The sequence below is a fragment of the Hyperolius riggenbachi genome, chromosome 7 (assembly GCF_040937935.1).
Source record: "Hyperolius riggenbachi isolate aHypRig1 chromosome 7, aHypRig1.pri, whole genome shotgun sequence".
In the NCBI taxonomy this organism is placed as follows: domain Eukaryota; kingdom Metazoa; phylum Chordata; class Amphibia; order Anura; family Hyperoliidae; genus Hyperolius; species Hyperolius riggenbachi.
Window position 1 is genome coordinate 258,376,517 of NC_090652.1, and position 1,153,433 is coordinate 259,529,949.

The window sequence follows — 1,153,433 nt, forward strand, 5'->3', positions numbered from 1 at the left end:
GGATGGGAAACAATGTGTTAACGATCACTGCTATTCTAATCATCTATAGAAGTGATTATTATCAGCATAGGACCAATAAAGAGCTAATACTGTGGTTGAGGGTGGGCCCCTCGGGGCCCTTCTAGCCCAAGGGCCCCGATGCTGTCGCTACCTCTGCACCCCTATTGCTATGCCCCTGAGTAGTATACGTATATATACACGGGGTGTACATATATTTCTCCTATATACTAAAATCCCTGTACCTGCATCCTCCTGTGTCCAGTCCTGACAGTTTGCTGTCTGCCAACCTCATTGCATTGTGAGAAATAACAGTTCTTTCCAACTGCCAAGCAAGCAATATCTCCCTCTGTTCATACAACTCTCAGTAACGAACATTCCATACAGATCACCTGTCAGAACTAAAGATGTCACCGCCAGTGATACATTTCAGAATGTAAATCAGGGAGAGGAAAGTTTTTACAAAGGGGAAACAGTGACTAAATAATTTGTAAGTGAATACTGTAAAAAGTAATAAATTTTATTCATTATGTTATTTTCACTACAGTTCCTTCCTCTTTCAGCCTCTTACCCTAAAGGGACATTCCACACTCACCGCGGTCTGTTCCATCACAACGCAAAAAAAACAAAAAAAAAACAAAACAAAAAAAACCGCAGCATCCCATCGCAGTGCGGCAATGCAAGTCTCACTGTATGGTCACACATTGTTTTTACAGTCACCTCTGTACAAAATCGATCTAAAAAATGATTGGGAATAGGGTCAGACCTGTTGAAAATTATTGATTCAACCCTTCTGACGTGAAATTGCATGGTGTGTACCAGGATCTATCTGAAAATGGCACCTGCGATAAATGGCGCACGGTGTTGCCGCTAATCTGTTTGTCGCTTATCGCTATTTAACGTTAAAGCCTTATCGTTATTTAGCGTTATCACACAGAACCCTCTCTGTACCTATCCCTAGACCCCCTGTATCTAACCCCTAGACCCCCCCTGGTGGTGCCTAACCCTAACCACCCCCCTGGTGGTGCCTAACCCTAACCACCCCCCTGGTGGTGCCTAACCCTTACCACCCCCCTGGTGGTGCCTAACCCTAACCACCCCCCTGGTGGTGCCTAACCCTAACCACCCCCCTGGTGGTGCCTAACCCTAACCACCCCCTGGTGGTGCCTAACCCTAACCACCCCCCTGGTGGTGCCTAACCCTAACCACCCCCCTGGTGGTGCCTAACCCTAACCTTTGCTGTGTTAGGGCTCGTTTCCACTAGGGCGAATCCGCATGCGGGCACTGCATGCGGATTCGCATAGCTAATGTTAGTGGATGGGGCTGTTTCCACCTGTGCGGCGTGCGGGAGCGATTTGGCAGCGGGCCAAATCTGCACGGCGGGACCCACAGTTTTCGCCTGCGTCGGGAATCCGTGCGAATCGCCGCTAATGTATTTAATAGTAAAAACGCATGCGTTTGGTACATGCGTTTTTACCCGCGATTTCGCGTGCGATTTCGCACCCTTCCCAATGTTATTTTGTCCTGGCAGTGTCATGGTTAATTTCGCATGGCACCCTGCCATGCGAAATCGCACGCGAAATCGCGGGTAAAACGCATGCGGAAACGCACCCGCATGCGTTTTTACAAGCGTCGGAATGCCGGCGAAATCGCGTCGCACTAGTGGAAACGGGCCCTTACATTAAATCCATTCACCGTTTTGCAGTTAAGTAACTTCTGCAGTTTGGCTTATGTAGGTTAGCTATTGATAAATAACGTTACTGTGTGCCGTTTTTCTTCTTTTTCCCTGTGCGCCATTATTATGCTGTACTAACGATAAATAGCGATAAGCGTATCTTGTTAATGCGGCGCCATTTTTATGCATAGGCGCTGTCGCCATTATTCACTGATCCTGTGTACCAGGCGTAAGTGGTTATACTGTACGTTATGGCGCCGAGGCCGGGAGTCAGGTGCCAGATAGTTGCAGATCAGCTAATACTAGGCTAGCGGTTCCGCAACCATGAACTGCACAGTAGAGTGTGTGTGTGTGTGTGTGTGTGTGTGTGTGTGTGTGTGTGTGTGTGTGTGTGTGTGTGTGTGTGTGTGTGTGTGTGTGTGTGTGTGTGTGTGTGTGTGTGTGTGTGTGTGTGTGTGTGTGTGTGTGTGTGTGTGTGTGTGTGTGTGTGTGTGTGTGTGTGTGTGTGTGTGTGTGTGTGTGTGTGTGTGTGTGTGTGTGTGTGTGTGTGTGTGTGTGTGTGTGTGTGTGTGTGTGTGTGTGTGTGTGTGTGTGTGTGTGTCACACATATACTACTGTGCAGTTCATGGTTGCGGAATATATATATACATACACATACATACATGCCGTCTGTGTATACATGGTGAGCTCTATAGCTCTAAAATCATGGGCACTATGGGACAATGCCAACATCTGGAAGGAGGGGGGGGGGGGGGGGGTGCCACATAGCACAGGGCACTTTCGGAAGTGTTCTGGCACCCATAACCCAATGGGTCAGAGATATTCAGTTAGCACAAAGGGGACCCGACCTGCATCCTATTAGGCAGGTGGTTTGAATGTTTTGGCTGATCAGTGTACACTGGCCAGCTGTGATGTAAAGGGGTGTGAGTGAGGAACAGCCCCCCCAGCCTAGAGGGGCAGTGGGAGTATCACTGCTCTGCCCAGGCACCTGTAGGGGCTCTCCTCCTGCCACAGGTTGCCTGGCCGGGGGCGCATCAGCTGGGAGGCTGCTCAGCAAGCACCACCTCTCTCTCCTCGGCTGCTGTCACACAGGAGGAAGCGCTGGCTGTACCTCCCCCCGCCTCTCCTCCGCCTGCCTGTCACTGTCCCCGGCTGCCAGTGCCAGCAGAGGTGCCCGCTCAGCATCCGCCAGCAGCATGGCAGAGCCGCAGCAGCCGGAGTCCCCGGTGCACAGCCAGCCTCAGGCACCGCAGCAGCCGCAGCCGCAGGTCGGGTGGCCCATCTGCAGGGAGAGCTACGAGCTCCAGGAGGTGATCGGTCAGTGCGCTAATCTTCTCTCTTGCAGGGTTGTGTAATGCGGGCAGGTAGCGGGGCATGGGGCCTACCGGCATCCTCCAGCAGCCCCCTGGCACTGCCATGATGCTGCACATCCCCATCCCCTCTGACCGCAGCCAGCCAGGGAAAGTTCCCCGGGCATTGCATCACCTTGCAGCAGCTGCTGTCACTGGGTTGCCTTTAAGGTCACACCTACTACACCCAATTCTCTCCTTCCTTCCTCCCCTGTGCAGCAATGTCACTCCATCCCGGATCCATAGCCCTCTCCTGATCCTGGCCGGGGGCAATCCCAGCCATAGAGGGCATGGATAGCCCGTCCCAAGGGCAGGAGTACTTCCATCACTGCTCATGTTTCTCTACAGTTATTAGCAACTCTCAAAATATTTCTCAATGTTTTGAGCCAAGTCCAGGTCATTTTTATAATTAGGGATCCTTGCACACAATGCACAATGCGATTCAGTGCAATCGCAACTCACCGTAGCCAAAAACACGCATAGCGCATTATCGCTACGCAGTAGTAGTAAGGACAATTCATGGTCCCCCCAACAAAACTTTGACAGGGTCCCCAGTGTTCATTCCCCTTCCCTTGCCTCTCCTTGGTGCTGGGCTTGCAGTAAATGTAGAGGGATGTACATGGAAACAGGAAATAGTGTCAGTTATGAGAAATTTTTGATGGAATTCAGGATTTGGAAAGTTGTGATGATGTTCAAGAATGTGATGACATGACTTTATAGGGATACATATTTTTTGGGTTGAAGAATAAATGTTGATTGTTTTTCATAAAAAATAAGATATTTCTTGAAAAGAAGTCGTAGAGATAGGGGCCGCTACAACCTCCCTAGGACTGCCCAGTTAAGACAACAATGGTAGTAGAGATAGGGGCCGCAACAACCACCCTAGGACTGCTTCCAGTTAAGACAACAATGGTAGTAGAGATAGGGGCCGCTACAACCACCCTAGGACTGCGCAGTTAAGACAACAATGGTAGTAGAGATAGGGGCCGCTACAACCACCCTAGGACTGCGCAGTTAAGACAACAATGGCAGTAGAGATAGGGCCCGCTACAACCACCCTAGGACTGCCCAGTTATGACAACAATGGTAGTAGAGATAGGGGCCGCTACAACCTCCCTAGGACTGCTTCCAGTTAAGACAACAATGGTAGTAGAGATAGGGGCCGCTACAACCACCCTAGGACTGCTTCCAGTTAAGACAACAATGGTAGTAGAGATAGGGGCCGCTACAACCACCCTAGGACTGCCCAGTTAAGACAACAATGGCAGTAGAGATAGGGGCCGCAACAACCACCCTAGGACTGCCCAGTTAAGACAACAATGGTAGTAGAGATAGGGGCCGCTACAACCACCCTAGGACTGCCCAGTTAGGACAACAATGGCAGTAGAGATAGGGGCCGCTACAACCACCCTAGGACTGCGCAGTTAAGACAACAATGGCAGTAGAGATAGGGGCCGCTACAACCACCCTAGGACTGCTTCCAGTTAAGACAACAATGGTAGTAGAGATAGGGGCCGCTACAACCACCCTAGGACTGCGCAGTTAAGACAACAATGGTAGTAGAGATAGGGGCCGCTACAACCACCCTAGGACTGCCCAGTTAAGACAACAATGGCAGTAGAGATAGGGGCCGCTACAACCTCCCTAGGACTGCCCAGTTAGGACAACAATGGTAGTAGAGATAGGGGCTGCTACAAAAACGCCGAGGATTGTGAACAGCCCAGCGCTTTTGGGGCGATTTTGAAGCGCTCCTATCTTTAACATTGAATCGCTAATTGCTCAAAATCGCTCAGAAATGGTGCAGGCTACAAGTTTGCGTTTCAGCAAATCGCTGAAAACACAAAATGCTTAAATGAGAACAGCCACATAGACTTTACATTGCACAAGCGCTTTTCAAAACGCTAGCGATTTCCAGCGATGCAGAAATCGCCTGAAAAGCGCTCTAGTGTAAATGGGCCCTAAATGCATCTTTAGGAGCAATAATGAACATGAGACCCGTCTTATTTTAAGCTTTATAGCACCCAAATTATTGGAACTATGGGACAATGCCAACATCTGGAATGATGGAAAAGGGCGTAAATGGCAGCTTGGTCACTCCTTTTCCTTTCAGGATGGGGAATGGGAGGCGTGGGTGAGCAGCCCCCCAATCAGGGCATGGGAGGGAGCATGACTAAACTGCCACGAAACCACCTTCTCATAGGGGTCAAAGGTGGGGGTGGTACTACCAACTGGGGAAGAGGAGAATTATGGATAGCGTGGCTCTGTGCACTGTGCCAAAAAATGAAGACCGTAACATGCTCTTACTGCCAGTCTACAGCAAGGGCAAGGAGACCATAGAGTTAATAAAAAATCTTTGACTAATAAAAGAATTGTAATCAAATCATTCCTTTTTAGTTGAAGTATTTTAACAGGTTGTGTAACACAGACAAAGCTATTATCATCCCGGTGTTCAACTGTTCATTGCTTTGAAGCTATGCAAGTTTCACTGTAAAGGCTGCATTGGGTGGCCATGTCAGCTTGTAGTGAGATTGGAGTGATCACTCTAAATATTGTATACGCAGAGCCAGCATCCCTGTAGATGTGAGGATTCATCTGCTTTGTGGAATTAATGTGTTATTGCAGTAAGATGTAGAAAAAAAACCTGGAACACAATACATTTCACTTCTGCTTTGTGCACACCGGTGAACTAGAAAAGTAATCAAAGAGTGATAGTGTTACTATGGCTTCCAGTAAGTTTTCCTGTAAGTTTTCTTTAAAAAAAAATGTTCTGCAAAACTAAGGATAGAAAGACATTATTTAATGGAATTCAGTTACAATTTGTTTTGTATTGTGTTGACATATGCAGAGGTGTATCTATAGGGGAAGGAGTCTCTGCAGTTGCTAGAGGCCCAGGGCTGTGGGGTCCCACCCTACTTAGACATGGATGATCCTCTGCAGCAGATATGGCCACTCTAGGTATGGATGGCATGGGGTGGGGGATCATGGTGTCTGCAATGCTATACAATTCTTGACAAATGTGCCCCGGCCAGTGGTTCGTTGCCTATTGGGTAAGAAGTCCTTAGGCAAGATTCTCTAACACTGCAAGGTGGCCTCTTGATCGCGCCCTTAGCAGCTGCAGCTCTCGAGCGCTTTGAGTCCAACAAGAGAAAAGTGCTATACAAATGTTAGGATTATTATTATTACTAGCTAAAAGGCCCGCCCATTAAAAAAATAGGTGCTAGGCCTCGGCCACGAATCTCCCCCTCCCCCCGCACAAACACACTTCTGCATGTGCACAGCTGCACGATTGCTCACACGCTCGCCCCCTTGCGTCTCCTCCTCCTCTGGTCTCTGAAGTCTGTCCGCATGCCAGGTGCAACACACTGGCACAGGAGGATGCAGGACAGGAAGATAATTATATGGGATTATTATTATTATTATTACGACCACACAGGAAGGGGTTGTAAATATCGAAAGGGGGAGGGGCTGGGAGGGTCATCAGAGATTTATTGGGACAGAGCTTGATTTATAGGTACATCTCTGGACGTTTGTTATATAATCGTTTGAAATGAAAAGCCCCTTTTAGAAAATCTTTTTTTGAGCCTTTAAAAAGTGTATGGATGACTTCCTCTGTGCTACTACCTAAGACAAATATTGCTATTTCTATTCTTTATATATAAAGTATACTTCAGCTTTCAGTTCAGTTTTAGGCACAGTAGTTAAAGAGCACCACCAGCTAAATAGTAAATTTACTGTGTACCTAGTTTAACTTTAATGGACAACTGTTGTCTGAAGAATATGGGGGCTTCCATATTTATTACTTTTGAAACAATGCCTGTTGCCTGGCAGCCCTGCTGATCTATTTGGCTGCAGTAGTGTTTGAATCATACCAGAAACAAGCATGCAGCTAATCTTGTCAGTTCTGACAATGATGTCAGAAATACCTGATCTGCTGCATGCTTGTTCAGGGGCTATGGCTAAGTATTAGAGGGATAGGATCAGCAGGGCAGCCAGGCAACTGGTATTGCTTAAAAGGAAATAAATATGGAAGCTCCATTAAGTTTTAATATGGTTCACAGTAAATTGACCATTTAGCACACTGGAGGTGCTCTTTAACTGCTGTGCCCAGCCTCCATATCTCTCTTGTTACAGTTGTCCTATAAGGTACAATCAGCTTTTGCCGCAAGCCTCTCTGAAGAGAAGTCCGTAGACCTGTAGCCACACCCACCTGTGTTGCCATGGTTCGCCTCCAGCAGCCTATCAGCAACACAGGTGGAGGTGGCTACCAAGCTCTAAGTTTCTACAGAGAGTCTTCGGGCAAAATCGGGTGAGTTAGGCCCCTTTTACAAGTAATCAATTGTTCTCAGTTGTAACTGAAAGAAAACTGATTTTCAAAGTAATGTCCATATTTTCCTATGGCTCAGTTCCCACTATATGCATTTTAACTGAAAGATGTTTCACAATGCACTGCTATGGAGGGAAAAAAAAGCACACCAACGCATACTAACACATAAGGTGTAAAAGGACCCTAAATGTAATTTTTAACCTCTTGACGACCAGTTAACGCCGATTGGCGTAAACTGGTCGTCTGCGGGTTACCATGGATACGGCCGCTCGATAGAGCGGCCTTTCCATGTCAGTTCACGGAGGGTGTTTCCGTGAACAGCCGGAGAGCCGCCGATCGCGGCTCGCCGGCAAAATGTAAACAGGCGGGGAAGAAATCCCCGCTGTTTACATCATACGGCGCTGCTGGGCAGCAGCGCCGTAAGGCAGATCGGCGATCCCCGGCCTCTGATTGGCCGGGGATCGCCGGCATATGATAGGCTGAAGCCTATCCTTCAATGTGCAGGACGGAAATCCGTACTGCGCAGCTCACAGGGGGAGGGAGAGGGAGGGAGCGGGCGAGACGTCGGAGAACGCGGCGGAGGGGGGCTTTGAAGAGCCCCCCCCGCTAAGCAAATACAGCGGGTGGCGATCAGACCCCCCCCAGCAGGACATCCCCCTAGTGGGGAAAAAAAGGGGGGTAGTCTGATCGCCCTGCTGCACTCCTGATCGGTGCTGCGGGCTGTAGAGACCCTGGTCGGCAAGTGGTTAATAGCTGATTGTATTTAAAGTGTACCTGAGATGAGGACTTAATAACATACATGGGGCTTCCTCCAGTCCTCTTCAGGCCATCCTCCGCCTCGTTCTTCTGCAAGTGGCACCAGAAAATCCTCCTGTTGGGGCCAGTCGGTGCAGATGCAGTCAGTCCAGCCACATGCACAGTTGGCCCTGGCCCGGAGGACTTTCCGGGGCCAATTGCACAAGAGCAAAGAGGCGGAAGGGGGCTGGAGGAAGCTCCAAGTATGTATATATCCTCAACTCAGTCCTCAACTCAGGTTTCCTTTAACCACTTGAGGACCATAGGCTTACACCCCTCTAGGGACCAGGCTATGTTTTACAGTTCAGGTCACTGCAGCTTTAAGGGCTCGCTGCAGGGCCGTACAACTTAGCACACAAGTGATTCCCCCCCTCCCCTTCTCTGCCCACCTACAGACCTTTCTGTTGGTGGGCTGTGATCGCTCCTGGAATGTTTATTTATTATTGTATAAATATTCGTTCAATTTTTAAATACATTTTGCTATTTCTTTTAGATTTTTTTTAATCCATCCTCCCTCCCACAGCCAGCCTATGACAGGCAGCGGATCGGTTCTTTGCCTCCAGAGGGGACAGTCGTGTCACACGGCTGTCCCCAGTACTGTGCTGCCGTAGATCGCAGCGCTGTACAGTGTAAATAGACAGTAAAACCGCCGTCTAACAGTCTCCTAGTCTCCTGCAAAACAAGCCCCCAGAACTCGACGCCAATCAATGTTAGGTGGTCCTGGGGGAGCCACCGTGTTCAGGCCCATCGGCGTGATGCGGTCGCTAGGTAGTTAAATAAGGTCCTTCGTAAATTGACTATTGACCACACTGGAAGTGCTCATTAATGCTAGGTACACACGATACAATTTTCTGCCAGATCAATATTTTCCAACATGTCTGATCTGAATTTCGATCGATTTTCCGATCGATTTTGTGATCGATTGCCATAAAAGTGAACGGAAATCGATCAGAAAATTATTTGGGGAAAATCGATTGAAATTCAGATCGGACATGTTGTAAAAATCGATCTGGCAGGTAAATCTGCCAGAAAATTGTATCGTGTGTAACTAGCATTAGACAGACCGCGCTGAGATGACCCTAACAGACCCTAGCTGTACCTTTCTAAAGGAACAAATACAGAAACTTGTGTCAGGCAGGGGGAGTGGAGCCCTCATGCATCAATTCGAGGATCTGAATTTCAGGATGTAATAATAATAATTAATAATAATTGCAGTATTTGTATAGCGCCTTTCTCCCGTCGGACTCAAAGCGCTTGCGAGGCAGCCACTAGAACGCACTCAGTGGGCAGTAGCAGTGTTATGGAGACTTGCCCAAGAAACTCCTTACTGAAATAGGTGCTGGCTTACTGAACAGGCAGAGCCGAGATTTGAACCCAGGTCTCCTGTGTCAGAGCCCTTAACCATTACACTTTCCAGCCACTAATAGAGATTACAGTGCCTCATAATATCACATGCAAAAAAAATTACTGCACTGTGTCACAATACAATTTCTGAGCTTTCATTATTATCATTGTCAGCACTGCCCTATTGTCTACAGTGCTGTATAAAGTACACTGAGCACATGTCATATTTCTAGTTGTCCCTCTGCAGGTCTCTCTGTGCCTGCGATACTGACAGGCCAGTACTGTACCTAACTGTATGTTTTTGGGTGATGGGAGTAAACTGCAGCACTACCTGGAAGACACCCAAGCAAACAGAGGGAGAGGAGATAAACTTCATGCAAACAGTGTCCTGGCCAATATTATCAGCCTGAGAATTCACACTAAACTCCTGCCTTTTGGGTGAAGTGAATTCACTTCTTAGGAGATTTTGTTCTCAGCAATCTTCCCTTGTTTCACCTGCCGGTCTCAGGGCTGGCTCACACCAAGAGCGCGTGTGACTGCTTTTTAAAACGCTTGCGTTTCAAAAAGCGCTTGGCTAATGTATTTGAATGGGATGGCTCACACTAGAGCGATGTGCTTTTTTCCCCAAACGCGGGTCCTGCAGCATTTTTGCTGATTTCTGAGGCGATTCAGTCTCAATGTTAAGTATAGGAAAGTGGAAAATCGCTCTGAAAAATGCTAGATCAGAGCGATTTTCCAAATGTTTTTGTTACAGAAGCTGTTCAGTTACAACTACTGTAACAAAATATAAAAAATGCTATAACAAAACGCTCCAAAAATCGCTAGACATGATTAGAAAATCGCTCGGCACATGTCTAGAATCGCATTAACAAAATCATTTCAAAAGCGCAGAGCGTTTGCTTTTACACTACTGCTTTTTGGTGTGCACTGGCCCGAACTTACGAACACTGTGGAAGTACTGTGTTTGGTAGGTATATAAAACATTCTAAGTAAGCTGAATTAACCACTTGACGACCACAGTGCTAACCCCCCCTAAAGACCAGGCCATTTTTTGCAGTACTGGGCTATGCAGGCTTTTCAGCCTCCTGTACAGCCCAGCTATAGAGCCCAGCGATTGGACTCATGTCCTTTTTTTTGTCCCTAAGGGGACATGCCGCCGGAGGGGTCCGATCGCTGCAGCACTTTATATTTTTTTTTTCCTAACCCTCTATGAGGCTCTCTCTCCATCCCTCCCTCCTCCCCTCCATGAACAGACTTGAACAGGATGGCGATCCGTCCTGTTCCGCCTCTCATAGGCATCAGCCTATGAGAGGACGGCGCTCCCCAGCCAATCAGAGGCCAATCTCGTACAGCGCTGCCGGAGACGGCAGCGCTGTACGCATGTAAACAAAGGGGATTTCTTTCCCCTTTCATTTACAAACAGCCTGCTAGCCGCAATCGGCGGCTAGCAGGCTAATCGCGGAACTCTGTTCCATGAAGTGGCAGGGAACGATCGCGCATGCGCGCGGCCGTTACCTGGGAAACTGCAGCCCCAGGAATTGACGCCAATCGGCGTTAGGCGGTCCTGGGGCTGCCGCCGTGGCCACACCCATCGGTGTTAGGCGGTCCCCAGAAGGTTAATGTCATTAAAAATCACAATGCATTCAAATGAAGGGTTTTTTTTTTTTTTTAACTATTTCATGTAAAAAAACGTAAACTGTGTAAATCGTTCTCTAGCACAATCACACAAGGCGACAGTAATTGTGTGTTGGAGAATTATCAACACTGGGGACAGGTATGCAGTGTGATCTGAGGGATAACTTACTGTGAGGCACCCCGGGGCAAGACAGAGGGGGACTATAGGGGCGTGCAAGGGACGCAGGACCCTAATCTACTCTAATCTATCATCTGCCACCGTATATCATATGACCCTGCTATGGATACGCACCAGTTCAGTATCATCCACAAGGCAATCTAGGCAGGTGCCTGGGGCAGGGTGGATGTCAGGGGGCCCAATTGCCACTACAGCCAACTGGTCAGATATCTATTATCTAAAGCTAGGCATACATTGTGAAATCTGCAGTACAACAGGTATACAATCCACATCTACCTGGTATGAGTTGTAACCTGTTGCATCTGTAGATATTAGATGATATTTCAGTAACAATCTTGTCTAATATTAATCACTGTGCTCCATCTGTACAGCACAATACAGCACAGCACTATGGGAAGCTTGTTTATGTAGTGTGGCACTTGCGGCCGTGCACCTTCACCTCCCTGCTCTCCTGCCTGGCTCCGTTCCCACTTAAAGGACAACTGTAGGGAGAGGTATATGGAGGCTGCCATATTTATTCCCCCTTAAGCAATACCAGTTACTTTGCAGTCCTGCTGATACATTTGGATGCAGCAGTGTCTGAATAACACCAGAAACAAGCATGCAGCTTGTTGTCAGTTCTGACATTAATGCCGGAAACACCTGATATGCTGCATGCTTGTTCAGGGTCTATGGCTAAAAGTATTAGAGACACAGGATCAGCAGGACGGCCAGGCAACTGGTATTGCACAAAAGGAAAAAAAAACATGGCAGCCTCACTACAGTTGTCCTTTAAAGTAGAACTAAACTCAAAGTTTCCTCTTTGCTCTTTAAGATCAGCAAGAGCGTGACAAAAATAATTTCTTCATTACAATTAATGAAAATCCTAAAATAACCATTTATTACAATTTAGTTTCACTTTGCAGAAGGCACTGAAAGGGTTAAGTCTCAGTGTTTACGGTACGGGGACAGCTGCCTCAGCAGATCTCCTGCAGTCTATTCACAGCAGCTTATAAGAACTACCGTATATACTCAACTATACGTCTTGAAATTTAGGTCTGACGCACTAAATAAAAGTATAGGGGTCGACTTCTACACGAGTCACTTGCAACACTGAGCACACTGAGTAATGAGTTTACTAATAGCGACATTCCCATTTGCAATAATTTACCCTGTGGTAAGTGACACATTCTAGATAATGGAAATGCCAAAAAAGCAAAGGTCTGTAAATCCTGGTCACAACAATTAGCAAGGAAAGGAGTGTGTGTGTGTGTGTGTGTGTGTGTGTGTGGGGAGGGGGGGGGGGGGAGGGCAGAATACTGGGCTGCAGGAAGGGGAGTGAATAATTGCTGCACTTGAGGGCCTGGAGGAGGTATTGGCTGCACATAAGGGACAGGAGGGGTTAATGGCTGCAATACTATATGCAGTGCAGTCAAAAGCCCATCCCGGTCCCCAAGTTCAGCTGTTAATTCTTCCTAGGCCCCAAGTGCAGCCTTTAACTTTGCTTGGTAGACTTATACTTGAGTCAATACAAAATTCCAGCTTGAGAGGGTCAAATATTGGAGTTGACTTGTCGACAAGGTTGACTTGTTTTAGAGTATATACGGGAATTAGACACTTTGATCTGGATAATAACCAAAGAACACAGGGCAGTGAAATAAAAACTTTACATTGTGTGCTGTGCAAGAGTTAAATTCTGCTTTAACAATAAAAAGATCTGATTTGAAGGCAATTTGACAAAAATGTCCAGTGTACAGAAAAATCTCTCTTTTCTTTTTAACTCAAGTGAGAAATCTGATCGAATTTTCCATTTTTATCTATAGAAGTTGATCGGAAGTGGCTTATTTTTCTGATCAGTTTTTTTAGAGACTGTAATGGTGTAGATTAGACTGTCTATTTCGTCATTTTTGTAATAAATGGGAAAAAGATTGATTACAGTAATAAAGTGGTCAGAGTTTTTATGCTACAATCAGGAAAATTGATTGTAATTCTCAAATTGAAAATAAAAATAAAAACTTTTTTGGTGTAATAATAATATGCATTGCTGATTGACCAAGAGTGCCTTACAGGGGTTCTGTTGACGTTTTTAAAAACAAAAACTGCCACTTACCTGGGGCTTCTATCAGCCCCCTGCAGCTGGAATGTCCCGCGCCTTCCTCCTCCGATGCACCGTTCCCCGGCGCCGGCATTGGTGTAATTATTCATCTAACTAGATGAATAGAAGTACGGCGTGCGTTCTGGCTCCCGCAGGCGCAGTACAGGAAACCTTTGTACTGCTCCTGCGGAGTTAGCTCCTGCTAGCCATGCAGCCGCACTTCTATTCGTCTAGTTTTTGTTTTAAAAAACGTCAAAAGAACCCCATTTAAGGGACATCCGAGGTGAAAATAAAAACTGAACTAAATAATTGCATCTGTCCTTCTCTTAAAATGACTTTTTTTTTAGATATTTCACAGTTTTATTTTATATTTCAATCTAGTTGTTCCGTTTTTACTGTTTCATTGTCTCTGCTCAATGACACTTTCACTGAAGTATGCAAGAGCACAAACCTATAAATTATTGACCCTTTTTATCTGTTTCCTGCTCTCAGAAGCCGTTTACTGTTAGGAAAGTGTTTTATGGTTGTAATTACTTATCAGTGAGGGTTATGCTATAGTCTGACCCAGTCCGACCCGGTCCCGACCCAGACAGAAACTTTTTCTTGCATACCTGATGTTTAATTCTTTCAGGCAGAGAAAGAAAAAAAAAAAGAACACAGCCAGGTTATTTGTGTGCTTGGCACTGTACGTACATGTGTCTATCTCATCATGTCACATGTCACCTCGGTTGGCCTTTAAGGTGGCCATACACTTATAGCTGGCCGCCAGATTCTACCATCAGATAGATCCCTGCCAGATCACATCTGATCTGTGCCACACACTAAGGCCTAGTGCACACCGGAGCGTTTCCGTTGCTGTTTGCGATCTGCTTGCGGGTGCGGATCCGCTAGGGTAATGTATTTCAATGGGCTGGTGCACACCAGAGCGGGAGGCGTTTTGCAGAAACGCATACTCCCGGGCTGCTGCAGATTTTGGATTGCGGATGCGTTTCTGCCTCAATGTTAAGTATAGGAAAACCGCAAACCGCTCTGAAAAACGGCACTTCAGAGCGGTTTGCCCAAGCGTTTTTTGTTACAGTAGCTGTTCAGTAACAGCTTTACTGTAACAATACATGAAATCTACTACACCAAAACCGCTACACAAAACCGCAAAACGCTAGCTGAAACGCTGCAGAAAAATAAGAAAAAGCGTTTCAAAATCTGCTAGCATTTTGCGGATCTGCTAGCGGTTTTTGGTGTGCACCAGGCCAGATAACACATTTTTAATAGATTTCAGCATAAAATCTATTAATAAATCTATTGAATCGCAGCGTTGCATTGATCGATCCGGTTCAATGCTATGGGCCGTTGATCTGCCGCCACTCTCAACCCACCGCTGATCAATATCTTCTGTCCAAACCGAAAGAGCGGTTTCAGCTGGTCGATCGGGTTGCCTTCTTCAGCAGATTTTATCAGAGTGATGTGATATGAATTGGCTTGATATGAAAAATTGATAAGTGTATGGCCACCTGGAGTTTTTCATAGATTTTGATTAAATATTTTTATGAAATCGAAAGCCTTGTACACACATTAGATGTTTCTCGGCTGAGGCAGAATGCTAGATCTAGGAGCTCAGGATCATGTCAGCCGAGCGCAGGCCGAGGGCATGGTTTACTCCTCCTCCATGTGTCACGTGCCATTCCTCCTCCCTGATCTGTAACAAGAGTACGTGTCACTAGCCTGTGGGCTAGCATGGCATCTGTCCACCACTCAGCCCCGAGCTGTTGCCTGAGGTAATGGCGTCCTGATCCCTTCGGGTGATAGTACGTCTTACTGTGTAATTGTACAGTGTATGCCTAGATTTAGAGCGGACCCAAACCAAACATTTTTTTAATTCAAAATACTTAGTTGCACCACTCTGACACTCAGGGCTGATGCACACCGAGTGGGTTTCCAGGCGTTTTTGCAGCCGCTTGCGGCTGCGGATACGCTAGGGTAATGTATTTCATTGGGGTCGGTCACACCAGAGCGGGAGGCGTTTTACTTAAAAGCATACTCCTGGGGTAAGGCATTTTTTTGGATTGCGGAGGCGTTTCTGCCTCCAATGTAAAGTATAGGAAATACGCAAACCGCTCTGAAAAACGCCAGTTCAGAGCAGTTTTGCAGTCGTTTTTGTTACAGAAGCTGTTCAATAACAGCTTTACTGTAACAATATCGGAATTCTGCTACACAAAAACCGCTACCCAAAAGCGCAAAATGCTAGCTGAAATGCTTCAGAAAAATAAGAAAAAGCGTTTCAAAATCTGCTAGCATTTTGCGGATCTGCTAGCGGGTTTTGGTGTGCACCAGGCCATACAAAGATAAATAAACACTCCTTCAAGCCTATGAGCATTTCAGTGCATGCTTTTCACCCTCCTCTTTGCATAACTAGGGTTATACAGGTGGCAGCCATTAGCAATTCCTCCTTTGCCAGACACCTCCTACTCCACCAGTCTGCCGGATTCTGTCCCGGCAATATGAAAGGAAGGGAGGGGTTCCTTCAATAAATGTAAAATATTTTATATTTGTCATCATGCAGCTGAAAAAAAGGCTGCTATTTATTATTACAATTTAGAAAATAGATTTTATTTCTGAAATCTTGTATTTTTAATTTGGGTCCACTTTATCTGGTTACCTTGGGATTGGTGGAAGAAACTGGATCACCCAGAGGGGATGCATGAAAACATGAAGACTTGCATGCACATAGTGTCCCTTGTGAATTATGAAGCCAGGATTCCAGGACAATAGTGCTCCAACACATGGCAGACAGGCTGTGATACCCCCATCATGTAATAGGCAGCTTTGATGGCTAGCTATATTCAGAGATCAGTCTGGGACTTTATACCAGAGCTGTTACTTGTGATTCCTCTGCAGTTGTCCTAACTTCACCATAGCTCTCAACTGTCCCTTATTTGGCGGGACAGTCCCTCTTTGGGAACCTATTCCCTCTGTCCCTTTCTGTTCCTCATGTGTCCCTCTTTCAGGACTGATGTACAGATCTGTGTAAATATATGTATTTTTCTACTGAAAATGTGTTTAACTAACTATAAACTTTATGCCCATCGTTTAAATTGATATATATCATATTTTCAAATGTTAAAATGAAAGAATGTAAGAAAGGACCAGTGCGGTTGTAATGATTAAACTACATCTTTTGATTCTGAACTCTTTATGAAATGCATGAGGAGGGGTGTGGTGGGGCGTGGCTAGAGGTGTGGCGGGAAGGGGGGGGTGTTAAAGTGTCCCACTTTCTTCTCAAAATGTTGGGAGGTATGACTCCACCAATCTTGCTCAGCTACTACTAGAGAAACGTGCTGCTGTAAACTGTTCATTTATACTGTATTATAGATTATAGCAGGGGGCGTGAGTGAGTGACACAGCTGCCTTTTGGCATATTAACTTTGTTCTAGTGCAGGGGTCAGGAACCTTTTTTGCTGAAAGAGCCATAAACACCACATATTTTAAAATGTAATTCTGTGAAAGCCGTACATTATGTTCCAAGCTGGAACAGTGCGCATGCGCAGCAGAGGGCTCACGTCCCTGTTGCCATGGTGATGTGCACACAGTTGATCCTTCGGGCAGCAGAAGTGTCTTTAGCTTCTCTTCGGTTTCAGCAACATCAGCAATTTCCCAGAGAGCCAGACAGGAGAAATACCGACTAACAGCTTGTATGATTAGCTAGCTAACTTGGCGGATGATTCACTTTGTAGGGCGAGATTCCTGCACTTTGGCCCAAAAGGCTACCTGTCAAGTGACAGGCAGCCTATTGGGCCAATCAAAGTGCAGAGATCTAGTCCTACAAAGTCACTGGACCTGACAGGATCCAGAGTGGGACAATTGGATTGGCCGTCAGTTTTGGGAGAACGTGTGTAAGGCCCAGTGCACACCGAGCGGTTTTTGGAGCGATCCGCCGGCCGCATCCGCCTCTAAAAACGCTTGTCTAATGTATTGCAATGGCATGGTGCACACCGGCGGTTTGCGGTTTTTGCCAAGCCGCAAACGCGCCTCCTGCTGCGCATTTGCGGTTTTCGGAAGCGTTTCGTCCTCAATGTAAAGTATAGGAAAAACGCAAACCGCTCTGAAAAAAGCTAGTTCAGAGCGGTTTGCCAGGCATTTTTGTTACAGTAGCTGTTCAGTAACAGCTTTTACCAGGGCCGGTTTAAGCAACAATGGGGCCCCAGGGCAAAATAAACCTGGGGGGCCCCCCAACATATACCCCAGAAAAATCGGCATTAGGGGACCTTTTTTGCAGCTGGTATAACAGGGTGTGAAGTCCCAATCGGTCGGAGCTCCACATTCTGGCTATCCCAGCCTGCATGGGGGACAAGGGGTTAAAAAGTTTCAGGAGGGGGGACCCCACATAATAAAAAAAAAAAAAAAATTCCCACACTCTAAACATAAAAAAAAAAATTGGGAAAATAGGAAAAAATGCCAGGGATCTTCATACAGCCATATTGCGGCTGTATAGCGATCCCTGGCCAAAGTGCTGCGGCTGCGTATGGACCCCTGGAAACCCCGTCAGGAAATGTATTGCTCTTTCTTTTGATGCATGTAAAATTACACTACCATTAGGTTTGCTACTAAAAGTGACATTTACCACATTTAAAAGTATACTTTTTTCCTTCGAAACTTTAAAATCGATTTTCTCAAAAACTATAAGGTCTTTTTGAAAAATTGTTTTTTCCTCTTATTCCTAATGATCTCCTTAACATATCCTGCAAATTTAGGGTTTCTAGCATTTAAGGTGGATTTGCTATTAACCATTAAAGTCGGCAGGTTTTTAAATGTGTATTTTTTTTTTCCTTTGAAACTTTAAAAGCGATTTTCTCAAAAACTATAAGGCCGATTTGAAATTTTTTTTTCCTCTTGTAGCCACTGGGGGCCCCTACGCGCTCTGGGGCCCTGGGGCAGCTGCCTCCTTTGCCTTAAGGGCTCGTTTCCACTAGTGCGGCGTGCGTCTCGTAGACGCACGCCGGCACTGAGCGGGTGGGCGGGATCGCAGGCGATTCCCATCAGCCGTGCCATGCACGGCTATGGGAATCGCAGCCTCCGCCGCGAATTCTGTGGGGGTTTCCGGCCGAATCGCTACTGCAAGCGATTCGGCCGGCGGCGCCGTTGTCCCCTATGGCAGAGTTTCCCCGCGCGATTTGCCTGCGGGGAAACTCTGCGGATTCGCGGCCGTTTCCGCGAGAGTGGAAACGGGCCCTAATGGTAGCGCCGGCCCTGGCTTTTAACTGTAACAATATGTGTAATCTGCTACACAAAAACGCACGCAAAACCGCTAGGTATGTTTAGAAAACCTCTCTAAACATACCTAGAATCGCTCTGGAATCTGCTCCCAAAACCGCTAGCGTATTGCGGATCTGCTAGCGGTTTTGGTGTGCACTGGGCCTAAGGGCTGGTGCACACCAAAACCCGCTAGCAGATCCGCAAAATGCTAGCAGATTTTGAAACGGTTTTTCTTCTTTTTCTGTAGCGTTTCAGCTAGCGTTTTGCGGTTTTGTCTAGCGGTTTTGGTGTAGTAGATTTCCTGTATTGTTACAGTAAAGCTGTTACTGAACAGCTACTGTAACAAAAACCGCCTGGCAAACCGCTCTGAAGTGCCGTTTTTCAGAGCGGTTTGCGTTTTTCCTATACTTAACATTGAGGCAGAAACGCATCCGCAATCCAAAAAATGCCTCACCCAGGCATTTTTCGTTTCTGCAAAACGCCTCCCGCTCTGGTGTGCACCACCCCATTGAGATACATTGACCAAGCAGATCCGCAGCCGCAAGCGGATCTGAAAACGCCCAAAAAGCCGCTCGGTGTGCACCAGCCCTATGGCCTGGTGCACACCAGAGGAGTTTTTCTGAGCGTTTTGAGTTTTTAAATCTGCTGCTAATGTTATCCTATGTGTCTGTGCACACTGGAGCAATGAGGTTTTGTAAAAAAAAACATAGCATTACATTGGGAAGAGCTTTTGAAACCTCTAAAGGCTCTTCCCAATGTAATGCTATGGTTTTTTTTTTACAAAACCTCATTGCTCCAGTGTGCATAGACACATAGGATAACATTAGCAGCAAATTTAAAAACTCAAAACGTTTAGAAAAACTCCTCTGGTGTGCACCAGGCCTAAGTTAGTAATGCACGCTACAGCAGTAGTGTGTCTGCTCTGAAAATTTGACTTGCTCTGCCACACTAAGCTACGCTGCTTGAGCAGTGTAGCTTAGTGAATCAACCTCTACTGATTTGTCTGTGAGCCAGATGTAGCCATCAAAAGAGCCACATCTGGCTCCTGAGCCATAGGTTCCCTACCTCTGTTCTAGTGGATGCTAATACACAGCTTTGTTTGTATTATTCTGGATACTCAGAGACACAACAGGAAGTTGGGGGAAGGCTTGGGATGCAATGTTTTCATAAACAAAAGCTGTAGGAAGAATATACAATTTTTCATTGGCCCCTCCCTCTTTCTATGCCTTATCAGCGGCCTAGGAAGTGTGTGAGAGTTCTGCATACAGGATTATGGGACATCATGTCCCGGACGTGTATAGAAAGGTATGTGACATTTGCGGACCTTGTCCAATCCTCCCTAGTTTCTGCAGTAATGGTGATGTTTGGACTAGGAGTCTGATACGTATTATAAATACATGTCACGTGGGACATGTATGGCTGATATTGAGGTGAAACCGATCCCACAGTGTGATGTCATGACTAGGGAGGATCAATGAGATGCAAATTCTTCTGAAATTATGCAAATTTTTATGCAAATATATGCAGTTTGAAAATTGACCAACCAATTTAAACTGATTGGTCCATTTTCAAGCTGCATACATTTGCATACAAATTTGCAGCAACTCAGAGGAATTTGCATATCTGCGATCATCCCTAGTCTTGACCATGGTCCTGACAGTTAGCTGTCTGTCAACCTCATTGCATTGTGGGAACTAACAGCTTTTTCCAACTTCCAAGCAAATAGTATCTCTCAATAACATTCCATACAGATCACCTGGCAGGACTAAAGATGTCACCAACAGTGACACATTTCAGAATGCAAATCAGGGAGAGGAAAGATTCTACAATGGGCAAACACTGACTCAATAATCTAAGAATGAATAATTAATTACCGGTATGTTATTTTTACTACAGTTCCTCTTTATGTTCAGAAAAGCTTCAAATAAAACAGTGTGCTTTGACTTTATATAGATCATTTTGCATACGATTAGGAATAAAATCAAAAAGAGAATTCCCCACATTTCATAGTTACAGATTGCCCAGCAAGCTCATGGTGAACCAGAACTCCTAGTAGTGTGTAAGGGACTAAAAAGGACCAAAAAGCCTCCCTACTAAAAAAAAAAAAAAAAAAAAAAAAAAAATTAGCCACACTAACCTCATCCCACTCATAGCCTGATTAGTGGTTGTTTTTTTGTATTTGGGCTTTGCATAGTGGGCTGTTGTAGACTATGCAGCACCGTGTGGTAATTTCATTTTTTTGTTGTTGTTTTCGCTCTCTCTATGTACCTTTCTTTCCAACCTCACTGCACTCCGCGTTTGGAAACTTTCTGCTAATTGGCTGCTGACTGTAAATTTAACCTCATCACAGTCAAAACAAAAGAGATTATTTCTGTCCGATAAAAAGCTGGTGTGTACATATAGGAGCGCAATATTTCAGTGTCAGATATTGGTAATGTGCAGTTCTACTGATAATCATTTTTGGGTTCCTGCAAGGTGTCCTAGGTGACCTAACCCTAGTTTCTGTCCTTCTATGCCCAAGTCCCTTATTGCCACTAACCCCATTTCCCAGTAGCCGTATTATAACTCCTGACAGCAAGAAGGAAATAAATTCAATAGGTCATCATTATTGTGTATGGGGGCTGAATAAACATTATGGGCCAATTTCCACTAAGCCCAAATCTGAACCAAATCTGCAGCGTTTCCCCACATTTGAGTTGCACGAGCACACTTCAATGTGAATCTGGAAGACATGCTGCAGATTTCTGCAGCACACAGCGCAGCAATTTGGGTTGCAGCTACGCAGCAGAACAGAAGCCACAGCCGAATTGGAAATGGCCGCAGCTCCCAGTGGAAATAAGCCCTAAAGGCCCGTAAACACGCCTGACTAAAGCCGATAACAGCTGCCTCAGCTGATAGTTAGGCTTTTGTACAGCAGCCACTGACCCCCAACCCGTTAGTGACCTGCCTAGCGGACCTGGTCCCCTTGGGTGACATTGCTGGTTCGGCATGTACAGACGCGTGTCAGCTGTGTCTGTCTGTTGCTATGCTGGGGGCGGAGGGATGACAGAGCAGCGCATAGGTGACATCATGCGGTGGGCGGGGTAGCGGCGTCTTCAAAGCAGTTGGCCGCCCGTCAGGTGAGGTGATTTGCCGGGCGGATCGCTTCCGCTTGCGCAGTAGGTGGTTGGGGTTATGTACACACGCCTGAATACTACAAATACCCATATACAAAAGAAATGTGCACTGTCTGACCAAAATCTTTGCTGATTTATTAGCAAGGTAACATGGGTACATCTAGGAAAAAATGTCCAACACTGCAGTCATTTGTTATGGAAAAAGGAGGCCTTAGGGCCCATTCTCACTACGGTGATTAGAGGGAGATTCCCGCTAATCGCCTGTTTAAAGCACTAGTGCTATTCTAACCTTATGGCAGTTAACTCAATGCTGCGATTGGCGCCGATTCCGGCCGATTAGTGCCAATTGCAAAACGTGTTACCTGCAGCATTTTGCTGCGATTCTGGAGTGATCGCGGTCCAGTGCTTAATAAAGCGCTGATTGTGATCACTCCAAATCGCGGAAATGTACAGTGATTTTCCTGTGCTAATCGCTGTAAAATCACTTGCGCAAAACCGCACTGCTAAGCGCTACCGTTTTGCACTTTTAAGTGTGAATGGGCCCTAAGAACTTATTCATACCTAGGGTGTATTTGCTCTTTTTTAAGCACCAGCGATTTTGAAAATCGCCTTAAGGGCTGGAACCCACAGGAGCGCTTTTGGCAGCGTTTTGGCAGCACTGCGATACGCTAGCAGTTTGCCAAAACGCTGGGCTAATGTTAATGGATGGGGCAACTTCCACAGGAGCGTTTGCGTTTCTCAGAAACGCAAACGCAGGACATGCAGCATTTTGGGAGCGTTAGCGCTTCAATGCAAAGTATTGAAACGCTAGCAGAAACGCTCAGCAAAACCTAAACTGAGCGGTTCTGCTAGCGTTTTGCGGTTCAGCACACTGTAACAAAATTAAAAATTATTCACAGGACCAATCAGGATAAAAACGCGAAACGCAAAACGCTACACAACCGCTGAGGAAAAAAATACACTGTTGCAAAACGCGACCGAAAACTCGCATGAATCAGCTTGCAAACCGCTCAGGCAAAACGCTAGCGGTTGCGTTTAGCGTTTGCGGTTTGCAGTGGGTTCCAGGCCTAAAAGTGCTTCTGCAATGAATCCTGATGGGACTGTTCATATCTACGCGTTTCGTTAGCTTTCCGCTGACCAAAGCTCTGCCTGCACTATTGTTTGGGCGATTTTGCTGCAATGGAAGGTATAGGAAAAACGCAAAACGCTAACTAAATCGCTTTTGCTGCAATTGCATTTGCCCTTTTAAGAATAAATACATTGTATTTGTTAAGGAAAGGTGGGGGGGGGGAAAGGCTGCGCATCCTTAAACACATGTTGCAATTGAATGGTTAATCGCACAGGCATACACCGCCTCTGCCAGTCTGAAAAATGCATGCCCTGCATCCAAGACCGAGGGGGGGGAAGGGGGATGAATCACTCTCAATGGGCTCTATTCTCAAAGACCAAACTTTTCCGCAAAATTTTACCGCTATATTTCCACCAGCGGTAAACTCCGCATTTTTTCCACATTCACTAATATTTTCCACATGTTTTCCGCATGCGGGAAAAAAAGATGCGGAAACAGCCATTATTCATGCAGGAATCATGTGGTAAAAAGGTCGCATGAAAAAGTGTTTAAAAAAAAATGTTAAAGTCCAGCAAGCACAGCCCTTAAGCCTCCAGACTTCATTAAAGTCAATAGGATGCGGAATATATCACCTACTACTTGTAGGTGATAAAAAAATCGGTAATTAACGATGAAATGATGCGCCTGAACATTTTTGAGAATTGATCTTTTATTGCGGAAAATACCGACTTTTGCGGAAATTTTTCCGCATGAATCCCGCACTTTTACCACACTTTTTCCGCATGCGGAAAAAACATGCGGAACATTTTGAGAATTTCAATGTGGCTGTGTTTTGGTCGGTAACTTCCCGCATGCACTTTACCGCATGCGGGAAGTCTTTGAGAATAGAGCCCAAAATCGCAAACCTAAACTCCACCCACATCCCACTACTACGGATCGTCAATGAGATGCAAATCATTTTGAGCTGATACAGTATTATGCAAATTTTGTATGCAAATATATGCAGCTTAAAAGGGTTCTGTGACATTCTAAAAAGCAAACAAGCTAACACTTACCTGGGGCTTCTATTGGCCCCCTGCAGCTGTCATGTCCTGCGTGGTCCTCCTACGATGCTCCGTTCCATGCCTCTGGTCCCGGTCTAATATTCACGTGCGTCATCGGGAGCTTACTGCCCAGGCGCAGTATGAAGTTTTCTTGTACTGTGACTGTGCAGTAAGCTCCCAAAGACGCGCACAGGAGCGAGCATGTGTGCGGCCATAATGTAATTACTGGCGTGATTAGACAGGGACTGGCATCTGGGAACGGAGCATTGGAGGAGTGCGGCGCGGGACATTACAGCTGCAGGGGGCCGATAGAAGCCCCAGGTAAGGGTACATACACACATCAGACTAAAATGAGAGATCACAGACCAATCGTTCCACCCTTCATGTAGTATGAGAGACATACTCTACACAGTCTTTTCTATGGAGCTGAACTCAACATCAGAAAAACATCTTTGCAAGATGCTGCACACACAGATGCTGTACAGACACAAAAGATCAGTATCTGCAAAAGATCTGTTCCTGCCAAAAATCCATTCCTACAAAGTGCAATGATAGTCTATGAGATCTGCAGATCATCATACACACATGATTTAACTGACATTCATCTGCAGATCAGATCCAGCAGGATGGATTTTCAGATTGCTTGATCTGCAGATGAATGTCAGTTAAATCATGTATGTATGATGATCTGCAGATCTCATAGACTATCATTGCAATTTGCAGGAATGGATTTTTGGCAGGAACAGATCTTTTGCAGATACTGATCTTTTGTGTCTGTACAGCATCTGTGTGTGCAGCATCTTGCAAAGATTTTTTTTCTGATGTTGAGTTCAGCTCCATAGAAAAGACTGAGTAGAGTATGGCTCTCATACTACATGAAGGGTGGTAAGATTGGTCTGTGATCTTTCATTTTAGTCTGATGTGTGTATGTACCCTAAGGCCACATACACACATCAGACCATAGTCTTTGGAAAATGAAAGATCACAGACCAATCTTACCACCCTTCCTGTAGTATAAGAGCCATACTCTACACAGTCTTTTCTATGGAGCTGAACTCCACATCAGGAAAAAATCTTGGCAAGATGCTGCACACACAGATGCTGTACAGACACAAAAGATCAGTATCTGCAAAAGATCTGTTCCTGCCAAAAATCCATTCCTGCAAATTGCAATGATAGTCTATGAGATCTGCAGATCATCATACACACATGATTTAACTGACATTCATCTGCAGATCTGAAAATCCATCCTGGTGGATCTGATCTGCAGATGAATGTCAGTTAAATCATGTGTGTATGATGATCTGCAGATCTCATAGACTATCATTGCAATTTGCAGGAATGGATTTTTGGCAGGAACAGATCTTTTGCAGCTACTGATCTTTTGTGTCTGCACAGCATCTGTGTGTGCAGCATCTTGCAAAGGTTTTTTCTGATGGGGAGTTCAGCTCCATAGAAAAGACTGGGAAGGTATGGCTCTCATACTACATGAAGGGTGGTAAGATTGGTCTGTGATCTTTCATTTTCAAAAGACTATGGTCTGATGTGTGTATGTGGCCTAAGTGTCAGCTTGATTATTTTTTAGAATGCCAAAGAACTTTTTAAACATGAACCGATCAAATCCTGCTGAGGTAAAATGTATTTAGTGCATTTTCAAACTGCAAACATTTTTACTCAAAATCTCATTGACCATCCCTACCCCCCACCTCTTACATACCCAGAGATCCTCACTCTTATCCCTTCTGCTCCCCCCAAACTCTCAAACCTTGTAAAACGTTTGATGATTTCCCGTGTGAACTGTTTAACTTGGAGATTGATTTCTATATCTCCCTGTCTTGCGTTACGAAGATTCATTACTTGTTACGTCATAATCGCCGTCGCTTGGCACAGCCTGCACTCTATATTGCTAAATAATGAGGAAGACAATAAGATTAAGTCATTCCTTCAGCAACCTGTAGCGACATTAAAGACTGCTTTGTGTAATAAATTACATTACTGTGTGCAAAGGGCAGTGCTAATGCGCAATTAGTTGTAAAGTGTAATAAGCCCTGCAAGACAGTTGGCATCACTCTTCTGTCTCACCGATCATATGAAATCTTATTGCTATGGGTTACCGCCCTTGTGGTTCACTCACGGCTGCTGTTCTTTCCTGATTTAATATGTTCACTTGACGATGAAGGGCCTTTTCGAGGCTTAAATTAACATGTAAAAATCCTGTCAGAGAAAGCCTTGCAGGTCTTTCACTCAGTAAACAGGTTCATTAGCATTTTTGTGGAACATTACAAGCATTTATTTTGAAATATGGCTGTTTGCGTTCCTGGTTAAATCCCCTGAAGAGTTATAGGCCAGATGCAGAGGAGGCTATATTTAGCCGGTTAGCCATATACGCTGTAGAGGTATAGACTTTATTGCTCTGCTCTGGTTATGCAATTTGCTACTTCATGCTCTTTTTACTCAAAATCTAGAAAGCAGAAATCTGTTTTTGTTTTTTTTAGCAGCATGCTTCAATGCCGAGCATAACAATCAGAATAATGTTGTGCTGTCATTAGTTTCTTTAAATTACCTTGGCATGCTGAGCTCTTTCTCCCGTTCTGTGGAGTTCATTGAGGGCTGGGGCACAATAGAGCGATTTTGGGTGCGTTTTTTGAAGCTCTCACAATCGCCTGCGCTTTCAAAAATGCTTTGCTAATTTACTCTGCATCATTTAGGCCCCATTCACACTAGAGCATTTTGCCGCGATTTCGGCAAAACGCTCAAACGCTAGCGCTTTTTAAAAGCGCTAGCGTAATAAAACCCTATGGGCCCATTCTTACAAAAACGGGCAAAAACGTGAAACGCAATTGCGTCGCCTGCACCATTTTCAGGCGATTTCCAGGCGATCGCGTTTCAGTGCTATAGAAGCACTAAACGCGATCGTGGCAAAATTGCCGCAGTGTTCAGTGATTTTTCCGCATGAAATCGCAGAAAAATCACTCCTGCAAAACGCCGGCAAAAATCGCCGGCGTTTTGCATTTTGTAAGTGTGAATGGGGCCTCAATGTTCTCACATGACATGCTGCAGCTCAACACAATAGCACACTAGCTGGCTGTGAGTCTGTGAGAAACAAACTGCTCACCCTCGGTCACTCCATTCCTCCTTAGTCAGGACACCAGTGCCACCTCCTTCCTTCTCCTGTGCAAGTCAAATGAAACACCTCTGCTCTCCTGCCTCTCCCCTCCTCACTTACTGTCAGACTCCTCACACAGCACAACAAGCTGCTTTTCCCCAATGATCGTTCTCCTCTCGCTTCTCCTCCTACTCTGACTGCATGTTGTTAGTGTAAACAAAGTACAAAGACGCTGCCCCTGTAATCTCTGAGCCTGATGTAATGTTTCACCTTGCTTCATGAGAGAACTGGCCCCGAGTATATGACTTAAATGAATCACCGGAAAATGCAGCACAATTCTCTACCAAAACGCTGACACAAAGCGCCAGCGATTGCGATAGCGTTTTGAGATTTCTAGTGTGTCTCAGACCTAAGGGCTGACACTGAGTGTTCTGAGCTTTTTACTGTACTGTAAAAGTGCCTTATAATGGTATCCTATGTGAGTGTTCTCACATGAACGATGAACTTTCTTTTCAATCACAAGCGCTGGTCCTGCACAATTTTCTGGGCGAAATCACAAATCAATTTAAAAGCTCTTTGAACAGCAATTTTGTGAGCGTTTTTCAGTCACATTTGCTTTAAAAGACTTTCACTTCAGGGTCAAAAAGTGCACTACCTGTTCGCACACACAAAATCCCAAAACAAACAAAAAAAACCATACAAAATCGCTTGCAAAAAACGCAAGTTGCAAAAACCACCGGTAAACGATTCACAAAATCGCTCACAAAAAGCGTTTAGCGCGTGCGATTTGTAGTGTTAACTAGGCCTCAGGCCTGGAACCCACTTCAAGTCACAAGCGTTTTTAATTAGCGTTTTGTAATCGACTTCATGAGCATTTTCCCGTGATTTGGTAGCGATTTGTAGTGTAAGCTTTTTGCAAGCAATTGTGATTGCGATTAGCGATTTTAATTCTGAGTGGTTGTTTCAAATTATTATTTTTTTTAACAGTTTGCAGTAATTTAAAATCACACACAAATCGCTATTTAGGTAGCGAGTGATGAGCGATTTACCAGCGCTTCAATACTTTACATTTAGGCTGGTTTCACACCAGGACGTTGCGTTTTAGGGGACGTTAAGGTCGCATAACGTGCCCCTAACGCCTGGTGCTCTCTGATGTGGACGTCAGAGTGAGCCGCGTTGTGCAGCTCACTCTGGCGTCCGTGATGCCGTGATGCGTACTCTTGGACGCATGCGGCATCACGTGGTCCCGCCCGGCCAATCGCCACACAGAGCGGCCGCTCAAGGAAGTAAACACTGCACGTCACTGAGTGCAGTGAATATTAATTAGCCATGTGCCCGGCCGCTCTCCGCTCCTCCCCAACTTTACTGAGCATGTGCAAGTAGTAAAGTACTGCATGCAGTATGTTGTCTTATGGCGCAGCGTTACAATGTAACGCAACGTGGGCACTGTGAACAGCCCATTGATTTTTCATTGCTGTGAGTTGGGCTGCATTACAGGCTGCACTAACGTGCGCCTGTAACGTCCCACTGTGAAACCAGCCGGAAGCACCAACGCTTCCAAAATGCTGCGTGTCCTGCGATTGCGATTTTGGTAATCGCAATCGCTACTGTGGAATTTATTACATTTATTTACATTGGCAGAGCATTTAGGGAAATCGCTAGCGATTTTAAAGCGACCCCTAAAGGCTGAAAAAAGTGCTCTAGTGGGTTTCAGCCCTAAGGGCTCTTTCACACCAAGACGTTGCGTTAGAAGCAGCGTTAAGGTTGCCCCTAACACAACGCATGTTAGCTTTGAAGTTGGACGTTACATTGAATTGCGTTATTCGTCTCTTGATGCGTACTTTGACGCATACGGATCGAACGAAAACGGCGCATGCGGCAATTAAAAAAAAAAAAACATTACTGAGCATGTGCAAACATTCTAACGCAGCAAAATACGAGTATATCGCACAGCATGCTGCACTTTCATTTAACGTGCTGTGTTATACTCCAACGCAACGTGGGCACTGTGAACAGCTCATTGATTTTTCATTGCTGTGAGTTGGGCTGCGTTACAGGCTGCTGTAACCTCCCACTGTGAAAGCAGCCTTAGGGGTAGAGAACACTGGAGCACAGAAAAAGTCTAGCCAAAAGGAAGTTTGCAACTCTTGTTTGGGACATATCAGGACACGGTAAGGGCTGGCAGGTCATTTCGGCAGACTCAAACGCTTTTCTGCTACTAAGCAAAAAATGTTTGACAGTGTTTCTGGTCTGATTATTGTCCCCTCACATTTTGAACCCCTAGGGCAGGCATGTCCAAAGTCCAGCCCGGGGACCAAAAGCGACCCGCTGACCCTTTTCTGGTGGCTCTCAAAGCTCTCTACAGTTGTTAATTCCATGTGGCCCAGCAGGCCATAGCTGCAGTGCTGCATGCAGGGGCCACCTTATGTTGCCATATCAGCCACCACTGTAGCAGTAGCAGCCACTGATTAGCAGCTGCCACTATGCCAGCAGCAGTAATAGCCACTGATTAGCAGCTGCCACTATGCCAGCAGCAGTAATAGCCACTGATTAGCAGCTGCCACTATGCCAGCAGCAGTAACAGCCACTGATTAACAGCCTCCTCTATGCTAGCAGCAGTAATAGCCACTTATTAGCAGCAGCTACTGTGCCAGCAGCAGTAACAGCCACTGATTAGCAGCAGCTACTGTGCCAGCAGCAGTAACAGCCACTGGTTAGCAGCTGCCACAGTGCCAGCAGCATAGTCATCGGGGGAAACCGACCCGTGAACTCTGCTGATGCTAGAAGCTACATGCAGCATCTTAGAAAATATGATCAACTAAAGTGCTTGTGTAATCAATAGCAAGAAGAGTCAGGCCTCAAACCCACTAGAGCGCTTTAAATCACTAGCGATTTCCCAAAACGCTCTGCCAATGTAAATAAATGTAACAAATTCCACAGTCGCTATTGTGATTAGCAAAATCGCAATCACAGGATATGCAGAATTTGGGGAGTGTTTGGGCTTTAATGAAAGGTATTAAAGCGCTGGAAAATCGCTCATGAATCGCTGCACAAAGCAATTTGTGTGCGGTTTTAAATTACTGCAAACTGTAAAAAAAATTATAGTTTATTGAAAGGACCAATCAGAATTAAAATCGCTAATTGCAAAAATCGCTATCACAATCACTGGCAAAAAGCTTACACTTTTTAAAATCGCTACCAAAACCGCCAGAAAATGCTCATGAAATCGCTTACAAAATGCAAATTAAAAACGCTAGCGATTAGCAACTTGTAGTGGGTTCCAGGCCTAATTGAGGGACTGATTTAAAAACAGCGATATATCGTCCGTTTATACCTTGCCCCATGTTACTGTTCATCGTAAAACATCAACATGTTTCAGGTGGGAGCTAGATATCATGGGGCCCCATAGCAAAGGTTTGGTTACCCCCCTTAAAGAAACATCCTAAAGGCCCGTTCTCACTTAAAATCGCAAAACCTTGCGCAGGGATTTTACCGCGAATAGTGCGGTAAAACCCCCGTTCACACTTCCGCAATCGCGGTCAGTGCTTTAATATATTATATTTATTATAGTTATTTATGTACTGTTGGAACCACTGATATTGTTATTTACGTACTGTTGGAGTGCTTTAATAGCACTGTACCGCGATCGCTCCCGAATCGCAAAAAAAAATGCTGCATGCTACATGTTTGCGATTGGCGTTAGTCGTGGAACACCCGTGATTGGCGCCAATCGCGGCAGTGGGAACACTGCCATAGAGTAATTAAGCGCTATACAGTGTATATATATATATTTATATCTTGTCACTAACTGTCCCTCAAAGGAGCTCACAATTTAATCCCTACCATTGCCATATATCTATATTATGTAGTGTAAGTACTGTAGTCTAGGGCCAATTTTTAGGGGGAGCCAATTAACTTATCTGTATGCTTTTGGAATGTTGGAGGAAACCAGAGTGCCCGGAGGAAACCCACACAGACACAGGGAGAACATACAAACTCTTTGCGGATAGTGCCCTGGCTGGGATTCGAACCAGGGACCCAGCGCTGCAAGGCGAGAGAGCTAACCACTACGCCACCGTGCTGCCCATGTGGGAAGATGTGGGAAGCTCTGATTTGCTGTGATCACATCCTGCTTTAGCACATGCTCATGACTGGCAAATCAAAGACTTACATATCCATCACCTGATCAAACTGATCACATGCTTCTCCATGAGTTCTCCTAGACATGACCATCACTATTTGTAGCTGTACTGGCAATGGAAAAAGTACCTAACTCTGGTCGTCATATCAAAAATGGGAAGAGCAGACATTTTTATTTTTTTATGATCTACAGTACTGCTCACAAATGATCGACGTGACAAAGGAACAAAAGTACAGCAATTTCTTACATTAACTTTACACATATCCAGAGACAACATGTCTTTTCCCAGAGTTCCTCTTAAATAATGGGGACCAAGGGGGGCAGGTGAGTGAACAGCCAACTGGAAAAGTGGAGGAGGCAATGGAGATGTTTAAATTGGCTCAGCTGATATTATTTTTGTGCATAATTAATTCATAGCAAAGTTATATGAAACGCATGAAAAAAAAAACATTCAGAGAACTTGGCCTTTAAATTACTGTACATTGTTGTAGCATGTTGAGAGATTAAATAATTCTTCTAGCTGGAGGGTTCTGTGTAATTTAAAGGGTGCGGCTTGAAGCTAGCGGTATCTGATTAATGTAATGGGTGCGGCTTGCAGCAAGCGTTATCTGATATCTGTAATGTAAGGAGTGCAGCTAGCGGTATCTGATTACTGTAATGTAGTGGGTGTGGCTTGCAGCTAGCGGTATCTGATTACTGTAATGTAGTGGGTGTGGCTTGCAGCTAGCGGTATCTGATTACTGTAATGTAGTGGGTGTGGCTTGCAGCTAGCGGTATCTGATTACTGTAATGTAGTGGATGTGGCTTGCAGCTAGCGGTATCTGATTACTGTAATGTAGTGGATGTGGCTTGCAGCTAGCGGTATCTGATTACTGTAATGTAGTGGGTGCAGTTTGCAATTAGCGGTACCATATTATTGTAATGTAACAGGTGCAGCTAGCAGTGTCTGATTACTGTAATGTAAGAGGTGTGGCTTGCAGCTAGCGGTATGTGATTACTGTAATGAAAGGGGTGTGGCTTGCAGCAATCGGTATCTGATCACTGTAATGTAATGGGTGCAGCTCGCAGCTACTGGTATCTGATCACTGTAATGTATGGGGTGTGGCTTGCAGCTAGCGGCATCTGATTACTGTAATGTAGTGGGTGCGGTTTGCAATTAGCGGTACCATATTATTGTAATGTAACAGGTGCAGCTAGCAGTGTCTGATTACTGTAAGGTAAAGTTTGTGGCTTGCAGCTAGTGGTATCAGATAACTGTAAAGTAGTGGGTACAGCTTAAAGCTAGCAGTGTCCGACTTGTGGCATCTACCTCAAAAGTTGGGAAATTTCATTCAGTCTTAAGGTGGGTACACACATCAAAGTCTTTGGAAAATGAAAGATCACAGGCCAATTTTACCCCCTTCCTTATAGTATGAGAGCCATATGGAGCTGAACTCCCCATCAGATAAAAATCTTTGCAAGATAATGTACACAAAGATGCTGTACACATGGAACAGATCAGTATCTGCAAAAGATCAGCTCCTGCAAAAGATCCGTTCCTGCAAATTGCATTCGTAGTCTGTGATATCTGCAGATCTCATACACACCTTGTTTAACAGACATTCATCTGCAGATCAGATCCACCAGGATGGATCTTCAGATCTGCAGATAATTGTTTGCTCAATAGAATAGACTGTGGAGGTATGGCTCTCATATTACATGGAAGGGGGTAAAATTGGTCTGTGATCTTTCATTTTCCAAAGACTTTTATCTGATGTGTGTACCCACCTTTAGGCTGCTTTCACAGTGGGACGTTAAAGTCACACGTTATAATAAGGAATAACGCAGACTAACGCACAGCAAAAGTAAGTCTGTGCAATTTTCACAGTGCACACGTTGCGTTGTTTGTAACGTGTAGCAACATTTAGAAAGTGCTGCATGCTGTGCGTTATAAGCGTTATTAGCTACGTTGGACTGTTTGCACATGCTCAATAATGTTTTAGATTTTAAAAAAAAAGTGACGCATGCGCTGTTTTCATTCTATCAGTATGCGATGAAAACGGCGCACCAAGAGACGCATAACGCAGTTCAATTTTGAACCCTGCCATTAACAGTGTAAGAATGGCTGCAGTTTATATTTTCCCAGTGAAATTTGTTTTTTGCTCCTCCCACTTTTTGTAACCTTGACACACAGTCACTCAATGACCAAGTTTGTGAGCTTTCAGGTTGCTGGCATAAAAAAATGTGTGAATAGAAGCAGTTTATCACCCAAGGAAATCTGATTGGCTGTTTGTGGCCCCCCAATGACTGTAGAAAGTTTGAAGCCTCTGCAATTAACAGTGTAAGAATGCCAGCAATTTAATCAATAGGTGAATTTTGATTGGCTGTTGTAGGCTCCACCCAATTTTTAGAATCTTAATCTCATTCACCCTGTGTGAGGAAACGCGGAAAGCCGCCGCGTGTGCCAAGAGCTAGGCGGCTGACTCCGCGTCCTACGCGGCAGTTTGCTCGCGTCTGGGTGTGTGGTGGAACGCAGAAAAGCCGCCGCATGTCCTGACAGCAAAGCGGCTGTTTGCATGCAGCAGCGTGTGCTTGGTGTGGCTGGGTCTGTTAGTGCACTTAGGCAGATGGAGAGCTATGCACGCGCGGGCCTGAATCCAGGACCTTTATACTAGCAGGGGAAGTGTCAGCTGATCAGGAAGGTCAGCTGATTCCTGCAGGACTCATGATTGGCTGAATGGTTCAGGCGGGGCGGCAGTGTCCAGCAACTATATATTCTGCTGCTTGGTCAGTTGCTGGTTGCCTGTCGTTGCAATCACAATGTGGGAGCACGCAGATCCTTAGTCAGATCCTTAAGTGTGCCGGGACCAGCTGGAGCTGTAATCCTACACTTAGCTAGATTCTGTTGATAGCTTAAAGTACTAGTTTGATTGTGATTATCTGTTATGACTTCCTGCCTGCCTGACTACTCTCCTGATATCTGACCCTGTACCTTGCCTTTCTGATACTCCGTTGCCAACCTCCGCTTGCCCCTGATTCTGCCTCTGTCTTCTGATCCTGTACTTTGTTTGTCTGTGAGTTGCCGACCTGGCCTTCCCGACCCTGAGAACTATCTCTATCACTAGGAGATAGTTCATGCCTTGTATGTGCTGGGCACCTGCTTCACAGGGCCAGCTCTGTATTCGCTGGGCACCTGCTTCACAGGGCCAGCTCTGTATGTGCTGGGCACCTGCTTCACAGGGCCAGCTCTGTATTCGCTGGGCACCTGCTTCACAGGGCCAGCTCTGTATGTGCTGGGCACCTGCTTCACAGGGCCAGCTCTGTATTCGCTGGGCACCTGCGCCCCAGGGCCTTCCCGACCCTGAGAACTATCTCTATCACTAGGAGATAGTTCATGCTTTGTATGTTCTGGGCACCTGCTCCACAGGGCCAGCTTTGTATGTTCTGGGCACCTGCTCCACAGGGCCAGTTCTGTATGTACTGGGCACCTGCTTCACAGGGCCAGCTCTGTATTCGCTGGGCACCTGCTTCACAGGGCCAGCTCTGTATTTGCTGGGCACCTGCCCCATAGGGCCAGCTCTGTATTTGTTGGGCACCTGCTCCACAGGACCAGCTCTGTATTTGCTGCCTCGGGGCCCATCCTGTATTCATTGGGAACTTGTTCCTCAGGTTCCCCATGCTTGTTACTATTCTTCTGTATTCTGATCTTGTACCCCGATATTTCTGATACCCTGTTGCCGAACCCTGCCTGTTTATTAGACTCCGCCTCTGCTTTCTGTATCTGTACTGTATCTGTCCGTGTGTTACGACCTGGCTTGCCCGACTTCGAGAACTGACCTTGCTGTTAGAGGCAGTTCCCAGATCTGTTAGTGACGCCCTCTCCTAGGTGTCACTCACGTTCTGTCCTTCCTACGCTCCGCCTGACTCCTCCCCCGGGAGAGTCCAGGCCTTCGGAAGGAATCTGTATTGCTGCAGTACTTCATACAGTACGGCACTTGTTTCTGAGGCTTAGTCCTCACGGTATTACTGTTGCACCAAGCACTCACACTACTCAGGTGTTCAGAGGTTAGCGTTATATCGGATTATCGGTGATACTGCAGATCATCAATAATCGGATATATATCTGTATTCCCAGTGATACTGCAGATCACCGAGAATCAGACCCTCTCTGCTACACCGATCGTGACACCCTGTGACCAAGTGTGCCAAGTTTGAGAACCCTGCCATTAACAGTGTAAGAATGGCTGCAGTTTACATTTTCTCATTTAAAATTAATGGCTGAAATTTGATTGGCTGTCTTATGCTCCGCCGACTTTTCCTGGATTTGTCACCTCTGTCACCAAGTGACCAACTGTGCCAAGTGTGGGGACTCTTTCTTGAGTTTTGTGAGAATGGCAGCCTTTTACATTTTTTCTATTGACATGAATGGGTGAAATCTGATTAGCTGTTTGTAGCTCCACCCAGGTGTGCAGGGGGGCCGCGAGACCCCCAGAATCTATCATCCCAGGTAGTAAGGGATCTGTATACCAAGTTTCGTTCAAATCGGTCAAGCCGTTTCGAGTGATCGCGGCACATACACACATACATACATACAAAACGATTTTATATATATATAGATATATAAGAGATTCCTGTGTACACATCATATATACAGTCACAATCATTATATATATATATATATATATATATATATATATATATATCTTTAAAGAAAACCTGAACTGAAAATTAAAAGTCAAAATAAGCATACACAAGTCATACTTACCTCCCGTGTAGTCTACTCCTCAATCTCTTTTTTCCTCTCCCGCGTCCTGTACGTCCACTGTGATCAAGGGAATTCTCCGTCCTCAATTTTGAAAATGGCCATTACCCCATAACAGCTTTCTGGTCAGCACACTCTTAAACTGTAACATCGTCCACTTGAGCCATAGGGAAACATGGACATTACCGGTCATATCAGTTGTCCACTCAGCTATAACTGACAGCTGCTGATATATAACTGACAGCAACTGATATATTTCAGTTCTGACAAAATGTTGTCAGAACTGGAAGGGATCATTGTCAGAAGAAAATGGCGAGCTTCTGAGAGGAACTGATGGCAAGGTAACTACAAGGGGTGCAGAATTATTAGGCAAGTTGTATTTTTGAGGAATAATTTTATTATTGAACACCAACCATGTTCTCAATGAACCCAAAAAACTCATTAATATCAAAGCTGAATATTTTTGAAAGTAGTTTTTAGTTTTAGCTATTTTAGGGGAATATCTATTTTGACCACATCATCCTCTTTATGCTTGTTGTCGAAGGCCTGGAACCCATTAAAATCAGCAAACGCGAAACGCTACCGCTAGCGTTTTGTCTGAGCGGTTTGCAAGCGGATTCATGCGCGTTTTCGGTCGCGTTTTGCAACATTGTATTTGTTTGCTCAGCGGTTGCGTAGCATTTTGCGTTTTTATCCTGATTGGTCCTGTGAATTATTTTTCATTTTGTTACAGTGTGCTGAACCGCAAAACGCTAGCAAAACCGCTTAGTTTAGGTTTTGCTGAGCGTTTCCGCTAGCGTTTCAATACTTTACATTGAAGCGCTAACGCTCCCAAAATGCTGCAGGTCCTGCGTTTGCGTTTCTGGGAAACGAAAACGCTCCTGTGGAAGTTGCCCCATCCATTAACATTAGCCCAGCGTTTTGGCAAAGTGCTAGCGTATCGCAGCGCTGCCAAAGCGCTGCCAAAAGCGCTCCTGTGGGTTCCAGCCCTTACTCCAAGCTGTATAGGCTTGAAAGCCTACTACCAATTAAGCATAATAGGTGATGTACATCTCTGTAATGAGAAGGGGTGTGGTCTAATGACATCAACACCCTATATCAGGTGTGCATAATTATTAGGCAACTTCCTTTCCTTTGGCAAAATGGGTCAAAAGAAGGACTTGACAGGCTCAGAAAAGTCAAAAATAGTGAGATATCTTGCAGAGGGAAGCAGCACTCTTAAAATTGCAAAGCTTCTGAAGCGTGATCATCGAACAATCAAGAGTTTCATTCAAAATAGTGAAAAAGAAGCGTGTGGAAAAACCAAGGCGCAAAATAACTGCCCATGAACTGAGAAAAGTCAAGCGTGCAGCTGCCAAGATGCCACTTGCCACCAGTTTGGCCATATTTCAGAGCTGCAACATCACTGGAGTGCCCAAAAGCACAAGGTGTGCAATACTCAGAGACATGGCCAAGGTAAGAAAGGCTGAAAGACGACCACCACTGAACAAGACACACAAGCTGAAACGTCAAGACTGGGCCAAGACATATCTCAAGACTGATTTTTCTAAGGTTTTATGGACTGATGAAATGAGAGTGAGTCTTGATGGGCCAGAGGGATGGGCCCGTGGCTGGATTGGTAAAGGGCAGAGAGCTCCAGTCCGACTCAGACGCCAGCAAGGTGGAGGTGGAGTACTGGTTTGGGCTGGTATCATCAAAGATGAGCTTGTGGGGCCTTTTCGGGTTGAGGATGGAGTCAAGCTCAACTCCCAGTCCTACTGCCAGTTTCTGGAAGACACCTTCTTCAAGCAGTGGTACAGGAAGAAGTCTGCATCCTTCAAGAAAAACATGATTTTCATGTTTAACACTCTCATTGGTTAACACTCGAGAGTGGCGGTGGGTGTGGCTAAAAAATATATATAGGGGAGAAATCACCCATATTCTCCTCAATTAAAACCAAATTAACACCTATGAGAAGGATACAAACAGCGCTTTGATGGAAGAGCATGATTAGTTATGATTAGTTATGAAAACACACCAATCAATTAAGAATGTTGGTAATAAGCAGAAACAAAAACAAAACAAAAGAAAGGAATTCAAGTAATGAAATGTTTAATCCCATCTAGTATTGAGTCCATGTGGTGAACGTGTCCCTAATTGGAATATCCAAAAGGCTTCCTTAATAAGTAGCAATTTCTTCCACTCGCCACCTCTCAGTGGTCTCGGGATTCGTTCGATCCCTTGGAAGGAAAAAGAGGACATGTCCCCCGCATGGACCAATTTAAAATGGCGTGCCACGTTAGAAATACTAGTTGTGAGCCACCCTGACCCTCTATAATGTTCGGAAATACGTTCCCTTAAATGACGGGTGGTACACCCTACATATTGAACATGGCAGGATACTAGATACACCACATGTGTGGTGTGACAATTAATATATTGTCTCAAGGGAAAACTCTTATCATTATGAAAGGAAACAATAGTTTCTGCTTATTACCAACATTCTTAATTGATTGGTGTGTTTTCATAACTAATCATGCTCTTCCATCAATGCGCTATTTGTATCCTTCTCATAGGTTTTAATTTGGTTTTAATTGAGGAGAATATGGGTGATTTCTCCCCTATATACATTTTTTAGCCACACCCACCGCCACTTTCGAGTGTGAACCAATGAGAGTGTTAAATTAGATTCACCTGTGTTGGGGGTGGGTTTTAGATTTTATATTCACTGTGTTTTTTCAACATGAACTTGTGCTATGATTAAGGACCTGCGAGTCCGAAACATGTCAGCTCCTTGACTGTATGGCTTTTTACCTGCATTAATAAAATTGGGACTCGATTGTACACAGGAGTTTGTGCAGAACTTTTTCCTTCCTTGTTACCTCGTGTTTTTTTTTTTTTTAAATAATTTTACTCAGTACAGGTTCTCTTTAAAAATACGGGGACTGCTTTATTGAAGCAGCACAAGTAACATTTTTTTGATTGGTTTATTTCATTTTTGTGCACTAAGCACAGCTGTTACTGTATATGTACATTATGATGACTATTATCTGAGAAATAGAACATTTTACATTTGCTATTTTAATTACAGTTTAAATTCATTAGGAATCGGTGCATTTTTTCTCAACTCCGACTCTAGGTACCCAAAATTGCTTCGACTCCGACTATGACTCCACAGCCCTGGTTCTTAAGGGGCATACAGACATGCGACTAAAGTCGTTGGTAACGAACGACTAACGATCGTTTATAACGACGATCGTTACAAAATAACCGCTAACGATCGTTAAGGGTAACGATCAGCGACTGAAGTCGTTGCAAACTGGAAATCCGTCCTGGCGGATTTTTTGTAACGACGATCGTTAGCAAAAGTACGTGTGTATGCTGATCGTTACAAAAACGATCGTTCGTTAAGTACCGTACATGCGCAGACAGAGAGAGAGAGACAGAGAGATGTATATAGATATATGTATATAGATATATGTATATAGATATATATATATATGTATATATAGATGTAGATAGATGTATAGAGATATATAGATATATGTTGACATAGATAGAGATATATCTATCTATATCTCTCTCTCCCTGTGTGTGTATATATATATATATATATATATATATATATATATATATATATATATATATATATCTCTGTACGCAACTTCCTCTTTCCTACTGGCCATTAACAATGACGTTCGTTCCGGGTTCATTGATCTGAATAACGTTTAGCATACTAGATGCGCTGCATCATACGTTCGTCACTTCCGCATCGTTCGTTCGGAAACGATCTGATCGTTTCCCACTTTCAACACCTCTTTACTAACGACCTTTTCATTTCTCTCCTTAATTGATCGTTCGTCGTTGCTTACGAACGATCGTTATCGCATGTCTGTACGTAGCTCTAGCCTCACAATACACAATAGACTCCTTGGACTTTCAGTACATCAGTTCATTGAAGTCTACACTCACATAAAGAATTATTAGGAACACCTGTTCAATTTCTCATTAATGCAATTACCGTATCTAATCAACCAATCACATGGCAGTTGCGTCAATGCATTTAGGGGTGTGGTCCTGGTCAAGACAATGGGCTCTATTCTCAATGACTTCCCGCATGCGGTAAAGTCAGTGCGAGAAATTTGCGACCAAAACATCGCCATGTTGAGATGTTGTTTCCGCATGCGGTAGTAATGCGGAAAAAGTTCCGCAAAAGTCTGTATTTTCTGCCAAAAAATCCACATTCACAAAACATTTCAGACGCATTATTTCAGCGTTAATTACTGATTTTTTTTATCACCTGCAAATAGTAGGTGATATATTTCACATCCCATTGATTTTAATGATGTCTGGAGGCTTAAAGAGAATCTGTATTGTTAAAATCACACAAAAGTAAACATACCAGTGCGTTAGGGGACATCTCCTATTACCCTCTGTCACAATTTCGCCGCTCCCCGCCGCATTAAAAGTGGTTAAAAACAGTTTTAAAAAGTTTGTTTATAAACAAACAAAATGGCCACCAAAACAGGAAGTAGGTTGATGTACAGTATGTCCACACATAGAAAATACATCCATACACAAGCAGGCTGTATACAGCCTTCCTTTTGAATCTCAAGAGATCATTGTGTGTTTCTTTCCCCCTTCTGCTCTCATGCACTGAAGTTTCAGGCTGCTCTTTTCTTCCTGCAAACAGCTTTGCCCTTGTCTGAATTTCCTCAGTATGTGAAAGCCCAGCCAGCTCAGAGGACACTTTATCCAGCTTGTAAAAGATACGAGAGCAGAGAGAAGCTGCACTAATCTAAATATCACACAGGCAGTGTGCAGAGAGGGGCCTGAAAGGGGGAGTTCATAGCAGAACCACAACACTGAAGAACTTGGCACCACAACACTGAAGAACTTGGCAGCCTTCCAGACACAGGCCGACAAGTCTGACAGGGGAAAGATACATTGATTTATTACAGAGACTGTGATAGCAGAAAGTGTTGCAGTAAGACAGAACACATTAGAATAGCTTTTGGAACTTGTAGGATGATAAAAAACAGGATGCAATTTTTGTTACGGAGTCTCTTTAAGGGCTGTGCTTGTTGGACTTTGATTTTTTGTATTTTAACTATTTTAATGCAACCTTTTTACTGCATGTTTACCGCACGTTTAATGGCTGTTTCCGCACTCTTTTTACCGCATGCGGAAAACATGCGGAAAATATTAGTGAATGCGGAAAAAATGTGGAGATTACCGCTGGCAGAAATTTTGCGGTAATTTTGCCTCTTTGAGAATAGAGCCCAATCTCCTGAACTCCAAACTGAATGTCAGAATGGGAAAGAAAGGTGATTTAAGCAATTTTGAGCGTGACATGGTTGTTGGTGCCAGACGGCCCGGTCTGAGTATTTCACAATCTACTCAGTTACTGGGATTTTCACACACAACCATTTCTAGGGTTTACAAAGAATGATGTGAAAAGGGAAAAACATCCAGTATGCGGCAGTCCTGTGGGCGAAAATGCCTTGTTAAAGCTAGAGGTCAGAGTAGAATGGGCTGACTGATTCAAGCTGATAGAAGAGCAACATTGACTGAAATAACCACTCGTTACAACTGAGGTATGCAGCAAAGCATTTGTGAAGCCACTACACGCACAACCTTGAGGCGGATGGGCTACAGCAGCAGAAGACCTCACTGGGTACCACTCATCTCCACTACAAATAGGAAAAAGAGGCTACAATCTGCACAAGCTCACCAAAATTGGACAGTTGAAGACTGGAAAAATGTTGCCTGGTCTGATGAGTCTCGATAGTCAGAATTTGGCGTGAACAGAATGAGAACATGGATCCATCATGCCTTGTTACCACTGTGCAGGCTGGTGGTGGTGGTGTAATGGTGTGGGGGATGTTTTCTTGGCACACTTTAGGCCCCTTAGCATTGTTTATGATGCATTGTTTATGACGATGTCCATCTCTTCATGACCACCATGTACCCATCCTCTGATGGCTACTTCCAGCAGGATAATGCACCATTTCCAAAAGCTTGAATCATTTCAAATTGGTTTGTTGAACATGACAATGAGTTTACTGTAATAAAATGGCCCCCACAGTCACCAGATCTCAACCCAATAGAGCATCTTTGGGATGTGATGGAACGGGAGCTTTGTGCCCTGGATGTGCATCCCACAAATATCCATCAACTGCAAGATTCTATCCTATCAATATGGGCCAACATTTCTTAGGGCCCATTTCCACTATTGCGTGGCGAAATCGCTGCGGCAAAATTCGCATGCGGATGTGAATTTCGCATGCGTGCGCATGCGAATTTTCGTGCGAATTCGCATGGAAATTCGCATGGATGACGATGTATGCGAATTTAACCATGGCAATGCCGGTGTGCTTTTCCATTGATTTCATGCGAATTCGCATGAAAATTCGCATACCAAAACAGCATGTGAATTCCCTATTAAATACATTAGCGGCGATTTGCATGCATTCCACTCCCAGGCGAATTCTGCGGCTCTTTTGTGCGTTTTTTCACCGCTGAAAAAAACGCACCTCAACAACGCTACAGTGGAAACAGGCCCATCCACTTGCATTACATCTGCGAATCCGCATGCGTCCAACGCATGCGGATTCGCGATAGTGGAAACGAGCCCTAAAGAATGTTTTCAGTACCTTGTTGAATCAATGCCACGTAGAATTAAGGCAGTTCTGAAGTCGAAAGGGGGTCAAACACTGTATTAGTATGGTGTTCCTAATAATTCCTTAGGTGAGTATCTCCTTGCTCAGATCTATTTAGATCGTATGGTGGCATAAAGCCAACGTGACTTTTGTGGCCCAAAAAATAAGTCCGTTACTTACCTCAGTAAAGCACATTTAGGCCTGGAACCCACTAGGTCGGTTTGGCAGCGTTTTGTGATCGCCGGCGATTCCCAAAAACGCTCTGCTATTAAGTAGGTGAGGGGTAACTCATTAGTGCGATTGCGATTAGGGGTAATCGCAATTGCACTTCCTCCTTCCGCTGGAAGGAGGACGGGGACGTGCGGTAGTGAGTGGTGGAACACTCCCATAGGTTGCGTATTTCAGCGGTGACACGCATTGGATCCCTGAATTTCTGGGTAAGTTAATCCCCCATCCCACAGTCACAGGTCACAGGTGCAGTAATTAATCTTCATTAGAATTCCGAATTCGAGTACTTCAGCACTCGAAAGCCCATCCCTGCTTGCGAATGTTATCCTATGATATCCTAGCACACTGAAGCGATGTGATTTAGTAAAAATCCCCCATAGCATTGCATTAGCAAGAGCTTTTCAAGATCACTAGCGCTTAAAAAGCTCTTGTAGTGTGAACAAGCCCTCACTCCGCATTTTTAACAAACATTTAGGGCTGGTGCACACCAAGAGCGCTCCTAAACGCTTTTTAGAACGCTTGGGCTTCAAAAAGCACTTGGCTAATGTATTTCAATGGAATAGATCACACCAGAGAGATTTTTTTTTTTTCACAAACGCGGGTCCTGCAGCATTTTTGCTGATTTCTGAGGCGATTCAGCCTCAATGTTTAAGTATAGGAAAGTGGAAAACTGCTCTGAAAAGCGCTAGATCAGAGCGATTTTCCAGGTGTTTTTGTTACTGAAGCTGTTCAGTTATAGTTCAACTATTACAAAAAATAAAAAACGCTTCACCAAAACGCTCCAGATAAAAAATCGCTAGGCATGCTTAGAAAATCGCTAGGCACGTGCCTAGAATCGCCTAGAAAAATCACTTCAAAAAGCGTTAAGCGTTTGCGATTATGCTAGCGGTTTTTGTTGTGCACTGGCCCGACAATGACTTTTTTTTTCACTATTACCGCCATGTTGCTGCACCATTTTACCGACCTTTACTTGTACCTGGAAAAAAAATGTGAATGTGGAAAAAAAAGTAATTACTGCTGTCTGTAATTTTTCGCTACAAATTTCTTTATCGCACATGGTAGGCCTAGTGCACACCAGAGCTTTTTGGCTGCGGTTTGCGATCCGCTTGCGGGTGCGGATCCGCTTGGGTAAAGTATTTCAATGGGCTGGTGCAAACCAGAGCGGGAGGCGTTTTGCAGAATCGCATACTCCCGGGCTGCTGCAGATTTTGGATTGCGGATGCGTTTCTGCCTCAATGTTAAGTATAAGAAAAACGCAAACCGCTCTGAAAAACGCCACTTCAGAGCGGTTTGCCAGGCGTTTTTTGTTACAGTAGCTGTTCAGTAACAGCTTTACTGTAACAATACATGAAATCTACTACACCAAAAACCCTTCACAAAACCGCAAAATGCTAGCTGAAACGCTACAGAAAAATAAGAAAAAGCGTTTCAAAATCTGCTAGCATTTTGCGGATCTGCTAGCGGTTTTTGGTGTGCACCAGGCCGTATTGTGGATGGAGGCCATTGTGATTAGCATTGGAGAGGATGTTGCATTCTCCAGTGCGTCTGTGTCATTTCTCTGCACTCCGCCACACCTCCCACCTGCTCCGCAATGCATCTGCATACTGATAAGGTTAGGTCACACAGCCTGCAGGGATGAATGAGAGCCATGCATACTAGCAAAGCCTTCCTTTATAAAGTAGAATCCATACTGTACACAGTCTGGCCCTGAGAACATCTCTTTTAAACAAGCCTGGAGACATTAAAAGTGGACCTAAACTCAGAACTTCCTCTCTGCTTTAGAGGGACACTTAAGTCATCCCCCAAAAAATGAGTTTTACTCACCTGGGGCTTCCAATAGCCCCCTGCAGCTGTCCGGTGCCCACGCAGCCTCGCTCCGATCCTCCTGTCCCCGCCGGCAGCCACTTCCGGTTTCAGCGACAGGAGCCGACAGGCTGGGAACGAGAGCGATTCTTCGCGTTCCCAGCCGCAATAGCGCCCTCTATGCTGCTATATGGTATATGATATATGCTATAGCAGCATACAGGGCGCTATTGTGGCCAGGAACACGAAGAATCACTCGCGTTCCCAGCCTGTCGGCTCCTGTCGTCGAAACCGGAAGTGGCTGCCGGCGGGGACAGGTGGATCGGAGGGAGACGGCGTGGGCACCGGACAGCTGCAGGGGGCTATTGGAAGCCCCAGGTGAGTAAAACTCATTTTTTGGGGATGACTTAAGTGTCCCTTTAAAAAGATATGCAACAGCATAATAACTTTTAAAGAAAAATATTTCTTTGCTACAGCTGCTAAAAATCCTGTAATAAATGTGCAGCGTGTCTACTTCTTGCTTTCATGGAAGCAGACATATTGTTACCATTCTGTGTTTACAAATTAGCTGCTCTGCCATGGTGGAGGAGATTCCTGAGCTGACACAGCTGGGAGATCAAATTACAGTGGTGGTTAGGCCCAGATGAGGTGGAATTAGACAGGCTAAACTCTCCAAATACATTCAGGGTGCATTTCTCAATGTCTTCCTTCTGTCCGGTGCAAGAGTTCACTTAAAGCCCTAATTTACCTCCGATTTTAATGCATTCATTGATAAGTGCATTGTAAAAACTTGCAGCTACAATAAAGTTGCAGAATGTTTTTGTTTTTCCGCTGTAAAATGTAAAACTACCTCCTGGAGCGGTTCACAGGTTACCAGTAGGGGGATCACTGAGATGCAAATACACACATTCAAACAAGGTTATGTAAATTTTGTGTGCAAATGTATGCTGCTTGAAAACTGACCAATCAAGTCCCACCAAGGTTTAAATTGATTGGTCCATTTTCAAGCTGCAAACATTTGCAGAAAATATTACATAATCTTGCATGAACTAGGAAATATTTTCATCTCACTGATCATCCTTAAAGAGACTCTGTAACATGAAAAACATCCCCTGGGGGGTACTCACCTCGGGTGGGGGAAGCCTCGGGATCCTAATGAGGCTTCCCACGCCGTCCTCTGTCCCACGGGGGTCTCGCTGCAGCCCTCCGAACAGCCGGCGACTGTGCCGACTGTCAGTTCAATATTTACCTTTGCTGGCTCCAGCGGGGGCGCTGTGGCGACTTTCGGCACGGAAATAGACGGAAATACCCGATCTCCGTCGGGTCCGCTCTACTGCGCAGGCGCCGGAAACTTGCGCCTGCGCAGTAGAGCAGACCCGACGACGATCGGGTATTTCCGCCTACTTCGGCGCCGACAGCCATCAGAGCGCCTGCGCAGGAGCCAGGAAGGTAAATATTGCGTCACCGCTGTACGGAGGGCTACAGCGAGACCCCTGAGGGACGCAGGACGGCGTGGGAAGCCTCATTAGGATCCTGAGGCTTCCCCCACCCGAGGTGAGTACCCCCCAGGGGCCGTTTTGTCGTTACAGTTCCTCTTTAAGCTACGTACACACATGCGACAACGATCGTTCGTTGTCAACGACGACGAATGAACTTTTAATTGATGAAAGAACAACCTAAGTAAAGTTAGTTTTAAAAGGTGTGTAACGATCAGATCGTTAGAACGAACGTTACATCACGTAAAAGCAACTATTGCGCTTGCGCATAAAAATGAAAAGTTCCATGGAGAAATAGTGAAATACGCATGTCAAGCCTAGTACGAACGATCGTTTCCAACGATGTACTACTTTTGCAAACGATCGTCGTTGGGAAAAATCCGCCAAGCTAGATCATTCGTTTTGAACGATCTAGCTCTTCCGTCGTTTGACTTCATGGTCGTTGGCTGCTTTTTTCAAACGATCGTCATTTGAAAGGATCGGGGAACGATCATTTCAAACGACTATAGTCGCATGTGTGTACGCACCTTTAGTTCCTACAACTTGATGCCTCTTTGCATAAGCCCATCCTTTCCTAGACAACTAAAACTTGACTCTGCAGAATTCTCATGATGGCTACACTGAAATTGTTGACTGTGACTTCTGTTGCAGTCTCTTTAACGACTAGCATAGGCTGCCAGTTACCAGCAAGATGTAAACCCGTTGGGAAGAGATGGACCTATTCTCCATGATGGCATGCTAGGTTTCCAATAGGTTGTAGTAAAATACGCCCACGCAATTTGGCAAATCACAACGATTTGTGCTGTAGAGGATGCTGTGATTGAAGAACTGTTCCCTATGAGCTTTCCTGCTGGGTCCCCTAAATAAAACTAGTGCCAAAGTTTGCATACCAAATGTGTATAATCCTGCATCAACTCAGAACTATTTGCATATCATTGACCATCTCTATTCATTGTCAGAACTGTGGGCAGCCACAAGCACACTGGAAGGTTGGTGCATTCAATTGGTCAATTTTTTTTAAGCTGCATATACTTTCATAAAATTTACATTCGCCTTATTCTCATTGCGTTGCGCTCTCACCCGTGTTGGGCGATTATTTTTTGTTTTTTCTAATCGCTCTGCGTGTTATAAACGTTTTTTTGTACGTGCTTTAGCAGAGCAATTATTTAAAGGGACACTGAGCTCAACTTAAAAATAGTACTCACCCGGGGCTTTCTCCAGCCCAGTGCTGGTCGGAGGTCCCACGACGGCGTCCTGGCTCTTCTACTAGTCCCCGCTCCGGAATGGCTGCCCGGCGGTAGCCCGGCGACACTCGGCCGAGTCGGGCTCCTTCTTCCGCGTATGACGTGGCTGACGTCACCACGCCGGCTGCCTCGCGTCATCACGGCGGCCGGCGTGAAAGTACTGTGCATACGCGATTAAAGCGCGCATGCGCCGTACTTTCACGCCGGCCGCTGTGATTATGCGAGGCGGCCGGCGTGATGACGTCAGCCGCGTCATACGCGGCAGCAGGAGCCTGACACTCGGCCGAGTGTCGCCGGGCTACCGCCGGGCAGCCATTCCGGAGCGGGGACTAGGAGAGGAGCCAGGACGCCGTCGTGGGACCTCCCGACCAGCACTGGGCTGGAGAAAGCCCCGGGTGAGTACTATTTTCATTTTTAAGTTGAGCTCGGAGTCCCTTTTAAAGGGGAACTGAAGAGAGAGGTATATGGAGGCTGCCATATTTATTTCCTTTTAAGCAATACCAGTTGCCTGGCAGCCCTGCTGATCCTCTGCCTCTTATACTATTAGCCATAGCCCCTGAACAAGCATGCTGCAGATTAGGTGTTTCAGACTTTAAAGTCAGATCTGACAAGACTAGCTGCATGCTTGTTTTTGGTTTTATTCAGATACTACTGCAGAGAAATAGACCAGCAGGGCTGCCAGGCAACTGGTATTGATTAAAAGGAAATAAATATGGCAGCCTCCGTATACCTCTTACTTCAGTTCCCTTTTAAATCACTTCCTGACGTCAGTCAGGAAGTGATTACTTTGCACCCGGAAACGAATAAATACAATGTATTTATTCATTAAAGCGCTGGGGAAATCGCTATACAAAGCACTTTTTCAAGCGCTTTGTGAATACCCTATACCTTCCATTCAAGGCAAATCACCCTGAAAATAGTCCATGCAGCGCTTTTGTCAGCGGCAAGCAAACAGAACTATCTCATTGGAAAGCATAATGTAAGCGCTTTTAGGGCGATTTGTGCAAATCGCCTGCGCTTAAAAATTCCAAAAAATGACTCTAGTGTGAACGAGCCCTAAGGGCCTGTTCACACTATGAGCGTTTCTGCATTTTTTTTAAAGCGCTGGTGATTTTAGAAATAGCCCTAAAAGTGCTTGTGCAATGATTTCCTATGAAAGTGTTCACAGCGTTTCAATTTTCAGCAAATCACAAATGCACTACATGTACCATGTTCTGATTTTTTTTTTCCCCTTCAGATTCTGAAATCTGATGTGTGCCAAATATATTAAAAATCTGTTCAACCGTATGGGCCATTGACCTGCCACTGCTCTTGACAAGCCGATCCACCCACCATAGATTTTCTGTCCATAACAATCTAGCTATTCAACCAATTTTGGCATAAATCTATCAGTTGATCGATCAGGCTGCCTGCTGCATTGATTTCTAGTGATCAAATCGGGCGGATATCGACGGGAGAAACTAAACTGATGAGTGTATGGCCACCTTTAGAAATATTTCACTATCCCTATTGGATAGCTTAAGTTTCCAAATCATAATACTTAAATAGGAACTCTACTTTCTTATAAAATGTCAATAAACATAGATTGGTGTTGCACATAGGCTTTTTTAATTTCATGTTTTTAACCTCCCTGGCGATATCCCTGAGTGAGACTTGGGGTGGAAAAAAGCAGCCAGGAGCAGTAATCCCAAGCCTGACTCTGGGTAGGCGCCAGCCCAGGAGGTTTGTGCAGAGTGCTATACGCAGCAGGCGTTTTACCTCACCTCCCCTGGAATCCAGATGCTGGCAGCCATTCTCCTTCCTGTCTTTGGAGGCTCTGCATCTCTGTGGTGAGATTGCCGTCTGTCGTCATGACAGGCAGTGATCTCACTATAGGGTTACAGCACGGCCTGGAGGACGGAGGGAAAATTGCAGCGCTGGATCCCAGGGAGGTGAGTAAATGCTGGGCTGCTGCAGATTCATTTGCGGTATGATTTTTTTCTTGATTTTAGCACCTAAAAGCATATTGAAATATTGCACCGCTTTTAGGCCCTAAAATCTGGAAATAATCAAACCACCAGGGAGGTTAAAACAATAGTTTTTATTTTGGCCTGCAGTTAAATGACAGAGTACTGTTGCTTAGGCTACAAAGAAGATCAATATGAATGTACTGTCAGTTTTAGAAATGATTGAAGCACTAGTGTGGTTGAGCTGACCCAGCAAGAAATCTCATAGGAAAGTTCTGCTAATGCAAATGGTTGCTGTTTCAACTGTTCTCCAATGATAACTGCACCCACTCTATTCCTCTAATTAGAACACATTCAAGCAAAAAAAATAAAATAAAAAGGTCCTACCTTAATAAGTAGTCCCTCAATTTGATAAAAAGAAAAACCTTTATATATGAATGCGTTTTGCGGCGTGAGCTGCTTCCTCAGGCACACTATTCGACCTGAGGAAGCGGCTCTCGCTGTGAAACACGTCATATGCAGAGCTGTGGAGTAGGTACAAAATTCATCCAACTCCTCAGTTTATGAAACCTCCGACTCCAGGTACCAAAAATTACTCCGACGTCTAATTTTTACAAAGGCTATGGATTTGGTTCAAAAATCATCCGACTCCGACTCCTCAGTTTATTGAAACCACAGACTCCGACTCCAGGTACCCAAAATTGCTCCAACTCCTTGACTCCGACTCCACAGCCCTGGTCACATATAAATTGCCCAATAAAGGTTTTCTTTTTATCAAATTGTGGGACTACTTACCCTCCTGACGGTCTATTAGAAACCGCCAGGGGGCAGCGCAGTAGCTTTTTTTAAAATTTTTTTTTTGTTAAATCATGTAGCGAGCCTAGGGCTCGCTACATGATAGCCGCTGTACCTCCGGCAATCTTTGATCAGGAAATCCCGTTCAAAGAACGGGACTTCCTGAAGGGCTTCCCCGTCGCGGGTAGACGTCATCGACATCGTGACATCAAAGGGAGTCCCGATCCACCCCTCAGCGCTGCCTGGCATTGATTGGCCAGGCAGCGCACGGGGTCTGGGGGGGGGGGGGGGGCGGCACGGCGAATCAGCGCGGAGCTGCGCAGATCAGAATGCACACGCTGCTAGCAAAGTGCTAGCTGCGTGTTACAAAAAAAAATTATGTGAATCGTCCCAGCAGGGCCTGAGAAATCCTCCTGCGTGGCATAGCTCGAGCTCAGCTCAGGCTTACCGCCAGGAAGGTTAATGTAGGACCATTTTTTTTTGCTACTACCATAGAATGAATATACTAGGACAGCTACATACTGTGGGTACTTACCCTTACTTAACACTTTGGACCATCCTGAGCACCTCCTACCCTACCCTATTGTGATTGGAGAGCTGTTCCTTATACTGTAAGTTTTCCTGTTGGGTCTCCTCAACCATACTAGTGCCTCAATAATTGATAAAACTAACAGTACATGTATATTGATTTTTTTTTCTGTAATCTAAACAGTACTTTTTATGCTTTGTTTGGAGTACAGTTGCTATGAGCAAGTCCAGAAATTCCCACTGGAATTTTGTAACAGTTAGATGGCAGGAGCCTTTGTTACTCATCCTTGGACTGGCAGGAAAATGTGGCACTCCTGTCAGCCAGTATCTGTTGGGCCCATATCACAGGCTTGTACATACTTTCAATTATGATTTGTCAATTGCTGACTAGTTTTACCATCTCCATGTAATATGAGGGTCAACAGACTGTGAATACTATGACCAGATTGTGTAGGTAAACCCTCATGCTAAAAGTAGGTGGTAAAATTGGTCAGTGATTGGCCAATCCAAATTAAAGATGTGTACCAGGCTTCATATTTGTGCTTTAACATTGCAGATTGATATCTGACAGTAAGGGCCCTTTTCCACCAGCGCAAACTGGCTGAATCGCAAAGACGCAAACCGCTAGCGATTTTACAATCGCTACGGTTTGCTTTTTAACATAGGAATCGCGGTAGGTCATTTCCACTACCGCGATTCGTTTTTTACGGGAACGCGAATGCGATATTTGCCGCGATTTTGCTATGCAGTGCATAGCATAGCAAAATCGCGCCCGCAAACGTCGGGGAATCGCCGGTAATTGCGATTCAGCAATCGCTAGCGTTCAGCGTGAACGCTAGCGACTGCTAGTGGAAAAGGGCCCTGAAGCCTGGTATATACTTTCAATTATTATTGGCCAATCGCTGACCAATTTTACCACCTCTTTGTAGTATTAGGCTTTACCTACACAATCTGATCATAATCCATTTCTGTTGACTTTCATACTACATGGAGGAGGTAAAATTGGTCAGTGATTGGCCAATCATAATTGAAAGTGAGTAACAGACTTAACAGTCAAAAAAAAGCTTGTGGAGTAAAAGTCAACTTTATTTATGGTTTCCTGCACAGATTATAGAAGGGGAAGCTACAGCATTGCATGTGCTACATAAAGGTTCAGGTTAGGTTTGTGGCGTTCCGTTTATAGTCAAATAAGTAGGAAGTAGTGGTGTTACTGAGGTCTGCAGCATCATTTCCTTGTTAGGTCTGCTTCTCTACACACGGCTGCATGGGCGTCCTGCTGACACTCAGGCCACTGGGGGCTATTTCTCAGGCAGGTTAAAGAAAACCTGGCTCAGTCATCGGCCTCTTACCTCACCTTAACCCATTTTGGACCAATGCGGTTTAGAGGCTTTTTTTTTTCCAGTTTTTCTTTTCCTGATCACTGAGACGGGCTCACAGTGATCAGGCAGTCAGGAGGCAACTCAATCTGTGCAGGCATGGATGCACTATTGTGTCCCGTGCTCGGGAGCCGACAACATGAAAACCATGCCAAATCAAGCATGATGTGAGAGAGAGCCAGAGGTGGGCTCAAAAAAAAAAAAAAAGTAGGCTAGAATTCAGGGGTCCTCAATCCCCGGTCCGCGGCCCACTGCCAGTCCGTGGGGCGTTTGCAGCTGGGCCGCAGGTCTGTCCTCTTGCCCCCCCCCCCCTCGCATCTCCTGGATGCTGTAATGAGGCAGAAGCAGGAGAGCGGCTTCCTGTAGCGGCGATCGCCGTTACCAGTGGAACCGCTTCCCTGGTACCGCTGTTGTGAAGCACAATAACACACGCATGAGAGGGGAATATAAGAGAAGAAGTGTCCGCCAGCTAAGGTAACAGTAGCGGCGTCCGCGGAGGGCGGGGGAGCGTATGCTGGGTAGCTAAACTGGGGCACTACCTACCCATACTGGGCACTATACTAGCTATACTGGAGCACTACCTACCCATACTGGGCACTATACTAGCTATACTGGGCACTACCTACCCATACTGGGCACTATACTAGCTATACTGGAGCACTACCTACCCATACTAGGCACTATACTAGCTAAACTGGGGCACTACCTACCCATACTGGGCACTATACTAGCTATACTGGAGCACTACCTACCCATACTGGGCACTATATTAGCTATACTGGGCACTACCTACCCATACTGGACACTACCTACCCATACTGGGCACTATACTAGCTATACTGGGGCACTATACTAGCTATACTGGGGCCGCCTGCCAAGCAAGAAGTGATGTGCCCTTGCCGTCACTTCCTGCTTTGGGTATGTGGAAGTGCATGGATGCGTACTGTTAAAATACACTTCCACGTATGGGTGCCGCAACGGTGTTTTTTTTTTTTAAAGATCTACGCGTCTTCAGAAACATTTAATCGAAAGAATCACACACCTATAGTAAAGCGTTGCTGGAACCCGTAGCAGCGATAATCCAACAGTCAAAAGAGGGATCCGCACACAGTCTTCAAGGAATGACATGATTTTATTGTTCCTTACAATGCACACATATAATACACACCAAATCGTCTCACCCGACGATCGTTTTGAGGCCAATCAGGTTCCCTTTATCAAGGCATAAACAAAGGACCTGATTGGCCCCGAAACAGTCGTCGGCTGAGACGATTTGGTGTGTATTATATGTTACATTGGAACAATAAAAGCGTGTTGTTCCTTGAAGACTGTGTGCGGATCTTTCTTTTGACTGCCATAAACTAACATGACTTCCGGGCCGACACACCTCGCCGCAGAATCCGCGCTGTAACGTACTTCTGGCCCTGCGTCGAGGATGCGGCGAAAATGTCACTTGTGCTGCACCTTAACGTAGCAGTATGAAAGTCTCCATAGACTTTTATTGTAAGGCTTTGGGGTGCGGTACCGCACCGCCTCGGTGTGAAAGGGCCCTTAGGGTTAGGCATAGGTAGAGGGAGGGTAGGTGTAAGGTGTACATTACCTGGTTCCGGACAATTGCATCTCCATTTTCTAGTTAATTTGCAGCTGTCCTGCAGCCAGCCAATCACCATGCGGCTTCAGTCCCCTCCTAGTGATTGGCTGGCTGCCGGACTCCTACAAACAAACCAGGAAGTGGAGGAGACGCGATTACCGGAACCAGGTAATGTATGATAGATGTTGGTAATGACATCTTGTTACTAAGGTTACTTAATGTCTTAGAACCTTTCTAAAACGTTAAACAACCCTAGTAGCAAGATTATCGGCATCGCCCCAGGGCCAACTGTATCCTGTGCACCCCTCTGATGTTTGGAAAATAAGTATAGCATACCTGCCAGCTAATTGGCCACAAAAGATTTCCAGAGTAATTGAAAAGCAGGATGTTGTTTTATAATGAGAAGCTATTGAATTGAATTCTCTCTTAATTAAACCACAGCCGATGTGATGACATATTTCCTATTGCTGTATGGGGAAGAGACAGGGAGCAGATTACCGTTGTCCTTGCAGTGTGTACAGCTGTAGGGCTCGTCCCTCTCACCCACCGTACAGCATGTTAGCATTCTACTCCACCCACTGCGCGCCCTCATTACTGAGATTATTGTGTACTTATTGTGTCCCTCCCTGGGCATCCTTTCTTCTGTGGAGCTTGTATGGTTTAGGTGACCCAGTGAGAAAGCCCACAGGGAACAGTTATCCAATCACAGCACACTCTCCAGCTTGAAGCATTCTATTTGGCCGAATAGTGTGGGCATAGTATTACTACAGCCTATCGGAAACCTAGAAGTAAGAGAGGATACTGTTCATCCAATTACAATAGCAGAATTACCAAATGGACTTTCACGCTGGGTAACCTAAACAGGTGTTCTGCTTCCTCCCATATACATAGCTCCCAACAGTCCCTCTTTCGGAGGGACAGTCCCTTTTTGACTATAAACTTTATTCCCATCCAATAAATTGATGTATTTCTTATCTTCAAATGTTAATATGAAGGAAAATGAACCAGGATAGAAAGGACCAGTGTGGTTTGACTAGGGGTGTGGCAGGGGCGTGATCAGGGGTGTGGCTTAAGTGTCCCTCTTTCTCATCTCAAAAAGTTAAGAGATATCCATGTATGTGTGGTAGCCCCCCTACCCCCCCCCCCCCCCCCCTGTGCTGTTGCGTGCCTGTGCTGTAGAGAAAAATATATATACCCGTATATACTCGAATACAAGTCGACCTCGTGTACAAGTCGATTCCAGTATTCAACCCTCTTAAGCTGGATTTTTTAAATTGACTCAAGTATAAGTCTACTCAGCAAAGTTAATGGTTGCACTTGGGGCCCAGGAGGGTTAATGACATCACTGCATACAGTATTGCAGCCATTGACCCATCCTGTCCCTTAAGTGCAGCCAATACCTCCTCCAGGCCCCCAAGTGCAGTAATGATTCACTCCCCTTCCTGCAGCCCAATATTTGCCCTCTGCCCCTTTCCTTGTTAATTGTTGTGGCCAAGACTTTCAGACCTGTGTTTTCTTGGCATTTCCATTATCAAGAAAGTATCACTTACCACAGGGTAAATTGCTGCAAATGTGAATGTCACTATTAGTATACACATTACTCAGTGTTGCCCGTGACTCGTGTATAAGCCGACCTCTATATTATTATGAAGTGAATCAGACCTAAATTTCTAGACTTATAGTCGAGTATATACAGTACCTCAAATAGAAATGTTTGACGCTAAAGTGACCACTACAGTGGATACAGTAAAGTGAACTATTTTACGGCAGTTCAATAAAAAGTACGGTTATACAGAGCAATGTAAGGCATATGTTTTTTTTATTCGTTTGAGAAATCGAATTTCTTGTTTTTTTTGTTTTTTCTCCCAGCTTAAAGAAAATTTGAATGCTGTATTTCTCTGATCATTTTTAATGAAAATTGAATGGTGTAGGGCTGGGCAAACTTTGTGCAGCTCGGGGCTCCTCCCGCCCTCCCTGCAGAGTCGCGAGTGGAAGAAAATGGAGGGTTAACACTCATCTACTCGCCCCTTCCTGCCTCGAGTTTCCTTGGCCACCGGGCATCACGTGACAAGTCACATGACATGCCACCAGGACGTGCCATTGTGTATTACACTGGCACGCCCTGACAGCGTTTCCTGTAATGCCCTGTGGCCATGGAGACCCGACATAGGAAGCGGCGAGTAGGTAAGTGTTAACCCTCCGTGTTGGGCCGTAGTTTGCCCAGTGCTGGTTTAGGGCCTGTTTCTTAATTTATAGACCCAAGCTATTTTTTCTTTTCTTTTTTTTTTCCATAAATAGGAAACATTTAATGTGTGTGTGTATGTGTGTGTGTGTGTGTGTTTTACATTGATTAGATTCTCTGAAGTGTTACAATCAGTCAGAAAAATTGATTATAATTGAATTGAATTAAAAAGAACTTAAAAAAGTGTTTGGTGTGGGGCCAATTTTAGGTAGGTGAGCTGTCTGGATGTCAGAAACAATGTGCCCTGTTTGCTGGACAAATCAGTATAGTAAGTATATGACTAGTGTTCTGAAGATTTCACTGCTGGGGTTTTGGCTGTGCATGCACGTTCCATCTAGTCTTAAATATTGTACACATGGCAATAAACTATAGACAGTTAGACACCAGTCAGTAATCCTGTTTTATTGCCCAGTGCAAAGAGCAATAAGTTGGTATAAAGTACAGGTCCATACCATTCAGATTGCATTCTACAAGAGTCGGATATTAATGCAGTCTCTTTCTGGTTGTCTTTATTAAAGCCCATGCTTTTTTTTTAAAAGAAGAAAAATAACTCCTGTATCTGCATTCGCCTATCCGATGAACACCCCAGTAGAGATTAAAAATATCATTATGGTTCGGTACTTGAATTGTAATGTAGCACCCATAGTGGAGTGACAGTGGGCTGTGGTCCGACTTCTTTCCCCCCCTCTGTGGGGCATCGCATCTTGTTGCCCTCGCTGTGCTTGGTGGGAGTGGCATGGCCGACAATGCAGCTCATCCTTAAAGGGAATGTGAACTGAGTAACATTATTTAAAATAAACACGTGACGTAGCTGCAAATGAATATTACATACTTACCTTCTTACAGTGATCCCTTCCAGTTCTGACAAGATTTTGTCAGAACTGAAATATACCAGTTGCTGTCAGTTATAAATCAGCTGCTGTCAGTTACAACTGAATGTGCAAGGTAATGTCCATGTTTCCCTTAATCACAGTGGACAAACAGAACCCAGGAGAGGAGAAAGAGATGACGAGCAGACTACATGGGAGGTGAGTATGACCTGTGTATGGTTATTTTGAAATTTTATTTTCAGTTCAGGTTCTCTTTAAGCCTGGTACACACCTTCAATTTTGGCCAGCTTTAACATCTCTGTGTAGTATGAGGGTCAACAGATTTTGAATACTATGAACAGATTGTGTAGTTAAACTCTCATACTATAAGGAGGTGGTACAATCAGTTAGCGATTGCCCAATCCGTATTAATGGTGTGTACCACTCTGTAGAGCCATCAATTTGTGGTCTGAGGGGCTCACAACCCTTTTACTGGTCATTCAACCCAGTGTTTGACTTGATGAAGTGAAGCAGGTTTCACGAAATGCATGATCTATTTTTGTGCTTTTTCTTAGTGCATTTTTACAATTATTATACCTGTTCTCCCCAGAATTTTTTTTCCTAGCCGGGTGGCATGACAAAATAGCCGGGTGGGGACTGACGGGGGAATGCAGGGCTGGTGCAACTCTACTTACAGCATAGAAGGAGGATAAGGAGGCGAGCCGATAACAGCAGGGTGCTCAGCAAAATAAGCTGGGTGGAGTACCCGGCTAAAAGAGCCTGGGGAGAACACTGCTCCTAAATATCATTTTCTTTGGACTGCGATTCCAGAGGGTGATTCCTCCTACCCAAGTAGAGGGAAGGTTTTCCCCAAGTTGATGGAGCATTTTCCCCAAGTGGAGGGAGGGTTTTCCTCACCTGTGCTATCGGTAGTTGCATTTTGTGGCAACCAGGGTTTGTAAGTAAGTACCCCCAACCATTACTCTTGCGTTCGTTATTGTAATTCGAAAAACCAGGTCAGGCACCATGATTGTCAGGGCTAATTTTCAGTAATCAAGTGCCCTGCTGGACATTTGGGCGCTCGATGCGGCTAGTAGCTCATTGGCTACTACATAGTATTGTAAATGATCGGTCGTTTGGGCGCTCGAGGGTTAAGGCTATTAATTCGGTGGAGGGTTAAGGTTAGGCACCTACAGGGCGGGTTAGGGTTAGGCAGTAGGTGGGGGTAGTGCATAAAAACAAAAACAAAAAAAGAGTAATTTAAATTACCAAAATCTTACTGTTTAGCAGCAGGTGGCTGGAAGGATTCAGTACTACAGTATACTTTATGTGCTTGAATATGACAATTATACTTCTGATATAATAACTACTTTGCCCAATCCCTTGGCGTTTACTGTAAAGGGATTCTGCTGTAATAACTTCATATAGTTCTATCATTTCCAAAAGAGTAATTCTTCCATTGTGTATTTGTAACCAACAAGAAAAGCTCAAAATTGCAGCACATAAGTATAAAAGGCCCAGAGATAGAATTTTCAGTATATTGAAGACTCATAGCGCCAATTTGTCATTGCACTTCACCCAGTACTATTACATGGTTTATGTCGTCAATGGGAGGCGTTTGGGAAATACTGTATAACCAGCACAATGTATGTGATGCACTAGAAGCATGTGATTGTCTCACACACTGTACCCTTGATGAAAGTTTGTCCTCAATTTTGCCCTGCAGGGGAGCATTACTCAGAGCATCCCCTTTTAAAGGGAATCTGAAGTGAAAATAAAGTTATGATAAAATGAATTGTATGTGTAGTACAGCTAAGAAATACAACATTTAGTAGCAGCACAGATATGAGTCTCAAATTGTTTCCAGTACAGGAAGAGTTAAGAAACTTCACTTGTTATGTAGGCAAAAGAGCTTCCCTGAGCTCTCCGACAAATTTAGTCAGAGAGCAATGCTATTTTCCGAAACACTTATCTCAACCTGTCTCTCCCTGTGTCTTGTTTGTTTAAGGTTTTTCTGCCAGGAAGTTCAAAGGGTCATTTGGTCTGCTCTGTTTCAGCATTTAAAATACAGAGTGTAATTTGTAAAACTGCAAATATTACAAAATGATGTAATGTGATAGAAAAACAGCTATATAACTGAAAATAAAAATGAGACACTTTTCTTTGCTACTAATATTCTATTCATTATCCGTACTACACATACAATTCTTTATATCATAAGTTTTTCTTTTTCGCTGCAGTGTCACTTTAAATAAATAGTTGACAGTTGAAGAATACATCCTTTGGATGATATAAAACTATCTGGGGCGATTATAAGTATAGTTGGACTTTGTTTCTATCATCTTCCACTGTGAGTAATATGTTTTTATTAAAATGTGATATATATATATATATATATATATATATATATATACGGTGCCTTGCAAAAGTATTCGGCCCCCTTGAAGTTTTCCACATTTTGTCACATTACTGCCACAAACATGAATCGATTTTATTGGAATTCCACGTGAAAGACCAATACAAAGTGGTGTACACGTGAGAAGTGCAACGAAAATCATACATGATTCCAAACACTTTTTACAAATAAATAACTGCAAAGTGGGGTGTGCGTAATTATTCAGCCCCCTGAGTCCTTTGTAGAACCACCTTTTGCTGCAATTACAGCTACCATGTATGTCTCTACCAGCTTTGCACATCTAGGGCTTGATTCACAAAAGAGTGCTAACTGTTAGCACGTCTGTTTTCGCGCAAATTTTCGCAAACTTGAATTTTTGCGCAAAATCGATATCGTTTTTGCATGTAAATTCGCATTTGCACGTGAAAACGTTATCGTTTTGCGTGAACAATGTGAAAATCCGCGTGAAAACGGCCGTGCTAACAGTTAGCACTCTTTTGTGAATCAAGCCCCTAGAGACTGAAATCCTTGCCCATTCTTCTTTGCAAAACAGCTCCAGCTCAGTCAGATTAGATGGACAGAATTCGTGAACAGCAGTTTTCAGATCTTGCCACAGAGTCTCAATTGGATTTAGATCTGGACTTTGACTGGGACATTCTAACACATGGATATGTTTTGTTTTAAACCATTCCATTGTTGCCCTAGCTTTATGTTTAGGGTCGTTGTCCTGCTGGAAGGTGAACCTCTGATCCAGTCTCAAGTCTTTTGCAAACTTCAAGAGGTTTTCTTCTAAGATTGCCCTGTATTTGGCTCCATCCATCTTCCCATCAACTCTGACCAGCTTCCCTGTCCCTGCTGAAGAGAAGCACCCCCACAGCATGATGCTGCCACCACCATATTTGACAGTGGGAATGGTGTGTTCAGAGTGATGTTCAGTGTTAGTTTTCCGCCACACATAGCGTTTTGCATTTTGGCCAAAAAGTTCCATTTTGGTCTCATCTGACCAGAGCACCTTCTTCTACATGTTTGCTGTGTCCCCCACATGGCTTGTGGCAAACTGCAAATGGGACTTCTTATGCTTTTCTGTTAACAATGGCTTTCTTTTTGGCACTCTTCCATAAAGGCCAACTTTGTGCAGTGCACGACTAATAGTTATCCTATGGACAGATTCCCCCACCTGAGCTGTAGATCTCTGCAGCTCGTCCAGAGTCACCATGGGCCTCTTGACTGAATTTCTGATCAGTGCTCTCCTAGTTCGGCCTGTGAGTTTAGGTGGATGGCCTTGTCTTGGTAGGTTTACAGTTGTGCCATACTCTTTCCATTTCTGAATGATCGCTTGAACTGTGCTCCGTGGGATGTTCAAGGCTTTGGAAATCTTTTTGTAGCCTAGGCCTGCTTTTAAATTTCTCAGTAACCTTATCCTTAACCTGTCTGGTGTGTTATTTGGACTTCATGATGTTGATGCTCCCAATATTCTCTCAGGCCTAGTGCACACCAGAGCGGTTCGGCTGCGTTTTGCGATCCGCTTGCGGCTGCGGATACGCTTGGGTAATGTATTTCAATGGGCTGGTGCACACCAGAGCGGGAGGCGTTTTGCAGAAACGCATGCTTGCGGGCTGCTGCAGATTTTGGATTGCGGAGGAGTTTCTGCCTCAATGTTAAGTATAGGAAAAACGCAAACCGCTCTGAAAAACGGCACTTCAGAGCGGTTTGCCAGGCATTTTTTGTTACAGTAGCTCCTCAGTAACAGCTTTACTGTAACAATACATGAAATCTACTACACCAAAACCGCTACACAAAACCGCAAAATGCTAGCTGAAACGCTGCAGAAAAATAAGAAAAAGCGTTTCAAAATCCGCTAGCATTTTGCGGATCTGCTAGCGGTTTTTGGTGTGCACACACCAAAAACCGCTAGCAGATCCGCAAAATGCTAGCAGATTTTGAAACGCTTTTTCTTATTTTTCTGTAGCGTTTCAGCTAGCGTTTTGTGTAGCGGTTTTGGTGTAGTAGATTTCATATATTGTTACAGTGAAGCTGTTACTGAACAGCTTCTGTAACTAAAACGCAGGCAAAACCGCTCTGAACAGGCGTTTTTCAGAGCGGTTTGCGTTTTTCCTATACTTAACATTGAGGCAGAAATGCATCCACAATCCAAAAAATGCCTCACCCCGGGAGTTTGCGTTTCTGCAAAACGCCTCCCGCTCTGGTGTGCACCAGCCCATTGAAATACATTACCCAAGCGTATCCGCAGCCGCAAGCGGATCGCAAAACGCAGCCGAACCGCTCTGGTGTGCACTAGGCCTAAGACAACCTCTGAGGCCGTCACAGAGCAGCTATATTTGTACTGACATTAGATTACACACAGGGGGAATGTATTTAGTCATTAGCACTCATCAGGCAATGTCTATGGGCAACTGACTGCACTCAGACTGAAGGGGGCTGAATAATTACGCAAACCCCACTTTGCAGTTATTTATTTGTAAAAAATGTTTGAAATCATGTATGATTTTCGTTCCACTTCTCACGTGTACACCACTTTGTGTTGGTCTTTCACGATATATATATATATATATATTATAAAAATTGTTTTTATTTTTTTTCTTTATTTATTTTTTCCCTTCTAACTTTTTACGTACAGCCAGAAGTGGACTACTGAGATATCACCACTATAAAAATAAGTGAAGGGAGTCCATAAATGACAATGGGAGTCCATAAATGCCAATGGGCTGAGTACAAAGGTGCATCAAGTTGATGAGGCGATATATAGCAATGTATCTATGGCGATGTATTTGTAGGAAACTCGAGTAGACTCAAGAGAATTCTTCTTTTTCTATATAACAAAGTATGATGAAACTGAAAAATAAAGCAAGAGAACCAGAGAGAAAGGCCATAGAAAGATGAGAAGCTAGTAACATATCAGAGGATTTGGGAAGATAATAGGGGAGGTGAAAAGTCTCTCACAAATCTCTCATTTTTAATGAGAAAACCCCTCAAAGCTCTCCCAATTCCCCAAATGCCTTGAGCCAAGGCTCCATCCCGCAGGAATATATGAGACAGCGTTCCTGACCCACATCCCAAGCCACGTGCCCTCCATAGTAATAAATTGTAGGGGATATTAGTGGCTTTTGAACAAAGGAAGGTGAGCTCTGTTAAAACAGCGCAGGAGATTTGGGTGCAGCCGGTGCCACCATAGGCCGTAATAGGAATTACGGCTATAGCTGCGCCCAGTGAGTGATTTAGGCGCCGTCAAAACACGAAGCTCACATTACTTTTAAAACACTGTAATAGGCCTCCGAGTGTCTGCTATACTTCCGTATTGGTGCCACACGTGGCTGCCTGCGTTACAGCACATGGGTCATGTTTGCAGCTTCAGACACGCGCCCTACGTGCTAAATGCCGATAGTCACGAGAGACGTGAATGGGGAAGTACAGCCAACACTTGGCGGTAGCTGGCAGATGAAGTATTTAATGCACAGGCTCCGGGGGAGGGAGGGGGGCAAATATAACATAATTTATGAGGGGGTGTTCCTTCACGTTCTTCGGTCGCAATTTTTCATGCCGATACCGCCGCACACCCGATCGACCATGCCAGCCTGAGATTTTTTAGCTTGTCCGATTGATACAGTTGACCATTTTCGGCTTGTTGAGGCACCAATTTGTCTGATTTGATAATAATCATTGAATCGGGTGGTCGATCAGCCACAAAATGCACAGATGCCAGCAATCGGTATCCTCAGCAACGTCAGCCATCACAGCCGGACTCCTTCATGAAGAACTGGGCCATCACCGCCTTCCTCTGTTCCCCTCCCCACCTTCCCCCACGATGTCTCCTAAGGGATAACAAATGATTACCGAGTGCAACTCGTTGCGCCGTAGTATGGCAGCCTCGGCTCTTGGCTTTCGGACATTCTTCCCACTAACTCTCGCCATCCACCCCCCTCCCCTTTCAGAACCTGTATGACCCAAAACCAATTCCAGGTACAACTCCTTTGTACTTGGCAAAATAAATGTATTCCGATCTGAATATTGTCAGATGTATGGCCTTCTTTACAGGGAAATAAGTAATGTGATCATAAATGCCAGACTATACAGGTGGTTTTTCAGTTTTGTTGTTAACGTCTTCAGGGTTGGAGCTTTCTTGATTGGGTTGTGGCAAGGCATTCCAAAGGATAGGGCAGCATGACAGAAGGCTGTGGCTTTAAAGGTTTCTAGTTGGGCTTTGTGGGTGGTCAAGTTATTAGATCATGTTGATCTGAGGTTTTCGCGTGTAGGAAGGTATTTTTTAGAGGAGAGGGTGTGTTTGGGATCTTAGGAGGAATCCCTGAGAAGATCCTTGCAGACCAAACCCTCATCATTAGTGTAAATTATCAACCGTATACATTTTTTTTACATTTAATACAATGCCATTGCTTCCCTGGCTGGTCCTAATAGATTACAGCCGCATTGTCTTTGTTCAGCCATTCAGAGAGGGTTTACTGTTCATTAATTTTTAATTGTTAAATATTGCTGTACTGAGTTAAAGCTGAGCTCATGCAAGGAATGCTTGGGGGATTAATGAGCTCCCTTGTCTTTAGCTTTGATCTTCCTGAATTCCATTTCTGGAATCTTCCATGGAAAAGTCATTCCTATTTTTTTCACTGTATTAATTACTTGGCGGTCTTATGTTTTTAGAACTATAGCCAGCAGCAAACCTATTGATATAATAGTGGCGCTGGGCAGAGCTAATGTAATGTCACTGTGACCTTGACCAACATGTGATAATCAGAGCGTTATCACATTAAGCAGCTGTTCAGCCACATTGTCTGAAGATGTGTCTATCATGGAGACAGTGGAAGGAGGAGACAGGAAGCTTCATCTGTGGTCAACCTTGATTTTACAGCTGTCTGAGCATTCTGAAAGCAGCAGGTACAGCCATACTATCCCCCCAAAAAAAGCAAATACATACATAAATATTTATACTTGCATAACATATGTGTTATACTGCCCATGTATTGATTTAAGTGAATTTTGCATAGTAAATAAAGAGAAAACTGTTTCCAGGCATGTTCCATCTTTACTGTCTCTGACTGAAGCCAATTCTGATGTCATTTCCAAAATTACTTTTTTTCTCCTGGAAACTGCACTGTCATATCTATTGTGCCTTAACACATGTAAGCACAGCATAGATTGTATTTCAGTAGATTCTTCAGACTGGTGAGGTGCATTTCTCTTCTCAGCGTCATGTCACACTGAACTGCCAATCAGTGAGGAGCAGGAATGTGGGAGGAGAGATAACCAACTTCCTCCTTCCCGGCAGTGTACCAGAATAGAGTCAGGCTGACTGAGATAAGATCGGTTACAGCAGAAACATTTTGGAATGTTTGCAATGCAGGGTCAGGATGTAGACTGCATAATAAACACAGAGCAGTGAATAAATGACATTTGATTGTGTGGCTGTCGATCCCACTTTAAAGGGGCACTATAGTGAAGAACTGTGCGATTTTGAATTTACATGTACACATACATATGAGATGGACAGTTGTTCCAGAGTAAATGCACAATTAATGTCTATTTCCTGTGTAGCTCTCACTTTCTGTACTTATTACTGTATAATCTGCCAACTCTGACCCTCTCACTGACAGGTTTTAGATTAGTCCACCTCCTCCTGGGGAAGTCTCAGGATTTCTTTTAGTTTCAAAGGCACTCCTTAAAGTGTATAAAGCAGAGGGACACCAAGAGCCCCAATAGTGTAATTTGTCTTGGGGACAACAGAATAAATGAGAAGTTAAAATTATACTCACAAACCAGGGTTACCAATAGGCAACCACTGTATAGGCAGGTGGGGAGATCAATCCTGACCCCACTCAGGAATAAAAAGTCGCTCTCTGTAGACAGGAAAATAGGGTAACAACCCTCCACCCAGGCAGGGCTGTGGAGTCGGAGTCGTGGAGTCGGAGTCGTGGAGTCGGGCAATTTTGGGTGCCTGGAGTCGGAGTCGGAGTCGGGAAAAAATGCACCGACTCCGACTCCTAATGAATTTGTAACTGTAATTAAAATAGAAAATATGATAAAATGTTCTATTTCTCAGATAATAGTCATTAAAAATAATGTATATATACAGTATATATACAGTAAAAGCTGTGCTTTGTCTACAAAAATGAAATGAACCAATCAAAATTAGTTACTTGTGCTGCTTCAATAAAGCAGTCCCCGTATTTTTAAGGTCAGATATACATATCTGATTGTGACTGTATATATGATGTGCACACAGGAATCTCTTATATATACTAAATAACATCTATGCTGTAAGAATAAAGCCTGATGTGTAGCCATGTCACTAATAGAGATGGTCAACGAGATGGAAATAATTCCGCATTGATGCTGATTTATGCAAATGTACGCACTCCCTTTGCTGATGAAATCAAATAATTTGATATGTTATTAAAATTTGGTTTAGTGACTACAAATTAAAGGGTAACTGAGACGGATGAAAAGTAAAGTTTTATACATACCTGGGGCTTCCTCCAGCCCCCTTCAGGCTAATCAGTCCCTCGCTGTCCTCCACCACCCGAATCTTCTGCTATGAGTCCTGGTAATTCAGCCAGTCAGCGCAGTCCAGCCGCATGCCGCTCCCACAGCCAGGAACATTCTGCACCTGCGCAATAGTGCTGCACAGGTGTAGCATGCTCCTGGCGGCGGAGTGTGTACATGCGCACTACGCCTGACTGGCTCAAGTACCTGGACTCATAGCAGAAGATCCAGGTGGTGGAGGAGTACAACGAGGGACTGATTATCCTGAAGGCGGCTGGAGGAAGCCCCAGGTATATATAAAACTTTAATTTCATCTGTCTCAGGTTTACTTTGTTACACAGTAGTACTATACTCTACATATGCACTCCCCACAGAGCTGCAGGGAATCCACTGAGAATGCTGTGCACATTGAACACAGAGGTGTTGTCTTGTTTACAATCTCCTCATTCCCCTGCAGAGTACCTGCACATCATTCTTACATGTACCCACACTTACATTGCCTAGGGCCTGATAGATGTTCTTTGTTCCGGTTTGTACCTTTTACAAGTACTCTTACCAAGTACTAGTTTTAGTCTAAAGGGAATAAATATAGTAGTCTACATATCCTTCTCACTTCAGTTGTCTTGTAAAATTCCTAAGCGTTGGCAGTTAAGAGACGAATTTCATGTTACATACTTTTAATCAACAAAATTGTAATATGCAAATTAGAGGAGTCGGAGTCGTGGAGTCGGAGTCGGAGTCGGTGGAATCCTAAACTGAGGAGTCGGAGTCGGAGTCGGTGGATTTTTGGACCGACTCCACAGCCCTGTGACCCAGGGTGGACTCAATGTAGTGTACAAGATACAGAGGCGCCAAAAGAATAAAAGGTAATTAAATGAACTTAAAAAACCAACTGGTTAAACAGAGGAGGCAGCGGTGGTCTTACCCCCTCCAAACAGACACAGGCAAGGACTGCGATTCAGACAGTCAACAATTTATTCGGAACTCCCAAAAACAATGCAACCAGAGGCGCCGAGCTCGCTGATATAATACAGATGCTGTGACTCCTACTGTATTTTGCCTGAGGAAGCGGGATGTATGGCCCGTGAAACGCGTTGCATTGTTTTTTGGAGTTCCGAATAAATTGTTGACTGTCTGAATTGCAGTCCTTGCCTGTGTCTGTTTGGAGGGGGTAAGACCACCGCTGCCTCCTCTGTTTAAAGAGGAACTGTAACGCCAAAACGGCCCCTGGGGGGTACTCACCTCGGGTGGGGGACGCCTCAGGATCCTAATGAGGCTTCCCACGCCGTCCTGCGTCCCTCGGGGGTCTCGCTGTAGCCCTCCGTGCAGTCCGGGCAGCGGTGACGTCATTATTTACCTTCCTGGCTCCTGCGCAGGCGCTCTGATGCCTCTCGGCGCCGAAGTAGGCGGAAATACCCGATCGCCGTCGGGTCTGCTCTACTGCGCAGGTGCAAGTTTCCGGCGCCTGCGCAGTAGAGCGGACCCGACGGAGATCGGGTATTTCCGTTTATTTCCGTGCCGAAAGTCGCCACAGCGCCCCCGCTGGAGCCAGCAAAGGTAAATATTGAACTGACAGTCGGCACAGTCGCCGGCTGTTCGGAGGGCTGCGGCGAGACCCCCGTGGGACAGAGGACGGCGTGGGAAGCCTCATTAGGATCCGGAGGCTTCCCCCACCCGAGGTGAGTACCCCCCAGGGGAGGTTTTTGTTGTTACAGAGTCTCTTTAACCAGTTGGTTTTTTAAGTTCATTTAATTACCTTTTATTCTTTTGGCGCCTCTGTATCTTGTACACTCCTTAAAGTGTAACTGTCGGCATAAAATCAAAAATCAATTCTGTATTTTTATCTGATAAACAAGTAATAAGGATGCTAACTAGGCAATCCAAAAGCTAAAATTCACTCTTACGTTTCTTATCCATGAAACAACATTCTCCAATTTCCCTGGCTCTTATTTGGTACTTCTGCTGCACAAAGGAAGTTGCAGGGCATGCTGGGTTATCTTTTTTTTTGCTTCGTTACTTTCCCCTCTGACTTAACAAAAGCAGCCTGATTGGCTGAAGCCTCTTTTCCTCCTTTCTTCCCCTCCCACACCTCTGTTCCTATCTGATTGGCCAATATTTCACATGCTGGGAAAATGCACTTTCTATTGCAGAGCTGGGTGGGAGTGTCTGAAGACTGGGAGGAAGGTGGGCAATGCATACACAATCAGGCAGAGGAAAGTAAGGGAGGAAATTACATCAGGATTGGCTTCAAGATAGACACAGTTAAAATGGAGAATCCTAAGAAGGATTTTCTCTTTTTTTAACTATAGAAAAATCACTAAAATCAAAACGTGAACAGTTAAATACATATGTTATGTAAGTAGAGCAAGTATTTATCTACTAATATGTGTTTTTTTTTTCTGAGATAGTATGGCTGACAGCTCCTCCTTTAAATTACAGTGGCACAGTCCAGCTGACAGAATACAGTAGTAGCACGTCAGTCGGCTGCATTTTAAAGAATAAAAGGAAACTTTAAGAATCCCCTCATGAGGTTATAGACTAGTCTAAAACTGTGGGTAAGAGGTTAGAGCTCTCAGATTACTCCTCATCTGCTTGTCCCTCCACAGGCTCCTCATCTGCTTGTTCTCCCACACGCTCCTCCATTCAAATCTCCTGCCAAGGGAGACTTTGGAAGTGTTCGCGAACCCGAGTGCTCCCAAAGACGGGCGGCTCCGTAGTGCGCATGCATGAGTGCGCGAGGAGGGCGCAGGCGGAACGATCCATCTTCGGGAGCCCAAGTGCTCCTGAAGACTTCCAAAGCCCATTCGAAGCAGAAGAGGGCAGTCTCCAACTGATCGATCGGAAAATGCTAACGGGGGAGCAGGGAGAATGTGGCGACTAGAAGAGGATCAGGAAGGACCTTAGGTAAGTATCTGTTGTTTTTTTTTTTAAATATCGCTTCAGACTCCCTTTAAGTGACAGCTACACAAGAAGAAAAAATATATGGTGTATTTATTCTAGTATATGTATGTGTGCATATGTTTTCTATATTTTCCAATTTTTTTGCCATAGTACTCTTTTAACCCCCCTGGCGGTATTCCTGAGCTGAGCTCGGGCTGGGTTTCACTTACCCAGAGTGGTAAGCCTGAGCTCAGCTCGGGCTGGCCCGAATCCTCCACACGCTGCCACTTCCTGGGTCCCGCGCACGATCAGCGCTGCCAGCGGGACCCAGACATCTCCCCCAGCCGCCAGGATCCCCTCCTGCTCCACTCTTCTTCCCGGGATCCCCAGCGGCCGAACGGAGGTTTGCAGCGGTGTGGCCTGATGTCGGGCGGCGTGACGTCATCGGGGGTGGGAAAAAATTAAAGTGATGCTCTTTTTTTTTTCCACTGATCGCCCATGTGTATACGTATATATGTATATACAGTTCATACATGTTTATAGTGTGTGTGTGTGTGTGTATATATGTATATACGTGTGTGTGTGTGTGTGTGTGTGTGTGTGTGTGTGTGTGTGTGTGTGTGTGTGTGTGTGTGTGTGTGTGTGTGTATATACACATAGACACACACACATAGAGATACACACACGTACCGACCGACGTCTGTCTGGGCTTTGATTACTCGCTGCCTGCCACCTGCACTGACCTTTGCTTGGATTTTGACTACTCTCTGCCTGCCGCCTGCACTGACCTCTGCCTGGATTTTGACTACGCTCTGCCTGCTGCCTGCACTGACCTCTGCCTGGATTTTGACTACTCTCTGCCTGCTGCCTGCACTGCCTGCCTTATTTGTACAGTTTCACGATTTAAGTTTATTCATAAATTTAATTAATTCAACAATGTTGTGTTTCAGTCTTTTATTTATATGTAGAACGTCTACTAGCCTTTTATGTTGATATATTTTGGTAAGAATTTTGGAGAATTGGAGGCCTAAAATTCTTTAAAAAAATGTACCGCTTTTGACTCCTAATTCCAGACAGAAATACACTCGCTCAGCAAAAGCGCTTAGAAAAGCTCTTACAAAAGTGCTTTTTTTTTTAAGCGCATAGCGCAGGGGAAAACGCTTTATAAAAAGCTCAATAAATTGCTCAGCGCTTGCGATAGCGCTGGCGATTTATAATGTGAACAAGGCCTAGCAAATGGTTTGATTTTACCTGGAGGAACATTATTATTATTTAGTATTTTATAAAGCTATGAAAGCCCATTTTCACAATAATTTCCTCTCACTGTCCTTTGCACAAACTCTACAATCTGTGTGTCTGTGCCCCCCCCCCCCCCCCATCCCGGTGCCCCCAAACAGGTAGATTGTTAGCTGAGCAGCCGAGAAGGGGAGGAAGGTGCTGTACACACACTGGAATCTTGGCAGAGGCACTCGTTATCATTTGTCTCAGCTAGTGATGCTCTCACGAGTAATAACGACTTGAAGGAGGAAGTGTGCCTTGATGAGGCTTGCAATGCGACCAATAGGACGCGTGCAAGCTGTTGGAACTCAGGGTGGAGGGCGGAATTATGGGTAAATAACCCATTCTCATCCAGCTGCTCAGCTGCAGCAATTAAAGCTCATTTGATTCACGAGTAAGCACTCATGATTACTCGTGAGAGCATCACTAGTCTCAGCTGAGTTTTATCTAGCACGTGTGCAGGGCTTTAGTGTAGCTAATCATTTGGAGCCGAGTGGAACTTTTGACAACATGAGAATTAATTCAGTGAGGCTAAATTTACAGTGGGACGTTGCATTGTATTGCGATGTAAAGGACACCCGAGGTGACGTGACATGATGAGACAGACGTGTATGTACAGTACATAGCACACAAATAACTACAGGCTATGTTCCTTTTTTACTTTCTCGGCCTGAAAGAGTTAAAAATCAGGTATGCAAGTGACAGTTTTTGTCTTAGTCGGGACCGGGTCAGACAATAGCGTAACCCTTACTGATAAGGAATTACAGTCACAAAACACTTTCCTGGCAGAAAATGGCACCTGAGAGCAGAAAAATAGAGCCAAAGGGGCAATAGTACATAGATTTTAGCACTTGCATGCTTCAATTAATGTGTCCATGAGAAGAGGCCATGAAACAAAAAACGTACAAATTAGATTTAAATATACAATACAAAGCTGTGGGATAACTAAAAACGTCATTTTTAGGAGAAGGATAGATACAATTGTTTATCTCATAAATAATTTTTTTTTTCACCTCGGATGTCCTTTAAAGTCGCAACTCAGCATTACAATGCAAAGCAAAAAAAAAAGGTGGTAACGCAGATTACCGCATACAGTAGATACAGTAAGGGTCGGTTCACACTGATTAACGTATCAGTGGCTCTGCTTTTTGGCCCGGGTGCAAAAGCTGAAGCCACAGATGCCAATGTTTAAAATAGCGGCTGTCTTCACACACCGCCGCGGGATCAGTTTTGAAAACTGAACGGAAAGTCTGCATTTGCAGGTTTTTCATGGATCCCGGGTGCATGGAGGGGTAGTGAAAGGCTACACAAAAACAGATCTCCCTCTACACGAGAGAACTTTTGCACATAAAACAGAGGCAAAGACAGATTGCCTACCGCCTGCTCCTCCCCTCAACATCATCTCTTACCCAATACAAACACACATGAAGAAAGGACATACAATTAAATGGACTGGAAACATATGCTACAAAAGGACAACATTTTGAAAAACTGATCTGTTTTGCATCAGTTTTTAGAAAAACTGATTTACTTGAAACAGATCCGATCTGCAACTGGACACGTGTAGGCCGAGCCTAAAGCATACAGGCAATGAAATGTATGCTTTCCTGTACCTGCTAACGTGTGCGTTTAGAGGTAATGCACTGCAGCGGTGTGTTGCCATAACACTACACGTTACAATGCAACACCAACGTCGCACTGTGAACGTCCCGTAGGCTTATCATTGCAGTGCGGCAGGGTCGGATTTACAATAAGGCACTTTAGGCACGTGCCTACAGGCGCCTGATCATGGAAAGGCTCCCCTCCCTGAGTGTCCCTCCCTCCTTCCCTATGCAGAGTCCTGATGAGAGTGTAAGTAAGAGGTTACTTACCCTGCTTTCTGCATTCCACTGACGAGATCTAGCTACCTAATATTGAGAGTACGTCTGGCTATTTAATACTAAGGGGCATCTGTAGCTACCTATGATGGGCAAGGGAAGTAAGGGAAAAGTGACAGCTGGGCCAGCCAACGCACTTGCTGTGCAGTTTGATGGGCGTTTGTAGGTTCAGGGAGAGCGAAGTCTAAGGTGCCAGGACATCTGCCTATAGGCTCCTGTGAGATAAATCCGGGCCTGCAGTGCGGTAAGTGGCTTTATAAGACTTTATAATGCAGCTCTACAACGTCTCACTGTGAATAAGCCCCCCAAAAGACTTACTTCATATTTTTTCTCTGAGTTCCAGATTACTGTATGCTGACCACAACCTTGGGGGCCTATCCCACTGACCGCATTTTGATCTGGAAATCGCACACAATTTGCCTGTACTTTGCCCATCCCAAGGCTACAGTGATTATCATTGTCATCGCAGTGCCCTCTCTCACTCATGCAACTCAATTTTTACACAAACATGAAATCGCAACGCACAAAAAAAACAAAAAAGAAAACAGGGAAATCACACTGAAACGCAGGGGGAAGTGCTTCGTTAACATTGCAAGAAAAATGATAGTTGTAGAGGATTTGAGATCGCATTTTTCAGTTGACAGGGGCTCTTACTCCATTGCCTTCTTTTGTGCTCTCAGCGTTCATTGGCAAGCATTATAAAGAGCGAACAATGCTCTCAAATGCAGACACACAGGGGCGTAACTAAAAATCATGGACCCCCAAGCAAAACTTAGATGGGGCCCCTAATGGTCACTCTCCTTCCTTTTCCTCCTCTTGGTGACCCTCACAGCCTGGGGGCACAGCTTTGAAGGTCATAAAACAAATGTGGCCATCATGATCTTCACGCCCATAACAAGTGTAGCCATAAAACACCTGATCTGGAGGATGGTCCCCTGTATCGAAGGCAATGAAGAATAGCATTTGGGGCCCCCTTACTACTCTGAGCCCCCCTATGATCGCAAGCTTTTCTCCTTTATAGTTACACCCCTGGACAGACAGCAGGCTGGATAAGACAAAACAGGGATGCTCTCAGTGGAATTAAAAAGTGTACCCAATGTGGTACTAAATAGTGCTGCTCAAATCCGGAACAGGGAGACATCCGGATAGTTACTATTCGGATATCTCCCAGTAAACATGGGCGGGGGGATCAATCTTACCTGTCTGACGTCTTCTTCGGTCGTCCCTCGGCGCCTCCCACGATGCGCTCCACGCGCGTCACGTGATTACAAACACTTCCTCCTTCATCCCGGAAGTAGGAAATGTTTGTAATCATGTGACCGCCGCTTGGAGCGCATCATGGGAGGTGCCGAGGGACGGACCGAAGAAGACGTCAGACAGGTAAGATTGACCCCTCACCCACCCCGCACAGGTTTACTGGGAGATATCCGGATAGAACTATCCGGATGTCTACCGGTTCCGGATTTGAGCAGCCCTGGTACTAAATACTAACCAGGTTTACTTCCCCTGAGGACAGTGACATCCGAAACTAGTCGGGACAGGCGCGGGCAGCACGTACCGAGGTTGTTGTGTAAGGGAACTTATTACCACATTGGGTGGGAAGCGTGATACACCGAAGGGGGTCCGAAGTGGATTAGGACCCTCACGAAGTAAGTGTAACCTCCTGTACCTTGGTCTGCCTTTTTATCCAGAAATAAAAAGAACACTTTTTAATTCCACTGAGAGAATCCCTGTTTTGTCTTTTCTGCACCTTGAGTGCACATACAGGTGGTGGCCAAGTGGACAACTGCATAACATTAGAAGAACTTATCTGCGCTGTGCTTCACTACAAAAATCTATCATTTGGATAAAAGGATTCATCCTTGCATGACTGCAATAATACTCTTCTTGTGGTGTGGCAATACCGACTGGGGTGCCTCTGATATAATACCTTAGCAGGCTGGATAAATCAGATCACTTGGAAATAGACTTCTGTATTTCCACTGCTTTTGTTTATTTTCCACAGCACATTTCAGTATCGCGTCATTTATCTGTGGTTTCGTATTTTGTGGCCTAGTTGGCATGCACTTCAATTAAACAAATGAAAAGATAATGGGTTTCAGTAATGATAGTCACACAATTAGGGTGCTGGAACGGGGAGCGCGCGGCGTCGGGTGAGCTGCGCAGGAAGGCAGCTGTGCTTGCAGCACCTGTGAGTGGATTTGATGGGCTTGGGCTAATTGCACCTGATTGCCTCGTAGCTTTCATATTAAATAACAGAAAGCAGACGAGCAGTAAGAGATGGAAATGAATACTCTTTATTATCCATGTTAATGAATAAATCTTTGTATGTCATAAATATATTTTATGGAATAGAAGCGTTGATTAGTCTTGTTTGATATAATTGTGCCATATGGTATTGTGCTTGTGGTGACACAACCAAATTGGTTCGATTAGATTCAGTATTTGCATGGCACTAAACACGAGCTTAGGCTCGGTCCACACTAGTGCGGTTGTAGAACACAGTCCAGGCTCCGGTTTTCACAAGCCAGAACGTAAACGGCTCAAAAATAAAAATTTTTTAAAAATCTATCCGTGTCCGATAGCCGTGGGTGGTAATGCTGGAGTGGGTAGCAGCCAGGAAGGGGGGCAGACAGCACAGCGGCGGGGAGGGGGGGTCGGACCCCCCCTCACCTGGGTCCACCCTTCTGTGCTCCCCCTCCAGCTAGTTTCCTTAAAATCAAGCCTGCAGCGAGCGGGAAAGTCATTCACTTCCTTGTTCCACCACTCGCCACGTGACTTCCTGGCATTCCTTGTAACGCAAGGAAGTGAGTGAGTTCCCCGCTCGCTTGATTTTAACAAAACTAGCTGGAGGGGGAGCGCGGAAGGGGGGACCTTCCTGCAACATGGCTGCCAGGGGCTTTCTACAGCCCCTGGCAGCCGTCTTGTGCCCTTCTGGTGCAAGAGGCTTACTTTGCCTGCGCGAATGGCTCTGGGAGTCGCGGTGACGTCATCCGGACTGGCACTGCGCAGGCACAATAGTTCTGTGCCTGCGCAGTACAGTACAGATGACGTCAGCGCAACTCCGAGAGCCGCTTACTGAGGCACAGTAGATACCGACCTGGGGAGGTCGGCATCTTACACCGGAGGGGATCGGAAGCCACCGGAGCTGCGGTGAGGGCAACAGGACAGCTGCTAGGGGCTGGAGGAAGCTCCAGATGAGTAGACTTTTTTTTTTTCCTCTGACCTTCCATTTAAATCCTATGTAATAGCGGCAGTTTAACGTGAATTTCTAGAGCTGTACTACAGTTAAAGCGGGTCCAAAATGAAGAACGAACGATAACAAGTAACTTGTCTATATATCTTATCTAAAGTTTACACATCAAATCTAGCTGCAAACAGCTTCAACAGTTTATGATTATTTATTTCTGTAATACAATGAGAGCGGCCATGTTCTGTGTCACATTACACACAGGCAAGCTGATAGCATCAACAGCCTTCAGCCTGTGAAAACTTCACTCCCTTCTCCTCCACCCTCCTCCCCTCTGCCTCTGAAATCTCTGGCTAGTAACCTCCTACACCTTCTGCACAGACTGAGCTTCCATGAGCCCTTGCTACTAAGGCTTAGAGTGCCAAGGTACTCTGGAGAAGCTGTGGGCGAGACTTGTTTCGTTTATAGGGAATTAGAGTGTTAAAACAAACAAACCCAAAAAAAAGTATTTGGCTTGAGGAATGCCCTATAAACTATATGAAAGGAACACCATTATGCAATGAGTAAAAGTTTATCTCGGATCCACTTGCAAATCCATTCTTAAGCTGCCTCAGACGTACGCCCCGTTCACACTTGAAATTGCAAAACACTAGCTAGGACGCTGGAGTGATTTTTCTGCGATTAACGCGGAAAAATCACTGGACAAAGTATGGAGTTTTGGGAGTGATCGCAATTAGTGGTTCTATACATGCTACTCGTGATCGTTCCAGAATGCTGCAGGTAATGCGTTTGCGATAACCGCTAATCGGAAAATGCTAATCACAAAACGATTGCGGCAGTGAGAACACTGCCATAGAGTACAATAGGACTAGCGGTTTACAGTCATGTGATTCTCGCTTAGATGTGAACGAGCCCTAAAGGTCTGAGGCGGATTTAAGTTTGGAATTTTTTCACCAAATGTGATCTTTCAAAGTGATTTTTACAATCTAATTGTATAGAAAATATGCCATTTATGAAGGCAACCGATAGTGAACAATTCTTTGGTCGATTGCTTTATACAGGATAAAATCGATCCAAACGTTGGAAAATATGATCGCATTTGAAGAAAGAATCGTTAAGTAAATGTGAACATTCGATAATTGACTTTAGATTACTTACGATCATTCAAATCGCAAGATCGCATTTAGTGAAAAAGGGGAACCGTTAAATAGTGTAACAGTGTAGGCTAGACATGATTTGTGAATGGCTCCTCCCCCCTGCTGAATTCCTCACTTCAGAGCCTGTTGGTATTAATACAGCAGATGTATTGGTTACCTTGGTTACCTCAGCAACAGCAATTTCCCTCACCCACTACTCTTGTCTGAGAGACCTTCCTAGCTCCTCCTATTATACATCTGTTTTAGAAGGAATCTGCCATGTCTAGTTATTTCTTAAGATGCCTGCACGGATTTCTAAAAACCTACCAATATCTTGTCTCAGACACTCTTGATAAATGTCCCCCAATGACCTGTCTGAATAAAGCAGTCACTGCACAGATGAAAGCGGACACAAAACTGAGTATATAGAGCTGGCTGCAAGAAAGCATAATTCAGAAGGTCACACAAATATAGTCGGCTGCAGACTGAGCTGGAAAGGTAATTATACTAACAGTTAAAGGGACATCGAGCTCAAAATAAAAACAAAATCGGTACTCACCTGGGGCTTTCTGCAGCCCAGTGTAGGTCGGGAGGTCCCACGGCATCCATCTGGCGCTTCTCCCAGGGCCTGGCCAGAAATGGTGTGATGACGCGGGCGGCCGGCGTGGTGACGACAGAAGTGACATTTCAGGAAGAAGGATCCCGACACTCGGGCCCAGTGTTGCCGGGAGCCACCGGGGAGCCATTTCTGACAAGGCCCTGGGTGAAGGGCCAAATGGACGCCGTGGGACCACCCGACCTACACTGGGCTGCAGAAAGCCCCAGGTGAGTACCGATTTCGTTTTTATTTTGAGCTCGGAGTCCCTTTAATTACAAAACAGATTATTAATTCATTATGCAATAACTTTTTGGAATGAAAGTGCAGCTACATGTTAATAATGGCTCTCGGTGACAAATCCCCTCATTTGGGGCTGAAGGATGTATAAACCATATACAGTGGAGTCTCGATTATCTGGCACGGAGGGGGGGGGTCGTCTGATGAAGTGGTTGCTTGAGACTCAATGTTAAAAATAGGCCTTGCTAATCCAGTACTATACCCATATTGGGAGCTCTCTATTAATTGGTAAAATACAGTAATAGACCTAAAGTATATTAACCTTGGGGGAGCAGCAAAACCCAGTCTTTAAAGGGAACCTAAAGCAAACCAAAAAAAACAAACAAACAAAAAAGACAAACAGTTTAAAGAGAACCTGAGAAAGGCAGATGGGACACAGAGGCATGTCATAAGGCAGTGAAAATGCCTCTGTGTCCCCACACCGCCGCTCTCTGCCACCCCACCGCTGCGCTATAGCACCCCCCCCCCCGAGATTAGCGACAATATTTGACACTATCTCGGTGGTAAACACAGGAAGAGGGATTCCATGTTCAAAACACCTGCAGGGGCATTCCTGCAGGGTTTACCTCTCCCTGGCCGCGCCCCCTGCCACTCCCCCGCCTCCCTGCACGCTGGATCAGAGAATTAATCTCTCATTTCAGCGTCGTGACCTATAGGTTACGGAAGTGAAAGTGGGCCAGTGCAGCCCACAGAAGCGGTGGGGAGCGGCGTTCTTTTCAGCTACCTGATTCGCTTAGCCCCCCCCCTGGTCAGATAGCCTACTTTTGTTTGTTTGATGGACCTGAACTCTTGCACCGGACAGAAGGAAAGCAGAGAGAAATGCACCCTGTATGTAGTTTAGCCTGTCTAATTCCCCATCATCTGTGACTAATCACAAATTGTAATTTGATCCCTCAGCTGGTCAGCTGACTGCCATAGTGGAAAGGCTAATTTGGAAGCACAGGATGTTAACAATATGTCTGCTTCCATGAAAGCAGGAAATAGATGCAAATCTTGTAAAAAATCTGCAGTGTATCAGCTGTAACAAAGAAATGTTTTTTCTTTAAAGGTTATTATGCTGTTGTGTATCTTTTAGAGCAGTTCAGAAGTTCTGAGTTCAGGTCCACTTTAACTTACCTGTGGCTTCTACCAACCTCTTGCAGCTGCCTGTGCCCGCGCCATCACTGAGCGACGCTCCAGTCCCCCGCCGCACCTCTCTTTCAGCTGGGCGACTTGGTGAGTTGACATCCACTGCACATGTGCGGGCGCATGCATCCTCTATGATGCTCCAGTTGCTGGGAGCCTTCTGCGCATGCGCAGCAAAGATTTCCCCATTCTGCGCATGCGCAGAGTGATCCCGTGCACAGGAGCGTGACCAGGAGATGCGCAGACCGGGGCCACACTTCTACATGAAAGAGGGGTGTTGCAGGTGACCACAACGTCTTGGAGTGATGACACGGGCACAGGACGGCTGCAGGGGGCTGGTAGAAGCCCGAGGTGAGTTAAACAGTTTTTTTGTTTGCTTCTTGTTCCCTTTAAGCACAGCAGAGCCCACAAACAGCCTAAGAAGTTGGCCTTCACCACTGTGAGTACTGCCGGTGATTTGTGCTGGTTGGTTGAGACTGCTGGTTAGTAGAGTTTCGCATAACTGAAACTCTACTGTATATATCTAATGCTTTGTCTGTTTTTTTAACGTATGTACAGCCCCTGTTTCAGGCTATTAAAGCCTGATTTAGATAAGCCATAAATCAGACATTAGCTAACGTGTTCCATTGCTGGATTTATCCAGAAGAGATGTGATCATGTGAGACATAAAGAAGGAAGAACCATAGGTGCCCGACTACATTTCTCAGGGTTCCTGCATTATAGTAGAAATTTGTCTATATGTAGAAGTGGGATTTTGTCTTTCACATGAAGCAGCATTTCTCCTGAAAGTAAGTACAGTATAATCCCTTTTTTACTAAAATGAGATTATAGTGTGACTTGACAGGTTTTAAAGTGGATATAAACTTAGAACTTTCTCTCTGCTCTAAGGCATTGTTCACATTGCGTTCGGCTCGCGTGTCCGTCTGCGGTGGGCTTTTTTTCGCCGCATTTTTTAAAGCGTTTTTCTGTGTGTTCGCTCACTTTTGTGGGCGTTTTTGTAAGTGATTTTGCAGAGCGCTTCCGTCTTTTGATCTGGAAAAAAATTCGGAAAAAATAAATACAATTAAAAAAAAAAAAACGCTCACACAATCGCTTGCCAAAGTGATTTTGTAAACGTTTTGCTTTTTTCCTACACCTTCCATTGAGGTAAATCGCCTCAAAATTGGCCCAAGCACCGCTTTTCAAAGCAGATTGCAAACGAACCCTCTGATATGAACTCTCTCATAGAGAATCATTGTACAAGCGCTTTCAGGGCGATTTTAAAAATCGCCCGTGCTTAAAATTTTACAAAAACGCCTATAATGTGAACAAGGCCTTATAGATTAGCCAAAGCATGATAACCTTTATGGGAAAAAAATCTTCATTACAGTTTATGGAAATCCTAAAAAAAACATTTTTAACTAGGATTAACTTTCCAGGGAGCACAGAAAGGGCCAGTTTCCAGGACCTGCAAATACGCAGCGTTTCCCCGCATCCAAAAAAAGAACACTACTGTATATCAGAGTGACAGAAAAATTAAAAATTGCCCTCAAAATATCACAGGGACAAGTCCTGCCTTAGGCCCAGTGCACACCAAAAACCTCTAGCAGATCCGCAAAACACTAGAGGTTTTTGAAGCAGTTTTCCAGAGCGATTCTAGGCATGTTTAGAGAGGTTTTCTAAACATGCCTAGCGTTTTTGGGAGCGTTTTTGTGTAGCAGATTACATATATTGGCCTCAATTCACTAAGCGTATCTCTTGTCTTTAATAACGTTTCTAGAGCTGTTAACATGGTGATAAGGCATGTAGTATTCAGGAAACATTTTACCTCAGGCAAACCTAAAGTCAGGCTGTTAATTAACTGCTTGTAAAAAATAACTACTGAGGAGGTAAAATAACTACAGAGGAGGCAAATTAACTACAGAGGAGGTAACTTAAAGAGAAACTCCGACCAAGAATTGAACTTTATCCCAATCAGTAGCTGATACCCACTTTTACATGAAAAATATAATGATTTTCACAAACAGACCATCAGGGGGCGCTGTATGACTGATTTTGTGCTGAAACCCCTCCCACAAGAGGCTCTGGTACCGTACGGTACTCTGGGCAAACTGCCACAATGTAACAATGACACACACAGGAAATGGCTGTTTATAGCTGTCTGTTAAAGCCAGAACAGCTACATAATCTGCCCACAGTAACAATGTTACCATGTAATACATGTCAGAATGTGAATCTGGGAGAGGAAAGATTTTACAATGAGCAAACGCTGACTAAATCATGTATACATAATTATTGTAAAAATTAAGCACCTTTTTATATTAAATTATTTTCACTGGAGTTCCTCTTTAAGGAATGAAGAGATAAGCTAACTCTCTCTGCACACCAAAAACCGCTAGCAGATACGCAAAATGCTAGCAGATTTTGAAACGCTTCTTCTTTTCTGTAGCGTTTCAGCTAGCATTTTGCGGTTTTGGGAAGCGTTTTTGGTGTAGTAGATTTCATATATTGTTACAGTAAAGCTGTTACTGAACAGCTTCTGTAACAAAAACGCCAGGAAAACCGCTCTGAACTGCCGTTTTTCAGAGCAGTTTGCGGTTTTCCTATACTTTACATTGGAGGCAGAAACGCCTCCGCAATCCAAAATCTGCAGCAGCCCGGGAGTATGCATTTCTGCAAAACGCCTCCCGCTCTGGTGCGCACCACCCCATTGAAATACATTACCCGAGCGTATCCACATCCGCAATCGGATCTGAAAACGCTGCCGAACCACTCTGGTGTGCACTAGGCCTTACTTTGTTGAGGTAAGTTTTCTCTTGCCTTATTATCTCCAGCATGATCTTAGTGAATTGAGGCCATTGTTACAGTAAAAGCTGTTACTGAACAGCTTCTGTAACAAAAACGCCTGGAAAACCGCTCTGATCTAGCGTTTTTTAGAGTGGTTTGAGCTTTTCCTATACTTTACATTGAGGCAGAAACGCATCTGCAAACCGAAAAAATGCTACAGGAGCCACGTTTGCATTTTGCTAAAAACCTCAAACGGCTGCTGTGCACCATCCCATAGAGATACATTAGCCAAGCGTTTTCACAGGTGGCAGCAGTTTTGAAAACGCTACCAAAAACGCTTGGTGTGCACCAGGCCTTAGAGAAGATATTGTGCTGCTGTGATGTGAGTCTGATAATACACTTTAATCCACAATTACTTAGAGCTTTCTGCAGTATATGAAACTGAGAAGAAAAGATGTGAAGAACTTCTAACACTTTTAACATTAACAGTGAAAATAGAATTCCAGTAATCTGAGGTTATTTAAGTCGCTGTGTCGTGCTCTATTGTGGGGTGTAGATTTAAATGAGCGTCTATTTCCAGAGGCTGTGTCTAAATCATTATCGATGATACAAGGTCGTCCTCATGTTACCGTGCAGAAAAGCTGCACTACCAACTATTGGCTGATTTTTTTTGCACACAAAATATTCTTTATGAATGTTAGGGCCGGTCCACACTTTTTACAAGAACACACGGCGCCTGCATTGCTGGCTGTTGCGGTGCTGATCCCATTCAGTTGCATTGAACGGGATTGCACTGCTCAGTGCACTAAAATGCATGTAATATGACTGGAAAATCTGGGAAATTCCAGTGACGTACTTCCTGTCCAGCAGAGAGTCTATCACTGGGGGAGAGGCATGCGGGGGGCAGCTCTATACATATGACTGTCGCCTCAGGTGTAAAATCGGCTTTAGGCTTCTTGCACACCAAGACGTTGTGTTAGGTGGCACGTTAAGGTCGCATAACGTGCACCTAACACAACGTATGGTGCTGCAAAAGCCGACGGTAGAGTGAGCCGCGTTAGGCTGCTCGATGCCCATAATATCTCCCAGAGTGGCGCTGATTGGCCAGCGGGACCACGTGATGCGGAGCGAGACACTCCGCATCACGTGGTCCCGCCGGCCAATCAGCGCCCGCCAGTGCAGTGAATATTAAGTAGCCATGTGCGCGGCTACTGTAGCTGGCTCTCCCCGCCTCCTCCGCCCCCCACTGCGCATGTGCAAACAGTCTAACGCGGCTATAGCCGCTCCAACGCCGTAGCATGCTGCACTTTGCACAGGACGTGCAGCGTTACATGTAACGCAACGTGGGCTGTGTGAACAGCCCACTTGTGTTACATTGCTGTGCGTTGGGGGAGCGTTACAGGCGCACTAACGTGCGCCTGTAACGTCTTGGTGTGCAAGCAGCCTTAGGGGTTCTTGAAATCTCACTAATATTATACATGGGAAAGTTTGGATGTTTGTTACTCAATCACGCAAAAGTAGCTGAATGGATTTGAATGAAATTTGGCACACACATAGTGCATTACCTGGAATAACCTATAGGATACTTTGTATCCCCATAACCAAAAAGTGGGCGGAGACAAATACACATTTCACTAGGAAAATGTAAACTGCAGCCATTCTTATACTCTTAATGGCAGGGTCTCAAACTTTGCACAGTTGGTCACTTCTTAATAATAAGAAAAGTGGGTGGAGCCTACAAAAGCCAATCAAAATTCACAAATTGATTTTCAAGAGGGATATTTAATTGCTGCCATTCTTGCACTGTTAATCGCACAAGCCTCAAACCTGGTACAGTTGGTTATTGGGTGACTGGGGTTCAAATTTAGAAAAGGGGGTGGAGCCACAAACAGCCAATCAGATTTGTTTCATTTCAATGAAAATTATTGATACCAAAGACTGCAAAGCTCACAAGCTAGGTCATTGAGTAATTGTGTGTTAGGGTTAGAAAAAGTGGGTGGAGCCAACACCAGCCAAATACATACCTGGGCAACGCCGGGCCATCAGCTAGTAGATAATACATTGTAGTAAGTTTTGAAATTAAAAAGTGATAGATCATACATACACACACCTGAATAAACATTTATAGTTAATTAAAGGATTAAAGGCCTCAAGGAATGTTTGAAGAACACTTCTATACAATTGTGCAGCTTTCCTAACAAATATACATGCATCAATGTCCAGCACAGTCATTAAAGAGCACCTGAAGCGTGCGCACTAATAATAGTAAAGGATTTACTCAGCAACTTTACTGTGTTGAGGGCGAGTGGCTGAGTAAAATAATTGTCTTACTTTCTTATTAAATGTTAATCCTTTACCATTATTGGTGCACACGCTGCAGGTGCTCTTTAATGACTGTGTTGGCCGAGTACTCCTTACTGTTGGTAACATTATTTCAAGTACCCATTGACGCATGTATATTTGTTATGAAAGCTCCACAATTGCATATAAGTGCTCTTCAAACATACCTTGATTCCTTTAACTAACTATAAATGTTTACTCAGGTGTGTGTATTTATAATTTATCACTTAATCTCAAAATTTATATAATGCATTGTCTATGACCATTTCAAGAACCCTCTAAGCACTAGTAAAGTTGCCCCTGGGGTAGGATCATCAAGTGTTGAGAACCTAGGCTCTAAGGCCTTGTTCACACTCAAAGGGGTGTCAAACTCACATACAAAGTGGGCCGAAATTGAACACTGGGACCAAGTCGCGGGCCATTCTCAATATCTAGTGGCCACCTCCACCCCTTATAAAGTTCCCTACTGTCTAGTGATCCCCCTATCCTATATAGTTCCCTGGTGACTAATGGTCCCTCTCCCTCCCCTATACAATTCCCGGGTGTCTAGTGGCCCCCCTCCCCTATACAGTTCCCTGGTGTCTAGTGGCCCCATCCTCCTCCTATGAATACCCTGGAGTCTAGAGGCCTCCCTCCCCTATGCAGTACCCTGGTGTCTACTGGTCCACTTTCCCTCTCCTGTACAATTCCTTGGTGCCTAGTGGCCACCCTCCCTGCCCTATACAGTTCCGTGGTGTCCAGTAGTCTAACCCCGCACGCATAAACATTTCCCTGGTGTCTAATGGCCTCCCTTCCACCCATAAACACTACCCTGGGTGTCTAGTGGTCCCCCTCCCACCCCTAAACAGTTAACAGGAGTCTAGTGCTTTCCCCCTCCATCCCCATATGGCTTCCCTGATCATCTATGGCTTTACCCCAATACCCTGACTTTACCCTGATGCATTACAGAGAGAGTGCCGTATAGTCTCAGCCCAGAACACTGTTTTCCTGCAACCCCCATTTATAGCAACAGAACACATTGCAAAGCTTTATCTTTGTGATGCTTTTGCACAGCACTAGGTTCTGAACTGTTGCCCGAGGTGTGTTTGAAGAATGTTATCTGCATACAGAGGCTGGATCTGCCTATACAGCCCAACCTCTGTTGCTATCCCAAACCCCCCTAAGGTCCCCCTGCACTCTGCAATCCCTCATAAATCACAGCCGCGCTGTGCGGGCTGTGTTTACATCTGTAGTGTAAGTCTCGGCTGCTCCCCCGCCTCCTGCATAGCTCCGGGCCCTGCCCCCGTCCCTTCCCTCCAATCAGCGGGGAGGGAAGGGACGCAGGCGGGGACCGGAGTTCTGCAGGAGGTGGGGAGAGCAGCAGACTGACACTATAGAGATAAACACAACCCTCTGCATCACGCTGTGTGTCAACAGCGAGGCTGTGATTTATGAGGGATTGCAGAGTGCAGGGGGACCTTAGGGGGGTTTGGTATAGCAACAGAGGCTGGGCTGTATAGGCAGATCCAGCCTCTGTATGCAGATAATATTCTTCAAACACACCTCGGGTTCTCTTTAATTCACTTCTTTATATGCAAAAAACAGGCGCACATTTAGGTATAAAGATGCATACATCTTACATGGGTTCATTGTTTTTTAGCAAGTTGACTCACTTTTGATCTAATGTACTAGTGATTTATTCTTTTTAACCTTGCTAATCGATAAACTTCAGTTCTGAATAGTTTATTACCCTTTATTACAGTGTAACTTTATTACAGTGATTGGATAGCTGGATAGTGTACTGGGTAAAGTGAAATCAAGGTGAGAGTGACATGGAGGCTGCCATATTTATTTCCTTTACACAATACCATTTCCTGGCAGTCCTGCTGATCTATTAGGCTGCAGTAGTGTCCAAATTACACCAGAAACAAGCATGCAGCTAATCTTGTCAGATAGTGTCAGAAACACCTGATCTGCTGCATGCTTGTTTAGGGTCTCTGGCTAAAAGTATCAGAGGCAGAGCATCAGCATAATAGCCAGGCAACTGGTATTGCTTAAAGAGAATCTGTAACCTAAAAACCTCATATAAATTAACATACCAGGTTTTCATCTCCTGCCCCCCTCTGACACATTTTCGCTGCTCCCCACCAGGATCCTGGCCCCCAAAAAAGCAGTTTTATAAACTGTTTTTGTAAACAAAAAATATGGCTGCCAAATAGGAAGTTCATCATAATATTGCATGTTCCTGTAAACTGCATTACAGTTTCCATGAAAGGTTATATTATTGAACAATCAATTCAGCCTTTAAAGTGTATTTCATAGTTTAGAAGAAGTTTTACCTTGTAAAGAATGCTGCAATATTTAGTAGTGATTACTGATAGCAGGTCCGTGTCTGCAGTCTGCAATAGTCTATGAGCTATGCTTCTCACAATTATCAGCTTTTATCAGTAGATGATACTGAGTGAGGGCTGGTGCACACCAAAACCCGCTAGCAGATCCGCAAAATGCTAGCAGATTTTTAAACGCTTTTTTTTATTTTTATGAGGCGTTTTGCTAGCGTTTTGCGGATTGCTGCTGCGGTTTTCAGTATAGTAGATTTCATATATTGTTACAGTAAAGCTGTTACTGAACAGCTTCTGTAACAAAAACGCCTGCAAAACCGCTCTGAAGTGCCGTTTTTCAGAGCGGTTTGCGTTTTTCCTATACTTAACATTGAGGCAGAAACGCACCCGCAATCCAAAAAATGCCTCACCCAGGCATTTTTCGTTTCTGCAAAACGCCCCCCGCTCTGGTGTGCACCACCCCATTGAGATACATTGACCAAGCAGATCCGCAGCCGCAAGCGGATCTGAAAACGCCCAAAAAGCCGCTCGGTGTGCACCAGCCCTTACTGAGAGCAGGGAATGTGTGAGCTCTGCTTTTCACAGTTTTCAGTGTGTGAAAGACTCGAAGAGACTCAGAGCAGGGCTATCAGTGTAACCTCCTCCTGTCTGTAAACAATTACAGCCACTTCCTCTTTGGGCTGACAAGCCTGACAAAGGAGAATACATTTGATTTATTACAGCAATGGAGCAACTAAAAAAGGCTGCAGTTAGCCTTTAGAATAGATATAGGAACTTGTAGGATAGTATAAAAAAAGGCTGAAAATTTTGTTAGTCTCTTTAACCACTTAATGACAAGCTGACTTATAAAAACGTCCTGCTAGAGCCTCTTAATGGCTCCAGGACGTGTTTATAAGTCAAAGTGGCCACTAATGGTCCAATTTCTAGCGAAAAATCATTTGAGCGATCCGAAATTCTGATTGGATTGGGTGAAAACAATCTCAGTTGATGGGCACAATCAATTATGAACGATTATAAAAAAAATTGTCTGACTGGAGTTTTGTCAAACCAAAATATGGATTTTCTTGATTGGTTGTGATAGATAGGAAGCAAAGATTGGTTCGCTGATGTTGTAGTGAACGATTTTTCTTCCGATCAGAATATCTGATTGCTTGAACGATTTTTCACTAGAAATTGGACCATTAGTGGCCACCTTTAGAACAGTGTTGCTGCCACTGTGTACTTGCATGCGCGCGCTCCCACACGTGCATTCCCGCGAGCGTGCACGTGAAAATAGTGCACCATAGAAAAAATACACCTTTATTTCCAAATACTATATTGTCACCATACTTTGTAATAGGAACATAATTAAAATCTTGTGATAACCAGGACAAATAGGCAGATAAAATCTGAACGTTTTATGCACAGTGGCAGTGTTTGTATTACAACTATAGGGGAGGAAATTGGAGAAATAGTGTATTTTTTTTATTTTTTCCTTGTTTTTCCCTTTAAAATGCATAGAAAATAAAGTAATAACTGAAAACAAATATCAACCCCAAAAAGCCTAATTGGTGATGAAAAAAACAAGATATAGATCATTTCATTGTGATTAGTAGTGATTAAGCTATTGGCAAATTAGGGTAAAAACCGCTTTGGGGTGAAGTGGTTAAGGGCTCGTTCCCACTATCGCGAATCTGCATGCGTCCAACGCATGCAGATCCGCACATGTAATGCAAGTGGATGGGCCTGTTTCCACTGTAGCGTTGTTGAGGTGCGTTTTTTTCAGCGTGAAAAAAACGCACAAAAGAGCCAACGATTTCGCCTGCGTCGGGAATCCGTGCGAATCGCCGCTAATGTATTTAATAGTAAAAACGCATGCGTTTGTTACATGCGTTTTTACCCGCGATTTCGCGTGCGATTTCGCACCTTTTTCAATTTTATTTAGCCCTGGCAGTGTCATGGTTAATTTACGTTTTTACCCGCGATTTCGCGTGCGATTTCGCACCTTTTTCAATTTTATTTAGCCCTGGCAGTGTCATGGTTAATTTGCCATGCGAAATCGCATGCGAAATCGCGGGTAAAAACGCATGCGGAAACTCATCCGCATGCGTTTTTACAAGCGTCGGAATGCGGCCGAAATCGCGTCGCAACAGTGGGAACGAGCCCTAAAAGGAAATAAATATGGCAGCCTTTATATCCCTCTCACCTTGGGTTCACATTTAAAGAGAACCAGAGAGGAAGAACCCTCATGTATTTTACCATATATATCAGTGGGAACATTAGATAAAACACCTACCCTGCTCTCTGTTTCATTCTGCACTGCACAGCCTGCTTCTAATCAGCCCTGATAAAATCCCCGACTGAGCATTCAGTCTGCCTTTGCTATAATGACTCAGAGCAGCTATAATAATTCCTGAGCAGAGCCAGCAGGGGGCAGGCTTGGGCTTGAAAAGACACCAGAAAACAAAGACTCAGCTATAAAGAATACTGAGCAAAGCCAGACTGAATGCTCAGTCGGTGGATTTAATCAGGGTTGATAAGAAGCAAGCTGTGCAATGCAGAATGAAACAGAGAGCAGGGTAGGTGTTTTCTCTAATGTTCCCACTGATATATATGGCAAAATACATGAGGGTGCTTCATCTCTGGTTCCCTTTAAGAGCTCTGCCTCTGACACAGGAGAGCATGGATTGAATATTGGCTCTCCTGTTCAATAAGCTAGCACCTATACAGTAAGGAGACCTTGGGCAAGACTCCACAACACTGCTACTGCCTTCTTAGCGCACCCTAGTGGCTGCAGCTCTGGGGCTTTGAGTCTGCCAGGAGAAAACGCAATATAAATGTTCTGTCTTGTCTTGCCTACTCAGACGTCCCCAAAGTGGACCGACAGCTGCATGGAGCAGTGCTTCATTTTTTATCAGATTTGTATTGATCTGATTGAGATGGATCAACACAACATGGTCATTTGTTTATGGAATGGGGCTGCTCTGCCCTCATGTATGCTTGCCTATAAACAAAGAAAGAAGTAAAATCTATTCAGATTTCCTGTTCATTCTTGCATAGTAAAATATCTGATAGGTCATCTAATATGTTTTCTGTAAGAAATAAAAAGTGAAATTGAATGAATTTGTTACGTCACGCCTGGCGTTGCGAACGTGTCTTCCGTCTTCTTATCTTAGGAAAGCCCTGGAAATGTTAGCTCTGTGTGCTACAAATTGCATACTCATTGTAATTATAAATAGACAAGCAATTAGACAGCAGGAATGTCTCACATAACTATTAATTATCCATGGTCGCCATAGTGATGGGACATCCAAATAGATCGAGAGCGTGTTGTCTAAACAAAGGGGTTGTGATAGAAGTAGCTGCATCACTTGTGTGTATTTACTGGATCATCTGACCTGCATTTTTATATGAACTGATGGTGACTTGTACATGAATTTGGTACGCTTTCCTCTGGGCAACCTTGTCTTCAGCTCTAAAGCTGCCCAGATGTGGGCAAAAAATTGACATGCCCCCCCCCCCCCAAATCTTTTCAGATTAAAAGCGGCTCCTGACCTGCTTACAGAGCTCTGCAATCTTATAGATGACAGAGCGAGCAAATTGCGGTGGGGGCAGAGCGGCGGTAACGCTTCATTCATTAGGACGTTGAATTTACGTCCAGTCAGAGCTGCAGCACCACCTGCTGGACGTAGATTTTTTTTTACATGTAACGCATGCGTCGTTTTCGTTCCAAACGGCGCACCAAACACAGGGCTAAAGAATGTACTATAACGTCCAAGTTATAGTCTTTCAATGCATTGCAGTAGAGGCACGTTATGAGACCTTAATGTCGCATCAAACGCATCGTCACTCTGTGAAAGAGGCCTTAACCCGCAACTACACGTGTAGATGCAGCTGCGATGTTCCTTATCAATCGAGCCGCTGATGCGGCTCGATTGATAAGATCCGACAGGACGGATCTCCCCACCGCCGATTCCCTGCTCGCTCCCTGCGAGGGGACAATGGCAGGGAATCAAGCGGAAGATAAGCGGCGCGGCGCGAGGACGAGCGGGAATCGAGCGGGTATTGATTCCTGCGCACGCGCGGCGAGCGGGGTCGCAGCGGGGACGCGGAAAAGGCGATCCGGCGGCTAATCGAGCCTCCGGATCCCCGCCTCATCTACACTTGTAGATGAGGCTTAAAGCCCAATCTACACGATACGACTCTTTGTGCGATTCGATTACGATTCTATTTACGATCCGATTTAATCCGACATGTCCGAATGGGATTCGATTCAATTTCATTCGATTTGCCATTGCAAAACAATGGCAAATCGAATTGAATGGAATCGAATCCCGATCGGACATGTCGGATTAAATCGGATCGTAAATAGAATCGATAATCGAGTCGCACAAAGAATCGTATCATGTAGATGGGGCTTTAGAGCAGTGGGATTTGAGGACAGGGCAGTTTAGTGTCAGTCTGGTGAGATCTCAGCCCTCCTGGTAGAGGCACACACTGTAAACCTAGCAGTAGCTTTATGAATGATGTAGTTTGGCATGCTGAGAGAAATAAGTGAAGGAAATGTTGTGATCTCTCCCCTCAAGGTAATTCCATCTCATCACGCTGCTGCTCCGTAGCCTAATCCCTGGCAGAGACTCTGTTTACATTGCGCACACCTTTTGTTCTTGGCCCGGATGCTGTATTAATATAGTAGAAATTTTGCTTTTGTTTCGCTAAGGAGCATTAGCAGAGCTGGAACTGCAACAAGCAGCCATTTGAAGCCGATCTTATTGCTGTCAGGGGATCTGCAATAATAAAAGGTTGACTTCATGCCTCTGTTTATTTTTATTTGACATCTAACATTTCCTATGATAACATTAGTGTAATCGATTCCATAAAGAGAAAACCGCTCTGGGTAGGACTTGGGAAATAGGAGTTTTATAAAAATCCCAAGTAAGTCTCGGTGGACCAGGACTGATTAAAAGGAACTTTAAAATGGACCTAAACTCTTGCACAGGATACAAGGAAAACAGAGGGGAATACACCCTGTGTGTTTTTAGTGAGAATAGTTTGTCTAATTTACCCTCATCTTCAAGTAATCACAGGTGTAATTTGATCTCTCAGCTGTGTCAGTACAAAAAGTCAACAGCCCTCGGCAGACAAAGCTAATATGTAAAAACAGTACGTTAACCCTTTGTCTGCTTCCATAAAAGGAGGAAGTAGGCACATTGTAGATTTATTGCAGGAGTTCTCTAAGCTGTAACAAATGTTTTTCTTTAAAGGTTATTATGCTGTTGCTTATTTTTTTAGAGAAAATAGGAAGTTCTGAGTTCAGGTATGCTTTAAGGAATGGTTTGCATTTAATCTCCCTGAGCAGAAATGATGCATCATAGAAGTTCCTTCTTATTCATATAAAGATGAATAATTGCAAATGCCCTCTGTTTTGTTTTTAATACATTTTATTGAATGCCCTTATATTTTTCTTGATACATTTCAATATACAGAGCTGAACTGAAAACATGAGTTTTTCTCAAAAAGTGCAATTTTCCCTTCCGGAGGTGACATGAGACATGATGAGATAGATGTGTATGTACAGTGCCAAGCATACAAATAACTAGGCTGTCCGGACCTAGTCAGACTATACCGTAATCTTCACTAGTAAGGAATTACAGGCATAAAACTCTTTCCCAGAAGAAAATAGTTTGTACGTGCAGGGGATAGATAAAATAGGTCAAAGACTGTCATTGAGCAGAGACAATAAGGCCTTGTTCACATTGCATTCCGTTCGCGTGTCTGTCCGCGTTGTTTTTTTTCCTTTTAAGCGTATTCTTTTTCCCGATTCCAAGCACTTGGGTGGACGATTTGCTTTTGTGCTTAGCGGTTTTCTAAGTGTTTTTTCCGAGCGGTTTTGTAATTCACTCCCTGCACGCAAGTCAGGAAGTGAACTCTTTGACCCGCAAAATAATAAATACAATGTATTTATTCCTAAAAATGCGAACGCAATCGCCTTAATGTGCGTTTTTGTACGTGTTCGCCGATGTACCTATACCTTCCATTGAGGCGGAATCGCCCTAAAAATGCACCGCTTTCCTAGCCGCACCGCGCACGACCCGCGCTGGTATGAACCTTCTTATTGACATTCATTGGCCACGCTGTCGGGGGGCGTTTTGAAAAACCGCAGGCGGCTGAAAAAAACCCGAAAACGCCTGCAGTGTGAACAAGCCCTAAAAGTCATTTTTAGAAGTAGGAGGATAGATACAGACATTTATCTTTTATTAGTTTATTTTCACTTCGGGTTTTCTTCAAAGAGACTCCGTAACAAAAATTGCATCCTGTTTTTTATCATCCTACAAGTTCCAAAAGCTATTCTAATGTGTTCTGGCTAACTGCAGCACTTTCTGCTATCACTATCTCTGTAATAAATCAATGTATCTTTCCCCTGTCAGACTTGTCGGCCAGTGTCTGGAAGGCTGCCAAGTTCTTCAGTGTTGTGGTTCTGTGATGCATCTCCCCCCTCCAGGCCCCTCTCTGCACACTGCTTGTGTATTATTTAGATTAGGGCAGCTTCTCTCTTCTCTCTTATCTTTTACAAGCTGGATAAATCATCCTCTGAGCTGGCTGGGCTTTCACATACTGAAGAATTACAGACAAGGGCAAAGCTGTTTGCAGGAAGAAAAGAGCAGCCTGAAACTTCAGTGCATGGGGGAAAGAAACACACAAATGATCTCTTGAGATTCAAAAGGAATGCTGTATACAGCCTGCTTGTGTATGGATGTATTTTTCTATGTGTGGACATACTGTACATCAACCTACTTCCTGTTTTGGTGGCCATTTTGTTTGTTCACAAACAAACTTTTTAAAACTGTTTTTAACCACTTTTAATGCGGCGAGGAGCGGCGAAATTGTGACAGAGGGTAATAGGAGATGTCCCCTAACGCACTGGTATGTTAACTTTTGAGCGATTTTAACAATACAGATTCTCTTTAAAGCCTGCCTGGAGTGACGTGACATGAAAAGATAAACTTAGGTATATATAGTACTAATCCTGCTAAGAAATTCTCTGAAGTCTCTTTCTGTTTTCCTGTACAGTAAGTGTTAAAAAAAACCCAAAAAACAAAACTAGGGCTGACTAGGGCTGTTATCTATGTAAATGAACTTGATAAACAGCTTCTGAAATTCAGCCAATTTCCTGAAAAGTGAGGGCCCGTTTCCACTAAAACGAATCTGCATGCGTTTCCTGCATGCAGATTTGCATAACCAATACAAGTGGATGGGACTGTTTCCACTTGTCAGGATTTCTGAGCGGTTTTCTGTGCAGAAAAAATCTGCACGGCAGAGCCATCACAATTCGCATACCGCTATGCGATTCGCATACAATGTATTTAATAGGAAATTCACATGCGGTTTTGGTATGTGAATTTTCATGCGAATTCGCATACGATTTCGCATAGAAACAATGCAAAAGAAAACAGGCACTGCCATGGTTAAATTCGCATACATAGTCATCCATGCGAAATCGCATCTGCATGCAAATTTTTTCCACGGCGATTCCCACCGCACAAGTGGAAACGGGCCCTGAATAGAGGGCACAACCACTTTATCTGGCCGAGAAACCAGGGAAAGCCAGCAAGCTAGAATTTTTTATAGTAGTGTGACAATTGGCCTCAATTCACTAAGATCATGCTGGAGATAATAAAGCAAGAGAAAATGTACCACCACACAGTAAGAGAGTTATCTTATCTCTTCATTCCTTAACCAGTTCACCCCCAAGGGTTTTTATCCTAACGGACCAGAGCAATTTTCAGTTGTCAGTGCTCCTCCCATTTATTCCCTAATAACTTTATTACTACTTATCACAAGAAAATGATCTATACCTCGTTTTTTTCGCCACCAATTAGGCTTTCTGTGGATAGTACATTTTGCTAAGAATTTTTTTATTCTAAATGCGTTTTAATGAGAAAAACAGAAAAAAAAGAAAAAAAATCATTATATCTCAGTTTTCAACCATTAAATTAAACATTCTCCTGTGGATAAAACAAACACGTTTTATTTGCCCAGTTGTCTAAATGATGTCCCTATCACAATGTATGGCGACAGTATATTATTTTGAAATATAAGTGTTATTTTTCTGTTGTTGTTTTTTTATTCTGGCCATAATTACAAGCCCCTATGTAATAAATTAAAATTAATTTCCCCCCATAAAATCTAAATTAACAAAGCTGAGTCCCTAAGGCAACTATTTATTTCTTTTTTTTAGCTGATTTTTTTTTTTACAAGTATTTTTTTTTTTTGGGGGGGAGGGGGGGGGGAGGGTTGGAAGTGTAATTTTATTAAGATCTGTATGTACTTGAAAATGAATGTATTTTGTAGGTGTAATATACTTTTTGGCCACAAGATGGCGCTAGTGAACACTCATAGGAAATGTTCACTTTTTTTTTTTCTTCACTTTATTTAATTGTTACATTTCCTGTTATTGTGAATGGACGTAGCCGCTGTTCGCGGTCACGTCCATTCACTCCAGGCACTGCGATTGGGTAGAGGACCGTTCGGTCTTCTTCCCCAATCACCCAGCACGGAAGCCCGACGGAAATAGCGGCGGTAGCGGCGCACACACGGCGGTAGCAGCGGCGGGAACGCGGGACGTATTAAAACGTCATGTTGCTGTTAATAGCGGTAAGCATGACGTTTTAATACGTTAGGCTGTCAGTAAATGGTTAAGTTACCTCCTCTGTAGTTAATTTATCTCCTCTGTAGTTATTTTCACATGCAGTTAATAAACAGCCTGTCTTTAACTCTGGAGTTATTTTAAGGATTGACGAGTTAACTTAAAGACAGAAGAGTTAACTTTAGGTTTGCCTGAGGTAAAATGTTTCCTGAATACTACATGCCTCATCACCATGGTGATAACTCTAGAAATGTTATTAAAGACAGGAGATAAGCTTAGTGAATTGAGACCAATGGCAGCTTCCCCAGTTCTCTCATGAAAGTGGTGAAAAGACTGAAGTTGTTGATAGAAATAACCTACGTGTTAATCTTTAGCTGGCTGGTTGATGGTAAAACTGTGACTATCTGATTATGTGACTATTATAGTGACAGCTCCCCTTTCATCTTCTTCACTCTTCATTAATTTGTTTCAGGAAGTGGCGCCACAGCGGTGGTCCAGGCAGCACTATGCAAACCCAGACAAGAGCGAGTGGCCATAAAGAGGATAAACTTAGAGAAGTGCCAGACCAGCATGGATGAGTTGCTGGTAAGTACAGCGTGTTGCTTTTGGAAGTATCAGCGTTATCACAGCAGCTATCTCCACTTGCTGTCAGCAGAAAATATTTTAAGTAACATTTAAACTCGTGCAGGCTGCTCTGATGCAGAATTATTAGTAATAAATTAGCTTTCAATCCTTTTTCTCCTTCTCCAGGCATTGCTGTGTTGTATGGTTTACAGGCTGCTAAGCCAGGCTCACTGGTGTAATCTTCTGCTGCTTTGCAATTAAAGGGGAACTCTAATAAAATGTTTCTGTTTGACTTGAATGAAGAAAGGTTACAACATCTTCTAGGTTGTACTTGTTGTTTGTGTCCCTGTTGGAATATTTCCAAATCCCAACCTACACGCGATCTCTGCTATTCTAACCATATTCTCCTTTCTTCTTCCCTGGTCACCACTTCTCACTCCCGCTTACAAGACTTCTCTCGATCCTCTCTCCTCCTCTGGAACACCCTCCCTCAGCACTCCCGCAGCTCACCCACACTTGCCCTTTTTAGGCAAAATCTGAAAACTCACCTCTTCAGGCAAGCATACTCTCCTACCTAGGGCACTTCAGCCACTGACCACCATTACTACCAAATTATACACCACTTCTCTTTACCTACTGTCCTATCCCTTAAAGAGAAACTCCAACCTAGAATTGAACTTTATCCCAATCAGTAGCTGATACCCCCTTTTACATGAGAAATATAATGCTTTTTACAAACAGACCATCAGGGGGCGCTGTATGCCTGTTTTTGTGCTGAAACCCCTCCCACAAGAAGCTCTGAGTACCGCGGTACTCTGGGCAAACTGCCACAATGTAACAATGTTCACAGACAGGAATTAGCTGTTTACAGCTGTCTCTAACAGCCAAAACAGCTAGCAGCAGCTACATAACCTGCCCACAGTAAAAATGTCACCATGTAATAAATGTCAGAATGTAAATCGGGGAGAGGAAAGATTTTACAACGAGCAAACACTGACTAAATAATTTATACATAATTATGGTAAAAAATGAAGCACTTTTTTTACTACATTATTTTCACTGAAGTTCCTCTTTAAATCTAAAGGGTCGGTACACACTAGACCCGGCTGTAGAACGCAATCTGCGGTCTGGGCTCCCGTTTAAAGAAACCAGTATGCAAATGGATCTGTGCTGCCCTTTTGCAGCCAATTTTTTTTTATCCGATTGTGTTCTTTTTTATTTTTTTCCCCCCTCCCCCAAAAAACAGATGGCTGAGGGGGTAGCAGCCAGGACCCCAATAGGTGTTCCACAGGTAGTCTATAGGGGTAGCAGCCAGGACAGGAGGGTGGGCAGCGGGAGGCGGGGAGGAAGGTCGCCCCCCCCCCCCTCACCTGGGTCCCCCATCCCCACTCCCTTCCACCTATGTGCAGAGTGAGCGAGGAAGCACCTTACTTCCTCTGGTCACCGTGACTTCCTGCAATGCTGCCCTCTAGTGGGTGGCATTGGCGAAAGTCACGTGGCAGGCAGAAGAGGTAAGGTAAACTTCCCCTTTTGCTCGCTCTAAACTTTTGCTTCACATAGCCGTAGGGGAGCGGGGATCCAGGTGAGGGAGGGGGGGGGGCGACCCCCCTCCCCGCCGCTATGCCCAACCACAGTCCTTGTTGCTACCCCCTCAGGCTACCTGGGGGACACCTGTTGGATTGACATCAGGGGGAGGAGCAGGCAGTTGGCAATGTGGATCTCCCTCCGTTTTGTGTGCAAGAATAGCTTGTGTAGATGGAGATCCGTTTTTGCACTGCCTTTCACTACCCCTCCGTGTATCCGGGAGGGATCAGGTTCCCGGGAAAATCCTGCAAATCTGGACCCTGTGTTAAGTTTTTTAGCACGCATTCCCCGGATCGCCCGCGGATTCATTTTTTAACAGGGTGAAGACGGCCTCTATTTTTAACCATTGTATCCGGTTTTGATCCGGACTCAAAATGGGGCCACGGATACGTTTTTAAAACAAGTGTAAAACGGCCCTAAGATCTTAAGATCCTAAGGCCTTTTGGCCAGGGCTTTCTTCCCCTCTTGTCTCACAATGATGAGTAATGTGTGTGCATACCTCCCACCCCTGTGTAAAATTATGTAGTTCAGTGTTTTCCCCAGGAATATTTTCCAACTGGGTGGCATTAAAGTAGCCAGGTGGGGGTGCGAGGGGGGAATGCAGGGCCGGTGCAACTATGCTTACAGAGGAGAATGAGGAGGCGAACTGATGACAGCCGGGTGCTCACCAAAATTAGCCGGGTGGAGCACCCGGCTAAAAGAGCCTGGGGAGAACACTGTAGTTGATTTGTTCACTGCACTAGCGATACTCCACCATTGGGCATGATTCACAAAGGTTTTTCACCTGTTTTTCACCTTATTTAGGTTACCTTTTTAAGCTCTCAAGGAGCAAACATATTATATAATTAAGGTAAGAAAAGTAATATCGAAATGAAGTTAATCAGGAACAACCTCCTTTGAGTGAGATGGTGCTGATTGGTTCCAGCATCTTTGTTACCATCTTTCAGATGCATCTTTGAAAAAATTGTTTGTATGTGTTTCTTTCCCCCCTATATTATTAATTATTGACCATTTGCCAACTAGTTTGGTGTTTTTTTTTCAATTCAGTATGTCCCCCACTTGCGCTGACTGGACGCTGTAGATGAATTAGTGAGGATAGGACAGCGCAGATCTGTACTTGCGTAATCACACAGGGCAGACGGCGCTCGGGGTGTGGCCACGCCCATCTCATTCAGTGGGGAGTTTAGTGAGATTATAAGGACCTCCAGAACCGTGATTTAGAAGCTCCGAAGAAGCACACTAGCGTGTGATACGCGTGAGTAAGAGCCCAGTGTTTTTTTTCATCTGAGTGCGGGCCAGGCATCTGGTAAGTGGCGGTCTCATTTCACGGGTGCATTCACTGCACTAGAAGCATCTGCTATCTATTTGCCATCCAGTGAGCATTTTTTTATTCAGTATTGGTGCAGGACATTGTGTAATACATTAAGGTGCCCATACACTCGTCAGATTGGCAGCAGATAGATAAGAAATGCATCTGATGATCTATCTGATGCGTTTTTAGAACATTTTTTACCAGGATAGAATTCCAATAGATTTCAGTTTGAAATCTATTGAAATTCGATCTGATGGCATTTTTTTGCCATCAGATTTCCATTAAGGCCAATGCAAACTGATAAGCAATCTCATCAGATCGACCTAAATTTTCCACCCTGCAAGTTCGATGGAAATCCATCGAAATCGATCGAAATCGGCCGTCGATCGGTCGATTGGCCAACCGATTTGCAATCGATTGATCGATCGATCGATCGGGATCGATCGGTCGGCCAGAAAATCGGCTGAGTGTATGGGCTGCTTTACTGCTAAAGCACTACCAGGTACTGTTAATTGTAATGTATTGCTTAATATATAACTATTTGACCGTACCATTTGTTTAACCACTGCAGCAGGTTTTAATTGTTTTTAAAGGGACACGTACCTAATAAACTTACCTATATCTTTATACACTATTTTATGTGTATTTGGTGCTTTTTTTCAGGAGTCATGGATGCCTGTATTTGTTAAGTCATTCATGAGAAGTTTTGTGAATAGAGCCCATTGTCTTGTATTAACCTTCCTGGCGGTATGATTCTTTCCTAATTTTTTTTTTTTTGGTCTAAAAGCGGTACAATTTTTTAATGTGCTTTTAGACCCTAAAAGCAGGAAAAAGACATACCACAGAGAGTCCTGCAGCAGCCCCTGCACTGACTCGCCTACCTGGGATTATCGCTCCCTGCAACTTTTTTCTTTTACTCCGAGCCTGACTTGGGGTTACCGCTAAGGAGGTTAACTGTTGTAATGTTTATTTTGTATTGGTATACCCTGTATGCTGTTGTACAGTGCCATGGAAGATACTGGTGTATAAATCAATAATAATAATATTTCCCCCGCAACAGGTAAAATGTTCTTGAGGTGCACTTGGTGATTTGGGCATTGCATTGTAGCTTATGGTGCCGGGCCCACCACACAACTCTTATGTGATGGGCCCCATAGAACAATTATTGCTGGGGCCCCTAACTTGTAATACTCCACGTCCAAGACAATCCCTCTAAAAACTCCCATGCAGTTCAAAACCAGTGACTAACTGCAGCACTTCATAGTAACTGTATACAGCTTAACAAAGTATGTTTGCTTCACGTTGGCTGTTGTAGACATAACTTTACAGCCTGGCATGGCTGGGGGAGTACACTCTCAAAAGGGGCGCCTGGTAAAATGGGTGTAAAGGAGTTCCGATATTGGCCTCGATTCATGAAGCATTACCGAATACGGTAATGCAGAAACAGCTGACTTTACCGAGCCCTTAGGAGAATGTCAATTGATAAAGGCTGTACCTGCATGAAAAGATGAAATTACCGAGCAGTGAGATAAATTACCGGCTTGTGTGTTACTATTATAATGCCCTCACTGCACGGAACAGCTTGTAACAACACAGACAGCTCCACACCGCTCTGCTCTTACCAAACAAGTTTTTGTCTATTGAAGACGGTAAATTATTGAACTTCTACCTCACCTGTGAACACTTTTATGAATTGGCACACAAAAGTCTAAAATGCTGAATATGGTATTTTAACAAACAGATTGCATCACACAGCCTTTTATGAATCAAGACCACTGTCCCTGGTGTAAAATCGATCTGCAGCTGTATGCCTGCCGATATCAGGCACTTGGCGCCAAAATTACCATCCTGGGGCCGCCATATCAGATCACATTGTGGGCCTTGGGGAGGGGGGGGTGGTTGTGACGAATCCTTATGTATGCTGCAGGAGGGAGGTAGATCTTGTGAATTCTGCAGGTTGAAAAATAGCCTGCGAGTCGAAAAAGTGTGGGCACCCCTGGTCTCCTGCATACTGCATATCTTTGTAGCAACTCCTTGCTGTCCAGGTGGCACAGGTATTAACAGTTGCATTGAATAAGATTTTCTGCATCTGCAGTTGCTACGTTGTTTTTCTTCTTGTCATCCTTAGTTTCATTAACTCCAGCAGGATGAAGCTTTTGTCTTTCTTTGGCACTGCGGTCTTTGGAGCTAGTCTAGTTGAGGACGGTAACCTCATAGACCAAGGATGACTACCTGCTCGTGGCAAATTCACTAATTTGGTTGCAACCACTAATTTGTAAGAAATAGGGGACCTAGTGGGAAACACTATTCAGGCCACCAACCAAATACATTTAGTAACGTTGCCATGCCTGAAGGCATGGGCTCCCTATTTCATACCTGTCATTACGGCCTATGGCGGTGCATAGTGCGTCCAAATTTTCTGGTGCTGTTTTGCGCTGTTACGGAGTTAACCCCCCAGGTTGTGGTCCGCTGTGCTTAAAATTTGTGTGTTGTTCTGATTCATTTAGAGCAGTGTTTGGATTCCTAGCTAGGGCTATCAGGGGTAGTAGCAAGGGTACTGTCAGAGCACTTTATGTTGTTGACCCGTGCCAAGAAGAAACAGTTCCATCACCAACATTGCAAGAGATACACAAAGTGCAGCAGGATGAGCACTAGCTGGAGACATGTGACCGCACAAAGCGGCCTTGGGAAAAGCTGCATATTGCAGAAGAATGAGCACTAGCTGGAGTCATGTGACCGCACATAGCGGGCTTGGGCAAAGCTGCATATTGCAGAATGAGCACTAGCTGGAGTCATGTGACCGCACATAGCGGGCTTGGGCAAAGCTGCATATTGCAGAATGAGCACTAGCTGGAGTCATGTGACTGCACATAGCGGGCTTGGGAAAAGCTGCATATTGCAGAAGAATGAGCACTAGCTGGAGTCATGTGACTGCACATAGCGGGCTTGGGCAAAGCTGCATATTGCAGAAGAATGAGTACTAGCTGGAGTCATGTGACCGCACATAGCGGGCTTGGGCAAAGCTGCATATTGCAGAATGAGCACTAGCTGGAGTCATGTGACTGCACATAGCGGGCTTGGGAAAAGCTGCATATTGCAGAAGAATGAGCACTAGCTGGAGTCATGTGACTGCACATAGCGGCCTTGGGAAAAGCTGCATATTGCAGAAGAATGAGCACTAGCTGGAGTCATGTGACCGCACATAGCGGGCTTGGGCAAAGCTGCATATTGCAGAATGAGCACTAGCTGGAGTCATGTGACCGCACATAGCGGGCTTGGGCAAAGCTGCATATTGCAGAATGAGCACTAGCTGGAGTCATGTGACTGCACATAGCGGGCTTTGGCAAAGCTTCATATACAGGCAGAGGGGTTTTCCAGGAAATATAAACCCACGGGAGTTGGCTCCGGCCCACCGGAATACACTTGTAATCCAAATATCAGTTGCGGGAAACCTGTCCCTCATTTCACTCTGACATTTCATTGAATTTACTGTCACAGAGCCAGACAAGGTTGGAGATGTTGACAGCAATGTTTAGATTGCGTAGCTTCCCTCGGTAAAACGTTGTTAAATAAGTAATAATGTACTTTATAGGTTTGAAAGGCAGGTCCCCCGCTCCTGATTCAGTTACACAGCAAGAGGCAATCCGCAGGTGGCGGCATGATGCAAAGGACACTATACCGGAGGAGATTAATCATTCATTACTCCCAATTCCTTTCACTGAAACAAGTTTAGTCTTGCACTGTTGACTGGGGGCCAACAGATTTCACTCACTCTCAGGGAAATGATTTTTGCTGAGCAGGACTGACTGCCGAGGGAGATTAACTCAATGGTGTACGGCGAAAACTAACAAGGCATTATTCATTATTTTTTGTAAGGACCTTAAAGACTATATCCGTCAAAAAAAAAAAAATTGAATGGCAATACATTAATGTAGTCTTATAGTTAAATGAACACACAGAGTTTACATCTGGTACATCATAGCCTCTAGGACACACATTTATATCTGTAGTAGCATCTCCATCTTGCTTCTCACGCTGATGCCTTGCAAGTACACCCTCAGCATTTTGTCCTCCCCTCCAGCATTTGGCGCCATTCAACCCCCCCCACCTCCCCCCCTCCAGCCTGGATCCCTCCCCGTTATGCAAATATGCCTGTGAAATCCCGCACATGCTCTGTACAGATTATGGGCTGTACTGATGACATTATAACAGCCAGCCTTGTTTTGCTACAGCACTTGGGAAAGCAGTGAGAAACAGAGCAGAAGCAGGCCAGAGGGATTATAAAGATAAGAAATCTGAGACAGCATGTATAATTAAGGCCCATACCAACATCTCAATTGTCCTGACGATTTTTCTGACAAATTGCTATTTTTTGAGCAATGAGCTAGCATTTCCGTGATCTCGCAACATGGGTACAGGGTAACGACCATCATGGTGGATTGAATTTGTAAGATCCCCGACGACTCAGCGCAAAGTAATGTGATCACTTGACTTCTTGTTCAGACCTGTTGTGTACGTCCAGTCGGCCGGAAGATGGATTGCGGAACGTGCGTCGTTGGGGGATTGTTGCTGGATCCATCTTCCTCCATCGGGTGGTGAGTATTAAGATTTAGGTGTCTGCCTGCCTGCCTGAATCGGATTACATCTCTTTTCACAGTGGGTGTGGGCTGGGAGCAGTACATGGGATGGTGAAGCCATGATATCAATCCCCAGCATCCTTTGCCCCATGGCTGGGACAGTAAAAAAAATTGCCAAGGCCTGATTCCAGGCAGGGGGCGGGATTTGAAGCCCATATGTGGAATACAGACCTTGGGAGGAGAAAATCATGCTTTATTATGCGTGATTTAATATATCTTGGCAATTTATGAGGTTTAAAGCAAACTGTAATTTATAATTTAGGTACTTGTTAACCACTTCACTACTGAGGGGTTTTTTCCCTTCTGTACCAGAGCAATTTTCACCTTTCAGTGCTCCTTCCATTCATTTGCCTATAACTTTATTACTACTTAACGCAACAAAAAAGATCTATATCTTGCTTTTTCGCCACAAATTAGGCTTTCTTTGGATGGTACATTTTGGTAATAATTATTTTATTCTAAATGCATTTTAATGTACAGTGACCAGATTTTTCTGGGTCCAACCTGGGACGGACGGGGGATCGGGGGGGGGGGGGTGTTTGCGGCGCGCGTAGCAAAAATGGGTGTGGCCGTGACATTGTATGGGCGGAACGTAACCGTAACCCCAAAGCAGCAAATATAGCCAACTAGGACCATTTTAATAAATGCAGCAACAGTTACCCCAGACACCAGAAAATGAATGCAATGTGGGCAACATTTCAGCAAAAAATAAACGCAATTTGGGCAACATTTCAGCATACAACAAACGCAATTCGGGCAACTTTTCAGCAGAAAACAAACGCAATTTGGGCAACTTTTCAGCAGAAAATAAATGCAATTTGGGCAACATTTCAGCAGACAACAAACGCAATTTGGGCAACATATCAGCAGAAAACAAACGCAATTTGGGCACCATTTCAGCAGAAAACAAACGCAATATGGGCAACATTTCACCCAAAAATAAACGCAATGTGGGCAGCATTTCAGCTGAAAACGAACCCAATTTGGGCAACATTTCAGCAGAAAACAAATGCAATATGGGCAACGTTTCACCAGAAAATAAACGCAATGTGGGCAGCATTTCAGCAGAAAACAAACGCAATTTGGGCAACATTTCACCAGAAAAAAACGCAATGTGGGCAACATTTCAGCAGAAAATAACGCAGTGGGCAACATTTCAGCAGAAAATAAACGCAATTTGGGCAACATTTCAGCAGAAAATAATGCAGTGGGCAACATTTCAGCAGAAAACGCAGTGGGCAACATTTTGGCAGAAAATGACGCAGTGGGCAACATTTCAGCAAAAAATAACGCAGTGGGCAACATTTCAGCAGAAAATAACGCAGTGGGCAACATTTCAGCAGAAAATAACGCAGTGGGCAACATTTTAGCAGAAAATAACGCAGTGGGCAACATTTCACCTACAAAAAAAGGAAATTACTCACCTGACAGAAGTCTCCTCTCCCGGCCGGCCTCTGGTGCGCAGCTTCCTGGAGATCTTGCTCCTGCATCTCTCCCGCGCTAAATGCAATAGCAGGGCTACGGGAAGATGGCGCCCAAAGCCCTGTACTAGAGACACAAATAGTCTCCAATACAGGGCTTCGGACGTCATCTTCCCGTAGCCCTGCTCTGCCTGCCGGAAGACTATGCAGGCTGGAGCGAGGCTGCGGGCTATAAACTGGCGCGGCGTCTATTAGACGTCGCGGCCAGTTCATGTAATGGACGGTGGCCAGAGTCCCGCGGCTAAAAGCGGGACGTTTCCCGGGACCTCATGCAGCCTGGGACAGGGGACCCCAAATCCGGCACCTGTCCCGGGTAAAGCAGGACGTATGGCCAGCGAATTTAATGGGAATAAAAATAATAACCTAAGCTCCTCGGACGGAGTGTGCAGGATGCTGGCAGCCACCCGGGAACTTTACATGCGCATATGATCTTATTGAATGAGTCCACTTTTATAACTTTTTTATATCTAATAAATGGAGTTAAGCTATGTAAGGATGTGTTTGAGCCTAAAGATTGAGAACTGATTCCTGTGAGAAGACAGAGGAGAGACAGCTGATCTGCAGTGAATTCTCTATTGCTGGTCTGTGTTCGGTCAGCCAGTTTATCTGGTGAATGGTTTATTTGTATATTGGTGATTGGGATCACAAGTGGTGAATAGTAGTGCATGGTGAGGTAACAACTGAAAGTCACTAATACTGCACCATAAGCGATTCTTGTTTGGATTTTCCGAGGACTTTTCAGGACAAGGAGCTGAGATGGTGAGGAGATCGGTGGAAGTTTTAAGAGCTGATTACTGGTCTGTTATTGGTCAGCCTTGAGATCTGTTGAGCAATTATTTCACATGTTAAGTGTATCATCAATCTAAGTCGTTCTGTGTGGAGGAGGACTTATGAAAATGATTGGAACTTTGTCTGCCGTTTTATTATGTGGGAGCGCCTACACACCATGCAATTTACTTGCCTTTTTTTTGTCCTGTAAAAGAGTTCAGGTCCACCTTAAATTGTGAGCCATTGTAGAGCCTGATCACCATTTTTTATTTGGCTGTACAGGAAGTTATCTGTATTCTTGGACCATCCTCCTAGAGACCTGTGCCTGTTCAGAGCAGGAAGAGTATTTTATAACTCTATCCAGGCGTCACACAGTGTGACAAGGCAGCCCAGGAATGTTTATCAATCGTATAAACATGTGTTCCTGCAGGATCACCCCGTCTGCAGTACATACTGAGCTGCACTTCAAAATATTCACTTACCTGACATTACACAGAACACAGTGACATCATGCTGCTGCTGAGGCAGAAGGATTCTCACAGCTTGACATTAAAGTGGAACTCCAACCCCAAAAATGCTAGCAAGCTGCAAAAATTTTGATTTAAAGCTACTTTTATTCAACCAGCAAGTAATTTTCTGAAATGACATAGATGCCAAAAAATAATAAGACGATATACAAGAGGCATTATTGTGGAAACAAACATTTCTCAGCTTTTATTTCCATTTGAGCAAAAGTGTCCAGTCCAAAATTATTCATACCCTTCTCAATAATCAATAGAAAAGCCTTTATTGGCCATTAATGCAATCAAACGCTTCCTATAATTGTTGTAAGTGGACGGCATAGCAGGAAGTGACGACAGTGGAATGCAGGCTGGAACGCGGAAGAGGTGAGTCATCCCCGCCAGCTGCCTCTAACTAATAGCGGCGGCAGCTGCTCAACTTAAGCTAAAGGGGGAGCGCAGCTGGGGGACCTAGGTGAGGGAGGGGGGGTCCGACCCCCTACCCCACCGCTGTGCTCAATACCCCCTTCCTGCCCGCTACCCCCTCCAGTTCGGCGAACACCCTCCAGCTCGGCGGCAAGTCTAGAACCGCCTATGGGGGAAGGGCGCTACTTCTTCTTCTCGATTGGACCGGCCCCTTCTTCTGCTTGGACCGACCCTGGGGGCAGGGCGATACTTCTTCATCTTCTTGCTCGAAGGTTGAGGCATGTAGCCTAATGTGTGTGTATATATATATATATATATATATATATATATATATATATATATATATATATATATATATATAATTTTTTATTGCTGTCTTTTGAGTGATGTGACAAGATTGTCCCAAATGGGACAGAGAATAGTAGTAAAAAAAAATCTGATGCACACTATACGTTACACGCTTCTCCACTCACTAAAATTGTTTATGTGCCTGCTCTGGACAGGTTACTTTAGTGGGTTTAATTCATTTTTGGCATTGGTCCCCTTAACCCTTTTGCAGGCAATTTATTTAGGGGTTGGCAGGTGCTTCAGGCCAATTAATTTTAGCACATTTTTTATTTCTTATTTGTTACATTTCTTTGCTTCTAATTAGTACTGCTGTAATGTGTATTTATAGCTAATTGTCACTAGGGGGCAGTGTGAGACAATAGCACAGGACTTCTGCTTTCAGTTTCTATATTTTCTGCTAGTAGAGAGAAATCAAAGCATTCCAAGAATTTACAGCACCGAAAGTTCTACTGACTGAGATCAAAAGCAGTGCGCTTATCTCAAAATCTATTGAAGCTGCTAATGTGTTAAGGACCAGGTTTTTTTTTTTCACTTACCAATCACAATGATCAGGTCAGGAGTCAATGAAAACGGGTCCTGACTGATGCTACGTACACACATGCGACAACGATCGTTCGTTAAGAACGACGAACGAACTTTTAATTGATGAAAGAACGACCTAAGTAAAGGTAGTTTTAAAAGGTGTGTAACGATCTGATCGTTAGAACGAACGTTACATCATGTAAAAGCAACTATTGCGCCTGCGCATAAAAATGAGAAGTTCCATGGAGAAATAGTGAAATGCGCATGTCAAGCCTAGTACGAACGATCGTTTCCAACGATGTACTACTTTTGCAAACGATCGTCGTTGGTTAAAATCCGCCGAGACAGAACTTTCTTTTGTAGCGATTTGGCTCGTTCGTCGTTTGCCTTAATAGTCGGTGGTTCGTTTTTTGTAACGATCGTCGTTGGTAAAGATCGGGGAACGATCGTTACAAACGACTATAGTCGCATGTGTGTACGCACCTTGAGTCAGGGAGACAGCTGAGTTCTGAGACTGCGGGGATGGCCCATTTTGCCCAGTGTTCGGGATTGGGTAGCGTTAAAACAATAATTTAAAGTGTATGGAGGCTGCCATAATTAATTTCCTTTTAATACAATACTCATTGCCTGGCAGCTCTGCTGTTGTATTGCTGCAGTAATGTCTGAATAACACCAGATACAAGAATGTAGCTAATCTTGCCAGATCTGTCATTAATGTTAAACACCTGATCTGCTGCATACTTGTTTAGGGTCTATGGCTAAAGGCATTAGAGGCAGAGGAGCAGCTGGATAGCCAGACAACTGCTATTGCTTAAAAGAAAATAAATATGGCAGCCTCCATATACCTCTCACTTCAGGTTCCCTTTAAAGGAAATTTAAACTCATTAAAAAAAATCCAGCTTTAACTTACCTGGGGCTTCTACTGGCCGCCTGAAGCTGCCATGTGCCCGTGCCGTGACAACCCGATCCTGCAGTCTCCCGTAGCGACCCACTTAGGTCTCTGGCGACTCAGCGGGTCGATGGCCACTGCAGGGGCCGGTAGAAGCCCCAAGTAAGCTAAACTGGATACTTTTCAATGATTTTGGGTTTCCTTTAAAGTACACCTGATTTGAAAGACAAGACAAATAACATTTATATCGCGCTTTTCTCCTGGCGGACTCAAAGCGCCAGAGCTGCAGCCACTAGGACGCGCTCTATAGGCAGTAGCAGTGTTAGGGAGACTTGCCAAAGGTCTCCTACTGAATAGGTGCTGGCTTACTGAACAGGCAGAGCCGAGATTCGAACCCTGGTCTCCTGTGTCAGAGGCAGAGCCCTTAACCATTACACCATCCAGGTGTATGAAGGCTGCCATACTTATTTCCTTTTAAACAATACCAGTTGCTGTGCAGTCCTGCTGATCTATTTGGCTTCAGGGTCTGTGGATAAATGTATTATGCTGGGAATACACCATGAGTTTTTTTTTTGGCAGATAGATGGCTTGATGGATCATTTCCAACAGGTCTGATCTGATTTTGATTTGCTCATAAAAGGGAATGGAAATCGATAAAAAAAAGATTGGAAAATCGATCAGAAAATAGATCAGACAGTAACTCTGCTGAAAATATTAATTGTGTACTCCCAGCATTGGATGTTGAAGATCAGCAGAACAGCCAGGCAATTTGCATTGTTTATAAGGAAATAAATGTCAGCTTCAATATACCTCTTAAGGTAGCCATACACTGGTCGATTTGCCATCAGATCGACCAACAGATAGATCCCTCTCTGATCGAATCTGATCAGAGAGGGATCGTATGGCTGCCTTTACTGCATACAGATTGTGAATCGATTTCAGCATGAAACCGATCACAATCTGTGAAGCTGAAGCTGCCCCCCCCCCCCCCGCATACATTACCTGCTTTGACCGGTGCGACTCCCCCGGTCTCTGCTGTCTTCTTCTCCGTGCTGGTCTCCGGGTCCAGCTGGCTTCACTGAACTTCCTGCCGGGGGAAGTTTAAACAGTAGAGGGCGCTCTACTGTTTAAACTTCCTGCCGGGACAGGAAGTTCAGTGAAGCCAAGCCAGCCGGAGCCGGAGCCCAGCATGGAGAAGAAGACAGCGGAGACCGGGGGAGTCGCTCCGGCTGGAGCAAGTAATGTATTGCCGCTATCATCGGTCATTCGAACGCCACTATCGACGCACTCCCGACCCGCCGGCGATCGAGCAAAATCTTCCGCACGGACGAATCGACGGGAGCGATTGATTTCGGATGGAAATCGATTCTTTTGTCAGTGTTTGCGCAACGATTTCACAGCAGATTCGATCACAGTGATCAAATCTGCTTTATATCGGCGGGAAAATTGTTAGGTGTATGGGCCCCTTAACTTCAGGTATGCTTTAAGTAATAGTGCTATTTTCTATTAGCAGCGTTTTGCGGTGTGATTACAATCGCTGTGGATTCGCAGGGCGCCAGGTACTGTTAAACTAATGAAAACCATGTTTCCATTAGTTCTCTGCCTTTGTGATGCGATTTTCCCCAACCGCAATCATCATGCCTGCTGCATTTTTAGTGCCATTGGCCTTCCATACAAAGTGTAAGATCACAGAAAAATTGCATAGCAATCATGCCGCTGTGTGATTTTTCTGCAATTTAGCAGTTCAAAGATTTTTCCTTGCCATTTTTTTCCTCCTGTCGTAAATTGCAAACGCACTGCAATCGCTGTTGTGCACCTGTTGTATCACGGTGCAATAGCAGCGCAGTGCTGCAGTAGGAAATGTGAGAAACTTGCTCGAATCGCAGCGCGATCGCGGTTAAGATAGTTTCTCAGTGGAAATCAGGCCATCAGTATAATTACCAAATAAAAAAAAACAAGTAGATTTTTATTAGATAACTCCACCATCGACCTTCCTGCAGTATATTAAGAATAATGATTGTAATATTAAATTAACATGTTTACATAGATCAGATGTTTTGTTAATACAGAAGTGCACTGAAGTATTCCTAATGAGCTGATATTTATTATCATTAATTTAACCTAATTAGGAAGAGATTTACACCAGTAAACATTTGATCATGATGTCTGAGAAGTCTTTCAGCAACAGGCAAGCATGTTGGAGCAGTTGTTATAGGGACACCTAGAGGTAATGAGAGGGTACTGCGTACACAGCTAGTGAAGTATGGTGCAGTGTTAGTGGACCTGAATTCTTGCACAGGACAGAAGGAAAACATAGAGAAATGCACCCTGTATGTATTTAGAGAGTTTAGCCTGTTTAATTCCCCCTCATTTACTAATAACAAGTTGTAATATTATCTCTCCCTTGTGTCACCTGACTGCCATGGCAGATAATGTCATTTGTAGGCACATGATGTTAACCCTATGTCTGCTTCCAGGAAAGCAGGAAGTAGAAATAGTGCACATTTATTTTAGGATTTGTATCAGCTGTTACAAAGAAATGTTTTTTTGTTTAAGGCTGCTTTCACAGTAAGACGTTACCGGCGCACGTTAGTGCAGCCTGTAACGCAGCCTAACTCACAGCAATGAAAACTAAATGGGCTGTTCACAGTGCCCACGTTGCGTTACATAGTAACGCAGCACGTTTAAACAAAGTGCTGCATGCTGTACGTTATACGCGGCTAAGCCATGTTAGACTGTTTGCACATGCTCAGTAATGTTGGAGGAGGAGGTTTCCCCTCCTCCTCCGCGGCCAGTCACATGGCTATTTAATATTCACTGCACTGTGTGACGTGCAGTGTTTACTTCCTGGAGTGGCCGCTTTGTGCGGCGATTGGCTGGCGGGACCACGTGATGCTGCATGCGTCCAAAAGTACGCATCACGGCATCACGGACGCATGAAGAGCCGCATAACGCGGCTCAATCTGACGTCCAACTTCAACCCCACTATGCGTTGCGTTAGGGGCACATTATGCGGCCTTAACGTGGCATCTAACGCAACGTCTTAGTAGGAAAGAAGCCTAAAGGTTATATTATGCTGTTGCATATCTTTTACAGCAGAGAGGAAGTTCTAAGTTCAGGTACGCTTTAAAGTAGGAAGTAGACAAACTGCAGATGTATTGCAGGACTTATATCAGCTGTAGCAAAGAAAGCGATAGTGTACCATCTCTGTATGTTACATTCACTTTTGTACGGTTCTGATCTAGTTCAGGAGCTTGCAATAAACTATGTACAGTTAGCCACTGAAGATATTACCAGGATCAACATTTGTGGGTTTGATGTCAGCCTATCTGCTTCGTGATTGAAGCGGACCTGAACTCAGAACTTCCTCTCTGCTCTAAAAGATAAGCAACAGCATAATAACCTTTACAGAAAAGCATTTATTTGTTACAGCCCACATAACGTCCACTGAGATTCTTCAGAGTGGGTACTTACTGGTGTCATGGAAGCACAGAAAGAGTTAACCCCCTGTTTATATACAGTGTGTCTGAATGACACAACCCTCCACACAGATCAGACAGAATGGACAGCTCAAATTACACTAGACAGGCTGTTATCTCTAAACACACACAGGGTGGGTTTCTCTGTTTTTTTTCTTCTCTCCTGTGGAAGAGTGTAGGTCCTCTTTAATGTTTCAAAAGCTTGAAATGAACCACGAACAGTTAGTCGTTAAAGGTATGAGCGGAATCAGCGTTTGTTGGTGTGATGTCGGCATACCTACACAGCGTGATTTTTAGAGAATGACGAACGTATGTAATCTATATTAGCCAGTTTCCTCTGATTCTGAATCATTTTGATAAAGTTAGAATTAAGTGTACCTGTCGTGACAACAAAGTGCCCCTAAGGGGTACTTACCTCAGAATGGGGAAGCCTCTGAATCCTAAAGAGGTGTCCCTCGTCCTCCTCCCCAAGCCCGTTCTAGTGATGGGACCATTGAAAAAGAACTTGGGGACAGCTTGCTCAGGCACACTAGCGCCGTGCCACTTGGCTTTGTTTGGAAAAAGCTGAGCCGGTTCACGGCCGCGCCACAACGCAGGCGTGAGCTGTAGTAGCATGGACCCAATCGGACTTGGCTATTTCAGTCAGTGGGCAGGGAGGCCACTCTTCTGTTTCCTAGAGCCGATAGGCGGCAGCTGGTCATTTGTGGGTTTCCATGGAAACGAACGAGCGGCCGTTCCATGTCTGTTCACGGAGGGTGTCTCGCAAGGCGAAATGTAAACACGCGGGAAAGAAATCCCTTGTGTTTACATCCTACGGCACTGCTGCGACAGTTTGGCGATCCCCGGCCTCTGATTGGCCGGGGATCGCCGGCATCTGTTAGGCTGAAGCCTATCAGAGTCGGTACAGGACGGATTGCCGTCCTGTACCGCCCATAGTGAGCAGGAGAGGGAGGGAAGGAGAGGAAGGGGGAATAGCGTTGTGGAGGGGGGCTTTGAGGAGCCCACCCCCCGCTCGGCCACACAGAGCGGCGGTGATCAGACCCCCTCAGCAGGACATCCCCCTAGTGGGGAAAAAGGGGGGGGGGGGGAAGTCTGATTGCCCTGCCTCAAACCTGATCTGTGCTGCGGGCTGGAGAGCCCACGCAGCACAGATCAGTAAAATTGCCCTGGTCCTTAAAGAGACACTGAAGCGAAAAAAAAATTATGATATTATGATTTGTATGTGTAGTACAGCTAAGAAATAAAACATTAAGATCAGATACATCAGTCTAATTGTTTCCAGTACAGGAAGAGTTGAGAAACTCCAGTTGTTATCTCTATGCAAACAAGCCATTAAGCTCTCCGACTAAGTTAGTCGTGGAGAGGGCTGTTATCTGACTTTTATAATCTCAACTGTTACTAAACAAATTACTTTTCCTCTGCTAGAGGAGAGGTCATTACTTCACAGACTGCTCTGAAAGACTTATTTTGAATGCAGAGTGTTGTGTAATCTGCACATATTAGAGAATCATGCAATGTTAGAAAAAAACACTATATACTTGAAAATAAAAGTATGAGAATATTTTCTTTGCTGCTAATCTTCTAGTAATTATTCATAGTACACAACCACTTCATTATATCATATATTTTTTTCGCTTCAGTGTCTCTTTAAGTGGTTAAACACTTTGGTTTACAGATTATTTGGGAAGGGTTGTGAGGGGAGTAAGCAGCCAGGAAGCATACATTCCTGGAGAGTGGTAATTTTCTCATTTGCAGTCAGTTTTGTACCATATGACATGAAACAAGAACCTGGCCACCTTTCATTTGGGATATAGCCGCAATAAATTGTCAGTGAGAATTTCCAACCTCCACACATGAATGTGATGGGAAATAGGAAGTTGAGCGGCAGCCAAGAGACGTTCCCTTGTTCTGTCACAGCAGTCGCTGGGCTGCCAAAACAAACTCTGGAGGCAGACACAGCGTGGACCTTGATTTGGAGTCTAGTTTTGAAGGACCACGATAAAACCTTGAATGGAGTCCAGAAACCTGGATTTGTGTGTGAAATGATTGTTGCACACACTAGAAATAGCCTGTCTCAGAGATAGGTCACTGCAAGGAAGATGTGAGGGAACTGTGCTGTGCGTTAAGCTTTCTTCATTACTCACAACAATGGGCCTTGTGTGTAGGAGTGATGAGAGAACAGTTCATATTGTCCTTTGCTGCTAACCGGACTGGGCAGGAATCGTGTAGCTCGCTCCTGTACATCTATCTCAGGGATTTCTCACCGCTGGATTCTACAGAAATCTGTCACGTGATTTAACCCAGAAGTGTCATCTGAAAACTGTAGGAGAAAGATGAGCAGCACCCTCAGTTTGTAGTTAGCGATGTGAGTGGGGGAAGGTCACAGCAGTGGCGGAGCTAAGGAGCTGTGGGCCTCAGTGATTGCACTTCAACAAGGTATAGGATTGCAGAAACATTGCTTTGTAATCGCTATACAAAGCTATTTTTTTGAGCTTTTACTACCAAACCTATGGAAACCCCAAATCATTATGGTGATTGCAACTGCTGTACAAATCACTTTAAGAGAACCCGAGGTGTGTTTAAAGAATGTTATCTGCATACAGAGGCTGAATCTGCCTATACAGCCCAGCCTCTGTTGCTATCCCAAACCCCACTAAGGTCCCCCTGCACTCTGCAATCCCTCATAAATCACAGCCGTGCTGTGAGGCTGTGTTTACATCTGTCGTGTCAGTCTCAGCTGCTCCCCCGCCTCCTGCATAGCTCCGGTCCCTGCCCCCGTCCATTCCCTCCAATCAGCAGGGAGGGAAGGGATGCAGGCGGGGACTGGAGTTCTGCAGGAGGCGGGGAGAGCAGCAGACTGACACTATAGAGATAAACACAGCCAGCTCTGACAAGCTGTTTGTCAGCAGCGTGGCTGTGATTTATGAGGGATTGCAGAGTGCAGGGGGACCTTAGAGGGGTTTGGGATAGCAACCGAGGCTGGGCTGTATAGGCAGATCCAGCCTCTGTATGCAGATAATATTCTTCAAACCCACCTCGGGTTCTCTTTAAAGGGAGTCTGAAGAGAAATGTAAAACAAAAAACAGATACTTACCTATGGAGAGGGAAGGCTCTGGGTCCTATCGAGCTTTCCCGTTCCTTTACCGGTCCCCGCGTTCCCTCGCAGGCTTCCCCATTAACAGACCATGACCCATGGGTGCTAGACTGCTCTCTTCTGCTTTGTTGCAGCTTCAGCAGTCTTCGGAAGCATTCAGGCTTCTGGAGACGGGCTGTGACGTGAGCACGCGAGTTCCCCCTCTTTTGCACTCGCACGTGCGCAGCACAGAGCCGCCCGTCTTCGGTAACCCAGGTGCCTCTGAAGACTGCCGAAGTTTCCCGCGGCGGGAGATTTAAACTGAGAAGCCTGCGGAAGAATGAGGAGACAGGGGGGACAACGGGAAGGCTCTATAGGATCCAGAGTATTCTCTCTCCTTAGGTAAGTATCTGTGTTTTCTTTTAAATTTCCCTTTAGATTCACTTTAAATTCAAAAGAGCTTCAAAAACACCAAAAATCGCTCCAAAAACACTGCAAAAATCACTACCAAAAGTAGTCAGGGAGAAAGTGTAAAAGAGCCCTCACACCTAAAAACGTTTTGCGATTAGTGATTCTGGAGTGAGTGGCTTTTGGCAATTTTTTATGGGCTCTTTTACACTACATGCGACTCCAATTTCTGGTTTTGATACGATTTTACATGTGATTCCAATATTTGATGCCATTTAAAAGTCCTACATGCTGCATTTTTCTTCTTGTGTTGCCGGTGAAATTTGGAATCACAAACCTGAATTGAGATTTGCAGTGTAAGAGAAGCCTTAAAGGGAACCAGAGACGTAGCACCCTTGTGTATTTTACCATATATATCAGTAAGAACATTAGAGAAAACACTTACCATGCTCTCTGTTTCATCCTCACTGCTAAAAGTGTCTGTTAGCAGCTGTGATAAGAATCCTGGACTGAGCATTCAGTCTGGCTTTGCAGGGAATAATTAGAGCTGAGTCATTATAGCAGAGCCACAAGGGGGCAGGCTTGGGCTTGAAAAGACACCAGAGAAGACAGACTCAGCTATAATCTTTCCGTAGCAAAGCTAGACTGAGTGCTCAGTTGGGGATTCTTATCAAAGGTGATAACAGTCAGATTAAACAGAGAACAATGAAACAAAGAGCAGATTAGGTGTTTACTGTCATGTTCCCACTGATTTATAAGGTAAAATACAAGAGGGTGCTTCATCTCTGGTTCTCTTTAAATACATTTTGAAGTGTTTTTGCTTTTTTTATACGTTCTACAGAATTACCCATGTGATTTCATGAACCACCTGCTTTTCTAAACACTAGTGATTGGAAAATTGCTGAAAAGCGCTTTTGGTGTGAAACAGCCCAGATGGGTATTGTTTATGGTCTCGTGTAGCCACTGGTGAATGCAATGAAAAAAAAGTGCTAAGTGGGACTAATATAATCCATGACTATTCTGCTTAAAGTGACACACATTGCCTCCTCAGCTTCTGTGTAGTACTGGTGATTAAAGAACAACTGTAGCAAGAAGTACGTGGAGGTTGCCATATTAATTTCCTTTTAAACAATACCAGTTGCCTGGCAGCCTTGCTGATTTATTTCGCTGCAGAAGTGGCTGAATCACACCAGAAACAAGCATGCAGCTAATCTTCACCCGAAGAAGGCGTGGCTAAGCGCCGAAACGCGTTGTGACGTCAGACGGCTTGCCGAGAGGATTGTTAGCCGGCGGTTGTCCTCCTCTCTACCTGCTCACCATCCGCACGGACCCTGATAGCCCTGGCCAGGCACAGGACGCTGAGGGGACTCGCTGGTGGCCTCTTGAATGTGCAATCCTTGCACATACACTGTAAGTGTATTGATTTTAAAGCGTGTGAATCGATTAAAAGTGGTAACGCACCATCGGAGCGCTCTGTTTTTTCCTTTGTATCTCCCATATTAGCATACTGGCACCACCCAGTGTAAGGAGCAGCACCGAGGTGAAATCCATCTAAAGGGCCATAACCATCTCCAGCTAGCGCCGGTACTAACACTTTGCATGCAGCTAATCTTGCCAGATCTGACAGTATTGTCAGAAACACCTGATTTGCTGCATGCTTGTTCAGGGTCTAAAGGCTCATACACACATCAAACCATAGTCTTTTGAAAATGAAAGATCACAGACCAATGTTACCCCATTCCATGTAGTATGAGAGCCATACCTACACAGTCCATTCTATGGAGCTGAACTCCCCATCAGATAGAAATCTTTGCAAGATGCTGCACACAAAGATGCTGTAGACATTCAAAAGATCAGTATCTGCAAAAGATTTGTTCCTGGAAAAGATCCGTTCCTGCAAAATGCATTCATAGTCTATGATATCTGCAGATCCTCATATACACCTTGCTTAACAGACATTCATCTGCAGATCAGATCCACCAGGATGGATTTTCAGATCTGCAGATGATTGTCAGATCTGCAGATGAATGTCTGTTAAACAAGGTGTGTATGATGATCTGCAGATCTCATAGACTATGAATGTAATTTGCAGGAACGGATCTTTGGCAGGAACTGATCTTTTGCAGATACTGGTCTGTACAGCATCTGTGTGTGCAGCATCTTGCAAAGATTTTTTTCTGATGGGGAGTTCAGCTCCATAGAATAGACTGTGTAGGTATGGCTCTCATACTACATGAAAGGGGGTAAAATTGGTCTGTGATCTTTCATTTTCAAAAGACTATGGTCTGATGTGTGTATGTGGCCTAAGGCTAAAAGTATTATAGGCAGAGAAGCTGGTATTGCTTAAAAGGAAATCCAATATGCCGGCCTCCATATTCCTCTTGCTTCAGTTGTCCTTTAAAGGGACACTGTAGGGGGATCGGGGGAAAATAAGTTGAAGTTACCCGGGGCTTCTAATGGTCCCCCGCAGACAACCTGTGCACCGTACAGCCACTCCCCAATGCTCTGGCCCCGCCTCCAGTTCACTTCTGGAATTTCAGACTTTAAAGTCTGAAAACCACTGCGCCTGCGTTGTCGTGTCCTTGCTTCCCCTGATGTCACTAGGAGCGCACGGTGCAGGCACAGGCTATACTGGGAATGCGCAGTACGCTCCTGATGCTATCAGCGGGAGCGAGGACACGGCAATGCAGGCGCAGTGGTTTTCAGACTTTAAAGTCTGAAATTCCAGAAGTGATCCAGAGGCGGGCCGGAGCATTGGGGAGTGGCTGCGCGGGCACAGGATGTCTGTGGGGGACCATTGGAAGCCCCGGGTAACTTCAACTCATTTTCCCCTGACCCCCCCCCTTACAGTGTCCCTTTAACCACTTGAGGACCACAGTCTTTCTACCTTAAGGACCAGAGCCTTTTTCTCCATTCAGAGCACTGCAGCTTTCACGGTTTATTGCTCGGTCATACAACCTACCACCTAAATGAATTTTACCTCCTTTTCTTGTCACTAATACAGCTTTCTTTTGGTGCTATTTGATTGCTGCTGCGAGTTTTAGTTTTTATTATATTCATCAAAAAAGACATGAATTTTGTCAAAAAATGATTTTTTTTTTACTTTCTGTGCTGACATTTTTCAAATAAAGTAAAATTTCTGTATACATTTTTGTCCAAATTTATTCTGCTACATGTCTTTGATAAAAAAAAATCCATTCAGTGTATATTTATTGGTTTGGGTAAAAGTTATAGCGTTTACAAGCTATGGTGCCAAAAGTGAATTTTCCCATTTTGAAGCATCTCTGACTTTTCTGACCACCTGTCATGTTTCATAAGGTGCTAAAATTCCAGGATAGTATAAATACCCCCCAAATGACCCCATTTTGGAAAGAAGACATCCCAAAGTATTCACTGAGAGGCATGGTGAGTTCATAGAAGATTTTATTTTTTGTCACAAGTTAGCGGAAAATGACACTTTGTGACAATAAATAAATAAATAAATAAAGTTTCCATTTCTTCTAACTTGCGACAAAAAAAAATGAAATATGCCACGGACTCACCATGCCCCTCTTTGAATACCTTGAAGTGTCTACTTTCAAAAATTGGGTCATTTGTGGGGTGTGTTCACTGTCCTGGCATTTTGGGGGGTGCCTAATTGTAAGCACCCCTGTAAAGCCTAAAGGTGCTCATTGGACTTTGGGCCCCTTAGCACAGTTAGGCTGCAAAAAAGTGCCACACGTGTGGTATTGCCGTACTCAGGAGAAGTAGTATAATGTGTTTTGGGGTGTATTTTTACACATACCCATGCTGGGTGGGAGAAATATCTCTGTAAATGACATTTTTTTTTTATTTTTTTTACGCACAATTGTCCATTTACAGAAATATTTCTCCCACTCAGCATGGGTATGTGTAAAAATACACCCCAAAACACATTATACTACTTCTCCTGAGTACGGCAATACCACATGTGTGGCACTTTTTTGCACCTAAGGGGCCCAACGTCCAATGAGTACCTTTAGGATTTCACAGGTCATTTTGGGACATTTGTTTTCAAGACTACTCCTCACGGTTTAGGGCCCCTAAAATGCCAGGGCAGTATAGGAACCCCACAAATGACCCCATTTTAGAAAGACGCCACCCCAAGGTATACCGTTAGGAGTATGGTGAGTTCATAGAAGATTTTATTCTTTGTCACAAGTACCGTATATACTCGCATATAAGCCGACTCGCATATAAGCCAACCCCCCAACTTTTCCCTGAAAAACCAGGGAAAAATGATTGACCCCCATATAAGCCCGGGGTAGGAAATGCTGGATTGGTGCAGCCCCCCAGTGTGTTCCAGTATAGCTAGTATAGTGCCCAGTATGGGTAGGTAGTGCCTCAGTATAGCTAGTATAGTGCCCAGTTTAGCAAGTATAGTTCCCAGTATAGCTAGTAAAGTGCCCAGTTTAGCTAGTATAGTGCCCAGTATAGCCAGTATAGTGCCCAGTATAGGTAGGTAGTGTCCAGTATAGCTAGTAAAGTGCCCAGTTTAGCTAGTATAGTGCCCAGTTTAGCTAGTATAGTGCCCAGTTAAGCTAGTATAGTGCCCAGTTTAGCTAGTATAGTACCCCAGTATAGCTAGTATAGTGCCCCAGTATGGCTAGTATAGATCCCAGTTTAGCCAGTATAGTGTCCAGTATAGGTAGGTAGTGTCCAGTATAGCTAGTATAGTGCCCAGTATAGCTAGTATAGTGCCCAGTACAGCCAGTATAGTGCCCAGTATAGCTAGTAAAATGCTCAGTATAGCTAGTTTAGTGCCCAGTATAGCTAGTAAAATGCCCAGTATGCAGGGGGCAGGAAAGAGCGCGGCTCCCTGTAGCGGCGATCTGTATCGCCGTTACCAGGGGAACCGCCCTTTCCTGCCCCTTGCATCGTCACAGCAGCAGCGCCGGGTGCGCTGCTGTGATACACTCTGCAACTGAACATGAGAAGGGGAACGTGGATTAGGAAGCGGCCGCTGCCTAAGCAGGTAATAGCAGCGGCGGCCGCGGGGGGAGCGGGGCGCGGACCACCCGACCACTAGACCACCAGGAAAGACTCGCATACAAGCCGACCCCCCAACTTTTGACCCCCTTTTTGGGGGTCAAAAATTCGGCTTGTATGCGAGTATATACGGTAAGCGGAAATTGATTTTAATTGTTTTTTTTTCACAAAGTGTCATTTTCTGCTAACTTGTGACAAAAAATAAAATCTTCTATGAACTCACCATACTCCTAATGGAATACCTTTGGGTGTCTTCTTTCTAAAATATGGTCATTTGTGGGGTTCCTATACTGCCCTGGCATTTTAGGGGCCCTAAACCGTGAGGAGTAGTCTTGAAACCAAATGCCGCAAAATGACCTGTGAAATCCTAAAGGTACTCATTGGACTTTAGGGTGCACAAAAGTGCCACACATGTGGTACCGCTGTACTCAGGAGAAGTAGTATAATGTGTTTTGGGGTGTATTTTTACACATACCCATGTTGGGTGGGAGAAATATCTCTGTAAATGACAATTTTTTAATTTTTTTTTTACGCACAATTGTCTATTTACAGAAATATTTCTCCCACCCAGCATGGGTATGTGTAAAAATACACCCCAAAACACATTATACTACTTCTTCTGAGTACGGCGATACCACATGTGTGACACTTTTTTGCAACCTAGGTGCGCTAAGGGGCCTAACGTCCTATTCACAGGTCATTTTGAGGCATTTGGATTCTAGACTACTCCTCACGGTTTAGGGCCCCTAAAATGCCAGGGCAGTATAGGAACCCCACAAGTGACCCCATTTTAGAAAGAAGACACCCCAAGGTATTCTGTTAGGAGTATGGTGAGTTCATAAAAGATTTTTTTTTTGTCACAAGTTAGCGGAAATTGACACTTTGTGAGAAAAAAAACAATACAAATCAATTTCCGCTAACTTGTGACAAAAAATTAAATCTTCTATGAACTCGTCATACACCTAACGGAATACCTTGGGGTGTCTTCTTTCTAAAATGGGGTCACTTGTGGGGTTCCTATACTGCCCTGGCATTTTAGGGGCCCTAAACCGTGAGGAGTAGTCTAGAATCCAAATGCCTCAAAATGACCTGTGAAATCCTAAAGGTACTCATTGGACTTTGGGCCCCTTAGCGCAGTTAGGCTGCAAAAAAGTGCCACACATGTGGTACTGCCGTGCTCAGAAGAAGTAGTATAATGTGTTTTGTGGTGTATTTTTACATATACCCATGCTGGGTGGGTGAAATATCTCTGTAAATGACAAATGTTTGATTTTTTTTACACACAATTGTCTATTTACAGAGAGATTTCTCCCACCCAGCATGGGTATGTGTAAAAATACACCCCAAAACACATTATACTACTTCTCCTGAGTACAGCGATACGACATGTGTGACACTTTTTTGCAGCCTAGGTGCGCTAAGGGGCCCAACGTCCTATTCACAGGTCATTTTGAGGCATTTGTTTTCTAGACTACTCCTCACGGTTTAGGGCCCCTAAAATGCCAGGGCAGTATAGGAACCCCACAAGTGACCCCATTTTAGAAAGAAGTCACCCCAAGGTATTCCGTTAGGTGTATGGTGAGTTCATAGATTTTATTTTTTGTCACAAGTTAGTGAAAAATGACACTTTGTGAAAAAACAATAAAAATCAATTTCTGCTAACTTTTGGCAAAATATCTTCTATGAACTCGTGATACACCTAACAGAATACCTTGGGGTGTCTTTTGTCTAAAAAGGGGTCACTTGTGGGGTTCCTATACTGCCCTGGCATTTTACGGGCCCAAAACTGTGAGTAATCTGGAAACCAAATGTCTCATAATGACTGTTCAGGGGTATAAGCATCTGCAAATTTTGATGACAGGTGGTCTATGAGGGGGCGAATTTTGTGGAACCGGTCATAAGCAGGGTGGCCTTTTAGATGACGGGCTGTATTAGGCCTGATCTGATGGATAGGAGTGCTAGGGGGGTGACAGGAGGTGATTGATGGGTGTCTCAGGGGGTGGTTAGAGGGGAAAATAGATGCAATCAATGCACTGGGGAGGTGATCGGAAGGGGGTCTGAGGGCGATCTGAGGGTTTGGCCGAGTGATCAGGAGCTTACACGGGGCAAATTAGGGCCTGATCTGATGGGTAGGTGTGCTAGGGGGTGACAGGAGGTGATTGCTGGGTGTCTCAAGGTGTGATTAGTGGGGGGAATAGCTGCAAGCAATGCACTGGCGAGGTGATCAGGGCTGGGGTCTGAGGGTGTTCTGAGGGTGTGGGCGGGTGATTGGGTGCCCTAGGAGCAGATAGGGGTCTAATCTGATGGGTAGCAGTGACAGGTGGTGACAGGGGGTGATTGATGGGTAATTAGTGGGTGTTTAGAGGAGAGAACAGATGTAAACAATGCACTTGGGAGGTGATCTGACGGCGGGTCTGCACGCGATCTGATGGTGTGGGTGGGTGATCAGATTGCCCGCAAGGGGCTGGTTAGGGGCTGATTGATGGGTGGCAGTGACAGGGGGTGATTGATGGGTGGCAGTGACAGGGAGTGATTGATGGGTGATTGACAGGTGATTGACAGGTGATTAGTGGGTTATTACAGGGAAGAACAGATGTAAATAATGCACTGGCGAATTGATAAAGGGGGGTCTGAGGGCAATCTGAGCGTGTGGGCGGGTGATTGGGTGCCCTAGGGAAAGAAAGGGGTCTAATCTGATGGGTAGCAGTGACAGGTGGTGACAGGTGGTGATTGATGGGTAATTAGTGAGTGTTTAGAGGAGAGAGCAGATGTAAACAGTGCACTTGGGAGGTGATCTGACGTCGGGTCTGCAGGCGATCTGAGGGTGTGGGTGGGTGATCAGATTGCCCGCAAGGGGCAGGTTAGGGGCTGATTGATGGGTGGCAGTGACAGGGGGTGATTGATGGGTAGCAGTGACAGGACGTGATTGATGGGTGATTGATGGGTGATTGATAGGTGATTGACAGGTGATCAGTGGGTTATTACAGGGAAGAACAGATGTAAATAATGTACTGGCAAATTGATAAGGGGGGGTCTGAGGACAATCTGAGTGTGTGGGCGGGTGATTGGGTGCCCGCAAGGGGCAGATTAGGGTCTAATCTGATGGGTAACAGTGACAGGTTGATGGGTGGCAGTGACAGGAGGTGATTGACGGGTGATTGACAGGTGATTGACAAGTGATTGACAGGTGATCAGGGGGGTAGATGCATACAGTACACGGGGGGGGGGGACTGGGGAGAATCTGAGGGGTGGGGGGTGATCAGGAGTCCCCAGGGGGCAGTTTAGGGAATAAAAAAATAGCGTTGACAGATAGTGACAGGTAGTGATTAATGGGTGATTAGGGGGGTGATTGGGTGCAAACAGTGGTCTGGGGGGTGGGCAGGGGGGGTCTGAGGGGTGCTGTGGGCGATCAGGGGGCAGGGGGGGGGGGCAGATCAGTGTGTTTGGTCGCAGACTAGGGTAGCTGCAGCCTGCCCTGGTGTTCCCTCGGACACTGGGACCACCAGGGCAGGAGGCAGCCTGTATAATACAGTTTGTATACATTACAAAGTGTAGTATACACTTTGTAGCGGCGATCGTGGGGTTAACAACCCGCCGTCGCTTCCGAACGGCCGGCGGGTTGTCGCCGCGGGTGGGTGGAGCCAGTTGCCGGGGGAAGCGCGCGTCACCAGTGACGCGATCGCTCCTCCGGCATGCCGAAAGGACGCAACGCCCATGGGCGTATTGCGGTCCTTTTGGCGTCCACTTTGCCGCCGCCCATCGGCTGTGGGCGGTCGGCAAGTGGTTAAAGAGGAACTCCAGTGAACATAGTGTAATAAAAAAGTGCTTAATTTTTATAATAATTATGTATAAATGATTTAGTCAGTGTTTGCCCATTGTAAAATCTTTTAAATCCCTGATTTACATTTTGACATTACATGGTGACATTTTTACTGTTGGGAGGTGATGTAGCTGCTGCATGTTTTTTTGGCAGTTGGAAAGGTTCACAGACAGGAAACTGCCAAGAGTACGTACTTTTCTTGTTTCTTGTGGGAGGGCTTTCACCACAATATCGGCCATACAGTGCCCCCTGATGGTCTGTTTGTGAAAAGGAATGGATTTCTCATGTAAAAGCAGTATCAGCTACTGATTGGGATAAAGTTCAATTCTTGTTTGGAGTTTTCCTTTAAATTGATGTAGAGATGATATTTTAATGATTCTGTCATAATGCTTATCTCTCATGACTTACCCTTATGAATGTATTTTTTTCCAGAAAGAAATACAAGCTATGAGCCAATGCAGTCACCCCAATGTTGTGACCTACTATACCTCATTTGTGGTGAAGGAAGAGTTATGGCTGGTCATGAAGTTACTAAGCGGAGGTAACGTAAATATAATGTCATAAAACACATGAGTTTCTAACTATAAAGGGCCTCAAGTAAACAACGGATGCATCACCATTCAATAGCCTGTAGTCATTAAAGAGTACCTGTAACGTTCTTAGATATTTATCACAGTAGGAGGGAGCCTCTGGATGATCTAGAGGCTTCCCCAAACCTCCACGACCTCTCTGCTGACGCTCAGGATGCCCCTCCTTATCGTTGCGGCCGAGATCCCCTCCGTGTACAAGTGTGTTCCTGCGGCACAAGAGCCAATGGGTTTACGCTTGCGTAGTAGCACGGAACTGCTCATGCACAGAAAAAAGCCATGCATGAGCAGCCCTGTGCTACTGCGCATGCGCGGGCCGTACTTATGCGCTTGTGCAGTGTGGTCACACCCTTAGACGGAGGGGAGGCTGCAAACAGTCTTTCACTTGTGTGGAAGATTGTTCAGAGGGTGCCAGCACAGCACAGGAGGGGCGTAGGAGGACCAGGAAAGGTTCTGGACCATCCAAAGGCTTTCCCCTACTAAAGTAAGATTGTAACGTAAAAAAAATATAGAAAAAAAACCTAAAACTTACAGGTATGCTTTAAACATTATTTAGAGAACCTCTGTCGTGAAAATCTTAAAATTTTAAATACATGTTAACATATACAAATAAGAAGTACGTTTCTTCCGGAGTTAAATGAGCCAAAAATTACTTTTCTCCTATATTGCTGTCTCTTATAGTAAGTAGTAGAAATCTGAGATTACAGACAGATTTTGGACTAGCCCATCTTCTCATAGGGGGTTCTTAGAGTTTTCTTTATTTTTGAAAGCACTTAGTGAATGGCAGTTGCTTCGTCCAACTGCCAGAAAAGTGTACGGTGAGCAAGAAGGCATTGTATAAATCTTTTTCAGTGAATGTCTTTATAAAGAATAAAGGCCATGCTGAAAATCCCCCATGAAAAGATGGACTAACCCAAAACCTGTCGGTAATGTCAGATTTGTACTACCTACTGTAAGTGACAGCAACATAGGAGAAAAGTCATTTATGGCTCATTTTACTCTGGAAGAAATGTACCATATTTTTCGGACTATAAAACGCTCCAGACCATAAGACGCACCTATGTTTAGAGGATAAAGTCCAGGGGAAAAAAAGATACTAAACCTGGTTACATCTGTGCTGCAGGGGCATCTTGTGAAGCTTACCCTCCAAGCTGTCAATTTAAGGTACACTGCTCAGTAACACTAACTCCTGCTGCCCCCACCAGCAACACTAATCCCTGAAAAAGTAATCCCTGCAGGACTGCAACACTAGCTACAAGTGCAGATGTAAAGGGAATAACAATTCAGGAATGAGGGAGACCTAAATAGACAGGCTTGGGGATTATTTCTGTGCCTCTGAGCAAAGTACAAACAGGGGTAATGAGGTGCTTAGTGTGGAGTAGATCTGCCCAGGATGATGCAGCAGAAGCTTCACCCTGTATTTTATGCACAGCTGCCCTTACTCCTGTTTCCTCCTAAGGCATGACCGTACCCTGCAAACAACAGTCTAAGGATGCTGACAATCAACAGATGACAACCAATACCTGGCACAATCCATGTGGCAGCGATCTATAATTCAGCCACCGCAAGTCCAAGTTCAAAGTTAAAGCTGACAACTGGTCCCCGGCACAATCCCCGCAGCCAGCGCGAGTCATTGTTCAAAGTTAATGCTGACAACTGGTCCTGGTGGAGGACGAACCGTCTAGATGGGTAATTATGCTTCTGCTGCGCTCTGCGTTAGGTGTTGCTGCCACGGGGATTGAGTGGGGTTGTATATTAACGGCCATTATCCGTATTCTAATCTCACGCTGGCTTTGCACGGATCGCTGCCGCTGAGATTTTACGGGGACCAGTTGTCAGCATTAACTTTGAACAATGACTCGCGCTGGCTGCGAGGATTGTGCCGGGGACAAGTTGTCAACTTTAACATTGACCAATGACTCGTGCTGGCTGCGGGGATTGTGCCGGGGACCACTTGTCAGCATTAACTTTAATTGAAGATGGACTCGCGCTGGCTCTGCTGTGGTCCAAATTCTGTACATTCGGACCATAAGACGCACTGACTTTTTCCCCCCACTTGTTGGGAAGAAAAAGTGCGTCTTATAGTCTGCAAAATACGGTACTTCTTATTGGTATGTGTTTTAAATTTTAAGATTTTTGTGGCGGTTCTTCTTTAAAAGCATGAACCCTCTATTAATCAGTGGCTAGTGCCATCAGAGGTTGCCTCCTTTGTGACAGATGGGTGTTTATTTTTTGTGCAGCCTACATTCAGCCCTGCTATATAATGGCAGGGAAAGGCCTGGGCCTTGGGCAGCTGTAGCCTGAGGGGGTGGCTGGACATGAAGAGTGCACATGAAGTGGGGAGGCTGCACATGGCATGCAGAGGGGGGCGCTGCTGCACAAAGAAGGGGAGTAAACAGGAAGTTGGCATAGGGGCACTTAAAGTATAAACCCGGGCTGCATGTATGCCAAAAGTAACCAGTGTCCCCACAGCTAATTTTAAGATCCTTAAATGATAGCAACCCCATGCATGTTTCTCCCCTCCTAACCCCCTCCCCCGACAGCCACTCCAACATGCGTTACATCATCGCTATTCCTCCCCACCCCCTAGCAACTGCACTCGTCTCTCTGGGATAACAAAGCCCTGCATCTGTACAGTGCTCATTTCCTGCAGTGCCTCCCACAGGTTAGAGTGCGATTCTGATGGGTGACACTAATAGCGAGCCAATGACAAGTAGGCAATTGAAATAGTCTGAATATCCATCCAGAGTCTTCCCTGTCTAGATTATCTATTGGTCCTGCTTTTAAATAGTAGTTAACTATTCTGCTGTCATCACAAATGATAGTGAGGCAGATTCATTACAACCAGTGCAAGGAAATCTACAGCAAAACTGGTGCAAAAATTGTGCAGATGTCCAAATTAAAATTTCTAATTGCTCGATTTGAGCAGCTGTTCTAAAGGTAGCCATACATCTAGTGATTCTGATTTAAAGGATACCCGAAGTGACATGTGACATGATGAAATAGACAGGCGTATGTACAGTACCTAGCACGCAAATAACTATGCATGTGTATGTACAGTGCCTAGCACACAAATAACTATGCTGTGTTCCTTCTTTTCTTTCTCTGCCTGAAAGAGTTAAATATCAGGTATGTAAGTGGCTGACTCAGTCCAGACAGGAAGTGACTAAAGTGTGACCCTCACTGCTAAGAAATTCCCCTTTTTACCTCTACCTTGCTCTCAGAAGCCATTTTCTGCTAGGACAGTGTTTTACAGTTGGAATTTCTTATCAGTGAGGGTCACACTGTACTCACTTCCTGTCTGAGTCAGGACTGAGTCAGCCACTTACATACAGGATATTTAACTATTTCAGGCAGAGAAAGAAAAAAAGGAACACAGCACAGTTATTTGTGTGCTAGGCACTGTACATACACATGTCTATCTCATCATGTGACATGTCACTTCGGGTATCCTTTAATCGACAAAGCATTCAACTTTATTAAGGAATCGACTTCAGTATGGTTGATCAAAAGTTGATTGACTAGTGACCTATACACTACAAACGATATCCTTTGCGATTCACCTTCACATTCATGCTGATCGATGTTGTGTCTCCATGCTCTGAATGCCAAAGTCATTTCAGAGGAGATCGAATGACATGGGAACAGTAGCTGATTCCTGTGCGACGGACGGATATCTTGCATCCTGCTCGATCGACTAAGCTGGTCGATTTCACACGAAATATGACACTTTTCATCAATTGGGAATTCAGGAACACACTCGATTCCCTCTCGATTCCATAACATGATCAAATCGATCGTACAGCCAATTCGCTAGATGTATGTATGTCTTAACTCTACACCTGTTTTGTACCAGATTTGCTCCAGTTCTCCTTGATCTATTTTTTTTTCTGCCCCATTGTATTTTACAGCCATCACACAGTGTGAAAAAAACATACATTTTTGAATTGGGAAGGGGAACATTTAAGTAATTTTAATATATTGCAGATTCTCAGTGAACATCGAATGCTTAACAATCACATATGTTGTTTATAAGGTATTTCCATACCTTGGTCAACCTGAAGACTTCTCAGCTATGCCCAAGGGTTGCTAACATATTCTCTGTTCCTCTGATAACTAGGCATGTGATCCTGACAGCATCTTTGATACATGCATATTTTATAAGCATATATGCAGTATATATTATCAGTAAACAGATAAGGTATGTTGACACTGAAGCCCCTTGCCCACTAGGGCGTTTTCATTGCGTTGAACCACCCTATTTTACCGCAGGGTGGCGCTAAAGCAATGAAAACCTATGAGACATTTCTTACCGGCCGTGGTGCAAAGCACCATTCGCCGCTACTTGCGATGACCGGAAATCATATAATGAGTGGCGACACAGATATTTTAACATTTTTGTGTTTTCGGTGCACCTGCAAGAAAACTTATTTTTTCAATACACTACCGTGAAATTTGTTTTTCAGCCACAGGAAGTTTTGTGTTCGCGGTGTGCATACGCGGAAATGTATTTTTTCAATACACTATCATGCAATTTGTTTTTCGGCCACTGGAAGTGAGCGGTAGAGAGCATCACTTATAGCTTGGCTTGCATTCAGAAGTAAGATTACCACACGTTGCCGCGGTAATCTCTGAAGCCTCCGAAGCCCAACGCACCTATAACGCTGATTGCTGGTGTGAAACCGGCCTGAATGTTGGCACTTAGCCACCGTAGTAATTTAAAGGTAGGGATTCATATTAACTTATTACGAGTCTCCATTCATGACGGTTTGCTTTTATTGTCTCTACACCATGGACATAAATTGTATAGTAATTCAGTTGTTTTCAGTGAGATTGGAACATGATTGTTTACATTGATGACTTGAGGCCCTGCGAATATGATCCTTCCAAGTTTCTACATAGTTGGTACTTTGGTAAAATGCAAATTACTGTTGCATTTGTGCGTTACCAAAAATGTGCTATATCACCACATTTGGTGCAGTATTTTTTTGCGCTCCAATTGACTTAAAGTGAACAGTAGGATAAACAATTGTATTTATCCTCCTACTCCTAAAATGAATTTTTTTTAAAGAGTAACTGTCAGGCTGCAGAAGCTAATTTAAACCTCTATTCTCCTGTGTTAAACAGTTTAGACAGAAGCCAAAAAGACATTACTAAAGATAAAAATCTCTCTTACATTTAATGTGTGCTTATCAGCACAGCTAAGCTCCTAAGGAGGACGCAAGCCGCATTCCATACTGCAAAGCATTCTGGGGCCCTCCCCTCGGCTGCTAAGGAGAAGACGAGATCAAGTTTCAGCAGCTTCTAACTCAGTCCAGCCACAGCACAGATAAATCTCCGCGGGCAGAGTACACTGCAGGAGTCAGCTATTGTTCCTAGCCACATGGCTCATTAATATTCACTGCACACTGTGTTATTCTGTACGAGCTGTTCTGTGATCAGAAGCAGGCAGGACATGACGACACATTTGGCTTCACAAACATGGAACCTGCCATGGGCTGTCAGGAGCATCATTCTCTGCATATACTATATAAAAATTCTGTGAAATCCAAACGTGGACAGTGAAATGCATATGTAATGTAAGTACAGCCAATCTTTAGCTACTGATATATGTGTTTATTTTCTCTGAGACCTTATACCTAACAGCTCCTCTTTAAGATATGGCATGGTTTTAAACATTTAAAAAGTAGATTGAATGTTTCGTTGTTTCTACTCAGTGGCAGCCTATTAAGTGCCCTAAATAAAAATAAGTGATCTTTTGACCTTTTCTATCTCCCTCTGCTCTTAGAAGTTGTATTCTGCCAGGGAATTTGTAAATTACTTATCAGTGATGTTTACTATATTCCTGACAAGTACCAGCAATACAGAAGCTGTCACTTGCATGCCTCAAAATTAACGCTTTCAGGCAGCAAAGTAAACCAGCCTGGTTATTAATATGTTTTGCACTGTACATACATACGTTTATCTCATCATGCCACATGTTGCCTCAGGTACACTTTAACCACTTCACAACTGAGGGGTCTTTCAGCGCTCCTTACATTAATTCGCCTATAACTTTATCATTACTTATTACAATGAAGTTAACTATATCTTGTTTTTTTCGCCACCAATTAGGTTTTCTTTAGGTGGGACATTATGCCAAGAATTATTTTATTCTAAATGTGTTTTAATGGGAAAATAGGAAAACATTTGGAAAAAAAATCATTATTTTTCAGTTTTCGGCCATTATAGTTTTTAAATAATGCATGCTACTGTAATTAAAATCCATGTAACTTATTTGCCCATTTGTCCTGGTTATAAAACCGTTTAAATTATGTCCCTATCACAATGTTTGGCGCCAATATTTTATTTGCAAATAAAGGTGCATTTTTTCATTTTTGCATCCATCCCTGATTACAAGTTCATAATTTATAAAGTAACAGTGTTATACCATCTTGATATAAATATTTAAAGGGTTCAGTCCCTAAGGAAACTATTTGTTTTTATTTTTTATTGTAATTTTTTTTTTAATTTTTTCTATTACGAAAAAAAAAAATTGGTAACAATTGGGGAGTGTGGGAGTTAATGAGTTAATTAATAATGTAAAAGCAGCCGATCATTGCTGGGGGGCTTAGATCAACGAACCGGAATGGTTTTTCCCATTCATTGATCTCCAGGCGAGCGTGCGGCGCAGTGCACGAGCGGGAGCGCTGACAGCGGTGTTAGCGGCAGGGGTGCGTATATTTACGCCCTGGGCGGGAAAATTAAATTAAAAGGGGCGTAGATTTACTGTACCTGGGCGACGAAGTGGTTAATCCCAATGCCATGGCAGACAGAAAAATGCAGCAAGCACTGTGTTTGGGGGAAAATGAAATTGCACAACAGCGATGGCAGCGGAAAGGGTGCACTGCTATTTCTATCACTGTCGCCTTTTTTTCCCCTGGCGTTCCTTAAAAATGTCAATTCTTTACTTCCATGCATATGATTCATAGTTGTAGATGACATGGTCTAGTTCCTCCCCTACTCACATATTCTATTACTTGTAAATAGAGCTGCATTTCATCTGTGGACTGCCTGAGAGGTAGACTTTGAGGCAAGGCTTTTTATTTCCCAACCATGGAGCATGCCATGCGTAATGTAGGAAGCTCAACTGTCTGGTCTACCTGGTAGCGCCTATCAGTCGGGAGATGTTATTCAGCATTGTGTACAAGTTGTGAGGTGGATTGGGAGGGCTGGAGACCATTGCAACAACAAATGTATGAAGCCTTCTTTGTTTCTTACCCTGCACACAGCCACGGAAGATGATGGCGCTATATAAATCATTTAGTAATAATAATATCCAGGGTTGTGAAGTCGGTACAAAAATTATCCGAATCCGACTCCTAAGTTTATGGAGACTCCAGCCCCAGGTATCCAAAATGTCTCCGACTATGACTCCTCGACTTTGACACACTCCTATGAGTTCTGGTTCACCCTGAGCTTGTTGGGTAATCTGTAACTCTGGGTCCTACCCCATAGAGCAGTGTTCCCCAACCCTTCCTGAAGGCCCACCAACAGTGAATGTTTTGTGAAATTCCACAGAGGTAGTTAGTCAGCTCTGCTGAGACTCTAATTACCTCACCTGTGAATGTTTGTGGTTTTCTACAAAACAATGTACTGTTGGTGGACCTTGAGGACAGGGTTAGGGAACTGTGCCATAGAGCCACTTTAATCCATGCCATGCGCTGATGAGGCTCAAGCAATCCTAAACAGTCTGTATGCATGTTGGATTATTGGAGCTCTGCACAATAAACTACCTGACACATCATTGCAGTCCAATGGAGCTGGAGGTGTGGTTAGCTTACAGGGGTAACAAAGGATGATTTGCATATTCAGCAGTGATTCATTGTGGGAGACCTCAGAGCTCACACCAACCAGAATAATCGCAAATACCTTCTGTTTTAAGAAGGCAAACTTTTGTTCCACTTTATACCCAAAACCCAGTTTCCCGTTTCCTCAATTCTGTGCTCTGGTGATTTCAGAAACTAAGAAAAAATTGAAAATCTTGAATACATCTTTGAATTTTCAAACAACTTTAATGAATAGTAATAATAATAATAATAACATAAAATGATAGGGTGATGATGTCCTCTCTGTCACCATAAAGAGAGCTTTTACAGATTCTCCTGATACAGTAGAGTCCCATTAACATAGATTCTGAGCAGTCCCTCTTCACTCATTAGAAACTGAAATACTGGGTCTTCATCCAGGATTTCTGCGGGGCCGTGGATAGTTACTTCCCCAATATCTTCCACAACCATCGAGATCACCCTTTCATCATCATCACCAGCCTGAGGGGAGAAAATTGACATTTAGTATTCGTTAAAGAAACATATTGCTTATCTAAATAATCAAACTCAAACCCTAGGTTGTAAAACCAACCATCGGTTTATAAAAAGCCTATAATTGCTGATACTTGCCATTAGGTTCAGTACCCACTTATAACAGGTCAGTTTGGCAAAGAGCGGGGTGGACAGATCAGCCTTTTTATCTCTTTCCTGCTCTCAGAAGCCATTTTCTGCTAGGAAAGTGTTTTATAAATAATAAGTAATTTCTTATCAGTGAGGGTCACACTGCAGTCTGACCCAATCCTGACTAAGACAGGAACTGCTACTTACATTCCTGATGTTTAGCTCTTTCAGGCAGACAAAAAAAAAAAAAAGGAACACGCATAGTTATTTGTGTGCTAGGCACTGTACATACACGTACAAAGAAAGGTATCTTGCGCTCCTGATCCTGGGTAACCAATCAGAGATGTACTCCTCTTATGATGTCATGCACTGCGACGCTCCGTAATAGGGTAACTTGGTAAAACAATCAAAGAGAAATGGAGCGCGCCATAGCGCATTAATCGTAAAAGGTTTGTTTATTAAAAATTAAAAGTTATACTCACAAACACAATTTGTGTAATTCGCTTGTCAGCGGACAGTAATTCGCTTGTCTCCGTCCGACTGAGCCCAGACGATCGGGACTCGCGCTGCTGGCCACAGCGCGGCATCCTCCACTGTTGAGATAAGCGGTTGGCTGTCCGCTGACAAGCGAATTACACAAATTGTGTTTGTGAGTATAACTTTTAATTTTTAATAAACAAACCTTTTACGATTAATGCACTATGGCGCGCTCCATTTCTCTTTGATTACTGTACATACACATGTCTATCTCATCATGTCACATGTCACCTCGGGTATCCTTTAACAAGTGAAAGCGGAAGCTATTCCTTCGCTGAACGGAGATTCAAAAAACGTACCTGATCGTGATCGGTAAATTTTTTCAATAAGTGGGAACCGAGCCTTAGTAACGGCCCTTTCATATCAGTTTGTGCTGAGCTGAATTGAACTTTCTGCACATTGCAATGACATGCAGGATCCAAGTGATCATGGTTCCCCTGCACAGCATCATTGCTCTTCCTCTATGTTGTTGCATCCTTACAATTCTGTATTTACTGAGGGAGCCTGAGAACATCATAGAACAGTGCCGGAAGTGCCGGAAGTGCATATTACAGATGGTCAATGAAATTCAAATACATTTGAGTTGCAGGATTATGCAAATGTTGTATGTAAATTTATGTAGCTGGTGTATGGACTAATCAAATTTTACCTCGGCAGGATTTGATTGGTTAATTTTTAAGCTGCATAAATTTGCATACAAAATTTGCATAATGCTGCATCCACTTGAAATTATTTGCATCTCATTGACCATCCCTAGTACTTATACATAGTAGCTGAATTTTGTGTAGAGAAAGCTTCTGGACATGCCACTTACCTGATTTGGCTGAGGGATGATTGCACGGCACAGAGGACAGGTGTTTCTTTCCTCCAGCCACCTATTAATGCAGTCTGGGTGGAACTGGTGGGAGCAGGGAAGGGTGGTATTCTCCCCTCCTTCCAGAAGATCATCCAGGCAGATGCTGCATTGCGGTGGCTCCTCCTCCCTCGGAGGGGTAATGGCTGGGGGACTTCGGGCGTTCCCACGGTCAATGGGGGAACGGCTTCTGTCCCTCAGGCTGGAATCCGCATTCTGACCTCTTTGGCGTCTCCTGGCCCTGGTCCTGTAGGCAATAGGAGTATCTCGCCCTGCAACAACAAGAAAGCCATGTTAAAATGTTAATACTTATATACTTGTGTGTGGATTTCTGCAAAAAAAAAAAAATCACATAGGCCGTGGCCATTTGGAACTACTGTTCTTAAAGAGACACTGAAGCGGAAAAAAAATTATGATATTATGATTTGTATGTGTAGTACAGCTAAGAAATAAAACATTAAGATCAGATACATCAGTCTAATTGTTTCCAGTATAGGAAGAGTTGAGAAACTCCAGTTGTTATCTCTATGCAAACAAGCCATTAAGCTCTCTGACTAAGTTAGTCTTGGAGAGGGCTGTTATCTGACTTTTATTATCTCAACTTAAAGTGAACTATTTACTTTTCCTCTGGCAGAGGAGAGGTCATTACTTCACAGACTGCTCTGAAAGAATCATTTTGAATGCTGAGTGTTGTGTAATCTGCACATATTATAGAATAATGCAATGTTAGAAAAAACACTATATACCTGAAAATAAAAGTATGAGAATATTTTCTTTGCTGCTAATCTTCTAGTAATTATTCATAGTACACAACCAATTCATTATATCATATTTTTTTTTTCGCTTCAGTGTCTCTTTAAATTATTCACAATTCTACTTTTGTTGCTGTAAAGTAAATACAAATGCAAGGAAGAGGATGGGCCATCCATACAATGTTATTGAGAGACATAAACTTAAGAGGCCGTTACACCATTTTTTTTCCTGCCAAAAATTAAACTATTTCCGTAGTTTTCGCACCATAAAACGAACCTGACCATGAAATGCATCTAGGAGTGGACACCTTTTATGTGTGAACACACCCGTAGAAACACTTACAAAACTGACAGGACTGGACCGCAAATGTACAGAATTATGAGTGAACACAGACATAGAAACACATTTAAAACTGATGCCAACTTTCAAAAACATGACAGGCCTGGTCACCTTTTCATGTGTGAACCAAGCCTAGTACAGTAGAATCTGGTTATAGTAAACTATGATAGAGTAAAGCTCTGGATATAGTAAACTCAGTCCTCAGGTCCCAGCAAATGCGTCTGTACAAATATGCAACGTACAGTATGACCAATTCTGATATAGTAAACATCTGATAGAGTAAACTACTTTTCCTGGCCCCTTGGTGTTTACTATAAGGTGCCCATTCCCAGTACAATAACGATCATAACTAATTGGAAGGCAATTATTGATTGTTCCCATTAACGGAACGATTTAAGAAGGTTTTACATTCCGATTCGATCATAAAATCCAATTTTCTAATCAATAATTTTTCCTTTTCCGATCAACCAAGGAATTGTATCACATTGATTTGTTTCACAAAGGGAACAGTTTTTTATACAATTTGATCGTAAAAATTGTGTCTCAAAATCCAATGTGAAGGAAAATTTTTACCGTTAAAGGTGCCCATTAATGGTACAATTTTTCAAGAAATGCGATCTTTCAATGAGATTTGAATGATCGTAACTAATTGGAAGGCAATTATTTATTCACATTTACTGAACAATTTTTTTCTTCATATTTAATCATAAAATCCAACTTTTGAATCGATTTTATCCTATTTAGCAATCAACCAAAGAATTATTCCTTCTCAATTGCCTTCGTAAATGGCAAATTTTCTATACAATTCAATCGTAAAAATCGCATCTAAAGATTGCTTTTGGTGAAAAAAATGGTACTATTAATGGGCACCTTTAAAGAGGAACTCCAGTGAAAATAATGTAGTAAAAAAAGTGCTTCATTTTTTACCATAATTATGTATAAATGATTTAGTCAGTGTTTGCTCATTGTAAAATCTTTCCTCTCCCAGATTCACATTCTGACATGTATTACATGGTGACATTGTTACTGTGGGCAGGTTATTTAGCTGTTTCTAGCTGCTCTGTCTGTTAGACAGCTAATAACAGCTATTTCCTGTCTCTGAACATTGTTACATTGTGGCAGTTTGCCAGCAGTACCGCGGTATTCAGAGCCTCTTGTGGGAGGGGTTTCAGCACAAAATCAGTCACACAGCGCCCCCTGATGGTCTGTTTGTGAAAATCATTGTCTTTCTCATGTAAAATGGGGTATCAGCTACTGATTGGGAAAAAGTTCAATTCTTGGTTGGAGTTTCTCTTTAAAGGGATTGTACTGTATATAGGAATCCTGGCAGATTGGCTGTTAAATAAGCAGTTGCTGCTTGCTAACTGTGCAGGATAACTGTCACCTGGCCTCAGTGTGTCCACGCCGTGCAGCACAACTGTCTTTTAGGTATATAGATGTGCTACATAATATACCCAAGACATGGCAAATACTTTCAGAAAAATAAACAGGGTTGTTTGTTCTCATACATAATAAATGACTGTAAGCTCTCTGATTTTTGGATGGGTGCTTGGGACATGAATACATCAATGATGATTATTTAAATTGACTATACTAGCAAGAAATGCCAGTTATTAGTTTACAGCCTCTTTGGCTCACCTGAGGTTGAAGGGATTCCGTCGTTGTCCAGTGGCTCCTCACGGGTGTTACGCCGTGATCGGCCAGGTCTATTAGGTCTTGGCATCCTGATCAATGGATGTTACTCACTGATCAGTTTCACCAGAAAAAAACAGCAATTCGCTATAAAAAATAGCAAGTCGCAAGAAGCAAGCTCAGGAGATGCTATCAGTATAGCTCCTCCTTGGCAAGTGCCGGGCATCCTTCCTGTAGGGCCTTATATTCACCTTACCCATTGTGATGTCACGGCTACTGAGCATTGTGATGTCACCAATCACTGGCCTCCTGCACAGCTGAGGATCTCTAATCTGTGTGACTAAAAATGATCTTTTTTTTCCCTTTGTTTTGAATACATTTTAAACCTGTATACCAATATAATTTATATTTCCATGGTGATTTTTGAGAATTGTGTGAAATAGGGCAACTGTTGAGTGGATCAGTGGATCTGCTACTGGTTATACCACTAGGGCCATAATCCAATAAAACTCCTTTCCATATTGTCTTTCCTTGCTGTAATATTGTCATGCTGATGTGTCAGTTTGAAAATGTAAATTTTATTAGACCACAGCAACCAATCAGATTCAGCTTTCCGTTTCCCAACAGTCATTTACCAGAGCAGCTTAGTACTGGACAGATTACTGTTGGCCAACATTGACTTCCAGCAGAAATTATTCTTTCCCTCCTTCTTTTGTAGCTGCTGCTGTTTCACGTGCGATGTCTAAATGCATGTATTTTGGTTCTAAAATGATTATCAGCTATGGTCAAAAATGACAATATTCTTTTTGCATTCATTTTCACAAAAATAATGTTAAAATCTATTTTCAAGTGAAAGTGCCATCGAAAATAAGTGTTTTGTTATTTTTTGGGTTAGTCATTAAAGATATCACCGGCATCAACATTTGTTGGTTTGATGTCTGCATTTCTGCTCCTCTACTGACACCGGACCACACTTCACTTGTATAAATTATACAATGCATGACCAATTCTGATATAGTAAACAACTGATATAGTAAATTACTTTTCCTGGTCCCTTGACGTTTACTATAAGGGGCCTATTGACTGTAGAATTTTTTTCATCATGCGATGTGATTTTTTGACGCAATTTAAACGATCATAACTAAACGGAAGGCAATTATCAATTGTTCCCATTAACAGAACGATTTAAAAAACTTTTACATTCCGGTTCGATCATAAAATCCAATTTTTGAATCGGTCATTTTTCCTTTTCCGATCGACCAAAGAATTGTATTACATTGATTTGCGCAACAAAGGGAACAGTTTTTTATACAATTTTGTCATAAAAAATGCACCGAAAGATCAAATCTGAAAGAAAAATTGTACTATTTAAGGTGCCCATTTACGGTAGAATTTTTCAAGAAATGCGATCTTTCGATTCGATTTGAACGATCGTAACTATTTTGAAGGCAATTATTGATTGTTCACATTTACTGAACTGATTTTTTCTTCATATTTGATCATGAAATCCAACTTTCAAATCAATTTTATCCTATTTAGCAATCAACCAAACAATTATTTATCGATTGCCTTCATAAACAGCAAATTTTCTATACAATTCGATTGTAAAAAATAGCATCAAACGATCAGATTTGGTGAAAAAAAAACTGAACTGATTTTTTCTTCATATTTGATCATGAAATCCAACTTTCAAATCAATTTTATCCTATTTAGCAATCAACCAAACAATTATTTATCGATTGCCTTCATAAACAGCAAATTTTCTATACAATTCGATTGTAAAAATAGCATCAAACGATCAGATTTGGTGAAAAAATTGTACTATTAAAGGAAAACTTAAGGCAACTGTAAAAAATGAGATTTACTCACCTGGGGCTTCCCTCAGCCCCCAGCAGCCGATCGGTGCCCTCGCAACCCCGCTCAGATGCTCCTGCACCCGCCGGCGAACACTTCCGGTTTGGCCGTCACCGGCCGACAGGCATGGGAACGCGAGTGATTCTTCGTGTTCCCAGCCTGTATATCGCCCCCTATGCTGCTATTGCGACCAGCTGGCCGCAATAGCAGCATAGGGGGCGATATACAGGCTGGGAACGCGAAGAATCACTCGCGTTCCCATACCTGTCGGCCGGTGACGGCCAAACCGGAAGTGTTCGCCGGCGGGTGCAGGAGCATCTGAGCGGGGCTGCGAGGGCACCGATCGGCTGCTGGGGGCTGAGGGGAGCCCCAGGTGAGTAAATCTCATTTTTTATAGTTGCCTTAAGTTTTCCTTTAATGGGCACCTTTTAAGAGATTGTACTGTATATAGGAATCCTGGCAGATTGGCTGTTGAATAAGCAGGTGCTGCTTGCTAACCTTGCAGGATAACTGTCAACTGACCTCAGTGTGTCCATGCCATGCATCACAACTGTCTTTTAGGTATATAGATGTGCTACATAATATACCCAAGACATGGCAACTACTTAAAAAAAATGTTTAGAATGTTTCAATAAACAGGGTTGTTTGTGTCTTATACTTTATAAATGACTGTAAGCTCTATGATTTTTGGATGGGTGCTTGGGACATGAATACTTCAATGATGATCATTTAAATTGACTATACTAGCAAGAAATGCCAGTTATTAGTATACATCCACTTTGGCTCACCTGAGGTTGAAGGGATTCTGTCGTTGTCCAGTGGCTCCTCACGGGTGTTACGCCGTGATCGGCCAGGTCTATTAGGTCTTGGCATCCTGATCAATGGATGTTACTCACTGATCAGTTTCACCAGAAAAAAACAGCAATTCGCTATGAAAAATAGCAAGTCGCTAGAAGCAAGCTCAGGAGATGCTATCAGTATAGCTCCTCCTTGGCAAGTGCCGGGCATCCTTCCCGTAGGGCCTTATATTCACCTTACCCATTGTGATGTCACGGCTACTGAGCATTGTGATGTTACCAATCACTGACCTCCTGCACAGCTGATGATCTCTAATCTGTGTGACTAAAAATGATCTTTTTTTTCCCCTTGTTTTGAATACATTTGAAACCTGTATACCAATATAATTTATATTTCCATGATGATTTTTGAGAATTGTGTGAAATAAGGCAACTATTGAGTGGATTCGTGGATCTGCTACTTGTTATACCATTAGGGCCATGATCCAATAAAACGCCTTTCCTTTTCGTCTTTCCTTGCAGTAATATTGTCATGCTGATGTGTCTGTTTGAGAATGTAAATTTTATTAGTCCACAGCAACCAATCAGATTCAGCTTTCCGTTTCCCAACAGTCCTTTCCCAGAGCAGCCTAGTACCGGACAGATTACCGTTAGCCAACATTGACTTCCAGCAGAAATTATTCTTCCCCTCCTTCTTTTGTAGCTGTTGCTGTTTCACGTGCGATGTCTAAATGCATGTATTTTGGTTCTAAAATGATTATCAGTTATGATCGAAAAATGCCAATAATCTTTTTTGCATTAATTTTCACAAAAATAATGTTAAAATTGATTTTTAAGTGAAATTGCCATCGAAAATACCGTAAGTGTTTTGTTATTTTTTGGTTAGTCATTAAAGGTACCAAAAATTATAATTTTTTTCCTTGTTTTTAAATACATTTGAAACCTGTAAACCAATATCATTTATATTTCTATGATGATTTTTGAGAATTGTGGGAAATAGGGCAACTATTGAGTGGATCAGTGGATCTGCTACTGGTTATACCACTAGGGCCATGATCCAATAAAACTCTTTTCCTTATTGCCTTTCCTTGCTGTAATATAATTACGTTGATGTGTCTTTTTGAGAATGAAAATTTTATCAGTCATCTCCCAGAGACGCTTAGACCCGGGCTGTTTACCATTGGCCAACATTGACTTCCAGCGGAAATAATTCTGTCCCTCCTTCATTGTACCTATTGCTGTCTCACTTGTGATGTCTAAATCTATGGATTTTGGTACTAAAATGATTATCAGCGGTGAGCGAGAATACGAATATTGTTTAATCGAGTTAAATTATATTTTCAAACAAAAATGCCATTGAAAGTAAGTTTAGTTATTTTTCAAGTTTTTTGCACTTTTCTCTAATTATTTACTGTAAAAATATTGATTTTTACATTTTGTAGTAAAAGTTGTCACAGTAAAACTGATTTTTCCCCATTTTTGCAGTAAAAATATAGATGTTTTGTAAAAACGCCAAAAAACAAAGTTTTTTTAAATGAAAATCGAAAATTCACAAGCAACACTGATGAATATTTGTGCTGTGCTAAACGTTGTCCATTTTCTGATTCAAGGGTGTAAATTGCAATCTTATAAGATGACAAAATCTAAAACATAGTCCAAGTTGCGGGTAAAATTGTATTATTAAGAGTAAACATTTATTTTATTTTTTTTCTCCAATAATTTTTTTTTTATTTAGAAAGTCTCGCAGCAAATAGCATGTGTGAAATAGGAAATTTAATATTAGGATTTATGCTATCTAAGGTTAGGGCCGGATCGAGCGAAACCGGGTGACCGGATATGGAGGTAAAGAGAGCAAACGGTTGTTTCCATAGATTCTTAATGTGGGGGCAGAACCATAACAGATGTGAAAGGGTTAGAAGTTCTCCACATTGTCTCCAGCAGAGGGGGGATTGGGTGCTAATAGATGTAGATAAATTGCATGGAGTTAGATACCAATTGTATAGTATTCTTAGCCAAGTTTCCAGGTGGGTCATACAGTGGGAATATTTTTTCATATTTTTTATAGCTATTTTTTATAGCTTTAATTGGATCGGGATGGTTTTTTTTCTCAATGTTCAGGGGGAATGTAAGTAATTTGTAAAGTGTTGAAATTAACTATGTGATGGGGTGGACGAGATTTCTAATTGAGTTAGATGCCAATGTGATAGGCCACCTTTTAGGGTATTAGGGCATTTGATGTAAGCTAAAAGATGGTTAGGAAGGTATGTTCTATTACATTTTTTAGAGGAAATAAAATGTTTGCTTTGGCAATATGAAAGGAATTCGAAGATTAAACATTTATTGAACAGTGTCAAACTAAATAGCATAACCATAGTGGTCTGAGGGCTATAATGGCCCGCTCCACCCTTTCTGCAGAGTAGCGCAGTGAAGCAGTTTAATATTTACTTGCTGCATCTGGTCTTTTCTTTTTTTCCTGATAGCCACACGTTCTATGCTGCATAGCATACCTTTGGCTCTGAATGCATGTCACGTGATCGGGAGCTGGAGGTATGCAAGCATGGAGCGTGCAGCTGCCAGGAAGAACAGAAGAGATCTGATGCAGTGCTGGAGCAGACAATTCTATGCTGTAATGCTGCGCTACTCTGAAATATGGAGAGAGGGTTCCGGGTTGGAAAGGTGTGTAGGTGTGGTTGCTTTTACCAGCCACACAGGTACCTTAGTTCTAAGGAGGGTGCCTTGTGCTAATTTTGCTGGGAGGTACCGTGGGTTGCTGCTTCACCCAGACTCAAACTGAGTGTGCTTCAAATAGAAACAGTGTTGCTGGTGTGCTTTGTTTGATGGGAAGGCAGTGTGCTGTTGTTCCTTTACTGCTTACGATGATGCACATTTGAAGCTCTCAGGGGCCATATAAAATGGTGAGGAGGGCTGGGTTCGGCCTGTGGGCCTTGAGTTTGACACTGTGTTCTAAATGAAGATTTAGGATGACTCCTGGTGGTTTAGCTTCCAACTGCCAAGATTCTGTAATGAGAGAGACCAGGAGCCCAATGGTGTAGTATTGTTAGGTATATGTGATGATTTGCTCAGCTGCCTGTGCAGGCAGGCAGCCTTTTGACCATTGTGTAGGTTTGCATGCTGCAGGACTCTGGAAAGAAGAGCTTCTGTCAGTTTTGCAGCTTGTGCTTGCAGAGGAATTTGCATACGTTGTCATGCAAATTGCCTGGCCACATTCATTGGAGGCGTGTACTATAAGTACTATGTCTTTCCTACAATGCTCGGCTGGTCATAAGGATTTCGCCCTATGTAACACTCCTGGTGGGGTGTCAGCCTTGCTCTCTGTTTGAAGATCAGCTTAGAGTAATTCCTGGAAACTGTGCTAGGCAGATTTCCCTAGTGCAGTTAGGATTGTTTATCTGTTTTGTTTGTCTGTTGCGATTGTCCTGTCCCAGCGGTGGTCGATAGGAAGTCGTTCTGATCTCTGTTCTTGGAGCATAGCTGGTGCAGCGGTTGCTACCAGCTATCTCTTCTGTTCTGCCTCTCTGGATCGCGCTAGCCACTTTTCGCTAGCGCTGGGGATCCTTCTGTTCTGTCTCCTGGGATCGCACTAACCACTTTTCGCTAGTGCTGTGGATCCTTCTGTTCTGCTACTCTGTACCTGGGTCGCGCTAGCCACTTTCGCTAGTGCTGTGGATCCTATCTCTCGCTTGTCCCTGTTTTCGTATGTCTGTCTTGTCTGCTACGGCCGCTTGCTGGAGGCTCGGTGAGGTAACTGTTAAGCAAGCGTTCGCGTCCTCTGTTTCATGTTTGTCTGTCGATGGTTAGTTAGGCGTGCTTGTCTCTATTGTGCTTATCACGTGGAGACCGCACATAACCGCGTGCACTGTTGCGAATGAGTGCGGTGTTCGCGGTTAGCTAGCGTTTGTTATTTTCCGCATCTTCTCATTGTATTATTTGCTGTGCCTTTGCTACCCTCGTATTCTATTCTGATCTGCCTTGTGTCACGTCTGGCGATCGCACCTCTCGCGATCGCGTTCCTATTTCATATCTGCTGTTGTGTGTGCGCGGTCGCGGGGTGACGACTGGATTGGCGCACACACATACAACCTGTCCTTTTGCTCGTTCTCATTCGCAATCGCCTCTCTTGCGATTGCGTTCTGTGCTTCGTACAATTCCTGTCTGGCATTTGTGGAGGTACAGAGGATTGGTTCCTCTGCACTCCCCAGCGCCATCTGCCGACAGGAATTTCCCTCTACAGGTGCGTAGCACCTTTTGCTGGGTGCCTGCAATTACACGCTTGTGGAGGATTTCCGCCGTGTCAGCGCACGCGTTGTGCGCTGATCACGGATAAAGTTCCACAATCGTTACAGTATGACCAGCCCAACCCAAAACCCCAGTGTAGACGGAATTTCTGATTTGTACGATTTTGTCGAGTTTGGGTCCTGTGTCTTTAAGAGCTTTAAAAGGCTAAATTCAGAGACCAAGGCGGAATTTCTTTCTGAATGTGTGAGGTTTTGCCTGAATTCCACCTTTCAGATTTCTGATCTGTCCACGTCGGCTCTTCTGTTTTCCTATGTGCTCTTAAAAGACGATTTGTTCACCTGGGCATATGATGTGCTAAAAACCAATTCTTGGAATAATAATCTGTATCAGTTTCTTGCAGTGATATTCTCTCACTGGTTTAAACTGCCTGGCTTACCACATGCTCTGATTGATTGTGTAGCTGCTAAGTCAGCTGATCTTTCCCTTCCATGCAAAACCTTTCAGTATGACAATCAGTTCAATGTCTGAGAAAACAATGGTCCACCGGCCTCAGAACGTAGTTCAAATTTTTCGGGGAGTCCTACTAAGGTGAGAGGTCCATCACACCTCTCAAAAGCAGTCCCAAAAGCAAAACACGTTCCATGCAGGACTCAACCCTCCAAGGATGTAATATCCAATATTAAGTTTATTCCATTATTGCGGATATAAAAAGTATACAAAGATAGCACGACGTTTCGGGCAGTGGCCCTTTCTCAAGTGCTTAACTTCTGACATGATTTTACAACATATATAGACCTGGACAACACACCACACCCAAAGCATTGGGGGGCGGGCGCATACTTAAAACATTTTTAACCCTTTCAGGGGAAAAGGGTGGCTATACCTGTCAAAGGAAACATCTGAGACTATAGTCTTCATTAAGGCCATTAGGTGATTGGGTCCCCAGTTGCTCCATCCAAAAAGTTTCACGTCTAAGGAGGGTGTTCCTATGAGGCCTACCCTCCTGAAATCTGACCACCTCCAATATCTGCCACCTGAGCTGACTGACATTGTGTCTATGTTCAAAAAAATGCCGTGCTAAAGGGGAAACTTTATTGCTGTCTGAATCCCTATCTCCAACTTTCCTGAGTACCTGTATATTGCTCTTGTGCTCATTGAGCCTGGTTTTGACCTCCCTTGTAGATTGCCCCACATAACCTAGGCCGCACGGGCACTTGATGTAGTATACCACCCCCTTAGTGTCACATGTGGCATAATCTTTTAATGTGATGGGGGCCCCTGTGCGTGGATGACATACTACAGTACCTTTAATAATGTTGTTACAGTGTTGGCAATGTAAACACGGGAACGTCCCTACCTTGGGAGGCCCTAAAAATCGTTGGGTCAACCCCACCGATTTACCAATATCGGATCTCACCAGATGGTCCCTGAGGGATTTACCTTTCCTGTAAACAAATCTGGGTGGTGTTCTACATATTGAAGCGACTTGGGGGTCCGTCTCAATCACAGGCCAAAACTTCAACATTACGTCTCTTAGCAGTGCCGATTCTCTACAATAAGTCGTAATGAAACACACCTCATCAATTTGATCCTGTTCTGACATCCTATACTCTCTCAATGTTTCCCTATCCATTTGGGATACCTCTGTTGCTAACTCCTCACACCTCTTCCTACTATAACCCCTTTTCACAAAATCATCTGTGAGGAGCAGTGCCTGCCTCTGATACAACTCATCAGTGGAGGTAATCCTCCTAGCTCTCACATATTGACTTTTTGGTAATCCGTTCAATAATGGTCTAGGGTGACAGCTGCTGGCTAAAAGAAAGCCGTTTTTATCAGTATCTTTTCTATACAGATCGGTATCAAAACCGTGTTCACCTTTTCTAATTTCAACATCTAAAAAATGAATGCTGCGGTCACCATATTCCATTTTGAACTTAAGGGTACTATGTACCTGATTGAGAGCATCAAAAAACAAACACAGCTCACTTTCAGTGCCTGCCCAACCAAAAAATAGATCGTCAATAAATCTACAGTATCCCCGGATGCCGGTGGGGGCCCCCGCACCCAAAAAATGTACGGACTCAAAATCAGACATGACAATGTTAGCTACAGTGGGGGCATAACCAGGCTCAATGAGCACAAGAGCAATATACAGGTACTCAGGAAAGTTGGAGATAGGGATTCAGACAGCAATAAAGTTTCCCCTTTAGCACGGCATTTTTTTGAACATAGACACAATGTCAGTCAGCTCAGGTGGCAGATATTGGAGGTGGTCAGATTTCAGGAGGGTAGGCCTCATAGGAACACCCTCCTTAGACGTGAAACTTTTTGGATGGAGCAACTGGGGACCCAATCACCTAATGGCCTTAATGAAGACTATAGTCTCAGATGTTTCCTTTGACAGGTATAGCCACCCTTTTCCCCTGAAAGGGTTAAAAATGTTTTAAGTATGCGCCCGCCCCCCAATGCTTTGGGTGTGGTGTGTTGTCCAGGTCTATATATGTTGTATAATCATGTCAGAAGTTAAGCACTTGAGAAAGGGCCACTGCCCGAAACGTCGTGCTATCTTTGTATACTTTTTATATCCGCAATAATGGAATAAACTTAATATTGGATATTACATCCTTGGAGGGTTGAGTCCTGCATGGAACGTGTTTTGCTTTTGAATCAGTTCAATGTGTCAGTTGCCACTTCAGGTTTTAAAAAGCAGCCATCCAAAGCCTCTAAGTCTAATCGTAAAAGATCTAGGAAGGCTTCCCAGCGGAAAGATCCATTGCCCATAGCAACCACAAATAAAGAAGTTATTTCTGTCAAGTCTGAAATGGGCAAAACCATGCAGTATGATAATGATGTTTATAATGCATCTGCTGATCAGTTTCCAGGTTTTTTGCCCCAATCCAAAGCTTATGTGGATCCTGCTATAGGTAGGATCGCACACTACATTAAAGCAGTTAAAAAAATCTGTTCTTGTTCCTGAACTCCACCCCTATGGAGATTATCTGGATACTGGCCTGTTTGAACCCCCATTTGCTTCCTGGGATGTTGGGGCCTTGCTGGAGGAATTCGATTTTGATTGGAAAACCTTTTGCGATTTTTACATCGCAAAAAGCGAAGATGTCTTGAATGCTTGTCTTGATTCTATGTACCTTCTGATTGATTCCGATGAATGTGACAAGGATGACGTGGATCTGGTGATCTATGTATGGCAAACGATTTTGGATGAGTTGCACACACACCAACCAATTGATTCCAATAAAAAGACATCGTTGTCAGATGATTGTTCCTGCCTTTCTGGGGTAAAGCATGAGAGTCTTGACTTTGTGCAATCTGAAATGAATGAGTATGCCGCTGTGGTTGATTCCTGTGCGAATCCTGAAGGATTCTCTCCTGACAGTGTGCAGTTTGAATCTGTGCGATCTGATGCCTGTTTCTCGGATGTTCCTGCAGATTGTGATCGGCATGAGTCTGCCGGTTTGCTCAAGGATGTGTGGGATCCTTTGTCATTTAGAAACAGATCTTTGAGATCTTCCATCTGTGACCCTGCTATGGGGAAAATTTCTCGACTATGCAGCGTCAAAAGTAAAATTAATATGCCTAATAAAGTTTATCCTGTTGATGTCGCTATTTCTTCTGCTAATGAGTCTCTGTCTCACCCTGTTCACACCTGTAAGGGCCCGTTGCCTGGTGACAGTTGCTCCAGTGTTTCGGTCCTAGATGCCTTGCAGTCTGCTCCGCAGATCGCGGAGGTTTGCGCTATGGAAGCATCAGTTTCACAACCTAAAGTGAATTTTGATTCGCAGGTTTTGCGTTCTGATTCCTCGGATTCAACATTGTTAGCCGAATCTAAGAGTGAGACAGCGCTTCGGTTTTGCGAATCTGATGCTGAACCTTCTTTGCCTTATTCAGAGACGCTTTCTCTGAGCCTGCCCTGTACCATGAATAACAAAACGATGTCCAATCACACTGACATTTGGGAGTCCCTTTCTTGCTTTGAAGAAAGTTCTGACTCTCCACCCTGTACTCTGGATGAGTCAATATTGCCTTGTACAATATCTCCTGCCCTGCCCCTAGAGGCTCGTCTAGGTATTGCTGCTATTTTTACCTGTCTTTCTGCAGTTTTGGAGTTGCAAGCTAGTTTGACTGCTACGCAGAATTCTGGGTGCAGCGAGATTAAAGTTACGGAGTCAGTGTGTGGTCCAGTGAATATTCCTGTACGTTCCACTCATGATGATGAAATTCAGTCTCAGTTTATGGTGGAACCTTCCCTGGGACATCCAGCAGTGTAATGGTTAAGGGCTCTGCCTCTGACACAGGAGACCTGGGTTCAAATCTAGGCTCTGCCTGTTCAGTAAGCCAGCACCTATTTCAGTAAGGAGTTTCTTGGATAAGTCTCCTTAACACTGCTACTGCTTACTGAGTGCGCTCTAGTGGCTGCCTCGCAAGCGCTTTGAGTCCGACAGGAGAAAGGCGCTATACAAATACTGCCATTATCTGCCCTGTTCTCAAAATAAAGTTCCAGTTTTGCCCTGTAACATGGATAGTACAGAATCCTTCTTAGAAAACTTGAAAAATGATGTTCCTGAGGTCTTGTTTGATGTTCTGGAGGTCTCCGAGTTCCTCCCAAAGGGTTCAGAACTTGTAGGAGATGTCTCCTGCCCCCCAAGTCCTTCTGAGGTGTTACCCTCTTCCGTAGGCATTGCTGCCTTGCTGGCTACCTTTTCAGCTCTGATGGAGCTTCACTCATATGTAGTCAATGATGATATTATTGTCACAGAAATTTCTGAATTTGTATTCGAGTCTTCTTTTGAAAGTCCAGTGCCTGTGACCTCCACTCATGATGATTCTCTGTCCGGTACTGGTTTTGGTCTTGTCGTGCCGGACTCTGAGGTTGGCAGTTCCCCGACATGTCCTGAGGTTTCTCCTGTGCTGGTGTACCCCAGTGTGCTCTGTGACCCAGAAAGCCCAAGTGTGCCTCGGTTACCAGCATACTCAGATGCTTCCTCGGTGGAGACATGCTCTGATATGGCCTGCCTGCTTGCATGCCCAGAAGTGGTCCCTGAAAGTCTTGATCTTGATGGGTGTCCTCGTAATGCTGAATCCGGAATTGTCATTGGTTCCATGGGGGTTCTTGGTAATTCTCCATGTGAGCCTGGTGATTGTTCTGCCCTCTTGGGATCTCTGTGGAGCTTCAAAAGGTTCTGGGAGATTCCGGGAGAAATTTTGCTTGGTACCCTGGATAAGATCAACTGTGGCTTTTGTGTTGTAAGGGACACTTCGAACAGGTATTGTGGCAGGTTTGGTATTTTCGGACGCTCCTTGGAAGGTGGTGGGTATTGTCTGGAGGGTGTTGATGGCTTCTTCTCTGGCGTTCACAGTCCTGATGGGTGTTATACTGAGACTGGTAGTACTGATGGGCATGTTTCGGTGGCTTCTGTTTCCGATGAGGTCGGTTTCGGGTGGACTGACTCTGGAATTGGACCTTGTCGGGCTGCCCCGACCTTCATGAGTCTTCAGTTTGAGTCTGTTGCTAATAGCAGTTTTGAGGGTCGTCTGGAATTCGACCCTGAAAGGGGGGGGGGGGGTACTGTGATGATTTGCTCAGCTGCCTGTGCAGGCAGGCAGCCTTTTGACCATTGTGTAGGTTTGCATGCTGCAGGACTCTGGAAAGAAGAGCTTCTGTCTGTTTTGCAGCTTGTGCTTGCAGAGGAATTTGCATACGTTGTCATGCAAATTGCCTGGCCACATTCATTGGAGGCGTGTACTATAAGTACTATGTCTTTCCCACAATGCTTGGCTGGTCATAAGGATTTCGTCCTATGTAACACTCCTGGTGGGGTGTCAGCCTTGCTCTCTGTTTGAAGATCAGCTTAGAGTAATTCCTGGAAACTGTGCTAGGCAGATTTCCCTAGTGCAGTTAGGATTGTTTATCTGTTTTGTTTGTCTGTTACGATTGTCCTGTCCCAGCGGTGGTCGATAGGAAGTCGTTCTGATCTCTGTTCTTGGAGCATAGCTGGTGCAGCGGTTGCTACCAGCTATCTCTCCTGTTCTGCCTCTCTGGATCACGCTAGCCACTTTTCGCTAGCGCTGGGGATCCTTCTGTTCTGTCTCCTGGGATCGCGCTAGCCACTTTTCGCTAGTGCTGTGGATCCTTCTGTTCTGCTACTCTGTACCTGGGTCGCGTTAGCCACTTTTGCTAGTGCTGTGGATCCTATCTCTCGCTTGTCCCTGTTTTCGTATGTCTGTCTTGTCTGCTACGACCGCTTGCTGGAGGCTCGGTGAGGTAACCGTTAAGCAAGCGTTCGCGTCCTCTGTTTCATGTTTGTCTGTCGATGGTTAGTTAGGCGTGCTTGTCTCTATTGTGCTTATCACGTGGAGACCGCGCATAACCGCGTGCACTGTTGCGAATGAGTGCGGTGTTCGCGGTTAGCTAGCGTTTGTTATTTTCCGCATCTTCTCATTGTATTATTTGCTGTGCCTTTGCTACCCTCGTATTCTATTCTGATCTGCCTTGTGTCACGTCTGGCGATCGCACCTCTCGCGATCGCGTTCCTATTTCATATCTGCTGTTGTGTGTGCGCGGTCGCGGGGTGGCGACTGGATTGGCGCACACACATACAACCTGTCCCTTTGCTCGTTCTCATTCGCAATCGCCTCTCTTGCGATTGCGTTCTGTGCTTCGTACAATTCCTGTCTGGCATTTGTGGAGGTACAGAGGATTGGTTCCTCTGCACTCCCCAGCGCCATCTGCCGACAGGAATTTCCCTCTACAGGTGCGTAGCACCTTTTGCTGGGTGCCTGCAATTACACGCTTGTGGAGGATTTCCGCCGTGTCAGCGCACGCGTTGTGCGCTGATCACGGAGAAAGTTCCACAATCGTTACAGTATATGGATAAGAACAGAGTAATAAAATATACTCACAAAGGTCAAAATGAACTGTTGCCATTCGGAATCCCAAGTCTTCTGACCAGGTACTGGCTGGTCGATTACCTTGGTTAATGGAAACATGTGGTGTCCAATAATTTACCCAAAGGGGTTGAACTATTGGTGAAAGGAACTGTAGGAAGCGCCCAGAGATATTCTATTCTCTAAGTCATAAAATATAGGCGTGGATTTGGTCTTACCTCCATAAAAGAACAAACCAATTGGGTAGATAAATGTTAATGATGCACAAAAGACAACACGTTTCGTGGATACTGGCCCGCTTCCTCAGGTGAATACCGTTAAGTCATCCTGACTGACTGAATGTTGTGGTAATCGTAAAAGGCTAATTACGATTACATGAAAGTTCCCCTAATCTTTCTCAATTATGCTCATACATAATTACGATTTGTAAAGGCAATTGATCTCGTGTAATAATTTGTAATTTTCAGGTAATTTCGTGGCGACTTTAGCGGTTAATAGCAAAGCCCCCATACATACTATTGTCACCAAAATTACTACAAAAGTTAAGAAGAATAGTGGATACAACAAGTCAGAAAAAAAGCTTTTGAGAAAATCTATTTTTACAATGCAGAGGAAAAATGTTTTTTAAAATATCATTTTTCTGAGTTAAAAAAAAAAAACTTTTTTCCTTTGCATTTTTTAAATAGATTTTTTCAAAAACTTCAGGGTCTTTTTGAAAAATTATTTTTTGACTTGTACCTGCTATTCTCCTTCACATATGTAGTAATTTTGGCAATAGCATGTATAGGGACTTTGCTATTAACTGCTAAAGTCGACACATGATTACGAAAGGTTATAATTACAGACGATTTATCACAAAATTTCACATTACGATTTTGGACTGCATTTGCAGTTTCAATGCCAAATTTCATGTGTGCAAAATTTGTGCTCATCACTAATTAAAAGCACAGTAAGATTGCTACTGTCTGAGCAGCCTTACTGTTCACAAATTGCGGACCCTCCACCATATTGCTGACTCTCCACCATACACTGGCAGGTACCATGGCCCAGAGATGTTCTTCCATTCAGTCCTTTAGGTGAGATAATAAATGATTACTGAGAAAACTGGAAGTTTCTCACTCTTCTATATTGATGAATGTATTTTCCCCATTGGGTAAGTTGCTGGACAGGAGGTGACAGAAGTGTAGCTAAGGTGGTGTGGGCCCCAGTGCAGGTCCTACATTGGACCCTCTTTAGCACTCTATAAATACCAACTGATATAGAGCACCAAACCCTTCCACTGACAGCTGCGGTGTCAGAGAGGTGCAAGTAGGGCAAATGGACAGTTTGCTAATAAATAGCACCATTTACATCTCATTTAAAGGTAAATATTATCATTACAGCAGCAATAAAGCGCTAATAGAATGGGTGAGTAAGGGTCGCTAGTGAGGTGTGCGATATGTAGGAGAATGAGTCATTTGAAATAATGAGATGTAGATGTACGAGATATGTAACTGTATGGGATATTTGGGACATTTATTTAAGTATTTATATTGGGCCGAAATATTACGCAGCGCTGTACAGAGTACAATTGGGGGAAAGAGGCGCCATGGTTGGATAAGTGTCTAAAAACAGCTTAAAAACGACAAACAATATGAGGTAGCTTACCTCAATGACGAAATCTCTGTAATTATACAAAAGAGGCTCCCTCTGCCATACGCATTTCTTTCATTTGGCACTGCTATTGGCCTGAGGAAGTTGGCTCAGACCCTTGAAACGCTTTGCCTGTGCTAAATAAAAAATCTTTTGTATAATTACAGAGATTTCGTCATTGAGGTAAGCTACCTCATATTGTTTGTCGTTTTTAAGCTTTTTTTTTTAGACTCTTTTATCCAACCAGGGTGCCTCTTTCCCCCAATTGTGCTTAGTGTACCTCGCACTTTTGTAGTATGAAGGGTGGTGACAGACTACAGTTGGTCTCCACCACGGTGGCACCTGTTTCCTGTTTCCTTAAGAGAGCGACCGCATCCAGGTCCCAGTTGGGACCACCCCATGTGCAGTCGGGTTTGTTGTCTCCACCTGCTTCCTGTGGTCGGTTGCCCCTTGCAACCTTCCTTTGTGAGTAGCATTTCTATTTATTGTTTCACTTTTTGAATCATTTACATATTGCACTACTGGGATCCCGTTTTTATGTCTCCTGTGTCTTTCCTACAGGGTGCTGAGCCACCCTGACCACAGTTTCTTCTGTACAGAGTATATTGTCTTGTCACTAGCTGTCTCTCAGAGGGGCTCACAATCTAGTCCCTACCATAGTCATATGTCTATATATGTATTGTGTAGTGTATGTATCTTAGTCTAGGGCCAATTTAGGGGAAGCCAATTAACTTATATGTATGTTTTTGGAATGTGGGAGGAAACCAGAGTGCCCGGAGGAAACCCAAATAGACCCAGGAGAACATACAAACTCTTTGCAAATGTTCACCTTGCTGGGATTCGAACCCGGGACCCAGAGCTGCAACGGCAGAGCGCTAACCACTACGCAACCGTGCTGCCCAATGTAGGAATATGTAGAAGAATGGGAAATGTAGAGATATGTGATGCGTAGGGGTATTAAATATGTAGGAGTATAGGGTATGTAGGAGTAGGGGATATTAACTAGTATTAGTATTGTTAACACATCAGCACTCCCACATGCAATAGGCGTGCAGTAATACAGGGCAATTGTAGTCAATATAACCAAGAAGAAAAGAACCTGTACATAAACACTGCACCACCAATTAAAGCTCAAGTTAAAAAGGAAAATAGTACTCACCCGGGGCTTTCTGCAGCCCAGTGTTGGTCAGGAGGTCCCACGACGGCATCCTGGCCGCCTTGCGTCATCACGGCGGCCGGCGTGAAAGTACTGCGCATGCGCGATTAAAGCACGCAGGCACTGTGCTGCCACGCCGGCCGCCGTGAAGACGCGAGGCGGCCGGCGTGGTGACGTCAGCCGCGTCATATGCGGAAGAAGGAGCCCTACACTCGGCCAAGTGTCGCCGGGCTGCCGCCGGGCAGCCATTCCGGAGCGGGGCCTAGGAGAGGAGCTAGGACGCCGTCGTGGGACCTCCCGATCAGCACTGGGCTGCAGAAAGCCCTGGGTGAGTACTATTTTCCTTTTTAACTTGAGCTCGGAGTCCCTTTAAGTATATAGTGGTTCAATATTACTGCTGCGCTCTCCAGAACCTGTAACACACATAGACGATCCACATAGGGTAATAACCTTCAATAATGTCTTCTTACGAAAGTACACCACTTAAGTGCCTGTGTGCCTCGTAACTCCCCAAAAGCCAGTGTACACCCGCCCTCTTGCCTATGCTAGAGATTTTTTACTGGATTAAAAAGAAACCTCAAGAGGTCTATTTGACAAGTTCCGTGGCTTTGATTTGGAGATCTCACATACGCATGATCCACCTGTAGATATAGGTGGGCCATATCTGGTGAGCAGTTTTGCATGTAGTGTTTTGGGATTGGCACAAGGACAGAGTGAGATCACGAGAGCATGGAGGTCTTTAATGCACAGGTTTTGCTGAAGTCTGGACAATATTACCCTATGTGGAGATTATTTTTTGTTGCAGAACCAGGAATATCAGTAAGCTGTTCATGAGCAATGCTAAAGATCTGTAATGTCCGCTGAAGAGGCAGCTGCGGGCACACAGTGTACTTCCACAGCTGCCTCGGTTTCCTGGTCGGGCAGTTCACCTGCTCCTCCGGCGTCTAGCACGCCGAGGATGGGATTGTCACTTGCGCATAGGGTTGCTGTATCGCGCGGGTGCGCGCACAGACAGGACCTTTATGCTGGGAGGAGGCGCGTCAGCTGACCTGCCGGTCGGCTGACCTCAAAGGAAGCTCACGGCGCTCCTGGTTGGCTGATTGGAGGGGGCGCGGCCGTTTGGTCTCCTCTGCTTCATAAGCCTCCGGGAATCACTCGCAACCTGTCTGCTGTTGCGAATACTCAGTGTTAGCGCTCAGACCTTAGGCAGTATCCGGTGTGCTTTGATCCGGGAGGAAACCGGGGATTTCACACAAGACTAGGATTACTGTATTATTGTTATTACTTGATATTCTGTGTATGACTCTGGCTCACCTCTGACCTTGCTCTTGCTTATCTATTCTGTACTTCTGCCCATCTGACTCTGTTGCTGACTCTGCCTGATTTATCACTATTCTCTTGCCTGCCGATTTTGTACTGTACCTGCCTGCCTGTTGCTGATCCTAGCCTGTCTGACCACTCTACTCATCAGTGAGCCCTTGTCACTGGTGAGGTGCTCACTGATAGTACCCACTAGCTCCTCTGGTGAGGTCTTGTCAAACTAATCAGTTACTGTTGCATCAAGCACTAAACACTCTGTATTTCTGCTAGCTACACTTGCATTATTGGTGATTCTGCAGATCACCACATAATCAGGTATACTGTAGTGTCTGCATTATTGGTGATACTGCAGATCACGCAATAATCAGACGTCTGTGTTGCTACACCAATCGTTACAGAACAGCAGACCAAAAATGTCAATGGAGACACTGTGCAACCGGGTCGAACAGCAGACACAGATTGATCAACTGTCTGAGATAGTTAACCGTCTTAAAGGTCCTAATGCACAAGTGTCATCCCCTCTTGTTAATGAGCCCAGAATGCCTCCTCCCTCCTCCTTCTGAAATTTTAAGCACCGTAGCTTGTCCTATTTTGAGTTACGGCCGGTGTCTTCAGGTACAGAGAGTCAGAGAGTCACCTTAATAAAGACCTTATTATCTGGTGATTCGCAATCTTGGGCCTACAGTCTCCCTGATGGTCATGAGGCTTTAGCCTCTGTTCAAGAATTTTTTAAAGCTATGGCAGTTATATATGATGATCCCAATTAGGCTATGACATCAGAGAGGAAACTTAACACTCTCAGACAAGGGCATAACTCAGTTGAAATTTACGCTGCAGAGTTTAGAAGGTGGGCGGTGTCAGCCAGATGGGGGCAGTATGCTCTTCTAGACTGTTTCTTATCGGGACTATCTGAGGCTGTAGCAGACTTGATGTTAGGGCACCCTGAACCTAAGTCTCTTGATGAGGCAATATCCTTGGCAATTAAAATTGATCGTCGAGTGCGATATCAAAAGCAGACTCGAGGTAGAGTCTCAGGGAGACTTGCTCCCAGTATTTTCTCTACTCCTGTCTCTTCCCCTCCTCCTCTGGATGAGCAGATGCAAATTGGACAGTCCAAACTCACTGAGGTTGAAAAGAGCAGGAGACGTTTTGAGAAACTCTGCCTATACTGCGCAGAGAAGGGGCACATAGTACAAAATTGTCCCAAGAAGGCGGAAAACTTTGTCGCCTAGGAGTAGCTGGAGGTACTACCCTAGGCAATTCAGTCTTACCTCTAAAAAGCAATTGCTTGCTCCTCCCGTGTTCTATTACCTGGGAAGGTCAAGTCCACTCTACCCAGGCATTTATAGACTCGGGTTCTGCAGTAAATGTTATGGCTTATGATTTTGCTGTTAAGTTTGGTTTTCCCCTTCTTTCTGTGGGACGTCAGGATGCAGTTACTGCAATGGATGATTCACCATTGCAGGGGAAACAACCGCTCACTCAGACTCCTGTATTGTTATGTCAGCTAGGGGTGTTGCATAAGGAACAAATACAATTCTTGGTACTCAAAATGTCTACTTCCACTGTGATCCTTGGTATGCCGTGGCTTAAAAAACACTCCCCTCAGATTGACTGGAGTTCCAGACAATTGTTAATCTGGTCCTCCTACTGCCATCATCATTGTATGGAGAAAGTCACAATAGGCGCTACCGAGATTCAGGGCTGTGGAGTCGGAGTCGTGGAGTCGGGCAATTTTGGGTACCTGGAGCCGGAGTCGGGAAAAAATGCACCGACTCCGACTCCTAATGAATTTGTAACTGTAATTAAAATAGAAAATATGATAAAATGTTCTATTTCTCAGATAATAGTCATTAAAAATAATGTATATATACAGTAATAGCTGTGCTTAGTCCACAAAAATGAAATAAACCAATCAAAATTAGTTACTTGTGCTGCTTCAATAAAGAAGTCCCCGTATTTTTAAGGTCAGATATACATATCTGATTGTGACTGTATATATGATGTGTACACAGGAATCTCTTATATATACTAAATAACATCTATGCTGTAAGAATAAAGCCTGATGTGTAGCTGTGTCACTAATAGAGATGGTCAATGAGATGGAAATAATTCTGCACTGATGCTGATTTATGCAAATGTATGCACTCCCTTTGCTAATGAAATCAAATAATTTGATATGTTGTTAAAATTTGGTTTGGTGACTACAAATTAAAGGGTACCTGAGACGGATGAAAAGTAAAGTTTTATACATACCTGGGGCTTCCTCCAGCCCCCTTCAGGGTAATCAGTCCCTCGCTGTCCTCCACCACCCGAATCTTCTGCTATGAGTCCTGGTAATTCAGCCAGTCAGCGCTGTCCGGCCACATGCCGCTCCCACAGCCAGGAACATTCTGCACCTGCGCAATAGTGCTGCACAGGTGTAGTATGCTCCTGGCGGCGGAGTGTGTGCATGCGCACTACACCCGACTGGCTCAAGTACCTGGACTCATAGCAGAAGATCGAGGTGGTGGAGGAGGACAACGAGGGACTGATTATCCTGAAGGCGGCTGGAGGAAGCCCCAGGTATGTATAAAACTTTAATTTCATCTGTCTCAGGTTTACTTTGTTACACAGTAGTACTATACTCTACATATGCACTCCCCACAGAGCTGCAGGGAATCCACTGAGAATGCTGTGCACATTGAACACAGAGGTGTTGTCTGTCACCCATAAACCTTGTTCAGATTGTGCATGAAGAATGTGTAATAGAGGAAGAATCTCCTCATTCCCCTGCAGAGTACCTGCACATCATTCTTACATGTACCCACACTTACATTGCCTAGGGCCTGATAGATGTTCTTTGTTCCAGTGTGTACCTTTTACAAGTACTCTTACCAAGGACTAGTTTTAGTCTAAAGGGAATAAATATAGTAGTCTACATATCCTTCTCACTTCAGTTGACTTGTAAAATTCCTAAGCGTTGGCAGTTAAGAGACGAATTTCATGTTACATACTTTTAATCAACAAAATTGTAATATGCAAATTAGAGGAGTCGGAGTCGGTGGAATCCTAAACTGAGAAGTCGGAGTCGGTGGATTTTTGGACCGACTCCACAGCCCTGCCGAGATTCAAGTGGAGGGGTCGCCTAATCAGTCCGCTGACCCCACTGATACTGACATCTGGAAGGATTGGGCATCTATTCTGAGCCCATTTCAGCAGAATGTGAAGACAAAAGACAGAAACGAGAGCCCCAATGGTGTGATATTGTTAAAAACCTTGTGTGACAATTGTTTATGAGGAATAATACTCACAAATATAGGTTACCAATGCCAGGCAACCACTAATCGTGCAGGCAGGGAGTTTAGGCCTGTCCCTGCTCAGGCCTAAAAGGTCGCTCTCCGTAGATAGAAAAAGGTGTTCACACCCATCCAGCCAGTGGATACAGATATACTCAAAGTAATTACAGAGGCGCCCGAAGATTAAAAGCACTATACATTAAAATCCTAAAATGGCGGGTACTGGATGACTTACCTCCCCAATGAAGACAATTCGCACTTGTTCAAAAAAATACAATTTATTCTTACTCCACAAGTAACTGCAACGCGTTTCACGGGTCTAACGCCCGCTTCCTCAGGCAACGTAAAAAAAAGGGGGAGTACTAAAAATGAAATAAAAATATATACATACATAATTCATAAAAACCATCCATTTCCTCAAATTAGAACATAATATTACAATGTAAAAATGTCTCTATACACTTCACTCTGTAATCTGGATATTGGGTACTCAATAATCAGATGCAATCATTAATGTCATTAAATGAATCATATAATACATCACGCCACATATTTCATGTCACTCTAGAGGTGTGTATATACTCCCATAAAGTTACCATGCTTATAATACATTTTAATCCCTTGCTGAACCTCCACAATACTTCATTGCTGGGCTATTCTTATCTCCCATACTCTACATCATATCTGTATAGTGCCTAACTGCCATTTAATGCCCATACATAAATTGATGAAGTGTTTGGATTGTGGCTTACCTCAAAAAGTGCAGGAGCGGGTTTAGCGCCTCTGTAGCCTGTCTGCGCACAACCTCGCTCCTTAAATTCATTATAGGACTGCGGGGATGATCCATAGAACGCTTGCATTCACGAGCCGAACAATCCCTTCCGGCGGATATGACACATGCGCCTCAAGCGCGTCATCACCTGTTAACCTGGCGCCACCCGTCATAACCATATGTTGCGCTGCAGTACCCGGAAATACTTGCTGGAGCGCAGCTGTACACCAGCCCTATGTAGTGGGAGTTGCCTCTGCGTCAAATGACGCGTATGTCACGATCGTGCCGTCCTGCGTTCCCAGGGTAACACTTCCTCATACTTATTCTCTGCGCTCCAGAATCCAAAAATAGTCACCTGGAGCGCTGGATTACGGTGACCCTATGCGGTGAGTTGCTTAACATTAAATAATTCTATCTGTTCTCTCCCTTCCTATATTAAATTAGATTTATAAAATCTGGATAGAGAGTGAACCTAAAACATTATAGTAATGATCATAATAGAGATGATCCTAATAAAAATGATCCTCAAGCGGACCTACATATTTATATTAATATTAAGACCTGTATAATAAGAGGCATAATTTCACCTCATTGTTTTTTGTTGTTGTTGTACCTCTCAGTACAGTCTGATGACAATGTCATCCCTCAAACAAAGTGTATCTTTTATCTATATTGTGCGTATATGCACCATCGCATAGATACAAACCATAATTCAGCAATTGTATATACTTATACAACTAATCCACAATACAAACATATCTATATCTACTCATCTATTAATTTTGACAATTTCTGCATATTCCTTTTAACATTCATCTACGTAGATGTATCTGAGGAAAAGGGGGGGGGGGGGCGGGGGGGTCAGGGGAGGGGTCAGGGGTGGGTTGTTCCAAGTGGAAAAACTAGAGGGTGAAGGGGAGGGGGGCAAAAGTCAATGTGGGAAGGGCCAGGGAAAATAATAAAGTGGACTAAACCCTGGGATTAATCCTCATATTTATAAAACTGTAATAAAAAATCAATAAAAAGTTTGTAAAAAAGAGCGACTTGAGCATGTTCCTCCCTCAAGGGATGATGCAGAGGACCAGCGGCATTTAATACGGTTCCTCCAGCACCTCATTTAAACCATTAGGTATTAGAGTTTTTTAGAGTCTGGATCCAAAATATTTCTCTATTTTTTAAATTGGTTCACTGCATTGTGTCCCATTGGGTTAATTGTTTCTAGGGCTTGAAATGATACTAATGTCGGGTCACTATTGTGAGTTTGTAAAAAATGTCTGGATAAACCATGTGTGAGTAAACCCTTAATAATATTTCGCTTATGCTGGCCTATTCTTTCGCGGAACATCTGGGTAGTACGTCCCACATATTGCATCCCACATGGACAGGAGGCTACATAAATTACAAATCTAGACTCGCAGCTAATGTGTCATGTTATAGGATATTTAACGTTGTTAATGTGTGATGTGACCTGGTTAGTGTCTACTAGAAACTTGCAGGCTAGACAGCGTTTCTTGTGACACCTATAAACCCCTGCGGGTTGTGTGGATCTGTTAGACATGGAAATGTTTTTAAATTTGCTGGGGGCCAAAAAATTCTTCAGATTCGGCGCTCTCCTGAAGGTGACCATAGGTCTTTCTGGAATATTCCCTTTTAAATGTGGGTCCTGTTTCAAAATGTCCCATCTATTGTTCATGATATTTTTGATGTTTTTATGCTGTACACTATATTTGGTTATAAATCTTACTGTATTCCCTGAGTTTTTGGGTGTTTCTCTGACTTTGGCTCTTGCGTCCTCTATCAAGGTTTTGGGGTATTTCCTTTCACGGAACTTGTTTGTTAAGGTTTTAGCCTGTATATCGTAATCCCCTACATTCATGCAATTTTTGAAGATACGCTTAAACTGATTGTATGGTGTGTTGAGTGTCCATGGCTTATGGTAAAAACTTTTAAAATGTATGTATCCATTGGCGTCCACTGATTTAAAGAATGTTTTAGTTTTTATACCCCCACTCACATGAGACAGTAAAAGATCCAGAAACTCGATTGATTCTTTATCATATTTATATGTAAAGGATAAGCCTGCTGTGTTAGCATTTAGATGTTTTATGAAAAGGGGAATGGTGTCTACATCCCCCTTCCATATAAAAATTAAATCATCTATATATATTTGATACATGATAATATTGTTCCTATATGGGTTATTTTGGTAAATATATGTAGATTCGAGCAGACCCATCGCCAGGTTCGCGTAGCTGGGGGCAAAGCTACTACCCATTGCCGTCCCCCCTACTTGTTGATAGAAATTGTCCATAAATGAGAAATAATTATGTGAGAGTATAAATTTCACACACTCTAGCAGAAAATTCTTCTGCCCTACTGGCATAAGATCATCTGTATGTAAATAATGGGCCACTGCTTCTAATCCAAAATTGTGTGTAATACTGGTGTATAATGCTGTAATATCACATGATACCCAGGCAAATTCAGGATCCCAAGTTTGATCCTTGAGTATACTGATTAAATGTTGCGAATCTCTTGTATAAGAGTCCAATTTGTGGACGTATTTTTGGAGATGTTGATCTACATATTTGGAAAGATGACTTGTTACTGAGTCTATCCCAGAGATGATGGGGCGTCCTGGGGGGTTCGACAGGCTTTTATGAATTTTTGGCAAGTGATAAAAGAAAGGGGTATTGGGGTTCTCTATGATGATGAAGTTTTTTTCCTGTTTAGTAAGGAATCCCTCAAGGAAACCTTTATGGATGAGCTGTCTTAGCTCCTTCTTATATTCATTTGTGGGGTCCTGCATGATAGTTTGATAGTGCATAGGATCTTGTAACAGGCGTAATGCTTCTCTCACATAGTCTTCTCTATCCTGTATAACAATGCCACCCCCCTTATCCGCTGATTTGATAACTAATTGGGAGTTGTTCCTTAATTGTTTGAGGGCTACTTTTTCTGCTTGATTTAAGTTAGAGGGATAGGAGATGTATTCTTGGCTCAGACTTTGTAAATCCTCCAGCACTAGGGCATAGAAAGTTTCTATAAAGTGTCCCTTAGATGCTGTCGGATAAAATCGTGACCGACCTTTAAGGTAGCCCCTAGCTACGCGAACCTGGCGATGGGTCTGCTCGAATCTACATATATTTACCAAAATAACCCATATAGGAACAATATTATCATGTATTAAAGATATATAGATGATTTAATTTTTATATGGAAGGGGGATGTAGACACCATTCCCCTTTTCATAAAACATCTAAATGGTAACACAGCAGACTTATCCTTTACATATAAATATGATAAAGAATCAATCGAGTTTCTGGATCTTTTACTGTCTCATGTGGATGGGAGTATAAAAACTAAAACATTCTTTAAAGAGACTCCGTAACAAAAATTGCATCCTGTTTTTTATCATCCTACAAGTTCCAAAAGCTATTCTAAGGTGTTCTGGCTTACTGCAGCACGTTCTACTATCACCATCTCTGTAATAAATCAACTTATCTCTCTCTTGTCAGACTTGTCAGCCTGTGTCTGGAAGGCTGCCAAGTTCTTCAGTGTTGTGGTTCTGTGATGCATCTCCCTCCTCCAGGCCCCTCTCTGCACACTGCCTGTGTATTATTTAGATTAGAGCAGCTTCTCTCTTCTCTCTTATATTTTATAAGCTGGATAAATCCTCCTCTGAGCTGGCTGGGCTTTCACATACTGAGGAATTACATACAGTCAGAGCTGTCTGCACTCTGCAGGAAGAAACAGCCTGACACTTCAGTGGAAGATAGCTGCAGGGGGAAAGAAACACACAAATGATCTCTTGAGATTCAAAAGGAAGGGTGTATACAGCCTGCTTGTGTATGAATGTACTTTTTATGTGTGGACATACTGTACATCAACCTACTTCCTGTTTTGGTGGCCATTTTGTTTGTTTATAAACAAACTTTTTAAAACTGTTTTTAACCACTTTTAATGCGGCGAGGAGCGGCGAAATTGTGACAGAGGGTAATAGGAGATGTCCCCTAACGCACTGGTATGTTTACTTTTGTGCGATTTTAACAATACAGATTCTCTTTAAATCAGTGGACGACAATGGATACATACATTTTAAAAGTTTTCACCATAAGCCATGGACACTCAACACACCATACAATCAGTTTAAAGAGAACCTGTACTGATTAAAAATATTTACAATAAACACATGAGGTAACTTCAAATGAACATTACATAGTTACCTTGCCATCAGTTCCTCTCAGAAGCTCACCATTTTCTTCTGACAATTATCCCTTTCAGTTCTGACAATATTTTGTCAGATCTGAAATATATCAGTTGCTGTCAGTAAAATATCAGTTGATGTCCGTTATAGCTGAGAGGAAAACTGATGTAACAGGTAATGTCCATGTTTCCCTATGGCTCAAGTGGGTGATGTTACAGTTTAACTGTGTGCTGACCAGAAAGCTGTTATGGGTAATGGCCATTTTCAAAATGGAGGACGGAAAATCCCCTTGATTACAGTGAACAAACAGGACGCGGGACAGGAGAAAGACACTGAGGAGTAGACTACATGGAAGGTAAGTATGACTTGTGTATGCTTATTTTTACTTTTAATTTTCAGTTCAGGTTTTCTTTAAGCGTATCTTCAAAAATTGCACGAATGTAGGGGATTACGATATACAGGCTAAAATCTTAACAAACAAGTTCCGTGAAAGGAAATACCCCAAAACCTTGATAGAGGACGCAAGAGCCAAAGCCAGAGTTGAAAAAAACAAGCAAGAGACCCATATAGAAACACCCGAAAACTCAGGGAATACAGTAAGATGTATAACCAAATATAGTGTACAGGATAAAAACATCAAAAACATCTTGAACAATAGATGGGAGATTTTGAAACAGGACCCATATTTAAAAGGGAATATTCCAGAAAGACCTATGGTCACCTTCAGGAGAGCGCCGAATCTGAAGAATTTTTTGGCCCCCAGCAAATTAAAAAACATCTCCATGTCTAACAGATCCACACAACCCGCAGGGGTTTATAGGTGTCACAAGAAACGCTGTCTAGCCTGCAAGCTTCCAGTAGAAACTAACCAGGTCACATAACACATTAACAATGTTAAATATCCTATAACAGGACACATTAGCTGCGAGTCTAGATTTGTAATTTATGTAGCCTCCTGTCCATGTGGGATGCAATATGTGGGACGTACTACCCAGATGTTCCGCGAAAGAATAGGCCAGCATAAGCGAAATATTATTAAGGGTTTACTCACACATGGTTTATCCAGACATTTTTTACAAACTCACAATAGTGACCCGACATTAGTATCATTTCAAGCCCTAGAAACAATTAACCCAATGGGACACAATGCAGTGAACCAATTTAAACAATAGAGAAATATTTTGGATCCAGACTCTGAAAACTCTAATACCTAATGGTTTAAATGAGGTGCTGGAGGAACCGTATTAAATGCCGCTGGTCCTCTGCATCATCCCTTGAGGGAGGAACATGCTCAAGTCGCTCTTTTTTGCAAACCTTTTATTGATTTTTTATTACAGTTTTATAAATATGAGGATTAATCCCAGGGTTTAGTCCCCTTTATTATTTTCCCTGGCCCGTCCCACATCAACCTTTGCCCCCCCCCCCCCTCCAGTTTTTCCACTTGGAACAAACCCCCCCCCCCCTTTTTTTCCTCAGATACATCTATGTAGATGAATGTTAAAAGGAATATGAAGACATGGTAAAAAATAATAGATGAGTAGATATAGATATGTTTGTATTGTGGATTAGTTGTATAAGTATATACAATTGCTGAATTATGGTTTGTCTCTATGCGATGGTGCATATACGCACAATCAGGGTCGTGCAGAGGGTCCTTAAGTGGGGGGTGCTCAAATTTAAAAAAAGGGGCCTGGCAATGCCTTCTCCCGCATGACCCCCCCCCCCCCCTCCTCGTTTCTGGCTAGGGGGGTATTGATTGTCATGCTGCTGAATGCAGATGATGGGTGCTATGTGGGTTCTGGGTGTAAGTACTGAGTGTCATGTGGGTTCTGGCTATGGTTGGGTATCGAGTGTCATGCGGGTGTTGATTGCAAGAACTTAGTGCCATGTAAGATCTGGGTGCATGTACTGGATGCCATGTGGGTGCTGGGTGCAGGTACCGGGTGTGACATGGGTGCGAATACTTTGCGCCATGCCTGTACTGGGTGCTGGCTATGGGTGGGCTTTGGGCATCACATGGGTTTTGAATGCAGGTACTTTGGGTGCGGTTACGGGTTAAGTGGATACTTGGTGCAGATAGTGGGTGCCATGTGGAAGCTGTGTGCAGGTGTGAGTACTGGGTGCAATTTTAGGCCTGGGTGCAGATACTTGGTGTCATGTGAGTGTGAGTACTGGGTGCCAGCTATGAGGGGAAGTGGTGGCTGATGGGAAAAGTAGAGGTCAGTGTGGGTGCTGCAGGAAGGGGCAGGGTCATGTAGAGAATCCTCAAGGGTGTGGTGCTCAAATTTGAAATCGATAAATCGTGCTAAATAGTGTATGTAATACCCCCTCTCCATAAAGCATAAGGCAATCTTATCCCCCTCCCCCCCCCCAACACACACACACAAACACCTTTATAGCAGTATCAGGCAGACTGGGTGTCTCTTTCCAACTCTTTTGGCACAGTGGAGCCCACTGTAGGCACAGACTCCAGGCACAGACTCACCTTTCATTACTGGGACCTCTGTCCCTCTTGATCAGCACCCAAGCCTCTTTTTAGGCAAAGAAGTGGTTACCAATATGCAGTGGTTGCTAAGCATTAGTAGATGCAAAACTGCAGTAAGTGCCAAGGTGCAGTGGGTGCCCAGATGCAGTGGGTGGTAAGATGCAAAGGTTCACTTTGTGCTAAGTTGCAGTGGGTGCCGAGATGCCAACGTAAAGTCTGTGTCAAGCTGCTTTGGGTACCAAGGTCCAGTTTGTATTGGGTGTTTATTTGCAGTGGGTGCTATGCATTATTGGGTGCTGAGTGAGTAGCAGATGGTGATAAACAATAGTGGGTGCCATGTGAGTGCTAATTGGTACAGGGAGCCTTGTTAGTGTTGGACATGAGTGAGTAGGGAGTGCCATGCGTGGTCTGGATGTGTGCCATGGGAGAGTACTGTGTCTCATATGGGTTCGGACCAAGGATGGGTACTGGGTGCTATTTGGGTGCTGGCCATAGACGGGTACTAGGTGCATATAATGACTTTGGAACTTGGTGACGCGTGAGTACTGTGCCATGTGGGTGTTGATTATGAGGGTATGTGGGTCTTTGGTGCAAATACTGAGTGCCAAGTGGGTACTGGGAGTGAGTACATGGTGACATATGGGTGATGGGTGCTGGCTAGTGGGATATTTGTTGTCATGTGGGTGCTAAAGGCAGATGCTGGGTGCCATGTGGGTTCTGGGTGCTGGCACAGGGTGTCATGTGGATTCTGGCTGTATGGGTGTGTATCAACCATCATGTACGTGTTGATTGCAGGTACTCAGTCCCTTTTGAGTTCTGGGTGCAAGTACTGGATGTCATATGTGAGTGCTTGTTGTGGGTGCTGGGCACCAAGTGGAGGCTTAGTGCAACTGGAACTACTGCAGATGAAACATGTGGGTGTTGGGTGCAGGTAGTGGGTATCACATAGGTGCAAATACTTGGTGCCATGCCGGCACTGGGTGCTAGCTCTGGGTGGGTGTTGTGTGTCACGTGGGTTCGGAGTGCAGGTACATCGGGTGCTAGTACTGGTTATGTGAGTGGGTGCCATGTGGAGGCTGTGTGCAGGTGTGAGTAGTGAGTGATATTTTAGAGCTGGGTGCAAGTACTGTGCCATGTAGGTGTGAGTACTGGGTGCCGGCTATAGGGTGAAGGGGTGCAGGTATTGGGTGTCATGTGGCTGTTTGATGCAAGTACTAAGTGCCATATTGAGGCCAGATGTGAGTATTGGGTGCAGGGTGCTTGGTGCAAGTACTGGGTGCTTGCTATAGTGGGGGTTACTGGTTGAGTGTAATGTGGATGCTGAATATCGGCGGGATTGCTGTGGGTCCAGGGGGTGGGAGGTCACTGTGGGTACTGCTATGAATGGCATAGTTGCTGCTAGGGGAGGTCGAGGTCAGTGTGGTTGATGGGGGAAGGGTAGGTCACTGTGGGTGCTGGGGGGAGAAGTAACTGTGGTTGCTGTGGAAAGTATAGGTCAGTATGAGTGCTGGAGGAAAGTGAGGTCACTGTGGGTCCTTTGGGGGAGATCACTGTGGGTCTCAGGAGGTAGAGGTCATTTTGGGTGCTGCTATGAATGGCATAATTGCTGCTAAGGGAGGTAGAGGTCAGTGTGGGTGCTGGGGGAAGGGTAGGCCACTGTGGGTGCTGGAAGAAGTCAGTGTGGTTACTGGAGTAGGAAGTGGATGCTGGGTGTTGGTAGAAGCAACTGTGGGCGCTGGCAATGGGAGAGGTCACTGTAGGTGGTGCTTTTGGGATGGGAGGTCCCTGTGGGTGCTTCAGGGGACAGGAGGGTAGCCACTGGGGGAGGGAAAAATCACTGGGGCTGCTGGGGGAGGGAGAGGTCAGTGTGGGTGCTGGGGGAGACAGGATCTCTGCTAGTGCAGGGGAGGGAGAGGTCACAGTGTTTGCTAGGTGGAGGGAGAGGTCACTGTGGGTGCTGGGGGAGGGAGAGGTCACTATGGGTCCTAGGTGGAGGGAGAGATCACTGTGGGTGCTAGATGGAGGGAGAGGTCACTGTGGGTGCTGGGTAAGAGAGCGGTCACTGTGGGAGCTAGGTGGAGGGAGAGGTCTCTGTGGGTGCTAGGTGGAGGGAGAGGTCACTGTGGGTGCTGGGGGAGGGAGAGGTCCCTGTGGGTACTGGGTAGGGAGAGGTCAGTATGGGTCCTAGGTGGAGGAAGAGGTCACTGTGAGTGCTAGGGGAGGGAGTGGTCACTGGGTACTAGGTGGAGGGAGAGGTCACTATGGGTGCTGGGGGAGGTAGAGGTCAGTATGCCACACTAGGATTCCTGTCGGGGCTTCTTCACTTGAAAGTGTCCCTGGCGGGGGCGGAGCTTCCCGCGGGTGGGCGGGGCATATCACGGTCGGGGGTGGGGCTTATTTTGCACGCGAGAGGGGCCTTTTTTTGAAGATTTTAAAAAGGGGGGTGCCTGGGCACCCAGAGAACCCCTCTGTGCACGTGCCTGCGCACAATATAGATAAAAGATACACTTTGTTTGAGGGATGACATTGTCATCAGACTGTACTGAGAGGTACAACAACAACAAAAAAGAATGAGGTGAAATTATGCCTCCTATTATACAGGTCTTAATATTAATATAAATATGTAGGTCCGCTTGAGGATCATTTTTATTAGGATCATCTCTATTATGATCATTACTATAATGTTTTAGGTTCACTCCCTATACAGATTTTATAAATCTAATTTAATATAGGAAGGGAGAGAACAGATAGAATTATTTAATGTTAAGCAACTCCCCGCATAGGGTCACCGTCATCCAGCGCTCCAGGTGACTATTTTTGGATTCTGGAGCGCAGAGAATAAGTAAGAGGAAGTGTTACCCTGGGAACACAGGACGGCACGATCGTGACATATGCGTCATTTGACGCAGAGGCAACTCCCACTACATAGGGCTGGTGTACAGCTGCGCTCCAGCAAGTATTTCCGGGTACTGGAGCGCAACATATGGTTATGACGGGTGGCGCCAGGTTAACAGGTGATGACGCGCTTGAGACGCACGCGTCATATCCACCGGAAGGGATTGTTCGGCTCGTGAATGCGAGCGTTCTATGGATCATCCCCGCAGTCCTATAATGAATTTAAGGAGCGAGGTTGTGCGCAGACAGGCTACAGAGGCGCTAAACCCGCTCCTGCACTTTTTGAGGTAAGCCACAATACAAACAATTCATCAATTTATGTATGGGCATTAAATGGCAGTTAGGCACTATGCAGATATGATGTAGAGTATGGGAGATAAGAATAGCCCAGCAATGAAGTATTGTGGAGGTTCAGCAAGGGATTAAAATGTGTTATAAGCATGGTAACTTTATGGGAGTATATACACACCTCTAGAGTGACATGAAAAATGTGGCGTGATGTATTATATGATTCATTTAATGACATTGATGATTGCATCTGATTATTGAGTACCCAATATCCAGATTACAGAGTGAAGTGTATATAGACATTTTTACATTGTAATATTATGTTCTAATTTGAGGAAATGGATGGTTTTTCTGAATTATGAATGTATATATTTTTATTTAATTTTTAGTACTCCCCCTTTTTTTACGTTGCCTGAGGAAGCGGGCGTTAGACCCGTGAAACGCGTTGCAGTTACTTGTGGAGTAAGAATAAATTGTACTTTTTTGAACAAGTGCGAATTGTCTTCATTGGGGAGGTAAGTCATCCAGTACCCCCCATTTTAGGATTGTAATGTATAGTACTTTCAATCTTCCGGCGCCTCTGTAATTACTTTGACCATTTTAGCAGAAGGTTCTGGAAGGGAAACCAGATGGAGTTGTGTTTGTGCCACTTCAGTTCCGATTTAAGATTCTTCATGTTTTCCATTCCCATAAGAATGCAGGTCACCCTGGGGTTGCTCGAACGCAGGAGTTACTGGACAGATGTGTCTGGTGGCCCTCTATGGTTTCTGACTGTAGGGATTTTGTTGCTAATTGTTCTGTTTGTGCCAGGAGTAAGCCGTCCAGACGGGCTCCTGTGGGTACCTTACAGTCATTGCCGGTACCTGATCAGCCATGGACTCACCTGTCCATGAACTTTGTGTGTGAACTGCCCAGATCTGATGGGAAAACAGTCATATGGGTGGTAGTCGATAGGTTCAGCAAAATGACCCATTTCATTCCCTTGGACAGACTCCCCTCTGCTCAAGAACTGGCTGAACTCTTTATTCACCACATTTTCCGATTGCACGGTATCCCCGAGAATGTGGTGTCAGATAGGGGAGTCCAGTTCGTCTCCACATTTTGGAGGGCCTTTTGTCATCATCTGGGTATGAATTTATCGTTTTCCTCCGGCTACCACCCACAGACAAATGGGCAGACTGAAAGGGTTAACCAGTCCCTGGAGCAGTTTTTAAGGTGCTATGTGGCAGATGCCCAGATGGATTGGGTAAAATTCCTACCTTTTGCAGAATTTGCCCATAATAATTTGAAGAGTACCTCCTCAGGTTTCTCCCCGTTTCAAGTTGTAACGGGGAGATCACCTAAATTCTCTCCACTGCCCGTGGTGTCATCCCCTTTCCCGGCTCTGGAAGAGTGGTAGGGAACTTTGAAGGAAATCTGGGGTATGGTCAAAAGGAATCTAAAAAAGGCCTTTTGGACCCAGAAAAAGCAGGCAGATAAGAGACGGTCTGTGGAGTGGGAGTTTGCACCTGGTGACATGGTGTGGGTGTCTACTCGGCATTTGGCTTTAAAGCAGCCCTCTGCAAAACTGGGCCCCAGATTTATAGGTCCATACCCTGTGTCCAAAAAGATCAATAGTGTCACATATGTCGTTTCACTTCCGTCCAGCATGAGGGGAGTTAAGTTATTTCATGTGTCTCTGTTGAAGCCTGCAGTACATGTGTATTCCTCTCCCCCCATCCCCCCCGCCCCGTGGTGATTGATGGAGAACCCGAGTATGAGATAGAGCAGATTTTGGATTCTCGGGTGGTGCGCAACTCTATACAGTACCTGGTTCACTGAAGGGGTATGGGCCTGAAGAGAGATCTTCATCGCATGCATGCAGAGGAACTTAAGGAAGAGTTTCATAAGTTGCATCCTGAGAGACCAGGTGGACCGTGTCCGGAGTCCACGCCTCAAGGGGGGGGGGGGGGGGTACTGTAATGTCCGCTGAAGAGGCAGCTGCGGGCAAGCAGGGTACTTCCACAGCTGCCTCGGTTTCCTGGTCGGGCAGTTCACCCGCTCCTCCGGCGTCTAGCGCGCCGAGGACAGGATTGTCACTTGCGCATAGGGTTGCTGTATCGCGTGGGTGTGCGCACAGACAGGACCTTTATGCTGGGAGGAGGCACGTCAGCTGACCTGCCTCTCTGCTGACGTCAGAGGAAACTCACGGCGCTTCTGATTGGCTGATTGGAGGGGGCGTGGCCGTGGGGTCTCCTCTGCTTCATAAGTCTCCGGGAATCACTCGCAACCTGTCTGCTGTTGCGAATACTCAGTGTTAGCGCTCAGACCTTAGGCAGTATCCGGTGTGCTTTGATCCGGGAGGAAACCGGGGATTTCACACAAGACTAGGATTATTGTATTATTGTTATTACTTGATATTCTGTGTATGACTCTGGCTCACCTGTGACCTTGCTCTTGCTTATCGATTCTGTACTTCTGCTGACTCTGCCTGATTTATCACTATTCTCTTGCCTGACGATTTTGTACTGTACCTGCCTGCCTGTTGCCGATCCTAGCCTGTCTGACCACTCTACTCACCAGTGAGCCCTTGTCACTGGTGAGGTGCTCACTGATAGTACCCACCAGCTCTTGTCAAACTAATCAGTTACTGTTGCACCAAGCACTAAACACTCTGTATTTCTGCTAGCTATATTTGCATTATTGCAAATATTGCATTATTGGTGATTCTGAAGATCACCACATAATCAGGTATAGTGTCTGCATTATTGGTGATACTGCAGATCACGCAATAATCAGACATCTGTGTTGCTACACCAATCGTTACAAGATCCACCTGGAAGCTGAGGTGGCTCATATCTGGTGAGCATTTAGTGAGGGGAACGAGGGTGCACACAGGAGAGTGGCTTTTGGGGAGTCACAAGGCACACAGGCACTTAAGTGGTGTACTTTCGTAAGAAGACATTATTGAACGTTATTACGCTATGTGGAGCTTCTATGTGTGTTACAGGTTCTGGAGAGCGCAGCAGTGATATTGAACTACTACATTGATTATTGGATTCCCTGCAGTGATCCCAGTAACGGGTGAAATTTGACATTTACAGGACTTTGTGGACTGTGGCGCAGTATTTTGCATTTATTAGTATCAATTAAGTATATAGGATAACAACTTTTATTGAACAATAGAGCTCCTGACGAAGTGGTCACGTGGACCACGCCATGCGTGGAGCGCTTCTGTGCCTCCCTCTGCCTGCAACTATTGCTGCCATACTCCTACCCTGTTGTGACCCTAGGCTGGTATAGTATGCTACCATTATTATTATTTTTACCTGTCACCAGTTACTATGTGCTTGCCTATCATGAAACATTTATCACCCCATATTTATACATGATCTGTTTTTGAGCATATTCTTTCACTTTCCTTCGGGCCTTCACTTATTCCTTGAGCACTAACACTGGTTGATTACCTAATTTGTCCGACCCGGGTCGTGTGCTCAAATTTGGGGCTTATTCTTTGAACCTCGATTTGGGCCTTTTCACAGCACAGGTATTCATTATTGATCAGAGGTGAGGTTATATTTATGGCAGTATTATGTGTCTATATAGGTGTTTTCTATTGGTTTTTACCTCTTTTTAGATGTTTTTTATAGAATGGATTTTTCTATTGTTCAATAAAAGTTGTTATCCTATATACTTAATTGGTGGTGCAGTGTTTATGTACAAGTTCTTTTCTTCTTGGTTATATTGGATATGAACTAGTATGGCATATGTAGTGGTATGGAATACTGAGGGGTTTGGATATTTCTCGGCAAGGGATATGTAGAGGTTACATACACTCACCTAAAGGATTATTCAGAACACCATACTAATACGGTGTTTGACCTCCTTTCGCCTTCAGAACTGCCTTAATTCTACGTGGCATTGATTCAAAAAGGTGCTGAAAGCATTCTTTAGAAATATTGGCCTATATTGATAGGATAGCATCTTGCAGTTGATGGAGATTTGTGGGATGCACATCCAGGGCACGAAGCTCCCGTTCCATCACATCCTAAAGATGCTCTGTTGGGTTAAGATCTGGTGATTGTGACCAGATCTTACTGGGCAACATTCATCCGAATCCGACTCCTACGTTTATGGAGACTCCAACCCCAGGTATCCAAAATTTCTCCGACTATGACACACTCCTAGAAGTTCAGGTTCACCATGAGCTTGTTTGGTAATCTGTAACTCTGGGTGTTTCAAGTCCTACCCCATAGAGCAGTGTTCCCCAACCCTTCCTGAAAGCCCACCAACTATGAATGTTTTGTGAAATTCAACAGAGGTAGTTAATCAGCTCTGCTGAAACTCTAATTACCTCACCTGTGAATGTTTGTGGTTTTCTGCAAAACAATGTACTGTTGGTGGACCTTGAGGACAGGGTTGGGGAACTGTGCCATAGAGCCACTTTAATCCATGCCATGCACTGATGAGGCTCAAGCAACCCGAAACAGTCTGTATGCATGTTGGATTATTGGAGCTCTGTACAATAAACTAGCTGACACATCATTGCAGTCCAATGGATCTGGAGGTGTTGTTAGCTTACAGGGGTAACAAAGGATGAATTGCATATTCAGCAGTGATGCATTGTGGGAGACCTCAGAGCTCACACCAACCAGAATAATCGCAAATACCTTCTGTTTTAAGAAGGCAAACTTTTGTTCCACTTTATACCCAAAACCCAGTTTCCCGTTTCCTCAATTCTGTGCTCTGGTGATTTCAGAAACTAAGAAAAAATTGAAAATCTTGAATACATCTTTGAATTTTCAAACAACTGTAATGAATAGTAATAATAATAATAATAATAACATAAAATGATAGGGTGATGATGTCCTCTCTGTCACCATAAAGAGAGCTTTTACAGATTCTCCTGATACAGTAGAGTCCCATTAACATAGATTCTGAGCAGTCCCTCTTCACTCATAAGAAACTGAAATACTGGGTCTTCATCCAGGATTTCTGCGGGGCCGTGGATAGTTACTTCCCCAATATCTTCCACAACCATCGAGATCACCCTTTCATCATCATCACCAGCCTGAGGGGAGAAAATTGACATTTAGTATTCGTTAAAGAAACATATTGCATATCTAAATAATCAAACTCAAACCCTAGGTTGTAAAACCAACCATCGGTTTCTAAAAAGCCTATAATTACTGATACTTGCCATTAGGTTCAGTACCCACTTATAACAGGTCAGTTTGGCACAGAGCGAGGTGGACAGTTCAGCCTTTTTATCTCTTTCCTGCTCTCAGAAGCCATTTTCTGCTAGGAAAGTGTTTTATAGTTGTAATTTCTTATCAGTGAGGGTCACATGGTAGTCTGACCCAATCCTGACTCAGACAGGAACTGCTACTTACATTCCTGATGTTTAGCTCTTTCAGGCAGACAAAAAAAAAAAGGAACACGCATAGTTATTTGTGTGCTAGGCACTGTACATACACGTACAAAGAAAGGTATCTTGCGCTCCTGATCCTGGGTAACCAATCAGAGATGTTCTCCTCTTATGATGTCATGCACTGCGACACTCCGTAATAGGGTAACTTGGTAAAACAATCAAAGAGAAATGGAGCGCGCCATAGCGCATTAATCGTAAAAGGTTTGTTTATTAAAAATTAAAAGTTATACTCACAAACTCAATTTGTGTAATTCGCTTGTCAGCGGACAGTAATTCGCTTGTCTCCGTCCGACTGAGCCCAGACGATCGGGACTCGTGCTGCTGGCCACAGCGCGGCATCTCCACTGTTGAGATAAGCGGTTGGCTGTCCGCTGACAAGCGAATTACACAAATTGTGTTTGTGAGTATAACTTTTAATTTTGAATAAACAAACCTTTTACGATTAATGCACTATGGCGCGCTCCATTTCTCTTTGATTACTGTACATACACATGTCTATCTCATCATGTCACATGTCACCTCGGGTATCCTTTAACAAGTGAAAGCGGATGCTATTCCTTCGCTGAACGGAGATTCAAAAAACGTATCTGATCGTGATCGGTAAATTTTTTCAATAAGTGGGAACCGAGCCTTAGTAACGGCCCTTTCATATTAGTTTGTACTGAGCTGAATTGAACTTTCTGCACATTGCAATGACATGCAGGATCCAAGTGATCATGGTTCCCCTGCACAGCATCATTGCTCTTCCTCTATGTTGTTGCATCCTTACAATTCTGTATTTACTGAGGGAGCCTGAGAACATCATAGAACAGTGGCGGAAGTGCCGGAAGTGCATATTACAGATGGTCAATGAAATTCAAATACATTTGAGTTGCAGGATTATGCAAATGTTGTATGTAAATTTATGTAGCTTGTGTATGGACTAATCAAATTTTACCTCGGCAGGATTTGATTGGTTAATTTTTAAGCTGCATAAATTTGCATACAAAATTTGCATAATGCTGCATCCACTTGAAATTATTTGCATCTCATTGACCATCCCTAGTACTTATACATAGTAGCTGAATTTTGCCTAGAGAAAGCTTCTGGACATGCCACTTACCTGATTTGGCTGAGGGATGATTGCACGGCACAGAGGACAGGTGTTTCTTTCCTCCAGCCACCTATTAATGCAGTCTGGGTGGAACTGGTGGGAGCAGGGAAGGGTGGTATTCTCCCCTCCTTCCAGAAGATCATCCAGGCAGATGCTGCATTGCGGTGGCTCCTCCTCCCTCGGAGGGGTAATGGCTGGGGGACTTCGGGCGTTCCCACGGTCAATGGGGGAACGGCTTCTGTCCCTCAGGCTGGAATCCGCATTCTGACCTCTTTGGCGTCTCCTGGCCCTGGTCCTGTAGGCAATAGGAGTATCTCGCCCTGCAACAACAAGAAACCCATGTTAAAATGTTAATACTTATATACTTGTGTGTGGATTTCTGCAAAAAAAAAAAATCACATAGGCCGTGGCCATTTGGAACTACTGTTCTTAAAGAGACACTGAAGCGAAAAAAAAATTATGATATTATGATTTGTATGTGTAGTACAGCTAAGAAATAAAACATTAAGATCAGATACATCAGTTTAATTGTTTCCAGTACAGGAAGAGTTGAGAAACTCCAGTTGTTATCTCTATGCAAACAAGCCATTAACCTCCCTGGCGGTAAGCCCGTGCTGAGCACGGGCTATGCCGCGCAGGGGGATTTCTCAGGCCCTGCTGGGCCGATTTGGATACTTTTTGGTTTGCAACACGCAGCTAGCACTTTGCTAGCTGCGTGTGCAGTCTGATCGCCGCCGCTCTGCGGCGATTATTTGCCTCCGCTCACCGCGCCGGCTCCCCCCCCCCAGACCCCGTACGCTGCCTGGCCAATCAGTGCCAGGCAGCGCTAAGGGGTAGGCCTGGACTCCCAATGACGTCACGACGTCGATGACGTCGGTGACGTCATGCCGCCCGTCGCCATGGCGACGGGGAAGCCCTCCAGGAGATCCCGTTCTTTGAACGGGATCTCCTGATCTCCGATCGCCGGAGGCGATCGGAGGTGCTGGGGGGATGCCGCTGAGCAGCGGCTATCATGTAGCGAGACTTTGTCTCGCTACATGAAAAGAAAAAAAAAATGTAAAAAAAAGATTTGCTGCCCCCTGGTGGATTTTTTGCAAACCGCCAGGGGGGTTAAGCTCTCCGACTAAGTTAGTCTTGGAGAGGGCTGTTATCTGACTTTTATTATCTCAACTGTAAGTGAACTATTTACTTTTCCTCTGGCAGAGGAGAGGTCATTACTTCACAGACTGCTCTGAAAGAATCATTTTGAATGCTGAGTGTTGTGTAATCTGCACATATTATAGAATAATGCAATGTTAGAAAAAACACTATATACCTGAAAATAAAAGTATGAGAATATTTTCTTTGCTGCTAATCTTCTAGTAATTATTCATAGTACACAACCAATTCATTATATCATATTTTTTTTTTCGCTTCAGTGTCTCTTTAAATTATTCACAATTCTACTTTTGTTGCTGTAAAGTAAATACAAATGCAAGGAAGAGGATGGGCCATCCATACAATGTTATTGAGAGACATAAACTTAAGAGGCCGTTACACCATTTTTTTTCCTGCCAAAAATTAAACTATTTCCGTAGTTTTCGCACCATAAAACGAACCTGACCATGAAATGCATCTAGGAGTGGACACCTTTTATGTGTGAACACACCCGTAGAAACACTTACAAAACTGACAGGACTGGACCGCAAATGTACAGAATTATGAGTGAACACAGACATAGAAACACATTTAAAACTGATGCCAACTTTCAAAAACATGACAGGCCTGGTCATCTTTTCATGTGTGAACCAAGCCTAGTACAGTAGAATCTGGTTATAGTAAACTATGATAGAGTAAAGCTCTGGATATAGTAAACTCAGTCCTCAGGTCCCAGCAAATGCGTCTGTACAAATATGCAACGTACAGTATGACCAATTCTGATATAGTAAACATCTGATAGAGTAAACTACTTTTCCTGGCCCCTTGGTGTTTACTATAAGGTGCCCATTCCCAGTACAATAACGATCATAACTAATTGGAAGGCAATTATTGATTGTTCCCATTAACGGAACGATTTAAGAAGGTTTTACATTCCGATTCGATCATAAAATCCAATTTTCTAATCAATAATTTTTCCTTTTCCGATCAACCAAGGAATTGTATCACATTGATTTGTTTCACAAAGGGAACAGTTTTTTATACAATTTGATCGTAAAAATTGTGTCTCAAAATCCAATGTGAAGGAAAATTTTTACCGTTAAAGGTGCCCATTAATGGTACAATTTTTCAAGAAATGCGATCTTTCAATGAGATTTGAACGATCGTAACTAATTGGAAGGCAATTATTTATTCACATTTACTGAACAATTTTTTCTTCATATTTAATCATAAAATCCAACTTTTGAATCGATTTTATCCTATTTAGCAATCAACCAAAGAATTATTCCTTCTCAATTGCCTTCGCAAATGGCAAATTTTCTATACAATTCAATCGTAAAAATCGCATCTAAAGATTGCTTTTGGTGAAAAAAATGGTACTATTAATGGGCACCTTTAAAGGGATTGTACTGTATATAGGAATCCTGGCAGATTGGCTGTTAAATAAGCAGTTGCTGCTTGCTAACTGTGCAGGATAACTGTCACCTGGCCTCAGTGTGTCCATGCCGTGCAGCACAACTGTCTTTTAGGTATATAGATGTGCTACATAATATACCCAAGACATGGCAAATACTTTCAGAAAAATAAACAGGGTTGTTTGTTCTCATACATAATAAATGACTGTAAGCTCTCTGATTTTTGGATGGGTGCTTGGGACATGAATACATCAATGATGATTATTTAAATTGACTATACTAGCAAGAAATGCCAGTTATTAGTTTACAGCCACTTTGGCTCACCTGAGGTTGAAGGGATTCCGTCGTTGTCCAGTGGCTCCTCACGGGTGTTACGCCGTGATCGGCCAGGTCTATTAGGTCTTGGCATCCTGATCAATGGATGTTACTCACTGATCAGTTTCACCAGAAAAAAACAGCAATTCGCTATAAAAAATAGCAAGTCGCAAGAAGCAAGCTCAGGAGATGCTATCAGTATAGCTCCTCCTTGGCAAGTGCCGGGCATCCTTCCTGTAGGGCCTTATATTCACCTTACCCATTGTGATGTCACGGCTACTGAGCATTGTGATGTCACCAATCACTGGCCTCCTGCACAGCTGAGGATCTCTAATCTGTGTGACTAAAAATGATCTTTTTTTTCCCTTTGTTTTGAATACATTTTAAACCTGTATACCAATATAATTTATATTTCCATGGTGATTTTTGAGAATTGTGTGAAATAGGGCAACTGTTGAGTGGATCAGTGGATCTGCTACTGGTTATACCACTAGGGCCATAATCCAATAAAACTCCTTTCCATATTGTGTTTCCTTGCTGTAATATTGTCATGCTGATGTGTCAGTTTGAAAATGTAAATTTTATTAGACCACAGCAACCAATCAGATTCAGCTTTCCGTTTCCCAACAGTCATTTACCAGAGCAGCTTAGTACTGGACAGATTACTGTTGGCCAACATTGACTTCCAGCAGAAATTATTCTTTCCCTCCTTCTTTTGTAGCTGCTGCTGTTTCACGTGCGATGTCTAAATGCATGTATTTTGGTTCTAAAATGATTATCAGCTATGGTCAAAAATGACAATATTCTTTTTGCATTAATTTTCACAAAAATAATGTTAAAATCTATTTTCAAGTGAAAGTGCCATCGAAAATAAGTGTTTTGTTATTTTTTGGGTTAGTCATTAAAGATATCACCGGCATCAACATTTGTTGGTTTGATGTCTGCATTTCTGCTCCTCTACTGACACCGGACCACACTTCACTTGTATAAATTATACAATGCATGACCAATTCTGATATAGTAAACAACTGATATAGTAAATTACTTTTCCTGGTCCCTTGACGTTTACTATAAGGGGCCTATTGACTGTAGAATTTTTTTCATCATGCGATGTGATTTTTTGACGCAATTTGAACGATCATAACTAAACGGAAGGCAATTATCAATTGTTCCCATTAACAGAACGATTTAAAAAACTTTTACATTCCGGTTCGATCATAAAATCCAATTTTTGAATCGGTCATTTTTCCTTTTCCGATCGACCAAAGAATTGTATTACATTGATTTGCGCAACAAAGGGAACAGTTTTTTATACAATTTTGTCATAAAAAATGCACCGAAAGATCAAATCTGAAAGAAAAATTGTACTATTTAAGGTGCCCATTTACGGTAGAATTTTTCAAGAAATGCGATCTTTCGATTCGATTTGAACGATCGTAACTATTTAGAAGGCAATTATTGATTGTTCACATTTACTGAACTGATTTTTTCTTCATATTTGATCATGAAATCCAACTTTCAAATCAATTTTATCCTATTTAGCAATCAACCAAACAATTATTTATCGATTGCCTTCATAAACAGCAAATTTTCTATACAATTCGATTGTAAAAATAGCATCAAACGATCAGATTTGGTGAAAAAAAAACGGAACTGATTTTTTTCTTCATATTTGATCATGAAATCCAACTTTCAAATCAATTTTATCCTATTTAGCAATCAACCAAACAATTATTTATCGATTGCCTTCATAAACAGCAAATTTTCTATACAATTCGATTGTAAAAATAGCATCAAACGATCAGATTTGGTGAAAAAATTGTACTATTAAAGGAAAACTTAAGGCAACTATAAAAAATGAGATTTACTCACCTGGGGCTCCCCTCAGCCCCCAGCAGCCGATCGGTGCCCTCGCAACCCCGCTCAGATGCTCCTGCACCCGCCGGCGAACACTTCCGGTTTGGCCGTCACCGGCCGACAGGCATGGGAACGCGAGTGATTCTTCGTGTTCCCAGCCTGTATATCGCCCCCTATGCTGCTATTGCGACCAGCTGGCCGCAATAGCAGCATAGGGGGCGATATACAGGCTGGGAACGCGAAGAATCACTCGCGTTCCCATGCCTGTCGGCCGGTGACGGCCAAACCGGAAGTGTTCGCCGGCGGGTGCAGGAGCATCTGAGCGGGGCTGCGAGGGCACCGATCGGCTGCTGGGGGCTGAGGGGAGCCCCAGGTGAGTAAATCTCATTTTTTATAGTTGCCTTAAGTTTTCCTTTAATGGGCACCTTTTAAGAGATTGTACTGTATATAGGAATCCTGGCAGATTGGCTGTTGAATAAGCAGGTGCTGCTTGCTAACCTTGCAGGATAACTGTCAACTGACCTCAGTGTGTCCATGCCGTGCATCACAACTGTCTTTTAGGTATATAGATGTGCTACATAATATACCCAAGACATGGCAACTACTTAAAAAAAATGTTTAGAATTTTTCAATAAACAGGGTTGTTTGTGTCTTATACTTTATAAATGACTGTAAGCTCTCTGATTTTTGGATGGGTGCTTGGGACATGAATACTTCAATGATGATCATTTAAATTGACTATACTAGCAAGAAATGCCAGTTATTAGTATACATCCACTTTGGCTCACCTGAGGTTGAAGGGATTCTGTCGTTGTCCAGTGGCTCCTCACGGGTGTTACGCCGTGATCGGCCAGGTCTATTAGGTCTTGGCATCCTGATCAATGGATGTTACTCACTGATCAGTTTCACCAGAAAAAAACAGCAATTCGCTATGAAAAATAGCAAGTCGCTAGAAGCAAGCTCAGGAGATGCTATCAGTATAGCTCCTCCTTGGCAAGTGCCGGGCATCCTTCCCGTAGGGCCTTATATTCACCTTACCCATTGTGATGTCACGGCTACTGAGCATTGTGATGTTACCAATCACTGACCTCCTGCACAGCTGATGATCTCTAATCTGTGTGACTAAAAATGATCTTTTTTTTCCCCTTTTTTTGAATACATTTGAAACCTGTATACCAATATAATTTATATTTCCATGATGATTTTTGAGAATTGTGTGAAATAAGGCAACTATTGAGTGGATTCGTGGATCTGCTACTTGTTATACCATTAGGGCCATGATCCAATAAAACGCCTTTCCTTTTCGTCTTTCCTTGCAGTAATATTGTCATGCTGATGTGTCTGTTTGAGAATGTAAATTTTATTAGTCCACAGCAACCAATCAGATTCAGCTTTCCGTTTCCCAACAGTCCTTCCCAGAGCAGCCTAGTACCGGACAGTTTACCGTTAGCCAACATTGACTTCCAGCAGAAATTATTCTTCCCATCCTTCTTTTGTAGCTATTGCTGTTTCACGTGCGATGTCTAAATGCATGTATTTTGGTTCTAAAATGATTATCAGTTATGATCGAAAAATGCCAATAATCTTTTTTGCATTAATTTTCACAAAAATAATGTTAAAATTGATTTTTAAGTGAAATTGCCATCGAAAATACCGTAAGTGTTTTGTTATTTTTTGGTTAGTCATTAAAGGTACCAAAAATTATAATTTTTTTCCTTGTTTTTAAATACATTTGAAACCTGTAAACCAATATCATTTATATTTCTATGATGATTTTTGAGAATTGTGGGAAATAGGGCAACTATTGAGTGGATCAGTGGATCTGCTACTGGTTATACCACTAGGGCCATGATCCAATAAAACTCTTTTCCTTATTGCCTTTCCTTGCTGTAATATAATTACGTTGATCTGTCTTTTTGAGAATGAAAATTTTATCAGTCATCTCCCAGAGACGCTTAGACCCGGGCTGTTTACCATTGGCCAACATTGACTTCCAGCGGAAATAATTCTGTCCCTCCTTCATTGTACCTATTGCTGTCTCACTTGTGATGTCTAAATCTATGGATTTTGGTACTAAAATGATTATCAGCGGTGAGCGAGAATACGAATATTGTTTAATCGAGTTAAATTATATTTTCAAACAAAAATGCCATTGAAAGTAAGTTTAGTTATTTTTCAAGTTTTTTGCACTTTTCTCTAATTATTTACTGTAAAAATATTGATTTTTACATTTTGTAGTAAAAGTTGTCACAGTAAAACTGATTTTTCCCCATTTTTGCAGTAAAAATATAGATGTTTTGTAAAAACGCCAAAAAACAAAGTTTTTTTTAATGAAAATCGAAAATTCACAAGCAACACTGATGAATATTTGTGCTGTGCTAAACGTTGTCCATTTTCTGATTCAAGGGTGTAAATTGCAATCTTATAAGATGACAAAATCTAAAACATAGTCCAAGTTGCGGGTAAAATTGTATTATTAAGAGTAAACATTTATTTTATTTTTTTTCTCCAATAATTTTTTTTTTATTTAGAAAGTCTCACAGCAAATAGCATGTGTGAAATAGGAAATTTAATATTAGGATTTATGCTATCTAAGGTTAGGGCCGGATCGAGCGAAACCGGGTGACCGGATATGGAGGTAAAGAGAGCAAACGGTTGTTTCCATAGATTCTTAATGTGGGGGCAGAACCATAACAGATGTGAAAGGGTTAGAAGTTCTCCACATTGTCTCCAGCAGAGGGGGGATTGGGTGCTAATAGATGTAGATAAATTGCATGGAGTTAGATACCAATTGTATAGTATTCTTAGCCAAGTTTCCAGGTGGGTCATACAGTGGGAATATTTTTTCATAATTTTTATAGCTATTTTTTATAGCTTTAATTGGATCGGGATGGTTTTTTTCTCAATGTTCAGGGGGAATGTAAGTAATTTGTAAAGTGTTGAAATTAACTATGTGATGGGGTGGACGAGATTTCTAATTGAGTTAGATGCCAATGTGATAGGCCACCTTTTAGGGTATTAGGGCATTTGATGTAAGCTAAAAGATGGTTAGGAAGGTATGTTCTATTACATTTTTTAGAGGAAATAAAATGTTTGCTTTGGCAATATGAAAGGAATTCGAAGATTAAACATTTATTGAACAGTGTCAAACTAAATAGCATAACCATAGTGGTCTGAGGGCTATAATGGCCCGCTCCACCCTTTCTGCAGAGTAGCGCAGTGAAGCAGTTTAATATTTACTTGCTGCATCTGGTCTTTTCTTTTTTTCCTGATAGCCACACGTTCTATGCTGCATAGCATACCTTTGGCTCTGAATGCATGTCACGTGATCGGGAGCTGGAGGTATGCAAGCATGGAGCGTGCAGCTGCCAGGAAGAACAGAAGAGATCTGATGCAGTGCTGGAGCAGACAATTCTATGCTGTAATGCTGCGCTACTCTGAAATATGGAGAGAGGGTTCCGGGTTGGAAAGGTGTGTAGGTGTGGTTGCTTTTACCAGCCACACAGGTACCTTAGTTCTAAGGAGGGTGCCTTGTGCTAATTTTGCTGGGAGGTACCGTGGGTTGCTGCTTCACCCAGACTCAAACTGAGTGTGCTTCAAATAGAAACAGTGTTGCTGGTGTGCTTTGTTTGATGGGAAGGCAGTGTGCTGTTGTTCCTTTACTGCTTACGATGATGCACATTTGAAGCTCTCAGGGGCCATATAAAATGGTGAGGAGGGCTGGGTTCGGCCTGTGGGCCTTGAGTTTGACACTGTGTTCTAAATGAAGATTTAGGATGACTCCTTGTGGTTTAGCTTCCAACTGCCAAGATTCTGTAATGAGAGAGACCAGGAGCCCAATGGTGTAGTATTGTTAGGTATATGTGATGATTTGCTCAGCTGCCTGTGCAGGCAGGCAGCCTTTTGACCATTGTGTAGGTTTGCATGCTGCAGGACTCTGGAAAGAAGAGCTTCTGTCAGTTTTGCAGCTTGTGCTTGCAGAGGAATTTGCATACGTTGTCATGCAAATTGCCTGGCCACATTCATTGGAGGCGTGTACTATAAGTACTATGTCTTTCCCACAATGCTCGGCTGGTCATAAGGATTTCGTCCTATGTAACACTCCTGGTGGGGTGTCAGCCTTGCTCTCTGTTTGAAGATCAGCTTAGAGTAATTCCTGGAAACTGTGCTAGGCAGATTTCCCTAGTGCAGTTAGGATTGTTTATCTGTTTTGTTTGTCTGTTGTGATTGTCCTGTCCCAGCGGTGGTCGATAGGAAGTCGTTCTGATCTCTGTTCTTGGAGCATAGCTGGTGCAGCGGTTGCTACCAGCTATCTCTTCTGTTCTGCCTCTCTGGATCGCGCTAGCCACTTTTCGCTAGCGCTGGGGATCCTTCTGTTCTGTCTCCTGGGATCGCACTAACCACTTTTCGCTAGTGCTGTGGATCCTTCTGTTCTGCTACTCTGTACCTGGGTCGCGCTAGCCACTTTCGCTAGTGCTGTGGATCCTATCTCTCGCTTGTCCCTGTTTTCGTATGTCTGTCTTGTCTGCTACGACCGCTTGCTGGAGGCTCGGTGAGGTAACCGTTAAGCAAGCGTTCGCGTCCTCTGTTTCATGTTTGTCTGTCGATGGTTAGTTAGGCGTGCTTGTCTCTATTGTGCTTATCACGTGGAGACCGCACATAACCGCGTGCACTGTTGCGAATGAGTGCGGTGTTCGCGGTTAGCTAGCGTTTGTTATTTTCCGCATCTTCTCATTGTATTATTTGCTGTGCCTTTGCTACCCTCGTATTCTATTCTGATCTGCCTTGTGTCACGTCTGGCGATCGCACCTCTCGCGATCGCGTTCCTATTTCATATCTGCTGTTGTGTGTGCGCGGTCGCGGGGTGGCGACTGGATTGGCGCACACACATACAACCTGTCCTTTTGCTCGTTCTCATTCGCAATCGCCTCTCTTGCGATTGCGTTCTGTGCTTCGTACAATTCCTGTCTGGCATTTGTGGAGGTACAGAGGATTGGTTCCTCTGCACTCCCCAGCGCCATCTGCCGACAGGAATTTCCCTCTACAGGTGCGTAGCACCTTTTGCTGGGTGCCTGCAATTACACGCTTGTGGAGGATTTCCGCCGTGTCAGCGCACGCGTTGTGCGCTGATCACGGATAAAGTTCCACAATCGTTACAGTATGACCAGCCCAACCCAAAACCCCAGTGTAGACGGAATTTCTGATTTGTACGATTTTGTCGAGTTTGGGTCCTGTGTCTTTAAAGGGGAACTGAAGAGAGAGGTATATGGAGTCTGTCATGTTTATTTCCTTTTAGACAATACCAGTTGCCTGGCAGCCCTGCTGATCCTCTGCCTCTAATACTATTAGCCATAGCCCCTGAACAAGCATGCAGCAGATCAGGTGTTTCAGTGGTTCAGACTTATAAGTCTGATCTGACAAGACTAGCTGCATGCTTGTTTCTGGTTTTAATCAGATACTACTGCAGAGAAATAGACCAGCAGGGCTGCCAGGCAACTGGTATTGATTAAAAGGAAATAAACATGACAGACTCTCTCTTCAGTTCCCCTTTAAGAGCTTTAAAAGGCTAAATTCAGAGACCAAGGCGGAATTTCTTTCTGAATGTGTGAGGTTTTGCCTGAATCCCACCTTTTAGATTTCTGATCTGTCCACGTCGGCTCTTCTGTTTTCCTATGTGCTCTTAAAAGACGATTTGTTCACCTGGGCATATGATGTGCTAAAAACCAATTCTTGGAATAATAATCTGTATCAGTTTCTTGCAGTGATATTCTCTCACTGGTTTAAACTGCCTGGCTTACCACCTGCTCTGATTGATTGTGTAGCTGCTAAGTCAGCTGATCTTTCCCTTCCATGCAAAACCTTTCAGTATGACAATCAGTTCAATGTGTCAGTTGCCACTTCAGGTTTTAAAAAGCAGCCATCCAAAGCCTCTAAGTCTAATCGTAAAAGATCTAGGAAGGCTTCCCAGCGGAAAGATCCATTGCCCATAGCAACCACAAATAAAGAGGTTATTTCTGTCAAGTCTGAAATGGGCAAAACCATGCAGTATGATAATGATGTTTATAATGCATCTGCTGATCAGTTTCCAGGTTTTTTGCCCCAATCCAAAGCTTATGTGGATCCTGCTATAGGTAGGATCGCACACTACATTAAAGCAGTTAAAAAAATCTGTTCTTGTTCCTGAACTCCACCCCTATGGAGATTATCTGGATACTGGCCTGTTTGAACCCCCATTTGCTTCCTGGGATGTTGGGGCCTTGCTGGAGGAATTCGATTTTGATTGGAAAACCTTTTGCGATTTTTACATCGCAAAAAGCGAAGATGTCTTGAATGCTTGTCTTGATTCTATGTACCTTCTGATTGATTCCGATGAATGTGACAAGGATGACGTGGATCTGGTGATCTATGTATGGCAAACGATTTTGGATGAGTTGCACACACACCAACCAATTGATTCCAATAAAAAGACATCGTTGTCAGATGATTGTTCCTGCCTTTCTGGGGTAAAGCATGAGAGTCTTGACTTTGTGCAATCTGAAATGAATGAGTATGCCGCTGTGGTTGATTCCTGTGCGAATCCTGAAGGATTCTCTCCTGACAGTGTGCAGTTTGAATCTGTGCGATCTGATGCCTGTTTCTCGGATGCTCCTGCAGATTGTGATCGGCATGAGTCTGCCGGTTTGCTCAAGGATGTGTGGGATCCTTTGTCATTTAGAAACAGATCTTTGAGATCTTCCATCTGTGACCCTGCTATGGGGAACATTTCTCGACTATGCAGCGTCAAAAGTAAAATTAATATGCCTAATAAAGTTTATCCTGTTGATGTCGCTATTTCTTCTGCTAATGAGTCTCTGTCTCACCCTGTTCACACCTGTAAGGGCCCGTTGCCTGGTAACAGTTGCTCCAGTGTTTCGGTCCTAGATGCCTTGCAGTCTGCTCCGCAGATCGCGGAGGTTTGCGCTATGGAAGCATCAGTTTCACAACTTAAAGTGAATTTTGATTCGCAGGTTTTGCGTTCTGATTCCTCGGATTCGACATTGTTAGCCGAATCTAAGAGTGAGACAGCGCTTCGGTTTTGCGAATCTGATGCTGAACCTTCTTTGCCTTATTCAGAGACGCTTTCTCTGAGCCTGCCCTGTACCATGAATAACAAAACGATGTCCAATCACACTGACATTTGGGAGTCCCTTTCTTGCTTTGAAGAAAGTTCTGACTCTCCACCCTGTACTCTGGATGAGTCAATATTGCCTTGTACAATATCTCCTGCCCTGCCCCTAGAGGCTCGTCTAGGTATTGCTGCTATTTTTACCTGTCTTTCTGCAGTTTTGGAGTTGCAAGCTAGTTTGACTGCTACGCAGAATTCTGGGTGCAGCGAGATTAAAGTTACGGAGTCAGTGTGTGGTCCAGTGAATATTCCTGTACGTTCCACTCATGATGATGAAATTCAGTCTCAGTTTATGGTGGAACCTTCCCTGGGACATCCAGCAGTGGCTGGATAGTGTAATGGTTAAGGGCTCTGCCTCTGACACAGGAGACCTGGGTTCAAATCTAGGCTCTGCCTGTTCAGTAAGCCAGCACCTATTTCAGTAAGGAGTTTCTTGGATAAGTCTCCTTAACACTGCTACTGCTTACTGAGTGCGCTCTAGTGGCTGCCTCGCAAGCGCTTTGAGTCCGACAGGAGAAAGGCGCTATACAAATACTGCCATTATCTGCCCTGTTCTCAAAATAAAGTTCCAGTTTTGCCCTGTAACATGGATAGTACAGAATCCTTCTTAGAAAACTTGAAAAATGATGTTCCTGAGGTCTTGTTTGATGTTCTGGAGGTCTCCGAGTTCCTCCCAAAGGGTTCAGAACTTGTAGGAGATGTCTCCTGCCCCCCAAGTCCTTCTAAGGTGTTACCCTCTTCCGTAGGCATTGCTGCCTTGCTGGCTACCTGTTCAGCTCTGATGGAGCTTCACTCATATGTAGTCAATGATGATATTATTGTCACAGAAATTTCTGAATTTGTATTCGAGTCTTCTTTTGAAAGTCCAGTGCCTGTGACCTCCACTCATGATGATTCTCTGTCCGGTACTGGTTTTGGTCTTGTCGTGCCGGACTCTGAGGTTGGCAGTTCCCCGACATGTCCTGAGGTTTCTCCTGTGCTGGTGTACCCCAGTGTGCTCTGTGACCCAGAAAGCCCAAGTGTGCCTCGGTTACCAGCATACTCAGATGCTTCCTCGGTGGAGACATGCTCTGATATGGCCTGCCTGCTTGCATGCCCAGAAGTGGTCCCTGAAAGTCTTGATCTTGATGGGTGTCCTCGTAATGCTGAATCCGGAATTGTCATTGGTTCCATGGGGGTTCTTGGTAATTCTCCATGTGAGCCTGGTGATTGTTCTGCCCTCTTGGGATCTCTGTGGAGCTTCAAAAGGTTCTGGGAGATTCCGGGAGAAATTTTGCTTGGTACCCTGGATAAGATCAACGGTGGCTTTTGTGTTGTAAGGGACACTTCGAACAGGTATTGTGGCAGGTTTGGTATTTTCGGACGCTCCTTGGAAGGTGGTGGGTATTGTCTGGAGGGTGTTGATGGCTTCTTCTCTGGCGTTCACAGTCCTGATGGGTGTTATACTGAGACTGGTAGTACTGATGGGCATGTTTCGGTGGCTTCTGTTTCCGATGAGGTCGGTTTCGGGTGGACTGACTCTGGAATTGGACCTTGTCGGGCTGCCCCGACCTTCATGAGTCTTCAGTTTGAGTCTGTTGCTAATAGCAGTTTTGAGGGTCGTCTGGAATTCGACCCTGAAGGGGGGGGGGGGTACTGTGATGATTTGCTCAGCTGCCTGTGCAGGCAGGCAGCCTTTTGACCATTGTGTAGGTTTGCATGCTGCAGGACTCTGGAAAGAAGAGCTTCTGTCTGTTTTGCAGCTTGTGCTTGCAGAGGAATTTGCATACGTTGTCATGCAAATTGCCTGGCCACATTCATTGGAGGCGTGTACTATAAGTACTATGTCTTTCCCACAATGCTTGGCTGGTCATAAGGATTTCGTCCTATGTAACACTCCTGGTGGGGTGTCAGCCTTGCTCTCTGTTTGAAGATCAGCTTAGAGTAATTCCTGGAAACTGTGCTAGGCAGATTTCCCTAGTGCAGTTAGGATTGTTTATCTGTTTTGTTTGTCTGTTGCGATTGTCCTGTCCCAGCGGTGGTCGATAGGAAGTCGTTCTGATCTCTGTTCTTGGAGCATAGCTGGTGCAGCGGTTGCTACCAGCTATCTCTTCTGTTCTGCCTCTCTGGATCACGCTAGCCACTTTTCGCTAGCGCTGGGGATCCTTCTGTTCTGTCTCCTGGGATCGCGCTAGCCACTTTTCGCTAGTGCTGTGGATCCTTCTGTTCTGCTACTCTGTACCTGGGTCGCGCTAGCCACTTTTGCTAGTGCTGTGGATCCTATCTCTCGCTTATCCCTGTTTTCGTATGTCTGTCTTGTCTGCTACGACCGCTTGCTGGAGGCTCGGTGAGGTAACCGTTAAGCAAGCGTTCGCGTCCTCTGTTTCATGTTTGTCTGTCGATGGTTAGTTAGGCGTGCTTGTCTCTATTGTGCTTATCACGTGGAGACCGCGCATAACCGCGTGCAGTGTTGCGAATGAGTGCGGTGTTCGCGGTTAGCTAGCGTTTGTTATTTTCCGCATCTTCTCATTGTATTATTTGCTGTGCCTTTGCTACCCTCGTATTCTATTCTGATCTGCCTTGTGTCACGTCTGGCGATCGCACCTCTCGCGATCGCGTTCCTATTTCATATCTGCTGTTGTGTGTGCGCGGTCGCGGGGTGGCGACTGGATTGGCGCACACACATACAGTGGTGTGAAAAACTATTTGCCCCCTTCCTGATTTCTTATTCTTTTGCATGTTTGTCACACTTAAATGTTTCTGCTCATCAAAAACCGTTAACTATTAGTCAAAGATAACATAATTGAACACAAAATGCAGTTTTAAATGATGTTTTTATTATTTAGTGAGAAAAAAACCTCAAAACCTACATGGCCCTGTGTGAAAAAGAAATTGCCCCCTGAACCTAATAACCGGTTGGGCCACCCTTACCAGCAATAACTGCAATCAAGCATTTGCGATAACTTGCAACGAGTCTTTTACAGCGCTCTGGAGGAATTTTGGCCAACTCATCTTTGCAGAATCGTTGTAATTCAGCTTTATTTGAGGGTTTTCTAGCATGAACCGCCTTTTTAAGGTCATGCCACAACATCTCAATAGGATTCAGGTCAGGACTTTGACTAGGCCTCTCCAAAGTCTTCATTTTGTTTTTCTTCAGCCATTCAGAGGTGAATTTGCTGGTGTGTTTTGGGTCATTGTCCTGCTGCAGCACCCAAGATCGCTTCAGCTTGAGTTGACGAACAGATGGCCGGACATTCTCCTTCAGGATTTTTTGGCAGACAGTAGAATTCATGGTTCCATCTATCACAGCATGCCTTCCAGGTCCCGAAGCAGCAAAACAACCCCAGACCATCACACTACCACCAGCATATTTTACTGTTGGTATGATGTTCTTCTGCTGAAATGCTGTGTTACTTCTACACCAGATGTAACGGGACACGCACCTTCCAAAAAGTTCAACTTTTGTCTCGTCGGTCCACAAGGTATTTTCCCAAAAGTCTTGGCAATCATTGAGATTTTTTTTAGCAAAATTGAGACGAGCCTTAATGTTCTTTTTGCTTAAAAGTGGTTTGCGCCTTGGATATTTTCCATGCAGGCCGTTTTTGCCCAGTCTCTTTCTTATGGTGGAGTCGTGAACACTGACCTTAATTGAGGCAAGTGAGGCCTGCAGTTCTTTAGATGTTGTCCTGGGGTCTTTTGTGGCCTCTTGGATGAGTTTTCTCTGTGCTCTTGGGGTAATTTTGGTCGGCCGGCCACTCCTGGGAAGGTTCATCACTGTTCCATGTGTTTGCCATTTGTGGATAATGGCTCTCACTGTGGTTTGCTGGAGTCCCAAAGCTTTAGAAATGGCTTTATAACCTTTACCAGACTGATAGATTTCAATTACAGTACTTTTGTTCTCATTTGTTCCTGAATTTCTTTGGATCTTGGCATGATGTGCTTTTGGTCTACTTCTCTGTGTCAGATAGCTCCTATTTAAGTGATTTCTTGCTTGAAACAGGTGTGGCAGTAATCAGGCCTGGGGGTGACTACAGAAATTGAACTCAGGTGTAATAAACCACCTTTAAGTTATTTTTTAACAAGGGGGGCAATCACTTTTTCACACAGGGCCATGTAGATTTGGAGTTTTTTTTCCTTACTAAATAATAAAAACCATCATTTAAAACTGCATTTTGTGTTCAATTATGTTATCTTTGACTAATAGTTAACAGTTTTTGATGAGCAGAAACATTTAAGTGTGACAAACGTGCAAAAGAATAAGAAATCAGGAAGGGGGCAAATAGTTTTTCACACCACTGTACAACCTGTCCATTTGCTCGTTCTCATTCGCAATCGCCTCTCTTGCGATTGCGTTCTGTGCTTCGTACAATTCCTGTCTGGCATTTGTGGAGGTACAGAGGATTGGTTCCTCTGCACTCCCCAGCGCCATCTGCCGACAGGAATTTCCCTCTACAGGTGCGTAGCACCTTTTGCTGGGTGCCTGCAATTACACGCTTGTGGAGGATTTCCGCCGTGTCAGCGCACGTGTTGTGCGCTGATCACGGAGAAAGTTCCACAATCGTTACAGTATATGGATAAGAACAGAGTAATAAAATATACTCACAAAGGTCAAAATGAACTGTTGCCATTCGGAATCCCAAGTCTTCTGAGCAGGTACTGGCTGGTCGATTACCTTGGTTAATGGAAACATGTGGTGTCCAATAATTTACCCAAAGGGGTTGAACTATTGGTGAAAGGAACTGTAGGAAGCGCCCAGAGATATTCTATTCTCTAAGTCATAAAATATAGGCGTGGATTTGGTCTTACCTCCATAAAAGAACAAACCAATTGGGTAGATAAATGTTAATGATGCACAAAAGACAACACGTTTCGTGGATACTGGCCCGCTTCCTCAGGTGAATACCGTTAAGTCATCCTGACTGACTGAATGTTGTGGTGATCGTAAAAGGCTAATTACGATTACATGAAAGTTCCCCTAATCTCTCTCAATTATGCTCATACATAATTACGATTTGTAAAGGCAATTGATCTCGTGTAATAATTTGTAATTTTCAGGTAATTTTGTGGCGACTTTAGCGGTTAATAGCAAAGCCCCCATACATACTATTGTCACCAAAATTACTACAAAAGTTAAGAAGAATAGTGGATACAACAAGTCAGAAAAAGAAGTTTTCAAAAAAGACCTTGCAGCTTTTGAGAAAATCTATTTTTACAATGCAGAGGAAAAATGTTTTTTAAAATATCATTTTTCTGAGTTAAAAAAAAACAAAACTTTTTTCCTTTGCATTTTTTAAATAGATTTTTTCAAAAACTTCAGGGTCTTTTTGAAAAATTATTTTTTGACTTGTACCTGCTATTCTCCTTCACATATGTAGTAATTTTGGCAATAGCATGTATAGGGACTTTGCTATTAACTGCTAAAGTCGACACATGATTACGAAAGGTTATAATTACAGACGATTAATCACAAAATTTCACATTACGATTTTGGACCGCATTTGCAGTTTCAATGCCAAATTTCATGTGTGCAAAATTTGTGCTCATCACTAATTAAAAGCACAGTAAGATTGCTACTGTCTGAGCAGCCTTACTGTTCACAAATTGCGGACCCTCCACCATATTGCTGACTCTCCACCATACACTGGCAGGTACCATGGCCCAGAGATGTTCTTCCATTCAGTCCTTTAGGTGAGATAATACATGATTACTGAAAAAACTGGAAGTTTCTCACGCTTCTATATTGATGAATGTATTTTCCCCATTGGGTAAGTTGCTGGACAGGAGGTGACAGAAGTGTAGCTAAGGTGGTGTGGGCACCAGTGCAGGTCCTACATTGGACCCCCTTTAGCACTCTGTAAATACCAACTGATATAGAGCACCAAACCCTTCCAGTGACAGCTGCGGTGTCAGAGAGGTGCAAGTAGGGCAAATGGACAGTTTGCTAATAAATAGCACCATTTACATCTCATTTAAAGGTAAATATTATCATTACAGCAGCAATAAAGCGCTAATAGAATGGGTGAGTAAGGGTCGCTAGTGAGGTGTGCGATATGTAGGAGAATGAGTCATTTGAAATAATGAGATGTAGATGTACGAGATATGTAACCGTATGGGATATTTGGGACATTTATTTAAGTATTTATATTGGGCCGAAATATTACGCAGCGCTGTACAGAGTACATTTGGGGGAAAGAGGCACCCTGGTTGGATAAGCTATACGCATTTCTTTCATTTGGCACTGCTATTGGCCTGAGGAAGTGGGCTCAGACCCTTGAAACGCTTTGCCTGTGCTAAATAAAAAATCTTTTGTATAATTACAGAGATTTCGTCATTGAGGTAAGCTACCTCATATTGTTTGTCGTTTTTAAGCTTTTTTTTTAGACTCTTTTATCCAACCAGGGTGCCTCTTTCCCCCAATTGTGCTTAGTGTACCTCGCACTTTTGTAGTCCGAAGGGTGGTGACAGACTACAGTTGGTCTCCACCACGGTGGCACCTGTTTCCTGTTTCCTTAAGAGAGCGACCGCATCCAGGTCCCAGTTGGGACCACCCCAAGTGCAGTCGGGTTTGTTGTCTCCACCTGCTTCCTGTGGTCAGTTGCCCCTTGCAACCCTCCTTTGTGAGTAGCATTTCTATTTATTGTTTCACTTTGTGAATCATTTACATATTGCACTACTGGGATCCCGTTTTTATGTCTCCTGTGTCTTTCCTACAGGGTGCTGAGCCACCCTGACCACAGTTTCTTCTGTACAGAGTATATTGTCTTGTCACTAGCTGTCTCTCAGAGGGGCTCACAATCTAGTCCCTACCATAGTCATATGTCTATATATGTATTGTGTAGTGTATGTATCTTAGTCTAGGGCCAATTTAGGGGAAGCCAATTAACTTATATGTATGTTTTTGGAATGTGGGAGGAAACCAGAGTGCCCGGAGGAAACCCAAATAGACCCAGGAGAACATACAAACTCTTTGCAAATGTTCACCTTGCTGGGATTCGAACCCGGGACCCAGAGCTGCAAGGGCAGAGCGCTAACCACTACGCAACCGTGCTGCCCAATGTAGGAATATGTAGAAGAATGGGAAATGTAGAGATATGTGATGCATAGGGGTATTAAATATGTAGGAGTATAGGGTATGTAGGAGTAGGGGATATTAACTAGTATTAGTATTGTTAACACATCAGCACTCCCACATGCAATAGGCGTGCAGTAATACAGGGCAATTGTAGTCAATATAACCAAGAAGAAAAGAACCTGTACATAAACACTGCACCACCAATTAAAGCTCAAGTTAAAAAGGAAAATAGTACTCACCCGGGGCTTTCTGCAGCCCAGTGTTGGTCAGGAGGTCCCACGACGGCATCCTGGCCGCTTTGCGTCATCACGGCGGCCGGCGTGAAAGTACTGCGCATGCGCGATTAAAGCACGCAGGCACTGTGCTGCCACGCCGGCCGCCGTGAAGACGCGAGGCGGCCGGCGTGGTGACGTCAGCCGCGTCATATGCGGAAGAAGGTGCCCTACACTCGGCCAAGTGTCGCCGGGCTGCCGCCGGGCAGCCATTCCGGAGCGGGGCCTAGGAGAGGAGCCAGGACGCCGTCGTGGGACCTCCCGATCAGCACTGGGCTGCAGAAAGCCCTGGGTGAGTACTATTTTCCTTTTTAACTTGAGCTCGGAGTCCCTTTAAGTATATAGTGGTTCAATATTACTGCTGCGCTCTCCAGAACCTGTAACACACATAGACGATCCACATAGGGTAATAACCTTCAATAATGTCTTCTTACGAAAGTACACCACTTAAGTGCCTGTGTGCCTCGTAACTCCCCAAAAGCCAGTGTACACCCGCCCTCTTCCCTATGCTAGAGATTTTTTACTGGATTAAAAAGAAACCTCAAGAGGTCTATTTGACAAGTTCCGTGGCTTTGATTTGGAGATCTCACATACGCATGATCCACCTGTAGATATAGGTGGGCCATATCTGGTGAGCAGTTTTGCATGTAGTGTTTTGGGATTGGCACAAGGACAGAGTGAGATCACGAGAGCATGGAGGTCTTTAATGCACAGGTTTTGCTGAAGTCTGGACAATATTACCCTATGTGGAGATTATTTTTTGTTGCAGAACCAGGAATATCAGTGAGCTGTTCATGAGCAATGCTAAAGATCTGTAATGTCCGCTGAAGAGGCAGCTGCGGGCACACAGTGTACTTCCACAGCTGCCTCGGTTTCCTGGTCGGGCAGTTCACCTGCTCCTCCGGCGTCTAGCACGCCGAGGATGGGATTGTCACTTGCGCATAGGGTTGCTGTATCGCGCGGGTGCGCGCACAGACAGGACCTTTATGCTGGGAGGAGGCGCGTCAGCTGACCTGCCGGTCGGCTGACCTCAAAGGAAGCTCACGGCGCTCCTGATTGGCTGATTGGAGGGGGCGCGGCCGTTTGGTCTCCTCTGCTTCATAAGCCTCCGGGAATCACTCGCAACCTGTCTGCTGTTGCGAATACTCAGTGTTAGCGCTCAGACCTTAGGCAGTATCCGGTGTGCTTTGATCCGGGAGGAAACCGGGGATTTCACACAAGACTAGGATTACTGTATTATTGTTATTACTTGATATTCTGTGTATGACTCTGGCTCACCTCTGACCTTGCTTTTGCTTATCTATTCTGTACTTCTGCCCATCTGACTCTGTTGCTGACTCTGCCTGATTTATCACTATTCTCTTGCCTGCCGATTTTGTACTGTACCTGCCTGCCTGTTGCTGATCCTAGCCTGTCTGACCACTCTACTCATCAGTGAGCCCTTGTCACTGGTGAGGTGCTCACTGATAGTACCCACTAGCTCCTCTGGTGAGGTCTTGTCAAACTAATCAGTTACTGTTGCATCAAGCACTAAACACTCTGTATTTCTGCTAGCTACACTTGCATTATTGGTGATTCTGCAGATCACCACATAATCAGGTATACTGTAGTGTCTGCATTATTGGTGATACTGCAGATCACGCAATAATCAGACGTCTGTGTTGCTACACCAATCGTTACAGAACAGCAGACCAAAAATGTCAATGGAGACACTGTGCAACCGGGTCGAACAGCAGACACAGATTGATCAACTGTCTGAGACAGTTAACCGTCTTAAAGGTCCTAATGCACAAGTGTCATCCCCTCTTGTTAATGAGCCCAGAATGCCTCCTCCCTCCTCCTTCTGAAATTTTAAGCACCGTAGCTTGTCCTATTTTGAGTTACGGCCGGTGTCTTCAGGTACAGAGAGTCAGAGAGTCACCTTAATAAAGACCTTATTATCTGGTGATTCGCAATCTTGGGCCTACAGTCTCCCTGATGGTCATGAGGCTTTAGCCTCTGTTCAAGAATTTTTTAAAGCTATGGCAGTTATATATGATGATCCCGATTAGGCTATGACATCAGAGAGGAAACTTAACACTCTCAGACAAGGGCATAACTCAGTTGAAATTTACGCTGCAGAGTTTAGAAGGTGGGCGGTGTCAGCCAGATGGGGGCAGTATGCTCTTCTAGACTGTTTCTTATCGGGACTATCTGAGGCTGTAGCAGACTTGATGTTAGGGCACCCTGAACCTAAGTCTCTTGATGAGGCAATATCCTTGGCAATTAAAATTGATCGTCGAGTGCGATATCAAAAGCAGACTCGAGGTAGAGTCTCAGGGAGACTTGCTCCCAGTATTTTCTCTACTCCTGTCTCTTCCCCTCCTCCTCTGGATGAGCAGATGCAAATTGGACAGTCCAAACTCACTGAGGTTGAAAAGAGCAGGAGACGTTTTGAGAAACTCTGCCTATACTGCGCAGAGAAAGGGCACATAGTACAAAATTGTCCCAAGAAGGCGGAAAACTTTGTCGCCTAGGAGTAGCTGGAGGTACTACCCTAGGCAATTCAGTCTTACCTCTAAAAAGCAATTGCTTGCTCCTCCCGTGTTCTATTACCTGGGAAGGTCAAGTCCACTCTACCCAGGCATTTATAGACTCGGGTTCTGCAGTAAATGTTATGGCTTATGATTTTGCTGTTAAGTTTGGTTTTCCCCTTCTTTCTGTGGGACGTCAGGATGCAGTTACTGCAATGGATGATTCACCATTGCAGGGGAAACAACCGCTCACTCAGACTCCTGTATTGTTATGTCAGCTAGGGGTGTTGCATAAGGAACAAATACAATTCTTGGTACTCAAAATGTCTACTTCCACTGTGATCCTTGGTATGCCGTGGCTTAAAAAACACTCCCCTCAGATTGACTGGAGTTCCAGACAATTGTTAATCTGGTCCTCCTACTGCCATCATCATTGTATGGAGAAAGTCACAATAGGCGCTACCGAGATTCAGGGCTGTGGAGTCGGAGTCGTGGAGTCGGGCAATTTTGGGTACCTGGAGCCGGAGTCGGGAAAAAATGCACCGACTCCGACTCCTAATGAATTTGTAACTGTAATTAAAATAGAAAATATGATAAAATGTTCTATTTCTCAGATAATAGTCATTAAAAATAATGTATATATACAGTAATAGCTGTGCTTAGTCCACAAAAATGAAATAAACCAATCAAAATTAGTTACTTGTGCTGCTTCAATAAAGAAGTCCCCGTATTTTTAAGGTCAGATATACATATCTGATTGTGACTGTATATATGATGTGTACACAGGAATCTCTTATATATACTAAATAACATCTATGCTGTAAGAATAAAGCCTGATGTGTAGCTGTGTCACTAATAGAGATGGTCAATGAGATGGAAATAATTCTGCACTGATGCTGATTTATGCAAATGTATGCACTCCCTTTGCTAATGAAATCAAATAATTTGATATGTTGTTAAAATTTGGTTTGGTGACTACAAATTAAAGGGTACCTGAGACGGATGAAAAGTAAAGTTTTATACATACCTGGGGCTTCCTCCAGCCCCCTTCAGGCTAATCAGTCCCTCGCTGTCCTCCACCACCCGGATCTTCTGCTATGAGTCCTGGTAATTCAGCCAGTCAGCGCTGTCCGGCCACATGCCGCTCCCACAGCCAGGAACATTCTGCACCTGCGCAATAGTGCTGCACAGGTGTAGTATGCTCCTGGCGGCGGAGTGTGTGCATGCGCACTACACCCGACTGGCTCAAGTACCTGGACTCATAGCAGAAGATCGAGGTGGTGGAGGAGGACAACGAGGGACTGATTATCCTGAAGGCGGCTGGAGGAAGCCCCAGGTATGTATAAAACTTTAATTTCATCTGTCTCAGGTTTACTTTGTTACACAGTAGTACTATACTCTACATATGCACTCCCCACAGAGCTGCAGGGAATCCACTGAGAATGCTGTGCACATTGAACACAGAGGTGTTGTCTGTCACCCATAAACCTTGTTCAGATTGTGCATGAAGAATGTGTAATAGAGGAAGAATCTCCTCATTCCCCTGCAGAGTACCTGCACATCATTCTTACATGTACCCACACTTACATTGCCTAGGGCCTGATAGATGTTCTTTGTTCCGGTGTGTACCTTTTACAAGTACTCTTACCAAGGACTAGTTTTAGTCTAAAGGGAATAAATATAGTAGTCTACATATCCTTCTCACTTCAGTTGACTTGTAAAATTCCTAAGCGTTGGCAGTTAAGAGACGAATTTCATGTTACATACTTTTAATCAACAAAATTGTAATATGCAAATTAGAGGAGTCGGAGTCGGTGGAATCCTAAACTGAGAAGTCGGAGTCGGTGGATTTTTGGACCGACTCCACAGCCCTGCCGAGATTCAAGTGGAGGGGTCGCCTAATCAGTCCGCTGACCCCACTGATACTGACATCTGGAAGGATTGGGCATCTATTCTGAGCCCATTTCAGCAGAATGTGAAGACAAAAGACAGAAACGAGAGCCCCAATGGTGTGATATTGTTAAAAACCTTGTGTGACAATTGTTTATGAGGAATAATACTCACAAATATAGGTTACCAATGCCAGGCAGCCACTAATCGTGCAGGCAGGGAGTTTAGGCCTGTCCCTGCTCAGGCCTAAAAGGTCGCTCTCCGTAGATAGAAAAAGGTGTTCACACCCATCCAGCCAGTGGATACAGATATACTCAAAGTAATTACAGAGGCGCCCGAAGATTAAAAGCACTATACATTAAAATCCTAAAATGGCGGGTACTGGATGACTTACCTCCCCAATGAAGACAATTCGCACTTGTTCAAAAAAATACAATTTATTCTTACTCCACAAGTAACTGCAACGCGTTTCACGGGTCTAACGCCCGCTTCCTCAGGCAACGTAAAAAAAAGGGGGAGTACTAAAAATGAAATAAAAATATATACATACATAATTCATAAAAACCATCCATTTCCTCAAATTAGAACATAATATTACAATGTAAAAATGTCTCTATACACTTCACTCTGTAATCTGGATATTGGGTACTCAATAATCAGATGCAATCATTAATGTCATTAAATGAATCATATAATACATCACGCCACATATTTCATGTCACTCTAGAGGTGTGTATATACTCCCATAAAGTTACCATGCTTATAATACATTTTAATCCCTTGCTGAACCTCCACAATACTTCATTGCTGGGCTATTCTTATCTCCCATACTCTACATCATATCTGTATAGTGCCTAACTGCCATTTAATGCCCATACATAAATTGATGAAGTGTTTGGATTGTGGCTTACCTCAAAAAGTGCAGGAGCGGGTTTAGCGCCTCTGTAGCCTGTCTGTGCACAACCTTGCTCCTTAAATTCATTATAGGACTGCGGGGATGATCCATAGAACGCTTGCATTCACGAGCCGAACAATCCCTTCCGGCGGATATGACACATGCGCCTCAAGCGCGTCATCACCTGTTAACCTGGCGCCACCCGTCATAACCATATGTTGCGCTCCAGTACCCGGAAATACTTGCTGGAGCGCAGACGTACACCAGCCCTATGTAGTGGGAGTTGCCTCTGCGTCAAATGACGCGTATGTCACGATCGTGCCGTCCTGCGTTCCCAGGGTAACACTTCCTCTTACTTATTCTCTGCGCTCCAGAATCCAAAAATAGTCACCTGGAGCGCTGGATTACGGTGACCCTATGCGGGGAGTTGCTTAACATTAAATAATTCTATCTGTTCTCTCCCTTCCTATATTAACCATCCTGGCGGTATGGACGAGCTCAGCTCGTCCATCACCGCCGGAGGCTGCCGCTCAGGCCCTGCTGGGCCGATTTGTACCAAATAAAGAGCAGCACACGCAGCCGGCACTTTGCCAGCCGCGTGTGCTGCCCGATCGCCGCTGCTCTGCGGCGATCCGCCGCGAGCAGCGGCGAAAGAGGGTCCCCCCAGCCGCCTGAGCCCAGCGTAGCCGGAACAAAAAGTTCCGGCCAGCGCTAAGGGCTGGATCGGAGGCGGCTGACGTCAGGACGTCGGCTGACGTCCATGACGTCACTCCGCTCGTCGCTATGGTGACGGTGTAAGCAAAACAAGGAAGGCCGCTCATTGCGGCCTTCCTTGTTTATTCTGGGCGCCGGAGGCGATCGGAAGAACGCCTCCGGAGCGCCCTCTAGTGGGCTTTCATGCAGCCAACTTTCAGTTGGCTGCATGAAATAGTTTTTTTTTAATTTAAAAAAAACCCTCCCGCAGCCTCCCTGGCGATCTTATCAGAACGCCAGGGTGGTTAAATTAGATTTATAAAATCTGGATAGAGAGTGAACCTAAAACATTATAGTAATGATCATAATAGAGATGATCCTAATAAAAATGATCCTCAAGCGGACCTACATATTTATATTAATATTAAGACCTGTATAATAAGAGGCATAATTTCACCTCATTGTTTTTTGTTGTTGTTGTACCTCTCAGTACAGTCTGATGACAATGTCATCCCTCAAACAAAGTGTATCTTTTATCTATATTGTGCGTATATGCACCATCGCATAGATACAAACCATAATTCAGCAATTGTATATACTTATACAACTAATCCACAATACAAACATATCTATATCTACTCATCTATTAATTTTGACAATTTCTGCATATTCCTTTTAACATTCATCTACATAGATGTATCTGAGGAAAAGGGGGGGGGGTCAGGGGAGGGGTCAGGGGTGGGTTGTTCCAAGTGGAAAAACTGGAGGGTGAAGGGGGGGGGGGCAAAAGTCAATGTGGGAAGGGCCAGGGAAAATAATAAAGTGGACTAAACCCTGGGATTAATCCTCATATTTATAAAACTGTAATAAAAAATCAATAAAAAGTTTGTAAAAAAGAGCGACTTGAGCATGTTCCTCCCTCAAGGGATGATGCAGAGGACCAGCGGCATTTAATACGGTTTCTCCAGCACCTCATTTAAACCATTAGGTATTAGAGTTTTCAGAGTCTGGATCCAAAATATTTCTCTATTTTTTAAATTGGTTCACTGCATTGTGTCCCATTGGGTTAATTGTTTCTAGGGCTTGAAATGATACTAATGTCGGGTCACTATTGTGAGTTTGTAAAAAATGTCTGGATAAACCATGTGTGAGTAAACCCTTAATAATATTTCGCTTATGCTGGCCTATTCTTTCGCGGAACATCTGGGTAGTACGTCCCACATATTGCATCCCACATGGACAGGAGGCTACATACCGTATTTTTCGGACTATAAGACGCTCCGGACTATAAGACGCACCTAGGTTTAGAGGTGAAAAATCAGGGAAAAAAAAAAAATACTAAACCTGGTGGTCTATGGTGCAGGGGTGTCTTATGGACCTTTTCCCCCAAACTGTCACTACCCAGAATGACCCCCATTGGTGACAAGGACACCATTAACAAGCAAGAAATTCACTTTTGAGGTCAGAGGAACACTCCTAATCTATTTAGCATTGGTTTACTGTACTTAATCCTCCTGTGAAGGGGGGACTGAGCCAAACATCTTTAGACCCACACATGCTGCAGCCCCCACGCTCCTCTCCTCTGCCTACCTCTGCAGACGTTTTCAAGTAGGCACCCCTAGAACTGGAGGCAGGTGATACATCAGTGATGTCCTGCATGTTCAGTAGCGAGGCAGGCGGCCATCCATGTGCGGGCATACTGTGCGTATGACAGTGAACTGGCGGCAGGTGGCAGATCGGCCATGTCCCAAGTGTTCAGCCATCCATGTGCGGGCATACTGTGCGTGCAGTGAACTGGCGGTGGGTGGCAGATCGGCAATATCCCAAGTGTTCAGCCATCCATCCATATGCGGGCATACTGTGCGTATGACAGTGAACTGGCGGCTGGTGGCAGATCGGCCATATCCCAAGTGTTCAGCCATCCATCCATCCATGTGCGGGCATACTGTGCGTAGTGAACTGGCGGCGGGTGGCAGATCGGCCATGTCTCAAGTGTTCAGCCGTGAGGCAGCCATCCATCCGCGGGCATGACACATGCTGCACACTAGTCTGCAGCCTGCACGCTCCTCTCCTGTCCCTCAGTATGCAGCCTGTTTCAAAAATCCCGCAGCGTTACCGGCTTCCCGTACTTCCTGGTTTGTGACGTCCTATCACCGCGTGACTTGAAAGAGCATGTGACTCTTTCAGGTCACGCGGTGATAGGACGTCACAAACCAGGAAGTACGGGAAGCCGGTAACGCTGCGGGATTTTTGAAACAGGCTGCATACTGAGGGACAGGAGAGGAGCGTGCAGGCTGCAGACTAGTGTGCAGCATGTGTCATGCCCGCGGATGGATGGCTGCCTCACGGCTGAACACTTGAGACATGGCCGATCTGCCACCCGCCGCCAGTTCACTACGCACAGTATGCCCGCACATGGATGGATGGATGGCTGAACACTTGGGATATGGCAGATCTGCCACCCGCCGCCATGTTCACTGTCATACGCACAGTATGCCCGCACATGGATGGATGGCTGAATACTTGGGATATTGCCGATCTCCCACCCGCCGCCAGTTCACTGCACGTACAGTATGCCCGCAAATTAATGGCCGCCCGCTCTGCTACTGAACACTAGGAATGCCTGCAGATGGAGGGACAAGGAGAAGCGAAAGCCGGCTGGTAATTGCTCTGCTGAAATTGTACATTCGGACTATAAGACGCACTGACTTTTCCCCCCCAGTTTTGGGGAGGAAAAAGTGCATCTTATAGTCCGAAAAATACGGTAAATTACAAATCTAGACTCACAGCTAATGTGTCATGTTATAGGATATTTAACGTTATTAATGTGTGATGTGACCTGGTTAGTGTCTACTAGAAGCTTGCAGGCTAGACAGCGTTTCTTGTGACACCTATAAACCCCTGCGGGTTGTGTGGATCTGTTAGACATGGAAATGTTTTTAAATTTGCTGGGGGCCAAAAAATTCTTCAGATTCGGCGCTCTCCTGAAGGTGACCATAGGTCTTTCTGGAATATTCCCTTTTAAATGTGGGTCCTGTTTCAAAATGTCCCATCTATTGTTCATGATATTTTTGATGTTTTTATGCTGTACACTATATTTGGTTATAAATCTTACTGTATTCCCTGAGTTTTTGGGTGTTTCTCTGACTTTGGCTCTTGCGTCCTCTATCAAGGTTTTGGGGTATTTCCTTTCACGGAACTTGTTTGTTAAGGTTTTAGCCTGTATATCGTAATCCCCTACATTCATGCAATTTTTGAAGATACGCTTAAACTGATTGTATGGTGTGTTGAGTGTCCATGGCTTATGGTAAAAACTTTTAAAATGTATGTATCCATTGGCGTCCACTGATTTAAAGAATGTTTTAGTTTTTATACCCCCACTCACATGAGACAGTAAAAGATCCAGAAACTCGATTGATTCTTTATCATATTTATATGTAAAGGATAAGCCTGCTGTGTTAGCATTTAGATGTTTTATGAAAAGGGGAATGGTGTCTACATCCCCCTTCCATATAAAAATTAAATCATCTATATATATTTGATACATGATAATATTGTTCCTATATGGGTTATTTTGGTAAATATATGTAGATTCGAGCAGACCCATCGCCAGGTTCGCGTAGCTGGGGGCAAAGCTACTACCCATTGCCGTCCCCCCTACTTGTTGATAGAAATTGTCCATAAATGAGAAATAATTATGTGAGAGTATAAATTTCACACACTCTAGCAGAAAATTCTTCTGCCCTACTGGCATAAGATCATCTGTATGTAAATAATGGGCCACTGCTTCTAATCCAAAATTGTGTGTAATACTGGTGTATAATGCTGTAATATCACATGATACCCAGGCAAATTCAGGATCCCAAGTTTGATCCTTGAGTATACTGATTAAATGTTGCGAATCTCTTGTATAAGAGTCCAATTTGTGGACGTATTTTTGGAGATGTTGATCTACATATTTGGAAAGATGACTTGTTACTGAGTCTATCCCAGAGATGATGGGGCGTCCTGGGGGGTTCGACAGGCTTTTATGAATTTTTGGCAAGTGATAAAAGAAAGGGGTATTGGGGTTCTCTATGATGATGAAGTTTTTCTCCTGTTTAGTAAGGAATCCCTCAAGGAAACCTTTATGGATGAGCTGTCTTAGCTCCTTCTTATATTCATTTGTGGGGTCCTGCATGATAGTTTGATAGTGCATAGGATCTTGTAACAGGCGTAATGCTTCTCTCACATAGTCTTCTCTATCCTGTATAACAATGCCACCCCCCTTATCCGCTGATTTGATAACTAATTGGGAGTTGTTCCTTAATTGTTTGAGGGCTACTTTTTCTGCTTGATTTAAGTTAGAGGGATAGGAGATGTATTCTTGGCTCAGACTTTGTAAATCCTCCAGCACTAGGGCATAGAAAGTTTCTATAAAGTGTCCCTTAGACGCTGTCGGATAAAATCGTGACCGACCTTTAAGGTAGCCCCTAGCTACGCGAACCTGGCGATGGGTCTGCTCGAATCTACATATATTTACCAAAATAACCCATATAGGAACAATATTATCATGTATTAAAGATATATAGATGATTTAATTTTTATATGGAAGGGGGATGTAGACACCATTCCCCTTTTCATAAAACATCTAAATGGTAACACAGCAGACTTATCCTTTACATATAAATATGATAAAGAATCAATCGAGTTTCTGGATCTTTTACTGTCTCATGTGGATGGGAGTATAAAAACTAAAACATTCTTTAAAGAGACTCCGTAACAAAAATTGCATCCTGTTTTTTATCATCCTACAAGTTCCAAAAGCTATTCTAAGGTGTTCTGGCTTACTGCAGCACGTTCTACTATCACCATCTCTGTAATAAATCAACTTATCTCTCTCTTGTCAGACTTGTCAGCCTGTGTCTGGAAGGCTGCCAAGTTCTTCAGTGTTGTGGTTCTGTGATGCATCTCCCTCCTCCAGGCCCCTCTCTGCACACTGCCTGTGTATTATTTAGATTAGAGCAGCTTCTCTCTTCTCTCTTATATTTTATAAGCTGGATAAATCCTCCTCTGAGCTGGCTGGGCTTTCACATACTGAGGAATTACATACAGTCAGAGCTGTCTGCACTCTGCAGGAAGAAACAGCCTGACACTTCAGTGGAAGATAGCTGCAGGGGGAAAGAAACACACAAATGATCTCTTGAGATTCAAAAGGAAGGGTGTATACAGCCTGCTTGTGTATGAATGTACTTTTTATGTGTGGACATACTGTACATCAACCTACTTCCTGTTTTGGTGGCCATTTTGTTTGTTTATAAACAAACTTTTTAAAACTGTTTTTAACCACTTTTAATGCGGCGAGGAGCGGCGAAATTGTGACAGAGGGTAATAGGAGATGTCCCCTAACGCACTGGTATGTTTACTTTTGTGCGATTTTAACAATACAGATTCTCTTTAAATCAGTGGACGACAATGGATACATACATTTTAAAAGTTTTCACCATAAGCCATGGACACTCAACACACCATACAATCAGTTTAAAGAGAACCTGTACTGATTAAAAATATTTACAATAAACACATGAGGTAACTTCAAATGAACATTACATAGTTACCTTGCCATCAGTTCCTCTCAGAAGCTCACCATTTTCTTCTGACAATTATCCCTTCCAGTTCTGACAATATTTTGTCAGATCTGAAATATATCAGTTGCTGTCAGTAAAATATCAGTTGATGTCCGTTATAGCTGAGAGGAAAACTGATGTAACAGGTAATGTCCATGTTTCCCTATGGCTCAAGTGGGTGATGTTACAGTTTAACTGTGTGCTGACCAGAAAGCTGTTATGGGTAATGGCCATTTTCAAAATGGAGGACGGAAAATCCCCTTGATTACAGTGAACAAACAGGACGCGGGACAGGAGAAAGACACTGAGGAGTAGACTACATGGAAGGTAAGTATGACTTGTGTATGCTTATTTTTACTTTTAATTTTCAGTTCAGGTTTTCTTTAAGCGTATCTTCAAAAATTGCACGAATGTAGGGGATTACGATATACAGGCTAAAATCTTAACAAACAAGTTCCGTGAAAGGAAATACCCCAAAACCTTGATAGAGGACGCAAGAGCCAAAGCCAGAGTTGAAAAAAACCAAGCAAGAGACCCATATAGAAACACCCGAAAACTCAGGGAATACAGTAAGATGTATAACCAAATATAGTGTACAGGATAAAAACATCAAAAACATCTTGAACAATAGATGGGAGATTTTGAAACAGGACCCATATTTAAAAGGGAATATTCCAGAAAGACCTATGGTCACCTTCAGGAGAGCGCCGAATCTGAAGAATTTTTTGGCCCCCAGCAAATTAAAAAACATCTCCATGTCTAACAGATCCACACAACCCGCAGGGGTTTATAGGTGTCACAAGAAACGCTGTCTAGCCTGCAAGCTTCCAGTAGAAACTAACCAGGTCACATCACACATTAACAACGTTAAATATTCTATAACATGACACATTAGCTGCGAGTCTAGATTTGTAATTTATGTAGCCTCCTGTCCATGTGGGATGCAATATGTGGGACGTACTACCCAGATGTTCCGCGAAAGAATAGGCCAGCATAAGCGAAATATTATTAAGGGTTTACTCACACATGGTTTATCCAGACATTTTTTACAAACTCACAATAGTGACCCGACATTAGTATCATTTCAAGCCCTAGAAACAATTAACCCAATGGGACACAATGCAGTGAACCAATTTAAAAAATAGAGAAATATTTTGGATCCAGACTCTGAAAACTCTAATACCTAATGGTTTAAATGAGGTGCTGGAGAAACCGTATTAAATGCCGCTGGTCCTCTGCATCATCCCTTGAGGGAGGAACATGCTCAAGTCGCTCTTTTTTGCAAACCTTTTATTGATTTTTTATTACAGTTTTATAAATATGAGGATTAATCCCAGGGTTTAGTCCACTTTATTATTTTCCCTGGCCCTTCCCACATCAACCTTTGCCCCCCTCCCCCCCCCTCCAGTTTTTCCACTTGGAACAACCCACCCCTGACCCCTCCCCTGACCCCCCCCGCCCCCCCCCCCCCCTTTTCCTCAGATACATCTATGTAGATGAATGTTAAAAGGAATATGAAGACATGGTAAAAAATAATAGATGAGTAGATATAGATATGTTTGTATTGTGGATTAGTTGTATAAGTATATACAATTGCTGAATTATGGTTTGTCTCTATGCGATGGTGCATATACGCACAATATAGATACAAGATACACTTTGTTTGAGGGATGACATTGTCATCAGACTGTACTGAGAGGTACAACAACAACAAAAAGAATGAGGTGAAATTATGCCTCCTATTATACAGGTCTTAATATTAATATAAATATGTAGGTCCGCTTGAGGATCATTTTTATTAGGATCATCTCTATTATGATCATTACTATAATGTTTTAGGTTCACTCCCTATACAGATTTTATAAATCTAATTTAATATAGGAAGGGAGAGAACAGATAGAATTATTTAATGTTAAGCAACTCCCCGCATAGGGTCACCGTAATCCAGCGCTCCAGGTGACTATTTTTGGATTCTGGAGCGCAGAGAATAAGTAAGAGGAAGTGTTACCCTGGGAACGCAGGACGGCACGATCGTGACATATGCGTCATTTGACGCAGAGGCAACTCCCACTACATAGGGCTGGTGTACAGCTGCGCTCCAGCAAGTATTTCCGGGTACTGGAGCGCAACATATGGTTATGACGGGTGGCGCCAGGTTAACAGGTGATGACGCGCTTGAGGCGCACGCGTCATATCCACCGGAAGGGATTGTTCGGCTCGTGAATGCGAGCGTTCTATGGATCATCCCCGCAGTCCTATAATGAATTTAAGGAGCGAGGTTGTGCGCAGACAGGCTACAGAGGCGCTAAACCCGCTCCTGCACTTTTTGAGGTAAGCCACAATCCAAACACTTCATCAATTTATGTATGGGCATTAAATGGCAGTTAGGCACTATACAGATATGATGTAGAGTATGGGAGATAAGTATAGCCCAGCAATGAAGTATTGTGGAGGTTCAGCAAGGGATTAAAATGTGTTATAAGCATGGTAACTTTATGGGAGTATATACACACCTCTAGAGTGACATGAAAAATGTGGCGTGATGTATTATATGATTCATTTAATGACATTGATGATTGCATCTGATTATTGAGTACCCAATATCCAGATTACAGAGTGAAGTGTATAGAGACATTTTTACATTGTAATATTATGTTCTAATTTGAGGAAATGGATGGTTTTTCTGAATTATGTATGTATATATTTTTATTTAATTTTTAGTACTCCCCCTTTTTTTACGTTGCCTGAGGAAGCGGGCGTTAGACCCGTGAAACGCGTTGCAGTTACTTGTGGAGTAAGAATAAATTGTACTTTTTTGAACAAGTGCGAATTGTCTTCATTCCCATAAGAATGCAGGTCACCCTGGGGTTGCTGGAACGCAGGAGTTACTGGACAGATGTGTCTGGTGGCCCTCTATGGTTTCTGACTGTAGGGATTTTGTTGGTAATTGTTCTGTTTGTGCCAGGAGTAAGCCGTCCAGACGGGCTCCTGTGGGTACCTTACTGTCATTGCCGGTACCTGATCAGCCATGGACTCACCTGTCCATGAACTTTGTGTGTGAACTGCCCAGATCTGATGGGAAAACAGTCATATGGGTGGTAGTCGATAGGTTCAGCAAAATAACCCATTTCATTCCCTTGGACAGACTCCCCTCTGCTCAAGAACTGGCTGAACTCTTTATTCACCACATTTTCCGATTGCACGGTATCCCCGAGAATGTGGTGTCAGATAGGGGAGACCAGTTCGTCTCCACATTTTGGAGGGCCTTTTGTCATCATCTGGGTATGAATTTATCGTTTTCCTCCGGCTACCACCCACAGACAAATGGGCAGACTGAAAGGGTTAACCAGTCCCTGGAGCAGTTTTTAAGGTGCTATGTGGCAGATGCCCAGATGGATTGGGTAAAATTTCTACCTTTTGCAGAATTTGCCCATAATAATTTGAAGAGTACCTCCTCAGGTTTCTCCCCGTTTCAAGTTGTAACGGGGAGATCACCTAAATTCTCTCCACTGCCCGTGGTGTCATCCCCTTTCCCGGCTCTGGAAGAGTGGTAGGGAACTTTGAAGGAAATCTGGGGTATGGTCAAAAGGAATCTAAAAAAGGCCTTTTGGACCCAGAAAAAGCAGGCAGATAAGAGACGGTCTGTGGAGTGGGAGTTTGCACCTGGTGACATGGTGTGGGTGTCTACTCGGCATTTGGCTTTAAAGCAGCCCTCTGCAAAACTGGGCCCCAGATTTATAGGTCCATACCCTGTGTCCAAAAAGATCAATAGTGTCACATATGTCGTTTCACTTCCGTCCAGCATGAGGGAAGTTAAGTTATTTCATGTGTCTCTGTTGAAGCCTGCAGTACATGTGTATTCCTCTCCCCCCATCCCCCCCCCCCCGCCCCGTGGTGATTGATGGAGAACCCGAGTATGAGATAGAGCAGATTTTGGATTCTCGGGTGGTGCGCAACTCTATACAGTACCTGGTTCACTGGAGGGGGTATGGGCCTGAAGAGAGATCTTCATCGCATGCATGCAGAGAAACTTAAGGAAGAGTTTCATAAGTTGCATCCTCAGAGACCTGGTGGACCGTGTCCGGAGTCCACGCCTCAAGGGGGGGGGGGGGGAGCACTGTAATGTCCGCTGAAGAGGCAGCTGCGGGCAAGCAGGGTACTTCCACAGCTGCCTCGGTTTCCTGGTCGGGCAGTTCACCCGCTCCTCCGGCGTCTAGCACGCCGAGGACAGGATTGTCACTTGCGCATAGGGTTGCTGTGTCGCGTGGGCGTGCGCACAGACAGGACCTTTATGCTGGGAGGAGGCACGTCAGCTGACCTGCCGCTCTGCTGACGTCAGAGGAAACTCATGGCGCTTCTGATTGGCTGATTGGAGGGGGCGTGGCCGTGGGGTCTCCTCTGCTTCATAAGTCTCCGGGAATCACTCGCAACCTGTCTGCTGTTGCGAATACTCAGTGTTAGCGCTCAGACCTTAGGCAGTATCCGGTGTGCTTTGATCCGGGAGGAAACCGGGGATTTCACACAAGACTAGGATTATTGTATTATTGTTATTACTTGATATTCTGTGTATGACTCTGGCTCACCTGTGACCTTGCTCTTGCTTATCGATTCTGTACTTCTGCTGACTCTGCCTGATTTATCACTATTCTCTTGCCTGACGATTTTGTACTGTACCTGCCTGCCTGTTGCCGATCCTAGCCTGTCTGACCACTCTACTCACCAGTGAGCCCTTGTCACTGGTGAGGTGCTCACTGATAGTACCCACCAGCTCCTCTGGTGAGGTCTTGTCAAACTAATCAGTTACTGTTGCACCAAGCACTAAACCCTCTGTATTTCTGCTAGCTATATTTGCATTATTGCAAATATTGCATTATTGGTGATTCTGAATATCACCACATAATCAGGTATAGTGTCTGCATTATTGGTGATACTGCAGATCACGCAATAATCAGACATCTGTGTTGCTACACCAATCGTTACAAGATCCACCTGGAAGCTGAGGTGGCTCATATCTGGTGAGCATTTAGTGAGGGGAACGAGGGTGCACACAGGAGAGTGGCTTTTGGGGAGTCACAAGGCACACAGGCACTTAAGTGGTGTACTTTCGTAAGAAGACATTATTGAACGTTATTACGCTATGTGGAGCTTCTATGTGTGTTACAGGTTCTGGAGAGCGCAGCAGTGATATTGAACTACTACATTGATTATTGGATTCCCTGCAGTGATCCCAGTAACGGGTGAAATTTGACATTTACAGGACTTTGTGGACTGTGGCGCAGTATTTTGCATTTATTAGTATCAATTAAGTATATAGGATAACAACTTTTATTGAACAATAGAGCTCCTGACGAAGTGGTCACGTGGACCACGCCATGCGTGGAGCGCTTCTGTGCCTCCCTCTGCCTGCAACTATTGCTGCCATACTCCTACCCTGTTGTGACCCTAGGCTGGTATAGTATGCTACCATTATTTTTATTTTTACCTGCCACCAGTTACTGTGTGCTTGCCTATCATGAAACATTTATCACCCCATATTTATACATGATCTGTTTTTGAGCATATTCTTTCACTTTCCTTCGGGCCTTCACTTATTCCTTGAGCACTAACACTGGTTGATTACCTAATTTGTCCGACCCGGGCCGTGTGCTCAAATTTGGGGCTTATTCTTTGAACCTCGATTTGGGCCTTTTCACAACGCAGGTATTCATTATTGATCAGAGGTGAGGTTATATTTATGGCAGTATCATGTGTCTATATAGGTGTTTTCTATTGGTTTTTACCTCTTTTTAGATGTTTTTTATAGAATGGATTTTTCTATTGTTCAATAAAAGTTGTTATCCTATATACTTAATTGGTGGTGCAGTGTTTATGTACAAGTTCTTTTCTTCTTGGTTATATTGGATATGAACTAGTATGGCATATGTAGTGGTATGGAATACTGAGGGATTTGGATATTTCTCGGCAAGGGATATGTAGAGGTTACATACACTCACCTAAAGGATTATTCAGAACACCATACTAATACGGTGTTTGACCTCCTTTCGCCTTCAGAACTGCCTTAATTCTACGTGGCATTGATTCAAAAAGGTGCTGAAAGCATTCTTTAGAAATATTGGCCTATATTGATAGGATAGCATCTTGCAGTTGATGGAGATTTGTGGGATGCACATCCAGGGCACGAAGCTCCCATTCCATCACATCCTAAAGATGCTCTGTTGGGTTAAGATCTGGTGATTGTGACCAGATCTTACTGGGCAACATTCATCCGAATCCGACTCCTACGTTTATGGAGACTCCAACCCCAGGTATCCAAAATTTCTCCGACTATGACACACTCCTAGAAGTTCAGGTTCACCATGAGCTTGTTTGGTAATCTGTAACTCTGGGTGTTTCAAGTCCTACCCCATAGAGCAGTGTTCCCCAACCCTTCCTGAAAGCCCACCAACTATGAATGTTTTGTGAAATTCCACAGAGGTAGTTAAAGAGACACTGAAGCGAAAAAAAAATGATGATATTATGATTTGTATGTGTAGTACAGCTAAGACATAAAACATTAAGATCAGATATATCAGTCTAATTGTTTCCAGTACAGGAAGAGTTAAGAAACTCTAGTTGTTATCTCTATGCAAAAAAGCCATTAATCTCAACGACTTTCAAAGTCGTGGAGAGGGCTGTTATCTGACTTTTATTATCTCAACTGTAAGTGAACTAATTACTTTTTCTCTGCCAGAGGAGAGGTCATTAGTTCACAGACTGCTCTGAAAGAATCATTTTGAATGCTGAGTGTTGTGTAATCTGCACATATTAGAGAATGATGCAATGTTAGAAAAAACACTGTATACCTGAAAATAAAAATATGAGGATATTTTCTTTGCTGCTAATCTTCTAGTAATTATTCATAGTACACAACCAATTCACTATATCATATATTTTTTTTCGCTTCAGTGTCTCTTTAATCAGCTCTGCTGAAACTCTAATTACCTCACCTGTGAATGTTTGTGGTTTTCTGCAAAACAATGTACTGTTGGTGGACCTTGAGGACAGGGTTGGGGAACTGTGCCATAGAGCCACTTTAATCCATGCCATGCACTGATGAGGCTCAAGCAACCCGAAACAGTCTGTATGCATGTTGGATTATTGGAGCTCTGTACAATAAACTAGCTGACACATCATTGCAGTCCAATGGATCTGGAGGTGTTGTTAGCTTACAGGGGTAACAAAGGATGAATTGCATATTCAGCAGTGATGCATTGTGGGAGACCTCAGAGCTCACACCAACCAGAATAATCGCAAATACCTTCTGTTTTAAGAAGGCAAACTTTTGTTCCACTTTATACCCAAAACCCAGTTTCCCGTTTCCTCAATTCTGTGCTCTGGTGATTTCAGAAACTAAGAAAAAATTGAAAATCTTGAATACATCTTTGAATTTTCAAACAACTGTAATGAATAGTAATAATAATAATAATAACATAAAATGATAGGGTGATGATGTCCTCTCTGTCACCATAAAGAGAGCTTTTACAGATTCTCCTGATACAGTAGAGTCCCATTAACATAGATTCTGAGCAGTCCCTCTTCACTCATTAGAAACTGAAATACTGGGTCTTCATCCAGGATTTCTGCGGGGCCGTGGATAGTTACTTCCCCAATATCTTCCACAACCATCGAGATCACCCTTTCATCATCATCACCAGCCTGAGGGGAGAAAATTGACATTTAGTATTCGTTAAAGAAACATATTGCATATCTAAATAATCAAACTCAAACCCTAGGTTGTAAAACCAACTATCGGTTTCTAAAAAGCCTATAATTACTGATACTTGCCATTAGGTTCAGTACCCACTTATAACAGGTCAGTTTGGCACAGAGCGAGGTGGACAGTTCAGCCTTTTTATCTCTTTCCTGCTCTCAGAAGCCATTTTCTGCTAGGAAAGTGTTTTATAGTTGTAATTTCTTATCAGTGAGGGTCACATGGTAGTCTGACCCAATCCTGACTCAGACAGGAACTGCTACTTACATTCCTGATGTTTAGCTCTTTCAGGCAGACAAAAAAAAAAAAAGGAACACGCATAGTTATTTGTGTGCTAGGCACTGTACATACACGTACAAAGAAAGGTATCTTGCGCTCCTGATCCTGGGTAACCAATCAGAGATGTTCTCCTCTTATGATGTCATGCACTGCGACACTCCGTAATAGGGTAACTTGGTAAAACAATCAAAGAGAAATGGAACGCGCCATAGCGCATTAATCGTAAAAGGTTTGTTTATTAAAAATTAAAAGTTATACTCACAAACTCAATTTGTGTAATTCGCTTGTCAGCGGACAGTAATTCGCTTGTCTCCGTCCGACTGAGCCCAGACGATCGGGACTCGCGCTGCTGGCCACAGCGCGGCATCCTCCACTGTTGAGATAAGCGGTTGGCTGTCCGCTGACAAGCGAATTACACAAATTGTGTTTGTGAGTATAACTTTTAATTTTTAATAAACAAACCTTTTACGATTAATGCACTATGGCGCGCTCCATTTCTCTTTGATTACTGTACATACACATGTCTATCTCATCATGTCACATGTCACCTCGGGTATCCTTTAACAAGTGATAGCGGAAGCTATTCCTTCGCTGAACGGAGATTCAAAAAACGTACCTGATCGTGATCGGTAAATTTTTTCAATAAGTGGGAACCGAGCCTTAGTAACGGCCCTTTCATATTAGTTTGTACTGAGCTGAATTGAACTTTCTGCACATTGCAATGACATGCAGGATCCAAGTGATCATGGTTCCCCTGCACAGCATCATTGCTCTTCCTCTATGTTGTTGCATCCTTACAATTCTGTATTTACTGAGGGAGCCTGAGAACATCATAGAACAGTGCCAGAAGTGCCGGAAGTGCATATTACAGATGGTCAATGAAATTCAAATACATTTGAGTTGCAGGATTATGCAAATGTTGTATGTAAATTTATGTAGCTTGTGTATGGACTAATCAAATTTTACCTCGGCAGGATTTGATTGGTTAATTTTTAAGCTGCATAAATTTGCATACAAAATTTGCATAATGCTGCATTCACTTGAAATTATTTGCATCTCATTGACCATCCCTAGTACTTATACATAGTAGCTGAATTTTGTGTAGAGAAAGCTTCTGGACATGCCACTTACCTGATTTGGCTGAGGGATGATTGCACGGCACAGAGGACAGGTGTTTCTTTCCTCCAGCCACCTATTAATGCAGTCTGGGTGGAACTGGTGGGAGCAGGGAAGGGTGGTATTCTCCCCTCCTTCCAGAAGATCATCCAGGCAGATGCTGCATTGCGGTGGCTCCTCCTCCCTCGGAGGGGTAATGGCTGGGGGACTTCGGGCGTTCCCACGGTCAATGGGGGAACGGCTTCTGTCCCTCAGGCTGGAATCCGCGTTCTGACCTCTTTGGCGTCTCCTGGCCCTGGTCCTGTAGGCAATAGGAGTATCTCGCCCTGCAACAACAAGAAACCCATGTTAAAATGTTAATACTTATATACTTGTGTGTGGATTTCTGCAAAAAAAAAAAATCACATAGGCCGTGGCCATTTGGAACTACTGTTCTTAAAGAGACACTGAAGCGAAAAAAAAATTATGATATTATGATTTGTATGTGTAGTACAGCTAAGAAATAAAACATTAAGATCAGATACATCAGTCTAATTGTTTCCAGTACAGGAAGAGTTGAGAAACTCCAGTTGTTATCTCTATGCAAACAAGCCTTTAACCTCCCTGGCGGTAAGCCCGTGCTGAGCACGGGCTATGCCGCGCAGGGGGATTTCTCAGGCCCTGCTGGGCCGATTTGGATACTTTTTGGTTTGCAACACGCAGCTAGCACTTTGCTAGCTGCGTGTGCAGTCTGATCGCCGCCGCTCTGCGGCGATTATTTGCCTCCGCTCGCCGCGCCGGCTCCCCCCCCCCCAGACCCCGTACGCTGCCTGGCCAATCAGTGCCAGGCAGCGCTAAGGGGTAGGCCTGGACTCCCAATGACGTCACGACGTCGATGACGTCGGTGACGTCATGCCGCCCGTCGCCATGGCGACGGGGGAAGCCCTCCAGGAGATCCCGTTCTTTGAACGGGATCTCCTGATCTCCGATCGCCGGAGGCGATCGGAGGGGCTGGGGGGATGCCGCTGAGCAGCGGCTATTATGTAGCGAGACTTTGTCTCGCTACATGAAAAGAAAAAAAAATTAAAAAAAAAGATTTGCTGCCCCCTGGTGGATTTTTTGCAAACCGCCAGGGGGGTTAAGCTCTCCGACTAAGTTAGTCTTGGAGAGGGCTGTTATCTGACTTTTATTATCTCAACTGTAAGTGAACTATTTACTTTTCCTCTGGCAGAGGAGAGGTCATTACTTCACAGACTGCTCTGAAAGAATCATTTTGAATGCTGAGTGTTGTGTAATCTGCACATATTATAGAATAATGCAATGTTAGAAAAAACACTATATACCTGAAAATAAAAGTATGAGAATATTTTCTTTGCTGCTAATCTTCTAGTAATTATTCATAGTACACAACCAATTCATTATATCATATTTTTTTTTTCGCTTCAGTGTCTCTTTAAATTATTCACAATTCTACTTTTGTTGCTGTAAAGTAAATACAAATGCAAGGAAGAGGATGGGCCATCCATACAATGTTATTGAGAGACATAAACTTAAGAGGCCGTTACACCATTTTTTTTCCTGCCAAAAATTAAACTATTTCCGTACTTTTCGCACCATAAAACGAACCTGACCATGAAATGCATCTAGGAGTGGACACCTTTTATGTGTGAACACACCCGTAGAAACACTTACAAAACTGACAGGACTGGACCGCAAATGTACATAATTATGAGTGAACACAGACATAGAAACACATTTAAAACTGATGCCAACTTTCAAAAACATGACAGGCCTGGTCACATTTTCATGTGTGAACCAAGCCTAGTACAGTAGAATCTGGTTATAGTAAACTATGATAGAGTAAAGCTCTGGATATAGTAAACTCAGTCCTCAGGTCCCAGCAAATGCGTCTGTACAAATATGCAACGTACAGTATGACCAATTCTGATATAGTAAACATCTGATAGAGTAAACTACTTTTCCTGGCCCCTTGGTGTTTACTATAAGGTGCCCATTCCCAGTACAATAACGATCATAACTAATTGGAAGGCAATTATTGATTGTTCCCATTAACGGAACGATTTAAGAAGGTTTTACATTCCGATTCGATCATAAAATCCAATTTTCTAATCAATAATTTTTCCTTTTTCGATCAACCAAGGAATTGTATCACATTGATTTGTTTCACAAAGGGAACAGTTTTTTATACAATTTGATCGTAAAAATTGTGTCTCAAAATCCAATGTGAAGGAAATTTTTTACCGTTAAAGGTGCCCATTAATGGTACAATTTTTCAAGAAATGCGATCTTTCAATGAGATTTGAACGATCGTAACTAATTGGAAGGCAATTATTTATTCACATTTACTGAACAATTTTTTCTTCATATTTAATCATAAAATCCAACTTTTGAATCGATTTTATCCTATTTAGCAATCAACCAAAGAATTATTCCTTCTCAATTGCCTTCGTAAATGGCAAATTTTCTATACAATTCAATCGTAAAAATCGCATCTAAAGATTGCTTTTGGTGAAAAAAATGGTACTATTAATGTGCACCTTTAAAGGGATTGTACTGTATATAGGAATCCTGGCAGATTGGCTGTTAAATAAGCAGTTGCTGCTTGCTAACTGTGCAGGATAACTGTCACCTGGCCTCAGTGTGTCCACGCCGTGCAGCACAACTGTCTTTTAGGTATATAGATGTGCTACATAATATACCCAAGACATGGCAAATACTTTCAGAAAAATAAACAGGGTTGTTTGTTCTCATACATAATAAATGACTGTAAGCTCTCTGATTTTTGGATGGGTGCTTGGGACATGAATACATCAATGATGATTATTTAAATTGACTATACTAGCAAGAAATGCCAGTTATTAGTTTACAGCCACTTTGGCTCACCTGAGGTTGAAGGGATTCCGTCGTTGTCCAGTGGCTCCTCACGGGTGTTACGCCGTGATCGGCCAGGTCTATTAGGTCTTGGCATCCTGATCAATGGATGTTACTCACTGATCAGTTTCACCAGAAAAAAACAGCAATTCGCTATAAAAAATAGCAAGTCGCAAGAAGCAAGCTCAGGAGATGCTATCAGTATAGCTCCTCCTTGGCAAGTGCCGGGCATCCTTCCTGTAGGGCCTTATATTCACCTTACCCATTGTGATGTCACGGCTACTGAGCATTGTGATGTCACCAATCACTGGCCTCCTGCACAGCTGAGGATCTCTAATCTGTGTGACTAAAAATGATCTTTTTTTTCCCTTTGTTTTGAATACATTTTAAACCTGTATACCAATATAATTTATATTTCCATGGTGATTTTTGAGAATTGTGTGAAATAGGGCAACTGTTGAGTGGATCAGTGGATCTGCTACTGGTTATACCACTAGGGCCATAATCCAATAAAACTCCTTTCCATATTGTCTTTCCTTGCTGTAATATTGTCATGCTGATGTGTCAGTTTGAAAATGTAAATTTTATTAGACCACAGCAACCAATCAGATTCAGCTTTCCGTTTCCCAACAGTCATTTACCAGAGCAGCTTAGTACTGGACAGATTACTGTTGGCCAACATTGACTTCCAGCAGAAATTATTCTTTCCCTCCTTCTTTTGTAGCTGTTGCTGTTTCACGTGCGATGTCTAAATGCATGTATTTTGGTTCTAAAATGATTATCAGCTATGGTCAAAAATGACAATATTCTTTTTGCATTAATTTTCACAAAAATAATGTTAAAATCTATTTTCAAGTGAAAGTGCCATCGAAAATAAGTGTTTTGTTATTTTTTGGGTTAGTCATTAAAGATATCACCGGCATCAACATTTGTTGGTTTGATGTCTGCATTTCTGCTCCTCTACTGACACCGGACCACACTTCACTTGTATAAATTATACAATGCATGACCAATTCTGATATAGTAAACAACTGATATAGTAAATTACTTTTCCTGGTCCCTTGACGTTTACTATAAGGGGCCTATTGACTGTAGAATTTTTTTCATCATGCGATGTGATTTTTTGACGCAATTTGAACGATCATAACTAAACGGAAGGCAATTATCAATTGTTCCCATTAACAGAACGATTTAAAAAACTTTTACATTCCGGTTCGATCATAAAATCCAATTTTTGAATCGGTCATTTTTCCTTTTCCGATCGACCAAAGAATTGTATTACATTGATTTGCGCAGCAAAGGGAACAGTTTTTTATACAATTTTGTCATAAAAAATGCACCGAAAGATCAAATCTGAAAGAAAAATTGTACTATTTAAGGTGCCCATTTACGGTAGAATTTTTCAAGAAATGCGATCTTTCGATTCGATTTGAACGATCGTAACTATTTAGAAGGCAATTATTGATTGTTCACATTTACTGAACTGATTTTTTCTTCATATTTGATCATGAAATCCAACTTTCAAATCAATTTTATCCTATTTAGCAATCAACCAAACAATTATTTATCGATTGCCTTCATAAACAGCAAATTTTCTATACAATTCGATTGTAAAAATAGCATCAAACGATCAGATTTGGTGAAAAAAAAAGTGAACTGATTTTTTCTTCATATTTGATCATGAAATCCAACTTTCAAATCAATTTTATCCTATTTAGCAATCAACCAAACAATTATTTATCGATTGCCTTCATAAACAGCAAATTTTCTATACAATTCGATTGTAAAAATAGCATCAAACGATCAGATTTGGTGAAAAAATTGTACTATTAAAGGAAAACTTAAGGCAACTATAAAAAATGAGATTTACTCACCTGGGGCTCCCCTCAGCCCCCAGCAGCCGATCGGTGCCCTCGCAACCCCGCTCAGATGCTCCTGCACCCGCCGGCGAACACTTCCGGTTTGGCCGTCACCGGCCGACAGGCATGGGAACGCGAGTGATTCTTCGTGTTCCCAGCCTGCATATCGCCCCCTATGCTGCTATTGTGACCAGCTGGCCGCAATAGCAGCATAGGGGGCGATATACAGGCTGGGAACGCGAAGAATCACTCGCGTTCCCATACCTGTCGGCCGGTGACGGCCAAACCGGAAGTGTTCGCCGGCGGGTGCAGGAGCATCTGAGCGGGGCTGCGAGGGCACCGATCGGCTGCTGGGGGCTGAGGGGAGCCCCAGGTGAGTAAATCTCATTTTTTATAGTTGCCTTAAGTTTTCCTTTAATGGGCACCTTTTAAGAGATTGTACTGTATATAGGAATCCTGGCAGATTGGCTGTTGAATAAGCAGGTGCTGCTTGCTAACCTTGCAGGATAACTGTCAACTGACCTCAGTGTGTCCATGCCGTGCATCACAACTGTCTTTTAGGTATATAGATGTGCTACATAATATACCCAAGACATGCCAACTACTTAAAAAAAATGTTTAGAATTTTTCAATAAACAGGGTTGTTTGTGTCTTATACTTTATAAATGACTGTAAGCTCTCTGATTTTTGGATGGGTGCTTGGGACATGAATACTTCAATGATGATCATTTAAATTGACTATACTAGCAAGAAATGCCAGTTATTAGTATACATCCACTTTGGCTCACCTGAGGTTGAAGGGATTCTGTCGTTGTCCAGTGGCTCTTCACGGGTGTTACGCCGTGATCGGCCAGGTCTATTAGGTCTTGGCATCCTGATCAATGGATGTTACTCACTGATCAGTTTCACCAGAAAAAAACAGCAATTCGCTATGAAAAATAGCAAGTCGCTAGAAGCAAGCTCAGGAGATGCTATCAGTATAGCTCCTCCTTGGCAAGTGCCGGGCATCCTTCCCGTAGGGCCTTATATTCACCTTACCCATTGTGATGTCACGGCTACTGAGCATTGTGATGTTACCAATCACTGACCTCGTGCACAGCTGATGATCTCTAATCTGTGTGACTAAAAATGATCTTTTTTTTCCCCTTGTTTTGAATACATTTGAAACCTGTATACCAATATAATTTATATTTCCAGGATGATTTTTGAGAATTGTGTGAAATAAGGCAACTATTGAGTGGATTCGTGGATCTGCTACTTGTTATACCATTAGGGCCATGATCCAATAAAACGCCTTTCCTTTTCGTCTTTCCTTGCAGTAATATTGTCATGCTGATGTGTCTGTTTGAGAATGTAAATTTTATTAGTCCACAGCAACCAATCAGATTCAGCTTTCCGTTTCCCAACAGTCCTTTCCCAGAGCAGCCTAGTACCGGACAGTTTACCGTTAGCCAACATTGACTTCCAGCAGAAATTATTCTTCCCATCCTTCTTTTGTAGCTATTGCTGTTTCACGTGCGATGTCTAAATGCATGTATTTTGGTTCTAAAATGATTATCAGTTATGATCGAAAAATGCCAATAATCTTTTTTGCATTCATTTTCACAAAAATAATGTTAAAATTGATTTTTAAGTAAAATTGCCATCGAAAATACCGTAAGTGTTTTGTTATTTTTTGGTTAGTCATTAAAGGTACCAAAAATTATCATTTTTTTCCTTGTTTTTAAATACATTTGAAACCTGTAAACCAATATCATTTATATTTCTATGATGATTTTTGAGAATTGTGGGAAATAGGGCAACTATTGAGTGGATCAGTGGATCTGCTACTGGTTATACCACTAGGGCCATGATCCAATAAAACTCTTTTCCTTATTGCCTTTCCTTGCTGTAATATAATTACGTTGATGTGTCTTTTTGAGAATGAAAATTTTATCAGTCATCTCCCAGAGACGCTTAGACCCGGGCTGTTTACCATTGGCCAACATTGACTTCCAGCGGAAATAATTCTGTCCCTCCTTCATTGTACCTATTGCTGTCTCACTTGTGATGTCTAAATCTATGGATTTTGGTACTAAAATGATTATCAGCGGTGAGCGAGAATACGAATATTGTTTAATCGAGTTAAATTATATTTTCAAACAAAAATGCCATTGAAAGTAAGTTTAGTTATTTTTCAAGTTTTTTGCACTTTTCTCTAATTATTTACTGTAAAAATATTGATTTTTACATTTTGTAGTAAAAGTTGTCACAGTAAAACTGATTTTTCCCCATTTTTGCAGTAAAAATATAGATGTTTTGTAAAAACGCCAAAAAACAAAGTTTTTTTTAATGAAAATCGAAAATTCACAAGCAACACTGATGAATATTTGTGCTGTGCTAAACGTTGTCCATTTTCTGATTCAAGGGTGTAAATTGCAATCTTATAAGATGACAAAATCTAAAACATAGTCCAAGTTGCGGGTAAAATTGTATTATTAAGAGTAAACATTTATTTTATTTTTTTTCTCCAATAATTTTTTTTTTTATTTAGAAAGTCTCGCAGCAAATAGCATGTGTGAAATAGGAAATTTAATATTAGGATTTATGCTATCTAAGGTTAGGGCCGGATCGAGCAAAACCGGGTGACCGGATATGGAGGTAAAGAGAGCAAACGGTTGTTTCCATAGATTCTTAATGTGGGGGCAGAACCATAACAGATGTGAAAGGGTTAGAAGTTCTCCACATTGTCTCCAGCAGAGGGGGGATTGGGTGCTAATAGATGTAGATAAATTGCATGGAGTTAGATACCAATTGTATAGTATTCTTAGCCAAGTTTCCAGGTGGGTCATACAGTGGGAATATTTTTTCATATTTTTTATAGCTATTTTTTATAGCTTTAATTGGATCGGGATGGTTTTTTTCTCAATGTTCAGGGGGAATGTAAGTAATTTGTAAAGTGTTGAAATTAACTATGTGATGGGGTGGACGAGATTTCTAATTGAGTTAGATGCCAATGTGATAGGCCACCTTTTAGGGTATTAGGGCATTTGATGTAAGCTAAAAGATGGTTAGGAAGGTATGTTCTATTACATTTTTTAGAGGAAATAAAATGTTTGCTTTGGCAATATGAAAGGAATTCGAAGATTAAACATTTATTGAACAGTGTCAAACTAAATAGCATAACCATAGTGGTCTGAGGGCTATAATGGCCCGCTCCACCCTTTCTGCAGAGTAGCGCAGTGAAGCAGTTTAATATTTACTTGCTGCATCTGGTCTTTTCTTTTTTTCCTGATAGCCACACGTTCTATGCTGCATAGCATACCTTTGGCTCTGAATGCATGTCACGTGATCGGGAGCTGGAGGTATGCAAGCATGGAGCATGCAGCTGCCAGGAAGAACAGAAGAGATCTGATGCAGTGCTGGAGCAGACAATTCTATGCTGTAATGCTGCGCTACTCTGAAATATGGAGAGAGGGTTCCGGGTTGGAAAGGTGTGTAGGTGTGGTTGCTTTTACCAGCCACACAGGTACCTTAGTTCTAAGGAGGGTGCCTTGTGCTAATTTTGCTGGGAGGTACCGTGGGTTGCTGCTTCACCCAGACTCAAACTGAGTGTGCTTCAAATAGAAACAGTGTTGCTGGTGTGCTTTGTTTGATGGGAAGGCAGTGTGCTGTTGTTCCTTTACTGCTTACGAGGATGCACATTTGAAGCTCTCAGGGGCCATATAAAATGGTGAGGAGGGCTGGGTTCGGCCTGTGGGCCTTGAGTTTGACACTGTGTTCTAAATGAAGATTTAGGATGACTCCTGGTGGTTTAGCTTCCAACTGCCAAGATTCTGTAATGAGAGAGACCAGGAGCCCAATGGTGTAGTATTGTTAGGTATATGTGATGATTTGCTCAGCTGCCTGTGCAGGCAGGCAGCCTTTTGACCATTGTGTAGGTTTGCATGCTGCAGGACTCTGGAAAGAAGAGCTTCTGTCAGTTTTGCAGCTTGTGCTTGCAGAGGAATTTGCATACGTTGTCATGCAAATTGCCTGGCCACATTCATTGGAGGCGTGTACTATAAGTACTATGTCTTTCCCACAATGCTCGGCTGGTCATAAGGATTTCGTCCTATGTAACACTCCTGGTGGGGTGTCAGCCTTGCTCTCTGTTTGAAGATCAGCTTAGAGTAATTCCTGGAAACTGTGCTAGGCAGATTTCCCTAGTGCAGTTAGGATTGTTTATCTGTTTTGTTTGTCTGTTGCGATTGTCCTGTCCCAGCGGTGGTCGATAGGAAGTCGTTCTGATCTCTGTTCTTGGAGCATAGCTGGTGCAGCGGTTGCTACCAGCTATCTCTTCTGTTCTGCCTCTCTGGATCGCGCTAGCCACTTTTCGCTAGCGCTGGGGATCCTTCTGTTCTGTCTCCTGGGATCGCACTAACCACTTTTTGCTAGTGCTGTGGATCCTTCTGTTCTGCTACTCTGTACCTGGGTCGCGCTAGCCACTTTCGCTAGTGCTGTGGATCCTATCTCTCGCTTGTCCCTGTTTTCGTATGTCTGTCTTGTCTGCTACGACCGCTTGCTGGAGGCTCGGTGAGGTAACCGTTAAGCAAGCGTTCGCGTCCTCTGTTTCACGTTTGTCTGTCGATGGTTAGTTAGGCGTGCTTGTCTCTATTGTGCTTATCACGTGGAGACCGCACATAACCGCGTGCACTGTTGCGAATGAGTGCGGTGTTCGCGGTTAGCTAGCGTTTGTTATTTTCCGCATCTTCTCATTGTATTATTTGCTGTGCCTTTGCTTCCCTCGTATTCTATTCTGATCTGCCTTGTGTCACGTCTGGCGATCGCACCTCTCGCGATCGCGTTCCTATTTCATATCTGCTGTTGTGTGTGCGCGGTCGCGGGGTGGCGACTGGATTGGCGCACACACATACAACCTGTCCTTTTGCTCGTTCTCATTCGCAATCGCCTCTCTTGCGATTGCGTTCTGTGCTTCGTACAATTCCTGTCTGGCATTTGTGGAGGTACAGAGGATTGGTTCCTCTGCACTCCCCAGCGCCATCTGCCGACAGGAATTTCCCTCTACAGGTGCGTAGCACCTTTTGCTGGGTGCCTGCAATTACACGCTTGTGGAGGATTTCCGCCGTGTCAGCGCACGCGTTGTGCGCTGATCACGGATAAAGTTCCACAATCGTTACAGTATGACCAGCCCAACCCAAAACCCCAGTGTAGACGGAATTTCTGATTTGTACGATTTTGTCGAGTTTGGGTCCTGTGTCTTTAAGAGCTTTAAAAGGCTAAATTCAGAGACCAAGGCGGAATTTCTTTCTGAATGTGTGAGGTTTTGCCTGAATCCCACCTTTCAGATTTCTGATCTGTCCACGTCGGCTCTTCTGTTTTCCTATGTGCTCTTAAAAGACGATTTGTTCACCTGGGCATATGATGTGCTAAAAACCAATTCTTGGAATAATAATCTGTATCAGTTTCTTGCAGTGATATTCTCTCACTGGTTTAAACTGCCTGGCTTACCACCTGCTCTGATTGATTGTGTAGCTGCTAAGTCAGCTGATCTTTCCCTTCCATGCAAAACCTTTCAGTATGACAATCAGTTCAATGTGTCAGTTGCCACTTCAGGTTTTAAAAAGCAACCATCCAAAGCCTCTAAGTCTAATCGTAAAAGATCTAGGAAGGCTTCCCAGCGGAAAGATCCATTGCCCATAGCAACCACAAATAAAGAGGTTATTTCTGTCAAGTCTGAAATGGGCAAAACCATGCAGTATGATAATGATGTTTATAATGCATCTGCTGATCAGTTTCCAGGTTTTTTGCCCCAATCCAAAGCTTATGTGGATCCTGCTATAGGTAGGATCGCACACTACATTAAAGCAGTTCAAAAAATCTGTTCTTGTTCCTGAACTCCACCCCTATGGAGATTATCTGGATACTGGCCTGTTTGAACCCCCATTTGCTTCCTGGGATGTTGGGGCCTTGCTGGAGGAATTCGATTTTGATTGGAAAACCTTTTGCGATTTTTACATCGCAAAAAGCGAAGATGTCTTGAATGCTTGTCTTGATTCTATGTACCTTCTGATTGATTCCGATGAATGTGACAAGGATGACGTGGATCTGGTGATCTATGTATGGCAAACGATTTTGGATGAGTTGCACACACACCAACCAATTGATTCCAATAAAAAGACATCGTTGTCGGATGATTGTTCCTGCCTTTCTGGGGTAAAGCATGAGAGTCTTGACTTTGTGCAATCTGAAATGAATGAGTATGCCGCTGTGGTTGATTCCTGTGCGAATCCTGAAGGATTCTCTCCTGACAGTGTGCAGTTTGAATCTGTGCGATCTGATGCCTGTTTCTCGGATGCTCCTGCAGATTGTGATCGGCATGAGTCTGCCAGTTTGCTCAAGGATGTGTGGGATCCTTTGTCATTTAGAAACAGATCTTTGAGATCTTCCATCTGTGACCCTGCTATGGGGAAAATTTCTCGACTATGCAGCGTCAAAAGTAAAATTAATATGCCTAATAAAGTTTATCCTGTTGATGTCGCTATTTCTTCTGCTAATGAGTCTCTGTCTCACCCTGTTCACACCTGTAAGGGCCCGTTGCCTGGTGACAGTTGCTCCAGTGTTTCGGTCCTAGATGCCTTGCAGTCTGCTCCGCAGATCGCGGAGGTTTGCGCTATGGAAGCATCAGTTTCACAACCTAAAGTGAATTTTGATTCGCAGGTTTTGCGTTCTGATTCCTCGGATTCGACATTGTTAGCCGAATCTAAGAGTGAGACAGCGCTTCGGTTTTGCGAATCTGATGCTGAACCTTCTTTGCCTTATTCAGAGACGCTTTCTCTGAGCCTGCCCTGTACCATGAATAACAAAACGATGTCCAATCACACTGACATTTGGGAGTCCCTTTCTTGCTTTGAAGAAAGTTCTGACTCTCCACCCTGTACTCTGGATGAGTCAATATTGCCTTGTACAATATCTCCTGCCCTGCCCCTAGAGGCTCGTCTAGGTATTGCTGCTATTTTTACCTGTCTTTCTGCAGTTTTGGAGTTGCAAGCTAGTTTGACTGCTACGCAGAATTCTGGGTGCAGCGAGATTAAAGTTACGGAGTCAGTGTGTGGTCCAGTGAATATTCCTGTACGTTCCACTCATGATGATGAAATTCAGTCTCAGTTTATGGTGGAACCTTCCCTGGGACATCCAGCAGTGGCTGGATAGTGTAATGGTTAAGGGCTCTGCCTCTGACACAGGAGACCTGGGTTCAAATCTAGGCTCTGCCTGTTCAGTAAGCCAGCACCTATTTCAGTAAGGAGTTTCTTGGATAAGTCTCCTTAACACTGCTACTGCTTACTGAGTGCGCTCTAGTGGCTGCCTCGCAAGCGCTTTGAGTCCGACAGGAGAAAGGCGCTATACAAATACTGCCATTATCTGCCCTGTTCTCAAAATAAAGTTCCAGTTTTGCCCTGTAACATGGATAGTACAGAATCCTTCTTAGAAAACTTGAAAAATGATGTTCCTGAGGTCTTGTTTGATGTTCTGGAGGTCTCCGAGTTCCTCCCAAAGGGTTCAGAACTTGTAGGAGATGTCTCCTGCCCCCCAAGTCCTTCTGAGGTGTTACCCTCTTCCGTAGGCATTGCTGCCTTGCTGGCTACCTTTTCAGCTCTGATGGAGCTTCACTCATATGTAGTCAATGATGATATTATTGTCACAGAAATTTCTGAATTTGTATTCGAGTCTTCTTTTGAAAGTCCAGTGCCTGTGACCTCCACTCATGATGATTCTCTGTCCGGTACTGGTTTTGGTCTTGTCGTGCCGGACTCTGAGGTTGGCAGTTCCCCGACATGTCCTGAGGTTTCTCCTGTGCTGGTGTATCCCAGTGTGCTCTGTGACCCAGAAAGCCCAAGTGTGCCTCGGTTACCAGCATACTCAGATGCTTCCTCGGTGGAGACATGCTCTGATATGGCCTGCCTGCTTGCATGCCCAGAAGTGGTCCCTGAAAGTCTTGATCTTGATGGGTGTCCTCGTAATGCTGAATCCGGAATTGTCATTGGTTCCATGGGGGTTCTTGGTAATTCTCCATGTGAGCCTGGTGATTGTTCTGCCCTCTTGGGATCTCTGTGGAGCTTCAAAAGGTTCTGGGAGATTCCGGGAGAAATTTTGCTTGGTACCCTGGATAAGATCAACGGTGGCTTTTGTGTTGTAAGGGACACTTCGAACAGGTATTGTGGCAGGTTTGGTATTTTCGGACGCTCCTTGGAAGGTGGTGGGTATTGTCTGGAGGGTGTTGATGGCTTCTTCTCTGGCGTTCACAGTCCTGATGGGTGTTATACTGAGACTGGTAGTACTGATGGGCATGTTTCGGTGGCTTCTGTTTCCGATGAGGTCGGTTTCGGGTGGACTGACTCTGGAATTGGACCTTGTCGGGCTGCCCCGACCTTCATGAGTCTTCAGTTTGAGTCTGTTGCTAATAGCAGTTTTGAGGGTCGTCTGGAATTCGACCCTGAAGGGGGGGGGGGGGGGGGGTACTGTGATGATTTGCTCAGCTGCCTGTGCAGGCAGGCAGCCTTTTGACCATTGTGTAGGTTTGCATGCTGCAGGACTCTGGAAAGAAGAGCTTCTGTGTGTTTTGCAGCTTGTGCTTGCAGAGGAATTTGCATACGTTGTCATGCAAATTGCCTGGCCACATTCATTGGAGGCGTGTACTATAAGTACTATGTCTTTCCCACAATGCTTGGCTGGTCATAAGGATTTCGTCCTATGTAACACTCCTGGTGGGGTGTCAGCCTTGCTCTCTGTTTGAAGATCAGCTTAGAGTAATTCCTGGAAACTGTGCTAGGCAGATTTCCCTAGTGCAGTTAGGATTGTTTATCTGTTTTGTTTGTCTGTTGCGATTGTCCTGTCCCAGCGGTGGTCGATAGGAAGTCGTTCTGATCTCTGTTCTTGGAGCATAGCTGGTGCAGCGGTTGCTACCAGCTATCTCTTCTGTTCTGCCTCTCTGGATCACGCTAGCCACTTTTCGCTAGCGCTGGGGATCCTTCTGTTCTGTCTCCTGGGATCGCGCTAGCCACTTTTCGCTAGTGCTGTGGATCCTTCTGTTCTGCTACTCTGTACCTGGGTCGCGCTAGCCACTTTTGCTAGTGCTGTGGATCCTATCTCTCGCTTGTCCCTGTTTTCGTATGTCTGTCTTGTCTGCTACGACCGCTTGCTGGAGGCTCGGTGAGGTAACCGTTAAGCAAGCGTTCGCGTCCTCTGTTTCATGTTTGTCTGTCGATGGTTAGTTAGGCGTGCTTGTCTCTATTGTGCTTATCACGTGGAGACCGCGCATAACCGCGTGCACTGTTGCGAATGAGTGCGGTGTTCGCGGTTAGCTAGCGTTTGTTATTTTCCGCATCTTCTCATTGTATTATTTGCTGTGCCTTTGCTACCCTCGTATTCTATTCTGATCTGCCTTGTGTCACGTCTGGCGATCGCACCTCTCGCGATCGCGTTCCTATTTCATATCTGCTGTTGTGTGTGCGCGGTCGCGGGGTGGCGACTGGATTGGCGCACACACATACAGTGGTGTGAAAAACAAATTTGCCCCCTTCCTGATTTCTTATTCTTTTGCATGTTTGTCACACTTAAATGTTTCTGCTCATCAAAAACCGTTAACTATTAGTCAAAGATAACATAATTGAACACAAAATGCAGTTTTAAATGATGTTTTTTATTATTTAGTGAGAAAAAAACCTCAAAACCTACATGGCCCTGTGTGAAAAAGAAATTGCCCCCTGAACCTAATAACCGGTTGGGCCACCCTTAGCAGCAATAACTGCAATCAAGCATTTGCGATAACTTGCAACGAGTCTTTTACAGCGCTCTGGAGGAATTTTGGCCAACTCATCTTTGCAGAATCGTTGTAATTCAGCTTTATTTGAGGGTTTTCTAGCATGAACCGCCTTTTTAAGGTCATGCCACAACATCTCAATAGGATTCAGGTCAGGACTTTGACTAGGCCTCTCCAAAGTCTTCATTTTGTTTTTCTTCAGCCATTCAGAGGTGAATTTGCTGGTGTGTTTTGGGTCATTGTCCTGCTGCAGCACCCAAGATCGCTTCAGCTTGAGTTGACGAACAGATGACCGGACATTCTCCTTCAGGATTTTTTGGCAGACAGTAGAATTCATGGTTCCATCTATCACAGCATGCCTTCCAGGTCCCGAAGCAGCAAAACAACCCCAGACCATCACACTACCACCAGCATATTTTACTGTTGGTATGATGTTCTTCTGCTGAAATGCTGTGTTACTTCTACACCAGATGTAACGGGACACGCACCTTCCAAAAAGTTCAACTTTTGTCTCGTCGGTCCACAAGGTATTTTCCCAAAAGTCTTGGCAATCATTGAGATTTTTTTTAGCAAAATTGAGACGAGCCTTAATGTTCTTTTTGCTTAAAAGTGGTTTGCGCCTTGGATATTTTCCATGCAGGCCGTTTTTGCCCAGTCTCTTTCTTATGGTGGAGTCGTGAACACTGACCTTAATTGAGGCAAGTGAGGCCTGCAGTTCTTTAGATGTTGTCCTGGGGTCTTTTGTGGCCTCTTGGATGAGTTTTCTCTGCGCTCTTGGGGTAATTTTGGTCGGCCGGCCACTCCTGGGAAGGTTCATCACTGTTCCATGTGTTTGCCATTTGTGGATAATGGCTCTCTCTGTGGTTTGCTGGAGTCCCAAAGCTTTAGAAATGGCTTTATAACCTTTACCAGACTGATAGATTTCAATTACAGTACTTTTGTTCTCATTTGTTCCTGAATTTCTTTGGATCTTGGCATGATGTCTAGCTTTTGAGGTGCTTTTGGTCTACTTCTCTGTGTCAGATAGCTCCTATTTAAGTGATTTCTTGCTTGAAACAGGTGTGGCAGTAATCAGGCCTGGGGGTGACTACAGAAATTGAACTCAGGTGTAATAAACCACCTTTAAGTTATTTTTTAACAAGGGGGGCAATCACTTTTTCACACAGGGCCATGTAGATTTGGAGTTTTTTTTCCTTACTAAATAATAAAAACCATCATTTAAAACTGCATTTTGTGTTCAATTATGTTATCTTTGACTAATAGTTAACAGTTTTTGATGAGCAGAAACATTTAAGTGTGACAAACGTGCAAAAGAATAAGAAATCAGGAAGGGGGCAAATAGTTTTTCACACCACTGTACAACCTGTCCCTTTGCTCGTTCTCATTCGCAATCGCCTCTCTTGCGATTGCGTTCTGTGCTTCGTACAATTCCTGTCTGGCATTTGTGGAGGTACAGAGGATTGGTTCCTCTGCACTCCCCAGCGCCATCTGCCGACAGGAATTTCCCTCTACAGGTGCGTAGCACCTTTTGCTGGGTGCCTGCAATTACACGCTTGTGGAGGATTTCCGCCGTGTCAGCGCACGCGTTGTGCGCTGATCACGGAGAAAGTTCCACAATCGTTACAGTATATGGATAAGAACAGAGTAATAAAATATACTCACAAAGGTCAAAATGAACTGTTGCCATTCGGAATCCCAAGTCTTCTGAGCAGGTACTGGCTGGTCGATTACCTTGGTTAATGGAAACATGTGGTGTCCAATAATTTACCCAAAGGGGTTGAACTATTGGTGAAAGGAACTGTAGGAAGCGCCCAGAGATATTCTATTCTCTAAGTCATAAAATATAGGCGTGGATTTGGTCTTACCTCCATAAAAGAACAAACCAATTGGGTAGATAAATGTTAATGATGCACAAAAGACAACACGTTTCGTGGATACTGGCCCGCTTCCTCAGGTGAATACCGTTAAGTCATCCTGACTGACTGAATGTTGTGGTGATCGTAAAAGGCAATTACGATTACATGAAAGTTCCCCTAATCTCTCTCAATTATGCTCATACATAATTACGATTTGTAAAGGCAATTGATCTCGTGTAATAATTTGTAATTTTCAGGTAATTTTGTGGCGACTTTAGCGGTTAATAGCAAAGCCCCCATACATACTATTGTCACCAAAATTACTACAAAAGTTAAGAAGAATAGTGGATACAACAAGTCAGAAAAAGAAGTTTTCAAAAAAGACCTTGCAGCTTTTGAGAAAATCTATTTTTACAATGCAGAGGAAAAATGTTTTTTAAAATATCATTTTTCTGAGTTAAAAAAAAAACAAAACTTTTTTCCTTTGCATTTTTTAAATAGATTTTTTTCAAAAACTTCAGGGTCTTTTTGAAAAATTATTTTTTGACTTGTACCTGCTATTCTCCTTCACATATGTAGTAATTTTGGCAATAGCATGTATAGGGACTTTGCTATTAACTGCTAAAGTCGACACATGATTACGAAAGGTTATAATTACAGACGATTTATCACAAAATTTCACATTACGATTTTGGACCGCATTTGCAGTTTCAATGCCAAATTTCATGTGTGCAAAATTTGTGCTCATCACTAATTAAAAGCACAGTAAGATTGCTACTGTCTGAGCAGCCTTACTGTTCACAAATTGCGGACCCTCCACCATATTGCTGACTCTCCACCATACACTGGCAGGTACCATGGCCCAGAGATGTTCTTCCATTCAGTCCTTTAGGTGAGATAATAAATGATTACTGAGAAAACTGGAAGTTTCTCACTCTTCTATATTGATGAATGTATTTTCCACATTGGGTAAGTTGCTGGACAGGAGGTGACAGAAGTGTAGCTAAGGTGGTGTGGGCACCAGTGCAGGTCCTACATTGGACCCTCTTTAGCACTCTGTAAATACCAACTGATATTGAGCACCAAACCCTTCCACTGACAGCTGCGGTGTCAGAGAGGTGCAAGTAGGGCAAATGGACAGTTTGCTAATAAATAGCACCATTTACATCTCATTTAAAGGTAAATATTATCATTACAGCAGCAATAAAGCGCTAATAGAATGGGTGAGTAAGGGTCGCTAGTGAGGTGTGCGATATGTAGGAGAATGAGTCATTTGAAATAATGAGATGTAGATGTACGAGATATGTAACTGTATGGGATATTTGGGACATTTATTTAAGTATTTATATTGGGCCGAAATATTACGCAGCGCTGTACAGAGTACAATTGGGGGAAAGAGGCACCATGGTTGGATAAGTGGCTAAAAACAGCTTAAAAACGACAAACAATATGAGGTAGCTTACCTCAATGACGAAATCTCTGTAATTATACAAAAGAGGCTCCCTCTGCCATACGCATTTCTTTCATTTGGCACTGCTATTGGCCTGAGGAAGTGGGCTCAGACCCTTGAAACGCTTTGCCTGTGCTAAATAAAAAATATTTTGTATAATTACAGAGATTTCGTCATTGAGGTAAGCTACCTCATATTGTTTGTCGTTTTTAAGCTTTTTTTTTTAGACTCTTTTATCCAACCAGGGTGCCTCTTTCCCCCAATTGTGCTTAGTGTACCTCGCACTTTTGTAGTCCGAAGGGTGGTGACAGACTACAGTTGGTCTCCACCACGGTGGCACCTGTTTCCTGTTTCCTTAAGAGAGCGACCGCATCCAGGTCCCAGTTGGGACCACCCCAAGTGCAGTCGGGTTTGTTGTCTCCACCTGCTTCCTGTGGTCGGTTGCCCCTTGCAACCCTCCTTTGTGAGTAGCATTTCTATTTATTGTTTCACTTTGTGAATCATTTACATATTGCACTACTGGGATCCCGTTTTTATGTCTCCTGTGTCTTTCCTACAGGGTGCTGAGCCACCCTGACCACAGTTTCTTCTGTACAGAGTATATTGTCTTGTCACTAGCTGTCTCTCAGAGGGGCTCACAATCTAGTCCCTACCATAGTCATATGTCTATATATGTATTGTGTAGTGTATGTATCTTAGTCTAGGGCCAATTTAGGGGAAGCCAATTAACTTATATGTATGTTTTTGGAATGTGGGAGGAAACCAGAGTGCCCGGAGGAAACCCAAATAGACCCAGGAGAACATACAAACTCTTTGCAAATGTTCACCTTGCTGGGATTCGAACCCGGGACCCAGAGCTGCAACGGCAGAGCGCTAACCACTACGCAACCGTGCTGCCCAATGTAGGAATATGTAGAAGAATGGGAAATGTAGAGATATGTGATGCGTAGGGGTATTAAATATGTAGGAGTATAGGGTATGTAGGAGTAGGGGATATTAACTAGTATTAGTATTGTTAACACATCAGCACTCCCACATGCAATAGGCGTGCAGTAATACAGGGCAATTGTAGTCAATATAACCAAGAAGAAAAGAACCTGTACATAAACACTGCACCACCAATTAAAGCTCCAGTTAAAAAGGAAAATAGTACTCACCCGGGGCTTTCTGCAGCCCAGTGGTGGTCAGGAGGTCCCACGACGGCATCCTGGCCGCCTTGCGTCATCACGGCGGCCGGCGTGAAAGTACTGCGCATGCGCGATTAAAGCACGCAGGCACTGTGCTGCCACGCCGGCCGCCGTGAAGACGCGAGGCGGCCGGCGTGGTGACGTCAGCCGCGTCATATGCGGAAGAAGGAGCCCTACACTCGGCCAAGTGTCGCCGGGCTGCCGCCGGGCAGCCATTCCGGAGCGGGGCCTAGGAGAGGAGCCAGGACGCCGTCGTGGGACCTCCCGATCAGCACTGGGCTGCAGAAAGCCCTGGGTGAGTACTATTTTCCTTTTTAACTTGAGCTCAGAGTCCCTTTAAGTATATAGTGGTTCAATATTACTGCTGCGCTCTCCAGAACCTGTAACACACATAGACGATCCACATAGGGTAATAACCTTCAATAATGTCTTCTTACGAAAGTACACCACTTAAGTGCCTGTGTGCCTCGTAACTCCCCAAAAGCCAGTGTACACCCGCCCTCTTCCCTATGCTAGAGATTTTTTACTGGATTAAAAAGAAACCTCAAGAGGTCTATTTGACAAGTTCCGTGGCTTTGATTTGGAGATCTCACATACGCATGATCCACCTGTAGATATAGGTGGGCCATATCTGGTGAGCAGTTTTGCATGTAGTGTTTTGGGATTGGCACAAGGACAGAGTGAGATCACGAGAGCATGGAGGTCTTTAATGCACAGGTTTTGCTGAAGTCTGGACAATATTACCGTATGTGGAGATTATTTTTTGTTGCAGAACCAGGAATATCAGTGAGCTGTTCATGAGCAATGCTAAAGATCTGTAATGTCCGCTGAAGAGGCAGCTGCGGGCACACAGTGTACTTCCACAGCTGCCTCGGTTTCCTGGTCGGGCAGTTCACCTGCTCCTCCGGCGTCTAGCACGCCGAGGATGGGATTGTCACTTGCGCATAGGGTTGCTGTATCGCGCGGGTGCGCGCACAGACAGGACCTTTATGCTGGGAGGAGGCGCGTCAGCTGACCTGCCGGTCGGCTGACCTCAAAGGAAGCTCACGGCGCTCCTGATTGGCTGATTGGATGGGGCGCGGCCGTTTGGTCTCCTCTGCTTCATAAGCCTCCGGGAATCACTCGCAACCTGTCTGCTGTTGCGAATACTCAGTGTTAGCGCTCAGACCTTAGGCAGTATCCGGTGTGCTTTGATCCGGGAGGAAACCGGGGATTTCACACAAGACTAGGATTACTGTATTATTGTTATTACTTGATATTCTGTGTATGACTCTGGCTCACCTCTGACCTTGCTCTTGCTTATCTATTCTGTACTTCTGCCCATCTGACTCTGTTGCTGACTCTGCCTGATTTATCACTATTCTCTTGCCTGCCGATTTTGTACTGTACCTGCCTGCCTGTTGCTGATCCTAGCCTGTCTGACCACTCTACTCATCAGTGAGCCCTTGTCACTGGTGAGGTTACACAGTTACTGCACAGTTACTGCAATGGATGATTCACCATTGCAGGGGAAACAACCGCTCACTCAGAATCCCGTATTGTTATGTCAGCTAGGGGTGTTGCATAAGAAACACATACAATTCTTGGTACTCAAAATGTCTACTTCCACTGTGATCCTTGGTATGCCGTGGCTTAAAAAACACTCCCCTCAGATTGACTGGAGTTCCAGACAATTGTTAATCTGGTCCTCCTACTGCCATCATCATTGTATGGAGAAAGTCACAATAGCTCGCTACCGAGATTCAGGGCTGTGGAGTCGGAGTCGTGGAGTCGGGCAATTTTGGGTGCCTGGAGTCGGAGTCGGGAAAAAATGCACCGACTCCGACTCCGACTCCTAATGAATTTGTAACTGTAATTAAAATAGAAAATATGATAAAATGTTCTATTTCTCAGATAATAGTCATTAAAAATAATGTATATATACAGTAATAGCTGTGCTTAGTCCACAAAAATGAAATAAACCAATTAAAATTAGTTACTTGTGCTGCTTCAATAAAGAAGTCCCCGTATTTTTAAGGTCAGATATACATATCTGATTGTGACTGTATATATGATGTGTACACAGGAATCTCTTATATATACTAAATAACATCTATGCTGTAAGAATAAAGCCTGATGTGTAGCTGTGTCACTAATAGAGATGGTCAATGAGATGGAAATAATTCTGCACTGATGCTGATTTATGCAAATGTATGCACTCCCTTTGCTAATGAAATCAAATAATTTGATATGTTGTTAAAATTTGGTTTGGTGACTACAAATTAAAGGGTACCTGAGACGGATGAAAAGTAAAGTTTTATACATACCTGGGGCTTCCTCCAGCCCCCTTCAGGCTAATCAGTCCCTCGCTGTCCTCCACCACCCGGATCTTCTGCTATGAGTCCTGGTAATTCAGCCAGTCAGCGCTGTCCGGCCTCATGCCGCTCCCACAGCCAGGAACATTCTGCACCTGCGCAATAGTGCTGCACAGGTGTAGTATGCTCCTGGCGGCGGAGTGTGTGCATGCGCACTACACCCGACTGGCTCAAGTACCTGGACTCATAGCAGAAGATCGAGGTGGTGGAGGAGGACAACGAGGGACTGATTATCCTGAAGGTGGCTGGAGGAAGCCCCAGGTATGTATAAAACTTTAATTTCATCTGTCTCAGGTTTACTTTGTTACACAGTAGTACTATACTCTACATATGCACTCCCCACAGAGCTGCAGGGAATCCACTGAGAATGCTGTGCACATTGAACACAGAGGTGTTGTCTGTCACCCATAAACCTTGTTCAGATTGTACATGAAGAATGTGTAATAGAGGAAGAATCTCCTCATTCCCCTGCAGAGTACCTGCACATCATTCTTACATGTACCCACACTTACATTGCCTAGGGCCTGATAGATGTTCTTTGTTCCGGTTTGTACCTTTTACAAGTACTCTTACCAAGGACTAGTTTTAGTCTAAAGGGAATAAATATAGTAGTCTACATATCCTTCTCACTTCAGTTGTCTTGTAAAATTCCTAAGCGTTGGCAGTTAAGAGACGAATTTCATGTTACATACTTTTAATCAACAAAATTGTAATATGCAAATTAGAAAAGTCGGAGTCGGTGGAATCCTAAACTGAGAAGTCGGAGTCGGTGGATTTTTGGACCGACTCCACAGCCCTGCCGAGATTCAAGTGGAGGGGTCGCCTAATCAGTCCGCTGACCCCACTGATACTGACATCTGGAAGGATTGGGCATCTATTCTGAGCCCATTTCAGCAGAATGTGAAGACAAAAGACAGAAACGAGAGCCCCAATGGTGTGATATTGTTAAAAACCTTGTGTGACAATTGTTTATGAGGAATAATACTCACAAATATAGGTTACCAATGCCAGGCAACCACTAATCGTGCAGGCAGGGAGTTTAGGCCTGTCCCTGCTCAGGCCTAAAAGGTCGCTCTCCGTAGATAGAAAAAGGTGTTCACACCCATCCAGCCAGTGGATACAGATATACTCAAAGTAATTACAGAGGCGCCCGAAGATTAAAAGCACTATACATTAAAATCCTAAAATGGCGGGTACTGGATGACTTACCTCCCCAATGAAGACAATTCGCACTTGTTCCAAAAAATACAATTTATTCTTACTCCACAAGTAACTGCAACGCGTTTCACGGGTCTAACGCCCGCTTCCTCAGGCAACGTAAAAAAAAGGGGGAGTACTAAAAATGAAATAAAAATATATACATACATAATTCATAAAAACCATCCATTTCCTCAAATTAGAACATAATATTACAATGTAAAAATGTCTCTATACACTTCACTCTGTAATCTGGATATTGGGTACTCAATAATCAGATGCAATCATTAATGTCATTAAATGAATCATATAATACATCACGCCACATATTTCATGTCACTCTAGAGGTGTGTATATACTCCAATAAAGTTACCATGCTTATAATACATTTTAATCCCTTGCTGAACCTCCACAATACTTCATTGCTGGGCTATTCTTATCTCCCATACTCTACATCATATCTGTATAGTGCCTAACTGCCATTTAATGCCCATACATAAATTGATGAAGTGTTTGGATTGTGGCTTACCTCAAAAAGTGCAGGAGCGGGTTTAGCGCCTCTGTAGCCTGTCTGCGCACAACCTCGCTCCTTAAATTCATTATAGGACTGCGGGGATGATCCATAGAACGCTTGCATTCACGAGCCGAACAATCCCTTCCGGCGGATATGACACATGCGCCTCAAGCGCGTCATCACCTGTTAACCTGGCGCCACCCGTCATAACCATATGTTGCGCTCCAGTACCCGGAAATACTTGCTGGAGCGCAGACGTACACCAGCCCTATGTAGTGGGAGTTGCCTCTGCGTCAAATGACGCGTATGTCACGATCGTGCCGTCCTGCGTTCCCAGGGTAACACTTCCTCATACTTATTCTCTGCGCTCCAGAATCCAAAAATAGTCACCTGGAGCGCTGGATTACGGTGACCCTATGCGGGGAGTTGCTTAACATTAAATAATTCTATCTGTTCTCTCCCTTCCTATATTAAATTAGATTTATAAAATCTGTATAGGGAGTGAACCTAAAACATTATAGTAATGATCATAATAGAGATGATCCTAATAAAAATGATCCTCAAGCGGACCTACATATTTATATTAATATTAAGACCTGTATAATAAGAGGCATAATTTCACCTCATTGTTTTTTGTTGTTGTTGTACCTCTCAGTACAGTCTGATGACAATGTCATCCCTCAAACAAAGTGTATCTTTTATCTATATTGTGCGTATATGCACCATCGCATAGATACAAACCATAATTCAGCAATTGTATATACAGTGGTGTGAAAAACTATTTGCCCCCTTCCTGATTTCTTATTCTTTTGCATGTTTGTCACACTTAAATGTTTCTGCTCATCAAAAAATGTTAACTATTAGTCAAAGATCACATAATTGAACACAAAATGCAGTTTTAAATGATGGTTTTTATTATTTAGTGAGAAAAAAAACTCCAAATCTACATGGCCCTGTGTGAAAAAGTGATTGCCCCCCTTATTAAAAAATAACTTAACTGTGGTTTATCACACCTGAGTTCAATTTCTGTAGTCGCTCCCAGGCCTGTTTACTGCCACACCTTTTTCAATCAAGAAATCACTTAAATAGGAGCTATCTGACACAGAGAAGTAGACCAAAAGCACGTCAAAAGCTAGACATCATGCCAAGAGCCAAAGAAATTCAGAAACAAATGAGAACAAAAGTAATTGAGATCTATCAGTCTGGTAAAGGTTATAAAGCCATTTCTAAAGCTATGGGACTCCAGCGAACCACAGTGAGAGCCATTATCCACAAATGGCAAAAACATGGAACAGTGAAGAACCTTCCCAGGAGTGGCCAGCCGACCAAAATTACCCCAAGAGCGCAGAGAAAACTCATCCGAGAGGCCGCAAAAGACCCCAGGACAACATCTAAAGAGCTGCAGGCCTCACATGCCTCAATTAAGGTCAGTGTTCACGACTCCACCATAAGAAAGAGACTGGGCAAAAACGGCCTGCATGGCAGATATCCAAGGCGCAAACCACTTTTAAGCAAAAAGAGCATTAAGGCTCGTCTCAATTTTGCTAAAAAACATCTCAATGATTGCCAAGACTTTTAGGAAAATACCGACAAGACAAAATTTGAACTTTTTGGAAGGTGCTTGTCCCGTTACATCCGGCGTAGAAGTAACACAGCATTTCAGCAAAAGAACATCATACCAACAGTAAAATATGGTGGTGGTAGTGTGATGGTCTGGGGTTGTTTTGCTGCTTCAGGACCTGGAAGGCTTGCTATGATAGATGGAACCATGAATTCTACCCTCTACCAAAAAATCCTGAAGGAGAATGTCCGGCCATCTGTTCGTCAACTCAAGCTGAAGCGATCTTGGGTGCTGCAGCAGGACAATGACCCAAAACACACCAGCAAAACCACTTCTGAATGGCTGTAGTAAAACAAAATGAAGACTTTGGAGTGGCCTAGCCAAAGTCCTGACCTGAATCCTATTGAGATGTTGTGGCATGACCTTAAAAAGGCAGTTCATGCTAGAAAACCCTCAAATAAAGCTGAATTACAACAATTCTGCAAAGATGAGTGGGCCAAAATTCCTCCAGAGCGCTGTAAAAGACTTGTTGCAAGTTATCACAAATGCTTGATTGCAGTTATTGCTGCTAAGGGTGGCCCAACTAGTTATTAGGTTCAGGGGGCAATTTCTTTTTCACACAGGGCCATGTAGGTTTTGAGTTTTTTTTCTCACTAAATAATAAAAACCATCATTTGAAACTGCATCTTGTGTTCAATTTTGTTATCTTTGACTAATAGTTAACGGTTTTTGGTGAGCAGAAACATTTAAGTGTGACAAACATGCAAAAGAATAAGAAATCAGGAAGGGGGCAAATAGTTTTTCACACCACTGTACTTATACAACTAATCCACAATACAAACATATCTATATCTACTCATCTATTAATTTTGACAATTTCTGCATATTCCTTTTAACATTCATCTACATAGATGTATCTGAGGAAAAGGGGGGGGGGTCAGGGGAGGGGTCAGGGGTGGGTTGTTCCAAGTGGAAAAACTGGAGGGGCAAAAGTCAATGTGGGAAGGGCCAGGGAAAATAATAAAGTGGACTAAACCCTGGGATTAATCCTCATATTTATAAAACTGTAATAAAAAATCAATAAAAAGTTTGTAAAAAAGAGCGACTTGAGCATGTTCCTCCCTCAAGGGATGATGCAGAGGACCAGCGGCATTTAATACGGTTTCTCCAGCACCTCATTTAAACCATTAGGTATTAGAGTTTTCAGAGTCTGGATCCAAAATATTTTTCTATTTTTTAAATTGGTTCACTGCATTGTGTCCCATTGGGTTAATTGTTTCTAGGGCTTGAAATGATACTAATGTCGGGTCACTATTGTGAGTTTGTAAAAAATGTCTGGATAAACCATGTGTGAGTAAACCCTTAATAATATTTCGCTTATGCTGGCCTATTCTTTCGCGGAACATCTGGGTAGTACGTCCCACATATTGCATCCCACATGGACAGGAGGCTACATAAATTACAAATCTAGACTCGCAGCTAATGTGTCGTGTTATAGGATATTTAACGTTGTTAATGTGTGATGTGACCTGGTTAGTTTCTACTGGAAGCTTGCAGGCTAGACAGCGTTTCTTGTGACACCTATAACCCCCTGCGGGTTGTGTGGATCTGTTAGACATGGAGATGTTTTTTAATTTGCTGGGGGCCAAAAAATTCTTCAGATTCGGCGCTCTCCTGAAGGTGACCATAGGTCTTTCTGGAATATTCCCTTTTAAATATGGGTCCTGTTTCAAAATGTCCCATCTATTGTTCATGATATTTTTGATGTTTTTATGCTGTACACTATATTTGGTTATAAATCTTACTGTATTCCCTGAGTTTTTGGGTGTTTCTCTGACTTTGGCTCTTGCGTCCTCTATCAAGGTTTTGGGGTATTTCCTTTCACGGAACTTGTTTGTTAAGGTTTTAGCCTGTATATCGTAATCCCCTACATTCATGCAATTTTTGAAGATACGCTTAAACTGATTGTATGGTGTGTTGAGTGTCCATGGCTTATGGTAAAAACTTTTAAAATGTATGTATCCATTGGCGTCCACTGATTTAAAGAATGTTTTAGTTTTTATACCCCCACTCACATGAGACAGTAAAAGATCCAGAAACTCGATTGATTCTTTATCATATTTATGCTGTGTTAGCATTTAGATGTTTTATGAAAAGGGGAATGGTGTCTACATCCCCCTTCCATATAAAAATTAAATCATCTATATATATTTGATACATGATAATATTGTTCCTATATGGGTTATTTTGGTAAATATATGTAGATTCGAGCAGACCCATCGCCAGGTTCGCGTAGCTGGGGTCAAAGCAGTCCCCACTACTTGTTGATAGAAATTGTCCATAAATGAGAAATAATTATGTGAGAGTATAAATTTCACACACTCTAGCAGAAAATTCTTCTGCCCTACTGGCATAAGATCATCTGTATGTAAATAATGGGCCACTGCTTCTAATCCAAAATTGTGTGTAATACTGGTGTATAATGCTGTAATATCACATGATACCCAGGCAAATTCAGGATCCCAAGTTTGATCCTTGAGTATACTGATTAAATGTTGCGAATCTCTTGTATAAGAGTCCAATTTGTGGACGTATTTTTGGAGATGTTGATCTACATATTTGGAAAGATGACTTGTTACTGAGTCTATCCCAGAGATGATGGGGCGTCCTGGGGGGTTCGACAGGCTTTTATGAATTTTTGGCAAGTGATAAAAGAAAGGGGTATTGGGGTTCTCTATGATGATGAAGTTTTTCTCCTGTTTAGTAAGGAATCCCTCAAGGAAACCTTTATGGATGAGCTGTCTTAGCTCCTTCTTATATTCATTTGTGGGGTCCTGCATGATAGTTTGATAGTGCATAGGATCTTGTAACAGGCGTAATGCTTCTCTCACATAGTCTTCTCTATCCTGTATAACAATGCCACCCCCCTTATCCGCTGATTTGATAACTAATTGGGAGTTGTTCCTTAATTGTTTGAGGGCTACTTTTTTTGCTTGATTTAAGTTAGAGGGATAGGAGATGTATTCTTGGCTCAGACTTTGTAAATCCTCCAGCACTAGGGCATAGAAAGTTTCTATAAAGTGTCCCTTAGACGCTGTCGGGTAAAATCGTGACCGACCTTTAAGGTAGCCCCTAGCTACGCGAACCTGGCGATGGGTCTGCTCGAATCTACATATATTTACCAAAATAACCCATATAGGAACAATATTATCATGTATTAAAGATATATAGATGATTTAATTTTTATATGGAAGGGGGATGTAGACACCATTCCCCTTTTCATAAAACATCTAAATGGTAACACAGCAGACTTATCCTTTACATATAAATATGATAAAGAATCAATCGAGTTTCTGGATCTTTTACTGTCTCATGTGGATGGGAGTATAAAAACTAAAACATTCTTTAAAGAGACTCTGTAACAAAAATTGCATCCTGTTTTTTATCATCCTACAAGTTCCAAAAGCTATTCTAAGGTGTTCTGGCTTACTGCAGCACGTTCTACTATCACCATCTCTGTAATAAATCAACTTATCTCTCTCTTGTCAGACTTGTCAGCCTGTGTCTGGAAGGCTGCCAAGTTCTTCAGTGTTGTGGTTCTGTGATGCATCTCCCTCCTCCAGGCCCCTCTCTGCACACTGCCTGTGTATTATTTAGATAAGAGCAGCTTCTCTCTTCTCTCTTATATTTTATAAGCTGGATAAATCCTCCTCTGAGCTGGCTGGGCTTTCACATACTGAGGAATTACATACAGTCAGAGCTGTCTGCACTCTGCAGGAAGAAACAGCCTGACACTTCAGTGGAAGATAGCTGCAGGGGGAAAGAAACACACAAATGATCTCTTGAGATTCAAAAGGAAGGGTGTATACAGCCTGCTTGTGTATGAATGTACTTTCTATGTGTGGACATACTGTACATCAACCTACTTCCTGTTTTGGTGGCCATTTTGTTTGTTTATAAACAAACTTTTTAAAACTGTTTTTAACCACTTTTAATGCGGCGAGGAGCGGCGAAATTGTGACAGAGGGTAATAGGAGATGTCCCCTAACGCACTGGTATGTTTACTTTTGTGCGATTTTAACAATACAGATTCTCTTTAAATCAGTGGACGACAATGGATACATACATTTTAAAAGTTTTCACCATAAGCCATGGACACTCAACACACCATACAATCAGTTTAACGAGAACCTGTACTGATTAAAAATATTTAAAATAAACACATGAGGTAACTTCAAATGAACATTACATAGTTACCTTGCCATCAGTTCCTCTCAGAAGCTCACCATTTTCTTCTGACAATTATCCCTTCCAGTTCTGACAATATTTTGTCAGATCTGAAATATATCAGTTGCTGTCAGTAAAATATCAGTTGATGTCCGTTATAGCTGAGAGGAAAACTGATGTAACAGGTAATGTCCATGTTTCCCTATGGCTCAAGTGGGTGATGTTACAGTTTAACTGTGTGCTGACCAGAAAGCTGTTATGGGTAATGGCCATTTTCAAAATGGAGGACGGAAAATCCCCTTGATTACAGTGAACAAACAGGACGCGGGACAGGAGAAAGACACTGAGGAGTAGACTACATGGAAGGTAAGTATGACTTGTGTATGCTTATTTTTACTTTTAATTTTCAGTTCAGGTTTTCTTTAAGCGTATCTTGAAAAATTGCACGAATGTAGGGGATTACGATATACAGGCTAAAATCTTAACAAACAAGTTCCGTGAAAGGAAATACCCCAAAACCTTGATAGAGGACGCAAGAGCCAAAGCCAGAGTTGAAAAAAAACCAAGCAAGAGACCCATATAGAAACACCCGAAAACTCAGGGAATACAGTAAGATGTATAACCAAATATAGTGTACAGGATAAAAACATCAAAAACATCTTGAACAATAGATGGGAGATTTTGAAACAGGACCCATATTTAAAAGGGAATATTCCAGAAAGACCTATGGTCACCTTCAGGAGAGCGCCGAATCTGAAGAATTTTTTGGCCCCCAGCAAATTAAAAAACATCTCCATGTCTAACAGATCCACACAACCCGCAGGGGGTTATAGGTGTCACAAGAAACGCTGTCTAGCCTGCAAGCTTCCAGTAGAAACTAACCAGGTCACATCACACATTAACAACGTTAAATATCCTATAACACGACACATTAGCTGCGAGTCTAGATTTGTAATTTATGTAGCCTCCTGTCCATGTGGGATGCAATATGTGGGACGTACTACCCAGATGTTCCGCGAAAGAATAGGCCAGCATAAGCGAAATATTATTAAGGGTTTACTCACACATGGTTTATCCAGACATTTTTTACAAACTCACAATAGTGACCCGACATTAGTATCATTTCAAGCCCTAGAAACAATTAACCCAATGGGACACAATGCAGTGAACCAATTTAAAAAATAGAAAAATATTTTGGATCCAGACTCTGAAAACTCTAATACCTAATGGTTTAAATGAGGTGCTGGAGAAACCGTATTAAATGCCGCTGGTCCTCTGCATCATCCCTTGAGGGAGGAACATGCTCAAGTCGCTCTTTTTTACAAACTTTTTATTGATTTTTTATTACAGTTTTATAAATATGAGGATTAATCCCAGGGTTTAGTCCACTTTATTATTTTCCCTGGCCCTTCCCACATCAACCTTTGCCCCCCTCCCCCCCCCTTCCAGTTTTTCCACTTGGAACAACCCCCCCCCCCTTTTTTTTCTCAGATACATCTATGTAGATGAATGTTAAAAGGAATATGAAGACATGGTAAAAAATAATAGATGAGTAGATATAGATATGTTTGTATTGTGGATTAGTTGTATAAGTATATACAATTGCTGAATTATGGTTTGTATCTATGCGATGGTGCATATACGCACAATATAGATACAAGATACACTTTGTTTGAGGGATGACATTGTCATCAGACTGTACTGAGAGGTACAACAACAACAAAAAGAATGAGGTGAAATTATGCCTCCTATTATACAGGTCTTAATATTAATATAAATATGTAGGTCCGCTTGAGGATCATTTTTATTAGGATCATCTCTATTATGATCATTACTATAATGTTTTAGGTTCACTCCCTATACAGATTTTATAAATCTAATTTAATATAGTAAGGGAGAGAACAGATAGAATTATTTAATGTTAAGCAACTCCCCGCATAGGGTCACCGTAATCCAGCGCTCCAGGTGACTATTTTTGGATTCTGGAGCGCAGAGAATAAGTAAGAGGAAGTGTTACCCTGGGAACGCAGGACGGCACGATCGTGACATACGCGTCATTTGACGCAGAGGCAACTCCCACTACATAGGGCTGGTGTACAGCTGCGCTCCAGCAAGTATTTCCGGGTACTGGAGCGCAACATATGGTTATGACGGGTGGCGCCAGGTTAACAGGTGATGACGCGCTTGAGGCGCACGCGTCATATCCACCGGAAGGGATTGTTCGGCTCGTGAATGCGAGCGTTCTATGGTTCATCCCCGCAGTCCTATAATGAATTTAAGGAGCGAGGTTGTGCGCAGACAGGCTACAGAGGCGCTAAACCCGCTCCTGCACTTTTTGAGGTAAGCCACAATACAAACAATTCATCAATTTATGTATGGGCATTAAATGGCAGTTAGGCACTATGCAGATATGATGTAGAGTATGGGAGATAAGTATAGCCCAGCAATGAAGTATTGTGGAGGTTCAGCAAGGGATTAAAATGTGTTATAAGCATGGTAACTTTATGGGAGTATATACACACCTCTAGAGTGACATGAAAAATGTGACGTGATGTATTATATGATTCATTTAATGACATTGATGATTGCATCTGATTATTGAGTACCCAATATCCAGATTACAGAGTGAAGTGTATAGAGACATTTTTACATTGTAATATTATGTTCTAATTTGAGGAAATGGATGGTTTTTCTGAATTATGTATGTATATATTTTTATTTAATTTTTAGTACTCCCCCTTTTTTTACGTTGCCTGAGGAAGCGGGCGTTAGACCCGTGAAACGCGTTGCAGTTACTTGTGGAGTAAGAATAAATTGTACTTTTTTGAACAAGTGCGAATTGTCTTCATTCCCATAAGAATGCAGGTCACCCTGGGGTTGCTGGAACACAGGAGTTACTGGACAGATGTGTCTGGTGGCCCTCTATGGTTTCTGACTGTAGGGATTTTGTTGGTAATTGTTCTGTTTGTGCCAGGAGTAAGCCGTCCAGACGGGCTTCTGTGGGTACCTTACTGTCATTGCCGGTACCTGATCAGCCATGGACTCACCTGTCCATGAACTTTGTGTGTGAACTGCCCAGATCTGATGGGAAAACAGTCATATGGGTGGTAGTTGATAGGTTCAGCAAAATAACCCATTTCATTCCCTTGGACAGACTCCCCTCTGCTCAAGAACTGGCTGAACTCTTTATTCACCACATTTTCCGATTGCACGGTATCCCCGAGAATGTGGTGTCAGATAGGGGAGACCAGTTCGTCTCCACATTTTGGAGGGCCTTTTGTCGTCATCTGGGTATGAATTTATCGTTTTCCTCCGGCTACCACCCACAGACAAATGGGCAGACTGAAAGGGTTAACCAGTCCCTGGAGCAGTTTTTAAGGTGCTATGTGGCAGATGCCCAGATGGATTGGGTAAAATTGCTACCTTTTGCAGAATTTGCCCATAATAATTTGAAGAGTACCTCCTCAGGTTTCTCCCCGTTTCAAGTTGTAACGGGGAGATCACCTAAATTCTCTCCACTGCCTGTGGTGTCATCCCCTTTCCCGGCTCTGGAAGAGTGGTAGGGAACTTTGAAGGAAATCTGGGGTATGGTCAAAAGGAATCTAAAAAAGGCCTTTTGGACCCAGAAAAAGCAGGCAGATAAGAGACGGTCTGTGGAGTGGGAGTTTGCACCTGGTGACATGGTGTGGGTGTCTACTCGGCATTTGGCTTTAAAGCAGCCCTCTGCAAAACTGGGCCCCAGATTGATAGGTCCATACCCTGTGTCCAAAAAGATCAATAGTGTCACATATGTCGTTTCACTTCCGTCCAGCATGAGGGGAGTTAAGTTATTTCATGTGTCTCTGTTGAAGCCTGCAGTACATGTGTATTCCTCTCCCCCCATCCCCCCCCCCCCCCCGCCCCGTGGTGATTGATGGAGAACCCGAGTATGAGATAGAGCAGATTTTGGATTCTCGGGTGGTGCGCAACTCTATACAGTACCTGGTTCACTGGAGGGGGTATGGGCCTGAAGAGAGATCTTCATCGCATGCATGCAGAGAAACTTAAGGAAGAGTTTCATAAGTTGCATCCTGAGAGACCAGGTGGACCGTGTCCGGAGTCCACGCCTCAAGGGGGGGGGGGGTACTGTAATGTCCGCTGAAGAGGCAGCTGCGGGCAAGCAGGGTACTTCCACAGCTGCCTCGGTTTCCTGGTCGGGCAGTTCACCCGCTCCTCCGGCGTCTAGCACGCCGAGGACAGGATTGTCACTTGCGCATAGGGTTGCTGTGTCGCGTGGGCGTGCGCACAGACAGGACCTTTATGCTGGGAGGAGGCACGTCAGCTGACCTGCCGCTCTGCTGACGTCAGAGGAAACTCATGGCGCTTCTGATTGGCTGATTGGAGGGGGCGTGGCCGTGGGGTCTCCTCTGCTTCATAAGTCTCCGGGAATCACTCGCAACCTGTCTGCTGTTGCGAATACTCAGTGTTAGCGCTCAGACCTTAGGCAGTATCCGGTGTGCTTTGATCCGTGAGGAAACCGGGGATTTCACACAAGACTAGGATTATTGTATTATTGTTATTACTTGATATTCTGTGTATGACTCTGGCTCACCTGTGACCTTGCTCTTGCTTATCGATTCTGTACTTCTGCTGACTCTGCCTGATTTATCACTATTCTCTTGCCTGACGATTTTGTACTGTACCTGCCTGCCTGTTGCCGATCCTAGCCTGTCTGACCACTCTACTCACCAGTGAGCCCTTGTCACTGGTGAGGTGCTCACTGATAGTACCCACCAGCTCCTCTGGTGAGGTCTTGTCAAACTAATCAGTTACTGTTGCACCAAGCACTAAACACTCTGTATTTCTGCTAGCTATATTTGCATTATTGCAAATATTGCATTATTGGTGATTCTGAAGATCACCACATAATCAGGTATAGTGTCTGCATTATTGGTGATACTGCAGATCACGCAATAATCAGACATCTGTGTTGCTACACCAATCGTTACAAGATCCACCTGGAAGCTGAGGTGGCTCATATCTGGTGAGCATTTAGTGAGGGGAACGAGGGTGCACACAGGAGAGTGGCTTTTGGGGAGTCACAAGGCACACAGGCACTTAAGTGGTGTACTTTCGTAAGAAGACATTATTGAACGTTATTACGCTATGTGGAGCTTCTATGTGTGTTACAGGTTCTGGAGAGCGCAGCAGTGATATTGAACTACTACATTGATTATTGGATTCCCTGCAGTGATCCCAGTAACGGGTGAAATTTGACATTTACAGGACTTTGTGGACTGTGGCGCAGTATTTTGCATTTATTAGTATCAATTAAGTATATAGGATAACAACTTTTATTGAACAATAGAGCTCCTGACGAAGTGGTCACGTGGACCACGCCATGCGTGGAGCGCTTCTGTGCCTCCCTCTGCCTGCAACTATTGCTGCCATACTCCTACCCTGTTGTGACCCTAGGCTGGTATAGTATGCTACCATTATTTTTATTTTTACCTGCCACCAGTTACTGTGTGCTTGCCTATCATGAAACATTTATCACCCCATATTTATACATGATCTGTTTTTGAGCATATTCTTTCACTTTCCTTCGGGCCTTCACTTATTCCTTGAGCACTAACACTGGTTGATTACCTAATTTGTCCGACCCGGGCCGTGTGCTCAAATTTGGGGCTTATTCTTTGAACCTCGATTTGGGCCTTTTCACAACGCAGGTATTCATTATTGATCAGAGGTGAGGTTATATTTATGGCAGTATCATGTGTCTATATAGGTGTTTTCTATTGGTTTTTACCTCTTTTTAGATGTTTTTTATAGAATGGATTTTTCTATTGTTCAATAAAAGTTGTTATCCTATATACTTAATTGGTGGTGCAGTGTTTATGTACAAGTTCTTTTCTTCTTGGTTATATTGGATATGAACTAGTATGGCATATGTAGTGGTATGGAATACTGAGGGGTTTGGATATTTCTCGGCAAGGGATATGTAGAGGTTACATACACTCACCTAAAGGATTATTCAGAACACCATACTAATACGGTGTTTGACCTCCTTTCGCCTTCAGAACTGCCTTAATTCTACGTGGCATTGATTCAAAAAGGTGCTGAAAGCATTCTTTAGAAATATTGGCCTATATTGATAGGATAGCATCTTGCAGTTGATGGAGATTTGTGGGATGCACATCCAGGGCACGAAGCTCCCGTTCCATCACATCCTAAAGATGCTCTGTTGGGTTAAGATCTGGTGATTGTGACCAGATCTTACTGGGCAACATTCATCCGAATCCGACTCCTACGTTTATGGAGACTCCAACCCCAGGTATCCAAAATTTCTCCGACTATGACACACTCCTAGAAGTTCAGGTTCACCATGAGCTTGTTTGGTAATCTGTAACTCTGGGTGTTTCAAGTCCTACCCCATAGAGCAGTGTTCCCCAACCCTTCCTGAAAGCCCACCAACTATGAATGTTTTGTGAAATTCCACAGAGGTAGTTAAAGAGACACTGAAGCGAAAAAAAAATGATGATATTATGATTTGTATGTGTAGTACAGCTAAGACATAAAACATTAAGATCAGATATATCAGTCTAATTGTTTCCAGTACAGGAAGAGTTAAGAAACTCTAGTTGTTATCTCTATGCAAAAAAGCCATTAATCTCAACGACTTTCAAAGTCGTGGAGAGGGCTGTTATCTGACTTTTATTATCTCAACTGTAAGTGAACTAATTACTTTTTCTCTGCCAGAGGAGAGGTCATTAGTTCACAGACTGCTCTGAAAGAATCATTTTGAATGCTGAGTGTTGTGTAATCTGCACATATTAGAGAATGATGCAATGTTAGAAAAAACACTGTATACCTGAAAATAAAAATATGAGGATATTTTCTTTGCTGCTAATCTTCTAGTAATTATTCATAGTACACAACCAATTCACTATATCATATATTTTTTTTCGCTTCAGTGTCTCTTTAATCAGCTCTGCTGAAACTCTAATTACCTCACCTGTGAATGTTTGTGGTTTTCTGCAAAACAATGTACTGTTGGTGGACCTTGAGGACAGGGTTGGGGAACTGTGCCATAGAGCCACTTTAATCCATGCCATGCACTGATGAGGCTCAAGCAACCCGAAACAGTCTGTATGCATGTTGGATTATTGGAGCTCTGTACAATAAACTAGCTGACACATCATTGCAGTCCAATGGATCTGGAGGTGTTGTTAGCTTACAGGGGTAACAAAGGATGAATTGCATATTCAGCAGTGATGCATTGTGGGAGACCTCAGAGCTCACACCAACCAGAATAATCGCAAATACCTTCTGTTTTAAGAAGGCAAACTTTTGTTCCACTTTATACCCAAAACCCAGTTTCCCGTTTCCTCAATTCTGTGCTCTGGTGATTTCAGAAACTAAGAAAAAATTGAAAATCTTGAATACATCTTTGAATTTTCAAACAACTGTAATGAATAGTAATAATAATAATAATAACATAAAATGATAGGGTGATGATGTCCTCTCTGTCACCATAAAGAGAGCTTTTACAGATTCTCCTGATACAGTAGAGTCCCATTAACATAGATTCTGAGCAGTCCCTCTTCACTCATTAGAAACTGAAATACTGGGTCTTCATCCAGGATTTCTGCGGGGCCGTGGATAGTTACTTCCCCAATATCTTCCACAACCATCGAGATCACCCTTTCATCATCATCACCAGCCTGAGGGGAGAAAATTGACATTTAGTATTCGTTAAAGAAACATATTGCATATCTAAATAATCAAACTCAAACCCTAGGTTGTAAAACCAACCATCGGTTTCTAAAAAGCCTATAATTACTGATACTTGCCATTAGGTTCAGTACCCACTTATAACAGGTCAGTTTGGCACAGAGCGAGGTGGACAGTTCAGCCTTTTTATCTCTTTCCTGCTCTCAGAAGCCATTTTCTGCTAGGAAAGTGTTTTATAGTTGTAATTTCTTATCAGTGAGGGTCACATGGTAGTCTGACCCAATCCTGACTCAGACAGGAACTGCTACTTACATTCCTGATGTTTAGCTCTTTCAGGCAGACAAAAAAAAAAAAAGGAACACGCATAGTTATTTGTGTGCTAGGCACTGTACATACACGTACAAAGAAAGGTATCTTGCGCTCCTGATCCTGGGTAACCAATCAGAGATTTTCTCCTCTTATGATGTCATGCACTGCGACACTCCGTAATAGGGTAACTTGGTAAAACAATCAAAGAGAAATGGAACGCGCCATAGCGCATTAATCGTAAAAGGTTTGTTTATTAAAAATTAAAAGTTATACTCACAAACTCAATTTGTGTAATTCGCTTGTCAGCGGACAGTAATTCGCTTGTCTCCGTCCGACTGAGCCCAGACGATCGGGACTCGCGCTGCTGGCCACAGCGCGGCATCCTCCACTGTTGAGATAAGCGGTTGGCTGTCCGCTGACAAGCGAATTACACAAATTGTGTTTGTGAGTATAACTTTTAATTTTTAATAAACAAACCTTTTACGATTAATGCACTATGGCGCGCTCCATTTCTCTTTGATTACTGTACATACACATGTCTATCTCATCATGTCACATGTCACCTCGGGTATCCTTTAACAAGTGAAAGCGGATGCTATTCCTTCGCTGAACGGAGATTCAAAAAACGTACCTGATCGTGATCGGTAAATTTTTTCAATAAGTGGGAACCGAGCCTTAGTAACGGCCCTTTCATATTAGTTTGTACTGAGCTGAATTGAACTTTCTGCACATTGCAATGACATGCAGGATCCAAGTGATCATGGTTCCCCTGCACAGCATCATTGCTCTTCCTCTATGTTGTTGCATCCTTACAATTCTGTATTTACTGAGGGAGCCTGAGAACATCATAGAACAGTGGCGGAAGTGCCGGAAGTGCATATTACAGATGGTCAATGAAATTCAAATACATTTGAGTTGCAGGATTATGCAAATGTTGTATGTAAATTTATGTAGCTTGTGTATGGACTAATCAAATTTTACCTCGGCAGGATTTGATTGGTTAATTTTTAAGCTGCATCAATTTGCATACAAAATTTGCATAATGCTGCATCCACTTGAAATTATTTGCATCTCATTGACCATCCCTAGTACTTATACATAGTAGCTGAATTTTGTGTAGAGAAAGCTTCTGGACATGCCACTTACCTGATTTGGCTGAGGGATGATTGCACGGCACAGAGGACAGGTGTTTCTTTCCTCCAGCCACCTATTAATGCAGTCTGGGTGGAACTGGTGGGAGCAGGGAAGGGTGGTATTCTCCCCTCCTTCCAGAAGATCATCCAGGCAGATGCTGCATTGCGGTGGCTCCTCCTCCCTCGGAGGGGTAATGGCTGGGGGACTTCGGGCGTTCCCACGGTCAATGGGGGAACGGCTTCTGTCCCTCAGGCTGGAATCCGCGTTCTGACCTCTTTGGCGTCTCCTGGCCCTGGTCCTGTAGGCAATAGGAGTATCTCGCCCTGCAACAACAAGAAACCCATGTTAAAATGTTAATACTTATATACTTGTGTGTGGATTTCTGCAAAAAAAAAAAATCACATAGGCCGTGGCCATTTGGAACTACTGTTCTTAAAGAGACACTGAAGCGAAAAAAAAATTATGATATTATGATTTGTATGTGTAGTACAGCTAAGAAATAAAACATTAAGATCAGATACATCAGTCTAATTGTTTCCAGTACAGGAAGAGTTGAGAAACTCCAGTTGTTATCTCTATGCAAACAAGCCTTTAACCTCCCTGGCGGTAAGCCCGTGCTGAGCACGGGCTATGCCGCGCAGGGGGATTTCTCAGGCCCTACTGGGCCGATTTGGATACTTTTTGGTTTGCAACACGCAGCTAGCACTTTGCTAGCTGCGTGTGCAGTCTGATCGCCGCCGCTCTGCGGCGATTATTTGCCTCCGCTCGCCGCGCCGGCTCCCCCCCACCAGACCCCGTACGCTGCCTGGCCAATCAGTGCCAGGCAGCGCTAAGGGGTAGGCCTGGACTCCCAATGACGTCACGACGTCGATGACGTCGGTGACGTCATGCCGCCCGTCGCCATGGCGACGGGGGAAGCCCTCCAGGAGATCCCGTTCTTTGAACGGGATCTCCTGATCTCCGATCGCCGGAGGCGATCGGAGGGGCTGGGGGGATGCCGCTGAGCAGCGGCTATCATGTAGCGAGACTTTGTCTCGCTACATGAAAAGAAAAAAAAAATTAAAAAAAAAGATTTGCTGCCCCCTGGTGGATTTTTTGCAAACCGCCAGGGGGGTTAAGCTCTCCGACTAAGTTAGTCTTGGAGAGGGCTGTTATCTGACTTTTATTATCTCAACTGTAAGTGAACTATTTACTTTTCCTCTGGCAGAGGAGAGGTCATTACTTCACAGACTGCTCTGAAAGAATCATTTTGAATGCTGAGTGTTGTGTAATCTGCACATATTATAGAATAATGCAATGTTAGAAAAAACACTATATACCTGAAAATAAAAGTATGAGAATATTTTCTTTGCTGCTAATCTTCTAGTAATTATTCATAGTACACAACCAATTCATTATATCATATTTTTTTTTTCGCTTCAGTGTCTCTTTAAATTATTCACAATTCTACTTTTGTTGCTGTAAAGTAAATACAAATGCAAGGAAGAGGATGGGCCATCCATACAATGTTATTGAGAGACATAAACTTAAGAGGCCGTTACACCATTTTTTTTCCTGCCAAAAATTAAACTATTTCCGTAGTTTTCGCACCATAAAACGAACCTGACCATGAAATGCATCTAGGAGTGGACACCTTTTATGTGTGAACACACCCGTAGAAACACTTACAAAACTGACAGGACTGGACCGCAAATGTACAGAATTATGAGTGAACACAGACATAGAAACACATTTAAAACTGATGCCAACTTTCAAAAACATGACAGGCCTGGTCACATTTTCATGTGTGAACCAAGCCTAGTACAGTAGAATCTGGTTATAGTAAACTATGATAGAGTAAAGCTCTGGATATAGTAAACTCAGTCCTCAGGTCCCAGCAAATGCGTCTGTACAAATATGCAACGTACAGTATGACCAATTCTGATATAGTAAACATCTGATAGAGTAAACTACTTTTCCTGGCCCCTTGGTGTTTACTATAAGGTGCCCATTCCCAGTACAATAACGATCATAACTAATTGGAAGGCAATTATTGATTGTTCCCATTAACGGAACGATTTAAGAAGGTTTTACATTCCGATTCGATCATAAAATCCAATTTTCTAATCAATAATTTTTCCTTTTCCGATCAACCAAGGAATTGTATCACATTGATTTGTTTCACAAAGGGAACAGTTTTTTATACAATTTGATCGTAAAAATTGTGTCTCAAAATCCAATGTGAAGGAAAATTTTTACCGTTAAAGGTGCCCATTAATGGTACAATTTTTCAAGAAATGCGATCTTTCAATGAGATTTGAACGATCGTAACTAATTGGAAGGCAATTATTTATTCACATTTACTGAACAATTTTTTCTTCATATTTAATCATAAAATCCAACTTTTGAATCGATTTTATCCTATTTAGCAATCAACCAAAGAATTATTCCTTCTCAATTGCCTTCGTAAATGGCAAATTTTCTATACAATTCAATCGTAAAAATCGCATCTAAAGATTGCTTTTGGTGAAAAAAATGGTACTATTAATGGGCACCTTTAAAGGGATTGTACTGTATATAGGAATCCTGGCAGATTGGCTGTTAAATAAGCAGTTGCTGCTTGCTAACTGTGCAGGATAACTGTCACCTGGCCTCAGTGTGTCCATGCCGTGCAGCACAACTGTCTTTTAGGTATATAGATGTGCTACATAATATACCCAAGACATGGCAAATACTTTCAGAAAAATAAACAGGGTTGTTTGTTCTCATACATAATAAATGACTGTAAGCTCTCTGATTTTTGGATGGGTGCTTGGGACATGAATACATCAATGATGATTATTTAAATTGACTATACTAGCAAGAAATGCCAGTTATTAGTTTACAGCCACTTTGGCTCACCTGAGGTTGAAGGGATTCCGTCGTTGTCCAGTGGCTCCTCACGGGTGTTACGCCGTGATCGGCCAGGTCTATTAGGTCTTGGCATCCTGATCAATGGATGTTACTCACTGATCAGTTTCACCAGAAAAAAACAGCAATTCGCTATAAAAAATAGCAAGTCGCAAGAAGCAAGCTCAGGAGATGCTATCAGTATAGCTCCTCCTTGGCAAGTGCCGGGCATCCTTCCTGTAGGGCCTTATATTCACCTTACCCATTGTGATGTCACGGCTACTGAGCATTGTGATGTCACCAATCACTGGCCTCCTGCACAGCTGAGGATCTCTAATCTGTGTGACTAAAAATGATCTTTTTTTTCCCTTTGTTTTGAATACATTTTAAACCTGTATACCAATATAATTTATATTTCCATGGTGATTTTTGAGAATTGTGTGAAATAGGGCAACTGTTGAGTGGATCAGTGGATCTGCTACTGGTTATACCACTAGGGCCATAATCCAATAAAACTCCTTTCCATATTGTCTTTCCTTGCTGTAATATTGTCATGCTGATGTGTCAGTTTGAAAATGTAAATTTTATTAGACCACAGCAACCAATCAGATTCAGCTTTCCGTTTCCCAACAGTCATTTACCAGAGCAGCTTAGTACTGGACAGATTACTGTTGGCCAACATTGACTTCCAGCAGAAATTATTCTTTCCCTCCTTCTTTTGTAGCTGCTGCTGTTTCACGTGCGATGTCTAAATGCATGTATTTTGGTTCTAAAATGATTATCAGCTATGGTCAAAAATGACAATATTCTTTTTGCATTAATTTTCACAAAAATAATGTTAAAATCTATTTTCAAGTGAAAGTGCCATCGAAAATAAGTGTTTTGTTATTTTTTGGGTTAGTCATTAAAGATATCACCGGCATCAACATTTGTTGGTTTGATGTCTGCATTTCTGCTCCTCTACTGACACCGGACCACACTTCACTTGTATAAATTATACAATGCATGACCAATTCTGATATAGTAAACAACTGATATAGTAAATTACTTTTCCTGGTCCCTTGACGTTTACTATAAGGGGCCTATTGACTGTAGAATTTTTTTCATCATGCGATGTGATTTTTTGACGCAATTTGAACGATCATAACTAAACGGAAGGCAATTATCAATTGTTCCCATTAACAGAACGATTTAAAAAACTTTTACATTCCGGTTCGATCATAAAATCCAATTTTTGAATCGGTCATTTTTCCTTTTCCGATCGACCAAAGAATTGTATTACATTGATTTGCGCAACAAAGGGAACAGTTTTTTATACAATTTTGTCATAAAAAATGCACCGAAAGATCAAATCTGAAAGAAAAATTGTACTATTTAAGGTGCCCATTTACGGTAGAATTTTTCAAGAAATGCGATCTTTCGATTCGATTTGAACGATCGTAACTATTTAGAAGGCAATTATTGATTGTTCACATTTACTGAACTGATTTTTTCTTCATATTTGATCATGAAATCCAACTTTCAAATCAATTTTATCCTATTTAGCAATCAACCAAACAATTATTTATCGATTGCCTTCATAAACAGCAAATTTTCTATACAATTCGATTGTAAAAATAGCATCAAACGATCAGATTTGGTGAAAAAAAAAGTGAACTGATTTTTTCTTCATATTTGATCATGAAATCCAACTTTCAAATCAATTTTATCCTATTTAGCAATCAACCAAACAATTATTTATCGATTGCCTTCATAAACAGCAAATTTTCTATACAATTCGATTGTAAAAATAGCATCAAACGATCAGATTTGGTGAAAAAATTGTACTATTAAAGGAAAACTTAAGGCAACTATAAAAAATGAGATTTACTCACCTGGGGCTCCCCTCAGCCCCCAGCAGCCGATCGGTGCCCTCGCAACCCCGCTCAGATGCTCCTGCACCCGCCGGCGAACACTTCCGGTTTGGCCGTCACCGGCCGACAGGCATGGGAACGCGAGTGATTCTTCGTGTTCCCAGCCTGTATATCGCCCCCTATGCTGCTATTGCGACCAGCTGGCCGCAATAGCAGCATAGGGGGCGATATACAGGCTGGGAACGCGAAGAATCACTCGCGTTCCCATGCCTGTCGGCCGGTGACGGCCAAACCGGAAGTGTTCGCCGGCGGGTGCAGGAGCATCTGAGCGGGGCTGCGAGGGCACCGATCGGCTGCTGGGGGCTGAGGGGAGCCCCAGGTGAGTAAATCTAATTTTTTATAGTTGCCTTAAGTTTTCCTTTAATGGGCACCTTTTAAGAGATTGTACTGTATATAGGAATCCTGGCAGATTGGCTGTTGAATAAGCAGGTGCTGCTTGCTAACCTTGCAGGATAACTGTCAACTGACCTCAGTGTGTCCATGCCGTGCATCACAACTGTCTTTTAGGTATATAGATGTGCTACATAATATACCCAAGACATGGCAACTACTTAAAAAAAATGTTTAGAATTTTTCAATAAACAGGGTTGTTTGTGTCTTATACTTTATAAATGACTGTAAGCTCTCTGATTTTTGGATGGGTGCTTGGGACATGAATACTTCAATGATGATCATTTAAATTGACTATACTAGCAAGAAATGCCAGTTATTAGTATACATCCACTTTGGCTCACCTGAGGTTGAAGGGATTCTGTCGTTGTCCAGTGGCTCTTCACGGGTGTTACGCCGTGATCGGCCAGGTCTATTAGGTCTTGGCATCCTGATCAATGGATGTTACTCACTGATCAGTTTCACCAGAAAAAAACAGCAATTCGCTATGAAAAATAGCAAGTCACTAGAAGCAAGCTCAGGAGATGCTATCAGTATAGCTCCTCCTTGGCAAGTGCCGGGCATCCTTCCCGTAGGGCCTTATATTCACCTTACCCATTGTGATGTCACGGCTACTGAGCATTGTGATGTTACCAATCACTGACCTCCTGCACAGCTGATGATCTCTAATCTGTGTGACTAAAAATGATCTTTTTTTTCCCCTTGTTTTGAATACATTTGAAACCTGTATACCAATATAATTTATATTTCCAGGATGATTTTTGAGAATTGTGTGAAATAAGGCAACTATTGAGTGGATTCGTGGATCTGCTACTTGTTATACCATTAGGGCCATGATCCAATAAAACGCCTTTCCTTTTCGTCTTTCCTTGCAGTAATATTGTCATGCTGATGTGTCTGTTTGAGAATGTAAATTTTATTAGTCCACAGCAACCAATCAGATTCAGCTTTCCGTTTCCCAACAGTCCTTTCCCAGAGCAGCCTAGTACCGGACAGTTTACCGTTAGCCAACATTGACTTCCAGCAGAAATTATTCTTCCCATCCTTCTTTTGTAGCTATTGCTGTTTCACGTGCGATGTCTAAATGCATGTATTTTGGTTCTAAAATGATTATCAGTTATGATCGAAAAATGCCAATAATCTTTTTTGCATTCATTTTCACAAAAATAATGTTAAAATTGATTTTTAAGTAAAATTGCCATCGAAAATACCGTAAGTGTTTTGTTATTTTTTGGTTAGTCATTAAAGGTACCAAAAATTATCATTTTTTTCCTTGTTTTTAAATACATTTGAAACCTGTAAACCAATATCATTTATATTTCTATGATGATTTTTGAGAATTGTGTGAAATAGGGCAACTATTGAGTGGATCAGTGGATCTGCTACTGGTTATACCACTAGGGCCATGATCCAATAAAACTCTTTTCCTTATTGCCTTTCCTTGCTGTAATATAATTACGTTGATCTGTCTTTTTGAGAATGAAAATTTTATCAGTCATCTCCCAGAGACGCTTAGACCCGGGCTGTTTACCATTGGCCAACATTGACTTCCAGCGGAAATAATTCTGTCCCTCCTTCATTGTACCTATTGCTGTCTCACTTGTGATGTCTAAATCTATGGATTTTGGTACTAAAATGATTATCAGCGGTGAGCGAGAATACGAATATTGTTTAATCGAGTTAAATTATATTTTCAAACAAAAATGCCATTGAAAGTAAGTTTAGTTATTTTTCAAGTTTTTTGCACTTTTCTCTAATTATTTACTGTAAAAATATTGATTTTTACATTTTGTAGTAAAAGTTGTCACAGTAAAACTGATTTTTCCCCATTTTTGCAGTAAAAATATAGATGTTTTGTAAAAACGCCCAAAAACAAAGTTTTTTTTAATGAAAATCGAAAATTCACAAGCAACACTGATGAATATTTGTGCTGTGCTAAACGTTGTCCATTTTCTGATTCAAGGGTGTAAATTGCAATCTTATAAGATGACAAAATCTAAAACATAGTCCAAGTTGCGGGTAAAATTGTATTATTAAGAGTAAACATTTATTTTATTTTTTTTCTCCAATAATTTTTTTTTTTATTTAGAAAGTCTCGCAGCAAATAGCATGTGTGAAATAGGAAATTTAATATTAGGATTTATGCTATCTAAGGTTAGGGCCGGATCGAGCAAAACCGGGTGACCGGATATGGAGGTAAAGAGAGCAAACGGTTGTTTCCATAGATTCTTAATGTGGGGGCAGAACCATAACAGATGTGAAAGGGTTAGAAGTTCTCCACATTGTCTCCAGCAGAGGGGGGATTGGGTGCTAATAGATGTAGATAAATTGCATGGAGTTAGATACCAATTGTATAGTATTCTTAGCCAAGTTTCCAGGTGGGTCATACAGTGGGAATATTTTTTCATATTTTTTATAGCTATTTTTTATAGCTTTAATTGGATCGGGATGGTTTTTTTCTCAATGTTCAGGGGGAATGTAAGTAATTTGTAAAGTGTTGAAATTAACTATGTGATGGGGTGGACGAGATTTCTAATTGAGTTAGATGCCAATGTGATAGGCCACCTTTTAGGGTATTAGGGCATTTGATGTAAGCTAAAAGATGGTTAGGAAGGTATGTTCTATTACATTTTTTAGAGGAAATAAAATGTTTGCTTTGGCAATATGAAAGGAATTCGAAGATTAAACATTTATTGAACAGTGTCAAACTAAATAGCATAACCATAGTGGTCTGAGGGCTATAATGGCCCGCTCCACCCTTTCTGCAGAGTAGCGCAGTGAAGCAGTTTAATATTTACTTGCTGCATCTGGTCTTTTCTTTTTTTCCTGATAGCCACACGTTCTATGCTGCATAGCATACCTTTGGCTCTGAATGCATGTCACGTGATCGGGAGCTGGAGGTATGCAAGCATGGAGCGTGCAGCTGCCAGGAAGAACAGAAGAGATCTGATGCAGTGCTGGAGCAGACAATTCTATGCTGTAATGCTGCGCTACTCTGAAATATGGAGAGAGGGTTCCGGGTTGGAAAGGTGTGTAGGTGTGGTTGCTTTTACCAGCCACACAGGTACCTTAGTTCTAAGGAGGGTGCCTTGTGCTAATTTTGCTGGGAGGTACCGTGGGTTGCTGCTTCACCCAGACTCAAACTGAGTGTGCTTCAAATAGAAACAGTGTTGCTGGTGTGCTTTGTTTGATGGGAAGGCAGTGTGCTGTTGTTCCTTTACTGCTTACGATGATGCACATTTGAAGCTCTCAGGGGCCATATAAAATGGTGAGGAGGGCTGGGTTCGGCCTGTGGGCCTTGAGTTTGACACTGTGTTCTAAATGAAGATTTAGGATGACTCCTGGTGGTTTAGCTTCCAACTGCCAAGATTCTGTAATGAGAGAGACCAGGAGCCCAATGGTGTAGTATTGTTAGGTATATGTGATGATTTGCTCAGCTGCCTGTGCAGGCAGGCAGCCTTTTGACCATTGTGTAGGTTTGCATGCTGCAGGACTCTGGAAAGAAGAGCTTCTGTCAGTTTTGCAGCTTGTGCTTGCAGAGGAATTTGCATACGTTGTCATGCAAATTGCCTGGCCACATTCATTGGAGGCGTGTACTATAAGTACTATGTCTTTCCCACAATGCTCGGCTGGTCATAAGGATTTCGTCCTATGTAACACTCCTGGTGGGGTGTCAGCCTTGCTCTCTGTTTGAAGATCAGCTTAGAGTAATTCCTGGAAACTGTGCTAGGCAGATTTCCCTAGTGCAGTTAGGATTGTTTATCTGTTTTGTTTGTCTGTTGCGATTGTCCTGTCCCAGCGGTGGTCGATAGGAAGTCGTTCTGATCTCTGTTCTTGGAGCATAGCTGGTGCAGCGGTTGCTACCAGCTATCTCTTCTGTTCTGCCTCTCTGGATCGCGCTAGCCACTTTTCGCTAGCGCTGGGGATCCTTCTGTTCTGTCTCCTGGGATCGCACTAACCACTTTTCGCTAGTGCTGTGGATCCTTCTGTTCTGCTACTCTGTACCTGGGTCGCGCTAGCCACTTTCGCTAGTGCTGTGGATCCTATCTCTCGCTTGTCCCTGTTTTCGTATGTCTGTCTTGTCTGCTACGACCGCTTGCTGGAGGCTCGGTGAGGTAACCGTTAAGCAAGCGTTCGCGTCCTCTGTTTCACGTTTGTCTGTCGATGGTTAGTTAGGCGTGCTTGTCTCTATTGTGCTTATCACGTGGAGACCGCACATAACCGCGTGCACTGTTGCGAATGAGTGCGGTGTTCGCGGTTAGCTAGCGTTTGTTATTTTCCGCATCTTCTCATTGTATTATTTGCTGTGCCTTTGCTACCCTCGTATTCTATTCTGATCTGCCTTGTGTCACGTCTGGCGATCGCACCTCTCGCGATCGCGTTCCTATTTCATATCTGCTGTTGTGTGTGCGCGGTCGCGGGGTGGCGACTGGATTGGCGCACACACATACAACCTGTCCTTTTGCTCGTTCTCATTCGCAATCGCCTCTCTTGCGATTGCGTTCTGTGCTTCGTACAATTCCTGTCTGGCATTTGTGGAGGTACAGAGGATTGGTTCCTCTGCACTCCCCAGCGCCATCTGCCGACAGGAATTTCCCTCTACAGGTGCGTAGCACCTTTTGCTGGGTGCCTGCAATTACACGCTTGTGGAGGATTTCCGCCGTGTCAGCGCACGCGTTGTGCGCTGATCACGGATAAAGTTCCACAATCGTTACAGTATGACCAGCCCAACCCAAAACCCCAGTGTAGACGGAATTTCTGATTTGTACGATTTTGTCGAGTTTGGGTCCTGTGTCTTTAAGAGCTTTAAAAGGCTAAATTCAGAGACCAAGGCGGAATTTCTTTCTGAATGTGTGAGGTTTTGCCTGAATCCCACCTTTCAGATTTCTGATCTGTCCACGTCGGCTCTTCTGTTTTCCTATGTGCTCTTAAAAGACGATTTGTTCACCTGGGCATATGATGTGCTAAAAACCAATTCTTGGAATAATAATCTGTATCAGTTTCTTGCAGTGATATTCTCTCACTGGTTTAAACTGCCTGGCTTACCACCTGCTCTGATTGATTGTGTAGCTGCTAAGTCAGCTGATCTTTCCCTTCCATGCAAAACCTTTCAGTATGACAATCAGTTCAATGTGTCAGTTGCCACTTCAGGTTTTAAAAAGCAGCCATCCAAAGCCTCTAAGTCTAATCGTAAAAGATCTAGGAAGGCTTCCCAGCGGAAAGATCCATTGCCCATAGCAACCACAAATAAAGAGGTTATTTCTGTCAAGTCTGAAATGGGCAAAACCATGCAGTATGATAATGATGTTTATAATGCATCTGCTGATCAGTTTCCAGGTTTTTTGCCCCAATCCAAAGCTTATGTGGATCCTGCTATAGGTAGGATCGCACACTACATTAAAGCAGTTAAAAAAATCTGTTCTTGTTCCTGAACTCCACCCCTATGGAGATTATCTGGATACTGGCCTGTTTGAACCCCCATTTGCTTCCTGGGATGTTGGGGCCTTGCTGGAGGAATTCGATTTTGATTGGAAAACCTTTTGCGATTTTTACATCGCAAAAAGCGAAGATGTCTTGAATGCTTGTCTTGATTCTATGTACCTTCTGATTGATTCCGATGAATGTGACAAGGATGACGTGGATCTGGTGATCTATGTATGGCAAACGATTTTGGATGAGTTGCACACACACCAACCAATTGATTCCAATAAAAAGACATCGTTGTCGGATGATTGTTCCTGCCTTTCTGGGGTAAAGCATGAGAGTCTTGACTTTGTGCAATCTGAAATGAATGAGTATGCCGCTGTGGTTGATTCCTGTGCGAATCCTGAAGGATTCTCTCCTGACAGTGTGCAGTTTGAATCTGTGCGATCTGATGCCTGTTTCTCGGATGCTCCTGCAGATTGTGATCGGCATGAGTCTGCCAGTTTGCTCAAGGATGTGTGGGATCCTTTGTCATTTAGAAACAGATCTTTGAGATCTTCCATCTGTGACCCTGCTATGGGGAAAATTTCTCGACTATGCAGCGTCAAAAGTAAAATTAATATGCCTAATAAAGTTTATCCTGTTGATGTCGCTATTTCTTCTGCTAATGAGTCTCTGTCTCACCCTGTTCACACCTGTAAGGGCCCGTTGCCTGGTGACAGTTGCTCCAGTGTTTCGGTCCTAGATGCCTTGCAGTCTGCTCCGCAGATCGCGGAGGTTTGCGCTATGGAAGCATCAGTTTCACAACCTAAAGTGAATTTTGATTCGCAGGTTTTGCGTTCTGATTCCTCGGATTCGACATTGTTAGCCAAATCTAAGAGTGAGACAGCGCTTCGGTTTTGCGAATCTGATGCTGAACCTTCTTTGCCTTATTCAGAGACGCTTTCTCTGAGCCTGCCCTGTACCATGAATAACAAAACGATGTCCAATCACACTGACATTTGGGAGTCCCTTTCTTGCTTTGAAGAAAGTTCTGACTCTCCACCCTGTACTCTGGATGAGTCAATATTGCCTTGTACAATATCTCCTGCCCTGCCCCTAGAGGCTCGTCTAGGTATTGCTGCTATTTTTACCTGTCTTTCTGCAGTTTTGGAGTTGCAAGCTAGTTTGACTGCTACGCAGAATTCTGGGTGCAGCGAGATTAAAGTTACGGAGTCAGTGTGTGGTCCAGTGAATATTCCTGTACGTTCCACTCATGATGATGAAATTCAGTCTCAGTTTATGGTGGAACCTTCCCTGGGACATCCAGCAGTGGCTGGATAGTGTAATGGTTAACCTCCCTGGCGTTCTATTAAAATCGCCAGGGAGGCTGCGGGAGGGTTTTTTTTAAATTAAAAAAAAACTATTTCATGCAGCCAACTGAAAGTTGGCTGCATGAAAGCCCACTAGAGGGCGCTCCGGATCCGCACTTTCGATCGCCTCCGGCGATCAAAAGTAACAAGGAAGGCCGCAATGAGCGGCCTTCCTTGTTTCGCTTTCCTCGTCGCCATGGCGACGAGCGGAGTGACGTCATGGACGTCAGCCGACGTCCTGACGTCTGCCGCCTCCGATCCAGCCCTTAGCGCTGGCCGGAACTGTTTGTTCCGGCTGCGCTGGGCTCGGGCGGCTGGGGGGACCCTCTTTCGCCGCTGCTCGCGGCGGATCGCCGCAGAGCGGCGGCGATCAGGCAGCACACGCGGCTGGCAAAGTGCCGGCTGCGTGTGCTGCTTTTTATTTGATACAAATCGGCCCAGCGGGGCCTGAGGAATCCTCCTGCGCAGGTTACCCCGAGCTGAGCTCGGGGTAACCGGCAAGGGGGTTAAGGGCTCTGCCTCTGACACAGGAGACCTGGGTTCAAATCTAGGCTCTGCCTGTTCAGTAAGCCAGCACCTATTTCAGTAAGGAGTTTCTTGGATAAGTCTCCTTAACACTGCTACTGCTTACTGAGTGCGCTCTAGTGGCTGCCTCGCAAGCGCTTTGAGTCCGACAGTAGAAAGGCGATATACAAATACTGCCATTATCTGCCCTGTTCTCAAAATAAAGTTCCAGTTTTGCCCTGTAACATGGATAGTACAGAATCCTTCTTAGAAAACTTGAAAAATGATGTTCCTGAGGTCTTGTTTGATGTTCTGGAGGTCTCCGAGTTCCTCCCAAAGGGTTCAGAACTTGTAGGAGATGTCTCCTGCCCCCCAAGTCCTTCTGAGGTGTTACCCTCTTCCGTAGGCATTGCTGCCTTGCTGGCTACCTTTTCAGCTCTGATGGAGCTTCACTCATATGTAGTCAATGATGATATTATTGTCACAGAAATTTCTGAATTTGTATTCGAGTCTTCTTTTGAAAGTCCAGTGCCTGTGACCTCCACTCATGATGATTCTCTGTCCGGTACTGGTTTTGGTCTTGTCGTGCTGGACTCTGAGGTTGGCAGTTCCCCGACATGTCCTGAGGTTTCTCCTGTGCTGGTGTACCCCAGTGTGCTCTGTGACTCAGAAAGCCCAAGTGTGCCTCGGTTACCAGCATACTCAGATGCTTCCTCGGTGGAGACATGCTCTGATATGGCCTGCCTGCTTGCATGCCCAGAAGTGGTCCCTGAAAGTCTTGATCTTGATGGGTGTCCTCGTAATGCTGAATCCGGAATTGTCATTGGTTCCATGGGGGTTCTTGGTAATTCTCCATGTGAGCCTGGTGTTTGTTCTGCCCTCTTGGGATCTCTGTGGAGCTTCAAAAGGTTCTGGGAGATTCCGGGAGAAATTTTGCTTGGTACCCTGGATAAGATCAACGGTGGCTTTTGTGTTGTAAGGGACACTTCGAACATGTATTGTGGCAGGTTTGGTATTTTCGGACGCTCCTTGGAAGGTGGTGGGTATTGTCTGGAGGGTGTTGATGGCTTCTTCTCTGGCGTTCACAGTCCTGATGGGTGTTATACTGAGACTGGTAGTACTGATGGGCATGTTTCGGTGGCTTCTGTTTCCGATGAGGTCGGTTTCGGGTGGACTGACTCTGGAATTGGACCTTGTCGGGCTGCCCCGACCTTCATGAGTCTTCAGTTTGAGTCTGTTGCTAATAGCAGTTTTGAGGGTCGTCTGGAATTCGACCCTGAAGGGGGGGGGGGGGTACTGTGATGATTTGCTCAGCTGCCTGTGCAGGCAGGCAGCCTTTTGACCATTGTGTAGGTTTGCATGCTGCAGGACTCTGGAAAGAAGAGCTTCTGTCTGTTTTGCAGCTTGTGCTTGCAGAGGAATTTGCATACGTTGTCATGCAAATTGCCTGGCCACATTCATTGGAGGCGTGTACTATAAGTACTATGTCTTTCCCACAATGCTTGGCTGGTCATAAGGATTTCGTCCTATGTAACACTCCTGGTGGGGTGTCAGCCTTGCTCTCTGTTTGAAGATCAGCTTAGAGTAATTCCTGGAAACTGTGCTAGGCAGATTTCCCTAGTGCAGTTAGGATTGTTTATCTGTTTTGTTTGTCTGTTGCGATTGTCCTGTCCCAGCGGTGGTCGATAGGAAGTCGTTCTGATCTCTGTTCTTGGAGCATAGCTGGTGCAGCGGTTGCTACCAGCTATCTCTTCTGTTCTGCCTCTCTGGATCACGCTAGCCACTTTTCGCTAGCGCTGGGGATCCTTCTGTTCTGTCTCCTGGGATCGCGCTAGCCACTTTTCGCTAGTGCTGTGGATCCTTCTGTTCTGCTACTCTGTACCTGGGTCGCGCTAGCCACTTTTGCTAGTGCTGTGGATCCTATCTCTCGCTTGTCCCTGTTTTCGTATGTCTGTCTTGTCTGCTACGACCGCTTGCTGGAGGCTCGGTGAGGTAACCGTTAAGCAAGCGTTCGCGTCCTCTGTTTCATGTTTGTCTGTCGATGGTTAGTTAGGCGTGCTTGTCTCTATTGTGCTTATCACGTGGAGACCGCGCATAACCGCGTGCACTGTTGCGAATGAGTGCGGTGTTTGCGGTTAGCTAGCGTTTGTTATTTTCCGCATCTTCTCATTGTATTATTTGCTGTGCCTTTGCTACCCTCGTATTCTATTCTGTTCTGCCTTGTGTCACGTCTGGCGATCGCACCTCTCGCGATCACGTTCCTATTTCATATCTGCTGTTGTGTGTGCGCGGTCGCGGGGTGGCGACTGGATTGGCGCACACACATACAACCTGTCCCTTTGCTCGTTCTCATTCGCAATCGCCTCTCTTGCGATTGCGTTCTGTGCTTCGTACAATTCCTGTCTGGCATTTGTGGAGGTACAGAGGATTGGTTCCTCTGCACTCCCCAGCGCCATCTGCCGACAGGAATTTCCCTCTACAGGTGCGTAGCACCTTTTGCTGGGTGCCTGCAATTACACGCTTGTGGAGGATTTCCGCCGTGTCAGCGCACGCGTTGTGCGCTGATCACGGAGAAAGTTCCACAATCGTTACAGTATATGGATAAGAACAGAGTAATAAAATATACTCACAAAGGTCAAAATGAACTGTTGCCATTCGGAATCCCAAGTCTTCTGAGCAGGTACTGGCTGGTCGATTACCTTGGTTAATGGAAACATGTGGTGTCCAATAATTTACCCAAAGGGGTTAAACTATTGGTGAAAGGAACTGTAGGAAGCGCCCAGAGATATTCTATTCTCTAAGTCATAAAATATAGGCGTGGATTTGGTCTTACCTCCATAAAAGAACAAACCAATTGGGTAGATAAATGTTAATGATGCACAAAAGACAACACGTTTCGTGGATACTGGCCCGCTTCCTCAGGTGAATACCGTTAAGTCATTCTGACTGACTGAATGTTGTGGTGATCGTAAAAGGCTAATTACGATTACATGAAAGTTCCCCTAATCTTTCTCAATTATGCTCATACATAATTACGATTTGTAAAGGCAATTGATCTCGTGTAATAATTTGTAATTTTCAGGTAATTTCGTGGCGACTTTAGCGGTTAATAGCAAAGCCCCCATACATACTATTGTCACCAAAATTACTACAAAAGTTAAGAAGAATAGTGGATACAACAAGTCAGAAAAAGAAGTTTTCAAAAAAGACCTTGCAGCTTTTGAGAAAATCTATTTTTACAATGCAGAGGAAAAATGTTTTTTAAAATATCATTTTTCTGAGTTAAAAAAAAAAAAACTTTTTTCCTTTGCATTTTTTAAATAGATTTTTTTAAAAACTTCAGGGTCTTTTTGAAAAATTATTTTTTGACTTGTACCTGCTATTCTCCTTCACATATGTAGTAATTTTGGCAAAAGCATGTATAGGGACTTTGCTATTAACTGCTAAAGTCGACACATGATTACGAAAGGTTATAATTACAGACGATTTATCACAAAATTTCACATTACGATTTTGGACCGCATTTGCAGTTTCAATGCCAAATTTCATGTGTGCAAAATTTGTGCTCATCACTAATTAAAAGCACAGTAAGATTGCTACTGTCTGAGCAGCCTTACTGTTCACAAATTGCGGACCCTCCACCATATTGCTGACTCTCCACCATACACTGGCAGGTACCATGGCCCAGAGATGTTCTTCCATTCAGTCCTTTAGGTGAGATAATAAATGATTACTGAGAAAACTGGAAGTTTCTCACTCTTCTATATTGATGAATGTATTTTCCCCATTGGGTAAGTTGCTGGACAGGAGGTGACAGAAGTGTAGCTAAGGTGGTGTGGGCACCAGTGCAGGTCCTACATTGGACCCCCTTTAGCACTCTGTACATACCAACTGATATAGAGCACCAAACCCTTCCAGTGACAGCTGCGGTGTCAGAGAGGTGCAAGTAGGGCAAATGGACAGTTTGCTAATAAATAGCACCATTTACATCTCATTTAAAGGTAAATATTATCATTACAGCAGCAATAAAGCGCTAATAGAATGGGTGAGTAAGGGTTGCTAGTAAGGTGTAAGATATGTAGGAGAATGAGTCATTTGAAATAATGAGATGTAGATGTACGAGATATGTAACTGTATGGGATATTTGGGACATTTATTTAAGTATTTATATTGGGCCGAAATATTACGCAGCGCTGTACAGAGTACAATTGGGGGAAAGAGGCGCCATGGTTGGATAAGTGTCTAAAAACAGCTTAAAAACGACAAACAATATGAGGTAGCTTACCTCAATGACGAAATCTCTGTAATTATACAAAAGAGGCTCCCTCTGCCATACGCATTTCTTTCATTTGGCACTGCTATTGGCCTGAGGAAGTGGGCTCAGACCCTTGAAACGCTTTGCCTGTGCTAAATAAAAAATCTTTTGTATAATTACAGAGATTTCGTCATTGAGGTAAGCTACCTCATATTGTTTGTCGTTTTTAAGCTTTTTTTTTTAGACTCTTTTATCCAACCAGGGTGCCTCTTTCCCCCAATTGTGCTTAGTGTACCTCGCAGTTTTGTAGTCCGAAGGGTGGTGACAGACTACAGTTGGTCTCCACCACGGTGGCACCTGTTTCCTGTTTCCTTAAGAGAGCGACCGCATCCAGGTCCCAGTTGGTACCACCCCAAGTGCAGTCGGGTTTGTTGTCTCCACCTGCTTCCTGTGGTCGGTTGCCCCTTGCAACCCTCCTTTGTGAGTAGCATTTCTATTTATTGTTTCACTTTGTGAATCATTTACATATTGCACTACTGGGATCCCGTTTTTATGTCTCCTGTGTCTTTCCTACAGGGTGCTGAGCCACCCTGACCACAGTTTCTTCTGTACAGAGTATATTGTCTTGTCACTAGCTGTCTCTCAGAGGGGCTCACAATCTAGTCCCTACCATAGTCATATGTCTATATATGTATTGTGTAGTGTATGTATCTTAGTCTAGGGCCAATTTAGGGGAAGCCAATTAACTTATATGTATGTTTTTGGAATGTGGGAGGAAACCAGAGTGCCCGGAGGAAACCCAAATAGACCCAGGAGAACATACAAACTCTTTGCAAATGTTCACCTTGCTGGGATTCGAACCCGGGACCCAGAGCTGCAAGGGCAGAGCGCTAACCACTACGCAACCGTGCTGCCCAATGTAGGAATATGTAGAAGAATGGGAAATGTAGAGATATGTGATGCGTAGGGGTATTAAATATGTAGGAGTATAGGGTATGTAGGAGTAGGGGATATTAACTAGTATTAGTATTGTTAACACATCAGCACTCCCACATGCAATAGGCGTGCAGTAATACATGGCAATTGTAGTCAATATAACCAAGAAGAAAAGAACCTGTACATAAACACTGCACCACCAATTAAAGCTCAAGTTAAAAAGGAAAATAGTACTCACCCGGGGCTTTCTGCAGCCCAGTGTTGGTCAGGAGGTCCCACGACGGCATCCTGGCCGCCTTGCGTCATCACGGCGGCCGGCGTGAAAGTACTGCGCATGCGCGATTAAAGCACGCAGGCACTGTGCTGCCACACCGGCCGCCGTGAAGACACGAGGCGGCCGGCGTGGTGACGTCAGCCGCGTCATATGCGGAAGAAGGAGCCCTACACTCGGCCAAGTGTCGCCGGGCTGCCGCCGGGCAGCCATTCCGGAGCGGGGCCTAGGAGAGGAGCCAGGACGCCGTCGTGGGACCTCCCGATCAGCACTGGGCTGCAGAAAGCCCTGGGTGAGTACTATTTTCCTTTTTAACTTGAGCTCAGAGTCCCTTTAAGTATATAGTGGTTCAATATTACTGCTGCGCTCTCCAGAACCTGTAACACACATAGACGATCCACATAGGGTAATAACCTTCAATAATGTCTTCTTACGAAAGTACACCACTTAAGTGCCTGTGTGCCTCGTAACTCCCCAAAAGCCAGTGTACACCCGCCCTCTTCCCTATGCTAGAGATTTTTTACTGGATTAAAAAGAAACCTCAAGAGGTCTATTTGACAAGTTCCGTGGCTTTGATTTGGAGATCTCACATACGCATGATCCACCTGTAGATATAGGTGGGCCATATCTGGTGAGCAGTTTTGCATGTAGTGTTTTGGGATTGGCACAAGGACAGAGTGAGATCACGAGAGCATGGAGGTCTTTAATGCACAGGTTTTGCTGAAGTCTGGACAATATTACCCTATGTGGAGATAATTTTTTGTTGCAGAACCAGGAATATCAGTGAGCTGTTCATGAGCAATGCTAAAGATCTGTAATGTCCGCTGAAGAGGCAGCTGCGGGCACACAGTGTACTTCCACAGCTGCCTCGGTTTCCTGGTCGGGCAGTTCACCTGCTCCTCCGGCGTCTAGCACGCCGAGGATGGGATTGTCACTTGCGCATAGGGTTGCTGTATCGCGCAGGTGCGCGCACAGACAGGACCTTTATGCTGGGAGGAGGTGCGTCAGCTGACCTGCCGGTCGGCTGACGTCAAAGGAAACTCACGGCGCTCCTGATTGGCTGATTGGAGGGGGCGCGGCCGTTTGGTCTCCTCTGCTTCATAAGCCTCCGGGAATCACTCGCAACCTGTCTGCTGTTGCGAATACTCAGTGTTAGCGCTCAGACCTTAGGCAGTATCCGGTGTGCTTTGATCCGGGAGGAAACCGGGGATTTCACACAAGACTAGGATTACTGTATTATTGTTATTACTTGATATTCTGTGTATGACTCTGGCTCACCTCTGACCTTGCTCTTGCTTATCTATTCTGTACTTCTGCCCATCTGACTCTGTTGCTGACTCTGCCTGATTTATCACTATTCTCTTGCCTGCCGATTTTGTACTGTACCTGCCTGCCTGTTGCTGATCCTAGCCTGTCTGACCACTCTACTCATCAGTGAGCCCTTGTCACTGGTGAGGTGCTCACTGATAGTACCCACTAGCTCCTCTGGTGAGGTCTTGTCAAACTAATCAGTTACTGTTGCTTCAAGCACTAAACACTCTGTATTTCTGCTAGCTACACTTGCATTATTGGTGATTCTGCAGATCACCACATAATCAGGTATACTGTAGTGTCTGCATTATTGGTGATACTGCAGATCACGCAATAATCAGACGTCTGTGTTGCTACACCAATCGTTACAGAACAGCAGACCAAAAATGTCAATGGAGACACTGTGCAACCGGGTCGAACAGCAGACACAGATTGATCAACTGTCTGAGACAGTTAACCGTCTTAAAGGTCCTAATGCACAAGTGTCATCCCCTCTTGTTAATGAGCCCAGAATGCCTCCTCCCTCCTCCTTCTGAAATTTTAAGCACCGTTGCTTGTCCTATTTTGAGTTACGGCCGGTGTCTTCAGGTACAGAGAGTCAGAGAGTCACCTTAATAAAGACCTTATTATCTGGTGATTCGCAATCTTGGGCCTACAGTCTCCCTGATGGTCATGAGGCTTTAGCCTCTGTTCAAGAATTTTTTAAAGCTATGGCAGTTATATATGATGATCCCGATTAGGCTATGACATCAGAGAGGAAACTTAACACTCTCAGACAAGGGCATAACTCAGTTGAAATTTACGCTGCAGAGTTTAGAAGGTGGGCGGTGTCAGCCAGATGGGGGCAGTATGCTCTTCTAGACTGTTTCTTATCGGGACTATCTGAGGCTGTAGCAGACTTGATGTTAGGGCACCCTGAACCTAAGTCTCTTGATGAGGCAATATCCTTGGCAATTAAAATTGATCGTCGAGTGTAGAGTCTCAGGGAGACTTGCTCCCAGTATTTTCTCTACTCCTGTCTCTTCCCCTCCTCCTCTGGATGAGCAGATGCAAATTGGACAGTCCAAACTCACTGAGGTTGAAAAGAGCAGGAGACGTTTTGAGAAACTCTGCCTAAACTGCGCAGAGAAGGGGCACATAGTACAAAATTGTCCCAAGAAGGCGGAAAACTTTGTCGCCTAGGAGTAGCTGGAGGTACTACCCTAGGCGATTCAGTCTTACCTCTAAAAAGCAATTGCTTGCTCCTCCCGTGTTCTATTACCTGGGAAGGTCAAGTCCACTCTACCCAGGCATTTATAGACTCGGGTTCTGCAGTAAATGTTATGGCTTATGATTTTGCTGTTAAGTTTGGTTTTCCCCTTCTTTCTGTGGGACGTCAGGATGCAGTTACTGCAATGGATGATTCACCATTGCAGGGGAAACAACCGCTCACTCAGAATCCCGTATTGTTATGTCAGCTAGGGGTGTTGCATAAGGAACAAATACAATTCTTGGTACTCAAAATGTCTACTTCCACTGTGATCCTCGGTTTGCAGTGGCTTAAAAAACACTCCCCTCAGATTGACTGGAGTTCCAGACAATTGTTAATCTGGTCCTCCTACTGCCATCATCATTGTATGGAGAAAGTCACAATAGGCGCTACCGAGATTCAGGGCTGTGGAGTCGGAGTCGTGGAGTCGGGCAATTTTGGGTGCCTGGAGTCGGAGTCGGGAAAAAATGCACCGACTCCGACTCCTAATGAATTTGTAACTGTAATTAAAATAGAAAATATGATAAAATGTTCTATTTCTCAGATAATAGTCATTAAAAATAATGTATATATACAGTAATAGCTTTGCTTAGTCCACAAAAATGAAATAAACCAATCAAAATTAGTTACTTGTGCTGCTTCAATAAAGAAGTCCCCGTATTTTTAAGGTCAGATATACATATCTGATTGTGACTGTATATATGATGTGTACACAGGAATCTCTTATATATACTAAATAACATCTATGCTGTAAGAATAAAGCCTGATGTGTAGCTGTGTCACTAATAGAGATGGTCAATGAGATGGAAATAATTCTGCACTGATGCTGATTTATGCAAATGTATGCACTCCCTTTGCTAATGAAATCAAATAATTTGATATGTTGTTAAAATTTGGTTTGGTGACTACAAATTAAAGGGTACCTGAGACGGATGAAAAGTAAAGTTTTATACATACCTGGGGCTTCCTCCAGCCCCCTTCAGGCTAATCAGTCCCTCGCTGTCCTCCACCACCCGGATCTTCTGCTATGAGTCCTGGTAATTCAGCCAGTCAGCGCTGTCCGGCCACATGCCGCTCCCACAGCCAGGAACATTCTGCACCTGCACAATAGTGCTGCACAGGTGTAGTATGCTCCTGGCGGCGGAGTGTGTGCATGCGCACTACACCCGACTGGCTCAAGTACCTGGACTCATAGCAGAAGATCGAGGTGGTGGAGGAGGACAACGAGGGACTGATTATCCTGAAGGCGGCTGGAGGAAGCCCCAGGTATGTATAAAACTTTAATTTCATCTGTCTCAGGTTTACTTTGTTACACAGTAGTACTATACTCTACATATGCACTCCCCACAGAGCTGCAGGGAATCCACTGAGAATGCTGTGCACATTGAACACAGAGGTGTTGTCTGTCACCCATAAACCTTGTTCAGATTGTGCATGAAGAATGTGTAATAGAGGAAGAATCTCCTCATTCCCCTGCAGAGTACCTGCACATCATTCTTACATGTACCCACACTTACATTGCCTAGGGCCTGATAGATGTTCTCTGTTCCGGTTTGTACCTTTTACAAGTACTCTTACCAAGGACTAGTTTTAGTCTAAAGGGAATAAATATAGTAGTCTACATATCCTTCTCACTTCAGTTGTCTTGTAAAATTCCTAAGCGTTGGCAGTTAAGAGAAGAATTTCATGTTACATACTTTTAATCAACAAAATTGTAATATGCAAATTAGAGGAGTCGGAGTCGGTGGAATCCTAAACTGAGAAGTCGGAGTCGGTGGATTTTTGGACCGACTCCACAGCCCTGCCGAGATTCAAGTGGAGGGGTCGCCTAATCAGTCCGCTGACCCCACTGATACTGACATCTGGAAGGATTGGGCATCTATTCTGAGCCCATTTCAGCAGAATGTGAAGACAAAAGACAGAAACGAGAGCCCCAATGGTGTGATATTGTTAAAAACCTTGTGTGACAATTGTTTATGAGGAATAATACTCACAAATATAGGTTACCAATGCCAGGCAACCACTAATCGTGCAGGCAGGGAGTTTAGGCCTGTCCCTGCTCAGGCCTAAAAGGTCGCTCTCCGTAGATAGAAAAAGGTGTTCACACCCATCCAGCCAGTGGATACAGATATACTCAAAGTAATTACAGAGGCGCCCGAAGATTAAAAGCACTATACATTAAAATCCTAAAATGGCGGGTACTGGATGACTTACCTCCCCAATGAAGACAATTCGCACTTGTTCCAAAAAATACAATTTATTCTTACTCCACAAGTAACTGCAACGCGTTTCACGGGTCTAACGCCCGCTTCCTCAGGCAACGTAAAAAAAAGGGGGAGTACTAAAAATGAAATAAAAATATATACATACATAATTCATAAAAACCATCCATTTCCTCAAATTAGAACATAATATTACAATGTAAAAATGTCTCTATACACTTCACTCTGTAATCTGGATATTGGGTACTCAATAATCAGATGCAATCATTAATGTCATTAAATGAATCATATAATACATCACGCCACATATTTCATGTCACTCTAGAGGTGTGTATATACTCCAATAAAGTTACCATGCTTATAATACATTTTAATCCCTTGCTGAACCTCCACAATACTTCATTGCTGGGCTATTCTTATCTCCCATACTCTACATCATATCTGTATAGTGCCTAACTGCCATTTAATGCCCATACATAAATTGATGAAGTGTTTGGATTGTGGCTTACCTCAAAAAGTGCAGGAGCGGGTTTAGCGCCTCTGTAGCCTGTCTGCGCACAACCTCGCTCCTTAAATTCATTATAGGACTGCGGGGATGATCCATAGAACGCTTGCATTCACGAGCCGAACAATCCCTTCCGGCGGATATGACACATGCGCCTCAAGCGCGTCATCACCTGTTAACCTGGCGCCACCCGTCATAACCATATGTTGCGCTCCAGTACCCGGAAATACTTGCTGGAGCGCAGACGTACACCAGCCCTATGTAGTGGGAGTTGCCTCTGCGTCAAATGACGCGTATGTCACGATCGTGCCGTCCTGCGTTCCCAGGGTAACACTTCCTCATACTTATTCTCTGCGCTCCAGAATCCAAAAATAGTCACCTGGAGCGCTGGATTACGGTGACCCTATGCGGGGAGTTGCTTAACATTAAATAATTCTATCTGTTCTCTCCCTTCCTATATTAAATTAGATTTATAAAATCTGTATAGGGAGTGAACCTAAAACATTATAGTAATGATCATAATAGAGATGATCCTAATAAAAATGATCCTCAAGCGGACCTACATATTTATATTAATATTAAGACCTGTATAATAAGAGGCATAATTTCACCTCATTGTTTTTTGTTGTTGTTGTACCTCTCAGTACAGTCTGATGACAATGTCATCCCTCAAACAAAGTGTATCTTTTATCTATATTGTGCGTATATGCACCATCGCATAGATACAAACCATAATTCAGCAATTGTATATACAGTGGTGTGAAAAACTATTTGCCCCCTTCCTGATTTCTTATTCTTTTGCATGTTTGTCACACTTAAATGTTTCTGCTCATCAAAAAATGTTAACTATTAGTCAAAGATCACATAATTGAACACAAAATGCAGTTTTAAATGATGGTTTTTATTATTTAGTGAGAAAAAAAACTCCAAATCTACATGGCCCTGTGTGAAAAAGTGATTGCCCCCCTTATTAAAAAATAACTTAACTGTGGTTTATCACACCTGAGTTCAATTTCTGTAGTCGCTCCCAGGCCTGTTTACTGCCACACCTTTTTCAATCAAGAAATCACTTAAATAGGAGCTATCTGACACAGAGAAGTAGACCAAAAGCACGTCAAAAGCTAGACATCATGCCAAGAGCCAAAGAAATTCAGAAACAAATGAGAACAAAAGTAATTGAGATCTATCAGTCTGGTAAAGGTTATAAAGCCATTTCTAAAGCTATGGGACTCCAGCGAACCACAGTGAGAGCCATTATCCACAAATGGCAAAAACATGGAACAGTGAAGAACCTTCCCAGGAGTGGCCAGCCGACCAAAATTACCCCAAGAGCGCGGAGAAAACTCATCCGAGAGGCCGCAAAAGACCCCAGGACAACATCTAAAGAGCTGCAGGCCTCACATGCCTCAATTAAGGTCAGTGTTCACGACTCCACCATAAGAAAGAGACTGGGCAAAAACGGCCTGCATGGCAGATATCCAAGGCGCAAACCACTTTTAAGCAAAAAGAGCATTAAGGCTCGTCTCAATTTTGCTAAAAAACATCTCAATGATTGCCAAGACTTTTAGGAAAATACCGACAAGACAAAAGTTGAACTTTTTGGAAGGTGCTTGTCCCGTTACATCCGGCGTAGAAGTAACACAGCATTTCAGCAAAAGAACATCATACCAACAGTAAAATATGGTGGTGGTAGTGTGATGGTCTGGGGTTGTTTTGCTGCTTCAGGACCTGGAAGGCTTGCTATGATAGATGGAACCATGAATTCTACCCTCTACCAAAAAATCCTGAAGGAGAATGTCCGGCCATCTGTTCGTCAACTCAAGCTGAAGCGATCTTGGGTGCTGCAGCAGGACAATGACCCAAAACACACCAGCAAAACCACTTCTGAATGGCTGTAGTAAAACAAAATGAAGACTTTGGAGTGGCCTAGCCAAAGTCCTGACCTGAATCCTATTGAGATGTTGTGGCATGACCTTAAAAAGGCAGTTCATGCTAGAAAACCCTCAAATAAAGCTGAATTACAACAATTCTGCAAAGATGAGTGGGCCAAAATTCCTCCAGAGCGCTGTAAAAGACTTGTTGCAAGTTATCACAAATGCTTGATTGCAGTTATTGCTGCTAAGGGTGGCCCAACTAGTTATTAGGTTCAGGGGGCAATTTCTTTTTCACACAGGGCCATGTAGGTTTTGAGTTTTTTTTCTCACTAAATAATAAAAACCATCATTTGAAACTGCATCTTGTGTTCAATTTTGTTATCTTTGACTAATAGTTAACGGTTTTTGGTGAGCAGAAACATTTAAGTGTGACAAACATGCAAAAGAATAAGAAATCAGGAAGGGGGCAAATAGTTTTTCACACCACTGTACTTATACAACTAATCCACAATACAAACATATCTATATCTACTCATCTATTAATTTTGACAATTTCTGCATATTCCTTTTAACATTCATCTACATAGATGTATCTGAGGAAAAGGGGGGGGGGGGGGGGGGCGGGGGGTCAGGGGAGGGGTCAGGGGTGGGTTGTTCCAAGTGGAAAAACTGGAGGGGGAAGGGGAGGGGCAAAAGTCAATGTGGGAAGGGCCAGGGAAAATAATAAAGTGGACTAAACCCTGGGATTAATCCTCATATTTATAAAACTGTAATAAAAAATCAATAAAAAGTTTGTAAAAAAGAGCGACTTGAGCATGTTCCTCCCTCAAGGGATGATGCAGAGGACCAGCGGCATTTAATACGGTTTCTCCAGCACCTCATTTAAACCATTAGGTATTAGAGTTTTCAGAGTCTGGATCCAAAATATTTTTCTATTTTTTAAATTGGTTCACTGCATTGTGTCCCATTGGGTTAATTGTTTCTAGGGCTTGAAATGATACTAATGTCGGGTCACTATTGTGAGTTTGTAAAAAATGTCTGGATAAACCATGTGTGAGTAAACCCTTAATAATATTTCGCTTATGCTGGCCTATTCTTTCGCGGAACATCTGGGTAGTACGTCCCACATATTGCACCCCACATGGACAGGAGGCTACATAAATTACAAATCTAGACTCGCAGCTAATGTGTCGTGTTATAGGATATTTAACGTTGTTAATGTGTGATGTGACCTGGTTAGTTTCTACTAGAAGCTTGCAGGCTAGACAGCGTTTCTTGTGACACCTATAACCCCTGCGGGTTGTTTGGATCTGTTAGACATGGAGATGTTTATTAATTTGCTGGGGGCCAAAAAATTCTTCAGATTCGGCGCTCTCCTGAAGGTGACCATAGGTCTTTCTGGAATATTCCCTTTTAAATATGGGTCCTGTTTCAAAATGTCCCATCTATTGTTCATGATATTTTTGATGTTTTTATGCTGTACACTATATTTGGTTATAAATCTTACTGTATTCCCTGAGTTTTTGGGTGTTTCTCTGACTTTGGCTCTTGCGTCCTCTATCAAGGTTTTGGGGTATTTCCTTTCACGGAACTTGTTTGTTAAGGTTTTAGCCTGTATATCGTAATCCCCTACATTCATGCAATTTTTGAAGATACGCTTAAACTGATTGTATGGTGTGTTGAGTGTCCATGGCTTATGGTAAAAACTTTTAAAATGTATGTATCCATTGGCGTCCACTGATTTAAAGAATGTTTTAGTTTTTATACCCCCATTCACATGAGACAGTAAAAGATCCAGAAACTCGATTGATTCTTTATCATATTTATATGTAAAGGATAAGCCTGCTGTGTTAGCATTTAGATGTTTTATGAAAAGGGGAATGGTGTCTACATCCCCCTTCCATATAAAAATTAAATCATCTATATATATTTGATACATGATAATATTGTTCCTATATGGGTTATTTTGGTAAATATATGTAGCTTCGAGCAGACCCATCGCCAGGTTCGCGTAGCTGGGGGCAAAGCTACTACCCATTGCCGTCCCCCCTACTTGTTGATAGTAATTGTCCATAAATGAGAAATAATTATGTGAGAGTATAAATTTCACACACTCTAGCAGAAAATTCTTCTGCCCTACTGGCATAAGATCATCTGTATGTAAATAATGGGCCACTGCTTCTAATCCAAAATTGTGTGTAATACTGGTGTATAATGCTGTAATATCACATGATACCCAGGCAAATTCAGGATCCCAAGTTTGATCCTTGAGTATACTGATTAAATGTTGCGAATCTCTTGTATAAGAGTCCAATTTGTGGACGTATTTTTGGAGATGTTGATCTACATATTTGGAAAGATGACTTGTTACTGAGTCTATCCCAGAGATGATGGGGCGTCCTGGGGGGTTCGACAGGCTTTTATGAATTTTTGGCAAGTGATAAAAGAAAGGGGTATTGGGGTTCTCTATGATGATGAAGTTTTTCTCCTGTTTAGTAAGGAATCCCTCAAGGAAACCTTTATGGATGAGCTGTCTTAGCTCCTTCTTATATTCATTTGTGGGGTCCTGCATGATAGTTTGATAGTGCATAGGATCTTGTAACAGGCGTAATGCTTCTCTCACATAGTCTTCTCTATCCTGTATAACAATGCCACCCCCCTTATCCGCTGATTTGATAACTAATTGGGAGTTGTTCCTTAATTGTTTGAGGGCTACTTTTTCTGCTTGATTTAAGTTAGAGGGATAGGAGATGTATTCTTGGCTCAGACTTTGTAAATCCTCCAGCACTAGGGCATAGAAAGTTTCTATAAAGTGTCCCTTAGACGCTGTCGGATAAAATCGTGACCGACCTTTAAGGTAGCCCCTAGCTACGCGAACCTGGCGATGGGTCTGCTCGAATCTACATATATTTACCAAAATAACCCATATAGGAACAATATTATCATGTATTAAAGATATATAGATGATTTAATTTTTATATGGAAGGGGGATGTAGACACCATTCCCCTTTTCATAAAACATCTAAATGGTAACACAGCAGACTTATCCTTTACATATAAATATGATAAAGAATCAATCGAGTTTCTGGATCTTTTACTGTCTCATGTGGATGGGAGTATAAAAACTAAAACATTCTTTAAAGAGACTCTGTAACAAAAATTGCATCCTGTTTTTTATCATCCTACAAGTTCCAAAAGCTATTCTAAGGTGTTCTGGCTTACTGCAGCACGTTCTACTATCACCATCTCTGTAATAAATCAACTTATCTCTCTCTTGTCAGACTTGTCAGCCTGTGTCTGGAAGGCTGCCAAGTTCTTCAGTGTTGTGGTTCTGTGATGCATCTCCCTCCTCCAGGCCCCTCTCTGCACACTGCCTGTGTATTATTTAGATTAGAGCAGCTTCTCTCTTCTCTCTTATATTTTATAAGCTGGATAAATCCTCCTCTGAGCTGGCTGGGCTTTCACATACTGAGGAATTACATACAGTCAGAGCTGTCTGCACTCTGCAGAAAGAAACAGCCTGACACTTCAGTGGAAGATAGCTGCAGGGGGAAAGAAACACACAAATGATCTCTTGAGATTCAAAAGGAAGGGTGTATACAGCCTGCTTGTGTATGAATGTACTTTCTATGTGTGGACATACTGTACATCAACCTACTTCCTGTTTTGGTGGCCATTTTGTTTGTTTATAAACAAACTTTTTAAAACTGTTTTTAACCACTTTTAATGCGGCGAGGAGCGGCGAAATTGTGACAGAGGGTAATAGGAGATGTCCCCTAACGCACTGGTATGTTTACTTTTGTGCGATTTTAACAATACAGATTCTCTTTAAATCAGTGGACGACAATGGATACATACATTTTAAAAGTTTTCACCATAAGCCATGGACACTCAACACACCATACAATCAGTTTAACGAGAACCTGTACTGATTAAAAATATTTAAAATAAACACATGAGGTAACTTCAAATGAACATTACATAGTTACCTTGCCATCAGTTCCTCTCAGAAGCTCACCATTTTCTTCTGACAATTATCCCTTCCAGTTCTGACAATATTTTGTCAGATCTGAAATATATCAGTTGCTGTCAGTAAAATATCAGTTGATGTCCGTTATAGCTGAGAGGAAAACTGATGTAACAGGTAATGTCCATGTTTCCCTATGGCTCAAGTGGGTGATGTTACAGTTTAACTGTGTGCTGACCAGAAAGCTGTTATGGGTAATGGCCATTTTCAAAATGGAGGACGGAAAATCCCCTTGATTACAGTGAACAAACAGGACGCGGGACAGGAGAAAGACACTGAGGAGTAGACTACATGGAAGGTAAGTATGACTTGTGTATGCTTATTTTTACTTTTAATTTTCAGTTCAGGTTTTCTTTAAGCGTATCTTCAAAAATTGCACGAATGTAGGGGATTACGATATACAGGCTAAAATCTTAACAAACAAGTTCCGTGAAAGGAAATACCCCAAAACCTTGATAGAGGACGCAAGAGCCAAAGCCAGAGTTGAAAAAACCAAGCAAGAGACCCATATAGAAACACCCGAAAACTCAGGGAATACAGTAAGATGTATAACCAAATATAGTGTACAGGATAAAAACATCAAAAACATCTTGAACAATAGATGGGAGATTTTGAAACAGGACCCATATTTAAAAGGGAATATTCCAGAAAGACCTATGGTCACCTTCAGGAGAGCGCCGAATCTGAAGAATTTTTTGGCCCCCAGCAAATTAAAAAACATCTCCATGTCTAACAGATCCACACAACCCGCAGGGGTTTATAGGTGTCACAAGAAACGCTGTCTAGCCTGCAAGCTTCCAGTAGAAACTAACCAGGTCACATCACACATTAACAACGTTAAATATTCTATAACACGACACATTAGCTGCGAGTCTAGATTTGTAATTTATGTAGCCTCCTGTCCATGTGGGGTGCAATATGTGGGACGTACTACCCAGATGTTCCGCGAAAGAATAGGCCAGCATAAGCGAAATATTATTAAGGGTTTACTCACACATGGTTTATCCAGACATTTTTTACAAACTCACAATAGTGACCCGACATTAGTATCATTTCAAGCCCTAGAAACAATTAACCCAATGGGACACAATGCAGTGAACCAATTTAAAAAATAGAGAAATATTTTGGATCCAGACTCTGAAAACTCTAATACCTAATGGTTTAAATGAGGTGCTGGAGAAACCGTATTAAATGCCGCTGGTCCTCTGCATCATCCCTTGAGGGAGGAACATGCTCAAGTCGCTCTTTTTTGCAAACCTTTTATTGATTTTTTATTACAGTTTTATAAATATGAGGATTAATCCCAGGGTTTAGTCCACTTTATTATTTTCCCTGGCCCTTCCCACATCAACCTTTGCCCCCCTCCCCCCCCCTCCAGTTTTTCCACTTGGAACAAACCCCCCCCCCCCCCCCCCTTTTTTTTCTCAGATACATCTATGTAGATGAATGTTAAAAGGAATATGCAGACATGGTAAAAAATAATAGATGAGTAGATATAGATATGTTTGTATTGTGGATTAGTTGTATAAGTATATACAATTGCTGAATTATGGTTTGTCTCTATGCGATGGTGCATATACGCACAATATAGATACAAGATACACTTTGTTTGAGGGATGACATTGTCATCAGACTGTACTGAGAGGTACAACAACAACAAAAAACAATGAGGTGAAATTATGCCTCCTGTTATACAGGTCTTAATATTAATATAAATATGTAGGTCCGCTTGAGGATCATTTTTATTAGGATCATCTCTATTATGATCATTACTATAATGTTTTAGGTTCACTCCCTATACAGATTTTATAAATCTAATTTAATATAGGAAGGGAGAGAACAGATAGAATTATTTAATGTTAAGCAACTCCCCGCATAGGGTCACCGTAATCCAGCGCTCCAGGTGACTATTTTTGGATTCTGGAGCGCAGAGAATATGTAAGAGGAAGTGTTACCCTGGGAACACAGGACGGCACGATCGTGACATATGCGTCATTTGACGCAGAGGCAACTCCCACTACATAGGGCTGGTGTACAGCTGCGCTCCAGCAAGTATTTCCGGGTACTGGAGCGCAACATATGGTTATGACGGGTGGCGCCAGGTTAACAGGTGATGACGCGCTTGAGGCGCACGCGTCATATCCACCGGAAGGGATTGTTCGGCTCGTGAATGCGAGCGTTCTATGGATCATCCCCGCAGTCCTATAATGAATTTAAGGAGCGAGGTTGTGCGCAGACAGGCTACAGAGGCGCTAAACCCGCTCCTGCACTTTTTGAGGTAAGCCACAATCCAAACACTTCATCAATTTATGTATGGGCATTAAATGGCAGTTAGGCACTATGCAGATATGATGTAGAGTATGGGAGATAAGTATAGCCCAGCAATGAAGTATTGTGGAGGTTCAGCAAGGGATTAAAATGTGTTATAAGCATGGTAACTTTATGGGAGTATATACACACCTCTAGAGTGACATGAAAAATGTGGCGTGATGTATTATATGATTCATTTAATGACATTGATGATTGCATCTGATTATTGAGTACCCAATATCCAGATTACAGAGTGAAGTGTATAGAGACATTTTTACATTGTAATATTATGTTCTAATTTGAGGAAATGGATGGTTTTTCTGAATTATGTATGTATATATTTTTATTTAATTTTTAGTACTCCCCCTTTTTTTACGTTGCCTGAGGAAGCGGGCGTTAGACCCGTGAAACGCGTTGCAGTTACTTGTGGAGTAAGAATAAATTGTACTTTTTTGAACAAGTGCGAATTGTCTTCATTCCCATAAGAATGCAGGTCACCCTGGGGTTGCTGGAACGCAGGAGTTACTGGACAGATGTGTCTGGTGGCCCTCTATGGTTTCTGACTGTAGGGATTTTGTTGGTAATTGTTCTGTTTGTGCCAGGAGTAAGCCGTCCAGACGGGCTCCTGTGGGTACCTTACTGTCATTGCCGGTACCTGATCAGCCATGGACTCACCTGTCCATGAACTTTGTGTGTGAACTGCCCAGATCTGATGGGAAAACAGTCATATGGGTGGTAGTCGATAGGTTCAGCAAAATAACCCATTTCATTCCCTTGGACAGACTCCCCTCTGCTCAAGAACTGGCTGAACTCTTTATTCACCACATTTTCCGATTGCACGGTATCCCCGAGAATGTGGTGTCAGATAGGGGAGACCAGTTCGTCTCCACATTTTGGAGGGCCTTTTGTCATCATCTGGGTATGAATTTATCGTTTTCCTCCGGCTACCACCCACAGACAAATGGGCAGACTGAAAGGGTTAACCAGTCCCTGGAGCAGTTTTTAAGGTGCTATGTGGGAGATGCCCAGATGGATTGGGTAAAATTGCTACCTTTTGCAGAATTTGCCCATAATAATTTGAAGAGTACCTCCTCAGGTTTCTCCCCGTTTCAAGTTGTAACGGGGAGATCACCTAAATTCTCTCCACTGCCTGTGGTGTCATCCCCTTTCCCGGCTCTGGAAGAGTGGTAGGGAACTTTGAAGGAAATCTGGGGTATGGTCAAAAGGAATCTAAAAAAGGCCTTTTGGACCCAGAAAAAGCAGGCAGATAAGAGACGGTCTGTGGAGTGGGAGTTTGCACCTGGTGACATGGTGTGGGTGTCTACTCGGCATTTGGCTTTAAAGCAGCCCTCTGCAAAACTGGGACCCAGATTTATAGGTCCATACCCTGTGTCCAAAAAGATCAATAGTGTCACATATGTCGTTTCACTTCCGTCCAGCATGAGGGGAGTTAAGTTATTTCATGTGTCTCTGTTGAAGCCTGCAGTACATGTGTATTCCTCTCCCCCCATCCCCCCCCCCCCCCCCGCCCCGTGGTGATTGATGGAGAACCCGAGTATGAGATAGAGCAGATTTTGGATTCTCGGGTGGTGCGCAACTCTATACAGTACCTGGTTCACTGGAGGGGGTATGGGCCTGAAGAGAGATCTTCATCGCATGCATGCAGAGAAACTTAAGGAAGAGTTTCATAAGTTGCATCCTGAGAGACCAGGTGGACCGTGTCCGGAGTCCACGCCTCAAGGGGGGGGGGGGGTACTGTAATGTCCGCTGAAGAGGCAGCTGCGGGCAAGCAGGGTACTTCCACAGCTGCCTCGGTTTCCTGGTCGGGCAGTTCACCCGCTCCTCCGGCGTCTAGCACGCCGAGGACAGGATTGTCACTTGCGCATAGGGTTGCTGTGTCACGTGGGCGTGCGCACAGACAGGACCTTTATGCTGGGAGGAGGCACGTCAGCTGACCTGCCGCTCTGCTGACGTCAGAGGAAACTCATGGCGCTTCTGATTGGCTGATTGGAGGGGGCGTGGCCGTGGGGTCTCCTCTGCTTCATAAGTCTCCGGGAATCACTCGCAACCTGTCTGCTGTTGCGAATACTCAGTGTTAGCGCTCAGACCTTAGGCAGTATCCGGTGTGCTTTGATCCGTGAGGAAACCGGGGATTTCACACAAGACTAGGATTATTGTATTATTGTTATTACTTGATATTCTGTGTATGACTCTGGCTCACCTGTGACCTTGCTCTTGCTTATCGATTCTGTACTTCTGCTGACTCTGCCTGATTTATCACTATTCTCTTGCCTGACGATTTTGTACTGTACCTGCCTGCCTGTTGCCGATCCTAGCCTGTCTGACCACTCTACTCACCAGTGAGCCCTTGTCACTGGTGAGGTGCTCACTGATAGTACCCACCAGCTCCTCTGGTGAGGTCTTGTCAAACTAATCAGTTACTGTTGCACCAAGCACTAAACACTCTGTATTTCTGCTAGCTATATTTGCATTATTGCAAATATTGCATTATTGGTGATTCTGAAGATCACCACATAATCAGGTATAGTGTCTGCATTATTGGTGATACTGCAGATCACGCAATAATCAGACATCTGTGTTGCTACACCAATCGTTACAAGATCCACCTGGAAGCTGAGGTGGCTCATATCTGGTGAGCATTTAGTGAGGGGAACGAGGGTGCACACAGGAGAGTGGCTTTTGGGGAGTCACAAGGCACACAGGCACTTAAGTGGTGTACTTTCGTAAGAAGACATTATTGAACGTTATTACGCTATGTGGAGCTTCTATGTGTGTTACAGGTTCTGGAGAGCGCAGCAGTGATATTGAACTACTACATTGATTATTGGATTCCCTGCAGTGATCCCAGTAACGGGTGAAATTTGACATTTACAGGACTTTGTGGACTGTGGCGCAGTATTTTGCATTTATTAGTATCAATTAAGTATATAGGATAACAACTTTTATTGAACAATAGAGCTCCTGACGAAGTGGTCACGTGGACCACGCCATGCGTGGAGCGCTTCTGTGCCTCCCTCTGCCTGCAACTATTGCTGCCATACTCCTACCCTGTTGTGACCCTAGGCTGGTATAGTATGCTACCATTATTTTTATTTTTACCTGCCACCAGTTACTGTGTGCTTGCCTATCATGAAACATTTATCACCCCATATTTATACATGATCTGTTTTTGAGCATATTCTTTCACTTTCCTTCGGGCCTTCACTTATTCCTTGAGCACTAACACTGGTTGATTACCTAATTTGTCCGACCCGGGCCGTGTGCTCAAATTTGGGGCTTATTCTTTGAACCTCGATTTGGGCCTTTTCACAACGCAGGTATTCATTATTGATCAGAGGTGAGGTTATATTTATGGCAGTATCATGTGTCTATATAGGTGTTTTCTATTGGTTTTTACCTCTTTTTAGATGTTTTTTATAGAATGGATTTTTCTATTGTTCAATAAAAGTTGTTATCCTATATACTTAATTGGTGGTGCAGTGTTTATGTACAAGTTCTTTTCTTCTTGGTTATATTGGATATGAACTAGTATGGCATATGTAGTGGTATGGAATACTGAGGGGTTTGGATATTTCTCGGCAAGGGATATGTAGAGGTTACATACACTCACCTAAAGGATTATTCAGAACACCATACTAATACGGTGTTTGACCTCCTTTCGCCTTCAGAACTGCCTTAATTCTACGTGGCATTGATTCAAAAAGGTGCTGAAAGCATTCTTTAGAAATATTGGCCTATATTGATAGGATAGCATCTTGCAGTTGATGGAGATTTGTGGGATGCACATCCAGGGCACGAAGCTCCCGTTCCATCACATCCTAAAGATGCTCTGTTGGGTTAAGATCTGGTGATTGTGACCAGATCTTACTGGGCAACATTCATCCGAATCCGACTCCTACGTTTATGGAGACTCCAACCCCAGGTATCCAAAATTTCTCCGACTATGACACACTCCTAGAAGTTCAGGTTCACCATGAGCTTGTTTGGCAATCTGTAACTCTGGGTGTTTCAAGTCCTACCCCATAGAGCAGTGTTCCCCAACCCTTCCTGAAAGCCCACCAACTATGAATGTTTTGTGAAATTCCACAGAGGTAGTTAAAGAGACACTGAAGCGAAAAAAAATGATGATATTATGATTTGTATGTGTAGTACAGCTAAGACATAAAACATTAAGATCAGATATATCAGTCTAATTGTTTCCAGTACAGGAAGAGTTAAGAAACTCTAGTTGTTATCTCTATGCAAAAAAGCCATTAATCTCAACGACTTTCAAAGTCGTGGAGAGGGCTGTTATCTGACTTTTATTATCTCAACTGTGAGTGAACTAATTACTTTTTCTCTGCCAGAGGAGAGGTCATTAGTTCACAGACTGCTCTGAAAGAATCATTTTGAATGCTGAGTGTTGTGTAATCTGCACATATTAGAGAATGATGCAATGTTAGAAAAAACACTGTATACCTGAAAATAAAAATATGAGGATATTTTCTTTGCTGCTAATCTTCTAGTAATTATTCATAGTACACAACCAATTCACTATATCATATATTTTTTTTCGCTTCAGTGTCTCTTTAATCAGCTCTGCTGAAACTCTAATTACCTCACCTGTGAATGTTTGTGGTTTTCTGCAAAACAATGTACTGTTGGTGGACCTTGAGGACAGGGTTGGGGAACTGTGCCATAGAGCCACTTTAATCCATGCCATGCACTGATGAGGCTCAAGCAACCCGAAACAGTCTGTATGCATGTTGGATTATTGGAGCTCTGTACAATAAACTAGCTGACACATCATTGCAGTCCAATGGATCTGGAGGTGTTGTTAGCTTACAGGGGTAACAAAGGATGAATTGCATATTCAGCAGTGATGCATTGTGGGAGACCTCAGAGCTCACACCAACCAGAATAATCGCAAATACCTTCTGTTTTAAGAAGGCAAACTTTTGTTCCACTTTATACCCAAAACCCAGTTTCCCGTTTCCTCAATTCTGTGCTCTGGTGATTTCAGAAACTAAGAAAAAATTGAAAATCTTGAATACATCTTTGAATTTTCAAACAACTGTAATGAATAGTAATAATAATAATAATAATAACATAAAATGATAGGGTGATGATGTCCTCTCTGTCACCATAAAGAGAGCTTTTACAGATTCTCCTGATACAGTAGAGTCCCATTAACATAGATTCTGAGCAGTCCCTCTTCACTCATTAGAAACTGAAATACTGGGTCTTCATCCATGATTTCTGCGGGGCCGTGGATAGTTACTTCCCCAATATCTTCCACAACCATCGAGATCACCCTTTCATCATCATCACCAGCCTGAGGGGAGAAAATTGACATTTAGTATTCGTTAAAGAAACATATTGCATATCTAAATAATCAAACTCAAACCCTAGGTTGTAAAACCAACCATCGGTTTCTAAAAAGCCTATAATTACTGATACTTGCCATTAGGTTCAGTACCCACTTATAACAGGTCAGTTTGGCACAGAGCGAGGTGGACAGTTCAGCCTTTTTATCTCTTTCCTGCTCTCAGAAGCCATTTTCTGCTAGGAAAGTGTTTTATAGTTGTAATTTCTTATCAGTGAGGGTCACATGGTAGTCTGACCCAATCCTGACTCAGACAGGAACTGCTACTTACATTCCTGATGTTTAGCTCTTTCAGGCAGACAAAAAAAAAAAAAGGAACACGCATAGTTATTTGTGTGCTAGGCACTGTACATACACGTACAAAGAAAGGTATCTTGCGCTCCTGATCCTGGGTAACCAATCAGAGATGTACTCCTCTTATGATGTCATGCACTGCGACACTCCGTAATAGGGTAACTTGGTAAAACAATCAAAGAGAAATGGAACGCGCCATAGCGCATTAATCGTAAAAGGTTTGTTTATTAAAAATTAAAAGTTATACTCACAAACTCAATTTGTGTAATTCGCTTGTCAGCGGACAGTAATTCGCTTGTCTCCGTCCGACTGAGCCCAGACGATCGGGACTCGCGCTGCTGGCCACAGCGCGGCATCCTCCACTGTTGAGATAAGCGGTTGGCTGTCCGCTGACAAGCGAATTACACAAATTGTGTTTGTGAGTATAACTTTTAATTTTTAATAAACAAACCTTTTACGATTAATGCACTATGGCGCGCTCCATTTCTCTTTGATTACTGTACATACACATGTCTATCTCATCATGTCACATGTCACCTCGGGTATCCTTTAACAAGTGAAAGCGGATGCTATTCCTTCGCTGAACGGAGATTCAAAAAACGTACCTGATCGTGATCGGTAAATTTTTTCAATAAGTGGGAACCGAGCCTTAGTAACGGCCCTTTCATATTAGTTTGTACTGAGCTGAATTGAACTTTCTGCACATTGCAATGACATGCAGGATCCAAGTGATCATGGTTCCCCTGCACAGCATCATTGCTCTTCCTCTATGTTGTTGCATCCTTACAATTCTGTATTTACTGAGGGAGCCTGAGAACATCATAGAACAGTGGCGGAAGTGCCGGAAGTGCATATTACAGATGGTCAATGAAATTCAAATACATTTGAGTTGCAGGATTATGCAAATGTTGTATGTAAATTTATGTAGCTTGTGTATGGACTAATCAAATTTTACCTCGGCAGGATTTGATTGGTTAATTTTTAAGCTGCATAAATTTGCATACAAAATTTGCATAATGCTGCATCCACTTGAAATTATTTGCATCTCATTGACCATCCCTAGTACTTATACATAGTAGCTGAATTTTGTGTAGAGAAAGCTTCTGGACATGCCACTTACCTGATTTGGCTGAGGGATGATTGCACGGCACAGAGGACAGGTGTTTCTTTCCTCCAGCCACCTATTAATGCAGTCTGGGTGGAACTGGTGGGAGCAGGGAAGGGTGGTATTCTCCCCTCCTTCCAGAAGATCATCCAGGCAGATGCTGCATTGCGGTGGCTCCTCCTCCCTCGGAGGGGTAATGGCTGGGGGACTTCGGGCGTTCCCACGGTCAATGGGGGAACGGCTTCTGTCCCTCAGGCTGGAATCCGCGTTCTGACCTCTTTGGCGTCTCCTGGCCCTGGTCCTGTAGGCAATAGGAGTATCTCGCCCTGCAACAACAAGAAACCCATGTTAAAATGTTAATACTTATATACTTGTGTGTGGATTTCTGCAAAAAAAAAAAATCACATAGGCCGTGGCCATTTGGAACTACTGTTCTTAAAGAGACACTGAAGCGAAAAAAAAATTATGATATTATGATTTGTATGTGTAGTACAGCTAAGAAATAAAACATTAAGATCAGATACATCAGTCTAATTGTTTCCAGTACAGGAAGAGTTGAGAAACTCCAGTTGTTATCTCTATGCAAACAAGCCATTAAGCTCTCCGACTAAGTTAGTCTTGGAGAGGGCTGTTATCTGACTTTTATTATCTCAACTGTAAGTGAACTATTTACTTTTCATCTGGTAGAGGAGAGGTCATTACTTCACAGACTGCTCTGAAATAATCATTTTGAATGCTGAGTGTTGTGTAATCTGCACATATTATAGAATAATGCAATGTTAGAAAAAACACTATATACCTGAAAATAAAAGTATGAGAATATTTTCTTTGCTGCTAATCTTCTAGTAATTATTCATAGTACACAACCAATTCATTATATCATATATTTTTTTCGCTTCAGTGTCTCTTTAAATTATTCACAATTCTACTTTTGTTGCTGTAAAGTAAATACAAATGCAAGGAAGAGGATGGGCCATCCATACAATGTTATTGAGAGACATAAACTTAAGAGGCCGTTACACCATTTTTTTTCCTGCCAAAAATTAAACTATTTCCGTACTTTTCGCACCATAAAACGAACCTGACCATGAAATGCATCTAGGAGTGGACACCTTTTATGTGTGAACACACCCGTAGAAACACTTACAAAACTGACAGGACTGGACCGCAAATGTACAGAATTATGAGTGAACACAGACATAGAAACACATTTAAAACTGATGCCAACTTTCAAAAACATGACAGGCCTGGTCACCTTTTCATGTGTGAACCAAGCCTAGTACAGTAGAATCTGGTTATAGTAAACTATGATAGAGTAAAGCTCTGGATATAGTAAACTCAGTCCTCAGGTCCCAGCAAATGCGTCTGTACAAATATGCAACGTACAGTATGACCAATTCTGATATAGTAAACATCTGATAGAGTAAACTACTTTTCCTGGCCCCTTGGTGTTTACTATAAGGTGCCCATTCCCAGTACAATAACGATCATAACTAATTGGAAGGCAATTATTGATTGTTCCCATTAACGGAACGATTTAAGAAGGTTTTACATTCCGATTCGATCATAAAATCCAATTTTCTAATCAATAATTTTTCCTTTTCCGATCAACCAAGGAATTGTATCACATTGATTTGTTTCACAAAGGGAACAGTTTTTTATACAATTTGATCGTAAAAATTGTGTCTCAAAATCCAATGTGAAGGAAAATTTTTACCGTTAAAGGTGCCCATTAATGGTACAATTTTTCAAGAAATGCGATCTTTCAATGAGATTTGAACGATCGTAACTAATTGGAAGGCAATTATTTATTCACATTTACTGAACAATTTTTTCTTCATATTTAATCATAAAATCCAACTTTTGAATCGATTTTATCCTATTTAGCAATCAACCAAAGAATTATTCCTTCTCAATTGCCTTCGTAAATGGCAAATTTTCTATACAATTCAATCGTAAAAATCGCATCTAAAGATTGCTTTTGGTGAAAAAAATGGTACTATTAATGGGCACCTTTAAAGGGATTGTACTGTATATAGGAATCCTGGCAGATTGGCTGTTAAATAAGCAGTTGCTGCTTGCTAACTGTGCAGGATAACTGTCACCTGGCCTCAGTGTGTCCATGCCGTGCAGCACAACTGTCTTTTAGGTATATAGATGTGCTACATAATATACCCAAGACATGGCAAATACTTTCAGAAAAATAAACAGGGTTGTTTGTTTCTTATACATAATAAATGACTGTAAGCTCTCTGATTTTTGGATGGGTGCTTGGGACATGAATACATCAATGATGATTATTTAAATTGACTATACTAGCAAGAAATGCCAGTTATTAGTTTACAGCCACTTTGGCTCACCTGAGGTTGAAGGGATTCCGTCGTCGTCCAGTGGCTCCTCACGGGTGTTACGCCGTGATCGGCCAGGTCTATTAGGTCTTGGCATCCTGATCAATGGATGTTACTCACTGATCAGTTTCACCAGAAAAAAACAGCAATTCGCTATAAAAAATAGCAAGTCGCAAGAAGCAAGCTCAGGAGATGCTATCAGTATAGCTCCTCCTTGGCAAGTGTCGGGCATCCTTCCTGTAGAGCCTTATATTCACCTTACCCATTGTGATGTCACGGCTACTGAGCATTGTGATGTCACCAATCACTGGCCTCCTGCACAGCTGAGGATCTCTAATCTGTGTGACTAAAAATGATCTTTTTTTCCCTTTGTTTTGAATACATTTTAAACCTGTATACCAATATAATTTATATTTCCATGGTGATTTTTGAGAATTGTGTGAAATAGGGCAACTGTTGAGTGGATCAGTGGATCTGCTACTGGTTATACCACTAGGGCCATGATCCAATAAAACTCCTTTCCATATTGTCTTTCCTTGCTGTAATATTGTCATGCTGATGTGTCAGTTTGAAAATGTAAATGTTATTAGACCACAGCAACCAATCAGATTCAGCTTTCCGTTTCCCAACAGTCATTTACCAGAGCAGCTTAATACTGGACAGATTACCGTTGGCCAACATTGACTTCCAGCAGAAATTATTCTTTCCCTCCTTCTTTTGTAGCTGTTGCTGTTTCACGTGCGATGTCTAAATGCATGTATTTTGGTTCTAAAATGATTATCAGCTATGGTCAAAAATGACAATATTCTTTTTGCATTAATTTTCACAAAAATAATGTTAAAATCTATTTTCAAGTGAAAGTGCCATCGAAAATAAGTGTTTTGTTATTTTTTGGGTTAGTCATTAAAGATATCACCGGCATCAACATTTGTTGGTTTGATGTCTGCATTTCTGCTCCTCTACTGACACCGGACCACACTTCACTTGTATAAATTATACAATGCATGACCAATTCTGATATAGTAAACAACTGATATAGTAAATTACTTTTCCTGGTCCCTTGACGTTTACTATAAGGGGCCTATTGACTGTAGAATTTTTTTCATCATGCGATGTGATATTTTGACGCAAATTGAACGATCATAACTAAACGGAAGGCAATTATCAATTGTTCCCATTAACAGAACGATTTAAAAAACTTTTACATTCCGGTTCGATCATAAAATCCAATTTTTGAATCGGTCATTTTTCCTTTTCCGATCGACCAAAGAATTGTATTACATTGATTTGCGCAACAAAGGGAACAGTTTTTTATACAATTTTGTCATAAAAAATGCACCGAAAGATCAAATCTGAAAGAAAAATTGTACTATTTAAGGTGCCCATTTACGGTAGAATTTTTCAATAAATGCGATCTTTCGATTCGATTTGAGCGATCGTAACTATTTAGAAGGCAATTATTGATTGTTCACATTTACTGAACTGATTTTTTCTTCATATTTGATCATGAAATCCAACTTTCAAATCAATTTTATCCTATTTAGCAATCAACCAAACAATTATTTATCGATTGCCTTCATAAACAGCACTTTTTCTATACAATTCGATTGTAAAAATAGCATCAAACGATCAGATTTGGTGAAAAAATTGTACTATTAACCACTTAAGGACCGCCCCCAGCCGATGGGCGGCGGCAAAGTCCGGGCCCAAACGACCGCAATACGCCCATCGGCGGGGGCGGCTGCGGGAGTGGTTATGCGGCGATCGCGTCATTCGTGATGCGATCAGCCGCCGGGGACTGGCTCCGCCCACCGCTCGTAGTAACCCGCTGGCCGTTCGGAAGCGCCGGCGGGTTACTAGCACCCGGATCGCCGCACTTACATTGTATAATAGGCTTTGTAATGTATACAAAGCCTATTATACTGGCTGCCTCCTGCCCTGGTGGTCCCAGTGTCCGAGGGACCACCAGGGCAGGCTGCAGCCACCCTAGTCTGCACCCAAGCACACTGATTTCCCTCCCCCTGCCCCCTGATCGCCCACAGCACCCCTCAGACCCCCCCCCTGCCCACCCCCCAGACCACTGTTTGCACCCAGTCACCCCCCTAATCACCCATCAATCACTCCCTGTCACTATCTGTCAACGCTATTTTTTTTTTATCCCCCCCCTGCCCACTGCCCCCTCCTGATCACCCCCCCCACCCCTCAGATTCTCCCCAGACCCCCCCCCCCAGACCCCTCCCCCGTGTACTGTATGCATCTATCCCCCCTGATCACCTGTCAATCACCCGTCAATCACCAGTCAATCACCCCCTGTCTCTGCTACCCATCAATCAGCCCCTAACCTGCCCCTTGCGGGCAATCTGATCACCCACCCACACCAATAGATCGCCCGCAGATCCGACATCAGATCACCTCCCAAATCCATTGTTTACATCTATTCTCTCCTCTAAACACCCACTAATTACCCATCAATCACCTATCAATCACCCCCTATCACCACCTGTCACTGTTACCCATCAGATTAGACCCTAATCTACCCCTTGCGGGCACCCAATCACCCGCCCACACGCTCAGATTGCCCTCAGACCCCCCTTTATCAATTCGCCAGTGCAATATTTACATCTGTTATTCCCTGTAATAACCCACTGATCACCTGTCAATCACCTATCAATCACCCCCTGTCACTGCCACCCATCAATCACCCCCTGTCACTGCCACCCATCAATCAGCCCCTAACCTGCCCCTTGCGGGCAATCTGATCACCCACCCACACCAATAGATCGCCCGCAGATCCGACATCAGATCACCTCCCAAGTGCAGTGTTTACATCTCTTCTCTCCTCTAAACACCCACTAATTACCCATCAATCACCCCCTATCACCACCTGTCACGGTTACCCATCAGATTAGACCCTAATCTGCCCCTTGCGGGCACCCAATCACCCGCCCACACCTCAGAACGTCCTCAGACCCCAGCCCTGATCACCTCGCTAGTGCATTGCTTGCATCTATTTCCCCCCTCTAATCACACCTTGAGACACCCATCAATCACCTCCTGTCACCCCCTAGCACACCTACCCATCAGATCAGGCCCTAATTTGCCCCGTGTGGGCTCCTGATCACTCGGCCAAACCCTCAGGTCCCCCTCAGACCCCCTTCCGATCACCTCCCCAGTGCATTGATTGCATCTATTTTCCCCTCTAACCGCCCCCTGAGACACCCATCAATCACCTCCTGTCACCCCCTAGCACTCCTATCCATCAGATCAGGCCCAAAACATCCTGTCATCTAAGAGGCCACCCTGCTTATGACCGGTTCCACAAAATTTGCCCCCTCATAGACCACCTGTCATCAAAATTTGCAGATACTTATACCCCTGATCAGTCATTTTGAGAAATTTGGTTTCCAGACTACTCACAGTTTTGGGCCCGTAAAATGCCAGGGCAGTATAGGAACCCCACAAGTGACCCCATTTTAGAAAGAAGACACCCCAAGGTATTCTGTTAGGTGTATGATGAGTTCATAGAAGATTTTATTTTTTGTCACAAGTTAGCGGAAATTGATATGTATTGTTTTTTTTTTCACAAAGTGTCATTTTCCGCTAACTTGTGACAAAAAAAAAATCTTCTATGAACTCACCATACTCCTAACAGAATACCTTGGGGTGTCTTCTTTCTAAAATGGGGTCACTTGTGGGGTTCCTATACTGCCCTGGCATTTAAGGGGCCCTAAACCGTGAGCAGTAGTCTAGAATCCAAAGGCCTCAAAATGACCTGTGAATAGGACGTTAGGCCCCTTAGCGCACCTAGGTTGCAAAAAAGTGTCACACATGTGGTATCGCCGTACTCAGAAGAAGTAGTATATTGTGTTTTGGGGTGTATTTTTACACATTTACACATACCCATGCTGGGTGGGAGAAATCTCTCTGTAAAAGGACAATTGTGTGTAAAAAAAAATCAAACAATTGTCATTTACAGAGATATTTCTCCCACCCAGCATGGGTATGTGTAAAAATACACCCCAAAACACATTATACTACTTCTCCTGAGTACGGCGGTACCACATGTGTGGCACTTTTTTGCACCCTAAGTGCGCTAAGAGGCCCAAAGTCCAATGAGTACCTTTAGGATTTCACAGGTCATTTTGCGACATTTGGTTTCAAGACTACTCCTCACGGTTTAGGGCCCCTAAAATGCCAGGACAGTATAGGAACCCCACAAATGACCCCATTTTAGAAAGAAGACACCCCAAGGTATTCCGTTAGGAGTATGGTGAGTTCATAGAAGATTTTATTTTTTGTCACAAGTTAGCGGAAAATGACACTTTGTGAAAAAAAACAATTAAAATCAATTTCCGCTAACTTGTGACAAAAAAAAAAATCTTCTATGAACTCACCATCCTCCTAACGGAATACCTTGGGGTGTCTTCTTTCTAAAATGGGGTAATTTGTGGGGTTCCTACACTGTCCTGGCATTTTAGGGGCCCTAAACCGTGAGGAGTAGTCTTGAAACGAAATTTCTCAAAATGACCTGTGAAATCCTAAAGGTACTCATTGAACTTTGGGCCCCTTAGCGCAGTTAGGGTGCAAAAAAGTGCCACACATGTGGTATCGCCATACTCAGGAGAAGTAGTATAATGTGTTTTGGGGTGTATTTTTCCACATACCCATGCTGAGTGGCAGAAATATCTCTATAAATAGACAATTGTGTGTAAAAAAAATAAAACAATTGTCATTTATGGAGATATTTCTCCCACCCAGCATGGGTATGTGTAAAAATACACCCCAAAACACATTATACTACTTCTCCTGAGTACGGCAATACCACATGTGTGGCACTTTTTTGCAGCCTAACTGCGCTAAGGGGCCAAAAGTCCAATGAGCATCTTTAGGCTTTACAGGGGTGCTTACAATTAGGCACCCCCCAAAATGCCAGGACAGTGAACACACCCCACAAATGACCCCATTTTGGAAAGTAGACACTTCAAGGTATTCAGAGAGGAGCATAGTGAGTCCGTGGCAGATTTCATTTTTTTTTGTTGCAAGTTAGAAGAAATGGAAACTTTTTTTTTCTTTTTTTTGTCAGAAAGTGTCATTTTCCGCCAACTTGTGACAAAAAATAAAATCTTCTATGAACTCACCATGCCTCTCACTGAATACTTTGGGATGTCTTCTTTCCAAAATGGGGTCATTTGGGGGGTATTTGTACTATCCTGGAATTTTAGCCCCTCATGAAACCTGACAGGTGCGCAGAAAAGTCAGAGATGCTTGAAAATGGGAAAATTCACTTTTGGCACCATAGTTTGTAAACGCTATAACTTTTACCCAAACCAATAAATATACACTGAATGGGTTTTTTTTTATCAAAAACATGTTTGTCCACATTTTTCGCGCTGCATGTATACAGAAATTTTACTTTATTTGAAAAATGTCAGCACAGAAAGTTAAAAAAATCATTTTTTTTGCCAAAATTCATGTCTTTTTTGATGAATATAATAAAAAGTAAAAATCGCAGGAGCAATCAAATAGCATCAAAAGAAAGCTTTATTAGTGACAAGAAAAGGAGGTAAAATTCATTTAGGTGGTAGGTTGTATGACCGAGCAATAAACCGTGAAAGCTGCAGTGGTCTGAATGGAAAAAAAGTGCCTGGTCCTTAAGGGGTAGAAAGACTGTGGTCCTGAAGTGGTTAAAGGAAAACTTAAGGCAACTATAAAAAATGAGATTTACTCACCTGGGGCTCCCCTCAGCCCCCAGCAGCCGATCGGTGCCCTCGCAGCCCCGCTCAGATGCTCCTGCACCCACCGGCGAACACTTCCAGTTTGGCCGTCACCGGCCGACAGGCATGGGAACGCGAGTGATTCTTCGTGTTCCCAGCCTGTATATCGCCCCCTATGCTGCTATTGCGACCAGCTGGCCGCAATAGCAGCATAGGGGGCGATATACAGGCTGGGAACGCGAAGAATCACTCGCGTTCCCATGCCTGTCGGCCGGTGACGGCCAAACCGGAAGTGTTCACCGGCGGGTGCAGGAGCATCTGAGCGGGGCTGCGAGGGCACCGATCGGCTGCTGGGGGCTGAGGGGAGCCCCAGGTGAGTAAATCTCATTTTTTATAGTTGCCTTAAGTTTTCCTTTAATGGGCACCTTTTAAGAGATTGTACTGTATATAGGAATCCTGGCAGATTGGCTGTTGAATAAGCAGGTGCTGCTTGCTAACCTTGCAGGATAACTGTCAACTGACCTCAGTGTGTCCATGCCGTGCATCACAACTGTCTTTTAGGTATATAGATGTGCTACATAATATACCCAAGACATGGCAACTACTTAAAAAAAATGTTTAGAATTTTTCAATAAACAGGGTTGTTTGTTTCTTATACTTTATAAATGACTGTAAGCTCTCTGATTTTTGGATGGGTGCTTGGGACATGAATACTTCAATGATGATCATTTAAATTGACTATACTAGCAAGAAATGCCAGTTATTAGTATACATCCACTTTGGCTCACCTGAGGTTGAAGGGATTCTGTCGTCGTCCAGTGGCTCCTCACGGGTGTTACGCCGTGATCGGCCAGGTCTATTAGGTCTTGGCATCCTGATCAATGGATGTTACTCACTGATCAGTTTCACCAGAAAAAAACAGCAATTCGCTATGAAAAATAGCAAGTCGCTAGAAGCAAGCTCAGGAGATGCTATCAGTATAGCTCCTCCTTGGCAAGTGCCGGGCATCCTTCCTGTAGGGCCTTATATTCACCTTACCCATTGTGATGTCACGGCTGCTGAGCACTGTGATGTCACCAATCACTGACCTACTGCACAGCTGATGATCTCTAATCTGTGTGACTAAAAATGATCTTTTTTTCCCCTTGTTTTGAATACATTTGAAATTTGTATACCAATATAATTTATATTTCCATGATGATTTTTGAGAATTGTGTGAAATAGGGCAACTATTGAGTGGATCAGTGGATCTGCTACTGGTTATACCATTAAGGCCATGATCCAATAAAACGCCTTTCCTTTTTGTCTTTCCTTGCAGCAATATTGTCATGCTGATGTGTCTGTTTGAGAATGTAAATTTTATTAGTCCACAGCAACCAATCCGATTCAGCTTTCCGTTTCCCAACAGTCCTTTCCCAGAGCAGCCTAATACCGGACAGATTACCGTTAGCCAACATTGACTTCCAGCAGAAATTATTCTTCCCCTCCTTCTTTTGTAGCTGTTGCTGTTTCACGTGCGATGTCTAAATGCATGTATTTTGGTTCTAAAATGATTATCAGTTATGATCGAAAAATGCCAATAATCTTTTTTGCATTAATTTTCACAAAAATAATGTTAAAATTGATTTTTAAGTGAAATTGCCATCGAAAATACCGTAAGTGTTTTGTTATTTTTTGGTTAGTCATTAAAGGTACCAAAAATTATCATTTTTTTTCCTTGTTTTTAAATACATTTGAAACCTGTAAACCAATATCATTTATATTTCTATGATGATTTTTGAGAATTGTGGGAAATAGGTCAACTATTGAGTGGATCAGTGGATCTGCTACTGGTTTTACCACTAGGGCCATGATCCAATAAAACTCTTTTCCTTATTGCCTTTCCTTGCTGTAATATAATTACGTTGATGTGTCTTTTTGAGAATGAAAATTTTATCAGTCATCTCCCAGAGACGCTTAGACCCGGGCTGTTTACCATTGGCCAACATTGACTTCCAGCGGAAATAATTCTGTCCCTCCTTCATTGTACCTATTGCTGTCTCACTTGTGATGTCTAAATCTATGGATTTTGGTACTAAAATGATTATCAGTGGTGAGCGAGAATACGAATATTGTTTAATCGAGTTAAATTATATTTTCAAACAAAAATGCCATTGAAAGTAAGTTTAGTTATTTTTCAAGTTTTTTGCACTTTTCTCCAATTATTTACTGTAAAAATATTGATTTTTACATTTTGTAGTAAAAGTTGTCACAGTAAAACTGATTTTTCCCCATTTTTGCAGTAAAAATATCGATTTTTTGTAAAAACGCTAAAAAGCAAAGTTTTTTTTTGTAATGAAAATCGAAAATTCACAAGCAGCACTGATGAATACTTGTGCTGTGCTAAACGTTGTCCATTTTCTGATTCAAGGGTGTAAATTGCAATCTTATAAGATGACAAAATCTAAAACATAGTCCAAGTTGCGGGTAAAATTGTATTATTAAGATTAAACATTTTTTTTTTTTCTCCAATAATTTTTTTTTTTAATTTAGAAAGTCTCGCAGCAAATAGAATGTGTGAAATAGGAAATTTAATATTATGATTTATGCTATCTAAGGTTAGGGCCGGATCGAGCGACACCGGGTGACCGGATATGGAGGTAAAGAGAGCAAATGGTTGTTTCCATAGATTCTTAATGTGGGGGCAGAACCATAACAGATGTGAAAGGGTTAGAAGTTCTCCACATTGTCTCCAGCAGAGGGGGGATTGGGTGCTAATAGATGTAGATAAATTGCATGGAGTTAGATACCAATTGTATCGTATTTTTAGCCAAGTTTCCAGTTGGGTCATACAGTGGGAATATTTTTTCATATTTTTTATATTTATTTTTTATAGCTTTAATTGGATCGGGATGTTTTTTTCTCAATGTTCAGGGGGAATGTAAGTAATTTGTAAAGTGTTGAAATTGACTTTGTGATGGGGTGGACAAGATTTCTAATTGAGTTAGATGCCAATGTGATAGGCCACCTTTTAGGGTATTAGGGCATTTGATGTAAGCTAAAAGATGGTTAGGAAGGTATATTCTATTACATTTTTTAGAGGAAATAAAATGTTTGCTTTGGCAATATGAAAGGAATTCGAAGATTAAACATTGATTGAACAGTGTCAAACTGAATAGCATAACCATAGTGGTCTGAGGGCTATAATGGCCCGCTCCACCCTTTCTGCAGAGTAGCGCAGTGAAGCAGTTTAATATTTACTTGCTGCATCTGGTCTTTTCTTTTCTTCCTGATAGCCACACGTTCTATGCTGCATAGCATACCTTTGGCTTTGAATGCATGTCATGTTATCGGGAGCTGGAGGTATGCAAGCATGGAGCGTGCAGCTGCCAGGAAGAACAGAAGAGATCTGATGCAGTGCTGGAGCAGACAATTCTATGCTGTAATGCTGCGCTAATCTGAAATATGGAGAGAGGGTTCCGGGTAGGAAAGGTGTGTAGGTGTGGTTGCTTTTACCAGCCACACAGGTACCTTAGTTCTAAGGAGGGTGCCTTGTGCTAATTTTGCTGGGGGGTACCGTGGGTTGCTGCTTCACCCAGACTCAAACTGAGTGTGCTTCAAATAGAAACAGTGTTGCTGGTGTGCTTTGTTTGATGGGAAGGCAGAGTGCTGTTGTTCTTTTACTGCTTACGATGATGCACATTTGAAGCTCTCAGGGGCCATATAAAATGGTGAGGAGGGCTGGGTTCGGCCTGTGGGCCTTGAGTTTGACACTGTGTTCTAAATGAAGATTTAGGATGACTCCTGGTGGTTTAGCTTCCAACTGCCAAGATTCTGTAATGAGAGAGACCAGGAGCCCAATGGTGTAGTATTGTTAGGTATATGGATAAGAACAGAGTAATAAAATATACTCACAAAGATCAAAATGAACTGTTGCCATTCGGAATCCCAGGTCTTCTGAGCAGGTACTGGCTGGTCGATCACCTTGGTTAATGAAAACATGTGGTGTCCAATAATTTACCCAAAGGGGTTGAACTATTGGTGAAAGGAACTGTAGGAAGCGCCCAGAGATATTCTATTCTCTAAGTCATAAAATATAGGCGTGGATTTGGTCTTACCTCCATAAAAGAACAAACCAATTGGGCAGATAAATGTTAATGATGCACAAAAGACAACACGTTTCGTGGATACTGGCCCGCTTCCTCAGGTGAATACCGTTAAGTCATCCTGACTGACTGAATGTTGTGGTGATCGTAAAAGGCTAATTACGATTACATGAAAGTTCCCCTAATCTTTCTCAATTATGCTCATACATAATTACGATTTGCAAAGGCAATTGATCTCGTGTAATAATTTGTAATTTTCAGGTAATTTCATGGCGACTTTAGCGGTTAATAGCAAAGACCCCATACATAATATTGTCACCAAAATTACTACAAAAGTTAAGAAGAATAGTGGATACAGCAAGTCAGAAAAGGAAGTTTTCAAAAAGACCTTGCAGCTTTTGAGAAAATCTATTTTTACAATGCAGAGGAAAAATGTTTTTTAAAATATCATTTTTCTGAGTTTAAAAAAAACCAAACTTTTTTCCTTTGCATTTTTTAAATAGATTTTTTTTTTTAAAAACTTCAGGGTCTTTTTGAAAAATTATTTTTTGACTTGTACCTGCTATTCTCCTGAACATATGTAGTCATTTTGACAATAGCATGTATAGGGGCTTTGCTATTAACTGCTAAAGTCGACACATGATTACGAAAGGTTATAATTACAGACGATTTTTCACAAAGTTTCACATTACGATTTTGCATCCCATTTGCAGTTTCAATGCCAAATTACATGTGTGCAAACTTTGTGCTCATCACTAATTAAAAGCATAGTAAGATTGCTACTGTCTGTGCAGCCTTACTGTTTACAAATTGCGGCCCCTCCACCATATTGCTGACTCTCCACCATACACTGGCAGGTACCATGGCCCAGAGATGTTCTTCCATTCAGTCCTTTAGGTGAGATAATAAATGATTACTGAGAAAACTGGAAGTTTCTCACTCTTCTATATCGATGAATGTATTTTCCCCATTGGGTAAGTTGCTGGACAGGAGGTGACAGAAGTGTAGCTAAGGTGGTGTGGGCCCCAGTGCAGGTCCTACATTGGACCCTCTTTAGCACTCTGTAAATACCAACTGATATTGAGCACCAAACCCTTCCACTGACAGCTGCGGTGTCAGAGAGGTGCAAGTAGGGCAAATGGACAGTTTGCTAATAAATAGCACTATTTACAGCTCATATAAAGGTAAATATTATTGTAGCAGCAATAAAGCGCTAATAGAATGGGTGAGTAAGGGTCGCTAGTAAGGTGTAAGATATGTAGGAGAATGAGTCATTTGAAATAATGAGATGTAGATGTACGAGATATGTAACTGTATGGGATATTTGGGACATTTATTTAAGTATTTATATAGGGCCGAAATATTACGCAGCGCTGTACAGAGTACATTTGGGGGAAAGAGGCGCCATGGTTGGATAAGTGTCTAAAAACAGCTTAAAAACGACAAAAAATATGAGGTAGCTTACCTCAATGACGAAATCTCTGTAATTATACAAAAGAGGCTCCCTCTGCTATACGCATTTCTTTCATTTGGCACTGCTATTGGCCTGAGCAAGTGGGCTCAGACCCGTGAAACGCTTTGCTGGTGCTAAATAAAACATCTTTTGTATAATTACAGAAATTTCGTCATTGAGGTAAGCTACCTCATATTGTTTGTCGTTTTTAAGCTTTTTTTTTTTTAGACGCTTTTATCCAACCAAAGCAAAAATTTGCTTTCCTTAAACAGAAAGAATTTGCGATAATTCAGGTTGGAGTGAGCTTTAGATGTCTCCCAGAGCACCACTGCTGAATATATGCAAATTAACCATTGTACCTTTAGAAGCTAAACACACCTCCAGAACCGCTGGAATGCAATGATGCGTCAGCTTGTTAAATTGTACAGAGCCATAATAATCCAACATGCATACAGACTGTTTCGGATTGTTTGATCCGAAAAAGGGTGCCTCTTTCCCCCAATTGTGCTTAGTGTACCTCACACTTTTGTAGTCCGAAGGGTGGTGACAGACTACCGTTGGTCTCCACCACGGTGGCACCTGTTTCCTGTTTCCTTAAGAGAGCGACCGCATCCAGGTCCCAGTTGGGACCACCCCAAGTGCAGTCGGGTTTGTTGTCTCCACCTGCTTCCTGTGGTCAGTTGCCCCTTGCAACCCTCCTTTGTGAGTAGCATTTCTATTTATTATTTCACTTTGTGAATCATTTACATATTGCACTACTGGGATCCCGTTTTTATGTCTCCTGTGTCTTTCCTACAGGGTGCTGAGCCACCCTGACCACAGTTTCTTCTGTACAGAGTATATTGTCTTGTCACTAGCTGTCTCTCAGAGGGGCTCACAATCTAGTCCCTACCATAGTCATATGTCTATATATGTATTGTGTAGTGTATGTATCTTAGTCTAGGGCCAATTTAGGGGAAGCCAATTAACTTATCTGTATGTTTTTGGAATGTGGGAGGAAACCAGAGTGCCCGGAGGAAACCCAAATAGACCCAGGAGAACATACAAACTCTTTGCAAATGTTCACCTTGCTGGGATTCGAACCCGGGACCCAGAGCTGCAAGGGCAGAGCGCTAACCACTACGCAACCGTGCTGCCCAATGTAGGAATATGTAGAAGAATGGGAAATGTAGAGATATGTGATGCGTAGGGGTATTAAATATGTAGGAGTATAGGGTACGTAGGAGTAGGGGATATTAACTAGTATTAGTATTGTTAACACATCAGCACTCCCACATGCAATAGGCGTGCAGTAATACAGGGCAATTGTAGTCAATATAACCAAGAAGAAAAGAACCTGTACATAAACACTGCACCACCAATTAAAGCTCAAGTTAAAAAGGAAAATAGTACTCACCCGGGGCTTTTTGCAGCCCAGTGTTGGTCAGGAGGTCCCACGACGGCATCCTGGCCGCCTTGCGTCATCACGGCGGCCGGCGTGAAAGTACTGCGCATGCGCGATTAAAGCACGCAGGCACTGTGCTGCCACGCCGGCCGCCGTGAAGACGCGAGGCGGCCGGCGTGGTGACGTCAGCCGCGTCATATGCGGAAGAAGGAGCCCTACACTCGGCCAAGTGTCGCCGGGCTGCCGCCAGGCAGCCGTTCCGGAGCGGGGCCTAGGAGAGGAGCCAGGACGCCGTTGTGGGACCTCCCGATCAGCACTGGGCTGCAGAAAGCCCTGGGTGAGTACTATTTTCCTTTTTAACTTGATCTCAGAGTCCCTTTAAGTATATAGTGGTTCAATATTACTGCTGCGCTCTCCAGAACCTGTAACACACATAGACGATCCACATAGGGTAATAACCTTCAATAATGTCTTCTTACGAAAGTACACCACTTAAGTGCCTGTGTGCCTCGTAACTCCCCAAAAGCCAGTGTACACCCGCCCTCTTCCCTATGCTAGAGATTTTTTACTGGATTAAAAAGAAACCTCAAGAGGTCTATTTGACAAGTTCCGTGGCTTTGATTTGGAGATCTCACATACGCATGATCCACCTGTAGATATAGGTGGGCCATATCTGGTGAGCAGTTTTGCATGTAGTGTTTTGGGATTGGCACAAGGACAGAGTGAGATCACGAGAGCATGGAGGTCTTTAATGCACAGGTTTTGCTGAAGTCTGGACAATATTACCCTATGTGGAGATTATTTTTTGTTGCAGAACCAGGAATATCAGTGAGCTGTTCATGAGCAATGCTAAAGATCTGTAATGTCCGCTGAAGAGGCAGCTGCGGGCACACAGTGTACTTCCACAGCTGCCTCGGTTTCCTGGTCGGGCAGTTCACCTGCTCCTCCGGCGTCTAGCACGCCGAGGATGGGATTGTCACTTGCGCATAGGGTTGCTGTATCGCGCGGGCGCGCGCACAGACAGGACCTTTATGCTGGGAGGAGGCGTGTCAGCTGACCTGCCGGTCGGCTGACGTCAAAGGAAACTCACGGCGCTCCTGATTGGCTGATTGGAGGGGGCGCGGCCGTTTGGTCTTGTCTGCTTCATAAGCCTCTGGGAATCACTCGCAACCTGTCTGCTGTTGCGAATACTCAGTGTTAGCGCTCAGACCTTAGGCAGTATCCGGTGTGCTTTGATCCGGGAGGAAACCGGGGATTTCACACAAGACTAGGATTACTGTATTATTGTTATTACTTGATATTCTGTGTATGACTCTGGCTCACCTCTGACCTTGCTCTTGCTTATCTATTCTGTACTTCTGCCCATCTGACTCTGTTGCTGACTCTGCCTGATTTATCACTATTCTCTTGCCTGCCGATTTTGTACTGTACCTGCCTGCCTGTTGCTGATCCTAGCCTGTCTGACCACTCTACTCATCAGTGAGCCCTTGTCACTGGTGAGGTGCTCACTGATAGTACCCACTAGCTCCTCTGGTGAGGTCTTGTCAAACTAATCAGTTACTGTTGCATCAAGCACTAAACACTCTGTATTTCTGCTAGCTACACTTGCATTATTGGTGATTCTGCAGATCACCACATAATCAGGTATACTGTAGTGTCTGCATTATTGGTGATACTGCAGATCACGCAATAATCAGACGTCTGTGTTGCTACACCAATCGTTACAGAACAGCAGACCAAAAATGTCAATGGAGACACTGTGCAACCGGGTCGAACAGCAGACACAGATTGATCAACTGTCTGAGACAGTTAACCGTCTTAAAGGTCCTAATGCACAAGTGTCATCCCCTCTTGTTAATGAGCCCAGAATGCCTTCTTCCTCCTCCTTCTGAAATTTTAAGCACCGTTGCTTGTCCTATTTTGAGTTACGGCCGGTGTCTTCAGGTACAGAGAGTCAGAGAGTCACCTTAATAAAGACATTATTATCTGGTGATTCGCAATCTTGGGCCTACAGTCTCCCTGATGGTCATGAGGCTTTAGCCTCTGTTCAAGAATTTTTTAAAGCTATGGCAGTTATATATGATGATCCCGATTAGGCTATGACATCAGAGAGGAAACTTAACACTCTCAGACAAGGGCATAACTCAGTTGAAATTTACGCTGCAGAGTTTAGAAGGTGGGCGGTGTCAGCCAGATGGGGGCAGTATGCTCTTCTAGACTGTTTCTTATCGGGACTATCTGAGGCTGTAGCAGACTTGATGTTAGGGCACCCTGAACCTAAGTCTCTTGATGAGGCAATATCCTTGACAATTAAAATTGATCGTCGAGTGCGATATCAAAAGCAGACTCGAGGTAGAGTCTCAGGGAGACTTGCTCCCAGTATTTTCTCTACTCCTGTCTCTTCCCCTCCTCCTCTGGATGAGCAGATGCAAATTGGACAGTCCAAACTCACTGAGGTTGAAAAGAGCAGGAGACGTTTTGAGAAACTCTGCCTATACTGCGCAGAGAAGGGGCACATAGTACAAAATTGTCCCAAGAAGGCGGAAAACTTTGTCGCCTAGGAGTAGCTGGAGGTACTACCCTAGGCGATTCAGTCTTACCTCTAAAAAGCAATTGCTTGCTCCTCCCGTGTTCTATTACCAGGGAAGGTCAAGTCCACTCTACCCAGGCATTTATAGACTCGGGTTCTGCAGTAAATGTTATGGCTTATGATTTTGCTGTTAAGTTTGGTTTTCCCCTTCTTTCTGTGGGACGTCAGGATGCAGTTACTGCAATGGATGATTCACCATTGCAGGGGAAACAACCGCTCACTCAGACTCCTGTATTGTTATGTCAGCTAGGGGTGTTGCATAAGGAACAAATACAATTCTTGGTACTCAAAATGTCTACTTCCACTGTGATCCTTGGTATGCCGTGGCTTAAAAAACACTCCCCTCAGATTGACTGGAGTTCCAGACAATTGTTAATCTGGTCCTCCTACTGCCATCATCATTGTATGGAGAAAGTCACAATAGGCGCTACCGAGATTCAGGGCTGTGGAGTCGGAGTCGTGGAGTCGGGCAATTTTGGGTACCTGGAGCCGGAGTCGGAGTCGGGAAAAAATGCACCGACTCCGACTCCTAATGAATTTGTAACTGTAATTAAAATAGAAAATATGATAAAATGTTCTATTTCTCAGATAATAGTCATTAAAAATAATGTATATATACAGTAATAGCTGTGCTTAGTCCACAAAAATGAAATAAACCAATCAAAATTAGTTACTTGTGCTGCTTCAATAAAGAAGTCCCCGTATTTTTAAGGTCAGATATACATATCTGATTGTGACTGTATATATGATGTGTACACAGGAATCTCTTATATATACTAAATAACATCTATGCTGTAAGAATAAAGCCTGATGTGTACCTGAGACGGATGAAAAGTAAAGTTTTATACATACCTGGGGCTTCCTCCAGCCCCCTTCAGGCTAATCAGTCCCTCGCTGTCCTCCACCACCCGGATCTTCTGCTATGAGTCCTGGTAATTCAGCCAGTCAGCGCTGTCCGGCCACATGCCGCTCCCACAGCCAGGAACATTCTGCACCTGCGCAATAGTGCTGCACAGGTGTAGTATGCTCCTGGCGGCGGAGTGTGTGCATGCGCACTACACCCGACTGGCTCAAGTACCTGGACTCATAGCAGAAGATCGAGGTGGTGGAGGAGGACAACGAGGGACTGATTATCCTGAAGGCGGCTGGAGGAAGCCCCAGGTATGTATAAAACTTTAATTTCATCTGTCTCAGGTTTACTTTGTTACACAGTAGTACTATACTCTACATATGCACTCCCCACAGAGCTGCAGGGAATCCACTGAGAATGCTGTGCACATTGAACACAGAGGTGTTGTCTGTCACCCATAAACCTTGTTCAGATTGTGCATGAAGAATGTGTAATAGAGGAAGAATCTCCTCATTCCCCTGCAGAGTACCTGCACATCATTCTTACATGTACCCACACTTACATTGCCTAGGGCCTGATAGATGTTCTTTGTTCCGGTTTGTACCTTTTACAAGTACTCTTACCAAGGACTAGTTTTAGTCTAAAGGGAATAAATATAGTAGTCTACATATCCTTCTCACTTCAGTTGTCTTGTAAAATTCCTAAGCGTTGGCAGTTAAGAGAAGAATTTCATGTTACATACTTTTAATCAACAAAATTGTAATATGCAAATTAGAGGAGTCTGAGTCGGTGGAATCCTAAACTGAGAAGTCGGAGTCGGTGGATTTTTGGACCGACTCCACAGCCCTGCCGAGATTCAAGTGGAGGGGTCGCCTAATCAGTCCGCTGACCCCACTGATACTGACATCTGGAAGGATTGGGCATCTATTCTGAGCCCATTTCAGCAGAATGTGAAGACAAAAGACAGAAACGAGAGCCCCAATGGTGTGATATTGTTAAAAACCTTGTGTGACAATTGTTTATGAGGAATAATACTCACAAATATAGGTTACCAATGCCAGGCAACCACTAATCGTGCAGGCAGGGAGTTTAGGCCTGTCCCTGCTCAGGCCTAAAAGGTCGCTCTCCGTAGATAGAAAAAGGTGTTCACACCCATCCAGCCAGTGGATACAGATATACTCAAAGTAATTACAGAGGCGCCTGAAGATTAAAAGCACTATACATTAAAATCCTAAAATGGCGGGTACTGGATGACTTACCTCCCCAATGAAGACAATTCGCACTTGTTCAAAAAAATACAATTTATTCTTACTCCACAAGTAACTGCAACGCGTTTCACGGGTCTAACGCCCGCTTCCTCAGGCAACGTAAAAAAAGGGGGAGTACTAAAAATGAAATAAAAATATATACATACATAATTCATAAAAACCATCCATTTCCTCAAATTAGAACATAATATTACAATGTAAAAATGTCTCTATACACTTCACTCTGTAATCTGGATATTGGGTACTCAATAATCAGATGCAATCATTAATGTCATTAAATGAATCATATAATACATCACGCCACATATTTCATGTCACTCTAGAGGTGTGTATATACTCCCATAAAGTTACCATGCTTATAATACATTTTAATCCCTTGCTGAACCTCCACAATACTTCATTGCTGGGCTATTCTTATCTCCCATACTCTACATCATATCTGTATAGTGCCTAACTGCCATTTAATGCCCATACATAAATTGATGAAGTGTTTGGATTGTGGCTTACCTCAAAAAGTGCAGGAGCGGGTTTAGCGCCTCTGTAGCCTGTCTGCGCACAATCTCGCTCCTTAAATTCATTATAGGACTGCGGGGATGATCCATAGAACGCTCGCATTCACGAGCCGAACAATCCCTTCCGGCGGATATGACGCATGCGCCTCAAGCGCGTCATCACCTGTTAACCTGGCGCCACCCGTCATAACCATATGTTGCGCTCCAGTACCCGGAAATACTTGCTGGAGCGCAGACGTACACCAGCCCTATGTAGTGGGAGTTGCCTCTGCGTCAAATGACGCGTATGTCACGATCGTGCCGTCCTGCCTTCCCAGGGTAACACTTCCTCATACTTATTCTCTGCGCTCCAGAATCCAAAAATAGTCACCTGGAGCGCTGGATTACGGTGACCCTATGCGGGGAGTTGCTTAACATTAAATAATTCTATCTGTTCTCTCCCTTCCTATATTAAATTAGATTTATAAAATCTGGATAGAGAGTGAACCTAAAACATTATAGTAATGATCATAATAGAGATGATCCTAATAAAAATGATCCTCAAGCGGACCTACATATTTATATTAATATTAAGACCTGTATAATAAGAGGCATAATTTCACCTCATTGTTTTTTGTTGTTGTTGTACCTCTCAGTACAGTCTGATGACAATGTCATCCCTCAAACAAAGTGTATCTTTTATCTATATTGTGCGTATATGCACCATCGCATAGAGACAAACCATAATTCAGCAATTGTATATACTTATACAACTAATCCACAATACAAACATATCTATATCTACTCATCTATTAATTTTGACAATTTCTGCATATTCCTTTTAACATTCATCTACATAGATGTATCTGAGGAAAAGGGGGGGGGGGGGGGGTCAGGGGAGGGGTCAGGGGTGGGTTGTTCCAAGTGGAAAAACTGGAAGGGGAAGGGGGGGGGGGGCAAAAGTCAATGTGGGAAGGGCCAGGGAAAATAATAAAGTGGACTAAACCCTGGGATTAATCCTCATATTTATAAAACTGTAATAAAAAATCAATAAAAAGTTTGTAAAAAAGAGCGACTTGAGCATGTTCCTCCCTCAAGGGATGATGCAGAGGACCAGCGGCATTTAATACGGTTTCTCCAGCACCTCATTTAAACCATTAGGTATTAGAGTTTTCAGAGTCTGGATCCAAAATATTTCTCTATTTTTTAAATTGGTTCACTGCATTGTGTCCCATTGGGTTAATTGTTTCTAGGGCTTGAAATGATACTAATGTCGGGTCACTATTGTGAGTTTGTAAAAAATGTCTGGATAAACCATGTGTGAGTAAACCCTTAATAATATTTCGCTTATGCTGGCCTATTCTTTCGCGGAACATCTGGGTAGTACGTCCCACATATTGCATCCCACATGGACAGGAGGCTACATAAATTACAAATCTAGACTCGCAGCTAATGTGTCGTGTTATAGGATATTTAACGTTATTAATGTGTGATGTGACCTGGTTAGTGTCTACTAGAAGCTTGCAGGCTAGACAGCATTTCTTGTGACACCTATAAACCCCTGCGGGTTGTGTGGATCTGTTAGACATGGAGATGTTTTTTAATTTGCTGGGGGCCAAAAAATTCTTCAGATTCGGCGCTCTCCTGAAGGTGACCATAGGTCTTTCTGGAATATTCCCTTTTAAATATGGGTCCTGTTTCAAAATGTCCCATCTATTGTTCATGATATTTTTGATGTTTTTATGCTGTACACTATATTTGGTTATAAATCTTACTGTATTCCCTGAGTTTTTGGGTGTTTCTCTGACTTTGGCTCTTGCGTCCTCTATCAAGGTTTTGGGGTATTTCCTTTCACGGAACTTGTTTGTTAAGGTTTTAGCCTGTATATCGTAATCCCCTACATTCATGCAATTTTTGAAGATACGCTTAAACTGATTGTATGGTGTGTTGAGTGTCCATGGCTTATGGTAAAAACTTTTAAAATGTATGTATCCATTGGCGTCCACTGATTTAAAGAATGTTTTAGTTTTTATACCCCCACTCACATGAGACAGTAAAATATCCAGAAACTCGATTGATTCTTTATCATATTTATATGTAAAGGATAAGCCTGCTGTGTTAGCATTTAGATGTTTTATGAAAAGGGGAATGGTGTCTACATCCCCCTTCCATATAAAAATTAAATCATCTATATATATTTGATACATGATAATATTGTTCCTATATGGGTTATTTTGGTAAATATATGTAGATTCGAGCAGACCCATCGCCAGGTTCGCGTAGCTGGGGGCAAAGCTACTACCCATTGCCGTCCCCCCTACTTGTTGATAAAAATTGTCCATAAATGAGAAATAATTATGTGAGAGTATAAATTTCACACACTCTAGCAGAAAATTCTTCTGCCCTACTGGCATAAGATCATCTGTATGTAAATAATGGGCCACTGCTTCTAATCCAAAATTGTGTGTAATACTGGTGTATAATGCTGTAATATCACATGATACCCAGGCAAATTCAGGATCCCATGTTTGATCCTTGAGTATCCTGATTAAATGTTGCGAATCTCTTGTATAAGAGTCCAATTTGTGGACGTATTTTTGGAGATGTTGATCTACATATTTGGAAAGATGACTTGTTACTGAGTCTATCCCAGAGATGATGGGGCGTCCTGGGGGGTTCGACAGGCTTTTATGAATTTTTGGCAAGTGATAAAAGAAAGGGGTATTGGGGTTCTCTATGATGATGAAGTTTTTCTCCTGTTTAGTAAGGAATCCCTCAAGGAAACCTTTATGGATGAGCTGTCTTAGCTCCTTCTTATATTCATTTGTGGGGTCCTGCATGATAGTTTGATAGTGCATAGGATCTTGTAACAGGCGTAATGCTTCTCTCACATAGTCTTCTCTATCCTGTATAACAATGCCACCCCCCTTATCCGCTGATTTGATAACTAATTGGGAGTTGTTCCTTAATTGTTTGAGGGCTACTTTTTCTGCTTGATTTAAGTTAGAGGGATAGGAGATGTATTCTTGGCTCAGACTTTGTAAATCCTCCAGCACTAGGGCATAGAAAGTTTCTATAAAGTGTCCCTTAGACGCTGTCGGATAAAATCGTGACCGACCTTTAAGGTAGCCCCTAGCTACGCGAACCTGGCGATGGGTCTGCTCGAATCTACATATATTTACCAAAATAACCCATATAGGAACAATATTATCATGTATTAAAGATATATAGATGATTTAATTTTTATATGGAAGGGGGATGTAGACACCATTCCCCTTTTCATAAAACATCTAAATGGTAACACAGCAGACTTATCCTTTACATATAAATATGATAAAGAATCAATCGAGTTTCTGGATCTTTTACTGTCTCATGTGGATGGGAGTATAAAAACTAAATACAATACAATAATACAATACAATAACATTTCTATAGCGCTTTTCTCCCATAGGACTCAAAGCGCTTAGGCTCTCTCAAATTCAGTAGTTAGTAGGATGAAGTATTCACACAACAAAAGTTATATTTCTGCAAATGCCAGACTGAACAGGTGGGTTTTCAGTCTGGATTTAAACACATCCAGGGATGGGGCTGTCCTGATCTGTTGAGGTAAGGAGTTCCAAAACATAGGGGCAGCATGACAGAAGGCTCTGGGACCAAAAGTTTCCAAGTGGACTCTGGGTATGACTAGATTATTAGAACCTGTGGATCTAAGAATGCGGGGATTGCTACGCAGCTGTAACATATCTTTCAAGTATCCAGGGCCTAGATTATTCAGGGATTTAAATGTCAGTAGGCCGATCTTGAATAGGACCCTCCATTCTATAGGTAGCCAGTGAAGGGAATGCAGGACTGGCATTATGTGGCAGTGACGGGGTTGGTTGGTTAGCAGTCTGGCAGCAGTATTCTGTATCAGCTGTAGGCGGTACAAGACCTTTTTTGGAAGGCCAGTGTAGAGAGCATTGCAGTAGTCCAGTCGGGATGTGATGAAGGCGTGGACTAAGGTTGGCAGATCTTCTGGGGGTATGAGGTGCTTGATTTTTGCAATGTTCTTCAGGTGAAAATAGGATGATTTCACCACCGCAGAGATTTGAGTTCTGAAGTTTAAATCCCCATCAATTAGAACTCCCAGGCTACGCACATGATCAGAGCTGCGTAGATCCGTGCCTCCTATTCCCAGTGGTGAAGACTGCAAGTTAAGTTGTTTTGTTATCATGCTCTGCCCTCCAATCAGAAGGACTTCAGTTTTGTCTGCATTTAGTTTCAGCCAGTTGTCATTCATCCATTGCTGTAGTTCACGTAAGCAGGCGTTTATAGTTAGAGTTGGGTCTGTCACACCAGGCTTGAAGGAAAGATATAGTTGGGTGTCGTCTGCGTAGCAGTGGTATGTCAGGGCATGTTTTTGGATTAGTTTTCCCAACGGTAGCATGTAAATCGTGAAAAGCAGGGGAGAGAGGATTGAGCCCTGGGGCACCCCATACTTAAGTGTTACAGGGGTGGACAGGAAGGGCCCCATAGACACTTTGTGGGTTCTGCCACTCAAGAAGGATTGGAACCACTGAAGTACTATGCCATCAATGCCGCAGTATTCCTGTAGCCTGTTTATCAAGATGTCATGGTCAACTGTGTCAAAGGCTGCAGAAAGGTCTAGCAGTATGAGGATCGAGCACTCTCCTCTGTCTCTTGCCATGAGCAGGTGGTTGCATATTTGGATGAGGGCAGTTTCAGTGCTGTTGTGTTTCCTGAAGCCAGACTGGAATGGGTCATAACTGTTATTTTGTAGGATTCTGGCTTCTAGCTGGAGGTATACAGCTTTTTCAATTAGCTTGCCCAGAAAGGGGAGGTTAGAGACAGGTCTGTAGCTGGTCATTGCATCTGGGTCCAGGGAGGGTTTTTTGAGGAGAGGCCTGATGATTGCTTCCTTCAGTAAAGCAGGAAATATCCCTGATTGTAAGGAACAGTTAACAATTTTGAAGAATACCGGTACGAACAGGTCAGGGCAGTTCAACATGAACTGTGTTGGGCCAGGATCCAGGTCACAGGTAGTTAGGCGGACGTGAAGGAGGATGCTTGATGTGACTTCTTCATCAATTTCTTTGAAGTTTGACCAAGGTGTTACGTTGTCTCTGCTAATGGTCTTCGGCGCTATATTAGGCTCAGATGCTGTAAGTTGGATGGCGGACCTTATAGCGGAGACTTTGTCTGTGAAGAAATGGGCAAATTGGTCACAGAGGTCCTTCGAAGACTCGATATTAAGTTTTTGACATGCTGGGTTGCAGAGTTTTTCCACTGTGCGGAACAGTTGGGCTGGTTTGTTAACTGCATTTGCAATCTCTTGTGATAGAAAGGATGATTTTTTTCCCGTGATTACCTTTTGGTAGCTCTTCAAGTGGAAGATTAAGGCATGTTTGTCTTCTGGGGACTGAGATTTGCGCCACAGCCTCTCAAGTTTTCGGCCTTGTCTTTTCAGCTCTTTTATAGCGTTATCAAACCACTGTGCATGATGGTGTGGAGTAAGATATTTGGTGCGCAGAGGAGCAATGGTCTCAAAGGTGGAGGACACACATTTGTTGTATTTAAAAACCAGAGTATCAGGGTCCAAGCTGGAGTCAGTCAATTCATCAAAGCTAAGGTTATCTCGGATATGTTGAGGTGTTAGCCCTTTTAACCACCCTGGCGTTCTGATAAGATCGCCAGGGAGGCTGCGGGAGGGTTTTTTTTAAATAAAAAAAAAACTATTTCATGCAGCCAACTGAAAGTTGGCTGCATGAAAGCCCACTAGAGGGCGCTCCGGAGGCGTTCTTCCGATCGCCTCCGGCGCCCAGAATAAACAAGGAAGGCCGCAATGAGCGGCCTTCCTTGTTTTGCTTACACCGTCGCCATAGCGACGAGCGGAGTGACGTCATGGACGTCAGCCGACGTCCTGACGTCAGACGCCTCCGATCCAGCCCTTAGCGCTGGCCGGAACTTTTTGTTCCGGCTGCGCAGGGCTCAGGCGGCTAGGGGGGCCCTCTTTCGCCGCTGCTCGCGGCGAATCGCCGCAGAGCGGCGGCGATCAGGCAGCACACGTGGCTGGCAAAGTGCCGGCTGCGTGTGCTGCACTTTATTTGGTGCAAATCGGCCCAGCAGGGCCTGAGCGGCAGCCTCCGGCGGTGATGGACGAGCTGAGCTCGTCCATACCGCTCAGGAGGTTAAGCGGCGATATTTTATTTGATTCTTGACCTGGTGTTTGACGGCTGGTATTGAGAGGGAGAAGTGGATAGTGTGATGGTCTGACCAGGCAACAGGATTAATTTCCACATTGGCTATTGACAGCCCAGTATGGAATATAAGGTCCAGAGTGTGACCTTTCCTGTGAGTAGCAGAGCTGATTGATTGGAGGAAGCCCAGTTCATGTAAGGCACGAGGTAGCTCTTTTCCAAATTGTGAAGAGGAGTCGTCCACCCATGTATTGAAATCTCCAAGAACAATCCATCTGGGGTGTTCCAGTGTTAGGTTGCACAGGAGGTCTACAAGTTCCTCAAGGAAGTCTGAGTATTTTTCTGGTGGGCGGTAGATCAGCAATATGTTAATGTTTTCCTCAGCTGAAAGTTGCACCCCCAAGCATTCAAACGAGTTGGTAGGACCTACAGTAAGTGGTCTGATTTTCAAAGCTGATCTAAAGCAAAGTGCAACCCCTCCTCCCCTGCGTTCTTTCCTGTTGCAGTATATCACAGAATAGTTTGTTGGCACAGCTGCCTCCAGGGTGGGGCCAACAGGTTCAGAAAGCCAGGTTTCAGTCAGGCAGGCCAGATCAGAAGACTCTATTAGATCATGTATGATTGCTGTTTTGTTGTTTATTGATCTGACGTTGCAGAGGACAGCCTTGATGGGGCTACCCTGGGAGCTGAGGTCTGAGTTTGAGGACTCCAGGAGGGAACAGTCTCCAGATGTGTGGCTGTCATCTCTGCTGGATTGTGCTGGAGCTATTAGGGTTGTTGGCTGGGTGTACTCTGTCACAGAGTTATTTTGGTTCTGCAGTGAATAACGTCTTTTCCCACGTCCCCTGGATCCTCTCTTTGTCTTTCTGTAGATTCCAACAGACTTAAGTAGAATTATTGTTGATTTGTCAATTGGATATATATTTCTTGGTTGGTATACAGCTAGAAGTGTCTGTGCTGAATATTGATGTTTACACATTAGGATGGACAAGAGACAGCTCAGGGCTCCTGCTAAGAAAGGCCCTATTTAAAGTCAAGGTGTGAACTTTCACAGCTGTGGCTGGTATCCTGCAGAGATCAAAGGGCCTGTATAGACTGAATTGTCCTTACACAGAGATGTATGGATGGACAGCATGGATTTGGAAACACAGTCCTTTGTTTAGGAGTTTGAAGATATAATATATAATATATGTAGAAAAATATAGTCTATTGAGCATAGATGCTGTAGATAATCGATGAAAGAGACTCCGTAACAAAAATTGCATCCTGTTTTTTATCATCCTACAAGTTCCAAAAGCTATTCTAAGGTGTTCTGGCTTACTGCAGCACGTTCTACTATCACCATCTCTGTAATAAATCAACTTATCTCTCTCTTGTCAGACTTGTCAGCCTGTGTCTGGAAGGCTGCCAAGTTCTTCAGTGTTGTGGTTCTGTGATGCATCTCCCTCCTCCAGGCCCCTCTCTGCACACTGCCTGTGTATTATTTAGATTAGAGCAGCTTCTCTCTTCTCTCTTATATTTTATAAGCTGGATAAATCCTCCTCTGAGCTGGCTGGGCTTTCACATACTGAGGAATTACATACAGTCAGAGCTGTCTGCACTCTGCAGGAAGAAACAGCCTGACACTTCAGTGGAAGATAGCTGCAGGGGGAAAGAAACACACAAATGATCTCTTGAGATTCAAAAGGAAGGGTGTATACAGCCTGCTTGTGTATGAATGTACTTTCTATGTGTGGACATACTGTACATCAACCTACTTCCTGTTTTGGTGGCCATTTTGTTTGTTTATAAACAAACTTTTTAAAACTGTTTTTAACCATGCGGCGAGGAGCGGCGAAATTGTGACAGAGGGTAATAGGAGATGTCCCCTAACGCACTGGTATGTTTACTTTTGTGCGATTTTAACAATACAGATTCTCTTTAAATCAGTGGACGACAATGGATACATACATTTTAAAAGTTTTCACCATAAGCCATAGACACTCAACACACCATACAATCAGTTTAAAGGGAACCTGTACTGATTAAAAATATTTAAAATAAACACATGAGGTAACTTCAAATGAACATTACATAGTTACCTTGCCATCAGTTCCTCTCAGAAGCTCACCATTTTCTTCTGACAATTATCCCTTCCAGTTCTGACAATATTTTGTCAGATCTGAAATATATCAGTTGCTGTCAGTAAAATATCAGTTGATGTCCGTTATAGCTGAGAGGAAAACTGATGTAACAGGTAATGTCCATGTTTCCCTATGGCTCAAGTGGGTGATGTTACAGTTTAACTGTGTGCTGACCAGAAAGCTGTTATGGGTAATGGCCATTTTCAAAATGGAGGACGGAAAATCCCCTTGATTACAGTGAACAAACAGGACGCGGGACAGGAGAAAGACACTGAGGAGTAGACTACATGGAAGGTAAGTATGACTTGTGTATGCTTATTTTTACTTTTAATTTTCAGTTCAGGTTTTCTTTAACCTCCTGAGCGGTATGGACGAGCTCAGCTCGTCCATCACCGCCGGAGGCTGCCGCTCAGGCACTGCTGGGCCGATTTTCTTCAAATAAAAAGCAGCACACGCAGCCGGCACTTTGCGAGCAGCGGCGAAGGAGGGTCCCCCCAGCCGCCTGAGCCCAGCGTAGTCGGAACAAAAAGTTCCGGCCAGCGCTAAGGGCTGGATCGGAGGCGGCTGACGTCAGGACGTCGGCTGACGTCCATGACGTCACTCCGCTCGTCGCTATGGCGACGATCTAAGCAAAACAAGGAAGGCCGCTCATTGCGGCCTTCCTTGTTTATTCTGGGCGCCGGAGGCGATCGAAAGAACGCCTCCGGAGCGCCCTCTAGTGGGCTTTCATGCAGCCAACTTTCAGTTGGCTGCATGAAATAGTTTTTTTTTAATAAAAAAAAACCCCTCCCGCAGCCTCCCTGGCGATCTCAATAGAACGCTGGGGAGGTTAAGCGTATCTTCAAAAATTGCACGAATGTAGGGGATTACGATATACAGGCTAAAATCTTAACAAACAAGTTCCGTAAAAGGAAATACCCCAAAACCTTGATAGAGGACGCAAGAGCCAAAGCCAGAGTTGAAAAAACCAAGCAAGAGACCCATATAGAAACACCCGAAAACTCAGGGAATACAGTAAGATGTATAACCAAATATAGTGTACAGGATAAAAACATCAAAAACATCTTGAACAATAGATGGGAGATTTTGAAACAGGACCCATATTTAAAAGGGAATATTCCAGAAAGACCTATGGTCACCTTCAGGAGAGAGCCGAATCTGAAGAATTTTTTGGCCCCCAGCAAATTAAAAAACATCTCCATGTCTAACAGATCCACACAACCCGCAGGGGTTTATAGGTGTCACAAGAAACGCTGTCTAGCCTGCAAGCTTCCAGTAGAAACTAACCAGGTCACATCACACATTAACAACGTTAAATATCCTATAACATGACACATTAGCTGCGAGTCTAGATTTGTAATTTATGTAGCCTCCTGTCCATGTGGGATGCAATATGTGGGACGTACTACCCAGAGGTTCCGCGAAAGAATAGGCCAGCATAAGCGAAATATTATTAAGGGTTTACTCACACATGGTTTATCCAGACATTTTTTACAAACTCACAATAGTGACCCGACATTAGTATCATTTCAAGCCCTAGAAACAATTAACCCAATGGGACACAATGCAGTGAACCAATTTAAAAAATAGAGAAATATTTTGGATCCAGACTCTGAAAACTCTAATACCTAATGGTTTAAATGAGGTGCTGGAGGAACCGTATTAAATGCCGCTGGTCCTCTGCATCATCCCTTGAGGGAGGAACATGCTCAAGTCGCTCTTTTTTGCAAACCTTTTATTGATTTTTTATTACAGTTTTATAAATATGAGGATTAATCCCAGGGTTTAGTCCCCTTTATTATTCTCCCTGGCCCGTCCCACATCAACCTTTGCCCCCCCCCCCTCCAGTTTTTCCACTTGGAACAACCCCCCCCCCCCCTTTTTTTCCTCAGATACATCTATGTAGATGAATGTTAAAAGGAATATGAAGACATGGTAAAAAATAATAGATGAGTAGATATAGATATGTTTGTATTGTGGATTAGTTGTATAAGTATATACAATTGCTGAATTATGGTTTGTCTCTATGCGATGGTGCATATACGCACAATCAGGGTCGTGCAGAGGGTCCTTAAGTGGGGGGTGCTCAAATTTAAAAAAAAGGGGCCTGGCAATGCCTTCTCCCGCATGACCCCCCCCCCCCCCCTCCTCGTTTCTGGCTAGGGGGGTATTGATTGTCATGCTGCTGAATGCAGATGATGGGTGCTATGTGGGTTCTGGGTGTAAGTACTGAGTGTCATGTGGGTTCTGGCTATGGTTGGGTATCGAGTGTCATGCGGGTGTTGATTGCAAGAACTTAGTGCCATGTAAGATCTGGGTGCATGTACTGGATGCCATGTGGGTGCTGGGTGCAGGTACCGGGTGTGACATGGGTGCGAATACTTTGCGCCATGCCTGTACTGGGTGCTGGCTATGGGTGGGCTTTGAGCATCACATGGGTTTTGAATGCAGGTACTTTGGGTGTGGTTACGGGTTAAGTGGATACTTGGTGCAGATAGTGGGTGCCATGTGGAAGCTGTGTGCAGGTGTGAGTACTGGGTGCAATTTTAGGCCTGGGTGCAGATACTTGGTGTCATGTGAGTGTGAGTACTGGGTGCCAGCTATGAGGGGAAGTGGTGGCTGATGGGAAAAGTAGAGGTCAGTGTGGGTGCTGCAGGAAGGGGCAGGGTCATGTAGAGAATCCTCAAGGGTGTGGTGCTCAAATTTGAAATCGATAAATCGTGCTAAATAGTGTATGTAATACCCCCTCTCCATAAAGCATAAGGCAATCTTATCCCCCCCCCCCCCACACACACAAACACCTTTATAGCAGTATCAGGCAGACTGGGTGTCTCCTTCCAACTTTTTTGGCACAGTGGAGCCCACTGTAGGCACAGACTCCAGGCACAGACTCACCTTTCATTACTGGGACCTCTGTCCCTCTTGATCAGCACCCAAGCCTCTTTTTAGGCAAAGAAGTGGTTACCAATATGCAGTGGTTGCTAAGCATTAGTAGATGCAAAACTGCAGTAAGTGCCAAGGTGCAGTGGGTGCCCAGATGCAGTGGGTGGTAAGATGCAAAGGTTCACTTTGTGCTAAGTTGCAGTGGGTGCCGAGATGCCAACGTAAAGTCTGTGTCAAGCTGCTTTGGGTACCAAGGTCCAGTTTGTATTGGGTGTTTATTTGCAGTGGGTGCTATGCATTATTGGGTGCTGAGTGAGTAGCAGATGGTGATAAACAATAGTGGGTGCCATGTGAGTGCTAATTGGTACAGGGAGCCTTGTTAGTGTTGGACATGAGTGAGTAGGGAGTGCCATGCGTGGTCTGGATGTGTGCCATGGGAGAGTACTGTGTCTCATATGGGTTCGGACCAAGGATGGGTACTGGGTGCTATTTGGGTGCTGGCCATAGACGGGTACTAGGTGCATATAATGACTTTGGAACTTGGTGACGCGTGAGTAATGTGCCATGTGGGTGTTGATTATGAGGGTATGTGGGTCTTTGGTGCAAATACTGAGTGCCAAGTGGGTACTGGGAGTGAGTACATAGTGACATATGGGTGATGGGTGCTGGCTAATGGGATATTTGTTGTCATGTGGGCGCTAAAGGCAGATGCTGGGTGCCATGTGGGTTCTGGGTGCTGGCACAGGGTGCCATGTGGATTCTGGCTGTATGGGTGTGTATCAACCATCATGTACGTGTTGATTGCAGGTACTCAGTCCCTTTTGAGTTCTGGGTGCAAGTACTGGATGTCATATGTGAGTGCTTGTTGTGGGTGCTGGGCACCAAGTGGAGGCTTAGTGCAACTGGAACTACTGCAGATGAAACATGTGGGTGTTGGGTGCAGGTAGTGGGTATCACATAGGTGCAAATACTTGGTGCCATGCCGGCACTGGGTGCTAGCTCTGGGTGGGTGTTGTGTGTCACGTGGGTTCGGAGTGCAGGTACATCGGGTGCTAGTACTGGTTATGTGAGTGGGTGCCATGTGGAGGCTGTGTGCAGGTGTGAGTAGTGAGTGATATTTTAGAGCTGGGTGCAAGTACTGTGCCATGTAGGTGTGAGTACTGGGTGCCGGCTATAGGGTGAAGGGGTGCAGGTATTGGGTGTCATGTGGCTGTTTGATGCAAGTACTAAGTGCCATATTGAGGCCAGATGTGAGTATTGGGTGCAGGGTGCTTGGTGCAAGTACTGGGTGCTTGCTATAGTGGGGGTTACTGGTTGAGTGTAATGTGGATGCTGAATATCGGTGGGATTGCTGTGGGTCCAGGGGGTGGGAGGTCACTGTGAGCACTGCTATGAATGGCATAGTTGCTGCTAGGGGAGGTCGAGGTCAGTGTGGTTGATGGGGGAAGGGTAGGTCACTGTGGGTGCTGGGGGGAGAAGTAACTGTGGTTGCTGTGGAAAGTATAGGTCAGTATGGGTGCTGGAGGAAAGTGAGGTCACTGTGGGTCCTTTGGGGGAGATCACTGTGGGTCTCAGGAGGTAGAGGTCATTTTGGGTGCTGCTATGAATGGCATAATTGCTGCTAAGGGAGGTAGAGGTCAGTGTGGGTGCTGGGGGAAGGGTAGGCCACTGTGGGTGCTGGAAGAAGTCAGTGTGGTTACTGGAGGAGGAAGTGGATGCTGGGTGTTGGTAGAAGCAACTGTGGGCGCTGGCAATGGGAGAGGTCACTGTAGGTGGTGCTTTTGGGATGGGAGGTCCCTGTGGGTGCTTCAGGGGACAGGAGGGTAGCCACTGGGGGAGGGAAAAATCACTGGGGCTGCTGGGGGAGGGAGAGGTCAGTGTGGGTGCTGGGGGAGACAGGATCTCTGCTAGTGCAGGGGAGGGAGAGGTCACAGTGTTTGCTAGGTGGAGGGAGAGGTCACTGTGGGTGCTGGGGGAGGGAGAGGTCACTATGGGTCCTAGGTGGAGGGAGAGATCACTGTGGGTGCTAGATGGAGGGAGAGGTCACTGTGGGTGCTAGATGGAGGGAGAGGTCACTGTGGGTGCTGGGTAAGAGAGCGGTCACTGTGGGAGCTAGGTGGAGGGAGAGGTCTCTGTGGGTGCTAGGTGGAGGGAGAGGTCACTGTGGGTGCTGGGGGAGGGAGAGGTCCCTGTGGGTACTGGGTAGGGAGAGGTCAGTATGGGTCCTAGGTGGAGGAAGAGGTCACTGTGAGTGCTAGGGGAGGGAGTGGTCACTGGGTACTAGGTGGAGGGAGAGGTCACTATGGGTGCTGGGGGAGGTAGAGGTCAGTATGCCACACTAGGATTCCTGTCGGGGCTTCTTCACTTGAAAGTGTCCCTGGCGGGGGCGGAGCTTCCCGTGGGTGGGCGGGGCATATCACGGTCGAAGATTTTAAAAAGGGGGGTGCCTGGGCACCCAGAGCACCCCCCTGTGCACATGCCTGCGCACAATATAGATAAAAGATACACTTTGTTTGAGGGATGACATTGTCATCAGACTGTACTGAGAGGTACAACAACAACAAAAAACAATGAGGTGAAATTATGCCTCCTATTATACAGGTCTTAATATTAATATAAATATGTAGGTCCGCTTGAGGATCATTTTTATTAGGATCATCTCTATTATGATCATTACTATAATGTTTTAGGTTCACTCCCTATACAGATTTTATAAATCTAATTTAATATAGGAAGGGAGAGAACAGATAGAATTATTTAATGTTAAGCAACTCCCCGCATAGGGTCACCGTAATCCAGCGCTCCAGGTGACTATTTTTGGATTCTGGAGCGCAGAGAATAAGTATGAGGAAGTGTTACCCTGGGAACGCAGGACGGCACGATCGTGACATACGCGTCATTTGACGCAGAGGCAACTCCCACTACATAGGGCTGGTGTACAGCTGCGCTCCAGCAAGTATTTCCGGGTACTGGAGCGCAACATATGGTTATGACGGGTGGCGCCAGGTTAACAGGTGATGACGCGCTTGAGGCGCACGCGTCATATCCACCGGAAGGGATTGTTCGGCTCGTGAATGCGAGCGTTCTATGGATCATCCCCGCAGTCCTATAATGAATTTAAGGAGCGAGGTTGTGCGCAGACAGGTTACAGAGGCGCTAAACCCGCTCCTGCACTTTTTGAGGTAAGCCACAATACAAACAATTCATCAATTTATGTATGGGCATTAAATGGCAGTTAGGCACTATACAGATATGATGTAGAGTATGGGAGATAAGTATAGCCCAGCAATGAAGTATTGTGGAGGTTCAGCAAGGGATTAAAATGTGTTATAAGCATGGTAACTTTATGGGAGTATATACACACCTCTAGAGTGACATGAAAAATGTGGCGTGATGTATTATATGATTCATTTAATGACATTGATGATTGCACCTGATTATTGAGTACCCAATATCCAGATTACAGAGTGAAGTGTATAGAGACATTTTTATATTGTAATATTATGTTCTAATTTGAGGAAATGGATGGTTTTTCTGAATTATGTATGTATATATTTTTATTTAATTTTTAGTACTCCCCCTTTTTTTACGTTGCCTGAGGAAGCGGGCGTTAGACCCGTGAAACGCGTTGCAGTTACTTGTGGAGTAAGAATAAATTGTACTTTTTTGAACAAGTGCGAATTGTCTTCATTGGGGAGGTAAGTCATCCAGTACCCCCCATTTTAGGATTGTAATGTATAGTGCTTTCAATCTTCCGGCGCCTCTGTAATTACTTTGACCATTTCAGCAGAAGGTTCTGGAAGGGAAACCAGATGGAGTTGTGTTTGTGCCACTTCAGTTCCGATTTAAGATTCTTCATGTTTTCCATTCCCATAAGAATGCAGGTCACCCTGGGGTTGCTTGAACGCAGGAGTTACTGGACAGATGTGTCTGGTGGCCCTCTATGGTTTCTGACTGTAGGGATTTTGTTGCTAATTGTTCTGTTTGTGCCAGGAGTAAGCCGTCCAGACGGGCTCCTGTGAGTACCTTACAGTCATTGCCGGTACCTGATCAGCCATGGACTCACCTGTCCATGAACTTTGTGTGTGAACTGCCCAGATCTGATGGGAAAACAGTCATATGGGTGGTAGTCGATAGGTTCAGCAAAATGACCCATTTTATTCCCTTGGACAGACTCCCCTCTGCTCAAGAACTGGCTGAACTCTTTATTCACCACATTTTCCGATTGCACGGTATCCCCGAGAATGTGGTGTCAGATAGGGGAGTCCAGTTCGTCTCCACATTTTGGAGGGCCTTTTGTCATCATCTGGGTATGAATTTATCGTTTTCTTCCGTCTACCACCCACAGACAAATGGGCAGACTGAAAGGGTTAACCAGTCCCTGGAGCAGTTTTTAAGGTGCTATGTGGCAGATGCCCAGATGGATTGGGTAAAATTCCTACCTTTTGCAGAATTTGCCCATAATAATTTGAAGAGTACCTCCTCAGGTTTCTCCCCGTTTCAAGTTGTAACGGGGAGATCACCTAAATTCTCTCCACTGCCCGTGGTGTCATTCCCTTTCCCGGCTCTGGAAGAGTGGTAGGGAACTTTGAAGGAAATCTGGGGTATGGTCAAAAGGAATCTAAAAAAGGCCTTTTGGACCCAGAAAAAGCAGGCAGATAAGAGACGGTCTGTGGAGTGGGAGTTTGCACCTGGTGACATGGTGTGGGTGTCTACTCGGCATTTGGCTTTAAAGCAGCCCTCTGCAAAACTGGGCCCCAGATTTATAGGTCCATACCCTGTGTCCAAAAAGATCAATAGTGTCACATATGTCGTTTCACTTCTGTCCAGCATGAGGGGAGTTAAGTTATTTCATGTGTCTCTGTTGAAGCCTGCAGTACATGTGTATTCCTCTCCCCCCATCCCCCCCCCCCCCGCCCCGTGGTGATTGATGGAGAACCCGAGTATGAGATAGAGCAGATTTTGGATTCTCGGGTGGTGCGCAACTCTATACAGTACCTGGTTCACTGGAGGGGGTATGGGCCTGAAGAGAGATCTTCAACGCATGCATGCAGAGGAACTTAAGGAAGAGTTTCATAAGTTGCATCCTGAGAGACCAGGTGGACCGTGTCCGGAGTCCACGCCTCAAGGGGGGGGGGTACTGTAATGTCCGCTGAAGAGGCAGCTGCGGGCAAGCAGGGTACTTCCACAGCTGCCTCGGTTTCCTGGTCGGGCAGTTCACCCGCTCCTCCGGCGTCTAGCGCGCCGAGGACAGGATTGTCACTTGCGCATAGGGTTGCTGTATCGCGTGGGCGTGCGCACAGACAGGACCTTTATGCTGGGAGGAGGCACGTCAGCTGACCTGCCGCTCTGCTGACGTCAGAGGAAACTCACGGCGCTTCTGATTGGCTGATTGGAGGGGGCGTGGCCGTGGGGTCTCCTCTGCTTCATAAGTCTCCGGGAATCACTCGCAAACTGTCTGCTGTTGCGAATACTCAGTGTTAGCGCTCAGACCTTAGGCAGTATCCGGTGTGCTTTGATCCGGGAGGAAACCGGGGATTTCACACAAGACTAGGATTATTGTATTATTGTTATTACTTGATATTCTGTGTATGACTCTGGCTCACCTGTGACCTTGCTCTTGCTTATCTATTCTGTACAGAGTCTGCTGACTGCCTGATTTATCACTATTCTCTTGCCTGACGATTTTGTACTGTACCTGCCTGCCTGTTGCCGATCCTAGCCTGTCTGACCACTCTACTCACCAGTGAGCCCTTGTCACTGGTGAGGTGCTCACTGATAGTACCCACCAGCTCCTCTGGTGAGGTCTTGTCAAACTAATCAGTTACTGTTGCACCAAGCACTAAACACTCTGTATTTCTGCTAGCTATATTTGCATTATTGCAAATATTGCATTATTGGTGATTCTGAAGATCACCACATAATCAGGTATAGTGTCTGCATTATTGGTGATACTGCAGATCACGCAATAATCAGACATTTGTGTTGCTACACCAATCGTTACAAGATCCACCTGGAAGCTGAGGTGGCTCATATCTGGTGAGCATTTAGTGAGGGGAACGAGGGTGCACACAGGAGAGTGGCTTTTGGGGAGTCACAAGGCACACAGGCACTTAAGTGGTGTACTTTCGTAAGAAGACATTATTGAACGTTATTACGCTATGTGGAGCTTCTATGTGTGTTACAGGTTCTGGAGAGCGCAGCAGTGATATGGAACTACTACATTGATTATTGGATTCCCTGCAGTGATCCCAGTAACGGGTGAAATTTGACATTTACAGGACTTTGTGGACTGTGGTGCAGTATTTTGCATTTATTAGAATCAATTAAGTATATAGGATAACAACTTTTATTGAACAATAGAGCTCTTGACGAAGTGGTCACGTGGACCACGCCATGCGTGGAGCGCTTCTGTGCCTCCCTCTGCCTGCAACTATTGCTGCCATACTCCTACCCTGTTGTGACCCTAGGCTGGTATAGTATGCTACCATTATTATTATTTTTACCTGTCACCAGTTACCGTGTGCTTGCCTATCATGAAACATTTATCACCCCATATTTATACATGATCTGTTTTTGAGCATATTCTTTCACTTTCCTTCGGGCCTTCACTTATTCCTTGAGCACTAACACTGGTTGATTACCTAATTTGTCCGACCCGGGTCGTGTGCTCAAATTTGGGGCTTATTCTTTGAACCTCGATTTGGGCCTTTTCACAGCGCAGGTATTCATTATTGATCAGAGGTGAGGTTATATTTATGGCAGTATCATGTGTCTATATAGGTGTTTTCTATTGGTTTTTACCTCTTTTTAGATGTTTTTTATAGAATGGATTTTTCTATTGTTCAATAAAAGTTGTTATCCTATATACTTAATTGGTGGTGCAGTGTTTATGTACAAGTTCTTTTCTTCTTGGTTATATTGGATATGAACTAGTATGGCATATGTAGTGGTATGGAATACTGAGGGGTTTGGATATTTCTCGGCAAGGGATATGTAGAGGTTACATACACTCACCTAAAGGATTATTCAGAACACCATACTAATACGGTGTTTGACCTCCTTTCGCCTTCAGAACTGCCTTAATTCTACGTGGCATTGATTCAAAAAGGTGCTGAAAGCATTCTTTAGAAATATTGGCCTATATTGATAGGATAGCATCTTGCAGTTGATGGAGATTTGTGGGATGCACATCCAGGGCACGAAGCTCCCGTTCCATCACATCCTAAAGATGCTCTGTTGGGTTAAGATCTGGTGATTGTGACCAGATCTTACTGGGCAACATTCATCCGAATCCGATTCCTACGTTTATGGAGACTCCAACCCCAGGTATCCAAAATTTCTCCGACTATGACACACTCCTAGAAGTTCAGGTTCACCATGAGCTTGTTTGGTAATCTGTAACTCTGGGTGTTTCAAGTCCTACCCCATAGAGCAGTGTTCCCCAACCCTTCCTGAAAGCCCACCAACTATGAATGTTTTGTGAAATTCCACAGAGGTAGTTAAAGAGACACTGAAGCGAAAAAAAATGATGATATTATGATTTGTATGTGTAGTACAGCTAAGACATAAAACATTAAGATCAGATATATCAGTCTAATTGTTTCCAGTACAGGAAGAGTTAAGAAACTCTAGTTGTTATCTCTATGCAAAAAAGCCATTAATCTCAACGACTTTCAAAGTCGTGGAGAGGGCTGTTATCTGACTTTTATTATCTCAACTGTAAGTGAACTAATTACTTTTTCTCTGCCAGAGGAGAGGTCATTAGTTCACAGACTGCTCTGAAAGAATCATTTTGAATGCTGAGTGTTGTGTAATCTGCACATATTAGAGAATGATGCAATGTTAGAAAAAACACTGTATACCTGAAAATAAAAATATGAGGATATTTTCTTTGCTGCTAATCTTCTAGTAATTATTCATAGTACACAACCAATTCACTATATCATATATTTTTTTTCGCTTCAGTGTCTCTTTAATCAGCTCTGCTGAAACTCTAATTACCTCACCTGTGAATGTTTGTGGTTTTCTGCAAAACAATGTACTGTTGGTGGACCTTGAGGACAGGGTTGGGGAACTGTGCCATAGAGCCACTTTAATCCATGCCATGCACTGATGAGGCTTAAGCAACCCGAAACAGTCTGTATGCATGTTGGATTATTGGAGCTCTGTACAATAAACTAGCTGACACATCATTGCAGTCCAATGGATCTGGAGGTGTTGTTAGCTTACACGGGTAAGAAAGGATGAATTGCATATTCAGCAGTGAGCTCACACCAACCAGAATAATCGCAAATACCTTCTGTTTTAAGAAGGCAAACTTTTGTTCCACTTTATACCCAAAACCCAGTTTCCCGTTTCCTCAATTCTGTGCTCTGGTGATTTCAGAAACTAAGAAAAAATTGAAAATCTTGAATACATCTTTGAATTTTCAAACAACTGTAATGAATAGTAATAATAATAATAATAACATAAAATGATAGGGTGATGATGTCCTCTCTGTCACCATAAAGAGAGCTTTTACAGATTCTCCTGATACAGTAGAGTCCCATTAACATAGATTCTGAGCAGTCCCTCTTCACTCATTAGAAACTGAAATACTGGGTCTTCATCCAGGATTTCTGCGGGGCCGTGGATAGTTACTTCCCCAATATCTTCCACAACCATCGAGATCACCCTTTCATCATCATCACCAGCCTGAGGGGAGAAAATTGACATTTAGTATTCGTTAAAGAAACATATTGCATATCTAAATAATCAAACTCAAACCCTAGGTTGTAAAACCAACCATCGGTTTCTAAAAAGCCTATAATTACTGATACTTGCCATTAGGTTCAGTACCCACTTATAACAGGTCAGTTTGGCACAGAGCGAGGTGGACAGTTCAGCCTTTTTACTCTTTCCTGCTCTCAGAAGCCATTTTCTGCTAGGAAAGTGTTTTATAGTTGTAATTTCTTATCAGTGAGGGTCACATGGTAGTCTGACCCAATCCTGACACAGACAGGAACTGCTACTTACATTCCTGATGTTTAGCTCTTTCAGGCAGACAAAAAAAAAAAAAAGAACACGCATAGTTATTTGTGTGCTAGGCACTGTACATACACGTACAAAGAAAGGTATCTTGCGCTCCTGATCCTGGGTAACCAATCAGAGATGTACTCCTCTTATGATGTCATGCACTGCGACACTCCGTAATAGGGTAACTTGGTAAAACAATCAAAGAGAAATGGAACGCGCCATAGCGCATTAATCGTAAAAGGTTTGTTTATTAAAAATTAAAAGTTATACTCACAAACTCAATTTGTGTAATTCGCTTGTCAGCGGACAGTAATTCGCTTGTCTCCGTCCGACTGAGCCCAGACGATCGGGACTCGCGCTGCTGGCCACAGCGCGGCATCCTCCACTGTTGAGATAAGCGGTTGGCTGTCCGCTGACAAGCGAATTACACAAATTGTGTTTGTGAGTATAACTTTTAATTTTTAATAAACAAACCTTTTACGATTAATGCACTATGGCGCGCTCCATTTCTCTTTGATTACTGTACATACACATGTCTATCTCATCATGTCACATGTCACCTCGGGTATCCTTTAACAAGTGAAAGCGGATGCTATTCCTTCGCTGAACGGAGATTCAAAAAACGTACCTGATCGTGATCGGTAAATTTTTTCAATAAGTGGGAACCGAGCCTTAGTAACGGCCCTTTCATATTAGTTTGTACTGAGCTGAATTGAACTTTCTGCACATTGCAATGACATGCAGGATCCAAGTGATCATGGTTCCCCTGCACAGCATCATTGCTCTTCCTCTATGTTGTTGCATCCTTACAATTCTGTATTTACTGAGGGAGCCTGAGAACATCATAGAACAGTGGCGGAAGTGCCGGAAGTGCATATTACAGATGGTCAATGAAATTCAAATACATTTGAGTTGCAGGATTATGCAAATGTTGTATGTAAATTTATGTAGCTTGTGTATGGACTAATCAAATTTTACCTCGGCAGGATTTGATTGGTTAATTTTTAAGCTGCATAAATTTGCATACAAAATTTGCATAATGCTGCATCCACTTGAAATTATTTGCATCTCATTGACCATCCCTAGTACTTATACATAGTAGCTGAATTTTGTGTAGAGAAAGCTTCTGGACATGCCACTTACCTGATTTGGCTGAGGGATGATTGCACGGCACAGAGGACAGGTGTTTCTTTCCTCCAGCCACCTATTAATGCAGTCTGGGTGGAACTGGTGGGAGCAGGGAAGGGTGGTATTCTCCCCTCCTTCCAGAAGATCATCCAGGCAGATGCTGCATTGCGGTGGCTCCTCCTCCCTCGGAGGGGTAATGGCTGGGGGACTTCGGGCGTTCCCACGGTCAATGGGGGAACGGCTTCTGTCCCTCAGGCTGGAATCCGCGTTCTGACCTCTTTGGCGTCTCCTGGCCCTGGTCCTGTAGGCAATAGGAGTATCTCGCCCTGCAACAACAAGAAACCCATGTTAAAATGTTAATACTTATATACTTGTGTGTGGATTTCTGCAAAAAAAAAAAATCACATAGGCCGTGGCCATTTGGAACTACTGTTCTTAAAGAGACACTGAAGCGAAAAAAAAATTATGATATTATGATTTGTATGTGTAGTACAGCTAAGAAATAAAACATTAAGATCAGATACATCAGTCTAATTGTTTCCAGTACAGGAAGAGTTGAGAAACTCCAGTTGTTATCTCTATGCAAACAAGCCATTAAGCTCTCCGACTAAGTTAGTCTTGGAGAGGGCTGTTATCTGACTTTTATTATCTCAACTGTAAGTGAACTATTTACTTTTCATCTGGTAGAGGAGAGGTCATTACTTCACAGACTGCTCTGAAATAATCATTTTGAATGCTGAGTGTTGTGTAATCTGCACATATTATAGAATAATGCAATGTTAGAAAAAACACTATATACCTGAAAATAAAAGTATGAGAATATTTTCTTTGCTGCTAATCTTCTAGTAATTATTCATAGTACACAACCAATTCATTATATCATATATTTTTTTCGCTTCAGTGTCTCTTTAAATTATTCACAATTCTACTTTTGTTGCTGTAAAGTAAATACAAATGCAAGGAAGAGGATGGGCCATCCATACAATGTTATTGAGAGACATAAACTTAAGAGGCCGTTACACCATTTTTTTTCCTGCCAAAAATTAAACTATTTCCGTACTTTTCGCACCATAAAACGAACCTGACCATGAAATGCATCTAGGAGTGGACACCTTTTATGTGTGAACACACCCGTAGAAACACTTACAAAACTGACAGGACTGGACCGCAAATGTACAGAATTATGAGTGAACACAGACATAGAAACACATTTAAAACTGATGCCAACTTTCAAAAACATGACAGGCCTGGTCACCTTTTCATGTGTGAACCAAGCCTAGTACAGTAGAATCTGGTTATAGTAAACTATGATAGAGTAAAGCTCTGGATATAGTAAACTCAGTCCTCAGGTCCCAGCAAATGCGTCTGTACAAATATGCAACGTACAGTATGACCAATTCTGATATAGTAAACATCTGATAGAGTAAACTACTTTTCCTGGCCCCTTGGTGTTTACTATAAGGTGCCCATTCCCAGTACAATAACGATCATAACTAATTGGAAGGCAATTATTGATTGTTCCCATTAACGGAACGATTTAAGAAGGTTTTACATTCCGATTCGATCATAAAATCCAATTTTCTAATCAATAATTTTTCCTTTTCCGATCAACCAAGGAATTGTATCACATTGATTTGTTTCACAAAGGGAACAGTTTTTTATACAATTTGATCGTAAAAATTGTGTCTCAAAATCCAATGTGAAGGAAAATTTTTACCGTTAAAGGTGCCCATTAATGGTACAATTTTTCAAGAAATGCGATCTTTCAATGAGATTTGAACGATCGTAACTAATTGGAAGGCAATTATTTATTCACATTTACTGAACAATTTTTTCTTCATATTTAATCATAAAATCCAACTTTTGAATCGATTTTATCCTATTTAGCAATCAACCAAAGAATTATTCCTTCTCAATTGCCTTCGTAAATGGCAAATTTTCTATACAATTCAATCGTAAAAATCGCATCTAAAGATTGCTTTTGGTGAAAAAAATGGTACTATTAATGGGCACCTTTAAAGGGATTGTACTGTATATAGGAATCCTGGCAGATTGGCTGTTAAATAAGCAGTTGCTGCTTGCTAACTGTGCAGGATAACTGTCACCTGGCCTCAGTGTGTCCATGCCGTGCAGCACAACTGTCTTTTAGGTATATAGATGTGCTACATAATATACCCAAGACATGGCAAATACTTTCAGAAAAATAAACAGGGTTGTTTGTTTCTTATACATAATAAATGACTGTAAGCTCTCTGATTTTTGGATGGGTGCTTGGGACATGAATACATCAATGATGATTATTTAAATTGACTATACTAGCAAGAAATGCCAGTTATTAGTTTACAGCCACTTTGGCTCACCTGAGGTTGAAGGGATTCCGTCGTCGTCCAGTGGCTCCTCACGGGTGTTACGCCGTGATCGGCCAGGTCTATTAGGTCTTGGCATCCTGATCAATGGATGTTACTCACTGATCAGTTTCACCAGAAAAAAACAGCAATTCGCTATAAAAAATAGCAAGTCGCAAGAAGCAAGCTCAGGAGATGCTATCAGTATAGCTCCTCCTTGGCAAGTGTCGGGCATCCTTCCTGTAGAGCCTTATATTCACCTTACCCATTGTGATGTCACGGCTACTGAGCATTGTGATGTCACCAATCACTGGCCTCCTGCACAGCTGAGGATCTCTAATCTGTGTGACTAAAAATGATCTTTTTTCCCTTTGTTTTGAATACATTTTAAACCTGTATACCAATATAATTTATATTTCCATGGTGATTTTTGAGAATTGTGTGAAATAGGGCAACTGTTGAGTGGATCAGTGGATCTGCTACTGGTTATACCACTAGGGCCATGATCCAATAAAACTCCTTTCCATATTGTCTTTCCTTGCTGTAATATTGTCATGCTGATGTGTCAGTTTGAAAATGTAAATGTTATTAGACCACAGCAACCAATCAGATTCAGCTTTCCGTTTCCCAACAGTCATTTACCAGAGCAGCTTAATACTGGACAGATTACCGTTGGCCAACATTGACTTCCAGCAGAAATTATTCTTTCCCTCCTTCTTTTGTAGCTGTTGCTGTTTCACGTGCGATGTCTAAATGCATGTATTTTGGTTCTAAAATGATTATCAGCTATGGTCAAAAATGACAATATTCTTTTTGCATTAATTTTCACAAAAATAATGTTAAAATCTATTTTCAAGTGAAAGTGCCATCGAAAATAAGTGTTTTGTTATTTTTTGGGTTAGTCATTAAAGATATCACCGGCATCAACATTTGTTGGTTTGATGTCTGCATTTCTGCTCCTCTACTGACACCGGACCACACTTCACTTGTATAAATTATACAATGCATGACCAATTCTGATATAGTAAACAACTGATATAGTAAATTACTTTTCCTGGTCCCTTGACGTTTACTATAAGGGGCCTATTGACTGTAGAATTTTTTTCATCATGCGATGTGATTTTTTGACGCAAATTGAACGATCATAACTAAACGGAAGGCAATTATCAATTGTTCCCATTAACAGAACGATTTAAAAAACTTTTACATTCCGGTTCGATCATAAAATCCAATTTTTGAATCGGTCATTTTTCCTTTTCCGATCGACCAAAGAATTGTATTACATTGATTTGCGCAACAAAGGGAACAGTTTTTTATACAATTTTGTCATAAAAAATGCACCGAAAGATCAAATCTGAAAGAAAAATTGTACTATTTAAGGTGCCCATTTACGGTAGAATTTTTCAATAAATGCGATCTTTCGATTCGATTTGAACGATCGTAACTATTTAGAAGGCAATTATTGATTGTTCACATTTACTGAACTGATTTTTTCTTCATATTTGATCATGAAATCCAACTTTCAAATCAATTTTATCCTATTTAGCAATCAACCAAACAATTATTTATCGATTGCCTTCATAAACAGCACTTTTTCTATACAATTCGATTGTAAAAATAGCATCAAACGATCAGATTTGGTGAAAAAATTGTACTATTAACCACTTAAGGACCGCCCCCAGCCGATGGGCGGCGGCAAAGTCCGGGCCCAAACGACCGCAATACGCCCATCGGCGGGGGCGGCTGCGGGAGTGGTTATGCGGCGATCGCGTCATTCGTGATGCGATCAGCCGCCGGGGACTGGCTCCGCCCACCGCTCGTAGTAACCTGCCGGCCGTTCGGAAGCGCCGGCGGGTTACTAGCACCCGGATCGCCGCACTTACATTGTATAATAGGCTTTGTAATGTATACAAAGCCTATTATACTGGCTGCCTCCTGCCCTGGTGGTCCCAGTGTCCGAGGGACCACCAGGGCAGGCTGCAGCCACCCTAGTCTGCACCCAAGCACACTGATTTCCCTCCCCCTGCCCCCTGATCGCCCACAGCACCCCTCAGACCCCCCCCCCTGCCCACCCCCCAGACCACTGTTTGCACCCAGTCACCCCCCTAATCACCCATCAATCACTCCCTGTCACTATCTGTCAACGCTATTTTTTTTTTATCCCCCCCCCTGCCCACTGCCCCCTCCTGATCACCCCCCCACCCCTCAGATTCTCCCCAGACCCCCCCCCCCCCCAGACCCCTCCCCCGTGTACTGTATGCATCTATCCCCCCTGATCACCTGTCAATCACCCGTCAATCACCAGTCAATCACCCCCTGTCTCTGCTACCCATCAATCAGCCCCTAACCTGCCCCTTGCGGGCAATCTGATCACCCACCCACACCAATAGATCGCCCGCAGATCCGACATCAGATCACCTCCCAAATCCATTGTTTACATCTATTCTCTCCTCTAGACACCCACTAATTACCCATCAATCACCTATCAATCACCCCCTATCACCACCTGTCACTGTTACCCATCAGATTAGACCCTAATCTACCCCTTGCGGGCACCCAATCACCCGCCCACACGCTCAGATTGCCCTCAGACCCCCCTTTATCAATTCGCCAGTGCAATATTTACATCTGTTATTCCCTGTAATAACCCACTGATCACCTGTCAATCACCTATCAATCACCCCCTGTCACTGCCACCCATCAATCACCCCCTGTCACTGCCACCCATCAATCAGCCCCTAACCTGCCCCTTGTGGGCAATCTGATCACCCACCCACACCAATAGATCGCCCGCAGATCCGACATCAGATCACCTCCCAAGTGCAGTGTTTACATCTCTTCTCTCCTCTAAACACCCACTAATTACCCATCAATCACCCCCTATCACCACCTGTCACGGTTACCCATCAGATTAGACCCTAATCTGCCCCTTGCGGGCACCCAATCACCCGCCCACACCTCAGAACGTCCTCAGACCCCAGCCCTGATCACCTCGCTAGTGCATTGCTTGCATCTATTTCCCCCCTCTAATCACACCTTGAGACACCCATCAATCACCTCCTGTCACCCCCTAGCACACCTACCCATCAGATCAGGCCCTAATTTGCCCCGTGTGGGCTCCTGATCACTCGGCCAAACCCTCAGGTCCCCCTCAGACCCCCTTCCGATCACCTCCCCAGTGCATTGATTGCATCTATTTTCCCCTCTAACCGCCCCCTGAGACACCCATCAATCACCTCCTGTCACCCCCTAGCACTCCTATCCATCAGATCAGGCCCAAAACATCCTGTCATCTAAGAGGCCACCCTGCTTATGACCGGTTCCACAAAATTTGCCCCCTCATAGACCACCTGTCATCAAAATTTGCAGATACTTATACCCCTGATCAGTCATTTTGAGAAATTTGGTTTCCAGACTACTCACAGTTTTGGGCCCGTAAAATGCCAGGGCAGTATAGGAACCCCACAAGTGACCCCATTTTAGAAAGAAGACACCCCAAGGTATTCTGTTAGGTGTATGATGAGTTCATAGAAGATTTTATTTTTTGTCACAAGTTAGCGGAAATTGATATGTATTGTTTTTTTTTTCACAAAGTGTCATTTTCCGCTAACTTGTGACAAAAAAAAAATCTTCTATGAACTCACCATACTCCTAACAGAATACCTTGGGGTGTCTTCTTTCTAAAATGGGGTCACTTGTGGGGTTCCTATACTGCCCTGGCATTTAAGGGGCCCTAAACCGTGAGCAGTAGTCTAGAATCCAAAGGCCTCAAAATGACCTGTGAATAGGACGTTAGGCCTCTTAGCGCACCTAGGTTGCAAAAAAGTGTCACACATGTGGTATCGCCGTACTCAGAAGAAGTAGTATATTGTGTTTTGGGGTGTATTTTTACACATACCCATGCTGGGTGGGAGAAATCTCTCTGTAAAAGGACAATTGTGTGTAAAAAAAAATCAAACAATTGTCATTTACAGAGATATTTCCCCCACCCAGCATGGGTATGTGTAAAAATACACCCCAAAACACATTATACTACTTCTCCTGAGTACGGCGGTACCACATGTGTGGCACTTTTTTGCACCCTAAGTGCGCTAAGAGGCCCAAAGTCCAATGAGTACCTTTAGGATTTCACAGGTCATTTTGCGACATTTGGTTTCAAGACTACTCCTCACGGTTTAGGGCCCCTAAAATGCCAGGACAGTATAGGAACCCCACAAATGACCCCATTTTAGAAAGAAGACACCCCAAGGTATTCCGTTAGGAGTATGGTGAGTTCATAGAAGATTTTATATTTTGTCACAAGTTAGCGGAAAATGACACTTTGTGAAAAAAAACAATTAAAATCAATTTCCGCTAACTTGTGACAAAAAAAAAAAAATCTTCTATGAACTCACCATCCTCCTAACGGAATACCTTGGGGTGTCTTCTTTCTAAAATGGGGTAATTTGTGGGGTTCCTACACTGTCCTGGCATTTTAGGGGCCCTAAACCGTGAGGAGTAGTCTTGAAATGAAATTTCTCAAAATGACCTGTGAAATCCTAAAGGTACTCATTGAACTTTGGGCCCCTTAGCGCAGTTAGGGTGCAAAAAAGTGCCACACATGTGGTATCGCCATACTCAGGAGAAGTAGTATAATGTGTTTTGGGGTGTATTTTTCCACATACCCATGCTGAGTGGCAGAAATATCTCTATAAATAGACAATTGTGTGTAAAAAAAATAAAACAATTGTCATTTATGGAGATATTTCTCCCACCCAGCATGGGTATGTGTAAAAATACACCCCAAAACACATTATACTACTTCTCCTGAGTACGGCAATACCACATGTGTGGCACTTTTTTGCAGCCTAACTGCGCTAAGGGGCCAAAAGTCCAATGAGCATCTTTAGGCTTTACAGGGGTGCTTACAATTAGGCACCCCCCAAAATGCCAGGACAGTGAACACACCCCACAAATGACCCCATTTTGGAAAGTAGACACTTCAAGGTATTCAGAGAGGAGCATAGTGAGTCCGTGGCAGATTTCATTTTTTTTTTGTTGCAAGTTAGAAGAAATGGAAACTTTTTTTTTTCTTTTTTTTGTCAGAAAGTGTCATTTTCCGCCAACTTGTGACAAAAAATAAAATCTTCTATGAACTCACCATGCCTCTCACTGAATACTTTGGGATGTCTTCTTTCCAAAATGGGGTCATTTGGGGGGTATTTGTACTATCCTGGAATTTTAGCCCCTCATGAAACCTGACAGGTGCGCAGAAAAGTCAGAGATGCTTGAAAATGGGAAAATTCACTTTTGGCACCATAGTTTGTAAACGCTATAACTTTTACCCAAACCAATAAATATACACTGAATGGGTTTTTTTTAATCAAAAACATGTTTGTCCACATTTTTCGCGCTGCATGTATACAGAAATTTTACTTTATTTGAAAAATGTCAGCACAGAAAGTTAAAAAAATCATTTTTTTGCCAAAATTCATGTCTTTTTTGATGAATATAATAAAAAGTAAAAATCGCAGGAGCAATCAAATAGCATCAAAAGAAAGCTTTATTAGTGACAAGAAAAGGAGGTAAAATTCATTTAGGTGGTAGGTTGTATGACCGAGCAATAAACCGTGAAAGCTGCAGTGGTCTGAATGGAAAAAAAGTGCCTGGTCCTTAAGGGGTAGAAAGACTGTGGTCCTGAAGTGGTTAAAGGAAAACTTAAGGCAACTATAAAAAATGAGATTTACTCACCTGGGGCTCCCCTCAGCCCCCAGCAGCCGATCGGTGCCCTCGCAGCCCCGCTCAGATGCTCCTGCACCCGCCGGCGAACACTTCCAGTTTGGCCGTCACCGGCCGACAGGCATGGGAACGCGAGTGATTCTTCGTGTTCCCAGCCTGTATATCGCCCCCTATGCTGCTATTGCGACCAGCTGATGATCATTTAAATTGACTATACTAGCAAGAAATGCCAGTTATTAGTATACATCCACTTTGGCTCACCTGAGGTTGAAGGGATTCTGTCGTCGTCCAGTGGCTTCTCACGGGTGTTACGCCGTGATCGGCCAGGTCTATTAGGTCTTGGCATCCTGATCAATGGATGTTACTCACTGATCAGTTTCACCAGAAAAAAACAGCAATTCGCTATGAAAAATAGCAAGTCGCTAGAAGCAAGCTCAGGAGATGCTATCAGTATAGCTCCTCCTTGGCAAGTGCCGGGCATCCTTCCTGTAGGGCCTTATATTCACCTTATAATGGTGGAGAGAAGAAATACGTGCACCTTCCGTCTTGGATAATCCGTGTTTTATTGCAGCAGTGAAGATAAAATCACATTGGACACTGTATTGTAGTCAAAAATTAGTTAACATACCATATTGTGGAGCGATGAAGGTGAAGGAGGTGGGCGGCGGGTGTAGAGGCGGAGAGCTCTCCGCCTCTACACCCGCCGCCCACCTCCTTCACCTTCATCGCTCCACAATATGGTATGTTAACTAATTTTTGACTACAATACAGTGTCCAATGTGATTTTATCTTCACTGCTGCAATAAAACACGGATTATCCAAGACGGAAGGTGCACGTATTTCTTCTCTCCACCATTATGAATTGATTCTCTATCCCTGTAACACAGCGGAGCACACGTCTAACAAGTGGCTAGCAGCAAGGACCTGACTGGAGACGGTGAGAGTGATTTTGCTTATTTTACCCTTCCACTGGACACATGAATAGGAGTGCCGCACCATATTTCCTCTACTTTAGTGAACCTTATATTCACCTTACCCATTGTGATGTCACGGCTGCTGAGCACTGTGATGTCACCAATCACTGACCTACTGCACAGCTGATGATCTCTAATCTGTGTGACTAAAAATGATCTTTTTTTCCCCTTGTTTTGAATACATTTGAAATTTGTATACCAATATAATTTATATTTCCATGATGATTTTTGAGAATTGTGTGAAATAGGGCAACTATTGAGTGGATCAGTGGATCTGCTACTGGTTATACCATTAGGGCCAGGATCCAATAAAACGCCTTTCCTTTTTGTCTTTCCTTGCAGCAATATTGTCATGCTGATGTGTCTGTTTGAGAATGTAAATTTTATTAGTCCACAGCAACCAATTCGATTCAGCTTTCCGTTTCCCAACAGTCCTTTCCCAGAGCAGCCTAATACCGGACAGATTACCGTTAGCCAACATTGACTTCCAGCAGAAATTATTCTTCCCCTCCTTCTTTTGTAGCTGTTGCTGTTTCACGTGCGATGTCTAAATGCATGTATTTTGGTTCTAAAATGATTATCAGTTATGATCGAAAAATGCCAATAATCTTTTTTGCATTAATTTTCACAAAAATAATGTTAAAATTGATTTTTAAGTGAAATTGCCATCGAAAATACCGTAAGTGTTTTGTTATTTTTTGGTTAGTCATTAAAGGTACCAAAAATTATCATTTTTTTTCCTTGTTTTTAAATACATTTGAAACCTGTAAACCAATATCATTTATATTTCTATGATGATTTTTGAGAATTGTGGGAAATAGGTCAACTATTGAGTGGATCAGTGGATCTGCTACTGGTTTTACCACTAGGGCCATGATCCAATAAAACTCTTTTCCTTATTGCCTTTCCTTGCTGTAATATAATTACGTTGATGTGTCTTTTTGAGAATGAAAATTTTATCAGTCATCTCCCAGAGACGCTTAGACCCGGGCTGTTTACCATTGGCCAACATTGACTTCCAGCGGAAATAATTCTGTCCCTCCTTCATTGTACCTATTGCTGTCTCACTTGTGATGTCTAAATCTATGGATTTTGGTACTAAAATGATTATCAGTGGTGAGCGAGAATACGAATATTGTTTAATCGAGTTAAATTATATTTTCAAACAAAAATGCCATTGAAAGTAAGTTTAGTTATTTTTCAAGTTTTTTGCACTTTTCTCCAATTATTTACTGTAAAAATATTGATTTTTACATTTTGTAGTAAAAGTTGTCACAGTAAAACTGATTTTTCCCCATTTTTGCAGTAAAAATATCGATTTTTTGTAAAAACGCTAAAAAACAAAGTTTTTTTTTGTAATGAAAATCGAAAATTCACAAGCAGCACTGATGAATACTTGTGCTGTGCTAAACGTTGTCCATTTTCTGATTCAAGGGTGTAAATTGCAATCTTATAAGATGACAAAATCTAAAACATAGTCCAAGTTGCGGGTAAAATTGTATTATTAAGATTAAACATTTTTTTTTTTTTCTCCAATAATTTTTTTTTTTAATTTAGAAAGTCTCGCAGCAAATAGAATGTGTGAAATAGGAAATTTAATATTATGATTTATGCTATCTAAGGTTAGGGCCGGATCGAGCGACACCGGGTGACCGGATATGGAGGTAAAGAGAGCAAATGGTTGTTTCCATAGATTCTTAATGTGGGGGCAGAACCATAACAGATGTGAAAGGGTTAGAAGTTCTCCACATTGTCTCCAGCAGAGGGGGGATTGGGTGCTAATAGATGTAGATAAATTGCATGGAGTTAGATACCAATTGTATCGTATTTTTAGCCAAGTTTCCAGTTGGGTCATACAGTGGGAATATTTTTTCATATTTTTTATATTTATTTTTTATAGCTTTAATTGGATCGGGATGTTTTTTTCTCAATGTTCAGGGGGAATGTAAGTAATTTGTAAAGTGTTGAAATTGACTTTGTGATGGGGTGGACAAGATTTCTAATTGAGTTAGATGCCAATGTGATAGGCCACCTTTTAGGGTATTAGGGCATTTGATGTAAGCTAAAAGATGGTTAGGAAGGTATATTCTATTACATTTTTTAGAGGAAATAAAATGTTTGCTTTGGCAATATGAAAGGAATTCGAAGATTAAACATTGATTGAACAGTGTCAAACTAAATAGCATAACCATAGTGGTCTGAGGGCTATAATGGCCCACTCCACCCTTTCTGCAGAGTAGCGCAGTGAAGCAGTTTAATATTTACTTGCTGCATCTGGTCTTTTCTTTTCTTCCTGATAGCCACACGTTCTATGCTGCATAGCATACCTTTGGCTTTGAATGCATGTCATGTTATCGGGAGCTGGAGGTATGCAAGCATGGAGCGTGCAGCTGCCAGGAAGAACAGAAGAGATCTGATGCAGTGCTGGAGCAGACAATTCTATGCTGTAATGCTGCGCTAATCTGAAATATGGAGAGAGGGTTCCGGGTAGGAAAGGTGTGTAGGTGTGGTTGCTTTTACCAGCCACACAGGTACCTTAGTTCTAAGGAGGGTGCCTTGTGCTAATTTTGCTGGGGGGTACCGTGGGTTGCTGCTTCACCCAGACTCAAACTGAGTGTGCTTCAAATAGAAACAGTGTTGCTGGTGTGCTTTGTTTGATGGGAAGGCAGAGTGCTGTTGTTCTTTTACTGCTTACGATGATGCACATTTGAAGCTCTCAGGGGCCATATAAAATGGTGAGGAGGGCTGGGTTCGGCCTGTGGGCCTTGAGTTTGACACTGTGTTCTAAATGAAGATTTAGGATGACTCCTGGTGGTTTAGCTTCCAACTGCCAAGATTCTGTAATGAGAGAGACCAGGAGCCCAATGGTGTAGTATTGTTAGGTATATGGATAAGAACAGAGTAATAAAATATACTCACAAAGATCAAAATGAACTGTTGCCATTCGGAATCCCAGGTCTTCTGAGCAGGTACTGGCTGGTCGATCACCTTGGTTAATGAAAACATGTGGTGTCCAATAATTTACCCAAAGGGGTTGAACTATTGGTGAAAGGAACTGTAGGAAGCGCCCAGAGATATTCTATTCTCTAAGTCATAAAATATAGGCGTGGATTTGGTCTTACCTCCATAAAAGAACAAACCAATTGGGCAGATAAATGTTAATGATGCACAAAAGACAACACGTTTCGTGGATACTGGCCCGCTTCCTCAGGTGAATACCGTTAAGTCATCCTGACTGACTGAATGTTGTGGTGATCGTAAAAGGCTAATTACGGTTACATGAAAGTTCCCCTAATCTTTCTTAATTATGCTCATACATAATTACGATTTGCAAAGGCAATTGATCTCGTGTAATAATTTGTAATTTTCAGGTAATTTCATGGCGACTTTAGCGGTTAATAGCAAAGACCCCATACATAATATTGTCACCAAAATTACTACAAAAGTTAAGAAGAATAGTGGATACAGCAAGTCAGAAAAGGAAGTTTTCAAAAAGACCTTGCAGCTTTTGAGAAAATCTATTTTTACAATGCAGAGGAAAAATGTTTTTTAAAATATCATTTTTCTGAGTTTAAAAAAAACCAAACTTTTTTCCTTTGCATTTTTTAAATAGATTTTTTTTTAAAAAAACTTCAGGGTCTTTTTGAAAAATTATTTTTTGACTTGTACCTGCTATTCTCCTGAACATATGTAGTCATTTTGACAATAGCATGTATAGGGGCTTTGCTATTAACTGCTAAAGTCGACACATGATTACGAAAGGTTATAATTACAGACGATTTTTCACAAAGTTTCACATTACGATTTTGCATCCCATTTGCAGTTTCAATGCCAAATTACATGTGTGCAAACTTTGTGCTCATCACTAATTAAAGAGAACCCGAGGTGGCTTTGTATAACGTTAGTGGGGCACAGAGGCTGGTTGGGCACACTAACACCAGCCTCTGTTGCCCCATGGTGTGTGTCAAAGACCCCCCTGCTCGCCGCTATACCCCCGCAATGCTGGCGACACGCAGCGTGTCGCCAGCACAATGTTTACCCTAGCGCTGTCTGTCAGCGCCGCTCCGCCGCCTCCTCCGCATCGCCGCTACCCGCCCTCGTCCCTTCCCTCACGCTGATTGGAGGGAAGGGACGAGGGCGGGTAGCGGCGATGCGGAGGAGGCGGGGGAGCGGCGCTGACAGACAGCGCTAAAGTAAACATTGTGCTGGCGACGCGCTGCGTGTCGCCAGCACTGCGGGAAGGATAGCGGCGAGCAGGGGGGTCTTTGACACACACCATGGGGCAACAGAGGCTGGTGTTAGTGTGCCCAACCAGCCTCTGTGCCCCACTAACGTTATACAAAGCCACCTCGGGTTCTCTTTAAAAGCATAGTAAGATTGCTACTGTCTGTGCAGCCTTACTGTTTACAAATTGCGGCCCCTCCACCATATTGCTGACTCTCCACCATACACTGGCAGGTACCATGGCCCAGAGATGTTCTTCCATTCAGTCTTTTAGGTGAGATAATAAATGATTACTGAGAAAACTGGAAGTTTCTCACTCTTCTATATCGATGAATGTATTTTCCCCATTGGGTAAGTTGCTGGACAGGAGGTGACAGAAGTGTAGCTAAGGTGGTGTGGGCCCCAGTGCAGGTCCTACATTGGACCCTCTTTAGCACTCTGTAAATACCAACTGATATTGAGCACCAAACCCTTCCACTGACAGCTGCGGTGTCAGAGAGGTGCAAGTAGGGCAAATGGACAGTTTGCTAATAAATAGCACTATTTACAGCTCATATAAAGGTAAATATTATTGTAGCAGCAATAAAGCGCTAATAGAATGGGTGAGTAAGGGTTGCTAGTGAGGTGTAAGATATGTAGGAGAATGAGTCATTTGAAATAATGAGATGTAGATGTACGAGATATGTAACTGTATGGGATATTTGGGACATTTATTTAAGTATTTATATAGGGCCGAAATATTACGCAGCGCTGTACAGAGTACATTTGGGGGAAAGAGGCGCCATGGTTGGATAAGTGTCTAAAAACAGCTTAAAAACGACAAAAAATATGAGGTAGCTTACCTCAATGACGAAATCTCTGTAATTATACAAAAGAGGCTCCCTCTGCTATACGCATTTCTTTCATTTGGCACTGCTATTGGCCTGAGCAAGTGGGCTCAGACCCGTGAAACGCTTTGCTGGTGCTAAATAAAACATCTTTTGTATAATTACAGAAATTTCGTCATTGAGGTAAGCTACCTCATATTGTTTGTCGTTTTTAAGCTTTTTTTTTTTAGACGCTTTTATCCAACCAAAACAAAAATTTGCTTTCCTTAAACAGAAAGAATTTGCGATAATTCAGGTTGGAGTGAGCTTTAGATGTCTCCCAGAGCACCACTGCTGAATATATGCAAATTAACCATTGTACCCTTAGAAGCTAAACACACCTCCAGAACCGCTGGAATGCAATGATGCGTCAGCTTGTTAAATTGTACAGAGCCATAATAATCCAACATGCATACAGACTGTTTCGGATTGTTTGATCCTCATCAGTGCATGGCATGGATTAATTTGGCTCTATGGAGTAGGGCTTGTAAACCGAGAGGTACAGACTAACCAGCAAGCTCATGGTGACCCAGAACTCATTGGAGTGTGTAAGGGACTACAATGGTCCTAAAAGCCCCCTTACTAACATGTTAAGAAAAACAAAAATTTGCTTTCCTAAAACAGAAAGAATTTGCGATAATTCAGGTTGGAGTGAGCTCGAGATGTCTCCCAGAGCACCACTGCTGAATATATGCAAATTAACCATTGTACCTTTAGAAGCTAAACACACCTCCAGAACCGCTGGAATGCAATGATGCGTCAGCTTGTTAAATTGTACAGAGCCATAATAATCCAACATGCATACAGACTGTTTCGGATTGTTTGATCCGAAAAAGGGTGCCTCTTTCCCCCAATTGTGCTTAGTGTACCTCGCACTTTTGTAGTCCGAAGGGTGGTGACAGACTACCGTTGGTCTCCACCACGGTGGCACCTGTTTCCTGTTTCCTTAAGAGAGCGACCGCATCCAGGTCCCAGTTGGGACCACCCCAAGTGCAGTCGGGTTTGTTGTCTCCACCTGCTTCCTGTGGTCAGTTGCCCCTTGCAACCCTCCTTTGTGAGTAGCATTTCTATTTATTATTTCACTTTGTGAATCATTTACATATTGCACTACTGGGATCCCGTTTTTATGTCTCCTGTGTCTTTCCTACAGGGTGCTGAGCCACCCTGACCACAGTTTCTTCTGTACAGAGTATATTGTCTTGTCACTAGCTGTCTCTCAGAGGGGCTCACAATCTAGTTCCTACCATAGTCATATGTCTATATATGTATTGTGTAGTGTATGTATCTTAGTCTAGGGCCAATTTAGGGGAAGCCAATTAACTTATCTGTATGTTTTTGGAATGTGGGAGGAAACAGAGTGCCCGGAGGAAACCCAAATAGACCCAGGAGAACATACAAACTCTTTGCAAATGTTCACCTTGCTGTGATTCGAACCCGGGACCCAGAGCTGCAAGGGCAGAGCGCTAACCACTACGCAACCGTGCTGCCCAATGTAGAAATATGTAGAAGAATGGGAAATGTAGAGATATGTGATGCGTAGGGGTATTAAATATGTAGGAGTATAGGGTACGTAGGAGTAGGGGATATTAACTAGTATTAGTATTGTTAACACATCAGCACTCCCACATGCAATAGGCGTGCAGTTATACAGGGCAATTGTAGTCAATATAACCAAGAAGAAAAGAACCTGTACATAAACACTGCACCACCAATTAAAGCTCAAGTTAAAAAGGAAAATAGTACTCACCCGGGGCTTTTTGCAGCCCAGTGTTGGTCAGGAGGTCCCACGACGGCATCCTGGCCGCCTTGCGTCATCACGGCGGCCGGCGTGAAAGTACTGCGCATGCGCGATTAAAGCACGCAGGCACTGTGCTGCCACGCCGGCCGCCGTGAAGACGCGAGGCGGCCGGCGTGGTGACGTCAGCCGCGTCATATGCGGAAGAAGGAGCCCTACACTCGGCCAAGTGTCGCCGGGCTGCCGCCGGGCAGCCGTTCCGGAGCGGGGCCTAGGAGAGGAGCCAGGACGCCGTCGTGGGACCTCCCGATCAGCACTGGGCTGCAGAAAGCCCTGGGTGAGTACTATTTTCCTTTTTAACTTGATCTCAGAGTCCCTTTAAGTATATAGTGGTTCAATATTACTGCTGCGCTCTCCAGAACCTGTAACACACATAGACGATCCACATAGGGTAATAACCTTCAATAATGTCTTCTTACGAAAGTACACCACTTAAGTGCCTGTGTGCCTCGTAACTCCCCAAAAGCCAGTGTACACCCGCCCTCTTCCCTATGCTAGAGATTTTTTACTGGATTAAAAAGAAACCTCAAGAGGTCTATTTGACAAGTTCCGTGGCTTTGATTTGGAGATCTCACATACGCATGATCCACCTGTAGATATAGGTGGGCCATATCTGGTGAGCAGTTTTGCATGTAGTGTTTTGGGATTGGCACAAGGACAGAGTGAGATCACGAGAGCATGGAGGTCTTTAATGCACAGGTTTTGCTGAAGTCTGGACAATATTACCCTATGTGGAGATTATTTTTTGTTGCAGAACCAGGAATATCAGTGAGCTGTTCATGAGCAATGCTAAAGATCTGTAATGTCCGCTGAAGAGGCAGCTGCGGGCACACAGTGTACTTCCACAGCTGCCTCGGTTTCCTGGTCGGGCAGTTCACCTGCTCCTCCGGCGTCTAGCACGCCGAGGATGGGATTGTCACTTGCGCATAGGGTTGCTGTATCGCGCGGGCGCGCGCACAGACAGGACCTTTATGCTGGGAGGAGGCGTGTCAGCTGACCTGCCGGTCGGCTGACGTCAAAGGAAACTCACGGCGCTCCTGATTGGCTGATTGGAGGGGGCGCGGCCGTTTGGTCTTGTCTGCTTCATAAGCCTCTGGGAATCACTCGCAACCTGTCTGCTGTTGCGAATACTCAGTGTTAGCGCTCAGACCTTAGGCAGTATCCGGTGTGCTTTGATCCGGGAGGAAACCGGGGATTTCACACAAGACTAGGATTACTGTATTATTGTTATTACTTGATATTCTGTGTATGACTCTGGCTCACCTCTGACCTTGCTCTTGCTTATCTATTCTGTACTTCTGCCCATCTGACTCTGTTGCTGACTCTGCCTGATTTATCACTATTCTCTTGCCTGCCGATTTTGTACTGTACCTGCCTGCCTGTTGCTGATCCTAGCCTGTCTGACCACTCTACTCATCAGTGAGCCCTTGTCACTGGTGAGGTGCTCACTGATAGTACCCACTAGCTCCTCTGGTGAGGTCTTGTCAAACTAATCAGTTACTGTTGCATCAAGCACTAAACACTCTGTATTTCTGCTAGCTACACTTGCATTATTGGTGATTCTGCAGATCACCACATAATCAGGTATACTGTAGTGTCTGCATTATTGGTGATACTGCAGATCACGCAATAATCAGACGTCTGTGTTGCTACACCAATCGTTACAGAACAGCAGACCAAAAATGTCAATGGAGACACTGTGCAACCGGGTCGAACAGCAGACACAGATTGATCAACTGTCTGAGACAGTTAACCGTCTTAAAGGTCCTAATGCACAAGTGTCATCCCCTCTTATTAATGAGCCCAGAATGCCTTCTTCCTCCTCCTTCTGAAATTTTAAGCACCGTTGCTTGTCCTATTTTGAGTTACGGCCGGTGTCTTCAGGTACAGAGAGTCAGAGAGTCACCTTAATAAAGACATTATTATCTGGTGATTCGCAATCTTGGGCCTACAGTCTCCCTGATGGTCATGAGGCTTTAGCCTCTGTTCAAGAATTTTTTAAAGCTATGGCAGTTATATATGATGATCCCGATTAGGCTATGACATCAGAGAGGAAACTTAACACTCTCAGACAAGGGCATAACTCAGTTGAAATTTACGCTGCAGAGTTTAGAAGGTGGGCGGTGTCAGCCAGATGGGGGCAGTATGCTCTTCTAGACTGTTTCTTATCGGGACTATCTGAGGCTGTAGCAGACTTGATGTTAGCGCACCCTGAACCTAAGTCTCTTGATGAGGCAATATCCTTGACAATTAAAATTGATCGTCGAGTGCGATATCAAAAGCAGACTCGAGGTAGAGTCTCAGGGAGACTTGCTCCCAGTATTTTCTCTACTCCTGTCTCTTCCCCTCCTCCTCTGGATGAGCAGATGCAAATTGGACAGTCCAAACTCACTGAGGTTGAAAAGAGCAGGAGACGTTTTGAGAAACTCTGCCTATACTGCGCAGAGAAGGGGCACATAGTACAAAATTGTCCCAAGAAGGCGGAAAACTTTGTCGCCTAGGAGTAGCTGGAGGTACTACCCTAGGCGATTCAGTCTTACCTCTAAAAAGCAATTGCTTGCTCCTCCCGTGTTCTATTACCAGGGAAGGTCAAGTCCACTCTACCCAGGCATTTATAGACTCGGGTTCTGCAGTAAATGTTATGGCTTATGATTTTGCTGTTAAGTTTGGTTTTCCCCTTCTTTCTGTGGGACGTCAGGATGCAGTTACTGCAATGGATGATTCACCATTGCAGGGGAAACAACCGCTCACTCAGACTCCTGTATTGTTATGTCAGCTAGGGGTGTTGCATAAGGAACAAATACAATTCTTGGTACTCAAAATGTCTACTTCCACTGTGATCCTTGGTATGCCGTGGCTTAAAAAACACTCCCCTCAGATTGACTGGAGTTCCAGACAATTGTTAATCTGGTCCTCCTACTGCCATCATCATTGTATGGAGAAAGTCACAATAGGCGCTACCGAGATTCAGGGCTGTGGAGTCTGAGTCGTGGAGTCGGGCAATTTTGGGTACCTGGAGCCGGAGTCGGAGTCGGGAAAAAATGCACCGACTCCGACTCCTAATGAATTTGTAACTGTAATTAAAATAGAAAATATGATAAAATGTTCTATTTCTCAGATAATAGTCATTAAAAACAATGTATATATACAGTAATAGCTGTGCTTAGTCCACAAAAATGAAATAAACCAATCAAAATTAGTTACTTGTGCTGCTTCAATAAAGAAGTCCCCGTATTTTTAAGGTCAGATATACATATCTGATTGTGACTGTATATATGATGTGTACACAGGAATCTCTTATATATACTAAATAACATCTATGCTGTAAGAATAAAGCCTGATGTGTACCTGAGACGGATGAAAAGTAAAGTTTTATACATACCTGGGGCTTCCTCCAGCCCCCTTCAGGCTAATCAGTCCCTCGCTGTCCTCCACCACCCGGATCTTCTGCTATGAGTCCTGGTAATTCAGCCAGTCAGCGCTGTCCGGCCACATGCCGCTCCCACAGCCAGGAACATTCTGCACCTGCGCAATAGTGCTGCACAGGTGTAGTATGCTCCTGGCGGCGGAGTGTGTGCATGCGCACTACACCCGACTGGCTCAAGTACCTGGACTCATAGCAGAAGATCGAGGTGGTGGAGGAGGACAACGAGGGACTGATTATCCTGAAGGCGGCTGGAGGAAGCCCCAGGTATGTATAAAACTTTCATTTCATCTGTCTCAGGTTTACTTTGTTACACAGTAGTACTATACTCTACATATGCACTCCCCACAGAGCTGCAGGGAATCCACTGAGAATGCTGTGCACATTGAACACAGAGGTGTTGTCTGTCACCCATAAACCTTGTTCAGATTGTGCATGAAGAATGTGTAATAGAGGAAGAATCTCCTCATTCCCCTGCAGAGTACCTGCACATCATTCTTACATGTACCCACACTTACATTGCCTAGGGCCTGATAGATGTTCTTTGTTCCGGTTTGTACCTTTTACAAATACTCTTACCAAGGACTAGTTTTAGTCTAAAGGGAATAAATATAGTAGTCTACATATCCTTCTCACTTCAGTTGTCTTGTAAAATTCCTAAGCGTTGGCAGTTAAGAGAAGAATTTCATGTTACATACTTTTAATCAACAAAATTGTAATATGCAAATTAGAGGAGTCTGAGTCGGTGGAATCCTAAACTGAGAAGTCGGAGTCGGTGGATTTTTGGACCGACTCCACAGCCCTGCCGAGATTCAAGTGGAGGGGTCGCCTAATCAGTCCGCTGACCCCACTGATACTGACATCTGGAAGGATTGGGCATCTATTCTGAGCCCATTTCAGCAGAATGTGAAGACAAAAGACAGAAACGAGAGCCCCAATGGTGTGATATTGTTAAAAACCTTGTGTGACAATTGTTTATGAGGAATAATACTCACAAATATAGGTTACCAATGCCAGGCAACCACTAATCGTGCAGGCAGGGAGTTTAGGCCTGTCCCTGCTCAGGCCTAAAAGGTCGCTCTCCGTAGATAGAAAAAGGTGTTCACACCCATCCAGCCAGTGGATACAGATATACTCAAAGTAATTACAGAGGCGCCCGAAGATTAAAAGCACTATACATTAAAATCCTAAAATGGCGGGTACTGGATGACTTACCTCCCCAATGAAGACAATTCGCACTTGTTCAAAAAAATACAATTTATTCTTACTCCACAAGTAACTGCAACGCGTTTCACGGGTCTAACGCCCGCTTCCTCAGGCAACGTAAAAAAAAGGGGGAGTACTAAAAATGAAATAAAAATATATACATACATAATTCATAAAAACCATCCATTTCCTCAAATTAGAACATAATATTACAATGTAAAAATGTCTCTATACACTTCACTCTGTAATCTGGATATTGGGTACTCAATAATCAGATGCAATCATTAATGTCATTAAATGAATCATATAATACATCACGCCACATATTTCATGTCACTCTAGAGGTGTGTATATACTCCCATAAAGTTACCATGCTTATAATACATTTTAATCCCTTGCTGAACCTCCACAATACTTCATTGCTGGGCTATTCTTATCTCCCATACTCTACATCATATCTGCATAGTGCCTAACTGCCATTTAATGCCCATACATAAATTGATGAAGTGTTTGGATTGTGGCTTACCTCAAAAAGTGCAGGAGCGGGTTTAGCGCCTCTGTAGCCTGTCTGCGCACAATCTCGCTCCTTAAATTCATTATAGGACTGCGGGGATGATCCATAGAACGCTCGCATTCACGAGCCGAACAATCCCTTCCGGCGGATATGACGCATGCGCCTCAAGCGCGTCATCACCTGTTAACCTGGCGCCACCCGTCATAACCATATGTTGCGCTCCAGTACCCGGAAATACTTGCTGGAGCGCAGCTGTACACCAGCCCTATGTAGTGGGAGTTGCCTCTGCGTCAAATGACGCGTATGTCACGATCGTGCCGTCCTGCGTTCCCAGGGTAACACTTCCTCATACTTATTCTCTGCGCTCCAGAATCCAAAAATAGTCACCTGGAGCGCTGGATTACGGTGACCCTATGCGGGGAGTTGCTTAACATTAAATAATTCTATCTGTTCTCTCCCTTCCTATATTAAATTAGATTTATAAAATCTGGATAGAGAGTGAACCTAAAACATTATAGTAATGATCATAATAGAGATGATCCTAATAAAAATGATCCTCAAGCGGACCTACATATTTATATTAATATTAAGACCTGTATAATAAGAGGCATAATTTCACCTCATTGTTTTTTGTTGTTGTTGTACCTCTCAGTACAGTCTGATGACAATGTCATCCCTCAAACAAAGTGTATCTTTTATCTATATTGTGCGTATATGCACCATCGCATAGATACAAACCATAATTCAGCAATTGTATATACTTATACAACTAATCCACAATACAAACATATCTATATCTACTCATCTATTAATTTTGACAATTTCTGCATATTCCTTTTAACATTCATCTACATAGATGTATCTGAGGAAAAGGGGGGGGGGGGGCGGGGGGTCAGGGGAGGGGTCAGGGATGGGTTGTTCCAAGTGGAAAAACTGGAAGGGGAAGGGGGGGGGGCAAAAGTCAATGTGGGAAGGGCCAGGGAAAATAATAAAGTGGACTAAACCCTGGGATTAATCCTCATATTTATAAAACTGTAATAAAAAATCAATAAAAAGTTTGTAAAAAAGAGCGACTTGAGCATGTTCCTCCCTCAAGGGATGATGCAGAGGACCAGCGGCATTTAATACGGTTTCTCCAGCACCTCATTTAAACCATTAGGTATTAGAGTTTTCAGAGTCTGGATCCAAAATATTTCCCTATTTTTTAAATTGGTTCACTGCATTGTGTCCCATTTGGTTAATTGTTTCTAGGGCTTGAAATGATACTAATGTCGGGTCACTATTGTGAGTTTGTAAAAAATGTCTGGATAAACCATGTGTGAGTAAACCCTTAATAATATTTCGCTTATGCTGGCCTATTCTTTCGCGGAACATCTGGGTAGTACGTCCCACATATTGCATCCCACATGGACAGGAGGCTACATAAATTACAAATCTAGACTCGCAGCTAATGTGTCGTGTTATAGGATATTTAACGTTATTAATGTGTGATGTGACCTGGTTAGTGTCTACTAGAAGCTTGCAGGCTAGACAGCATTTCTTGTGACACCTATAAACCCCTGCGGGTTGTGTGGATCTGTTAGACATGGAGATGTTTTTTAATTTGCTGGGGGCCAAAAAATTCTTCAGATTCGGCGCTCTCCTGAAGGTGACCATAGGTCTTTCTGGAATATTCCCTTTTAAATATGGGTCCTGTTTCAAAATGTCCCATCTATTGTTCATGATATTTTTGATGTTTTTATGCTGTACACTATATTTGGTTATAAATCTTACTGTATTCCCTGAGTTTTTGGGTGTTTCTCTGACTTTGGCTCTTGCGTCCTCTATCAAGGTTTTGGGGTATTTCCTTTCACGGAACTTGTTTGTTAAGGTTTTAGCCTGTATATCGTAATCCCCTACATTCATGCAATTTTTGAAGATACGCTTAAACTGATTGTATGGTGTGTTGAGTGTCCATGGCTTATGGTAAAAACTTTTAAAATGTATGTATCCATTGGCGTCCACTGATTTAAAGAATGTTTTAGTTTTTATACCCCCACTCACATGAGACAGTAAAATATCCAGAAACTCGATTGATTCTTTATCATATTTATATGTAAAGGATAAGCCTGCTGTGTTAGCATTTAGATGTTTTATGAAAAGGGGAATGGTGTCTACATCCCCCTTCCATATAAAAATTAAATCATCTATATATATTTGATACATGATAATATTGTTCCTATATGGGTTATTTTGGTAAATATATGTAGATTCGAGCAGACCCATCGCCAGGTTCGCGTAGCTGGGGGCAAAGCTACTACCCATTGCCGTCCCCCCTACTTGTTGATAAAAATTGTCCATAAATGAGAAATAATTATGTGAGAGTATAAATTTCACACACTCTAGCAGAAAATTCTTCTGCCCTACTGGCATAAGATCATCTGTATGTAAATAATGGGCCACTGCTTCTAATCCAAAATTGTGTGTAATACTGGTGTATAATGCTGTAATATCACATGATACCCAGGCAAATTCAGGATCCCATGTTTGATCCTTGAGTATACTGATTAAATGTTGCGAATCTCTTGTATAAGAGTCCAATTTGTGGACGTATTTTTGGAGATGTTGATCTACATATTTGGAAAGATGACTTGTTACTGAGTCTATCCCAGAGATGATGGGGCGTCCTGGGGGGTTCGACAGGCTTTTATGAATTTTTGGCAAGTGATAAAAGAAAGGGGTATTGGGGTTCTCTATGATGATGAAGTTTTTCTCCTGTTTAGTAAGGAATCCCTCAAGGAAACCTTTATGGATGAGCTGTCTTAGCTCCTTCTTATATTCATTTGCGGGGTCCTGCATGATAGTTTGATAGTGCATAGGATCTTGTAACAGGCGTAATGCTTCTCTCACATAGTCTTCTCTATCCTGTATAACAATGCCACCCCCCTTATCCGCTGATTTGATAACTAATTGGGAGTTGTTCCTTAATTGTTTGAGGGCTACTTTTTCTGCTTGATTTAAGTTAGAGGGATAGGAGATGTATTCTTGGCTCAGACTTTGTAAATCCTCCAGCACTAGGGCATAGAAAGTTTCTATAAAGTGTCCCTTAGACGCTGTCGGATAAAATCGTGACCGACCTTTAAGGTAGCCCCTAGCTACGCGAACTTGGCGATGGGTCTGCTCGAATCTACATATATTTACCAAAATAACCCATATAGGAACAATATTATCATGTATTAAAGATATATAGATGATTTAATTTTTATATGGAAGGGGGATGTAGACACCATTCCCCTTTTCATAAAACATCTAAATGCTAACACAGCATAAATATGATAAAGAATCAATCGAGTTTCTGGATCTTTTACTGTCTCATGTGGATGGGAGTATAAAAACTAAATACAATACAATAATACAATACAATAACATTTCTATAGCGCTTTTCTCCCATAGGACTCAAAGCGCTTAGGCTCTCTCAAATTCAGTAGTTAGTAGGATGAAGTATTCACACAACAAAAGTTATATTTCTGCAAATGCCAGACTGAACAGGTGGGTTTTCAGTCTGGATTTAAACACATCCAGGGATGGGGCTGTCCTGATCTGTTGAGGTAAGGAGTTCCAAAACATAGGGGCAGCATGACAGAAGGCTCTGGGACCAAAAGTTTCCAAGTGGACTCTGGGTATGACTAGATTATTAGAACCTGTGGATCTGAGAATGCGGGGATTGCTACGCAGCTGTAACATATCTTTCAAGTATCCAGGGCCTAGATTATTCAGGGATTTAAATGTCAGTAGGCCGATCTTGAATAGGACCCTCCATTCTATAGGTAGCCAGTGAAGGGAATGCAGGACTGGCATTATGTGGCAGTGACGGGGTTGGTTGGTTAGCAGTCTGGCAGCAGTATTCTGTATCAGCTGTAGGCGGTACAAGACCTTTTTTGGAAGGCCAGTGTAGAGAGCATTGCAGTAGTCCAGTCGGGATGTGATGAAGGCGTGGACTAAGGTTGGCAGATCTTCTGGGGGTATGAGGTGCTTGATTTTTGCAATGTTCTTCAGGTGAAAATAGGATGATTTCACCACCGCAGAGATTTGAGTTCTGAAGTTTAAATCCCCATCAATTAGAACTCCCAGGCTACGCACATGATCAGAGCTGCGTAGATCCGTGCCTCCTATTCCCAGTGGTGAAGACTGCAAGTTAAGTTGTTTTGTTATCATGCTCTGCCCTCCAATCAGAAGGACTTCAGTTTTGTCTGCATTTAGTTTCAGCCAGTTGTCATTCATCCATTGCTGTAGTTCACGTAAGCAGGCGTTTATAGTTAGAGTTGGGTCTGTCACACCAGGCTTGAAGGAAAGATATAGTTGGGTGTCGTCTGCGTAGCAGTGGTATGTCAGGGCATGTTTTTGGATTAGTTTTCCCAACGGTAGCATGTAAATCGTGAAAAGCAGGGGAGAGAGGATTGAGCCCTGGGGCACCCCATACTTAAGTGTTACAGGGGTGGACAGGAAGGGCCCCATAGACACTTTGTGGGTTCTGCCACTCAAGAAGGATTGGAACCACTGAAGTACTATGCCATCAATGCCGCAGTATTCCTGTAGCCTGTTTATCAAGATGTCATGGTCAACTGTGTCAAAGGCTGCAGAAAGGTCTAGCAGTATGAGGATCGAGCACTCTCCTCTGTCTCTTGCCATGAGCAGGTGGTTGCATATTTGGATGAGGGCAGTTTCAGTGCTGTGGTGTTTCCTGAAGCCAGACTGGAATGGGTCATAACTGTTATTTTGTAGGATTCTGGCTTCTAGCTGGAGGTATACAGCTTTTTCAATTAGCTTGCCCAGAAAGGGGAGGTTAGAGACAGGTCTGTAGCTGGTCATTGCATCTGGGTCCAGGGAGGGTTTTTTGAGGAGAGGCCTGATGATTGCTTCCTTCAGTAAAGCAGGAAATATCCCTGATTGTAAGGAACAGTTAACAATTTTGAAGAATACCGGTACGAACAGGTCAGGGCAGTTCAACATGAACTGTGTTGGGCCAGGATCCAGGTCACAGGTAGTTAGGCGGACGTGAAGGAGGATGCTTGATGTGACTTCTTCATCAATTTCTTTGAAGTTTGACCAAGGTGTTACGTTGTCTCTGCTAATGGTCTTCGGCGCTATATTAGGCTCAGATGCTGTAAGTTGGATGGCGGACCTTATAGCGGAGACTTTGTCTGTGAAGAAATGGGCAAATTGGTCACAGAGGTCCTTCGAAGACTCGATATTAAGTTTTTGACATGCTGGGTTGCAGAGTTTTTCCACTGTGCGGAACAGTTGGGCTGGTTTGTTAACTGCATTTGCAATCTCTTGTGATAGAAAGGATGATTTTTTTCCCGTGATTACCTTTTGGTAGCTCTTCAAGTGGAAGATTAAGGCATGTTTGTCTTCTGGGGACTGAGATTTGCGCCACAGCCTCTCAAGTTTTCGGCCTTGTCTTTTCAGCTCTTTTATAGCGTTATCAAACCACTGTGCATGATGGTGTGGAGTAAGATATTTGGTGCGCAGAGGAGCAATGGTCTCAAAGGTGGAGGACACACATTTGTTGTATTTAAAAACCAGAGTATCAGGGTCCAAGCTGGAGTCAGTCAATTCATCAAAGCTAAGGTTATCTCGGATATGTTGAGGTGTTAGCCCTTTTAAGCGGCGATATTTTATTTGATTCTTGACCTGGTGTTTGACGGCTGGTATTGAGAGGGAGAAGTGGATAGTGTGATGGTCTGACCAGGCAACAGGATTAATTTCCACATTGGCTATTGACAGCCCTGTATGGAATATAAGGTCCAGAGTGTGACCTTTCCTGTGAGTAGCAGAGCTGATTGATTGGGGGAAGCCCAGTTCATGTAAGGCACGAGGTAGCTCTTTTCCAAATTGTGAAGAGGAGTCGTCCACCCATGTATTGAAATCTCCAAGAACAATCCATCTGGGGTGTTCCAGTGTTAGGTTGCACAGGAGGTCTACAAGTTCCTCAAGGAAGTCTGAGTATTTTTCTGGTGGGCGGTAGATCAGCAATATGTTAATGTTTTCCTCAGCTGAAAGTTGCACCCCCAAGCATTCAAACGAGTTGGTAGGACCTACAGTAAGTGGTCTGATTTTCAAAGCTGATCTAAAGCAAAGTGCAACCCCTCCTCCCCTGCGTTCTTTCCTGTTGCAGTATATCACAGAATAGTTTGTTGGCACAGCTGCCTCCAGGGTGGGGCCAACAGGTTCAGAAAGCCAGGTTTCAGTCAGGCAGGCCAGATCAGAAGACTCTATTAGATCATGTATGATTGCTGTTTTGTTGTTTATTGATCTGACGTTGCAGAGGACAGCCTTGATGGGGCTACCCTGGGAGCTGAGGTCTGAGTTTGAGGACTCCAGGAGGGAACAGTCTCCAGATGTGTGGCTGTCATCTCTGCTGGATTGTGCTGGAGCTATTAGGGTTGTTGGCTGGGTGTACTCTGTCACAGAGTTATTTTGGTTCTGCAGTGAATAACGTCTTTTCCCACGTCCCCTGGATCCTCTCTTTGTCTTTCTGTAGATTCCAACAGACTTAAGTAGAATTATTGTTGATTTGTCAATTGGATATATATTTCTTGGTTGGTATACAGCTAGAAGTGTCTGTGCTGAATATTGATGTTTACACATTAGGATGGACAAGAGACAGCTCAGGGCTCCTGCTAAGAAAGGCCCTATTTAAAGTCAAGGTGTGAACTTTCACAGCTGTGGCTGGTATCCTGCAGAGATCAAAGGGCCTGTATAGACTGAATTGTCCTTACACAGAGATGTATGGATGGACAGCATGGATTTGGAAACACAGTCCTTTGTTTAGGAGTTTGAAGATATAATATATAATATATGTAGAAAAATATAGTCTATTGAGCATAGATGCTGTAGATAATCGATGAAAGAGACTCCGTAACAAAAATTGCATCCTGTTTTTTATCATCCTACAAGTTCCAAAAGCTATTCTAAGGTGTTCTGGCTTACTGCAGCACGTTCTACTATCACCATCTCTGTAATAAATCAACTTATCTCTCTCTTGTCAGACTTGTCAGCCTGTGTCTGGAAGGCTGCCAAGTTCTTCAGTGTTGTGGTTCTGTGATGCATCTCCCTCCTCCAGGCCCCTCTCTGCACACTGCCTGTGTATTATTTAGATTAGAGCAGCTTCTCTCTTCTCTCTTATATTTTATAAGCTGGATAAATCCTCCTCTGAGCTGGCTGGGCTTTCACATACTGAGGAATTACATACAGTCAGAGCTGTCTGCACTCTGCAGGAAGAAACAGCCTGACACTTCAGTGGAAGATAGCTGCAGGGGGAAAGAAACACACAAATGATCTCTTGAGATTCAAAAGGAAGGGTGTATACAGCCTGCTTGTGTATGAATGTACTTTCTATGTGTGGACATACTGTACATCAACCTACTTCCTGTTTTGGTGGCCATTTTGTTTGTTTATAAACAAACTTTTTAAAACTGTTTTTAACCATGCGGCGAGGAGCGGCGAAATTGTGACAGAGGGTAATAGGAGATGTCCCCTAACGCACTGGTATGTTTACTTTTGTGCGATTTTAACAATACAGATTCTCTTTAAATCAGTGGACGACAATGGATACATACATTTTAAAAGTTTTCACCATAAGCCATAGACACTCAACACACCATACAATCAGTTTAAAGAGAACCTGTACTGATTAAAAATATTTAAAATAAACACATGAGGTAACTTCAAATGAACATTACATAGTTACCTTGCCATCAGTTCCTCTCAGAAGCTCACCATTTTCTTCTGACAATTATCCCTTCCAGTTCTGACAATATTTTGTCAGATCTGAAATATATCAGTTGCTGTCAGTAAAATATCAGTTGATGTCCGTTATAGCTGAGAGGAAAACTGATGTAACAGGTAATGTCCATGTTTCCCTATGGCTCAAGTGGGTGATGTTACAGTTTAACTGTGTGCTGACCAGAAAGCTGTTATGGGTAATGGCCATTTTCAAAATGGAGGACGGAAAATCCCCTTGATTACAGTGAACAAACAGGACGCGGGACAGGAGAAAGACACTGAGGAGTAGACTACATGGAAGGTAAGTATGACTTGTGTATGCTTATTTTTACTTTTAATTTTCAGTTCAGGTTTTCTTTAACCTCCTGAGCGGTATGGACGAGCTCAGCTCGTCCATCACCGCCGGAGGCTGCCGCTCAGGCACTGCTGGGCCGATTTTCTTCAAATAAAAAGCAGCACACGCAGCCGGCACTTTGCGAGCAGCGGCGAAGGAGGGTCCCCCCAGCCGCCTGAGCCCAGCGTAGCCGGAACAAAAAGTTCCGGCCAGCGCTAAGGGCTGGATCGGAGGCGGCTGACGTCAGGACGTCGGCTGACGTCCATGACGTCACTCCGCTCGTCGCTATGGCGACGATCTAAGCAAAACAAGGAAGGCCGCTCATTGCGGCCTTCCTTGTTTATTCTGGGCGCCGGAGGCGATCGGAAGAACGCCTCCGGAGCGCCCTCTAGTGGGCTTTCATGCAGCCAACTTTCAGTTGGCTGCATGAAATAGTTTTTTTTTAATAAAAAAAAAACCCTCCCGCAGCCTCCCTGGCGATCTCAATAGAACGCTGGGGAGGTTAAGCGTATCTTCAAAAATTGCACGAATGTAGGGGATTACGATATACAGGCTAAAATCTTAACAAACAAGTTCCGTAAAAGGAAATACCCCAAAACCTTGATAGAGGACGCAAGAGCCAAAGCCAGAGTTGAAAAAACCAAGCAAGAGACCCATATAGAAACACCCGAAAACTCAGGGAATACAGTAAGATGTATAACCAAATATAGTGTACAGGATAAAAACATCAAAAACATCTTGAACAATAGATGGGAGATTTTGAAACAGGACCCATATTTAAAAGGGAATATTCCAGAAAGACCTATGGTCACCTTCAGGAGAGAGCCGAATCTGAAGAATTTTTTGGCCCCCAGCAAATTAAAAAACATCTCCATGTCTAACAGATCCACACAACCCGCAGGGGTTTATAGGTGTCACAAGAAACGCTGTCTAGCCTGCAAGCTTCCAGTAGAAACTAACCAGGTCACATCACACATTAACAACGTTAAATATCCTATAACATGACACATTAGCTGCGAGTCTAGATTTGTAATTTATGTAGCCTCCTGTCCATGTGGGATGCAATATGTGGGACGTACTACCCAGAGGTTCCGCGAAAGAATAGGCCAGCATAAGCGAAATATTATTAAGGGTTTACTCACACATGGTTTATCCAGACATTTTTTACAAACTCACAATAGTGACCCGATATTAGTATCATTTCAAGCCCTAGAAACAATTAACCCAATGGGACACAATGCAGTGAACCAATTTAAAAAATAGAGAAATATTTTGGATCCAGACTCTGAAAACTCTAATACCTAATGGTTTAAATGAGGTGCTGGAGGAACCGTATTAAATGCCGCTGGTCCTCTGCATCATCCCTTGAGGGAGGAACATGCTCAAGTCGCTCTTTTTTGCAAACCTTTTATTGATTTTTTATTACAGTTTTATAAATATGAGGATTAATCCCAGGGTTTAGTCCACTTTATTATTTTCCCTGGCCCTTCCCACATCAACCTTTGCCCCCCCTCCCCCCCCTCCAGTTTTTCCACTTGGAACAACCCCCCCCCCTTTTTTTCCTCAGATACATCTATGTAGATGAATGTTAAAAGGAATATGTAGACATGGTAAAAAATAATAGATGAGTAGATATAGATATGTTTGTATTGTGGATTAGTTGTATAAGTATATACAATTGCTGAATTATGGTTTGTCTCTATGCGATGGTGCATATACGCACAATCAGGGTCGTGCAGAGGGTCCTTAAGTGGGGGGTGCTCAAATTTAAAAAAAAGGGGCCTGGCAATGCCTTCTCCCGCATGACCCCCCCCCCCCCCCCTCCTCGTTTCTGGCTAGGGGGGTATTGATTGTCATGCTGCTGAATGCAGATGATGGGTGCTATGTGGGTTCTGGGTGTAAGTACTGAGTGTCATGTGGGTTCTGGCTATGGTTGGGTATCGAGTGTCATGCGGGTGTTGATTGCAAGAACTTAGTGCCATGTAAGATCTGGGTGCATGTACTGGATGCCATGTGGGTGCTGGGTGCAGGTACCGGGTGTGACATGGGTGCGAATACTTTGCGCCATGCCTGTACTGGGTGCTGGCTATGGGTGGGCTTTGAGCATCACATGGGTTTTGAATGCAGGTACTTTGGGTGTGGTTACGGGTTAAGTGGATACTTGGTGCAGATAGTGGGTGCCATGTGGAAGCTGTGTGCAGGTGTGAGTACTGGGTGCAATTTTAGGCCTGGGTGCAGATACTTGGTGTCATGTGAGTGTGAGTACTGGGTGCCAGCTATGAGGGGAAGTGGTGGCTGATGGGAAAAGTAGAGGTCAGTGTGGGTGCTGCAGGAAGGGGCAGGGTCATGTAGAGAATCCTCAAGGGTGTGGTTCTCAAATTTGAAATCGATAAATTGTGCTAAATAGTGTATGTAATACCCCCTCTCCATAAAGCATAAGGCAATCTTATCCCCCTCCCCCCCCCCCCCCCCCACACACACACACACAAACACCTTTATAGCAGTATCAGGCAGACTGGGTGTCTCCTTCCAACTTTTTGGGCACAGTGGAGCCCACTGTAGGCACAGACTCCAGGCACAGACTCACCTTTCATTACTGGGACCTCTGTCCCTCTTGATCAGCACCCAAGCCTCTTTTTAGGCAAAGAAGTGGTTACCAATATGCAGTGGTTGCTAAGCATTAGTAGATGCAAAACTGCAGTAAGTGCCAAGGTGCAGTGGGTGCCCAGATGCAGTGGGTGGTAAGATGCAAAGGTTCACTTTGTGCTAAGTTGCAGTGGGTGCCGAGATGCCAACGTAAAGTCTGTGTCAAGCTGCTTTGGGTACCAAGGTCCAGTTTGTATTGGGTGTTTATTTGCAGTGGGTGCTATGCATTATTGGGTGCTGAGTGAGTAGCAGATGGTGATAAACAATAGTGGGTGCCATGTGAGTGCTAATTGGTACAGGGAGCCTTGTTAGTGTTGGACATGAGTGAGTAGGGAGTGCCATGCGTGGTCTGGATGTGTGCCATGGGAGAGTACTGTGTCTCATATGGGTTCGGACCAAGGATGGGTACTGGGTGCTATTTGGGTGCTGGCCATAGACGGGTACTAGGTGCATATAATGACTTTGGAACTTGGTGACGCGTGAGTACTGTGCCATGTGGGTGTTGATTATGAGGGTATGTGGGTCTTTGGTGCAAATACTGAGTGCCAAGTGGGTACTGGGAGTGAGTACATAGTGACATATGGGTGATGGGTGCTGGCTAATGGGATATTTGTTGTCATGTGGGCGCTAAAGGCAGATGCTGGGTGCCATGTGGGTTCTGGGTGCTGGCACAGGGTGCCATGTGGATTCTGGCTGTATGGGTGTGTATCAACCATCATGTACGTGTTGATTGCAGGTACTCAGTCCCTTTTGAGTTCTGGGTGCAAGTACTGGATGTCATATGTGAGTGCTTGTTGTGGGTGCTGGGCACCAAGTGGAGGCTTAGTGCAACTGGAACTACTGCAGATGAAACATGTGGGTGTTGGGTGCAGGTAGTGGGTATCACATAGGTGCAAATACTTGGTGCCATGCCGGCACTGGGTGCTAGCTCTGGGTGGGTGTTGTGTGTCACGTGGGTTCGGAGTGCAGGTACATCGGGTGCTAGTACTGGTTATGTGAGTGGGTGCCATGTGGAGGCTGTGTGCAGGTGTGAGTAGTGAGTGATATTTTAGAGCTGGGTGCAAGTACTGTGCCATGTAGGTGTGAGTACTGGGTGCCGGCTATAGGGTGAAGGGGTGCAGGTATTGGGTGTCATGTGGCTGTTTGATGCAAGTACTAAGTGCCATATTGAGGCCAGATGTGAGTATTGGGTGCAGGGTGCTTGGTGCAAGTACTGGGTGCTTGCTATAGTGGGGGTTACTGGTTGAGTGTAATGTGGATGCTGAATATCGGTGGGATTGCTGTGGGTCCAGGGGGTGGGAGGTCACTGTGAGTACTGCTATGAATGGCATAGTTGCTGCTAGGGGAGGTCGAGGTCAGTGTGGTTGATGGGGGAAGGGTAGGTCACTGTGGGTGCTGGGGGGAGAAGTAACTGTGGTTGCTGTGGAAAGTATAGGTCAGTATGGGTGCTGGAGGAAAGTGAGGTCACTGTGGGTCCTTTGGGGGAGATCACTGTGGGTCTCAGGAGGTAGAGGTCATTTTGGGTGCTGCTATGAATGGCATAATTGCTGCTAAGGGAGGTAGAGGTCAGTGTGGGTGCTGGGGGAAGGGTAGGCCACTGTGGGTGCTGGAAGAAGTCAGTGTGGTTACTGGAGGAGGAAGTGGATGCTGGGTGTTGGTAGAAGCAACTGTGGGCGCTGGCAATGGGAGAGGTCACTGTAGGTGGTGCTTTTGGGATGGGAGGTCCCTGTGGGTGCTTCAGGGGACAGGAGGGTAGCCACTGGGGGAGGGAAAAATCACTGGGGCTGCTGGGGGAGGGAGAGGTCAGTGTGGGTGCTGGGGGAGACAGGATCTCTGCTAGTGCAGGGGAGGGAGAGGTCACAGTGTTTGCTAGGTGGAGGGAGAGGTCACTGTGGGTGCTGGGGGAGGGAGAGGTCACTATGGGTCCTAGGTGGAGGGAGAGATCACTGTGGGTGCTAGATGGAGGGAGAGGTCACTGTGGGTGCTAGATGGAGGGAGAGGTCACTGTGGGTGCTGGGTAAGAGAGCGGTCACTGTGGGAGCTAGGTGGAGGGAGAGGTCTCTGTGGGTGCTAGGTGGAGGGAGAGGTCACTGTGGGTGCTGGGGGAGGGAGAGGTCCCTGTGGGTACTGGGTAGGGAGAGGTCAGTATGGGTCCTAGGTGGAGGAAGAGGTCACTGTGAGTGCTAGGGGAGGGAGTGGTCACTGGGTACTAGGTGGAGGGAGAGGTCACTATGGGTGCTGGGGGAGGTAGAGGTCAGTATGCCACACTAGGATTCCTGTCGGGGCTTCTTCACTTGAAAGTGTCCCTGGCGGGGGCGGAGCTTCCCGTGGGTGGGCGGGGCATATCACGGTCGAAGATTTTAAAAAGGGGGGTGCCTGGGCACCCAGAGCACCCCCCTGTGCACATGCCTGCGCACAATATAGATAAAAGATACACTTTGTTTGAGGGATGACATTGTCATCAGACTGTACTGAGAGGTACAACAACAACAAAAAACAATGAGGTGAAATTATGCCTCCTATTATACAGGTCTTAATATTAATATAAATATGTAGGTCCGCTTGAGGATCATTTTTATTAAGATCATCTCTATTATGATCATTACTATAATGTTTTAGGTTCACTCCCTATACAGATTTTATAAATCTAATTTAATATAGGAAGGGAGAGAACAGATAGAATTATTTAATGTTAAGCAACTCCCCGCATAGGGTCACCGTAATCCAGCGCTCCAGGTGACTATTTTTGGATTCTGGAGCGCAGAGAATAAGTAAGAGGAAGTGTTACCCTGGGAACACAGGACGGCACGATCGTGACATATGCGTCATTTGACGCAGAGGCAACTCCCACTACATAGGGCTGGTGTACAGCTGCGCTCCAGCAAGTATTTCCGGGTACTGGAGCGCAACATATGGTTATGACGGGTGGCGCCAGGTTAACAGGTGATGACGCGCTTGAGGCGCACGCGTCATATCCACCGGAAGGGATTGTTCGGCTCGTGAATGCGAGCGTTCTATGGATCATCCCCGCAGTCCTATAATGAATTTAAGGAGCGAGGTTGTGCGCAGACAGGCTACAGAGGCGCTAAACCCGCTCCTGCACTTTTTGAGGTAAGCCACAATACAAACAATTCATCAATTTATGTATGGGCATTAAATGGCAGTTAGGCACTATGCAGATATGATGTAGAGTATGGGAGATAAGTATAGCCCAGCAATGAAGTATTGTGGAGGTTCAGCAAGGGATTAAAATGTGTTATAAGCATGGTAACTTTATGGGAGTATATACACACCTCTAGAGTGACATGAAAAATGTGGCGTGATGTATTATATGATTCATTTAATGACATTGATGATTGCATCTGATTATTGAGTACCCAATATCCAGATTACAGAGTGAAGTGTATAGAGACATTTTTATATTGTAATATTATGTTCTAATTTGAGGAAATGGATGGTTTTTCTGAATTATGTATGTATATATTTTTATTTAATTTTTAGTACTCCCCCTTTTTTTACGTTGCCTGAGGAAGCGGGCGTTAGACCCGTGAAACGCGTTGCAGTTACTTGTGGAGTAAGAATAAATTGTACTTTTTTGAACAAGTGCGAATTGTCTTCATTGGGGAGGTAAGTCATCCAGTACCCCCCATTTTAGGATTGTAATGTATAGTGCTTTCAATCTTCCGGCGCCTCTGTAATTACTTTGACCATTTCAGCAGAAGGTTCTGGAAGGGAAACCAGATGGAGTTGTGTTTGTGCCACTTCAGTTCCGATTTAAGATTCTTCATGTTTTCCATTCCCATAAGAATGCAGGTCACCCTGGGGTTGCTTGAACGCAGGAGTTACTGGACAGATGTGTCTGGTGGCCCTCTATGGTTTCTGACTGTAGGGATTTTGTTGCTAATTGTTCTGTTTGTGCCAGGAGTAAGCCGTCCAGACGGGCTCCTGTGAGTACCTTACAGTCATTGCCGGTACCTGATCAGCCATGGACTCACCTGTCCATGAACTTTGTGTGTGAACTGCCCAGATCTGATGGGAAAACAGTCATATGGGTGGTAGTCGATAGGTTCAGCAAAATGACCCATTTCATTCCCTTGGACAGACTCCCCTCTGCTCAAGAACTGGCTGAACTCTTTATTCACCACATTTTACGATTGCACGGTATCCCCGAGAATGTGGTGTCAGATAGGGGAGTCCAGTTCGTCTCCACATTTTGGAGGGCCTTTTGTCATCATCTGGGTATGAATTTATCGTTTTCTTCCGTCTACCACCCACAGACAAATGGGCAGACTGAAAGGGTTAACCAGTCCCTGGAGCAGTTTTTAAGGTGCTATGTGGCAGATGCCCAGATGGATTGGGTAAAATTCCTACCTTTTGCAGAATTTGCCCATAATAATTTGAAGAGTACCTCCTCAGGTTTCTCCCCGTTTCAAGTTGTAACGGGGAGATCACCTAAATTCTCTCCACTGCCCGTGGTGTCATTCCCTTTCCCGGCTCTGGAAGAGTGGTAGGGAACTTTGAAGGAAATCTGGGGTATGGTCAAAAGGAATCTAAAAAAGGCCTTTTGGACCCAGAAAAAGCAGGCAGATAAGAGACGGTCTGTGGAGTGGGAGTTTGCACCTGGTGACATGGTGTGGGTGTCTACTCGGCATTTGGCTTTAAAGCAGCCCTCTGCAAAACTGGGCCCCAGATTTATAGGTCCATACCCTGTGTCCAAAAAGATCAATAGTGTCACATATGTCGTTTCACTTCTGTCCAGCATGAGGGGAGTTAAGTTATTTCATGTGTCTCTGTTGAAGCCTGCAGTACATGTGTATTCCTCTCCCCCCATCCCCCCCCCCCCCCCCGCCCCGTGGTGATTGATGGAGAACCCGAGTATGAGATAGAGCAGATTTTGGATTCTCGGGTGGTGCGCAACTCTATACAGTACCTGGTTCACTGGAGGGGGTATGGGCCTGAAGAGAGATCTTCATCGCATGCATGCAGAGGAACTTAAGGAAGAGTTTCATAAGTTGCATCCTGAGAGACCAGGTGGACCGTGTCCGGAGTCCACGCCTCAAGGGGGGGGGGTACTGTAATGTCCGCTGAAGAGGCAGCTGCGGGCAAGCAGGGTACTTCCACAGCTGCCTCGGTTTCCTGGTCGGGCAGTTCACCCGCTCCTCCGGCGTCTAGCGCGCCGAGGACAGGATTGTCACTTGCGCATAGGGTTGCTGTATCGCGTGGGCGTGCGCACAGACAGGACCTTTATGCTGGGAGGAGGCACGTCAGCTGACCTGCCGCTCTGCTGACGTCAGAGGAAACTCACGGCGCTTCTGATTGGCTGATTGGAGGGGGCGTGGCCGTGGGGTCTCCTCTGCTTCATACGTCTCCGGGAATCACTCGCAACCTGTCTGCTGTTGCGAATACTCAGTGTTAGCGCTCAGACCTTAGGCAGTATCCGGTGTGCTTTGATCCGGGAGGAAACCGGGGATTTCACACAAGACTAGGATTATTGTATTATTGTTATTACTTGATATTCTGTGTATGACTCTGGCTCACCTGTGACCTTGCTCTTGCTTATCTATTCTGTACAGAGTCTGCTGACTGCCTGATTTATCACTATTCTCTTGCCTGACGATTTTGTACTGTACCTGCCTGCCTGTTGCCGATCCTAGCCTGTCTGACCACTCTACTCACCAGTGAGCCCTTGTCACTGGTGAGGTGCTCACTGATAGTACCCACCAGCTCCTCTGGTGAGGTCTTGTCAAACTAATCAGTTACTGTTGCACCAAGCACTAAACACTCTGTATTTCTGCTAGCTATATTTGCATTATTGCAAATATTGCATTATTGGTGATTCTGAAGATCACCACATAATCAGGTATAGTGTCTGCATTATTGGTGATACTGCAGATCACGCAATAATCAGACATCTGTGTTGCTACACCAATCGTTACAAGATCCACCTGGAAGCTGAGGTGGCTCATATCTGGTGAGCATTTAGTGAGGGGAACGAGGGTGCACACTGGAGAGTGGCTTTTGGGGAGTCACAAGGCACACAGGCACTTAAGTGGTGTACTTTCGTAAGAAGACATTATTGAACGTTATTACGCTATGTGGAGCTTCTATGTGTGTTACAGGTTCTGGAGAGCGCAGCAGTGATATGGAACTACTACATTGATTATTGGATTCCCTGCAGTGATCCCAGTAACGGGTGAAATTTGACATTTACAGGACTTTGTGGACTGTGGCGCAGTATTTTGCATTTATTAGAATCAATTAAGTATATAGGATAACAACTTTTATTGAACAATAGAGCTCTTGACGAAGTGGTCACGTGGACCACGCCATGCGTGGAGCGCTTCTGTGCCTCCCTCTGCCTGCAACTATTGCTGCCATACTCCTACCCTGTTGTGACCCTAGGCTGGTATAGTATGCTACCATTATTATTATTTTTACCTGTCACCAGTTACCGTGTGCTTGCCTATCATGAAACATTTATCACCCCATATTTATACATGATCTGTTTTTGAGCATATTCTTTCACTTTCCTTCGGGCCTTCACTTATTCCTTGAGCACTAACACTGGTTGATTACCTAATTTGTCCGACCCGGGTCGTGTGCTCAAATTTGGGGCTTATTCTTTGAACCTCGATTTGGGCCTTTTCACAGCGCAGGTATTCATTATTGATCAGAGGTGAGGTTATATTTATGGCAGTATCATGTGTCTATATAGGTGTTTTCTATTGGTTTTTACCTCTTTTTAGATGTTTTTTATAGAATGGATTTTTCTATTGTTCAATAAAAGTTGTTATCCTATATACTTAATTGGTGGTGCAGTGTTTATGTACAAGTTCTTTTCTTCTTGGTTATATTGGATATGAACTAGTATGGCATATGTAGTGGTATGGAATACTGAGGGGTTTGGATATTTCTCGGCAAGGGATATGTAGAGGTTACATACACTCACCTAAAGGATTATTCAGAACACCATACTAATACGGTGTTTGACCTCCTTTCGCCTTCAGAACTGCCTTAATTCTACGTGGCATTGATTCAAAAAGGTGCTGAAAGCATTCTTTAGAAATATTGGCCTATATTGATAGGATAGCATCTTGCAGTTGATGGAGATTTGTGGGATGCACATCCAGGGCACGAAGCTCCCGTTCCATCACATCCTAAAGATGCTCTGTTGGGTTAAGATCTGGTGATTGTGACCAGATCTTACTGGGCAACATTCATCCGAATCCGATTCCTACGTTTATGGAGACTCCAACCCCAGGTATCCAAAATTTCTCCGACTATGACACACTCCTAGAAGTTCAGGTTCACCATGAGCTTGTTTGGTAATCTGTAACTCTGGGTGTTTCAAGTCCTACCCCATAGAGCAGTGTTCCCCAACCCTTCCTGAAAGCCCACCAACTATGAATGTTTTGTGAAATTCCACAGAGGTAGTTAAAGAGACACTGAAGCGAAAAAAAATGATGATATTATGATTTGTATGTGTAGTACAGCTAAGACATAAAACATTAAGATCAGATATATCAGTCTAATTGTTTCCAGTACAGGAAGAGTTAAGAAACTCTAGTTGTTATCTCTATGCAAAAAAGCCATTAATCTCAACGACTTTCAAAGTCGTGGAGAGGGCTGTTATCTGACTTTTATTATCTCAACTGTAAGTGAACTAATTACTTTTTCTCTGCCAGAGGAGAGGTCATTAGTTCACAGACTGCTCTGAAAGAATCATTTTGAATGCTGAGTGTTGTGTAATCTGCACATATTAGAGAATGATGCAATGTTAGAAAAAACACTGTATACCTGAAAATAAAAATATGAGGATATTTTCTTTGCTGCTAATCTTCTAGTAATTATTCATAGTACACAACCAATTCACTATATCATATATTTTTTTTCGCTTCAGTGTCTCTTTAATCAGCTCTGCTGAAACTCTAATTACCTCACCTGTGAATGTTTGTGGTTTTCTGCAAAACAATGTACTGTTGGTGGACCTTGAGGACAGGGTTGGGGAACTGTGCCATAGAGCCACTTTAATCCATGCCATGCACTGATGAGGCTTAAGCAACCCGAAACAGTCTGTATGCATGTTGGATTATTGGAGCTCTGTACAATAAACTAGCTGACACATCATTGCAGTCCAATGGATCTGGAGGTGTTGTTAGCTTACACGGGTAAGAAAGGATGAATTGCATATTCAGCAGTGAGCTCACACCAACCAGAATAATCGCAAATACCTTCTGTTTTAAGAAGGCAAACTTTTGTTCCACTTTATACCCAAAACCCAGTTTCCCGTTTCCTCAATTCTGTGCTCTGGTGATTTCAGAAACTAAGAAAAAATTGAAAATCTTGAATACATCTTTGAATTTTCAAACAACTGTAATGAATAGTAATAATAATAATAATAACATAAAATGATAGGGTGATGATGTCCTCTCTGTCACCATAAAGAGAGCTTTTACAGATTCTCCTGATACAGTAGAGTCCCATTAACATAGATTCTGAGCAGTCCCTCTTCACTCATTAGAAACTGAAATACTGGGTCTTCATCCAGGATTTCTGCGGGGCCGTGGATAGTTACTTCCCCAATATCTTCCACAACCATCGAGATCACCCTTTCATCATCATCACCAGCCTGAGGGGAGAAAATTGACATTTAGTATTCGTTAAAGAAACATATTGCATATCTAAATAATCAAACTCAAACCCTAGGTTGTAAAACCAACCATCGGTTTCTAAAAAGCCTATAATTACTGATACTTGCCATTAGGTTCAGTACCCACTTATAACAGGTCAGTTTGGCACAGAGCGAGGTGGACAGTTCAGCCTTTTTACTCTTTCCTGCTCTCAGAAGCCATTTTCTGCTAGGAAAGTGTTTTATAGTTGTAATTTCTTATCAGTGAGGGTCACATGGTAGTCTGACCCAATCCTGACACAGACAGGAACTGCTACTTACATTCCTGATGTTTAGCTCTTTCAGGCAGACAAAAAAAAAAAAAAGAACACGCATAGTTATTTGTGTGCTAGGCACTGTACATACACGTACAAAGAAAGGTATCTTGCGCTCCTGATCCTGGGTAACCAATCAGAGATGTACTCCTCTTATGATGTCATGCACTGCGACACTCCGTAATAGGGTAACTTGGTAAAACAATCAAAGAGAAATGGAACGCGCCATAGCGCATTAATCGTAAAAGGTTTGTTTATTAAAAATTAAAAGTTATACTCACAAACTCAATTTGTGTAATTCGCTTGTCAGCGGACAGTAATTCGCTTGTCTCCGTCCGACTGAGCCCAGACGATCGGGACTCGCGCTGCTGGCCACAGCGCGGCATCCTCCACTGTTGAGATAAGCGGTTGGCTGTCCGCTGACAAGCGAATTACACAAATTGTGTTTGTGAGTATAACTTTTAATTTTTAATAAACAAACCTTTTACGATTAATGCACTATGGCGCGCTCCATTTCTCTTTGATTACTGTACATACACATGTCTATCTCATCATGTCACATGTCACCTCGGGTATCCTTTAACAAGTGAAAGCGGATGCTATTCCTTCGCTGAACGGAGATTCAAAAAACGTACCTGATCGTGATCGGTAAATTTTTTCAATAAGTGGGAACCGAGCCTTAGTAACGGCCCTTTCATATTAGTTTGTACTGAGCTGAATTGAACTTTCTGCACATTGCAATGACATGCAGGATCCAAGTGATCATGGTTCCCCTGCACAGCATCATTGCTCTTCCTCTATGTTGTTGCATCCTTACAATTCTGTATTTACTGAGGGAGCCTGAGAACATCATAGAACAGTGCCAGAAGTGCCGGAAGTGCATATTACAGATGGTCAATGAAATTCAAATACATTTGAGTTGCAGGATTATGCAAATGTTGTATGTAAATTTATGTAGCTTGTGTATGGACTAATCAAATTTTACCTCGGCAGGATTTGATTGGTTAATTTTTAAGCTGCATAAATTTGCATACAAAATTTGCATAATGCTGCATCCACTTGAAATTATTTGCATCTCATTGACCATCCCTAGTACTTATACATAGTAGCTGAATTTTGTGTAGAGAAAGCTTCTGGACATGCCACTTACCTGATTTGGCTGAGGGATGATTGCACGGCACAGAGGACAGGTGTTTCTTTCCTCCAGCCACCTATTAATGCAGTCTGGGTGGAACTGGTGGGAGCAGGGAAGGGTGGTATTCTCCCCTCCTTCCAGAAGATCATCCAGGCAGATGCTGCATTGCGGTGGCTCCTCCTCCCTCGGAGGGGTAATGGCTGGGGGACTTCGGGCGTTCCCACGGTCAATGGGGGAACGGCTTCTGTCCCTCAGGCTGGAATCCGCGTTCTGACCTCTTTGGCGTCTCCTGGCCCTGGTCCTGTAGGCAATAGGAGTATCTCGCCCTGCAACAACAAGAAACCCATGTTAAAATGTTAATACTTATATACTTGTGTGTGGATTTCTGCAAAAAAAAAAAATCACATAGGCCGTGGCCATTTGGAACTACTGTTCTTAAAGAGACACTGAAGCGAAAAAAAAATTATGATATTATGATTTGTATGTGTAGTACAGCTAAGAAATAAAACATTAAGATCAGATACATCAGTCTAATTGTTTCCAGTACAGGTAGAGTTGAGAAACTCCAGTTGTTATCTCTATGCAAACAAGCCATTAAGCTCTCCGACTAAGTTAGTCTTGGAGAGGGCTGTTATCTGACTTTTATTATCTCAACTGTAAGTGAACTATTTACTTTTCATCTGGTAGAGGAGAGGTCATTACTTCACAGACTGCTCTGAAATAATCATTTTGAATGCTGAGTGTTGTGTAATCTGCACATATTATAGAATAATGCAATGTTAGAAAAAACACTATATACCTGAAAATAAAAGTATGAGAATATTTTCTTTGCTGCTAATCTTCTAGTAATTATTCATAGTACACAACCAATTCATTATATCATATTTTTTTTTTCGCTTCAGTGTCTCTTTAAATTATTCACAATTCTACTTTTGTTGCTGTAAAGTAAATACAAATGCAAGGAAGAGGATGGGCCATCCATACAATGTTATTGAGAGACATAAACTTAAGAGGCCGTTACACCATTTTTTTTCCTGCCAAAAATTAAACTATTTCCGTACTTTTCGCACCATAAAACGAACCTGACCATGAAATGCATCTAGGAGTGGACACCTTTTATGTGTGAACACACCCGTAGAAACACTTACAAAACTGACAGGACTGGACCGCAAATGTACAGAATTATGAGTGAACACAGACATAGAAACACATTTAAAACTGATGCCAACTTTCAAAAACATGACAGGCCTGGTCACCTTTTCATGTGTGAACCAAGCCTAGTACAGTAGAATCTGGTTATAGTAAACTATGATAGAGTAAAGCTCTGGATATAGTAAACTCAGTCCTCAGGTCCCAGCAAATGCGTCTGTACAAATATGCAACGTACAGTATGACCAATTCTGATATAGTAAACATCTGATAGAGTAAACTACTTTTCCTGGCCCCTTGGTGTTTACTATAAGGTGCCCATTCCCAGTACAATAACGATCATAACTAATTGGAAGGCAATTATTGATTGTTCCCATTAACGGAACGATTTAAGAAGGTTTTACATTCCGATTCGATCATAAAATCCAATTTTCTAATCAATAATTTTTCCTTTTCCGATCAACCAAGGAATTGTATCACATTGATTTGTTTCACAAAGGGAACAGTTTTTTATACAATTTGATCGTAAAAATTGTGTCTCAAAATCCAATGTGAAGGAAAATTTTTACCGTTAAAGGTGCCCATTAATGGTACAATTTTTCAAGAAATGCGATCTTTCAATGAGATTTGAACGATCGTAACTAATTGGAAGGCAATTATTTATTCACATTTACTGAACAATTTTTTCTTCATATTTAATCATAAAATCCAACTTTTGAATCGATTTTATCCTATTTAGCAATCAACCAAATAATTATTCCTTCTCAATTGCCTTCGTAAATGGCAAATTTTCTATACAATTCAATCGTAAAAATCGCATCTAAAGATTGCTTTTGGTGAAAAAAATGGTACTATTAATGGGCACCTTTAAAGGGATTGTACTGTATATAGGAATCCTGGCAGATTGGCTGTTAAATAAGCAGGTGCTGCTTGCTAACTGTGCAGGATAACTGTCACCTGGCCTCAGTGTGTCCATGCCGTGCAGCACAACTGTCTTTTAGGTATATAGATGTGCTACATAATATACCCAAGACATGGCAAATACTTTCAGAAAAATAAACAGGGTTGTTTGTTTCTTATACATAATAAATGACTGTAAGCTCTCTGATTTTTGGATGGGTGCTTGGGACATGAATACTTCAATGATGATTATTTAAATTGACTATACTAGCAAGAAATGCCAGTTATTAGTTTACAGCCACTTTGGCTCACCTGAGGTTGAAGGGATTCCGTCGTTGTCCAGTGGCTCCTCACGGGTGTTACGCCGTGATCGGCCAGGTCTATTAGGTCTTGGCATCCTGATCAATGGATGTTACTCACTGATCAGTTTCACCAGAAAAAAACAGCAATTCGCTATAAAAAATAGCAAGTCGCAAGAAGCAAGCTCAGGAGATGCTATCAGTATAGCTCCTCCTTGGCAAGTGCCGGGCATCCTTCCTGTAGAGCCTTATATTCACCTTACCCATTGTGATGTCACGGCTACTGAGCATTGTGATGTCACCAATCACTGGCCTCCTGCACAGCTGAGGATCTCTAATCTGTGTGACTAAAAATGATCTTTTTTTCCCTTTGTTTTGAATACATTTTAAACCTGTATACCAATATAATTTATATTTCCATGGTGATTTTTGAGAATTGTGTGAAATAGGGCAACTGTTGAGTGGATCAGTGGATCTGCTACTGGTTATACCATTAGGGCCATGATCCAATAAAACGCCTTTCCTTTTTGTCTTTCCTTGCAGTAATATTGTCATGCTGATGTGTCTGTTTGAGAATGTAAAATTTATTAGTCCACAGCAACCAATCAGATTCAGCTTTCCGTTTCCCAACAGTCCTTTCCCAGAGCAGCCTAGTACCGGACAGATTACCGTTAGCCAACATTGACTTCCAGCAGAAATTATTCTTCCCCTCCTTCTTTTGTAGCTGTTGCTGTTTCACGTGCGATGTCTAAATGCATGTATTTTGGTTCTAAAATGATTATCAGTTATGATCGAAAAATGCCAATAATCTTTTTTGCATTAATTTTCACAAAAATAATGTTAAAATTGATTTTTAAGTGAAATTGCCATCGAAAATACCGTAAGTGTTTTGTTATTTTTTGGTTAGTCATTAAAGGTACCAAAAATTATCATTTTTTTCCTTGTTTTTAAATACATTTGAAACTTGTAAACCAATATCATTTATATTTCTATGATGATTTTTGAGAATTGTGGGAAATAGGGCAACTATTGAGTGGATCAGTGGATCTGCTACTGGTTATACCACTAGGGCCATGATCCAATAAAACTCTTTTCCTTATTGCCTTTCCTTGCTGTAATATAATTACGTTGATGTGTCTTTTTGAGAATGAAAATTTTATCAGTCATCTCCCAGAGACGCTTAGACCCGGGCTGTTTACCATTGGCCAACATTGACTTCCAGCGGAATTAATTCTGTCCCTCCTTCATTGTACCTATTGCTGTCTCACTTGTGATGTCTAAATCTATGGATTTTGGTACTAAAATGATTATCAGTGGTGAGCGAGAATACGAATATTGTTTAATCGAGTTAAATTATATTTTCAAACAAAAATGCCATTGAAAGTAAGTTTAGTTATTTTTCAAGTTTTTTGCACTTTTCTCCAATTATTTACTGTAAAAATATTGATTTTTACATTTTGTAGTAAAAGTTGTCACAGTAAAACTGATTTTTCCCCATTTTTTCAGTAAAGATATCCATTTTTTGTAAAAACGACAAAAAAATGAAGTTTTTTTTTAATGAAAATCGAAAATTCACAAGCAACACTGATGAATACTTGTGCTGTGCTAAACGTTGTCCATTTTCTGATTCAAGGGTGTAAATTGCAATCTTATAAGATGACAAAATCTAAAACATAGTCCAAGTTGCGGGTAAAATTGTATTATTAAGATTAAACATTTTTTTTTTTTTCTCCAATAATTTTTTTTTTTAAATTTAGAAAGTCTCGCAGCAAATAGAATGTGTGAAATAGGAAATTTAATATTATGATTTATGCTATCTAAGGTTAGGGCCGGATCGAGCGAAACCGGGTGACCGCATATGGAGGTAAAGAGAGCTAACGGTTGTTTCCATAGATTCTTAATGTGGGGGCAGAACCATAGCAGATGTGAAAGGGTTAGAAGTTCTCCACATTGTCTCCAGCAGAGGGGGGATTGGGTGCTAATAGATGTAGATAAATTGCATGGAGTTAGATACCAATTGTATCGTATTTTTAGCCAAGTTTCCAGTTGGGTCATACAGTGGGAATATTTTTTCATATTTTTTATAGCTTTAATTGGATCGGGATGTTTTTTTCTCAATGTTCAGGGGGAATGTAAGTAATTTGTAAAGTGTTGAAATTGACTTTGTGATGGGGTGGACGAGATTTCTAATTGAGTTAGATGCCAATGTGATAGGCCACCTTTTAGGGTATTAGGGCATTTGATGTAAGCTAAAAGATGGTTAGGAAGGTATATTCTATTACATTTTTTAGAGGAAATAAAATGTTTGCTTTGGCAATATGAAAGGAATTCGAAGATTAAACATTGATTGAACAGTGTCAAACTAAATACCATAACCATAGTGGTCTGAGGGCTATAATGGCCCGCTCCACCCTTTCTGCAGAGTAGCGCAGTGAAGCAGTTTAATATTTACTTGCTGCATCTGGTCTTTTCTTTTCTTCCTGATAGCCACACGTTCTATGCTGCATAGCATACCTTTGGCTTTGAATGCATGTCATGTTATCGGGAGCTGGAGGTATGCAAGCATGGAGCGTGCAGCTGCCAGGAAGAACAGAAGAGATCTGATGCAGTGCTGGAGCAGACAATTCTATGCTGTAATGCTGCGCAACTCTGAAATATGGAGAGAGGGTTCCGGGTAGGAAAGGTGTGTAGGTGTGGTTGCTTTTACCAGCCACACAGGTACCTTAGTTCTAAGGAGGGTGCCTTGTGCTAATTTTGCTGGGGGGTACCGTGGGTTGCTGCTTCACCCAGACTCAAACTGAGTGTGCTTCAAATAGAAACAGTGTTGCTGGTGTGCTTTGTTTGATGGGAAGGCAGTGTGCTGTTGTTCCTTTACTGCTTACGATGATGCACATTTGAAGCTCTCAGGGGGCATATAAAATGGTGAGGAGGGCTGGGTTCGGCCTGTGGGCCTTGAGTTTGACACTGTGTTCTAAATGAAGATTTAGGATGACTCCTGGTGGTTTAGCTTCCAACTGCCAAGATTCTGTAATGAGAGAGACCAGGAGCCCAATGGTGTAGTATTGTTAGGTATATGGATAAGAACAGAGTAATAAAATATACTCACAAAGATCAAAATGAACTGTTGCCATTCGGAATCCCAGGTCTTCTGAGCAGGTACTGGCTGGTCGATCACTTTGGTTAATGAAAACATGTGGTGTCCAATAATTTACCCAAAGGGGTTGAACTATTGGTGAAAGGAACTGTAGGAAGCGCCCAGAGATATTCTATTCTCTAAGTCATAAAATATAGGCGTGGATTTGGTCTTACCTCCATAAAAGAACAAACCAATTGGGTAGATAAATGTTAATGATGCACAAAAGACAACACGTTTCGTGGATACTGGCCCGCTTCCTCAGGTGAATACCGTTAAGTCATCCTGACTGACTGAATGTTGTGGTGATCGTAAAAGGCTAATTACGATTACATGAAAGTTCCCCTAATCTTTCTCAATTATGCTCATACATAATTACGATTTGTAAAGGCAATTGATCTCGTGTAATAATTTGTAATTTTCAGGTAATTTCGTGGCGACTTTAGCGGTTAATAGCAAAGCCCCCATACATAATATTGTCACCAAAATTACTACAAAAGTTAAGAAGAATAGTGGATACAACAAGTCAGAAAAGGAAGTTTTCAAAAAGACCTTGCAGCTTTTGAGAAAATCTATTTTTACAATGCAGAGGAAAAATGTTTTTTAAAATATCATTTTTCTGAGTTTAAAAAAAACAAACTTTTTTCCTTTGCATTTTTTAAATAGATTTTTTTTAAAAAAAACTTCAGGGTCTTTTTGAAAAATTATTTTTTGACTTGTACCTGCTATTCTCCTGAACATATGTAGTCATTTTGACAATAGCATGTATAGGGGCTTTGCTATTAACTGCTAAAGTCGACACATGATTACGAAAGGTTATAATTACAGACGATTTTTCACAAAGTTTCACATTACGATTTTGCATCCCATTTGCAGTTTCAATGCCAAATTACATGTGAATTTGTGCTCATCACTAATTAAAAGCATAGTAAGATTGCTACTGTCTGTGCAGCCTTACTGTTTACAAATTGCGGCCCCTCCACCATATTGCTGACTCTCCACCATACACTGGCAGGTACCATGGCCCAGAGATGTTCTTCCATTCAGTCTTTTAGGTGAGATAATAAATGATTACTGAGAAAACTGGAAGTTTCTCACTCTTCTATATCGATGAATGTATTTTCCCCATTGGGTAAGTTGCTGGACAGGAGGTGACAGAAGTGTAGCTAAGGTGGTGTGGGCCCCAGTGCAGGTCCTACATTGGACCCTCTTTAGCACTCTGTAAATACCAACTGATATTGAGCACCAAACCCTTCCACTGACAGCTGCGGTGTCAGAGAGGTGCAAGTAGGGCAAATGGACAGTTTGCTAATAAATAGCACTATTTACAGCTCATTTAAAGGTAAATATTATTGTAGCAGCAATAAAGCGCTAATAGAATGGGTGAGTAAGGGTCGCTAGTAAGGTGTAAGATATGTAGGAGAATGAGTCATTTGAAATAATGAGATGTAGATGTACGAGATATGTAACCGTATGGGATATTTGGGACATTTATTTAAGTATTTATATAGGGCCGAAATATTACGCAGCGCTGTACAGAGTACATTTGGGGGAAAGAGGCACCCTGGTTGGATTAGTGTCTAAAAACAGCTTAAAAACGACAAACAATATGAGGTAGCTTACCTCAATGACGAAATCTCTGTAATTATACAAAAGAGGCTCCCTCTGCCATACGCATTTCTTTCATTTGGCACTGCTATTGGCCTGAGGAAGTGGGCTCAGACCCGTGAAACGCTTTGCTGGTGCTAAATAAAAATCTTTTGTATAATTACAGAGATTTCGTCATTGAGGTAAGCTACCTCATATTGTTTGTCGTTTTTAAGCTTTTTTTTTTAGACGCTTTTATCCAACCAGGGTGCCTCTTTCCCCCAATTGTGCTTAGTGTACCTCGCACTTTTCTAGTCCGAAGGGTGGTGACAGACTACCGTTGGTCTCCACCACGGTGGCACCTGTTTCCTGTTTCCTTAAGAGAGCGACCGCATCCAGGTCCCAGTTGGGACCACCCCAAGTGCAGTCGGGTTTGTTGTCTCCACCTGCTTCCTGTGGTCAGTTGCCCCTTGCAACCTTCCTTTGTGAGTAGCATTTCTATTTATTATTTTACTTTGTGAATCATTTACATATTGCACTACTGGGATCCCGTTTTTATGTCTCCTGTGTCTTTCCTACAGGGTGCTGAGCCACCCTGACCACAGTTTCTTCTGTACAGAGTATATTGTCTTGTCACTAGCTGTCTCTCAGAGGGGCTCACAATCTAGTCCCTACCATAGTCATATGTCTATATATGTATTGTGTAGTGTATGTATATGTATCTTAGTCTAGGGCCAATTTAGGGGAAGCCAATTAACTTATCTGTATGTTTTTGGAATGTGGGAGGAAACCAGAGTGCCCGGAGGAAACCCAAATAGACCCAGGAGAACATACAAACTCTTTGCAAATGTTCACCTTGCTGGGATTCGAACCCAGGACCCAGAGCTGCAAGGGCAGAGCGCTAACGCTAACCGTGCTGCCCAATGTAGGAATATGTAGAAGAATGGTAAATGTAGGGATATGTGATGTGTAGGGGTATTAAATATGTAGGAGTATGGGGTATGTAGGAATAGGGGATATGAACTAGTATTAGTATTGTTAACACATCAGCACTCCCACATGCAATAGGCGTGCAGTAATACAGGGCAATTGTAGTCAATATAACCAAGAAGAAAAGAACCTGTACATAAACACTGCACCACCAATTAAAGGGACTCCGAGCTCAAGTTAAAAAGGAAAATAGTACTCACCCGGGGCTTTCTGCAGCCCAGTGTTGGTCAGGAGGTCCCACGACGGCATCCTGGCCGCCTTGCGTCATCACGGCGTCCGGCGTGAAAGTACTGCGTATGAGCGATTAAAGCGCGCATGCACCGTGCGAGGCGGCTGGCGTGGTGACGTCAGCCGCGTCATACGCGGAAGAAGGAGCCCTACACTTGGCCGCCGGGCAGCCATTCCGGAGCGGGGCCTAGGAGAGGAGCCAGGACGCCGTCGTGGGACCTCCCGATCAGCACTGGGCTGCAGAAAGCCCTGGGTGAGTACTATTTTCCTTTTTAACTTGAGCTCGGAGTCCCTTTAAGTATATAGTGGTTCAATATTACTGCTGCGCTCTCCAGAACCTGTAACACACATAGACGCTCCACATAGGGTAATAACCTTCAATAATGTCTTCTTACGAAAGTACACCACTTAAGTGCCTGTGTGCCTCGTAACTCCCCAAAAGCCAGTGTACACCCGCCCTTTTCCCTATGCTAGAGATTTTTTACTGGATTAAAAAGAAACCTCAAGAGGTCTATTTGACAAGTTCCGTGGCTTTGATTTGGAGATCTCACATACGCATGATCCACCTGTAGATATAGGTGGGCCATATCTGGTGAGCAGTTTTGCATGTAGTGTTTTGGGATTGGCACAAGGGCAGAGTGAGATCACGAGAGCATGGAGGTCTTTAATGCACAGGTTTTGCTGAAGTTTGGACAATATTACCCTATGTGGAGATTATTTTTTGTTGCAGAACCAGGAATATCAGTGAGCTGTTCATGAGCAATGCTAAAAATATGTAATGTCCGCTGAAGAGGCAGCTGCGGGCACGCAGTGTACTTCCACAGCTGCCCCGGTTTCCTGGTCGGGCAGTTCACCCGCTCCTCCGGCGTCTAGCACGCCGAGGATGGGATTGTCACTTGCGCATAGGGTTGCTGTATCACGCGGGCACGCGCACAGACAGGACCTTTATACTGGGAGGAGGCGCGTCAGCTGACCTGCCGGTCGGCTGACGTCAAAGGAAACTCACGGCGCTCCTGATTGGCTGATTGGAGGGGGCGCGGCCGTGGGGTCTCCTCTGCTTCATAAGCCTCCGGGAATCACTCGCAACCTGTCTGCTGTTGCGAATACTCAGTGTTAGCGCTCAGACCTTAGGCAGTATCCGGTGTGCTTTGATCCGGGAGGAAACCGGGGATTTCACACAAGACTAGGATTACTGTATTATTGTTATTACTTGATATTCTGTGTATGACTCTGGCTCACCTCTGACCTTGCTCTTGCTTATCGATTCTGTACTTCTGCCCATCTGACTCTGTTGCTGACTCTGCCTGATTTATCACTATTCTCTTGCCTGACGATTTTGTACTGTACCTGCCTGCCTGTTGCCGATCCTAGCCTGTCTGACCACTCTACTCATCAGTGAGCCCTTGTCACTGTTGAGGTGCTCACTGATGGTACCCACTAGCTCCTCTGGTGAGGTCTTGTCAAACTAATCAGTTACTGTTGCACCAAGCACTAAACACTCTGTATTTCTGCTAGCTACACTTGCATTATTGGTGATTCTGCAGATCACCACATAATCAGGTATGCTGTAGTGTCTGCATTATTGGTGATACTGCAGATCACGCAATAATCAGACGTCTGTGTTGCTACACCAATCGTTACAGAACAGCAGACCAAAAATGTCAATGGAGACACTGTGCAACCGGGTCGAACTTCTGACCACGACCGTTAACGATCTCATCAGAATGGTTAACACACAGCAGACACAGATTGATCAACTGTCTGAGACAGTTAACCGTCTTAAAGGTCCTAATGCACAAGTGTCATCCCCTCTTGTTAATGAGCCCAGAATGCCTCCTCCCTCCTCCTTCCGAAATTCTAAGCACCGTTGCTTGTCATATTTTGAGTTACAGCCGGTGTCTTCAGGTACAGAGAGTCAGAGAGTCACCTTAATAAAGACCTTATTATCTGGCGATTCGCAATCTTGGGCCTACAGTCTCCCTGATGGTCATGAGGCTTTAGCCTCTGTTCAAGAATTTTTTAAAGCTATGGCAGTTATATATGATGATCCCAATTAGGCTATGACATCGGAGAGGAAACTTAAGACTTTCAGACAAGGGCATAACTCAGTTGAAACTTACGCTACAGAGTTTAGAAGGTTGGCAGTGTCAGCCAGATGGGGGCATTATGCTCTTCTAGACTGTTTCTTATCGGGACTATCTGAGGCTGTAGCAGACTTGATGTTAGGGCACCCTGAACCTAAGTCTCTTGATGAGGCAATATCCTTGGCAATTAAAATTGATCGTCGAGTGCGATATCAAAATCAGACCCGAGGTAGAGTCTCAGGGAGACTTGCTCCCAGTATTTTCTCTACTCCTGTCTCTTCCCCTCCTCCTCTGGATGAGCCGATGCAAATTGCACAGTCCAAACTCACTGAGGTTGAAAAGAGCAGGAGACGTTTTGAGAAACTCTGCCTATACTGCGCAGAGAAAGGGCACATAGTACAAAATTGTCCCAAGAAGGCGGAAAACTTTGTCGCCTAGGAGTAGCTGGAGGTACTACCCTAGGCGATTCAGTCTTACCTCTAAAAAGCAATTGCTTGCTCCTCCCGTGTTCTATTACCTGGGAAGGTCAAGTCCACTCTACCCAGGCATTTATAGACTCGGGTTCTGCAGTTAATGTTATGGCTTATGATTTTGCTGTTAAGTTTGGTTTTCCCCTTCTTTCTGTGGGACGTCAGGATGCAGTTACTGCAATGGATGATTCACCATTGCAGGGGAAACAACCGCTCACTCAGACTCCTGTATTGTTATGTCAGCTAGGGGTGTTGCATAAGGAACACATACAATTCTTGGTACTCAAAATGTCTACTTCCACTGTGATCCTCGGTATGCAGTGGCTTAAAAAACACTCCCCTCAGATTGACTGGAGTTCCAGACAATTGTTAATCTGGTCCTCCTACTGTCATCATCATTGTATGGAGAAAGTCACAATAAGCGCTACCGAGATTCAAGTGGAGGGGTCGCCTAATCAGTCCGCTGACCCCACTGATACTGACATCTGGAAGGATTGGGCATCTATTCTGAGCCCATTTCAGCAGAATGTGAAGACAAAAGACAGAAACGAGAGCCCCAATGGTGTGATATTGTTAAAAACCTTATATGACAAATGTTTATGAGGAATATTACTCACAAATATAGGTTGCCAATGCCAGGCAACCACTAATCGTGCAGGCAGGGAGTTTAGGCCTGTCCCTGCTCAGGCCTAAAAGGTCGCTCTGTGTAGATAGAAAAAGGTGTTCACACCCATCCAGCCAGTGGATACAGATATACTCAAAGTAATTACAGAGGCGCCCGAAGATTAAAAGCACTATACATTAAAATCCTAAAATGGGAGGTACTGGATGACTTACCTCCCCAATGAAGACAATTCGCACTTGTTCAAAAAAATACAATTTATTCTTACTCCACAAGTAACTGCAACGCGTTTCACGGTCTAACGCCCGCTTCCTCAGGCAACGTAAAAAAAGGGGGAGTACTAAAAATGAAATAAAAATATATACATACATAATTCATAAAAAACATCCATTTCCTCAAATTAGAACATACTATTACAATGTAAAAATGTCTCTATACACTTCACTCTGTAATCTGGATATTGGGTACTCAATAATCAGATGCAATCATTAATGTCATTAAATGAATCATATAATACATCACGCCACATTTTTCATGTCACTCTAGAGGTGTGTATATACTCCCATAAAGTTACCATGCTTATAATCCATTTTAATCCCTTGCTGAACCTCCACAATACTTCATTGCTGGGCTATACTTATCTCCCATACTCTACACATCATATCTGCATAGTGCCTAACTGCCATTTAATGCCCATACATAAATTGATGAAGTGTTTGGATTGTGGCTTACCTCAAAAAGTGCAGGAGCGGGTTTAGCGCCTCTGTAGCCTGTCTGCGCACAACCTCACTCCTTAAATTCATTATAGGACTGCGGGGATGATCCATAGAACGCTCGCATTCACGAGGCGAACAATCCCTTCCGGCGGATATGACACGTGCGCCTCAAGCGCGTCATCACCTGTTAACCTGGCGCCACCCGTCATAACCATGTGTTGCGCTCCAGTACCCGGAAATACTTGCTGGAGCGCAGACGTACACCAGCCCTATGTAGTGGGAGTTGCCTCTGCGTCAAATGACGCGTATGTCACGATCGTGCCGTCCTGCGTTCCCAGGGTAACACTTCCTCATACTTATTCTCTGCGCCCCAGAATCCAAAAATAGTCACCTGGAGCGCTGGATTACGGTGACCCTATGCGGGGAGTTGCTTAACATTAAATAATTCTATCTGTTCTCTCCCTTCCTATATTAAATTAGATTTATAAAATCTGGATAGGGAGTGAACCTAAAACATTATAGTAATGATCATAATAGAGATGATCCTAATAAAAATGATCCTCAAGCGGACCTACATATTTATATTAATATTAAGACCTGTATAATAAGAGGCATCATTTCACCTCATTGTTTTTTGTTGTTGTTGTACCTCTCAGTACAGTCTGATGACAATGTCATCCCTCAAACAAAGTGTATCTTTTATCTATATTGTGCGTATATGCACCATCGCATAGATACAAACCATAATTCAGCAACTTATACAACTAATCCACAATACAAACATATCTATATCTACTCATCTATTAATTTTGACCATTTCTGCATATTCCTTTTAACATTCATCTACATAGATGTATCTGAGGAAAGGGGGGTGGGGTGTCAAGGGGGGGGGGGGGGGGTAAAGGGTGGGTTGTTCCAAGTGGAAAAACTGGAGGGGGAAGGGGGGGAGCAAAGGTCAATGTGGGAAGGGCCAGGGAAAATAATAAAGTGGACTAAACCCTGGGATTAATCCTCATATTTATAAAACTGTAATAAAAAATCAATAAAAGGTTTGCAAAAAAGAGCGACTTGAGCATGTTCCTCCCTCAAGGGATGATGCAGAGGACCAGCGGCATTTAATATGGTTTCTCCAGCACCTCATTTAAACAATTAGGTATTAGAGTTTTCAGAGTCTGGATCCAAAATATTTCTCTATTTTTTAATTGGTTCACTGCATTGTGTCCCATTGGGTTAATTGTTTCTAGGGCTTGAAATGATACTAATGTCGGGTCACTATTGTGAGTTTGTAAAAAATGTCTGGATAAACCATGTGTGAGTAAACCCTTAATAATATTTCACTTATGCTGGCCTATTCTTTCGCGGGACATCTGGGTAGTACGTCCCACATATTGCACCCCACATGGACAGGAGGCTACATAAATTACAAATCTAGACTCACAGCTAATGTGTCGTGTTATAGGATATTTAACGTTATTAATGTGTGATGTGACCTGGTTAGTGTCTACTAGAAGCTTGCAGGCTAGACAGCGTTTCTTGTGACACCTATAAACCCCTGCGGGTTGTGTGGATCTGTTAGACATGGAGATGTTTTTTAATTTGCTGGGGGCCAAAAAATTCTTCAGATTCGGCGCTCTCCTGAAGGTGACCATAGGTCTTTCTGGAATATTCACTTTTAAATATGGGTCCTGTTTCAAAATCTCCCATCTATTGTTCAAGATGTTTTTGATGTTTTTATGCTGTACACTATATTTGGTTATAAATCTTACTGTATTCCCTGAGTTTTCGGGTGTTTCTATATGGGTCTCTTGCTTGTTTTTTTTCAACTCTGGCTTTGGCTCTTGCGTCCTCTATCAAGGTTTTGAGGTATTTCCTTTCACGGAACTTGTTTGTTAAGGTTTTAGCCTGTATATCGTAATCCCCTACATTCGTGCAATTTTTGAAGATACGCTTAAACTGATTGTATGGTGTGTTGAGTGTCCATGGCTTATGGTGAAAACGTTTAAAATGTATGTATCCATTGGCGTCCACTGATTTAAAGAATGTTTTAGTTTTTATACCCCCATCCACATGAGACAGTAAAAGATCCAGAAACTCGATTGATTCTTTATCATATTTATATGTAATGGATAAGCCTGCTGTGTTAGCATTTAGATGTTTTATGCAAAGGGGAATGGTGTCTACATCCCCCTTCCATATAAAAATTAAATCATCTATATATCTTTGATACATGATAATATTGTTCCTATATGGGTTCTTTTGGTAAATATATGTAGATTCGAGCAGACCCATCGCCAGGTTTGCGTACCTGGGGGCAAAGCTACTACCCATTGCCGTCCCCCCTACTTGTTGATAGAAATTGTCCATAAATGAGAAATAATTATGTGAGAGTATAAATTTCACACACTCTAGCAGAAAATTCTTCTGCCCTACTGGCATAAGATCATCTGTATGTAAATAATGGGCCACTGCTTCTAATCCAAAATTGTGTGTAATATTGGTGTATAATGCTGTAATATCACATGATACCCAGGCAAATTCAGGATCCCAAGTTTGATCCTTGAGTATACTGATTAAATGTTGCGAATCTCTTGTATAAGAGTCCAATTTGTGGACGTATTTTTGGAGATGTTGATCTACATATTTGGAAAGATGACTTGTTACTGAGTCTATCCCAGAGATGATGGGGCGTCCTGGGGGGTTCGACAGGCTTTTATGAATTTTTGGCAAGTGATAAAAGAAAGGGGTATTGGGGTTCTCTATGATGATGAAGTTTTTCTCCTGTTTAGTAAGGAATCCCTCAAGGAAACCTTTATGGATGAGCTGTCTTAGTTTCTTCTTATATTCATTTGTGGGGTCCTGCATGATAGTTTGATAGTGCATAGGATCTTGTAACAGGCGTAATGCTTCTCTCACATAGTCTTCTCTATCCTGTATAACAATGCCACCCCCCTTATCCGCTGATTTGATAACTAATTGGGAGTTGTTCCTTAATTGTTTGAGGGCTACTTTTTCTGTTTGATTTAAGTTAGAGGGATAGGAGATGTATTCTTGGCTCAGACTTTGTAAATCCTCCAGCACTAGGGCATAGAAAGTTTCTATAAAGTGTCCCTTAGACGCTGTTGGATAAAATCGTGACCGACCTTTAAGGTAGCCCCTAGCTACGCGAACCTGGCGATGGGTCTGCTCGAATCTACATATATTTACCAAAATAACCCATATAGGAACAATATTATCATGTATCAAAGATATATAGATGATTTAATTTTTATATGGAAGGGGGATGTAGACACCATTCCCCTTTTCATAAAACATCTAAATGGTAACACAGCAGACTTATCCTTTACCTATAAATATGATAAAGAATCAATCGAGTTTCTGGATCTTTTACTGTCTCATGTGGATCGGGGTATAAAAACATTCTTTAAATCAGTGGACGCCAATGGATACATACATTTTAAAAGTTTTCACCATAAGCCATGGACACTCAACACACCGTACAATCAGTTTAAGCGTATCTTCAACAATTGCACGTAGGGGATTACGATATACAGGCAAAAATCATAACAAACAAGTTCCGTGAAAGGAAATACCCCAAAACCTTGATAGAGGACGCAAGAGCCAAAGCCAGAGTTGAAAAAACCAAGCAAGAGACCCATATAGAAACACTCGAAAACTCATTTCAATTATGCCTCTTATTATTAGGTCTTAATATTAATATAAATATGTAGGTCCGCTTGAGGATCATTTTTATTAGGATCATCTCTATTATGATCATTACTATAATGTTTTAGGTTCACTCCCTATCCAGATTTTATGAATCTAATTTAATATAGGAAGGGAGAGAACAGATAGAATTATTTAATGTTAAGCAACTCCCCGCATAGGGTCACCGTAATCCAGCGCTCCAGGTGACTATTTTTGGATTCTGGGGCGCAGAGAATAAGTATGAGGAAGTGTTACCCTGGGAACGCAGGACGGCACGATCGTGACATACGCGTCATTTGATGCAGAGGCAACTCCCACTACATAGGGCTGGTGTACGTCTGCGCTCCAGCAAGTATTTCCGTGTACTGGAGCGCAACATATGGTTATGACGGGTGGTGCCAGGTTAACAGGTGATGACGCGCTTGAGGCGCACGCGTCATATCCGTCGGAAGGAATTGTTCGGCTCGTGAATGCGAACGTTCTATGGATCATCCCCGCAGTCCTATAATGAATTTAAGGAGCGAGGTTGTGCGCAGACAGGCTACAGAGGCGCTAAACCCGCTCCTGCACTTTTTGAGGTAAGCCACAATCCAAACACTTCATCAATTTATGTATGGGCATTAAATGGCAGTTAGGCACTATGCAGATATGATGTAGAGTATGGGAGATAAGAATAGCCCAGCAATGAAGTATTGTGGAGGTTCAGCAAGGGATTAAAATGTATTATAAGCATGGTAACTTTATGGGAGTATATACACACCTCTAGAGTGACATGAAATATGTGGCGTGATGTATTATATGATTCATTTAATGACATTAATGATTGCATCTGATTATTGAGTACCCAATATCCAGATTACAGAGTGAAGTGTATAGAGACATTTTTACATTGTAATATTATGTTCTAATTTGAGGAAATGGATGGTTTTTATGATTTATGTATGTATATATTTTTATTTCATTTTTAGTACTCCCCCTTTTTTTACGTTGCCTGAGGAAGCGGGCGTTAGACCCGTGAAATGCGTTGCAGTTACTTGTGGAGTAAGAATAAATTGTATTTTTTTGAACAAGTGCGAGAATTGTCTTCATTGGGGAGGTAAGTCATCCAGTACCCCCTATTTTAGGATTTTAATGTATAGTGCTTTTAATCTTCGGGCGCCTCTGTAATTACTTTGACCATTTCAGCAGAAGGTTCTGGAAGGGAAACCAGATGGAGTTTTGTTTGTGCCACTTCAGTTCCGATTTAAGATTCTTCATGTTTTTCATTCCCATAAGAATGCAGATCACCCTGGGGTTGCTCGAACGCAGGAGTTACTGGACAGATGTGTCTGGTGGCCCTCTATGGTTTCTGACTGTAGGGATTTTGTTGGTAATTGTTCTGTTTGTGCCAGGAGTAAGCCGTCCAGACGGGCTCCTGTGGGTACCTTACAGTCATTGCCGGTACCTGATCAGCCATGGACTCACCTGTCCATGGACTTTGTGTGTGAACTGCCCAGATCTGATGGGAAAACAGTCATATGGGTGGTAGTCGATAGGTTCAGCAAAATGGCCCATTTAATTCCCTTGGACAGACTCCCCTCTGCTCAAGAACTGGCTGAACTCTTCATTCACCACATTTTCCGATTGCACGGTATCCCCGAGAATGTGGTGTCAGATAGGGGAGTCCAGTTCGTCTCCACATTTTGGAGGGCCTTTTGTCATCATCTGGGTATGAATCTATCGTTTTACTCCGGCTACCACCCACAGACAAATGGGCAGACTGAAAGGGTTAACCAGTCCCTGGAGCAGTTTTTAAGGTGCTATGTGGCAGATGCCCAGATGGATTATTAAACTAAACACAATACGTGGAGCACCATCCATAAACAATAATACAGTCCTATCTGTAATGGGTAAGAAGCCCTGACATGTGCAGAATCGCCAATGAAATACAATGCTAAACAAAAAGAAACCAGCTATGGCCTCAAAGAACCGCACCACATCGGACCATCAATGATATTGAAAAAAGTACATCCTGTATTGATATATCCACAAACAATTAAAAAACAATTATAATTCAATTAAAAAGAGGTGGGGAAACCCAAATTGTCGGAGAACCGGCAGGGACATAAAGGGCTTGATTCACAAAGCGGTGCTAACTGTTAGCACTCCTGTGAAAACCCCCTTAGCACGTCTAAACAAGCTTTTCGCGCATAAAACTTTACGCGCGCAAAACTTTATGCGCGTAAAACTTTACGCGCGTACTGCACAGAGCACAGGGTGCACCGCGCGAAGTGTCCATTAAAGCCTATGGGACTTAGCGCGCGTAAAACTTTGTGCGCGTAAAACTTTACGCGCGCAAAGTTAGCGCACGGTCTGATTGAGAAATCCGGTGCTAACCGACTTAGCACCCTGGTTAGCGCGTCTAAAGACTTTAGACATGCTAAGTAGGTTAGCACCGCTTTGTGAATCAAGCCCAAAGTGCTGATAATTAAAACGACACACCACTAGGGGTGTGAAACATGGCTAGTAGTGCAAAAAATATATAAATATTGAACAATGGAAATACATTGTACACAAGGGAAATGGGAAGACCGGGGGTCAAAAGTGCAAGGTGCATGAATAAATATAACTCACTTTGTGATTGTGAAGATATATACTGTACAAGCACTAGAGGTGATAACATTATATCAACAATTGATAACAGTAAAAAATCTCAAACAGCAATAAATCAGAGTCAAGAGAGTGATGCAATAAGTATAGCAGAAGAATCACCTGAGGATCAATAGTAAGTAAAAATGGTAGTGATAAGAAAAAGGTGAAAATTGAACCATAGACCAATATAGTGAAGAGTCCTACCGGTGATATAGTAACTCCACGGGTACCCCACCGCTGCTATCGCGATTCGCCACCGTCATGTGGCTTTCTCAAAGCAATTTTTTTGTATTATAATTGTTTTTTAATCGTTTGTGGATATATCAATAAAGGATGTACTTTTTTCAATATCATTGATGGTCCGATGTGGTGCGGTTCTTTGAGGCCATAGCTGGTTTCTTTTTGTTTAGCCCAGATGGATTGGGTAAAATTCCTACCTTTTGCAGAATTTGCCCATAATAATTTGAAGAGTACCTCCTCAGGTTTCTCCCCGTTTCAAGTTGTAACGGGGAGATCACCTAAATTCTCTCCACTGCTCGTGATGTCATCCCCTTTCCCGGCTCTGGAAGAGTGGCAGGGAACTTTGAAGGAGATCTGGGGTATGGTCAAAAGGAATCTAAAAAAGGCCTTTTGGACCCAGAAAAAGCAGGCAGATAAGAGACGGTCTGTGGAGTGGGAGTTTGCACCAGGTGACATGGTGTGGGTGTCTACTCGGCATTTGGCTTTAAAGCAGCCCTCTGCAAAACTGGGCCCCAGATTTATAGGTCCATACCCTGTGTCCAAAAAGATCAATAGTGTCACATATGTCGTTTCACTTCCGTCCAGCATGAGGGGAGTTAAGTTATTTCATGCGTCTCTGTTGAAGCCTGCAGTACACGTGGATTCCTCTCCCCCCCCCACCCCACCCCCCTACCCCCGTGGTGATTGATGGAGAACCCGAGTATGAGATAGAGCAGATTTTGGATTCTCGGGTGGTGTGCAACTTTATACAGTACCTGGTTCACTGGAGGGGGTATGGGCCTGAAGAGAGATCTTGGGTACCGGGTCATCGCATGCATGCAGAGGAACTTAAGGAAGAGTTTCATAAGTTGCATCCTGAGAGACCAGGTGGACCGTGTCCGGAGTCCACGCCTCAAGGGGGGGGGGGGGGTACTGTAATGTCTGCTGAAGAGGCAGCTGCGGGCATGCAGGGTACTTCCACAGCTGCCTCGGTTTCCTGGTCGGGCAGTTCACCCGCTCCTCCGGCGTCTAGCACGCCGAGGACGGGATTGTCACTTGCGCATAGGGTTGCTGTATCGCGCGGGCGCGCACACAGACAGGACCTTTATGCTGGGAGGAGGCACGTCAGCTGACCTGCCGGTCGGCTGACGTCAGAGGAAACTCATGGCGCTCCTGATTGGCTGATTGGAGGGGGCGTGGCCGTGGGGTCTCCTCTTCTTCACTCGCAACCTGTCTGCTGTTGCGAATACTCAGTGTTAGCGCTCAGACCTTAGGCAGTATCCGGTGTGCTTTGATCCGGGAGGAAACCGGGGATTTCACACAAGACTAGGATTATTGTATTATTGTTATTACTTGATATTCTGTGTATGACTCTGGCTCACCTCTAACCTTGCTCTTGCTTATCGATTCTGTACTTCTGTCCATCTGACTCTGTTGCTGACTCTGCCTGATTTATCACTATTCTCTTGCCTGCCGATTTTGTACTGTACCTGCCTGCCTGTTGCCGATCCTAGCCTGTCTGACCACTCTACTCACCAGTGAGCCCTTGTCACTGGTGAGGTGCTCACTGATAGTACCCACCAGCTCCTCTGGTGAGCATGGGCGTCCCTACATATGGCAAAATAGGGCAGTTGCCTCTCCCTGGCCGCCAGCTGCCCCCCCCCCTGGCCGTCCACTACTAACATTTGTTAAAGTTCCCCATCGTTCATTCATTCTCCCCACCGCGCTCTTACTACAGTCTCCTTCTGCCCCCTGGCCAATAGAGACACAGCTCTTCCCCACCTCTCCGCCCCTTCCTTATAGCATAGTATCCTATCCACAGAGCTTGTGGATCTGCCACTGGCCCACCTTTGCCCCGCCCCCACCGGCCAGACGTTCGAGGTCTCTAGAGTGCTGCTACAATGCATCCCCCTTAATGTGATAACATGGCAGAGGTGAGGGCGAGCTGCGGGGGTGGGAGACTGGAATCAGCGTAGAGGAGAGAGGACAAGTCTCCTGACAGGCAGCTGTTCCCTGTGTGAGCCCAGAGCTGTGTATATCGGCATGTAGCATATGAACAGTAGGATGCTGATATACACAGCTCTGAGCGGCTCACAGTGCATAGCTGCCTCTCAGGAGACTCACACATCCCCTGCTCTAATCAGCGCTGCTGCCAGGAGATCAGGAGATTGTCACTCCTGATAAAAACAGAGACTGACCACCTGCTGGGGAGAAAGAGCAGCAATAAATACATACATGCTGACAGTGTGGGGGGAAGGGTGGGGGAGATAAACAAGGGCACACTAAGTTAGAACAATTATCTAGGACTTTGCTCAGGGACCAGGGTGCCCATAGATCTAACGATTGTGGGCAGATCCACTAAGAGACAGATCTCTCTCTGACTAATCTGATCAGAGAGAGATCTGTCAGCTGCCCATACACCACAAGCTGATTCTCGATTGATTTCAGCATGAACTCTGTCGAGAATCAGCCTTGTGACCCCACATCCACCCCTGCACTGACCCCATAATGTAAAGTGTGTCCCTGGGTTCCCTGTGCAGTGTATGTTACCTGTCAGTGTCCGTCTCTGCACTGCTTTACATACATATGCTCTACGTAGTTGCCGGGGTATGCGTATACATCAACATGCACCCACGTATATGGCAGTAGCCACCCAGGGTGTGTGTATGTGAAGCAGTGCTGAGACATTGGTGGACACAGACAGGTAATGTACACGCACAGGGCACCTGGGCGCACACTTTACATTGGGGGACAGCACAGGGGGTTCTGTAGCGTTCGTGGGGGTCCCTTTCACTACCTGAACTGGGGGTCCCTGTCACTACCTGAACTGGGGGTCCATTTCACTACCTGAACTGGGGGCCCATTTCACTACCTGAACTGGGGGTCCCTTTCACTACCTGAACTGAACTGGGGGTCCCGGTCATTACCTGAACTGAACTGGGGGTCCCTGTCACTACCTGAACTGGGGGTCCCTGTCATTACCTGAACTGAACTGGGGGTCCCTGTCATTACCTGAACTGAACTGGGGGTCCCTGTCACTACCTGAACTGTGGGTCCATTTCAGTACCTGTACTGAACTGGGGGTCCCTGTCACTAGCTGAACTGGGGGTCCCTGTCACTACCTGAACTGAACTGGGGGTCCCTGTCACTACCTGAACTGAACTGGGGGTCCCTGTCACTACCTGAACTGGGGGTCCCTGTCACTACCTGAACTGGGGGTCCCTGTCACTACCTGAACTGGGGGTCCCTGTCACTACCTGAACTGAAGGTCCCTTTCACTACCTGAACTGGTGGTCCCTTTCACTACCTGAACTGAACTGGGGGTCCCTGTCATTACCTGAACTTAACTGGGGGTCCCTGTCACTACCTGAACTGAACTGGGTGTCCCTGTCACTACCTGAACTGGGGGTCCATGTCACTACCTGAACTGGGGGTCCCTGTCACTACCTGAACTGAACTGGGGGTTCCTTTCACTACCTGAACTGAACTGGGGGTCCATTTCACTACCTGAACTGTGGGTCTCCGTCACTACCTGAACTGAACTGGGGTCCCTGTCACTACCTGAACTGAAGGTCCCTGTCATTACCTGAACTGGCGGTCCATTTCAGTACCTGAACTGAACTGGGGGTCCCTGTCACTACCTGAACTGGGGGTCCCTGCCACTACCTAAACTGTGGGTCTCTGTCACTACCTGCACTGGGGGTCCCTGTCACTACCTAAGCTGTGGGTCTCTGTCACTACCTGAACTGGGGGGCTCCTTTCACTACCTAAACTGTGGGTCTCTGTCACTACCTGAACTGGGGGGCTCCTGTCACTACCTAAACTGTGGGTCTCTGTCACTACCTGCACTGGGGGTCCCTGTCACTACCTAAGCTGTGGGTCTCTGTCACTACCTGAACTGGGGGGCTCCTTTCACTACCTAAACTGTGGGTCTCTGTCACTACCTGAACTCGGGGGCTCCTGTCACTACCCACACTGGAGGGCTCCTGGCGCTACCTAAACTATCCAGGCCAGCCAGCCCAGCATCACCACCAGTCAACCAGCCCAGAATCACTGCCAAAAAGGCCACAGCATCACTGCCAGGCAGGCCAGCCCAGCATCACCGCCAGCCAGGCCAGCCCAGCATCACCGCCAGTAGAGGAGAATTCAGAAGCCAGGTGAGAGGTGTCTACCATATTAAGGGGCATTCTGTCTATTTATGTGAAATGCTGTCTATTTATGTGCCTCATGACTGCTATATTTGTCTTGTTGGGAGCCTCATGATTGCTGAATTAGTCTTGTTGGGGGCCTCATGACTGCTGAATTTGTCTTGTTGGGGGCCTCATGATTGCTAAATTTGTCTTGTTGGGGGCCTCACGGTGTGTTGGGAGCCTCATGATTGCTGAAGTTGTCTTGTTGGGGGCCTCATGATTTGTTGGAGGCCTCATGATTGCTGAATTTGTCTTGTTGGGGGCCTCATGATTGCTGAATTTGTCTTGATGGGGGCCTCATGATTGCTGAATTTCTGTTGTTGAGGGTCACATGATTGCTAACTGCAAGACTATGGGAAAAGCTGAATCATCATCATATGAGACAATAGCATTAAACCTACTTTTTTAGTTTTTTAAAACAGAAAATGAAAACTGGGACGTTCTAAAAAGATGAATACATTTTTCAGGAGTAGGATGGATGAAATTGTTTATCTTCACAGTTTATTTTCAACTTGGATTTTCCATAATGTTCATGTACGAGTTAAAACGTTTGTATTTAGTTTAAATTGCCATGTTGGTACTTTGCGATAGATAAGTGACTTTTGGGTTGCAGTTTGGACACTCGGCCTCCAAAAGGTTTGCCACCACTGTCCTAGTCTAATGTCCCACCATTGCTTAATTCATGTAAATTTGGCTCCACCCGTGACCACACCCGCATTCTGGTCCTTGGCCACACCCATTATTTGGCGCGGCGCGCTAAGCGCGCCGCACAACTTACCGCGCTTAGCGCGCCGCACAGCTTACCGCCCCTCCTTTTTGCCCCCCGCCTGGAAAATTTTCTGCGGACGCCCATGCTGGTGAGGTCTTGTCAAACTAATCAGTTACTGTTGCACCAAGCACTAAACACTCTGTATTTCTGCTAGCTATATTTGCATTATTGCAAATATTGCATTATTGGTGATTCTGAAGATCACCACATAATCAGGTATAGTGTCTGCATTATTGGTGATACTGCAGATCACGCAATAATCAGACATCTGTGTTGCTACACCAATCGTTACAAGATCCACCTGGAAGCTGAGGTGGCTCATATCTGGTGAGCATTTAGTGAGGGGGACGAGGGTGCACACAGGAGAGTGGCTTTTGGGGAGTCACGAGGCACACGGGCACTTAAGTGGTGTACTTTCGTAAGAAGACATTATTGAACGTTATTACTCTATGTGGAGCTTCTATGTGTGTTACAGGTTCTGGAGAGCGCAGCAGTGATATTGAACTACTACATTGATTATTGGATTCCCTGCAGCGATCCCAGTAACGGGTGAAATTTGACATTTACAGGACTTTGTGGACTGTAGCGCAGTATTTTGTATTTATTAGTATCAATTACGTATATAGGATAACAACTTTTATTGAATAATAGAGCTCCTGACGAAGTGGTCACGTGGACCACGCCATGCGTGGAGCGCTTCTGTGCCTCCCTCTGCCTGCAACTATTGCTGCCATACTCCTACCCTGTTGTGACCCTAGGCTTGTATAGTATGCTACCATTATTATTATTTTTACCTGTCACCAGTTACTGTGTGCTTGCCTATCATGAAACATTTATCACCCCATATTTATACATGATCTGTTTTTGAGCATATTCTTTCACTTTCCTTCGGGCCTTCACTTATTCCTTGAGCACTAGCACTGGTTGATTACCTTATTTGTCCGACCCGGGTCGTGTGCTGAAATTTGGGGCTTATTCTTTGAACCTCGATTTGGGCCTTTTCACAGCACAGGTATTCATTATTGATCAGAGGTGAGGTTATATTTATAGAAGAAAAAAAGAGGGGCGCTCTGAGTCCGTTGCACCGCTGTACTGTGCACCAATAGGACAGGTCTCACCTGTTTACGGTGGGGCTGGCACAGCGTACACAGCCCGGATCCGCCTTGTCCCTCTTAGCCAAGCCAGGGACTGAGCTCTGACGCGGGGCGGATGTGACGTCACTCGCTCCAGGAAGTAGTAGACCGTTTGCCGGGTAACACCAGACAGCTCTGTACGGAGCTTCTGGCCCTGCACAACGTATATTCCTGAGCTGGAAACTGTTCTGGCTGATGCACTCCTTCTTCAGTTCCCATTCTCATCCTCAAAGAGACACATCTTCTCGGTAAGATTGTCTGTCCACTGCCCATCTGAAAGAGGATTTTGCAGAGGGGACAGACACCCAATACAGCTGTTCAATAATATTCCACCCCTGTAATTATCCTGGTCTCAATCCAATGCTCCTCCGGGCTGTGTACGCTGTGCCAGCCCCACCGTAAACAGGTGAGACCTGTCCTATTGGTGCACAGTACAGCGGTGCAACGGACTCAGAGCGCCCCTCTTTTTTTCTTCTTTTTACTACAGTGTTTTCAACGGGAGCAGCCGAGCATAGATCGTAGGGGCCAGATCGCATTTAAGGGGCACACACTAGCTCCATACTACTTTTAGGTTATATTTATGGCAGTATCATGTGTCTATATAGGTGTTTTCTATTGGTTTTTACCAGGGGTCTAGTCCTGGAAAAAGAAGTGAGTGGACTCACCCTAAAAACCTCTGTGCCGCGCATAGCGCGGCGCGCCCTAAAATGGGCGTGGTTAAGCATAGCGTGGGTGTGGTCATGGGTGGGGCCAAATATACATGGCCTTAGCAGTGGTATAAAAGGTCTGCCAGGGGAAGTTTGAGCTCTGTCGTAGAGTATCCCCAAAAAGTAGATGTAATCTGACAGCATTTCACCAAAAATACACAATCTGACAGAGGTTCCTCCAAAATACAGATAATATGGCAGTTGTTCCCCCAAAATAGACAATCTGGCATCAGCGGTTCCCCAAAAATACAGATCTGACAGCAGTTCTCCCAAAATAGGTACCCCCAGTATAGCTAGCCAGGTCTATATGTGTCCCCAGTATAAGTAGCCATGTGTATAGTTGTCCCCAGAATAGGTGGCCAGATGTAGAGATGTCACCAGAATAGGTAGCCAGGTGTATAGATGTCCTTAGAATAGGTGGTCAGGTGTAAAGATATTCCCAGAATAGGTGGCCAAGTGTATAGATGTCCCCAGAATAGGTAGCCAGGTCTATAGGTGTCCCCAGTATAGCCAGGTGTCCCCAGTATATCTAACCAGGTGTTCAGGTGTCCCCAGTATAGCCAGGTGTATAGGTGCCCCCAGTATAGCCAGGTGTATAGGTGTCCCCAGTATAGCCAGGTGTGTAGGTGTCCACAGTGTATGTAGCCAGGTGTATAGGTGTCCCCAGTATATGTAGCCAGGTGTATATGTGCCCAGTATATGTAGCCAGGGGTATATGTGCCCACTATATGTAGCCAGGTGTATAGTGGCCCCAGTATATGTAGCCAGGTGTTTAGTGGCCACCAGTATATGTAGCCAGGCGTATAGTGGCCCCCAGTATATGTAGCCAGGTGTATAGTGGCCCCCAGTATATGTAGCCAGGTGTATAGTGGCCCCCAGTATATGTAGCCAGGTGTTTAGTGGCCCCCAGTATATGTAGCCAGGTGTATAGTGGCCCCCAGTATATGTAGCCAGGTGTATAGTGGCCCCCAGTATATGTAGCCAGGTGTATATTGGCCCCCAGTATATGTAGCCAGGTATATAGTGGCCCCCAGTATATGTAGCCAGGTATATAGTGGCCCCCAGTATATGTAGCCAGGTATATAGTGGCCCCCAGTATATATAGCCAGGTGTTTAGTGGCCCCCAGTATATGTAGCCAGGTGTATAGTGGCCCCCAGTATATGTAGCCAGGTGTTTAGTAGCCCCCAGTATATGTAGCCAGGTGTATAGTGGCCCCCAGTATATGTAGCCAGGTGTATAGTGGCCCCCAGTATATGTAGCCAGGTATATAGTGGCCCCCAGTATATGTAGCCAGGTATATAGTGGCCCCCAGTATATGTAGCCAGGTGTTTAGTGGCCCCCAGTATATGTAGCCAGGTGTATAGTGGCCCCCAGTATATGTAGCCAGGTATATAGTGCCCCCCAGTATATGTAGCCAGGTGTTTAGTGGCCCCCAGTATATGTAGCCAGGTGTTTAGTGGCCCCCAGTATATGTAGCCAGGTGTTTAGTGGCCCCCAGTATATGTAGCCAGGTGTTTAGTGGCCCCCAGTATATGTAGCCAGGTGTATAGTGGCCCCCAGTATATGTAGCCAGGTGTGTAGTGGCCCCCAGTATATGTGGCCAGGTGTTTAGTGGCCCCCAGTATATGTAGCCAGGTGTATAGTGGCCCCCAGTATATGTAGCCAGGTGTATAGTGGCCCCCAGTATATGTAGCCAGGTGTTTAGTGGCCCCCAGTATATGTAGCCAGGTGTATAGTGGCCCCCAGTATATGTAGCCAGGTGTATAGTGGCCCCCAGTATATGTAGCCAGGTGTATAGTGGCCCCCAGTATATGTAGCCAGGTATATAGTGCCCCCCAGTATATGTAGCCAGGTATATAGTGGCCCCCAGTATATGTAGCCAGGTGTTTAGTGGCCCCCAACATATGTAGCCAGGTGTATAGTGGCCCCCAGTATATGTAGCCAGGTGTATAGTAGCCCCCAGTATATGTAGCCAGGTGTATAGTGGCCCCCAGTATATGTAGCCAGGTGTATAGTGGCCCCCACTATATGTAGCCAGGTATATAGTGGCCCCCAGTATATGTAGCCAGTTGTGTCCCCCCCCCCCCCCCCTGGAGGGGAGCAGCGCAGCAGAGAGGAGCATTGTGCGCAGCGTGGGGAAGGGCGGACGTTTCCCCCCCCCCCCCCTCCCTCACCTTGGGGCTCCTCTCCCTGGCTCTCCCCTCCATAAAGATGCGGCGGCGGTGACTGGCAGCGGCATCGGTGGGCGGGACTTACCTCCTCCAGTGTTCCGGGTGGCCTCTGTGCGTGCAGCTACTCTGGTCTAGTGAAGACCAGAGCAGCGGCACGCACAGCGTCCACCCGGAACACTGGAGTAGGTAAGTCCCGCCCACCGATGCCGCTGCCAGTCACCGCCGCCAGCCACCGCCGCATCTTTATGGAGGGGAGAGCCAGGGAGAGGAGCCCCAAGGTGAGGGGGGGGGAAACGTCCGCCCTTCCCCACGCTGCGCACAATGCTCCTCTCTGCTGCGCTGCTCCCCTCCAGGGTGCTAGGGGGACGGCGTCCGCTGTCCAAAAAAAGTAAGTGGACGCCGTCCCCCCGCGTTAACGCAGGACTCGACCCCTGGTTTCTACCTCTTTTTAGATGGTTTTTATAGAATGGATTTTTCTATTGTTCAATAAAAGTTGTTTTCCTATATACTTAATTGGTGGTGCAGTGTTTATGTACAAGTTATTTTCTTTTTGGTTATATTGGATATGATCTAGTATGGCATATGTAGTGGTATGGAATACTGAGGGGTTTGGATATTTCTCGGCAAGGGATATGTAGAGGTTACATACACTCACCTAAAGGATTATTCAGAACACCATACTACACCATATGGTGTTTGAGCTCCTTTCGCCTTCAGAACTGCCTTAATTCTACATGGCATTGATTCAAAAAGGTGCTGAAAGCATTCTTTAGAAATGTTGGCCTATATTGATAGGATAGCATGTTGCAGTTGATGGAGATTTGTGGGATGCACATCCAGGGCATGAAGCCCCCGTTCCATCACATCCTAAAGATGCTCTGTTGGGTTAAGATCTGGTGATTGTGACCAGATCTTACTGGGCAACATTCATCCAAATCCGACTCCTATGTTTATGGAGACTTCAACCCCAGGTATCCAAAATTTCTCCGACTATGACTCCTCGACTTTGACACACTCCTAGAAGTTCTGGTTCACCATGAGCTTGTTGGGTAACCTGTAACTCTGGGTGTTTCAAGTCCTACCCCATAGAGCAGTGTTCCCCAGCCCTTCCTGAAAGCCCACCAACTATAAATGTTTGGTGAAATTCCACGGAGGTAGTTAATCAGCTCTGCTGAGACTCTAATTACCTCACCTGTGAATGTTTGTGGTTTTCTACAAAACAATGTACTGTTGGTGGACCTTGAGGACAGGGTTAGGGAACTGTGCCAAAGAGCCACTTTAATCCATGCCATGCACTGATGAGGCTCAAGCAACCCTAAACAGTCTGTATGCATGTTGGATTATTGGAGCTCTGCACAATAAACTAGTTGACACATCATTGCAGTCCAATGGATCTGGAGGTGTGGTTAGAATAATCGCAAATACCTTCTGTTTTAAGACGGCAAACTTTTGTTCCACTTTATACCCAAAACCCAGTTTCCCGTTTCCTCAATTGTGTGCTCTGGTGATTTCAGAAACTAAGAAAAAATTGAAAATCTTGAATAAATCTTTGAATTTTCAAACAACTTTATTGAATAGTAATAATAACATAAAATGATAGGGTGATGATGTCCTCTGTGTCACCATAAAGAGAGCTTTTACAGTTGCTCCTCATGCATTAGAACTCCATTAATATAGACTCTGAGCAGTCCGTCTTCAGTCTGTATAAATTCATATTCTGGGTCATTATCCAGGATTTCTGCGGGGCCGATGATAGTTACTTCCCCAATATCTTCCACATCAATCGTGATCATCCTTAGTTCATCATCATCAACAGCCTGAGGGGAGAGAATTGACATTTATTTAGTATTCGTTAAAGAAACATATTGCTTATCTAAATAATCAAACTCAAACCCTAGGTTGTAAAACCAACCATCGGTTTATAAAAAGCCTATAATTACTGATACTTGCCATTAGGTTCAGTACCCACTTATAACAGGTCAGTTTGGCAAAGAGCGAGGGGGACAGTTCAGCCTTTTTATCTCTTTCCTGCTCTCAGAAGCCATTTTCTGCTAGGAAAGTGTTTTATAGCTGTAATTTCTTATCAGTGAGGGTCACATGGTAGTCTGACCCAATCCTGACTCAGACAGGAACTGCTACTTGCATTCCTGATGTTTAGCTCTTTCAGGCAGACAAAGAAAAAAAAGGAACACGCATAGTTATGTGTGTGCTAGGCACTGTACATACACATGTCTGTCTCATCATGTCACATGTCACCTCGGGTAGCCTTTTAACAAGTGAATGCTATTCCTTCGCTGAACGGAGATTCGAAAAACGTACCTGATGGGTACATTTTTTCAATAAGTGGGAACTGAGCCATAGGCTACATACACACATCAGACCATAGTCTTTTGAAAATGAAAGATCACAGACCAATTTTACCGCCTTCCATGTAGTATGAGAGCCATACCTTCACAGTCTTTTCTAAGGAGCTGAACTCCCCATCAGAAAAAAATCTTTGCAAGATGCTGCACACACAGATGCTGTAGACATTCAAAAGATCAGTATCTGCAAAAGATCTGTTCCTGCCAAAGATTTGTTACTGCAAATTGCATTCATAGTCTATGAGATCTGCAGATCATCATACATACCTTGTTTAACTGACATTTATCTGCAGATCAGACAATCATCTGCAGATCTGAAAATCCATCCTGGTGGATCTGATCTGCAGATGAATGTCTGTTAAACAAGGTCTGTACGAGGATCTGCAGATCTCATTTTGCAGGAACAGATCTTTTGCAGGAACAGATCTTTTGCAGATACTGATCTGTTGCATGTGCACAGCATCTGTGTGTGCAGCATCTTGCAAAGATTTCTGTCTGATGGGGAGTTCAGCTCCATAGAATAGACTGTGAAGGTATGGCTCTCATACTACATGGAAGGGGGTAAAGTTGGTCTGTGATCTTTCATTTTCCAAAGACTATGGTCTGATGTGTGTATGAGCCTTTAGGCTACATACACACTTGAGATAAAAGTCTTTGGAAAAGGCAAGATCACAGACCAATTTTACCCCATTCCATGTAGTATGAGAGCCATACCTTCACAGTCTATTCTATGGAGCTGAACTCCCCATCAGATAAAAACCTTTGCAAGATGCTGGACACACAGATGCTGTACACATTCAACAGATCAGTATCTGCATAAGATCTGTTCCTGCAAAAGATCCGTTCCTGCAAAATACATTTATAGTCTATGAGATCTGCAGATCCTCGTACACATCTTGTTTAACAGACATTCATCTGCAGATCAGATCCACCAGGATGGATTTTCAGATCTGCAGATGATTGTCCGATCTGCAGATGAATGTCTGTTAAACAAGGTGCGTATTAGGATCTGCAGATATCATAGACTATGAATGTATTTTGCAGGAACTGATCTTTTGCAGGAACAGATCTTTTGCAGATACTGATCTGTTGCATGTGTACAGCATCTGTGTGTGCAGCATCTTGCCAAGGTTTTTATCTGATGGGGAGTTCAGCTCAATAGAATAGACTGTGTAGGCATGGCTCTCATACTACATGGAAGGGGGTAAAATTGGTCTGTGATTTTGCCTTTTCCAAAGACTTTTATCTCAAGTTTGTATGTAGCCTAAGTAATGGCCCTTTCATATTAGTTTGTGCTGAGCTGAATTGAACTTTTTGCACATTGCAATGACATGCAGGATCCAAGTGATTATGGTTCCCCTGCACAGCATCACTGCTCTTCCTCTATGTTGTTGCATCCTTACAATTTTGTATTTACTGAGGGAGCCGGGGAACATCATAGAACAGTGCCGGAAGTACATATTACAGATGGTCAATGAAAGTCAAATCCATTTGAGTTGGAGGTTTATGCAAATTTTGTATGCAAATTTATGTAGCTTGTGTATGGACTAATCAAAATTTCCCTCGGCAGGATTTGATTGGCTCATTTTTAAGCTGCATAAATTTGCATACAAAATGTGCATAATGCTGCATCAACTTGAAATTAGTTGCATCTCATTAGCCATCCCTAGTACTTATACATAGTAGCTGAATTTTGTGTAGAGAAAGCTTCTGGACATGCCACTTACCTGATTTGGCTGAGGGATGATTTCACGGCACAGAGGACAGGTGTTATTTTCCTCCAGCCACCTATTAATGCAGTCTGGGTGGAACTGGTGGGAGCAGGGAAGGGTGGTATTCTCCCCTCCTTCCAGAAGATCATTCAGGCAGATGCTGCATTGCGGTGGTGGATCCTCCTCCCTCGGAAGGGTAAAGAGTGGGTGACTTCGGACGTTCCCACGGTCAATGGGGGAACGGCTTCTGTCCCTCAGGCTGGAATCCACATTCGGACCTCTTTGGCGTCTCCTGGCCCTGGTCCTGTAGGCAATAGGAGTATCTCGCCCTGCAACAACAAGAAACCCATGTTAAAATGTTAATACTTATATACTTGTGTGTGGATTTCAGTAAAAAAATCACATAGGCCGTGGCCATTTGGAACTACTGTTCTTAAATTATTCACAATTCTACTTTTGTTGCTGTAAAGTAAATACAAATGCAAGGAAGAGGATGGGCCTTCCATACAATGTTATTGAGACATAAACCTAAGAGGCCGTTACACCATTTTTTTCCTGGCAAAAATTAAACTATTACCGTCGTTTTCGCACCATAAGACGAACCTGACCATAAGATGCATCTAGGTTTAGAGGACAAAAACCAGGTAAAGAAATATCCTCAGCCTGGTGTGTCCATGTTACAGGTACGTCTTGTGGTGAGTCTCTCCCCCCAGGGCCCCAATATAGTAGCTGCAGCCGCCGCCAGGTGATCCCCTACTGAGCTGCTTCCACCCATCAAAGCTAAAGACTAGCAGCAGGCGGCTCCAGTTGTCCCTCACTCCATTTAAGCTAAAGAATAGCCGCAGCTACCGCCAGGTGTCTCCCACCCACACACTCTTTTTTCCCTCCAATCCCCCCCCCCCACACACACACACGCTGTGTCTCTCTCTTCTCCCCAGGACAGGAGTGGACACCTTTTATGTGTGAACACACCCGTAGAAACACTTACAAAACTGACAGGACTGGACCGCAAATGTACAGAATTATGATTGTACGCAGACATAGAGACACATTTAAAACTGATGCCAACTTTCAAAAACATGACAGGCCTGGACACCTTTTTATGTGTGAACCAAGCCTAGTACAGTAGAATCTGGTTATAGTAAACTCTGATAGAGGAAAGCTCTGGATATAGTAAACTCAGTCCTCAAGTCCCAGCAAATGCGTCTGTACAAATGTGCAACGTACAGTATGACCAATTCTGATAGAGTAAGCATCTGATAGAGTAAACTACTTTTCCTGGCCCCTTGGAGTTAACTATAAGGTGCCCATTCCCGGTACAATAACGATCATAACTAAACGGAAGGCAATTATTGATTGTTCCCATTAGCGGAACGATTTAAGAAGGTTTTACATTCCGATTCGATCATAAAATCCAATTTTCTAATCAATAATTTTTCTTTTTCTGATCAACCAAGGAATTGTATCACATTGATTTGTTTCACAAAGGGAACAGTTTTTTTTATACAATTCGATCATAAAAATTGCGTCCAAAAATCGAATCTGAAGGAACATTTGTACTGTTAAAGGTGCCCATTAATGGTACAATTTTTCGAAAATGCGATCTTTCAATGAGATTTAAACGATCGTAACTAATTGGAAGGCAATTATTTATTCACATTTACTGAACAACTTTTTCTTCATATTTAATCATAAAATTCAACTTTTGAATTGATTTTATCCTATTTAGCAATCGACCAAAGAATTATTCCTTATCGATTGCCTTCATAAATGGCAAATTTTCTATACATTTCGATCGTAAAAATCGCATCTAAAGATCGCTTTTGGTGAAAAAAATGGTACTATTAATGGGGACCTTTAAATGGATTGTACTGTATATAGGAATCCTGGCAGATTGGCTGTTAAATAAGCAGGTGCTGCTTGCTAACTGTGCAGGATAACTGTCACCTGGCCTCAGTGTGTCCACGCCGTGCAGCACAACTGTCTTTTAGGTATATAGATGTGCTACATAATATACCCAACACATGGCAAATACTTTCAGAAAAATATTTAGAATTTTTCAATAAACAGGGTTGTTTGTTTCTTATACATAATAAATGACTGTAAGCTCTCTGATTTTTGGATGGGTGCTTGGGACATGAATACTTCAATGATGATTATTTAAATTGACTATACTAGCAAGAAATGCCAGTTATTAGTTTACAGCCACTTTGGCTCACCTGAGGTTGAAGGGATTCCGTCGTTGTCCAGTGGCTCCTCACGGGTGTTACGCCGTGATCGGCCACGTCTATTAGGTCTTGGCATCCTGATCAATGGATGTTACTCACTGATCAGTTTCACCAGAAAAAAAACAGCAATTCGCTATAAAAAATAGCAAGTCGCAAGAAGCAAGCTCAGGAGATGCTATCAGTATAGCTCCTCCTTGGCAAGTGCCGGGCATCCTTCCTGTAGAGCCTTATATTCACCTTACCTATTGTGATGTCACGGCTGCTGAGCATTGTGATGTCACCAATCACTGACCTCCTGCACAGCTGAGGATCTCTAATATGTGTGACTAAAAATGATTTTTTATCACTTGTTTTGAATGCATTTGAAACCTGTAAACTGATATAATTTATATTTCCATGATGATTTTTGAGAATTGTGTGACATAGGGCAACTATTGAGTGGATCAGTGGATCTGCTACTGATTATACCACTAGGGCCATGATCCAATAAAACTCCTTTCCATATTGTCTTTCCTTGCAGTAATATTGTCATGCTGATGTGTCTGTTTGAGAATGTAAATTGTATTAGTCCACAGCAACCAATCAGATTCAGCTTTCCGTTTCCCAACAGTCATTCCCAGAGCAGCCTAGTACCTGACAGTTTACCGGTGGCCAACATTGACTTGCAGCAGAAATTATTCTATCCCTGCTTCTTTTGTAGCTGTTGCTGTTTCACGTGCGATGTCTACATGCATGTATTTTGGTTCTAAAATGATTATCAGCTATGGTCAAAAATGACAATATTCTTTTTTGCATTAATTTTCACAAAAATAATGTTAAAATCGATTTTCAAGTGAAAGTGCCATCGAAAATAAGTGGTTTTTTTAATTACTTTTGTTAGTCATTAAAGGTATCACCGGCATCAACATTTGTTGGTTTGATGTCTGCATTTCTGCTCCTCTGCTGACACCGGACCACACTTCACTTGTATAAATTATACAATGCATGACCAATTCTGATATAGTAAACAACTAATATAGTAGATTACTTTTCCTGGTCACTTGGAGTTTATTATAAGGTGCCCATTGACGGTACAATTTTTTCATCATGCGATGTGATTTTTTCGACACGATTTGAACGATTGTAACTAAACGGAAGGCAATTATCAATTGTTCCCATTAACAGAACGATTTAAGAAGCTTTTACATTCCGGTTCGATCATAAAATCCAAGTTTCGAATCAATAATTTTTTCTTTTCCGATCGACCAAAGAATTGTATTACGTTGATTTGCGCCACAAAGGGAACAGTTTTGTATACAATTCGATCATAAAAAATGCATCGAAAGATCGAATCTGAAAGAAAAATTGTACCATTAAAGGTGCCCAATAACGGTAGAATTTTTCAATACATGCGATCTTTCAATTCGATTTGAACGATCGTAACTATTTAGAAGGCAATTATTGATTGTTCACCTTTACTGAACGATTTTTTTCTTCATATTTGATCATGAAATCCAACTTTTGAATCGATTTTATCCTATTTAGCAATTAACCAAATAATTATTCCTTATCGATTGCCTTCATAAACAGCACATTTTCTATACAATTTGATCGTAAAAATCACATCGAAAGATCACATTTGGTGAAAAAATTGTACCATGAATCGGCACTTTTAAGAGATTTTACTGTATGTAGGAATCCTGGCAGACTGGCTGTTAAATAAGCAGGTGCTGCTTGCTAACTGTGCAGGATAACTGTCACCTGGCCTCAGTGTGTCCATGCCGTGCAGCACAACTGTCTTTTAGGTATATAGATGTGCTACATAATATACCCAACACATGGCAACTACTTAAAAAAAATATTTAGAATTTTTCAATAAACAGGGTTGTTTGTTTCTTATACATAATAAATGACTGTAAGCTCTCTGATTTTTGGATGGGTGCTTGAGACATGAATACTTCAATGATGATTATTTAAAATGACTATACTAGCAAGAAATGCCAGTTATTAGTTTACAGCCACTTTGGCTCACCTGAGGTTGAAGGGATTTCGTCGTCATCCAGTGGCTCCTCACGGGTGTTACGCCGTGATCGGCCACGTCTATTAGGTCTTGGCATCCTGATCAATGGATGTTACTCACTGATCAGTTTCACCAGAAAAAAACAGCAATTCGCTATAAAAAATAGCAAGTCGCAAGAAGCAAGCTCAGGAGATGCTATCAGTATAGCTCCTCCTTGGCAAGTGCCGGGCATCCTTCCTGTAGAGCCTTATATTCACCTTACCCATTGTGATGTCACGGCTGCTGAGCATTGTGATGTCACCAATCACTGACCTCCTGCACAGCTGAGGATCTCTAATATGTGTGACTAAAAATGATCTTTTTTTTTCCCTTGTTTTGAATACACTTATTATTACCAATATTATTTTAACATACATTTTCCCGAAAATCAAGTTAAATTATGTTTTTAAGCAGAAATGCCATTTAAAATTAGGTTGTTTTTTGTTATTTTTCACTTTTTTTACGCTTTCCTTTATTTACTGCAAAAATATTGATTTTTCAAATTTTTGTACTAAAATGTGTCACAGTAACAGAATGTTTTTGTTGCATTTTTTTACATTAAAAATATTTTTTTTTCCGCGAAAACGCCAGAAATCAAAGTTTTTTTTCTTGAAAATACGGAAGCATTTTGAAATGCGAAAATGACTTTGCAGAAAATTTGCAAGGAACACTGTTGAATATTTGTGCTGTGCTAAACTTTGTCCATTTTCTAATTCAAGGGTGTGAATTGCAATCGCAGAAGGTGCCACAATCTAAAACATAGCCTTAAGTCGTGGGTCAAATTGTCTTATTAAGATTTAACATTTACTAAACAGTCTCAAGCTAAATAGCATAACCATAGTGACCATATGGGGGGGGGGGGGGGTGTCATTTGGGCAATAAGGGTCTGCTGCACCCTTTCTGCATAGGACTGCAGTTCAATATTTACTTACTGCTCCTCTGTTCTTGCTTGCTACACAGCCATAGCAGTTAAGGCACCTTTTTTTTCACTAACCTGAGGAAGCAGGCAGGCACCCGCAAAACGCGTTTTCAATTTTATGTGCTCAAATTAAAGACCTTGTTTCCATAAACTGGTCCACATTCTTCAAGAGAGGGAAGATTAAGTCTGTAAGGTAAGATTAAATCTGTTTATAAGTTTAACCGCTTACTAGCCTATCTTTGTGCATTGGGTGTCTCCACACCTGTTTTAAGTGTCTCTGATCTTCCTGTTAGCCACACGTTCTATGCTGCATAGCAAAGCTCTGGCTCTGAATGCATGTCACGTGATCGGGACCTGGAAGTATGCAAGCACGGAGCGTGCAGCTGCCAGGAAGAAAAGAAGAGATCTGATGCAGCGTAGGAACGCAGGAGGCTGACATTATTTTTCTTTTAAACATTTCCAGTTGCCTGACAACACTGCTGATCTTCTGGTATATGTAGTGTCGGAGTCAAAACCCTGCAGCAAGCATATGACTAATCCAGTAAGATCTGAGTCAGCTGAGTCAAAGTACCTGATCTGCTGCATGCTTGTACAGGGTCCATGGCTAGAAGTATTAAAGACACAGGATCAGGAGGACTGCCATGCAACTGGAATTGTTAAAAAGGAAATAAATATGGCAGCCCTCATATCACTTTCACCTAGAAATCCCTTTAATATCATCGCACTACAATTCACAAACATGCAATAATCTCACATTACAGCATAAGAGTCTTTCTCCATGTTGTTCTAATTATTCAGGTTATGAATGGTTTGAACACGTCAACTTTCATATTCATAAGTGCAGAAAAAGAATGGCATTAGTGTTTAGTTGAATGTTTAGTGTAGGAAATTGCAAGATTTCCAGACCAATGACTGCTATACATGAACACATACCAGCAATAAGATAACATCCTGCTCAAAACGTATAGCAAGTCCTTTTCAAGAATGATGGCAAGCTGGATTTGGAATGGAAAAGAAGATGAATTTTCCTCAGAACACAGAGACTCACTCCTGTTACAGGCAGTGGCGTAGCTAAGGAGCTGTGGTCCCTGATGCAAGTTTTACATTGGGGTCTTCCACGCACTCTAATACATAACAATTGATACGGCACACCAAAACCTGCCAATGGCAACTACAGTGTCAAAGATGCAAGTAAGGGATGGTGAACGATTTGGTAATGATTACCACAATGGAAAGTATCTATATAAGTGATTATTATGAGCACAGGACCAATAGAGAGCTAATACTGTAGTTAAGGAAAAGCACTTTGGGGCCTCTCTGGCCCAAGGACCCCGATGTGGTCACAACCTCTACATCCCCTATTGCTATGCCCCTGGATACAGGGGTCCAGCCTTCAGATCAGGTGTTTGGTGGCTACACTTGTTATGGGTGTGAAGATTATCATGTCCACACTTGTTGTAAGACCCTTGTAAGATGGACCCCCAGACTGTGAGGGTCACCTGAGATAGGCAAGGGAAAGGGTGTGGCCTATCAAAGTTTTGCTGGGAGGCCCCATAATTAGTGTTGGGCGAACAGTGTTCGCCACTGTTCGGGTTCTGCAGAACATCACCCTGTTCGGGTGATGTTCGAGTTCGGCCGAACACCTGACGGTGCTCGGCCAAACCGTTCGGCCATATGGCCGAACTAAGAGCGCATGGCCGAACGTTCCCCGAACGTTCGGCTAGCGCTGTGATTGGCCGAACGGGTCACGTGGTTCGGACCCGAACGCGCTCTGATTGGCCGAACTGTCACGTGGTTCGGGTAAATAAATACCCGAACCACGTCATATCTCCGCCATTTGTCTGTGGGTTTAGCTTTGGGTAGGCAGGCAGGGTAGTTCGCGCTCCAGCCACGCTAGCCAGGGTCCCCCCCAGTCATTGTGTGTCGCTGCTGGGAACAGTAGTACACCGCTCGTTCAGCCACACTATATAGCATTCTGTGTACTGTTCTGTGTCTGCTGGGAACAGTAGTACACCGCTCGTTCAGCCACACTATATAGCATTCTGTGTACTGTTCTGTGTCTGCTGGGAACAGTAGTACACCGCTCGTTCAGCCACACTATATAGCATTCTGTGTACTGTTCTGTGTCTGCTGGGAACAGTAGTACACCGCTCGTTCAGCCACACTATATAGCATTCTGTGTACTGTTCTGTGTCTGCTGGGAACAGTAGTACACCGCTCGTTCAGCCACACTATATAGCATTCTGTGTACTGTTCTGTGTCTACTGGGAACAGTAGTACACCGCTCGTTCAGCCACACTATATAGCATTCTGTGTACTGTTCTGTGTCTGCTGGGAACAGTAGTACACCGCTCGTTCAGCCACACTATATAGCATTCTGTGTACTGTTCTGTGTCTGCTGGGAACAGTAGTACACCGCTCGTTCAGCCACACTATATAGCATTCTGTGTACTGTTCTGTGTCTGCTGGGAACAGTAGTACACCGCTCGTTCAGCCACACTATATAGCATTCTGTGTACTGTTCTGTGTCTGCTGGGAACAGTGGTACACCGCTCGTTCAGCCACACTATATAGCATTCTGTGTACTGTTCTGTGTCTGCTGGGAACAGTAGTACACCGCTCGTTCAGCCACACTATATAGCATTCTGTGTACTGTTCTGTGTCTGCTGGGAACAGTGGTACACCGCTCGTTCAGCCACACTATATAGCATTCTGTGTACTGTTCTGTGTCTGCTGGGAACAGTAGTACACCGCTCGTTCAGCCACACTATATAGCATTCTGTGTACTGTTCTGTGTCTGCTGGGAACAGTGGTACACCGCTCGTTCAGCCACACTATATAGCATTCTGTGTACTGTTCTGTGTCTGCTGGGAACAGTAGTACACCGCTCGTTCAGCCACACTATATAGCATTCTGTGTACTGTTCTGTGTCTGCTGAGAATAGTGGTACACCGCTCGTTCAGCCACACTATATAGCATTCTGTGTACTGTTCTGTGTCTGCTGGGAACAGTAGTACACCGCTCGTTCAGCCACACTATATAGCATTCTGTGTACTGTTCTGTGTCTGCTGGGAATAGTGGTACACCGCTCGTTCAGCCACACTATATAGCATTCTGTGTACTGTTCTGTGTCTGCTGGGAATAGTGGTACACCGCTCACCCGTCACTGTATAGCATTGTGCTCTGTGTCGCTGCTGGGAATAGTGGTACTGTATAGCATTTCTGTACTGCCACTGTACTGCTGCCAGTCAGCGTGTACTGTAAGGATAAGTGAAATGAGGAAGAAATCCGGTGAAAGAGGGAGGGGCAAGGGAAGAGGTGTTTCCCCTGACGGTTCACGTACAGGCCACAGGGGAGCACCCAAGAAAACCCACTCAATACCGCCCATGTTGTCCAGGACAACAACCCTCACAAATCCAAAAGAACAGGACCAGATAATTACTTGGATGACCTCTCAAGTGTCCAGCAGTGGGTTAAGCAGCACCAGCACATCACGCACGAGGTCCGAGTCCTCAGCCAGTTACAAGGAGCCAGTGGGCACAAAGCTGACACAACCGGCAGCGACACCACGCACACAACTGCCAGATAACCAGTCCGATGAATTACCTCAGGACACAATGGGGTATTCGCAGGAGCTATTCCCAGCCCAACAAACTTCCACCTTTCAAAGGTCAATGGAGGAACAGCCAGAAATGTTGTGCCTGGATTCACAACCGTTAACTGTGGGAAATGCACCGCGCACTGAAATACAAGGCGAGTCCGAAGAGGACTCGGAAACCCAAATCCCAGAGCAATTTGGGCAGGAGGGGTTGCAATTGCAGGAGGTCGGCCGACAAGATCTGGAAGACGACGTCGGAGTGTGCTGCGCAGAGGTTGTTGTGGGGAGCTCTACTCCACGGCGGTGGCCCACAATGACATATGACGAGTTTGAGGAGATGGAAGAGGAGGGTATGGACAATGTGGACAGAGACCCAGATTTTGTTTGTGAACGAGAACATCGCCGTCGTAGCAGCAGCACAGATGAGTCTGTTGAAGAACACACTGCTGCACGAGTTCGCCTTGTGCCACAAGGTAGGCGGCGCGCAATTTCAGGCACCACAAGCGTGGAAGTTCAAGTGAGAGGCAAAAGAGGAGCAAACAGAAATCGCCAGCAAGGAGGCAGGTGCTCCAAAGTCTGGGCTTTCTTTGAAGACTGCACTGAGGATGTTACCATGGCGATTTGCAAGGTGTGCAAGACCCGCCTGAGCAGGGGGAAAAATATTAACAACCTCTCCACCACCAGCATGAGCCGTCACATGCTATCCAAACATCCCACTCTTTGGGCAAACGCGTCAGGACAGGGTACCAGAAACAACACTGCCTCCCTTGGGTTCACCAGACCCGCCTCAGCAGCAGCAGTAGCCCAGCCATTGCGTGGTTCACAACATTCACAAACATCAGACGACGCTGACACTGTCACTTTCCGGAGTAGTGCTCTTGAGGTCTCCCAGTGTTCATCAAACACAACAACCAACAGCCCTTCCGTGTGCAGCGCTACGGTTCAGTTGTCTGTGTCGGAGATGTTTGAGCGCAAGAGGAAATTGCCAGCAAATGACCCCCGGGCCGTGGCAGTAACAGCCAGCATAGCCAAGCTTCTGGCCTGCGAAATGCTGCCATATCGATTGGTGGAGACAAACAGCTTCAAGGGCATGATGTCAGTGGCCATCCCACGTTACGTGGTTCCCAGCCGCTACCACTTTGCACGCTCTGCAGTGCCTGAGTTGCATGAGCACGTGGTCAGCAAAATAACCCGAAGCTTGAAGAATGCCATTGCCTGCAAGGTTCACCTCACCACTGACACCTGGACGAGTGCGTTCGGCCAGGGTCGATACATCTCCCTTACCGCGCACTGGGTGAACCTTGTGGAGCCTGGCAGCGATTCCTCACCTGCTACGGCACGGGTGTTGCCCACGCCACAAACAGCTGCACCGCCGTCCCTCCCACTGGATAACAGCAGCACCTACCTCTCTGACTCCTTCTCCTCCAACGCATCTCAAAGCTGTACCTCATCCGGAAACGCTAACCCAGCAGCAGTAGGATCGTGGAAGCAGTGCAGCACAGCTGTTGGCATGCGTCAGCAAGCGTTGCTGAAGCTAATCTGCCTTGGGGATAAGCAGCACACAGGGGAGGAAATTTGGAGGGGAATAAAGGAACAGACGGATTTGTGGCTGGCACCGCTGGACCTGAAACCGGGCATGGTTGTGTGTGATAATGGGAGTAATCTCATTCGCGCTTTAAGGTTGGCTAAGCTGACACACATCCCTTGCCTGGCGCACGTGATGAACCTAGTAGTTCAGCGGTTCCTGAGGACATACCCAGGCGTGCCCGATCTGCTGTTGAAGGTGCGTCGAGTGTCCAAACATTGTAGAAATTCCAGTACTGCTTCGGGGGCACTCGCCAAGATGCAGGAGCGCTTCAATCTCCCCCACCATCGCTTGCTGTGTGATGTCCCTACGCGCTGGAATTCTACGCTGCACATGCTAGCCCGCTTTTGCGAGCAGAAGAGTGCAGTGGTCCAGTACATGACGGTGCAGTACCGAGGCGCATCCGGCCAGCTGCCAAGCTTCTGTGGATCCGATTGGGCCAACATGTTGGACCTCTGCCAAGTCCTCCAAAATTTTGAGCAATCCACGTTGCTTGTGAGCAGTGACAACTCTTCAGTCAGCATTACCATACCACTGCTGTGTTTACTGAAGAGGTCGATGTTAAAAATCAAGGAAACAGCTGTCATGATGCAACTGGGGGAATCTGAAGGAGAAAACGATCAGCGTGATGGTACCAACATCAGGCCATCCGCCTCAGGGAACGCTGGCCCCAGCAGCTATGACGAAGAAGAGGAGGAGGAACAGCTGGAGTTGGAGCAGGAATTTCATGCCACCACTGACGAGGGCCAGAGCGGTGCACGTTGGACTTCCACAATTCAACGCGAATGGTCAGCAGAAGCAGACCAGGAGGAAGGTGACGACTATGATGCATCACAACAACTATCACAACGCTCACAAGAGGATGATGAGGATTCTGGTAGGACTCTGGCACACATGGCTCAATTCATGCTAGACTGCATTGAACGTGACCCACGCATTGTGCGCATTCTGGACAACACCAATTACTGGGTTTATACCCTTCTGGATCCACGGTACAAACACAATGTTCCAAAACTGCTTGAAGAAAGAGTCAGACAGGTCAAAATGGAAGAATACCAGCAGGCCCTTGTGGAGACTTTAGAGAGGAGATTGACATCCTCCCCCTCCTCTAGCCAGTTGTACGCAGACAGACTGACTTCCGCAAACCCAGGACGACCAGGAGGGCAGCAAACAACGCAAGCCGCAGCTAGTACCCAAAAGGGAATGGTATCGGCAGTGTCCTTGGAGTGGGAAAATTTTCTGACACCCATGCAGCCGCAGCCCACTGAACAGCAAGCGTGCAGATCCACCTCCAACACCGATCGCCTGGAGAAGATGGTCAAGGACTACATGTCAGATGGCGTATCTGTGTCGAACCATCCATCTGCACCCTTCAACTATTGGGTATCGAAGCTAGACACCTGGCACGAACTGGCAATGTACGCAATAGAGGTGCTGGCTTGCCCGGCAGCCAGCGTTATGTCGGAACGCTGTTTCAGTGCTGCCGGAGGCATCGTCACAGATCGGCGTATCCGCCTCTCTACAGAAAATGCAGACCGTCTGACTCAAATTAAAATGAATCAATCCTGGATTGGAAATGACTACGCAACACTCCAGGACCCCAACCAAGTAACATGACCAATGAACATCTGGGATGGTGTTGCGTTTCCGGGCCCTGTTTATTGAACCTCTCATCTGTATTACATTTATGACTGCATGGCGGCAAAAAGCATTGCTGCTATATCCGCACGCTTTTTGTCCACATGCAAGGCCTGGGTTGTTGTGTCTCACAAAGCGTGGCCTTCTCCTCCTGCGCCTGCTCCTGTTCCATCACGTCTGCTGCTGCTGGGTTAGCGTTGCCGCGTGGTCCCTGTTTATTGAACCACTTATCTTTATTACATTTATGACTGCATGGCGGTACAAAGCATGCTATCCGCACGCTTCTTGCCCTCATGCAAGGCCTGGGTTGTTGTGTCTCACAAAGCGTGGCCTTCTCCTCCTGCGCCTGCTCCTGTTCCATCACGTCTGCTGCTGCTGGGTTAGCGTTGCCGCGTGGTCCCTGTTTATTGAACCACTTATCTTTATTACATTTATGACTGCATGGCGGTACAAAGCATGCTATCCGCACGCTTCTTGCCCTCATGCAAGGCCTGGGTTGTTGTGTCTCACAAAGCGTGGCCTTCTCCTCCTGCGCCTCCTCCTGTTCCATCACGTCTGCTGCTGCTGGGTTAGCGTTGCCGCGTGGTCCCTGTTTATTGAACCACTTATCTTTATTACATTTATGACTGCATGGCGGTACAAAGCCTGCTATCCGCACGCTTCTTGCCCTCATGCAAGGCCTGGGTTGTTGTGTCTCACAAAGCGTGGCCTTCTCCTCCTGCGCCTGCTCCTGTTCCATCACGTCTGCTGCTGCTGGGTTAGCGTTGCTGCGTGGTCCCTGTTTATTGAACCACTTATCTTTATTACATTTATGACTGCATGGCGGTACAAAGCCTGCTATCCGCACGCTTCTTGCCCTCATGCAAGGCCTGGGTTGTTGTGTCTCACAAAGCGTGGCCTTCTCCTCCTGCGCCTCCTCCTGTTCCATCACGTCTGCTGCTGCTGGGTTAGCGTTGCCGCGTGGTCCCTGTTCATTGAACCACTTATCTTTATTACATTTATGACTGCATGGCGGTACAAAGCATGCTATCCGCACGCTTCTTGCCCTCATGCAAGGCCTGGGTTGTTGTGTCTCACAAAGCGTGGCCTTCTCCTCCTGCGCCTGCTCCTGTTCCATCACGTCTGCTGCTGCTGGGTTAGCGTTGCCGCGTGGTCCCTGTTTATTGAACCACTTATCTTTATTACATTTATGACTGCATGGCGGTACAAAGCCTGCTATCCGCACGCTTCTTGCCCTCATGCAAGGCCGGGGTTGTTGTGTCTCACAAAGCGTGGCCTTCTTCTCCTCCTGCGCCACCCTCCTCCTGTTCCATCACGTGTGCTGCTGCTGGGTTAGCGTTACCGGTCCCTTTTCCTGGAACCTCTTATATGTATTACATTTATGACTGCATGCCGACAAAAAACATGTTACCTGTGCAAAGAAAACAGACATTTCCCGCATTTAAAAGACAGTTTTCCCTTTGAAACTTTAAAATCGATTTTCTCAAAAACTATAAGCTCTTTTTGCTAATTTTTTTTTCCTCTTGTACCCACTCCCAAGGTGCACATACCCTGCAAATTTGGGGTATGTAGCATGTAAGGAGGCTTTACAAACCACAAAAGTTCGGGTCCCCATTGACTTCCATTATGTTCGGAGTTCGGGTCGAACACCCGAACATCGCGGCCATGTTCGGCCTGTTCGGCCCGAACCCGAACATCTAGATGTTCGCCCAACACTACCCATAATTCATAGTTACACTCCTGCTGGTTACAATCATGTTATCATGTGTTAACTTTAGCTTCTTATATAGTAATTCATCAGATAAGGGGGTTGACTAACTTCACGATTTTCACTAGTTTATGAGCACGCATTTTGCCGTGATTATGGGTGTGATCGGCGGGCGTAACTACGATTCCTGACTAGAGAAAAATAAACAACGATGGAAGGTTTTTGAGGCAGGTGATCGCAAAGAAAATCACATACCAGTAGCACCGCTTGCTAGGCGATTTGCATGCGCTCTCATTAATTTAGTTTTCAAAATCTCTTTAAAGATACTCTGTAAGTTAAAAAGAAAAAAAAAACCCTCTGGGTGATATTTACCTCAGGAGGGAGAAGCCTCAGGGTCTCAATGAGGCTTCTCTGACCTCTGAAGACAGCAGAAATCCAGCGCTGGCTCCCCTGAATCCTCCCCGACAAGCTTAGATTTATTTACCTCTTCGGGTTCCTGCGCAGTAGCGGTTCTTCCTTCGGGTAAAGCGTTAACAGCCGAATTGGATCGTATCCGCTCTAAGGACTTATGCCTGCGCAGAAGAGCGGATCCGATCAGGTTCGGCTATTTCTGCCTTAATCAGAATAGAGAGCCGCTTGTGCGCCAGCACAGAATCACGGTAGGTAAATGTTTACCTCGCCGCACTTCGGTGAGACCCATGCAATTAAACGGAGGGATGCAGAAGGGCGGGGGAAGCCTCATTAGGATCCAGAGGCTTCCCCCTCCTGAGGTAAGTATCCCTCAAAGTTGTTTTTTCTTCCATTACAGATCCTCTTTAAAGTACAAATTAAGTGAGAAGTATATGGAGGCTGCCATATTTATTTCCTTTTTAGCAATACCATTTGCCTTGCTATCCCGCTGGTCCTCTGCCTCTAAGACTTTTAGCCATAGACCCTGAACAAGCATGCAGCAGATCAGGTGTTTCTGGCATTATTGTCAGATCTGACAAGATTAGCTGCATGCTTGTTTCTGGTGTTATTCAGACACTACTGCAGCCAAATAGATGGGCAGAACTGCCAGGCAACTGGTATTGTTTAAAAGGAAATAGATATGGCAACCTCTGTAATTTTCTCACTTCAGTTGTCCTTTAAAACCACTTAAGGACCAGGGGATTTTCCTATGATCGGTGCTACGTGCAGCACCGATCAGGATTGAGCTAGGGCGATCAGACTTCCCCCCTTTTTTCCCCACTAGGGGGATGTCCTGCTGGGTGGGTGGGGGGGGGTCTGATCGTCGCCAGCTATTTCTGCTTAGCGGGGGGGGGGGGGGGGGGCATATCTGCAGCAGCGCCATATGATGTAAACAGCAGGGGTTTCTTCCCCGCGTGTTTACATTTAGCCTGCGAGCCGCGATCGGCGGACACCCTCCGTGAACTGACCTGGAACGGCCGCTTCCATGGTAACGCCACTTCTACCTTCCGACGCCTATCGGCGTTAGGCGGTCGTTTAGTGGTTAATGATGCAAAAAGGACTAGAGTAAATTTAAACATAGCAGCACCCAAGATACAATTTGAGATTAAAAATCTCTTTGTTGTTTTTATTAAATCTTTCAGTTACCACAACCACAATGCCAAGCGCATGCCCCATGCTGTCATTTATGACTTGCATTATTTTATGTATTATCTTTAAATGCATCAGGTCTGAGGAGCACGTCTGTTACCTTGAGTGAGAGCTCATCTCAGTTGGGGTTACTTATTGCTCTTTGTGATGTGGATTGAGCTTGAGACACCTCCTTCTGCTCTGACCTGCCCAGTAACATCTACACAGTTCAGTGCTGTGTTACGTACGCATGTGGCAGTACATTTAAATGCAGAGAGGATCCAACAACAATTCAAACTCCACTTTAGAACACTGGGCATTGGTCACATGGTCAATTGTCACAGGTGTACTACAGGTCCTTCTCAAAAAATGTGCATATTGTGATAAAGTTCATTATTTTCTGTAATGTAATGATAAACATTAGACTTTCATATATTTTAGATTCATTACACACAACTGAAGTAGTTCAAGCCTTTTATTGTTTTAATATTGATGATTTTGGCATACAGCTCATAAAAACCCAAAATTCCTATCTCAAAAATGTAGCATATCATGAAAAGGTTCTCTAAACGCGCTATTAACCTTATCTGAATCAACTACTTAACTCTAAACACCTGCAAAAGATTTCTGAGGCTTTTAAAAACTCCCAGCCTGGTTCATTACTCAAAACCGCAATCATGGGTAAGACTGCCGACCTGACTGCTGTCCAGAAGGCCATCATTGACACCCTCAAGCAAGAGGGTAAGACACAGAAAGAAATTTCCGAACGAATAGGCTGTTCCCAGAGTGCTGTATCAAGGCACCTCAGTGGGAAGTCTGTGGGAAGGAAAAAGTGTGGCAGAAAACGCTGCACAACGAGAAGAGGTGACCGGACCCTGAGGAAGATTGTGGAAGGACCGATTCCAGACCTTGGGGGACCTGCGGAAGCAGTGGACTGAGTCTGGAGTAGAAACACCCAGAGCCACCGTGTAGAGGCGTGTGCAGGAAATGGGCTACAGGCGCCGCATTCCCCAGGTCAAGCCACTTTTGAACGAGAAACAGTGGCAGAAGCGCCTGATCTGGGCTACAGAGAAGCAGCACTGGACTGTTGCTCAGTGGTCCAAAGTACTTTTTTCGAAAGAAAGCAACTTTTGCATGTCATTCAAGTCAAGGTGCATGTCGAGGTGCCAGAGTCTGGAGGAAGACTGGGGAGAGGGAAAGGCCAAAATGCCTGAAGTCCAGTGTCAAGTACCCACAGTCAGTGATGGTCTGGGGTGCCATGTCAGCTGCTGGTGTTGGTCCACTGTGTTTTATCAAGGGCAGTGTCAATGCAGCTAGCTATCAGGAGATTTTGGAGCACTTTATGCTTCCATCTGCTGAAAAGCTTTATGGAGATGAAGATTTCATTTTTCAGTACGACCTGGCACCTGCTCACAGTGCCAAAGACACTGGTAAATGGTTTACTGACCATGGTATTACTGTGCTCAGTTTGCCTGCCAACTCTCCTGACCTGAACCCCATAGAGAATCTGTGGGATATTGTGAAGAGAAAGTTGAGAGAGGCAAGACCCAACACTCTGGATGAGCTTAAGGCCGGTATCGAAGCATCCTGGGCCTCCATAACACCTGAGCAGTGCCACAGGCTGATTGCCTCCGTGCCACGCCACATTGAAGTAGTCATTTCTGCAAAAGGATTCCCGGCCAAGTATTGAGTGCATAACTGAACATAATTATTTGAAGGTTGACTTTTTAAAAAAAAAAAAAACACTTTTCTTTTATTGGTCGGATGAAATATGCTAATTTTTTGAGATAGGAATTTTGGGTTTTCATGAGCTGTATGCCAAAATCATCAATATTAAAACAATAAAAGGCTTGAACTACTTCAGTTGCGTGTAATGAATCTAAAATATATGAAAGTCTAATGTTTATCTGTACATTACAGAACATAATGAACTTTATCACAATATGCTAATTTTTTCAGAAGGACCTGTAATTTCCTTCATGTTGAAAACACTTTTGAAAACTATACAGACTTTGTAAAAGATGCCCGAGCTCTAGTGCTCTGTTAAAATGGTGGCTTCTGTGATGCGTGGGCAAGAGTCTTGATACAGGTCCTCCTGATCACTCCCCAAAGGGCCCCATTAGTAGCTTTGACTTAGCCAAGTTGCCGACCTTTTACCTAGAGGTACTAGGCTTCATATGTCCAATCCGCTTCTCTTGTGACCGCACCACCCAAGCTCCACCTTCCCGGAGTGTATGCGCTCCCTTCCAGACAAAGGGCGTGTATCGGACATACTGTGCAATGTGCAGCTGAGTAACTCTGGTCTAAAGGTCAGCGACTCAACCAAGTTGCCACCGCTGACAGGGCCTTTTGCAACTGAATGGAGCATTGAGGGAATAATCAGGAGGAGAGGTAAGCTTCTGGACTCATCCCACATCACAGAAGCCATCATTTTAACAGACCACTTCGGTTCGGTATTCTTTAAATTAGTTAAGAACTTTATGGTACATATGTATTAGTCCATTGACCGCAGGGGGAGTAATGGTTAGGCTCCACCATGAGGGTTTAAGGTGGTGGTGGTGGGGGTTAGGCACCACTATGGGGGGTTAAGGTTAGGTGCCAGAGGAAATTAACGTTAAGGTTATATTATAATTACAGCTACAACTGGTGACTTTTGTAAATGGAATCACACTCATTGTCAACAAACAGGTGCCATTTTATAAACAAAATCATGTTTATTGGCTATATCCAGACCCCTTGGTATAAGCAAAATTACGTTTATCGGCTACATCCGATGCCCTTCATAAAATGAAAGCAGGTTTCTTAGCTACACCCTGCGCCCTTTATAAACTAAGTCACGTTTATTGGCTACATCTGTCGCCCTTGGACGGATCAGCTGTTTTTGCCGATTCTGTTGTCAGCGGGCTAATACATAAGTACCAACTTTCTATAGTTAGGCATTTTGTATTGCATACAAACAACAAGGTAGCATTTCTGACTCATCATTAACTTTTTGTATTTTTTATTTTAGGATCAATGCTAGATATAATAAAGCATGTGGTTAACAGAGGGGAACACAAGTGTGGGGTACTAGAAGAACCAATCATTGCAACAATACTCAAAGAAGTCTTAGAAGGGTTAGATTATCTTCACAGAAATGGACAAATCCACAGGTAGGTCATAATCTCATGTTTTTTTGTGTTGAGTAGAGATTAGCTCATGAGCTAGTACAGGTAGTATTGTATTTTGTAGTCTTCATGTCTTCTGTCATTTTAAAAGAAGGTTTCTCTGCCTCTTCAAGTTCTTCAACTCAATGAACAGTTTGCCCCTTGCTCTTCTTCCAGTTTTACACCTCACTTTTACCTGCAGAGACAGACAAGTGCATACTTCAGCTCTCCTTGTCAGCACAATTAGGTATTCCTTGTGCCAATTTTCTGACTAGTGTAGCTGATACTTTTTTGGGACTATAAGGCTTCCTGCTTTGTGCAGCTGATTAGAGGAGAGTAATTATGGGGGTAACTGAGCAGGTAGTACTTCACTAAAGCTGTACTGCTTTCTTTTGTGGAAAATAGGCCCTGTAAGAGAAGCACAGCAGACTGCAGCATGATACGGGATGATCATTTTAATAACTGGGAAGCCCAATGCAAGGGGAAAAAAATGTCAGTTTTGGATTGTTTGGAAAGACTGTTTCACATCCTTTAATGATTCCTCAGGTGGCCAGGCTGGATTTACCATAAGGCACTGTAGGCACGTGCCTACAGGCGCCTGATGATGTAAAGGCGCCACACTCCCCTCCCCGAGTGCTTACCTCCCTCTTTCCCTATGCAGCGTTCTGATGAGAGTGTAAATGAGAGGTTAGGGGCACCTCTAGCTACTTGATACTGAGGGTTCCTCTAGGTACCTAATACTTAATACTAACTTAACTGCTACCAATAATGGGCAAGGGAAGTAAGGGAGAAGTGACAGCTGGGACAGCCAGCACACTTGCGCTGCAGTTTGGTGGGGGTTTGTTGGTTCATGGAGGGCGAAGTCTAGGGTGCCAGGATATCTGTGCCTATTGGCTCCTCTGAGGTAAATCCGGGCCTGTCATGTGGGGTATGGGACAGGGGAGTGCTTCAGAAGCCAGGTTATATAGGTAATATGGATATGACCAGCTAATAGCCCCCTGCCCCCCACTACTGTGGAAACAGCACAGTTGCAGAGAGCTGCTGCTATGCCCTATCTAACACAGTGTATGAAGGAGAGCTAAATTGTCATCCGACAGGTGGAAAACATTCTCAGTCTCCTATACTAAGTGAATAGAGACGGGTGATGAGGAGGCAGGAAAAACGAACATAATGAAATAACCCCTAAAATGTAGGTTAAACCCTCAAACTAGGCAGAGGGAAACAGGAATAAACAAGCTACAGACGTACTTACTCTGAGCAACCAGGAGTGTATGTACGTATGTGTAATATATGAGGAAACAGAAGTAATACGTGAGAACGTCCAGTAAATGAAAGGGAACCTGAAGAGAGAGGTGTGTGGAGGCTGCCACATTTATTTCCTTTTGAAACCATACCATTTTTCTGGCATCCTGCTGATGCTTCTGGTCAGTTGTGTCTGAATCACATACCTGAAGCAAAGCATGCAGCTAATCTTTTCAGATTGTTGTCCGTAATGCCTGATTTGCATGCTTGTTCTGGGTCTGTGACAGAGGCGTAGCTAGGGTTTTCAGCACCCGGGGACAAAGACTATTAATGCGCCCCCTAAGGTGAAGGGGTGTGGCCAAATGTGGGCGTGGTTGTGGGTGGAGCCAAATGTACATGGAGGTTAGCAGGCTCACGCTCACCCACCCTCCCTCAGTATGTACCTTCCAGCATGTTCCAAGACAAATTCAGCAATCATGAGCCCCCCCCCCATCAAAACAAATTCCGCAATCATGAGCAAACATGAGGCCCCCAACATGACCAACTCAGCAATCATGAGGCCCCCAACAAGACAAATTTAGCAATCATGAGGCCCCCAACAAGACAAATTTAGCAATCATGATGCCCCCAACAAGACAAATTCAGCAATCATGAGGCCCCTAACAAGACAAATTCAGCAATCTTGAGGCCCCCAACAAATCATAAGGCCCCCAACAAGACAAATTCAGTAACCATGAGGCCCCCAACAAGATAAATTCAGCAGTCATGAGGCACATAAATAGACAGCATTTCACATAAATAGGCAGAATGCCCCCTTAATATGGTAGACACCTCTCACCTAGCAGCAGTTCCCCAAAATACACTCAATCTGACAGCAGTGGTTCCCCAAAAATAGGTAGCCCCAGGTCTATAGGTGTCCCCAGAATAGGTATATATGCCCAGTATATGTAGCCAGGGGTATAATATATGCCCAGTATATATAGTCAGGGGTATATGTGCCCAGTATATATAGTCAGGGGTATATGTGCCCAGTATATGTAGCCAGGGGTATATGTGCCCAGTCTATGTAGTCAGGGTTATATGTGCCCAGTATATGTAGCCAGGGGTATAATATGTGCCCAGTATATATAGTTAGGGGTATATGTGCCCAGTATATGTAGCCAGGGGTATATAGGCCCAGTATATATAGTCGGGTATATGTTCCCAGTATATGTAGCCAGGGGTATATATGCCCAGTATATGTAGCCAGGGGTATATGTGCCCAGTATATGTAGCCAGGGGTATATATGCCCAGTATATGTAGCCAGGGGTATAATATGTGCCCAGTATATATAGTCAGGGGTATATGTAGCCAGGGATATATGCAACCAGTATAAGTAGCCAAGGGTATATGTGCCCAGTATATGTAGCCAGGGGTATAATATGTGCCCAGTATATATAGCCAGGGGTATATGTGCCCAGTATATGTAGCCAGGGGTATATGTGCCCAGTATATGTAGCCAGGGGTATAATATGTGCCCAGTATATATAGTCAGGGGTATATGTGCCCAGTATATATAGTCAGGGGTATATGTAGCCAGGGGTATATGCACCCAGTATATGTAGTTAGGGGTATATGTGCCCAGTATATGTAGTTAGGGGTATCTGTGCCCAGTATATGTAGGCAGGGGTATATGTGCCCAGAGTAGGTAGCCAGGTGTATATGTGCCCAGTATATGTAGGCAGGGGTATATGTGCCCAGAGTAGGTAGCCAGGGGTATATGTGCCCAGTATATGTAGTTAGGGGTATATGTGCCCAATATATGTAGGCAGGGGTATATGTGCCCAGAGTAGGTAGCCAGGGGTATATGTGCCCAGTATATGTAGTTAGGGGTATATGTGCCCACTATATGTAGGCAGGGGTATATGTGCCCAGAGTAGGTAGCCAGGGGTATATGTGCCCAGTATATGTAGTTAGGGGTATATGTGCCCAGAGTAGGTAGCCAGGGGTATATGTGCTCAGTATATGTAGTTAGGGGTATATGTGCCCAGTATATGTAGGCAGTGGTATAGGTGCCCAGAGTAGGTAGCCAGGTGTCCCCCTCCCCAGCAGGAGGGGAGCAGCGCAGAGAAGAGGGAGAGCTGTGAGCAGCGGTAGGGAAGGGGGACAATCTCCCCCCGCCTCCTTCCCTCACCTTAGGTGCTCTCCCTCCCTCGCTCTCCCCTCCATTACTGTCCGGGTGGCTGGCAGCGGCGGGCGGAACTTACCTCCGTCTCGTCGCAGCGCGGATGGATCTGCCGCTACTCTGGTCTGGTCCAGAGCAGCGGCTGCGGAACCCGAACTTCCGGCCAGCGCTGGAGCGGGATGGAGGTGAGTTCCGCCCGCCGCTGCCAGCCACGAGCCACCCGGACAGTAATGGAGGGGAGAGCGAGGGAGGGAGAGCACCTAAGTTGAGGGAAGGAGGGGGGTGATTGCCCCCCTTCCCCGCCATCCGCACAGCTCTCCCTCTTCTCTGCGCTGCTCCCCCCCCCCCCCCCCCAAAAAAAGAAAAAAAAAACCTGCAGCTCAGCTAGGCGGAGGGCGCCCTTGGGGACCCGGCGCCCCGGGGCACTTGTCCTACCCCGACCCCCCCAAGCTCCGCGCCTGGTCTGTGACTAAAATTATTAGAGTCAAAAGATAAGCAAGACAGCCAGGCATTGATTAAAAAAAAATGTCAGCATGCATATCCCTCTCACTTCAGGTTTCCTTTAAATACCTGGAAATCTATCCAATCAAACCAATCAGGCAATCCTCTATAAGTTCTACCACAGGCGAGCAATTCTAATGCTCTGCTTGTAAATGCTGAACCCTGTGTGGGCTCCCTACAGATAGTCTCTGTTATTGATCTCTTAACAGTAATAGTTTGGCTGACAGCATTATTTTTCCACAGTTTAACCATTTAAGGACCGCAGTGATTGAAATCTACGCCCTGTTTTGGTGGGCTTTTGGCTGGCAGGGCATAGATTTCAATCACTGTCCGCAGCATGCATCCGCCGTCTCTGCGGCTACCCGCCGATCGCGCCGCTCAAACCTGACGATTCTCACCGCATCTCACAGGCTCTGCAGGTCTCTATGACGGCAGAGTCATGTGAGCCGGTCAGGAGCCGATTTCATTGGCTCCTGTCCCTGTCTTTCAATGTAAGCCGTTCCCATTGGCTTACATTGAAAAACAGGGTCAGGAGCCAATGAAAGCGGCTCCTGACCGGCTCACATGACTCTGCCGTAATAGAGACAGGCAGAGTCTATGTCCTGGGGGTCTCGGCGAGCGGCGATGACGGCGGTTGCGACGGGTATGTGCTGCGATTCGTCGGGATTCTGTCGGGATTGGACCAGCGGTCTCTGGTCCTTAAGTGCCCAGAGACCACTGGTCCTTAAGTGGTTAATAAAAATAAGATAACACTAGACACTGCATTTATTCTGCAGCAACTGAGTCAGTATTTTGGGCTTGTTTTATTCAGTTACGATTGATCTGTTATGATTTTTTTCACAGTAATAGAATGACGTAGATCACAATTAAAGCAAGAATTCTGATTCTTTTTCTTGTTAGTTCTCTTCAAAAACGTAGGCCTTGTTCACATTATACGTGTTGCCGTGCGCATTTCAGATGTGCTGACACACTAGAACATCAGAAGTGCATGGACTGCACTGTCTGATGTTCACACTATGGGCTTGATTCACTAAACCGTGATAACTCAAATATCACACCTTATCAAATATATCACACCTTATCAAAGTTAACGCGCCTTATCAGAGTAACATAACAAGCGCTACGAACCCGCAGGGGCTCAGGGCAGGACGAGTGCCATTGCCAATTAGCAGACATAAGTTCATAGCGCTCACTATGCTACTCTGATAAGGCATGTTAACCTCTTGACGACCAGCTAACGTCGATTGGCGTAAACTGGTTGTCTGAGGGCTTCCATGGAAACGGCCGCTCGTTCGAGCGGCCTTTCCATGTCAGTTAACGGAGGGTGTCTCCGTGAACACCCAGAGAGCCGCCGATCGCGGCTAGCCGCCAAAATGTAAACTGGAGGGGAAGAAATCAGCAGCGCCGTGACGTAGATCGGCGATCCCCAGCCTCTGATTGGCCGGGGATCGCCGGCATCTGATAGGCAGAAGCCTATCCTATCAGGCGCAGGACGGTTATCCGTCCTGCGCCGCTCAGAGGGGAAGGGAGAGGGAGGGAACAGACGAGAGGGCGGAGAACGCTGCGGAGGGGGGCTTTGAAGAGCCCCCCCGCTAAGCAAATGCAGCCGGCGGCGATCAGACCCCCCCAGCAGGACATCCCCCTACTGGGGGAAAAAGGGGGGTAGTCTGATCGCCCTGCTGCTCTCCTGATCGGTGCTGCGAGCTGTAGAGCCCACGCAGTACCGATCACTGAAAAAATCCCTGGTCGTCAAGTGGTTAACGTTGATAAGGTGTGATATCTAGTTGTTTTATAAAATGACTACTTTTTGTCTTTCAGGGATTTAAAGGCTGGTAATATTCTTCTGGGAGAAGATGGATCAGTACAGATAGCAGGTAACATAAACCGCTTTTCTAGGCAACGTGTGTAATCAGTCATGTTTATACTGCTCCTATGTTTATACTGCTCTTACTGCTATTACGGAATTATTGATAGATTGTTCACTCATTTGAGTTGTATATTAGCCACTGCACCCGGATTGCAGTTAAAGTATACCCAAGCCAAAGCTCGGATACAAAATGAGATACCTAAAGAGAGGGATGCCTCAGCATCCTATTGAGGCTTCACTCGGTATTCTGATGTCTCCCGTTGTTGAGTGCGGCGGCCCAGGGCAGTATCTAGGCTAAATTGCACCCAGGGCGAGGGTGTAAAAATTGCACCCCTTCCCTCCCACCAACGTGGATTTGCGAACCCTTACTCTTTAGGGACAGTCACACAGCACAGGTCACAAGTAGATCTGCCTACTTACTAGCGGCCAGCTGCTCCTCCAGGAGGAAGCAGGAACCAGGAAAATACACAGGTAAAGAGAGCCTGGAAAGCTGACTCCTCCATGGGCGCCGCGCACTGACAGCCTGCAGTACTTCTACAGTACATCAGGTGTCATCACGCAGTGGTGACATGATGATGACTTGAAGTCTGATGCAGGCGGCCCAGGAGGAGTCAAGGAAAGTGATCGAGCTGGTAGTATCTATTCTTCTTTAATTTTGCTGTTCCGCATGTCACCTGCTCTCTAGCGGTTGTGTCCTTCTGCCTGCTCTCCTCTTCTTCTACTTACCGGTCTGCGCCCAGGGCGGTCGCCCTGCCCAAGAAACAGCCTTGGTGCGGCCCCCTGGAAGGTAAGCAACAATGCATTGTCACTAATATTGGGGCCGCGCAGCTCCTCTTCCTGCAGCATGGGCATGCAGTAGCCGTGCGAGCCCACCTGTGCATGTGCAGTAAGCTGTAGCCACTCTTGTATGAGCAGCTCAGTGCTACTGCGCATGCGTGGCTGTGTTTATGCAGCTCGGCTGTGCTCGTAAAAGAGGAGGAGATGAGCACGTATTTAATGATGGTTTAGAATAAAAAAATAAAGGAAATACTGAGACTTCCCTATGAACAGATAGACTAGCCAAAAACTCATCAGATCTGTCAGATTTCTACTGCCTACTGTGAGTGACAGAAGCATAGGAGAAAAGTAATTTATAATTTATATTTACTCTAAGAGAAATGTTCTTCTAATAAGTATGTGTACACACAGGGCCGGATTTGTACTCTTTACTGCCCAAGGCCACTGTCAGCAGCCGCCCCCCCCCCCCCTTCAGTATAGGTAGCCAGATGACTCCCCCCTAGTATAGATTGACAGATGATCCTTCCCCCTATCTCCATTATCGCTAGCCTGTTGACCCTTCCCTCCAGTATAGGTAGCCAGATGACCCTTCCCTCCCTTACACCATTTTAGATACACTGATGACCCTCCCCCTTTCCTCCAGAATAGGTATCCTGATGATTCCCCTGTGTCTGATCGTGCTGCCCGGAAGCTCCCCTCCACACTAAGTAGCACACATGCGCAGTGTGAAGTTAATTATGCTGCTGATGGTAACATAATAAATATCTCCGCTTCCAAACATCCTACACTCCCCAAATTTTCAGGGTAGAGAGGGGATCCCCCGAACTACCTCTATACCAAATTGCAGTTCCCGAGCCCCGCTGGATCAGGAGATAGATTAGAGAAACCTACCTCCTGAACCAGTGGGTCTCGGGTGCTGCAATTTGGCATAGAGGTAGTTCGGGGGGTTTGGAAGCAGAGATATTTATTATGTTACCATCAGCAGCATCATTCAATAGGAAATGTGACTGCACAGTCTCCTACTGCGCATGCGGGGCAGCGCAAATCCACAGGCAGCGTAATCAGACACAACACCCCCCTTCCCCTAGTATAAAAAGCCAGATGACCCTCCCCCCTTCTGTATAGATAGCTTGATGACCCTTCTGCCTCCAGTATAGATAGCCAGATGACCCTTCCCCTAGTATAGCTTGCTGCCCACCCGCCCTTCATTCTGTTGTGCCCTAGGCCATGGCCTAGACGGCCTTGACTTAAATCCGACCCTGTGTACACATACTGTATATTTCAATTTTACAATTTTTCACGACAGTGATTCTTTAATAAGCTGATCCTCTTGTCGTAGGGCGGACGCATGGAAGTCTGTAATAAATGCGATTGAGGAGAATTGACAGAAAGGAGGGGTAATTGAAGGCATGAAATTAGTTTTCATGCTGTCTTCAAGAGAAGTACAATGTATAGAGGAGACGGCTGTCTAGAATATCATTCTCGAAGACTTTATTGAGGAAGAGCGACTGGGAGACCACAAAGTAATTAATTCCTTGGGGACGCTTGCTGAGCTGCAGTGAAGACAGGAGAAATATTATATAATAAGAATAATGGACAAAAATGTCTTTTTAATGTATTATAGAGTTATGCAATTAGGAAAAGACTAAATGAACAGTAATGTATCAAAGCCTCATTTATTTATTTATTTTTTTTGTGTGTGGATTTTTAAGGCCCCTTTCACACTGTCGCGTTGCGTTACCCTGTTTTGCCGCAGGGTAACCCTACGCCAATGAAAATCTATGAGGGGTTTCATACCTGCGCGGTGCAATGCGATGGAAGCCTCCAAATTCGAGTGCGGGCTATGCCAGGAGCAACAGCTGTCAGGCAGCATGTGGCATGTGGCGAACTGCAAGTCATGTTAGTCTACGGCGGTGCATCTTTTAAAAAGTTTTTGCGCATTCGCGTTGTGATGCGCATGCGTGGAAGCTTATTTGTTCAATACACTTCCTTGCAATTTGAATTTCAGCCACAGGAAGAGAGCACTATAGGGCCTCACTTCCTACTTGGCCTGAATGGAGATTACCGCGCACTGCCACAGTAATCTCCAAAGGCTTCTTTTAGTGGTGCGATCAGCCATTCGCACCACACTTAAACCGGAAGTCGGCACTGTGGAACTTTCCTTGTGCTTTACGTCCCTGTAACAATTCAAAGATAAAAGAAGTTACTGGAGATAAATGTTACAAAAAGGAAAATGTCGTTGCTACTCCTAGATACTGAAATCCAGGAGTATTCTGTAGTGGTTTTCAATACAATTTGCTTTAATTAATGTAATTCTTATTGTACCTGAAGGCAGCTTCAGTGATTGAGCAGGTATATAACTCACCCATTCACCAGGAAATGGTTCTTATGGTTAAATCCCGCCCCTGCAGAAAAACCACCACATTTGGCCCAAGCCTTTCCGAAGGAATCCGGATCTCTGTGGCCATCCCTACCTGTGTTGCGGTGGCCTAGCTTGGCAGCCGCCTATCAGGCCGCTGTTTCTGATTGAGTTTTATCGAAAAAAGTAGGAGAAGGGCCCGTTTCCGCTTGTGCGGTGGGAATCGCCGCGGAAAATATTTGCATGCGGAGGCGAATTCGCATGCGGTTGTATGCGAATTTTCATGCAAATTCACGTACGATTTTGCATGGATGACTATAGGCTTGATTCACAAAGCGGTGCTAACAGTTAGCACGCTGGTGAAAAGCCCATTATCATGCCTAAACTCAGTTTAGGTGTGATAAGTTTAGGCGTGATACGTTTAGGCGTGATAAGTTTAGGCATCATAAGTTTAGGCGTCATAAGTTTAGGTGTGATAAGTTTAGGCGTGATACGTTTAAGCACCAACTGGGTTAGCACCGCAGTGCACAGCTGATCAAAAGTTTTCTTCGCATAGAGTTTAATGGCGCTGCTTTGCGCGCAGGACTTTGCGCGATCTAAACTTATCTAAACGTATCACGCCTAAACTTATCACACCTAAACTTATCACGCCTAAACTTATCATGCCTAAACTTATCATGCCTAAACTGGCATTTCACCAGCGTGGTGCAATGGTTATCACGCCTAAAGTCTTTTACTGGGTTAGCACTGCTTTGTGAATCGAGCCCCATGTATGCGAATTTAACCATGGCAGTGCCTGTGTGCTTTTCCATTGTTTCTATGCGAAATCGTATGCGAATTCGCATGAAAATTGCATACCAAAACCGCATGCGACTTTCCTATAAAATACATAGTATGTGAATCGCAAAGTGGTATGCGGTATGCGAATTCTGATGGCTCTGCCGTGCAGATTTTTCCTGCACAGAAAAACACTCAGAAATCCTGACAAGTGGAAACAGTCCCATCCACTTGTATTGTCTATGCAAATCTGCATGCAGGAAACGCATGCAGATCCGCTCTAGTGGAAACGGGCCGAAGAGTTCAATTTATCTGTACAACCAATCGTCTTTATTAAATTACTATAAAATAAGATATTTTTATAGTATCACTTGAGGCCAGTCTTAAGTGTGATCAGTTAACCAAAGGATAGAATGGGGAAAGGTTTGAACTAGAGATGGTCAATGAATTGCTAAAAATTCTTGCTTGCATTATTAGCATCTCAGTGATTATTTATGTGTTCTGTTTGGTAGTTTTTACTATAAGAAGACTTATCGTTTTATATGAAATGGCAACTTTTTTGGCCTTCCATCTTGCACAACAGGCATGCAAATAAATCTCTTACTATATAGGGCGAGTCCATGATATTGTGCTAACCTTTCTGTTGAACAGTTTCAGTACTGCCTACCTGCCTGAAAGTGCCCCAAGTAAGCCAGATGTGTCTGTCTAGTTTACTCTGCTAAGAGGGTGGATAAGATGGTGATCTCATCAGTATTGCTTGATTTCCTCATCAGTCAGTATAACCCGATTTCCTAAGTTTGCGCTTAAGTAACTGAAATTAGCAGTAACGTTTTTTGGGGTAGTGGATAGCCCTCACATCTTGCAGCGCTCGGATAATGGTTTGAGCCTAGCCCAGCATGGTATCTCTGTGGATTTTGCATTTTCTCCCCATGTATGGCAGGGTTTTCTCCAGGCACTCTGCATTTCTCGAACATCTGAAAAACATAAATAGAATTGGCCTCCTTAGACTTTGATGGACGTTGACCATAGTAGCAGTGAGATTTCGAACCCCTCAGAGGGACAGCTAACGGCAGGACTTTGTACTTTGTATAGTGTTGCAGAAGATGGTAATTTATATAAATTCAAAATAAATGAGTCACAAGATAATAAGGGGTTTCTAAAAAAAACCCTGTGCTGCTGAATATAATATTAACTGAGTTCCTTCCTATGGCCAGAAAATAAGGGCTCGTCTCCACTAGTGTGGGGTGCGTCTCGCAGACGCACACCGTACTGAGCCGGTGGGCGGGATCGCAGGCGAATCCCATGAGCCGTGCCATGCACGGCTATGGGATTCGCAGCCTCCATGGCGAAATCTGCGGGGGGTTCCGGGCGAATCGATCCCGCAAGCGATTCCGCCGCGGCGCCGTCATCCCCTATGGCAGAGTTTCCCGTGCGAATGATGTGCGGGGAAACTCTGCAGAATTGCCGGCGAAACCGCCCTAGTGGAAACGGGCCCTAAAAGAAAACCTGTAATGAGAAAAAGTTCCCCTGGGGTGTACTCACCTCGTGTGAGGGAAGCCTCGGGATCCTATTGAAGCTTCCACCGTCTTCCTGTGTCCAACGGTGGCCGCAAAAAAGCTCCCGGCGGGGATGTAAATATTTACCTTCCCAGCTCCAGCGCAGTATCAGCCCTCCGCTCGAAGGTAGGCGGAAATAGCCGATCGCTGTTGGGCCACTCTACTGCGCAGGCGCAAGTCTCCTGTGCCTGCGTAGTAGAGCAGACCCGACAGAGATCGGCTATTTCCGCCTATCTCCATGCTGAGTGCCTGAACAGCGCCGCCACTGGAGCCAGGGAAGGTAAATATATTAGCCTTGTCGAGCCCGGATTGCGAGACACTTCGGGGGAGCCAGCACTGGATTGCCTGCAGCTACAGCGGAGGGGGATCAAATTACAACTTGTGATTAGTCACAGATGAGGGGGAATTAGACATGCTAAACTCTCTAAATATATACAGGGTGCATTTATCTATGTCTTCTGTTCTGTGCAAGAGTTCAGGTCCACTTTAAATTCTTGGTATTTGCTCATCTCTCTCTCTCCTCTCTCTTCCCAGCTACTACATCAGCCTCTCATCTGGTATTCCACTAACTAGTCTCATGTCTATGTGTTATCATGAAAGCAGCAGCTAGTCTTATATGGATTCTTCTCACTACACTTCATCTGCTTCTCTCTGCAGATTTCTAAACTAGCTTTCAGTTCATCTCAGAATCATATTCAAGATCCTGTGCATTGCCTATTAATCACTTCCCAGCTCCTGTTTCACTTACATTTCAGACTCTATATACAAATAGACCCCTAACGCCTTTCTCCTCTCTCTAAAGATCTTCTTAAGGCTTCCTCACTAGCATCCTTTTCTTATGCACGGCTCCAAAGGTTCTGTAGGGTTGCTTCAACACTCTGGAGCTCTTTTCTTCTTCCTAATAAACTTTGGGCAATATATAGAAAATGAGATCTGCTTAAAGCCCTGGTAGCCGATATGTCCCTCGCTGCAGCTCCAGTATCCCAGGATCCCCTCGCTGGAGATGCCGACCTCGCCATGTCGGCATCTACTGCGCCTGTGTGAGAGCCGCTTATGGTCACGCTGACTTGGTTCAGAGCTTACTGCACACCGGAGCAAGTGACATATCGGCTGCTGGGGGCTGGCGGTAGCCCCGGGTAAGTAGATCTTATTTTCTATATATTGCCTGATGCTTCTTTTAACAGCACACCTGAAGTGACATGTGACACAGGTGCATGTAATACTAGACCTACTGTAAAAATTGTCTGAAGTCCCTTTCTGTTTCCAGTATAAGACATGTTTAACCACTTCAGCCCGCAGGTGTTTACACCTTCAGGACGAAGGCAATTTTCCCCTGTCAGCGCTCCTTCCATTCATTCACCAATAATTGTATCACTACTTATATCACACCTATATCATTTATATCTTGTTTGTTTTTTTGCCACCAATTAAGCTTTCTTTGGGTGGTACATTTTGCTAAGAATTATTTTATTCTAAATGCATTTTAACAGGAATATTAAGAAACAAAATCATTATTTCTCAGTTTTCGGCCATTATAGTTTTAAAATAAAACATTCTGCTGTGCATAAAATCCACACATTTCATTTGCCCATTTGTCCCGATTATTGCAACGTTCAAAATATTTCCCTAGTACAATGTATGACTCAAATATTTTATTTAGAAACAACACAACACAACATACATATTAAAAAGTTTTAGGCTCTAAGGTAATGGTTTATGTATTTTTTTTTTTAAACTGTAATTTTTTTTATTAAACGTGTATTTTTATTTTTTTTAAACGTGTGTTTTTATAATTTTTTTTAGTAAATGGGCAGGGGGGAGGGTAGATCAGTTTTATTTAGTGTGTATTGTTTTTTTTTCCATTTCTACTTTAATTTTACTTTTTGGCCACTAGGTGGCGCTAAGCACTCTCCTGGAATATACCAGGGAGTGCAATATCTTTTTTTTTACATTTTGGTTCATGAATCAAATACCTTTTTGTTTGGAGGCATTTTGATTAATTTGCAGGGAATCGTTTGCCTCGGGGAACACTGGTTCCTCTTCAGCAATCAATCCCCTGTAATAGCTGCAGGGAACAGCCGCCTGCACACAGATATGTGTGCACAAGGCCAGCGACACTGCTGGAGGGATATATTTGTCCAGATTGCCTTTGAGTGGCGATTTTTGGACAAATATATCCGTCCAGATTGGCTTAAGTGGTAAAAAACTGGGGTCGTTATCTACGCAAGTTAGCTTGTTAAACAGCTTCTTGAACTGAGTCCTGAAAAATAAATAGAAGCCAAAAGAGTGTTATTTGAGGCAGAAAAGGCCTTGTGCTATAAAGTTCAAAGAGTCATTATTTTACAGTTTGTTTGTTTTTTTCAGCTCAGCAAGGCAGCTTTGTCACCAATGCTTTTTAGAATTCAGTCTTAAAATGAAGTCCGTAAAGTGAACCTCCGGACTGAAAATCTACTCAGCAGAACTGAAAAGGCTTGGTGTTTCTTTAACAGTTTCACAGCATCAGAACTTTGTTTTTCTTACCAAAGCATCATTTTTAGCTGCATTTTTAGCTAAGCTCCACCCATCAAAGAAAACTTCCCGGGTTTTTTTCCCTGATGCTGGGCAAAGCATGATGGGATTTCCTATGTTGTTATTCATTTTGCCTAGCAACTGGGAGGGGTGATCAGCACACAGGACAGATGGAACTGTGTCTCAGCTCCCTGTCACCTCCTTTCAACCAAAAAGATGGCTGCCCTCATGAAATCAAACATTTGTCTGTTCTTTTAAAACAGGATGGGTAAGAGATTATATTACCTATCTATTTTAATTAACATAACTAATGTAACTTAATGACAGTATGTTTGTTTAGGCTGTTTAACAGATTTGGGACTGCCGCATGTTAAAACTATGCCGCACTTGTGGCTGCCTAAGCATGTCATGCAATTGTGCGCCCCACCGTCACCGCTCTGTAGATCAGTCAGGAGACCTTTTTATTGGCTCCTGACCGCCTGATCACTGTGACCGAATCAAAGTGATCAAAAAGTAGTGGAATGGAAAAAGGCTATGGCCCTTAAAGGGGCCAGATCCTGCAGTACTAAAGTAGTTAAACTGAACATAAAAATATGAGACTCAGTTCTATGTTATATTTACCTTTAGTAAAACACATACAATTAATCATCTCAAAAACAGAGGTGCCTGGCTCTTCTACTGACCACATATGCTATTGTTCCGTTGTTATTGCCTGATGAAGCGGGATCAAACCTGCGAAACGCGTTGCATATTTGGAGTTCATAAATAAAATATATTGACTGTGTTTACTACAGTCGTTGTGTGTCTACTTGGAGGAGGTAAGTCCACCACTACCTCCTCTATTTACCAAGAATTTGTTTTTTTACGCTCATTTAGCTCCCTTTTATCCTTTTGGCGCCTCTGTTCTCCTGCATAATTAATAATGTCACTTGCTTTAACACTGTTAACCTAGGCCCTTCAAATTTGCATTCTCATCTCCCTCTCTCACTTGCATTCCCTCAGTGTTGATAACCCACAGTCCCATTTTTTTACAGTATCTGTTGTATATTTTCCCCTGCCACCTCCTGTTTTATAATTTGTAGTTGTTATTTATGCAGGTCTGTAACTTATAACCCCAATTTATTGTACAGCTCTGCATAATGTATTGTTGCTTTGTAAATTATAATGACTCTAAAATAATAATAGCAATAATTGTAAAACATGTTTATTATGTAAAGCACAGCAAAAAAGGTCACAGCTATGCATAATAATAATCTGAGTCATAGGAATGTTTCCTTCTTTCTTGGAAACCTATAAACAGTTATAATGAAGATGATAAAGTAACCTTTATTATTCGTTTTACTGTTGTTGCCAGTGTTACAATTTAAATGGTTTTAAGCTGAAGTATGTTTCTCTTTTGTTTATTGTGTATTGTTTCCTTTTGTCTCAGATTTTGGAGTTAGTTCATTTCTAGCCACTGGCGGTGATGTCACCAGAAATAAAGTTAGAAAGACGTTTGTTGGCACCCCCTGCTGGATGGCCCCAGAAGTAATGGAACAGGTGAGATTAGATTTACATAAAAGTAAACCTTAGGTGAAAATAAATGTAAAATGAATAGCTAATAACGTTCTGCTGTTCCACTAAATTTATTTGTGCAAAATTGACAGTGAACTTATACTTAAATGGGCTGATATGGTTCATCTTAGTACAGAAAGGGGGCCCATAGTGTCAGATGACAAATGCAAATATAAGTGCAACAATGGATGCCAGGTATAACAGGTGTAAGAGAGCTGTGTAGTTGCCGGTGCCTAGTCTAAATGCAAATATAATGCTGCTGCACGGGTATATACACATATTTTAAAGGCTTCTCATCCACTAATGCTGCCTATTGAGAACGTCCAGCCAAACTGGGGGCTTTCTTCTCTCTCTCCAGTTGTCAGGTGTCTTTGAGACCACAGTATGATGTATTTATCTGCTTTTATTGTATTTAGATCCTAAAATTAATAGCTATCTGGCCATTCTTTAGGTTATTAACACACTCGGTGGCCTCTTCTTGAGGTTGGCCTCCCCTCTGTGCTGTCGCCACCAGCATACTGGACAACCTCGGTTACTACTGTTCTCAAACCGCGCTCGTTCCCAGGACTCTCTGTGTCGTGGTTGCTCTGCACAGCTGTTCAGAAGGGCGATTGACGAGTGTGGGTGGAGTGGATAGCGCATGCAGCTTGCTCCCATTTGAACCAGTCGGAGATGTAAACCGTGGCCACAACAGCAGCACTGGGGGGAGGCCGTGCACGAGAGTGGGCCATGGAATGTCTGAAGTCCTAAAACTTCAGCAGATAGTTATGTTTTTACATCTATTTTCCCCTTAGGCTTACTTTAAAGTTGGCCTCTAGACAATTTCTGTCTTTGAATCATATTTTTCGAGTCCCATTCAGATCAAACGATACAAGTGTACATTTGCCATAAAGGCAAGGTTCATAACCTACACAAATAACAATTGAACAGTCTACATGTGATTAAAGAAGACATGTATGAAGAACGGATTTACTGCGCATCTTATTATTGAGCTAGGTCCCAAGCAGCCATGGCAACTTATTTTTTTGCATGTGCTATGAATATATATACGACTTAAACACTCAAACTAGAGACAGTATATATACTTCGAAGAGATTCTACAGCCTACTGGGCGAAGAGGAGACAATGGTTGGAATAGCTGCCCGATATGTCACTGCCTGCCACCAACTGAGAGAAACATGATACCCCATGGACTGCAGAAGGAACGTGACCCCTATACCCCTCATACTGTCCCCTATACACTCTCAACCTCCTTGATAACACAACCACCCCCTTCCATGAATTACCTTGTTTAGCTTTGGCAATGCTAAATGTATTTGGCCCTGCCGATAAAGCTTTTTTTGAATTTGAATTTGACTCGTCACTCCTCTCTAAAGACATGACAGGAAATAAGAGGAAATCTCATTCTTGGAAGAGGAAGCCCCACCTCTGAGGAACACAAATTCCTTTAGGTGATATTTCACCATTCCAGTGGCACTGGCAGCTATAACATTCTGAAATCCAGTTTATTTTCTCTTTTTGTCTCAACTGTCCCCAAAAGAAGAACTTATGTGAAATATTTCAATAGAGACACAGATATTTATAAAAATGGCCAAGGAATAAACCCTCTACACTATCTAAAACATAAAAAATGATTACTCTAGTCTAAATAGCACACAGCTTTAGTTTCAGTCACATGTATTATTATTAGTATTCTTGTGTCGTTTTTGTCTTTATCCCTGCAGGTACGAGGATATGACTTCAAAGCTGATATATGGAGTTTCGGAATAACTGCCATTGAATTAGCAACAGGTTCTGCTCCCTATCACAAGTATCCTCCAATGAAGGTGAGAGAGTGATATGAAGCACACACAGGGTGGAGATCTATGTACAGTGGGATGTAAAAGTTTGGGCAACCTTGTTAATCGTCATGATTTTCCTGTATAAATCGGTTGTTAAGATAAAAAATGTCAGTTAAATAAATCATATAGGAGACACACACAGTGATATTTGAGAAGTGAAATTAGGTTTAATGCATTTGCAGAAAGTGTGCAATAATTTTTTAAACAAAATTAGGCAGGTGCATACATTTGGACACCACAAAAAATAAATGAAATCAATATTTAGTAGATCCTCCTTTTGCAGAAATTACGGCCTCTAAACGCTTCCTGTAGGTTCCAATGAGAGTCTGGATTCTGGTTGAAGGTATTTTGGACCATTCCTCTATCCTTTTTACATCTCTAGTTCATTCAGGTTTGATGGCTTCCATGCATGGACAGCTCTCTTTAAAGGGGTTCTGTGGGGGTTTCTGAGGCGAAAAACTGCCACTTACCTGGGGCTTTTATCAGCCCCCTGCAGCGGTAATGTCCCACGCTGTCCTGCTCCCATCCGCCGTTCCCCGCAACCGGCACCGGGCTATTATTCGGCTGTCACACAGACGAATAATGCGCGTTGCCGCGCCTCCGCTCGCGTCATCTGAGGCTTACTGCGCAGGCGCAGTACAACGGGTTCTTGTACTGCGCTTGCGCAGTAAGCTTCCGATGACGCAGGTGGAAGCGAGCGGGTGCGCGGCCACTCTAGCGCAGCCGCAGTTGGATCCCATGCCACTTAGACCAGGGCCGGCGGCGGAGAACGGCAGATGGGAGGAGGACGGCGTGGGACATTACCGCTGCACGGGGCTGATAGAAGCCCAAGGTAAGTGTCTGTTTTTCTCCTCCGCAACCCCCCACAGAACCCCTTTAACTCACACCACAGATTTTCAATTATATTCAGGTCTGGGGACTGAGATGGTCATTCCAGAACGTTGAACTTGTTCGTCTGCATGAATGCCTTAGTGGATTTTAAGCATTGTTTAGGGTCGTTGTCTTGTTGAAAGATCCATCCCCGGCGCAGCTTCAGCTTTGTCACTGATTCCTGGACATTGGTCTCCAGAATCTGCTGTTACTGAGTGGAATCCATGTGTCCCTCAACTTTTACAAAATTCCCAGTCCCTGCACTGGCCACACAGCCCCACAGCATGATGGAACCACCACCATATTTTACTATACTTGTTTTTATTGGAATGCTGTGTTGTTTTTCCTCCTTGCATAACGCCCCTTGTTATGCCCAAATAACTCAATTTTAGTTTCATCAGTCCACAGCACCTTATTCCAAAATGAAGCTGGCTTGTTCAAATGTGCTTTAGTATACCTCAAGTGGCTCTGTTTGTGTTGTGGGTGGATAAAAGGCTTCCTCTGCATCACTCTCTGCATGTCCTTGTGTAAAGTGTGCTGAATGGTTGAAGATGCACAGTGACTCCATCTGCAGCAAGATGATGTTGTAGGTCTTTGTTGCTGGTCTGCGGGTTGACTTTGACTGTTCTCACCATTCGTCGCTTCTGTCTATCCGAGATTTTTCTTGGTCTGCCACTTAGAGCCTTAAGTTGAACTGAGCCTGTTGTCCTACATTTCCTCAGTATGTTCCTAACTGTGGAAACAAACAGCTGAAGTCTCAGAGACAGCTTTCTGTATCCTTCCCCTCAACCATGATGGTGAACAATCTTTGTCTTCAGGTCATTTAAGAGTTGTTTTGAGACCCCCATGTTGCTACTCTTCAGAAAAAAATAAAAGAGGAGGGAAACTTATAATTGACCCCTTAAATACTCTTTTTCATATTCGGCTTCACCTGTGTATGTAGGTCAGTGGTCACTGAGCTTACCAAGCCAATTTGAGTCCCAATAATTAGTTTTAAAGGTTTTGGAATCAATAACATGACAAATGCATGCACCTGCCTAATTTTATTTAAACAATTATTGGGAACATTATGTAAATCCAATAAACTACATTTCACTTCTCAAATAGCACTGTGTGTTGTGTCTCCTATATATTTAACTGACTTTATCGTAACAACCAATGATTTGTACAGGAAAATCATGACTATTAACAAGGTTGCCCAAACTTTTGCATCCCACTGTAAAGGGCTCGAGCCACACAGCTTTTCATGAAGGTGTTGGGTGATAAAAAAACCCTTATTGTTTGGAGCACAATCTCAAAGCAAACCTGTAACTTTAACCACTTGAGGACTGCAGTGTTAAACCCCCCTAAAGACCAGGCCATTTTTAGCTTAATTGGCCACTGCAGCTTTGAGGCTTCGCTGCAGGGCCGCACAACACAGCACACAAGTGATCCCCCCCCCTTTTCTCCCCACCAACAGAGCTCTCTGTTGGTGGGGTCTAATCGCTCCCTCAGTGATTTTTGTTTTATAAATATTTGTTGTTGTTTTTTTTAAATAAATGTTACTATTTATTTGTTATTTTTTTAAATCCCTCCCTCCCCCCAGCCAGCCAATCACGGTGATCGGCTGTCATAGTGTCATAGGCTTCAGCCTATAAGAGCCGATCTCTCTCCTGTGTCCCAGGGGGAGAGCCGTGTCACATGGCTGTCCCCAGTACAGCGCTGCGTTAGATCGCAGCGCTGTACAGGTATATTAGATGGCGAAACAGTCGTCTAACAGTCTCTGAGCGGCGATCGTCACTAGGAGGCTGAAGGCAGAGCGGAGATCTCCTGCAAAACAAGCCCCAAGGACTTTACGCCAATCGGCGTTAGGCGGTCCTATCGGCGTGACGCGGATGGCAGCCAGTTAAAGGATCGTTTTTAAAGGACAACTGAGGTGATATGTGACATGATGAGATAGACGTGTATGTACGGTGCCTAGCATACTAATAACTAGGGTGTGTTCCTTTTTTTATTTCTCTGCCTGAAAGAGTTAAACATCAGGTATGCAAGTAACAGTTTCTGCCCGTGTCGGGACAGGGTCAGACTGCGCCAGATTATAGCATAACCCTCAATGATAGGTAATTACAGCTATAAAACCCTTTCCTGTCAGTCAATGGCTTCCTGGAGCAGAAAAGAGATAAATCGGGTCAATAATTCATAAATTTGAACTCTAGCATACTTCAATGAAGGTGTCATTGAGCAGAGACAATGAAACAGTAAAAACTGAAAAATTAGATTTACGTATAAAATAAAACTGTGGGATATCTAAAAAAAAAGTCATTTTTAGGAGAAGGAGGATAGATACAATTGTTTTTCTCATCAGCTAATTTTCACTTCGGATGTCCTTTAAGGAGAAAAAGTCACACAGGCCTGGTGCAAACCGCTTCCGCCTGTGAAAACGCTTGGCTAATGTTTTTCAATGGGATGGTGCACACCGGCGGTTTGCGGTTTTTAGAAAACCGCAAACATGGGTCCTGCAGCACTTTTGCGGTTTGCAGAAGCGTTTCTACCTCAATGTGAAGTATAGGAAAGTGGAAAACCACTCTGAAAAGCGCTAGATCAGAGCGGTTTTCCAGGCGTTTTTTGTTACAGAAGCTGTTCAGTAACAGCTTTTACTGTAACAATATATGAACTCTGCTACACAAAACGCTCCCAAAAACGCTAGGCATGTTTACAAACCTCTCTAAACATGCCTAGAATCGCTCTGAAATCTGCTCCAAAAACCTCTAGCGTTTTGAGGATCTGCTAGCGGTTTTGGTGTGCACTGGGCCACACTTACCACGGTAGAGGGAAGCTTCTGGATCCTTCAGATGCTTCCCACGTCCTTCTTGAGACCACCGATTCAGTGCTGGGGCTCTTTAGAAGTTTGCGGCTGTGCTCCCATCTATGAATAAATGCAGCCGCACTGCACAGCTGCAGGACTCCTCATGCCTGCACAGTAGCATGGAGCAAATACAGTTTGCTGGTTGCCAGCAAGGACATACACACAGATTGATAGTCAGCATTTCCATCTATATTTCCTAGCATATCTAATCAGCAAGCTTACAATTGATCTGTTATGCAATTGGAAGCTGATCAGGTATGCTAGGAAATATAGATGGAAATACTGACTATCAATTTGTGTATTTGTCCTTGTTCCTCAATATTCAATCGGAAACCTGATCGGAATTTGTATAATCTATTCTGTATAAGCTAGAAGATGTAACCCGTTAATACTTTAAGTGAACCTGTAAATCCCTCTGGATCGTAACGAGGGGCATATCCTATTAACCTTTCTCCTGAGTTTACTTCAAGGAGATCATTTTTCTTAATATCTAAAATGTCATTTTCCAGGACTTAGCAATGGAAAAAGTAGTAAAAAGTAGGTAAAAAGTAATATCAAACTCATTTTGAGAAATTTCTTACATGGTAGGAGCTTTAAAAATATTTTATTGATAAGGTATAAAATTATCTATCTGGAGAAAACTCCGGAAAAATGTTAATAGGATATAGCTCATCATGAGAAGGCCAGATTCTTTGGGGAAATCCTTAATGCTAGGGGGGAAAAAGGACAAAAGGAGAGGACAGCAGAGGTTAAGATGGATTGACAGCATATTTGAAGCTATGAACATGCCTATGCAACAGCTGAAATAACCAGTGATTGAGAAACACATCTGGCATGCAAAAGTTCATATCGTCATGAATCAGAGTCGACTAAATGAATGAGGAGAAGAGGACAGATATAGGTAATGCCTCGGTGTCCTTTGTCAGGACCCAAAATGCAGGCCATATGTTTCCCTTCTGATCAGCTTACTGGGATTATCCTTGATTACCTTCCCAGATTTGTGGGCTTCCCTTTCCAAGTGGACTCTGGGTATGACTAAATTATTAGAACCTGTGGATCTGAGATTGGTACGCAGCTGTAACATTTCTTTCATGTATCCTGGGCCCAGATTATTTAGTGATTTAAATGTCAGTAGGCCGATCTTAAATAGGACCCTCCATTTTATAGGTAGCCAGTGAAGGGAGTGCAGGACTGACGTTATGTGGCAGTGACGGGGTTGGTTGGTTAACAGCCTGGGAGCAGAATTCTGTATCAGCTCTAGGCGGGACAAGCCCTTTTTTGGAAGGCCAGTGTAGAGAGCATTGCAGCAGTCCAGTTGGGATGTAATGAAGGCGTGGACTAAGGTTGGTAGATCTTCTGGGGGGATGAGGTGGTTGATTTTTGCGATGATGATAAATCTAGAGAGCAGTGGCAGTAGAGGAGGGAAGGGAGCGGATTCCCGAACATGTTCTTCAATTAAGTTGGCGTGTGCCGAGAGCGCACAGCATTTTAACCGTTACTTACTCTGATAAGGTTGCACATGTTACGCAATTAGCGTGACCTGTGTTACCTTGGTAAAGCGAGCAATGTTAGAGTAACAAGTGTAATGTGGGTCACGTTAATTGCGCCATGAACGACACTTTGTTGGCCTAAGCAATAGTAAAATTGCTGTGTGCTGTAGCAGTTTTACCAAAGTTTTGCACATACAGTATGTCCCATTGACTCCTAGCTGAGATATCTTACATGTTGGCTTATACTAGAAATGCTACAATATCGCCCCCTTCTGGATGTATAGTGGGTAGCCAGTTGATACAAATCTTGAAATAACAGAGAAGTTGCTTTTTACTGTCTGTAAACTGTATATATAAGACCTACCCCCCAAATACACCATAGCATCATTTTTTTTCGTTTTTTTTTTTAGGGTGCTCAAAATATAATCATAAGTAGAAGAGCAGGAATTTTGTTGGCTTTTTTGCTCCCGACTGTACACTTCCTGTTAGAGAAAATTTTCCTTAGTCCCTGTTGAAACAGAAAGTACACAAAATATTTTTCACAGGAACAAACACAGCATTTAGCTTTTAAATCAATTTTTTTTTAAGTGTAAGTGAGGGAGTTCCAGCAAGCATTTCATGTTGTATTTACTGTTTGTTATTTGTTTTCCTATATTCATTTAGAGGTATTTTAGAACCTCTGGTGTTATCATGACAGGAAGTAACTTACAGCAGTAGGGCTGAGTTTCATTATAGGCCATGTCCTGGGGGAAAGCGCTTGCATGCGTGTGTATGTGTGTGATGGGGGTGGACTGTACATGGAGGGGGGAAACCTCTGCTGCAGAAAAGCAGGAACTGGAAATATAATACTATGGCTATGAGAGAATAGGACAGTTGCACACAGAGATCTCCACAGCAAAAAGGGAGCTGTTGGATATTAAAGGGGCTGTTGCTGAGCATGTGACAAAGAGAGCAACTTTGAAACTTAAGAGGACTCCTATACAGTTCATGGGAAAAGATGCTGGTGCAGCTCATGGGAAGGACTCTGTACATAAGAGAAGGGATAGCTACGGTACATAGGAGGGACAGCGGGACATGGCAGAAATAGGCTGCAACTGCTGTACATAGGGTGGCTTCTGTACATGGCAGTGAACTGCTGCTGCAGCACATGGGAGGGGCTCCTCTGGTGGAAGGGAAAGACTGCTGTTGCACATGGAGGTTGCTCTATGTGGAGTTTCAGCACTACTACTGTGCTTGTATGTCACTCAGGGCCAGTTCTAGACAGGCACATATGAGGGGGCAGTCGGAAATATGAAGGGGGCATCATGTTCAAGCAAATTTTAGTTCAGCAACGCTAGGCGAAAAATGGGTGTGGTCATGACATCATGTGGGCGGGGCTAACTGTAATGTAACGCGCAACAGTGAGGCGGCAATGCAACAACCCATTATCTCCGACACATAAAATGCAACAACCCGTTATCTCCGACACATAAAATGCAACAACCCGTTATCTCCGACACATAAAATGCAACAACCCGTTATCTCCGACACATAAAATGCAACAACCCGTTCTCTCTGACACGTGAAATGCAACAACCGTTCTCTCCGACACGTGAAATGCAACAACCGTTCTCTCCGACACGTGTAATGCAACAACCGTTCTCTCCGACACGTGAAATGCAACAACCGTTCTCTCCGACACGTGAAATGCAACAACCGTTCTCTCCGACACGTGTAATGCAACAACCGTTCTCTCCGACACGTGTAATGCAACAACTGTTATCTCCGACACGTGTAATGCAACAACCGTTATCTCCGACACATAAAATGCATCAACCGTTATCTCCGACACATGAAATGCAAGAACTATTACTTCCGACACATGAATGCAAGAACCATTACCTCTGACACATAAAATGCAACAACCGTTATCTCCGACACATGAAGTGCAAGAACAATTACCTCTGACACATGAAATGCAAGCAGTGGAGCAGTGTTTTACCATAAAATAATCATAATGTGGCCAGCGTTTCACCACAAAATAATCGTACTGCAGCAATGTTTCACTAGAAATTAATGAATCTACATGAAATTTAATAGAAAAAAAAAAAGAAAAATAGTGGGTTAGCAAAGTCTCCAGGCAAGAAAAAGTGTAGATGTGAGATAGGAGAACAGACCTGTCAGCTTCTGCTGGGAGATAGGAGAGTGTTTGCATGGAGGGGACAGCGAGGGGAGGGGGAAGGGTAACATCTGCAGATGGGCTGACAGAGGAAGAAGGGACAGAGCATTGAGGGAGGGAGACAGCACAGCAGAATACCCTCCTGGCAGCAGTGTAGAGATGAACCTGGAGGCTGGAGCTGAGAAACACGGCTGCAAAACTGATTCAAACCACCACGTGCTGGAGCAGCTCTCTCCTCCCTGCTGTGCACATGGGATCCAAGTCCCATCATCTCTAGCTACAGGCAAACTTACTGTTTCTCTGGAGGCTCTGCATCAGAAGCAGCTCTGCCTCCTTCTTTCTCCAGCCTCATCATAACCAAGCTGTCCGTGTCCGGCTCCCGCTCTTTCTTTCAATCTGTGTCGGCACAGTAGAGCAGAATGGGGCAGAGCAAAACAGCCTCTCTGATCTGCATAATCAGAGGAACAGTCATGTGACTGCTGTGCTGCCTGTCAGCTGACACCCAGGCTGACATCTCTCTCTCTGCGTGCCTGGGCTGCCGTTTTTGCGCAGCAAAAGAAAACTGGTGGCAGAGGGAGAGTGAGAGATCGGGTCTCATTGCGTGCGCCGGGCGCCCAGATATTTGAGGGGTCACAACACTTATTTAAGAGGGCTCTGCCCCCTCTCGCCCCTGCCTAGAGCCGGCCCTGATGTCACTCATACACGAAAGAGGGTGCTGCTGCTGCACATAGGATGGCACATAGGATGGCATCTGTACATGGGGGGTAATGACTGCTGCTGCATAAGGGGGCTACTTCTGTACACTTGTTGCTGCACAAGGGGATTGGGGAGTGATCATATATATAGCAATGGGGTTGCTGCTGTTGCACATGTGGGGTTGTGTACATACAAGAGGGGGCTACTGCTGTGCATGGGGGGGGGGGGGTTGTATATGGAAGTGGGGAGCTGCCTAAGCACAAGGGGAAGAGGGACTTGAATATGTGGAAGAGGAGGGCTTCTGCTTGACATGAGGTGCACTTGCTTTAAAGGACACCCAAATCCAGAGGTATATGGAGGCCACATTTATTTTGTTTTAAACAATTCAGATTGCCTGGCTCTCCTGCTGATTAGGGATGGTCAGAAATGCCTTTGTCCAATTCCGCAGATTTCCAACCTCCGATTTTCAGTTTTCTCTATAAACATTATAGTCAAAGGAAACGTCTGCTTTTTAAGGCATGAAATGACTGTGGAATTTTGCCCGTGGTTTCCCATCACTCGTACGTTGTGTTCTGCAGGTCTTAATGCTGACCTTACAAAATGATCCCCCATCACTAGAAACTGGAGTGGAAGATAAAGAAATGACCCGAAGATATGGAAAATCATTTAGGAAGCTAATTTCACTCTGTCTCCAGAAGGACCCATCAAAGAGGTAGGATATTATAATTCTTATAATTGCATTATTATTTTTTATTTTATTATTATGTATTTATATAGCACCATCATCTATAGCACTGTACACAGTACAAAACAAATATTGGGGAAGATATATGCATGAGACGTTCAGGACATTGCAAGCTTACAATCTAGGGGAAAGTGGGGTGAAAACAATAGCGAAGAAGATATAGGCATTAGCAGATGAGGCTGTGAGCCATTGTGACCTATAGCAAATTGTAGGCTTGTCTGTAAAGGTGTGTTTTGAGAGTACTGTTCCAGGTAACTAATAACTCTAGTGCTGCCCAGTAATTTTCCATCATATGCACTCTAAGATGATCAGCAAGAAATGGGACATTAGGATGAGCTCGCAGCTTGAAAAAAGCCCTGATTGTGGAGTAGGTGACATCTGTAGTGTAGTTCCAGCACTGTGAGCTCACATCATTGTGGCTGCTCTAATAATGTGTGTTTACAGGAGACTTGTGCTTTTATCCCCATAGCTTCACAAGCTGTCTGACTGTAACTTTTCATCATTCCTGAGGTGACTAAAGACGCTTTCTTGTGTGACTTCTGTTATGTGTAGTAAGAACAGATTTCTGACTGAAACATTTCCCACACTCTGAACACAAATGAAGACGCTCTCCTTTGTGTGACTAGGTGGCTGATCTCTCTGCAGTACAGTATTTTATTGAACAGTATAAACAGACAATATTAGACGTGACTAAGGACACTTTCTTGAGTGACTTCTCCTATGTGTGGTAAGAACAGATTTCTGACTGAAACATTTCCCACACTCTGAACACAAATGAAGACGCTCTCCTTTGTGTGACTAGGTGGCTGATCTCTCTGCAGTACAGTATTTTATTAAACAGTATAAACAGACAATATTAGATGTGACTAAGGATGCTTTCTTGAGTGACTTCTCTTATGTGTAGTAAAAACAGATTTCTGACTAAAACATTTCCCACACTCTGAACACAAAAAATGAGGACGCTCTCCTGTGTGTGACTAGGTGGCTGATCTCTCTGCAGTAAAGTATTTTATTGAACAGTATAAACAGACAATTTTAGATGTGACTAAGGATGCTTTCTTGTGTGACTTCTCCTATGTGTAGTAAGAACAGATTTCTGACTGAAACATTTCCCACACTCTGAACACAAATGAGGATGCTCTCCTGTGGGTGACTAGGTGGCTGATCTCTCTGCAGTACAGTATTTTATTGAACAGTATAAACAGACACTATTAGACGTGACTAAGGACACTTTCTTGTGTGACTTCTCCTATGTGTAGTAAGAACAGATTTCTGACTGAAACATTTCCCACACTCTGAGCACAAATGAGGACGCTCTCCTGTGTGTGACTAGGTGGCTGATGTCACCGGCACAGGCAATGGCACAGGCAAATCAATTCAAAAATAATAGTGGGGTGAGTGAGCGGCACCATTCTGCACAGGCTGAATTTCCAATTCATACCGTATGACATGAGGACAGATAACATGTCCTGGCTGATTGCAGCAGAGGATACCAGTGAAGACATGGATCATATGAGACCTTTGGGAGGCAGCCTGTCCTGGCTGATTGCAGCAGAGGATACCAGTGAAGACATGGATCATATGACACCTTTGGGAGGCAGCCTGTCCTGGCTGATTGCAGCAGAGGATACCAGTGAAGACATGGACCATATGACACCTTTGGGAAGCAGCCTGTCCTGGCTGATTGCAGCAGAGTATACCAGTGAAGACATGGAACATATGACACCTTTGGGAGGCAGCCTGTCCTGGCTGATTGCAGCAGAGGGTACCAGTGAAGACATGGACCATATTACACCTTTGGGAGGCAGCCTGTCCTGGCTGATTGCAGCAGAGGATACCAGTGAAGATATGGATCATATGACACCTTTGGGAGACACCTTTGGGAGGCAGCCTGTCCTGGCTGATTGCAGCAGAGGATACCAGTGAAGACATGGACCATATTACACCTTTGGGAGGCAGCCTGTCCTGGCTGATTGCAGCAGAGGGTACCAGTGAAGACATGGACCATATTACACCTTTGGGAGGCAGCCTGTCCTGGCTGATTGCAGCAGAGGATACCAGTGAAGACATGGATCATATGACACCTTTGGGAGGCAGCCTCTCCTGGCTGATTGCAGCAGAGGATACCAGTGAAGACATGGACCATATGACACCTTTGGGAGGCAGCCTGTTCTGGCTGATTGCAGCAGAGGATACCAGTAAATATGGGGACACCTATACACACTTTAGACTTCTCACCAAGACAATCACAATTTCTTGATCTTACCATATGGAAGGTCTCAATCAAATGGATGCAAGATGGGAGCAGCAGTGGATAGTTGCACTTCATTGAGCAATGCAATGATGAGGTTCAATAGATATTCAATAGTTTTCACAGGCAGTGTGTGGGAGGAATAGATCCATCAGTGTTTAGAATCTTATCAGAGAGGAATATTTTTGGGGGCTCGTCGGTTGGCCATCTGACAGTATATGACCACGTTTACTTTAGAAAATTCTATTTATCTGACCGATGTTTGCAAGAATTTTTTTTTTAAGTATTTGTATAGCGCCGACATATTAAGCAGTGCTGTACAGAGTATATATTGTCTTGACACTAGCTGTCTCTCAGAGGGGCTCACAATCTAGTCCCTACCATAGTCATATGTCTATATTGTGTAGTGTATGTATTGTAGTCTCGGGACAATTTCGGGGGGAAGCCAATTAACTTATCTTTATGTTTTTGGGATGTGAGAGGAAACCCACACAGACACGGGGAGAACATACAAACTCCTTGCAGATGTTGACCTGGCTGAGATTCGAAGCGCTAACCACTACGTTCTGCCCTTAAGATTGACTTGACAGTGTATGATTGGCATTAGTAAAGCAGACGTAATGCATGTGAACATTGGCAAACAGATTAGCATGGGGAAGGTTTTACACAGTATTAGTGTTGGGCGAACATCTAGATGTTCGGGTTCGGGCCGAACAGGCCGAACATGGCCGCGATGTTCGGGTGTTCGACCCGAACTCCGAACATAATGGAAGTCAATGGGGACCCGAACTTTTGTGGTTTGTAAAGCCTCCTTACATGCTACATACCCCAAATTTACAGGGTATGTGCACCTTGGGAGTGGGTACAAGAGGGAAAAAAAATTTAGCAAAAAGAGCTTATAGTTTTTGAGAAAATCGATTTTAAAGTTTCAAAGGGAAAACTGTCTTTTAAATGCGGGAAATGTCTGTTTTCTTTGCACAGGTAACATGCTTTTTGTCGGCATGCAGTCATAAATGTAATACATATAAGAGGTTCCAGGAAAAGGGACCGGTAATGCTAACCCAGCAGCAGCACACGTGATGGAACAGGAGGAGGGTGGCGCAGGAGGAGAAGGCCACGCTTTGAGACACAACAACCCAGGCCTTGCATGAGGACAAGAAGCGTGCGGATAGCATGCTTTGTACCACCATGCAGTCATAAATGTAATAAAGATAAGTGGTTCAATAAACAGGGACCACGCGGCAACGCTAACCCAGCAGCAGCACACGTGATGGAACAGGAGGAGGCGCAGGAGGAGAAGGCCACGCTTTGTGAGACACAACAACCCAGGCCTTGCATGAGGACAAAAAGCGTGCGGATATAGCAGCAATGCTTTTTGCCGCCATGCAGTCATAAATGTAATACAGATGAGAGGTTCAATAAACAGGGACCGGAAACGCTAAACCATCCCAGATGTTCATCGGTCATGTTACTTGGTTGGGGTCCAGGAGTGTTGCGTAGTCGTTTCCAATCCAGGATTGATTCATTTTAATTTGAGTCAGACGGTCTGCATTTTCTGTGGAGAGGCGGATACGCCGATCTGTGATGATGCCTCCGGCAGCACTGAAACAGCGTTCCGACATAACGCTGGCTGCCGGGCAAGCCAGCACCTCTATTGCGTACATTGCCAGTTCGTGCCAGGTGTCTAGCTTCATGCCCGGTTTCAGGTCCAGCGGTGCCAGCCACAAATCCGTCTGTTCCTTTATTCCCCTCCAAATTTCCTCCCCTGTGTGCTGCTTATCCCCAAGGCAGATCAGCTTCAGCAACGCTTGCTGACGCATGCCAACAGCTGTGCTGCACTGCTTCCACGATCCTACTGCTGCTGGTGCTGGGTTAGCGTTTCCGGATGAGGTACAGCTTTGAGATGCGTTGGAGGAGAAGGAGTCAGAGAGGTAGGTGCTGCTGTTGTTATCCAGTGGGAGGGACGGCGGTGCAGCTGTTTGCGGCGTGGGCAACACCCGCGCCGTAGCAGGTGAGGAATCGCTGCCAGGCTCCACAAGGTTCACCCAGTGCGCGGTAAGGGAGATGTATCGACCCTGGCCGAACGCACTCGTCCAGGTGTCAGTGGTGAGGTGAACCTTGCAGGCAACGGCATTCTTCAAGCTTCGGGTTATTTAGCTGACCACGTGCTCATGCAACTCAGGCACTGCAGAGCGCGCAAAGTGGTAGCGGCTGGGAACCACGTAACGTGGGATGGCCACTGACATCATGCCCTTGAAGCTGTTTGTCTCCACCACTCGATATGGCAGCATTTCGCAGGCCAGAAGCTTGGCTATGCTGGCTGGCTGTTACTGCCACGGCCCGGGGGTCATTTGCTGGCAATTTCCTCTTGTGCTCAAACATCTCAGAGACAGACAACTCAACCGTAGCGCTGCACACCGAAGGGCTGTTGGTTGTTGTGTTTGATGAACACTGGGAGACCTCAAGAGCACTAGTCCGGAAAGTGACAGTGTCAGCATCGTCTGATGTTTGTGAATGTTGTGAACCACGCAATGGCTGGGCTACTGCTGCTGCTGAGGCGGGTCTGGTGGTGAGTCTGGTGAACCCAAGGGAGGCAGTGTTGCTGGTGGTACGGTGGTACCCTGTCCTGCCGCGTTTGCCCACAGAGTGGGATGTTTGGATAGAATGTGGCGGCTCATGCTGGTGGTGGAGAGGTTGTTAATACTTTTCCCCCTGCTCAGGCGGGTCTTGCACACCTTGCAAATCGCCATGGTAACATCCTCAGTGCAGTCTTCAAAGAAAGCCCAGACTTTAACTGGCTGAGGACTCGGACCTCGTGCGTGATGTGCTGGTGCTGCTTAACCCACTGCTGGACGCTTGAGAGGTCATCCAAGTAATTATCTGGTCCTGTTCTTTTGGATCTGTGAGGGTTGTTGTCCTGGACAACATGGGCAGTATTGAGTGGGTTTTCTTGGGTGCTCCCCTGTGGCCTGTACGTGAACCGTCAGGGGAAACACCTCTTCCCTTGCCCCTCCCTCTTTCACCGGATTTCTTCCTCATTTCACTTATCCTTAAAGTACACGCTGACTGGCAGCAGTACAGTGGCAGTACAGAAATGCTATACAGTGGTGGGTGAGCGGTGTACCACTATTGTCAGCAGTGACACAGAGCACAATGCTATACAGTGGCGGGTGAGCGGTGTACTACTGTTCCCAGCAGACACAGAGTGGAAGTAAACACAATGCTATATAGTGTGGCTGAGCCGTGTACACAGAGTGGCATTAAACACAATGCTATATAGTCTGCTATATAGTCACCCCGAACAGGGTGATGTTCTGCAGAACCCGAACAGTGGCAAACACTGTTCGCCCAACACTACTGGGAGGGATCGCAGATTTTAGTACCTAAACACACGATACAACATGTTTTCCGGGGTCGGACTCTGAGGCACATACAGATGGTCCCGATCATCATCCTCATCATACAACTCTTCTCCTGAGTCTGACCCACCCACCACCTCTGCCACCCCAACATCCCCAGACACAGACCCCTCATCGTCCTCAACATTAACTTGGGATGCTGGCCTGAGCCAGACCTCCTCCTCCACATCAGGCCCCATCATCTCCTCAATGGCAGCCCTCATTAATCGCTCTGGCGACGGACTGATGGACACAACGTTCTCCTCCGGGGAGGGCTGCTGCTGACCACTGGCTGCTGGGGTGGATGTTATAGCTTGCGTGGGGCGTTGGCTGTTGCTGTTGTTGGGAGTGCTGCTCACAGCGGAGGTCTCTGGGGAACTCATGTTGAGCTCATATAGTGGTTGACGGTGAGTGGAGTATTACTGATCCCAGCAATATACACACTGACTGGCAGAGTACGCAATGCTATAAAGTGTGGCTGAGCGGTGTACACAGAGTGGCAGTAAACACAATGCTATATAGTCTGGCTGAGCGAGCGGTGTACTACTGTTCCCAGCAGAATCAGAGTGGCAGTAAACAATGGTATATAGTCTGGCTGAGCGGTGTACACAGAGTGTCAGTAAACAATGGTATATAGTCTGGCTGAGCGAGCGGTGTACTACTGTTCCCAGCAGAATCAGAGTGGCAGTAAACAATGGTATATAGTCTGGCTGAGCGGTGTACACAGAGTGTCAGTAAACAATGGTATATAGTCTGGCTGAGCGGTGTACACACAATGCTATATAGTCTGCTATATAGTGTCAGTAAACAATGGTATATAGTCTGGCTGAGCGAGCGGTGTACTACTGTTCCCAGCAGAATCAGAGTGGCAGTAAACAATGGTATATAGTCTGGCTGAGCGGTGTACACAGAGTGTCAGTAAACAATGGTATATAGTCTGGCTGAGCGGTGTACACACAATGCTATATAGTCTGCTATATAGTGTCAGTAAACAATGGTATATAGTCTGGCTGAGCGAGCGGTGTACTACTGTTCCCAGCAGAATCAGAGTGGCAGTAAACAATGGTATATAGTCTGGCTGAGCGGTGTACACAGAGTGTCAGTAAACAATGGTATATAGTCTGGCTGAGCGGTGTACACACAATGCTATATAGTCTGCTATATAGTGTCAGTAAACAATGGTATATAGTCTGGCTGAACGAGCGGTGTACTACTGTTCCCAGCAGACACAGAACAGTACACAGAATGCTATATAGTGTGGCTGAACGAGCGGTGTACCACTGTTCCCAGCAGACACAGAACAGTACACAGAATGCTATATAGTGTGGCTGAACGAGCGGTGTACCACTGTTCCCAGCAGACACAGAACAGTACACAGAATGCTATATAGTGTGGCTGAACGAGCGGTGTACTACTGTTCCCAGCAGACACAGAACAGTACACAGAATGCTATATAGTGTGGCTGAACGAGCGGTGTACTACTGTTCCCAGCAGACACAGAACAGTACACAGAATGCTATATAGTGTGGCTGAACAAGCGGTGTACTACTGTTCCCAGCAGACACAGAACAGTACACAGAATGCTATATAGTGTGGCTGAACGAGCGGTGTACTACTGTTCCCAGCAGACACAGAACAGTACACAGAATGCTATATAGTGTGGCTGAACGAGCGGTGTACTACTGTTCCCAGCAGACACAGAACAGTACACAGAATGCTATATAGTGTGGCTGAACGAGCGGTGTACTACTGTTCCCAGCAGACACAGAACAGTACACAGAATGCTATATAGTGTGGCTGAACGAGCGGTGTACTACTGTTCCCAGCAGCGACACACAATGACTGGGGGGGACCCTGGCTAGCGTGGCTGGAGCGCGAACTACCCTGCCTGCCTACCCAAAGCTAAACCCACAGACAAATGGCGGAGATATGACGTGGTTCGTGTATTTATTTACCCGAACCACGTGACAGTTCGGCCAATCAGAGCGCGTTCGGGTCCGAACCACGTGACCCGTTCGGCCAATCACAGCGCTAGCCGAACGTTCGGGGAACGTTCGGCCATGCGCTCTTAGTTCGGCCATATGGCCGAACGGTTTGGCCGAGCACCGTCAGGAGTTCGGCCGAACTCGAACATCACCCGAACAGGGTGATGTTCTGCAGAACCCGAACAGTGGCGAACACTGTTCGCCCAACACTACACAGTATTAGCTAAGTAGTGTCTGCATGCCCAGTAAAGGTGCCCATACACCCTACGATTTTTCCCCACCAGATTTGATCACTGCCGAAGATCAATGCCCCAACATGGCTGTCTGATTATAGTTTTGAAGGAAATCATAATATAATGATGGTCTTTTTTTGTGGTCAAAAAGGTGTGTCACGCAGCAGTAAGTTTGGCCAAGGGCATGTATGCACTAGAGCCAGTGACCGCACCCCCACCCCACCCCCCCGCAGGTCTACCCCAAGCTAATACTGTGCAGTGGAGCACACTTTCACTCTCCTATACAGCCAGCTCGCTCCTTCGTGTGCTTCTGTGATCTCCCTCTGCCTGTACCCATGACCCGGCGGCATGTACAGTATGTACTCACATAGCACCACTGGGTCACTGTGTATATATAGGCACATGGAGAAGACAATAGCACACAAAAGGGAACACACAGGCTGCATAGATAAGTGAGAGTGAGCTCTGCTGCGCTAATACTCTGCAGGGGCGACAGGGAGCACTATAGCTTGGGGGAGACCTAGGGGTGGGCCTGTCACTGGCTCAAGAGCAGTGGCGGTGCTATTAACTTACATGCTGAAGTCTATTCAAAATTAAAGATCAATTTCAGATGTCAATTTTCCTGCCCCCAAACACACAGTCAAATTTTGTGATGACTTTGACTTTATCAGATCACTATATGACAAATGGGCCTATTGTGCTCTTACTCATTCAGTTACTGGAAGCCTCTCCCTCGTCCCGCACCCTGTTGTCCTCTTCACTTCTCAACTGACAGTTTTTCCACACTGCACTCATTCCACTTAATGTCACTGCAATGATTAATAATATTTGAGGTTTACAGTAAACCTGCGCAGAGCCAGATTACCATAAGGCACTGTAGACATGTGGCTACAGACGCCTGCTGATAGAAAGGCGGCTTACTCCTTTCCGCGAGCACCTTCCTCCCTCCTTCCCTATGCAGTGTTCTGAGCGGAGTGTAAATGAGAGATTACTCACCCGGCTCTCTGCATTCCACTGATGAGATCTCCCTTTAGCCGAGACAACTTAATAGGGAGGGTACCTCTGGCTACTTAATGCTAAGGGGCATCTGTAGCTATTTGCAGTGCAGTTTGGGGGGGGGGGGGGGGGGTATTTGTAGGGTTATGAAGGGTGAAGTCTAGGGTGCCAGGACATCTCTGCCTATAGGCTCTGGTGATGTAAATCCGGGCCTGAACCTGCGTGTGCATTAGGTTTAACAGGGATAGGATATTCGGCACTAGACCTGTTACTATCATTTGACAATTGCACATAGGTAATGTGTAATGCTTGCTGAAGACAGTTGCAGGTAGAAACTTTTTAGTTGTTGAAATATATTTATTTATTTATTGTATTTATAAAGGGCCAACCTATTACGCAGCACTCTTTAAGACTGTATGTTTTTTTTGTTACTTTGTCACTCCAGGCCAACAGCAGCTGAACTCCTGAAATGCAAATTCTTCCAAAAAGCAAAGGTAAGAGTCCTTTTTTATATTTTCTGCCCATCGAAAAGCTGTATATTTTTCTAGCATTTAAAGTGAACCCTAACTTTGTAACTAACCTCCCCAGCCCTCAGATGCTGGCAGCCATTCTTCTTCTGGTCCTCGGAGGCTCAGGGTCCCTCTGGGGAGATTGCCATCTGTTGTGATGATGACAACTGGCGATCTCACTATAGGGGTACAGCGGACAGAGGAAAAACTGCAGCACTGGATCCAGGGGGCTGCCGCAGATCTCTCTAGCAGTATGATTTTTTCCTGCTTTTAGGATCTAAAAGAGTGTGAAAAAATTGCACCACTTTTAGACCCTAAAATCCGGAAGTAATCATAACGCAAGGGTACCATGAAAGAGGTTTTTTTTCTCATCTAGGAGACTATATAATAGCTTATTTAGCAATGTATATATGTAAATAATGCATACATTATTATTTTAATTGTTTCTGTTAACTTTAAAGAGAACTCGAGGTGGGATTTAATGATGTTAGTGGGGCACAGAGGCTGGTTGTGCACACTATCACCAGCCTCTGTTGCCCTATGGTGTGCCCCCAGGACCCCCCTGTGCTCTGCTATCCCCAGCGCCGTGCTAGTGACACACAGCGTGTCGCCAGCAGGCTGTTTACCTGTGACTGTCTGTCAGCGCCGCTCCTCCGCCTCCTCTGTATCGGCGCTACCCGCCCGCGTCCCTTCCCTTCCCTCCCGCTGATTGGAGGGAAGGGACGCAGGCGGGTAGCACCGATACGGAGGAGGCGGGGGAGCTTCGCTGACAGACAGTCACAGGTAAACAGCCTGCTGGCGACACGTTGTGTGTCACTAGCACGGCGCTGGGGATAGCAGAGCGCAGGGGGGTCCTGGGGGCACACCATAGGGCAACAGAGGCTGGTGATAGTGTGCACAACCAGCCTCTGTGCCCCACTAACATCATTAAATCCCACCTCGGGTTCTCTTTAAAGGGAAGGGTCAGGCAGATAGTAAAAAAAATAAAAATCCATATCCGCTTACCTGGGGCTCCCTCCAGCCCGTAGCAGGCAGGAGGTGCCCTCGCCAGGCCGGCTGCCAGGTCGGGCTCTTCTGCGCTCCAACGACGGGCTCTTCTGCATTCCACGTGGGCGCGCTGACATCATCGGACGTTCTCCGGGCTGTAATGCGCAGGCGCAGAACAACTGCGCCGCCGCTGTACAGCCTGGAGGACGTCCGATGACGTCAGCGCAACCCCGTGAGGCGCAGATTGGAGCGCAGAAGAGCCCGACCTGGCAGCCGGGCCTGGCCAGGTCGGGTCGGCCACCGGAGACGACCGGGAGCCTCCGGAGCGGTGGCGAGGGCACCTCCTGCCTGCCACGGGCTGGAGAAAGCCCCAGGTAAGTGGATATGGATTTTTATTTTTTTTACTATCTGCCTGAACCTTCCCTTTAAGGCTTTTAAGCAAGGTGCCATAGTTATTGTCATTTAAAACCAGACCAGTTGTCAGGCTGATCCTTTGCCTTTAGCAGAATCCTAAAAGTAGCAACCTATGGAATGAGCCTGTGGGGTCTTCAGCTTCAAAGCTCATGTGTTCACCTGTCTGTATGACCCTGTCAGGGCCTCCTTACACTTAATTGTAACTGAAAATTTGGGTTACAGCCCTCTCACATGGGTCACATCTCCTTTTTATGACTGAACTCTAAAGAGAGGAGTAGTAGTTGGACAGCAGCACTCCCTCATACAGTCCAGTAGTCTGCATTCCAGGAACCATTGTGTGAGAGAGGGTGAGTGGCAGCTGTAGCCACACCCCCGTTCCATGGGCCACACCTCCTTTTTGTGGCTGAACTCTAGAGAGAAGAGGAATTGATGAGCAGCAACAGTCTGTTGTACAGTCCAGTATCCTGCATTCCATGAGACACTGTGTGAGCTATGGTGAGCAGCAGCTGTAGCCACACCCCTCTCCCATGGGCCACACCTCCTTTCTATAACAAAACTTTTGAGAGGAGGAATCATTAGACAGCAGCACTCCCTCATACAGTCTAATATCCTGCATCCTGGGAGGCTTTGCGCGAAGGGAGGGTGAGCAGCAGCTGAAGCTACACTCCTCTACTACGGGCCACACAAAACTTTATATAACTGAACTCCAGAGTGAGGAAATATAACTGGACAGTGGCACTAATACAGCCCGGTATTATGCATTCCAAGAGGCACTGGGGTTAGGGAGGGTGCTTGGCAACTGTAGCCACACTCACCTTCCATGGTCCACATCTCCTTTTTATGCCTGAACTCTAGAGAGAGGAAGAATAGCTGGACAGCAAAAGACTGTCATATTGTCCAGTATCCTTCATTCCTGGAGGCACCGCGTGAAGGAGGGTGAGTGGCAGCTGTAGCCACACCCCTCACCCATGGGCCATATCTCCTTTCTATAACTTACCTCTAGAGAGAACTGGTCAGCCACTCCCCCCCCCCCCATACAGTCCAGTATCCTGCATTCCAAGAGGCAAGGGAGGGTGAGTAGCAGCTGTAGCGACAGCTCTCTCCCATGGAAAAAATTGGGAGAACAGGAGTGTGACACTCCAAGCCATGCCCCCTCCCAAATCGGAGCCAGTCTGTCTACCCATAATGCATTGTGACTGACACAGCTTTATAAACAGAAATTCTTGGCTCTCCTGAGTGTGCTAGTCTGTATTCTATAGAGAGCAGTAGGCCATGTATACCTATTGTACATACAGACATCACATGTTCCCAGATCCAGTCAAAATATGGCCAGATAGGATGGCCAACATCTCATATCTATAGGAAACCTTTGGCCTGAAGTTTTTTATAACACGGTGAAAAGTAACCTGGTTTGACATAAAATTTTGTTTGACATTCCTTTTCTTTTCTTTTTTTTTTCTTTTCCAGAATAGGGAATATCTAATAGAAAAACTTCTTACCAACACACCAAATATTTCCCTGCGGGGGAAGAAGGTAAGCGGCTCTCTCCCTGTCCTGCTCTCTCCTTCAGCTGTACATCTTGCTCACTAGCCTCCATAGATGCACAGCCATGCCACTACTGAGTTCCTAAAGGTCACCCACCTAATTAGGTAAAGAGAAGATAAACAAATATCCTATAAATCAGAAAACAGTGGAGATCACTCTGTGCTCATTGTGTCAGCTGCTGAATTTTATGAGCTATGGATCAATGAGTTGCTTTACATTCTGTGGAGTGTCTATAAACGGAGGGGATGATGGGAAATGTGAGGCCTTGAATACATTGTTATGCCGCCTGCCTGCTGTGTGTTAGCTTAGGAAGTGACTGTGCGCACAGCAACACGGCGCACTGACTTCTTATAGCACAGAGAACTGACTTCTTATATGGAACAGAGAAGTCTCACCTTTATAAATGACATTGCTTTGAAGCCTGTTCCCTGAGAAATGATGATCGTTAGCAGTTCATTGATTTTCTTAAAACTCGGTATAGGGAGGGGAATGAGAATCATACTACAAGACAACCGTCTTAAAGTGAACTCGAGGTGAGTCTATGGAGGCTGCCATATTTATTTCCTTTTAAAGGATACCCGAACTGACATGTGACATGATGAGATAGACATGTGTATGTACAGTGCCTAGCACACAAATAACTATGCTGTGTTCCTTTTTTTCTTTCTCTGTCTGAAAGCGTTAAATATCAGGTATGCAAGTGGCTGACTCAGTCCTGACTCAGACAGGAAGTGACTACATTGTGGCCTTCACTGATAAGAAATTCCAACTATAGCACACTTTCCTAGCAGAAAATGGCTTCTGAGAGCAAGAAAGAGGTAAAAAAAAGGGGAATTTCTTATCAGGGAGGGTCACACTGTTGTCACTTCCTGACTGAGTCAGCCACTTGCATACCTGATATTTAACTCTTTCAGGCAGAGAAAGCAAAAAAGTTACACAGCATATTTATTTGTGTGCTAAGCACTGTACATACCCATGTCTATCTCATTATGTCACGTCAGTTCAGGTATCCTTTAAGCTATGCCAGTTGACTGGCTGTCCTGCTGATCCACTGCCTCTAATACTTTTATCCATAGACCCTGAACAAACATGCAGCAGATCAGGTGTTTCAGACATTACTGTCAGATCTGACAACATTAGCTGCATGCTTGTTTCTGGTGTTATTCAGACACTACTGCAGCCAAATAGATCAGCAGGGCTGCCAGGAAACTGGTATTGTTTAAAGGGAAACAAATATTGCAGCCTCTATATCACTGTCACCTTGGGTTCCCTTCAAGCTTAATTCTCACTTGAGGACGCAGGAAGATGGATGTCAGCGATGTCCCCCGGCTACAATTCCCAAGTCCATCTTCCTGTCAGTGGGTACATGCGACAGCACAGCGGGCACAAACGAGAGTTCAAACGATTGCTGCACTTGTTGCAGGAGTTGTTGGGGATCTGAAAGATCCAGTCTGCCGTGACGGTCTTTATCGCTGCTTGTCACCCAACGCTGTTCATGTAATCGCACCTGTAACCACCTAAGAAGATCGCCAAAACGATCGCTCGTCGCTTGTAACAATTTTATTTAAGTGTTAGTGATTGCAAAATAGATTGCGATTAGTGATTGCGATGAGTGAGTTAAGTTTTCAAGTTTTGCATGGGATTTTAGGTAAGCTGGTGGATTCTGGGTAGCACAAGAGCTGCTAAATCACTTTATCTCTATGAATAGCAATTGAAAAGAGATTTTGCGGCGAGCCTATACTTAAAATTGTATCGTGATTGCTAGCGATATGGTGCAGGCAGAGTGTTTTGGCCAAAGAATAGTCGCTCTAGTGGGCTCACCTCCATCTTCTTTCACTGGCATTGTCCATCTCAAAAACACTGCTGAAAGCCCTCTAGTCAGTTTCTAGGCCTAAGGGTCAGGTCACACTAGGTTCTCTGCCAGGACATTTTCCACAGCTATCAGCAGCAGCATACATGCAGAACAGAGCCATGCTTTCCTACAAGCCGATCCCACAGTATATATGCAGTGGATATGGGATGTCAGTTACGGTATCATAAACAACATTCCAGACCTGCACGATAGTTAGTGGGTAGCAAATGTGTTACCTTATCTCAGGACATTGCATGCTTCTGCTTGGCATCACCAGAACCGTATATCCGTGGCTATAAGGCTGCTGGGAGAACTTAATCCATTTTGTCCTTTACTTTAATTTGTATGGCTTTATGGAGTGAGTATGGGATGTGTATTTTGGGGGGCGCAACCAGTTGGTACATGCAGGTGCAGAACATGCTGGGATGCTGTGCTGAGCATTGCATCAGTTCTCCTGGCCCTGAATATAACTGCATAACATGGAGTTCCTTACTCAGAGGAAGTGTCATTCCTGGTTAGGAGACCAAACGGTAGAGATGATGTTTCTAACTGTACTTTGGAGATCTGCTGTCCATCATTGCGCACAGCATCTGTGCTACTACTCAGGATAGAGGTCAAGCTATACATCAGTTTCCATTCACTGTATGCACTGCACATTGTTTGTGACTGTCTGTTGCTGTGTCTACTTCAATCCTTGTGGAAGAGATGATGCTGAAGCTTACAAATGTCTAGTTCCAGTTCCCTAACAAAATATTGCCTCTGCTTTTACTGACTACATATTCAAAATGCTATCCTAGTTAAAGCAGGGTTGGATTTCTGGAAAGGCCACAGAGGCCCGGGCCTTGGGTGGCCGGAGATGGAAAAGAAGCCTGCAAATAGAAAAGGGAAGCTGCAAATGAGGGGGAGCAACATACGGATACGGAGGGATGCTGTACATAAACGAGAGAGAAGCTTCTGTAAGTGGATGTTACACATGTTAAAGGGGGCTGTACATGGGATGGGAGGGGGGCTAGTTCACATCGATGGAGAGCAAAGGGAAAGTTAGCTAGGGGAGAAAAAAGTATATATTCAGTCTTGAGTAAAAGAATAGCACTGCTTCTATTATGACACTGCTTCTTTGTTTACTTGGCATTAGTTCTGCATTTAGTTACATACAGACCTATAATAGTTGTCTGATGCACAGAGCAGGCCGCAAACATTTCCCATAGCAGCAGTCTGCTCACTTGTCCTCCACTCCCCTCTCCATAATAAAGCAGAATACACTGCTCTACTGGAAGCCAGGCAACTTATCTGTATTAAACAAAAGAAAAGGGTGCCCTCCAATGGTGCATTACCTTTTTAATGTAAAAGACACTTGTAAAGTTACACTTACGTAAGTGTGGTAGTAAAAAGCATGTCCAAGGCCGCCAGCGAGTCCAGAGCTCTAAGATGCGATGTCACGCCGGGAGGGGCAGTCTTCGGGCGGGAGCTCGTCATGTGATGCCGTCTGACGTCACTACGCATTTCGGCGCTTAACCACGCCTTCTTCTGGTCAGGAAACGCGTAGTGATGTCAGACAGCATCACGTGACGAGCTTCCGCCCCAAGACTGCCCCTCCCGGTGTGACATCGCATCTTAGAGCTCTGGCCAAGCTCAGATGCTGTGAGAGGACTCGCTGGCGGCCTTGGACACGTTTTTTTTTACTACCACACTTATGTAAGTGCAACTTTACAAGCGCCTTTTACATTAAAAAGGTAATGCACCATTGGAGAGCACCCTTTTCTTTTGTTGCCTTTGTTGAAGTTGCCTGGCTTCCAGTAGAGCAGTGTATTCTGCTTTATGGAGAGGGGAGTGAAGGACAAGTGAGCAGACTGCTGCTATGGAAAATGTTTGCGGCCTGCTCTGTGCATCAGACAACTACATTACCCAATTACGAAACAGCTCTTGGAGCAAAAGACTTCTTTAACATAAAAGGGCCATAACAGTGGTTACTAAGCACAAGGTTATTGTTCTCCAGCTTTTCTGTATAACATTCCTTCCTACTGCTCCCTAAATTGAGCCTTAATGAACATTTCAGATGACATTAAAAGAAAGTGTGTACACAGCCTTAGCAACGCTTATTATTTGCCACTGCATGGCACCACAGTAGACCTACAATCCTTAGTTTTACCTGAGCTGTGCCGGCAGGTGCTGGAAGCTATCTTGGGTCTGTAGTCATTTGGCTTAATCTTGTGAGAATGCTGCAGATAGAAGGTTAGTTATTGATGGCATTGCATTACAAGCACGTGCATCTAAACTGATTGGAAACGGTGCTCTCACATTGTTGTCCTGATTTATTAACCATTTACTGACATCCTAACGTATTAAAACGTCATGCTTACCGCTATTAACAGCAACATGACGTTTTAATATGTCGCGCGTTCCCGTCGCTGCTACCGCCGTGTGTGCGCCGCTACCGCCGCTGTTTCCGTCGGGCTTCCGTGCTGGGTGATTGGGGAGAAGACCAAACGGTCCTCTACCCAATCGCAGTGCCTGGAGTGAATGGACGTGACTGCGAACAGCGGCTACGTCCATTCACAATAACAGGAAATGTAACAATTAAATAAAGTGAAGAAAAAAAAAAGTGAACACTTCCTATAACGAGTGTTCACTAGCGCCATCTTGTGGCCAAAAAGTATATTACACCTACAAAATACATTCATTTTCAAGTACATACAGATCTTAATAAAATTACACTTCCAACCCTCCCCCCCCCCCCCCAAAAAAAAGACACTTGTAAAAAAAAATCAGCTTAAAAAAATAAATAAATAGTTGCCTTAGGGACTCAGCTTTGTTAATTTATATTTTATGGGGGGAAATTAATTTTCATTTATTACATAGGGGCTTGTAATTATGGCCAGAATAAAAAAAAACACAACAGAAAAATAACACTTATATTTCAAAATAATATACTGTCGCCATACATTGTGATAGGAACATAATTTAAACGGTTTAATAATCGGGACAACTGGGCAAATAAAACGTGTTTGTTTTATCCACAGGAGAATGTTTAATTTTAAAACTATAATGGTTGAAAACTAAGAAATAATGATTTTTTTTCTTTTTTTTTTCTGTTTTTCTCATTAAAACGCATTTAGAATAAAAAAATTCTTAGCAAAATGTACTATCTACAGAAAGCCTAATTGGTGGCGAAAAAAACGAGGTATAGATCATTTTCTTGTGATAAGTAGTAATAAAGTTATTAGGGAATAAAAGGGAGGAGCACTGACAACTGAAAATTGCTCTGGTCCGTTAGGATAAAAAACCCTTGGTGGTGAACTGGTTAAGGTTAGGCAGCAAACCTCTTGTGAGTCATATCAGACCATAGTACAGATAACAAGTGAGTGAAATGGTGGTCATCCAGTAGCAGTAGCACATGCACCTGCAGCAAAAACATTTTACTGTGAGTAATTTGCACCGAGGGCTCTGACCATGACTGCTGTTGTATGAAGTCTATTTCACTGTACTTTCAGCAGTGCTAACTATGATCTTATATGACACACGTAATGGCTAAAAACCTAATATCAGATGATTGAAAATAAAAATGGTGGATCGCACGGGATCTTCAGCTTTTCGAAATCAGGACCATTGGCTTTTTCCATTTTCTGTTGCTTCATAGTATCATGTTAAACTAATATTGAACAGCACTGCTTAAAGGACACCTGAAGTGAGAAAAATATGGAGGCTGCCATATTCATTTTATTGTAAACCAGTTGCGTGGCAGTCCTGCTGATCTTTCTGGCATCAGCAGTGTCCGTAGTCAGAAACACCTGATCTACTGCATGCTTGTTCAGGGTCTATGGTTAAAGTATTAGTGGCAGAGGATCAGCAGGACAGCCAGGCACTCTGCATTGTTTAACAGGAAATTAATATGGTGTCCTCCATATCCCTCTCACTTTAGGTTCCCTTTAATGCCGGCTCGCCGCCCACCTCTGCCAGGACATCACTCTGCCTCATGGCCCCCAGTGGCCCACGCCTTATCACTTGCTTCGAATTAGGGTGACCCAGATCCGGCGCATCCAGGCAGCTAATCATCTCTCAGGCGTCCTGGCAGACTGGCGGGGATGCTCAGATATTATTTCCAACCGCTTAATATCCATTTCTGCTAAGCCATAGAAAAAAAGAATGGATCCGGTTTCCCAATCTGCTGTGTGTGATGTAGGTTAATGTTTTCCATAGCCCAGAGCCATGTGTCTCCGCTCAAAACTCATTATCATCATTGTCGCCACAGCGCTTTGTCTGAGTGCCGTCCAATATGTAAATCTCATACTTTCTACCCAGAGGATTCTGAGTACCTTCCCAGACATCGCTGGTGATTGCGGCTTTTTATTAGATGTTAAAATGTTTGTGTTTTGAAAGTGTACCTGAAGTTTAAAACAACACTAACTTTAAGCAGATCTCAACTCTGGAAATGGCAAGAAACTATTTTCTTTTAAAAAAGCATCACTTCCTCAAGTTTCCAATGCATGCAGGAGAAAGCCCCTGTCATTTTCTATATGCAACTTCAGATTGGATGCTGTTCCTGTGCTTACGTTGACAACTACTTCTTGTCCAGGTACTGGCCTCCTGAACAGGTGGGGGCAGTAATCAGTCCGTTTATAGTTCATGTTAAAAATGCATGCTGCAGGTAGTTGCAGAGTGCTGCTGCAAGAAGGTTGTAGTGAACTCCCCCTGACCCCATCCACTTGTTCGGTACTGAAATGGTGCTGAAGTGTGGTGTTTGAGTATTGAAGCGTGACTGCATAGTTTAGAGTACAACTGTATTTTGGCTATGCAGGTGGGGCGTTGCCCTTGCTTAAAAGACAGATACAAGCTGTGAATTAAAAGAAAAACTGCTTACCTGGGGCTTCCTCCTGCCCCTAGCAGCCGTCCTGTGCCCTCGCCGCAGCTCCGTTCCCAACCAGTGGCCCAGGTGCCCTCCGGTGCAGATGGGCATCTACTGTGTCTGTGCAAGAGCCACTTGCAGTCACGCTCACGTGGTCTGGAGTATTCTGCGCAGTACACTACAGACCTCGGGAGCGTGACTGAAAGCGGCTCACGTGCAAGCGCAGTAGATGCCGACCTGGCGAGGTCTACCTGGGCTACCAGCTGAAAGCGGACCTGCGGCGAGGGCATACGATGGCTGCCAGGGGCTGGAGAAAACCCCAGGCAAGTAGATCTTTTTTTTTTATTTGCTTGGACCTTCCCTTTATGTAGTTTAGTTCTTGAAGGTGTCCCACTTTTCCATCCGAAAAAGTCTTAAAGCGGACCCAAACCAAACATTTTTTTAATTAAAAATATTTAGTTGCAGCACTCTGACACATACAAAGATAAATAAACACTCCTTCAAGCCTATGATCATTTCAGTGCATGCTTTTCACCCTTCTCTTTTCATAGCTAGGGTTATACTGGGGGCAGCCATTAGCAATTCCTCCATTGCCGGACACCATCTACTCCACCAGTTTGCAGGAAAAATCCCGGCAATTTGAAAGGAAGGGAGGGGTTCCTCCAATAAATGTAAAATATTTTTTATTTTTCATCAGGCAGCTGAAAAAAAAGCTGCTATTTATTATTATAATTTAGAAAATAGATTTTATTTCTGAAATCTTGTATTTTTAATGTGGGTCCACTTTAAGGTAGGTAACTGTAAAGCCAGTGGGGCATTGCTGTCATCTGGCAAAAGCTTTGACCAGTTCATGTTGGCCGATCCACACATAACACAGCAAAAGGTTTTGTAGTCCATATCCAGATCTTGAGCTGCACAACAATGATAGTAAATTACTTACATGTTAAAAGTGTTTGTTTTCCTACATGAGCTGCTTTCATTACAGACAAGAAGTATGTAAACAAAGTGGGTGGAGTCAATTTCAGCTAAAATGTAGTGAATAAGCTGCATTCTGTAGAAACAGAATCCGGTATCTTTAAACATTATTGTATTTATTTTAAAGTATGCTTTAATATCCTGAAACCGAGCCCTAATCAATATTTGCAGCGTACTGTACGGACATTATTGATTTTAGCTTCATCTTTAAGATATTATCACGTCATCTCCAGAAGATGCAGAAAAATATGTTAACTCTTGTTTATACTCATAGAAAATAAGCTATGATGTCTTCTTATACCTTATAGAAATATAATTATAAATATTCCCACGACTTATAAAGTGCTCTCCCCCCTTCTCCCTTATAAATTGTCTTTGCTGAAATGTTTATTATTTTTTTTATAATAAACTGAGTATAGGCCAATCAGGATTCAGTTAAACCGTAAACAGCATGAGTAGCAGTCTTAAATCTTAACCACTTCACCTCTAATGGTTTTTCCGCTTAAAGTGTACCCGAGGCGTTATGTGATATGATGAGATAAACATGTGTATGCACAGTGCAAAACATATTAATAACCAGGATGTTTTACTTGCTGTATTTTGGTGCCTGAAATAGTTAATTTCTAGGCATGGAAGTGACAGCTTCTGTCTTGTGCGCACCTTGTCATGAATATAGTAAACATCACTGATAAGCAAATTACAGCCATACAAGTTTTCCTGTTAGAATACAACTTCTGTATGCAGAGGGAGATAAAATACATGAACTATTTACCTATTTCTAACTCTGGGACACTTATTAGGCTGCCACTGATTAGAGACAGTAAAACAGTCAACCTACGCTGGAAATGGTTAAATAGAAAATAAAACCATTGGATATCTAAAAAAAAGTCATTTTTAGGAGTAGGAAGATAAATACAGTTGTTTATCTCATCAGTTTATTTTCACCTTTGGTTCACTTTAAAAAGCAGAGCAATTTTCAAGTTTCAGCGCTGCCTCCATTTATTCAATGCAATGGAAACATATTTGCACTCCAATAATAATGAATTGTATCCACAAATGGTATGCAAGCTGCAAGACAATTGTATAGCTGAGAAAACAGAGAAAGAAAGAGTCCTGCCAAAATGAGCTGGACCACCAGTAATTCACAATAATCCAATGTATTATTTCAATACAATACAAAAGTTCAAATATTAAAACCAATTAAAATACTGTACACACAACAAATAATCGGTCTCCTCTACGACCTGTGAGACAAAAAAAGGTTGACAGGTAGAAGCCACCTAACTCTCTGTGTATGCCTATTAAGTATGGTGACATCCAATAAAGAGAAACTAATGTGTCACAGAGGAAAGTGCCAGTGCACAAATATGCTCATAAGGTAGCTGGATCGTGTACTGGTTAACCACCCTGGCGTTCTATTAAGATCGCCAGGGTGGCTGCGCAGCAGTTTTTTTTTAGTTTTTTTTTTTAATTATGTAGCTAGTCTAGCGCTAGCTACATGATTTCCCCCTCCCTGCTGAATCCCTCCCACCCTTCCGATCGCCGCCGGCAATCAAACCCACCAGGAAATCCCGTTCTGAACGAGATTTCCTTTAGGGCTTACCCTGCCACCATGGCGATGAACAGAATGACGTCATCGACGTCGTGACGTGTCAGGGCGTCTCGATCCACCCCTCAGCACTGCCTGGCACTGATTGGCCAGGCTGCGCACGGGGTCTCGGGGGGGGGGGGGGCCCTGTTATGCGGCGGCTAGTGGCGCATTGGCGGCGAGCGGCGGCGATCGTCCCCAACACACAGCTAGCAAAGTGCTAGCTGCGTGTTTTAAAAAAAAATTAAGAAAATTGGCCCACCATGGCCTGAACGGTGCCCTGCGGTGGTTATGGACGAGCTGAGCTCGTCCATACCGCTAAGAAGGTTAAGGGCTCTGCCTTTGACATGGTAAACCAGTGTTTGAATCCTGGCTAGTAAGTAGTCCTTGGGTAGGACTTCCTGACACTGCAGGGTGGCCCCTTGAGCCCTTAGTGGTTGCAGCTCTTGAGCGCTTTTAGTCCAATAGGAAAAAAGTGCCATACAAAATGTTAGGCTATAGGATCAACATATAAAGTCAGAGAATCAATGTTGCTGTATAGCACATATCAAAATGTAATTGACCAGTAAATAGATTGGTGTCAGAGTAATGGCACCTATGATGGATAATAACGGCACATACACGGGTCCGGGAAGGAAGGTCATCACAAATTATTATTCAGGCCGGGAGAGGGAGGCTGAATGCACTGGGCATGGAGGATCTCCGTGAGAGTACGGCAGAGGTGTGTGAATTAATTTTGTTTGAAAGTGTACCTGAAGGGAAAAAAGTACTTACCTCTGGAAGGGGAAGCCTCTGGATCCTAAATAGGCTTCCCTCATACTCCTCAGCAGAGGGGATCCAGCACTTGCTCCCCCGAAAGTCCACTTGTCGGCTCTCCTACACAGGCACAGTAGCAGCCCTCCCTTGGTCTCCGGCGGAAATAGCCAAGCCTGAACGGGTCACCTGTGCAGAAGAGCAGACTCTATCCAGCTCGGCTATTTCCGCTGGACCCCAAGCGGAAAGCTGCTACTGCGCATGCACAGGCCACAGATATTGTTTTTAATTGTTCCGGGCTGCGAGTGCTGGAGTGAGATGGCTCAGGAGGACGGGGGAGGCCTCATTAGGATCCTGAGGTAAGTATCTGATTTTCTTTATATTTAGTAACTCGCAAACGTTTTCTTTAAACTTTGGAAAAAAATAACAAAACTCTTGAAATGTTACAACAAAGATAGCATAAGAATTGCCTTTGACCTTTGAATTGTGCTCTTGTACCTGCCACGACCACGTCTATGAAGTGCCTCCACTCGCATAGTTAGAACGTTGTAGAATACGGCAGCTCATCTGCAAGTTCTGACATGTCAGTGTATGAAGTTCAGAAACACCAGCACAGCATTCCCATATCTACTTCCCTGAAATAGAAACCGGGACACTCGTTACTTTTTAATTAGCTCTTATGTATAAGCGCAGTAGCACTTTTCTTATAAAGCACTGGATGTGGGAAATACTTTTTTGGTTGTTGCAGACTTCGTCTATGTTTTTCTGATTTCTGTTTCATCTAGCAAACATTATCTTTGAAATGAAAAACAAGCACAAGCTTGTATACATCATATCTGGAGTCTCCCCAGGAAGCACTATTTAATCAGTTCTGAAGAAAGAGAGAGAGAGAGAGAGTGTGTGTGTGTGTGGTGTGTGTGTGTGTGGTGTGTGTGTGTGTGTGTGTGTGTGTGTGTCTGTGTATGGTGTGTGTGTGTGTGTGTGGTGTGGTGTGTGTGTGTGTGGTGTGGTGTGTGTGTGTATGTGTGTGTCTGTTTATGGTGTGTGTGTGTGTGTGTGTGTGTGTGGTGTGGTGTGTGTGTGTGGTGTGTGTGTGTGTGTGTGTCTGTGTATGGTGTGTGTGGTGTGGTGTGGTGTGTGTGTGTGTGTGTGTGTGTGTGTGTGTGTGTCTGTGTGTGTCTGTGTCTGTGTATGGTGTGTGTGTGTGTGTGTGGTGTGGTGTGTGTGTGTGTGTGTGTGTCTGTGTATGGTGTGTGTGTGTGTGTGTGGTGTGGTGTGTGTGTGTGTGTGTGTATGTGTGTGTGTGTGTCTGTGTCTGTGTATGGTGTGTGTGTGTGTGTGTGTGTGTGTGGTGGGTGTGGGTGTGGTGTGTGTGTGTGTGTATGTGTGTGTGTGTATGTGTGTGTGTGTGTCTGTGTATGGTGTGTGTGTGTGGTGTGTGTGTGGTGTGTGTGTGTGTGTGTGTGTGTGTGTGTGTGTGTGTGTGTGTGTGTGTGTGTGTGTGTGTGTGTGTGTGTGTGTGGTGTGTGTGTGTGTATACACTGTTGTGTTTGAAAGTTTGTGAACTCTTGAATTTTCAAAATTTTTATCTGAGTGTGACCTAAAACATCTTATGATTTTCAGACTTAGTAGTTCAGTAGATTAAGAAAACTTAGTTAAATTAAGGAAACAGAGTAATCGCTATAAAATGCAATAAGGGCCTGGACACAGACACAATGAGAAAGCAGAGCAGAGCGGACACGAAACTGCTGGTCCACTCTGTGCCGTAATGGACCTGTCTTGAGTGGGAATCGAGCCTAAGGTCCCCCCTTCTCCATTTTTGTGCTGTGCTTTCTACGTAAGTGGCCGTTACAATGCTCTTGGTTGGGATTTGCGCAGAATTGTCTGCAACCAGGCACTGCATTACTGTGTTGAATCTCAGCACCATCAGATAAGTAAATATATGCTCTTTATTGTAGATGGACAGCTGTCATAATGCGACGTTTCAGGGTAACCACCCCTTTATCAAGCTTAGCTGTCTGTTGTCAATGAAAACTAGTATACAGCAGGTTTATATACACAACATGTGTCAAAAACAACCAATCACTACATATCTCCATTACCACCAATCATATGGTCCATCCTCTGAGTGGACCTGATGGGAAACTATCATGGTTGTTTGTAATAGGTCCATTTAAATGTGTCTACTCCCAATCCCCCCACTCACCAATGCCAGCAGTGCGGAGGGACGCCCCTTGGTCCTGGCACGTCATGCTGTACCTCCCAGCAGGCCGCCGCTCCGGCGGACCTGATGGGGAACATGCCGACGTAACGCGCACTGGGCGGAGCTTAGCTCCGCTATGCGCGTTGCCAGGACAACAGCAAGCAGAAGCGGCGACGTATCGCCGTTCTGCTCTGCAGATGATACAGGGGGCGTATCTCCCGCATCACCGCCAATGGGAGAAGGCATCACTCGTGTCTCCTCAACAAGTAAACATAACATTAAAACCTAATTGGTGGATATTGCGGAGGAGGAATCCCGCACAGCATAGGGCTGTGTAGTAGTATTAGACATATTTATGCCGTCATAGCATACGCTATATTATAGCCAACATCATAGTGGCAACAAGAGACAGGGAACACAGAGGAACCACAGGAATATTTGTGAGACCAATGTAGAGAAAAAAAGTACCAAAATCAACTAAACATAAATCAAGAACCTTCAACATAGATTGCTGCAGTGGGAGACATCAAAGGACCAAGAGAGAAACATTCATATCTATATAAAAGGTATCAAATCTAATTCGCGGTTCAATCCGCGAGGTTCCATAGTATCCAGGAAATACATGAGGAGTGCTTCACCATTTCTACAAATCAATTGACTGGACTACACATAGTGAAGGCACCCTTATCTTGGCAACATGGAGGACATCGATGTGGACTCTCCCACCTTCTCCTACACTCCTGAGGAGACTTCACGGATCATGTCTCAAGTATCCACTGAAGTGTCGTTCTTGACAGTGGCAGATGAAAAAAATATCCGCAAGAATATTATTAAAGTGGCAAAGATGCATACCACATTGGAACTACATGCCAAAACTCTTGCACAGTACCATCGTGTAAAACGTATCCCACGAGGAATGAGATCGAATGTTGCTCCCATAATGTTCCCAACAGATAAACCATTTTGTCACAAATGGTCTCTCATCTGGAATAAGGCGTCATTTGATGCTATGACACTTACCATTGAGAAAATTCAGGAGGAACTTCCGAGACTAACCACTCAACGTATAGAGCTAAAGGAAAAACTTAAAACCTTGGTTTCTGTGGAAACATATGACCAGTTCTCTTCCCAGTTGATGACGATTATTGATGAACATCAGAAACAGATTGAATCCATTAAACGGGAGAAATTTATACGTGATGAGCATGACTACAACATGGGATACGTATACTCTTGGCAAAGGCCTATACAACGACCAAGGCCACCTCGCAAACCCAGACAGGGGGAACCAGTAGATAAAAAACCACGAGGGGATCCGGTACCTGATTCCTCAGATCCTTATACTAGCTCCTCCCAGGAGGGTTTTTCGGATCAGGCCACAAGTCAGGAAGGACACGGAGGGGGGGTAGGAAGAGGAGAAGAAGGAGGGGGGATCAGAGAACGCCTACGATCCCGACAACCGAGACAGCCCAGAAAGTGACCGTCGTTAACATCTCCTCTGTCACCTTGACACCACCACAGCTGTCAGCACTCAATTATGGTTTATCATTCTCTCCTACCAATTTCCCTGATCCACTGGAAGTCGATATAGAACTACAGCGATTTTTTCGGACAATCAAATTAAAACACTTTTTTTCTGTGCCACGACCTTTTGGAGATAGACAAACCGTAGATACAGAGGCTCTTACATTAAAAGATACTGGGTTACGATTGAAAAGTAGGTTCCAACCAGCATCGTGTCAGATTATTGACACCTTTATCAAAAAAGTCCAAAATGAGGTGGACTCACTGATTCGCAAATCAAATCTTACAGGCTGGAAGATACGCCCTAACATCAGTAAAGCAGAAAGAACGGCAATTAAGGAATTATCATCTAATCCTATGATCACAATTAAACCAGCCGATAAAGGCGGAGCAGTAGTCATTATGGACACTGAGAAATATCGCAATGAGATCCTACGCCAATTATCGGATACATCGACTTATCTACTCATTCCCTCCGATCCAGTTGGCAATATACAGATTAAAATCGAACAGATCTTATCAGAGGCCAGATCAAATGATTTGATTGATGACAAACTTGCAGAATATTTAGTTCAACCATTTCCCATGACTCCGGTCATATATGTTTGCCCCAAGATACACAAGAGTTTAAGTGACCCACCGGGCCGGCCGATCGTGGCAGGCATGGATTCTGTACTGGCCCCTATAGCCAAATACTTAGATCAGGTTCTCAGACCTTATGTAGTTTCGCTCAAATCATACTTGAGGGATACACAAATGTTCCTCAGTATTTTGCAGAATATGCCTCCGATTACTAGTGAATGTCTGCTTGTGACAATGGATGTTGAGAGTTTATACACCTCCATCCCACATGAGGGTGGGATGGAGGCTGTACGGTATATGCTGGAAACAGCGTCTGACATGTCTAGACAGCAGGTTAAGTTTATATGTCAATTGTTAGAGGTGGTGTTGAAGAGCAATTATTTTAGATTTGAGGACCTGTTTTATTTACAGATACGGGGTACAGCTATGGGGTCGAATGTGGCCCCGTCCTACGCAAATATTTATATGGGTGTCTATGAAGAGATGTTTGTATATTCTAGCCCTTTGTTTAGACAATATGCCCAACAATGGTTTCGATATATTGATGATATTTTTTGTGTGTGGGCGGGGCCACACTCGACCCTTATCAAATTTACTGACGAATTGATGACTAGATGTACGGATATTAAGCTCACAGTTCATGCCTCCACGGAACAGGTCAGCTTTCTAGACACACTCGTTAAACTTCAGGATGACAAGCTGGTGACTGATCTCTATGTTAAGCCCACGGATGTGAACTCCCTTTTACATTTTGGGAGTTTCCATCCGTGGGCTACTAGGAGGTCCGTGCCAGTGGGACAATTTCAGAGGGTGCACAGAATAGTTGGTGATGGTGAGATCAGGACACAGAGGTTAGATGAGATGCAGAATAAATTTATCGACAGAGGCTATCCGGATGATATAGTTATGGCCGCAAGAGCCAGGGTTCAATGTGGTGACAACAGGAATGTGAGACGTAGAGATATTAGTCAGAGATTGCCCTTTGTCACTAGGTACAATACACAAAGTGACAATATAGCTAAAATCATTAAACGACACTGGTATTTACTTGCTAATAGCTTTCCAGAGATAGAGCAGTTTAAAAACCCTCCAATTTTTTCCTATAAAAGGGCGCCTAATTTGAGAGACCGGTTGGTCCGCGCTGATAGGGAAGTTGGCTCGGTTAGTCGGTCAAGGTCTGGTCGCAGAGGAACATTTCCGTGCATGAACTGCGTACATTGCAGTTCTGTTATTAAGGGTGATTATGTTACACATCCATATAAGGGTACTAAATTTCAGATACATGACTGTTTCACATGTGATTCAGCATATGTGGTATATGCATTGAAGTGCCCGTGTGGCTTACTATATATTGGACAGACCACACAGAAAATAAAAAAACGTCTTTCTTCGCACAAACATGCGATTAGAGAAAGCTTGACCGACCAAGCCGTGGCCTTTCATTTCAAAGAGGCTAACCATCAGGCTAATCAGCTTAGATATTTGATTATTGAACAAGTGGGTGTGCATAGGAGAGGAGGTGATAGGGTGAAAAGATTGCTGTATAGGGAAGCATATTGGATCAAGAGACTGGATACTATGGAACCTCGCGGATTGAACCGCGAATTAGATTTGATACCTTTTATATAGATATGAATGTTTCTCTCTTGGTCCTTTGATGTCTCCCACTGCAGCAATCTATGTTGAAGGTTCTTGATTTATGTTTAGTTGATTTTGGTACTTTTTTTCTCTACATTGGTCTCACAAATATTCCTGTGGTTCCTCTGTGTTCCCTGTCTCTTGTTGCCACTATGATGTTGGCTATAATATAGCGTATGCTATGACGGCATAAATATGTCTAATACTACTACACAGCCCTATGCTGTGCGGGATTCCTCCTCCGCAATATCCACCAATTAGGTTTTAATGTTATGTTTACTTGTTGAGGAGACACGAGTGATGCCTTCTCCCATTGGCGGTGATGCGGGAGATACGCCCCCTGTATCATCTGCAGAGCAGAACGGCGATACGTCGCCGCTTCTGCTTGCTGTTGTCCTGGCAACGCGCATAGCGGAGCTAAGCTCCGCCCAGTGCGCGTTACGTCGGCATGTTCCCCATCAGGTCTGCCGGAGCGGCGGCCTGCTGGGAGGTACAGCATGACGTGCCAGGACCAAGGGGCGTCCCTCCGCACTGCTGGCATTGGTGAGTGGGGGGATTGGGAGTAGACACATTTAAATGGACCTATTACAAACAACCATGATAGTTTCCCATCAGGTCCACTCAGAGGATGGACCATATGATTGGTGGTAATGGAGATATGTAGTGATTGGTTGTTTTTGACACATGTTGTGTATATAAACCTGCTGTATACTAGTTTTCATTGACAACAGACAGCTAAGCTTGATAAAGGGGTGGTTACCCTGAAACGTCGCATTATGACAGCTGTCCATCTACAATAAAGAGCATATATTTACTTATCTGATGGTGCCGGTACGTTCTTTCCAATACGTATGAAGAACCAGAGTGTGGCTGGCTCTACCGTGGCACATCAAAGGAAATACATGAGGAGTGCTTCACCATTTCTACAAATCAATGTGTTGAATCTCAGTGCATGGTTGGAAACCTCAGACAGGGCAGTCTACTCACTTTCAATATCTTGTTTACCACACACACTGCGTGTTGCTGAAAATGCGACCAGCAATGCACAAGTAGGATGGGGCCTAACACACTTCTGGGCGGGAACCACTAGGCACGTTGTGGCAGTGTTTGCCGATCACCGGCAATCGGCAAAGCGCTTTGCCAGTGGATTTCAATGGGGGTGGTCCCACTAGCAGCGTTGTGATTCCAGAGCAGTTTGGCAGTGATCCCAAATGATCGCTTCAGGGGCTACAGTAGCCAAATCGCAATTGTGTTAAATTGCGGTTCTTCCGCAAGGGTGGAAATCCCGGGCGTAGCGGGTCCCAGCTGTAAGTCTGCTTTTCAGCGACGCATCAATGTTACAGAGTAGCCAAGCAGCTCGGGGTGACCCAAACCACTAGGAAAGTATAGGGGACTAAAAAAGACAGAAAAGCCCTCCTACGAAAAAGCAATGTTTGATGTGATTTGCCTTCTTAAAACAGAAGGTACTTGCTATAATTCAGCTTTAAGTGAACATCTGTGGTTACCTACAATGCACTGCTACTGAATATGCAAATTATCTCTTTATGCCCCTGAAGCCAGGCTAGCATCCAGAACTGCTGGTGTATAGCACGCCTATACAAAAGCATCAATGTTACAGACTGATTTACTTTACAGGAAAGTGGACAAAAGCGTGTTGATTAGTGCCGCACTTCTACTCAGAGTGGCCAATATGCAATTCACATTTTCTCCTGAGTTTTCTCCTTGGTGATATTTTCACAATGTGTCATAAAATGCCTTTTAAGCCCCCAGCAAGCAAGAAAATACTGTTACCAATGCAAGAGATGCCGCTGGGAGGCCTCCTTTACAGTTTCCCCGAGTTACCAATCAGCTTTCAGCAGTTTACTGAAATGACTATTATGATTGGTTGACCTCTGTCTCTTTTCCTTCTTTCCTGTGCAAGAGTTCAGGTCCACTTTAAGATGAGTAGAGACTTGGCAGTTTTTAAGCAGTTTTTCCAACATTCAAGTTAGAAATAGAAAACCAATCTGATGTAATTTACAGCCTTACAGAGCCTTCTACAGTACAAAATGATTGTTGAACGACCATCTTGCCTTGATTGCACTTTTGACAGAGAAGAATCTCAAAATTGCTCAGAATTTAATTCTTTTCAAGTATACCAGACGATTTTGGGCAAAGCAGTCCATTTACTCAAACAGTGTCTGAGCTAAAAATCCACCGAGAATCAACAGAGAATATTTACACCAGTGTGCAGAATGAGAACATGAGGTGGTGATGCTGGATACAGGCCTCACACTTTCATGCTATGTTGATGTGTAATAAAATCTCTCATACCTGTGAACCACGTTCTAAATAGCATTCCAGTGTGACCTTATTATTCGCTTGCATGCACTCAAACTCTGTGCATGATTTTTACTTGCTCAGTGGCTGAGCAAGACCGAATGGGCATTCCACAACAGGCAGATTGTTTGTAAACTTGGTTGTACAGGTTTCACAAAACTATAGGCCTTCCACCACTGGGAAACCAGCAGAAAGTCTACTAAGAAATGTTAGATTAACTGGATGCTTAGCTTAGAAAAGAGATGACCAGGTGTATTTATACACTTGAGTTAGACAGACACTAGGTCAGCGAGTGCTAACCTTGGCACTCCAGCTGTGACAAAACTACAAATCCCATCATGCCTTTGCCCCCCCCCCAAGTTATGCATAGAGCTGTCAGAGTATTGGAATGCCTCATGGGACTTGTAGTTCCGCCACAGCTGGAGTGCCAAGGTTAGCACTCACTGACCTAGTGTCTGTCTAACTCAAGTGTATAAATACACCCAAAGGCAGTATAAAAGCTTGACAAATTAGCTTTTGGTCTGTACAAAAAAAACAAGCGTGACATAAACTGTATATGGAGGAAAGAAGATTCTACCTCCTTTGTATAAAGGTTTTCTTCCTGGTTAGGCCTCTTGCACAGGAGGCTGAACTGCATGCTTGTTGGTTAGTTTAGCCTCCTCTTTACCACCCACAATGCCCTTTCTGGCTGAAATGAGATGCAACCAAATTGACCCCAAGCATTTTGGCATGTAACGCGTGGTGTGGTTATCCAGCAGCAAGAAAACGCCATTTCTGAGTGCAGCGACTCCATGCGCCACAGATGCCTCTCCGCTGTCTGTGCTGAGCACTAGCAAGTTCCAAGCAGATGCATGAAAGCAGCTAACAGGCAGTGAATGCAAAGTCATTGGTCCCAGCCTTATTCCACACTACTCAATTCCTAAGCTGCCCCCCTCTGAACACTGCATGCATGAAATGCATGTGCCTCCCTCCTCCATCCCGTTCCCGTGGAACATTCTGTGCTTTTGCAGTAAATAAAAGTTGCTGCTGTGCATGCGGAATGACCGACGAGGCACCCCGCATGCGCAGTGTACAACAATTCCCCACGTTGCCCAGCTTATGGAGGATGATACGGAGGAGAATGGAGTACAGCAAAATGATGGAAAGGGATCAGGAGGTCTTCAGGGGGCTGGAAGAAACCCCAGGTAAGTAACTGGCCAATTTAAATATCACAGTCCCTTTAAAGAGGAACTTCAGCCTAAACAAACATACTGTCATGAAGTTACATTAGTTATGTTAATTAAAATAGATAGGTAATATAATCTCTTACCCACCCTATTTTAAAAGAACAGGCAAATGTTTGTGATTTCATTAAGGGCAGCCATCTTTTTGGTTGAAAGGAGGTGACAGGGAGCCCAACTGTCCTGTGTGCTGATCACCCTTCCCAGTTGCTAGGCAACGTGAACAACATCAGAAATCCCATCATGCTTTGCACAGCATCAGGGAAAAAATGCCCGGGCAGTTTTCTTTGATGGGTGGAGCTTGGCTAAAAATGATGCTTTGGTAAGAAAAACAAAGCTCTGATGCTGTGAAACTGTTAAAGAAACACCAAGCCTTTTCAGTGCTGCTGAGTAGATTTTTAGTCTGGAGGTTCACTTTAAGAAGGGCTTGGATGCTTTCATGCATTGCAAGGCCTTCAGAGCTATGAGTGGGAAGCTGATATCTTGATCCAGCCAGAGAGGAAGTTGTAATCCTTGTGGCTTTTCCTACCCCTGGATTAAGGTACAGAGGAGCTCACTTGATGGACACCTGTCTTTTTTCCAACGTAAGTAACACAAACACGGTGAATCAGACTCCAGAGACGAATCAGGCTGCGGCGTGCCCATCCTTACTTATTAGTATGGCCGATGGCCTCTGACTGTATTGATCTAAACACAGCCTGTAACAAAGCAAATGGTTTACAGAGATTAGGTTTGTGCTTTATATATTTTTCAGTTAAAGCGGGACCTGAACTCAGTACTCCCTCTCTGCTCTAAAAGATCAGCAACAACATAATAAGCTTTAAAGAAAAACATTTCTTTGCTACAGCTAATACAAATCCTGAATTAAATCTGTAGCGTGTCAACTTCCTGCTTTCATGGAAGCAGGCAATGGGTTAACATCCTGTGTTTACAAATTAGCTGCTCTGCTGAGGCAGCAAGCTGACACAGCTGAGAGATCAAATTACAGTTGTGATTATTCACAGATTAGGGGGAATTTAACGAGCTAAACTCTCTAAATACAAACAGGATGCATTTCTCTGTTTTCTTTCAGTCCTTTGCAAGAGTTCAGGTCCATTTTAAGCCTCCCTCAACAAATACGTACTGATCTTAGCATTGAAATCTTCACTCAGATATTTAATTTCTTTTCTCTCTATATTCGTAGCACCGCAATTTAATTTACACAGTCATAGCTCAGTGTGGTGAGGCCCTCTGGGATGCAGCGTACTCCTCTGCAAGGTTTATACATCTATGAATGAGTTTTCTAATGCTGAGTAGCAGTATTTATTCATGGAGTTATTAAGGTATGCATTATGAATGTGAGGTTATTAGTGGCTGTTGTGCTCTTGCCGGAGCCTCCTAAGCTATTTTGTGCACTATATGTTCTCTGTTCAATATTTTAGTTCAGGTCTGTGTATTGCGTGTTGGAATCCTGGATGCCGGAATCTGCTGGTTTCTCACACCGATCTGAGCAGTTTAAACCGGCCAGCAGAGGATAAACATAAACTTTTCCTCTTTCATAGATACAGGTGAAACTCGAGAACTTAGAATATCTTGCAAAAGTCCATTTATTTCAGTAATTCAACTAAAAAGGTTAACCTAATATATGAAATAGACTCATTACATGCAAAGCAAGATATTTCAAGCCTTTATTTATTATAATTGTGATGATTATGGCTTAGTTACAGCTCATGAGAACCCCAAAACCAAAATCTCAGGTTATTAGAATATTGTGAAATGTTCAATATTCTAGGCTCAACGTGTCAGACTCTGACCGGCTGATCAACCTCCCTGGCCTCCAACTCTTAAGTCATAACTCACCAAAATATGACAGAATAAAGCCTGGTAGACATTCTGCATATAAATAAAAGACTAGAACACAAATTTGGTGAATTAATTACATTTATAAATAAACTTAAAATATTGTGAAACTACAAATAAGGCAGGCAGAGAGGAGTCAAAATCCAGGCAGTGGTCGGTGCAGGCAGCAGGTAGAGAGTAGTCAAAAGCCAGGCAGAGGTCGGTGCAGGCAGCAGGTAGAGAGTAGTCAAAATCCAGGCAGAGGTCGGTGCAGGCGGCAGGTAGTGAGTAGTCAAAATCCAGGCAGTGGTCGGTACAGGCAGCAGGTAGAGAGTAGTCAAAATCCAGGCAGAGGTCGGTGCAGGCGGCAGGTAGTGAGTAGTCAAAATCCAGGCAGAGGTTGGTGCAGGCGGCAGGCAGAGAGTAGTCAAAATCTAGGCAGAGGTCGGTGCAGGCAGCAGGTAGAGAGTAGTCAGAATCCAGGCAGAGGTCGGTGCAGGCGGCAGGTAGAGAGTAGACAAAATCCAGGCAGAGGTCGGTGCAGGCGGCAGGTAGAGAGTAGTCAATATCCATGCAGAGGTCGGTGCAGGCGGCAGGTAGAGAGTAGTCAAAATCCAGGCAGAGGTTGGTGCAGGCGGCAGGCAGAGAGTAGTCAAAATCCAGGCAGAGGTCGGTGCAGGCGGCAGGTAGAGAGTAGTCAAAATCCAGGCAGAGGTTGGTGCAGACGGCAGGCAGAGAGTAGTCAAAATCCAGGCAGAGGTCGGTGCAGGCGGCAGGTAGAGAGCAGTCAAAATCCAGGTAGACGTCGATGCAGGCAGCAATATATATTCCTATATACATCTATACATGTTTATACATGTATATACATGTATATACATGTGTGTATGCATATATATATATATATATATATATATATATATACACACACACGTCACATTTGTATAAAAAAAAGCCTCAGATCCGCCCCTCAAACAACCCTCCCCCCCTGCTGACGCCACGCCTCCACCGCTGCACTGACTGGCCGCCAGGTCCCCGGAAGAATAGCGTAGGGGATCCAGGCGGCCTAAGAAGAATCATACAGTCGGGGCACAGGTAGGGATGCGAGGGGGGGGGGGGATGCCTGGGTTCCACTCAGCAGCGCTGATTGCGAGCTGGAACCAGGAACTCTGCACACGCAGCTGGATTTGCCAGCCCGACCTGAGTACGGGCTTACCGCTCCTAGCACACAAAGTGGAGCCCGTGCTCAGGTCAGGATTACCGCCAGGGGGGTTAATCCAAAAAACCTGCAAAGGGTTCCTATTCCATATATTAGTCCCACGTTTTAAGTTGAATTACTGAAATAAATGGATATTTGCAAGATATTCAAATTTTTTCTACTTCGCCTTCTACCATTCCAGTTGAATTGACTTTTTACAGATGGCAATTTTGTCATCAGATTGCTGGTAGAGTACGTAAAGAGACACTGAAGTGTCAGAAAAATCATCTTTTTATTTAAAAAATGTGTTTAACATGCTAGCCCGACCTAAACCGCCTCATCTCCGCTGCTGAAATCTAACTAAATGCCCCCTAACTCCCCCCTCCCTCTCCCCCGCAAAATCTACGACTTTCTTGGTTGTGGATTTTGCTGCTATAGGAGGCAGAGCTATGAGCTGCAGCTCTGCCTCTTTACGCGTCAATCAGCCGCGTATCTCCACCTCTCTCCCGCCCCTCTCAGTTAATGAAGACAGAGGGGCGGGGAGAGGCGGCAATCTGGGCTGACAGACGCGATGAGAGGCAGAGCTGCGGCTCATAGCTCTGCCTCTCACGGAAGCGCTCTCCGGATTTCCCTCCGGGAGTTAGGGGGGATTTAGTTAGATTACAGCCGCGGGAATGTGGTGGTTTAGGTAGGGTTAGCATATTACAGTGTCCAAAAGAAAAAATCAGTGTGGCACTCCCAGTGGAATATGGAGGATCTGTGGGTAGGTACTCGTACTGGCCTTACTTCCCCGCATGTGCCGTTCCCCTAAACTTTTGTTTTCCCAGTAGCTGCTGACGTGTGCTCCGTACATAAATGAAGGAAGAATGTCATGAAATCTTGATATAAATAAGCAGCAACGTGCACCTCTGTCAGTTCAGCTTCATTTATTGTGCCTGGTATAAAACGTGTACATCATCGGGGTAACCTCAATCAAACGTACCTTGTCTTGCTGTTGTGGCTTAGGCGGGGGTGGAAGTGGGTGTCAGGGCTGCAAAGGGTTGGTGACGGCCGTTTCACGTTACACACCACGCAGCATGACCAAGCGTCCTGGTGGACACGTAACGGCCGTCGCCGACCCCTTTGCAGCCCTGACACCCACTTCCAGCCCCGCCTAAGCCACAGCAGCAAGACAAGGTACATGTTTGATTGATGTTACCCCGATGATGTACACGTTTTATACCAGGCACAATAAATGAAGCTGAACTGACGGATGGTGCACGTTGCTGCTTCTTTATATCAAGGGCTAGCGTATTAAACACATGTTTTAAATAAAAAGATGATTTTCTTGAGACTTCAGAGTCTCTTTAAACGTAAAGCAAGCCCAATATGATATATAGGTAAAAAAACAGATACCTACTTGCCTAAGAAGCAGGAAGCCTTTGAATTCCGCAGATGCTTCCTGTGTCCTCCTCACCCTCACCCCCGGTTGCTTGCGCCCTTTTTAGTCAAAGTGCATGCTCCCCTTCTTGCACGAGCTTGGCAGTACTGCGCCTGCACCAGAAAAGGATTAAGATGTAATGGGGCCCTAGGCAAGGTAACACTTTTTGCCCACTGCTGATGGTCACCTGGCTTTTTAGCTAGTTTTAGTGGTGGATAGCAGCCGCCAGGCAATAGGCAGCTGCATAGTTTTGCCTTGTGGATGATACAGCTCTGGCCTGCAGGGGTACGGCTGCGCCTGCGCAGTAACATAGATCCGCTCATGGACGAGTGACTTCAGCTTACTGCACAGGCGTGGCCCTATTCACAGGTGCAGTATGGCTGTGCTCGTGCAAGAAGGGGAGCGTGGCCACAACAACATATCCAACAAGATTTTTTCAGTTATGTTCTTGGGGTCTGTGCTTGGCAACAGTGAGGGTGAAGAAGATATGGGAAGCCTCTGGACTAACCAGATTCTTCACTCCACCTAGGTAGGTATCTGTTTTTTCATTGAAAAAAAAAAACTTATTTCAGGTTCGCTTTAAAGGACAACTGTAACAAGAGGGATATGGAGGCTGCCATATTTATTTATTTCCTTTTAAAAAAGACTAGTTGCCTGGCAGACCTGCTGATCTATTTGGCTGCAGTAGTGTCTGAATAACACCAGAAACAAGCGTGCAGCTAATCTCGTCAGATCTGACAATGTCAGAAACATTTGATCTGAGCATTTCTGGAGCAATTCAAAATGCAAGCGTTTTGCCAAAATGCTCAGCTAATGTTAATGGATGGGGCAACTTCCACTGGAGCGTTTGCGATTCATCAAATCGCAAACGCAGGACATGCAGCATTTTGGGAGCGTTAGCACTTCAATGTAAAGTATATAAACGCTGGCTTAATCGCTCATTAAAACCTGCATGGAGCGATTTTTCTAGCGTTTTAACCTTACAACACACTGTAACAAAATTAAAATTAATTGAAAGGACCAATCAGACTTTAAAATGCTAATCGCTAATCGCTACACAATTGCTGGCAAATTAATACACTTTGTAAAATCACTTCCTAAAACGCTCATGAAACCGCTGACAAACTGCTCATACAAAATGCTAGCGCTTGCGATTAGCGATAGCGTTTTGCAGTGGGTTCGAGGCCTTAGAGGCAGAGGGTCAGCAGGATAGCCATGCAACTGGCATTGCCTATAAAGAGATAAATATGGCAGCCTCCATATCTCTCTCGCTACAGTTCTATCTATCAAATCTATCTGATCTATCTATCTAACCTGATCAATCATATAATTGCTAATCCATGAATGCCCGTACAATAAATTGTCCACTGCTAATAATAGCATTATTTTTCTTTAATTAAACTTCCTTATGTAAGACAGCACCCATGATACTACATTAGAAGTTGGTTAAAGTGACACTGAAGTGAAAAATAAACGTATGATATAATGAAAAGTATATATGGCATTGATAATTAATAGAATATTAGTAGCAAATAAAATAGCCTCATGTTTTAAATTTTAGATATTTACTGTAGCTTTTTTTTTTTTTTTTTAATTTATAACATTGCATAATTCTGTCATATTTGCAATTACAAGCCACACACTGTATTGTGAACTATAAAACAAGCAGAGCTAATGACCCTTGGAACTTCCCTGCAGTAAAAATCTTATCTACATCTGTATCTGACTGTTTCTTTGATGTATAATTGCTCCAGAAAACAGCAACCCAAATTGGGTCAGAGAGCTCAGAGTGGCTCTTTACGTAGCTAACTGAAGTTTCTTAACTCTTCTTGTGCTGGGGAAACAATATTAGACTCATATTTGTGCTACTAATGTATTTCTTTGCTGTACCACACATACAATTCATTATATCATAAGTTTATTTTCAATTCAGAATACCTTTAAAAGTTGAGTTAGCAGTTAGATTTGTAATCATGCACATTTACAACCAGCAGAGGGCAGTGTTGTATTTCTTCAGACTTGGTAAATCAGACTTGGTCTGATTTTTCCCCTGGACAGACAGCAAATACTGTATACTTTTCTTGTTATCTCTACAGTGTTTTCATATCAGGATTTTGTATTTGTATTTATTGAATTTTATCAGAAAAGCAACAAGTGACTATTTCCCGCTCCTCCACACTTTCTCTCTGTGTCATGCACACACATATGCATACATCACACACATATCATGCACACATACACGCCCCCACTACACACACACACACTACACACAAAACAAACCTACACATATACAAACACCCAACACAGCCACCCACTACACACACACACCCACTACACACACACACACACACACACACACACACACACACACACACACACACACACACACATACACACACACACACACACACACACACACACACACACACATACACACACACACTTACATATCATGCACACACACATGCCTCCACTACACACACGCTACACACACTACACACACACACACACACACACACACACACACACACACTACACACACACACACACACATACACTACACACACACACACACACTACACACACACACATACACACACACACACACACACACACAGTTACATATCATGCACACACACATGCCCCCACTACACACACACTACACACAAAACAAACCTACACATATACAAACACCCAACACAGCCACCCACTACACACACACACACACACACACACACACACACACACACACACACACACACTACACACACACACACTACACACACACACATACACACACAGTTACATATCATGCACACACACATGCCCCCACTACACACACACTACACACAAAACAAACCTACACATATACAAACACCCAACACAGCCACCCACTACACACACACACACACACACACACACACACACACACACACACACACACACACTACACACACACACTACACACACACACTACACACACCACACACACACACCACACACACACACACACACACACACACACACTACACACACACACATACACACACACACACACACACACAGTTACATATCATGCACACACACATGCCCCCACTACACACACACTACACACAAAACAAACCTACACATATACAAACACCCAACACAGCCACCCACTACACACACACACACACACACACACACACACACACACACACACACACACACACACACACACACACACACACACACACACACACACACACTACACACACACACACTACACACACACACATACACACACAGTTACATATCATGCACACACACATGCCCCCACTACACACACACTACACACAAAACAAACCTACACATATACAAACACCCAACACAGCCACCCACTACACACACACACACACACACACACACACACACACACACACACACACACACACTACACACACACACTACACACACACACTACACACACCACACACACACACACACACACACACACACACACAGTTACATATCATACACACACAGTTACATATCATGCACACACACATGCCCCCACTACACACACATTACACACAAAGCAAACCTACACGTATGCAAACACCCAACTAAGCCACCCACTACACACACACACACACACACACACACACACACACACACACACACACACACACACACACACACAGTTACATACAAAACACACACACATATATACACACCCACCACCCAGGCAGTTTACCCCAGGTGGTAGATGTCAACATGAGATCCACATTATCCAAAAGAAAACTTAATTCGTCCGTCAGGTCACTTTCTTCCAGTGCTCCAAGTGAAAGAGATTTATAGCTATGATTACTTATCCATGAAGGTTACTCTTTAGTCCGACCCAGTCCCGATTTGGACAGAAACTATGACTTGCATATCTGATGTTTAGCTCTTTCAGGCAGGGGTAGAAAAAAAGAACACCGCATAGTTATTTGCGTGCTGGGCACTGTGCATGCACGTCTATCTCATCATGTCTCATGTCACCTCGGGTATCCTTTAGATAATCCTTCCATATAGTACCAAGGGTATACACTATTCAAGACTTTTCTTATTATAACTTAATGAATAAAATTGCTTATTACTTCATAAATAATTTGGACAGTATCTGCCCATTGCAAAATCTTTCTATACCCTGATTGATTCTTAGATTTATTACAGATAGTGGCATCTTTACTGCTGGCAAGGTGCATCACTGCGGAATGTTTCTTTGTTTGTTTTAAGTGAGCAGAAACACTTACATGGTCTCCCAGAGTCCTCTGGGGTAGAATGCTGTGACATCACTACCTAGGCTAGGCATCACTGGGAGGGCGGGGTTACATACCAATACACAGCAATATAAACACATAGGAAGTGTTTCTGATGCTGAAACCAAGATAATTAACTAACAATTGGGTGTCCAGGATAAAGTGTTATGTTCTACAATATGTCGTTACAGGGCCTCTTAAATTATCTGTGGACAGGCTTCTCATTACTGCTTATAATGATGTACAGGGACGTCTGCTTAGTTATTTCAGCACATCTTTGCTATATCAGTTGTAACAGTGAAAAGTAATATGAAATGTTCCAGATCTCTTGCAGTGGCTACCGGTATGTCGATGTACGCTGCTATCTTAGCCACACACATTGCCGTCGTATTAGTAAGGGTGAAATGGCCATGGTTTGATTGCACAAGTCGTCATGCGGTGTCTCCACACATTAATAGGAATTCAGCCAGTCATTTCTGAATCTTAACTAAATGTTAATGAACACATCTTTTACAAAGAAGAGCGTTCACTAAATGGGAAACCACTGTTTAAACTCTCTAATTATAACAGAGGCACATACTGTAATGTGTCTATATTGCAGCATGCTGATAAAGAGAACCAGTCACCAAAGGGCAAATATAGTAATTTTGTGTGCTCTTTTAAATCAAACCTGAAGCAAAACAAACTTATAATGAATTGTATGTGTAGGACAGATAAGGAATAGAACATAAGTAGCAAAGAGAAAAATCTCATATTTTTATTTTCAGTTATATTGCTTTTTTAAAACATTGCATCATATTTGCAGTTTAGAAACCACACTCTGTCTTTTACGCTATAAAACAGAGCAGAGAAAATGATTGTTTAAACTTTCCTGCAGTAAAACCTTACCACAAACTGGGCCATATGCAATTCGAGGAGATAAGAAGCTTAAAACATGCAAGCTTCTTATCTCCTCACATCGCTCAGGATTTACCGGCAAATTCAATTGCCAGTTTCACCTGAGCGATGTCCTTGCGTAAAGGAGCATAACTCAGGCGAATGCTAGGTATTCACTGAGCGATGCTCCTGTGTAGTGAGCGATGAGGAGCGAGGCATTAGTGCAGGGGAGCTGTCCTTTAGCACCACGGCACTGCAGCCCCGCTCCCCTGGAAAATGCGTGCGCATCGTCGCAAGAGCCAGACTTTGCTCTTACCCAGCGCCCGTCGCCTCCTGCCACTTGTCGCTACCGCTGGACCCGGTAAAAAACATACCTCCATCGTTCCCGTCTCGCTGCATGTCCCACGCCGCTCCTCCGCTCATTCTTCCTCTGTCTGTTTTATTCTCAAATCCGGCAAAGCATCTTTGAGTCTCCCGCCGGGGCTCCCCATTCATCCACTAGGTGGCCCCATGAGAATCATCCTGATTCTCATTGGCCCAATTAGTCAGGATGATTCTCATTGGGCCATCTAGTGGACAAATGGGGAGCCCCGACGGGAGACTCAAAGATGCTTTGCCGGCTCCGAGAATAGAGATGGAGGAAGAATGAGCGGAGGAGCGGCGTGGGACATGTGGCGAGACGGGAACGATGGAGGTATGTTTTTTTTGTTACAGTTTAAATAGGTAAGGAGTCAAAACTGACTCCTTTACCTATTTAAATCGCTGGCATCTGGGGTGTCCTTAGTAAAGGAGGCTCCCAGATGCCTAAAACAGCTTGCCGACACCGGCGATAGGTCTTTTCGCCTGCTCAGAGCAGGTGAAAAGTTAACAACAATGTTTGGCAGGAAGAATCGCTTTCCGGGGGGTGCAAAATGCAATTGCATAGGGGGAAAGGAACCTGCTGGGCGATTACATCGCCCAAGCGATTTCTTTTCCGCCCCGGGTGGTGTTAAATGCAATTGCATTAGGCGACCTTGCTGATGCCTAATTTAAGAACTCGCCAGCACTTATCACTGGCGAGTTTGGTAATTGTATAGGTCCCAGTGTCTCTCACTGTTTCTCAGATGTTTTAAGTGCTTCAGAAAACAGGACTGTATTTGAGCCTGTGGATCATATAGCTAAGCGAAGCTATTTTTGCGTAGATAACAACTTAAGTTTTTTAACATTTCCAGTACTGGAAAACAATGGGGTTGATTCACAAAGGTTACTTGTTTTTCACCTTAACTGTAAGGAGTGCTTATGCATGAGATAAACAAATATGGAGAGATAATTCCTGAGATAAGTAGATAAGGAGAGCTAAACCATGAGCTATGTCAAATAAGGAGAGCTAAACCATGAGTTATGTCAAATAAGGAGAGCTAAACCATGAGTTATGTCAAATAAGGAGAGCTAAACCATGAGTTATGTCAAATAAGGAGAGCTAAACCATGAGTTATGTCAAATAAGGAGAGCTAAACCATGAGCTAAGTTAGATAAGGAGAGGTAAATCATGAGTTAAGTCATTTAAGGAGAGATAAATTGTGAGTTAATAAATAAGGTGAGATAATTTAACAGAAAAGCTTTGTGAATCAGGCCCAATATGAGACTTTTTTTCTTTTCTACTACTGTAATTTTCTATTTCTAATGTTCTATTTCTTAGCTGTACTACACATACAATGCATTATCTCATAAGTTAATTTTCCCTTCAGGTTTGACTGTATCGGACTGTATACTGTAACAGACTGCAGTTATTTTGCTGCCTTTTTATTGCTGTCCATGGTGCTGCTCATGCCAGTCACTGACAGTGAATGGCTCAGCTCTGTGTTTTGGCCACAAGTGCATGCAGCAGTGTGTTATCTCTGTGCAGCACATAAGTGAGAATGCCAGAAAGTGGCGTCTACGCACTTCTGATGGGCATGTGTATCCCACACTATGTGCATTGCAGAAATGCGCACAGCAATGCGTATAGTGTTACCGATGCCTAACTTGTTCCACTAAGACAGGAGTCTCATTTGCAAACATTCGCATATGTTTCCCGCGATATGAAAATGCACATAATGCTTTCCTATGTAGGATCGCAGGGAAGTAGGGGTAGTGTGTTTTCTTCAACTGCGGGGGAAAAAATTCAAGAGTGCAGAATTGTCCACAGAAAACTTGCAGCTGTTTTTTGTGGACTTAAGTTTGACCCCCCCCCCTGCCTAAAAGTTTTTGTTTTGCAGTGTGGTTGATAATAATGTTCATACAGAATTAGGCTGCTTTCACAGTGGGACGTTACAGGCGCACGTTAGAGCAGCCTGTAACGCAGCCCAACTAACAGTAATGAAAAATCAATGGGCTGTTCACAGTGCCCACGTTGCATTACAGTGTAACACTGGACGTTCAAAGAAAGTGCAGCATGCTGTGTGTTATATGGGGTTTTAGCCATGTTAGACACATGCTCAGTAAGGGGAGAGTCCGCTATTGTTCCTAGCCACATGGCTAATTAATATGTAGTGTTGTCCAGATCATGAACGATTCGGATCTTTGATCCGGATCTTTTTTGTGAGTCGAATCATCCTGATCATCACAATGAACGATTCGGTTCACAGTGGATGTCTGGAAGAAACAGGAACTGCAGCTTCTGTGCACAAGCACAATCTTCCTGCTGCATCTCTCCCTTCCCCATTAGCACCTTCAATGTGCCTTCAGTCTCCTGCACCACTCACTCTGCTGCACTCCTGCTTCCCTAGTAAAATGATTCAAAGATTCGGTTCAAAGATCCGGATCTTTTCAATGATCCGATTCGAATCATCCGAATCATTGAAAAGATCCGGACTTCCCAGGATAGAACGTAAACGGCGCACCAAGAGCCGCATAACACGGCTCAATCTCACGTCCAACTTCAACACCACCATGCGTTGCGTTAGGGGCACGTTATGCGACCTTAACGTCCCCTAAAACGCAATGTCTTGGTTTAAATATAAGTCTTATCAGCCCCTCTATTGCTGTAGCTAGGGTGACTCATTAGCATAATGTGATGATTTGTATCTGCATCATAACTGGGCAGTTTTCCTCCGCCAAACTCCTGTCATCCTCAAGTGGCCGTGTTTATGCTCACATTTGGCCACATGCACCTGGCAGCTGTTGTTCACTGAAATAGCCAATAAATAAACACACAATTCAACTGTCTGTATGGATAAGCCTATAAAACAGACTTAAAGTGTGCCATAAAGTAAAACAAAAAAACCTGTGTTCCAGCGCCTTATTGAACATGTAGTTATCCTACCTGTCTAGCCCAGTGTAACGTAATGTAAAAAAAAAAAAACACCCAAAAAACAAAACACTCAATTTCTCTTGTTTCAATGTACAGTTAGCGCTAGCAGCAGCCATTTGCATATTTGTCATCTTTTGGGGTGCAGCTGAAAGCGGACCTACGCTGAAAACGTTCTCTCTGTTCTAAAAGATACGCAACAGCATAATAACCTTTAAAAAGAACCATTTCTTTGTTACAGCTGATACACATCCTGCAATACATCTGCAGGGTGTCTACTTCCTGCTTTCATGGAAGCAGGCATGATGTTTTAATCCTGTGTTTACAAATTAGCTGATTGCCATAGCAGAGGATATTCCTAGGCTGGCACAGCGGAGAGATGAAATTACAGTGGTGATTAGACACAGATGAGTTTAATTAGACAGGCGAAACTCTCTAGGGGCTTAGCTACACTATAAGCGCTTCTCTGAGCGCTTGTGATTGATTAGCACTTTCGGAGTGCTTTTTAAAAATCGCTCCCATACACTTTCATAAAAATCACCACCATTTTAAAATACACAATCGCTGTAATTTTTACGTGATTTTTACTGTGATTTTAATGAAAGTGAATGGGAACGATTTTTAAAAAAGCGCTCAGAAAGCTAATCAATGACAAGCGCTCAGAAAAGCGCCTATAGTGTGGCTGAGCCTTAAAGAGGAACGCCGGTGAAAATAATGTAATAAAAAAGTGCTGCATTTTTACAATATTTATGTATAAATGATTTAGTCAGTGTTTGCCCATTGTAAAATCTTTCCTCTCCCTGATTTACATTCTGACATTTATCACATGGTGACATTTTTACTGCTGGCAGGTGATATAGCTGCTGCTTGCTTTTTTGGCGGTTGGAAACAGCTGTAAACAGCTATTTCCCACAATGCAACAAGTTTCACAGACAGGAAACTGCCAGGACCATGGTCCTCAGAGTTTCTTGTGGGAGGGGTTTCCCCACAATATCAGCCATACAGAGCCCCCTGATGGTGCATTTGTGAAAAGGAATAGATTTCTCACATAAAAGGGGGTATCAGCTACTGATTAGGATGAAGTTCAATTCTTGGTCACGTTTTCTCTCTAACTACATACAGGGTGCATTTCCCTGTTTTCCTTCCGTCCTGTGCAAGAGTTCAGGTCCACTTTCAGGCTCATAAAGTGCTACTTTTCCGCCCAACTATAGTCTAAACTTGGTCTGTTGGAGGATAGGTGGCGAGGTGCATGACAAGACAACCAACTGATATCAAGTTGTTTGCCAGAACGAACAGGTAGAATCAGCCTGCCAACCTATTGTGCAGGTTGGCTGTGTGTGTACAAGTCGTTTAAATGACTTGTTTTGAACGCAGACTTTTGCTTCCGTGCACAGTATTTAAATGAGCTGGTTCAAGCACTTTATTGTCATTGTGTAACGCAACAAAATTACTTTTCATGATAGCCCCACGGTGCATATAGGGAACATAGTGATAGTAACAAAGGTAGACATAGAGGAATTGCACAAGTATGCCAGGTATTTCTAATATTTAAACAATTTGTAGGGTACGGTATGTGTGATGCATAATCACCTATGACCAGTAGTATTGCATTACTGCTATAATGTAAGTAAGCTTCAATTACAAATGCTTATTTCGAGAGGTTATTTTTAGTTTCAAATAGTTTAAATGAGAAAAAGTCAGGATATATAAGTACAAACAGCAAAAATAAGTCCCAGTGGGACGTTATCCAATAAATCTGACAACAGATTAATACATATACATAAAACGCAACGGACAAACATTTCTATTGAATAGTACATCATCAGATTAGGATAGCATAGATCACAGAATACTAAAATGATTTAGTAAGTACCTCTGCCTACAAATATAGTTCAATTCAGAAGTAGTCATGATAGGGTCTTGTGCAGGGGAGGGGCTAGATCGAAAGGGTCATATCCTGTAGGCCCCCCCTCTACATGTATAGTAAGCCAAGGCTGCCAGGTTTTGGTGAAAGTTTCAAAAGTATCAATGGAGATGGCTAGAAGTCTCTCTTTATAATATATCTGTAATGATCGATTTGGTCAGATGAATGGATAGGGTGGGCTGCCTCTATTGTCTTGCTATGTGCAGCCTGGCAGCCTTGGCTAGATGCTGGGTTAGGCGATGTTGCAGGAACTTCCAGCCTAAAGGCTTATCTCCCAAGAGGAGCATTACTGGATCAGGAGGAATAGATTTGTCTAAAGCAGTGCTGTCCAACTGGCGGACCGCATCCGGCCCGCCAGGCCACCTGCTGCGGCCCGCTCGTCTCCCTGGGATGCAGGCATGGCTTGCGCTATGGGCGCCATGCCTGCTCCCTCTTATTGTGTCCCCGCTGGCCTCTCCGGTGTCCCCGCTGGCCTCTCCTATGTCCCCCTGCTGCCGCTGCCTCTCCTATGTCCCCCCGCTGCCGCTGCCTCACAGATCAGACCTCACAGATCGCGGCGACTGATGTAAACAGAGGGCGCATGGTACCCGCACGGAGTACGTCACATGCGGAAGTGAATCATTAGTCACTTCCGCATGTGACGTTCTGCCGCGCGGGTGTCATGCGCGCGCTCTGCTTGCTTCAGTCGCCGCGATCTGTGAGGTCTGATCTGTGAGGCAGCAGCGGCATCGTCAGCGGGGACACCGGAGAGGCCAGCGGGGACACCGGAGAGGCCAGCGGGGACACAGGAGAGGCCAGCCCCAGAGGTAACGGGCTCGCTACTGGTGGGGGCACCTGTCACTAGCTGGGGGGGCTCCTGTCACTATCTAACTGGGGGGGCTCCTGTCACTATCTAACTGGGGGGCACCTGTCACTATCTAACTGGGGGGGCACCTGTCACTATCTAACTGGGGGGGCTCCTGTCACTATCTAACTGGGGGGGCTCCTGTCACTATCTAACTGGGGGGGGACCTGTCACTATCTAACTGGGGGGGCTCCTGTCACTATCTAACTGGGGGGGCACCTGTCACTATCTAACTGGGGGGGGGGGACACCTGTCACTATCTAGCTGGGGGGGGACACCTGTCACTATCTAGCTGGGGGGCACCTGTCACTATCTAAGTGGGGGGCACCTGTCACTATCTAAGTGGGGGGCACCTGTCACTATCTAAGTGGGGGGCACCTGTCACTAAAGGGGCATTCTGCTTATTTATGTGAAATGCTGTCTATTTATGTGCCTCATGACTGCTGAATTTGTCTTGTTGGGGGCCTCATGATTTGTTGGGGGCATCACGATTGCTAAATTTGTCTTGTTGGGGGCCTCAAGATTGCTGAATGTGTCTTGTTGGGGGCCTCATGATTTTTTGGGGGCCTCATGATTGCTAAATTTGTCTTGTTGGGGGCATCATGATTGCTGAATTTGTCTTGTTGGGGGCCTCATGATTTGTTGGGGGCCTCATGATTGCTGAATTTGTCTTGTTGGGGGTCACATGATTGCGAACTGTGAGACTATGGAAAAGCTGAATCGTCATCATGAGACAATAGCATTAAACCTACTTTTTTAGCTTTTTAAAACGGAAAATAAAACTGGGAGGTTCTAAAAAAACCCCCACATTTTTCAGGAGTAGGATGGATGAAATTGTTTATCTTCACAGTTTATTTTCAACTTGGATTTTCCATAATGTTCATGTATGAGTTAAAACGTTTGTATGTAGTTTAAATTGCTGTTGCCACTTTGCGATAAGTGACTTTTGGGTTGCAGTTTGGACACTCGGCCTCCAAAAGGTTCACCACCACTATCCTAATCTAATGTCCCACATTGCTAAGTTCATGTAAATTTGTCTCCACCCGTGGCCACACCCGCATTCTGGTCCATGGCCACACCCATTTTTCGCCAGGAGCATCCTAGGCATGCACAATTTCTTAAACCCCCGGGTGCCTCCATTCCTGTTTTGATACATTTACATGGTTAATAGAGTGCTCAAAAGAGGAGATTTTCCTCAAGCAACCACAAACACAGTGTGATTATGTAAAGAAGACAGGTCCTTGCTTGGGGGAGGATAGGTGAAGGTCTCACTCTACGGAATGGTTGTCCATCCTAACACATAATTGTGATTTATAAAAAAAAACAAACAAACAAAAATGCCTTAAGAAGGTAATGTGAAAGGGTTTGGAGATTGAGCTGCCCAAGTAGTCATAAAAAAAAAGAAAACCTAAAAAGAAATGTAAGCAGAGACTGAAAGCACATGGTCACACAGGTCACGGTGGGGCTCTGGTCTACGGTGTTCTCCTTTTTCCTCTTTGGCAACTTCTCTTCAGCGCTTCAGTCATCCATTATTATTTCATCTGCACACGGTTCCTTCCTTCTATGCACTCTGTTTCTCTTTCTCATTTTAGTTTGGCTGTACACACTTTGATGCCCTCTTGTGGTCACTATACGCTCAGGAAGGATTTCTGCTTAATACACTATCGCTATCTCTTATTACACTACTTTCATGGTTGCATTGTGGTGCACACACTAGTACTTATGCAATCTTTTGACTCGCACTGGTTTTCTCCCTTCTTACTACTTTGTGCTGTTGCCATTTTTTTCTTGCACCATGCACTTTATTGTATCTATCTCAGGATGTTATTTATATCGAAACTTCCCAGTTTTGATGAACATATTTTTGACATATTATCTGGTCTACCACACACGAATTACTCTATTGACTGGTTACAATGTGTTATGTATTGAATATCCCACGTAGTGGGTTCTTGTATATGTTTTCAATGTTTAGATGGATTAATAAAAGGGAATAAAAGGGAATTGTATTTGTATATCTCCTGGTTTGGTGCGGTAATTAGACCCCATGTTCTTTTGTTGAAACTGAAAACACTTGGACAAGTTAATAGGTCGGACATTCTTAGAGCAAACAATGGTTTCTACTATTCTATAACCACGATCTTTATAACTGTGGAAATGGGTTAGTTTACTTAAAGCAGCAGGGATAGAAAAAACTCCACAGATATAAGTAGATGAATACTTGTTCTACTTACATTTATTTATTTCTTGTATTTATAAAGCGCCAACATATTACGCAGTGCTGATACATAGCATATGTATTGTGCTGTCCACATTTTGATTTCAGTGAATTTTATATAGTGAATAAAGAGAAAGCGTTGAAGCCAATCCTGATGTCATTTCCTCCCTTATAGTAAATCTGCCAGAAAATCTCAGTTTGCGTACCTAGCATTACTATTCCCCCCCCCCCAAAAGCTGCACTGTCATATCTAGCTTGCTAGACACACATATGAGCACAGCATAGATCATATTACAGCAGCTTCTGCAGAGGGGTGAGACTCTGTCTCACTGAACTGGCCTCAGCCACTCAGTGAGGAGCAGGAATGTGGGAATTACCAAGCTTCCCTCTCCTCAGCAATGTGCTAAATTCCTCTGACTGAAGCCAATCCTGATGTTCTTTTCTCTTTTACTTCTTTTTCTCCTACAATCTGCACTGTCATATCTAGCTTGGTTTGAAAACACGTGAGCACAGCATGGATCAGATTCCAGCAGCTTCACGTTGAACTGCCCTCAGCCAATCAGTCAGCAGAAATGTGGGAAGGGTGATGACAAGCTTCCTTCTCATTAGCTATGGCAAAAATAGAGTCAAGCTTGATTGAGAAAAGATTTATTACAGCAGAAACGTTTATGATTATATTGGAATGCTTGCAAAGCAGGGTCAGGTTGTAGACTGTGTACTAATCACAGAGCAGTGGGTAAATGGAATTGGTTTTCATGGCTGACAATCCCGCTTTATAAAGAAAAAAACAACAACATAAAATCTGCTTCATCACAGCACAAATAAACTCAAAATAAATATGTTGCAGGTTAAAAAAGTGCATTAAATCATTAAATGATTATAATTAATCTGTTAATCCTTTGATTAAAAAATGACATATTATTCCAGACAAATGTTCTTGCGGCAGATATAAACACTTTCATGTTAGAATCTGCGGTTCCTGAAGTGGTAAGTCTGCTGTCACTTCATAGAAAGGTAATTTATTACTGTTTACAATGAATTATAGTAATTGATAGCTGAAGAGTCAGACCGTGCAGCTTTGATTACCTGCTTATTAACTATTTACTCATCAGCTATATAGTATTAGCTTAATTATGTTTGCCTGATGGAAATGTGCACCTTTTTATTGGCATTTACAACATAGTATATTCTAATAGGGGAATCAAATGTAATTAATTTTGTTGGAATGTAAATTGTATTACTATTTGTCATATGGCAACATCTGTTAGCCGCTTATAGCAAAGGAATGAATGGAATACTTTCTTGAACGGATGGTATATTAACCGTTTCAGAAACTAATATGGAAGTATTATGTATGTCTGTTGCACGCCTATCTATATCTGTCTGGATATATTATGTTGTTTAAAATAACAGAGATTTTTTTATTGACTAATTTTTTATTGTTAAGTATAAACTTAAAGGACCACTGTCACAACAAATTATAACATTTAAAGGGGAACTGAAGAGAGAGGTATATGGAGGCGAACATGTTTATTTCCTTTTAGGCTACTTTTCCACCAGGACGTAGCGTTTTAGGGGACGTTATTGTCGCATAACATGCCCCTAACGCAACGCCTGGTGGTGTTGGATGTGGACGTCAGACTGAGCCGCGTTGTGCAGCTCACTTTAGGGTCCGTGATGCGTACTCTTGGACGCATACGGCATCACGTGGTCCCGCCAGCCAATCGCTGCAGAGAGCGGCCGCTCCAGGAAGTAAACACTGCACGTCACACCGTGCAGTGAATATTAATTAGCCATGTGGCTGGCCGAGGGGAGACCTCCTCCTCCAACACTACTGAGCACAGTCTAACGCGGCTTAGCCGCTTATAACGTACAGCACGCAGCACTTGAACTTGACATGCTGCGTTACAATGTAACGCAACGTGGGCACTGTGAACAGCCCATTGACTTTTCATTACTGTGCGGTGGGCTGCGTTACAGGCTGCACTAACGTGCGCCTGTAACGTCTAACTGTGAAAGCAGCCTTAAGCAAAACCAGTTGCCTGGCAGCCCTGCTGATCCTCTGCCTCTAATACTATTAGCCATAGCCCCTGAACAAGCATGCAGCAGATCAGGTGTTTCAGACTTTAAAGTCAGATCTGACAAGACTAGCTGCAAGCTTGTTTCTGGTGTTATTCAGATACTACTGCAGAGAAAAGGACCAGCAGGGCTGCCAGGCAACTGGTATTGATTAAAAGGAAATAAATATGGCATCCTCCGTATACCTCTTACTTCAGTTCCCCTTTAAAATGCGTTTGTACACATATTTAGAAGTAAGAAGTATATTTCTCCCAGATGCAAATGCACTATGAAGTACTTTTCTCAGATGTCCCTACCGCTTACAGCAGGCAGTAAAAGTCTGACAGGCTTTAGACTAGTCTATCTTCTCATGGGAGAGTCTCAGGAATTGATTTATTTTCAAAAGCATTTACTGTACAGCAGTTACCCTGTCCAACTGCCAATATAGTGTACAAATGAAAATGACCAACATGTATACATTACTTGCAGCATGTAGCATTATTTGCAGCATGTCCAACCCATCAATGTGACCAATTTCGGCCTGAAATTGGTTGAATTGTCAGTCGGGCATGCACTTGGCGGCACCGATTTTCAGCCGATTATAATAATAGGAATTGGATGGTCGTTTGATGAATGCCCACATTAAGAATCCCCCATGAAGAGAGAGACTGATAGACAAGTTATGCTACTCATGGAATTAATTTTTATTTATTTTTTTAGCATTACTTAAACATTTCAGAACAGATGAAAATAATAATGGTCATATTTTTTTGATACAAAAAACAAGCTGAACATAAAATATCCTTACAAAGACTCCGGGGTCGAGGAACAGATTCAGAATAAGATAATAGTAATAAAGGAAAATACCGCACACTGTTGTTGTGAGACCTTTTTTGCTACAAGCAATACATTCTCTTCAGCAAATCTTCCTCAAATGTCAGATTTATGTCTCACAAGTTGTTCATAAGACAATCTTACAGCAATTTCTTCTGAGAGTAACCCAAGCCCCATATTGCAAATCAACTGAAGTGAAGAAGCAATCCAGAGTGAAACTGACCCACAGAAAGGGCCCTCTTCCACTGGCTGTGATCCACCTCAAAAAGTGAGTAGCAGCCATTTTGCCGATCGCTAGAGCACTGCGATTAACATGTAAATCGCGGTGCTCATTTCCCACTACTGCGCGTCGCTTTCTCCCCGCACGCAAACTTCGGGTGGCGCAATTCTCTACGCAATTTCGCTTGGTTCCCGACAGGTAAACGCCGCAGTTGGGGCTAGTGGAAAATGCTGTTTGCTTGTACACACTGCAGCACAATTGTGGGCAGAAGCACAAGCAGCAGTTGAAAAGGGCCCAAAAAAATGTGGGCTTAGCGAAGTGAAGTTAGATAAACTGGGTTTATTTAGTCTAGAGAAAAGACGCCTTAGAGGGGATCTAATTAACATGTATAAATACATCAGAGGGCAATATAATAGCTTGGCGGATGAGCTTTTTGTCCCTAGGCCTTCTCAAAGGACTAGAGGACATGATCTGCGCATGGAGGAAAAACGTTTTAGCCATTTATTTAGGAAAGGGTTATTTACGGTAAGAGTGATTAAGATGTGGAATGCATTGCCACAGGAAGTAGTTATGGCAAACTCTATACCTGCATTTAAAGGGGGCTTAGATGCTTTCCTTGCGTTGAAAGACATCCATGGCTACAATTACTAGGTTATGCCTAATGATGTTGATCCAGGGATTTTATCTGATTGCCATCTGGAGTCAGGAAGGAATTTTTCCCTTTTGGGGCTAATTGGACCATGCCTTGTGGTTTTTTTTTTGCCTTCCTCTGGATCAACAGGAGTATGTGGGGGACGGGCTGGAGTTGTACTTTGTACTGGTTGAACTCGATGGATGTATGTCTTTTTTCTACCAAAATAACTATGTAACTATGTAACTATGTTATTTATAGTATGATATATGAGTAATTAATATGAAACCGATTCAGTTACTTTTCATCCTGAGATTTCTCACAGGAGATGTTTTCCTGCCTGGTTTAACTTGTGTCTGATATTGCTTTTCATGCCTATTTATATATAGGAGTGTTAAGCCTGGTACACAATTTCAATTATGACTAACGAATTACACACCAATTTTACCATCTCCATGTATAATGAGGGACAGGGCCATTTCTAGGCAACCCAGTTGACTGGATGAGGCACATTCTGGGGGGAGGGGGAAGGGGAGCAGTTACGCTGCCTGCAATGTACTACAGCGGTTCCCCCAACTTCCAACAAGGGGAGGCTGGCCTGATAAAATGTGTGACAGCGAGCATAGTAGCACAGTGAATGTAGCTAGGATGGGAGGAACATACAAGGGCCTGTTACTCCAATATAATCCTAATATGCAATGTTTCCCCACATGCGAGCTGGACAGGGAAACGCTGCCTATTCAGACACAGCATGCCACCTGAATCACTTTCCATTGCGACCCTGGACCGAATGCTGCAGTTTTCTGTAGCATGTATCTGAATCCCTGTGGCATGGCTATACGATTAGGCTGCAGCTTCACTGCACCACGGGGGTCATGTCTGAATCAGAAGCAGATGTGGCAACCTGGGTCCGCTCTGCTGCGCAGACATCTCGCACCTGTGCAGTAGAGCGGACCCAATTGGGCTTGGCTATTTCCGCTGGAGCTTGAGGGGGAACCCAGTACTTCATCTGCCCTGGATCATAAAGGTAAATATCCCCGCGTGTTGCAGGTGCTACTGCGCCTGTGCGCATCTGCCGACAAGCTTATCAGTGGATTTTCAGGGGGAGTTAGCGCTATATCGGGGCTACTGTGGAGGACTAGGGAATCCTCATTAGGATCCAGAGGCTTCTCCGTCCCAAGGTAAGTACCCCGTAAGGGCACTTTTTTCCCCTACAGATTCTCTTTAAAATTGTATGCGTGTGCGCACCCTTAGTTTTGTCCAATTTCACCCACTTGGTAATGTCTACTCCAATCCTCTAGAAGTTACAAATATCATGGAATAAAGTATACTGTACATGTCCGAAATCTCCAAAACAGCCTTCACTTCCAGATCTATTATTAAAGTGCGCACTTGCTTTAAAAATTATCTAAAGAGCCTTAGGGGAATTGCCTGGAATAAAAATAAGAGCTGAGGCAGTATATTCATTGTGATAATCGCTGCATGGTCGAACCAGGAAAAAGTAAATTGATTCCACCTTTTTAAGTGTCCTTTCAAAGCATGTAAAATTGCAGAAAATTGAGTGATTAGTTCCTCCGGAGTCATTGGTAGATTAATGACCAAATGCTTTAGAGCCTTTGTCCCCCAGACAAATTGTTAAGCGTTCCACATTTGAGCTGTACATTCTGTTCCCTTAGATTTAAAATAGAGGAATTTGTGAAGTTTATTTAAAGGTTCAAATTCATTCCTTAAAGAGAACCAGAGATCAATGAAAAAAAGATTTTATACATACCTGGGGCTTCCTCCAGCCCCATCAGCATGGATCGCTCCGCTGCCTCTATCCCCCGGTACTGGGTCCCGACTCTTCAGCCAGTCGACACATGCGCAGTGCGCTCCCTCCGTACTGCGCAGGCACATGCGTAAAGCAGACGCTGGCGAGACGGAGGGAGCCCCTGTGGGTGCGTACAACTGTCTGCATCCGGTTTACCGGCGATAGAGGCGGAGGGCGGCGGGGTGGGAGCGATCCGTGCTGATGGGGCTGGAGGAAGCCCCAGGTATGTAAAATCTTTTTTCATTTTTCAAGTTCCTTCATCTCTGGTTCCCTTTAACCACTTTACCCCCACGCGTACGCATTTCTCCGTCCCTTTTTCCATCCTTTCACCTCCAGGGTCGGAGAAATGCGTACTTTCCGCGCTCCCGCCGCTGCCCCCGCTCGCTCTAGCGCGCACTCCCGCTAGTAAACACGCCGCCAGCCGCTTGCCCGAAGATCAATGAATGGAAAAATCCATTCCCGTTCGTTGATCTAAGCCCCGCAATGATCCGCTGCTTATCCGATAAGCAGCGCGATCATTGTGAAAAAAAAAAACGTTCTGAGCCTCCTAGTACTTCCTGCAAGCGTCCGGAAGGACGCTTGCAGGTCGCATTAAACAAAAAGTTACTGTACCCTAAAGCATTTTTCACATACAAATAAATGAGTTTTACACTAAAAATTAACTCCTTACCTCCCACACTCCCCAATTTTTTATTTTTTTTTTGTCATTATAAAAAAAAAAAAAATTACAATGAAAAAAAAAATACATAAATAGTTACCTTAGGAACTGAACTTTTTAAATATTTATGTCAAGAGGGTTTAACACTGTTACTTTATAAACTATGGGCTTGTAATTAGGGATGGACGCAAAACTGAAAAAAAAGCACCTTTATTTCAAGTGAAAATATTGACGCCAAACATTGTGATAGGGACATAATTTAAACAGTTTTATAACCAGGACAAAAGGGCAAATACATTTCATGGGTTTTAATTACAGTAGCATGCATTATTTAAAACCTATAAAAGCCAAAAACTGAAAAATAATATTTTTTTCCCCCACATTTTTTCCTATTTTCCCATTAAAACACATTTAGAATAAAATAATTCTTGGCATAATGTCCCACCCAAAGAAAGCCTAATTGGTGGCGAAAAAAACAAGGTATAGTTCATTTCATTGTGATAAGTAATAATAAAGTTATAGACGAATGAATGGAAGGAGCGCTGAAAGGTGAAAATTGCTCTGGTAGTCAAGGAGTAAACCCCTCAGTTGTTAAGTGGTTAAAGAGGAACTGTAACCAAGGATTTGAGTATACAGAGGTGCCAAAAAGTATAAAATATATTAAAAACAGTTTAAAATGTAGGACTTGCTGTGAGGAATAGCGGAGACGCCGCCGCCGCGCGGGGCAGCATGGCGGTGGTCTTCGCTTCCCAGCCGGCGGTTTCCGACACACATACGGAGCCGCCGGCGCAGAGCAGGGGGGACACCGCCGCGGCTGGCGATATGGCGGCGGGTCCCGCAATCCAGCCGGCGGACTTCGGTGCGCGTTCGTGCGCTGACCTGGGACCTGGCCTCTCTGGTGTTCAGAGGCAGAGGGTCATGCGGACTTTTACCTCCTACGAAGGAGGGTCAGCTGACTCTCCAGTCAGCTGATCTCAGGAGGCCTCCGGATTGGCTGGGCTTCTCAGCATATAAGGAGCTGGATGTCAGTTGCTCCTTGTCTGCTGTCGTAAATACACATTGTGTTAGCGCTCAGACCTTAGTCCAGTTTCCCAGGTGTTGTCACCAAGGACGTCACACCTCAGATTAGGATTGTATTTGCATATTTACCTGTGTTTTGACCTCGGCTTTCCCTGACTTCTCTTTACTCTTGCCGCTCTTGTACTTCTATCTGATTCAAGTTGCCGACCCTGCCTGTTTAAACGACTCTGAATCAACCTTTTGTTTCTGTACTGTTGCCGCCTTCTCTGTTTCCGAACCTTTGCTCGTCTGACCTTTCTCCCTCCAGTGGAACGTCTCCCACTGTAGGGTTATCTTTGAGGCTTGCCTCTCCGAGACGCCTGCCCTGGCAGACGATTACTGCCAGAAGCTGAGATTCCTCTCTTTACCTGGACTGAGGATTTCACACACGGGGTTCCCATTCAGAGGTAACCACACCTCTGAGGAATCGCCGTGTGGTGGATATTTCCATGATCTCGTGATATTATTGCTGCTGTATTGTTATTCACTATGTTAGGTGTCCGGAGGTTAGTCGCACTTGTATTATTGGTGATTCTGCAGATCATCAATAATCGGGTGACATCTGTATTGTTGGTGATACTGCAGATCACCAATAATCAGATTCTCTCTGTGTGCTGAGACCGATTCTTACACTTACCTTCCCATAGCTGACACAACAATAATGTATCATTAAAACGTATTCAACATTTATTTCTTACTCCAATAACATCTACGCTTTTCACGGGTCTGTCACCCACTTCCTCAGGCAAAGTACAACAAGCAGTGGCTGAATGAGTGTCAGGACGGGTATAGTGCCTCTGTGGACTGTGGAGGTAAGTCCACTAGTACCCCCTGTTTTAAACTGTTTTTAATATATTTTATACTTTTTGGCGCCACTGTATACACAAATCATTGAATATTCACCTAGTGGATGGGTGTTTCTGCCCTTTTACTTCCTATCTATGGAGCCTGAGTGAGGATATGATATTCTCCCCATCTGCACATATAGTGGTTGCCTGTGGTGGCAACCCATGTTTGTGAGTAAAATTTCTACTATTCATTGCTATTAATACCAATCAACAGTAGTATACTATTTGGGGCTCTCAAATTTTTCTTTTTGTCTTACATATTGTAACCAAGGATTGAACTTCATCCCAATCAGTAGAGGATACCCCCTTTCCTATGAGAAATCTTTACCTTTTCTTAAATAGACTCCGAAGCGAGAATAAATCTCGCTTCAGAGCTCATAGTTAGCAGGGGCATGTGTGCCCCTGCTAAACCGCCGCTATAGCGCCGCTAAACGGGGGTCCCTTCACCCCCAAACCCCCCACTGCAACACTTGGTCGCAGACTTTGTCGCTCCTGGAGGCAGGGCTAACGGCTGCAGCCCTGCCTCCAGTCGCGTCTATCAGCGGCGGATCGCCGCCTCTCCCCCGCCCCTCTCAGTGAAGGAAGACTGAGAGGGGCGGGGGAGAGGCAGAGATACGCGCTGACAGACGCGCTTGGGGCAGGGCTGCGGCGGTTAGCCCTGCCCCAACCAGGAAGCGCTCCCCCGCTGTACCGAGGGGATTTGGGGGTGAAGGGACTCCCGTTTAGCGGCGCGATAGCGGTCGTTTAGCAGGGGCACACGTGCCCCTGCTATCTATGAGGTCTGAAGCGAGATTTATTCTCGCTTCAGACTCTCTTTAAATAGATCATCAGGGAGGTCTGTGTGGCTGATATTGTGGTGAAACCCCTCCCACAGTGTGATGTCAGGACCTAGGTCCTGTCAGTTTCCTGTTTGTGAACCTTGTTGCATTGTGAGAAAGAACAGCTGTTTCCAACTGGAAAACAACCAGTATCTCTCTATGTGCATACTGCTTGTCTTTGTACTATGGCCTTGCTTGTTAATGAAGGAAAACATATCCGCGAACTGAAAGATGATGCAGACTAACAGGTATGGGGTTGATGAGGACATGAGTAGCCTCTAGAGCAGGCATGGGCAAACTTGGCCCTCCAGCTGTTAAGGAACTACAAGCCCCAGAATGCATTGCAGGAGTCTGACAGCCACAATCATGACTCATAAAGGCAAATGCATTGTGGGTCTTGTAGTTTCGTAACAGCTGGGGGGCCGAGTTTGGCCATGCCTGCTCTAGAGTATAAGCATCTAACTTTTTTTTTTCTTACCAGCTCAGGAAAGGAAATAACAGACATCCATGGTGGATACTGATTTTGAAAGAGTCTACCATGATGGTGATAATTAAAACACTTTTGCTCAGGTTCAAGTATGACAACAGTAATCTAATTACCATTTTGGGGTCTACTGTTCAATATCTTGCTAATGAATTCAACTCTCCAGAAAGCTGCCTCAGCTTCAGTAAAGAGGAGAAGGCCCTAAACACCACCTCTCCTGAGCCAGTTCATCAAGTTCAATGCCTTGGTGGTGTTATGGCAGGTTTCTGTGCCTAGAATGAAACCCACCTGGTGCTGTTCCACTAAGGGAGGAGGGGTGGAAGTTGTATACGGGCCCATTTACACTTGTGCCATGCGCAGCTGCGAGACGCCCGGAACTTCCTGGTCTGCGGGTACGCAGTCAAATCCCATCAGCCTTGCTATGCACGGCTATGGGATTCGCAGCCTCCCGCACCAAAATGGATGGAAATGTCTGCCAAATCGGTAGTGCAAGTGATTCGGCCGGCAGCGCCATTGTATCCTATGGCAAAGTTTCCCTGCGTGATTTGCCTGCAGAGAAACTCTGCGGATTCAGTGGACACGGGCTCTAAGGCTATTAATGAGAACCTTCCTATTTATTTGTATGTCCTTACTTAGAAGAGATATTGGACAATAACTGGTACAGTTGTTTCAGAAAGCCCCTAACACAGAAGGAAATTCATTTATGGGAGGATGAAGAGTAATACTGAACCATATGTTTACAATAAAAGTCCAGCGCACATCTCCACATAAATGCAAATCACAATCCAGTAAAAGTGCTGATGCTTCAATCTTCTGATGTTTCCACCACCAGAGATCAATTCAAAACACACTCACCAGACACAGTGCGACCACTGTTAGACTGGTCAGTCAGCGCCCACCTCCAGGGTACCCCAGCACTTCAGGTCCTGGACTCTTTATATATTCATCTCATATCCAGATTCACATGCTCAGAAGGTGTATCTCCAATACCTCAAACAAAAGCCTCTCATAGCGTGATACCGTTTAAAATCACTAAAACCTTATTAAAATAATTCTCTCACATTTCACTTGTAGTATAGAGGGCACAGAGTTTTGTTACGGGCTCTCCCCCGTTGCCAAGCCGGGCTGAATGTGGATTCCACGCTCTGGCTTTCCACGCCACTGTTACTTAGTTCCTGGTCCGTCCAATTCCCCGCTCGACTAGTTTCGTCACTCCCTCGTGACTCATCAGGAGCATAGGGATTGGACGTCTTACCAGGATATTTAAATCATTGCTGGCCCCATTGGTAGCTTTTCCTTATTTCCCATTGGCCGCCTTTCATCATTCTCATTAGCTCCAGCCTCCTCACCCAGGAGATTGCTCCTCCCCGTACGGACAGCGCTTGCCCAGCGTGTCCGTACGTTTCCTGATCCGCGTCACATGCGGCTATTACGTTCAGCGTGCAGGCACGTCTCACAATTCAGCATGTGTACACGCCTCCCAATCCGCATCATACGCGGCTGTGATGTCCCCTTCTTCCTCCTCCCATCGCACAAGTATGCCTCCCTGGTCAGCATGCAAGTACGCCTCCCAGCCCGCATCATATGCGGCTGTGACGTCCACCTCTCCCTCCTCCCCTCATATTACCAACCGGCTGGTCCATTAACTGTTTACTCCCCCTTCCCCCTTCAGTACCCTAATGGTTGTTATTATCCCGTCGCTTCATAATGCATGCAGGGGAGAACCCGTTTACACAATAGTAAATATACAAAATGCGAAATACAGCATTTATCATAAATACAAAAACATAAAAATCATATCACATTAATTAGGTGTAATCACTTCTCTCCCCCTACAGGTCATCTGTACAATAGTACATTTCATCCTACCACTAAGACACCAGACATATGCTGCCACTACCATAATCACCATTTCTCTGCATTCCATCGATTAGAGTCTACTTTAATTATTTAATACTGAACCATATGTCCACATGGAAGAGGAAATTTTCCCCATTTCCTGTGGGATAGCTTGGATAACTGTCAGCAGAGATTTTAAGTCTAAAGATAAGTGTCCATATGCCTGTGGGGTTAAAATTCCCTGGGGAATACCAAACTGTATGGGGGAAAAAAGTGGCCACTAATGGTCCAATTTCCCGAACAACTGACCAGCAATCCAATAAATGTGATCTGTTGGAAACAATCAGGTCCTCTAATGGGAAAGGAACACATTCCGAATCCAATACGATCAATGGGATCAACTCAGATTGGGTACGTAATCCATTCCCATAATGGACCTGATCGATTGCTCCCAACTGATTCCATTTATCGGATTGGCCTGTTTATTTGCTTAGGAATTTTGACCTTTAGCTTTGAAGATAACTATTGCTATATCCATAAATTATATATATTGTGATAGGGTGTCAGTTGCCTTGCAAGAGAAGGTTGTGGATGGAATATATGTGCCACCTCGTTTGAGGTATTGGGTTAGATAAAGCTCCAGGGAAAAAAAAAAAAAAAAACTGCATGAGTAAAATAGGCTCTTTCAAGAGCCGGTTTAGGGTCCTGGAGTTGGCCAGGGGAGAGTGGGTGGGTTCCCTGGCCATCTGGCCCAGCCCGGGTTTTACACCTGTGCAGGGTGGAGCACAGGTGCTGTATAAAAGTCAGCCAGGCTGACCAGGAAGGAGCTCACTTGGTTCCTAAACTCTGGAGGGAACAGAGCTCTCACGCATGGAGGAAAAACTAATCTTTGCATGTCTAAATGTAGGTTGCCATTTGCTGGACTGTCTTATTGAAACCCTGTTTATGTGTAGTCAGTTAGGGACTAAAAGTGAGACAGGTAGTTGCTCAGCCGAGCAAGGTTTTTGTTTTGCTGTTTGTATTTTCTGGCAACTGTTTATTTTCAAAAATAAACCAGGCAGGAGCCTGACTTTTACAGAATTGGAAGCCTGCTGTCTCGTCTATGAACTTTCCCATCCCCGTTGCTAGGGGAAACCGCTACAATTGGTGGAGGATGCGGGCCAGCCGAGACAGCAAGTACTGCAGCCAAGTCTTAAAGGGGAAAGGCTCCAATTTTCAAACTTAAGAGGAGGCTGAAAAATTTTGATCCTCAGACATGGAGGACGTTCTCAAACAACTGTTGATCGCTAACGCAGCACAGCAACAGGCTAATGCAGGCCAGAGAGAGACCAACGCCCAGTTGTTGCAGTCGGTCGCAGCACAGCAACAGGCTAATGAAGCCCAGCAAGAGGCTAACCGACTGTTGGCCGCACAACTATCTGACGTGGCCACAGCTGTGGAAGAGGATCGTAAAACCCTTACAGAGGTGGTGCAGCAGTTGGCACAACGCACCAGGGAGGGGAACCCGGATTCTCGCAGCAACACGGGATCCATTCGAGCCAGCCACTTTCTTCAAAAGATGACACCACACGATGATGTGGAGGCCTTCCTCCATACCTTTGAACGGACTGCAGAGAGGGAGGCCTGGCCTACAGCTGAGTGGGCCGGACTGATGGCGCCTTTCCTAAGTGGGGACTCTCAGAAAGCATACTTTGACTTGGCCCCAGAGGATGCTAAAAGTTATGAGAAACTAAAAGCAGAGATACTTCGCCGACTGGGCGTCACTCCCGCTGTACGGGCCCAGCGTGTGCATAAGTGGACTTACCGCCCTGAAGTGTCACCACGATCACAGATGCATGACCTGGTTTATCTGGTGAAAAAGTGGTTACAGCCCGAGACCCTTACACCTGCCCAGATCGTGGAGAGGGTCACTATGGATCAGTTCCTCAGATCTCTGCCTCCTAAACTGCGTAAGTGGGTGAGCCATGCCGATCCAACGTCAGCCAACGACCTGGTCGAGATGATTGAGCGCTTCATTGCTGCGGAGGATTTCCTAGCCTGGTCTCCAGCAAAGGAGGCTACCCTGCAGAGGCGAGTCCCTCACCTAGCTGGTGGAAGGAGGGCTGCTCCCCGGGAACCCGGAGGTGACAGAAAGTATGGTGAGAAACCCAAAGATGAAATTAAAGGCAGTACAAACTTTCCCTCGGGAGTACGCAACCTCATACAGTGTTGGAGATGCAATGAATGGGGTCATATTGCGGCTCGGTGTCCCTTACCTGCGGAGGCTATGGAGTGTGACTACGCTCGAAAGATGTCCCTCTTCGCCCGGCCGGTATGTACTGTTGATACTGACTTACACATGTCAGTTGTGAAAATTAATGGAAGATTTGTTCATGCGTTGCTAGATTCAGGCAGTTTAGTGACTCTAGTGCATGCTAAACTGGTGAACTCTGATCAGCTTAATGAACCCCGCATTGGGGTCATTTGCATACATGGAGACTCTAAAAGTTATCCCACTGCTTTTGTGACTTTTGAAACTGATTGTGGAACTGTTTGCCATGAGGTGGGTGTGTCCTCAGTGCTGTTGCATAGCGTAATTCTGGGAAGAGACTTTCCACATTTCTGGGAATTATGGAGGGGTAAAGAACCCCGAACTTCATCTCCTAACAAGGACTCAGAGAACTGTACCCCTGAAAATGAGGTACCCAGGGAGATTTTGAGTAATCTGGGTGCCAATGGCAATGAAGCTGATATTTCTCCCTTGACTGTGTTTGCAGGTGAACCCGAAGTTCCTCTGGAGCCTTCCATAGAGCCTGCGATGCGGGATTTGGAGGTCTCCAGAGATAACTTTGGGACAGCCCAGCTGAGGGATCCCACCCTGACTAGGGCCTGGGAAAATGTCATTATGATTGATGGTACACCTCAGGGGTCTGAGACGGAAAATGCATTTCCTCATTTTGTGGTGGTAAATGACCTATTGTACCGAATGAACCAGGAGAGAGAAAGCCTGGTCGAGCAGTTGGTAGTGCCCCAACCCTTTCGCAAAACGGTGTTAGACCTAGCTCATAAGCATGTCCTGGGGGGTCACCTCGGGGCCGAGAAGACTCAGCAACGGGTCTTACAGAGGTTCTATTGGCCAGGTGTCTTTGCCGATGTAAAGAGATTTTGTGAATCTTGCCCAGACTGCCAATTGACGGCCCCGATGGCTCACTTCCGAGGCCCTCTGGTTCCCTTGCCTATTATTGATATACCTTTTGAGCGGATGGCAATGGATCTGGTTGGGCCCCTTGGTAAGTCAGCCAGGGGTCACCAATACATTCTTGTGATCTTAGATTACGCTACACGCTACCCTGAGGCAATACCGTTAAGAAACATGGCCTCTAAGACCATTGCAAAAGAGTTAATGCATGTGTTCTCCCGCACTGGTATACCAAAGGAGATCCTCACGGATCAGGGAACCCCCTTTATGTCAAAAATCATGAAGGAGTTGTGCAGACTTCTGGGAATAAAGCAGCTCCGCACATCGGTCTACCATCCACAGACCGATGGGCTGGTGGAGCGATTTAACAAGACTCTAAAAGGGATGTTAAAGAAAGTTGTAGAAAAAGATGGTAGAGATTGGGACTGTCTTCTACCATATCTCATGTTTGCGATTAGAGAAGTTCCCCAGTCCTCTACGGGGTTTTCTCCGTTTGAACTAGTGTACGGGAGATGTCCTCGGGGACTTCTTGACATTGCGAAAGAATCGTGGGAACAAGAATCCACTCCCCACAAGAGCGTAATTGAACACGTATCTAGCATGCAAGATAGGATCTCTGCTGTTATGCCAGTCGTTCGGGAACACATGCAACGAGCACAAGAAGCCCAAAGTCGGGTTTACAACCGATCAGCCAAGGTGAGGTCTTTCAACCCTGGGGATCGTGTGTTGGTCTTGATTCCCACTGTGGAAAGCAAATTCTTGGCAAAGTGGCAGGGGCCGTATGAAATTCGCGAGAAAGTGAGTGAAGTTAACTATAAAGTTTACCAGCCAGATAAACGAAAGAAAGAGCAAATTTACCATGTCAATCTGATAAAGCCGTGGAAAGATAGAGAGGTTATGTCAGCCACTGTGCAGGTGCATTCCACCATCCAGGAGGGGGTGCGAGAGGTAAAAATTGCAGATTCACTGTCCAGCGTCCAAAAGCAGGAGGTCAGAGAATTTTTACAAAGGAATGCCGATGTGTTTTCAGAGTTACCAGGTTGTACCTCCATTATCAAACATGACATTATTACGGATGACAAAGTTCGCGTTCGCCTAAAGCCCTATAGAATTCCAGAAGCTCGCAGGCAGGCTGTAAAAAAAGAGGTTGAAAAAATGCTAGAATTGGGAGTCATTGAAAGGTCTACGAGTGAGTGGAGTAGCCCCATTGTTTTAGTCCCAAAACCGGATGGGTCCCTGAGATTTTGTAATGATTTCCGTAAGTTAAATGCAGTGTCAAAATTCGATGCCTACCCGATGCCGAGAATTGATGAGCTGACTGAGAGATTAGGACCAGCAAGATATATTACAACTCTGGATCTTACTAGGGGTTACTGGCAGGTCCCTTTAACAAATAAAGCTAGAGAGAAGACTGCGTTCTCCACCCCTTATGGCCTTTTCCAGTATATACGCATGCCCTTTGGATTGCAGGGAGCCCCTGCAACATTTCAGCGTATGATGGATGAGATATTGCGCCCACATCAGCATTTTGCAGCAGCATATTTGGATGATGTGGTCGTGTTTAGCATGGACTGGGAAAGTCATCTCCATAAACTTCAGGCGGTGGTAAATTCAATAAGACAGGCAGGGTTAACCGCCAACCCAAAGAAATGCACGATAGGATTAGAGGAGGCCCGTTACCTTGGACACATAATTGGGCGGGGTCTCATAAAGCCACAGCTAAACAAAGTGGAAGCTATCAAAGACTGGCCTAGGCCAACCACAAAAAAACAGGTGAGGACGTTTCTTGGCATGATAGGGTACTATCGGAAGTTTATCCCGAATTTTGCCACTACAGCAGCCCCATTAACAGACTTAACAAAAGGGAAGGAGTCAGTAATGGGGAAATGGAATCCTGAAGCGGAAAGAGCATTTCAAGAGCTGAAATTAGCTCTTTGTAATCAACCGGTGTTAATCGCCCCAAATTTTAAAAGCCAGTTTATAGTGCAAACGGATGCTTCAAGTGTGGGCTTGGGGGCGGTCCTGTCACAGTTGGTCAGAGGTGAGGAGCACCCAGTGGTTTATTTGAGCCGAAAGTTGACACCTGCTGAGAAGAACTATAGCATCGTGGAGCGAGAGTGTTTGGCGATTAAATGGGCACTGGAATCTCTACGATACTATCTGTTAGGGCGGAAGTTCAGGCTCATCACTGATCACTCACCCCTGACCTGGATGTCCCAGGCCAAAGAAATAAATGCTAGGGTTACCAGATGGTTCCTATCCCTTCAGAATTTCACTTTCATCATTGAACATCGTGCAGGGAAATTGCAAGGTAATGCGGATGCCTTATCAAGGACACACTGTATGGTCGCAAACAGTGTCCGACCCCACGGGTTCGAACAGAGGGGGGGGATATGTGATAGGGTGTCAGTTGCCTTGCAAGAGAAGGTTGTGGATGGAATATATGTGCCACCTCGTTTGAGGTATTGGGTTAGATAAAGCTCCAGGGAAAAAAAAACAAAAAAAAAAACTGCATGAGTAAAATAGGCTCTTTCAAGAGCCGGTTTAGGGTCCTGGAGTTGGCCAGGGGAGAGTGGGTGGGTTCCCTGGCCATCTGGCCCAGCCCGGGTTTTATACCTTTGCAGGGTGGAGCACAGGTGCTGTATAAAAGTCAGCCAGGCTGACCAGGAAGGAGCTCACTTGGTTCCTAAACTCTGGAGGGAACAGAGCTCTCACGCATGGAGGAAAAACTAATCTTTGCATGTCTAAATGTAGGTTGCCATTTGCTGGACTGTCTTATTGAAACCCTGTTTATGTGTAGTCAGTTAGGGACTAAAAGTGAGACAGGTAGTTGCTCAGCCGAGCAAGGTTTTTGTTTTGCTGTTTGTATTTTCTGGCAACTGTTTATTTTCAAAAATAAACCAGGCAGGAGCCTGACTTTTACAGAATTGGAAGCCTGCTGTCTCGTCTATGAACTTTCCCATCCCCGTTGCTAGGGGAAACCGCTACAATATATATATATATATATATATATATATATATATATATATATATATATATATATATATATATATATATATACATACATACATGTGTATATTTATATATACATGTATATATTTATTATATACAGTATATGCTGTATATGTTCGTTATGTCATTGCTAAGGGGGTCGTGGCAGCACAAACCCAATCCCTTGGCTTAGGAAATTCCTGTCATTATGTCAGAAGGTCAAATGTCTTTGAGTTGTTTACTCAGAATTTTTAGAGGTTCCTCCGACACCTTTGTTACTTCAGCAAAATTATTAAGATTTATAATGCACCAACATATTCCCTGGCACTGTACTAAGTATAAGAAAACAACAAGGGGTGCTTAATGGTACAGACAATAATAAACATCATATATGGACACTGGTACAAAATACAGAACTGGTGATTTCAATAACAAATGTAACATGATGAGAGCAATTTATAACAAAGTGCAAGCTATGAAATGAATAACAAATTCCAAGACACAAAAGGGTCAGAGAGCCCTGGCCTTGCGAGCTTACAATCTACTGGGCCAAAGATTTCTTGTGAATGTGTTCCAATTTATGATCCAACAGTCAATTCATGCCCAATTTTCCTTGTTCATCCTACTACAATATCACGGTTCCTCTCAGTTTGAACGTAGGGTCTCCCATGCGCTGAACTTTTTTCTTTATTGTTACTTTGTTACTCTCGAAATAAGCTTTCAATGCTTTATCAGTTTGAATGATTGCCTCAAGGTTGTTAGTGATGACTGTGTTCAACCGCCAGTTACATTACGTTTTATTGTTACCTGGAATCTATCAGAGGAGAACGATCAGAGGGTTTTTATTTCTCATCTTTTACTTCTTTGACTAGCTGCAAGTCCCATTGTGTTATAAAAACATAATCAATATTGTAAAGTTTGTTGTGCATTGGATAATAAAATGTCAAATCTTTTGTAGTCTACTAGGTACAACAAGGCTAAACTAGACTTGATAGTGTTTGAAGCCTTGTATGAAACAGAGGAGCTAGCTCAGAACATGTTGCAGACGGGGTTAACGTGTACGATCAGATTCCCACCGTGGATTACAATCCCTTTGCAAATAACAACAGCTTTTCCTCAATATTTTTAATGAAATGTACTTGTATTTCATTAGAGAAGTAAACATTTCCCAGTGTAATTATTTTACCATTTAAACTACCTTTTAAAAGAAGATAAATCTACCTTCATCATCAATCAATGTGTCAGACTGTTCGAAGAAAAAGGCGTTCGCTAATACAATAAATGTGATACTGAAGCAAAAAAATAAATAAATTGATACTTATCTATGGAAAGGGAAGGCTGTGGATTCTATTTTATTCAGATTTTCCTGTCCCCTCTTGGCCCCCTAGTTCCAGCCCTGTCGCCTCCGTGAGCCCCCAGTAGGCTTCAAGAGCACACGTGTCTCATAGCTTACTGAAGGCGGGCGGCTCCGTACTGCACATGCATGAGCGCGCTCGAGTGTGCACTCGTGCAGGCGCAGTCTAGGGCCGACCATCTTTTGGAGCTCTCTGGGTCATAAATGCTCCCAAAGCCTTCTGAGGGCTCATGGAGGCAGCGTAACGTTCACTGGGGGACAGCGCGGGAACAAGGGCACCGAGATTGGTTAGAGAAGGATCAATAGGTTTCAGAGCCTACTCCATAGATAAGTATCCCACTTTTTTCTACCACATATTTGCTTTAACCACTTAAAGCAAACCGGACGTATATATAAGTATATATACGTTCAGTGTAGTTGTGGAGAGTGCACCAGCCTAAATGAGGCACATGTGGTATCATTTTAACCGGGATAAATTGTAGCATACATTTTGGTGTGTTTTAAAGCTTGGACCCACGTCACATAAAAAATAGGTAGGGACAAACTCAATCCATGCAGCAAGTTAGAAAACAGCGTTGGCACTGCAGTGCCTGAAGGAAAGTGCGGGTCTGCTGGGCTCTACACACAAACCAAAGCCGGTATGCAATCTTTGCCTGTGTGTGCTCTCTTCATGTAGACAATCAAGTCCATAGAAGACTGATAGTGAAGGTTGGCACTGCTGCTATTTGCTTTTAATTCAAAGAATTCTCATATCCAATAAACCTATATCTTGTGCATAGAGATTTGTGGATGGATAGAAAAAGTGCACATACCAGGTAGCTTTTACGCTTCTTGCATATAATTGTCGCACCACAACAGTCCCCAAAGGTCGCACCACGCGGTACCGCAGCGTAGTATGACAGTATAGTGAGGAATACTGCCCAATGAAAGTATGCCTCACTTCTGGGTGTAACACGCACAATGCACAGATACTCTTGTGTCATCAGGATGGGACCCGCCGCACCGCGCCACACCACGTTCTGTGTTAAAGCTCCATAGAGCTTTTACAGCTTCCGCAATGGGATGCAGTGTTTTTGTGCATGGGAACAGACCACAGTAAGTGTAAAGGGGACCTAAAGGGATCTGAGCAATAAATGAGTAAAATTTATAAAATGAACCAACCCCCCTCCTATAAGGGCGGAGCAGTTGAAAATGGCAAAAGCAGCCTTCTGTTTAAAAGGGTGGCTGCTATAAGTGTGGGTGCAGGGTCCGCCCGCTATGCGAACTGCAGCTACAAATAGCAGGCACTTGTGCCCCCTATTTTTAGCTGCAGTTTGCATAGCAGGCAGCCACTGTGCCTGCTATTATAGTAGGCTCCCTTCTAAACAGCATGCGTTTTAAGGGGGGGGGGGGAGTTAAGTTTAGGTAAGGAAGGTTAGTTGGGGCGGAGGGCCTTTGGGGGGGGGGGGGCTGCTACCTAGCTGATGTAGAATGCTATTGCTTGGCAACGGGAAAAAACACTGGAAAGCTATGATTTATCAGTGCCCATCACTGAAGGTTTCTCAGTCCTCACTTGGGGTAAAGGCAGCAACTGAGAAATCTCCTGTAGCTTTGGCTAAAGCTGCGCTCAGTGCAGGCGGGGGTCAGCCGCTATTCAAATACCCGTCCGTCCTTACCATTATTCTTCAACTTCCATTATTTTGATTGCTTCTTAAAATGAGCAGTTTTGTGTAATGGTCTAATGCTTCTAATGGCAGGAAAAAACCTCCAAAGTTCAGAAGGTCCTCGTGTAATAGTTGTTTATCCCTGTAACAGTTGACTCGTAAAGAAAAGAACCTCGCATAATTACTTCTCATTGTCTGTGGAAAATCATAATTCCACCACCTCTTTCACAAATTGCTCAGTGTGGACTGTGATTCCCATTTGCATGCATTTCCTTTCATTTGTTTCTAAATGTATGTCGCTGCAAAACATTCTGGAGGACTTTCTATGCAAATATTCAACCGTTCACATTAGCCCCTGCTCTCCCAAGCTCTCACATTGTCAAAATTTGTTTTTGACAATATGAGAGCGTGCAAGTGCTAATGCGAACAACTTGCAAGAGCAGGGGCTAATGTGTGCATACAGGGGTATGCACGCACAGTCACACTACACACAGGGGTATGCACACACATTCACACAACATGCAGGAGCACGCACAGTCACACTACACACAGGGGTATGCACACACATTCACACAACATGCAGGAGCACGCACAGTCACACTACACACAGGGGTATGCACACACATTCACACAACATGCAGGGGCACACACATTCACACTGCACACGGGGGTATGCTAACACATTCACACTACACACAGGGGTATGCACACACATTTACACTACATGCAGGGATATGCACACACATTTACACTACACACACACATTTACACTACACACAGGGGTATGCACACACATTCACACTACACACAGGGGTATGCACACACATTCACACTACACTCTGGGGTATGCACACACATTTACACTACACACAGGGGTATGCACATACATTCACACTACACACGGGGGTATGCACACACATTCACACTACACAAAGAGGTATGCACACACATTCACACTACACACAGGGGTATGCACACACATTCACACTACACACAGGGGTATGCACACACATTCACACTACTGACAGGGGTATGCACACACATTCACACTACTGACAGGGGTATGCACACACATTCACACTACACACAGGGGTATGCACACACATTCACACTACACACAGGGGTATGCACACACATTCACACTACTGACAGGGGTATGCACACACATTCACACTACATACAGGGGTATGCGCACACATTCACACTACACACAGGGGTATGCACGCACAGTCACACTACACACAGGGGTATGCACACACATTCACACAACATGCAGGAGCACGCACAGTCACACTACACACAGGGGTATGCACACACATTCACACAACATGCAGGGGCACACACATTCACACTGCACACGGGGGTATGCTAACACATTCACACTACACACAGGGGTATGCACACACATTTACACTACATGCAGGGATATGCACACACATTTACACTACACACACACATTTACACTACACACAGGGGTATGCACACACATTCACACTACACACAGGGGTATGCACACACATTCACACTACACTCTGGGGTATGCACACACATTTACACTACACACAGGGGTATGCACATACATTCACACTACACACGGGGGTATGCACACACATTCACACTACACAAAGAGGTATGCACACACATTCACACTACACACAGGGGTATGCACACACATTCACACTACACACAGGGGTATGCACACACATTCACACTACTGACAGGGGTATGCACACACATTCACACTACTGACAGGGGTATGCACACACATTCACACTACACACAGGGGTATGCACACACATTCACACTACACACAGGGGTATGCACACACATTCACACTACTGACAGGGGTATGCACACACATTCACACTACATACAGGGGTATGCGCACACATTCACACTACACACAGGGGTATGCACGCACAGTCACACTACACACAGGGGTATGCACACACATTCACACAACATGCAGGAGCACGCACAGTCACACTACACACAGGGGTATGCACACACATTCACACAACATGCAGGAGCACGCACAGTCACACTACACACAGGGGTATGCACACACATTCACACAACATGCAGGGGCACACACATTCACACTGCACACGGGGGTATGCTAACACATTCACACTACACACAGGGGTATGCACACACATTTACACTACATGCAGGGATATGCACACACATTTACACTACACACACACATTTACACTACACACAGGGGTATGCACACACATTCACACTACACACAGGGGTATGCACACACATTCACACTACACTCTGGGGTATGCACACACATTTACACTACACACAGGGGTATGCACATACATTCACACTACACACGGGGGTATGCACACACATTCACACTACACAAAGAGGTATGCACACACATTCACACTACACACAGGGGTATGCACACACATTCACACTACACACAGGGGTATGCACACACATTCACACTACTGACAGGGGTATGCACACACATTCACACTACTGACAGGGGTATGCACACACATTCACACTACACACAGGGGTATGCACACACATTCACACTACACACAGGGGTATGCACACACATTCACACTACTGACAGGGGTATGCACACACATTCACACTACATACAGGGGTATGCGCACACATTCACACTACACACAGGGGTATGCACACACATTCACACTACACATAGGGGTATGCACACACTCACACTACACACAGGGGTATGCACACACATTCACACAGGGGTATGCGCACACATTTACACTACACACAGGGGTATGCACACACATACACACAGGGGTATGCACACACATTCACACCGGGGTATGCGCACACATTTATACTACACTCTGGGGTATGCGCACACATTTACACTACACTCTGGGGTATGCACACACATTTACACTACACTCTGGGGTATGCACACACATTTACACTACACACAGGGGTATGCACACACATTTACACTACACACAGGGGTATGCACACACATTTACACTACACACAGGGGTATGCACACACATTCACACACATAAACCTAAGAAAAATAAGTTCACACAGGAAAACATACACCTAGAAACACACACATAACGCAAACACACACACATACTGTACATGCAGAATCACGTTCACACAGGAAAATGTTCACTCAGAAGCACACACACACACACACACACACACACACACACACGGCAACATACAAGATCACACAGGCGAACACACACATGCCCAAACACAACCACACATACACACATGGTAATACATACCTAGAAGTACATTCACAAATACACATGCCCAGAAAACAAATACAGAAGCACACATACACATACACACACACGGACTAATTCTGTTCTGAAGACGGGCCAGAAGAGTCTGTGGCTGGTAACACACTAGGCAGAAACGCCAGCGTTGCGGAAAATGCACCTAATGCAAGTCAAGTGGTAAGGATGACCGGCACCATCTATGTAGATTATAAGCTCTTTTATTGGCAGTAATCAGCTCTCATCACAACGTTTCAGGGCAGCCGCCCCTTTATCAAGCTAAGCTGTACGCCGTCTGATTATAATGTTACACACACAGCTTTATATACACATCACAGAAGGACAATAGCCAATCAAATATAATTTTTCTCAGTAAGCCAATCATATGGTCCGTCCTCAGAGTGGACCTGATGGGGAACTACAATGGTCATTCTCTATAGGCTCATTCAAACATGGAACTGCCCCTATCCCCCACGTTTACCTATCAGGTAGCCAGGAGAGGTCTGCCTCTGTGTCAAGGAACGCACGGTCGTATCTCCCAGCAGGCCGCCTGTCCGGCGGACCTGACGGGGAACTGGCCTGCGTGACGCGGAGGGGCGGAGCCAAAGCGCCGCCACCCGCGTTGCCTTGACTATGGCTAAGTGGGAGCGGCGCAGTATCACCGCTCACACAGCTGATGACAGAGGAGGCGCGCCTCTCCAAAACCAGCCAATAGGAGACTCCTGTCAAAAGATAAACAAAACTGCACGCTGTGTAGAATACACAGCGCGCAGAAGAGATAAAGTGGCTAATCTATATGGCAAGACACATAAGGGGGAAAACAGGTCCAGGAACAGTGGAAGGTTAAATTGGCAATTCATATATGCATTTATATTGTATTATCAGTCATATTCCAGCAGGACACATGCGCAGCATAGGGATAGATCATAATGATCCCATATGTATAATTAAAAGAGGCCGATGTACATGGTAGGAACATGGATCGTGTTAACTACATCAAAGGTAGAGATGAGCGTAATGACCTAATTACGATTTTGCGAAATTTCGCGTAATTAGTGTAATTACGATTATGGCCGTAAGTACATAATCGTAATGAAGAAGGATTTCGCGAAATTTCGCGTAAGCGTAATTTTCGCGTAATTTTCGCATTACAGTCGTATCATGCCGTAATTTCGCATTAAACGCTACCGTAATTTCGCGTTAAACCGTAACGCTCCGTATAATATAAAAAAGCTGCCGACTTTAAGGGTTAATAGCAAAGCCCCCTTAAATGCTAAGAGCCTCAAATTTGGAGAATATATTAAGGAGATCAGGAGGAATAAGAGGAAAAAAAGACCTTATAGTTTTTGAGAAAATCGATGTTAAAGTTTCAAAGGAAAAATGTAAACATTTAAAAACCCGCCGACTTTAACGGTTAATAGCAAAGCCTGCTTAAAGTTTAGGAACACCGAATTCCCAGGGTATATTAAGGGGATCAGTGGGAATAAGAGGAACATTTTTTTTTTCAAAAAGACCTTATAGTTTTTGAGAAAATCGATTTTTAAGTTTCAAGGGCGAAAATGTCTTTTAAATGCGGAAAATGTCAGTTTTTTTTGCACAGGTAACAATAGTGTATTATTTTCATAGATTCCCCCAAGTGGGAAGAGTTTTACTTACTTCGTTCTGAGTGTGGAAAATATAAAAAAAAAACGACGTGGGGTCCCCCCTCCCAGACCTCTTTAACCCCTTGTCCCCCATGCAGGCTGGGATAGCCAGAATGCGGAGCACCGGCCGCGTGGGGCTCCGCACCCTGACTATACCAGCCCGCATGGTCCATGGATTGGGGGGTCTCGGAAGGGGAGGGGCAGCCAAGCTTTCCCCTCCCCCTCCGAGCCCTTGTCCAATCCAAGGACAAGGGGCTCTTCTCCACCTCCGATGGGCGGTGGAGGTGGAGGCCGCGATTTCCTGGGTGGGGGGTTCATGGTGGAATCTGGGAGTCCCCTTTAAAAAGGGGTCCCCCAGATGCCCACCCCCCTCCCAGGAGAAATGAGTATAGAGGTACTTGTAGTACCCCTTACCCATTTCCTTTAAGAGTTAAAAGTAAATAAACACACAAACACATAGAAAAAGTATTTTAATTGAACAAAAAACATAACCACGAAAAAAGTCCTTTAATATTCTTAATTAACCATTAATACTTACGTGTCCCTTTAATTAAATGACCCCACGCAATATCCTCGGAAATGTTCTATCAGTTACAATGTAACAAAGTTATTATGTAACAACTTTGTTACATTGTAACTACGCCGCACCCGACGCCACTCGCCGCTCAGCCGCCGCATACGCGTCCGTGCAGGACGCTAAGTCCCCGCAGCTCCCGCTGTCCACCCCGCCCACATCTGTCACCCACATGTCACCCACATGTGGGTGACATGTGGGTGACATGTGGGAGAGGCGGGGAGGGCAGCGGAGCCGGCGGGGACTTAGCGTCCTGCACGGACCCGACAGAGCTCTGAGCTATATAGCTCAGAGCTCTGAGAAGCATCTTTGTATTTGGGCTCCAAGGAGCCCCATTGGTCCTTAGCAGACCAATGGGGTTCCTTCAAATCAGAAGGAACCCCATTGGTCTGCTAAGGACCAATGGGGCTCCTTGGAGCCCAAATACAAAGATGCTTTTGAGAGCTCTGAGCTATATAGCTCAGAGCTCTGTCGGGTCCTGCAGCTCAGACGCGGTGGCGGCGGCGGCGGTGAGTGACGTCGGGTGCGGCGTAGTTACAATGTAACAAAATTGTTATATTGTAATAACTTTGTTACATTGTAACTGATAGAACATTTCCGAGGATATTGCGTGGGATCATTTATTTAAAGGGACAGGTAAGTATTAATGGTTAATTAAGAATATTAAAGGACTTTTTTCGTGGTTATGTTTTTTGTTCAATTAAAATACTTTTTCTATGTGTTTGTGTGTTTATTTACTTTTAACTCTTAAAGGAAATGGGTAAGGGGTACTACAAGTACCTCTATACTCATTTCTCCTGGGAGGGGGGTGGGCATCTGGGGGACCCCTTTTTAAAGGGGACTCCCAGATTCCACCATGAACCCCCCACCCAGGAAATCGCGGCCTCCACCTCCACCGCCCATCGGAGGTGGAGAAGAGCCCCTTGTCCTTGGATTGGACAAGGGCTCGGAGGGGGAGGGGAAAGCTTGGCTGCCCCTCCCCTTCCGAGACCCCCCAATCCATGGACCATGCGGGCTGGTATAGTCAGGGTGCGGAGCCCCACGCGGCCGGTGCTCCGCATTCTGGCTATCCCAGCCTGCATGGGGGACAAGGGGTTAAAGAGGTCTGGGAGGGGGGACCCCACGTCGTTTTTTTTTTATATTTCCCACACTCAGAACGAAGTAAGTAAAACTCTTCCCACTTGGGGGAATCTATGAAAATAATACACTATTGTTACCTGTGCAAAAAAAACTGACATTTTCCGCATTTAAAAGACATTTTTGCCCTTGAAACTTAAAAATCGATTTTCTCAAAAACTATAAGGTGTTTTTGAAAAAAAATGTTTTCCTCTTATTCCCACTGATCCCCTTAATATACCCTAGGAATTTGGTGTTCCTAAACTTTAAGCAGGCTTTGCTATTAACCGTTAAAATCGGCGGGTTTTTAAATGTATACATTTTTACTTTGAAACTTTAACATCGATTTTCTCAAAAACTATAAGGTGTTTTTGAAAAAAAAAATTTTCCTCTTATTCCTCCTGATCTCCTTAATATATTCTCCAAATTTGAGGCTCTTAGCATTTAAGGGGGCTTTGCTATTAACCCTTAAAGTCGGCGGCTTTTTTATATTATACGGAGCGTTACGGTTTAACGCGAAATTACGGTAGCGTTTAATGCGAAATTACGGCATGAACGAAACGCGAAATTTCGCGTTGAAAATTACGCTTACGGTATTTTCAATTACGATTTTAATGGCAATTTCGCTACGCTAATTTCGCATCGTAATCGCAAATTTCGCATGCGTAATTATAGTAATGCGAAATTACGAAAATTTCAGCTCAACTCTAATCAAAGGTATCAAATCCAACTCACGATTTAGACCACGTGGTTCCATAGTATCAAGTTTCTTGATCCAATATGCCTCCCTGTACAACAGCCTCTTAACCCTATCACCACCTCTCCTCAGAGGTGCAACATGTTCAATAATCATGTATCTCAACTGGCTGACTTGATGGCCAGCCCGTTGAAAATGAAAAGCAACTGCTTGATCGGTCAATGATTCTCTAATCGCATGTTTATGCGATGACAATCGTTTTTTAATTTTTTGGGTCGTTTGACCAATATATAGTAACCCACAAGGGCATTTTAATGCATAAACAACATATGTGGAATCGCAGGTGAAGCAATCACGTATTTTAAATTTCATACCAGAATGAGGGTGCATAATGAACTGACCCTTAATCACAGAAGAGCAATGTACACAGTTCATACATGGAAATGTTTCCATGCGATTAGATTTCAACTTTGACCGACCAGCTCCCTCACATCTCATATCAGCGCGGACCAATTGGTCTCTCAAATTTGGCACTCTTTTGTACGAGATGATAGGGGATGGCGAAATTGTTCTATCTCAGGAAAACTGTCTGTGAGAAGATACCAATGTCGTTTGATGATCCTAGCTATGTTTTCACTCTCAGTATTATATTTTGTCACAAATGGTAACCTCTGACCTACATCACCACGTCTCATCCTGTTAGTACCACCTTTCAACACCTTATTACGTGCGGCACGCACAATATCCTCTGGGTAACCTCTGTGCATAAACTTAGTCTGTGTCTCATCAAATCTCTGTGTCCTGACATCATCCCCAACTATCCTCTGCACCCTCTGGAATTGTCCAACTGGGACAGATCTTCTAGTGGCCCACGGATGGAAACTCCCGAAATGTAGAAGGGAGTTTACATCCGTGGGCTTAGTGTAGAGATCTGTGACCAGTTTACCATCAGAGACACTGACTACAGTGTCTAGGAAATTAACTCGCTCAGTAGAAGAATGTAAAGTAAGTCTGATGTCCCTACATTTGGACATCAATTCCTTAGTGAACTCAGTAAGGGTCGAATGTGGCCCCGCCCACACGCAAAAGACATCGTCAATATATCGAAACCATTGCAACGCATGTTGCCTAAATAGAGAACTTGAATAAACAAACATTTCTTCATAAACAGACATATAAATATTTGCGTAGGACGGGGCCACATTCGACCCCATAGCTGTGCCCCTAATCTGCATATAGAACTGATCCTCAAATCTAAAGTAATTATATTTAAGTACATCTCCAGCAGTTTACAGATAAAACTTATCTGCTGTTTAGACATGTCAGATGCCACCTCCAAAGTATATTGCACAGCCTCCATCCCACCATCATGGGGGATGGAGGTGTATAAGCTCTCAACATCCATTGTTACCAATATACATTCACCAGCAATTGGAGACATGTTATTTAAGATATTCAAGAACATGTGTGTGTCCCTCAGATAAGATTTCATGGACACCACATAAGGTCTGAGGATTTGATCCAAATATTTTGCAAGGGGGGCCAGAACTGAGTCCATCCCTGCCACTATCGGTCGACCAGGGGGACTCTCTAAACTCTTGTGTATTTTGGGACATATGTAGATGACAGGGGTCATAGGGAATGGTTGTATTAAATATTGAGCGAGTTTATCATCTATCAGGTTGGATTTGATACCTTTGATGTAGTTAACACGATCCATGTGCCTACCATGTACATCGGCCTCTTTTAATTATACATATGGGATCATTATGATCTATCCCTATGCTGCACATGTGTCCTGCTGGAATATGACTGATAAAACAATATAAATGCATAAATGAATTGCCAATTTAACCTTCCACTGTTCCTGGACCTGTTTTCCCCCTTATGTGTCTTGCCATATAGATTAGCCACTTTATCTCTTCTGCGCGCTGTGTATTCTACACAGCGTGCAGGTTTTTTTATCTTTTGACAGGAGTCTCCTATTGGCTGGTTTTGGAGAGACGCGCCTCCTCTGTCATCAGCTGTGTGAGCGGCGATACTGCGCCGCTCCCACTTAGCCGTAGTCAAGGCAACGCGGGTGGCGGCGCTTTGGCTCCGCCCCTCCGCGTCACGCAGGCCAGTTCCCCGTCAGGTCCGCCGGACAGGCGGCCTGCTGGGAGATACGACCGTGCGTTCCTTGACACAGAGGCAGACCTCTCCTGGCTACCTGATAGGTAAACGTGGGGGATAGGGGCAGTTCCATGTTTGAATGAGCCTATAGAGAATGACCATTGTAGTTCCCCATCAGGTCCGCTCTGAGGACGGACCATATGATTGGCTTACTGAGAAAAATTATATTTGATTGGCTATTGTCCTTCTGTGATGTGTATATAAAGCTGTGTGTGTAACATTATAATCAGACGGCGTACAGCTTAGCTTGATAAAGGGGCGGCTGCCCTGAAACGTTGTGATGAGAGCTGATTACTGCCAATAAAAGAGCTTATAATCTACATAGATGGTGCCGGTCATCCTTACCACTTGATTGATGAGCCAATGTGCAGCTGGCTCAACCGAGGCACATCGCAGACGTCATTGAGGAAGTGCTCCACTACTACCACTACAAAGAACCTAATGCAAGTCAATGGGCCGCATGAAAAAATGCATATGTTTGCGTTCAGCAATGTGCATTTTTAAAAACGCTGGTTTTGTTGCATATTTTTCCAAAGCGCATCAAAAACACACACACAATTAAAAGTCAATGGTGACACAGAGGTATTGCGTTTTATATGTGTTAAAAAAAAAAAAGTTTGATGATGTATTTCCGCTTCCTGTTGACTTCCTAGTGATTTGCATAAAACGCATAAACATGCAAAATGCTTATCCGTTTTCTATATGTGAACCGCAAATGCATTAAAACGCACACAAAACGCAAGAAAACCACATGTGCGGGGAAAAAAGCAAAAGGCAAATGCACAGAAAACCCATGGCAAACACACTAAAAACGCACAACCGCATATGCAGCAAAACGCGACCTTTACCGCACTGCCTAGTGTGTTCACAGCCTGTAACTCCAAGATGAAACACACAGTACAAATGCGATGTCTGGATGAGCTTCAGGTGACGACGGGATATGCAGAATCTCAGTTCACCTCCATTCACCTGAATTTCATTTCATCTTCTGCAAGTTAGTTCTTTTGCTTGGAAAAATACTGTATACAAATGAATTCCTGCCTGAAAACAGAACAAAATACAGCCAAATACAGCTAAAACAGGCGAAAAAAAAACAAAAAACTGCCCGTTAGGGCTCATTTCCACTTGTAGCTATGGTTCCAGATGTGATTTAATTTGCAGTATGCACACATTGCCGAGGGCAGCGGTATGTGAGTACATATTATGACGGTGCCGCTGAGTTCGGCGCAGGGAGAGCCGAATGACGGCTTTTCCCGCTGCCGCTAAACTTACAGGCGGTGTTAAATACTATTCCCTCTCCGAGTTGTCGTAACTCGGAGGGAGATGTAATTCAGGGTCTAGCAGCCGCCAGAGCGCCGACTTACCGCTACGCGGGGCGCGCATCATAGCATTGCTGCTATGACGGCGCCCAGCTTTGGCGCTCGGCTCTAAGAGCCACGCTCCGAAATGAACTGATCCGCGGTATGTACATCAATGGATGAATGCATGCGATGTGCCGAACATTGCTGCATGGTGTCAGTTTTTTCTCCTGGACACTAATGTGTGTGAAAGAATGCATTAGGTGCAAACGGTCCAATGAAATGTTGTTCAATGTGCTGTCCCTTCTAATGCGTGATTCTCATGCAGTGAAGGGGACAGCGATAGCTACACTACAGCTGTGACTCCATAACATAGATATGTGGGTGACCAAAAACTAAATTGAAATAAAGGAAGCTAATCAAAATTACTTCCAAATGTTTTGACTACAGTACTTATAATCCTACTAATATTATAAATGGGAAAGTTTGGATGTTTGTTACTCGATCACGCAAAAAACTGCTGAACGGATTTGATTGAAATTTGGCACACACATAGTACAGTGTTCTCCCCAGAATTTTTTTTCCAGCCAGGTGGCATGAAATAGTAGCCAGGTGGCATGAAAAAGTAGCCGAGTGGGGTAATATGAGAGAAAGCAGGGCCGGTGCTTCTGTGAGCAACTCTGCTTACAACATAGGAGGAGGTGAGCAGACAGAGGCGTATCTGGGCAAAACAGCGCCTATGGCAAACACTGAAATTGCGCCCCCCACACACACGCGGTCAGAGCACCCTTCCCCTGTAAAAACAGCATCCTTTCTCACTTTCATTGTTGTCTGGTTAAGTAAAAGCTTATACTGCACATACTGGAGGTAGCAGAGATCAGCACACACTGCAGCTAGTTTACTATCAGTACAGGCACAGAGTAACAGCTTATACTGTACATACTGGAGGTAGCAGAGATCAGCACACGCTGCAGCTAGTTTACTATCAGTACAGGCACAGAGTAACAGCTTATATAATACAGACTGGAGGTAGCAGAGATCAGCACACGCTACAGCTAGGTTACTATCAGTACAGGCACAGAGTAGCAGATTATACTGCACACACTGGAGGTAGCAGAGATCAGCACACGCTGCAGCTAGTTTACTATCAGTACAGGCACAGAGTAACAGCTTATATAATACATACTGGAGGTAGCAGAGATCAGCACACACTGCAGCTAGCTTACTGTCAGTACAGTACAGGCACATGGGAGCCCACTTCTGTGATTATATTAACCACACTTTGCTCTTGAAGGGGAGGAGGGGGTTTATTGGCCATGCTATATGGGGGTAAAGGAGGGGTGCAACACTAGATACAAGGGATGGGTCCCATAGAGGGGGAAAACGTCTCTATAAGTATATAAAATATATATAATTTGTGTACATGCACATCACAAAGACACACATACATACACACAACATACATTTATACTACGCACAGTCAGATACTCCACATATACAGCAAACACATACAAACAGCCATTTACACAGATCCATACATAATGCACAAATACAGCACACACATACAAGCAGCCATTTACACGCAGATCCATACACATGCACACGCATACCAGCAGCCATTTACACGCAGCTCCACACACATGCACACACATACAAGCAGCCATTTACACGCAGATCCATACACATGCACACGCATACCAGCAGCCATTTACACAGATCCATACATATGCACACACATACCAGCAGCCATTTACACAGATCCATACATAATGCACAAATAGAGCACACACATTGCAGCAGCCATTTACACACGCAGATATGCACACACATTTTAGCAGCCATTTTCACGCAGATCCATGCACATGCACACACATACCAGCAGCCATTTACACAGATCCATACATATGCACAAATACATCAGCACACATACACAGTGACAGCACACACAATACATACATAAAAGAAGCACCTCAGTCTCACAGCACTCTGTGTCGGTCACGCTGTCTCCCCTGCACGTGTCTGTGCACACACACACCAGCAGCCATTTACACAGATCCATACATATGCACACACATTGCAGCAGCCATTTACACGCAGCTCCACACACATGCACACACATACCAGCAGCCATTTACACAGATCCATACATATGCACAAATACATCAGCACACATACACAGTGACAGCACACACAATACATACATAAAAGAAGCACCTCAGTCTCACAGCACTCTGTGTCGGTCACGCTGTCTCCCCTGCACGTGTCTGTGTATCTCTTCTCCTCCAGGCTTCCTCATGTTCCGAGGGAGGGGGGAGGTGGACGGGTCACGGGCTCACATTTCTCCAGTTCCTCTCTGTGTAAACAGCTCAGCAATGCGCATAGCTGAAGCTATAAATTCGGAGCAAGAGGGTAATGTAGATCAGGCTCCAGCCTGATCTAATTTTGAGTATATTCAATTTTACAAGTAGCAACTTCCCCCCTCCGTGCAGGTAAAAGTGGTGCGTCCCCTGCACCCAATGCACTCACTGGCCAATGACGCTTCTGATAGGAAGGCAGCAGGGACAGCGGGCAGCGCTGATCAGAGCAGCAATAAGGAGATAGCGTGCAGCACAGAATGGGGCAGGCATGGCGCCCATGGGTGCTATGTCGCCCATGGCACTAGCCATACCTGCACCCCTCTAAATACGCCTCTGTGAGCAGATGACAGCCGGGTACTCACCAAAACTAGCCGGGTGGAGCACCTAGCTAAAAGAGCCTGGGGAGAACACTGTAGTACATTACCTAGAATAACATATAGGATACTTTTTATCCCCATAACCAAAAAATGGGCGGAGACGAATACAAATTTCACTGAAAAACTTAAACTGCAGCCACACTGTTAATGGTAGGGTTCTCAAACTTCGCACAGTTGGTCACTGGGTGACTGAGATTATATAAAAAGTGGGTGGAGCCTAAAAAAGCCAATCAAAATTCACATATTGATTTTCTAGGGGAAGATGCAATTGCTGCCATTCTTGCACTGTTAATGGCACAAGCCCCAAACCGGGTACAGTTGGTCATTGGGTGACTGGGAATTAAAGTCAGAAAATGTGTGAGTGGAGCTACAAACAGCCAATCAGATGTGTTTAATTTCAGTGCAAATTATTGATGCCAATTTCCAAAGACCACAAAGCTAACAAACTAGGTCATTGATTAAGGGTTAAAAAAGTGGGCGGAGCCAACACCAGCCAAATACATACCCAGGCAACAGCGGGCCATCAGCTAGTAAACAATATTTATTAAACACTTAAAAAATATCCACTTGCAGGTCTAAGACTACTTTCTTGGCTATCAGTACCATATGGCAGATACTCCCAAATTAATACATTAATAGTGCTTGAAAAACTATTTTTATGTTAGTTAGGTCACTATTGTTAAGCCTAGTACACACTTTCAATTATGATTGGCTAATCACTGTCCCGATGTTACTACCTCCATGTAATATAAGGGTCAACAGATATAGAATACTATATGCAGATGTAGGTAAAACCTCATAGTACATGACAGTGGTAAAATTAGTCAGTGATTGGCCAATCATATTTGAAAGTGTGTACCAGGCTTTACTCTGATTGGGATTGTCCATTTAGCTGTTAGATTGGATATGTTTTACAGTGTGTGCTATGAATTATTTTTTTTGTTACTCAATTTTTATTGAAAAGATCACATCATAAAAAAGGTTACACACACAGGGCAAATCTCATCATAAACAGAAAATGTCAGTAGCATACAAAAGAGTGTTAAACAACCTCTAGAAAAAAAAAAGTACTGTATTTTTTGGACTATAAGACTCACTTTTTCTCCCCCAAAAGTGGGGAAAAAAGTAACGGCATCGTATAGTACAAATGCCTTGTCAGTTCCTGACTTGTGAACGACTGCCAATACGAACCTCCAACCTGCCGCAATGTCGGGGACTCCCTGTACTATGCCCATGCAGAGGAGGACACGAGGCAAACAGTAGACACAGGGGGACACAAAGGGGCATAGAGGAGGACTGAGGTGGACACATGGGGGCCACAGGAGGACACAAGGGGGACACAGGGAGACACAAGAGGTACAAAGGGGCATGAGGTACAAAGGGGGCATAATTCACAAGATGCCCCTTCACTATGGATGCACCAGGTTTAGCATATATTTTTTCCCCTGGTTCTTGTCCTCTAAACCTAGGTGTGTCTTATGCACAGGAGCGTCTTATAGTCCGAAAAATATGGTAAATCAACATGAGCTATCAATCATTTGGGAGCTGATGATTGATGTTCCAATAATCCCAAACCTTCAGAAATTGTGCAGAATTGACATCAAATATTCCATCAGCCTTATCTGTCTTATACGCTGTATATCCTATGACATTTTTGATGCAAAGAGTGCTCTGTTTCATCATATCATGTAAACATCTGATTTGTAAAGTGTGTCCAAAAAGATATGTTTGATAGGCCTGATTCTTCTGTGCCTCCTCCAACAGGTGGAATGCTAGGTAACTTCCTAGTTTGCCTATGCCTAAAAACAGCTCTGTTTCTTGCAGACAACACAGCATTTTCTAGTAGCTAAAAAAGCAGTTTTTTTCAGCATTTTTTTTTCAAAGCTAAACAATAAGAGTCGGGAAGGAATTTTTTCCCTTTTGGGGCTAATTGGACCATGTCTTGTAAGGGTTTTTCGCCTTCCTCTGGATCAACACGGATGTGTGAGGGAGCAGGCTGGTGTTGTACTTTGTTTTCTGGTTGAACTCGATGGATGTAACATCTGTAGAAATGGCGGCTGCGGGCACGCAGGGTGTCTCTGCAGCCGCCTTGCCTTTCCACTCAGGGGCTTTGCCCGTACCTCTGGCAACTAGTACGCCGTGGACGGGTCTGTCTTTTACACATGGAGTTGCTGTATGGCGCGAGCGCGCGCGGAGACAGGAACTTTATGCTGGGAGGAGGCGCGTTAGCTGACCGGCCGGTCGGCTGACGTCAGAGGTGACTCACGGAGCTCCGGATTGGCTGATTGGAGTGGGCGCGGCCGTGTGGTCTCCTGTGCTTCAAAAGCCTTCGCTGTTCACTCGCAACTTGTCTGCTGTTGCGAATAGTTACTGTATGTGCTAGCGCTCAGACCTTAGATAGTATCCGGTGTGCTTTGATCTGGGAGGAAAACAGGGATTTCACACAAGACTAGGATATTATTATACTGTGTATTGATATATTGTGTATGACTCTTGCTACCCTCTGACTCTGCTCTTTGATTACCGTTCCTGTACTTCTGCCTATCTGACTCTGTTACTGAACCCTGCCTGATATCTTACCATTCTCTTGCCTGTCGATTCTGTACTGTACCTGCTCGCTCGTTACTGATCATTTGCTTGTCTGACCTCTCTACTCACCAGTGAGCCCTTGTCACTGGTGAGGTGCTCTTCTGACAGTACCCACCAGCTCCTCTGGTGAGGTAAAGCCAAACTGTCAGTTATTGTGTTCTAATAGTGCCCACCAGCTCCTCTGGTGAGGTTCAGCTACTCATTCTGTTACTGTTGCACCAAGCACTACATATCTCGTTGGTCATTAGCTATACTTGTATTGTTGGTGATACTGCAGATCATCACATAATCAGGTATAACGTCTGTATTATTGTTGATTCTGCAGATCACAAATAATCAGACATCTGTGTTGCTACACCAATCGTTAAAATGGACATATATATCTTTTTTCAACCCAAATAACTATGTAACTAAAATAATAACAGCAGAATTTAAATCCAATACTTGATATCATTAGAGAGATGCTTTTGTTTAACATATCCTGGAGTCCTCTTTTATGTCAAAGGCTGTAACATGTCTCACCTAGCTTAGTTTTTGATACTCCCCTGAGTTTTTTTACCGTGAGATATTCATCAAATTTTGTCATTTCATTTGAATTTCAGAAGCGATTACAGAACCGCGGTGTAACATCTGGCTTTGGGGCGAACGCTGTAGTGCTACACCCTTTGCTGTTTGACTCAACAATCACAGCGCGATTTAGCATTCTTCCCGCTTCAGCTAGCACAGCCTGCAGGTAGTCCTCCGGGACTCTATAAGGTTTAATGTTCAAACAAAAATAAAGATCGTCTGTTCTTCACCCCCCTCCCTCGGCTTGGAACATATTTTTAGTGACTAGGTGACAGTTGCGTTTTTCTCCAGATGAAATTTCCCCATAGATTTTATTTATGCATATGAATTTGCAGCTTCCCTAATTAGTTATAAGGAAACGTTCTAGAGAAAGTAATTGTTACTTATTATAATGTTAATTCTATAAACCAACTCGGGGACTCGACAAAATTCTGTTATTCTTAACCGTAATTTGCAAAAGGGAATCATTTGCAATTCAATAAAGCTTTGTAATTGTGTAAATGGCGAGTCATGTCAAGGCACCTCTGTGTCATGTGCTTCTACTCTAATCTATACAAGCAGCAAGCCGATATGGAACATGTGCTGGAAAAGAATCGTCCGCTGAACCGTTGTTACAGAGAAACGAGAAATCCCTTTACTGTATTCTCAAACATTGCAAGAATTAATGACATACTGAGTTCAGATTTCTTAACTTTGTTGCTGTTCAGTTGCTATTCAATCATGTCTGACTCTTTCCAACCCCATGGGCCACAGCATGCCACGCCCCTCTATCCTCTACTGCCTGTCGAAACTTGTCCAAGCTCATGTTTGTTGCTTCCATGATACCATCTAGCCATGGTCGTAACAATCACCCCTGCGACCCCTACCATCGCAGGGGGGCCCAGAGGCTTTGGGGCCCCTCCTCCTCGCTCTCTCCAACTGCAAGTGCAACCAATTAGCAAAATAACCCCTCCCTATTTGCTCACAAAAACCATGTGTAGGAGAGTATGTATTTTTTTTCTGCTTCCAGATGCTGCTTCACAGCAGAACACTCTCTGCTGCCATTCGCCAACTCTCGATCACGTGACATGCATGGGGCCAAGGGGGCCCCATTCTATCATTTTTGCAGTGGGGCCCTATTAAGTCTAGTTACGTCCCTGCATCTAGCCATCTCATTCTCAGACGTTCCCACCTTCTTCTCCAATGAATCCTGCTTTCTCATTATGGGCCATATCCTATTACATTACATTTTCTCCTAAGTTTTCTCCAAGGAGATATTTTCAAAATGTATCAATAAAATACTTTTAAAGCTCCCACCAAGCAAGAAATTACTCAACATAACTTTGATATTACCCCTTTATATACTTTTTGGTACTTTTTAACTTTAAGGGCTCATTTCCACTATCGCGAATGCGCATGCATTTTTCGCATGCAAATTCGCATGAGGTTTGGGTATGCGAATTTTCATGCAAATTCGCATGCGAATTCGCATAGAAACAATGGAAAAGCACACCAGCACTGCCATGGTTAAATTCGCATACATCGTCATCCATGCGAATTCGCATGAAAATTCGCATAGACCCGCATGCAATTTTTAGCGCAACGATTCGCACCGCACAAGTGGAAATGCAGCCTCAAGTGGTGAAAAGTAATTTTTTATAGATAAAATGAAAAATGGTGGAGAAAACTCAGAAGACTAGTTTATAAGATATGGCCCTGTGTGTCCAGTGTAACAAAAATGGATTGGAAAGGGCTAAGGGCCGGTTCATATTCCAGGATGTTTTTTTTTAAGATCTGCTCAGCCCAGGAAGCAAATCCTAATTTTAAAAATAGTATCCGCTACTGCTTGTGAAAGCCTACGAGAACAGACAGTGTCCGTTTTCACTAGGCTAGTTACCGCATCCACTTCGCCCGCTTTGATTGCCACCTTGACATTATTACTCACTAGTCTCACCATTTCCAGTTCTGCCGGCTCCTCCCCTCAGTCCTGAGTAGAAGCAGGGAGATCTCCTTTGGGCTGCAATAGACCAATGTTAATCCTCAGCAACAGAGAGAAATCTCATTGGTTCATTGTGGACCAATGAAACTTCTTCCTGTTGCTAGGGAGAATTTGTCTATTGTCTCCTATGGGGAACCCCATGCCCCTCCTGGCCTCTGGGCTGTGTCCCGAGGGACCGATCAGTAGCGGGGCACATAAATAGTGATTGCGACCAAAGCGGATGGGCGGATGGCACTAATTTTGCAAGCAGATGCAAAATGGACGGAGCCCGTGCCCGTTTTGCATCCGCTCAAGTGTGAACCAGCCCTAAGTGTGCATAAAATGGGGCTGAGACCAGCAGAGCAATAATTATATTAAGTCCCATTAACATACATAAGCTTTGCTTATGCTGATAGGAAACACGCTGCAGTGTGTGCTGATCTCTTATTGACAGTGTATGTTGATCTCTGGTTGAATAATGAGTCTGAAAGTAGCCTGGCTACTTCTACAGTTGCAAATTGACCCTGTACACTCATTATGACCTCCCTGATGAAGTGCTCATAACATCAGCAGATGAGAATAATGGAGTATGTGCTGATTATTTTTGTAATGACATTGGCAGTGATCAGCTTCAGGACTGGAAAAGAAGCTAAACAATAACATGAGTTATTTTAAGCACATGGAAGTATAAGCACATCATGTTAACTCTTTAAAGCAAACTGAAAATGTAATGTCAAAATAAACATACACACATCCTAAACAAGTCAAAATAAACATACACACGTCATACTTACCTCCCATGTAGTCTACTCATCAATCTCTTTCTCCTCTCCTGTTTGTCCACTGTGATCAATGGAATTCTCCGGCCTCCATTTGGAAAATGAGTTTATCTCATAACTGCTTCCTGGTCAACACACTGTTAAACTGCAATATTGCGCACTTGAGCCATAAGGAAACATGGACATTACCTTGCTCATCAGTTGTCCTTTCTGTCTATAGTTCAGTCTTGACAAAATCTTGTCAGAACCAAAAAGAATTGTACCGTAAGAAGAAATAATTTTACTCAGTTCAGGTTCCCTTTAACATGGGATGTGGTGCCCTATCCTGAATGCAGAATGCAGGCATGGGGCTGCGCAAGACTGGCAGTATTCTTACCATGAATGCAGGCATGGGGCCGGACAAGACTGGCAGTATTTTGACCATGGATCGTACCATGAATGCAGGCGCAGGGCTGGACAAGACTGACAGTATTCTGATTATGGATCGTACCATGAATGCAGACATGGGGCCGGACAAGACTGGCAGTATTCTGACCATGGATCGTACCATGAATGCAGGCATGGGGCTGGACAAGACTGGCAGTATTCTGACCATGGATCGTACCATGAATGCAGGCATGGGACCGGACAAGACTGGCAGCATTCTGATCATGGATTGTACCATGAATCCAGGCATGGGGCCGGACAAGACTGGCAGTATTCTGACCATGGATTGTACCATGAATCCAGGCATGGGGCCGGACAAGACTGGCAGTATTCTGGCCATGGATCGTACCATGAATGCAGGCATGGGGCCGGACAAGATTGGTGGTATTCTTACCATGGATCGAGGGTTATTATAGAATTTAATTCACTTTTTTTTAACTACTTCCCGACCGCCGTATAGACAAATGGCGGCCGGGAAGCAGACGCCGCAAGGACCGCCGTATTGACAAAATGCGGCGGTCCTTGTTTGGGCATGGGCGGAGCGATCGCGTCATCCGTGACGCGATCCTCCGCCTCCGCCTGTCGCCGCTCACTCGCCGCAACATCCCGCCGGCCATACGGAAGCGCCGGCGGGATGTTAACCCGACGATCGCCGCATACAAAGTGTATAATACACTTTGTAATGTTTACAAAGTGTATTATACAGGCTGCCTCCTGCCCTGGTGGTCCCAGTGTCCGAGGGACCACCAGGGCAGGCTGCAGCCACCCTAGTCTGCACCAAGCACACTGATTTTCTCCCCCCCCCCGCCCCAGATCGCCCACAGCACCCATCAGACCCCCCCCCTGCCCACCCCCCAGACCCCTGTTTGCACCCAATCACCCCCCTAATCACCCATCAATCACTCCCTGTCACTATCTGTCAATGCTATTTTTTTTTAATACCCCCCCCCTGCCCCCTGCTCCCTCCTGATCACCCCCCAACCCCCCAGATTCTCCCCAGACCCCCCCCAGACCACCCCCCCCAATGTACTGTATGCATCTATCCCCCCTGATCACCTGTCAATCACCTGTCAATCACCTGTCAATCACCCGTCAATCACCCATCAATCACCCCCTGTCACTGCCACCCATCAATCAGCCCCTAACCTGCCCCTTGCGGGCAATCTGATCACCCCCCCACACCAATAGATCGCCCGCAGATCCGACATCAGATCACCTCCCAAATCCATTGTTTACATCTATTCTCTCCTCTAAACACACACTAATTACCCATCAATCACCCATCAATCACCCCCTATCACCACCTGTCACTTTTACCTATCAGATCAGACCCTAATCTGCCCCTTGCGGGCACCCAATCACCCGCCCACACGCTCAGATTGCCCTCAGACCCCCCCTTATCAATTCACCAGTGCATTCATTACATCTGTTCTTCCCTGTAATAACCCACTGATCACCTGTCAATCACCTGCCAATCACCTATCACCCATCAATCACCCCCTGTCACCCCCTGTCACTGCCAGCCATCAATCAGCCCCTAACCTGCCCCTTGCGGGCAATCTGATCACCCACCCACACCATTAGATCGCCCGCAAACCCGCCGTCAGATTACCTCCCAAATGTATTGTTTACATCTGTTATCTTCTCTAAACACCCACTAATTACCCATCAATCACCCCCTATCACTGTTACCTATCAGATCAGACCCTAATCTGCCCCTTGCGGGCACCCAATCACCCGCCTACACGCTCAGATTACCCTCAGACCCCCCCTTATCAATTCGCCAGGGCATTATTTACATCTATCCTTCCCTGTAATAACCCACTGATCACCTGTCAATCACCTGCCAATCACCTATCACCCATCAATCACCCCCTGTCACCCCCTGTCACTGCCACCCAACAATCAGCCCCTAACCTGCCCCTTGCGGGCAATCTGATTACCCACCCACACCAATAGATCGCCCGCAGATGCGACATCAGATCACCACCCAAGCGCAGCGTTTACTCTCCTCTAAACACCCACTAATTACCCATCAATCACCCATAAATCACCCCCTATCACCACCTGTCACTGTTACCCATCAGATCAGACCCTAATCTGCCCCTTGCGGGCACCCAATCACCCGCCTACTCGCTCAGATTACCCTCAGACCCCCCCTTATCAATTCGCCAGTGCAATATTTACATCTGTTCTCCCCTGTAATAACCCACTGATTACCTGTCAATCACCTATCAATCACCCATCAATCACCCCCTGTCACTGCCACCCATCAATCACCCCCTGTCACTGCCACCCATCAATCACCCGCTGTCACTGCCACCCATCAATCAGCCCCTAACCTGCCCCTTGCGGGCAATCTGATCACCCACCCACACCAATAGATCGCTCGCAGATCCGACGTCCGATCACCTCCCAAGTGCAGTGTTTACATCTGTTCTCTACCCTAAACACCCACTAATTACCCATCAATCACCCCCTGTCACTGCTACCTATCAGATTAGACCCCTATCTGCCCCTAGGGCACTCAATCACCCGCCCACACCCTCAGAATGCCCTCAGACCCCAGCCCTGATCACCTCGCCAGTGCATTGCTTGCATCTATTCCCCCCTCTAATCACACCTTGAGACACCCATCAATCACCTCCTGTCACCCCCTAGCACACCTACCCATCAGATCAGGCCCTAATTTGCCCCGTGTGGGCTCCTGATCACTCGGCCAAACCCTCAGATCCCCCTCAGACCCCCTTCCGATCACCTCCCCAGTGCATTGATTGCATCTATTTTCCCCTCTAACCACCCCCTGAGACACCCATCAATCACCTCCTGTCACCCCCCTAGCACTCCTATCCATCAGATCAGGCCCAATACAACCTGTCATCTAAAAGGCCACCCTGCTTATGACCGGTTCCACAAAATTCGCCCCCTCATAGACCACCTGTCATCAAAATTTGCAGATGCTTATACCCCTGAACAGTCATTTTGAGACATTTGGTTTCCAGACTACTCACGGTTTTGGGCCCGTAAAATGCCAGGGCGGTATAGGAACCCCACAAGTGACCCCATTTTAGAAAAAAAGACACCCCAAGGTATTCTGTTAGGTGTATGACGAGTTCATAGAAGATTTTATTTTTTGTCAAAAGTTAGCGGAAATTGATTTTTATTGGTTTTTTTCCACAAAGTGTCACTTTCCGCTAACTTTTGACAAAAAATAAAATCTTCTATGAACTCACCATACTCCTAACAGAATACCTTGGGGTGTCTTCTTTCTAAAATGGGGTCACTTGTGGGGTTCCTATACTGCCCTGGCATTTTAGGGGCCCTAAACCGCGAGGAGTAGTCTAGAAAACAAATGCCTCAAAATGACCTGTGAATAGGACGTTGGGCCCCTTAGCGCACCTAGGCTGCAAAAAAGTGTCACACATGTGGTACCGCCGTACTCAGGAAAAGTAGTATAATGTGTTTTGGGGTGTATTTTTACACATACCCATGCTGGGTGGGAGAAATTTCTATGTAAATGGACAATTGTGTGTAAAAAAATCAAACAATTGTCATTTACAGAGATATTTCTCCCACTTAGCATGGGTATGTGTAAAAATACACCCCAAAACGCATTATACTACTTCTCCTGAGTACGGCGGTACCACATGTGTGGCACTTTTTTACACCCTAAGTACGCTAAGGGGCCCAAAGTCCAATGAGTACCTTTAGGATTTCACAGGTCATTTTGCGACATTTGGTTTCAAGACTACTCCTCACGGTTTAGGGCCCCTAAAATGCCAGGGCAGTATAGGAACCCCACAAATGACCCCATTCTAGAAAGAAGACACCCCAAGGTATTCCGTTAGGGGTATGGTGAGTTCATAGAAGATTTTATTTTTTGTCACAAGTTAGCGGAAAAAGACACTTTGTGAAAAAAAACTATTAAAATCAATTTCCGCTAACTTGTGACAAAAAAATAAAAACTTCTATGAACTCACCATACTCCTAACGGAATACCTTGGGGTGTCTTCTTTCTAAAATGGGGTCATTAGTGGGGTTCCTATACTGCCCTGGCATTTTAGGGGCCCTAAACCGCGAGGAGTAGTCTTGAAACAAAAATGACCTGTGAAATCCTAAAGGTACTCATTGGACTTTGGGCCCCTTAGTGCAGTTAGGGTGCAAAAAAGTGCCACACATGTGGTATCGCCGTACTCGGGAGAAGTAGTATAATGTGTTTTGGGGTGTATTTTTACACATACCCATGCTGGGTGGGAGAAATACCTCTGTAAATGACAATCTTTTGATTTTTTTACACACAATTGTCCATTTACAGAGGTATTTCTCCCACCCAGCATGGGTATGTGTAAAAATACACCCCAAAACACATTGTACTACTCCTCCCGAGTATGGCGATACCACATGTGTGGCACTTTTTTGCACCCTAACTGCGCTAAAGGGCCCAAAGTCCAATGAGTACCTTTAGGATTTTACAGGTCATTTTGAGAAATTTCGTTTCAAGACTACTCCTCACGGTTTAGGGCCCCTAAAATGCCAGGGCAGTATAGGAACCCCACAAATGACCCCATTTTAGAAAGAAGACACCCCAAGGTATTCCGTTAGTAGTATGGCGAGTTCATAGAAGATTTTATTTTTTGTCACAAGTTAGCGGAAATTGATTTTAATTGTGTTTTTTCACAAAGTGTCATTTTCCGCTAACTTTTGACAAAAAATAAAATCTTCTATGAACTCACCATACTCCTAACGGAATACCTTGGGGTGTCTTCTTTCTAAAATAGGGTCATTTGTGGGGTTCCTATACTGCCCTGGCATTTTAGGGGCCCTAAACCGTGAGGAGTAGTCTTGAAACGAAATTTCTCAAAATGACCTGTGAAATCCTAAAGGTACTCATTGGACTTTGGACCCTTTAGCGCAGTTAGGGTGCAAAAAAGTGCCACACATGTGGTATCGCCGTACTCAGGAGAAGTAGTATAATGTGTTTTGTGGTGTATTTTTACACATACCCATGCTGAGTGGGAGAAAGATCTCTGTAAATGGACAATTGTGTGTAAAAAAAAATAACAAATTGTCATTTACAGAGATATTTCTCCCACCCAGCATGGGTATGTGTAAAAATACACCCCAAAACACATTATACTACTTCTCCTGAGTACGGCAATACCACATGTGTGGCACTTTTTTGCAGCCTAACTGCGCTAAGGGGTCCAAAGTCCAATGAGCACCTTTAGGCTTTACAGGGGTGCTTACAATTTAGCACCCCCCAAAATGTCAGGACAGTAAACACACCCCACAAATGACCCATTTTGGAAAGTAGACCCTTCAAGGTATTCAGAGAGGGGCATGGTGAGTCCGTGGCAGATTTCATTTTTTTTTGTCGCAAGTTAGAAGAAATGGAAACTTTTTTTTTTTTTTTTTTTCTCACAAAGTGTCATTTTCCGCTTACTTGTGACAAAAAATAATATCTTCTATGAACTCACTATGCCTCTCAGTGAATACTTTAGGATGTCTTCTTTCCAAAATGGGGTCATTTGGGGGGTATTTATACTATCCTGGAATTCTAGCCCCTCATGAAACATGACAGGGGGTCAGAAAAGTCAGAGATGCTTGAAAATGGGAAAATTCACTTTTTGCACCATAGTTTGTAAACGCTATAACTTTTACCCAAACCAATAAATATACACTGAATGGGGTTTTTTTTATCAAAAACATGTTTGTCCACATTTTTCGCGCTGCATGTATACAGAAATTTTACTTTATTTGAAAAATGTCAGCACAGAAAGTTAAAAAAATCATTTTTTTGCCAAAATTCATGTCTTTTTTGATGAATATAATAAAAAGTAAAAATCGCAGGAGCAATCAAATAGCATCAAAAGAAAGCTTTATTAGTGACAAGAAAAGGAGCCAAAATTCATTTACGTGGTAGGTTGTATGAGCGAGCAATAAACCGTGAAAGCTGCAGTGGTCTGAATGGAAAAAAAGTGGCCGGTCCTTAAGGGGTAGAAAGCCCTAGGTCCTCAAGTGGTTAAAATAATTCTGGCATCTATAATTACAATGTGCATCTGGCCTGTCTTTAAACTATATTTTTCCTTTTTTTTCTTTACTGGGGTTATATCATTCCTTTGCATCGTCTGTGTTTGGAATCTGGTCATTAAATGTGACAGTCTCCGCAGGCCAGGGTGCCAACACCTTGTCCTTGTCTTCATGCTGAGCACCATCCATTTCTTCTCTCGCAGCTGTGCCGTCTCTGGCAGCGGCTCGCCCCATGCAGAGTCATGTATGGCAACAGAGAGCACAGCTGCACGTCATGCCCACGAATATGCACAGCGATTGCTGCCATCAATTTTCAGCCCTCTCCCTCTCCGCTGAATGCATGACGGGCCACTGTGTGCCAGCCGTTTTTTATTTATACACGTTCATTCCTCACACACGGCTTCTTGAGCATTTCATTTCTGGCTCTGTCTGTTGACTCACTGCTGAGATTCTCTGCATTATTCAAATGGAACAATTCAACTGAATCAGAGCTTGGTTTATGCATTGAAGGACTGGCTGCCCCGGGCTGGGGGTCAAGCAGTGCTTACCAGACAGCAGAAACTCAGCGGCTCCCACACCTTACTGTACCTCAGAGGGAGGCTTTATCAGGGCTGGAGAACAAATCTGGAATGGATTTTTTTTAAACTGTCCGCTAAATGGCAAATTAAACATGGACACCAGCCACTTCCTTCAATATGCAACGCAGATTGTCATTGCTGCAAGCTGCAGTCACGTCAGATGCAGTCTAAGGCTTCCTTCTTGCAGTCTGAATAGTAGGATGATCTCATCAAAAAACTGAAGCCCAACCCACAAAACATAAAACTGCTCAATTGCTTTTGGCCACGTGATCAAAATTTCAAGACAGGGTTTTAGCTGCAGACACCACATGTTAGCACTGTAATTTTAACCCCCTCCCGACCACCGATCGGCATCGGGAGGGTGGCAGCCCCAGGACCGCCTAACGCCGAAAGGCATCAAGTCCTGGGGCGGGGTTTTAGCAAGGGATTGTGCGCGCTGCTGCGCACGCATCCCCGCTGAAGCTCCGTCATCAGTCTAACAGCGTAGATCACTGTTATTAGACTGTTAAGACAGTGAAACCGCCATCTATTTACATTGTACATACAGTGCTGCGATGTACGTCAGTACTGTACTGGGGACAGCCGTCTCACTCGGCTGTCCCCTGGAAAGGCTCAGAGAGTGATCGGCTCTCATAGGCTGATGCCTATGACAACGCTGTCATTGGCTGGCGGGTGGAGGCAGGGAGGGGGAAAAAACTAAAATAATAAAAAATCGACACATTTATTAAAAATAAAAAGACAAATAAACAAAGACATAAACAAACATAGCAGCAGCAATCACAGCAGAAAAGGGGGGATGATTCATATGTGTGCTAATTTGTACAGCTCTGCAGCGAGCTCTTAAAGCTGCAGAGCCCTGAATTGTAAAAAATAGCCTGGTCCCTAGGGGGTGTAAGCCTGTGGTTCTGAAATGGTTAAACTACAGTATTTCATTTGGATATTGGGTATTGATGAGTACATATGATGGTGAACATATGATTTCTAGATCATCCTCGAGCCCATTGCGGCTGTCTAGGGCCCTCTTCTAGCTTCCCATCGGAGTACAAGCTTCTCCATACAGGACATGCGCAAGTTAGGTTTATGCATGCCCATTAGAATGTGGGCATATGGACCTTACTCGCACACGCCCAGTACGAAGAAGATCTTACTCATGGGAGCGCAGCCACGACCACACATTTGACAAAGTGAAAAAAAATCCCCAACATGAAAATTCTCTTCACTTTGGGATTGAAATCTCTTTGTAGATGTTTACATTTTGTAAATTATTCAATGCAATTCTCTTTTCAATACATTTCCTTGTAAAATGCTTTGCAAGACCTCTAAAACCGCTTGGTCTGCCCTTTGTGTCATGGTGTGAGTTTGAACTCTGACTTGACTTCTTGCCAAAAACTGCTTATTTAAGAAAATGTGAATATGGCCATTTCTTTGTATTTGGATCTCTCCGTCCCTCTGGTGACCTGATAATTAGTCTATGGCATGACAGACAAGCTGGAGAATATTATGAGCATATCCACGGTGTTGTAGTGGTTAGCGCTCTTGCCTTGCAGCGCTGGGTCCCCGGTTTGAACCCCAGCCAGGTCAACATCTGCAAGGAGTTTGTATGTTCTCCCCGTGTCTGTGTGGGTTTTCTCTGGGTACTCCCACATACCAAAAACATACAGATAAGTTAATTGTCTTCCCCCTAAATTGGCCCTAGGCTACGATACATACACTACATTGTACATACAGTACATGGACATATGACTATGGTAGAAATTAGATTGTGAGCCCCTCTGAGGGACAGTAAAGTGACAAGACAATATACTCTGTACAGCGCTGTGGAAGATGTTGGTGCTATATAAATACTAAATAATAATAATAATAATAATGTAATGAAACTTAATAAAGTTCTTCGCCAAGTTTTGCATGGGTTTTGATGTATGGTCTAATGTTGTAAAGTACCTTATCCTTTACCCTTCTCAGTAGTCCCCTTATAGCAGTGTCGTGACTGTTTACTTACTCTGCTGGGCTCCCTCTGGTTGCTGCTGTAGATGGTGCTGCTTTGTACACCATAGGCAGTTATTCCACACATCTCGGTGAAAACGCATACTAATCCATTCACCATATCTCCCCTTTGTACATCTCAGATCTCAGCCAGAGATGCTCCTTAACCTGTCTTCTCTGCTCCTCCAACACTACAGATGTCCACACCTCACATCACTTGCTCACTAACAGGGTCTAGGACTTCTCCAGGGCAGCCCCTACTCTATGGAACTCCCTTCCTCCCCTATAAGGCATGCCATTTCACCCCCACCTTCAATTTATTCAAGCAGGCCTTAACCACATAACGACCGCCTAACGGCGTTAGGCGGCGGCAAGTCGTATGTGGTTTCCCATGGAAACTTTGCATGTCAGTTCACGGAGGGTGTCTCCGTGAACAGCCTGCGAGCCTCCGATCGCGGCTTGCAGGCTAAATGTAAACACGCGGGGAAGAAATCACCTGTGTTTACATCATACGGCGCTGCTAAAGGAGATCGGCGATCCCAGGTATCTGATAGGCTGAAGCCAAGTCTCCCCGTCTAATGGGTACACTTGTCAGAATTCTAGCGGTTTTATTTATGCAGGAAAAGATGTCATAAGTGTATGGTTTAAGTTTTAATGTTCTATGCAACATTTCATTGTAAAGTTGGGTTACTTCTTTAAAATATTGCTATGTGACATCTGAGCATATTTTAGGCTGTAAAGCTTATGAGATTATTTTAACTTGCAAGCTGGCAGATAATAGACGTACTGGTTACAAAAAGTCAGAGCATTCTTGTTTATGCTAGTGCGTGGCCATGACATTTAAAGAGGCTTCTGTGTGAAGACAGAAAAGCAAATTAAACTCACATTACTGCAGTAATTATAAATGCACATACTTATTACACACAGATATTATTAATCTAAATATAAATGATCAATACAGTTCTTCTAAAGAAAAAAATAGTTATTGTTAAACCCTATATAATAGAATCTATTACTTTGAAACATGTAAGCTGTATTCTACCCGTGAAAGATGAGACAGTAAGACATTCTCGTGAGATTGTTATGGTTCTGGAAGAATTGTTGACGTGCTCCAGTCTCAGAAAGCTGATAACACATGATGTTTTGGGAACACGTTATATAAATATTAAACAAAGAAGTTGTTTTCCCAATTAGTTAAAGATCATTCCATGATGCCACCTGGCGGTCTTATGAAATCAGCATTATTAATACTGTTTGTTATTTGTTATGAAAGGCTGACCTCTGCCGGATGAAATTAGATATTTATTTCTTCATCAGAAAGACAAATATATGGAAAATAATTTTATATTATTAAGATTTAATATGCAATTATTTCTTATATGATTAATTGTTTTAAGAATTATATAATAAGCTTTATATTTAAATAAGTATATTAGAAGCCCTGTATGTTTCAATAAGCCTTAAATTGCTGAAGGCCCTTGCAGGTCTGTGTTAGTGTCAATCTGACCTGGGGAAGTACCATGACATTCCAACATAATTAGCAGCGAACACTTTATCAGAAATGCGTCATGAATGACATTCTTTAGTCTCCATGTCTGGGTCAGCCAACAGACAAGATGGCTGTTGACGTCCATTTTTAATTACGTGCGTCAGAAATGACCTAAACAAAATGTCAAGCACTCCAAATGACGTTAATTCCCACAAGATAAGGTAATTAAGAATTTATAAACAATAATATTGTGACTTAGGTAATCAAAACATGATAAAGCATTGACGCACGAAAGCTTTAGCCAATCAGAGCCTGGGATTCAGGGAAAGTCCAGATTAGGCAGCCATATTGCCTCCAACCCCTATAAAAGTAGGGCCTGAAAGCTCATAGTTTGCAGAAGCCCAACAATCTCCTGAGAAGACACATGAGGCAGAAGCTACCTTCCCACAAGTGGTTCTAGATGCTGAAGAGATGACAGAGAAGGGGTAATATGCTTAATATTCTGGTGATTTACTTTATTAATTTTTCAGCATTAAGTTTTATTAAGATGTTAGCAAGAAGTTTTTTAGAAGCTATTTTTATGCTATTTCTTTAAGAAGATTACTACAAGTTTTACACAGCTACTAGATACATAGCTATTGATATAGATGAGACTACTTTTGATCTTATTCTACATAACACAACTGTTATATTCTTTTTTGAATGTACTTAGATGATTGATAATTGCTTGGCTCTAAAGCCTTGATGAGATGGAATACTGTTATAAGGAAACACTACTTGGAACTGTTCATATTTTGTATATATGCTGTATGATAAGCAAATACAATTTTTTATATAAAATCATATACTGAGTGCTCTGATTCATTTCAAGGTGTACCGTCAATCTATAATTACTGTTATAGAGGGTGCAGACCCCACTATGCCGGATTTATATGATAGCAACGCTTTAAGGGCTGGTCCTTTACTGAGTTAGCAATCATGAAAAAGGCAAAAACCGCTCAGGTTTTTGACAGTTGGCGCCCAACAGTTGATGGTTATCTTGATTGTTATCTTGAAGTATACTTTCTATGGTGGAAATATAGACCATAGTTTTCTATCGCGATAAGAGAATAAAAAAGTACTTATATACTCAAATATAGAGTTGGATATGCATATGAAGCATCCAAAAATCTAAAGCAAAGAAGGAAGATATTCTTATGCTTAAAAATCTCATAGAAGAGAATTGCTAATGAGCACACTCAGTTTATAGTCTATGAAAAGACTTAGAAGAGAAAATAAATACTTTGACCTACTGAACCTAAGAAAAGGAATAGCGCTACATGTACTTTTCTGACAAAATGAAGCAGATTATATCGGAGCAGCATACTGAAGCAGAGTAGCTATACATTATGAAAATGGCTACCTTAGAAGTGCAGAAAATGTTTTGAGACAAGCTCAGTGAAAAAAGAAAAATGAGAGAGCAGTTTTTGTCAAACAAAGAACATTTTTTATATATATATGAAGAGATCCTACTATCAAGAGAATTAAAATTGTTTTTTATACTAGAGAATTGAACAGACTTTGTGATGAAAGCAAAAGCTCCTATAAATAACTTTTTTGAAAAAAAAGAGAAAAATCCTGTTTTAAAGATGTATGGCTCTTTAAATGTAGAAGACTACAGATACAAGACAAGTTACAGCAGACATAAATGAGATGTAAGAAGAAATGTTTGCTTTTATTTTTATTTTTATAATTTTTTTTTTTTTTTTTTTATGAGAACAAGAATCTTTAGTGTGTGGTTAGCACTACCAGATGCCGACACAGGAGAAGACAAGACAATCCTTTAAATGGCAGCAACACAACATGCATTCAGAAATAGGCTTAAAGAGATATGACACTTGATTTTTTTTTTCTCTCGAGACTACAAATGAAAGATTTTTTTTTATATATGACTGCTGATCTCAGTTTTTTTGTTGAAGATAAGAAAGAAAGAAAAAAAAAGCCTACTACAGTCTTTTTATACAGACATTAATAAGCTATTATGCCAATAAGTAAAAGAAGAACGCACTAGTGAAGATTCAAGTAGTGAAGATTGAAGTGTTTTTTTTTGTTGTTTTTTTTTTATCATGAGAAGCTAAAAGAGTGATGAAGACTCATATATAGCAGCTGCCATGTTGAGATGTAACGGATGAACATACAGAAGTGACCGTTAAAGAAGATTTTTAATTTTTATAGTCCTAGCCTCAAGGGGGGAAATCTCAACTTATTTTTGAGGCTAGATCCTATTAAGAAGCATCAAGAGAGACTTTATTTTTGTGATGACATTATACTAAGAAGGTTTGACTAAAGAAGAATTGAAAATGTTGCTATTGAAGCTTGGAAGTCTCACAAGATAATCTCCTTTGTCTGAACCAAAGAAGACTCCAAACAAGCATTCCTTGCAGGCACCCAGAAGAAACCCGCTAAGATAAAGCGATGAAAGCTACATGCTAGAAGACTATGCAAAGATATCAACACGAAGACAAGCCATTTGATGAGGCTATGTTATAAGAAGCTCTGATCTGAAAACAGCTGAAGAAGAAACAATTGGAACTGGAGTAACCAGAGAAGTGTGAGGACTAAGCCGTACTTTTACTTCTTTAACAACTCCAACCACTGGTTGACGCACCAGCTGAGAGAAGATCGAGACAACACTAAGAGAAAAGTGGGCCTGAAGGAATACAATAAAAGAAGACCAGACAGAAGAAGACACCAGGTTAAAAGATAAATGAGATTATCAGGTGGGTGAAGAGAGAGCATTAGAAGATGAGGATGGAGATATTCAGGTTTTACAGATAAATCAGATGAACTAGAAGAGGACAAGATTTTTGACATAGAAAATACCAGAAGTTGAGTGAAAGAAGGTTTTGATAGACATTTGAAACTACAATAGAGACTGTTACATTATATCAAGATTTCAAGATCAAGACTAAGATGTCAAGATCACCCAGTTATAGAAGAAGACAGTCAATGTAGAAGTTTTTGAAAAAGACTGATAGATATTCTATTTTTGATTCCGTATATGAAGAAGATGTGGAAGATATAGATTTTTCTACCTATGCAGCGATATACTGCAATGCTACAAATACAGAAGCAGATGCAATAAAGACTTATGAGAAGTTACAGGAAGAAAGCCATACTACAGGAGAAACAAGGAGATAACTGTTCACAATAATGACATACAGCAATCAAGCTGGTTCTATAGAAGACTGCACTAAACTACATTATATGTACGAGATGATTAAAGGCCTAATGTGAAGAATGAAGCCTAGATTGATGAAGACTTTTTTAAATACATGAAGAAGAAATGAAGTTATGTACACCAAGAGACTGGAAGAGAAATCCATGCCTTAGGTAATCGACTGACGAAGTTCAAGATGAACAGTTTCAAGATGAATACTCTATTCAAGAAGTGTGACACTGAGGACAACAGTTAACTAAAGTGATGAACAGATAACAAGAGAAAATGTTTTTTGTACATGGACAAGGACTTACTGATGTCAAGCTATGATAAAAGCCACGACACACATAAAGCAACCAATGAAGACATGTATGATATGCTATCAATGGATTTAATACACAGCTTAAACGTGAAAGTTTTTTATTTTCAGAAGAAGAAAATGAACACTTTTCAAAGAGAAGACATATCTCAACATTTACAGAAAATGGATAATACTACTTTTATTTTTAAAAGACAAACTAAGATGAACTTCAGAAAAGACATAAGCAAGAAGAGAAGGAAACTGCTGTTATAAGTTTGAACACTAGAGCAAACTAGTAAGAATGCACCCAGCACCATATAGCATCAATAATATTTTTCTTTTTGAACCACAAGTGGGAAGGTAGTAGTGAGTTTAGTTTAGTTTTTTTTTTATGCTGAAAATTCACCAGAATGTTGCATATTACTTTTTTGTGTTTTCCCCTTCTCTCCTCTTCCTTTTTATTTTTTCTCATAGGTGCTGAGAACAATATCAATTATCCGCAAAAATACCCATACAATGGGGTTTGCTGTACCTGATACATTTGATGACTACAAAAGCTGAACTTTGCAACTTACAAGGAAGACTTCAAAATAAATTGAACTTGATGCATCAACAGTATGCCCAGCGCCTGAACAAGAGTGACTGCTGGATTTGCTCATACAGCCTTTATCCTTGAAGATGATGCCCAACCAAGATATTCCAGTACTATTAGAAGAGTTGGAAACCAGAGTGTCCGGAGAAAACCCACACAGACACCGAGAGCACATAAAAACTCCTCTCAGACCCAGCACTGCAAGGCGAGAGCACTAACCTCTACGCCACTGCGCTGTTCACATGAAGTTAAAGAAAAATATTCTTCAGAAATGTTCAAATATGCAATACATGGACAATTAAAAGAGAAAATCCAAGTCACCAGAATAAAGGACAGTTTAACATTTGTTTGCATTTTAAGAGAGATGAAAATATCCTAAATGGTGAAAAGATATGTTCAGCAAGGGACTATCATAAATCTGCACACAGCTCTGCACAGTGAATGGCAACTGTACTAAATTGCAACCCGACTGATAATGAAAATAATACAACGTTCCGTTTAATAATACAACTTGTAGATGACCGTTGTTACTCATCCTTTTCAAGTTCCAAGAAAGCATCCTGGGACAAATGAAATTGCCCTATGACTGTTTCTAGCATACAAGTTATTGCCTGATGGTGGAAAAGGAAGATGCACCATAATTAGAGGAGCACCCGCTACATGACTTGGAGAAGAGCAAGAACAGCTCAAATATCAATTAAATACCTAATCCGTATATATACAAGAAAAGTACTGAAGAAACTAAGAGAGTGAAACGCCTTCAAGTGCCATGATATGCAAAGACTGTCTTATACACTAGATTTAAAGATGCAAGATGACTAGCCATAGTCAACTCAGAAAACAGAGTTATTTGCGAAACTATTGATAATATTACAGATGAAATGTTCTAAACAACCTGAACTGTCAATAATGCTTTAAAGTGGCAGACTTCACTGCTAGTAAAACATTGGACTGGTACTAGATTGCTATAAAGCGGCACAAGGGGGGATCCTATCATGTTATCATGAGAACTGCATGTTGTATACAAGAATTACAGACACTTGACTGAAAGCTATATGAAACATATGATACCTGTTAACGAAGTTTCCAGAAAAGAAAATTCTGAATGACTACTGATTCCAATACTAATGAATGATTAGTGCGGAGAACTACTTCAATCAGAGAGAACATCTACACATGACATATCCAGGATCAAGTGTGTAACTGCATTAAATATTGCCATGAGAATACACTGTGCTTAACAAGAAAAAAAAAACCCATATATCACATTTTACTTTTTGCGGAAGTAAACATGCAAAGATTTACATACAAGAATGCTGACAGTCTACAACATAAGTTTCAAGAGACTTTTAATTCAACAGTAAAGATCCTGATCAATTCAAGAGAGAGAATTATTCCTAAATATTGGAAACATGAAGTGGAGAAGCAACTTCAACAATGAGATGTTAATATATATGTTTTATTGAGAATATATTTGAAAACAGCTACTGCAACTAGTTAGCTTGCAATTCGAATTGCTAAAGAACTTTTCAATGCTTACATTTTTTATATGATATCTATATCTAAATAGAAAGATGACATTATTTTATGGGATTTTGTTGGTAAACTACACATACTTTATTTTACTACATACCATTTGTGAAAGAAACCTTGTGGTATAAGAAAGGTGTAATTAACTGTATTAATACATAATACTAACCAACTAACTAATTAACCTATTGTAAGCTAACAATAAAATGTTGAATGTATTGTGTTCAAAAGAACCTAGGGGCCACATGAACGGTATAATTCCTGTTTATACATTTTGAACTTTAAGTTTTACCACATGTTTTAATGGGTGACAAATATTGCCTAGAATTTTTCTACATATCTACACAAGCTACCACAGTGATAGAAATTACAAATTCAAGGGTGAATCCATACATATGTTATATACAAAGACTATAGCCATATCTAGACCAGCAAAAAATGTTTATTGGAGAAGATATTAATCTTACTATTGAGTCTATTGTCAGGCAGGCAACACAGCTGACAACGCTACTTAATGAAAAAGGTTTTGCAAGAATGAAAGATTGCAATACTTTTAATTTTGATTATAGAATTTTTTTTTCTGGAGAAATATAACAACTACGAAGATCGCTAGTCATCTGCCATCATTTCCCTGCAAGGGGGGATGTCAGAATTCTAGCGGTTTTATTTATGCAGGAAAAGATGTCATAAGTGTATGGTTTAAGTTTTAATGTTCTATGCAACATTTCATTGTAAAGTTGGGTTACTTCTTTAAAATATTGCTATGTGACATCTGAGCATATTTTAGGCTGTAAAGCTTATGAGATTATTTTAACTTGCAAGCTGGCAGATAATAGACGTACTGGTTACAAAAAGTCAGAGCATTCTTGTTTATGCTAGTGCGTGGCCATGACATTTAAAGAGGCTTCTGTGTGAAGACAGAAAAGCAAATTAAACTCACATTACTGCAGTAATTATAAATGCACATACTTATTACACACAGATATTATTAATCTAAATATAAATGATCAATACAGTTCTTCTAAAGAAAAAAATAGTTATTGTTAAACCCTATATAATAGAATCTATTACTTTGAAACATGTAAGCTGTATTCTACCCGTGAAAGATGAGACAGTAAGACATTCTCGTGAGATTGTTATGGTTCTGGAAGAATTGTTGACGTGCTCCAGTCTCAGAAAGCTGATAACACATGATGTTTTGGGAACACGTTATATAAATATTAAACAAAGAAGTTGTTTTCCCAATTAGTTAAAGATCATTCCATGATGCCACCTGGCGGTCTTATGAAATCAGCATTATTAATACTGTTTGTTATTTGTTATGAAAGGCTGACCTCTGCCGGATGAAATTAGATATTTATTTCTTCATCAGAAAGACAAATATATGGAAAATAATTTTATATTATTAAGATTTAATATGCAATTATTTCTTATATGATTAATTGTTTTAAGAATTATATAATAAGCTTTATATTTAAATAAGTATATTAGAAGCCCTGTATGTTTCAATAAGCCTTAAATTGCTGAAGGCCCTTGCAGGTCTGTGTTAGTGTCAATCTGACCTGGGGAAGTACCATGACATTCCAACATAATTAGCAGCGAACACTTTATCAGAAATGCGTCATGAATGACATTCTTTAGTCTCCATGTCTGGGTCAGCCAACAGACAAGATGGCTGTTGACGTCCATTTTTAATTACGTGCGTCAGAAATGACCTAAACAAAATGTCAAGCACTCCAAATGACGTTAATTCCCACAAGATAAGGTAATTAAGAATTTATAAACAATAATATTGTGACTTAGGTAATCAAAACATGATAAAGCATTGACGCACGAAAGCTTTAGCCAATCAGAGCCTGGGATTCAGGGAAAGTCCAGATTAGGCAGCCATATTGCCTCCAACCCCTATAAAAGTAGGGCCTGAAAGCTCATAGTTTGCAGAAGCCCAACAATCTCCTGAGAAGACACATGAGGCAGAAGCTACCTTCCCACAAGTGGTTCTAGATGCTGAAGAGATGACAGAGAAGGGGTAATATGCTTAATATTCTGGTGATTTACTTTATTAATTTTTCAGCATTAAGTTTTATTAAGATGTTAGCAAGAAGTTTTTTAGAAGCTATTTTTATGCTATTTCTTTAAGAAGATTACTACAAGTTTTACACAGCTACTAGATACATAGCTATTGATATAGATGAGACTACTTTTGATCTTATTCTACATAACACAACTGTTATATTCTTTTTTGAATGTACTTAGATGATTGATAATTGCTTGGCTCTAAAGCCTTGATGAGATGGAATACTGTTATAAGGAAACACTACTTGGAACTGTTCATATTTTGTATATATGCTGTATGATAAGCAAATACAATTTTTTATATAAAATCATATACTGAGTGCTCTGATTCATTTCAAGGTGTACCGTCAATCTATAATTACTGTTATAGAGGGTGCAGACCCCACTATGCCGGATTTATATGATAGCAACGCTTTAAGGGCTGGTCCTTTACTGAGTTAGCAATCATGAAAAAGGCAAAAACCGCTCAGGTTTTTGACAGTTGGCGCCCAACAGTTGATGGTTATCTTGATTGTTATCTTGAAGTATACTTTCTATGGTGGAAATATAGACCATAGTTTTCTATCGCGATAAGAGAATAAAAAAGTACTTATATACTCAAATATAGAGTTGGATATGCATATGAAGCATCCAAAAATCTAAAGCAAAGAAGGAAGATATTCTTATGCTTAAAAATCTCATAGAAGAGAATTGCTAATGAGCACACTCAGTTTATAGTCTATGAAAAGACTTAGAAGAGAAAATAAATACTTTGACCTACTGAACCTAAGAAAAGGAATAGCGCTACATGTACTTTTCTGACAAAATGAAGCAGATTATATCGGAGCAGCATACTGAAGCAGAGTAGCTATACATTATGAAAATGGCTACCTTAGAAGTGCAGAAAATGTTTTGAGACAAGCTCAGTGAAAAAAGAAAAATGAGAGAGCAGTTTTTGTCAAACAAAGAACATTTTTTATATATATATGAAGAGATCCTACTATCAAGAGAATTAAAATTGTTTTTTATACTAGAGAATTGAACAGACTTTGTGATGAAAGCAAAAGCTCCTATAAATAACTTTTTTGAAAAAAAAGAGAAAAATCCTGTTTTAAAGATGTATGGCTCTTTAAATGTAGAAGACTACAGATACAAGACAAGTTACAGCAGACATAAATGAGATGTAAGAAGAAATGTTTGCTTTTATTTTTATTTTTATAATTTTTTTTTTTTTTTTTTTATGAGAACAAGAATCTTTAGTGTGTGGTTAGCACTACCAGATGCCGACACAGGAGAAGACAAGACAATCCTTTAAATGGCAGCAACACAACATGCATTCAGAAATAGGCTTAAAGAGATATGACACTTGATTTTTTTTTTCTCTCGAGACTACAAATGAAAGATTTTTTTTTATATATGACTGCTGATCTCAGTTTTTTTGTTGAAGATAAGAAAGAAAGAAAAAAAAAGCCTACTACAGTCTTTTTATACAGACATTAATAAGCTATTATGCCAATAAGTAAAAGAAGAACGCACTAGTGAAGATTCAAGTAGTGAAGATTGAAGTGTTTTTTTTTGTTGTTTTTTTTTTATCATGAGAAGCTAAAAGAGTGATGAAGACTCATATATAGCAGCTGCCATGTTGAGATGTAACGGATGAACATACAGAAGTGACCGTTAAAGAAGATTTTTAATTTTTATAGTCCTAGCCTCAAGGGGGGAAATCTCAACTTATTTTTGAGGCTAGATCCTATTAAGAAGCATCAAGAGAGACTTTATTTTTGTGATGACATTATACTAAGAAGGTTTGACTAAAGAAGAATTGAAAATGTTGCTATTGAAGCTTGGAAGTCTCACAAGATAATCTCCTTTGTCTGAACCAAAGAAGACTCCAAACAAGCATTCCTTGCAGGCACCCAGAAGAAACCCGCTAAGATAAAGCGATGAAAGCTACATGCTAGAAGACTATGCAAAGATATCAACACGAAGACAAGCCATTTGATGAGGCTATGTTATAAGAAGCTCTGATCTGAAAACAGCTGAAGAAGAAACAATTGGAACTGGAGTAACCAGAGAAGTGTGAGGACTAAGCCGTACTTTTACTTCTTTAACAACTCCAACCACTGGTTGACGCACCAGCTGAGAGAAGATCGAGACAACACTAAGAGAAAAGTGGGCCTGAAGGAATACAATAAAAGAAGACCAGACAGAAGAAGACACCAGGTTAAAAGATAAATGAGATTATCAGGTGGGTGAAGAGAGAGCATTAGAAGATGAGGATGGAGATATTCAGGTTTTACAGATAAATCAGATGAACTAGAAGAGGACAAGATTTTTGACATAGAAAATACCAGAAGTTGAGTGAAAGAAGGTTTTGATAGACATTTGAAACTACAATAGAGACTGTTACATTATATCAAGATTTCAAGATCAAGACTAAGATGTCAAGATCACCCAGTTATAGAAGAAGACAGTCAATGTAGAAGTTTTTGAAAAAGACTGATAGATATTCTATTTTTGATTCCGTATATGAAGAAGATGTGGAAGATATAGATTTTTCTACCTATGCAGCGATATACTGCAATGCTACAAATACAGAAGCAGATGCAATAAAGACTTATGAGAAGTTACAGGAAGAAAGCCATACTACAGGAGAAACAAGGAGATAACTGTTCACAATAATGACATACAGCAATCAAGCTGGTTCTATAGAAGACTGCACTAAACTACATTATATGTACGAGATGATTAAAGGCCTAATGTGAAGAATGAAGCCTAGATTGATGAAGACTTTTTTAAATACATGAAGAAGAAATGAAGTTATGTACACCAAGAGACTGGAAGAGAAATCCATGCCTTAGGTAATCGACTGACGAAGTTCAAGATGAACAGTTTCAAGATGAATACTCTATTCAAGAAGTGTGACACTGAGGACAACAGTTAACTAAAGTGATGAACAGATAACAAGAGAAAATGTTTTTTGTACATGGACAAGGACTTACTGATGTCAAGCTATGATAAAAGCCACGACACACATAAAGCAACCAATGAAGACATGTATGATATGCTATCAATGGATTTAATACACAGCTTAAACGTGAAAGTTTTTTATTTTCAGAAGAAGAAAATGAACACTTTTCAAAGAGAAGACATATCTCAACATTTACAGAAAATGGATAATACTACTTTTATTTTTAAAAGACAAACTAAGATGAACTTCAGAAAAGACATAAGCAAGAAGAGAAGGAAACTGCTGTTATAAGTTTGAACACTAGAGCAAACTAGTAAGAATGCACCCAGCACCATATAGCATCAATAATATTTTTCTTTTTGAACCACAAGTGGGAAGGTAGTAGTGAGTTTAGTTTAGTTTTTTTTTTATGCTGAAAATTCACCAGAATGTTGCATATTACTTTTTTGTGTTTTCCCCTTCTCTCCTCTTCCTTTTTATTTTTTCTCATAGGTGCTGAGAACAATATCAATTATCCGCAAAAATACCCATACAATGGGGTTTGCTGTACCTGATACATTTGATGACTACAAAAGCTGAACTTTGCAACTTACAAGGAAGACTTCAAAATAAATTGAACTTGATGCATCAACAGTATGCCCAGCGCCTGAACAAGAGTGACTGCTGGATTTGCTCATACAGCCTTTATCCTTGAAGATGATGCCCAACCAAGATATTCCAGTACTATTAGAAGAGTTGGAAACCAGAGTGTCCGGAGAAAACCCACACAGACACCGAGAGCACATAAAAACTCCTCTCAGACCCAGCACTGCAAGGCGAGAGCACTAACCTCTACGCCACTGCGCTGTTCACATGAAGTTAAAGAAAAATATTCTTCAGAAATGTTCAAATATGCAATACATGGACAATTAAAAGAGAAAATCCAAGTCACCAGAATAAAGGACAGTTTAACATTTGTTTGCATTTTAAGAGAGATGAAAATATCCTAAATGGTGAAAAGATATGTTCAGCAAGGGACTATCATAAATCTGCACACAGCTCTGCACAGTGAATGGCAACTGTACTAAATTGCAACCCGACTGATAATGAAAATAATACAACGTTCCGTTTAATAATACAACTTGTAGATGACCGTTGTTACTCATCCTTTTCAAGTTCCAAGAAAGCATCCTGGGACAAATGAAATTGCCCTATGACTGTTTCTAGCATACAAGTTATTGCCTGATGGTGGAAAAGGAAGATGCACCATAATTAGAGGAGCACCCGCTACATGACTTGGAGAAGAGCAAGAACAGCTCAAATATCAATTAAATACCTAATCCGTATATATACAAGAAAAGTACTGAAGAAACTAAGAGAGTGAAACGCCTTCAAGTGCCATGATATGCAAAGACTGTCTTATACACTAGATTTAAAGATGCAAGATGACTAGCCATAGTCAACTCAGAAAACAGAGTTATTTGCGAAACTATTGATAATATTACAGATGAAATGTTCTAAACAACCTGAACTGTCAATAATGCTTTAAAGTGGCAGACTTCACTGCTAGTAAAACATTGGACTGGTACTAGATTGCTATAAAGCGGCACAAGGGGGGATCCTATCATGTTATCATGAGAACTGCATGTTGTATACAAGAATTACAGACACTTGACTGAAAGCTATATGAAACATATGATACCTGTTAACGAAGTTTCCAGAAAAGAAAATTCTGAATGACTACTGATTCCAATACTAATGAATGATTAGTGCGGAGAACTACTTCAATCAGAGAGAACATCTACACATGACATATCCAGGATCAAGTGTGTAACTGCATTAAATATTGCCATGAGAATACACTGTGCTTAACAAGAAAAAAAAAACCCATATATCACATTTTACTTTTTGCGGAAGTAAACATGCAAAGATTTACATACAAGAATGCTGACAGTCTACAACATAAGTTTCAAGAGACTTTTAATTCAACAGTAAAGATCCTGATCAATTCAAGAGAGAGAATTATTCCTAAATATTGGAAACATGAAGTGGAGAAGCAACTTCAACAATGAGATGTTAATATATATGTTTTATTGAGAATATATTTGAAAACAGCTACTGCAACTAGTTAGCTTGCAATTCGAATTGCTAAAGAACTTTTCAATGCTTACATTTTTTATATGATATCTATATCTAAATAGAAAGATGACATTATTTTATGGGATTTTGTTGGTAAACTACACATACTTTATTTTACTACATACCATTTGTGAAAGAAACCTTGTGGTATAAGAAAGGTGTAATTAACTGTATTAATACATAATACTAACCAACTAACTAATTAACCTATTGTAAGCTAACAATAAAATGTTGAATGTATTGTGTTCAAAAGAACCTAGGGGCCACATGAACGGTATAATTCCTGTTTATACATTTTGAACTTTAAGTTTTACCACATGTTTTAATGGGTGACAAATATTGCCTAGAATTTTTCTACATATCTACACAAGCTACCACAGTGATAGAAATTACAAATTCAAGGGTGAATCCATACATATGTTATATACAAAGACTATAGCCATATCTAGACCAGCAAAAAATGTTTATTGGAGAAGATATTAATCTTACTATTGAGTCTATTGTCAGGCAGGCAACACAGCTGACAACGCTACTTAATGAAAAAGGTTTTGCAAGAATGAAAGATTGCAATACTTTTAATTTTGATTATAGAATTTTTTTTTCTGGAGAAATATAACAACTACGAAGATCGCTAGTCATCTGCCATCATTTCCCTGCAAGGGGGGATGTCAGAATTCTAGCGGTTTTATTTATGCAGGAAAAGATGTCATAAGTGTATGGTTTAAGTTTTAATGTTCTATGCAACATTTCATTGTAAAGTTGGGTTACTTCTTTAAAATATTGCTATGTGACATCTGAGCATATTTTAGGCTGTAAAGCTTATGAGATTATTTTAACTTGCAAGCTGGCAGATAATAGACGTACTGGTTACAAAAAGTCAGAGCATTCTTGTTTATGCTAGTGCGTGGCCATGACATTTAAAGAGGCTTCTGTGTGAAGACAGAAAAGCAAATTAAACTCACATTACTGCAGTAATTATAAATGCACATACTTATTACACACAGATATTATTAATCTAAATATAAATGATCAATACAGTTCTTCTAAAGAAAAAAATAGTTATTGTTAAACCCTATATAATAGAATCTATTACTTTGAAACATGTAAGCTGTATTCTACCCGTGAAAGATGAGACAGTAAGACATTCTCGTGAGATTGTTATGGTTCTGGAAGAATTGTTGACGTGCTCCAGTCTCAGAAAGCTGATAACACATGATGTTTTGGGAACACGTTATATAAATATTAAACAAAGAAGTTGTTTTCCCAATTAGTTAAAGATCATTCCATGATGCCACCTGGCGGTCTTATGAAATCAGCATTATTAATACTGTTTGTTATTTGTTATGAAAGGCTGACCTCTGCCGGATGAAATTAGATATTTATTTCTTCATCAGAAAGACAAATATATGGAAAATAATTTTATATTATTAAGATTTAATATGCAATTATTTCTTATATGATTAATTGTTTTAAGAATTATATAATAAGCTTTATATTTAAATAAGTATATTAGAAGCCCTGTATGTTTCAATAAGCCTTAAATTGCTGAAGGCCCTTGCAGGTCTGTGTTAGTGTCAATCTGACCTGGGGAAGTACCATGACATTCCAACATAATTAGCAGCGAACACTTTATCAGAAATGCGTCATGAATGACATTCTTTAGTCTCCATGTCTGGGTCAGCCAACAGACAAGATGGCTGTTGACGTCCATTTTTAATTACGTGCGTCAGAAATGACCTAAACAAAATGTCAAGCACTCCAAATGACGTTAATTCCCACAAGATAAGGTAATTAAGAATTTATAAACAATAATATTGTGACTTAGGTAATCAAAACATGATAAAGCATTGACGCACGAAAGCTTTAGCCAATCAGAGCCTGGGATTCAGGGAAAGTCCAGATTAGGCAGCCATATTGCCTCCAACCCCTATAAAAGTAGGGCCTGAAAGCTCATAGTTTGCAGAAGCCCAACAATCTCCTGAGAAGACACATGAGGCAGAAGCTACCTTCCCACAAGTGGTTCTAGATGCTGAAGAGATGACAGAGAAGGGGTAATATGCTTAATATTCTGGTGATTTACTTTATTAATTTTTCAGCATTAAGTTTTATTAAGATGTTAGCAAGAAGTTTTTTAGAAGCTATTTTTATGCTATTTCTTTAAGAAGATTACTACAAGTTTTACACAGCTACTAGATACATAGCTATTGATATAGATGAGACTACTTTTGATCTTATTCTACATAACACAACTGTTATATTCTTTTTTGAATGTACTTAGATGATTGATAATTGCTTGGCTCTAAAGCCTTGATGAGATGGAATACTGTTATAAGGAAACACTACTTGGAACTGTTCATATTTTGTATATATGCTGTATGATAAGCAAATACAATTTTTTATATAAAATCATATACTGAGTGCTCTGATTCATTTCAAGGTGTACCGTCAATCTATAATTACTGTTATAGAGGGTGCAGACCCCACTATGCCGGATTTATATGATAGCAACGCTTTAAGGGCTGGTCCTTTACTGAGTTAGCAATCATGAAAAAGGCAAAAACCGCTCAGGTTTTTGACACACTGTGTATATGGGAACGCGACTGATGGGAGACCTCACAAGCCACAAGTCCTGCTGTGCATGCGAGACATAACAGTCCACGAGTCCTTCTGTACATACGAGACCTCACAGGTCGCGAGTCCTTCTGTGCATGCGAGACATCAAAGGCCATGAGTCCTTCTGTGCATGTGAGACATCACAGGCCAGGTGTCCTTCTGGGCATGCGAGACATCACAGGCCAGGTGTCCTTCTGGGCATGCGAGACATCACAGGCCACGAGTCCTTCTGTGCATGCGAGACCTCACAGGCCACGAGTCCTTCTGTGCATGTGAGACATCACAGGCCACGAGTCCTTCTGTGCATGTGAGACATCACAGGCCAGGAGTCCTTCTGTGCATGCGAGACATCACAGGCCACGAGTCCTTCTGTGCATGTGAGACATCACAGGCCAGGAGACCTTCTGTGCATGCGAGACATCACAGGCCACGAGTCCTTCTGTGCATGTGAGACATCACAGGCCAGGAGTCCTTCTGTGCATGCGAGACATCACAGGCCACAAGTCCTTCTGTGCATGTGAGACATCACAGGCCAGGAGTCCTTCTGTGCATGCGAGACATCACAGGCCAGGAGTCCTTCTGTGCATGCGAGACCTCACAGGCCACGAGTTCTTCTTACTGTTCAGTAAGCCAGCACCTATTCAGTAAGGGGTTCTTGGAGAAGACTCCGTAACAATGCTAGTGGCTACTGAATGTGCTCTATTGGCGGCCTGGCAAGCGCTTTGAGTCCGACAGGAGAAAAAAACTATACAATTGTTGGAATTATTATTTTTAGCTATACACAGCTTAGAGCGAGAAGTTCAGCAGACCCCACACAGGGCCTTTCCTAATCAGGAGGGCAAATGAGATTGGGTAAGTGAACTTGATGTTAAAAGTTCACTTCGTTTTTAGTAGGTGACCCTGAAATTCTGATTTCAATAGACAAAAGTTCTTCCGCATTATTTGCTATTGGGCCAAAACTCATCCAACCTTACAGCAATTTGACTTTCTTCCCTAATCATCATTTCAGCATCCTTCTCACAATTTTTTTTCCATGGCAGCTGTCGGAAAATTTATAGCCCACAAGCACGGAAGAAAGTTCTTTAGCATTGAAATCCGTAGCGGGACCCCTCCCTTCTGTGTCTCCATCTCCTTCCTCTCCAGGCTGTACTCAAATCACAAATATTTTGCATTTATATTGCACCTTAAATCTAAGTGCTGCCAGAATGATTGATCGCCCCCTTCCCTTCGTAAATTTAAATGCATCTAACTCAACAAGCGAATATTCTTGACAATACATAAGTACATTACTACGGTGCGTCCTGTTTTAATAGCAAGTTGATGAACTGGCCTCTCGCAGGAGATCTGCTATAGGAATACACACAGGGCCCATAGCGGAGATGCAAATCATATTAACGCTATACATTAACCAAGCATTCATCTGTTCCATTAGCCAGCCCTTGGATGTAATTGACGGCGTTCCTTATAACGTTCCTATCATCTTTAGAAGGAAGACTCATTCATTTTGACCAGAGTCACAAGGAGAAAGTGGAGACTGAGCTGCCAGCTGACTTCTGTACTGATGAATGTTAATATGGTTAATTGAGTGTATTATTCATGAGCCGAGAAAACGGCACCATTATTTTTGGGACAAGGATTTACATGATGTAATGAAAGTAATTCTTTATTGGCTGTAGACTGTAACTGAGAAATTACATTGTGGATGTATAGCGGTAGGACTAAGAAGTGGATATAGAATAACTATTTCAGAACATTGAGGTGAGGTTGATTCATTAAAGCAGCAGGGTCAGCTATACCATCCCAGGAAAAAACCCACATACGGTATATAAGTAGATAAATACCATATTTACCGGCATTTAAGACGACTGGGCGTATAAGACGACCCCCCCAACTTTTCCAGTTAAAATATAGAGTTTGGGATATACTCACCGTATAAGACTACCCCTCTTCCAACAAACACTAAATAAAAAAAAAAATCTTATACTGGTGCTATGTATTACCAGATGCTGGTACTGTACTGTATGTGGTACCCAGTATATAACAGTATACAGGTGATTGACTGGTTATATTGGTCGACTCTCCCTCTCCTTAAGTGGATTGTTCAGCTCTCCTTGTCTACCTGTTTATCAGAGCGGTATGGAAGAATAGATTGCGCTGTGCCCATAAAACACGCCTCTTTCACCCTTCTGGCCCACCCTTGTACCCTATTTACCTCCTTCTCTGCCTCTCAGATCTCGCTAATGTGCACCTGCGCCGCATCACTACAGTCCTCAGCAGCGAGATCTGAGAGTCGGTAACAGGATAGGGCGTATCACCAGGCATCAATGACACCCGGCGTATAAAACGACCCCTTACCTTTAGAAGATTTTCAAGGGTTAAAAAGTAGTCTTATACGCCAGAATATACAGTACTTGTTCTACTTGCATACCATGTGTATTATACTGTCCATGTTTTGATTTCAATGAATTTATATAGTAAATAAATACAAAACTGTTCCTGGCACTTTCCATTATTTATTCCCTCTGACTGAAGGCTATCCTGATGTAATTTCCTCAATTACTCTTTTTTCTTCTTCTAGAAACTGCACTGTCATATCTAGCTTGCTTTGTAGACATATGTGAGCATAGCATAGATCGAATTTCAGCAGCTCACTGAACTGCCCTCAGCCAATCAATGATGTGCAGGAATGTAGAAGTAACAATGATAAGCTTCCTTCTCTTTGGCAATGTACCAAATAGAGCCAGCCTGAATGAGATACGATTTATTACAGCAGAAACATTTATGATTAGATTGGAGTGCTTGCAATGCAGGGTCAGGTTGCAGGCTGCATAATAAACACAGAGCAGTGTGTAAATGGAATTTGATTTTATGGCTGACAATGCCTTTTTAAGGAATAAAAACTAGAGCACCTGGCACTCAATCTCTATGTGATACCGTAATACAGATCAATATGATCAGACAGCAAAGTCCCACAGAAAGTCTCTTGCAGAAAACGTGGGATCTGGTTAGCTCGTGCTAAAAGATTTTTTAAAACACAGTACCTCTATGGGATGTATAAAGATACCTCCCCAGTTTGGGTAATGTCTTCTGTATGGCTGTCTGGTCAATCCCAGGATGAAAAGCAATCCTTCAGGCGGTTGGGGAATTAAAGCTCGCGCGGAGTCGCTGAGTCCGCCTCCATCCACATCCGCCGGTAGTGACGTCACCGCCTGCGCTCCAGGTGCATTCCAGGCGTTTGTAGGCTAGTTCCTGGGTATGGAGACACAGAGGGGACACCACAATTGTGCAGACTGCGCCCAGTGTTGACAAACTGCACATAAAGTCACACTTACTGATAAATTCATGTATTTATTGCATATCATAAAACATGTTCCCGATCCGGATTTCGGCCTTCATGCTCTAGTTTTTATTCCTGATTCTTTTTTAGGGGCTTGAGGACTGGCCCTGAGTTCACCCGGGAAGCTTATATTGTCTATCAGTGCGCTATTGCTTTGTTTTGTTGTAAATCCCTCTTTAAAGAGAATCTGTATTGTTAAAATCGCACAAAAGTAAACATACCAGTGCGTTAGGGGACATCTCCTATTACCCTCTGACACAATTTCGCCGCACCCCGCCGCATTAAAAGTGGTTAAAAACAGTTTTAAAAAGTTTGTTTATAAACAAACAAAATGGCCACCAAAACAGAAAGTAGGTTGATGTACAGTATGTGCACACATAAAAAATACATCCATACACAAGCAGGCTGTATACACCCTTCCTTTTGAATCTCAAGAGATCATTTGTGTGTTTCTTTCCCCCTGCAGCTATCTTCCACTGAAGTGTCAGGCTGTTTCTTCCTGCAGAGTGCAGACAGCTCTGTCTGTATGTAATTCCTCAGTATGTGAAAGCCCAGCCAGCTCAGAGGAGGATTTATCCAGCTTGTAAAAGATAATAGAGCAGAGAGAAGCTGCACTAATCTAAATAACACACAGCAGTGTGCAGAGAGGGGCCAGAAGGGGGGAGATGCATCACAGAACCACAACACTGAAGAACTTGGCAGCCTTCCAGACACAGGCTGACAAGTCTGACAAGAGAGAGATAAGTTGATTTATTACAGAGATGGTGATAGTAGAACGTGCTGCAGTAAGCCAGAGCACATTAGAATAGCTTTTGGAACTTGTAGGATGATAAAAAACAGGATGCAATTTTTGTTACGGAGTCTCTTTAAGCTTTTCTCTTGAATTATTACTTCTTACTTACCGTATTTATCACCTCAGCAATAACAAGAGCTAATTCAAGAGATCAACTGATAAGGAGAGATAAATGATAAGATACGTCAGTTATGGAAAGATAGCAAATATTTAAAGTGAAACAGAAGCAATTTGCGGTATAATGCGTTGTATGTGTAGTATGGATGAGGAATAGAGCGTTAGTGGTATAGAAAAAGAGTCTCAGTTTTATTTTAGTTTTTTTTATTTTATTATTACGATTGTATCAGACTGTCACTGCTGCTGTTTAGAATCCACATTCTGCTTTGTTTAGCTTTAAGGCTCTGTAGTGTCCGATGGGCCACTGTAGCCCGGGGGCAGATGCGTTTCCTCCATAGGCTATATGAGCACCCATTTTGGAGTACTTTTCTTTTCACATGTTTCCTTTAACTACACCTCATATTTCAATAATAAATGTAATCTTGTGTGCTTGGCACTGTACATACACATGTCTATCTCATCACGTCACATGTCACCTCGGGTATCCTTTAATTCACCTACGCCTACTCTCTGCAGCGAATTGTGCAGAATTGTGGGATTTAGTTTGCAGTCTGCACCAAAGTGACCAGCAAATAGTGTAAATGATATATTTGTGATGATTTTGGAAACTTTCAGCTTGCTGCAAACTGAAATTTAAAAAAATATGTAGAGAAGGCAGGAGAGAGAGAGAGAAGGGGGGGGGGGGGGGGGGGGTTGGTGAGTGAGATCAGATGTTTCTCAGACTGATTATATTTGAAGGAAGTGACCTCTGTCTGAAGTTCTGAGTTTGTTATACTTTATTGTAAAGGTAGCAGCTGTGTTCTGTCAGTTGGCAGTGTAGTTATGGTTATGGACTGTCCCTCCCCTGGTGTGCTGAAGGAAGATAAGTAAACTGAAAATTCTCATCATTTCTATGGATGAAATCTATAATTTGTAAAGTTAAAGTAAACACAAGGTGAAAATAAATTGATGAGATAAACAATGGTATGTGTCCTCCTATAATAATATTTAATGTTACATCGCCTCATATGCTGACACAGTCATTCAGTGTCCCAGAAGCTTAAATCTATGAACTATTGGTCATTTTTTATCTATCCCCTGATCTCAGAAGCTGTTCTCAGTTAGGAAAGAGGTTTATGGCCGCAATTTCTTATCAGTCAAGGTTACGATATATACCGATTAAGTCTTGCTAGGAGATACTGCCACTTACATACTTGAATGTTAACTCTTTCAGGCAGAATATGAAAAAAAGGAACACAGCCAAGTTATTTGAATGCTTAGCGCACTGTACATACACGTCTATCTCATCATACCACGTCACCATGGTACTCCTTTTAGACTTTAAAAATTGTTTTTGTAGTGACCTTTCTAATCAGATGTAAGCTTATTTAGGTTGCAGAATTGTACCCCTAGTTTACAGCCTGGGATCTCCAGGTCATGACCTCTAAGCTCACCCTCTGGTAGCTATCAGGAGCAGGCTGGAATAGTGTAGTCAGTGAATTCAGGCAGGCTGGGATAGAAATAGCACAGACAGTAGAGGCACAAGATCAACAGTCATCATCAGATAGGTTGGGTTGTAATTGCAGTTCCCTGCTTCATGTGTGCACAGGCTACCATGGGCTGCTTCTAGCCACCAGCAGGTAGCCTCCCTAGTTTCTGGTTTCTAATAATAAAGGTACCTGCAGATATACTGTTCAAGACCTCTTTAAGATGGGAGACTGAACTGTGTGCTTGCTTGTAGGAGAGTTTAAAATTCAGCCAGTTGGCAGTGTTTGTAACACCGTGCGTGGTGGCTCTCGGCACACAGTGGCACTACTCTGCAACAGAGAACTAAAACATTTCACGTCTGAAAACTCCATAGAGGACCGCCTGTCCACCCCTGGTACCAAGCACATGACAGGTGGTGAATTCACTGCCTTTTGCTGCCCTTTTGAAAGAGCCCTAAAGGTGGCCACACACCATACAATTTTCATGCAATATAACTGTACAATTTTATACAATCTTACCAACATCCATGTAGTATAAAGACGCATCTACATGCGTAGATGCGGCGGCGATGTTCCTTATCAATCGAGCCGCTTATGCGGCTCGATTGATAAGATCTGACAGGACGGATCTCCCCACCGCCGATTCCCTGCTCGCTCCCAGTAAGGGGACAATGGCAGGGAATCAAGCGGAAGATAAGCGGTGCGGCGCGGGGACGAGCGGGAATCGAGCAGGTATTGATTCCGACGGAAGAGGCGATCCGGCGGCTAATCGAGCCGCCGGATCGCCGCCTCATCTACACGTGTAGATGAGGCTTTACAGCACTTGGTGATTGATTGTACAGCCAGATTGCATGACAATTGTATGGTGTGTGGCCACCTTTAGGGCTCTTTCATAAGGGCAGCTAAAGGCAGTGAATTCACCACCTCTCATGTGCTTGGTACCAGGGGTGGACAGGCGGTCCTCTATGGAGTTTTCAGACGTGAAATGTTTTAGTTCTCTGTTGCAGAGTAATGCCACGGTGTGCCATCCATTCTGGAACTTTGCAAGAGCTCCTGTTTATTTCTGTGCTCCTAGTCTGGATTTCTGACCCTGCTATAACCTGTCCCTAGCCCCTTCCTTGCCCTGCTTTGATGTATATGATGTACTGTATATATTAGAGGACCTGAACTCAGAACTTCCTCTCTGCTCTAAAAGGTACGCAACAGCATAATAACCTTTAAAGAAAAAAACATTTCTTTGTTACAGCTAATACAAATGCAATAAATCTGCAGTGTGTCTACTTCCTGCTTTCATGGAAGCAGAAATAGTGTTAACATCCTGTGTTTATAAATTAGCTGCTCTGCTGTGACAAAAGAGATTCCTGGGCTGACCGGTGAGAGATAAAATTACAGTTGTAATTAGTCACAGATGAGTGGGAATTAGACAGGCTAAACACTCTAAATACATACAGGGTGCATTTTTTTTTTCCTTCTGTTCTGTGCAAGAGTTCAGGGCCACTTTAATTGGATCTTTATATATAGTCAGACAGGTGTTTTGGGTCATTGCTTACTGTATTTGGGAGTTGATTACCCTGTGGCTGTGTTTACTTTTATATATAGTTGCACTTTGCCATCAGTCTGTTCACATCGCATTATTTTCTTGTCTCGTTTTTCAGTACATGCTGTCTTTGTGATCACTAGCTGTATTGTCCGTACAGCCTTGATGGAAGCATAGTCAGGCAGGGCAGTTCAGTAACTGGATCAGCAAGCAGGAACATGGAATGACCAGGCCAGTGACTGGATCAGTAAGCAGGGGCATAAGATCAGAAAGTAGAAGCCTGGCTTGGCAGGCTAGGTCAGTAATTGGATCAGGATGCAGGAGAAAGGTAAGAAGAGTAGAGTCAGTAATGAGAACAGCAGTCAAGAGTGAAGTCAGCCAAGCCCGGTCTGTTACCAGAAATGTAAGAGTGCGAATACTATTGAGCAACCAGCAGGAGATGACTATTACCGCTGGACAGAAGTCACAGCATCATTTGTTGCTGAGAGTTAACTCAAGTGCTGTACCTGGGAGGCAATAAAGAGCAAGCATTAGCATAGTTAGTTGTGTCCATCCCACGTGTGCACCTATCTTAGTCTAGCCACAACCAGAAGACTGCAAATTGTGATTGTGCATGGACATGACAAAACACGTGACCAATTTACACACTCGCTATAAGCTCTGCTGTGTTCTTAAAGTGGGATTATATTCCCAAAACTAACATTTCATTAACTATTCATGGGTACAAACAGAATATTTGAAAGCCCTGTGTGTAAAAATGTTTACTTTCATTGCAGAAAGCAATACAGGCTTGCTTGTTTCTGGCTGATCGGCATTTCTAATCATTGCCGTCCAAAATACATTCTTTGCCTGTGTCTTGATTCTGTTCCCTCCCTCTGATGAATACACATATCACCTTAGCAACAGCTGAGTCACTTCAGCAGAAAAGAAAGGGGGCAGAGTGAAGACACAGGCAGAGAGAGTCTCCTGGAGGTCAAGGATTATATATGCATATTTAGCTAGAGTGACCAGATTTTTGTGGGTCCAACCTGGGAGGGGAAGGAGGGGGGGCGGGGGGTTCGGGGGGTTAGCGCGCCACGGCGAAAAGTGGGGAGGACTGAGGAGCGTGCAGCAACGAAGACTGGGGGGGGGGGCGCCGCGGCGAAAAAAAATGGGCGTGACCATGACATTGTATAGGCGGAGCTAACGTAATGATGTAACAGCGAGGCATACGACAAACAAGACTTTGCATCATGGGTGTGCAGAAACTGTGTGATGCTAATAGTATACCGTAACCACAAGGCAGCAAACATAGCCATCTATGACCATTAAATAATAAATGCAGTAACAGTTACCCCGGACACCAGAAAATAAACGCAATGGGCAACATGTCAGCACCAAATAAATGCAATGCGGGCAACATGTCAGTACAAAATAAACGCAATGCGGGCAACATGTCAGTACAAAATAAACGCAATGCGGGCAAACATTTCACCAGAAATTAAACGCAATGCGGGCAAACATTTCACCAGAAAATAAACGCAATGCGGGAAAACATGTCAGTACAAAATAAACGCAATGCGGGCAAACATGTCAGTACAAAATAAACGCAATGTGGCCAACATGTCAGTACAAAATAAATGCAATGCGGACAAACATTTCACCAGAAAAGAAACGCAATGCGGGCAAACATTTCACCTGGAAAAATAAAACGCAATGCGGGCAAACATTTCACCTGGAAAAAAAACGCAATGCGGGCAAACATTTCACCAGAAAAGAAACGCAATGCGGTCAAACATTTCACCAGAAAAGAAACGCACTGCGGGCAAACATTTCACCTGGAAAAAAAACGCAATGCGGGCAAACATTTCACCTGGAAAAGAAACCATTTACTCACCTGGCAGAAGTCTCCGGCCTCTGGCGCGCTGCTCCAGGGACCATCTTGCTGCTGTTCTTCTCTCCCGCGCTGACAGGGCTACGGCAAGATGGCGCCCGAAGCCCTGTACTGGAGACACAAATAGTCTCCAGTACAGGGCTCCGGCAGCCATCTTGCCGTAGCCCTGCTCGCCTGCCAGTGTCGGAACACCGGAAGACAGTTAGGCTGGAGCGGGGCTGCGGGCAATGAACTGGCGTCTATAGACGCCGCTGCCAGTTCATAAGTATAGAGTGGCCAGAGTCCCGAGGCCGGAACGTCCCGCTGCTGAAAGCGGGACGTTTCCCGGGACCTCATGCTGCCTGGGACAGCGGACCCCGAATCCGGGACATCTGGTCACTCTAATTTAGCTGACTAGAGATAAGCAAACCTGTACTGCTCTCTATAGTGAAAGTAAATGTTTTAAAATACATTCATATAAAATGTACATTTCCTTCAGAGTAGAATGCATTATAAATTGCTGTTCTTCTATGTCACGGTCGATCTGGGGGTTTTGGACTAGTTCATCTCCTCGGGTATTCTTTTATTTACGAAAGTAATCAATTAACCACTTCACCACCACGCGTGCGTATATCTACGCTCCTTTTTACACCTTTTACCCACCCGCTCGCTCGTGCGCACGCTCCCGCACTTGTGCACGCCGCCGGCCGCTCGGCCGGAGATCAATGAACGGGAAAAACCGTTCCAGTTTGTTGATCTCAGCCCCCCAGCAATGATCAGCTGCTTCTATGAGAAGCAGCGCAATCATTGTAAAAAAAAAAGTTTCCCAGCCTCATTGTGCTTCCTGTAAGCGTACTTCCGAAGCTTACAGGTCGCATGAACAAAAAATTACTGTACTAAATAGTAAAACTACATCCAAAACATTTTTCAAATACAAATACATACTTTTACACTATAAATTAACTCTTTACCTCCCACACTCCCCAATTTATTTATTTTTTGTAATTAAAAGAAAAAAAATTACAATTAAAAGCATAGGTACCTGGCTCTTCTACTGACCACAGATGCTATTGCTCCATTGTTATTGCCTGATGAAGCGGAATCAAACCTGCAAAACGCGGTACATATTTGGAGTTCATAAATAAAATATATTGACTGTCTTTACTACAGTCGCTGTGTGTCTACTTGGAAGAGGTAAGTCCACCACTACCTCCTCTATTTACCAAGAATTTGGTTTTTAAGCTCATTTAGCTTCCTTTTATTCTCTTGGCGCCTCTGTTCTCCTGCATAATAAATTAAACGGTGTAATAACCGGGACAAATGGGCAAATACATTTCATGGATTTTAATTATAGTAGCATGCATTATTTAAAAACTATAATGGCCGAAAACTGAAAATAATGATTTTTTTCCCACATTTTTTCCTATTTTCCCATTAAAACACATTTAGAATAAAATAATTCTTGGCATAATGTCCCACCTAAAGAAAGCCTAATTGGTGGCGAAAAAAACAAGATATACTGTAGTTCATTTCATTGCGATAAGTAATGGTAAAGTTATAGACAAATGAATGGAAGGAGCGCTGAAAGGTGAAAATTGCTCTGGTGCTCAAGGGGTAAAACCCCTCAGTGGTGAAGTGGTTAATGGTAGTTGCTTAGTCCAACTGCCAAAACACCATTCTAACAAGTGAGAATGCTGGCCGGCATCCTTGTATAAGTCATTTCCAGGGAGTGCTTTTGTAAAGAATTACTGAAAATCCCCATGAGGAGATGTCCAGAATCTGTCAGATATGTCAGCTTATTACTACCTCCTTCACGTGACACCAACATTGAAAAAAAAAAGTTCTTTATAGTGCATTACATATACATTTACTATACATGTATGTTAAATTTAAAACATTTTCACGACAGGGTTCCTTTTGGGTGCGTTTGGCACATGACAGAAGAGCCTACCACAGTGAATCACACCGCAACATTGCTACCATTTTGTTCCCTGTAGCAGACTGCACCGACAGGGAAATCAGCTTGACCCCCCCAAATGTGCAAACAAGCAAAGTCACATGTCAAAAACGTCTGACCCCCACAGACACATGCACACTTCCAGACAGGAAGAGCGTCAAGTGATTTTGGCGATATGTACATGCACACCGCACCGCAGCTTCTGAATCAGCTAGGCCACTTCTGTCACACCACGGTTACTGTTGCCTGTCTCACAGACTTTCATGGCCACTCCAACAAAGAGTGGCATGGGAGAGTACCGCTACGCTGTAAGTATGAAAGTGCCCAGGGCCGGCACTACCATAAAGGCAAACGGGGCAATTGCCCAAGAGCCTGTAGGGGCCCCCCAAGGACCACCCCCAAATTAACTGTTGATCCTTGGAGCCCCTGCAGTGTCTTTGGCAGCGTAGCGTCTCACCTGCCTCGGCCGGTTCACACCTGTCAGTCTGTGGCTTCATGCACTTCCATCTTCAGCTGGCTGCATCTTCTCTATGACCTGTGGCATGATATTGCATAATAACATGTGTCGGGTCCCTTTAAGTATGAAGTAGGGGAGTACAGGGAGCCATGGACTGACAGAGACGCACACCCGCAGGTGAGTCGCTACTCTGCCAAAGACTCTACAGGGAACAGCCGGCTCAAGGGCCCTGGGGGAAATTTGCCTGTAACAAAAGGCCGCTCATGCCGCTTTCAGGTTTGGCAGTGTCTGCCAGGGGGCCCCAGATTTATTTTGCCTTGGGGGCCCCTTTGATACTAGAATCGGCCCTGAAAGTAACCTCAATGAAAAACATCTCTATAGCTCCTGCATCCATCACTGGTTTCTGTATTATTCATGCCATGTGCAGAGAGCAAGTGACGCTCCCATGGAACCTCTTATCTTGACATCTCTGTTGCTTTAACAATTATGACTCTCCATAGGGAGCGACAGCTACATTGTCAAACGTTCCAGCCAGTGACTGTGCGCTAATTATACAATCCCTGAGGTTAAATGGGCTTTCCAAGGTCTTTCTATTGTTCTTTAATCTACATAGAATTCCTTCTAATGTTAAACAACCCTTTATCAACTTAATTGATGCGGGTCTAGTTTTTCAGGTTATGTGAAGTTCGTTTTGAATTAATAAACCTATAATCTTGTGCCAGAAATGAGAGTTTTTATCAAATGGCAATTTAATTAATTTGCCATTGTCACATTTATTCTGTATTACTATTTAATCACTTTCCATGAGCAGAACAAGACATCGTTAAGTGACCGCAATGATTTTATGAATATTGTCTTAAATAACCATTACAAGGTATAAATATAATTGCCATGGTAACACCAGCATGCCAGAAAAATCTAAAAGCCCAATTCCACCTCCTTAAAACCACTACATATTAAGTTACTAGGGTCCTCAGCTATAGGGTCACATGCTCTCACCCTTTCAGTGGACTTCCCATCTCCTACTTTCATCAGACTGAGGGCACACCATCCTGGTACCAGGCTGCATCTGACTGACCAACTGCATGAATGTGCAGAGCTTAATTGTAGGCAGGTTACGCAATCTTCTGCATTCAAAACAGATGCAAAAAAAAAAGGAGGATGTTGACTTCCAAAAACAATTTGCGCACAGAGTGTTCCATACTAGACTCTTTCACCGCGTTGAGGTATCCTCTTGGAAGAGACCCTAACCGCTAATTAACAAAAAACATAGTGTGAACCTGAAGGCAACTAGCCATAAAGTGGTTTACACATTTTTGTGGGAACAGGGGGAAATTGGCAGCACCCCTAATCAGGCTGCACCTGAAATGACTACCAATAGAGGCGTGCTGAGCCCCCTAGAGGCTAAATACACACCTTGTATTCAAAACTATGCACTAAACCCTAAACTCAGAGTAAAATGGAATGCACATTGAAATAGCACATGGATGCATCTAGCCATAAGTAAACTTACATTTTCTCACAACTGGGCCACATCTCCCTTTCTTAGGAAAGAATAGGGGAGTGAATGGTTGGAAGGACCGATGTGTGCCCTCCCACAACCCCTTGTACCACAGTGTAGAAACCCAATACTGATTAGACAATGTCACACCTACATTTTTCCTTCTTCCGCATTGCGATATTTCTAAAGTAGCCACTCCTTCACTACTTGTCAGAATGAGGGTGTAATCTTGATGCGGAGGCTAGAGCATGAAATGATGTAATATTTATCATTGTATTAGAGCAGCTTTTCTCAACCTTTTTTTTACCCTGGAGGAACCCTGCAAGTAATGTTTGGATCTCAAGTAACCCCTGCATTTATTTTGCAGGAGGTGTGGTCTTTACAAGTAGGCGTGGCTGTTTATTGTAACCGCCTTGTTGTTTAGCCCCCATTCCATGATTCGTACACTCTTCCTTATTATAGTAGCAACAGTTTGTGTTTATTATTACTATAGTTCCCACAATTATAGTGCCCCCCTTTAACAGTACTCCCAGTGGTGTAACTACAACTCATGGGGCCCCCCAGTGAAACTTTGATGCCCCCCCTTTCCTTGCCTCCCCTTGGTGCCCATCTTACAAGCGTAATAATATAAGTATGGCCATCATGATCTTCACACCCATAACGAGAGTAGCCAGTAAAATATCTCATCTGAAGTATAGTCCCCTGTATCGGAGGAAGGGAAGGTTAGTAGTTGGGGGCCCCCCACAGCTCTGGGCTCCCCCTGCGATCTCATGTACTGCTCAAGTATAGTTACGCCCTCATTGTACTTTCTCCTTATTATAATGCGTTTTATTAATAAGCTCATTCTTATTCTGACTTCCAATTTAGTGCCTCTTTTTTTACAGTACCCCAATTATAGAATGCGCTATTATACTTTCTCCCCCACCTCTACAATGGGAGAAAATAACAAGGAACCCCTGCAGAGTACTCAATAAACCGTAGAGTTCCAGGGAACCCTGATAGAGAAAGCCTGCAGCAGAATAACTTTACTGAATATAGCCTAAAGTGAACCTGAAAAAAAAAAGCCCCAATTGGGTACTTACCTCAATAGAGGGCAGCCTCTGGATAATCAAGAGGCTTCCCCCATTCTTCTCCCCTCCACCGATCCAGAAATGGAACCCCCGGAACCTCTCCGACAAGTCTCTGTGGACGCACAGAGCACAGCCGTAACGCGCAGGAAACACAGTAGCACAGAGCCGATTGGGATCAGCATTTGTAGCTGAGCCCAAGTGAGCTCTGTGTTACAGAGCGAGTGGCCTTCATTTGCACAGCGTGACCGCGCTCTTTCACAAATTAGGGCGTGTCTGTGAACTTCCAGGGGCCCCAGCATCCATCGATAGTCACGAAGAAGACTTGGGAAGCCTCCGGACGATCCAGTGGTTTCCCTCCACCGAGGTAAGGATCTAACCGTTGCTTTTTTAAAATTACAGGTTTACTTTAACCACTTCCAAACCACACTAGTTAAAATCTATGCCCTGTTTGGGAGCTGTTATCACTGCCAGGGCGTTGATTTCAGCTTCCCTGAAGCACGTTCCTGTTGATTGTGCCGCTCTCCTGTCAGTACAGCTCCCTCACCCTGCTGTGGGTATGACAGCAGAACTTCATGAGCCGGTCAGGAGTTGATTTCATTGGCTCCTGACCCAGTGATCACTGTGAACCAATCTCAGTGGCTAACATTGATCACAAGGTAAGGAGCCAATGAAATCGGCTCCTGCTCTGCCGTCATAGCGACGGCAGCGAGTGAGCTTGAGCGACAGGAGAACAGTGCGATCGGTGGTAGCAGCAAATCCATGCGGGGTGATATCGGTAGGCCCGTTTTTTTGTACCAGCGGTCTCTTTTATTTAAGGGACCAGAGATCGCTGGTACTGAAGTTGTTAAGAAATATTATTGCCTTTTTTTTATAGTATTAATTTATAAATATTTTTTTTTTTTCCGTTATAAAGATTTTTATTGGGTTTTTAGTAAGCATAGATATACATATACATATCCATAAGAGCAGTAACTGTATTTTAGCATGGAAATAATCATAATAGTAAAGGTACATATGTATTGCTTAATCATCATATCAACATATAGTGCATTTCTCATCAATAGTTTAACATTAATACTCAACCTTAGATGTCTACTTGCCGAGTGGGCTGGGAGGTTGGGATACACTCAAACCAGGCATTCACAGTACCTGATAGGTAGCCAGGAGAAGGGTATCTGCTATAATGGGAGGAATGCTAATATTCCAGTGTAACAGTGGACCAGAACGGGTCCTCACTAGAATAAACGTGTTGTTTTTAATAAGCGCCTAATATTATTACCAATTTGCTCGATCTAGAGTACTAAACATATACTCAGTTGGAGTGTTACTACTCAATTTTTAAAGATAATTAATCAAAGATAACTAATCATAATCATATCAGAACAAAGGAATAACTAGCTTAACCATGAGGACATCGTTTCTCTCTCTCTAAGTGTTATCTTATTAGTAATCTATTCTATTATATTATGTTATATTATATTATGATATTATGTTACATTATATTATGTGCCTGATTGTAACTATAGGGCGCGTATAAGGTAGTGTATTATGTGGATAATGCATTAGATGGATGGCTTCAGGTGTTAGGTGTTAAATATCTCTGGATTTAATGCCAGTTATTTGGGAATTTAAAATTTATTATATTAAGACCCAATCTGCTTCTTAATTTTTGTTCTATTATGATGTTATTCTTGGTGTATAGTAGGAGTTGGTGAGAAGGGATTTCCTCCTGGGATTTCCAGTTTGGGGTGATTAGATATAAGGCAGTGAGTATGAGATGGTAAATGGGAGGACGTATGTTGGGGGGGATATACTCATCACTGATTAGCAGTAGAGCAAGTTTCGGATGTAGTTTGAAGTCAGGTTTATAGATTCTTCGGATAGGTTTTTCCACTTGGGACCATAAGTTGATTATTAGTGGGCAGTACCAGAACATGTGCATGTAAGTACCTAGGCCGGAATTACATTTCCAACACGTTGGGGAGGTGGTTGTGGAAAAAGCTGCTATTTGTCTAGGGGTTCTATACCATCTGAAGGATATTTTTTTTATGGTTTCCCAGTGGGAATTGCATCGAGATAATTTGGTCACTAGTTTTGATGCAGAAATTAGGTTCTCAGCTGAGATATCGGTTTTTAGGTCTATTGTCCAAACCATCGCCTATTTATTTAGGGGAGATGATTCTTCCACTCTTAGTTGTTTATACCAGATGGAAATCCCTCCTCTAAAATGGCCTGTGAAATTTAACATATTGACGATATTTGGGTGTAGGGCTGGGATGTCAATTTTCACATTCCTAAATAAGTGGAATAGTCTGTGATAGGTGAAAAGTTGGGACTGCGGTAGATTAAATTGTTTTTGTAGGTCATTAAAAAGTTTGAATTGATTCCCTGCGAATAGGTCTTGGAGATGGAATATACCTGAGTTCATCCAAGATTTAAGGTTCATATCTTTCACGTAAAGTTCTAAGGCCGATATTGGTATTGGAAAGTGGATCCTATTGTTGATAGGTGGGGGATGTTTGAGAAAGTATTCCCATGATTTCAGAGATGCTTGTATAGCGCTGTAGGATGTTTGCGGAGGATTAGCTCCCATTAATATGCTAATTAATATGTCTCTTAAGCAAGGGCCTAATGTAGCTCTTTCGAGTTGGACCCATGGTTTTTGGGGTGAGGGGTTTCACCAATGATTTATCATATTTAAGTTAGTTGCATGATAGTATCTTTCTATATTTGGTAGGCTCATTCCTCCCTGTTGTTTGGAGAGGGACATTATTTGATAGGAAGTTCTAGTCTTTTTCCCCTGCCAAATAAAGTTGTTTATACATTTTTTCATTTCTGTAAACCAAGATTTTGGTATTATAATTTGTATTGTCCTAAACAGGTATAGGATCTTTGGCAAGGTAAACAGTTTAAAGGCTGCTATCCTTCCTGACCATGATAGCCAAAATTTGGACATGTTAGTGCATTCCTTTTTGATCTCTGACAATAGGGGTATATGATTGTGTCTGAAGAGGTCTGATATTGGGTTTGTTAATTGCACTCCTAAGTAAGTTACTGCATCCTCTGCCCAGGCGAACGAGAATAACCCTTTCAGATGAAGTTTTAAGTCTAAAGGTATGTTCATCGGTAACACAGAGGATTTCGAACGGTTTAGCTTGTATAGGGATACTTCTGAGAAAATATTCAGATCTTTTAGCAGTTGGGGGAGTGAGACTATAGGGTTGGTTAGTGTCAGTGCCACGTCATCGGCAAACATGCTGATTACGTGGTTGGTGTTTTTTATGGTGATGCCAGTTATAAGAGGGTTTGATCTTATTTTTTGAGCGATGGTTTCCATAATTAATATGAAAATAACTGGTGAGAGGGGGCACCCTTGACGGGTGCCATTTGTAATGGAGAAGGGGTTGGAGATGAAGCCTGCTGCGTTTACTCGGGCAGAGGGTGCACAGTATAGAGCCATGATGGCCGACAGAATTGGACCAACAAATCCGAACTTCTTCAGGGTGGCCCTAAGAAATTCCCAATGAACTCTGTCGAATGCCTTCTCCGCGTCCAAAGTTAGGAGCAGAGAAGGCACCCGACAGAGCTGGACATGGTTCATGACATTGAGCATTCTTCTTGTAGCGTCCGCCGCCTGTCGGCCAGCAGTAAATCCCACCTGATCTTGTGCTAAGAGAGAAGGTGTATATTTCATCAGTCTATTTGCTATTAGTTTAGCATATAGTTTTACGTCTGAATTTAACAGAGAAATTGGTCTATAGTTAGAAGTTAAGGAGTGATCTTTCCCTGGTTTGGGAATGACCGTGATCGTGGCTTGAAGTTGTTCCTGTGGGATTATACCTGAAGATACGTAGTTGTTAAACATGTCTGTCAGTAGAGGGGCTATTGTGGAATTAAAGGTCATCATAAATTCATTCCCATAGCCATCAGGGCCAGGTGCTTTGTTGCGTTTGAGGTTCTTGATTGTGGTGGTGATTTCTTCTAATTTGAACGGAGAATTGAGGTGTTCTAATTGTGGTGAAGTAAGAGAGGGAAGATTTATGGAGTTCAGAAATTTCGTTATAGATTCTTCAGTTGGTTGTGTTAGTAGGTTGTCGTCTTTCAGGTTATATAGGGAGGAATAGTATGTGCAAAATGCGTCTGCAATCTCTTTAGGATTGGAAAGCAGTGCTTTTGTTATGGGGTGTCTAATTGAGTGTATCTTTGTTTTAGCTTGTTTTAGCTTTATAAGTCTGGCTAAGTAGGCACCTGCTTTGTTGCTTTGGGAGTACTTGTCTATGCCTAGTTTTTGTCTCCAAAAGTCGTATTTAGTTTGTAGCATGCTATTTAGTTCTTGCCTTAAATAGAACAATTCTTTTTCTAGAATTGGGCAGGGGTTTTGTTTGTGTTGCTTTTCTTTATTTTGGATCTCTTTCAAAAGTGCATTTAGTTTCTCTGAGTGTTTTTTTTTAAAAGGGAACCCTGTTGTATGAGAATGCCTCTTGTGTATGCTTTTAGGGCAGCCCAAACCACGCTTATGCTCATATCAGGGGTGCGGTTAATTTGAATAAAGTTGTGAATATCATCCTTCAGTTTACCTGTAAAGACCGTGTCTGTGAGGAGTGAAGTGTTTAATCTCCACATAAAAGGTCTGATGTCCTTAGTATCACCATCTATTGTAATATGAATTGGGGCATGGTCAGACCATGACTTTATACCTATCTGAGCCTCAGAGACTCTCTGCAAAAGTATCTTATCTGTCAAGAAGAAATCAATTCTTGAGAGGGTCTTGTGAACAGGAGAAAAATAGGTGAAATCTTTGGATGATGGGTTGAAAATTCGCCAGGGATCATATAGATTATGCTCTTGCATTAATTTGTCTAAAGTGAATGTATGGCGTGTTTTAGAGGATGAGTCTAGAGTTGATGGACACACATTGAAGTCTCCTCCAATTAGTAATTGTCCCTTCTGGCATGCGCTAACTTTTGCAAAGAGTCTCCGGTAAAAAGAGCGATATGCATTGTTAGGGCCATAGACTGATACCAGAGTATATAAATGGTCGTCAATCTGTCCAATGAATATTATATATCTGCCATTAGGATCAACAATTGATTCCAACATATTAATTTTGAGATCCCCGTGGAATGCAAGCAGAACCCCTCGTTTTTTCTTGGAAAAAGTACTGTGGATTATCGTTGGGAAATTTTTGTGGGCGCATAGATGTGTTTTTCGCCACCAGGTGGGTTTCTTGCGCCATTAGAATTTGAGTCTTGTGGGTTCTGGTCTCATTCCACAGGAGATATCGTTTATATGGGGTGTTTAGTCCCCGAACATTTATGGACGTAATATTTAAAGACATATTAGTAGATCATAAGTAATAGCTGCGGATACAGGCCCTATCATAATGTAGCATATAGAGTCAAGCAGTAATATATTCAAATATAACCAGTTATATGAGTATAGGTACATCAGCATATTAAAGAATAGGTTTTGCGTAAGTCTTATAGATAGATGAATATAACAGTATAGAGAGAGAAAGAGACTCATAGTATAGAACATGAACCGTTTTAACCAAACAAAACATAAGTATTTATGCATACAGTTGTTATGTTTGCCAGGTAAATACCATGTAGGCTTCTTCCATAGAGTATGCATCTCTAGGTGGCATATTAATAACTGAAGAGTTATATTGGTAGGGCAAATTGTTCCTTGCTCTACAGTTTTGGGGAAAGCAGGTAAAATCCCGCATAGGTGCCATATAAAAAGCAGAGCATCCAACATAAACATAACTCTTTGGCCAGGTGGAAATAACAGTTCCGGCTTATCCAGGTACTTGGCGCCACTCCTGGTTTATCTTTGCAGCTGAGGTGTTTTTTTGTGGGACAGTTAGTTCTTCTTGTAGTTGTATTTTCAGATTTTTCAGTATGTTACGACCTGCATTGACCGAAGGGATAATATGTTGGTGGCCATGTATAGAAAATATAATTTTCGTGGGGAATCCCCATTTGTATGGCACGTTTGCTGCTCTTAGTGCAGAAGTGATCGGCTGTAGTGCTTTCCTTAGTTGTAAAGTACGTTGAGAAAGGTCAGCAAATACTTTGATCTTTTCGAATGGATCTGGAAGGGATCCATTTTTCCGTATTGCAAACATTAGGTTATCTTTCACATGACAGCACAGAAAGCGAACGATTACATCGCGTGGGATGTGGTCAGGTAGATGCGAAGGTTTAGGTAAGCGATGCGCCCTGTCGATTATCAGTTCGGTTTCGCTTGAGTTGGGTAAAGCTTTTTTGATTATTTGCTGGATATAAAGCTTTAACTCATTTGTGGATAATGAAATATATATATATATATATATATATATATATATATTTAATGAATGTGGATAATGATATATATATATATATATATATATATATATATATATATATATATATATATATATTTAATGAAATATAGCCGGCGGCAATGTAATAGATGAAGCCGCCGGCTTTCGCACTGCCTCTCTCCTCCTCCCCTGCCTATCTCCTCTCCCCGCCTCCCATACAATAAGTAGCAGCCGGCGGGGACATGCAGCCGGAGAGAGTCGTTCGTCGCAGCAGGGGCAGCAGAGTGGGGAGGCTGCAGACATTGCTTCTGCCAGCACCCGCTCTGCAGGAACGGCAGGATTCCCCTGTCGCAACGAACGACTCTCTGGGACACGCGTGTCCCCGCCGGCTGCTACTTATTGTATGGGAGGCGGGGAGAGGAGAGAGGCGGGGAGAGGAGGAGAGAGGCAGTGCGAAAGCCGGCGGCTTCACATTGCCGCCGGCTATATTTCATTCAATTAAGCAAGGTTGTCATCAATTTGGCCGCAGCGAGACAGCATAAACATAACATTTCTAACATTGGCCGCTGCGCTGCGGCCACTTCGCACATTGGCCGGCCAGAACCCGAAGTGGCTGGCCAGAACGCGAAGCGGCCACACTTCGGGTTCTGGCCGTAACATATATAACAGAAACTCATAGTTTCCAAGGTACTTCTTGCTCTCCTTCTTTTCATTTTAACTTACCTACATTTATGATTTATGATCACTTATGACTTATGATTGCAATGTAACGCCAAGACTTGCAACCTAAAATTATACTTTTGACTTTCTTGGTCCAGAGTAGTGCATACATATCCTGACTTTTAATTCTTCCTATTTTGATTGGATCAGGTTATGGTCTTCCAGTGTCATAAGTCAGTACATGGAGTCTATACAGCTACACCGATACAGCTAACTTTCTAAATGAGATGTTTTCTAAGGTAAAAAACATCTAAAATCGCTGCGGTGCTGTGTGCAGCGATTCCTAGGGGGTTTGCTTTGGTGATTTCCCGACCCTTGGAAGCGCTGTACAGTAAATTGTACAGTGCTTCCAACTTGCGAATCGTTTTTGGTTTTAAATAAAACTTTATTATACTTACCAGGCGTCCTCCTTCCATCCGTAGCCCTGTTCACTAAAGGAAAAGGTCATAGGTGCTCCTCTAGGACCAATCAGAGAAGCGCCTGTGACCACTTCCTTTAGGGGGCAGAGCTACGGATTGAAGAATGAAATCAGGGGGGTGGTTAGGGTTAGGCACCACCAGAGGGGTCTAGGGGTTAGGGATAGGTACAGGGAGGGATTGGTACAGGGAGGGTTCTGTGTGAGAGTAAGGTTAGGTATAGTTACAGCACAATATATGTAATATATACAATTTATTAAATTATGTATATTTAAACAAAGAGGGAGTCTAGGGGTTAGGGATAGGGAGAGATCTGTGTCAGCCTACAGTTAGGTATAACTGCAGTAAAATAGCTGTAAAATCTACCATTGCATTACTATGCTTAATACAATTGTAAATATTGTTTTTTGTTATAGACGCTATTTTTGATGTTTCATTTCAGAATTCGTTTGTTGTTATAGACGGTATTTTGCCGTTTAATCTCCATTTATTTAACCTATTTAGCACTACATTTTCGTTTACAAGCTATAAACGAAAATTATTGTTTTACATTACCACCTATAATTTCGGCTATATCCTGCGCCCTTTTTTCCAGGCGCCCTTTTTAGATACACGCCTGCAAGGAGGTGTAAATATGCATTGAACTGACATGAGAGATATAGTGTTTCCTATTCATTTTTTGTAATGTGTTTAATGCATTAGGACAAAATTTTAATTTTGAGAGTAATCCCACTTTAAAAATGCAGGGCAAAAATTGTTTATGTTACTCAGAGTTCTTCAACCTTAAGTCAACTCCCTTGCTATTACAGCGATTTCACAAAATACTAAATGGTTTTCTTTGTTATATATTTTTTTAATACTCATACTTTGGTTCTGCTTTAAACTGATTAAATGCTAATGATCTGTTTTCATTAGCGCCTTGTAGATTTTACTTTAATTTAACTAAAACGACTCTTTGTTTATGGTAATGGAATGGATGGTTTGAACTTGTTCTCCAACTTCTGCGTAATGAGTGTCTTTAAAAACATATTATCTATCTTCATCTTCAAATGATCTCCTGTGATGAATTGTGATTTCCTAAGCACACATCACATCATTAAATATATTGTTAGCGGGGGAGGGAGTTGGGGTGGGGGGTATAAAAAAAACCTTCTGTAAGCCTAAAAAGTCCAATCTGCCGAAGATGCTGACTTGATGCTTTACAGACTGTTAATTGTTTAAATGCAACCGTACTCGGAGGCAAATTCTACCACTAGAAAGTTTAATTAAAACTGGCTGGGGAATGTTCTGCAGAAACTCATTAAGTACTGTACTCATCGAAAATGAACCTAATGCTTTTTTTTGTCCATTGCGTGCAAGAATAACGGCTTTAGCAATAATTCTTAATAGACTAGAATGAATTTTCTCTCCTCCATCTCTTATCTGGAATCAAAATGATTATGGCGCTTTCGGCAGACTGTTGTCGAGATTAAAGGTGAACTACAATCTCATGTTAATATGATGCTACACATTTAAAAACCCAAGAAACTAGAAGCCTGTCATCAGGGCCAGCGCTACTGTATGGGCAACCTGGGCAATTGTCCCAGGGCCCTGAGCTGGAAGTGGGATGAATCTGAATCCTGTTTACCTGCTAGTGATCCTACAGTCATGGCAGTGTTTTTTTTTTCAAATTGGATTAATAGTTATACATTGTAGGCCTTGTTACATTCTACATACTGCGTAAAAGACCAGGAGGGGGTAGTGCCTGCACTTGGGCACCAGGAGGGGTTAACAGCTGTCTGCATTTGAGGATGTGGAGAGGTTAACAGCTGCATTGCATAAACTATTCCATCCAATAATCCCTCCTGGTCCCAAATGCAGCCAATAACTCCTCCATGTTCTCATGTACAGCTATTAAACCCTCCCGGTCCCCAGTTGCAGCCATTGTGTCTTCAAGTGTAGCCATTTACTTTACTGCCCCCCCCCCTCCCCAGTGCAGCAATTATCCTTTCCCCCACTTGATAATCAGTGTGGCCATTATTTATCACCCCCTTTGGTAATTATTGTGATAAGCATCCTCACTCATCTCCCCCCCCCACACACACACACACACACATACACACACCAATCAGTGTGACTAGTAATCAGTGCCTATATGCAGAGCGGCCACGCGGGGGATGGGGAAGGCTGTTTTCCTCTTTACCTATGTTCCCGAAGGTCAGCTGCCTGTCTCTTCTCCCTTGTGCCTTTATACAGGGCTACCGCAGGGGAATACACATACATATTGCACAGTCGGGCACTTAATCTCCTTTTTAGTGCAACTCGGTCAGCTTTCATTAACGTTCCCCCGTCGGCTCCCAGTGACAACACTGGGAGCTGACGGAGGGACGCTGATGCATGCAAGCTGCACTGAGGAGGAGATGAGAGGCCCAGCGGTGGAATAGGGGTGCGCATTCCCCTGCAGTAGCCCTGTATATATGCTCGAGGGAGGAGAAAGAGGCGGGCGCCCTTGGTGGACAAAGGAAAAGTCGCCTCCCCTCCCCCATGACCAACATCCCGGCTACAAGTCAGAAGACTTATATTTCTCAGCTGATAGTCGAGGATATACGGTATGTTGATTTTTATTCATTAGGCTGTTTGGGAGGTGAGTTCATGAATTTTAATGAGCATTTAGTGATCCTTTTTAAAGAAACAACAGTCCATAATGGTTACAACCACTTAACATGTGACATCTACATTTCATGCCAGATTAAACCCCTGAGTATTTCCAGACAGATGGGCCTATTTACTAATTTAATGGTTTTCAGTCATCCTTGGTCAGATTTGTTGCTGCTGTGGAAAAACTGGCAAGCAACTCTAATGATATAAATACGAGCTCCGTGTTGATCAGAAGCGAAAATTGTCTTAAAGGGGACAGACATGACAATGTTGGTGTTTGTACATGTAGATTGCTATTCTTACGTGCATTCTCGGTGCGATCATTGTTTCATGCTAGCTGTTACTAGGTTTAGCGATGTGTAACACTGACAGCTGGCAGCGTTCTTCAATGGGTTAACTAAATACAAATGCAGTCTTACATGGAAATGTCTTGCCTCTCTCTGTACGATCTTCATTTCATAAGTAACTTAAAGGGATACTTAAGTCAAATAAAAAAATTAGTTTTACTCACCTGGGGCTTCCCTCAGCCCCCTGCAGCTGTCCGGTGTCCTCGCAACATCGCTCCGATCCTCCTGTCCCTGCCGGCGGCTGCTTCCGGTTTCGGCGACAGCCGCTGACAGGCTGGGAACGCGAGTGATTCTTCGCGTTCCCAGCCACAATAGCACCCTCTATGCTGTTATTGCTATGCTGTTATTGCGGCCTTCTTGCCGCAATAACAGCATAGAGGGCGCTATTGTGGCTGGGAACGCGAAGAATCACTTGCGTTCCCAGCCTGTCGGCGGCTGTCGCCGAAACTGGAAGGAGCCGCCAGCGGGGACAGGAGGATCGGTTCGATGCTGCGAGGGCACCGGACAGCTGCTGGGGGCTAAGGGGGAAGCCCCAGGTGAGTAAAACTCATTTTTTTTATTTGACTTAAGTATCACTTTAAGGCACAGATAAAAAAACACCCGTATTGTGTTTATTAAAAGAAAAAGTAGAAACGTTGTATTCTTACTTGCAGCTTGTACATGTGTTTCTATTGGCTTCCTGTAATCCTCTGCATTGCACTGGCCATTAGCAGGCTGGGTACACTTTGAATAGAACATAGTAATGGGCAGCACCATGGCGTAGTGGTTAGCACTCTTGCTGTGCAGCGCTGGGTCCCCAGTTCGAAACCCAGCCAGGACACTATCTGCATGGTGTTTGTATATTCTCCCTGTGTCTGTGTGGGTTTCCTTTCACATCCCGAAAGCATACAGATAAGTTAATTGGCTTCCCCAAAAATGTGCCCTAGACTATGGTGGACATATGACTATGGTAGGGATTAGATTGTGAGCTCCTCTGAGGGACAGTTAAGTGACAAGAGTATATTCTCTGTACAGTGTTGCGGAAGCTGTTTACACTTACTGCATTGCCATAGGCTTGAATCACTGCATAATCCATGCTGTAAGCATTGATCATGCAGTAACGCATGGATGACATTGCAACGGGATTGCGGCAATTTGATTAGTTCCAGCGGGACGCATCAGGTAAGTATGAAAGTCTCTGTGGACTTTCATTGCCCTTGCGATGAGGGAGCATACTTCATGGCAACGTAATGCGGTGTATATGAAAGGGTCCTCATAAGGAATCAGGGACATTTTTGGGGCTATTGACAAGCGATGTGATTCATTTGTCATGCCTATTACTCGGTGTGAGCCTTAAATGGTGATTATATTGTTTGAAAGTTCAGAGCAGAAACTGCTTAGTGCCTGAATTCTCCAAAAGACAATTCAATTGGGCTATAGGCAGGTGTGGGCGGGGACACAATCTCTGCACCTCCCCACCTATCGCCATTCAATCTGGACCATCCCACCATATCTCATCCTTGGGGATGGGTGGAGTTTTAATTCCTGCACACTTCTAATTCAGCCACAGTAACAAAGCCACACACTACTGCTGCTTATCAAGTTATTGTTTTTTATATGTATAAGTGTTGTATATAGCAATGTATAAAATAATTACAAAATAGTTCCTGAATCGGGGTTTAACATGCACTTATGGTAGTACTTTATTTTAAAATATTTACGCGTAAAAAAGGTTTTGTAAAAAATTAGTATTGAATAAAAATAAAATACCTGCTGCAATTTAGAGATCTTTTCCTCAGCAACCAACTACTGTCTGCTCACCCCCAGTATGTTTGATGTTCTGTGCATTTAGTGTCTTGGGCCTGCAGAGGGGATGCTGTCCCTACAGCTAAGTTAAAATCCTAACTCTGGCATTCAGTGCATCAACCTATCTAGGGAATAGGAGCACATATCCTTAACGTCCTCCCTGGGACAGATAGTGCATCTAACTAATCCTGCAAGGGAGCTGCTAGTACCTACATATGTGCCATGCGAACACACCAGCAAGCTGTGTGTTAAGATCACTAATAGGGGAAGAGGGAGAGCACTAGATAAAATCCTAGCCACAAAGGATCAAATACAATTTAAAAAGCACACAATCCAGGCTCCTTAGCTTGAGCTAAGACATTTAAACACTTGTAGATTTAATGGGGAGGTGCTGAAAGGGGTGTAGCAAGCAAAACATCAAAATGAACTTCCGCACAATCATGCATTGGTGAGGTTGCTGGCAAAACATGCACCATTGGGAAGTCACAAGGACATATTTGAGAAACGCTGGGTTAGGGTTAGGTGTCAGGAAAGATAGCTTAGGCATTAGGAAGGGGATAACGTTAGGGAGAAGGTTTAGGCAACAAGAAAAGGAAAACGTTATGGGGGAAGTAGTGGTAAACTGTACTGGGGGTAAGTTTAGGGATAGGCATCAAGAAGGATTTTTTCATTAGTAATAAGAGCTCTGATGGGCATCAGGAAGGTGATGTGCTGTAATGAGGATTGGTTATGGTTAGGTAAACTATGGGAGACTAGTGCTTATACAAAGAAGAAAGCAATGTTGCATTGCTAAAGCAGGAGGGTAATAGGAATGGCATGGAACCATCCTCAAATGTACATGTTTCTTTTCCTGTCCAGCTCCTCGCAACTAGTAATATGAAAACCCACTTCTCCTTCCATCTGTAGTTCCTAAATGGTCACTTCCTGCTGAAGACATGGCAGAGTGGCATAAGCTTAGGAACCAGAGAGGGGAGGAGATTCTGGGTTTGAGATAATCACCTGTTGGGAGAAGCTGGATGAAAAAAGGAACTGCATCAGGGTTACAGTCTATGCGACTGCAGAAGCAGGTTTGCATGGTCTTGAAATGATGAAATTTCACCACTGTGATCATAAGGAAAAATATTCATGTAAGGCAGTTTATAAGTTCTGGTAACAATGTCCACAGAGGTTTACTTTTGGCCCCATTTCATGTACACTTTAAAGTAGGATTAAACTCTGACATGCAGTAACATTCACTAAAAATATGTTTCCTACTTTGTATTACCCATACAGTTATCATATTTGCTTTTGTGCACAAGTAATATTGTCTTTCTATAAATTATAAATTCTCATAGTACAGTTTATCTGCTCTGAAAGGTGCCATCGCATTTTATTGCATAGCTGCTGTATACATATATTACAATTTATCTAGTGATCACTTCTCAGCTCTTTCTGCTTCTCAGCACAGTTTTTGACAGTTTGCTAATGTTTACTAAATGTATCTGCCAAGGGAATGTAAACAAAATATATGTTATCACCTCTTCAGCTTTCCACTGAAGCAAGGAGCTTTCCACTGAAGAACAAAGTGCTGTGTTTAACTGTTTGAATGCTGTTCTGCTTCATTTTGTTTTGCTTGTGGTAGTAGAATTTATACCGAAAATAATATTTTAGAGCAAAGAGGAAATGCTGAGTTTCATACAACTTTAAGGACCTGCCTATAACATGATAATGCAGTTAAGTGAGTTTATTTGACACCACGGCCCCTATTCAGTTCACCTTTTCTCCTAAGTTTCCTCCCAGGACATAATTTTACATCTTACGTGTCAAATAACTTTTCAGCCCGCAGCAATTGAAAAATGACCAAAAAGTAGGTGACAAAGAACTGTCAAAATGATGTTCTTGCTTGCAGCTGGCATTTTAATGATACGGTGTGAAAATATCACCTGGGGGAAAACGGTGGATAAAAAGTGAATTGAATGAGGGCCCATGAATGTAAACATTTGCCTATAAAGCTGTTCTGAAATGCACAGCACGTGGCAAGCAGCAGAACCACTTGAACATTATGCTCCTTAGCAATGAACTATAAACAGCCAGGTTGTGTAATGATTACCAATGTGCTCTCCAAGCCACTTGCGTCTCTTGCAAGATGTTCAATAGGGCTCTGATGCTGTTTTGTTTTGCTCAAGTAGGTTGAGCAGAATCCTGCAAATGCAAGCCTGGTGCCAGGTTCTGACACAGAGCAAGATGGCAACAGAAGGGTACTTGACAAGCCTGATCTAGGATGTAGTTCCTGGGTTGCCTTAGTGTTATTTTCTTTTTTTGAAGCATGTGTTGGTGATGTTCGTTTTGCATGCCCGTTATTTATTCTCACTTTCTTTTTTTAGCTGTAGTGTTTTAGTAGCATCATAGATAATCGATCTATAGATACATCACAGCGGGGCTTATTTCATTACTACAAATGTATTATTGCAAATTGAACACATTTAAACGCTCCACGATTAGATTTCCTCGGGCCGTTGACAAGCATATATTTCACCAATTAGGAAATGAGTTTTCCTTGCCAGGAGCGCACATTCGATGGGCCTGATTTACTGCGATCGCTGGAGAAATATAATGATCCTGCAAATCTCAGGCACGTTTTATTAGAGAATTTCTGCTATTAGATAGCAAGTGTGCCGTCCTGTCCAGGCTCATATATTGCTTGCAGCCCAAGCTCCGGAAAGGTTCTCTTTAAAGGGAATCTGAAGTGAAATTAAACTTATGATATAATGATTTGGATGTGTAGTACAGCTAAGAAATGGAACATAAGTAGCACAGATATGAGCGCTGCGTAATATGTTGGCACTTTATAAATACAATAAATAAATAATAAATATGAGTCTCATATTGTTTCCAGTATGGAAAGAGTTAAGAAACTGCAGTTGTTATCTATGCGAAAGAGCTTCTCTGAGCTCTCCGACCAAGCTTGGTTGGCTACAGTACTGTTTTCTGAAGCACTTATCTCAACCTTTCTCTGTTTCTTCTTTGTTTGAGGTTTTACTGCAGGAAATTTCAAAGGGGCATTAGCTCTGCTCTGTTTAATATGTTTCATAGTTTAAAATATAGAGTGTAGTCTGTAAACTGCAAATATTAAAGAATGATGCAATGTTATACAAAAAGCTTAACATTATAAAAATCAGACTCTTTTCTTTGCTACTATTGTTCTATAAATGATCTGTACTACACATACAATTAATTATGTCAAAATACGTTTTTTTTTTTCGCTTCAGTGTCACTTAAATAGGCAGCAAATGAACATTAAAACGTTATGTTAAACCAATTTTGCTGTAACAAAAAGTTTCCTTTTTTCAAAATAAAAAAAAAAATCTATTTCCCCAATTAGTAGATCTTCATCTCTTCCTCAACATGCTTGTACTGAGGTGATAATAAACTGATGAGATAAACAGTTGCATTGATCCTCCCTACTCCTAAAATTACTTTGTGAGATATCCCACCATGACCCCATCATCTACTGTTTTGTTTTCTCTGCTCGATGACAGTCTTTGAATTATGCCAGTGCTAAAATCTATGAACTATGGTTATTTTTCATCTTTTCCCTGCTCTCTTGAAATCGTTTCTGTGGGTTTCACTATTGTCTTAGGTCCTGATTGGAGAAAAAACTGTCACTTGCATACCTAAATTTTAACTCTTCCAGACAGGACAAAAAGGAGCACAGGCTGATTATTTGTATGCTAGGCACTGCACATATACTTGTTTATCTCATCAGTTTATTTTTACCTTAGTTTTTCTTTAACTTTGTGCAGACCGATGCAGATTAAATCTACGTCGGGCAGGTGGCGCTGCGGTTCTGACCGGACGTAAACTCTACGTCCCATTCACCGCTGCTCTCACCGCTTTCTACCAGCCGCAATGTGCTGCCCTGCCGCCTCTATGATGGCAGAGCACTGTGAGCCGGGCAGGAGCCGTGTTCATTGGCTCCCGGCCCTGTCAATACTGTAAGCCATTCCCATTGGCTTACATTGAGTGACAGGGTCAGGAGCCAACGAAAGCGTTCTGCTGTCATAGAGACGGCAGAGAGAGAAGCCTGCGGCGGAAACGACGGATTATTGAAGCAATTCGTCGGAATGCGGCGTTTTAGCGTACCAGCTCTGGTCCTTAAGGGGGCAGAGGCTGCTGGTACCGAAGTGGTTAAAGGGGAGTGTCCTGGGCTGGCTGGCATATGTTATTGAGAAGGAGATAAGGACAGGATGTAGCAATTGCTATACTAGTCGTGGTGGCTGCTATGAAGCCCCGGAGAGGGGTGGAGTTGTATAGTTAGGGTGATCCTTAATGTTTTCTTTACACACTATACATAGTATGTCGATGTTTGTTAATAATAATAATCTGAACATTTGCATAGCGCTTTTCTCCTGTTGGACTCAAAGCGCTCAAGAGCTGCAGCCACTGGGACGCGCTCAGGAGGCCACCCTGCAGAGTTAGTCTCCCTGCACACTGCAAATCCGTTTTACGATTCCAATTCCCATTTTCAATTCTGATTTTCCCTGAATACATTCAACAGAAAAATGGATCAAAAAATGCAGCATGCAGTAAAGATTAAAAATCGGAATCGGATGTAAAAAACGATTAAAACTCGGAATCGCATGCAGTGTGCAGGGAGCCTTAGAGAGTTTTGCCTTGAACTCCTTACTGAATAGGTACTGACCCTGGCCATGATTCAAACCCTGGTCTCCCATGTCAAAGGCAGTGCCCTTAACCAGTACACTATCCAGCAACCATGTTCCCCTGACCACTCATAATAATGAGGTAGGGGAACCTTCTGTTATAGGTCTGGGGAGCCCACCATCATTTTAGGTAACATTTTATGAATACAGGCACAGCTGGTAACATCTCCCGTGCTGACATCACTCACAATACCATACTAAGTATATGAATAGTGATACAATATAGTAGAGTAGATGACATGGGCGATAGACTGTCAATGCTGGAGAAAATATCTGATATAAAGGAATAGTCTACTTTGAAATGTAATTCCATATCTCACCCTGTCCATGCAGCAACCACCACAAGACAAATATACTATGCCCCTGGTCTGTCAAATAATTTTTTTTTATACTAGCCTGCATTTGCTGGCATCTCCTTGTACTAGCACCTATTATTCATTCCTCTAGCCACTAGGAGTCACTGTTGACATATGGGCTACTTGTTTAGTAATCTAGTGGGAAATCTCACTTTTTCTCACTTGTCTTCCCATATATATGCTTTGCAAATGCCATGTCAGTTTGTATGGTACAGTGTTGTCTGAAGATCAGCACATCTCAAAACCAAGTAGCCCTAATTTAACTTAAAAAATCATGTTATGGGATTGACGGAATAAGCCTCATTGTGATTTAGTGAGCGTTTGTGAGTTTGCAGTATTTTGTGTGGATTAGTGTGTAGTAATTAGTATTAATAATTCTTATATACTGTATATGATGTATGTGATGACTTCATTTAATAATAGGAAAATAACAACATTTAATATTTATAACTCACAGCCAGTGATGATTTATATTCTGGTATTCCAATTATTATATTCTGATATCAGAGCTGGCCTGAGTTATTTCTTTTCACTTCTCTTCCCAAGGGACATTTGCATTAGTGTAATAAAAAAAAGAAAAAACATGGGGGGGGGGGGGGGGGGGGGGGCTTGGGGGGCATTCTTCCAGGCGTACGAGGAGTACTGTTTTTTTGGTTTTTTTTTCACTGGAAAATTAGTCATGTTTTGCAGAGTAAGTTCGGTGGCTACACACAGGATTACATGGCTATTTGTAATATAAATAACGAGAACATTGATTGCTAGTTGAAGAATGATAAATAAATAGCCCAATCCACTATATCTTTCATTCATCTATTCACATTGAATGCCTCCAATTTGAAAGCAAAGCAGAACTGAACCTACTAACCTAAAATAGCCTATAGGTGCCATAGCCATATTGATGAGAATGCAGTCTATACTGTATATGCTTCGGCACTTAGTGGCAGCATTGACTGATAAGGTATTCTCTCTCTATGAATTGATGGCTATATTACTGAAACTCCCTGCCAAATGATGGACCTATTCTGAATCTAGATGACAGGGGCTCATTGTGTCTTGGACTTCCTCCTTAGCTATGGAATAATTATGGAACATTTCTGTCTTGCCAGGTTAGAAGAGTTCCTGGCTCCAGCGGCCATCTGCACAAAACAGAAGATGGCGACTGGGAGTGGAGCGATGATGAGTTAGATGAGAAATGCCCTGAATACAAAGATTCATTATCCAAAGAAAAGGTATGGTCACAGCAGAAGGACGACGCCCGAAACGTCGCGTGCCTCAGTTTGCTCTGTATGCTGTTAATGCAGTCATCTTGAAGAAGCCTTTTGTGTGCCGTCTCCAGTTTGTTATAGTACATTGGTGTTGCAGGAGTGGTGTCCCTGCAGGGGTCGTGCACCGACTTCCGGGTCTAGAGACATAGGCCTGTGGTGGTGTGGTGTGGAAAGTGTGATCACTTTGAATGGCCACAGCAGAGGTGTAACTAGGGAATGAGCCTTGTGTAGGGATATCAGTGGGGTGGGGAACAGTGATTGCAGCTGTGATCTGGATCCAGAGGACTCACAGAGGTCTTTCCTGAGCCACACCACCAGACTTTCATTGGCCACTGTGGGCGTAGGGATAGTTGCGTACATTTAAAAATAGCGCTGCAAAATAATGGCGCAGGGTGATGCGAGTAATGACATCTCGTTACTTACGTTAGTTAACACTCTAGGACATTTCTAAAACTTTAAATAATCTTGGTAACAAGATGTCATTACTGGCATCTAACATTATTATACCTGCTCCTGGTGATCAGGTCCTCTCCACTTCCTGGTCAGTTTGCAGGCGATTGGCTGGCTGCAGGCGTATGTATATGTACGGCGCCCATGAGTTGGGTGCAGCGTGTGCCGAATGATGGCTTACCCTGCTGATGTTCAAATTCCTGGTGGCGTAAATACTATTCCCCCTGCGAGTCTTGAACTACTCGGAGAAGGAAGTAATTTAGAGTCTGTTGATCCCCAGGAGCAGGTATATAGCGGTTCCCAAGCCAGACTCTATGCGGTTGGCGCCAAAAAGCACCTGCTTCGGTCTGGAGGACATCTGCAAACTAACCAGAAGTGGAGGAAACATGATCAGCGGGAGCAGGTGATGTATAATAGAGTCCCTGCCTACTCTCACACTAAATCCTCCTTCCACCACTCTATCTATGCCTAACACTAAGACCCCACCTGGTGCCTAACCTTTAACCATGCCACCCTGCTGCCAAACCTTAACCAACCCAACCCCCCCATGCCTAACTCTTAACCACTCCACCCTGATGACTAACCTTACTAAACCCAGCCTCCCCCCCCCATGATAACCCTTAACCACTCTACCCTGCTGCCTAACCATAACCTCACCCTACTCCCCCTCCCTTGCCCCCCCCCCCCCGATTACTTACCCTTAACCACTCCACGCCTGACTCCAAACCTTAGCCCCCTAAACAACCCCCCCCCCCCCCCCCCCCCTCATCACAGGAAATGGTAAAAGCCTCAGTTAGCAGCAGTGAACAGTCATTTTGGTGCTGGATAAATGGTGGGCACTGAGGTAAAGTGATTGGTTGCTATATTAACAGTTCACCAATGACAGCACTCTTTAAAATTTTTAGAGGGGACTAGACTATTCAGCCAATTACAAGGCGTCAGGTTGTAATGTGTGCTGTAATTGGAGAACTGTTCTCTATGAGGTTTCCCGGTGGATCACCTCAACCATACTAGTTTCCGAAGATTTTGCAAATTTTATGCAAATATACACATCTTAGAAATGGACCAATCAGTTGCAGCAGCTGCAAGCTTTCAGCCTCCTTTTTACTGAGAATTACTGTGAGACAGCCATTTCAAAAGTGAACATAGTGTGACTAATGGCATAATGTGTACATAAGAACTAAGGTATATTCATAAGGAATGGAAAAGGTTTACTCCAAGATTCATTGTAATAGCTGATATAAGGGGAACACATGTATTTAAAGAGACTCTGTAACTTTGAAAACATCCCCTGAGGAGTACTTACCTCGAGAGGGGGAAGCCTCTAGCCTATCAAGGCTTTCCCCGTCCACCTTCGTCCCACAGTGGTCTCGCTTGGCCCCCAAAACCACCGCTGACAAGGAAAGTCCGCTGTGGCGCAGGCGCTGTAGTTCCTGCAATATTTACCTTCATGGCTCCAGCGCAGGCGCAGTAGTTGCTCTCCGCTCTGGGCCAGGCAGAAATAGCTGAGCCCGATCGAGTCAGCTCTACAGCGCAGGCAAATTGTGCCTGTGCAGTAGAGCGGATCTGGTCGGGAATCGGTTATCTCCACCTGACTCCGAGCGGTGAGCTGTTATTGCACCTGCGCTGGTGCCAGGGAAGGTAAATATTTACATGGCCGCCGTTAGGGGACCGCTAGTGCTGCCATCGTGGGACGGAGGAGGATGGGGGAAGCCTCAATAGGATCCAGAGGCTTCCCCTTCCCAAGGTAAGTATTCCCCAGAGGACGTTCTTAAAGTTACAGGTCCTCTTTAACATCCTGGAGGTTTACTTTAATATTTGAACTTTGGATGGGTCTTTAGTGTTTGTATCATTTTGGGTGTTAAAGGACAACTGAAGCAAGAGGGATATGGAGGCTGACATATTGATTTCCTTTTAAGCAATACCAGTTGCCTGGCATCCTGCTTATCCTCTGCCTCTAATACATTTAGCCATAGACCCTGAACTAGCATGCAGCACATCAGGTGTTTCTGACATTATTGTCAGATCTGACGAGATTAACTGTATGCTTGTTTCTGGTGTTATTCAGACACTACTGCAGCCGAATAGACCAGCAGGGCTGCCAGGCAACTGGCATTGTTTAAAAGGAAAGATCTATGGCAGCCTCCATGTTCTCCTCACTACAGTGGTCCTTTAATGGTAAAGGATTGCGTGAGGAGAGGGAAAAGGGGAACAAAGCCTGGCACTAAGAGCTTCTGGTGCTTGGTGGCCACCAATGAAAGCTAAATTACCTGCCTCTATTTTGATTGGGATTTTAGGCTGGCCAGTGTGGGTTGTGGATTTAGTAGCAGGGTGCTTGTAATTGTACTGCATATGATATGACAATTCCAAAGTGATCATCATTAGCTTTATGTACAAATACCTACTGGGACTCCAATATTTAATTTCATCTTTATTTTTTTTTCCATTTTAGTCCAGAAGAATTGATGATGACAGTGAAAATGCAGAGGTAAACGTCTAAAACAAAAATGAAGCAGTATTTTCCAAATCTTCATGTTAAAGAACAAGCGGCACCCATGCTAACCTAGAAATAAAAAACACATATATAAGTAGATAAATACTACTTCTACTTGCATAACAGATTTATTGTGCTATCCACGTAATGATTCCTGTGAATTTTATAAAGGAAAAGCAGAAAATCCTATTCTAGGCAGTGGCCATCTTGCCAAGCTAATGCTGACATCATATCCTCCCTGACTCTTGTTTTCCCCCCTCCCTTCTCTTGCTCATTGTGTATTCATTAGCTGCCCTCCTCCCAGAGTCTTCAGACACGCCCACTGAGGGGTATACTAACAACTGCACTTTTTTCTATTTACACATCCAATCACTGAGTCGCCTCAGCCTTGCTTGTAAATACAAGTGAGCAGAGGTGTTTCTGATAAGCAGCTGGCAGGGAAATAAATGGAAGAGGAGGAAAATATTATAAGTAAAAATAACTCCCAGCATTCAACTCTTTGGCACTGTTTGGCACTAGGGCCAGTGCTCATAAAGTATGTGATAACTCAAAACCATAACAGCAGAAAAGGTTTTGCAAGTTTTGAATGCAGGATTAGCATCTTTATCACTTAATACACTCAGACCAGTTGCTGTTGAAATTTGATTTTTATGGTGTCAATACCGCTTTACTACAACAATTGTTTAATACACAGCGATGTAGGGAGACTACACAATAGTACATACGTACTAAAGCAATACAAAGCAATACAAAGGCATATATGCCTTTTTTGCTACACGTCATTTTGGCGAAGGGTGCCGCACAAATTCCGGCGGAGTTAATTACTATTCCCCCTACGAGTCGTAGCAGCTTGGAAGGGAGAAGTAGTTTGGGGTCCGGCGATTGCATGATGTCTATGGCAACACCCAGGTCAGGCACAACGGGGGAAGATTGCGTGCCAAAATGACCTGCATGATAAAAAGGTACCATTTTATTTAAATTGTCAACAATACTTTCTATAAAGGAAAGTAATTAAGTAGATACACCCAAGGCAAGAATACATTCATATAGAATAGCCCGTTGGATTGTGCAAGGTCCATCAATTAGGGTATACAGTCTAGGTTCTCAACACATGTAATGGTACACATACCCCTTAGGTTTGTTTTAGAGTTTACTCAAATGTAGCATAGTTAGTGAGCTTTGAAATAAACAGAATAATAAATGATGTATGAATAAGTAAAAAAAAATAATAATAAAAAAAAATATATATATATATATATATATATATATATATATATATATATATATATAATCCAGAGGGGTCAGCAGCTCCCACGATCCAAACGTTCTTTGTGTGCACGCAACTGGGGTGGCCCAATTCCCACAGGAACAGATAAGAAACAACGAAAAGTTGCAGCACACTGCTGTTTTATTTGAGCTTCACACAGGTTAAACAGACAGACAGTTTCGGCTGTCCCCAGCCTTTTTCAATGCCATTGAAAAAGGCTGGGGACAGCCGAAACTGTCTGCCTGTACAACCTGTGTGAAGCTCAAATAATAAAAGAGCAGTGTGCTGCAACTTTTTGTTGTTAAGACAGTGTATTATATTGTTTTTTGCTTCAAATGTCGTGCTAGGGCTTATTTTCAGGGGATATCTTATATTTCTATGAACACACAGGTTCCTGTGCTGTGTGTCGTCCTGCCTTCCCCACTGTGCCACCTCTTCCTCTGCTGGATCCACCTATTGTGCTCTTCTGTGTTCTACTTGTACCTTTAGTGTCGACCTGGTGTCCCCCTCTGTACTCGTGTCCTCCTCTATCCCCTAAACTCCTTTGTCCCATGTAACCCAATGTAACCCTGTGTCCTCAGTTGTCCCCATGCATCCTTCTCTTACCCCTAGCTCCCTGTCGCACTGTCCCCTGTGTCCTGCAATGTCCCCCTAATCCTCTTCTTCCCCCCAGCTTCATGCTGCAGTGACCCCGATCTTCAGCCTATGGGGAAGAAGTACGACAACCTGCTTTCTACTGGAGCCGATGATCTTGTAGGCGGTACCATGGCTCCATTATTGGACCGATCACTGCACTCGCTGAGTAGCAACGGGTCCAGTGATTAGCCCAATGATGGAGCCTTGATCCTGCCCATGAGACCATCGGCTCCAATAGAAACACAAGTTGCCATACTTTTCCCCCTTATTGCCACTAGGGCTTACTTTCGGGGTAGGGCTTATATTTTGAGGTTGCTCGAAATTCCTGCTAGGGCTTACTTTCAGGGGATGTCTTAATTTCAGGAAAAGAGGGTATATACTGTGTATATGTAATATACAGTGGTGTGAAAAACTATTTGCTCCCTTCCTGATTTCTTATTCTTTTGCATGTTTGTCACACTTAAATGTTTCTGCTCATCAAAAACCGTTAACTATTAGTTAAAGATAACATAATTGAACACAAAATGCAGTTTTAAATGATGGTTTGTATTATTTAGTGAGAAAAAAACCCTCCAAATCTACATGGCCCTGTGTGAAAAAGTGATTGCCCCCCTTGTTAAAAAATAACTTAACTGTGGTTTATCACACCTGAGTTCAATTTCTGTAGTCACCCCCAGGCCTGATTACTGCCACACCTGTTTCAATCAAGAAATCACTTAAATAGGAGCTATCTGACACAGAGAAGGAGACCAAAAGCACCTCAAAAGCTAGACATCATGTCAAGATCCAAAGAAATTCAGGAACAAATGAGAACAAAGTACTGTAATTGAGATCTATCAGTATGGTAAAGGTTATAAAGCCATTTCTAAAGCTTTGGGACTCCAGCGAACCACAGTGAGAGCCATTATCCACAAATAGCAAAAACATGGAACATTGATTAACCTTCCCAGGAGTGGCTGGCCGACCAAAATTACCCCAAGAGCGCAGAGAAAACTCATCCGAGAGGCCACAAAAGACCCCAGGACAACATCTAAAGAACTGCAGGCCTCACTTGCCTCAATTAAGGTCATTGTTCACGACTCCACCATAAGAAAGAGACTGGGCAAAAACGGCCTGTATGGCAGATATCCAAGGCGCAAACCACTTTTAAGCAAAAAGAACATTAAGGCTCATCTCAATTTTGCTAAAAAAAACATCTCAATGATTGGCAAGACTTTTGGGAAAATACCTTGTGGACCGACGAGACAAAAGTTGAACTTTTTGGAAGGTGCGTGTCCCATTACATCTAACTGTAACACAGCATTTCAGCAAAAGAACATCATACCAACAGTAAAATATGGTGATGGTAGTGTGATGGTCTGGGGTTGTTTTGCTGCTTCAGGACCTGGAAGGCTTGCTGTGATAGATGGAACCATGAATTCTACTGTCTACCAAAAAAATCCTGAAGGAGAATGTCCGGCCATCTGTTCGTCAACTCAAGTTGAAGCGATCTTGGGTGCTGCAGCAGGACAATGACCCAAAACACACCAGCAAATCCACCTCTGAATGGCTGAAGAAAAACAAAATGAAGACTTTGGAGTGGCCTAGTCAACGCCCTGACCTGAATCCTATTGAGATGTTGTGGCATTACTTTAAAAAGGTGGTTCATGCTAGAAAACCCTCAAATAAAGCTGAATTACAACAATTCTGCAAAGATGAGTGGGCCAAAATTCCTCCAGAGCGCTGTAAAGGACTCGTTGCAAGTTATCGCAAACGCTTGATTGCAGTTATTGCTGCTAAGGGAGGCACAACCAGTTATTAGGTTCAGGGGGCAATTTCTTTTTCACACAGGGCCATGTAGGTTTTGAGTTATTTTTCTCACTAAATAATAAAAACCATAATTTAAAACTGCATTTTGTGTTTAATTATGTTATCTTTGACTAATAGTTAACGGTTTTTGATGAGCAGAAACATTTAAGTGCGACAAACATGCAAAAGAATAAGAAATCAGGAAGGGGGACAGTAGTTTTTCACACCACTGTATATATATATATATATATATACATATACAGTATATACACATTTTTTACCTAAAGGCATAATAGAACATTACTTAGACTCAAATATTAAATATTCCTAAAACATCTACTGTATATGTTATGCACACTAGTGGACACTTGCAGTAGTTACTGTACTTAGTATGGTCGAAGACATCTGTCCATCAAGTTCAATCAGAAAATAACTGTCCTGAACCCACACATATCCCAGCTGATCTAGAGGTAGGCTAAAAATGTTTATAGGCTTTGGCCAATTAGCCTTAAAAGGGAAAAATTCCTTCCCAACTCCAGGTGGCAATCGGATAAATCCCTGGATCAACTCTGCTGGGAATGAACTAGTAATTATAGCCATGAATGTCCTTCAGTGCAAGGAAAGCATGCAAGCCCTCTTTAAATGCAGAAAGAGACTAAGGGCTCGTTCCCACTATCGCGAATCTGCATGCGTCCAACGCATGCAGATCCGCACATGTAATGCAAGTGGATGGGCCTGTTTCCACTGTAGCGTTGTTGAGGTGCGTTTTTTTCAGCGTGAAAAAAACGCACAAAAGAGCCAACGATTTCGCCTGCGTCGGGAATCCGTGCGAATCGCCGCTAATGTATTTAATAGTAAAAACGCATGCGTTTGTTACATGCGTTTTTACCCGCGATTTTGCGTGCGATTTCGCACCTTTTTCAATTTTATTTAGCCCTGGCAGTGTCATGGTTAATTTCGCATGGCACCCTGCCATGCGAAATCGCATGCGAAATCGCGGGTAAAAACGCATGCGTAAACGCATCCGCATGCGTTTTTACAAGCGTCGGAATGCGGCCGAAATCGCGTCGCAACAGTGGAAACAAGCCCTCAGAGTTTGCCATAACTACTTCCTGTGGTCATATATCCCACATTTTAACCTCTTACTTTAAAGTACCCCTTAGGAAGGATAGGACATGGCTACTGCAGCCCCATCATCTAGGAAACCCATCTTTCCTAAAGGAATTCATGCTATAATAATGTTGAGAACCACTGGAATATGGCACACAGAGACAAATGTGGAATTCCAGACCAACCAATAAATAAAATATATGGAATTGTATTGGTCATGGTGCCACTAAGGTTGGCCATCTAAATGCAAAAATTCAGTTCAGTGGTAAACTTTCTATCATATGTTGTGGCCGGAGGCCTTCCCCCTCAGAGCACAAATGGGAAAAAGAGGCACCCAGGTTTGACAAAACTAAGTTAAAAGCAATGATAAAATAGAGAACGGGATGGGGTGGATTACCTCAATGATGACAGTCTTGTAACAGACAAAAATAATTGTATTAGTACGACACCCCAACACGTGGGTCAGAACCCCCCCCCCCCCCCCTTCCCCAGGCCAGTAACAGTGCTGAAGTATATATAGCCAATAGCATGGAGCACCCTTATATAGTCAATAGCATGGGGTAAGCCACCCAATCCCTTTCTCGATTTTATCATTGCTTTTAGCTTAGTTTTGTCAAACCTGGACACCTATTTCCCCCCACACACACCGTTGCAGGAGGGGCCTAAAGAGACCCCACATGATTTATATCATTGTGGTAGCCTGCAATTATCATTGAGGAGAACAACCACTTTCAAGTCCTACTTGGGAGACCTTGAGTGGAGTCGGGTTTATTGTCTCCACCTGCTTCCTTTGGTCAGTTGCCCCACTGCAACCCACTTTTGTGAATAGCCGTTTACTCTACTACTCAACATAACTTCCTGCTTTACCTATTTATACATATATACACCCCCACCATTGCACGTTCCCCCTTAGAGCAGAGCTTTTCAACCTTTCCAGAAATTGTACCACTTTTATCCCATGAAAATTTTCAAGTACCACCAGTGATTTTGCAAGATGTCAACAACTCAATAAGTGAAAAAAAAAAAAGATAAAGTGTGCACGCTTCTTATTATTTATTGTATTTATAAATCACCAACATATTATGCAGCGCTGCCCCAGTATAGGTACAAAATTGCCCCAGTATAGGTAGTATGCTGCCCCCATTATAGGTAGTATACTGCCCCAGTATAGGTAGTATGCTGCCCCCATTATAGTTAGTATGCTGCCCCCAGTATAGGTAAAAATTGCCCTGAGTATAGGTAGAATGCTGCCCCCATTATAGGTAGCATGCTGCCCCCAGTATAGGTAGTATGCTGCCCCCAGTATAGGTAGTATGCTGCCCCCAGTATAAGTAGTATTGTGCCCCCAGTATAGGTAGTATGATTCCCTATTATAGGTAGAAAATTGCCGCGAGTATAGGTAGTATGCTTCCCTAATTTAGGTAAAAAATTGCCCCCAGTATAGGTAGCTCACCTGGCCCTTCAGACCTTCAGATCAGCGCGGCGACAATCAGACCTTCAGATCAGCACGGGACCCAAGCGATACCCAGCAACTGCGCAAATCACTTCAAATCCAGGAAGTGACGAGTGACTTCCGCATCTGAAGTGGGCTTGGATCCCGTGCTGATCTGCAGGTCTGACGGGGAGGGAGGGACGGCAGGCTGTGGAGAACGGTGCCATGGCAATGGGCGGCGTCACCGAGTTAGAGAAGGGAGAATGATCCGCCCGGTGCGTACCACCTGGCCAGCTGCGAAGCACCACCGGTGGTACGCTTACCACGGGTTGAAAAGCCCTGCCTTAGAGAACACCACAATTATTTATGTAGTACGAAACCTCCAAGGGCATTACCAGTGCAATTATCTGTACCCGCTGAAACTGAGAGTGACAAATGGGGTGCAGCAGCAAAGCCCCAATGACAGGCTAATGGTGAAAGTATGCATTTGCTAATGGTAAGATGCATTTGCTTGAAGATGGCCATCCAGTGGCAAGCCTAGGGTTGGCGATTGCATTTGGTAGAGCTCCTCCCCTATCCAGGAGAGGAAGTGTTTAGAATATTTATTAAAATCGCTTGTTATACCCCGCTCCCATCATGCTTTGCAATCTAATGGTAGCGTCCGCCACTTATTCCTGGTGTCAGAATCTTGAAAGTTTTAACGAGATTAACAGTTGAGATATTAGGAAAACCTTGAGTAAATAATATTTTAAAACTCTGTAACAAAAAAAGTGGCAATGTTGACAACAAACATACATTTTTCATTGTATATTTTATTTCTTCCTGGACTTGGCCTTTTAGTCTAAATGGGAAATCACTTGACTGTGTATATTTTTTTTCTGCTGGTTTTTCTGTAGAGAATTTTAATTAGTGTCATTGTAACTTTTAATTACTGATGAAGGCAAAGCAGTCCCCAATCACGCCCCAGCAAAGATTCCCAATGACAGATAAACTGCTTAGTCACCAAATCCTTCTGTTATAAAAACCGTAAATGCAATTTCAGCGCAAAAAAAAATGCCATTGTGCGAAACAGAGACAAAATAAACATGGAAATCAAACAATCTGGGTGCAAAATGGCTCTGTGGCTTTGCTGGACTATTAAGAGCACTTGGCGAATGGCGATTAAAATGCCATTTACACAAACGTTATCATCACATTAAGCTGTAGCGGCAAAGTGGAAACAAAATTATATATTAGACCTTTTCTTACATTTTGGCAGCTTTTGTTTTCACGTTATAATATTTATAGCTGAACTCCAAGCGAATATGGAAAAAAAAGCACTTAATTCAATAATGCATTCAGAAAGAAAAATCACTAAATACATTTCTGAATGTATAACTGAATTAAAGGGTATTGATTTTTTTTTTTTTTTTAGAATACATTCTAACTAAGAAAAGTCAGTATCTTGTGTTTCCATGGAAATACAGGCAAGCAACAGGCGAAGCCACAACATGGAGGGCACAGTGAAACTTGGAATACAATAAAAGACGCTTTCACATATCTTGGAGGGAGGTGGAAATCTCCTTTAACTCTTTGGCAGCCATATAAAGTAAAACTATTTGGCTGCAGTGCCGAATTCTTCCTGTCTCTGAGGAAGTGTACCTTCTCCAGCCTGGCAGGCTCGGCATGGTATGCAGAGTGGGCAGCAGAGAGCTTTTATGTTTACCTGTCTGGACAGCTGGATCGACTTCTTCTTCCTTCACCGCTGCAGCGACGTACACCCGGCAGGCCTTCTTGGTTCTGATCACATGATATGACATGTGATCGGGAGCCAGGAGACCATGTCAGTATTACATGTATTCTTCCATGAATCCTCTTCCACCACTGGGTGTCGCTGTAATGCTGACATGGTCTCCTTGACCCCAATCACATGTTATATCATGTGATCAGATGTAATCAGGACCTAGAAGACCTGCCGGAAGTTTAGAGCCGCCGCTGGCGGAGGAAAAGAGGCTGTCCGGAACAGGTAACTATAATTAAACCCTGCCACCTGCTCATTTGACTGCACTAGACAGCCAATCTAAATTAACTGGCAAAGGCTTGCTTTGCACAGCAGTCTTCAAATGAAACATTTTTCTAGTGGGTTAAAGGGGAACTGAAGAGAGAGGTATATGGAGGCTGTCATGTTTATTTCCTTTTAGACAATACCAGTTGCCTGGCAGCCCTGCTGATCCTCTGCCTCTAATACTATTAGCCATAGCCCCTGAACAAGCATGCAGCAGATCAGGTGTTTCAGTGGTTCAGACTTATAAGTCTGATCTGACAAGACTAGCTGCATGCTTGCTTCTGGTTTTAATCAGATACTACTGCAGAGAAATAGACCAACAGGGCTGCCAGGCAACTGGTATTGATTAAAAGGAAATAAACATGACAGCCTCCATATACCTCTCTCTTCAGTTCCCCTTTAATACAAGCTTAAACTAACTTTTCATTGGCTTTTCATCTCTGCCATATGCGAATACTCTCTACTATCTCACCTAGCTAGCCAGAGCTGCATAATTATTGTCTTTGTGCCATGAGTACATGGGGGGAGGGATCTCAAGGGCCCACCTGGGGGTGGTATTTGGGGGCAGGGCAAACACAGAGCTATGATTGGTGGTAACATCTTACATCTCCAGCCAATGTGCATGCCTCCTCTGTCTTATGTAGTCTGTGCACCCGATCTACATGGCTTTTTACCCTACTGCTTTCATGACCCGTCAGCATGTGAAGTCAGTCCAATCATGCTCGAAGGAAAGAGTCATGTGGTTTGGGAAGACTTAAGGAGACTGGTGCATGCTGATCAAGCAGGAGGAAGAAGCACTATGATAGGACAGGTGAGTCCATACTCTATCAAATGAACTAGATCATTTGATTCTCAAGGGGACCAGGGGAAAATACCCTAATATATGTAAATAATGTTAGATATATACTATTGGTCTTTTAAAGACAACCCACATTCTGAGTAATACTCTCTGTACTGAGCTCCCCTTGCAGAGTAATCCGCAGCAGAAGAGGCCGGCTCACTTACTCCGCAGGCAACCACAGCGAGCAATGACGTCTTCTTTCCCTTCTGGTTTCCTCTAGTACTGGCTTCTCCTGATTGGCTTATCACACATGACCGGCACTAGGGGAAGCCATGAGTGAGAGAAGGCTCCCTTGAAGGAGCGCATGCAATAAGTGAGCTGCCGCTTCTGCTGCAGATTACTGTGCACAAGGGAGCACAGGAGAGGAGGAGGACACAAGGTGGACAGAGGAGGACACAAGGGGGCAGAGAAGGACACAAGGAAGACAGATAAAGACACAAGGGGGAAAGAAAATGATGGGGGGGGGGGCAGAGGAGAAAATAAGGGGTACACAAGAGGACACAAGGGTGGCACAAAAGGTACAAGGGAGACACAAAAGGTGCAAAGGGGACATAATAATTGAGGCGGATTGGGGGGAGAAGATCCTCAAGAAGCCCCTGCACCATGAATGCACAAGGTTTGGTATATTTTTTTTCCTGGTTTTTGTCCTCTAAACCTTATCGTCAGGAGCATCTTATGGTCGGAAAAATGCGCTATCTTTAAGATTTTTGCTGTGCATAAAGATAAGTATCTTTTGCCGTTTGCGTATGACCATGTGTAATAATATTGTGTGTGGTGTGTGCTCTGGTGGGGTGGAACCACCACACCTGACCATCACCTACTCACCCAAAAATGGCGAACCTTTGGTTTCAAAAGTTTTAGAACTCCTGCCTTACCGGGTCACTTTAAACAGGAAACATTATATAGAAAAGCAGTTGTATAGATGCTACATCAAAATTCCATTTAATCTGTAAAAAAATATTAAGACTATGCACTCAATGAAATTAAACTGTATCATACATATAATGGCCTTCTTTTCCTATTCATGTATACATCTTCTGCTGCATTATAGAGGGGGATATAGTGTATGCAATTATGTTTGGAGGATGCTTATGTATATGAACGCGTAACCGGTGAATATAATCTTGTTTCTAGAAATGTGAAAACAGGCCTGTGACAGTGCTGGGTAATCACTTACTGCATTTAAGACTTTTTTGCCATCACAAAGCATTAGTGTTAAGCAGGTGTTTATTATGCTAGTTTTAATGCTTCGCCCTTTTCCTCTGACGCAGACTTCCACAGATAGCAATATGCAAACTCGATTGCAGAATATGACCATACAAGATTCTCAGGTAAGCAGCAATCTCCCACATCTCTAGCAACCTCTAAATAATTCAATAAGAAATTCATCTGGTCTTGTAATGTACTTCTTTTAGGAGGTCATAAATATATTATAAAAAGGACTGTATAGCCGCTATATAGCTGAAAGGGAAATTCGATAGGAAAGTATAGCACATCCACAGTAGGTTTGGCCTTGATGTATTTGGAAGAAAATCAAGATACTGGTGGAAAGGCTACTTGCCTGGCTGCTGTGCGAGATCTCTGCCTCTGATATTCTCTGAAACACCAGTGCAGATCAGGGGAGTAGCTAGGAATCATGGGGCCCCATAGCAAAATATTGATTCCCTCCCCCCAAAAAATTATAAGGTACCCTTGTGCCTCAGGTACCCCCCCTGCCAACCCCACCCCCTCTCAAAAGGTAGCTAGAGATACCCTTCTGTATAGGTGACCAGATTAGCCCCACAGTATAGGTAGCCCAGGTCCCACAGTACTGTATAGGTGTCCAGATCAGCTCCACCTCCATATGCAGAGTAGCGAGCAGGGGGGTGCTGTAACGAAGTGACAGACCACTCCAGTCTGCACCTCTACAATCTACCCTCCCCAAGCACCCCTTGTCTTGAGGACGCAGGGAGAAAGGTAGATCATCGGTGGAGCATGGGGAGGTATGTCACCTCTTACTAGTGCTCCGCCAGCTTACACTGCACCTTATGGCGCTTGCCGTGAGTCTCCATGAGGCCTACAGTGGACCCCCTTATTACCGGCCAAGACAACGAGGCTGCCCTTGGTTTCGGGGCCCCATGGCAACTGCTATGACTGCTATGGTGATCCCTACACCACTGACCCTAATCTATCAAGGCTTGTGCCTGGAAACTGGAAGAAATGCAGAGCAGTGGTTAGGTCAAGATCAAGGATGCTGATTGGTCAATCTAAGCAGCTGCTCCACTTTTGTTCCAGTTTATGTCATGTTGTTAATAAAGCTGTCCAGTTTCTCTAGAGGAACTTACCAAGTTTCAAATTGAATTGCAGGCAAAAATGTAAAAATCAGTTTATTGGGTGAACAGGTTATATACTGCCTCAAGAAGCTCCACCTGTCCTTGCTATATCTGTTCATTTAGGCGCTGGCTACACCAGGCGTTCCCAAAAAGCGCAATGTAAGTTTGCAGTTATGGAGCATTAGTTGCTTCACTTGGGTGCAGGGGATCAGGTACAACAGGTGCTACCATAGACTGCAATACAAATTTGTGGCTAAGGTGTGCGAGGTGCTTTGCTTGGGTGCCAGGAAGCGAGCAGTCAACAGTGGTGGTGGGGTTCAGCTATCAGTAGTAGTAGTAGGTAATTTACCTCATGAGGTAATGACATTTAGCAATTCTGGTAGGTCTTAGTCAAGTTTTACCTCATGCGGTAAATTTTGAGGTAATTTGTGAGGCAATTTGCATTAATTTTACTGAAAAAAATTATTCTAATAGAAATTAGGGAGCATGTTAGCACATCATTTACAGATCAGTTTAAGACCTGCCTGTACCTGGAGGTAAAGTCAATTTGTATGCATTTTGCTCTTTTAGTGGAGTTCCACTTCAGGCTGTGTAATAGAAAAGAATAGTAGAAATAAAACTCCAAATATGTACAGCATTTTTTTATAGGGGATGCCTACAAATATACTTTTCATAGGTTGCTATATAATCAAATACACCTCCTCTGCCCCCCTCCCCCGCCCCCCTAAAAAAAACATCTTACAAAGACTATCCTAACTTATGGAAGACAATTACAGACTGCTAATATTTATTTACTGCATGCTCACCGCTGAAATACCTCATGTTTTACCTCACTTTATGCATTTACCTCACTTAATGCATTTATCTCATGTCTTATCTCATGAGGCAATGGTGTGTTGCATTTTGTCCATTCCTAGTAGCTGGGGGGTTGCAGGAGAAGAACAGAAGCTGTTCGGCAGTTAGGCATGCACACATCTGGTCCAGAGTTCTCTTCCACTTATAATTCTACCTGCACTTGGAGAGATTTCAAAAAGATACTTTTTTTAAAAGATTGATTTTCAAAATGATGATATTTGCTTTGCTGAAAATCAGGTACACAGCCGAAGAAGAGAAAAAGAGACTATTTCACGATCCCATCATAAGTACAATTTTGCCTTTTTAAAATTTCACCTTCACACAGGAGCGAGAAGCCACATCCATAATGCATCACTTCAGGAAAGCGTGTGGAATACATAAAGCATTATTTTGTAGCCCTAAAAGCCTAAAAGTACATACAGGACCCTACAGAAAGTCTCTGCACTCACCCCGTACTATACGGGATGTGTAGGAGCGTCTACCCAACCCAAAATTACCGTGTATATGAGCAGCTAAGATATGAGAATTCTAAAGGAAAAGGCCAGTTCTATTACTATATATAGGCAGTTCTTGGTTTATGAATGAGATATGGAGTGTAGGCTTGTTCTTAAAGAAACTCTGACATAACATTCAATAAAAATGTGTTTTCCTACTTTTTATTATGCATACAGTTACCATATTTGCTTTTGTGTAATTAATAAAAATGTCTGTTTACAAATTACAAGGTCCGAAAGCTGCCATTGCATTTTATTACATAGCAAAGAAATGAACAGCGCTACTTAAAAACAGATAAGTGCCTACCTGCAAGAGAGTGCAAGCCCCACTTGTGGGGTCGAATACACACCGAGCATACACATGACCTGTCTACCACTAGAACAGGATGTTGGTTTCCTGTAACAGCTTGCATGCAACTTGTTAAGTACTCGTCCCTCCCACTGCGGAGAAGTCATCCCCCTATGGGAGTGGACCTAACACTAACTAAATCCTAACTTATGCATATGCATAGCCTGGGTGCGCTACTAAATAAAATCGAAAATTGCGCAAAAGGTGGATCAGCGCATCACCAGGCCGCCTCCGAATGGCCTACAATCAGAGGTGATCCACCTTTTGTGCAATTTTCAATTTTCGATTTTATTTGGTAGCGCACCCAGGCTATGCATATGCATAGGTTAGGATTTAGTTAGTGTTAGGTCCCCTCCCATAGGGGGATGACTTCTCCACAGTGGGAGGGACGAGTACTTAACAAGTTGCATGCAAGCTGTTACAGGAAACCAACATCCTCCAGTGGTAGACAGGTTATGTGTATGCTAGATGTGTATTTTACCCCACAAGTGGGGCTTGCACTCTCTTGCAGGTAAGCACTTATCTGTTTTTAAGTAGCGCTGTTCATTTCTTTGCTATGTACTAATTTAATTCGTTTTTGGTCAGCTGCTCCCACTTAGCAGCCTTGCTGTTGGTGTATATGCAGAGCTTCTGTTTGGGTTCAAGGTGCGTTTGCAGTTTCTGGGGGGGCTCAGCGCACCTCTGATTGTAGGCCATTCGGAGGCGGCCTGGTTATGCGCTGATCCACCTTTCGCGCAATTGCATTTTATTGCATAGCTGCTGTGTTTATAGATTAAAAGCTATCTAGTTATCACTTCTCATCTGCACACATACTAGAAGCAGAGAAAGCTCAGTTTCGGCATGTTGCTAAAGTTTTCTAAATGTATCTGGCAAAGGAGTGTAAACAAAGGATAATGTTATAACCTCTCTGGATGTGGTCAGAAGCTTTCCACTGAGGAACAAAGTGCTTTGTTTAACTGTTTGAATGCTGTTCTGCTACAATTTTTTTTGTGGTAGTAGGTTTAACCACTTGACCACAGCGCTAACCCCCCCTAAAGACCAGGCTGTTCATTGCAGCACTGGGCTGTGCAGGCTTTTCAGTCTCCTGCACAGCCCAGCTAAAGAGCACAGCGATTGGACTCATCTCCTTTTTTTGTCCCTAAGGGGACATGCCGCTGGAGGGGTCCGATCGCTGCAGCAGTTTGTATTTTTTTTCCTTAGCCTCTACGAGGCTCTATCTCCCTCCCTCCTCCCTCCCTCCCCTTTCCTCCTCCCCTCTGGTGTCTAAATTGGAACAGGACGGCGATCCGTCCTATTCCGCCTCTTATAGGCATCAGCCTATGAGAGGACGGCGCTCCCCGGCCAATCAGAGGCCGGGGATCGCCGATCTCGTACAGCGCTGCGGCCCCTGGCAGTGCTGTACGCTTGTAAACAAAGGGAATTTCTTTCCCCTTACATTTACAAGCAGCTTGCTAGCCGCGATCGGCGGCTAGCAGGCTGTTCGCGGAAGTCCGCTCCGTAAACGGGCAGGGAACGATCGCGCATGTGCGCGGCCATTCCCTGGGAAACTGCAGCCCCAGGACTTGACGCCAATTGGCGTTAGACGGTCCTGGGGCTGCCGCCGCGTTCACTCCTATTGGCTTGAGGCGGTCCTTAGATAGTTAAAGTGAACCAGAGATGAAAATAAACTAATCAGATAAACAATTAGATCTGTCCTTCTACTCCTAAAATGACTCTTTTAGATATCTCAAGGTTTAATGTTTCTCAAGGTTTAATATTTCATAGTCTCTGCTCAATTGCAGTGTCTCAAGAGTCTCAGAATTAAAATACATGAACTATTGACCTTTTTATCTTTTTCTCTCACAGTAAAAAGCCCAGGTATCTGCTTAGGAAAGCTGTAATTTATCAGTGAGCCGACTGAGTCCTGACTGGAGAAAAACTGTCAGTTCCAAAGCTAATTATAAACTCTTTCGCAACACGTACGATTGCACGCCATCTGCACTACTATGCACTGCAGATCCCATTCGCTACAGTGAATGGGATCTGCGCTGCGATTCCCAAAAATGCATGCAGCAGCGCGATGGCGCCTCGCACTGCTGTGCAGCACATATGATGGGAACGGTAGAAGGGCTGTCTATGCCCTCTACCGTTCTTGTGTGTCGCACACTATACATGCTGCCAAAATGCGCACGGCAGCGCGCATAGTCTGAACGAGCCCTTAGGCTGTAATTAATAATTAGAGTAAAGAAGAAATGCTGAGTTTAATTTCACTTAAAGCTGAATTTGTGTGTAAGTTAGAACAGATGCATTTACTTGTTACTGTCTAACTAATTTCCTCTGTTTAATATATTAACTAGTGACCTGAGCGTGTTTAAAAACGGGCTCTAGGTTAGGGGCGCAACTAGAAATCTCTGGGCCCCCCTGCAAAACTTTGGATGGGACCCCCTCCCGCCAGCAGAATAGTCCTGTACATAAGACCCTGCTGAACACTGAATAGGGACTGTCTACAAATCTTTGTCTGCAAAACTTTGTATGATTTTTTTTATCAGTGGCTGAACAGATGCACTCAGTAGAACAATTGTGCAGAGAGCAGAAAGTTTTTTTCTCTACTTGCCCTTAGTTCTCAGTCTCTCAGGACGGGGCACCCTGTAGCTCCTGTGCCCCCCTGCGGATGCATCCCTTGCAGGGTCCATTGTTACGTTACATTAAGAAAGTGATTTATACCAGACATCCCAAGAATATTGCTGTACTGAAACAGTTCTGTAAAGAGGAATGGTCAAAAAATTACTCCTGACCATTACAGGAAACCTTTGGTTGAAATTATTGCTGCCAAAGGAGGTTCAACCAGTTATTAAATCCGCAGGTTCACATACCTTTTCCACCTGCTTTGTGAATGTTTACATGGTGTGTTCAATTAAAACATGGAAACATTTAATTATTTGTGTGGTATTAGTTTAAGCAGACCGTGATTGTCTATTGTTGTGACTTAGATGAAGATCAGATCACATTTTATGACCAATGTGTGCAGAAAACCATAACATTCCAAAGGGTTCACATCTTTTTTTATTGCTACTGTATATATAATATCTTCCCCTTGATGTGGCTGTTGTGCCTCATCTATTTGGCCACTATTTGCAGTATAATCATTGCTGTCAGTGTGAATAAAAAAAAAAAAAACATACTTACTGATAGATGTACTCTCTGCCTCTTTGAAGCTGCATGAACTCCTGCACATGCTCAGACTATAGACTTGGCTGTGGATAGTAAGGATGTGGGCAGCACGGTGGCATCTTGAAGCGCTGGTCCCCGGTTCGTCTCCCAGCCAGGGCACTATTTGCAGGGTTTGTTTTTTTTTGAGTTTGTATTTTATATCCATGTCTGCGTGGGTTTCCTCTTGGCACTCCGGTTTCACCCCACATCCCAAAATCATAAAGATAAGTTAATTGGCTTCCCCCTAAAATTGGCGTAGACTCAAAGATACATGGGAGAGGGAGGGAGGAGTCGCGCCCCCCCTCCCCTCGGCTGAGCCCCATTGTGCAGCTGCTCTACCCTTCTCTGTATTGCCACAGCCTGGGGAGGAGCCACCTATGGCTGACTAACCTATACTGGTTTACCTATGGCTGACTAACCTATACTGGGTCACCTATGGCTGACTAACCTATACTGGGTCACCTATGGATGACTAAGCTATACTGGGTCACCTATGGCTGACTAACCTATACTGGGTCACCTATGGCTGACTACCCTATACTGGTTGACCTATGGCTGACTAACCTACACTGGTTTATCTATGGCTGACTAAGCTATACTGGGTCACCTATTGCTGACTAACCTACACAGGTTCACCTATTGCTGACTTACCTATACTGGTTTACCTATGACTGACTAACCTTTAATAGGGAACCTATGGCTGGCTAACTTATAATAAGGAACCTATGGCTGGCTAACCTATACTGGTTTATCTATGGCTGACTACCTATACTAGGGGGCTACATACTGCATTGCAAATAACTTTTAGAGCCTATGGGGGGGGGGGGGGTGCAATTTATACACATTTGCCCTGGGAGCAATTTAGCCTAGATACTGCCCTGTGTAAATGGATCCTATGCCTCTGCCCTGATAAATTGCTTATGCCTAGTGTGAATCTAGACTTACTAGAAAGTGTGAATATGTAAGTCAGTTGGGTGTGTTTTCTACCCTACGTGTCTGAGTTATGGTTTGCCTCTAATACTTTCTGAGTAAAGTGATTTAGAATAAGTGAACATATTATGTTAGGCTATGTGTTGTTTTTTTTTTTTTTTTCCTGAATGAAGCTGATTTTTTTTTTGGCTTATTTTTTGGCTTTTTTTGGACACTTTGTAGTGTCCAGGCCTCTAGGGAATCGATTTTAGATGGTTGACTGGTCGTAGGCACTTACCTCCCCACCATCTGTAGACTGAAGCTTCAAGGGTACCTTTAGAGATTTATTCTGGAATGTGGCTGGTAACGGCAGCCGCTCAGTGCCATATTCTGTGATGCAGGAACTGCTTTGCCAGGTGTTCAGTAAATGAGAGGATGCGGAGCATGTGGAGTGAGTCTAGCGAGGCAGGTTTGGAACGCCTGGCCGGTGGGAATCTCCATAAAATCGTATTTAGAAGATGAATGTAGAATGTAGAAAACTATAGAACAAAACCCTGTAGAAAATGTAGGAGGAGTATTGGCAGTCCCTGACTTATTAACGCCAGACTTACGAAAGACCCACCAATACAAATGGCCTGTTCTGTGGAAACAAGTCAAACATTTAAAAAAAAAAAGAAACTTTGTTCTTTTTTTAGAAAATTAATTTTAATAAATTAAAAAAAAAATGTTTTAAGCTCAGTAAAATGGGTATATTGACATTTTGGTACATTATACTATATAGCAAGTTCTGAGTTCTGCATACACATTTTATACATTTTAAAGCAAAACTGTGATCCAGCCCTGGGACCCTCGGGAAGATTGTGTGGATTACGTGAAATCAATTCACTTTCAAAATCGTAATTATGTATAAATTGAAATGTTACGTGAATAGTATATTACGATCATCACTAGGACAGAAGTGGGCACAAAGGGGAACAGGGGGCAGAAGTGGTACAGAGGGATACAGTGGAGGCAAAGGGGCACAGTGATGGAGGCAGAGATGGCACAGAGGGGGACACTGGAGGCACAAAGGAGGTACAGAAGACAGAAATGGCACAGTGTTCCGACTTAATGAGACTCTTCCCTCTCCCTCCCTCTCCCCCGGGGATACTTAACCTCAGGAGGGGGAAGCCTCTGGATCCTAATGAGGCTTTCTCCATCGTCCTGAGCCTTAGGAATCCAGCACTGTCTCCCCGAAATCCTTGTTGGCTGTAGTGCAGGGGCAGTAGCGACCGCAATATTAACTACCACGATCCTGCGCAGGTGCAGTAGCGGCTTTCCGAGCCTGTACAGTATAGCGGACACGTTTGGACTACTTCCGCCTGAGCTCGATTGGAAAGCCGCTAGTGTGCCAGCGCTGGATTGCGGTAGGTAAATATTTACCTAGGTAGCATTCAGGTGGGAGGCTTCAGATTGACGTAATCGTAGCAGGGACGCCCTGTGCAGGCAGGTCTCTCACATGCTCCCCTTCCTAACCACTCACCTGTCACCAGCATCCTGGAAGCTGCAAAAACTAAATTTAAAATCACAAACACTGGTTTGCACGACAGCCGGGGACGCCGGGCTCTCTCACTGGCTGGGGCCCCCAAACCACAATGCGATACCCAGAGGAAAGTGCCGGTGGGGGAAGCCTCTGGATCCTAATGAGGCTTCCCACATCGTCCCGAGCATCATGAATCCAGCACTGGCTCCTTATCGGCTATAGTGTAGTCCAGGAAATTCACCCCCACTACCTCTGAACTGAATGCTAACTGCAACACACACAAATGCTCACCCCAGCTAAAGCAATTTCCTACCTTTATTTGGCCAGCAGGCGCCAGTTAGCCAATCAGGTGTACTGTTATACACTCTTTGCCTGCCATGCCAAATTAGGTAGCATTCAGGTGGCTGTCGCTAGCAGGCAGGTCTCCCACACTGTCCCCTCCCTAACCACTCACCTGTCTACCGCATCCTGGAAGCTGCAAAAAAAGACATTTAAAATCACTAACACCGATTCGCATGACAGCTGACGACACCCCAGTCTCTCTCACTGGTCGGGGCCCCTACACCAGCATGCTATACCCGGAGCAAAGTACACCTGAATGCTACCTAATTTATGCCATTCCTGCTAGATTTGGTACGGTACACATTTGTGTGTGTTAAAATTTTCTTTAAAGCGGTATAAATCCCTGACATAATATTCAATAAAAACATGTTTTCCTACTTTTTATATGCCATACGGTTATCATATTTGCATTTGTACATAAGTATTATTATTCATTTAGAAATTATACATACCCAAAAGTACAGTTTTTTGCTTTGTGAGCTGCCTGCATTTTATTAATAACTGGTTTTATTCATTGCTGTATTGCAGGCAGACATGCTTTGAGTCTCTGTCTGTGTCCAGGAGCTTCTCCACAGTCAGGGAATGTTTCACATTCCTCGCTTGATACATTTAAGTAAACACAAGATAACAATCTACGCTTTGGATGAGTCCACATTTCTCTGCACTGAACTTCCCAGCCTTGTGTGTAACCCTTTGAATGCTGGTCTAGTAAAAAAAAATGCTGGTTGTATATAATACGCTGTAAATAATTTTTTAGAGCAAAGAGAAGAACAGATTCAGGTTAAAAACCAACCTACAGTCCCTATCTCATTCGTTAACCGGGGGCTATTTGTACATACTTGGCTTTGCTCTGTATACTTTTCAACATTTCTTACGTCTTGCTGTGTCTTAGGCACAAAACAATGAAAGCCATCAAGATAATAGAAACCCTTCTGCAATCAACCTTGTTCTGCGGTTAAGGTAAGAAATCCTGTTTTTGGCTTCTGCATCTGCCTGCCACAAATGTTTTACTTCTGATAAAGTTTTGTTTAACCTTCTCAGCGGTGTGCCCGACACTGTGGCCCCAGGAGTCCCCATTAATAAATTTTTAGGTCCAAATGACTGTAAATCCTATAGGTAGCACTAGGCTAGCTAGCACTAGTGTTGGGCACCCCCAGATCCCTCTTGATCCCCCCCCGATCCTCCCGTTTATACATTACCCCCCCTGAATCCAGCAATCGCGCAGCCTCCATGCACAGCTCCAGTCTCTCTATGGGGAGGATCGGGTTTGCGCATGATGTCGGCGACATCATGTGCGATCCTTCCCATAGTGAAGACTGGAGCTGTCCGGGGACGGAGCAGTGCTTTTCAGCGCTGCTAGATTTGGGCGCAGCCGGCGCTTCCATAGACTTCAATAGGAATCATTCCTATTGAAGTGCTCAGTGAGTAACGTCGGCTCCGTCTTAGCCGACGTTGCTTAAAAACATAATAATTCGGCCTCCAGCAATCGCTGTAGGCCGAATTATTTCATTCCCCACTATCCATGGCGGCCTGGAGGGGGAATAGTAATTAAATCGGCCCGGACTTGTGCAGAAGCAGGATCAGCCATATAACAGCTGGATCCTGCGCCCAAGTCTACCAGCGCTGATTTCAAATGTACTCGTCCGGGGAGGCTGCGCCGATCACTGGATCCAGGCTGGGTAAAGTATAAACGGGGGAGCGGCGGGGATCGGGGGGTGCCTAACACTAGTACTAGCTAGCCTAGTGCGAGCTAGAGTGTTTTCAGCTGCGGGATCTCTTTGGGGGAGGAGCAGGCACAAATGGCAAAACCTCCTGAGCGGCGTAACGCTCAGGAGGTTAAGGAAAGATATGATCCTCACATGAGAATGTTATTTAGCCACTTTGTTCTTGTCAATACACTTCTACTAACTGACCTTTGTGTGTGTTCTGTATTATTGTGTTTCTTTGTATGTGACGTGGGTGCTGGAATATTGTGTTGCATTCCGTTGGGAAGCTGCTTATGGAAAAATTGGAAAGGATTTTAGGGTTTATTTTCATTAGTGAATGAATTATCTATCAGTAGATCACTTGTAAAGTGTTGTACACACTTGAAGGACAACTGAAGCAACAGGTATATGTAGGCTGCCATATTTATTTCCTTTTAAGCAATACCAGTTGCCTGGCAGCCGTGCTGATTCTCTGCCTCCAATACTTTTAGCCACAGCCCCTGAGCAAGCATGCGGCAGATCAGGCGTTTCTGACATTATTGTCAGATCTGACAAGATTGGCTGCATGTTTGTTTCTAGTGTTGTTCAGTCACTACTGCAGCCAAATAGACCAGCAGGGCTGCCAGGCAACTGGTATTGTTTAAAAGGAAAAAAGGAAAAATATATGGCAGCCTCCACATTCTTAGTTCAGTTGTCCTTTGAGACTCCTGTGGACTGGCCAATTGTGGACCAGGCTGTACAGAAACAGCGCTAACCTTCAGGCTAGTGATGTGTTCTATAGCTATGGAGGACAATGGAGGGACAAAGTGCGGCACATGACGGAGGGAGGGAGCACTACTATTGAGCTGCATTTGGGCAAGTTGATTTCTTCCCCGATGTAGAGGAGCCACACACCAGATTCTCACCCAAGGCCATCTTAAGTGGCAGAGTTACATCTAAAGAGTGTATGAACCTTAATGGACAACTGAAGTGAGAGAGATAGGGTGGCTGTCATAATTATTTATTTTTGAACAATACAAGTTGCCTGGCTATCCTGCTTCTAATTCTTTTAGGCTGCTTTCACAGTGGGATGTTACAGGCGCACGTTAGACCAGCCTGTAACGTAGCCCAACTCACAGTAATGAAAACTCAATGGGCTGTTCACAGTGCCCACGTTGCGTTACAGTGTAACACTGCACGTTTAATGAAAGTGCTGCACGTTTAATGAAAGTGCAGCATGCTGTGCGTTATACGCGGTTTTAGCCGCGTTAGACTGTTTGCACATGCTCAGTAGTGTGTGTTTTTTTGTGCAGGAGAGGAGGAGGGGAGAGTCCGCTATTATGCTTAGCCACATGGCTAATTAATATTCACTGCACTGCAGTGTTTACTTCCTGGAGGGGCCGCTTATTGGCTGGCGGGACCACGTGATGCGGAGTGTTCCAATCACGTGGTCTCCGCAGTCTATAGACCAAAAACGTTGCACCAAGAGCCACATAACGTGGCTCAATCTGGCTTCCAAGTACAACACCACCATGCGTTGCGTTAGGGGCACGTTATGCGACCTTAACGTCCCCTAAAACGCAACGTCATGGTGTGAAAGAGCCCTTAGCCATAGACCCTGAACAAGCATGCAGCAGAGCAGGTGTTTCTGACATTACTGTCAGAACTGACAAGATTAGCTGCATTCCTGTTTCTGGTGTTATTGAGACACTACTGCAGCTAAATAGATCAGCAGGGCTGCCAGGCAGTGGGTATTGCTTAAAAATAAAATCAAAATGGCAGCCTCCATATACCTCTCACGTCCGTTATCCTTTACAGCTGTACTGGGCAACCTTAAGCCAAGGTCACATGATAGTTCTTGCCTGAAACAATTTTTCCTGATTATTTTTGGGTAACCTCTATAATAACCTCCCTGTGTCGCTGCGTTCAGCTGTCCCTGTGTCCCTGTTATTTGCGACTGCGCATGTGCGCAGTACGGACAGCTGGACGGGACCAGGGAGCGAGGCGGGTGAGCGCGGCGAGTTGCGGTAGAGAAAAGACCTAGAGCCTGTTTTTAAACGGACTTGGGTCTACTAGTTGTTTAAGAATCGTTGCTGTACAGACACATTGTTCAGCAGTGTGCTAGCAGCTGGTTCTGTACTATCCGACATGCCCATATGCCTATATGTTGCGCTCAGACAAGTTGCCTTTATGTTGAAGAAGAGTTGGGGTCAACTGTACTCGCTCCAGGTTTTTACCTTAAATTATTACATTAGGGGTATATACACCTAATTTGGTCCCCTTGGCAGCTGTTGTTGCTGTCACTAAATAGGATCCACTGATCCAAAGGTAGCTACCAATTTGATCAGGGCACGCTAGAATGGAAGTCCTGTCAAGCCCCTCCCACCCATGATGTGCACCTCCTACGTATGCCTCGCCACTTTGATCCTGGCCAAAGCCTTTTGTTTTGCTGGCCAAACTTCCAACAGATTGGCACTGAGGTGTCGTTTTTTAGGAGGGGAAGGTAAGCTGAACATTTGCGTGAAGCACTGTAATCTGCTACAGTAAGGAGATGTAAAGATAGTATGCCTATCTTCACCTCTCCTTACTGCAGCAGATTACAGTGCTTCACGCAAATGTTCAGCTTACCTTCCCTCCTAAAAAAAGACACCTCAGAGCCAGGGAGACGTGGGTAGAGCATGTCTTTCAAATGCAGCACCGTCCTTTTCAGAGCCCTGATTGGACGCTGCTTTGTGAGGGGCTTGACTTTATTGCATGCTGCATTGTGAGGAAGCATGCCACCTGCTAGATTTATTAGGTAAATAGGAAACATTCACATTCTATGTGTCAGATTTAACAAGGTAGAGTGATACAAGTGCTTCCTGAAAAACAATCCGTAGCTGTCAGAGGAACTTTTTATCCACAAAGGCAACAATGATATTCATAAACTGCTTTAAAATCAACAACACAGTCTTAAAAGCTGGTACTTTCATTGTGGGTCCTTGCAGACAGATCCCAGATACATAAATGTGCCCTAATAAATATGCACATTAAGTGCTCAGTGTAATGAGTTTTACAGATTTTGCCCACTTCTTTACTCCCAACAGGTTTCGGCCAAAGGTGTCCCCTTACGGCCGAAACCTAGTCGTGAGTGGAGACGTGGGCAAAATCTGTGAGACACATTTCACTGAGCACTTTATGTGCATATTTATTAAGGCAATTTTATGTATTTGGGTCCTCTCTGCAAGGACCCACGATGTAAGTTTATAAATGTATATCAGGTTTTCTTGCATTACAAACTGTTGTGTCGGGGACCAACTAGGTCACAGGTCCCTGACACAACTGTGACCCGCGGCAGATGTCAGCAGTTCACAACAGACTTGTTACTTACGCCAGTTGCCGCCATCAGAGTCCTAGGAGGCCGGCCTTGATCTCCATCACTGCTGCATGCATGCTTGATCCCCGCTGTCATGCTAGCACGGAGACACAGAAGCGGGTTGATCGCGCTTGGCTGTCATCTGAACTACCATTTGGGACTCTGATACTAACGGGAGTAACAAGTCTGTTGTGAGCTGCTGACATCTGCCACGGGTTGCAGTTGTGTCGGAGACTTGTGGCCTAGCGGGTGAGGAAGCAGCCACTTCACGCTGAGCTACATTGCCTGCTTCTTACAATAGACCGTTGATGCTGTTGCTTTTGCTACATGACTATTAATATTGCTGCTTTCTTGCTTACTGTGACAACCTGTGAGCACCGTTTAAGCTTATGCCTTATATTGGGATGAAGGAACATTGGAATCTCCTAATATCCGGAATATCAGCAATTAGGAAGGGTGCCTAACTGTGTTCTTTTTTCAGTTTTGTTTAAAAGGACGCTTTTTTTTCCAAGCTATCAATCTGTGGAAGCATTCTTTGATCTAGGCCTAGGTCAATTGTCAGCTTGAGGTTTAATGTTATTGAAGTAACCAGCTGCTGCACGTTTGTCTGCTTGTCCTAGTTGTGGACAGAGAGAGTGGTTGCATGTATGTGTGTGGGAAGGGGATCTGTTGAAGGGCCTCATGGACTCTGTGGTTTTAATGATTTTATTAAGGTGTCATTTTGACGTCATTTTTTGAATTGTGTACACAACAAAGCAATTATACCAAGGGTGTCAAACTCAAATATAAAGTGGGCCAAAATTGAACATTGGGACTTAGCTGCGGGCCAACCTCAGTGTCTACTGGCCACCTTATAAAGTTTCCTGGGGTCTAATTGCCCCCTCCAACTCCTATACAGTTCCCTGGTGTCTAGTGGTCCTCCTCCCTCCCCTATACAGTTCTCTGGTGTCTAGTGGTCCTCCTCCCTCCCCTATACAGTTCCCTGGTGTCTAGTGGTCCTCCTCCCTCCCCTATACAGTTCCCTGGTGTCTTGTGGTCCTCCCTCCTCCTATTCAGTTCCCTGGTATCTACTGGCCCCAGCCAGCCCTCCCCTAAACTATTCCCTAGTGATTAGTGCTTTCCCTCTACCTCCACCATATGGCTTCCCTGGTGTTCTAGGGATTCACCTCCAATATAGCTTCGCTGGTGGTCTAGAGTGGGCTAAACATAATGCAAAGTGGGGAAACCCCTTGAGGGCCAAATTTAATGGCTCTGAGGGCCAGATTTGGCCTGCGGGCCGGAGTTTGACATGTATGACTTATACTTTTTTGGAATTCGAGGCCTGTGTAAACTTTTTCTGTTGGGTGATTTTCAGGTTAGTCCTTGAGTTGCGGGCCCTGTCTGGTACATGATTTTGGAGCCTCAGGCAGGGCCGTTTCTTGCCCCGTTCAGCCGGTTCTGCTGAATGGGGCGCCGATGAGAGTGACAGATTGGGGGGCGCCAGGCAGAAGGATGTGACGTCACGTCACTGCTAGGAGCCGGTGACGCGGTGCAGTGACAGGGAAAGGGGTAGCTGTGCACCAGCGCGATCACCGGCTTCCTAGATCCTTCTGGGCGCTCCTGCGTGTTGACGTCACGTGACAGGAGCGGCCGCGCGATGACATCGATCCTGTCACGGACGTTTCCTCCTACTGTGCAGCGGAGGCCAGCCCCAGAAGGTGGAGTCTTTTTGGCCAGTCGGACTCGGGCTCCTCGCTGCCACTGCTGCTAGTGTGTGCATTGGCCCTTGCTGCCGCTGCCCACTAGCACCTCCATGGTCCCCCGCCCGGACCCCCACCAATCCTGGCCCGGCACCTTCTTCCAGTTCCACCTGCCATGAGATGGACATCATTGTAAGTAGGCAGTAAGGCAGGCAGTCTATGTACTGCACTGCCTCTCTCTTTCTGACGTGGCTGCTGGGGGAGGAGGATGCTCTTTTTGCCCTGGGCTGGTGGTCAGAGCCCACCATGGTGATGGTCTGACAGTGTGACTCCCTGGCTGGGGGTAGGGGGGCGCTCTTTTTGCCCTGGGCTGGTGGTCAGAGTCTGACCACCAACCAGCGCAGGGCAAAAAGAGTACCCCCCATCGCCAGCCAGGGAGTCACAGTCAGACCATGGTGGGCTCTGACCACCAACCAGCCAGCCCAGGGCAAAAAGAGTACCCCCCCCCCCCATCCCCAGCCAGGGAGTCACAGTCAGACCATGGTGGGCTCTGACCACCAGCCCAGAGTCTGACCACCAACCAGCCAGCCCAGGGCAAAAAGAGTACCCCCCCATCCCCAGCCAGGGAGTCACAGTCAGACCATGGTGGTCTGACAGTCAGACCACCTTGGTCTGACTGTGACTCCCTGGCTAGGGGGGGAGGGGGTCGCTCTTTTTTCCCTGGGCAGGTGGTCAGACCACCATACTGTGACTCCCTGGCTAGGGGGCGGAGGGGTCGCTCTTTTTTCCCTGGGCGGGTGGTCAGACGCAGAGTAAAAAAATAAATAAATAAATAAATAAAAATGATGAGTTGGTTTCAAGAAGCCTTTTGACATGATTTCACTTACCAACTTTGGGGGGGGGGGGGATCGGGGGGGGGCGTGTTTTTTGACTCTCGAACTGGGTGAAATTTAGCCTAGTAACTGCCCTGGCCTCAGGAGTACTGTGTATAGCTCGGTGGCGTCCAATACACCAGTACCATTTCAAAGTGAGGACTTGAGTTTTAAACTGAGGCGTAATGAGAATAAAAGCAACACAACTACTGTACACATTCATAATAAAGATAATTTAAGAGGAATGAAACAACAAGACGTGCACACAGGCTTTAGAAGTGCTGTTATCTCTTACAGAAACCTTCTAGTGCTATTGAATGACTTTCTCATGCAAGTCATTTTTCTTGAATAAGAGAACAAGTTGTTCACGTCGAGCATCCTTGAAGTTGGGGACACAAATTGCTGCATTTCTCCCATTTCCAACTTTGCAGTGATTATGAGAAGGTCACTGTATACTTTGTGTTTGTAATTATGGGTAGCTGTACTGCGTTTGGCATGTTGCTGTTCATCCTATTATATATGACAGCATTACACAAGGATCGAAAGTATTGATCTATAACTGCAATCCGACTCCGCATACGAAGCCAGTCTTCATACTGCTCTTATACCTCCTATTCAGGCAGGTTTTGTTTAGTAAAAGAACATTATTTTAAATTCATTGTGCATGAACACGTTTTGTTGAAATAAAAAAAACAAGTGAGGTTTTGCTAAAAGGAAAATATGTGCTGTGCCAGTTTATCAACCCTCAACAATTGCCAGCTGACAGCTCACTCCTTTCCCCACAAGTCAGTGCAAAGCCATGTTTCTGATATACAGTAGAAACTCCGTTATCTGGAACTCAATTAGCCAGCAGCCTAAACCAACCAGCACAAATCGTCAGCAGTACTCACAGTGGTGAAGGCCAATGCAGTCTGTGGGCTCTGCTGTGCTTAAAGAGACACTGAAGCGAAAAAAAAATTATGATATTATGATTTGTATGTGTAGTACAGCTAAGAAATAAAACATTAGCAGCAGAGACATCAGTCTAATTGTTTCCAGTACAGGAAGAGTTAAGAAACTCCAGTTGTTATCTCTATGCAAAAAAGCAATTAAGCTCTGCGACTTTCAAAGTCGTGGAGAGGGCTGTTATCTGACTTTTATTATCTCAAGTGTTTTTGAAGTATTTACTTTTTCTCTGCCAGAGGAGAGGTCATTAGTTCACAGACTGCTCTGAAAGAATCATTTTGAATGCTGAGTGTTGTGTAATCTGCACATATTAGAGAATGATGCAATGTTAGAAAAAAACACTATATACCTGATAATAAAAGCATGAGAATATTTTCTTTGCTGCTAAACTTCTAGTAATTATTCATAGTACACAACCAATTCATTATATCATATTTTTTTTTCGCTTCAGTGTCTCTTTAAAGGACAACTATCAAAATTAATTAAAATTCTAAATGCCACATATATTTCCAGTAATTACTAGCAAATAGTAATACAAAGGCTTTTTTTCATCTTTTTTTAATGCTTTATATGAAGAAAATTACATTTACAGTGAACAGTTCTCTCTGTGGGCATTACTATGGAGGACGGTGTCCAGCACTCCAGCATACAGAAACAATCTTCACTGGCTCTCATACTGTTGCTGGAATCTGTTCAGAATGATAGGAAGCAGAAATACAGCTTCAAATGTGTTTCAACAATCATCTGCTGTGTAAAGGAAACAGTTTACAGCCAGGTTACAGTTCAGCTTTCTTGTTTTTTTTCTTGGTGTGGGCAGGGAAACCACTTTATTAGACAGGACAGTCTGAATATGCAGCAAGGGGACAGGCTGCTGCGGTGTGACAGGCCAGAGATTGTGATGTTATCATGTCACATCACATTTGCTGCACTGTCATCTTGAAATTCCCTTCCTGCATATTCACACTGGTTGGTTTATATTACTATGTCCCTGCCTGCACCAAGGGAAAAAAACAATATTGTATTTTAATACTTTTTTTTCCATCCACGGTGCACCAGTATTGAGGTAGTCAAAAAGAACATTTTTGTGATGTTATCCAAACACACAACAGAGGCATTTGGTAGATAGTAGGACTGTTGTAGATGAGTATGTAACTGAACAATAAGAATAAGTAGAAAGAAAGCAAACTTTTTGCCAGCCTCCCCTGGTTATTATGAAAAGTTCCATTCATTTATGGAATGCAAGTGCACTCCTGCTGGGCCCCCACAGTTCTCCCCCTGACCTGTGCTCCCCAGGACCCTGCAAAGTTTTGACAGCATAGCATACTCCCCTCTCCTGGCTGGCGGCTGCTCCATTAGTCCATCATGCACTCTTGTCCTCATTCTCGCTTGGCATCTTCCCTATGGCTTGGCACACCTCATTTGGTAATTACATGCGCCGGGTGACTGAGAAGAGGCACCCCTGCAAGGATAAAGACGAGCGCATGCTCTAATGGAGCAGCGCCACAACCAACCAGACAAGTGAGTTGGCATACTGCTAAATACTTTGTAGGGGTCCTAGTGAGCACAATAACGTTGGGGTGGGCATAGGTAAGTTCATTGGCCCTGGGGGGTACATTTGCTGCCGGGGACGGGGGCAAGGGGACCCCCAATTTAATTTTGCCCCATGGCCCCATTGAGGCTAGAACTGGTGCTTCTCTCTCTCTCTCTCCACTGAAATGTATCAGGCTTAGATCTGTCCTCTCTTCCTCCAGCTTCTTTGGGACAACTGAAGTGAGAGGGATTTGGAGGCTTCCATAGTTATTTCCTCTTAGGCTATGTTTCCATTTGTGCGTTTTGTGTCAGTTTTTTTGCTCAAAAAATTTGCATCGATTTTAAAACTAATGTAAGTCAATGCAGCCGTTTCCACTCCATGCAAATTTTCGTTAGCGTTCGTACACGTGAAAAAAATCTTTGGGCCTGCATCATATTTTCGGACATCGCGTACGATTCACGTACAATGCTTTGTATAGGCAATGCGAATGTTCGCGTTATTTGCACGAAAATTCGCATTAGACCCATGGTTACAGGAAATTGTCAGCAGTAATGACTAAGCTGTTACTAGGCAGATTATGTATATTTAACTAATGCGAATTTTTGCGTACGAAAATTCGCATAAAAACGCATACAAATTTGCATGCAAATTTTCACCAATCAGAAAAATCTTATACAATTTTTTGCAGGTGAAAATGTCACGCTACAGTGGAAACGTAGCCTCAAACAGTGCAAATTGCCTGACTGTCCTGCTGATCATCTACCTCTAATACTTTGAGCCATAGACCATTAACAAGAATGCAGTTCAGTTTGATTACATGTGCCGCATGCTTGTTTCAGATGTGTAATTCAGACACTACTGAAGCCAGAAAGATCAGCACAATTGGCAGGTAACTGGTATTGTTTAAAAGGAAATAAATATGGCAACCTCCATTTCTCTATCAGGTCAGTTGTCCTTTGAAGAGAAACTCCGACCAAGAATTGAACTTTATCCCAATCAGTAACTGATACCCCCTTTTACACGAGAAATCTATTCCTTTTCACAAACAGAGCATCAGGGGGCTCTGTATGGCTGATATTGTGGTGAAACCCCTCCCACAAGAAACCCCTCCCACAAGAAAAGTACGTACTTCTGGCAGTTTCCTGTCTGTGTACCTTGCTGTATTGTGGGAAATAGCTGTTTCCAGCTGTTTCCAACTGCCAAAAACCATGCAGCAGCTACATCACCTGCCAACAGTAAAACAGTCACTGGAGTTCCTCTTTAAGACAGGAGATGACATCACTATTGTTTGGGTTGGAATCACATTACAGGTAAGAGAAATTAGTAACAAAACAGAGGCACCAAAGAAAATACACTAAAAACTGTTTCAAATTGGGGAGGTAGTGATGGACTTACTGACCCTATGAAGACTCGATTTGTCAAATTCAGGAAAAACTTTTAATGTATACTCTACAAAAATGCGATGTGTTGTGCAAGTATTTCATCTGCTTCCTCAGGAAATGAACAGAGGTAGCTTGTCGAGCCCTTAGAGGTAACCCTTCCTTGTGAGTGCACATTCACATTAGTTTTTGTCTCACTTAACCTGATCTAGACATACTAAACTATTGTGGCCTCTTGATTCTCTTTTCTTTTCTACTGGAATCGGACTGATCTCTGTATCCAAGCTTCTTAGGCTCGGAGGTCTCGTTTAGTTTTTTGATGAACTTTATGGAGCAAACAGATTATTTATGCACCATTTTTTCTTCAATTTCAACTATTATAATAGGATGACAGTTTTTTTGTTGTTGTTTTTTTTGAACCTTCTTGAATATCTTCATAAACCAAGCATTAATTTTCTCCTATGAATTATGGTTGAGATTAATTGCTGTCATACATGGGAAGTGTCTGTAGGCTTTGTGAATACTACATTCTGTTATTTTTTCTGCTTTGTGGAATCGGAGTAAGGGATTTTTAATGAGTTTCCTTCACACTCCAGCAGTCTGTCTCTGGCAGGAATAAAGTATGGCTCTTCTGCAAGATGCATGTTTAGAGCATATTTCACCGGGAGATTTGATCGGCAGCAGAGAAATGACATCGGCTTCTTAAAAGAGCATTGAGACTGTCTCCTATGAGCCGTGCATTAGAGCGATGTCCTCATCACCGCACCTGCAAAGGAGGACTGCGGGGACATAGCGGCGTCTTTATGGAGTGTGGAGGGCATTTCATCTCACTTCACTGCTTATAGTCTATAGACTCCAGTGCATATTAACAGCCACGACTTTTCGGTGATCTTGAGAAGTGCCGTCATACTTCGGTTCTGTCTTCAAAGGAACCTGAGCGGAGGATAGGATAGGAATATTGACTTTTGCTTGAAGGGGAATAACTATGGCAGCCTCCATATTCCTTTACCTTTGTGCTTACTTTCAAACACAGCTCTAGCTAAAGCACTAAATAAGCAACTCAGTCTCCTAGATGGAAAGTACTATACCTACTAGAAGATTCTTGTTGTCCAGCATTTAAAAGTAATTATAAAAAGAGGAAAAAAGTGCTGGTTCATTCGAGCACAGCCTTGACAAAGCCCGAGGACTCAGGCGAAACATGTAGTCAAATGAAGTGGAGGTTACTCTGACTGCTACTCTGCCCTCCAGCTCAAATGTTTGCAGCCATCTTAGTCCGAACTGAGACCTGTTTCCAACTAAGCCATTCCGTTGGGATGTAGGGATAGTTGCCAGCATCTCTGGATGCACTGATGAACTGCAAAGCCCTATCTTTCCCTTGCCTTTTAGCCCTGGAGCTCTGGATGTGGAGGGATCAGATCCAACCCATTATGCTATGGCCGGCTAGCCAATGATGGACTCTGATTTAGCCTAGATATCTGTATGGCCCTGGCCACTGGATGCATGTGATGTATGTGTCTGCGTGGTATCTGGACCTATGGCACTAGATTATTATTATCATTTTGTCATTAGCGGTTTGTGGCAGAGCTCAGTCGAGGAAGAAGGGCCTTGTATGAGCTTTAATTTTTGGGATTTGGCATTTCTTATTTTGCGTGATTAGGCCATAGTTTTCTTAATATCAATTGTACTAATAAAGATGTTTACACTGCTTTGAATGTCCTTTGTTTATATTTACTAATTAGTTGAATTTACGGGGACAGCTCAACCTATCATAGGTGATTCTTTGTTGCATCCTTTATACTTAGTTAATTGAGACTTATTTCTATGTCAATAAGATGCTTATCATTTTGACTAGCCTGCAGACTTAATTCAAATTGTATGCAGCTTGAAATTGGTCCAATCAAATTCACTTCTTGACGAACTTGGTTGGCCCAGGAAGGATGATCAATCCGCCAAAATAAATCCAGTTCCGCCCACATGATCTTAGTGAATAAATAGAACAACTCTTATAGAAAATGAAACTGTAGGCTAAACCAGGGCTGTGGAGTCGTTACAAAAATCTTCTGACTCCAACTCCGACTCCTTGGTTTATGAAACCACGACTCCGACTCCAACTCCGACTCTGGGTACCCAAAATGACTCCGACTCCTCGACTCAGACTCATTCGTCTAATACTTAACAGGGCTATCGATTTTGTACAAAAATCATCCGACTCCCGACTCCGACTCCTCAGTTTACGAAACCACGACTCCAACTCCGACTCCGGGTGCCCAAAATTGCTCCGACTCCTCAACTCCGACTCCACAGCCCTGGGCTAAACAGATCCATTCATATTAAAATAAGCCCTAGGGCTGTGTCAAGACAAGGCACAGAACATTTACAGTATATCGCGCTTTTCTCCTGGCAGACTCAAAGCGCCTGAGCTGCAACCACTAAGGTGCGCTCAGTAGGCAGGAGCAGTGTTAGGGAGTCTTGCCCAAGGTCTCCTTACCGAACAGGTGCTGGCTTACTGAACAGGAGAGCCATGATCTGAACCCAGGTCTCCCGAGTCAGAGGCTGAACTGTTAAAGGATAAATCCAGCAATTAAAAAAAAAGTTTTGGGGCTTCTTCCAGCCCCTAGAAGTCTGTTAGGTCCCACGGCGTGGTTCTGCTCCGAGCCAGGCCTGTGCTCTCCCCTCCGTAAGAATGCGTCTCGCGGCTGGGATTGTTTGCACTGGCGCAACTCTCTTGATCACGCTTCCGTTACCAGGAGCACTCTGCGCTTGTTTATGAGAGGCCTGGAAGATTTGAGGTGGGAGGTGTGGAAAAACCACTCATGTGGTCAAACTGATCCCATGCTTCACCGTACGCAGTGGTACAGGCAACTACACAAATTGATCAGGGACAGGGATAAGCACACTTATCCTTTAAGTCACATGTGGAGAGCATTGATTTCTTTCATGCCTTAGCAGTAATGCTCGGGAAGTCATGATATAGCCAAAGAAAAATAGTTTCAACTGAGTACAGTTTTTTCTCTTATAGAAGATACCTGTCATTATTAAAAGAAACTTCTTCAATTCAAGCCAGGTGAAGGAGGAAATGCTTAGCCAGTTATTGTACTGTTCAGAGACTCCACTTATGCCATGGCAACAGGTGGCCTGATCTAGCATTACTCAGCTAGTGTCTTCTTTGCCTTGGAGCAACTGGATTATGTGTTCATAAAAGTTACTTGCTGTTTTAACCTTTACCTTATTCAAACTGAATAGGAAGTTACTTGTAACAAAGATGAATTGTCTGCAAGGCCAGATTTATACTTTTTTCGCATGTAGGCCAACCTTCTTGCAGCTTCCCTTCCATGTGCAACACCCCCTCCAATTCCTTGTGCAGCTCGCTCTTCGATGTGCAACATTCATGTACAGCAGCCTTCTTCAGTTCTATACAGGTCCATTGGCCAGCAGCTCCCTATTTCCATGTGCTGCTTATTTGCAACCTTTGTATTCCATTTGCAGCCTCTTCTTCCACCCCTTGGCTAGCTGCTGCCCACAGCCCGGGCCTTGGTGGCCTTTCCAGAAATCTGTCCCTGATTGTCTGAACAAGAAGAAAAATGTACATTTGATCTTCCTTATGCTTGTTTTAATCTCATCAGTATTGCTTGTTATGCAAATCAACTTCATCAAGTCCTATAAAAGCAATGTCAGCTCTTGGTGACTGTGTGCATAGAATGTCTCCAAGAAGGCCCATCTTCATTTTCTTTTGTTAGCTTCTGCAGTGATTTTCCCATTGTTCCTCATTCTTTCTTTTCTTCCATCATCCCATAAAGCGGCCATATATCAATAGATTTTGCAGCTTGATCAACCATCAAGTTCAAAATAATGTGTTGAATCTGATGAAAATCGGTGCCGCAACAAGCATGCCTGATAGATGATTCGCCCAACGTGTTCAATCTTGGTCGGACGTGATGGATCGGTTGTGGGTGGTTATGGTGTGCAATATCGTGACAAATGCGATGCGACAGACCCCCTGCCGCTGTATAAAATGCTAAATATAAATGCTCCCCCTCCTCTGCTGTCTCCCCTGAGCAACGGCAGGCATGTGTGCTTCTGACATCACACACACAGCACGTGGTGGCCCCTTGTGTGACGATAGTGCTTGGAGAAGACAGTGGAGGAGACTGGTAGGGCTGCAGTGTATGGGCAGCCAGCAGATCACTCTCTGATGTCGATCTGCTCATACATTACTAGATGTTTGGACACCTTAATTATGCAATTTAATTTTTCTCCTAAGTTTTCTCCTAGATTATTTTTAATCTTCTCCTTAAAGGGAGTCTGAAGTGAAAATGAAAAACAAAATAGAGAAAACAGTTACTTACCTAAGGAGAGAGAAGGCTTTGGGTCATAGAGCCTTCCTGTTTCTCTCCTGGTCCATGCATTCCCCTACAGGCTCCCCCGTTAGCAGTCGCTGACCAATTGGTCAGAGACTGCTCTCTGCCACTGCCTGAGGCTTTAGAAGTCTGCAGGAGCCAGAGACTGGCTGCTCCCTACTGTACATGCGAGAGCATGCTTCCTTGCTCATGGGCAGTATGGAGCCGCCCGTCTTCGGGTGCACTTGGGCTCCTGAATACTTCCGAAGCCTCCCGTGGCAGGAGATTAAATCGGAGGAGCCTGCAATGAATTGAGGGGACCAGAAGAGGAACGGTAAGGCTCTATAGGAACCAGAGCCTTTCCTTTCTTTTGGTGAGTATTTGGGTTTTTTTCATCATTGCTTCAGATTCTCTTTAAAATAATTTTTCAGCACTTTGCAATTAAATAAAGTAGGTGAAAAAGTACTGTCAAAAATATTTTGAGTATTTTCTCGCTTGCTGGTGATTTAAAGGGCATAATATCGACAAGGTGAGAAAATTTCACTCAGGAGAAAATGGGCTGAGATGTCTCAGATTTGCCTGAAGTATAAAACCCTATTTTGCATCATCTGTGCTTTTAGAGAGATGTCTGGGTTTCTATTTTTCAACATTACACTTGTTTGCTTGTATTTGCTCTCCAAGGTATCCACAAACCTCTTCTCCAGCCCACAGTTCAAAGACATCAATATGCTTTTTGTACTTTTTTTCTCCTTTTTAATGTCCAGCTTTCACAGTGATAGAATGTCACTGGAAAGACCAAAGCCTCCACAAGGCTAACCTTTGTTTGCTTAGAAACATTGTCAGATTTCTGCAACTTATCTAAAGCTTTCCTTGCAGTCCTGCCAATGCTAAGCCTCTGTTGTATTTCTTCATTGCTGCTTCCTATATTATTGATGATTGAAGCTTAAAGGGAGAAGCTATCTACCGAATCAGTGTCTTATCCTTCAATACTGACAGATGATATGCCTGTCGTTGTCTTTGCTTTGATTTTTTTTTTTTTTACATTTAGGATCACAACTTGCAAGTCTTCCATTTAGTAATCTATAGTTTTATTAACAGCCAAAGGTAGATCCATTTATGTCATGTAGCAGGTTTTCACTTGATTTAATTTAAATTGTATGAAATGTTTTGATGTTGTTTGTTAACAAAGTTTTTGAAGACATAACAACAAAAGTTGTTTAGGTGATACCTTTAATGACTAACTGTACAATATTCCTTTGCAAGCTTTCGAAACTTTAAGTTTATTCTTCAGGCATGTTTCAGAACTGGATCAGAACCGTACGGTAACCGTAGGGTTCTGATCCAGTTCTGAAACATGCCTGAAGAAGAAATTTAAAGTTTTGAAAGCTTGCAAAGGGATCTTGTACAGTTAACTTTTGTTGTTATGTCTTCGGATTCTCTCCATGACTAATACCGGACCACAGGCAACTGGCTTCAACAAAGTTTTTGTAAGTTTAAAGGGACTCCGAGCACCTCTCATGGATATGCCTTTAAGCCAGACGACTTCCAACAAAGTCATGCTATGACCCCTCTGGAGGAGCCTCTTGCAATGGCCGTGCATGTCACTTCCTCTTCCTGCTTCATTCAGTGATGCACTTCTCTAACAGAGAAGACAGGGGTGACCCAGAAGTTATTACATAGCCAAGATGGCAGCCGCAATTTTTACATTGAAATAGAACAAAAAGTGTTTGGTGTAGAATGGTGATTCAGGCATCAAATGAAAGAGGAGAGCACAAGCTACAGAAAGGTGTGCATCTTTAAGTACTTTGCAGTACTGGTCAGAGTCATAAAGGCATGCCCATGAGAGGTGCTTGGAGTCCCTTTAAAGTCAACCTAAAGTTAAATAAAGCTGGCTAGTTTATCTTCTTCGAGCCTCCTGTTGTCCTTCTGGTCTATTGCAGCGTGCTCCAATCAGTGCTGTGCTCCAATCAGCAGCTGTGCTCCTGAAAGCTTCATGCACAGCCCAGGGTCGTGTGCCTCCTGATCATATGCCCGTCAATAGGAATGTTCTGCGCTCGCACAGTTTGTAAAAATTGCAAATGTGACGAATACTCCCGGTTATGGAGCACAATCAAGGAGTCGAGCGGCCGGGAAAGAGAATGTACAGTAGCCTGCGATTGGCCCAGTCAGCCAGCTTTTGGAGGGGCAGAGCGGCTGATTGGAACACAGCAGAACAACAGCGAGGGACCAGCAGGACTATAGGGGGCTGGAAGAAGCCCCTGGTAAGTTAAACTGGGCACATTTATTTCACTTTAGGCTTCCTTTAATAAAGACGTGTCCAGTAAGTTCAACTAATGGAGTCTCTCTCTACTTTGACAAAGGAAAAGCGACAAGGGCAAATGTTTTTATAACTGGATTAAAGTAGGATTAAACTCCCCTCCCCCCATAAAATGGCAGTACCTTTTATTAAGTACATAAAAATTATTTTTAAATAGTTTACCATAAAAATGTACAAATACGTACTGCTCTTCTAATTGGCAATATAAATAATTGCTGGACCGGAGAAGTGCTCTGGCTCTCTGCCCCGCCTCCTCACTCTGCTCCCCGCCTCCTTAGCTGAATCAATGTGTTGCCAGGCAACGGTGAATGCATCACTGCTTTTCCGGGTCAAAGTGCCCGGTTTTTATATGTCCGTATTTGTGCACATAAAAGTTTGATAATAAAAAGTCTAGATGGATTGCAGTTCGATATTACTTATTCCTTTTGTTAAGTTTGACTGTCACGGAATTTTCTGCACATCCTTATTGTTTTTTTTACAAGCGTCATCTGGATGCGGAACAAGGTCTCAGAACCATAGATCTGTTCCCTTGTTCAATACGAAACTCTATTATGCATTCTTTGTCCTCATGCGGAGTCTGGCTCCTGTAGGTGGACCTGAAATTCTATTAGCCAAATTGGGAGAATGAGTGACAGACAAGGTGTAATGTGCAGCTGAGAAGCAAAAAACCTTTCGCTTTATTAAAATGTTAATTTGGGCTGTGTGAGATGACTCACCTTCAGAAATCATGTGCGCTGAGGCAAGTTTTCTCCTTATCCAGGAATGTGCAGTGTGAATGGGAGGAGGATAGTGCGATCCTAAGCCAGAGTGCTGATTATTTACTATCGTGTGAAAGTACAATAGAACTAAATATATTGGGCAAAAGGGAGTGGAGCGGGCTGGAAATGCAGTGACTGTACCAGTCTATCATTGTCAACAGGGGCGTAACTAAAGGGGAGCCGCCCCTGCGATCGCAGGGGGGCCCAGAGCTTTGGAGGGCCCCAACTACTAACCTTCCCTTTTTCCAATACAGGGGACGATAATTCAGAGCAGGATCTTTATGGCTGCACTTTTTATGGGTATGAAGAGCATGATGGCCACACTTGTTCTATGACCCTTGTGAGATGGACCCCCTGACACTGTGATGGGCGCCAAGGGATGACAAGGGGTGTGAACATGGAGGGACCCCATTAAAGTTTTGCTGGGGGGCACCATGAATTGTAGTTATGCCACTGATTGCCAAGCATTATAGACTTAGAAAGTTATAGTGGTTTGAGTGAAAGTCACTGCAAGGGGTGCGAATTCCATCCATGCACAAGAATGCAATATTCAGAGTACTAATAAAATTGAATTATAAGACTTATGATGCTTCTTTTTCTAGTGATTTCAGCCCTTCTCTCTTTTAGATCACTAACCCAATCACCTTGACATTAACAGTTTCCTGACACCTAACCTGCACCCCCCAAAAAAGTTAACGATGTTCGTAAATTTTCTTGACCGTCAAACACAACAAAAGGAATAAGTCATTGAGAACTGCAATCCATCCAAACAGTTAGTTGCGTAATAAAATGTAAAGTGTTTTTTTTGCCAAACTTTTATGTGCACAAATACAGGCCGGAAAAGCAGTGACGCGTTAGCCGCTGCCTGGACACACACCGATTCAGCTGAGGAGGCGGGGCAGAGAGCCAGAGTACTTCTCCGGCCCAGCAATTATTTCTATTGCCGATTAGAAGAGCAGTACATAATTGTTCATTTTTTCGGTACACCCGATCGTTTTAATCAAATTGGGGGAAAATTGAACAGGGAAATTTTAACATGTGTGGTCACCTTAACCCTAACCTCCCCATGTAGTTAATGTCTTTTTGATGTCTAGCCCTTATGTCTTCTGCGAAATTGTAAACCTTTTATAACACCTACCCCCTTCCACCTTAAAAACACACACAGCTACCTAACACTGCCATTTTCAAAACCTTTCCCCATGCTACGTGTATAATCTGCATTATTAAGCCGTGGTTGTGAATTTTCATTTTTCCCCTCTCCTGTGTTGTTTATAGTTGTAGTCCTGCTTGATATTTTGCGTTTCTTGGGCTCTGACATTGCTGTAAACATATTTTTTATTTCTTTCTGGCGTTTTGTTTGAAACTGTTTTTAGCTAAACAGAGATGCTCCAAGAACACAGCAATACTATCATTTGCGAGGAAAGCTGTGCAGATGGCGAATTATATAAATTGAGAAAATGCCTGGTGATTAAGAAATTAAATAAACAAATGAGTGGAGCTTGTAGTCACTTTGGAAATGCATTCATTTTAATTACATTTCTGAAGTGTGTAAAGCAATTAGCTCAGAAAAGGTGGCTGCTTACCAGGATGCTGGGTAAATATCATTTGCTTGTTACAATACTTAATAAGCTTCAGAACGTCCTTTCTTTTATTCATTTATTTCTTTATTTTTTACTTAACAATCAAGTGAATAGAAAATCAAGGATTACGCAAAATAATAATAAAAAATAAATAAAAAGTAGTAAGTGTTTTATAGTAACTCATAAAGTAAAATGCAGTAAATTATTCAGGACCCCCATTTTTACATAATATATCTGGTTTAAGCATCAGAAACACTTCCTACAGGTATATATTGCTGTATATTGGTATCTACTCCTGCCCTCCCACTAAGGCTTAGCCTAGGCTGTTTATTATGCAGATTTCTTCTCACTAAAACCGTAGATATTAGTACCTGAAAGACGGCTCACCCTGCTGCCACTGAAATTCCTGGTGGCGTTAAAGTGTACCCGAGGTGACATGTGACATGATGAAATAAACGTGTGTTTGTTCAGTGCCAAACATTAATAATCAGGCTGTTTTACTTGTTTTATTTTGCTGCATGAAAGAGTTCATTTTTAGGCATGGAAGTGAAAGCTTCTGTCTTGTTCGGAACCTTGTCGGGAATATAGTACACATCGCTGATAAGCAAATTACAGCCATACAAGTTGTCCTGGCAGAATACAGCTTCTGAGAGCAGTGGGAGATAGAGGGGCCCCCATCAAAGTTTTGCTGGGGGGGGATTGTAGTTACGCCACTGTTTCGCAGAAAATGAACATAACTATTGATTAAATACCTTTGCACAGCCTTATATGTGATCTTTTCAGTTAAAAACTAAACTAATGAAATAATTGGATCTACCTTCCTTCTCCTAAAAATGACTTTTTAAAGGAATACTGTAGGGGGGTCGGAGGAAAATGAGTTGAACTTACCCGGGGCTTCTAATGGTCTCCCGCAGACATCCTGTGCCCGCGCAGCCACTTACCGATGCACTGACCCTTCCTCTGGTTCACGTCTGGAATTTCAGACTTTAAAGTCTGAAAACCACTGCGCCTGCGTTGCCGTGTCCACCACCCCTGCTGATGTCACCAGGAGCGTACTGCGTAGGCCCAGTATGGTCTGGGCCTGTGCAGTACGCTCCTGGTGACATCAGCGGGAGCGAGGACATAGCAATGCAGGCGCAGTGGTTTTCAGACTTTAAAGTCTGATATTCTAGAAATTAACCGGAGGCGGGGCCAGAGCATCGGTGAGTGGCTGCACGAGCACAGGGTTATTTTTATTTAAATCTACTTCTTTTGAAGTTTTTACAGTTTTATTGTTTTTGCTCAATGACACATTCATTGAAGTATGCCAAAGCTACAATCTATGAACTATTGACCCCTTTTATCTCTTTCCTGCTCTCAGAATCCATTTTCTGTTAGGAAAGTGTGTTATAGTTGTAATTTCTTGTCAGTGAGGAAACAAAAATTATGTCCACAGCGCTAAAAGTAAAATTACTCTTTATTAAAATGCAATGAATGAATAAATAGTTCCTGATTCTAGGCTAAAACAATAGCAATAGCACCTTCATTTTAATAAAGAGTAATTTTACTTTTAGCGCTGTAGACATAATTTTTGTTTACTTTTTCTGGGTGTTTGAGGAGTACCTGGTCCACAACAGCTGCTGCCCATTCATTAGGCGCAGATTGCTTTATGTTACCTTCTCTTGTCAGTGAGGGTTACACTGTAGTCTGACCCATTCCTGACTCAGACAGGAACTGCCACTTACATACTGGATGTTTAACTCTTTCAGGCAGAGAAAGAAAAAAAAGGAGCACAGCACAGTTATTTGTGTGCTAGGCACTGCACATACACATGTCTCGCTCATCATGGCTCATGTCACCTCGGGTATCCTTTAAACATTTTGGAGAATCCCAACGAATTACCTACCATTGGCTTAGTGACTGAAATATAAGTACAGGGATCACAGTGATTATGCTACTTCTGCAATACATTTTCCTGTTTCTCATACTTTGTGTATTTTTGTTTATTTATGTGGCGAAAAGCCAATGCCGTGCCTGCTAAGATTAGACAGATGGCTTCATGTATTCATCTGAACCCGCTATCAATTTAGTCTCTTAAATCACTCTTTATTGACTTTTATTACATTTCTTTTTTCAACTTGCAATTTAGGATGGGGGTGTGGGTGTTGAATCATTAATGTTTTCTCTTGTTGATTGACTTGTGCTTGTTGATTACTTTTTTGTTATTTAGTCAAATTAAACTATGTGGTTTCCAAGAAGCGATGTTTGGAAATGTTTTAAACATTAACCCACTGCTCCACTTGCTGGTTTCATAATCATGTTGGTAGTTAAATGGTAGAGCATTGCAGGGGTCTGCCTATTGTAGGCCCCTTGCAGTTACAGTGGGTTGCAAAAGTATTCGGCCCCCTTGAAGTTTTCCACATTTTGTCATATTACTGCCACAAACATGAATCAATTTTATTGGGATTCCACATGAAAGACCAACACAAAGTGGTGTACATATGAGAAGTGGAACGAAAATCATTCATCATTCCAAACATTTTTTACAAATAAATAACTGCAAAGTGGGGTGTGCATAATTATTCGGCCCCCTTTGATCTGAGTGCAGTCAGTTGCCTATAGACATTGCCCGATGAGTGCTAATGACTAAATAGAGTGCACCTGTGTGTAATCTAATGTCAGTACCAATACAGCTGCTCTTTGACAGCCTCAGTTTGTCTAAGAGAATATTGGGAGCAACAACACCGTAAAGTCCAAAGAACACACCAGACAGGTCAGGGATCAAGTTATTGAGAAATTTAAAGCAGGCTTAGGCTACAAAAAGATTTCCAAAGCCTTGAACATCCCACGGAGCACTGTTCAAGCGATCATTCAGAAATGGAAGGAGTATGGCACAACTGTAAACCTACCAAGACAAGGCCATCCACCTAAACTCACAGGCCGAACTAGGAGAGCGCTGATTAGAAATGCAGTCAAGAGGCCCATGGTGACTCTGGATGAGCTACAGAGATCTACAGCTCAGGTGGGAGACTCTGTCCATAGGACAACTATTAGTCATGCACTGTACAATGTTGGCCCTTATGGAAGAGTGGCAAAAAGAAAGCCATTGTTAACAGAAAGCATAAGAAGTCCCGTTTGCAGTTTGCCACAAGCCATGTGGGGGACACAACAACCATGTGGAAGAAGGTGCTCTGGTCAGATAAGACCAAAATGAAACTTTTTGGCCAAAATGCAAAACGCTATGTGTGGCAGAAAACTAACACTGCACATCACTCTGAACACACCATCCCCACTGTCAAATATGGTGGTGGCAGCATCATACTAGGGGGGTGCATCTCTTCAGCAGGGACAGGGAAGCTGGTCAGAGTTGATGGGAAGATGGATGGAGCCAAATATAGGGCAAACTTGGAAGAAAACCTCTTGGAGACTGCAAAAGACTTGAGACTGGGGCGGAGGTTCACCTTCCAGCAGGACAATGACCCTAAACATAAAGCCAGGGCAACAATGGAATGGTTTAAAACAAAACATATCCATGTGTTAGAATGGCCCAGTCAAAGTCCAGATCTAAATCCAATCGAGAATCTGTGGCAAGACCTGAAAACTGCTGTTCACAAACGCTGTCCATCTAATCTGACTGAGCTGGAGCTGTTTTGCAAAGAAGAATGGGATTTCAGTCTCTAGATTTGCAAAGCTGGTAGAGACATAACCTAAAAGACTGGCAGCTGTAATTGCAGCAAAAGGTGGTTCTACAAAGTATTGACTCAGGGGGCCGAATAATTACGCACACCCCACTTTGCAGTTATTTATTTGTAAAAAAAAATTGGAATGATGTATGATTCTCGATCCACTTCTCACATGTACACCACTTTGTATTGGTCTTTCACGTGGAATTCCAATAAAATTGATGCATGTTTGTGGCAGTAATATGACAAAATGTGGAAAACTTCAAGGGGGCAGAATACTTTTGCAACCCACTGTATGTGCTTGGAAACCTACACTAGGGCAGATAAAATACTTGGTGCTGTGCCGACCATTGCTGAATTACACAACACCAGTGTCTTAAAGGCGAAATACAAAAGTATAAATCCACTATCATATCCTAAAAGAAAATTGTTTCATGAAATCACTGTTGTTTCTTACCTTGCAAATGTGTTCCTCTTATAGATCCAGCCAGCTGAAAGCTATTGATATTCTACAGTAGAATGGCCAGATCTGCAGTTTTGCACATTCTCTATGGTAACTCCCACGTCACTCTGCTCCATCATGATGAGCCATGCTGTCTGTTTTTTATGTGCAGAGACAAGACAGCTGCTCTGTGGCTGAGTTTTAATGCAATTTTCAGCTGGATGGAGGAGGACTTTGCAAGAACCAGTAACTGCACTTCTCTCAAACACTTCTATCTCTGGGGGTATGGTAGGGGATGAAGGCTGGGTTCGCACTATGCCACGTCGGCAACAACTACTAGCAAAGGGAGTTAAAATTCCATATATTGTGAATTTGAATTTTGTCAGTGTCCTCCTGGTCCCCTTTGTTGTTCCACTGTCACCAAAATTAAAGTAAGTGACCCAACACTAAGGCGTGTTCGCTGTGCCAACCTCCTCGATTGTGTTCCCATACCCAGAGGACACTGAGGGACCTTAAAGACTACGGGGGCGTGGAAGAAGGCCCTGGTAAGTAAAAGTCAACTTTTTTCCCCATCTCAGGTATACTTTAATGGCGTTCTTACCCTCCTAATCTGCAGTGTTGACTTTTAGTGTGAATGTCGGGAGCTGTTCGGTTGAACTGAATGGCAATTCTGTGAGCTGTTCTGACTCATCCCCCTATCCATAGTTATTCATATGAAGTACTCAAGGAGAGGCAACAGGTAATCCTTCCCTCTGTGCACAATAATAACCTCCCCCCCCCGCCACACACACACGTGCTGCTACTTAATCTGCATATGATGATGCAATCCAAGCAGCAGCAGCAGCTCCACCCACAGAACCTATTACTGAGTGCAGAGTCATGTGTAGATTTTTAAAACCGGATTGATAACTGCAGAATCCTCATTTGAAATAATGGTATTATTTATGGTCCCTGCTTACTATCCTACCAAATGGTCTATCTAGACTTTTACCTGTAGATGAGCTTTTTAGACTCATTTTTTACTTTTTTAGTAGGTATATTGTGCTCCAAGATTGATTATTAATAGGTGACAAGAACCTTGCCGAGGCTTTATCCCAATTAGTAGAATATTTCAAAACTACAGCAAATTGTCTAAATTTAGAGAGGATATAAGACGTAGCCTGCACAGTACTGGAAATCTAGAGCGATAAATCGTCTACAAATGCAGACATTATAACCTTTTTGGTGCCTACACTTAATTTTGCCTGGAACCGAGAACATGTAATGAGGAAGCTTATGCAAGATTAATCAATACAGGAGACAATGGGTCCCCTGACATGTACCTCTGGTGCATAAATTATTGCCACTGACTTGCACTTCTGGCTTGGGTGAATTATTGCCGGTGGCAATTAACATAGTGGCAGCATAAATATTTTGAATATATGAAACAAAAAAAATCTGACAGATGTTCCTTTGAGAAGCTAAAACCAGAAAGGCCATCATTTTTCACCTACGTTTTCTCTGATACAAAAGTTTGTAAGTTTTATTGTATTACTTGGCTGCAATGCTTCCTATGCTTATGCACTCCTCATCTATAACTGCAAGTTGTAATTTGATGTCTTAGCTGTGTCAGCTGCCTGTCAAGGCAGATAAGCTCCGTTGAAAGCACAGTATGTTAACAATGTCTGCTTCCATAAAAGCAGGAAGTAGACACAGGAAGTAGACACACTGCAGATTTATTGTATTGTATACTTGTATCAGCTGTAATAAGGAAATCAAAAGTGGGCAGGAAATCCTGGGAAAAAAACACAGAGACACCAGGAGCCCAAATGGTGTAGTATGTTAAAAAATGTAGAGAAGAAGTCAGTTTCAACGAGTAAGTAGTCACAAAGGTGGGTTGCAAGAGAAGCAACCATCAACTTCGCCTTAGGTGCATACCACCTCCAAACGGGTACAGGTCGCCGCCTGTACTGGTCACACTCTGCACAAAAGGACCTGGAAACGGAAGGGTCCAGGAAGGACTCCCCTCTAAAGAGGGGCGTGGTAAGAACAACACACGGTGGAGAGGCGTCCAAGAGTTAAAAAAGTTAAGTTTTAAAAACAACTTGAGGTGGCTTACCTCAGACAAGAAATCACTTACGATACAGTAAGAAATTAATTTATTAAGCATTTGCCATGTTGCTGAACATTTTCCAAGGCAGAACACAGAAGAGATGCAGAAGAATGCAAACAACTTCGGGAAGACAGAAGGAAGAAATGTACACAGTGGTGGAATTATAATCTAAGTGGCGGTAATCACGTTACTTTGCTTGATTGGCAAAGCGGTGAACTCGCCATCATATTCCGCCAAATTTAACTTTTTCTGATTGGTGTATTTTGCTTCGAAACTATAAACAGAATTTCAATTTACTCTTCGGCAGAAAGGAAAATAAATCAGTGTGAACCCCACAGAAAAAGTAATTGTTTTTATTCCTTTGTTCCATTCGGCTGCGATAATGCTCAGCGAGGGAGAGACATTTAGTACTCCCTGCCTACAGAAGAACCGGCAGACAACCACAGGGACCTCTGAACATTTGTAGCATCCATATGGCGGCTACTTCTGTCTGCCCTTGATAACACAACTTGGAGAACAACAAAGGCAGTTATAAGAAAATTAGAAGCAAGCAGAACATAAAATCAAAAAGGCATGACATCAGTCTTGTAGGCCTTCAGACAAAAATAAGACCTTGTATTACTGAATGTGGCTCTTGCGTGAAAAATATTTATTGCTTAAAGTACACCTGAACTAAGAGGAATATGGAGACTGCCATATTTACTGCCTTTTAAACAACACCAGTAGCTCTTGCTGAGCCTCTGCCTCTAATACTTTTAGCTGTAGACACTGAACAAGCATGAACATCAGATGTTTTTGGCTGAAATTAAAATGTAACGCATGTAGAAATGAAATGGTTGTGCATCTAACCAAGATGCACCTGACAGACACTCACTATATAGGGCTAATAAGCCTCTTAAAGGCGCAATTGTGCTCATTGCAGTTAAACAGGTACAATAAGAACTAATGCAACTTACACTACTGAAGTCCGAACTGGACTAGCCAAAGAGATCAGCAGGACTGCCAGGCAACTGGTATTGTTTAACCTTTTGCCGACCGCTCTACGCTGATTGGCGTGAACGGTGCTGCAGCCCCAGGACCACTCCATGCCAATTGGCATGAAGTCCTAGGGGTGGAGATTAACAGAGGAACACCAAGAACCCCAATAGTGTAGTATGTATTGACAAAGGGGATAATGACAAAGTGTAATAGTTATTATACTCACAAACATGGGTCACCAATAGGCAACCACTGTAAAAGCAGGTGGGGAGATTATCCTGACCCCACTCAGGAATAAGAAGTCGCTCACTGTAGATAGTAGAAAAGGGTCGCAACCCTCCACCCAGGGTGGATACAATATTATATAGGAGAGAACAGAGGCGCCAAATGGATAAAAGGGGTTTTAAAGGAGCTTAAAAGCCAAGGATTTGGTAATTAGAGGAGGCAGTGGTGGACTTACCTACTCCAAGCAGACACAACACGACTGTACATTCAGTCTATTTATTAACGAACTCCAGATAAAACAAAGCAACGCGTTTCACAGGTCAGCGCCCGCTTCCTCAGGCAATAGAAAAAGGAGTTACAGCATCTAACAAAACAAACAGCACGCGGCGCCTCTGTTTGTTTTGCTAGATGCTGTAACTCCTTTTTCTATTGCCTGAGGAAGCGGGCGCTGACCCGTGAAATGCATTGCTTTGTTTTATCTGGAGTTCGTTAATAAATAGACTGAATGTACATCCCCGCTTGAATGACGAAGCTCTGCTCTGCTCCGTCATCAGCCTCCCAGCTACGATCGCCGCTAGGAGAGTGTTAGGCAGCGAAACCGCAGTCTATTTACATAGTACAGCGTTGTGATCTAAGGCAGCGCTGTACTGGGGACAGCCGTCGCTGTCCCCCTGAGACACTCAGGAGCGATCCACTGTCATAGGCTAAAGCCTATGTCTAGCCTTTTTTTAATTGACACACCTTAATTGATTTGTAATGATCGGAACTGGGGAGATGGTACAAGAATCATTTGACTCCTCAGTTTATGAAACCATCAACTCCGACTTCAGGTACCCAAAATTGCTCCGACTCCTCGACTTTGACTCCACAGCCCTGGTAATGATTCAGATGCCTGGAGATGGGGTTTTAAAAGGACATAGCGTGACCCGCTGTACTCGTCTAGCTTGACCGTTGCTACGATAACACTCGTTGATAACGTGTGTTACTTAGCAATGGTTGCACTAGTTGAGTACTTCGTGTCTTGCTAATAGCGTAACTGGTGGTACACAGTGCCGGTAGTAAGGGCATTTTGCCGTGCATCAACCCCACAGTATCTCGTAAACATTGGGTAGCACTCTCATACAACATACGTCCGCACTTTGAATACACATTTCTGTGCTTCTCTGTGTGGGTGTATCATTTTTGTTTTTTTCTTTCCTGTATAAAACTTTATTGTGACCTTCAGAATTTCAGACGCATTCATCATTGTCTAATTATGAACTATATTTCTCTAGCAGTCACTGTACTGTATTACCATATAGATGAAGCCACTGAAGGTAAAATCCACGTGCTCTGACCGCTTAGCAATCAATGAAGACCATCTAGTGCAGAATATTATTGGAAAATTAATTATGTCATTAGCTTAGGTTGCCTGTTGCTTATAACACAGAACTCCCATAGGATTCGCGCTCTTATGATTTACTCAGCTGTTGCTGGTCATTAATGAAATAAATACAGGTTGAAGCCATTTGGCTGTATTGCTTTGCTGAATTTCCAGGTTTTCAGACTTCATATATTAAAATGTAATTAAGTGGTGATTGGCTTCAAGGAGAAGGTAAAACAATATTGCAACTATTATTGTTCCCCAGAGAACAGCACATAATGGCCCATATGCAATTCACTTTTTCACCTGAGTTTTCTACTAGGAGATAATTTTTCATCTTCGATTTAAAATAACTTTTCAGCATTTTTCAACTAAAAAAGTACCAAAAAGTTGGTGAAAAAGTACTATCAAAATTATTTGAGCATTTTATTGCTTTCTGGTGGCTTAAAAGGCATTTTATTGACAAGTTCAAATTTATCACCTAGGAGAAAACTCGGTAGAAAAAGTGAATTGCATGTGGGCCTATGTCTTTCAGAGAGAGAGGAGGGGCAATCAGGAATTTGTGACAGTAGTAGAGGGCCAAGGACCAACAGGGCCAGCAGCTGAAAGGAAGGGGCTGATGCTGATGGGCACCTGTACACACAGTAGATGTGTAAGATGATTTTCTTTTTTGCAGACAATGAATGGTTGTACATAGTTTTGGTGTGAAATTAGTTTACAGAAATCAAAGCATAATGCAAAAAGTATGTCACCTTTCCAACGTTTCATCTGTAATGTTAAAGCTGAATTGTCAGCCATAAAATGAAATTCCATTTTCCCACTGCTCTGTGTTTATTAGGTAGTCTACATCCTGACACTGCATTGTAAGCATTCCAATATAATCATTAATGTGTCTGCTGTAATGAATTTTATCTGTCAGCCTGGCTCTATTCTGGTACATTGGAGAGGAGAGGGAAGCTTGTTATCTCCCCTCCCACATTCCTGCTCCTCACTGATTGGCTGAGGACAGTTCAATGTAACACAATGCTGATAAGGAAAATACACCTCACCCCTCTGCACAAGCTGATGATATACTATCTGTGCTGAGCTCACATGTGTTTACAAAGCAAGCAAGATATGACAGTGCACTTTTTAGTCCAGAGCTCAGTAGGGACGAGAGCTAACATAAACCATTTCAAGCAGGAGAAAAAAAGAGTAAGGAAGGAAATTACCTCAGGCAACCTCACCACTAGCAAAACCAAGTACAGGAAGTGGAGCTAAAACAGAAGTGATTTTCCACGACTGCAGGGAGCAGATTTTGGAAATCCAGTGGCGGAAGAAAGCAATAGGAGTGGGATAGCAAGTCCAAGGGGAAACCTTTCTATGAGTAAGTGTAATAAATAAGTGCCATAATTCTGCATTGGTGGTTCACTGACGAAACGTGTGTTTTTTTATATGAAAGAGAGAAAGACCTTGTTGGTGGTACTCAGCGTGAGCGGAGTTGCATCCTTGTGTTTTTATCCATATGAAGGAGGATGTTTTGCTTACCCACATCAGGTTTTAAGGGTTTGGCCCCCTAGGCTAGTTTCACATTTTGAGCTGTGGGATTGCCCTGTGACAGGACAGCCCGTGGCAGGATGATCGCACCGCACCATGTGCATATTAGCCTGCGGCAGAGTTTGCCAACAGAGTTGCCCTCCCCCCCCACTCAGTGACTCCTTGATGGACAGAAAGTAGGTCACTGGATCACCATTGCTCTGCCTCTGTGTTGTTTATCCTGTATTTCGATATTTGCCTGGCATTTCAATACGACTGTTGTTATTATGAACATTTCGTTGTAATTTGCATGTCACTTTTCTTTTGCATGCCATTACTATTTCTTGCATATCACTAGAATTTGTCTAAGGGCCCGTTTCCACTAGAACGGAATTCGGGCTGAATCCGCAGAGCTTCCCCGAAGGCAATTTGCACGGGGAAACTGCCATAGGGAAAAATGGTGCCGTCGGCCAAATCGCTTACCATAGGGATTTGGCCGGCATTGCAGTCAGTTTTCGTGCGACTGGCAGCTAATCCCATAGCCGTGCGTGGCGCGGCTTCCGAGATTTGGCTGCGTTCTCGCAGAAGAGGAAGTGCTTCCATACGTCTTGGCGGCTAGTGAAAATGGGGCTTAAACCCCCTTAGCGCTTTGAGTCCAGCAGGAGAAAAGCACGATATAAATGTTCTGTGTCTATGTTTTAGCGGTATTAGCGGTAATCCCGAGTCAGGCTCAGGACGGAAATCTGCAGTTCAGAGCGGTAATCCAGCGCCTTAGTGAGTAATACTGTATGCAGGAGCTGCTGCAGATCTCTCTGTGGTATGTTTTTTGTCCTTGTTTTTAGGGTCTAAAAACTTGTGAAAAAATTGCACGGCTTTTAGACACTAAATCTGGAAATAATCATAACGCCAGAGAGGTTTTGTTTTTTGCATTAAAGTTCTTTAGGTTACACTCATTATTTAACCCCATTCACAATCCTTTGTGCCCCCCCCCCCCCCCCCATCTATCATAACAGATTAAATTCCCCTTCTTCCACTTCCTTTTGAGCAAGTTTTCCTATCCAGAATAATTGATCATTTTGATCAGTTTCAGATGGAGATTGATCGAATTAAGATGGGGCAGCTATGGTCAGGCATCGATCTCTGGCAGATTCGATCACAGTGATGATGGAAACATCTGTTTGTGAATAGGCACCTTTAGTTACGGAGTGGGAAGGAACAGGTCAAAGAAATAGAAAAGTTTAACTTGGTTTTAAAGAAATCCAGAACAACTTGGATTATTTTTTATTTTTTTATTTTTTTTTATTAGAATAGACTTACTGTAATCAAACTGCTGCCAATTTACTAACCTTTTTATCAATCCTCTTTATGGCTCAAGTAGGGATTGCAGTATTTCATCATCTAATTCAGACATCTTTAAATCTGCATTCCAGGATATGCTGTTGCATTTGGTGGTCCTTGAAGATGACTGGAAGTGCCTTCGGGCTTGTTTCCACTACTGTGCACAGACACAGGCAATGCGTTTCGTGGCTCTGCACGCACTTCCTCAGGCCAAAGTGCCAAAGGTGTGTAATGAGCCAAGAATGGAGTGCCTCTCAGTTTCCCGCAGCATGCATCCAAATCCCTATATCCATGCATGGCATGCCCATAGCACGGGGGCCATGTCCAATTCGGAAACGAATGTGTCACCTAAGTGGAAACAGGCCCTTAGTGAATCAGACACATTGTGTATTTTTAGAGTATGTTTAGCTAGCTTGCCTGAATTTTTATTTCCCCTAATAAGCGTCAGGTGTCTACTTTACTATTCATACCTGTGTTTAAAAAAAAAAAAAAAAAAGACTCTCAAATCCTGTTGTGAGCAGAAGAAATACAAATCACTTCCTCCAGTTGCGATATTGATTATCGCACCAGCACTTTAGCACGACTGAAACAGACGACACAGCAGAAATGTTCCATCTCCAAACTGTTCCGTTCCACAACCATAAAAATCTCTCTTGGAAGGAAAAAAAAAAGTAATTGGCTGTAAAGCCGTGTGTAATATTTAGTATTCAGAGCAGAGTGAGATGTGGCAGACAGATAGGAGGCTCACAGGAATTCTGCTTTATCCTTGCTCCATTTTTACCTTGTGTTATATTGTCTTCATTAAACCTGGCTGTTAATCCCCACATCAATAAATTCTACATTTGTTTACTCCTCAAATCTAAACCGAAATGGTTGGGAGATTAAGATGTCGATGTGAAAACTTTTAATCCATGATAGAAATTGCTGCCACCAAATTGTGTACTTTGTCAGGTAATTAATTACAAAAAAGGGAACAGGCACATAATTATATTTGTACCAATTATATCAGTGCTGAGCTGGCTTCAAAGGAGGGAAAAACTGAAAGTCCATGCAACTTTTTTTCTTCTAGTTAAATCTGCTATTTTCTAGGATTTATAAATATATATGTTGCATTTTCTTTTAATTAAGGTGTGGTTAGACGCAGATTGTTTGAAGAGTAACTCTACTTTGGCTTAAACAATAAAATAATAGAGTTAAACAAGCAATTTTATTTTTCCGAAATAAAAGAGAAAATATTTTCTGCCTGAATTCATAGATACCGCTATAGTTATAGTGGAAGCGCTGTTTTTGGCTCTGCGTTTAACAAAGTTGCTCCTTTTACTGCCTGAAGAAGTAGGTGGATGTCGGCGAAACACGTTGCCTGTTTAAAGCTTTCTGATTTGTGCTGAATCTTGAATTTCCAAGTCTTTGTTTGGGGAGGTAGGTTCACCCACAAACTTTTTTTAGCATATTGTTTTGGCACCTCGTTTTCCAGCTGTTCAATTACCAATAGCTCACCCTTGGTGGAGGGGTGTTAACCCTTTTTGTTGTTTTTCAACATTTACAGAGATCAACATCTTAACCCAAGTGAGGTTGGGTCTAATCTCCCCGCCTGTCTATACAGTGTTTACCTTGATGGTAACCCACCTTTGTGAGTATTATTTCACTACATGTAATATTGGAGATCGTCTCACTCAACAGACTGCACTGTCAGGGGCTCTTAATTGTCTCCCTTTTTGTCTTACAAGTCATAGATTCCCTTGTTCTCAGCAATCTGCAGTTTGGTAATTGATAGTCACCAGCGCATAAAATAACACTATGCAAACCACTCACAAGTTGCAGCTGAAATACACAAGTCCTTGTTTGTGCAAATAAATATACTGTATATCATGGACTTCAGCGCTGATGTTACTATCCAAAAACACCACGGTGTCCGACTTAGTTAAGTGATCCTGACTCCAAAATGGAAAGAGGCTTACCAGCCGACGACAACCCACATTATAAGGTTGTCAAAAAAGTTTTGCAAGAGGCAATCCAGTCGTCACCCTCGTTATTACAGATGTCAAACCAAGCGACCAGGCCTCCTGCAGTCTTGTGATAGACAAACGTATTCCCTGACGGACAGTTCTAGACGCGTTTTAACTGACATCTTTTTCACAATGCACTGCTATGGAAAAAACGCGTACCAACGCGTACTAACGCACACTAAAGCACACCAACTGATTAAGTGTAAGGCTCAACACACGCCATACAATCTTGGTTGTACAGATTTACCAAATCTATGTGGTATAGGGGCCAACAGATTGAAAATACCTTGGATGATTGATTGAATAAGCTCTTATACTACACGGAAGTGGTAAGATTGAACAACCTACATTGTATGATGTGTGTTGAGCCTTAAAGGGGCCTAAGTCCAATACTTACCAATTAAATCAGTGCTGAGCTGGCTTTAAAGGAGGGAAAAAACTGAAAGTCCATGCAACTTTTTTTCTTCTAGTTAAATCTGCTACTTTCCAGGATTTATAAATATATATGTTGCATTTTCTTTTAATTAAGGTCTGGTTAGACACAGATTGTTTGAAGAGTAACTCTACTTTGGCTTAAACAATAAAATAATAGAGTTAAACAAGCAATTTTATTTTTCCGAAATAAAAGAGAAAATATTTTCTGCCTGAATTCATAGATACCGCTATAGTTATAGCGGAAAGTGCTGTTTTTGGCTCTGCGTTTAACAAAGTAGCTCCTTTTACTGCCTGAAGAAGTAGGTGGATGTCTGCGAAACACATTGCCTGTTTGAAGCTTTCTGATTTGTGCTGAATCTTGAATTTCCGAGTCTTTGTTTGGGGAGGTAGGTTCACAACCAAACTTTTTTTAGCATATTGTTTTGGCACCTCTGTTTCCAGCTGTTCAATTACCAATAGCTCACCCTTGGTGGAGGGGTGTTAACCCTTTTTGTTGTTTTTCAACATCTACAGAGATCAACATCTCAACCCAAGTGAGGTTGGGTCTAATCTCCCCGCCTGTCTATACAGTGTTTACCTTGATGGTAACCCACCTTTGTGAGTATTATTTCACTACATGTGATATTGGAGATCGTCTCACTCAACAGACTGCACTGTCAGGGGCTCTTGATTGTCTCCCTTTTTGTCATACAAGTCATAGATTCCCTTGTTCTCAGCAATCTACAGTTTGGTAATTGATAGTCACCAGCGCATAAAATAACACTAACAAGTTGCAGCTGAAATACACAAGTCCTTGTTTGTGCAAATTAATATACTGTATATCATGGACTTCAGGGCTGATGTTACTATCCAAAAACACCACGGTGTCCAACTTAGTTAAGTGATCCTGACTCCAAAATGGAAAGAGGCTTACCAGCCGACGACAACCCACATTATAAGGTTGTCGAGAAGTTTTGCAAGAGTCAATCCAGTCGTCGCACTCGTTATTACAGATGTCAAACCAAGCGACCAGGCCTCCTGCAGTCTTGTGATAGACAAACGTGTTCCCTGGCGGACTGTTCTTGACGAATGAACATTTGTTTGCCATTCACATTTACTCAAAAGTTTGTGTTCACCCTTTAACATTGACGTAAATGGAACTGATTTTAGCTCTGGAATACGTCAATGAATGGGCCATTGAGCAGAGACAATGATACAGTAACAACTTGGAAAGTAGATTTAAATATAAAATAAAACTCTGGGTATCTGAAAAAATAATTTTTAGGAAAACGAGGATAGATACAATTATTTATCACATCAGTTTATTTTCACGTCATGTTTCTTTTAACCAAACCTGTGTACGGTCCCTGACTGCATCTATGACAACAAGAACCAAATTATCCCCTATCAAAGTGGCTTTCCTATGAAGATACCATCAACCTCCTCTCTGTGCACACCTCTAATATATACTGATGATAACTATGTATTGCCATGTGAGTTAAGGGCTTGGGAAATACTGTTCCTATGTTGTGTCAATAGATGGAGAAGGTCATTGGTCAAATTTCATTTGAACAACATGATCCATGAGTACAGCTTTTAAAATGCTTTTTTATTGACATTGATGCCGAAGATGCTTGTATAGACTAGGGGCTATCGGACTTTGCTGTGTGTTTACTGTTGTATGCCTATAGCATAGAAGTCATAAATTGCATGTTGCCAATATCACGCAGGTCACTGTGTCAGCAAAGAATACAAGCTATAAGTCAGGACCCAAACATGGCTGTGCATGTAAAAAATGTCATTATTTCATGTCTTCATCCTAAACACTCACTGACTCAATTACTAACTTTCTAAAGTAATTGCCTTCTTTTATCTTTTTTGTTAGTTCTCATTATGCGTTTAGTTGCTTTGAAATAGATTTTTTTAAGCATCTAATGAAGGCATGTGGCGGTGTCAGGTCAAGAGATATGAATAATTCCGAGCTAAATGAAGTCAGCCTCACGTCATGAACAGTAACCGTTAAGCAGAAATGCTGACGAGCACAAATTTAGATCCTTTCCATGGCAGCTGCAATACACAGTAGTTTATTTAACTAATATACTGTAGCTTATGTTTCCATGCTGTGCACTTTATGGAAGGACTTTTGCTTGGCAATTGAAATCTAGCAACTTGAATTAGTCAGCGGCGGTCCTGAATTATTTAGTAATTAAAGTGATTTTGGATGTAAGGAATATTAAAAATTAATTGCAATTTTTACAGATCGATTACAATTGAGATCCAGTACTGTATATGAGTTTGCTAAGGCTAGTGCTAGATTTTAACTGGTCATCAATCCTTAAGGAGGCACTCTTATTGTTTCACTGGAAGCTGCACAGCACTTTTTTTGTGGGTGTTATTGACCTGAGGAAGTGATTCAATCCCGCAAAACGCGTTGTACTGCCTAATTTGTGTGCAATAACATTTTCAAGCTTCTATAAAATCATGTTGGCTACTATGCTCCAGAAGAGGTAAGCCAACTACTGCCTCTCCTTTTTAAACTGATTTTGATTATTTTAAATATTTTTGGATGCCTCCGTCTACAGTTGTATCTTCATCAATCCCCATGACTGTTTTAATGTGATGTCAGGTGAAATCTGGTTACTGTAGTCTGCACAACTTCACCAATGTTCAGACTGTCTGACCACTTCTGCTTTGATCATATGTAAAGGTGTTTGACCTGTTTTTTTCTTCAGACATCACCTAATTATAGTGTTCAGGGAGATGGTTTAAAGGTGTAAGGCCTTTAAGAAACTATTCATATTCCTGAAAATATACCTGAAATTGAACCCTGTTGCAAACCAAATTATTCCTCAGGCTCATGTTCCCTTACAAACCAAGTACTAAGCAGTGGTGTAGCAATAGGGGATGTTGAGGTTGTGACAACACCGGGGGGCCCTGACTCAGAGGGGCCTATTAGGGGTCCTCCTGCATCCATCTTATTAGCTTTTCATTGTCATTGGTGCAGTTTCCTTACTCTGATTACCCCTCTCTGACAGTGAAACTGTACTTGGTAGGTTTTGGGACTTCGGATCAATAGTGTGCTTGGGGGACTCTGTAAAGCTCATCTGAAGATCCATCCTGGTGGATCTGATCTGCAGATGAATGTCCATTGAACAAGGTGTGTATGAGATCTCCAGATATTGACTATGAATGCATTGTGCAGGAACTGATCTTTTGCATATGTACAGCATCTTAGAAAAATCAGTCTTTCAAACCTCCCTGACGAACCTATGTGACAGCTAAATTCCTCACTCAGTTTGCAAAGATTTATATCTGATGAGTGTACTCAGCTTAATATAATACACTGTGTAGAGTATGCTCTCATACTACATGGAAGGGGCCTGTGATCTTTCTTTTTCCAAAGACTTATCTCATGCGTGTACTTAGCTTAAGTCTAATACTTACTAGGGCTGTGGAGTTGGTACAAAAATAATTTGACTGCGACTTTGCACACAGCACTTTGTCCTGCTATGGAAAGGCTATTCAACTTAAAATCTGCATCCAGACTGGAGATAACAGTATCTTTGTTTACATTCCAATGTTGTTACATTTGTGTGTAACAATTGAAAACACTCTCTGAGAAGCTCTCTCTGCTTCGGCATACACACAGTTTAGAACAGCTCACTAGAACATTTTAATATATAATAAAAAGCAGCTGGCATAAAATGCAATGGCAGCTTTCAGGGCAGACAAACTACACTTTTGAAACTTGTAATTTGTAGACAGACAATATTACTTGTGCACCAAAGCAAACATGATAACTTAAGTAATAAAAAGCAGGAAAACACATTTTTATTAAATGTTATGTCAGAGTTTCAGACTACTTTAATCTTCTACTTCTGTATGCAAAATGTATCCAAAAGTTCTGCCTATAATTTACAGCCAAGAAATTGTTGGTGAATTAGCTCTACACGTCTGTTATTTGTGTGACAACCTTTTTTCAGCTTGATTATACACTTTTTGGAAAGGGATGGTTTCAGCAGCTCCGATGTTTTGATCTGAAATGATGTGTGGACAACATGTAGAGCGCAAACAGATTATGAGGAGAACGCAACAAATGTTAGCCCCAGGCTGCTATTTTTGTCCGATGAGCTGTATAATTATCATGGAGAACAGATTATCGTTGCTGGGTAAATTAGCAGAAACCTTTAATGAACCGAAGCCATACTATGCAGAGCACATCAAAGAGAAGCATTGTCCTTCCTGAAGACCACATGGGCTGATGGGAAATCTGAAGACAGAGTGAAAATCCACCTTTGTATCCTTGAAAAAAAAATACCAGAGATGCTTCTATTATGTTTATGCATTTCAATTTAAGATAATTGCCTTATTTTAGCAATTTTCTTTTTCTGATGTTAGGCTGTATATTTAAAAAAAAAATGCTTCATTTCCCCAGAGTGCTGCTATTTTGAGACTATTGAATCAACGCTCTGCATTGCTGTCAGTGACAAGAAGGACAGTGGTCTAGGAGAAACATTCTCTGGAAACATTCTCTGAAAGTTCGGACAAAATACAAAAAGAGAAGACACAGGAGACCGATTAAAGTTTCATATTCTAGTGTTCTAGGAGTAAGGCCTGAAACACACCAGAGGAGTTTTTCTGAGCGTTTTGAGTTTTTAAATCTGCTGCTAAGGTTATCCTATGTGTCTGTGCACACTGGAGCGATAAGGTTTTGTAAAAAAACCCATAGCATTACATTGGGAAGAGGTTTTGAAACCTCTTAAAGCTCTTCCCAATGTAATGCTATGGGGTTTTTTACAAAACCTCATTGCTCCAGTGTGCACAGACACATAGGATAACATTAGCAGCAGATTTAAAAACTCAAAACGCTCAGAAAAACTCCTCTTGTGTGTTTCAGGCCTGAGGCCTAGTGCACATCGGAGCGTTTCCGCTGCTGTTTGCGATCTGCTTGCGGGTGCGGATCCGCTAGGGTAATGTATTTCAATGGGCTGGTGCACACCAGAGCGGGAGGCGTTTTGCAGAAACGCATACTCCCGGGCTGCTGCAGATTTTGGATTGCGGATGCGTTTCTGCCTCAATGTTAAGTATAGGAAAACCGCAAACCGCTCTGAAAAACGGCACTTCAGAGCGGTTTGCCAGGCGTTTTTTGTTACAGTAGCTGTTCAGTAACAGCTTTACTGTAACAATACATGAAATCTACTATACCAAAACCGCTACACAAAACCGCAAAACGCTAGCTGAAACGCTGCAGAAAAATAAGAAAAAGCGTTTCAAAATCTGCTAGCATTTTGCGGATCTGCTAGCGGGTTTTGGTGTGCACCAGGCCTGAGTGTGTAAAGAATATGCTGCTCAGATTGTTTAGACTACAGGACTCGTTCTGGTGTAGAGCAGAACTCTGGTCGGCATGCCCGTGAACAAGCATCCCATGACGCAAAAACAAATGTTAGCTGCTACGTTTTTTAATTGGGCACAAACCTGTTTCTGCTTCTCTGTTGTGGCTGTACATTTGGATTAATTGACCTGCACAAGCATTGTTTCATTGGATTAAAATTTGTTGAAGCCTGGATTACTGTAGGCCTCTTTCTTGTGCATCAAAAACTCTAATTTGCTGTTTATGGGAAAAGAGTTGCGGGAAAAGAGGTGCCCAGGTGTGTATAAAATGGATTAAAAATACAATAAAATTAGAAGATGAGGTAGCTTACCTCAATAACGAAATCTTTGAGTCAACAAAGAATAATTTATTAAGCACAGGCAACACGTTTTGCGGTCACAGCCTGCTTCCTCAGGCCCATACAAGTGCCGATTAGTAAAAGCTGATCAGAATAGGGAGCCTCCGCATCTGGGTCCGGCTGGACCACCCCGAGTGGAGTCGGGTTAATCATCTCCACCTGCTTTCTGCGGTCAGTTGCCCCTCTGCAACCCACCTTTGTGAGTAGTTTTTTTCTACCTATTGAATTTTCCATTTGACCTTACATCCTGCACTACTGGGCTCCCGTTCTCTGTTTCCTGTTGTCTTTGTCTTTAGGGTGTCAAGACAATCCCACCACTTCTGATTTGCTGTCATCACTTCCTGCTTTAGCGCCCTAGAACAATGTCAAATAGAGGTGCCTAGGCGATAAGCAACATAGCTATTAAACTTTATACAGACTTTATTATAATGAAATACAAAAATGTTTTAATTCAGACAACGCAGGGTAGGACAACGCGCTTCAAGGTTTTAAAAAACACTTCTCCAGGTCAATATCAAGCGCCTCTAAGATGCCAAGCCAAGAGCGCTCTCTATTCGACATTGTTCTTGTGTGCATCCCTCCCTATGGGTTGAGTCTTTATGTTCTCACCCGCACACAAAATCTAAATAATGTTGAGAGCTACCCTATCTGTAACTTCCATGGCCGGTTGGGGACAGTTTTTTCCCCCACATGCGCATACTATGGTTGCCTTGCGCATACTATGGTTGCCTTGCATGCAACCCTAAAATTTTGAGCATCCATTCATAAGGATTCCTTTTTCCCTCCCTTTTTTCTCTTTACATCCAAATACTGCACCAGATGTCCTTGACTTTTTTTCTTCCACCGACTCCATTAGATGTTTTAGCACACAATCGTGACAAACCAGTGCCTTAAACTTTACATTTACCACCTGATCAAACACATCACACACTTCTCTATGAACTCAGATACAAGCAAGCAGTATTGGTCAGGAGTATCAGGCAAATACTCATGCAGTTTGAATTGGAATTGCATCTCCTCTTTGGTATGAAACTGCTCTATGAATAGAAAGTTAGCTATGTCTGTCCAGTTCCAGAACAGATGCTGGACAGCGGCAATCTTTATATAAAAAGGGTATACTTACCTGCCATCGGTCTTCTTTCTTCTTGACGACACCTCACTTATCTTTACATTCGAGTACTGTCATGCAAGTTACCTTGAGAAAGTCTTGAGTCATCCAGGCAAAGCTTGTAGGCAGAACTTCAGCATACTGTCAACATGATGCATGTGTAGGCAAGGTTGTGAGAGTGCTAATATTGAAACAGCTGTGTAGCTATGTAGCTGCATTCCGGGATGCTGTAATGCCAGCCTATGCACCAGGATAAGCTGTGGCAAAAAAGTGAGTACCCGAAGATTGAGCCTTATTGATGGATGGATGGTGTTGAGCTGCAGGAGTGAAGAGATCCACAACAGGAGAGAGCTTACTTCCCACTGTGTCTAACCTTACTGCTTTGTTGCCTCACAGCTGTACAAATGGACTTCCTGTGTGATCCGAGGTCCAGAGGTTCCATTACACCCACTTGCTGATCTATGCAGCTGCAGTGTGTGTGGCCTGGTGAGTGAGGCATATGGTGTGTATGTGGGACTGGTCCTGAACTTTAGCACAAAGTCATCAGAAGTTGGTGGCCCTTGCCCCATACATCCTACAGGGGTTTTTCTTTTTAGTAGGGTGGGTTTAGGAGGGGTTTTGATCCGGTATTTATGTCCAGTTGTCGACTCAATAACATTTTGTAACTTTGCACAATTGGTTGAGCGCTGGCATTTTCTTAGCATTCGGTACAAGTATTGGTTATTTTGGCATAGAAGCTCCCACCTGATCCTTTTGGGTTTTTCATTATGCTCTATAGGGTAGTGTTTCCCTTTCACTCTTAGGTATTTGGTTGTCTTCACATTGCCTGCTCTTCTGTTTGAGTTACATCTGGTAATGCTTAGATAGCTTAATAGACTCTGCAGAGCTCCATGTAATATGTTCAAGAAAGGAAATAAGCACATGGAAAATGGGAGCCCATTCTGGTGCAGTGTGTTGAAACAATATGAATAATCAGAAACAAGTAATAAAATACTCACAAGTCAAGGTTGCTCATCTAGGAACCACTTTTTGAGCATGTGAGGAAGTACCGTCCCAACGCGGCCTCGGGATGTTCAGGGGGTTGATGCTCAAAGAAATTATATGTTATGAAGAACCATAAAATATAGGACCCTTTCACGAGGCTATTCACTAAGAGTAGGTACTGGTTGGAGGTGCCCAATGCATAAATAAGTAGTGTAAGGTGTTAAAGGGGAAAAAAGGAATGGTATTTAAAAATAATCTTTATTGCGCAAATGGACAACACATTTCACGGCTTACAGCTGCTTCCTCAGTTCAATTTAGTGCCTTGGTTAGTAGTACTGGAGCCAGGGGTGCCTAAGGTGTAGTGAAATATGTAGGTGCTACATAAATACCAGTAATATGCCTACGCAGATATGCAATATGCATATGCCTTTTCTGCCTCCAAACTCACTGCAGGCTTATCTTGCCTATGGTAAGGAAAGCCTTGTTCCTTCCTTATAAAGTGGCTGCACCTCTGTCAAGCTGTTGCATGTGGGGGATTGTCAGAACAGCAACTCATCCACATATGTTTACATGATAACTAGCAATGTCCACTTCAGAGTTTAGACAAAACCAGTCTTTGCACTGACTTCCTATATCCCTGTGAACTACCCCAGCTGTTCACTAGGTGCTGTGCTTGCATGAAGGTCCAGAATGTGTACAGATACGATGTAATGAGTTCATGCATCACATTTAAATAGGCCTCTAGGCCTTTCACAAGCTCACAGATGCTCTCTGAAACATTCCATCCTCTTCCAGTGCCAAAAATGCCAGACTGATAATCATAAATGATTTTTAATCACACCATTTGAAAAGCTGAAGTATCCCCTTTGGCAGAGACCAAAGGTGTATTTGAATACATGTGAGAACAATATGAACTTCACACGTGCTACATCAGAAGTATCCATGTGTTTCTGTACATGAACGGGAGCTTCCTTCCGGTAATGTAAATCAATGCTTGTTGTCCCTCTGCCCCAGACAAATGGACTTTTCTCAGAGGAGGGGGACATTAGGTGGGGTTGGACCTTGTCAAAGAGTAACAGATGTTTCCCTGTGAGTCTTCACACTTGATATAAAAATGCTTAGTTAGCAGACAGAGCACCTATATCAGTTAAATAACAATTTGTTTAAAGGCTAGAACTTACCTTCACCTCCACAACAGTCTATGCTCCAGAGGTAGTACAGATTCCAGGCCTGCAAAAAAGTGCAATTCTCAACTACAGTCAGTTTTGAAAATGCATCTGCATATCCTTCAATCCAGAACATCAGATAGCTGACAAGGCCTTTCAGGCACCTTCTGGAGACAGAACCAGTTCGTTTCAGATGCTACGTGATCTTAAGCAAACATCTGCTATACAATGGAATGGCTTATAGGCAGCACAAAATGGTGCCAAAACTGGAGACAGACTTCAAGACAGTTGTGCTCTTTCCTGGGGAGGTGGTTGCTGCATTATCGTTTCAGGCTAGGAAAGGGTTTGTTGCTTGTGCCACGTATGTCCTTTCTTTGCCACCTGTTCGACTTACTCCCAGTGTATTGAACATCAGGAGAACTCATGGAGTAGCATGTGATACTGTATGTGATATATCATGTGATATATCTGATTTGCTGTGATCACATCCTGCTTTAGCATATGATCATGACTAGCAAATCAGCGACTTACATATCTATCACCTGACCAAACTGATCACCTGCTTCTCCATGAGTTCTCCTAGACATTACTGTCACTAGTCAGGAAGAGGGCGTCCTTCAGTGAATGATACAGTGCGGGGGGTGAGCACTGATATGGAAGCAATGCAGAAGTTTTGGGAAACTGGTGCAGTGATTTGTGGGAGGGGAAGGCTCAGAACAACACCAATGATTTAAGCCAAGGAAGTTCCATTAGCTTTGGTCTCCATGGCTGTCTTGCCAAGTGCGGTCATGTGACCCTGAAGTTGCAAAACATCATAGTTTAGTATAGAGGGTTTGCATGGTTGGGGTGTACATTTGGGTTAATTGGGAAGAGAGGAAATGGCCTTTAAGTGCTTGTGGGAAAAAGTGACATCGTCCCTGTACACCTAAAGCATACAACGGCAGGAAGCAAAGCTTTGCAGCAAGATGTGGATTTTTCTAGACCTGGCTCGAAATGTATCATTCCCCATGCAGCAGAATTCAAATGTCAGCTCTTGGTGAGCCAAGCTACATAGAGGTTTGATATTACAAGCGCTGGACCAAAATAAGTGCTTCAGGGTAACGCGCTATGGTGCAGAAACTTGGCCACGTCACATACGCCAAAAGTAAAAAGTTTTTTTTTTTATTGTCTTAAGAGCGTCGTTACCTGCAAAGTGTTTTGATGGAGATGGAAAGCTGTTTCATATTGTTAATCTACGACTCTGGCAGTCTGGCTTGGCTGATGTTTTATCAAGGTTTCACGTTAGCGGTAAAATTAAGGGCAATCTGGATCATTTATGCTTTGGAGAGAAATTGACTTTCTGACACTAAATCACGGAGTCAAGCTGTAAATCACGGGCTGTGGAGACAGAAATCTCATCAAAGTGGCCTTGAGGAGAGAACCTGACTTGCAAAGCTGCCGAGGACAAGAATTATTTCAGAATTCTTTGGCTGTTTTTTTTTTTAGTTTGGTTTATCTATTTTATTTTAAGCTGGGATTCTAACTAACCAGTAGTATTTATAGACTTCAGGCTTAAATTCAGTTATTTTTTTTACAGGCTTACTGATGCTTGGCTATATATTCTGGTTCTTTTAACCAAACAGAGAAGCTTTAAAACAGGAGTGGATACATTAGATGAAGTTAATGAGGATAATTAAGTCTTCCTTGATTGTGTTAACCCCTTAAATAGGATCAGTCAAGAATGAGCTTATATTGGGAGTTCTTAATTTATCCCAGGGTTGTATTCTGGAAAACGTGTGTGTAATTCAAATTCAACATCGTTGAGGCCGCTTTTACACTATGGCATTGCGGTAAGCTTTTTTTTACTGCAAGAGACGGCTAAGTCGTTGAAAGTCTATGGAGATTTTCATAATTAATGTGACGTGTTGTGACTGAAGTATTCGAATTAATGTAATCCTTTCGCAAATTCAACAGTGCGTTGCGGCGTTATCCATGCCTACCGCACAGATTATGGGGTAATGCATGCATGGTCCAATGGGAATTGTAGTAAAGTACTTCCTGTCCAGCAGGGAGTACGTCGTTGAGCAAGGGGCAGGCCTATGCATATGACTCTGTCAGCGTAGTAGATGCATAAATTATGTTGATGTTATGCAAACATAGTCAGCTTGGAATTGGACCAGTCAAATGCAATAGTGAGAATTTGAATTGGTCCACGTCTAAACTGCATAAAATCAACGTAAAATGTGCAGGAGATTCAAATTATTAGCATTTCATTGACTACCTCGAATGCAGAGTCTAGAATCTCTGTAGAATACCAGATATTAGTTAATTTCTATATGCTAATCAGTTTCAGATAAGGTACAGATGGGCAAGTAAAGGAAAGGAAACGCCAAATAGCGTAATACTGCAACCCCTGCATTCCACCATCACACGTGTGGATATGCCCTTACACTGAGTGGCCGGTGGATAGACCGTTGCAATCTAAGCACCATAGACAGGGTTTCCTCCATCCCAATCACATTCAGATCCTGGAAATTCTTAAAACTCCACTGCAATGTAAAAAGACAAAACAATTTGCATAGCGTACCACTGTCATCCACTGCTTGCCTCCACCACAACACCACTTCTGTGGGTGTAAGGCCTGGCTGATCTCTTGCCTTCCTTCAGCCTCTGTACCCCAATCTGACAGTATGATCTTCACCTAAAGCCAAGCTCCTTTTTGAATAGGACACATTTAGGGTCTGCCTGACATTGGTTGCTCACAGGACTTAGCACACATGGTATAGAGGCTGAGGCTGGGCGTACCACCAGAACCCACTAGGCAAAGACAGACATTTGCTGAGTAATATCAGGATGAAGTGCAGAATGTACTGGGGAGAAGCCTGATCAGATAACAGCAGGAGTAGACCAACAAAAAACAGGAAGGACAGTTGTTCAGAGAGACCACAGCCCTGAGCTTCTGGTAACGGCATCAATAAGCACAGGCAAACAGGAAGGAGGGTTAACCTATCTAATTTCTACCAAAACTATGGTAATCATCTTAACAGATACTGGACAAAACAGGAAGAAGTGTTATCAAAAGAAACTACATCTATTGTAATAACCACATGGCAGGACTAGAAGAAACATCTACCAATGCAACCGCAATGATAGCAACGTCCAGCTTCACACTTCAATTCTCTTTATAGTGTTTCACGTACATATTTAGATGCCATGTTAAAAGCTGACTGTAAGAAGTAATGCTACAGCACATTAAGCTGTATGAGAAGTTCTCATGTTAGACAAGAGTTTTCTTGTGGAAACATGATATAATTCAAATGTTGCATAATTTAAGCCAAGCTATTTAGAATATTTCACCATAAACTAAGTAAAGCAACAGAATTAGAAGTTGGTGAGAGCTTGGACTTTTGTCTGCTATTAATAGATAACAATTTCAGTCCATGATTTTGTAGGTCTAATGCACTACACTTTTGCATCATACCGGTCTATACCATATAGCGGCCACCTATTCAACAGACACTACAGTCAGTGAATATAAGGGGCAAAAAGAAATCTGATCCAACCAACTGGACATCAATAGTCTAGCTCTTAAAGGTTTAGGGATTTGTAGTTGCCACTAAACAAAAGACAGAAAGGGAGCACTCTATAGTCAAGTATCTTCTTTAATGAGTACAGGGCTGCCCCCAAACATTGCACTTACACTATCAATGTGACATGCTCAGCATTAAAAATCTCTCACATGCCAGGGATTCTCTCCAATCTCTACTCACAGACCATGGCCAGTGGCTGTCAGTGTCCCGAATGGTCCAGGAGAGTGGTGCAGATGCCTTTTTATCACAAAGAGTTTGCTGGGGTCTAACTAGGCACTCAGCCCTTTTTGTCTTACCTCCTCAATCCACCGATGAAGGCTTTGAGCCAAAACCCCACGTTGGGAGTGATTTCAGATATGCAAAAAACGAAGAAGTTTTTTAATACGACTAGCACACTTATTGGATAACATTGGCAGAAGGGATATGGAGATCAAGGTGAAGAGAACACACACCGGGAATCTCTGGACGAGATTAGTTCTGGAGTGTTAGCATCTTCGGAGGATTGAACTTTACTTTTCGCCTCACTACCTGCACAAAACAGACTTTCCAGGAAGTGGTAAGACAAACACGGGCTGAGTGCCTTGTTAAGCGCTAGGAAAACATTTGTGTTGTAGACTTCCTTATTACTGGGCAGTGGGATTAGCCATTTATCTCCCTTGGCTGCTACATCAATGCACGGCTGCGCTTTTAATGTTTAGTCTTAGATGCCTCTATATGCTGGCTCCATGTGCTGGTGGGACAACACGTTTGGACGCACAACATCCTAGTCAGGTCGTCACCTATGCAACAAAGTTGGTGCTTGAAACAAGGACAGATGGCAGTAGCAAACCTCTCCCCCTCCCCACCAGCATGCTCGGTATAAGCACTTTGTATGTGGTGTGGGACCAGAGTGGCAACAGGACCAACAGGAGGACCAGAGTGGTGGCATGACTGGTGGGTGGTGGAACCAGTGGTGCAAGAGTATGGGCTACCTTTGTTTATGGTCAAGTCAACCATCCTTCTTTCTCAGAGAAAGAAAAAGTTGTAGCTCAGTTTCAATTCGAGTTGATACCATAGTCACGCCAGCTTAATTAGCCAGGCTTTTTTCCATTTAGCTTTACATGGCTGACAATACATGATCAGACCTTTTGCCAGGCATAATGGGTGGTAAGAGACCATCCCATCTGTTGGAACACACTTGCATCTTCCATCTAATTGCAAGATGAATGGGCATTGTGCAGTCTCATCTAATCCAGTGAGATGTCTCTTCCCTTTTTTCTCTCCATAGAACAGGGAACATCATTATTATCTTGCACATATTTTCTAACATGTCAGAAAATCTCCACATCTGATAAAGTATATCCAGCACTCAGCGTGCTCATTATTGCTTTCTGTTTATCATTGCACTGCCATGCTTGTATCTTCTTTCGTATATACAAATTATTTCAAGATATCCATATAATGAAACTTTATATTTTGTTGAGAAATAAGCAATTCCCTAATTTCCCCTCTACATGTACCTAAGTTTAATGGCAAATCATATTGCAACTTGCTTCTCTTGTGTGCATTGTGCCCTGTACACTAGAGGTCAGCCTAGGCCTTTCCCTATGTGGCCTATGGTCAGAAACTGCCCTGTATCAAAGAACAATACCAGATGAAGTAGTAATCGCCACATTCACAAAACTGGTGATTACTGAATTATCAATGAAAATATTGCATGGAATATTTGCAGAATGTGCATTATGTGACAAGCGTACTCCTTGCAAAATAGAACACCAAGCCTACAGACTTACAGGCTACTACTTTGCAAATGGCTAGGCATGTCACATAATCTTCTTCTGCAAATATCCCATACAATATTTTAACTAGCAAGTCAGTAAACACCAAGTTTGTAAATTTGGGGATTATTACTTTAGGTGGTATTTTTCTGTAATGAAGTGCAGTTTCAAACCAAAAGCCATCCAGGAGCAGCCAAGGCTGCCCTCTAGTGTACAGGGCACAATACTGTACCCTCTATATCAGTGATCTGCAAACTTGGCTCTCCAGCTGTTAAGAAACTGCAAGTCCCACAATGCATTTGCCTGTATGAATCATGAATGTGGCTGTCAGACTCCTACAATGTATTGTGGGACTTGTAGTTCCTTAACCTCCTTGGCAGTAACCCACGTAGGTCGGGGTAAGCCGTGCAGGAGGTTCTACTGGGCCGATTTGTTTATTTTATTTTTTTTGCTGCACGCAGCTAGCACTTTGCTAGCTGCGTCAGCACACCGATCGCCGCCGCCCCGCGCATGATCGCCGCTATCCGTCGCGCCGCGCGCCCCCCCCCCCCCCCAAACCCCGTGCGCTGCCTGGCCAATCAGTGCCAGGCAGCGCTGAGGGGTGGTTCGGGACTCCCAATGACGTCCCGACGCCATGGCGACGGGGGAAGCCCTCCAGGAAATCCCGTTCTTTGAACGGGATTTCCTGATCGGAGATCGCCGAAGGCGATCGAAGCGGGCGGGGGGATGCCGCTGAGCAGCGGCTATCATGTAGCGAGCCCTGGGTTCGATACATGATATAAGAAAAAAAATTTAAAAAAAAATGCTGCGCTCCCTCCTGGCGGAATTTTTTATACCGCCAGGAGGGTTAACAGCTGGAAAGCCAACTTTGCAGATCACTGTTCTATATCAATACAATATTGTTTCAGGCAGTCTGAAATACACAGCACAGTATATTGCAGGTTTTGCAGTGCCCATGTGATGTCTTGTAGCTTTTCCGTGTCCTCTGTAGTGTAGTCCTTTGCTGATGTACCCAACTCATCCACTTCCCTCCCCTTCACATAGAGTGTGTGTTTTAAAGTGGAGAATGTGTGTTGCGGTCACAGGTTGTTGTGCCTGAGGCACCAAATACGTTAGAAACTGCCTTGCTGTGTTAATTATGACATGCATTATTGAACAGTACATTAAAACTAATTCATTCAGAAAATAAATTCTGTGTGTATCGGATGTTTGGTCATAAGTGATCCTCATCCCAATCATTCACACCATATTTCTGTTCTCTTAAACAAAAATGTCGTCAGACTATCACCTCAGTGTTAATACATTGCTCTGTCAGTCCTGTCTGGATGAGACTATTAAGAGAATTGGAGTTGACTCAAGAGGGTATTTTGGAATTTAGTTGAGTGTCTGATACCTTTTCTCCCTTGTCAAGCAGCCAGAGACTCAGGGCCACCAAGGCTAAGGCCTCATCTGAGGGTTTCCAGTTTTGGTTTGTACTACTGAGGTGGGACCAGACATCACTCATTTGGGGGACAGCTCCAACAAACTGGAGTGGAGCTCTCTGTTACCCCAGTGACCTAGTATACGCTAGTGACCCTTTGAAAATTGCCACCTCCCCAAATGGAAACGTGAGCTTAAAGGGATACTGTAGGGGGGTCAGGGGAAAATGAGTTGAACTTACCCGGGGCTTCTAACGGTCCCCCGCAGACATCCTGTGTTGGCGCAGCCACTCACCGATGCTCCAGCCCCGCCTCCGGTTCACTTCTGGAATTTCAGACTTTAAAGTCTGAAAACCACTGCGCCTGCGTTGCCGTGTCCTCGATCCCGCTGATGTCATCAAGAGCGCACAGCGCAGGCCCAGTATGGTCTGTGTCTGCGCAGTACACTCCTGGTGACATCAGCGGGAGCGAGGACACGGGTGTGCAGGCGCAGTGGTTTTCTGACTTTAAAGTCAGAAATTCCAGAAGTGAACCGGAGGCGGGGCCGGAGCATCGGTGAGTGGCTGCGCCAACACAGGATGTCTGCGGGGGACCATTAGATGCCCCGGGTAAGTTCAGCTCATTTTCCCCCGACCCCCCTACAGTATCCCTTTAAAGGGAAGGTTCAGGGTGGCTCTTAAAAAAATAAAAATGCCCATCAACTTACCTGGGGCTTCCTCCAGCCGTGGGCAGCCAGGACGTGCCCTCGGCGCCGCTCCTCAGGCTCCCGGTCCCCTCCGGTGGCCGACCCGACCTGGCCAGGCCGGCTGCCAGGTCGGGCTCTTCTGCGTTTCAAAATGCACTTCACGGGGGCGCACTGACGTCATCGGACGTCCTCCGGGCTGTACTGCGCAGGCGCAGAACTACTGCGCCTGCGCAGTACAGCCCGGAGGACGTCCGATGACGTCAGCGCGCCCCCGTGAGGCGCATTTTGAAACGCAGAAGAGCCCGACCTGGCAGCCGGCCTGGCCAGGTCGGGTCGGCCACCGGAGGGGACCGGGAGCCTGCGGAGCGGCGCCGAGGGCACGTCCTGGCTGCCCACGGCTGGAGGAAGCCCCAGGTAAGTGGATAGGCATTTTTATTTTTTTAAGAGCCACCCTGAACCTTCCCTTTAAAGCAGACCAAACCTCTTGCACAGCACGCAATGAAAAGTCTTTATTCCACATACAGGATAGTTGCTTAAGAAATGTACTGCTCTGTATTTGTTTAGCCGGATCAGCTGTCTTATCAGTAGTTGTGAATAGAATGCAGGATCTCTGCCATGTCTGTCTCCTCCTACATAAACACTGAGGCTTAACCCTTTCAGTGCCCCCTAGAAAGTGTATCCAAGTTAAAACGTTAGTTTTTTTTTAAAAGATTTCCGTAAATTGCAATAAAGATTTTTTCTATCCATAAAGGTTCTCATACTGTGGAAGTTCTGAGTGTAGTTCTACTGTAAGATATTTAACGCTTCCTGAGAGCTTTGTTTTTCTAGATTTCCTTCCAGTCAAACTGTTATAACAGCTTTGTTATTTCCTTTTGGGATTATTTTTAATGTATCCAGTACAAACCAAAGTATAAATAAAAAGATTAAACTGTTATTTTCCATAAGGTTTGGTAAAGCTAAAGCCTTTTTCATTGCAGCATCCCAGTGGCAGCGGATATCATCCTCTACACAGTCACAGATCTGTGCCTTTCTTTTTTTTTTCATTTTGCGAGTCCTGCACTTTTTATGTCTTTATTTTGTCAGTTGTGCTTTATCTCCTGAGGCTGCATTTTCTCTGCTTCAGTCCATTGGCTTCAGATTAATGCTGGAAATTTTCCTGTTAAGACCAATGAGCATTCCTGCTCTAGCGTTTGCACAAAGTGGGCTCAAAGCTCAGTAAGGGGAAAGAGCCGTAGAAAAGCTGCCAGGGCACTTTATAAAATTCCAGCTTTAAAGGGTGAATCTCTTTCCTGGGACTTTAAATGTGTGTTTGAGAAACACAGCAGTCCTCCTACCTGTGTGAGTCTTCTATCTGGAGGCTTTGGAGAAGGGATAGCTGCGTTTTTCTATAAATCTGCACAATGCTCTGACACATCAAGGAGGGAAGAGGCTGTGTGTGTGCCGATGATATACAGTATGTCATAGGCAATGCTATTTACTTTGCCAGAATCCTCTCTATATATACCGTACTTGAAAATGTGTATGGATGATGGAAAGCTAAAGTTTAAATTGGCTCTGAAGTAAGCTTGGCCAATGTTAACTGAGCATATGAGGATAAAGGCGTTGATGAACTAGCCGCTGGTAATATTGGCATGCTAGCATTACAATGCTAACGTGCATGACGCTATTTGCAGTACACACATTACCGTAGTAACGCTCACGTTAATCATGTACCGTAGGTCGCTCTAGTAGGGTAATGGGCGGTACTCTGCTGCCGATACTAATATTACCTGCAGTTAGTGCATCAGTCCTAAAGTAACTCATCAGAGTTTGAAAAAACTAATGGAGAGATTATTGAGAGTCCTTGATAGTGTAGTATGTTAGCACAATTAATGTGTCACATAAATGACGGGAATGCTCATTGTGGTTTGCCTTCCTAAACAGAATATATTTGCGATAATTCAGCTGTAAGTGGGTGATTGTGGTCTCCCAGAATGCATCACTACTGAATATGCATCTCTTTATGCCCCTGAAGCCAGGCGTACATGTTTATTCAGTAGCAGTGCATTGTGGGAGACCACAATCACTTGCTTAAAACTGAATGATTGCAAATATTTTTATTTATTTATTTTTTATTTGTAACTCCAAAATGCAACCCGTTTCGTGGGCCTATACCTGCTTCATCAGGCTATAACAAGATCAACTGTTGTGCGGGTTATGTGGGTCTGAGCCAGCAAAGCCCCTCCGTCTTCATGTTGCATTTTGCAATTACAAATGAAATCATTTTTTTCTACTGAAAATTGACTATTTTGAGTCTGCTTGGGGAGGTAAGTCCACCGCTACCTCCCTTTTTAAACGTTTTTTTTTAAATATTTTACTCTATTTTACTGTACTGTACTATTTTACATTGGTGCCTCATCAGGGTCGGCCGTTGGTGAGGATAAGTACCACTATTTTTAGAGAATGTCAGGAGAAAGTACTTCAATGTCAGGAGAAAGCCCCTCCCTTTGGATTTTGATGTCGTACAATTTTAATATTTTAATAAGCGGCTTGGCTTCATTGCCCAGTAGGAGAGATTCAAGTTTAGTTCAGGGTCACCATACAGACAGCTCTAGTTCTAAAAGTTATTTTATAAGTCGGGGAGAGTAAAGATTTTGCAACAGACTACATAATTTATAAAGAAGTATTGTTCAAAATAAGTTTTATTCATTAAGCTACATTCAATAAAGTACCTCTTTATTGTGTACTTTTACAAGACGTTTTACCACTTGCCCTTGTTTGTGCATGTACTCTGCTGTATTGTATACCATATTGTTGTAGGAGAGATTCAAGTTTAGTTCAGGGTCACCATACAGACAGCTCTAGTTCTAAAAGTTATTTTATATTTCAGTTGTGGCGAACATTTTTCTTATGAAGAAATCAATCTTGCCTCCAAGCTCAGAGCAGTTTTGTCTGACTGATTGCAAACTGTAATGTTTTTATTGTATTATTATCAATGGGAGACTGTTCTGATTTCAGACATCCACTTGTTCTGCGGCGGTTCAAGAGGCACTGTAGTGACAAATAATAGACTGAAGTTAATTATTCAGGTTACCCATTTTTATGTGAATTATCCTAGTTTCAGCAACAGAAACAATTACTATATATATATAGCTGTATTGGTATTGGTATGTAACTCCACCCTTCAACTGATGTTTGTCTCAGGCTATTTAGTTATGCAGCCGTCTCTTTCCAGTGCACACTGAGAGACAAGGGTCAATATGCAATTCACTATTCTCCTGTTTTCTCCTAGGAGATAATTTACATATTCTCTTTAAAATACAGTGGGTTGCAAAAGTATTCGGCCCCCTTGAAGTTTTCCACATGTTGTCACATTACTGCCACAAACATGAATCAATTTTATCGGAATTCCACGTGAAAGACCAATACAAAGTGGTGCACACGTTAGAAGTGGAACGAAAATCATACAGGATTCCAAACATTTTTTACAAATAAATAATTGCAAAGTGGTGTGTGCTTAATTATTTAGCCCCCTTTGGTCTGAGTGCAGTCAGTTGCCCATAGACATTGCCTGATGAGTGCTAATGACTAAATAGAGTGCACCTGTGTGTAATCTAATGTCAGTACAAATACAGCTGCTCTGTGATGGCCTCAGAGGTTGTCTAAGACAATCTTGGGAACAACAACACCATGAAGTCCAAAGAACACACCAGACAGCTCAGGGATAAAGTTATTAAGAAATTTAAAGCAGGCTTAGGCTACAAAATGATTTCCAAAGCCTTGAACATCTCACGGAGCACTGTTCAAGTGATCATTCAGAAATGGAAGGAGTATGGCACAACAGTACACCTACCAAGACAAGGCCATCCACCTTAACTCACAGGCCGAACAAGGAGAGCGCTGATCAGAAATGCAATCAAGAGGCCCATGGTGACTCTGGACGAGCTGCAGAGATCTACAGCTCAGGTGGGGGAATCTGTCCATCGGACAACTATTAGTTGTGCACTGCACAAAGTTGGCTCTTATGGAAGAGTGACAAGAAGAAAGCCATTGCTAACAGAAAAGCATAAGAAGTCCTGTTTGCAGTTTGCCACAAGCCATGTGGGGGACACAGCAACCATGTGGAAGAAGGTGTTCTGGTCGGATGAGACCAAAATGGAACTTTTTGGCCAAAATGCAAAACGCTATGGCCTGGATTCAAAAAGCATTACCTCATGCGGTAATGCTGAAAACAGCAGACTTTACCGACCACTTAGCAAAATGTCAATTCATAAAGGCTGTTACCGCATGAAAAGCTGACATTACCGACCAGGGAGATAAATTACCGACTTGGCTGCAGTTACCGACAACACATGTCAGTAAATTGTCAGCAAATGTCAATTCATAAAGCCTTCAACAAGCGGTAAGCCTTGCGGTAGTTACCGACACCTCTAGTGAGGCGATAACAAGTTACCGACAGCTCTGACAGCTCTGATGAATGCAAAAGTGCAGAGATCCGAAGTCTGTTTGAGTCATCAGTGGAGAGAGCCCTCTGTGTGAATCATTTCAGCAGGCAGGGAAAGACTGTGTGACTCATCTGTCTGAGTCATCAGTGGAAAGAGCCGTCTGTGTGAATCATTTCAGCAGGCAGGGAAAGACTGTGTGACTCATCTGTCTGAGTCATCAGTGGAGAGAGCCAGAGAGAGCCGTCTGTGTGATTCATTTCTGCAGGGCAAAGAGGGAATCGGGACACTGCTCTACTCTACCGCTCAATGGGCTGCGGTAATTTACCGTCCTCCAAGGGCAGCTGGGGAAATCTTTATGAATTAGCACACAGACCGGGAAAATACTGAGTGCGGTATTTTTCCGACAAGATTTTTTTATCGCACTGCTGTTTATGAATCGAGGCCTATGTGTGGCAGAAAACTAACACTGTACATCACTCTGAACACACCATCCCAACTGTTAAATATGGTGGTGGCAGCATCATGCTCTGGGGTTGCTTCTCTTCAGCAGGGACAGGGAAGCTGGTCAAAGTTGATGGGAAGATGGATGGAGCCAAATACAGGGCAATCTTGGAAGAAAACTTCTTGGAGTCTGCAAAAGACTTGAGACTGGGGCGGAGGTTCACCTTCCAGCAGGGCATCGACCCTAAAGATAAAGCCAGGGCAACAATGGAATGGTTTAAAACAAAACATATCCATGTGTTAGAATGGCCCAGTCAAAGTCCAGATCTAAATGCAATCGAGAATCTGTGGCAAGATCTGAAAACTGCTGTTCACAAACGCTGTCCATCTAATCTGACTGAGCTGGAGCTGTTTTGCAAAGAAGAATGGGCAAGGATTTCAGTCTCTAGATGTGCAAAGCTGGTAGAGACATACCCTAGAAGACTGGCAGCTGTAATTGCAGCAAAAGATGGTTCTACAAAGTATCGACTCAAGGGGCTGAATAATTATGCACACCCCACTTTGCTGTTATTGATTTGTGAAAACTGTTTGGAATCATGTATGATTTTCATTACACTTCTCACGTGTACACCACTTTGTATTGGTTTTTCACTTGGAATTCCAATAAAATTGATGCATGTTTGTGACAGTAATGTGACAAAATGTGGAAAATTTCAAGGGGGCCGAATAATTTTGCAAGCCACTGTAACTTTTAACCATTTTACATTCGGAAAAGTTGGTGAAAACGTAATATCGAAATTGTACTTTTTGGGTTGCTGGTGGTTTAAAAGGCATTTTATAAACATGTTTGAAAATGTCACCTAGAAGAAAACTCAGGAGAAAAATTGAATTGCATATGGACCAAGGTGTGGTTTCTTATCACTTTGGAACACACTACAAACAAACATTTTGCAGTGATGCGCCTTGTCAGCATTAAAGAGACTCTGTATTGAAACAACATGCCCCTGGGGGTACTCACCTTGGGAGGGGAAGCTTCTGGATCCTATCGAGGCTTCCCCCGTCCTCCTGCATCTCATGGCGGTCTAGCTGCAGCCCACGGTATGCACAGTCAACAATTTTTTAGGCTGTGCAATATTTACCTTTCCCTGTTCCAGCAGGGGCGCTGTTTGCGGCTCTCCACTTGGAAATAGGTGTAAATAGCCGATCTCAGTCAGGTCCGCTCTACTGTGCAGGGGCAGGAGACTTGTGCCTGCACAGTAGAGCAGACCCAACTGGGATCAGCTATATCCGCCTATTTCCCAGCCAAGTGCCGCTACAGTGTTCTCCCCAGAATTTTTTTCCAGCCGGGTGGCATGAAATGGTAGCCGGGTGGCAGGAAAAAGCAGTCGGGTGGGGCGAGATGAAAATGCAGGGCAACTCTGCTTACAGCATAGGAGGAGGTGAGGAGGTGAGCCGATGACAGCCGGGTGGTTACCAAATCTAGCCGGGTGGAGCACCCGGCTAAAAGAGCCTGGGGAGAACACTGCCGCTACTGTGGCTGCGCTGGAGCCAGGAAGGTAAATAATTACATCCCCACCTTTCGGGGAGTTCTATCGCTGCCGCCGTGGGACGGAGGAGGACGAGGGATCCAGAGGCTTCTACCTCCCAAGGTGAGTAGCCCAAGGGGCATGTTTTTCCAATACAGATCCTCTTTGATGATGTTGCCAACTGTGATACATTTTAGAATATAAGTCGGGGAGAGTAAAGATTTTGCAACAGACTACATAATTTATAAGGAAGTATTGTTCAAAATAAGAAGTTTTATTCATTAAGCTACATTCAGTAAAGTTCCTCTTTATTGTGTACTTTTACAAGACGTTTTACCACTTGCCCTTGTTTGTGCATATACTCTGATGTATTGTATACCATATATTTGTACGAAGCTGTTGAAAATGTTAGCACTGTATAAAACAATAATGGGATGAACTGTGGAGAAACCAGAGCGTAGACACACATCACTTGATCTCTTATTACAGTCTGCTTGCACCCGATTTTCCCGGGACTCACAATGCAAAACAGGCAGGTTTTGTTTCCTCCCTTTCCAACGTCTTACATACTTTAAGCAGAATAATTGCTCAGTATTCTAAGCAGATTAGCATCAAGACAGCCAGAAGAATGTATAAAACCAGATAAAAGGTGCTGAAATATTCTGTCGATAGACCTCAATAAGACTTGATTTAAAATTCCCTCTCTTTGGCAACAGTCGTCAAACATGGGGCCTCCCCGGGGAGCAGACTTCAATGGGCTGCATTTTATTAGCGAGACTAAAAAAGTTTATTCTATTCTAAGGCATGGTGGCTGTAAATTATAAATAATGGTTGAGTCTAGCTTTAAAACTATATATATATACTGTATGTATATGTATATATATTGGAATCCTGTTATAGTAAACTGCAAGGGACCGGGCCAAGTAGTTTACTATATCAGATGTTTACTATATCAGAAATGGTCATACTCAAGCACAAAAAGTATACCATAGTACTGTATCTTAATTCAATCAATAATTGGGAGTAATTTTTTTTTCTTTTCAATGCTTCAGCAAGCGAGCACAGACAGTGTCTAAGCTATATCAAAATGTGCATTGCTCAGTATGTAGCAATTTGTATGCAATAATCATGCAACAGCTTTCACAGGAAAGATAGGTATCACCAGTTAATGCAGGTGCAGTACTGATAGTATGCTCCTCTGTCCACATGTCTGTGCAGCCTAGATGATGCTGTAGCTTTGCAGCCATGCACATGCAAGTCAAATATGATAGGCAATTACACAGGAAGCATAGGTCTCACCAGTTGATGCAGCTTGCCATCTTTAGCTCATGCGCTGTTCACCGCTTTTGAGGTACAGTAATTCACGTGGGCCCAGAGTAACAGATAGCAAGCAGGCTATAAGTGTCTGCCGGCCTATGCACTGATCAAACCTCATGGGTCTCTGACTGACGTATGACGCATGCACCTGCCCACTCCACTATAGCCGGATACAGAGTACCACAGGGACCAAAAACCAAGTTCACTATGACAGACGTTCTATTACATCCACGTTCACTATGCCCATATACTTATACACTTTTATTTTAAAGGAAGAAACTGCATCAACCTTGTTTATCTGCATTAATTATTTTCAAAAGTGGGTTACAGTGGTGAGTGGAGAGCCTCAGGTGGGTGGGTGGTCAGGTGGCTGAAGCCAAACAGCTAACTCTTATAACAAATTGGTCCACCTTCAGCTATGATCACAGCCAATATTCTCCTTGGCATGGACTCAACAAGAGGCTGATACCATTGCTGAGGAATGTTGGCCCATGCTGGCATAATGGCAGCTCTAATTTGGGTCAGATTGGATAGTGGCGTTTCCAAACTTTGAAGTGATTTTTTTACTGTGTCCCACAAATGCTCAACAGCATTGAGATCAGGGGATTTAGCTGGCCATGGAAGCAGGGGCGTAGCAATAGGGGGTGCAGAGGTAGTAACTGCATCTGGGCCCTTGGGCCAGAAGGGCCCCGAAGGGCCCTCCCTCAACTACAGCATTAGCTCTCTATTGGTCCTGTGCTCATAACAATCACTTCTATAGATACTTTGAATAGTGGTAATCATTAACAAACTGTTCCCCATCCCCTCCTGGCACCTCTGACACTGTAGTTGCCATTGACAGGTTTAGGTGCACCGTATCAATTGTTATGTATAGAGTACTTGGGGGAGCCCCATTGTAAAACTTACATTAGGGCCCACAGCTCCTTAGCTACTCCACTGCATGGAAGCAGGGTAAACGCTGAATGATGTTTCTCGAACCAATTTGAGACCGATCGAGCACAGTGCCACAACAGGCACTTTTTTTTTTTCTGTGATACCAAAGGCACTCATGATGGTCTCCTCCAGCTGAAGCCCATCCTTTGGAAAGTCCATCTTGGGATTTGCTTTGTGATGAACCTGCATTGAAATCCGCTGTAATTTGTCATATTGTTGCCCTTCTGTTGCTGCAGACTATGCATGTTACTCATCTTTCATCTCTCTCATTCACCAGCTTTTTTCCACCAGAATAGTCCTTATCGCTTGAAGGTTTTTTCTCAACTCTAAACTCCTGAGCTACTATTGAGCAAGAAAATCCTAAAAGAGTCATTGTTTCAGAGATGCTAGCACTAGCTCTTCTTGCAATGACTATCGTCCCTCGTTCAAAGTTACTTAAATCTTTTGTCTTAACCGTTTTGACATTACTTTAACTTCCATGATAACTGTTGTCCAAAGCTGAGCGGTCCTTATATAAGCAACTTTGCATTGTTACGTCACTGTACATCACTGTTGGACTGGTTTACTTTCAAATAAGAGGATTCTAAGAAGTCATTGTGAACTAAGTAGTAAAGTCTTCTGCTCCCAGATCCTTTCTCAGGCTGAAAAGCAGCTTAGTCACAATCCACGGAATACCTGTAATGGCCAATAAAGTGCTCTTTATGAGATTCCATAATCATGTGACAAGTGCGAAAAAGATGCATTTTTCCATGGTGAGCTTTAAATTATCTCCTATGAAATCCCGAAGTGACAGCCTTTCATGCAAACGACTATCCGTGAGGTCAGCAGAAAGTAAGTCCATCTCCCTAATGCGCAGCTATTACCGAGCAGCGATATCACTGTGACTAAAGACCCAGTGTGCCCATCTTATTAATGGTCTTTATAGTGCTAGCAGGGAAAGAGGCCAATCAGCTCCAGTGATAGACTTTGCAGTAATTGCTTGCATTCACATTATTTAATTAGTCATTCTAAAGAGTCAATTACAATCAGGCACACATGGAAGAGTTTCAAAAAAAGGACCCGTTTATGGCTGCTGCTCTGCCTATTAGAGGTGTGATGCACAGGGAAACGATAGGGTAATTTTCCTGCACAAACATCATTCCACGCATATATTTTATTTGTACAGTTGCAGCCATTTTCGTATGTATTCTTCACTCTTCAAATGAGTTTCTGTGGGACATCAGCAGCACTTCCAGACTGTCTCACCTTGCTTTGCCCCTGTGCTGTAAGACCAACTTTTGGCAGGAAAGCAGCAGAAAAAGAAAGAACCCTTTAGTGTCTGAAAAAGCTGCCAGCTCTCACTTAGTAACCTTGGTGTATATTGTGAAAAGGCAAAATGGTAGCTCCCATGGAACACTAGCAGCAGCTTGTGCAGCTATGACCAGTAAGGTTATATGGCAAGGTGCACTGTTAATTACTTCACCACTGAGGGGGTTTTCCCCTTATGGACCAGAGCAATATTCACCTTTCAGCACTCCTCCCTTTCATTTGCCGATAACATAATCACTACTTATCACAAAAAAATGATCTATATCTTGCTTTTTTCGCCACCAATTAGGTTTTCCTTGGGTGGTACATTTTGCTAAGAATTATTTTATTTGGAAATAAAGGTGCTTTTTTCAGTTTTGCGCCCATCACTATTTACAAGCCCATAATTTCAAAAATAACAGTAATATACCCTCTTGGCATACTTATTAAAAAAGTTCAGTCACTAAGGTAACTATTAATGAAATTTTATTTATATTGTCATTTTTTTAATGCAAAAGTTTTATTTGGGTATTTATGGGAGAGTGTGGGAGGTTAGCAGTTAATTTTAAATTATGTTTAGGTCTTTTTATCGAAATAAATGTATGTAGATGTAATTTAACTATTTGGCCACAAGATGCCCTCACACATTTTCTTCCTGCTGCGTACTAATAGTACAGGAACAGGAAGTAATGTGTGCTGTGTAATTACGTTTGTTACAGTGACTGCAGCATCATATTGATGCCAGCGATCATTGACATGGGGACTTAGATCAATGAATGGGAACTGCGATCCTATTCATAAATCAACCCTCTAACGATCGGCAGCAAACGTGGGAGCAAGCAGGGGCAAGCGGCAGAGGGAGGCGTATATATACGCCCCCTGGGTCTTTAACAGTCTTCCCGCAGGGCATAAATATACTGCCGCAAGCGCGGCTAGTGGTTAAAGCACTAGGGGGTTGATTCACAATGCTTGTTTATTTTTCACCTTAAAGTGAACCTCCGGACTAAAAATCTACTCAGCAGAACTGAAAAGGCTTGGTGTTTCTTTAACAGATTCACAGCATCAGAACTTTGTTTTTCTTACCAAAGCATCATTTTTAGCTGCATTTTTAGCTAAGCTCCACCCATGAAAGAAAACTGCCTGGGCTTTTTTTCCCTGATGCTGTGCAAAGCATGATGGGATTTCCTAGGTTGTTATTCACATTGCCTAGCAACTGGGAGGGGTGATCAGCACACAAGACAGTTGGAACTGAGTCTCATGCTCCGTGTCACCTCCTTTCAACCAAAAAGATGGCTGCCCTCATGAAATCAAACATTTGCCTGTTCTTTTAAAACAGGGTGGGTAAGAGATTGTATTACCTATCTATTTTAATTAACATAACTAATGTAACTTAATGACAGTATGTTTGTTTATTACCTGAAGTTCCTCTTTAACTGTAAGTAGAGCTCATGCATGAGATAATCAAATAAGGAGAGCTAATTCATGGGATCTGGAGAGATAAATAATTAAAAGGAAACCTGAGACGAAAGAAGTTTTAGGTTTATACGTACCTGGGGTTTTCTCCAGCCCCCTTGAGGCCGCTCAGAGAAGAACCATCGGCTCAGTTGTAATGACATGACACTCATACACATTTTGCATATCAAGACGTGTATTGCTTATCAAGTTAAAATGTCTTAAAAATGTTTGCTTGTCTTGCAAAGTGCCCTTAAACCAACTTACTTGCAATCCAAAGTTTTACTGTAGTGCTTTATACAGTCTTTCCTTTTACAGAAAACATGACAGCAGCCTAGTTTTTGAGAGTTAACTTGTTTGTTTGAAATAAATCCTGGCAATTGCGATGGCAGCATGTGGCTTGAGAAGAGGCGTGTTGAGTTTAGCATATACAGTGTGTCATTTATCTTTTACCGGGGGGCCTGGAAAGCGTTGCAAAAAACTTGTCTAAAGCCGTTCCTTAGACGTATGATCTAATTGCTAACTGGTAATGTTTAGCAGACATATTTCAAACAGCTTGGTTTGAGCCTGGAAATGGGGTCGAATCTTCCAACAAAGTCTATTTGTCTTCCCATTTTGATAGTGATAATGGTTTTGAGCAATAACTAAATACACTTGGATGCCGGATTTAGATTTCCCAGAGCTAAACTTTCATGCCCCAATGCACTAAAATATGAGCCTGTTTCCATACCTGTATCGTGGAACAGAAGAATGATGGGCTGCAGTTACACTTCTGCCTGTTATCTGCTATTCCACGGGATTCATTGAGCTGCTCAGTGCTCACTGAAAGCAGAAAAGGCAATTAATCCCGCACCAAAGTTGGCCTTTATTCTGCATCTTAAACAAAATGGCATTAAAAACCACAAATAAAGTTTTTATTAGAGAAGGTAATGAGAAACTAACGTCATGATTAAAAAAAAAAAAATATGGATTGTGCACACCGCTTTCCTTCTTAGAAGAGAGAATTTAATATATATATTTTCATGGTTTTTTTTTAATCAAGAAGGGCTTACATAGTTTTGCATAAATCAGTATTTTCGAGTTTGGAAGAGAGAGAGGCGACATGGCAGAGTTTGAAACTGAACAGAATTATAATACAGGTAGGCCCAGACTTACTAACACAGGACTTACAAACGGCCCACCAATACGAGCAGCCCAAAAATGGGAAATTTGACTCTACGGGAACATGTAAAAAAAAGGGGAAAAAAAACCACAGACCTTTTTGAGAAAATCAATACAAAAAAAGCCAAAGAAAAAATGGTTTGGAAACTGGTAACATTACATTTTACTGTGGTACACTGAGGGCACAGGGGGACAGAGGTAACACGGGGGGGGGGGGGGGGGGGGGGGGCGCAGAGTTGGCACAGAGGGGGACTCTAAAGGCATGTGGTAACAGAGGTGACATAGAGGGGGACACTGGTGGCACAAGAGGGCATAAAGAGTGTACAGGGGACAGAGATGGCACGGTGTTTCTACTTACGAACAGATTTCAGTTAAGAAGTCCTTATCTCATTCGTTAATACCGGGGTATACCTATAGTGCGCAACTATGTGAAGATTAAAAAACAAAATACATTACCGATTTACCTTTTAGATAGACTTGCCTGGATTCTTAAAGGATACCTGGCCCAAGGTAATGCTACCTAAGGTAAGCACGTGGGTAAGTTCCTGCTGAATCCATATACGTCTGTGTGTTGCCCCCCCCCCCCCCCCCCCCCTGGTCCCTGTTATCACTCCTGGAAAAGTTAAACTTACAGAAAGGAAGAGGCAGGCTTGCTGTGATGTTCAATCCTATCAGCCTCCCATTCCCTTCTCTTAATGGGAGCGAATAGGGTGGAGAAGAGAAGAAAATGAGAGGGTAATAGAAGGTAACATTGCTGCAAGCCTGCCTGTGTTCAGCTAAAAGTTACATTTTTCAAGTGGTGATTACAGAGATCAAGGGGAACAAGTAGAGGAATTTACAGAAGTATGTAAATCCAGCATGTACATACCTTTGTGCTTACCTTAGATAGCCTTATCTTAGGTCAGATGAGCTTTAAATCAGGATTCTGGCCATGAATACTAAAAGGAACCTTAATGGAGAATAGTAATCACCTCCGCAGGAACTTCTCTTTGGTCCCTGATCTTTAATAAGCAGGTGTCTTCCCTGGGCACCTTCACAGCACCAGCAAGTAATTCAATTCACCATTAAAGCATAGTTTCAAGACAGTGGCGTTGTCTCTTTAACAAGGTACAAGAAATGAATGGAAATATCAACAAAACAGCATAAAAAATCAAATTCAAAAGCCAGAGAGACCAGATATAAATCAATTGTGCTGTTTCATATCTGGTTTTGAATTTATTTCTCAGACTGACTATGAACCGAGGGCTGAATTTTATACTGAATCTGTTCTGTGTTATTTTGTTTTTGTAGATATTCCTGTATTTTTGTTTTCCTATTTGTTTTGATGAAGAGACGCCTGACTCTCGAAACCCTGGATATTATGCAGCATCACTAAAACATTTGGAGTGTGCCGCCATTTTCTAAGAATATGTCCACTTGACCAGCTGTGGGATGGGGTGCTGGCATGTTGTGAAAATGCTGTGTATAAATGTATGTACACATGCTCGATTTTCATAGGTCAAAAGGATCATCTTTGAATCTTGTGTGTGTAGGTCAGTGGCCTTCAGTTATTGTCTGAGGTGGAAAATCCTTGGCCATTCACTTTGTCAGTCATACTGCAGCTAGATGCCTTCTGTATATCCTCATCCCTCATCCAAAGGCATATCTGTGAGGGGGACAAACAGGGACATATTTCCCCAGGCGCAGCACTGTGAAGGCACTAATCACAACTTCCGCACCCTGGTCCTTGTCTCTCAGAAGAATATAACATACAGCATCTCTCGATAGTGAGCGGTCACCTGAAACAATCACAAGCTGTGATTTTATGCAAAAGTTATCCATTATTTGCATGCAGCCCAAGGCATTTGCTTTTTTTTTTGTCAATTGTTTCCCAACACCTGAATCTCTCCCTAGCCGTAGTGCTTAGAGCAGACCTAAAGTATACATTTCAAAGGGAAAAAGAGCCAGAATGAATCTTTCCCAATGCAGCAACAGGTGATTTCTATATTAAACACAAGGAAAGCACTGTGACAGCACTGGTTGGTTCCATACTGTGGTTGGCAACACAGACCTTTTATCTTCATCCCTCTTCTATTTGTTTGACTGGCCCTCCTATGGGACAATCTCTTAGAAGCCTTTGCAATGGCACAAAACTGGTGTGGCAGTTTTCCAGGAAGGGGCGTGGCTAAGCAACAAAACCTGCATTTTCTGGCACCAAAGGTCAGTTTTAAACAGGATACTCACCTTTGAAGAGGGAAGTCTCTGGATCTAATAGAGTCTTCCCAGTCCTCTCTCAGTGCCCTCATTCCAGCGCTGTCGCCTCAGTTGCATGGATTTGACCAACTGGTTGACTTCATCTTCGGGGGTCCTTGGAAGGCTGTGGAAACACTTTTGTTCTCATGTCCTTCTGAAGACAGGTGGCTCCGTAATGCGCATGTGCAAGCGCGCACTCGTGTATGAGCAGTGCAGAGAAACCCATCTTTGGAAACACTAGGGGGCACAAGTGCTTATGTAGCCTTCCGATGACTCCCTCAGGCGACATTTTTGAAAGGGGGGCATCGCTGGAATTACAACACCAAGAGAGGACTGGGAAGGCTCTGTGAGATCCAGAGTATTTCACTTTTTTCTTTTTGACAGCTGCTTCAGTATTGCTTTAACTCCTTTGGGACGGGCCCCCTGCGCCTCTGGTCCCTTTAAGGACCAGCGGCTTTTCTCATGCTTTCATTTCCCAACCACAGTGATTGGCTCACGGAGATCAGGAGGTCAGGAGCCAGTCAAAATGGCTACTTACGGATAGGAGGAAGCTTGGCTGTCACATGATGCCCGAGTTTACTTCCTCCTGGAGCAGTGATCGGTTTTGGGACCACGGTAAGCTACATCGTAGAATCTCTGAAGCATCATAGTTAGAGAGCCACAGATGTGGCATTGATTCTACTTATCGTGGATCCCGAACCAGTTAAACACTGCAAAAGAACGTTATGGCTCAAAGGCTGCCAAGCCTTACTGGATAGATTTTATGAATGTAATTATGGGCGTCTCATGTTGGAAGCTGTACTGTTATATTCCGTACAGAGTATAACACCATTATGTTCATGCCCTGTGGTCAGAACATGTTTACAGTCGTGTAGCTCTGTGTTTTTACAGAGTGTAATAGAAATGGATTCTGATCACATCAAGTGGGCACTTCGTGTTGGGAGGATATTGTTCTGGGGCTGTATCCAGTGTAATAGCATTGGGCCATAGTTGTGTCATGCTGGAAGACAGAGGCTAATTTGTAAACCTGCGGTACTCAAACGCACACTCCACCTCGCATCTGACGACATTAAAGTGGCTCTAAAATCACACTTGTGCATGTGAGATGATTGATCATAGCTGGCTAGTTGCGTGAGGTCAGGTATTAGTCATGGAGAAGTCTGAAGACGTTACAACAAGTTGTTTAGGGCAGCACGGTGGCATAGTGGTTAGCATGCTTGCCTTGTAGCGCTGGGTCCCTGGTTCGAATCCCAGTCAAGGGCACTATCTGCTCAGAGTTTGTATGTTCTCCCCGTGTCTGTGTGGGTTTCCTCCAGGTACGCTTGTTTCTTCTCACATCCCCAAAACATACAGATAAGTTAATTGGCTTACCCCTAGAATTGGCCCTAGACTACAATACATTCACTACACAATACATACATAGACACATGACTATGGTAGGGATTAGATTGTGAGCCCACTCTGAGGGACAGACAATATATATATATAGTCTGTACAGCACTGCAGAAGATGTTGCTATATAAATACTAAAAAATAATAAAATATTACCTTTAATGACTAACTGGACAATATTTCTTTGCAAGCTTTCAAAACCTAAGATTCTTCTTCAGGCATGTTACAGAACTGGACCAGAACCGTAATAGGTCATCTGTTGTTATAGGTGCTTAGCGGTTTTCTATTCATACCTGTTATTTGGCCCTGTAGATTAAATGAAATGTGCTACTTCTGCAGTGTATTATATCATCACTATTATATATTAGTTCTATTGCTTGTTGCACAACTAGTGGATGTTTTAATTGTATTTGGAGGCTTAAAGGAATACTTAAGCCTAAGCAAAAAAATCACTTTTACTCACCTGAGGCTTCCACCAGCCCCCTGCAGCTGTCCCGTGCCCTCGCAGTCACCCTCGGATCCTCCTGCCCCCGCCGCCAACTACTATAGTTTTCGGCCAACAGGCTTGGCCATGTGTAGCCTTCTACGTGTTCCCGTCCACAATAGCGTCCTGCACCTGCGCATCGTGCTATTGGGGATGGGAACGCGTAGAAAGAGACACGTGGCCTGCACAAGCGCAGTAAGCCTGTCGGCCAAAAATGGGAGTAGCTAGCGGCGTGTACCTGTTATTTGGCCTTGTAGATTAAAGGAAATGTGCTACTTCTGCAGTGTATTACTATTATTATTATCATCACTATTATATATTAGTTTTACTGCATGTTGTGTAACCAGTGGATGTTTTAATTGTATTTGGAGACTAAGTGATGTTTTAAGTGTAGTATTTTGTATCTGAATGTAAGTTAATTACAGTTTTCAGGCTGTGTTACATTGTGATCTTTATTTGTTCAGTGTATAAAAAAAAGTGTTATTATCATGGTCAGTGTTCAGGTCTTGATCAGCGCATCGTGTTCTAATCTCCTAAATTATTATTTATTGTAACTTGATTATGATTACAGAGATCAGGTGAAATGTGTCGTTAGTATCAGTTCTGTAACATGCCTGAAGAAGAAACTTAAAATTCCGAAAGCTTGCAAAGAAATCTTGTACAATTAGTCATTAAAGCGGTATCGTCACCATAAAAATCAAATTTCAACAGCAACTGGTCTGAGTGTATTAAGTGATAAATATGCTAATCCTGCATTCAAAACTTTCAAAACTTTTTCTGCTGTTATGATTTGGAGTTATCACATACTTAAGGAACACTGGCCCTTTAGTAGTCGTGCCAAAGAATTGCATGCTGGGGGTTCTTTTTATCTATGATCTATTCCTCCTCTTCCCTTTATTTCCCTGCCAGCTTCTTATCTGAAACCCAATCCCCTGCTCACTTGTGTTTACAAGCAAGGCTGAGGTGACTCAGCGATTGGAGGAGACAAGAAAAAAATTAAAGGGCAGAAATGACATCACGAGTTAGCCTTAACTGTGGGCAAAAGACATGGCCCCCACCAGGAACAGAATTCTCGTAATTTACTATATAACATTCACTGAAATCAAAACGTGGACAGTATAATACATGTGTTATGTAAGTAGATCAAGTATTTATCTACTTTTATATATGTGTTTTTTTTCCCTGGTGTAGTATGGCTGATCCTACCGCTTTAAAGGTATCACCTAAACAACTTTTGATGTCATAGCTGGCTATAACACGTACCATAAATCCCAGTGGATAGGCTGACTTTTTGACACTCACATTTTGGATGTAAAGTGGGGGATCGGCCTAACCGTGGTTGTTATATCGAAGGTGATGTATGAGGGGCCCCATATGCAGAGTACACTGTGGAGCGTGCTTCGGCATGTATATCTACCTGTCTTGGCTCTGGCTTGTTTCCCCTAGTGTTCCAGACAGCTTTCCAAACTGGCCACTAGAGCTCCAGGCTCTCTGCCCTCACATGATAGTGAGCCTGTAACTCTAGTGGCCAGTTCAGAAGCTGCATGAACACTAGAGGAAGCAAGCCAGAGTGAGGACAGATAGCTACAGCTCTGTTGGTGCTCTGTGGCACACTCTACACCCGCCAGGACTTTCGATTGCACGCTCTGCATGAGGTGGAACAGCAGCACGTGGGGCTTTGGCCAATCAGAGGGTCACCTCTTTTGCCTATTTTTTATGCCAATGCCCTGTGCTACCACTATGGGATTTTTTACTCCAAAAATCCAAGAAAAATCAAACAATTTTTTGCGATTGCCCTCGAAGTGCTACCTGCAGCACTTTTGTGATCGCAACACGATTGCAACGCTCCATTGTGAATGCTTCCATAGGGGGACAGTGCCGCTTGCTGGTGGTTGGCAATTGCAGCTCACTCGTGCCCCCCAATGGGAAACAGTCCTAAAAGTCCTGGTAATTACGAATCCTCACTGTTGGAGTGAGACATCGGTATCTTAACTCTGGGCTAAAATGCCAAAGGGGGCCGCCTCAGAAAATAATCTTGGTGTGTACAGTGGCCCCCAACTACTCTTGAATGCACCAGCGGTCGATCCGTGTGTACTCAGCTTTAAATAGTTTGTACAGTTTTTGACAGCAGTATTATTGGGCGTAAACAAGGACCTTACAACAGTTTTTACATTTAAGAATTTTTATTGAAAAACAAACAGTAACATGGCATACCAAAATTAAATATGGAAAGATATTGTCCTCTAGAGTTCTAGACAGAGATGATGTCGAAGCTAGGCGTAGAGATAAATGGAAGAAGAAGAAAAAATAATGTGGAGAAAAGATAAGAAGAAATAAAAGGTACATGACAATTATTGAGCGTTTAATTCAGGTTTGCATGGACAGCTGTCATATCTCAACAAGCCTATGTGTTATCCTTGGCTGCATGTGCCCAGAAGTTATTTCCCTTGGTCAGAATCTGAATTCGCAACATTTATTATAACTTTATGAATACATTTGCTCTTTACAACTCTGTTAGGGCTGGTGCACACCAGAGCAGTCCTGGAGCGTTTCTTAAAATACTTGCAGGGGGAAACCCGCTTGGCTAATGAAAGTGAATGGGCTGGGGCACACCAGAGAGGTTCGTTTTTCCCACAAACACAAACTCGGGGGCTGCAGCATTTTTTAGATTTCTGAGGTGTTTCTGCCTCAATGTTAAAGTATAGGAAAGTGGAAAACCGCTCTGAAAAACACTAGATCAGAGCAGTTTTCCAGGCGTTTTTGTTACAGGAGCTGTTCAGTAACAGCTTTACTGTAACAATGTTTTTAATCTGCACAACCAAAACACTCCAAAAATTGCTAGGCATGTTTAGAAAACCTCTCCAAACATGCCTAGAATCGGTCTGAAATCTGTTTCAAAAACCTCTAGTGTTTTGCAGATCTGCTAGAGGTTTTTGGTGTGCACTGGGCCTTAGGGCTGGTGCACACCACAAGAGCTTTTTAAACGCTAGAGATTTTACAAGCTCTTGCTAAGGCAATGCTATGGGGGATTTTTACAAAATCACATCGCTCCAGTGTGAACACTCACACAGGATAACATTAGCAGGAGCTTTTAAAATCACAAATCGCTTAGAAAAGCTTTAGTAGTGTAAACAAGCCCTTATATAGGGTTTTCCATAGTGCCTTAGGCCCGGTGCACACCAAAACCGCTAGCAGATTCTCAAAATGCTACCGGTTTTTGGAGCAGATTTCAGAGCGATTCTAGGCATGTTTAGAGAGGTTTTCTAAACATGCCTAGCGTTTTTGGGAGCGTTTTTGTGTAGCAGATGACTAATATTGTTACAGTAAAAGCTGTTACTGAACAGCTTCTGTAACAAAAACACCTGGAAAACCGCTCTGATCTAGCTTTTTACAGAGCAGCGTTTTGCAGCAGGAGGCACGTTTGCGGTTTGCTAGAAACATCAAACCGCTGGTGTGCACCATCCCATTGAAATGCATTAGCCAAGCGTTTTCACAGGCGGATGCGGATGGTGGATCGCTGCTAAAACCGCTCGGTGTGCACTGAACCTTAGATGCTGAAATACATTGGCTGTCAGGGGCAGAACTAGGGGGGAGCAGCCCAGGTGACTGCAGGTGGGGCCAAAGGTGGGGCAGAGTCACAACTAATAACCTTCCCTCCCTCTGATACTCCAGATCAGGTGTTTTTGAGGCTTCATTTGTTATGTGTGTGAAGATCCTGATGGCCGCAGTTGTTTTATGAGCCTCGTAAGAAGGATCCTCAGGCTGTGAGAGTCACCAGGAGTTGCCAAGGGAACAGTTGTGAACAGTAAGGTTGATTTATAGTTACTCCCTTGCTGGCTGTACTGTGCTCCTCGGTGTCTTTTTTATTATTTGATAAAGAGTGAAGTCATATTTGTATTCACATTCAGGAAATGTAGTTTTTTAGGGAGGATTTTTAGCTGTTTAACTTAGCAATGCATTTAATGGAGAACTCCGTAGGTTTTACTCACTGCTATCCTGCTGACTGAGTAATTTGGGGCTTGTACAGCAGCGTATTGATCGTAGTTTGTAGGATGTTGGATTCAGCATTCTTCAGTAGTCATACAAATAAGTACACAAACACTTAGTGAGGGAAAACCTTTTCTTTTCTTAGATATGGGTAACCTGTTGAGTAATCTGTTGCTATAGGTGTTAAAGGAAACCTGAGATGATTCAAAAGGAAAAATTCATACATACCTGGGGCTTCCTCCACCCCCCTTTAGCTTGATCGCTCCTTCGCCGTCCGCCTCTGACTCTTGGATCCACCACAATCCTCCCGGTAACTTCAGGAGTCGGGGCTTACTGTGCATGTATGGCCCAGCCAGGCGCACAGCCCGCACACCCCGTCGTGCTCCCATTGCAGGTAGCATTCAGTACTACTGCACAGTCGCAGAACGCAGCGGGAGCATGTGTGGCTGCACTGAGCCTGTGCCAACTTGCCGTGACTGGCTGAAGTTATTGGGAGGATTGCGGTGGATCCAGGAGCTGGAGACGGATGGCGAGGAAGCGATCAGGCTGAAGGGAGCTGGAGGAAGCCCCAGGATTCATCTCATGTACACTTTAAGTAGTGTTCTATTCATACCTATTATTTGGTCCTGTAGATTAAATAAAATGTGCTATTTCTGCAGTGTATTATTATCACTATTATATATTAGTTCTATTGTATGAGTGCATGCATATTATTATTATTATCACAATTATATATTAGTTCTATTATTTGAAGGCATGTGTATTATTATCATCACTATTCTATATAAGTTCTATTGCATGTACCAGTTTAGGTTTTAATTGTATTTGGAGGCTAAGTGATGTTTGAAGGGTAATGTTTTGTATCTGTTTTGAATGTAACTTAATTAACTGAATCATGTTCAGTTGTCAGGCTGTGTTACTTTGTGATCTTTATTTGTACAGAATATAAAAAAAATGTTTTATTATTATGGTCAGTGTTCTGGACTTGATCAGCGCATTGTGTAGTAGTCTCCTCAACCTAATTAGAACTGAAGATGGAACATCTCCTGGGACAGGCAAAGGTTGAGGCCATCATACCTTTTATTATGCTATTGTAATTTGATTATGATCACAGAGATCAGACAAAATCTGTCATTAGTATCAGGGTCACCTTCCCCCGGCAGAACTTTGCTGGCTTGTCCCCTAAACCACACACCCCTTCCAGTGTTCTCCCCAGAATTTGTTTCCAGCCAGGTGGCATGAAAAAGTAGCCAGATGGGGCAGTAAATAAGGTAAAGTAAAGAAACAACCTCCCCATCACAAAGGACAAATGAAGAGTGCCGACTAGAGTCCTATCCTGTCCTCCTCCTCCCTCCAAGGGCAAACTTGCCTAGAGGGAGAAGTGGGGCAGCAGAAGCAGATACACCACAGCCAGAGATCTGGCAGCAGGGCGAGTACTTATCTTTCCTGCAGGGAAGGACCGGGAGGAGGCGGATCTGTGCTGCTTTACTTATGGACAGGGAGAAGAGGAGGAGAGCGTCAACCACTGTTGTAGCCGGGAAGACTCACCAGAAGGAATGGAGCCGCACATTCTCTTCAATCTTCAGCTCTTTCAAAGTTACCTTGGTTCGGCTCATCTGTGCTGTCAGTTACTGAGCTTTCCCCGTCCCGTCACACCACGGACAGGCAAGAGCTGAGGAGGAGGGCAGAGATAATGTCCCAGGCCTGCTGTACTGACTCACCCGCTGCCCACTGTAATGAATCAACTTCACAGCAGAGTGCAGAGGAAAGTCATTCTGCCACAGGCCGAGGCTAATGACAGCTTGGCGCTCACCGAAATTATCTGGGGGGAGCGCCGGGCTTAAAGGCTCTAGGGAGAGCACTGCCTTCCCCTATGATGAGCCCCACAGCCAGGAGGTTCATCTGTCAAGTGTCCTATAAGAAGTGTGGACACTTCCATAATAGTGCAACTACCATGACTCCTCCCAGGCACAGCAAGTGTGGCTGTCACAACACCTGGTCTAGAGGGTGCCCTCGTGTCAAAAAGGAGGCAGAGTAAGCGGCCAGGGCCCCCCACAACCCTGGGCCCCCTCTGCAGCTTCGGAGTGTGGACACTTCCATAATAGTGCGGCCACTATGACTCCTCCCAGGCATAGCAAGTGTAGCTGTAACAACACTTGCTCTAGAGGGTTCCCCTGCGTCAGAAGGAGGAAGAATAAGCAGCCAGGGGGCCCTACAACCCTGGGCCCTCTTTACAGCTGTGGAGTATGGACGCTTCCATAATAGTGCGGCAACCATGACTCCTCCTAGGCATTGCAAGTGAAGCTGCAACAACACTTGCTCTAGAGGGTGCCCCTGCGTCAGGAGGAAGGATAAGCAGCCACAGGCCCCCACAACCCTGGGCCCCTTCTGCAGTTGCAGGGGCTGCCCCCCCCCCCTATGGTTACAGCTCTGGTTAGTATTATGATTACTGTCTATATGTACTGAGACAAGTAATAGGACAGCTGACTTGCTGAGGGAAACATGAGTTGTTTTGAGCATTTTGATAAATGACTCTCTTTGTAAGTCGCATCTGCAGAAAATCCTTTGCCAGCGTTTGTTTCCTATAGCTACAGCTATATTTTCAACTGTGACTTTCCATTCATGTTTCCTATCCCCTTTAGCGATATCTGATCTTCCCAGCAATGAATTATAAGACTGGTGGGAGTGGAGTTTCTCTATATGGCACTTTGATTGTCCTTTTTCTGCAGCCCAAGCAACGTTGGCTTTCTATACTGTGAGATGTTGTTTCATTATGATTCTGAGCATTACAGTCCGATGTGGCAGACCAGCGAAGGAATCCATCATAGTGATTGCTAATGATAGCCTTAGGCTGGGGCGTATGTTCCAGTCATCCGTCACAGATTATGTTGTGGAAAAGGTGATAGTACTGACCGGTGCAGATGGACTAAATCAATCTGACTCCTTCAATAAGACTGTGAAAAGTAATGTGCAGAAACACTGTGCGCAGATAAATCTTACCCAACATACTTGCTGACTGTGCTGTGCTGCATGTGTGTTTGTATGTGTAGTCAGGGCTGGCGCCATCATAGAGGCAAAGGGGGCAATTGCCCTAGAGCCTGTAGAACCCCCCAAGGTGTCTCCTCCCCACCCAACTTAGCTGATGCTCCCCAGGGCCCCTGAAAAATCTTTGGCAGAGTAGTGTCTCACCTGTCCCAGCAGGCGCTCTCCTCTGTTAGTCTGTGCCTCCCTGCACTGTGCAGATGAAGTTGGGGTGGGTGGGTGGGGTTGCAGGGATGAGTTAGGCAGTTAGGAGTTAGGCATTTTCCCCCAGGGTCTAAGGGACCCTGGGGGAAAATTTGGCTGCAACAAAGGGCCCCTTATGCTGCTTTTCAGGGCTGTGGAGTCGGTACAAAAATCATCCAACTCCGACTTTGACGTTTATGAAACCACTGACTCCAACTCCGACTCCAGGTACTCAAAATTGCCCCGACTCCAACTCCTCGACTCTAACTCCCAATCTAATACTTACCAGGGCTATGGATTTGGTACAAAAATCATCCGACTCTGACTCCTCAGCTTATAAAACCACGGAATCTGGCTCCAACTCTGACTCCAGGTACCCAAAATTGCCCCGACTCCAACTCCTCGACTCCGACTCCTAATCTAATACTTACCAGGGCTATGGATTTGGTACAAAAATCATCCGACTCTGACTCCTCAGCTTATAAAACCACGGAATCCGACTCCAACTCCACAGCCCTAGTGCTTTCTGGTCGGGGGGGGGGTCTGTCAGGGCGGACGCCCAGGGGTCCTGTTGTTACTGGAGCTGGCCCTGTACAGTTTGAGTATGTGTGTGTGTCTATATACACGACATTAAAACCAATTCACAGGCAGAATGAGTACCGTGAATTATCTCATTACAGTAATGACCAATTTCTACTGGCTGCTTTTTTGTTGTGTTTTCGCAGCATTTGCATTTTTGAAAAACACATTCTTGTTTACTTGAATGAGAATCGCGGCGATCGCAATTTTTAAAAATCACGATAAAATCAAAGGCGACGATTTTGCACTGATATTTTATTTTCAATCCCCAAACACGGTGGAAACGCAACACAAGAGGAAATTGGGCCTTAGGGATGGTCAATATGTATAATATATAAGTATAAGGATCTGAGCAAGTCTGGCAAGGGCTTTGATGGCTGGACAACTGGATCACAGCATCTCCAGTAGTTACATAGTTATTTTGGTTGAAAAAAGACATACGTCCATCGAGTTCAACCAGTATAAAGTACAACACCAGCCTGCTCCCTCACATATCCCTGTTGATCCAGAGGAAGGTGAAAAAACCCTTACAAGGCATGGTCCAATTAGCCACTAAAGGGAAAAATTCCTTCCCGACTCCAGATGGCAATCAGATAAAATCCCTGGATCAACATCATTAGGCATTACCTAGTAATTGTAGCCATGGATGTCTTTCAACCCAAGGAAAGCATCTAAGCCCCCTTTAAATGCAGGTATAGAGTTTGCCATAACGACTTCCTGTGGCAATGCATTCCACATCTTAATCACTCTTACTGTAAAGAACCCTTTCCTAAATAAATGGCTAAAACGTTTTTCCTCCATGCGCAGATCATGTCCTCTAGTCCTTAGAGAAGGCCTAGGGACAAAAAGCTCATCCGCCAAGCTATTATATTGCCCTCTGATGTATTTATACATGTTAATTAGATCCCCTCTAAGGCGTCTTTTCTCTAGACCAGTGTTCCCCAACCCTGTCCTCAAGGCCCACCAACAGTGCATGTTTTGTGGAAATCCTCAAAGGCAGTTAAACAGCTCTGCTGAGACTAATTACCTCACCTATGCATGTTTGTGGTTTTCTGCAAAACATGCACTGTTGGTGGGCCTTGAGGACAGGGTTGGGGAACCATGCTCTAGACTAAATAAACCCAGTTTATCTAACCCTTCTTGATAAGTGAGACCTTCCATCCCACGTATCAATTTTGTAGCTCGTCTCTGCACCTGCTCTAAAACTGCAATATCTTTTTTGTAATGTGGTGCCCAGAACTGAATTCCATATTCCAGATGTGGCCTTACTAGAGAGTTAAACAGGGGCAATATTATGCTAGCATCTCGAGTTTTTATTTCCCTTTTAATGCATCCCAAAATTTTATTAGCAATATTGCAGGTCTTGTGGGGTGATCCCAGTTAGTGGTTAGTACCCACCAAACATGGTTCAAGGAAGGGCAAACAGGGGGATGAGCTCTAAAGGTTTGCTGGAGCACATGGGAACCAAAGACCTGCCCATCTGTTCCAATCAAATACAAGAGTGTAGCCATGGGAGAGCAGTGTAGCAACAGAGCAGACCAGAGTGCCCGTACTGATCACAGACCACTGCCAAAAGCGTCTGCTATGGGCTTGTGAAAATCAGAATGTACCATGACGCAACAAAAGAAGTTGGCCTGGTCTCAAGAATCACATTTTCTCAGATCTACCAATTTCCTAGATTTCAGTGCCATTAAACATCTGCGAGAAGTACTGGAAAAATAACTCTGATCCATGGAGGCCTCACCTCGTAGCTTTCAAGACTGGAAGAATCTTTGATAACATCTTAGTGCCAGATTCCACCGTCAGAAGGTGGCTTGATGTGCCGCAGCTGTTTAAGTGGCACAAGATTAACTTACATAATAATAGGCAGGTGTTTCGGTAGATTAATATATATGGGTCTATGTGTCCATGCATTCAGTGGGCCTGATTCACTATTCGGGGCTAACTTAGTTAGCACGCCCAAAGGCTTTGGGCTAACCTAGTTAGCACGCCCAAAGGCTTTGGACGTGCTAACTAGGGTGTTAAGTAGTTAGCACCAAGAAGTGAATCAGCCTGCACGCAAAGTCCCAAAGTTTTGCACGCGCAAAGGCTGGTGCGCGCAAAACAGCGCACCTGATGCGCCTATAAGGACGCATTGGATGCGACCTTAACGTCGCACCCATGCGCCGTTAAGGTCGCATCCAATGCGACCTTACAGGCGCATCGGGTTCGCCATTTTGCACGCATCTGCCTTTGTCTTTTGGCGTGAAGAGGGGCTTTTCACAAGCGTGCCAACAGTTAGCACCTGTAACGATTGGTGTAGCAACACAGAGGTCTAAATATTATTTGATCTTCAGTATCACCGATAATACAGACGCTATACCTGATTATGTGGTGATCTGCAGAATCACCAATGATGCAAGTATAGCTAGCAGAGTAGCAAGGTGTATAGTGCTTGGTGCAACAGTAACTGAATAGTTAAACAAGACCTCACCAGAGGAGCTGGTGGGTACTATTGGTACACAATAACTGAATAGCTTTGCTAAACCTCACCAGAGGAGCTGGTGGGTACTATTAGTACACGGTAATACAATAGTGGACTAGATCTCATCAGAGGAGCTGATGAGTACTAGCAAAGAGCACCTCACCAGTGACAGGGCTCACTGGTGAGTAGAATGGACAGACAGGCTAGGATCAGTAACAGGCAGGCAGGTACAGTACAAAATCGACAGGCAAGAGAGTAGTGAGATATCAGGCAGAGTTCAGCAACAGAGTCAGATGGGCAGAAGTACAGAATGGATTAGCAGGAGCAGGGTCAGAGAATAGCCAGAGTCGTACACAGAATATCAAGTATACAATAATACAGTAATCCTAGTCTTGTGTGAAATCCCTGGTTTCCTCCCAGATCAAAGCACACCGGATACTATCTAAGGTCTGAGCGCTAACACGTGAGTATTCGCAACAGCAGACAGGTTGCGAGTGAATCTCCCGAGCTTAAGAGCCCGAGGAGACTCTGAGTCACGCCCCCCAGCGCCCGGCCAATCAGGAGCGGCGGGCGCATGGCGTGACGTCAGCCAACCCTCTGGTCAGCTGAGCCGCCTCCTCTCAGAATAAAGGTTGTGACGGTGTGCGCGCGCACGCGTCAAAACGACCTTATAGGCGACCGACAGAGCCGTCCTCGGCGTGCTAGATGCCCGAGGCCCGGGCAGTGAGGTGGGCAGGGGCACGGAGGCAGCTGTGGTGACGGCGCTGTTCGCCGCAGCTGCCCCGCTGATTGTTACAGCACCGCTTTGTGAATCAAGCCCAGTTTGTGAGTGTGTATGGTTGTGATGATAAGTATGTATTGTGTAAGTGGTTGTGAAGAACATTACAGGGCATCAAGGTTGGGAAGGGTAGTCATGGGCAAACAGCAGAGAGGACATAAAGGGACACCCTAGAAGAGAAGGACAGCAGATGGAACTGAGGAGTAGCTGAATGGGGGAAACGGGAAGATAGTCAATTAGATGGGAAGGTTATTTTATCAGCCGGCTCAGTCAGGAAACATCTAAACTGGGTCTTGATGTTAGGCTACAAAAAACAAAATTCCTACATTAACACAATGCATACTTGCCATAAAAATAAATAGATGAAAATATTTTCTTCTTGTCTTTTCCCTCCTTACTTCACACTGCTACGAAAGTATGCAATCTGTGGCCACACCCCCACTCCCTTCCATGTGACTGTACTCCAGGCCTGCCCCCACACCCACATAACTGTTTTCCTAACCTCTGCATTGTTGCAGAGAAGGAGAGGAAACAACAGTTTGGTGGTCCCAGTGTTGTCACTTGTGCACAAGTCATGTGATAGGTCACAAAGGAGCCCATTGCAGAGCTCAGAAGTGAATAAGTCTGGATTTTTTTTAATGTTGGAGTATAAAAATGGGATACTAGGCTGCTATGCATGGTGACAGGAAGTTTGGGTGCGCCATAGGTCTTGCACCTGTAATTTGTAGCCATTATTTTATCCCAAAATGTTACCAAATTTCCGTTAATAGCCGATATTAACATGGGCTCTTATGGCTCTGAAACTTCCGTGGCACCCAATATTTATCATGTTTAGCAGCATGATTATCAGAGAGTTCGCAATGGGGGGTGTTTAGGAATCAGTGGGGGTTTGGTTAGGCTTAGGCATCGTAGGGAAAGGTTTTAGTTAGCGTTAGGCATCGGTAGAGGGAGGACTCTTGTGAAAATAGGGTTAGGTTTAGTCATAGTAAAAAAAATTACAGAAATCTTAGTATCAGAATTACCACTACCCATTACTAAAATATTGGTTATTTTACTGATATTCGACTAGTAGCTATTTCTTGCACCCAAGTTTCCCCAGTGCCTATTTTGCATGCACACGTTATGCATTGCTTTGTATTTGGGTATAGTTGATTTGGGGGATGGACAGTACTCCGAATACTTATTTTGCTGCTCGCTGAAAATCAGGGGAATGCGCCTTCCTAGTGCAGCCTTGGCTCCGGAACATTTCAGTAGACTCGCTACAGCCGGCTCTCGTTCAGGATCAGAAAGCATAACGGCAGAACACTGCTGATCTTGCCGCGCTCTGCCTGTACATTGTCATTCCAATAAGGGCGTCAGAATGACTTTTTGGAAAACGGTAGAGAGCTTGCAAGACAGATTAGTGTTTAACTTTGTAGTGAAACATAAATGCTTCATTTTGGAGAGCGGAAAAGTGTACAGCTCATTGGGAATTAGTCGTCAGAAAAGCAACGCGCGCAGGTGTTCCGAAACGGTGAGATAAATGAGGCGCTCATCACCCGAACAATGCCGAAGATGAATGGCGAGACAGCAGCTATTTTTCTTCAGTTTCTTCGAAACAAATTGCCTTATGCGTTGGCAATTAAGTCAAAAGCAAAGCGTGGCAAGAAGCAGTTAAGGTAGATTTATTAATACGGAAAATCCGACACCATAAATTAGCAATCATATTTGTTTCAGATTGCACACAGCTCTTTATGAGTCATCCGTGCTGGATTGCTGCGATCTGTCACTTATTCATTACTGTTATTTATTGTGGATGTGTACCTGCCTGTTTCCATTTCTAATTACGTGTAATCTAAAGCTAACACCACTATGTTGGCAAATAGGAAATAGGATATAGATATGCTAATACCCACAGCAATCAGGAAACCAATAATGTTCAGCAGAAAGTTCTCCTAATATGCAAATCACCGCCCACTCAGAAAAAGGGAATGAAATTTAGCACATGGAAGTCATTAAGATGCAGGTTAACGAAAGCAAAGCTTTGCTTGAAAGCAAATCGTAAGTGAAAATAAACTTGTGAAATAATGTATTGTATGTTGTGTAGTAAAGCTAAGAAATAGAAGAATTAGTAGCAAAGAAAAGTCTCATATTGTTTTCCAGTACAGGAACAGTTAAAGTTGTTATCTATGCAAAAGAGCTTATCTGAGCTCTGACCCAACCTGGGATGGATACAGACCTGCTTTCTGAAGCATAGTGAGGGACAGCTTGAGATAAGGCTTTACTGCAGGAAAGTGCAAAGGATCATTAGCTCTGCTTTGTTTTGTAGCTTAAAATGCAGAATGTGGTTTGTAAACTGAAAATATGACCAAATGATTCAGGCCTCATTCACACCTAAAATCGAAAACGCAAGCGTTATGCGTTTTTGTGTGCTTTTTCTTTTACCCCCTCCCGGCCGATCCACTGCACGCTGCGTTTCTGGTAAAATTGCTTTTCTAAGCGCTTTTCCAGAGCGGTTTTGTAATTGACTCCCTGGCGCAAGTCAGGAGGTGAACTCTTTGACCCGGAAAAGAATAAATACAATGTATGTATTCTTAAAAACGCGAACACAATCGCTGCACAAAGCGATTTTGTGAGCGTTTGCAATTTTCCTATATCTTCCATTGAGGCAAAATTGCCCCAAAAATAGTACAGGCACCGCTTTGCTGCACTGTGTACTAACCGCACTGATATGAACCTTCTCATAGAGTAATGAATGTTTGGCAGGCTAACTGCTACTGCCACCCTGGTGCCCACAGCCCATCCCTTGCTTTCCTGGAGCCCATGACCTTTGTGACCTTGTCTGAAACCCAACAATGCTTGTTAGATTTGTGCACGTTTTACTCCGCACGTCAAAATGCGCACGGCAACACTTGCCATTATAGTCAATGGCTCAATGGGAATCATACGTTCACGCTTTTCCCTGGGAATCGCATGGGAAATGGACTGTCAAATGTGCTGCCCGCCTAAGAGAGACAAAGGGTACATACACACATTATTCAATTTTGATTGGCCATTTTTACCACTTCCATGTAGTACGATGGCCAACAGATTTTAAATACAATGAGTAGATTGTGTAGACAAGCTCTCATACTACATGTGATGGTAAAATTGGCCATTTTAAGTTGAAGGTGTGTACCAGGCTTATGGATACTCAACTATATATTGTATAACCTACAAAAGAATACAAACTCCATTACTCACTAAACCATTTGATGCTCCTGCAGATGGCATGATTGAGATCCTTCACACAAAACACCTTGAAGAAATGATTAGGATTTTTTCCGTTTCCTGATGATTATCATTAAAATACAACTGTAGCAAGTGGGCTATGAAGGCTGCCATATTTATTTCCTTTTACCAGTTGCCTGGTTATCCTGCTGCTCCTCTGCCTCTACTACTTTTAGCCATAGACCCTACATAAGCATGCAGCAGACCAGCTGTTTCTGACTTTATTGTCAGATCTGACAAGTTTAGCTTCATGCTTGTTTTTGGTGTTATTCAGACACTTCTACAGCCAAATACATCAGCAGGGCTGCCAGGAAACTGGTATTGTTTAAAAGGAAATAAATATGGCAGCCTCCATATACTTCTCACTACAGTTCTCCTTTAAAATGTACAGTAGAGTTTGCATGTATGTTTCTACTCTGCCAACGATGCACTAATGAAAGTCAGGACTGAGCTACTATTTAAATTGTGTTATACAGATTCACATTCATTTTCTTCTGTTTCTAGAGCAGTGTAATCTTTCCAGGGAAATTTTGCTTATGTTCATAAGACATTATGTACCCCTTTTACATGGGTACATTTGTTAAAGAGAGTCCGAGGTGGGTTCATATAATTAAACAAAACCTAGGCTACCTGGGCGAATCAGGTAGCCACACTCCACACCACTCTCTGCCTCTCCTGAGGCCCGCACTGCCCGACTTTCACTTTTGTGACCTCTGGGGCACAGAGAGATCTCTCTCCCAGCGCTGGGAGGCAGTGGAGAAGCAGGGGGCGCGGCCAGGGAGAGGGAGCTGCCCAATGGCAGCTCTGGAAAGCCTGCAGGAAAGCTCTGGTTACCCTCCGAGATAGAGACAAATATATATATATCGCCGCAGTGGGGGGACAGAAAGCAGCAGCGGGCAGGGAACATGCCTGTGTCCCATCTGGGCCCCACACCGCCTTGGGTTCTCTTTTAAATGGCTTCTGGTTTGTTACACATTTGTGCCACATTTATTTTATTGCAGACAATAGTTGCCTGGCAGTTCTCCTGATCGCTTTGGCTGCAGTAGTGTCTGTATCTCACACCTTAAAACAAAAATGCAGATAATCCAGTCAGACTTCAGTCATAATTATCTAATCTGCATGCTTGTTCGGGGTCTATGGCTAAACATATTACGGGCAGAGGATCAGCAGGTATGTCAGGCAACTGGTATGGTTTAAAAGGAAATAAATATGGCAGCCTCCATACGCCTCTCCCTTCACCTGTTGAGTGCCTCCTTCATACTTGTTCTTGGATCCTGTCGTGTGGAGGTGGTGACCCACAGAGGGATTGAGCACCGGTGGACCAGGCTGTCAGTCCTGGGAAAGAGGTTGCGTTGGGATTCTTGTGCTTTTAGCAGTACAGCTACACAAGCCGTATCCCCACTGCAGCAGTACCACTACACAGGCAGTATCCCCTCTGCAGCAGTACAGCTACACAGGCAGTATCCCCTCTGCAGCAGTACCACTACACAGGCAGTATCCCCTCTGCAGCAGTACCACTACACAGGCAGTATCCCCTCTGCAGCAGTACCACTACACAGGCAGTATCCCCTCTGCAGCAGTACCACTACACAGGCAGTATCCCCTCTGCAGCAGTACAGCTACACAGGCAGTATCCCCTCTGCAGCAGTACCACTACACAGGCAGTATCCCCTCTGCAGCAGTACAGCTACACAGGCAGTATATATTTTGCATCAGTACAGCTACACAGGCAGTATATCTTCTGCAGCAGTACAGCTACACAGGCAGTATCCCCTCTGCAGCAGTACAGCTACACTGGCAGTATCCCCTCTGCAGCAGTACAGCTACACGGGCAGTATCCCCTCTGCAGCAGTACAGCTACACAGGCAGTATCCCCTCTGTAGCAGTACAGATACACAAGCCGTATCCCCACTGCAGCAGTACCACTACACAGGCAGTATCTCCTCTGCTGCAGTACAGCTACGCAGGCAGTATATCTTCTGCAGAAGTACTGCTACACAGGCAGTATCTCCTCTGCAGTAGTTCAGCTACACAGGCATTATCCCTTCTGCAGCTGTACAACTACACAGACAGTATCCCCTCTGCAGCAGTACAGCTACACAGGCAGTATCCCCTCTGCAGCAGTACAACTACACAGGCAGTATCCCCTTTGCAGAGCAGCAGTACAGCTACACAGGCATTATCCCCTCTGCACCTGTACAACTACACAGGCAGTATCCCCTCTGCAGCAGTACAGCTACACATGCAGTACCCCCCCATGCAGTGGTAGAGATGCATAGGCAGTATCTCCTCTGCAGCGCTGCATTACAGCTACACAGGCAGTATCTTCTCTTCAATATGCCCACAATTGCTGCTTTTTATGTACTGACAGCCTATAAAAAAAAATCACAGTCTGGTCCACTTTACTCTATCTGTTAGGGTCAATGTCTGCCTTAAGTGAAACACTTCATAAAGCTATTCTAGCTTGCAGGGGAAGTATTTCATCCAGAACAGTTGCTTTTATAAGGCTGTTTACAAATGTGAAGCTGTAAAGCGGTATTGCACAGTAAAAATATCTTAATTAGAACTGCAGACTCTGCTCTTTCCGGGAAGTTGTTAGACATCGCAGCCCTCTGTGCTTCTTACCACCGAAATAAAAATGTAACTCGCAAGCAGTGTTCTGCCTTTTCTTAATTAAGAAGATAATAACTCCGCCGCTCAGAAAAATGAGCTATTCGTTTGTTCCATAAACCTTTGGCTGTTAATACCGCTGAACCTTCTTAGAGCTTCCATCGCTTGTGACAAATTAAAGGTACACAAAGCCACATCTTCAGGGGGGGGGGGGGGGGGGGGAGGGCTGCTTACTTTTGGACTGCAAATCCTCTAAACTGCTAAGCATTTGGGACTTTAATATACTCAGGCTCATTAGATTTTAAATGTGTCTCCCATCCTGTTTTGCAGAAATTCCAGAAAGGAGCTCAATGATATACGGTTTGAGTTTACTCCAGGCAGGGGTAAGTTTTAATTAAAATTATTTCTTGAGAGCATAAATATGCATTGACGTTAGCTGCACCTCTGAGACACCCTTGAAAAACACACACATGGTTTTCTCCTGTTTAGAGGTAGAGAAATGAAAACTGGGGCTGCTACGTTAATTCTCTAAGTAATCCTGCTTGCTTGGCTGTCATGTTTTATTTATTTATTTAAGTATTTATATAGCACCGACATATTATGCAGCGCTGTACAGAGTATATTGTCTTGTAACTAACTGTCACTCAGAGGGGCTCACAATCTAGTCCCTACAATAGTCATATGTCTATATTGTGAAGTGCATGTATCATAGTCCAGGGCCAATTTTAGAGAGAAGCCAATTAACTTATCTGTATGTATTTGGACGTGGGAGGAAACCAGAGTGTACGGAGGAAACTCACACAGACACGGGGAGAACATAAAAACTCCTTGCAGATGTTGACCTGGCTGGGTTTTGAACCGGGACTTTGAATTTGCCAATTTTACAAACCTTACTACATTTGGAATAATTGAAATCCATACCATTCACCTATGAGGGGCAAAGCCCCCATTACCCACCTCTTTTTCCCTCCCATGTGCTTTAGATTGTAAGTTTTCAAGGGCAAGGCTCTCTTACCCTTTTGTATCTTGGAATTTGCTATACATCATGTTACTATTGTCACTGTAATTGCAATGTCTACCAATTTTGTGTTATGCACCAATCTCTATATATTGTGTATATCACTGTCTGTATTACTATGCACCCCATGTTTTTTCTTACTCTGTACAGCACTATAGAATATGTTGGTGCTTTGTAAATTAATGATAATAATACTAATGCAGTTTTAGGCCACTTGCACACTGCTTTGCACCGCGGTACTCTTCCCTGCCGATTTCCCATACAAGTCTATGGAGACTTGCACAGTTCACACGATGCAAAACAGCGCTGGAAGTATCCAGATCGGCACAATGCTGAGACGCAAAGGCTGAAATGCTTTACCGCATAATCCGTGTTTACTGCATTACTGCATAGTCCAAGTCAATGGGCGATGCAGGCAGTGTGCAGGACAGGAGTGCAGTGTGACACAGCTGACTAGGATCCCAGTAACATACTTCCTGCCAAGCAGGTAGTATGCCACTAGCCGGGGGGTGGCCTATGCATATGGCCCTGTTGCTGCACCATGGTGCAGGTCCATATGAAGCCTCATATCTGCGGTGTAATGTGGTGCTTGCATCGCACAAATCTAGTATAAAACCAGCCTTGAGCATTTACTGTCTGAGCTTAGAAAGCGTTTGAAGTAATGAGTTAATAGGACTGGGGAGAGTTAAGGCAAACTTGTGACATTCATGAAAAGAAAGTCACATACTTACCTCAGTAGAGGGAATCCTCAGGAGCCTCCATAACAAACAAACAAACACAGAACACTTATATCGCACTTTTCTCCTGGCGGACTCAAAGCGCCAGAGCTGCAGCCACTAGGGGGCGCTCTATAGGCAGTAGCAGCGTTAGGGACACTGGCTCAAGGTCTCCTACTGAATAGGTGCCGGCTTACTGAACAGGCAGAGCCGAGATTCGAACCCTGGTCTCCTGTGTCAGAGGTAGATCCCTTAACCATTACTCCATTCAGCCGTAGGCTTCCCCTGTCTCCATTCACCTCACCGTCCCAGCACTGGGACCTCCTGAAGTTTGTGGCCGCACTGCCGTATGTGAGCCAACATGGCTGTGCTGTGCAGGTGCAGGTCAGCTTTGTGCCTGTGCAGTAGCAAGCCACTGATCGCGCTTGGCAGAAAAAGCAGAGCCTGTTCAGTCCCATGCTACTGCGCAGGTGCAAATATCTGAACCTGTGCAGTGCAGCCTTTACATGCGTAAATACATATGGCAGCCTGATTATAACTCTCACCTCAGTTTCACTTTAAAGCCAATACAACGTGGTACAAGTTGCATTGTTGGGCTATAAGAAACGTTATGTCTGTTAAAGTCAGTCTTAATAGAATACATTTCCATATCCCTCTTGCTTAATATTTTATATTAATTTATATGTAATGCTGCTTAACCATTTATGCCGCCTGGACATGATCCTCACTGAGGCTGCTGTGCTGCGTTTCCGCGCTTTTGGCACGATCGTGCGTGCGCCCCTGGGCCGGACACGGTAGCCCAGGGATCAATCAATGGGAACATGGATCCCATTAATTGACCCAAGTCCCCAGCAGAAAAACCAACGGCTTCTCATCAGAGGCCGCGGTCTTTCTAAAAAAAAAAAAAAAAAAAAAAAGGTTCCGTCCTCTATATGCTTTCAGGAAGCTAGGAGGACTGTAAAAAAAAAAAAACGAACTCACTGTGGCCATCTTGTGGCCAAATGGTAAAACTACATCTACATACATTATTTAGTACATTTAAAATTAACTGTTTATTTCCCACACCAAGAATTACCCAAATAAAATTTTTAATAGAAAAAAAAAATGACAATTAAAGATAAACACAAAAAAACAGTTACCTAAGGGTCTGAACTTTTTAAATATGCATGTGAAGAGTGTATGTTACGACCATTTTTAAATTATAAGCTTGCAAATAGTGATGGTCGCAAAACTGAAAAAATGCACCTTTATTTCCAAATAAAATATTGGCGCCATACATTGTGATATGGGACAAAATTTAAATGGTGTAATAACCGAGAGAAATGGACAAATACAATACATATGTTTTAGTTATGGTAACATGCATTATTTTAAAGCTATAATGGCCAAAAACTGAGAAATAATGAATTTTTTCAATTTTGTTCTTATTAATCCTGTTAAAATGCATTTATAAAACAATAATTCTTAGCAAAATGTACCACCTTAATTAATGGTGGAAAAAACAAGATATAGATCAATTAATTGTGATAATTAGTGATAAAGTTATTAGAGAATAAATGGGAGGTGAAAATTGCTGTTACATAAGGTGAAAAATCCCTGCGGGCTGAAATGGTTAAAGGACACCTGTAGTATCTTTTTTTTTTTTTAAAGAGTTTGTTACTTGGGGCTTCTGCCGGCCCTCTGCAGACGTCCTCTGCCCCCGCATGGACAAAACGATCCTCCAGTTCCCGCTGTGGTTCACGTTCGTTTTCTCAGTCGGAGGGCCACTGCGCTTGCGTGCCCTGGCTGTGTGTTTTCCTGCTCACATCACCAGACGCAGTACGAGGCAGTGGCCGTCAACTTGTAAGTCTGCGGTAATGAAAGTGAACCGAGGAGGGGACCGGAGGATCGTTATGTCCCGACACAGGCACAGGATGTCTGCAGGGGGGCCGGTAGAATCCCCAGGTAAGTTAAACTCTATTTTTTTTTTTTAAAGATTACAGTTGTGCTTTTAAAGGGATATATACTGTACATCTTCCCTTTGATATTCCATGTTCAAAATAAAGCATCCCCAGCTATTTGCTAGGGTGCACAGCAGCACCCCACTGGAGTATGAAGCCCCATAGTAAAGACCTTGAATCCAATAGAAAATAATGTGGGTGAGCTGATCATTGTGTATGACAGATATTCACTGCCATGTTATGAACCTTTCATAAATTAGGCCAATGCTGTGTTATGGAGGACGGCAGCGGTGCAACTCTTGCTGTAATTTTCTGTTTGTATTCTGCAGTATAGAAGTAATGGAACAACATTCAGTTTTGTAAACCGTCATAGAGCAAAAATGTATATTTTTGATATATATATATAAAAAACATATTTATGTATGTGTATAACAATATTATGTTATAAATATATATTTCCTGCCCTCCCACCAAGGTGACTTAACACCATAGTATGCACTAATGTGTTTGCTATTAAACGTTTCACTTCCATGCATACATAATCCTTTTCCATTGTATGCCAACATACCTCGGAGCACAGATTAACAGCCAGAATGAAATTGACATGATGTATGGTTGAGCTTTATTTAAAAGATTATTGGAAACAAAATTAATGAATTTGGCAGTCGGTCTTAAAGCTCGAACACACGCTTGACTAAAGTCAGCTGAGGCAGCCATTAATGACCATCTCAGCTGACAGTTAAACGTGTGCATGGTAGTCTCTGACTGCAACCCTGCAAGAGATCCACCCGGCCGAGCATCTCACCTGAACGATGACTGATTACTTTGATCCTGCCACACCCCTACCAGCTACTCTATCGCCACTCCCCCCCCCCTTCCAAATGCATTGTCAGCTACATAGTAGATGTAGTTGGTAGCCCCCTCCCAGCGCGGAGATGGGCCATTTAAAGCCCATCGTACCAGCACAAGAAATTACAATCTTTGTTTAAATTGTCATCTACAGTTTTTTTAAACCAGTGTATACATTTAGTCTATATTGTTAGTCTTTCTTTATGCAATTTGATGCCGCCCATTAATACAGTGTCCACATAAGCAGAAATGTGCGGGCACTGGGAGATCAGTATGTTTATTATTGTTGTTTTTTTTTTACTGTTAATAATAAAACTGTGCTTGCTCTTACGCTTACGTAGAGTTTGTCCTGTTTCTCCCAGAATTCCTGTGGGGCATTTTGCACATGTAATCAGATATACCATATTAGAATACTCTGGTATTGGTATCCTGACGGTGGAATTGATGTGTTTGCAGGTCTCACACCTTTCCTGTCAGCAGGAGAATGTTCCATTCTGTTCTAGCCTTTTCAAGGAACTCCTGACCATTATCTGTTTAAGAATGGGTGGCTGTTGAAATGCCAGGAGGGGAGTTTAAGGGAATTATCTTTTTTGGCCCCTGATCCTTGTGTAAAACAGGATGCAGTTCTTTTGCAATTTTTCTTAAGATTTCCAGGTGTGGGTTTTTGGTTGACCACCAGTGGGACGCAGCTCTCTTCCTGGTTTTGCTAGTATTTCAGGAGTTGAGTGCTGAGAATGATGTTCGGGTTCTTGATTTAGATCTCAGCCATTAGAGTTTTTTTACCCTTGTTTAATAAAGCTCTTCTTCAGGTAACCCAGGTGTTTATCTTTGTCACCCCTGTCAGAACAGATTTAATTGCATTTATTGCTTAGCTGTAAATTATGGAATTCTTTAAATGCTTGAGGTGGAAACTGTCATACATGAGGTATGTGGTACGGTCTATCAGTTTGTGGTGCATAGAGGTTTGTGGGTTGTCCTCCCTTGATGTATATGGTGGTGTCAAGAAAATGAATCTCCGTGTGGGAGTAGCTTAGTTTCAGTTTGATTGTGGGGTGGAAGGCATGAAGTTTCTGTGGAATTGGAGAAGATCCTCCTCACTTGTAGACCAGATGATTGAAATATTGTCTATAAAATGGAAGTAGGCCTTGAGTTTCATTTGACATTTATCAAGGCTAATCCTGTTTTACACAAAGATCAGAGACTATGAAAGATATTCCCTGAATAATGTATTCCTGGAACTGAGAAAAAGACCTGAAGAAACTTGCACAGCTGGACAGCGACATCTTTTTCTTGACTACATGCAAAAAGGAAAGACTTGTACCTCAAGGACTAAGGATACAGAATCTCTCTCTACATACATACAATAACAGGTTTGCAAAAAAAAATCTGCAGCAGGAGCTGGGAGAGATTATGGAAGAATCTAATAAGAATCTGCCATAACCTCAAGAGGATTGTGAAGGACAATATACAAAGCTACAAACCTTCTATAGGAAACTGCAGAAAATCTTCATTAAAAAACTTCAGAGACTTAAAATAAAGAGTGGACACCTGGTTGCACAAGGAGCAGAGAAAGAGTAACCCATAGGTGTAATAAATCTTTTGTCAGACTACCGAAGTTGAAATAACTGTATTGTCCAAAGGCCGGTCATTCTGCCCTGCTAGACCCAAAGACAAGGTTTTACTCTGTGGAGATATGGAAGAATTATTCAGAAAGCTATGGCTCAAGGAAAACTTCTATAACAAGGAAGCCTGAAATACAATGGATAACGAGCCAACACACACCAGATAAAAAAAAATCAAGACTGGCTTCCTAAGCAGGAAAAATCCTACTTTGGGCGAATACATCAACAAATTTAGATGCTGAATCTCTGACAAGGTCCTGAATAAAAACAAAAAAATACACTGGCCCAGAACATAACATCACAAGAGCGACATGCCATCAGATTCAGTCGAGAGAAAGCTGGCACTCCTTATAACAATCTATTTTGCTTCATTGATACAGTAAATAAAGCCAACATTTTGGGACCACGCAGGGTCCCTTTATCAAGGCAAAGCCTACTCAAGGCAAGAATCTGTCAGCCGCTTCTACTTGCAAAAAAACCAAAAACATAAAATGCAACACTGGCGGAATCACCTCTATGCACTCGGTGAGAGTGATGTGCTTTGTGTGGGCGGCTTCTTACAAGGCCATCAGATCCCTGAAGGAGAATAAAGTCATTATCATCAAACCAGTGGACAAAGGAAGTGTCATACTTATCATGAACACCAGTGAATTCATTCAGGACGCCCAAAGACAGTTGTCCAACACCATGCATGATGTCAAATTACAGGGGGGCCTCACAAAAAGCTACAGGATGGCACTCAATAAGATGGTTAACAAATTGCCTGCAAACATCAGACCACATGTACAGACTCTTATCTCTGGAAAGCCTAGAACAGTCTACTTTTACATGCTCCCCAAAATCCACAAAGAGGGAAATCCCAGCAGACCCATAATCTCAGGGAGTGAAACTCTTATGGAAAACATCTCAGGGTTGTTTGAAGCTCTTTGGTCAATCTGCATGTAGGTGAAGTATGTTATGAAGTATATATAATGTACAGCGCTACAATTTTATCATGCAGACAAACAATCAATTACATACAAATTTAAAAATAGCAGTAAGGTTCAGTTCTCAGTTTGTTTGTGATTCCCTCACTCCTCCTATTTGTATGCGCTCTATTGAGGGTCAGCAAATCCCCCTACACAGTCTCTCATATATAAATAGATAGCGCTCCACTACATACAAAGTTCATCAAAGGAGGATCCCCCTTAGGGGCCGCACTCACCCAGCTCGTGTGACCACTATGAGACCATCCTGCAGGCTGCTAGCTCCTCCCGACGCGTTTCGTCACCTACGCATGACTCATCAGGGGCGTCAAGGTCTGGAAATACCATAGCAGTGTGTGACGGAATACCCGGCGAGCCTATCCGGAGAGGCACGGGGAGAGCCCGTTTAAACACTCTATGCGCTATAAACAACCTATGTCTGTGAGTATATCACTGGAATAAAGTTTACTTTTAAATAACGGAGTTACACTATATGAGGCTCATTTTGTTTGAGGTGAGCAACCAAGGAATCCATATAAGGAGGAACTATCGGAGAGTCTGCACCCAGGAGGAGACAACTGGAGTGGGATAATTCAGAAGCAGAGATCGGGCAGCCGGCCATAGGAGGATAACGGAGCGCATACCGACCAGTCTCATAGTGGTCACACGAGCTGGGTGAGTGCGGCCCCTAAGGGGGATCCTTCTTTGATGAACTTTGTATGTAGTGGAGCGCTATCTATTTATATATGAGAAAGTATGTTATGAAATCTCTGGTCTGTAAAAGATCCATCTGCATACCGGGCACTACCCATGTCCTTAACCAACTGGTGGCCATAGGCCTAGTGCATGAGGGCACCATTCTTGCCACGATGGAGGTGAAGTCTCTGTGCACCAACATCCCCCATGATGATGATATTGCGGCCTGTCATAAATATTTTCAATGTTTGGACATACCTATAGAGTCAATTGCTGGGCTCATTCTCACCCATAATTATTTTACTTTTGGACATAACCTCTATTTACAATGGGAATGGCAATGGGTTCACAATCTGAACAACAGTATGCAAATATTTTCATGGAAAAAATCGAAAAGGAATACCTTGATACATTTCAAATAAAACCCAGGGCATATGTCTGTTTTATAGACAATATTTTAACCATCTGGTCTGGAGGATCTTCTCTAAATCCACAGGAACTTCAATGCCTTCAACAATCAGACTGAAAATAAGCTACTCTCACAGGGAGATTAACTTTCTTGACACCACCATATACGTCAGGGGGGACAACTTACAAATGTCTATGTACCACAAACAGACTAGCCATCCCACATACCGCAGGTATGACACCCAAGCATATAAGGAATTCCATCATTTACAGTTATGCAATAAGATGCAATTGGATCTGTTCTGACAGGGGTGACAGAGATAAACACCTGGGTTGCCTGAAGAAGAATTCAATCTCACTCCTGAAATACAAGCAAAACCAGGAAGAGAGCCCGGTCCCACTTGTGCTCACCTACAACCCATACCTGGAAATCGTAAGGAAGATTGCAAAAGAATGTCATCCTGTTTTACCCAAGGATCAGAGACTGAGAAAGATATTCCCTGAACCTCCCCTCCTGACATATTTACAGCTACCCATTCTTAAACAAATGATTTTCTGAAGTTTCATGAATAGGCCAGAATGGAACATCTCTCTGCTGACAGAAAAGATGTGTTAGCACATCCATTCCACTGACAAGATACAAATACCAGATACACAAAAGGAGTACAAGGCACCTAGTATATCTGATCATGTGTGCAAAATGCCCCAAAGGAATTTATGTGGGAGAAATAGGACAAACTACATGAGTTTTATAATAATAATAATGGTGAGCAATACTAAATATTGCCCACACATTTCTTTCCTTGCCCACACATTTCTGCTGACGTGGAAACCGCAATCTATTCAGAGTACAACCTGCACACCCTTGATATATGCCAATCAAATATCGGTGTGCTGAAGCCAGATTTTTAGTGTGATTGACAGCACACCATTTGTGATCCATAGAGTATATGAAAAGAGTGGCATTTCCCAAATTATATGTGTTTATTGATGCAGACCCAAAGCCAACAGGTCTGCTGCATGCTTAGTATACACCGGACTGAACACATCACTTGCTGGTGAGTGTATAGGTTTGCTGCCCAGACAGATGTCCTATTGATGTAATTGACTGACCTGTTTTGTCCTGAAGAAGAGACCTGCTTGTCCCAAAATGTTAGCTTTTTGTCTGTTAGGGGGGTCCTCCTATGCAATGCATGAGGAGCAAATGTGAAGTAGTATTGGGAAATTAGAAGGTTGATACGGAAAAGTTTTATTTAAAAACGTGCTACAGTTGAGTTTTAATATAGGACATTTTTAAATGCAAATGTATGCAATAAATTGAATTTATTTTAAGATAGCAAAAGAAATATGTTTTGTCTTCAAAAGTTTTGTCTGCAAACGTGTTACAGTGATATATGGTACATCAGTTTGATTTTAAATGCAAACGTGCAATATATTTAATTGATTTTAAGGTGTAGAAAGAAACTAAAATGTTTTATCTACAAAAGTTTTTTTTGTTTTCTGTAAATGTGTTACAGTTGAGTTTATATATGAATCATCAGGTTTTTTTTCTGATTTTGAATGCAAACCTATGCAAAAATTTGAAATCATTTTAAGACCATTAAAGATGCTGAAAAGTTTTATCTGCAAAAGTTTTATATTCAAACATGTTACAGTTGAGTTTTCATATATATGATACACCTGTTTGACTTTGAATACAAACCTATGCAATAAATTAAATCGATCCTATGACATAGAAATAATCATATTCTCTTAGCACATGGTGGATCACACACGTACCTTCTTAAAGCAGCTCAGCATGTAAGTGTTCAAATCTCATATCTGAGAGCCGAGTAGCTTAGCCCCGACCCCAAAGCAGTCAGTGTAGCTGTCTTTTTGCTGATATTTTTTGGCACCTGGTTAAATGTTTGTGGAATCTTCAGTTTGAACATGTAGCTTCTGTTATCCAGGAAAGACCCATGTAAATCAAAGTAACCTTTGACTTCTGTCGCCTGTCGGGTATTGGGACCTGGTTCCCTTGGGCAAAATCACAGACTCATGTCAGCTGTGTAGCTAATGACAAGTACTGTTGCCATGTGGGGGGCAGAGGGAGGACGGAGTGGAACGCACGTGGCATCAGGTGGCAGGCAGGAGCGCAGCGTCTTCAAAGAAGTTGCCATCTCTCAGGTGAATTGATCCGTTTAGCGAATCGCTCGTGGGTTAGGGGTCGAGGGCTGCCTTACACATGTTATCGGCTGCCTCAAATGACTTTAGTCAAGCATGTGTACGAGCCTTTACACAGACCGTATACCCCTCTTGTGTACAATCCTGTACAATTGTTTTGCCCAATTTGGTTACGGTAGACAAAATGTCCAATCAATTGTTGATTAAAGTGGATTTAAACCTTAACAACTGATATTTCATTCCGTATCAAGGGCTAAAATCGGTTGATCGTAAAATTAGCCAGTCATAAATAATACTACCTCAGCTCAGGGTTGTCCCATCCTATCCACAGTGCACATAAGTACCCATTTAGAAATGCAAAATGATAAAAAGTTATTTTAAGAACAATATAAAACATCTCTTAGGAGAAAACGCAGGTGAAAAAGTTGATTGCATATGGGCCATATGTTGGGAAGACATGTTCTGTGTTAAGCAGAGGGAGGCAACAGCTAATAAAATTTCCTGAAAGCGGGACCCACTATAAAAATCATTTCAACAGCAACTGGTCTGAGTATATTAAGTAAAAAAGATGCTAATCCTGCATTCAAAACTTTTTTTGCTGTTAAAGTTTGGAGTTATCACATACCTTAGGAGCACTGGCCATTTAATTGTTGTTGCCAAACAGTTGTATGCTGGGGGAGGGTCTTTTTATCTATAATATATTCCTCCTTTTCCCCTTATTTCCCCCTCCTTATAATGACATAAGAAAGTGCACTTCCTAGTAGAGACCTCAGTGGGAGTGTCTGAAGACTCTGGGAGGAAGGGCGGGTAACGAATACACAATTAGCAAGAGGAGAAAAAAAGAGTGAGGGAGGAAATGATGTCAGGATTCTCTGCTTTTCCTTTATAAAATTCACAGGAATCATAATTTGGACAGTGCAATACATCTGTTATGTAAGTAGAACTAGTATTTATCGAACTGCTAGCTTCACCTGTGAGTGTTCTCTTTTGTTGTTAACCTTTTAGCAGCCAAATAAAGTGAAACTTTTATCTGGCTGCAAGGCCGATTTTTTCCTGCCGCTGGGAAAGTGTGCCTTCCCCAGCCTGGCAAGCTCATCAGGGTATGCAGAGTGGCACAGGGATCTTTTATAGTTACCTGTTCCGGGCGCTGGACCAGCTTCTTCTCTTCCTCCACCCACGTTGCTGCACTCTCAGCATCCTCTTCTGACTTTAATAATATGTGATCGCGGCTCAGAAGATAGTGTCAGTGGAGCAGCACCACCTGGTGGTGGAAGAGAGGTGATGGTAGAGACTCTTCCATTACTCCTCTTCCACCACCAGGAGGCAATGCAGCGCTGACCCTACGAGCCCTGTTCACATGTAATAATGTGATCGGAAGTCAGAAGAGGATGCCGGGAGTGCAGCGCCGCGGGTGGAGGAAGAAGAGAAGCCGGTCCAGCGTCCGGAACAGGTAACTATAAAAATGCTCCCTGCGCTGCACTGCATGACCTCAGTAGGCAGAACAACGAGTTTTCTTTGAAGATGCTAACAGGTTAAATAAATCTCTCAGCTCCATATCCATTGTCCCTGTTCTTTGAACTTACAAAACAGGCGGAAAAATATCAGCAATTGGTTAGGAGGAGAAGAGAGGAAATAGCACACTCTCTTATAGATGTCTCCTGAATTCTGATGACTGCATGACATTCTTATTTCTGGAGACACCAAAATGGGAGTTGATCTAAAATGTACTATGTTGACCTCATGCAGTGGTGGTGAAAAGAGGATCATCTCAGAGATTAAGGGGAAAAAGAGAGAAATCACGGAGAGAAAAAAAACATCAATTGAATACTTATTTAGGAGAAAAAAAGTATTTTCAGTTAATGAACGAAACTTTTTTCAGGCTAGTAAATCGCAAAGAAAAAAATTCAATTCAACTTATGCAGACGATTTTTTCCAGCCCATATTTTATGTGATCTACCCTTAAGATATGAATGTAAAAACCCAGCTGAAAGCCGGTAGCGGTGAGATATCTGTAGCATTATTGTAAGGTAGAAACGGAGAATTTAAGCAGCTGTCAGGCAAATGGCTTCAATTTGCGGGAAGAATTTTCCAAAGCTTTTTTCCGCGTCACAAGAAGCGGCATCTGTCCCCAAGCCCCATACGAGCTGTCTCCGGGGAATAATGTGTCACATAATAGCGCATATTTTGTAAACAAATTGTCTATTGCATATAGCATGCTAGGTAGTTGGGAAATTGAAAGACACGACGGCGTAGCTTTTTACATTACAACTCTCATATTGCAGAAGAGTTGAACAGCTTAATTTCACTTAACCTGTGTAAGCTCTTGACAGTCAATGGAACCCGTGAGCCTTAATATACTAAAGGGGTGATCTACAGTCTGATGATCAGCTCTAGATTCAGGCCATACAGTATAAGTGTGCTTGTAGTAAAAAGTGTACTACTTTAATACTGCCCCCTGAGCAATAAAATAAATACTTATTATGCTACCCCCACAAGATCATTATTATTAATATGAATTTATATAGACAAGATAAAACACAGAACATTTATATCATGCTTTCCTCCTGGCGAACTCAAAGCACCAGAGCTGCAGCCACTAGGATGTGCTCTATAGGCAAGCAGTGGTTAGGGAGTCTTGCCCAAGGTCTCCTCACTAAATTGCAGCTGGCTTAAAGTAGGTTCACACTTGTTTTAAAAACATATCCGTGGCTCAGTTTTTTGGCCCAGATCAAAAATGGAGCTACGGATACCAATGTTAAAAATAGCAGCCACCTACAACAAAAAAACTCTGATCTGTCTGTGTTCAGGGGGATCCGTTTTAAAAACCTGAACAGGCGGTCCAGATTTGCAGTATTTTCCCAGACTGTGATCACTCCCGCATACACGTAAAGGTAGTAAAGGGCCATGTAAAAACGGATACCCCTCTACACAGGCACGGATCTGTTTCTGTGTCACAGCCTGTGGGTGGGGAGGGGGCCACCGTGCTGGAGGGGGAAGCAGCCAGGACGGGATTGACAGTGGTCGGCAGGGAGGGGGGTCACCCCCCCACCTGGATCCCCCGTCCCCGCTCCCCCTCCAGCTATTTGTGCAAAATGTGTTAAAATGTAAAGTATGCGGCAAGCAGGGAGCTTACCTCCTCTCCACTTCCTCCACTCGCCGTGTCACTTCCTGCAATGCCGCCCTCCAAGGTATAGAGGGCGACATTGCAGGAAGTCAAGCCGAGACCGGTGAAACGCAAGGAGAGATGCTACGCTTTCCCACTCGCCACATACTTTACATTTTAACATGTTTTGCACAAATAGCTGGAGGGGATCGGGGACGTGGGACCAAGTTAAAAACAGAGGGGGAAAAATTACCAAACCAGATCCTTTTCAACCGGATGCAATCTGTCGCGGACAAGTGTGGACCTAGCCTTACTGAACAGGAAAAGCCAGGATTTGAACCCTGATATCATGTGTCAGAGGCACGGTTCCCACTTGTACAGAAAACCCCTATTAGGTACATTACCTGTTAAACCCAGGAAGTAGATCCTATTGTTAAAAATAGGATCAGCTTATACTTGTAATAATAAACAGAGTCTGAACCTGCGGCAGTTTTTCAAGATTGGAACGCAAAAAGCCAGGTCCTGCGTCTGGATCAGGTAGATATCAAGCGCTCCCTGTACCACTGGCTGATGGAGAAAGCCCAAGTATCGATGGCTGCAGCGGCCCTGCCCTGAGTTATTGTGCATGAGATAACTTGGGTGGGGCAGCTAAGAGGTTAAACCACGTTTGCTTCAATTCCTGTGTTCGATCGCCGCCACGCAAATGCCCTTGTCCCCGTTTCTGCTGCTGTTGTCTACTCCCCTTGGTGCCGGTTAACAGATCAGTGCCAGACAGAAACATTGGGATCCCCAATGGATTGCAAAAGATCAATGGGAATCCTCAGCAACAGGGAGGATTCTCATTGGTTAATGGTGGACCATTGAAAATTCTTTCTGTAGCTAGGGAGAATTGGTCTATTGTTATCCAATAAGGATCCCCATGCTGCTGCCAGCCTCCGGTCTGTGAGCTTTGGGAACTTCGGGACCGAGCGGAGGAGTCAGCTGTGGCGGAACCGGAGGACATGTGACTATATTGGTGATCAAACGCGGCGATCGATGCAGGTGGATAGATGAAGCAAATGCAAAAGGGACAGTGCCTAGCACTGATCTGTTTACTGGCACCAAGGGGAGGAGACAGCAGCAGCACAAATGGAGGACACATGAGTATTTGGGTGTCGGCGATCGAACACAGGGATCAAAGCGGATGGGGAGACTACAGACACTGCTCATTCTCATAGGCTTTAAACTTCAGCTTTATATTTACAATGTAAGTGCAATACAGCTGTTTTGGAGTTCTCGCTCCTCATCAGTGGATGGCATGGATTAATATGGCTCTATGTGGTGGGACTTGTTCAGTCAAGTTATCTCTCTGTAATTTCAATGCAGTGCAGTGATTGTTTCTGAATTAACAATACAAGTAACAATGTGAGGATATCTGAGTAATGAGACACCACAAAAGCAAGGTAAAGTTAGGTATATTTACCTGTCCTAGAAGGGCACACAAATATAACACTTAAAGCCGGCTGAACTCTTGCACAGCACACAATGAAAAGTCTTTATTCCACATCTAGTTGCTGGAGAAATTCACTGCTTTGTGTCCTGTGCTTGTTTAGCCGGATCAAAGTGAATAGACTGCAGGAGCTCTGCCAAGGCAGCTCTCTCCATACAATACACACTGAGGCTTAACTCTTTCAGTGCTTCTTGTAAAGTGAAGCCAAGTTAAAATGTCATTTTTTTAATGATTTGTATAAATTGTAATGAATTTTGAATGATTTTTGTCTCCCACAAATGTTATAATTCTGTGACTTATCTTTTAGAGCAGAGTGGAAGTTCTGAGTTTATTTCCACTTTAAATGGGCATTTCCCTTGCCCTTTTGGGGTGTGGGAGGGAACTGGAGTGCCCAGAGGAAACCCACGCTAACACAAAGAGAACAGACTCCATGCAGTTAGAGTTCTGTCCCGCATTTAAACTGGGGACCTGGCACTGTTTTGAAAGTGCCATCCACTACATTATGCTGATAATTACGTTTTAAAGGACAAAGAATTTGGAACAAAGTATAAAAGGTATTCAGCGGCCAATCTTATGAAACTTTGCAGGGTTCTCCTGTAATAAAAGTCAGCAGTCATTACTATGCATTCGTTTTTTTATTATCTCTCTAGTAACAGAGTTGTTGAGTTTATTGCTGGTGTTTGATTCCTTCATACTGCAGCAATCTGTTCAACCATACCAATTTTTTTTTTCAGCACCTGCATAATAAACTACAGGGGAGAATTAACCTTTCTTCCTATACATAGTTTCATGGTTCAACACAAATGCCATTTCCCACTAAAGTGAATCATCCTGCCATCGTCCTTTGTCCTGGAGGTGTCATTTATATGTGCTCTTTTTTCCTCCTCTTTCCACAGATACGGCAGATGGCGTTTCGCAGGAGCTCTTCTCGGCGGGCCTCGTGGACGGTCATGATGTAGTTATAGGTAAATGACATTTCTTTCCTGGAACTGTTACATGATTACTTTAGCATTTCAATGAAATAATTGCATTTAACCTTCCTGGGGTCTCGGAGGATTCCGCTGGCAGCGAGAGCATCCAGAGGATATCATAGTAGCTGAGTACAACACAGAGCGTGTAAGGATTTAAACTGTAAAACATAAATCTGTTACCAATGTATAGGTAATGGGCACTTGCTCTTAAAGCTAATCTGTAGCGAAAATAAACTCATGAGATAATGAATTGTATGTGTAGTATGGATAATAAATAGAACAATAGTAACAAATACAAGAGTCTCATATTTTTATTTTCAGTTATATAACTTTATTTATAACATTGCATCAGACTGTCACTGTTGTAGTGTATTTTAAACTGTAAAACAAATCAGTGCTAATCAACCTTTGAATTTTCCTGCAGTAAAACCTTATCTTAAGCTGTCTCTCACTGTATCTTGGCTGTTTAAAGGGTACCTGAGACAAATGATATAGGGCAATTTATACTTACTTGGGGTTTCCTCCAGCCCTATGAGGTCCGTGGGCTCGATCGTCATCCTCCCAGGCTACTTTGTTATACCAGGATCCCCTCTAGTATACATAGTTATTTTGGTTGAAAAAAGATATACGTCCATCGAGTTCAACCAGTACAAAGTACAACTCCAGCCTGCTCCCTCACATATCCCTGTTGATCCAGAGGAAGGCGAAAAACCCTTACAAGGCATGGTCCAATTAGTCCCAAAAGGGAAAAATTCCTTTCCGACTACAGATGGCAATCAGATAAAATCCCTGGTAAAAAGTAAAAAGTATCTTTCAGTCAGTGGTGGTCTTCGGCCAGGCTGCGCTTGCGCTTCTATCTCGCTCCTGTGGCCTGGAGCATTCAACTTCATAGTCCCGAGAGCATGATGGGGGACCCACACAGGCGCAGAAGACCGCCACTGTTGAAGATACTGGAGGCGATCGTGGATTAACAGGGCAGGCAGGGAGGATGGTGATCAAGCCTACGGTCCTAATGGGATTGGAGAAAGCTCCAGGTGAGTATAAATTTCCCCATATCGTTTGTCTCTGGTTCTTGCCCAATTTGGTGACTAGCTAACAGAAGCTCTTTTTCATAGATAACAACTCAAGTTGTTTAAAGGGACTCCGAGCAGTGCAGAAACTATAGAAAGATGCATATCATTTTAAAGCTCTCTTTCTCCTCTTTCTGACAACACCTAAATCGTCACCCTACACCTTTTAGTTTTCTCTATTTTTGCGATCAAAATCGCAGCCGCGGCAATTTCAATCGCGAAAATAGCGAAAACTAAAAGGCGTAGGGCGGCGGTTTATATATCATTAGAAAGAGGTGAAAGAGAGCTTTAAAATGATATGCATCTTTCCATAGTTTCTGCACTGCTCGGAGTCCCTTTAACTCTTCTGTCCTGTACTGTAAAACAAAATGAGACTATTTTCTTTGCTATAAATGTTCTATTTATTACCTGTACTGTACAATTCATTATCGCATAAGTTTATTTTCGCTACAGATTTGCTTTAAAGTGAAATTTCACATTTATTTTACCTTTGCTAAGAAATATGAAGTTCTTTCAGTTTTCCTAATGGCACATATTCTTTCCAGTTGCTTGCCTTGTAAATGTGCCTTCTGATTTGATAACAGACTCTGTAAAGGTGGGTAGTGTCTACCAGTCATTTAATTTGTACAGCTGTGGAAAACAAGTAACAACTGTTCCAGCTGTGTCCAGCCAATTACTCAAGCAGGAAAAGGAAGTGATTTGGACTATATGTATCCAACAGTAGCACAACACAGAGTACAGATTCCAGACTAGAAAAGGAATGTAACTTGAGATTACTGGTATGCCTAGAAATTCATAGCTGGCTGCAAACTGAAGTGGAAAAGTAATTTTAAATAGGATTAAAAGGCAAAAATATTTGTGCAGCCCTGACACGCTTATTACAAATTTTTAGCAAGAGTGGAATTTCACTTAAAAGTTTACCTGTACTCAAGGGGAGTTTTGCATACAAATTCTGTGGCTCAGACGCTCAATACATATCCTTTGCCTCATGTTTTTTTTATATAATGACTGTTTTCACAATAGACATGTATAGTAAAGAGCTATGAATGATGACAGTGGTGACTCAGTGTTGTCATGTTGCAATCTTCAGTCTGCTCACTGATGGTCTCATATTAACCTAATGCTAGGTACACACCATACAATTTTGTGTTAGATCGAGGGTTCAATAGACAATTTCCGACATATACTATTTTATTTTCGATCGTTTTTCTGATCGATTTCTCATAGAAGTGAATGAAAATAGATAAGAAAAGATAACAGATTCGAATTGGAAATTGATTGGAAAATCGAATCAGATGGAAAATCAACCAAAAAAAACGCATTATGTGTACTCAGCATAAAGCATCCTCTTCTACAATGAAAAACTCACTGTGATGGTGAGCTTCCCAGGGCTTAATACAGCAAAGCACCACCACTATGCTTTACAGTTGTCAGGATCTTCTGGTGAAATATACCTTTGGTTTCTGCTAACCATATAATCTGGAGAGGGAAGGATCTATTGCCTTGTCACATACTGCAAACATGTTTGTTATAGATTTCAGCATTAAATCTATTGGAAATTGTCCTAGTGTCACCACTGCCTGCCAGGCACATAGTACAGACGTTTGCAGTGATGCCGGACGCTGGAGGAGGAGGGGGGGGCAGCTTGGGGTCCATTGGTCATCACAGTGTCGAACACCATTACCACCGTGCATATCGGCCATGTCTGTTTGACACACTTGACAGATTTCGGCCATGTTGCAACTCCAATTCATAATCGAACTGTATTCTAACTATTGCTAAACTTTTTTCCGAAGGTCCCAGAAAGCTCTTTCAGTCTAGCCCTGATGATATCACACAATTCAGCAACAAAGATCAAATCAAAATAAATGTCTGGGGTTTCGTCTACGATCTTCTCTAATTATGTGATTTTGATTTTAAGCTGAAAAAGATGTGGGGAAGTGCTTACGTTTTCTCCTTCCAAAATATGCCTTTTATTTATTTGGATTTCGCAATTGGCTACAAAATATATATTATGCATGATGTGTGTTATATTCTTTCACCTCTATCAATCTGTGTTGTTAGATTGAAGATCAAATATCTCTTTGCTAAAATGTGTTGAAAAAGACTTAAATTCCCACGGGTGTTCTCACTTTTCACATAACTGTTTCTCGTAAGCATGCTGCGAACAAATGTTGTCATCTTGAATCTGTTTCACAACACACCAGTTGCTTTGTTGTCATCCTGATCATTTTCTTTAGTCAGACACCTGCAACAAGTATGCAACCAGCAGAGCAGCGATGCCTAATTTTCATACATCTTCAATGATTCAGGAGATGTTAAAGTCAGAGGATCAGTATAAGAGGCAAACACGTTACATTTCAAATGGAACTAAAAAGTGGGTCCATCCATACACTTCCTATTACATATTTATTTTAATGTGGAACTAATCAAATGTCCCCTCTTTTCAAATGGATTAGCCACACTGCAAAAATTGCTAGGAACTCTTTTTCTAATTGCCTGAAAGTGTTAATGAATTTACTTTCATTTTCTCCCTGAGATTCTGATCAGAAGGCCAGACTGAATGCCCATACCCACCCAGTGATATTCGCGGTTGCTTGCACGTCAAACTTTTTCTGCAATATCGAGTAACATTGTTTATTGAGAATTTGTTATACGATGTTTAACGAAGCACAACACCCACGGCGATCGTTCGTTTTTTAATGACCAGCATATCTGATTAAGTTGTTGAGGATGGTTCCAGTCCTTATTGACTTGTGTGGATTTTGCTGCAATCGAGTAAACAATCATTTAAATGATTGTTAGTTTCCGCTGTCACAAACAACTATTCCGGATTCAGCCAGATGGATCAGGGAATGATAGTTCATCAGTGGATATCCTCAATCCATCTGGCCATGGTCTGCTAGTGGGTATTTATCTTAAGCCTACCAGGCAGCCTGGGAGATTCTTTCATCTCAGACTGCAGACAATAAGGCTAACTTTATAGCACTGAGCCTTTTTTTGTATAGGTTACACTGATTGTAATTGTATTTTCGAGACCAAAACACCTTTTGATTATACTTGGTGTTATGTTGTCATGCAAGCTGGCCGCTGCTGTTACCAGGGTGGGAATCGTCACTTACACTATTTTAGGTAGGTAGGAAGTCAATGCAGAGTAGGACACGGGTCATTGTATGTTCCACTTCAAGACAGACCTACATAGGCTGTAAGTCTGGATTCACACTATGTGCACATTAATTCACATTAATTCAAAGCCTGCATGCAGTGAGTTAGAATAGCAAAGTCATTACAGATATGTGAGCCAGATATGTGGACTGGCCCATGGAATTGTATTGGCCATGAGTTTTACTTACTATATGTTGACAATGAAAAAAATGTTTTTGGAGAGGTGATTGTGCTCTAATACCTGCTGCATCAAGTAAATCAAGCTTTTCTGTCTCTGACTTGTACAGTAAATGAGTACTACTCTTCATTTACCCAAGCATCAATAATATATATATATATATATATATATATATATATATATATATATATATATATATATATATATACTGTGTATACTGTAAGAACCTATACGTTGGTTGCTATTGTCCAACACACCTTTTACTCCGGCTCCAGCAACTCAATAGAGCTGCAACTCACAGCGACAGCAGACAGGAGATAGATCGGAGGCAGCCACCTTCACCTTTAAGGGGTTTATTCAGCAATCAGAGTTATACAAGTATTCCATCAGGCATCTTTTGTTACATGTTGATTTCTTCAGAGCATAAACAGTCTTTCCTGTGTCCTATGTACATCACATATATTTACAGCATACAGACATGAAGCTAGTATTCTAAATAGGAAGCGTAGAGAGCAGAATAGCATGCAGAAGAAGAAGTCCCCTCTGCCATCCCGTCACTTACTTTTATATGAACATCAAAAAGTTAAATCCTGACATCACCTGAGCCATACCCCCAAGCCTACAATTGGCGGGCATGGGCATTCGGCTCACATCATCATCTAGTGCGCCAGTGCTTTATGCCCTAGATGCACGGAATGCCATGTTTTCCAAATATCGGCTCTGTTTACCTTTTCGTAGTCTGAATGTCGGGACATTTAGACCTAATAACCCATTATGTGTCCTTCTAGAGGAACATGCTTCGTGTAAACGACTTTATAATTTCTCTCCGAGAAACTATGGTTTAAGAGACCCTGCATCTCAAGTCTTTACTAGACTTTAGTACCTGAGGCCTAGAATTCAAGTATATTTACATTCTAACATATACTTGTGTATAAGCCAAATTCTATGGGTTTCGGATTATACATGAGTCACCATGCCATTGTCCCCTACCCACTATTGCCCTCTACACAATGAGGAATGAATAGGGCACATATGTAGCCATGAAGATTTCATCCACCCCATCCAGAGAGGAGTAGTATTTAAATTACAGCTGTGTCCCCCAAGTGCCCCCCCCCCCCCCGCATATGCTTTAGCTTTAGCTGGACTGACAGTGTCGGCTGTGTCACCCCCCTTCCCCGCCAGAACGGAGTGGTATGTAAATATCAGCTGTGTGATGATTTGATTGCCACACTTGCTGTATGCAAAGTTAAAAGCAGTGGACTATGCTTCCTTCACTTACTTCCTAAAGTCCATCCGTGCTGCGGGGATTCCTCTATAGCAGGTCTGATGCCAGCTCATCTCTGTGACGCCATCTTCCAGGTGTTTTTGGCACCCAGTATTCTTCCACTTTGATATTAGCACCCTAACTGACCTGAAGAAGCAGTTTAAGCCATGAAACACATTATCTGACGTGCTGATTGCTAATAAACACTAAAGTTATTTTATTAAACAAACGTCTTCTTGTTCAAGATAGCCAAGAAATGTATAACTCTTTATTTTGGTTACTTTGACGAACATATACACATGTGCACGGCTTCCAAGGGCACCTCCTATCCTTTCAGTCCTTTGAAGAGGAACAGGGACACAGTCATGGCCGAATATCCTCCCAAACCATTCTACATATGCTGGATTGGGTGCTTGTTGTGTAGTGTATGGTAGTGTATGGCAAACAGAACAAAGACTTTAGACCTTTGCATTTCCTCCCTTCGACTTATACACGAGTCATTCATTTTTTCCCAAGTGTTTTAGGTAAATGTTGGGGGGTCGGCTTATATGCGGGTCAGCTTATGCACAAATATATATATATATATATATATATATATATATATATATATACTGTTTATATATATATATATATATATATATATATATATATATATATATATATATATATATATATATTCTTTGAGACTGAATTGTCACTTCAGGTGCATATACAATTTGTAGTGCTTGGGTGAGATACCTGATTTTTTATTCTTCATTCATGTATTGTAAACAAAGTAAGATATAGAAACATATCAGAGCTGAACACTCTTTGTGTGACTTGTTAACACCTCAGTTAATGCCTGCTTTATGCAGGTCCTAAGTTAGTTCACAAAGCAACAGGGTCAGCCATACTATCTCAGGAGAAAAAATACTTATATAAGTAGATTAATACTTGTTCTACTTACCTAACATATGTATTGTACACTGTCTGCACTTTGATTTCAGTGAATTTTATATAGTAAAAATAAAGAGAATACTGTTTCAGGCATTTTCCATTTTTACTCCCTCTGAAGCCAATTCTGATGTCATTTCCTCCCTTTTGTCTTCCTCCTAGAAACTGTATTGTGTCATATCTAGCTTGCTTTCTAAACTCGTGTAAGCACAACATATATCTTATTTCAGCAGCTTCTGTGGAGGGTTGATGAGTATTTAACCTTCTCAGCCTCAGTCTGTCACACTGAACTGCCCTCAGCCAATCAGTAAGGAGCAGGAATGTGGTAGGTGAGATAACCAGCTTCCTTCTCGTCAGCAATGTACCAAATAGAGCCAGTCTGACTGAGATGAGATTTATCACAACAGAAACAATTATGCTTAGATTGGAATGCTTGCAAGGCAGGGTCAGGTTGCAGGCTACATAATAAACACAGAGCAGTGGGTAAATGGAACTTGATTTTGTGGCTGACAATCCCTCTTTAAAGTGATCCTGTGTCCAAGTCCTGTTATGTAAAGAAAACCTGTGAAAACATTACACATTTTGCCTCTTTTGATTAGCCCAGTATAGCTGTTATTGAGAAAAGTAAATCTGTAATCTAGGCCCTCTTTTACGAGAAGCAAATCCAGGGGGCTAGTCAGAGGTTAAATGGTGCCCAAGGCTATCCTAATGTAAAAGAACAGATACTTACCTAAGATGAGGGAGCTCTCAAAATCCTGCAGAGGCTTCCCGTATCCTTCTGGTCCCCACCGTTGCCACATTCGGACCCGCACTACCTTGCTTCTCTTCATCAATCATGAGTGCATCTGTACTGTGCCTGCATGAGTACAGCTGCACCTGCATAGTAAGCCAAAGCAGCTTGTCCACAAGTGGCTCCGTGCCACTGCACAGGCATGAACGTGCTTGCTCAGATGCAGCACAGCCGCGCACACATCAAGAAGGGCCCAGTCACGATCTTCAAGGAGGACTCCAAAAGCTTCTAGAGGATCCTCAACCTAGGTAACTCTATTTTTTGGTAAAAAATACTTTAAAAGCTTAAAGGACACATCGGAGGAAAATATAAAAAACATGTTCTACTTACCGGGGCTTCCTCCAGCCCCTGGCAGCCGATATGTCCCTCACCGCAGCTCCGGTGTCTCGGGGTCTGCTCCGTTGCAGATGTCGACCTCGCCAGGTCGGCATGTTCTGCTCCTGCGTGAGCATTCACCTGTGCCACTTGTAGTTGCACTCCAGTGACTAGGGGCGTTCTGAGCAGACGTAGTAGTGCTTGGAAAGACCGCTCATGTGCCTGGAAGTAACGCTCCACGCAAAAGATGCCGACCTGGTGAGGTCGGCATCTGCAATGGAGCAGACCCTGAGACATCAGAGCTGCAGCAAGGGACATATAGGCTGCCAGGGGCTGGAGGAAGCCCTAGGTAAGTAGATCTTGTGGACCTTCCCTTTAAATTACAAAATTGACACCCTACAAGAATGAAAACTGACAGGAGACAAATATTAATTATCACCCATTTTATTTACATGAATATTTCTTATTAAGCATATTTTTGCTTTAAGACATGCGTTAGAAGCAGCTAAAAACCTATCATGAGTCATTTGATGTTACAGAATGTTTATTCATAATATCACGTATATGTATGACTTTATCTACAAAATTAGGATCTAAATTAACATGCAGCCTTTTCTCCTGCTTACTTAATGGAATGCAGCCATAGGACAAATTGAAATTGGCAAAATTCTAAAAATATATGCTAAAACAACCATTAAAGATTTTACGCATCAGACCCGTTATGTTGATTGGTGACTTGCCTGACACATCTGTTGGCTTCTGTTTGGAACTCTGTAGGTTTGAGTCTCCATCTCTCCCCACCAGCAGACCACAACAGAGGTGTCACTATTTCGCAGCTGGACTCCCCAATTATTTCCCTTTTCCACCCTGGGGAGAATCCATCAGGATAGCCTGACACTATCATTTATCTCTGAAATGAGCGATGCACTTGGGTGAAATTGAGAATTGTTAAGGAGATATCTCAGCAGTGGAGTTCCTGTTATTGCGATATCACATACATAGCTATTGGGAAGCAGGCTGTGATCTACCTGCAACCACTGGAAACCAATACATCTGTTAATGTGTTAATACATTTCCATGTGTTTCTATGCTTCTGTCGGAATACCGGGCTACTTTGACCATAATTTGAAATCTTATAACTATAACCAATTTTGTAGGCTTTGTAATATAGGGACAGGTCAATTACTATTTTAAAAGACAATTACGCTATACTTTAGTCACTGTTATTTAACCACTTAACAACCTCTGCCACGCTTATCTACACCCCTTTAAACTTCACCTGAGTCACAGGGGCGTAGATAGGCAACTCCTGTTTATTTTGCTGCTGTGCGTGCGCGTTCGCGTCCGTGTGCACGCGGATGTGCATACGCGTCGGGCACCCGCTGGTTTGTGATTGGCTGATGTGAACATGTGTTCACAAAGCCAATGACGGTGCTCATTCATGCAGAATGTGTGTAAACATTGCATCAGTCTCTATGCTGTTACAGTTACTGAGATCACTTGTGAGAGGATCTCAGATAACTAACACAGCATTAGTGACTGATCAGCATCAGTGAGGTTTTTTCTTAAATAAATGATACCCCCATTAAGCCCATTAACCCTTGCCTCCCTTAAATGTGAAAATTGCTGTGGTTTTTAGATGAAAAACCCTGTGGTAGAGAAGTGGTTAAAGTGAATGTTACCCCTCCCCCCCCAAAAAAAAGATACTTACCTATAGAGAGGGAAGGCTCTGGGTCCTACAGAGCCTTCCTGCTCCTGTCATGGTCCCCTCGTTCCAGCGCTGTCACCCTGGTAGCAGTATCTGACCAATCAGTTAAATACTGCTCTGTGCTGCCACAGAAGGGTTCGTAAGTCTTCATACTGCACCTGCACTCTCACGCATGTGCAGTACGGAGCCGCCTGTCTTTGGGAGCACTCTGGCTCCCGAACACTTTTGAAGCCTCTTGCGGTGAGAGATGGTCCTGAAATGAGACAGTGGGAGGAACGGGAAGGCTCTAGAGGACTCAGTCTTCCCTCACCATAGGTAAGTATCTACTTGTTTGTTTTTTTCAATTAACATTGGCTTTATTCTTAAAAGGGGCATTATTTAATCTTTAAAGGGGCATTATAGCAAATTCAGTGTTTTTCAGTTAAATAAAACCTGTAATGACAAAAAGTTCCCCTGGGGGTACTCACCTCGGTAGGGGGAAGCCTCCGGATCCTTTCGAGCCTTCCCGCCTCGTCCTGTGTCTCACTCTGGCCCTCCAAATGGGGAGGATGTAAATATTTACCTTTCCAGCTCCAGTGCAGGCGCAGTATCGACTCTCTGCTCGGAGATGGGCGGAAATAGCCAATCGCTGTCGGGCCGCTCTACTGCGCAGGCACAAGTCTCCTGCACCTGCGTAGAAGAGCGGACCCAACGGAGATCGGCTATTTCCGCCTATCTCCATGCTGAGAGCCGCAACAGCGCCCCCGCTAGAGCCAGGGAAGGTAAATAAATGTAGCGTGTCAGGCTTGTCGAGCTTGGATTTCCGGAGACTTCGGGGGAGCCAACGCTGGATTGCCTGCAGCTACAGCAGAGGGGGAAACCTCATTGGGGCCCTGAGGCTTCCCCCTACCAAGGTGAGTACCCCCCCCCCCCCCCCCCAGGGGAACTGTTTTTTTGCCACAGGTTCTCTTTAAAGGGAATCTGAAGTGAATATGAACTTGTGAGATAATGCTTTGTATGTGTAGTGCAGCTAAGAGATAGAATATTAGTAGCCCAGATATGAGTAACATTGTTTCCAGCACAGGAAGAGTTAAAAACTTCAGTTGTTATCTATGCAAAAGAGCCTCTCTGAGCTCTCCGTCCCAACTTGTTTTCTAGAGCACTTATACACTAAAAAAAGTCTGAGACAGATTTAGATAAGATTTTTACTGCAGGGAAGATGAAAGGGTCATTAGCTCTGCTTGTTTTATAGTTTAAAATATAGAGTGCGGCTTGTGTTTACAAATATGACAGAATTATGCAATGTCATGAAAAAAAGCTATGTATCTAAAAATTAAAATATGAGACTATTTTTTTGCTACTAATGTTCTATTAGCATACTACACAAACAAATAATTTCATCAGTTGAGCATGTTTTAACGTAGTTAAATTGGCTTGTCAAAGCTAATCTGTACATTTTCATGACTTACAGCAAGAGTGAGATTCAGGTCACTAGATGAGTTACTAATGGGTCTCAAGCACTGTCTATACTGATGTGGGGGACAACTGTAGCAGCTAATACCCTGGCCGGTGTTTTTCACTCCCTCCCCCCCTCCCTGTGAGGCTGAGATAATAATAATAATAATAATAATAATAATAATGGCAGTATTTGTATAGCGCCTTTCTCCTGTCGGACTCAAAGCGCTTGCGAGGCAGCCACTAGAGCGCACTCAGTAGGCAGTAGCAGTGTTAGGGAGTCTTGCCCAATGAACTCCTTACTGAATTACTGGCTTACTGAACAGGCAGAGCCGAGTTTCAAACCCAGGTCTCCCATGTCAGAGGCAGAGCCCTTAACCAGTACACCATCCAGCCACTGCTAAGAATCTCCTACCTTGTATAGTGCTTCCATGCTGCTGGCTAAAGGCTCTGTAAGCTACCTTGAGCTCCAAAATAGATAACAATAAAACCCCCCAAAAGAGGATTGCTACCAAAGCTTGAATAAAGGGGCCCATACACCTAACAATTTTCCCGCCGATATACAGCAGATTCGATCACTGTGATCGAATCTGCTGTGAAATCGTTGCGCAAACACTGACAGATGATCGATTTCCGTCTGAAATCAATCGTTCCCGTCGATCTGTCTATGCGGAAGATTTTGCTCGATCACCGGCCGGTTGGGAGCCAGGAGACCAGGGGACACATGCCGGCCGGAGCAGGTAATGTATGTGGGGGAAGGGGCGGCGGCAGCTTCACAGACTGTGATCGGATTCATGCTGAAATCGATTCACAGTCTGTTTGCAGTAAAGGCAGCCATACTATCCCTCTCGGATCTGATGGCAAATCGACCAGTGTATGGCTACCTTAAAAGTATTTTTGTAGTAGGGCTTTAAAGCAAATTCGAAGTAACTCCAGGTAATAAGAACACAGGATGCATTGCAAGGGGCACTATAGCGAGAAATATGTTATTCTGATTACCCTGCTAATATGTAGATTCTAGGAAAGATATCAGTTTTCAAGCACAGCTTTCTATTTCTTTTGGAAGCTCTAATATACATCATGTGACAGCTGAATGAATGGGCTGTAAAATAATGAGTGAGTCATAGTATAGAAATAAAGGAACTGCCTTTGATACAGGAGGCTGTAAGTTCATTTCTAGGGCTTGATGCCTGATTATTTACATATCTCTAAGGATTTCAATAGAAATTACACACAGCAGCACACTTTCACAGCCCTGTGTGCAGAAATAATTTCACTGGTGAAAAATGGGCTGCCTGTGTGTAAGAGAGAAACAGAGGAGAAGACAGGCAGTTAGAGGAAGTAAAGAGGGGACTACCACTTCACTAATGCTGATTACTGATGTAGAAAAGGGGATGCGGCGGTTTAGTTAGGGATAAAATATTAATCATATTTTTTAAATAAAAATACTTTTTTAGAGACTTCAGAGTCTCTTTAATGACCGACTCTAGCAGGTTTGAGGCCTCTGCCATTAACAGTGTAAAAATGGCAGCCGTTTTAATATTCCCCTTGAAAATCAAAAGGTGAATTTTGATTGGCTGTTGTAGGCTCCACCCACTTTCCTGACTGACTGTAGCAAGTTTGAAGCCTCTGCCATTAACAGTGTAAGAATGACAGCAGTTGAAATATTCCCCTTAAAAATCAATAGGTGAATTTTAATTAACGGTTGTAGGCTCTACCCACTTTCCTGAATCTTAATCTCATTCACCCAGTAACCAAGTGTGCCAAGTTTGAGAACCCTCTAATTAACAGTCTAAGGCCCAGTGCACACCAAAACCGCTAGCAGATCCGCAATACGCTAGCGGTTTTGGGAGCTGATTTCAGAGAGATTCTAGGTATGTTTAGAGAGGTTTTCTAAACATACCTAGTGGTTTTGGGTGCGTTTTTGTGTAGCAAATTACACATATTGTTACAGTAAAAACTGTTACTGAACAGCTTCTGTAACAAAAAGGCCTGGCAAACCGCTCTAAAGTAGCATTTATCAGAGCGGTTTGCGTTTTTCCTATACTTTACATTGAGGCAGAAACGCTTCTGAAACCGCTTCTGAAACCGCAAACATGCAGCAGGAGGCACATTTGCAGTTTGCTACAAACCGCCAGTGTGCACCATCCCATTGAAATACATTAGCCAAGCGTATTTACATGCGGACACGGCCGACGGATCGCACCTAAAACCGCTCAGTGTGCAGTGGGTCTTAGAATGGCTGCAGTTTACATTTTCCCATTAAAAATAAATGGCTAAAATTTGATTGGCTGTCTTATGCTCCACCCACTTTTCCTGGATTTGGAACCTCGTCACCAAGTGACCAACTGTGCCAAGTGTGGAGACTCTGGCTTGATTACTGTGAGAATGGCAGCCTTTTCCATTTTTTTCCATTGACATGAATAGGTAAAATCTGATTTGCTGTTTGTAGCTCCGCCCATGTGTGCAGGGGGAACGTGAGACCCCCCAGAACCTATCATCCCAAGTAGTAAGAGATCTGTATACCAAGTTTCGTTCAAATCGGTCAAGCCGTTTTCGAGTGATTGGGGCACATACACACACACACATACATCCGATTTTATATATATAGATAAAGGCTATGCTGAGAACCCCCCATAAAGAGATGGACTAGCCCAAAACTCAGATTTCCACTGCCTAATGTAAGTGACAGCAACACAGGAGAAAAGTTATTTATGGCTCATTTTACTCTGGGAGAACTGTACTTCTTATTTGTATGTGTTTTAAATTTTAAAATGTTCGCGACAGTTCCACTTTAATGGAAAAAATCCTCCCAATTTAATTAAAAACAAGTGACAGTTGCGGAGTATACAGCTATACCATTATTTACGATCAGAATAATACTGTATAGTTAAATGATAGACGACTGATATTATCTCTGGCCAGAGACTAACTTAATCACACGTCACATGTGTCCGCGCTTACATTATTTACACATCTGTGCGGCAAAGTCTATAAATAGAATAACGGGGGCCCCTAGAAGTGAAGTCTATGCTTGAAACAATGATAATTCAGGGAAAACACAGTTATGTGAATATAACAAAGTATCCAGATCCCAAATCATCAAATGTACTTGCAAATGTGACTACACTCCCCAATCTTCCCCACTCCCTCAATTAAAAAAAAAAAGACTAAATATTTTACATGCTCTGCATCTGTTGCCAAATTTTGTGACAGGTTTGCTTGCAGGGAAAATGTTCTAATCTGGTTACATAACCTTCTTGCGGCCTCATGTTTTGATAACAGATTGGTCTGCACTGCACTGTCTCACCTGCAGTAAGAGTCATCAAGTTAATTGTCTGAGCAGCTTGCCTGTAATGTGATTATGATAGCGCTTCTTCAAAACACGCTCGTCTAAAGCATTGTGGCATTTATTTAGGAACACTTCAGAAGTGTTAAGTGTTTTTTATATTTTAATTAGCTTATTGCAATTGCGCGTGCAGTTTCAGAACTGTATTTTGTTTATTTTGTGCTGATGGAACGAGATATAAAAGAAAGCTTAACTAGTCTGGTTTAAGATCTCAGCCGAAGACGCCAGCTGTATCGAAAACGTCCACTTATTTCTAATTGCAATTTACCAACGCTATAGCTCTATGTGTGAAATCAAAGCTACTTTTACGACGTCCTAGCAGGTACAAATATTATTTCATGTTTATTAATGCACATTTCTTCTGTACGATAAAAGGAACACTATCACCCCAAGGACTGCTGTTGGTTTGTGAAGCCACCTGCAGGCGATACATTTAACTGCGTGTTCTGAAAGCTCAATATCGGGTTGTTACGGCACCATAGCAGATCACAGCAGTGAGCAGAGTCAGAAGGAGTCATCCGTTAGTTTTCCTGCAGTCTGGCCATTACCCCCAAAATAAAATTATTTTCCTTTGCCATTACATAGCAGTCTTCCTTAAAGAGGAGCTGTCAGCCATACTATCTCAGGAAAAAAAAAATATATATATAAGTAGATAAATACTTGCTCTACTTACATAACATATGTATTGCTGTAACGATCTGCTAGTGTGTGAGGGGCACTAGCAGACAGACAACTATCAGACGTTCCCTGAAAGGGAAATGTCTTACAGACAGTGACGGTAGAAGGCAGTACTAACACTGAATACAAATAATGAGAATGGTCAGACAAATTGGGTCGGCAACAGATCAGATTGGTAAGGTACAAAATCGGCAGGCAAAATCAAGGTGAGTAATCAGGCAGAGGTCGGTAACAGATCAGATAGGCAAAGGTACAGAATCGGCAGGCATAATCTAAGTGAGTAATCAGGCAGAGGTCGGCAACAGTTCAGATTGGCAAAGGTACAGAATCAGCAGGCAAAGAGAAGTCAAAAACAAGCAGAAGTCAAACACAGTATAACAATATATATATTTGCTGAGCTAGTATGGAATCCCCGGGGTCCTGCCTGTTCAAGCCACACACGGAACTGACTAGGGTCTGAAGCCTTCACAGCGAAGTGTTAGCTAGAGCAGACGGTGAGTAAGTGTCAGAACAGCGCTTAAGAAGCCCGGGTAAGCAGAAGAACACGCCCCCCACCTCCTCAGCCAATCCGGATTCCGGAGGTGGAGCAATGAGTGTCAGCTGACACGTTTCCTTAGAGCATAAGAGGAGCGACGCTGATAGCGCATGCGTCCGCCCTCATTTACTGTCTGAACACCACGCGGCCGGATCTCCGCAGGATCGCCGCTGACACCATCCTTTCCAATGCGGCCAGCCACACCAGAAGTCCCAGATGCGCTGCCAGCAGCAGCAGCTGACATGGTAAGCGCAGGATTACTGACAATTGCACTGTCCACGTTATGATTCCTGTGAATTTTATAAAGGAAAAGTAAAGAATCCTATTCTAGACAGTTTCCATATTTACTGTGGCTATTTTGAAGCCAGTCGTGATGTAATATCCGCCCTTAGTCTCCTCTGCTTGATTTGCCCGCCCTCCACTATAGAAAGTGCATTGTTTCAGCCTGAAAAATTTTGGCCAATCAGAGAGGAACAGAGGTGTGGGAGGGGAAAACAGGAGGGAAAGAGGCTTCAGCCAATCAGGCTGCATTAGTGAAGTCTGAGGGGAAGTAGAGAAGCAAAAAAAGGCAACCCAGCATGCCCTGCAACTTCTCTTTTGTGTACCAAATTTTCTGTGTACCAAATAAGTCAAGTAAACTGGGGAATGATAATTTATCAACAAGAAAAGTAATAGTGATTTTAACTTTTGCATTGAGTGATTAGCATCCTTATTACTTGTTTACCAGATAAAAATAAAGAATTGATTATGATATAATGAATGTGAAGTACAGATAATGTATAGAACATTAGTAGCAAAGAAAAGAGTCTTTTATTTTTATTTTCAGTTATATAGGTCAAAGAACTTTTCTTAAAGGGTACCTAAACCAAAATAAAAAAAACAAGTTTCACTTACCTGGGGCTACTTCCAGCCCCTGCAGCAGTCCTGTGCCCACGCCGCTCCTCAACGATCCTCTGTTCCCCCTTCCGCAGCTGAGTTTCGTTTTCGCCGGAGGGGCCACTGCATCTGTGCAGCCCTGGCCATCCATATACTTGTACGCGTTGCCCTCCGCAATAGCGCATTGCACAGGACGCTATTGCGGCCAGCGACGCGGACAAGTATATGGATGGCCAGGGCTGCGCAGGCACAGTGGCCCACCGACTCCCAGTCAAGCGAAAAGAAACTTAGCCGCGGCGGGGAAAAGGAGGATCATTGAGGAGCAGAGTGGGCACAGGATGGCTGCAGGGGGCTGGTAAAAGCCCGAGGTAAGTATAAACATTTGGTTTAGGTACCCTTTAGCTCTTCCTGTACTTAAAAACAATATGAGACACCTTTCTTTGCTACTAATGTTCTATTTCTTAGCTATGCAAATAATGATATCATAAGTTTATTTTTGCTTACGGGTTTGCTATAAAGGAGGTGGTACCAGCCTCCCTTGGATGATTGCACTCCATCCAGCTAAAGGGCTGGGCAAATCGTACTACATACTGACCCTTGTAAAGTCAACTAAGGCTCATCCCTTTGCTAAAGCACCACCGGTAAACCAAAGCACATCAGGAGAGTAGAGAGATTTTCTGACATGCAGTTTTAATAGTTGTGAAAACTTCAGCTTTGTGTCAGAGGGCATGAAACTTAATAATAAGGCTGCTGTGCCTTACAAAAACTGCATGTGCTAATAGGCTACTGGATTTTAGCCTGGTTATCAGGGTCGGATTTCTGGAAAGGCCACAGAGGCCTGGCCCTTGGGCGTCTGCAGCCCAAGGGGGCACCTGAACATGAAATAGAGGTCGCTACATATAAAAGAGGAGGCTGAAAATGGGGAGCAACACATGAAAAAGGGAAGCTGATGCCCAAGGGGGCTATTCATGAAAGAGAGGGCCCAGGGGCGTAGCAATAGGGATTGCAGAGGTTGCGACCGCCTCGGGGTCCTTAAGCCAGAGGGGCCCCAGAGGACCCTCCCTCAACTACAGTATTAACGCTCTATTGGTCCTGTACTCATAATAATCACTTTTATAGATACTTAAATACTAGTTATAATTAACAAACTGTTCCCATCCCCCTCTTGCACCTCTGACACTGTAGTTGCCATTGGCAGGTTTTGTTGCGCTGCATCAATTGTTATGTATAGAGTGCTTGGGGGGCCCCATTGTAAAACTTGCATCAGGGCCCACAGCTCCTTAGCTACACCACTGAGAGGGCCTACACTACATACATGATACACTTGGAAGAGGGTCCTGCACATGACATGGGAGGGACGCAAAACATGAAAGGCAAGTCACAACATACTTGGCCTAGGGGCACAAAAATTATAGATCCAACTTTGCTGGTTATACTAAGAGAGGTACTATCTTATAAAAATTAGTGTTACAGTTACTCCGTATACTTTGGGGATAAAGAGACCCCCAAGAAAAGGATTTTTTTTTAAAGGGAGCAGAATTCTAAAATGTATAGCATCCTCTCACATGTGCTGGAACAAGACAGCTGCTCTGTGTGTTCATTTCACTCACATGTGCTGGAACAAGACAGCTGCTCTGTGTGTTCATTTCACTCACATGTGCTGGAACAAGACAGCTGCTCTGTGTGTTCATGGCTGCTTCTGGGAACAAGTCTGTCACTGCACACATAAAAGCAGACAGCAGTGAGGAGTAGGGATGATCAATGAGATGCATTTTTTTCCAAAATTTGCGTATCTGTGATCATCCCTAGTGAGGAGGGAGTTAATAGAAAAGCTGAGCAGAGCTCTATATCCACTCATGCTATTTTCAGAAGAGGAAACTTTTACGGGGTAAGAAACAGTAATGGTACATTTAGTAAATGCTTCTCCTTTAGGATATAGTAGTGAGTTCATATACTTGGCTCCTCTACAGGGTCTCTTTACATTACAGAAAGCCTGTTACGTCTGTCAGGCAGGTCAGGTGACCGCCACCTCCAGAAATCCATCTACACAACCGCTATAGCTTGAAGACCTGAAGCTGAACCATTTGCATATCATAAAATGGTGGAATCACATTAGGCAGATTTCTGTCAGTGGATATGTATGCAGATAATTCCAGAAAAGAAGGTCACGTAATGCTGAAAGGCATTAAATGGTAGAGAGATGTTCGTAAATATGTAAATTTCGGCCTAAGTGTCTCGCTTTTAACTGAATCAGCAGAAGGATTCAGAAACCACACTCAAGGTTGCAGAGATTCTTCCGTTCTGTGGTGAGTTTATGGAGTAAAAATAACTGCATATTACCTGGAAATGGAGGCAGATTTTTTTTTCCCCTTTCAGGCAGTTCATACTTTGTAATTTTTGTCATTTTCAGCAGATAGTTTAAAGTAAACCTGCGGTGGTTTGGGGTATGTAGAGACCTATAAGAGTAACATCACTTCTGTGTAACCTGTTTGAAGGTATCCTAAAGCAGGGCTTCCCAACTGTGACCAAAAGTACTACCAACAGTGCATTTTGTGGAAATCCACAGAGGTGTAGTTAAAGGACCACTATCGTGAAAAAAGTAGGATGTTAAAATCTGACAGAACCAACAGGTTTTGGACCAGTCCATCTCTTCATGGAGGATTCTCAGGGTTTTCTTTGTTTTCAACAGCATTTCCTGAACAGCAGTTGTAAAGACTAAATGACAAAATAGTGTGCAAGTGAGTAGGGAGGCTGGCTGGTATCTTACTAATTTGGCAGTTAAATTGCTGTTCAGGAAATGCTGTTGAAAACAAAGAAAACCCTGAGAATCCCCCATAAGAGATAGACTGTCCCAAAACCTGTCGGTTCTGTCTGATTTTAACTGCCTACTTTTTTCACGATAGTGGTCCTTTAACCTCTGTAGCGTAAAGGACGAGCCTGACTTGTACATAAAAAACTAGCTAGGAACACTAAGGACGAGTGAGGCTCATTCAGCAATTACATTTACTCACCTGCATCGATGCTGGCGTGTGGCATCCCTTGCTGGTAGCTAGTGGCTTCCCTGCGAGCATATTCCCGACGTCTTCTCAGCGATCCTTGGAGGCGATCTCCTCCTCTCCGCTTTCTGTCCCTCGGAGATCACATGTCCCCTGGCATGTCCCTGTGATGATGCTTTGTGCGCCCCCTGGTGTTGGGCGTATGCAGCGTTATGACATCAGGCGTCAAATTCTGCTTTTTGTATTGGAAGCAATACAAACATCTGTATTGGATCCAATATAAGAAATTCTAAGTGTAGAAAAAAAAAATTATAATACATTTAAAAAAAATAATAATTTCAAACATTTAGATTTTTTTTATATTGTACGCATGCTTGCGGACAGCTCGGAAGACCGCAACTTGCAAGTGGTCCGCAAATGAAAAAAAAAAAATATAAAGAAACACTAAAATGTTACCTCTTTTGGTACAAACCTGTGTAAGGTAAATTCCCGGGGAGATTAATCAGGTCTGAGACACTTTTTCCTCACCTGTGAATGTTTGTGGTTTTCTGTAAAACAAGTACTGTTGGTGGTACTTGAGGACAGGGTTGGGAAGCTCTGGCCTAAGGTACATGGATACTTGGATAGAGAACTGGTTGAGGGACAGAAGGAAAAGAGCAGTAGTCAATGGATTATGCTCAAAATGGGTAATTGATAGCACTGGAGCCCCACAAGATTCATTACTGGGCCCAGTTATCTTTAATTTATCTATTAATGACCTAGAGCAGTGTTTCCCAACCATGACCTGAAGGACCACCAACAGCTGTTTTGTTGTGGGAGTCCACAAAGATAGTTGATGAGCACTGCTGTGACCCTTATTACCCAACCTGTGAATATATGAGGTCTCCTGCAAAACATTGATGGGTGGCCAAAACATGAGTAAGTGGTGTTGGTTAGGATCACAGATACATTGCCGACCCAGTATGCGGGTCATGATACGTTGAAAAATACATGGTGGAAGATACCTCCTTCTGTGTCTGCAGGGGTTTAGAGAGAAACCATAACCAAGGATTGAACTTCATCCCAATCAGTAGCTGATACCCCCTTTCCCTCAAGAAATCTTTACCTTTTCTCAAATGGATCATCAGGGGGCTCTGTATGGATGATATTGTGGTGAAACCCCTCCCACGGTGTGATGTCAGGACCATGGTCCTGACATCACACTGTGGGAGCCTTGTTGCAATGCTAGAAATGACAGCTGTTTCTAACTGCCTGCCAAAAATACATCATCTCTTTCCACAGACATCACCTGCCAGCTGTAAAAAATTCAGAATATAAATCAGGGAGAGGAAAGATTCTTCAATGGGCAAACATTGACTAAATCATTTATAAATAATTATTGTAATAAGGAAGCACTTTTTTCATTACATTATTTTCACTGGAGTTCCTCTTTAAGGGGGTAGTTGACATTTCCCATGACTCCCCTCTCAGCTAGCTGGTACATAGATTGCAGTTATGAATGCTGGAAAGACTATGTGCAGGGTGAGGCTAAGAGGACGACCATCACATCTAAGTACAGTGTTCTGTTTTTATACCCTTGTCCTTTAAGCTTAATACAGTAGAATCTCGTTATAGTACACCTCTAGTTATAGTAAACTCAGTCCCCAGGTTCCTGCAAATACTTCTGTATTAATTTACAATGTATGACCAATTCTGAATTAGTAAACTTCTGATAAAGTAAACCACTTTTCCTGGTCCCTTGGGGTTTCCTATAAAGGGATTGTATAATATAAGGCTAAAGGGTACCGCCTGAGCAAGGAAGTTGTTCCTGTGCCTGGAAGCTTTTATTGCAACTGAATGGTATCTCACCACCTGAAGGCATAACCTGGAAGAGGGAGTGAGCAGGGTGAGAGGGATCAGAGACAATGTTGGTCGCTTTCTGTAATGAATAAAATTGTTTATTTTTTTACAATATTAATCTATACATTTTTTTGTCAGTGTGTGCAAATTGTAAAATCTTTCCTCTCCTTGCGTTACATTCTGAATGTTATTACTGGTGTTGACATCTTTAGTCCGGCCAGGTGATCTCTGCGAAATGTACCTTAAGGCCGGATCCACACTATAAGCACTTTTCTGAGCACTTTGCGATTGATTAGCGCTTTTTGAGCGCTTTTTAAAAATTTCTCCCATGCTCCTTCATTAAAATCATGGTAAAAAATCGTATAAAAATTGCCGCGATCGTGTACGCGAAAAATGGCTGTGATCTTTTTTTACGAGATTTTAACCGCGATTTTAACGAAAGTGAATGGGAGAAAGTTTTAAAAATCACAAAGCACTCAGAACAACGCTTCTAGTGTGGATCCGTCCTTACTGAGAGTTCTAAAGCCAGTACAAATAATGTCTAGTCTCCCACAATGCATGGCGGAGGGGAAAACTCAGCATAGCTAATCAGCCTAGGCTAAACATCACTGAGAAGGCAAGGCTATATACAAAATATAGCAATGTATGGATATAGGAAGTGTTTCTGATGCTGAAACCAGGAAAATTGCTGTAAAAGTGGGCATCCTGAATAATTTACAGCATTCTACTATATGTCACTACAGTGCCTCTGTAAAGAGTACCTGTGTTTGTTATAGAAGCTTATGCAAGCTGATGAGGCTTCTTGTTTACATAGAAAAAAAACAGACTTTGGTAAATCCTCTTTTTGGCAGAAACCCAATGTATGTATATAGACCTGGCATGTAGAATACAGGTCCACTTTAAGAAAAAGCAACGCAGGCCCTTTAATTTACCCACTATCATGTAAGCTAAGCCAAAATGATTTTCCTGACAGGTTCCCTTTAAAGTGGGATAGATAGTCTAATCTTATTCACCACGCGGGCCAGCAGTACACAATATTCTTACTGCAGCCAGGAATCCTCGGTAATGTCATGCAAATGGGATCTCACAGCATGTCACCTCTACTTCAGTTCACTGTAACTCGGATGCCTCCGCGCTCATCCCTGCCGCATAAAACAACTTTACGGCATAGCCAAGGGTAAAGAAATGCAGGGGCAGCAAACCTACTTGCTGACAGCTGTTTAATCCCCAGCACTGTTGTTCACTGCTTGTTTTATACTGGGAAAGTGCTCCAGGAGCCGTTCCAGGTACAAGGAAACAGGCGTAGCATAAAAATAACTAGCCTGCAGCTACCCAGATGCTGAGAAACCACCAGCATCAGAGTTATGAAGTCCTCAAACTGACACAGGCATAACATCGCTATATTGTTGATTTATTAAAGGATAACTGAAATACAGTACATGTGTCCAAAATGCTACCATCAGCTTCCCACCTCCCCCCGTGGGCACCTTATACCTGCTCCCATGTGACCATACGTGCAGCTTCCGGAACAGCTGGGGGCTGCTACGCTATGCTGGCTCCTGGGTTATATGCTGCCATACATTATAGGACCTCTGTCGTGAAATTCTTAACATTTAAAATAAATCTAACCATATATAATTAAGAAGTAAGCTTCTTCTAGAGTAAAATGAGCCATGTATTACTTTTCTCCTTTGTTGCTGTCACTTACAGTAGGTAGTAGAAATCTGACAGAACCGACAGGTTTTGGACTAGCCCATCCCTTCATGGGGGGTTCACAGGGATTTCTTTATTTTCAAAATGCACTTAGTGAATGGCAGTTGCTCCGCCCAACTGCCAAAAAAGTGTACGGTGAGCAAGGAGGCTGAGCAGCATCTTTGTATAAAACCTTTTCAGGGAATGTCTTTATAAAGATTGAAGGCCATGCTGATAATCCCCTATGGCAGTGATGGCAAACCTTGCCACTCCAGCTGTGACAAAGATACAAATCCCATCATGCCTCTGCCTCCCCGAGTTATGCTTAGAGCTGTCAGAGTATTGCAATGCCTCATGGGACTTGTAGTTCCACGACAGCTGGAGTTCCAAGGTTAGCCATCACTGCCCTATGGAGAGATGGACTAACCCAAAACCTGTCGGTAATGTAAGATTTCTACTACTTACTGTAAGTGACAGCAACATAGGAGAAAAGTAATTTATGGCTCATTTTACTCTGGAAGAAACTTACTTCTTATTTGTATGTGTTTTAAATTTTAAGATTTTCGCGACAGTTCCTCTTTAAAGGGAACCAGAGAGGATGACACATACATACCTGGGGCTTCCTCCAGCCCCATACGCACGGATCGCTCCCACGCCGCCGTCCTCCGCTGCCTGGATCCGCCGCCACCGGGTCCCGCCATTGCCGCGAGTCGGCCGGTGGACGCGGCCAATTCTCTGCATCACAGGGTTCTCTCTCTATACAGATACGCATGTGGCTGTCTACTGTGCAGCCGCATGCGTACGTGTATGGAGGTAGCCCCTGTGATGCGGACAATTGCCCGCGTCCGCCGGAAGTGACGGGCATGGTACCGGCGGATCCAGGAAGCTGAGGACGGCGGCGTGGGAGCGATTCAGGCTTATGGGGCTGGAAGAAGCCCCAGGTATGTATGAAATCTTTTCCTTTTTTCACCCCCCGTTCCTCTCTGGTTCCCTTTAAGCAATGTTTTAGTAGACTAGACAGTAGACTCAATAAAAAGGCATTGATTGGAATGAAAACGATTAGACCGATTTTACACCTGTTATTTGCATTGTGGTGGAATGCAATACTCCTGCCTCATCCCACTGCAATGGAAAAAAAGGACAATCGTATGACCCTGCGTCTGAGTGTGCTGACTGGGTCATATGTAAACCGATGACAGTGACGTGCTCCCTGCTGGGCATGAAGTACGTCACTGGGATTGTCGTCAGCCTGTGCGTGTGCTCATAGACTTTCATTACCCCAAGCACTGTGCTTTAAGCATGATGCTTGCAGTAGCATACTGTTGCGTCGGCTCTGATACTTCTGGCGCACCCAATGGACCACAATAAGTGTGAAAGTCTACATACTGTAGACTTTTGTTGTTTTTAGAACCCTTGCGGTAAAATAGATAATGCAACACAAGTTTCACCTGCAAGTGTTTAAGGGGCCTCAAGAAAGTAGGCCCTTCACAATGTATGTTTGATCATCTTGTCAAACATTGGGGGGGCATTAAGGGGGGTTATGTTGAGGCAGGATTGGCACAAGAGTGAGACTCCATAGTTGTATATTATTAGGTAGGATATGTGTGCTTTATTCACACACTGATCCCATATAGCAGGGGTGACCAAACTTCCTGAGAGCGCTATGGGGCCAAACTAGCAAAATAAAACACAATTTTTGTTGATTGCCTTTATGTACACTATGCTTATAACATTCTGTCAAATAAAATATTTCCACTGGAAATAACCCATATACAGTGTGCAACTAGCACAGTGGCAGCTGTGAATCAGTGGGTGCTACTGTATAGTGGTGGCCTACAGACAAGCCATGGGGGAGGCAGAGTTCCAACACAAGGTGGCCCCTGCATGTGTCACTGCAGCTACTGCCCACAGGCCAAATGGAATTAACAACTTTAAAGGGGAACGTCAGCCTAAACAAACATACTGTCATTAAGTTATATTAGTTATGTTAATTAGAATAGATAGGTAATATAATCTCTACCCAACCTGTTTTAAAAGAACAGGCAAATGTTTGTGATTCATGGGGGCTGCCATCTTTTTGGTTGAAAGGAGGTGACATGGAGCAGGAAACACAGTTCCAACTGTCCTGTGTCCTGATCACCCCTCCCAGCTGCACACCCTAGGCTTCAAATGTCAAATTCAAAATGTAAAAAAAAAAAAAAAATTTGCACCAAAACAGCAGAACGAAAACAACAACATCAGAAATCCCATAATGCTTTGCACAGCATCAGGGGAAAAATGCCCGGGCAGTTTTCTTCTGTGCAGCTAAAAATGAGGCTTGTATGAGAGAAACAAAGTTCTGATGCTGTGAAACTGAAACACCAGGCCTTTTCAGTGCTGCTGAGTCGATTTTTAGTCTGGAGGTTCACTTTACAGAGCTTTGGGGCCACCAGAAAAGGCTTGTTGGGCCACTTTTGGCCCCCGGGCTGGACTTTGGACATGCCTGTTATATAGTATAGTATTCCAGCTCTAAAGACAACCCCAGATTGTATCCCTGTATTTACTTAATTTTGCTTTAATCTGAGTTTAGCTTCACCAGTTGCAGCCAGATTCATTTTTATAGCAGAGCTGCAGTCCGCCGTCACTGTACTGATAACTCTGGAAGGTAACATGCAGAACAAGTGTACCCTCACCATGTATTTTTGCAGATTCCTCTATTAAATAAACAGGGAGGGAGTCAGACTGGGGACTGTCTGGAGAGAACCTTAAAATGTCAAGCAGCAGGAGGCAGTTTTTATCCATATTCATGAGCAGTTTTCCCAAGCAAGATCTCACTGTACCCTAATGTAACTATTCTATTCTGCCTTGTTACTGCTCATATCTGCTTGTATCTGCTCGTCAGTATAACTACAGTAACAAGACGGGGCTGCTACAAGCGTTGCAGAGTAAATTTGCCCATAGATCTCCTGCTTCAAGTGTAATTTTCTTTTATTTCGCTGATACACAAACATTCATTGATGCATAAATCTTTTTGTCATTAATGTACAGTAAAGTACTGGTTATCTGGGACTCTACCAATGCACAGTCTCATCTAAGCTGCTGTCAGCTCTTTCATTTTGCAAAGTAGGGTGCATCGGAAACTGCTTAAAAATCTCTGGGCGCTGGTCTTCACTTCTACAGCTGCCTGCTGCTCTGCAGTATCCTCTTACGGCTCCCAATGCAAGGCCGCCTTCAGGGCATCACAGGTGGGACTGCTGTATGGGGCCTGAGTGAGTCTGAAGCCCGGCAAACAATGTCCCACACACGACATGAGCCCCAGCTGCAAGTTTGTCACAGAATGTACAGACCGTCAGTGAATGAGGCTGTGCTCGCGCAGGGCAGCTGATTTTGCATTGTACTTTTTTTGTGATTTTGCCATGCATGTGCTTTGCCATTCTCATTTCAGTGAATGAAAATCACAATCGCTAAGAAAATGCTGCATGCAGTGCGTTTTAGATTTTTGCAAATCGCAAGCGCTGCTCAAGCACTGCAGGGAGAGCAATCCTCAGGATAACATGTGTCACAGCACTTTGCTGATCGCTGGCAATCGCCTTAACCTCGCTGGCGGTACGCTAGCCGCCACAGGGGATTACATGGCCCGGGAGGATTTTATGTACAAAATGTGTTTTATATCTATTAGCTAGCACTTAGCTAGCTAACTATGTTCCCCAAGTGCCTCCGCTCCCCCCTGATCCCCTGCGATCGCCACCGTAATACGTACCCCCCAGGGATCCCGCAATGGCGCTGCCTCCCAATCAGCTCCAGGCCTCGCTATGGCGGCGATCGGGACTGCAGATGACATCATGACATCATCTCCGATCATCGTCATAGCGACGAGTGAAGCTCAATCGGAAGCTGCGGCTTTCGCGGGATCGCGGAGGGGTACCACCCTCACCGGGGCCTGTCAAGCTGCCCTGTCTGGGACTTGTACAGGTGTCCCTGCCTCCTCGTCACTCACACACAGACCTCAGGTCAGCAACAATGTAAACAGAGGGTAGAGCGGTGGAGTGACCATGGAGTACACTTCTGATACAGAAGTGAGGTCATTATTCATTTCCTACATTTGAAGTGTGCTGCGCTGTTACTATGCCCTGCTCTCCTTTTTTGGGGGGTCATTGCCGATCAGCAGGTGTTTGTGTTGGAGATAGGGAGTCAGAATGATGCTACAAACCCCCACTGACACCAAAGCCTATACGGGGGGCGGAGGTTCCTTTGGCTACCTATACCGGGGTGGCTAGCTATACTATGGGGACACCATGGCTACCTGTATGAGGGTGTGACTACCTATACTGGGGCGAGATGCACATTTGGCTACCTAGCTATATCGGGGGAGGTGCGCATTTGGCTACCTAGCTATACTGGAGGACTACCTATTGTGGGGGAACCTTTGTATTCCTATTTTAATAAAACAAGGGCATCTAGGGGGGGGGGGGGCACAAATGATGTGCTGCTTGGGGGCGACAGAAACTTTAGCAGCACCCTTGTGACCAAAATGAAATCATCCCAGGAAATCAGGTTTTTAGCCAACAAAGACCAAAAAAGCTCTTCCATTCAGAAAATGATTGGCTGGACCTGCTGTAATTCAGCCTTTTCAGCCTACAAAAGTATCTTGTCTACAGGTACCACTTGCAGTGGGCCTGCTAGCTGCACAATGATCAGCAGCATGGCAATTACAGTCACTCAGCAGGTAGGTCGTGTCCCCTGCATGAATTTATCTTTCGTCTTCCAGTTATGTTCTGTCATCTGTATCATGATGGATATTTTACATCAGAAGCCAGAAAACATAAACACAGCCCGGTCTTATGAGCGAAACAAGAAAATATTTCCTTCCCAGTAAATTACATTTATATGTGATACATAAACAGTACGTTGCTTGTGATGTTTTACCGGCCATATTTATAGCTTTCTATCTGTTGAGTAATTTTAAAATAGATAGAAACCAATTACGTTCAAGGCCATTTGTGGTCAGCATCAAGGCTAGTTTATGTCTCCTTTTACTACTTGCAATACAGACGGTATAATAAAACATGCAAAAGCTCAGACATTCACACCCAGCAATGTCATATATTTGTTTTGAGTCCACTTCCCGATACTGTTTAGAGACAATTAGACTTTAGATTGTGGTGAGTGCACCGGGAGCTATCCAATCACCAAACACACATTTGAGAGTTAGTTTATAGCGTACATGAAGTAAAATTGAAATACATAAATGAAATACGCCCAGGAGAACTTATGTAAAGCTCTTCAACTTTTTTGCCCAAACACTTCCCCATTTTTCTAGGAGTTCACCATGTAAGTATGCATCTGACCCAACTGAAGAGAGGCAGCACGGTGGCATAGTGGTTAGTGCTCTTGTCTTGCAGCTAGGGATGGTCGGAATGCCAATTTCCGATTCTGCGGTAAATCCGCATTCCGTCATATACCGATTACCGATTCCGCTTTCCGCTACCAATTTCCGCATTCCAATGCAGAATTTCCGCCGGAATTCGCAGAAATTCCGCCCGACTTTAACATCGATTTTCTCAAAAACGATAAGGTCTTTTTGAAAACCTTTTTTGCATCTTGTTCAGAAGATTCGGTTTAATAAACCCTGAAAATTTGGTGTTTCTAGGACTTAAGGGGGCTTTGCTATTAACCGCTAAAGTCGGCGGATGATTTTTACTGTAATGTAAAATGCAGGAAATAGGCAGATGCAGATTTTCTGCATTTTACATTACAGTAAAAATCCGCTGACTTTAGCAGTTAATAGCAAAGCCCCCTTAAGTCCTAGAAACACCAAATTTTCAGGGTTTATTAAACCGAATCTTGTGAACAAGATGCAAAAAAATGTTTTCAAAAAGAACTTATAGTTTTTGAGAAAATCGATGTTAAAGTCGGGTGGAATTTCCGCGATTTCCGGCGGAAATCCGCCTACGGCGCTTGCATTACCGATTTCCGCATTCCGATGCGGAAATGCAATTTCGGAATTTCGGAAATTGCATTTCCGCGGAATCCGAATGAGCATCCCTACTTGCAGCGCTGGGTCCCTGGTTTGAACCCCAGCCAGGTCAACATCTGCAAGGAATTTGTATTTTCTTCCCGTGTCTGTGGGTTTCCTACGGGTACTCTGGTTTTCTCCCCACATCGCAAAAACATACAGATAAGTTAATTTGCTTCCCATAAAATTGCCCCAAAACTACGATACATACACTACATGATACCTACATAGGCATATGACTGTGGTAGGGATTCGATTGTGAGCCCCTCTGAGGGACACTTAAAGTGTACCAGAGGTCAGAAAATACAAAGAATTAATACTTACCCGGGGCTTCCTCTAGCCCCATAAACACGTGTGAGTCCCTTGCCGTCCTCCCTCTGTCTGCTGTTCAGCCGCGCTCAGTTGGGTCCAGTCTGAGTCTTCTGCACATGTGCAGACCTCCCGCCCCACCATGGATACATTTTAGTTTAGCAACTGGGACTGGTTGTCTGTGTCAGTACGTGTGAGGGCACTGCTGATCAACCTCTGGCTATGTAAGAGCGACTTGTAATGTTTGAATTGATGGTCTGAAGACTTTGCAGCTGTAGGAAGAACCATTTGGACCCAGATAGGTAGAAAGAAAGGAGTTTATTTTATGATCCAGCCAATGTGTCCTCCAAAGGTTCACCCTCACTTTCTCAAGGCAGTATCATGAGTTAGTTAACTGGCAAAAACAATAAGCTAATCCAACTCACATGTAAAATAATTATTAAGTCCATCCCACCAATTCCAACAGTTTGGCTATACTTAGGGGGAGTGTATACAAAGTAACAAATGGTTCCTGCACTGTGAATGTGCAGACAGAAAATTTCTGAGTATGCGCAGAACCAGAGCTGAGGGTGACAGCAGGGGAAGACATTTTGGGGTAATACTAGTGCACATAGAAGAAAAACTCAGGGAAACCCCATCAGGGGCTGTAGGAAGAAACTATATAGTCATTGCTCCCTTAAGATTCCCACCAGCCCCCGATGTTCCTCCTCAGTAATCCTCAGATCTGTTCTCTGATAATTCAACAATGGAAGCTATACAGGTGTCCCTGCAGTCTTGAAGCCTCTTACATTATCTCCACCCAACTATGGGTAAGGTAAGGTTTTAGCAGGCCTGCCAAGCAAAGACACTTTATTGCCTACCAATAGTTCCTTTTAAAAAGAAGAGGGTAAAGTTAGACATCTTTGAAGAGGAGTTGGAGGCTTCTTAATTGTCATTGCCATGGGATGGGGGAGACAAAATTGTCATATACAGTAACTGACTAGAGTAATTGAGCACCAGTGCAAACCATTTTTTTTTTTTAATTGCCCATACTGTCGTACGGAGAAAAGCGGCGTGGAGATCTCTGCGGGCGAGAAGGGCCTACGGCATCTGGTCTCTCGGCGTCCCAAGAATCCAGGGTGGTGTAGGTAACTCGTGCTGGACGAAAAAGACTATTTTGAGGAATAGTTAGAGCTGATGGCAGCAGATAGTAGGTGTTGGGTAGCGGAGCTCTGAGCACACACGTCCTCGCAGAACGCCATCTTGGCCACGCCCCCAGTGCAAACCTTAAAGTAGAACTAAACTCAGAATTTCCACTCTGCTCTAAAAAAAGATTAATCACAGCATTACAAACTTTTGTGGGAAACCATTCTTTGCAGTTTATGGAAATACTAAAACAAACTGAAATTTTACTTGGATTCACTTCACTAGAAGCACAGAAAGGGATAAACCTGTAGTCAGAGTTTACAATTTGCTTAGTGACTCACATAGAACTGTTGTACTCGTATAACTACACTGTTAAAGAGAACCCGAGGTGTGTTTGAAGAATGTTATCTGCATACAGAGGCTGGATCTGCCTATACAGTCCAGCCTCTGTTGCTATCCCAAACCCCACTAAGGTCCCCCTGCACTCTGCAATCCCACATAAATCACAGCCGTGCTGTGAGGCTGTGTTTACATCTGTAGTGTCAGTCTCAGCTGCTCCCCCGCCTCCTGCATAGCTCCGGTCCCTGCCCCCGTCCCTTCCCTCCAATCAGCAGGGAGGGAAGGGATGCAGGCGGGGACTGGAGTTCTGCAGGAGGCGGGGAGAGCAGCAGAAACAAGCATGCAGCAAATCCAGCCTGACTTCAGTCAGAGCACCTGATCTGCATGCTGGTAGAGGGGCTGTGGCTAAAAGTATTAGAGACACAGGATCAGTAGGAGAGTCAGGCAACTGGTATTATTTTAAAAGGAAAAATCCATATCCTTCTCCGTTTAGGTTTCCTTTAATGAATAGGAAAGCTGGGATTTGAACCCAGGGCAGTGCCCTAAACCATTACACCATCCAGCCCACTGATAAGTTTATTGCACACAACAAAAGATAGGACAATGTGTTTTACGTGCTTCTTCTAGTCATTGTCAAAGAACAATGTGCTAAGTGGCTGAGGTGAACAGGCATAGGAGGTGAACAGGCATACGTGCTTCGGTTGGCCCATAAGCACAGTGTAGACACACTTCTCAGCTGCAGCCTGTTCAATGAAGAGATTAGGACAGACAACAGGGCAGCGCACAAGTGATCATCTTCCTGTGAGCAGGGTTACTGCAAACATAAGGGACTTGTTCAGTGTTGTTAATGGTAACCTGAGACAAAGGATTTAAAAGAATTGATACTTACCTTGGCCTTCCTCCAGCCCCATGACCACCGCTGCCTCTCTCGCTATCCTCTCTGGTGTCTCCATTCGCCCACTATCGGCCCAAGTAATCCATTTTCAGTCGCGTCAGTGGGGTTATTCTGCATCAGACTCATGCGCAAGTGAGTCAGATTGGTGTGACTGAAAGAGGATTACCGGGGCTGATAGCGGGCGAATGGGACCACCCGAGAGGACAGGAGGCAGTGGTGGTCATGGGGCTGGAGGAAGCCCCAGGTAAGTATCAATTCTTCCTTCATCTCAGGTTCTTTTTAAACAACATTGAGTGACACGTACACATGCTCTTAGCCGAGACCTCGCAGAACAAATGTCTCGTCTAAATTTTCTTAACATTTCTTCGATCTTTAAAGTGAACCTAGACTTAAAATCTACTCAGCAGCACTGAAAAGGTTTGGTGTTTCTTTAACGGTTTCACGGCATCAGAAATTTGTTTTTCTTAGCTAAGCCTTATTTTTAGCTGCACAAAAGCTAAGCTCCACCCCATCAAAGAAAACTGCCCGGGCATTTTTCCCCTGATGCTGTGCAAAGGATGATGGGATTTCCTATGTTGTTATTCACGTTGCCTAGCAACTGGGAGGGGTGATCAGCCCACAGGACAGTTGGAACTGTGTCTCATGCTCCCTGTCACCTCCTTTCAACCAAAAAGATGTTTGCCCTCATGAAATCAAACATTTGCCTGTTCTTTTAAAACAGGGTGGGTAAGAGATTATATTTCCTATCTATTTTAGTTAACATAACTAATGTAACTTAATGACAGTATGTTTGTTTAGGCTGGAGTTCCTCTTTAAGCCAGGCTTTTTGCAAACCTTTAAGATTTCCTAGCTCCATTTGTTGGCTAGAAATGATAAATATATAATATATGTATGTTATATTTCATATTTAGCTCATTAAAAATACAATGAACACATTTTTGCTTTGTTCTGAACATGATAAATAAATGAAAAGGTATCAGTATGTCCATCTTAAGCAGAAAGTGATGAGTTAGGCAGACAGGGTTGTAAATGGACTGCTAGTTAACGGATAACTAGTCCTCCGACATACCCGCCTGTTATTGATCAGAGTCTCTTACAATTAATTTTCTTTCTAACCCAATTGCCTGGTGTCATCGTTAGTCATGTGAAACACACCAACGTGAGCTATAAATAGATTTTATAAATTGGGTGACACATAAGGCAGCTATTGTCTTTTTAGCTGTTGCTTCTATAAAAGCATCAGAAATGGATGGCCGGTTTTCTCAAATTAGTCATCCTCTGAATTGCTAGAAAGGCACTTGGCCATTTTCCACCATCAGATTTTATTATAAGAAGGGGTGGGGTGGTGGGTCAGCCTGTCAGTGCTCAGACCATACACTACACATTGCATCAAATTGGTCTGCATGGCTATCGTCCCAGAAGGAAGGCTCTTCTAAGAATGATGCACAAGAAAGTCGGCAAGCTATTTACTGAAGACATGGATTACTGGAGTCAGGCCCTGTGAACTGATGAGACCAAAACAAACGTATTTGGTCTAGATGGTGTCAAGATGGGAGTACTTGAGATGATGTAACCCACAGCAGGGGTGATTTTAAAATATGGAGTTTCATAGAGGGGCTCATGCAATAGACAAGACACAGAACATTTATATCATACTTTTCTCCTGGCGGATGCAAAGCGTCAGTGCTGCAGCCACTAGGGCACGCTCTATAGGCGGTCCCATGTTAGGGAGTTTTGCCCAAGGTCTCCTCACTGAATAGGTGCTTGCTAACTGTACAGGAAGACCATGGCATGGCCTACTTTGAGTGGGACCTGTCCTGTTAAACCTCTGTATGGTCTTGGCCACGGTGCTGCAGCTCAGTTTCAAGACAACTATTCTTATTTAACGACTTAACCACTGAGGGTTTTTTCCCCTTATGGACCGGAGCAATTTTTCACATTTCAGCGCTCCTCCCTTTCATTCGCCAATAACTTTATCACTACGTATCACAACAAAACAATCTAGATCTTGTTTTTCTTTGCCACCAATTAGGCTTTCTTCAGGTGGTACATATTGCTATGAATTATTTTAACCTAGATTATTATTATTATTTAGTATTTATACAGTGCAGTGCTGTACAGAGTATATATAGTCTTGTCACTAACTGTCCCTCGGAGGAGCTCACAATCTAGTCCCTACCATAGTCATATGTCTATATTGTGTAGGGTGTATTGTAGTCTAGGGCCAATTTAGGGGAAGCAAATTAACTTATCTGTATGTTTTTGGGATGTGGGAGCAAACCAGAGTGCCCGGAGATAACCCACACAGACACGAGGAGAACATACAAACTCCCTGCAGATGTTGACCTGGCTGGGATATGAACCAGGGACACAGCGCTGCAAGGCGAGAGCGCTAACCACTATGCCACCATGCTGCCCAACCTAGATGCATTATATCGGGAATAATAAGAGAAAAATGGGAAAAAAATATTATTCCTCAGTCTCGGTCATTATAGTTTTAAAATAAAACATGTTACTATGGATAAAACCCACACATTTTATTTGCCTCGGTTATTACAACGTCTAAAATATGTCCATAGTACAATGTATGGCGACAATATTTTATTTGGAAATAATGGTGTATTTTTCAGTTTTGCATCTGTCACTAATTACAAGCCCTTATTCGCAAAAATACCAGTAATATACCCTCATGACATACATTTTAAAAACGTTGAGTCCCTATGGAAACTATTTATGTATTTGTTTTAAAAAATATCATTTTTTTTTATTTTATACAAGTTATTCTGGTAACTATGGGAGGGGAGGTAAGAAGTTAAAGGGGTATTTTCTGTATTTTTATTTAATGTAATGCGTGAAGGTGTAATTTTACTTTTTGGCCACTAGATGCCCACACACACGCACTTACACACACACACTTTATGCACTTTATTCCTCCTGTGTTTTGTGAACAGTACACAGAGATAGTATTGTGTGTGTGTGCGTGTATGTGCTTTACCAATGACCGCTGGCATCTCATTGATGCCAGTTATCATTGATGACAGCCACTTAGATCAGTGAATGCAAACCGTGTTCCCATTCACTGATCTGTGGACTAATGGGCGGTGATGAGAATGGGCACAGGAGCATGCACAGCAGCAATTACGGCAAGATATGTATATATATGCCCCTGAGGCTAAGATGAAGGCTCAAGGGGGGAAGATACACTGTAAAAAAAAACAATAAGTGGTTAAGATCCTCAGAGAATTCTCTGTCATGAGGTGCCATGTTGAACTTCCAGTATGAGAGTGTGAGAGCGATAACACCAAATTTAACACGCCTGTTCCCCATTCACACCTGAGACCTAACAAGTAACGTGACCCCAGTCAGGGAAAATGTCTAATGGGGCAGAATGTTGACATACTTCATTTAGGGTTGTACTCACTTTTGTTGCCAGCTGTATTAGACGTTAATGGCTGCGTGTTGAGTTATTTTGATTGGGCAGTATATTTACACTGTTATACAAGCTTTACTCTGACTACTGTAAATTGTATCAAAGTGTCATATTTTTAGTCTTGTCCCTTTTGTGAGATATCTTTGTAAAGACCACTTTTCCAGTGTAGGGTTCTTCTGTACCTATTTCACTCAGCAAGTCAGATTTCTTCTGAAAACTGAAAATGCGGTGTTCCAAATTATTACGCACAACAGAGTTTTAACACATTTGATAGGCAGTAAAGATCTGAAAATGGTAATTTCTTGAATTTGCAGCGTTAGGTCATATTTACTATAATCAAAAGCTATTTCAATCTAAAACATCTTAACAGGTCAAAATATGCATTACCATATGTAGAACCCCTTAGTTGAGAGCAGCTACAGAATTCTTGCATCCATTGAGCATGTGAGTTGTTTTGAGAGTTTCTGCTTGAATTTCTTTGCGGGATGTCAGAATAGCCTCTCCTAGCTGCTGTTTGGATGTAAACTGTCTCTCACCTTCATATATCTTTTGCTTCAGGATGCTCCAAAGGTTCTCAATAGGATTGAGGTCAGGGGAGGATGGGGGCCACACCATGAGTTTCTCTCTTTTTTATGCTGATAGCAGCCAGTGACGCAAAGGTAATCCTTGCAGCATGAGCTGGTGCAAATGATTTTGTCATGGAAAATCCGATTCCAAATGTAGGAAGTAGATTATCGGCAGCTCTGATGTGACGAAAACTGTGCAGGAGCCCATGATTCACAGAAGCAGAGTGGGATAATCTATGGCTGACAGGAGCAGAGAGCCAATAGAAACAGCCCCTGTCTCCTGCAAGTCCCACTGATTGGATGTGACACATTTGTTGGAGGAACAAGCTTTTCTCCCCCTCCCCCCCTCCTTCTGGACAGCAGAGGAGAGAGAGCTAGAACAAAAGAGGTTTCCCCTGCGACCCTTCAGACTTTTAACCAGGGCCGGTCCTGGACTTTCTGCTGCCTGAGGCAAAGATCGTGAAGGCGCCCCCCCGGCCGATACCCCCCTCGGCCGATACCCTCCCTCCCCACCCCCCCCCCACCCACACACACACACCTTTCCTTAAAACAAAATTAAAGAAGTCAGCTTCAGTTTCTACTCCCTGCACAGTGGCAAAGGCCTATGCTGCAGATAGTGTAGGCCCTACTCTGGTTGGGGTTCAATGTGGATGTACCATCCTGCGGTTACCTTCACCATGGATCTGCTGGTGTGTATCCCTGTCTGTCTTCATCTGCTTGTTCTCCCTCCTGTCTTTCTTAGCGGAATTAAGCTTGATACACACTTTCAATTACGATTGGCCAATCATTGACCAATTTTACCACCTGCCTTCATGTAGTATAAGGGATACCTACATAATCTGCTCATAATCTGCTGCCCAGCCTCATACTACATGGCGCAGGTGGTAAAATTGGTCAGTGACTAGCCAATCATAATTGAACGTGTGTACCAGGCTTTAGCCCTCATCTTAAAAGTGGATGTGTTAGAGGATTTAAATGAATCATGTACAATCCAGGGAGTGGAACCGAGTTGGTTTGCTGAGACAGTGTGTTGGTTGGGTGTGGAGAGGATCCGTGACGATTCCTTGCCACACGGTGCACCTGACCCAACCAACACACTGTCTCAGCAAACCAACTCAGTCCCACTCCCTGGATTATACATGATGATTCATTTAAATTCTCTAACACATCCACTTTTAAGATGAAGGCTAAAGCCTGGTACACACGTTCAATTATGATTCAGTCGTTAAGAGTCTATGCCACTGTAATTCACCACCCTGCTGTCAGAGATCATCTCAGAGACGTTACAGACGTAAATAGTTGGAGCGCAGACAGACCATGCTTTCATGAAAGGTGCCTTCAGTCAGTCCCACTGGCAATATAGCTAGCCTAGCCAGCCCAGGTTGTAAGTATGGTGCAGTAGCAGACCGTGCAGTTGGTGAAGCCTGCTGCTGCTGCCACCCTCCTGTATGTCCCCGACCCGACCTCTTTTATTATAGCAGGCAGCCAGTACAGACAGAGACACATCATCATCATCACATAGCAGTAAAAAAAAGAAAAAAAAAAAGGGGAATCCACGGCCGACCAACCGTGAAAGAAAGCCTGAGAGGACTGAGGCAGGCAGCAAAGTGACTCACCGGGGATGGGGTCTGGCGGCGATGGCGGAAAGCAGGCGTCGGGCATCCAGCATGATCCATCCTGCACTGGCAGGCAGGGGACAGACGGCTGCGGCGGCGGGCATGCTCCATCTCGCGCTGGCGGGCAAGGCCGGTGAACAGCGGCGGCAGGCTTGTCATCATCGTCGTCACGGTCACAGAGGCGTTCAGTGACGCAATCAGGGACAACAGGGCGGGCGGCAGCCGCCGCCATTATCATCATCATCTAGCAGGCCGCTTTTGGAGAGGCCGCAGAGCTCGGACTCGGAGGCCGGCGGCATCATGGTGGGTGATACGTGGCAGCAGAACTGGCGTGCGGTGCACAGCCTAGTTGGGGGCAGGCAGGGGGCGGGTCCCAGCCAGAACACAGTCTGGGCGGCCAGGTCACTCACGGTGTGTGCAGGCACGGAGGCGTCACTGGAGCAGGACTTCACTGCAGGCAAAATGAGGAAGTAGCCAATCAGGCGGGCCAGGCAGCGTTAAACGAGCAATCGCTCTCCTCTCCAGTCCGACTGGAAGGCGGCAAGAACCAGGCGCAGTCACTTCCTCTTTATGCCTGGTGCCGCCCCTCCACTTCCTGCCGCCTGAGGAACCCGCCTCACCCCGCCTCATGGGCGGGCCGGCCCTGCTTTTAACCCTGTAGGTTCCTGTTTGAAGATGCAGAGGAGCAAGTGGGGAAGTCACCTAACGGCATGTTTAATGTTTCTTGGACGTTCATCTAAACTGTGGCAATAAAATAAAATGTTAAGAAAGACTAATGGACAGATACAGAGGGAGTATAACAAACGTTTTTTTCTAAAGGGATGTCAGGGATGCCTCTTACTATTTTACTGCAGGAAACAGCATGTAATAAAACATAGACAACTCCATACTCTTCTGCGGTGACCAAACCATTTTTTTGTGAATTGAAGCCATGGGTTTCAGTAACTTACTGAACTTCTACCGCACCCGTGAAAATCTTTATGAATTAGCAAACAAAAGTCTTAAATACTGAATGCGGTATTTTATTAACCTTTTTTGCACAGCCATTTAACCTCCTTAGCGGTATGCCTGACACTGTGTCGGGCATACCGCCGGCTGTCCCCAGGAGTCCCCCATTAGAATTTTAAGTGATCGTATAGTTGTAATATGTTCAGCTAGCACTAGGCTAGCTAGCAATGGTGGCCGGCATCCCCCTGATTACTTCTGATCCCCCCGATCACCGCTACATTACCCCCCTGGATCCAGCGATCATGCAGCCTCCCTGCACATCTCCGGTCCTCTATATGGGGAGGATCGGGTCTGCGCATGACGTCATGTTCGATCCTCCCCATAGAGAAGAGCGGAGCTGTCTGGGGAGGCTGCGCCGTTCGCTGGATCCAGAGGGGGTAATGTAGCAGCGATCGGGGGGATCAAAAGTAATCAGGGGGATGCCGGCCACCACTGCTAGCTAGCCTAGTGCTAGCTGAACATATTACAACTACACGATCACATAAAATTCTAATGGGGGACTGTCGTCTGCAAACCCTCCGGCATGCGTAACGCCCAGGAGGTTAAAGAAAACCTGTAACTAAAAAAAGTTCCCCTGGGGGTTACACACCTCGGGTGGGGGAAGCCTTCGGATCCTATTGAGGCTTCCCCGTCCTCCTGTGTCCCACAGTGGTCTCGCTGTGCCCCTCCTAACAGCGGGGATGTAAATATTTACCTTCCCGGCTCCAGCGCAGGAGCAGTATCGGCTCTCCACTTGGAAATGGGCGGAAATAGCCGATCGCTGTCGGTCCGCTCTACTGCGCAGGTGCAAGTCTCCTGAGAGACAGACAGACCCAACAGAGATCTGCTATTTCCGCCTATCTCTGTGCTGAGAGCCACAACAGCGCCACCCGCTGGAGCCAGGGAAGGTAAATATATCAAGCCTTGTCAGGCTTGTCGAGCCAGAATTACGGGTCACTTCCGGGGAGCCAACGCTGGATTGCCTGCAGCTACAGCGGAGGGGGAAGCCTCATTAGGATCCGGAGGCTTCCCCCTACCGAGGTGAGTACCCCCCAGGGGGAACTTTTTTTTGTTACAGAGTCTCTTTAAGAATCAAGGTCATTTTGGGCTCCTCTCATTCCCTGTATCACTACAGAATAACAAAATAGCCACTCTGCTTCCATATTCAACACAAACACATTGCAATTAATCCCATGACCCCAGTCCTTGAACCTTGAATTTTATTCCAAATCAGAAGTGTGTATTCATAATCACAAATCTCTCTGAAAAGAAATCTAATTACAGAGAATACAGTAGAGCTTCCCGCTTTAAAGTTTGTGCCTTTCATTATTTACAGTAGAATAAAGGGCATGTTTTTCTTACGGGTGTGAAAGTGATGAATTGTGTGGTATCTACACATTGTCTAAAACACTAAATTGGTAGATTTGTCACAATATAACGGAGAGCAGGACTGTAATTGGAAGGTCATGGTGAGAGATTTGAGTCCGATCGTTTTATTCAGCAGTGCTTGAAATCTGATATGTAATGCATAAATTGTGCTCAAGGCTCCTGTGTTTCCATTGATACCTCTGTGACATCGTTACCCTGTTGTTTTGAGAGGCTGTTTACAATTAGCGGGAGATTTTTCTGTATCCTGACTGTATGTCCTCTACAGTGTTTCATTTGTTCTCATTTATTTGTTATGTCTAGCACAAACAATGTTTGTTTTTTCATATTTTTTACAATCCGTTAACTGTCATAATATTAAAGCAAACTTGAAGCAAAAAAAAAAAACAACTTATGATATAATGAATTGTATGTATAGCATGGATAATTAATAGAACATTAGTAGCAAAGAAAGAAGTCTCACATTTTTATTTTTAGTTATAAAGCTTTTTTTTTTATATAACATTGCATCATGCAGTTTTAAAACCACACCCTGGCCTATATATTTTTTTCCTAGGAGATAACTTTCATCTCTTTAACCTTTTCGGGACCGGCCACCTACCCCCCCTTTAAGGACCAGGCATTTTGCGCGGGAAGGGGGTGCGCGCGTTTGGGGGGGTCAGGCGGCCGGATCCCGTGTGTGGCTGGCTGCTTTTGTTTCCCCCCATGGTGGCCTGGGCCCCCCCTTCTGCCAGCAGCCTTCACTTACCTTCCAGGCTCCAGCGATGAGCCGCACGGGACCCTCTTCTCCGGCCGGCATCTCCGTTCTGTCTGAAGTTCAGTTCCGGGTCGCGGCTTGATGACGTCATCAAGCCGGGACCCGACGCTGACGTCAGATGGAGCGGAGATGCCGGCCAGAGCGGAGGGGGGTGCCGATCGTCGCTGGAACGGCAGGGAGGTGAGTGGATCCTCTTCTTTTCCCCCCTGCCGCCGCAGCTGTCAAAGGGATCACTACGATCCGACGGCGATCGTAGTGATCACGTGATCAGCAGCCATACGCGATGGCTGCTGATCACTCGGGGGAGATGTCGGCTGTCATATGACAGCTTAATCTCCCCCTCCGGGTGCGCACGATCGCGTCGGGAGCGGAAACTGCGGGCCGGCGTAGATCCTACGCCGCATCAGGCTAGAACAGCCACAAGTGCGGCGTAGAATCTAATGCCGGTGGTCCCGAAAAGGTTAAACTAACTTTCAGCATTTTACAATAGAAAAAATACCCAAAAGTTGGTGAAGAAGAGGTGCTATCAAATTTATTTTGTGTTTTGTTGCTTGCTGGTGGCTTAAAGGGCATTTTTTGACAAGTTGTGAAAATATTACCTAGGTGAAACCTCAGTAGAAAAAAGAAATTGCATATGGCCCTCTGTCTTCTAACCACTTGAGGACCGTAGGCTTACACCCCCCTCGCTGCAGAGCCATGCAAATTAACACACAAATGAATTCCCCCCCCCCTCCTTTTTCTGCCCATCAACAGAGCTTTCTGTTGGTGGTCTCTGATTGCTTGCTGCAGTGCTTTGTTTTTTAAAATACATTTATTTGTTGGGTTTTTTTTTTTATAAAAAAATGTTTTAAAAATTGCTATTTATTTTATTCACCTCCCCTCCCTCCCTCCCCCCTCCAGCCATTCAGGCCGATCGCCTCTCATAGGCATTATCTTGTCCCCAGTACAACGCTGCAGTACATCGCAGCCCTGTACAATGTAAATAGATGGCATAAAGTTTTGCCATCTAAAAGCATCGGTGTGCGCAATCCCCGCCCACCACTCTTGAAGCCCTTCCGGCGGTCCTGGGGCTGCCACCTTCCCAACGCCTATCGGCATTCGGCGGTCGGGAAGGGGTTAAGCTATAAAGCAAAAGCAGAAGTAATGACCCTTTAGACTTTCCTGCAGTAAAACCTTATCTCGAGCTGCCTCTCGTTGTTTCTTGGCTGTTTAAGTGTTTCAGAAAAGAGGACTGTATTCCATCCAATGGGTCAATTAGCTCAGAGAACCTCTTTTGCATAGATAACTGAAGTTTTGTTTTTTCTTCCTGTACTGGAAAACAGTATAACACTTTTCTTTGCTACTAATGATGTATTTCTTAGCTCTGCTACATATACAATTCATTAACTCACAAGTTTATTTTCACTTCAAGTTTGCTTTAAAGAGACTCCGTAACAAAAATTGCATCCTGTTTTTTATCATCTTACAAGTTCCAAAAGCTATTCTATTGTGTTCTGGCTTACTGCAGCACGTTCTACTATCACCATCTCTGTAATAAATCAACTTATCTCTCTCTTGTCAGACTTGTCAGCCTGTGTCTGGAAGGCTGCCAAGTTCTTCAGTGTTGTGGTTCTGCTATGAACTCCCCCTTCCAGGCCCCTCTATGCACACTGCCTGTGTATTATTTAGATTAGGACAGCTTCTCTCTTATCTTTTACAAGCTGGATAAATCCTCATATGAGCTGGCTGGGCTTTCACATACTGAGGAATTACATACAGGCAGAGCTGTCTGCACTCTGCAGGAAGAAACAGCCTGACACTTCAGTGGATGATAGCTGCAGAGGGAAAGAAACACACAAATGATCTCTTGAGATTCAAAAGGAAGGCTGTATACAGCCTGCTTGTGTATGAATGTATTTTCTATGTGTGGACATACTGTACATCAACCTACTTCTTGTTTTGGTGGCCATTTTGTTTGTTTATAAACAAACTTTTTAAAACTGTTTTTAACCACTTTTAATGCGGCGAGGAGCGGCGAAATTGTGACAGAGGGTAATAGGAGATGTCCCCTAACGCACTGGTATGTTTACTTTTGTGCGATTTTAACAATACAGATTCTCTTTAATAGAGGACTTCTGCTTTCGGTTTTAATATTTTCTGCTTAGCAGAGAGTGAGATCAAAGCATTCCAAGAATTTACCGCCTAATGAGTTCTGCCGACTGAGGTCAAAGGCAGTGATAACCCTATTGATGCTACTAATAGGTCACAGAAAAATATTTCTTTGTTTCAGCTTAGAGAACACCTGCAATAAAACTGCAGTGTGTCTACTTCCTGGTTTTGTGGAAGCAGAGAAAAGGTCAACATCCTGTATTTACATATTAGCTGTGCCTGTCAAGAATGCCGAATCTTTGTGCGGACACAGCTGAGAGCTCAAATTACACTTGTGATTACTTACAGATGAGCGGGAATTAGGGTCTTCCCTCAAAAAACACACAGGGTGCATTTCTGTGTTTTTTCCTTGTATCCTGTGCAAGACTTCAGATCCACTTGTCCATGTAATGCATGCTTTAGCCGATTGAAATATATGGAGACTGTTTGACAAAGATTTTGTTGTTTGGAGAAAGGTGAGGTTCACTTAAAGAGTTAAAGGAAACCTGTATTGAAAATTGGAAATGGGTACATACCTAGGTAGAGGGAAGCCTCTCTGCAATCTAGAGGCTTTCTCCATCTTCCTCCTCCTTGCCACTACAGTGATGATTCCTAAAAGCCCATCGACAAGGGCTTGTCGACAGAGCTCTCTAGCACTGTGCAGGTGCAGACAGTTCACGCCTGCACACGGAGCCAAATTGGCTTGATTTTTTTCCAATGAGCCCAAGCAGTGGCTGTGCTACTGCGCCGGCACTAGCTGTCCTGCGCAGTGCAGCCATTCTCGTACGACTGTCCTCCATTCAGACAACTTTATGGTTTATTGCAATAGTCAACATTTTTGCACAGTGGCATAACTACAATTCATGGGACCCCAACCGAAACTTGATTGGGCCCCCCCAAATGCTCACACCCTTTCCCTTGCCTACCCTGGGTGCTTTTCACATCCTTGGGGCCTATCTCACAAGTGTGGCCATCATGATGTTCACACTCCTAACAAGTGTAGGCACAAAAACACCTGATCTGAATGTCTCAGAGGAAGGGTGGGCTAGTACTGTATTTGGGGTCCCCACAGATCACAGGTGCTGCTCCCCTCTAGTTACATCCCTGTTTTTGCAGCATAATGGCTGTGGTTAAAGCTGCCCTTGTTGTCTTGTCTGCTCTCCTTGTCAAGCAGACCATTATAGGAAAGGAGAAGTAGTGATTTCCCATTAAAACCTGCATGTCTGAACTACTGGAGTTTAGGCCCTCCCCTCGTGATACAGTGGGATGCCAAAGTTTTGGCAACCTTGTTAACCGTCATGATTTTCTTGTATAAATCGTTGAGCATGGACAGCTCTCTTTAGCTCACACCACAGATTTTCAATTATATTCAGGTCTGGGGACTGAGATGGCCATTACAGAACGTTGTACTTGTTTCTCTGCATGAATGCCTTAGTGGATTTTGAGCAGGGTTTAGGGTCGTTGTCTTGTTGAAAGATCCAGCTCTGGCGCAGCTTCAGCTGTGTCACTGATTCCTGGACATTGGTCTCCAGAATCTGCTGGTACTGAGTGGAATCCATGCGTCCCTCAACTTTGATAAGATTTCCAGTCCATGCACTGGCCACACAGCCCCACAGCATAATGGAACCACCACCATATTTTACTGTAGGTAGCAGGTGTTTTTCTTGGATTGCTGTGTTGTTTCTTCCATGCATAACATCACTTGTTATGCCCAAATAACTTAGTTTTAGTTTCATCAGTCCACAGCACCTTACTCCAAAATGAAGCTGGCTACCTCAAGCGTCTCTGTTTGTGCTGTGGGTGGAGAAAAGGCTTCCTTTGCATCACTCTTGCATACAGCATCTCCTTGGGTAAAGTGCACCGAATGGTTAAACAATGCACAGTGACTCCATCTGCAGCAAGATGATGTTCTAGGTCTTTGGTGCTGGTCTGTGGGTTGACTCTGACTGTTCTAACCATTTGTCGCTTCTGTTTATCCAAGATTTTTCTTGGTTGCCACTTCGAGCCTTAACTTGAACTTAGCCTGTGGTCTTCCATTTCCTCAGTATGTTCCTAACTGTGGAAACAGACAGCTGAAATCTCTAAGACAGCTTTCTGTATCCTCCCCTAAACCATAATGGTGAACAATCTTTGTCTTCAGGTCATTTGAGAGTTGTTTTGAGACCCCCGTGTTGCTACTCTTCAGAAAGACTTAAAAGAGGACGGAAACGTACAATTGACCCCATTAAATACTCTTTCTTATAATTGGATTCACCTTTGTATGTAGGTCAGGGGTCACTGAGCTTAAAAAGGCAATTTGAGTTCCAATAATTAGTTCTAAAGGTTTTGGAATCAATAACATGACAACAGTGCCCACATTTATGCACCTGCCTAATTCTGTTTAAACAATTATTACAACCAACGATTTATACAGGAAAATCATGACGATTAGCAAGGTTGCCCAAACGTTTGCATCCCACTGTATTCTCTAGCCTCTGCACCATTGCAGAGAACAGACATGGTCACATATGGGCCAAATCTGAAAAATAAAGGACACCTGAATTCAGAGACATATGGGAGCTGCCAAATGTATTTCCTTTTAAACAATACCAGTTGTCTGGCAGTCCTGCTAATCTATTTGGCTGCAGTAGTGTCTGAATCACACTATAACTAACAAGCATGCATGCAGCTTATCTTGTCAGACCTGACCTGCTGCATGCTTGTTCAGAGTCTATGGCTAAAAGTATTAGAGGCATAGGATCAGCAGGACAGCCAGGCAATGGGTATTACATAAAACAAAATAAATATGACAGCCTCCATACCCCCCTCACTTCAGTTGTCCTTTAAGGAGAGCCTTAAGGAGGGAGGCCTTTTTTAACCAAACAACAAAAACTTCCCTCTTTAGGTGCCCATGCAATTTTTAGATAAAATAAACAATGTGTAGCCAATTCAATAACTTAGATTAAATCTCCCGGAAACCTTATGATGTGGCCAGCATCACTGGAAAACTAATTAGATCTGATTAACTGAAAGCTCAATTATGCAAGATGCTACATTTCAGTCATATTTGATGTACTGCAGTGACTTGGGTCGTAGTTCAAAATGACTGTAAAAACATTACAACATGAATTTATTGTTTTAATAATAGCTCAAAAATTTACAAATGTGTAGCTTTCTTAAGGCCAACTACATACTGGAACCTCAGGTTTTTACAAATACCTACCTTGACTATCAATGAAAGAGCCTATGCCCAGTAGCATTCTCCTTCCAGAAGGAGAGATCGACAACAAGTCTCCACTAATGGTGTAACTATATCCCTTGTGACTATGTGACCTTTGGCCCAGGGGCTATGGGGGTCAGCTCATCCTCCCTCTTTTCCAGAGTAAGTTCAGTGGAGCAAAGTAACATTTACCTGCTCCAACACTGCATCTGTTTTCCTCTTCTTCCCAACAGCCACATACTCTAGGCTGCCATCCTCCAGCTCCTGCTGCTAGTCACGTGATCAGAATCTGGAGGGTGGCATCATAGAGCGAGCAGCTGCTAGGAAGAGACGAGAACTGACGTAGTGCTGGAGCAGGTTAAGGTTACACTACTCTGCTGCGCTTACTCTGCATGGTGGCAAGCAGGGCCTGGGAGGGAGAAGGCTGGCAGAAGGTGTGTATCAAGCTACACACATGGGTAGGGGGTGACAATTTTGGTGGAGGGGCTGGGGAATGGGTTAATGTTAAACCCCTGATTTCTGCTGTTGTAATCACAGCATCCAGAATGGCCACTGGGAGCGCTTCTTCTTTACTTCTGCTGTTTCGCCTTCTCGCAGGTCCAATTAGTCAATCTGCAAATCACTATAATAGACCAAGTGGGAAGTGATTACCAGAAGTGCAGCTGGTGCCCGCCCAGTGGCCATGCTAATTATGATGCAGTAGTTTCAGCAGTGGGGGAATCTAGCCACATCCTTCCCTTTGGCAAGTATAAATATAAACCCGACACTCACCTTCAGCCAAACGCCTCATACGGCGCTGAGCATAGTTTACCTTGAAATGATTAACTCCGAGAGCATCCGGCTTTCTCGTACATGGTATTTATATACAGTATTTGTTTTGTTTCTGGCATAGCAGCCTTGAAATACATTATCGCCCGGGAACACATGCTTCCCCCCAACCCCCCTCTATTGGCTTAGCAGAACTAATTTGTTTGTTAGTAAATAATTTTGAAGCGCTATGCAATGCGCTGCAATCCCCTGCAGCATGAGATGGGGATTAGGGATTCAAACTGCATGAAAGATGCACCCTCTCCTGTCTTATTTCTTAATAGTATCATTATTATATAGTTAGGGGAGGGGGGGGGGGGTTAGATACACAGACCTTTCTTTTTTCGAGATGAACAAAGATTTGGTCTACAGGTTTGAAAAGCAATCTCATTTTCAGATCAAGGGATGCAAGTTCCTCTCATCCCTTGGGTTAGACATTGTGCACTTGGCAGGGAATCGCTGATGTGAAGCTTATCCTATCTCGTTACGGGGGATAAAGGATGCCTTACGTCAGTGTGTGCTTTGCAGTGCATAGACTATTATAATGGGACATTTAATTAACAAGGATGGAGTCTTGCATTCCGCCGCTGTACGTTTCGGAATACAGATACACAAACAACGGCAGTAATGAGAAGCGCTAAGCCTGACGTATGGTGATCACAACCAGTGTATCATTTGCATTTATTTCTAAAGCCGGGATGAGATTTATGTAACCTGGATTTCGGCGGGGACTAGAGAGCAGCTGATAAGTGTGCGGAAAATCCGCCAGGTGCCGGATGTAGCAACAGTTACAGTAAGGTTCCCGGAACCTCAGAAACCATATTTGTTCAACACAAACTGTCACCGGTTTGCCTTGTAGCAAACGAATAGTTCAATTTAAATAAGGGAATTGAAAAGAACATAATGAATAAAATTGCTTATTTTTTACAGTATTAATTTATAGATTATTTAAAGAGACTCTGAAGCGAGAATAAATCTTGCTTGGTCGCAGACTTGGTCGTTCGTGGAGGCAGGGCTAACGGCTGCAGCCCTGCCTCCAGTCACGTCTATCAGAGGCGCATCGCCGCCTCTCCCCCGCCCCTCTCAGTGAAGGAAGACTGAGAGGGGCGGGGGAGAGGCGGAGATACACGCTGACAGATGTGCGTGGGGCAGGGCTGCGGCGGTTAGCCCTGCCCCAACCAGGAAGCGCTCCCCCGCTGCACCGAGGGGATTTGGGGGTGAAGGGACCCCCGTTTAACTATGAGGTCTGAAGCGAGATGTATTCTCGCTTCAGACCCTCTTTAATCAGTGTTTGCCCATTGTAAAATCTTTCCTCTCCCTGATTTACATTCTTAAATTTATCACTGGTAGTAACATCTTTAATTCTGGCAGGTGATCTGTACGAAATGTGTGTTACTTAGAGATCTATGCACAGAGGGAGATATTGCATGCTTGGCAGTTGGAAAAAAGTGTTATTTCCCACAATGCAACGAGGTTCACAGACAGCAAACTGTCAGGACCATGGCCACGACATCACACTGTGGGAGGGGTTTCACCACAATATCAGCCATACAGATGCCCCTGAGGATCTATTTGAGAAAAAGTAAAGATTTCCCATGGGAAAGGGGGTATCAGCTACTGATTAGGATGAAGTTCAGTCCTGGGTTAAAATTCCTCTTTAACCTCTAGCCGACCGCTCCACGCCAATTGGCGTAAACACGGCGGCAGCCCCAGGACCACTCCACGACGATTGGCGTGAATGGCCTTCTATGGGGCTAGCTGGAGATCGCGCACATCTCCGCTTGGAAGGCGGAGCTCCGCTCCGTCTTCAGTCTCCCAGCGGCGGTCGCCGCTCGGAGACTGTTAGACGGCGTTTCGCCATCTTATAACCATGCACAGCTCTGCGATCTAAGGCAGCGCTGTGCTGGGGACAGCCGTGGGACAGCTGTCCCCTCTGTAGTGCAGAAAGTGATCGGTTGTCATAGGCTGAAGCCTATGACAGCCGATCATGCTGATTGTCGGGAGGGAGGGAGGGACATGCTCAAAATTATATAAAAAATGCTACAATTTAATAGAAAAATAATACAATAAATATTTGTTAAAAAAAATATAAATATTGGGGGAACGATCAGACCCCACCAACAGAGCTTGTGCTGTGTTGTGTGCTGTGTTGTGCGGCCCTGCAGCGAGGAATTAAAGCTGCAGTGACCTATTAACAGAAAAATGGCTTGGTCTTTAGGGGAGTTTAAAACTGTGGTCCTCAAGTGGTTAAAGCTGTAGATATATTTATGTTAGTGTTGGGTGTTGTGAAAAAAAAGTGTTAGAATCTGCTCTGGGTTTATTCTGGTCATCAGCGTACCAACTGAAAGAATTTTTCTTGCTTCCTTTTCAGAAGGGTAGTGGGGAAGCTTACAGAGCTGGCATTAAAGTGATTATGCTGGTATTATTGTTATTAAACTTTATAAAGTGCTTACACATTATGCGGCGTTACACAATAGATAGGGGAGGCATGACAGCAATAAACAATGTTACACAGGGGCATTATAATATTCAACAACTGTACAGCAAATAGTGATATAACAATGTAGGGATAAGTATAGCAGACGAGTCACCAGAGTCCATCTGTTGACGGAGAAGAGCGCACGCAGAGGAGTGCCGTGCTAACTAGACTTACAATCTAAGGGGTGGGGGAGAGGGACACATAAGGAGGGGGTGGAGTGCAGTTGTGAAGATAACTAATATTGAACAGATAGGTCGGCGAGGCCTGCTTGAATGATTTGCAGCTGAAAGAAAACCTGATGGAAGGAGGGAGTTCCACAGAGTAGGGACTGCTCTGGAGTGGTCCTGTATCCTCAAGAGTGAGCAAGTGATGTGAGGGGTTGACATCCGTAGAGTGTTTTGAGGAGTGGAGAGAGCGGGTTGGGGAGTATCTCTGGACAAGATCCGAGATGTACGGAGGGGAGGTAGGATAGGAGGATTTGCTGGGCAAATAAGTTTAAAGCAGAACTGTAGATTCCTAATAAACACAGTGTTTTACTTACCTGGGGCTTCCCCAAGCCCCCAGCAGCTGTCCTGTCCCGCGCCGCTGCTCAACGAGTCTCCGTTCCCCCGCCGCCGCTCGGTCCCATACCTCGACTTGCAAGTCGATGGCAGCGCGGCCCTGGCCAAGCGTATCCTTTCTTCGCGTTCCGCTCTGCAATAGCGGAACAAAGGATATGCGTGGGCAGAGCCGCGCAGGCGCAGTGGCCCGGCGGCAAAACCGAAAGTAGCTGGCGGCGGGAGAACGGAGGCTCGTTGAGGAACGGTGCAGGACAAGACGGCTGCTGGGGGCTTGGGCAAGCCCCAGGTAAGTGAAACACTGTGTTTATTAGGAATCTACAGTTCTGCTTTAAATTTAAAGGGAATCTGAGATGGGCTGAAGAGAAAACAATATACATACTTGGGGCTTCTTCCTGCCTGCTCCAGGCTGATTGCTCCCTTGCCACCCTCTTGTCCTGTCTGGGTCCTCTGCAATTCGCCCCAGAAAGTCCTCTGGTCTGGGGCGTACTGCGCATGCGTGGCCTGGCCACTCAATCCTGTCTCCAGGGGTGTCTTGGTGCAGGCGCAGGACGCTCCAGTACACTGGAGTGTGACGGGGGGGTGCGCGTGACCGGATTGGCCAAATGGAGGACTTTCTGGAGTGAATTGCGGAGGATCTAGATGGACACAGAAGTATAGCAAGGGAACAATCAGCCTCGAGGGGGCTGAAGGAAGCCCCAGTTATGTATATTTTTTTCTCTCTAGTCCATCTCGGGTACGCTTTAATTCTAAAGGGGGGACAGAGAGCCAGGGAAGGGACTTGCCTAGTGAATCAGCCTAGGCTAAACATCACTGTGAAGGCAGGGCTACATTCAATATACAGCAATATGTACATATAGGAAAAGTTTCTGATGCTGAAACCTAAAAAATTACCATACAAGCTGCATCTTTAATAATTTAAAGAGAAACTCCAAGAATTGAACTTTATCCCAATCAGTAGCTGATACCCCCTTTTACATGAGAAATCTATTCCTTTTCACAAACAGACCATCAGGGGGCGCTGTATGACTAATATTGGGGTGAAACTCCTCCCACAAAAAAAATTCTGAGTACGTGCTCTTGGCAGTTTTCTGTCTGTGATTCCTGTTGCATTGTGGGAAATCGCTGTTTACAGCTGTTTCCAACTGCCAAAACAGTTAGCAACAGCTACATCACTTGCCAGCAGTAAAAATGTCACCATGTAATAAATGTCAGAATGTAAATCAGGGATTTAAAAGATTTTACAATGGGCAAATACTGACTAAATCATTTATACATAATTCTTGTAAAAATGAAGCCCTTTTTTTATTACATTATTTTCACTGGAGTTCCTCTTTAAAGCATTCCGCTATGTCACTACAGTGCCTCTTTAAGAATAATATTGCCACCCTACAAATCAGTTAACGGACATCTTGAGTGTGGGGTGCAGTTCTAGTTGGTGTACCATAAGACGGACATAGAAGATGAGTGACTAAAGCAATTAAAGAGAAGAGAGCACTCATTTATAATGAAAGGTTAGAGAAACTGGGGTTATTTACTGTGGAAAACAGATAATTTAAAGGTGATTTAATCAATATGTATAAGTGCATCCAAGGTCGATATAAAGATCTGTCCCTTAGGCTTTGTACTCCAAGGATTCTACATAGAACAAAGGAGAATGAGTCGGTTGTGACGTAAAAAAGGTTTTACCGTAATAAAATAAAAAAGGGGCTCATTACGACTAGATAGGATAAGCCATGAAATGTCCTACCTCAGAATGTGCTAATGTCTAATTTAAAATGTTGTGATTTTGTCATTAGATGCATCCCCTTTGGGTAAAAAGTTATAACAACTATCCTTTCCCCATCCCCCCAGCCCCAAAAGTGCCGGCTTCTGATGTGTAGCCCCACCCCTTTGTAGCCAAGTGCCATGGCACTCTCTGTATCAGAGATGCATGCCACTGAACCGACACAATGCTCGTTTTCAAGGGGGCAGGGCTACACCCCGGAAGCCAGCACTTCTGGGGCTCTGGGTGGGGGGGGGGGGGGAGAATTGAAAGATAAAGAAATAAATATGGCATCCCTCTCACTGCGCTGTCCCTTTTAAGTCTGTATCTGCAGGCTAATTAATCAGCTGCCAGGCAATTGATCAGCAAATGTCTGCATTTATAGGCTGAACTTATTTGCCTTCCTTGGTCAGTAGAAATTTGCATATTAAAACATTTTTTCTTCTCAATACTAGTGTTTGTGTTCGATTTCGGCATATCTGATTAGCAGTGTTCCCCCCCAGGCTTTTTTAGCCGGGTGCAGGGCCGGCCCGCTCATGAGGCGGGGTGAAACTTTTGCCTCAGGCGGCAAATTTCCAGGGGCGGCATCCGCCCGTCCGTGCGGGGAGCCGGCCGCCGAGCTGGAGGGGTAGCTGGCAGGACGGGGGTATTAGGCCTAGCGGCGGGGAGGGGGGGTCGGACCCCCCCCCTCCCTCGCCGGGGTCCCCCGTCCTCCGCTCCCCTCCAGCCTTACATAGAAGCAGCCGCTATTTGTAAGAGGCACGGGCAGGGAGGACTCACCTCTTCCTCGATCCAGCGTGCGCTCCACTGACGTCACTTCCTGCAACACTGCAGGAAGTGATGTCAGTGGAGCGCACGCTGGGAAGAGGTGAGTCCTCCCCGCCCGTGCGTCTTACAAATAGCGGCTGCTTCTTCTATGTAAGGCTGTAGGGGAGCGCAGTTCGGGGGACCCAGGCGAGGGAGGGGGGGTACGACCCCCTCCCCGCCGCTAGGCCCAATACCCCCGTCCTGCCAGCTACCCCTCCAGCTCGGCGGCCCCCCAGAGGGGGGGGTGGCGGCGGAAACTTTTTTTTTGCCTCAGGCGGCAAAAAGTCTAGGGCCGGCCCTGGCCGGGTGTTCCACCCAGCTACTTTTGGTGAGCACCCGGCTGTCATCAGCTTGCCTCCTCATCCTCCTATGCTGTAAGCAGAAACGTGCTGACCCTGCATTACCTCGTCGTGTCCCACTCGGCTAATTTTTCATGCCACCCGGCTGGAAAAAAATTCTGGGCAGAACACTTGTTTGGGAACACCTGAATACTCCTGACCGCCTCTGTTCAGCACTGAACAAGCGGACAGGGTCAAGAGGAGTTCACTGCCTTGTGTGTTTGGGAGGAAAAAGTATTCGAGTCATGTGAAATGCAAATTGACACACAGTGAACTCCTCCTGACCCTCTCCGTTTGTTCGGTGCTGTACAGGGGCAGACAGGAGTATTTGGGTTTTTCAAATTTGCTATGCAAAATTCGAACACCAACACTATTGATTACTAGCAACAGTTGCCTGCTGGTGTCCATACAGTATGGCCTGGTGCACACCAAAAACCGCTAGCAGATCCGCAAAATGCTAGCAGATTTTGAAACGCTTTTTCTTCTTTTTCTGCAGCGTTTCACCTAGCGTTTTGCGGCTTTGTGTAGCGGTTTTGGTGTAGTAGATTTCATGTATTGTTACAGTAAAGCTGTTACTGAACAGCTACTGTAACAAAAAACGCCTGGCAAACCGCTCTGAAGTGCTATTTTTCAGAGCGGTTTGCGTTTTTCCTATACTTAACATTGAGGCAGAAACGCATCCGCAATCCAAAATCTGCAGCAGCCCGGGAGTATGCGTTTCTGCAAAACGCCTCCCGCTCTGGTGCGCACCACCCCATTGAAATACATTACCCAAGTGGATCCGCACCCGCAAGCGGATCGCAAACCGCAGCCGAACCGCTCTGGTGTGCACTAGGCCTTTGTCTCAGTGGCAAAAGTGTTGCCTGGACCATATATACTGTATCTACTGAGGCGGAAAGCTGGCAACATAACCTTTTCTATGGCAGCTGGCTGGGGCAATATTTCATTTTGGTTGTTTAGGGATTTTTTTTTTGCCAGTGTATGTATGTATGTAACTTGCTGAATGGCGAGTCAGTAAATGACCCCTACTGCCTGGAATTAAACTGATGAGTTCCTCGCCAGCTGAGTGGAAACGCATGTGAAATCACTACAGCACGCTTTGCCATTTAATGAATGTTCCTAGTTCTGCAGAGTGAGATAAGATATTAACTTGTTGTACATACTCTTAACAGGCTGCTACGCTGTCACCTCCATTTATCATTAGGTGAACGCACAGGCGCCAACCAGCTTCCACGCCACCCACCAGTTATTTTTAAGTGTCTTTTCCCACCTTCTGGAATGAACAGCTTACCCGTGAAGGCTGACTTGCATTTGCGCAGGCGGTTTGTAAACCGTGAACACAAGTGCTATTTTGTGCTCGCAACCCTCGATGTGTTTTTTTTTTTTATTGCCTCCTCCTCTTTCTTCATCTCGCCCTAAATGAAGCCATCCTTTGGCACGGATTGGGGAAATGAAGAGCATATTCAGCACACGCGTGTTTGTTGCATTTAGCATCAAGCTGAATTATTTCTGCAGATGCTCTGGCTCATTAGAATTCAGAGTCTGTTTTCGACGGGAGCCTGTGGGAGTCTTACTGATGTCATTATCTGCGTTAGGAAGGGCAGGGGTTCGATATATTATGGAGCAGAGAGGAGGTACATTTGCATCCAAATGCATACTGCTATGTAGAATACTTGGAAAAAAAACATTAAAAGGACGACAGTTGTACAAGAAATACAGCTTGGCTGAATAATGCATGGGACTCAAAACAATTTGTTTGCACAGTTGTAGGGAAATAGTTAAAACAGCATGGTGGCCTAGTGGCTGAAATCTCGCCTCACAGCACTAAGATGTCAGGTTTAAATTTGCCTCATGGTAAATCCGCGTGGAGTTTGTAGGTTCCCTTCATGTTTTCATTGATTGCCTTTGGGAACCCTGGTTTGTTATGAAAACATATACTGATGTGAATTGGCTCCTCTGAGAATTAGTCAGACTATGACGGAGACATTAGACTGTAGCTACAGTAGCGATTAGATTGTGAGCTCTTCTGAGGACTAGTTAGTGGTGTGACTACATTCTCCATAGATTGCTGCACAAGTTGTCATAATTATTTAAATAGATATTAATAATAATAATAATCCGAACATTTGTATAGCGCTTTTCTCCTTTCGGACTCAAAGCGCTCAAGAGCTGTAGCCACTGGGACGCGCTCAGGAGGCCACCATGCAGTGTTAGGGAGTCTTGCCTTGAACTCCTTACTGAATAGGTACTTGACAAAGCCAGGATTTGAACCCTGGTCTCCCATGTCAAAGGCAGAGCCCTTAACCAGTACACTATCCAGCCACCTATATTAATATGCACCTATATTAATATGCAAAAAAAGTTAATACAGAGGATGGCGCTAATTGATTATATACTGAGCATGTATATTACCCTGTCAGGAATTATAATAATTCCTTTTTTTTGTTTATCGCTTTTCTCCTGTCGGACTCAAAGCGCTTGCGAGGCAAACACTGAAGCGCACTCAGTAGGCAGTAGAAGTATTAGGGAGTCTCACCCAAAGAACTCCTTACTGAATAGGTGCTGGCTTACTGAACAGGCAGAGCTGAGACTCGAACCCCGGTCTCCTGCGTCAGAGGCAGAGCCCTTAACCATTACACTATCCAGCCACCACTGGCTGGACTATACCGAGTGTATAGTTATTATACACACATTTTTCTTATTCAGGTTACTTTTATCATTTTTTGGCTCCATTGTGTGTGAGCTGTGAGTGATTTATGCATGTGAGAACACGGCATAGGAGAGTGCATACCTTACAATAGTATGTAATATGTGAGTGAATGTTGTTGGTTTGAAATACTCATATTACCATTGTTTTAATTGTGAGATATTAGAGCAAGCCTGGCATTTTTATTAGACCTTATTATTTATGTGAAATTGTACTTTTAATAAACAAATTTATATACCTTAAAAAACTGACGTTATCCCATCATATCTATTGAATTTTGTGTATAATAACTATAATAATATTATATAATCATAATTTTGTGTATAATGACTATACACTCGGTATAGTCCAGCTGGATAGTTAAGGGCTCTGCCTCTGATGCAGGAGACCGGGGTTCGAGTCTCGGCTCTGCCTGTTTAGTAAGCCAGCACCTATTCAGTAAGGAGTTCTTTGGGTGAGACTCCCTAACACTGCTACTGCCTACTGAGTGCACTTTAGTTGTTGCTTTGCAAGCGCTTTGAGTCCGACAGGAGAAAAGCGCTATACAAAAAAAAAAGGAATTCTTATAATCCCTGACAGTGTAATATACATGCTGAGTGTATAATCAATTAGCGCCATCCTCTGTATTAACTTTTTTTGCTTGGTAGGGGGGAAGGGGATACCCCAGACCTAGAGGAATAGGCAGCTCCAAATTAATATAGCAGCGCCCTTCAATTAACTCGTTTAGATATTAATATGCACTATTTTGCCTGGCAAGAGACCTGATCATGATGGTCACCCTCACCAGTACCCCACCCTCACCAATATCCCATCCATACAGGGCAGCTTGCTTTGACTTCCCTTTCCTCTTCTGCAGTTATGTTAACATCGTTTGGTCATTTTGCTGTGCTTGCTTTGCCTCACCTGATCCACCTGGAACCTTTCAGGCTGGGTGCACACTAAGTTCGGGAAATGTCACGTTTTTATGCATATTCCTTTGTGCATCTGTATTGCGTTTTCCATGCGTTTTCTACGTTTTCTATGCGCTTGCGGTTTTTTGTCCTGCACATGCATTTTTTTTGCGTTTTGCGTGCTTTTTACTGTGTTTACGGTTCGCATATTCAAAACGCATATACTTTTTTCTATTGCGTTTTATGCAAATCACTAAGAGGTCAACAGGAAACGAAAATACTTCAGAAAATATAGTTTTTAAAAAAACACATATAAAAACTTCTGAAAAACGCATACAAAACCCATTACATTGGGTCACCATTGACTTTCATTATGTGCGTTTTTTATGCATTTTTGAAACCTATGCAACAAAAACAGTATTTTAAAAACGCAAATGTCAAAACGTTTTTGTGTTTTTTGATGCGGCCAATTGACTAACATTGCATGCATAAACGTTGCGTTTTTCTGCAACGCTAGCGTTTCTGCTTAGTGTGTTCCCAGCCTTAACTAGCAGACTCAGGGCTGGAATGGCGAATCATCCTAAAGAAGAACAGAAGACAGCAGGGATCTTGAGAGGAGAGGAGGCAACTGCATTGTTTCCCTGTGTGCTATTGCAGTAACGGCATTCTTTGAGTAGCAGTTAAGATACATTTTCAAGACTTGAACACAGGTCATGTGACCATAATCTTGTAAAGAAAAACACAGATATTTCCGATATATTATTTGGAAGAAAATACCAGCTTTGTTTAGCTATAACTATAAGAGACAATATTTAAGCATGTTGTTGTGTCCATATTTTGGTCTGTAGCAGGTGAAAGCTCTTGTTTGTTACTGTGTGGATCCCCTTGCCTTCTGGCTACATAATAAGAATCCTAACATTTGTTTATTGCTTTTCTCTCATCGGACTCAAAGCATTTGACAGGTGCAGCCACTAAGTGCATGCTCAGTAGGCCACCCTGTAGTGTTAGGAAATCTTGCACAATGACTCCTTACTGAATAGGTACTGGCTTACTAAATGGGGAAAAGTCTTAGTCTCCTGTGTCCGAGGCAGAGCCCTCAACCAGTACACTTTCCAGCCACTTGATGTGGCATGGCTTTTAAATGATTATTACTTATACAGTATCTCACAATATTTAAATCAAAATAACTCAACTAAAGTCAGTACACCCTCTAGTGAAGTATGTCCAAATTGTACCCAAAGCATCAATATTGTGTGTATCCAGTATTATTTTCAAGCACTGCCTTAACTCTCTTGGGAATGGAGGTCACTAGAGCTCAGAGGTTGCCACTGTAATCCTCTTCCACTCCTCCATGATGAAGCTGGTGATGTTAGAGACCTGGCGCTCCTCCACCTTCCAATTGAGGATCCCCCACAGATGCTCAGTAGGGCTTAGATCTGGAGACATGTTTGGTCAGTCCCGCACCTTATCCTCAGTTTATTTTCCAAAACAGTGGTCGTCTTGGAGGTGTGTAAAGTTTTCTACTACTATTTGGCAACGTTTTTAGTTACAGTAGAATTCCAAGAATTTTTTTATTTTCTGTTTACCTTCATCCCGCCCCCACTCTACCCTCCTTTATGATACTAATATTACCATATTGGCCATATGACAACTTCTAGTTTTTTTCATCGCACCCCTCTGAAGATGTGTGCAGCATCGATGAGCATGTTGAGGTTGTGTGACCCAGACTGCCACTCCCCCTCCCTGTAGTGCAGGAAGACATTTAGGACATCCGGATTCCTGGAGGGATCAGAATACGGAAAGCATATATAAGGGCGCAAGGAAAAAAGGGAGCGGGGTGAAGCAGAAACCTCAAAACATTGTTTATAACAATGTTTTTTTAATCATTTCTCCGTTTTATCTCCATCAGAACAATAAATATGTTAAAATAACGGTATTAAAAGGGTGCAGGGTGAAGCCCACATTTCAAAATATCAAATACCATGAAAATCTCAGTTAGACTAATAAATATGGTAAAATAACGGTATTAAAAGGGTGCGGGGTGACTCGCAGGCGGGAATGGCCATGTGGATTGGATTTTTTGTATAGAGGCCTCACCTAGTTTGGAAATAAGATTTTGGAAAGGTTTAATGTTAACAGTCTGTGGCTGTTTATTGGTTTGTTTTGGATTTGGATCAGCCCCTGCAAGATTTGATGTGATTTCTGCACTAACCCATGCTGTCATAGTAATGCCTTACTTTAATTCAATAAAATTATACAAAAAAAGAGGGTGCGGGGTGAAAGACACTGATTAATATTACCGATATTTTACTAAAACTAAACCTAACCCTACTCTCACACAAAACCCTCCCCCCCCTCCGAAGCCTAACCCTAAGACCCCCCTGATGGTGCCTAAAGGTGGCCATACATTAGAACGACTATGGGCAGATTCGACCAAGAGACAAATTTATCTGTAATCAAATCTGATTAGAGATAAATTTGTCTCTTGTCGAATCTGCCCATACACTACAGGCCGATTCCCATCTGATTTCAGCATGAAATCATCAGGGAATCGGCTGAACTGCCGTGTCCGTCCCACCGCTGCCCCCAAAATGTATAAATGTATGTAGTGTGGCATCTATACATTACCTGTTCTGTAGCAGCTTCCGCACGGGGGTTTTCGTCCATCTCGCCGGGAAACAGATCCCACTTGCTAGCAGCGCCAGCGTGTATGCGGAACCCGGCGAGATGGATGGAAACCACGTGGAGGCTGGCAGCAGCGGGGGTTTCATTGTCTCGTCGCTCGTTCTCGAATTCGGTCGCCGTACCACCGCGCACTCGACCAACCAACTTCAGCCCAAAATTTTCTGGCATGCGTGATCGAACGTGCAGCCAATTTCTGTCCCGAAATTGGTCGCTTTGTCGGTCGGGCATGCACTTGACAGCACCAATTTCCATCCAATTCGATTACAATTGAATTGGATGGTCGATTGGTTTGTTGGTCGGCTAGTGTATGGCCCCCTTAACCCTAAGACCCCCCCACTTCCTGACGCATAACCCTAATGCTGCCCATACATGGTACAATTTTTTTCATCCAATCTTACCATTTCTATGTAGTATAAGGGTAAATTAAGTGAATATACTGAAAGGATAATGTAGGTAGTTCCCTTACATTACGTAGATTTGGTAAGATTGAAAAAAATTGTACCATGTATGGGCACCATAAGACCCACCTTGTGCCTAACCCTAAAAACCCCCTTCCTGACACCTCATCCTAAACCCCCCTCTTTCTGACACCTAAACCTAAAATCCCCCTTCCTGATGTGTAACCTTAAAACCCCCTTAATCAACCGCAAATAACATAAATTCAAAAAACGATACATTTTGAAAACTATGCATTTCAAAAGGATGATTACAAAATGATAATTCTCAGAACAAATTTCAATACGATAATTTTCAAACTGATAATTCTAAAAACAAAAAAAATATTGGAGGGCCTGGCGCCCATTATTTATCAGGTGCCCAAATTTCTGTGTTTGGCGTCCAATAGCCGATATTTTGCATTAGCCCCTATGTTGCACCCAAATAGTCCGTTTGCCACAAGTGCCCGAATTTCCTGCGTCCGGACAGAAAACAAAAAAGAGAAGAAATATTATATAGCTATTACGATTATAATGTTTGGGGTGATGGGGGTGGAGTGATAAGAATAGTTATTACAGTAATAGCTGAAATTCTGCTATAAGAAAACCCAGCGCATGGAGAGTATCTGTGTTTTTGTTGGCATTGCTGGGCCATTTTAAAGGCTTTCCATATAGATTACGTCCTGGAAAAATATGACATGAAGGGCACAGTAAAGTGTAGCAGTGGACATCAGATTAATATTAGACAGCAATCTTGTCCCCTTGTGATGACAGTGATGTACAGACTCTGATATGTAGCCTGGGGATTGCAGCAGAAAATGAGATTGTGTTGATAATATTGAAGTGTTGGGAGCAATCGATAACTTAGCGGTGGTATAAATAGTGAACAATAGGAGGACAGAGCCACTCCGACCTGTATAAAGATAAAGCCTGAGGAATACAGATTGCTAAAGGATCCATACGGCTACATATATAGATGGTGGATTTCACTTTTATATCCACCCACATGCCTCTGGCTAGGAAAGGGAGCAAAAAAATGATCCTTAAAGTGAACCTAAGGTGAGAGTGATATTGAGGCTGCCATATTTGTTTCCTTTTAAACACTACCAGTTGCCTGGCAGTCCTGCTGCAGTCGTGTCTGAAACACACCAGAAGGAAGCATACAGCTAATCTTTAGAAACACCTGATCTGCGTGCTTGTTCAGGATATATGGCTAAAAGTATTATAGAGGGAGAGGATCAGCGAGACAGCCAGGCAACTGGTATTGCTTCAATGGAAAAAAATATGGCAGCCTCCATATAACCCTCACCTCTTGTTCATTTTAAGGCCAATAAAATGTGGTATTAGTTGCATTGTTAGGCTAAAAGAAACGTTATGTTTGTTAAATTCAGTTTAAAAGTGTAACTGTTGGGCATAAAATAAAAAATCAAATCTTTATTTTTATCTGGTAAACAAGAAATAAGGATGCTAACCAGGCAATCCAAAAGTTAAAATCACTATTACTTTTCTTGTTGATAAAATCATTCCCAAGTTTACCTGACTCTTATTTGGTACACACAAAATTTGGTACACAAAAAGGAAGTTGCAGGGCATGCTGGGTTGTCCTTTTTTTGCTTCTCTATTTCCCCTCAGACTTAACTAATGCAGCCTGATTGGCTGAAGCCTCTTTCCCTCCTGTTTTTCTCCTCCCACACCTCTGTTCCTCTCAGATTGGCCAATATTTCATGAACTTTCTATAGTGAAGGGGGAGCAAATCAGGCTGAGGAGAGTAAGGTCAGGAAATGATATCAGGATTGGCTTCAAAATAGCTACAGTTAATATGGGAAATGCTGGGAAGGATTTTTTTCTTTTTTATTACTGTAGAAAAATCACTAAAATCAAAATGTGGACAGTGCAATACATATGTTATGTAAGTAGAGCAAGTATTTATCTACTTATATATGTGTTTTTTTCTGAGATGGTATGGCTGACAGCTCCTCTTTAAAAGAATACAGTTTCATAATTTCTTGGGTGGTTTATAAGAAAGCAAAAATCCTTATTATACTTAACCTGCTAGAATAGAATTGTGGGAATTCCCATTAATCTATTTGCTGTTTACAAACACATCCCATTACACTTACACCACTATACACTAGTACTGCTGTGGTTCTTCCTGCTTGTCTGAGAACTGTCCTTATCTCTCTCTGCTCTCTATTTCCCTTTCCTAGCTGTTTGACAGGATTACTCACATATCTATAATCTGCGCATCTGGTCTGAATATCAGAAATTGGGCATGAACAGGAAATGGAAACCAGGGACTTATAAATACCATGGATAACACTAATTAGTTCAAGCCTGATAGTGTCTGCATGACACATACTGTATGTTTGCAGCTTCACAAACCTAATCGGAACCTGAGGTGAGAGGTATATGGAGGATGCCCTCTTTATTTCCTTTTAAATAATGCAAGTTGCCTGGCGTACCCCCTGATCCAGTGTATTTTATATTTTTAGCCATAGATCCTAAACAAGCATGCATATCATGAGTTCTGACTCAAGTCTGACTGGATTAGCCACATGCTTTGTGAAACTACGGATGCAAAAAGATCAACAGGACTGCAAGGCAACTAGTACTGCTTAAAAGGGAATAAACATGGCAGCCTCCATATACCTAAAACCTCAGTGTTAACGTTAAAATGAAATTAGATTGATGATCACAATCAATTACTTCAATACTATAAATGTCTACGGGGTGGTGGTTAATGTCTCTGTCTGCCGTGGGGGATGGTTAATGTTAGTTGTGAGAGAGGTGGCTAAAGTTAGCTGGGGGGGGGGGGGGGAGTTGAGGTTACCCTGTGGGGTATTATTTGCTAACAATATTTTAATATCATCTTTTTCACTGTAAGAGTAGAATATCTGTATATTTACAGCTATTCTGCTATTGGAGTCATCTTAACCATCTAGTGAAATACCCTCTATTGGATACTCCATTTCCTGGATTCAATTTATGAGGGTCTGTCATTATGTCTGTCTGTTTATTTATTTTATTTGTTGGTCTCCATGGTGGAAAATGGTCCGATTTTGGCCCTAGTGTAAATTTACCATACCACCAGGGCAGCACACAGAGGCGGTACAAAGAAGAGTTACTGCCCGCTGCCACAGTGCGCATGCACGAAGATTCAGGTGCAGATCAGCAGGATTTGGGGCAAGCTTCCAAATCTGAATTTGCCAAAAGCACCAACACTAACCCTGAGATTTCACTAACCCCATCAGAATCGGATTTTAATAATTCACACTTATAAAGATTGTGATGTGCAGTTGCTCGCCTATATAGTCTAACAATGACAATATGTAAGAAGTTAATTATACAGACTATACAGATCTCTTGCATGGCCGGATTTCAGGCAAGGCCGCAAAGGCCATGCCCTAGGGCACCAGGGGCGGGCTGGCACACTCATGCAGTCAAGCTGCCAAATGTGAACTGCAGTAGTTGGACAAGGGACTCAGGGGATGAAAGAGCAGCAACCTGGGCAGCTTATTGTTTGTGACCTCAGCTGTCACTCATCATCACCTTCAATCCAACTCCGCTCTCCACCCAGCTCCAACCTATCAGAGCAGAAAGCATAGATTTGACCCATAAATGGAATAAAATGTAGAACCATTCCACTCATTTCAGATGTAATCAATGCACAAAACAGATTGAAAAAAAAAATCACTAATTGGTAGTCTGTAGTCGATTGGCACCATCAACACTGTCCAGTCCAATCAATTGGAAGGTTGATCGTTCAGTAAATTGCATTGTTAATAAGCATCTTTAAACACATTGATTACTGGGACTAATACAAGTGTGTGTATGGTAGGGGGTTTGCTGTTTGCCAGGAGGTGGCTGGTGATAGTGGCCTTGGGCGGTAAAAAGTACAAATCCAGCCCTGATCTCTTGTATACTGCTCCAACTTCCTGCAGTAATTATTAACCGTTTGATCAATACCTTGCTTTCCCTACATAGCATATTTCATCTGCGTTATGTAGCTGTGAATCTGGAGTCCTGCTTTAACATTTTGGGGCATCGCATTACTACTTTGAAAACCTCAACAATTAGAAGAACCATTAGTCGTATCAAATGTGCGAAAGAAACTCATGTTTTTTGGGTTTTTTTTTTGTATGAAAGCATTAGAGCTCAGTAATTTATTGGAATATAATTGCAGTGGTGAAAAGTTCACGGCGATGAACGAAGCGACGCGCTAAGTGGCCTCCTGGTGACGCTTATATTAAACATTTGTTGCAATGTCTTATATTTGTGTTTGATTAGACTGAGCTTTGGTAGAAGAAAGGAGAGAAAAAAGAAGCGAGAAACCAGAACTCCCTGCTATTAGCTAAGTTGTGAATGTGAACCCTGCAGAGAAAAATAACTGTTTGAAGATTATGGGACACTAGATTATGGATTTTTAGCATTTTTTTTCTTATTCTGATGAAATAAATTGGAACTAGAAAAGAAAATCTGTGGTTTGTTAAGATGGAGAAAGTAGAAATGAATATTTAAACTAAACTTGTTTCTTTAATATGTCCCAGTGAAGTAAGCAAGTATGCAGCTATATTTTACTGCCTCATTTCTCCTGTTGGCCACAGATAGTTGCGGTTTGCATGGTTCTTCCAGTTAGAGATCTGCAGGTTGCATATCAGCATCCGCCCTGGGCTGGACCTATAACCTTAAAGCAGTTCATTTTGGTGCCGCGGCAACTGGCGATTTTTTTCGGCTTTCCCATATACAGCAAAGTTAATTGCAGCCAAGCAGGTTTTTTGTTCACAGGAGATATCAGCACACTGGTTTTGCAAGATGGAGCACACTACTTTTATTGTGCTGTGCTTCCACAAGATACCGACAATCGTTTATCAAGGCATGTGGTTACATGTCGCAAGTGTTTCACAATTAATACACACATAATCCCCAGTACCCCGCACAAAAAGTGACCAAATCTGTGACATCATTGCTCCAATCACCTGGAAAACATGCCCAAATGTTCAATCAAAGTAAATAACGCCTTGGCTATGATAATCAGTTCTCCAGGTGTTACTGTAAATGTAGGTCCTTACCCAATCCTGATGTCCCCCCTGTGCTGTCTTGTTGTAACTTGAGGTAACTGAGTAGGTCATTCAAACCCAGGTCCCTCCCGGAGCCATTACAATCAATGTGACAGTCCGGGCTCAGGGACCGGATGAATCCCAGCTTTGCCCCATGGCCAGTCTGTGGGGCCAATTGATGTAACTTCTTATGCGTGGCTGTCTCCTTAGGGACTGCTCACGCGTAATATGAGGACATGCTTATGCACCGTAGAATTTGGTTCCAGACATGATTGCCTATGCCACAGTATCATGCACCCAACCTGTTGACTGAGTGCCTGCTCAAATCCTTGGACTGTAAGGAGGTTTTTTGGCTCGTAATATTGAAGTTTTGCGAGTGATGCAGCAAGATCAGGAAACGGCTCCAAGCTGTTTTTTTTTTTTTGCCACTGGGTTTGCAGAAAAATTTGGCAAACGGCACAAGTGTTAGAATACTACTAGGCATATTGGCAGGAATGTTTGGCTAGCGGCATAAGTGTTTTGTTAGAATTAGGTATATCAGTGAGAGAGTTGGTATTAGGCATATCAGTTAGTGTTATGCGTATTGGTAGAAAAGCTTAGTGTTAAATGAATTGGTAGGAGGGTTAGTGTTAGGGGATATGGTAGGGGAGTTTAGAAGGTTACCATTGGGAACGTGCAATTAAAAGCCATTACTCACCGAAAAAGAATACTGTTGATATTAAGTTACCAATATTTTAATTTTTGGCTCTGCATGCACAAAAAAATCATTTTTCCAATGCAATACCTATGCTCATAACCTCATCTGAAGCTACAGATGGGTTTGAGCAGAGTGCTGGGCTAGCAGAGCAGCAAAGGTGCTGTGTCCATTGTACCGGTAGCGGGTTGTCTGAGTACTGTAGACAAGTGATGTGACTAGTAACATTAGTTTATATGGCACAAGAACATGTGGGAAAAGTTTATGATGTTCTGCCAGTCCTCAGTCAGTGCACTCTGTGATGCACTCTGCAAACAGGAGGTCCTCATCCAGCTGCACCTGCATTTTCCTAAGACAATAAGCTGTATTAGAAAGAGGTTACTTCTCTCCCTGGGCCATATGCAATTCACTTTTTCACCTGAGTTTTCTCCTAGGAGATAATTTTTCATTTTCAATTTAAAATAACTTTCCAGCACTTTTCAACTAAAAAAGTACCAAAAAGTAGTTGGGAAGGTACTATCAAAATTATTTTGAGTATTTTGTTGCTTTCTGGCGGTTTACAAGGCATTTTATTGACAAGTTTAAAAATATCAACTTGGAGAAAACGAAGGCGGAAAAATGAATTGCATATGGGCCCCTGTATCTTAGTTTGGATTTGTAATGTGTGCAGGTTTGTCTTTTGATCCCCATATACTATACAGGACTGTATGTTGGCAATTTATAAATAAAAGATAACAGTAGTACTGTGTGCAGTAACCCCAAATCCATGGATTCATGATTTGATCCAGGATTCTACTTCCCAATGCAAATCTATTTTTCATCCTTATGATGCTATCTGCATATGGGGATGTCAACAACCAGTACTAAGTGTTTGTGTTTGTTGAAATCTTCAGCATACCTGTAGATGTGTATAGTTCATAAGCTAGCAGGAAGAATCAAAATAAGCATGCATTAGCGAAGAGAAGTTAAAAGCCTGAATATGCAGACTGCATTATAGCTTACTACACAATAGCAGCCCCTCTCCAAGGTCCTGAATGTGAACTGAAGTCATTACAACATGTTGAGCTCACAGAAAAGCATTATTTTTAAATGGAAAGTTAAAAGCAAGTAAAACACCACTCTGCTGTGCTTTATTTAAAGACTGGGTTCCATGGATCTCTCAACACATCCATCACGCTCCAACCTTTGAAATCTTTTTCCAACAAGCATAGGCTCTAACGTGGCCATTTCCCCATTCTGTCAAAAACCAGAGCGGTTCTTGCCTTTTTCATGATTGCTAACTCAGTAAAGGACCAGCCTTTAAAGCATTGCTATCATATAAATCTGGCATAGCGGGGTCTGGACCCTCTATAACACTAATTATATGATTTTTTATAAAAAATGTATTTGCTTATCATACAGCATATTTACAAAATATGAACAGTTCCAAGTAGTGTTTCCTTCTAACAGTATTCCATCTCATCAAGGCTTTAGACCCAAGCGATCATCAATCTTCTAAGTACATTCAAAAAATAATGTAACAGTTGTGTTATGTAGAATAAGATCAAAAGTAGTCTCATCTGTATCATTAGCAGGGCCGGAGCTACCATAGGAAAAAATGGGCAATTGCCCCAGGGCCCCAGAGCCTGTAGGGGCCCCCAAGGTGTTCCTCCCCATCTTAATTGTTGCTCACCAGGGACTCTGCAGAGTCTGTTAAGTTGGGAGGTGACTGGGGGAGGGTCAGCTCAGGGGCCCAGGAGGGAAATTTGGCTGCAACAAAGGGCCTCTAATGGCGCTTTTTGGTCAGGGGGTGTCTATTGGGGGGCCCCCAGGCTAATTTTGCCCTAGGGCCCAATTGTTACTTGAACCGGCCCTGATCATTAGCTGTGTATATAGTAGCTGTGTAAAACTTGTAGTAATCTTCTTAAAGAAATAGCATAAAAATAGCTTCTAAAAAAACTTCTTGCTAACATTTTAACAAAACCTAATGCTGAAAAAAAAAATCTCCAGAATATTACGCATATTACCCCTTCTCTGTCATCTCTTCAGCATCTAGAACAACGTATGGGAAGGTAGCTTCTGTCTCGTGTGTCTTCTCAGGAGATTGGTGGGCTAGTGCAAACCATGAGCTTTCAGCTCCTACTTTTATAGTGATTGGATGCAATATAGCTGCCTAATCTGACATTTCCCTAAATCCCTGGTTCTGATTGGCTGAAACTTCCGTGCGTAGCTCACTATCTTTGACATTTAAAATACCCATAACACTTTTTTTGAATACCTTAATTATCTTAACTGTGAGAATCTGTGTAGCTTTGCAATGTTTACACAATCTGATTAGGTCATTTCTGATGCAGTTAATTAAAAATGGACGTCACCAGTTATCTTGTCTGCTGGTTGACTTATTTTCCCCAGACATTTGGACTTTCAAACATTAAACAATGTCATTCATGACGCATTTCTGATAATGTGTCCTTCTGCTAATTAGTTCGGAATGTGTCTGTCCTTTTCCAAAACGAAAAATTGGTCAGGTTGACCCAGTAAAAAGTCTACAGCAATTTAAGGCTTATTGAAACATACAGGGCTTTCCCCAATATACTTATTTAAATATAAAGCTTATTGTATAATTCTTCTTAAAACAATGAATCATATAAGATATAATTGCATATTAAAACTTAATAATTTAAAATCCTGTTCTATAAATTTGTTTCTTAAAAATAAATAAGTAAATTTAATATTATCCACCGGCAGAGGTCACCATTTCATCATGTAAATAACAAGCAATATTAATAATATTAATTATAAGACTATAAAACCGCCATGTGGCATAATTGTCCTGAATACGGGACAATAGAAAAAACCTTGTAAAGTTCTATTACCATTCCAAAGGACAATCATAGTCAAAACAATTTTGTGGAACACAGCTAATGTGTTTTGAAACTTTCACTGCAGAATCCAGCATTTTAATGTATTTCAAAGTATTGAATTATATGATGTGTATTTATGTGTATTTATAGGGTTTATACAGTTCATTATTTTCTGTAATGTACTGAAAAACATTAGACTTTCGTATATTTTGGATTCATTACACACAACTGAAGTAGTTCAAGCCTTTTATTGTTTTAATATTGATGATTTTGGCATACAGCTCATGAAAACCCAAAGTTCCTATCTCAAAAAATTAGCATATTTCATCCGACCAATAAAAGAAAAGTGTTTTTAAAACAAAAAAATTCAACCTTCAAATAATTATGTTCCGTTATGCACTTAATACTTAGTCGGGAATCCTTTTGCAGAAATGACTGCTTCAATGCGGCATGGCATAGAGGCAATCAGCGTGTGGCACTGCTCAGGTGTTGTGGAGGCCCAGGATGCTTCGATAGCGTCCTTAAGCTCATCCAGAGTGTTGGGTCTTGCATCTCTCAACTTTCTCTTCACAATATCCCACAGATTCTCTATGGGGTTCAGATCAGCAGAGTTGGCAGGCCAATTGAGCACAGTAATACCATGGTCAGTAAACCATTTACCAGTGGTTTTGGCACTGTGAGCAGGTGCCAGGTCGTGCTGAAAAATGAAATCTTCATCTCCATAAAGCTTTTCAGCAGATGGAAGCATGAAGTGCTCCAAAATCTCCTGATAGCTAGCTGCATTGACCCTGCCCTTGATAAAACACAGTGGACCAACACCAGCAGCTGACATGGCACCCCAGACCATCACTGACTGTGGGTACTTAACACTAGACTTCAGGCATGTTGGCATTTCCCTCTCCCCAGTCTTCCTCCAGACTCTGGCACCTTGATTTCCGAATGACATGCAAAAGTTGCTTTCATCTGAAAAAAAGTACTTTAGACCACTGAGCAACAGTCCAGTGCTGCTTCTCTGTAGCCCAGGTCAGGTGCTTCTGCCGCTGTTTCTGGTTCAAAAGCGGCTTGACCTGGGGAATGCGGCACCTGTAGCCCATTTCCTGCACACGCCTGTACACTGTGGCACTGTGGTCCCCCAAAGTCTGGAATCGGTCCTTCTTCACAATCTTCCTCAGGGTCCGGTCACCTCTTCTCGTTGTGCAGCGTTTCCTGCCACACTTTTTCCTTCCCACAGACTTCCCACTGAGGTGTCTTGATACAGCACTCTGTAAACAGCCTATTCGTTCAGAAATTTCTCTCTGTGTCTTACCCTCTTGCTTGAGGGTGTCAATGATGGCCTTAACCATTACACTATCCAGCCACCATATATATATATATATATATATATATATATATATATATATATATATATATATATATATATATATATATATATATATAATTGCTGCAGTAATGTGACTTTTAACTTGCTTCCAGTCTTCACACAGTACACTTATCTATAACCTTGACATTTGAAAGATGCTTGTAACAAACAAAAATGTTTTAGCTTCTAAACTAAAATAATCTAATTATGAGTTTCACTGCCTGGAATATGCTGAGATGTCCTAGAGCAATATTTTAAAGAAGTACCCCAAATTTACAGTTTACAATGAAATTTTGCATAGAACATTAAACCTTAAAACATACACATATGACAGCTTTTCCTACATAAACAAACCGCTAGAATTCTGACACTTCGACCTAGTTGTACTCCTTACTAGATAACCTGAAAACACAGATGGCCATCTTCCCCTTGTCCATTTTGCCTGTGTGCTGCGTTTTTCTATATTGAAAATGGTGATTCCTGGCTTGGTTGTTGTCCAGATGCTGCTCCAATTGTTGTTCTTTATACAATGCAGGTGGTGACTCCTGGTTTAGTTATTGTCCAGATGCTGTCCCATCTTTTGTCTCTATACATTGCAGATATACACAATTGTTTGCGAAGGCCTGAAGAAGGATCTACCCAAAACAAGTCGATGTCCTGTTTAAAGGATGCATCAGTCGGCATCTTCTGCGCCTGCGCGAGCATGCGGCCGCAGTCGCTCTCCAGTCACCGGGAGCATCCTGCACAGGCGCAGTAGTTCTGCGCCTGCGCAGAACACTTCAGGCCATGTTAGCGTGAGCGGCGCAGCCACACGCAGGCGCAGAAGGTACCGACCTGGTGAGGTCTGCATCAGCAATGGAGGGGACCCCGGAGCTGCATCACACTTGTCTGCTTTCATGTGCGTTTTCTGCACAGAAAAACTGATTTCATCTGTTAATCAGTGGGCTAGGTCACACTTGAATGCAGATTTTATATTTTATAATATTGCACAATAGTTGTCCTTTAAAATTGAACTGGCCAATTAGTGTTGTATGCCTTGAGATCTGGAGGTTGAAAATCGTGTTCAGATCATGCTTTGCACATTACAAGCGTTCCAGGCTTACGTCTCCAAAATAAGACTTTTTTATTCATTTTATTTTTTTTTCTGTGTAATCTTAAAAAGGAACTTTAACCAAGGATTCAACTTGACCCCCATTCCAATGAGAAATCTTTACTTTTTCTTGAATATATCATCAGGGGGGTCTGCGTGGCTGATATTGTGGTGATGTCATGACCATTGTCCTGACAGTCTCGCTGCTTTATGGGAAATAAAGGCTTTTTCCAACTGCCAAGCAAACAGTATCTCCCTCCATGCATAGAACTCTCAGTAACGAACATTCCGTACAGAACATCTGTCAGAACTTAAAGAGAATCTGTACTCTAATATTCTTACACTAAAAAGCATACCATTCTATTCCTTATTTTCTCCGGGGCCCCTCTGTGTTGTTTCTGCCACTCTCTGCTGCAATCCTGGCTTGTAATTAACAGTTTTAGGCAGTGTTTACAAACAAACTAACCGGCTTGTGATAGGCTCACATAAACAGTGTGTGAGTCATACAGAGTGTGCAGGGGGCCTGCAGAGGGTGTGTATCGCTTCTATCCAATCACAAGCAGCCCTGCACATTCCACACATTCAAGCCTTAGCCCGACAGACACGACAGAGGAAAGGAGATAACATTTATTACAGAGATAGTGCAATTAGGAAAGGCTGCAGTAAGCCAGAGCACATTAGAACAGGCATAGGAACTTATAGGATAGAAGAACTAAGGCTGAAAAATTTGTTTCTTGAGTCTCTTTAAGATGTCACTACCAGTGATACATTTCAGAGTGTAAATCATGGAGAGGAAAGATGTTATAATGGGCAAACACTGACTAAATAATACATAAATTAATATTGTAAAAAGTAAGCAATTTTATTAATCATGTTATTTTCACTACAGTTCTTCTTTAACCTTCCTGGCGGTAAGCCCGAGCTGAGCTCGGGCTATGCCGCGCAGGAAGATATCTCAGCCCCTGATGGAGCGATTTGCTCCATTTAAAATGCTGTACGCGCAGCTAGCACTTTGCTAGCCGCGCGTACAGCTTGATCGCCGCCGCTCTGCGGCGATCGCCCGTACGCAGCGGCGCAAGAGGGCCCCCCCCCCCCGCCAGAGCCCTGCGCTGCCCGGACCAATGAGTTCCGGGCAGCGCTATGGGCTGGATCGGAGGTGTCTGACGTCAGGACGTCGGCTGACGTCCATGACGTCATTCCGATCGTCGCCATGGCGACAGGAGAAGCCAAACAGGGGAGCGCGTTATATACGCGTTCCCCTGTTTGCTATTGATGCCGGCGACGATCGCACTAGAGGGACACATGCGCCCTCTAGTGGTGTTTCATGTAGCTACCACTCTGGTAGCTTTACATGAAACACAAAAAAAAAAATAAAAAAAAAAAGGATTTTTGCCATTTTGGCAAAAAAAATTAACCGCCAGGAGGGTTAAGCTAACTCTAGTGCTGCTAAAGGATGCAGAGTATTGTGTATGCTGGTGGTATAAGTTAGAGAGAACGTTTACCTGTCGGTGACTTGCTTCTGTCAGGGTAACACAGCTTTATCTGATCTCCTTTGCCCGGTGTAGTTGTACATTGATGAAATGCAAGCCTCCTCTGTCTGTCCTCTGCCTATTCCACAGCCAAGATTAATGTATAGAATTACAATCCCCATCGGATCATTCATCAAAGATTCTATGCAAGCTCAATTTCCCTGACCCAGAATTTATAAAGAATTAACTTCTCGGATGGATTTTTTACCACATTTGTTACTCAGATAGCTATAAAAATACAACGTTGTCTGGAGCACTTTATTATTCAGACGCTAAGGTAACCTTTCCCCAGCCCAAAATAAACTGGAAGAGCTAAAACCACCACCAAATGACTGTAACTCTGGGGGTTTTGTCCTTTCCGTTCAATCATAAGGATTTTTTATAGAGTCAATGCATACTGTTGGGCATTTTTTATAAGCCTCTGCCGAATTATTCAGCCTAGTGCTCCTGAAGGTATTTCACAGCTTAACTTTCAGCTGCCTGGTTATGGTTGAAGAAAAACTCTGGACAAATGCACAAAAAGTTTGTTGTGATAGCTTAAATAGAATCTGTACTGTCCGATTTGTACAATAAAAAACATACCAATCGAGTCACTGTGATCTCCTGGATCACTCTTTTCCGTTTCCGCCGCTCCCTCCCGTGATCCTGGCTTTAATCGCCAGTTTTAGGCAGTGTTTACAAACAAAAAACATGGCCGCTAACCAGGAAGTGATGTTTGTATATATATATATCATGTTACAGTATACTACAAGTTTTTATTACATAGTGAATTATCTGCACTCCAGTCGGGGTTTCTCAGCATGGCCAGCTCCCTTCCCCTGAAACAGAGAGCAGAGACCTGTCTGTGAGGGATAAACAAAGCACACACACAGAGCCTGCAGGAGCCATGGAGGGAGCGTGCATAACTTCTCACTATCAAAGCAGAGGCAGTGCATTCCTCCCTGGGCCGACAAAGCTTGACAAAGAAAAGAAGATTAGATATATTACAGAGACAGTGCAACTAGAAAAAGATAATAGGATAACAGAGGCGCCAATAGGATAAAAAACACTAAAAGAACTTAAAAACCCATCTTGGTAATAGAGGAGGCAGTGGTGGACTCGACTGTGGATTTTCAGTCAAAACAATTTTATTGGATACTCCAAATAAAGTGCAACGCGTTTCACAGGATGCAAACCCGCTTCATCAGGCAATAACAGATAGGAGTAAACAGCATCTGCCAGTATCATCAACTCTGTCACAGAGGCGCTCAGTGTTGATGATACTGGCAGATGCTGTTTACTCCTATCTGTTATTGCCTGATGAAGCGGGTTTGCATCCCGTGAAACGCGTTGCACTTTATTTGGAGTATCCAATAAAATAGTTTTGACTGAAAATCCACAGTCGTGTGTTCTGCTTGGAGGGGGTGAGTCCACCACTGCCTCCTCTATTACCAAGATGGGTTTTTAAGTTCTTTTAGTGTTTTTTATCCTATTGGCGCCTCTGTTATCCTATTATCTACATCAAGTCCACCCTTGGTGGAGGGTTGCACCCTTCCTTCTTCAACTACAGAGAGCGACTTTTTAATCCTGAGTGGGGTCAGGACAATCTCCCCACCTGCTTTGACAGTGGTTGCCTACTTGGTAATCCTGGTTGGTGAGTATTAAATTAATATTATTACTCTATCAATTATACCTTACCAGTACATACTACACTATATTGGGCTCTTGGTGTTCTCTCTTTTTCTCGTGCAACTAGAAAAGGCTGCAGTAATCCAGACCACATTAGAACAGGTATAGGAACTTATAGGATAGAAGAAACGAGTCTGAAAATGTTGTTACAGAGTCTCTTTAAACTATAACCCACGTTTGTGATAAAATAAGAACTATTCTATCTGGGACGTCTGTATGCAATAGTGGTGAGCAGAAATTGTGCATAATCGTAATCTTAATTTTCCATCATAATTTGCAATTACGGTGCAAAATCGTAATGCCAAATTTCAAGATATATGTTAATTAATTTAATTTGTAAACATAATCGGGAACCGTAATTTTGCGTAATTTTCACGTATTTTTGTGCCTACTTTAGCAGTTAATAGCAAAGTACTCCTACATGCTATCATCACCAAAATTGCTACTTATGTTAAGAAGAATAGTGGGAACAAGACAAAAAAATATAAATATAAATAATTTTTCTTAAAAGACCTTGTAGTTTTTGAGAAAAAAATGCAAAAGGAAAAATGTTTTTTAAACTGTCATTTTTCTTCTTTTTAGTTTAAAAAACATTTTTCCTTTGCATCTTTAAAATAGATTTTCAATGTCTTTACTGCCAGGCAACTGGTGTTGCTTAAAGAGAACCCGAGGTGGTTTCTAATAATCATAATAGCACACAGAGGCTGGGTCTGCACATAATGCCCATCCTCTACATTGTTTCCCCCCCAGGCCCCCTCTGCTGTGCCCCCATAAATCACACAGCTGGCTAGCGACACACAGCATATCGCAGCCGGCTGTTTACCTCTGCATGTGTCAGTCTGGCCTCTCCCCCGCTGTGAGGAAACGCGGGAAAAGCCGACGCAAGTGCTCAGAGTGAGGCGGCTGTTTCCGCGTCCAACATGGCGGCACAACGCGAAGAAACCGCCGCATGCCGCATGGGCAGAGCGGTGGAGTCCGCGTTGGATGCGGCGGATTGTGCGCATAGCAATACTACTGACATTGTGGTTGGACGCGGGGAAGCCGCCGCTTGCTTGGAGAGCAGTGCGGCGGCCCCCGCGCCCGAATCAGCGGATACATTGCAAAACATGTCTGGTGTGGCTGGGACTGCTAGTCCACACAGGTTCAGAAGGACGCGCGCGCGCTGAGAGGCAGAGCTTATATGACAGCCAGAGAAGAGTCAGCTGATCAAGCTGGTCAGCTGACATTTTCACCACCTTCCATTGGTCCAGCACTTAGGGGTGGCGCTGGAGAGCGCTATAGTATATATACTGGGTGCTGGTCATTTCTCTGGTGTCTGGCATTGCAATCACTACGTGGTAGCACTCAGACCTTGTCTGTTTCTGTGTTCTAGCATAGTTTCCAAAGGTGTTGATGATCAAGGAGCTCACACCTTAGCATTAGGAATATTGAACTGTATTATTTGTTATGACCTTTTGCCTGCCTGACTATTCCTCTGAACTCTGATTCTGTACCTTGCTATTTCTGAAATCCTGTTGTCAAACTCTGCTCGTTCCTGGACTCTGTATTTGCCTCCTGATTCTGTACCTTGCTATTCTGTTACTCCGTTGCCAAACCCTGCCTGTTCATTGGATTCCGTATCTGTCTCCTGAATCTGTACCTTATCTGTCTGTGTGTTAACGACCTGGCTTGCCCGACCTCGAGAACTGGCCTTACTGTTAGAGGCAGTTCGCAGACCTGTTAGTGACACCCTCTCTCTGGTGTCACTCACGCTCTGTCCTTCCTACTCTCAGCCTAGCCCCTCCTCCGGGAGAGTCAACGGAAGGAACATACTTCTGTGCAGTACTCCTTACTGCTTCTGTACCTTCTCCTGAGGTGCAGTGCTCAAAGTATTACTGTTGCACCAACACTCGCATATCTCAGGTGTCCAGAGGTTAGTAGATATATCTGATTATCGGTGATACTGCAGATCATCAATAATCGGGTATATTCTGTATTCTCGGTGATACTGCAGTTCACCGGTAATCAGACCCTCTCTGTGTTACACCGATCGTTACACCCGCCTCCTCTATGTCGCCGCTCCGCACCCGCGTCCCTTCCCTCCAATCAGCGGAATGGTAGAATTGACTCCTCCCTCATGTTACATTGTTGCAAAATCAAATAGAGTTTTATGCTGTGCCGGGTCAAAGCTATGAGTTTACACCAGCAGATCTGATAAGCAGGAGTCAAGTAGGTAACCTGACTGTAGATCCTTTTTTTTTCTCTGGATTGCTAAGATGAATTTTATTTGTTGCCTACAGATACAGTTTAACTTTGTTCTGAAAAAAGCCCAATACTGGTAGACTATAACTGAGCCCAGGGTTCGCCATTTAGCTTTGACTTCGGTTGCTCTCTGTGGGTGCTTATTTAAAGCAAACCTGCAGCAAAAATAAACGTATGATATAATGAATTGTATGTGTAGTACAGCTAAGAAATAGAACATACGCAGCAAAGGAAAGAGTCTCATGTTGTTTTCCAGTACAGGAAGAGTTATGCATGTTATCTATGCGTGTAATGAAAAAAGCTATATAACTGAAAATAAAAATATGCAATTCTCTTCTTTGCTGTTAATGTTCTATTCATTATCCGTACTACACATACTATTTGTTACATCATAAGTTGTTTTTTTTTTTTTTTTTGCTTCAAGTGGAACAGAGGCTTCTTTGATCATCCTGTGGTCCACCGATTCAAGGAAAGGTCTCTAACCATATTTGACAAGAGCATATTGAATATTATTTGTGGTTGAGGACCTCCGAGTGCCATCCTGCTGATCCGCTGCCTTTTATAGACATAGATAGATCCAGACACTACTGCAGCCAGAGAATTTAGGAGGACTACCAGGCAACTGGTATTACTTAAAAAGAAATAAATATGCTGGCCTCCATATCCTTCTCAGTTCAGGTTTCATTTAAATAAGAACTTTACCTAAAAAATAGCAATAGAGGGGAAATAATAAATCTATACACTACAAAGTGAGAAGTAAAAAAATAGAAGATAGATCAAGAAATTGTGGATATTCACCATGTGTTTTGTTCATGTTTTTGATCCACAATGAGCCTGCTTTTTATCATCTTTTAGAAAAAAACTAGACAGCAACAACTGCCATCATCTATAGCCACACCCACTAAGTGCGATTGGCTAAAAAGTTGTTTTTTTATAGATATACATATGCACAGAGGGAGCTACTGGTTGCTTGGCGGTTGGAAATAGCTGGTATTTCCCACAATGCAACAAGGGTCACAGAAAGGAAACTGTCATGACCGTGATCATGACATCACACTGTGGGTGGAGTTTTCCACCACAATATCAGCCATACAGATCCCCCCTTATGATCTGTTATAGAAAAGGTAAACATTTCTCATAGGGAAGCTACAGATTGGGATGAAGTTCAATCCTTGGTGAAAGTTGCTCTTTAAGTTAATTTATTTGTTCTTGACTTGAAAAATTCCCTATGAAATATTTCTTAAAAAAAGAAGAAAGTCAGTTGAAACAACTGTACCGCTACTGGTTGTATGTTTTTTTGTCTGGTATTGTTGCATAGTTTTGATTGCCAGATGAAGCTCTAATTATATGCCAGGGAATGCCAAGAAGGACGTTTTCTCCGCCGATCTAACTTCCTGAAGCAGAGTTGAAAGATGTTTTTACACGTTAACATTCCCAATGACATCTGCTTCATTAAAATATGAAAACATTACTGGATGGCTGAGCGGAAATAAGAATGGAAGGAGCAGAGCTCGGAGATCTCTGCTGTTCTCATTGACAGAGACGAGCTTTCTTTGTTTGTGAGCGAACAGAACTGGATGAAAGGAATTGTTAATCAATATTTGCATGCCCATAGCCCCTCCCCCCAGACTCTGCACTCTGTGCATGTCCTGAAATTTAAGAACTTTTTTTTTTAAAGTGATCCGTCATGTTCCAGAGTAAAGCTTAAATAAGCAGAGGCTGTCAGAAATGTCAGCGTGATAGCGGTATGGTTCAGCAAGGATGAACTCCTGAGATAAAGCTTACCTATAGGCTTTCCTTTCCAGCAGGAGCATGCTGTCAATTTGTATAGACTGGCGATTCTCTTTCCAAATCACGATTTATCCAGAGCTCGTCGCCTCTCCTGTTTTGTTCATATCAGCGGAGAGCATTGCCAGCGCTGATAATATCCGTTCTTCTATTCAGATATAATAGATGGACGTTAGAAAACAATTTGTAGAGGGCGATATAATAAGGGTGAACCCCTGCCAGCCAGGAATACACTTGTCTTTATAGCCAATTATTCAGTCTGCTAGCGAGGAACATTAATATCTACAATCACTGTACTTTAAATATCAGCTGGAAGTTAGAATGTGTGTACAGATGTACGAGGGTCATCTAGAAAGTAACAGCTGTTTGCTTTTCTGTGTCACACAAGGTATTCTTTCTGTTTAATTTAACTAGAATCTGTCAAGTTAATCCCTTCTCTACCTGCATTGCTTGTCACATGATTGCAGTATGCCAGTGACTGTTTGTTCAGCAGCATTAACATGAAAAGTTTTCTCCTAGGTGATATTTTCACACTTTATCAATAACATTCCTTTTAAGCCACCAGCAAGCAAGAGAATACTCTGAGAGAGGTAATTAGTGTGTAAATACAGTAGATAAACTTCACTCCAACCTCCCCAAACTTCACAACAGTAGTGATGATCGAACACCTAGATGTTCGGGTCCGGTTAGGTTCGGCTGACGTCATCCAGCCCACCTGCCCCCTCCCGCCACCAGGGGGCTCCGATCCTCCCAAGAGCCGGACCTGCCCCCCCCCCCCCTCGGGAGGACCGGCGCCCCCTGGAGGCAGGAGGGGGCAGGCGGGCTGGATGACGTCAGCCGAACCTAACCGAACCCGAACATATAGGTGTTCAATCATCACTAGCCAACAGGGAGCTCTGTTTGTGGGGAGAAGGGGAGGAAATCACTTGTGTGCTGAGTTGTGCGGCCCTGCAGCAAGGCATTAAAGCTGCAGTGGCCCAATTTATTAAAAAAAGGCCTGGTCACTAGGTGGGTTTAACACCGCGGCCCTCAAAGGGTTGAAGAGGCACCGCAATGACATATTGTAGAATGCAGTAAATCATTTAGAATACCCACTTTTATGTTAATTTTTCTTGATTTTAGCATCAGAAACACTTCCAATATCTATATAGTGCTGTATGTTGTGTGTAGACCTGCCATCCCAGTAATGTTTAGCCTAGGCTGTTTAGCTATGCACAATTCTCCTCCCAGGTGATTCTGGAAGACCATATATATTTTATACTGGCATCAGAACTCTCAGTAAAGGAACATTCCTCAAAGATGTGCTTGACAAGACTTAAAGTGTACCTGAAATAAAAAACATCTGAGGTACCATACTATTTTGGGGCTTCCTTAAGATCCCTTGAGGCCGCTAAGTTCCTTGCTGTCTCCCTGGGTGGCTCCTGTCGCCCGCAATACGGCCCAAAAGCCTAGCCAAGTCACACTTCATCACTCATGCACAGCCCAGCCAGGTGCACTCCCCTGTCGCACTCTCGTCCCTCGAAGCGTTCTGCACCTGCGCAGTACTACTGTGCACGTGCAGAGCGCTCCCAGCTGCTGGAGCACGATGGGGAGAGTGCCGGGCCATGCATGTGCGATGAGGTGTGACTCTGCCAGGCTTTCGGGCCATATTACTTTCAATCATTTTTATTAAACACTTTGGAAAGCAGTACATATTAATCAAAGCTATGCATAAAATACATATATTGATAAAGATACAGCAAAAATTGCAACCATTATCTAAGTAGATACAAAGTTTAAAAACATTATTTTGTCCAGTGATGGAGTTGTTGGTGTGGTTGGAATAGAGGAAAAGGACTTAGCCATTCATTGATCATATGGATGGATTAGATAAGGGTATCAGGCACTGGTGTATGTTCCGGTAACTTTATATAGATTCAGAATTTAGTCCATATGTCCTGTTCACTTGGCTAAATCACACAGATTGCAACAGGGAACATGAGTCAAAAGGGAACGGCTTGTCAAGGGGTATGACAGAAGCCTAGGTGTGAAAGATTCATATATAAACAGTGGATATCGTTAATCAGGAACAATGTCTGGTGCGCTTAGTATAATTGTGGGAGCTTAGATTAGGAGGTACATCTTTATGATTACATTTTGAAGCTTTGATGGTAAGTAAGTTAGCACCTATAGCTCCAGTATAATGGGGTTGATCATCACTGGCTGGAAATATAATCTTAATATGGTTAACTTAACTGTTCAGAAAACAGAAGAACATTAATTAAAAAGTAAAAATAAAGAAAGAAAAAAAAAGAAACAATGTCAACAAAAACGTAGGTAATAAAATGCACTCATAAGCAATTATTTTAGTATTCATTTGGTTGGTCCAAGATAGGAAAGTAAAGAAAGTGGGAGATGCTGCTAAAGTTTATGTCCACCGCTGTGGTTGTTCGAGGTTCAGAATGTGTTTAGCGGTACCTATTCTTAGCTTTATGTTTCTGATTACTAAGGGTTTAAGATAGTCAATGGAAATGTCCTTCTTAGATTTCCATGAAGTTATGATGAGATATCTGGCAGTCAATAGTATGTGACAGATAATTGGCTGAGTATTAATGTGGAATTTGTCAAGTCCAGGGGCGTAGCAATAGGGGGTGCAGAGGTAGCGAACGCATCGTGGCCCTTGGGACAGAGGGGCCCCAAAGGGTCCTCCCTCAATTACAGTATTAGCTCTCTATTGGTCCTGTGCTCATAATAATCACTTCTATAGATACTTTGAATAGTGGTAATCATTAACAAGCTATTTCCCATCCTCTTCTTGCATCTCTGACACTGTAGTTGCCATTGGAAGGTTTTGGTGCGCCGTATCAATTGCTATGTATAGAGTGCTTGGGGGGCCCCATTGTAAAACTTGCATTGGGGCCCATAGCTCCTTAGCTACGCCACTGGTCAAGTCCTATAGAGAGTAATGCTAGTTGGGGAGTAAGGGTAAAGCAGAAATTAAATATTGATGAGATAAGTATTTCAACCTTTAACCAGAGGGAATGGACTGTAGAACAGTCCCAAAACATATGTTTAAACGTACCAATGTTGGAATGACAATTCCAACACGTAGGGGATACTTGTGAGGAAAAGGAGGCTAGTCATCTGGGAGACAGATACCATCTTGAAAGTATTTTTGGGGATTGTTCCAAATGGGCGTTACATTTGGAAAAGTGTCTAATAACTCTTGAGGAATATCTTAGATATAGAGGAGATGAGGTCATAAGACCAGACAACAATACATTTTTGAAGAGGATTGGTAGATAGCTGAATTAGTTCATCGTACCAAAGGGAAATGTTCCCTTTATGAGGGAGTTTGGTGGTGAGTCGTATGGCAATTTTGGTACTGATAGTAGGTGTAATAAAATTTGCTGATGTGAGAAAGTGGAATATTCTATGGTAGGTGAATCTTTCTGATTCAGGGATCTGATATGTGGAAGTTAATTTAGGCTTTCGGGCCATATTGTGGGGGACAGGAGCCACCCAGGAATATAGCGAGGGACTGAGCGGCCTCAAGAAGGCTTAAGGAAGCCCCAGGTAAGTATAGAACCTGAGATGGCTTTTATCTCAGGCACACTTTGATGACACCACCTGTGATAAATTTCAGAATGTAAATCAGGGTGAGGAAAGAGTATGGAAAGAATTTAAAATTGGCAAACACTGACTAAATAATTAATATATCAATCATTCATTTTATTGTATTCATCATGTTATCTTAACTGCAACTCCTCCTTGAGGCCTTGTTCACATTATAAATCGCCAGCGGTGTTGCAAGCGCTGAATGATTTATTGAGTGATTTTTGAAAAGTGCTTTTGTAAGGGCTTTTAGAGCGATTTGCGCTTAGAAAATTGGTTTTCTAAGCGCTTTTGTGTAGCAATGTTTTTTTCACTTCCTGATGGCAGTCAGGAAGTGAACTCTTTACCCCGGAAATTAATAAATGCAAAATATTTACTAATTACTGTATATACTCGCATGCAAGCCGAATTTTTGACCCCCAAAAAGTGGGTCAAAAGTTGGGGGGTCTACTTGTATGCGAGTCGTGGTCCACTACCTACCCATACTGGGCACTATACTAGCCATACTGGGCACTATACTAGCTATACTGGGCACTTTACTAGCTATACTGGGACACACTAGGGGAATAAGGCGGCCAGCATTTCCTACCCCCGGCTTATATGGGGGTCAATCATTTTTTACAGGTTTTGTTTAGGTAAAAGTGGGGGGGGGGGTCGGCTTATATGCGGTTCGGCTTATATGTGAGTATATACGGTAAAAGCGCCCGGAATATCACATTTCAAACGCTTAGCGATTTTCCTATCCTTTCTATTGAATCACAAATGCTCAGAAAATGGTGCAGGACCCCCGTATTTGCGATTGGATAGAAAGCTCATCGCTCATTCCTTTAAAAATGATTGTATCTATCTTCCTTTTCCTAAAAATGACTGTTTAAATCTGCTTTTTAAGTGTTAACTGTTTTATTGTTTGTGCTCAATGACACGATCATTGAAGTATGCCAGAGCTAAATTGTGTGAACTATTGATCCCTTTTTATCTCTTTCCTGCTCTCAGAAGCCATTTTCTGCAGGGAAAGTGTTTTATAGTTGACATTTCTTATCAGTGAGGGTCACACTGTAGTCACTTCCTCTCTGAGTCAGGACTGAGTCAGCCACTTACATACCTGATATTTAACTCTTTCAGGCCGAGAAAGAAAAAAAGCAACACACCATAGTTATATGTGTGCTAGGCACTGTACATACCCATATCTATCTCATCATGTCACATGTCACCTCGGGTATCCTTTAAGGCAAATTTTTTAAATCCCCTGCACTTAAAAAAAAAAAAAACGCTCTTAGTGTGAACAAGCTCTAAGGGACCAGGGCCCAACGTGAAACCTAGCCCAGAGAATAACTTCGAGTGGGTTGAGCTATCTTTCTGTTTGGTGGCAGGAGAAAATGGATATAGATGCTATTTCTATCCTGATTTGGATGATGATGTTGGTTGATATTCAGTCATACATTGCACTTTTATAAAGCATTGAACTTTTCTATATATTGCTTGTTGTTTTTTATGGAATGAATGTTTCTGTGATTTACTGCCTTGTGTGTGTGATAACAGCAGTGGACCTAATTGTGCCGACATCACGTTGGTTTATGCTGCGTTTTCTTCAAGGCTTCCTCCACGTTTGAATTTGCTGTTAGGGAATAAAACAACGGCATACCTCTGCAGATGCCCATAACACAGATAAGCACATAACGCAGCCAGATTTCTTTCACAGCTACTTGTGAAAAACACATTTCATAGCCAGCCTTCTTTTTTATATTGATAAATTGGCTTAACCTTTCTTCTTTCATCTGGATGACAAATTCCCCTGCTAGAGCCTCAAGCATCTCCGAATACAATTGTTATTTACTCCGCCATATAGGAAATCAAAAAATATCTCGTAAATTTAAATGTTCTTGAAATAACAAAATTGTCTCCACTCATTGAAGAAGGTCTCAAGGCGTAGAGATAAAAGAACACTCCTCTTGCTGGACAAATTATCTGCCCTGGCCTGTTTATGGTTGAAAAAAATATATTTATGTTTAGAGGGCGATATCATTTTCTTTTGACCTATAGTGTCTAGTGAGTATTTTGGTCAAATAACATGTGACTATGAGGTATACTTGTACTGTTTAATCAGACCTTTGCATACATTGTTTACAAGACAAACAAGTTCTCTGTCAATGGAAACCTCATTGTTTAAAAGAAAATACTTACCTATAATTTTTTCTTACAAGTTCCACCCTTTTCCTCTGGCCCCTCTCTCTTCTCATCCATGTGATTGGTTGCTGGCTCACCCCTCCCTCCCCACGACAGTGTCCCTCTCCTCTACATTATTTCAGAGGCTGCCAGAAAAGTCCAATAAATCTGGCATTCCCAGCAGTTCATTGTGTGCTTTAAGTACAATAATGTCCACTTGGCACAGGAAGGGCACCCAGAAGGGTTCCTTAAATAAAGTGATCTACAGACAGCACCACGGAGGCCAATATCTCTGCCCAGATTCAACATAACTGTCAAGGTGGTCTTCTCAGGTATCCCTAGTTCCCCTAAATAATATGATATTTTTGGTACATTGATTGGTGTACTTTGCCTGTTATAAAACGTGTGTAGTAGCAGTTTTTCCTTAGTGTGCAAGCACAGAACGCTCCTAGCCTTGGGAGCACAATGGAGGAGGCGCTCGGCAGGGGACCGAACATGCAGCATTCAGAGGATGACTGTGGGGGAACTGAGCAGCGTGGAATGATGGCAAGGGACCCGGAAGACATCAGTGGGCTCCTTTAATGCGAAACTCCGAGCATGCGCAGTACGGAGCCGACCGGCTTTGGAAGCTTGTGTCTGTAAACCTCCCAAGGACTCAGATGCGTATTCGACCAATTGGTCAAGTAAACATCATGGGGGGGACAATGCTGGAACGCAAGGAGTAAGAGAAGACAGGGAAGGCTCTATAGGATCCAGAGCCTTCCCTGTCTTTTTTTGTTGTTGTTGTTGTTGTCTTTACACTCACTTTAAAAGAAAAAAAATATGGCAGCTTTTATATCACTCTCACTTAAGGTGTGCTTTTAAGAGTGTGGTCAGAGTGAGAATCGCTTTGTGAAGAGGATGCCTCCAATGTACTGCTTCTGCCTATATAAACAGGTAAAGTTACTGTGAATGGGCAGCAGTTTACTCACAAAATGGATTCCCCATTCTCCCATCAGTTTGTTCTCTTTTACCCTCTATTTTGTGTGATGTTGTCTCCTTACTTACCTTGCTAGGTGGCTGGATGGTGTAATGGTTAAGGGCTCTGCCTCTGACACAGGAGACCAGGGTTCGAATCTTGGCTCTGCCTGTTCAGTAAGCCAGCACCTATTCAGTAGGGGACCTTTGGCAAGTCTCTCTAACACTGCTACTGCATCTAGAGCGCGCCCTAGTGGCTGCTGCTCTGGCGCTTTGAGTCCACCAGGAGAAAAGCGCGATATAAATGTTATTTGTCTTGTCTTGTCTACTTATAAAGGCTGTGCCTCTAGTAGGACAAGTTAGTCAGGTAGAGGAATTTAATTTTACTTCATCAATTTGAAGTGTGGTTGAAAGTATTTATTAAAGGATAACAGAGGTGAAATAAAAATTGTTATTTTACTTACCTGGGGCTTCTACTAGCTACTGTATGCTTGTATATCCCGTGCTGGACTCCTAGTCCTCCTGCTCGCCCAGCTGTCTGTACTGCTACTGCAGCAGAGTCGCCCGAATCGTGCAGTATTGCGCTAGCGTTGGCCCGGCAACGCTTGTCTTTGAACATGCTCTCGTGGAGTGGAGCGCTCATGTGCACCACATCAAGTCTTGTAGCTGCACCTGCACACAATGCTCCGTGCCATAGGAGCGCGATCAAGGTCTTACTGTACTGTGCGACTCAGGCGACTTGCAATCTGCCCAGAAAAACAGCAGGGACCATGAAAGCTGCAGCTGAGTTGCCCCCGAGTTGTGCAGTACTACGTATGCGTTGGCCTAGCAGCGCTCCTCCTTGATCGTGCTCTAGTCTACGGGAGCACACATGTGCACTGTGTCAAGCCTTGTAGCCGCGCATATGCAAACTGCTCCCAGCCACAGGAGCTTGATCAAGGACGTGGCCAATGCATTCAGTAGCGGGAAAAAGAACTGAGCAAGGAGAAGGACCTTGAGGACGGCGAGGGACATAAAAGCCCCAGGGGGGCTGGAAGAAGCTCCAGGTAAGTAAGACCATTTTTTTCATTTCACCACTGGTATCTTTTAAGTTTGTTAATTCAATTGGTAAATCAATAGAATAGCGACGGTCAATTTCATTGCCAATGTTCTTGATTGTTGGTATTATTTATCAGTAACTGATGAATTGGTTGGGGTTAGCTGCTATATGTATTTCCATATGTCTGTTATTTAAGACGGTAGGCTTTCAGTTCACAAAAAGAAGACAGTTGTAAAACATCAGTCTGGTAAGAGGAAAACATTCTGAACAGGTGCAGGGCTGGAAGCAAGCAGATCCACACAATGGGTTTTTGAATTTGAAAAGCTCAGTTCCAAAGCTAATTCTTATAATTTACACTAATCAACATGATTGCTTTGAGAATTTACATTGTTCAAGTTTGGGTTTATTTGGCTATATCCTCTACGGCATCACTTTTCAAGCACCGTCACAAACAAACACCTGCAGGCTTGCTGGAAAAATTATGAATATCAGCCTTAGTGGCGGAAAAAAAATCAGAGGTGAATTTACAGTGATGTTTTAAGATGGGCTTTCTAATATAAGGATGTATTCACTCGGGGTTCACACTTATCATTGTGAAAAACTGACTGACCGAGTATTTCTGAATTAGTGTTGTGATTAGCTTACCGTCGGGAGTTTAAGCCCAATCACAGGACTTGGAAATACTTAGTTTTATTGGACAAATTAAAGAATGCAGAGGTTTATTTTGGAATAGGTAAAAATTCTGCAGCCTGTGATTGATCCAATGTTTCAGATTCAGAAGTATTTGGCCAATCAGAGAATTCGGTATTGCGTAATAGCGGACATTTGCAAAATGTAACGAATTTATAACTTTTTTTTTTAAATTACACAACTTCATTAACAAAAAAAAAAGTTCACCGAAATTTGGATTTTTGCGGAATCTGTAATCTGAATTTTTTGGTAATCAAAATTTCTGTGAAATCGGAAATCTGCATTTCTTACCATCCCTACCATTCAGTATTTTTAATATACATAATATACATAATAATATTGCCTGTCCACATTGTGTACCCAGAGAGGAACATTGGAAGAGGACGTTCCAACTATCTGCCTGAGTGGGGGTGGTTTTATTTTGCTGTTGTGCTTGTGTAGTGGTCTCCTAAACATGATGACCCAAATTTGCTGAGTAGGTCTATTCGATTTTTACTTCTCCTAGCGCTCAAAGCTTGTCTTGTCTCCCTTTTTCCCACCCTCTTTTTTAGAAATCCTTTTTTCAGTTTTTTTTTTTTCAGAAATTTGAGCGTAATACATTAGACCCTATGGCAGCGCTTTGCAATATTGCGGAAGTCTGGGATCTTACCCCGATTCCCGGATCCTGATTTGGTCCTGGATCCCATGCATGCCATCGCTCTGGGATCGCTATCAAAATGCTGCATGTAGTGTTTTGTGTTAGTCGCACGATCACAATGATGCAAGTGGAACCACCCTCCATAGAGTTCCACCATTCCAGCGCCTTGCCAATTGCCAGCGATCGCCAAGCCCTACTAAAGCCCTGCCAGTGGGCCCCAGACCTGAAAATTCGAACTAGATGCAAATGTAAAATAGATCATTTTAATAATTTGAAGGTATAAAATGGCACGGCAGTGTTCCAGGTTTATAGGATTTTTTTGTTTTTGTTTTACAAAGTTGGAATTTCACTTCAGGATTTTGGAGATGTAATTAGTAGTGCCTGTCTTGTTTTTCCTGGGAGACGCCATTGAGTGAGTGACAGCTCACCCCTGTCAGGTAAACGACTGAAATGAATAATGAATGTAAATTAGCCTCGTCTAATCTGCTGCAACCTTCCTTACATCCTAATAGTCACATTGTTTACTGCTCTTAAAACCGGAGCAAAGAAATATCCTTTCTTCATCCACAGATGATGCTATTAGATGGATAATGCTGGATTTGATAGCTCAGGGCTGTTTTGAAAGATCCTTGACGGAAATTGTCTTTTATGGGTAAATTTACCGGTTGTCTGAATCTGTTTGTCACAATACAACGTAGTTTAAGAAGGCATTAAATGACACCTCATGTAATTGTCCTGTCAAGGTTTAACTTGTGCGAAGAATGCTAACGATGCACCATCTTCATCGTAGCTGGATAAATGGCGCAGGTATTGGGAGTCCAACAACTTTGTTGTTTGTTAACAGCCTTTGAGACTTTGGGGATAGTTGGCATTTCGGTTAGCAGAGCCCACTTGCTTTTATTATTAGCATAAACTCAGCAAGGGTATTTTATGCCCCAGCCGGGAAGCGGCTGCGTTGCCATTGATTAATTGGTGCAGAGTTCTTACATCATCATTTATGCAGAGCAAGAAGAGTGTTAGAAAAGGGCTGCTTTGTTCTAGAAATGAGCATGATAGAGAGTTATTATTATTGATATTATTAAAGAGAAGCTCGGGTTCAGAAACACAGTTAAAGGGATGCATCCTCCTGGCTTGGCTGCTGAAGGAGCGATGATGATGTGTTGAGTATAGTAAACCATGTAGCTATCAATGATATTTTAGATCACTTAGTGTGTAGCTTTAATTGGATGCTAGATTTTTTTCATTTTGCACATTATTTGCTATCCTCAAACAACAACAATCAATGTAAATACCACATATATTACTAGTAATTACAATCAAATAGCAATAGAAAGGCTTTTTTCATGTTTTCACTTTGTATATGAATAAAATGACATTTACAGAGAACAGTTCTCACTGTGGGCATTACTATAAGGGACTGTGTCCAGCACAACCAGCATACAGAAACAATCTTCACTGGCTCTAATACTGTGACTTGAATCTGTTCAGAATGATACAAAGCAGAAATATAGCTTCAAATGTGTGTAAATAAACATCAGCTGAAGCTCTGTGTTTCTGTCTGTGTGTGTCTCTCTCTGCCACGCAGTGTAAAGTAAACAGTTTACAGCCAGGTTACAGTTCAACTCTGCCCCCCCCCCCCCCCCCCCATGCCAACACATACAGTAATTGTTACAGAACAGCTGATAAACAAAGCTAACCTTTCACATAATCTATGCTGAGAGACTTCTGAGAAGCTAGCGTTGCTGACTAAAAGCTCTATAGGTATGTGGGGTTTACAGAAAAACAGTTTGATAGTTGTTCTTTTGGGGAACCTGAAGTCAGAGTTTAGACTTGGCTAAATGATGAAGGAAGATGGATAAGGGTAAGCAGGAGTTTCAAATGTTAAAAAAGTTTTCTGTGAGCTGTAATTAGATTTTTTTGCGCCTCTTGCTTTTTTGGAGTGCAGCAATGCACTGGGGTGCTAGTATTAGTAAAGTGTTTGGATAAACTAAATTACTACTGTTCTTATGTTCCCAGTGCATGGCTGCTGTAATATAGACTTAAAGATGAAGCACCCCAGTATATGTGTATTACAGCTCATAGCTATGTACCTACTATTTATTAAATTGTTAGTGTATTTTTACTTAAAAGAATCATCAGGAAAAGAATAGTAAAGGCAATTTACTTACCTGGGGCTTTCTCCAGCCCCTTGCAGCTGTCTGTCCCACGCTGACTGCTCCGTTCGAAGACGCCGGCTAAGTGGGTCCCCGCACGGTGCAGGGGATGACCTATGCAGTACGCCGCGGACAACGTGGGCCTGATTGACAGCGGCACTTCACACAGGCGCAGTAAGGACGACCTCGAGGTCGGCCTCTGCACTGTGCGGGGACCCGAGGTTGACAGCTGCGAACGGAGCTTTCACCATTGGACAGACAGCTGCTGGAGAAAGCCCCAGGTAAGTGAATAGTTTTACTATTCTTTGCCTGATGATTCCTTTTAGAACCCCCCCTTGGCATTCTGATTCTTTCTGGATTTTAGGGTCTAAAAGCGGTCCAATTTTTTTGCACCCTATCAGACCCTAAAACTTGGAAAAAATCATGCTGCTAGGGAGAGCTGCAGCAGGTTTTCAATCACTCACCTCCCTGGCTCCAGCGCTGCAGTTATGCCTCCATCCTCTGGGTGGCGCTGCAACTCTAAAGTGAAATTGCCGGCTGTCGATATGACGACAGCCGGCAATCTCACCAGCAGGAAGCAGAGCCCCGGAGGAGAGGAAGAAGAATGCCGGCTGACATCAGGAGGTATGTAGAAACGCTCCCGCTGCCCGCATTGCTCTGCATTCAGCCTCCGGCGGCTACCCCATGCAGAGGATGGGATTACTGCTCTTAGCTGCGGTTTTCCACCCCGACTCTAGCTTGGGATTACCGCCAAGGAGGTTAAAGTGGTGGCTGTATGCTGTTGGTGGAAGACTTGCAGTTGGCAATTTGGCAACTTGGGTGGTTCAGGAGCATATCCTGCAGGATCACACCACCAGCTTTTTCCTGTTGCTAATCTCAGTAATTTAATGGCCTATATAAAGACTGCTGCATGCTCTAGCCAGTTGCAAGAACTTTGCAGTCGCTTACAGACCTGAGCCTCTGGTCATACCTGATACCCGCTACCTGTTCCTGTTTCCTGAAACTCGTTATCTGATACCTGTTCCCTTTTGCCCTTTTTACTTGATTGCTTGTCTTCCTGGTATTGATCTCTGCTTTGTATGACTACCCCTTGCCTGCTGATTTGTGTCCTGTGCCTGATTGTATATATTTGCTTGTTGAATACATATGTGTATATCTCCTGCATATTGCTTGTAAATAGATAGTTAGGGTGTTGGATGTATGTGTGCACACTGTTTGTTCTGGTTTGTGGGAGATTCATTGTACATATTATGTATTGGAGTGATTGCATGAGGTTTGCACTTAATTTGCATTTATTTGTATGTTTGCACGATTTGGTCACAATAAACTATTTTTGCACATTATTCCTTGTTTCAGTGTCTGCATTGCTGCACACTGTGGTCATCACCTGTTCCTTCGTTCAGGTTTGTAACACTCTGGATCTTATAGAGGCTTCCCATATCCTCCTTAGGCCTACCACCACTTGCAGGGGACCCTCCTTAACATCGGGACCGTGCTTCTCTTCTGGCAAGCGCATGGCTGTACCTGAGCAGCATCACAAAGCCATTTGTGCACGAGTGGCTCCGGCTTATTGCCCAGGCGTGGCCGTACTTGTGCAAGGGCAGTATGTCCGTGCTTGTGCCTGAAAAGGATTTATGCTGGATACACACCATGCGTTTCCGCGTTCGTTGCGTCCGTCGATACGCATCGATTCGATTATTTCCGACATGTCCGATTCCCGTTTCGATGGATTGTTAGGTCGATTTGCCATACTTTACATGGCAATCGACCTAAAAATCATCGAAATGCGTTCGGAAATGCTCGGAAATAATCTAATCGACGCGTATCGACGGATGCATTCGACGCGGAAACGCATGGTGTGTATTCAGCATAACAGTGGATCCAGAGGCTATATAGCGTCTTGATTGGACCAAAATCTTTTCCTTCCAAATGTAGAGGAAATCTTCTAATTAGCTGCTATCAGTATGTGTGAATCAAGGCTGTGCCTGAGCTGTGATGTGACTCTGTGATAAGTAAACACTGTCTAACCCTTTCAGTGCTCCCAGGAATGTGCAGGAAGAAAGGGCCCGTTTCCACTATAGCGTTGCGGAATCGGACGAAATCACCGCTGACGAAATCGCATGCGGGTGCGAAATCGCATGCGTTTTTTTGCTGCGATTTCGCATGCGATTTCGCATAGGTTAGGGTATATGGGAATTTAACCATGCCACTGCCTGTGTAAATTAACATTGCTTCCTATGCGAAATCGCATGCGAAATCGCGTCCAAAAACGCATGCCAAAAACGCATTCCACACGCAGGCGAATTCTGAGGGCTCTGCCGTGCAGAAAAATCCTGCACAGAAAAACGCTCAGAAAAACTGACAAGTGAAAACAGGCCCATCCACTTGTATTGGCTATGCGAATCCGCATGCGTACAATGCATGTGAATTCGCGATAGTGGAAAAGGGCCCTTAAGGGTTTTTTTTTAAGGTTTACCATCAATTGTAATGAAGGTTTCCACCCCTAAAGGTTTTCATGCAGTGGCTTGTCTTTAAAAAGCAGAGAGGAAGTTCTAAATTAAGTTCCACTTAAAGAGATGTTTTAGCTCATTGCTATTGAATAAAAAATAAATGCCAGGTTTTTTTTTACTCTACAACCTGTAAAGGAAACTCAGTCAGATATGATTTTTAAAATAAAAAAGTGGCCTTTGTTAGCGGGGACCACTTTAGACAGACGGCTCCATCCAGGGAACTCTGCTAGAAGCAAAGCAGCTTGAATGTCTCCAGCTGTGACTTGACCGCATTAGTGATCTGTAAGTATTTCCGTGAGATTCTCCTGGAAGGTTAAAGTATAACCTGCTCTGTTTGCCATGAATTGATTTATATATCCGTGTTTGATGTAAATCTTGTGTATCTGCCACATGAAAACCCCTTGTTATTATTGTCCATCACTATAAATATAAAGAATAAATCTTAAACTATATTAGATATGTCGTTATAAATGTTTGATCGCTGCAAGGACTCTAGTAACTTTAAAGGAGGACTTTATTCAAGGCTTGTGTGCTGAGATGAAATGTTACTTCTGATTCAGAGCTTCATCAATCTGATGGACCTTTGATGAGCGAGTCCAGCTCGGAACTAATCTGCCTGTGCTGTCTGTTAAAGGACAACTGAAGTGAGAAGAATATGGAGGCTGCCATATTTATTTCCTTTTAGACAATGCCAGTTTCCTGGCAGCCCTGCTGATCTAATTGTCTGCAGTATTGTCTGAATCACACCAGAAACAAGCATGCATATAATCTTGTCAGATCTGACAATAATGTTAGAAACACCTGAACTGATGCATGCTTGTTCAGGGTCTATGGCTAAAAGTATTAGAGGCAGCGGATCGGCAGGATAGCCAGGTAACTGGTATTGCTTAAAAGGAAATAAATATGTCAGCCTCCAAATCCCTCTCACCGCAGTCATCCTTTAAGGTGCGTACACTCCTTTGGTGAATGTTGCCCATCGGGATCAGGACCTGATCAACTTGGGCGATATAGCTGGGCCGGGCAGAACACACGTCAGCTGTGTAGGTGGCGATGCGCTGTGTTGCTATGCAGTGGGGGCAACGGATGAGGGGGGGCGTGTGTGATGTCACACGGTGTGTGGGGGAGAGGAACAAACAATGGGATCAGTGGAGGATAGGCGTCACTGGGGGTGAGTAGAACCGCTGGGCGGATCACTTGCAGGTCGGGGGTCGAGAGTTGCCATACACATGCCTGATTATTTATTGGCTGCCTCAGCTGACTGAAGTCAGGCGTGTGTACGGGCCTTTAGTCATATTTTCTAAATACTTCAGTGGGGAAATGTGACCCAAAATGATTTGTTTTTTTAACAGTGGAATGCAAATTGTGATTTTTAAGGATATTATGTGTGTTGCGTCTGCGATCACCAGGCTGCTTTCAATGGCAACCACCCAATCGACTTTCTGTACCATCAGGACGTTCAACAGGCACTATTGAAAGGAATAGGGGGAATTGCACATGCGCACGGGCTTTCCTATCCTATACCAGGCATCGCTCTGTTTGGTGTGCAGGTCACTCCCAGTATTTATGAAATAAATGTGCTGAAGAACTGCAGGGTGATGTGTTTTTCATTGAGATGGCATCGCTAGAGTCCCAGGTTTGAATCTTGGCTAGGACACTGTTTTAATGTTTTTTTTGTTATCATCATCTATGTGAGGTAGCATCCCCATCCGATTGTAATGGAGCTCACCATTACCATGTTACTTCAGGTAACTCCTACATCTCAGCTGTTCCACCATTGAAAATCTCTTTTATGTACTCAGCAGTGAGTTTGAATACTACACCTGTGTATGTGCGGTCTGTCCTTGACTTGGCATATCTTTATATTCTGTGTAACTAGATGTACATTCCTTTACCAGAGATAAATGTTAGGCATAGATGGTAGTTAATGCAACAATGTTGTCTGAACTCCAGTGGTGGGTATTTTTTACAGTTATGTTTTAAAGCAGAATTACAATCTAGGGTAATATACAATAACTTTTTGCTTTCCTGATCTTTAATGCCCATACTGGTATCCTACTTTTTTTTTTTTTTTGCTCCTAAGTAATCTCATCTGTGTAAAAATCACAAGTTCCCCAGCTCACAGGACAGCTTTACTAAAAGCGGCCAGTGTATGGATGTAGTATATAATCAAATTCAGACAAAAATATTTGTAAACAGCTCAGTATAAGCACAGGTTACAGACTTCTTACCAAAGTCACAGAATCCTGCTGGAAAAACAACAACTCTGCTCTGCGTTTGTTCAGTCTTATTAACTATGACTAGTGCTCAAAGCAAAACAGACACTAGCATGCAACTGAGAAGCTTCAAAAGGCTTTCATTAATGTGTCATGAACAAATTGTTTGCCACCGAAAGATTATCATGGTGTGGCTAAACTTTAGAGCGGAGGGTAAATTATGACAATAGTGTCACTGCAGGTTAAAGTGGAACCTGTAGTGAAAAGTACTATTGCTTTCAGGGGTGGGATAAGGGTGAAGAACCCTCTCTGGCTTATTGAGTTCCACTATGGCTGCCGAACCTTCACAGCAAACAAATCATTTTCAGGCTTGCCAATTCTCTCAGTGGATTGCATCCAGATACGTAATTAAAAGATAATCCCCATATTAAAAATAAGGTATGACTGTGATAATTTTTCCAACCCTCAGAGGTTACTGATCACAGCTTTCATTTAGCTTGATTCATTATTTAACCCTACTGGGTGTTTAACCTGTGCATGATCATCAAATAAAGTGCTTAAGTTGATTTTCAAACAACAGTTAAACACAATTTTAAGAAAGGCTACCTCCAAAGCACGCATGGTTTGTGGTACTAGTGGGGGAAATTTTGAAAACGCTTTATAGCATGTTGCCGAGGTTATCAGGTAGTAGGTGAACACCGCTACACCCCTCTCACCTCTGCAACAGTGCTCGACCAGGTCAGCAAGGCCCAGGTATACACAAAGAAGAGGAAGGTCTGCACTTGTCTAGAGATCCAATCCTTTATTTCTGGACATATCTGTACATTAAAATAGGCACAGGCATCAAATAGCTGAAATGTTTCGGACTAGGTCAGTCCTTAATCATAGCTAAAGATAATACTGCCAAGGATAGTTAGATTTGTATTACGGTCTTTGGAAATTTTGAATGTACATTCCAAATAAGGGTTCTTTTTTTCTACTTTGATCTCTTAGTTCAAGTGATCATGGTAGTAAAAAGTTTATAAGCACTAGACATCATCCAAGCAGCACATTGTTGGTGTTTAGCATTCCTCCTCCATATCCACTAGGTAGAAACGGCCAACATCGTAACCCTGAGGTCCTTCAGACAGGATGCTGCTCCTAGTAGTTTAACAACACCAGATGTATAAAACAGAGAAGAGTGTCATACGCAGTGCAAAAAAGCCAAACTTAGATATTCATTACTATTATCAGGCAATGACTGGCTTATTATTACTAACAGCTAGTATCTGACATCGTAAAAACACTGAAATCGATCATCAGGCATTTATTTATCTTCATAAATACTCTGAACAAATTCTTCCTGCTTCAGAAAGTCAAGGATGCTGGGAAAATGATTTGGGCAATAGAAAGAGTTTTTCTCTGTCAAACTCTTCCTGTGTTTGACCATCCCTAGCATACAAACTTGTAGTTTGTGTCCATGAATAAATATAAAAGTTAGGAAATGCAACATCACACCTAAATGTGAATGTTCGGGGCTGGTGCACACTGTCCATCTGATGCTCATATCCAGCATCAAATATATGGAAATGGGATCACTGCAGCATGCTTCAAAATGTGGCTGAAAACTTGCTAGATGGACAATTAGAAGATTTTCATTGCCACCTGGAGATTAACAGAGGACTTTGTCACTTGGAACAAATGAACAGACTATAGATTTAGCCAACCACAATAAACATGAACACTTTAGTGACTTGGCCAACCACTATGAACAAACAAAGACACATTCAATATTAACTAAAGGACTGTATCGTACACAATTTAATTTCATGTAACCAAAGACCCCACTAGGGTAAAGGTCACCCCTAATGGTCTAATCTATGGCACAATCGATTACAAAAGATAATAAAAAAGATTGGTTCGTTGAGGGTGAAGTGAACAATTTCACTTCTGATTAGCATTATCTGATCGCTCAAATAATTTTTCACTAGAAATTGGATCAGTACTGGCCACCTTTAGTCTTAACCCAGGAGTCCTTAAAATTTGTGAGAGGACTGTCCATGACACAGTGTGTCTGTGTCTACCGATTGCCAGATATCAGCATTAAATGAACCAGCTCTTTAAACATTGCAGTATTTTGAGAAACTTTTTTTTTCACAGTTTAGTTTCCATATTTTAGCCTGAGGAGTCCAGGCAGATTTCACCTTGGGGGTGCTAATCAGTATGGAATAGCGAGATTGTATTTTGTTCCGTCTGGTATTTGTGTAAATTATAAGTAATTCTGGAGAAGATTTGACATCTAGTACAAAGTACATATTTGCATATTGAAGCTGACCATCTCCGTTTGGCATCCTTAAATGTCAGCATCTATTTATGGAAGGATCATGCACTGGAATTGTTTGTCAACTGCAGGATGAGCGATAGAAGGATTTTTTTTTCTCCCTCCCAAGTAAAACGTTGTTTATCTCCAAATCGTGAGAAGCAAATGTTATTTATCTGCACCTGAGTAATTACATGCTTTAGAGATGATCAGTTTTTCAATGGATACTTTGCTTGAGGTTGATTCATAAAAAAGGGTTGATTAGTTAGATCAAGCGACTCATTGGTCATGATCTTTTCCTACTTCTTCCTACAACACAAGAAAAGTGTTGGATAAACTGATTACTAGCAATGATCATGTCTAGGGGAACGCGTGGAGAAGCATGTGATCACGTTGGTCAGGTGATAGATATGTAAGTCTCTGATTTGCTAGTCATGATTATGTGCTAAAGATGGATGTGATCTCAGGAAATCAGAGCTTTACAAATATATCAACGGATCAAACAAATCACATGCTTCTTTATGAGTTCTCCTTGACCCATATATGAAAAAAAGGCACCTGGAAAAAGGGCGCGGGGGGTTTACCACTAGTAAAATATCGCTAAGGTTAGCGAAATTCTTCTACTACTGCATTTTGATAGTAAAGTATTGGTAATATTACTATGGCTAAACCTAACCCTACTCTCACACAGAACCCTTCCATGGCGGTGGCTAACCCTTAGTCCCCCTCCCCTGGTGGTGCCTATCCCTAAGACCCCTCCCCTGGTGATGTCTAACCCTAAGATCCCTCCCCTGGTGGTGTCTAACCCAGGAGCCCTCCTGATAGTGCCTAAACCTAAATCCGAAACCCCCTTGGTGGTGCATAAACCTAACCCCCAACCCTCCCACCCGTGGTGCCTAACCCTAAACCCTACTCCTAAAGCCGTAAACCCCCCCCCCCCCCTTCCAAAAAGGCATGATATGCAGCAAAAAAGTAAATTAATTTCCCGAATAGCGGCAAGAGGGTGCAAATTCATCGGACAGGGGCGCCCAATAGAATCACAGGCACGGGGGGCTTGTGGGTTCAGGGCGCCACCGTGCGCTCAAATTTCCGTGTCATGCCGCAAAATGCGGCTTTTATATAGGCGTCTATAGTGGCACTGTTTTTTTTTTCCAACAGGGCTCCTGCGTCCTTTTTTTTCAGCTTTGCTCATAGATACAACCATCACTAACTATCAAGCGACTGTGTAAAATAATTCTGATTCGAATGGGAAATTTCATAGTTTCTCGCTCCTACCGTATCTCTTGCAAACCTTTGTTGCTGATCTCTGTCTCCCAAAAAACCTACATTCATTTCTTCCCCCCTTTTTATTGATGTAAATTTTTAAGACAGTGCTTTACCTATTCGATTATTTTACAGCAATCAACCTCAAACCTTTAATTAACCGCAGAACACTTTAACGTTTTAATTGCTGAATTACAAAAATATGATCAAGTAATTATCCCAGCCATAAACGGAGAATGGAATCGGAAATATGTAATTAACAAATTAAAGAACAAGGAGTTTATAGTTGCGTTTGAGATTCCCTTTCAACACTTTAAGCGCGGTGCAGCATTTTGCCAAATACGGCGGGCCAGATTGCCGTCTGTATAAACAGAAGATCTGTTTATTTAGTAATATTGGTTTCGGGGAAGAAGTAGAAAGTAATAGCTGCAGAATTATAGCACTAACAGTCAAATGGAACAGCTTGTTCTAAGGAGAAATTACTCATATTGCCAAAATTAGGGCAATCAGCATACAAGAACATCTTCTCTGCAGGGGATGTTGTTCAATACACTTTCCAAGCTTCAGATGAGCGCAAAGCTGGAATGCAAAGTATTGTTATATAACCCTAAGCAGGAAGGCATTGATCATTAAATTGATAAGAATGGCGTTGCCTCGTGCATAGAAAACATTAGAGAGCAGTTGCGTGCCTTGACGGATCACTTTAAAATGACCATTCTGGTATGGAAGTATTGAATTCTCAATTCCTTGAGTTAAACTTTTTGTCTGAAAAATCTAAACCTGCCTATAGGCATAAGAGATTTACTAGAAGACATGCAGTAGAATTTGACTGCTTTCACTTCAGTCGTCCAGCTTTGTGCTCAGGGTCTTCTGGTTTATAAATGCCTCTGTATCTGGTTAGATGTAAGTTTTAGCGGTGGTATGACTGTTGGTGCAAAGTGGTCTGAGTATTTCTATAACTGCTGATCTCCTGGGATTCTCACTTATGACAGTCTCTGGGGTCTACTCAGAATTGTACAAAAAACTGGGAGGGAGCACCATCTAGTGTTTTCCTCTGAGCACAGAAAAGTGTTGGAAAAGTTACATGCTTTATTACACACTACACATGGAAGAACAGGGCAGGGAGATGAGGCTTTTTAAAGCTGTAGCTTCAGTGCTGGCCACAAAGAGGTAATCTCTTAGCAGTACAAGACGAAGCTGGGCAAAGTACTTGCCCAGCTTCGTCTTGTACTGCTAAGAGATTACCTCTTTGTGGCCAGCACTGAAGCTACAGCTTTAAAAAGCCTTATCTCCCTGCCCTGTTCTTCCATGTGTAGTGTGTAATAAAGCATGTAACTTTTCCAACACTTTTCCACATGTCTTTATAAAAGTGCTAACTTGCAGCAGTAAGAATGTTTTTTTTTTTGTTATTACAAACAGGGCAGGGTGATGACAATAGGTACACATGACTTTTAGTAACATGTTCATAAAAGTTGGATGAAGGGTTAAATTAACATAATGAGCAGGTGCAGCTCTGCAAAACCCATAGCTGCAGTGCTGGCCACAAAGTGTTAACATCTCAGCAGGGAGAGAGTGGGAGGGATCAGGTGATGGCTAGATGCTGCATAAGCAACTTCCACTTTCCTGTCAGCTCCATACTCTACTAACAGATCACTGTGCCATGTGACTGGCGTTTTCAAGTAGAATTTCTCTGGAACAGTAGAATTTTTCTGCATGAAATGTTTGTGAGTGATGGCATAGTCCACTATTTTCTTTGACTAACCATGAAAATTAACTAGGGCTTTGAATATGGAAGTTATGACTAAGGGATCCTGTTTAGTCCTAGATGTTCACTGCCCTTTTACCTATACACTTGTACTTAAACTGAAGGCTGGAGCTCAGGGAGAGGGGTATCGGAAGCACTAAATGTGAGGAGAGGGAAAATCAGTGACTACAGTTAGATGCAGGGACTGTAGACAAAGCAAGTTGATGTACCAGTATGGATTGGAGCAACTGACATCACTGGGAACAAGAGGAAGGTAACCAATACTTACGTATGTGGGCTGATTCATCAAGTCAAGTGCGAGGAAAACTATGTCAAAAGTGGAGCAGTTGAGCCGAACAATCAGTCAGATTCCTTATTTCAGTCAGCAGTAGATAGCTTGCTCTGGGAGACATCTTTTTCTCCCTAGTTTTCCCTGCTCCTGTCTTCATAAATCTTACCCATGCTGTCTATAGCTGCTTCCCCACAGACTCTACATCGGTTGTGGAGAAGGGATGAGAGCCTCTTTTTTCTGACTTAAAAAACAGTTTGTATTCAGTTTTTTAACTTAGCCAATTAATTACAGTTGCTGCTTATTTCAGTTTGCCCAATTCCAAACTGCATATAGACGGCAACAACTTTAGCATCTGGTCAGAAAAATGTGCATTTTATTGATCATCTGTATCGGTATAACCGTTCGCAATGGCATACACGTAAAAAAGGGGCCGCGATAAAAAACGTCACTTCAACGTAACATTAACACAGAGTTCGACCATAAGTCATGTATAATGTGCAGCTGTGCGATGATGTACTCTGATTGGCATAGTTCATAGAGTTCAAAGAGTTGTTAGTAAATTTATAGATATTCTACAATAGTTTTTTTTACTGATTTCCCCCACCCCCCAGTTTCAACTGATGTCTGCACTTTCGCCTCTAAGAAAAAAAACCTCTGCCAATATATCCAAATTGCCCCCTGGGGGCCGCAATTAACATTGGGGTGTATGCAGCTACTATTTTACCTACGGTAACTGCCACAGGTGCCACAATTACCCACTTTAGTTTGCACTGTACTTTGCATGTGACTATGTGTGTTGCCAGCCCTTGTCCACTCAGAGCCATTGGGTGGGAAGAAAGATGATGTCCTTGCTCTCATGTGTATCTAGGAATGAAGGCCTCCTCAAAATATTGTTATAGCTTGTGGTTACACCTCTGTTCAAATGAGTTGATGTATACAGAAGAAGCCACAGTGCAATGTAGAGAGAACCTGAGGGTTAGCGTGGCTCAATTTCGTGTACTATATTAGAATAGACGGAGTTGGATTTTTGTGGTAACTGTATTATGTTCTGTTCTTTTTTTTTTGCAGTTGCTGCCAATTTGCAGAAGATGGTAGATGACCCAATTTCATTTAAGTCGTTAACATTTAAACTGGTGAGTACACATCCCCAACATTTCTGGATTTTTTTTGTTTTTAAACTGCTTTATGCTTTGTTTAAAGTACCAAGGAATACTATGCTAAGTATAAGCATGGATTAACTTTCGTGATAATGTCAGCAGACTGAATGTCCAGCTCGGCTCTGTTGAAAACTCGGTGCAGAAATGACTGGGTGATACATATACAGTGGCTTGCAAAAGTATTCGGCCCCCTTGAAGTTTTCCACATTTTGTCACATTACTGCCACAATCATGAATCAATTTTATTGGAATTCCACATGAAAGACCAATACAAAGTAGTGTACACGTGAGAAGTAGAATGAAAATCATACACGATTCCAAACATTTTTTAAAAATAAATAACTGCAAAGTGGGGTGAGCATAATTATTCAGACCCCTTTGGTCTGAGTGCAGCCAGTTGCCCATAGAAATTGCCTGATGAGTGCTAATGACTAAATGGAGTGCACCTGTGTGTAATCTAATGTCAGTACAAATACAGCTACTCTGTAACGGCCTCAGAGGTTGTCTAAGAGAATCTTGGGAGCAACAACACCATGAAGTCCAAAGAACACACCAGACAGGTCAGGGATCAAGTTATTGAGAAATTTAAAGCAGGCTTAGGCTACAAAGAGATTTCCAAAGCCTTGAACATCCCACGGAGCACTGTTCAAGCGACCATTCAGAAATGGAAGGAGTATGGCACAACTGTAAACCTACCAAAACAAGGCTGTCCACCTAAACTCACAGGCCGAACAAGGAGAGCGCTGATCAGAAATGCAGTCAAGAGGCCTATGGTGACTCTGGACGAGCTGCAGAGATCTACAGCTCAGGTGGGGGAATCTGTCCCTAGGACAACTATAAGCCGTGCATTGCACAAAGTTGGCCTTTATGGAAGAGTGGCAAGAAGAAAGCCACTGTTAACAGAAAAGCATAAGATGTCCCGTTTGCAGTTTGCCACAAGCCATGTGGGGGACACAGCAAACATATGGAAGAAGGTGCTCTGGTCAGATGAGACCAACATGGAACGTTTTGGCCAAAATGCAAAACGCTATGTTTGGCGGTAAACTAACACTGCACATCACTCTGAACACACCATCCCTACTGTCAAATATGGTGGTGGCAGCATCATGCTCTGGGGGTGCTTCTCTTCAGCAGGGATCGGGAAGCTGATCAGAGTTGATGGGAAGATGGATGGAGCCAAATACAGGGCAATCTTGGAAGAAAACCTCTTGGAGTCTGCAACAGACTTGAGACTAGGACGGAGGTTCACCTTCCAGCAGGACAACAACCCTAAACATAAAGCCAGGGCAACAGTGGAATGGTTTAAAACAAAACATATCCATGTGTTAGAATGGCCCAGTCAAAGTTCAGATCTAAATCCAATCCAGAATCTGTGGCAAGATCTGAAAACTGCTGTTCACAAACGCTGTCTATCTAATCTGACTGAGCTGGAGCTTTTTTGCAAAGAAGAATGGGCAAGGATTTCAGTCTCTAGACATACCCTAAAAGACTGGCAGCTGTAATTGCAGCAAAAGGTGGTTCTACAAAGTATTGACTCAGGGGGCTGAATAATTATGCACACCCCACTTTGCAGTTATTTATTTGTAAAAAATGTTTGGAATCATGTATGATTTTTGTTCCACTTCTCACATGTACACCACTTTGTATTGGTCTTTCACATGGAATTCCAATAAAATTGATTCATGTTTGTGGCAGTAATATGACAAAATGTGGAAAACTTCAAGGGGGCCAAATACTTTTGCAAGCCACTGTATATAGCCACTCCTTTTCTATATTCATCTTATCCTTATGTTAAAAGGGTGTTTTTCTCCTTTAGGCTGTGAAAGTGAATGGCTGTGAATGTTGCACTATAAATTAGGTAATGCATAGAAAAACTGATGCTTTTGAATTGTGGGTGTGGAAAAAGCTACTAAGCTCTCCATGGACCACCATAAGATCTAACCAGTCAATACTTAAAGTAATACGGTCAGAGTGTTTACTAGAAGGGCTGATGCAACTATTTAACTAAAATACTTTGGTCACATAATGAGAAGGCAAGATTCTATGGAGAAATCCTTGATGCTTAGAAAAATTTAGGGCAAAAGAAGAAGCTTAGATGGGCAACATATGTGAAGCTATGAACATGCCTATGCAACAGCTGAAAAAAAGCAGTGATTGACACACATCTGGTATGCAAAAGTACATATGGTCACAAAGACTCAGGGTTGACTAAACCAATGAGGAGGAGGAGACACTATGCTGCTTTGGCAAAATGCACGGTCACAGTGGATCTAATTTAGGCCACTAATGATCCAATCTTTTTCATCCAATCTTACCATTTCTATGTAATATAAGGGAACTGACCAAATTATCCATTCAATATATTCACTCATTTTACCCTTATACTACATAGATTGAGTAAAATTGGATTCAAAAGATTGGATCATTAGTGGCCACTTTAATGTATACTTTTATCAGATCTGCTGTGTACATTTTTTTGTATCCATTGGTGTCTGTTGTGACCTGTATTCTGTGTATTTGACAATGGACAGTGATGGAGACATGATATTGGGAGGGGTATGTGGTAGATTATTTATATTTTTATTATTTTATTCTACCACCAATCCTATTTTAAATACCAGGTAGGGTAAGTGTCTACTAATTTTAATCAATTATAACCAGATAGGAAATTATTTGTTGAAAGCCCTTGTGAGAATGGAGGTTGTCCATTTCTTTAAACGTTCATTGTGTCTTTCAGCAGACGTAGAGTATGGAGTGTCCAGAAAAGTCATACTAGATGGGACTTTGTGTTCAGCTACAGCAACTGAAACAAAGGAAGCTGGGCATGTCTGCCTGGATCCTATAGATAGCATAAAATACATTGACATGTCCATTTATACACTTGTCTCCACTCTGGGTAATTAGCCAATTTTAAGTGTGAGCCTAGGTTTATAAAGTGTGTTTCTATTGTGTATGTCTTCTCCTAGCTGTTCCTGGTCAGATTATTAGCATGCCAAAATAGGCAAGTAGGGAGGCTTCCCATAGACTACCTTTCTGATTGCATGATCTCCATGGCTGATTACTTAACAGATTACTGTGAGCCCCAACAGGTATTCACATGGGGAGTCAATAAGGGTTTTGGCAATATGGCTCTTCCACATACATGCGAAATGGGTGCCAGAGATATTGACTGGTAGAATATCAGTAAAATTACATATATTCTACGTGAAATATTGGTATTTTACGATCGCTAAACCTAACCCTATTCTCACGGGAGCCCTCCATCTACCAGTGCCTAACCTTAACTGACCCTCCCTGCTGATGCCTAAATCTAACCAACCAACAGCCATTTGCCCTAACACTAACCAACCCCCTCCCTCTGATGCTTAATCCTAATTGAATCCCCCCCCCCAAATGCCTAACCCTACCCACACCTATGCCTATCCTTAACAACCACCCCCACCATAGACCCTCCTATGTACCCGGCATATATTTGTCACAAAAAACAATAAATATCGGGCACTGGGGAAGTTTGGGCACTGCCATACTAATTGCATTCCGGGCCACTCGCTATGAAAACCATGGCTACAAATAGCTGGTGCCTGTGCCAGGGCTACCCGCTATTTTATTCCCTTTATAGCTACAATTAGTATGGGCACCTATGGCATTGCCCAAACTTCTTCCTCTGGCTCTCAAATTTCCCATTACCGGCTCTGCCCCCTCCCTGCTTATGAGTAAGGATGGTCGGAAATGCTGATTTTTCCACTTCCGATGGAAATATGATTTTTGCCAATGCTGATTTCTGTAGGATTTTGGTGGGTGGTTTTTGCCATGTTTGTTAAAGTTAGGTAATTTAAATGTTGTTTTTTTGCGGAGTCCACTTTATTATGTAGACATCCACAGTACACTTCCAATTCTAGGAGTGGCCATATAATTCTGTCAGAAGTATTGGACCAAACAGAGATTGCAGAGGTTTACCACGGAAATTGGAATACCGCAGTTAGGCCAATCACAAGACTCAGAAGTTTCTAAGTCTTGTGATTGGTGTAAAATTTCCACAATATTCCAATTTCCGTGCTACACTTCTGCCTTCTCTAATTGTCCCAATATTTCCAACTCTTGTGATTGGCCTAAAATTTCTGAGTCTGGGTAATGCAAATTTTTGATTTCCGCACTCCGATTTCCGATTACCGCTGTGGAAAGCTGCTGAAATCATTAGCTCATTGCTACTTATGAGACTGCTCCAGTTTCTGCAGAGGTCAGAGTATTACATCATATTGGGGTGTCTTCGCACTGTCGCTACAGAAAGGCATTCGCAGCCAGCTGAGGTTAGTAATCAAATGGTGCAATGAAAAATTACCATTAGATTAGTGATGGCTAACCTTGGCACTCCAGCTGTGACAAAACTACTAATCCCATCATGCCTCTGCCTCCCCGAGTTGTGCTTAGAGCTGTCAGAGTATTTCAATGCCTCATGGGACTTGTAGTTCCACCACTGCTGGGGTGCCAAGGTTAGCCATCACTGCATTAGATCATTGTTATGTTTTTCTTTTTTTTCAGTCTGCTTTAGAATTGTTTTATTTTTCTTTATTTTAAACCCGTTATAGATGCCTGAGCTTTTCCATCTCACAATTCTTTCCAGTGTTCAGTAGAAGCTGCTTACTTCTTTTTAATCTTATTCCTCATATCACTCTGACGTGTAGCTCAAGGGTAAGAACTGGAAATATACATTCTAGTGATTACTGATACTGTAAGTGTGACAATATCACAAGCGCAATTAAAACCTTGGAGCCTTATAATCAATTTTCTGAGCCGGAGGCCTGCATGACTTACACAAGGTCATTGATTTCAATCAAAAAATCTTCTACAGCCGCCATGCATTTTATTAAGCAGTTTTCTTATGATTTAACCTGTACTTAAAACAGTGAAAGCTGGAAATAGGTCATTATCATTTCAAATTGAAAATATTTAGGTTGAGTAAATATTGCAGCTCTGGCTGCTAACAGATATAGTGCATGAAAGAGTACTTGTCATTTGTAAACAACTCTCACAGCACTGCGTGCGAGTGCAAAAGTATATTTTAAAAAGATGCTGTCATTTTATTTTCACATCATACAGTAAATTGTTATTATTGTTTCGTATTTATACAGCACCAACATCCTCCGTAACAGTATATATAGTCTTTTCTCTCTATCTATTCCTCAGAGGGGCTCGTAATCTATTCCCTTCCCTAGTTATATGTCCATTGTAGTCTAGGGCCAGTCTTGGGGGGAAGTCAATATTTGCATGTTTTTGGTATTTGGGAGGTAACCACAATGCCCAGAGGAACCCTATGCAGATACAGGTAGAACATACAAACTCCATGCAGATAGTTCCCTAGCTGGGATTCGATCCGGGACCCAATGATGGCAAGAGAGCTATGCACTATGCCACCGTGTTGTATCATGGGCTAAACATTTTATGTAGTTGTCTGGGCAAAAATACATTATTTAAATTCACATTCTGTAAAGATTTTAATGGAACTGAAATATGTATCCAACTGGTCCTACTTAACCAGACAGTCATTCTACTGAACTTCCTTCTGTGGGGCATTGCACACATTCTGACACACATACTGCACATTCAAATCATGCTGCTCTGGGATTGTTGATCTGTCCATCTCTCTCATTTCTTCTCAGTTTATACTGGCAATCAGTCAGAGAAGGAGTGAATGATGGTGGTGCAGGAGAAGCAACTCGGCACCACCTAGAGGCCAGATAAAACAGTTTTACTCAGCTCAAGCTAGCATATGTGCTTCTGTCACTGAGAAGTAATTACATGATTACTGATCTCTGCATCTTCCAGCCTGATCTGTCATCGGTATTTATGAGCAGCAGCAGGAGGATCACATAATATATGCACATCAACACTGCCAAATCTGCATGTTGCTCATGCAAGATTCAGAAGAACTGGAGAAATGACCCTGCTATAGCAATAAATAACTCTGACAGGAGAGCGGAAGACATTCTGTTGCATAACAACATTCAAGTGCAGTTCCCTGTAGATCTAGCTCTATGTTGCTATCTTTGTTTCCGTATGGTGACAAAGTTTTAAGCTCTCTTGGACACAGCCAGAGTTTTCTAGCATGGCACAGAGGTACGTGACTAAGCCTTAAAGTGACCCCGAGGTGAAAATAAACCAATGAGATAAACAATTGTATTTATCCTACTACTCCTAAAAATGACTTTTTGAGATATCAAAAGGTTTTATTTTAAATTTAAACAATTACAAAGTAGAATGAATGTTTTGTCGTCTCTGCTCAGTGGCAGCTTTTTTTAGGGGAACCTGAAGTAAAATTATTTAAAACAAACACATGATGTAGCTTCAAATGAATATTACATACTAACCTCACCCTCAGTTCCTCTCAGAAGCTCACCATTTTCTTCTTACAGTGATCCCTTCCAGTTCTGACAATATTTTGTCATATAACGGACAGCAACTGGTATATTTCAGTTCTATCAGCAGCTGTCAGTTACAACTGAATGTGCAAGGTAATGTCCATGTTTCCCTATGAAACAAGTGGGTGATATTACAGTTTAACAGTGTAGTGACCAGGAAGCAGTTATTGGGTGATGACCATGTTTAAAATGTAGGATGGAGAATTCCATTGATCACAGTAGACAAATGGGATGCAGGAGAGGAGAAAGAGATTGAATTGTAGACTACACAGGAGGTAAGTATGACCTGTGTATGGTTATTTTTACTTTTTATTTTCAGTTCAGGTTCTCTTTAAGTGTCCCTCAATTAAAATATATGAAATATTGATCTTTTTTGTATCTTCCCCTGCTCTCATAAGTTGTATTCTGCCAGGAAAACTTTTATGGCTGGAATTAGCTTTATCAGTGATGTTTACTATATTGCCGACAAGGTACTGGCAAGAAAGAAGCTGTCGCTTACATGCTTAGACATTAAAGTGGACCCAAACTCTTGCACAGGACAGAAGGAAAACAGATAGAAATGCACCTTGTATGTATTCAGAGGGTTTAGGCTGTCTAATTCCCCATCAATTGTGTCTAATCTCAAAATTGTAATTTGATCCTCCCCTGTGTCACATGACAGATAAGCAGATAAGCCCATTTGAAAGCACAGGCTATAAACAATATGTCTGCTTCCATGAATCAGGAAGTAGAAACTGTGCATATTTATTTTAGGATTTGTATCAGATGTACCAAAGAAATGTTTTGTTTTGGTTAAATGCAAAAACATGTTTGAAAGCAAAGCTTGAAATACAGTGGGATGCGAAAGTTTGGGCAACACAGTGATAGAGTGTACTAGGGTCAAAAATGCAATATTACTTAAACCAAGAAGAGAAACCCCGGAACAGGCACCACTCAATACTAGTATTTAATAACGTATACGAGATCTTTATTGTACAATGATCTACCTAAAGGTACAATATACAGCAGGGAACAACTCCCAAACACTTCTATATAAAACACATTAAAACATCCTATAAGATATCTCCATGCTGGAAATAACTGTTGCTATAATATGAGATCACATGTGAGTTGTTCCCTGCTGTAAAGTGAAATTAAGTTTATTGGATTCACAGAAAGTGCGCAATAATTGTTTAAATAAAATTAGGCAGGTGCATAAATTTGGGCACCACAAAAAAGAAATGAAATAAATATTTAGTAGATCCTCCTTTTGCAGAAATTACAGCCTCTAAACGCTTCCTGTAGGTTCCAATGAGAGTCTGGATTCTGGTTGAAGGTATTTTGGACCATTCCTCTTTACAAAACATCTCTAGTTCATTCAGGTTTGATGGCCTCCGAGCATGGACAGCTCTATTTAACTCACACCACAGATTTTCAAATATATTCAGGTCTGGGGACTGAGATGGCCATTCCATGTGTTTGTCTCCTGTATGATATATTGACATTTTTTATCGTAACAATCAACGATTTATACAGAAAAATCATGACAATTACCAAGGTTGCCTAAACTTTCGCATCCCACTGTAGCTGAGAATCCCAATAATGGGTTGGGCTAGTCCAAAACCTTTCTGATTGTCACTAATTATGGTAGGTGACAGCGACATAGGAAAAAAGTAATTGATGGAGCAGTTTACGCTTAGAGAAATCTACATTTTATATGTAACAATATGATGAAAAGTTCTATGTACCGTATATTCCGGCGTATAAGGCGACTGGGCGTATAATATAAGACGACCCCCCAACTTTGCCAGTTAAAATATAGAGTTTGAAGTATACTCGCCGTATAAGACTACCCCTCTTTTACACCCTGTAAACACCCTCTACACTTAACATGATACATCCCTGTAAACACCGTCGGCACTTCAAAATAACACAAACTGGCCACGCGGTCATCCTTACACATTAGCTATTACACATACCAGTGCTGGAGCCATTGGGGAAAGAAAAATCCATTTACAGTCAAAGTTTCCTGCACAAGCATTAGCATTATGCTAGCTGCTGCTCGCGTGAGAAGCAGAGCAGCTTCCTGATTTTGAGTCACATGACTGGTGCGCTCCACTGCATTTACCGCTGACTGGTGCGCTCCAGCGCAATTACGCTAAGTGGGTGCTTCCTCTGGCAATCTACATTGTGAATGCATACGTCACCAGCGTGCGCATTATCAGTCATGTGATCTCCGAACCAGGAAGCTGCTGTGTTACCCGTGCAAGCAGCTGCTTGCCTTAATGTTAATGGTGCAGGAAGCTTTGGCTAAAGGATTTTTCATTCGCAACCTCCCCCCACTGCTGCAGTAATAGGTAGGCAATCGGTATGTCAATTCCGTATTCCAGCATCCATCAGTTTGGAGTGAAACCTGGCGTATAAGACGACCCCCAACTTTTCAGAAGGCTTTAAGGGGTTAAAAAGTTGTCTTATACACCGGAATATACGGTACCATTATTACTACACATACAATGAGTCATCTTATAAGTTGCAGTTTAAGGGTTAACATTAGTGCTCATTGGCTTACCATATAAACTTGACTAAAAGTCTATAAATTTAGGTCTGACTTATTAAATAAAAGTATAGCTTGACGTACACGAGTCAGACCTAAATTTATGACTCATGGTCTTTCCTACTAGCAACAATTTATCCAGTGGGAAAGTGACACTTTCTTGATAAAGAAAACACAAGTCTAAAAGTCCTGGCCACAACAGTTACCAAGGATAAGGCAGGGCTAAGATACTGGGCTGCAGTACTTACTAAGGAGGGAGAGTGGATAATGGCTGCACTAGGGGGCCTGAATGTGTTATTGGCTGCATTTAAGGGCCGGGAGAGGATAGTGGCTACAATACTTAAAGGTCAACTGTAGTGAAAGGTATGTGGGGGCTAACATATTTGTTTCCTTTTAAGCAATACTAGTTGTCTGGCAGCCCTGCTGATCTATTTGGCTACAGGAGTCTTTGAATCATGCCAGAAACAAGCATGCAGCTAATCTTGTCAGCTCTAAAAATGTCAGAAACCCCTGATCTTCTGTATGCTTGTTCAGGGTCTGTGACTAAACATATTAGAGGCAGAGGATCAGCAGGAGAGCCAAGCAACTGTCATTGCTTAAATAGAAACAAATATGGCAGCCTCCATATAGCACTCACTACAGTTGTCCTTTAATGCAGTGCAGTCATTAACCCCTCCTGGTCACTAAGTTCAGCTGCATCCATTAACTTTGCTGGGTAGGCTTATACTTGAGTCAATAAAAACATCCAGCTTCAAAGGGTCAAATGTTGGATTGACTTATACACAAGGTTGACATATATTCAACAATATATCTATATATATATATATATATATATATATATATAGGTATTTATGGACCACTCTAACTTAATTCTTTCTTCTCTTGTGTTTATTTTGTGTAGGCCTCAGGATGCGATGGAACAGAAATTCCTGATGAAGTAAAGCTGATTGGGTTTGCACAGCTGAGCATCAGTTGATTTGCACTTTAGCACTGGGCAGATTCACATGGATTTGGCTATTTTGGAAGAGGAAATAAAAAAGGGATGTAAAAAGTAAATGAATATAAATAGAGCCACATGAGATTTGCTTAGGATGTAAAAAATAAATAAAAATAAACTGTAAAGACAGAAAAAAAATCACAACTGTAATCACCGCTGCTAGTCCCCTCCTCCCCCTCCCAACGAAATGGAATAATAACCAATGTCACTTAGCAAGCCAGTCTTTAGGCTCCCTGTAGAAACAATAAGCAAAAATGCACTCAACGATATTATCTGTGTTTGAGTTATTTACATGTAATTTTTCTAGCAAATATAATTCTTCTTTCACTTAAAATTTTGCTATATTTTAATTGTAATGTTGATTAACATGACTGCCTATTTTCTGCATTGTTGAAAAAAAATTATAATATTCTGGAAAAAGTATACAAATTAGTAGACTTGAACCCTAGATTTAAAAAGAACTGTGAATTTTATTTTCTTATATTTGTGTATTTGCACATCCAGTGGATATTTTTTGTTAAAGGATAAGTGAACTTACAATTCAAGTAAACTCCACTGGCCCTTATTCAAATCACTTTTTGTCCTTAGTTTTCTCCTAAGAGATAATTTTTTCATCTTCTGTTTAAAATAATTATTCAGCACTCTTCATCTGAAAAAGTACCAAAAATTAAGTGAAAAGGTACTGCCAAAATTATTCTGAGTATTTTCGTGCTTGCTGGTGGCTTAACAAGCATTTTGATAAGGTGTAAAAATATCACCAAGGAGAAAACTCACGAAATAAAGGTAATTGCACATGGGCTATTGTGCCCTAATCAGTTATGAGATGATAATGCATTGGAAACTGTTCCATACTTGAAGTGATTTGATAGTCAACTGGCTCCCTAAGGTTTGTAAGCATTTCCTCTTTGTTAGCAGCCAAGGGGCTCGATTCACAAAGCGGTGATAACTCAGTTATCACGCCTAAAAGACTTTAGGCGTGATAACCTTTGCACCACTGAGTTATCACCGATTTTTGCTCTAACTCGCGCGAAGTTTCCGCGCGTACGCGGTTGCACGCGGAAAATTTGCGCGAGTTGCTTCTTATCATGCCTAAAGTGAGTTTAGACGTGATAAGGGGCTTTTCACTGGCGTGCAAACACTTTGCACCGCTTTGTGAATCAAGCCCAATATATGTATAATTCACTGCTGTTTGTACACCCTACTATTTTGAAATCTTCATTTATCTTTTTAGTTTTTCCCAATTCCTTTTCCTCAACACTCATTTCACCACTCCTTCACTGGGTGTTTAATTCATATCTGTGATCTGCAAGTCATTTCTGGAGGTAGCAGTGTAAGGGCAGTTATCAGGCATGATGCACAGATCACAGCTACGTGGTTAAAGCTGTCTCGTTGGGGGCAAAACCAATAAAGTAAAAACCGACACTCTCCATTCAGTGATATACTGTTTATTTTATAGTTTCACGACAAAACCAATGTTTTGAGATCTCAAAGATCTTTTATCAAGGCAATAATTGGTCTACGCCAAATCTGTCCACAGAATTCTCATATTCAGACAATGGGCTCAGTCAAATCACAGAGATCACCATCGTGAACCAGGCCTCTTGACATTCGCTAGCCAGCAATGTGTATACTCAGGATGGCAGCTGCGGACAGACAGCAGCTGCACACAGATTTGGCTTAGACCAGTTATTGCCTTGATAAAGAGATCTGTGAGTTGTGGAAATGTTGGCTTCATGGTGATACGCTAAAATAAACAGTATATCACCACCTGGAGAGTGCCGGTGTACCAACATTTCAACATACCCATCAAAATAGCATACAAATGCTACTGAGCATGTGCAAAGTCATGCATGCCATAAATTAACCCCATAATGCCAATTAGCAGTACTAACCTTGAACCCGAGTTAGCAGCCTGGCTCCTGGTTTACATTGTCCACTATTCATGTGGACATCGAGTTATAACAAAAAGTTGTCCGAGCGAAGCGAGGGCCGAGCCTGCAGCCCAGCGAGCAGGCAAGGCGACACTGATTCTACTAAAAAGGAGAATATCACTTTAAATGTATGCTGTTTTGACAATGTATGCTGATTTGTTGGTACACCGGTCATAACTTTATTGGAGAGGTGGCGTCATCCACTTCAACGTATCCGGGTACCCATCCATTTGTTGGAGACATATGTGTTCATTCACTGGGGTGAAAGTCATCATTTAAAGTAATAATGAAAACAAAGGAGCAAGCTGTGTAATCTGCATAGAGCAGGTAACAGTTGGGCTGTGAAAATGGTGGATAAAGGGAAAATATTTGCAAACCAGAGGCAGCCATGCTGCCATCAGATCAGTTCAGGGTAGCAAAATGAATAATGCAGAGCACTCCATTTTGTTCAGATTTACGTTGTATGCTCACTTAATATTTAACACAAATAAGGGCAGTCTGTTGCCCTCAGAATGTTGCGATGCCACATTTCCCAGCATGCCCCACTACCAGATGGGACAGTCTGAAAAAGTGGAAGATGTATAAGCCTTATGTTAGCCAAAAATTGGGGATCTTCATCTTTGTTACGGTTTTGCATAACGTAAGGCAGTTTTGTATAACTAAGCCTGTTAAAGCAGAATTATAGTCAGCATTTCCCCTCTGCTGCAGTAGATTTGGCACACCATTATCAAAGAACAAAGTTCTGTTTAAAAAAAAAAAGTACCTGATATAGTTAAGTTGTCTTCTTGCAGCCTTACTAAAAGATTACATCAACAGGAAGTGAACTAATGCATAGATCTCCTACTATAAGCAAATATTACTTTAAAGCAGACCTAGACTCTGGACTACCTCTCTGCTCTAAAAGATAAGCAACAGCATAATAACCCTTACAGAAAAAAACATTTTACAGCCCACAGAACTCCTACGGCAGTGTAATTACTTCCTGGTTTCATAGGAGCACAGAAACACTTAACCCCCTGTGTTTACATATAGCCTGTCTGAGCAGCACAGCCGATGTACAGATCAGACAAAGATGACAGCTCAAATTACAGTGACTCATTACTACCAAACTTTAGACAGGCTGCTATCTGTAAATACACACAGAGTGGGTTTCTCTGTGTTTTCCTTTTGTCCTGTGGAAGAGTCTGGGTCTGCTTTAATGTATGGAGCAGAGGAGAGACAATCCTGTATCAAAAGTAAACAAAGGAGGAAATGAGGGAATTTGTGCATTAACACCAATAACATTACTTTGAACCACATTGTTTAGTGAAGTGAATTAGATTTTAAGAATTGGGAGCAGTGATAAACTGTAGGTAAAATTTCCATGTGCACACTAGATAAACACGTATTGCTAGTGTAATGTAAGTTACGCAACTAGGTAACACACACATTACCTAGTAACTGTCAATTGTGCTACTTGCGCAACATGCGCTATGCCATTTGAATAAATACTAGTAAAAGGTAAATACTAGTGCACAAGGTAATTTTACCAGCGTTTAGTGAATATCCCCCATTGTTTTATTTTTCAAAACCTTAAAAACATCTTGAAATGTGACAGATAATTGCTACTTCTCACAAAGTCGAGAAGCTTATTTCCCTGCCTTACAATGTAAAACCTTTCGGAAAGATGGAGTGCCTTCAAAAGTATTCCCCTCTTAAAGGACAACTAAAGTGAGAGGGATATGGAGGCTGCCAAATATTCATTTCTTTCTAAGCAATACCAGTTACCTTGCTATCCAACTAATCCTCTGCCTTTAATACTTTTAGCAATAGACCCTAAACAAGCATGCAGCAGATAGGGTGTTTCTGACATTATTGTCAGATCTGACAAGCTTCATACTTGTTTATGGTGTTATTCAGGTACTACTGCAGCCAAATAGATCAACAGGGCTGCTAGGCAATTGCTATTGGTTATAAGGAAATAAATATGACAGCCTCTATATTCTTCTCACTTCAATTGTCCTTTAAGCACCAAATTATTGCATAGTCTGTGTGTTGTCTTAATGTGTAGTAAAGAAGACTAGAAGCTGTAAATGTGGGCAATTACAAGTGGCGATGACAAATGCAAAGTTATTCAGGTCAATGCAAGATAATCTTTTCCCCTGGTTTATAACTACACCAATATGCTGGCTAGCGGAAATGCCAGGATAATACCTTGTTAAAAAATATCTTTACATCAAACTTAGAGAAAATTAGTTTGACGGTCTGAAGTCTCATCCTTCCGTCTGTGGCCACCAACAGTTCATTTTTCTGGATCTGCATAGACTGACAGGGTGACATGACAAAGTGGAGGGAACGGTGAAGGTTGATTTCCGTGTAGTGATGTACTTAGTCAAGTATGACACTATTTGATCATTTCTTAAAAAGAGTATCTGTACTCTAAAATTCTTACAATAAAAAGCATACCATTCTATTCATTATGTTCTCCTTGGCCCTTCTGTTCTGTTTCTGCCACCCCCTGCTGTGATCCTGGCTTGTAATTGCCAGTTTTAGGCAGCATTTACAAACAAAAGACATGGCTGTTACCAGCTTGTGATAGGCTGAGAGGAGCTCACTCTGTGACTCACACAAAGTCTGCAAGGAGCGTGGAGAGGGTGTGTATAGGTTCTATCCTATCACAAACAGAGCAGCACATTCCAGCCTGAGTGCCTGAGCCCAACAAAGACGACAGAAGAGAGAAGATTAGATCATATAACTGAGATAATACAGCCACTGTGCAACTAGGAAAATCTGCAGTAAGACAGACCACATTATAACAGGTATAGGAACTTATAGGATAGAAGAAATAAGGCTGACAATTTTGTTACAGAGTCTCTTTAACCAGATTTCTGCTGAAATCTAATCAAGATCTTGTAGAACAGGACAAAGTGGTGCATCAATCAGTACTGTAAGATCAAGGAGTGATTGATTGCTTTCTGGGTCTGGCCATTATCAATCTATTTATTGCTAGGTATTTTAAAGTAATTCTGAAGTGAATTAGTTAGATAGTTACCTAAGGAGAGGGAAGGCTCTGGGTCCTAATGAACCTTCCCGTTTTTTCCATGGTCGTCGCGTTCCAGCACTGGATCCCCAGTTCAAATCAAAAGGAAATTAAAATCCATATCTCCCTCCTCCAAAAGGAGGCTTTCGGAAGTCTTCTGGAGCCCAAGTGCTCCCAATGACAGGTGGTTCCATACTGCGCATGTGCGTGCGAAACAGCGTGCTTGTGCATGAGCAGTACAGAGCTGCCCGTCTTCGGGAGCACTCAGGCTTCTGAAGACTCCCGAAGTCTCGGCCAGCAGCAGAGAGCAGTCTCTGACTGCTATAACAGGGGAGCCAGTACAGGAATGATGGGACCAGGAGAGGAACGGGAAGGCTCTATAGAACCCAGAACCTTCCTACTCCTTAGGTGTGTATCTCGTTTTTTTTTTTAATTCGCTTTAAACTCTTAAGTCCATTCAAAATATTTTCTCTTGTGCATAGACTGTGTAACAAACTGCCTATCTCCATTCCTGTTTTGCCTAGTTGTAGCCGACACTGCTTTATGATTGACTTGTGTATGTATGGAAACACATTTTATTTCAGATAGTTTTATTACTAACAGCACGCATAAACATTGGCTGCAGTCTTCTTTCTTTTGTTCAAGAATGCTTTGGGCATTGAAATTAAAGTATTTTTACTGAAATACTGAAGGTGTTTTTAAAGGGTATAACGTTTTAAAATCGGGATATGCCCACCACTAGTTATTCAACCAGTGGAAAAATGACTTGGATAATAAGTGTGAAGCAGTGACATCACAAGGAAGGGAGGGAGCGTCTCCCTGCTGCTGCAATATCTGGAAACCTTTATTTGAGAACTATGTAGAGAACAGTTAGCTTCAAAATGAAATTAGATTTTTGTATACCAGCTTCTTAGCATTTTTCTAAGCATGCCTTTGGTTCTCAGAGTATTTGTCAGCAGGGAGATATGGAATTTAATTTCCTTTTGAAAATATACAACTTGCCTGGCTGTCGTGTTAATCCTGTGTATCTGACACTTGAAGAGACCCAAAAGGAGTACGCCAATCAGGTGCTCTGGAACAAGCCTGACTTACTAAAACCAAAAATATCAGCACAAAGGCCAGGTAATTGTCAGATTTTCAAGGAAATTAAAACCGTAGCCTCCATGTTCCTCTGACTATAAGTTTGTTTTGATGTGTACTCGAGGCAAAGTAAAAAAAAAACAAAAAAAAACCGAGATGGTTACCAAGGAGAAGAAAGCATTTGGATCCTGTGGAGGTGTGAACCCTTGGTCCATAACCAACAAGAGCTTGTTGGATAAGTTACTGTGGCTGTGCTTCTCTTCATGCATGAGCGCGTCTGTGCTGCGCCTGCACGAGTATGACCACGCCTACAGAGTAAGCCTATTGTCCACAAGCAGCTCAGTGCTATTGTGCAGATGCAGTCGTAGTCAGTTGGGTGCAGTGCTAGCATGCTTATGCATGAAGAGGAGCACAGATGTGAACTTTCACCGGGTCCCAGGCAGTAGCGGTGGTCTAGAGGAAGCCTCTGGACAATCCAGAGACTTCCCCTTTCTTAGGTTCTTAGGTAGGTATCTCATTTTTTTAATAACACAGAAGTCTGTGAAAAATGCATTGTTGGTGGTCACAGAGGGTTGGTCATCTCATTGGTGTACAACAGTCTCTCAGCAGGACACTTTGAATGTAGATTTAAAGATCACTCAGGTCAAATGGTTTAACCCAGTTATCTGGGTTTAAGTGGATCATCAGCGCTGCGTAATATGTTGGCGCTTTATAAATACAACAAATAAATAAATAAATAAATAAAATCTATACTGTATTTAACAATCATAAACTCTTACATTTGTTAGAAAGCCGAGGAAAGCCTAATTCTTCATAAAATATTATCTGATGAGGCCAGCAAACACCAAAATAAAAGTCTGCCATATTACACTTCAGTATGTTTGGACAAGCTTATTCTGCTTAGTAATAAGTCCCATGCACAATTATATTCCCCCTTGAATTTTTTTGCCTATGCAATGCCCCCTGATGGAGACTCCAAAAGAGTATTTTTTTCCTACGGTTTTTTTGACAAAACTTAAAATATCCTGAACACTTGACCTGCCAAAGGTGTTGCTACTTTCCCTGGAGAACTTGAAGACCATAGAGTTGTGTGCCCTGTCTAAAAGATCAGAATATTGTGCGAGATCATGTTGTTTTGAGGACTTAATATCGGTCAAAACTCTTTTGTAGACCACATCTTTCTGTTCTTTGAAACAAACTGTTAAATTAAGCTAGATATTGTAGGAATAGCCTATAGACCTGTATATAACTGCATTGTACACAACAATAATACCTTATGCAACTATTAACATAACAACTACTGCCAGTTGTAACAGTTCCTGCAACTTCCAATATTTTTCAGCAGGTCACTGCAGTAGCATAATGTCACGTTACACTCTCTGTAATGTGGTATAGAGTGTTATGCAAGAATCTTGGAGCCCTTAGTTTAAAAACTACTACAAGTCTATGAATATGAAACTGTGTCCCTCTTGATATTGCCCATATTTACAGAGCTGTGCTAAGCATGTGACACATGAGGTGCCTTATCTCTTAGCGCTGCCAGGTAAATAATTAATTGTAGCGTATGTAAGTTGTAGCACATGGTAGGTGCCTTGAAGACCACACAGCTTAAGAATGTGCCCAAATATGCCTTTTATTAGTCATATATGTGACGGTGTCATAATGGTTTCCTTATTAGCAAGTCTTTCCAACTTGACACTCAGGAACTCAAATTTTTAGACTCTCTCGATGATTACAAATGGAAATGTCCACTTTAGTAAATGCTGCTCTTAATCAGGCCATATGAGTTCCTTTGCTTAATTATTCACAAAATACTAAATAAAGTCCTCCATTTCGACAACAGGCAAGAGCCATTGTAGAAGGAAATTAGGTAAGGTGACCATGGGTCTTTCATAGCAGCAATAGCTTCCCTTATGAGTAATCACTTGTAATCATTTCAAGGACATCCATCCAAGCCAGCTGGACATACCCAAACATGAGCCCAAAAGTCCATTATGTATGGTAGATGACCATTTCAGTGTACAGTGTCAGTGACCAAATAGACGATTGACTGACTTGTTAGAAATGTTTGCTTGGCTTATTTCTAAACTACGACTATGAAATGGTCTATTGACATTGTTTGATTGTATGTTGACGTGATCATACAGTGTAGGAAAAAGACTTGTCAACTTTAAGAGTCAGATTCCAGCATATGATTATACTGTCTTAAAATATTGTTTAAATAATTGATCAGTACTGATTCAAGAATAATTTCTCCTTGTATGGGTACCTTAGGGAGCTGCAACTGTATGTTGAGGTGTTTTCATGGATAGCCTGCTTAGCTTCGAGCCTTCGACCATGGGAGAAACTGAGTGCAAGCAACTGTATGTAATTAATTAATTGAGGCAGGATCTCTGCATGGGATTTAAAGCTGACCTAAACCCAGGATTTCCTATCTGCTCCAAAAGATAAGCAACGGCATAATAACCTTTAAAGATTTTTACAAATTTTTTTTATTTGTAGCAGCCAACAGAACACCTACTGAGGTGCTGCAGAGCTGTTACTTCCTGGTTTTCATTGAAGCACAGAAAGGGTTAAACTACTGTGTTTACATATAGCCTGTCTGAACCGAACATCGCGATGCAGATCAGACAGAGCTGACAGCTCAAATTATAGTGGCTCATTAGCAGCAGATAAGGGAATACACTTGATATGTCTAAATAAACACAGGGCGGATTCCTCTGTGTTTTCCTTCTATCCTGTGGAAGAGTTTAGGCCATCTTTAAGTGGGAAAGGTGATATATAGCACTAGCAGAGCACCAATTGCAAAGTGAGTTTGCAGCCTTTTCCTTTGCAATAATTTCCTGTTTCATGTTTTTGGGTTACCCTTGTCTTCAGTTGGCTCTTAGAATTCAGGGCCTGAAACAGTTGCAGAGAAATCTTGGAAAGGGTAAAATAATGTGGTCCACTTTTATCACTGATTAGCCCTTCCTTTGAGCTAGTGTAGCTACAAAAGGTTTGACTACCCTGTAAAGAGAATCTGTAATAAAAAGTGCCCCTGGGGGGTACTTACCTCGGGAAGGGGAAGTCTCTGGATACTAATGAGGCTTCCCCTGTCCTCCGCAGTGCCCCCATCTAGCGCTGGGACCCCCGGACAGCTGCGGACGGCAATATTTACCTTTTGGATCCAGTGCAGGCGTAGCATAATCTTTTCCCTCAGGCTCAGGCTAAAACATTCCCGCCAAAGCCAGAGGGGGAAGATGGTACTGCGCCTGTGCTGGATCCAAAAGGTAAATATCGCCATGGGCTACAGGCACTACTGCGTCTGCGCGCATTATCTTGGGAGCCATCGCTGGATCAGGGTTACTGCGGAAGGACGGCGGAAGCCTCATTAGGATCCTGAGGCTTCCCCATCCCGAGGTAAGTATCCCCCAGGGGCTCTCTTTTATTACACATTCTCTTTTAATAAGGGTGGCTGCACCAAGGGTAATTTAAGTTAAAATAAATAATATTACTGTTGAATAAGTAAGATAAGGAGTTGATTTCGGAATTCGAATATGCAACTTAGTCTCTTTTTGAACAGTGATTTATTTTTTCCTAGTTAGAACAGTTGGAAGTTAAAACGAGGGGGACCCCTGACCGTGTGTCTTATTAAACAAAATTAGCTCTGGCTGTATGGAGGAAATATGCTCAGTTTCACTTTTTGCAAGGTGAAATCTCCAGGGAATTTCTGACATAGGGTCAGATTCACTGCAACTAGTCATTTGTTTTTCTTAATAGGTGAGTTCTGCGTTCTATCAGACAGACATTTTTTAGCTTGAATAATACTCTGTAGCTAAAAAGAATAGTTGTAAGAATCCTATTTGCACAAAGGAGCAGCCCTTAAATCCAACTTTTAAGGTTGCTTTCTAGAATACCTAAGAGCCATATAGGTGTTTTGTAAATGGTAATAACCATTCACAGTTTTCCCCAGTCATGGTACATAATTGGAGGTATGTCTTTCCGAATGTGACTAGTACTTGTTTCATCCTTTAGAAACCACCTCACACCAACACTGAGTGCATGACATGGTCATGGGCACCTAGGGCCTAATTCAACTATCATTTCTCCTTAGTTTTCTCCCAGGAGTATTTTTTCATCTTATCTATACAATTGTTTTTTTTTTGTGTAGCAAGTGAAAAAGTACAAAAAAGTGGGTAAGAAAAGAGTCAAACGAAACTTAAATTGACACTGAAGCAAAAATAAAGTTATAATGAATTGTATGTGTAGTATGGATAAGTAATAGAACATTAGTAACAAAGAAAACAGCCTCTATTTTTATTTTAAGTCATATAGCTTCATTTATAACATTGCCTCTTACTGTCATATTTGCAGTTTAGAAACCGCACTCTATATATTAACCTGTAAAGCAGAGCAGCGCTAATGACCCTATGAACTTTCCTGCAGTAAAACCTTATTTCAAGCTTTCTCTCACTGTTTCTTGGCTGTTAAAGGGAACCAGAGAGGAACGCTGGTTAAAAACAGAAAAAGCTTTTATACATACCTGGGGCTTCTTCCAGCCCCATACGCACAGATCGCTCCCACGCGGCCGTCCACCGCTTCCTGTATCGGCGGTACCGGGTCCCGTCACTTCCGGCGGACGCGGCCAATTGTCCGCATCACAGGGGCTCCCTCCATACCCGTACGCATGCGGTTGCGCAGTATGCAGCCTCACGCGTACTTATATGGAGGGAGCCCCCTGTGATGCGGACAATTGGCCGCGTCTGCCGGCCGACTGGCGGTAATGAGGGGACCCGGTACCGGCGGATCCAGGCAGCTGAGGACGGCGGTGTGGCAACGATCCGTGCGTATGGGGCTGGAGGAAGCCCCAGGTATGTATACCATCTTTCCCCCAACCAACCAACGTCTCTGGTTCCCTTTAAGAATTTTACTTAGAAAACAATACTGAGTTAGACCAAGTTGGTTGAATAGCTCTTGAGACATGAGACTTTTTTCTTTGTTACTATTGTTTTATTTGTTGTCTGTACTCCACATACAATTCATCATCTCAACGGAATAGTTTAGCTTCAGCTTTGTTTAAGTTAATTTATTTAGATTGAAATAATAATTAAAAATGATATTGCTTGATGGTGGCCGAAGGAGAATTTTGTTCCTAAGGTGTAGAAAACTCAGGAGAAAGTTTCATGATGCAGAAACGTCCTGTGAAGTTCTTGCAGGGAACAGTAAGCATCAGAGGACAGTAACCTGACTGGACCGATCATTACTAGGGAGGCCAGCGGCACTGGGGGGCATATTTTCACATTTTAGATTTCCAGCCAAAATGATTATAGTTGCACTTTTGGGTTGAGTAAAATCTGAGCTGCTTTAGTCTGTTTGGGAACATGACCTTTAAATGATGACAATGGTCAATCATGAAGAAGATGAATCTCCACACCTACAGTACCAATGCCACAGCTATACGGTTGGGGTACTTCCTTACTCAAATGTTGACATTTCTAAATTTGTGCAGAGAGCCCAACAATGGTTTCTTAGTTTCTTAGAAGTCAAAATTGCAGTAAAATAATTTATATTTAAAGTATTTATTTTTTTCAGAGGAATTCTTTAAAAATGTTTGCCGAAAAAAAAGCCATTAGCAGAATGATGGATGCGTCTGTGGACATCTTAAATCTCAAATGTATTTCCTTGCTTTGTACTTCATTACAAGGGGTCAAATGAGTGTTGTTTCCAATATGAAACTTTGAAATTTAGTATAGCTTTATTGATACAGATATTCAGTTTTAATAATATTGTGTTAAAATTATTTTTTGAGCGTAACTATATAAATGATTGAAGATGGTAAACAAGCCATTTTAGGATCACTGTAAAAAACAAATCCCTAGATAAAGATATGCGTCATCCAGGCTTAGCTGCACAAGGAGCGATGATGTAACCCATAGCCATCAATGATATTTTAGATCATTTAGCTGTGATTGGATGCTAGAGGTCGCTTAATTTTGCACATGATTTACTATCCTTAAGGGGACCTTAAGGCAAAGAAATGATGAAGGAAGATGGACAAGGGTGAGCAGGATAAGAACCAGAGGCGCCAAAAAGAGTAAAAACAATACTATGTTTAAAAACTTGGGGGGAAACGTATTCACCACCCTTTCAACAGACCAAAAGCCAATGGAAACCACAATGTTTGGTCAAAAAATTCATCAATTTATTGGTGGGAGTACCAATAAATTGATGAATTTTTTGACCAAACATTGTGGTTTCCATTGGCTTTTGGTCTGTTGAAAGGGTGGTGAATACGTTTCCCCCCAAGTTTTTAAACATAGTATTGTTTTTACTCTTTTTGGCGCCTCTGGTCCTTATCCTAAACAGAATGCAGTCCACCTGTGGTGGCAAGGATCTTTCCTAATTTCTTCTACAGAGAGCGACATCTTACACCTGAGTGAGGTCAGGTTCTAATTCTCCCCACCCGCATATGTAGTGGTTGCCTAGGGGCAACCCATGTTTGTGAGTATAAATCTATTTCGATTAATTGTGTCTCTATTGCTTTGAAATACCACACCATTTGGGCTCTCGGCCTTTTGTTTTTTGTCTCTTAAGTGCAAGGGTGAGCAGGAGGTTCACATGTTTAAATAGTTTTCTGTGAGCTGTAATTAGAGTATTTTGTGCCTCTTGCTTTTTGGGAGTGCAGTAATGCACTGGGGTGCTAGTATCAGTAAAGGGTTTGGAGGAATGTAATCACTACTGTTCTTAGGTCCCCCAGTGCATGGCTGCTGTAATGGGACATGAAGATGGTGCCTCCTGGTATATGTGTATTACAGCTCATAGCTAGCTACTTACTGCTAGTGCTTAAAGTATTCCCAAGGCAAACCTCGGGTCAAAAATCAAATACTGTGCTTACCTAAGGAGATCCTGTAGAGCAGGGATGTCAAACTCAAATACAAAGTGGGCCAAAATTGTACACTGGGGCCTAGTCACGGACCCAAATTGTACACTGGGGCCTAGTCGCGGACCCAAATTGTACACTGGGACCTAGTCGCGGGCCCAAATTGTACACTGGGACCTAGTCGCAGGCCTACCTCAATGTCTACTGGCCACCTTCCTCCCTTATACAGTTCCCTGGTGTCTAGAAACCCCCACCCTCCCCTATACAGTTCTCTGATGTTTAGTGCTTTCCCCCTACCTCCCCATAGGGCTTCCCTGGTGATCTAGGGCTTCACCTCCAATATAGCTTCCCTGGTGGTCTAGAGTGGGCCGAACATAATGCAAAGTGGGGAAGCCACTTGAGGGCCACATTTAATGGCTCTGAGGGCCAAATTTGGCCTGCTGGCTGGAGTTTGACATGTATGCTGTAGAGGCTTCCCACGCCGTTCTCCGGGCCACCACTGCTGAGGGCGGACTCCCCAAAGGAATCCGACAAGCTCTTCTCAGATTCCAAGCTTCTTTTAAAGAGAACCCGAGGTGGGTTTGAAGAATATTATCTGCATACAGAGGCTGGATCTGCCTATACAGCCCAGCCTCTGTTGCTATTCCAAACCCCCCTAAGGTCCCCCTGCACTCTGCAATCCCTCATAAATCACAGCCACGCTGCTGACAAACAGCTTGTCAGAGCTGGCTGTGTTTATCTCTATAGTGTCAGTCTGCTGCTCTCCCCGCCTCCTGCAGAACTCCAGTCCCCACCTGCATCCCTTCCCTCCCTGCTGATTGGAGGGAATTGACGGGGGCAGGGACCGGAGCTCTGCAGGAGGCGGGGGAGCAGCTGAGACTGACACTACAGATGTAAACACAGCCTCACAGCACGGCTGTGATTTATGAGGGATTGCAGAGTGCAGGGGGACCTTAGTGGGGTTTGGGATAGCAACAGAGGCTGGGCTGTATAGGCAGATCCAGCCTCTGTATGCAGATAACATTCTTTAAACACACCTCGGGTTCTCTTTAAAGCATGAGCGTGGGTGTACTGCTCCTGTGCAAGCATGGCCACGCCTTTGCAGTAAATGGAGCACTCATGCACACAAGTTGTTATGTGCTGGAGGGAAGCGACAGAGGTTTGGGGGATAGTGCAGGAAGCCTCTGGAGGATCCAGAATTTTCCCTCTTCTTAGGTAAATATTTGATTTTTAACCTGAGGTTCACCTCAGGTTATCTTTACGTTTTCTTAAATAAAAGCTCCATCATGATTGTTATATAGTCATGCTAATTATTTTAGCCTTGATTTAATTTGCCTGTATGGCATTGCCATTGTTTGCTGTAAAATATGACTGATCTGTTTTCCAGCTGGGATGATAAGGAGTGCGGAGGGATTATTGACACCAAGGAGGAAGGGAGGTAATATTTTAGAAGCAGTAGAAATGCAGTAGAAGCCTGTTATTCAAATAAAGATGTGCACATACACTTGCCACTGATATGCCACTGTAATAAAGTATGGCTCGATAAATAATGCAAATATATTTAATAGATCTGGGACCAACTTTAGGATGTACTTAAAGAGACTCTAAAGCCACTTAAAAAATGGGATTTTACCTTTTATTTAGGTTTAGCATGCTTGCCCCTGCTAAAACGCCGCTATTCTGCGGCAGAACAAGGATTTTTTACTCCCCAAATCCTAGGGCAAAAATCCACGGCTTTCCTGGTCATGGATTTTGCTGCCCGGGGAGGCAGAGCTTTGGGCTGTAGCTCTGCCTCCATTCGCGTCAATCTGCCCGTGGATCTCCACCTCTCTCCGCCCCTCTCAGTGAAAGAAGACTGAGAGGGGCGGGGAGAGACGGCGATCAGCGCCGATTGACACGCGTGGAGGCAGAGCTACAGCCCAAAGCTCTGCCTCTATGCAGAAGGTCCCCTGCAATGTGCCCCAGAGGATTTGGGGGGTAAAAAACCCTCGTTCTGCCGCGGGATAGCAGCGTTTTAGCAGGGGCAAACATGCTTAACCTAAATAAAAGGTAAAAACCCGTTTTTTAAGTGGCTTCAGAGTCTCTTTAAGCACACTTCGAGTGAACCAGAGATCAAACGAACTAAAAATTGATACTCACCCGCAGCTTCCTCCTGCAGCATAAGCTCGCCTGAGTCCCTCGCCGTCTGCAGAAGACCCAGACTGGACGTGACTGAGCTGTTACCGTCGCTGATCGCGACTGAACGGCAGACCGCTGGTGGACAGCGTGGGACACAGACGAGTTTATGCTGCAGGAGGAAGCTGCAGGTGAGTATGAAATCTTTAGTTAGTCTGATCTCTGGTACACTTTAATTACTCTAACACTTAAAAATCACTGGCTACCCTTTTTCATCCACCTTTATCATTTTAAGCAGCCCTAAGTACTGAGCTAATCCCATGATGTTCTGATTGGTGTGCACATACGACATATGCATTCAGAGGACCGATAGACATCAGCGTGCAATAAAACTTGTTGATATTTTACAGGGTGAGTAAGGGAAGTAGGATGATTGTTTTTCTCTTATAACGGAACGTAGTTAAATCTAGATCCAGTGCATTTCCTTAACATGCTGACTTCACTCGCTATACCTTATAGACATGTTATTTATACCTTGTCATCTGTTAAGGTGTTTTAACTATTTCCATGTGTTCCATTGTATTGTTTACAAAGAGATAATGAAAGGTGAATGGGATGGTGAAAGCTATTAAACTGTACTACACAAACCACACGAGTCTCTGTTTATTTTTGTCAAGGGATTTTCAATATTAATTTGTTTGATTGTGAAGATGAGGCTCTGTTTTTAATTACGGAAATGACTGCAGCTGTTAGATTCACAAACACCATCTTCTTTTCAGTAGGCATGAAATGATCAGCTAGGTGTAGGAAAGTGTCAGGTCTCCATGCAAACATTCAGTACCTGGATCAGTGGATTGTATTGTGATCCCCAGATTCACCGAATTTCATTATTGTTGGGAAACCTCATTACTATAATCCCGCTTCTTACTTGTTAAACCCCGCCCTATTATCCACTTTAGTAGTTAGTAGAAAAACATTTTGCCATTTGCAGCTTTACGTGTGATTAAAAAAGCTTTAAAGGGACTCCGAGCAGTGCAGAAACTATGGAAAGATGCATATCATTTTAAAGCTCTCTTTCTCCTCTTTCCAATGATATATAAACCGCCGCCGTACGCCTTTTAGTTTTCGCTATTTTCGCGATTGAAATTGCAGCGGCCGCGATTTCAATCGCGAAAATAGAGAAAACTAAAAGGCGTACGGCGGCGGTTTATATATCATTGGAAAGAGGAGAAAGAGAGCTTTAAAATGATATGCATCTTTCCATAGTTATATTGTATTACACAGGGCGACTTTTTCCTAAAGTCAGCAGCTCCATTCTACTGAATGGAGCTGCTGACACTGGGGAAAGTGTCGTCCTGTGTAATACAAGTAACTATGGAAAGATGGATATCATTTTAAAACTCAGCCGCCATGTGCCCGCTCCTGGACGCTGAGTCTCTGCTCCCCAATGACCAGTGTCCATGCACATGCGCAGTAGCACAAAAACAGCACGGACACATAGCACAGGGGACGCAGAGACATTAGGGTTTTATTATATAGGATATTTACCGGAAGTACGGAGCCTGGCACTTCCGCCAACACCGCTCAACATCACTTCTGGCAATGACGCCCTCTGTATTTCATTGGGCGTCATTGCCGGAAGTAACGTTGAGCGGTGTGGGCAGAAGTGCCCAGCTCTTGTACTTCTGGTAAATATTACTACTATAATTTAATATATTTATACCTTTGCAACACTACTAACTGCAGGGGGAGCTGAGAGGGAGGGCACCCAGATGAGCCTGGGGGGGGGGAGGGGCAGGCAGCAGGATCCCCCCCCCTTACAATTATTGATGCTGGGTGGCAAATGGAAACCCCCCTCCCTCCCTGAGTCCCCCTTACACATACTAAATAAAAAAAAGAATTTAGTAGCAGGCCAGGCAGCAGGATCCCTCCCCCTACATTGATTGAAGCTGGCTGGGTAGCAAATGAGAATCCTCCCTCCCTCCCTGAGCCCCCCCTCCCCCTTACACATACAAATTAAAAAAAAAGAATTTAGTGGCAGGCCAGGCAGCAGGATCCTCCCCACCACATTGATAAAGCTGTTGGGTGGCAAATGGCAATCCCCCTCCCACCCCGAGTCCCCCCCCCCCCTTACACATACTACTTAAAAAAAATCACAGCAGGATCCCACAACCAGGATCCCACAACCAACTAAGTAAACCCCCATCACCACCAAAGGCCCCCCGGCTAACCCCCCCCCCCCCCCCCGCCCAAACCCCGGCACATACACATGTTATAATATATTTTGATTTTCCTGACTGACTTACCATTAATAAATATGCATCAGTCAGGCTCAGGACAGGGACAGGCTCACCACCGCACGCTGATGCCACCAGCCAGTGATGACGTAACGTCACGACGGTCACGTGACGACGTCCTCTCCTCTTTTCTCGCAGGCATGGACGTCCACGCACTGACGTCCATGCCTGCGTGATGTGTGCATCCAGGAGGTGGAGCCAGCAGCGCTGAGTCACAGATGAAGAGTGGACGGCTCGGGCTCAGGACGCCACGCCTGGTATCCATGGAGACCCGATGCTGGAACCTGAGGTAGCGGTATGTATCTCTTCTCTTCCTCCCCGCTCGGCTCCCCAGCTCTGGCACACATTTTTTGTATAACTCGCGGCCGTCTCCGCACCGGCGCACCCGGCACCTGACCCACACACCCACCCAGGAGTCAGCAGCGGCAGCCCAGGACACAGGCATCAGCAGCAGGCTGCTCAGAGCTTTTTATGTTGTTTGCTGCCAGCGGGCGGGGCCGGGGCCCTAGGGCAGCTGCCTTCTCTGCCTGAATTGTAGCGCCGGCCTTCGGCAGACCGCCTTACGATCGTTTCGCTCTCCTGAGCGTCCTCGGGCTCCGTGCGCCCGCGAACTGTCTTTCTCCAAACTACTCATGTGAAGCTGTTGTCTCTATGTTCAGAGCACGCACTGTTGACGTGATATGGTACCCTATCTATTTTGCTAGACATCTTGGAGCATCTGCCTGTGATTGGTGCACTAGCGATTATAGTGCCTGTTGCTGTCTTCTCTGCTACACTTTAACTATTATCCACTTTGTCAGAGCTGGTGCAAAATCTTGCACCTCCATGCAATATTCAGAGAAATTGTACACACTGCTTTCCTGCACACAAAAGAGTGAAATGGCAGATCACGTATTAATGTTTTATTTTTATTTTTGTGCAAACACTAGATGGGCCAAGAAACACATCAATAACACCTGTTTTTAGGACTGCAAACAAATACTCAATTATATGTTGTTCACAGCAAAATCTGCCCTTTCAATGGTACTGCATTGTATCTCTTTTTTTTATGTTTTGCTTTTCCATATTCCATAACAATTAAAGATTTCTTTTCTTCCTTGCTTTATTTTTTTTTTTCAGTGATGCAAACAGTGCCTGATATAAGGCTTAGGACCTGTTTTCACTGCACGCAAATTGGATGCAGAAAAACTGACTCCAATGAATGCCTATGGGCCTGTTTCCACTAAATGCGATTTTTCTGATGCAGATTTTCCCACAGGCATTCATTGGAGTCAGTTTTTCTGCATCCATTCTGCATCCAACCTATGTGTAATGGAAACAGGCCCTTATGCCTTAAGTTGATCAAGAAATAACCCGGGCGTACGAGAGGAATCGGCGCAGGAGACTTGGGCGCAGGATACAGCCGGTGTGGCATATCCTGCTCCTGCACAAACTCCTATCGATGTTAAATACTATTCCCCCTCCAGGCCGCCATGGATGGTGGGGAATGAAGTAATTCGGCTTCCAGCAATTGCTGGAGGCCAAATTATAGTGTTTTATAAGTAACTTTAGCTCCGTCTTCTGACGGCACTGAAGTTACTCACTGTGAGCCGCTATAGACGTAATTCCTATTACGGCCTATGGTGGCGCCGGCTGCACCCAAGTCTCCTGCGCTGGAATGAAAGTGTTCGATACCCGGTGGGGAAGCTGAGTTTTAAAAAAATCTCCCTGGGAGCGCTATAGTGGGTGTCTCCTGAGCCTGAAACCCTAATGCGGCCCCTGAAATACTTTGCTTGCAGCTGATGGTAGCATTACAATTAGTGTTAAGCCTAGTACACACTTTCAATTATGATTGGCCAATCACTGACCAATTCTTCCACTGCCATGTAGTATGAACATCAACAGATATTGAATACAATAAACAGACTGTGTTAGTAAACCCTCATACTACATGGAGGTGGTAAAACTGGTCAATGATTGCTTTAAACATGATTTCTGCTGGAATTTTATCCTAATATTTAATGGTTCATTAAAGACATGTTTGCTTTGAGAACATGACGTCACTCTAAGCGTAACACACGCTTAGAGTGACGCATCGGGGAGGGAACAGCCAGAAAAGGCACAGCTTCCGAGAGAAGCTGTCGCTTTTTCAGCGGGGGAGAGGAATCAGTGATCGGGCACCTTAGCCCGATTCACTGATTGCCTGGCTAACGAACCGCGGGCCGGGAGCGCGATCGCCCGCGGGAGCGCGCGGTAGTGCGCATGGTTCCTGGACGTAGTTTCTACGTCCAGGAACCAAAATAGGTTAATTATATTTTTTTGAAGTATTTCTAAGCTAAAAGCATAAAATAGAGCAAACAGCTGTTAAGCAACCAGCACAACATGGTGGCAACTAGTATTTGATGCCCATACTTCCCCTGCAGGCTGACAGTTTGCATTTGCCAGTTCCAGATTCTCAGGTGTTAAATTTTGCCATATAGGCACTGAGGTGTATAATGATGAGACATGCATGCTGAATATGACTCGATAGTGATAGTTACGCCGCCTATTAATAGAAATCTTTGGTCAACCAATTTAATCAATTTCATCCGAAAATCAACTGATTACTCAAATCAGCATATTGGGGCATCGGTTTCTAGCAGATTTGATTGAATTGGTCAGATATTGATAGTAAAAATTGATAAATGTATGGCCACTTTTAAACTGAGGAACTCGGGTGGAAGAAGACACTTCTTGCCTCCACACACAATGGTCAAAGATTCTAAGAATTGATTAAAAACTAAAGGACCATCCAAGAAAAAGGAAAATATCCAGCAGGCAAGTCCTCACTCCTCATGTGTACACACGTTTAACTTCCTAAACACATTCTTCATTCAGGATCAGTTTTCCTGAGCTTGAGTCCTTTTAATCATTTTATGCTAGAACAAAACTTTGTCACTTTCCTGTTACCTACAGTATTTATTTTCCACTGGTAAAGTATTTAGGATTCAGCGGGCTAGACAAGTGGTTTCATTCTTTCACGCCATCAATGTAGCCTATTATGGAATGTCACGGAGGGGAACGATTGGATATTTTCCTTCCTGAAAGTCCTTTAACAAGTTTCATATTACAGCCACTCACGCCATCTTCTCCCATCAGTTCCCCGAGTTGGGAAATGCACCTGCTCACAATGGAGTCAAATTCATGAAGCGGAAATGTTATTGTGTTTTATTCTTTCAGTTTATTGACCTGTGATTCACACAATGGGTTTCTAGAAAATGCTGTAGAGCCAGAGTCATTGCAGCTAAAATGCAAAGAATGCCTCGATTCCCGGCCTTGAATAGTCAAATAGGTGAACTCTGCGGTCGGGCCAAGGGAAGCTCTTCATTTCACTTACGTAAAAATAACCATTATAGATTACTCTTTGTTGGAAACAGATGAAAAGCATTACAAAATAAATGGCCACTTACATAAATGACAGTGTGGGAGGGGGGAGGTGCCCAAAGAAGTATGAAGCAATTTAAAACAAAACTATAAAGTAGAAAATGAAGAGCTTGCTTACCTCAAGGATGACAATATGTGCAATTGTAACAAAAATACGTTTATAACACATAATGAGTTCAGCTCACAAAACACTTTATCATTGTCTAAAGCCACTGTGTAAATAGGGAAGGTCAATGTGATGCTAATAATTTTGAGTTGATGCAAGATTGTGCAAATTTTGTATGCAAATGTATGCAGCTTGAAAATGCACCAATCAGATCCTGCTGAGGTAAAATTTGGTCCATTTTCAAGATGCTAAAATGTGCATAATCCTGCATCAACTAAAAATGATTTGCATCACATTGACCTTCCCTATTTACACAGTGGCTTTAGCCAATGATAAAGTGTTTTGTGAGCTGAACCCCACATCCTCAGAACACTTACTCTGCCTATATAAATGAGCACACTGGCCTCACTTCACATTGTCAGCCATTACATGTGTCATTCAAATGTATCTTGGAAATATGGTTTATTTTAAAGTGATCTCACCAAGAAATATGCAGCCCTTAAAGACACTCTGGGGGAATTCACCGCAGGAGGGGGAAGCCTCAGGGTCCCAATGAGGCTTCCCCCTCTGTTGTAGCTGCAGGCAATCCAGTGCTGGCTCTCCCGAAGTGTCCTGCAATCTGGCTTCACCAGCACTGATAAGCACTGATTTATTTACCTTTCCTGTCTCCAGCGGGGGCACTGTTGTGGCTTTCCGCACGGAGATAGGTGAAATAGCTGATCTCCGTCGGGTTCGCTCTACTACGCAGGCGCAAGAGACTTGCGCCTGCGCAGTAGAGCAGCCCGACAGCGATCGGCTATTTCCGCCTATCTCCAAGGCGGAGAGCCAATACTGCACTGGAGCAGGGAAGGTAAATATTTACATCCCCGCTGTTCAGGGAGCTTTATCTCCTCTGCCGGGGGACCGAGGAGGACGGGGGAAGCCTCAATAGGATCCGGAGGCTTCCTCCACCACAGGTGAGTACCCCACCAGGGGAGGTTTTTCTCAATACAGGTTTTCTTTAAAGCCAATCTGGAAGCTGTTGATTATAATGGAAATTATCGCATTTAAACATTATGTATTAAACGGAACTCCAGTGTATAATACACATATTCCCTTTGCCTTCTTCTATAACGTTACAGTTAAAGTTACAAGTTTTCTTATAAATCACCCCCAGTGGAGGCGTGTCCACTGACTTCCCGCGCGTAAATATAGGAGGAGAAGTGACAGAACCATCACTTTAAAGGAACACTATCAACATGTTTTTTTCAATTGAGATAGGAAATGTTAGGGAAGTGTTGCTAAGCACTGGTGTTGACATTTGAATCCTTATCTCTTTGTTCACTGTTATCTAATTCCTTTCACATTTTTCTGATGGCAGTCTTCTCTAATCTGACCCAGAATGAGCCTTGAGGGGAGGGGGCAATTCCCTCACAATGCATCTGTTGGCCTTGTGTGTGCAGAGAGCTCAGTCAGAGACAGGCAGAGCTTTCTCTCACAGAGAGTAGAGGAAATGTAATGTATGTGCAACATAAATATTTGTAACTGTGTGTGTGTGAAACCTGACACCTGACAGACTTTTGTTTTCATATAGCTCTGCTTCAATATTACACTGTTCTCAGCATGTCAGACTGCAGAGATTCACCTCTGCAAATGAGATGTTCCAAACATAACTAAAATCTACATGCAATAAATTACAGCTTTTGCCTCTGATATTTAACATGAAGAATTAAAAAAAAAACAGATTTCTACTACCTACTGTAAATGACAGTAACATAGGAAAAAATAATGTATGTTTCATCTTACTGTGGGAAAATGTACTTTGTATTTGTACGTGTTTACATGTATTTAAAATTTTATGATTTTCGTGGTCCTTTAAAGAAATGGCAAAAGAACTGCTCAATTCAACATATTCAATAGCTTTCCTAAATCATCACCCTCTTCTCATCATCACAAGCCTATCAGGTGCAAGTCTATGAGGAGCAAACAACCCCTGAAGAGAGTTGCATCCAGCCTATCAAGAGCACCTCTGACTAGTTGGCTTAGCAATGCATTTTAACTTTGTTCTTTTTTATATATAGATAACATTTGAAAGGTAAATTATCCTTGCCTATAAATTCAGATTAAAAGAGGATATCCGATTACTGTTTTCATCCGATTTTTTAGGGCTTTCATGAAAACTATGAGCAGATATTGAGGAACATGCAGTTACAATGTATAGGATAGTAGAGGTTACTGTGGTTTCCTTTAAAGAAGGATCCATGGTTACCTATGTAAGAGAGACCAGGAGCCCAATGGTGCAGTACCGTAGGGTGTTAGTTGGTGCTCTACTAATATAGTGATTATACTCACAAAGGTGGGTTACAGTTCCTGCTGCAACCACCGTATATCGCCTGAGGGGAAATTACTGTCCCGCTCGGTAGCCCAGGTTCTGGGAGGGGGGTGGAGTGGTTTGTTTTGGAGGCACCCAAAAACCATTTACATCTGGAAAGGTAAGATACCTACTCTTATTCTAATTTCAATTACTGTATCACATCCGTATGCCCTCCCGCGTATCACGTATCACATCCTTATCCTCCCCTTCCACCCACCCAACGCAAAGAATATACGGGAATACCACTGGTTGCCAGGCTTTGCGAAAAAATACAAAAATACTAAGATGGTAAAATGTCAGGGAGGAGTCAGGTCATTCCTTACATAAGCATGAAGGAACAAACTGAGAACTGCTCTGTCATTTCTTATGTCCCGTCTTTAGAAATATTTTGCTCCCCGCCCCTTCCTTCTCCAATGCATTGCTTCACCTACTGTGGCCACTTATAATATTATTTATACTAGTAGACATGAGCCCATTTAAAAACGGACTCTAGTTCTCTCTATCACCGCCGCACGTCAGTGCACATGCATGTGCAACCGCCGCACATGCGCGCACCCGTTGACCGGCACTCGCGCCGGCATGGCTAACTGGCCCAGTCCCAACGGCTGTTCGTGCTGCGCACAGGCGCAGTAGCTAAAAGGGATACAGGGACAGGAGTGCGCAGGGACAGTTATGTTTTATTAGGTAGGATTCCCACGGGTAGAAATCCACTGAGTGAAGTGATATCTGAAGAAAGTCAGTAGCATTCGATTTGTTGTGTTTTTTTTTTTTACTACACCAGTAAAGGAAAATGATCTAATGACCTTCTGCTCCACAAACGTGTCATTATGGGTATGCGTGTGTGAGCACACAAATGTGTGTGAGTATGTGTATGTGTGCGCGCACGTGAATGTGGATCCTGATTTAACTTTCCTTCCGATCTTTCTCACAGGAGGTATTTTCACACCTTATCTATAAAATATCTTTTTAGCCATCAGAAAGCAACAAAAGTACATATAATAGCTTTTTAATAGGTCTTAAAATAACTGTAGTTTGAGATCACCTTTTTGAGTACCTTAGTACTTTTTCACATGCTGAAAGATGAAAATGTGTTTTACAGATAAATAGGCTCTATTTACAAAACGTCTCATAAATAACTTACCGGTATGTATCACCTAATTGATAAAAATAACCTTTCCGCACATTTACTAGTAAATAATCACTTAATTCAAGCTGTTCCTGCTTAACTTAATTTCAATATTACTTCTCTTACCTTAATTATATTATTTTTTTGCTGTTTGGGAGCTTAACAATGTAAAGGCTGCCATACACTGGTCGATTGCCACCAGATCGACCAGCGGATACTGTAGATCCCTCTCTGATCAGATTCGATCTGAGAGGGATCTATCTGTTGGTTGATCTGGTGGCAATCGACCAGTGTCATCTATTGGCTGTCCATACACTGCACACAGATTTGGAATCAATTTCAGCGTGAAATCAATTCACAACGTGTGGAACTGCTGCCTGCCTCCCTGCCTCGCCGCCCCTGCACCCCCTGCCAGCAGCAATACATCACCCGTCCACCGGCACGAGTCCCCAGGTCTGTGCTGTCCCTTCTTCCAGCGTCCCCCTCCATCTCCTCTTCACTTCCTGTTCCATCCTGTGACAAGCGGAAGTTCAATCAGTAGAGCGCCCTCTACTGTTTGAACTTTCGCCTACGCACAGGATGAGACAGGAAGTGAAGATAGAAAAGACGCCTGAAGAAGTGAGAGACTGCAGGGACCCAGGGACTTGCGCCGGTGGACAGATAATGAATTGCTGCCATATCGAACGCCGCTAACGATGCACTCTCGACCCGCCGGCAATCAAGCAAAATTTTCTGCCTGGACAGATCAACTGAATCGATCAATTTCGGGTAGAAATCGCTCAACATTTGCTTTAACATTTTCACAGCAGATTCGATCACAGTGATCATATTTCGATGGGAAATCTTCGTAGTGTATGGGTACCTACATAAATAAGGTGAAAAAGCTTTGTGAAACATGCCCAAATTAGGTAAACATTTGTGAGAAAACCAAAAAGAAAAGGTATTATTGTTATTAAAGGAATATTTTAGTGTTGCATTTAAACAAAAAATAATTGTTATATATAAATTTGATAAAAAAAATATAGTTTATAGTTTCATATTAAAATACTAAAAAACAGCGTTTCTGATACAGATTTCTTTGCACGCCACGTTCGTGTGTCTCAGTCTTTCTTGTCTTCATTTTTGACCAAGTAGGATTGGCTGTGACTGTGCATGAAATGATCAATTACTTTTCTTCCATTTTCCTGACAATACAACAAAATATAATATTGTTATTAGCAGCGAAACTGTCACTAGCACAAAACAAGTGACATGTTGTCATCACCGCATTTTTCAGACAATGGTTTGAAATAATACATACAGCCTTTACAATACAATTGTGGACAATGTATAGTTCTGCAGTGTGCACAGTAGATCAGAAATACTTTTATTTTTATTTTTTTTCTTGTTCATTGCTTGTATGAAAACAATGTTGGTAATAAAAATGGCAAAGAAAAAAGATTGCATGAGTCAAATGGGATTTTACAGTATAAGGTAAAAACAAAAAAGCAACATAGCCCCACCCCCAAAAGTTTAATTAACCCTTTCTCATCCATGGTATAGGCAGGATGGCTGATCCGAACACCATCCACTAACATGGTACGTTTTTGACCCCCTACCTTTACTATAAAAGTCAGATAAAACTTTAGCAATAAAAAAATCTTTATTCTTGTTTTGTTTTTATTTTTTCATAATAGTCACCTGCTGGCTGCTGGGCTTCCGCTGCTGCCTGATGCACTTTTGCCCAGCATCTTGGCCACATCAGTCCCGCCTCTGCAGTTGCCCAGTTCTGCTGAATACCATTGGCACTGTTGCTACATGCCACAAGGCGGCTCCCCGCTGTGACTCCGCCTCACTTCTATACAGGGAACTCAGCATCTTTAAACCTCTTTCATAGTAGCTGACCATCATACATAAAGCTGCATTAGCTATGTGGGCTGCTTATTTGACTGCCATCAATCAGGGAAGTACTTTACCAAGTTCAGTTGAGTTGAGTCTACAATCTAGAAGTTATGTACAGTTATATGCATAGAGTTAATGCGCAGCAATGCTTTATTGACTTATTGTTTTTAAAGCAGACCTGAACTCATAACTTCCTCTTTGCTCTAAAAGATACGCAACAGCATAATAGCCTATAAAGAAAAACATTTCTATGTTACAGTTGATACAAATCTTGAAATAAAGCTGCACTGTTTCTTCTTCCTGCTTTCATGGAAACATATTGTTAAAGTGAACCTCCAGACTAAAAATCGACTCAGCAACACTGAAAAGGCTTGGTGTTTCTTTAACAGTTTCACAGCATCAGAACTTTGTTTCTCTTATACAAGCCTCATTTTTAGCTGCACAGAAGAAAACTACCCAAGCAGTTTTCCCGTTATGCTGTGCAAAGCATGATGGGATTTCTGATGTTGTTCTCGTTCTGCTGTTTTGGTGCATTTTTTTTTACATTTTGAATTTGACATTTGAAGCCTAGTGTGTGCAGCTGGGAGGGGTTATCAGGACACAGGACAGTTGGAACTGTGTCTCATGCTCCCTGTCACCTCCTTTCAACCAAAAAGATGGCTGCCCCCATGACAAAGATGGCAGCCCCCATGAATCACAAACATTTGTCTGTTCTTTTAAAACAGGGTGGGTAAAAGATTATATTACCTATCTATTCTAATTAACATAACTAATGTAACTTAATAACAGTATGTTTGTTTAGGCTGAAGTTCCCCTTTAACATTGTGGGCATTCAAATGTGCTTATGTGAGGCCTGCTGTATTCCCCTCCTTCTTATCAGTACCTATTCCCTTAATCTACCACCGCAGTCTTCACCCTCTTTGGCACGTCCCTGCTTAAACAGACAGAGCAACATCTACTTGACTTTGGTTACACACAGGTCTTAATGTGTAAGGTATAGGGACTGGTAAGGTGAAGGCAAGGATACCAATAGTACCTATGAGGCAGCACAGGCAGGAAGGTCAGAACAAGCCAACGATCATACACTGAGGAAATACACTAGCAATAGGAAATCAGAAGCGAAGTCGAGACAAGCAGAGGATGGTCCAGGCGGCAATCACAGAAGATAGTTTCCAAGCAAAATTCGGTCCAGGTCGGCAATCACAGAATGGTCAAAGTTCAGGCAAAATCCAAGCATTCAATACAATACAATACAGGGAGTGCAGAATTATTAGGCAAATTGTATTTTTGAGGAATAATTTTATTATTGAACAACAACCATGTTCTCAATGAACCCAAAAAACTCATTAATATCAAAGCTGAATATTTTTGAAAGTAGTTTTTAGTTTGTTTTTAGTTCTAGCTATTTTAGGGGGATATCTGTGTGTGCAGGTGACTATTACTGTGCATAATTATTAGGCAACTTAACAAAAAACAAATATATACCCATTTTAATTATTTATTTTTACCAGTGAAACCAATATAACATCTCAACATTCACAAATATAAATTTCTGATATACAAAAACAAAACAAAAACAAATCAGTGACCTATATAGCCACCTTTCTTTGCAAGGACACTCAAAAGCCTGCCATCCATGGATTCTGTCAGTGTTTTGATCTGTTCACCACCAACATTGCGTGCAGCAGCAACCACAGCCTCCCAGACACTGTTCAGAGAGGTGTACTGTTTTCCCTCCTTGTAAATCTCACATTTTATGATGGACCACAGGTTCTCAATGGGGTTCAGATCAGGTGAACAAGGAGGCCATGTCATTAGTTTTTCTTCTTTTATACCCTTTCTTGCCAGCCACGCTGTGGAGTACTTGGAGGCGTGTGATGGAGCATTGTCCTGCATGAAAATCATGTTTTTCTTTAAGGATGCAGACTTCTTCCTGTACCACTGCTTGAAGAAGGTGTCTTCCAGAAACTGGCAGTAGGACTGGGAGTTGAGCTTGACTCCATCCTCAACCCGAAAAGGCCCCACAAGCTCATCTTTAATGATACCAGCCCAAACCAGTACTCCACCTCCACCTTGCTGGCGGCTGAGTCGGACTGGAGCTCTCTGGCCTTTACCAATCCATCCATCTGGCCCATCAAGACTCACTCTCATTTCATCAGTCCATAAAACCTTAGAAAAATCAGTCTTGAGATATTTCTTGGCCCAGTCTTGACGTTTCATCTTGTGTGTCTTGTTCAGTGGTGGTCGTCTTTCAGCCTTTCTTACCTTGTCCATGTCTCTGAGTATTGCACACCTTGTGCTTTTGGGCACTCCAGTGATGTTGCAGCTCTGAAATACAGCCAAACTGGTGGCAAGTGGCATCTTGGCAGCTGCACGCTTGACTTTTCTCAGTTCATGGGCAGTTATTTTGTGCCTTGGTTTTTCCACACGCTTCTTGCGACCCTGTTGACTATTTTGAATGAAACGCTTGATTGTTCGATGATCACGCTTCAGAAGCTTTGCAATTTTAAGAGTGCTGCATCCCTCTGCAAGACTTCTCACTATTTTTGATTTTTCTGAGCCTGTCAAGTCCTTCTTTTGACCCATTTTGCCAAAGGAAAGGAAGTTGTCTAATAATTATGCACACCTGATATAGGGTGCTGATGTCATTAGACCACACCCCTTCTCATTACAGAGATGCACATCACCTTATATGCTTAATTGGTAGTAGGCTTTCGAGCCTATACATCTTGGAGTAAGACAACATGCATAAAGAGGATGATGTGGTCAAAATACTCATTTGCCTAATAATTCTGCACTCCCTGTACAGATACAAGAGAAACAAGAGATAGCTAACGCTATCACGGGCAATGCACATCAAACAAGACAGGCTTAAGTACTGCATCCATCCAATCCGTGGCTGGCCACACAACTCTCAGCCAATCATACAACAACCCTGCCTGAGTGTTAGCTGACCAGGTATGTCAGCTGATGCTATGTTTTTCGCTTTCTAAGTGTATAGATCGGACGCCTGATCAGACGTATAAGTCCCCTTTCAGCTCCAGAATGCGTGCATGCGCCCCCGATACCAGGGATGCTGGGGTTGCTCGAGAACCAGGCACACCCAGAAGTGCCAGGAAATGGCCAACTCTTGGTGGAGACGACTGCATCACTGGATCCCCCATGCATGTAGTTAACAGCTTATCTGCTGTGGCAGTCAGGTGACACGGGAAATAGGTCAAATTACAACTTGTGATTAGTCACAGATTAGTTACAAATGAGGGGGAATTAGGGTAAACTCTCTAAATACATACAGGGTGCATTTCTCTCTCAAGAGTTCAGGTCCATTTTAAAGGCCCCTTTTTTCACTTTGTACTTGCATTGTTACTTATTTTGTGAGTATATATGCCAATTCCTGAGTAGAGGGGTTTATGAAATCTTTTTGCTAACTTTCAGCTATGACTCCCTGTTCTATTCTTTTTATGTAGAGCAGACTTACCTGAGGTTGTTCACTGGGCCATATGCCCCTAACCTCATGGAGTGCTGTTACAGATCAGAGAGGACATCACCAACAGTCTCCCTCTATGCCGCTGTGTCCATTAATCAAGCTGATGACCAACATATGAAGAACTCAAGAAGCTGGGCAGAGACAATCTTGGGAAGTCACCTTTTTCTCATTTAGCCACCGTGTGGGCAGTTTTGCTTTGTGCTTGGTCATTGTTATATTGGAAGGTGGACCTTCATCCCACTGACAACTTTCTGCCAAAGGGCAGCAGGTTTTCCTCTAGAATTTGACTGTATTTTTCCCAATCCATTTTCTTTCATCCTGGCAAGTGCCTTAGTCACTGCATCAAAACACCCCCACAAAAGGATGTTACCACCTCTATTGGCTACTATAAGAATGCTGTTCTTTTGCTGTTGTTTGTTATAATTTAAGTAGGCCTCAGTTATTTGGACTGAGTTAGTCAAAAAGGCTTGAGGAGCAGACCTGCCCTTTAAGGGGATTTTCTCTTAGAGAGAAAATCTGCAGTTCTGTCAGCAGAACTAGAACATACCAAGAAGCTGTTCTATGGACAAGGCCACAGGTCTCCCTGACCTGGGCATGTACCGCCACTAGAACAATAAACATCAGCCATATTTACTAAACAACCAGATTCCTTGTAAGTGGGGCAGAAGCTTCATTGACTATTAATCAAGTAGGTGTGTATGATGACACCACGAGTGGGTCCACCAATAGTCTGGTCTAGGGGATGGCGAATATGATGTCACATTTAACTCTTTCCTAGTCGGTATTAAAACCGATGTGGGCGATCAGAGCTCTCTCTGCTTCTGACTTTCCCACTAGATCTAAAGGCTGACTGGAACCTCTAAGTATTTCCATTCTATATGTAATCTGATATAATGTATGCTGTACATAGGTAGTCTAGTGTAACGTAGGTTAGAAAAGAAGGTACCTGATTGACTTCAGCAGGAAGTCTAATCAAGAAGCTTGTAACGCAACATGAAGGTTGGCGTGGCTAGGACATGATAAACTGTATCTATCTGTATTTCTGTTTCCTGAATAAATAACGTAAACATTGAAGAAGCCTGAGAAAAGTCTATCTCCTGCTTGCTGTGTTGAGAGTCAAGTTATCTCACAGTCTGTGAGACGCAACTATAAGAAGTTGATGGTGTCGAAGCAAGGTGATTTAGAACAAGATATAACAATGGTGCCGATTAAACCCTGATTAAACACTGTCTAGCAGAACAAGCAGACAGGGGCCGGGGGCCGAAGAAGTTTTCAAGATATTCCACAGCAAAACAAGCGGAGTAGACGCGGACTGGAAAAGCTTATCAAGCTGATAAGTGGTGTGGGTGTGCGGGAGCCAAGCACACGGGCTGCAATTCGAGGAATCAGCGGCGAAACTCTTGGACGTTACACTGCATGTGCACTGCAGTTGTTAAAAAGCCTACACAGGATCGGACGGAACCCTCTGTGGCCAGCTGGCAACGTGCTGCGAGAGATCGATCCGCTAGGGGGGATGTGGGAGCCCCCCCCCAGACGTTCCGGAGTCCAATCTGAGTTTCGTGGAGAACAGTTGTGGAAAGCTGATGAATTGCGAAGAGTCCGCAGATCAGGCATGTATGATTTACGTTGTTATATGGCATTATCTGTGTTGTATTTGGTGTTATAACAAGGGGTTGTTGATGTGTATATTCTGTGTTAATTGCAGTTTGGTGTCTGCGTATTTTTTTACCTTCGGTGTAAAGCGTACATAGTATGGGCTTTAATGTTTCTGTAATGTATGTTACGGTTTAGAATGTGGTTACATCCACATTTGTCACAGGCATGTTTTTTTTCTGCTGGTGGTATTTGCTGCGTTTGTTTTTTTCTCTCTTTCGTTTTCTCAGAGAAGCTGTCTGCGTAGGAGTGATGACAGCGAAGCTGCAGTCTGTTAGTAGTGGATGAGGGGGAGAGAGGAGGTAGCCGAGTAGACAGGAGAGGGAATGTAAGACAGTTGTAAAACTTAGAAGTACGTTTTTTTCCTTCGGTGAGCTGGCGTTTTTTCCCGATCCCGATCAGTGTGTTTTTTTCCTCTCTGTCCGTAGTGGAAAGCGTAGAGAGATAAGTAAGCTTCTCTCGTTACAGTCAGTGCTGCTAACATGTTTTTAAATGTCTGCATATGTTTTATGTTGTGTGGCGAGCTCCGGCTGTTGTTCGTCTCAGAAGAAGTTTCTAGCTGGGATGGTAACAGTTAAAGTGGTTTGGAGTTGTATAGCGCGCTCGGGCGGTTCTGAGTTATGTCTGTGATAGAGTGAGAGAGATTCCTACGTCTCTGGGGATCCTTATGTCTGATTGCAGTTCGGATTACAGCTGAGACGTGGGGTTTGTTTTTCTCAGGTTTGCAGGCATTCGTAAGGGTATGTGACGGAATGCTGAGGTTCTGCACTGTGTATCGATGCTGTGTAATTATGCATAAAATGTTTGTTCTGTTTGAGTTTGTTTTTTCTCCTAAGGTTTATAGGATCGAGAGGTTGCTATGGGAGCAGCCATCTTAGCTGGCAGTCCAGGACTCAAAATGGCGGCAATGGAGAGGGCCCGCCCCCGAGAGTCATGGCTCCCACACGTCATGGCAGGGGGGAGGAGGGGCTGGGGGATCCACGTCACGTCAGGCTGTGCTCGCGGCGCCGGGCAGAGCAGCTGAAAGGGAGGGGGGAATGCCAGAATACGTGCACCAAGCTATTACTGTAAGACTAGCATGGTCACGGATAGGAAATGTTTCCCAGCTAGGTGCAGGGAGACAAGGAACAGCGCAGATCAGGAAAGGGTCTGTACTGAGTTGCTTATGGGATTATTCCTGTAAGTGGGGCACCTTAATGGGTGTTGCAGCATGAGTTCCCAATAGAGAAAAGGGGGGGACAGTGCAGCAAGGGGGTGCTGGAGTTGGAAAAAAGGGAGTTGACCAATCCGGGTTTCCGTCGCCGCTGCTGCAGAGCGGTAACGTTTTTGTCGTGGACAGGGCCAGAGCTTGACTAAGAGGTCTATGCTGGGCTGGGGCTGTTTTTTGTGCGTTTTTTTTCGTCCACTGATTGGTCAAATATGTTTTTTTCCAGCTCCTATCAAGTGTATCACAAAGAACAAGAACTGACCGCAGTTCATGGGGCAATTATACAAATGAAAGAATTGCCATTTACAGAGTGACAGTTTCCAGTGTATCAGGACAGGTTTGCCATACGACTACCTACCAAGTGGGCATTCAGTTATCTGCATACAGGCATTTGATGCTGGAATGCTTAACCCTGCACCCTGTGTAGTTTCAGTGCAAAGTGCTCCTTCCTACAGGGAGGCAGCCATTTTTTTTGTGTAGTATGGGGGTAGTAGCACGGCAAACATTGGTCAGAGGGTACAATACACAGAACTTCTAGCAGAGCTGGTATCGCAATGAGGTTCTAGATGAGTAAATGCGATAATGAGTAAGAGCATTGCAGGCTCACCTGCAAAGCAACAACAGGTGTGGCATCCGTAATCTGTGCATGCGACGGCCACGCATGGACAGATAGGGGGGGATGTGGAGGGAGCTGCAATGAGGTGAGAGCTTCCAGAGGTGAAGTCCGCGGGAGCATATTTTAAACAGGTAAGTACTGAGGATAGTACTGAGGTAGGGGGGTGAAGTTTAACTCCAATCTACCAAAAAGAGTAAACAGATTTCTTGAGATGAGAACCATAAAGCAACGAGATCAATTACGATATATATTGATCAATTTAAAGTGTACAGAGTACAAGCCGCAGGGCGAATCCCAAATCATTAATAAGAATTGATTTGTTTGTATTTCGATTTCAGGAGTTTGGCAATATGGGCTCGAGACAGCTGCAGTGCTGGCAGCAAAGATGGAGATGTCAGTCGGAGAAGCGAAAGGTTCCAGATGCCAATCTAAGTTTGGAGAAACACGAGATTCCTGAAATTGGAAAGAGACTAAAACACGAGATTCCTGAAATTGGAAAGAGACTAAAACACGAGATTTCTGAAATTGGAAAGAGACTAAAACACGAGATTCCTGAAGTTGGAAAGAGACTAAAAACCGAGGTTCCTGAGATCGGAAAACAACTAAAAAAACTGACTGAGCTAAGCATAGTGCAAATTGCTAATGTTTTTCTTTCCCAAGGTGGTGCTTTTATAATGAAGAGTACCGTGCTGATGGTGATCCTAGGTTGCCATTTCATCCTAGGAGAACGAAGAGAGGACATTCTCATGTATAATAAGGGGTTAATGAGAACACAAGGCCCAAGCATGTTAATGTTGGGTGACAAAGGTACTAATCCTTTCACACCTCCCTCCGCTTGGCACAGATGGACCATGCAGGGACGGAGGAAAAGAGCACTTGTGCCAGGTGAAAACAAATTTCATGGCACAAGGTGGGTGAAAGGTCTGAAGGGTCAGGTGTGCGGGCAGTGGGAATTGAATGGCAGTGTAAATCTGCTATTGAATGCCACACTCCCAGAATCGATGCACCGATCCAAAGTTTGGTTAAAAGGTACATTGCAGTACAATGGGTACATGCAAAAAGTGGAGTGTGTGATTCAGGGGTACCTTGTCTTGGTTATCCAGAGTGAGATGGTTCCAGATTGGAGAGGAACGAGCAGGAGGCATCAATTCTCCTGCCGGAGAGACGCGGGGGACAACATCACACTCTGGAACTACCAACAGAGAGTGCCTCTGAAACAACTATACACACGTAAAGGCTGGAAAGCCGAGGGGTGGTGGTTCTCGAAACAAGAAGTAAAAATCGAGAACGAGCCACATTTCCAGGTGACAAAGAGGGTGGGGAGAGCGGTCCCGGGGGAGGGAAAGCCAATACAGGGAACCCCATCCACATTACACGGGTCACAACAGGGGACGATATTACACAGTCCATATGCAGCCACTTATCCTCATGCTAGTTGGGTAAGTGAAGAGGTACTCTTAATTGAAAGATTGCAGAGAGTACAGTCTTCCCGACCTCAGGTACATATTTTGCCTCAGGACATAAGGGGGGAAGAGGTCCAATCAGGACAGTTGGGGGCATATTTTGTTAGGGAGAGGCTAAAAGATCCTGTGCAACTGAGATTGGACAAGGGGAGGTATATCGATTTTTCTGGAGAAGGATCTTTTGCATGGCAGCTTCGAAATGTTTGGGTGAACAAATGGAAACGGTGCAACATTACTTTAGGCACCGCCACTTCCGTAGTTCCCACCTCAACACATGTCTTACACCATGACCTGAGAGGTCAACCTTTTTTGGTGCTAGACGGGGAGGTGAAACGAGTAGAGTTGTCCTCATGCGGGCAATTCTCACAGAGGTACCTGTGTTTGCCAGGGCAAGTCAAATTTAGTGAAGAAGCCTGCAGGCTCAATAACGCAGAATGCGAGGCTACCATTCAAAAGATCCACCCTGAAGCCAAACCGATAGTTCCGGTGGCTGAAGGAAAGGTTTGTTTTAGCATCATGTCTAAGGACACATTCAAGGTATATTTTCATAATTGTTCCAATAAGGGGGATCTGTCAAGGGGAACATATTGGGGGAGCGGAGATCCCATATGGATCCAGTCATCCAGGTTTGATGACGTTATTTCTCAAATTGTTAAGAGAACTCTAAAGTTCAAAGTTTCACGTGAAGTTCCCATCCTAAAAGAGAACACGACATGGGACAAAGGGGAACAGGGTTTGATCCAAGACGACCACATTTTGTTACAAAGGTTAAACAAACAGTACACTAAGTTAGAGGTAAGATTTCAAAATGATCCAGGTCATTTTAACGAGGTAGAACACAAAAATAAGCAGGTGAGTTCCAGTCTGACCTGGTGGAAAAGGTTTCCGGTGATGTTCCAGGGACACTCGGACTGGGCCTCTGCAGTTCAAAGGTTCTTCCCACACCCACTGGTCGTCTGGATGGGGATGACAACTTTAGGCATCATTATCCAGGTGAGGTTGTGTGTTAAAATTACGTAAAACAAATTAACCTGGTCAAGAGATTGGTGCCTCATAAACAATCTCATGAACCAATATTTTCAAATTAAGGGATATACAGGGTTACGGGTATAGGTTTAGTAGTACCGGTGATGGAGTTGATTGTATAAAGGCGCTCTTTTAGAAGGCACCTGGCACTGCTCCATTGAGTAACAAACAAACGAGTTTCACTTTTCTGTGGTCATGCAAGTTTGTGAGTGATACGCAAGTGACACAAATGCTGAGCATGTGGTATAGAGGGACTTAGAAGTAGGGCCTCCCCAGAGAGCCTGGTTACAGGAAGACCAAGAGGTCTTGCTCTCTCTCTTCCAGGGATAACCGCCTAGAGCAGAGAAGTTGTGTGAGCACGAACATCGAAAAGTGAAACATAAAGAAAAGAAACAAGGTACTGGGGGGGTTCAGAAGCTGGGATCTGCAGGTCAAGCCTTTTTAGGGGGGATTGTTATAATGTAAGTAGGCCTCAGTTATTTGGACTGAGTTAGTCAAAAAGGCTTGAGGAGCAGACCTGCCCTTTAAGGGGATTTTCTCTTAGAGAGAAAATCTGCAGTTCTGTCAGCAGAACTAGAACATACCAAGAAGCTGTTCTATGGACAAGACCACAGGTCTCCCTGACCTGGGCATGTACCGCCACTAGAACAATAAACATCAGCCATATTTACTAAACAACCAGATTCCTTGTAAGTGGGGCAGAAGTCTCATTGACTATTAATCGAGTAGGTGTGTATGATGACACCACGAGTGGGTCCACCAATAGTCTGGTCTAGGGGATGGCGAATATGATGTCACATTTAACTCTTTCCTAGTCGGTATTAAAACCGATGTGGGCGATCAGAGCTCTCTCTGCTTCTGACTTTCCCACTAGATCTAAAGGCTGACTGGAACCTCTAAGTATTTCCATTCTATATGTAATCTGATATAATGTATGCTGTACATAGGTAGTCTAGTGTAACGTAGGTTAGAAAAGAAGGTACCTGATTGACTTCAGCAGGAAGTCTAATCAAGAAGCTTGTAACGCAACATGAAGATTGGCGTGGCTAGGACATGATAAACTGTATCTATCTGTATTTCTGTTTCCTGAATAAATAACGTAAACATTGAAGAAGCCTGAGAAAAGTCTATCTCCTGCTTGCTGTGTTGAGAGTCAAGTTATCTCACAGTCTGTGAGACGCAACTATAAGAAGTTGATGGTGTTGAAGAAAGGTGATTTAGAACAAGATATAACATTGTTCAGAGCTTTGTTGGATATCTACCAGTTGCAACATTTAGAATTTAAGACAATCATGTGATATGGAGGTATCTGAAATTAAAACCTTTTTTTCGCTTGACCTCAGAATCTTCAAGGTGTGCTTTGGCAAAGCTCAATCAAAGCTTCTGTTTGCTGTAAATTCCTGTAGCTGTTTCAAAGTTGCCAAAGGTCTCCTAGTAACTTCTCTGATCTACTTCCTCCTTGCTCTTCCATCCGGTTTGGAGGGACAGCCTAATCTAGTAAGTATGATGGTAATTAAAAAACACTTTCCACTCTGTAATAATACACTTTACAGTGCATGTAGGAATTAGCAAAGCCCTTTTTTACATGTACCTCAAGACCTGTGCCTGCCCACAACATTATCTCTGAAATCTCTAGTCACCTATAATTGAATGTTTGCTTTTACTTCATCTACTAATGCTGGGTACACACGGTACGATTTTCCGTGCAATTTTCCAACCCAACCATTTTTTCTGCTCGATTCTGCGCTCGATTCTCTTTGCTTGTTTTTTTTTATCTCTTTCCATTCTCTTCTATGAGAAATCGAGTGCAGAATCGATCGGGAGTAATATCGGACATGAGGGATTTTATCAATCGGATGCATCTATCGCATGGAAAATCGTACCATGTGTACTCAGCATAAGCACTGGTATACTCCAGAATAAAATGATTTTAAGCTGAACTAATCAAAATAATTCATGCTGACCGCAGGTGGAAGCCAATTAGCTTAGTGTGCAATGGAGGAGGCAATTACTTATACTAAACTCAGTAATTTTATTTTTTTAGGAGGATTGATCCTTTACCTCATTAATTCTATTTTTTTTTATCTATATAACTGTGGCTACTGCATCTTTCACTTGGCTGTTATAAGTTGCACTGAGTAAGTACGGCTGAAAGATTAATTCCATGAGTTGTCCTACAAAGCTAGCCTGGAGTTAAAACATTTTTTTTTTAAAGTCTGCTTTTAGGAGGCAGCCCCACTCCTCCTGGTCTTGTATCTGACCACAACAAATATTGTTTAGTTAGTAAAGCTTCGTACACACGCCTGATGGAAGGCAACGACGGGTCCGTCGTCAGTCGTCACCTCCCGCTGGGCAGGTTTTCAGCAGACAGTACAGCGTATGTACAGTCTGTCGGTGGACTGATAAGGCTGTTTCTGAGCGATCTGTCGGTGGACTGATAAGGCTATTTCTGAGCGATCCGCCTGGCGGATCGCTCAGAAACAGCCTTATCAGTCCACCGACAGACTGTACACACACTGTATTGTCTGCGGAAAACCCGCCCAGCGGGAGGTGACGACGGACCCGTCGTTGCCTTTGATCAGGCGTGTGTACGAGCCTTAAATCAACAAGTGTATGTTTCAGCCCTCATTCCATGTGTATACAGATACCTACAATTGTCTACCCCACTGTAGAACCGATCCAATTCACTTTTCCAAGTTTTCTCCTAGGTAATATTTCCACATCTTATAGGTTTCTGCTGTGACCAAGACAAGGGCTGCAAATGCTTGACATCTAACGGTGGATATGTTTTTTTTTAATGATCCCAGTCTATTTTCTTCAACATTTTTGTTTCCATTGTTTTCTCACTTTGGAAAAACTTAGTGACTTTGTGTCTAAAAATGTTCTATTTTTGCCAAGTCCTTTTTAAAAGTTGTGCTTTCAAAACTGAGTTTAGGTCTGCTTTAAAAGACAAAAAATAAAATATCGCCTTCATGTAAAAAATGCTATTTATTGCTTTAGTCTACATTTTTTTTAGGGCAGAGAGAAATTGTACAAAATTGCCCTAACTAGCTTGGTATTTCAGCTCCAAGACGTTTTGAACAGACTTACCTTTTAAAGTACTTTAAGGTTCCCAAATAAGAATCATAAACTATTGATACCATAACTTCCTCAACTTTTCCTGCAACTTGCGTTGGTTTGAAATGCCATAGAAAAATGTCATGAACCCCTGGTGTTAAAAAGTTTTAACATACAAACCACTAAACTTTTCTATTCCAAATATATTTGTGGATTACAGTTAAACGTGAAAATATTGGATGTCTTTTTTTAAATCAACATATCTTAAGAAACAATGGTCTGCACTACACCATGGAAAATACAGCAATTAGATTTAACGTTTACCTGTATTTTTCTTGATCATGTTTAAAGGGGCACTACAGCGAAAAACTGTAAAATTTAAAATATGTGCAAACATATACAAATATGAAGTACATTTTTTCCAGAGTTAAATGAGCCATAAATTACTTTTCTCCTATGTTGCTGTCACTTGCTCTGTCCAACTGCCAAAAAAAACTGTGTAGGAAGCAGGGGAGCTAGCCAGCATCATTGTTTAAATCATTTTTCAGGAATATCTTTATAAAGAATAAAAGCCTTGCTGAGAATCCCCTATGAAGAGATGGACTAGTCCAAAACCTGTCACTTCTGTCAGATTTCTACTGCCTACTGTAAGTGACAGCATTATAGGAGAAAAGTAATTTATGGCTCATTTTACTCTGGAAAAATGTACTTCTTATTTGTATATGTTTGCACATATTTAAAATTTTACAGTTATTCGCTGTAGTGCCCCTTTAAATTTGATCGGGTATTGTTTTTATTAGTAATATTAGTAACAGTATGCAGTAGGAGCTGGTACAATATGTTTATATATATATATATATATATATATATATATATATATATATATATATATACATATATATATATATATATATATATATATATATATATACACACACACACAGCATATACTGTATATTTATTTAGACTAGAAATGACACAGAACATTTATATTCCGCTTTTCTCCTGGTGGACACAAATCGTCAGAGCTTCAGCCACTAGGATGTGCTAAGTAGGCAGTAGCAATGTTAGGGAGTCTTGCCCTAGGTCTCCTCACTGAATAGGTGCAGGCTTACTGAACAGGGAGAGCCAAGATTTGAACCCTGGTCTTCTATGTCAGAGGCAGAGCCCTTAAAGGGGAACTTCAGCCTAAACAAACATACTGGCATTAAGTTACATTAGTTATGTTAATTACAATAGATAGGTAATATAATTTTTTACCCACCCGGTTTTAAAAGAACAGGCAAATGTTTGTGATTCATGGGGGCTGCCATCTTTGTCATGGGGGCAGCCATCTTTTTGGTTGAAAGGAGGTGACAAGGAGCATAAGACACAGTTCCAACTGTCCTGTGTCCTGATCACCCCTCCCAGCTGCACGCGCTAGGCTTCAAATGTCAAATTCAAAATGTTAAAAAAAAAAATTGCACCAAAGCAGCAGAACGAGAACATCAACATCAGAAATCCCATCATGCTTTGCACAGCATCAGGGGAAAAAAGCCCGGGCAGTTTTCTTCTGTGCAGCTAAAAATGAGGCTTGTATAAGAGAAACAAAGTTCTGATGCTGTGAAACTGTTAAAGAAACACTAAGCCTTTTCAGTGCTGCTAAGTCGATTTTTAGTCCGGAGGTTTACTTTAACCAGTACACTATCCAGCCACTGAATATGTCACAAATTTAGTTGCAGTGTTGGAACATCTGTGGCTTCAGATAACATAGATATTACAGCATAAGCATTCCCATGATCCCATCTCTTATCAACTGTTACAATAGAAAAAGACAACACAATACAATAAAAAGGAGTGAAGGGGCTACAGAGGTTGTACTTGGTGTGATGGGGAGGTATACCTCAAGATTTAAAGTGACTTTATTAACAAGCACTAATAGAGATAGTCATTAAAGGTTATGTCAGCTTTGGTTAATGCCCAAGCTCTCTCTGGTGGTAGGGTGAAGCCAGGGGAAGTATCTCTTGGGGCTAAACATAATTCCTTTGAATAGTGTAGTAGTGTATAACGTGTAGGTGTCTAGTTTGGAAAATTAGTCATATCCTTAGGGGAAAAGGTGTGTTAGAACTAGTTAAGTTGTGCAAGCAGAGTTGGTAGCCAGAGCAAGCACCAAGCTCAAAGTCCAGGGGCTGAAGGCTGCACCTTCAGGGACTTTGCCCCATACTCAAATTACCCTTTTTTACATACACAAGGAGAATCAATGAATCGCCCACCAATGGGTAAGTGCAATAGTATACTAGTAACAAATGGAAATCCAATTTTTCCAATCCAAAAAGAAGGGTCTACACACCGCTGCTCAGGAACTGTTTTTTTATTTTTCTATTACCAAAAACATAATCTGAGCATTAAGCGGACGATCATTTTATTTCTGTACTGTGCCTAGACAAAGGGGACATATCAAGGCCCCGAAACGATTGTCAGCTTAACAGTAAGATAATGTGCTTGGTGCTAGAACAATAAAACATAGTTCCTGAACAGTGGTGTGCAGACACTTCTTGATTGTATATTTTTTTTTTACATGCAGGCCTCTGTCTTGTAGTGGTGCAGATTAAGGCCAATCTTTCCTTCAAATGTCATTCTTGTGCTGACGCAATTTCTGCAGTGCTTAGCAAAGTACATTGAGCAAACCATATTGCTACCTCTAAGCAGGCCACATGGTCTAATGTTTCTGCCTCAGACTAGGGCCTGGTGTTCCAGTCAAACTAACAGTAGGTTTGGGTTAGCAGAAGTAAACCAGGGGTTCCAAAGGAACACCCTACAAACAAGACACAGAATATTTATATTGTGCTTTGCTCCTGGTGGACTCAGTAGGCAGTAGCAGTAACAGCAAACACTGGTCTCCTGTGTCATTGGCGGAGCCCTTAACCAGAACACTGTCCAGCAAACAGAAAGAGAGCAAGTAAATGGTGTATCAGAACTACCAAAAAGGGTTTCCACTATCACATTTTTTAAAAGGTTCATTACGGACAAATTTAAAAAAGTAGCGCTTGATGGGTCAAGTTCTTATATTGCCAAAGGAGATGCTTTTATGAGCTGTTGCCACTCTGTGTCTGCAGTCGGTGTAACTTGATGTTGGACAGTTGAGGTTTAGGTACCAAAGTGCATTTGCCCAGCATACAACTGTCAGTATATAAGCATGACATCTGTGATGCTATGTCTTTAGCAGTGACCCAGGCGATGCTCTGTGTGATCAGTCATTTCATGACTTTAGCCATCTTCTTGTTTGCCAGGGCAAATATACGAGATCTGACAAGGAATTATGGATGGGATTCATCAATCCTGTTTTAGCACTTTTACTTTGCAGCTTCAGCAATCAGGAATCCCGCTGCCAAAAACAGGCATCCATTGAATAGAAAACAAAAATGAGAGCATGTTAGGATTTTATTTTTTACATTTCATTGCTATTATTATTATTTAGTATTTATAGAGCACTGACATCTTCCCCAGCACTTTTGCAGAGTATATAGTCTTGTCACTAACTGTCCCTCAGAAGGGTTCACAATCTAATCCCTGCCATAATCATATGTCCATCGTAGTCTAGGGTCAATTTAGTGAGAAGCCAATTAACTTATCTGGATGTTTTTGGGATTTGGGAGGGAATCGGAGGGCCTTGAGTAAACCCACACAGGCATGGGGAGAGCATACAAACTCCATGCAGATGTTGCCACGAATCAGATTCGAACGATTGACTGCAAGGCAAGCGTGCTATCCACTACATCACCATGCTGCCCATTTTTTGTCTATTACATTTCTGTGTTCTTGTATACCCACTCACTAGTAATGAGTACGAGTGGTCAATAGAAAAAAGTTGGTGCAGCATTAAAAGTGGACCGATCAAATAATGCCGAAGTGGGATTCAATTGCTCAATTTTTAAACTGCATAAATTTGCATTTACATTTCTCTAATTCTTTGGAGGAAGAAAAATATTTGCATCTCATTGACCATCTCTCCTAGTGAGCAAAAATTTACCCGGGAAGGGAAATAAAATAAGCTTATCAAACCTAACTGCTGCCTATCAAAAAGCTGGTGGGTGGTTCATTAACAAGGATTTGATGGGCTAAATATATTGAATTCCCTGAGCCCATTGAGATCTACATACATGTTATTGTTTGTTGATAAATAATGTTTAGAATAACCCTGGAGATAACAGACCCAGTACAAAAGCCCCCAATTGTTATCTTTTACCAAACTGTAATTAGCAGTTGGTGACTCTCCTATATGCCAGAAGAAGGGTGTGGCTCTGAGGCTAGGGGCACACATGACATAACATGAAAAGCTGCGTTTTATGTCATGTTTTATGTTAATGTTGTGTGTGTCTTTGTACGTTTTTGCTGCATTTTTGGTGCATTTGCGTTAGCGTTTTTTTTTTTTTACCACAGATGCATTTTTTAAGCGTTTTGCATGTATTTTAATGCTTTTGCGGTTCGCATATACAAAACGCATATGCATTTTGTATGCGTTTTTCAGGTTTTCTTCTGTTGCGTTTTATGCAAATCATTAGGAAGGCAACAGAAAACGGAAATTCATCATAAAACTTTTTTTTTTCAAAAAACCCATGTAAAACGCATACCATTGTGTTTCCATTGACTTTCATTATGTGCGTTTTATTTTTTTTTTAAAACAATATATGTTTTTTCCTTTGGCCCATAGACTTCCATTAGCAGCAAAATCACAGCGGTTTCCACAACGCGTTTGTGCTGTGTGGGGTACATTCATGGTGTACATTTATGTCTGTGGAGCACTGTGCAAGGTAATACATGACCTTCAAAGTATGCCATTTATGTAACCACTAATTCATGTCTACAAGAAAGGTGTTTTTTTTTTTTTCACAGCCCAACCAAGCTGCATCTGAGATTCACTCAGGAATAATGTTTTCCGAGCTCAGCAAACTAGCTAATAAAAAAATAATAATTCTGCAAAAAATTGTTTGTGCAATGCAGAAAACCTTAAAGCAAATGTATAGTAAAATCTTTGAAAAAAAGTCAGATACTTACCTATGAAGAGAAAAGACACTGGATCCTATAGAGCCTTCCCGTTCCTTTTATGGTCGTCACATTTCAGCGCCGTCACCCATTCATTTCTGCTGCTTCCAGAATCTATCTGCCACAAAATCCGGCACAGCTCTTCTCAATCCACTTTATTGCAAAAAGTGTATGAGTAATTACATGCAATCACATTAGCACTGATACATGCTGTTACAGTGGTTACGGCCCACTGTTTCAAGCCTCTTTGGCTCTTGTTCACACAGCACAACACTAAATTCAGTATGACACCCTTATATACTAAAGCCAGTTTTCTAACCAGCCAATTAAAATGCAATAAGCAAATGAATGGGCCTGATGGGGAAATGCTGAGGGCTGGTCCAGTTTGGCCACTCCCCTAAAGCCTATTGGTTGACCAACGTCTAACATGATAGACCCACCCTTTGGGCATCTGTTAAAAAAATAAAGACATCAACTTACAATACTAAGAGGTCGCATTCTGCAGCAATGCGTAAAACACAGCATGAGTCACGCCATCACTAAGGAGACGGACGTACACCATCCACCCTAAAGGCGGAAATGATACGCAATGTAAACATCCAGCCATACGCATGGAAGTAACCATCACCAAGACTAATAAAACGCAAACATTGAAGTGCGCAAATACTTAGTAACAACCTAGCTACTAGCTGAACACTGATAGCTTTAATTTAAACATTGAAAGTGATAATATATTCCACTCAATATACACTTAAAAAATGTGCCTGAACTAAGGCTTTAAACCTGACAATGGTAACTCAGTGCAAGGTCTCTCGCTAAAGTTCCTTTTGAAAACAAGCCTTTATTGGTGCCCTGTCGCTGACACAGTACAATGTCTTATTGTCACCTTTAATGCTGACGACAGTACATAGCAGTAGAGGAAACAGTGTCCTTGTGAAGATGCAGAAGGAACACTTCATCATTCCATTTAGATACTGGATGCAGAAAAGGAGTATTGAAAAAGATCTACAGAAGTAATTTACCAGGGGACAGATTTATACAACAATTATTTACCATTTCTGCACCCTGCGTGGGATCCGGCTTTATATCTCTTGCCGAGATTTAGTTATGGGCTCAACATTATTTATGAATAGCGGCGTACAAGATCAGCATAGCATTTCCATCCTGCAGAGGAACCTGCGCGGAATGAATCCAGAATAACAATCTCACACTCATAACTAAAGAGGGGAAGTATTGATCTGCGGCGCTACTGTGCGTTAATAGCATTTCCTGCTATTCTAGGTATTTACTACCTTATTCACTGTGAACAATAAGAACTCCAGATTACCTGTAAGGAAGACAATCAAAAAATAATGTGAATTTTTCCGTATTGATTTTACGCTTGGTATGCAAAAGCAGAAACTGCAGTGTTTTTTTTTTATTTCTCCCATAAAAATGTCTTACTGTGGAAACTGTTCTCATGCAATTCAGGGCCGATTCTGGGCCAAGGCTAGCCAGGCAAAGGGCTGGAGTGCCCTCTAGAGTATAGGGCAGGGTGCTGCACCCTTTGTATTAATGAGATTCTGTTTTCAAATGCACATATTAACAACATGTGGTCTCTAAGAACCTTTATATACAAACCATGTTTGAGCCACTGGCTTCTGCTGTCTGGTTTTCTAGCTTCTCAGATTGCCCCTCTCCAGTGCAGATATTTATAGAGGATATTTGGGAAGGTGGATGAGGGGATTGAAGGTTCCAATAACTGATTGGATTGATATTGTTGTGCTGGGCTTATTCTATTGCACCTATAGGATATTAGATCCTCTCAGTACTGTCAGGGTCTGTCATGCAAGTATGAGCTATATTATAACCATTTCAGGACCAAGGCATTTTTCACACGTCAGCACCTGCTCCCATTAATTCGCCCATAGCGTTATTACTACTAATCATACCTAAATGATCTATATATTAGGGTTTTTTTTCAGGACAAATTAGGCTTTGAGTGTGTGATAATTTTGTTTAGTAATTACCTTATTTTTAATGCATTTTAAAGGGAAAAGAAGGGAAAAATTAAAAAAAAAAACACGATTTCTCCATTTACATCCATTATAGCTTTACAATAACTATTGCTATTGTAATGCTAACTATAAGTTAAACCCACAAATTTGATTTGCTTAGCTATCCTGGTTATAACAATGTATGGTGACAATATTGTGTTTGGAAATAAAGGTGTATTTTTTCTGTTTTTCGTTTTTTGCTTTCTCATTGTACACTATTGATGATTATAAGACCTTATTTGCAAAAATAATAGTAATATACCCTTATGGCATACATTTTTAAAAAGCCAAGTTCCTAAGGTAATAATGTATGATTCTTCTTTCATATTCTGTCACTTTGTTTTCATTTTTACAAGTCTTTTATTTTGGTACAGAATATGCAAAAATGTAGTTACTCTTTTTAGTCACAAACTGAATCAAAGGCACACAGGACATGGGCCTCAACCTTAAAACTTCCTAAACTCTATTCTACTACTTATCAGGGTTAAAATATTACCACATATGACCAAGTGGGCTTTGTCCCACTTCGTCAGGCGCCTGACAATCAGAAAAGTAATCAACCTTTTACATATAGTCAGATCCTCTAAGACCCCTTTTGCCTTGCTATCCCTCGATATAAAAAAGGCGTTTGACACTATAGATTGGTCCTTCATGCACGCCACTTTGTTCAGGGCTGGTATAAGCGGCTCCTTTCTTCATGCTGTCAGATGCCTTTACTCTAAACCTGTAGCTCATCTTAAACTTCCCACTGATTCTCCAACTCCTATCCTCATTCAGAGAGGCACTAGGCAAGGTTGCCCACTCTCCCCAGCCATATTTGCAGTGTTAATTGAACCCCTAGCGAACAAAATCCGCTCTTCTCCTGACATTCAAGGCATACGAGTTAACAATTCAGAATACAAAGCTAATTTTTTTCGTGGACGACCTGTTATTAACCCTTTCCTCCCCGCACACATCTATCCCAAATCTCCTTCAAATAGTTAATCAATTCGGACAACTCTCTGGTCTCACCTTAAATATTAACAAGTCTGAGGTACTTTTCACCAACCTACCCAAACAAAGTGCAGAGGCCTTGGTCATTAAATTGGGCTTATCTTTTCAATCAAAATACATTACATACTTAGGCATTAAAATTACGACTAACCCTGCAGACCTCTTCGCTTTAAACTACAAGCCGATTCTGTCTGAGCTGAAGGGGGATCTGGTAAAATGGAACTCTCCTTCGATTTCATGGTCTGGACGCATCCAATCAGTACGAATTAATCTACTGCCACGGATCCTTTATTTATTTAGATCACTCCCAATACAGATAACTAAAGCTTCTCTCAAGGACCTGCAAACCTCAATTTTTAAGTTTATCTCAAACAACAAAAAAAGCAGAATTAGGCAATCTGTCATGTTTCTTAACAGAGAGAGGGGAGGCCTAGGTGTCCCTGACCTATACAGTTATTACAGAGCTGCCCAGATTGCTCAGCTGGCACAACTACATTCTACCCACAATCGGCCTCTCTGGGCTGATATTGAAGATGATCTATTAACACCAATTAACCTGGTGGCCCTCCAGTGGTCTTCACACCTTTCCCCGGCAAAATACAAAAAACAGTCACCCTTAACAGCCCATTCACTCTCCCTTTGGCACAGATTAAGATTTAATACAAAACTACAATCTGCGGGACCTCTTCAGCTTCCAATTTTTGGTAATCCTGACTTTCCACCAGGTTGGGAGTCACGTCCCTCGATTAGCCGCCGGATCGTACCGTGTATCCCCAGCATAAGGGCACAGTTGGCAGATCAGGTGGTTTGGATGTACAGTCCATTGGCCACACTCAGCACCACCATAGACTACAAATTTAGGGCTATGATGCACGGGGTGTTTTAATTGGCCACTGGCGATAGCGTAATGAATACAGAGTTTGGCTATGTTTAGTATAAGAATTTGTGAGGTTCTTTGAACCTAAAACCCTCATTCATTTAAAACCAATGTTTCAGCAGAAGACTACAGTATATGCAAAATTCTCCCTTAAGGCATATATTCTAGTGAAACATGTTGTTTGGTAGAAGGAAGGTCAGTTCTAATCTAACAGGAAGCTAGTTGTAATCTAACAAGTTGTTTCGTCTGGGAGGCACCAGAGCACATTCAGGACTTTCACAGCATGCAAAAGGGACAACAGTTTACATGAAATAGCAGAGAACAGTTCAATGAAACTCCATCTTGGGTTTCTGTCATGCGCAGTGGATGAAACGTCAATCATAGAGACCAATAGAAAGCTCATCATGTGGTTAACACCTATCAGAGCCCACCTACAGTGGGATGTAACTAATTAACACTTGTTAAGCTGGAGAGGTTTCTGCATATAAGATTTATACATAGTTTTTTAATTATCCTAGCCATGTTTAGCTTATCTTGCTTATGTTTATTGATATTTCCATAGCTTAACTCAGCTTATTTGTATTTACTTATGATTGCAACGCTAGCTTCCATTACTTAACTTCTGCTTCAAGATATGCAATCATATTCCTATTTCCTGATTTGCTGTAACTAAGACGACTTCTGAATGAACACCTTGTATGCTGATTTATGCAAATAATTTCCTATCCTGCTCCGAGTGTCTTCCGGTCTATGTATATCTGCTGAAAAACTTCGGGAACTTTCAACTGATATACACGAGGTGTGATCATTGGTCACTGGTGCCGAAAAAGAGTTACAAGGGCCAAAGAAAAATTACATTTAGTTGAACTCCGGATATATCAGTTTGGGGGGGGGGGGTTAATGTTGGGATAGTGGTTCCAGAGTTTGGCTATTATTAGGTATCTGTAGTCCTCAACTTGCTTGCTACTAGCTGTGCACTGCACCTAGTATTGTGAGAAGACGTGAACTGGGTCATCATTGCTTCCCCCTCCCCCCATGTCTCCTTAAGGATGACAGATGATTGCTAAGTGTGACTGGTGGTGCCGTAGTATGGCAGCCTTGGCTCTTGGCTTTCGGACATTACCCCCCCCCCCCCCCACACACACACACACACACACACACACACACACACACACACACACACACACACACACACACTTCTAGAACTTGTTTGAGCCAAACCAATTCCTGGTACAACCTCCCCATTGATTCTGAACTGTTACCTATAGCATTTCTTGAGTACTGCTGTGCTGAGTAACTTAGGTAGAAGAGTGTGTACAAATTGGTCAGGCACTGTACTACTGCAGGGTCACAGTGTCCCCCGACTAATTGTATCGTACTACCAACATAGAGAAATTGTGCCCATTGCCCACTCCAATAAAAATGACCTTAATTGCATTCCAGTTTGACATTTTCTCTCAAAACCAAGATCCAGCTGGGCTTTGCAGCTTGCAATAAGTCAGACATCAATTTATTGCACATTGTATTGGTTGTCCCTTACAACAACATACATATAATTTAGTAGAGTGGATGGTCCAGCATAGTTCACCTAAACCCACCTTCTCCTCCCTCCCAGGTACAAGGCAACCAATTACAGAGTGATGAAAAGCCTATTCTCCCTCCCGTATCAAATACCCAAGACAATATGAAGCAGATGACATTCAACAGTCTTCGGAACCGTTTCAGTATTTTGTGTCAGAGCCACTGACAGAGGACTCAAAACAGCCAAGGGGTTTTACAGCTTGCAAGAGGCCATGCTTGAATGGCATTTCTTAAGCTAAAACTAGTATTTATTTTTTTAGACCAAGACCCCTCCAAGGGCCTTCAGCCTCTGTTCCAAGACTGAGAAACATAACATTTTCATAACCCAAATACATTCTTTCCTCCAGTGACAGTGTGACATTGTTTGTGACCCCTGTCACTCCGGTCTGCTATTCCTCTTCAGAGAAAACTTTACAATATGGAAATACATACCTGAAACATTGAATATATATATATATATATATATATATATATATATATATATATATATATATATATATATATATATATATAACTAAGAATATTAAATGGCTTCTTTTCATATCATTTTTTAATACAAAAGCAGTCGGTAGGGTAGTGAGAAAATAATGATTGCTTTAGCAAATTGTTTAGCATATCTATCCTGAGGGTTGGCAGGTCGCTGTGGTGAATACGTCTGTAAGCATTGGTATTTGCAAACTCACAAATTTGCATGTCTCTGATCGTTGGCTCAGGCTTTTGCCATTTGTTCACCGAACCGCATTGCTTGAGATCTGCCTATTCCATCTCCTGAACCCCGGGCCTGCACTCCTCTGCCCTCTCCCTGTCTGATGTGCCCATTCACTCACCTCGTGTGGCTGATGGATTGGTGTTCACAGGGAGCATACAAAGCTGGATGTGTTGGTTGAATAGGTGTATGTAGGAGAAAAGCTGTGTGATTGGCTAAGATGCAGCTACACAGAGGGCTGTGAAATCAGTCTGGTTCCATCCAAGGTGAGTGAATGGGCATGCTGGGCAGAGGGATGACAGACAGGGAGTGGGAAGCTGCACAGTGATGAGCAAAGTCTTGCAATACGGTTTGGCAGGTGAACCTCCGTTCGTGGTCGGCAGGTGAAACACAGTGCAAGAAGTTAGCCCAAAAAAAACACACTGTAAGAAGGTTAGTGTAGCAGCTGGGGCTAGTATATGCAGCTGGAGTTTTTCTTTTTATAAATACACAAGTAATGGAATGGCTGGAGAGTCTGGAATTAGTGTGAATCAACTGTTTCTTCCTCATGCTTCCTCATGTGTTTTGAAATATCTGAAACTTCAATGAGGTGTGACCTGGAAAAAGTCATAAATCTCTATTTTAAATGATAGGAAAATGCCCAGTTGAAGGTACTTTATTTTAAAAAACTTTCACAGAAAGTAATATTGTTCATAGAATGGGGAATACACCCTTGTGGCATTTCTAGATACTCTGCATCACAAGGAGCAGAGGTCTAGTGAGGGGAGAGTAAACGAGCAATCGCACTTTCACCACCATCCACTAAAAACAAAATATTCCATGGTATTCAATGCATGGTCCAAAGATAACCCTGACAAGTACTGCGAAGTGCCACAAAGAAAAAAAAGCCATTCTTGACGTCACGCAACTCCTCCTCCTCTCCCCAGCCACGAACAATACCACGGGAACGTGGAGCAGCAGAAGCCCCCTGTGACGGCTTCTGCGGTTGTTCTTCGGCCGCTGCCGCCTCTTCCTCCTCCACAGAAACACCTTCCTCATAATCATCCGAGTCTGTCTCCTCTCCTTCCCCACACGACTCCTCTTCTTCCTCCTCCTCCCCCCTCTGTGGTGCCGCAGGTGTTGAGGAAACCTGTGGTTCGGCTGAAAATTGGTCCCACGACTCCTCCTGCTGTAGCTGTTCTTGTTCCCACTCCTCCACAGCTTCATCCACCACTCTACCCACGGCACGCTCCAGGAAGTAAGCGTAGGGGATCAAGTCGCTGATGGTGCCTTCAGCTCGACTCACCAGGTTGGTCACCTCCTCAAATGGCCGCATGGTCCTGCATGCATTTCGCATCAGTGTCCAGCTGTTGGGCCACAACATCCCCATCTTCCCAGATTGTGTCCTACTGTAGTTGTACAGGTACTGGGCGACGGCTTTCTCCTGGTCTAGCAGGCGAGAGAACATGAGCAGGGTGGAATTCCAGCGAGTCGGGCTATCGCATATCAAGCGTCTCACCGGCAAGTTGTTTTTCCGCTGAATGTCCGCAAAGCGTGCCATGGTCGTATAAGACCGCCTGAAATGCCCACACAACTTTCTGGTCTGCTTCAGGACGTCCTCTAAGCCTGGGTACTTTGAGACAAATCTTTGCACGACCAGATTCAGCACATGTGCCATGCAGGGTACATGTGTCAGCTTTCCCAAATTCAAAGCGGAAAGGAGATTGCTGCCATTGTCACACACCACGTTGCCGTCCTCCAGCTGTGCGGGGTCAGCCATTGCTCCACCTGTTTGTTAAGAGCAGCCAGGAGAGCTGCTCCAGTGTGACTCTCCGCTTTGAGGCAAGACATGTCTAAAGTTGCGTGACACCGTCGTACCTGGCATGCAGTGTAGGCTCTGGGGAGATGGGGCTGTCTAGCTGGAGAGGAAGAGGAGATGGCAGCACCACTAGAGTTCAACTGACACTGAGCCAAGGAGGAAGAGGAGGTTGACAGCGAAGAGGATGTAGCTGGAGGAGAAGGAGAGGAGGTGGCAGGAGGCCTGCCTGCAAGCCATGGAGGTGTGACAAGTCAGTCCGCTGCGCAGCCATGTACTCCCTGCTTGCTGCCATCGGTCATCAGGTTGACCCAATGGGCTGTGTACGTAATGTAGCGCCCTGCCCGTGCTTGGCAGACCAGGCATCCGTGGTCAGGTGGACCCTTGGCCCAACGCTCTTCGCAATAGATGACACCACTTGCCTCTGAACTGCACGGTACAGTTTGGGTATGGCCTTTCGTGAAAAATAAGTGCGGCCTGGTATCTTCCACTGCAGTGCCCCAATGGCCACAAATTTACGGAAAGCCTCTGACTCCACCAGCTTGTATGGTAATAGCTGGCGAGCTAATAGTTCCGCCACACCAGCTGTCAGACGCCGGGCAAGAGGGTGAATGGCCGAAATTGGCTTCTTACGCTCAAAGACTTCCTTCACGGACACCTGGCTACTGCTGTGGGCAGAGGAGCAGGAACCGCTCAAGGGCGTTGTGAAGGAGGGTGGCTGTGAAGGTTCAAGGGAGAAAGCGGATGAAGACAATGCACCTGAAGGAGGAAGAGGAGAAGGAGGGTGGCTTGTCTTTTGAGGGGTGCTGCTTTTCCTCAGGTGTTCTTCCCATAGCTGTTTGTGCCTTTTCTCCAGGTGCCTTCGTAAGGCACTTGTCCCTACGTGAGTGTTGGCCTTTCCACGGCTCAATTTTTGGAGGCAGAGAGAACAGATGGCTTTGCTCCTATCTGAGGCACACACCGTAAAATATTTCCAAACCGCAGATCCCCCCTGGGGTGATGGCACTACGGTGGCATCAACAGCTGACCTTGAAGGGCATGTCGGCTGGCTGGCCATAGCTGGCGATACATGGCGCCGGACACTGCCCCCAGCTGTTTCTGAGGACGAGCTCCCTCTGCTTCTATCATGGAGTCGTCTCCTCCTACTCCTCTCTGGCTCCCCCTCTGAACTGTCCCCCTGGTCATCTCCTCTATTGGGAACATATGTGACCTCCGTATAATCGTCATCATAATCCTCCTGCCCAGCTTCGCTTTCCTCAGACACCTCCTCAACTGCACCAACTTCAGGTGGTTCATCATCCCCCTCCTCACACGTTACGTCCATACTATCGCCACCTAACTCAGACGTATGAGGTGGTGTACCTGCGCCTTCTTCTTGTTGTTGCAGTAGTGGCTGTAAATCAGTGATTTCACCACCACCACCAAATAACTCCTGCGAAGTGTCAAATGCAGCGGATGTGGTGCTTGTTGTAGCGCTGGTGGCTGCGGGGGATGAGGTGTTCTGTGTTAAATACTCAAGCACGTCCTCACAATTTTGGGAAGTGATGGCACGTGCCTTCTTCTGAGCACTGTTTTTTGGGCCAGGTCCACACGAAATCACAGCAACACCACCTCGCACAGACCTGCCAGTGCCAGGTGGCCTTCCTCTGGGTCTGCCTCTACCTCTTCCTCTTCCTGGTTTGTCCATTTTGTCCATCTCGGGGGGAAGCTAGGTATATGCAGTGAAGTGAGTTCACTCAACCCAAAGGTAGTTATATATGCAGTGAGCTGAGTTCACTGAACACAAAAGGTAGCTATGTGCAGTCAGCTGAGTTCACTCAACCCAAAGGTAGTTATATATGCAGTGAGGTGAGTTCACTGAACACAAAAGGTAGCTATGTGCAGTGAGGTGAATTCACTCAACCCAAAGTGAGCTATGTGCAGTGAGGTGAGTTCACTCAACCCAAAGGTAGTTATATATGCAGTGAGGCGAGTTCACTGAACGCAAAAGGTAGCTATCTGCAGTGAGGTGAGTTCACTCAACCCAAAGGTAGTTATATATGCAGTGAGGTGAGTTCACTGAACACAAAAGGTAGCTATGTGCAGTGAGGTGAATTCACTCAACCCAAAGGTAGTTATATATGCAGTGAGGTGAGTTCACTGAACACAAAAGGTAGCTATGTGCAGTGAGGTGAATTCACTCAACCCAAAGGTAGCTATGTGCAGTGAGGTGAGTTCACTCAACCCAAAGGTAGTTATATATGCAGTGAGGTGAGTTCACTGAACACAAAAGTTAGCTATATGCAGTGAGGTGAGTTCACTCAACCCAAAGGTAGTTATATATGCAGTGAGGTGAGTTCACTGAACACAAAAGGTAGCTATGTGCAGTGAGGTGAGTTCACTCAACCCAAAGGTACTTATATATGCAGTGAGGTGAGTTCACTGAACACAAAAGGTAGCTATGTGCAGTGAGGTGAGTTCACTCAACCCAAAGGTAGTTATATATGCAGTGAGGTGAGTTCACTGAACACAAAAGGTAGCTATGTGCAGTGAGGTGAGTTCACTCAACCCAAAGGTAGTTATATATGCAGTGAGGTGAGTTCACTGAACACAAAAGGTAGCTATGTGCAGTGAGATGAGTTCACTCAACCCAAAGGTAGTTATATATGCAGTGAGGTGAGTTCACTGAACACAAAAGGTAGCTATGTGCAGTGAGGTGAGTTCACTCAACCCAAAGGTAGTTATATATGCAGTGAGGTGAGTTCACTGAACACAACAGGTAGTTAGATGCAGTCAGCTGAGTTCACTCAACCCAAAGGTAGTTATATGCAGTGAGTTGAGTTCACTCTACAGAAAAGGTAGATATGCAGTGAAGTGAGTTCACTCAACTTAAAAGGTAGTTATATGCAGTGACGCAAGTTCACTCAACACAAAAGGTAGTTATGTGCAGCGAGGTGGGTTCACTCAACACAAACGTAGGTGTATGCAGTGATGAGGTGGGTTAACTAAACACAACAGGTACTAGTAGTAGGTAAATGCAGTACTGGGTAGGTAGTACAATGTGCAGCTCCCTGTCACACACACAGGTGTCACTGAATGTGCTGCTAAATGCTGGTGGGCTGCTGGCAGTGGGACACACACATTATGAATTAGCAATGCTGTCTAAGCAACACAAGTGTCTCACACACACAGGTAGTAGTCACTGAATGTGCTGCTGCTGCTGGCAGTGGGACACACAGTATGAATTAGCAATGCTGTCTAAACAACACAAGTGTCAGTTTCAGACACAGAAAAAAAAAATTGATCACACGAGCAGGATGAGCTCTGAAAAGAGCTTTTCTGGGGCGCTATTATAGCAATAAGATTCAGCTAAGCAAGCTAAGAAGGCAAGAGTCTGACTAATCTGTCCCTAGGAGGACAAGTCTGCAGCAGCTGTCCCTATTCTGTCTCTAGCAGGCACACGAGTGAGGCTAATGGCCGCCGGAGCCTGCCTTATATAAGAGGGGGTGGGGCTCCAGGGCTTAGTATAGCCGGATTGGCTACAATGCGCCTGCTGACTGTGATGCAGAGGGTCAAAATTGACCCTCATAGAGCATTATGGGGCGAATCGAACTTCCGGAAAAGTTCGCCAGCGAAGGCGAACCACCCGAAGTTCGCCTGGAACCGTTCGCCGGCGAACCGTTCGGCCCATCTCTACCTAAAACCCCCTTCCTGATGTCTAACCTTAAAGCCCCCTTCCTGACGCCTAACCCTAAAACCCCCCTTTCTGATGCCTAACCTTAACCCCCCATGACCCTACCGTCGCCGCAAATGATGTGAATTAAAAAAATGATACATTTCAAAAACAATACTTTTCAAAATAATACATTTTAACCACTTTAGGATTCTTGGTACGCATATCTACGCCCCTTTAAACTTCACGTGCGGATCAGGGGGGTAGATATGCGTACTGCTGCCTTACCGTTGCGTTCGCAATCCCCGCGCTGTTTTCCGTCGATCCACCGTCGCAGCCCCCTCCATCTGTGATCAGGATGTGAGAATCTTTTGATTCTCAATCCCGATCACCGTTCCCGTGTCTTCCGATAGCTTGCAAACGTCACGCAAGCTCTCAGACCCGACACTTCCGTGTTCGGCAGTGTTCTATTAACCTTCCTGGCGGTAACCCCGATCTGCGCAATTTTTTTTTTGCTGGACGCAGCTAGCACTTTGCTAGCTGCGCCAGCACACCGATCGCCGCCGCCCCGCGCTCGATCGCCGCTATCCGTGCCGCCGTAGAGCCCCCCCCCCCCCTAGACCCCTGCGCTGCCTGGCCTATCAGCGCCAGGCAGCGCTAAGGGGTGGATCGGGACTCCCTTAGATGTCACGACGTCCATGACGTCGGTGACGTCATCTCAGCCCTAGGCTCGCTACATGATTTAAAACAAAAAAAAACCGGCAGCGCTGCCCCCTGGCGGTTTTTAATATACCGCCAGGGAGGTTAATAGAAACACGGTCTCAGTATCAACATCTTGTGGCCAAAAAGTAAAATAGACCTATTTATACTAGTATACTGTTTTACATAGAAAGTTTAATATTCTTTTTTTTTTTTTTATTACTTTCAACCCCTTCCAACCCTGCCCCACAGTTACAGAAATAAAACACTTGTTAATTTTTTATTTTTTTTTAATTACATAATTTAATTTTTTTTACATAAATAGTTACCTTAGGGACTTTTCTAATATGGATCATGCGAGTATATCACTGTTAATTTTGCAAAAAAAAAGTCTTGTAATAAGTGAAAAAGTATTAAAAATCCCTAAATGGAAAAATGCTCCTTTATTTCCAGATAAAATATTATCACCATACATTGTACTAGGGACACAATTTAAACATTGTAATAACCGGGACAAATGGGCAATTAAAACATGTGGGTTTTATGTACCGAAGCAAGTTTTATTTTAAAACTATAATAGCTGAAAATTGAGAAATAATAATTTTTTTTATTTTTTTCCTTATTATTCCCTTTACAATGCATATAAAATAAAATAATTCATAGCAAAAACTACCACCCAAAGAAAGCCTAATTTGTGATGAAAAAAACAATATTTAGATCATTTCAGTGTGATAAGTAACAATAAAGTTATCGCTGAATGAATGGGAGAAGAGCTGAAATGTGAAAGTTGTTTTGGTTTTTAAAGAGAACCTGTACTGAGTAAAAATATTTAAAATAAACACATGAGGTAACTTCAAACGAACATTACATAGTTACCTCGCCATCAGTTCCTTTCAGAAGCTCACCATTTTCTTCTGACAATAATCCCTTCCAGTTCTAAAAATATTTTGTCAGATATGAAATAGATCCGTTGCTGTCAGTAAAATATCAGTTGCTGTCAGTTATAGCTGAGAGGAAAACTGATGTGCCAGGTAATGTCCATGTTTCCCTATGGCTCAAGTGGGCGATGTTACAGTTTAACAGTGTGCTGACCAGAAAGCTGTTATGGGGTAATGGCCATTTTCAAAATGGAGGACGGAAAATTCCCTTGATCACAGTGAACAAACAGGACACGGTACAGGAGAAAGACACTGAGGAGTAGACTACATGGAAGGTAAGTATGACTTGTGTATGCTTGTTTTGACTTTTAATTTTCAGTTCAGGTTTTCTTTAAGGGAAAAACCTGTGATCCTGAAGTGGTTAAAATCTGAAAATGATAATTTTCAAAATGATAATTTTCAAAGTGAAAAATGTTGGTTGGACGGGCCCAGCACCAGCTAATTATCAGGCGCCAACTTTCCTGCTTTTGGTGCCCAAAAGCTAATATTTGCATTAGCGCCTATGGCTGGGCCCAAATTGTCCATTAGCTGCAGGCGTTCAAATTTCCTGCTTCCCTTTTTTTGGTAAACTGTAATAGCATTTCTAAAGTATATAATAATCTGTTTCTCAAAACATGTGATGCATACAAGCATGTCCTCAGTGCATGCACATTATAGCCAGGGTCCTAAAACTGCCTGTAGGCCAGATACAGCATGGCCTGCTCCTTATGTTTTACCAACTCTATTATGAAGGAGCCCTGCTCCGTGTCCCTTCAGAAAGACATGAAAAAGAAATTACCATAGGCCAGCAGCTCCCTCACAGCTGCAGTGTAAATTCAGAGAAAACTGATGTGCCTGACAGACAGCTTTACACACAGAACCAGCCAGGAGCTGAGTAATTGTTCCCCTGTGCTTCGTTTCTGTACTGGAAGTGACATCATTATAGGATGAATGAAGCACTTCTGACACAGATGAAGCATGGAAGCTCTATTACCCTGTTTCTGGAGAATTTGACTTGTGATGTCACCTCATCTTTTCTGTGTGCACTTCTGTTGCATAGACCTCCAGTGAGTTGTTTTTAGGTGATTAGAGGATAGAGGTGATAACAATGGGTATTATGGCTGGGGAATAGCAAATAAGCGAGATAGGCAGTGCAGTGACTGCAGAGGCAAGGGAATGAGCAAGTAGGTGGAAATGAGTAAGACAGAGGTGAGCAAAATTGACAGCACAATTACTGGGGTAGGAGGGGATTAGCAAGATGGGATGAAGGGGGGCGAGACACTAAGGGCCATATCCTATTACCCATCTCGTTAGTGATAAGCGCTGGTGAGTTCTTAAATTAGGCTTTAGGAGCATCGTCCCATCATTGTAATTCTTGCAGTTTCCCAAGCAAAGCATCTTTGATGCTCCTGCCAGGGCTCATCATTGGTCCACCAATAAAAATAGTCCAGACAGTGTGGATCAATCGGGGGCTCCGGCTAGAGCTTCAGGCCTCTTTCACAGTGAGGCGTTAAAGTCACACGTCAGAAAATGTTATAACGTAGACTAACACACAGCAATACAAAGTATGTGTGACATTCACAGTGCACACGTTGCGTTGTGTGTAACGTGTAGCAATATTTTGAAAGTGCTGCATGCTGTGCGTTTAGCAATAAATCTGCGTTGTGTGCGTTGCACATGCTCAGTAATTATTTTTTTTTAGTGTAATGCATGCGCCGTTTTCGTTCCATCAGTATGCGATGAAAACAGCGCACCAAGAGACACATAACGCAGTGCAAAATAACGTCCAATTTTATAACCTACATGCGCTGTGTTAGGGGCACGTTGTGTGGCTTTAACGTCGTCCCACTGTGAAAGAGGCCTCAAAGATGCTTTGCCTGGGAAACTGCAAGAATTACAATGATGGGACTTGCGACAGATGTTCAGCGGGTATGCTGGTAAATTGGCCGGGGGTGCCTGCCTCAGCTACGGGGGGCTTCGTCAATGTGCTAATGGGCCGACAGGGAGCTCTGAGGGTCTCCTTGTTAAAGCTCTTAGAATTACAGCTAGTAAAACTTGATGAATCTCTGTCCAGTGAAGTAGAAGCTATTGAAGCATTGTCCTCATCAGCAAGTGTTTTAGATACCTTACCCTCAGGGGCGTAGCAATCGCTATAGCAACCATAGCGTTGCTATGGGGCCCGCCCGAGCCCTACATCACAGGGGGCCTGCAGCAGGATGCCCCGCTAGGTACTGGAGGGGTCGCAGCATGAGGGGAGAGCTTGGAGGCTTGTCGGTGGGGAGTGGGGATGGGCCCCCCCCTCCCTCACCTCCGGCTCTGCGCTCCCCTCCAGCATTGAATAAAGGTTGTATGCAGGTGGCGGGGCAGCGGCAGATACATACCTTCTGTGTGCTCCATCGTGGATGGTTCTCCCTCTAGCGTCTGATGCGACTTCCTGTTTATACCAGAAGTTGCGTCAGAAGCTAGAGAGAGGAGCATTTGTGGAGCGTACGGAAGGTATGTATCTGCCACTGCCCACCTGCATACAATCTTTATTCAATGCTGGAGGGGAGCGCAGAGGGGAGAGCCCGAGGTGAGCGAGGGGGCCCTTCCCCCCTCCCCACCGACGTGCCACCAAGCTCTCCCCGTATCCTGCGACCCCTGCAGCCCCCCAAAACGGCCCTGAGCAGGCCCAGGGGGAGGAGGAGGGGCGGCCTAACTTTACCTGGGGGGTGCCGCCTATCACTCACTACCTAACCTGGGAGTCCCTGTCACTCACTACCTAACTGGGGGTCCCTATCACTCACAACCTAACCTGGGGGTCCCTGTCACTCACAACCTAACCTGGGGATCCCTGTTGTTCACAACCTAACCTGGGGGTCCCTGTCGCTCACAACCTAACCTGGGGGTCCCTGTCACTCACTACCTAACCTGGGGGGCTCCTGTCACTTCCTAACCTGGGGGGCGCCAGTCACTACCTAACCTGGGGGGCGCCTGTCACTCACTACCTAACCTGGGGGGCGCCTGTCACTCACTACCTAACCTGGGGGTCCCTGTCACTCACTACCTAACCTGGGGGTCCCTGTCACTCACTACCTAAACTGGGGGCTCCTGCCACTACATACACTGGGGGTCACTGTCACTACCTGAACTGGGGGGTCACCTGTCACTACCTGAACTGGGGGTCACCTGTCACTACTTACACTGGAGGTCACCTGTCACTACTTACACTGGGGGGCTCCTGTCACTGCCTGAACTGGGGGGCTCCTGTCACTGCCTGAGCTTGGGGGCTCCTGTCACTTCCTGAACTGGGGGGCTCCTGTCACTGCCTGAACTGGGGGGCTCCTGTCACTAGCTGAACTGGGGGGGCTCCTGTCACTACCTAAACTTGGGTACTCCTGGCGCTACCTTAACTAGGGGGCACCTGTTACTACCTAAACTGTCCAGGCCAGCCAGCCCAGCATCACCACCAGCCAACCAGCCCAGAATCACTGTCAAAAAGGCCACAACATCACCACCAGTCAGGCCAGCATTTACTTCAACCAGCCAAGCACAGCCCAGCATCACCGCCAGCCAACCCAGCCACAGCATCACCGCCAACTCAGCCACAGCATCGGCCACAGCATCACCGCCAGCCACCCCGGCCACAGCATCACTGCCAGCCAGGCCAGAGCATCACTGCCAGGCCTTTCAACCCACACATCATCCCCAATCCAGCCAAAAACAATATTGCCAGGCACAGCAGCCAGTACAGGAGAATTCAGAAGCCAGGTGAGAGGTGTCTACCATATTAAGGGGGCATTCTGACTATTTATGTGAAATGCTATTTATGTGCCTCATGACTGCTGAATTTGTCTTTTTGGGGGCCTCATGATTGCTGAATTTGTCTTGTTGGGGGCCTCATGATTGCTGAATTTGTCTTGTTGGGGGCCTCGTGTTTGTTGGGGGCCTCAGGATTGCTGAATTTGTCTTGTTGGGGGCCTCACGATTGCTGAATTTGTCAATTTGGGGGCCTCATTTTTGCTGAATTTGTTTTGATAGGGGCCTCATGATTGCTGAATTTGTCTTGTTGGGGGTCACATGATTGCTAACTGCGAGACTATGGGAAAAGTTCAGTGGAGGTTGCTGCAATACTGACTTGTTTGGCAGCTCTTTTGGAGCTCCAATTCAGTGTAGTTGGTGATGAATATCTGTCCAGTTCAGAGGAAGTTGTGGAGACTCTATCTAGTTCAGTGCATACATCAGAAGATTTGTCCTGCCCTGTTAATGCCCCTGAACATGACTTGTTAATAACCTTGGTGGAATCAATGACACCTAAGTTTGATTTTGCATTCTTTAGTGAGAGTCCAGTAACTGTAAAGTCTAATCATGATGATTTTCTGCCCAGTCCTGGTTTCGGTCCGATCGTGACTGACTCTGAGGTCCGCAGTTCCTTGACATGCCCAGAAGTTTCTCTTGTACCAGCGTGTCCAGATGTGTGCCAGAATGCCCAAGTGTGTCAGCGTACTCAGATGCTTCCTTAGTGGTGACATCTTCTGATATTGCCAGTCTGCCTGCATGCCCAGAGATGGTTCTGGTCCCTGAAAGCCCTGACCTCGATGTTTGTCCTTGTAACCATGACTCTAGAATTGCCCTAGGTTCCATAGGGGTTCTTGATAGTTCTCCATGTGAGCCTAAAGGGCATTCTAACCTCTTGGGATCTCTATAGAGCTTCAAAGTGTTCTGGGAGATTTCTGAGGATACTTGTCCTGCTGCCTTGGACTGGTTTGACAGTGGGTACTGTGTTGGAAAGGACAGTTCCGGTGGGCATTGCATTAAAAGGTTTGGCATTTTTGGATAGTCCCTGGAAGGTGGTGGGTATCGCTCGGAGAGTTTCGGGGGGCTTTTTCCTAAAAGTCACAGTTCTGATGGGTATCAAACTGGGGCTTTTAGTACTGATGGGCATGGTTCTGGAGGTTCTGGTTCTGATTGGTTCAGTCTTGGTGTGACTGATTCTGGAATTTGGTCTTGTCGGTCTGTCCTGACCTTCATGAGTTATCAGTCAGATCAGTTTGCTGTATTTTCTGCATCTGATTTTCTGGTTTGGGTGGTTCAGGAGAATTATGCCAGCTTTTGTAGGTGTCTGGAAGCCACCTTTAAAGGAGGGGGGTGATGTCAGGATCTCTCCTGTAGCATGTTCTGTTGCTTGCAGTGGAGCTGCAACTGGGCAGTTCTGACTTGTCTGCTTGCATTCGGTTGCGCATTCGCAGTGAGTCTTCTTGTCATTTGCAATCACTCTGCAGTTCAGAGCAGTTTAGGATACTGTTAGGATTCCTCCTATAGTTTGCTGCAGTTGAGCTGCAGCCAGATAGCCCCGGATTTCCTACATGCATGTTGTTGCATAGTACTGCAGGCATTTGTTATGATAGTCTTTCAGCTAGCAAATGGTAATCAAGCCAGCTCAGGATTGAGGGCCCATTCACACCTGAGTGGGAATCGCGCGATTCCCGCTCATGGCAAACCGCTAGCGGTTTTGCAAAAACCTTTACACAATGTAGCAAGTGGCAGCAATAACCGCAAACGCGCTGCATGCAGCAGTTTGGTGGCGAGTTGCAATTAGCAATCGTGATTAGCGTGCAAAGCACGCTAATTGCGATCGCTGAAAAACCGCCGCAGTGTCCAGTGATTTTTCCACGTTAAGCGCGGGAAAATCACTCCCGCAAAACGTTTTGCGACTATAGGTGTGAATGGGGCCTGAATGATTACCATTCAGCTGTGTGGAAATTTGCATACCTGCACCCATTGGCTGATGTCGGCATAAAAGTCTGCCTCCCATTTCAGACTCTGCCCGACATAGCGGTCAGTACGCTAGTTTGCTGGGCACTTTGTTACTCTGCATAGATCTGTTATTGTAGTTCAATGTGACCTTATTACTTGTGTTTTAGCTAGTTTCTTGATAAATATATATGCAGAGTTGCTAATATATATTTATCCATTAGTTGAGCCGTTTGTTATTTTTCTGTATTATTGTGTAACTTGTTTCCATGCCTGATGGACGTTTGCTGCATACACGGTGGGTCAGTGAAATCCACTACCCTGATAGCTTGGATTCTGCCATCACCACGTTAGTGACTGGTAGTATTCCTGCTACTCTAGTTTCTGGGAATGTAACTATAGGCTGCAGTTGCTATTAGTTACGTTCTTTCCTGTAGTGTTGCCTGTGTGGACGCTTGCTGGTGAATGGTTATTAACCTGCTTGCTCTGCTTCTGTGGACGTGACTGTGAGTTGCGGTTGCTACTAGTTATGCTCCAATCTATAGTCCTGTCTTGTACCTGTCTGAATGCCTGCTATCGCTAGGGCAGTGCTTAGTCTTGCAAACACTGTCTGTCTTTCTGTTATCTGTCTTGTTACTTAGCCAGAGGCTCAGACGGCATCCGCCCTGGGCAACAGTCAGTCAGTCAAGTCAGTCTGTCTGTTCGTTCTTTGTCTGGTTACTCAGACCATATGCAGCGCAACATCGCACTGCGCTGCCATTGTGTCTTATTTGTAGCGATATCAGAAGCCCAGAGCTGCAGTTACTCTGGGCAACCCGTGTAGCCTCTTTCATTATTCAGCCACTAGCCTTGTTGCTCTGGGTTGTCAGAAAGTATAACCCCCAGGCATCACACTACTTATCACCTCAAATAAGATATGGCCCTATGAGTGGGAAAATGTAAGCAAGATGGAGAACTATGACAAGAGGAGTGGGGAGGATAAACAAATTGGGAGTAAGTAAAGTGGATGGCACAGTGACTAGAGGGGACAGGTGAGCACAATGGAGAGACAATGATTGGCTGGGAGAGGGAGCAGTATAGGGAAAGAGGTGGGGCAGGGCAATGATTGGAAGCATTGAACAAGATGGGAAGGACAATTGCTGAGGGTGTTCATCCTTTTTCTGGTTGCAGGGGCTTGGACAGGCAGTATGATTACACAATGTTGTAGAGAAATCCACCATTTTATCAAATGTCCATCCCATCATTTATTGCAATAGTGTTGCCAATAAAGTAAATTCAAGGAGTGGGGGCCTTCTCGGTCTCCTTTGTCTACCCACATTTTTCCATCAGTTGTGTTTAATAAAAATGAGGGTGCAATGTTTGCAGAATTCAGAATTTCACAGTATGGAATTGAAATGTGGAATCCTTGGAATTACAACCAGTTATGTGAACGAATGTTCAAATGGTTTTTTGCATACATAGAAAAAAAAGGAACATGTTAATGGATTGCCAAAGTTAAAATTTGTAAATAATTAATGTTATTTCACACCCTCACGATTTTACAATGCAAGCTCAAAATAAACAAAATTCTGATTTTGTCTGGAATTTTGTGTGAATTTTTGGAATTGAGTGTGTGTTTAATAAAAAAAAAAAGTTATATTTCTTTCTATATCATTATGTTCCTGAATCAATGCTAACCAGTGTGCACTGACCTTGCTCAGTTGTGTACCATGTATACCAGAATCTTTGTTTAAATGTTAGGGAATGGCCAGATGCATAAAGACCTCTTGCCTTGTACTGAGAGTCAGGGACGTAAAGAAGCAAACTATTACAGCAAAAAGAAATAGAGACGGCAAAAAGAAGTAGATAGTATGGTAGCATGTGTGACAAAGAAGGGACCAGAAACCAAATGGTGCACTATCGTATGATAGAATTAGCTCAATATTACAAGAGCAGTTATACTCACAAAGATGGGTTGCAGAACCAGCAACCACCGTATATCGCCTATGGGGAAAAACCATCCCTGCTCGGTACTCCAGGTCCTGCCAGGCTGTCGCTCTCCTGAGGTCCTTACTAGCTATGGATGGCACCACATTAGTGGGAAGGACACCTCCAAAAGAAGTGCAGTGGGCAATGAAGAATGGGTGAAGGCCACCAAAAATATCTCTCAGAGTATCCGTTATAAAGACATAATTAATTACATGAGGTTTGAGCCAACCCAGAAAAACAAGGGTTTAGTTCAGGTAAGGTTTATTCAAGCACAATTAAAAAAGCCAAGATGTTTCGCGGGTCTCTGCCCGCTTCCTCAGGTCAATAAGAGTGCCTTAGGGAATTCAGTTTGCAGCATGGGCGCCAAAAAAAAGCCTCCCTCTAGCTCTGCTTAGCATGTCACTACTTTTCTGGAGAGGCAAGATACCTCATGTATTTATGTCTTTTTAATGAATACTCTGAGAGTTATTTATTTTTGGGCGCCTCCACCCTTCTTCATTTATTGTAGATAAGACAATACGAGTTTTGGAAAAACAAGAAAACTGATTTGTGTGATGTACGCAATGGATTATATATCGAGTATATTTATTTCTTGCTAAATTTTTTCTTTACTGTATCACTTGCTTGATTTGAATTGTGCATTGTCTTTGCATTGATTGCAGCTTGCTGGAATATGGTGGTGGAGTTGGCATTGTTCTATTGTGTGTCAGCAGACTGGGCTTTGTTCTTCAGACCTGATAGCATTTGAAGACCATATATGGGGAAAGGAAATATGTCATGATATAACCTGAGAATAGTCCCTAGACATTGAGCAGACATGAAATCTAATGGGGAATGCTTTATTCCAATCCATAGTGATCTACAATCTATAGCACAGCATTGAGCTCTCTCCTAGCTGTCTAAAGCAGCCCATACACTCAGCCGATTTTCTGGCCGACCGATCGATCGCGATCGATCGATCGATCGATCGCAAATCGGTTGTCCAATCGACCGATCGACGGCCGATTTCGATCGATTTCGATGGATTTCCATCGAACTTGCAGGGTGGAAAATTTAGGTCGATCTGATGAGATTACTTATCAGTTTGCATTGGCCTTAATGGAAATCTGATGGCAAAAAAATGCCATCAGATCGAATTTCAACAGATTTCAAACTGAAATCTATTGAAATTCTATCCTGGTAAAAAATGTTCTAAAAACGCATCAGATAGATCATCAGATGCATTTCTTATCTATCTTCTGCCAATCTGACGAGTGTATGGGCACCTTAACTTCACACTGAATCTCTTCTCACTCCATCGACCTTGCAAAACAATACATATCTTCTCGAAATGATATCAGATATAAAGAACAAAACCCAGTCTGCTAAGTCACAATAGAACAATACCAACTCCTCCACCTGAATCCAATAGACTATAATCAATGTAGAGACAATGGATGATTTAAAGCAAGCAAACAATGCAGGAAAGAAATACATATGTAACATAGAGTATATTATTTCTAGCATTTAACACAAATTATATGTGGGATCATTTTTCTCCATACATTGAGCGGCCAGCTAGTTTATAAAGTCAGATAGACACATATTCTGTTTTGGTGGAGGCATATATGTGTTGTCTTTTGTCATGGTCTCATAGCGGTTCAGGTCTGAAGGCACACACAAGTGCCATATGTCATCAAAATGGCACGTCAGACATAGGTTGCACAGTATGGGTGAGTCTTGCTGTTGGAAGATGTAGAGGCATACACACATCCATGTGTTGGCATGAGAACGTACACATGTGTGCAAGCCTTAATAAGCTTAGGTAGGACCACTCACCGGCACTGAAAGACTGCAGGTAGCTAAATATGTGTAAGTGAGTTCACCCATGATTTGATCTCTTATCTGAGTACCCATCTGGTTGCTAAATTCCTGGTTGTCCAACTACCTGCCCTGTTTCCAACTTCTGCCTGTTGACAATCTGCTTTGTTGCCTGGCCAACTACCCACTTTGTTTCTGATCTTTAAGGTGTGTGCACAAACATCATTTCTGTGGCCTGCAGGTGACAGTTTTGGGCTGAGTTCTGTACAGGCTAGAGACACATTCTGTTGCTATGGAGGCGGGCCATGACATGGCGCATAATGAAGAAAGTAGGGTAATTAGAAGAACAATATGCTCAGTCTGTGCTTGGCTGAGATCATCTGCCAGTCCAGATTTCTTGCTGATGCATCAGGGAGGGTTGGGGGCTGCTGTACATATGCTAGAGTACTGGCAGAAGCTGCCCTGACTGCCTGCCTCAGCTAAGAACCCTCTAGCGTGCTGTAGCCTGTCTGACTTCATGCACTGTTAACAAACCTTTTCTTGGCTGTATCCCTAAACTGTTTCTAAACTGTTTCTGGCTGTCCACAAGCCATCCTGCCTCTTATCTTGTGACTCCTGTTCCATTCCCTGGTCCTTTGGATGGTAAGCTGTGAAGAAGCTGTCCTCATCATCAAGATCTTCAAGTTACAAACTACATGACTTCTAGCCTAGGGTCTATACAACTGTTAAGAGCACCTAAGAGCTCTGGTTTACCATAAGCTTGCTGGGCAATCTGTAACTATAGCAATAAGGAAGTTGGCAAGTAACTATTCGGTCTGTACCTTACATTATTCCCCAGTATAAGGTGGAAGGATTTATGTAGCAGATAGTATACATTCCTGCAACTAGGGAAGGCTGCAGTAAGACAGACCACATTAGAACAGGTATGGGAACTTATAGGATAGAAGAAGTAAGGCTCAAAATGTTGTTACAGAGTCTTTTTAAAAGCAACAGTACCATACAGTTGGAGAGAGGTACAAGCTACAGTGGGGGTCCAGAGGTGCAGAACCTGATTGTTTAATTAGGATCTGCCATAAACCCCAATGTAAACTGCAACTACTGTATTATGGTGCCAACTGAGTAAAATTGGCACAGGGGTTCAGCTATTATGTAGCCGGACAATGCATATCGATGGAGCAAGTGGCAGGAGTGAGCAAACGGAGGTGAATGATTGGCACCCAGGGTTGCTAATATGTAGCCAAACCCCAGATATCAGCAATCATAAGCGGTGGGGGTGGATAATCAGTGCACAGGGTCTGGTTATAACATTACTGATATTCTATCAGTTAGAGCTGGTATCCAGATTAACTGGTGCTCTTGTTAGTTGTATGCCCCTGGCATATATAGCATATATAGAATGGAATGCCTATTTTTTCCATTTCTCACACATCTATTTCACAAGCCTTTCTCAACCTTTTTTGGGCTGAGGAACCCTTCAAATTTGTTTCAGATCTGCATGAAAATGATGCCGACAAATTTTGCCACTTTGATTGCAAGTTTGAAAAGCCCTCATATGCAGTGTAATCACCCCACATATGGAATGCAGCAATAATTCTCCATATACAATTCAGTCATCACTGCCAAATGCAGTGCAATCACCCCACATATGAAAATGCAGCTAATAGTCATAAAAACATGTAGCTATCACCCCCATATGCAGTGCAATCACCCCACATATGAAATGCAGCAATAATTCTCCATATAAAATTCAGCTATCACCCTCTTATGCCGTGTAGTCACCCCATGTATAAAATGCAGCAATAATCAGCATATAAAATGCAGCCATCAGCCCCATATGCAGTGTAATCACCTCACGTATGAAATGCAGCAATAATTCTCCCTATAAAATGCAGCCATCAAGGCCAAATGGCCCCTCAGCCACTTCCATCCCACTTTAAAATGAATATATACCATCACACATTAAGGTGTCCGTTTTTCCTGGATAAGTAAGAAACTGTCTTATGTACAGAAGGTAAACATCCAGCTGAAATGATCTCCTTCAGATTTACCATGACCTCAATAAATGAGATTTTAACCCTAACACATTGTCTGGGTATGTTCTAGGTTTGCTTTAAACACTAATGGTTTTCAAAATAGATGCAGATATGCCAGGAAGGGCAAAAGGCTATCTAAATGCTCAAACTGTGTATAAATCCAAGCGAAGCACAGCTTAGAGTGGAAAAGGTTACAGGAAAGGCATAAAGCTCTCAATCTCAAGGACATAGCTTGATAAGTGTATGATCTTCATCGATCTTGAAGCCGGTACAGGCCGGGTTTTTTGATGCTGAGCTTTTATAATCCCCCCAGGTGAAACTATCAATAGTAAACATCCCCCACACATCTTGGCTGCGGCCCGACTGACTGATGCGAAGTGGCAGATTGCTCCGCACAGAGACGAGTTCTGCTGCTTTAATAATGCTTAATTTCATCCACTTTGCATGTTTATTGCACATCCAATTTGCTCTGATTGCATGTATAGAATCAACATGGAAGGCATAAATAAGACATACACAAAGCCATTTCCTGGCCGAATATTATCCCAGGATTGTACCTGCGCCGTTGCTTAAGCATTTGCAGCCACTAAATTATTAGCCTGGCGCGCGGTACTAAAGTGAATTATATGGCAGAAGCTTCCTGCTGCCTGGTGATGAGGTCAGAGACGGCGAGATCTTCCGTAGCCTAATTCCACTTCATGCTCTCTGCAAACACAGAGGTGCCAGGCGAACTCCATGCAATTATCATGATTCTATAGAAAGAGTATAAATAAAATATAAACTAGCGTGGATCTCCAATATCCAGCTCATCTTCACCAGGCCTGCAAAACCTCCTGTCTCTAAAGGCTGCAATTCAAATCAAAGAAAAGAAAATCCACTGCTAATAAGAAAGCCCTGTGCTTACCATTTCTTCATATAACAAGGATTAATGGCAAATATTTCTGCGGCTTCATCACTTTGTGTAATGTGTACGTAAAACATGCTTATTCTATTGTGCTTATAACAGAAACTAGAAGGCAGAAGTTTCAAAGTTCGTGTCAGTCAGTGGATTAGTGCAGGTGTTAAACATAAGTAAAAAGAGGTTTATTCACTGAACTGGGGTGAGTGAAACAATGGCACATATGCAATTAACTTTTTCTCCTTAGTTTTCTTCTAGGTGATATTTTCACAGTTTGTCAATAAAATGCCCTTTAAAGTAAATCTAAAGTTAACAATAAAAAAACTGTTTAACTTACCTGGGGCTTCTTGCAGCGCCCCGCACAGTCATCCTGTGCCCACCCCGTCCTTCTGGGACCCTCTGGCCAGCAGTGATGACCCCTGAAAGCTGGTCGGACACATGCCTCCTCGTTGTGTCCCCATGCATGGCAGTGTTCATGCGCAGTTCGGAAAAAATTGCTACTGCGCAGAATGCTCCCAGCAATGCATGCGCAGTAGTCTCTGGCTGACCACGACTGGCCAGCTTTCGGGGTCGCCGCTGCTTGATGGAGGATTGCAAAAGGACGGCGTGGGCACAGGATGACTGCAAGGAGCTGCAAGAAACCCCAGGCAAGTTAACCATTTCAGCCCGCGAGGATTTTTCACCTTATGCATCAGAGCAATTTTCACCTCCCATTAATTCTCTAATAACTTTATCACTACTTATCACAATTTATTGATCTATATCTTGTTTTTTTGCGCCACTAATTAGGCTTTCTTTGGGTGGTACATTTTTCTAAGAATTATTTTTTTATAAATGCATTTTAACAGGATTAATAAGAAAAAATGGAAAAATGACATTATTTCTCAGTTTTCGGCCATTATAGCTTTAAAATAATACACGCTACCATAATTAAAACCTATGTATTTTATTTGCCCGTTTGTCTCGGTTATGACACCAATTTTGTCCCTATTACAATGTATGGCGCCAATATTTTATTTGGAAATAAAGGTGCATTTTTTCTATTTTGCGTCCATCACTATTTACAAGCTTATAATTTAAGAAATGTTCGTAGTATACCCCCTTCAAATGCATATTTAAAAAGTTCAGACCCTTAGGTAACTATTTATGTCTATTTTTTTTATTGTAATTTTATTTCTTTTCCATTAAAAAAATTATTTGGGTAATATTTTGGTGTGGGAAATAAATAGTTAATTTCTAATGTTATTATATGTGTAAAATGTAATGTAAAAAATACGTAGAGGTAGTTTTACTATTTATGAGCCTTGAGTTTTTTTCCCTCCTTGTGCTTCTCGCTAAGCGGAAGCACAAGGGGGATGCGGAAATTTTTACGTGCAGAAAGACTGAAGCCTCTTGTAAAAGCGCTTTGGTTTTTCTGCTGGGGACACGGATCGGTGATCCCAGGGCTACCGGGGGACATCGCAGGGGTGCGCCCGCGATCGTGTGCGGGAGTGCGCCGTAGCAGAGCAGCCGCTTGGACGTGAGCTTCACGTCCGGGCGGCAGAAATGGTTGAACAGTTTTCTTTTTCTTAGGCTTTAGTAACCCTTTAAATGATACATGAGACCTAAAAAGAAACATCAGCTTTACTTACCTGGGGCTTCCTCCAGCCCCTAGAAGTCACTGTGTCCCTCGCTCCAATGTCACTCAGTCTTCTCCGGGTCAGCAACCTCTGCGCATGTGCGGGTGCGCTCACACACCACTTGTCGTTGCACCCCCATGGCAAGCGTTTAGAGCAGGCGGGTACAAAAGAAGACTGAGTGAAATCGGAGTGTCAGTCTCTGCCTCTGCTGGTGACATCTCTGTGAATATGCTTCATGAACTTCCTCTCTTCACCAGCAGATGTCAGTATAAACTAATCTTGAATCATGTTGGTTCTCTGCCTGACAGCAGAAGGCTCACTCCTCCAGAACTTGTTCTCCTCTGCAGACAATTGTTGGGAGGAGATTTGGATTATCACCTGATGTCTTTGCACAAGGATATAAGCCAAGCGTGAGCACTACTCCAGTGCTAGCTCATTGTATCTGTGTGTTCTGGCCCTCCTAGCCTGAGTTACCGGCCCTTGTATCTTGTGTCCTGTGTATCCTGTGTTCTTGCTATCCTGTGTATGACCTCTAGCCTGGGTCTTAATGATTCCTTGCCTAAGCGACTACATTGTATGGTTTGATTTTGCTCCTTGTGTACTGCAAATTATCTCCTGTATATATTTGTAAATATCCACTGTGTATATATAAACCAGGTTCCGGGGTCAGTGTGCACAATATAGTATATATAAACTGGGTTGCTCTGCATTACTCCGTATGCAGGGAGATCTATTTGTATATACTCCGGATGGCATGTGTATGTCAATCTGAATACATTTTCCTGCAGAGTTATTATCTTATGTATATGTCTGAATATCTTTGCATCCACTGCCATTGCTGTGCGTGTGGTTATTATTGCATCCATTGCCATTGCTGTGCATGAGATTAATGTACTTTGCTGCTCATGTTCCTTTATGTTTTTGGTTAATAAACTCTCATTATTCATTTACTGCTTGTCTCAGTATTTCAGTTATTTCCTAAATAGTGACATTCCCATTTGGTTGCAGCATTCATGCATTTCTCATAAAGTGTGTCATGCTGGATGTGCAATGCATGATTTGTATGCAACCCTTACACGGAGCTTCAGCGAGGACCACAGAGACTTCTAGAGCCTGGAGAAAGCCCCAAGTAAGTAAAGCTGAAGGATTTTGGTAGGTTTCATGTATCCATTAGGCCACCAACAAAATGATAGCTGACCTTACTTGAGAGTACATCTCTCACTTTTGTTATTTTCTTTGACTATGTTTTTGTAACTTGCTGCGTTGTACTTCTATTATGCACCTTGCACCCTAGCACCTTTTCTATTTATGCCCTGACGACGGCTCTATTTTTTATGAGCCGAAACATGTCGGTTTTGGTGGGGGGTTCTCTTTATTAGTTTAGAAGCTGCACAGCATATATATTTCTGCTTAGCTAAGGGCAATGACCATAGTTGACCAAGGATTATATACAGTATAGGCCTACTATGGGAAACAATACTTATACTGCCCAGCAAAGTTTGTGTAAAAAATAAAAAGAAGAAAATATGCAACCTTTAAACGTCAATGTTTTTATAGCATGAAATAAAAGTTTTTTTTTATCATAAAACTTTTTATTTAAGCAAAGGTCATATCATAGTACATACAATTAGCAATTAGCTTAAATGTTAAACCTTATATACAAACTTGAGGTACACAAAGGTTGCACTATGATATATGGCTTCTAGCCAGTCAAATATGCTGGTAGAACAGTATAATATAACGAATGAGAATGCAATACACTCCAACTCAAGTTGTCTTTTATCAGTTGTTTTACATAACCTGGATCCGGTAACAACTGATTTTATCGACATTATCATAGGTATTAAAAGTGAGGGCTAGAAGAGCCCTTGATACCTGTGGTTTGAGTATCTTACAGGAGGAGTGGAGCTTGTATATGTGCTTGATACACTTTGAAACTAGTGTATAAAAGAGGGAAAGGGGAAAAAGAACAAGTACTGACAGAACATATCTTCCAACCCTTCCAATGGGTTGGTGGGGCATGGGTATTCCCTCTCAGAGAGGAGAGTTGGTTTCTGGGATGGAAGTGGGGAAGAGTGACCCCCAGGCAGGGGAAGAGCGATTTAAGTGAGGAGTCTTGACCAAGAGCCAGGTAGGTTATAATCCCTGTAATCATTAGTGTTCCTGGCCCTGACTTTACATTCCATTGACAAGTTTCTACTCACTATGGATATCAAATGGGATATACTGATCTGATTCGCTGATCTCCAGTTGGAGGTGATTAGATAGAGTGCGGAGAGTAGGACATGGCAGACCCGAGGTTGTGTGGGTTTTGGGAGGTTTTCCAAACCAATTAATAATAATGCTATTTTGGGAGATAATCGAAATTCTCTGAGTATGGAGCTTTTTATTAATTGTTCAATTTGGAGCCAGAAGTTATAAATTGCTGGGCATTCCCAGAACATATGTAGGAGTGTTCCCACAGAAGTGGAGCAATGCCAGCACATCTGGGTGGTGTCCGGTGAAAATGCTGCTAATCTTCTTGGGGTATAGTACCATCTGTATACTATTTTTCTAGATAGTTCCCAGTGTGAGTTATTCTTAGAGAATTTCATCACCTTTGAGGTTGCTTGTAGTAAGTGGAGTTCTGTTATATTGGTTTGGAGGTCGTTTGACCAAGCAAGAGCATATCTTTGGAGGGGGGATGGGAAATGGGAGATAGTGGCTTCATACCACGTCGAGATTCCTCCTGTTTGTAATTCTCTGTTATTTAGGGTCGTGAGCAGTTGACTGGGCAATTTTGGGAGCTTAATTTTTTTTGATTGTATTAGGTCAAAAATTCTGTGGTAAGTAAAGAGTTGAGATTGGGGAAGGTTAAATTCTTTTTGGAGATCAGCGAATGATTTCAGCTTGCCGGCATGGAAGAGTGAGTTCAAAGAGGTGATGTTCACTTTATTCCAGGGGAGGAGGTTAAGTTGTGAGGTGAAAGGGCTTAAAGCTGATAGTGGGATGACAGGGGTATGGGAGTCTCTTGAGTCTGGTGGATGTTTTATTAGCTGTTCCCAAGCTAAGAGTACTGCTTGGATAGTTGGGTACTCAGTTTTGGGAGCTTTTGCGCCCAAGAGTATACTCGACAGCGTTGATCTGAGATTTTTTTTTAGTTGGAAGTGTTCCATTCTGGTCCAGGGTTTGGCCATGGAGTCATTCCACCAGTGTTTTACTAGATCTAATAGTGAGGCAGAGTAATAGGCCTCCATGGAAGGAAGACCCATTCCTCCTAGTTTTCTGGGGAGAATCATGACTTTATATGGGACCCTTATTTTTTTTCCCTTCCAGACAAAGTAGTTGATACTTTTCCTTAGATCTTCCAGGTAGGATTTACGGAGGGGTATATTGACCGTTCTAAATACATACAAGATTTTTGGCAGGGTAAACATTTTGAAAGCTGCAATGTGTCCGGACCATGATAACCATGATTTAGCCATTTCAGTGCATTATTTTCTGACCTGGTTCAGTAGTGGGACGTAATTGCTAACAAATAGATTTTCTGCTCTGGATGTGAGTTTAATGCCTAAGTATGTTACTTCAGAGCTGACCCATGGGAAATGGAAGTTATCTGAGATTTGTTTCTTAATTGGTGGGGAGATATTGAGGCCTAGAAGTACTGATTTATGTTGGTTAAGTTTATAAAATGAGACTTCAGAGAAGAGAGTTAGTTCTTTCATCACTTGTTGTAATGAGTGGAGTGGGTCGGTCAGGATCAATGCGACATCGTCAGCAAAGAGGCTTATAACGTGGTGGGTATCACCAATATCTATTCCTTTTATTAGGCGGTTAGTTCTTATTTTTTGGGCAATAGTTTCCATTATTAGGACAAATATAATGGGAGAGAGCGGGCAACCCTGTCTTGTCCGGTTGGAAATGTTGAAGGGCTCTGAGATGAACCCTGCCGCATTGACTCTGGCCGATGGGGAGGAGTACAGGGCCATAATTGCAGTAAGTATGGGTCCTTGAAAGCCGAATTTACATAGCGTGGATTTTAGGAACTGCCAGTGTACTCTGTCGAACGCCTTCTCCGCATCCAAAGTGAGGAGCAGAGAAGGCGTCCGACAGAGCTCAACCTGACGTAGTAAGTTCAACATCCTTCTCGTGCCATCATTTGCCTGTCTCCCCTTTGTGAAGCCTACTTGGTCATAGTCCAATAGACTGGGTGTGATTTGCATAAGGCGATTTGCCAATAGTTTTGCGTATAGCTTTATGTCTGCATTCAGGAGGGAGATGGGTCTGTAACTGGCTAGGTTTGTCTGATCTTTACCTGACTTAGGAATGACAGAAATTGTTGCCTCTAAAAATTCTTTCGGAATTGGGGAACCCTCTGCGAGGGAATTACATAGATCTGTTATGTAGGGGGCTACCGATTCTGCTAATATTTTAAGATACTCGTTTGCAAAGCCGTCTGGGCCTGGGGCTTTGTTGTTTTTTAGTTGTTTGATAGTGTTTTTGACCTCAGTAACTGTGAATGGGCTATTGAGCACCGATAATTGAGAGGGGGAGATCTTGGGAAGTTTTATTGAGTCTAAAAAGGCGTTTATTGTGGATTCTGTGGGTTGGATAGTATGAGGGTCTTTTTCAATGTTGTAAAGTGTGGCATAATAGTCACTGAAAAGGTCAGCTATGTCTTTCGGATTTGAGACTGATCTTTTAGTGGTAGGATGTGTCAAAGAGTGGATCGTAGATTTGACTCTCCTGTGTGTGAGGAATCTAGCTAGGAGCTTGCCCGGTTTGTTACCTTGGTAGTAAAAGTTTAAGTTAGCTTTTTGCAATAAGTAGTCATAGTTGTGATTTAGGTGGATTTTTAATTGGTCGCGTAGGTGAAACAGTTCTTTTTCAAGGCTTGGAGCTCTATTTTGTTTAAAAAGTTGTTCTTTTAGTTGGATTTGGGCTAGCAGATCTTCATAGATTTTACTTCTTTTCTTTTTGATTAGGGCTCCCTGTCTGATAAGAATGCCTCTGGCAAAGGCTTTATGAGTTGCCCATAGAGTGGCTGGGCCAATTTCAGGTGTGGAGTTTATGTCAAAAAACTCTTGAATTTCCCTCCTGAATGCGGACAAAAAACTGTCATCTAATAATAATGAGGTATTTAGCCTCCAGAAGGGTGGCTTAGAAGTTTTAGGTCCATTTTTGATACAGATATGAACTGGGGCATGGTCGGATAGAGTTCTGTTCCCAATCGAGGTGGACAAGACCTCCTGCAGAAGCAGTTTATCTACTAAAAAGAAGTCGATCCGAGAGTGGGTCTTATGTACATTCGAGAAATGGGTAAAATCTCTTTCAGAACCGTGGGATATCCTCCATGGATCATAGAGGGTATTCCATCTTGTTTGTTTGTCAATCATTATGGGCGCTTTAGCATTGACTGCGGAAGAGTCCATACGTGCATTTATTGCATTAAAGTCGCCGCCATAAAGGACAAGGCCTTGTTTAATTTTGTTTACTTTATCGCAAAGCTTCTGCAGGAAAGTCTTTTGTCCCTGATTTGGACTGTAGAGAGTAACCAGGGTTAACAACTGATTATTTATTTGGCCCACAAAGATGATGAACCTGCCTTTGTCATCTGAGATGACTTGGTGGGGAGACACCTTTAGATCTTTGTGGAAGGCCAATAACACCCCTCTTTTTTTTTTGTGGAAGGTACTATGGTAGATAGTGGGAAATTTACTATTTTTGCATAGGTGTGTATCTTTTTCGATAAGGTGGGTCTCCTGGGCCATTATAATCTGTGATGAGAAAATTTGCATTTCTTTCCAGAACCAATGCCTCTTAAATGCCGAATTTAGCCCTCTCACATTGAGGGAAGAGATTTTTAAAGACATAAGTGTATCCAAAGTGCTATAACCTGAAAGCGGGATAAGACATGTATCTTATTGTGGCCTGGTCTATTATCTACGTAGTGAGCCTGGAGGGGGTCATTCTTAAGCATTAACAACTTACAGTAACATAACTCTATAAGATTAAACCATAACGAAAAACACATAGCATCATCATCATCTCCGCATTGAAGCGGGCTTACGTGTGAACAAGGTATGTGGCATAGTTCTAGGTTCCACATACAGTGATGCAGGGGGTGTAGGTAGCAAACTAATGCTAGTAAAAGGCAAGAATAGCTGAGGAATGACTCGGCCATTCAGAGAGGAGCCGGAGGGACTGGCTTGGTGTAGGAAACAAAGGTAAGAGCTCTCCAGCGTTCGGGCCTGCCTTTAACTTTACTTTTTGGTGCGCCAGTCCGGGGTGATCTTGTTAGATGCAGGGTGGCGGGGAGGTCTCTTTAATTCCTCCGGGACAGTGATTTGTAGCTGTTTAAAAAGCTTGAATCCTGAGTCAGAGGATGTGACAAAGTATTGCTTATTGTGGTAGGAGAAGATCAGCTTCGTGGGGAAGCCCCACTTATATTGGATCCCTATTGTTTGCAGCGCCTTGGTGAACGGTTGTAACTCCCTTCTTTGTTGCAGAGTGAACGGGGAGAGGTCGTTGTAGACATGGATGTGGGAAAAAGGATCAGGGAGCGATCCGGCTTTTCTGATTGCAAAGGTTAAGTCCTCCTTTACTTGGTAAAATAGGAACCTAGCGATTACATCTCTGGTGGTGGAGTCGGGAAGATGTGCTGGTTTGGGGAGGCGGTGTGCTCGATCGATAGTCAGTTCAATATCAGAAGTGTCAGGTAGCGTAGCTTTAACTAGAGACTTTAGGAAAGGTTTTAGCTCTTTGGCAGGGACCTGCTCAGGTATGCCCCTGAATTTCAAATTGTTCCGCCTGTTCCTATCCTCCATGTCTGCTGCTTTAAATTTGAGCCAGTCTATATCCGAGGAATGTGCTTCAGAAAGATCAACCATTTTGTTGTGTTCATTAGTGAGATTAGCAATTTGTATTTCTGATCTGTGCACTCTTTCCCCTAGGGATGACATCTCTAGTTGTAGATTTGTGGTTAAGGTAGATATATCTGCCATCAGGGAGGATTTAAATGTGATCAGGATGTCCCTGATGTATGTCTGCGAGGCAGGCTGGTCTGAAGCAGGGTAGGCCTCTATGGGGAGTTGGGCCTGCGTGGGTAGAGTATTTATAGCAGCAGAGGTGCCTACCGTGTTGCTGTCTGCCTGTTCGCTCTCTCTCCGAGGTCGGGACTTCGCCGGGCTCTGGAATGGCGATGCTGTGTCCGGGGACGAGAGAAGAGCCTCTACCGCTGGTTGCGAGGCGGAATCCGCCGAAGCTGCGCTGCGGGCTGTGTCTGGTACTGAGGTGCCGGCGCCATCTTGGCTGCGCCGCTCCGCCCGTGGGGCAAAGAAATCCGTAACTTTCTGCGGCCTCGGTGGGTGCTTTTTCCTCTTCTTTGAGGTGTCCAGTTCGAGGACCATCTCCTCTGGCTCTGGGGGGTTTGGTATACCCGGTTGGAACATGCTGGGTGTCGCTTTAGGCAGGCTTCGGCAGGAGCTCAACTAGAAGCCGTCCGTCTCTCTCTGCGTGCAGGCCACGCCCCCCCGCATGAAATAAAAGTTATATTTTATTAGGTTTCAGACAAGGTCTTTAATTGTGTTTGTAAGAAAAATCAGGTCTGTGTATTAGGCCACCAACAAGTCAGAACATGTGCAGAATAATTGTGATAGTACATTTTCACTTACTTTTTTGATCTTTTTTTCAGTTGCAAAGGTATTTTAAAGAGAAGATGATAAATTACCTCCCAGGATGAAACTCAGGAGCAAATGTTATTTCCATATGGCCCATGTGCGTTAAGTCTTAGTAGAGTGCATTACATGTAATTTATTGCATTACGCACTACTCATTGTGCGGTTACACTTTAAGCACGTTATTTTGCTTACCACAGGTTAGTGAATACACCCCATAGTATCTTGCCTTGTGCAGTTATCTATCCCTGTAGCAAGATGGGAGTTCCAGAATAGTCTCCAAGCAACTGTACTTTTAACAGAGTGCACAAACTACTTTTACCAAATGTAAAAGGAATAGCACTTTGGACACCCACCTACATTTATAGCAAATTAGTAATTAAGATAGAATAAAAAAAACATTTTCATGTTTCAATTCACACCCATTGGGTGAGATTTAGAAATAGGCACACTAGGCACAGGCCTAGAGGTGTCGAAGTGCTGAGAGGCATCTGTCACTGGTTTGTCAACCCGCGCTCACCATCTTAGAGATGCACGGACATCACTGCCCCAGGAGCACAGAGAGCTGGATGGTTGGTCTGTATGTGATTGACTCTACTGCCTGCTTATCCAGCTCTCTATGCTTGAGTGGTAGTGATAGGATGGTGAACATAGGCATGTCAGGCTCAGGCATGGGAAGATGGGGGAGGGGGGTGTCTTGGCTGGGCCAGTCAGGAAGCGGGGGCAGCCAGCATGCTGGTGGAGCGGTTTGTCTGGAGTAGAACCCCCATTCCTATCAGGATTTGCGGACTTGCGGTGGGTTCAGTAGAGGGTAGAGTTCGCGTCTGTGTGAATCCATCCCTGACACAATAGTTTTTCCACAAATAGCAATAAAGGTGCAGATACTATTGTTTAACATGGAAAACACAAAAGACCTCAGTGATTTATATTGTCATATTGCAACAGGATCTGGATAGGATGACTATATGGGCACATACATGGCAGATGAAATTCAATGTTGAAAAATGTAAAGTCATGCATTTTGGTCGTACCAATGGTCTGCATTGCCACAGGAAGTCATTATGGCAAACACTATACCTGCATTTAAAGGTGGCTTAGATGCTTTCCTTGCGTTGAAAGACATCCATGGCTACAATTACTAGGTAATGCCTAATGATGTTGATCCAGGGATTTTATCTGATTGTCATCTGGAGTCGGGAAGGAATTTTTTTCCCTTTTGGGGCTAATTGGACCATGCCTTGTAAGGGTTTTTCACCTTCCTCTGGATCAACAGGGATATGTGAGGGTGCAGGCTGGTGTTGTACTTTGTTCTCTGGTTGAACTCGATGGACGTATGTCTTTTTTCAACCAAAATAACTATGTAACTATGTATTTGCTCAGTCTAATTCATCTCTTCAAGAGTCTTTTATCTCATCAGTCCCTAAACAAAATCCTCACCCATGCTAAATGAAACTCGTACTAGGCCCTCCAACACCTCTGCTTTGGCTAGCGACCAGCATTGCGGATTGATTTGGCCTATTGTTGGGAGAGAGCATTGTCCTACCCACTAGGGCTTCCTTTAGCTGCCTATTCTGGTCTTTACTGGTATTGCAGTAGTACTGATCATCTCTATTTGTGCTTTAAAAAGTGGTAATCATTAACATAACATGCTCATACTTTTCTCACACTGTGAACATTTTTAGAAATCATCTTTTCATATCGGGCAGTTATTCTATTCTAGCTGGTGGTAAATGCTACGCTGCATGGGCAGGGGTGCACTTGCCATCTCTGATTGCCGTTTTCGCCTCCTCACCGTACACACGTGATATGACCAATCACAGTGGGGTGGATGGACACAGTGCTGTGGCCAATCAGAGTGGGGCGTTTTAATGGGCCAGTCCGTGTGTGCATCTGCATAAGACACTGTACTGTATACCTGAGGCAGCTGTGGCAGCTCCCTTGAAATGCATTGTCTTTTCCTGTGTCCATTAAAATGATTATCTTTAAACCTCCCACCTGGGGTAAGACCGTTTCATTACCCATGTGTACCCATAGCATACTACATTAGAGCACCTCCTCCCATTTTCTGTACCTGGGAGTGCCATTTTGGACATGCTCTAACACAGTCATCTAGCCATCACAATTTGGTCCTAGGGACAGATGTCATCATTTCTGTGTATACCAACGATTCCACATTTTCTGCAATCAAACTAGTCACACCCCATTCCGTAATAATGTTTCTGTTTATAGTTCTATATTGGAGACCTGAAGAAAATCTCTGGGCAAAAAGTGTAGAGTAAAATTCTGGTTTTGTAGTCCTTTTGCTTGCCTGATATCTCTTATGTTTTCCTTCCTGACATTGCTTAAAAAAATAAATATGACTACATTTGCACTTTTGTCATGAGAATGAATCTGTGTATTTATTCCTTTCTTTGTTAGGAAAAGTCCAGCAGAACTAGCAATTCTAAATGTCAGCCAACTAACATTTAAAAGCTATATAGCAGCTACTAGTTACTGCTTAGGACTATGGGAAGTGTGGTCATGTGTCCAAATGAGGAGTTGACAAAAGAGGGAGCACTCTCCGAGTAAATATATTGCAATGGGGCTGCAGTGAAGAAGAAGAGGGTTATTTTAAGCTACAACTGGCAACTATTTTTTAAACTGAAATCTGGATTGCCTTTTCATATGCTGTTGATTTCTTCAGTATATTTCTTTTCAGCAGACAAAATGGACAAAATTGCCACAATCATTGTGGTATTTTCGCTCTACAATTATTGTGGTATTTTAGCTCTAAAAAGCTTTTTTGCTTCTTTTTTGTTACTTTACCTTTTAATGTGCTTTAAGTAAGGTCTCTAAAATACTAACATTAAAGATGACAAATGTGACCCAGAATGCCTCTAATTTTTCCTTTATTTACAGCGGTCGGAAATGCCACCGAAAAAAATTATCCCGAAATGAACCTCGGGGCTGCAGCAGATTTTACAAACATCTTCTATTAAACCTCTCCAGTGTATGAAATGTGCAACAAGTTCATGGAAAAGCTTATTATTTTGTTTGTAGGAAACTATGAAAAAAATAGTTGACTTTTTTCCTTTTATATTTAATCAACGTAACCAAAAAAAAAAAAAAAAAAAAATCCCACAAAAATCTTTGTGAATTTTTGCTCCAAGTTTGCTTCAAAGACAATATATTACTCTGTTCATACAAACCATTTTGGCTAACAGGTAATGTTTTCATTTCACAATGTATATTTCTGGAGCAAACAGCCCTCTACAATCACAATTACTACTTTCATCAAAAAGATTTAACTAGAATTTAAGATTTCACTTATTTTACACAGACATTCTGTTTTCATTGCAAAGGATGTCGTTTACAGGATTATCCTCACTGTACATAACATAATTCACTTATAATCGTGAGGAAAAGGTTTAAAATCTCATCTCCAAGAAAAATGTTTATTTTAATTGTAATCAGTGTGTGGAAAAGGTTTAGAGGATCCTCATTTTTATTGATGTCTTTGCCCCATCTGGAAGAATTTCTTTTATGTCTGTTCTGATAGGAAGAGGCTAAATCCATCCAGCTGGTCAGTGGCAGCAGCAAATGGGAGATTAAGAACTTCTGTAAAAAATTTTTCCTGTCCTTTGGCAGAGGCAGACATAGGCCGTGCAGCTGCACAGGGGCTCCATGCCCTCTAGGGCTCATACAGCTGCAGCACAGTTAGGGAATGATTATTCTGTAGGCTCTTATTTATGCATTTCTCTCTGAATCCTGTGAGGAACAGTGATATTTGCTTGTGGCCCAGTTATACACAAGCATACAATGTGTGCTACACTAACACAGTGCCTACAGAATGTAACCTAGTTTTATGTACTTTTATGTTATCAACATTATTTGGATCCAACTGTAATCTGATATGATTATGGTCTCTCACATGGGGCCCTTTTATTCATTCTCCACTGGGGCCCACTGTTGGATTTGTCCGCCACTGTCCTTAGGACCACCAGGGATTGCATCACAGCCATGAAAAACCATGGCTGATCTAGCAACAGGAAGTTAGGGAAATTCTCTCCTATGTTGTCAGAACAAAACAACTTGACTTCAGTTATAACACGTCCTCATGTTATCTAGATCCAAAAGGAAATGCTTTAGCTGGAACTGGGCAGAATTGTCCATGACCTACACTCACCTCCTCTGGAACAGTGTGAGCAATGATTTGATTTGATAGCATGTCCTTTTCTGAATGGGCTTTTGTGAATGGGCATATGAATGGGCTATTGACCGGAAGAGATCGACACTGAGGTGCTCTTTGAAAGAATAGTACATTACACTGTACAGTATATGGCACTATAAGAAGCCAGCGTTTCAGGGCCACCACAGAGTACAGACCCTTTACCAAGACTGACAGTTGTGGATTAACCACTTAAGGACCACGGGCTTAACCACTTAAGGACTGCAGTCTTAAAACCCCTTAAGGACCAGACACTTTTTTTCCATTCAGACCACTGCAGGTTTAACGGTTTATTGCTCGGTCATACAACCTACTATCTAAATGAATTTGACCTCCTTTTCTTGTCACTAATACAGTTTTATTTTGGTGCTATTTGACTGCTACTGTGATTTTTAGTTTGTATTATATTCATAAAAAAAACATGAATTTTGTAAAAAAAAAATGATTTTTTTTTTTACTTTCTGTGTTGACATTTTTCAAATAAAGTTAAATTTCTATATACATTTTTGTCTAAATTTATTGTGCTACATGTTTTGATCAATAAATAGACACTAATCTGGATGTTTTTTTTGTTTGGGTAAAAGTTATCGCATTTACAAACTATGGTGCAAAAAGTGAATTTCCCCAGTTTGAAGCATCTCTGACTTTTCTAAGCACCTGTCATGTTTCATGAGGTGCTATAATTCCAGGATAGTAAAAATACCCCCATGCTGGGTGGGAGAAATATCTCTGTAAATGACAATTTTTTTATTTTTTTACACACAATTGTCCATTTACAGAGATATTTCTCTCACCCAGCATGGGTATGTGTAAAAATACACCCCAAAACACATTATACTATTTCTCCTGAGTACGGCGATACCACTTGTGTGACACTTTTTTGCAGTCTAGGTGCGCTAAGGAGCCCAAAGTCCTATGAGTACCTTTAGGATTTCACAGGTCATTTTGAGGCATTTGATTTCCAGACTACTCCTCACGATTTAGGGCCCCTAAAATTCCAGGACAGTATAGGAACCCCACAAGTGACTCCATTTTAGAAAGATGAAAAAGGGATTGTGCGTGGGCACACCATTAGTTCAAAAAGGTTGGGTGCTTGGTATTATGGCATAGGCTTTGCCAATACAGCTTCAGAAGTCATCAAGTATACCAGCACACCAAATTCCATGAAGAAAAAAAATGTTCTTTTATTGAGCCATTATATCCACAAGAATACTGACAATTGTTTCGGGGGCCTCACGGGGTCCCCCTTCATCAAGGCCTGTGGTTACCACACGGAATTTGGTGTGCTGGTATACTTGATGACATTTTAGAAAGGTGACACCCCAAGGTATTCTATTAGGAGTATGGTGAGTTCATAGAAGATTTTATTTTTTTTGTCACAAGTTAGCAGAAATTGATTTTTATTGTTTTTTTTTTTCACAAAGTGTCATTTTCCACTAACTTGTGACAAAAAATAAAATCTTCTATGAACTTATCATACACCTAACGGAATACTTTGGGGTGCCTTATTTCTAAAATGGGGCCACTTTTGGGGTTCCTATACTGCCCTGGCATTTTAGGGGCCCAAAACCGCGAGGAGTAGTCTGGAATCCAAATGCCTCAAAATGACTGTTCAGGGGTATACGCATCTGCAAATTTTGATGACAGGTGGTCTATGAGGGGCCGAAATTTGTGGAGCCGGTAAACCGGTAACCATAAGCAGGGTGGCCTCTTAGGTGACAGGTTGTATTGGCACTGAAGTGCAGGAAGCGCAGGATGTTCTCAAATCGTGACCTGGACATGTCAGCAGAGAACATAGGAATGTGATGTATTGGGTGCGTAGACCAATAAGACCGCAATACATTATTTTTGACTAGACCCATGTTAAGGATAAGGCCCAAAAAAATGTTACGTTTGGAAACTTGGAGTGGTTTTACCTGGGCATGGTAGCTTCTCGGATTGGCGGTTGCGTATTGTGTGGCATAACGGTTGGTCTCAGTCACAATTAAGTTGTAGAGATCCACGGTGCAGAACAGATTAAAAAAGTCTAGGGCCAATCCTAGATTATCTGTCTCCACCTGGACTCCAGACTGGGCGGTGAAAGAGGGCAGTACGGGTGCGGCGGAACCAGTTGATTGCCAATTGGGATTTGCCAGCATCTCTGGGAGACTATGGGTAGTATGGGCCCGTTTTGCTGGTGGCTGTGACTTGGGTCTTAATGCACGTGCCACCGAACCAGTTTCTACTACCATGCTGTTGCTCTCCACTTCACCAGGGTCTATGGTAGTACTGGTGCTAGGTCCAGGAGATGCTACGCTGCTGCAGCATGCCTCACCAACTCGGATCAGCGCTAGCACCACTCTGCTGCCCTTGAGTCTGATCCTGCGGTCCAGTGACATGGGGTGGGGTACGCCTGGCTCTAGCCGGGACCTCAACCTCGTCATTGCTATCGGTCAGAGAGCCACTGCTGTTCACCGTTTCGTATTCTGACCCGGATGATTCGTCGGAACAATCATTGGTGACTTGAATGGACATCTGGTAGATTATGTAAATATACATCGTTTTTTATTCTATTGAGTGGGCGGACCTCTTGGATAATATTACTGGCTATTGTACGTGTACAGCTTCTCACATCGCTACATGGTGTACAACTCTTAAGGCCGCCATACACTGAGCGATTACCACCAGATCGACCAACAGACAGTTCCCTCTCTGATTGAATCTGATCAGAGAGCAATCTATTGGCAATGGCTGCTTATACACTGCACACCGATTTTGAATCTACTTTAACATGAAATCGATTCACAATCACAACCTGTGGCGCTGCCACTGCCATCTGCTCCATGTGTTCTCTCCCAGCCAGCAGCAATATTACCTGTCTGCCGGCTGGTCTTCTTCTCCATCTCCTCTTTACTTCCAGTTCTGTCCTGTGACAAGCGGAAGTACAAACAGTAGAGGGCGATCTACTGCTACAAGTTCCCCTTCTCACAGAATGGGACAGGAAGATAAGAGGAGATGCAGAAGAAGACCTGCCGGAGAAAGGGACAGCACAAACCCAGGAACTCGCGCCTGTTAGACCGGTAACATTATTGCTGTGTCGACCATAGCCAAATTCATCCAGAAAATATACATTTCTAGTAAGATAACAAAGGGAAACCTAAAAGACGTAACACCTCTAGATAGTTTAACATAAGACAATCTTATTCTGTACTTCTGTTATATTGCCAGGTTAATTTAATACATTGGTACTAGAGATGAGCGTAATGGAGTAATTACGATTTCGCGAAATTTCGCGTAATTAGTGTAATTACGTTTATGGCCGTAAGTACATAATCGTAATGAAGAAGGATTTCGCGAAATTTCGCGTAAGCGTAATTTTCGCGTAATTTTCGCATTGCAACGGGTATTACGAAATTAATGCGTATGGTCATGCTCCCGAAGCGGAAAAGTTGACGCATGTATCAATGTTAGGTAGCCGCCGACTTTAAGGGTTAATAGCTAAGCCCCCTTAAATGCTAAGAGCCTCAAATTTGGAGAATATATTAAGGAGATCAGGAGGAATAAGAGGAAAAAATTTATTTTCAAAAAGACCTTATAGTTTTTGAGAAAATCGATGTTAAAGTTTCAAAGGAAAAATGTAAACATTTAAAAACCCGCCGACTTTAACGGTTAATAGCAAAGCCTGCTTAAAGTTTAGGAACACCAAATTCCCAGGGTATATTAAGGGGATCAGTGGGAATAAGAGGAAATTTTTTTTTTTCAAAAAGACCTTATAGTTTTTGAGGAAATCGATTTTTAAGTTTCAAGGGCGAAAATGTCTTTTAAATGCAGAAAATGTCAGTTTTTTTTGCACAGGTAACAATAGTGTATTATTTTCATAGATTCCCCCAAGTGGGAAGAGTTTTACTTACTTCGTTCTGAGTGTGGGAAATATAAAAAAAAAACGACGTGGGGTCCCCCCTCCCAGACCTCTTTAACCCCTTGTCCCCCATGCAGGCTGGGATAGCCAGAATGCGGAGCACCGGCCGCGTGGGGCTCCGCACCCTGACTATACCAGCCCGCATGGTCCATGGATTAGGGGTCTCGGAAGGGGAGGGGCAGCCAAGCTTTCCCCTCCCCCTCCGAGCCCTTGTCCAATCCAAGGACAAGGGGCTCTTCTCCACCTCGGGCGGTGGAGGTGGAGGCCGCGATTTCCTGGGGGGGAGGTTCATGGTGGAATCTGGGAGTCCCCTTTAAAAAGGGGTCCCCCAGATGCCCACCCCCCCTCCCAGGAGAAATGAGTATAGAGGTACTTGTACCCCTTACCCATTTCCTTTAAGAGTTAAAAGTAAATAAACACACAAACACTTAGAAAAAGTATTTTAATTGAACAAAAAACATAACCACGAAAAAAGTCCTTTAATATTCTTAATTAACCATTAATACTTACCTGTCCCTTTAAATAAATGATCCCTCGAAATAGCCTCGGAAATGTTCTATCAGTTACGGAATGTGTGCAGCGCAGACGCGTATGCGGCGGCAGCGAGTGACGTCGGGTGCAGCGTAGTTACAATGTAACAAAGTTGTTACATTGTAATAACTTTGTTACATTGTAACTGATAGAACATTTCCGAGGCTATTTCGAGGGATCATTTATTTAAAGGGACAGGTAAGTATTAATGGTTAATTAAGAATATTAAAGGACTTTTTTCGTGGTTATGTTTTTTGTTCAATTAAAATACTTTTTCTAAGTGTTTGTGTGTTTATTTACTTTTAACTCTTAAAGGAAATGGGTAAGGGGTACAAGTACCTCTATACTCATTTCTCCTGGGAGGGGGGGTGGGCATCTGGGGGACCCCTTTTTAAAGGGGACTCCCAGATTCCACCATGAACCTCCCCCCCAGGAAATCGCGGCCTCCACCTCCACCGCCCATCGGAGGTGGAGAAGAGCCCCTTGTCCTTGGATTGGACAAGGGCTCGGAGGGGGAGGGGAAAGCTTGGCTGCCCCTCCCCTTCCGAGACCCCCCAATCCATGGACCATGCGGGCTGGTATAGTCAGGGTGCGGAGCCCCACGCGGCCGGTGCTCCGCATTCTGGCTATCCCAGCCTGCATGGGGGACAAGGGGTTAAAGAGGTCTGGGAGGGGGGACCCCACGTCGTTTTTTTTTTATATTTCCCACACTCAGAACGAAGTAAGTAAAACTCTTCCCACTTGGGGGAATCTATGAAAATAATACACTATTGTTACCTGTGCAAAAAAAACTGACATTTTCTGCATTTAAAAGACATTTTCGCCCTTGAAACTTAAAAATCGATTTTCTCAAAAACTATAAGGTCTTTTTGAAAAAAAAAATTTTCCTCTTATTCCCACTGATCCCCTTAATATACCCTGGGAATTTGGTGTTCCTAAACTTTAAGCAGGCTTTGCTATTAACCGTTAAAGTCGGCGGGTTTTTAAATGTTTACATTTTTCCTTTGAAACTTTAACATCGATTTTCTCAAAAACTATAAGGTCTTTTTGAAAAAATTTTTTTTCCTCTTATTCCTCCTGATCTCCTTAATATATTCTCCAAATTTGAGGCTCTTAGCATTTAAGGGGGCTTAGCTATTAACCCTTAAAGTCGGCGGCTTTTTTATATTATACGGAGCGTTACGGTTTAATGCGAAATTACGGTAGCGTTTAATGCGAAATTACGGCATGAACGAAACGCGAAATTACGTGTTGAAAATTACGCTTACGGTATTTTCAATTACGATTTTAATGGCAATTACGCTACTGTAATTTCGCATCGTAATCGCAAATTTCGCATGCGTAATTTTAGTAATGCGAAATTACGAAAATTTCAGCTCAACTCTAATTGGTACAATGAAAATAGGAAGTTTTTTCAATTTGCTACCAAGGTATCTCAGATGGTATGCTTTGCTTGCATTTAAATGATAGGACATAACACCTAATGTAGAGAGCAGGCACTGATAAATTATTTCACAGGTTAAGTTGTGGTGAGCTTCACTACTGACCTCTGTCAAAGGGCTTGAGTCATCAAGCTGCGCTGCTAACGGCCACTCCAATCACCCCGCCTTGAGCCCTTTTGGGTCCATTGACTTTCTAGGACATGATCCTGGCACTTTGATTGGTCCAATAGGCTGCCCGTCACTTGACAGGCAGCCTATTGGGCCAATCTATGTATGGGGATCACATCCTAAAAAGCCACTGGACTCACCGGGGCTCAGGGCGGGATGAGTGGAGTGGCCGTTAGTTACAAGCAGTGCATGTAAGATACCAGCGCATGCTACGTTGCACTACCATAGCATAGCGCGCGCTGAGCCTGCGCTCCTCTGAAGTGCAGCTTAATGAATCAAGCCCAAAATGATCTATTAACTCTTAAAAACACTATTTGAATTAGAGAGTGGCAGCTCAAATTTTCACATGATCTCTCTGGCAGTGTTGGTGCTCAAATTCACGATACTAAGTTTGGAAACTCAGATTATCCTAAGCACCACACTTTAGCACCCGAGCTAGTGGACGGGGTCACAGGGAGTGCAATAGATTATTTTGAGGCACTTTGGGAGGAAAGCAAATAACTGTGCCTATATGCTTTGGCACACTAATGCAATAACGTATAAGAGTACTTATGCTTGAAGTGTAATTCCACTTTCCTTAACCAAAAGAAGTCTAAATCTATGTACCGTAATTCATGTATTTTATTAAGCTGTATTACATAGAGGGCAGTAGTGGTTGGCACTCTTGCCTTGCAGTGCTGGGTCCCCGTTTAAATCCCAGTATGTTCTCCCCATGTCTGTGTCTGTTTCCTCTGGGCATCCCTGTTTCCTCCCACACCCCAAAAACATACAAATAAGCTAATTGGCTTCCTCCTAAATTGGCCCTAGAGTATGATACATACACTACACTATACATACATAGACATATGCCTATTGTAGGGATTATATTGTGAGCCCCTCTGAGGGACAGTTAACCTCCTTAGCGGTAATCACAAGTTCAGCTCGGGGTGGAAAAAACATGCCAGGAGCGGTATTCTTTATTTGGACATGACAAGTGTAAAAAAAACAACAGGATCAACTGACGCGTGTCGGGCCTACAATCTGCCCTTAGTCGTAGTGAACTATGACTAAGGGCAGATTGAAGCCCCGACACGCGTCAGTTGTGGTTTTTTTTTACACTTGTGACTTGTCATGTGGAGTTTCTAAATAAAGAATACCAACGCTTTGTTCAACCACTGCCTGGCTTTCGGATCCTTTTCCTTACACATGTGGATTGGCGTGGCTTACCAGATCCTGCACCCATTGGTATGATTTAATAGGGGGTTGAGCGTTATTGAACTCTTTCTTCACTAGTTAACAGATATATTTAATGGAAATCAGTTAGGGGTTGTTGCCCTAAATCCCAGTAAAACTGCGGTGTTACAACATCGCACATCAATTTTACTAGTATTTAGACATTGCATAAAAGATGCATTTGTTGATTCTGTATCTTGCATCACACACTTTTGTTGTAACACACTTTTACTAGCAAAGCAAGTGAAAATAATAATAACACATTGAATTATTGTTAAGAAATGCATATAGCACTTTTTAACCATATCTAAAGTTACCTGAACTGACACGTGACATGATGAGATAAACATGTGTATGTATAGTGCCAAGCATACAAACAACTAGCATGTGTTCCTTTCTTTCTTTTCTGTAACTGAAAGGGCTAAGAATTAAAAGAATTAAGGTATGCAAATTACTGTTTCCTGTAGTCCAACCTAGTTGACCGTAGCATAACTCGTTTCTCCCTAATAAGACAAGAATACAAGACAAGAATTAGATTGTAAGCTTGCAAGGGCAGGGCTCTCTCCCCCTTTTGTGTCTTGGAAATCATTATACATGTTATTCATCGTGTTACTTTTATCACTGTCATTACCAATGTATTTTATCACTAATTATATATCTTTTATATTGGTGTACACCATTGTATGTATTATTACGTACCCCATGTTTGTTTCTTACTTTGTACAGTGCCACGGAATATTTTGGTGCTTTATAAATCAATAATAATAATAATATGTAAGAGTAGGCGGACAAATACAATTGTTTATCTCATCAGTTTTATTTTTAGCTCAGGTTTGGTTCAACAATATGTAACACTTAAAAAAGTTAAGATTTGTTTTGTAGTGTTGAAAGAACAAGGGCACTTACATCATTTTTTATAAGATTGATGTATTGGAATTAGAGTTGAGAGCTAACAGCATTCTTAATACAGTCAAACATGTCCCGTGATACAAACTAAAAAAAAAAACACAATTTGAACTGCCACAGATTGTTCCACAAATGAGAATCTGAAAATATGACAGTACTGCACTCAGTGATAGGATACATAATACATAGCTTTGCTTCTGAGTCCATTGAGCACAGAGTCATTAAGTCATCAAAGCATCAACTGATATGTAAAAAACAAAAAAACTCCTCCAAATAAACAGTTTTCAAAAGAAACAACATTTTTGGAGAAATGGACAAGAACATTATCTTTATACTGATGTAGAGTCATCTGAAGTTCCAGTTCTTTAATAACCCAAAAAGAAAGATAAAAAAGTAAATGTCAAACATTGTTTTTACAACTTCTGTAATAAAGTTTCTCTTACACAACACCTAGAAAAATCCCTAACTATCAGAAAAACTCAACATCGAAGACGCTTTTTGCTTTGCATGTCATTCCAAATTCTGTGCATCTCCTCGTGGCCAATCTGATGGACGGTAATTGCTCTACGGTAGCGGCATAAACTGTAAGCCATTTTCCAGTGATTAAAGCCACTGTTTTGAAATGGGTGGATTCCAATTTTTCGTAAGCAAAGTCCCACATAGACATCCTCAAGATGCAAAAGTCTTGTATGTAGGGACGTTTTATAAATTAGCTCTGCTACATCAGCAGAAAAGATGTAACCAGTTCCTGAACAGAATGGTGGGTAATTGCTGTCTGGGTACAAGTCTCTCGGCATGTACCATTTACTGCGGACATCTCTTATTGGTCCTCCATTGATGACATAGCCAGTGAAATACCTTCTCCTTGGCTTGGTGGTTGGTTTCAGTAGTTTATAAATGAGATTGTCCATATTTACAAAAATATCACTGTCCGTTTTCATGACATATTTAGCCTTGGAGCAGAAAGAAGCCACCCATTTCATGCCCATCATAGTTTTTAGGGTGAGATTATGGTATGAGTCAATGAAGTCTTCCACAACAATATCATGAAATTTCTGACTTTCTTGCTCCACCATCTGGTTTAATTTTGGGTCTGTGTTTTTGCCCAGGAGGAAAAGTGTTACAATTTGAATGTCTTTGAAGTTGTTTTCGTTACCCCAAGTTTCTCTAATTGCTCTTCTGGCATCAAATTCCTTATGGGTTGTAGTTATCAGAATTACCAAAAAAGGGCTTCCATTGTTTGCACATTTCTCAGGCTCATTGATGATAAAGTCATAGTTGTGGGGGTTGATAGATCGAGTTCTAATATTGGCAAAGGAAATGTTTTTTTGAGATACCGCAATGTCTTTCTTAACGTTCTCCATTTTGTTGATCTTGTAGCCAGTGTAGTTAGATGTTGGGCGGTGGATGCTAAGGTACCAAAGTGCGCTGGCCCAGCAGATGACTGTCAAGATGTACAAACAAGACACCTTTGATGGCATTGTTTTGGCAATGATCTAGTTTTGCATGAAAGGTCTTCTCATGACTTAACCACCTTCTTGTTTGCCAGAGCAAACATACTAACTTAGTCACAAGGAACATGGATATTCAAGGATACATCACTCCTGCTTTCTAAGTCTTGTTTGCAGCTCCAGCGACCCCAATGTCAGGAACAGTCATTCATCCTAAGGAAGACATAAAAGCAGAAGATACTAAGTATTTTTTTTAATTAAATTTCGATACCTATTAAGGTCATCAGTGCTTTACATTTCAACATTTTGAAATACTAGTATCACAGCTCTGTTCCCTAGTAGCTAATCATTAGACTAGAATCATCATAAAAATAGGGGGTCCAGTGAAGAAATCTTTATGTCCCACTCTGGCTACCAAAGTTATCTCCTACATTCATTCCAGAATGTGCACTGTTTTTATTGTTTTTTTTTATGACAATCCTAATTATGACTTTTTTCTTGGACTTAATTAGTGGATGTAGCATAGTCATGTGGAAGTGAGTTATAACTCAAAGAGAGTGCCCCAAGTAGTTATGTAACTGCTAATTGCAATGAGCAGGGGTCCCCCAGAAGTGCTATGGTAGGCAATAAGGGCTTTGAGTAAAATATCTTAATTTCAAAAAGCATTCTAAAGGGGGTTTTAACATCAAAAATAACAAATTGTACAAAAATAGTTAGTGTCCCAAAAATAACCCCCCCCCCCTTTTTTTTTTTTTTAGAAAAAGGACCCTATATGTCTCTCATATGTTTTTTCATCTGATCTGGGCGCCTTTGTCTAACTGCAGAAACTGTGTAGTGTCAGCAGAATTGTGAGAAGTGTGTGTGTGTGTGTTTTCTTTAGCTACAGTAACACGCTAATCTCAGCATGCAAATAACAGAACACTTTCTATTTCAGATAAGATAAGAACACTATGACAACAAGGTAATTGAATTCCTTCTCCCTTTTAAGTTCACCTTCACACTGGGAATTGCAAATTGGGATTGCAATCACTAGGCAATCGCAATTTTGCATTGTGGTGTTCACCAATTTTTGGGGGATTGCATTTTACAGTTTTCATTCCAGTGAAAATGCTACATGTAGCACGTTTGCGATCATTAGAAATCGCAGAAGTGCCACAATCGCTGCAGTAAGAGTAATGCCATAGGAATACTCATGCAGCAGCGATTTTCTGATTGTTGGTGATCAGCAAAGTGGTAATAGCTAGCAAAAAGCGCCCTAATGTGAAGAAGGCCTAACAGTTGCGTGATGTAAGCCTGTTGTCTAGGTAATGTTTGCTGTGGGAGGGACAGTAAGCTGTGGCACGAGGGAAGGCAAAAACACTGAGCTGGGTCAGAAAAAAAACAAGGAAAAGAGCAGACGTGAGGTCACTCTTAGCATCAAAGAGAAACAGTAAAGATGGAAAACAGACAAAATATTCTTTTCCTTTTTTATACCACATTTCTCCTCAATCTGACAGTGAACACGAAAAACAGCAAGATAGGTAAACTAGATAAATCATTTCTTATTGCATTATTTTTTTTCTCAGTTAATATGGAGTTTCATCCCACTTGAAATAATTTGATCTGCCAGGTTCACTGAGAATCTAGTGCAGTGAGCTGGGGCTGCTTGTCGGCAGCATTGCTGTCAGCCTGGAGACTTGCTGCTTCAGAGAGGATCAATGAGATGCTAATATTCCAAACTAATGCATTTTTTTAATTACATGCAGGCTAAAAAGGGATCAATCCAAATTGGCAGCAACCGCATTTGATTGGCCCAATTCCAAATGGCATACAAATCCTCTATTCACCTCAGCTCAGGGAATGGGACAGTTGACATCACTGAAAAAGCACCTGTACAGCACAGGCAAGTCTAAAGCCTGAATCTGTCCATGGGCTGATCCTGAAACACATGGATTGATGTAGTCAAATGTAAAACCTGAAACTAAGAGAGATGTTGTGCCAAAACCCGAGGCAAGCAGCTCTTGCATAGAAACCTGCTAATGGGTTGATGCACAAACCAGTGGCGAAATTTGCATGTGCTAGAAGAGCACAGCAATTTTGCTAGTACGCAATTATGTAGTGTGCGTTGCCAATAAGCGCAACCTGTGTTACCTGCATAAAGAGTGTATTGCTGTGATATTGTGGGCTAACAAAAGTGGCATAATGTGCGTTATTGTAACAAGTGTTACCCAGGTTTATCTCATTGCGCAACATACAATCCTGTTTTCTGAAGCACTTAAACAGTGAAGAAACAGTGAGAGACGGTTTGAGATAAAGTTTTACTGCAGGAAAGGGTCATTATATCTGGTTTGCTTTTTAGCTTAAAACTTAACACAGAGGTGGAGGTGCCCAATGCATAAAAAATAGGCTAATAAGCTATTCATCTTATAAACAGAGAAGTAATCTTACCTGTGAAAAAGACCTTTTTCAATAAACTAGTCTAAATTCTTCAAGAGAGGTAAGACTACCTCTCTGTTTATAAGATTAACAGCTTATTGGTAACAGTAAAAAAGGGCGCAGGAGGCTAGTGGACAAATCGGGCGCCGCCATTCACTCCCATAATAAATATCGTTTAATGGGCGCCCGATAGGAAAAAAGGGCGCCGGAGAAAAATAACGTTTTAAAAGCGGCGCCCGGAGACTTAATGTTTTATTACTGCTTCTCATGATTACACATTATTTAATGATTTATACATTTTTTAATATTATTTTTAAACGAAAAACAGTACAATATTTTTTCAAACATTATTTTTAAACGAAAAACAGTACAATTTTGTTTTTTACATTATTTTTAAACGAAAAAAACGCACAATATGTTTTTGAAACTTTATTAATGCTTATCACAGGGGGGTCTTAGGTTTAGGCACCAACAGGGGGGTCTTAGGTTTAGGCACCAACAGGGGGGTCTTAGGTTTAGGCACCACCAGGGGGGTCTTAGGTTTAGGCACCAACAGGGGGTCTTAGGTTTAGGCACCAACAGGGGGGTCTTAGGTTTAGGCACCAACAGGGGGTCTTAGGTTTAGGCACCAACAGGGGGGTCTTAGGTTTAGGCACCAACAGGGGGGTCTTAGGTTTAGGCACTAACAGGGGGGTCTAGGGGTTAGGGGTAGGTACAGGGAGGGTTACTTAGGCACCAACAGGGGGGGTCTTAGGTTTAGGCATCAACAGGGGGGTCTAGGGGTTAGGGGTAGGTACAGGGAGGGTTACTTAGTAAATTTTTTTTAAACGTTATTATACGTTTCACTATTTAAACAAAAGATTAACGTTTTTACAATTGCCGATTTAATGCACATTATTTAATGATTTATAACTTTATAAAACATTAATTTTAAACGAAATACAGTACAATACATTTTTAAACGTTATCCATGCTTATCGTTTAAAACCCAGCGCCCTTTTTTCCCAGCGACCCTTTTTAACGTACGCCAGCTTATTACCCTATTTTTTATGCATTGGACGCCTCCATCCATGTTTTAAGTATCTTGTCATACCTCTTTAGAGGTGTTAGTTTCTTAGTTGTCCTAAAGAACATTTGGAGTGCGACTGACAAGTTCCTGTCGCAGACCTGGAAAACCGAGCGGGGATGGTTAATTTCCCACCTGCTCTGACGGTGGTTGCAGGGATTTGTAACCCACCTTTGTGAATATATACACCCTTAGCAATTTGTTTTTCTGAATCGTACAAAATTCTGCACCATTAGGCTCCTGGTCTCCTTTTCTCTCGTAGACGAGCCAGGGGTTGTTACAATCACAGGAACCATCAACATAAGCAATCTTTTTTTTTTGTTTGACACAACATTTTTATTGATTAAATTCACAGAACATGAACAGCTGAGAAAGAGGCATTGAATGATCAGTATACTTAAACACATGTAGATGTCTCTATGAGAACCAAAAGTGTATTTATCAGAAGCTATGATATATTTTCTTTGGTCTAATAATATCAACTTCTATTAATATCATAATAATATAGGAAGCTATAAGAGATTATAGTAACCTAAATAAAAAGATAAGGAGGCCTAATAAAAGAAAACAAAAACAAAGAGAGAGAAAGAAGGTCTATTTGTGTAGGTCTGTCCTCCTGTCTAATGGCTGACAATTGAGATATAGTGTCCTCAGGTCCCAGCTGCTGGGACAAGCATCCCATTTAATCATGGGGGAATATAGTTCAGAAAGTATGTTTCCCATGGATCCCATATTTTATCATATCTGGATTCTGTGTCTCGTAATAGGGCTGTTAAAGACTCCATTAGTTTAGTCCATCTAATTTTGGCCGTGATTTCAGGGGTTGTGGGGATAGTGAGACTACGCCAGTGTGAGGCCAAAGAAAGTCTGGTGGCCGTCAAGATATGGGTTATTAGTCTCATGGTATGTTTTTTGGTTTTGGGGATAGGTTTGCCTAATAGCATGTATATAGGGTCCATGGGAATATGAATACCTGTCACTTTTAAGATCAAAGTTTGGATTTCTGCCCATAGGAGTTGAATGATAGGGCAGACCCAATAGATATGTTCCAGAGTGCCTACATGTCCGCAACCCCTCCAACAAGTATTAGGAACGTCATGATAAATCTTGGCTAATACTTCAGGAGTTCTATACCATCTGAACAGTATTTTGTAGATATTTTCTTTCACCTGTGTGCACATAGAGGTATGTTTAGCATTTTCCCAAATAGAAGACCAGTGTTCTAAACTTATGGATTGACCTAAGGCTTGTTCCCATCTTGTCATATATGCGTGGTTAGGTTTAGTGGAACCAGACTTATCAAGTAGCAAAGCATATATTGATGAGATAAGGCCTTTTTGGTGTCCCTTATGATCACATAGACGTTCAAATGGGGTGTAGTTGAGTAGGGGATTTATGCCCTTAGAAAGGGATTTCAAGAAGTGATAGGTTTGATTATACTCCATAATGAGCTTAGCTGTAAATTGTATTTTATCCTCTAATTTTTCTTTAGTCGCAATATTTCCTGATAGCACATCTATCCAATTACTAAAATTAGTGTATTTAAGAGTAAACCATCTACCCATAAAGTCTTCAGCCATCCCAGGAGTAAAGGCTGGGTTTCCCAATATGGGATAAAGTGGAGATATGGGGGATCTAAGATTGGCCTTTTTTGCAGTCGCCCGCCATATTTGCAAGGTAAATTTAATAGTAGGAAGTAGTTGAGCAGTGGGAATCCTAGGTGGGGTCTGGGGCCAAATTAGTGCTGGTAGTGATATTGGGAAGATGCTCATTGCTTCAATGAGACCCCATTTGGTGTACGTCTTAAGGTCAGACCATTCAGAGAGTTGTCTTAGGTGGGCCGCCTGATAGTATAATTTTAAATTAGGTAATCGCAGACCTCCTTGTTCCCGGGGTGCCATTAAAATAGTAGAGTTAATTCTGGGTTGGGAATTGTTCCAAACGAATTTTAGAAAGGCACGTTGTAGTATTTTGAATTGTAGAGGTGGTACTCGGAGAGGGAGGGTCTCAAATAGGTATAATAATCGCGGCAGTACATTCATTTTGAGGGAGTATATTCTGCCAATCCATGATATTTTATAGGGATGGGACGAATCCACAATTTCTTCGAATCCGAATCCGGATCCGAATCTAAAAAGGTTCTCGAATATCTCGAACCTTTCGAATCCCGAATGTAACGAATCCTGCACATAAAAATTGTGCGATCCGTGGTATAGTTGCCCGCAGTATAGGTACCCAGGCATAGGTAGCGAGGTAAAGGTGCCTTCAGTATAGCTAGCTAGGTATGGGTGCCTTCAATATTGGTAGCTTTCAGTATAGGTAGCAAGGTATAGGGGCCTTCAGTATAGGTAGCAGGGTTTATGGGCCTTCAGTATAGGTAGCAGGGTATATGGGCCTTCAGTATAGGTAGCAGGGTATATGGGCCTTCAGTATAGGTAGCAGGGGTATATGGGCCTTCAGTATAGGTAGCAGGGTATATGGGCCTTCAGTATAGGTAGCAGGGTATATGGGCCTTCAGTATAGGTAGCAGGGTATATGGGCCTTCAGTATAGGTAGCAGGGTATATGGGCCTTCAGTATCGGTAGCAAGGTACATGTGCCTTCAGTATCGGTAGCAAGGTATAGGGGCCTTCAGTATAGGTAGCACAGTACATGTGCTTTCAGTATTGGTAGGTAACTAGGTATAGGGGCCTTCAGTATAGGTAGCAGGGTATATGTGCCTTCAGTATAGGTAGCAGGGTATATGTGCCTTCAGTATAGGTAGGTAGCTAGGTATAGGGGCCTTTAGTATAGGTAGTAAGGTACATGTGCCTTCAGTGTAGGTAGGTAGGTAGGTAAAGGGACCTTCAGTATAGGTAGCAGGGTATAGGGCCTTAAGTATAGGTAGGTATGTAGGTAGGTAGGTATAGTGGCCTTTAGGTAGGTAGGTAGGTAAAGGGACCTTCAGTATAGGTAGCAGGGTATAGGGCCTTAAGTATAGGTAAGTATGTAGGTAGGCAGGTATAGGTGCCTTTAGGTAGGTAGGTACGTATAGGGGGCCTGTAGGTAGGTAGGTAGGTATTGAGGCCTGTAGGTAGGTATTGAGGCCTGTAGGTAGGTATAGGGGCCTTTAGGTAGGTAGGTAGGTATAGGGGCCTTTAGGTAGGTAGGTAGGTACGTATAGGGGGCCTTTAGGTAGGTATAGGGGGCCTTTAGGTAGGTGGGCATAGCGGCCTGTAGGTAGGTAGGTATAGCAGCCTGTAGGTAGGTAAGGATAGTGGCCGGTAGGTAGGTAGGTATAGTGGCCTGTAGGTAGGTATAGTTGCCTGTAGGTAGGTAGGTATAGGTGCCTTTAGATAGGTAGGTATGTATAGGGGGCCTGTAGGTAGGTAGGTAGGTATTGAGGCCTGTAGGTAGGTATAGTGGCCTGTAGGTAGGTAGGTATAGGGGCCATTAGGTAGGTAGGTAGGTAGGTATAGGGGCCTTTAGGTAGGTAGGTATAGTGGCCTGTAGGTAGGTATAGGGGCCTTTAGGTAGGTAGGTAGGTATAGGGGCCTTTAGGTAGGTAGGTACGTATAGGGGGCCTTTAGGTAGGTATAGGGGGCCTTTAGGTAGGTGGGCATAGCGGCCTGTAGGTAGGTAGGTAGGTAGGTAGGTATAGCAGCCTGTAGGTAGTTAAGGATAGTGGCCGGTAGGTAGGTAGGTAGGTATAGTGGCCTGTAGGTAGGTATAGTTGCCTGTAGGTAGGTAGGTATAGTGTCCGGTAGGTAGGTATAGGTGCCTTTAGGTAGGTAGGTATGTATAGGGGGCCTGTAGGTAGGTGGGTGGGTAGGTAGGTAGGTATTGAGGCCTGTAGGTAGGTATAGTGGCCTGTAGGTAGGTAGGTATAGGGGCCATTAGGTAGGTAGGTAGGTATAGGGGCCTTTAGGTAGGCAGGTAGGTGCGTATAGGGGGCCTTTAGGTAGGTATAGGGGCCTGTAGGTAAGTAGGTATAGCGGCCTGTAGGTAGGTAGGTATAGCGGCCTGTAGGTAGCTAGGGATAGTGTTAGGTCGGTAGGTAGGTAGGTAGGTAGGTAGATAGAACCCCCCTCCCCTGCCAACCCCCCCACGGCCCCCTCCGTCCCCCGTGCCTCCTCCGCTCACCCCTGCATAATAATCTACTCACCTTTCCCGTGGAGCGCAGAGCGGCAGACCTCTTCGTTACTTCCCTGTTCCCTCTAGTGGCCGGACCGGCTCTTACTGATGACGTCATTGTAAGAGCCGGTCACTAGGGGGAACCAGGAAGTCGGCGAGAGGTCTGCCGCTCTGCGCTCCGCTATGGATAGGTGAGTGGATGCGGGCAGGGGGGGCGAGCGGAGGAGGCGCGGGGGGGTCGGATGAGGTCGGAGGAGGACGAGTGCGAGCGGCGGATGCGCGGCGATGCGGCGTCGGGATTCGGCGGATTCGTATAGTGGAAAATGGCGTCGGGATTCGAATCCACGAATTTCAAATATTTCCTAATATTCGAGGGATTCGTGGATTCGCCGGATTCGTCGTCCCACCCCTAATATTTTATAAGCCATCCATTTGTGCAGGTCTGAGAGTATAGACTGGATTAGAGATGGGAAGTTTGCTTTATATAGGGTAGAATAGGAGTGTGTTAGATGAATACCTAAATATTTGATAGCATGTGTTTTCCAATTGTAGTGGAAAGTATTTTGTAAGGTGTCAAGTAAGTTTTGTGGAATCTTAATAGGGAGTGCCTCAGTTTTTTCTTGATTGAGTTCAAAGCCTGAGATGGACTCAAAGTTCTTTAATATAATGTGTAATATGGGGAGTGTAGTGAGAGGTTGGGTCAAGGTTAACAGGATATCATCCGCAAAAAGCGAGATTTTATATTCCCGGATTCCTTGTTTAACTCCTGTGATATCTGGGTTCTGCCGTAGTGCACAAGCCAGTGGTTCGATACTAAGGGCAAATAATAAGGGGGAAAGAGGGCATCCCTGTCGTGTACCGTTAAGGATAGGAAAAGGCATTGGGGATGCAAAGGGTAGTTTAACTGAGGTGGATGGGGAAGAGTAGAGGAATCTTATTAGGGTTAGGAAAGGCCCGCTAAATCCCTGATGCTCCATAACTCTGAACAAAAATGGCCAAGATAATCTATCAAAAGCCTTCTCTGCATCTAAACTCAGAAGCAGAGAAGGCTGATTTGACCTATTCATTAGTACTATCAGATGGATTGCTTTACTCGAATTATCACCTGCTTGGCGGCCCATTATAAAACCTACTTGGTCACCGTTGATCAGAGATGTGTGAATTGGGTTCAAGCGATTAGCTAGAACTTTGGTAATAATTTTAAGGTCCGCATTGAGGAGAGATATTGGGCGGTAGCTTTGTGGAAGTTGTGGATCTTTCCCTTCCTTAGGGATCATGGTGATTAGGAAGCTTAGAAAAGACTTAGGGGCAGTTTTCCCGTCCATAAGTGTATTGGCTAAGAGGGTCAGGTAGGGAGCAAGAATTAATTTAAACTTTTTGTAGTAGGAGTATGGTAGGCCCTCAGGGCCAGGGGCTTTAGAGGAAGGTAGAAACTTGATTACTTGTTATAGGGGAATTTAAGAGCCGAATGTTATCTTCCGTTAATTTTGGTAGGGGAAGTTGGCTTAAGAACTCGTCTATTTTAAGCATATGCGTAGAATGATTGGGCGGTTGAGGGAGATTATAAAGTTGCTGGTAGTATTCTGTGAAGATTTGAGCAACTTTTTGAGGGTGGAAGTGTGGGTCTTTTACAGAATAAATAAGTTGTTGGGATGATTTAGGATTTAGTTTCCTAGCAAGGATGGTATGGGGCTTATTACCTCGTTCAAAAAAAAGTTGTCTTGACCATCTCAGGCTTTTTTCTAGCTGTGCGGATTGGAGAGTTTGTATTTCATGTTTTATAGTTTGTAGGGCAGTATAGTGTGTTTGAGAGGGATCGGCCTTGTAGAGGTTTTGCACCTGTTTAAATTTTGAATGGAGATTTAAGAGTTTAAATGACATCGTTTTTTACGCTTAGTAGCTTCCGAAATGAATAATCCTCTAATAAAAGCCTTGTGAGCTTCCCAGAGTGTCCCTACAGAAGAGACAGAGCCATCGTTTGTATCAAAGTATGATTGCAATTCGTTTGTAAATTTGGATAAAAGTTCTTTATCTTGCAATAGAGTTTAATTTAGTCTCCCGAAGTTCGGTTTATGACTATAGGAGAATAGATCAATCTCTATGACAACAGCCTGATGATCCGACCATGCAATCGGTTGTATTTCAGCTTCCCTCAACAGAGGCAGTATGGTTGCTGTTGAGAACAAGTAGTCCAGTCTGGAGTGAGATGCATGGGGTGGAGAGAAAAAGGTGTATTCTATAGAGGTGGGATTGGAAATCCGCCATAGGTCTAATAGTCTATATTGTCTCAGAAGTGTTCTGAATTTGCGGGAGTTACGAGTGAGGGTATGGTAGTCTTATTGGGAGGAATATGCCGATCCTTTATATCAGAGAAAGCTAGATTAAAGTCTCCTCCTATCAGTAAGGTGCCCTTAGTGACTTTGAATAGTTTTCTAAAAAAAGGTTGTTAGGAATGATATTTGATCCTGGTTGGGGACATAGACGTTAGCCAGGGTAATAGGTTTACCTAACAGGGTGCCTGATAGTATTAAGTAGTGGCCTTTGGGGTCAGAGGTGATTTTAGAGATCTGTAGAGGAAATGTTTTTTTGTAGATTATGGCTATCCCTGCTTTCTTTTTGGGACCTGAGGCTAAACACACCTCAGAATATAATTTATTATAAAGACGAGGTGGGTCTTTTTTGCATATATGGGTCTCTTGTATGAAAGCTAGATCAATGTTTAGTCTCTTTAAGTCTTTAAAGAGAGAGAACCTCTTCTGAGGTGTGTTTAGTCCCTTGGTATTTAGAGTCAGAAAGTTAACCATAGTCTAAGGCGATACAAGAGTTTGCTAATAATCTCAGGACAGACCTAATAGACCTAGAAACATCAACTAATATATACTGAACAATAACCGTAGTGAGAAAAACCTATAATATAACAAATGCGGTAATCCGGCAAGAAATGCCACCGTTGTACCAGTGGCGATATATAGGGGCAACATAAAACTGTTGCCTGTGTGGAGACCTCTTCAGGTTGACCATCCACAGGGGCGGTTGGTCAAATTGAGGAAGGGTCCCCCGGAGGTACATGAGGAATCTCAAGAGAAGGCAAATAACAACCATCATAATCAACATGGTTGCATAGTGGTAAAGAGAATCTCGTTCCACCGCCTGCTTTAGAAGCATACTTAGTTCAGTTTGAGATTTGAGGAGCAACCGTTCAGATACGGTTCAGAGGTCATGAAACGGAAAAACAGGGAACCCGATTAGAAAAATAAGTGGACATGTTAGAGATATTGTCTTATCTCTGTGGAAAACAAAAAGAAAAGGGCTGAAGCCATTATTCAAGTTCCAGATGGTTGATCTTCCATGTTGTCAGCTCTGTCAGGGTAGGTGATACTGCGAACTGGACCTTTCGACCATTCCGAGATATGTCGCACTTTCCGTGGGGGTGAGGACATGGGTGATGAGCGAGTCATAGATGCAGATGTAGTAGGAAGTTTAAGCCCCATTTGTTTAAGGAATAGGGGGGCATCGTCAAAGTCAGAGAGAGTGAGGATCAGGCCCTGTTTGTTTACAATCAATCGGAAAGGAAATCTCCATTTGTATGGGATATTAGCATCTCTGAGTAGTTGTGTAACCGGTCTGAGAGCTCTGCGTTTTGCCAAAGTAATCAGTGAGAGGTCGTTGTAGATGGCAATATCATCTCCTTTGAATGAAATGGTGGCTTTATTTCTAAGAGCTCTAAACAGGGCGTCTTTAGCCTCATAGTAGTGTAGTTTCGCAATAATGTCTTTGGGTCTTTGAGTGCCAGGGCGTCGTTCGCCTAAGGATCTATGAGCCCTGTCGATCCTCCACATTTCTTCTGGCATGTCAGGGAGAATGGTGTGGAACAGTTCTTTCAGATAGGCCTCAATGTGTTCACTTTTCAAAGACATGGATACCCCTTTAATGCGTACATTTTGTCTCCGTTCCCTGTTTTCCATGTCTTCCTGTGCTATGCGTATTGGTTTTATGTCAGTCTGCATGAGTTGCTGCTCCTCAGCTAAGTCAGCCTGCTTTAGAGTTATAGCATCCATCTTGTCTTCTAGTGCCTGCGTGCGCTCCCCCAGCCCTGATATGTCAGCCCGTAATTCCTGTACAGCAGTTAAGATAACGTTTTGTAGGGAGTCATGAAGGCTATGGTAGTGTCTATTAAGGGTTTGTTCCAGCAGAGCTGCTGTGAGAGGCTGCGTGCTCCCCCCTGCACTTGCCTGATCAGAAGGATGTGATTCTGGCAGGGCTGCGTGGTCGGCGCCATCTTGGCTGGGAGGAGGGCGCAGGAATTTCTCCATGGTGCCCGCTGTAGTCGTGGTTCTCTGGGCCCCTTTGACGGTCATGTGGTGCAGGAGAGAGTGCGGAGGTCGTCCCCTTCAGAACTGCCCGTCTGTGAGGCTGGGGGAGCGGAGGGAATCGCTGTTAGCGGCGGCGGTGGACGGAGCTCTCGTCTTATGCAGCCATCTCCCGCGGCTCGCGCATGCGCCTCTCAACATAAGCAATCTTATAGCTTAAAAGACAGTGTGGTTTTAAAACTGCAAATATGACAAATTGATGTGACGGTATAAATAAGAAGCTATGCAACGGAAAATAAAAATATGAGACTCTTTTCTTTGCTACAGATTTTCCATTCCTTATCCGTACTACACATACAATTCATTATATCATACGTTTTTATTTTGCTTCAGGTTTTCTTTAAATTAAACCAGAGAATCTAAAAATACCAAGAATCGATACTTACCCGGGGCTTCCCCCAGTCCCATAAACACATCTAAGTCCCTCGCCATCCTCCCGCGGTCTGCAATTCAGCCTCGATCAGCTTCGGTAACTGGATCAGTCACGTCAGTCAGGGTCTACTGCGCATGCACGGGAGGTCCACACATGCGCAGAAGACCCACACTGGTCCAGACTGAGCCAATTACCGGGGCTGATCGTGGCTGAATGGCAGACCGCAGGAAGTTGGCGAGGGACTCAGACATGTTTATGGGGCTGGAGGAAGCCCCAGGTAAGTATCGATTCTTGCTATTTTTAGATCTCTGGTACACTTTAAGCAAATATGTGTGAAACCTACCTCTTTTTCACTCCATGTTAATTGTATATACATTTTTATAAATATTTTGAAACTGTACTGTGTGCTCTGTTCCCTTGTCTGCCATTCTATTTTGATAGAATATCAAAGGCCATCCAGAGTTAAAAATATCCAGTAATTGTGGAAATCAGCAAGGGGAGTAAATACTCTTTCAAACCACTGGTCATCGCCATTGGCAGAACAATATTCTATCGCTGCTGTAGTTTGACTTCGGAAAACCATTAGTGTATCCAAAGCAACAGCGCTTTTTCTTAGAAGTCAATTATATCGAAAAATGGCATTCCTATTGTAGCATGGATCGTGTATTGTTCGAGGTCTAAAATCATCAAATAATACAAATTTCCTTCAAGGGAAGATATCTCACAAACGAAAATAATGGGCAGAGAATGACGTCAACCAGATTTCATATTTCCTTTAAATGAGGTCTACAATATAAAATGTAACATCTGCAGTCCGCCACAAGCAAGACCTCCAATTTTATCTGAGGCTTCTATTCTACAAAAGCTCTGCATCATCTCTTGTAATCATGTCATATTTTGGGATCTAGCATGTCCTAGTTTTCCCTAGACAGTTCTAGCTAATGCCACTGGCAATCCTTATCCCAGAACACTTAGGTGTATTTAACGGCGACAAACCAGATCATTGGACTTTCTATATCTGCTGAGCTGATGGATGGAGGCACCCTAACGACATATTGTAGAATGTAATACATTATGTAGGATACTCACTTTTACGTTTATTATCCTGGTTTCAGTATTAGAAATACTTTTTTATATCTATATGGGGTTGATTCATTAAGATCAATAGCGCGTGTAACCTCCTGTTATTCGCGCTATTTAATCCTGCGCACCTGAATGCACACTACACACGCTATTGGCAGCGTAGCGTGCCTTATCCTCTTGAGTACCACCTCCCCCTGTCAGCCTATCACTGCGATCGGCTCTGATCGTTTCTGTGTCCCCCAGGGGACAGCCGTTTCACAAGGCTGTCCCCAGTACAGCGCTGCCTTAGATTGCAGCGCTGAACAGTTATATTAGATGGCGGTTTCACCATCTAACAGTCTCCGAGCAGCAATTGCCGCTGGGAGGCTGAAGGTGGGCGGAGCTCCGCCTACCAAGCGGAAATCTCCTGCAAAATGAGCCCCATCTGCGTTAGGTGGTCCTGAGGTCGCTGCTGCAGCCACGCCCATCGGCATGACGCGGTCGCCAAGCAGTTATTAAGTTTGCTCAGAGGAGCGCTCGCTATGCATAGGGAGCGCTGGTAACTTGCGCCGGCTACATCTTCAAATGACAAGCAGCCTATTGGGCCAATCAAAGTGCAGACATCTTGTCCTTTGAAGCCACTGCACCCGAAAGGGGCTCAGGGCAGGGTGAGCAGAGTGCCTGTTATGAAGATGTAGCCGGTGTAAGTTACTCCTCTGAGCAACTTTAATAAAGCGCGCTACGCTGCCAATAGCGCACATAGTTTGCGTTAAGGTGCACAGGATTAAATAACGCGAGTAACAGGAGGTAACTCGCGCTATTGTCCTTAAATCCACTGTTGTCCGTAAATCAACCCCTATATTGCTGTATATCCTAATGTAGCCCTGTCCTCCCAGGTGTACATACGTGTTATACTGCCGCTGGTGAACTGGGCGCAGGGTGAGCCAAATAACGGCTCGCCCTGCTGCTGCACAAATTCTTAAATACTATTCCCGCTCCGAGTTGTAGCATCTCGGATTGGAGAAGTAATTCAGAGTCCAGTGATTGCTGGAACCCTGAATTACCCTTACACAGGTTGCGCACTATAGCAGTAGTGCAATAGTGGCGTCCAGCTTCAGCATTTGAAACGTGCAAAATGCTTCACACTGTTTTGTGGAGTATACATTAAAATTTGCCTGAATTAGACAATTCAAGCCTTCAATGGGCAGGTAAGTCCACCACTACCTCCTATTTTTAAACTGATTTTAGTGTATTTTATTCTTCCCTGTGCCTCTGTTTTGTTCTTATTCCTTGGGGAAGGGGTGTTCCCCCTATTTTCCGATCTAGAGAGAGCGACTTCTTAACCCGAGTGGGGTCTGGCCAATACAGTGGTTAACCTAGTGGTAACCCTTCCTTGTGGCCTCTCGATTTCCTTTTTGTTTTTACAAATACCTCCACTCTGGACTCTACAGGAAGGAGTAGTGGGAGAAGGAGGGAGGAGTCCATTGGAGCAACTCCCACTCTCATTTCTCACAGCCTCATAACTTGTGCACAGATCTTTAGGTCGTGTGGTTGATGTTTCCCATGGGCTGTAGTAGTCATGGGCACGCCTTTTTCCTAACATCCACATTTTCATTAACTTGAAATAGAGCCAGGCAATCCCAGTAGCTACTAATCAGTTAACTGGCAGCTGCTTTATTGACCATTAGATAGAAACTTTAATTGGCTGTTTCCAATCCCATTGCTGGATCAGTATAAATTTATATAGGGGACATTTTTTTGTACTCATCATGACTACCCTGCAAGATTAGTTCATCAAAGTAACCATGGGACTAGGAGCCCTGTGATTGGTTCCTAGTTCTCTTCCCCAATCCCCAGACACTACAGTAGACTCAATGTGGCTTGGGTGACATAGAGAATCTGTATTTTAAAAGATATACCAGTAAATACAGAAACAGCAGGAGACCAGATGGTTTAGCATATTATGATTGGCGTGAAGTTAAAATGTTAGAGAATAATACTCACAAAATGAGGTTGCGGTCTGTGGAGAACTTTATAGAAACTCATGATTTGAATAATAAATAATAATTAGGTGAATCTCCATCCGATATTCATCAGAGTGAAAGTCCCATAGCCCCAACTTATCAATATATCAATAGACTTTATTTAATATAACTTTGTTTATACGAGTACTTCTGCATAAACTATTCCATCAAAAATGCGTCTATTCTGGTGTCAAAATCAGAAAGAAGCATATAGATATATATTTTATTTTATTTACTATTCAAATCATGAGATTCTTTTCAGTTTTATCCACACTATCAGATCATGTATATTCTTAGAGAACACCAGATTGATAATTGTCCTTAATGATTATAGTGTTTGTGGATTAAGATGTAACCTATCTTGTATTAATGCTTTTAAGTGGTAATTGCAGTTTCATGGAGAGTATTGTGTACCTCTAATATTAATATTCTGGGCAAATAAGAAATAACCTATGTTATATTAATGGTTCTAAGTGGTAATTGCTGTTTCCTGCAGGGTATTGTGTACCCCTATTATTGATATTCTAGGCGATTCCTTTTGGCTTGAGGAAGTCAGTCCTACGTACTCACAAAACGCGCTGTTGCTGTGCAAACAACATTTCCTGCTGTTATACACTTAAACTTTGTGTCATCCTTGAGGTAAGCCACTCCTTTTAGAATGTTATCGTTTTTAGCATATTTTCTAATTCTTAGTTGCCTCTTTCCCCCATTGTAACTGCAGTAGACTGTCTTTTCTGAAAGGTTACCTGAAAATTCAGTTTTGATACACCTTGCATCAACAGTCGCTAATATTTGTTTGATCCTAAAAATGACTTTGGGAAATAGATTGGTTATTTTCCCACCGCTGCTTTTAAGGCAGGTCTGATGCTTCTGCTACCTTTTCAAGTGAAAAAAATGACATCTTGTATTTCGCAAGCATAAAAGAATAAGCTTCTGCCACCATCTGTTTTCACATTTATATTATTTGTTTTAGACTAAAGATTCCGTGTTCCGAGAGTCTTAAAGCCCAGAGGAAGCCAAGCCGAATGTGTTCCTACTTATCAGTAAAAAACGTAAAGAGATACAGAGCTCTTCCCACGGCACAGAGTGTAACATTAAATTAAATGATTCACACTTCTGGAAATAAGCACACTTTGTAAAATTAAGATTCCCATGTTGTACTTTCCCTAAGAACACAATTCAATTTTCCATCTCAAGTCCCCTGACATAAACACAGATGTGCTATGTGAATTCTCAGACTGCGTCTAGCACGTACCATGGGCTGTGTAATCAGATAAGAGCACAGCACACTGCCTGCTTGCTTAGGGTTGCCATTATGTGGCTGCCTCTATGTTCTGCACCAATGGATAGATAAAAGCCACTCTTTAAGGCACAAGTCTGTTTTACGCTGAATAAACACCAGAATCCACCAGAATTTAACTCTACATTCAATAAAAAAAGTACAACTTAAAGCAGACCCGAAGCGAAAAAAAAAACACCTTATGTTATAATGAATGACTCTCATATTTTTATTATCAATAATATAGCTTTTTCTTGTTTTTTTGTTTTTTTTTTATAACATTGCATAATTCTGTCACAGTTGCTGTTTTAAAACCACACTCTGTCTTTTAAACTCTAAAACCAAGCAGAAATATTGACCCTTTAAACTTTCATTCAGTAAAACCTTATCTCAAGCTGTCTTTCACTGTTTCTTGGCTGTTTAAGTGCTTCAGAAAACAGAACTGTATTCAACCCAGTGGATCAAAGAGCTCAGGTAAGCTCTTTTGCATAGATAAAAAGTGAAAGTTTTTACTCTTCCTGTACTGGAAAACAATATGAGACTCTTCTTTGCTATGTATGTTCTGTTTCTTAGCTGTACTACACATACAATTCATTATATCATAAGTTTGTGGCCAAAAAGTAAAACTACATCTAAATGTAAAAAAAATAAAAATACACATATATTTACCCCAAACAAATACTATTTACAGCCCACCCTCCCAAAAATACCAACATAAAATGTTTAATAATAAAAAAAAACATTACAGTTAAAAAAAAACCCACATAAATATTTACCTAAGGGTCTAACCTTTTTAAACATCTATGTAAATATTAAATATTTCTATTTTTTTTTATAAGCTTGTAAATAGTGATGGATGCAAAACGGAAAAAATGCTCTTTTATTTCCAAATAAAATATTGTCGCCATACATTGTGATAGGGACATAATTTAAATGGTGAAATAACCGGGACAAATGGGCAAATACAATACGTGGGTTTTAATTATGGAGGCATGTATTATTTTAAAACTATAATGGCCGAAAACTGAGAAATAATGATTTTTTTCAGTTTTTTCTTATTCTTACTGTTAAAATGTATTTACAGTAAGCAGGGCCGGCCTTAGGTTTCACAGCGCCCTGAGCGTAACCAAACTTTGGCGCCCCCCCCCCCATTCATCCTCTTCACGTGTGAGCGCACCACACACATACACTAATGGGGGGGCTTAGTAGTGCGTAGGTAGAAAGGTAGGTGCCCCCAGTACAGGTTAGATAGGTAGGTACCTGCAATATAGGTTAGATAGGTAGCTGCCCCAGTATAGATTAGATAGGTAGATGCTCCCAGTATAGATTAGTTAGGTAGCTGCCCCCAGTATAGATTAGTTAGGCAGCTGCCGCCAGTATAGGTTAGATAGGTAGGTGCCCCCAGTATAGATTAGATAGGTAGCTGCCCCCCAGTATAGGTTAGATAGGTAGCTGCCCCCCAGTATAGGTTAGATAGGTAGCTGCCCCCCAGTATAGGTTAGATAGGTAGCTGCCCCCAGTATAGGTTAGATAGGTAGGTGCCCCCAGTATAGGTTAGATAGGTAGGTGCCCCCAGTATAGGTTAGATAGGTAGCTGCCCCCCAGTATAGGTTAGATAGGTAGCTCCCCCTAGTATAGGTTAGATAGGTAGCTGCCCCCAGTATAGGTTAGATAGGTAGCTGCCCCCAGTATAGGTTAGATAGGTAGGTGCCCCCAGTATAGGTTAGATAGGTAGGTGCCCCCCAGTATAGGTAGGTGCCCCCAGTATTGGCTAGATAGGTAGCCGCCCCCAGTATAGGTTAGATAGGTAGCTGCCCCCCAGTATAGGTTAGATTAGGTAGGTATCCCCCAGGATAGGTGAGATAGGTAGCTTCCCCCCAGTATAGGTTAGATTAGGTAGCTGCCCCCCAGTATAGGTTAGATTAGGTAGGTGCCCCCCAGGATAGGTTAGATAGGTAGCTGCCCCCCAGTATAGGTTAGATTAGGTAGGTGCCCCCCAGGATATGTTAGATAGGTAGCCGACCCCCAGTATAGGTTAGATAGGTAGCTGCCCCCCAGTATAGGTTAGATAGGTAGCTGCTCCCCAGTATAGGTTAGATAGGTAGCTGCCCCCCAGTATAGGTTAGATTAGGTAGGTGCCCCCCAGTGTAGGTTAGATAGGTAGCTGCCCCCCAGTATAGGTTAGATAGGTAGCTGCCCCCCCAGTATAGGTTAGATAGGTAGCTGCCCCCCAGTATAGGTTAGATAGGTAGCTGCCCCCAGTATAAGGTAGGTAGGTAGGTGCCCGCCCCCCCTCATAGTGGAGGGGGGAGCCGCAGCGCGGGGAGGGCAGCCCGACCTCTCCCTCCCTTCCTCTCCCAGGGCTGCCCTCCGTGCTCCCCCCTCAGACTGCAGCAGAGATAACTCACCTCCCTCGTTCCGATCGCCGGCGCCTCTCACTTGCAGTTGCCGCTGGTCTACTCTCTTCTACATAGTTACTGATGCACACTAAACTTCCTGTTAAGCAGGAAGTTTAGTGTGCATCAGTAACTATGTAGAAGAGAGTAGACCAGCGGCAACTGCAAGTGAGAGGCGCCGGCGATCGGAACGAGGGAGGTGAGTTATCTCTGCTGCAGTCTGAGGGGGGAGCACGGAGGGCAGCCCTGGGAGAGGAAGGGAGGGAGAGGTCGGGCTGCCCTCCCCGCGCTGCGGCTCCCCCCTCCATCACGGCGCACGGACATGTTTGTCCCCTTAACCCCCAGCAGCCCCCATCACCCCCAGCAGCGGCACCAGGGGGCGGAGCGGGAGCAATCTTTAATAAAACATTCGGCCAGGGGACAGGAGCGCCCCCTGGAAGCCGGCGCCCTGAGCGATCGCACCGGTCGCTCAGGTCAAAGGCCGGCCCTGACAGTAAGGTAGCTCTTAGCAAAATGTACCACCCAAAGAAAGCCTAATTGGTGGCGGAAAAAAACAAGATATAGATCAGTTCATTGTGATAAGTAGTGATAAAGTTATAGGCTAATGAATGGGAGGTGAACATTGCTTGGATGCATATAGTGAAAACGACCGAGGGCTTAAGTGGTTAAACAATATTACAACATGTATTGCCATCTTATCCTTTCTAGCTATGTCAAAAGATACAAGTTGAATCCCATTGCCACATTGGTAACAGTACATTTGGTGAACAGAACAGCTACACTATCCCATTCCCTAAAGTTTTAGAATGAGGGGGAAATATTTATATCTAGAGGGATATTAGATACAATATCCCCGAAGGTACAGCGTTAAAATGAGGGGACATATAGAGGCCCTGGAAAGGTCTAAGGGATCCAGCATCTGTTTTTTTAGGTTGCTCCAGGTGAACATTAAGGATAACTCCAGTGTAGCCAAACATTATTCATTTTCCTGCCCCTGAACACTAAACTCTCTGTCCCTGGTCTTAAAAAGAAATAATTCATAGTTACATAGTTGGGTTGAAAAAAGACATTTGTCCATCGAGGTTAACCAGGAAGTATGGTACTAGTATTACACATTTCTAGTCTCTAACATACCTACCTTTAAGTTAGCACCTAATGTAAAATCCTTACCTGCCTAATACTCACACAAATCATCACCCTTCCCGAATTCCTAGTACAGCTTCAACCTTTTTACCAATTTAAAACTTATCTCTTAATTGCATAGTCCTATCCTCACCTGATACTTTCGACAAATGATGCATTTAACTTTTCTCTAATGCTGGGAATACACGGCTCGATTTTGAGCCATTAAGATGACCTGATAGATAATTTCCGACATGTCCGATCTCCCGCCCGATCGTTTCGCCGCTCGATTCTGGATAGCAGTGAATGGAAAAAGATAAGAAAAAGGAGCAGAAGATAAGAGAATTGACTGTGGAATCGAATGGCAAAACGATCAGTAAGCGGCGGCGAAAGAAACAGTAAGGTTTCGCCACCCTAATCTCCCGATCTTTCTATTGCCTTAAAGGGACCCTGAGCAGTGACTTAAATTAAAAGATTACACTTACCTGGGGCTTCCTCCAGCCCACTGTACGCGGCGAGGTCCCCTGGCATCCTCCTGGCTCCTCTCCATGTGCCTCCGCCGGGCCTCATTACCGGCGACACCCAGGCCAGGTGTTGGGCCGGCTCTTCCTGTTTCCTGGCGCATGGTGTCATCATGCCACCCGCTTCGCATCATCACAGCGGCGGGCGTGACAGGTCTGCGCATGCGCGGTTTTCTAACGCTAAACCGCGTAGACCTGCCACGCCAGCCGCTGTGATGACGGTGGGCTGGAGGAAGCCCCAGGTAAGTGTAATCTTTTAATTTAAGTCACTGCTCAGGGTCCCTTTAAATCATTGGGATATATTCACTATACTGCAGTTAAGAGTAACACATAAGCTGTAAAAAAAATTAGGAATGATATTTAGATGCATAAAACATGAATGTGGTGACAGATTAACAATAGATACTAACGCACAGTAATGTTTTTGCATATAAGTAATGCATGAACGGTGACTTCACTCGTGTCTCAGTTAGGTGTGTTTGCACCCGTTGCGCATGATGTACTTTTGCATTATTTATGATATTATCATTAGATGCGTTAAATCCCATTAACGAGTGTTTGCAATATTGCACTAGGCTTTATTTATTGTGCATAAAGCTTTATGCAAACTATTCTGATTACCCCAGCTTAGTGAATATACCTAACTGATACTTACTCATCAGTACAGAGTGTGTGTGTTGGCAGATGAGTAAAACTAAGCGGTAAGCCTTCCTTTTGTCGGGGGGGGAGCAACTACAACTACTAGGGCCCCCAGCAAAATTAACGTGGGTCTTCCTTCCTTATAATCTGTGGTTTTACTCTTCCAATGAAGAATAAGACCTGGCCTCAATCAACATGGTCTCTATTATACAGTGTGGAATTATATAAACGTGTTCACTTCTGATCACCACTTTATTACTGTAGCAACTGACATAAAAGTGCCAGTAAATAACAATGGCAATGGCCGGAAATGACGGCGAAAAGAAGTGATCTTGTTGGCTTACTGTCCATTTCATTTATGTGCTGATGTGTAACACGACATTTTTTCAGAACAAGTAATGCCAAACAGCTTGTCCATCCTTTTATAAATGGTCCCCTTACTGTACTTTAAAGGACTACTGTAGGAGGGTGGGGGTGCTTCTAGTGGTCCTCCGCAGATGTCCTGTGCCCGCGCAGCCACTCACCGATCCTCCGGTCCCCGCCTCCAGCTCACTTCCGGAATTTCTGACTCTAAAGTCGGAAAACCACTGCGCCTGCGCGGCCGTGTCCTCACTCCCGCTGACATCACCAGGAGCATACTGCCCAGGTGCAGACTGTACTGGGCCTGTGCAATACACTCCTGGTGACATCAGCTTAAAGTCGGAAATTCCAGAAGTGAACCGGCGGCAGGGGCCGAAGCATCGGTGAGTGGCTGCGCGGGCACAGGACGTCTGTGGGGCACCATTAGAAACCTCCGGTAAGTTAAAAAAATGTTCTCCCTACCCCCCTACCGTACTCCTTTAAGGTGCTTACACACGCACTACCAAATGCAACAACGGGTCTGCCGGACCCTCCCGCTGGGTGGTCTTTAGCCGACAGTATGCGCGTGTGTACGCACTGTCAGCGGACTGATAAGGCTGTTTCTGAGCGATCAGAAACAGCCTTATCAGTCTGCTGACAGTGCGTACACACGCGCATACTGTCGGCTAAAGACCACCAAGCGGGAGGGTCCGGCGGACCCGTCGTTTCATTTGGTAGTGCATGTGTACTCACCTGTAAAGTGGTATAAAATGCTAAATTGTATCTTTTCTCTAAAAAGAGATTAACCCCCCCCCCCCAAAAAAAAAAAACTGCTAGGAAAAAAGATTTACTGGTATAAAGCTACTTGCAGAGTTAATAATTTAACATTACACTTCACTGACAAGCTAAGTGATAAGATTGCCTGTTAAGGCTCATACACATGGGGCACAACTGTCGCCACAAACACGTGGCACGCGCATGTCTGGGCGAGAGTTGCCCTGTGTGTATGAGGGCCACACCCCGAACTGTCGCCGGAGACAGCAGTTGCCGTGCGATTAAAAAGTTCAGTCGCCGGCAACTTCTGTCTCCGTAACTGCTGCTGATAGCTACCCACAGCCAGAAGGGAGCTTCTGGCGGTGGAGCGAAACTTTCGGCGACAGCTTCCGCCGCATCTCTGCCTGCTGTCGCTCAGGTGGAGCTGTCGCCGAGCTGTTGCGCACACGTCTCCTGTGTGCTAGCAACAGCAACAACGGTGCCCCGTGTGTATGAGGCTTTACTGTTAAAAATTATCAGATTGTCTTGTGTTACTATTTGAAGATCAAACAAGCCAGATGAGCATCTATGCTTCCTGTCTGTTTACAGCGGACGCTTCACTGCTTTGTTTCAGCAATCTTATCCATTAGCTCCATAGTGAAGTGGAACTTTGAGCTATTTACCCTTCCATTAACTTTGTACCAGATTTTTTCCCCCCAGGAGTTTCCTATTCTGTGTTTTGAGTTTCAAACCACTTTAAAGTGGATCCGAGATGAAACACTAACTATAACAAGTAACTTGTCTATGTATCTTATCGATAGTTTACACAGTAAATCTAGCTGCATTCAGCTTTAATAGAATATGATAATTTCTTCCTGTGATACAATGACAGCAGCCATGTTGTTTGTAAACATTACATAGAGGCAGGATTATCTGCATCTTGAGCAAAAAGCAAAGCCGCGGCAAAAAGAGGGGTTTGGGGTGCGTAAAATGGGAGGGCTGCGCACCGCGCCACAAAATGGGCGCGGCCATGACATTGTGTGGGCGGAGCTAACATAATGATGTAACAGCGAGGCATAAGAAAGCAGTGTTTATGCCATGATGTGGTCAAACGAGGATTCGCATCATGGGTGTGCAGAAACTGTGTGATGCTATTTAATAGTATACCGTAACCCCAAAGCAGCAAACATAGCCAACTATGACCATTAAATAATAAATGCAGCAACAGTTACCCCAGACACCAGAAAATAAACACAAAGTGGGCAACATGTCAGCACAAAATAAATGCAATGTGGGCAACATGTCAGCACAAAATAAACGCAATGTGGGCAACATTTCAGCACAAAATAAATGCATTGTGGGCAACATTTCAGCCCAAAATAAACGCATTGTGGGCAACATGTCAGCACAAAATAAACGCATTGTGGGCAGCACGTCAGCACAAAATAAACACATTGTGGGCAACATGTCGGTACAAAATAAACGCATTGCGGGCAACATCTCAGCACAAAATAAATGCATTGTGGGCAACATTTCAGCACAAAATAAACGCAATGGGGAAAACATGTCACTACAAAATAAACGCAATGGGGGCAATCATGTCAGCACAAAATAAACGCAATGTGGGCACATTTCACCTGGAAAAAAAAGCATTTACTCACCTGACAGAAGTCCCCTCACGCCGGCCTCTGGTGTGTGTTCAGCTCCCCCAGACGATCCTCCTCCAATCTCCTGCGCTCACAGGCAGATCAGGGCTACGGCAAGATGGCGCCCGAAACCCTGTACTGGAGACACAAATAGTCTCCAGTACAGGGCTCCACCTCCGGATGCCATCTTCTCGTAGCCCTGCTCTGCCTGTGCCTGCCGGAGGACAATGCAGACTGCTGGAGCGGGGCTGCGGGGAATGAACTAGCGCAGCGTCTATGAGACGCTGCGGCTAGTTCATTCAGTACGGTGGACAGAGTCCCGAGGCCGGGACGTCCCGCTGCTAAAAGCGGGACATTTCCCGGGACCTCATGCAGCCTGGGACAGCGCCCCCCTAAGGCGGGGCGCGTCCCGGGTAAAGCGGGACGTATGGTCACCGTAATTCGGAAAGGAACACAATTATGCAAGTGAGGTTAAAAAGTCTGAAATGAGACACTAGCTTATAATACGACATAATTCACTTATCACTGATTAATAGAGGGGGCCTGGTGGCCCGAGACTTATGTAAAAAAACTTCATCACCATCTGCATCTGGAGTCCTATTTTCTGTGTAGCTTAACTGTTTTAAATTTGTAGTACAACATAATTGAGGGTCCTGGCCACTATGGACAAATTATATAAGAGGTATACATTTTTTATTTATTTTTGTTTTTATCTTTCATTTTTACTTTCCTGCTTTTATTATTTGATATGACTGTCAAACAGAAAAGCATGTTTATTAGAAACTATACACTGTAGTAGTCCCTGGTTTGTACTTTTAACCTGCCAGTTGTGCTTAATAATTCTTAGCTTGCATTGCTTGGCTTGCAGTGCCATTCTAATTTCAACATCCATTAGCACATAAAAGGCTTGTGTGAGCGCAGGGAATCCATTTCCTGTGCCATTAGTACGCAGCCATGAGCACAGGAGAGCAAACATACCTACAAGCCTGCTCAAACCTTTACTTTGCAAACAGTTATTATTCTAGTAAAGGGCTCTGGATTACAGAGAATACTTCAATGGCATTAGGAAGACGATGACACAGTAAGCACACCGCAATTTATTGAAGATGCAATTGCCACCATGATTATTAAACGCAATCTGTCCTATGGTACTGTGTTTTTCTCTAGTGTTTCTGCAACATTTACAATAGTGTAAAGAGTTAAAAACAATAGTATTAAAAAAAAAACAACAACAACAGTGTTCTTATGCATGGTACACAATATCTAAACCAAAGTTCTTAGAGCACACCTGAATTGAAAGGGATATGAAGGCTGCCATATTTATTTCCTGTTAAAGGGAACCCAAAATTTAAACCAAAAAAAAAATGCTACCTGATCCAGGGGGGCTGGGCAGGTCAGGTAGCCACAATCCCCACTGCTCTGCACCACTCCCGTGGCCTGCAATCCTCTAGTTTCAGTTTTGTGACCCCTGGGGTCACCACACTGGAAGATCTGCTCTGTGTGTCTCACATAAGGGGGCGGGGGAATGACAGGGGGAGCAGCCATAGGGAGACAGAGCTGCATTGGATTGACTTGAGCTGCGTCTTATCAGTCATTGGTCGCCTCTTATCAGAGATAACGCCTTGTCGTTTGCACATCTTTTACTTGACAAAAGTTGTCCAACTTCTTCAAGTTGTTTGATAATCGTGCATTTAAAGGACTTTTGTTGAGCGTGTGTAAGAGCCTGACTGTATCTTTTCAGGATGGGAGATAAGTGTTGCTGATTGTGTTTCAGCTCTGGATCAACAAACATTCCACTGGCGTGTCCTCCAGAGTCTACCTGATTCCTTTCCAGTATACCCTTGAAACAGAAGATGAATTGTATTATGTTTCTCTTGCACAATCAAAGCAGGGATAATATTCGGTTTCGCTCTAGGGTGTTAACTCTTTTTGCTCACAGACTAAAGCTAAGTACACTCATGTGAGAATTGTCCTATCCCTAGCTGTCAGGCTAGCGATGTGTTATGTTGCTATGGAGGGGATGAGGAATGATGATTGATGCACGACGGAGCAGCTTTTATCGGTGAGGGTGTTGAAAATAGCATTGTATTCAGTCATGTTGGGGCATCAGGGTCATTAAGGTTCCGACAGAATGGGCCCCTAACGATGCCCAAGCAAGACTGATCAGTGACCACTGTACACACATAGCATTCTGCACCTGAAACACCCGTTATCGCCTGTTTTGGACAAGTAGTCTATGGAGTAAAGCTACCTGTAAATTATTTTGGGTATTTGTTTGCTTGCTGGTTGTATAAAACGTATTTTATCTTAAGTCATGAAAATATCACCTAGGAGTAGGAGAAAACTCAGATGAAAAAGTTAATTGCATTTGGGCCATAATGTTATAATTATACCTTACAGATTTTGCTACCCTGAAGCAATATGAGGATCTCTGGCTAGTTGATGTTTACAATCACTTCCCTTCTGCACCATAATTTTGGTGAGTAGGTGAGAACCATAAGGGGAGTTTCACCAAACTTTCCAAATTTTGAGAAAGGAGAATAAGGAGGCAGCTAATCAGGTATTAATTTTGGTGAATTAAATTAACTATGTGGAGCCCCCACTGCTGTCCGTTTCTGTGTGAAAGCTGTACACACATATCTGTGATCTGCAGTTAGGTCTGATCATTACTCAGCATATCACTTCCTGTTCCTGTTTGTATACAGGATGTAGGAGGAGCATACACAGGAACAGGATGGGCAGTCTTACTCTAAGTCATGTGAGTAAAGATTCTTACAAAGAGATGTAGAGAGCTGTAGGACAGTGTAATCTGTATGCCGCATGCTGTGAAGTGTTTTAAACAACAGGCGCTCAGGGGTTCTCAGATCTCCAAAATTGCAAAATTAGTAATGTATTAGAATTAATGTTCAGGGGAAACTTTAAGACCAATGTATTCCACTTATAAGTACATTTTTTGAAGGAAAAAGGGCTGGGTAAATCTGGTTACGCTGCCTCTGGTAGGGGTGAGTTGGGTTGCATTGAAAAACTGCTATTTCACATATCTTGCATTTCATGTTTGTAATCTGCTGTGTGTCTGCAGTTCTTCTCTAACAATAAGCATCGGCCTTTGGAAATTTTATTGTTTCTGATGATGAAGAGGCCTCGGCTATGAACAATGGTTTGCTGGATGAGTCAGCCATGGCGAGAGGAATAACAGTCCTCTGTAACGTTACTGTAAATCTTTCAATACATTTGGTAGCCAATAAGGAATGACGGTTTAATGGCGCTGTTCCCAGATGAATTTGTCTGCTTCATTAGGTAGTTTCTCCATTGTAGTTCAGCATCTTCATGTTTCAATGTCTCACAAAGATGTATGAGAATATTCATATAATACCTACATACAGATGACTCATATAAAAGAATATGACTTTGTATAACATTGTAATACACATAGACCATCATATTTTGTTGGTGGAAAAAAACCTTTATTCTTCTATATTAGACAGGCGTATATGTATTATGTGCACTAATGAGTTAGGTGCGTACTACCGATATCAGTAATATTATATTACTGATGTTATACTATTACACTACTTCAGCACTAAGGTTTTTTCCCCTTATGGACTATAGCATTTTTCATATTTCAGTGCTCCTCCCATTCATTCGCCAATAACTTTATCACTACTTATCACACTGAAATGATCTATATCATTATTTCTCATTATTTTAAAACTATAAACTAAAAACTAAGAGCTATTGTAATTAAAATCCACACATTATATTTGCCCAATTATCTCGGTTATCACAACATTTAAATTATCTCTCTTGTACAATGTATGGCGACAATATTATATATGGAAATAAAGGTGTATTTTTTTTTTTTTTTTTTTTATTACAATCCCCTATTTGCAACAAAAAACAAAAACCAAACAATAATATACCCTCATGGTATTCATATTTTAAAAAAAGAAGTCCCTAACATAACAATGTATGTATTTGCCTTTCAAATTCTGTCACTTTTCCTTATTTATTTTCAAGTTTTTTTTTATTATAGTAACCGTGGGGTTTTTATTTTTATGTGCTTTTTTTGTGTGGACAAAAATAATATTGTAGTGCACTATTATTTTTGTCAACTAGATGGACTTACCTGGTGCTTCTACTGGCCCCCTGCAGACTATGCCCATGCCGGCCCTGAACGATCCTTCTCTCCCCCCGCCGTGGTTCAGTTTTGCTTTCAGGAACTGAGCCTGACACCAGCCACTGCGGCCCTAGCAGCGCTTCCATCAAAGAAAGCATCCTGCGCAGGATGCTCCCGGGAGGAGGCCGATAGATGCCCCTGGTAAGTAAAACTACCTTTTTTATTTTGTCTTCTATCACTTTAACGTCTTAGGGTAATTGTGGTGGCGCTGATCAGGGAGTAGTTATCCACGGGATCTGTTAGTAGATCACCATATACAGTTGAATCTTGTTATAGTAAACTCTGATATAGTAATATTATATTGATATAGTAATATTAGGGCCTGTTAGTTTTGGTGCCTGATATTGCCGATAGTTTGAATACAAGTAATATAGTATTACTGATATTGTATCAGCTTCTGTGACCTACACCTCACACTAACCCCTCCCCACCTATGCCAAAAACCAACACCCCCTCTACTCACACCTAACAGTAGCACCCCTACCTACATCTGACACTAACTCTTCACCTATGCCTAACACTAACCCCTCTTTACCCACACCTAACACTAGCACCCCTACCTACAACTGACACTTATGCTCCACCTATTCCTAACTCTAACCCCCCTCTACCCACAACTAACACTAGCTCCCCTACATAAATCTGACACTTACCCTCCACTATGCCTAACACTAACCCCCCACCCACCCACACCTAACAGTAGCACCCCTACCTATATCTGACACTTATCCTTCACCTATGCCTAACACTAACCCTGCTCTACCCACACCTAACACTAGCATCCCTACCTACATCTGACACTTACCTTCCACCTATGCCTAACTCTAACCCCCCTCTACCCACACCTAACACCAGCACCCCTACCTACATATGACACCCTCTACCTATGCCTAACACTAACCCTTTCTCTACTCACACCTAACACTAGCACCCCTACCTATATCTGACACTTACCCTCCACTATGCCTAACACTAACTCCCCCCACCCACACCTAACAGTAGCACCCCTACCTACATCTGACACTTACTCTCCACCTATGCCTTACACTAGCCTGCTTACCAAGCCTAACAATAATCTCCCCCATACATACGCCTAACATTACCAACCCTACCTATGCCTAACACTAGCCCCCTTACCAAGCCTAAAAATAGCCTCCCTCATACCTACGCCTAACATTACCAATCCTACCTATGCCTAACACTAGCCCCTTACCAAGCCTAACAATAACCTCCCCCATACCTACCCCTAACATTACTAACCCTACCTATGCCTAACACTAGTCCTCTTACCAAGCCTAACAATAACTTCCCCCATATATACGCCTAACATGACCAACTGTACCTATGCCTAACACTAGCACCTTTACCAAGCCTAACAATAACCTCCCTCATACATTCGCCTAACATGACCAACCCTACCTAGGCCTAACACTAAGCCATGAGTAAGGGCCTTTGAGTCCGAAACATGTCGGCTTTGTTCTGCTGGATACGTCCATAATAAAGTCTACACATCAGTGAACAAGTTGCGGACCATTTGTCTTTATACAATTTCGTTTGGATTGGAGTTTCCAGGGTCCAGCACTGTCCTATACCAGGGGTCTGAGCGGTATCACCATTCTCTTCACTAGCCCCCTTACCAAGCCTAACAATAACCTCCCTCATACCTACACCTAACATTACCAATCCTATCTATGCCTAACACTAGCCCCTTACCAATAACCTCCCTCAAACCTATGCCTAACATGACCAACTCTACCTATGCCTAACACTAGCCCCCTTACCAAGCCTAACAATAACCTCCCTCATACCTATGCCTAACATGACCAACTCTACCTATGCCTAACACTAGCCCCCTTACCAAGCCTAACAATAACCTCCCTCATACCTACGCCTAACATTACCAATCCTACCTATGCCTAACACGAGCCTGTTGAGCTGAGTGCTGCAGCCGATAATGCTCCATCGTAGCTGATAATAGTCATTGGCTAGACCTGCACCGCAGTTGATCTGGTGTTAAGTTAATAGATGAAATCTGGTGCTTACTAATTAATTTATTTCTGATATCTGGAGTTCAGCTACATAATAGGCGAACCGCAACATTGATTACACAGCCTTGCCGGAGTTTGGATTCATAAGCTATCTATGGCAGCGGCAAAATTAACAAAACAAGTTGTGTGCCAGAATTAACTTATTTGCCTATACAGTATGTTCTTATTTGACATATAAGCATTTAATTGTGGTTAAGACAGTAAAAAAGTGTTTCAGTGGGATTCTGATCAATAATGCATGCATTTGCATTACAGATTTTTTACCATTTTCTTTAAAATACAAGCATGTCACTTCTATTATTAATGGAACAATAAAACAGACTTATGACGGGCTCGTACTCTTGCCTTCAGTGTGCTGCAGTGCCAATAAAGATCTGTATGGAGTGCCTGGTTCTTCAGTATGCTGCAATCACTGTGTGCGCAATATTTAATCTACATAAATATTAAGGCAGTTACTGTCATTTAACATATGCACAATAAGACATGCACTGCACAGTGTGCATGAGCCCTCAAAAATGGCATACGTAGACTGTAGTACACTGAGTTTATTTGTATGTCATGTTATTGATAGGGGTTCATTTAAAGGACAACTGAAGAGAGAGGTATATGGAGGCTGCCATGTTTATTTACTTTTAAGCAATACCAGTTGCCTGGCAGCCCTGCTGACCATCTGCCTCTAATGCTTTCAGCCATAGCCCCTGAACAAGCATGCAGCAGATCAGATGTTTCTGACATTCTTGTCAGATCTGACAGATTAGCTGCATACATGTTTACGGTGTTATTCAGATACTACTGCAGACAAATAGACCAGCAGGGCCGTCAGGCACCCGGTATTGTTTAATAAACATTGCAGCCTCCATAGTCTTCTCACTTCAGTTGCCCTTTAAAGCACATCTGAAGTGAGATTGATATGGAGGCTACATTTATTTCCTTTTAAACAATGCATATTGCCTGGCTGTCCTGCTGATGCTCTATCTCTAATATTTATTTTCATAGGCCCTGAACAAGCATGCAGATCAGGTGTTCCTGACTGAACTCTGACAGGATTAGCAACATGCTTGTTTCAGGTGTGTGATTAAGACACTACTGTAGCCAAAGAGATCAGCAGGACTGCCAGGCAACTGATACTGTTTAAAAGGAAATCGATCTAGCAGGTTCCATATCCTTCTTTCACTTTAGTTGTGCTTTAAGTGCGATGTCTCACGTTGTAACGTGAATTAGCGCACTGCAATGCACGACCTATACAGCATTCACCGTGCGGCGGGAGCATTGCAATATAACAGGTATAACAGGCATCTAAAGTGCGTTACCACTAAATGCACGCATTAACTATAAAAGTGAAGCATACTTTACTTTTCACTGACTGTATGCTTCACTGTACCAGACGCACTGCGCACATAACGTGTGGCGCCGCTGTCCTGATCCATGAACACTCTGGCCACATTTACATTCTGGCCACTGTGTAGATTTAATTGGGATCTAGATCCCGTCTTTCTTTTTCAGTATCCCTTTTCTCTGAAATTAAATCTTTGGACACATTCCCAATTCTCCTCTGATTATGTTCAAGTTAAAAATGTTATAAAATATTTCTGAATTTCTTGATGATGTTATCCTGTCAATACATTTCACTATTCTAGCAGCATGTATGTTAGGAAGGGCTGATGCTTCCTGCTAAATAAGCTTCTTGTTAGACACATGACTTCCCATGATCCTTAATGTGACTTCTGCCCTTAAACCCTGCTGTGCGTCAAATCCAGATTTTTCCCCGGGACTTTTGGCGTGTATCCCACTCCGCCATGCCCCCCTACAGGTGTTAGACCCCTTGAAAGATCTTTTCCATCACTTTAGTGGCCAGAATCGCCTGCCCATTAAAGTCTATGGCGGTTCGCGAAGTTCGCCGCTTCGCGAACTTGTTTTTGCATTTTTGCGTTCGAGGTTCACGAACCTAAAATCGGACGTTTGAGACAACTCTACTTAAAATATAAACCCATAAAAGTCCTCCATAACCATATGTACCAGATGTAATAATATAAAATCTAACAATGCCACTGAAATGTATCAGAATGAAGTCACACATAGGATCAAAAAGCTCCCTGTGCAACTATTGGATTTGGGTTCAGTAATAGCAGTGACTGCGTGAAGATTCAATCAGTTTATGCATAATAATATCTAAAGAGTAAATGATCAAACATCAAAAAATAAAAAAATGTAGCGCAAATAAAAGGGGTGTCCTAGTACTAGACACCTACAAAATAATAACAGTGTATAACAATACCAATTCAAACATTTCAGTGGCATTATTAGATTATATATTATTGCATCGGGTACATATGGTTATGGAGAACTTTAATGGGTATACATTTTAAATGTTTTGATCTTGTGCCTTGTAATTGTACACTGTGAGATTGTATTTTTCCACCATATTTTTGACGTTTTGAGTGGTGCTGTTCCTTAAGGGTTTCTTTGTCTCTTTTGAAAGTACGGTATATATGTTCTTTCGACCCTAGCACGCTCAATCTCTGCAGGTTGTGTGGTACAAACTTTGTTGGCAACACAGGAAATGCAGCCACGTTCTTTTTCATTATTTTTGCAGGAAAATAAAAGATAATCAAAATTTCAACAATTAATCTAACTCCATTCAGCAAGGGCCAAGGTCCTCGCTCACTTTTGGCATGGCTCAAATCAAGGCAGAGGGCAGCTAGTTGCTAGAGCAGGAGCCCAGGAGGGACCTGATGTTGAAAGAGTTGAACACTGTCACTAGCACCATACTGATCTGAGAGTCTGATAAAAAAGGATTACAGCCCGGGGACCATGGGAGGGGGCCTAGTGGAGGAGGGAAAAAAGAGGTCTGGAAGTCTGGCCCCCAATCCCCACTGGACTTCCACTCAATCACAGTGGCTACTTTCCCAATAGTTACACTACTGCCATTGTTTTAGTGCTGATTATTCTACATGCACTGTCTGTTTGGTTGCTATATTGAATGTGTTTACTAAGCAACAACTACCAAGTCATATTCCTCTTAAAAGCCAACTTAGTTGTCAAGTAAAAGATGATTCTGGTTCTGTTATATGCACTTTAATATTAGAGACTTCCTTATCTTCTGTCCATTTTAAAATCTATTTTAACACACATCTTTCAAAACATATAATGTATTTATTTATACTTATTTATTGTTTTCAGACTGCTCATGTCCACCAAATATACAGGAAAAATAAAACCAATCCTCATTTTGCACCACAGATTTTCAGTAGATTAAAGGTAACATTAACAATTATGATTCATAGACCGAAAAGAAAGTATGATTTTACACTCATGATTATACAAGATTGGATACAGCCTTTGAACGGACTCTAAAGTCTAAACTACCCAAGTTTCCATTCTCAGTTTTCTAGGTAAAGAGAGGCGTATGTATATGTACACCACTGGTAAGCTGTCGTTCAAATCCCCGGCGGCGTAAAACACTATTCCCCCTACGAATCGTCGCAACTCGGAGGGAGAAGTAATTCAGGGTCTGGCGATCGCTGAAACCCGGATTTACCTTTACACGCCCCACGCAGTATAACATTACTGCTATGGCGGTACCTAGTATTGACGCTCAGCACTGAGCGCCATGCGCCGCAACCACCTGCTTCGGAAGAGGGGGCTTTTACAACTATGCCATTCTATTTGATGTAGTACGTTCTGAGAGATTCTCTTTAGAAAAGTTAGCCAAGTGTCCCAGTTCATTAAAAGAAGCCTGCATCTGCCAGGAGCTAGGGGGTTCCCCAGTGGGTGAACAGCTTCCACTGTGGCCAGGACTGCAGAATTGGGCAGATTCTTGTCATTAAGAGAATCTCCTTTAGCTATCATGCCAACCACAAAGAGTTATTTTTTTGTCCAGAAAGGGAAGAGGTGAGAGGAGTCAGGTGATCTGTGCTATCAAGGAGACACTGGCTGGTGCCCTCTCCCTAACTATCTCATGTTGATGATGTTCGGGATTGTGGAATGAGTCAAGACACTCTTCTGCCTATTATAATTGCTCTCCTGTGTCAACAGGAAATTGAACTACAGGAGCCAGTCAGCCAGGTAATTTTAATACAGTATATTTATTGCAGAAAGCATAAAGAATAGTCCCTGGTACAATATCAACAGTAAGTTATATACACAAACAGCACACCTTAACAAACTCTGTACGTTAGTAACCAGACTTAAAGTGGATCTCTAGGGATTAGGTCAGAAGGTTTGTTGCCTACCTTGTGTCCAAAGAGGTGAATCTGATGGATTTTACTGAGAAGGCCTATTTCTTCCCTGGTCCTCCCACTTACAATTATCCATTTTGGCATTTTATAGATATATCTGCAAAGGAGTGGTCATAGGAATGCTCTCCTTCTCCTTTCCCCCCATTTTCAGAACTGGTAGGTGGGCACTAGTATTGATCGTAATCTGCTAATTACGGTTACATGAAATTTTACGTAAATTGCACATACAATTTTGCAATTATGGCCATGCATAATTACCATTTGGGAATTCAATTGATATGTTTTCATACGAAATTAATTACAATTTTTTCTGAAATTTTACATTATAAATTTGCATTGTAATTGCAAATTACGATTCAAAATGACGATTATGCGAAATTTGTGCTCATCACAATCCTCCATTGCTATTGATGCAGCATACTAACTGACATCTATGTATACAGCAGAAACGCTAGCGTTGCGTGAAACGCTGCGTTTCATGCAGCAGTGTTAGTCAATCGCAGAAAAAAAATGCAGAGACCTGCAATTTACAGTATGCTGCTTTTGTTTTTGCTTTGGTTGCATAATATGCAGGAACTCTGCCAAAACACACATAATGAAAGTCAATGGGAATGCAATGGTATGCATGTTTCATGTGTTTTTCATGCGTTTTCTATATGCATTTTTTCCCCAAAAAAATCTTTTTTGCTGTATTTTCGCTTCATGTTGTCTTCCAAGTGATTTGCATGAATAGAAATATAAAAACGCATGGAAAATGCATACAAAATGCATATGCGTTTTGTATATGCTAACCGCAAAGCCATTAAAACGCACGCAAAACATATGAAAAATGCATCGCAAACGCACCAAAAACGCAGTAAAACCGCTAATGAAAAGCACACAAAACATAAAACATGACATAAAACGCAGCATTTTATGCTATGTCATATGTGAACCCAGCCTAAAGTTATGTCCTGATCTGGACTGCTAAAGTCCCTAAGCTTGCCTGGTTACTGACACTCAGTCATGTTATTAAGTTAATTATACTCATTATAATTAGCCACCATGATTACTCAATAGTACATTTCTGATTTCTGTTTTCATCATGGAAAGTTTTTTACAAATTATCCACCGTTATCCGCATGTATTGGAAGATGAAATCCTTCATGCTATCTAAGCAGATTAGGGATAGTCAATGAGATGCAAATAATTATGAGTTGATGCAGGATTATGCACATTTTAATGCAAATTTATGTAACTTGAAAATGGATCAACTGACTTTGACTTCCATAGGATTTGATAGGTATAATTTCAAGCTGCATATATTTGCATACAATATCTGCATCATTTTGCATCAACCCAGAATTATTTGCATCTCATTGACCATACCCAATGCAGATGGCTAACAGAGAATTATGCTACATACACACTTGAGATAAACGTCTTTAGAAAAGGCAACATCACAGACCAATTTTACCTCTTCCATGAGAGCATACGCTACACAGTCTTTTCTATTGAGCTGAACTCCCCATCAGATAAAAATCTTTGCAAGATGCTGCACACAGTTCCTGCAAAAGATCTGTTCCTGCAAAATGCATTCATAGTCTATGATATCTGCAGATCTCATACACACCTTGTTTAACAGACAATCATCTGCAGATCAGATTCACCAGGATAGATCTTCAAATGTGCAGATGATCGTATGACCTGCAGATGATTATGCACCCATGCAATGTGAACATCAGACAGTGCAGACTATGTACTTTTGATGTTCTTGCATGTCTGCCTCCTGCACGCATTGCCGAAATACAGACAAACGTGTGTAATGTAAACAAGGCTTTAGTAGTGTGTATATGTTTCTTCCATCATCTGCTCAATTTCTACTTCTCAGGGTTGGTGTAAAGTATACCTGTCCCGAGGCAAAGACACCTAAGGTAAGCACAGAGGCATGTTCATGCTGGATCCGCAATATCTCAGTACGTTTTCCATTCCTTACCTCATTCCCCCTGGTATCTGTAATTATCACTCCTTGAAAATTTTGAATAAAGTCAAATTTCCAGACAGGAATCAGCAGGCTTGTGACAATGTCCTCTGTTATTACCCTTCCAGGAGATCCTATCACTCCCCAAATCCCTCCTTGTCCCTCCCTCTTAAAGAGGACATAAACTCTTCTACAGGAGAGAAGGAAAACACAGAGAAACCCACCCTGTTTGTAAGCCTGATGATTGTCTAAAAATATAACTTTAGCCGAAAGTCAGATTTTTCAAGGAGTAATTACAGGGACCACACGTAATGACGAGAGGAATGGACAACACACAGAGGTAAGTGAATAAAGCGTGACCATACCTCTGTGCTTACCTTAGGTAGCTTTGCCTTTGGACAGGTATCATTTAAGCAGTACATACTGCCTAACCAGTAAATACCTGAAATGGAGTTCGAATTGGAAACACTGTTAAAAATTAACATTTTGTTTAACACAGTCAAACATGTCCACTGATATAAAGTACGGTAAATAACAAACAATGATAATGACAATAATGACAATTTTAGAGTCTTTGATAATATGGCAGTCAATGATTGGATACATTGTACATAGCTTTACCTCTGAGTCCAGTGAACACAGTCTGCATTGTCAAGCCGTCAAAGCATTTACTGATATGTAAGAAGGAAAAAAAATAATAAAACACTTTCCCAAATGAGCAGTTTTCAGGAGAAACACTGAAATGTTTTGAATAATGGACAAAAAAATGTCCATAATACTGATCTTGATTTATCTGACATTCCAGGTCTTTAATGACTAAAGAAACAAAGAAAAAAAGATAGTAGAAGTCAGTGTCAAATATGGTTTTTACACCTTGTACAATAAAGTTTCTCTTAAGTAAAAATGCCCAACCACCTTCCATACTCAACATCGAAGATGTTTTTTACTTTGCATATCATTCCAAATTCTGTGCATCTCCTCGTGGCCAATCTGATGGACGGTAATCACTCTACGGTAGCGGCACAAACTGTAAGCCATTTTCCAGTGATTAAAGCCACTGTTTTGAAATGGGTGGATTCCAAGTTTTCGTAAGCAAAGTCCCACATAGACATCCTCAAGATGCAAAAGTCTCGTGTGCAGAGAGGTTTTAAAAATGTGCTCCGCCACATCAGCAGAAAAGATGTAACCAGTTCCTGAACAGAATGGTGGGTAATTACTGTCTGGGTACAAGTCTCTAGGCATATACCATTTACTGCGGACATCTCTTATCGGCCCTCCATTGATGACGTAGCCAGTGAAGTACCTTCTCCTCGGCTTCGTGGTTGGTTTTAGTAGTTTAAAAATTAAGTTGTCCATATTTACAAAAATATCACTGTCTGTTTTCATTACGTATTTAGCCTTGGAGCAGAAAGTTGTCACCCATCTCATACCCATCAAAGTTTTGAGAGTTAAATTATGGTAAGAATCTATAAAGTCTTCCACAATAATATCATGAAATATCTGACTTTCTTGCTCAACCATCTTGTTTAATACTGGATCTGTGTTTTTGCCCAGGAGGAAAAGTGTGACAATTTTGATGCCTTTGAAGTTGTTCTCATTACCCCAAGTTTCTCTGATAGCTTGCCTGGCGTCAAATTCCTTATGGGTTGTAGTTATCAGTATAACCAAAAAAGGGCTGCTATTGTTTTCACATTTTTCTGGCTCGTTAATGAGGAACTCAAAGGAGTGAGGGTTGATGGGTCGAGTTCTTATATTGCCAAAAGAAATGTTCCTCCGAGCCATCACTGCTTTGTTGATCCGGTAGCCGCTGTAGTTGGATGTTGGGCGGTTGACGCTTAGATACCAAAGTGCGCTGGCCCAGCAAACAACTGTCAGAATATACAAACATGACACCTTTGATGGCATGGTTTTTGTAATGATCTAGGTGATATTCCCTGTGAACAGTCTTTTCATGACTTTAACCATCTTCTTTTTTGCCAGGGCAAATATACTAGATCTGGCACAAGGATCATGGATACATTAATCCTGCTTTATTAGCCTCGTCTTGCAGCTTTAGAAATCCCATTGTCAGGAACAGGCATCCATTCTAAGAAAGACAGAAAATCAGAGGATGCTAGCAGTTTGTTACATAGGGGTTGACTTACAAAACTTTATTATTGAATTATCTTACCATAATTATTTTTCATCTCAACTATAAGGAGAGTTAATTCATGAGATATACAGGTAAGGGAAGCTATTTCATGAGATTAGCAGATAAAGACCCTTATTCAATTACATTTTCTCCCGTGTTTTCTAACGGGAAATGTTTTTACACCTTATCCCAAAAAAATGTAGCCCCCACAGCTATCAATAAAATACTGACTGTAAGGCCCATATGCAATTAACTTTTTCTCCTGAGTTTTCTACTAGGAGATAATTTTTTAACTTCTTTAAGACCACTTCAGGTTCTGGGGCTTTTATCCCTTAAGGTTCCTGACAATTTTGGCATTTCAGCTGTGTCGCTATTGAAACGGCAATAACTTTTATACTCCTTATGCCATCGAAGTTATATATATATATATATATATATATATATATATATATATATATATATATATATATATATATATCATTTTTTTTGGGGGGGGGACAACATTTTTATGGTCATTCTGCAGGGAAGATTATAGACGTAAATACAGAAAATACAAGATACAAGTTTTTTCATTTTTAACCCTTCCGTATTTGTTGGCTTGTCCCAATTAAAATTATACAATAAACAACATACTTCGATACTGGTTATGCAAGTAGAGGACCATTATCTCCAGCTTGTGTGTCTGTAGCAATTAGATGCAATCACTAGTGTGCAGTTTGGGGACCCCAGTTCTGGACAGATGCATCACTAGGCAACAGCACAGTGATGTATCTATACAGCATTGGGTCTCTGAACTGTGGTCCTAGTGATCACAGCCGATCGAAAGAGCAGCAGCTATACAGGTGTCAACAGATTTTTTTTTTTTTTTCAATTGAGATTGGAATAGTTTGGGAAGTGCTGTTAAGTACAGGTGTATACATTTCAATACTTATCTCTTTGTTTATTGTTATCAAATTCCTTTCACACTTCAGTGTCACCAAATCTGACGGGCCAGTGAACCATGAGAGGAGGGGGGATTTCCTCACACTACGTCTGTTAACCCTATGTATGAGAAAAAGCTCTCACTGCAGCTGCCTGTCTCTGAGAGCTGTCTGCAGAAAGCAGAGAAAAAAAATCTTATCTGCAACATAAACATTTGTAATAGTATGTGAAACCTGACACCAGAGGCATTTCATATAACTCTGCTTCAATATTACACTGTTCTTAGCATGTCAGACTGCAGAGATTCACCTATGCAAATGAGACATTCCAAACGTAACTAAAACCTACACACAGTGAATTACAGCTTTTGCCTCTGATATTTAACATGAAAAGTAGGAAAATGTTTACACAGCTACTTAGACATTATGGACCATATGCAATTAACTTTTTCACCTGAGTTTTCTCCTAGGAGATAATTTTTCATTTTCTATTAAATTAACTTCCCAGCAATCTGCAATTGGAAAAATACCAAAAATTAGGTAAAGGAGTACTATCAAAACTATTTTGTGTATTTTCTAGCTTGCTAGTGATTTAAAAGGCATTTTATTTACAAGTTTAAAAATATCACCTAGGAGAAAACTAAAGAGATAAAACGAATTGCATATGGGCCTATGTGTACATTGTCATTTTACAAACACTTTTTTAATTTGACACTGTCACTTTAATGAACTTATAAAAAAAACCTTTTTTTTCAACTTTACTGATTGTTTCTCTATTAAAATATGGGCACGAGCGTGTACGATCACAAAGCGGCTGCAATAAGTGCAGGATGTGAGTATCTTGTCCAGAAACCTAAATAAGCACTAATCTGGACGTAAGACTCAAGTCCAAAAACCACAAATGGTTAAATAACTTTTCAGCACTTTGTAATTAAAAAAGTACCAAAAACTTCTTGTTTATTGACGACAAGTTGTGAGAATCTCACCCAGGAGAAAAAGTAAATTACAAATGGGTCTAAGTTTGATATGACTTTTTTTAACCACTTTTTTAGTGCCATTACAGTTGATGGGTGCTGAAAAGTTATTTTGAAGGAGAAATCTCAGGAGAAAAGTTTATTGAACATGAGTCAAAGGGTTATATTCACAAAACCTCAGTAAAATGTACATGTTCAGTAAGTGGACATACCATTTACAGAGATGCAATGTATATAGCTCCTTATGCAAATAGTCTAAGACGAATTGTTCATGCAATGACTACATACATTTTACTAGAGTTGTTGTGAATACTCCCAGGCAGGGGCGCCGCGAGGCATAAAGCGAACCAAGCGGTCGCTTGGGGCCTCAAGATCGTAGGGGCCTCGGCGGCTCAGTGATGTCGGCGTGACGTCACTGTTTTCCCGCAGACCCGCGGGGCTGGCAGAGCAGAGTAGGGCAGGGCTACCGGAAAATGGCCGCCGCCGAAGCCCTGCTCTGGAGATTGTCTCCAGTACAGGGCTTCGGGTGGCCATCTTCCCGTAGCCCTGATTCAATCAGCGCGGGAGATTGGAGGAGGGAGGGAGCTCCGTGGGAACTGCGCGCCTGAGGAGCCGGCCAGGAGAGGAGACGGGGAGAGAAGACTTCTGCCAGTGCCAGGTGAGTAAATTCTTTTCTTTTTGCAGCTCTGAAAATGTGCCCTAATTGCGTTTGATATCTGCTGAACTGTGCCCTAATAGTGTTTGATTTCTGCTGAGAATGTGCCCGAATAGTGTTTGATTTCTGCTGAGAATGTGCCCTAATAGTGTTTGATTTCTGCTGAACTGTGCCCTAATAGTGTTTGATTTCTGCTGAGAATGTGCCCTAATAGTGTTTGATTTCTGCTGAACTGTGCCCTAATAGTGTTTGATTTCTGCTGGACTGTGCCCTAATAGTGTTTGATTTCTGCTGAACTGTGCCCTAATTGTGTTTGATTTCTGCTGAACTGTTCCCTAATTGTGTTTGATTTCTGCTGAAAATGTGCCCTAATTGCGTTTGATATCTGCTGAAAATGTGGCCCTAATTGCGTTTGATTTCTGCTGAACTGTGCCCTAATTGCGTTTGATTTCTGCTGAAAATGTGCCATAATTGCGTTTGATTTCTGCTGAAAATGTGCCCAAATTGCGTTTGATTTCTGCTGAAATGTGGCCCAAATTGCGTTTGATTTCTGCTGAAAATGTGCCCAAATTGCGTTTGATTTCTGCTGAAATGTGGCCCAAATTGCGTTTGATTTCTGCTGAAAATGTGCCCAAATTGCGTTTGATTTCTGATGAAATGTCCTCAAATTGCGTTTGATTTCTGCTGAAATGTGGCCCAAATTGCGTTTGATTTCTGCTGAAAATGTGCCCAAATTGCGTTTGATTTCTGCTGAAAATGTGCCCTAATTTCGTTTGATATCTGCTGAAAATGTGGCCCTAATTGCGTTTGATTTCTGCTGAACTGTGCCCTAATTGAGTTTGATTTCTGCTGAAAATGTGCCATAATTGCGTTTGATTTCTGCTGAAAATGTGCCCAAATTGCGTTTGATTTCTGCTGAAATGTGGCCCAAATTGCGTTTGATTTCTGCTGAAAATGTGCCCAAATTGCGTTTGATTTCTGCTGAAATGTGGCCCAAATTGCGTTTGATTTCTGCTGAAAATGTGCCCAAATTGCGTTTGATTTCTGATTAAATGTGCCCAAATTGCGTTTGATTTCTGCTGAAATGTGGCCCAAATTGCGTTTGATTTCTGCTGAAAATGTGCCCAAATTGCGTTTGATTTCTGCTGAAAATGTGCCCTAATTTCGTTTGATTTCTGCTGAAAATGTGCCCAAATTGCGTTTGATTTCTGCTGAAATGTGGCCCAAATTGCGTTTCATTTCTGCTGAAATGTGGCCCAAATTCTGTTTGTTTTCTGTTGAAATGTTGCACAAATTGCGTTTGTTTTCTGCTGAAATGTTGCACAAATTGCGTTTTTATTTTCTGGTGTCTGGGGTAACTGTTGCTGCATTTATTATTTAATGGTCATAGTTGGCTATATTTGCTGTGCTATGGCTAAGCTCCGCCCATACAATGTCATGGCCAAATCCATCTTTCGGCGCGGCCTTAATCACCCCCACATCCATTTTCCCCGCAAACAGCCCGCCCCAATCCGCCCTCCAGCTCCACCCACATGTCATGGCCACACCCACTTATGCGGGATAGCCACGCCCATTTTTCGCCGCGGCGCGCGAAAGCAGAATAGGGCCACTCCCTACAGTCCGCTTGGGGCCACAAAAACCTTAGCTGCACCCCTGCTCCCAGGACAGAAAAATCAAGACAAATAAGGAGACATAATGCATGCATTAAGTCAGAAAAAATAGATAAATCATGAGTTAAGACAAATAAGGAGAGATAAATAATGAATTAAGTCAGGCATATAATTAAGACAGATGATGGGCCTGATTCATAAATGAAAGGACTTGTCTAGTTTAAGGTTTATTTTCACTGGGTGCCATGCCCATTTCTGAATTGAACATGACACCCGTGCCAATGCGAAGCAGCAGCCAAATCGCTATAGCCGCATCATGCATGGCTAATTGGCTATAGGGATTCAGATACATATTACAAAAAACTGCTGCATGCCGGCCAGAAACTGAATGCCGTCCAGGATCGCACCAGGATGTGATTTGGGTGGAATGCTATTGATGGAATAGGTGAATCCAAGAGAAGAGACCCAGCACCGTCTTCAAGTGTATTTCAAGCTCTTTCTTTATTTAAAGCACTATGCTTTAAATAAAGAAAGAGCTTGAAATACACTTGAAGATGGTGATGAGTCTCTTCTCTTTGATTCACTGCTTGCTGTTCCTGGAGACAGAGGGACATCGACCACAAGCATGTCGCACTTTGATGGTTGGGTGCTGCCTACCACTACTTTTCCACTACTATTGATGGAATAGGCAAACAGATGGAGGAAAATGCTGCATATTTGTACACAGTGGAAACAGACCCTAGTCAGTGGCTGGATAGTGTACTGGTTAAGAGTTCTGCCTGTTCAGTAAGCCTGCAGCTATTCAGTGAGGAGACCTTGAGCAAGACTCCCTAACACTGCAATAGTTTCAAAGAAGAGGAAATGTTCCAGGCACCAGATGAGCTGTAAAAAGATTCTCACCACTTTATTTAATCCCCTGAATAATGGACACAAAAAGGTGCGTGTGGTCCCTGAGAAAGCAAGCGTAGCTCATAAAATAGCTGTCAGGCCGCCATTGCACCTTTTTGTGTCCGTTACTCAGGGGATGAAATAAAGTGGTGAGAACCTTTTTGCAGCTCATCTGGTGCATGGAACTTTTCTCTTCTTTGAGACTGTATGGTGTGTCTGGAGGCTCAGTGAGTCATCCAACCCCCTGAGGCTGTCCAGTTTTCATCTTGTGCCGATCTTTTTGTCATCTTTTCTGAAACTGATACTATCTAACACTGCTACTGCCTACTGAGCATGTTCTAGTGGCTGCAGCTCTGGTGCTTTGCGTTTGCCAGGAGAAAAGTGCAATATCAATGTTGTGTGTCTTGTCTGTGTCTAAGTAGTAGAGAGGGATGAAACAATCCCTGAGTAAATGCATGGCCAAACATATAAGGGCTATCTCTGCAGGGAAGGTCTCAGCATTCTTGAACATTTTGCCTGCCTCAGTTAAAGCCTAGACATTAATTGTGGTGCTTAGAAGAACTAGTGAGTGAGTCACACAAATGCAAATGGTGGCTTTTTCTTCTGCCCATTTGAACTGAAGATATCACTTGGTTGAGTGGTGAAAGGCCCATAATACCCTAAGTTCAGTTGAATTCAACTTTTTTTTCTACTTTATATTAAATGTGATTACATAGCCAAACCCTGTCTGAAAAGAAAAAGAAAAAAAAAAGAAATGCACTGAGATATGTCGGTCTATTTGCAATTTTACTGCAATATTCTCTGACATTTGATGTGTTAATGAACAGAATCTAGTGACATTCATTTCTACTTTCAAGTCGATAAAAGCACATTTTTCCATAACTTAAAATCATGGCTTTGCCTACTGAGCTGAAATTCCTTGATGCATAAAGCAAAAGTTAAGTTAATTTTTTTTTTAAAAGACTAAGTTAGGAATGGAGCAGGAAATTTTAATGATGCTTGCCGGATATTTAATTTAGCCCTCAAAGATGATACCCTACATTAACAAGAAGATAATGTAAGCAAGTCTATAATATATATTCTGGATATCTGGATAAGTACAAATAAAATACACTCGTAAGATTAAAACTAAAATTATATATATATATATATATATATATATTATATTTCATTAAAATAAGAAATGCACTTGCAAGAAATGCAAGAAGTTTTTTTTTTCAAGAAGTAAAAATTAATTATTTCAGAGATGTAAATTTGGTTTCTAAGTTGTATCTTATTTGTCGCACAATTTGGTGCTTCTTATGAATACAGCTACTGTATGAGTCTTTTTTTTTATCGCTGTGGTTTAAGGCTTCTTGCACACCAAGACGTTGCATTAGGTGGCACGTTAAGGTCACATAACGTGCACCTAACACAACGTATGGTGCTGCAAGAGCCGACGGTAGAGTGAGCCGCGTTAGGCGGCTCGAGTCCTATAATGTCTCCCAGAGTGGCGCTGATTGGCCAGCGGGACCACGTGATGCGGAGCGAGACACTCCGCATCACGTGGTCCCGCCGGCCAATCAGCACCCGCCAGTGCAGTGAATATTAAGTAGCCATGTGCGCGGCTACTGTATCTGGCTCTCCCCGCCTCCTCTCCGCCCCCCACTGCGCATGTGCAAACAGTCTAACGCGGCTATAGCCGCTCCAACGCCGTAGCATGCTGCACTTTGCACAGAACGTGCAGCGTTACATGTAACGCAACGTGGGCTGTGTGAACAGCCCACTTGTGTTACATTGCTGTGCGTTGGGGGAGCGTTACAGGCGGACTAACGTGCGCCTGTAACGTCTTGGTGTGTAAGCAGCCTAAAGGGATCATTTTCCTATAATTATACAAGTTCTCTGTGGGTCCTTACTCAATTCATTGTCTCTCTTAAGTTTTCTCCTAGGTGAATGTTCACATCTTATCAATAAAAATGCATTTTAAGCAACTAGCAAGGAAGAAATAAAATATTCAAAATAATTTTGACAGAACTTTTTCATCTACTTTTTGGTAATTTTTCAATTGTGGAGTGCTGAAAAGATATTTTAAGCATAAGATCAGAAATTATCTCCTAGGAGAAAACTTGAAAGAAAAAGTGAATTAAATAAAGGGCTTGGGGCCATATGCAATTAGCTTGTTCTCCTAAATTATCTCCTCAGAGATAATGCTCATAATCTCTTTAAAATAACTTTTAAGCATTTTACAATGCTTGATGCTGGTTTTAAAGACATTTTATTGATAAGTTGGAAAACATCACCTGGGAGAAAATTGAGGAGAAAAACTTAGTTGCATATGGACCCTGGACTCTGGCCTTTGAAGTCCTCCACAAAACCCAACTCTTCTTTCAAGCCTGCCACATCTTCATCACCAGTTCTCTAGATTATAGCCATTTATGTTTCATGGTTACTCTAGTAACCTCTATATTCCACATGCTTGTTTTTTTATCACTTTTTGCCTGTATGTATAATAAAAAAAATGCCAGATACCACACTGTTTGCTTTTCTTAAAAGTTAATTTTGCCTTCAAGTGCAGTAAAGGACTTAAAAAAAATCAACCATTTCTTAAGAAGAAATTAAAACCTGCTGCTTAATTTTCAATTTCTATGTGTGTTCATGGTTCATCTTAATTTGTAACCTCCATCTTGTTTCATTCGGTTATAATTACCAGCAGCATTTGTTACAGAAGATTAAGTAAACTGTTCAGCGTGCATTAAATCGTCCCGGCTTGAGAAATCGGTCTAGGAGGATGCTAAGCCTATCAATCTTCTTACCTTCTAAAGATCCTCCAGTACAACAGTTGGTATAATACAACTACGCAATTAGTTTTTGTCAATAAAAATATTTAATCTTCACTTTGTTTCCAAAGAACAATATTAAGCGATTTGCATAGATGAAATATGAGCCCCGAGGAGGGTGCACGGTAAGTAGGAATTTATTTAGTAATGCATCAGTTGCTAAACATCACAAAGGGATTATGCCCTGAGTCATTTGATGGTTGCTGAGATTAACCAATCAATCAGACTCAGGAGTTGATACCGAATTCTTAGATGCATGCTTAAACTATTATTTAATTAGGCACTACAGAGTTAACAATGAAAAATGACTAATAAACAGGAGTTGCTGGTGGAATAGTGATGAGCCCGAATTGTGCATAATCATAAGTTTACACAATAATTCACAATTATGATGTAAAATCGTAATGTGAAATTTCAGAAAAAACTATTAATTTTGTTTGTAACCATAATCAGAAATCGTATTTTTGCAATTACACGTAATTTTGCATAATTTTGTGCTGACTTTAGCAGTTAATAGCAAAGCCCCTATACATGATATAGTCACCTATTGCCACATATGTTAAAGAGGAGCTGTCCATGCTACCTCAGAAAAAACAACAACACAGATATAAGAAGATAAATACTTGTTGTACTTACATAACATATGTATTGCACTGTCCACGTTTTGATTTTAGTGACTTTTCTACAGTAAAAAAAAAAAGAAAAAATCCTTCTTAGCATTTCCCATTTTAAGTGTGGCTATTTTGAAGCCAATCCTGATGTCATTTCCTGCCCTACGCTACTCTGCCTGATTTGCCCGCCCTTCACTATAGAAAGTGCATTGTCTCAGCATGAGAAATATTGGCCAATAAAAGAGGAACAGAGATGGGGAAGGGGAAAACAGGAGGGGAGGAGGCTTCAGCCAATCAGGCTGCATAAGTTAAGTCCGAGAGGAAATAGAGTAGCAAAAAAGGTCAACCCAGCATGCCCTGCAACTTCCTTTTTGTGTACCAAATCTTGTGTGTACCAAATAAGAATCAGGTAAACTGGAGAATGATCATTTATCAACAAGAAAAGTAATAGTGATTTTAAATTTTGCATTGCCTGGTTAGCATCCTTATTACTTGTTTACCAGATAAAAATTAAAAATTGATTTTATGCCCGACAGTTACAATTTAAGGAGAATAGTGGGATCAAGTAAAAAAAAAGTAGTTTTCCCCCCCAAAAAACCCTTGTAGTTTTATAGAACATAGATTTTAAAAATTGAAAAGGAAAAATGTTTTTTTAAACTCAGTAAACCAACATTTTGCTGCAGTACACTTTAAAGGGAATCTAAAGTGACACCATGGTCCCCAGTTTAAATTACCTGGTGCTTCTTCCAGGCACCTGTAGTCGTTCTGGTCCCTTGCTGCCTTTCCACTCTTTTCCCTTCAGCTGCTGTGCCCATCTGAAAGCTGCAGGCGCGGCCCCAGTGCCTTGAGTGCATCCCATGGTCTGCATTCTGTTCTAGACCAGTTTGAAAAATTGCAACTGCGCATGCTCAGAATGCTCACAGTTAAGGGAGCACAATTGAGAAGGTGCACGGCCAGGGGCCGCCCATAAGCATTAGCCTATTATACTGGCTGAGTCAGACAGAATTCGGAGGGGCACAGTGGCTGAAGGGAGATGAGAGGAATGATGGTGAGGGACCAGGAGGACTATAGGGGGTTGGAAGAAGCAATAGGTAAGTTAAACTGGGGACCTCAGTATCACTTTAGTTTCCCTTTAAAGTGAATGGGAACCGCATTTAAAAAAATGAGACAGATACTTACCCAAGGAGGGGGAAGGTTTTGGGTCGTATAGAGCCTTCCCGCTCCTCTCCTGGTCCCCTCGTTCCGCTGCTGGCTCGCCCGGTAGCAGTATTTGACTAAATTAATCAAATACTGCTTTACCCGGCCGAAGGAGGCTTCAGAAGTCTTCAGGGAGCCCGAGTGCTCCTGAAGAAGGGCTCCCTGTACTTCACCTGCGCAAGCACGCTCTTTTGCACGCTCACGTCTGTGCAGTATGGAACCGCACGTCTTGGGGAGGACACGGCTCCCGAAGACTTCCAAATACCCTTTTGATGGGAGATTGAAACAGGGGGAGCCAGCACAGGATAGAGAGCACCGAGAGAGGAGACAGAAGGCTCTATATGACCAAGAGCCTCACCTCTCCTTAGGTAAGTATTTACTTCATTTTTTAAAAAATGCGGTTCCTATTCACTTTAAAGTGTACCACAGTAAAATGTAATTTTACCGAGATTAAAAACCATCTTTCCTTTTGAAATTTTATAATCGATTTTCTCAAAAATGACATGTTTTTTTTTTACTTTTTTTCAGTGTAAAAAAAGTCATTGTAAAATGATGCACAATTATGAATTAATTATGCAAATCAATTGAATTTCTAAAATCATTTACTATTTACTTTATAAAGCGCCAACATATTATGCAGCTCTGGACATTGGTTAAGGTTACAGACAATATTTAGGGGTGACATACAGCAATACGACAATACAGGAATACAAGAAGAACCAGATCACGCAGCACAGTAGGAGTACAAGGTAATGTGAGATTAGGGAAGTTGAGTTTACTCAAGAGTTCACTCAGATCCATAGGATGGGTGTACGGTGATAGAGGTGAGTGAACAGGCAGGAGACATAAAGTGGAGGACCCTCCCCAAAGGCTTGCAATCATAACTACTTATGGCTGTTACTGTAAAATTGAATGCAAAATTCTGCGCAATCGTAATTAGCAGTTTTTACGATCATCACTACTGATGACCATTGTTATGGATGGGCTTTGAAGAAGCAATACTATGGACCTGAAGTTTAGTATTTTTGTAATAGTTCTCTATATTTTTTTATATATTTTATTATATTTTTATTTACATTTTTTATATATTTATTTTGGTAAAAAGAAAACTGCGTCACCAACATTCTTTTCAAACACGTCAGATGGGGAGGAGGAGAGTACTATGGGAAAAACTATTAAGGCTTATATGGCTTGTTAATACTTATACTCTGTTGTGTTAGTGTGTTCCCTGCAATCACAAATGTATTTCCCATTCAATAGGCCAATATGATGGAACACAAAGAAAATACAGAAGTACTTGTCTCATGGGTAAAAACTCCTGGAGTTTCACCTTCCAGAGCTACATCAAACATCATCTGCTCAAATTGCTTGGCAAGATCAGTAGATAATTCTTCTTGGATTTGTTCTGCTGCTTCTGTTATACTCCCTTCAGTGCTGTGCATTAAGGACCACAGCATAGCCCTTCTGTGTTTACACTGTGATCACACTGCTCTCATTTGCAGAGTCAGGTAATACAGTATATGTCTCCATTTCACAATGGAAATATTGGAATGTGCAATCTATCTATAAATAGCTGTAATTCCCTTTTTTGTTACTTCTTTGGGGAAAAAAAGCTATATATAGCAGAAGAGCTTGTCTGTAATGGCTAAAGTTTCCCATCTTCAAAGGTTTAACTTGCAAAGTACATTCAGTCCCTATGGAGTTTACAGCTTCTGCTTCTTGAAGTCAAAGATGATGAACGTGTACCATACAGGAACACAATTCAAATTTACCTCCCATCTTTGGTTGGTAATACTCATCTCCTGTGGTCTTGACTTATAAATGACAATCAGCTATACGGTAGCGGAGTGCTGACTTCCGAAGCATTTGCCTGGTGTCACATGAAAATGATAGCTGGTACTCCGTTTTAGATCAGCACCACATAGAATGATAGCCAGGTCTTGCCTTTACACAAGCCGAGCAATGGCTATACAGTAGTTGATACCCAGTACATTGCTATACTGTAGCAGAGCACCAGCCTTACAATATTCAATTGCTGGACTTCTGCTATACAGTGGTTAGCACTCTCGCCTTGCAGTGCTGGATCCATGGTTTAAATCCCAGCCAGGGCACTATCTGCAGAGAGTTTGTATGTTCTGCCCGTGTCTGGGTGGGTGGGTTTCCTTTCAGGCACTCAGGTTTCCTCCCACATCCTAAAAACATGCAGATAAGTTCATTGGTTTCCCCCTAAATTGGCCCACTACATGATACATACATAGACATATGATTATGGTAGGGATTACATTGTAATCCCCATCTGAGGGACCGTTAGTGAAAAGACAATATAATGTTGCAAAAAAGACCAGAAAAAGTCAGCTTTTCAACCACATTGATAGCTTGCTCTAGGAATCCATTCAAGTATGAGGGCTACGTTCATCTGGTAGTCAGCGGTGGGTATGAGGCACAGACATAAGCCTGACAGCCATTTAGTGCCAGCAGGGCCGGATTTGTAGTCTTTACCACCCAAGGCTACTGTCACCAGCCGCCCCCCTTCAGTATAGGTAGCCAGATGACCCCTCCCTCTTTTCCTCTTGTATAGGTAGCCTTATGACCCCTCCCCTCAAGTATAGGTAGCTAGATGACTCCCTTAATCCCTCTCTTTCCCAGTCCCACCTTTCAGTATAGGTAGCCAACTCGCCTTTACACCGCAGCATCCATCAGTGTCACCTCTCCGCTCATCTTTACCGCAGAAGCTTCCTCTTCCCTGCGTCTGCATCAGCCGCTGCTGTACATCTGTCCCTCCAACCAGCATCTCTTACTTGTGACTTGCTGGCATGTTACCAGCGAGTCAGACGGGAAGAGGAAGCTTCTACGTTGGAGACAAGCGGAGATGTGGGCGACTGGCGGCTGCTGCTATTCCACATCCTTCGCTTGTAACTCTGCAATGCTGCCCAAGTCCATAGCTGCCGGCCACAATGCCAACGTGCAGAGAGAGCAGGGTGGCTGCAGCACAGGTGGCTGGCAGCAGAGTACCGCAGTCAGGTGCTCGCCTAAGCTCCCTGCTTGCAAGCTTGCAAATGTTGCAACAGTTTAGCCTGCTGCTTTGGTGCCCTTGCTCCTGTGGTGCCCTAGACCATGGCCTAGGTGGCCATGGCCTAAATCTGGCCCTGAGCGCCAGTGGACATTAAAGTTATCTGTGGGGGTGGTTTAGGTTAGCCGTGGGGGTGGTTAAGAATAGCCGTGGGGGGGTGGGTGGGTGGTAAAGGTTAGCTATGGGGGTTGGTTAAGGTTAGCTGTAAAGTGTGGTTAAAGTTAGGCATCCTAGTAGGATTCAGTGTGAGAATAGGGTTAGGTTTAGCTGTAGTTAAATATCTGTATTTATTACCAATATTTTGCTATCTATTTTTCCACCTGGGTTCCCTTTTTTGATGTGCGCCCCTCAGGGCACTAAAATGGCAATATACTGTTCTGCCCATGGAGGATGGGGTTTTGGAATCAAGCACAGATACATTTTGAAAAAAAGGAAAAAAGCAAAAAAGTCTGGCACTGTAGCTTTAATTAGTGAGCAGCAAGTGTACAAACACGAGTGGTGGATATATCATCAATCACAACATGAAAACTTCATTAATGTGGATGCTACTTATCATGGTCTGCTGGAGGTGGGAGGCAGCTGTGGGCGCCAGTGGGTGCACGGCCTTACGACCGTTTCACAATGGGGTGAGCCTTGCTTCCTCTGAGGCTAAATGTGCACGTTTAGCCTCCGAGAAAGCAAGGCTCACCCCATTGCTCGTGTTTGTACACTTGCTGCTCACTAATTAAAGCTACAGTGCCAGACTTTTTTGCTTTTTTCCTTTTTTTTGAAGATGTGCAGTGCTTTGCTTTTTGTCTAGAGCATGTAGCTTCTGCTGGAGCCTATTACTTACATACAGCTGCTATAACGTCCACTGTCCTCACTGAGTGCCTGCCTTCCTTCTTTTTTGTGGCTTCACAGATACATTTTGCTCTTCTGCTCAGTGAATCACCTTTAAAAAAAACCTCCCATCATGCTCTGTGTTCTCTCATTTTCCTCTTTTTGTTACAGAAGGCTCCGCTTTGTAGGTCTCATTACATACATTACAGCAACATGGCAAGAGAACATAATGAGCATCTGCTCCCTCTATTTATGCTGCTGGAGAATGACTCACAACATGTGTGCCATCGCTCTCAGGTAAAGCCTGATTAGCCAGTGCTCCAATGACTTAAAGGTCTCATTCATCAGCCATGTATAATAGCAATATGCTAATTTCTCTGCACACTACAGATTTTTAATTAACTACAAGTCCTTTTAGTAATGATATTGAAACAGATGTAATGTTTACTTATTCACCTGACATATTAAGAGATATAAAAGGTTGCATAAATATTATTTTAGTTTACAAATCTGGCTATTAATCATTGAAAGAGAAAGCAATCTTCTTACAACAGGGATCACAGCAGTTTTATATTACAGAATGTAGATGTTAGAGGAACTGAACTGAACTTTATCCCAATCAATAGCCGATGCCGCCTTTTCAAAGGGAAGTCTCTTTTTATTTTTCAAAGGGAAGTCTTTTTCTCTAATAGATCCATAGGGACATCTGCATGGATGATATTGTGGTGAAACCCCTCCCACAGAGTGATGTAGGGCCATGGCCCTGACAGTTTCCTGTCTGTGAACCTTGTTGTATTGTGGGAAATAATGGCTATTTCCAACTGCCAAGCAAGCAATATCTCCCTCGGCGCATAGAACACTTAGTTACAAAGAGATCACCTGGCAGGACTAAAAATGTTGCCACCTGTATAAACTTCAGAACGTAAATCAGGGGAGGAAAGATTTTACAGTGGGCAATCACTGACTAAATAATTTATAACTGAATATTGTAAAAAGAAATTAAGCAATTTTATTTATTACATTATTTTCATTTCCGTTCCTGTTTAACTACCTTAAGACCCCACCAACAGAGAGCTCTTTTGGTGGTGGGAAAATGGGGGGAGGGATCACTCCTCTGCTGTGTTGTGCGGCCCTGCAGCTTGGCCTTAAAGCTGCAGTGGCCAATTACAGAAAAACAGCCTGGTTTTTAGGGGGGTTAGCACTGTGGTCCTCAAGTGGTTAACCACTATTAGCCATGCCCTCACAAATGCCTCCATAGAAGCAGTAAAGCCATCACCTGCTTGGCAAACTTCAGTTCGTGGGCTACCAACTCTCTGAGCATCCATTCAGCTTGTAAATTGTTGTGGTGGTGATGTGGGTAGAACATACATACATACACCACTTCCTGGGGCTTATTCTATATGCATACGTTTTATCATAAGATCCTTCCCCAAGAGAAGAGAAATACTGACATATACTATATAGTATAGTAAATACTACTAGCTGACCTAAACCCGTTTGAAAACAGGCTCTAGGTCTATCACCAACGCGTGCGCGCTCACGCCCGCCGCACGCGCTCCTACCCACCCACTCGGCCGGCCACTGCACAGGCCCACGCGCAATCGACAGCCGCGTGCATGCAACCGCAGTGCGTAGCAGCCCGCCCGCTCAGCCACCACACCTGCCTGCCCTGCGTCCTGTCCCAACGGCTGTCGGTGCTTGACATACGCAGTAGCGCAAAAGCACTGACACAGAGACAGGGCAGGGACATTTGTACTGTATATATGTAGAGAGCAAGTTCCGGTGGGGGTGGAAGTGTGCAGCGTGTGCAGCGTGTGCGCACAGAGTTTACAGTTTATTTTTCAAAATCGTATTTTCTCCAAAACTACAGTCTTTTTGAAAATTGTTTTTTTTTGTCCTAATTCCACTGTTCTTCTTATTCACCCTAACCATTTTGATTTGCGCTACCATGTTCCTGCAATTTACATGAAAAATCAACAACTGCCGCATCTGTTATTTCATGTCACATGACATTTAAAAATAGATTATGAAAAATCAATTCTGTTTTGAAACTGTAACTATGTGCAATTGTAACTGTGAAATTTGACATGAAGTTTTTCCGTGAAATTAGCATATTATGATCATCACTACTCATAAAATATAGTTTCAGATAGGTCTGTATGTTGCTTTAGGCTATTTTCAATGTTTGTCCTTTGGCAGAACAATCGCACCGCACCGTTTTGTATTAATACACCCAGCAGTAGATTGTGCCACCCACGCAGTGCTGTGCTCCCTGCTGGACAGGAAGTAAGTCACTGGATTTTTTAAGTTCTGCGCATTATGCAATTGTGCGCAAGCTGTGATGCGCGTACCACTCGACAATGCACTGCAGAGTCTGTGTTGCCTCTGTGTCTATTGAAGCATTTCCCTAACATAGCGTCATACTACGGGTACTGTGGCCAGTCTCATAGAGAGTAATGGCCATTGCGATAAGCTGTGGCAGGGGAGAGTGTCGTGATGTGCCGCCCAATGGCCTCAATTCTGGTAGGGTTATCAAACAAATTACCTCATGTGATGTAATTTACCTCATGAGGTAATGATATTTAGCAATTGCAGTAGGTTTTAGTCATGTTTTACCTCATGAGGTAAATTATGAGGTAATTCATGAGGTAATTTATCGAAAAAAGCTATTCTCATGGAAATTAGGGAGCATGTTAACACATATTTTACCAATCATTCTAAGATCTGCCTGTACCTGGAGGTAAAGTCAATTTGTATGCATTTTGCAGTTTTTAGCAGAGTTCCTATTGATGTTTTAGTGTTGTTCCTATTCAGGCTGTGTAATAGAAAAGAATAGTAGAAATACAACTCCAAATATTTACTGGATTTTTTTTATAAGGGATGCCTATAAATATACTTTTCATAGGTTGCTACATAATCAAATACACCTTCCCCCCTAAAAAAAAAACATCTTCCAAAGACTATTCTAACTTATGGAAGACAATTAAAGACTACTATTATTTATTAACTGCATGCTTACCGCTGAAATACCTCATGTTTTACCTCACTTTATGCATCTACCTCATGTTTTACCACACGTTTTACCTCATGTTCGGAAATGGAGAAAAATCTTTCAGAATTCCTAAAAAAAAAGAGGAAAATACCTCATGAGGTATTTTACCTACAAAAAAATATTTACCTCACACAGCTACCAGAATTGAGGCCAATGTGTGAAGGGAGCGTTAAGAGTTACAGGCTAACTGGGTAGGAAAGACAGCCATTGGTCACTGAAGGGGCAATGAGCCTCTGTGAATACAACGTTCTTGACATTATTAATTTCAAATAATGACCTATTAAATGCACATAAATAAATCTGTGCCTGAACTGGGACTTTTAAGATTTGAGTTTTAAAACAATTTCAGGGTATGCCTTTAGATGATTACAATGACCTAATTGTGACCGGTCCTCTTTAATACTTTGGGACTGCCAATGTATCATGTGTAATGATTGCCTTTTGCCTGTCCTATTAAATATGCCAACACAGCCGTCGATTTGCAGGTCGGGCGCGCGGCTAGAGGCTATGCTGGCATCGTTACAAACTGACCTTAATGTAATCCAAATACTCCACAGCACTCGTTTATTTTTAATGAGAAAATGTCAGAGAAGGGAAGCGGCATTAGATTTTGAAGTATTGAATACAACAATATTTTGGCGTATAAATGTAATTAAAGTATCAATATTTTATAGAAAGATATGTTCCGGCAGGTACTTAAGAAGCCTCTGCGGAGATCTCTCGGACAGGCTATAAGTGCAGTAAAAAGGTTGATAAAAATTCATAAACTATTACATTGTCCCTGTTGCCTTATTCCGCTACGCTTGAACAGTAATGAATATGGGATTCTACATTAACAGCCATGAAAAGTTATACCGCCGTCTAAAAAGTTTAATAGGACTATAATTATGATTCAGATTAGGGCTAGTGTGTGAAAGAAGTTTCATGTTGAAATGAGAAGTACAAAACCAAGAGGCATGCATTCTGCAACAGACCAATGGTCTTGTGCTTCTCTAGAGTAGTGATCAGTTTATAGTGCTTGAGCTGTGCACCCACCCTGTCCACTTTCAAATGAAATCCTTCCATCTGCAAAAATAGAGAGAAGAGGCACCCAGAAGTAGATAAAACAGAGGTAGATAAGGTTAAAAACACTTAAAATATGAAACAAAGAGGTGGCCTACCTCAATAATGACTTACATGAGAAAAACATTTTTTTTAGCACAGGCAATGGGTTTTGTGGGTCTTGCCCACTTCCTCAGGCCAGTAAAAGCGTTTAGATTAGCCAAAAGCATTGAGCGCCTCTCTATTAAAACTGAATATAACCCAGAATTTCTTCTTTGCTCTAAAAGATTATTTACAGCATATAATATACTAACACAATGTTTTTTTTTAGTAAAACAGCATTCAAAGGGTTACATCACAGGGCTGACTCTTTCTTCTGCAGGGAGAACCTGCATCCGAACTGCTTATAATCTTATCTTGTATACACATTATTACTTGATACATTTATGTAAACATTCTCTGGCTGTGCAGGACTTCAGCTGATGAGTGCGGAAGTGAAAAACAGATCAGAAATAACTGCTGGCAGCATTTACAACAGAATGACAACAGTTATAAACAAAATGCACCAGCAGCTTTAAAAATAAATTAACTGAGCTTTGGGAAGTCATAATGTCTAAATTAATAATAATACTTGTGCACAAAAGCAAATATGATAATTGTATGGGTTATAAAAAGTAGGAAAACACATTTTTGTTGAAAATGTTGTCAGAGTTTTAAACCGCTTTAATGATTAAGTGGAGATGTAAGGACATCGATATGTAGCAGATTCAGCCACAGTGATTAAATCTGTTGGAGAAAATCAATAATTTTATGGGCACCTACAGCTTTATAAAAACAAAACAAAACTTAGAAACAAGTTAAGTAAACTATCACAGATGATTATTATTTCCTAAACCCTCTTCCTCCAGTCACTATATGCAGATAGAATCTCACTGTTCTTAATAGAATTTCCCCTAGGAATCATTAAGTCAATCTAATGTCAGGGAGTTCATAGGAAAGATAGATTTTTTTTGGGGGGGGTTATACTTTCTGAACCTTCCCCACCTGCGGAGCAACCAAGCGATCTGCTGAGAGTGATTAGAATACACACTGGAATTATCTCTGTAAAACAACTTGGCAAAGAGATCTAAAAACTGCCACTCAAAAGAAGAGACAAAGGAAAGACAGACGCATTATTATCATTTAAATGTCAGGGCAGAATAGTAATGACACAGACTGTGTTGTGATTTCTCATTATTGCAGATGTGGTCAGAATCAGAAATGTAAAATATTTGTATTAAACCAGACCGGTTTAATACAAATACAATGTGCCGTCCTACCATCCCCTGGTCACCTTTCCCACACCCTTCCCTGCATGAACCTATAGACTCAGGTTTGATCTATATGCCTGTCTGTCACTGATATGGACATGTTTTCATTTGTACTGTGGCCAATGTAAGGAATAAAGCAACTATAGGAACAGTGCACGGTCTGTCTTCATGTACCAGTGATTTCTCATTATTGCAGATGTGATCAGATAGAAATGTAAAACATTTGTATTAAACCGGACCAGAGATGAAATCATACCTCATACAAATGAACAGTGAACTTTTCCTTAGCTTGCCATACCCTTCCATAGAGAAATGAAGCATAATTCAATCCCTCCTACAGTCCAAAACCATGCGGGTAAGTAAATTGGCTTCCTCCTAAATTGGCCCTAAACTACGATAGGCATATGACTATTGTAGGGTTCAGATTGTGAGCTCTTCTGAAGGACACTTAGTAACAAGTCTATATACAGTATACTCTGTAAAGCACTGTAGAAAATGTTGGTGCTATGTAAATACTAAACAAAAATATTACTTAGAAGGACCTGATTAGGATCACTGTTATCGCCCACTTTTCTGCAGCCCAAACTGTCAGGGTTGCATGCTGCAATCCAGACTTCTTACAGAGTTTTTGTCTGTGCATCACCCTTTGCAGTCTAAAGAGCAGCAAGGAGATAGCAAGCCAAGCAGCAGCAGCTGTGCTCAAAGGGGACTGAATTTTTAAAATTAATTTTTAGCTATAGAAGCTTCATTTGATGACATTGGAGCACTTTAGTTACTAAGCTAGTACCGATAATTTGTTTGGATGGCCTAAAATGAGTCTTTAACCACTTCAGCCCTCAGTCGTTTTTTACTTTATGCATCCGAGCAATGTTCACCTCCCATTCATTAGCCTATAACTTTATCATTACTTATCACAATGAATTGATCTATATCTTGTTTTTTCCGCCACCAATTAGGCTTTCTTTGGGTGGTACATTTTGCTAAGAGCTACCTTACTGTAAATGCATTTTAACAGTAAGAATAAGAAAAAAACTGAAAAAATTCATTATTTCTCAGTTTTCGGCCATTATAGTTTTAAAATAATACATGCCTTTATAATTAAAACCCACATATTGTATTTGCCCATTTGTCTTGGTTTTTACACCGTTTAAATTATGTCCCTATCACAATGTATCGCGACAATATTTTATTTGGAAATAAAAGTGCATTTTTTCTGTTTTGCAGTCATCACTATTTACAAGCTTATAATCTAAAAAAAAATTAGAAATATTTCATTTTTACATAGATATTTAAAAAGTTTAGACCCTTAGATATTAAATTTACCCTTAAATATTTATGTGGTTTTTTTTAATTATAATTAAACATTTTATTTGGGTATTTTTGGAAGGGTGGGATGTAAAAAGTAATTTTTTTTAATGTAAATATATGTTTATTTTATTTTTTTTGTTAATGTAGATGCAGTTGTACTTTTTGGCCACAAGATGGCAACCTTAGGTTTGTTTACATGACGTCACTCTAAGTGTAACATGTACGCTTAGGGGAACGTAGGAGGCAGAAAAAGCAAGGCTTCCGAGAGAAGCTGTCGCTTTTTTTCTGTGGGGGAGAGGAATCAGTGATCGGGCACCATGGCCCGATTCATTGATTCCTGGGCTAACAATTCAGGAATCAGGAATCAGGAATCGTTTATTTCGCCAAGCATGACTGGGTCATGCCCGGAATTGGGTTTGGCACAGTACATTTGGCTCAGAAGGGAGGAACAGAAAAATTTACACTTACACATGTCAGTAGCAGACGGTTACAATTACAATTACAATTACACATGTCAGTAGCTGACGTTTACATTTGCTTTTCAGTTGCATTTACATTGTACATTACATTTGTGTTTACAGATTTCATACCAGAGCAGCAGTTGGCTCTGTCCGTGACAGTTCTATATTGCATGGGGGTGCCCTGGTGGGGAGTATGTTGAGGGAGTTCAGGAGGCTGACGGCTGAGGGAAAGAAGGAATTACTATGCCTAGCCGTCTTTGTGGAGATGGCCCAAAGCCTTTGTCCCAGTGGCATCGGACTAAAGTAGCAGTGGCCCGGGTGAGAGGGGTCGTTAGCGATCTTCAGGGCCCTCGATCTCAGTCTTTTGTTGTGTAGGAGGGCAAGTGAGGGGAGAGGTCTCCCAATGACCCTCTCCGCCGCCCTGATGACCCTCTGAAGTGAGTGCCTGTTGCTGGCGGTTGCACCAGCGTACCAGCCCAGAATGGATGAGCAGAGGATCGACTCAATGGTAGCGGAGTAGAAGTTGGTCAGAATCTCTTGGGTCATGCCAAACTTCCTCAGCTGGCGGAGGAAGTACAGTCTCTGCTGGGCTTTTCTCTGTATCGCGGTGATGTTGGGCCTCCAGGTGAGGTCACTGGAGATTGTGGTGCCCAGGAGGCAAGCGCAGGGTACTCTTGCCACCTCCGTACCATCGATGTGAATTGGGGTGGGGTGGAAGCGGACCTTCTGAAGTCGACAATTAGCTTGATGGTTTTTGCAGTGTTTAGCACCAGCCTGTTCTCCTTGCACCAGAGGGAGATTCTCTCCACCTGCTGACAGTACTCCTGGATATTGTTCTTGGTGACAAGTCCAATGATAGTAGTATCATCGGCGAACTTGATGACCTTAACTGAGTCCGCCCTGGATCTGCATCTGTTTGTGTAAAGGGAGAACAGCAGTGGAGACAGGACACATCCTTGAGGTGCACCTGTGTTTGTGGTCATACTTCGTGATTTAATGTCCCCCAGCCTGACGACTTGGGTCCTGTTGGTGAGAAAGTCTGTGATCCAGAGTCGTAGGCTTGGGTGCACTCCCAGTGCCGCTAGTTCTTCCTGCAGAATGGGTGGGCAGATGGTATTGAACGCCGAGCTGAAGTCCAAGAGTAGGATTCTGGCGTACGTGTCTGGTCTATCCAGGTGGTCATAGATAGATTCAAGGCAGATGTTTACTGCGTCGTCAGTGGACCTGTTTGCCCTATACGCGAACTGATAATGATCTAGAAGGGGCAAGGTGGAGAGTTTGAGGTTGGATAGAACTGCTCGCTCCAGGGTTTTCATTATGACAGACGTGAGGGCCACTGGTCTGAAGTTGTTAAGCTCGGAAACTCCCTGTTTCTTAGGGACCGGGATGATGATCGACCTCTTGAAGCAGGCGGGGACCTTTCAGTCCCTTAGTGACTTGGTGAAAATGGAGGAGAGGATGGGAGCGAGTTGCCTGGTGCAAGTTTTCAGGCAGGCTGGAGTCACGCCATCAGGGCCGGGGGCTTTCCTGATGTTTAGTGTTGACAGGAGTTGCAGGACATCAGCCTCTCCCACCGCTGGGGAGGGGGTTGGGCTCGTGATGTTCTCCTCGGTGCGTGGAGGGGGAGTGAGAGGTTCCAGGTGCTCCCCCAATTCTTCCTGTCTCTCAAACCTGCAGCGGCCGGGAGCGAGCGTGCATGCGTGTGATAGGCCGCAGGAGCGTGCGGGAGCACACATGACCTCCTGGACGTATCTTTACATCTATTAAAACCTGCTTGGTAACTACTGGGGGAAGGCGTCCAACAACACGTTTCCACTTGTTCCCACTATTCTTCTTAACACAAATTTGGTGATTCTAGCATTTATGGGGGCTTTGCTAATAACTACTAAGGTTGGCGGACATTGACTTCAATGTTAAACTCAAACTTTTGGGAAAGATTATTCACGTGCGAATGGGTGAAGCATCATTTGTAAAATGTTTGCGTAGATTCTGCTGCCGTCTAACACTTGTTTCCATCAATATACTGAGGATTTCTTGTCTAAAGGTCTACCATGTCAATCCTAAAAGCAGACTTGTTGCCTTAGACAATCAAAAACCTGAACATTAAAAAAAAATGAGTTTCACTTACCTGGGCTGGGGCTTCTGCCAGCTCCCTGCAGTCGCCCTGTGCCCACGCCGTTACCATAATATCCTCCGGTCCCCTGCCATGGCTCACTTTTACTTTCTGCAGTCGCCATCCACTGCGCCTGCGAGGCTCTTGCCGCGAGCATCCTTTCCTGCACAGTTGCAGTAGAGCTTTTCTTGTACTGGGCCTGTGCAGGATGCTCCTGGCGACAAGAGTGGGAGCGAGGATGCGCGTGGCAAGGGCCTCGCAGGCACAGTGGCCATTAGATGGTAAGTGAGCGGTGAAGAAACAGAGCCGCGGCGGGGGATCGTTTGCTAACATTGCGGGCACAGGGCACCTGCAGGGGGCTGGCAGAAGCGCCAGGTAAGTGAAAAACTTTTTTTGGTTTTTCAATCTTCAGGTGCGCTTTAAAAACTTATTTAGGACATATGCTCCTATTCTGGTGATGAACTAAGGGTTAGCACTTTATCATCAAGGGAAATTTTACAAGTAGTTAAAGAGGAACTCCAGTGAAAATAATGTAATACAAAAAGTGCTTTATTTTTACAATAATTATGGATAAATGATTTAGTCAGTGTTTGCTCATTGTAAAATCTTTAGTCTCCCCGATTTACATTCTGACATTTATTACATGGTGACATTTTTACTGTGGGCAGGTTATGTAGCTGCTCCTAGCTGTTTTGGCTGTTGGAGACAGCTGTAAACATCTATTTCCTGTCTGTGAACCTTGTTACATTGTGGCAAACTGTCAAAAGTACCGCGGTCCTCAGAGCTTCTTGTGGGAGGGGTTTCACCACAATATCAGTCATACAGCGCCCCCTGATGGTCTGTTTGTGAAAAGCAATAGATTTCTTATGTAAAAGGGGGTATCAGCTACTGATTGGGATAAAGTTAAATTCTTGGTTGGAGCTTCTCTTTAAGGTTACTTTAGCTAGGACTGTTTTACATTTTAATGTTGCCTTTTTTAGTCTGCTATTGGTTGAGAAAGCATTATTTATATATATTTATTATATATATTTTTTTAACCCTTGATCTGGAAAATGGATCCAGTGACAAAGCAGCAGATTCTATGGAGATCTGTTCTCCTCCTCCTGTGTTGGTAAAGATTATCTTGTAGGAGTGATGCTGATTCATACAGTTCACAGAGCCCACTGACAGCACGTTGGTGGTGTCACCTGATTTCCAGCTAAGCACAGCCAGAAGCAAGCAGTGCTCAGGTGTTGTGCATGTATGTATTATTATACTGTTATACATTTATGCAACATGACGGATTATCTGCAGAGCTTTGCCAAATAAACAGTTCACATTACTGTCTGTCTCACAGCAGGGCTTCCGACATAACATCCTTACTACAGACTAGGGCCAAATTCACACACACACATTATCCCGCCACTGTGTTTTTGGAAGGTGGCAGGAAACCGAAGCCAAGAATCTGGAACTCAAATGGTGGGAGCCAAACGTACTAACCACTAGGCCACTGTGCTACCCGAATATGTGACTACCTGCAAAAGTCTCAGGACCTGACCACAGGAAGTGAGAGACTGCTGCATTGCTGCTTGCTATGCATAGCAACCTTGCCTGCATTTTTTGCCACAGTGTGATGCTTTTAGGCAGTGTTCACATTTACTAAACTTTGTGTGTATTTTTCCATATCGTGAAATGCAAACCAACGCACAGCCATACATCAAGGGGTGGTTCACATTGTGTGCAACTTATTTGCGTTGCGTGTGCAGAAAAATATCGTACAGCCTGCAGCATGTTTTCGGACTCTGTATGTGTTCTCTTTATTTTTAGCAGTAAGCTGCTTTGTGTTAATTTGGGCTAAAGAGAAAGCCGCTAGTGGAATATTGGTCAAATTACAGATATTCAACTATTTAATCCTTATAGTAAAATATATTTACTAATATTTTACTAATATTTTACTATGATCTAACTTCACCTTACTCTTACATCCCTCTGGATGCCTAACCCTGAGGGCCCTCCCACCATTGTCTAACCTTATGCCCCCCCCCCCCCGCGCCAATGCCTAACTACAAGGCCCCCTGCAGATGGAGTCAATAGGCAAATTAAAGGAAAGCCAATTTACTTACATGGGGCTTTCTCCAGCGTCTTGCAGCTGTCTGTCCCACGCTGACAGCTTCATTCGCAGCCGCTGGCCCGCGATCCCCGCATGCTGCAGAGGCCGACCTCGAGGTCGTCCTTACTGTGCCTGCGTGAAGAGCCGCTGTCAATCAAGCCCACATTGTTCGCAGCGTACTGCGCAGGCAAGGGGCTGGAGAAAGCCCCAGGTAAGTAAATCAGCTATCCTTTACTTTGTCTGATGACTCCTTTAAGAACCCCATCACAGATGCCTATCCCTAAGATTCCCCCCATGAAATGCCTGACCCTAAGACCCTCTGGCGATCCCAACCCCAAGACCCCCCTTCCCAGCGATACCTAACCCTATCCAATAATATGGGCACCGCCATAGGTGTCTATGTTAATGGCTATTACAGGTGAATGCACAATGAAATACTGAGCGCTAGGGCCGCCCACTATGCAAACTGCTGCTTTGTGCCCTCTATTTGTATCTGCAGTTTGCATAGCAGCTAATCGCAATCAACATAGGCACCTATGGCAGCGCTTATTTTACCCAGGCACCCAAATTAACTGCTTTATAATGCTGAACTGCTGTTTATGTGAGCAGACCCTTATGTCAAACATATATCTTCTCCAATACATACATCTGTAGTATTAAAAGGCACCTGAACTGAGAGCGATATTGAGGCTACCTTATTTATTTACTTTTAAACAGGCTTTTAGCCCAGGGCCGGGTCTCTCATGAAGCAAGGTGAAACATTTTCATCAGAATTACAGGGGCAGTGTGTTTTAACTGTGTTTATACTTATAGCATGCAGTCAGAGTAGGAGGAGAAGCGAGAGGAGAGCGAGGTGAAGAGGTCATCACTGGAGAAAAGCAGCTTGTTGTGCTGTGTGAGGAGTCTGACAGTGAGTAAGGTAACATGCAGTGCAAATTGTCAGGGGCTGTGCAAACTTTCCAAATCAGGAGGGAAGGCGCATACTGAAAAGTTTGCCTCAGGCAGCAAAATGTCTAGAACCGGCCCTGTTTTATCCATAGGCCCTGAACAAGCATGCAGATCAGCTGCTCTGACTGAAGTCTGACTGCATTTGTAAAATATAGATATATTTTTGTAGCATTAAAAGAAATATGATTGATTTTGTTCTTGTTTTTTTTCTCTTATAGTTATTCATTCATTCATTTTCATGTACTTTTTGAGCTTTGAACACTATGTACTCATCAAAAATCTCTTCTCTCTGTAGTCTGCATTCTAAGAGATCCTGACCGCTACAGCAGATGCTTCCTGACAATCTGTAAGATGTGACATTCGCCAGAGGGGCCGGAGTCTCTAAGGTTGCCCACAGATGGGCAGATGTCTCGCCGGGATCAGACATCTGCCTGTTCTTGATTGACTCCTATATCTCTGAGACCTGCTGAGATCTTATGAGTTTGATCAGCAGATGGACTGGGCACAAGCACATTGAGAGCTCTGCTCCTTTCTCTTCTTCAGAAATAGAGACAAGCTTGAGGATGTGCAGACATTTTCCAGCATGTCAGAAAATCTCTTTCTGGAGTAACAAGCACCTCTGCAATCTCCATCCATTAACTGCTTCACTTTTCCTTAACTCCGTTATTGAAAATTTGAGTCAAACTGGTCACATTGAGTGTATTAAAGCAAAATTCTGTCATTGTTAGAGAAAGGAAAAAAAGAGAATTCCTTCAGTGTAGCTTTTATCATTGCATAGATTAATAGCAAGCCTGATTTTTGGCTCGTAACAGACAGTCCCTTATTGCAGACCCCACAATATGGTAGACCCCAGTAACAGAAAGCCCCCTATGGCAGACCCCAGTAACAGACAGCACAATATGGTAGACCCCAGTAACAGACAGTACACTATGGCAGACCCCAGTAACAGACAGTACACTATGACAGACTCCAGTAACAGATAGCCCCCTATGGCAAACCCCAGTAACAGACAGCCCCCTATGGAAAACCCCAGTAACAGACTGCACAATATGGCAGACTCCAGTAACAGATAGCCCCCTATGGCAGACCCCAGTAACAGACAGCCCCCTATGGCAGACCCCAGTAACAGACAGCACAATATGGTAGACCCCAGTAACAGACAGTACAATATGACAGACCCCAGTAACAGACAGCCCCCTATGGCAAACCCCAGTAACAGACTGCACAATATCTCAGACCCCAGTAACAGACAGCACAATATGTCAGATCCCAGTAACAGAACCCTATGGCGGACCCCAGTAACAGACAGCACAATATGGCAAGACCTCAGTAACAGAAATGACAATATGGCAGACCGCAGTAACAGACAGCCCAATATGTCAGATCCCAGTAACAGCACCCTATGGCAGACCCCAGTAACAGACAGCACAATATGACATACCCCTGTAGCAGACAGCCCTGTATGGCAAATCCTAGTAGCAGACAACATAATATGGCAGGCCCCAATAACGGTAGCACCCTAGGGCAGTCCCCAGTTGCAGACAGCCCTCTATGGCAGACGCTAGTAGCAGACAGCCCCGTTGTTTTTTTAAGTGTTTTTATTTTTTGCATGCATCAAATAAACCTATATTATGAAATTACATTATTTTGAAATCCTTAATTTGGGATGTGAGGTTTTCTTGTTCCTTGTATTTTTTTGCATACACGTGTTTATATAATCATGATACACAACACATCAGGGTCCCTTCATAGTGGTATGAAACCCATAATAGCACTTTTGCTCTAACACACCAGAAAAGTAATAGAAATATTACTAATAAAAAAGAATAGTATAAAGTATAGAATAAAGAATAAAGTAGTATAGTATAGTATAAAGAATAATATAAAGAAGTATAAAGTAACTGGAAGGCAATGGATTGTCTTGTAATTAAGTATTAACCTTTTAAATACCTTGAAAAACAGCCATATCCCTCCCCCCATTTTTTATGCGGTGTTTAATGTTTTAGACCAGATATGAAATTTACTGTATGTTTCATATCACTTTAAGAAAAGTTTTTTGTTTTTTTTACTTTACCTCGGTCTAAATCAATTGACTCATCTCCAGAGTTTTTTATTTAGGAGATATTTTCTAATATTTCTACAAAGTACCATGTCAGCATCAAACAATTAAAAAAGTACAAAAAGTAGGTATGGAAAATAATATCACCCTTAATGCGGATCTGAGATGAAAAACTAACTATAACAAGTAACTTGTCTATATAGCTTATCTAAAGTTTAGATAGTTTATACAGCACATCTAGCTGCAAACAGCTTCAAAAGTTTATGAATATTTATTCCTGTGATACAATGGGGGCAGCCATGTTCTGTTTGTCACATTGTCACAGGCCTAAAACTGGAGATGCTATCAGCTTGCCTGTGTGTAAATTCAGTCCCCTCTCCTTCTCCCTCCTTCCCTCTGCCTAAGAAATCAATGGCTAGTAACCTCCTCCTCCTCCTCCTGCCCAGACTGAGCTCCCATGAGCCGTTGCTACAGTGCCAAGGCAAAAAAGGAGCTGAGGGCGAGGCTTGTTTAGTTTATATGGAATTAGAGTATTAAAACAAAACAAAAAAAGCATTTGGCTTGAGGAATTCCCTATAAACTGTATGAAAGGAACACAATTATGCAATGAGTAACATTTTATCTCTGATCCACTTTAAGATAATGGGGCCACTTACTTTGAGAACTTTGTTGCTTGCTGGGGTCTACAAATGTTTTATATTGACAAAGTGTAAAAAAAATTCCTGTGAGAAAACTCAGAAGACAAAGTTCATAAATTAGGGCCATAATCTGTGTCTTAATCTGTCCACCCTGAATGGCCAGACCTTTAACTAGCTGACTTCGGCCAATTATAACTCAATTACTCAGTTCTTAGTCAATTCAGTCAGTTTGTGCATGCCATTTATGTAGACACTTAGCCCCGTTCTGGAGTTTCTTTATCCTTGACCCTGAGTAATCTCTTCAGAAATGTGTCCTTAATCCCCTCTGTGCTGGAGGGTCCTGCAGTACACTGAACAGATTAGAGACATGAAACTCGGCTTTATCCCTTCACTCCTATGGAGGATTGGAATGTGTTCCTTTGCAGCATTGAAGGTTTGGAGATATTGACCTGCCTAATGGCAAAGTCACTTTATGATAATCTGGAGACTACTCCAGTTGTTTTTTTTTTTTTTAGGTGTAATGAAAAACATTTTACCAATTAAATCTCAGTAGAGATCCTTAGTGTGGAAGTTGCAGCTGCAATTTCAGCTTCAATCATAAAGGTGCCTATACATTTCTTGATTAGTGGCATTGTTATCTTGCTTGTTAATTATGTGACAGAGATCGATACCACAACATGACCACCCGAACATTCATTCTGATCAATCTGGCATGGTGGAAAAAAAAAAAGGGCACGGCGGTCATGGGGCTTGATATTCTGAGAATTGATGGACCCCCGAACGCTCTCCCACCATGTAATGTGCCCCCCACTCCCCGGGCTCGTGGTGAGTTTGGAAGCAAATTACCTATCTGCTGATGCCTCATCTAGGGTCTTCTCTCCACTGCCACCAGGGGCGCCTGTAACCCATGACACTGTCTCATGTACTGATGGGTTCACTGGGGACAGACGCCTCAGGCGATGGAGAGAAGACCCTAGAGGAGGTGTGGGTTGGATAAGTAAGCTACTTCCAAACTCATCAGGGGTGGGGGATGGGGACACACATTACATGGAAGGTAGCCCAGCAGGCCGAGGCAGCAGCACTGCTAGGTAGAATTCCAATAAATTTCAAGTTTAAATATATTGGAAATCATTCACCAGTTGCGTACTAGATCTCCTCTCTGATTAGATTTGATCAGAGAGGGATGGATCAGATATATATATAAGGGGAGACACCGAGAACCCAGCATAGTGTAGTATGTACTGGAAATGTGAATATGAAGACGTAAGTATAAATTAATACTCATAAACCAAGGTTACCATCCAGGCAATCACTGAAAAAGCAGATGGGGAGAATTAGACCTGTTCCCACTCAGGATGAAGAAGTGTCGCTCTTTGTAGATCGGAAGAAAGGGGCCAAGTCCCCTCCACCTAAGGTGGACTCAATAGTACTGTAGTAGTGTAGTAGAAGAGTAAAAACAATATGTTAAAGAGTTTAAAATTAAGTACCGTATTTTTCGGACTATAAGTTGCTCCCGACTATAAGACGCACCCGGTTTAGAGGTCAAAAACCAGGGATACAATATATATGTTTAACCTGGTGCATCTCTGGCTCAGGTGCATCTTGTAGATTCCCCCCCCCCCATTATTTTGTCCCCATGTATCCTCCTGTGCCCCCAGTGTCCTATCTGCCCCTTGTGCCCCCTGTCTCCCCTTTGGCTGGTGTCTCCTGTGTCCTTTTGTGTCTCACCCCCCCCCCCCACACCATATCCTCTCTGCCCCTCTGTGCCCCTAGTGTCCTCCTGTGTCCCATATGCGCTTGTGTCTCATCTACACCGGACACAGGAGGGCAGCTGGGATACAAGATTGCACGGGACCAGTGAGACACAGGGTCACCGGCCAGAGGGGAGACAGGAGGACACAAGATACACAAGGCAGCAATGAAACACAGAGTGGGCACTTATGGGGGATACCTTTGAACCGTAAGACGCACTGACTTTTTACCCCCACTTTTGGGGGAGAAAAAGTAAGTCTTATGGTCCAAAAAATACAGTAGGTAGTGGTGGACTTACCCCTTCAATGCAGATACAAAAATTGCCGGTTCTGTCAGAGGCGGTAAGCTAGGAAACAGTCTAAATGAGTTATATGCTCCCTTGTATTGCCTGAAGACGTGGGATATACCCGCAAAACGTGTTGTACCCTTTTTTGGAGTATGTAAATACAACTTTTTTTGTTGTCAAGACCGGCAATTTTTGTGTCTGCGTCGAAGGGGTAAGTCCACCACTACCTAGTCATTTTAAAGCTTTTAACATATTGCTCTTACTCTTCTGGCACCTCTGTACTACTACAGTACTAGAATCGATCAGATGGTTGATCTGGTGTCCTTTGAATCATGTCTGGCCACCATAACTGTTTTTGAAAAATGCAGAAGAGGCATCACATGTCATATTTATAGGCTTTATCATGGCTCAAGAAATTACTAGGTGAAGGGACAGCAAGGTTGAATAGGAACAGCTTCATTGTTCCCAAAGTGCCACTTTTGGTCGCATCTCTTATGTCTTATTTGTGAGAGGGGCACTGCTTGGTCTCCTCCATTACTAGGGTGTCCTTTTTTCCCTGCATGGACACTGGTGATTGCTTCACACTGACATCTAACCAAAACTGCCAGGCAGACCTAACACTTCTGTCCTGATCTCTGCACCAGGGATACCAATCTAATTTCTAATTTTTTTTTGCTCAGGACAAGAGACATGAAAAAATCTGTATGACCAATCTTTAGCTTCCTTTCTACAGCACCACCTAGTGTCTGGTCTCTATGGCTGTAGCCAGTTGTGTGTGGTCCGGTATTAGTTATGAAGAGAATCTGAAAACATAACAACAAAAGTTGTTTAGGTGATACCTTTAATGACTAACTGTACAAGAGTCCTTTGCAAGCTTTCGGAATTTTAAGTTTCTTCTTCAGGCATGTTTCAGAGCTGGATCAGAACCATACAGAGTACTATCACATACACAGGCTTTATATATCATTTTGTAGAGTATCCTGCAATCTGATATCATGCTAGTCTTCCTCTTTTTTTGAAATGTAAATGATCTCATCAAAACTTAGATCTATTCATTCTAAAGCTGGCTATACACTGGCCCGATTTGCCGCCGTTTCGACAGCAGATTCGATCATTGGGATCGAATCTGCTGCCAATCGTTCACGCTACACGCCGAATTTCGATCCACTTCATCTGATCCCGTCGATCGCTCCGTGCGGAAAATTACCGTCGATCGCCCGCGGGTAGGGAGCGCGTCGCTAGCGGCGTTCGATTGCCCGACGACCGACGCAATAGAGCCGCATACATTACCTGCTCCGCCGGCGCGACTACCCCCGGTCACCGCTGCTCCGTGTCCGCGCTGGTCTCCGGGATGCTTCAGTTCCTCCTGCCCGGCAGGAAGTTTAAACAGTAGAGGGCGCTCTACTGTTTAAACTTCCTGCTGGGCAGGAAGAAGCAAAGCATGCCGGACCTGGAGACTAGAGCGGAGACAGAGCATCGGTGACCGGGAGGACTCGCGCCGGCGGAGCAGGTAATGTATGCGGAGGATGGGGGGAGCGGCGGCGGCAGCAGCACCACCACCACCACAACAGATTGTGAACGGTTTCAGGCTGAAATCGGTTCACAATCTGTTTGCAGTAAAGGTAGCCATACGATCCCTCTCTGATCAGATTCGATCAGAGAGGGATCTATCTGTTGGTCGAATCTGATGGCAAATCGACCAGTGTATGGCTACCTTAAAGGTTCTATACAATAGGTAGAGACATACACACGTTATACAAATTAGCTAATTGCTAGCACCTAACCAAAGGTATACACACATTCTAATTAAATTAGCTGTTAAAGAACAACATGTGGTAACAGGTGACAACAGTTGACACAACAGGGCATAAACGGTTGGAAAGTCTGCCAGTAGGTCAGGACACTGATGTACAAATTGGGTGCCTATTTCCAGTGGCAGCATCAAACAATGAATCAAACGTCATCAATTACCATATGTATTGACAGGTCTGGGGGCTGCAGGAGATAGGTACTTGTGAAAGTTCTAATTACTTTCCTGCCAGGCAGGAAAAGCCTTTCTAATGTTCATAATTCACCATTAACCCAGGTTTGATATTAAGTCCATGTTTCAAAGTCCCGAACAGTTTCATAAATTCATATTCGCATTTCCTTCTTACCTGACTTAAATCCCCCCTTTAATATGATGACTCTAAAGTCCTCCATGCTGTGGGCAGATGTCTTGTAGTGCAGTCCTACAGCGGTCTCCTTGCTTTTGTCCATAGTCTGCACCGTGGCGCGATGAGTGTTGATGCCTTTCCGTAGTGTCTGCTTTGTCTCCTGAATGTACAAAACCTTGTTAGGGCATTTCATGCACCTGATAGCGTAGACCACATGGCTGTAGTCAGTGTATCCCATCATGCGACTGGCCAGCAAGTATTTATGAGAGGCTCCATGGAGAGCGGATGTTAAGCGGCGCTGAGGAAAAGCTGAATCAAAGATGCGGTGTGGGAACCTGATAAGGTCATAAACACTTTGCTCCTCTTTGCTCGCACTCTGCAGCTTCAGATTACTGACCACAGCACTCCATAAGACCAGGGTTGCAAATCCTTCAATGTATTTTTTTGACAAAGATCACAAATTTACTGATAAAGGAAATGTTTTCCTGACATCTTGAAAAAAATGTGAATCCCGTCTTGTTCATGCTGGGTAACGCCACAATAATCTCTGCTTGTCCTTGATTACTCGTTATAACTAGAGTTAATTTTACACTGATCCACACAGTTCCTTGATCTTCCAGTGGGGAGAGGGCTTTAACCTCCCTGGCGGTAAGCCCGTGCTGAGCAGGGGAGGGATGCTCAGGCCTTGGTGGGCCGATTTTGACACTTTTTTTTTGTTGCATGCAGCTAGCACTTTAGCTGCGTGCATAATTCGATCACCACCGATTCGACGCTACCCACCGCGTTAGAGGGGCCCCCCGATACCCCGTGCGCAGCCTGGCCAATCAGTGCCAGGCAGCGCTGAGGGGTGGATCGGGACTCCCTCTGACGTCACGATGTTGATGATGTCGGTGACGTCATCCCGATCTTCGCCATGGCCAAACAGTAAATCCTGTTCTGAACGGGATTTCCTGTTTGCTCTGATCGCCGGAGGCGATCGGAAGGGGTGGGGGGATGCCGCTGCACAGCGGCTATCATGTAGCTAGCGCTAGGCAAGCTACATGATTTAAAAAAACATTAAACTGCTGCGCTGCCCCCTGGCGGTTTTAATAGACCGCCAGGGAGGTTAAGCACAATGCAGTGTGGGTGTTGGTTAGGAGCAAGTCAACTAGGAGACTGTGGTGGAGACTCTCAAAGACACAAGACTTTCTCTCGTTAAACGTGGTTGGATTAGCCAATATTGGGTACTGACCACAGCAACAAAAGCCATACATTTCTCTATAATATCCCCATCAGCCACCTGACAATGCCGTATTGTATTTCTTTGCAGCCAATTGTCAGATGCAGAATGGGAACCTAGCAGGGGGATTTTTGTCTGCTTTGCTTGCTTCCTCCAGCCACTAGAGGTTGCAACTCTATAAACAGATACAGTCTGAATAGGACTAGCATTTGTCTGGCAAGCTGCGCCCTCTACTGGCTGGGGGAAGCATCTGGAGTATTTATCAGTTTATCAGGAAAATTCATTGTAGGTGCCAGAGCCCAACCGAGAACCCACAAACGTCTACAAAGTGGTAACTGTGGCTTTTACTGAGAAACTCATATGTTTCCTTATAAAAATAAACACACATTGCTCATACATTTTACACAAAACATAACACATTCGCACCTATATCTATAAAAAACGAATAGAAAACATTAGAGACTACTGGATGCCTTTGAGCAATTTAGAGATCTGTATTCCTGTGTGTAATCGTAATGAAAGAGATCAAAATAATCCCTGTTCTATTAGGGTCAGCAATGTATTATCACTGGAATACAAGATTTACACTAGAAGAAAGAACACAGCAGAAGAACAGTACGGCATGCTTTATCCTATGTACTGTATTGATCTGGCTCAGGAATCTATACATTCCCAATCCAGACTGATCAATGCACTTGTCAGCCTGCTAATTACATTGCAGTAAGTACAATAAAAACCACAGGGACTTTATCAGCAGAATAGTCTATACAGCAAAACTACAGTGGTGAAAATGGGACAGCTCTGCATTCAGTGGGGCCAATCTGGAGTCAAAAAGGTCATTATTGCCTGAAATTGTTTTCCATTACGTTGTGCAGTTGCTGTTCACAATCGACTGTACACATCTCTTATCTTGTGTGTGCTGCATATGTATCCTCTACATGGAAGAAAGATACATAGCTTCTTACAGATGATTGCTGAATATTCCGTACCGCATTCCAAAGAGTGGATGGAAGTGATCTCCCTCTGCAATTGTAGGGTAGCCTACAATGCCGATAACCAGTTCCTGCGAATTACATTACTAATTAGGGTGGCCATGGGCGAAACGCTGAAAAGGTGAAGACCTGCCTTTTACTACTACTGGTATTTTTCACCAGTACTGGCACGTGACGCATTACAGAGGGAACCGTATTACAGAGGGAACCATTTTTGCCAGATGTAACCTGGTCATCCACTTTGTTGACATTTAGAGAGGCGCCCACCATCGGGGATGCTCTAACTAGCAGTGGGCATAGAGGACCGAAGACAGATGATTGGTTACGGTCACTTAGGAGACCTGGAATTATCGTTGTGGGTCATGCGGGATCTGCAACCATATCCTAAGGATGTGTTAAAATCAAAGATGTACTTTCAGGCAGAAGCAAACTTGTTGTGTATTGTTTATTATGCCCCTGCTAACGGTACTATATAGGTGGGTAATGCAAATTAATGCCCCTAGGTCCTGCATGTTGGGTCCCGCCCACTCGATGTGTGCATACTTGCACGACTTTTCTCTGTTTCTCCTCTGGTCTCCCTTGCTGGACTGTTTTTGACCTCGTATACCATGGTGTCTTTACATCACACTAAGCTTCCAATGGGTGCTGCTGGCTCTTTAAGGTTGAATATCCCTTTCTTACATCCCCCATCACCTGCAGGACCTCTAATATACAGTGGGTTGCAAAAGTATTCGGCCCCCTTGAAGTTTTCCACATTTTGTCATATTACTGCCACAAACATGAATCAATTTTATTGGAATTCCACATGAAAGATCAACACAAAGTGGTGTACACATGAGAAGTGGAACGAAAATCATACATGATTCCAAACATTTTTTACAAATAAATAACTGCAAAGTGATGTGTGTATAATTATTCGGCCCCCTTTGATCTGAGTGCAGTCAGTTGCCTATAGACATTGCCTGATGAGTGCTAATGACTAAATAGAGTGCACCTGTGTGTAATCTAATGTCAGTACAAATACAGCTGCTCTGTGAGGGCCTAGTCTAAGAGAATATTGGGAGCAACAACACCGAGAAGTCCAAAGAACACACAAGACAGGTCAGGGATCAAGTTATTGAGAAATTTAAAGCAGGCTTAGGCTACAAAAAGATTTCCAAAGCCTTGAACATCCCACGGAGCACTGTTCAAGCGATCATTGAGAACTGGAAGGTGTATGGCACAACTGTAAACCTACCAAGACAAGGCCATCCACCTAAACTCACAGGCCGAACAAGGAGAGCGCTGATCAGAAATGCAGCCAAGAGGCCTATGGTGACTCTGGATGAGCTACAGAGATCTACAGCTCAGGTGGGAGACTCTGTCCATAGGACAACTATTAGTCATGCACTGTACAAAGTTGGCCTTTATGGAAGAGTGGCAAGAAGAAAGGCATTGTTAACAGAAAGCATAAGAAGTCCCATTTGAAGTTTGCCACACAGCAACCATGGGGAAGAAGGTGCTCTGGTCAGATGAGACCAACATGGAACATTTTGGCCAAAATGCAAAACGCTATGTGTGGCGGAAAACTAACACTGCACATCACTCTGAACACACCATCCCCACTGTCAAATATGGTGGTGGCAGCATCATGCTCCGGGGGTGCATCTCTTCAGCAGGGACAGGGAAGCTGGTCAGAGTTGATGGAAAGATGGATGGAGCCAAATACAGGGCAAACTTGGAAGAAAACCTCTTGGAGACTGCAAAAGACTTGAGAATGGGGGGGGGGGGGGGGGGGGAGGTTCACCTTCCAGCAGGACAATGACCCTAAACATAAAGCCAGGGCAACAATGGAATGGTTTAAAACAAAACATATCTATGTGTTAGAATGACCCAGTCAAAGTCCAGATGTCAATCCAATCGAGATTCTGTGGCAAGATCTGAAAACGCTGTTCATATAATCTGACTGAGCTGGAGCTGTTTTGCAAAGAAGAATGGGCAAGGATTTCAGTCTCTAGATGTACAAAGCTGGTAGAGACATACCCTAAAAGACTGGCAGCTGTAATTGCAGCAAAAGGTGGTTCTACAAAGTATTGACTCAGGGGGTCGAATAATTACGCACATTCCACTTTGCAGTTATTGATTTGTAAAAAATGTTTGGTATCATGTACGATTTTCGTTCCACTTCTCCTGTGTACACCACTTTGTATTGGTCTTTCACATGGAATTCCAATAAACTTAATGCATGTTTGTGGCAGTAATGTGACAAAATGTGGAAAACTTCAAGGGGGCCGAATACTTTTGCAACCCACTGTAGTAGCTCCCGTTCTATAGGTAGTTAAAACAGGGTGTTCAAACTCTGTGTCATCTAAATTGGATTGGGGTTACATCAAGAGAACGGGAACATTCTGCATCTGTGCAGTAGTACTGTGGGGCGCAGAATGCTCCTGGGGAAAGGAGCGTGGCGGTGGCAGCACATGTGCAGAAGCCCACATCTGGCTGGGACTGACTGGATCACCCGGAGGCACAGCGGCAGAACAAAGTGGCCAAACAGGGCAATGAGGGAGGCCAGGGTTTTCATATGGCTGGAGGTTGCCCCAGGTAAGTATAAATAAGCGACAGTGTACCATCTCAGGTACACTTTAATGATTATTATACTACAAATTGGCAGCACGGTGGCGTAGTGATTAGCCACTTTACCTTGCAGCGCTGGGTTCCCGGTTCGAATCCCAGCCTGTGCACTATCTGCATGGAGTTTGTTTGTTCTCCCCATGCCTGTGTGGGTCTCCTCTGGGCAATGTGGTTTCCTCCCACATCCCAGAAACATACAGATAAGTTAATTGGCGTCCCCCTAAATTTACCATAGGCAGCGATATATAGCGATACATACATAGACATATGACCATGGTAGGAATTAGACTGTGAGCTCCTCTGTGGGACAGTTAAAGGGACCCTGTGTAGTACACTTGAATCTTTGAAAATTTGTAAAAAACACTTGAATCTTCACTAGTGCATTCTTCTTCTATTTCCTTCTTGGCATAATTAACTTCTGTATAAAAAGACTGTAGTGGGCTTTTTTTTCTTTCTTACTTATCTTCAACAAAGAAACTGAGATCAGCAGTCATATAAAAAAAATCTTTCATTCATAGTCTCGAGGGGAAAAAAAAATCAAGTGTCATATCTCTTTAAGTCTATTCTTAATGCATGTTGTGTTACTGCCATTTGGAGGATTGTCTTGTCTTCTCCTGTGTCGGCATCTGGTAGTGCTAACCACACACTAAAGATTCTTGTTCTCATAAAAAAATTACAAAAATAAAAATAAAAGCAAACATTTCTTCTTACATCTCATTTATGTCTGCTGTAACTTGTCTTGTCTCTGTAGTCTTCTACATTTAAAGAGCCATACATCTTTAAAACAGGATTTTTCTCTTTTTTTTTTTTTTTTTTCAAAAAAGTTATTTATAGGAGCTTTTGCTTTCATCACAAAGTCTGTTCAATTCTCTAGTATAAAAAAACAATGTTAATTCTCTTGATAGTAGAATCTCTTACGTATATATATATATATAAAAAAATGTTCTTTGTTTGACAAAAACTGCTGTCTCACTTTTCTTTTCACTGAGCTTGTCTCAAAAAGTTTCTCTGCACTTCTAAGGTAGCCATTTTCATAATGTATAGCTATATACTCTGCTTCAGTATGCTGCTCCAATATAATCTGCTTCATTTTGTCAGAAAAGTACATGTAGCGCTATTCCTTTTCTTAGGTTCAATAGGCCAAAGTATTTATTTTCTCTTCTAAGTCTTTTCATAGACTATAAACTGAGTGTGCTCATTAGTAATTTTCTTCTATGAGATTTTAAAGCATAAGAATATCTTCCTTCTTTGCTTCAGATTTTGGATGCTTGATATGCATATCCAACTCTATATATGAGTATATAAGTACTTTTTTATTCTCTTATCGCGATAGAAAACTATGGTCTATACTTCCACCATAGAAAGTATACTTCAAGATAACAATCAAGATAACCATCAACTGTTGGGCGCCAACTGTCAAAAACCTGAGCGGTTCTTGCCTTTTTCATGATTGCTAACTCAGTAAAGGACCAGCCTTTAAAGCGTTGCTATCATATAAATCCGGCATAGCGGGGTCTGAACCCTCTATAACAGTAATTATAGATTGACGGTATACCTTGAAATAAATCAGAGCACTCAGTATATGATTTTATATAAAAAATTGTATTTGCTTATCATACAGCATATATACAAAATATGAACAGTTCCAAGTAGTGTTTCCTTGTAACAGTATTCCATCTTATCAAGGATTTATAGCCTAGCGTTCATCAATCTTCTAAGCACATTCAAAAAGAATATAACAGTTGTGTTATGTAGAATAAGATCAAAAGTAGTCTCATCTGTATCAATAGCTGTGTATATAATAGCTGTGTAAAACGTGTAGTAATCTTCTTAAAGAAATAGCATAAAAAATAGCTTCTAAAAAACTTCTTGCTAACATCTTAATAAAACTTAATGCTGAAAAATTAATAAAGTAAATCACCAGAATATTAAGCATATTACCCCTTCTCTGTCATCTCTTCAGCATCTAGAACCACTTATGGGAAGGTAGCTTCTGCCTCATGTGTCTTCTCAGGAGATTGTTGGGCTTCTGCAAACTATGAGCTTACAGCTCCTACCTTTGTAAGGGTAGGAAGCAATATGGCTGCCTAATCTGGACTTTCCCTGAATCCCAGACTCTGATTGGCTAAAGCTTTCGTGCGTCAATGCTTTATCATGTTTTGATTTCCTAAGTCACAATATTATTGTTTATAAATTCTTAATTACCTTATCTTGTGGGAATTAATGTCATCTGACATTTTGTTTAGGTCATTTCTGACGCACTTAAAGGGAATGTCCAAGCAAAATAAAAAAAGGAGTTTCACTTACCTGGGGCTTCTACCAGCCCCATGCAGCCATCCTGTGCCTTCGTAGTCACTCACTGCTGCTCCAGTCCCCCACTGGCAGCTTGCCGACCTCGGAGGTCGGCGGGACGCAATCCGTACATTTTTACGCATTGCCGCTAGTGCAGGAACATTAACACATACATTTTTACGCGTTACTGGTTCAATGCGTACATTTTTACGCATTGAACCAGTAATGCGTAAAAATGTATGTGTTAATGTTTCTGCACTAGCGGGAATGCGTAAAAATGTACGCAATGCGGCCCGCCGACCTCCGAGGTCGGCAAGCTGCCAGTGGGGGACTGGAGCAGCAGTGAGTGACTATTAGGGCACAGGATGGCTGCATGGGGCTGGTAGAAGCCCAGGTAAGTGAAACTCATTTTTTTATTTTGCTTGAACCTTCCCTTTAATTAAAAATGGACGTCAACAGCCATCTTATCTGTTGGCTGACCCAGACATAGAGACTAAACAATGTCATTTATGACGCATTTCTGATAAAATGTTCGCTGCTAATTAGGTTGGAATGTCTTGGTACTTCCCCAGACATGAGATTGGTCAGGTTGACACTGAAGCCAGACCTGTGAGAGCCTTCAGCAATTTAAGGCTTATTAAAACATACAGGGCTTCTAATATACTTATTTAAATATAAAGCTTATTATATAATTCTTCTTAAAACAATTAATCATATAAGGAATAATTGCATATTAAATCTAAAAGCATTGTCTATATATTTGTCTTTCTGATGAAGAAATAAATATTTAATTTCAACTGGCAGAGGTCAGCATTTAATAACAAATAACAATCTATTAATAATGTTGATTTTATAAGACTATGTAACCACCAGGTGGCATCATTGAATGATCTTTAACTAATTGGGAAAACACCTTCTTTGTTTAATATTTATATAACTTGTTCCCAAAACATCATGTGTTATCAGCTTTCTGAGACTAGAGCACGTCAACAACCTTCCAGAATCATAACAATCTCACGAGAATGTCTTACTGTCTCATCTTTCACGGGTAGAATACAGCTTTTAAAAGTATTAAATTATATTATATAGGGTTTAACAGTAACTATTTCTTTCTTTAGAAGGACTGTATTGATCATTAATATTTAGATTAATAATATCTGTGTGTAATAATTATGTGCATTTATAATTACTGCAGTAATGTAGGTTTAACTTGCTTTTCTGTCTTCACACAGAAGCCTCTTTAAATGTCAAGGCCACGCACTAGCATAAACAAGAATGCTCTAACTTTTTGTAACTAGAATAATCTTATAGGCCTCACAGCCTGGAATATGCTGTGTCACAGAGCAATATAAAGTACTCTAACTTTTCACTTTACAATGAAATTTTGTATAGAACATTAAAACTTAACACATATCCATATGACATCTTTTCCTGCATAAATAAAACCGCTAGAATTCTGACACTACAATCAAAATTGTCACTTACCTGGGGGCTTCCTCCAGCCCACCGTAGCTGCTGGGTGCCAAAACCAGGCGTCCCATAGGAGCGATGTAATGCTGCACGTGTGCGTAATCTCGGAGGGGAAATAGTATTTAACGCCACCGGCGAGTTTTGCAGCAGAAGGGTGCCCACTTCCCCACACCTACTGCGGTTGAAGGAGGGCCCCTCTGGTCCAAGGGCCCTGGTGCTTTCATTACCTCTGTATCCCAAAATGCTAGGTCACTCTATAAGGTAATCATCAGCCTGCTGTTGCTTTTTAAAATTTGCATTTAGATAACCTTTTAGCCTTAAACTCTGCTACTGGAGTCACTCTCAGTTTTACGCTACGCTACAACTTTGGTCCCAGCTTTCCTTTCTTTATTTTTCCATGCTTTATGCTTCACATTTTATTTTATCTGTAGCTTGTGACTACATCTCAGCTTTCATTCCAGTTCCTGCTACATTTAAAGAGCGGAACACTTTTAATACTCTTATTGTTTTTGTTCCTTTTCTTTTCTGCTGTAAAAATGATGGAGATTGAAGTTCATATATTTGACTTTGTTTTATGTCATCATCAATCTTCAATCAGAAAGTTTTAAGCAGAGAATATATGATAGGCCGGCGGCAGCACAGTTTGCAACAGTTAGATCCATCTCAAGATAGCAAAGAGAAAACTGCAAGATAATACTGGAAAAACAGGCATATTTTTACTGGGACTCAGTACTGTACAAATTAAAGTCACACTGAACAAAAACAAAACAAATTGTAAAGGGGTAGAATACTCTATACTCACCTTCTGGCTAGACACGTGAAAGCTTGCAGGTCCCATGTGTATTTTTTGTCCGGAACGCACTGAAAGCAGGGCTCACAATTAACATGGTTGCATGTGATTTTCTGTATTGTGAACTCACATTAAAACTACCATCCCATGTAAGTCAGAAGGCTTGTTCGCATCTAGTGCAAATTTTTGAAACATGGGGACTTTTTCTGTGCATACAAATGGGACCCTTCAGATCATGCTGCAATGTACCTGACTACTCCACCCAAGGCCAGATTTGTACTCTCCAGCTCCCCCACCCCCCCCACACACACACAACAGAATTCTGTCCACCAACTTCATTAATAATCACTGGTTTAAATGGGCTCCGCTTCGTTTGACAAAGGAGTCCATGCTCTGTTCACTTCCTGCAATTTAGCGCTCCTGCCTGGATGTGCACAGCAGCCTAGAGCATTCTGGGCATGCACAATACATGAATCTGGTGTATGCAAGGCACTTGTCAAGTATGCATACCCTTAAGACTCCTGGCCTCAGCTGCTGTGCACATCCTGGCGGGAGCATGAAATTACAAGGAGTGCGAGTGGGCAGAGCATGCACTACTTCTTTATTCTCTGTGTAACTGCCTACAGTCATAACCACAAAGGGGGAAGGGGGACAGGGAAGCACAATGGTGAGAAGCCTATACAACATGCAGAACAGGTAAGTAGTAGTAGCAGTGGTTGCCAGAATTATGGAAAATGAGACAGCCAGGGAGGAAGCAAGTATGCACTATCTATTTTTATCTTGATAAGTATGTTTACATTGTGCAGAGTTCGAAGTGAAACAAATAAAGGATTTACTGAGAGAACAAAAAACAGAAACGCTTAGAAAACCTCTAGCAGACATTCGCCTCTATTTTTTTTTAGTTTCTTCAATCGTTTAGAAGTTTCATACTGCTTGACACTAATCTGAGAGATTGTGGTTTTATCTCTGACTGCTGGAGATAAGACTCATTTACCATGCTTCTGTGTGCAAGTTAAACCACAGAAAGCAGTTCATGCAGGAAAACAGCAGTGCGGACCTACGGTGTTTATAGGTTGAACTTGATATTACATAATTGAGCAAAATGGTTGCTTCCATAACTATCTTGCATGAAAAATTAGCTGTACAGAGCGTAGGCATTGTAACGTCTAAACACCTGGAGAAACCAGCAAACTCTGCCAAGCTTATCTGGCATTTTGCTGTAGGCAATCCCGTGGAATTGCTGTATCGGTCTTAGTAGATAAAACCAAGGCAGGAAATCTGAAATTATATTTGCAGATATCTTTGTGATGTATAGATCTGAACTACAGGGATTGTGTTTTCTCAACAGAGAATTGAATTTCACTTAAGTAGATAATCTTCTTTATTTCCACTGTTCTGCTGCGGAGGCCTGTTTTGGTTTTTTTTCCTCTGTTACAAATGTGCTGCTTATCTCCCCATTACTGCTTGCCTTTTGCAACATTTGCTTTTGCAGTGAATAAATCTGCTACATCCTGCATTAAAATGACCAAAGATCCACATTACGTGAAATATGCTTACTACACAATATTCATATTTATAGGTAAGTACTCTGTTCATGTCTGAAAATAACCAATTAGCTTCTACTGCTGCTGAGGAAAATGTCTGGTTCCTTCTCCCTACTCGATTTTTGGCATCAACGTCTGACCTATTCAATCATAATGATCAAATCTAGCTGATACTGTTGCTGCAAAATGGCCATCTGATTGATCAATTCAATCAATTTCTGGCTGGAAAATCTCAGTCTCAAGGGCTTGCTGCAGTAACGGCGTATGATTTCCTGGTGCTTGATGGGCCCGACAGACCCCCGACTGTTTTCCCCCCAAGTGTATGTGTCAGTGTTGCAGGTTCACCTGTCACGCTGGCAGTGGCGTAGCAATAGGGGTTGCAGAGGTACCGACCGCATCAGGGTCCTTGGGTCATAGGGGCCCCGAGGGGCCCTCCCTCAAGCACATTAGCTCTTTATTGGTCCTGTGCTGGTAATAATCACTTATATAGATGCTTAAAATAGTAGTAATCATTAACAAATAGTTCCCCATCCCCTTCTTTCACCTCTGACACTGTGGAAATCCTTGGCAGGTTTTGGTGCGCCGTATCAATGGTTATGTATGGAGTGCTTGGGGGGCCCGATGTAAAACTTGCACTGGGACCCACAGCTCATTAGCTACGCCACTTCACGCTGGTTTGACTACTGATCTGCTTCTGTCTCCAGCATCTTTTTGAATTGTCACCGAGGACACGGTACCATGTGATGCCACTGCATGTAGTACCATCAGTACATGCGGGGGTGTCACATGGTACAGGTGCTTGTTGTGGCAATTCTAAAAGACTCCGGACATTTAAGGAGGCGTGAATTTGTGCCGGTGGGAGAGGTGAGCAAGCAACACTTACCAAGGGTGGGACACATACTCCTTCGTGGGTTGCATTGTTTGTGGAGGCAATAGATCCCTCTCTGATCAGATTCGATCAGAAAAGGATTGATCTGGTGGCAGATCGACATGCGTATGGGTACCTTAATGTTAGCAGTGATTGATCGGCTGATCACGTGACTCTGCTTAGAGCTACATCAGTCAGTAAGTATTTATCATGCTAGGTACACACGATACAACTTTCTGGCAGATTTAGCAGCCAGATCGACTATTTCCAACAGGTCCGATCTGAATTCGATCAATTTTCCGTTCACTTCTATGGAAATAGATGGGAAAATCGATCGGAATTCAGATTGAACCTGTGAAATAGTCAATCTGGCAGGTAACTCTGCCAGAAAATTGTATTGTGTGTACCTAGCATTACAGAGGAATCTAATAGTAGGATTAATTAACAGAGACACTGTAAGGAAAAAAGGGCCCTCTGGGGTACTTACCTCGGGAGATGGAAGCCTCTGGATCCAAATGAGGCTCCCATGTCCTCTTCATCCTCAGGGATCCAGCGCTGTCAGCCCCTGAAAATCGGCACAGTAGGGGACAGCGTGTGGCAATATTTACTAATCCACGCTCTTACGTAGGCGCAATACAGAAATAGCCAAGTTCGATTGGGTTCACTGTACTGGGCAGGCGACTTACAGAGAGTGGACCCGCAAGTCGCCTGTGCAGTAGAGTGGACCTGATGGAGCGTGGCTATTTCTGCCGGAGCCTGAGGGGAAGCTTGTACTGCGCTTGCGCAGGAGATGGGATAGGTAAGTATTCCTATATTCCGCTCTGGCAGAAATAGCCAAGCCCGATCGAGTCCGAACGGAACCTGATTGGGCTCGGCTAATTCCGCCAGAGCCTGAGGGGAAGCTTGTACAGCACCTACATAGGAGCGTGGATAGGTAAATATTGGCACATGCTGTTCAGGGATCCCCGAGGGCCGGCTGAGGTATCTACTCCCCAGGGACACATTTTCCCTTACAGGATTACTTCAAAGCTCTAGTTCACACACTTTTAATTTCTGTACGTTTTACTTCAAGGAAATATTAGAGCTCGTTCACATTAAAAATAGCGTTTTGCGGGCATTATTTTTCCACGATAAACATGGAAAAATCACTACACAAATTAGCGTTTTGGGAGCAATCGTGATTAGCGGTTCTATACATGCTAATCGCGATCGCTCCAAAATAGCTGCAGGTAACGCGTTTGCAATTAGCGATAATCTGGCGGTTTTTAAAAACACTAGCAGTTTGCGGTTAGCAGGAATCGCGCGATTCCCACTTAGGTGTAAACAGGGCCTTATTTTGATTTAAATCCTGTAATCGCCTTGATTGTTGTTTACTCAGCCAGATACTCCTCTCCCTGTTTCATTCTTAATGGAGAAAGTTCAACCCCCTGCAGTGACAAGTATGACATCATCGTGGGGTGGGGTCAACAGCAATCCCTGCCAGAGCCACACCCCCAATGACTGACAGCTTATCTAATCAGTCACTACTCAGTTTATGCAATAGAATTATAAATAATGGCTGCATTTTTGTGAAAAATGTACCTGAACAAGGAATTTAAACTGTGCAAAAGATGAAGTCGAACCTGGGCTTTTGTATAAATATGTCTGTTCCTCATGTGACATTTTTGGGGGACTTTCGGAGATCAGAATTAAAGGTTTATAGATAGATAACAGATTCACATACATAAAAATCTACTTTAAAAGATTATCATCTCTTTAATATAGCTGCAGTGCAGTAAAATGTTACGCCTCATTATAAAGAATAATATAGTAGGATATAGTGCGTTACAGCAACAGATGGTAAATGCAGTAATCCTCTGCGAGAAAGCACGTGAGTAATGGGTGATAAACTACTAAACAAAAAGACAGCATTCTTGCATATGTTTAGAGTGTAAGTCATTTCTAAATGGAAACCTTTTTTTTTAGATTGCTCCATATGTGAATCATAAAGAGGAGAGGGGTTATAATTGGCATTCTTCCACAAGGCAATCTCCTAAGCACGGATCTAGAAATATTAATGTCTAATAGCTGAATACATTACTCACATGTTGGTTTTTGTCTTTGAAATGAGGCCTGTGAAGCAAAAATCCCAGTTTTTGAACAGAAGCAGGGAGCTAGTTTTAGGCTTTGTGGGAAAGGCTGGTGCTGCTTGAAAAACATGATCTTGCTGTTAAAGTGGACCCAAATTAAAAATATAAGATTTCAGAAATAAAATCTATTTTCTAAATTATAATAATAAATAGCAGCCTTTTTTTCAGCTGCATGATGACAAATATAAAATATTTTACATTTATTGGAGGAACTCCTCCCTTCCTTTCAAATTGCCGGGATTTTCCCAGCAAACTGGTGGAGTAGATGGTGTCCGGCAATGGAGGAATTGCTAATGGCTGCCCCCAGTATAACTTTAGCTATGAAAAGAGAAGGGTGAAAAGCATGCACTGAAATTATCATAGGTTTGAAGGAGTGTTTATTTATCTTTGTATGTGTCAGAGTGGTGCAATTAAATATTTTTAATTAAAAAAATGTTTGGTTTGGGTCCGCTTTAATACTGAAGGTGGGAAGCAGGGGTGTAGCAATAGGGGTTGCAGAGGTTGCGATCGCATCGGGGCCCTTAGGCCAGAGGGGGCCTGAAGAGTCCTCCCTCAAACACAATATTAGCTCTCTATTGGTCCTGTGCTCATAATAATCACTTCTATAGATACTTTGAATTGTGGTAATTATTAACAAACTATTCCCCATCCCCTTTTTGCACCTCTGACACTGTAGTTGCAATTGGCAGGTTTTGGTACGTTGTATCAATTGTTATGTATAGAGTGCTTGGGAGGGGGACATTGTAAAAACTTGCATCGGGGCCCACAGCTCCTTAGCTACGCCACTGGGGGGAAGGCACAGAGTAAATTCATCTGAGAAGGTTGCAGCATTTAGGAATGAATGATAGTCTATGCTGCAGGAAAATGACAATGCTAGGGTCCTGCCCAGGTAAAAGTAATGTATGTTACATCAGCTAACCAATGAGCTTCTACACAGATAAAAACAAACTTTACCACAGTGGAGACATAACATTTTGCATAGAACCACGTTAGCACTATTCATTTTTCACTACTAGACTTGCTGGGTTTGCAAAGCTGAATTGCTTTGTAAATGTCTGAGGCAGCTTGATTAGACTGAATAGCAGATTATAAACTGTTCAAGCTCCTCCCTCTGCAAACACTGGCTGCAAACACTTGGAAATAGGATCCAATGGAAATCCAATGATTGTATGCAAATATAGCAATGGCCTAGCTCCCCTCCTCCGTGCTGAAAATTATCTCTTTGTGACCAGCACTGCACGTCCAAGTCTCATCAGTTTCTGCCTAGTTCCTCCCTGCTCCGTATGTAATGTAGCACACTTTCTTTCCACACACTGTAGCTAGTGTTTATAAATGGGGTAAATAACAGCAGTGACAAAACATTTCTCACAGCAGACTGCCAGATGTTGAGAAGAACATGCACATTTTATACTGCCTACTGCGCGCCCTAGTAGCTACAGCTCGAGTGCTTTGAGTCCGCCATCTTTATTCAGGGTATCCTGAATAATTTACTGCATTCTACTATATGTCACTACTGTTCCTCTTTAAAAACATTACTATTCAGTGAGCAAGGAGCAGATTCTTTGTTATAATGCTGGCCACACAGAGTAAGCCTCTCAGCAGGAAGGGACTGAAGTTGCAGTGCTGTCCACAAAGAGTACACTGGAGAGAAGTGGGCTGGGCTTGGGTGTCTGCTTTCTCCTGGGAAAGGAAGATCCACCCCTGGTAATAAGATGTAAATAGAAAGTCCTTAGATCTAATCTCTGACGTATTGGAGGGTACCACCATGCAGACATGACCAGCATCACTTCTTGGGGAGAGATTATAGCATCTAAGGTTTTAAACAGCTAAAAATTGCTGATTCATTTTTCATATCATCTTATCTCACCATTATCAGCTGTAAAACACAGATACGAAATTCTTCTTATTCCTCCAAAATGATTCAGCATCTAAGGTCCAGATCAGTGACACATAACATACTAGACATGAAAAAGGAAACAGTAACATTAAGGCCAGTTTCATACTGAATATTGGCGATATCGGTGTGGTGCGGCCCGGGATCCGCATTGCGTCACCAAAAACAGGCCTTCGGGGATTACCATGTTAGTATGCGGTAATTCCCATCTGGCAGCAGGGCAAGCAGAAAGTGACGCTTACTTCCTGTTGGTGAATTGATGACATGTGCGGAATTGTAAAATATGCCTCTGCGCATGCGCAAAGCATGAAACTGCAGCGGTCAGTTTGAAAACACACACGTTATGATAGACTTACATGACTTCTGGTCCGCCGCCAGTCACTGCAGGAGACGCATGATAACATAGGTATGCGCTTAGATAGGATACTTCCGGTGCAGCGCATGGTACTGCAGTCAATGTCAACTTCCCCACAGACTTACAATGCTTGTGCAGTAGGCTGCAGTAAAATGCCGCACCCCACTACATTAGTGGGAAAGGGCACTAAGGAATACCTTAGTGCAAAAAATGCTAAAAATGATGCCTACTTTTTGTGTGGGGAGTAACGTACCTCCCTTGCCTCAGCGACAGTCTCCGGGTTCCTGAGAAGAGTTCCATTCTGAAGTTCATTCTAAAAAGCAAGGTTGGTGCCCTCTGACACAGACATACTACGCTGCACATATGCAGTATGTCCACTTGGGCGCCTTGTGACCAGCTGACCGCTCTCCCCCCCGACCTCAAGTACAGTGCACACCGGGTACAGGTTCTCAGTACGTACGCATTCCCATGGACATACTGCGCATGCCCCAACCCTGCCTACCAGGACTCCAGAACAGGCCACTTTTCAGAAAACAGGAGATTAACGCTGGGGCAAGGGAGGAGCAGTAAGACTCTGCACTACTCCCCACACACACAGTAGGCTTCATTTTCAGCATTTATTTTAGCGCTAAAGTATGTCAAAGGCGAGTGACTCACCAGGTGCAATAAAAAAATCACACGTGTGCAGCTCAGCCTTGTACTTAGCCAATGTCACGTTGTGCTATTCCAGTACTTTCTATAATTTCAGCTACATTTTTTTAGCTGGAATTAAGCTTTGTACTTTTTAACAATGCTTTACTCATGCAGTCAATTCTGATCGATTTTTAAACCGTGCTTTTGCAGAGGCAACGTTAACCTTATTTATTTTGTGCCATTAAGGCTTCAGAGTTTGGCGTCTGCAGGGGTACATTTTTCTGCAAATTAAAATGCCGTGTAACAATGGACGGAGAAGCGTCAGCGCGGCCTGGAAAGATCTGATGCGAGTTATTATTCATCGCAGGCGTATCTTTGCTGTCGGCACAAAAAAATAAAATTAGAGCTGTAAAAAATGGCCACATTGAATCTATCAGTATTATGCAGGAGGAGACTGTGGGGGGGCCCAGCATGTGGCAAATCCTTTTGATTTTCCAAATGTGTAGGATTTGCTGAACTTTTGATTAGGTTATTCTGTTTCCCGCTAAGCATTCGCTCACAGCTGGGAATAAGTTGAATAGCGTTTGTGACTTACTGTTTGTTACCGTTTCAAACCTTGTCCCTGAGACTTATGTGTGCGTGGAGGGCTTAAAAGGTAACCGATGGCAACTTCCAAGGAAAAACTTTTATTGTTCACAAATACGGCTCACATTATATTTCAGTAATATAGCCATCGCCTGTGTTTTTTTAATTTAAAGTGGAATATAACCCTGCATTTCAACTTTGCTCTAAAACATTATTTACAGCATATTATATGCAACCAGCATTTTTTTTTTTACTAGACCAGCATTGGAAGTGTTACACACAGAGCTTTAAGTTTAGATAGATACATTTAAGTAAACACAATGTAACAAGTGGTGAATGTTACACACTCTCTGGCTGTCCTCCAGCTCCTGCACAGTAAGGGCCCGTTTCCACTAGTGCGGTGCGGAATCGCCGCATATCACCGCTGACAAAATCGCATGCGGATGCGATTCCGCATGCGTTTTTTGCCGCGATTTCGCATGCGATTTCGCATAGGCAGGGTATATGCGATTTTAACCATGTCACTGCCTGTGTCAATTTACATTACTTTCAATGCAAAATCGCACGCGAAATCGCGGGAAAAAACGCATGCAAAAAACGCATGCGATTTCCCTATTAAATACATTGCCTGCGATTCGCCTGCATTCCACACGCAGGCGAATTCTGCAGGGTCTACCGTGCAGAAAAATCCTGCACATAAAAACGCAAATGAAAACTGACAAGTGGAAACAATCCCATCCACTTGTATTGCCTATGCGAATCCGCATGCGTTGTCTGCATGCGAATTCGCGCTAGTGGAAACGGGCCCTAAGAGAGTGTGTGTCACATTCCACACTTGTTACATTGTGTTTACTTAAATGTATCTATCTAAACTTCGGCTGCGGCAGCATTTCTATCCATGGAACTTTAAAGCTCTGTGTGTAACACTTCCAATGCTGGTCTAGTAAGAAAAAAAATGCTGGTTGCATATAATATGCTGTAAATAATGTTTTAGAGCAAATTTGAAATGCAGGGTTATATTCCGCTTTAAAGTTAAAGAGGAACTGTAGTGAAAATAATATAATGAAGAAAATTACTTATTTTTATTTTATTAAGTCAGTGTTTGCCCATTGTAAAATCTTTCCTCTCCCTGATATACATTCTGAAGTGTATCACTGGTGGTGACATCTTTAATTCATTCAGGTGATCTGTACAGAATGTTCATTGTCTGAGAGTTCTATACACAGAGGAAGATATTGCTTGCCTGCCAAAATGACAGGTTTGGGGACTAGGCAATCTCCTTAGGGAGATTATCCTTTTCATAGCACTCCCTGAATAACACTGGAAAAGTCCATCCAGCAAATTAGTAAACAGGCTTTCTGGCATCATTGTATAGACAGTCCCTCTTTGGGAACTAAATCCCTCTGTCCCTCTTTCCTACTCGTGTGTCCCTCTTTCAGGGTTGGTGTACAGATCTATGTAAATATATGTATTTTTCTGCTAAAACATGTGTTTAATTGACTATAATCATCATCACATCCTTTAGATTGATAAATTTATTATTTTCATGTGTTAATATGAAGGAAAATTAACCAGGATAGAAAGGACCAGTGTGGTCTGTATTATAAAACAACATATTTTTCATGAAATCTTAATAGTGCGCGTGATTAGGGGTGTGTCAGGGGTGTGGTTAGAGGTATGGCAGGGGTGTGGCTTAAGTGTCCCTCTTACTGATCTCAAAAAGGTTGGGAGGTATGTAAATGTTCCAGTTTTCATCATAGAGGTTGTATAAGGTATTTATGGTACAAGTACACTTACTCTGTGAATGCCAGCAGCTACCTCTATTCAGTTATACCAGCAATGAGATCTGAAGCTTCTAGCAGCTGATCACATATCAGCTCCCAGAAGCCACCAGTGTATGAATGGCTTGTGTAATCATATCTCATCAAACTGCTAAGTAAAGGATTTGGCACGTGAAGAAAATGAAGGCTTATTTATTATGTAAATGGTCGTACAAGGGAAACATTCAGTAAAAGTCATGTCGCTATTTAACAGCGAGCCTGCCAGCAAACAAATCATATATTCTCTCTCTATGTGCGGTTTAATGATGGTGTGTCCTGATGCCTGCCTAGATATCAGTGATGAGGATTAAATCCTATACATCTCCCCACATCACTGGAAGCCCTGGGTCGGAAAATGAGAAGCTGTAGTTGATGTAACACAGAGGATTTGTTCATAGAAAAGTACATTAAATATAGAGGTGGCAGCAAACACAATTAAGGCCTCGTCCATACCTTGAGGGCGCAGGTTTCAGCCAAGATCTATGCTTTGATTTTGCATCTAATGAGCTACTAATGTGGAACATTAGTTATTGACTACATGGTGCGGCTTGGCTGCCGTGTGTAATGGAGATCTCTGGGAGTGGGGGGAGAGCTGGCAACTTCCTTACATGCAGTTAACTCATGTAACGATTGAGTCTACTGCATTTACATGGAAGGGTAACAGTTATCTTCTAGAGCACAGTTGTCAAACCCAAGGCCCGTGGGTGGAATGATGCCACCCTTACCATTTTATGAGGCCCACAAGAGCTTCCAATGTGCATCATTGTAAGCAGCAAAAGAAATGCAGCACGGTACCTTCCTGTCCAAAGGAGCACACTGGTGATAGTGTTTCTGATTGAAACATTGTCAATTTAACACGGGATGCAGCAATAACCTACTGCCCACCCTCCAAAGAAATTAGCATGGGACACCCTCCTGGGATCCAAAGTCCACCCCTACGTTAACTGGTAAAGCATACACCTCCACACAATTCTCCCCCCCCCCCCTCCACACACCCCCTCCCAACATAACAGAGTAGCATAGCGGAATAGCCAGGGCCGGTTTAAGCAACAATGGGGCCCCAGGGCAAAATAAACCTGGGGGGCCCCCCAACAGATACCCCGGAACAAAAATCGGCATTAAGGGACCTTTTTTGCAGCTGGTATCGTCAGGGTGTGAAGCCACAATCGGTCGGAGCTCCACCTTCTGGCTACCCTAGCCTGCATGGGGGACAAGGGGTTAAAAAGTTTCAGGAGGGGGGACCCCACATAATTTTAAAAAAAAAATTCCCACACTCTAAACATAAAAAAAAATTTGGGAAAATAGGAAAAAATGCCAGGGATCTTCATGCAGCCATATTGCGGCTGTATAGCGATCCCTGGCCAAAGCGCTGCGGCTGCGTATGGACCCCCAGGAAACCCCGTCAGGAAATTTATTGCTCTTTCATGTCAAATTACACTACCGTTAGGTTTGCTACTAAAAGTGACATTTGCTGTATTTAAAACTATACTTTTTTCCTTCGAAACTTTAAAATCGATTTTCTCAAAAACTATAAGGTCTTTTTGAAAAATTGTTTTATTCCTCTTATTCCTAATGATCTCCTTAACATATCCTGCAAATTTAGGGTTTATAGCATTTAAGGTGGATTTGCTATTAACCATTAAAGTCGGCAGGTTTTTAAATGTGTATTTTTTTTCCTTTGAAACTTTAAAATCGACTTTCTCAAAAACTATAAGGTCGATTAGAATTTTTTTTCCTCTTGTAGCCACTGGGGGCCCCTACAAGCTCTGGGGCCCTGGGGCAATTGCCCCCTTTGCCTCTATGGTAGCGCCGGCCCTGGGAATAGCAGTTTAATGTCTGCCTGCTCCAGCGGTACGTTGCCTCTTCTGGCAGTCACATGCTCTCAGAGCCGGGACAAGTTCCTCCAGCACCCAAGGCTGAGACACCAAAGTGCGCCCCTCCATCCCTCCACCCCAGCCATTACACACTGATTGCTATTAGACTAAGAGGCACCCCAGGGCCCCCAACACCTTTATCTCTAGTTATCTGGCTTGTAGTCACTTCCATGTATCTCCTTTTCTTATTCCTTTCTGCTTCAAACACAATTAGGAATGACAGCTGAATGAATTGTGCGCCCCCTCCTACACTGCGACCTGAGGCTGGAGCCTCTCCAGCCTATGCCTCGGCCCGGCCCTGCATGCTCTGTGCTTAGATACCGTCTTCTTACGATCATGTGACATACCTCAGGAGCTAGAAGTAGGCAACACAGAACGTGTGGGTGTTAGGAAGATCAGGGGAGACCCAAAGTAGTACTGGAGCAGGTAAATTTGACTCTGGACTACTCTGAAGAAGGGGAGAAGCAGGCCCACTACAGTCACTATAGTTTTTTTTTTAATTTTTTATTTTGTTCAATAAATGGTAAATCTTAATAAAAAAAACTGGCCCGTGACTTAGACTGGGTTTTAGGTATTGGACCCTTAGGTGATTGAGTTTGACACTCCTGTTCTAGAGCATGTTTTGAAAAGTCTATTCCTGTTGTGTTTGAGTTACCGTATATCACTGCGGATAGGCTGACTATTTAAAACCCAAATTTTGGGTGTGAAGTGTGTGTAGGAGGGTGTCAGTCTATACGCAGGAGATACGGTATATGTTGCTGATGTGTGAGGGGGTCCCCTATATGTAGAGTGCACGGCAGTGTGTGCTTTAGCATGTATAGCTACCTGTCCTTGATCCAACTTACCGTACTTCCTCTAGTGTCCTGTGCAGCTTTCTCAACTGGCCACTAGAGTTCCAGGCTCATTGTGGTGCTACATAAATACACAATAATAGTTCCAAATGCTACTGGCTCCCCTGAAGAGTGCTCAGACTAGTGTACATAGTTGTGCACATTGTTCCCCAAGTAGCAGTTGTTTGGTCAGAGAGACAGTGGGAGAGGGAGCATGAGCAGAGGGTGAGGGCAAGCAAAGTTAAGCTCCACACTCACCACAGTGACTGCAACAACACAGGAAGATGGATCCAGCGAGGTGTCCCTCATGACAAGCGTCCAGCGATTCATCTTCCTGCCAGCGGGTATGTGAGATGTCACGTGACATTACAGGACGGGCGCGAACGAGAAGTCAAGCGACCTCAGTACTTTACTTGATCCTCAGTGACGGTCACTTTTCACCACACAACGCTAAGCGATGTCACGACATCGTGTAAATGACTACTTGTCGCTCAAAAAAAAAAATTGATGAACATCAGGAAAATCGTTGGAAAAATCGTGAGGTGGTACATAGCATTAGAGAGAGGGCAAACAGACAGCATTAATGGAAATACATTATTATGCCATCTTCAATTATAAGTAGTGATGGATGTAATTACACACATTGCTTACATGTCCATTATCATTGTTTGAGCTTTAGATGCTGCCCTCCTATTCACTCACGCACAATGAAAGACAAAACCTGCAACCCCCACTGTGTCCATTACACACTTCAAACACTGTCCTGTTGAATTCAGGGAGAAGTGCAGGCTGTGTAGGGGAGAGGATCAGATGATCCTACCTAGCTAGTCATGGCGATCCTCCTGACATCTAGACATGCAGACATTCTAGCAGAGCACACAGCTGTCTGCAGAGTTTACTGTTTGTTTGTTTGTTTGTCTCACTCCCTCTGCAGACTCAGTAACATTTGGGGGTAGGGCGCTGTCGCTGTCTCCTCTGTGGAGGGGCAGAGAACAGCTATAAGCCAGACACCTTCTTCTTAGGGAGTATCTATAATTCTGAACTCTGAATGATTCTTTAGTGACTTAGCAGAAGGCTATTTGTGAAAAGAGCAGAGTAACCAAGCAGCTCAGGGTGACCCAAGCTACTAGGAATGTATAGGGGGATAAAAAGAACCAAATGCCCTCCTACTAAAAAAGCAAAGCTTGGTGTAATTTGCCTTCTTAAAACAGAAGGAAATCTTTTTCTCTCCAGTCCCTTACAACGGTCTTTCAGGACAGGAATTTTTATTTCCCCTTGGACTGACAGTAATTTATTGCGCCTTCCCCATCAAAGCCGCTCCAAACCGCTGCCTGGGTGGTCAGTAGGTAAAGGCGCCCCTGGCCACAGCCGAAGTTGGCGTTTTCTAAGGTAAAATTAGTGTTGGGCGAACAGTGTTCGCCACTGTTCGGGTTCTGCAGAACATCACCCTGTTCGGGTGATGTTCGAGTTCGGCCGAACACCTGACGGTGCTCGGCCAAACCGTTCGGCCATATGGCCGAACTAAGAGCGCATGGCCGAACGTTCCCCGAACGTTCGGCTAGCGCTGTGATTGGCCGAACGGGTCACGTGGTTCGGACCCGAACGCGCTCTGATTGGCCGAACTGTCACGTGGTTCGGGTAAATAAATACCCGAACCACGTCATATCTCCGCCATTTGTCTGTGGGTTTAGCTTTGGGTAGGCAGGCAGGGTAGTTCGCGCTCCAGCCACGCTAGCCAGGGTCCCCCCCAGTCATTGTGTGTCGCTGCTGGGAATAGTAGTACACCGCTCGCTCAGCATTCTGTTTACTGCCACTCTGTGTACCTCGCTCAGCCACACTATATAGCATTCTGTTTACTGCCACTCTGTGTCTGCTGGGAATAGTAGTACACCGCTTGCACAGCCACACTATATAGCATTCTGTTTACTGCCACTCTGTGTACCTCGCTCAGCCACACTATATAGCATTCTGTTTACTGCCACTCTGTGTCTGCTGGGAATAGTGGTACACCGCTCGCTCAGCCACACTATATAGCATTCTGTTCACTGTTCTGTGTCTGCTTGGAATAGTGGTACACCGCTCGTTCAGCCACACTATATAGCATTCTGTGTACTGTTCTGTGTCTGCTGGGAACAGTAGTACACCGCTCGTTCAGCCACACTATATAGCATTCTGTGTACTGTTCTGTGTCTGCTGGGAACAGTAGTACACCGCTCGCTCAGCCACACTATATAGCATTCTGTTCACTGTTCTGTGTCTGCTGGGAATAGTGGTACACCGCTCGCTCAGCCACACTATATAGCATTCTGTTCACTGTTCTGTGTCTGCTGGGAATAGTGGTACACCGCTCGCTCAGCCACACTATATAGCATTCTGTTTACTGTTCTGTGTCTGCTGGGAATAGTGGTACACCGCTCGCTCATCCACACTATATAGCATTCTGTTCACTGTTCTGTGTCTGCTGGGAATAGTGGTACACCGCTCGCTCAGCCACACTATATAGCATTCTGTTCACTGTTCTGTGTCTGCTGGGAATAGTGGTACACCGCTCGCTCAGCCACACTATATAGCATTCTGTTTACTGCCACTCTGTGTACCTCGCTCAGCCACACTATATAGCATTGCGTACTCTGCCAGTCAGTGTGTATATTGCTGGGATCAGTAATACTCCACTCACCGTCAACCACTATATGAGCTCAACATGAGTTCCCCAGAGACCTCCGCTGTGAGCAGCACTCCCAACAACAGCAACAGCCAACGCCCCACGCAAGCTATAACATCCACCCCAGCAGCCAGTGGTCAGCAGCAGCCCTCCCCGGAGGAGAACGTTGTGTCCATCAGTCCGTCGCCAGAGCGATTAATGAGGGCTGCCATTGAGGAGATGATGGGGCCTGATGTGGAGGAGGAGGTCTGGCTCAGGCCAGCATCCCAAGTTAATGTTGAGGACGATGAGGGGTCTGTGTCTGGGGATGTTGGGGTGGCAGAGGTGGTGGGTGGGTCAGACTCAGGAGAAGAGTTGTATGATGAGGATGATGATCGGGACCATCTGTATGTGCCTCAGAGTCCGACCCCGGAAAACATGTTGTATCGTGTGTTTAGGTACTAAAATCTGCGTTCCCTCCCAGTAGTGTTGGGCGAACAGTGTTTGCCACTGTTCGGGTTCTGCAGAACATCACCCTGTTCGGGGTGACTATATAGCAGACTATATAGCATTGTGTTTAATGCCACTCTGTGTACACGGCTCAGCCACACTATATAGCATTGTGTTTACTTCCACTCTGTGTCTGCTGGGAACAGTAGTACACCGCTCACCCGCCACTGTATAGCATTGTGCTCTGTGTCACTGCTGACAATAGTGGTACACCGCTCACCCACCACTGTATAGCATTTCTGTACTGCCACTGTACTGCTGCCAGTCAGCGTGTACTTTAAGGATAAGTGAAATGAGGAAGAAATCCGGTGAAAGAGGGAGGGGCAAGGGAAGAGGTGTTTCCCCTGACGGTTCACGTACAGGCCACAGGGGAGCACCCAAGAAAACCCACTCAATACTGCCCATGTTGTCCAGGACAACAACCCTCACAGATCCAAAAGAACAGGACCAGATAATTACTTGGATGACCTCTCAAGCGTCCAGCAGTGGGTTAAGCAGCACCAGCACATCACGCACGAGGTCCGAGTCCTCAGCCAGTTAAAGTCTGGGCTTTCTTTGAAGACTGCACTGAGGATGTTACCATGGCGATTTGCAAGGTGTGCAAGACCCGCCTGAGCAGGGGGAAAAGTATTAACAACCTCTCCACCACCAGCATGAGCCGCCACATTCTATCCAAACATCCCACTCTGTGGGCAAACGCGGCAGGACAGGGTACCACCAGCAACACTGCCTCCCTTGGGTTCACCAGACTCACCACCAGACCCGCCTCAGCAGCAGCAGTAGCCCAGCCATTGCGTGGTTCACAACATTCACAAACATCAGACGATGCTGACACTGTCACTTTCCGGACTAGTGCTCTTGAGGTCTCCCAGTGTTCATCAAACACAACAACCAACAGCCCTTCGGTGTGCAGCGCTACGGTTGAGTTGTCTGTTTCTGAGATGTTTGAGCACAAGAGGAAATTGCCAGCAAATGACCCCCGGGCCGTGGCAGTAACAGCCAGCCAGCATAGCCAAGCTTCTGGCCTGCGAAATGCTGCCATATCGAGTGGTGGAGACAAACAGCTTCAAGGGCATGATGTCAGTGGCCATCCCACGTTACGTGGTTCCCAGCCGCTACCACTTTGCGCGCTCTGCAGTGCCTGAGTTGCATGAGCACGTGGTCAGCTAAATAACCCGAAGCTTGAAGAATGCCGTTGCCTGCAAGGTTCACCTCACCACTGACACCTGGACGAGTGCGTTCGGCCAGGGTCGATACATCTCCCTTACCGCGCACTGGGTGAACCTTGTGGAGCCTGGCAGCGATTCCTCACCTGCTACGGCGCGGGTGTTGCCCACGCCGCAAACAGCTGGATAACAACAGCAGCACCTACCTCTCTGACTCCTTCTCCTCCAACGCATCTCAAAGCTGTACCTCATCCGGAAATGCTAACCCAGCACCAGCAGCAGTAGGATCGTGGAAGCAGTGCAGCACAGCTGTTGGCATGCGTCAGCAAGCGTTGCTGAAGCTGATCTGCCTTGGGGATAAGCAGCACACAGGGGAGGAAATTTGGAGGGGAATAAAGGAACAGACGGATTTGTGGCTGGCACCGCTGGACCTGAAACCGGGCATGAAGCTAGACACCTGGCACGAACTGGCAATGTACGCAATAGAGGTGCTGGCTTGCCCGGCAGCCAGCGTTATGTCGGAACGCTGTTTCAGTGCTGCCGGAGGCATCATCACAGATCGGCGTATCCGCCTCTCCACAGAAAATGCAGACCGTCTGACTCAAATTAAAATGAATCAATCCTGGATTGGAAACGACTACGCAACACTCCTGGACCCCAACCAAGTAACATGACCGATGAACATCTGGGATGGTTTAGCGTTTCCGGTCCCTGTTTATTGAACCTCTCATCTGTATTACATTTATGACTGCATGGCGGCAAAAAGCATTGCTGCTATATCCGCACGCTTTTTGTCCTCATGCAAGGCCTGGGTTGTTGTGTCTCACAAAGCGTGGCCTTCTCCTCCTGCGCCTCCTCCTGTTCCATCACGTGTGCTGCTGCTGCTGCTGCTGCTGGGTTAGCGTTGCCGCGTGGTCCCTGTTTATTGAACCTCTTATCTTTATTACATTTATGACTACATGGCGGTACAAAGCATGCTATCCGCACGCTTTTTGTCCTCATGCAAGGCCTGGGTTGTTGTGTCTCACAAAGCGTGGCCTTCTCCTCCTGCGCCTCCTCCTGTTCCATCACGTGTGCTGCTGCTGGGTTAGCGTTGCCGCGTGGTCCCTGTTTATTGAACCACTTATCTTTATTACATTTATGACTGCATGGTGGTACAAAGCATGCTATCCGCACGCTTCTTGTCCTCATGCAAGGCCTGGGTTGTTGTGTCTCAAAGCGTGGCCTTCTCCTCCTGCGCCACCCTCCTCCTGTTCCATCACGTGTGCTGCTGCTGGGTTAGCATTACCGGTCCCTTTTCCTGGAACCTCTTATATGTATTACATTTATGACTGCATGCCGACAAAAAGCATGTTACCTGTGCAAAGAAAACAGACATTTCCCGCATTTAAAAGACAGTTTTCCCTTTGAAACTTTAAAATCGATTTTCTCAAAAACTATAAGCTCTTTTTGCTAAATTTTTTTTTCCTCTTGTACCCACTCCCAAGGTGCACATACCCTGTAAATTTGGGGTATGTAGCATATAAGGAGGCTTTACAAAGCACAAAAGTTCGGGTCCCCATTGACTTCCATTATGTTCGGAGTTCGGGTCGAACACCCGAACATCGCGGCCATGTTCGGCCTGTTCGGCCCGAACCCGAACATCTAGATGTTCGCCCAACACTAGGTAAAATGAAAGTCCATAGACTTTCATTTTACCTTTCACATCTAACTCTGCGTTTTGGAGCGTTGCGTTTCAACGCTCCCAGGAGCTTTTTCAGGGCTGTTTACAGCCAAAGTTGGCTGTTGGCGTTTCAATGATAGTCAATGGAAAACGCCAACTTCAGCGTTTGCAAAGCGTTTTCAAAGCGTTTTACAGCTGACTTGTTCACTTATTTTTATAGAAAAAAAAAAAAGGACGTTTTCATATGAGATGTAAAACGCTTTCAAAACGCTTTGAAAACGCTATGTATTGGCGTTAAGCAAAAGACTGACTTTCAGCCTTTTCTACCGCAGCCTCTAGTGTGAAAGAGCCCTAAGAGGTAGATGTAAAAGGATTGAACACAATTCTCAGGCATATCTGGAGGTGTTGAAAAAAATACACTACCATTTAAAATAGCTCTTGTATCACTCGCTGCCATTTCTAGAACACCGCATCCCAAACAGCCTGTTCATGAATATGATTAAAGCAAAAAACCCTTGTGTTAATCATAAGCGTAGGAAAAACAGGTGGTTTAAATATTTATAGAAACAGCTAATGCTCATTGAAAGAATGCTCCTCTTTTCTGGAAATGGCAGTTTTACAGAAGGCAAGCTCTTCTGTAAATAAAATGAAACTGCTAGAGAAATAAAAAAAAGTGGAAAAAAAGAAGAAAACTTCAAACGCCCTTTCTCTGCATTTGCCAAAGCCCTGACCGTAATCTGACTTACTAAAAAAAAAATGGATCACGTAGGATTATGGTTACTACATATGTGAAAGCCACTAGATAAAGAAGCTTCTTAAATATCTCCTTTTCATTCAGATTAACATAGCTTAAATCTGTACACCAGTAGTGATATATATATATATATATATATATATATATATATATATATATATATACTGTAACCTACTGCATATATATATATATATATATATATATATATATATATATATATATATATATATGTCCTACTCAATAAAATCCCTGTTTTTGTATTCGGGCGCGTGTGTACCGCCGTACTGCGCTGGCGCAGGGCCTCACAGCATGCACATGGAAGGAGTGGGATTTCGGGTGTTAGTTACTGGCGGTTGTGCACATGCAGATGCGTGAATCGGGTGTGTGTGCACGTGACTCTGTAAGTGTTCACTCAACTCAACATAAAGCAGTTTTTTTTTAACATTGCATAATTCTGTCATATTTGCAATTTACAAACTACACTCTGGTCTGTTTTATAGTATAAGGGCCAGTTTCCACTACACGCAGATTGGATGCAAAATGGATGCAGAAAAACTGACTCCAATGAATGTCTATGGGCCTGTTTCCACTAAACGTGATCATTCTGATGCAGATTTTCCCAGAGGCATTCATTGGAGTCAGTTTTTCTGCATCCATTCTGCATCCAGTCTGTGTGTAGTGGAAACAGGCCCTAACCAATTCAGCCCACGGGGATTTTTTACCTTATGCATCAGAGCAATTTTCACCTCCCATTCATTCGCTAATAAATTTATCACTACTTAACACAATTTATTGACCTATATCTTGTTTTTTCCACCACTAATTAGGCTTTCTTTGGGTGTTACATTTTGCTAAGAATATTTTTTTTATAAATGCATTTTAACAGGATTAATAAGAAAAAATGGAAAAAAATCATTATGTTTCAGTTTTCGGCCATTATAGCTTGAAAATAATCCATGCTACCATAATTAAAACCTATGTATTCTATTTGCCCATTTGTCTCGGTTATGAAACTATTTAAATTTTGTCCCTATCACAATGTATGGCGCCAATATTTTATTTGGAAATAAAGGTGCATTTTTTCCGTTTTGCAACCATCACTATTTACAAGCTTATAATTTAAAAAATCTTCGTAGTATACCCCGTTCACATGCATATTTAAAAAGTTCAGACCCTTAGGTAACCATTTATGTTTTGTTTTTTTTGTTGTTGTAATTGTAATTTTTTTTTCCATTAATAATTTTATTTGGGTAATATTTTGGTGTGGGAAATCACCAGTTAATTTTTAATGTTATTATATTGTGTAAATTTTAATTTAAAATGTATGTAGGTGTAGTTTTACTATTTGAGTTTATTTTTTTCTCCTTGTGCTTCTCGATCATCAGAAGCACAAGGAGAACAGGGTAACTTTTTTTTTGCAGAAAGACTGAAGCCTCTAGTAAGAGAGCTTCGGTTTTTCTGCTGGGGACACGGATCGGTGATCGGGAACCATGTTCCCATTCACTGATCCCAGGGCTACCCGGGGACAGCACGGGGGGCACCGCAGCAGAGCAGCCGCCTGGACGTGAGGATCATGTCTGGGCGGCTGAAAAGGTTAAAATACAGAGCTAATGAACCTTTGAGCTTCCCTGCAGTAAAATCGTATCTGAAGCTGCTTTTCCGCTGTTTCTTTTATGCATAAGTGCTTCCGAAAATAGCACTGTAGCTGATCAACTTGGTTGGAGAAGTTTCTTTTGCATAGATAACTGTTTTTTTTTTTAACTCTTCATGTACTGGAAACAATATGAGAATAATGTATTTGCCAGTTGCCACTAATAGACATACAACTCATAATATCATAATTTTTTTCTCGCTTCAGTGTCATTTTAAGAAAACCAAACACGTTTGCTTTGAGCTAGGTATACAAGTCAATGCCCCCTTATCGCCATTTGGAGGATGATGCACCTATGGGCTGTGACCTACTTTTGCAGCGTTTGCCGATGGCCGGTGTTCCGCAAAGCGATTCCCCAGTGGATTCTTATGGGGCTGGTCCCACTAATGGTGCCCATACATGGTACATTTTTTTTTCATCCAATCTTACCATTTCTATGTAATATAAGGGAACTGTCTAAATTATCCTTTCAGTATATTCACTTAATTTACGCTTATACTACATAGAAATGGTAAGATTAGATGAAAAAAACTGTACCATGTATGGGCACCACTCCCGCGTCAATTGCAAAATCCTGCTTGCAGCATTTTTGCTGGCAAGGGTAGCCATGGTGATCCTGCTGGGATTTAAATAAGAAAATAACAGGTTCTGAGGGATGCAATTAATTTTCATGCAATCATTAACCCTTTGCACTCAAAACCGACATTCTCAGCAAGATGGAACTTAGAATTGTAAACTTTGTAATGATGACTTGGCCAAGTACAAAATCAATGCAGTCCATTTTGAAAACCAAGATCCGCTATTTTGACAATCTAGTTGCTGTTATCACTATTATTTTTTTACTTGCGTAGTGTAATTTTCCTCCTTTAAACAGAAAGTATTTGCGATAATTTAGCTTTAAGTGAGTGACTGTGGACTCCCACAATGCATCACTACTGCATATGGTCCCTTTTAATCCCCTATACTTCCTGAGTGGTTCTGGGTTAGTCCGAGTTGCTTGGGTGGGTACTCTGTTGTACTGGTCCAAGCCCTATCCCATAGAGCTTGCATGTCAAGTTGATGTGGCTCTGTAAAGTCTATAAGCTATAGGCTAACTATACACCAGTGGTTCTGGATGCTAGCCTGGCTTCAGGAGCATAACAAGATAATTTGCAAATTCAGAAGTGATGCATTGTGGGTAACCACAGTTGCTCACTTAACCATTTCCGCTGCCCGGACGTGAAGCTCACGTCCGGGCAGCTGCTTTGCTGCGCTCCCGCGCGTGATCACGGGCGCGCCCCCATGCCCCCCTGGTTTCCCCCGGTAGCCCTGGGATCAGTGAACGGGAACATGGTTCCCAATCACTGATCCGTGTCCCCCGCAAAAAACCGAAGCGCTCACACGTGAGGCTTCAGTTCTTCTGCCCGGAAAAATGTCTGCATCCCCCTTGTACTTTCGCTTAGCGAGAAGTACAAGGTGGAAAAACAAAAATAAAGGTGGCAATCTTGTGGTCAAATAGTAAAACTACATCTACATATTTTTTACATTACAATTTACACATATAACAACATTAAAATTTCACTGTTTATGTTCCACACCAAAATGATACCCAAATAAAAAATTTTATGGAAAAAAAATACAATAAAATAAATAAATAAATAAATAAATAAATAAAAATACATAAATAGTTACCTAAGGGTCTGAATCTTTTAAATATGCATTTGAAGGGGGTATACTACAAATATTTTTTAAATTATAAGCTTGTAAATAGTAATGGACGCAAAACGGAAACAATGCACCCTTATTTCCAAATAAAATATTAGCGCCATACATTGTGATAGGGGCAAAATTTAAATGGTATAATAACCGAGACAAATGGGCAAATAAAATACATAGGTTTTAATTATGGTAGCATGGATTATTTTAAAGCTATAATGGCCGAAAACTGAGAAATAATGAATTTTTCCATTTTTTTCTTATTAATCCTGTTAAAATGCATTTATAAATAAATAATTCTTAGCAAAATGTACCACCCAAAGAAAGCCTAATTGGTGGCGGAAAAAACAAGATATAGATCAATAAATTATGATAAGTAGTGATAAAGTTATTAGCGAATGAATGGGAGGTGAAAATTGCTCTGATGCATAAGGTGAAATATCCCCACGGGCTGAAATGGTTAAAGGCAAATTACACAACATTATAAAGTGTTGCTTTTTAGTAGGAGGGCTTTTCGCTCTCTTTTAGGCTCCTACACTTTTCTAGTGGTTCTGGGTAACTCAAGCTGCTTGGGTACTCTGTTGTTCCAGTTTGTTGTTGTGAGTGTGTGTTCTGCAGAGGGTCTGTGAGTGGAGAAGGTTGATAATTGTTTACCCTGCCCACTGTGGAGGCTTTCTGTTGGGGGAGGGATAGTATTTTTTGTTTGTTAGTTGGTATTATTGCCATGGTGGGGGCATTTCATTCCATTTCAGTGCAGTGCTAAAGCTATCATTATCGAGCTGTAAAAACAGTGTGCATATACGCGTGGAGCAGACCTGTCATACTGGCAGACATTGCTGTTTACTCTTTACATTGGTAATTGGGTGTAGTGACAAGTATATTCTACAGCTTGACTGATGTCAACCTTTGTGCTGAACCCAAGGGACATATATAACCTCCAGATAACATCCTGGTCTATTGTTGTAGAAGCCCCAATATAGATACGCTAATTAATTTAGACTAGAAACCATGGTAAACAGGGACGCTTTGACGTAGGTTTCGCAGTTTATTTTTACACACCTGCAGATATATTGTGTATACTTACAGACAACAACACTTGCTGGTGTGACATGGGAATGTCATGTTTTGTATTTGTTATAACGCTCAAATGTTTTGGTACCATGAATTGATCTGGACGAAGGACATTTATAATTTAGTTTATTTGCCTGATAAGGTACCCTATGTTGTAAGGGGTAACCATGTGAACCAGACAGACATAAGGCAAATTTGCTGACTACTTTCGCACTGAGGGGAGACATCTGATCACATGATACTACACCCTACGATTATTTTTTATGTGGGGAAAGGGGAAGACCTGATAAACTTATCAATATGTTTTTTGAGGAAAACGAAAACAAAAAAACAGCGGGAGGACATACAGTACATACTCAGAGCAAGCCACTTATCCAACCCTAAGTACATCAAACGAGAGGAGGTCACTACAACCACTACACTCTTGTGCAGTCCGGAGCAGTACACCAGCAAGCAACACATAAGCCAATTTAAAGAAAGAATCCCGCTGCACCGCCTGTACAGTTAAAGTCTGATTTTTATTGCCGCATTAATGGACAAATAGCATTACAGCTCACGCATATCGGAGCAAAGACATGGCTTCTTAGTCATAGCTCATGACTAAGGAGCCATGTTTTTTTGCATAGGGGAACTTCACAGGGGCAGGCATGGTGGTGCAGCATAGGACAGGCATGGTGGTGCAGCATAGGACAGGCATGGTGGCACAGCACAGGGACAAGCATGGTGGCACAGCACAGGGACAAGCATGGTGGTGCAGCATAGGAGGTAGGACAGGCATGGCAGCGCAGCACAGGGGCAGGCATGGTGGTGCAGCACAGGGGCAAGCATGGCGGTGCAGCACAGGGGTAGGCATGGCGGTGCAGCACAGGGGCAAGCATGGCGGTGCAGCATAGGGCAGGCATGGCGGCGCAGCACAGGAGCAGGCATGGTGGTGCAGCATAGGACAGGCATGGTGGCACAGCACAGGGACAAGCATGGTGGCGCAGCACAGGGACAAGCATGGTGGTGCAGCATAGGAGATAGGACAGGCATGGCAGCGCAGCACAGGGACAGGCATGGCGGTGCAGCACGGGGCAGGCATGGCGGTGCAGCACAGGGGCAAGCATGGCGGTGCAGCACAGGGGCAAGCATGGCGGTGCAGCAAAGGGCAGGCATGGTGGCGCAGCACAGGGGCAGGCATGGTGGTGCAGCACAGGAGCAGGCATGGCAGTGCAGCACAGGGACAAGCATGGTGGTGCAGCATAGGAGATAGGACAGGCATGGCGACGCAGCACAGGGCAGGCATGGCGGCACAGTACAGGGCAGGCATGGCGGCGCAGCACAGGGGCAGGCATGGCAGCACAGCACAGGGCAGGCATGGCGGCACAGCACAGGGGCAGGCATGGCGGCACAGTACAGGGCAGGCATGGCGGCGCAGCACAGGGGCAGGCATGGCAGCACAGCACAGGGCAGGCATGGCGGCACAGCACAGGGGCAGGCATGGCGCCCATGGCAGAAGCCATGCCTGAACCCTTCTAGATATGCCTCTGATCAGGTCTTCCCCTTTCCCCACAAACCAAAAAATGATCATAGGGTGTGGCAGAGACATATAGGGGTCTATTCCAAAAATGTTGGCAAAATGCATGCATGAAAAAGGGGCGTGATGATTAAGCGCCCAATTTCAGCTGGTAGAAAATCGGTAAAGTCTACAGATATTCTATATTTTCAAAGTGTAAATTATTGTAGCAAGAAATCGGTAAATAATACTGATATTTTAATACCACTTAACCTAACAATACTCTCACACAGAGCCCTCCCTTAGTGACCCCCCCCCCCCCCCATGCCTAGCCATTAAAGTGGAGCTGAAATCTTGTGCAGGACAGAAGGAAAACATATTTGTATTTAGAGAGTTTAGCCTGTTTAATTCCCCCTCATTGATGTCTAATCACAAATTGTAATCTGATCTCTCCCGTGTCACATGACTGCCACAGCAGAGATGGCAGATAAGCTCATTTGAAAGCTCAGACTGTTAACAAATAACAATATGTCTGCTTCCATGAATCAGGAAGTAGAAACAGTGCAGATTTATTTTAGGGTTTTTATCAGCTGTAACAAAGAAATGTTTTTTTGTTTAAAGGTCGTTATGCTGTTTTGTATCGTTTATAACAGAGAGGGCATTCTGAGTTCAGGTTCACTTTAAAACACCCCCCCCCCCCCACACCTAACCTTAACCGCATGAGCACCCCCCTCCCTCAACCTTTAAAAACACCCTCCTCAACTGTCCCTCATGACACCTAAGCTTAACAAGCCCCACTGGCAAAGTGGTTTTATGATAATGTTGGGCATTTTTTTTAGAATGGGAAGTTGAATAAGATGAAGAAGAGTTGAACAGTGATGGGCTGGCTGGCAGCCTAACCACAAACTGACATACAGCTTGTAACCAGCAGGTGGCCATAGAGATTCTCGTCATTGTCCCCAGTACACTATAGACGTGTTTATGAGGCATGTCTTGGCATCTATACTTTCATTTTTAGCAATAAAAGAAGTTATACGAATCAGTCAGTTAATTGCAAAAGATTACGAGATTAAAGACAATTAAAAATTCCACGTCACTCATCTCTTTAGGGATATTAACCTGAAGGTTAAAGATAAACGTAATATAGAGGACTGATTAAAGCAAGAGGTGGAGATAGCACTGCCGGCAGCATCTAATCCACGTTCCAGCTGCTAATTTCCTAGTGCAGGTCGGGAAAGATGCCAACATCATTACTTACGCGTTTTGTTATTTTTTCTTTTGAAAGCTGACAAATCATGTAACATTCTTCCTGGGTAATAGCTCTCTTCTTCCATGCTTTACTACATGGTTTTAAAAGAGGAAAAAAAATGATCTATCCATTACAATATTTAATCAGCTGCGGATTTCCATAACTAATAGAACTAAGTTTGGAGTACTTTATTGTAGTCCAGAATGAACTGAAGATGTGCCACATTGCCATTAAAGTGAATGTTACACAAATGTATTTTTGTTTAAACCCAGATTACTCACCTATGGAGAGGGAAGGCTCTGGGTCCTATAGAGTCATTCCTCTCCTCTCCCGGTCCCCTCGGTCTCAGCACTGTCACCCTCTGTAACAGTATCCGATCGATCAGTAGAATATTGCTCTGTGCCACCGCAAGAGGATTCAGAAGTCTTTGGGAGCCCGAGTGCGGCTCTGTACTACACCTGCGCAAGCGTGCTCTCTTGGGCTCTTGCGCAGTACGCAGCCTCCTGTCTTTGGGAGCACTCGGGCACCCGAAGACTTCCGAAGCCTCAAGCTATGGCAGATTGGAAAGAAGTGACAGTGCTGCATAAGTGAACCCTGAGAGGAATGGGAAAGCTCTATAGGACCCAGAACCTTCCCTCTCCATAGGGGAGTATCTGTTTTTTGTATTTTTTTTATTTTTTCACCTGACATTAGCTTTACCCCTTGCAATGTACAGAAATTGAAGTACATGAATCTTTTTTTGGTTTGTGCATTGTGAAAATATAGGACCTGATGCACGAACCGCCAGTAATATTGCCGAGGGCATTTAGCCACAGCAATGTTACCAGTACAAACGTCAGCAGAGTAATGCGTTTTGCGCAATTAGCTCGACTCACGAGCTACGGGTAACGCAAGCTTTTCTATCGTAGCATGTGTTGAGTAAGCGATGTAATGCAGATACCATAGAAACACTCACATTGCCCGTGTACCATGGACCGCACTAATTGCACAATGTATGGTGCTCTGCTGGTGTTGGTAACAACTACCATAAGGCCTATTGTGGACAAACCCAGGCACAGTGAAAAACATACATGTTTGAGCGAGCCAATAAGAAAGAATGGGTCTTACTACATATCTATTGGTTTGCTGATCTCTGGTTTGAGAAACAGTCTGGGGGTGGACCTAGCATGAGCCAAGCTTAAAGCGGACCCGAACTCAAAACTTCCTCTCTGCTCTAAAAGATACACAATAGCAAAAGAGCCTTTGAAGAAAAGCATTTCTTTGTTACAGCTGATACAAATCCTGCAATAAATCTGCAGTGTTTCTACTTCCTGCTTTAGTGGAAGCAGACATATTGTTAACATCCTGTGCTTTCAAATGAGCTTATTTGCCTTGGCAGTCAGCTGAAACAGCTGATAGATCAAACTACAACTTGTGATTAGAAACAAATGAGGGGGAATTAGACAGGCTAATCTCTGCAAATACATACATAGTGCATTTCTCTATGTTTTCCTCCTGCCCTGTGCATGAGTTCAGGTCCACTTTAAGGTTTAACAGGTTTACTTTCAGTTTAAAATGGGAGCCTTATCAGTGATCCAGTGAATTCCTTGAGCTGCAGGGAGGTTGTGGTTTTATCTCTGCCTGCAGGACAAAAAACTCAGCAAGGAGCTTCTGTGTACAGCTAAAGTGATAGAAAGCTGAAGAACTGAAAACTGAATTTCAGTTTTCCGAGAACTGAACATCAATCTTGCTATGTTTTTCCCCCTTCAAATCTCTGAATAATGCCATTAATTAATAACAATATTCTCCAAATATTTGCTTTTCTCCCCATCCATTAAGATTCTGTTAGGATCACATGGACCTAACGTAACCCGCTGGGGACATTACAAAAAATGTATTTCTCTTCATCAGAGCAAATCTTGCTTAGAGCGGTATTGGCTCTGCACTTAATTTTATACAGCTAAAATGCAGAGTCGAACTCTTCATAAAGTGCCTTTTTTCTGTTAACACGCATTAATAAGACCACATGGGATGCCGATTAGTTTTTTACATTACAAGTGGTGACCTTAAAGGCATTGCAGCCATTTACACTCTATTTTAGGACATGATAGCTGCAATAGGATGGGTATAAATAATCTGGTTAACTACAATCTCGAGGTCTGTCTCTTATCTCCTGCCACAGGCATCTGATCCAGCGCGGTGTCATAAATCCTTAAGGAAATGGCATGTCATTGGAAAATAAAATGGCATCATTGGAAGGTGTAACACTGTCCCTGTAACAAATCATGAAGGCATTAACTCTGAATGTCATACTTCCATGTAAATCAAGGTAATAGCACATATATGATAATCAGCACAAGGGCTCTATTGGAAATCAGTGAGGATGTCAGAATGCTACAGCAGAGCATCTGCCACATGTGTCTTTTACATTTAAACAGAATAGTTGAGATTGATATACTGTGTTGTGAGATCAAACTAAACATTTCAACATAGTATAAATACATTTACAAAACCAGAAAAAAAGCCTGTACAATGGATATATGATGTGTAAATTGCAACCAGCTGCTTAAAGAGGAACTGCAGGGAAAATAATGAATAACATTGCTTAACTCCCTAACGACCGCATCACTCCAAGTGGCGTGAACGCGGCGGCAGCCCCAGAACCACCTAACACCAATTGGAGTGAAGTTCTGGGAGGATTTTGCAGGAGACCACGCGCCGATGCATGCGCATCTCCTCTCTGTCATCAGTCTCCCAGTGCCGATCGCTACTATCTAATGCAGCGCTGTACTGGGGACAGGCGACCGGCTGTCATAGGCTGATGCTTATGACAGCCAATCGCTGTGATTGGCTGGCAGGGGGAGGGAGGGGCAGGTAGAAAAAAAAGTAATATTTATTTAAAAAAAAAGATATAAATAAATAAATAAAAAACCGTAAATAAACATGCCGGATCAGAACCCAGAAAAGGGGGAGGGGTGTGTGTGTGTGTGTGTGTGTGTGTGTGGGGGGAGGGGGGGGATCACTTGTGTGCTGAGTTGTATGGCCCTGCAGCGAGGCCTTAAAGCTGCAGTGGCCTAAGCTGTAAAAAATAGCCTTGTCACTAGGGGAGTGTAAGCCCATGGTCCTCAAGAGGTTAATGTAAATGTTCATTTATAGATTATTTAGTCAGTGTTTGCTCATTGTAAACTCTTTCCTCTGCCTGATTTACATTCTGAAATGTATCAATGTTGGTGATATCTTTAGCACTGCCAGGTGATCAGTACGGAATGTACGTTACTGAGAGTTCTATGCACAGAGGGAGATTTTGCTTGCTTGGCAGTTGGAAAAAGCCGTTATTTCCTACAATGCAACGAAGCTCACAGACTGCAAAGTGTCAGGACCATGGTCATTACATCACACTGTGGGAGGGGCTTCACCACAATATCAGCCATACAGACCCCTCCCTGATGATCTATTTGAGAAAAGGTAAAGATTTCTCATGGGAAACTGGGTATCAGCTACTGATTGGGATGACGTTCAATCCTGGGTTGAAGTTCCTCTTTAACGAGTCCATAGAGGTGGATGAGCCCAGGCGTCAGTTGCATTTGTTTTAGGAATGCTGTTACTGCCTCTTTTAATTATTGCAACAAGCATGTTCCCTTGATAAAGAGACCTTGCCTGGTCTCGAAAAGTCAGCTTATCATCTTTCTCTTTGAAGCAATAAAGTCTATTCATCTTAAAGCGGATCTGAGATGAAAAAGTAACTATAACAAGTAACTTGTCTATATACCTTATCTAAAGTTTACACAGCAAATCTAGCTGCAAACAGCTTCAAAAGTTTATGACCATTTATTGCTGTGATACAATGAGGGCAGCCATGTTCTGTTTGTAAACATTGTCACATAGCATCTGCAGCCCTCAGCCCCTCCTCCCCTCTGCCTCTGAAATCTCTGGCTAGTAACCTCCTCCTCCTCCTGCCCAGACTGAGCTCCCTTGAGCCCTTGCTACAGTGCCAAGGCTCTCTGAAAAGCTGTGGGCGAGGTTTGTTTAGTTTATAGAGAATTAGAGTATTGAAAAAAACTAAAAAAGTATTTGGCTTGAGGAATGCCCTATAAACTATATGAAAGGAACACAATTATGAAATGTGTAAATGTTTATCTCGGATCCACTTTAACTACTTGCCGACCGCGTCACGCCGATGGGTGTGGGCAGCAGCCCCAGGACCACCTAATGCCGATCGGCGTAAAGTCCTGGGGCTCTGTTTTGCAGGAGATCGTGCGCAGGCTGCGCGCGCATCTACTGCTCGGTGGGCAGAGCTGAGCTCCGCCTTCAGTCTCCGAGCGGCCATCACCGTCTAATTAACATGTACAGCGCTGCGATCTACAGCAGCGCTGTACAGGGGACAGCCGTGTAACACGGCTGTCCCCCTGGGGGACTCAGAACCTATCCGCTGTGATAGGCTGAAGCCTATCACAGCTGATCACTGTGATAGGCAGACGGGGGGAGGGAAGGAGGGTAATTTAAATAATTAAAAAAACTAAAATGTAAGGGAAAAAAAAGAGACTATAAATATTGATAAAAAAAACCAAACAAACCTGGGGGCGATCAGACCCCACCAACAGAGAGCTCTGTTGGTGGGGAGAAAAGGGGGGGGGGAATCACTTGTGTGTTGTGTCGTGCGGCCCTGCAGCTTGCCCTTAAAGCCGCATTGGCCATTTTTGCGAAAAATAGCCTGGTCTTTGGGGGAGGGGGGGGGGGTAAAGCCTGTGGTCCTGAAGTGGTTAAAGGACCGCTATTACGAAAATCTTAAAATTTTAAATGCGTCTATTTGAAAAGGGCACCTGGAAAAAAGGGCGCCTGGTGTAGCCAATATACCAACTTCAGCTACAAAGGGCGCCTGGTGTAGCCCATATATTCCATATTCGGCTACAAAGGGCGTCTGGTGTAGCCCATATATTTCAAATTCAGCTACAAAGGCCGCCTGGTGTAGCCCATATATGCCCAATTAGACTACAAAGGGCTCCTGGTGTAGCTCATATATGCCAAATTCGGCTACAAAGGGCATCTGGTGTAGCCCATATATAAGTCAAATTCGGCTACAAAGGGTGCCTGTTGTAGCCCATATATGCCATATAGTTTTAGTTTATAAAAAGGATGCTGTTATAGGCAAAATTTGTTGGGCTATAAAAGGGCTCTAGATATAGCTGAAAAATGATTACTATGAGCTAACTTATCCCTACTCTCACACAGAACCCTCCCCTGATGGTGCCTAACCCTAACCCCCCTGGTAATGCCTAACCCTTCCCTGGTGGTGCCTAACCCTAAGACAGCCCCTGGTGATTACTATGACCTAACTTCTCCCTTCTCTCACAAAGAACCCTCCCCTAACTCTAACCCCCCCTGGTGGTGCCTAACCCTAAGACCCCCCAGGTGGTGCCTAACCCTAAGACTCCCCTGGTGGTGCCTAACCCTAAGTCCTCCCAGGTGATGCCTAACTCTAAGACTCCCCTGGTGGTGCCTAACCCTAAGACTCCCCAGGTGGTGCCTAACCCTAAGACTCCCCCGGTGGTGCCTAACCCTAAGACTGCCCAGGTGTGCCTAACCCTAAGAACCCCCAGGTGGTGCCTAACCCTAAGAGTCCCCTGGTATTGCCTAACCCTAAGACTTCCCAGGTGGTGCCTAACCCTAAGACTTCCCTGGTGGTGCCTTATCCTAAGACCACCAGGCGGTGCCTAACCCTAAGACCCCCCCCCCCCCTGGTGGTGCCTAACCCTAAAATTCCCCTGGTGGTGCCTAACCCAAAAACTCCCCAGATGGTGCCTAACCCTAAGAACCCCCAGGTGGTGCCTAACCTTAAGACCCCCCAGGTGGTGCCTAACCCTAAGACTCCCCTGGTGGTGCCCAACCCTAAACCCCCTAGTGGTGCTTAACCCCTAGACCCCCCCCCCCCCTTGTGATGCCTAATCCTAACCCTGCACCCCGAATCAAAAATTTCGGCTAATCAAAACATTCTAGTCGAAAACCCTGTAGCTGAATGAAAAATATGGGCTACAAAGGGGCGCTCTTTTGTAGCAGAATCAAAAACCTTGTAGCCGAAAACCTTGTAGCCAAAAAAATATGGGCTACAAAGGGCTGCCCTACTGTAGCCGAAAACCTTGTAGCCGAAAAAATATGGGCTACAAAGGGGCGCCCACTTGTAGCCTATATCAAAACTCGGGCACCCTTTTCACCACCTTGTAGCCCATATTTGCAGAAATAACATTGATGTCTATGGAGGCGCCCTTTTCATACAGGCAGCTCAGGAGCCCTTTTCAATGGATCCCCTTTAAATATCTGTAAAAACATACAAAGAAGTATGTTTTATTCGAGGGTAAAATAAGCCATACAGGTAAATTACTTTTCTCCTATGTTGCTGTCACTTACAGTAGGTAGTAGAAATCTGACATTACCAACAGGATTTGGGCTTGTCCATCTATTCATAGGGGATTCTCAGCTTGGCCTTTATTCTTTATACAGACACTCCTTAAATTTTTTTTTCACAAAGATGTTAGCCAGCCTCCGTGCTCGCTGCACACTTTTATGACAGTTGGATGGAGCAATGACCGTTTACTAAGTGCTTTTGAAAATAAAGAAAATTAGGAGATGGGCTAGTCTAAATACCGTCATTTTACTCTGGAAGAAATGTACTTCTTGAACCCCCTATTCAGCTTTATATTAGTCTATCCCATCCCTTCTCCTCCGTCTAATTACATAGAGACATCCTAATGGTTAAATCAATGGTAAATAACTTAGTGTGACCTTAACAGGTCCTTATTACTGTACCAGTGAAGATTATGTGCTCTCCAGACTCTATAGACCTATACTGGAAAGTAATAATGGCAATAATATTAATAATGGCAGTATTTGTATAGCGCCTTTCTCCTGGCGGACTCAAAGCGCTTGCGAGGCAGCCACTAGAGCGCACTCAGTAGGCAGTAGCAGTGTTAGGGAGTCTTGCCCAATGAACTCCTTACTGAATTACTGGCTTACTGAACAGGCAGAGCCGAGATTCGAACCCAGGTCTCCCATGTCAGAGGCAGAGCCCTTAACCAGTACACCATCCAGCCAAGTAAGGTTGAGTAGTATGCTGGCCACACGCCCATATGCCTGATTATCTATTGGTAAATACAAATGGATTCTAGAATTCATGCATTATTATGCTGAGAATATACCATTTTTTGGCAGATAGATGGTTCGATAGATGATTTCCGACAGGTCCGATCTTATTTTTGATCGTTTTTCTGATCGATTTCTCATAGAAGTGTATGGAAATTGATTAGAAAAACAATCCGAAAATCGATCGGACAGTAAATCTGCTGAAAAATCTCATTGCGTATTCCCAGCATTAGACCCCATGTATGTGTTATCTATATTGTTTCATGTTCCATTTTTCACAAAAGTGTGGAAAGCTATGTATATATTATATAATCTCATTTAATGAATGACAAATGTGCTCAGATGGACACCAGTGGCAAAAATGCGCATCTTACAACAGATAAATTGTGTTAAACTGTACAAGGTCCAGACCCGTAATATCAGCACGGCTAATAGCTCCGCCATATGTGACATCCCATACAAATTGAATACACGCTAATGATAGAGGTGACTGTCACACCAGCCATACCTGACATCTGCTTGGCAATAATGCTGTGATCTATCAGTTCATATATTATACTGGCTGTTATCTGTCAACCAATCAGGACCTCTGTGATATGTGATTATGGTATTTTAAGATAAGCTGCGGTAGCAGATAATATTCTCATGCAGGGAAGCTGGGAGACAGGGCAGAGAGGTGGTGTAGAAATACACTTTACTTACTGCGTTGTAATTGCCTCTTTTGTCATAATCACAGCAGAGGTAAGGAACCGGTGGATTAACAGTCACCCCTGCGATCGCAGCTCCATATTTCACTCTGGAAAGAAGAAGCAAAGAGTGAGGAAAAAAAACTGAACATCTTAGTAAATAAAAGTTAAAGGCAAATACCACTTTAACCGCTTCTGGACCACGCTGATTGAAATCTACACCCTGTTTTGCACCAGTTATCTCTGCCAGGGCGTAGATTTCAATCCTGCCTGCCGCACACTCTCGCCGATCTCGTCACTCTCTTGCCCCTGCATTCCCCTCACAGAGCTTCCTTAGCCGATCAGGAGCCGATTTCATTGGCTCCTGACCATGTGATTACTGTGAGCCAATCACATTGACTCACTTTGACGACACGGTCAGGAACCAATGAAATCGACTCCTGACCGACTCAGGAAGCTCTGCTGTCATTGCCGTCATAGGGATGGCGCAGCAAGCGACAGACATCAGCGTGAATGGTGGTAGCAGCGGTTCAGTGCTGCGTGATATTGGTAAGCGCCGCTTTTTTAAACTAGCAGTCTTTGGTCCTTAAAGAGACACTGAAGCGAAAAAAAATATGATATAATGAATTGGTTGTGTACTATGAATAATTACTAGAAGATTAGCAGCAAAGAAAATATTCTCACTTTTTTTTTTTTTTTTTTTTTTAGGTAAATAGTGTTTTTCTAACATTGCATCATTCTATAATATGTGCAGATTACACAACACTCAGCATTCAAAATGATTCTTTCAGAGCAGTCTGTGAACTAATGACCTCTCCTCTGGCAGAGAAAAATAAATTTGTTCACTAACAGTTGAGATAATAAAAGTCAGAAGACCGCCCCCTCCACCACCTTAAAAGTCGTGGAGCTTAATGATTCTTTTGCATGGAGATAACAACTGGAGTTTCTTAACTCTTCCTGTACTGAAAACAATTAGACTGATGTATCTAATCTTAATGTTTTATTTCTTAGCTGTACTACACATACAAATCATAATATCATATTTTTTTTTCCGCTTCAGTGTCTCTTTAAGAGGCCAGAGACTGCTGCTACGAAAGGTGAAAAAACCAAAAGAAACCATAAAAAAATGGTTAAAACTTCAGTTAACCATTAAATGCATGCAAATTGTCTTAAATATACATGGGTGCTGCACAAGTACTTTTGCAATTTTAAGTGACTAAAATTATCTTTCCATTTTGTTCTTTCTTTCAGCTAAGTACGTCTAAAACTGACAGTAACCAAAAACAACTCTTTTTATCACATCAGGCAGTGGTGTGACTACAATTCATGCTCCCCCAGCAAAACTTTGATGCCCCCCCCCATGTTGACACCCCTTCCCTTGCTTCCTCTTGGTGCCCTCCATGCCTGGGGGCCCATCTCGCTATAGTCATAAACACACCCACAACAAGTATAGCCATAAAAACAACTGATCTGAAGTATAGTCCCCTGTATCAGAGGAAAGGAAGGTTAGTATTTGCCCCCTCCCCTTCAGCTCTGGGCCCCCCTGCAATCGCAGGAGCTGCTCCCCTTTAGTTACGCCTCTGGCCTCAGGGATAGTCAGCTATAATGCAACAGAAAACTGATGCGCAGGACAGGTGAAGGAATTTTCCATGTTTCCCTATGTGTCAGTTTCCAGAAGAAAATGATCTGACAAACTTTTGTCAAATAAGTTTAGAGCAGGGGTGTCAAACTCAAATACAAAGTCAGCCAAAATTGCACACTAGGACCTACTAGGTCCTAGTGTGCAATTTTGGCTGACTTTGTATATCGGCCTGGCCGCCTTCCTCCCTTATAAAATTCCCAAGTGGCCCCCCTCCCTCTCCTATACAGTTCCCTGGTGTTTAGGGCTTTCCCCACCCTCCCCCATATGGCTTCCCAGGTGTTCTGGGGCTTCACCCCATTATAGCTTCCCTGGTGGTCTAGAGCAGACCAAAAATAGTACAAAGTGGGGAAACCACTTGAGGGCCAAATGTAATGGCTCTGAGGGCCGGATTTGGGCTGTGGGGCAGAGTTGTATGGTTCAGAGGAACCCTGGGCTGGAATGATGGTCTGTAGGAGGACTATCCAGAGGCTTCCCACTACAAGGTATCTAACCTTATTTTTACACTTTAGGTACACGTTAAATCTATTGAGTAATCCACTAAATGTTTTTTTTTATTATTGTTTTTTGCAGGTTGAATTTGAACCAATCAAAACCAGCTGCAATTACAGCTGATTGGCCTATTTTCAATCTGCATAAATTGCAATATTGCTTCAAAAATTGTTACTTCATTTGTTACATTGCCGCCGGCTTTATTTCATTAAATGAACGCACTTTGGATACATTTGGCTGCAGCTAGTGTTGGGCGAACAGTGTTCGCCACTGTTCGGGTTCTGCAGAACATCACCCTGTTCGGGTGATGTTCGAGTTCGGCCGAACACCTGACGGTGCTCGGCCAAACCGTTCGGCCATATGGCCGAACTAAGAGCGCATGGCCGAACGTTCCCCGAACGTTCGGCTAGCGCTGTGATTGGCCGAACGGGTCACGTGGTTCGGACCCGAACGCGCTCTGATTGGCCGAACTGTCACGTGGTTCGGGTAAATAAATACCCGAACCACGTCATATCTCCGCCATTTGTCTGTGGGTTTAGCTTTGGGTAGGCAGGCAGGGTAGTTCGCGCTCCAGCCACGCTAGCCAGGGTCCCCCCCAGTCATTGTGTGTCGCTGCTGGGAACAGTAGTACACCGCTCGTTCAGCCACACTATATAGCATTCTGTGTACTGTTCTGTGTCTGCTGGGAACAGTAGTACACCGCTCGTTCAGCCACACTATATAGCATTCTGTGTACTGTTCTGTGTCTGCTGGGAACAGTAGTACACCGCTCGTTCAGCCACACTATATAGCATTCTGTGTACTGTTCTGTGTCTGCTGGGAACAGTAGTACACCGCTCGTTCAGCCACACTATATAGCATTCTGTGTACTGTTCTGTGTCTGCTGGGAACAGTAGTACACCGCTCGTTCAGCCACACTATATAGCATTCTGTGTACTGTTCTGTGTCTGCTGGGAACAGTAGTACACCGCTCGTTCAGCCACACTATATAGCATTCTGTGTACTGTTCTGTGTCTGCTGGGAACAGTAGTACACCGCTCGTTCAGCCACACTATATAGCATTCTGTGTACTGTTCTGTGTCTGCTGGGAACAGTGGTACACCGCTCGTTCAGCCACACTATATAGCATTCTGTGTACTGTTCTGTGTCTGCTGGGAACAGTGGTACACCGCTCGTTCAGCCACACTATATAGCATTCTGTGTACTGTTCTGTGTCTGCTGGGAACAGTAGTACACCGCTCGTTCAGCCAGACTATATACCATTGTTTACTGACACTATATAGCAGACTATATAGCATTGTGTGTACACCGCTCAGCCAGACTATATACCATTGTTTACTGACACTCTGTGTACACCGCTCAGCCAGACTATATACCATTGTTTACTGCCACTCTGATTCTGCTGGGAACAGTAGTACACCGCTCGTTCAGCCACACTATATAGCATTCTGTGTACTGTTCTGTGTCTGCTGGGAACAGTAGTACACCGCTCGTTCAGCCACACTATATAGCATTCTGTGTACTGTTCTGTGTCTGCTGGGAACAGTAGTACACCGCTCGTTCAGCCACACTATATAGCATTCTGTGTACTGTTCTGTGTGTGCTGGGAACAGTAATACACCGCTCGTTCAGCCACACTATATAGCATTCTGTGTACTGTTCTGTGTCTGCTGGGAACAGTGGTACACCGCTCGTTCAGCCACACTATATAGCATTCTGTGTACTGTTCTGTGTCTGCTGGGAACAGTAGTACACCGCTCGTTCAGCCACACTATATAGCATTCTGTGTACTGTTCTGTGTCTGCTGGGAATAGTGGTACACCGCTCGTTCAGCCACACTATATAGCATTCTGTGTACTGTTCTGTGTCTGCTGGGAACAGTAGTACACCGCTCGTTCAGCCACACTATATAGCATTCTGTGTACTGTTCTGTGTCTGCTGGGAATAGTGGTACACCGCTCGTTCAGCCACACTATATAGCATTCTGTGTACTGTTCTGTGTCTGCTGGGAACAGTAGTACACCGCTCGTTCAGCCACACTATATAGCATTCTGTGTACTGTTCTGTGTCTGCTGGGAACAGTAGTACACCGCTCGTTCAGCCACACTATATAGCATTCTGTGTACTGTTCTGTGTCTGCTGGAAAAAGTAGTACACCGCTCGTTCAGCCACACTATATAGCATTCTGTGTACTGTTCTGTGTCTGCTGGGAACAGTAGTACACCGCTCGTTCAGCCACACTATATAGCATTCTGTGTACTGTTCTGTGTCTGCTGGGAATAGTGGTACACCGCTCGTTCAGCCACACTATATAGCATTCTGTGTACTGTTCTGTGTCTGCTGGGAACAGTAGTACACCGCTCGTTCAGCCACACTATATAGCATTCTGTGTACTGTTCTGTGTCTGCTGGGAACAGTAGTACACCGCTCGTTCAGCCACACTATATAGCATTCTGTGTACTGTTCTGTGTCTGCTGGGAATAGTGGTACACCGCTCGTTCAGCCACACTATATAGCATTCTGTGTACTGTTCTGTGTCTGCTGGGAATAGTGGTACACCGCTCACCCGTCACTGTATAGCATTGTGCTCTGTGTCGCTGCTGGGAATAGTGGTACTGTATAGCATTTCTGTACTGCCACTGTACTGCTGCCAGTCAGCGTGTACTGTAAGGATAAGTGAAATGAGGAAGAAATCCGGTGAAAGAGGGAGGGGCAAGGGAAGAGGTGTTTCCCCTGACGGTTCACGTACAGGCCACAGGGGAGCACCCAAGAAAACCCACTCAATACCGCCCATGTTGTCCAGGACAACAACCCTCACAAATCCAAAAGAACAGGACCAGATAATTACTTGGATGACCTCTCAAGCGTCCAGCAGTGGGTTAAGCAGCACCAGCACATCACGCACGAGGTCCGAGTCCTCAGCCAGTTACAAGGAGCCAGTGGGCACAAAGCTGACACAACCGGCAGCGACACCACGCACACAACTGCCAGATAACCAGTCCGATGAATTACCTCAGGACACAATGGGGTATTCGCAGGAGCTATTCCCAGCCCAACAAACTTCCACCTTTCAAAGGTCAATGGAGGAACAGCCAGAAATGTTGTGCCTGGATTCACAACCGTTAACTGTGGGAAATGCACCGCGCACTGAAATACAAGGCGAGTCCGAAGAGGACTCGGAAACCCAAATCCCAGAGCAATTTGGGCAGGAGGGGTTGCAATTGCAGGAGGTCGGCCGACAAGATCTGGAAGACGACGTTGGAGTGTGCTGCGCAGAGGTTGTTGTGGGGAGCTCTACTCCACGGCGGTGGCCCACAATGACATATGACGAGTTTGAGGAGATGGAAGAGGAGGGTATGGACAATGTGGACAGAGACCCAGATTTTGTTTGTGAACGAGAACATCGCCGTCGTAGCAGCAGCACAGATGAGTCTGTTGAAGAACACACTGCTGCACGAGTTCGCCTTGTGCCACAAGGTAGGCGGCGCGCAATTTCAGGCACCACAAGCGTGGAAGTTCAAGTGAGAGGCAAAAGAGGAGCAAACAGAAATCGCCAGCAAGGAGGCAGGTGCTCCAAAGTCTGGGCTTTCTTTGAAGACTGCACTGAGGATGTTACCATGGCGATTTGCAAGGTGTGCAAGACCCGCCTGAGCAGGGGGAAAAATATTAACAACCTCTCCACCACCAGCATGAGCCGTCACATGCTATCCAAACATCCCACTCTTTGGGCAAACGCGTCAGGACAGGGTACCAGAAACAACACTGCCTCCCTTGGGTTCACCAGACCCGCCTCAGCAGCAGCAGTAGCCCAGCCATTGCGTGGTTCACAACATTCACAAACATCAGACGACGCTGACACTGTCACTTTCCGGAGTAGTGCTCTTGAGGTCTCCCAGTGTTCATCAAACACAACAACCAACAGCCCTTCCGTGTGCAGCGCTACGGTTCAGTTGTCTGTGTCGGAGATGTTTGAGCGCAAGAGGAAATTGCCAGCAAATGACCCCCGGGCCGTGGCAGTAACAGCCAGCATAGCCAAGCTTCTGGCCTGCGAAATGCTGCCATATCGATTGGTGGAGACAAACAGCTTCAAGGGCATGATGTCAGTGGCCATCCCACGTTACGTGGTTCCCAGCCGCTACCACTTTGCACGCTCTGCAGTGCCTGAGTTGCATGAGCACGTGGTCAGCAAAATAACCCGAAGCTTGAAGAATGCCGTTGCCTGCAAGGTTCACCTCACCACTGACACCTGGACGAGTGCGTTCGGCCAGGGTCGATACATCTCCCTTACCGCGCACTGGGTGAACCTTGTGGAGCCTGGCAGCGATTCCTCACCTGCTACGGCACGGGTGTTGCCCACGCCACAAACAGCTGCACCGCCGTCCCTCCCACTGGATAACAACAGCAGCACCTACCTCTCTGACTCCTTCTCCTCCAACGCATCTCAAAGCTGTACCTCATCCGGAAACGCTAACCCAGCAGCAGTAGGATCGTGGAAGCAGTGCAGCACAGCTGTTGGCATGCGTCAGCAAGCGTTGCTGAAGCTAATCTGCCTTGGGGATAAGCAGCACACAGGGGAGGAAATTTGGAGGGGAATAAAGGAACAGACGGATTTGTGGCTGGCACCGCTGGACCTGAAACCGGGCATGGTTGTGTGTGATAATGGGAGTAATCTCATTCGCGCTTTAAGGTTGGCTAAGCTGACACACATCCCTTGCCTGGCGCACGTGATGAACCTAGTAGTTCAGCGGTTCCTGAGGACATACCCAGGCGTGCCCGATCTGCTGTTGAAGGTGCGTCGAGTGTCCAAACATTGTAGAAATTCCAGTACTGCTTCGGGGGCACTCGCCAAGATGCAGGAGCGCTTCAATCTCCCCCACCATCGCTTGCTGTGTGATGTCCCTACGCGCTGGAATTCTACGCTGCACATGCTAGCCCGCTTTTGCGAGCAGAAGAGTGCAGTGGTCCAGTACATGACGGCGCAGTACCGAGGCGCATCCGGCCAGCTGCCAAGCTTCTGTGGATCCGATTGGGCCAACATGTTGGACCTCTGCCAAGTCCTCCAAAATTTTGAGCAATCCACGTTGCTTGTGAGCAGTGACAACTCTTCAGTCAGCATTACCATACCACTGCTGTGTTTACTGAAGAGGTCGATGTTAAAAATCAAGGAAACAGCTGTCATGATGCAACTGGGGGAATCTGAAGGAGAAAACGATCAGCGTGATGGTACCAACATCAGGCCATCCGCCTCAGGGAACGCTGGCCCCAGCAGCTATGACGAAGAAGAGGAGGAGGAACAGCTGGAGTTGGAGCAGGAATTTCATGCCACCACTGACGAGGGCCAGAGCGGTGCACGTTGGACTTCCACAATTCAACGCGAATGGTCAGCAGAAGCAGACCAGGAGGAAGGTGACGACTATGATGCATCACAACAACTATCACAACGCTCACAAGAGGATGATGAGGATTCTGGTAGGACTCTGGCACACATGGCTCAATTCATGCTAGACTGCATTGAACGTGACCCACGCATTGTGCGCATTCTGGACAACACCAATTACTGGGTTTATACCCTTCTGGATCCACGGTACAAACACAATGTTCCAAAACTGCTTGAAGAAAGAGTCAGACAGGTCAAAATGGAAGAATACCAGCAGGCCCTTGTGGAGACTTTAGAGAGGAGATTGACATCCTCCCCCTCCTCTAGCCAGTTGTACGCAGACAGACTGACTTCCGCAAACCCAGGACGACCAGGAGGGCAGCAAACAACGCAAGCCGCAGCTAGTACCCAAAAGGGAATGGTATCGGCAGTGTCCTTGGAGTGGGAAAATTTTCTGACACCCATGCAGCCGCAGCCCACTGAACAGCAAGCGTGCAGATCCACCTCCAACACCGATCGCCTGGAGAAGATGGTCAAGGACTACATGTCAGATGGCGTAGCTGTGTCGAACCATCCATCTGCACCCTTCAACTATTGGGTATCGAAGCTAGACACCTGGCACGAACTGGCAATGTACGCAATAGAGGTGCTGGCTTGCCCGGCAGCCAGCGTTATGTCGGAACGCTGTTTCAGTGCTGCCGGAGGCATCGTCACAGATCGGCGTATCCGCCTCTCTACAGAAAATGCAGACCGTCTGACTCAAATTAAAATGAATCAATCCTGGATTGGAAATGACTACGCAACACTCCAGGACCCCAACCAAGTAACATGACCAATGAACATCTGGGATGGTGTTGCGTTTCCGGGCCCTGTTTATTGAACCTCTCATCTGTATTACATTTATGACTGCATGGCGGCAAAAAGCATTGCTGCTATATCCGCACGCTTTTTGTCCACATGCAAGGCCTGGGTTGTTGTGTCTCACAAAGCGTGGCCTTCTCCTCCTGCGCCTGCTCCTGTTCCATCACGTCTGCTGCTGCTGGGTTAGCGTTGCCGCGTGGTCCCTGTTTATTGAACCACTTATCTTTATTACATTTATGACTGCATGGCGGTACAAAGCATGCTATCCGCACGCTTCTTGCCCTCATGCAAGGCCTGGGTTGTTGTGTCTCACAAAGCGTGGCCTTCTTCTCCTCCTGCGCCACCCTCCTCCTGTTCCATCACGTGTGCTGCTGCTGGGTTAGCGTTGCCGCGTGGTCCCTGTTTATTGAACCACTTATCTTTATTACATTTATGACTGCATGGCGGTACAAAGCATGCTATCCGCACGCTTCTTGCCCTCATGCAAGGCCTGGGTTGTTGTGTCTCACAAAGCGTGGCCTTCTCCTCCTGCGCCTCCTCCTGTTCCATCACGTCTGCTGCTGCTGGGTTAGCGTTGCCGCGTGGTCCCTGTTTATTGAACCACTTATCTTTATTACATTTATGACTGCATGGCGGTACAAAGCCTGCTATCCGCACGCTTCTTGCCCTCATGCAAGGCCGGGGTTGTTGTGTCTCACAAAGCGTGGCCTTCTTCTCCTCCTGCGCCACCCTCCTCCTGTTCCATCACGTGTGCTGCTGCTGGGTTAGCGTTACCGGTCCCTTTTCCTGGAACCTCTTATATGTATTACATTTATGACTGCATGCCGACAAAAAACATGTTACCTGTGCAAAGAAAACAGACATTTCCCGCATTTAAAAGACAGTTTTCCCTTTGAAACTTTAAAATCGATTTTCTCAAAAACTATAAGCTCTTTTTGCTAATTTTTTTTTCCTCTTGTACCCACTCCCAAGGTGCACATACCCTGTAAATTTGGGGTATGTGGCATGTAAGGAGGCTTTACAAACCACAAAAGTTCGGGTCCCCATTGACTTCCATTATGTTCGGAGTTCGGGTCGAACACCCGAACATCGCGGCCATGTTCGGCCTGTTCGGCCCGAACCCGAACATCTAGATGTTCGCCCAACACTAGCTGCAGCGAGACGGCCAGAACATACATTAATCTTTACTGCAATCATTTCATTTCTAACATTGGCCGCACCGCCGCGGCCAGTTCGCATATTGGCCGGCCAGAACGCAAAGTGGCCAAACTTCGGGTTCTGGTCGTAACATATATTATAATAAACCCCCCATAAAACAACAAAAAAATGATAATGGGACTGCAGTCCCCAATAAACATGAATGAAGTCCCACTCTGCAAAGCATGACTCAGTGAGGCATAAATATGAGTCTATCCAGTAAAATGATGGCATGTGCAAGAGATATTGTTGATACATCAAGTATATAGCCAATGATGTCCTCAAATGGGTCCTAGGAAAGCAATGGGTCCACTTGCTGACAACACTTGAACTCTCAGTTTCACAAGATTGACTAGCCCCCACTCGCAGGGTCAGAGCTGGGACAAGGTCCTTCAGCGCCCAAGGCTGAGACACCAAAGTGCGCCCCTACATCCCTCCCACCCCAGCCGTCACACACTGATTGCTATTAGACTAAGAGGCGCCCCAGGGCCCCCAACACCTTAATCTCTAGTTATCTGGCTTGCAGCCACTGCTATGTATGCCCTTTTCTTATTTCTTTGTGCTTCAAACACAATTGGGAATGACAGCTGAATGAATTGTGCGCCCCCTCCTACACTGCGCCCTGAGGCTGGAGCCTCTTCAGCCTCTGCCTCGGCCCGGCCCTGCGCAGGGTCAGTTCAAGTGAAATGTTCAAGCAAGACGGAGACCACTCAAATGTGTAAACAGGCATCGACAGACAAGATACCGTCTTGCATGAGCTCATATGCATGTATAGCCGAGCAGTAGGTGTTTCAGGAAACTGCACACATACAATGATGGAACGGTGAATGTCCCCAATCACAGCAGACATGCAAAAGCTGTGTAGTGAGCTGAGTATGCTGAAGCAAGCTGAGCACATGCAGTCTAGGTGCAGAAATGCAGTGAATGCAGTAGCTGTGATGCACATGCGGCCATCGTTACCAATCCTGCTTTGACAAGGTGCCGGACCCAATGGTTAAATAAACCGCAGAGTGGCTGGAAAAATGTTGCCCAGAGAGGCTAGAGGCTGTCAGTGGTCGCCTGACATGTTTCGTTGCACTAGTGGCCTTTTCAAAGGCAAGACAGCATCAATTGTAAGCATTTGGACGCCAAAGAGGCGTCTTTATGCTGCGCTGTGTCAGCACCGTTCCCTGCCCCACTCCACCTACTTGTTCAAAACGTTGTGCTCTATTTCATGGCTAACATGGCACAATACTATTCCTGTTACATACAGAACCAGATTTTCACAGTTTCACAGACTTCCTGTTTTCTCGGAAAACTTTATAAAAGCGGATAGTATACAAAGCTGGGTGCATGCATGGGTCAAATCGTAGCTTCTAGCTCCACTTCTTTACTCCTGTCAAATCTTCCTCAATAGCTCCAATCGCTATAAAAGTGAACAGAGAGGGATATGCAGCCCCGCACTTGACCCTGATGTTGGCCTCATTCTCACTTCCCCCCTTAGGAGAACCTCTGACAGTGAGGAGAGATACAAGGCTGAAACCACAGGGGTGAATCTGCTTCTGCATCCAGCGGCTGTGCATGAGGTCTGGCAAAGCATCCCTCAGAAGTACACTAAGGGAGTCTGCTTGTCAAGTAGTGGAGACGGAAAAAGTTGTTTCTTAAAATCTGAACACCGTTTTTCATACCACTATTCACAATACTGCGGTATTAGGTAAAGCATGAGTGGTGAACAAGTTACACACGGTTAGCAACTAATTAACCATTACTTACTAACCTGCAGTTATGTTACGTAATGCACAAATGGTGATTGGACTCACGACTCAGGTGTGTTTGAACCTGTTATGCATGATGTACATATGCATTATGCATGATATTATCATTGGTTCACACATAAATCTGGACATTTCCGGTACAGTCAAGTCCTGTCAGTCTTTGACAGTTGACATTAGTCGTGCATGTGTTTCGGTGGCTTGGTTCACACATAAATCTGTACATTTCCGGTCCTGTCAGTTTTGCATCAGTTTTCTATCAGTTTTATCTGACAGGATTGGAACTGTACACCTTTTTTGTGTGAACACACCAAGAGAAAACCGATACAAAAGTTTTCTTGTTCCTTCTCATTCTAACTTGTGCACAGTGGCGTAACAATAGGCCCTGCAAGGAATGCCCGTGCAGGGGGGCCCAGAAGCCACATGGGGCCCATGGGAGGAAAAGTTTGAGAGACTGACAACTAAGGGCATGGAAAGAAAATACTTTCTGCTCTCTGTATCATTGTTATATTGACTGCATGTGTCCACCACACAGATAAGGAATCATACACACTTTGGAATTTGTACACTGTCCCTGCTCCCTTGGGTTCGTAAAAAATATCTGTCTCAGTTCTGATGACTTCATGCACAACATTACAAACAATGGAGTCACAGGTTGAAAAAAAGTTGTAGACTGACCCTTATTCAGCAATATCTCAGAAGAGATTCCTAGATTCTCATCACACACAGGCTCAGGACCTTTTGGTGTCTGATTACTGACACAGTGGAGTGTGTAAGATTGATCTCTGAATGGTGCTGCCTAATTGAGAGCTTGTTGTCTCATACTGAGTCCAAGATCCCATAATAAGAGTATCAATCAGTGACATTCTAAATGTTTTGCCAAAGTTACAGTGAATACTATATCTTAGGTTCAGCATGTCATTATTGTTCCTCCATATAGCATGTGCCCTCATGTAGTAAAATAATACAGCTGTGTGTGTATGTATGTACTGGGAGCAGAGCTGCGACGAGGGACATGTCGGCTGCAAGGGGCTGGAGGAAGCCCTGGGTAAGTAGATCTGGGGGTAGCATAGATTGCCTGATGTTTCCTTCAAGTCTAAGTGCTTTTATCTGCGTGGGGAAAACACATTTCAAGTGTGCCCTAGCCAACTGAATAACATTGATCCTCAGTTTTCCTGTGCAGAAAGCGAGAGAGGTGGGGGTGGGGGACCCATCCAAAGTTTCGCAGGGGGGCCCAGTGATGTCTAGTTACGCCCCTGCTTGCGCATTCTCCATATCAGCACACGTTTATGGACAATGTGTCTGGAAAAAAGGACATGAAAAGTGCACTGAGAAGCCCTTTATTTTTAACTAAACTATCAGTTCAATCGCAAGTTTTGTGTGCACAAACTAGGCTATCGGAAATTCGTCCTAAAACAAGTACATTCCATTATTGATCAGTGCCTCGCTTTAGGTTATTTTAAGCACGCTTAAAGTGCACCTGAGTCTTGAAGAACAAGAGGATTTTACTAACCTAGGGCTTCGACAAGGATTTTTACAAACCTGGGGCTTGAACCAACTTCCTATAGTCTGCCAGCGCCCTCGGAGTCCTCTTAATCTGATCCGAGGTGCTGCTATCAGCCAAATTACGTTCAGGGGCTACTGCGCATGCGCTGTTCTGGCTGTGCGCCTCCTAGGTCAAGATTCTGCGAATGGGAGCGGTCTGTGCATACATGCATGCTTTAGGTCTTGGGAAACAGATTGGGGAGGTGTGCGGTCCTGAACAGAGCATGTGCAGTAGCCTCTGGGTTGTGGCCTTTATTTTGATTCCAGAAGCACAACGGATAACACTGGGAGGACACCAAGAAAGCTAACAGACTATGGGGGCTGTAATAAGGCCCAGGCAAGTAAAAATCCTCTTATGTACCAAACACCCCCTCTGCTCTGGTTTTATTTAACCTCCTGTCATTTTGGAGGCAGTATATCTACACCCCACAGGACTTAAACTTAAGTCCCAAGGGCATAGTTACTCATCTTTTGAGCTCTATGGGCTGTGCGCGCATTTCCTGTAGTTAGAGTGCAGATTGGTGAATGGGAACATGTGTTCCCAAAGCCAATCAAAGCAACTAAATTCTCAATTTTTGAATGAACTCTGCTGTGATGAACAACAGAGTCCATTCATTGAAAGTATAAGAAAAAAAATCCACTAACTTCCACTTTCATTTTAGCTTAGAAAGCTGTGATTCAGCTTCCTAAGTAGGACAGCGCCATGTAGTGGCCAAATTAGTGCAGCATAAAAATATTCATACGCCTAAAAATAAAAAGCACATTAACCCTATTTATGCCACCTTAACCTCAATAGTTACCACAATAAAAAAATACTTGTATAAAAAAGTGACAAATTTAAAAGAGAATACATAATTTTTTTCATAACAGATTTAGCTTTTCATATATGTAGGATATGAGGATATGTTATTGTTATTTTTAAAAATTAGGGCTTTTAATTATTTATAGAATACAATTAGAAAACTAAAAACACAAAATGGAAAAAATACAACTTTATTTTCAAATAAAATATTGTCGCTATACATTGTGGTAGGGAGTTAGGGACATAATTTAAACATTGTAATATTTGGGACAAATGGGCAAATAAAATGTGTGGGTTTTAACTACAGTAGCACATATTATTTTAAAACTATAATGGCTGAAACTTGAGAAATAATGTTTTTTTTTCTTCTTCTTCTTATTCTATTTAAAATGCATTTAAAATAAAATTATTCTTAGCAAAAAGTACCACCCAAAGAAAGCTTAGTTGGTAGCAAAAAAAACAAAACAAGATATAGATCATTTCTGTGTAATAAGTAGTGATAAAGTTATTTGTGAATGAATGGAGGGGGCACTGAAATGTGAAAATTGCTCTGGTCCATAAGAGGAAATCCCCCTTGGTGGTGAAGTGATTAAAGTGGACCCAAATTAAAAATACAAGATTTCAGAAATAAAATCTATTTTCTAACTTATAATAATAAATAGCAGCCTTTTTCAGCTGTGCATGACAAATATAAAATATTTTACATTTATTGGAGGAACCCCTCCCTTCCTTTCATATTGCCTGGACAGAATCCGGCAGACTGGTGGAGAAGATAAAAATCAAAAACAAAACACAGGCTGCTACTGATGATGTCACAGGGGAGGTGATCTCAGCTTGTGTGAGATTGCACATAGACAACGCCCCTATGAGAGAGGGTAGCTGATGACAAACACACCCATGATCTAGCTGGGTACAGATAGGAGGCGCCCGGGAAAGGATGTTCAATATAATACTCTATATGACAGTGTCCAACTACTACAAAATAGGTTGTCCTACCTTATAGGTGTCCCTTCAGGAAATAGAGACAATCAGAAGTGAAAAGGGAATAATTTTAATGGTGCACTAGATGACAACGCGTTTCACGGTCACAGCCGCTTCATCAGGTCAATAGCAGTGCCTGTAATGCAGGGAGTCTGTGTGTCCGGGCGCCAATAATTATTATTATTATTATTATTTATTGTATTTATAAAGCGCCAACATATTACGCAGCGCTGAACATTAATTTAGGTTACAGACAATATTTAGGGGTGACATACAGCAATATGACAATACAGGAATAATAGAAAACCAGATCACACAGCACAGTATGAGTACAAGGTAATGCTTAGTCACTGGATTGAGCATGGAGATTAGGCAAGTTAGGTTCACTCAGATGCATAGCATGGGTTCACAGTAATGGAGGTCCATGATCAGGTAGGACACAAAAGGAGGAGGACCTGCCCAAAGGCTTACAATTTAGAGGGAGAGGTAAGGACACGAACGGTAGGGGACCAGAGTTCAGCTGTAGGTTTAGAGCACTTGTGAGGGGTAGTAGGCCAGAGTGAAAAGGTGAGTTTTGAGGGCTTTCTTGAAGATGTTGAAGGAGGGGGCTGCCCTAATGGGTGGAGGTAGGGAGGGACAATAATGATTATTGTCATCTAGTGCACCATTAAAATTATTCCCTTTTCACTTCTGATTGTCTCTATTTCCTAAAGGGACACCTATAAGGTAGGACAACCTATTTTGTAGTAGTTGGACACTGCCATATAGCGTATTATATTGAACATCCTTTCCCGGGCGCCTCCTATCTGTACCCAGCAAGTTTACACCCCTCTTGTCAGTAGGGGAGATTAGGCCGATTTTAGTCGACCGTTAAATCGTTTTTTTGGAGCAGCGACCACCCAGGACCTAAAGGCCGAGTGGAGACGGTACTTCCCCACCTGCGGACACAAGTGGTTGCCTTTACTGCAACCCACGTTTGTGAGTATAATTACTGCTTTAAATAGCTACATCCAGATCCATTAACCATATTGCACCAGATTGGGCTCCCGGATCTCTCTGTGTTTTTTCTCTCTACTATCCTACAACACCCATGATCTAAAACCTTGTACTAAGCTCAGAAGTATGGCTGCCACCTGTATAACCCTAGTTATGAAAAGAGAATGGTGAAAATCATGCACTGAAATGCTCATAGGCTTGAAAGAGTGTTTACCTATCTTTGTCTGTGTCAGAGTGGTGCAACTAAATATTTTGAATTAAAAAAATGTTTGGTTTGGGTCCTCTTTAAAGCGGATCCGAGATGACAAAATAACTATAACAAGTAACTTGTCTATATATCTTATCTAAAGTTTAGATGGTTTACACAGCAAATCTAGCTGCAAACAGTTTTAATAGAATATGATTATTTCTTCCTGTGATACAATGACAGCAGCCATGTTGTTTGTAAACATTACACAGAGGCAGGCTTATCTGTATCTTGAGCCATCAGCCTAATCCTCTCTCCTCCTCCCTCCTCCCCTCTGCCTCTGAAATCAATGGCTAGTAACACCTCCCCCTCCTCCTGCCCAGACTGAGCTCCCATGAGCCCTTGCTACTGCCAAGGCTCTCTGAAAACCTGTGGGCGTGGCTTTTTTAGTTTATAGGGAATTAGAGTATTAAAACAACAACAAAAAGTTCACCTCAGATCCACTTTAAGTATAACCACACTAAAACTCAGAATGTAGAATCTTGCTGGCTGGCTGCATTGTTAGAGAATTGCTACCCCAGTAACAATGTACAGTATAAAGCAGTTACACACTGCACGTGACAAAACCGTGATTACATTTCCTAATTACCACACCTTTATTCTGATTAATGGCGCACAACGTGGCACACTTTCCAGAGCAGTGCTGTACTGTATACCCAGTGACCGGTAACATGCAATCTAACTAAGCTATAAGGAAAGACATAAATGTTAATTGAATTTTAAGGCATACATCCATTTATGCTGTGTAATGGGCCAATGCGCGCGTTTTACAGAACACTGAGTAATGCAGACTTGCTGCTTTGTTTCTTCTTTGAAATGCTTTGTTCGGTGGCCTAGTTTTTAGGTAAAATTAAATGGCATAAAATAGGAGGAACTAATTGAAATCGGTTTATTCAGCTGAAGTTTACTTGTACTTTGAATATTATTCAGGCACATAAATACAAAGCTTTGAGTGTAGCTCCACTTTCTATAGCAAGAAGAAAACAATCCTTGTCAAATCATCTCTACACATTACAGTATTTTAACAAGCTGTGTTATACAGATTTATCAGTGTATTTCTCTGGGGTTGGCTCCACTGTTCTGTATGCATTCACCACTACAGTCGCTTTACATGGCTTAAAGTGGCCTCAAACTCTGACATAACATTAAATGAAAATGTATTTTCCTACTTTTTATTACCCATACAGTTATCATATTTACTTTTCTGCACAAGTAATATTGTCTGTCTGCAAATTACAAGTTTCCAAAGTGTAGATTATCTTGCCCTGAATGCTGCCATTGAATTTTATTCCAGCTGCTTTTTATTATATATTAATAATAATCCGAATAACCGAACATTTGTATAGCGCTTTTCTCCTGTCGGACTCAAAGCGCTCAGGAGCTGCAGCCGCTGGGACGCGCTCAAGAGGCCACCCTGCATGTCAAAGGCGGTGCCCTTAACCAGTACACTATATGGCCACTTAAAATCTATTCCTGAAGCAGAGAGAGCTTCTCAGAGAGCGTTTTCATTGAAATGTAAACAATACTGTTCACAGTAACAATATGATACTGTTCTCTCCAGTCTGGATGCGGATTTGAAGCTGAATAGCTTTTCCATAGCAGGACAAAGTGCTGCGTTTAACCATTTCAATGATGTTCTGCTACATTTTTTTTTCTGCGTCAGGAAGTGAAAAAAGAAATCACTCTGCAAAAGCGCGTTATACAAAATTGTAGCGCGCAGGTAAGCACCGGGAGGGGGAAAAAACACTCAAAATCGCAAAACGTGGCTGTCAGCGATTTCGATTTTAAATGTGAACAAAGCCTTAGGGGCCCTTTGTTGCAGCCACATTTCACCCCAGTGCCCTTAAGCCAGCTATCGCCCCCTCCCAGATCACCACCGAAACGTAACTGTGCTCCCCGCACAATGTCTTCAGCAGTATAGCAACTCACCTGTCATGGTGGGGGGTGCCCCTCTGTCAGTCTTTAGGCTCCATTGCAGGGTCCCAAAGGAGAACAGTTAAGTTGGGGGGGAGACACCTTGGGGGCTCCTACAGGCTCTGGGGCCCCGGGGCAATTTCCCCTTTTGCCTCTATGGAAGCACCGGCCCTGATGCAGATATTCAGTATAGTAAGAACCTATTCTCTTATTTAGGAAGCACTTTCGTACACAACGGCAATTCACCGCACATCACCACCGCCACCCATTCTGATCAGAAGAACGATCATATGGCTGAAATTAAACAATAACAAAACAAAAAAATCAGGAATCCATTCCACAGTGGTGCCAATTTGTCACCGTTTCCTAATGTGGAATGCGAAAACAAAGCGAAATAAACCAAAAATCTGTCCTACAATCCTACCCTGGTGGCAGACAGGCTGATCTGAATTCCTGGGAACAGAATGGCGTGTTAGCGGAATAGACGAACATGCCAGCATATTGCTTCATCTTGATCGCTGGCACCCCCTGAAGGCCTTTGTGTTATCCAGCCGTTCCATGTGTGCAGCACAGAGAATACTCTTGTGGCAACCAGAGAAAATTGTTGATGTAAACTGCAGCAATCAGACAGCAGATGGTGGCATGTTAAGCGACAAAATGCTTGACTTCAAAAATGTCAGAGATGAAAAGATCGCTGCTATAATTAGCGGACACGCATCAGAATTACTGTACACCGCGGCACTGATAGTATCAAGTGACCCTTACCAACGGTGTTAATGCAGACTGGCACCAGACTACCACCTTTTCTCTTTTTAAACCCCAAAATTGCTGTCCAATGATGTAAGAAAGATTTAATCTTATGCCAAGGGATAGCTCCTTCGGAGTAGTTTATAATCATTAGAATCAGAATCAGATTTCTTTGCCAAGTACAACAGATGTCCCACCTGAAATTGCTTTTGATACACACAGCATTGGCAGTAGAGCAATTTTTCAACATAGGTTAACCTACATATTTACAGAGATTATTTACAGTAAGAACTAACATACACATATACAGACATTGTTTACAACAATCATTGGAATTGGGATGTGAGAGATACAGGGAAATATGTGGGAACATAGGGGGATTGGTTGTGGGGTGGGCCTGCTTGGGGAAAGACGCTACTCCTGTGAATGGATATGAGGAGCAGAGGATTGATTAATTAGTGAAGGAGTAGATAGTAGACGATAGTCAGTAGTTCCCGCAGAAACTAAAACTTTTTTCCCTCTCCATATGCAGATCATGTCCCCTTTTCCATTGTACAAGCCAAAGGACAAAAACCTCATCTTCCAAGCTTTTGTATTGCTCTGATGTATTTATACATGTTAATCATGTCACCAATTATCCCTCTTTTTTTCAAGCCAAATAAAACCAATTTGTCCAACCTTTCTTGGTAAATGAGACCTTTCATCCCTCTGATTAATAATTCAGTTGTCCATCTTTGTACCTGTTCTAGTAGGTTAATGTCCTTCCTATATGGTGGTGCCCAAAACTGTCTTCCAAACTTCACATGTGGCCTTACAAGTGATTTAAACAGAGGGAGTAGTATATTAGCATGTGATTTTAGTTCCCACTTTATGCATCCTAGAATTTTATTTGCTTTAGCTGCTGCTGCTTGACATTGAATATCAGTGTTTTGCTTGTTATCAACCAGTATTCCCAAGTCCTTCATAGTTAAAGTTACATAGTAATTTGGGTTGAAAAAAGACATACGCCCATCAAGTTCAACCAGAAAATAAACTACAACACCAGCCTGCACCCTCACATATCTGTGTTGATCCAGAGGAAGACAAAAAAAACACTTGCAAGGCATGGTCCAATTAGCCCCAAAAGGGAAAAAAATCCTTCCCATATCCAGATGGCAATCAGATAAAATCCCTGGATCAAAACCATTGGGCCTTACCTAGTAATTATAGCCATGGATGTCTTTCAACACAAGGAAAGCATCTAAGCCCCCTTTAAACACAGATATAGAATTTGCCATAACTACTTCCTGTGGCAATGCATTCCACATTTGAATCACTTTTACTGTCTGTAAATAGCCTTTTCCTAAATAAATGGCTAAAATGTTTCCAAGTCTGATGTTCCCAGTCGTTGCTCTATCATTGGCATGTCCAAGGTGCGTGACCTTTCATTTATCTACATTAAATTCCATCTGTCATCTGTGTGTCCATATAGCCATGCTGTTGAGATCCTGTCATAAAATGTCACTATCCTGCTTAGGGCCCTTTTACACTTAAAGAGAACCCGAGGTGGGATTTTATTATGCTAGGGGGGCACAGAGGCTGGTTGTGCACACTAACACCAGCCTCTGTTGCCCCATGTTGTGCCTCCAAGACCCCCCCTGCGCGCCGCTATACCCCCCGCAGTGCTGGCTGCCAGCACAATGTTTACCTAAGTGCTGTCTGTCAGCGCCGCTCCCCTGCCTCCTCCGTATCGGCGCTACCTGCCCGCGTCACTTCCCTCAAATCAGCGGGAGGGAAGGGACACAGGGGGGTAGGGCCGATACAGAGGAGGCGGGAGAGCGGCGCTGACAGACAGCGCTTAGGTAAACATTGCGCTGGCGACACGCTGTGTCGCCAGCACTGCGGGGGGTATAGCGTCTCGCAGGGGGGTCTTCGAGGCACACCATGGGGCAACAGAGGCTGGTGTTGGTGTGCACAACCAGCCTCTGTGCCCCACTAGCATAATAAAATCCCACCTCGGATTCTCTTTAATGCGTTGCTATGTGTTGTGTATTAGTGTTTTGTTTTTCTTCATAGCAGTGCATTGTGAAAAAGCCTCAGTTTTTCAGCATATGGTGTGAAAGAAGCCATAGGGTAATAGGACACTGGACTGCAAATCAGTTGTCCTTTCAGTTACAACTGACAGCAACTGATATAGTGTAAAAGGACCCTGAGTGTTTATAATTCTGCATAATTTTGTATCACCTGCAAAGATGGCAACATTACTCTGTATTCCATCCAGTAGATCATTAATAAATAGATAGAAAAGGATTGGACCTAGTACTAACCCTTGTGGGACTCAACTGCTCCCATTTTGAATATGACCCATTTACCACCATTCTTTGACTTATGCCTATTAACCAGATCTCTATCCACAAACACACATTTTCTCATAGTCTTTGCATCCTCAGCTTCTGCGCCAGGCTATTGTTGGGAACAGTGTCAAAAGCCTTTGCAAAGTCAAAAGTACACTACATCTATAGCTTTCCCAAGATCTAAAAGTGCATTCACCACTTCATAAAAGTTTGCCTACTGATAGTGTGCAATTTTAACAGCAGTGAATATTGTTGTCTTGCTCGCCAGCTCGGAGAAATCCATGGGTAGAAAACACAAACACCCTTCTGTGAAAATTATATCTTTAACTGGCTAACATAAAATCACAATGCAAATTTCAGAGAGCCAGAGTCTTCTTCTAGGCATATTCAAGAATGGCAATGGAAGTTACAGACTTCAGGGAGTACAGAATATTCTGATCAAAGGCTGTGAGCGGGGGGAGGGATCAGTCGCTGTTAAACTTTGTACCTAATTAGCATTCATTGTTTTATGCCTAGAACATTTGGAATCAACATCATTTACATACAACTGAAATGTATACATGCCTAACATGCGCACACACAAATCCATGAATCTGCCTTCCCCTGAGTAATGAATGACTAATTCCACTAATCAACAAAGGATGGTTGAGATTTCACTTTCTGCTCTTGTGCTGAGTTCTGAGTAAGTGACACAGTGAGTTAAAAGTACACCAAACCTTTTGCGGTTTTCAAAACAGAATATCCCTCTTTCAACGCACACCAAATTAAAATAAAAAAAAAATCATATTTTGGTGCTATGTATGAACAGATACTGGTGCTGTACTGTATGTGGTACCCAGTATATAGGCGATTGACTGGTTGGATTGGTCAACTCTTCATCTCAGCTCTCCTTTTCTGCCTGTTTAGCAGAGCGGTATGGAATAATAGATTGTGCTGTGCCCATAAAACACGCCTTTTTCACCCTTCTGGCCCGCCCTTGTATCCTATTTACCTCCTTCTCTGCCTCTCAGATCTCGCACATGTGCACCTACGCCGCATCACTACAGTCCTCAGCAGTGAGATCTGAGAGGCGGTAACAGGATAGGGTGTATCACTCGGCATCAATGACACCCAACGTATTAGGCGACCCCTGACTTTTCAGATGTTTTTCAAGGGTTAAAAAGTAGTTTTATATGCCAAAATATACAGTATGTATGTATTTTTTTGTATTCTACAAATTTTTTTATGTGACATAATTATAAATTGCATTAAGGTGAAGTTACTCTTTAGGTGGAACTATAATCAGAATATCGCCTCTGCGACAATAGATTAGCCATACCATCATAACTGAAACCAATAGACTGTGACTCAGCCTTTGCAGGATTCAGTGTGACTGTAAGTAAAGAAGGAAAGGTTTTCCTCATTGTAAGAGTTTGTAAAAGTTTTCTGAATGAATCTGACATAATACATTCATTACAATGGCAGTTTGCTGTATTCTATGCTGGGGAAACTTGTGATAGATGACATTACTCTGGGACGAAAGCAAGTAAGATAAAGAGAAGGCATCCCACTTTAATCCAGATAATAAGCAGAATATTTAAATTACAAAAGAGTTATATAACAAGCAAACCGGTCACCCCAGCCAGGCAAGGCTTCCTTTTAGAGCAGTTTCAGAATGGAGACTTACATACCTATTTCTGGAGGGTCTACTTTAAAGCGGATCCGAGATGAAAAACTAAGTATAACAAGTAACTTGTCTATATATCTTATCTAAAGTTTAGATAGTTTACACAGCAAATCTAATTGCAAACAGCTTTAATAGACTATGATTATTACTTCCTGTGATACAATGACAGCAGCCATGTTGTTTGTAAACATTACACAGAGGCAGGCTTATCTGCATCTTGTGCAAAAAACCTAATCCCCACTCCTCCTCCCTCCTCCCCTCTGCCTCTGAAATCTCTGGCTAGCAATACCTTCCCTCCTCCTACCCAGACTGAGCTCCCATGAGCCCTTGCTACTGTCTGAAAGTGCCATGGCTCTCTGAAAACCTGTGGGCATGGCTTGTTTAGTTTATAGGGAATTAGAGTATTAAAACAAAAACAAAAAAGTATTTGGCTTGAACAATAGGCTATAGGCTATAAACAATAGGAAAGGAACACAATTATGCAATGTGTAAAAGTTCCTCTCGGATCCACTTTAAGGCTACTATCGCTTTATTTTGACACATTAACACACATTGTTATTTGCACATGTGGTTCCTGACGCTTAGTATGCGCAGTTGCATTCGCTACAATGTACACATCTACATAACATACAATATACATGAAATGCATGCATTAGAAGTATACAGCATTGACCAATGAGATGCAAAACATGTGATGCGGGTTCTATGCAACTTTTTATGCAATTTATTTCGGCCTAAAAAAGGGATCAAATCAATTCGGTAGCAATTTCAGTGTGTTTTCAAACAGTATATATTTGAAAAACGTTAGCAGAAAGTGTGCATCAACTCATACTTATTTGTATCTCATTGACTTACATATCCAGCAACATGCTGTCAGTTTTCAGTTTTTCACATGCAAAAGTGCGTTACATGTGCATGAGCCAATTGATTAAAGCAAGCCTGAAGTGACCTAAAAAATTGTAGATACTCAATTAAAGAGACTCTGTAACAAAATTTTCAGCCTTAGTTCTTCTATCCTATAAGTTCCTATGCCTGTTCTAATGTGCTCTGGCTTACTGCAGCCTTTCCTAGTTGCACAGTGGCTGTGTTATCTCTGTTATATAATCTAATCTTCTTTCCTCTGTCGGCACTGTCGGGCTCAGGCACTCAGGCTGGAATGTGCTGTTCTGCTTGTGATAGGATATAAGCTATACACACCCTCTCCATGCCCCCCACATGCTCTGAATGAGTCACAGACTGAGCTCCTCTCAGCCTATCACATGCCATGTCTTTTGTTTTTAAACACTGCCTAAAAATGGCAATTACAAGCCAGGATTGCAGCAGGGAGTGGCAGAAACAGCACAGAGGGGCCCAGGAGAACATAATGAATATAATGGTATGCTTTTCATTGTAAGAATTTTAGAGTACAGAATCTCTTTAAGAAGACAGAAGGCTCTGGGTCCCATTGATCCTCCATCTCCTTGTTCCACGGATGTCCCCATTCAAAATTTGCACCTTCGGGACTCCGCAGAAAGCTTTGGAAGCTCATGTCCCAGAGTGTTTTTTGTAGATTGGTGAATCTGTTCTGTGCATGCGTAAGCCCAGACTCTCACTTGCGCAATACGGCTCCATTTGTCTTCAGAAGTACTCGGGGACACAAGTACTTCTGAAGGCTGCCTGAGGAGGGCCAAAGACGTATTTGACCTGTTGGTCGAATAATTATATTGGGGGGCGCAAAAGGGACATTGAGAGTGCAAAATAGTGTAGGATATTGAGGTGTCTAAATGGGTTGTCTAAACACAAGTCATTATTGTATACTCACAAGCAAGGGTTACCACATAGGCAACCACTTTGTAAGCAAGTGGGGAGATTAGAACTGACCCCATATTGGAATTTACAATTACAATAAAAGCGCTCCAGATATCACGTTTTACAAATAAAATAAAGGATAAAAGAAAAGATAAAAAACACAGCAATGAGTTTCCCTAAATGTGAGTGCGCTTTCACTTGGCTGGCTGCCCAAAATAAACATATTTGTTTCAAGCGCTCAACCACATATAAGAGTCCACATATAACTCCTTTGCATATGTCATTCCAACCAACGTATTCCACTTCAAAATCAACGTTATGAGGTTGTGAGGAGCACCACCAGGACACCCTTTGGAGAACTAACTGACCGGAAAATGTCTACTTTGAGGAGGTCCATCACTTTGAGGAAGTCAACCACTTTTTTAGGTCACTACGTTGATTTGGTTCCATTGGGTTTATGTTTGTTTTTTTCATTGTGTTAAAACAGGCGGCAAGTGGCATGGTGTGAATGTTGTCTAAGTCAGTGCTATATAAAAAAAGAAATGAACTGAATAACCACTCCTGGGGCTGTATGTTAGCATAAAATACATTCTGTTCCCAGGAATGAGTTTATTGGATGTTTCTCAGTGCTGTTCTCTAGGGGCACAGAATAAGCCGGGGAGCTCCCAGTGTGACCTGATATCAAAGGTCTCTTTGCCAGGCAGTAACATTCCACTGGTTATTATTTTATTCACGCATCACCTATGAAGTCAGCAGCAGAAAATGAACTCTATGAGCTGTAAAATAAAACAGTATGATTTAATTATGCATGCCTCCGCACTTGACTTTAAATGCTCTTGACCTCTCTGGATTGCAATATTAGAAAGTGAAGTTTACTACAAGATGGGCTGGTAAGCCTGTAATTATTCGTTTAATCGCCGAGTGCTGGATGAGAAATGACCCCTTGACCTGATACTCTTTGCATGTCCTCCTGTCATTACGGATCCAGAGATCTGTCTCCTTCCACCTTAGAACATCTTCCACTCACAGTTGAATACTAAAGCCTCGTACTAACGCTAGAAGGGGCCAAATAAGAACGTCTTAATTGAGAATTTAGCATGTACAGGTGTGCTTTGAGGTCTGTGAGGGTCACTTAATGATCCGGCATGTCAGATGATTTAGCGAAAATCAGTGGCTGAGTCTATTGTTCTTCTCCTTGCCCCTCCTGCCAAAAGCTGCTCCGGGATGCTCTGTGCATTGCCCCGCCTCCTTTGTACCCATAACAACACGCCCATCGCTCTGCACTGTTGACAGAGAGATCGAGTCTCAGTCCCCTAGCAATAGCAAGCATTGTGCTATTGTACAGCATCTTCAAGAACAAACTGGTCAGAGGCAGATTAAGATGTAATGGGGCCTTAGGCAAGGTAGTAGATTAAGTGCCCCTGTGTTGTCCTTTTCGCAAGATGAAGTGAAAAGTGGTCAGAGGAAGTGGCTGGTGGGCTCCTTGACACTCACTAGGCCCCAGGCACCTGCCTGTGTTGTCTGGTGGATGATCCTGCTCTGGGTTCAGTTGGTAGGACTCTTACCTAGCAGGGAGGGTTTGTCAGACTTTCGAACCTTTGTGTCCTTCACCACTGCATAAGGCAAATAGAACACATATGATCTAAATTCTATTTAAAGAGGAACTGTCGCAAAAATCTTAAAATTTAAAACACATACAAATAAGAAGTAGATTTCTTCCAGAGTAAAATGAGCCATACATTACTTTTCTCCTATGTTGCTGTCACTTACCGTAGGTAGTAGAAATCTGACATTGACGACAGGTTTTGGGTTATTCCATCTCTTTGTGGGGGATAGAAAGACATTCCCTGAAAAAGATTTATACAGTGATGCTGGCCAGTCTCCCTGCTCACATTACACTTCTTTGGCAGTTGGACAGAGCAACTGCCATTCACCAAGTGCTTTTAAAAATAAAGAAAACCCTGAGAATCTCCCATGAGAACATGGGCTAGTCTAAAATCTGTCGGTAATGTCAGATTTCTGCTACTTACTGTAAGTGACAGCAACATAGGCGAAAAGTAATTTATGGCTCATTTTACTCTGCAAGAAGCTTACTTCTTATTTGTATATGTTTACACGTATTTTACATTTTAAGATTTGGCTTTATCTCAGAGGTTCTGAAGTCTTATTTGTGGAATTGTACTAGTCTGTCCCCCTCCCCCTCCCAAGTAAATGCTGCTATTTTTTTGTTTTGTGTCCTTTTCCATAAACACCTTGTAACTATGGGCATCTTTCCACTAGGGTCGAATCTGCAACGTCTTCCCACATGCGAGTGGGGCGGAGAATGGCTGCCTATCTATATAGTCATTTGCCATCCAGATTGCACTACAGTACAAATATGGATGGCATGCTGCAGTTTTATGCAACACACAGGCAAATTCCTAAAGCCGTGAATGGCACAGCTTAGTGATCGGGGCTGTGTTGCCGCACAGCAGAACAGGAGCTGTGGTTAAATCGGACACGGCTGCTCCTAGTGGAGACCAGTGCCTATGCACAATTTCCTATATATCCCTTATAAGATGCCTATAATTAGGAGTGAAATCAATGCAAGCATTTTCTCATGGGGGGCAATGTTGGTACATCATAATGAGATTGCTATATTTTCCTTACATGATTGTTACAAATTTGTTAGTTGGCCGCATCCCAAAGGTCAACTGACAGCCAGGCAGTTGGTATCTCCTATAAGGAGATAATAAGACAGTTAAGAGGGCAATTAAAGAGAAACTCCGACCAAGAATTGAACTTTATCCCAATCAGTAGCTGATACCCCCTTTTACATGAGAAATCTATTTCTTTTCACAAACAAACCATTAGGGGGCGCTGTATGACTGATATTGTGGTGAAACCCCTCCCACAAGAAACTCTGAGGACCATGGTACTCCTGGCAGTTTCCTGTCTGTGAACCTTGTTGCATTGTGGGAAATAGCTGTTTACAGCTGTTTCCAACTGCCAAAAAACCATGCAGCAGCTACATCACCTGCCGACAGTAAAAATGTCACCATGTAATAATGGCAGAATGTAAATCAGGGAGAGGAAAGATTTCACAATGGGCAAACACTGACTAAATCATTTATACATAATTATTGTAAAAATGAATAAGAGGAATCGTAATGACATATAGTAGAATGCAGTAAATTATTCAGGATACCCACTTTTACAGTTGTTTTCCTGGTTTCAGCATCAGAAACAATTCCTATATCTATATATTGCTTCTGGGAGGCAAAAGTTATTTTCTTCTAGCTTTAGAACACTCAGTAAACGAACATTCCACAGAGATCACCTGCCAGTGCTAAAGACGCTGCCGCCTGTGATACATTCTAGGGACAGGAAAGATTTTACAACAGGCAAACACTGACTAAATAATTTGTAAATTATTATTGTAAGAAAAAAAAATAAAAAAGCAACTTAAGTAATTTTGTAATTTTGACAGCAGTCCCTTTTTAAAGTGTTCCTGAACTCAGAACTTCCTCTCTGCTCTAAAATATAAGCAAAAGCATAAGAACCTTTAAAGAAAAACATTTTTTATAGCTGATATAAATCCTGCAATAAGTCTGCAGTGTGTAGCAGACATTGGGTTAAAATCCTATGTTTATAAATGAGCTGCTCTGCCAAGGCAACCAGCTGACACAGCTGAGAGATCAAATTACAGTTGTGATTAGTCATAGATGAGGGGGAATTAGACAGGCTAAACGCTCTATATACATACAGGTGCATTTCTCTATGTTTTCCTTCTGTTCAGGTCTAAGTTCAGTATATGTCTCAGTATGTTTGCTTCAATACAACAACTAGGGGAGGATATACCAAGCTGGGAGATCTCTGGAAAATATCGGTGATGCAGCAAAAGAAGATACAGTTTTGCCTACTGATAGTATACCATTTTACCAGCAGAGAATATTGTTGTCTAGCCTGCCAGCCCAGTAACATCCATGGGTAGAAAACACAATACACCCTTCTGTGAAAATGATATCTTTAACCAGCTAACATTAAAAAAGAAAAAAAAAATCACAAAGGAAGCTGAATGTACGTAGCACAGGCACAGCAGATATTAGGCAGAGAAAGTTGATAAGATACGTGAAAACACTTCATAGCTTCCAACTGTCTATCTTTTGGAGCCCTGTCCCTCTTTCCTCCTCAATTGTCCCTCTTTCAGGACTTTGAAAAAAATACATATATCCAGGCACATCGCCTCTAGTTAGGACTAGACATTAGTCCTGACTAGAGGCGATGTGCCTGGATATATGTATTTTGTTCTTGTTACTGACCCCTGTGGCTAGGGTCTAATTCAGTTGTTCTTTTCTTCGGCCTCTGAGGAAGCTTTGTCTTAAAGCGAAACAGCTGTCAGGCCTCCCTTAGGTTTGATGCAATTAATGTGTTTGCATGTCTGCACTATGCATGTTACAGGGCCAGAGTTAGGATACCTATGTTTACCTGGGTACTTCTGTGCAGTATAGGTGACTAAGCATAAGAATGCATTCTTCTGTGAACTAAATCCCCGGCTTTTAACTTAGCTGTAGGGATAACAGTTGTGCCTGGATGAGTGAATCTGTGAATGCATTTGTTTGAACATTTGCATGCGAGAGTGCGAAGGGTTAATAGAATTTTGCTGTTTTCTAGCCACACCCCCTTCAGCACCTCCCTTTCCTTAATAACTTATTTAATGTCCTAACTAGAGGCGATGTGCCTGGATATATGTATTTTTTTCTTGTTACTGACCCCTGTGGCTAGGGTCTAATTCAGTGCACTCCCTCCTTCCCCTGTATGTGTTTGTCAGCATGCACACAGCTTGTGCTGGTGTATGCGCATGGTGCACATGGACACATAACGTTAGCTCCCTTGTGCGATTGATAAGATGCACTGTCTGTCCCAGGAGAGGACTTCAGAATGTGTGCTCCTAATCCATTGATAGGTTTGATGCAATGAATGTGTTTGCATGTCTGCACTATGCATGTTACAGGGCCAGAGTTAGGACACCTATGTTTACCTGGGTACTTCTGCGCAGTATAGGTGACTAAGCATAAGAATGCATTCTTCTGTGAACTAAAAACCCGGCTTTTAACTTAGCTGTAGGGATAACAGTTGTGCCTGGATGAGTGAATCTGTGAATGCATTTGTTTGAACATTTGCATGTGAGAGTGCGAAGGGTTAATAGATTTTTGCTGTTTTCTAGCCACACCCCCTTCAGCACCTCCCTTTCCTTAATAACTTATTTAATGTCCTAACTAGAGGCGATGTGCCTGGATATATGTATTTTTTTCTTGTTACTGACCCCTGTGGCTAGGGACTAATTCAGTGCACTCCCTCCTTCCCCTGTATGTGTTTGTCAGCATGCACACAGCTTGTGTTGGTGTATGTGCATGGTACACATGGATACATTACGTTAGCTCCCTTGTGCGATTGGTAAGATGCACTGTCTGTCCCAGGAGAGGACGTCAGGATGTGTGCTCCTAATCCATTGATAGGTTTGATGCAATGAATGTGTTTGCATGTCTGCACTATGCATGTTACAGGGCCAGAGTTAGGACACCTATGTTTACCTGGGTACTTCTGCGCAGTATAGGTGACTAAGCATAAGAATGCATTCTTCTGTGAACTAAAAACCCAGCTTTTAACTTAGCTGTAGGGATAACAGTTGTGCCTGGATGAGTGAATCTGTGAATGCATTTGTTTGAACATTTGTATGCGAGAGTGCGAAGGGTTAATAGAATTTTGCTGTTTTCTAGCCACACCCCCTTCAGCACCTCCCTTTCCTTAATAACTTATTTAATGTCCTAACTAGAGGCGATGTGCCTGGATATATGTATTTTTTTCTTGTTACTGACCCCTGTGGCTAGGGTCTAATTCAGTGCACTCCCTCCTTCCCCTGTATGTGTTTGTCAGCATGCACACAGCTTGTGCTGGTGTATGCGCATGGTGCACATGGACACATAACGTTAGCTCCCTTGTGCGATTGATAAGATGCACTGTCTGTCCCAGGAGAGGACGTCAGAATGTGTGCTCCTAATCCATTGATAGATTTGATGCAATGAATGTGTTTGCATGTCTGCACTATGCATGTTACAGGGCCAGAGTTAGGACACCTATGTTTACCTGGGTACTTCTGCGCAGTATAGGTGACTAAGCATAAGAATGCATTCTTCTGTGAACTAAAAACCCGGCTTTTAACTTAGCTGTATGGATAACAGGTGCGCCTGGATGAGTGAATCTGTGAATGCATTTGTTTGAACATTTGCATGCGAGAGTGCGAAGGGTTAATAGATTTTTGCTGTTTTCTAGCCACACCCCCTTCAGCACCTCCCTTTCCTTAATAACTTATTTAATGTCCTAACTAGAGGCGATGTGCCTGGATATATGTATTTTTTTCTTGTTACTGACCCCTGTGGCTAGGGTCTAATTCAGTGCACTCCCTCCTTCCCCTGTATGTGTTTGTCAGCATGCACACAGCTTGTGCTGGTGTATGCGCATGGTGCACATGGACACATAACGTTAGCTCCCTTGTTCGATTGGTAAGATGCACTGTCTGTCCCAGGAGAGGACGTCAGGATGTGTGCTCCTAATCCATTGATAGGTTTGATGCAATTAATGTGTTTGCATGTCTGCACTATGCATGTTACAGGGCCAGAGTTAGGACACCTATGTTTACCTGGGTACTTCTGCGCAGTATAGGTGACTAAGCATAAGAATGCATTCTTCTGTGAACTAAAACCCTGGCTTTTAACTTAGCTGTAGGGATAACAGTTGTGCCTGGATGAGTGAATCTGTGAATGCATTTGTTTTGAACATTTGCATGCGAGAGTGCGAAGGGTTAATAGAATTTTTGCTGTTTTCTAGCCACACCCCCTTAAGCACCTCCCTTTCCTTAATAACTTATTTAATGTCCTAACTAGAGGCGATGTGCCTGGATATATGTATTTTTTTCTTGTTACTAACCCCTGTGGCTAGGGTCTAATTCAGTGCACTCCCTCCTTCCCCTGTATGTGTTTGTCAGCATGCACACAGCTTGTGCTGGTGTATGTGCATGGTGCACATGGACACATAACGTTAGCTCCCTTGTGCGATTGGTAAGATGCACTGTCTGTCCCAGGAGAGGACGTCAGGATGTGTGCTCCTAATCCATTGATAGGTTTGATGCAATTAATGTGTTTGCATGTCTGCACTATGCATGTTACAGGGCCAGAGTTAGGACACCTATGTTTACCTGGGTACTTCTGTGCAGTATAGGTGACTAAGCATAAGAATGCATTCTTCTGTGAACTAAATCCCCGGCTTTTAACTTAGCTGTAGGGATAACAGTTGTGCCTGGATGAGTGAATCTGTGAATGCATTTGTTTGAACATTTGCATGTGAGGGTGCGAAGGGTTAATAGATTTTTGCTGTTTTCTAGCCACACCCCCTTCAGCACCTCCCTTTCCTTAATAACTTATTTAATGTCCTAACTAGAGGCGATGTGCCTGGATATATGTATTTTTTTCTTGTTACTGACCCCTGTGGCTAGGGACTAATTCAGTGCACTCCCTCCTTCCCCTGTATGTGTTTGTCAGCATGCACACAGCTTGTGCTGGTGTATGTGCATGGTACACATGGATACATTACGTTAGCTCCCTTGTGCGATTGGTAAGATGCACTGTCTGTCCCAGGAGAGGACGTCAGGATGTGTGCTCCTAATCCATTGATAGGTTTGATGCAATGAATGTGTTTGCATGTCTGCACTATGCATGTTACAGGGCCAGAGTTAGGACACCTATGTTTACCTGGGTACTTCTGTGCAGTATAGGTGACTAAGCATAAGAATGCATTCTTCTGTGAACTAAAACCCCGGCTTTTAACTTAGCTGTAGGGATAACAGTTGTGCCTGGATGAGTGAATCTGTGAATGCATTTGTTTGAACATTTGCATGTGAGAGTGCAAAGGGTTAATAGATTTTTGCTGTTTTCTAGCCACACCCCCTTCAGCACCTCCCTTTCCTTAATAACTTATTTAATGTCCTAACTAGAGGCGATGTGCCTGGATATATGTATTTTTTTCTTGTTACTGACCCCTGTGGCTAGGGACTAATTCAGTGCACTCCCTCCTTCCCCTGTATGTGTTTGTCAGCATGCACACAGCTTGTGTTGGTGTATGTGCATGGTACACATGGATACATTACGTTAGCTCCCTTGTGCGATTGGTAAGATGCACTGTCTGTCCCAGGAGAGGACGTCAGGATGTGTGCTCCTAATCCATTGATAGGTTTGATGCAATGAATGTGTTTGCATGTCTGCACTATGCATGTTACAGGGCCAGAGTTAGGACACCTATGTTTACCTGGGTACTTCTGCGCAGTATAGGTGACTAAGCATAAGAATGCATTCTTCTGTGAACTAAAAACCCGGCTTTTAACTTAGCTGTAGGGATAACAGTTGTGCCTGGATGAGTGAATCTGTGAATGCATTTGTTTGAACATTTGCATGTGAGAGTGCGAAGGGTTACTAGATTTTTGCTCTTTCAGGACTTTGTCTCTCTTTCTAGGTAAATATATATATATATATATATATATATATATAAAAGAAACAACGAAAATATATATATATATGTATATATATATATATATATATATGTATATATATATATATATATATATATGTGTATATATATATATATATATATATATATATATATATATATATATATATATATATATATATATATATATATATATATATATATATATTTCTCTACTAAAAAAATTTGCTTGATTTACTAAAAACTTTATACCCATCTAATTGTTTTATTCCTAATTTTAAAATGTTATCATGAAGGAAAATGAACTAGGATAGAACCAGGATAGAAAGGACCAGTGTGGTTTGAATTATAAAACAACATATTTTTCTTATGAAATCTTTGTGGTATGCGTGACTAGGGTTGTGTGTGTGATGGGGACATGATCAGGGGTGTGGCAGGGGCGCGGCTTAAGTGCCCCTCTTTCTCATCTCAAAAAGTTGGGAGGATTGACACTTGGTCATGCTTTTCAGAAGAGGACCAAGAAGTGATGTCAGATAGGAGGAAACGGCACTCATACAGCAAGTAGGGGATCAGTAGATCAAAATTTCAGGATATAAAAATATAAATTTTTACTAGATTTCATCCTGGTCTCAAAACAGTGACCAAAGATACACTTTAAGGCTGCTTACACACAGGGACGTTACAGGCGCACGTTAGTGCGCCTGTAACGCTCCCCCAACGCACAGCAATGTAACTCAAGTGGGCTGTTCACACAGCCCACGTTGCGTTACATGTAACGCTGTACGTTGCCCGGAAAGTGCAGCATGCTACGGCGTTAGAGCGGCTATAGCCGCGTTAGACTGTTTACACATGCGCAGTAGGGGGCGGAGAGGAGGCGGGGAGAGCCAGCTACATTAGCCGCGCACATGGCAACTTAATATTCACTGCACTGGCGGCCGCTGATTGGCCGGCGGGACCACGTGATGCGGAGTGTCTCGCTCGGCGTCACGTGGTCCCGCCGGCCAATCAGCGCCACTCTGGGAGACTTTATCGGAATAGAGCCGCCTAACGCGGCTCACTTTACCGTCGGCTCTTGCAGCACCATACGTTGTGTTAGGTGCACGTTATGCGACCTTAACGTGGCACCTAACGCAACGTCTTGGTGTGCAAGTAGCCTAAGGGTAGGAATACACTAGGCAGAATCTCATATGTGTTTTCCATAGCACATAGTGGAAAACGCGTAGGTGATTCTGCCTAGTGTGTTCCTATTGGCGCTGTGATAACAAAACACTATTAAAAGTTTAAGGTGGGGAAAAAACAGGTCAGGGGTACTTTAAATCTCTTGGGAATCGGCCTGCTGGTGTATGGGCAGGCAACAGATCTCTCTACGATCAGATGCGATCAGAGAGAGATCTGTCTCTTGGTCAATCTGCCCATATGACGTTTGATGTATGGGCATCTTAAAGAGAATCTGTACTCTAGAATTCTTTCAATAAAAAGCATGTTCTTATGGGCCCCTCTGTGCTGTTTCTGCCTCTCCCTGCTGCAATCCTGGCTTGTAATTGCCAGTTTTAGGCAGTGTTTACAAATAAAAGACATGGCTGCTAACAGTATGTGATAGGCTGAGAGTAGCTCAGTGTGTGAGTCATACAGAGCTTGGAGGGGGCGTGGAGAGGGTGTGTATAACTTCTATCCTATCACAAGCAGCACAGCACATTCCAGCCTGAGTGCCTGAGCCTGACAGAGCCGACAGAGGAAAGAAGATTAGATTATATAACAGAGATAACACAGCCACTGTGCAACTAGGAAAGGCTGCAGTAAGCCAGAGCACATTAGAACAGGTATAGGAACTTATAGGATAGAAGAAATAAGGCTGAACATTTTGTTACAGAGTCTCTTTAAGTTTTGGTTGAAGTTCTTTCTGGAGTGAGTGACTGAGGTGTCTCTCTTTAGTAGACAGCCTGCACCCTGGCATTGGGCACAGTCACTTGAAGCTTCTCGGAAAAAAACGCGCCAACGTCACAAACAATCACAAACAATCAATATTTGTCAGCCCCGCCGAATCATAACGTTCTTTTATTCCCTCTCGTTTTCTGAGACGTAATGTTATAAATAAATGATATTCACACAGACAAGAATGGAGACGCTATATACATAAATCTTGCTTCTTAGCATAAATGGTGGACAGGAATGCGTGACTTGGTGACAGTACACACTACGCTAACTGACAGTACCTATGACAAGTGCAGCGCTCTGTGAAATAAAGAGAAACATTGTAATGAAGGTGAAGCACATTCTCAAGCTTTACAAGGTTACGGATGTCAAAGAAGAGTCGTCAGGAGTGATACGAGTATAAACAGAAACAGCCATTTCCATACATAACACATAGCCTGGCAAATCCCAGGTACTTCCTAGGGAATGCATCTAAAAAAATGAATCCTGATTTTCCTGTTTTAGGATATATAATATGTTGGCACTGGAGAGGCCAGTTGTAGACTTTTTGCTACCTGAAGCAATACATTGTGAGGACTCCCCTTCTACCGACGTGTCTGTGCAAAGCTGGACGAAAGAGGAAAGACACATATTGGGCTTTGCATTGCAGGCACTGGCTCTACACTTACCTCCCTCTGCTTCCTACAAGACAGCATCTCCTCCCTGCTGGCCTAAAGCATCTGATCTCCAGGATGCCGGGTATGTGCTGCACCGGTGCCGCATCACTCACCCGCTCTCAGCAGATTAGCGATGGGATCACCAGCCACACGTGAAGTCCTGCTTCCTCTCTCCCAACAGCATGTAACAGGTCACATGAGGCACTGCTGTAGCCATGGATACAGGACGCTGGATGGGCGGATGGAGATATCATCACTGGAACACTGAGAGCAGGTAAGTGAAGTGGTGCCATGCATTTAGGGAGGGTTAGATGGGGAGTGCGAGGAGGGGGACATTTGGAGAGGGGAGCCACCTCTTGCCGCCCTCTAATTGTTGCTGCCATAAAACACGTGATTCACATTGCTTCATAAAAGACCCCCCCATGGGCACTGGTGACTGCTGCACATGCCATGCTTGGCTCCAAGGATAAGGAACATTTGCAGAGATCAAACTTTTGCAGCCCCAGAATCCACTAACCTGACTAAAGAACACTATCTTGAAAAAAACTATGTATGCACATTTGATTTTGGTTGGCCAGTTCTTGGCCCAAATGATTGTTTGTGGAAATCTAGTGACTGGAGGCGTACCCTGACAGTATAAGCAGGGCTGGATTTCTGGAAAGCCCACAAAGGCCTGGGTCTTGGGCGGCTACAGCCCAAGGTGGCACCTCGACATGAAAGACTGGGAAAGAGAAGGCTGAAAAAGGGACGCAATACATGAAAAAGGGAAGCTGATGCTCAAGGGAGCTGTTCATGAAAGGTAGGTGCTGCTGTACATGGATGATACACATGGAAGAGGGGACTGCACATGGAATGGGAGGGGCACTGCTGCACAAGAAAGGGGAACCACGGCATACTTGGCCTAGGGGCACAAAAAGTATAAATCTGACCTTGAGTATAAGTTGAAAAGGATGCAAGAGCCACCTGTGTAAAAAGGGTGCCACCATAGACTTCCATTTTATTTGCTGTGCTAAGTGGTAAAAAGGGGGCCTGTTATTTTTTACGGCTATATCTATAGCAATTTGAACGGATCCTAGTGAATAACACAGGATTTGTTCTCCTCCTTTAGGATCTGTTCTGTTATGGACCGTTTTTTAGTCCAGTGTGATGTGTTTTGTCCAGTGGGCCTGATACAATGAGTCATCATTTCGGTGGGTACTGCTAACAGCAAGATGTTGCAAGGTCCAGATTTAGTCTTACCTTTCATTTCTAGTGGCAGCAGGACATACTTGTGCTTCTGTCTCACTGTGGCTGATTAAGTCACCTGCTTGTGTGTTCTTTTCCCTCCCCCCTTCCCCCTTAGAGGAAATATTCCCAGCTCTTCTCCTCTTTGCCTGTCATGTATGAATTGTTACAGCCTCAGTAGAGAGTGGCCAGTGTATAAACAGGGACACCAGCAGTTATCAGCAGGCAGCAGAGGGAGAGAGGCTAGGAAAGACTTAACCCCGGCTTATTAAATACAAAGGTGCGGGGGACAGATCTGTGAAGTGCGTCTATTCTGTGTGATAATAATGTATTTCTGCTAAGCCTTGTGGTGAGTCAGTATCATCCTGATGTGATTATTGATATCACCCCTCCATCTTCTGCAACAGCAGCACATGCATAGATGAGGTGTTTGATTGTGATGTAACACACCTGTTTACTCCTTAAAGTATCATCATTGGATACAGCCATTTTATGCTATACGGAAGCCACCCTGCAAAAAAAAAAAAAAAATTTGACATTCACCTCTGAATCCCATAGAGCCATCCCAGTCCTCTCTCCGCGCCCTCGGTCCACTGCTGTCCCCCCCCCATTGAAGTTATTCAATCATCAACTGGTCAAATACACCTTCAGGAGTCCTTGTAAAGGCTTCAGAAGAAGTTGCATCTCGGAGTACTCCTGGAGATGAGTGGGTCCAAACTGTGCATGCAAGAGTCCAGGGGCGTAACTACTGTAGAGGGGAGCAGTCCCTGTGACTGCAGGAGGGCCCAGAGCTGTGGGGGGCCCCAACTACAGACCTTCCCTTCCTCTGATAAAGGGGACCATTTTTCAGATCAGGTGCCGTGAAGGGCACCAAGGGGTGGCAAGGGAAGGAGTGTGACCATTGGGGGGGGGGCTTCGTAAAAGTTTTGCTGGGGGCCACTACAAGAGTCCAAGCTCGCTCATGTCCCCATGTCTTCAGAACAAGTACATGGGGACATGAGTGTTTTCGAAGCCTTACAAAAGAGTCAGAGGCACAGAATTTCATTGGGGAAAAGGGATGGACCAAGGACAAAGAGAAAGGACTGGGAAGATCCTATGAGATTCTGAGCCTTCCCTCTTTATAGCTGACTATCTGACTTTTTTTCCAGTGTTTCTTCAGTATTGCTTTGAAAGGAATAACATTTGTAATGTATACCTCATATCCTCACATAGGCTCTCACACTCTACAAGGTTCTTTGAAAATAAACCCAAATAGGAAATTGCACTAGTGCTGTCAATGATAATACAAAAGTAGGAATCCCCGTCCTCCCGGCATTAGGAATTACAATATTGGACTAAGTCTATTAGAATTTTAGGGTTAGGTCAAGTATACCATACCAACCACAAGAAAGTTGCCTGTCATTGATAGATATTAAAACTTATTTTTTTATTATTGAACATGTTAAGATAGAAACATTACAAACATTCTAAAAAGGAGCTATTTCTGTCAGTTCCTGAAACAATGTTGTGTCATAAACATATGAAAAATGCACAATATTGTAACACAACCATGTTAGACAAATTTAGCTGGTAAATCTGTATGGTCTGAGGGTATTCAAACCTCCATTTCACCATTAGATCTCAAATATAGGAATATCAACAACCAGTTTTTTTTTATTTTACTTATTGTGGCCAGGCACTCAGCTCACTCTACAAGGTTCAGCCACTCTGAGGGCTTGTTCTCACCTAGGGCATTTTGCGTTTTTTTGCGCGCCAGCGATTTTTGAAAAACACCCTGAAATCGCTATTGCAATGAATCGTTATGGGATAGTTCATATCAGCACGTTTTATCCGCTTTCCACTCAGCAAAGCGTTGCATGGACCATTTTCAGGGCGATTTTGCTACAATGGAAGGTATAGGAAAAGCACAAACCGCTCACAAATTTATCCGGCAATTGCATTTCCTAGGTCAAAGAGTTGAGCTTCCTGACTTGCGTCAGGAAGTGAAAAAGTAGAATCGCTCTGCAAAAGCACTTTAAAAAAGCGCTTTAAAAAAACTGCAGCACCCACCCAAGCGGCAGGAGGGGGGAAAAAAAATCGCCCCAAAAATTTAAAATTGCTGGCATCAGCGATTTCGATTTTAGATGTGAATAAAGCCTGGGTCTGCACTGTCACCTGATTCAGGGAATTTGGCCCACGAAACACATTCACACTTGCCAAAATTTGCTAAATTTGGAACACTGCACACCCAATTTTAATCAATGGGTAGTTTACATTTTTCCTTTGTGTTTTATGACAAAAATTCCGACAGCTGATTGCATGTTTCATTGTTGCCAACTCATCCCTTTAATTACCGACACACAGAGCCGGGACAAGGTCCTCCAGCACCCAAGGCTGAGACACCAAAGTGCGCCCCTCCATCCCTGCCACCCCAGTCATCACACACTGATTGCTATTAGACTAAGAGGCGCCACAGGTCCCACAACCTCCCCAACACCTTAATATCTAGTTATCTGGCTTGCAGTCACTGCCATGTATCCCCTTTTCTTATTTCTTTCTGCTTCAAACACAATTAGGAATGACAGCTGAATGAATTCTGCGCCCCCTCCTACACTGCGCCCTGAGGCTGGAGCCTCTCCAGCCTATGCCTCGGCCCGGCCCTGCCGACACATCTAAGTTATACAGGTTCTGGGGCTATTTGCACATACTCAGTGCCTAAACTGCATCTACCTAGCCACAAAACCTGTATAATTCATATGTGTCAGTAATTAAAGGGATGAGTTGGCAACACTGGCATGTTTTTTTACACATAGCTGCAGTGTGGAAAAACGAAAACATTTTTTCAAATACGAAATGTGTGTGATGTTAGAACAAATGTGGGTGAAAAAAGATGCATGTTTTCTGTGCCTATAAGTATAAACTCTGCCTTACTGGCTGTGATTGTAAATAAATAAAGTCACAGACTAATTAAAATAATGGATGTACACTAGAACTAGAAGGGATAACTTCGTCCAGCTCATCCTGGAACACTCCAATTTTTAAAACTTTTGTTTGGCAGAAACTACATGCGCTTCTGGAACATTAACAAGAACAAGTTGTTTGGATAGTACGGATAGTACAGATATAATACATACGTCTTTTTATACAGGCGTATAAAGCATACGGTTATGTTCTTATCGCGTTTCTGATGGCTAACGTCCAAGAAAACATTATCCCAAATGAAATGCACAAAGCAAGCAAAACAGATCTGCCTGTATGATTTAACAGTATTCTTTTATCTTAAAATAACAACAAAGATAGAAGACATTCTATTTGGCTGCCAAATCTACAGATGTATGACCACCTTTATAAAAAAAACATATTTGTTAAAGTTACTTCATCTTTGTGAATACATACTTTTCCAACATTTTTTAATGATTGTAATTAGTTAAAATACTTATTGGCTTATTTGTATGAGTTTCTTTTTTTTTTTATCCCAAAGCTCGATGTAACAGATTGACTATCACAAGTGTAAGTACCCCTTATAACCAACCCGAGTACCCCCGAGGGGTACACATAACATAGCAGACAATGGCTTCAATTCACAAAGGGCTGTTTGATTAAAGGGACTCCGAGCACCTCTCATGGGCATGCATTTAAAGAGACTCCAATCAGTACGCGGCTGCCATCTTGGCTTTGTTATAACTTCCGAGGTCACCCCTGTCTTCTCTGTTAGAGAAGTGCATCACTGAATGAAGCAGGAAGAGGAAGTGACATGCATGGCCATTGCAAGAGGCTCCTCCAGAGGGGTCATAGCACGACTTTGTTGGAAGTCGTCTGGCTTAAAGGCATATCCATGAGAGGTGCTCAGAGTCCCTTTAAAAAAAATCAGGTTGGTAAAATACCGCATTGAGTATTTTAGACTTTTTTGGCAATTCATAAAGATTTTCACTGGTGTGGTAGAAGTTCGGTAATTTGCTGATAATAATGGCTTCAATTCACAAAGACCTGTTCGGTAAAGATGGCATAACAATAGTAAAAGGCATCCCCAACATCCCTTTACATGCTTATGTTTGTTCTACTCTCTCTCAAAATAATGTCTATTAGTCTTTATTAACATTCCATTTAATGGCCACAGTTTAGATGAACTTCCAAGAAACATAAGACATGCCATGCTTAGATGATTTCCCCACTTGCTCCTCTGCATCTTCAGACAGGAACCTAAAGGGTTAAAACTCTGAAGGGCTGCAGGGGAAACCTTATTTGTGCAAGCTCTCTCCTCCGCTGCCTGGGGGGTAGAGAAGCTTGACCCTCCCTAGAAAGCATTGGAGCCTGTTAGAGGGACTTGCAGGAGAAAGAGGCTGTTCCTATTGGCTCCCTGCTCCCGTCAGTCATGGGTTATCCCTCTCTGCTTCTGTTAATCATGGGCTACCACACAGTTTCCAACGCATCAGAACTGGCGGTGATTACCGAACATGTTACTGGGCTTTACTGCATGCTCTAATCTTCATGAATTGGCCTTTGCTGACATTTGTTGAGGTGTTTACCGCACTGGTCGGTCTGCTTGCCATGAATTAACAGCCTTTATGATTTTCCTCGATGATCGGTAAAATCAGCTGTTTTTTGTATTACCGAATGCGGTAATGCTTTGTGAATTGAAGCCATTAAGACCCTAGTGGCTAGAGTAAAAGAATTCCTTCCCTGAAACACTTTATAAACCTTATTTATACAGCACCTGATCCTCCATTGGAATTCAGGCAGTCACATAACAGTAATGACAACATTAATTAACTAGCTGTTTTCACCACCTAATTGTAAATCCTTCATAATGAGAAAAAAACTAGCACTGCAAATTGAACTGAAAATGTCATGTTAATGGGTAACAAACACTGAGACTGAACACAGGCGGTGCGGTTTCGTGTACAGCTCAAGTCACAAGACCCCAATCAATATTGTGTAGAAAAATGGACCTAAGGCTGTCTGTATTCCTCAAACCACAGACTTCACATCATCTACATACATCTTAAGATACATGAGGAGGGAGGTGCATGAATCAATAGCCTGAGCCTTGGCTGCCTATGTGTCTAACAGCAACGAACATTTGTTCCTGAAATGATTATGTATTGATAGAGGACCTCAGCCTTCTGCAAATACCGTTGTACATAATTCACACTGATTTACTGTATGCAATATAGTAAAACTCCAGGAGAAAAATATGATTTTACCTCTCAAAAGTGGATGCCATCCGCATTGTACAAAACATCCGTCTTATGCCAGGATTGCTACCGTTTTGAAGATGGGAAGCAAAAAGCATTATAATGATAGTGTTTTGTCAGTCTTCTGTTTTTAAAGGAGAACTGTAGTGAGAGGTATATGGAGGCTGCCATATTGATTTCCGTTTAAGCAATACCAGTTACCTGGCTATCCTGCTGATCCTCTGCCTCTAATACTTTTAGCCCTAGACCCTGAACAAGCATGCAGCAGATCAGGTGTTTCTGACATTTTTGTCAGATCTGACAAGATTAGCTGCATGCCTGTTTCTGGTGTGAATCTGTAGGCAGGTAACTCAGCAGGGCTGCCAGGTAACTGGTATTGCTTAAAAGGAAATCAATATGGCAGCCTCCATATACCTCTCGCTACAGTTCTCCTTTAACTGGGCTATTGTGACTCACAATAACTGTCATCTGAAATGATCATGTCTAATTGCTCTGGGTTACAGTTTAGGGATGATCACTGTACAGACGACATGTTGGTAGAGTATCCTCTGAATGCCTTATTCTGTTCTATGGAAAGTGGAGGAGGGAGAACCAGGGGAAGCCCCTAAATGCAGAACCACAAGAGAAACATAATAGCGGATGAGCTGGAGGGACCTGATTGCTTGAAGTATCACACTATTGCCACGCACAAATAATGGGTTCAGGGTGGGGGGGAGTAGGTAAACTGGATAATAAGGCATAGATCACAATATTAATTGCAGCAATGTGCCAGCCGGGGAGGTGGATAACGTACATGTTAAAACGGCACTTGGAAATTGTGCCGCAATTTCATTATGTGCGTTAAATGTAGTAGATGATATTCTACTATCGCCTGTTGTAACCTAACTCTCACATTAACCCACTCTTACTTACCACTACCACTAACCTCCCCACCAGCGCCTAACAATAACCCCATCTACTTTCTATTAATTGAAAGCGCTAATTAGATCTGCCGATAAATGCAGCCACTATTGTGGCTAAGTACCATGTGCCATAGCTACACAGCTTGCACTGTCATGTTATTATTCTTTATGGGGCACCAGGTGCGAGTGTGGGGCACCTGGTGGAGGGACCAAAAGCAGCAGAGACTGCGGAATAGATAGCGGTGGTGGGGGTAAGTTACTGGGTGCAAGTGTTGGCTGTAGGTGAGGGGGTTAGTATTAGGAGAAGGTAAGAGAGGTTAGATAGCAGCAGGTTAGTGTTAGGAGTAAATAGAGGGAGGGTTAGTGAGAGAGCAGGATTAAGAAGAGCAATAATAGAATACCGTAGTATGGATACAGAGGTGCCAAAAGGATGACAGTATCTAAACATTTTAAAACATAAGGAGGCAGTGGTGGACTTGCCTCCTGCAAGCAGACACAAAAATTGCCAATGTGTTTGTCAAATACAACAAGTTAAATTTACATAATCTGGAGGACAATGCAACGCGTTTCTCAGGTTTGATCCCGCTTCATCAGGCAATAACAACAGAGCAATAGCATATGTGGTCAGTAGAAGAGCCAGCCACCTTTGCACCTCTGTACTGGGAAAGTTATCAATACCCAATTATTGGAATTATCCAGCGAAACAGGTGGTTTCGGTGCTCAGTGCCAAAGCTATAGCAGTAATGCTAGTGCAGTAATTCTATAGTGCGCGGGGTGCGTGAGGGTAATTTGAGGCTGGACCCAGAATTACTTCTCCCTCTGAGCTGCTACAACCTTGAGGGGGAATAGTATTTATTGCTGCCGGGAATTTGAGTGGCAGCAAGGTGAGCTGTCATTTGGCTCACCCTGGGCCCAACTCATAGGCAGCGCTACAATACACACGCTTATCCAGTGCCCAATAGTAGAATATCGGCATAGAGGGCTCTGCCCAACTGAGCTTACACCGTAAGGGCTTCATTCACAAAGCGGTGCTAACCTACTTAGCATGCCTAAAGACTTTTGGGCATGATAACCCTTGCACTAAGTAGGTTAGCACCGTTTCGAAGAATAAACTTGCGCGCAAAGTTTTGCGTGCACAAAGTCCGGTGCACGCGCAACGTCGCATAGGGTTTAATGGGCGCTGCAGCGCGCGTGCAAAACTTTGTGCGTGGGACTTTGCGTGCAACTTTATTTTATCACGCCTAAACTGAGTTTAGGCGTGATAATGGGCTTTTCACCAGCGTGCTAACTGTTAGCACGCTTTAGTGAATCAAGCCCTAAGAGTGTATGTATATACTGGACTGAGTTCCTTTGAAATTGTTAGTGCTTTTGCCATAATTAATATTTCACATGGGCTATCCTAAGCAGTTTAAACAGCGATCAGCAGAAATATTTCAAACCTATAATGGATGTGACTAAAAGCAATGCTAACAGATTTATAATTCATAAAGCTAACTTCAATATTTCATATCCATTTTAAAAGTATGAAAGGGCAACAATGCACGCTTAAGAAACAACAGTACAAAGTGTGCCATGGGCACTGCAGGAAATAAAGGATTTGTAGGAGACACAAGCATATCAAAAAATGTATTCACTTCAAAAGTGAGAAGTGAGAACAGATATGTGAATGTTAAAAAGTCAAATACAATCCGGTCTGCCTGCCTTTTATTGGCCAACTGGGAAGGAAACTGAAGATAAATAAAAACAAACAAATAATAAAAAACACACCCACTTATAAAAAAGTTGCAGCAGTAGCAAACCAGAGGGCTTATTTCATCACAGAACCGATGATTTGGGCGTCGCCATAGGCCGCGATCCGAATTATGGCTATAGCGGCGCCCAGCAACTAATTTGGGCACCAGCAATAGTTAATGCTCAAATTAGGAAAAAAAAAGGAAATAAAACAAACCAAGGTAATTCACCTGCCGGCAATAGAAGGAGCCCGAATTACGTGTCCTCCCGAGTTGCTAAAACTCGATGACAGAAGTAGTATTTAGCGCAGGCAGCAGTTTGGCCAGAGTAGGGTGAGCCTTCTTCTGGCTTCACCCTGCGCCCAAATTTGCCTCCACCATTTTGAGTGTATACATAGCAAGGTGTAACACTTTTCACTGTTAAGAGGCATATAGTATGGGCAGCACGGTGGCATAGTGGATAGCACTCTCACCTTGCAGCGCTGGGTCCCTGGTTTGAATTCCACCCAGGGACTATCTGCACAGAGTTTGTATGCTCTTCCCATGTCTGCGTGGGTTTGCTCTGGGCACTCCGGTTTATGCCCACATCCCAAAAGTATACAGATAAATTAATTGGCTTACTCCTAAATTGGCCCTAGACTGTTGGGATTAGATTGTCAGCCCTTCTGGGGGACAGTGAGTGACAAGACTATGTGCTCTGTAAAGTGCTGCAGAAGATGGCAGTGCTATATAAATGCTAAATAATAATAATGCAGGAAATTATTCAAGATACCCACATTTACGGTTATTTTACTGTTTTCAGCATCAGAAATACTTCCTACATTTATATAGTGCTGTATATTGGTATGTAGCGCTGTCCTAAAGTGATTCTTAGCCTAGGCTGATTAGATATGCAGATTTCTAACCTCCAAAACATTCTCGGAGAGGAGACCAAGTATATTTTCTACTGGTTTTAGAACTCTCAGTAAACAAACATTCTGAAGAGATTAAAGGACTAAATGTTGCCACCTGTGATAAATTTAAATATGTAAATTGTGAGGAAAGATTTTACAATGGGCAAACCCTTACTAGAACATTTAAAAATGAGTTGTGCTAACAAAAATAAATAAACAATTGTATTAATTATATTATTTTCACTACAGTTCCTCTTTAAAAAAAAAAAAAAAGAGCTTTGCTTTTTAGAAATTTTTCATAAAATTTTCGCTAAATAAACCATTTCCAGTCACAGGATCGAGTTTATCAAGAACAGTGCAAAAGAACTGGAACAAAATGGAAAATAATACTAATCAGAATCCTTGTTACAAGTAACTGAAACCTGATTGGCTGCTCTGTTCAGCTCCTTCTTCTGTTCCAATGTGCCTTGCACTGTTCTGATAAAGGTGACCATACATCAGTAAATTATGGGCAGATTCGACAAAGAGACAAATTTATCTCTAATCGAATCAGATAAATAAATTTGTCTCTTTTGTCGAAGCTGCCCCTATACTGCAGGCCGATTCCCATCCGATTTCAGCATGAAATCTTAAGGGGATCATCTGAGCCCACAACGCCCCCCCCAATGTATAAATGTGCCTCCCCGGCCTTCCCGTGTGTACATGTATACATTACCTGTTCTGGGTCTGCCTTCAACGCGGTGTCCGTAACCTCCGGGCGGCTCTCCATACACGGCACTGACGCATACCGTTTGACGTCAGACGATATGCGCTAACGTTAGATGCTATGCGCCAGTGCTGCGTACGGAGGCCGCCCGGAGGTTACGAACACCGTACGGATGCTGACACAGGACAGGTAATGTATAAATGCACACACAAGGGAGCACATTTATACATTACAGCGACAGCAGTGGGTGCTTTATTATTTCATCGCTCATTCTGAAATCATCCGCCGCACCGCCGCAGGCCTGATCAACCAACTTCGGCCCAACATTTTGCACCAGGCGCGAACGACTAACGTGACCAATTTGGGCCTGAAATTGGTTGCATCGTTGATAGAGCCTGCACTTGGCGGCACCGATTTTCAACCAATTCAAGAATAATAATCAAATTGGTTGGTCGATCGGCCGCCAAAATCGCCTGATGTATGGGCACTTCCCCACTGTCCCTTGTGCATAGCCTGTTCTCTGAATCGGTCAGGTGGGTGGGCTGAAGAGGATCTTACAGCAAACAGGAATCAGTGTTATCTGTTCTGCTGTTCCCAGCTGATGTCTCCAGGTAGCTGTTGTTTGCATTATTACTCCTGACAAAGTCACTGCAGACAGCATTATGTAAAGTCGAACAAACTCCCCAGGATGCTGACATTTTGGTGAAAGATCTTGATAAATTGTCAGGAGGGGGTTGTAAAATGGTAGATAAAGTTTAATGTTGACAAATGCAAGGTTAATCACCCGGGTCACAGTAATAGCATCACGCCATTTGCAGATAGAAAAGGATTGGAGAATTCTGGTGAACTAGAGATTAAGCAACTGCTGTAAATGTCAATAAAGCATATGCAATCCGGGGGTGTATAAAAAAGAAGGTAAAAACATGGCACTCAAGTGCAATGCTGCCTGTACAAGTCACTCATCAGACCACATCTTGAATAGAGATGGCCCGAACCTCCGATTTTCAGTTTGTGAACTTCCGCAAAAGTTCGGTTTGCACGAACTTTCGCGAACTGCAATAGACTTCAAGGGGGAGGCGAACTTTGAAAACTAGAAACACTTATGCTGGCCACAAAAGTGATGGAAATATGTTTCAAGGGGTCTAACGCCTGGAGGGGGGCATGGCGGAGTGGGATAGATGCCAAAAGTCCCGGGGAAAAATCTGGATTTGACACAAAGCAGCGTTTTAAGGGCAGAAATCACATTTAATGCTAAATTGCAGGCCTAAAGTGCTTTAAAACATCTTGCATGGGTATACATCAATCAGGGAGTGTAATTAGAGTACTGCTTTACACTGACACACCAAACTCACTGCGTAACGCACTGCAAAGAGCTGTTTGTGTTGTGACGGCCGTACTGGACTGGTGCGCACCATCCCGAGAGTGCAGGCCGTGGCAGTTTTCATGCACATATGGTCGCCGGGCTGTGGTAGCTCAATGATGGAACAACAGTGACTGTCCAGCTGATCAAATTTGGTCTGTTCACAATGAAGCAACGACCTTATTATCGTGGGTGTGCCCCCCGCAAGACACTCATATAGCCGGCGGTCATTGCTTCATTGCTATACGCAAGCCCCTTCACTGCGGCAAGGTAATGATCACAAAGGGGAATTGGCACATGTACATGCCTTTTGTTTTGTTGTTGCAGCTGCAGTGCAGCCAGAAAAATTAGGCAGGCATGTACACGCACCAGAAAAAGTAGTATAGTGGCCGCTGCTAGCAGCGGCCTTAAAAATTCAGGAATCCACCTGGAGTCCTGGACCCTGTTGGTGGTGGCGGAGAAGGCAGTGAAGCGGCTTGCGGGCAGAGGTGCTGTGTGGGGAGCGACTTAGTCTTGGGGCAGGCAGTCACACAGCGTGCAGGCAGAGATGCTGTGTGCGGGGACTGACTTAGTCTTGGGGCGGGCAGTAGCCGTCTGGGATCCATGCCTGATTCATTTTGATAAAGGTGAGGTACTGAACACTTTTGTGACTTAGGCGACTTCTCTTCTCAGTGACAATGCCTCCAGCTGCGCTGAAGATCCTTTCTGACAGGACGCTTGAGGCAGGGCAAGACAGAAGTTGAATGGCAAATTGTGACAGCTCTGGCCACAGGTCAAGCCTGCGCACCCAGTAGTCCATCGCTGCTCATACTGCCGATGGTTCTTTCTTTACCATTGGTAAAGAAAGCATACGGCTGGGGAGTCAGACATACTGCCAGGTATAACACAATGTGCAGTCACAGATGCAGTGAAATGTATGCAGTGACTAGTATTACAATACAATGTGCAGCTGTCACACAGGTGCAGTTAACAGGTATGCTCGGAGTAATATATTACACAGCGTGCGGTCACACAGGTACTGTGAACAGTTGTGCAATGACTGGTATTACAAATGTGCACATGTCACACACACACAGGTACCAGACAGGCACAGTGACACTGCGTGCGCTCACGTAGGTAAGTGGGTGCACTGAAGTGTACAACAGCAGGTAGGTATATGCAGTGATGAGTATTACAATGTGCACCTGTCACACACAGACAGGTACCGCACAGGCACAGTGATGCTGCGTGCGCTCACGTAGGTAGGTGGGTGCACTGAACACAACAGGTAGGTAGGTATATGCAGTGATGGGTATTACAATGTGCACCTGTCACACACAGACAGGTACCAGACAGGCACAGTGACACTGCATGCGCTCACGTAGGTAGGTGGGTACACTGTGAACAACAAGTAGGTAGGTATATTCAGTGATGGGTTTTACAATGTGCACCTGTCACACACACTGGTAGTCACTGAATGTGCTGGGTCTGGCAATGACACACACAGTAGGAATTACCAAGGGTGTCTATGCAACACAAGTGTCAGTGGGACACACACACACACACACACAAAAAATTGGATCACAAGAACAAGATTAGCTCTCAAAAGAGCTGTTCAGGGGTGTTTTTTTAGCAATAAGAATCAGCAAGGAGCAAGCTAAGAAGCCTATAAGAGCCTAACTAAGCTTTTCCTATGAGAGTCTGCAGCAGCTTTCCCTTCTCTAATTAATGCAGGCACACGAGTGAGTCCAATGCCTGACGCTGCCTGCCTTTTAGGGGGGTGGGGCTGCAGGAGGGAGTGTAGCCTGATTGGCTACAATGTGCCTGCTGACTGTGATGTAGAGGGTCAAAGTTGACCCTAATGATGCACTATGGGGGCGAACTGAACTTCCGGAAAAGTGGAACGAGAACCACCGAAGTTTGCCGGGAACCGTTCGCCGGCGATGCGTTCGGGCCATCTCTAAACTTGAATATAAAGTAGAGTTCTAGGTACTAAACTATAAAATGCACATTGGAGATTTAAACCTGGCTGGTACACACTTTGAACTATGATGATTTGCCTACACAATCTGCTTTTTGCATTCAGGGTATCTCAATAACTAAAAAATCCATTCTACCTTTTCTTTTTACATTTAAATGTTTGTTGGAGGCTGTTATTGCCCTACTTCCATGGCCTACCATCTGCAGAAAGAACAGGCAGATAAAAGGTGCTTGGATCTAGAAATGCACAACTGCCTTGCACATAACAGGCGTTTGCAGATTAGACTGACAGGTACAGACTAACCAGCAAGCTCATGGTGAACCAGAACTCGTTGGAGTGTGTAAGGGAATACAATGGTCCAAAAAGCCCCCTTACTAAAATACTTTTGTTTTCCAGATTAGACTGGAAAACTTTAACCCCCCTGGCGGTATAAAAAATTCCGCCAGGAGGCAGCGCAGCTTTTTTTCTTATATTATGTAGCGAGCCCAGGGCTCGCTACATGATAGCCGCTGAGCGGCATCCCCCCGCCCGCTTCGATCGCCTTCGGCGATCTCCGATCAGGAAATCCCGTTTAAAGAACAGGATTTTCTGGAGGGCTTCCCCGGTCGCCATGGCGACAGGGCCGGATGATGTCACCGATGTCAGCGTCGTCAGGACGTCATTGGGAGTCCCGATCCACCCCTCAGCGCTGCCTGGCACTGATTAGCCAGGCAGCGCACGGGGTCTGGGGGGGGGGGGGGCGTGGCGCGACGCATAGTGGCGATCGAGCGCGAGGCGGCACCGATCGGTGTGCTGACGCAGCTTGCAAAGTGCTAGCTGCGTGCAGCAAAAAAAAAATTAAACAAATCGGCCCAGCAGGGCCGGAGAAAACCTCCTGCGCGGCTTACCCCGAACTACGTTCAGCTTACCGCCAAGGAGGTTAAAGAGACACTGTATTAAAAAAATGCCCCTGGGGGGTCCTCACCTCAGGGGGGGGAAGCCTCTCTGGATCCTATGGAGACTTCCCAGTCCTCCTCCTCCGTCCCACGGTGGTCTCGCTCTGGCCCTCTGAATGCACAGCCGTCAATTTGTTAGGTTGTGCAATATGTACCTTTTCTGGCTCCAGTGAGGGCGCTGTTGCGGCACTCTGCGGCTCTGCAGTAGAGCAGACCCCGACTGGGATCGGCTATTTCCACCTATTTCCAATCTGAGTGTCGCTACTGCACCTGTGCTGGAGCCAGGAAGGTAGATATTTACATTTACGCCATTTGGGGAGCTCTATCGCTGTTGCCATGGGTAGGAGGAGGACGGTGAAGCCTCCATAGGATCCAGAGGCTTCCACCAAAAGCCACCCCCTCCCCCCCTCCCAACCGAGGTGAGTACCCCCAGGGGCATTTCTTTACAGTACCGATCCTCTTTAAAGAGTAGTGCAATTAATATTTCTTGAACTCAGTTTTACAAAGTTGTAGCAATTCTGTTGGTTAGTTTTTTTATTTTCCATAATATAAATGTCATCCCAATTTGATGGGTAAAATACTACATTAGCCCGTCATTCCACTCTTTGCAGGTTAGACTGCCTCTCAGCCTACACAGATCTCACGCTGTGTTTGTATTGTGCTGTGAAATATTTCCCCCTGAACTCACATAATTCCATATCACACAACAGCTGAAACATGGTGAAATCTCTCACAGCGCCGGATGACGTGGAATGCCCTTTTCATGCCCCACAGCAGTCACATGTGATTCCTCTTCATGCAATTATCCGCTGTAGCTCGCTGGGTTTCTTGTCCGCACAATTATATTTTGTCTTGCAGTTACCCAGTGCTGTCCTGCGTTCAGTCACCTGCGGTGCCTGTCAGAGAGGTAGATGGAGCATGGGACCCCTGTGGCCGACCAGCTAAGGTCTTCAGTTTTATGGTAAACCACACCTGACTGCTCCACAGAGAAGGACAGAACTGGTCAGCTTATAGTTCAGATCTCCATTTGAAAGTTGTAAGAGCATTATAAATATTAAACAATCTATATTAAGGATGAGCTCTCAAAAAAGCCCAAACTATTTGCGTACCAAAAAATAAAAACTGGTTTTGACTTAAAGCAAACCCGAGCAAATGTAAAAAGAAAAAGTTAGATACCTCAGGAGAGGGAAGCCTCTGGATCCTGCGCAGAAGCACGGACCTGCTGAGCCCCATCAGGCCAGTTGTACTGCACAGACACAGAGAGCTCGCACATGCGCAGAAGCACGGACCTGCTCAGGCTTTGGCGTAGAAAGCTAATCACCATCAGGCCAGTTGTACTGCACAGGCACAGATAGCTCGCACATGCGCAGAAGCACGGACCTGCTCAGGCTTTGACGTAGAAAGCTAATCACCATCAGGCCAGTTGTACTGCACAGGCACAGATAGTTTGCACATGCGCATTAGCACGAACCTGCTCAGACATAGAAAGCTGAGCCCCATCAGGCCAGTTGTACTGCACAGGCACAGATAGCTCACGCATGCGCAGTAGCACGGACCTGCTCAGGCTTTGGCGTAGAAAGCTGAGCACCATCAGGCCAGTTGTACTGCACAGGCACAGATAGCTCGCACATGCGCAGTAGCACTGACCTGCTCAGGCTTTGGCATAGAAAGCTGAGCCTCATCAGGCCAGTTGTACTGCACAGGCACAGTTAGCTCGCACATGTGCAGTAGCACCGACCTGTTTAGGCTTTGGCGTAGAAAGCTGAACCCCATCAGGCCAGTTGTACTGCACAGGCACAGAGAGCTCGCACATGCGCAGTAGCACGAACCTGCTCAGGCTTTGGCGTAGAAAGCTGAGCCTCATCAGGCCAGTTGTACTGCACATGCACAGAGAGCTCACACATGCGCAGGAGCACGAACCTGCTCAGGCTTTGGCGTAGAAAGCTGAGCACCATCAGGCCAGTTGTACTGCACAGGCACAGTTAGCTCACACATGCGCAGTAGCACGGACCTGCTCAGGCTTTGGCGTAGAAAGCTGAGCCTCATCAGCTCAGTTGTACTGCACAGGCACAGATAGTTAGCACATGTGCAGAAGCACTGACCTGCTCAGGCTTTGGTGTAGAAAGCTGAGCCCTATCAGGCCAGTTGTACTGCACAGGCATAGAGAGCTTGCACATGCGCAGTAGCACAAACCTGCTCAGTCTTTGACATAGAAAGCTGAGCCCCATCAGGCCAGTTGTACTGCACAGGCACAGATAGCTCGCACATGCGCAGCAGCACGGACCTGCTTGGGCTTCAACAGAAAAAGCAAAGCCTAATCGGGTCCATGCTTTTCTGGAGGATGCGGAGCTGGAACGGGCCAGTGGAGGAGGATCTATTGAGGTGAGTACCCATTTGGAGAACTTTTTTCCCCTAAAGCAAGGATGTCAAACCGTTCCTTCTAGGGCCGAGGTCCTCACACATTTTTGACACAGCTCAAATGAATTGATGGGACTGAATGAGGAAAGGTGTGGTCCATCAGGTAGAACACATTCCTCTCTTTCTCAGTCCATCCTACACACTGTCATGGATTTGGCCTTCCAGGCCTGGAGTTCGACACCTGTGTCCTAAAGGTACACTTTAACTACTTTAAGACTGAGTTTCTCTGGCCTCTTAAAGAGAACCAGAGATGAAGCACCCTCGTGTATTTTATTACATTTATCAGTGGGAACATGACAGTAAACAACTATCATGCTTTTAGTTTTATTCTCCTCAGTCTAATCTATCTGTTATCAACTGTGATAAGAATCCACCGACTGATTCAGTCGAAGTTTGACCTGGAATCATTATAGCTGAGTCACTCTTCTGTGGAGTCTTTTCAAGCCCAAGCCTGTCCCCTCCTGACTCAGATTTCATACTCAGAGCTGTTGATATGGGAGGGGCTGCTGCTGCTGAGAAAGAAGCTCTGACACACACAAGTGTATCTGTGTGCAGTGTGCAGCCAGTCATTATCTACTGTATGCAGTTTCATTTCTATGAGAGACTCTTCCTACAGGCAGCCACACAGCATACCAGAATAATAGTTGAAAGCAGACAGATGAAAGGCTGCAGCAGCCCTGCTTGTCTATAGTCTCATAGAGGCTAGACAGCACATCCAGAACAACTCATAACCCGGAAGCAGAACAGGTATGAGCTGGCGGCCATATTGGATATTTCCTGGAGCAATAATGGATAAAAAACACTCAAAAAGGCACACCAGAGTGGCGAAATTATCAGGTAGAGCATTTATTCTTTACAAGCTATCAACTGATATGTTTAGTTTGTGTGAATCGTTCATCTCTGGTTCCCTTTAAGGACCAGAGACTTTTTTCTTCCAAAAGTTGATCTGTGATCATTGTGATTGGCACACAGTAATCACAGGGTCGAGAGCCAATGAAATCAGCTCCTGACGGGCACACGGTACTCTTCTGTCAGTGTGACGGCAGAGCAATTGGGACGCAGGGGCGAGAGTGGCACTGTTTTTTATGATTGTGATTCGCACTGTTGCTGCTTTTAATGCGCTTATAGATTGATTGGGTCCCTGTTGCACAGGACTTGCGATATGAGTGCTTGCTTTCATCTTTCTGTGTGAAAATGTATAAACAAATCTACCTTTGAGGCTTTGCCTGTGTACTGCACATTGCCTTTTTACTTGCTTTGGTGATGGTCACCTTGTCCTGTGAGCACTGGTGATTACAGGTGGATGACTGACGGCTGTTTATATACCTCATAAAGTATACTAGATTTATGTGGATTGTGCTGAGATTTCGGGAGCTACTTGTGCTATCTATTGGTGGAATAGATCATCTTGTCTGCAGCATCTCCCATTGTGGCACCTATTGGGAAGTGCTTGTACTTTTTCCTTGCTACAGTAGTTCTGGATGCACACTTGGGGCTTGATTCACAAAACGGTGCTAACTGTTAGCACGGGCGTGCAAAATAGTTTGCACGCGAAGTGCCGCTCACAGACTTTTGCACGCGCAAAGCCCCGCGTTATCGCGCAAAAATATCCACGATCGTGCGATCGCAGGGCTTTGCGCGCGCATAAGTCTGCTAGCAGCACTCTGCGTGCTAACTGTTTAGCACTCCCGTGCTAACAGTTAGCACCGTTTTGTGAATCAAGCCCTTGGTCTACTAAGGCAAGAAGAAACTATTAGCATTGCTTTGCCCAGAGATTGTGCCTTTATACAACTCATATCGTGCCCTCTCCTGTACATTTCCCTATTCCCCTCCCCTGTCCCCTTCTGTGCCCAAGAACCCTGTCCCTACTGAGTCTATTGCATGTGTCCAGAAGGGCTATGCCTTGAAGCCTATGTAAGGCTCTGTTCTGTCCATCTGTTCTTTCTTTAGTGCTGTTGGAGAAACTGAATGACGCCACTGGTATTCCATTCCCAGAGGATAGTATGACAACAATAGCCTACTCTGCCTATGCATGCCTGGCCTGCCAAACATGAAATTCAATCTATGGTTACCCTAACACGACGTTCACTCAAGAGGCCCATGGAGCTTGGTGACGGGCCTCTGTGTGTTCCCAAGCCTCCCACAATAACAAGAGTCATGATGAACTATTGTTACACCCCCTGGCTCTGTCCATTGTCCTGAAGTCATGTATCATGGTCCGCTTTCTGGACACATTCGAAATCTCTGGTGAATAAGAAGATAATGGGAAGTCCTTGATGACATGGAGGAGAATATAAAAGTGGACCTTTAATGAATATGAATTAATGAATATTTTTTTTTACAATATTACTTTATAAATGATTCAGTCAATGTTTGCCGATTGTAAAATTTTTCCCCGCTCTTATTTACATTCTAAAATGTATTGTAGTCTTTACTGCTGGCAAGGAGAAATATTTGTTTGTTGTGTGTTCCAAAGTGCTTAGAAACAATACCTGGTCTCCCAGAGCACACTGAGAGGATAAGACTGCATAACTATATGGCATAGGCTAACCCACAAAGTTGGGGTTACATGCCAATATACAGCAATACATAGGAAGTGTTTCTGATGCTGAAACCAGAATAATTATCATAAAAGTTGACCTCCCGAATATAACTACATTCTAAGACATGCCATTACAGTGCCTCTTTAAGTTCAGATGGCAGCAACTTATTTTGGTGGCTTTCATGTATTGGGAATGGGAAGTAAATCTGAGGAACCAGAGGATTTTTACTTCCCTGGGGCTTCTTGCAGCCCCCCCCCCTGCAGACTGTAACTCCCTCTGTGTCCTCCAGGGCCAGTCCGTTGTGCTGCTGCTGCCAAAGTCTGCAGCTCAGAGGGTACTGCAAATGCACCTTTTTGGCTTGGCCTCCTTAATTGCAATCCTGCAGCCAAATGTTTGTATGAACTGAGCACAGGCAGAAAGCTGCCATAAACAGAATGTTCCCAGCCTCAGGGGCATGATCGAGGAGTCATGTGGCTGGGACAGTGCATGCACAGTTACTACACTCAGCCATGAACTTTAATGTAATTGACAGCAGCACAGCGGAGCGGACCAAGAGGACACTAAGGGAGCTCACAGACTACGGGGGTGGCAAGAAGCTCAAGGTAAGTAAAAGTCCTCTTGTTTATCCCGTCTCAGGTACACTTTAGGCCAATTTTGCACCTGGCCATTGCGTTTGTGGTGCAATGCTCCTCCCCATTGCACTGCACCGCAACACACAAATCGACGTTCGTATGACCCTGTGGCAGAGTGCGCCGACAGAAACATATTCATAGCCCCCCCCCCCCTCACACCCATTGCTGCCCCTCTGCTGTACAGGGAGTATGTCACTGGGATCCCCGGGTCTCCCTATTTTATTCCCATCGCCCAGCACAGCCGGCCCCATTGGCTTGCATTGTTGTGTTACGTTACCTTGCGCTAAAACAGGATAACACAATGCACACTTGCAAGGCACGTGTAAAAGCGGTCTTAATAGTGACGTCATATCCACTGGAAGCTTTGTGGAACTCTTTGTAATCTGCTCTGACAGCTGTATAGGGTTGTACCATTTTAGCTATCAGTTAAGGCAAAAAGCTTTGAATTAGGTTGATTCCATTTATTGTCAGACTTCAAAAGATTCAAAGCGTAAGATTTTGATACAGTAATGTCTACTTCAGATTCTCAGCCCGTGTACTGCACTTAATCTTATACAGATTTGGACATCACAAGAAGACGCATATTTTTTTTAAATAAATGTAAATCAATGAAATTAAGATGTAAGAAAGAATTGTTCCACATTCCTTTTTGATGTTCGGTTGTATTTAATAAATCTTTCATGACATTGATGTATATTAACTAAAAAAAAAATCTCTGAATCTCCTTGTGATGTCCAAAAGTATTTAAGCAGTGCTTTTTAAGATTAAGTTAGTATACAGGCTTAGAGTTTGAAGGAGGTATTATTATAGGCTGAAAGCTTCAATATATTAGTTGCCAACTGCATGAGGTGCACATGAGAAGGGCAGCAGGTAAGGTTGTCTGCCTCTTTTCCGGGCTGCACATGAGGAGGAACGTGGTGATTGTGACATGAACAGCAGACTTAATTAACAAGTACAGGTATACTGCAAGGTTAGGACTAGCCAGAGTGTTTTCAACAAACATGCAGAGAGATTTAAAATTTTAAGCAAAAACACATACTCCAGACAGCACTGTGTAGAATTTTACAGAATTTTACTGAAAAAGAATCTGTACTCTAAAATTCTTACAATAAAAAGCATACCATTCTATTCATTATATTCTCCTGGACCCCTCTGTGCTGTTTCTGCCACTCCCTGCTGCGACCCTGGCTTGTAATTGCCAGTTTTAGGCAGTGTTTACAAACAAAAGCCATGGCTGCTAAAAGCTTGTGATAGGCTCTGAGAAGCTCTGTCTGTGACTTACACAGAGCCTGCAGGGGGCATGGAGAGGGTGTGTATAGCTTCTATCCTATCACAGCAGAGCAGCAGATTCCTACCTGAGTGCCTGAGCCCGACAAAGCCGTCAGAGGAAAGAAGATTATATTATATAACAGAGATAATACAGCCACTGTGCAACTAGGAAAGGCTGCAGTAAGACAGACCACATTAGAACAGGTATAGGAACTTATAGGATAGAAGAAATAAGGCTGAAAGTTTTGTTACAGAGTCTCTTTAAAGAGAACCCGAGGTGGGATTTACTTATGTCAGTGAGGCACAGAGGCTGGTTGTGCACACTAACACCAGCCTCTGTTGCCCCATTGTGTGCCTCCAGGACCCCCCTGCGCACCGCTATACCCCCCACAGTGCTGGCGACACACAGCGTGTCGCCAGGACAACGTTTACCTATAGCTGTCTCTTAGCGCCGCTCCCCCGCCTCCTCCGTATCGGCGCTACCCGCCCGTGTCACTTCCCTCCAATCAGCGGGAGGGAAGGGATGCGGGTGGGTAGTGCCGATACGGAGGAGGCGGGGGAGCAGCGCTAACAGACAGCTATAGGTAAACCTTGTGCTGACGACACGCTGTGTGTCGCCAGCACTGCGGGGGGTATATCGGTGCGCAGGGGGGTCCTGGAGGCACACCATGGGGCAACAGAGGCTGGTGTTAGTGTGCACAACCAGCCTCTGTGCTGTGCATATATATATGGAGTAAAATTTCACTAATCTCAGATTTTACCAGTATGTACACCACTGCAGTAGCACACACAGGTACCAGCAGTACAAGGATAGTGCTTGCAATGCTTTACCATAGGAAATAATGATTCCAGCATTTGTGTGTGTAGCACTGTCAGACTCAAAGCACTTGCAAGGCAGCCACTAGAGCGTGTTCAGTTGGCAGTAGCAGTGTTAGGGAGTCTCGCACAAGAATTTCTTGCTGAATAAGTTCTGGCTTACCAAAATAGGAAGAGCCAACATTTGGATCTAGGTCTCCTATGTCAGAGGCAGAGCCCTTAACCATTACATCATCTAGCCACTGAGGAAAGGAGGTATTACGCATGTAAAGTGGGTTGCAGTAATTGTGTAATTTTACCGTAGATTAGTGGTTGATGCCATAATGAGCTATACATGGGTTAGGAGCCCTGGGAAAATCCTCGGCAATGTGCTTCAATGTAGTATCTATCACTGCTTTATAAATATGCACCATAGAGAAATGTATTTTTATAGAGCTGATAGGATAAACCCAGAGTGCCCCTTTAATCAGTAAGTGGCATGCATATCACAGTTACAACATATACGTGGGAACTAATATTTCATATTGAAAGCACATCCGATGTACCGGAGAGTTTAATTTATGTTTCTAATGCCTTGCCAGAAATATAACTTGGAAGAAAAATCGTTTTCTATGAATGCAAAGCTATAATTAGCTGGCCCCCGCAACTTATTAACAGTAATGAGAGGGAATCTACAGCATAATGACACTTTAAAGTGAAAAGTATACTATTGTGTTTTTTTCAGTTTCTGTTTGGAGGTACCCTCATTGTTAATATAGCATTCTGGCCACAATGAAGAAACTGTGCTGTGGGGAAAGAAGGCAACATCTCTGGCGGCTTGGAGCCCTTTATTTTGGAGCAGAAGCTTTCCTTGCATTGCTTGCTGCTGTGTAATATTGACGGCGTAGATATGTGTACGCCCCTAGTAAGTTGAGTGCAGGGTGAGCTCAATGACGGCTTACCAGGGGCATATCTAGAGGAGCGCAGCCCCTGCAATCACAGGGGGCCCAAGAACTGTGAGGGCCCCCAACTACTAACCTTCCCTTCTTCCGATACAGGAGACTATACTTCAGATCAGGTGTTTTGTGGCTACATTTGTTATAGGTGTGAAGATCATGATGTCTTGTTTTATGAACCTTGTGAGATGGGCCTCCCGGCTGTGAAGGGCACCAAGAGGAGGCTAGGGAAGGAGTGTGACCATTAGGGGGTCCGATCGACGTGTCACTGGGGGGCCCAATGAATTGTAGTTACGCCACTGTGGCTCACCCTGCTGCTCCTCAAATTCCCAGAGGCGTTAAATACTATTCCCCCTCCGAGTCATAGCAACTTGGAAAGAAAAGTAATTCATGTTCCGGCGATCACCGGAAACCCCAAATTACCCGTGCGTGTGGCGGCGCCCAAGTCAGGTGCTACGAGGCCGCCACCTTGTGCCAAAAGCATCTGCTTAGTATTGACAAGACAGTTAGTTTTCTCTCATCTAAGCCATATGCCCCTACCTGAAATTAAAATATTAACTGTATAATACAATTCTAAAAAAAATATACTTAATTACAAAATTATAATTATTAAATTTTTACTAAAATGCTCGGGGCACTGTGGGAGCTCCTGTCCCACTGCCGGTGTTCCATCATTTCAGAATACCCATCAAAATAGCATACAAATGCTACTGAGCACGTGCAAAGTCATGAAGCATGTCAATTAACCCCATAAGAGCCACCAGCAGCACTAACATTGCAACTAGAGTTTCCAACCTGAAGCCCAGCAAGCAGCGAGGGTCCTGGTGTGCAATGTCCACTATCCAAGTGGACATAAAGATAGAGTAAAAAGATAGAGTCAGAAGTTGTCTGACCAAAGCAAGGACTGAGCCTGTAGCCAAGTGAGTGAAACGAGCAAGGCAAGGAGTCATTGATTCCATTGATTTCACTTTAAATGTATGGTATTTCAATAAAACAGGGCACATTACTATAAAGTGTACCAGAGACGAGTTAAAATAAAAGATTTTAATACATACCTGGGCCTTCCTCCAGCCCCATATGCACGGATCGCTCCCATGCCGCCATCCTCAGTCTTCGGGACCGTGTCCCGTAACTTCAGCCAGTCACGACCAGTCTGAGCAAAAGAAGTGCGCTCCCTACCTATCTCTCCAGCAGCCACCGGAGAGATACATAGAGGGCGCACTTCTTTTGCACAGACTGGCCACGACTGGCTGAAGTTACGGGACCCGGTGCCGAAGAGGGAGAAGACTGAGGATGGCGGGGTGGGAGTGATCCGTGCACATGGGGCTGTAGGAAGCGAAAGGAATGTATAAAACTTTTAATTTAACTAAGTTCTGGTTTCCTTTAATTGTATGCTATTTTGACAATGTATGCTAGTTTATTGGAACAAGGATCAGAGCACATACCAGCTGCCCTCAGTACTACCTGCAGAGACAGGACAAATAGGTCCTCCTCACTACAGGCTACCAATATGAGAGGCCACAATCTGTAGTTAAATCACTTGTCAGTGTGACAGGAGCCCATAGTGAGCACAACTTAATTGCACGCTACGTGGATGATCCATGTGATCCTTCTGGGGGAGATGTAAAAAGCAGCTCACTGGCAAGCTGCTGATGCTCCCCCTACAGCCACATTAGTGATTTCCATCGCCAGAGCCAGGCCTATAGATATGGAGCAGGTTTTGTCATTGTATTTATTAATTAAAGCTTTGTCTGCAGGACATATTACTTTTCAAGATTGTGATTCTTTGAATTACAACCAGATCCATTTTTTATGGTCATGATTAATTCAAGCACTATCAACACCTGTCTAAGCCCTTTAGATTGTAATACGAAGTAGTCAGAGGCGCCAAAAGTATAAAAGAAGGTAACATTTTTTAAAACATGGAAATGATGGGAGGTGGACCCTGAACCATTCCAAACGATACGACAATAAGAATGTGTCAAGTTATAACACAATTACTTTTATTATTGATACACTCCACGAGATATTGTGACACGTTTCACGGGCGTGACCCCGCTTCATCAGGCAGTGAGAGGAGGCGTATAAAGCAAATGTCATCCAAGTCTGGGAAGAGCGCCTCAGCGGATCGTTCAGAAACAGCCTTATCAGTCCGCCAACAGCGCATACACACGCACTACTGTCGGCTGAATGTCCGCCCAGCTGTAGGGTATGATGGACCCATCGTTGCCCCGGATGTAGTGGTGTAGTGCGTGTGCATGCAGCTTTACTCTGCACAGCACCCTGGAAAATAAGGGCGTTATCTAAATCAGTAATCTTAATAATATGCGACAGCAAAGCAGTTTAATGCTGTGCTGCTTTGACAAATGGTTTGTAATATGGACAGCTGTATTTCTGAACCCTCATCCAGGTGCTGTGTAACCCTCTCCTATAAAATCTCTGAGAAACAAATCCACTCCAGCCTTCACCCCAGAGCCCTGAAATCTCTGGTCGTGTCAGTGCTGCAGCACATTAGGGAGCAGAAATCTTCACATACTGCAGAGTTAATTAGGATGAAAAATGGAATCTTTGCAAAATGGGAACCCACAGTGCCACCCTGGGTGTCCTTTGTGCTGCAGAGAATTATACATATCTGGAACGTGGAGAGACTCTATACAGCAAAAAGATCTCCTGCTGACTGTTTTATTACAGAAACCCGAGGAGTGTCAGTTCAATTTGAAATAAAGTTATTACTACAGAAATAAAAAAAATAAAAAATTCAAAGAGCAATACAAATATTTTGAATATGATTCTTTTAGTACAAATGAGCATTAAACCTATAGCCTCAGTGGTGTAGCAATAGGGGATGCAGAGGGTGCAACCACACCAGGTTCCCTACCTGAGGGACCCACACGAGGCCCTCCTCCAGTCACTGCATTATCTCATTATTGGTTTGTAGTGGTAAGGATCACCTATATATGTGCATTGAATACTGATTAGATATTGGCATTGCAGGTGATACGTCCTCCTTCTACGTGTTCATGATGGGTCACAGAAAAATGGTGCACAGTGCTGATGTTTAATAATGGCGCCGCATTGAAAACATAGCCTTAACATTATTTAGCAATATCAATGTTTAATTATGACGCACAGACGAAGTACTAATTGAAAGGTTAAATTGTTAAGCGGCATATTGCTAATCATCATTTTATTGTCTTTAACGTTAATTAACCTACCATGAGGAGGACGAGGAGGAGTGAGGAGTGGACAGATGGAGAGCAAAGCAGATCCCGGGGTGAGGATGGTTGGCACAGTGCAGGGATGATGCTGGCAGGAGAGCACAGCAGCAGGAGCCAGAATGCCATGCAGGCAGCAGTGAGCTGGGTCACCGACACGGGATCGGCTGCTTGACCACTTCCAGCACAACTAGACTACGCGCACTGCCAACCAGCCACCAGCCTGGAGCATCATGCACAGGGTAAGAAAGTACTTTCAGTCCAGTGGCAGAGCCCTGGCATTTTTAATTGTAGCCTCGGTCATCTGGCTGATATTTGACATGGCAGCTTTGAGGTTCTCTTTTAATGAGATTAACAGCAGGCAACACAGAGAATAACTTACAACGTGTTATAGCTAAAAGTTAAATAATGTTTAATAACGTTTATTGCTTATTGTTAAATAACAATAAGCATAAAAAAAACAGCGGCATCACCATGCGCCATTTTTCATACATGCCATTTTTTACTGGACCCATTCATGATCGCTTGTCTGCTATATCCTCTTTCATGACGTCTCGCTTCCTAAAGTTTAATATGAGTAAAACATAACTAATAATTTTTCCACCATCTCTGTCCACTTCTCTTCCTGATAAATATCAATAGTATCCCTATAACTTCAGTTCTCAAAGCATGTTGCTTAAGGAGGTTACTGTTTTTAAATCCTCTCTCTCATTTATCCCACACATTCACTCTCTAACTAGCTCCTCTATTTCTCCAACTCAAAAACATATCTCACATCTGACCTTTTCTCTTTCAGGACACTACTAAAATGTTAGTGAAGGCTCTTATAACATCTGCTCTGGATTATTGTAATATACTACTTTGTGGACCACCAACTAACAGACTGGCAGCGCTCCAATCTGTACTGAACTCGGCTGCTTGACTCATTCACCTTTCATGCTCCTTATCTGCTTCTCCTCTCTGTTAAGCTCTTCATTGACTGCCAATAAACTAGAGGATCCACTACAAACTCTTAAATCTAGCCTACTAAGCTCTCCACAGTCTCTCTCCCCCATTCAATTGTTTCCAGATAAAAACCCAACCGTAAACTCCACTCTACACATAACCTTCTTCTGTCCTCTAGAATCACCTGCTCGCATTCACATACACAAGATTTCTCATGAGACTCACCCTACCTCTAAAATCCCTTCCTGAGAAATGTTTGAATACCAGAGGTGGCAACATTTTAGCAACCAGGGGTGGCTAGTGTGCTAGCCAGATATTTGGAAACATTGTATGCCACTTAGTTGATAACGCTAGCATGTTGCTTATTTTGCTTGGCTAGAATGTTTTGGAGTCAATAGTCAGCTCGCTGGACTGTTGGTTGAAGTAAATGGATTACAGGTAGTCTTCGACTTAGGAACGCCCGACTTACGAACAACCTGCCGATATGAACGGCATGGATTTTGTGTTTCCATGGGAACAAGTCTAATACATTTTTTAAATTGGATTTGTAGTTTTAGAGAAAATCGATTTTAAAAAATCCAAAAGAAAAAATGGCTTTTAAACTTGTATAAGCAGGTACAGAGGGCAGAGGTGACATAGAGGGGGACACTGGAGGTACAGGGGGGCACAGAGGAGGTACAGGGGACAGAGATGGCACAGTGTTCTGACTTGAGAACAGATTAAGGTTAAGAACAAACCTACAGTTCCTATCTTGTTCATTAACCGGGGACTACCTGTACCTATATTTATAAAATGCCTAGTAATCCACTGCATGACAAAACATCTTTAACAACAGAGCAAGGTGTCCAGTTGGACCTAATTATTTTTCCCTGTCATGCTTTGTCCAAAGAAAACTGCAGATCAAACAACTGAACATAAGTTGTATAGATTTACAAGAATAAAGTATTATTCTCGTAAATCTATACAACGTATGTTCAGTTGTTTGATCTGAAGACTTTAGTTAGGCTTAAATAAATTATAAAAAAAAAAAAAAAAAGAAAAACAACTTATCCATCCTTTGTAAAATAAAAAAAGCCTTAAAGAAACTTTTAGACTCTTGTGCAAATTGTGCACATTTTTCTTCTTTCAACAAATCAATGGATTAAAAAAACATTTTTTTTTGTCAAAAAAAGATTTACAGAAACGGTGACAATGGCGACAATGCGGATTAAAAGTTCTATTATGACTTAAAAAAGAAAAACAAATAAAATACCCCAAACCCCCATAATACATTAGAAAGTCACAACGGACAATTGAACACATCAATAAAAACTAAGCAAAGAACATGGCACAGAAATATTTTTCTGCGAGAATGGGAGGCCGATATATATTACGGTTGTCAAGGAAACAATTGAACACCGTGGTACTGAATTGCCTACAACAATGCTACTGTAATACCGTAATGTAACAGATGGCTTGAGCTGCGAATACTATGCACCCAGTTGAGTGAACGCAGCTTATATAATGTGTTAAACTGTAAAAGTACTTTTGGCTTATGTCAACCCTGGATGATGCAAACTTAAACATAATAACCAAGAAAAAGAAATATGGTTAACATAGAACTGTTGTTAAGCTGAACTTAACTTTTCAAAACAAATGATTCCTGAGCGCATGAGTTCTTATCTTCCTTACTTATCTTCTTTATCTTCTTTACTATTACAGACATCCAAAAGGTTGCCCAGTATGTCCCCATAGCTTCTTCAGCAGACTGTCAAAATTATTATCATCGTCATTGCATAGGTACCTAAGTGTAGAGCCGGGACAAGGTCCTCCCGCACCCAAGGCTTAGACACCAAGATACGCCCCTCCATCCCTCCCACCCCAGCCGTCACACACTGATTGCTATTAAAGTGAAAGGCGCCCCAGGACCCCCAACCCACCCCCCAACACCTTAATCACTAGTTATCTGGCTTGCAGTCACTGCCATGTATTCCCTTTTCTTATTTCTCTCTGCCTCAAACACAATAGGGGAGTGAAAGCTGAGTGAGTTGTGGGCCCCCTCTTACTGTGCGCTCTGAGGCTGGAGCCTCTCTCGCCTCTACCTTGGCCCGGCCCTGCCTAAGTGACCTAAACTAAAGGACAACCTAAAAAAAAGATACTCACCTAAGAGTAGGGAAGGCTCTGGATGCTTTTGAGCTTTCCCATGCCTCTCTGTGTCCCCTCGTTCTACTGCCTGGCCCCCATGCATATCTTCTGCCGACTGCATCTTTGGGTCTCGCTAGACACTTTTTTTTAGAGAACATTGAACATTTGTTGTGCAGGACCTATTTTGAGGGTATACAAATCGCCCTACTATCAGTGGTTTTGGCATGTGGGCTGTAACCAGAAAGCCCAAGGGAAGCACATGTGAAAGCAGGGGAGATGTTCTAATTCCAAGCAGATAATGCTGGGATCACACTAGTAACTATCAGCAGAAGTACCTGTCACTAGCTAGTATGTTGACCCAATTCCTCTGACATCTGAACCAGTCGCCCACGGCAGCCCTGCAGATTTTGTCAGCTTTCAGCGGCACTTCCCGGCATGCAGCATTTTTCCTTCCTGCAGAGGGACATGGAAGCATGGCGTTAAACGATCCTGGAAGCAACATGTTGCTTTAAGAATCGGCCAAATGCTGGGCAGACGTCATATTTTCGCGTAAATTTTCGCAATTATGCCTATACATAATTACAATTTGTACATTTAATAGATTTTGCATAGTCATTCATAATACGGCGTAAAATTTCACTTAAATTTTGCTTAATTTCATGCCAACTTTAGCGGTGAATAGCAAAGCTCCCATACATGCTATTGACCCCAACATTTCTACATATGTTGTTAAGCAGAATAGTGGGTACAAGTCAAAAAAAAGAATTTTCCAAAAAGACCTTGTTATTTCTGAGAAAATCGATTTTAAAAATGTAGAGAAAAAATTGTTTTAAACTCAGAAAAATGACAGTTTAAATACCATTTTTTCTTTGCATTTTTAAAATCGATTTTCTCAAAAACTACAAGGTCTTTTTGAAAAATGTTTTGACTTGTACCCACTATTCTGCTTAACATATGTAGCACTTTTGGTAGAAAAGCATGTATGGGGGCTTTGCTATTAACCACTTGACAACCGCAGTGGTAACCCCCCTAACGACCAGGCCTTTTTGTGCAGCACTGGGCTGTGCAGGCTTTTCAGCCTCCTGCACAGCCCAGCTTAGGTGCCCAGCGATCAGACTCATCTCCTTTTTTTTCCCTAAGGGGACATGCCGCCGGAGGGGTCCGATCGCTGCGGCCGGTTGTATTTTTTTTTTCCTGCCTCTATGAGGCTCTCGCTCTCCCCTTCCGCATCGTAATTGTGATGCGACATTTCAGAGAAAATCGTAATTGATTTCGTATGTAATAGTAATATTTCATAATTTCACTTAATTTTTCACGTTATTTTCGTGAAATTTTGCACAATTTTGGCGGTTGACTACCTAAAGACCGCCTCACACCAATGGGCGTGAACGCGGCGGCAGCCCCAGGACCGCCTAACGCCAATTTGCGTCAAGTCCTGGGGCTACAGTTTCCCAGGGAACGGCCACGCACATGTGCGATCGTTCCCTGCCGATTCACGGAACGGAGTGAGTATCTGCTGGGATTCAACAGAGCTTAAAGAGGAACTCTAGTGAAAATAACAATGAATAAAATGTCATATTATTTACAATATTCACTTAATTATTTAGTCAGTGTTTACACATTGTAAAAACTTTCCCTTGCCTGATTTACAATCTGAAATGTATCAAAGGAGGCAACATGTTCAGTTCTGCCAGCTGATCTGTATGGAATGATCGTTACTGAGAGTTCTATGCACAGAGGGAGATACCAGTCACTTGGCTGTTGGAATCAGCAGTTATTTCCCATAATGCAACAAGGTTCAAAAACAGCAAACTGTCAGGACCATGGTCATGACATCACACTGTGGGAGGGGTTTCACCACATTATCAGACCCCCCCCCCCCCCGATGATCTATTCCAGAAAAGGTAAAGATTTCTGGTGGGAAAGGGGGTATCAGCTACTGATTGGGATAAAGTTCAATCCTTGGTTACCGTTCCTCTTTAATTTACCCTTTACCATCAATTTTGGTAACATAAATTCACTATAGGCTTATCTTAACCCTGTAAAATTGGCCTACCAAGTTACCAGACTTCCCTTTGATGATAAAATCTAAAGGCTGGTATTAAGCACTTCAATGGAAACTCAACAAAGTAAATACATTCATGCATGTATGGAGAGAAATGATGCATATATACGCTTGAAAGCCATAGAAACAATGCTGCTATTTTCTTCCATATTTGGTTTCCCATTGAACTTTGAATGAACCAGAGTCTCTCTACTGTGACGACACTATTGTAGGGAAAACATCAAAGACTGGCTTTCTGCTTTTTCACCAAGAGGGAAAGGGACAGTTTTATTGTAGGTGTAAAAAAAAAAAGAGTTTTTAGATGTGATTATGATCAAGCTGTGATAACGACTATACAATTATTATTAACTGAGCAATAATATAAGGCAGAGGCAGTTACGATGTAATCATTGCTCCCCTGTTGTTAGTCATTAGAAATTCTATAATATTATGGCTACTTTGGAACATTTCACTGGGATAATACTATTGTTTTGTTGATATGAAGCATAAATTACTGAGAAGGTTCTTAAAAGAGTCAATTCACTGGTAACTAATTGAGTCTTTTTTTGTGTAGATCTGGCCAGACTTAGTCATCGAGGACCTACCGCTTCTGCTGCCTCTGGTGGTGATATCTTTACAATATTCAACATCTATCACAATCCCTTCAGGAATTTGTCAAGTGTTTTACATTACAGAGGATGCAGAAGAAGTGACATATGAAATGGCATCGCTGGAGGTGACAATAGATACTCTATTGGAAGATAGTGGATGATTTATCTGCCAACTGCTTTTGGGAAATCTTGACTGTTTCATTGAGGATGACAGTAGCTATGGAATCTCAAATTAGTTGTTCTTTAAAACCTAAGTTTAAAACCTTGGCCAACTTTTCCAGACTTTTTATGGTTAGTAAAGCTGAGTAGGGGACTATGCACGATTTTCATATTTGATTTCATATTTGATGCAGCCTTTCTAGATCCATTGTCACTAAGGTGAACCAGGTTAGTAAAGCTGAGTAGGGGACTATGCACGATTTTCATATTTGATTTCATATTTGATGCAGCCTTTCTAGATCCATTGTCACTAAGGTGAACCAGAATCTATTTAAAGAGACTCTGTAACAAAATTTTGAGCCTTATTTCTTCTATCCTATAAGTTCCTATGCCTGTTCTAATGTGCTCTGGCATACTGCAGCCTTTTCTAGTTGCATTGTCTCTGTAATAAATCTTATCTTCTTTCCTCTGTCGGCTCTGTCAGGTTGAGGCTGGAATGTGTGGAATGTGCAGCACTGCTTGTCATTGGCAGAAGCTTTGCACACCCTCTCCAAGTTCTGCATGAGTCACATAGTAAGCTGTTCTCAGCCTATAGAAGCCATGTCTTTTGTTTGTAAACACTGCCTAAAACTGTTACAAGCCAGGCTTGCAGCAGGGAGTGGCAGAAACAGCACAGAGGGGCCCAAGAGAAAATAATGAAGAGAATGGTATGCTTTTTATTGTAAGAATTTTAGAGTACAGATTCTCTTTAATTAACAGGCAGTTAGGATAATTAGGCAGTCCTCAACTAGTGAACAGCTCTGATTCCTAAGCTCAGAGCAGACCACTTGACTTCACACATCTAGAAAATGAACACTTTGTGGCCAGTACTGCAGCTTCAATTTAGGAGTATAATATGAGTTCCTCCGTGATCAGTGTGTAATAAAGTTTCCCACACCCTCCCTATTGTCTTCATTTATGCTACATGTACCTCACAAGACCCTTTTTACTCTTGCAAAAAGAAACCATTTCTTACTGCTATTTTAGTTAACCAATTTTATAAAGACATTGTGTAGTGTGTGTGGATGGTTAAATGTTTTTTTACATGTTAAGCAGGGATAGGGAGATAAGACTCTGCTAAGCTGTAGTGCCTTGCTAATCTCTTACCAGCAGAGGGAGGAGGTGGGTGAGGTCTAAGCAGAACAAGAACATTGCATGGGACTAATCTGATATAGATATTTCCATTAGCATTCCAATACTGTGTAGTGGAGAGCAAAGGTTTGGTTTAGCCCTGGAACATTAATGGTGATTGCAGTGCAAGTGGTGAACCTCATTTGACCTTAATAATAGAGTGACTCTGGGGGTAGTTACCTTTTCACATGAGAAATAGGGTGTAGATTTTTCTTACAGTACGTAAGTTAAATAAGTATTCAAAACTATGTATTGTGCCTCCTCAGGCTGTCCTTTGTTTTACACCAAGGGCTTGATTCACAAAGCAGTGATAGATGTTATCATGCTGTGAAAAGTGCTTCGCGTGGAATTTATCGTGAAAACGGTTTTCGTACGCAAAAATTTGCGTTCACACGATAACGCAAATTTTTCGTGCATTAACGTTCCACGTTGCGCGCGATAACCTTTTTTTGCGTGAAAACACGCTAAATCGCATGCAAAGCAATTTTTCACAGCCATGATAACACTTATAACGGCTTTGTGAATCAAGCCCCAAATCTGTTTGGAAATTAGAAAATTGGAAATTGGAAATTAGAAACAATTCTTTGTTGTGAATAGGAAAACATAAAAGAAATACAAAAAGTAAAAAAGTTCCTGAATTGGTGCTTTAAGAGTGTCACACTCAATCATCCAAACTGTGAAAGATGGTGGTGTGGCCATATTGGAAAGATTAGACCAATTAGATTAGACCCTTTAGACCAATTTAAAAAACAAAACAACTAATTCTTAAAAAGGAGAATTATCAAGTTTTCTTATTTGATATTCATTCTTTTTCTTTTTTTTCAAGGCTGCTTGGATAAAGTTTTTTTTTTTTTTTTTGGGATGAGATTTCCGCTTTATAATAAAACCAACTGTGACTAATGTACTTGCATTTTGGCATAATCCTATGACATAACAATATAATTTTTAGTGAAGTAGTGACAAAATGCAATGGAAAGAAGCTGGGTTTATCTTTTTCTCTCTTGCTTTATTGACAACAATAAAACATACACGGGTGGTGGTCCATTTTTTCCAGTTCTGGTAAGTTATGTTAGATAAAATGGACAGATGGGAGGAAGGAAAAACAAAGACAGGTGGAGAAGCATAAAAAAGGAAATTCTGTGTGATTCTCTGACTGGTGTTGTGCTATATAAAAAGCAAAAGCAGGCTCCGTTCCTAGCTAGATGCAGAGGAGTCGTGTATGGTTCTGCTGCAGTGCACTCAGAGATCTCTCTGGATCATAAAACACTCTGTGGCACTCGGAGATATGAAATACTCTGCTATGCAGCACAGCTATGCCAAAACTAAACCCCTGCATATATTCAGATCTTCTGGCATTGATGGAATTGTGTGGTCATGTTCCGCTCCTGATCGCTGCAAGGATTATCATTTCAACACAAGACTTAAAGTGGAACTAAACTCAGAACTAACTCTATGCTCTAAAAATTAGCTACAGCATGATAACCTTTAATGGAAAAAAAATCTTCTTTACAATTTATGGAAATCCTAAAAAATCGGAAACTTTAACTAGGAATCACTTTGCAGGGGGCACTGAGCCTCGGTGTTTATGCAGAGTATTCCCAGCTACTGATAAGACAGTTTGATCTGGCTAAATAAACAAATAACTCAGCTACAGTGAATTTCTAAGCAAAGCAGTGAATGTCTAAGCAACTAATATGTGGAATGAAGACTTTTTATTGTGTCCTGTGCAAAAGTTTTCCCCACTTGATCTTGTCTCTGCCACATTGTATCGTTGCTTCGCTTGTTCACATTGATATTTCTCCTTGCTGGGCAGTGCTGTCTCTACTTCATAGAGGGCACCATCTTGTTTTTTTGTATTTTTTTTTTTTTTTTTTTTTGCAGATTCTCAAATTAACTTCCTCTGAACAGATTAGAGGCACTGTAGTGACATACTGTATAGTGAAATGCAGTAAATTATTCAGGATACCTTTTTTTACGGCAATTTACCAGGTTTCAGCATCAAAAACATGTAATATATGTACATATTACAGTATATTGATATATAGCCCACCCTCCCCGTGATGCTTAGGCTAGGCTGTTTAGCTATGTTGAGTTCTCCTCCCAGAGCATTCTGGGAGACCAGGCATTTATTTCACTCCCGCCTGGATCATTCCCTAGCCGTCCCGTTAACTTGGTTCAGTCTCTTTCCATCACGCATGCACAGCCCGGTCGAGCTCTCACCCCGTTGCCTGCGTAGTACTACTGCGCAGACACAGAACACTCTGTGCTACAGGAGCACAGAACCAGGATGGATAGCAGACGATCCAAGCAGTAGTGATGCACTGTGGACACCTTAAATGTTCCCTACAACCTGAACAACCACAAATACCTGTTTTAAGAAGTCAAAATTCTGCTTTACATAGCATTTTAGTAAGAGGGCTTTTTGATCCCTTATAGCCCCTTACACACTCCTAGGAGTTCTGGCTCACCAGGCACGGATTAACCTCACAGTAGCCTACAGGCACAGATGTACTGGCACCCTAGACTCTCTATGTACCTACAACCCCCGTTGAACTGCACTGCAAGTGTGCTGGCTGGCCCAGCTGTCACTTCCCTCTTACTTCCCTTGTATCAATGTACAGAGGCGCCAACAGGATAAAACATACTAAAAGGTTTAAAATATTCAGGTGGTGGTGGTGGACCAGCCGACCTAAAAACAGACTCGATGCTGTTGATTGAATCCAAAAACAATTTATTCACATACTCCGAGACAAACTGCAACGCGTTTCATGGGCAAAATCCCGCTTCCTTAGGCATTAAACAACAGGAGTATCACACAGCTCTAGGTCCAGATTAAGCACGGCACCTCTGTCATACAGAGGTGCCGTGCTTAATCTGGACCTTTTACCTTTTTTATCATACTGGCACCCTTGGTGGGACACACTGCCCATGGGACAGGAAGGGGGAGGGGTGCTACATCTAGTGCAGGAAGTAGTACAATCCAATGCACTGCCAGCTGCTATTTTCTCAAATGTTGCCCAAACTATGAAAAAGGGTCCCAGGTGGAAGAACACAGTGCCTGAGCACCACAGCAGCACTCCTAGCCATGGCTGCACCCGGTGCTGTGAGCACCTGCAGCCTTATGGTAGGTACGCCACTGATTGGGGAGACATTGGTGCACAAGGACACAGAGAGAGAACCAGGAAGGCTCTATAGTATCCAGAGCCTTCCCTCTCCATACGGGAGTATCTAACTTTATTCTTTCAGGTCAGTTCAGTTTTACTTTAACTTCTGAAACCATTTTTTTTTCGGTTGTCGAGTCAGACTTTGCCTGAAGGCAACATCTGTCTCATCACTGCTTATAAATAGGCCACTGAAAATGGAGGGAGAGAAAAATTAATAAAAGCAAATATAAGCTACTGGCCCTGGAGTACTGTAAACTCTCGGTTTGTTGTTTTGAAGCCACCTTTTTCCATTCATCTATGAACTTAACAGAACTAATGAGGTCTTTCTGAACTTACTAATCATTGCACTCCTACAGAAGTTCATCATACACAAGGGGTGAATTAACATCTAAAATAGACACAGTGCACTGAGCATTTTGCTTGTTTCATTAATGTTTATTTAATACCATCTAATTGGATTTAGCCTCACACTCTCTGTTGCACAGATTCAGAGAAAAGTTATGTTTTGTCTAAGTAAGTCTGTAATAGGATTATCCATGGTGACATCTGAAGTTCTACAGCTGTGTTTCAGCACAAGCTGTTGTTTATTTAAAAGATGCCACCATTCAAACATGAAAACACAAGTGCCCAACTTAGGGCAGTTTCTAGGCACAATGGCTCCCAGGGTGTCTAAACCCCCCCCCCCCCCCCCCCCCACGCACGCACACACACACTACACACACACACACACACGCACGCACGCACGCACGCACGCACACACACACACACACACACACACACACACACACACACACACACACACACCTGTAGGCATAGGCAAATGCAGGGGGGATTACAGCTGCCCAGAATACCCCCTCAGACCAGGGCCTATGCATTGTCTGGGACAGGTACAAGTTTCAGCACCATACTATCTGTAGGCATCCTGCAGCCCATAGAACTGCCCCTTTCTTTCCCGCTACAGTTGACTTTGGATGTAGCAGCAGCGTGTGTACAGAGCATGGAGCAGCTCTGGGGAATTTAACAGAGTCAGGTATGAGCACAGCCCTGTGCCCTGCTGTGTGAATGCTTCACTTTCCACTTCATTACAAATGTCAGCTGTCCTCATTATTATCTGTATCCAAACTGCTCTTGATCAATCCCGTTGTCGGTCAGTTGGATGGAAAATTGCATTATGTGTGCCCAGCATGATGTCCTACCATATTATTATACTGTATTGTGCATAGCTGAGGGAGACCTTTCAGGAATCCCTCCCTTGAAAATCTTGGGTTTGCCCCTGTGTAGGCTCGAATACGCTATTTGTAATGCACTATTTTGCAGCCTCTAAAATTAGTAAATCAGAGGTAACCCCCAGTATTAGGAAGCCAGATGTAGCCCCCCCCCCAGTATAGGTGCCCCAGAATAGGTAGCCAGGAATAGGTGATCCCAGTATAGGTAACTAGGTATAGGTGCCCCCCTAAAGCTTTGGCAGGCTGAAATTACAGTGCAGGAGGCGGAGCAGCCTGCACGCTGCGATAGCCACGAGCATGGGGGCCCGACTCCTCCCTCTCCATGGGCCTCTATCTGTGCTCCCCCCAACACTGCATAGCTTTGGTAGCGGGTGCGGGTTACAGGGAACACTTACCTCTTTTGGGCCCCATGCAGATAGAAGTCAAGGGCTGCCAGTCTTCTCTGTCTGCAGTGCTGCTCTACTTAGGTTATTAGCCTTTGACAGGGTCCTCCCTTCCCTGGCGTAGTCTACATGATCGTGTTCTCCTTTCTTATTACCGCCTCATACTTGTATTACTGGACCTACCTAACCAGCCCAAAATGGCATGATAATGTATTTGGCACTATGTTTGCCTTCTATAGCTTTGTTCTATGCTGTATAACCTTGTTACGTCTGTCATCCTTTGTATCATTGTATGTATTTATTGTCCGGCATTAAGCAATATGTTGGCGCTTTATAAATAAAAATAAATAATTGTAATTTTTCAACTGATCAGGAATACCGCTGTAACCCACGGCGTTGCTGATGCTCTGCAATGGGGGGTGGGGGGATCACAGAAGGGGGGGCTTGAGGAGAGGTAGGGAGGAGTTGGGCCACACTCAAATGGCTTTTAATTGAGGCCCAAAACAGCAAGGCTAATATTAGCTAGAGTGAGCTATTGGCTGCAGCCGACTGCCATAATGGGAAGCACAACACAAAACACAGGAGACTCCCCTGGTCTTAATTATATGTGCAGCTAAATGCCTCATTCACCTTTCTAATTGAGCAAAGGGGATCAGCTTTTTGAACTGCAAAAATACATTTTGTAAAGCAGAACTAACTGCCTATGTTTTCATCTAAAATGTAAGTGTGATTTTGCTAAACAAATTTCACCTCATCCTTAGAAAACTCAAAAGAAAAAAAAATGAGTTCCCTTCTTGCCTGGACTTACATATCATAATGTGTTAAGGTGGCTATACACGTAACAATTTTTACCATTGATATCTGGCAGATTCAAACCCTCTAATCGCATCTGCTAGAAATCAACACCACAAACCATGCCTAAATGATCAAGTTCTGCACGGTTGGATTGAATAGGTCAATCACCCTGAACAGAAGATATTGCTCGATTGGCTGCGAGTCAGGAGCGTGGTGGTAGCAGCGTTCGATTTTGGGGTGACCGGTGTGCAGTGTTGGCAGCAGAGCTTGCACTGAACTATCCGCCATGTATGTCCTCTCTCCATAGCCATCAGGTGCTCCCCCCTATCTTTTAACTCCCGGGGTGCCTGTGTCCTGTGCCCCCATAACAAAGGTTTTTTATTTCAAAGACCAATATTAATGGATGACTTTAGTTTGCAATTTTTTTCACAGTTTTTGGCTTTTACTAAATGGTGTGTACAGCAAATGGATGAACTGCTTGTGATGAGAGCATCACAGCCTTCAGACCGAGTGTCTTTGTACAGAAAATGGGCCTTTCTAACCCAAACTCTTTAAAGAGACCCAGAACAAAGCTGAAAAATGGAATGCTGAACTTACCTGGGGATTCCTCCAGCCCCCCCCCCCCCCCAGTAGTAGCTCATAAGCTCCCTCTGCATCTTCTGGGTCCCCTCCATTGCCCAGCTGGTGGCTCGGAAAGCAGCGGGACCCGGCTGGGAGTTGTGAGCAAACCGCGCATGCCTGGCCCATCCGCATGCCTGGCCCATCCGCATGCCTTTTCGTGATCACATGCCCGATGCCATGAGTGTTCTGCGCATGCATTGTTCACAAGTGAACAATAGAGGGGACCCAGAACACGCCGATTAACCTCATGGGCTGAGGGTACCTGGAGTAAGCCAGTCAGGGCCGAATTTACCATAGGCACGTGCCTACTGGCGCCTGATGATGAAAAGGCTGCTCACTTCCCTCCCTCCTTCCCTATGCAGAGTCCTGATGAAAGTGTAAATGAGAGATTACTCACCCTGCCCTTGGCATTCCACTGACGAGATCTCCCTTCAGTCAGGGACACCTCTAGATTCCACTAGCTACCTAATACTTGGAGGCACCTCCAGCTACTTAATATCGAGGGTACCTACAGTGTCGGACTGGGAGCTGGAATAACTGAGGAAATCCACCTGCTGGCCAAGTAGCAGTAGCCCTGTGTTATCACTCCAAATAGAAACCTGCAGCAAGTCCTCACTGTGAGCAGCAACACCTGATTACTGCTGCTTGGCCAGCAAGTGGATTTCCTCAGCTTTTCCAGCCCCCAGTCTGACACTGGGTACCTCTGGCCACCTAATACTAAGGGCCCTTTCACACCAGAGGGCTTTTTTGGCGTTTTAACGCCACAGACGAAGTTGGCGTTTTCCTAGGTAAAATGAAAGTCCATAGACTTTCATTTTACCTTTCACATCTAACGCTGCGTTTTGGAGCATTGCGTTTCAACGCTCCCAGGAGCTTTTTTAGGGCTGACCGCGGCGTTTCTCATTACAATTGATACTAATGTATTGGCGTTAAACGCCTTAAAAATGCCAGCAGCCAAAACGCAGTGTTTTAGCCTTTTACCACTGCCTGTAGTGTGAAAGAGCCCTAAGGGGCACCTGTAGCTACCTATGATGGACAAGGAAAGTAAGGGAGAAGTGACATCTGGGACAGCCAGCACATTTGAGGTGCAGTTTGGTGGGGGTTTGTAGGTTCATGGAGGGAAAAGTCTATGGTGCCAGGTCATCTGTGCCTATAGGCTCCTGTGAGGTAAATCCGGGTCTGAAGCCAGTTTAGTGTTCCATTTTTCAGCTCTGTTCAGGGTCCCTGTTAAAAAATGTGAACACGGGTTCTGTGATACACTATTTGCGATAACTTGATATCCAGGAAGCCACAGAGCTTGTCTCCATGTTTCCAAACATTCTAGATGAGGTCTAACGTGCCTACTGCAGAAGCTACAGCTCTAATAAACAGAGAACAAGCATAATACATAAGACAGAAAATAACCTTCAGGACATATAGGAGAAGGGGAGAAGTGAAAAAGCAAATCTCTTTACAAAAAAACCTTTTTCTGTGACTACCTTAATTTGCTTACTGTTGCTTTGGAAACGTCCTAAACAAGTAACACTAATTGCAGCACTTCTAAGCAATTACGGTACGCTGGATCTCCCAAACATGTAATTAGCCATGTAAGATATTCTTGGTGAAAGTGAACTTTAAAGGAGATGTGAACTTTGTACTTACCTGAAGCTTCCTTTTCTGCAGGGCCAGTGGCGTAGCAAAAGGGGATGCAGAGGTTGCGATCCAGAGGCGCAACCTCTGCAGTACTGGAAATGCTATACTAGAAATGGATACCTCTATATGTCTATATGTGCATTGAATAGTAGTAATACAAGACAAGACAAGACAAATAACATTTATATTGCGCTTTTCTCCTTGCGGACTCAAAGCGCCAGAGCAGAGCAGCAGCCACTAGGGCACGCTCTATTGGCAGTAGCAGTGTAAGGGAGACTTGCCAAAGGTCTCCTACTGAATTAGTGCTGGCTTCCTGAACAGGCCGAGCCGAGATTCGAACCCTGGTCTCCTGTGTCAGAGGCAGAGCCCTTAACCATTACACCATCAGCCAAATACGTAAAGGAAACATAAAGCCAAAGGGAAATAAAAAGTTTCACTCACCTGGGGCCTCTACCGCCCCCTGCAGATGTCCTGTGCCGGCAGGGGGTCAAAATGGTCCCCTGCCTCAGCTCAGTTTTGATTTTTAGCGACTGGCCAGTTGATGGCCAGTGTGCCTGCACGGGCCTGGCAGCATGTGCGTTCTTGTTCACACTCACACCACCATTGCCGTCCTGCACATGCGCAGTATGAGTAAGCTCGTACTGTGATTAGGCAGGACACGTCGATGGCATGAGCATGAACAAGGTCGTACGCGGCCAGGCCCCCGCTGGCGCAGTGGCCATTAACTGGCCAGTCGCTAGAAATCAACATTAAGCAGTGGGTCATAACAATCCTCCAGACCCCCGCCGCGGGCACAGGACATCTGCAGGGGGTGGGTAGAAGCCCCAGGTAAGTGAAACTTATTTTTCCCCTTGGATTTAATTTCCCTTTGATTCCTTACTCTGAGTGTAAATTACTTGTCAAATAAATAGGACTGTGATCTCTGACTCCAATTCAGCCTGCTTGAGGCTTACACAGAGAGGGCCATTGACACTCCACTACTTTACTCATGGGGATTGTGCATACTGCCATCATGTGCCTTCATGAGGGGGGAGTTTATCTACTCGGAGAAGCAGCTCTGTCTACTGAAATGAACCAGCTTTGCAAAAAGCATAGAAGGAAAAAAAAGGAGAAATTTGACAGATATAGCAAGCCGCTGAATAAGGAAACAAAAGATCTTTGCAAACAACTATGATTTCAAATGTAATCTTCTGTTTTCTTGCGGATTATTGATTTCCTGTCACCAGCAAAAGTGAGAAATGTCAACCAAACAACCTCCAAGCAGCTCACCATAACAAGGTGCAGCCCAAATGACCAACCTACAATAAGAGAACATGTGGGAAGTTTCAGGACTTTCCCAGCCACACCTTAAACTCCAAAGATAAAAATGTTGAAAACCACTGTAATATGGGTACTAAACTTACATCTAGATGACCCTGCCTTACAATGCTCCTATTTATAAGTATACAAGAAGAAGTATAAGTAATAAACTACACCTAGGCCCCCTGACTCTTAATCTTGCTATTAACCAGGGGAAGAGGCTGATAGCTGCTGGTGTAAGGTGGCTGACAAGATAAGCAGGAGCATAGTTATAAGGGGTGCAGAGGTAGTGACCGCATTGAGGCCCTTGGGCCAGAGGGGCCCGAAAGGCCCTCCCTCAACTACAGTATTAGCTCTGTATTGGTCCTGTGCTCATAATAATCACTTCTATAGGTACTTTGAATAGTGGTAATCATTAACAAACTCCCCATCCCCTTCTTGCACCTCTGACACTGTAGTTGCCATTGGCAGATTTTGCGTCATATCAATTGTTATGTATAGAGTGCTTGGGGGGCCCCATTGTAAAACTTTCATTGGGGCCCACAGCTCCTTAGCTATGCCACTGAAGATAAGTGACAAAACACAGCGTGCCTGTGCAGGGATCTCAGTGTGAGTGTCTGTAAACTCTGGGAGGAGTGCAGGCAAATGCTTATCATCGACATTGATGCGGAGGAGAAAAAAAGAGTCAGCGAGGAAATATACCAGGATTGGCTTCAATCCAAGGCACTAAAGATGCGAAACTTCAGGCACAGTTTTCTCTTTTTTTTACTTTACAAAACCAGACAAATCATAAGTTTCAGGGGTGTTTCTAGCCTTTTTGTCACTCCAGGCAAGCTGTCCTGTGTCACCCCTCCCACCATTGTTAGGGGGTGGGGCTTAAACAGGGGTATGGCGCCCCCCAGGACCAATGGCACTCCAGGCAGTGGCCTGGAATGCCTATGCCTAAAAACTCCCCTGATATTTTATGCAAGTTAAACTAGTATCTATATTCTGATTTGTGTGTTTTCTTTTTTCACTCAACTAAGGCTTATATTGTTGCTTTAAATAATCCTGATTACTGCTAAAACTCCACAGCAAAAAGGGTTTGATATAGGAAAAACATTGCATTGGATAAGCAATGAGCATAGCTCACATGACCCCTATTTTTAACTCGAAATTCAGGTAATTAACTAATTGCGAACCAAAGACTCTTGTCCCTTTAGGGACCAAACCCTTTTTGCCCTTCCTGATCACTGTGATTGACTCACAGTGATCAGGCAGTCAGGAGCCAATGAAAACAGTTCCTCAGCAGAGGAGAAGTGGACATCAGAAGAGGTGATAGAGGTGCCTGCTCCCCCCGTTTCTATAGCTTTCTTTGCATTTGGTATCCTTTAAGTTCAAAAGTTTAGTTATCCCTTAAGTACTTTCTTTAGCATAACACAAAACTTGGCATCTACTTCTGGGTAGACTCCACTGAACACACACACGTAGGGATGAGCGTAATGACCTAATTACGAATTTCCGAAATTTCTACAATTACGATTTTAGCAGTAATCGAAATTTCGTAATTTTCGCAAATTACGCAAATTTTCGTAATTACGAAATTTAGTATTTTAAAGTTTGCAAAGCTTTCTATCCCTCTAGATGCCTAAAATGAACAACCAACCAACCAACCAACTCCTCCTCTCTTCCTCTCTCTCTCTCTCTCTCTCTCTCTCTCTCTCTCTCTCTCTCTCCAGAGATCTGTAGTATTTCAAAACCATACTCACATTCATGACATGTCCAGGGATCAAACCCAGGCCAACCACATGGAAGACAGCTATGCTCACCACCATACCACCAAACACACACTAAATAGACTGCTAACCTAAATCTTACTTGTAGACAGTCATATGAGACACATGCTGGGTGCAGGGCTTTGTGATTGGACCATGCGATAGAGTGAGGTGCAAAAATGAAATCATGCCTAGCAGAGGATGGTTTCACAGTGCTAAATGCTAGGCTGGCTGTGGTGCAATTGGTTAGTGTGTCTGGCTGGTAACAGCAAGGTTACGGGTTCAATTCCATCCAGGCATGTCTTTTCCTTTTGCGTTCAACAGTTGTCCAAACAGAGCCAACAGAGCCCCAGATAGCCATGTAGAGTTAGGTCACAGCTAGCCTGGCTGTGGTGCAATTGGTTAGTGTGTCTGGCTGGTAACAGCAAGGTTACAGGTTTGATTCCATCCAGGCATGTCTTTTCCTTTTGCGTGCGCGCGCTGCGCCATTGAACCCCATGGGGTATTTTGCGTGCGTAAAACTTTACGCATGCAAAACTTTGTGCTCGGTGTTTGGACAACTGTTGAACTCAAAAGGAAAAGACATGCCTGGATGGAATCGAACCTGTAACCTTGCTGTTACCAGCCAGACACACTAACCAATTGCACCACAGCCAGGCTAGCTGTGACCTAACTCTACATGGCTATCTGGGGCTCTGTTGGCTCTGTTTGGACAACTGTTGAACGCAAAAGGAAAAGACATGCCTGGATGGAATCGAACCTGTAACCTTGCTGTTACCAGCCAGACACACTAACCAATTGCACCACAGCCAGGCTAGCTGTGACCTAACTCTACATGGCTATCTGGGGCTCTGTTGGCTCTGTTTGGACAACTGTTGAACGCAAAAGGAAAAGACATGCCTGGATGGAATCGAACCTGTAACCTTGCTGTTACCAGCCAGACGCACTAACCAATTGCACCACAGCCAGCCTAGCATTTAGCATTGTGAAACCATCCTCTGCTAGGCATGATTTCATTTTTGCACCTCACTCTATCGCATGGTCCATGGTCCAATCACAAAGCCCTGCACCCAGCATGTGTCTCATATGACTGTCTACAAGTAAGATTTAGGTTAGCAGTCTATTTAGTGTGTGTTTGGTGGTATGGTGGTGAGCATAGCTGTCTTCCATGTGGTTGGCCTGGGTTTGATCCCTGGACATGTCATGAATGTGAGTATGGTTTTGAAATACTACAGATCTCTGGAGAGAGAGAGAGAGGGAGAGGGAGAGGAGGAGGAGGAGGAGGAGGAGGAGGAGGAGGAGGAGGAGGAGGAGGAGGAGGCTGGCTGTGCTATTCATTTTAGGCTTCTAGAGGGATAGAAACCCTTACAAACCTGAAAAAGTAAAATTTCGGTTGGAGACACGAAATTCGTCATTACGGGAGTGAAATTTCGATTACGAAATTGTAAATTACGATTTGAAAATTAATTACGAAATTACGAATTTGGGTCGTAATGTTAAATTTCGCATTCGTAATAAAAGCAGTTCGAAATTTCGAAAATTTCGGCTCATCTCTACACACACGTAAGCGGCACATGATTTTACTCAGTGGCCAAAAAACGCCACAGTCGAAGGGAGTGAATCCTGGTCGCTATGCACTTAAAGTATTTAATAGCAGTTATGCGTTTTAACTGAGTCCATCTTACTAATTAACAGGGACTCTAGAGAAAACCAATTTTGGACGTAATTAGAATAGAGAAGAAAGAAAAGATGTGCTTGAGAATTATTAATGGAGTGTATTAAATCATTTCTCACTGTGTCTAATTTTCACCTTGAAGCAGTGAAAATCGGAGGATTATATTAAACTTGTACAAGCTGAAGGCTAATGTGGACCAAGCTAAAATAAATCTGCTACATTTGGCTTCTCATAAATGACTTTAGGTAAAAGCAACAGACAATAACATAATGATTGAAAAGTAAAAAATGTTGTAAAGCAGCCAACTTCAAGAAAAATAAACAACACGGATACAACGAAAGAAACGTTTTCTTAGAGACAATAAGTGATAGAACTCTATCTGTAAGTCTTTAAGGTAGCCAATCAGGCGATGATTGGCAGATTGTTAGGAGTCAAATCTCTCTTTGATCGAATCTGATTAGAGAGATTTGTCGTTGATTCATGCTGAAATCGATCTGGAATTGGCCTTGTGATGCTGCATCCCTGCCTCACCGACCTGACGCTGCACCCGCTATTGTCCAATGTGCCCCCCTCCCCGGGTGCCCGGTGTACTATACCCTTACCTGTCCATGTCCGCTGCTGACCTCCGTCCATGCACGTAACCTACATGGTTGCAGTAGTAATATGGACATGTGTGTGACATTAGGGGGGACAGCTTTGGGGGTTTTGTTTGTGTTTTTTTGTGTTCGTAGCTTGTCCTGATATCGCTCGCCATTACCGCTTTGCACCTGATTGACCACATCGGCTCGACATCTTGCAGCAAGTCTGATCGATACATGCGACCAATTTCATCCCTAAATTGGTCTCATCATTGATCAGGCATGCTCTTGGCAGCACTGATTTTCATTTGATTCGAATGATAATTATCAAATCAGATGGTCGATCGGCTGCCAAGTCGAGAGATGTATGGCCACCTTTACTGTTCATGTCACTGTTGTGCCTATTCTCCTTTACCTCTCAAAGTCAAAGTTTAAAGGAGAATTGAGGTTACTCAGTAGTCTATTATGCTACCCATTGCATCAAAGGGAGGTCCATTCAAAACTTTTTCCACCTTGGATTGAGTGAGGATGCATTGTCAACGTGCCTTCCTGTTGAGGTTTCTCCTCAGTTTTTGGCCAACAGACATGAAAGGCAAGAGTTAAAATACTTCCCCAAAAGCATTCCCTAAATTTGTGTGGTCTTCTTGGAATGATGTTTCAGCTATGTCCCCTCTTTCACCATTAATGACATCTTTGAATGGCCTTTATACCAATGCCAGGCAGCTGTCACACAGAATGTAGAGATGATCTAGACATTAGGTCTGGCATTGGTCTAAGGGTGCATTCATATATCCAATTTTGTTCAGCAAATGATTGGCCACTTTTACCACTTCCATGTAGTATGAGAGCTCACCTACATAATCTGTTCTACGTATTCAAAATCTACTACATGGAGAGATAAAATTGGCTAATGAAAATAATATGTGTGTATGTACCCTTAATTTGGGGGATCCTATGACACTTAGTAGAATCCCATTAGGGACAATGAGGAACCCTGCTAAAGTGGGAAGATTTCACAGTATGCAGTATTACCACCCTGAGATGTACCAACAGCCCCTACAACCCCTGCCATCCCCGGGTACCATGTGCTGGGGGACCCCAGGAACCAGGGATGGAGCTACCATTGGAAAAAATGGGCAATTGCCCCAAGGCCCCAGAGCCTGTAGGGGTCCCCAAGTTGTCCCTCCCCCATCTTAACTTTTGCTCCCCAGGGACTCTGCAGTGTCTGTTAAGTTGGGAGGTGATTGGGGGAGGGTCAGCAGCCAGCTCAGGGGCCCAGGAGGGAAGTTTGGCTGCAACAAAGGGCCTCCAATGATGCTTTTTTTGGTTGGGGGTGTCTGTTGGGGGGCCCCTAGGCTAATTTTGCCCTAGGGCCCAACTGTGACTTGAACCGGCCCTGCCAGGAATGGGAGCTGGGATGGGGGGTCCTGTACAAGGGGCAGCGATACAGGTCCTTTTCACTTCCTTTTCAGTTTACGAGTTACACACAGTCAGCCAATCACCATGTGGCTTCTATCTCTGTCACACTCTAAACTGAAGAGAAAGTGAAGACAGAGGGAGCTCTATCGCCACCAGGAGTAGGTAATATACTGTATAACGCTCTGCTGCCCCCAGCTGCCCATGTATCCAGGACTGGATTTATACTTTTTCAGCCCCTAGGCCAAGTGTGTTGTGACTCCCTTTCCGTGCAGCATCCCCCCTCCTATTTCATGTACAGCCCCCTCTTCCATGTGCAGCATCTATATACTGTAGAATGTCTCTTTAATGAACAGCTCGCTTGGACATTAGCTTCCCTTTTTCATGTGTTGCTCCCAATTTCAGACCTCCTCCTTCATATGTATCAACCTCTTTTTCATGATCAGGTGACCCATTGGGCTGCAGCCGCACAAGGCCCGGGCCTTTGTGATCCTTCCAGAAATCCGCCCCTGCTCATATCCGCCCTGTGATGGTGGTTGGGGCGGGGGCTGTCATAATATCTCTGCAGGGTGACCCAGCCCAGTACAGTTACACCCATTAACACCAGTGTCATTTACGGTGACCTCAGAAAGGATCCCTTTAAAAGAGAATTCCCAGACGTGTTTAATTAGAATATCTACCTAGTTATCTTGGTTACTGTAATTCATATTTCAATAGTGTTTTTCCTAATTGGTAATATGCTTTCAAAGATTGACGAAAACAGTATTTCTGCTAATGAAAACACCGTGTAAACTTAAAGTGAGATAAATGGAATATTTTGCACATCTTCTGTGGTTTTAAATGAATCTCTGTCCTACTTCTACTGTTTATGAAATGAAACTCAGGCCTGAGCTAGAGGTACCATTCCAGGGAGAGGGGGATAATGGTGTCAGGCAGATAGGAAAGGAGAAAGAGACAAGCACAGTTTACAAGATTACAGGCATGAAAAGAGCCGATGGCCGAGCGCTTTGTTCCCTTCCTTACCCCACCTGTTGGCAGCCGCCCTATCTTGTGCTGCATCATTGCCCCTTACCCTTCCCACTCATAGCAACAGTAAACTCTACCTTGGTCTTTAACCACTTAACGACCACCTAATGCCGATAGGCGTCGGCAGGTTGAAGTGGTTTTACCATAGTTCCATGTCAGTTCACGGAGGTTGTCTCCGTGAACAGCCTGCAAGCCTCCGATCGCGGCTCGCAGGCTAAATGTAAACACGTGGGGAAGAAATCCCCTGTGTTTACATCATACGGCCCGTAAAGGAGATCGGCGATCCCCGGCCTCTGATTGGCCGGGGATCGCCGGCATCTGATAGGCTGATCGCCGTCCTGTGCCGCCCATAGCAAGAGGGAGAGGGAGGGAAACAGAGGGAGGGCGGAAATCGCTGCGGAGGGGGGCTTTGAGGAGCCCCACCGCTACCCTTAAATAGCCGGCGGCAATCAGACCCCCCCCCCAGAAGGACATCCCCCTAGTGGGGAAAAAAGTGGGGAAAAAAGAGGGGAAGTCTGGTCACCCTGGCCTCCACACGATCTGTGCTGTGGGCTGGAGAGCCCGCTCAGCACAGATCACCGCAAATGAGCCTAGTCCTCAAGTGGTTATAAAGGAACTTTATTGAAAAGGGGAAAAAAATCAATATATTGCAAAGCGAAAAGTTAAAAAACATTAGAGAGACCAATAAATTATTGCTATTCACCGTGTAATTTGTTCAAATTGTTTGATCCACAATCAGCCTGCTTGTATGGTAATCATCTTTACTACTGGCAGACATGAAAAAAAAAACAACAGACAGCACCAGTTGCCATTTTCTATAACTACACCCTTTAACAATGTGATAGGCCAAAACGGTTGTTTTAATATACAGTGAGATGCGAAAGTTAATTGTCATGATTTTCCTGTATAAATCGTTGGTTGTTACGATAAAAAAAATGTCAGTTAAATGTATGATATAGGAGACACACACAGTGACATTTGAGAAGTGAAATTAAGTTTATTGGATTTACAGAAAGTGTGTAATAATTGTTTAAACAAAATTAGGCAGGTGCATAAATTTGGGCACCACAAAAAAGAAATGAAATCAGTATTTAGTAGATACTCCTTTTGCAGAAATTACAGCCTCTAAACAGTTCCTGTAGGTTCTAATGAGAGTCTGGATTCTGGTTGAAGGTATTTTGGACCATTCCTCTTTACAAAACATCTCTAGTTCATTCAGGTTTGATGGCTTCCGAGCATGGACAGCTCTCTTTAACTTACACCACAGATTTCAATTATATTCAGGTCTGGGGACTGAGATGGCCATTCCAGAACGTTGTACTTACTCCTCTGCATTAATGTCTTAGTGAATTTTGAGCAGTGTTTAGGGTCGTTGTCTTGTTGAAAGATCCAGCTCCGGCGCCGCTTGAGCTTTGTCACTGATTCCTGGACTTTGGTCTCCAGAATCTGCTGATACTGAGTGGTATTCATGTGTCCCTCAACTTTGACAAGATTCCCAGTCCCTACACTGGCCACACAGCCCCACATCATAATGAAACCACCACCATATTTTACTGAAGGTAGCAGGTGTTTTTCTTAGAATGCTGTGTTGTTTTTCCTCCACGCATAACACCTCTTGTTATGCCCAAATAACTCAATTTTAGTTTCATCAGTCCACGGCACTTTCTTCCAAAATAAAGCTGGCTTGCTTGTCCAATGTGCTTTATCATAGCTCAAGCGGCTCTGTTTGTGCTGTGGGCAGTGAAAAGGCTTCCTATGCATCACTCTTGCATACAGCATCTCCTTGTGTAAAGTGCGCTGAATTTATGAATGACATGGGGACTGAAGGAGTCACAAGGAGACAGAAGGAGGCACAAAGGGGGACATAGGGACACATAAGGGGTAGAGGTGGCACAGAGGGACTGAAGGTTGCTCAAGCTGACAGAAGGAGGTACAAACACCTATGGGGACGTGGCTTTGTTCAGGGGTGGAGCTTGGCTCAGGGGGTGGAACATAATCAGGGGCCAGGACCAGTGGCACTCCAGGCTGTGGCCTGTACTGCCTATGCCTAAAAACGTCCCTGCTGCTGAAAGCTGCCTTGTCATGTGCTGTCATGTGCTGCACTGTTGTTGTCCCAACACCTCCCCCCCCCCATAGGAACAGTACAAGTCACTCAGCTACAGGAGCTGTCACCTTGGGGATCTACTACCCATCCCTACAGGTGACAGTTATTGCTCTTGTGTACGTAGCTTAACCTCTTATTTTACGTCTTTTTTCTCTTTCAAAAACAATGTTTACATTTTCGGTTACCTGATGTTAACAATGACAAATAATATTGGAAGCATATACTGGAGAAAAATAAATAGTGGAGAAATTCAAGATGTGAAAACCTAACAGCATTTAAAAAAAAAGGATTTTCAGTCTTATCCAGGCAAGATGCACTGTAATAAATCGGAGATTATGGTATCATACACAGGCAGAACATTGAATAATCCTACATGTCAATAAGCAGAAAATCTTCTGCTCGGAGGAAAGAAAAAAAGATTAATTTCCTTCTGAAGCAAGGTACCGTCTGCACAAGGATTTTACCCAAGATAAACACAGGCACAGCTCATGTCAGTTCTTTAAATATATAGGAATTCAGTACATTGTGGGTGGTAAAAGAGCGATGATAATGAGGGGAAAATATTGTAATAGCCAATTATATTTTTATTCACAGTAGTGAGGAACTGTAGCAAAATAACAATGTTATTAATAAAATGGTGTTTTTTTTTCTTTTTTACAATATTCATTTATAAATTATTTAGTCAATGTTTGGCAATTGTAATATATTTTCTCCCCCAATTTCTGAAATTTTTCACAGACAGCAACATCTTCAGTACTGCAAGTGATCTCTGCAGAATGTCAGTTTACTGAGAGTTCTAAAATCAGTCACATCTCTGCTCTCTCAGAATGAGGCTAATGCTACATACCCACTTAAGATAAAAGTCTTTGGAAAATGAAAGATCACAGACCAATTTTACCCCCTTCCATGTAGTATGAGAGCCATACTCTACACAGTCTATTCTATTGAGCTGAACTCCCCATCAGATAAAATCTTTGCAAGATGCTGCACACAAAGATGCAGTACACATTCGAAAGATCAGTATCTGCAAAAGATCTGTTCCTGAAAAAAATCCGTTCCTGCAAAATGCATTCATAGTCTATGATATCTGCAGATCTCAATACACACCTTGTTTAACAGACATTCATCTGTAGATCAGATCCACCAGGATGGATCTTCAGATCTGCATGTGATTGTCAGATCTGCAGATGAATGTCTGTTAAACAAGGTGTGTATGATGATCTGCAGATATCATAGACTATGAATGCATTTTGCAGGAACGGATCTTTTGCAGATACTGATCTGTTGAATGTGTACAGCATCTTTGTGTGCAGCATCTTGCAAAGATTTTTAACTGATGGGGAGTTCAGCTCAATAGAATAGACTGTGTAGAGCAGGGGTCTCAAACTCGCGGCCCGCGGGCCATTTGCGGCCCTCGATACAATTTTTTGTGGCCCTCGCTGGCAAAAGCTTCCTTATAGTTCGCTTCAGTGCTCCCAAGTAATCCGCCGCAGCCCCGCCGCTAAACGAGGGCTGCAGAGCCCCCAAATCGCCCGGGGGGCAATCCGCCGGCATTTCCTGGAAGGGGCAGAGCTTTCAGCTTCAGCTCTGCCCCTCCTGACGTCAGTCGCCGCACGGATCGCCGCCTCTCCCCGCCCCTCTCTGTGAAGGAAGAGTGAGAGGGGCTGGCAGAGGCGGCAATGCGTTGCGATTGTGAAATTCCTTATGCGGCCCAGCCTCATCCTGACTTTGCCTCCTGCGCCCCCCCAGGTAAATTGAGTTTAAGACCCCTGGTGTAGAGTATGGCTCTCGTACTACATGGAATGGGGTAAAATTGATCTAAGATCTTTCATTTATCTTTCAAGTGTGTATACACCATAAGCCTCAGCAATATATAGCTATATAATGCTAGTTTCTTATGCTGATACGTGAATATTTAACATACACACTATATGTCACTACAGTGCCTCTTTAAAGGATCCCTATCACAAAAAAAAAGAAATAAATACATACAAGATACATATAAGAAGTACATTTCTCCCACAAATTAAATGAGCTATAAATTACAGTATTTTTCTGCTTTGTTACTTACAGTAGGTAGAAAAAAAATCTGACAGATCTGACAGCTTTTGGACTAGTCTATCTCCTTACGGGGCATTGTCAAAAAGTAAAGCGTGAGGAAATTTACTTCCATTCTCCCATGACTTCCTGGTACACCACCAAGCTTGAGGGGGGGGGGGGGGGGCTGTTAATAATGTTTAACAATAATATTTAAAGAGATTAGTAATAAATGGAGAGAAGATGATTGTGTTCTAGTACAATATTTTTGGGCGTTTGATCATGATCATTGACTATTATGCTCCACCCCTAAAGGGTGTTTTTGGGTCCCTCCCTGTGCTGTGTTAGTTTAATTATTGTGGTGCCTACTGTGCTCACTCCATGACCCGTAAGGACGCCAGCATGTAAGACCAGTAGTAGTGATGTTTGCACGGCACCATATCAATACCCTACTCAGGATCTTTTAACTTGCTTAAAGAGAAACTCCGACCAAGAATTAAACTTTATCCCAATCAGTAGCTGATACCCCCTTTTACATGAGAAATCTATTCCTTTTCACAAACAGACCATCAGGGGGCGCTGTATGACTGATATTGTGGTGAAACCCCTCCCACAAGAAACTCTGAGGACCGTGGTACTCCTAGGAGTTTCCTGTCTGTGAACCTTGTTGCATTGTGGGAAATAGCTGTTTACAGCTGTTTCCAACTGCCAAAAAAGCATGCAGCAGCTACATCACCTGCCAGCAGTAAAAATGTCACCATGTGATAAATGTCAGAATGTAAATCACGGATTTAACTACCTGCCGACCGCCCCACGCCAATGGGCATGGCCACGACGGCAGCCCCAGAACCGCCTAATGCCAATTGGCATCAAGTCCTGGGGTTCTGTTCTGCAGGAGATCGCGCGCAGGCTGCACGCGCATCTACTGCTCGGGGAGTGGAACTCCGCCCCGCCTTCAGTCTCTGAGCGGCGAAGACTGTTGGACGGTGTAATCGCCGTCTATTTACACAGTACAGCGCTGCGATGATCAGCAGCGCTGTACTGGCACTAAGTGGAAGCTTAGTGCTGGCTACAGCACTAAGCTTCCACCCACAAGAGTCAGAGGGAGATGGGGATGCAGTGTTGACATGGTGGCTTCTGTTACTGTCAGTGGCATGGATGCAGGGGTGTAAGTACAGGTGAACAGCTCCTGCGACAGCAGTGGGGCCCAACTACTGCTTCACTACCTCTGATAAAGGGGTCCATCTTTCAGATCAGGTGTTTTTGTGGCTATACTTGTTATGGGTCTGTCGATTATGATGTCCACACTTGTTTTCTGATGCTTGCAAGATGGGCCCTAAGACTGTGAGGGTCACCATGGGTAGGCAGTGGTAAGGGTGTGAACATTGGGGGGTCCCTTCAAAGCCTCGCTGTTGGGCCCCATGATTTACAGTTATGCCCTGTCTGGATGTCGCGTGACATAATTGCTTTTGGGGGCCTGCAGGAAAGTAAACATGAGGCAATGGGGGGGAGGGGGGCTTTGTAGTATTCGCTTGGGCATGCAGGTGAAAAGGTGTAAAGATCACATAGTTGCTGAATGAGGCTTCCCGCAGCATCAACAGGTTCCCTACTGCCACTTGCAGAGTGCAGACCCTCCAGAGAATACCGACAAGGGCTTGTCAGTAGTCTGATCAGGTCCACATTGGTCTTCAAGCACAAGCATGGCCATACTGTGCCTGCACAAGTACAGCCACCCCTGCGCAGTAAGCAGAAGCCGTTCCTGCATAAGCTGCTCCCCGCTACTGCGCAGGCCCGGCTGTAGCATGGTTACACTCGTGTCAGAAGAGGTACGTGGCCCCCGATCAGCTGGAGGGTCTCAGAAACGGTGGAAGACCAGAGGACACCCTGAGATACCTCATTAGGATCCAGAGGCTTCCCTCTTTCTAGGTAAGTATGTGTTTCTTAACCTGAGCATGGCTCATTTTCACTATAAAAATATAGTGTAGATAGGTTTTAACCCGCGAAATGGATGCCAACAATGTACAGAGACAATAAAAGCACTTTATTCTTTTCTGTTTCTAAGTATGAGCACATGACAAATTGGCCGAGCATTTTTCAACATGACATTTTCAAAATGTTAATAACTTTAAAAACCCTGAGGATTACTGGAAGTTATGATGGAAGGGAAATAATTAATATTGCAAATGCTTCCTTGCCCAAAGCATGACACAAAGAAACAGAGATGTCATTAGGTTGAACAAACATAATACGATATAGATATCACTCCTTTACAGAGATTGCCGTTCATAATAATTCCTCGGTAATGACCCAATCATGGCTAGATTAGGCCAACAATGAACACCAGGGGTGTAACTACAAGGAAGAGGGCCCTGCGACTGCAGGGGGGGGGGCAGAGCTATAAGGGGCCCCCAACTACAACGTCACTCCCTCCGATACAGGGGACCATCCTTCAGATCAGGTGTTTTCGTGGCTACACTTGTTATGGGTGTGAAGATTCTGATGGCCACACTTGTTTTATGACCCCAACACCAGGGGTAGGCAAGGGAAACAGTGTAAACATAGAGGGCCCTAAAAAGTTTTACTGTTTGTAGTTATACACCTAAAAGAACACAATTACACAATAGAGCAATTCATCTATAAAATGTGCTCTTCATTTTTCTAATAAGGCCATGCGTCAAGATGGGCATCAAGAACGGTTGCAAAATGTGTGCTAAATATAAGTCACATAGGCTATAAGTACAGGAATTGGTTAAGATCAGGGCTGGATTTACCATAAGGCACTGTAGGCATGTGCCTACAGGCGCCTGATGATGGAAAGGGGGCTCACTCCCCTCCCTGAGCACCTCCCTCCTTCCCTGTATGCAGTGTCTTGATGAGAGTGTGAATGAGAGGTTACGGTACTCACTCTGGTCTCTGCATTCCACTGATGAGATCTCCCTTTAGTAAGGGGCACCTCTAGTTACATAATACTGAGGATAGCTCTGGCTACCTAATATTAAGGCGCACCTGTAGCTACCTATGACAGGCAAGAGAATTAAGGGTTACAGCTGGGCCAGGCAGTACACGTGCAATGCAGTTAGGGTTTGTAGGATCATGGAGGGTGAAGTCTAAGGTGCCAGGACATCTGTGCCTATAGGCTCCTGTGATGTAAATCCGGGCTTGGTTAAGACTAATGATAGGCAAACATCTTGCAAGTTTTTCACTAGGCAAATATGATGGATGAACCTTTTGCGCTGTGGTTTGTTGGCTGTCAACTGTTTCAATGGCTGTCAACTGTTTCAATGGGTTGTCAGATGTAATGAGGAATTTACTTGCGAATATGGGACCTTACTTCTCCCTGGACTTGATTCTCCCTGGACTTGATTCCACAATAAAGCTTTGATTCATAAAACGACAGTAAAACTGCAGTGCGCACACAGCGCATGGCATTACTACCATTACTAACGCCAGCAGAGTACAACGACTCTCTGTACATGGGTAACACGAGCATTGCAGTTTTACTGGTGCTGTGTCAATCAAGGCCTTAGTGTCTTTTTACACATGAAGATTTTAAGTAATATTTAATAAAAATGACTGATTTTACGAGACAGTCGGAGCAGGTTGGACTTTTGATGTAAGACAACCACAGTGGCATTTTGATAGGAAAAGGTCAAAGGCATAGAGCCACATAGATGACTGTGAATTCTATGGTGATTTATGGATATTCTGGACATTTTTATTATATCTTATGCTAGCTTACCCCTGTGAAAGGGCTGGCAATCAGTAATCATTTTGAATTAACCATTTAGATGTCTAGACTTTACTGCAGAACTTAAACAGGTTTAGGTTATAAAGCTTTAAACCTTCTTTCATTTATTTGCCTTTCAACTAATCAACTGAGGTTTTAAAGAAGTAGATTTTCATTGGTTTCTCATTGGATACTGACTTGGAGCACTTTATGATTAACACCTGTATGCCTGGTTATTCATTCATACAATTATCTAATTAGCCAATCATGTGGCAGTGGTGTGATGCATTCAATTATGCAGGAGCCGTGTTAGTTAAAGGTTACATCAAACACTAGGATGGGGATTCTGATCATTTTTAGTGCCATATTAGGTAATGTATGTATTTCTGTAACTGCTGATCTCCTGGGATTCTCACACAGATTAGTTTTTACGGATTATTTTGAATCTGCCAAGAGAAGGAATTCAGTGAATACAATTCTGATAGCAGAAATACCTTGTTGATTCATGAGGTCAGAGGGACATGGCCAGACTGGTTTGCACTGACGGAGAGGCTATGATAACTCACATAGCCACACTTCTCAGAATGCACAACACATTGGATCTCCCCTGCCAAAAGCAGAAAGCTGACACTGCAATGGGCACTGGGTAAAAACATAAAAAACAAACAAAAAATAAGTGGAAAAATGGAGCCTGGTTTAATAAATCTTGATTTTAAAGGCATCCAGAACAAGAATCCACAATCTTACGCTGTCTTGTATCAACAATCCAGGCTGGGTCTGGTTTAGGATGTAGCAGAACAGATTCATGGCATGGAAATAATATTATTAATAATAATAATATGCAGCTGATCTGACAAACATTCAGAAATTGTATCCCAGACATGACCAGAATCTCAACATCACATGACCAAAAGCTCAGTGTCCAGTGAACCCCATGCTAAAGGGTTGAAACTGTTACACACACAGGGCCAAATTGCTTGAAAGGCCATAAAGACCCGGGCCTTGGGCGGCTTCAGCCCAATTAGGCACCTGGACATGAAAGAGGGGGCGCTACGTATGAAAGAAGAGGCTGAAAATGGGGAGCAGCCCATTAAAAAGGAAAAGGGAAACTGATGCTCAAGGGAGCTGTTCATGAAGGCAAGGGGCTTGCATGATACCCATATAAGAGGGGGCTGCACATGAATGGGGGTGTTGCAGCACAAGAAAAGGGAGCAACAACATACTTGGCCTAGGGGCACAAGCAGTATTAAATCTGGCCCTGGTTGCACAGCAATAAGAGGCTATACCTAGTATAAGAACTTAGCGTCATTACAGTGTTCACAATGAAATGCTCAGTGAATTTTTGTCATTTTGAAGCTATGTAACTATAAACGGTTAAGCGAGAGACATATGGAACCATTGGGTTGTTCAGCCGTACAGCGTCTGCCACAAACTGCTATAAATGTTTTGATTGAACTGACCTTTGAGGACCCCTGTTGACACCGCTACATACAGGGAATTTTCTATTGTATGTCAACATGAAGGATGACAGCTCAGTAACACAATCAAATGTTTTTGTTGCATAAAGCACATTTTTTTCCGGTTTACATTTTAACAGTAACAATTTTTAAAGCACCTGAATAAACTTCATAGCTTTCTATAGTATCCATCCAGCGAAAACCTTACCAGTTTGTACTTGACTTGTTTTGTGACGAGCAATTTACAGTAAACTCTAAATGGAGTAATTTATTACAGTCTATTATGAACAATAGGTCATAACTCCTATTGATGTAAATGGAAGGCTACACTCTAAATTACTGTCCTTAATGAAAAATGAAGGCTCTTCAAAATCAGGAGCTAAATTGTAATGAAGGTTTAGCATCAAAAATGGTTCTCATTTTTTATTATTTAGCATAGCTCTTTATTTACTACGTTTGGCATTAAAGTGGTATAAAATCCAAGCATTTCTTCTTTGCTCCAAAAGATAATTTACAGCGTATAATATACTACCATAATTATTTTTAGCAGAACAGCATTCAAAGGGTTAAAACACAGGACTTACTTTTTCAGTAGAAAGCTCCCTACAGGGAGATCCAAATCGGAACTGGTGATAACATTTTCTTGTTTGTTCCTTTCTTTAATTGTAGCAGAGAGGAATGTAAGCATTCCCAGACTGTGTGCAGAAACTTCTTCGAATGTGTCCAGAACACAGACAGCAGCTCAGAAATCATTACTGGGTACATTACAATATACAGTAAATACACCAGTTATGAATAAAATGCAATGGCAGCTTTCAGAGCAAATAAAACTATACTTTGAGAACTTTCTAAATGAATAATAATGCTTAGGCACAAAAGCAAATATGATAACTGTATGGGATATAAAAAGTACAAAAACACATTTTTATTGAATATTATGCCAGAGTTTAATACTGCTTTAAATACAACCTACTGCTGCATAAGAAAAAAAGTCTCTAAAGGGTAGACATATGAGTCGATAGTGGCCCTGGGCACATCTTCCAAAAGATCAATTACTTCTTGACAACCCTACATTGTATAACTTTGATTTCAATCATACTTCAGCAGATATTATTTCAAAGATAAATCACACCACTGCTTCATTGCAGCTGTCAAACCCACTTAACCCTCCCCCACCCACCACCCACAAAAATGTATCCCCACTACTGATTATCAAAGTAATATCTTGGTGCTTGTATTCTTTCCTCCTATCTTCTTTAGCACTGCATCAAAGCAAGGCTTAAACCAGATCTAAACTCTTCCACAGGGGAGAAGGGAAACACACAGAAATCCACCCTGTTTGTAATTAGAGATAACAGCCTGTCTAAAGGCTTAAACACATCCAACTCAATGTATAACCAACTGCACAACATGACCAACTACACAGCAAGTTGTTTACCTCACAAGAACGTACACACCAACTAAACAACCAACTCACTTAAAGAGAATCTGTATTGTTAAAATCGCACAAAAGTAAACATACCAGTGCGTTAGGGGACATCTCCTATTACCCTCTGTCACAATTTTGCCGCTCCTCGCTGCATTAAAAGTGCTTAAAAACAGTTTTAAAAAGTTTGTTTATAAACAAACAAAATGGCCACCAAAACAGGAAGTAGATTGATGTACAGTATGTCCACACATAGAAAATGCATCCATACACAAGCAGGCTGTATACAGCCTTCCTTTTGACTCTCAAGAGATCATTTGTGTGTTTCTTTCCCCCTGCAGCTATCTTCCACTGAAGTGTCAGGCTGTTTCTTCCTGCAGAGTGCAGACAGCTCTGCCTGTATGTAATTCCTCAGTATGTGAAAGCCCAGCCAGCTCAGAGGAGGATTTATCCAGCTTGTAAAAGATAAGAGAGAAGAGAGAAACTGCTCTAATCTAAATAATACACAGGCAGTGTGCAGAGAGGGGCCTGGATGGGGGAGATGCATCACAGAACCACAACACTGAAGAACTTGGCAGCCTTCCAGACACAGGCCTGACAAGTCTGACAAGAGAGAGATAAGTTGATTTATTACAGAGATGGTGATAGCAGAAAGTGGTGCAGTAAGCCAGAACAGATTAGAATAGCTTTTGGAACTTGTAGGATGATAAAAAACAGGATGCAATTTTTGTTACGGAGTCACTTTAAATACGATGTGTGCAAGCTAAATATCAAACTTCACAACACGTCCCCATTAAAAAACAATAAAGCTGGTTAAAATACTTGTATACACATTCCAAGCTGCCTGATACACTAGTTGGTCAGATTGATCCATTGGTTGGATCTGGCAAACAACCTGTTATCAGTTGGTCATCTGGTCGTTTGTCAGCTGAAACCACACCCAACTTATCTTCCAACAGACAAGTTTGGAAGGTAGTTGGACAGATTGTTGGTAGGTGTATGAGCCTTAGTTCTCTCTTATCTGAAAGTAATGAGCGACTGTAATTTGATCTTTGTCTGATCTGTGACATGGGTGTGCTATTCAGACACGCCATACATAAACAGGGGGTTAACTGTTTCTGTGCTCCAATGAAACCAGGTAGTAGCCACTCTGCAGAATCTCAGTAAGAGTTCTGTGGACTTTAACAAATAAATGTTTTTCTTTAAAGGCTACTATGCTGTTGCTTATCTATTAGAGCAGGGAGGGAGTTCTGGGTTTATATCTGCTTTAAAGTAAACCCGAGGCAAACCTTAGGTGAAATATCAAAAACCTAAGGAAAGAAAAGCCACTGGATTTTTCAGAGGCTTCCCACATTGTCCTCTAGACCTCCGCCACTGCCCGAGACCCTCTGGGATATCGGTGCCATGCTCCTCTTGTGGCATAGGCATGGCCATGCTGCACTCGTTCAAACATGGCCATCTGCACTACACAGATGCAGCCATATTTGTGCAGGTGTAGTGCAGCCACACTTGCGCCTGAAGAGGAGGTAGCCCAGAGGTTCTTATCGACAAGCCCTTGTCAGTTTTCTTTGGGGGCTCTGTGTCCGGCAATGGGGGACTAGAGGACAATGTGGGAAGTCTCTATAGGATGCAGAAGATTTCCTCTTCTTAATTAATTATGTATTTCTGTGGCCGAGGATCGCGTCGGGGGACACATACACATACCAGATGATTCTCAGCCAAGGCAACCAGTTAGGGCCACTTCTGACAAGAAACTAGCACATGTACTGCAGCCTAGATGCTTTGGCAAGAGATCCGGACTGCTGGATCATCTCCTCAATGGACATTGTTCTCCTCTCCTCCTCCTGCTCTGTTGTGTGCCGGGCATGTCATAATTCCACCCCCTCCATGCAACAACATGCTTGTATAGTCTGTGCAGCACTTGGCCCTAAATTGTTGGTCAAGGGATCAAGTAACGATCCCTGCTGGTGACAGTCCTTGTATGTGTGTATGACGCCTTGGAGTCGACCTGTTTCTTTTGTTTATTTTTTTGTTTTGTTTTATTTTTGAAGCACTTATTGGGGAGGAACAGGGAGGGGACACACATTTATATTAAAAAAATGCATTGTTACCTGACCAGATCAGTTTTTTTTTCTAGGTATATTATTTACCACTGTGGTAGTAGCTTTGTGTGTGGCCATGTCCCTAGGCACTCGGCTCCTCTCAGATGATGCCACGGCCTTCCCATGTATGTTTCCACCCACCTATTGGTACAGACCTCTTCCTTTAGGGCTGTTTCACACCATTTTCACAATACCATTGTTTTAAAGGGAACCTAAACTGAGAAAGATATGGATTTTTCCTTTTAAAATAATATCAGTTGCCTGATTCTCCTGCTGATCCTGTGTCTCTAATACTTTTAGCCACACCTGCTCAACAAGTATGCAGATCAGGTGCTCTGACTGAAGTCAGACTGGATTAGCTGCATGCTTGTTTAAGGTGTGTGATTCAGCCACTACTGCAGCCAAAGAGATCAGCAGGACTGCCAGGCAGCTGGTATTGTTTAAAAGGAAACATTCATATCTCTTTCAGTTAAGGTTCCCTTTAAGGTATCAACCGCTGTTCCATTAAAATGGATGGAAGCAGTTGTTTAAACAATGGTACCAACTTTTCGCTGTCATTTGCAAAAACACTGCGGTAGATCCCGTTGTCTTGTCTCTACAAGTATCATCCAAGACAGCTACATTTGAGCGGTTCTGTGCCCCCCTTGGGGGCTCAAAACACAGCGCGATGACAAAACGCTGTAAATGACGCTAAAGGATGTCAAATGCATTTTCTGATTGGTAGCAGAAAAGCATTTGGCATCGGCTAAATTTATTTATTTAATTAGCTGCCACTGCCCTGAGACGCACGTGTGAACTAGTCCTTAGCTCACATTACAATCATAGCGCAGATTCAAGCATTTATGGTATTTGGTGCATCTTGTATATACAATATAAGCTGTATATGTTTTCTGTGAGGAGTGAAGGTGATGGGAGCAGGTGCATGGCCAGTGGCGGCGCTACACTGGGGCTTACCCAGGCTTAAGCCCCAGCTCACAAGCTGTCAGCCCCCACAAAAGCCCCCCTGCCCGTACAATCCATAACAGAATTGTCAGCATTCCTAAAAATGTTACAGCGGGGGGCGGGGCCGCCAGCCGGGGCATCATTGCCGCACAGCTAATGGAGACAGAGCGGGCTGACAGAGGGAGAGACTCCAGTCCCGCCCCTCAGCTCAGGCATCCAACTGCAGCCCAGCTTTTCCTCCGCTCAGCCTCTATCTTCCTGTCAGCCGGGCTCCAGCTCCACCCCCTCTCTACAGCACACGAGACAGAGACTGGGGAACGAGGCAGCCTGCAGGAAAGTGTAGCTAGTCTGCCACAGATACAAGTGACAGCAGCCAGTCAAGCCCAGCAATGAATCACCACAGAAAGGTTTGGGCTGACAGTCTCACATTCATTGTCTGTAGTTACTGCCTGTGTACCTTCTCCCAGCCCCCGACTGCAGCTCTGACCCAGGTGCTGCGAGCAGGGGGAACTGTCTTTCCCTCTCTGAGAGTGTCTCTCCTCTCCTTCCTCATAATCCCCCACAATCCCCCACCTTGCCAGCATTCACTTGTCAATTAGGTCTGCCTGGAGACTCTTATGAGCACACAGAATGTAATCATCGGGGGAAGGGAGCCTTATGATGTGCACTGATATCCTCCTGCTGCTGACCAGCCATGAATGGGGTCAGTTTAACTTATAAGTTTTACCTCCTCTACACACTTAAAACACAACTGAAGACTGGGAAATAGAGAGATTCACGTTACCTGAAGCTTCTCCCAGCCCCCTGCAGACATCCTGTCAAAGATCCTCTGGTCCCCCACCGCAGCTCGGTTTATTCACCGCTGACTTACAAGTCAACGGCCACTGTGCCTGCGCAGCTCTGGCCACACGCATCCTTGTTTGGGCTCCTGTGGCCGGCAGTGTATTGCGCAGGTGCAGTATGAGAAAACCTGTACTGCGTCTAGAAACGAGTACAAACTGCGCCTGGCGGGGGACCAGAGGATCGGTTCAGGTATGTGCGGGCACAGGATGTCTGCAGGGGCTAACAGAGGCCCCAGGTAAGTGAATCTCTTTGTTTTTATTCAATCTTCAGGTCCACATTAAGGTGGCCATAGATTTATCGACTTTGTGGCTGATCAACCATCCGACTAGATTATCAAATCGGATGAAAATCAGTGCTGCTAAGAGAATGCGTGAACGATGATGCAACCGATTTCGGGCCGAAATTGGTTGCATGTATTGATCGGACATGATGAAAGATGTCGGGCCATCGTGGTTGATCAGGTGTACAGCTGTAACCGAGAGCAATATCAGGACGAGCAACGAAACCCCCAGCACTGTCCCCTCTAAAGTCAAATGTGTGCTATTCTTAATGTGTCCGCAGCTGGCTCCATCCACAATCTGCATACATTTGCCTACGTTACTGTGGCAACCACCTGGGGCACGTGTATGCAGATTTCGGACGAAGCCCGCAGCGAACACAGACAGGTTAAGTATAGTGCAACAGGAAGGGGGGGCAGCGTCAAGGCGGTGGTTAAAGGGGAACTGAAGAGAGAGGTAAATGGAGGCTGTCATGTTTATTTCCTTTTAATCATTACCAGTTGCCTGGCAGCCCTGCTGGTCTATTTCTCTGCAGTAGTATCTGATTAAAACCAGAAACAAGCATGCAGCTAGTCTTGTCAGATCAGACTTATAAGTCTGAACCACTGAAACACCTGATCTGCTGCATGCTTGTTCAGGGGCTATGGCTAACGGAGCAGTGCTTTTCAGCGCTGCTAAATTTGGGTGCAGCCGGCGCCTCCATAGACTTCAATAGGAATCATTCCTATTGAAGTGCTTAGTGAGTAACGTCGGAGCCGTCAGAAGACGGAGCCGAAGTTGCTTAAAAACATAATAATTCGGCCTCCAGCAATCGCTGAAAGCTGAATTATATCATTCCCCCACTATCCATGTCGGCCTGGAGGGGGAATAGTAATTAAAACGGCCCGGACTTGTGCAGAAGCAGGATCAGCCATATACTGCTGTATCCTGCGCCCAAGGCTCCGGCGCCGATTTCAAATGTACGCATGGCTAATAGTATTAGAGGCAGAGGATCAGCAGGGCTGCCAGGCAACTGGTATTGCTTAAAAGGAAATAAACATGGCAGCCTCCATATACCTCTCTCTTCAGCTCCCCTTTAAGGTGTCACAAGGTTGATTACCAATCGATATCAGCATAAAATCGATCGGGAATTGGCCTGCAGTGCATGGGCAGCCAACTGATCTCTTTTTAATTAGATTGAATTAGAGAGAGATTTGTCTCTTGATTGAATCTGCCCATCATCGCCTGATGTATGGCTACATTTGGAGTGCTGCCAGATTACGTGTGTTTTGGGGGGAAACTACGGGGGTGCTCAAACTTCCCCGGCAGACAGGCCCACTTACACCACTGTCTCTCCTTACATGCATTTACTGGTGAAAGGCTGTCTCTCATTACATGCATTTACTGGGTAAACGCTGTCTGTCATTATGTGCATTTACTGGTGAAAGGCTGTCTATCATTGCATGCATTTACTGGTGAAACGCTGTCTGTCATTACGTGCATTTACTGGTGAAAGGCTGTCTGTCATTACGTGTGTTTACTGATGAAACGCTGTCTGTCATTATGTGCATTTACCGGTGAAACACTGTCATTATGTGCATTTACTGGTGAAAGGCTGTCTGTCATTGCATGCATTTACTAGGGAAACGCTGTCTCTCATTACGTGCATTTACTGGTGAAACGCTGTCTCTCATTACGTGCATTTACTGGGTAAAAGCTGTCTCTCATTACATGCATTTACTGGTGAAAGGGGGTCTGTCATTACTTGCATTTACTGGTGGAACACTGTCTCTTATGTGCATTTACTGGTGAAACGATGACTCTCATTATGTGCATTTACTGGTGAAACGCGGTCTCTCATCATGTGCATTTAATGGGGAAACGCTGTCTGTCATTATGTGCATTTACTTCATTTTTTCATGTAACTACATTAGCTGGTATACCTACATTAGTTAGCCCCGCCCACATGACATCATGACCACGCCCATTTTTCACCGCGGCGCGTAATTTCTCCCATGAGCCCCGCCTGCCAGCCACTGTGCCCCTTTTGAGCCCCCCCAAAAATCTGAAGCTGGAGCCGCCGCTGTGCATGGCACAGAACGGTAGTCTGACGCTGTTTTGCGCATCGGTGCTTCTTTTGAGGCTGATCCAGAGGTCCTACCTGTCTGTGATTTCTCTGTGCAGTTTCTGATGTTGTGGCAATGTCTACTAAGGGACCTTTTCCACTACCAGTGTTTTGGTATCCAATTTAAATTTCTTGCGAGTCACAAAACACTAGGTACGATGAAACTAAAGAAAACCACAGCAAATGTTTCCATTAGTACACTCTGTTTGCAATGTGACTTTCTTCTGAGTGCAATTGCTGTCCTGCTGTGTTTTCAGTGTGATTTAGCGCAGGAAAATCGCACAGCAATCACACCGCTGTGCTTGACAATATTTGACAATAAAAATCACAAGTGCAAAAGGCACCACAATCACAGCCCGATCCCAGTGGAATCTCAGAAGTAGACATTGGGTATGAAAGCGATTGCATGACAATCGTGCTTCATAGTGGAAAAGGGCCCTTGAAATGTTGCTGGGGTACTTATCCGTTAGCCGGGCGCATCCTCTAGGTGGCGACAAAACTCCACCAGAGTTACATCTTTCCCTACTATCCATGTCGGCCTGGAGGGGGAATAGTAATTAGCGCCACCTGCTGGATGCGCCCGGCTAACGGATAAGTACCCTCGCTGGTTTTATCCCTACAGAAGCGATTTTAATGAATCAACTTATTTTAGCTTTGCTGAAATAGTAACCCAAGGATGTGGTGCAACCTGGGGAACAGAAAATTGCACAAAGGAGGGTAAAGTGTGTCAAGTGCATATTGTTTCACCAGGCACAAATTAGTTTACTGGAGAATGTTTGTTTGCAGCTGCCCTAATCTTTCAGCAACAGGAATCTGGCTAGCAGGAGAGTCAGGTGCAGCAAATGAGTCCCAGGAAGATAATTTGAGTGGCTCGTTAAGAGATCTGTGTTGTTCCCCAAATCAGTTTAAATGCAAAAAATTAACACATTTCCTCTTTTTTTCAGATATAAAAGAAAGAAGAGAATGATCCTTTTGCAGGTCAGCTCTTTCCTTTTTTGCAAACATTCCATTACTACTTAGTGCTACATCATTGCTTTGGTTTCCAGCTCTTTTTATTAACACCATTTTTTTTTGTAAATTTGGTACAATGTTTAAATCTCAAACTGTAACAACAAACATAACAGGAAAAAACACACAGCACAGTCTGCTATAACAACGCATCTGTTCAAAAAGCCCATTATTTTGCTTTGTATGCAAACTTAGTCATTGCTATGAGTTACTAACAGAAAATTATTTGAATTACAGACAATGTAGAGATAGGAGGTACAGTGTTAGAAAAATCACAGCTGGATTTATATTCAAATAGAAGGATTATTGTTTATTGCTTTAGGCTACGATCACAGTGGGTGTTTTGCATTGTGTTCCCTGTAAAAGCAGTAACTCAACACAATGGAATGGAAGAGTTGCACCTCACGTTATGCGCATGTTGCATCGCATACAGTAAATCATTCAGTCAATGAAATGTATGCTTCACAGTCACTGTAAACGCCCACCTTATGCTGTAACACATTGCATGCAGTGCATTCGGATACCGCTCTCCGCTACATCGCAACACACTAGCCACACTGTGAACACCGCATAGGGGTATCATTGCAGAGCAACTTTCCACCTTTCGATGCATCCATTAAGTCGCACAGCAATGCCTCACTATGAATTTAGCCTTAACTACTTGAAGACCGCCTAACGCCAATTGGCGTCAAGTCCTGGGGCTGCAGTTTCATAGGGAACGACCGCGCGCATGCGCGATCATTCCCTGCCATAGCCTGCTAGATGCCAAATGCGGGTAGCAAGCTGTTTGTAAATGAAAGGAGAAAGAAATCCTTTGTTTACAACTGTACAGCGCTGCGGCGTTCCCCGGCCTCTGATTGGCTGGGGAGCTGGGGAGCGCTGTCCTCTCATAGGCTGATGCCTATGAGAGGCAGAACAGGATAGAGCGCCGTCCTGTTCCAATTCAGACATCGGGAAGGAGAGGGAGGAGAGGGAGGAGGGAAGGAGAGAAGGGAAGGAGAGAAGGGAAGGAGGGAAGGGGAGGGAGAGAGAGCCTCATAGAGGCTGAAGAAAAAAAAAAAACTGCCGCAGCGATCGGACAGCATGTCCCATTAGGGACAAAAAAAGGAGATGAGTACGATCGCTGGGCTCTATAGCTGGGCTGTGCAGGAGGCTGAAAAGCCTGCACAGCCCAGTACTGCAAAAAATGGCCTGGTCTTTAGGGGGGTTAGCACTGTAGTCATCAAGTGGTTTTTAAGTGTAACTGTCGGGCATACAATTAAAAATCAATTCTTTATTTTTATCTGGTAAAAGTAATAAGGATGCTAACCAGGCAATGCAAAAGTTAAAATCTCTATTACTTTTCTTGTTGATAAATGATTACTCCCCAGTTTACCAGACTCTTATTTGGTACACAAAAAATTTGGTACACACAAAGGAAGTTGTAGGGCATGCTGGATTGTCCTTTTTTCCTTCTCTACTTTCCCCTCAGACTTAACTAATGCAGCCTGATTGGCTGAAGCCTCCTTCCCTCCTTTTCCCTCTCCCACACCTCTGTTCCTCTCTGATTGGCCAATATTTCTCATGCTGAGACAATTATATAGTGGAGGGCAGGCAATGCATACACAATCAAGCAGAGGAGAGTAAGGGAGGAAATTACATCAGGATTGGCTTCAAAATAGCCACAGTTAAAATGGGAAATGCTAGGAAGGATTTTATCTTTTTTACTGCAGAAAAAACACTAAAATCAAAACGTGGTCAGTGCAATACATGTGTTATGTTAGTAGAGCAACTATTTATCTACTTATATATGTGTTTTTTTCTGAGATAGTACAGCTGACAGCTCCTCTTTAAAGTGAACCTGAGACTAAATATCTAAAAGAATTGATACTTACCTGGGGCTTCCTCCAGCCCCATGTACTCAGTTGCCTCCTTCTCCATCCTCCCGGGTGGCTCCATTCTTCTGCGACCAACCATGGCAATAGGGTTCCAGTTGGGCTGCCCTGTGCATGTGCATACCGGTCACGCGCGTGCGCCTCCATCGTGCAGAACGCTCCTAGTGATGGGTGTGTGATGGAGGGGGGGGGGGTGCACGTGCTGCCAGGCTGAGATTTCCTCTCATTTTGATTATTAGAAGTCTGAAGAATATTTTTATACTTGGGAGCCTCGAGCCCTACGAGTACTGAACTAAATAAAATTATTTTAAATAAACACATGATGCACCTGCAAATGAATATTACATAGTTACCTCGCCATCAGTTCCTCTAAGAAGCTCACCATTTTCTTCTAATAACTATTTCCTACCAGTTCTGACTAAACCTAGTCAGAACTGGAAGCCCTAGGGCCCTTTTCCACTATATCATGTACTGATGTGCGGGGTAATGTTAATGTTTCTTTATAGCTCAAGTGGGGGATATTACAGGTTAAAAGATTGTTGACCTGGAAGTTGTTACAGGGTCGTTTTTAAAATGACAGAGAACTCCATCAATCACAATGGACAAACAGGACTTGGGAGAGGAGAAAGAGATTGATGAGTAGACTAGAATGTATCATTGTCCTGCAGGAGGTAAGTATGATGTGTGTGCATGTGTTTATTTTTGACTCTTATTTTTCAGTTCAGGTGTGCTTTAAGAGCTTCTTGGAAAGTAGAGGATGACTGAGAGAGGCTGAGGTTGGATGAAGATGCAATAAATGCATTATGTTTGGCTAATAGCTTGTTACTCACATACCACTGAAGCAAACACCGAAACAAGAATCCCGTTTTCTGTTGTCACAAGCTGTATGCCGCCCAGCTTTTCAACCCTGCCTGTATTTTAGCGGATGTTGTGTTTTGGGTTCTGTAGATAACCGTAAAGATTCCCGTGGATTATACGGAGATGGCAGAAACAGAGCGAACAAATAAATCATTAAATGAATAATTCATTTTTTTATGAATTGATTACATGGTCTCCAATCGACTCTGAATTAAACAACATTATTATGTTTCTTCCCCTTCTCTTGCGGTATATTTTTTTCCCTTTTGCATTGTGCAGCAGTAAAATAGGCTAAAATACATTTGCAGCTAATGGAACATTTTCACTTACGCTGCAATTTAATTTGGCAGCACACTTTCAAAGCTCACAAATAACCCAAGGTTTGCATGGAAATAAGACTGTAACTGTGCATGTTTTAAAATAAATTATGCTTTATAGCGCATATTTCTTCTTCTGCGTTTTGGCTATCCTGCGATTTCTATTAATTTTTCACACAAAATAAAGCTTTGAAGTTGGGGAAAACTTTCCTTAAAATACTCATTTCTTCATCTTGTTGATATTGAATTTTCACACTGGATTTCCGATAAGCCAGAAGGAACCACGCGTTCCGTGTTTATACAGAGTCCGCGGAAGAAAGCGCGCAATCCTGCCACAGTTGTTAGAACAAGGGAAAAAAAAGAGCCTGTCTCTAGGAACCAACTGTGTTCGGAAAGCGTGCAGAGGCACGGGGTAGAGCAATTGATATGGGAAGGCTTTTTATCCACGATGGTGGAGTGATTTAACACTACAAATAAAGCCTTGAAATACAGCAATGAGCGTTAGATCTGTTCTATTCCCTTTGGAGATTTAACATTCTGACTGTATTTTGCCAAGATTTTCTAGAAGAAGTGATCTCTGATTGCTCGCTGTGGGTAATTAGATTGTGCCCCTTGAACCGAATATTCAGTAGACTTAGCAGTCTACAAAGGTTTTCCTGGGCAAAGGATAAAATAGCCCCCTCAGTGCGTATTCTGCACAAATACCCTGTTTTAAAGCAGCAGGGACAGCCATACTATCCCAGGAAAAAAACACATCACTAAGTAAATAAATACTTGTTCTGCTTACATAACATATGCATTGTACTGTCCACATTTTGATTTCAGTGAATTTTGTATAGTAAATAAAGAGAAAACAGGCATTTTCCATCTTTACTGCCTCTGACTGAAGACAATACTGATGTAATTTCCTCCCTTGCTCTTTTTTTCTCCTAGAAACTGCACTGTCATATCTAGCTTGCTTTGTAAACACATGTGAGCACAGCATACATCATATTTCAGCAGCTTCACACTAAACTGCCCTTAGCCAATCAGTGAGTAGAAGGAATGAGGGAGGGGAGATGACAGGCTTCCCTCTCCTCTGCAATGTACCAAATAGAGCCAGGCTGACAGAGATAAGATTTATTACAGCAGAAACATGTATGATTAGATTGGAATGCTTGCAATGCAGGGTCAGGTTGTAGACTTTATAATAAACACAGAGCAGAGAGTAAATGGAATTTGATTTTATGGTTGACAATCCCGATTTAAGCATCCTATGCTTTATCAGCACGTTATCTGGTCAAGGTATACACCAGTATGCTGATTAGTGTTGATCATAATGGATAATTTCTGTTTCACGAATCTTCGCATAATTTTCACAACTACAATCTTGATTGTAATTACAATTTTGCATGTAATCTTGAATTTGTGCAATTTTCCCAAGTTACATTAAATGATGCTCATGGATTTCACTAACATATTTTAAACAAATATTATCATAGATGAGCAAATTTATGGGCATGTGGGGAAAATTCATTTCCTCCAAATGCATTGGAGTCAATGAGCATGAGAAAACCCATTTTCACTTGAATGAATATTTAGCCAAATTACAAGTTAGAGCAAATTTATGCATTCTAATTAGGATTACATGCAAAATTCATTTTGCAAAAATTGGACATTTTGCATTATGATTTTGCACCGTTACTGTGAATTTCACAACGAAAGTATTGCTATGCAAAATTTTAGCTCATCACTAATGCTGATGGTTTGTGTGGCTTGTATGCTCCAGAACTCACAGAGAATTATACTCAGCTTTCCCATTAAGTTGATCTAGTGAAAATTATGATCTTCTAGATTCTGGATTATGGAATATGATAATATGACTATTACCAAAACTATTATTTAGTCATTAAACCTCTGTGGAAGCGGCACAAGGGCCGCAAAACGTGTAAGGCCAGTTAAACCAAGTGATGCACTGCCATAAGTGAATTAGGCCTTGTACAGTGTATGCATATAGCTATTATATGAACATACTAAAGACGCTACTATGTACAATATAGATGCATTTAATGTGACTACAACTATGTATCTTTTAAATAGAAATTTACATTTATTGTAATATGTGTCAATACTAATTTTTGGTACACCCTTATTTATATGTATGACTCCCTAAGGGAGCCTACAATTTCCTGTTATCAATGAGTTTGCATACTTGTTCTGGATTATCCATTTAGAATTTATTATATACACGCAATAAAATCAGTACACCTGTGCAAGTAGTTTTTTTTTAAGGAAGTCAGCAATGGCATCTTCATATTCCTGCTTAGTTTCCTTTCAGAAATTCTACTTGCTGTGTTAGCTGATACCCAGCCTTAAAGAACACCTGATCTGAGAGTGATATGGAGGCTACCATACTTATTTCCGTTTAAACAATACTAGTTCCTGGCAGTCCTGCTGATTTCTTTGGCTGCAGTAGTGTCTGAATCACACACCTGAAAAAAGCATGTTGCTAATCCTGTCAGACTTCAACCGGGTTCGCGAACTGAAAATCGGAGGTTCGCGACATAACTACTCAGATTGCGGTTATGACTTGGTCGTAGGCCCACGGATGCTTTGTGTATACGGTGTGCCTCTGAGGAAGTGGCTTTTGGCCGTGAAACACGTGTCAGCCAGGCAGTCTTTGATGTGAAGTGAAAGTCTGATGTTTTGTATCTACATGTATTGCCCACAATTTGAAGAAATTACGCATGAAGATTAACCACTTAAGCCTAACTGGCCGAAAATTTTCGTCCAGTTAGGCTGCGCACACTCCCGCGGGCCCCCCCCGTGTGCGCCCCCGCTGCTGGCTGCTAGCCCACCGATCAGTGAAAGGGATTATAAATCCCTTTCGCTGATCGGACCCCCCCCAGGAGAAAAGCCGACAGCATCTCTTCAGACGCTGCGGCTTTTCTGAGATCTGGTCTCCTTTCTTCTGCCTGGGAGCGAGATCGATCGCTCCCAGGACTTTTTGATTGTGGCCATTTTGTGGCCAAATAGCAAATTACACCAAAAACACACAGTATTAAATAAACACATTTAAATACATTACAAAAAAACCTGTTTACCTCCCACACCAAAAAATACCCACATACAAGTTTAAATTTTAAAAAAAAAAAATTACAATAATAAAAAAAAAAAAACAAAACATAAATAGTTACCTAAGGGTCTGAACTTTTTAAACATGCATGTCAAAGGAGTATATCAATATGATTTAATAAATTATGGGCTTCTAAATAGTGATGGACGCAAATTGAAAATATGCACCTTTATTTCCAAATAAAATATTGTCGCCATACATTGTGATAGGGACATAATTTTAACGATGTAATACCCGGGGCATATGGGCAAATACAATACGTGAGTTTTAATTATGGAGGCATGTATTATTTTAAAACTATAATGGCTGAAAACTGAGAAATAATGATTTTTTTCCGTTTTTTTCTTATTCATCCTTTTAAAATGCATTTACAGTAAAGTGGCTCTTAGAAAAATGTACCACCCACAGAAAGCCTAATTGGTGGCGGAAAAAACAAGATATAGATCAATTCATTGTGATGAGTAGTGATAAAGTTATTGGCAAATGAATGGGAGGTGAAAGTTGCTCGGATGTAAAAAAAATTCAACCCTGTGGGCTTAACTGGTTAAACAAGAGAGTTTTGTTTCAAAAAAATCACTGTCTTTTGAATATTGAACTTTGACATATTGCATATTTAGGGGTGGAACCGCACTACTTATTATCTTGTTAGTGGCATCTACGAGTGTAGCTTGGGGTTACTGCTAAATACATATGGCCGCCTCCATATCCCTCTCAGTTCATGTGAGCTTTAAAAACTTCCTGAATCACTAGCCCAGAACCAGTATGCAGATTAGATGTTCTGACATCATGCTGAGTCCACTGCCTGCATATATTAATTGTATGAAGCAAACACTCCTACAAAGAAAAGATCAGCATCACCGCCAGGAAGTTGTAATTTTTTTTTTTAAAGTAAATTAAATAATGTAAATTATATATTGTTTCTTTGGATTGAAAGCTGTATGTATACAAAAGTTTTACAAGAAACACCGGAAAGCAACATACTAGTATGACATGAAATCACATTTTAGCGTTCATGAACAGTTCTCCAATTTTCTCTACCTGACTGCAGATATATTATAAGGCAATGGGCTTGATTCAAAACAAATACTATTTACATCCCACCCTCCCATAAATACCCACATAAAATGTTTAATAATAAAAAAACAAAAAACATTACAATAAAAAAACAAAACACATAAATATGTACCTAAGGGTCTAAACTTTTTAAATATCTATGTAAAGATGAAATATTTCTATTTTTTTATTTTTTTTTATAAGCTTGTAAATAGTGATGGATGCAAAACGGAAAAAATGCTCTTTTATTTCCAAATAAAATATTGTCACCATACATTGTGATAGGGACATAATTTAAAAGGTGAAATAACCGGGACAAATGGGCAAATACAATACGTGGGTTTTAATTATGGTGGCATGTATTATTTTAAAACTATGATGGCCAAAAACTGAGAAATAATGATTTTTTTCAGTTTTTTTCTTATTCTTACTGTTAAAATGCATTTACAGTAAGGCAGCTCTTAGCAAAATGTACCACCCAAAGAAAGCCTAATTGGTGGCGGAAAAAACAAGATATAGATCAGTTCATTGTGATAAGTAGTGATAAAGTTATAGGCTAATGAATGGGAGGTGAACATTGCTCGGATGCATAAAGGGAAAACGACCGAGGGCTTAAATGGTTAATGAATCAAGCCCAAAGTCTTCTAATACACCTTGATCCAGTAAAAAGAAAGAAAAAATTAAATAAGGCAGAAGACCGAACACACAGAAGTCCAAATATGCATCAGTCTACCCTACGAACCAAAATTCATGAGGGCAGACAGATTGGCAGATAACCGGTTGTCCGAACAGTGTGCAACAATCGCAAAAGTCAGCGACAAAGAATGGTTTTTGGCCATATGGACTGATCCAAACTGGTGGATCCATTTTGCCAACTATTGTCCATACTTGATGGTGTGCACCTGGGGCATGACAACAAATCCTGGGCTCCCCCCAGCAAAACTTTGATGGGGCCCCCAATTTTCACACCCTTACCCTTGCCTACCCCTGGAGACTCTCACAGCCTGGGGGCCCATCTAACAAGGGTCATGAAACAAGGGTGGCCATTGTAATGTCTATACCCATAACAAGCGTAGTCACAAAAACACCTGATGTTAAAGGATGGACCCCTTTATCGGAGGGAGTGAAGTATTAGTCGGAGCCACCTTACAACCTGTAGTTATAGCCCTGGTGTGCACAGGTTTTGGGAGATAGCAAACAACTCCATCATGCCATCATGAATGATCCGGTCTGGACATTTCAGTTGCTGTCTTTTGGCCTGAGTGTGTGTCCTTTATTTGTAGAGGGTGACCCTAAATCACTCATCCAACGCTGATCTATCATGATGGAGTTGTTTGCTATCTCCAAATAACCATGCACACCAGGGGCATAATTAAAGGGGAGCAGTCCCTACGATCGGAGGGGGGCTCTGAGCTGTAAGGGGGCTTAATTACTACTTCACTCCCTCTAATAAAGTGGTCCATCCTTCAGATCAGGTGTTTTTGTGGCTACTCTTGTTATAGGTGTGAAGATTATGATGTTCACACCTGTTTTATGACCAATGCAAGATGAACCACCAGGCTGTGAGGGCCACTAAGGGTAGACAAGGGTAAGGGTCGGGGGGGGGGGGGCATCACCCCTATACGTGTAGTCGTGTACATTGCTTAAAGTGACACTGAAGTGAAAAAAAAAACTCATGAAGTAATGAATTGGTTGTGTATAGAACATTAGTAGCAAAGAAAATATTGTCATATTTTTATTTTCAGGTATATAGCTTTTTTTTTATAACATTGCATCATTCTCTAATAATTGCAGTTTCCACAATACACTCAGCATTTTAAATGATTTCAAACAGCAGGCTACTCACCGTTTGAACTTATCTCTGCGGGAAAACCATAAACAAAGAAGAAACAATGAGAGACAGTTGAGATGAGTGTTTCAAAAGACAGTGCTGTCCATGACTTTATAAAGTTGCAGAGCTCACAGAAGCTCATTTACATAGAAAACAACAAGTTTCTTAACTCTTCCTGTACTGTAAACAATATGAGACTCATATCTGTGCTAATAATTTTTAATTTTTTAGCAGTACTACACATACAAATCATTACCGTATATGTAATGCCTGGCAGATCTCCTGCTTTCTTTTCAGCTGCTATGCCCCAATCTACCACCACATCCTTCACCCTATGTGGCACGTCCCCGCTTGAACAGGAGGTTAAGAGCAACAACCTACCTGACTTCAGTTACACCCCGGCCTTTAAGGTGCAAGGTATAACAGCTGAGGGCAAGAAAGCCAGAGTACCACCAGACAACAAGGATATGTAGCTGGGGGATGGAAATGGCTACACAGGTTGTCACAGGAGTAATGAACAACGGAGCGAGATTGCCCAGAGCAACCGCTGCTCTGGGTTTCTGATACCGCCACAAATAACAAGACACAATGGCTGCTTAGTGTGACGCCGCACCAAGCCTCAGGCTGAGTAACAAGACAAACAACAGACAGACAGACGGAATGCTTTGCCAATCTAGTCACTGCCCCAGCAACGACAAACATTCACACTGACATAGACAAGACAAACAGGTAGGAGCGTAACTAATGGCAACCGCTGCTTCAGTTACGTCCTCAGGAACAAGGCAAGAAGGATAACTACCAGTCACCAGCGTGATGAAGGCAGTCTCCAATTAGCAGGATAGTGGACTTCACTGACCCCCGCGGGTTCAGCAAACATTCAGCAGGCAGGGAAATACAAAGCAAGGCAATACACAATGCTTTCACAGCATGGACCCAGCAACAACTCAGGGAGCTGTACGCTATGTCGGGCGGGGTCTGAAATGGGAGGTAACCCTTTATGTGGACATCAGCCAGTGGATGCAGATATGCAAATTCCCACACAGCTGAATGGTAATCATGCAATCCGGAGCTAGTCTGATTACAAGCTGCTAGCTGACTGTAAATGGAAAGGACTCTCACAACAAATACATGCAATATTATGCAATAACATGCATGTAGGAAATCCAGGGCTATCTGGCTGCGGTTCAACTGCAGCAAGCAATAGGCGGAATCATTATAGCATCCTGAGCTGCTCTGAACTGCCGAGTGATTGCAAATGACAATGAGACTTACTGCGAATGCAATCCAAACTGAGCAACTGAATGCAAGCAGATAAGTCAGGACTGCAACCGACAGAACATGCTTCAGGAGAGATCCTGACAGTATATCATAAGTTTATTTTCACTTCAGATTTCCTTTAAAATGCTTTAAATTATTCCTGTTCTGTACATAGTGTAAACATCACCAAGAAGATGGCAGCTCCAATACTATTAAAATAAATAACTGGAGAAAGAATAAGTTATGCCACATTTAAAAGCCGATTTAAGTAAAAGATTGCTTTAAGCTTGCCGTGACTATACTGCTAGCTGCTGCAGTTACAGCTTGGTGAAGCCATATGCACATATGGCTTACCGTATTAAATTTATTTTGCATGCTGTTATTCTGTCATAATAACTTTGTACCAGTTAAGAGACCCTCTCATATGCCCTTGTCAAAACTTTTACAGCTTCAGTTTATTTTTCGTACCATATTTCCAGAGAGAACACAAAACAAATACCTCGGGAGAAGTTAACCACTTTAAGAGACCATTTTTTATTTTTACAGAGCGCTAAAATACATCTATTGGTATTTTCCCCATGCTTGTTATGAATTCTGTTCCCTGGAGACACTCTATTTGAATGGAGAGGAACATTTTTTTTTAGCATGCTGTAAAAGAAACATAAGGGCTGCATTAAAGAAAGTAACTATGCTGAGTGCTTTATCAGAACAAACTGCCAGAAGGTTTATTTATATCTTCAGTTTAAGGTGAAGCATGTATGACATGGGCTAAAAGTCCACCCATCGGCTTATTTAAACAGTGCCATGCACAGTGGTTTAGTGGGCAGCTCAGTGGTGTAGTCAGAGGCGTATCTAGAGGGGTGCAGGCATGGCTTGTGCCATGGGCGCCACAGCATCATGGGTGCCTTTCCTACCCTTGTGCTGCACCGTCATGCCTGCCCCTGTGCTGGGCCCCCATGTCTCCCATCACCTATACCTCAGATCAGAATAATTCTGTTAACTGGGGAACATGTAGGGCCCACTGGGGTTAGTGTTAGAAAAGAGGGTAGAAAGGGAATAAGAAGAGATATTTCCAAAAATGTAACTTCAGAAATATCCAAAGCCCAAAAAACACAGGCAATCATAACAAATGTACGCGAGAAAGGATGCTGTTTTTAGAGGATAGGGGGCGCAATTCCAGAGTTTGCTATAGGCTCTATATTACCCAGATACGCCCTTGGGTGTAGTGGTTAGCACACTCACCTTGCAGCACTGGGTTCCCCGTTTGTATCCCAGCCAGGGCACTATCTGCACTGAGTTTTTATGTTCTCCCCGTGTCTGTGTGGGTTTCCTCTGGGCACTCTGGTTTCCTTCCACATCTCAAAAACAGAAGTTATTTGGCTTCTAGATTATGATACATACACTATATGATACATACATAGCAATATGACTGTGGTAGAGATTAGATTGTGAGCCCCTCTAAGGGGACAGTTAAGTGATAAGACAATATACTCTGTACAGCGCTGCAGAAGATGTCAGCACTATGTAAATACTAAACAATAATAAATACAATGTTACACTATAATAACTAGATTTCACATTCCATTAATCCAGAGCAGGGTTCCTCAAAGAGGCGTACGTATTACAGTGCCGCCGGCAAGCTGGGCGCAGGATGAGCTGAATGACCCTGCTGCTGTTCAAATACCCAGCGGCGTTGCATTGAATACTATTCCCTCTCCAAGTCATAGAAACTGTGAGGCAGAAGTAATTAAGGGTTCGGCAATCTCCAGATCCCTGACTTACCCTGGGGCGGGGCATGCAGCATAGCACTAGTGCTATTTCCCGCCCAGTTTTGGCACTCTGCGCTGAGCGCCTTGGATTGAAACCACCTGATTTGACTGTAAGTAGTTGTCCTCACTGTGGGAAATCCCCACCAAGAGTAATCATTTATATGTAGGACAGTGTTGTGGATGACTGTGTCCTTCAAAGGACCATTTCGAGCTATACATAGTAGTAGATATTATATTTTTGGAAGAGCACTTGACAATTGTTTAGCTGCAAGAGACATTTCTTATTGTGTCTTCATATTAACTAGTTTGAACCGTTGTATTCCATAAAGTATACCTGCACTTTAAGTGGAACAAAATATTTCCTTTTGGGGCAAGTATAAAGATTGCAATGGTTTATTTAATCATCTCTAAACTTTTCCAGCTTTTCCTTTGCTTTGTTTCTTTCCTGCTAGACCTGCCTGAACCCGAACAGAGTGTGGCTCCATATGGGTGGTGTGAGAGGTCATTTGACACAATAAAATTGCTTCTGAGATGCTGCATGTTTTCCAGTCTAGGACACAACTGCTCTTTATCCCTAAATTCATAATTTTTAAGCCCTACACATGAGCCATCTTTAACCCCTCACACACAGGCTCCACCTCCCACCTTTATATTCTGTTCTTCATAGCCAACACACCTGAGCAGGCTCTGCTTTTACACTGATGTGCTTCATATACGCCACTTCCCAAGTAGGAATCACATAT

At 43.3% G+C, this 1,153,433-nt stretch overlaps 3 protein-coding genes across 3 annotated transcripts; 1 reads left to right on the forward strand and 2 right to left on the reverse strand.

Annotated features, from left to right (window-relative positions):
* The first annotated feature begins 2,772 nt into the window (after nt 1-2,772).
* STK39 (serine/threonine kinase 39) lies at nt 2,773-830,707 on the forward strand. Its single transcript, XM_068247051.1, has 18 exons — nt 2,773-2,989; nt 94,345-94,457; nt 123,123-123,231; nt 423,856-423,997; nt 429,718-429,773; nt 439,173-439,282; nt 441,022-441,123; nt 449,776-449,909; nt 459,251-459,299; nt 462,183-462,248; nt 597,761-597,883; nt 600,822-600,857; nt 611,253-611,312; nt 620,846-620,913; nt 704,714-704,766; nt 720,249-720,317; nt 820,238-820,302; nt 830,177-830,707. Exons 1-18 carry the CDS (start codon nt 2,869-2,871, stop codon nt 830,249-830,251), a joined length of 1,551 nt encoding a protein of 516 aa, XP_068103152.1. The 5' UTR covers nt 2,773-2,868; the 3' UTR covers nt 830,252-830,707.
* Nucleotides 830,708-921,190: 90,483 nt separating this feature from the next.
* On the reverse strand, nt 921,191-922,779 carry LOC137524991 (beta-1,3-galactosyltransferase 1-like). Its single transcript, XM_068245596.1, has one exon. It carries the CDS (start codon nt 922,777-922,779, stop codon nt 921,778-921,780), a length of 1,002 nt encoding a protein of 333 aa, XP_068101697.1. The 3' UTR covers nt 921,191-921,777.
* A 34,378-nt stretch (nt 922,780-957,157) lies between these two features.
* On the reverse strand, nt 957,158-1,037,898 carry LOC137524992 (beta-1,3-galactosyltransferase 1). The gene is made up of 2 exons (XM_068245597.1): nt 1,037,809-1,037,898; nt 957,158-961,375 (listed from the first exon to the last, which is right to left on the reverse strand). Exon 2 carries the CDS (start codon nt 961,192-961,194, stop codon nt 960,214-960,216), a length of 981 nt encoding a protein of 326 aa, XP_068101698.1. The 5' UTR covers nt 961,195-961,375; nt 1,037,809-1,037,898; the 3' UTR covers nt 957,158-960,213.
* Between the last annotated feature and the right edge of the window lie 115,535 nt (nt 1,037,899-1,153,433).

Excerpts from the sequence above, each read along its gene's own strand:
- STK39 (XM_068247051.1), top strand. The coding sequence starts at position 2,869 with ATGGCAGAGCCGCAGCAGCCGGAGTCCCCGGTGCACAGCCAGCCTCAG. Across the intron at positions 459,300-462,182 it reads AATTCTTCCAAAAAGCAAAG|AATAGGGAATATCTAATAGA; the intron begins GTAAGAGTCCTT and ends TTTCTTTTCCAG. Across the intron at positions 820,303-830,176 it reads AGTCGTTAACATTTAAACTG|GCCTCAGGATGCGATGGAAC; the intron begins GTGAGTACACAT and ends TATTTTGTGTAG.
- LOC137524991 (XM_068245596.1), bottom strand. The coding sequence starts at position 922,779 with ATGCCATCAAAGGTGTCTTGTTTGTACATCTTGACAGTCATCTGCTGG.
- LOC137524992 (XM_068245597.1), bottom strand. The coding sequence starts at position 961,194 with ATGCCATCAAAGGTGTCATGTTTGTATATTCTGACAGTTGTTTGCTGG.